Raw genomic sequence first — 1143290 nt, 5'->3', positions numbered from 1 at the left:
GGCCTACAGCCTAATTTATGATTTTTTTTTGTTAGAATGAGATATCTGCTTATTAAATGCGATGCAACATCACCTAAGCCACTACACTATTACAGTACAACTCGGAAGGTCGTAATACAAAGAAACATATTGCCTTCGTGTTGCAGAATAGAAGTACAGAGAAGAGCTGTACATGCTTATTATAATCACTCCATCAGCACAAGCCCATTCCTACTTTCACGCATGGCCCATTGTCTCTCAGTATATGTTAATATAACCACGACCGTTAGTCCATCACATCATACACGAGCAAAACACACCTTCACTCCAGAGCAGCCCAAACGGAACATCTGAAGAAGAACGCCTTGTTTTTCGTCCAAACCAGCAAGCTATGTTCGGCGACCACGTTATGCTTGGCACTGGCTGTTGCCACTCTAGCCTCAAAGAATTCAGGCAGGTGACACGCGTGTAGCTGAAGCAGTCGTGAATATGCAGAAGGCGATCACTATGCCACAGACATACACAATAGCAAAGGCTGCTTGCGAGAAAGTACGTAAAAAAAGAGTATATGGAAGATGACCGATTGCACTAGACATCTTCCAGTTTCTAATTTACATTTCTAATATTACTTCTTTTTTTGTTGTGTTTTCGTCCCGCAGCGGCACGTTCATTACCCGATTTGGCCTGGTTCTCCATCTGCGTATGTACTCCGCTAGCCTCCAAGTGGTGTGTGGTGGAGGGCACTATTAGCGCCAAAGCCTCCTCGGGAGATGGAGGCCACCTTCGCCAATTTAGCCAGGCGTCTAAAGGATCCAAGGATTTCATCGGAACCCCGACGACCGGCATCGTTGGTGCCGACATGTGCAACGATCTGCAGCTGGTTGCACTCCGCAAGCTCGATAGCCGCCGGAAGGGCCTCTTCTACAACCCGGACAAGGCCCCCTGGCAAGCATACCGGGTGAACGTTGGACTTCTTCCCCGCCATAGCCGCTATGATCCTGAGGGGCTCCATGACCCGCCTAACATTGGAGCTCCCAGTAACTAACAAACCCCTATCCCCACGTGCCTGTCTGGACGTTGCTGAAGGAGCGGCCACTATCCTGGCAGAACGTGCATTCTGATCCGGCTCTGCCTCCCCTCCCCCCCCCCCCCCCCCCAGCATCAAACAGCACACTGAACCTATTAGCAAAGTCCATGGTATTTGGCAGGAGCCTGCGTCCAACGTGCAGTTAGTTTAAGGGGTGGGCAGATGCCCTTCCTATCGTCAACCCCCACCCCCCAACCCCGCGGGATGGACTATGTATGCCCCAAATGTCTGCGTGTAATGTTATTCATGTGAAAGTGCGAGAAAGTTTCCTTAGTTAAAATCGTTTAGTCGCCACAAGTCACATGTATTCTGCTTTACTTTACAATATTCACTCGAACAACGCGAGCATCTTCAGAAATTACGTTCGAGGACCAAAAATTACAAACAGCCGGTTGTGTTTTCTTAATAGTTGCGAATCATGTAACAGAGGAGGGACTTGTATATCTACCCGACATTCATCTAGTGGGATGCGGTAAACCGCATAAAAATCACATCCAGGATGCCCGGCACACACCAGTTCTCGTTGTTAACCTGCCGAGCGTATTCGATCCGGGCCGAGAGCATCTCCCCATCCCAGAAGCAGTCCTTTGACATGCATGGTTAGTCGCGTGAGCTACAAACTGTAAAATCTGAGAACTGCTAGTGTATTGCTGCATATGGGCCACAAAATAATGTTCCTGTAATACCTCCATCTCACGATAATCCTGCAGTGGTTCGAAAAGTTGTTAATTGTGCAAGGAACTACTTCTAAGGAACAGTCGTTCTGTTCCCTTCAAGTCAGTCTCGTTCCCAGCTCGGCCTTTTTAGGTCGGTCTCGTTCTTTTTCAAGTGGCCTCTGGTTTCTGGTTTCAGCTAAGCGGTTCTTCGTTCATTGGCAGTTCATTTTGCGTTCACTACGTTCGCCCAATCCTGTTCAACTTCCAGCAGCTCTCGAACTCTCGATTTGGTGACACCTTCAGTATCAAAGACTGGTAAATAATAACTTCATAACAATTATATATTAAAATTGACGCAAGAAGCACAAATTTGCTGGAACTCGTTTTTTGATGTGCTAGTGGGTGTTTTGAAAAACAAAGCATCGGTAAGTTCCACTACAGCGTTTACAAATACAATCGCAATATTTAAGCCGTGGGGCATGTACTTTCTATGAGTTGTCAAAAAGTAAAATTTTAGAATGAAATACACTCTAAGACACACACTCAAAAATAAGATGCGCCACGAAGGAATTATCCAAATGGGACCGCAATCGGTACATGTGATGTACACACGCAGGCAAACAAATGATTACGATTTCAGAAGAAAATGATGATTTCTTGAAGAGAATGAGTTTTAGAAACTGAGCAAGTGAAGAAGGCAGTAACGCGTTGAACCACCTCTGGCTCTTACCCAAACAGTTATTCTGGTTGGAACTGATTAATAGACTTTTTGCACGTTCTCCTAGGAATGTCGTGTCAAATTCTGTCCAATTACCGTGTTAGATGGTCAAAGACTCTAGATGGTTGAAGGGCTCTGCCCATAATGCTCCAAACATTTTCAACTGGGGAGAGACCTAGTGACCTTGTTACCCAAGGTAGGTTCTCGGAAGCATGAAGACAAGCAGTCGAAACTCTGCGAACGAGCATTATCTTGCTGCTATGTATACCCAGAATGGCTTGCCATGAGGGGCGACAAAACGGGGCATAGAATATCGTCGAAGTACCGCTGTGCTGTAAGGGTTCCGCGGATGAGAATCAAAGGGAACATGCTATGAACTGGCATCCCAGACCTGACTCCTGGTTGTCTGGGCGTATGGTGAGCTACAGTCAGGCTTGTATCCTACCACTGTCTGGGACGCCTCCAGATAAGTCTTCGCTGGTCAACGGGGTTCATTTCGTGCCTAACGCGCCAATTGGGCAAAATTTGGCACGATACTTCTCAGGAGGACATTCAACAACTCTATCAATCAATGCCAAGCCGAATAACTGCTTGCAGAAGAACCAGAGGTGGACCAACGTGTTTTTGACTTGTTCAAATTGTGAAGCTCTTTCTATTGAATAAATCATCCAACTTTTCTGAAATTGTAATCATTTGTTCGTCTGTGCGTGCACATGACATTTACCGATTTCCGTCTCATGCGGATAATTCTTTCGTGTTTTTTACTTGTTCAAGTTGGGAAGCTCTTTCTATTGAATAAATCATCCAACTTTTCTGAAATTGTAATCATTTGTTCGTCTCTGCGTGCACATGACATTTACCGATTTCCGTCTCATTCGGATAATTCTTTCATAATGTGCCACTTTTTTGTCTTAGATGGTAAAATAAATTTATCGAAACAGTTCCCTGTTGCATTTCCACTTTTTAGCTTCTGGGGCACTACTGGTAATACTTTCAAGGGGTTAATGAGCAGATGGAGAACCTTGAGTCCATTCTAATCTGTTCTGTCCCTTCTTTCAAGTCACCAATTCAGTTTTAAAAATTTCAGCTTCCATTTGAGCCCCACGTACATACAGCGTTTTCTAACAAGAGGCCCTTACGGACTAACCATTTTCGACTTCTTCATACCTATAAGATATCGGTTTTTCTCAAAATACTCTATGAATCGCCGTTGAAGACACGAAGATTTCTAAGATGTACACTATGTGATAAAATTTATCCAGACACCTACAAAAACATACGTTTTTCGTATTAGCTCCATTGTCCTGCCACCTATTGCCAGGTACTCCATATAAGCGACCTCAGTAGTCATTCGACATAGTGAGAGAGCAGAACGGTGTGCTCCGCGGAACTCACGGACTTCAAACGTGGTCAGGTGATTGGGTGTCACTTGTGTCATACGTCTATACGCGGGATTTCCACACTCGTAAACATCCCTAGGTCCACTGTTTCCGATGTGAGGCTGAAGTGGAGACATGAAGGGACACGTACAGCTCAAAAGCGTATAGGCCGACCTCGTCTGTTGACTGACAGAGTCCGCCGACGGTTGAAGAGGGTCGTAAAGTGTAATAGGCAGCACCTATCCAGACCATCCCACAGGAATTCCAAACTGCATCAGGATTCACTGCAAGTAACATGACAGTTAGGCGGGACGTGAGAAAACTTGGATATGATGGACTAGCGACTGCTCATAAGCCACACATCACGCCGGTATCGCCAAACGCTTGGTGTAAGGAGCTTGGTGTAAGGAGCGTAAACATTGGACGATTGAACAGCGGGAAGGCGTTGTGTGGAGTGACGAATCACGGTACACAATGTGACGATCCGATGGCAGTGTGTGAGTATGGCGAATACCCGGTGAACGTCATCTGCCAGCGTGTGTAAAGCCAACAATAAAATTTGGAGGCGGTGGCACTATCATAGCACAGGCCTACATTGATGTTTTAAGCACGTTTTCACTGTTGAAGAGCAATTCCGGGATGACGATTGCATCTTTCAACACGATCGAGCACCTGTTCATAATGCACGGCCTGTGGCGGAGTGGCTACAAGACAATAACATCGCTGTAATGGGCTGGCCTGCGCAGCACTCCGTGAAGAATGGGCTGTCATTCCCCAAGGAACCTTCCGGCACCTGACAGAAAGTGTGCCTGCGAGAGTGGAAGCTGTCATCAAGGCTAAGGGTGGGCCAACACCACATTGAACTCCAGCATTACCGATGGAGGTCGCAACGAACTTGTAAGACATTTTCAGCCAGGTGTCCGGATACTTTTTATCACATAGTGTATCAAATGCAAAACATTTTGCTGAGTATCAGCGCAATAACCGGTAGATGATTGTGTCGCGTAGAAGTCTTGTGATTATACTTTCCTTTGTTCTAATCTCAGTAGTAGTGGCGTTTTCATTTTTATTAAGATTCCACATATATTTACAAATGCAAATGTTAATCAAAAAATACTGAATTAGTTTTTCAATAAAAATAAAGTTTTTTCTTTCTAGTTACTATTCATATGAAAACAAATTAATACGTAATATAGACACACAGAATTACATAATTTAGATACAAAAATGGAATGGTCAGTGAATAAAAATGAATGCGTCCCAAAAAGGCCTGGTGACCATTAAACTAGTTCCCAAACATAAACGAGTTTTCCCATCGCTAATCTGTATTGCATATCACATCTACTTAAATCAGTTCGAATCACACTTTCAGCTCATCCAGAATTGTTTAGATACATGGGTCACCGATTTCGCTCATCTTTCGCAAGATTGTAAAAATATTTAGCTGTAAGAAATGTTGTTCCCAATACGACGTGCTTCTCACGAGTTATCGAGAAAACGAGGTTCAAAATTTTACGAGCCTGTTGAATACCATACACAACGGTGCCAGCGCCACAGGCTGAAGTGGTGGTGATTACAATGAGTCGAGTGAGGTGACTGTAGCCACATGACTGTCACGAGGAGCTCCACTAGTGTAACGTAGTGCAACCCATTCCAGCGCCGCGTCTGTAGCCGCTCTATACTAGCGACACCCAGCAGACACCCGACTGTCACAGTCCAGTCGTACAAACTCGATCGGAAGAGTTACTATTGTACGTCGCCTCATTCCCTGCCTGTTTTCCTGCTCAAAATGGATGATGCACAACATATCCAATTAGCGCGAACGCATGCAAGATGGTACAATTATAAAAACCATCAGTAGAAAGATGCTAGTATCAGGAATGGGTGGATGTTTTAGGATCGCTGAAACTAACATTTTATTACAAAATTCTCTCTTTTATGATAATTCAGCTGCAGTTTAGCAACATTACATCAAGAATAAGCACAGTTTGCTTTCATTCCTGCCAGTCTGTTCTGGTTACTTGTTTCGTTTGCCATAAGAGGCTCCCATTTATTATCATCAGGAATTTCTCTGTTACAACTAATTAACTTTCTATAGCTGTACTGAATTCCTTAAGAGCTCTCGAATGAGATAAAAAGTGGGTCATATATGATTGCTTCAATTTTCTGTATTTTTTTTAAATGTCGTCTTGTATCAGTATTTTGTTGGGAAAAAAATGCTGCAAGTAATGTCTTGATAGCAACGTACTTCCTCTTTTATCGGCAATCACATGCCGAAAATCTCATGAACAACGGGTGTGTGTGTGTATGTGTGTGTGTGTGTGTGTGTGTGTGTGTGTGTGTGTGTGTATGTGTATGGCTTAGTTATAAGCACACTCGCCATATGGATAGCAGGCACGCAAGCTTCCCCACCAATGGTAAAGTCCGTGGTCCATGTCACTTCATGTGTTCATCACAGCCGTTGGGATCCATCTCGGCGTTCCGTATTACCCTCCTGAACCCACCGATTCCATATTCTGCTAACAAGTCATTGGATCTCGACCAACGCGAGTTGCAATGTCGCGATACGACAAACCGCAATCGCGATAGGCTACAATCCGACATTTATCAAAGTCGCAAACGTGATGGTACGCATTTCTCCTCATTACACGAGGCATCACAACAACGTTTCACCAGGCAACGCCGGTCAACTACTGTTTGTGTATGAGAAATCGGTTGGAAACTTTCCTCATGTCAGCACGTTGTAGGTGTCGTCACCGGCGCCAACCTTGTGTGAATGCTCTGAGAAGCTATTTATTTGCATATCACAGCATCTTCTTCCTGTCGGTTAAATTTCGCGTTTGTAGCACGTCATCTTCGTGGTGTAGCTTATTTAATGGTCAGTATTGTATTAAGGTAAGACAGAGATTTCGGAACCAGGTTTTAAATTGTAAGACATTGTCAAGGGCAGATGTGGACACAGACCACAATTTATTGGTTATGGATTGCAGATTAAAATTGAAGCAATTGCAAACATGTACGGATTTAAGGAGGCGGGACTTGGATAAACTGAAAGAACCAGATTTTCTAGAGAGTTTCAGAGGGAGCATTTGGGAACGACTGACAAGACACGATTAGGAGAAAGAAATACAGTAGAAGAAGAATGGGCAGCTTTGAGAGATCAAATAGTGAAGGCAACAAAGGAACAAGTGGGTAAAAAGACAAGGGCTAGTAGAAATCCTTCGCTGTCGGTCTGGGCTAGTTCTTGGATAGGTGACCATCCGGTCTACCGAGCGCTGTTGGCAAGCGGGGTGTACTCAGCCCTTGTCAGGCAAGCTGAGGAGCTACTTGATTGGGAAGTAGCTGCTCCAATCTCGGAAACTGACCTACGGCAAGGAGAGCGGTGTGCTGACCACGTGCCCCTCCGTATCCCCATCCAGTGACGTCTATAGGCTGAGGATGACACCGCGGCCTGTCGGTACCGTTAGGCCTTCAAGCCTGTTCGGGAGAAGTTTACTTTTTGGTTTATTAGAAATCCTCGGGTAATACAATAGACATTGAATTTAATCGATGAAAGGAGAATATTTAAAAATGCAATAAATAAAGCTGGCGAAAGGTAATACAAACGTCTAAAAAATTAGATCGACAGGAAATGCAGAATGGTGAAGCAGGAATATCTAGAGGACAAATGTAAGGATGAAGAACCTTATATCGCTAGGGGTAAGACAGATGCTGCCTGCAGGAAAATTAAAGATACCTTTGGACAAAAGAGAACTACCTTTATGAATATCAAGAGCTCATATGGAAAATCAGTCCTAAGCTAGGAAGGGAAAGCAGAACGATGGAAGGAGTATATAGAGCGTCTATACAAAGGAGATGTAGTTCGGGCAATATTGTGGAAATGAAAAAGGACGTAGATCAAGTTGAAAAGCGAGATGTAATACAGCTTGAATAATCTGACAAAGCACTGAAAGACTCAAGGCAAAACAATGCCCCGGTAATAGACAACACTCCGTTAGAGCTGCTGATAACCTTGGAAGAGCCAGCCACGACAAAACTCTTACATCTTGCGAGCAAGATGCACAAAACAGGCGAAATACCCTCAGAATTCAAGAAGAATACAATAATTCCAATTCCAAAGAAAGCAGGTGTTGACAGTTGTAAAAATTACCGAACTATCAGTTTAATGAGTCAAGGCTGAAAATACTAACACGAATCCCTTACAGAAGAATGAGAAAAGTGCTAGAAGCCGACCTCGGGGATTATCAGTTTCAACTCCACAGAAATGTAGGAACTCGGAGGCAATATTGCGCCAACGACTTTTCATAGAACACATGTTAAGAAAAGGCAAACCTACGTTTATAGCATTTGTAGACTTATGGATAGCCTTTGACAATATTGACTGGAATATTTTTTTTCAAATTTTAAAGGTGGCACGGGTAAAATACAGGGATCGAAAGACTATTTACAATAGGTAAAGAAACCAGATGGCAGTCATAAGAGTCGAGGGGCACGAAAGGGAAGCGGTGGTTGAGAAGGGAGTGAGGTAGGTTTGTAGCCTATCCCCAAAGAATTAAAGTCCAGGGAGAAGAAGTAAAAACTTTGCCTATGACAGGCAGAGACAGCAAAGACATGGAAGAGCAGGTGGATAGAATGGACAGTGTCTTGAAAGGTGAATATAAGGTAAATATCAATAAAAGCAAAAGAAGGAAAATAGAACGTAGTCTGATTAAATCAGGTGATGCGGAGGGAATTAGGAGAGGAAATGACACATTCGGAGTAGCAGATGAGTTTGGCTATTTGGGATGCGAAATAACTGATGTTTGTCGAAGTAGGGAGCATATAAAATGCAGACTGCAAATGGCAAGAAAAGCATTCCTGAAAAAGATAAATTTGTGAACATCGAGCACATATTTTAGTGTCAGGAAGTCCTTTCTGAAAATATTTCTATGGGATGTAGCCATGCACGAAAGTGAAATACGGACGATAAACAGGCCATACAAGAAGTGAACAGAAACATCTGAAATGTGGTGCTACAGAAGAATGATGAAAATTAGATGGGTAGATCACGCGACTAATGAGGTACTGAAAAGAATTGGGGAGAAGAGAAATTTGTGGTACAACCTGACTAGAAGAAGGGGTCGGTTGTTAGGACACATTGTGAGGCATCAAGGAATCAGGTATTTATACTGGTGGTAATATCGTAGAGGGGAGACCAAGAGATGAATACAGTAATCAGATTCAGAAGAATGTAGGTTGCAGTAGTTACTTGGAGGTGAAGAGGCTTGCCCAGGACAGAGTAGCATTAAGAGCTGCATCAAACCAGTCTTTGGACTGAAGACCATAACAACAACAGCTGAGCAGCAGCAGATGCTTGTAAATCAGTTTCCAGGTTATGAAATGTAGTCAGAGTGGAATACGGTTCCGATGAGAAGCATTAATATAAAGTATTTTACATTATAAATAATACTGTTTGATTTGAGCACAAACAGTAAGGCGAAAATCAAATCTTTCTGGTTTTCATACCCTTTTTCAAAGATTGTAGATATTTTTATGATATGTTCCTAACAAAATATTCGAGAAAAGAATCTGATACTGTTTTCGAATGTAATGAAGTATTTCTGTAGAACATCGTAGAAAATGATCACATAACAACTTTGTTACAAAGCTGTTCGTTTTCAACATTACATCCTTTCCTATCGACGGAACAGTAGACGCTAGAAAATCAGGAGCCACATAATAAAATCTTAACATTTCAGACATACTCTTCTCTTTGAGTTTACTAGAAGGGTAACATCAAAGGACGCAGCCAACAACATTTGCGCCATATGGTGGAATAATGCCACTGGAAAGAGCAGGGCAAGAAAATGGTTTTCCCATCTTAAGGACGATCGTTTTGACATTAGTGACTCTCCACGTTCAGGAAGACCTTCGGGCTTTGATAAAGATCGTTCGAAACGTCCCCTTAGAAAAATTAATGAATTACTGTGCTGATAAACCTCTTACATTATTTGCTTTACAAACAGCTGAGCAAAACTGAACATACTCAGACATTACTCTCTTTACGTATTCTGATCAATACTTAACTGACACACAATATTTTGGTGCAACGCAATCTGACTTTCAATAATCCCTACAAAAGAATGGCCCTGACTAGCATTAACCTATACCTTTCACAAATCACTTACCTCACAAACATCTTCGTTACTCGAACTACTGCAATACAGCGGGCGCCAATACTGCCAGCTAAATAAAAGATTCAAACTACTGAAGGCACTAACTACTGATAGGAGTAGTTAGCAAATGAAAGATTTTGATAAAGAACAATGTATTTACCTTAATAGTGTTCAGAAGTCATAATATATATATCAGTTCATGACATCCAGTTTTACAAATTTACTGTCTCTGATGGACACATGTCCAGATCATCCGCTCTCAAATCTCCGCCATCACTCTCCCCACAACCACCACTGCTGGCGGCTCACCTCCAACTGCGCAACGCTACGCGCTGCTACATCAAACTGCCCAACACTACAATAGCGAACAACAATGCAAACCAGCCACAGACTGCACACTAGAGTTGGGCAACACGATTCTTTTTCCCGATTCGATTCCTACGATTCAATCTCACATTGCGAATCGATTCCTACGATTCGTTCACGATTCATTCTAGTCTGCGATGGCACGATTCTTACGGAATGCAAAAAGTTCTACATCTTACTCACAGATGGCAGGACATGTCTGAAATTGTCAATGGGGTTAGAATCGAACTGTGTCATGATAATATATGCCATAAATAGTTTATGAGTAAACATGCAAATGACGCTACAAGTGTGATTCTCGATTTATACGTCACGTTAGATTTGATTGCATCTATTGTTTTATTTCAGTATGCCAGGAAAGAGGAGTCGATTTGTGCGAAAGGTGGTGCAAAATTACGTGGTATGCCAGTTTGGTTGTGTGGCTTGAACGTATCTAACTACGGACGTCTGTTTTATAGTAACAAAATCTAGCAGTGAGGCAGACGTGATTTGGCTCATATCATCCTATGTTTTTCTGTGCTAAGATGTCTTTCCAAGTCCACATCACTCTTGCAATTCATAACGCAGCTGACATCCCTTCCACAAGGCAAATTTAGCTTAACTTTCATTTCCTCTAAATACGAAGCATAGGTATTTTGCTTTTAATTTGTCTGAGAACTTGCCACTGGCACAACTATTTACATGAGAAGACGACACTGCCAAGTGTCAGCTTGGTTTTCACGCGTAATATTACCGCCCAGGAACTTCGTTTGTTGTTTCGAGCTACCTTTGTTGACACGCGTCCTCCACTTGACTGCCATCTGGCGGCCGTAATCATTCGGCACGACTCGGCATGATTCGGAAGTTGCCTTCGAAGCATAGCGTACTAAGAATCGATGAATCGTTGGAACTTGGAATCGTCACGACTCGGAAACACACAATCATTCTTACGATTCTTTTGAACGACGATTCGTCAGTACCACGATTCGATTCTTACGATTCTTTATTTAGAGTCGTTCAAATGAACGACTCATTCACGAATCGCCACAACTCTACTGCACACAGCACATCCAGTGATTTTCATACAGAGCGCTACGTGGCATTACCAATATAAAAACCTAAACAGACTACTTACACGTTTAAACGCAGTAACCCATGATATTCACGTCAGTGTACTCTAAAACTGACAAATGTGATAAACTATCATCAATCTACCATCATGCGATATTTTCATGCAATGGGGAAGGTTCAGGAATTTGGTGTAAGAGTACTAGATGCTCTAACCAGACATGGCTAGACGAGTTCTTTGCCTCAATTTCATGTTGTTTCTACAATCACGAAATCGAAAAGTTACTCCAGGGTCGGCAGACTTGTAGATAGTGAAGGAGAATATATTATTGACAACTAAAGTCTCAGTTATGTGTATCTGTTGTGTTTATTAAACTAATGGAAAAACGCTACGAACTTATGCACCAAGCCAATACTTTCTCTGAATACACGTCAAGCAGACTGTATGCCGTAGACACCTATGGCTACAACTGCTGGCGTTGTCAACTGCTTGGTGTACAACTGAGTACCACTGTTCGTTATTTTAGAACATACTGCCAGAATTTGCTCCACCCATACAGCCTTCACAGCTTGATACAGCCCATTACACGATTATTTCGCTGACAGTTTCAAATACTTAGCATTATTAAATTAACTGAAGCAAGAGGCTCCTATCTGAGTAATGATGCTGTCTGCACCACTATTCGGAATGATGATGCAACTGTGTGGTACAATACTGTAGTAGACAATATATCGTTAGCTCTATTATTCAAACATTGTGTCGTCGAAAAAATATGTCTTTTTTGTTAATGGCAAATCTTTTACATAGCCCATCTATTTTCACTGGCGAGTAGCAATAGGCAAGTAAAAAGCCACGTCCTTATATCCTCGTATTCCTATTTGCCATAACCAGATGGTGCAGAAAAAAGGCCCTAGAGATCCATTTTTACTCGGCGTTTATTTCATCATACGATTTCTTAAATAAATGTTATTCCCAAGAGCTACGTACAGTTCTCTGAAAACGGACATCGGATCGAACCACAACGTGCAATTTCTTACAATTTCTTGTGCTACAAGCTTCCAGAATTACGAAAGCGAAAATTTAAAACTACATATTTTTTGTAATAGTAATTTAGACGTAGAAACATCTATAAATAAATGTTTATATTTGGCGTGAGCATTTCCTCATCTCCAACTACAAAATAACTAAGTAGAATATCATAAACTTTTATTAAAAATTCAACAACAGTCGTCTCACTCACCCACTGGAATTACATTCGGAAATGAACAATAACAGTAACAGTAATCTTTGTAACAGTAATCACAATGATAAATTTGTGACAGGGTACAGTAAGCAATCGTGATGAAACGAACAATACTTATCGATATACGAGGGTTGGAACTTTAATAGTGGCAACTATTTATTTACAGCTCGTACAAAATAGATACGTGTTTCAAAGTTTTGCTGACCTTCAAAGTATTCACCAGCATTGTGTATAACTCGTTGCCAGCGATGTAGAGGTCGTAGGAAACTCTTAGCAGTGCCAGTTGTGTTGACAGTTTGAGCGGCGCGGTCTATTGCCCAACGAATTTGTAGCAGTTCTGAAGCGAATTTCGTGAAGTGTTTCCTTCAGTTTAGAAATCGAGTTGAACTTATGAGGGCTTCAGTCAGGGGAGTGCAGTAGGAGGTGGCCCCATCAGTCAAACAAATCACTAATAGCTTGCACTGTACGTGCTTGAGCACTGTCCTGCAAAATGATGGTCAGGTCCTGCAGACAGTGTCATCACTTCTGTCTCTAAGCTGCTCGTAGGTTGTGTTCCAAAAATGAACAGCACAGAGACAGAAGTGATGACACTTTCTGCAGGACCTGACCATCATTTTGCAGGACAATGCTGGGCCCGTAAAGTGCTAGCTGTTACTGATTTGTTTGACTGATAGGGCTGCTAAGTGCTATACCACCTACTGCTCTTCCTCGACTTAAGTCCTCGTGAGTTCAACTCGATTTCTAAACTGAAGGAAACACTTCACGGTATTCGCTTCAGAACTGCTACAAATTCGTCGGGCAATAGACCGCGTGGCCCGAACTGTCAACACAACTGGCACTGCTAAGAGTATCTTACGACTTCCAGATTGCTGGCAGCGGGTTATACATAATGCTGGTGACTACTTTGAAGGTCAGTAAAACTTTGAAACACGTATCTATTTTGTACGAGCTGTAAATAAATAGTTGCTACTATTAAAATTCCAACCCTCGTATAAATGTTCATATTAAGAAGTTATCACGTTGAAGGCATTTCAGTAATAAATATTCTTCGTTCGTCGTCATTAGTTGACCGACAGCATTTTAAGTAGAAGCGAGGGGGGGCGGGGGGGGTGGAGGGAGGGCAGATCCTGCAGCTTAGACCACGAGGAACTGTGCACATTTCAGGAGGGGACAATTTACGTATCAGTTAAATAACATGTGTTGCAGCAACAAATATTGTGCCGATTATTGCCGTTAGTACATTCAACAACATTGATTTTAATTACCATGGAGATCTAAGTAAGGGAAGCAAACCACAGGAAGCCGCAAAAGATTACTACATCTACTGTATACACTTGATGGAAGCTCTGAATGTCTTCCCCTGGGGCATTATGCCAATAGACTCAGTAGACAAATCGTGTTATGATGTCACCTGAACAACAACTTACCAAAATTTACCAAAAGGAACCTGCTAATATTCGCTATAAGACATCTTCTAAACCATAATGACAGTGTCTGGGAAATGAAAAGAAGGCTAACTAAAATCTAGGGTTCGTCGATGAACATTCTCATTAAATACGGGGCAATGGAATTGCTTTCGGCTATGTCAGAGCATAAAATCATCCGTGTCCTCAAAGGAGCGATCCAATTATTCAGATTAAGTTATTTCATTTACATCTACATCCATTTCTCTTCAGTTCACAATAGAGTGTGCGGGAAAGGATTCATCGAACCACCTTCAAGCTACTTCTCTACCGTCCACTCTCGGACAGCGGGAGGGGAAACGAACACTTAAATCTTTCCGTATAAGCTCTAATTTCCCTCCTTTTATTATAAAGATCATTCCTCGCTAAGCAGGTCGGCGCCAACAAAATATTTTCGCCTTCTGAGAAGAAAATTGGTGATTGAAAGATTCAGCCGCAGTGAGAAACGCCTTTGTTTTGCCTGCCACCCCAACTCGTGCTTCATATCCGTGACACACTCTCCCCTATCCCGCGATAATACAAAACGAGCTGTCCTTCCTTGAACTTTATCGATGTCCTCCGCGAATCCTATCTGATGCAGATCCCAAACCGCACAGCAACACTCCAGGAGAGGACGGACAAACGTAGTGTTGATCTATTACACTTAATAAAATTGTCTTTGGTTTTCTTTCCCCATAACATTATCTACGTGTTCGTTTCAATTTAATTTATTCTGAGTTGTAATCTCTGAGTATTTAGTTGAGTTTACAGCCTTCAAATTTCTGTGTGTGATTTGTCGTGTAACCGAAATTTAGCGGATTCCTTTTAGTATTCATATGGATGACTTCACACTTTTCATTAATTAGAGTCAATTCCCAGAGTTTGTGCACCATAAGGATATCTTGTCTAAAGCATTTTGCAACTCGTTTCAATCATCTAATGACCTTACACGATGGTGAATGACAGCGTCACCTGCAAACAATCTTAGAGAACAGCTCAGATTCTCCTACATCTTTTATGTAGATCAGGAACAGATTATGGCCTAGAACACTTCCTAGGAGAACGCCAGATGTTACTTCTGTTTCACTCGATGACTGTCCGTCAATTATAACGAACTGTGGCCTTTCTGAAAGGAAATCACGAATATAGATATAAAACTGAGACAACACTTCATTGGCAAGCAATCTGTAAGAAGTAGATTCAGAGGAATGGGATCAAGAACCTTATGGAAGTCCAAAAATACGGAATCAGCCTGTCAACCACGGAAAATCTAAAGGTGGGTGGTCGTCCAGGGACATGAACACCACTCCTCCCTGATCTGAGTCCACTTCAGTTGTCTGACCAGATGAGTTTTCTGTAAGATAGTTTTTTCACCCATGAGCGGCCTGGTGAGAGTACTACAGGAAGGCGAGTGAGCTCCGTCGCTGCTACACACGTGGCTGGAAATGGAACGTGAGGCGGCAAGCTGATGGCTACAGCAGCAGAATGTGGATTTCCTTGGCGACCGTCTGGCGGCCCATCTACTGACGCCTATCGCTGTTGTATCTACAAGGAGAGCGGCGGTTCTGCGCGTTCAACACGGGAAGCATTACTAAAAGACGCTGTTGGAAACAGTTTATTTCTGTTTCAGGTTTCCTAGCAATCAATGCAAAAATTCATGCTCACGTTTCTGCACATTTCGTAATCTACTATGTGCGGTGCTGAGCGCAGCTTTGAACCTATAACCCGTCACGGCATTGACTATATGAAGATGCTCACGCTTGTAGAGGTAAGTTAGTAATAAAGTAAATTAATACGCGACCTATAGTGGGTTGCTGTGTCCAGTGCAAGCGATGCCTGCGGTTGATAAATATTTCGTAAAGGGTTAATATTATTCTCTTCGAAGTGAATAAATACAAATGTACGCAGATGGGAAAAAAATCTGAACACCAAAAAATTATTAATGTAGGGAAATAAAATTTCGGGAATAAATTTGTCTGGGTAAGATATTTAAGTAATTAACATTGCAAGATCAGAGGTTAGTGTACGTGCGAGATAAGCCATGGCAAATGTGAAACGCTGGTACATTAATAAGCAGTGTACCGGCCAGAAAGTTGAATGCAATCGCTCAAACGTGCACGCGTTGTGCTCTATAAGTGTCTGATGTCAGTTCGTGGGATGGAGTTCCACCCCTGTTTTACTTCATTGGTCAATGCAGGGACGGTTCGCACAGTTTGTGGATAACGCTGGAGTTGTCATCCGATGATGTCCCATATTTGCTCGATTGGAGACAGATCTTGACCGAACAGGCCAAGACAACAAGCCGACATTCTGCAGATCATGTAGGGTTACAACAGCAATACATGGGCGGGCGTTATCCTGTTGAAAAACACCCTATGGAATGCTGTTCAGGAATGGCATCACAGATCGACGTACGTTTTGAAGTGTCATGGCGCCTGCAGTGTAACACGTGTTAAGTTCGGCTCGCGATATTTAGTTGAATTCGAAGGTGTTCTCGCAGGTGGTGTTGTCTAGTACCAGTGGAAATTGTGTAAACAACAGTGTTCTGTGCAGTAGTGCTATTTTTTTTCTGTGCTCCGCCAATATCTTCGAGAAAATGGTAAACAGAAGGGTCAACAGCAGCGCGTCCAGCAGCGGGGAAGCAGCAGGTGCAGCAGGCTCGCTCTTGGCGGAAGATGTGGCCGCGGCTCCCGGTATAGCGGAGCTGGTCCGCTCTGAGGTAAACGCTGCGCTTCGCGATAAAAACAATCTCGATCTGATAGCAGGCACTACATCAGATACTGTAACGGCAGCAGTATTGGCCAAAATGCGTGAAACTGTTGAGGCCAATACTGCCGAAATTACAACACTAAAAAAGTCTGTGTTCTGAATACGAGAAAAAGGCACGAGAGTTGGAAGTGAAACTATCTGCTGCAACAGACGAGCTAGAACAGTACCAAAGGCGAAATAGTCTACGACTGTTTGAAGTAGCAGAAAATAAGGAAGAAGACACAGACAACCTGCTTATACAGGTTGCGCGTGAAAAATTAGGCGTTGAAGTGACCAAGGCAGACATTGACAGGAGCCATCGGGTGGGACGAAAACTACCAGGCGCTACCAAACCTCGTCCAATAATAATTAAATTTGTCTCATACCGTAAAAGGGCAGAGATCTTTACCCAGAAGAAAAAGTTAGCAAGGACAGGGCTGACAATAAGGGAAGATCTGACACACGAACGGCTAAAGATTTTAAACAGTCCCATATCCCATTTCGGTCTTCAGAATGTGTGGACTCAGGATGGCAGAGTAATCATTAAGACAGCAGCTGGAAAGAAGACAGTCACAAACATGACAGAACTGAATAGTATTAAGTGAAGCTACTCGAGCCAAAAGTGCAAACTTAACACAATTTGCAAATTCTAACAGCCCTATATTCAGATATAGTCTTGTAATTCTATTAACTTTTTATTATACCCATATTTGTACCTTCAACTAATTGATTTTGTAACTGTATTAACTTTTTACTATTTTTTGTATCTGTAGCTCTAACCATTACTTAATTTTAGTTACTGCTAATACTTTTTCTCAGTTTATTCTTTTCCATTCTGTAATAGTTCTATTGCAATTATTAGTCTCTCCTTTAGTTCATTAATCACCCATCTCTTCGGTTTAAATTGTTCATAACAAAAATCACTATCAGTATCACTTTAGCAAATCTCAATGTAATTGTAGCTTCCTACGATAATCACTACCAGTATCACTTTAGTAAATTTCAATTTAATTCTAGCTTCCTACGATAATCTATTAATTATTAAGCTTACTTCTCTCTGCTGGCAGCATCGGCCTCTTAAATCACTCCCTTTCCCTTATTTCGACCCTAAGCTGTTTCAAATACGCTAATTACATTTCTCCTCTTCCGACATAGGATACAAAGTGAAACACAGCCGTCACTATTTTGGCCATATTCTCCTTGCACCGAATACCGCTAATCCATTTTCTATACTCCCGCAACCTCAGGAAATCTCTTGCAGTCGCCTTTCTTTCGGCACTCGCGGAGTCAAAACAGGGCGCACAAAATCTCGGACACCCCTGTGTGATGTCACTTGGCGGAAGCATCGGCCAGTGCCCCTCGCGGCAGGTAGTGCCTAACAAAGGGACTAGAGGTGGGCCAAACGGTTATTCTGGAGTAACCGTTATCACAGTTCCAGTTATTCTCTGATAACCGTTATTGTTAACGATAATTAATAACTGCCAAGTTATTTTTCGCTAGCGAATACCGAATATTCCGAGAGTTAAATAACGACATAGTTGGAATCCATCAGTTTAGTTATCAGTATAACCGCGAGTAGTGTGAAATGGCAGGAATGTCGTATGAATCGTGTCATAACGTTAGCTTATTAACTCCGGGTACATTTTAGTTGGTGTTAGAACGATTATTAGTGTTTCATATTATATGTTTGTAGGTTATCGGACGCTATTAGAAATATTATCTTCGCAGCTGCATCAGAAAGTACGCGGAACTTCGCCACAGCACTGTTTAAGTAAAATGTTAACAACGTGAGTTTTTAAGTATAAATATGTAAACTGAGTACTGTAGGTTAAATTCGAAGCTTAATTTCTTGTGCTGCTCACATAATAGAATAAAGTGTACAGCCTTGTAATACAACAAAAAAATCTACGTAATGTGACAGATTCGTTTACTCCTGTGATGTAAAAGATAGTCCTATTGGGGAAAGTGTGAGTACGCTAATCCAAGTTTTATGTGAGATTTGGAAACTGCTCGATTTCTCCAGCTACAGCACGTTTATAACATATGAAGACATGCAGATCGAAAAGGTTGACAGTGTTACATTTCTGGGACTACAACTCGATAATAAATTCAGTTGGAAAGGGCATACCACATTTTTTCACTCTATTATTTCATAATGCAGCATATTCTGTGGTAACTCATCAAACGTAGCAAAAGTTTTTTGCATGTAAAAGTGTGTAATAAAAATAGTTTGTGATATAAATTCAAGAACATCATGTAGGAACCTGTTCAAGGAACTTTGTATTCTAACCACTGCTTCCTAGTATATTTATTCCTTAATGAAATTTGTTGCAAGTATTTCCAACCAATAGCTCAATACATAATATCGGTACTAGAAATAGGAACAGCAATCTACATAAAGACCTAAAATCACTTACCTTGGTCCAAAAGGGGTCCAATATTCAGGAACATGCATTTTCAATAAACTGCCAGAGTCAGCAACCATTAAAAACTTGGTTTCAGATAAAGCACGGTTTACAGTGTGTTTGAAAGACTTTTTGATACAGAAGTGTCTGATTCCACCCGTCATCAATATGCCGGAAATGGCTATTTTAAGTGTGTCCATGACGTCACTACACACACACACACACATGGCAACAAACACGAAGATACATATAAATAATACAATAACATCAACCACCAAAAATACAATCAAACCAACGGGACAACTGCGGGAAGTTGGGGGTTTTAGGGTGAGGACAAGCTAGTAAAAAAAACACACCATGATCCCAAAACACAAAAATGAAGAACAAAAAAAAAAAACAGCATTCTGCTACACCAACAAAAATCTGCAGGAATCAGACACTTCCCTTGAACACTATAGGTCAACCATAGGTGACCATACCAAAACACCAATACCCACAACTAAAAGCACGACAATTGGAATCGGACATTTCCCTTGACCTACATAGGTAAACCCCAGATGACGATAGCAAAACATCAACACGTACAACTATGAAAATGAGAATTGGTCATTTCCGGTGACCTATATAGGTCCACCACAGCTACTGATGCCAAAAAACCAACACCTACAACTGCGAAAAATAAATCCACAATCCCAAAAGTCCACAAATCAATCATCCCTACATAAATTAAATCACATTCAATACTCCATAAATACACAAAACATCATAGCTAGAAAAAAAAATTAATTACCACCAGCAAATTGCGGCACTGCAAACTAGATCGGCCAGCCCCCCTTCCCCCCCCCCCCCCCCCACACACACACAAAAACCAACTCATAAACACCGTGCCGTAATGACATTCACACACCACAACACGTTTTTACGTCGTAGCAGACGGGTGGAATCGGACGCTTCCACTGACCCCTCCTTCTACTCTGTAGATGAATATCGTAACAGAGACTGATAGACCAGCTTAGGTAAAAATTCTGCTATATTTCAGTTTTGACAGCACTTGGTTGCAACAGTCAAGATCGGGTATTCTGTGTATGATAAATTTATTAAAAGTATGTAACTGTGTTTTATTCTGACAGTGTATCAATTCTGTAAATATTAGCAGTTACTGTAATATATTCACATATTTTGACAATCTCCTGACAAATGATGAGGATAATAATTATTATATACAACTGTATTATGTTATTCTTCCTGACATGTTATTTGTCATTCGCGATGGCCAGCGGCTATTTCCGAAGAAGTACGTAAATATTTGTTCGCTCCAGTAACTATCGTCTCTGAAATATCACCGGGGTCTACGACTCGAGTCACTGTGTCAGGAACACAACCACACAGTTATTCCGTTACCTACTTCCAGGTTACCTGTAATGGTAGCCCGATAACTGCCAGAGAGCGAGAACTGTAAGCCAATAACGATAACTGCCAGAGGAAAATACCGATCTCTGATAGTTATTTCCATAGTCGCTCGAATTCCTTATGGTACCTCTCTTTATACTACCCGTCCAAGCTAAATTGACATATGAGGCGGTGGCGTAAGGGAACGACCGTACTTGTTAATGCCCGTACTGCAGCTCCTATCAGCCACCGCTCGGACATTGACTTTATTTAATTGTTTGTGCTAAAAGTAACGAAGACGCACTATATAGTACACAGTTCTTATCAACAGATGGCGCGCAGTCTCACAGTTATTCCCATGGCCTATAGAACGCCTTCCAAATGGTCTACCCTCTCCCTAGTTCCTAGCCAGATCTCCGACGAGTTGACGGGAAAGCGTAGTACGATCTTCGGTCAACAGATGGCGCGAGGCACTGTTGACATTAGACAGTTATTGAAATAACTGCCTGTATCAGAGGAACGGTTATCGCAGTAACCGTTACTTCTCAGCAACCGGTTATTTCTATCAGTTACGTTACTTTTTGCCACCTCTAAAACGGACAAACCAGTCTGCCACCCTACTCCAGGCTGCTCAGAGGAACGCGTCAGAGCTTTTAGCAGCTCACTGCAATATCCAGTCTTTACCTGCACATTACGAAGAACTTAGCCTCCTCTTCAACCAACTCAACTACCACGTAATCCTCTTATCCGAAACGTGGTAGAAACCACACATATCCTCTGCATCTATTCATCTCCCAGGGTACACATTTCTTAGGGCAGACAGATCAAAAAAGCGAGGTGGCGGGGTCGGCGCGTATATACGAACAGATCTCAAAGCGAAAGTCTTATGTACGTCAAACCCTGCTGAAGGAAAAGAGGCTGAATTCATGTCATTGAAATAAATATACAAAGTCGGAAGTTCTTGACTGACGTCGTATACAAGCTGCCAAAAATAAGCTCAATGAGTTCCTTCCAGTCGGAATTACATTCACTTCAGTGTCAATACGAACACGTCATCGTAACGGGTGACTTGAACATAGACCTGCTAAGAGACACTCCTTCCGCAATAAACCTAAGAAGACTGTTTAGTTGCAATAGCATGAACATTCTTCCATTACAACCTACACACCATACGGCGCACAGTCATACTCTTGTAGACGTAATCGCAACGAAACAGACTGACAAAATAAGAGATGTTGGTCAAACATCGGCACCTGGCCTCTCAGCACATGATGTAATATTCCTGGCCTACTCTGTGCAGCCCCCAAGGATCAAATCGCGTTACATAACTTGTAGGAACATGGAACGTATTGACCTTGACGCTCTAACAGCCGATTGCTCGGAAATCTCGTGGCATCAGATAATCAGAGAACCTACAATCGACGGCAAAATTAATGAACTTGGTGATAAACTCACTGCCCTCTATGACAAACATGCATCTGTGCGCACAATCCGTGTAAGAAAATCTCCTGCTCCATGGCTGACGGCTGAATTACGTGAAATGATGACTAATAGGGATGCTGCCCACAGGCGTTTCAAGGCAGATCCGAAACCCGAGCGTTTCGAATAATATAGAAAGCTACGGAACAGAGTGAAACAATGCATTCGCAATGCTAAAATCAGGCACGCTCGCTCCCTTGTATGCAGCGATCTGACGCCCTCGACTCTATGGAAGAATCTCCGTAGCTTGGGGGTCGGAAAGCAAAAATCGGAAACTACTTTTCATGTGTCAGCTAACGAATTAAATGAATTCTTCTCTGCACCTCTGAATACCCGCACGGCTGATAATTACTGTCCACAAGAATCCCCAAACAGGATAACTAACAACGATACCTTCCATCTAAAACATGTAACAACAAATACGGTAAGAAAAGCAATAATGAGAATCTCTTCTGATGCAAAAGGCAACGACAGTATCGGTATATCCATGATTAAGAATGTTGCCGATATCTTAGTACCTGTCTTAACTGACATATTTAATTTTTCCCTCATGAACGGAATATACCCCACTGCATGGAAAAGAAGCATAATTCGACCCATCCCTAAGATCGAAAACCCGCAACTGCCTAGTGATTACCGACCAATTAGCATACTGCCTGCTGTTTCGAAAGCACTTGAATACATTGTTCATGACCAAATCACTGAACACTTGCATGAATTCAGCCTATATGACAAATTTCAATCCGGTTTCCATAAACATCACAGCACAAACACTGCTCTAATTAAAGTAACTGATGACCTGAAATATGCCATCGACAATCTAAAGGCAACAATATTGACGCTACTGGACTTCACCAAAGCTTTTGACACTGTTAACTTTGACATATTGCTCAGAAAAATGCAACAGCTTAATTTCTCAGATAGTGCAATGATATGGTTTGAAAGCTACTTAAAAGACAGGCAGCAATGTGTTGTCTGCGTAAATTAAAAATCTTCCTGGAAACATGTTTCCTCGGGAGTGCCACAAGGATTAGTCTTAGGACCACTTTTGTTTTCTTTATATGTCAACGATATTTCGTCGGTTCTGTCCTCCTGTAAATATCATTTCTGTGCCGACGACCTCCAGCTCTACCTAAGCGTCAGATCTGAAGATGTAAACACTGCAATCGCTCAGATGAATGATGATCTGTCTTCAGTAGTGACGTGGGCGAAAAACCTGTGGCTTAAACTAAATGCAAAAAAGACGCAAGTAATCTTAATAGCCCATCAGAAATTAATAAGTTCAGATTTCCGCGAACGGGTACCTCCTATTCTGCTCGACGGTACTCCAATACCATATCAGAAAACAGTTAAGAACTTGGGTGTAACTTTGGATGAGCATCTCGACTGGGCGGAGAATACAGTCGCAGTGTGCGGAAAGACGTCTGCTTGTGTCTATGCTCTCAAAACGTTTCGGAACATATTTCCACAGGACTTGCAACGCCAGCTCGTGCAAGCACTCGTTCTACCGAACCTCCACTATTGTGATGTGATTCAACAAGGCATGAGTAGTGAAAACAAAAGACGGCTAGAACTAACCATGAATGCCTGTGTGCGTTACACCTGCAACATTCGCCGATGTGATCATGTTAGTGCTTCATACTCCGAGCTAGGGTGGCTGCGGTCGGACAAATTGCGTGACTACCACACTCTATGTCTACTTCACCGACTCCTCGTCGCGCAAGTACCCCAGTACCTTGCTTCAGAGATTAAAAACTTGTCATGCCATTATAATCGAAACACGAGTTCACTCTTATTTGGTATCATAACTGTGCCCACTCACAAAACAAAAACTTTTGCAAACTCCTTCTCAGTTGCCGCTGTCCGCCTCTGGAACAAACTGCCCCTTACCTTGTGCAAAATTCAATCTCCTGCTGCTTTTAAGAAGAAGCTGAAGCATTTCCTACTATCATCCTCATAACGATCTCCACAAAATTAAAGTACAAGACCAATCCTCTCATCTGTCAAATAGCAAAGCTAGCGTCTCCTATCTTGCTCCTGAGATGCCTTCCTCATCATCTATCTCTATTAGCCACGCAATCTTCTCTTCCTTTATATTTTCTTAATTATGTTTCATCATGTCTCTCTATTCTTATCCTCCCTTCACCATGAGTCTCCCTCATACTCCCTGCTGCTAGCACTCCTATCTAAAATCTGTCTCTTCAATATCGTCTAATTATAACAGTACTTATGATCTACGAATATAAACTCTATATGTATGTATTTTTCCAGGTGTGCCTTTCTAATTGTTTATTTCACTTTTTGTACTAGATGTAGTTTAACATGCCTACTAAAACTTATGAATGTAAAATAAGTAGAATGCCTGGTTAGATGTAAGAGAAGGCCTGCTGGCCCTAATCTTGCCAGGTTAAATAAATAAATAAATAAATTTCCACTCAGGGTGTGAGGGATAACCCAGAGAGTGCTCCTGCTATCACACGAAATCGCATCCCAGACGATAACTCCAGGTGTGGGTCCAGTGTGTCTAGCACGCAAATAAGTTGGTTGGAGGCCCTCAGTTGGCTGCTTCTAACCAACATACGGACATTACTGGCACCGAGGCAGAACCGGCTTTCATCAGAAAACGCAACAGACCTCCAACCTGCTCTCCAGTGAGCTCTCGCTTGACACCAAGGAAGGACACATGGCGATGGTTTAGAGTCAGTGGAATGCACGCTATAAGGCGTGTGACTGGGAGCTGTCCTTGAAGTAACCGATTTGTCACAGTTCACAGTTCGATGTGTCACTGTGGTGCCAACCGCTCCTCATATTGCTGCAGCAGATGCAGTACGATGCGCCAGAACCACACACCGAACACGATGGTCTTTCCTCTCGGTAGTGCAACGTGGCCGTCCGATGTCCATATTCATGTGACTGTATATTCCCGTGACCACCGCTGCCAGCAGTCAATTACAGTGGTTACACTCAGAATAAGTGTTTCTGCACTATCACAGAAGCAACTCCCGTCTTCTCGTAGTCCTGTTACACCACGTCGTTCAGACTCAGTCAGGTGCCCTAAGGCATTAATGGCTAACATCAACTCACCACGTCAAGTCTCAAAGATTACTAATGCTCACGACCCTTACAGCGAGTATTTAAAGCTCATAGTTGCGCTACCAACGCCAGTCTTGTACTATTGGCGCGAGATCTGAATCGACATCGTCTTTCAGATGTAGACACACGCCACCAACTTTCGTTTATGTCGCACAGCTCCTCCTTGGTGTCGCGATTTTCTTTCCATCCGTATATGAGGTAACAAAATCGTCTTAGAGGCACATAAAACTCTGAAGAAAATTAATTTTTGACCGTAAAACAAATGTTTATTTTGTGTTTGTTTGCGATTACTTTTGTCTTATTCACATACACAGACCTTCCATTTCAGTGCAAAAGAGACTATGCAGTTCGTGCTTATGGCGAAACGTAGTTAGAAACTGTTCTGTCATCGCTCCAGTCAGAAACATCATTTCATGGAACCACAGTTTAGTACATTTATAACACTCCTCTTTCAATAATTTCAAATACTGCGCTTGTCTGTTATTGAAGCAGGTGATGACAGTAGTTAGATTATGCTGTCTGTAAATAGTATTATCACTAAATACGTACATTTTTTTTAATTCACGGAAGAAATAAATTTTCGTTAACACTTTATTCATTCTGGCACTACCTGTATTAGAATTAAAATGCATTTCTACATCGCCATGCACTTTCTACTTTGATCAGCAAGGAGATAGTAAGATTTATTTGTTCTCGTCAAGTTAATTTAAAATCTTTAATTGCTTATTCTTCTGATGGTCATATTACTCTGGAAATTACACCTAAAAGTTAAGGGTACCAAGAAAGATTGATAAACAAATTACGCGAGTGAAGTTCTTTTAATTACAGGGTCAGTTTGACCGTTCCTTACTTGCATAGGTATGTTGCATTTGCATGCTGTTAGTTCTCTATGTGGCAGACATATTTATCTGCAGCACTACACATCTTTTAGATGTTGTTGCAAACTTTAAAACGACACTGGGCGACTTTGGGAACTTCCTCATATCTATTAAAGTTGAATAGATCTTTACATTCTGGTTTTAGAATCTATAAATACAAAACTAGAATGAAACACAGTCATCTGGCAGGCTGTAAGAAATGTAGTTGACGATAGTTTAAGAACTGAGAGAATTAACAAATTCACCATCTTATACACGAAGACATCATTTAAAGTGGCAATTATTAATAAAAGTACCGTTCTTTCAAAAACAGCAAAGGATGTTACAGTTACAAAATACACAAAAGGAAAGATAACCCTGTATGGAAAAAGACAGCCATAGAAAACGAGAGTTTAAAAATCAAATGATAACAGGAACCAGATTGGTTATCGTTGTACGTAAAACTATTGGAAATGCCTTAGAGAAGAATGACAAGGAAAACTTGGCGTTGGAAACAACTGAAACGAAAAATGTAAAGAAAATAAAACAGGAACTTAAGCTGGATATACACCACATTTCAACAGGTAAGATGGAAAATCTCGTAGTTACTAAGATCAATGAAAAAATTGTATAACATACCTTTATTTGTATAAATGTTCGTATAGCACAGTAAAGGAGGCAGAACCGTACAGTTAATAATAATAATGGTGTTTCAGAAGTGGGATAACATGCTTAAAACGAAGTATGACGAATAGAAAGCTTCCTGAAGATGAAACTCTTTCCAAAGTAATTATTAAAGTAAAGGGCACAGTATTACAAAGTGACTTTGCGAAATTGTTTGCAGAATGTCTGCGGAGGACGTCAATATCCCAAACCTGGAACATTACTGTCATTATTCTAGAATGATTCGTCCATTCTACAGAACAGTGTGTACTGATACGAAACTTCCGTGGCAGCTAAATACTATACGCCGGGCTGGGATTCGAATCTGGAATCTTGGTTGCCTCGATCTTACCAATTGAGCTATCCAGGCACGATACACGAATCACCCTCATAGCTTTACTTGAGTCAGTAACTCTGTCCTACTTTCCAAACTGCACTCCTGCATACCTTGTGAGACTGAGACTCCTGGAAGAAAGAATTTTGCGGGAAAATGGCTTCACCACAACCTAGGGATTGTTTGCAGAACGGATGTTCCACTCTGCAGCGGAGTGTACGCTGTTATGACACTTCTTGGCAGATTAAAACTACAGATTTGCAGGAAGTCTCCGGTGAAATTTGGAAGGCAGGAGAGAGGTACTGAAGGAAGCTCAGTTGTGTGAGCGACGGGTGGGGTGGGAGTGGAGGGATTTACGAGGAGATGGAGGGGGGGGGGAGGAGAGAGGGAACCTAGTGAGTAGTGCCTGCAATAGCTCCGTCGGTATGAGCATGTCTGCGAAGGGCGTACCTGATTCCTGTCCCAGAGTGACACACGGTTTTAATCTGTTAGATAGTGTCATTATTATAGGAGACAAAGAAGAAATAAACACCGTAGACACACAAGCCGCCCCTTCGTTGTGCACAATATATTCACTAAAACTATCACTAACCACAAAGGATAACATTGGATTTTAACCAAACAAAGGAACGAGTTACCTTTAGAAGTTACAATAGCAGAGTGTACTTGAAAGTTGTAAATGAGGCAAGTGGCCATGACTATGAATTACCACTCAGTTTACTATTCCTAGGTTTTGAGAAACCTTTTGAAACAGGGTTTTAATTCAAATTGTGTGAATGTACTGGAGAATACGAGGTCTTTCCGGATGAATAGTAAACATTTTAGGCGGTACTAGTTAAACTAATTCGAATAAAAGTTCCATGCAACATGTCTCCAATCATTATTGGCCACATCGACGCAGCTGGTTATGTAGATAAGTTTTCATTTGGTATTTTGTTGCTCCAATTGCTATGGGTTTATTTACTGATAATCATTTTTTTCTGCAGTCCAATTTGTGACGTTTTGCTTCAATTTACTCAACTGAATTTTTCGGCTCCCATTGCGATTTGTTGGCCAAACCTGCTTTATCGTTTTAAATTGCCACATGTGTTTACAAATGCTGAGTATGTCGATATGGCATTTGTGTACGAGTTTTCTAATGAAAACGCAGAAGACGATTTTCTAAGACCAAAGCAACAAATTCATGGATGTTTACTAGTGTTTTTACTAAGCTGGGTGAGTCCGGTGCAGTGTCCAGGAGACATAAACGGGCGAGTCACATTAATTTGACCACCGGCTATCCGGCTATGTTCGACTCGACGTGATGGCAATAACCACTGACGGACGTCAGATGACAGCACTAGCAGTAGAAGGTATATAAAGGGTAAAGCGGGGGAGGGGGGGGAGGGGGAGCACGCGGAAAACAATCCAGTCGTCATCGTAATGCGGAAACGGAGCGATTTATCTGATGTCCAAAGAGGCATGATCATTGCCTTTCGGGACCAGGGCGGAAGCGTTACCGAAATGGTTAAGTTTATAACCTGTTCCCGTGTCTCTGTGGTTGAAGTATACCACTCGAGGTGAAATGGCGCTATCTAAAACTGGCGCCGAGACAACAGTAGTGGACCATGAGACAGAGATGGCAGGCTTGAACGACAGCTACGGAGGTATGTACGGGCGAACAGACGTGCAGTTGGTGAGCAACTGACTGCTCAGATGAACCAAGGGGCTACCAGTAGTGTCTCCTCAATAGAAATTCAGCGAACGTTGCTCCGTGAGGACCTCTGCAGCGGTCGCTTGATTCATGCACCCAAGCTGACTGCTACGAAGGCTGGAATTTGCACGGCAATACCGCAGCTGGGTATCCACCGAGAGGCGACAGGTGGAGTTTTCAGATAAATCACGTTTTAGGCTCCACGGAATGTTGGCCATGAGATTATACGGCGTTAAACGTCTAAAAGGCATCAGCCTGCAGCCACGACTGAGTGTTACTGTCTAGATAATGTTTTCGTGGCATTCACTTGGTGAGCTCGTTATTCTTGGCGGCACAATGGAACAGCACAAGTATGCATCTATACTTGGGGACCTTGTTCACCCCTACATGCGGTTTGTTTTTCCTCGGCTCGATGCCAAGCCGGACAATATAACTTGTCACTCAGCTCATAGTGTGCGTGCGTAGTTCGGAGACCATCAGGATGTGTTTGCCGCACTCCCCCAACCACTGAACTACCCGGATTTAAACCCAATCGAGAATCTGTGGGAACACCTCGGTCTGGCAGTTTGCACCATGGATCCTCGACCGTGAAACCTAGCGCAGCTGACCACTGCATAGAACATGGTTGTACATCCTTGTCGGTACCTTCCAAAATCTCATTGGCTCTCTCCCTGCAAGTCTAGCGCTGCAAATTGTGGTTATTCAGACTTTTTAATGGTGGTCGCATTAATGTCACTGGACAGTGTGCTTCATCTGAGTGTGGAAATGAATAGAGTGTGCATGAAGTAGAAGATATCATTCAGTTGGTAGAACATAGTTCATCACTAAGTACAAGCAGAATTTGTACACGTATTGGTGTTCCATACACAAGGATATCACGGACATTACGTACGCAAGGCATTCCCATCATCGTTTGTAGCAGAAAGGAGATGAATGTAGACGCTTGCAGTTTTGTCGTCGGCTTATTTCAAGTCGTCAAGTAATTCCGTTAATATAGTTAACTGCCAAAACTACTTTCAATTGTGTTGGCATCAATGACACTCTTAACTAACACAGGTTGTGTGAGGGAAAACCACAAGTCTTTGTGGAGACAAATTTTCAAGAACGTTTTGTGGTGTGATATGGTAGTCAGTTCACTGGGCCTGTTGTGTTGCCCCGTCGTCTTGCAGTGCTCCTTTCCAAGACCTTCTTGAAAACGAGCTAACAGTATTACTTGAAGAGGTCCCTTTGGCTACAAAGATTGGCCTTCCCACTTTAGATTTTTGCCTGTGTGGCGGGGGGAGTTGGGGGGGGGGGGTAATTGAAAGGCGCAAGTCTACAAAGAAAATGCTAATAAAAAAGACGAATTGATAATTTGCATGATGGATGTTGCTCTTCTCATGAAAGAGTGCCAAGATGACCTCAGAAGAGTCACACGCGGTGTTTCCAAGAGAATCCGAAAGTGCACTGAAGGCGGAGATGGAATTAATCAAAATCAAACATGAACTTAATCTTTTCCCTTTGCTTACGGGTAACACCTTCTCCGAGAGTTTGGGTTACACTCTAGCAGGTGCAGCTAATAATGCTACATGAAATGATGTAATAGATTTATTCTACACCACCACCCCTAAAATATTTACCATTTATAACACTAAAACTCTTCTCAGCATTCTCAAACGAAGTTTTCGCATCTTTAAATTGTTTGCGTTAGAGACAGTGCGACGTAACTGAAACTGACTGGCAAGACAATATCACTTGTAAAGTAGCGTTGTCATGACGCAGAAAGCAATTGGAAGAAGAACCGATCGGCAGAGGACAGCGTGGAACAAGCGCATTTCCTGTGACTGATGGTATCCGCCTCGCAGTCTGTTGACCGCCCGTAGCGTTTGCGTCATAGCTCTGTGCTACAAAAACAAAGTAGCCATGGTTCTTCGGTTGAGTGCGTTCCACTCTTCCATACTCCGGAGATACTACTACCGAAAACTCCAATTCTTTCAAGGCATCCAATTTCTGGTCTGTAAACTACCTCTGGCGCCCATCCTTTATTTCATACGGAGAAGCGGATTGTAGTTCATGAGTTACATAATGCGATTAATGGCTATATTTAACATGCTTAGGTTGTAGCAGTGTGAAAAGCTACTTCTGTGTTCTTGGCAATTGTTTGTATTATTCCACTAACATACAAAACAGGAGCAGAAACAACAAATAAAATAGTTTTTCCTAAAGCATGTGCAAAGTTGCCTAGCGAAAAGGAAGTCTATCACGTCACTTCTGACGTGCAACGGTGTGTGAAACCTGTTGAAAAAAATTTTAATTGATAGATGAAATTACTCTTAGTGCCACATATGTTCCCAGCAGGCTTGTGGCACACCCTTCTTGCGAAAAAACAACGAACTGTAATTTGTCTTCGCACTGCAGCTAGACGATATTTTGATTTTGGGATCTCATCTTACTGTAGAGTTGTGATTTGAGCAAAGGGTTTCCAATTGAGAATGTTTGTGAGGGAATATCCACTTAATGTACATGCTTTACAACCAGATACAACCGAATACCTTGAAAACAGTAACACTTCCTGATATTTTGCTAAGACAGTGCTGCCCTGGACGAAATTTGTAAACCTTGTCAGTTTTGGGTAGTTTCCATGTTTGTTAAAGTGTTAAGTCGATGATTTACTCGTGTATTGAAGTGTGTACACCTCCAACTGATATCTACTCTCTTCTCACAGAAAGATCTTGTTAGTCCTTGTGATGAACGTTCTAATCTGCATCTGCAACAGAATATCTAAGTAGACCGTTTTCATTGTCCATTAGGAGGATGCCTGAATCAACTGCATCCAGGAAAAGCCGCGCATCCAGCCGCAGTACCTCATTCTCTATCTCTATCTCTATCTCTATCTCCACAGAAGAATTATGGCCATCCAACATGATACGACATCAAAATGAATACCCCACACCACCACCACAGTACCGGCTATCACTTTCCCTTTATGACGATATTTATTCTGCAAAATGAAACATATATCTGTGAATACGTTCTCCATTCGTTCTCAATCCAATGCTGATGTTCTTCAATCCACATTAAACACGCCCATTTGTGACGTGGACACAGACTATCGGAGGTATGGCATACAGAACAACAACCCAGATCCCCCAAGACATAATTTGCCGAGGAACTACACACCTTGATCTGTCTGTAAGAGTTGGGGGAAATATTGTACTGCATTTATCGTAAGATTTAGTCATGCATCCTAAGCCAAGGAAGAAAGTTAGGAATGTCAATGCTGAACGTCCCGTCGACAACCAGATATGAGACCATAACACTGATTGGGAAAGGATGAGGAAGGAGAGGGGGGGGGGGGGATTACGAGGTGGCTACAGGAAGACCATCGGACCATCCCTTGAATTAACCACGCCAAATCCGTTAATAACCACACCGGCCCTGTACCCATGTGGGCAAAGGCACAAGAAAAAAAAATGATATTTGGATTCGACTGCGACGAAAATTTTATGTTCCTCGCTACAGTAACAAAACTTTCGGGATAGATACTTCGCGGCACATTTAACTTTGTTGAAACTTGGCGTTCGATTATTCCGCGAACATAGTCTGGATTCGTCTTAGTGGCATTGTGTTGTGAAATTTACGAAGTAACTGCCCCCTGTGCACAACTAAAATGTGGGCACGGCTGAGACATTGCGGATCTAATGCGCTGATTCACCCGTTTGAAGCAGCGACTGAGCCCTTTCTGTATCAGCATAAATATTTCAGTTTGTGAAAATCTAAGAATTCCGCCGAACAGCTTTTGGGAGCGGCTGATATGAAACATCTTGCAGTTTCTCTTTGCTGCGAGCTCGTTTCATCAGAGTACATGAGAGGGAAGGAAAGAACAACTGATTCAGCATTTAGGCAACTGTGCGGAACAAACAACGGCCGGCTTCAAGCTCTTTCTGAGAATGAGGCCATGCCAATTGCAATACTGATACCAACGGAAGACCAGCTCTGTTAAGTTTCAGGATGGTCTGGAGAATTCAACAAGTGTCTACAAACTGCCGCACTTGGGCGCTAAGCGCCTCTGTTGCCGCTACTTTGGCAGTACAAGTACCGCCTTACTAGCTGCATGCCCACTCGGGTTGACCTTCGCTTTGCTCCTGCCTACACACCATTTCGACAACAGACAACAGGGGAAATCAGATTTCTGGGCCGAGGCTAAGCACAGCTACACACGTCGGGAGCGTAGGAGCTCTGACGGACGTCCACAGTGACGGCAGGCGGCGCGGCCGCAGCACTGACCACAGGCAATGCCAGGACCTGCTCTCGGGGAGTTCCTCACCCGGCACTGATGTCTCACCTTGCGCATTCAAGCAGTGTGAACTTAAGCGCGCTCACTGCTAGACAGTGCCGGGAAGAAGGTCGAGTTATGGTAAAATTCTCGCCAGTAAATGACTGTTAGTTGAATGATGTTTCACTAGCGCCCCCAGCGCTGTATAGGATCACTCGCCTCCGCTCTTTGCTCGTGTTCCTGATTTTGACTTGATGCTTGGTGATTGGAGAATTTTCAGTCCTACAGGTTGGCCGCCCAAGATGCTCACGTCGGCTGTCGCTGCCGTTGACGAGCCACACCTGTGCATCTGTTATCGTGCGCTGCAGTGAGTGGCCAATTTTTATTTGCTTGTTGTCCGCCTCCGTAGCGTAGCGGTAGCATTACCGCCTACTATGTAGGGGGCCCGGGTTCGATTCCCGGCAGGGGATTGGGTGTTGTGTGTCCTTCACCATCATTTTCATTATCATTGACTCGCAAGTCGCCGATGTGGCGTCACCTAAAAAGGACTTGCAATACGGCGGCCGAACTCCACTGCATGGTGCCTCCCTGCCAACAGTGTCATACAATCATCATCATCATTGGCCTGTTTTCTTTTCCTTTTATTTGGGTCTCATGTTGAGTCTGAATGATCTGCATAGTAATTTGTAAGTGAAGTTTTATAGCCCACAGTAACTGCAAACCTGTCACAGTTCTGGGTAAGTGTGGGGTAAAATATTTACGCCTGGCAAGGTGCCAGTTTTGTAATTCATCAGGGCATGAGTTACCGTGTACTAAAGCTGCAACATATGAAACTCGTAGGCGGTTTGGCCGTGAAGCACGGCAGTGCAGTGAAGCTCGCTGGTCTATGATACGAAGAAAAAATTTGTGTTGTTATCTTCGCTTAATGACACTGTGTCAGCATAAAGAGATTCCACTTGTTCTGAAGTGTACTTAAAAATTGAGGTTATACAACGAATGGAAACCTGTTCAGTAACTTTTAGTGAAACTGTTAAAGTTTTGAAAAATGAGGTAGCCGCGTTGCTCCAGGTTAAAACTGAACAGAGCTAGTGAAGAAATGTAAAAATAACTACACTCATGCTCATAAATTAAGGATAATGCCGATACATTGTGAAACAACGCGCTGTTGGACGGTTTGCGGGTTTAAATCACCTCGGGGTATGACCATGCTGTGCATTTGACCTGCGGTCGTCGCACGGTGGCGCTGGCAGCAGTCCACATACGCAGAGGTGTTTTGGTGCATGCCAGAGTACGATGAAGCGAGTAAGTGTGCAGACGTTTTCAGACATGCTATTGGTGACTGTGTGTTGAAAATGGCTCAAAGAACACATATTGATGACGTTATGAGGGGTAGAATACTAGGGCGACTGGAGGCTGGTCGTAGCAAAGGCCCTCCTTGTGCCACGAAGTGTGATCTCAAGATTGTGGCAACGATTCCAGCAGACAGGAAACGTGTCCAGGGGCTACAGTACAGGACGCCCACAGCGTACAACACCACAAGAAGACCAATATCTCACCATCAGTGCCTGCTGATGGCCACGGAGTACTGCAGGTAGCCTTGCTCGGGTCCTTACCTCAGCTTATGGAACAATTGTCTCCAGACACACAGTCTACAGACGACTGAGCAGACATGATTTATTCACTCAGAGACCTGCAAGGTGCATTCCACTGATCCTTGGTCACAGGAGAGCCCTTAAATCCTGGTGTCAAGAACACAGTACACGGTCATTGGAACAGTGGTCCCAGGTTAAGTTCACGAGTCCAGGTATATTCTGAACAGTAATTCTTGCCAGGTTTTCGTCTGTCGTTAACCAGGAACCAGATACCAAGCCCTTAATGTCCTTGAAAGGGACCTGTATGGAGGTCGTGGTTTGATGGTGTGGGGTGGGATTATGATCGGTGCATGTACACCCCTGCATGTCTTTGACAGAGGAACTGTAACAAGTCAGCAGTATCGGGACATCATTTTGCACCAGTATGTTCGCCCTTTCAGGGATGCAGTGGGTCCCACCTTCTTCGTGATGGATGATAACGCACGGCCCCACCGAGGTGCCATCGTGGAGGAGCACCTTGAAAAGAAGATATCAGGCGAATGGAGTGGCCTGCCTGTTCTCCAGACCGAAACCCCATCGAGCACATCTGGGATGCTCTCGGTCCACGTATCGCTGCACGTCTTCAAATCCCTACGACACTTCAGGAGCTCCGACAGGCACTGGTGCAAGAATGGGAGGCTATACCCCAGCAGCTGATCGACGACCTGATCCATAGTATGCCAACCCATTGTGCGGCCTGTGTACGTGTGCATGGTGATCATATCCCACATTGATGTCGGGGTACATGCGCAGGAAACAGTGGCGTTTTGTAGCACATGTGTTTTGGGACGGTTTTCTCAACTTATCATCAGTATCGTGGACTTACAGATCTGTGTCGTATGTGTTCCCCATGTGCCTATGCTATTAGCACCAGTTTTGTGTAGTGCCACGTTGTGTGGCACCACATTCTGCAATTATCCTTAATTTATGAGCATGAATGTAGAAGCATTACGTGCAGCAACTGGGCCGACGCAAGCGCAAGACCGCTGCCATGGCAGTTTATCTTATTACAACTATTTTGGGAAAGCATCTGATGACATATCGGCTTTTCTGGTTGATATTAAGAACCTTGGTCAGGGAACTGGTCCGATGCAACAAGTCTTCCTATGGTTGATTTACGGTTAACAGCTGACACTAAAACGTATTTATCATACAATGAAACCATTGGTGAGGCACAAATATTTAAGTAACTGGCTAAAGGACTAGTCCAACGCTATCATAAGCAGATCAGTGTCATATTTTTCAGAAAAGCTCATGCCGTTAATGCAGAAACATACAAACAGATAAGATTCGTAAGCTGATCTCGCAGACTTATTAATTGACGCAGAATTCAGAGGCAGATAGAGTCCTCTTGCTTAGAGCAAAGAATAGAGCGATGAATATATTCATTAGCGGTATTTCAGCGGATATGTTGCGAAGGGTAAGAATGGAGAATCCCAGTGATTTGTCCTCTGCTAACAGAATTGCCACACAGTTAGAGGCTATGACTCGGAACGGAGGAACCGTACCTTCTTTCTCATCTGGTTTTGAATGCTACAGGTGTGGTCAAACGCACCATGTGAAGAGCGAAGTCGCCAGCCATTGTGCTTTGAATGTGATGAGTTTGGACATAAGGTAATTGAATGCAGGAATAGTAGGCACGAAAAAGGCAACAAGAAGAAGCATTCGTTAACAGCAAACGGGAGTGTCTTGACCGTCAGATGTCATTCCCAATAGAACAGTCCATTGCAGTGAGGAGTGCATAGGTGAAATATTGCTCGATTGGCGTAGCAGGGAATAAGGAACATCTTTCTTAGTAGACACACGTTCGCATGTGTAAGTTGTTAGTCTAGACCTCTTAGATAGGAAGAGACTTTAGTGTTCGCTATATAGGTTGTGTGGAGGGCGTAATAATGGGGTATAATCATTGGGGACATCACTACTCACATTTAGCATTGGGACTGAAAAGTTTAAGGAGCATATGGAGGTGTTGCCACACTATGGTGAGAAGTACCGTGAATTCACGGCCCGACTTTCTCTGTAAAGATCATGCAATAATTGATCTTTCGCGGCATACGACTGAACTTGGTGGGTCCCTGTTTCTGTTAGGGGAGAAAGCGCACCCCTCATGAAGGTAGCACCTAAACTGCACACAGATCCATTAAAGGTTAATTCACGGGATAATGCACCAGAAGGTACAGACAAATTTACCTTGGTTAGCGTAGGTACAGACTTACCAAGGGAACTGTTGCGTACGGCAGCATGCAACTAAGAATTAGATAAGCCATTGTGTATGGTGTGCATTAGAGTAATATAAGTTTAGGATATGGTTGGAGAATTTGTGATTCCTGTGAGTTCATAAGATTTTAGCATGCATGAGTTAAGTCTGCCAAAGGGACTAGTGGTTGCCAGTTTGACTGTCTTGGAAGAAGATGATGCCTGCAGCCACAAGCATGCTGTTAAAAACTCTACAATCTGTGATAAGGCTAAACACTTGCAAGAGATTAAATTAGATTAGATTAAATTAGATTAAATTCAATTTTATTTCCATTGATATAGAAGTCAGATGATTCTCGTGGGTGTGGAACAATTCAGAAAATATAACATAAGAAGCATAAAGCATTTGAATATAAAAGTTACTTCCCTGATCATTTGTAAAGAGATTGCCAAAATAGATGAATACATTACAGTAAACTGGACCTGTTAGTATTTACAGAATTAGTACACTGTTAGAATGAAACATAGTTACTCACTTAATAAATTTATCATACACTATATACCTAGTCTTGACTATTGTGACCAAGTGTTGTCAAAACTGAAATGTAACAGACATGTTTACTTAACATGGTCTAACAGTCCCTGTTAAGATGTTCATCTATAGAGTAGAAGGAATTGCCTATCAAGGAGTCATTCAAACACTGTTTAAACTGTGCTTTATCTGAAACCAACTTTTTAATAGTTTCTGTTCCTGAATATAGGATCTCATTTTAGACAGAGGTAAGTGACTTTAGGTCTTTATATAGATTTGTCTTATTTCTCTTATTGATACTACGTATTGAGATATTGGCTTTAAATACAGATACACTTTGTGATCAAAAGCATTAGGACACCTGGCTGAAAATGACAAGTTCATGACGCCCTCCATCGGTAATGCTAGAATTCAATATGGTGTTGGCCCACCCTTAGCCTTGATGACACCTTCCACTCTCGCAGGCATACGTTCAACCAGGTACTGGTAGGTTTCTTGGAGAATGGCAGCCTATTCTTCAAGGAGTGCTGCACTGAGAAGAGGTATCGGTTGGTGAGGCCTGAGACGAAGTCGGCGTTTCAAAACATCCCAAAGGTGTTACATAGGATTCAGGTCAGGACTATGTGCAGGCCAGTCCATTATAGTGATGTTATTGTCATGTAACCACTCCGCGACAGGCCGTGCATTATGAACAGGTGCTCGATTGTGTTGCAAGAAGCAATCGCCATCTCTGAACTGCTCTTCAACAGTGGGAAGCAATAAGGTACTCGAAACATCAATGTAGACCTGTGCTGTGATAGTGCCACGCAAAACAACAAGGGGTGAAAGTCCCTTCCATGAAAAACACGACCACACCATGACACCACAGCCTCCGATTTTACTGTTGGCACTACACACACTGGCAGATGACGTTCACCGGTCATTCGCCGTACCCACACCCTGACATCGGATCGTCACATTGTGTACCGTGATTCGTCACTCTACACAGCGTTATTCCACTGTTCAATCGTCCAATTTTTACGCTCCTTAAACCAAGCGAGGTGTCGTTTGGCGTTCACCGGCGTGATGTGTGGCTTATGAGCAGCCGCTCGACCATAAAATCCAAGTTTTCTCACCTTCCTCCTAACTGTCATAGTACTTGTAGTGGATCCTGATGCAGTTTGGAATTCCTGTGTGATGGTCTGGATAGATGTCTGCCTATTGCACATTACGACGCTCTTCAACTGTTGGCAGTCTCTATCAGTCAACAGACGAGGTCGGCCTGTACGCTTTTGAGCTGTACGTGTCCCTTCACGTTTCCACTTCACTATCACATCGGAAACAATGGACCTAGGAATGTTTATGAGTGTAGAAATCTCACGTACAGACATGTGACACAAGTGACACCCAATCACCTGACCACGTACAAAGTCCGTGAGTACCGCAAAGCGCTCCCTTCTGCTCTCTCACGATGTCTAATGACTTCTGAGGTCCCTGATATGGAGTACCTGGCAGTAGGTGGCAGCTCAGTGCGCCTAATATGAAAAACGCATGTTTTGGGGGTGTCCGGATACTTTTAATCTCATAGTGTACATTACTAGCAAGTTATGGAAGACATGGAAACGTTATTGCTTAGATTCAGTAACCATACAGTCCCACCGCAATTCCAGTCGTTAATGGAGGAATTCACTGACCAGCAGTTGGCTGATGAAATCACTGAGGTTACTGATAATCGCTGGAGTAAAAACGCTATCACTGTGCCAAAAAATCATTGGATAGAACTAAAAAAAAAGCAAAAATTTAGCGTCTAACGTCATTATCGCATCTTAAACTCAAAAACTCTCACCAACTTGTATCATAGCCTGAAAATCACAGAGAGACTCGACAACCTGGGTCAATGTAAACACTTTTCAACTAAGGATTTGAAGAGTGGCTACCAACAAGTTGAAGTAGTTCTAGGATACTGGCCAAAGACAGCTTTTCCAACACTATGGGGACTTTACAAATATCTTTGTATGCCATTTGGTCAAAAAAACGCAGCACCTAGATTTGAGAGACCGTTACATGGAGTGTTTCGTGGACTGAAACCTAAGAAATACATGGTGTCTCTTCATGATATAACCGTATTCGCCAAGGATATGGAAGAACACGTGAAACAATTGGAAGAAGACTTTAAACTACTATAGACAGCACACTTTACACTCGGTGCCGACAAGTGCCATTTCGTTCAAACGGAAGTAAACTAACTAGGATACATGTAATTTGCCAGGATGGAGTAAAGATTGATCAACATTTACTATCAGCAGTTTGCGATTTTGTACCGTCACAGATTACAAAAAAGTTACAATCGTTTGTACGTCTCTGAAATTAATGTAGGAAATTCGTAAGGGATTTTGCAAAAATTGCCAAGGCCTTGAATCGCCTATTAAGAAAATGTTAAGATTCGAGGGTCAGTAGAGTGTCAAGCCATTTTCAAGAAACTCAACATGCTTTAGTATTCAGTCCTCTGTTGGGATACCCTAACTTCAAACAAGAGTTCATCCTATTCTGTGATACAAGCAAGACAGCAACTGGTTGTGTTATGAGCAAAATTGTGGATAGTAAGGAGCATTCAGTAGCTAATGTAATGAGACAGTTGAATAAAATGGAAGACAATTATCAAACAATAGAAAAACAGATGTTAGAAGTTATTTATGGTGTTACCAACTTTTTCGGTTATCTATTCAGACAACATTTAAGGTAGTGACTGATCATACTTCCCTTAACTGATTACTGAGATTGAAAGACCCTTCCAGCATATAAACATGATGGGTACTTAAATTATGTGAGTTTGATTATGAGACAGTACACAAACCACGAAAACCGCACACTAACACAGACACGTTAATTGGAAAAATTGGAACTCCACAAGCACAAGGAAAATACTTGTCAGAATTGAAGAAACCACAAGCAAAGGGCATAGACTGTCAAGCTTTTAAGTCGGCAGCCGTATTTCGTGACACATGATGGTTTACGGTGCAGAGGTAAGAAGTGCAGATCACTCGTGGTGGTTCTGTACCACTTAGAAACACATGGCAGAAAAAGGTTGATGGAGAACCAGGAAGCAAGATGTTGACCAGTGCATGCAAGATGTGTGCCATGCGTGTAAAGCGCAGATTTGAGTCACCAATATGTGCCATTTCAGAGATTACCAGAAGTGGCAAAACATTTTGAAATGTTTCGTTTAGATGTTCTTGGACCTTTTATTGGACAGCAGCTGGTAACAATTATATTCTGACGATAATAGATTATTTTTTCCCAGTTCATGGCAATGACAACAGTTCCAGCCCGGCGATTCACCACATTTGTGAATGCGGTCGTTAGTATTTCGATACTAATATTTTGCATTTCTGATACTATAATTACAGGTCGAGGTACAAATTTTATGTCAGACCTTTTGAAGCAGTTGTGTCACCCACTTCGTATCCGAAAACTTTGCACTAGTCCTTTCCATCCACAAGCGAACAGTCGTACTGAACTGGCTCACCATACGGTTTCGAAGATGACAAGCCATTATGTGAATAGTCTGAATAGTCAAAATCATAATTAGCATCATATTTGTAACATGTCATCTCAGCGTATAGCTCAAAAATACATACTAGCACAGGTCTTTCACTACACAAGATTGTATACGATAAAAATATGCCAGCAAGAAATCAGTGAAGAGATTCGCAAAATGGAAAAGAGAAGTTTGGCAGAAGGTGAAAGGAGGAAATATAAAAGCTGTCATATGTCAAGAAAAGATCGGGCAACGTATGGCGAAACTGCTGCAATATCGAGTGGGTCAGTGGGTTTTAGTAACTAACCTACAGACATCAAATGGAAGAACAAAAAGGTTTAACTAAGTAGCAGGTCCCATATCAAGTGAGAGAAATGACATTGCCAGTGATTACGAAGGTACAGTTTCCAACTAGAAGATCGATTATTCGTGTAAGACGAGTCAAATCCTATAGTGGAGCTGTAGACGCTTTGTCAGAGATACCAACACCAGAGGTGGTATGGAATAAAAACTTTAGGGGGATAAAAGCCTGTAGTTAAAGCCATTCAGCTTGCCCGACCTTACCATAAACATTAAGACTACATGTTTAGTTTCCTTTTGTTAATTAGTGCATTTGTCATTGTTTCAACCATTGGGGTTAATTCTGTTTTGTTTTGGGGCTCTCGTTCTTGTTGCTAGGTAATTTAATGAGTTCATATTGTGTAGTATTCAGCTATATTTTGTTAAGCACCTAAACTTCTACAAGGCAACGGCCTTGCCGCAGTGTATACACCGGTTCCCGTGAGATCACCGAAGTTAAGCGCTGTCGGGCCTGGTCGGCACTTGGTTGGGTGACCATCCAGCCCCCATGCGCTGTTGACATTTTTCGGGGTGCACTCAGCCTAGTGATGCCAATTGAGGAGCTACTCGAGCGAATAGTAGCGGCTTCGGTCAAGAATACCATCATAACGACCGAGAGAGCAGTGTGCTGACCCCACGCCCCTCCTATCCGCAGCCTCCACTGAGGATGACACGGCGGTCGGATGGTCCCGGTAGGCCACTCGTGGCCTGAAGACGGTGTGCTACCTAAACTTCTAGACGGAGGCATGCCATCACGGACAGCCGCAAATAATGTAGTAATTTTGCTGCTGCTACGCCCTTTACAGGTCGACATGAGACGTGCCTTTATTTAAGTAATGACAGATGTGATGTGGCTTAAACTGTTTTAACCCTAATCTGTGAAGATGGTCTGTGATGGAAACCTGTCGGTATTTGGGTTTTAAATAAAAAAAAGCAGCTGATGATCAAACATGCATTTTATATTGTACAGAAAGGAACAGGGAGTGAGTTACATAACCTGTCTATTGAATCTAGAGTTAGTCCCGGCGGAGGTTCGAGTCCTCCCTCGGGCATGGGTGTGTGTGTTTGCCCTTAGGATAATTTAGGGTAAGTACTGTGTAAGCTTAGGGACTGATGACCTTAGCAGTTAAGTCCCATAAGATTTCACATAAATTTGAACATTTTTGATTCTGGAGTTGTGTTCTCAAGGCAGCCCGACGTTCTGTTAATCAGTCATCAGATGATGCCTAGTTTAACTCTGATTGTGCGTAAAATGAGAAATGAGGTGGACTTGATAGAATATTACCTTCGGGGAATTGCAGAAAGAACCAGCGAAAAAGAAAATTCTAGCGAAAATCGAGGAGTAGCGAAGCTTGCAACTCTTTTGTAAGAAACTTAGGGTACAGTTGAAGCATGTAATTGATCTGATGCCAAGGGCACTGATTCGAAAAATGAGAGGATGGATCAATGCAGGTGGAAAACTTTGTACCTGTAAATGACGAAGATATTCGAAATTTAAACGTTAGGCCAGGTGTAAGCAGTAGCACACGTCCCAACAGAGGAACATGGAACAAGCTGTACTAAGTAACACAAGAGAAGTACTGGAATTGGCAATGGATCTGACGCAGAACTCTAGAAGTACCAAGCAAACTATAAATGAAGATCTTGAAAGGTTACAGAACCAACTACAGGAAGTAGATGGCCAGATAATTGTAAGCAAACTGTTACGGATTTTGACAGATAGCATGAATGATGCAAGTTTGGAGACAGCAACATTGCAGGAAGCTGTTTTCCATGCCAAACGTGGGCAGCTAAGTACTTTGTATGACAAGAAGATGGGAAAAATCATTTTATAACTACGTTGCGACATAGAGCGGAACCAACTAAGAGCAACATGTCAGTAGCTGAAGTGAGAACCGATGATGTGCAACAACAGGTGTCAATACATTTTCTGGTGGTACGCTTAAACGACTTGTGTCATTGCTTAATTACATTAATTACACATCCTTACCCTGTGAAATGGAGCACCCTAAACATGGATATCCTTCACTCAGTAGACCTACTATTAGCATCAACAAAGTTGCGGATTTCTGTAGAACAGATGTTGCAACGCTTCCAACAGTATCGCGAGGAGCAATGTAGACAGGTTGTAAACTAAGGACTTTAGTTACGAGTACCATAGTCGTTCTGGTTGCCATTTGCGTAATTTACGTTTGCTACGAAAGAAAAACTACTGTGCATGAATTATCTATCGCTTGGTTTGCCAATGTGAGAGAAAATACTACGGAGTAGATAGAGTGAATCACAGGTCTAAGTAATAGGAAGTAGGAGTAAGGAATTGATCAGAAATTAGTGAAATATTTTAAGGAAATTAAGATTCGTGAGATTAATTCCGATTTTTATAACAGTAATATTCCATGAAGAATTAAGTCATGTAGACTAGTAAGAAGGTGTTAAAATTCAGGACGAATGTTATAAAGTATGGGGAATGTTGCACAGTAGAATGTTAAGTAAGAAAAGGAATAAAATTTTGATACGGGCCGATAGAGACAACGCTAAGTTGGACAGATCTGCCGGCTACACAACGGTGTTGTAACAGAATATCATCATTCGGTCACCAGGGTGGGTAGAGATTACGTCATCGCCAGCCTGCTATAAAACCTCCGCCCTCCTCAAGCTCAAAGTTAGGCCATTCCATCTACATTACGGGTACCGATGCAAGACCAGCTCTATTAAGTTGCAAGATACTCTGATGACAAATGTTCATAAGGTGCCACCAACTTGGAGTCCATTGCTGCAAATCGACAGTCTTCTAACCGATTACCATTGTGACTTACTGAGGATGCAGGCAAGGGTGATCTTCCGTGGATGAAGAACCAATCGTCCCATCTACAAGCTGTTCAACTTCGGTGCTGTTTGCCTGTGGCACCTTACTGGCTGATGTTTGGATCACCACTCGGGATGTCCTTCGAATTGCTGCTGCGTCTTCTACCCACACACCATCTAGACAACAGACAACACGACCATGCAGACTTCTGGGGCCGCAGCTTCACTCATCAAGAGCGCTGAGACTCTTGCGGACGCCCACAGCCAAGCCAGGCCGTGAGAACCCAAGACCGCCGCAGCCTCCGGTGATTGGGCTGGAGTACTGACCACAGGCAACATCAGGATCTGTGCCCAGCAAGACCTTAGCCATTGTTGACTGTAAGATCCGGAATGACAGGTTTACGACAGCATTCGGAGATAAATTCTTCACATGCGATGTGTGACTCCTCACGAAATAACAGGGCGTAATAAGGCAAATACGACGAACTGACAATTTTTTTCTGTCGAATTGGAGAAGGCATTCAAAGGCTTCCGCAGAGGAAGCGAAAGCTGTTGCTCTGTAGCAGTGATGGGGCTAGCGATCACTTTGATATGTGTAACGGCTCCACAATGAGGGTGAGGATTGCTGGCAACGAGAACGGTCACGCAGGTGACGGAAACGATAGATGCCCATGACCTGAGTGCCCTGTGTTTTAGGGTGGGTAAAGGGTGACATAGAGAAGACTGAGTGCTGTTCTTATATGTTGAATCCAGAAGTTATCCCAGGCACTTTAATTTAATAATCAACACAGTAATAATAGGAAGATAAGATTTCAAATAGAAAGACAGCTTGCTGGAGCAAGGTGAAGCCTCCTGTTTTGCCTGTTTATAGCACCTTTCTTAGGAGACAGAACAGTTTCTAACGGCAGGAATAACGACTTGACTAACTGATCTATTGAGCTTGTTTCAGTATGAGGAAGAAAGTGTAAAGTATAGGTTATAACTCAGTTATTTTGACAGCCAAATTAATGTATTTGCACATTGATAGCAGTTCTAACAAAGACGAAAATTAAATATATCTAACATTTAATTTAAGAGCGTGTTCTGCACCACAAATGAGAATTTCTTTATTTATGGTTATTGTATTCAAAATTTATTTAATGAGCGTCGAGGTAATAAATCAGCATTTCCCACATCACATCCCAAATCCCTGTTCGCTGTAATCGGTACCTTTCCGTTATTATGCATATTGTTTAATTATCTGAATTCAGTGTAGGTGATTGTGAGTAGGAGATGTGAAATACTATTAAAAAGAGTTTTTGGTTAAATATAGCATTGTGTGGAGGCTGTTTACGGTGATTAAACAGAACTGACTCGATGAAGTCTGATCTACATCTACATCTAAATGGATACTCTGCAAATCACATTTAAGTGCCTGACATAGGGTTCATCGAACCACCTTCACAATTCTCTATTATCCCAATCTCGTAAAGCGCGCGGAAAGAATGAACACCTTTATCTTTCCGTACGAGCTGTGATTTCCCTTATTTTATCTTGCTGATCGTTCTTCCGTATGTAAGTCGGTGTCAACAAAATATTTTCACATTCGGAGGAGAAAGTTGATGACTGGAATTTCGTGATAAGATTCCGTCGCAACGAAAAACGCCTTTCTTTTACTGATGTCCAGCCCAAATCCTGTAACATTTCTGTGACACACTCTACCATATTTGCGATAATACAAAACGTGCTGCCTTTCTTTGAACTTTTTCGAAAAAGAAGACGGACAAGCGCAGTGTAGGCAGTCTCCTTAGTAGGTCTGTTACATTTTCTAATTGTCCTGCCAAGAAAACTTTGTCTTTGGGTAGCCTTTCCTACAACATTTTCTATGTGTTCATTCCAATTTAAGTTGTTCGTAATTGTAATACCTAGCTATTTAGTTGAATTTACGGCTTTTAGCTTAGACTGATTTATCGTGTAACCGAAGTTTAACGAGTTTCTTTTAGCACTCATTTGGACGACCTCAGACTTTTCGTTATTTAAGGTCAACTGCCACTTTTCGTACCATTCCGATATTTCTTCTAAATCGTTTTGCTGTTTGTTTTGATCTTCTGATCACTTTATTAGTCGATAAACGACAGCGTCATCTGCAAACAACCGAAGACAGCTGCTCAGATTGTCTCCCAAATCGTTTACATAGATAAGGAACAGAGAAGGGTCTATAACACTACCTTGGGGAACGCTAGAAATCACTTCTGTTTTATTCGATGGATTTCCGTCAATTACTACGAACTGTGACCTCTCTGACAGGAAATCACAGATCCAGTCACATAACTGAAACGATAATCCATGAGAACGCAATTTCACTACGAGCCGCTTGTGTGGTACAGTGTCAAAAGCCTTCCGAAAATCCATAAATACGGAATCGATCTGAAATCCCTTGTCAGTAGCACTCAGCACTTCATGTGAATAAAGAGCTAGTTGTGTTTCACAAGAACGATGTTTTCTAAACCCATGTTAACTGTGCGTCAATAAACCGTTTTCTTCTTGGTAATTGATGCTATCTCAATGCGAATAAAGTCAGGCGAAGCTGGAAACACCCAGATCGAGCGCACCACACTGGCCGACATAACTAGCGAAACGGCACAGTGGCAAGACAGCAGCTGTCGAGAGGATGCCAGTCAAATCGCCATCCAGCACTCCACGTTTACGCACTTCGTTGTTCCGCTAACTCACTTAAGGTAAATAGAGGTACTGTTCCATTGAAAATAACGCGGCCGATTCCCTACAACCTTCCACAATCCAAGTTCTTTCTCCATCTCTAAAGACCTTGTAGTTAATTGGTTGGTTTGGTGTATAAAGGGACCAAACTACAGGGTCATCGGTCCCTTGGAGTTGATAGCAAATTAAATACTAATCTTCTTCCTAACTTGCAGCCGATAGAAAGTGGCTATGCGTTTTCAACCTATCATCATTCTTTACAGCCATGTTCGTTTACCTGTGTATAGAGATGAAACAGATTTTTTTCTTCTCTCACAATCTATTTCTGTAGTGTTTGGGACCTATACTTACAACCGTGGCCGCTGCGCTTTGTCTGTAAGCTGGGAAAGTGACGTCATCTTTCGTTGCCTGAAATACAGGTAAGCGTATTTTGAGAATGCTCACACGATTTGTCGCCGCCATGGAGGAGTGACGCGTCCAACTTGTTGGATGGGCCGCGCTGCACACCTCTGACCCGTTAACAAAGTCTCTAATTACTGTTACTCGTACCGCCTAAGGCCTTGAGCCTATTTATCGTTTAACAGGCGAGTGCAAATGCTGCCTCTTCTTGCGATACGGACTTGCAGCCAGTAAAGATTTATTCAAGCAGATCTGTGGTAAGCATCTGGGGCTGCATCGCGGAGGTAGGACACGTTTCGTGGGCCCAGTATCTTCTGTATTTGTTCTTACTCTTCGTGCTAATATCGACACAAACTAAGCTCACATTTCTTTTGCATCGTAGCTTGTTCAACGGCCGACTTCTGATACAACGCGTGTACAGGCACCACGAACATCTGTAAAGTCTTGCATTTAGTCCACCTCTTCAGCTGAGGAGTGAGCGTACACGGGTGCCATACGCGGGACCCGAGTTCGATTCCTGGTATTGCCAATCATTTTTTCCTCGGTGGGAAGACTGGCACGGATTGCACTCAGCCTCGTGATGTCAGTTGTGGACCTACCTTCATGAGAAGTAGCGGCTTCACGATCTGGAAAGTGAACAAAACTGCCGGAAGAGCAGTCTGCTGACCACATGCCCCTCCATACCGCATTTGAATGACTCCGAATAGGAAAGGATGACATGGCAGCTGGTCGACACACCTTGGGCCTTCAGATCCTGAAGAAAGAGCTCGGTTTTAAATGTCTTTTATTTTCTCTTCCTGTATTTTCTTCCTGCTTATGGTAATTACAATTTAAGTATGATTTTGGATTGATTGTACCTCAGTAACATGTAGCCACGCTTTGGGACCTTTCATTTGTGGACTAAGTCTGTAAGTAGTCTATTTTTCAGTTTACATGTTATGTAAACAACATTTGGCACTTTAATAATGGCCACTATTTATTTACAACTTAACCAAAACAGACACACGTTTCGAAGTTTTACTGTTCTTCAAAGTAGTTACAGGCATGGTGCATAACCCGTTGCCAGCAATGTGGAAGTCGTAGGATACCCTTAGCAGCTCAAGTTATGTTCATAGTTGAGTGGAGCGGCCTATTGTCCGACGAATCTCTGTAACAGTTCTGAAGCGAATGCCATGAAGTGCTTCTTCCAATTTAGGAATTAAGCTGGAGTCGCAAGGGAAGCTGGTCACATGCTTTGTTCCAAAAATGAACAGCTTAGAGAAAGAAGCGGCGATACGTTCTGCAGGATCCACGCATCATTTTGCAACACAGTGCTCGAAGGCATATGGCGCTACTTGTGACTGATTTTTTCGATCTAATTATGACAAAAAAAATGGCTCTGAGCACTATGGGACTTAACATCTGAGCTCATCAGTCCCCTAGAACTTAGAACTACTTAAACCTAACTAACCTAACGACATGATACACATCCATGCCCGAAGCAGGATTCGAACCTGCGACCGTAGCGGTCGCGCGGTTCCAGACTGAAGCGCCTAGAACCGCTCGGCCACTCCGGCCGGCCTAATTAAGACATAGTGACTTCAGTTTCATTCCTGAATTGAACGAAACACTTAATGAGATTCGCTTCAGAAATGTTACACAGATTCGTCGGGCAATAGATCGCTCTACTCGCACAATAAACACAACTTGCTCTGCTAATGGAATCATATGACTTCCACGTCGCTGGCAACGGCTTATGCAGCATGCCTGTGACTACGCTGAAGGAGAGTAAAACTTCGAAACATGTATCTGTTTCGTATAAGTTGTAAATAAACAGTTGCCACTATTAAGGTTGAGACCCACGTACACACTGAGATGACAAAAGTCATAGGCTACTTCCCAATATCGTGTCGGAGCCTCTTTTTCCCAGCATAGTGCCGGACAAGTCGTTGGAAGTCTGCTACAGAAATACTGAGTCATGCTGGCTCTATAGCCGTCCGTAATTGCAAAAGTGTTGCCGGTGCAGGATTTTCTGCACGAACTGATCTCCTGATTACGTTCCATATATGTTCGATGGGATTCGTGTCGTTCTATCTGCGTGACCAAACCATGCACCCGATCTCTCCAAACCAGTCGCGACCAATTGTGGCCCGGTGACATGGGGTATTGTCATCCATAAAAATCCCGCCGTTGTGTGGGAGCGTGAAGTCCGCGAATGGCTGCAGATGGTCTGACAGTAACCGAACATAACCATTTCCAGTCAATGATCGACTCAGCTGGACCAGAGAACCCCTTTCCACTCAATGTAAACAGAGCCCACACTACTATGGACTTGCACTGTGACTGGTTGACAACCATGGTCCATGGCTTTGTGCGCCACACTCGAACCCTACCTGAGCTGTTATCAACTGAAGTGAGGCTCATCTGACCAGGTCACTGTTTTCCAGTCGTCTAGGGTCCAACCTACATGGCCACGAGCCCAGGAGAGGCGCTACAGGCGATGTCGTGCTGTTAGCGAAGGCACACGCGTCGGTCGTCTGCTGCCACAACACATTAAAACCAAATTTTGCCTCACTATTCTAACAGACATGTTCGTCGTATGTCCCTAATCGATTTCTGCGGCTATTTCACGCAGCGTTGCTTGTGTGTTAATTGTGACAACTCTACGCAAGCGCCGCTGCACTCCTCCGTTAAGTGAGTGCCTTCGGCTACGACGTTGTCCGTGATGGGAAGTATTTGGTATTCTCCGCACACTGTGGATCTCGGAATACTGAATTCCCTACGATTTCCGAATAGTGAAATGTCCCATACGTCTAGTTCCAACTACCATTTCGCGTTCAGAGTCTGTTAACTCCAGTCGTGCGCCCATAATCACGCTGGGAACATTTTCACACGATTTACCCGAGTGTAAATGACAGCCCCGCATATGCCATGCCCTTTTATGCCTTGTGTACGCGATACTACCGCCACGTATGTACGTGCACATCGCTTTCCCATGATTTTTGTGACCCCAGTGTACGTCGCTGGTTATGTTTCTGCACACACCGAGCATAATCTTCCTTTCGCTCATATCCTCAGAGTCGCACCCTTCCACACGTGTTAAGCTGCTTACTTTGTGCATACACAAGTATATAAATATATTTCCAATTAACTGATATGGGAAGTTTGGAGCTGTGAGTATCCAAGAGATGTAGAGCGGGCGTACGGAGAAATTCCGTTGCACACAGGTCAGTCACGCAATTCGCCATAGTCTCAAGGCATAAGTCACAGCAATTGTTTCCAGTGATGTTTCGCAGAGGTAAAAGGCGGCCTGGGCGATGCACACGACATCCTCTACTTCCTATAGGCATGGCGAGGAATGGTTGCACTCTGCCCTTCCACACTATTTTACACAGCTTCCACCATTAGCGAAATCATTGCGCTCAGTTCAGTGTAAGAAGTAACTGTTGTTGTTGTTGTGGTCTTCAGTCCTGAGACTGGTTTGATGCGGCTCTCCATACTACCCTATCCTGTGCAAGCTTCTGCATCTCCCAGTACTTACTGCATCCTACATCCTTCTGAATGTGCTTAGTGTATTCATCTCTTGGTCTCCCTCTACGACTTTTACCCCCAACGCTGCCCTCCAATTCCTAATTTGTGATCCCTTGATGCGTCAGAACATGTCCTACCAACCGGTCCCTTTTTCTTGTCTAGTTGTGCCACAAACTCCTCTTCTCCCAAATTCTATTAAATACCTCCTCATTACTTATGTGATATACCCATCTAACCTTCAGCATTCTTCTGTAGCATCACATTTCGAAAGCTTCTATTCTCTTCTTGTCCAAACTATTTATCGTCCATGTTTCACTTCCATTCATGGCTACACTCCATATAAATACTTTCAGAAACGACTTCCTGACACTTAAATCAATACTCGATGTTAACCAATTTCTCTTCTTCAGAAACACTTTTCTTGCCATTGCCAGTCTACATTTTATTTCTTCTCTACTTCGACCATCATCAGTTATTTTGCTCCCCAAATAGCAAAACTCCTTTACTACTTTAAGTGTCCCATTTCCTAATCTAATTCGCTCAACATCGCGCGATTTAATTCTACTACATTCCATTATCCTCATTTTGCTTTTGTTGATGTTCATCTTATACCCTCCTATCAAGACACTGTCCATTGCGTTCAACTGCTCTTCCAAGTCCTTTGCTGTCTCTGACAGAATTACAATGTCATCGGCGAACCTCAATGTTTTCATTTCTTCTCCATGGATTTTGGTTCAAATGGCTCTGAGCACTATGGGACTTAACTTCTGAGGTCATCAGTCCCCTAGAACTTAGAACTAATTAAACCTAACTAACCTAAGGATATCACACACATCCATGCCCGTGGCAGGATTCGAACCTGCGACCACAGCTGTCGCGCGGTTCCAGACTGTAGCGCCTAGAACCGCTCGGCCATTCCGGCCGGCTCCATGGATTTTAATACCTAGTCCGAATTTTCCTTTTATTTCCTTTACTGCTTGCTCAATATACACATTGAATAACATAGGGGAGAGGCTACAACCCTGTCTCACTTCCTTCGCAACCACTGCCTCCCTTTCATGCCCCTCGACTCTTATAACTGCCATCTGGTTTCTGTACAAATTGTAAATAGCCTTTTGCTCCCTGTATTTTACCCTGCCACCTTTAGAATTCGAAAGAGAGTATTCCAGTCAACATTGTCAAAACTTTGTCTAAGTCTACAAATGCTAGGAAGGTAGGTTTGCCTTTTCTTAATCTAGCTTCTAAGATAAGTCGTAGTGTCAGTATTGCCTCACGTGTTCCAATATTTCTACGGAATCCAAAGCGATCTTCCCCGAGGTCGGCCTCTACCATTTCTTCCATTCGTCTATACAGAATTCGTGTTAGTATTTTGCAGCTGTGACTTATTAAACTGATAAGTAGCACTTTCCAAAAAGTCGGCTGACATGGGAGAGGAGACTACGCACAGCTCCTTCTTGTGGGAATGGTAGCATTCACCAAGCTGTCGGCGATACGGTTCTGTTCGCCCAAAAGCAGTGGCCGCGTTCACCAGTTGCGGGTAGACCGGCGGAGCGGGCTGCACACAGAAGCGGCGCAACAATGGCCGATTGACGTCAAGTGAGGCGCGACAGGTTTTCCCGGTCGCGAGAGGGCGCCGCCCCGCCCGAGTATATAGGGCCCGGCCGCCGGCGCCGCATCCGCACTGCTCGCCACAGCTCACCTCAGCCCAGCCCACCATGCAGCCCGGAGCCGCAGCGCTGATCGCAGTCGTCCTGGCCGTCGCTGCCGGAGCGGTGGCCGCCAGGCCAGCTGGTACGTAACACCCGTCTTGTTTGTTTACAGCCGGCCGGTGTGGCCGTGCGGTTCTAGGCGCTTCAGTTTGGAACCGCGAGACCGCTACGGTCGCAGGTTCGAATCCTGCCTCGGGCATGGATGTGTGTGATGTCCTTAGCTTAGTTAGGTTAAAGTAGTTCTAAGTTCTAGGGGACTGATGACCTTAGATGTTAAGTCCCATAGTGTTCAGAGCCATTTGAACCATTTTTTTTTGTTTGTTTACATAAAAACCGTTTGGGTTTGTGACAGCGCCATGTCGTAGAGCTGTGTGTCTGTAGCGTGTCATCATTCTCTACCAGTCATGCTAAGTCATCGACGTGTAGAGATTAAATGCATACGCAATCTGGTCAGATTTATTCTGCCTTGTATTCCTAGATATTAAAATGACGTGCGTCCATCCTTCGCCTCTACGACGGCTTGAATTCTGCTGGAGACATTTCCAATCAGGCGTCTGAAACGGCAGCCCACACTTCCTTCAAGTAGCCCAGAACATGGTTCCTAGTACTCGTTCCCAAACGAGACTAACAAATCACTGAATGGCGGTACGTCAATTAATCAGTATCAGGGATCCAAATCCAATTCGGTTTTACAGAGCGTACTCTTAAATTCTCAAGGTGGCAGGGGTAAAATACAGGGAGCGAAAGGCTATTTACAATTTGTACAGAAACCAGATGAGAGTCGACGGGCATGAAAGGGAAGCAGTGGTTGGGAAGGGAGTGAGACAGGGTTTTAGCCTATCCCCGATGTTATTCAATTTGTATATTGAGCAAGCAGCGAAAGAAACAAAAGAAAAATTCGGAGTAGGTATTAAAATCCATGGAGAAGAAATAAAAACTTTGAGGTTTGTCGATGACATTGTAAATCTGTCAGAAACAGCAAAGGACTTGGAAGAGCAGTTGAACGGAATGGACAGTGTCATGAAAGGAGGGCATAACATGAACATCAACAAAAGCAAAAAAGAGGATAATGGAATGTAGTCGAATTAAGTCGGGTGATGCCGAGGGAATTAGATTAGGAAATGAGACACTTAAAGTAGTAAAGGAGTTTTGCTATTTGGGGAGCAAAATAACTGATGATGGTCGAAGTAGATAGGATATAAAATGTAGACTGGCAATGGCAAGGAAAGCGTTTCTGAAGAAGAGAAATTTGTTAACATCGAGTATAGATTTAAGTGTCAGGAAGTCATATCTGAAAGTATTTGTATGGAGTGTAGCCATGTATGGAAGTGAAACATGGACGATAACTAGTTTGGACAAGAAGAGAATAGAAGCTTTCGAAATGTGGTGCTACACAAGAATGCTGAACATTAGATGGGTAGATCATACAACTAATGAGGAGGTAATGAATAGGATTGGCGGGAAGAGAAGTTTGTGGCACAACTTGACTAGAAGAAGGGATCGGTTGGTAGGACATGTTCTGAGACATCAAGGGATCACCAATTTAGTATTGGAGGGCAGCGTGGAGGGTAAAAATCGTAGAGGGAGACCAAGAGATGAATACACTAAACAGATTCAGAAGGATGTAGGTTGCAGTAAGTACTGGGAGATGAAGAAGCTTGCACAGGATAGAGTAGCATGGAGAGCTGCATCAAACCAGTCTCAGGACTGAAGACCACAACAACAACAACAACAACACTCTACTGCATTCGATCCTTACTTAGCTTGCATTTATCGCGAATCTCTTGCCCAACGTAAAGTTCCGAGCGACTGGAAAAAAGCGCAGGTGACGCCTGTATATAAGAAGGGTAGAGGGACGGATCCTCAACATTACAGACCAATATCCTTGACATCGGTTTGTTGCGGGATTCTCGAACATGTTCTCAGTTCGAATATAATGAATTTCCTTGAGACAGGGAAGTTGCTGTCCATGCATCAGCACGACTTTAGAAAGCATCGCTCCTGCGAAGCGCAACTCGCCCTTTTTTCACATGATACCTTGCGAACCATGGATGAATGGTATCAGACGGATGCCATATTCCTTGACTTCCTGAAAGTGTTTGACTTGGTGCCCCACTGCAGACTCTTAACTAAGGAACGAGCATACGTGATTTGTTCCCAAATATGTGAGTGGCTCGAAGACTTCTTAAGGAATAGAACCCAGTACGTTGTCCTCGATGGTGAGTGTTCATCGGAGGTGAGGGTATCATCTGGAGTGCCCCAGGGAAGTGTGTTAGGTTCGCTGTTGTTTTCTATCTACATAAATGATCTTTTGGATAGGGTGGATAGCAATGTGCGGCTGTTTGCTGATGATGCTGTGGTGTACGGGAAGGTGTCGTCGTTAAGTGACTGTAAGAGGATACAAGATGACTTGGACAGGATTTTTGATTGGTGTAAAGAATGGCAGCTAACTCTAAATATAGATAAATGTAAATTAAAGCAGATGAATAGGAAAAGGAATCTTGTAATGTTTGAATACTCCATTAGTAGTGTAGCGCTTGACACAGTCACGTCGATTAAATATTTGGGCGTAACACTGCATATGAAGTGGGACAAGCATGTAATGGCAGTTATGAGGAAGGCGGATAGTCGTCTTCGGTTCAGTGGTAGAATTTTGGGAAGATGTGGTTCATCAGTAAAGGAGACCGCTTATAAAACACTAATACGACCTATTCTAGAGTGCTGCTCGAGCGTTTGAGATCCCTATCAGGTCAAATTGAGGGAGGACATAGAAGCAATTCAGAGGCGGGCTGCTAGATTTGTTACTTCTGGGTTTCATCATCACGCGAGTGTTACGGATATGCTTCAGGAACTCGAGTGGGAGTCTCTAGAGAAAAGGAGGCGTTCTTTTCGTGAATCGCTACTGAGAAAATATAGAGAACCAGCATTTGAGGCTGACTGCAGCACAATTTTACTGCCGCCACTTACATTTCGCGGAAATACCACAAAGATTAGATAAGAGAGAATAGGGCTCGTACAGAGGCATATAGGCAGTCACTTTTCCCTCGTACTGTTTGGGAGTGGAACAGGGACAGAAGATGCTAGTTGTGGTACGAGGTACCCTCCGCCATGCACCGTATGGTGGATTGCGGAGTATATATGTAGATGTAGATGAAAAGAGCAGAAACTACAGAAGCCATTTATTTTGGACACCGGGGTTTGGAGCGAAGTAGCCCAGAACATGGTTCCTAGTACTCGTTCCCAAACGAGACTAACAAATCACTGAATGGCGGTACGTCAGTGAAGCAGAATCAGGGATCCAAATCCAAAATTGTTGGTCTTGGATGCTTACGTCCGAGTGATTTTGATTCATTGACGTACCACCATTTAAGGGTTTATTGGTTTGGTCTGACAACGAACACTGGCTTTCATGTTCCGGGCTAGTTAGCTCTTATCACTTAGTGGATGATCTTCATTGCCACCAACCGGCTCTGATCTTATAACAAAAAGATCAAACAGAGCTGAAGCGACTTCTTAATCCCCAAAATGACTAGACACAGCTCTCGTTGCCCTGTTGACAAGGTTTTCTCCATGGCCTTTCATCGAATTGCCTCAGGGTAAAGCGTGATTCATCACTCCAAAGCACCCGTTTCCAAGTATTCACTGTCCAATGCCGTCACTCTGAACAGCACCTCAATCATCGCTAGCGCTAATACAGGAACGTGTGGTCTATGCGAAGCAGCTCGACTATTGTGCTCCGTGTTTCGTGTGTATGCGATATTCTGTATAATGAGCGATGCACAACACCTTTTAACTTCAAAATGAGGCAAGAGAGCCGGCCTGGGTGGCCGAGTGGTTCTAGGCGCTACAGTCTGCGCGAGACCGCTACGGTCGCAGGTTCGAATGCTGCCTCGGGCATGGATGTGTGTGATGTCCTTAGGTTAATTAGGTTTAAGTAGTTCTGAGTTCTAGGGGACTGATGACCTCAGAAGTTAAATCCCTTAGTGCTCAGAGCCATTTGAACCATTTGACGCAAGAGAGGCAGAAAAACACATGCAAACATCGAACACATTCATGTAAACAAATTCACAAATGCACTTAGAAATGAGAATGAATTTTCTAAACGTGTTGTACTAAGTATAAAAAAAAAACAAGTAACTGACGCAGTTTTCATTATATAAATCATAACTCCCTACGAACAGTCACTGTGCTATTCGGACTACTGGTAATACTTTGGAACTTACGAACGAGCCCTTCCTCTGATTTCACGAGATTTTTCGGAACCAGTCCCTGCGATGGTTGACGGTTCCCATAGTCCGTATACGAGGTTTCCTTGGTCTTGGTTCAGCTGTGGTTGTTCCTTCGATTTTCCACTTCATAATAACGTCACCAACTGTCGACAAGGGCAGCTTTACAAGACTGAAATGATAGAAAGGTTGAATATTTTTCTGACTCCCATCTGCAAAGGGAGAAATGATCACTGTGATAAAGCAAGAGAAATCAGGGATCGAGTGAAAACGTTTTAGTGTTTATTTTCTCTCGTATTATTCAGAGTAGAACGTTGCTGTAATTGTCTGAAAGTGACTTATGCACCCTCTGCCAAACATTCGTCTGAAATACAGAATTATCATGTAGATGTAGAATCGGGTAGGAAGAACCACCTGATATTGGATTAGTAGTAAATATCGTCATCTTGATGAGGACCATCAGCACAAGCGGTCGAAATTACATCCCCCGAAGATTTTTATTGAAAATTCGTATTTCACACAGATGATGTTTTTCTTTTCCCCAGTCATCAGCCTTTCGACTGATCTAGTTTTCCATCTTCCCCTGTACCATACTAACATTTCCACCTCTCTATATTTACTAAACCTAGAGTGCTCATCAAGCTGTGTGATATGATATGTTCTCATCTTTCTGTCACTTTAACGTAGCTTCTAGCTACCCTTGTATGTCTCCGTTGAGGTCTTATTAACATATACCGTTTTCTGGCAGCGGTTTTCCACACCCTTTGTTTCATATGTCGAGCAATCCACTTAATTTTTATCAGCGTTTATAGTGCTAAATTTCAGTGTTTTGAAGTTTTCTACTTATCAGCCAATCTTCTTCGTCTCCCATCTTGTGTAACGTTTCTTCCCACCCTTCTCTTATTATCTCATTGGTTGTCGTCCCTATTGTTTAAAAGGTACTATAATTCCGTCTACTATTCATAATTAATTTCACTTTACCATTTCTTTATCTTTATATTTTGTGCCGTTGGAGCTCTCACATCGGTGTGGCAAGCAGAAGTCTTTTCTCTCCGCAATACCATTTGTGTTTCTCTTCGGACTCTGTCAAATTCTGCCTTACCGCACTGATCAGTTGCTGACTGTAACCACTTGCACGGGCTTCTTTTCTACTGTTGACCGCCTCTTCAGAGACTTTATTGAACCATTTCTTCTTCCTTGTCACTCTTTTTCCAGTGACTGCTCCTGCAGCCTTTGTAACCACATTCCTAACTTCTTCCCATTGCTGATTTACATCTGAGTCCTCTGTTTCCGGCAGTACTGCAAAACGATTCCTGATCTCAGCTTGAAGTTCATTTCTGGTTTCTATTCCTAAATGTGCCACTTTCTTTATTTACTTCTTTGGTTTGGTTGCATGGTGACTCTGAGCTGACTTTTAACCACGAAATGGGCAGAACCACACTCAGACCCACGGGAATTTCTTACATCCATAATCCAATTCCTTGCTTCTGCTTTAATTGCTATGTGGCCCATCTGGTTGACTGGTTTTCCGTCTGGGGATATCCACGTTCGTTTGTACACCTGTCTCTGCGGGAAGTTAGTGCTACTGATAAACATGCCCTTGGACGTAGCAAAGCTAATTACCCTTATTCTTCTGTCGTTACTATTTTCATGCAGACTATGAAGGGCTATTGTGGGAGTAAAGCTGATCTCCTTTCCAACCTTGGCATTAAAATCGCCGATGAGAATTCTGCAGATGTGTTCAGGGATGGAATCCATCTTCCAGCTCTGCATAGAATATATCCTTTACTTGATCTTCACTGTACTCTGTTGGTGCATGACAATTCACAAGGGTAATTTGGTGGTTTTTCACTGATAAAGTTAGAACTGAGATTCTTGGGTTCGCAGGCGTAAAATTCTTTACTATTGATACAATGTCTTTGTTAACACAGAAACCGGTTCCAAAACTGTGCTTGACTGCTCCCCCATAGAATATTGTGTAATTTTCTACGTCTGTGGTCCATGTACCTTCCCATCGAATTTCCTGCAGGGCAACCACCGACATTTTCTGATTTTCCAGTTCTTTAGCTAAAGTTATTGCCGCCCCAGGTTTGTACAGAGACTGTACATTCCATGTTCCAAATAGTGGTCCTTTTCTATGTTTAGTTCGTTGTACTGGGTGTCTGTTCTGTATCTGAGGCTTCTATCTAGCTTTCGTAACACGACTGGTTTTACGAGGTGGGATTGTTAGCCCCAAGCCCAACGCCCAACCTGGAGGACCAGAGTGTCCCCTTTAGCCTGGATCATCACCTTCGTTCGACCTGTCCGGCTTGGTAGGCCCTACGCCCAACATCTCCTATAAGCTGTTTATTATATTCCAGCCTTAGTTCGCCCCTAATATGTTTTCTTTCTTGTGCTCCTTCCAGCGCCAAGATAACCACTCCTGGATGCTGTAGCAGACATTCCACTAACCAGCCCCTTCTTTATCAAAGGGTCTTCCGTAAATTTCTTCCCTCAGCTGTTATTTTCAGTAGTACTACACTTCTCAAATGGTTCAAATGGCTCTGAGCACTGTGGGACAACATCTGAGGTCATCAGTCCTCTAGAACTTAGAACTACCTAAACCTAACTAACCTAAGGACATCACACACATCCATGCCCGACGCCGGAGTCTAACCTGCAACCGTAGCGGTCGGGCGGTTCCAGACTGAAGCGCCTAGAAGCGCTCGGCCACAGCTGCCGGCTACACTTATCAGTTCATCTCTGTATATAAAGAGCATTTCAAACCGTCCCAGTTTCTTTTTCTTCGGATTTCCGATGCTCCACGCCTCACTTCCATACGATGTTGTGCCCCACACGCACACTTTCACGGACTTCCTCAGTTCGATACTGTAGGAAAAAGCTTTCATTCACTGTGCCAATCTACTGACACCTTCCTTGATTTGATTATCCTATCTAATCTTACTTCCTCGTAAAGAGATAGCAACATGGGAAAATGCATTTCAGAGGCTTAGTGTAAGATTTAAATATTATATAGAGCTAAACAGAAGGACATTTGACGTTCATCTGAATAGAATATTTAAATTTTTCCATAAACATTTGCCGTTATTTATTCTCAAGTATTTTCAGTAAACTGTAATAGAATATACTCACATTGCCGGCCGGAGTGGCCGTGCGGTTCTAGGCGCTACAGTGTGGAACAGAGCGACCGCTACGGTCGCAGGTTCGAATCCTGCCTCGGGCATGGATGTGTGTGATGTCCTTAAGTTAGTTAGGTTTAATTAGTTCTAAGTTCTAGGCGACTGATGACCTCTGCAGTTAAGTCGCATAGTGCTCAGAGCCATTTGAACCATTTGAGCCATTAAACTCACATTTTTTTAAAACGTATTTCACACGAAAACTTAATAATATCTTATGAAACTACCAGGTCCCGATTTTGCGTAACTGTGTTAATTATCGAAGATGCTCCACCTGCACTGCATGTGTATTGCCTTCTGCACTTCAAACATGGCCTCACGTCATAGACCCACAGACATGTTCACTAAAGAAGTATACCAAATGTATACTACACGCATATTACAGTGACTAATGGATTAATTATGTAAATTTAGATATCAATACATTGGCTGAAAAAAATGCACCTTCAAGGAGAAGGTCATTTTAATGACAAATGAGGTGACAGTTCATCACTGTAGGGGTATATGATAATGAATTCACACCAAATGATACACATATGTCTCAATAAAGGGTATCATAACAGTCGCATGAATACACAGCGTACCCCTCTGGCAACAACACAGTTGCGTGTTCTCGTATACAGACAATCATAAAGGTGCCGAATGGCACCCTGCGATAGATTGTCCCAAGCGTCTTGTACCTCTAGTAGCAATTCGGCAATTTTTCTTGCAAGTCCTGCAGAACGAGTAAGTTCTCGCTTCATCATGTCCCATTCGTGTTCAGTTGGAGAGATCTGGTGACCTTACTGTCCAGTTAAGTTGTTGTACGCCACGAATAGCACGTTGCATCGCAGCAGCTGTACGGGGACATGCATTGTTCTGCTGAAAAGCCACATCACCTTCCTGTCGAAGAAATTATAATGGCACGGGTACAGCAACCTGCGTAGCGTAGCGCACACAGGTTACCTTACTCTGATGAATTACTATACTTGACCTGTTTGTCGTGGGCGAATGAGCTCTGGAATAGGCAGCGCATCAAGTCTACGCCACACGCGTCTGTGTCTATCACTGGCGTACAGACGGAATCTAATCTCATCACAGAAGACAACACAGCGTCTTTCCATTCTCCAGTCAACTCTTTCATGACACCAGAATAACCATGTCGTGGTGTCGGTGGTAGCCTCGCAACAGACAGACGTGATCTTAATCCTGAAGCAGCAATGGTCACTGATGACACAGCAGGTACCCGGATTTCGTCCCTGGATGACGTACAGTCTGCCACCACTGACTGCACAATTCGTCGATCTTCAGGTGCATCTGTACTACGTGGACATCCAGAACTTGGTCTAAAGGTGTGGGAATGTTCCATGGACCATTGCTGAAAACAGGAACACACCACCGATACATTGTGCCCAACATGTGCAAGATCCGTTGGTACGTCCATCCGGCTTCTCGAGGGTCCATAGTGGTGTCCCGTTCAATTGGCTAAAACTGTCGAACAGGAATACATTCTCATCGCTGTAGCGTGATTTTACCCTAGAATTAATGTTGCAGCACTGTTCAGCTCTAAACTCAGTTACTACCTGCAGAATGATCACAGGTGGGCACATCTGAGCGCCGTATGATCACCGATGATCGTGACGAATGAATCACTAACACTACAATTTTTCAGTATATACGTGTTATACCCTGGCACCACTTACGTCAATCCTTGAAGGAGTTACGTTTTTTTCCGGCATTTAATGTACTATACAAGACAAGTGATATCGAATCAGCCGCAGAAAATCATAAGAAAATGCTAAGTTATTATGTGGAGGTAAACTTCCACTTGACGCTGAGCCTGGTAAGAGACGAGGTACCCCAAAAACGCACACTCACACACAAAAATCACGAGGAGGAAAAAAATGCTTTTCCAACGAAGAAAGAGTGAAAAGAAAAGACATAGCGTCAAGTGTGAGAGCGGTTTTTTTTGTCGGGATGGTGGTGAAATTCCTCCAGCCGTATTTAAGATTTCATATTTATTTGGTTACTAATTTCGACGTTGCGCCAACGCCATCTTCAGGCCCGTACACTTTGATGATATCAATTGCGTGTGGCTGAGTACTAGAAGTCCACATAGGTGCACGTATGGGTCCCACCTCGGACTTCTAGTACTCAGCCACACACAATTGATATCATCAAAGTGTACGGGCCTGAAGATGGCGTTGACGCAACGTCGAAACTAGTAGGCAAATAAATATGAAATCTTAAGGACAGCTGGAGGAGTTTCATTTTTAATAAAAACAAGGATTTCTGGTCAGATGAATATAGGGTAATATCAACAGCAGCAGAAAATGGTATTAGTAGGATTTGTTACGAATACGAAGGTAGGGTAGAGAGTGAGTTACTGTTAACAGTTCATTGATGTTGTTCTCATCAGAATCTATAGCAAACGAACACCGACAACGATATTTCAGGTGTACATTCCGACATCGCAAGCGGAAAATAAAGAGACAGAGAAAGTGTAAGAAGATATCTAACGAAAAACTCAGTACTTAAAGTGAAATGAAAATCTAATAGTCATGGTGGTCTGGAATGCGGTTGTAGGGGAAGGAGGAGCAGAAAAGATTACGGGACAATATGGGCTTCGTATTAGCAACGAGAGAGGAGAAAGACTAATTGAGTTGTGCAATAAATATCAGTTAGTAATAGCTATTACTCTATTCAGGAATCACAAGACGAGGAGGTATACTTGGAAAAGGCCGGGAAATACGGGAAAATTTCACTTGTATCACATCATGGTCAGGCAGAGATTCCGAAATTAGATAATGCATTTTAAGGCGTATCCAGGAGCAGATATAGACGCAGATCACAATTTAGTAATAATGAAGAGTAAGCTGAAATTAAAGAGACTAGTCATGAAGAATAGGTAAACAAAAAAGTGGGATACGGAAGTACCAAGGAGTGAAGAGGTGCGCTTGAAGTTCTCCCAAGGCTATAGATACTGCAATACTGAATAGCTAGTAGATAGTTCAGCTGAAGAGGAATGGACATCTCCAAAAACGGCAATCACAGAAGTTGGAAAGAAAAACATACGTACAAAGAAGATAACTGTGAAGAAACTATGGGTAGCAGAAGAAATAGTTCAGGTGATCAATGAAAAAAGACAGTAAAAAAATGCTCATTTCCCTGAGCAGGAAAATCGATATACAAGTCACTAAGGAATGAAATAAGTAGGAAGTGCAGGGAAGCTAAGGCGAAATGGCTGCATCAGAAATGTGAAGAAACTGAAAAAGAAATGACTGTCGGTAGGACTGACTAAACATATAGAAAAGGCAAATAACCTTTGGTGATGCTGAAAGCAAGGCTGGTAACATTAAGACTGCAAAGGGCATCCACTGTTATAAATTCAAATGGCTCCAAGCACTATGGGACTTAACATGTGAGGTCATCAGTCCCCTAGAACTTAGAACTACTTAAACCTAACTAACCTAAGGACATCACACACATCCATGCCCAAGGCAGGATTCGAACCTGCGACCGTAGCAGCCGCGTGGTTCCGGACTGAAGTGCCTAGAACTGCTCGGCCACAGAGGCCGGCCCACTGTTATATGCAGAGGAGAGAGCATATAGGTGGAAAGAGTACATTGAAACAGGAGTCGATACAGCAAAGATAAGGTTCCCAGCAATAGAACAAGAATTTAAAAGAGGTTTGGAAGACTTAAGGTTAAATAAGACAGAAGGGACTATAACATTGCATCAGAATTTCTAAAATCATTGCGAAAAGTGGCAACAAAACGACTATTCACACTGATTTGCAGAATATAAGTCTGACGATATACTATCTGACTTTTGGAAAAACATCATCTACAAAATTTCGAAGACTACAAGAGCTGACTGGTGCGAGAATTATCGCACAATCAGCTTAACGGATCATGCATGCAAATTGCTGAAAAGAATAATACACAGAAGAATCGAAAAGAAAATTGAAGATGTGCTAGATAAGATCAGTTTGGCTTTAGGAAAGGTGAAGGCAGGTCTGACATTACTGTTGATAATGGAAGCAAGACTAAAAAGAAAATCAAGACACGTTCATAGGATTTGTAGGCTTAGAAATAGCGTTCGACAATGTCAAATCGTGCAAGTGTTCGAAATTCTGAAAAAAGTAGGGGTAAGCTATAGGGAAAGAAGGGTAATAGGCAGTATGTACAAGAGCCAACAGGGAACAACAAGAATGGAAGGCAAAGAACGAAGTGCTCGGATTAAAAAGAGTATAAGACAGACATCTAATCTTTCGCCCCTACTGTTTAATCCGTACATCTAAGAAGCAATGACGGAAATAAAAGAAACGTTCAGGAGTGGGATAAAACTTCAGTGTGAAAGGATATCAATGATAAAATTCGCTGATGAGATTGCTATCCACAGAGACTGTGTGAAGAATTACAGGAACCGTTGAATGGAGTGAGCAATCTACTGAGTACAGAATATGAATTGGAAGTAAACCGGAAAAAGACAATGAGAGGTAGCAGAAATGAGAACAGCGATAAACATAACACCAGGATTCGTAATCCAGGAGTAGATGAAGTTTAGGAATTCTGTAACCTAGGCAGCAAAATAACCCATGACGGACGGAGAAAGGAAGAAGTCCAAAGCGGACTAGCACTGGAAAAAAGGGCATACCTGTCCAAGAGAAGTCTATTAGTATCAAACATAGGCTTTAACCTGAGGAAAAAAATTTTTAGGGGTGTACGTTTCGAGCACTGCATTGTGCGATAGTGAAACATGACTATGGGAAAATCAGAACAAAAGAGAATCGAAGCAACTGATATGTGGTGCTACAGGAGAATGTCGAAAATTACGTGGACTGATAAGGAATGAGGAGTTTGTCCGGAGAATCAACGAGGAAAGGAATATATGGAAAAAACTGGCAAGAAGAAGGGAAAGGTTGGTAGGGGATATCAACAATAGCTGCATGGTACTAGAGGGAGATCTGGAGGGTAAATCTGTATACGAAGACAGAGACTGGAATACAGCCAGCAAATAACTGATGACGTATGTTGCAAAAGCTACTCTGAGATGAAGAGGTTCGTACAGGAGAGGAATTATTGGCAGGCCACATCAAACCGGTCAGAAGACTGGTCACTCAAAAAAAGTTTCATCGGAGAAATGTCTGCTGGGCGCAAGAGTACCTCAACGTCATTTAGACAATTGACGGTGATACGTGTCATGGGTAAACTACCATTCTCCTTTTGAAAAACGGCACCACTATACTGCCACATGAAAGGTAACGCATGAGGCAACAGGATGTCTGTGCCTTCAGAGGCCCCCAGTCACTATGAGTTAAGATCTGAAATCATATACGATGCCTACCCACACCATGACGATAGAAGTAACAGAGATTTGACTCTTAAAAACATTGGAAGGACGGGATTTCTCTTTCCAAGTGCCACTATTCTCCCGGTGCCGGGAGGTACGGCACCGCAATCCGTCACTGAACGCAGTGTGACGCCATTCATCAGCAATCCATGCTCTCTGGTCACTGTACCTCTCCAAATGCAGCCGTTCATGTTCTGGTGTTAATGGTGGCCTACATATGGAACATGAATTCCCCAACCCAGCTGCTGCTAGTCAATGGCAATTGGCATTGTTTTATAGGGAGCCCATTATTTGTTCTCAGACGGCAAACACAGGGGTTGGTGGGTTACGATGTTCTTGGCTACGGCGAACCTCCCTTGTGGTGGTCATACATGGTCTATTGGAACTTTGGCGAGTATTCTTGCCATCACATTCCCATGCAGTTCAACGCTGGGTCACTATTACGTGCAATTGCCTAGAATTTCTCGATGCGACCAGCTGGTACATTGGAAACCCACATTGAGCCTCATTTCAATCACTGTTGGGTGCTGATAAAGCGTCTCACGTGAGTTCGTGACATTTCCGTGTATTTCACATGTTTACGCCACTTACGAACCCTATCAGGCCTCATAGGAAAATTAAATGTGGCAACACTAATGCACCCTGGAGGCGTTCTACCTGTCACAGAGAACTACAACTCTTCTTATTCCTGTGCCCACCGATGGAGTGTACAGTTACAAAGTTACACCGACATTTGACCGTGTCTTCTGGGTGCTTCACTTTTTTTATCATTAAGTGTACAGTGCGACAGATTATCTTGTCAGAGCAGGAAGATTTTCAGCCTCTGGTGGTAAAATATGAACGAAGCATCCGACGCCTGTGTTTCAGAGACGGAGGAGAGGCCGGCGCGCAGCCTGTACCCCTTGGGACCGGGCGGCTTCCTGCAGCCCGGCGGCCCCTTCGGTGGCCTGGGAGTGGGTGGCGGCGGAGGCAACGGGTTCTCCAATTCGGGCAGCCACAGCGAGAGCCAGGCGTCCAGCCAGAGCGGCGCAGGCGGCCACGGCCTGGGCCCCGCCTCCGGCTCCTACAGCCAGTCCAGCGCCAGCTCGAACTCCTTCAGCGGCAGCGGGTGAGCGCCTCGCCTCTCCTCGCCTCGCAGATAGGCATCAAGCGGCGCTGCCCAGTACGTAGCGCTCGCTGCTCGCAACGTACAGCCTGCTGCGAGCACAAATAAAGCGCCGACTCTAATTTGTACAGTTTCCTCTTTATTTACGTGATAACTGGTTTCGAGTATCTACTTCCAACTATCCTGAGCACAACCTGAATGGTTCTAGCAGTTTACGTCACAGTTTCGGAAACTCGGTTTCTGCTTGAGTCAGCGATTGACCCGCAATCTAGCGACTTTTTTTGGTACTATGCTTACAAAATATCTTAGCGTTATTTATACGCCACCGATGTTAATAATAAAATAAGCTTGAAACAAACACCGTAGCACATTCTAATGTGCTGTCGAATGTGAAAGCAGCAACAACTAAATAAATAAAATATTATTTTGAAAGACAGAAAACACAATCAGTGAAAGTAACCCGCCGAGAATTTTAAAAACCAATCATAGCAGCGTGAAGAAAACAGACAGCTTTAAATTTCTGGGTGAAAATACAAACATAAAAAATGAAAAAAAAGCTATTACAATAGGATTGAAAAAATGAAAACAGCTTACACGAAAGTGAGAAATCTGTAATATAAAAAATATTTTTCTAAGGATATTAATGCATTATAATACAGTTGTAAAGCCAGAAGTCGTCTGTGTGTCAGGAACACTACTTTCATCCGGACGCAAAATGGCATTAGAAGATTTAGAAATGATAGAAAGATAATTCCTGCAATAAATATTAGATCAAATCAAGAACAAAGACGGCAATTTGGTTTTGAGTCGAAATAAGGAAATATACTCCTTCTGCCCTACAATAACAGATAATATCACGGAAAAACGTTCCCTATGGATACCCAAAACGGCGGAAAACATTAGAGGATCCATGACTTTTTTTTTCTCAAAACAGGAGACTGAACAGGGGATCTTACTCAACGGAGACCAATTCAAAGAATTTCAGGAAGCTACACTACTTGCCAATAAAATTGCTGCACCACGAACATGACGTGCTACAGACGCGAAATTTAACCCACACGAAGAAGATGCTGTGATATGCAAATGATTAGCTTTTCAGAGCATTCACTCAAGGTTGGAGCCGGTGGCGACACGTACAACGTGTTCGCATGAGGAAAGTTTCCAACCGATTTCTCATACACAAACAGCAGTTGACCGGCGTTGCCTGATGAAAAGTAGTTGTGATGCCTCGCGTAAGGAGGACAAATGCGTACCATCACGTTTCCGACTTTGGTAAAGGTCGGATTGTAGCCTATCCCGATTGCAGATTATCGTATCGCGAGATTGCAGCTCGCGTTGGTCAAGATCCAATGACTGTTAGCAGAATATGGAATCGGTGGGTTCAGGAGGGTAACACGGAACACCGTGCTGGATCCCAACGGCCTCGAATCACTAGCAATCGAGATGACAGGCATCTTATCCGCATGGCTGTAACGGATCGTGCAGCCACGTCTCGATCCCCGAGTCAAGATATGGGGACGTTTGCAAGACAAAAACCATGTGCACGAACAGTTCGACGACAATTGCAGCAGCATGGACTATCATCTCGGAGACCATGGCTGCAGTTACCCTTGACGCTGCATCACAGACAGGAGCGCCTGCGATGGTGTACTCAACGACGAACCTGGGTGCACGAATGGCAAAACGTCATTTTTTTGGATGAATCCAGGTTCTGCTTACAGCATCATGATGGTGGCATCCGTGTTTGGCGACATCGCTGTGAACGCAAGTTGGAAGCGTGTATTCATCATCGCTATACTGGCGTATCACCCGGCTTGATGATATGGGGCGCCATTGGTTACACGTCGCGGTCACCTCTTGTCCGCACTGACGGCACTTTGAACAGTGGACGCTACATTTCAGATGTGTGGCTCTTCCCTTCATTCGATCGCTGCAAAACCCTACATTTGAGCAGGATAATGCACGACCGCATATTGCAGGTCCTGTACGGGCCTTTCTGGATACAGAAAATGTTCGACTGCTGCCCTGGCCAGCACATTCTCCAGATCTCTCACCAATTGAAAACATCTGGTCAATGGTGGCCCAGCAACTGGCTCGTCACTATACGCCAGTCACTACTCCTGATGAACTGTGGTATCGTGTTGAAGCTGCATGGGCAGCTGTACCTGTACACGGCATCCAAGCTTTCTTTGACTCAAAGCCCAGGCGTATCAAGGCCGTTATTACGGCCAGAGGTGTTTGTTCTGGGTACTGATTTCTCAGGATCTATGCAACCAAATTGCGTGAAAATGTAATCACATGTCTGTTCTAGTATAATATATTTGCCCAATGAATGGCCGTTTATCATCTGCATTTCTTCTTGATGTTGCAATTGTGATGGCCAGTAGTGTAAAACAAACAGAAAAACAATTTGTGTTAAACGGCCAGATGAACGGAGAAGAGCTCATTTTCAGAAAATGAGAGTTTTCGGCAAAGATGAAAGAAAAGACAAATAAATCGTTATTTTCACGTGTTCCTTAGAAGGCTTCTAACGATATTTAAAAAATGTTGCAATAAAGGTTCAGACCAACTCTTGAGCCTTTGTTCCTAATGCAGTCTGGTGGCGCCTGTTCGTATTACGAGGGGCCATCAAAAGGTTTCCGTTTGGGGGTGTTGCCGCAGTGTATACGCAACCCAACGCGACTTCGATGCGGGGATATAAGCGCAAGGGTTTATTATGACCCTCGAACGGAATTTTTTTGATAGCCCCTTATATTTACATAGCAGGCCTTGCTGTTGCAATCTATTTTCACAGTTGTAATTATTACCATTTTATGATTATTTATTTCATGTGTTAGTCACTTAACTGTTAATTTCTTTCCTGTTTCATCTTAATGTTGTCATCTCATTTTGGAGCTCATTAAAACTCGTAACTCCTCTTTTTAATATGCGAACGGGGAGTAAATGATTATTTTGGATCTACTTGATAAATCATTACAGCCGCTTATAAACGAATAAAATGTTGTATTGCGTTAAGACTCCAGAAATATTTTTTTTTATTGACAAAATTTTCGCCTTTGACTATCAGCGTTACTTGAAAATCACCATAAATGTTTATGCATCCATAAATACTAAATGATAACATTTTTTTTTAATTTGTTAAAATACAACGTGAGCCGTTACAGTGGTATTTAATGCTGTTCGCTCCTATGTTTCCAGAAATCGTTAAATTTTAAGCAGAGCAACAGCTTTTTGTTGTGGTTAGTTCACATTCTGTAGCATATCGCTAGCATTCACTCTGGCCAAATCAAATGTCGTATGGTTAATCAAGCAGGCTCTGTACCGTATCGAGTTCTGCGTTGTATCGAGATTTCTAGAGCCTATTCGAACTGTAGTACCTTCTGCCCCACTGTGTGCCTGACAACAGGTTCCTGCATTTGTCTCTCCTGCGAGACGTTTGGTACCTCGTACGTCGAGCTAGGCTATGGTTTATTCTTATATCGAACAGCTGGAAACTGAAATTAATAGTTACATTGTTACATGTTTGTAACTGTGAATTATTGTTTATCCTAGGGCAACTCGCAGGAATCCAATGTATCATTTTAATGAAAATGCGTCTGATAATGAACTGTGAAAAATTCCAAACAGTAGCGGTACTTTTTAAAATAAAGTAAGGTAAAATCAAATTGTGGCTGGTTTCTATGCACCACCAACAATTTATTATATGCACAGATTTTTATATGCTTGCTAATAGCATCTGTTTTTGTGCAGGTTGAACCGTTTCACAGTAATCCGGAATCCAGCTAATATTTTCAGCTTCGCAAAAATGAAATGTGAAGACTGTGGTATGCAATCGCAGTCACCTAATTCTCCTAAAATGTGTTCTTTGTTAGTTAATTTCTTGAACATTCATTCCAACAACAATATCAACATTTCGTTAGAAATTATGGAAATACTTTAAGAATCTACATCTATATCCATACTCCGCAAGCCACCTGACTGTGTGTGGCGGAGGGTACCTTGAGTACCTCTATCGGTTCTCCCTTCTATTCCAGTCTCGTATTGTTCGTGGAAAGAAGGATTGTCGGTATGCCTCTGTGTGGGCTCTAATCTCTCTGATTTTATCCTCGTGGTCTGTTCGCGAGATATTCGTAGGAGGGAGCAATATACTGCTTGACTCTTTCGGTGAAGGTATGTTCTCGAAACTTCAACAAAAGCCCGTACCGAGCTACTGAGCGTCTCTCCTGCAGAGTCTTCCACTGGAGTTTATCTATCATCTCCGTAACGCTTTCGCGATTACTAAATGATCCTGTAACGAAGCGCGCTGCTCTCCGTTGGATCTTCTCTATCTCTTCTATCAACCCTATCTGATACGGATCGCACACCGGTGAGCAGTATTCAAGCAGTGGGCGAACAAGCTTACTGTAACCTACTTCCTTTGTTTCCGGTTTGAATTTCCTTAGGATTCTTCCAATGAATCTCAGTCTGGCATCTGCTTTACCGACGACCAACTTTATATGATCATTCCATTTTAAATCACTCCTAATGCGTACTCCCAGATAATTTATGGAATTAACTGATTCCAGTTGCTGACCTGCTATATTGTAGCTAAATGATAAGGGATCTTTCTTTCTATGTATTCGCAGCACATTACACTTGTCTACATTGAGATTCAATTGCCATTCCCTGCACCACGCGCCAATTCGCTGCAGATCCTCCTGCATTTCGGTACAATTTTCCATTGTTACAACCTCTCGATATACCACAGCATCATCCGCAAAAAGCCTCAGTGAACTTCCGATGTCATCCACAAGGTCATTTATGTACATTGTGAATAGCAACGGTCCTACGACACTCCCCTGCGGCACACCTGAAATCACTCTTACTTCGGAAGACTTCTCTCCATTGAGAATGACATGCTGCCTTCTTTTACCTAGGAACTCTTCAATCCAATCACACAATTGGTCTGATAGTCCATATGCTCTTACTTTGTTCATTGAACGACTGTGGGGAAATAACTCCAACGATTTCGTGAATTGTGGTTGAAACGGTGATTCTTGTGGTAATTAATGTCCAGAGCAAAACAAGAGTACCTTCCAAGACCAAAAAAAACTGTGTAGTAATAGTTTCCAATTAAAAAGGAAAGACTGTAAATTTTTGATTACATGAGGGAGGAGGAAAACGCTTAATTTACGCAGTGCGCAAAGCCGGCTTCGTTTCGTAAAATATGAATACGAAATGTATAAATGGAAAAAAAGATTTGTACGAAGCACGAAATAAGCGCCAAAATGGAACTCGCAAAAATGTGAAAGAAAAACTGTTCGAAAGATTTAGAACATTTCGTGAGATTAAATGCACCGTTATCGAGGGAGATCGTGAAGACAGGGCTCTCTGAATTGTGAGATGAACATTACTGATTTCCACGCTTCTTCAAACTGGTTAAACAGATTCAAGAAACTGCCCGAAAAAGTAAGTCGCAAAATTATGAAATTTACTTCAAGTAAAGTTGTAGAGGTTATGTCATTAATAGGTAAGCTTATGGAAAAATTCGTAATTGACGTGAAGACGAAGCTTCTTGTTATTTTCTAAAAGCTCCGTAAAAAGGCAGTCAGTTAGTAGTAATTTACATCAAGAAATGTGTAATGCCGCACGTTTAAGAGGAAGTGTACCAAATGAGGCAGTGGAAAGGTAGGAACACATAACAAATGTACGTACCGATGATAAATCCGGATGTAACCATAAATCAGACGAAAATGCGATGACTCACGATACCCTAATTCAATAAAACGAAGAGGGACATTTCATAAATAATGCACGCGTTGGTATTACTGTGGACTGTTTGAATCAACAGCACTGAAAATTACGTCAGATGTAGTTGGGAGACTGAGGAAGAATCACTTGTTTTCGTTTTTTTCGCTGTGTACTCTAATATAAAATTTGCGAGAGATAGGAATGGTGCCTGCAGAAGTCTCGGTTACTGTGACTGTTGAAGACTGGAGGATGTACATCAAGATTTAAACTTTAAACGACCAGAACCCGACAGAAATACACAGTGCGTTAAGTGAAGTTTGTGATGAGTTTACAGTGGACCTTAGTACAGTTTCACGTTGGGTTAATTATTTTCATGGTAGTCGTATCAGCATAGTCGATAATCAAAGACCCGAAAGGTCAAAACGGCAACAGATGAAGGAACTGTAAACTTGTGGCAAATGCTGTTGAAGAAGATCGTGGTACGACTTGTGAGGAACTCTCTGGAGCCACTGGAATCATCCCAACATCAGTATTTCGTATTCTGACAAATTATTTGAAGAAGAGAAAAATTTGTGTGAGATGGATCCCACACTGTTTGACTGCTGAAGAGAAGCAGAAACGCCTGGACATTGCAACCCTGCTCAGACAACGATTCGAGGGAAGGTCAAGGCTTCTTATGTCGAATTGTGGCTATTGATGAAACGTGGATTAGAGACTTTGAACTGGAGTTGATGTCACAGTCCAGTGAGTGGAGAGTTTCAGATTCTCCACGTCCAAAAAAATTTCGACGCGCTCTATCAGAGCACAAGCTAATGATGATTTTTGCTTATGATCACCAAGAAATCATGACAGATAGAGTCCCACGTGGAACAAGTGTCACAGCACTATGTTACAGTAACGTCATGCAAATCCTGCCCATAAAGATGCACAAAACCCGATCTCAGTTGCTCGAGGCTGGGCCACTCAATCTCCACGACAATGCTCGCTCACATTTCGGCAATTTTGTAGCCATGAAACTGCTCGAATACGGATGGGAAGTGTTGCCACATCCTCCCTGCAGCTAGGACATGAATCTATCAGGCACTGACTTGATTTAGAAACAAAAAAAAAACTTATGCCTGGACGTCGTTATCTTCCTCCGGGAAGTGCTTTCTACCACCGTTACCCGAGCCATTCGACAGATGAAAAGAAGTGGTGTCCTGAATGGTACGATACAGCTCCTGAGACGTTTCGATTCAGTCATAGAAAAGCAGGGAGACTATACTGAAGGACCGTAAAGAAATTGAAAAAAAAACATAAACGCGTCAGTAAAGAAGTTACTGTGCATAATTTATGAAATGTCACTCGTAAAATAAACGAAAAATTTCAGTAGTTACAGATAAAGTTAAAACGTTCTAAGTAATTACACAGCAACTAAAGACTTGGCCGCACAATGAAAAGTTTAATATCTGAAATATTTACTTTGATATCTATTCGTCTTCTCCGTTTTCTTAGACATCACTTTCTGCAACCGAATATAAGCGTATTGCTAACTCAAATGCTAATTGCAGTTTCAACCAGTAAAATATGAACACCATAGAATAGTACGTACTTGCAACGACATTCATGTAGCAATGAAAATCTGGCAAAAATTGTAGTACATTTCTATTCCTCACCTCAGTAAAGTTCTACAAGTATGTCGCCCATCGTATGCTACCCGTCCTACAATTGTAAGTTAGTTCCTATGGACCGCAACCATCAAAACAACAACGTGGCCTGTTCGAGAGGAGCGAGTATGAGATCTCAGTCAGTCCATTCGGACTTACGTTTTTTTTATGGTTCTCGAAATTTTTCTGGGCGAATTCTTGGAAACGCCACACCCGACTTCCAGGCTCATCCGTTTTCTATCTTATCTTGCGTTCCTTCTCTAGTGACTACCTCGTCGATGGGGCCTTAAACCCCATTCTTATTTCTTTCTGATTCACTCCTACTAAGTAGGTATTCTCATAACATTTGTGTTTGGGTTTAATCAAGTTTTTGACAGTGGGTTTCTACTTAAGGCACACTAGACTTAATTTGGGATACGGAGAATTAACATATTTCGTGTACAGCTCTAATTAACACCACGTAGTTCATTAGTTATGACCCCATTGTGCATGCCTGTATTGTTGCTTAGTCTCAGTACAATTAAAACCACTAACAAATTTAATAACCAAGAGTCACTTTAAACCAGTCTGGCATTGTTTATTTTTTACTTTCACTCCAGTAAGTCCATCAAGAAAATATAGAACGTCACATGTACAATATTACCTATACACATTCATTTGATTATTCGCTCTAACGCTGATTTGGCTCGTTATGAAATTTCTCCTCTAACAATATTCGATTAACGAACTTTTACTGGTTGAAGTTACTTACTTAGTAGCCCCTTAATCTCTCTTTAATTATCGTATATCTTACTGGTGACCAACGTTCTCGTTGTAACCTGTCTATTCAACGAACAGTTCGAAGGTGGTATTCTCTACACATACTGCAGAGTTCTGAAAGCACCAGCATGGTGCTTGTCTACTTCTACTCTCCTACTCTAACGCGCAACAACTCTATGAGCACGCGTTAATTTTCGTCGTCCAGAATTTAAAAAAAGAATACTACCCTTTTCCACACACTCTTACTCAAGAGTCTTAATACTTTATCAAGGCATAATATAGATTTAAATAATTTAAATCTTGTCAATGGGGGAAGGATGGTACTCATAAATTTCCTGTAAAGAACATTCAGAGAAATTACGCTGATTCATGTCAGCTGATGTTTAATAGCGTACTGTATCTAGAGTTTGAGCTTCAGTATATCTCGATCTTCACATTTCGAGGTGTCCTACACACAATATTACCATATCCTTGTACATAAAATCTGACACCACCAGAATACAAAATGGTTCAAATGGCTCTGAGCACTATGCGACTTAACTTCTGAGGTCATCAGTCGCCTAAAACTTAGAACTAATTAAACCTAACTAACCTAAGGACATCACACACATCCATGCCCGAGGCAAGATTCGAACCTGCGACCGCAGCGGTCGCTCGGCTCCAGACTGTAGCACCTAGAACCGCACGGCCATTCCGGCCGACCCACCAGAATACAACTGAGCAACAATTACTATATACACTACGTGATCAAAAGTAGTAATTATTCATATCAGGTGCTTTGTGTACCACCTATCGTCAGGTACTCCATATCAACGACCTCAGTAGTCATTAGACGTCGTGAAAGAGCAGAATGGGGCGCTCCGCGGAACTGACGGACTTCGAACTTGGTCATGTGATTGGGTGTCACTTGTGTCATACGTCTGTACGCGAAATTTCCACACTCCTAAACATCCCTAGGTCCATTGTTTCCGATATGATAGTGAAGTGGAAACGTGAAGGGACACGTACAGCACAAAAGCGTACAGGCCGACCCTGTCTATTGACTGACAGAAGACTGCCGACAGTTGAAGAGGGTCGTAATGTGTAATAGGCAGACATCTGTCCATACCATCAGACAGGAATTCCAAACTGCATCAGGATCCACTGCAAGTACTATGACAGTTAGGCGGGAGGTGAGAAAACTTGGATTTCATGGTCGAGCGGCTGCTCATAAGCCACACATCACGCCGGTAATCGTCAAACGACACCTCGTTTGGTGTAAGGAGCGTAAACATCGGATGATTGAAAAATGGAAAAACGTTGTGTCGAGTGACGAATCATGGTACACAATGTGGCGACCCGATGGCAGGGTGTGGGTATGGCGAAGACCCGATGAATGTCATTTGCTAGCGTGTGTAGTGCGAACAGTAAAATTCGGAGGCGGTGGTGTTATGGCGTGGTCGTGTTTTTTATGGATGGGGCTTGCACCCCTTGTTTTGCGTAGCACTATCACAGCAAAGGTCTACATTCATGTTTTAAGTACCTTATTGCTTCCCACTGTTGAAGAGCAATTCAGCGGTGGCGATTGCTTCTTTCCACACCTGTTCATAATGCACGGCCTGTCGCGGGATCGTTACACGACAATAACATCACTATAATGTACTGGCCTGCACAGAGCCCTAATGTGAATCCTATATAACACCTTTGGGATGTTTTGGAACGCCGACTTCGTGCCAGGCCTCACCGACCGACATCAATACCTCTCCTCAGTACAGTACTCCCCAAGAAACCTTCCAGCACCTCGTTGAACGTATGCCTGCGATAGTGGAAGCTGTCATCAAGGTTAAGGGTGGGCCAACACCACGTTGAACTTCAGCATTACCGACGGAGGGCGCCACGAACTTGTAAGTCATTTCCAGGCAGGTGGCCAGATACTTTTGATCACATAGTGTATGTGACGTTGGAGGTACGAAACTGACAAAGTAAAATTCTAAAATGTCTGCAACAGCAGTCAAAGGTAAAACTACTACGGATAATACGGTAATTCACTTTTTAGTAAAATATTATACCTGTCAACATCTCGAATTTGCGTCATACACACATTAGACAGTTGTCTTTGCCTCAGCTCTAAATTTCTTAACCTTTAGTTCTGTGAGGAAATATGGTGCTATAAAGATTTTTTGCGGAACCATTCGTATTACGAATGTAACATTCGAATACCATTCAGACTCATGTGTTGAGGTAACAACTAGCAAAGCAACACAACCTTAGCCATTTATGATCTAAAATTGTAGAAATGTATAATGTCTTTGGGAGGTTCTAACAAAGCTAGTGTTCTCTGTAGCCAGTTAATTCAGTCGCACAGTAACTCTAAGAAAGCAATGAATACATAAATATCTTATTTTGTCAAACTATCACTGACCTATTAGCCATTTGCTTATGCATCTTACAAATACAGCAGTTACAACAAAATGAAAGTTGAAAATGCACTATATTGTGAGAACTGAACTAAACATGAGTCCTAGGAGCTAATCCAACAAACAACTGATGACTCAGTGTACAGGTGCTACTCTGAAATGAAGAGCTTGGCGCAAGAGGTATTCGTGGTGAGCCACACCAAATCAGTCATATGACCGTTGACATTTGCGCCCGTTTAACTTTCATGACATTTTCAACATTGTGTGCTGGACACAGACTATTTATTTATTTATTGCTACGTTTACAACTATTGCCTTTTCATATGATGTGTGCTTATTTACAAGGTTCTTAAAATATGTTATATTATAAAATTAATCACAAAATTTAGTTTCAGAGTTTAGTTAACAGGAAAAATGTGAATTACTTTATAATAATTATGTTTTGTAGCCGCGCGGGATTAGCCGAGCGGTCTAGGGCGCTGCAGTCATGGACTGTGCGGCTGATCCCGGCGGAGGTTCGAGTCCTCCCTCGGGTATGGGTGTGTGTGTGTTTGTCCTTAGGATAAGTAGTGTGTAAGCTTAGGGGCTGATGACCTTGGCACTTAAGTCCCATAAGATTTCACACACATTTGAACATATTTTTTTATATTTTGTAATAACTCAGACCACCTTCCACGGATAGCCGTACACAAACTCATTTTATTCTAGTACTCAAGGTTTCGTCTAGCCAGTATCACTCGCTTACAGCCCGCATCTCGTGGTCGTGCGGTAGCGTTCTCGCTTCCCACGCCCGGGTTCGATTCCCGGCGGGGTCAGGGATTTTCTCTGCCTCGTGATGGCTGGGTGTTGTGTGCTGTCCTTAGGTTAGTTAGGTTTAAGTAGTTCTAAGTTCTAGGGGACTGATGACCATAGATGTTAAGTCCCATAGTGCTCAGAGCCATTTGAACCACTCGCTTACAGTCCGTGATGTGTGCTGGTTTGACTCAGTTGGTATCCTATAAAAGTTAGTCTGAATCGACTCCCGTTCGGCACAAAGCGTGAATTTGTCAAGTAGTAGAATTAACAATTAAAGCTGAAGGCTAAATGACAATCGTTCATTTAAAATGGTCAAAGTGTCACGAACAACGAAGTGATAGGTGGCTAACTAGGGGCAGCATAAAGGCAAGGAGACTACATATACAGCTTAGCTTCCGTACTTTCCATACATTTCAGATAAGTAGGCATTCCTGCAGTGGAACTACAGTGGTGGCTAAAATACTGACGTACGCTTCGTTCTAGCGCATCACAACAACAAAAGGGTGATACAGCCAAAAGTACGTTCCGATGAGAAATGTAGCACCAGTTTTGAGAATAAAGTTGGGGCACGCATGTTATCACGCTCACCTGTTATAGACTCTCCCACTTGCAGTGAACATTCACTCCTCGAAGGAGATCTCAGCCATGTTTTATTGGCATGCGGTAATACGATCTGTATTAAGAGAAGCTTTGGGAAATCATAGCGAAAATATTAATATATCTGACAGGAAGCATAAAATTCCTAATCAGTCGAAATTATTCCCGTAATAGCACGTTTCACACAAGAGGTCGATATTGACGTATCAGATATTGTAGTTTGCAGATTTATACACTTACATCCGTATGTACTTGTATACTCCGCAAGCCAACCTACAGTGCACGGTAGATCGCACTTCTGGAATCGCTATCATCCTTGCTCCATTCGATGATCTTACGTGAAAAGAATGGCTGTCGCAAAACTTCCGAGTAAGATTTAATTTCTCTGCTTTTCTCGTCGTTGTCACTGTGCGCTTATTAAACAATCCCGTGACGAAACGTGCCGCTGCTCATCTGGTCTTCTCCATCACTCTTATCAATCCAACCTATTAAGTGTACCAGACAGATGAACACTACTGAAGAATTGGACTCACAAGTGTTTCGTAAGCCACCTGTGTAATAATGAGCAACGTTATTGCATACTTTAGATTCTAGTGTTTTAACTCATACCTTGACAGCACTGTTGATGATCACGGTTCACCGCACGTAAATTTGACGCACATGTACCTGGAAGGCTCATATTGTTTCCTGCAACACCCAAATACAAGTGAAGTTTATTGCGGAACGCACTTACATTCTGAATCACTTATTTATTAACTTGTTACCAACTGATAATCATACGTATTTGTGTTCATCTGGTCACGTACATCTGTTGCCGGATTCACTGATTTCTCTACTTCTTTTTCTTTCCAGGTATTTCCCGTTTGGTTAAGAGGAATGCAAGGAGGTATAGCAGAGATGTCTCCGGGTGCCTTATGGGACTTTTCCTAATGTGTGGACGTCGACGAGATACAAAAGTGAGCAACAGAAAGCAGAATCAGCAAACATCTTCTGTAATAACTAATTTTTTTAAATAAAAGTTAAAATTTGTCGGTAAAAGGTGCTTCACATTTACTGTAACTTACCTTTCAAAGGCATTTCAATAAGCACCACTGCTAAAGTTAACGTGGAATGGCCATCACAATCCTTTTATATGACTATCTCCTAACGGTAGCACAGTTTTACCTGAAAAAAATGAAAGTTATTACTTGAAAGTTCCTAAAACTGACACCCGTGCAAGTAAATGAAAGCTGTATATCAACTGAAATGTAGGGACATTTTTTAATTCAACTTTTTCAGGAAAATTATGATTATCTGTCATGTACTCCAATGTCGAGGATGCAGCTCCTGCAGACACACCGTTTTGCCTATTTGTAACGTAAGGAATCAGTATTTAGTACCTCGCAAAATCATTCCATACTACCTCCTCAACAGTGGAATGTCATTTCTGGCTACAGGGACGTAAGGACAGCACAACACCCACTCCTCAAAAAAATGGTTCAAATGGCTCTGAGCACTATGGGACTTAACTTCTGAGGTCAGCAGTCCCCTAGAACTTAGAACTACTTAAACCTAACTAACCTAAGGACATCACACACATCCATGCCCGAGGCAGGATTCGAACCTGCGACCGTAGCGGTCGCCCGGTTCCAGACTGTAGCGTCTAGAGCCGCTCGGCCACTCCGGCCACTCGGCGACATTTTACAAAACCAAGATAGGATTCTCTCCCCTAATATCACATGCGGTGGTACTTTCAATTAGTTCACCTTCATAAACATCTATCATCATTCATGTAACTAGTGTATACTTCCAGAAAATGGAACAAAAATCTTTATTTAGTGAAGGCCTAAAACGACAGCCACACATCATTTACAGACAACATATCATGTTCTGTAATGCCATCCTCCCGTCATCTAGTTCGTTTCGTGAAAATATTTAAGCTGTTATAATTTCTTGAACATTCCATACAGGTTTCACAAGCCGACACCGTTGCACAATATTTTGTTTGTTTTGCTTACTCTAGAACAGTAATTTGACCGATGACTTTTTCCCTGGCACCTATAACGAAAGCAGTTTTATAGTGTTCTAGTAAGTGCTCTACCTTGCTAAAAGAAATATATATTTTTTCTTCATTCTTCTTAAAATTAGATACTTTTAACAGATCTTTCTCAGATGTTGTTTCATTATACCTTCGTTGATGTTCATTTATTTTGTGAATGATTAATCTTCATTTTTGACAGTTGTAGCACCATCAGCATCATAATCTCGACCTGTTATTGGTGATCTATAATTAAAATATCGTTCACGTTTTTATTTCATCCATTATCATTACAAAGTAAGTCGTCCCACGTAACATGTAATCAAACACTTTTGGCAAAGTTTGCACGAATCGCTCACAAAAGTCATAGTTGTTCATTGGAATTTTTATGAAAGGATGCCTGGTTTGTATTTCATCTAATTTCGCTAAATGACTTGCCACACTATCGAATTCTTGCCTCGCGATATAACTTTACCTATGTCGAAGTAACTCATAGCTGTCTGGCAGGTGAACTTCATAAATTTTATGCAGCTTCTTGCAAATATCTTTAGTAGTTACGCTTTTCCCGACCAAAACATCAGGTTTTGTGTCGAACAACAAGATCAGACACAGCGAATTTTCATTGATAATTTTGTGCATTTTCTTATGGTTTAAGTAATTTACCGTTAGCAACGTCAGAAACTCCTTCACACTTCAAAATAATCTTCATAATAATTCACCAGGTAACCAAATTTCCGTCGACAGATAGCTTTTCGACCTTGTCTGCCTTCGTGAACTGTTATTAAGTTAGATAACGCCGCGTTGGCATCGAAAGCGTTTACAGTTGTCGCACTTTACTATAACAGTATTCAAGGTGGAAATCATACTGTGCCACCATGTTAGAATGTTGGAATGCCAATTAAGTGGCATTATTATGAGTCTTTGACGCAGTTCTAATTCTTCTCTTGTTGTTGACATCTTATCAAACAAGAGTGTGATTTATTGTCGTGCTGCTTTTAATTAATAAAATTCCATTAGTATTTCGATGGGACTATAATATTCTAACAGCTATCAGTTACGTATAAAACCATAACATAGGATGATTCCATTACAGAAGAACTTAGCATCGCAAGAAGTTTATCTTCGCATGTCAGCCAAAGATGCTTGCAGTTCCTTGCGCACATTTTGAGAAGCGAATGAGATAATTTAGAGAAGACCTTATTCCAACGCAAAATCTAATGCGGAATACCACGAGGAAGAGCTGGAAGTAAATGACTGGATCAGACGAAAAAGATTTCCGGCTTACATCTTCACATTGTACTGAGAAGAGCTAAAGATCACTGTGGATGGAGATGTCTAGCCGAAGGTTTAATTACTTAAAAAACGAAAGAAGAAATGAGGTAGAGACACTCTGTAGTGAGTAAAACGATTTACGGTGTTGATGGGGGTGATTCATATATTTATGAGGAGCGTTCAATAAGCAATGCAACGCATTTTTTATCGGACAATTTTGATTAAAATACAGAATTTATTGTGGGACATCGTGGAATATTCCCGCTTCAGTCCCTATAGTTTCAAGAAATTCCGGTAGGTAGTGGCGTTATACGTAGCATTCAAAATGGAATCCGTAACGTAGGTGTGTTCCAAGCAGACAGCTGTCATTGAGTTTCTTTTGGCGGAAAACCAGACCTAGCAGTGAACAAAAGCACGGTGGCGCCTGAAGATGGAGCTCTAACCTTTGAAACCCGACGTGAAATAAATTAAGAAAATTACTAGCAACTGAAGCGGAGTTTTATTCTGTAAATATGTTCCTATGTTGCGGGTGTTCACCTGATCAAATATTTTGCATCGCAACAAGGTCGCTCAAATTAGATCTCCCGTGACAGCCAGCAGCACACAGTTGTGACTCCTGCAATGTTGGAACGTGGGGACACTCTCATTCGAGGTGATCGGCGAATCACAGTCAAACACCTCGCTACTCAGATGGATGTCTCTGTTGGTAGTGCTGACATATTCGTCCACGAGTTGGGGTACTCAAAGGTGTGTCCCCGCTGGGTCGCTCGCCGCCTACCAGAATTCTATAAAGAACAACGAAGGACCACCCGTTTGGCCGAACGAAGGATGCAATCCAGGGAAGCAGTACGTGGATGACGGGGAGGTTATCGATACAGGACGCTGGTTCCGACGTCGACCAACAGAGTGGTGCCATGCGGATATACAGGCCCTCCCAGTAGAGTGGCGTAAGACACTCGCACTGAACGGAGTCTATGTTGCAAAACAGCGTTTGGCAGCCGAAAGAGTGGGAAATAATATTGTGCATTGGAATCCTGAAAAAAAAAAACCTGCTTTCAGAAAAAAAAAATTGCGTTACTTACTGAACGCCCACCATACGAGGGTGAGTCAAATTAAACCTTAAATATTTTTTAAATATTATTTATTGTGCAGAAGTGATACAAAGCTGTATCACTTTTCAACATAATCTCCCCCACGCTCAATGCAAGTCGTCCAGCGCTTACAGAGTGCATAAATTCCTTTAGAAAAAAATTCTTTTGGTAATCCGTGCAACCACTCATGCACCGCGTGGCGTACCTCTTCATCAGAACGGAACTTATTTCCTCCCATTGCGTCTTTGAGTGGTACAAACACATGGAAATCACTTGGGGCGAGGTCTGGTGAGTATGGTGGATGAGGAAGACATTCACAATGCAGGTCTGTGACTGTTCCAACTGTTGTATGGACAGTGTGGGGCCTTGCATTGTCATGTTGCAGAAGGACACCTGCTGACAGCAATCCACTCGCTTTGATTTGATTGCAGGCTGCAGATGAATTTTTAGATCTGTGTATGATGCACTGGTGACAGTGGTCCCTCTAGGCATGTAATGCTCCAAAATAACGCCTTTTTCGTCCCAAAAGAGAGTCAGCATAACCTTCCCTGCTGATGGTTCTGTTGGAAACTTCTTTGGTTTTGGTGATGAGGAATGATGCCATTCCTTGCTCGCTCTCTTCGTTTCCGGTTGGTGGAAGTGAACCCAAGTTTCGTCCCCAGTAACGATTCTTGCAAGGAAGCCATCACCTTCTCGTTCAAAGAGCCGAAGAAGTTCTTCACAAGCATCGACACGTCGTTTTCTCATTTCAGGAGTCAGCTGCCGTGGCACCCATCTTGCAGACACTTTGTAAAACTGGAGCACATCATGCACTATGTCGTGTGCTGACCCATGACTAATCTGTAAACATACTGCAATGCGATTCAGTGTCACTCGCCGGTCATCCTTCACTATGGCTGCAACTGCTGCAATGTTATGTGAAGTCACAACTCGTTATGCCTGACTTGGACGAGGAGCATCTTCACTGCTGTCATACCATTTGCGAACTTACTACTCCATTCGTAGACTTGCTGCTGTGACAGACATGCATCGCCGTACTGAACCTTCATTCGTCGATGAATTTCAATAGGTTTCACACCTTCACTACGCAAAAGCCGAATAACAGAACGCTGTTCTTCCCTGGTGCAAGTCTCAAGTTGGGCGGCCATCTTTATACTGATATTGCGACGGTATGTGTGCATCAGCACTATGCTGCCACCTACAGGCCATTGTGCACGCTGTTTGTAGCACACTTACCAACTTACAGGATAACAGCAAGAAATTTCGATTTGATATTACAAATTTAAGGTTTTCATTTGACTCTTCCTCGTATATAGGCACGTGTGATGGATTAAATATCAAAAAACACCGCAAACTGTTTCACATTTGTGATTGTCTGACACATTTGTGCGTCGAATGCATTCAGAAAGGTTTTCAGAAATGAAGGGAAAGGATTGGCAGTTAACGAAAGCCTAAGGCAGTCGTTCCATAATTTTCAAAAAGCTGCAACAAACTCTGATGAACCGTTGCTCAATACAATGTCTTGAAGTCATGTGTATCAAACCTTCTTATATTAGTCAAGGGATTTTATTGGGGCAAGCGTAAAAGATAAGCTGCCGTAAGCAGTCATTTTTGTTATCTTTACACTTTATGTTCCGTGATGGACGCACTGCAGACGCCGTAACTCGCAGATGAGTCTGATATTGCAACAGGTAGACCGCCTCTGCCACTAAAGGCGGTCCTTACGGAGCGCCATAATGGTCCTTTAGCGCGGCAGCCCGCGCTTCCACACGACAGAGCACCATTCTCGCAAGATGGCGGCGCCTCGCCGCATAGGGCACGTCGGACTGCTCCTGCTGGTGTCGCTCGCTCTAGCTTCGGCACGGGTAGGTAAACACAGAACGTGGATAACTCTGCAAGTATACAGTAATGAAATTGCAGGGCGTACACAGATTGTCTCATTGTCAACGTCTGTTGCCAGTATGGAGATAATAGTTTCTAGAAATTCTATTTCACAAAAATAGTGCAGGATATTTTGAAATTCATTTGATGGTACGTCACTACCGTATACGAGCTACAGCAGTGTAATTAAAAATTACACCAATTAGAACTGAAATTTGCTCATTGCAGTAGATTGAGAACATAATGATACGTGAACGATTGGGTACAAGGTGTACAACGTTGCTTCCGCCGTTTGCCGATAGGTGGCGACAACGGTAAGTAGCGGTCGAAAGAAGCAGATCGCAGACGTCAGGCAGTTAGCTTGGACCTCGGTCAACATAACATCATTCAAACATTAGTCGATTTTTGTGCATAATAAAGTTGTACTTGATTGAAAATTCTCGTCATCTGCGGGAGGTGTTAATGTTTTGTTTCAATATGAAGAAGACAGTGGCTGGGTCTCATCGAATGCTCTCAGGAACGTATGGTAAGGACTCTGTTACTAAAAGTACGTGTCATGAGTTTCAGCGCTTCAAGAACGGTGATTTTAACGTCGTAGACCGGCATTGTGGTGGGAGAGAGAAGTTCTCGAAGATGCAGAACTGGAGACATTGCTGAGTGAAGACTAGCGTCAAACTCAAGAATAATTGACACGATTAGTGGGAATGACACAGCAAGCCATTTCAAAACGTCTCAAGGCTATTGGCATGATTCAGAAAGAAGGAACTTGGGTCCCGTGTGAGCTGAAACCAAAGACGTTGAACGGCGTGAGTGTGTTTGTGAACAGTTGCTTCAGAGGCAAAAACGGAAGGGATTCCTGCACCGCATTGTGACCGGGGAAGAAAAATGGGTTCATTACTATAACCCTAAACGCAAAAAATCATGGGGATATTCCGGCCATGCTTCCAAGTCGACGGCCAAACCGAATATTCACGGCTCCAAGTTCATGGTCTGCATTTGGTGGCACCAGCTCGACGTTGTGTACTATGAGGTGTTAAAACCAAGTGAAACCATCACAGGTGCTCGTTATCGAACGCAATTAATGCGTTTGAGTATAGTATTAAAAGACAAACGGCCGCAATACAGCGAGAGGCACGATAAACTGATTTTGCAACACGACAACGCTCGACCCCACGTTGCCAGAAGAGGTCAAAACATACTTGGAAACGTTAAAATGGGAAGTCCTACCCCACCCGCCGTATTCTCCAGACATTACTCCCTCTCACTATCACCTGTTTACATCAATGGCGCATGGCCTGGCTGACCAACACTTCCGATCTCGTGAAGAAGCCACGAAGTGGATCGATACGTGGATCGCTTCAAAAGATGAACAATTTTTTGACGCGGGATTCGTACACTGCCCGAAAGATGGGAGAAAGTAGTGGCCAGCGTGGAAAATACTTTGAATGATACATGTGTGACCAATTTGTTTCGTTAAAGCCTAAAATGTTTGGGAAAAAAAGTCGGATGCAAAGTTGTACACCTTGTATTTTTATGTGAATTGGAAGTGAAATGTGGACAATGAATGGTACAGATAAGCTATTGAAATGGGGTCTTAAAAAAGATTAGATGGTGAACTAAGGAAGAGGTGTTCAATCGAATTTGGGAGAAAAGAACTTCATGCACAATTTGATTGAAAGAATGGATTGAGTTATAGGACAACCCCTCAGGTGGCAAGGAATAGTTGATTTTCTAATGCAGGCAAGTGTGAAGGGTAAAATTTGAAAAGGGAGATCAATGCTTGTTTACAGTATGCAGGTTCAGAATGTGTGTATGTGTATTCCTATGGCACCAAACTGCTGAGGTCATCGGACCCTAGACTTACACACTACTTAAACTAAGACACACACACACACACACACACCCATGCCCGAGGGTGGACTCGTACCTCTGGCGGGAGGTACCGCACAATCCGTGACATGGCGCCTCAAACCACGCGGCCACCCCGCGCGGCTCAGAAGCAGGTTCAAACTGATGTTGGGTGTAGTAGTTATACAAAAGCTCGCTACTTTCGACTTATTTACTGTAAGCGATGTTTTTCCGCAGCACAAAATACGAATGACTTTATTTACATTTATTTATTTGATATATTCGCCATTAAATCAATAATAGGCACAATGCACAACATGGAAACATGAATAACAATAGCAGTCAGAACGTATTTTAAGAATAATTTTGTTGTCACTCTCTGGTCTTCAAATTCTTTGATTCAGTGTCACCATTGTTAGGAATCAGCAAGCGTCATTTCAGCCATCCTGAGTACATACAAATAACCTTGCTTGGATTCTACAGCAATGTGGGAGTAGATAAAAAGTTTCACAGACCGAAGTGACCGATCCGAATCCAAGTCCATACTTTCTTCTTTTGTGAAAAGATATCCTGATGAATCGGTAACCTACTGCTTTCCTCGGCAAAGAGCCTTTCACTGTGTTGTTATTTATTCACAATCATAACTTAAGGCAAAATGGATGTAAACGTTGTCACAGCGCGCTCATTCTGCTACATCTACGGGAGAGCGATTGCATTTCGAAAAACGTAATTTCCGTGACCTGGCTCGCTCAGAATCCCAATTAAAACCCGACAGCATATTTATGAATTTTTTAGCTAGTTTTGTTGTTCAATTGTTTTTTACTAGTATTTCTTCGAGAGGAACTAAACGTCTACTATTAGTGACACGTTCTCAATAGAACGCTTAGACTGCTATTTGCCGTGGACTTACGGCTGATCTTACATTGTAGATTCTAATGTTATGAATGAGAACGATAGGTTACTGCATGTGAATAAACCATCCCAGATAAAAGGCTCAAGCACTGACCACACTTCTCTGCAGCACTCTCCATGGCGCTCATCCCGAAGTAGCTGATTAGAGTCTTGGCGACATTTTTTGCATCAGAATTAGCCACCAAGGGGAGGACAAAGGGTGGCTAGTATTGCACTGAAGCCCTGGATGAAATCCCATAAGACATTTTTAAGATAATCCGTCCAATTGAATAAGATGTTCTCTCTAATGGTCTCATTGATGCTGAGAATGGTAGATTGTACACTTGCACTGTGTTTTACCTTCTCCTTCCGTCATCAACAGCACTAGTACGATAATGCTCTACGAGCAGTCATTAGTTACACTCCTGGAAATTGAAATAAGAACACTGTGAATTCATTGTCCCAGGAAGGGGAAACTTTATTGACACATTCCTGGGGTCAGATACATCACATGATCACACTGACAGAACCACAGGCACATAGACACAGGCAACAGAGCATGCACAATGTCGGCACTAGTACAGTGTATATCCACCTTTCGCAGAAATGCAGGCTGCTATTCGCCCATGGAGACGATCGTAGAGATGCTGGATGTAGTCCTGTGGAACGGCTTGCCATGCCATTTCCACCTGGCACCTCAGTTGGACCAGCGTTCGTGCTGGACGTGCAGACCGCGTGACGCGACGCTTCATCCAGTCCCAAACATGCTCAATGGGGGACAGATCCGGAGATCTTGCTGGCCATGGTAGTTGACTTACACCTTCTAGAGCACGTTGGGTGGCACGGGATACATGCGGACGTGCATTGTCCTGTTGGAACAGCAAGTTCCCTTGCCGGTCTAGGAATGGTAGAACGATGGGTTCGATGACGGTTTGGATGTACCGTGCACTATTCAGTGTCCCCTCGACGATCACCAGTAGTGTACGGCCAGTGTAGGAGATCGCTCCCCACACCATGATGCCGGGTGTTGGCCCTGTGTGCCTCGGTCGTATGCAGTCCTGATTGTGGCGCTCACCTGCACGGCGCCAAACACGCATACGAGCATCATTGGCACCAAGGCAGAAGCGACTCTCATCGCTGAAGACGACACGTCTCCATTCGTCCCTCCATTCACGCCTGTCGCGACACCACTGGAGGCGGGCTGCACGATGTTGGGGCGTGAGCGGAAGACGGCCTAACGGTGTGCGGGACCGTAGCCCAGCTTCATGGAGACGGTTGCGAATGGTACTCGCCGATACCCCAGGAGCAACAGTGTCCCTAATTTGCTGGGAAGTGGCGGTGCGGTCCCCTACGGCACTGCGTAGGATCCTACGGTCTTGGCGTGTATCCGTGCGTCGCTGCGGTCCGGTCCCAGGTCGACGGGCACGTGCACCTTCCGCCGACCACTGGCGACAACATCGATGTACTGTGGAGACCTCACGCCCCACGTGTTGAGCAATTCGGCGGTACGTCCACCCGGCCTCCCGCATGCCCACTATACGCCCTCGCTCAAAGTCCGTCAACTGCACATACGGTTCACGTCCACGCTGTCGCGGCATGCTACCAGTGTCAAAGACTGCGATGGAGCTCCGTATGCCACGGCAAACTGGCTGACACTGACGGCGGCGGTGCACAAATGCTGCGCAGCTAGCGCCATTCGACGGCCAACACCGCGGTTCCTGGTGTGTCCGCTGTGCCGTGCGTGTGATCATTGCTTGTACAGCCCTCTCGCAGTGTCCGGAGCAAGTATGGTGGGTCTGACACACCGGTGTCAATGTGTTCTTTTTTCCATTTCCAGGAGTGTATATTAATCCAGAAAAGGGACGATGAAAATAAAAGGACAATATCTGCATAAACAGCTATCCACTAATGTAAAAGGTAATGCCGTTAAAACTAAGTAACTGGCACACTCAGTATTTACATCATCACGTAACAGAGATCGTCATAAATATTTTCTTGTAAATTGGTACATATGATTAGTATGGCTGCTGATACATATTACAACGTTAAAGAAACGCAACATTCGGCATATACATAGTATACATATGTGTGAACGGTACTGTAGCGAAAGGAGATTGACGGCCACTGAGTTTCAGCACGTTGCTTTAAGCGAAGGCCTCTAGGTGGCGTTTACTGCTGGGTGTATAACTTACACAAAAAATACATGTCCTCATAACACTTTAAGGAACAAGATATAAATTATTTAATATTAAGTAGCTGATATCAGTACAGCTCGTCTTGTAGTCAGACAACGTCAACAAACTTGACACAAAGTTCATTATTGAGCTGATAGATGTCAGTAACAGTACTTATCCCAGAAAGGATTTAAATTTAGATAAGTAAATGAGTGCTGATCGATTTTATGCTCAGCAACGTGTGTTTGTCTCATGGATGTTGAAGGGACATACAGTTCTGGTTCACGAAGTAGCAGCAATAAGCTTGGTGTGAACACTCAAAAAAAAAGAAGGTAACGTGGTTGACTTTCACCGAGACGAAACACTGACCACACTTTAATGTTTTGCCGTTGGATTGGTCTGACAGAACCACATGTACATACAGTGTCCCTCTTCATTACCTTCTCCCTTTTTAATTTTCTCTAGATATTCTCATTAATCACGTGGTATCACAGATCTTGAAAAGGTCACTCATCACAGTTCTGCCAGTACTTTCTGATGTAAGTTTTTTTTCCTCTCTCTGTCTGTTTGTCTATCTCTCTCTCTCTCTCTCTCTCTTTCTGATCTTACAGCTGAACCTTACTGCAAGTTTTGCGAAAAGAGATTGAAGAGGTGAGGAATGTGATTATTTGTTTGCTATTTTCACATTAATCAGGTAAGCTGTCGTACTGATCTGTGATAAATAACTACCCGCAATCTGTAATATGGTTCGTAGTAATATATAAAATCATGAAGTCCGAAGATTAGAATCAAAATTCGAACACATCGCTAATTTCATTAAACGGATAAAGTATTCACAAATAATTTCTTGTACAAAAACCATGAATTTATGTAAACCTTGATTCTGTGTGGAAGATCAAGACCAAACCCAGAGACATACGAAACTAGAGTCGTAGACCTTATGATTCTTCCAAAACAGTTCATGATAACAGGAACATAGCACATTATGTGATTACTTTCATACAACACGTAACGTAGTACATCTTGAGATGGCATAAATCACTTGCTACAGACTGTCTGCAGCAGCTGCCGACACATTGGTAATCACATGACGTGACCCCATCTACAATAATTTTATCGAAATGAAATCCAGCGGTGATGGACTGCGCTAATCTATGTAGTTATTATCCTCTAGAAAGATGTTTAGGTAATGTGAACGGCTAGAAATAATTCGTACGTCGGTGACTTAGGTTTGTTGACATCAGCAAATTGTCAGCCACCTTATAGTGGATGACAGAGGGTACTTTGTGTGCCAGTGGCACCCCCCGCCCCTCCCCCATTCGCCTTCCAGTTGTTAATGGACCACGGGAAGAACGATTGCTGGCAAGCTTCCGTGTGAGCTTGAATCCCTCTAACTTTACCTTCATTGTCTTTTCTCGAGGTATACGGAGCTGGAGACAGTATACTGACCCTTCTAGGAAAGTAGGCTCATGGAATTTTGTCAGTAAGTCACACGCTGATGAGAAACGCTTCCTTAGTAATGTCGGTCATAAGAATTCGTTGAGCATCTACGTAACACTATCGCTCTTATTAAATGAACGTTTAACAAAAGCGAGTTCTTCTGATGACCATATTTCGGATGTACTAAAGTATGCACCCACGACTAATGAAACGGTATTGCAATAATCTCAGTCACCAACATAATTTTATTAGCATCACAACATTACACGTTTCGCTACATCCCCATAATCATATTCCACAACGCAGTAAAACTGAAAACCATACTTGTCAAAACCCATATACAGACCTACACAAGGTGATCAAAAGTATCCGGAAAAACATATGTTTTTCATATTAGGTGAACTGTGCTGACATCTACTGCCAGGTATCCATATCAGCGACCTCAATAATCATTCGATATCGTGAGAGAGCAGAATGGGACGCTCCGCGGAACTCACAGGCTTCGAACGTGGTCAGGTGTATTGGTGTCACTTGTGTTATACGTCTAAACACGAGACTTCCACATTCCTAAACACTCCTAGGTCCACCGTTTCCGATGTGATAGTGAAGTGGAAACGTGACGGTACACGTACAGTACAAAAGCGTGCAGGCCGACCTCATCTGTTGACTGACAGAGACCACCGACAGTCGAAGAGGGTCGTAATGTGTAATAGACAGACATCGATCCAGACCATCACACAGGATCCGCTGCAACTCCTATGACAGTTACGCGGGAGGGAGAATATTTGGATTTCATGGTCGAGCGACTGCTCATAAGCCACACATCACGCCGGTAAATGACAAGCGACACCCCGCTTGATGTTTGGACCGTAAACATTGCACGATTGGACAGTGGAAAACGTTGTGTGGAGTGACGAATCACGGTACACGATGTGGCTATCCGATATCAGGGTGTGGGTATGGCGAATGCCCGGTGAACGTCGTCTGCCAGCCTGTGAAGTACGAACAGTAAAATTCGGAGGTGCTGGTGTTACGGTGTGGTCGTGTTTTACACGGATAGTTGTTTTGTGTGGCGCTATCACAGCACAGGCCTACATTGATGTTTTAAGCACGTTCTTGCTTCTCACTGTTGAAGAGCAATTCCGGGATGACGATTGCATCTTTCAACACGATCGAGCACCTTTTCATAATGCACGGCCTGTGGCGGAGTGTTTACGCGACAATAACACCCTGTAATGGACTGGCCTGTGCAGAGTCCTGACGTGAATCCTGTAGAACACCTTTGGGATGTTGTGGAACAACGACTTCGTGCCAGGCCTCACCGACCGACATTGTTCCCTCTCCCCAGTGCAGCATTCCGTGAAGAATCGGCTACCGCTCCCCTAAGAAACCTTCCAGCACCTGACTGAATGTACACCAGCGAGAGTGGAAGCTATGATCAAGGGTAAAGGGTGGGCCAACACCATACTGAATTCGAGCATTACCGATGAAGGGCGCCACGAACTTGTAAGTCATTTTAAACCAGGTGTCCGGATACTTTTGATCACATAGTATATGTCGCGTTCTGTCACAGTTTGGTAGACCTTTAGCGCCTAAAATGGCAAAATCAGTACAACGTGGCCGATAGCTACTTAATAATGGTCTACCACGTGGAGCAAACTTGTGTACCAAATATGTACTGACGTGACAAATGTCGCGAGACAGCGATATGCATACTCAAGATGTAAAAGGACAGTGCATTGTCGGAGCTGTCATTTGTACTCAAGTGATTCACGTGAAAAGATTTTCGATGTGATTATGGCCGCACGATGGGAGCTAACAGACTTTGAACACGGAATGGTATTTCGAGCTAGACGTATGGGACATTGCTCATAGGAAATCGTTATGGAATTCAATATTCCGATATCAACAGTGTCAATAACGTTCCGAGAACATCAAATTTCAGGCATTACGTCGCACGACGGGTAACGCAGTGGCCGACGACCTTCACATAACAACCGAGAGATGCGACGTATGCATAGGCTTGTCAGTGCTAACAGACAGGCAACACTGCGTGAAATAACCCCAAAAATCAATGCGGGACGTACGACGAAAACATCCTTTAGCAGTCGAGTTCCGATAACAATTTCTAAGAGCTGACAGAATTCGAGAGTGGCGCGGGTCCCACGAAGCCAACTGTCAACAAGGCAGTGTGCAAGCTAGTGGTGGTTCCATAATGATGTGGGCTGTGTCTACATGGAGTGGACTGCGTCCTCTGGGTCAAAATGAACAGATAATTGACTGGAAATGCTTACGTTCGGCTACTTGGAGACGATCTTCAGCCGTTAATTGACGTCAAGTTCCCAAACAACGATGTCATGTCTCCGGGCCACAATTGTTCGAGATTGATTTCAAAACGTTCTGGACAATTCGAGTGAATGATGTGGCTACACAGATCGTCGGACATGAATCCCATTGAACATTTATGAGTCATAATCGAGAAATCAGTTCGTGTACAAAACCCTGCAGAGGCAGCAATTTCGCAATTGTGTACCGTTATAAAGACAGCGCCGTTATAAAGACAGCGTGGCTCAATACATCTGTAGGGGAATTCCAACGACTTGTTAAGTCCTTGGCAGGTCGAGTTGCTGCACTACACAGGGCAAAAGTAGGAGGAGGTCCGACACGATATTAGGAGGTATCAAAATGCTCAAATGTGTGTGAAATCTTATGGGACTTAACTGCTAAGGTCATCAGTCCCTAAGCTTACACACTACTTAACCTAAATTATCCTAAGGACAAACACAAATACCCATGCCCGAGTGAGGACTCGAACATCCGCCGGGACCAGCCATTAGGAGGTATCCCATGACTCATGTCACCTAACAAGGGAACATCCCCATCGCACCCCCCTCAGATTTAGTTATAAGTTGGCACAATGGATAGGCCTTGAAAAACTGAACACAGATCAATCGAGAAAACAGGAAGAAGTTGTGTGGAACTATGAAAAAATAAACAAAATATACAAACTGAGTAGTCCATGCGTAAGATAGGCAATATTAAGGGCAACGTGAGGCGAGGAGCGCTGTGGTCCCGTGGTTAGCGTGAACAGCTGCAGAACGAGAGGTCCTTGGTTCAAATCTGCCCTCCACTGAAAATTTTGCTTTCTTTATTTTCGCAAAGTTATGATCTGTCCGTTCGTTCATTGACGTCTCTGTTCACTGTAAGAAGTTAAGTGTCTGTGTTTTGCGACCGCACCGCAAAACCATATCATTAGTTGACGAAAGGACGTGCCTGTCCAATGGGAACCGAAAACATTTGATCGCAAGGTCATAGGTCAACCGATTCCTCCACAGGAAAACACGTCTGATATTTTGTATACGACACTGGTGACAGCATGTGCATCACATGACAGGAATATGTTGTCGACCCACCTAACTAGTACACTTGGCGAATGGGTGAAAAGCTTCTTCTACCTTGCCCAATTTAGGTTTTCTTGTGGCTGTAATAATCACTCCAAAAAAAGTGATGAAAACATAAGAGTTTTTCACATAAACTGAAAATAAAAAGTTAAAATTTTCGGTCGAGGGAAGATTTGAACCAAGGACCTGTCATTCCGCAGCTGTTCACGCTAACCACGGAACCACAGAGCTCCTCGCCTGACATTGCCCTTAATATTGCCTATCTTACGCATGGACGACCCAGTTTGTATATTTTGCTTATTTTTTCATAGTTCCACACAACTTCTTCCTGTTTTCTCGATCGATCTGTGTTCAGTTTTTCAAGGCCTATCCACTGTGCCAACTTATAACTAAATCTGAGGGGGGTGCGATGGGGATGTTCCCTTGTAAGTGTATACATCCAGCAGATGTCAAAGTACTTAAACACATTTCCTAAGTTGGTCTAGGTGACGATGGACGATGCTTTTCTAGCAAAAAAGGACTGTTGGGGGTGTACAACAAGTGGTTTGATGAGTAGTTTCGAAAGGTCGGGAATCACTGATTATAGTGGGAACCTCATATTAAAAATTAATTAAATTCCGATGATTTGGGTAAAAATTCTATTCTTTACAAATATCACACAAACTTAAATTCATCGAAAACCACCCCTTTGCTAACTAGCAGTAAGCTTATCAAATTTTATCGCATTTAGAGAGAAAAATTCCTAGCATAGTTTCTTGAATAGAGAAATTGGTAGAACAAAACAAATATTGATAAGTTTTAGTATGGAATTCGACAATCTTCTCTAATCACCTTCAAAAACTTTTAAGAAAAGTCGTCAGTTTCTTTTGTGATTTAGAGGCCCTAATACGAACTACTGACTTCAGAATTAATTCAATGACAATGATTGATGCGAAGATTGGATTGCGATGTAGCAAAAGCAATCCAACGAAGTCATTCTACGAATCCAACAACAACAAACAAGCTGGCGGGTACGTAGTGTGGACTTAAGAACAGTAACAATTAAGGTGCAATTACAGATCGTTAATCAGGGCTGTTGTTCTGCTACATTTCTGCTAAGGAACACAAAATTGATTCAAGTGTGAACAGACATATTTTCGACACGGAAATCTGAAGGTCACAGCTACGGTAGCAAGAACTAAAAATGATGCTATAAATAGATGTCTAGTATGCCTGAAGTATTTAACAGTGGAAAAGAACCAAGATGCTTTGTTTCTTTTACAGGACATGCACTATCCGAGACCGCCATGGACGTGGAATAATGGTTAAGTATACAATGTGTCTTCTTTTCTATGTATCGCTGACACCTGTAATTTGCATCCTAGCAACAATCACTGCTTAAACCTAAACTACTTTTCCTTTCTCTGTAATACTATACTTATGTCCACGTATAACATTTCTTCTTTGGAACTGAAATAAAATCTTCACACTACAAATAAAATTAGTGGCTAAAAATGACATGGATTGCGCGACTTGAATAAAGGATGGAGAGGTTCTGGACAAAAGTACGGAAACACGAAAAACACAACTCATTACCATGTCCACTACGGTGTCGGTAAAGCGTTGGCGTTCTAAACAGCTTCCAGTCCTCTAGGAACGGATAAATAGGATCCTGTATGGTTTTCAAGTGAACCCTTTATCAGTCCTCCTACAAAACAGCAGCAAATTCAAGTAACGATGACGGAGGAGCATAGCGATCACGCACCCTTCTCTTCAAAGTAGACCACAAAGTCTCAACAGTATTGAGAACAGCATTGAGATCTGGTGACTGTGGTGGCAAGCAGAGATGTGAAAATTCAACTTCGTTCTAAAAAAAAAAACAGTCCTGGACGATGTGAACTGTGTGCATGAAAGGGGGCCCTCTTGTCTTGAAATACACTATCATCATTGGGAACAAATATCAGCCAAAATGCTCACTTAATCCTTGGCAGTATACGACCTTGCAGAGTAACAATGGGACCCATGGAATACTACGATACGGCTGGCCAAATCTTCACCGAACCCAGGGGCCCTCTTGTCTTGGAACACACTTTCATCATTGGGAACAAATATCAGCCAAAATTCTCACTTAATCCTTGGCAGTAGTACGACCTTGCAGAGTAACAATGGGATCCATGGAATACTACGATATGGCTCGCCAAATCTTCACTGAACCTGGGGGTTCTCTTGTCTTGGAACACACTATCATCATTGGGAACAAATATCAGCCAAAATTCTCACTTAATCCTTGGCAGTAGTACGACCTTGCAGAGTAACAATGGGATCCATGGAATACTACGATATGGCTCGCCAAATCTTCACTGAACCTGGGGGTTCTCTTGTCTTGGAACACACTATCATCATTGGGAACAAATATCAGCCAAAATTCTCACTTAATCCTTGGCAGTAGTACGACCTTGCAGAGTAACAATGGGATCCATGGAATACCACGATACGGCTGGCCAAATCTTCACTGAACCCGGGGGCCCTGTTGTCTTGGAACACACTATCATTGGGAACAAATATCAGCCAAAATGCTCTCTTAATCCTTGGCAGTAGTATGACCTTGCAGAGTAACAATGGGATCCATGGAATACTATGATACGGCTGGCCAAATCTTCACTGAACCCTCCCTATGTTCCACTGCATCGTAGGCTTGGGATGGTGTGCACCAAATTTAAACTCGGCCGGAAGTCGGAAACCGTGTGAGACAAGACTGATTCGACCAGAGGACTCTATCCCATTACTCTATAGTCCAGGTTTTATGGCTTCGGCACCACGTTTCCCCGTTACAGGCATTTTCATCACTGACGTGTGGCATGGAAATCCAGCTCACCGTGCAATTCCCAGATATTGGAACTCCCACCTTGTTGTTTTGGTGCTGACAGGGTTCGCGAGTGTGACATTCAGTTCTGCAATGGCTTTTACAGCTGTCGTCCTCTTATTTTCCTCTTGAATGACCGACAGTCATGATCACTCAAAGCACACTACATTATTCTATCAGAAAAAGAGAAAATAAAAAAAGGAAACTATGTAATGATGGAATATGTTGCCTTTATCTTTTGACAATTTATTCTGAATCAGCAGTTAATCTAAAAAAAACTGTGACTGGAATTTGTGGTCAGAGTAAATTTCTTTTTGGGAAAAATCCCTCTTTTCTGTTGGAGACAGTGACCACCAAATATAATTGTCAAATAATAGTGTGTTTACGATATTCTAATATCTTAATTAAGAACAATCTTGCTGTTCAAGGTACTTTACTTGAGAATGATATAGTCATAACGCAGAGCTTGTTTAGCGGTTTAACTTCTCTATCCATCATTTTCTTCTTATATCATTGTTCAGTTTCTTGTAATTAGTACTACTATTTTCAATTCGCTTATTAATGTATCAGGACAGATGAAAAGGTATTACCCATAAATAAAAAAGATAGAATTCATTGTTCTTTTTTTATTTTCAGAATTTAAAGTTCGTAAATGAATAACACTTCACGTTCTTCAGAACTGTTATTCGCATAATACAGTTTCAGATTATAAGAAGGTTTGAAAACACCTTGCTATCACAGGCTTCCACTCTGGTGTTTGAAGATGGACAGTATACTGATCATGATACAATGACTTTATCACTTACAAAACGCTGGAGGCTTTAGCAGTGTATAAAAACTGAGGAAAAAATAATGGATATATACTTAGACTATTTACAAACCTGTTACCGTTACGAAATGAATTGTATGTGTGCTCGTGAAGAAAGCTGCTAACTGTGAAAAGAGTAATGAGCCGCATCACGGTGGTTATACTTGATATGTCCCGACAGTCAAAGAATACAGTACTATTACTATGTCAGGGGCGAATTATGTGGAATAATAGATCCAGTGCAGCACGATCTATTAGCTTCACTGATTCATTTTCACAACGGCATCCGCAAGTTCGATTATAAAGCAGGCATTGAAAATTATGTCTGTACGAGATACTAAGAACTAATTATAACTAATGTTCACCTACTCGCATTGTTCATTACGGGAATTAATTGCAGAAAACCTTAAAATATACGCTGACGGAAAAAATCGCAATACCAAAAAAAGGACTTAAGCTAGAGTAATGAAATTTCGGGAATACATTTGTCGTAGTAACATATTTAAGTGATTAACATAGCAAGATCAAAGGTTAATGTAGCCGCTAGATAAACCATTGTAAATGTGAAATGCTGGTACATTAATAACCGGTGTACCCATCAGAATGTCGACGGCAAGCACGAAAATGTGCATCCATTGTGTCGTACAGGCATCAGAAGCCAGTTTGTGGGATGGAGACCAAAGCTGTTGTACTTCGTTATTCAATGCAGGGACGGCTAATGTTACTTGTTGATGTCGCTGGAGTTGTCGTCGAATGACACCCCATATGCACTCGACTGCAGACAGATCCGGTTATCGAGTAGACCAAGGCAACACACCGACACTTTAGAGCGTTATCCAGTTGGAAAACACCCCCTGGGATGCTGTTCATGAATGGCAGCGCAACAGGTCGAATCAACAGATCGACATACGGTTTTGCAGTCATGGTACGTGGGATAACTACGAAAGTGCTCCTGCTATCGTACGAAATTGTTCTCCAGACACCACGTGTACGTCCAATGTATCTAGCTCGCAGACAGAGTCGGTGCAAGTCCTCAACTGGCCACGTTTTAACTCGTACATGGCCATCACTGGCGCCGAGATAGAATCAGCTTCCATCAGAAAACACAATAGACTTTCACCCCGCCCTCTAAGGAGCTCTCGCTTGACACCACTGAAGTCGCAAATGGATGTGGTTTGGAGTCAGTGGAACGCACGGTATATGGGGCCTGGCTCGCAGCTGTCCTTGAAGCAAACGATTTGTAACAGTTCGTTGTGTCACCGTGGTGCCAACTGCCGCTCAAATTGCTGCTGCACATGCAGTGCGATGCGTGAGAGCCATACGCCCAACACGCTGGTCCTCCCTCTCGTTAGAGCTAAGTAGCTGTCCGGAGATCCGTCTTCTTGCGACCGCACGTTCTCGTTACCACTGATGCTAGCAATCATGTACGGTCTCTCTGCAGTATCGAAGGAGGAACAGCCAGCTTCTCGTAGCTCTATTACACGACAACGTTGAAACAGTGAGGTGTTGATAATTTCGTCTTTGTCACCTCACAGGTATTCTTGACTAACATCAACTCACCACGTGCTATGTCAAACGTAACTGACGCTCACGACATTTGCAGGCGTGTATATAAAGCAGACCCTATTTGCATTCTTATAGTAGCGCTACTAGCGCTATTCTTGTACATATACATCTACATCCCCATCTACATCTACATCTACATCTACATCTACATCTACGTGATTACTCTGCTATTCACAATAAAGTGCCTGGCAGAGGGTTCAATGAACCACCTTCAAGCTATCTCTCTAACGTTCCACTCTCGAATGGCACGCGGGGAAAACGAGCACTTAAATTTTTCTTTGCGAGCCCTGATTTCTCTTATTTTATCGTGATGATCATTTCTCCCTATTTAGGTGGGTGCCAACAGGATGTTTTCGCAATCGGAGGTGAAAACTAGTGATTGAAATTTCATGAGAAGATCCCGTTGCCTTTGTTTTAATGATTGCCACTCCAATTCACGTATAATGTCTGTGATACTATGTCCCCTACTTCGCGATAATACAAAACGAGCTGCGCTTCTTTGTACTTTTTCGATGTCATCCGTCAGTCCTATCTCATGCGGACACCAGACCGCACAGTAATACACCAGAATCGGGCGGACAAGCGTGGTGCAAGCAGTCTCTTTAGTAGACCTGTTGCACCTTCTAAGTGTGCTGCCAATGAATCGCAGTCTTTGGTTCAAATGGCTCTGAGTACTTTGGGACTTAACATCTGACGTCATCAGTCCCTTAGAACTTAGAACTACTTAAACCTTACTAACCTAAGGACATCACACACATCCATACCCGAGGCAAGATTCGAACCTGCGACCGTGGCGGTCGCGCGGTTCCAGACTGAAGCGACCAGAACCGCTCGGCCACACCGGCCGGCCGCAGTCTTTAGTTTGCTCTACCCAAAACATTATCTATGTGATCGTTCCAATTTAGGGTATTTGTAATTGTAATCCCTAAGTATTTAGTTGAATTTACAGCCTTCAGATTTATGTGACTTATCGCGTAATCGAAATTTAGCGGATAACTTCAAACTTTTCCTTATTCAGGGTCAATTGCCACTTTTCGCACCATACAGATATCTTATCTAAATCATTTTGCAATTCTTTTTGGTCATCTGATTACTTTACAAGACGGTAAATGACAGCATCATCTGCAAACAATCTAAGACGGGTACTCAGATGGTCTCCTATGTCGTTAACATAGATCAGAAACAATAGAGGGCCTATAACACTTTCTTGGGGAACGCCGGATATTATCGCTGTTTTACTCGATGACTTTCCGTCTATTACTGCGAACTGTCACCTTTCTGACAGGAAATCACGAATCCAGTCGCACAACTGAGGCGATATTCCATAGGATGGCAGTTTGGTTATAAGACGCTTCTGAGGAAAGGTGTCGAAAGTTTTCTGCAAATCTAAAAATATGGAATCAATTTGACATCCCCTGTCGATTGCACTCATTACTTTACGAGTATAAAGAGCTAGTTGTGTTTCGCAAGAACGATATTTTCTGAATCGTGCTGACTGCGTGTTGATAAATTGTTTTCTTCGAGGTACATCATAATGTTCGAATACAGTACATATTCCAAAACCCTACGGCAAATCGACGTTAGCGATATGGGCCTGTTAAAATTCAAGAGATTACTCCTACTTCCCTTTCTGGGTATTGGTGTGACTTGAGCTGTTTTCCAGTCTTTAGGTACGGATCGTTCTGTGAGCGAGCGGCTGCATATACGTAATTGCTAAATATGGAGTTATTTAATCAGAATACTCTGAGAGGAACCTGACTGGTATACAATCTGGACCGGAAGCCTTGCTTTTATTAAGTGATTTAAGCTGCTTTGCGACACTGAAGATATCTATTTCTATGTTTCTCATCTTGGCAGTTGTTCTTAATTGGAATTCATGAATATTTACTTCCTCTTTTTTGGTGAAGGAGTTTGGGAAAATCGTGTTTAATAACTCTGCTTTAGGGCCACAGTCATCAGTGACTTCACCATTGTTGTCGCTCAGTGAACATATTGATTGCGTCTTGCCACTGGTGTACTTTATGTATAACCAGAATCTCTTTGGGATTTCTGCCAGATTTCGAGACAGAGTTTCGTTGTGAAAAGAATTGAAAGCATCTCACATTGAAGTGCGCACTATATTTCGAACTTCTTCAAAACTTTTCCAGTCTTGGAGATTTTGTGTTCTTTTAAATTTGGCATGCTTTTTTTGCTGCTTCTGCAACAGCGATCTGAGCTGTTTTGCGTATCATGGGGGATCAGAGTATTGGGACAAGAACTGTTCCATCCCAAAGGGTGCCCCAAAAGTTTTGTCACCATGACATAATCCAAGATAGCTGCTGTGATATCATTCAAGATGGCGGCTTTTGGTGGGAAGTTAGAATTTTGGCAGGAAGATAGGTCAGTTGGCGTACCTCCACTAACCTAACCACCCCTCCTCTCCCCTCCCATTGAAAATGGTGGGAAGTTCAAATTCCATCAGGATAATGCAACACACCTCTACGAACCTAAGAAAAATGGCAGAAAAATATGTCAGTTGGGCTACCTCCACTAACCTCAGTCATCTGATCACCACCTCTTTCTAGGTACTGGTGGGAAGTCTCAATTTTGGAGAGAAGATAGGTCAATTGAGCTATCTTGACTAATCTAAGAAAATGGTGGGAAAGAAAGGGCACGTTGGCTACCTCCACTAACCTAAGTCACCTGACCACCACCACATTCTAGGAAATGGTGGAAAGAGGACTTGACCTGTGCTAGACAAAAGTCTCTATTATTCTGCATGCACTATTCATTTAAACAATTATAGGCACTACCACCAACCAGTGCAGTCGCCTTGGAGACTGGACTCCAACTGACCTAGTACACAGCACCACTGCCAGAGGGCGCTCTCATCCTTGATGTAATCCAAAATGGTGGTCATGATGGCATCTGATGACACAAGTGCCATTATCCAAAATGGTGGGGAACAGTGTTTTCACCACGAGTTCTGGACCTAGTACACAGTACTGCCTCCAGAGTGTACTATTGTCCATTCCATGATGTATCCCAAGACGGTGGGGGAAAATGGTGGGAAACAGTGTGGTCGCCATGAGGTCTGGACCTAGTACACTGTACTGTCACCAGAGCGTGCTGTCCTCCATTCTGTGACATACCCCAAGATGACGGTCTGGAGGGAAAAATGACTCAGCCTGCCCTGGGCTGCTGGAGAGGGGAAGGAGTGTACTTTATTTATTTTGGAACAATTTATTTACCGATCTAGTATATTTATCACACTGATACAAAACAGGAGCTCTGACATGCTTGGGGGTCACGCCATACAGCCCGCAGACCTGTACACTACTCCTAAATAACACACTACAGAAACGCAAACAACTCCTAAATTACCGAAACAATTTCAGTACAAACATGCAAACTCCTCCTAAATAATGCAGTACACTGATGTGTAGACATAAAATACACTCATATATTGTCCAAATAACGCACAGCACAGCCTACATATCTGCTAGCAAAATAATGCAACAGACACACAAACAACATGCACCCAGGCACCGCCTACCACCCACTATCCACTGGGTCGCACAAGGGGCCTACCAAAAACGTGCCCAGAAGTCGGGAGGCACTGGCAATCCCCGCCAAGTGGTACACAGATTCCCATTTGGGTAACGCAAGCATATGGTGGCGACATCCGTTTCATACTTGGTACCTGAGAAATTCCTCTCGAAATACTTGTTCACTTAGGCACCATTGCTGATGTGACTGGACAGGAGTGAAGCCTATTTGCAGAGTGCATCGATACTGCGAGCCACTGCTAGATGGCTAGATGCAAGCCAGCACTAGCCAGCACTCTCACTCAGCTGCTAATGGCATGTGTAAGTGCACCCATTGTTATATGGATGTCACATGTCCATCTAAATAAGCGCCAACTCATCCTACAGACTGCAAGCACACGTGTTTACTGTTGCTGGCCTGATGAGGCATAGCTGTGGTGCAGGTCCAATGGGAGCACTGTTCGACATTGTTTTCTGAAGATGGGACATTCAGTGGTAAAATTATTTTGCACAGATTGCTAAATTGCACTGACAGTTAAACCCACAAATGTTGTCTATAGATCATCAAATATGTACAACACTCACAAGTATATTGGAAGCCAGGAACATATTTACCATTGTAACTACAATTAAATATTACTATTGCTGCTAGAGTCTAACACCGATTGATATACATCTCCTCTCGACAGCTGTGGTTTGGGAATGAATCTCAGTATCTATAGCGCACATAATTTTCCAGGTAAAAAACCTCTCTCATACCCTCTTGGTTATCGATTTGTTGAATCTATATGTCCCTCACGACAGGACATACACTTGTCTTCTCTGGTCAGGCCACAACATAAGCCACAGTAACTTTACACTGCAATATGTATGCACTTTACACAAATAGTGCTGTTATCTTTTATATCTGTACAGCACCCGAAAAAGTTATGGTATGCCTAAATTCTCCTCAGTCCTAGGAAATTATCCGACAAAGTGTTACAATCAGGGATTCTGGAAGGTACTGCATACTGCCAAGATTCTCTCAAACAAGTGTTATGAACGATAGGTGTCTGGCATTATGTGTGACAACGAATACCACACCTGCAGACATAATGCTTGGAAAGACATCACTGACACAGGTTGGTGTACTGTAATCATCATCACTATTGATAGAACAACAAGGAAAACCCTAATTCATTCTTCCTTGTGGTACTAACATGGCACCTCGTCCATCACGTGTTACCCTTCCTGATTTCAACATACATATCATTCTCAAAACTATGTGGAGATTCCTATATGCCAGCACAAAGGATGTCTTGGGAATGAATGGGGTATTATGATTGGCTCTTATCGAATTTACCCGCAGAATTATTAATAGTGTCGATGTAGAAGCACTGTCGGCCTTATTTTTTTTTTCTGCAGATGAGACTTTCAGTGCCAAAAAAACTAATTTACACTGATCACAATATTGCACTGACAACTACATCTTGCAAAGGGCCCTACATATCGTCAAATACGGAAAGACTCTTACTCAATTACATTGCTCTCCCACTCAGGACAAGATCTTGAATGATAGAGCGTGAAACCGATCTCCAACCGAGCAATGTATCACCGTATACCATGTTGATGTAGTAAACATACAATTTGTACCCCACTCCTTACAAAACCAGCCCCCTTACATCATTCATACATATACCGGGAAGACAGACAGCACTGTATATACCCCTCACAGCACTAGATATTTCCCTGCGAGGTTGGTGGTCATCCACTCCTGTCAGGTGACCAGAGAGCCCTCAGCAGACCGAAGTCACTCTGAGAACAGTTCTACAAATTCGGGCTCATTCCCTCTTGGCACAAACACGTTACTGTTTCTGGTCTGAACCTGCTTCCTTGCTGTCTTTTCTACACCCATCTCCAGACTCTTGGATTACAAGAAAAAATATATTTTCGCATGGTTTGCCACAATATTACACCATTTTCGCCGTACTTCTCGATATCAAGCACACAGCATTATCCTGCCGATCGCTCGTGCAACATTTTTCCAAAGGTATAGACAGGAAATTATTTCTCGACAAACACTTTAGCAAGGTGGAGCGTGCAGACACATGGCCATATTCAATCTTATTTCTAAAATTTCAGTCCTCTGTCAAATTCTTCTCGCAGTATCATATATCCCATCTCATTCTCATCTAGGTCCTCTTCTCTTTCTATTATGCTGCTTTCAATTTCATTTCCATTGCATATATCCTTCTTCCACCTTTCAGTTCTCCCGTCTTTTTTCAGGACTGGTTTTCCATCTGAGCTCTTAATATTCAAACAGCTGCTTCTCTTTTCTCCAAAGATCTCTTTCATTTTTCCATAGGCTGTATCTATTTTTCCTCTAGTGAAATATATTTGTCCTCTAGCCATTCCTGCTTAGCTGTTTTGCACTTCTTTTCAGCATTTTTAAACGTTTTTATTCCCTTTCCCCTGCGTCATTTGCTGCGTTTTTAAATTTTCTCCTTTCATCAGTTAAATTCAATATCTCCTGTGTTGTCCAAAAACTTATACTACATGTGACCTTTTTACCTATTTGATCCTCTGCTGCCTTCCCTATTTCATCTCTTAAATCTATTCGTTCGTCTTCTATCGTTTTCCCGGTTCTAGTCTTACGTGGTGTAATGCTCCCTCTGAGACTTTCAACAACCTCTGGTTCTTTTAACTTAACCAGTCCCATCTCCTAAATTTCCCACCTTTTTGCAATTTCTACAGTTTTAATCTACACTTCATAACCTACACCTTGTCGTCAGGGTTCACATTAGTCACAGGAAACGTCCTACAATTTAAAATCTTGTTCCTAAATCTCTGTGTTACTATTATATAATCAATCTGGAACCTCTAGTGCCTCCAGATCTCTTCCGCGTATATAACCATCTTTCATGATTCCAAAACCAAATTATTCTCCGTGCAATATTCTATCAGGCGGTTTCTTCCTTCCCCCAGTCCATATTCACCAACAATTTTTCCTTGTCTTCCTTTTCCTATTATCGAATTCCAGTACCCCATCATAATTAAATTTTTGTCTTCCTTAACTATCTGAATAATTTGTTTTAGCTCCGCATATATTTCTTCAATCTCTTCGACATCTTCGGAGCTAGTCGACACACAACTTGTGCTACTGTCGTGGGTGTTGGCTTTGTGTCTATTTTGGCTACAATAATGCGTTCATTATGCTGTTCATAGTAGCTTATCCGCATTCCTGTTTCGTTATTCATTACTAAACTTACTCCTGCATTACCTCTATACTCTTTCTATTCTACACTCTGAAATTCCTTGAGCATTCAACAACAGACAGTATCTTACAGGAGTATCTACTGACGTTAAGAGTGTATGTCACAACACCTAAATTCCGATTCTGTTTAAAAATTAAGCTATACGGTCAGTCCAAAATATTTTTCTGTTTAGTATTCAAATCTTCCTAGAGCACGCACTGCTGTGTGTGTGTGTGTGTGTGTGTGTGTGTGTGTGTGTGTGTGTGTGTATGTGTCTGCGTCCGTATTTGTGTACGTGTATAAGGTTCCACGACATATTACTCGATCCTCGTACAGCGCCCTTTATATTTTTGCACGTGTGAGTTAAGGACGTCAATAAAAATTAGGCGCTAAAACCCTAAAGAGTGCAGACGATCTATACCGATTTTTTACGTATAAAGATCTTCAATCTGTTTGCCTAGCTTTATGAAGGAAGATGTGGGGTGCAAGTGTTGGTGGAACATTTGCGCTCTAATCTGCTGGTTGGAAGTCAATTGTCTAACAGTTTCAATCGAGAAATCTTCTATAGTTCACTTCAGCCGCAGTAGGGTACGACTGACCAGCAGAAATATTTTGTTAGGATGTCTCTCTTTCTCACTATCGTTTAAAGCGAAATTTTAAGGTATTTTATTTTGCATGCGCTTAACACGGACTGTTAACGTATCTCTAGTAATCAAGATAACTGCGAACAGCATTAACGCAATGTGATCTGTCCGCGAACATGGTGGGATGCAGAACTTTGCATTCTCCAGATACTGTAGAAGGGTCTCGTCTCCTCAGTCATTAATCATGGATACTTCGTATATAAAAAGCTGCTGAACGCGCACTTCATAAACTTGATAAGGCACATTTCCTACAACAAAGCGACCAACTCCTTCGAATGCCTTACTAGTTGCTGAACCTTCGCTGTATGTTCGAGTGAGTACTTGACGATAAAATTTGTCACAATATTCAGCAGCCTAATAGTGGATTGAGCATCCTCCCACGAATAATGAGGGACAATCTTCTGCTCGCAAAGCCTCTACTGGAAACGCGGTATCTTTACTCTCTGCAAGTGGCACCATTACCCACATAACGTATCATCGGCTATTGGCTTCAGTCCGATAGCTACATAGTTCCATTTCAAATTCCATCAAGTATCAGTTGGAAAAGTCCCATTTCCACCATTACAGTTGTACAAAAATTCGCTTCGAGACAATCAATTTCAGTTTCATTTCTTACGTTAACCTTTACTGGCCAGAGTTTGTTGATATCAAGAAATATCGTTGGTAAGATGTTCCTTTATTGTCCCGAAACAAATATATTCCATTTAACTTAGTCTGCCCCCATACTTTTCAATTTTCACCGCAGGCGCAACAGTGAATCGAGAAGCTCTCATATATGGTCGTTACGCAAGGCTCCAGAACCTGCTGATAGTATTAGACTCAAACGGCTATTGAAGTCTATTGAAACCCCAAGTGTAACAGCAAAATGAATATACTAGTAAAACTCACTACAGGATAAGCGAAGAGGAGTGAGAATCTCCTTTGCATGACAAGTCTGTCAGTTGGCGAATTTTGACAGAAAACTGGCATCTTTCAGTCTTCCAAAAAAGTCAGTAATACTCTGGAATCTATTCGTTGTTACATAAAAATCCTAATCTCCATGTACATGCTCCCCAATCTCTGTTGAGTCTTTCGTATATTATATTTTGTCTGTAGCTGATGTAATGGCAAGATTAATTATCTATAAGTATTGTTCCTGTGTAGACACGGTAAAATAATCTTGAATATTCGATTTTGCGTTTGTACAAAGCTGTCGGCAGTGTTATATATATGGCCCAAATGAAATTTAAAGAATGACAATTCCTTGATGCTCAAGGATGTGTCCTGTTAACCAATCCCATATTTAAGACAAATTGTAACATATACCTCTTTTCTCTCCAATTCAATTTAATATCTCTCCATTAGTTATTCTTTCAACCCATCTAAACTTCATCATTGTTCTGTCTCAGTACATTTCAAAAGCTTCTATTGTCTTCCTGTATGAACTGATTATTTTCCACACTTCACTTTCGTACAAGGTTACACTCCACATAGATACCTTAAGAAAATACTTCCTAACACTTAAATAAGAATTAGATGTCAACAAATTTCTCTTCTTCAGAATCTTTTTTATATATATTGTGCGTCTCCATTTTGTATTCTCTCTGCTTCGGCGATTGTCAGTTGCTGTGCTGCGAAAACAGAGAAATTTATTTACCACATTTAGTGTTTCATTTCCTGATTTAATTCTTTCAGCAACGTATGATTTCATTCGATTGCGATCTATTATCCTTGTTTTACTTTTGTTCAACTTCATTTATAACCTATTTTCAAGACACTATCCATTTCGTTCAACTGCTCTTCCATTGCTTTTGTCGTGTCTGTCATAATAACAATTGAACAACAAATCTCAAAGTATTTTTATTTCTTCCCCCTGCAACTGTTAAAAACTACAGTCTGATTCCTGTACAAATAATTGCAAATAACCTTTCGCTCCCTATTCCTGTACAAAAAATTTTAAATAATCTTTCACTCCCTATATTTGAGGCTATTACCTTCATCATTTCAAGGAGTTTATTCGAGCCTTCTCCAAACTTACTAATGCTATGAACGTAGATTTGTCTTTCTTCACTGTATCTTCTAAGAAAAGCCAGAGGGTTAGTATTGCCGTGCTTGTTCCTACATTTCTCCGTAACACAAACCGATCTTCCCTCTAGGCTGACTTCTACCACTGTTTCCGTTCTTCAGTACACATGAATAAATTGTCAGTATATGACTTCTTGGTAACTGGGAGTATTACATTATTTTTTAGTTATGAGGGAATCCACATGTATCATATATCTTGCACACCACTTGGAATGGTTTGTTATGTCTTCCTCTCCCAACAAAGTCAATAATTCTGAGGGAATGTTGTCCACTCCAGGTGCCGTATTTCGACCTAGAGCTTTCTAAGCTGTCCGATTCGAGACCATACGGTTGTCAAGACTGTGCAGTGAGGAGGATCTGTTCTTGGTCAAGAGCATCAAGGCAACGTTATTGACAACGAAACATTTAATAATCAGAATCGCAGGATTGCCTTCCCCGGGCGCTGGCAGTACAGTCAGACCAGCGATGTGCGGAACCAATCAGCCGTAGCGGGCGCGTGTAGTTACGGCAGGTCGCTGAGGTGGACCTCGATGGACAGCAACAGAATGCAGTTTCTGCAGGCTGATCTCCGAAGAGCTTTAGTCGAAAACGTGCAACCAGGAGACCGCCCTCCGGCCTACCTTGTAGTATTCGCTGTCCTGTAGAATCTGACCGCCGGCCTCCAGTTGGGAGACAGAGACCAGCAGCATCAGTGTCAGCTGCAGGAATGGGGCGAGCAGTGATAGCAGCTCCCCTACACGACGGCCGATGGCGTACAGCTTCTTGGCACTGATGGTCAAGCCTAGTAGCTTGAAGTGGCAGAGTCTCTCCAGCGAGTCTTGCGACTCCATAGGTGACTGTAGACGATTATGCGCACCGAGGGTCGACAGACATAGCCTCATCTGTATCAGAGGACAGCTGCAACCGAGTTCGGAACTGAGAAAGGCATGGTATTTATGCTGGTGCTTTTTCATGCACTCCGCTGCCGGCTTGTGTACTGGTTTTCCCGTATGGTCAGCTTGTGCGGCTTCAGATTTCGTCTTTTAGACGCTTCTTTCTGTTGCATAAGTGGCTGAATAGTTACTGCTGCGTTATAACTAGGCTTACTTGTCGCACTCTACTCTGCCACCAGTTCGATGATATCTCTCTGTTACCGTGATGTCACTGTGCTTCGTTTACGGACTGGGGTGCTTGGCTGGTCACGAAGGTCACAATCGGTTCTCTGCTCATCTCAGCCTGCTCAGCATTTCCTCCCAGCTGCCAGTCTGTCAGTCATTGACTCAGGCGGCCGGACTCCTAGCGTCGGCAGTGAAGAATTTTTACAAATGTTTCGTATTAGCCTACGATACTAATCCAGGGTGCAACATCTAGTTGCTCTACCTGATTCTTCTTCTTATTTTTCTATGATGTTGTTTTCAACCTCGTTTCTCTTCTATAGCCCTTCTACATATTCCTTCCACCTTGCAGATTTCCCTTCTTTGCTTACTTCTGTCTTACTACCAAGTCTCTTGATATCCATATAACTGCTTCTCTTTTTTTCTAAGATCTCCTTAATTTTCCTATAGGCGGCATTTATATTTCTTCTAGACATGAACGCTTCTACTACCTTGCATCCTTGCATTTGTCGTCTAGCCATCCGGGCTCAGCGATTTTGCATCTTCTGTAAATCTCAATTCTGAGTCTTATGTATTCCCTATTGCTTTCCTGATTTGCTGAAGTTTTGTATTTCTTTCCTTTCGATAACTGATATTAATATGTCGTGCATTATTCAAGGATTTCTACGTGTCCTTGTCTTCTGACTGTTTGATACTCTGCTGACTTTGCTGTTTCATCTCTCAAAGATACCTATTCGTCTTCTGTTGTAGTCCTTCCCCTTGCTCCAGTCAATCGTGTATTAATGCTCCTTTGAAAACTCTCAACAGCCTTTGGTCGCTTCATTTTATGTAGGTCCTATCTCGTTAACTTCCTGTCTTGTACAATCTCTTTGGTTTTAATCTGCATTTCATAACCAAGAAAGCCGGCGGTGTGGCCGAGCGGTTCTAGGCGCTTCAGTCCGGAACCGCACTGCTGCTACGGTCGCAGGTTCGAATCCTGCCTCGGGCATGGATGTGTGTGATGTCCTTAGGTTAGTTAGGTTTAAGTAGTTCTAAGTTCTAGCGGACTGATGACCTCACATGTTATAAAGTCCCATAGTGCTCAGAGCCATTTGAACCATAACCACGAAATTATGATCAGAGTCCACATCTGCTCTTGGATATGTTCTGCGATTTAAAATATGCCAGCGAAATCTCTATCTTACCATTATGTAGTCCATCTGAAACCTTCTAGTGTCTCCAGGTCTCCTGTTTTTGAAATATCACAACACATATAATCACTTACAGTATTGTTTGACGGTAAAGATTACCAGCGACAGGAACAATCAAGAAAATGAATACTATACTGACAGAAAAAAATTAGAACACTTGGAAAGAGGAGGTCGATTTAAATATGATGACGGAAAACGCTACCTGGGTGGATAGTAGATGTACTGATAATGGTTTCAACGTCGTCCGCCAGCGGATAGCATAGTGGCATAGCTACCAGTGCACATTTATGTCTAACGTCTAATAGGGAATATTCACAGCCAGAAGGCTCTTCCTACAGCCAAATGAGTGAGTTTTAAAGAGGTCAAATTGTGACCTTCCGAGTGGTGGGATGGTCCTTTCGGAGAATCGCCACAAAAGTTGGACGTGCTGCGTCAGTTGTGCAACGATGCTGGTATCATTAGTCATGTGAACGTTCTCACACCCGTAAATGAGGTGCTGGACATCCACAAAGCACATGCACCAGCCAGGATCGTCCTGTAGTAAGGGCACCAGTGGCAGATCGTACGGCTACCACAGCACAGATAAGAGGGGTTTTGACACAGAGGGCTTTTGAGCAACCTGTTATTAGAAGTGGGACCATGGGTAGGCACGGTTAGCCGTGCGGTCTAACGCACGGCTTTCCGGATTGGGAGGGAATGCCTGGTCCCCAACACGAATCCGTCCGACGGACTTGTGTCAGGTCCGGTGAGCTGACCAGTTTGTGGATGGTTTTTAAGTGGTTTTCCATCTGCCTCGGCGAATGTGGGCTAGTACCCCTTATTCCGCCTCAGCTACACTATGTCGGCGATTGCTGCGCAAAGAATTTCTCCACGTACGCGCACACCATCATTACTCTGCCACACAAACATAGGGGTTACACTCGTTTCGTGTGAGACATTCCCGGAGGAGTCCACTGGGGGCCGAACCGCATAATAACGCTGAAAGAGTGGTTCGGTGTGGGGCGGCGGAGGGGTGAAGTGGACTGCGGTAGTAATCGTGGGGTTGTGGACCACTGCGACTGCGGCGGGGACGGAGCCTCTCCGTCGTTTCTAGGCCCCCGGTTAACATACAATGCAATACAATGGGTAGGCACGCTTCTGCCCTGTCTTCCACTCATGCCAAGGCATTGACATGCACGGCTTAACTGGTGTCATGAGAGGATCACACTTGGAAGATAGAATGGCACGCCGTGGTCTTCAGAACTAAAAGCAAATTCCGACTGCACGTAAGTGATGGTCGTTTTTGCATACGATGTAGACCTGGTGCTCGCTGTCTCGTAGACTTCACTCGTCCAAGACACACTGGCCGCAGCCCACGTCGTAAGGTCTGAGGTGCGATAAACTAGAAGTTTCATTCAGGTTTGGTATTTCTGGAGAGGACGCTAACCAGTGCTCGATGTTTGCAGAATGTTGTTAGATCCATTCTTTTGCCGTTCTTGCAACCGAAAGTGGTGTGCTGTTCCAACAGGATATTGCTCACCCACACACTGCCCATTCAACTCATCGTGCTTCGCAAGAGGTGCGGCAACTTCCCTGACCAGCATAACCTACTGACTTGTCTTCAACCGAGCACGTTTGGGATATGAGGGGACGAGAAGTGACTCGTGCGACTCGTCAACCAATAACTCTACATAACTACATGAGCAGAGGTAGAAAACATCGCTCCAGTTGTAAATTTCTTTGTTTTCACACAACCGGTTTCGCTCTGCTATAAGCCCTTCTTCAGGAGTCGTGGCTGTGCTCTTGTCCCCGAGCGCCGCGTGTACCAGGCGCGGTGTGCTGCCTATGACAGGCTATATCACATACAAAAAATGGTTCAAATGGCTCTGAGCACTATGGGACTTAACTTCTGAGGTCATCAGTCCCCCAGAACTTAGAACTACTTAAACCTAACCAACCTAAGGACATCACACACATCCATGCCCCAGGCAGGATTCGAACCTGCAACCATAGGGTCGCGCGACTCCAGACTGTAGCACCTAGGACCGCTCGGCCACTCTGGCCGGCTGTATCACATACATATAAGTGTGTTACAGCATGTGTTGATACCTGGGACCTCAGAAACCCTTGTACTGTTAATCCGTAAATTTAATCATTTCATGGACCCCATATCCACTGTTGCAACAATGAATCTTGATTGAGACGGGAATTTCTAAAAGGGTGTACTAATTTTTATCCGTCCGTGTATAATATATACCCCCTTTTTATGGTGTTATTTTTAAAGTGATGATGATGCACGGTGTGTATTTTAACAATAGCGCTGTTTTGTTCCTGGAATTGTTTATTTATAATTGCCTACCAAATGTGTGAAGGTGGACGTCAGTATGAACGAAACAAATCAATTTATGTACGTCAGTTCGCCAGTACTCTCCACATATACTTACAACTTCCTTTTCAGGTGGTGCACGGTTCCCCACTACGAGACAGCAAAGTTCAACGCAAGCGCATGGGGCTCCGTCATACCGTGGTTTCATGATGAGCGATGCAGTCAACCCAATGGTACCACAGCGTACCCTCGCCCCTGGTCGCATATCCAGTAATATGCAGTATACAACCGCAAACAGAAATACTCGCACGCGGACTGAGGGGGAAAAGGTCGCCGCGAAGCAGAGTCCCAGTCACGGCAAGACGCGTGAAGGAAACCTGTTGGTATCAGTCGCCAACTTCTCACTCTCGAACGCTGGAAGAAGTCTCACTTCAACGCCAAACAACGACAGTAGTTTGATGCCATCTCAGCGTTCTCTCGATGCAATGGGCGAAGATGCTACACATAGGAACAGTGAAGATCTGGTTGCAGACAAAGACGCTCCAGAAGTTGAGCACATCGTCGAAACAATTAAAGATATAAAGTCTCAAAGGGATGCATCCGCAGTAGCCACAAAATTGTCAGTCTCGACAGTCAGTGAAAATCACACGTCGAGGTCTGACAGCGCAAGCAGTTCGAACTTGACTCACCTTTACCTTGATGACCAGCATGCAAATAGCCCTCCTTCCACCAGACACATCGCCACAGAAGTAGACGAAAGTATCAAGAACGCTAAGTGGTCTTCCAGCGATGTTGTAAAGCCGCGAAACCAGGCGTCTGTATCGGCCACAGAGCAGGACACTGACCAGCATAGCATCCGGCTATCAGTTCAGGCAGCCTCATCGTATGGCAAACAATCACGCATTCCTCCGCGCTGGCGTAGAAACTCTTTGAGTAGGTCAGCAGGAAACAACTTCGATGACACTGCTTACGGATTTGGAAGTAACACTACCAGCCTCAAGGTACCAACTGGAGCGAAAGAATTCGTCGAAATTCTTACAAGACTTCGTCAAATTTCAAAAGAATTCGTGGACATATACCAAGAGATTGTTTCGCACCACGCACCAGGTTTGAAGACACGTTTGGACATACCGTCAATAGAGCAAGAAATAAGTATCAGTGAAGACTCTGATTACTCCACTAAAATTGCTTTGGCCTCAGGTATCCAATACGCCGTTGCCAAAGGAAAGCGCTTAACTGAATTATACCACCAAAATCTGAATGAACTGCGACTTCTTTCATTAAAAGCACTCTCCCCGGAAGACGATTCTTCTGAGGCTTTAGAAGATACGCCAAGCGTTCGTATTACCTTAGATGAACCACGTTCTCGAGAGCTAAAGCTAATTGACATAGTTCCTGAGGTTGGTTCCCATGCAGGTGGAGATGGTCACAATAATACAGCTATCGTCACTAGAATAGACGCTAAGTCGTCCTCTGAGTTTACAGAAAAAGCCGAAATTGAAGATACAGGAGGGCAGCGTAATGGACATGATTCGATTCCCCTCTTTCAGGAAAACGATGAAAACAAAGGTTCTCAAGGTACAGCTGAGACCTCTCCACGCATTGATGGTACTAAGTTGACTGATGAGAAGAGAGTAACGTCATTTAATGACGCTGAAGTAAGGGTTTCACAGGAGAGCAACGCCTCAAAGTTAACAGTTGGTACCGTTAAGAACAGATTACATGAACCTGCAGCGAATGACAATCAGTCTTTACAATCCAGATCGAATTACAATGAACAACAGACGAGGTACTTCAACGCTGAAAGTCAAATGTTCGAAAGTCATAACAGTAATGATAAAAACAAGACGAAAGATTCAGGAACAAAAGATTTAAGACAGCCTAGCACTTCAAAATCAACACCCGTCTCAGACAGTTTCAAAATAGTTGACAGCGGCTCAATTGCATCTCTCATTCGCGAGAGCATAGTCGACATGAATGAGCCACTAATGAGAAACCCAGGTTTCGGAGATACAGAGGTAGCAGGCGAATCAGAGAGGATTACGGGAAAATCGCTAGTCAGTAATCAGTTAACAGAATATACACCCCGGGAGAAAAACAACGATGCTGCGATTTCAAGGAGTTCGTTAAAGGATCCGGCTATAAAGTCAGGACGGTATAACGACGCCGATGCCTCCGCTCGCAGCAGCAAGAGCATGGAATCAAGCTCAGAAGGAAATATTTCCGGAAACAAAGTAACGAACGGAACTTATCAGCTTCTCTTTCACGGAAGAAAATCTGATTCCCAAGAATTCCAGGTTTCCAGTCCTCCTGGTCGCAGCAGTTACACAGACCATGGAACCAATGCAGCTAAATTAGTGGGCAGAGGAAACACTGGAAGAACTGCTCTCCAAAACAGAGGCAAAGAGGGCGAGAACTCGCATGCTTTCCCAGGAGTTAACAAGATCAGCGGGAAAACGCTTGTTGGAAACACTGAAACTCGAGCTGCCTTTCCAAGAGTGCCTGCGTTACCCGACAGGAAATTTGCTGCAAGCGATGCAAACAGACCAGTGGCATATCCAACGTTTGCTACGAGTCATCCTAACTGGATGGCGAGGGGAAGGCGGTCAGTTGCTCGAGGGACTCCAGAGCTGACGACCAGCACAAATGTCGACGGAGCTCCTTATCTACGGTCACAGGTCACAGACGAAACGCATAAGAAAGGGAGTTCCTCCGACGAACCTGAGGAAAATATTCGAAGGCTCAGTTCTATTAATGATGAAAGTACCATGATCAGTGATCCCGGGCGGAATTCGGTTAATGGACAAGACGGGTCCAAAAGAAAAAGTACTAAAAATGATGTCTCGCAAAGAGACAGTACTGAAAATCAAGAAAACAGCGATTCCCTAGTGCCCAGACTTTTGGATCAATCGGTAGTCGGAAGATACGATGCTACGAAGCTCACCACTAGCTACACAAAATTACTGGAGAACATTAGGGCTTCCACGGCACTTGCAAGCAATATAAAAGATTTGTTTAAGAAAGTGGCTACAACAATTCCAGATCAAGCACAGCTGCAAGTGCCGGATCTCCCTGGCAACAAAGGAACAGGCAACACGTCGTATTTTGAAAAAGAGGCGAAAGCGTCGGTGAAACAAGTCCTTTCAAAATATTCGACTGAACTGAGTGATATACTTGAGAGTACAGTCGCTGAAGATACCGACACCGTCGTTTCTAGAGCATTACCGGTATATTATTTAGCACAACATAGGCTATTAAATAATCTCCTTATCAATAATATAGCTCACATGGCAAAGCGCCTAAATAAAACAGAAGACAGACAGGATCCGTTTATGGAATCACGTATGGCTCCTACCACGACGGGTGTAAAACCTTACGGCGGAGCGTCATCAAGCCCTCCAGCAATTTCTAACGGACAAAGCAAAGGCCGCGAGGACGTTATCAACAGAAACGACATCAGTATAGTGGAGTATGACACAGGTGAAACAAATAGAGCAGTCTCAGAACGAAATCGTTTGTCCCCCGAAGAAGAGAAAACTTTAGATGCAGAAACTTACCTCTTGTTACCAACAGTACCTGAATATGGACCCTTTGATGGCCAAAATAAGACTACAGCTATCGAGGATAGTTCTGCAACACCGTTGAGTTCTGTGGCTTCCACGAACAATACGGATTTGAATGAGACAGGAAACACTCAAAATGCAAGAAAATCACAAAAACAGCTAGTACACCTTGCTCAAAATAATACAGAACGCTCAGTGTTGTCGCATTCTCCTTGGAGAGGAAAATCTCAGCAGATCATGCAAACACAAAACCAGGAACCATTCCCTCTCTACAACAGCCAACACCACTGGGATTCCAGGTATTTTACTGGACAAGGGACTCCTCAGCAGACCACCAAACCACAAACTCAGCAACCATTCCCCAAATATGTCACGCAAAAACACCGAACACCCATCGAACCACAAATCCAGCAACGATTCCTCCACTACGACAGTCCACAGCTCCAGGCAGCACAGAACATTCCTGGACGAGAAACTCCTCAGCAAGCCACCCGACCACAAATCCAGCAACCATTTTCCACCTACAACACCCCAAAACACCAAATACCCATTCAAACACAAATCCAGCAAGGATTCTTTAACTACGGTAACCCACAGAGGCCAGCATCAGGGTACTTTCCTGGACGAGAAACTCCTCAGCAGGCCAGCCAACCACAAATCCGTCAACCATCGCCTGCTTCCAACAGCCCGCAACACCAAACATCACCATACTCCACTCAACTGCAAATCCAGCAACCACTGCCTGCCTACAACACTCCACAACAACAAACACCGTTGTACTTCCCTCAGCCACAAATCCAACAAACAGTCGCTACTTACAACACTCCACAACACCGAACACCCGCGTACTTCTCTGAACCACAAATCCAGCAAATCGACACAAATTTCCGATACCTGCAGTCGCAGAACGTAGCAACAGCACATTCTTCGACACCGGCTTCAAGTCAGCAATACACTGACCTCCCTACTAGCAAACACTCGTGGGCAACGAATCAGGTACGAAAAAACTTTTATAAACACGGCAGATCAAACACTTCCCGACAGGCAGTTATAGGAAGGGAACAAAATGAAAAGCTTTCTCCTGCGATGTTCTCTCTTCATGGAGACGTGCAGACTGCCGAAGTTCTTACTTATAATGAAACCTCCAGCCATTTCCTCCAGAGTGAATGGTTGCTCCAAAAGTTGAGGAACAACTTTGTCAAACTTCTCTGCAGCACACTCACCAAGGATTCAGAAAATGACGTCACGGTTGACAGGAAGCTATACACTGATTCCTTCACTGCTGTAGTGACAGATTATATACTAAGACTGTTCGATAACAAAGCAGGACGATCCTCAGGTAATTTCGAAGAAAACACCTCGCGACGACGTAGATATCTCCCAGGTTCCCCTCTATTGAGCAAAAGAAATGAGAAGAGTGAAGCATCTGACGGTGTTGACATCAGGTTTCAATCAAATTTTTCCATCGCACCACGTGGCTCAGATCAAAACCAGTGGGATATACTCATGAAAAATACTTACAGCGTACAGCTGCAACGCCTTTTGCGCTCATCCGATGCTGACCCGTTCTTTTATAGAGCATTCTATAAGTACTGCCAAATCGATAACAACAGCATTTTGAGTTGTACACCATCGGAAGCTGAATATAAAGGACCATCCCCTACCGACCTATACCATATTTTGAAATACCAAGCGCTTGAAAGGACGATTCCGGACTTATGCCCAACCTTATTTGCGTAGCTTCTAACATTTAGAAATGCTCAAGAGCGTTCTCAGTGATGAGACGAAACGTTACTTGTGATGTTGTTTTTGTTCAGAAAGTCCTAGAAATTGAAGCGATGATAAAATCTTTAGTGTATATGCTGTTAGAATTGTCTCAGATAAGAACATTTTTACTTTCTGTAGCTAAATATAGTGTCATCAGTGGTTTCATTCAAAGGTACTTGACGTTTTGAAAGCGGTGATAAAAATTACATTGTTAACCTAAGGAATTTATGAAACATAAGAGCATAATGTTTGTATTAAAAATATTTTGCCAAACCAATGAAATGTGATATTGTTAAAATATTTGTCCACTAAAAAAGTATATTTGTGATAAAACTTCTCTCTACTTGAAAGATTTAAACTGAATAGAAAATGCAACAATAACACTTATCAAAGCAAATACATAAAAAGGTAATTTTGTTCTGCGTCTTGGTACTCTAATAACCTGCTTGTTTTAAAGGTAAGTACGTCACTTATCAAAAACATGCACACATCTATAGCACTGGTCTAAGGCATCGAAACATCTGTCGTTACATACAGCACACACAGTTATTGCTAACAATGAAAATATTATTTGATGTCATCTCTATGCTTCCTGAACTGATATATAACAAGTTAGCATCGAACATTGCAATAGGTCTATAGGCCAAGATCATGGCTTTGCACCTAAATTATGTTCCACTCCATCATTATCTTTACCTTGAATTCACTCACTAATCATAATAGTTTCTCAAGAATCAAACAGCTATATTTATGTTATTGTACATTATACTGACATTTCAGAACCATGTAAGGAAGGCTCTTACGAGTAGTTCATCGCTCAATATACAGGGTGTGTCATGTACGACATAACATCCCTTTTATTTATTTAATGGTCCAAAATATGGAAATAGGATTTCCCGCAATTGGTAGCACATTGAGGGGGATATAATGTTTTTTGTGGATAATGCTCTGAACTCTGCTACCAACCGAGATATTAAAACAAGTACGGTTTTCTTAAATGTGATGGTATATTTTCCACAACTACGCAACAACCACGTTTAATACTTCCCGGAAAAGGAATTACAGTGACATAGCGCTTGTTAATATTGACTTTGAAACCTTTCGCCAAAGAATCAGATAAATGTACTAAAATTGGAAAGCAAGGCCACCACAGCCAGCTATCGCAAAGTAAACACCGCCAAGCACAGCTCTCACGCCAGGCTCTGTCGTTATATGCAGGAAGACAGTCCTAATACAAAACTTCGTTTCCTATACGACATAGATACGGGGTCAGCTATGATTTTTGTAAATGGATTTATGAAATATGCTTGCTTCTGGTGTCTCAAATGGGACATAAGAAAACTACTTCAAATGTTTGTGTTTTTGCAGGTTTTTTTTAAAAACAACTACAATTTCCTCAGGCAGTTTACCAGTTAACCCTTCCCGTTGCTGCTTATTTGTCCTAGTCGAAACAGAATCGTTGGTCATTCATAATTCGTTATTTACGGAAAAAAGGAACTAAGGAACTACTGTATTAACTTTCTTAGTATCTGGCCTGTCATTGTCTGGAGACGCCTGAATACTCTGAAATTTAAAACACCTGCTGTCACGTATGTGTTTCTATAGATACTACTCGAAACAGTAATTAGGCACATGAACTTTAAATAAACCAAGCATATTATTCAGAATGACTGACAACATGTCGCCCACAAAATAAGTACTTTTCTTAACGAAACATAGTTTTACACTTTCCTTAAGGATGTGCTCAAATTGTTTACCATCTACTGCGAGGCACATTTGAAATCGCCGTTCGAGAGATTGGTGGACCGATGAAAGTACACTGGATAACACGCCTTGTATGGAGTGACTATTCAACGGCGCATATCGTCTGGCTAAGTTGGGTTTCATGACAGAGTCCATTTTTCAGTTCTCCGTGTACACAGAAATCGAGAGGAGTCAAATCAGGGGACCTGGCCGAACTTTGCACTGCAGCATTCCGTCCTGCCCAATGGTAAGGAAACTTTTAATTCAGTATTTGAGCTGCAAAACAGAAGAGTGCGACTGCCAGCCGTCCTATTGGAACCACATACACAATCGCTTATCCAGCCCTACCTGAATACGGAGCCTCTCGTAGCCAAATTGAGCCTGAATCTATCGGATCCTGTGGCTTCCCCAAACAATACGGACTTGATATTTGAGTGAGATATAAATAAGACGAGTGGAGAAAGGGACGTAACGATACGTAATTGGAGTTTCTAGAAGATTAGGTAGAATATTTGAAAGAAATTGTGCATGTGTTTTTCCATTTAGTACCCCTTGGATGAAGTGGGGTACCACATCGGAATTTCCCACAATGCCGCACCATGCGTTTACACTTCATGACCGTTGGTGTATCTGACGAAGCCAGCGTCGATTTTCAGTTGCCTAGTAGCGCACATTACGTAAATTCACAAGACAGTGGTTCATAAACGTTGCTTCGTCGGTAAAGTGCACACGTCGGCGCTGCAGAGCAAACTGACAGAATTCTATATGACGTCGGAAATCACGTCCTCAGAGGGCCTGCTGTAGTGGCAGAACAGAGAGGAATCTATGCTAGTGCAATTCGTGAATGACACTCCTCTGACTGAACCCACATCCCTCGGCAATACATCTCACGTCACCACGCAGGTTGATAGGCTCGTAGCCAGAACAGCTACGCCATGAGCTCTGCCCCTTGCCGTTTTCATCCTCGTCCTCTGACATTAAGGCTGCCTGTTTGCAGCAGTGATCTAATAATTCGTGCAAGTGCCTAGTGTGACAGACAGCGACGATCAGGACAGACATTCACCTATCGCAGTACCATTTCTACAGCGTTTCTTTGACATTCGCCATATAAAAGTAGCACGACTATTGTATTGTATTGTATGGAACTGGGGAGCTAGAAACGACGGAGAGGCTTCGTCCATGCCATAGCCCTCAGTGGTACACAGCCCCACAACAGGTTACAGCAGTCCACTCACCCCACTGCCGTTCCACACCGAACCTAGGGTTATTGTGCTGTTCGGCCCCCAGTGGATCCCCCCCTGGAACGTCTCACGTCAGACGAGTGTAACCCCAATGTTTGTGTGGTAGAGTAATTATGGTGTACGCGTTCGTGGAGAAGGTGCTTGCGCAGCAGTTTCAGACATAGTGTAACTGAGGCGGAATAAGGGGAAACAGCCTGCATTTGACGAGGCAGATCCGCCAGGCGGATTCGTGCCGGGGACCGGCACAGCTTCTCATCTGGAAAGCAGTACATTAGACTGCACGGCTAACCGAGAGGACTAGCACAGCTAACTTCTCCACATTTGTGTCTGCGTGAAATGAACATTGAACCAGGACTGACCTGCCGATAAACGTATAGTCCCTAGTTTTTCTGCAGTGTACACAAGTAAACAGTCTTAGGGGGAGTTAGAATGGAAAATTTTTTTTCACATTTTCGGATTTTTATCTCATCATAAAATTTGCAGTTTTCTGAATAATATGATTAATATCACTTATAAACTCACATGAGAAATATTTTATTTTATTTTTTAAATATAATGTACACCAGCTGAAAATGTTAAAATTTTTACGCGCATTACATCAAGATGTAATAAAATCGATAATTTTTTATATAGAAAGCTGTGGATTGCTGTGTTATAAGGGTTAAATTACTTGTTGTAGCACTGTGAAAAACAGTATCAAATGGCTCTGAGCACTATGGGACTTAACAGCTATGGTCATCAGTCCCCTAGAACTTAGAACTACTTAAACCTAACTAACCTAAGGACAGCACACAACACCCAGCCATCACGAGGCAGAGAAAATCCCTGACCCCGCCGGGAATCGAACCCGGGAACCCGGGCGTGGGAAGCGAGAACGCTACCGCACGACCACAAGATGCGGGCAAAACAGTATCGTATTGTTTCATATTCATAGTATAAACACGCGTTGTATGTCGAAGTGATAACATTTTTCCTAGGAAAAGTGACAAATAGTTTGGTAAACCTCTCGAAAAGTAAAGTATGAGGCCAAAACGAAGTGTTTTTAAGAAATGCGGGTTTCATTGTAATATGTTTTCGAAGAAATGGAAACATTGTGTTCAACATGTGGCGAGTGAAGCTACAGACAATGAAATACAGGCAAACTCGTCAGTATCTAGATAAACACCCATTAGTGCTTGCAAGATTAAAATAAAATGTTGTGATAGACAATTTTCTCAAAACAAAAAATATGTAAGTGGTAGGTTAGGTTATATTCTGATAGATTTACACATCCTAACAAGGATGTTAGGTGAATGTGTGTGTTGTAAAATATGTGGAGGGCCATTTAGTTTACAGGAAGACAGAAAAACAGACAGAAGAAACGTATCATTAATTGTGCCAGTTGTAAATATATTCATTCATTTTGGAACTCTGATAAGTGTAAAGGTAATTATTTTGAAGTAAATCTTAGGTGTCAACAGCTTTGCCGCAGTGGTAACACCGGTTCCCATCAGATCACGGAAGTTAAGCGCTGTTGGGCTGGGCTAGCACTTGGATGGGTGACCATCCAGTCTGGTACTGGTACGCTGAGCGCTGTTGGCAAGCGGGATGCATTCATACCTTGTGAGGCAAACTGAGGAGCTACTTGATTGGGAAGTAGTGACTCCAATCTCGTAAACTGACATACGGCTGGGAGAGCAGTGTGCTGGCCACATTCCCCTTCATATCAGCATTCAGTGATGCCTGTGGGCCTAGGATGACATGGAGGCTGGTCAGTACCATTGGGCCTTCATGGACTTTTCGGACAGAGTTTAGTTATTTTAGTAAATGTTTGGTGGTTTTATGGATTGAGAGCTATTGGCAAAGGACACAATGCAGTAGAAACAATGTGTGCCATGATAAAAATGCCATGCCCACCTTGTAAAATCGACAAGAATGCAGGATTTATCGGAGCAACTGTGGAATCTGTTGCATGTGAGTCAATGAAGCGTGATGCAAACGAAGCTGTTGAAGTAAATGATGGTATGAGTGACATACCAGTAGCTTTTAATGGCACTTGGCAGAAGCGCACCTACAGTTCTAAGAAATCTGTTGCTACGCTAACAAGTGTGGATATTGGAAATGTAATAGATTTTCAGATTTTAACCAAACATTGTTGTGAGTGTAAATCAGGGAATGAAGAAGGGCATACCTGTGAGAAAAATTATGAAGGAACAAGTGGTGGTATGGAGTTCTCTGCAGCTATTGGAATTCTTAGTTGATCTGTGAACGAAATGGGAGTGTGTTACACTAAGTTCTTAGGTGATGGAGACTCAAAAGCATATAACAGTGTAGTAGCCACTCAGCCTTATGGTGGGAAGATTATCACAAAACTGGAATATGTTGGTCATGTCCAGAAGAGGATGAGCACCAAGTTGAGGAAGTTGGAACAAAGTTTGAGAGACAAGAAACTTTCTGATGGTAAAACCATAAGAGGCAGGCTGAGAGACAAAATGATTCGTGAACGACAGCAGTATTATGGGATGGCTATTAGAAATAATACTGAGGATTTGTTGAAAATGAAGCAGGCAGTATGTGCTACCTTCTTCCACAGACTGTCAACTGATGAAAAACCAGGACACCACCTTTGCCCTCCTCGAACTGATTATGGTGCAATTACAGCAAAGCCCAGTACTCAAACAGTTCATACAACCATAAACATTCCATCCCAGCAGCAGTTATGGACATCATAAAACCTATTAACAGAAAAGTGGCAACCCTGAATTACTGAAGAAGTGTCTGTATGATCAGACTCAAAACCCCAATGTGTCATTCAATAATCTTATATGGACTTGCTTACCAAAAACTGTTTTTGTTGGAATGAAGATACTAAAGTGAGGGAGGGGGGAGGGGTCAGTGATGCTGTTATTGCTTTTAATGATGACAACACTGGTAGGGTGAAAGTGCTACCACTCATGGTAATCAATCCTGGAGCAAACTTTATCAGAGAACTTGAACAACTGGACAAGGTTTGCATTGATAAAGCAGAGTATGCTCCACAGTTGGCTACTAAGGAGTCCAGAAAGAAGAGAAAACTTGGAAAAAGATCAGTAGGATGATATACAGTATGGTGCAGAGTGCTTCTGAGTGACTGAAAATAAAAAATTAAACATATATTAGGTGAATTACAGTCTTTTGAAACTTTAGAAGCCATTCCTGAAAATTTACATTTTCTGTTGCATTTTTCTCTAAATCTCAGAAACCACTTCGAGTAGAGTATTCAAATTTTCAGGGATTAAAGGCATACATATCCTGAGTCTATGGAACTAAACGAAGAACATAATGTTATGTATAATTAAAATTATTTAGGATAAAATACAAGAAATACACAAAATTTTAACCATGTGATTAAAAAAATTGTATTTCCCAAAGCAGTGGCTGAAATGCGATTATTGTAGTTCAGTAGACTCAGAACATACAATTTAATGTGCTGTAAAAGATTCATGTCAATGGTTACAGTGGTTCCTGAAAATAGGGAAGCCAAGTCACTAAATTTAACATCGTCGGGATAGGGCATTCCAACTCCCCAAGGGGACACGCCCCTGAACGGGCTGCATTTTTAACATTATCTTCACCCTCATAGTGCAACTGATCTATAAATGAGAGACAGCTAAAAATTCTTACACACAATTAGGGTCATTAGTCAAAGCATTTCCCAAAAAATCTTTGAGATATTTATTATATTTTGGTACTGACAACAATATTTATAATAGTATAAAAAACAGAACAGTATCTCACTGTGGTACCATTATCTTTGGAACCACTGATTGCACAGCTTGGAAAAAGTGTCAAGAGTACAGACAACATTCGCATAAGTGTTCTATCCACCAATTTCCTTCCCTCATGCTGATCTGTGAAAAAGACAAGTAACTTATTTTACTACAACAAAAATATTTAAAAATGTAGCTCAACTATCACCAACATCATCATCATGTTATAAATTTTTCAGGAAATAGGAGACAAGGGAGGTAGAGGAGGTAATTCTCAATATCTGTACCAATTAGTCATTTAGGAGAAAAGTGTACCTGAATGACGAAAATTCATGTTTTCAGTAGATCGCAAAAGAAGATTTACAGATTTATTAACTTACCACTATGCTCATTCAGAACATTCCAGCTGCATACTCCAATGGTCCTCCTATTTCCTTATCCTCCATACTCTTTCTCTTCATTCTTTTCTTTATCTTTGACTCATTGGTAGCAGCTTCTGCAGCTGTCTCTGCTTTGGTTACCTGCTGCTTATCAATAGCAGTTAGAGCTGAAGCCATATTCCTTCCTGTATGGATGTTCAGTTTCTTCATAACATTGATCCTTGAAATTGCACCATCATTGAATGTTATTATTGCATCCATTACACCAGTCTTCAGCACTGTCAGCCCAACAAATACAGTTTTGGGTATTCTATCCCATACACATTTAATATTTGTTTTTTTTTTGTGGGATCAAAAATTTTAAAAAATCTCTCACACCAGCCTGATTTAGCTTCACTGATCAGGATAGTAAAAACATGCGTATGTTAAGGGAATTTTCATTCACAGAGCAGGCTTATCACATTCACACAGTTCAGTATTGTTCTATCCTGATTAAATTGAGCTTAACTTAAATTCCATAAGCCAGTGAAGCAATTTCGAAGTCTCGGTGCGATGAAAATTGTCAGTCGATCTCCTGGAAACATTTGTAATAATTATTAACTTTCAGTGATCACATCGGGAAGACTGGAGATCTGCTGGTAAGACTGTGTTAGCCTGTTTATTTGAAGTAACTGGATATCTTGAGCATACAAAATGGCAGGTTCATCCAGTGTAAATCAGTCGTTCCCCACTGATCCCGTGCAACACAGCGTAGTAAGCAGACACTGTCAATAATAATCAGTTAAATAATACGCAAACACACTTACTTTAGTTTAGTTCATGTATTAAATTCCTTCTCATACAGAATCTCATCAAGATGGCGACTAGCTCAACAATACATACATATACATCCTCTTTCTTTCACGACTAATCGGCAAGAATTCCTTCATTCTTTTCATAAGAGAAAACATAGATAGCAGAGCAGCTATTCCATGGAGTAAACGGATGCTCAAAGGAATAATTGGGCTTGAAACTACTTTGCATTGATAATCGGTAAGATAAGAAGAGATATTTCGAGATATGTACTGAGTTATAAAATTTCCGAAAATATTGTGAAGAGACCGCTGCAAGAGACATTACACACAGTTGTTGAAGCTTACATTTCCATTCTGAGAGAGACCATGCATACATTTCCTGAATTGATTTTTATTTGCCAGATCCCTATATATAGGCCTAATTGCCTCCATTACAGCAAGTGGTAAGGAATGCTTGCGGGAATATTGTATGCCCGTAGTATTGCTCATCCAGTACTTGCATCATAAATCTTCCCATTTTGGACACAAACCATACTGTGCGGTTTCATCTGTTAACATTGTGAAATCATGTTGCCCAAATAGTTCGTCTCATGCTCTCCAAATCTCCTACATTTCTCCTTATTGTTAGTCCACAATATTGAGTCAAAGAATCAATTTCACTTTTTGTAAGATGACCTGGACCACCTATGTGTTTTCCATCTGACAGGTTTTTTTCACTGAAGTCTTTACACAAACATGGGTGCCAATAAATTTACTTGAACAACCCTGTCAGTGCTTTGTTAGACAGTCATAATCTAGTATCTTACCAGTTTCAATAAATGTGGCAGTTACAACCCCATTCAGAGAAATATGACCTCTCTTCTGCCAAGATCCATCAAATGCTGCTACAATGTCTGTATTCTCAGACAAGACTACTGCTTTTTCTGCTGCTCTTTTCATTGAATGCTCACTTACACAACATAAAAGCATTATGTATTAATTTATTGTATCTGTCAAACCTCATTGGAGGTGGAGGCAAATCCATCACTGCACAAAAAGCCTGGGCAGCTCTCCTTCCCCTTCCAATACATCGCATTGCATAAGCAAGCTGAATATTTACACCGTAATGTTGACTATCAGTTACTGGCAATATCATAGTATCACTGTGCAACCTACACAAGCTACAGGCAATCACTAACTGACCTGAAAGACCCTTACTTGCTGAGATGTCCTCAGAAATGTCAATACTACCTTCACAATTGCAGTACTTATATTTCACAGCACTCTTCAAAAGTCTTGACAGCATATTTAGGTTCACAATATCATTTCTGTCATTATTACTGTTCACAATACTACTATGCTTGTTCTTATTACATTCAAAAAGCGAAATTTTATGTCTAGAAGCACTGCCTGTGGACACAGTTTCCACAGACGACATTTGAAGCAGGTGATGTGTATTATTTGGTTGTGTTTGGAACTGATTGCCACGAAACTTTCGTTTGGGAATAAATTTCTTTACTCTCGGCATTTGTAGCACAGGAAACACACACACACAGAAACAAAACAACACATAATAACTACAAAACCACACATGCATGAAATTCCAAAATCATATATTCTCAGATCTTTGTTTACATTCTAACTGTAACCTTCTAAACATGCCTGTGCTTTGCTTCCGGGAGTCAGTGCCTTCTAGAATACATATGTGTTAATGATCGATAACAAACAACAGACAAAACAGTGGAACAAAATAATGCATCATGTATTCTAACGCACTTCAAATTTACAGTTGGTTGTGGCCACTATGCGAAAATTCTTTCAACCTCAATTTTACAACAAACGGAAAATGATAATGCCCATAAACTTTAAATTTTTGGAATCAGCATGAAATGCTCTTTTCTGTTGTTCAATCATGCCTAGATGATCAATAACACTGTTTGGTTATGTCCACATTGTTACCTTGTGCCAGGAAGGGCTGTCAACAAAGGAAGTGTACAGGTGTGTCAGAGTGAATGAAAGCAATGTTGTTCAGATATGGAGGAGATATAGAGAGACAGGAACCTCACTCAGGCTGCCCAAGGGCTACTACTGCAGTGGATGACCACTACCTATAGATTATGGCTTGGAGGAACCCAGACAGCAATGCCACTATGTTGAATAATGCTTTTTGTGCAGCCGCAGGTCATCATGTTATGACTCAAACTGTGTACAATAGGTTGCATGATGCGCAACTTCACTCCTGACATCCATGGCGAGGTCCCTCTTTGCAACCACGACACCATGCAGTGTGGTACAGATGGGCCCAACAACATGCCAAATGGATCACTCAGGATTGGCATCAAGTTCTCTTCACCAATGAGTGTCACATATGCCTTCAACCAGACAATTGTAAGAGACATGTTTGGAGGCAACCCAGTCAGGGTGAACACCTTAGACACACTGTCCAGTGAGTGCTGGAGGTACCCTGCTGTTTTGGGGTGGCATTATGTGGGGCCAACATACACCGCTGGTGGTCACGGGAGGCGCCGTAACAGCTGTACGATATGTGAATGCCGTCCTCCAACCGATAGTGCAACCATATTGGCAGCATGATGAAATAAATCTCTGGTGAACAACCTAGTATGAGAGTGCATAGGACACAATATTTCGGCAGTTGACCACGTTGTCATCATCAGATGTGCTGATGTATTCAGCGCACCTGATGATGGTGACATGTACTCAGTACATTAGCGCACCTGATGATGGCAACATGGTCGATTGCTGAAATATTGTGTCCTATGCGCACTCATACCCGGCTGTTCACCCAAGATTTATTTTGTCATAAAATACGCCTGGAGGAATTGAAGATTCACATATTGGCAGCATACTGGCAAGGCACTCACCTTCATGGACGACAGTTTGCACCCCCATCATGCACATCTTGCGAATGATTTCCTTCAGGATAATGACATCTCTCGACTAGAGTGGCCAGCATGTTCTCCATACATGAACCCTATCGAAAATGCCTTAGATAGGTTTAAAAGGTCTGTTTATGGATGAAGTGACCCACCGACCACTCTGAGGGATCTACGCCGAATCGCCTTTGAGTAGTGGGACAATCTGGACCAACAGTGCCTTGATGAAATTGTGGATAGTATGCCATGTCAAATACAGGCATGCATCAATCCAAGAAGATGTGCTATTGGGTACTAGAGGTACCAGTGTGTACATCAATCTGGATCACCACCTCTGATGATCTCACTGTATGGTGGTGCAACATGCAATGTGTGGGATTCATGAGCAATAAAATGGAGGAAACAATATTTATATTGATCTCTATTTCAGTTTTCTGTACAGGTTATGGAACTCTCCAAACCAAGGTGATGCAAAACTTTGTTTAGTGTGTGTAGTAAAATAAGGGAAATCAGAGCTCGCACAGAGAGATATATGTGTTTGTTCTTCCCGCAGGCTGTTTGAGATTGGAATAACAGAGAATTATTGTGAAGGTGGTTCAATGAACTCTCTTCCAGGCATTTAAGTGTGATTTGCAGAGTATATATGTAGATGTAAAGTACATACAATGCAGTAGCTGACTGCAGTTGACTTGCCTTTCACTTTTGGAATATTTCTCCCTTGTTCTTATGAAGAGTTTCAGTCTCAAGATTAATAAACATTATATCACTGTGCTTGTCTTTTCAAGTGCTTTTGGATGCCATTAAAGCAGTATATCATTCTGTTTAAAATCTCATACTTGCTACAATAACTTCATCAATACAAGAGTTTGGGTATTGGGCCATGTCATTGTAAGTCACTAAAACAATTAAATTGCCAACCTTTTGACCAACTTGCTACTGTCCTCTTCAGGGTCATTTACTATCCTGAAGAGGACCACAGCAAGTCAGTCAAAAGATGAGCAGTTTAGTTATTTTGGTAGTTTACAATGTCTCAGCCCGATACCCAAAATTATTTTATATTTATGTTCAATCCTTACTTTCATTGGACAGTGGAAGCACAAAGAGGTACATGCTGCAACTCCAATAGCTGCTAAACAGAACAAGTGCTACCAAACAGATACATTGCCTTCTTTCAGTTTCACAATCTTACCGAGGTGTCATTTGGTTTACTTCTACTACTTCACAGATTTTTCGCTATATAGCTCCATTTATTTGAGCATCTCTTGTAATATCTGAAATTGAGAATTTGTCAAAGAATCAGGCAGTTTTCCTTACTTTAACATTACCAACTTATTAATCTGAATGTTGATTTTGTTTGTTTTTGTAGAATAATTTCTTTCATCTATAAAATCTTAAATGATAATTTCTAGTAAATATTTTCTTTTTATGTCCATAACTTTCTTTCTGTTCTATGGTTTTATGTTGAATGCTCACTACTTAAATAAAGAGCATCGTATCACACTGGCTGACATTAGTATCAAAATATAAAGTTAATCAAAATGCACATCAATACACACAACTTGTGACTTGTTGTTTTACCTGGATTCCTCATATACTTTTTGTTATAATTTTAATACACTTAATCAAAGTTGTTTTCTCTTTGGTCTCAGTAATTGGTAAAAAAAATTATGTAACAGTGAAATTCAAGTGCAGGTATCTCACATCAGGAATTACGAAGCCATTCTAATTTTGTTATGTAACAAAGTCTAATAAAAAATGGATGGTATTTCTAATTTAATGACAGTTCCCTGTAACAGTTGCCTGAATAGAGGTCATAAGTTAAATTTTTATGGTTTCCTTAGATTAATCTAAAATACTTATAGCATAGACCTCAGAAATTCTGCCTGCTGGAAACCATATAGTAAGGATGAAAGGCTAAAGAAGTGAGAAATCATGATCATATCTCAAGTTGTATGTGGACATGCTGAAAAGTAATGCCTCAGAATTTTTTATTCTATTTCCAATATTGGCTGATTGTATTACATATCTTATGTATTACTTGGTCAACTTTCTCACTTCGCTGAAGCAAGTTGCAACCCTCTGCTGCTAGAGGGCTCTGAATTGCAGTGCGTAACATGGCGGTGTGTAACATAACTATGTTAGTGCATGAGAAATGTTGAATGTTAATAAAGTTTGTTTTATTTTAAAATCTTTGACAGTTTTCACATAAAAAATTCAGAGGCATAGCATTCAGCACACCTTCATAATTATCTGTGAATACTTGCAAATACAATTGGCAAAACAGACAAAAATATAAGAATATAATGTTCCATACTACTCTTGGAGTGCAAACATGTAGGCAAATGTGGGTAAATTTGATGTAGTAACAATCAGTGATGGATTATCAGTAAAATATTTGTGGGAAGAAAACAATTATCATAATATCATTGACCAATATCTACAGGAATCAGCAGCAGTACAGAGAGGAGTAAAATATACAGATATACGTAAGTCCAACAATCTGGCATAATATATTAAATTTCTTATGGGTAATGTAGTGGAATTCCTATTAAATATCTTATGGCTAATATAGTGAAACTCAAAATCTGAATTTAAGAACTTTCTGTTTGTCAGTTTCTTCTACTCCATTCAAGAGATTTTATAGGACTTCATGAAGTAAACCTACCAGTGACTGCCTTTGGTGTAATTTGTAAGGATAATAATTTATATTTTATATATCTGTTTTTAGTTCAGTGCTGTAAATCATTATTTAGTGCCTTATTTGCTTGCATGGTATAGAACAAATCAGAATGTATTTAACCTTGAATTCATTTAGAATTGAAATATTTGAGTGATATGTAGAGAGGATCAATAGATAAAGGAACATAATGCAATATAACTGGAGTTAAAACAAAAAAAGTTACAAACATTGGCTGCAAGTGAGGATTGATTGAATTCAATGGGGAATGTCAAAAATTTGTGCCAGACCAGGATCTGAACCCATGTCTCTTGCTTACTAGACAAATGCACTGTCCATTTTTTTCTTCTTTTTAAACTTCCCTGGTGCCCAAAAGGAGGTATGGGACAAAGTGAGCAGTGGTCACAACCTGAGGGTAAAAAAAACACTACAAAGGAAATTGGTGAGAAATTGTCTGTATTTGGGACTGTGGTAAACTGCACAGTGCCATTCATTAAGGAAGTGCCAAAGTCAAGGACAGTTTTCTCGCTATCAGCAAACAAGTAGTGAACTCAATGTCCAAAAATCCACTTCACAAAGTTCATCTTTGTTTGTGGGAAGTATTTCAAGGCTGGAATAAGGAGCAGGTGAAATGTATCTGATGAGGCATTGTGGGGGTAACTAGGGCCAGCATCTGTTGCACTAAGACCAACCATTGTATCACTCTCCATGTGCAGTGCTACCGGCAAATCTCCAGCACCTCAACCTTGTGGACTCTTGGGAGCATGCTCATGCTGATCATCCAGGGTTTATGCATTTCACTAACCATTGTCCCAGTTGCCTGGAACATGTTTATATCTTCAGCAATATTTGTGGTGGGGTGCCAGATGCTGAAGTCTGGCCCATTGCACTGTCTGATCATAATGCATCTGTTTGTGTCATACACCTACCACTGATTCTCACACCAAGCAATGCTCATCCATGTGCAGAACATCACAGGCAGCACTTTATGGGCTGTGTGCAAGGTGAATCTCAAAAGGCATGACCAGAATACTTGCTTATCATTGACCACAAGATACCATGCATTCTGGATGTCAGTGGCAAAATAAGGAGGGCACACCAATCACCAGACAGGACACTGGACAACATGGGGATGCTTCCCCTCAATCACATTTGGTGACCTGTGCTGCTGACGAAAGGCATAGATTACCTTCATGGATGTCAAGTACATTGGCAGTATTGCTGTACAGACATAGGTCAGTCCAAGGAAGAGATGGTGAAAGTAAAATAAGGGTGGTGAACATCCAAAAGATGGATAGGAACTAAGAGAGAGCATGGTGTAAGGGCCTCTATCAACAGGCTGATAAGGCATGTAAGGCAATTGTGCCATAGGACTATTTGGGAGCTGATGAAAATATCTGTAACTCTGTCAGGGACATAATACGGACCTAAACCACTCCTGCACTGTGGGAGAGTGAGGGACACATGTCTTATCTCAAACAGCAAGCTGTGGAATACGTATGAACCCAGTGCTATGTGGAATGTGACAGACCATGGGCAGTGAAAGAGGAAGTGTCTCCACCATGCGGGAGATACGTGATGCCAAATACACATTAACATAATGTGTCCATTGCAGAAGATTGAGGGCTTGTAAATGGTGATCTAGGAGCCCAGCTCATAGTTGGGACAGTAGGTGCCAATAGTTGAGGGTAACTGTGCACTGTACATTACTTGCGAATTCTAGTCCTATGCATCAGATGGTAGCAGCTACACGCAATGGAGCAGCACTGTCTGCAGGAAGCTCTGCACCTATAGCCATGGCGCTTGATTTGCAGACATTAAGATAGCTACCAGAAGCTTTACCATAGATGGTAACCCTTTCCAATGGCTCTCTAACCTCAGTACCACTATGAAGAATGATGATGAGATCATTTACATAAGCAGTGCAGCTGAATACATGGTCACCGAGAGACATCCCAGACAGGATTTGATGGAATCCACAGGGCAATGTTGCCATTGTGAAACCATTCAACAGTTTAGACAGCAGATAACCTTGATGCACCAAATGATGGACCAAGATTGGAGAAGTGAGACGACCATTGTAGTGTACATGGGTTGTAGCTCCATGAAGGAGATGCATTACATCAGCAGTGGTATTAGGGTATTCCATATTGCAGAGTGCCATTTCCAGGTAGTTGTGATCAACCCAATGGAACATCTGGCTGAAACCAAGTGCTGCCAAAAGTCCACACACATTACTAGCTTGAGCCAGAGCAATTATGTCCTTATAGTGACAGAGGGCAGTATGGATATTAGTGGCATCTCCCAAAGAGTTTGATCAGGGGAAACCATGTACTGGGTCATGCATTTAAGCTGTGCAGCCAACAAGTGGGTAAATATTTTCATTCACTGTTGAGCAACGTCAAGGGGCAGTAATAGTATGTCCATTATATGCCATGAAGGCTTGTGGATGGGAATGAGAAGACCTTGAGTGACATAAGGTCGCTAGGTGACAAAATGTTTGATAAAACTCTAGTGGGAGGTCATCGGGGCCAGGGCCAGGGGAGTTGTCCAGAGAACATACTTGGATAACATGATGGACTTTATCCTCCATTATATTGGTAAGCAGAGCCATCATTGCATTCCCAGAGACTGAGTGTAAGGACAGTTGGGAGACCACCATAATGTTCACAGGATAGTGGTTTTGTACAGAGTACAGTATAACCTAATGTGCATGGAGGGCAGACCCAATATTGAACTGAGTACCTAGCACTGCCCATCATTTGTGAGAAAACTTGAGTCCTCCAACAGTGGCACCATTCTGCTATCACATGGTACACAGGTGGACACTCCTACACTAACCCGTCATGTGTGCATGCCCTGACCGTAACTCCTTCAATGTGATGTTGGTAGAGGGATGTGAGCTGTAACTTGGCATGATTAACACTCTCCTGATGATGGTCTGGTGAATACAGAATCATAGTACATTCCCAGAGAATGCTGAAGTAGAAATACTGAGTTTGTCGCCACCACACCACAACCTCCCTTCCATAATCAATTAATGCCTTGCAGAGGGCAGGCTTTGCAGGCTGATATGCAGCATGGCACTGATGACAAGCTGTCCACATGGTCTCAATGAGCTGCCAGCAGTCAGATTAAGTAAAATGGATTGTGTTCAGTTTAATTGGTCCCTTTCCACGCTACACCCTTTGGCAACAGACTGATGACACAAACAGATGCATCATGATCAGACAATGCAATGGGCCAGACTTCAGCATCTGGCACCCCACCAGAAATATTGCTGAAGATATAAACATGTTCCAGGCAACTGTGACAGTGGTTAGTGAAATGCAGAAACCATGGTTGATCAGCATGAGCATGCTCCCAAGAGTCCACAAGGTTGAGGTGCTGGAGAATTGCCGCTAGCACTGCACATGGAGAGTGATTCAATGGTTGGTCTTTGAGCACCTGAGTGGATCTGAAGTCACCTCCCATGATCAATGCATCCTGCCAACCCAGGAAGATAGGCATGACTGACTCAGAGAAGAAAGTAGAACATTCACAGCAGTGGGCAAAACCAGATAGCACATAGTCACTGATTATCTAATGCCACTAAATGTGAGAACCATACATATAGCATCAGGGAGACAAGCAACTGTATCACCAAGGATCCTATCATGTAGAAGGAATGCCACCCCACCACCAGTAGGAGAAACATGGGAAAGGTATGCTGTGCCATAAAGCCTTGGGGAGCACAAAAGATTGCAACACACACCTCCTGAAGGAGGGAATTGTCAACATCTGCAGTATACAGCATTTCATGGGGTAAAAGCAGTATGTGTGAATGGTATTGATATTGACCATGGCTATATGATAAGTTTGAAATGTTTCCATTGCCAGGAGAATGGAGATAGGGATACAGGAGGATCACAGGGATCTCCCTATTAGGGCTCTTAGAAAGGGCACATCACTCTTGACGGATGGGGAACAGATCCCATGAAGGGGTTCCATTGCTCTGTATACCTCCAGAACTTCCATCCTCAGAATCAATGTCATCTGCCCCAGAGACAGACATCTCATGGGACCAGTTCACTGAAACGCTACCAGATGTGTGCCCACTGGTAGCATCAGACACAGAAAGGGAAGCAGCCACATCAGATGCAAATGTCCATACGTGGATGCTAACTGAAGACAGTGTCGGGGCAGAGATGTCATGCTGTTGGGTGTCAGGGCTTCAGAGGCAGCACATCATCAGCAGGAAGATAATCATCCTATGAACACATCTGATGGAGACAGTGATCAGAAAGGGTATGCCACTGTCTCTTCTGTTTCCTCGGTGACCATTGCTTCCTAACACATTGTTCTGTGTCAGTTGGTTGGCAACTGTCATCAAACATGTGGCTAGAAGCCAGAAAAATGGAGGTCAGTACAGCTCCATGATCAACAACCATGGGGTCAGGATAGGCGGCTTGCATCTACTGATGGCCATGGGGTCAGGATAGGTGGCTTGCATCTACTGATGGCCATTGTCCTTTAGTACTTCCTCCAGTGACAGTGGACAGTGTAGAAGAGACTGACAAAACACCCATCACATTGTCAAGGGGAGTCAATGGTAATGCCAACTGAGTCACAGTGGGTGCAGCAGGCAAAGCCCCATAGCAGATGAATAAGACTGAGATAACACAGTGGGCACTGCAAGGAGAGCAACATTTCTGATAGGTGTCTGAATGAGTCTACACTCGAGTCATTCAGAAAAGACATGGTCTTCCTGCCCACAACCTGAACAAGTGTACCACTGGTTATCATACATTATTACAGCCCTACAGCTGGCAATATCCAACTAGAATGGTACATGTTTCCTCAGTTCAATTTTTATCTGATGGACACCATTGAGGGCACAGTACATCTTCCGTGTTTCATCAACATGACTGATGATGTTACTGTAAAGTTTAGAGGCAGCCACAACAATGTCCAATGGCACCTCAAATGGGAGTTCGAAAACCCTCAACATTCAGAGGCCAAAAGCAGTGTGATTAACAATGTCGGTCCCAATATGGCCTTCAGAGCACTGGAACTTTAGATAATTATTATGTTGCTGCACATCAGTGCACAACTTTTCATTCACCAGCTTTATGTACACAGTAGTACTGAGGATCAAAAAATGAATTCTGAGGACACCTTGTAGCGAGAGGCAGATTTTGTCTTGTATAAACTGTTCTACTTTATACACCTTTGGTCACTCATGATTCAGAGGGAAAGTTAATTTAATCATGGCTAGGTGGTAGGAAAACCCCACAATCATCGATGAAGTCAAACTCTAAGACAAGCAGACACACAGAAGTAAACAAAAGTATGTTTGCTCACAAGCAGCACAATGGATGAGACACAAACAGGTTGTGCTCAACTCACCAGTGCCAAAGGCAGACAGCCCATAGAGCCATTCAAACACAGTGCTCTTTGCAACTTCATGGACTACTGTAGCATGCCCCCTGTCAGACTCAAACTCTCAACTCAACCATGCACTCGTAATATAGTACCCCTTGCCCATTATCCTCATTAATTGTGATGTTTTGCCAACTCCCATAAGAGTTCAAGCCCGGTGTCCATCTACACTGAAGATATCATTGCTCACCTTCATCTTAGTTACATGTATGTGGTGTTTTTTCATTAAGACATGTCTTGAAGAACAGGCACATTTTGATTCAGCAGTCATTATAAATTAAGACACAAAAGAAGTACGGATATTGGTTGCAAGTGGGCAGTGTTTGAAATCAATGGGGAAAGTTGAAAATTTGTGCCAGACCGAGATTCAAACCCATGTCTCCTCCTTACTAGGCAAATGCTTTGACCACTGAGCTATCTGGACACAGAGGCGGATACAGAAAAACCTCAAGGAGGGGGTGCTAAAGATAATTTGAGCTACCTTTTCTTTTACTGTAATAAAAAATAATCAAGTCACATGCAAAGTTTTATTTAAACTGATTATACACATATTCAAGACAATGCCATCTCGTCAATGGATCACTCTCACTCTTGGCTAATCTTCACACTTGCACTTGCTACAACTAGGACTTTTCACTTATTCATCCTTCAGTCTTAATATTTCTGCTTCTGAATATAAACTAGCTTCCTATTCAATGAATAATCCATATTTATAATGCTATGTATCAAAGATTCTCTGTACAAGAAAACCACAGAATATTCATGACTTTTCTCGAACAAATGCCAGACAGAATAATGTATCGAGATCATGAGAATGGCTGCGACTTTTTTTGTAGCATGTGTCAGCTATCTATGTGCCAGACGGAAATTTATAAAATATGATGATGCATATGCTACATAGGAATGTACAACTACTTGATAACTCGATTCAGTTGAGTCAGCTGATGAAAGAAACGAACGAATAGCATGTGGGCTGACTGGCAGGGGAGTGCGAGTGGCAATGCAGGTGCCCTGCAAGGGGGAGGCATATGCCCCACGTGTCCCCCTTATATATCCACCACTGTCTGGACACAGTGGTCATTGCAGCAGTTCAGGCTACCCTAATATGTATCCCGTCTGACCCAAATTCTCAACTTACCCACACAATACTAATGTAATGCCCCTTGCCCATTATCCTCATTACTCATGGCATTTCATAAGTTTCCTTATGAGTTCAAGCCTGGTGTGCATCTGCACTTAAGATTTCATTTGCTGTCTTCATCTTAATTATATATATGTGGTATCTGAAACTTCCTGGCAGATTAAAACTGTATGCCCGACCGAGACTCGAACTCGGGACCTTTGCCTTTTGCGGGCAAGCTGTGAGTACCGGGCGTGAGTCGTGCTTCGGTAGCTCAGTTGGTAGAGCACTTGCCCGTGAAAGGCAAAGGTCCCGAGTTCGAGTCTCGGTCGGGCACACAGTTTTAATCTGCCAGGAAGTTTCATATCAGCGCACACTCCGCTGCAGAGTGAAAATCTCATTCTGGATATGTGGTATCTGTTCTTTAGGACATGTCCAAAAGAAAAGACACCATTTTGGTGCAGCAGCCATTATGAATTAAGAAACAAAGAAATTAAAGGCATTGGCTGCAATCCAATGGGGAAAGTTGAAAATTTGTGCTGAACCAAGATTTGAATCCATGTCTCCTACTTCGCTGACCCATCCAGACACAGTGGTTCATTACAACTGCAAGCACTACTGTAGCACATGTCCTGTCAGACCCGAAGTCTCAACTTATCCATACACACTTTCAGACATATCCTAAAGAACAGACACCAAAGAGATCTCTGTGGTGTCTGTTCTTTAGGACATGTCCAAAAGTGTGTGTGGATAAGTTGAGACTTTGGGTCTGACAGCAGGTGTGGTACAGTAGTTGTAATGACCACTGTGTCTGGATGGGTCAGCAGTCAGAGCATCTGCCTAGTAAGCAGGGGACATTGATTCAAATCTTGGTCCAGCACAAATTTTCAGCTATCCCCACTGATTTCAATCAGCGCCTACTTGCAGCCAGTGGCTGTAATAATATTGTCCTAAAGAACCAGCACCAAAGATATGTATGTATATAATTAAGATAAAGATAGCCAATAGTCTCTTCAGTATGGATGCACACCAGACTCAGGAGTAATGAGGATAATGGGCAAGGAGAACTAGGTTAGTAGTGTGTGGATAACTTGACAATTTGGGTCTAACAGGGAGCATGCTATGATAGTCTATGCATTTCCAATGGCCACTATGTCCAGATGGCTCAGTGTTCAGAGCATCTGCCTAGTAAGCAGGAGTTCTGGGTTTGAATCCCAGTCTGGCACAAATTCTCAACTTTCCCCATTGATTTCAGTCAATGTCCACTTGCAGCCAATGTCTGTAACTCTGTTGTGTGTTGATTCACAGTGGCTGCTGGATCAAAATGGTGTGTGTTCTTTCAGGAAAACACATTTTCAATAATTTGTCAGCATTAATGAAAGGCTAACTACTATTAAAGCACAGTTTAACAGGAGGCTATGGTGTTTTATTCATGGGGAGCTCCTTCTAGTCCAATTAAATTTTTCTTAGCAGAGCCTGTTGACATACGTATTATTACCTATATCATACAACATTAATGATGTCTGTCACCTGAATGGTACAACTTCAATAGTAATGTAACAACAGTATATATACCTTGCCAAATGTTTATCTGTTGCTGAAGCTTGATTACAGTAGCCTACAAATTAACTTATGCATATTAGTATGAATACATTAAAATGTTTTTGTAAGCATTTATTTAAAGCACACATAAAAAAATAGTTTTACTTTTTCCATAACCTTGTGGATTAATATAGAATCTGTGGAAGGAATATTAGCCTATCAGTTCTTTTGTAAATGTTTTTCAAAAAAATTCCACATCCTCCAGAATCTCTCAGCTATGGACCTGCCCAGTCTAATATAATCAAAACACTGTATATCTATATAACTAAATTAATGCCTGGTTAGTACGCAATAAGAATTTCCTATTTTTACATACTAGCACAGTGAAGTAGATAAATAAATTGGTCAGTGGTTGAGAAAAATAGTTTTAAGTTAATATCCTTAATGGGAGCCAGTAATCATCATAATACATTTTGAGTAGGATCTACTCGAGTGATGTTCTTTTTTTTTTTTTTTTTTTCCTTTCCTCCAGTTCCTCAGTTTACTCATCAGAGCTCAAAATATTCTGAGTTTTAAGAATATGACAACTTAGCTGGCATAATTTTGTACATGTTTACATAATTTGTATCTTCACTATCATATTTCATTAAAGTCATTTGTGGTAACTTGAATAGAAGTTACTTTCATAGTCTGTTTTCTTAAAATGTGCCATGAATAATTAAACATCTCCTAAATAGGTGGTTCCACTGAAATTTATTTCCTTTTGTAGCTTATCAGATATCTCTGTTGTATTATACAAAATAGTGGATCCAGTAACAATGAGATTTGATACTGAAACTAAGGGCCATAATTAAATGAAAAATTTTCTATGTATCTTGTAATCATGACAATCATGAGTGGAACATTGATGTCAGGAATTTAGTGTAATACACTGTAAATCTACTCATAAGCAAAAGTTAACAATGCAAGAAGAACATCAAATGATTTAATCAAAGAGTTTAAGAGACGCTAAGACGAAAATCAATGCAATATAATTTTTGTGGTGAAATTTCATTCCTTTTTAATTTATTTAATTTAAACATTACTTGTAGCCTCTTTCAGACACATGTTGGTATGCTCATGTATTTATTTAACATTGTGTGCTCCATTTTTTTTATTAAAAAAGTATTTGATTTATGGAATAAGTCCACATACACCTTAACAGAGTGTTGCTCTCATAAACTGCAGCATCGTGTTATTTTAACTAGTACCTATGGATAACATTATTTGCAATGCCATATATCTCTTTTCAATAAGATCATAAGTGACTGCTGCAGACAGTTACAAAGTACTTCTTAAAAAAGAATTTATTTTTATTTATACTATCTAGATGCTGTTCATCTGCTACTCCTTCTTCATTAGTTATGCAAACAAAAAAAACTAAACTTCTCCCGAACAGGCCATGTAGGCCCAATGGTATCAACTGGCCGCCATGTCATCCTCACCCCGTAGGCATCATTGGGTGCTGATATGGAGGGACATGTGGTCAGCACACCACTCTCCCAGCGGTAAGTCAGTTCCTGAGACAGGAGCTGCTACTTCTCAGTCAAGTAGTTCCTCAGTTTGTCTCACAAGGGCTGGGTGCACCCTGCTTGCCAACAGCACTTGGCAGACCAGATGGTTACTCATTCAAATGCTAGCTCAGCTCGACAGAGCTTAACTTCGGTGATCTAACGGGAACTGGTGTTACCACTGCAGCAAGGCAGTTTTCATCTGGATGCAGTCATCTATGTAATGCAAGAATGGGAACAGTACTTACTCTACACAGACAGATACTTCATCCAATACATAATAAGATGTACCATTGTTGCCATGTGGTACATCTATATCAATAGTAGACCTACTGACAGTGCCAAGATGGCTTTCAACAATGAGTAACTATGTGTGTATCACATTCAGTTACATTCATGCCATGACTGTGCTCTCTGTGAGGAGGGAGATGTTCATTATATTTGCCTTATTGTTAATAAAAGAAGAGAAAATACTACCTAAATCTGAAAGTGATCTGTGTATAGACTGTGTAGTGCGTTCCTGTTCTTGCAATCCACGCATGGTTAGGAATGTCAACAATAACAAGCTTGCTACTGTGAACCAGGACCACAAATCTAGTGCTTCAAACATGAACTCCAGGAAAAACGTGTGCCACCAGAAGCTCAAATGTTGAAGTGCAACCAGCTCTATTATCATCAAAATGTAATATTCAACCAAAAATGGTGCCAGCACTGCTCACAGACCCAAAGTTACGTATCAGTACTTCCCAAAATGAAGCAGAACTAAACACAAAATTTCATGAAAAACAAAAAGTGTTTGGCCTAAACCTCAAGGCTGTCATCTTGGGTGACAGCCAAGGCCACTATCTATCTAGATTTTTAAATGACACTCAGAGATTGAATGTTTAGTTTATGTTTACCTCCAAGCCAAAGCAAGTTTCATACTAAAAACATTAACCAAGAAACTCCCAAACAGGCACCTCCAACATTTTGATGATTGCAACAGGAAAAAATTATGTTGCCTTAAAAAAAGCTGACACCTAATAACAACTTAAAGAACCAAATTATTTTGCATTGTATTGAAGAAAGTGTTTCAGTGGACATACCTTTCAGGCATGACCTTCCAAAGTGATCATGTGTAAACACAGAAGCAACCAGTGGAATTTACAAAGTATTCAAAATTTGTAAATATTACAATAAGTAAAGCAAGCCAAATTAACAGAGTACATGAAATTGGTTTCAGTTAAAAAATCTAGGGAGAAGGGAAATTGCAAATTTCATATTGGAGACTGTAAAGAAAGAAAATGAGTGTAGCACACTTAATCTCAAAAAGAATTTGTGACCAATCCAATCAACACCAAAGGAACCATAGGCAATAATATGGTGTGCCACATCCACCAGAAGTGTAAGAGAAATAACTTTTATGTGTCCCACCACAATGTACAATCAATTTGCAGGTGTTAAACTCTTATTTAAAGAGACTTAAAATATGTCAATATTATATGCATTACAGAACACTGGATAAAGCCAGAGCAGATTTGCTCAATTAACATACCTGGCTACAAATTAGCATCTCCTTCTTGCAGAAAAAGTCAGAAAGGGGGAGGTTCTGTCATATTTATTAAAAAAGCTCTGTAAAATATAAAAGTTTTGACCAGTTTGGTTATTTAAATAAAGACAAGGGTATTGAACTGGCTGCTATTAAAATTCTGGAAACAAATAGGCCTACTGCTCCCCAAAAGGCAATGTATCTGTCTTCCTCAAAAATCTTGAAGTACTGTTAAACAAACTCTACCAAAACAAGAAAGTACTGATTTTCTATGGTGAGTTTAATGCTGATTTTCTTTCTCCAGGGCATGTGAGAGAATCCCTATTGAACATCACAAGTTCATTCAATTTTAAGACCATAGTAACTTTTCCCACAAGATGCAAAATTAACACCAAAACAACTCTAGACCAGATATTTATAAACTGTCACTACCAGGCTGTAGAACCTCTAGATACAGGCTATAGTGATCACAGTGCCAAAGTCCTCCACCTTACAGATGTCACTACCAGGCTGTAGAACCTCTAGATACAGGCTATAGTGATCACAGTGCCAAAGTCCTCCACCTTACAGATGTCCTCCCTCCAAGCTGCAACAAAAAATATGCAGCTAAAGTAAGTTGTTACAGCAGTGGAAATATGAAAATGTTCAATGATTCCCTAGCAGCAGAAAAATGGAATGAGGTATATGAAGCAGATGTTATAGGTAAAAAAAATGGAATCATTCGTAAATACATTCCTGTGTTACTTCAGTATTGCTTTCCCTCTCAAAATGAAACATATTAAGCCAAAAGAATCCAAAAATAAGCCATGGATAACAGCTGGCATAAGGATTTTCTGCAGAAGGAAGAGAAACTTGTTGTAGTACTAAAAATGACAACCACACCCCCTCCCAAGAGAATATATTAAGCAATATGTCAAAATCCTTTTAAAAAAAGTCATAGCACAAGCCAAACAAATAGCAAATGACAACTCAAACAACAGAAAATGTGGGATGGAATGTAACAATTTTAGGAAAAGGAAACTTGCTACTCACCATATAGTGGAGATGCTGAGTCGCAGACAGGCACAGCAAAACGACTGTCACAAATAAAGCTTTTGGCCAGCAAGGCCTTCATCAATGATATATTACACACACTCATGCAAACACAATTCACACACATGACTGCAGTCTCGGGCAACTGGCACCACACTGCGCGAGCAGCAGCACCATTGCATGATGAGAGTGGTGACTGGGTGGGGATAAGGAGGAGGCCATGGCAGGGAGAAGGAAGGATAGTATGGTAGGGGTGGAGGTCAGTGAAGTGCTGCAGGTTAGACAGAGAGCTGGGGAGAGGTGAGGAGGAAGGGGGAGGGGGGGAGCACAAGGACTAACGAAGGTTGAGGCCAGGAGGGTTACGGGAACATATTATGTATTGCAGGGTAAGTTCCCACCTGCGGAATTCAGGAACGCTGATGTTGGTGGGAAGGATTCATGTAGCACAGGCTGTGAAGCAGTCATTGAAATGAAGGATGCCATATTTGGCAGTGTGCTCAGCAACAGGGTGGTCCACTAGTTTCTTGGCCATTAATGCGGACAGACAGTTTGTTGGCTGTCATGCCCACATAGAATGCAGCACAGTGGTTGCAATTTCAAAGTTTCTAAACAACAAGAAATTGCAAACATTGTCAGCAGTAACTACTGCATTGTATTGGTTCAAATGGCTCTGAGCACTTAACTTCTGACGTCATCAGTCCACTGGAACTTAGAACTACTTAAACCTAACTAACCTAAAGACATCACACACATCCATGCCCGAGGCAGGATTCGAACCTGCGACCATAGCAGTCGCGCAGTTCCAGACTATAGCGCCTAGAACTGCTCGGCCACTCCGGGCGGCTGTATTGTACTGTAAAACAACCTCCACAAAGCATGAAGAGGCCCACATTAAAAATAGACAAAACAAAATAAAAACTTCTGTAGGCTCTATATTCTTCTGGGAAAATACTGAAAAAAAATTACACTGAAGAGCCAAACAAAGCGGTACACCTGCCTAATATTGTGTAAGGCCCCCATGAGCACAGAAATCTCACAACATGATGTGGCATGGACATAACTGGAAATTTGTGGTAAGTTCCTATGGGACCATACTGCGGAGGTCATTGGCCCCTAGGCTTACACACTACATAATCTAACTTAGACCAACTTCTGCTAAGGACAGCACACACACCCAAGGTTGAGGGAGGACTCGAACCTCCGGTGGGGGGGAGTGGTGTGAACTGTGGCAAGGATGTGGTATGGACTTGACTAATGTCTGAAGTAGTACTGGAGAGAATTGACACCTTGAAACCTACAGGGCTGTCCATAAATCCATAAGAGTATGAGGGAGTGGAGATCTCTTCTGAACAGCACATTGCAATGCGTCCCATATATGCTCAATAACGTTCATGTCTGGGAATTTGGTGTTTAAACTCAGAAGAATGTTCCTGGAGCCACTCTGAAGCAATTCTGGATTTGTGGGGTGTCAGACTGTCCTGCTCAGAATTGCCCAAGTCTGTTGGAATCCAAAATGGACATGAATGGTTGCAGGTGATCAGACAGAATGCTATGTACATAGCACCTGTCTCAGAGTCATATCTATATACATCAGGGGTCGCATATCATTTCAACTGCACATATCCCACACCATTACAGAGTCTCCACTAGCTTTAAAGTCCCAGGATCCACAAATTCATGAGGCTGTCTTCATACCCGAACACATGCATCTGCTTGATACTATTTGAAACAAGATTTGTCAGACCAGGCAACGTGTTTCTAGTCATCAACAGTCCAATATCTGTGTTGATGGGCCCAGGTGAGGCATAAAACTTTGTGTTGTGCAGTCAACAAGGTTACACAAGCAGGACTTTGGCTCCAAAAGCCCATATCAATGATGTGTCATTGGATGGTTCACACACTGACATTTGTTGATGGACCACCATTGAAATATGTAGCAATTTGTGGAAGAGTTGCACTTCTGTCATGTTGAATGGTTCTCTTCAGTCATTGTTGGTCCTGTTCTTGTAGAATCTTTTTCCAGCTACAGTGATGTCAGTGATTTGACCTTTTATTGGATTCCTGATATTCACATTACACTGATGAAATGCTCATATGGGAAAATCCCCACTTCATCGCTACCTCAGAGATGCTGTGTCCCATTGCTCATGCACTGACTATAACACAATGTTCGAACTCATTTAAATCTTGCCATTGTAGCAGCAGTAACCAATCTAACAACTGTGCCAGACACTTGTTGTCCTATATAAGCATTGCCGACCACAGCACCTATTCTGCTTGTTTTTATATCTCTGTATTTGAATATGCATGCCTATACCAAGATTCTTTGGGACTTCAGTGTATATTAAGCACAAAGTCCATTTAAAAACGAACTATCATATAGAACTGATCACATTCCAGAGTTCACCTTAAAGAACTGTGTAAAGAAAGTAGCTGTCCCCCTTTCTCATTGCTGATGACAGGTACATTTGCTGATTGTATGAAAGTACCAAAAATTACCCCAATCTTTAAGAAAGGTGAGAAAAATAATGTGGAAAACTACAGACCTATATCATTATTACCTGTGTTTGGTAAACTTCTGGAGACACTAATCTAACAGAGTTTAACAAACTTTCTGGAAAAGAACAAATCCTCTCAGATGCCCAACATGGCACCAGGAAAAATAAATCTACAATAAAAGATGTTTATGAACACATACATTTCAATCTAGGTGGTCTAGACAAAAAACAAACAACATTTGGGATCTTCCTGTACTTGCCAAAGGTGTTTGATGACATAGACCCAATATTCTATTTGACAAATTACAGTCATATGGCATCGTTCACACCCATCTGAACTGATGCAGATCATACATCTTCAACAGGAAACAAAAAGGGGCAGCAACATACAATGATCCTGGACATATAGACACTTACTACTCTGGCTATGGCAATACCACACAAGGTGTGTCCCAAGGTTCAATATTTGGACTACTTCTGTTCCATCTTTACATTAATGGCTTACTATAGAACATCTGTGCCATTACAAGTACACTCTTTGCAGATGATACTATTATCCTCCTTACCACATGTAAACCTTGCAAGACTCTTTGAGCTTTATTGGGGACTTTTATTGATATTTCAAGAGAAGAATATCAATCAAATACAATAACCATAAAAATTTGATGATGCATTAAAAATGCAAGGATTGAAGTGAAAGTGCAAAATCGAATGCATTTCATGCTGAAAAGGAAACCAGTACAGATACCAGGAACAGTTATGAAACTTCCTGGCAGATTAAAACTGTGTGCCCGACCAAGACTCGAACTCAGGACCTTTTCGAGTCTCGGTTGGGCACACAGTTTTAATCTGCCAGGAAGTTTCATATCAGCGCACACTCCACTGCAGAGTGAAAATTTCATTCAGGAGCAGTTATGTTGTAGATAAGGCCTACCATGATATTTCAAGGTGGATTGTTACCAGTCAGAAACAAGCAGATACTCATGGACACATGCCAGACATCACTTTGGGCAAAGAAAGCAGCATAATGGGGGTAATAATAATTAGTCACATGGTCAAAGTAAACAGTATGTTTCAACAGGTCATCAGTTTTGAGGATACTAAGAATATGAACATAATGGCAGAGGTATGAGCATATGGGTTTTATGTGGCGTTGAACTGCAATAACACACTTTTAGGATTAAAACGACATTTATTACGTCACTTAATAGAGTGAAAACAGGAAGATAGCTGTCGAACATAGCGCTATAATGCAGAGAAAAGGAGACAAAACCAAAGAGCACAGTCAAAGAACTATCACTTCGCATCAGAGATGTCACAGAGACCCCACCCCCCCCCCTACATCTACATCTACATTTATACTCTGCAAGCCACCCAACGGTGTGTGGCAGAGGGCACTTTACGTGCCACTGTAATTACCTCCCTTTCCTGTTCCAGTCGCATATGGTTCGCGGGAAGAACGACTGTCTGAAAGCCTCCATGCGCGCTCTAATCTCTCTAATTTTACATTCGTGATCTCCTCGGGAGGTATAAGTAGGGGGAAGCAATATATTCGATACCTCATCCAGATAGCCACAAAATGCAAGGGATCCCATGAAGTGAGAATACGAGTGTCCGTGCCAGGCCAGAGTGAAGTGGGTGGGGCGTCAGCAGCAGACGACGATGGAGGGTGCCCACGCGATGTGAGGGGTCCACATAGTGAGAACAGGAGAGTCCTACCAGTCCAACTGCATCATTGGCACAGAACCGGTAGCAGGGAAAGGGCAGCTCGACACAAGAGCAAAGCAGAGTGAAGACACAGTAGGAGAGGGAGGTGGCGTCGAAAGAAGTGGCTCTGCAGAGAGGCTGCGTAAGGTACTCCATGCATGAGCCAATTCAGTGGAGGTGGTAGCAGTGCAGGAGTGTGACTCTGTGTTATGTTTGTGGAACCCATCAATCTGTTTGTGAAGGAGGTGGAGAGCAGAGATGTGCTGAGTTCGTTCGAGCACGGAACAGTAGAACCAGATACATGGCAGAGTGTAGCAACCTGCAGGTCTAGCGAAAGTTCATAATGGTGCAGACAGTCTAAGCCAATTATAGGTTCATCTGTGTCAGCAATGTGGAAGGTCCAAGGAAACATCACGCTCGGTGATAGGTCAAGCAACACCTTGATGGAGCCAAGAACTGTGATAGGAGAGTGATTTGCAGCGATCAAAGCGAGGTTAGCAGGAGAAAATGTGTTTCCCAGGATAACACTGACATTGGCACTGGTGTCAACAAGAAAGTGAGTGCCCGATGACAAGTCAGTGATGTAGAGGCATCGCGCCGTCGCAGCAAGTGGTGCAGCATGGGACGGTAGGTGCCGTGAAGAATCATGGCAGGACATGGTGCCTAAACGTGCCCACCAGTGTTGGTTGGGAAATACGCAAGGTGTGCGACAGTTGTGGGCAGTGTCCCCATAAGTAGTGTGGAACCAGCACAACACAGCTGACTGTGCCGGGGCAGGAAGCCGATCGGGTTGCTGCTCGGGCAAAGTTGGCGGCTGTCAGGGGGCCATAGGCAGTACCTCCCATAGGCCGTTAGGTGGCAGCTCCTGACAGGCAGCTAAGGTGCTGAGGCGAGCGTGCTGATCTCTGTCAGCAGTAGTCAGAACCAAAGGTGCAGGCATGCCAACTGGTGGCAATGGGGATGTTGTCTGTGACAGTCAGTATCGGTGACACAAGATTGCGTATGCCCGATCGGCCACGCGTAGGAGGACCTCGAGAGGGTCAGTGATGTGAAATAGCAGGTGGAGTTTTAGGTCCAATAGTAGTTTGACCAACCACAAAGACCAAAGCATGGTGTATGATAGTGTTTGATCATCAATTAATGCACGAAAGCATCGCCAAAGCTGCGAAGGTTTGCAGTCATCGAGGTGCTCGTCATGGATGACGTGGTGGATAGCCTCTGCCGGAGGGTGGGAAAGGTATTTGATAAGTAAAGTTTTTGCCATCACATACTTGGGCGACACAGGTGGTGAGACTAGCAAATCACTGATAAGGTCAGGATGGGTGTGGAGGTGGTTCACCAGGCAGACGAATTGCGCGTTGTCGTCTGATGGATATCCAGTAGTGGTCCACCAGTGCAAACCAAGTGTTAAGGTTGTCCTTTTGCAATGCAGGAAGCTTAGGAAACCTGCCAGGTAACACATGTTGATGTAGCACAGGCAGGCAAAGATCATTGTCAGTGGTTGAGGGAGCCCCCAAGGCCGGAAGTGCAGTAGTGGTGGACGATGCGTTGCCCGAGGTCTGCATAAGGGTGCAGCTGCAAGCAGCACATGCTGTGGAGTGAGTCAGTCCAACTGATGGCACAATGTCCCAACTGCAGGCCTGGAGGCAGGCGCTGCGTGGGTGTAATGGACAGTGCCATTGCAACAGCAGACAAAAGACAGTTGCAATGCAGCCAAAGGGGGACTGATCCCGAAACCGGCATGGAGGAAACAGTCAGTGCCATTATGAGAGCAGGCGGTAGTGAACTTGATGTGACCACAGAGTGATGGTTGCAGAAACTGGTGCAGCTGAGGTGACCAAAGTTGTCAAGTCAGTGAGTGGGGGAGGGGTACAATGATATCATGGATGTAAGTATGTGCAACACCGTGCACATGAACATTCGAAGTATAGTTCTCAAACTTCATTAGCAGATTAATCCAACCTGAATGCAACTGTGTAGGCAATGGGTGAAACACAATATCCTTCACACGATTATAGTTTGAAATGTCACTAAGCGGTATGCACTGTCCAGTTGGCAGACACTGCTGCACAGTAGCATTTGACAGTGGCCATGTTGGGCCGGTTACGGTTAAGTGGCCACTGGCATGGCAGGGGCCAGGTTATTGTTCCCTTTTAACCAAATGTACATTAGGAACACTTGTATATACACAAGCACAGTTAAAATTGTGCATGGCTCTAGCACAAAACGACACTGATAGATCCATTGTTCTGAAGACAATGTGGACCGACACCAATTTCATTAACGATGAAAATAAGCAAAAAATAATTCCTGAATGCACAATGTTGAAGTCAGGGTCACCACTGTGGGTTTTACATGGCATTGAACCATATTAAGACACTTTTAGGATCAAAATAACATTTATTTTGTCACTTAATAAAGTGAATACAGGAATATGGCTGTCAAACATATCACTAGAACACAAAGACAAGGAGACAGAACCAAAGAGCATAGTCAAAGAACTGTCACTTCATGTCGGAGATGTACAAGCAGATTTGTAACAGGTCTACAAGCCACAATGGTATGCAATGATGTTGAGACAGGTAACACTGTACAGTTTCATAGGTTATTGGATAGTGGTGGTACAGATCATGTTGTTAATAATGGAAACTATTTTTTTGGCTGTGTCAATCCAAAGGAGCCTATGAATGTAAAAATTGTTGATGGTAAAGTTTTATGAACTACAAAAGTAAGAAATATAATAGGTTATTTTCCAGTTTACAATGACATGATTCTATTTGGAATGAAAAGTGCTTTTTATGCCAAAGACATGACCAGAAATCTGATTAGCTATGCTGAAGTGAGAGGAAAACATACAATTGTATCTGTAGGCAACATCTGAAAAGTTTTTGAGAAAGACAATAACTTTCTTGCAGCTCTTTTGAAACATGATAAGCTGTAGAAATTGTCAAGTAAAAAGTTATAAGAAATAGATTAACACAAATACCATAAGCAGTAAGGACAGTAAGCCAGTAAAGGCAAAATGGTATTGAGTACTTGGACATCTAAATTTTCACAATTTGAATACATTGCATAAACATCAGTTAGCATATGGATTATTAACAAATTTAGATCAGAATTTCTGAAGTGAAAAGTTTTTACTGAAAATAAAATGCATAGTTTGCCTCTTGTAAAAAACAGAAGCAAAGCAAAAGGAACATTAGAGGTTGTTCATACTAGTTTAAATGGGTCTTACACAGCTCACAGTTTGAGTGTGGAAAGTTGTTTTCTCATTTGTATTGATGATTACAGTAAAGCAGCTAGAGTTTACACTAGCAAATCTAAAAACTAAGTTTATAGTTGTTGTCAGAATGCTAGACTTAAATGATAATGCAACCAATAAGACCAAAAGTTTATTTATGCACCTGAAGCGAACAAATAACACAGAAAAAAGTGTAATAAGCAGTACAACACAGTCTGGAAATGAGCATCATCTGCATTGCCTTATATAGAGGAGGGCTGTGCTAGGCAGCACAGCAAATGTTATGCTGTGTGCAGTAGTCTTGGACTCATGACAGCTGGCCTCTGGTGGTTGGCCTGTGCAGCTGCCAATGGCCAAGTATTTGAAGTGTAGCACTAAGACAGCCTGATGCTGCAGAGCATATGCAGATGTTACATACAGGTTTACAGCATATTTTCTCTCTTGGGGAAACAGTACTCATCTGATGTGGGTTTTGGGGTGACCAATGATATATCAATTCCCTCAGGTGATGATGGCACCTGTAAAAGGAGGTTCTTGGCCAGAACTGGTGAGTAGCAGTGAATGGCACATCCACAGACATGTGTTACACCTGTCCAACCTCCTCTGAAGTATCATAAGGGAAGACCAGCAATAAGGGCTCTGACAACATCTTGTGTGTGTGTGTGTGTGTGTGTGTGTGTGTGTGTGTGTGTGTGTGTGTGTGTGTGTGTGTGTGTGTGTCTGTGTGTATGTATGTATGTATGTATTTTCTGTGTCTATTGATGTATGAGGGTAAATGAATCATTAATGTTTCTATGAACCTCACCTCACCTATGCAAACATTTCCACGAGGTGCTGCAGAGCCAGCACTGCATTATATAGACACACACACACATAGGCAATTTCTATAACCTACATAGAAAAGATAAGAAAATAATGTTTACTGAGATAGCATTTACACTAACTTCTATCAAGTAAATGACTCCCTGACATGTAAGCTGATGGACTAGTACATATAAATTCTTGAGATTACTTGTGATAACATTTTCACTATAACTACTATTTACATATTTTTGCATTTGCACTGGACACATTATTCTCTTCACAGAGACACCGAAGTGGTTTTCTACGGCAAAGATTTCTTAATGTCTCTGTTACAAGACAGTCCCTTTAGGTTCCCTGTACTGACATCTTCTAGTACATAACATGCATCGTGTGGGATTGAGATTATTGTAAATGGTCCTTCGAACAATAACTGCCATTTTCTATGTCCAGTGGATCGAGTATGAAGCTCTACAATAGCTCATATGGAGGTAGACTTTCATATCATAAACATAACATTTTATGATACCTGTTTGATCTATAAATACCTCATGGTATCTGAAGAGCAACTTTATTAATTGCCCATCCTGTGTTAGGCCCATCTTATTGATCTAGCGGCTGTACCCAATGAAGCTGCCAAAAGTACTTCTCACTTGATGCACCAGATGCGATGGACAATAACATGCACTCACATCATGGTTTGCCACACAGCCTTCTGCCATTTCAGCATTCTTTCCAAACAGCTGCTGCATGGAATGCCAGGTTGCTTGCATGGCCAAGTGCTTTGCTGCACCACACAGCTAGCTGTGCCACTGCTGCTTCTAGGCAGTCCGGTGCTACGCTACACCATGAGTAGCTGTCCCCCTTGCCACTCTGATGTAGTGCGGTCACATGTTCCGGCCATGCACCACCATCCAGGAAAGGTGCATGTTCCAGCTGACTAGCTGAGGCACCTCGCACAGCCACCAACACCACCAACATCATCTTTGCCGCCATTTCCTGCTGCCGTCGTCCAATGAGATGCAGCTGTCAACGACCTACCACTGCTGCAACTAAGGCTCCTGTAAGTTCATTGCACAGTTTTTCTTTGCCGCTGCCTCCTTGCTGTCCAGTGTAGGTCTTATTTCTTTGTGCTCTCATTGTTAAGTTTTCAGCGAGCACTAGGTGTCCTAAAATTGTAACCATGCCTCAAACCCATAGTACCACCACTAGCGAAGGAAATTCCCCACCTACGGGAAAACCAGACCAAGTAGCTACCCTCCAAACAGAAATTGATAGATTAATGTTAATAAAGGTATAATTAACAGAAGAATGCTAGAAATTGGCTCAGACCAAGTCTGCCAATCTAAGTACGTCAGAAATACACCCTGCTGCATCACAAATGATGGCTGCAAGTACCTCCAGTAGCACAGTACCCCAGCCATACATTGCAACTTTGGCTAACAGTTTCCCTGCAGTCAACTTTATCCTGACATCTTCCAGAAAACCTAATGAGAAAATAAATTCTTTTCTACAAACTATCCGAGATGTAGGCCACGCTTGCACTTGGCCAAACAATTTCCTATTAATTGTACTCCGCCTTAAATTGTCAGGTGATGTCTGTACCTATATCGAATCAGTCCCCACCCTTAGAGACACCACCTCTTTTGCCATGTTAGAAGCTGGATTGAAAGAGAGATATTCAGGCTGACATGACGCCCGCTATTACAGGGAGAAATTGTCCACCCTCCGCCAGAAGCAAGGGGAGGATGTAGAGGCATTTGCTGACCGAATCTGCTCTGTGGCTTGCCACACTTGCAGGCTGGGTTTGGACCCCATCTGTAGCGAGGTGTTAACTGAGCATGCAGAAGCCCACTCGATTTATGTATTTATATGTGGAATTGACCCGTATGTTGGAAGAGAGGTAAAGATAGCATCACCCACCTTGTTTCATGATGCCACATGACTCGCAATGTTGCAAGAGGAGGTAGAGCATTTTATAGCCAGTTCGGTGCACCAGGACGAACAGCCACATCCAATTTTCAAATACGAGCAGGCATACCAACACTGCCGAAAGGCTGGTGATGTGGCTGCGCAGTGCCGTGCGCTTTATTGTTCTCGGTGCGGAATCATTGGGCGTATGAATAAAAACTGCCTGCAGAACCCAGGAAACGGGAGTCCTCGTACAACCAGCACAGGGAACAAGTCACCACCGATTCACCACAAACCCAACCCCAAAACCAGCCGGAAAACAGTCACAGAGGAGAGGGGTGCTTGCAGGGAGGAGGGGGGGACAAGTTATGCGCCCCCTGTGAAATTCATGCACCCAGTCTACAACGGTGTTGTAAATGAGGCAGCGAACATCCTCCTCAATGGAAAAGCTCGAGGAAAAAATGTGAGTGTACTTGTTGACATGGGAGCACAAACCAGCATATTATTCATAGGACATGGGGACAGATGAATGTTAAAACCAATGTGTAACCACATTAATGGTCTGAGTGATGAGATAATCATACCTTCTGGGTATTTCCAAGTTCAATTGAAAATTGAAGCTAGCCACTATCATTTTAAAATGGATGTAATTCGAAAACAAAGGTGAGATTTTGACGTCACCTTGGGGAATGATTTCCTCCACCACTATCAGAGTGTAGTCAATTACAGAACACAAACTGTCTGTCCTGGTGAGGAAATCAACTGTTTCAGCAGCCCCCATGCCGTTCTGTCGCAAGGTACTTGTGAAATGTGGCCGCTTCCTCAGGTTCCTCCCACTCAAATGTGGGCATTATGTACAACTACCTCTGTTAGAATCTGTGGTGGCATGGGATGCATTCTCTGACTTGGGGTCAAATCCCATGAACTGCTGAGAACAGCTGAATTGGTGGATCCTCTCTGTCATAACGATGTCCTTGACAGATAACAGATCCATGTTAAACGTGGTTTAACAACACCAGAAGCGCAAGGAAAAAAATTTTGTGTTCCCGTCTGTTTGGACAATTTTGGAATGAAAGAGATAGAAATTCCTAGGGGCACTATCATAGCTAGCAGCCACAAGATTGAAGGAAACCACTGTGTACAAGAGAAACCAAAACCTAACTAAAAACAATGGGTTCCAGAATGCAGCATATTTCATATTACTCCCATGCTCAAATACAAATTTAACGATAAGGAAAATCATTATTTGCTGGCTACTGACCTTGTTTACCATGAAATTCCCACCAGAGATGCGAGGCCCATTTTGCAGAAATCATATAGAATACCATATCACCTCCAGCCTGTTGTGGAGGAAACTATCCAACAGCAGCTAGAGGCATAAGTTAATAAGAGACGGGACTGATCGACCATGGTACACAAAACATGTCAGAACAGTGTTGCAGAAGCAACGAAAAAAGCATGCCAAATTCCGAAGAACGCAAAATCCCGAAGATTGGCTAAGTTTCACAGAAGCTCGAAATTTAGTGTATGTAAATGCAAGATGCTTTTAATAGCTTCCACAATGAAATATTGTTTCAAATTATGGTAGAAAACCCAAAGTGATTCTGGTTGTATGTAAAGTACACCAGTGGCAAGAAACAGTCAATACCGTCACTGTGCGATAGCGATGGAAATGTTACCGATGATGGTACCATTAAAGCAGAGTTACTAAATACAGTTTTCTGTAATTCCTCCATGAAAGAAGATGGAGTAAATATTCCAGAAGTCTAAACCAGAAGTGCTGTAAGCATGAGTGACATAAAAGTGGATGTCTTAGGTGTTGCGAAACAACTCAAATCACTTAAGAAAGGCAAGTCTTCTGGTCCAGATAGTATAGCAATCAGTTTCCTCTCAGAGTATGCAGACACAAAAGCACCTTTCTTGGCAATCATATACAACCACTCACTTGATGAAAGTCTGTCTCTAAATACTGGAAAGTAGCACAGATTACACCAATATTCAAGAAGAGAAATATACTGTACTCAAACATTACGAATCACCTTGAAGAAAATGACTTATTGATACATAACCAACACGGATTCAGAAAATATCATTCTGATGCAACACAGCTAGCACTTTATACCCATGATGTAATGAGTGCTGTTGACAAGGGATCTCAGATCGATTCCATATTCCTAGATTTCTCTTTTGATACCATTCCTCACAAGTGCATATGGAGTATCATCTCAGTTGTGTGACTGGATTCATGATTTCCTCTCAGAGAGGTCACAGTTCATAGTGTTGGATGGTAAATCATCGAGTAGAACAGAAGTGATATCTGGCGTTCCTCAAGGTAGTATCGTAGGCCCTCTGCTGTCCCTGATTTATGTAAATGATCTAGGTGATAATCTGAGCAGCCCCCTTAGATTGTTTGCAGATGATGCTGTAATTTACCATCTAGTAAAATCATCAGACCATCAATTCCAATTACAAAATGATCTAGAGAGAATTTCTGTATGGTGCGAAAAGTGGTAATTGGCACTAAACAAAGGAAAGTGTGAGGTCATCCACATGGGTATTAAAAGAAATCTGATAAATTTTGGGTATACGATAAATTGCACAAATCTAAGGGCTGTCAATTCAACTAAATACCAAGGAATTACAATTATGAGCAACTTAAATTGGAAAGACCACATAGATAATATTGTGGGGAAGGCAAAACAAAGACTGCATTTTTTTGGCAGAACACTTAGAAGATGCAACAAACCCACTAAAAAGACAGCCTACATTACACTTGTCCATCCTCTGCTGGAATACTGCTGCATGGTATGGGAACCTTACCAGGTAGGATAGATGGAGGACATTGAAAAAGTGCAAAGAAGTGCAGTTCGTTTTGTGTTATCACACAACAGGGGTGAGAGTCTCACTGATATGATACGCAAGTTGGGGTGGCAGTCACTGAAACAAAGGCGGTTTTCTTTGCAGCAAGGTCTATTTACGAAATATCAGTCACCAACTTTCTCTTCTGAATGTGTAAATATTTTGTTGACACCCACCTACATAGGGAGAAATGATCATCATAATAAAATAAGAGCAATCAGAGTTTGAACAGAAAGATTTAGGTGTTCCTTTTTTCCACATGCCGTTCGAGAGTGGAATGGTAGAGAAGTAGTATGAAAATGGTTCGATGAAACCTCTGCCAGGCAATTAAGTGTAAATTGTAGAGTAAGCATGTAGATGTAGGGATAATACAACCCTCTGCCAGTCCCTGGTCGTCCCCAGTCATTGTGGTCCCCAAGAAATCAATCAATGGAGAGAAGACCTACCATCTTTGCATTGATATGAGAGCAGTAAATAAGGCAACCACTCCTGATACTTACCCTCTCCCCCATATCAACGAAACACTGGACAGGTTAGGAAATTGCAAATACTTCACTATCCTTGATATGAAGAGTGGGTACCACCAAATACCGACTGCACCACTGGACAGGCCAAAAACAGTATTTGTAGTTCCCTCCAGTCTAAATGAATTTCTGAGAATGCCATTTGGGCTGTGCAGTGCCACTTTCCAATGATTTGCTAACTTACTGCTAAGACGACTGAAACCTACAATGTGCCTAGTTTATCTAGATGATATCATTGTTTTTTCCAGGACCATAGGTGAGCATGTTACCAAGTCTAGACATGTTTTGTCTAGACTAAGTTTAAAGATAGAGAAATGCTCCTTTGCTGAGAGTCACGTGCAGTACCTAGGGCATATTATTAGTGCTAATGGAGTAAAGCCAGATCCCTGTCTAATTGAAGCAGTTAGGACATTTTCTTCCCATAAGAATGTAAAAGAATTGCAAAGCTTTCCGAGACTCAAAACAATTATTACAGGCGTTTTATAAAGGACTATGCCACAATGTCTAAAATGCCTTACCCACCTGCTGAAAAAAGATATACCCTATCAATGGACCCTCGAGTGTGAAGCTACTGTGCAGCATATCAGAGATGCTCTGACTAGTTCCTCCTTGTTGATCTATCCTGATTTCGAAAAACCATTCATTCTCTCATGTGACATGTCCGACTTTGCAGTAGGAGCTATTCTGATTCAAAGTATTGATGGTGAGGAAAGACCAATTGGTTGAGCATCCCATCAGCTGAACCAGGTGGAAATTAATTACAGCACTATGGAGAAAGAATTATTGGTGTTAATGTTTGGAGTTAACTACTTTAGATGCTATCTTTATGGGAGAAAATTTACAATAGTAACAGATCATGCAGCACTTCAGTGGCTATTAAGTTTAAAAGACCCTAGCAGCTGTCTCACCCACTGGGCCCTGAAACTGAGTGAGTATTACTACCAAGTGCAACACAAAGCTGGAAGATTGCACCACAATGCTGATGCCCTTAGTGGAAAAGTGAGAGTAGCTCAAACAGACAATGTGCTAATTGATGAATTAAAAGACTCCCAGGAAAATGATGCAAAATACCGCCAGTATCACTCCCATCAAGATTTTCTCACAGAGGATGGAATTCTATACCGCAAGACCTCCCTGGGTAAATGTATAGTAATACCTAAAGACTTGCAATCAAGAATTATTGCCCAGTGCCACAACAGCATCCAAGCTTGCCATAGTGGACGAAGAGCCACAAATGCCCACATTGCCAAGAAGTATTGGTGGGACAGAATTTGGTGAGATGTTGCCAAGTGTATAAAAAATTGCCTACCATGCGTCCAAAGAGCACCACCCCTCTGAATCAAAATTCCCTTACAATCTCTTCCCAAGGCATCAAAACCCTTTCAGTTTGTAGCTTTGGATGTAGTTGGGCTACTTCCCATACACAAGGAAGTACATATATTCTATCTATTATTGCTCACTTTTCCCGATACCTTATTTTGGTACTCATCGCTGACATGTCAGCTGAAACTGTAGCATGAGCTTTTGTAGATCATTTTGTCCTTCCTTTTGGAAGCCCTGAAGCCATTACCAATCAAGGAACCAATTTTATGTCCACCTTATTTGTCCAAGTGTGCAAATTGTTGAGAATTAAAAAATGGAGAACCACCTCTTTTCACCCCCAGGCAAATGGCCACATTGAAAGTGTCCATCGCACTGTGAAACAAATGCTTTCCTATTACATCAACTCAGCCCACAGTGACTGGCAAAGATACATTCTGTACATAGCAAGTGCATACAATAGCCGTTTCCATGAAGCCACTGAACATACCCCTTATGAGATAGTGTTTGGCTGCCCTATGGAATCCCCCTTTGAGATCAATAAATTACCTCTGGGAATCGATCTCACAGCCATTAAGGGGCTAGCCCACCACCTTAAGGCCATTTGGAAGAAGGTAGAAGGTACAAGGGAAGAACCGCAAGGCAACCAGGAAGCAGATAGAAAGAAGCAATAAAAATGCCATCCTCCCCCCCCCTCCCCACCCCTATAAACCTGGTGATTTGGTTTTACTAAAAAAATCTAGTGTAAAGAAAGGAAGAGTGAAGAAATTTACCCCACCTGTATGACGGACCATATTCAACTATTCAGCTCACTTCTCCTGTTAATGCAGAATTACAACTGCCCGAAGGCAAAGTGATCATCCATTTTGATAGGCTAAAAGCCTATTCAGGAACTATGCCTCTCCTCCCACCTTCTGAGACAAGCGCCAGACCTTCAGCAGGATCTGTTCCCCCTGTGAAGTGGAGAAAATGGAAAGTTCCATCACCCCCAGCTCACCCTAGATACACTCTGAGATCTAAACACCCATATGCCCTTAGATCCACTAAACACTACAGTACTGTTTTGTAGTTAAGAGATTCCCAGTTTTATCAACCAAAATAAAAAGTAACAAGGCTCAAGTAACCACCTCATTATTTTCCTTTGCAGATGAACATCCTACTCATACAATGTGTATTTTACGATATGATAACCAAGATTTCAGCCTAGCCTCCCTCTCTGGTAGAGATTATCAGATATTTACCCACCCAGCCTGTTTGGCAATGCTGGCCTAGCCTAATTAATTCCTAGCTCTAACCAGTATTTTACTTATATTATTTCCATTTATGTTATTTATGTGTTATGACCCGCCTAGTGGTTGGACAGCAGCTCTATGTTCAGTAGCAATACAATTAATTCGAGATAAGAATGTGGTATGAAGAAGTGACTGCATTAAGTAATTTTCCCGTTTGAACACTGATACTGCAAAGTTGTAAACATGTGTGCTCTGCCTGATCACACACAAACTTGCGCCTTCCCACTAGCCATGCCAGCTGTCACCACCTGAGTCCCCTCCCCCCTTCCTTCCCCTCTCTCCACGTGATGTACTTGCTGCTGCCTGCAGCTGTTAAAGGGATCATACACAAAGTAGAATTATCTTTGCTATCAATCCATGCATAGCAACTTAACACAGGAATGCCCCATATTTTTTATGCAATACCTATTTTAACTGTGATTTCTTTCATCCTTCCATCTCAATAACCAGGTAACTTCTACAACTTGAGATCCCACCTGTAAATTTATTTGCACACTGAAGCCCTTAACATGTCTGCTGACCAGACTATAACTCCAAGGGAAGTCTGAAAGCAAGTAAGATCCAGCTGATGGAACGCGAAGTGGAAACACATCACAACAATGAAGCCGGCCATTGTGGGGTATCTTCCCCTGCACCGCCACTTAGTTTGGTGGCGCTTTGTATTTCTGAGCCTCCCCCAAAGTAGAGTACCACCCTACCACCTCCCATCTAGTCTGACACACCTTAATAACTGACTACCTGCTCCTTTCCAAAATTCATAAATGACTTCACCATTATGTGCCCCTCATGGCCCATTCAACTCATATTTATCGATTCATTCATGAAAAGAGTTGGAATACTCTTCACAACAATAACTAAATTCACTCTAATATTACTAATTTATATGGACTGTGTTTTGTAAATGCTTTATTCCAATGCCTCAAGGCATCGCTCACTCAGGACATGTGCCACTGCCCAGCTATCTCAGCGTAACACACGCCACACAGCTCTTCCGCTATCTCAACACTCCACACACCACACTGATGCTCTGCAATCTCAGCACTAACTTGAAACCTGCCTCTGTTCATTTCTGCTTCTCGCCAGTGTCATAACACTACCAGCCTCACCAAGTACCGAGTCTGTTAAATTGTTTCACTACTCAGTATTATGTGCATCTTGTATGATCAGAAGTGTTGAGCGATGTCCGACTCACTATACGTTACCAGTTGATAGCTGATTAATAATTGGTACCAAATAACTTGTATTTTTCTCCCCTTATGGTTTTATGTTAGGTTTAAGCATTTTATAATCATTTTGCTCTGCAGCAACATCTTTGCTCTATCATATGTGTTATTACATGCATGTATTTTTATATTTTATGCCATTGGTGTTGTACAATATGCACTTGTATTTTATATTCATAACTCCAGTATGTAAAGGCCCACCAGAGCCCTGGATTTTAGGTATGTTGCACTACAGCAACACTCCCATTACGTAAGATTTCCCTTCAGTCGTGATACACAACTTTATGAGTTTGCGATTCCGGAATTCTATTATGCACCATGTTCATGCCCAGAGCCAGACTGGTATGTTTAGAAGAGATTGAAGCACCTGAATTATATAAAATACCCAATAGAGAAGAGTTGAATGCCCCCCTGAAGTTGAGAAGAAGTGTGCTATCCTCTCGCTGTAGAGCAGTAAGCGAGATAGATTTTGTGGTAGGATAGAAGTAATTATGTTTCACCCAAGTAAATGAAGAATGGTAGTTAGCACCCCTTTCGCGTATTTCACATTTAAGAGTTCACCCAGATGAATACAGGTTTTGTTGTCGTTCACCCTACTTCTTACAAAGTAATTTATTGACCAGCTGAAGATGTTACGAGCGAGCACGGAAATTGACACTGCTACCATTTGGGTACAGAGCCCTGCCGTGTGTTTAGGGAGTAAGAGACACCCATTTGTTTATTCAAAGGAACACACCCATGATGTAACAAGATTGAAGCACCCACTGAAATAAGCACTAGATTGTTGATGATTAGCACCCGTGAAGTGACGTCATCTCCCAAGTGCATTAATGCATTATCTTATTAGAAATATAGTTAGCAAGAGATTTCCACCCTAATGAATAAAAGTTTTTATTGTACAATGTTGCAGTAGTTTGTGCCCCTTTTTTTTGTAGCTCACCCTGTTACTTCAGCAATTTTGAGAATTTTGTAGTAGTTAACCCTGACAAGATGTAATCGCCCTGTCGAGACAGAGCACAGTGCCTTCCTCACCCATGCATTGCACCGGGTTACTACCATTGCTTTGAGTCACTCATTTATTCATTCCAGCCTCAATCATTACTTTGTTCCTCACTCCCCCAGGGCCATGTACCTTACACAACGTGGTTAGCGCCCGCAGAGTGCCCAGCTGATTTGTTTATTCTTTCTGTTTTCGCTTTCATAAACTGATTGCCTACCTATCTCTTTCATCTATACTTCATTGACATTTCACGAGGCTCGGTAGCCAATGCTACTCAGACATATTGCTTCCCCCCAGAGGAAGGGGAAAGAAAAACCCTGCAAATAGCGGATATATCACTGCTGAATCATTCTTATTCTGAAACCCATTATGTGAACCTGTTCCTGGTTATAACCAATTTCTTATTCTTCAACATAAACACCCTTCTGGTTCACAGCAGATGGGCCACTTGGCATAAATGGCTAATATGTCGGGATCATGGACAGCTTCCATGAATATACCCAGCAAAAACCCTGCATTAAACACAACATGATATTTTCCTATTGGTCAAATACCTTTTCTTCGTAGGCTCCAACACCCATTACTAAAGCTCCCGATTCAGCAAATCACTTATGAAACCACTAAATACCATGAATCCTGCCTACGCATTGATTAATGCAACCCCGCATTTTTGCACTCATGCTGATCAAGATGATGTGTAAGCCTCTTTTCAGCATGACCATATCCCCCTCATTCCCTCAGTACCCCGTTGATACTAACTGATACCCCTGCAGTTCTTTGGAATCTTTCCCAACCATGTATTCTGATGTGTTGGCAGAAGAGCCAACACCATGTTACGAATGGAGGCCGAAATGCACGTGTTTTAGCTCACACCAGCTGGCATGAGGAGAGAAGGACTATACTGACGTGAGGTCTGGAACATGACAAGGAATTGGAATCCAGAAAGCGGACATAATTAGTTGGATACTTAACTTTAATCCATTAATGACGAACGTCGCTCTTGTTGGTACATGCTTCACAATATTATCTGTTCAGAAGACATATAGTAACTGAATATGGCACCTTGCTAGGTCGTAGCAATTGACGTAGCTGAAGGCTATGCTAAACTGTCGTCTCTGCAAATGAGAGCGTATGTAGTCAGTGAACCATTGCCAGCAAAGTCCACTGTACAACTCGGGCGAGTGCTAGGGAGTCTCTCTAGACTAGACCTGCTGTGTGGCGGTGCTCGGTCTGCAATCACTAATAGTGGCGACACGCGGGTCCGACATATACTAACGGACAGCATCCTGTTTAAAGGCTACCACCTAGCAAGTGTGGTGTCTGGTAGTGACACCACATATTCTTCTGGCTGTTGTCTCCCAGAGAGCAGCAAAGTGTTTTTGATATGAGGATATGTAATACGCTGCTTTATTGAGGTTATTTGTGAACAGGCAAGAGTTCCTGTGTGTGTTGTGGTAAGTGATGTTAAATAGTCTGTTTTATGCTGCCACCCCAGAGGTCAGAGCAGAACCATTAGCCATGATTCATTTTACCATGCAGCAAGTTTCCATTTGATACAAAGTTTTGGAGTTGTTTAAATTGCATGTTATGTTACCAGTGAACGCTTTCTATAAGCAGAGCATGGTGCAAACATATGGACTGACACAGCTGTCACTTTGCGATAAGCCGGTCATGCCCCCAAATGCTGCCACTTCTTTTCCTATTCTTCTCCTTGTCAGTCATAATTAAATCTAATTTTCATATGATTTATAAGTCATAGTTGAGTGATATAGTGCACACAACTCTGTTAACCATCAGCTTTTCATGTGCCACTACAACTTCAGGTAATTACTTACTACTTTTTCATCCACTGCAATACTTCCCTTTCGTAACATAATTACCAGCTGGAGCTAACATGATTAGTTTATTGCTATAGGCGATAGTATTTTATACACCATACCCCACCCAGTAACAGCCACTATCATATCTGACAAATACTTTCGAGCAACCCAGCCCTCCCGTATGCTACTCAACAGTAGCGGATTACTATTTAATAGCTCTCAATGCAATATCACCACCCCCTCTGAGAAAGTGTTTGCCCACTTATCTTATGCCCAAAATGTGCGACTCCCTCCTCTCATGTGGTATTTACCAGAGGAACCGATGGTACTACCGCCACCTGACAAGTGGCCATCTCTCTCCAATCACTCACATTCCCAGTTGGCCCACTCTTTAACTGACCTGGTAAACAAAGCGTCAGGACAGATTACACTAGACCGCGCCACCACGCATATCACGGATTGGCAGCATCACCAGTATCTAGTCAAATAGTTATTCCTCGTTCTGTATGTACCCCTTTAATAATCATCCTAATTGGTTTATTCCTATGGATAGCCTTTAAAAAAGAACTATTTGTGAGACTTCGGTTGCCCCCTCCTGTTTTCCCTGAACAGCAACATCCTGGATAATACCAGGCTTAAGTTGTGACATGGGAGGAAGAGTGTTCCTTGCAGCCCCCATACGGTAGTAATCCGGCAGGAAATAGTAGTGAGTAGAAAGGAAAAGTAAATAAGTAAAATACACCCAAAAGAAAAGGCATGGCCCTCCTTTAGGTGTAAGCAACAAAGTAAGCCTGTGAATTGATTCAAAAGGGTCAACCCTCCCCCCCCCCCCCACCCCCTTGTGATCTGTGCATTACCCCTTCCAGAACCCTCTGCTTATATGCTCTGACACCCCCGCCGCACCATCCGCCGTTGACCAAATTCTCTCATGCAAGTCTTCATCACCCAATCCAAATATTGTCACACTCTCGTAAACAAATGCAAATTTTAAATAAGAAATCAAAGTGTATTGTCAAAATTATGTAAGGCCGTCCTTTGCAGGAGTCCCATAGTAACTGTCAATTTACCACTCCCCTCTGCCCCCCCCCCCCCTCCTCCCCATGCTTCACTCTTACAAAGGGTGTACAGTTGGGGCTGTTACTGAATGGATTAGATAGTATAAAAATTGGATTTTTATATTTTACTTGATGTTCGTCAGTGCCTTCTGCCTGGCGGCTAGTTGCAGCATCTCACTCACGTTGCCCAGAACTGGAAATAACCACTTTGAAACTCACATGTTGAACCATCAACAGTTGATGAGGTAATGCTACCAAAGGGAGCATCTTCAATTTGGCTGACCAATAGGGAGCTTGGAGGTGGTCAAGTGGGGGTGGGACAGCGGCCAGCCACTGGGATTGGACACACCATCCAGTCTCTTCTGGTGTCAGCTTCCAGCCCGACCACATGCTCTCCTCTCCTGCTTGGGTAGCAGCCCATTCAGTCTCGGCGGCTTCTCTAGGCCTGCCTTTCCTCTTTACAGCATTAAATATCCATGCATTTAAAATATATTTGATATTTCACCTCAACAGGTGCCTACTGCTTTCCCCTCCTGGCCAATCCTGACATGTTAACACCTCCCACACATCACTATTAAATTTTTCTTAGTGTCTTCATTAGTTTCCAAAGCTTCAAGAGGCATAAGATATACAAAAGAAAAAAATTTTACTCATCTTCAGTTTCTCTGGTTGTTGGCTCCAGTCTTTGTGTCTAGGCACACATCCTTGATGCTGAAATTTTGACTTATGGTGTTGTGGGTTCCTGATGAATAAATAACTGATGAAGATTTGTCTGTGTATTTCTTGAATTTTATTCTTTGTCAGATTTTTTCAATATCACACCTTATTTACAATTTCCAAGTAATATTCCAAATTACTTTGTTAGTGTTGATCATATTAATATGTCTGTCTCCATCAGAGGCATGCCCACCACTCCTTACATTCTGCGGTCTCAAAATATTCCAAAGAGTGTACAAAGAAACAGAGCTTACATACCTTCTTGACAAAAGAAGAATCATCACCAAGATATAACATTATTTTATAAATGAATCAAGAAATAAATTAAATAATTAGCATTAGATTGTGCAATTAATGAAATGAATTTTAAGTATACCAGAAATTTTGTAATTTCAAATATTTTTAAGAGAAGAATAATTTTAACTTTTATTACAGATCGATTGTAACAAATTAATTTCTTTTTATACGTTTTAGTCTGAAATATAATACATCATAAGCAAAATCACATGAAATTCTTTTAGTTAAACAAGTTGTAAAACACGAATTAGGTATCAAAGCCTCTAGACATGGAATTAGTACAATTAAGCTTGAAGATGAGATCATTGTAAATCTGGCTCAAATTTCAGAATGCTTCAATGAGTTCTTCATTAATGTAGTGAAACCAGAGGTTAATGTTGCAGATTATGGGAACAATGTATGTCCTTTGGACTAAATCATAATTCTGAATGCCTCACAAAATTCAAAACAGTTTCAACAGTAGATGTAGAAAAAATATGAAAACTAAAAAACAAAAATTCTGCAGGTTGGGATGGAATACCAGCAAAAGTCCATAAATTTGTGTGTAAAATAATAGGATACCCACTATCTAAAATAATAAACCAATCCTTTGAACAAGGAAGCTTCCCAGAGGTGCTGAAGTATGCGGAAGTAAAACCGTTGCTCAAAAAAGGGTCAAGAGAGGATATGGGGAATTATCGTCCCATCTCCCTCCTTCCAGTCCTTTCAAAAATCTTTGAAAATGCTGCTGCTATGCAGATTCGAAATTTTATCAAGAAATATGATATTATTATGGAAAACCAATTTGGTTTCCAGCGTGGCAAAAGTACTACTGATGCAATTAACAAGTTTATCAACAAGATCAGCACATCATTAGACAACCATAATAAAGTTGCAGGAATCTTTTGTGATCTCACAAAAGCCTTTGACTCTGTAAATCATGCACTGCTTATCTATAAGCTTGACAAGTATAGGATCAAGGGTAATGTTCTAAATTGGCTTACTTCATACTTATCAAATAGGAAACAAAGAGTGATTGTCTCATCAAATTCAGCAAATTACTATTCAAAATGGAAAACAGTAGCCCAAGGTGTCCCTCAAGGCTCGATTCTAGGACATATTTTGTTCTTTTTCTATGTTAATGATTTACCGAACAATATAAATGCTCCATCGATTTTATTTGCAGATGACACATCTGTATTAATTGAAAACCAGGAGCCAGAAAACATCCCTCTCTACATAATAAACACAATGAACAAACTAGAAACATGGTTCCAACTGAATGGATTAAGATTGAACATCCCCAAAACCCACATGGTCCAGTTCAGAACAAAACAGTGAAATCCCCAAGAAATTAAAATAACTCATAAAAATTAGGATATAGAGGAAGTAGATTCCATCAAGTTTTTAGGGTTAAACCTAGATAAAAATTTAAATTGGAATAAACATGTTGACTACCTGTTAAACAAATTATGTAGCTTTGCATTTGCTATGCAAATATTAGCTGGTGCAACAGACATGAATACAAGGAAAATTGCATACCACAGCTACTTTCAATCATTTGTAAGGTATGGTATTATTTTTTGGGGAAATTCAAGCAATATATTGTGCATACTAAAGCTACAGAAAAGAGTAATAAGGAACATGTGTACCGCCCATCCAAGGACATCATGTCGCCCACTATTTGAAAAACAACAGTTATTAACAGTTCCCTCATTATACATCTATGATATTATCATCTTTCTACATAGCAATTTAGAGTTATTCGAGAAAAACTGTTTCAATCACTCATATAACACAAGAAACAAAGACAATGTTATGTTCCCACTCATCGGTTAAACCTATATGCGCAGTCTCCTCAGTATATGGCAATGAAAATTCATAACAAGCTAAAAGGAAAGAATGTTCTGAGTATGAACCTAGAGACACTGAAAACAAAGCTATATGATATACTTGTCAAACGCTGCTACTACACTGTTGAGGAGTTCATGAAGGATGAACTGAACATTTGAGCAGGATAAATTTACATATAGTCTTGTGTGTAAATGTAGCTGTCCTTCACAAAAGGGAGGAAAGTAAAATAAAAGTTTATATTAATGTTAAAATTCTTTGTACCAATTAGGCCTAAGTTGTGTTATCCATTTTTTGACATGTCTCCTGTACACTAATCATATGATTAGAAATTGTATGTTATGAGACGAATAAAACACTATTCACTATTCACTAAGATAATATTCACCTATACCAGATTTGGGATTAATCCTGGTACTGGATACTTCTATAAAAAAAGGAAAGGTTATGTCAGAAAAGGGTGTCCCATTGCAATACCCCCTCACAAAATTAAGAAACGAGGTGTTTACAATATTTTGTGGCAGACTACATTTTTGTCCAAATACTGTACATAACAATGCCCAGGATAGAAAGCAGATGTATAGAAGTATGTATATCCGAATCCCGCTCCAGCTACTGCCGGGTCTGGGTGCTGACGAGTCCTCTCCATTTGGCTCGGTCCTCCCACCACTTTTCTTCCTCCACTTGCTGCCAGGTCACACCTCTCCTTTCAACAGATATTCTCACTCCCATTTTCCACCGTGTTCTTGGGCGCCCTCTAGGTCGTTTCCCATCCATCTTTAGTTCTTCCATAATTTTGGGGAGTCTCTGCCCATGCATCCTCTTAACATGCCCATACCATCTTAATCTCTTTCTTTCAATTTCTTCTCTCATACTTTCTTGTTTGAGGTCCTTTCTAATCTCTACATTCCTTACTCTGTCCATTCTTGTTTTTCCCTTTACTGCTCTGAGAAATTTCATTTCCCCTGCTTGCAGTCTGCTCCAGTCCCTTTCTTTCATTGTCCATGTTTCTCCACCATAGGTGACAATAGGGAAGTTATCTGATAAATAAGATATTACAGAAAACATAAGAAAAATATCTACTACACAAGTCATAACCTATACATACAGGAGAATATGGTATTCAGATTTTCAGATCTGTGAAACACACTGTCACGAGACAAATAATACAAGGTCAAAACTACAACATTACATTACTAAACTACAGAAATATACACAGAGACAATGTATGATGATGATGATGTTTGGTTTGTGGGGCGCTCAACTGCGTGGTTATCAGCGCCCGTACAATTACCCAATCTTTGCTCAGTCCAATTTCGCCACTTTCCTGGATGATGATGAAATGATGAGGACAACAGAAACACCCAGTCATCTCGAGGCAGGTGAAAATCCCTGACCCCGCCGGGAATCGAACCCGGGACCCCGTGCTCGGGAAGCGAGAACGCTACCGCGAGACCACGAGCGGCGGACGAGACAATGTAAATTACTAGAATTACAAATTTTAAGTTTAATCTTCAAAAGAGAAGTGAAAAAAAATTTTAGAGCCTAAGTGTACAAGTGAGCTGACTCGAAAATCTCACAATGATGGGTATAGACCAGAAGAATATACTCAGTAATGAGGAGGAATCAATCAGCCCCATAAACCAGAGTATTTAAGGATATGTTGAGCAGCAAAAAATGTTTCGACACAAAAAAATGAATGAAGGTCATAATCATATGAATAAACACACACACACACACACACACACACACACACACACACACACACACACACACACACAGAGTTGCAATGACCATGGGTACCCAAAACAGAATTAAGCATGAGTCTGTCAACAACTCAAGTTCGAATCAGATACAATATTGCAATACTCAGGACAAATACAGGTATACAGGTAAACAGAGTCAAAAAATTAGCTTCAAATGGTGACACAATCCAGCAGCTTGAGAACAAATTCAGAGTGTGAAAGCAGATATGTATAAACCTTGTTATATTGCTTATACTAGTAGATGTCTTCCACACTATTTGATAATTGTCCATATAAACTAACCTGTGTACACAAAGACCTAGAAGATCCATTTACAATTGATAAAAAAAATCATAGTGTCCAGGTTTCAAAATCATAGTGGTTTAAAGTTACGTAATGCATTGGAAAGTCAATCCCCTTCCTTGAAAAAACATGCATTTATGCTGAATAACACTGTCTTCAGTAGTATTGGCTAACAATTCACAAATATCAGTCACAATACAGATCCAGTCGACAGATACTCGAGTATGGTACCCAGCACCCACAATCTCTTGCAAGTTGACTGGTCCAGCAGGATACAGCCGTATAGCAGTGTGGGGAGTGGATGCACCCACATCTTTCAATTTCCTCCTTAGGGTTCTCATCTCATGCTCCAATGGATGGGTAACTTCCTGTCTAGCATTTACATTAAATCGTGAAACACTGTTTTGTGTACTAAATATGCTGTTAAATACCTCCTTCACATAACACGAGATATGTACTCCTTATTAACTTTTCAAAGTCAATTATATGGGATTTGCATCAGGTGAAATTAAAAAGTGTTACATATTAAAATTAATAAATAGAGTTAAATTCACCAAAAAGATGGACAAATAAGGTAATACACACATATGTTCGGATACTATTCCTAATTTTGACAGTACAAATTATGAATACTGTCTCATTTCAAAATTGTACCAGTATCTACTCATTTAGTCTCATGGCATATATGTATCAAATTCTAAAGCACGTATATATTACGGAACACAACTATATAGTGTATCATAGATTTTAACTCTGTCAACATATAAGACAGTACTTTAGGAATCACATCATCTTATTTACTAAATTAATGACAAAAAACACAGTTATCTAGTCTTATGCATATGCATATAGATTTAAACTCAGTCAATGGTTAAGACAGAACTCTAGAAACTACATGATCTTGCATACTAAATTCATGGAAAACAAAGCATAATTATATAGTCTTATAAATCTACAGACATAGTGAATATTTTCTTCTAGACTAAGGATCATTATGCATTCATGTTCAAAGGTTTTTGCCTTCTATACTAAATGTTAACAGTACTTGACATTTCACATACTTGCTTTGTTTATGAGTAGCTCCTCTTATCTTTACAAGTGCAATGGACATTTCCACAAAATTCTTACTGTGCTGGTTCTCGTCTCTAAATTTCTCAGATATGTCACAAATTGGGCTACCTGTATCAATCAAACAGTTCCCTTCCCACCGATCAATCTTAATCTTAATGTAAAGACATCATCTCTGCTATTAGACACTTCATGCAAAAGATCACTTTCAATTTCATCAAATGCTACATCTACACTCTTTATGCATGGTTTTATCAACTTGGCTGGTATCATAGTATTACTTTCGTTACACATGTTATCAAGTAAAGGTTGAACAAAGTGAATGGGTTCCATAGCATAATTAACATCACTTATTACAGAAGGAACACAAAATATATTTCTGACAAAATTAAATTTCCTACTTAGATCTTCTTTCACTTCATTCCACCAGTTTGGATACAAATTTTAACTAACCACAGCTAACTTATCCCAGAGTGCGCATTATCTATGTTAGCATCAATTTGGTCACAAACAAATTTGAAAAAACTTTATTCCCCAGGTTTACAGGTAAATCACCTGTACTCTTTAGATCATTACTCTGCATGACGTTAAAGAAAAAACTGCTTTGACTGGACTGGTATTCCATGACTCTCACTTACATCATCACATACATCACTTACCTTGCCTGTATTCACAAATAGCTCTGAAACTTCATTATTCTTAAACTCCACAAATACCTGATACTCATCATCATCATCATCATATTCTTCCAAAATTACTTCAACAACAACATCATTAATAACACAAGTCTCATCACCATCAAAGTCAAAAATCTCACCTATGGGTTCACAATAAGTTACCAGTCTCAGACTAACCAGCCTCAGTAATTTCACAGCTCTCATTCACATCTACATCAAAAATACTACCTAATTCAGATTCAATACAGTCATCATCTGTTTTGTGTATATTAATAACACTGTTTTCTGACCTAGAGAAGAAGTCATTAGTACACACTACATCAAAATTCTCATTACTGTCACATTCTGGTTTGTGATTAGCATGTACATCATTATAATTAAACAAAACTTTTGATCAAAACATAAATGAGAAATCTGATGTGCCTTCTGTTCAACTTCAGATACCTGTGCCACATTTTAACACTGTTGTTATTGCCTAATTGTATGTGTAAATTGGGTGTTTGCACCTATTGTGTTTCCTCGCCCCAAAACTGTGGACTTTCATTGAGGTAGACTACCATTTCCCAAAGGACTACCTCTATGATTGTTTCTCCTATTAAATTGCCTGCAGTTATCCCCATTGTTCTGTTCTGCTGATGTTCAAAATTTCTGTCTCTAATACCATTTTGACCCTGGTAAAAATTACCACTATCTCTGTTTCTGTAGTTATTATGATTGTGATCTCTATCATATTTATAATTGTGGTACATGATTCTTCCTACAGCCCTATCCAGCCTCTCAACATATTGTAAAAATTGTTCAAGAAATCATTTGGTTTGTGTATGAAATCCAACTGCAATCTCTCTGGTAATCTCCTTTTCAGTGCATCAATCGAAGTCATTTCATCAGATGGTCTGTCAGGCTGTTTTTGTTTCTTGAGCTGATTCTTACAGAACTCTTTCAGGGTACTGTCTCTATTCCTATAATTTGAACTGCTCAGAAATTATCTTTTAATTCTCCCTTGTTCAGCTTCCAACCAAACTGTATTTAAAATTTTTTTTCAAATCTTTGGAACGTTTTCCACTGCCTTTAAGTTTAGATTTACCCAAGAAAGAACTTTGCCTTCAAGACATCTTTTAACAAATTTAATCTTTTGTTCATCACTCATGCCTGATACAAAACTCTACAGTGGTGTAGAAAATCCGCTGGATGTAAATTGTCTGATGTAAAACTTTTGATTGGAATTTCGGACTACACAATACCATTATTTGAATACAGATTGTTATGAATGCAATTTTCCTGAACTACAGAAATTTTTTGATCTACGACATTTACATTAGTTAGCATGCTGTTTTCAACATTTAAAATCTTTTGATCTAAACTACAGTTTTTCCTCTGCGGCCTTCTGTTGAACTCTGATATCATTAACATTCTTCTCCTGATTTGCAGATTGTGCAACTAACTCATTTTCAAAAACAAATTTATTTTCTAATACATTGACTTTTACATTCATACGTTTTAATCCATATGACAAGCCACTTTTTAGCTCTGAAAGCTGATTACTAAGTTGGTCTATTTGGTACTGTACCCTGTCTATTTTACTATTGTTTTCAGATTGTATTTCCATTAACTGATTATTGACTGCACTAAATTTGCTATTGTAATCACAAATAGTTTGTACTTATCTTTTCTGATGTGCTTCATCACAGCTGTAAAGTCCTCTTTCAATCCATTCTGCCTGTCATTGTTGATATTATCTCATCACTGTTGACACAACTTTGTTGGGCAGAGGTTGGGTCTTCTTTTTGTCAAGTGATTGTAGTTTCATTTATGTATAAACTGTAAATTACACAAATCCAAAATCCATTCTTCTTCTGCAGCTGATGTAACTTCATTATCAGTCAACAGAACACAGCTGATAGATACCCACACTTGTAATCTTACCCTCCAACACATCACCATTAAATATTTCTCAGTGTCTTCATTAGTTTCCAAAGCTTTGAGAGGCATAAGATATACAAAAGAAAAACTTTTTACTTATCTTCATTTTCTCTTGTTGTTGGCTCCAGTTCTTGTGTCTAAGAGTACATTCTTGATGCTGAAATTTTGACTTATGACGTTATGGGTTCCTGATGACTAAATAACTGATATTCCTTAAATTTTATTACTTGTAACATTTCTCAGTATCACACCATTTTTACAATTTCCACTAAATATTCCAAATTACATTGTTAGTGTCAATCATATAAATAAGCCTGTCTCCATCAGAAGCATGCCCACTCAGAGTTTACATACTTTCTTGACAAAAGAAGAATCATCACCAAGATATAACATTATTTTATGAAGGAATCCACAAATAAATTTAATGATTAGCATTGGATAGTGCAATTACTAATAAGAATTTTAAGTATACCAAAAATTTTGTAATTTCAAATATTTTTAAAAGAAGAATAAATTTAAGTATTAGTACACATCAATTGTAAGAAATTAATTGTTTTTTTTAATACATTTTAGTCTGAAATATAATAAATCATAAACAAAATAATGTGAAATCCTTTCAGTTGAACAACTCAGATAATATTCACCTATACCAGATTTGGGATTAATCCTGGTATCGGCTGCTACAATATATTAAAAAAAAAGGTTATGTTAGAAAAGGGTGTCCTATTATGGGGCACATACTCCAAACCATCATTGCAAGCAAGGCAAGGCTTCTGTCCTTCAGCTAGCATACTGCAGCATCAACTGTTGCTATACTGCACACAGGTGGTTCCACTCTGCAACACCAGTTGGCTGTGTTTTGTTTTGCAACACATAACCCTATAGCCTGCCTGTGGCTAGTTCTGTTGCAACTCACGACTGATATGATGTATTTTTTGACTGGATATGGTCAATACGTTATATTGCCCTCCTTTTTATGAAGGCTCTGTCTTGCAGGTCATCCAAACTAGATCATCCTTTGCGCTAGAGTTCCTGGTGAACGGCCCTTCTGGCCCTGTTTTCCTTCTTAAGAATTATTCCAACAATTGGTCCCCTTAACCTTATCACTTAATCTTACATATTTTCACAGTGTCCCTTGTCCTGCTCCTTAACTCGAACACCATAGGACTTATTTTGTTGCTGGGCTTCTTGCACAATAGTTTCTGGTTCTCTATTCCAAATTTACAAGCTAAAATGAGTCAGTTATCCTTAACATGACCCCCTTGTGTGTTCATCTTCCTTTTGTGCTTTTATGCTTAGGGTTTCCAATCCACTGGAATCTAAATGACTGGGCCTGGTCTCGATCTTGTGCTTCATCTTCTACGTACCAAAACAAGGACTATGTTCAGCAGAACATGTGCCGCTGCAGTGGATGGTATGACAGTAGTCAGTACCATCTCATTCCAGTATTGATTTTCCTGATATAACTTTACATGCTGCAATATGGTATCCAGAGAACTCATCGCTCCAGCTTGTTCAGAAGGGTGTTTATAGAGTGCATTAATGCTGGGCCTAGAGTCTTTTTTAAGTTGATTAGATCTGCAGTAGACAGCACTTCCATGGCACCTCTAGCCAATACAAATGAGACTGTGAAATATTCATGTGTGGTATCTGTTATGACGTCAAGTTTAACATATATATTTCAGAACGACACAACGCATATAAGTCGAATGAGCACTGAGTCCCAGTCTAGCGGCCGCTGCTCGGCTGGCTGCTCAGGTGGCACAGCTGCTGCGTGGCTGGCAGACAGCGCCGCACGTAGAAGCTGCACGTAATTGCATGGCGGCGCTTTGAATGAATGGTGAGTCACAACACTTTTCCCCCCTTTGAAATTGTTGCACTGGTCTTGATGGAGGTGTCCTGGAGATGGCTAACGTCCATAGGCGTTGTTTGACTTGCCGTAAAGTCTCGAGGAGGACGCTTCCCATACGGATGGAAGTGTCCCCGATGATAACAGGTCGAGATGACAGGAGACGTAGGGGTTGAATCTGCTGCGGACCCATGCACCAATCTGCCCATTGCGGCAAGTCCACTTGATATGACAGGAGACATGGGTGATGTGTCGGCGTCCGTTGGAGGAGGAGGCGAGTAGATTTGCTCTGACAGAGGATGGTCATCCGGTTCCTGCATGGGCACATCTCCTGGTGGCATCCGTTCTTGTGCTGGCATCGCGATGACGGTGAGAGGGCTGCGTTGTGAGTATTGAGAGATGTCATGATCCCAAGCATCAGGTAGAGCCATAGGTGGTGTAGCGGCATTCAGAACAGGCATTGCTGGCACATAAGGCTGAAGCTGGTCCAAATGACGCACTGCAACACCCATGTCCATCTGGATTTCATACAGGTGTCTGCCACAGTGTCTTAAGATGCGGCCCGGACTCCATTTTGGCTGCCTGCCATAGCCCCGTACCCAGACGAGGTCATTGGCGGTGAACCGGCCAAGTGAAGGCACCCACGGCCGTGAGGTGGAAGGCCGCAGAAGATGAAGTAGCGTGCCATGTAAGAGCTCAGCCGGGCTGTCGTCGCCCATGGGGGTGAAATGGTAAGACACCAGAAACTGGAGAAGCGCATCATCAGCAGCAGAAGAATTCAAAAGTTTCTGCATCTGAGCCTTAAATGTGCGGACCAATCGTTCAGCCTCACCATTAGATTGTGGATGGAACAGCGGGGCCGTGACATGCATAATGCTGTGGCGAGCACAAAAATACGCAAATTCGGAAGAGGCAAATTGCGGACCATTATCAGTAACAAGAGTAGAGGAGAGGCCTTCCAAAGAAAAAATGCGGGCGAGAGCACTGGTGGTTGCCGCGGTGGTAGGCGATGTTCAACGGACAATGAAAGGAAAATTAGAGTAGGCGTCAATTACGAGGAGCCAATAAGTACCTAAAAAGGGTCCCGCAAAGTCAGCATGAATGCACTCAAAGGGCCTCTCAGGCGAAGGCCACGGTGACAAAGATGACTTCGGGGCAGCGGCCAGTGACGCACAAGGGCTGCAGGCAGCGACCATGTGTGCTATTTCAGAGTCAATGCAAGGCCAGTACACATGATGGCATGCCAGAGATTTTGTGCGAGATACACCCCAGTGCCCTTGGTGAAGGAGGCACAAGACCAAATCATGCAAAGATGTAGGTACCATGCAATGCGGTGAAGCATTGTCAGTGGAGAGGAGGATAACACCATCCCTAGTCGTGAGGCGGTAGCGCAAAGCGTAGTAGTTCCGCAATGGATCAGAAGTCTTAGCAGATGGGTGATCTGGCCAACCCTTCTGAATACAGTGTAAAACCCAGGAGAGGGTAGGGTCAGAACCCGTAGCAGTCGCCAGCCTGTCCCCAGTGATGGGCAACCCGTCCACAACCCGCTGCTCGGCAACATCCAGGTGGAAACACAAAAGTTCGTCCCTATTGAATGCCTGATCAGGACCCATGGGAAGGCGAGACAGAGCATCAGCATTTGCATGTTGAGCCGTTGGCCAGAAATGAATCTCATAATTGAAACAAGACAAGTAAAGAGCCTTGTCGGAAGGTGACGTTGATGGATCAAACAAGGAAACAAGTGGTTTGTGATCTGTAACAAGATGAAATTTTGAGCCATAGAGAAAAACACCAAACTTATGAAGAGCATAAATAATGGCCAAAGCTTCTTTCTCAATTTGAGAATAGTTTTGTTGGGCATCCGTGAGCGTTTTGGAGGCATAAGCAATGGGTTGTTCCAAACCTTCAGAAAATCAATGCGCAAGGACTGCGCTGACCCCATATTGAGAGGCGTCAGTGGCAAGAACAAGATGTTGGCCAGGTCGATAAGTAGCCAGGCACAGGGCCTGTTTCAGAATAGTCTTCAGTTTCTGGAAAGCCGCTTCGCATGACACGGACCAGTGAAAAGGCACGTTTTTATGCAACAGGTGATGCAACGGCTGAGCCACCGAAGCTGCAGACAATAAAAACTTGTGATAGTATGCTATTTTCCCCAAGAAGGCCTGCAGTTCCTTAACAGATGTAGGGCGAGGAAGGGCATTGATCACAGCGACAGTTTGCTGAAGCAGATAAATACCATCCCGAGAGAGTTGAAACCCCAAGTACATGATAGATGCCTGAAAAAATTGTGATTTCTGAAGATTACACTTAAGACCGGCAGTCTGTAAGACATGAAAACGTGGGTAGAGATTTTGAAGATGTTCTTCAGTGGTGGAGCCAGTGACAACAATGTCATCCACGTAATTGATACACCCAGGGACAGGGAGCAATAATTGTTCCAAGAATCACTGAAAGAGAGCAGGGGTGCTAGCAATCCCGAATGGCAAGCTTTGGTATTGATCTGAAAGACGTGTTAAGGACCAGAAACTGCCGGGAAGCAGCGTCGAGAGGAAGTTGATGATAAGCTTCTGACAGGTCAATTTTAGAAAAATACTGGCCTCCAGCAAGTTTAGTGAACAGTTCTTCAAGACGGGGCATAGGGTAAGTGTTGATGAGGCATTGAGCATTTACAGTGGCTTTGAAATCGCCACAGAGACAAATATCACCATTTGGCTTAGCAACGACAATGACAGGAGAGGACCACTCACTGGAAGTGACAGGAAGCAAGACCTCTGAAGTAGTGAGATGATCCAACTCCCGTTTTACCCAATCACAAAGGGCCACAGGAATGGGCCGAGCCCAAAAAAACTTAGGCCGAGCAGTAGGTTTGAGCATGATATGAGCTTCAAAGTCGTTTGCACAGCCTAACCCAGGAGAAAAAAGGGACGAAAATGTCGTCGACAAGGTATCCAGTTGAGCATAAGGAATAGCATCAGAGACAATATTGACAGAGTCATCTATGGAGAACCCAAAAATGCGAAAGGCATCGAAACCAAAAAGATTTTCTGCATTACTCTGGTTGACCACAAATATGGGAACAGTGCGAATGATGGATTTGTAAGATACCTCAGCATTAAACTGTCCCAAGAGAGAAATCTTCTGTTTATTGTACATCCGTAATTGCCGAGTGACAGGTGACAGGAGTGGAGAACCCAACTGAAGATACATCTGAGAATTAATTATAGTGGCAGCAGAACCATTACCCCCTTGCATGTGAAAATCTCGACCAAGGATTTGGACAGTGAGGAATAACTTCCCTAAAAGGGAAGAAGTGCAATTGACAGACAACACAGAACCAGAATCAGCATCATGTTCATGAACATCATGTATGCGGTCGGATTTGCAAACGGAAGACACATGACCTTCCTTTTTGCAATTGTGACACACAGCCCAACGTTGGGGACAATCCTCGCGTGAATGTTTCGTAAAACACCGCGGACATGAAGGAAGTTGCCGGGGGCTTTGCTGCAGTTTATTAGCGGGTTGTTTACGGCTAGGCCGAGGCTGCACGAGGGAGCGCACTGTTGTTTACGGCTAGGCCGAGGCTGCACGTGGGAGCGCACTGTGGCCACGTCGGCCAGTGGGGATGCGCCGCACGTGTCACCAACAGTGCACAGAGGTTGTATTTCCCCGCCATCACCCATTTTTTTCTTTTTCCCATCAAATTGCTTAATATTTTAGCCCGAAGGGCGATGTACATACAATTCTTGCTTACTCTTTCCACACACATTACTCCAGGCAACTATGACTAAAGTTAACATAAAATAAGCCCAAAATTAGATCTGGTGTTATATTCTTTCAAACTGATGGCCAGCCTTTCTCTTTTATGAAAATGCAGATTATATTCTTGGTTATTAATGGTAATTAATTAAAAAATGAAAAAATGGCAAAACAAGAGGGAAAGTAAAAAATCTCAGCTTGCTTCGTCACAGTTCCATGTATGTGAGTAAGTGTGGTTCTGTTTTCCTAGCATTTAATTCAAATATTAAATACCATAAGAAGTATTATTATTTTCAATTGTACAACAAATACTTGAATATTAATTATATTTAATTTTTCTTTCTCCTTAATTAAGTGGATAATTAATATACTCAAAACACTCATATCATTCTTGGTCTTTGTCTTTTGAAAGCTACAATGTTATATCAGGTTTAGTGCCACTTCAATTTTATGGGCAAATCTTTGAGAATATGTAATGGGGAGTACTGCAGCAGCTGCTGGTAGCTGGCAAGTGCAGAGTGTTGTTATTTCAGTTAAAGAAACAGAGCTGTTGAAATATTGTAAGGCAGACCAAAACACTTGGTGAAATCTGCTAGTGCAGTAATAAAGCATAATACAAGAAAGGGGATTTCTCCACCAAAGGGTTCCAGTGGTGTTGAGAATGTGACTAGGAGTGGCACATTGGAATAGGAGGAACACTGCCATCTTGGATAAATAGCTATCATTTAGGTAGCTGTATCATCCACAGCCTAGTTAACAGGGTGTTGGGCTATTTCAGTCAAAGAGACCACACAGAGCCAGCAGTAACTGTCACCAATTCAGGTCTCCATTGTGACACCATCTTCCTGCACTATGTCTACCTTGTGGACTTAGTACCACAGTGAAGAACATCTTCAAAATCTCTGCCCAGTTTTTCATGTCTTACAGACTGCCGGTCTTAAGTGTAATCTTCAGAAATCACAATCTCTCGGGGTGGTATTTGTCCACTTCAGCAAACTGTCGCTGCGATCGATGCCCTTCCTCGCCTTACATGTGTTAAGGAACTGCAGGCCTTCTTGGGGAAAATAGCATAATACCACAAGTTTTTACCGTCTGCGGCTTCGGTGGCTCAGCCGTTGCATCGCCTGTTGCATAAAAACATGCCTTTTCACTGGTCCGCGTCATGCAAAGGGGCTTTCCAGAATTGAAGACTATGCTGAAACAGGCCCCATGCCTGGCTACTTATCGACCTGGCCAACATCTTGTTCTTGCCACTGACGCCTCTCAATACGGGGTCGGTGCAGTCCTTGCGCACTGTTTTTCTGATGGTTCGGAACAACCCATTGCTTATGCCTCCAAAACGCTCACGGATGCCCAACAAAACTATTCTCAAATTGAGAAAGAAGCTTTGGCCATTATTTATGCTCTTCATAAGTTTGGTGTTTTTCTCTATGGCTCAAAATTTCATCTTGTTACAGATCACAAACCACTTGTTTCCTTGTTTTATCCATCAACGTCACTTTGTAATGGTTGCCTAGTCGTAGATATAGCTAACTGCTATAATCGCACTATTTCGCTCCCATTTACGGAGCTTGTTAGCACTTGATGTTAGGTTGGTGCCATTAAAATGCATTGTGTTGTGGTAATCGCTGCTACTTGCTGGATCGCTGCTGTGTCTCGATGCTGATGCTGGCTCTAAATCTGGTTGTCTTGGGTTAAAAACATGAGGTCCCGTGTTTTTTATGTGCTTTTGATGATAAAGGACAAGCGAAACCAACAAATATGTAAACTTCAAATATTTATTACTCTGGTGGCCATCTTAATTCCACTGTCCACCAAAGACCATGACTCAACACAAAGTAGTACTTCCGTTACATGTTCTTTGCATTGTTTATCCACCTCAAACAATAACACACAAACACACTTTACCAAAGTGACATTCCGACTGCCTTCCGACCGTTCTGGCTGCTTGTATTTATAACATTGTCAAAGAACTACTAAAAAGAGATATAGTTTACAAGTCACATGTACATCTGTTATCATAATTTGTGCAGAAAAGTTATTAATTTGCATCGAGTGACATAATTTAACATGTTATTAAAATGACAGACAAATTTGTTGACTTGACAGAATAATTCTTTGTTACAAAAAGGCCATTTTTTAGAAGTTTGTCAATTGACTTCTCTAATTTGCATAAATAAGTAAATAACATGAATTATTAAGAGTTACATTGGTTTTCGTCTAAAATAGGAATGATTACGTGAATACTGAGTGAAAACGCTCCTAGTGAACAAACAGGTTTCACTGGGTGATTTTTATTTAAGGAGATCCAAAATACCTAAGTTGGCCACTATTTTTCGTACTTCATATTAATTATTTAAGATGAACTTAGTGTTTTTACATGATGACATTTGCTGTATCAGTGATCAAGTGATATAAACTTTTGTGTGGGTCAGTTACTCAGTATAATTTAATGGGTTGACAGTTTATGGAGACATGTTATGCAATCATTGTTAACATACACAATAACTTTTCTATAATCATAAATACTCGTTAAACTGGTTGAATTTGGAGGGTATCACATACTTCGGTAAAGTAAAGCCTTTAATATGTTCCGTTACAATACCCCCCTCGGGTAATATCATTTACAGAACGTTAATGATATTAGCCGACTAGGACAAATGTGTCAAATTGTTAAAATTTGGAAAAGTACTACTTTAATAATTTTTTTTGTTTTACTATGCATAATGTGTATGTATGCAATGACCGTTACACCGTTTCAAAATGACTTTTTCTGCAAATATTTTAGTTGTGTTGTTTCAAATGCACTTTGTGTTATGGCTCTCAGTATGACAGCATAATAAAAATATTTAGTAATATATGAAAGTAAAAAAAACTGTTAATCTTTGCTCCCAGTGAGCCACATGGAAAATGATCAAAAACAGATGCAAATATATCACATGCGATTTTAAGATATATAAAAAATATATGTAAATTATTTCAAAGTCAGTTCTCATTGAGTCACAGATTAATCAAGATAATAGAAGGAACATAAATATATTACATAGATGGACAGGCCATATGTCCATAGGAAAATATTGCAACTGTCTGCTCTTTTTGAGCCACATAAAAGAAATGAAAACAAAGAACATAATTATAAGTATGGACATGATATATAAACACAAACACTAGAGAAGTCACATGTATGAAAATAATATGCATTTGAAAAAAAAGGAAATATTTAAAAAACTTGTCTCCCATTGAGACACATAGTCAAGACAGTACAAGAACATATTAATACTAAAATTGGACACTTAAATTGGTCACAACATAACACAAACATCAAACTTGGTGAACATCTGATTAGCTGTAGAAAATTGCACACAAATCTAAGAAAAGAATAGTAACAAAATGATGGGTCTTGCACAACAATTTTTACATTGTCTTTTATTTGGTGCAAGTATGTCCCATATTCAACAATACAAAAAGAAAGTAATAAATGTGTCACCTTCTTGCCCGTTGCAAGTAAAGATGTTTCAATAGTGACAATAAAAATATAAAAACATTCTCTCAGAGATCTGGAACTTTTCCAGGGTCTGTAGGATGAGTGGTAGTTGCTATTTGACACACCCAGTAAAAATCTTTGCTGATAACATGTTTTATGGAAAATGGGTAAGTAACTGTATTCAAACAGGGAAATGTGCTTAATCATGTTTATATGGTTTCAATTCAGTGATGTTTCTTAATCCAAATAATCTTCTTGATCTGGGAAAGATAAGTCTATACGCATTAGGATGTGGGCTTTCTTTTATTTCAATGGACAAATGTCAATATTTACTTTAACATATGGACAACCTAGCTCAACATCTTTGTCTATTTCAGTATTTTCAAACAATAGATCATTTTAAATTTCTTTAGTTCCTAAGTCTAATGTCTCTTTCTTACACTTAGACACATCCCTCTCTGTTTGCAAAGCATTGTCATTTAAACATAAACCTTTGTTTTCATCTATTCCTTTTAACACTGTGTTGTCACTTAACAAACTACTGTTTTCACCCCCTTTTTTTATAAAGTCCACTACAGATTCTTGTCCACCATGTAGGATACAAGGTTGCACTTACCTTTGCTAATTCTTTCCAAAAGGCATCTTTGTTTATACAGTTTCCATAGTTGTTCCACAAAACTTCTAAAAACTTTTCCCCTTTTTCTTGAAAATACACATTTACATTCCATCCCTTTATATTTTCTTTAATATTATTATTATTACCATTCTCATAGATTATTGTTTCATAGTTCCGTATAGGCAATAGCTTGTCCTCAGATACACATTCCCTAGTCTGCATTTCACTTAAATTAACCTCATTATTACCCATGTTTGTCACATCACTTACCTTTACCACATAATCACTTTTCAATTCTACAAATACTTTTATTTCTTCCTCCACACTCTCATCAATAACATCACTTGATTTAGGATCATTATTTAAATGTCCCTCTATTCCTTCTTCCTCCTCCTCCACAACAACCCCATCTTCAGTTTCCCCCCTATGTATCTGAATCTCAGCAATTGAGTCTTTGGCTCCATTAAACACTTCGTCATCCCCCTTCTTATCAAATAAACCCCCCAAAATAGATTCTATTTGTGGTGTGTCTGACTTGTTATTCACACCAGTATCTTTTTCAGCCCAACTATGGAACTCTGCAATACCTTCAACTTCTGCACTTTCACTAACCACCTGTGCTTGAACACTGTTTTCATTAACTGTATCACTTTTACTCATAGTATCCCAAAACCTTTTATTAAATTCTAATTTATTCATTCTAACAACATCAGTATTTTCATGGTACTTACTCTTTACATTGTATCCTCTCCTTTTCCAGTTTCGGTTATGTGTTGTCCTGTCATAATATTGTCTAGCCCCAAAACTACGGACATCTAGTGGGACTGTCCACCGTTTCCCGGCTGGTTCCCTCGGTCTGTCCATTTGTAGTTGTCGTTTTGTTCACTAGTTTCAACAAACCCCCTTCTATCTTGTTCTCTTCCCCAATACCTATTTCTATCATTCCTGTTATCTCTCCTCCATCCTCCCTCCTGTGTATTGTTTCTGAAATCATTTTCATATCTCCTATCTCCCCTATTTGGAGCATTATTTCCAGAATTTTCGAAGTCTCTCCTCCCATAATAATCTCTATTTACATTCCTGTTCCACCCCCCATACTGGTTGTTGCCAGGGCCAAAACTTTGGTTAGTTTCTCTTTCCAAGACCCTATCTAATCTATCTACAAATTTCAGGAACTCTTCCATTGAATCGTCTGGTCCATGGACCAATTCCCACTGCAGTCTCTCTGGTAACCTTCTTTTTAAAACATCAATTTGTGTCATAATATCAAAAGAGTTATTCAAGTGAGCAAGTTTTTTCAATTGATCTCTGCAAAATTTTTGCATTCGCCCTACTTTCCCTCTATACACTGGTCCATTTAGAAATTCTGACTTTAATCTGGCTTGTATGGATTGTGACCAAAATTTGCAAATAAATTTAGCTTCAAACTCTTCAAAAGTATTCCAAGAATCATTATTCTCATTTGCCCAGAATAGGGCCTCACCTTCTAGAAACCGTTTTACTAACTTAATTTTTAGGTTATCTGACATTCCTACAACAAACACATCCTTACATTGGTGAATAAAGTCAATAGGGTGCAGATTTTCACCAGGAAAGCATTTCACTTGGATGTGCCCATACATTGTATTTTGATTGTAAAACGTTTGTTTGGCCATCAATGCATCCTCCAATTGTGTATATTTAGTGTGTATATTTTCTACTTTTGTATCTACATTAGTGGTATACAGGTTGTATTCATGTTTAAGGTTTTCTGATGCTTTGTCTATTCTCTGATCTAATCTTTCAACTTCAGTATCTACTCTGTTGTAGATGACAGAAATTCTGTCTGTGTTAGCTTGTATGTTTTCATTTAAACTTTCAACTTTAACTTTAAATTCTTTTCTGAAATGTACCAACTGTTCTCTAGTGTCCTTACTGAGGGTAGTTTTAATTTCCTCACACTTCTCATTGAGATGAGTACTTAATAGATCAAAATTTGAACTTACTTGTTCACTCGATTGTTTAAGTTGCGAGCTTATTTGAGTTGCAAAGGCTGCTAGCCACTCTGTTAAGTTTAATTGTTCACCATCCCCTGGTTCAATTTTTACATTTCCTATGACCTCATCCCTCTCAGGTAGAGACATGTTAACTATTAATTATTTTAAATGACAACAACAACAAAATACCGTGTTATATGTAGCTATTCTATGATGTCGTGATCGGTGTTCCTGTTGGCTTTCTTCACTTCTATTCGGTTTTATCGAAACTGAAGTCTTGATTGATGAATTCCATTGACATAATCCAGACGTTAATCTTCCGAGCGGCGTAGTCGCACAAACACACTTTATTTATTTGCTTAATTTTGACATATTTTCACTGTTGCCACACTGCACAAATAAACTTTTTTGGAATGATAAGCACTTACGAAATTTATCGCTGCACTATTATCATCGATGCACTTAAAGATCCCGGCTGAGCCCCCACTTTTGTAATGACGGCCTAGTCGTAGATATAGCTAATTGCTATAATCACACTATTTCGCTCCCATTTACGGAGCTTGTTAGCACTTGATGTTAGGTTGGCGCCATTAAAATGCATTGTGTTGTGGTAATCGCTGCTACTTGCTGGATCGCTGCTGTGTCTCGATGCTGATGCTGGCTCTAAATCTGGTTGTCTAGGGTTAAAAACATGAGGTCCCGTGTTTTTTATGTGCTTTTGATGATAAAGAACGAGCGAAACCAACAAATATGTAAACTTCAAATATTTATTACTCTGGTGGCCATCTTAATTCCACTGTCCACCAAAGACCATGACTCAACACAAAGTAGTACTTCCGTTATATGTTCTTTGCATTGTTTATCCACCTCAAACAATAACACACAAACACACTTTACCAAAGTGACATTCCGACTGCCTTCCGACCGTTCTGGCTGCTTGTATTTATAACATTGTCAAAGAACTACTAAAAAGAGATATAGTTTACAAGTCACATGTACATCTGTTATCATAATTTGTGCAGAAAAGTTAATAATTTGCATCGAGTGACATAATTAAACATGTTATTAAAATGACAGACAGATTTGTTGACTTGACAGAATAATTCTTTGTTGCAAAAAGGCCGTTTTTTAGAAGTTTGTCAATTGACTTCTCTAATTTGCATAAATAAGTAAATAACATGAATTATTAAGAGTTACATTGGTTTTCGTCTAAAATAGGAATGATTACGTGAATACTGAGTGAAAACGCTCCTAGTGAACAAACAGGTTTCACTGGGTGATTTTTATTTAAGGAGATCCAAAATACCTAAGTTGGCCACTATTTTTCGTACTTCATATTAATTATTTAAGATGAACTTAGTGTTTTTACATGATGACATTTGCTGTATCAGTGATCAAGTGATATAAACTTTTGTGTGGGTCAGTTACTCAGTATAATTTAATGGGTTGACAGTTTATGGAGACATGTTATGCAATCATTGTTAACATACACAATAACTTTTCTATAATCATAAATACTCGTTAAACTGGTTGAATTTGGAGGGTATCACATACTTCGGTAAAGTAAAGCCTTTAATATGTTCCGTTACAACTTCCCGACAAGGCTGCAGACCGCCTCCAGCGCTGGGCACTTTACTTGTCTCATTTCAATTATGAGATTCATTTCTGGCCAACAACTTAACATGCAAATGCTGATGCTCGGTCTCGCCTTCCCATGGGGCCTGATCAGGCATTCGATAGGGACGAACTTTTGTGTTTCCACCTGGATGTTGCCAAGCAGCGGGTTGTGGACGGGTTGCCCATCACTGGGGACAGGCTGGCGGCTGCTACGGGTTCTGACCCTACCCTCTTCTGGGTTTTACACTGTATCCAGAAGGGTTGGGCAGATCGCCTGTCCACTAAGACTTCTGATCCATTGCGGAACTACTACGCTTTGCGCTACCGCCTCACGGCTAGGGATGGTGTTATCCTCCTCTCCACTGACAATGCTTCACCGCGTGTTGTGGTACCTGTGCCTTTCTGTGCTTCGGTCTTGCGCCTCCTTCACCAAGGGCACTGGGATGTGTCTCGCACAAAATCTCTGATGTGCCATCATGTGTACTTGTCTGGCATCGACTCTGAAATAGCACACATGGTCGCCGCCTGCGGCCCTTGTGCGTCACAGGTCGCTGCCCCGAAGTCATCTTTGTCACCGTGGCCTTTGCCTGAGAAGCCCTGGGAGCGCATTCATGCTGACTTTGCGGGACCCTTTTTAGGTACTTATTGGCTCCTCGTAATTGACACCTACTCTAACTTTCCTTTCATTGTCCGTCGCACATCGCCTACCACCGTGGCAACCAACAGTGCTCTCGCCCGCATTTTTTCTTTGGAAGGCCTCCCCTCTACCCTTGTTACTGATAATGGTCTGCAATTTGACTCTTCCAAATTTGTGGATTTTTGTGCTCGTCACGGCATTTTGCATGTCACGGCCCCGCCGTTCCATCCACAATACAACGGTGAGGCTGAACGACTGGTCCGCACATTTAAGGCTCAGATGCGGAAACTTTTGACTTCTTCTGCTGCTGATGATGCGCTTCTCCAGTTTCTGGCGTCTTACCGTTTCACCCCCGTGGGCGACCACATCCTGGCTGAGCTCTTACATGGCCGACAGCCCCGCACGCTTCTTCATCTTCTGCGGCCTTCCACCTCATGGCCGCGGGTGCCTTCACTTGGCCGGTTCACCGCCGATGACCTTGTCTGGGTGTGGGGATATGGCAGGCGGCCAAAATGGAGCCTGGGCCACATCTTTAGACACCGTGGCAGACGCCTGTATGAAATGCAGACAGACACGAGTGTTGCAGTGTGTCATTCGGACCAGCTACTGCCTCGTGTGCCAGCAACGCCTGTTCCGAATGCCGCTACACCACCTTTGGCTCTACCTGACGCTTGGGATCTTGGCATCTCTCAATACTCACAACGCAGCCCTCTCACCGTCATCGCGATGCCAGCACAAGAACGGACGCCACCAGGAGACGTGCCCATGCAGGAACCGGATGACCATCCTCTGTCAGAGCAAATCTACTCGTCTCCTCCTCCAACGGACGCTGACACCTCACCCATGTCTCCTGTCATATCAAGTGGACTTGCCGCAATGGGCAGATTGGTGCATGGGTCCGCAGCAGATTCAACCCCTACGTCTCCTGTCATCTCGACTCGTTATCATCGGGGACACTTCCGTCCGTACAGGAAGCGTCCTCTTCAAGACTTTACGGCGAGTCAAACAATGCCTATGGACATTAGCCATCTCCAGGACACCTCCATCAAGACCAGTGCAACAATTTCAAAGGGGGGAAAAGTGTTGTGACTCGCCGATCATTCAAAGCGCCACCACGCAATTATGCGCATCCTCTACGTGCGGCGCTGTCTGCCAGCCATGCAGCAGCTGCACCACCTAAGCGGCCAGCCAAGCAGTGGCCACTAGACTGGGACTCAGTGCTCATTTGAATGCTAACATGTACACATGTCTTGCTTGTCAACTTACTCTGTGACTTATATGTGTTGTGTCGTTCTGAAATATATGTGTTAAACTTGACGTTATAACAGTTAGGATCTTAATGGTTAGGGAGCCTGTCTCTGCAGTAGGGGTATTTTTTGAGAATGCACTTCACTAGTTAATGAGGTAAGAGATGTAAGTAAAATAATGGAGCTGATAGACATGATTGAGTAATGAAAAAGATAACTGTATACAAACAAATGTGGTGTAATTGTATTGGTGATATAATTTTGAACTAGGCAACATTGGGTGCTGTGTATATTGTGCAGTTCATGACACTGCAGCTGGGAATGAGAGCTTTAACGGAAAGAGGTACAAGTCATATAATGCTACATCATTGAGTCTATACATTATCTGAATACTTCTATTTGTGTTCTGAATAATTATGAGCTTAAAGCGGTAATACTAAATGAAGAAAAATAAGTTTGCTGATTAACTGATAACTGTGGTGCTAGACTGATATGAATATTCTGACAGGTCAACCATTTGGTAACATTTAGTGATTTCATGAGGATTTAATTTTCTGGTTGAATGAGCGTAGTGCTCAGAGTTGAGTAGAGAAGTGGGACAATGATTTGGTACAACTTCCATCCCCTTAATTTTGATATTTTAATATTAATTAAGTTATGAAATCATGACTCTATTCTTTTTTCATAACATAGTCATTAGTAAATTTATGCTACTGCACAAGTTGAGTTTTTGCTGTTTTGCAAATGTGAAAGAGACCCAAATCTTTCCAGCTGGGAGTTATCCCAGCTTCAGACCATTATGACTTAGAGTAATGTTTTGTAGTGTAATGTGCACTTGATTAAAAATTTTTTCTAGTCCACATCTTTCATACTATAGTCAATTTTAGTGCTAATTATTGTAATGCTATGAGAACTATGTAATGTATTTATTTATGATGTAATGACTATTAATTGCCATCACTGTTAAACATATTTCCTTAGACCTAAGTTAAAAGTAAAAGTAAGTGTAGTAAAGTAGGATATTTTGTCTGATTTTTTTCATGTATTGTGGTGGAGGTGAACCACCTGCAAGGGAACTGATAGCAGTGCATTTCCTTACTAACTGCCACTTGGACCTGTTGAAGGTGTGGACAACTTGGTGAGAAAGTGTGTAAAAGCTCATTAAAAGTGTGAAAGTGCTTGTGAAAAATGCTAAACATTGAGCAAGTGCAATTTTCTACCTGAAAGTGATCAATATACAGTACAATTTAGTTTTTTGAAGCCCATGAGGATTTATTTTGTTTAGCCGGACAGGACTTGTATAAAGTTAGATTTATTTTAAAATGTAATCTTTGCTTACCAAAAAAGGACATCACTTATGATGAAGATGCCTGATTTTTATTGAAAGTATAACTTGTGAATATTTTGTGCAAATGTACAATACAATGTACATAAATATTTTGTATGGGGATTTTCATATGTCTAGTTCATATACGTATAAATTTGAAAAACATTTGTAGTGTTGTTTTGATAAGATTTCTTATGTAATATTTTGTGTGTGTGTAGATTTTAAACCACATTTCTGGCATCACTTGTGGTCATTGAACTGCCCACTTAGCTATTTGAAATATCTGTCTGGTCAATCCAATCAAGGGGTGATGCAATGAAGCAAGCAGGGATACTTTTACTTTCCATCTTGTTTTGCCATCTGCTTCCTTAAAATTATTTTTTTTCATTTTTGAATTAATTACCATTGATATATGTGAGTATAATCTGCATTTCATAAAAGAGAAAGGTTGGCTCCCAGTTTGAAAAAATATAACACCAGATCTAATTTCGTGGTTAGGTTTATGTATATAATTGAGTTTCTAATTTATTTTGACTATTGCTAGTTAGTATTTAACTTAAATTCTATTGTTCACTTATAAACAAATATAAATTGTGTACTAAGTATAAATATTTGGAGGAACAACTACTAGTGATCTTAAAGTATCTATTTGGCTCTCTTCAAAAAAAAAATTTGTAATAAAGCCAGCCATTAATTAATTCCAAAGTAATTAACAGTTTTGCCAAAAGTATTGTTCGTGTAATAATATTTGTTAGTTTCATGGTTTAAACAAATAATTCAGCTCAACCCTAGTAGTAGAAGAAACTGTTAAAAGAACGAATTTTTCAATGTATTCAATTAATTTAATGAGTTAAGTTTTAATTGTAATTTCTGTAAATTTAACTTCAAACAATTTGTAGTTTCAGTAGGCCTAGCTATTATGATGAGGATATATAAGGGCCCAAGTTTTGATCACGAGACAGTCAGTCCGCAGCCGAGTTTCAGATAAGAAACCTGTGTCAGTTAGAACAACAACAATGCATCAACTTAACTGTGAAATATGTTTAACACAATTAGGCTGTGTGTCAAAACAATGTCCCAATGTCAGTATCTGTTCCATGCATACCTGATTATTCCAAAAGAACTGTGGACTATGTGGTTATGATTTTTCTGCTCGTAGATGTACAACAGTAAACTATTGTAGCAGTATGTGGATGTTAGTCTGAAAACTATTAATGAGGCTTATCAAAAGTTAAACAATAGTAAACAGCTGTGAAATGCAAATGTGTACCTGTTGGCTACATCATTTACAGTAGACAATACTGCACTTCCACTCCCTAATTTTTTCAGCTAGTACATTGACACGGAGAAGAACAAACGAAAACACAAAGAAGGTGAACCGCCACAGAGCAGCATGTGTGATGGGACAGAAATTTAAATGTGAACATTTTAGGTTAGGCTTTACTGTGACTGTTATTGATATCAAATAAAATCACAAGTTTACTGTTACCAGTCACTGTCTATTTACATCCATACTGCATTTTGAAGGTTTAAACTTGCATCACCAGGTGATGATAGGAATGAATTGAACCAGCTATTCAACAGCTCTCATAAAAATATAAAGTTCACAGTTGTACACAAAGAATGTGACAGTATAACACAACATGTACTACCATCCACATCTCCTGCTATCACTCCACAGTCCACAAAATGGCAACATTCCTGTGAATGATCAACAGAGCTATCCAACTACTGCTCTCAGAAGATAAATGTAAACAAGAATTTGAAATAATAAAACAAACAGCTATTGAAAATGGCTATAATAGCTCTATAGTAAACAATAGTAAACAGCTGTGAATAGTGTAAAAGCAATCACGTCACAAAAGAAGAAGAAAAACAAGAAACAAGAAGAAAATTACATGCTCCATACAATCCCATTTCTGGATAATGTTTCATATAAGATTGCTAATGCCTTCAGACAAAAAGGCATAAACAAATCCTTTACCACTGACAATAAGATTAGCAGAAGTTATTTCACAACAGCAACACATGGAATCCACTTCACCATATGGGTGTGTATAAAATTGAATGTTTAGACTGTGGCTGTTTCTGCGTAGGCCAGATAGATAGATATATCTCTTGAGATTAGATTCAAAGAACATATGGCAGAACTAAAAAAACAAAAACAAAAAACACATCAGCCATAACCACCCACCTGCTGGCAAAAAATTAGACATCCTTGAAACACTCAAAATATAAAAGCACCAAATATAACAATCTGAGTCTATTTTAAAGAATAAAAATAGCAAAATTTACATTAATATCATCTCTGCTTTAAACAATAGCCTACCTTATTAAATTTGGAAAACACACACACACACACACAAAACCAATTATTACTCCAATCTTTACTTAGTTAAAACATGTAACAGATACAACTTTAAGAACTTCCTGCTCCAGAAAACTTTGCTCTCCTTCAATGACTCCTCTTACCCTTTGTACCTGAAAATCTCTCTCTCTTCTCCCCCTCCCCCTCCCTCCCCCCCCCCCCCCCTCTCTCTCTCTCTCTCACTCATTCACTCACTCTCCATTTCTCTCATTCTCTCAGCCTCCATGTGCCCTTCATATTACCCATAAATTAATTAAGGTATTTAGTCTCTGTCCTCCCCTTCATATTTTCCATGAATTAATTAGTTATTTGGATGTTTCCTTTCATATTTTCAAAATGAACAATAACTTACAAAGCTCAATAGATCCACCAAATTAAAATCAAAACCTTGTACCCCATTTCTGGCTGATATTAAATATGTCTGTTTATATTATTAAGAGTCTACATATCTGCATATCTTTTACTCAGTATCAGTGTGTTACTTCAGCATTTACTTAGTTATAATACATAAGAGAGTAAGTTTACAAAACCCACAGCTCTAGCATATCCAAAACATAGCTCCCTTTCTCACATTCCTTTCAACCTCTATCTCTGAATCCCAGCCATAATTGTTGTTTGTGTATAATGTTACCATTGTTGGGAAGATGTTGTTGTTGTTGTTGTGGTCTTCAGTCCTGAAACTGGTTTGATGCAGCTCTCCATGCTACTCTATCCTGTGAAAGCTTCTTCATCTCCCAGTACTTACTGCAACCTACGTCCTTCTGAATCTGCTTAGTGTATTCATCTCTTGGTCTCCCTCTATGATTTTTACCCTCCACACTGCCCTCCAATGCTAAATTTGTGATCCCTTGATGCCTCAGAACATGTCCTACCAACAGGTCCCTTCTTCTTGTCAAGTTGTGCCACAAACTCCTCTTCTCCCCAATTATATTCAATACCTCCTCATTAGTTATGTGATCCACCCATCTAATCTTCAGCATTCTTCTGTAGCACCACATTTCGAAAGTTTCTATTCTCTTCTTGTCCAAACTATTTATCGTCCATGTTTCACTTCCATACATGGTTACACTCCATACAAATACTTTCAGAAACGACTTCCTGACACTTAAATCTATACTCAATGTTAACAAATTTCTCTTCTTCAGAAACTCTTTTCTTGCCATTGCCAGTCTTCAATTTATATCCTCTCTACTTCGACCATCATCAGTTATTTTGCTCCCCAAATAGAAAACCCCTTTACTACTTTAAGTGTCTCATTTCCTAATCTAATACCTTCAGCATCACCCAATTTAATTCGACTACATTCCATTATCCTTGGTTTGCTTTTGTTGATGTTCATCTTATATCCTCCTTTCAAGACACTGTCCATTCCATTCAACTGCTCTTCCAAGTCCTTTGCTGTTTCTGACAGAATTACAATGTCATCGGCGAACCTCAAAGTTTTTATTTCTTCTCCATGGATTTTAATACCTACTCTGAATTTTTCTTTTGTTTCCTTTACTGCTTGCTCAATATACAGATTAAATAACATTTGGGATAGGTTACAACCCTGTCTTACTCCCTTCCCAACCACTGCTTCCCTTTCATGCCCCTCAACTCTTATAACTGCCATCTGGTTTCTGTACAAATTGTAAATAGCCTTTCGTTCCCTGTATTTTACCCCTACCACCTTTAGAATTTGAAAGAGAGTATTCCAGTCAACATTGTCAAAGCTTTCTCTAAGTCTACAAATGCTAGAAACGTATGTTTGCCTTTCCTTAATCTTTCTTCTAAGATAAGTCGTAGGGTCAGTATTGCCTCACGTGTTCCAACATTTCTACGGAATCCAAACTGATCTTCCCCAAGGTTGGCTTCTACTAGTTTTTCCATTTGTCTGTAAAGAATTCGCATTAGTATTTTGCAGCTGTGGCTTATTAAACTTATAGTTCTGTAATTTTCAAATCTGTCAACACCTTCTTTCTTCGGGATTGGAATTATTATATTCTTCTTGAAGTCTGAGGGTATTTTGCCTGTCTCATACATCTTGCTCACCAGATGGTAGAGTTTTGTCAGGACTGGCTCTCCTGAGGCCGTCAGTAGTTCTAATGGAATGTTGTCTACTCCGGGGGCCTTGTTTCGACTCAGGTCTTTCAGTGCTCTGTCAAACTCTTCACGCAGTATCGTATCTCCCATTTCATCTTCATCTACATCCTCTTCCATTTCCATAATATTGTCCTCAAGTACATTGCCCTTGTATAGACCCTCTATATACTCCTTCCACCTTTCCGCTTTCCCTTCTTTGCTTAGAACTGGGTTTCCATCTGAGCTCTTGATATTCATGCAAGTGGTTCTCTTATCTCCAAAGGTCTCTTTAATTATCCTGTAGGCAGTATCTATCTTACCCCTAGTGAGATAAGCCTCTACATCCTTACATTTGTCCTCTAGCCATCCCTCCTTAGCCATTTTGCACTTCCTGTCGATCTCATTTTTGAGACGTTTGTATTCCTTTTTGCCTTCATTTATTGCATTTTTATATTTTCTCCTTTCATCAATTAAATTCAATATTTCTTCTGTTACCCAAGGATTTCTACTAGCCCTCGTCTTTTTACCTACTTCATCCTCTGCTGCCTTCACTACTTCATCCCTCAGAGCTACCCATTCTTCTTCTTCTGTATTTCCTTCCCCCATTTGTGACAATTGTTCCCTTATGCTCTCCCTGAAACTCTGTACAACCTCTGGTTTAATCAGTTTGTCCAGATCCCATCTCCTTAATCATTTGCAATTAAGGTTTGCAATATGTTGCCTGATTATGCAGAATGTTCAAAAATTCCCATTACAGACATCTTGAATTTGTAGGAGGGTTTGAGTACATAATATTTTGAATGGGAACCCATGACCAGAATTGCATCTTTTCCATTCTACAATTGTTGCATTTCAGATGTGTAATATGTTTATGTCTGCTGAAGTAGAGAGAAAAGTTTCAAGGTTTGCTTGTCCTGGTATGCAATAAGAGAGACAGGATGTTGTGGACTACTTCTAGTGGGGTTGCATGCAAAGCTTAGTTTACAAGACTCCTGTATAGATAGAGTGAGATCTGCTAGCATGAGTTCTGGCAACTATGCTAGAAACTTAAGAGATAACAAGTAGGATGAAGAGTGTTACCAGAAGATGCTTTGCCACACACACACACATTGTTTTGTGCTGTTGCAATGCGTCAGTATTGTTCTATATGTACAGTGTGCTGAGTTCTTTTTGTTTTGGAATAATGCAAACATGTAATGTTTAAGTGTTAATACAAACAAATGGGGCTCATTATGTTTCCTTTCAAATTGTTACCTAATAATTATACAGTATCACACTTAATTCAGAAGTAGGTGAGTTATACATCTAAACTGAAACCATTGTAGAATGTGAATGGTACATTTTCAGGCATGGCTTCCTATTTAAAAAAATTATGTACTCACTCCCCCCTTCAAGTTGTAGAAGTTTGTAATGGGAATTTCTGAACACCCTGTATAAATGAGTATGAAATTTGAGCTGTATAAACATGACACAAAAGGATTTGTATACCACTGAAATACTTATTCGAATGTGTATATTCACCAACTCAGTAGAAGATCTACATCACCTGTTCTGAAATAATAGTGTTGTTGTGCTAAGTATTCTTTGTACTTCAAGATAACATTTCTGTTTAGCTATATGTTCTCTGCAGCTAGTAGTTTCTTGACAACATCTCTCTGTACAAAGTATAACAACTTACATGTGATGTATTAAAAGAGAGAAAGGAGCCTATGACCACTGGAGGAAGTCTATTTTGTCGTTTTATCTTCACATTTAGATATACACTTAGTTTTTAGTCAAAACCTCTATAAAACCATGTTCTGAAATAGTGTTCTTGATTCTTCACTAGAGTGTGCCACAGGTTACTTCAAAGCCATAACACAACACTCACATATCATACTAACAAACTGATAGAGTGACCTTGTGTCTGGGGCTGTCTGAGCAAATTACTGCCTGCATACTATTAGCCACTGATATATTGAAAGAAACTCTTCATGTCAGAATAAGTAACCCTTTATTGGTTATTGGTAATGACATATGTTAGATTGAGGCATTTTACATGGAAATAGAATCAATCTGACAACTAGAATAGACAGTAGTCAAAAAGCATCTCCACAACTAATAAACAATGGAATAAAAGACTATTCTAAGACTAAGCACACAAGCATAATAGAATACAATGGCTCTAGTGCCAGGTGTGGCAGCACTTCAAAAGCATAAAAAATTATGCATGTGGTTAGCACAACTTGCACTGCTGCCCCTGAAGGGAAAGTGAAGTGTTGTCCAAAAATGTTGTATGGTAATGGATGCTACAACCCAACTGTGTTGTTTCTCCAGTGGGCTTCTTCATGTCAACAGTTGTTGGAACCCTTGGTGACAAAGCAGTTGTAACTGAGTTGCAATTGTGCTGTGTTGACCTCATTTTGCATTAACAATAATGTAAAGCATGCAGCCCCGTCATTGCACTGCTCTATACAGTCCTGAGTAACAGGTGTTTGAGACCATCAGAGCATAGTGTTATGTGTGAGCATTTGAGAAGGTTTTTGTGTACATATGTAGGACTGGTGACATGCCTATACAGTTGCCAAGGCTGGGTGTGGTAGATGTGTTCTGTCAATGGACAAAGTCAAGTTATGTAGCTGCAAGAACCATGTACCCACAAACTCCCCTGGCAGCCATAATATTTCACCATACATCAGTTTGGCAGCGAAGCATCAGAATACGGGTTGTAAGTGTTTCTCGGACCAAGCAAAAGCATTAGCAGGGCTGTTTTTCTTAACTTGTATCATGGTAAATCAAGGTTGCTTTCAATGATTGGTGCCAGCATTCTGTCATCCCACTGCTTGTGGGGTGATAGCTCATCTTCCTATGAAACACAGTGTCACAGAATTTAGTCAACCGTATAAATAGCCTGTACTCAAACTGGTGTCTGCAATCTGTCATGACATGTGAAAGATAGCCACAATATGACACATCCAACAATAAACAAAGGCATAAGCTAAAGTCTCTGCTGAGATGTTGTCTACTCATGCAGTTTCTGGCCAGTAGGCAAAGCAGTCTATCATTATTAATAAATAACATTTGCCTTTCAATGCAGGTAAGGAGCTGACAATAACAATGCAAACATGTGCAAATCAAGCTGTTTTACCTGGAAAGTTATCCACTGGCACATGCACACGTCTGTTGGCTATGTTGAGATGCAATTTAATACGTGGCCGTGCCCAGTTTCAGCAATGTTTCTTGACTCCTGGCTATGTAAAACCAATTGTAGGAGAAGGGGGAAAATGTATGGCTGAAGAAAAATAAAGAGTTACAAAATGCAGCAATAGATGGTACTGTAAGCACCATAATTTAACAGTGGTCGACTAAAAATGTCAAATGACTCATACAACAATGCCTAAGGTGTACACATTTGATGTTAAACAAATTGTACTTATCAGTGTGCATGGCTGTACAGGTGTGATACTGTTAGTTACATAAGCCCATCCACCATATCAAGATCATATCACATCGGATGGGAAAAATTTGTTTTTAATTGCTCTGAGGTCAAAAACTGCATAAAAAGCATCACTCACATCGGTTTTTAATTGTCCTGAGGCCAAAAACCACATAAAAAGCATCAACCAAAATCAAATTGGATTATTAATTTCCATGTGAGTGGTGCAAATCATGTTCAGTATGCTGTCCACCATATTCCGCAACAAGTTTAAATCAAGAAACAGTATGTTCCACAACTGATTGGAGTGTATTCAGGGTCACGTCCAGAATGTGTTGTGCAATGCATGCCTTCAATGCAACTAAGTTTGCAATTGGAACACTGAACACACCATCTTTCAGATAGTCCAACAGATCAGGTGATTGGGATGACCAGGCTGTAGGGAAATGGAGGCTGATTATCCTAGCACTTCTGAAATTGCACTTCAGCAGCTGCTTAACTGGATTTGCAATGTGCGGAGATGTGCCATCTTGCATAAAAATGATCCTATCCACAGATCCATGCTATTGGAGAGCTGGAATGCTGTGGTTGCACAAAAGACACTCATAGCACTCAACAGTGATGGTACAGGTAACAGGACCAGAAGCACTTGCCTCTTCGAAAAAATATGGCCCTGTGATAAATGATGCCATAAACCTGCACCACTCAGTGAACTTTAGAGGATGAAGTGCTACTGGTTGATTTGTGTGTGAATTTTCCATTGCACATGTTCAACAATTCTGTGTATTGACATACCCTGCCAGATGGAAGTGGGATTCGCCCGACCACAAAATCTTCCACAGCCCATCATTGTCCAGTTCCGTACGAGCAAGAAATTCTAAAATGAAGGTCTCTCTTGCTGACAGGTCAACAGGAAACAACTCATGCACAAGGTTAATTTTGAATGGCTAGCAAAGAAGGATGTTTCATAGGATTTTATACACAGTGCATGGGTATGTCCAATATACAGGCAATTCTCCATGCACTACACATTTGCACACCTCCACTTGTTACCTCCTGCATTGCTATTGCCGCTGCTTCCACTGATTTCAAATCAATTCGTTTCCTCCCTCAACCAGGTTGCACACCAAAAGAACCCGTCTTTTCGAATTTCTGAATCATTTTATTCAGACCCACAGCAGTCATTGGACCAACACCTTTTTCCAAACCCTTCAGTGACTGGAACTTACGCAGAGTGATGTGAGCACAGTCATCGGTCTTGTAATACAGCTTTACAAGCAGAGCATGATCCTGCATGGAGACAGTCATGGCGAATGTCACAGACATGAAAGGAGGATAAGCCGTGTACCTGGCATGTTTATACCAACTTCAATGGATCGTGTGCATGGCAGGTGTTTTTCTGACACATGCAGCACCATCTATTGATCAATTTTCACACTATTTTCTTCTTCTGCTATAAGTTTTCCCCCTCCTCTGATAATATTCCATTGCAATTTGACATCATTCTGACCAGTGGTGTTATTTCTACAGCATTTTGAAAGTTTAACTTTAATTACAGTTACCCAGTATATTATCAAAAGCAAATCTCCTGAATTACATGGGCAGGAAAGAACAAGGTTTGCCGCTGGACACATTGCAGTACAACTTTGCATCAGTGCCAGGAATTTCTACTATCAAAAGTTTGATTGATGATTTGGAGTCTTTAACCAGCCACTACATTGTTTCAGAAATGTGTTTTATATCTGTGCTGAACTGAGATAGATAGACCAACTGGTCATGCTGATGGACTGTTGGAAGGCACATAGGAATGGCTTATGTTTGGGAATTGTGTGTCCTGCAGCTGAGATTGGAAATATTTAATGGTTTCATAGATTTCTAAAAGCTCTCTGTTGTAGGCACTACATTTCTGTTGAGGCAGAGACAGCTTGTGTGAGAAGAATACTAGCAGCTGCTATGCTCAATCACGAAGTTGTTTCAACACTGTTCTGATTGCCACTTGACTCGCATCAACTACCAATGCCAGTGGTGCACTCAGTTCTGTGTGCATGAGTAGTGCCAGATCCACTATACTCCACTTGGCTGCTTTGAAATCTGAGATCATTCCATCAATCCACAAAACTGGTGAGTTTCCCTTGCTCTTCGGGGCAGTGAGTGCTGCTGTTAATGGTGCTTGGAACTCATTCATTAGAGGTATATGTCAGCAATAAAAAGTGAAGACACCAACAAAAGATGCAGTTCTTTGCTGGTCTGTAGCCATGTCTTCTGCAGGATGGCTTCAACTATCTATGGCAAGGATAGCGAGCTCGATAACATGATCCTGTGGCCAAAAGTTCAACTTGTGCTTGGCTGAAGACACACTTGGCAGTACTTAGGATGACACCATACCCTTCCAATGTTCTGAACACTTCAGTAAGATGTTGAAGATGTTGCTCCAGAGAGGTGGAGAGCACAAAAATGTCATTGAGATAAGCAAAGCAGAAATTTAGGTCTTGTTGCACATAATAAATGAACCTTTTCCTTATTTGCACTGCATTTTGTGGGCCAAACATCATGAACCGTCTCTTCATCTCTTAAAAAGTTCAAAAAGAGTTATAGTGGCTGTCTTCTGTATGTTTGCTCACACCATCAGAATGTGCATTTATACCTTTGGACAGTCTAAAACACTGAATAAAATCATGCCACATAATGCATAACTACAGTCTCAAAGCAAAGGTATGGGGTATTGATTGGGGTCACTTCTAGCTTTTATGGTCCAATAATCGTACAAAAGCACCATGTGCCATTCTTTTTTGGCACCAAGTGTAGTGGAGATGATTAGGGGCTACTCAGCGGCCACTTCATCCCTTCACAAATCATTATATCAAATTAAACTTTCGCTATGGCAAGTCAATCTAGTGCCAAGTGACAATGTTTGCAGGAGGTTAATGGTCCTCCTGATTTACCGTGTCATAGGGTATCTCCTTTGTTGCTCCTGGAGGTCTTGTCAGTCTGTAAATCTCTTCAATAAGTCAGCATACTTGCCATATATATCTTGCACAAGTTTAACCCTGAGAACTGTCACATTTCAATGAAAACCTGCAGTTGTCAACACAATGACACCATCAAAAAGCTGTGTATTCACCAAGTCAGGAAGCACTTGATAATGTGTCAAAAAATCTGCACCTATTGTAGGTTTTGACATGTCTGCAGCCACAAAATCCCATGTGAAGTCATGCCCTGTTCAAAGATTCTAACTGATTTGCTCTGTATGTCAATATAGTTGAATTGTTGGCAGTAGTCAAACAGAACAGGGAGTGCAGCTGCTTGCTGTGCAGTTTTGTGTGTGGGAACACATGTAAGTCAGAACCAGTATCTATGAGATATTTCTGCCCAGACTTACACCCACTGATGAAGGTGCTGAGATGACAGCCAGCAACTGGTCAGTGCACTTGCATCTGATTACTACCAACATTTGGGAGTGAGCAGGGCACTGTATTCTTGCTGTGCCATGTCTCCAGATCTCCTGTGATACCTGCAAATTGCAGGCTTGTCAGTACCTGACATCAAGGAACTGGTAGACAGAAGGGTAAAGACATGTCAGGCCTATATAGAATTCTGCTCTGTGAAAGTTGTTTCTTTATCTCATCAAATGCTTTTTGACAATGAGATGATCAATCCCAGACAGTATTTTTCTTTAATAGATCACATAAACAAGAAGCATTCATAGCTTGAGTACTGACATACTTTCTGTAAAATCCAGCAAGACCAAAAAAAAGATTTCAATTTTTTTTTTATTTTTAGGAACAGGAACATTCTTTATAGCTTCAATTTTCTCTCTCTCAGTTTCAATCCCCTTTTTCGAAATAATGTGTCTCAAAAATTTCAATCCACTTACCCGAAATTTACATTTTTCTAAGTTTAAGGTCATACCCCCTTCCCTTAATTTTGTACACACCTGTGTTAGCAATTCAAAATGTTCTTCCCATGTTTTTCCAGAAATCAAAATATCATCTACATATACAGTAAGTTTAGACAGTGGTTCATCCCCCAAAACAAGATCTAATGCTCTAATAAACTCAGCAACAGAAACAGTTAGTCCAAATGGTACAACACAGTAATGATAACTTTTCCCCCCATACAAAAATGCAGTGTATTTTCTAGAATTTATTTCTAAAGAAATTTTGTGAAAGCCTGAAGTTAAGTCTAAGCTGCTCATGAATTTCACACATTCAAATTTATGTAACAGTTCATCTATGTTTTCTGGATGACCATTTTCTCTTTTCAAAAATTTGTTAAGGTGTCTAGAATCAAGTACAAGTCTAACACCCCCTCCACATTTGGAAACCACCACCAAAGGATTATTATAATCACTGTTACTTCTTTCGATTATACCCCATGCTTCCATTTTTTGTATCTCACTCTCTACTTATTTTCTTTTTGCAAAAGGAATACTATAAGGCTTGAGAAAAAAAGGTTCATGATTTTTAAGGTGTAAAGTGCATTGATAATTCTTGACTCTTCCAGGTTTTTCATTGAAAACATCTTGAAATTCCCACAATAAATTTTCCAACTGTCTCTTTTGATCACTGTCCAAATTAATTGCTTCCTCTACTTTGCTTTTAACTAGGTTTTCATAATTTTGACCAGAAAAATTTAGCTCAGACTTGTCTTCATAACAGTACAAATTCTCTTCATAGTCTATGATTTTCCTGACATGATTGCAAACTTCTCCACAGTGTATAATAAACAGATGTGTACACACAGTAATATTGCTTTTGGGTTCACACACAATTAACTTTATCTCACTCCAGCTAAATGCAGCACTTACCTTTAACACCCAGTCCATGCCAAACAATATGTTCTCTTCTAAAGGTGGAATAACAAGACAACACTGCTCAAATTTTACATCTTCTATTTCAAATGATAAAAATACTTGACTTTTGATGACTTTACTGTGTTTGCCTGTAGCTCCTCTTATCTTTACTCCCATCACAGGGGCCTCAACAAAATCAACACTCTTTAATTTTATTTCTGACTTTTTCTGAAATGGCTGAAATAGGACTCCCTGTATCAATGAGACATTTACCCTCCCAATTGTTTACTTTAGCTTTAATGTATGAACGCCCTAATTCACATTTTTCTACTTTTTCTTTTAATGGTTCATGTAACAGGTCATTTTCAATCTCTCTAAAATTACCCTCATTATTTTCCTGATCAGTTTTTAATAGCTTCATACACATACATTGACACTTTCATTAACATCATCTATGGATACAACTGGTTCAGCATACAACAGATATTTATTACATTTTACACTTTGCCACCAGTGAGGATATAACCTTCTACAAATTTTAGCTAAATAGTTCCAAAACTCTTCCATATCTGTTTTGTAATTGCAACTGTTCCATAATATTTTTAAAAAAATTTCACCTTTTCCTTCAGAACTTGTATGTGGGTTTAAATACTTCATACTATTAGCTGGCACAACATTACAGTCCTCTGCTACACTAGATTGGTTACACTGACTTAACTTTACATGTTCTTCAGATGCATGAGTGTCCACTTCCTCATTATTAACCACACTTACCTCATCATAATGCTCACAGTTATCAACTTCATTAATACATAGATTCACTATTTCACTTGAAATAATCTCAATGAATACCTGATACTCACCCACAGTATTAATCTCACCATTACTTACCTCCATACAACTCTCAACAACATCATTAGTTTCCATATTTTCATCAAAATCAAAACTTTCCTCATCTTGCATCCTATCCACAGTCACATTAAGTTCCATCTCTCTATCTTCACATAACTTTTCATTTTCATTAAATAACTTTTTCAAATCAGAGCTGTAATTAATGTTTGTCATAAACTTCAGAATTACATAGATTTTCATTCTCTACCAATTATAAAATTCTGGCACAATTGCAATATCCTCATCTGGCTTGTTCTCAGAAGTAGTTACCTTATTGCTTTCAACAAGATTATTTTCTCTTATTGTATCCCAAAATTTCTGACGAAAATTAAAAGTATGAATTTGGTGCTGAACATGAGTGTCTGTTATTCATGGTGTGTATTTGTTTTGTCTTTCCCTGGTTTTATTATAATAATAAGTTACATTTCTCCTTTTTCCTCTGTCTGTAAATTACCAGTTGTTATTGTAGGTCCTATAGTGATTAAATTTTCTTGCTGCAAAACTACGGACCTTCATTGAGGTGGTCCGGAGTTTTCCTGCCTGTTTTCTGTGTTGTTGGATCTCCAATTTTGTTCCCCCCTGTTTCTGTCATCCCACCTGTTTCTATTTCCAAAATTTCTATCCCTATCTCTGTCATTACCATTATGATCCCTATTGTTTATTGTCTCTGTATTCTCTCCTCTCTCCATACCTGTTTGAATACCACCCCCCCCCCCCCCCTCCCCGTTGGTGTTTACCATTGTTAAAATTTTGCATATTCCCTCTTTCTAATGCCATATCCAATTTATCCACGTATTTTAAAAAATTTTCCAAAGAATCTTCAGACCCATGAACTAAGTCCCATTGCAATTTTTCAGGTAGTCTTCTTTTCAGTGCATCTATTTGTGTCATTTCATCAAAAGGTTTATCTAAATGTATTAATTTTCTCAATTGATCTTTACAAAATGTTTTCACAGTGCCCACTCTCCTCCTGAATATAGGTCCATTAAAAATTCAGATTAAATCCTCCCCTGTTCATATTCTGACCAAAATTTGTTTAAGAAGCTTTTCTCAAAATTTGCAAAGGTTTCCCATTGATCGAAATTTTGGTAAGCCCAGGATAGGGCCTCCCCTTCAAGAAATTTTTTGACAAATTTAATTTTTGAATTATCAGACATTCCTGGCACAAAACTGTCATTGCAACGGTGCAAAAAATCAACTGGGTGCAAATTATCACAAGGAAAACTTTTCACTAACAGGTTCGACCATACTGGTCCATGACTGTACAAATTTTTGTTAACAACATATTCTTCAACTTGATTTATTTTAGTTTTTAATGTGTCTACTTTATTGGTAAGATTTGATTCTAAACTGTCAACTTTTTCTCAACACTACTGATTGCATTAACATTGTTTGCTTTCAAGTCATCTAATTTTGCATCTAGTGATTCATTTTCATTTTGGAGTTCCTGAATTTCCCTGACTCTGTTACTATTTTCAGCAATGAATTCATTTTCAAAAACAATTACTTTTTTCTCCACGTTGTCTACCCTCGATTCTATCACCTTTAAGTTACCTTCCAGTGTATTTTTGACCTCAGTTAACTCAGTTTTTATTACATTTAATTGCTTATTCAAATTCTCCCCTAACCTTTCATCAATTTCAGCCCTCATTTCAGATTTTAAATTATTTATATTTTCATTTTGCTTATTCAGAAGTTGCGGTATTAATTCTATTTCATCAAGTTTTTGACTCCCCCCCCCCCCCCCACACACACACACTATTTCTTCCCCTTCATTAATTTTGTCCATTATTAACTGTTAACAAAAAATGAACCAGTAAAAATGACAATACCAAATTACAAAATTCGTTAAAATTTTTACTTAACTTATAGCTGAAGTCTTCTCCATCAGAATCCAGTCATAGTGTTTATTTTAAATCCTTTGTCGTCCCATTGTTTATTGCGTCCATTTTTCGTCCTGTGATATTTGATTGTCAGTTTTGTATCAATATTTTTCATAACAGATTCACTATGTACTTTTCCTGAAACACATCTACAGTTAATTTTTGAATATTTGGTGCTGCCTATCCCAGCAAGATCACCCACGTTCTAACAACCCTACCACAACAAAGGTCAAAAATTAATTATGATTGTAGTGTTGCTCACGTTGCTAAATATTGCATTTTCAGCCAACAACAAAGTTGTATTATGTGGCAGGTGTCATTATAGCACAGTTAATAAAGTCATTTCTTGAAATAATGGATAAACTTTTCGTGTTTTCCATGCTGGTCTCACTGTGAACTCATGGCTCAAGCGTCGAAAATCTAAGTAGTGGTGATTCCAAGCTTGGATGCAAAGAGGCCTAGGTATTATTCTGTGATATTCAATAGTTTTACAGATGTGTTTCATAAACCATTCTTGAAGATTAAACTTTTGCAAGTTAAGTCAATGGTGATGTAAAAAAGTAATCAGCACTCTGAATTTAAGTTACACTTCTTTTTTATTACTTTTGTTGCAACATCACTTCACAATATAAAACATACTTGAAAATATCTTCCTCTCTGTTAAAGTTCACATTTCATAAAGTGACTACAATTTGCGTCTTTTCAACATGACGACCAAGAACCCACATCTGCAATTAAAGTTGTAATAAAGGGTATTCCAGTGACAGTAGTTTTGGATATGGGCACATCAGTAAATTTACCATCTATGAACCTACTTAATACATTAGTGAAGAAGACCCAGTTACCAACTTTAACTGCACAACTTTGAAAGATACTAGGAGAATTTGGCATGCGATCCCAACCTCTGAGGGTACAGATGATGCTAAAACTGAATCTAGGAAATGTGGCGATAACAGGTGCGTTCCTAGATAGTTGATAAATTAATAGTCAACAGTGTTCTTGGATTAGAGACTATCCTAGAGAAGGATGCAAAATCAGACTTTTCTACTGGGAAGATAAATGTTTGGATCAAATGTTCAAATGAGTGTGAGTTCCTAAGGGACCAAACAGCTGAAGTCATCGGTCTCTAGACTTACACACTACTTAAACTAACTTGAACTAACAACAACAACAACAACAACACACACACACACACACACACACACACACACACACACTCTCTCTCTCTCTCTCTCTCTCTCTCTCTGTCTCTCTCTCTCTCCCAAGGGAGGACTCGAAACTCCAGCGGGAGTGGCCATGCAATCAGTGACTGGGTGCCTCAAACCATGTGGCCACTCTGCGCGGCAAAATTTTTGTATCAACAGACCTCTAGCCCAGATATACCTACTAAGAAAAGAGGGAAAACATGGAAGATACTGCCAAGGGGCAAAGATACAATTAATAATAAAAGAACACCACCAATTCAAGACAAGTTTGATTAGAGTAGTGCAAGTAGAAGTATCTGAGCAGATACAACAGAAGTTAAGTGAACCAGAACACTTTAAGGAAGAGCAAAGGACACAATAGTCTGCTCAATTATGGAAGTATATGAGAGTATTTGAAGAGCAACCAGGTATCATGAAGGGTTATACATGTCATGTGAATGTCAAGCCACACAGAACATACTGTCATAGTTTCTATCCCGGGCCTTGGAAACTACGCAGTGCAGTGGACCAAGAAATATAGATGGAGGCATGCATTATCCTGAGCAAATACAACACAAATCTTGACTTCCAAATATAATCCTGGCATGAACCCAATTGCAAGGGTTTTTCATGAATTAAACAGATTTGTGTGAACCTATTGCCATGCGAAACAAACAAGATGGATAAAATATCTTGATACCTTTGAGGAAATCATGAAAAATTTGCCTCATAAGATCACAAACCTTACACCAGCTGAACTAATGTTTGAGAGAACAGAAAGAAATGAATGGACAGATAAGATTCCAAAGGTACTACAAGAAGAAACCCACTGGCAAGATAAGATTAGAACAGCATTAATAAATCTCACTGAAAAGGCAAGAAAAAGCAAGACAGATTTTGTCAAGAGGGTATTACAAAGACTATCCTTTGGCATTGGGGAAAAGGTATCATTATTTACACATCTACATGCATCAATGCTGAAGTCATCGGTCTATAGACTTACACGCTACTTAATCTAACTTACTCTAAGGACAACCAATACACACACACACCCATGTCCGAGGGAGGACTTGAACCTCAAATGGAAGGAGCCATGTGAACTGTGACAAGGCACCTTAGACAAAGCATCTAACCCACATGGCTGGCCATTCATGTATGAAGAACCATTTGAGGTAATTAGGATACCAAATACAGGAGAATATCTTTTAGGGCATCCTGAAACAAGAAATATAAAGGGATTATATCCCTATCATGGTTTAAGAAAGTTTCATTCCTGAAGGAACAAAGAAATAGCAGAGAAAGAAATTAATTTAACTAAGAATAATATAAGTATAGGCAATTTTCTTTATAATTTCAGATAAGCATATGATGGTACAATAGAAATGCATAAGAGATGATTCACAGTGATTATCTAATTATATATGTTTTGTTTCAGCAACATGGTTTTAGTTTTATTAAGGAAAATTTAATTATGATGTTTCTTAATTTCATTTAAGACTATAGTCATTAGTGGATATCTGTTTCAGTTTTTTATGAAAATGTTAGTATTAGGTATTACTCGTGCAAACAAAGTTTTCGTTCAGCTCAGTGGCTGATGGGAGTGACTGTAAATGGGAAATGCCTTTACAGTTACTCCCATCAGCCACTGCGCTGAGTGTCAACTTTGTTTGCACGTGTAATACATGAGAATATTCACATCAAGAGCAAATGACTATATATATTCAAGGCAACAGCATATGACAAAAGATGATTAAATAGCTTAAAGACAAAAGTCAGTACACTTGGTGGGGCTTTTATGAAATTTGGTTGAGATGGATTACAAACGAGGATATTAGGAAGGACAATGCTGAACGGGTTCAGTGAGAAATGTATGATCATTGTGGGGTGTTTGAAATTAAATTGTAAAGAGTAAGAGCTATGACAACATATTAAGAGAACCAACTGAGATGAATTTATGTAGATTTGGGAGTAGTAAATAAATTTGTAATTGAATTTGATAAAAGCTAGAGTCAGTTTTGAAGACTGGCAGAAGTGCAGTTTAGTGATGTATACTGTGAACAACAATGAACTTTCAATGAAGTGTTGCATATTGCCAGTTGCAAAATAAGTTATGAACACATGCTGTGCAGTGTTATAAAAAGGAACTAGCGATGAGGTGCAAGAGTGATTATCTGTGTGCTAAAGAGCAAAGATATACTCAGCGGCATCTACAATAACAATTATTGGGCTTCATTAAAATAGTATGTGATGACACTAACAGGAATTATCACCATAGTTTACCATGGACAATGTGATTGTATTGATATGGTGTTCTGATATTCATAAATAACTGTGTAAAGGCAAAACTGGTAAATGTGATGAAAGATTGCTCGAATTCTGAGTAATAAAGTTGTGTACTATTTCTTCCAAATCTCTGAATTCAGATCAGTAGAGTGGGAATGAAAATTATATGTACTAACCCATTCTCTCACAGCACTTTTCCATCAGTAATGATTAGCACTGATACATGTTCTGGGGTATGTTACAAGTTCACACATCATCACCCTGTGAATGGCGATATGAGGGTCTTGTAGTGACGTCAGGTGTCAGCCAAAACAGATGTCAGTTAATCAGCTGATTAGCCAGCGCATGTCAACAGAGTTCATGTGCTGACCACCAGGAGTACTATTAGATGCTTTCTCCTTGTTGCAGTGCATGCTCCATGAATTTAATAACTTGCTTTAACTTTTTTTTAGTATTACTGTTACTGTTACTGATTTCCTCACTTAGTTACCAAAAACACTGGTAATATTCGTTGCACTGGAAATGTTTCATAATATTTTTCCTGCTGTTATGTTAGCTTAAAATAAACTTCTCGTCTAAATAACATGTTGAAGAGAATATACTTCGAGCGCATCTTATTCTCACTGTGGACAAGACCATGACACCGAGATCACAAGTACAACACACATAACTTGTCACAGTAGTGACCCCAACGTGATCGCAGTTAGAGAGAAAATAAATTGGCAGCACAAATGGGTAGCATCAAACTTCAAGAATCAGAAATTGGTTCGGAGACAGACCTGCCAACCATATCAAGACTGGCCGTGCGGCTACTGCTGTTTTGACCCTGCAACCCAGCATTATGGTTTGCTCAGGTGGTAACAAGTTTCCTCTGCACCAGAGTTACTGCCAACTCCACTACGTTTGCACTGGTGGTCAGTCAGCTGGACCACCACTATGCAGCTGAAGTTCAAGGTATTATAACTTCGCCTCCGAACATGGAATCAGGTGCAAAATCAAAGACTGAATTAATATGAAGGGTGTCCACTTCACAGGAAGAATGAGTGCAGCAGGTTGTCACGCAAGAGGATGTCAGTGACAGAAAACTATTGCAGTATATCTGCCAGTTAAGAAGCTAGGTCAATGCACACACAGTGCCCAATACTTTACTAAGCACATTGTGGAGCAGCCATCTGCCCGCACATGTGAAGGCCATTATAGCAATCCAGATGGACATATCGCTAGATGCCATTGCGGACCTGATGGATCAAATTCAAGATGCCATCATACCGTCCTCCTGCCCTGAAATTAAGACGGCATGTAATAGTGCCTCAGTGGTAACGTGGGTGGATTGCAACAGTCTCGTGTGCAAGGTTGATGGGCTGAGTAAGCAGATGGGTGAACTACTCACTGACAGGTACACTGGAGGACAATGCCACAGAAGATATAGAAGTCATAAGATCTAGAAGTCATTCCTCAGTGAACTCCACCACAGCCAAAGATTCAAGCTGGGCAGGCATGTGTTGGTACCACAGGAAAATTGGAGATCATGCTTGTAAGTGTACTTCGCCATGTATATTTCTCAGTTGTGAGTGACAGACAGAAGTAATTGCTCTGGACTGTCGGTTGCTGTCCTTGCGCCTCTTTATGACAGATCACAAGACAGGGTGCTAGTTTTTGGTGGACACAGGTTCTGATTTAAGTATTTTGCCATGGACCCAGTTACACAAGTGGAGTTTCACCATGACAGATGTAACCAAGCCTATAATCAGAGGTGATTTCTTAGCGCATTATTGACTGCTGTCAGACATCGTTAATGCCCGCCTGATAGACAATGTCACAGGACTATCTGCTCATGGATTCCGATGTAGTGCAGAGCACACAACACCAAAATTGATCCAGTTGAAGAGCAATGAATATACCGTACTTCTATAACAATTCCTGGTTATCACAAGGCCTGGTGGGGCCCCACAAAAGGTATGTCATAACGCCGTACATTATATCAATACTACCACAGGCCCTTCCATTTCATGCAGACCCAGGCTTCTTGCTCCTGAATGATACTCTGTTGCCAAAGAGGAATTTAATACAGTGTTGAAGGAAGGCCTTTTTCATGCATCTAGTGGGCATTGGTCGTCACCCCTCCATTTAGTGCCAAAAAAGAATGGTGCACCTTTGTGGTGATTACTGAGCTTTGAATTCTAGAACAATACCAGATTGTTCCTCTCTTGAATGATTATAATTATGCATTATGTGGAAAAAAGGTGTTTAGCATATTAAATTGTGCCAAGGTATATACACAGATTCCTGTTGCCAAAAGAGACATTCCAAAAATGGCCATTATAACGCCATTTGGTCTGTTTGAAAGTCTCTTTATGATGTTCAGATTGAGAAACGCTGACCAGGCATGGAAAAGATTTATAGATTCCATTTTGCAGGGCTTGCAGTGTTGTATTGCATATCTTGATGATATACACATCTTTTCAGCAATCCCAGAAGAACAGATACAGCACCTGATTGAGGTATTTAATTGCCTTAACAAATATGAGGAAGTGTTGAACACCTCAAAATGTGTTTTTGGCAAGACAGAGGTTACCTTTTTAGGCCATCGGATTTAATCAAAGAGATCACTGTCATAACCAGAGAAAGTAGAGGCTATATTGAGTATTCCACAGCCAGAAACTGCTAAGGAACTTAATTTCTACCAACGTCACCTACCTCATGAGGCAGAACTCCAAGATCCTCTTACCACAGCTTTAGCTGGTCCTAAGGTTAAAGGCAAAATGTTGGTATTGTTGACAGAGTTGAAAAAAATGTGTTCAAAGTGGTCAAGAAAAGTATGGCATACGCAGCCCTTCATGCACATCCGGCTTTGGAAGCACCTATTGGACTGGTATACATGCTAGCCAGAAGGCAATCAGTGCTGCCTCGCAACAATATGTAGACGGAGCCTGGCAGCCTCTCGCATTCTTTTCACAAAAGCACAAAAGCTATCTCCTGCCCAACAACAATGGAGCACATATGACCATGAATTGTTGGCAATTTATGAGTCCATTAAATATTTCCGTACACAGTTGGAAGCTAGAATTTTGGTCATTTTTACAGACCATAAACCCCTCTCCTATGCCTTTCAGCAAAATAATGACAAATGTTCTTTGGGACAATATAATCAATTGGAGTTCACTGCACAATTCACAACTGATGTACAGCATATATCAGGAATCAACAATGTCGTTGCAGACTGTCTATCCCAGGTGAGCAGTATCACGAAGACTGTAGGTTTTGCACAGCTAGCCCAAGCTCAGGAATCTGACCTGGAGCTTCGAAATTGTTTACAAGATGTAATGTCTGGTGTTCAACTTCAGCTAACCAATGTTCCAGCTGCAAATGCAAAGCTATATTGTGAGGTTTCAACTGGGAAAACTCATCAGCTAACCAATGTTCCAGCTGCAAACGCAAAGCTATATTGTGAGGTTTCAACTGGGAAAACTCATCTGTTCATTCCTACGGTGCTACACAAGCAAGTCTTGAAAAGTGTACATAATTTATGTCACCCCAGTGTGAAGGCAACAATTAGACTAGCTAGCCATTTTGTGTGGCCAGGAATAAAAACAGACTGTCGCACATGGGCTCGCACATGCGCAGGGTGCCAGCGCAGAAAGATTTCTGACTGTATCTCTGAGCCGGTGGGCAAATTTCCAGACACAACAGCACAGTTTGCCCATATTCATATTGTGTAGTAGGTTCACTGCCCCTTCAGAAGGAAAATGTTACCTACTGGCAGTAATAGACCAATTCACCCACTGGGCAGAAGCCATTCCAGTAGATAACATTTCTACTGAGACCATAGCCACTACATTTGTGTCACACTAGATCACCCAGTTTGGTTGTCCATTTCATATAACCACAGACAAAGGACAACAGTTCAAATCTGATCTATTTGCCCAACCAAGTAAATTTGGCAGTGAATTGCACCACACAACAACAAGTTACCATCCTGCCAGTAATGCTTAAAGGTGCCTTAATGTGCCATGAATCACGATGGACCTCCGCCTTACCACTGGTTTTGCTTGGCCTACACAACATGTACAAACAGGATCTAGACACCTCACAGGTAGAACTGGTATATGGAGCAGTCCTATGGTTACCTGGTGAGTTCATGGACCCACACACAATTTTGTTAGATGACATTAATGCGCCAGTATTTGTTGCCCACCTCAGAGAAAGGCTGACATAGATCCAACTGTGACAAGCATCATGCCATGGTACATTGCAAACATTCATACCGCGAGACTTACGATTCTCTACACATGTAATGTTGTGAGTAGAGGGCGTCGAACTGCCACTCACACTGCCATATCCTGGTCCACATCATGTCATCTTTAGAGGTAACAAAACATTTTATATCGTTGTCAATAGCAAGATGAATATTGTTTCCATTGATAGAGTGAAACCAGCATTTGGCCTACTAGATTCTTCACATTCACATCTACAATGCAATCAGGCAAAACCTCCATCCACCACCCAGCAACTTCCACCGACATCACCACTGGCTCCAAAGTGTTTCATACAATGGGTACACTTCCCAGCACACTTCAGGGACATCACTTACAGCATCGTCCAATGACAGTGCTCCGCTTTTCCAAAGGGAGCTGGTGTATGACGTCGGGTGTCAGCTGAAACAGATATCAGTTAATCAGCTGATCAGCATGTGGGTCAACAGGGTTCGCGCGCTGACCACCAGGAGCACTGTGAGGCACTTTCTCCTTGCTGCAGGGTGCGCTTTCTGAATTTAATAATGTGCTTTGACGTTTTTAGTATTTCTGTTACTGTTACTGTTTTCCTCACTTAGTTACCGAAAAAACTGGTAATATTCGTTAAACTGGAAACGTTCCATAACGTTTTTCCTGCTGTTATTTGAGCTTAAAATAAACTTCTTGTCTAAATAAAATGTTAAACAGAATTATACTTTTCACATATCTTATTCTCACTATGGACAAGAACACGATAACGAGATCGCAAGTACAACACACACAACTTGCGACAGTCTGATCAAGCCTTTCTTCTGCCTGAGGATCAACCCTGTTCCTGACCATCCCTACCATCCCACACACAATAGCAAGAGGGTCATCTTCTGTCTCTACGCATACCTGCCCTGCACCTTCCATGAGACTTTGTGCTGACATCGCTACCAACATACCTTCACATTTCCAGAATGAGATTTTCACTCTGCAGCAGAGTGTGAGCTGATATGGAACTTCCTGGCAGATTAAAATTGTGTGCTGGACCGAGACTCAAACTCAGGACCTTTGCCTTTTGCGGGCAAGAGCTCTACCAGCTCTATCTAGAGTACTTGCCCACAAAAGGCAAAGGTCCCAAGTTCGAGTCTCGGTTTGGAACACAGTTTTAATCTGCCAGGAAGTTTCATATCTTCACATTTATTTTTACCTGACTCCACCAGTGCAAGAACACATTATATAGAGACACATTCAGATCCGTCAGTTAAAATTTTAAATAATTTTTGTAAATTACTGGGTGGAACGTAAGGTTAAATTAGTCTTGTTCTAGGTTTTCCATGGTTTCCCCTAGGAACCTCCTTCGAATGGGAAGGCTATTCTGATCAGAAGTCCATGGCCACATTAGCTATTTACAGAGTTACTTAGACTGTTAATGTCAAAATATTTAACCTTATTACCAGTAGCGAGTGATTATGAATGCTACTCAGATTACATAAGGGACAGAAGTTGTCAACCACCACAAGCACATTCCTCTAAGTAATATTGTAGTAAAGCTAAAACAGTAGAGTCATTTTTTATTGTAATTTTGGCCACAAAGGAAAGATAATTCACGCCCAAGAGAGACAATATGGTGTACCAATGTATGCTAAACTCTAATTTGTGTATGGAAAATTGATATTTTGGTGAACGGCATATACTGATTGCAAGAATCGGGCATTCCATGCTACAAACGTGTCTCTGTGTCTTACCAAACCAAAGATTTTAGTTTATATAATCTTTGTGAAGGAAATGGAGAGATTGGATGTGAGAGAGGAGCCGAGAGATTGTATTGTTGTCAGACACCATTACAGTATACAGTAAAACGTTCACATAGCTTTTTCCACAAAATAAAATCCAATAACTAACATAAAGTATTCAAGGTGTGTATATCTCCATACCAAAATTAGTTAATTATCACAGTATAGTATAGATATTAAAAGACATTGATCACTCAGAGGTGAAGTTTGGAACGATAGTGCGAACCTGCATATTCCACGGTCATAATTCGCTGAGAGATTATCTCCGAATTAATAAACTTTAATTTGCTAAATTGTTGGACCTATCATCCAGACTCATCAAACAACACAGCACACAGCTGGGTCAAATGATCTGCATAGTGAGTAAATGTTTTAGAGATTTCAGGTGGAGTAGATGACGATGAGGAATTTCCACAAGATTGCTACTGCGTAATGCATCTCTTGTTCTCCTGTGGTATTTAAAATGAAACATTTATGTTTTTCAGGTTTTCAGGAGAGTAAAGATAAAATGAAATGAGGAACTAAGCTAAACCATCTGAAATCAATAACTAAACTAATAATTAATATAAAAGCACACATAAAAAATATCAATTTATAATAATAAATAAATAAAGAATAGTTTTAATTAACTAACCAATAGTAATACATTAAAATGGGACCACAGTGGTTTGTATATAGCTCCAGAAAGGAGGTCACATGTTGCCACACTCACTATAACTTAATGGGCTCCAAGAATTGGATACTCCATTCTCAGGATGTGAGAAAGTGAGGCGAGTGCTGAATAACGTTGCGCTCAAGTATGGTATCAATCTTGCCTACTAGTTCATAGGCATCACAGGAGCCTGCAATGCTGCTTTATAGACACACAAATCTGACTCATCATCAATATCTTCATGGGTCATATACCTAGCTGGAGCACTACAAAAGCCATTAAGTTCTGATAATGAAGTAGCTTGAACATAAACGTTAACACCAAAAGAACATTAAATTGCTGCACCAATCTTGTGGACAGCTTGGCATCAATGTGGGAAGTGCCAGGAGTTATTGATGTTTCCTGTTGCATGCTTTAGAGCAAAACTCATGTGCAGCAGCAAAGAGGTGCATTTGCAGAGAAAACTTTTGTCCTTGAGTGCATAAATTTCATGATGTGGCTTTTTTCCAGGTGACACATCAGCTGCTACAGTGTGAGATCATCTGCTAGAGCACATGAGCTGTAGGCACAAATGACTAGTACTGCATTACCACAAAACATTATGCTATGTCCGCGGACCTAACCGAATGGTGCTCGCCCTGTCATCACTAAGCCTGGCGGCACATGCGTGGTGGTCAGCCTTAGCTTCACATTGCAGCCTCCGGAAGTTCATGGCATTATCTCTGGCTGAAGACGTCACACTATTCAATTGTTCTTTCCTGCAGCTCCCTCTATGACCACAAGATGTAATGGGAGCACAGACCTGATGCCACGGCCACTCGCTCTTGCTCACTAGCTGTGTTAATATCGGAGTATTATTGTATAGATCTTATATGACAACCTTGGGCTTAGAACTTAGTTACAATTTGGATTGCACTGTGGATTTGTGAATTGTATTGTGAACTTAATTACGTAGCTACTTGCTATGAGAGCAATAGACGGGCCTGCTTCAGTGTGGAGAATAAAGATAAGTAATCTTCCTGATCGCTGGCATCTTACTTTGAGACCAATCTATTTCTCAGCCGTCAGATCTCGTGTCACATCCCAGCCACGTCCTGCTACCAATTCCAACTTATGTTTGCTTGTGCCTAACCGGGTCTAACTTTATTTGTTGTGGACTTTTCTGCTTACAGTGTGGAGAACTTTTTATCCTTGTTTCATTTGCTATTAACTTGTGAGGCACAATTGACTTTAACTAACATGGCAGATCCATTGCCTCCACACTTTGGTCCTACCACTATGGCGCAAGCGTCTGCTGCTCCGGTGGTTATGCGTGAACAAATATTGCTTTTTGTGGACGCAGCAGATGACACAGCTCTTGACTGGCATATAGAAGCTGGTAGCACCGCAGAGGCAACTGACCTCCCCAGCTGCAGTCAGCCCAACCGATTGGCCGACCTGCACGCCACCGTTCTGCGAATTCAAGGAGGAAATTGAAACTCGGAATGAATACCTATCTCTCTTCAAGGCACATGTCCCAGCTCACCAACATCCAGGTCACCTTAAACTTGCATTCTTGTTGGCTTCTGTGGGTGTTAATGTGTATCGTTTGTTGGAGAAACCCTTCCCCATCACCCATCCAGAATCATTAGCCTACGACCAGTGTGTTCAGGCCCTGTCTACATACTTTGACTCACAAATTTTAGTCGCCATGGCTAGATTCCATTTTTTTGCTTCCATCGACAGCAAGGTCAAACTTATAAACAATGGGTGACGGAATTGAAGGGCTTAACCTGTGATTGTAAATTTGCAAGCGACTGTGGAACATCGTTTGCTGATGCCATGATTCATGATGCAATCACTCAAAATGTACAAGACGTTCATGTTCAGGAACAACTCCTAAGGATCCCAGATCCCTCCCTTGATCAGGTACTGGTTATACTAGAGAGCAGAGATGCGTGTGAGAATGCACAAAATAGTTTTGAAGTGCCTACAATTTGTCATATGTCTGACAGCCCTAGTTTGCAACAGACTGACTGCGGTAAGGACAAATTGCCGCATACTCTGCATGTTCCAAAACAGCAGGGCGGAAGTGACTTGCATTTCTATCAACTGCCTTCGCATTGGAAGGTTGCTTCCTCCTGGATACCACTGAAATCTTGTCCTAAGTACAATGTTCGTCACCTCCGTGAAAACTGTCCCTCACGAAATCACTCTTGTTACAAATGTGGAAAGACCTGACATGTGCAGTCCATATGCCAGCAGCTGAAACAGAATACTTTGGCATCTAGAAATTCTGACCATGCTCTGTCTGTTAATGCTATTGCCTCTACTGTAGACAGTGTTTCCCACAGTGTTATTGCAAGTGATTTGTGCAGTGGTGTGTATGTCATTCATGGTGGTAGTGTTTTGCCACCCTCTGTGCACCACCGGGCTACCAAACTGTACATAGAATTGTTTATTGCTCTCCATCGCATGACGTTTCAACTTGATACCAGTGCTTCCATGACACTTATTAACAGTAATGTGTATGCACGTATTGGAAAGCCTAAACTTACCATGCCCTCTTCTACACTCACAGCATATAGTGGCGAGGTATCTCTGTAGTTGGCATGTGCAGCCTGCCAGCAACATATCACGACGTGACCAGGACAGTTCAGTTCCATGCAGTGGCTGCACCCTCATGTGAAAACATTTTCAGACTTGATAGTTTTGATTTGTTCAGCCTAAGCATACAGAACAATGTCTTAGCAATCAGTGCCCTCCCTACTCCAGATGCTGTGGTCCCCCTCTGTGAGGTGTTCCCTGAACTGTTTAGCAGTGGCTTGGGCTGCGTACATGATTATGCTGCGCACATCATGCTCAAGGAAAACGCCCAGCCACGTTTTTGCAAAGGCAAATCAGTGCCTCACACATTACGTGACCAAGTAGCAGTCAAACTCAATTCTTTGCAAACTGCAGGAGTCCTTGTACCGGTTATTGCTAGTCAGTGGACCTCCCGATTAGTTGCGCTTAAAAAGCCGAATGATTCTTTATGTCTTTGTGTGGATTTCAAGAGTACTGTGAATCCACAAATGATTGTTGATAGCTATCCTCTCCCACGCCCTGATAAATTAATGGACAAATTAGGTATGGCAAGATATTATTCCAAGATAGACTTGCAGGATGCGTACTTGCAGATTCCATTAGATGAAGCATCCCAAACATTTTTGTGATTAATACTCACTTGGGTCTCTTGAAATATTTGTGTCTCCCCTTTGGCAGTTCATCTGCTCCTGCTATTTTTCAGTGTTACTTATCACAACTGGCTGCCAAGGTTCTGTTTTGTTCAAATTACTTGGACAACATCATCATTGCCGGTCGTACTCTGGACGAACATTTGCAGAATTTGCGTCACCTCTTTACAGTGTTGTCGGAGGCAGGACTAAAAGTGAACAGAGATAAATGTGTGTTTTTCTGTACAAAAATTGAATATCTGGGACATGTAATCAATGCACAAGATGTCCATCCCTTACGATCGCATCTTTGTGCCATTGCTGACCTTCCTTCTCCTAAAAATTTGTCGGAATTGTAAGCTGTGTTGGGCAAAATTACATATTATCATAGGTTCATTCCTAATGTGGTACAAATTGCTGCACCATTGCACCGATTACGTCGGCACGACGTTCCATTTGTATGGTCAGCCGAATGCCAAGCGGCATTCCAGAAACTGAGAAATGCGCTATTGAGTGATCATTGCTTAGTCCACTTTGATCCCTCCAAACCAGTTGTGCTTGCCATTGATGCTTTGTACTATGGCTTAGGTGCTGTGTTGTCCCACCGTGTCGGATCCACTGATCGACTGATAGCTTTTGCATCAAAATTGCTTACCACCACACGGCAAAATTATTCACAGATAGAGAAGGAGGCATGAGCCATCATATATGGTGTTACTAAGTTTCATGGATATTTATACGGCAGAAAATGTTTTTTAGTTGCGATCCACAAGCCATTACAGTCATTATTCCACCCTGCAAAGCCGGTCCCCCCCGTAAGGTGCAGGAGCTGCAACAATGGGTTTTGTTGTTGTCAAACTATCAATATGACATATTGTATCAACCCACATCCTGACATTGTAATGTGAATGTGCTGTCCCGATGGCCAATAGCCCATGACAGTGCTTTGATGAATTGGACATTGCGTGTTTTCACATTATTCCCAAGACAGTGAAGTGGTGCAGTTTCCCCCTGGACTTAAGGAAAATTGCACAGGCCATGGGTTCAGACATTGACTTGAAGGAACTACTACATGTTGTTCGCACTGCATGGCCACGTTCACCGAAGGACAGTGCAAATCCCGTCATGCGGCATTGTTTTGCCCATCGCCATGACCTGACAGTGCAACGTAATGTGTTGTTGCTTTACTCCTAAACTGGACAGACACGGGTGCTCATTCCCACATCTCTACTGGGGAATGGTGCACACTAAACAACATGCTTGCCAACATTGCACGTGGCTGGGCGTAGACAGAGACATTGAACAGTTAACCACCCAGTGCAGTGCATGCGTCAAACACCAGTCGGCCCCGCCCCAGAAATTTTCTGTGGCCCGCGCCCACTGCACCTTGGCAGCAGGTGCACCTCGATTTTGTGGGCCCATTCTGGGGTACTAAATGACTTATTCTTGTGGATGCTTTTAGTAAATTCCCTTTTGTGGTTACTATGCCCAATATCATTACCCATTGTATCATACATGCCCTTTCGTCGATATTCAGCATCGAGGGGTTGCCTGAACTGCTTATCACAGACAATGGACCCTCCTTTGTGTCTCAGGACTTCAAACAATTTTGTGTAGTGACTGGCATTGCTGATCTGACGGGTGCACCTTTCCACCCTCAGTCCAATGGCGAGGCTGAGCAATTTGCCCGCACTTTCAAGCACCAGATGGGCAAGCTTCACGCCAACCACATGAGAGAGCAGGCTTTGGTCACATTCCTTTCTTCCTACCATTTGCAACCTCATGATGGTCTGTCACCGGCAGAGTTAGTCCTAGGTCGTCGGCACCAAACTCTGCTAACCCTGCTGAAACCGCCCCCACATGGGGCAGCACCACTGCGGCCACCTGATCGCTTTGCTCCAAACACCCCAGTGTTTCTTCGGTTGTTCGCAAGCCACTGCTGCTGGGAGTGGGGCACCATCATTCAGCATTTGGGCACCCACATGTACCTGATCTCCTCCCATGTCAGCATGCAGCGCTGACACCGCAACCAGCTGCGGCCATGTGACCCTCGAGGTTCTGCCGCTGGTTTCCCTGTAGCAGACACACCTGCAGCCTCGCCTGGGTCCCTCAACAGCAGGCACATTTTGCCATCCCCACCCCAGCTGCCTTCACCGCTGCCAGCACCTACACCATGGAGGTCGATGCGGTTGTTCGGGCTGGTCTGGCCCACACTCCGGTACTGCAGTGCCAGGCCTCTATCTGTGCGGCCGCTCCAGGGTCACCTTCTGCATCACCCTTGGGGTCATCGTTGTCATCGTCATTGAGTGTCGGGGCACGCTAATGTGTTGGGTCTGCCGTGCCTGCTGTGCATGGCATCTTTGGGGCTGTTTTGGCTGGTTCTGGCCCCAGTGCAGGGTGAATGCCAGGATGCGGGGGTCGACTCTACCCAGCCTCGCTAGGTTGGCCCCCCCTCACTGCACAGTAGCCACACTTTCCCCTCTGCCGTCAGAACCTCGCAGTCTCTGACGTCATGGTGGGTCTTCAAGGGGGGAGGAATGCTATGTCCTTGGACCTAACCCTATCATGCATGCCCTGCCATTGCTCAGCCCGGCTACATACGTGGGGTGGTTGGCCTTAGCTTCACGTCATGGCCGCTGGAGGTTCATGGCGTTATCTCCAGCTGAAGATGCCACACCATTCAATAGTTTTTGCCTGCAGCTCCCTCTGTGGCCACAAGATATAACGGGAGCACAGACCTGACACCACAGCCACTCGCTCTTGCTTGCTAGCTGTGTTAATAATATTGAAGTATTATTGTATAGAAATTATATGACAATCTTGGGCTTAGAACTTAATTACACTTTGGATTGCACTGTGGATTTGTGTATTGTATTGTGAACTTAATTATGTAGCTACTTGCTATGAGAGCAATAGATGGTGCCTGCTTCAGTGTGGACAATAAAGATAAGTAATCTTCCTGATCGCCGGCACCTTACTTTGAGACTAATATTTTCTCGGCCATCAGATCTTGTGTCACACCCCAGTCACATCCTGCTACCAATTCCAGCTTATGTTTGCCACTCCAGGCAGACATAAAACATTAGGTTAATTTTGCCTTGTCAAAAAATATTTTACTGGTGTTGCACTTTGTTCTATCTATTGAAACAATAATGCTAAGCTCTGTAACTTTGTCATGAGTAATCTGATTTGCAAATGATACTTTTGGTTCTTATAAAAGAAACATTCCAAGGTTCTGGAAAGTAATGTATGTAACTGCTAATTAAAAATAATTAAATGAGAACAAATGAGCGAACCCTCTGTTTTTGTAATATTCTGAGACTAGAAAGAAAAGGTCATGTTCATTTTTAATAAAGTAAATCTGTGTGCTGTTTTTCAGTTAGTATGTATGTGGTGATGTATAAATGTAGCAACAGATTTCAGTAGCATAATGCAACCCTAACCATATCAGCATGTATAATAAGTATGTTTCAGAGAAATATAATTAAAACATTTCACTTAATACACTACATTAAAACTTCCCCAGAATTTCATGAATGACCTTTTAATACTACAACTTTGGTGGCTCCAGGACCAATAAATGTATGCTGTTCAGGGACAGAGAATTCTGATATTAATTTATTCTACATTTAATACCGAACAGTAAAAATAATACATAACTTTGTTACTGTATTTGCAGCATCAGTTGCTAACAGTAGATCTGAAAGTGGAAATAGGTGCAGATACAGAAATTTTATGGATCTGTCACTCTGCAAAACAATACAATGTCTACCCAGACTATGTCAAGCCCTGGATGCTACGAAAGTCTGTAAATTTTATTCAACTGGCAAACGCACCAGAAGGTGTCACTACGTGAAACTTCAAACTTAAGTACACCCACTACTATGGCTCCAGATGCTTGTATTTCAGTGGCAGTGGTGTAATAGTTAAATCGGCGGAGCTCATACAACATTAGGTATAGAAACAGACTAAAGCCATAAATTAACAGTAGTTAATTTTTTCAGGTAAATCTGAGTATAGGCCTATATGAAAAGAATAGGCTATTGGGATATGGAAGTAGATAAGGAACTTAAATCACGCTAGACAGAAATTGAAGCTGCATGTAGGACTGTATGGGTAAGTGCCCTAAGATGACAGAAGTCAAAAAATACCTCCTAATATCATGTCAGACATTCTTTTGCCCAGTGTAGTGCAGCAGCTCAATGTGGCATGGACTAAACAACTCATGGGAAGTCCTCTGCAGAAATATTGGGCCATACTGCCTCTGTAGCCACACCTAATTGTGAAAGTGTTGCCAGTGCAGGATTTTGTGCATGATCTAACCTCTGAGTTAGGTCCCATAAATGTTTGATGGAATTCATATTGGGTGATCTCGGTGGCCAGAACATTTCTTGAATTGTCCAGAATGTTCCTCAACCAGTTGCCAACAGTTGTGGCCTGGTGACATCACACATTGTCATCAGTAAAAATTCAATTATTGAATGGCAGCAAATCATCTTAAGGTTGCCAGACATAACCATTTTCAGTCAATGATTGATTCATTTGCAGCAGAGGATGCAATGTATTACATGTAAACACAGTCCATACCATTATGGGGCCATCACCAGCTTGCACAGTGCCTTGTTGACAACCTAGGTCCATGGCTCTGTGGAGTCTGTACCACAATCAAACCATACCATTAGTTCTTATGAAGTGAAACTGGGACTCATCTGACCAGGCTGTGGTTTTCCAGTTGTCTAGGGTCCAATCAATATCATCAAGAGCCCAGAAGAGTTACTGTAGGTGATGTCATGCTGTTAGCAAATGCACTCGCATCAGTTATCTGCTGTCATAGCCCATTAATGCCAAATTTCTCCACACCATCCAATGAATATGTTTGGTACATGTCCCACATTGATTCTTGGGATTATTTCATGCCGTGTTGCTTGCCTATTAGCACTGACAACCCTATACAAATGCAGCTGCTCTTGGTCATTAACTGAAGGCCGTCAGACAATGTGTTGTCCATGGTGATAGGTCATGCTTGAAATTTAGTATTCTCAATGTGCTCTTGAAACTGTCGATCTCAGAACACTGAATTTCCTAAAAATATCCAAAATGGGATGTCCCATGTGTCTAGCTTCAATTACCATTCTGTGTTCAGAGTCTGTTAATTCGCATTACATGACCAAAATCATGTCATAAAACTTTTCCCATGAATCATCTGAGTACAAACAACAGCCCCACCAATGCTTTGTCCATTTATACCTTGTATATGCAATACTAACCCATCTGTATATGTGCACATCACTAGCCCTTGACTTTTGACATCTCACTGCATGGATGACTGGTATAAACATCTTGTTGTAACCTTCTAATGTAACCAGAAATTTTAGTGAAACCCTCAGCTTGCTAATAGGTATGTTAACCAATCAGTGTGTCATTATTGGAGAGTACTTTAATCAACCAACAATCAACTGAAATGATTGCAGTTCTGTATGTGTTACACATGGCATGTCATCCTATGAAATAATACTAAATACTTCCTCTGAAAAGTATTTGGAACAAATAGTTTAGAAGCCTTCTCATAATGCATACCTGCCCTGTCTAATGGCAATATATATATATATATATATATATATATATATATATATATATATATATATATAACTACCATCTAGCCTCATAGACAGCTGTCTGTTGCAGAATTTTAGGACATATTCTGAGGTCCAACATTATACAGTACCCCAAACAAAATGGTAGATGCTTTTATGTTCCATGGATCTATTATATATTTTGTCATAATTATGTAAATTCTACATCTACATCTACATTTATACTCCGCAAGCCACCCAACGGTGTGAGGCGGAGGGCACTTTACGTGCCACTCTCATTACCTCCCTTTCCTGTTCCAGTCGCGTATGGTTCGCGGGAAGAACGACTGTCTGAAAGCCTCCGTGCGCGCTCTAATCTCTCTAATTTTACATTCGTGATCTGCTCGGGAGGTATAAGTAGGGGGAAGCAATATATTCGATACCTCATCCAGAAATGCACCCTCTCGAAACCTGGCGAGCAAGCTACACCGCGATGCAGAGTGCCTCTCTTGCAGAGTCTGCCACTTGAGTTTGTTAAACATCTCCGTAACGCTATCATGGTTACCAAATAACCCTGTGACAAAATGCGCTGCTCTTCTTTGAATCTTCTCTATCTCCTCCGTCAACCCGATCTGGTACGGATCCCACACTGATGAGCAATACTCAAGTATAGGTCGAACGAGTGTTTCGTAAGCCACCTCCTTTGTTGATGGACTACATTTTCTAAGGACTCTCCCAATGAATCTCAACCTGGTACCCGCCTTACCAACAATTAATTTTATATGATCATTCCACTTCAAATCGTTCCGCACGCATACTCCCAGATATTTTACAGAAGTAACTGCTACCAGTGTTTGTTCCGCTATCATATAATCATACAACAAAGGATCCTTCTTTCTATGTATTCACAATACATTACATTTGTCTACGTTAAGGGTCAGTTGCCACTCCCTGCACCACGTGCCTATCTGCTGCAGATCTTCCTGCATTTTGCTACAATTTTCTAATGCTGCAACTTCTCTGTATACTACAGCATCATCCGCGAAAAGCCGCATGGAACTTCCGACACTATCAACTAGGTCATTTGTATATATTGTGAAAAGCAATGGTCCCGTAACACTCCCCTGTGGCACGCCAGAGGTTACTTTAATGTCTGTAGACGTCTCACCATTGATAACAACATGCTGTGTTCTGTTTGCTAAAAACTCTTCAATCCAGTCACACAGCTGGTCTGATATTCCGTAGGCTCTTACTTTGTTTATCAGGCGACAGTGCGGAACTGTATCGAATGCCTTCCGGAAGTCAAGAAAAATAGCATCTACCTGGGAGCCTGTATCTAATATTTTCTGGGTCTCATGAACAAATAAAGCGAGTTGGGTCTCACACGATCGCTGTTTCCGGAAACCATGTTGATTCCTACATAGTAGATTCTGGGTTTCAAAAAATGACATGATACTCGAGCAAAAAACATGTTCTAAAATCCTACAACAGATCGACGTCAGAGATATAGGTCTATAGTTTTGCGCATCTGCTTTACGACCCTTCTTGAAGACTGGGACTACCTGTGCTCTTTTCCAATCATTTGGAACCTTCCGTTCCACTAGAGACTTGCGGTACACGGCTGTTAGAAGGGGGGCAAGTTCTTTCGCGTACTCTGTGTAGAATCGAATTGGTATCCCGTCAGGTCCAGTGGACTTTCCTCTGTTGAGTGATTCCAGTTGCTATTCTATTCCTTGGACACTTATTTCGATGTCAGCCATTTTTTCGTTTGTGCGAGGATCTAGAGAAGGAACTGCAGTGCGGTCTTCCTCTGTGAAACAGCTTTGGAAAAAGGTGTTTAGTATTTCAGCTTTATGCGTGTCATCTTCTGTTTCAATGTCTTCATCATCCCGGAGTGTCTGGATGTGCTGTTTTGAGCCACTTACTGATTTAACGTAAGACCAGAACTTCTTAAGATTTTCTGTCAAGTCGGTACATAGAATTTTACTTTCGAATTCACTGAACACTTCTCGCATAGCCCTCCTTACGCTAATTTTGACATCGTTTAGCTTCTGTTTGTCTGAGAGGTTTTGGCTGCGTTTAAACTTGGAGTGAAGCTCTCTTTGCTTTTGCAGTAGTTTCCTAACTTTGTTGTTGTACTACAGTGGGTTTTTCCCATCCCTCACAGTTTTACTCGGCACATACCTGTCTAAAACGTATTTTACGATTGCCTTGAACTTTTTCCATAAACACTCAACATTGTCAGTGTCGGAACAGAAATTTTCGTTTTGATCTGTTAGGTAGTCTGAAATCTGCCTTCTATTACTCTTGCTAAACAGATAAACCTTCCTCCCTTTTTTTATATTCCTATTAACTTCCATATTCAGGGATGCTGCAATGGCCTTATGATCACTGATTCCCTGTTCTGCACATACAGAGTCGAAAAGTTCGGGTCTGTTTGTTATCAGTAGGTCCAAGATGTTATCTCCACGAGTCGGTTCTCTGTTTAATTGCTCGAGGTAATTTTCGGATAGTGCACTCAGTATTATGTCACTTGATGCTCTGTCCCTACCACCCGTCCTAAACATCTGAGTGTCCCAGTCTATATCTGGTAAATTGAAATCTCCACCTAAGACTATAACATGCTGAGAAAATTTGTGTGAGATGTATTCCGAATTTTCTTTCAGTTGTTCTGCCACTAATGCTGCTGAATCGGGAGGTCAGTAAAAGGAGCCAATTATTAACCTAGCTCAGTTGTTGAGTGTAACCTCCACCCATAATAATTCACAGGAACTATCCACTTCTACTTCACTACAGGATAAACTACTACTAACAGCGACGAACACTCCACCACCGGTTGCATGCAATCTATCCTTTCTAAACACCGTCTGTACCTTTGTAAAAATTTCGGCAGAATTTATCTCTGGCTTCAGCCAGCTTTCTGTACCTATAACGATTTCAGCTTCAGTGCTTTCTGTCAGTGCTTGAAGTTCCGGTACTTTACCAATGCAGCTTCGACAGTTTACAATTACAATACTGATTGCTGCTTGGTCCCCGCATGTCCTGACTTTGCCCCACACCCATTGAGGCTGTTGCCCTTTCTGTACTTGCCCAAGGCCATCTAACCTAAAAATTGAGTCATTTTATGTTATATTGTGCATTTTGTAGCATTAGTGAAGGCTAAATTTCAAATATGAAGAGCATGATGCCAAGTAAAAATACTAAAATATGTACAGTTTTGAATTAGTAGTTTGTGTTACATATTTATAAATGAATTACGCAATAATTTTGGGCCAATGATGAAATAACTTCACCTTCACTTGTCAACAGTTAATGTGAGCAATCCTTTTGGTTATGATTTTCTGCAGCATGTGAAAATCATTGAATTCAAGCAATCCTACCATTACTTTTTGAATAAAGAAATGGATTGAAAGAGAAAAATTGTATATGATGGTGCAATAAGTTTTGGATTTTCTTTTATACATTCTTCTAAACACAAAATTAAAAACATGTCATACTTTGAAATAGTTAAAATGTTATTTGAAAAAAAAAGAATATTTTATTGTTTAGCTCTTAATTATCTATCTCCTGATTCTGAGAGTGAAATTTGTGTTGGTGAACAAATTTTATTTAAGGAATTATACTTGAAAATAATAAGGTAAATAAACACAACATTTCTAAAACCTTTGATTATAAATGAGAATTTAATTTTGAAAATATGAAACTGTACCTCTGTTCCATATAAATGCTAGTTTTGAAAGACAGGTTGTTAAAGAAAAATATTCTATATACCAAGAGATGGTAGTATAGACCAAAACAAGACAAAAATGTCCATTAAGTAAGAGCCCTTTAATGCATGCCTTAAGAGCTATGACAAAGTGTTAATCTTCATTACTGTGAGACAAATGTCGTTGTTCTTAAGGTATCCATGTAAGATTTTTTTTTTCTGATTTGGTCCCTACTACCACCTGCCAAATATGGGAAGAAAAAACCATCCTGTATGTTCATATTCATTGTAATTCACTTTTGTTTAGAAATGTATTAAAAGTAGGAGCTTTAGTAACTCTATTGTTATTGTGACTGTTGAGCACACAGATGTCTTGTTAGGTTATTTAGATATCAGATTTTGTGCAGATGCAGTGCACTCACATATAAACACTGTAATGGTTTGTAAACAACGTGAAATCTGAAACTGGAAAACAATTAAGAAAAATAAATAACAATTACTAGAAAACCAGCAATTCAATTTGATGACTTAAAAACCCACTTCTTGTGAGGACAATGAAGTTTCACAATCAAGATTCAATTTAAAAGTTAAATTAATTGTCATAATTCTTGCCAAAGAATTATATGAAGAAGTGCTAAATTAGTTTTATTATTACTACAGAGTCACTGAAATTATTTCAGTTTGGAAAGGCACTGAAATCATTTCAGTTATGAAAAATTTGATATGAATATCACATAAGGAAAAGTGCTACAGGAGGCTAATGAAGCAGTGGGGTTGACTATCACACACAGATGAGACAGTGGTTAATTTTGAAAAAGAAATAATTTCAAACTTAGAAGTGACATTGAGAGCTTTCTCTGTTCTATTAAGTGAAAAAGCAAATAGTGTGTTCACTTTTTACATTTGACTGAGTCTCTTTACAGTGCTGCCCTGTCTGCAAGAATTTGTTCATGAGGGGTGGTGGTCAATGCCCTCCAAGGGCACCAAAAGGTACACTCGCCATGGTGACGGAGAGATTTGGCACTGGGGAATTGGTTGTCAGTTAGTTTCCTTGGCCACACCACACATCCCACATTTGGGGTTTTCTTCTATTATCCCCATTGTATGTAAGTGTTTTTTGAAACTGCCATGGCCTGTCAATAGTCCAACCATGAGTTTCACTTCTCTCCTGTTCAAGCCCAGGATTGAGAGACTGCTCTTAGAATATGGCTTCAGCATCAGTACCTAGCCATGTTTTTGCTTTTGCACCTTAGCCCAATATTGTGCATTCTGTCTCCTTGTCCAGTCTTGTAGTTTTATTTTTATCATTGCCTTGGTGATTGTCAGCACAGGTTCTGGTCCAATAAATGGTGTCATACCCCTATCCTGGCCAACCTATTAGCCTTCTCATACCTCTAATCTGTGAGTGACCAGGGACCCACAATAGGTTTACCCTGTTGCTTTACCCTAGCTCCACAAGGACTTTGTGGCATTCTGCCATGATCTTTGATCTTGTCGCAGAGGATGCCAGTGCTTTCAGGGCTGCTTGGCTGTGTGAATAAATGAAAATGCTATGACCTCTGTAGCACCTCCACAAATTCTCCTCCACACAATATCTGACAGCAGATATTTCTGCTTGAAACACAATGGCCATCTTCCCTAGAGAGATTGCACTCTCCAGTCTTGACTACACTCTGTATACCCCAGCCTCAACGCCTTGGTCTTTTCTTGAACCATCAATGAACCAGATTATTTCTCCAGTGCGGTGTCAAAATTTTTTCTCCCAGAGCTCTCTACTTCCAAATACTTCAATGAAAGGCTTGTTGAATTGGTTGGGAGTTATTATATAGTCAATCAGCATTTCCCCAGCTGTACCTATGTCTACCTCACTCGTTGTCAGTTCCCTGCTGCCGTTGGATAAGCAGCTGCCAGCAGCAAGTCGCATACTCCTAGCTTACTTATTTGTTACATAGTTTAATTCTTAATTTCTTTGAGTGTTTTTGGGTACTTGCATTGTTTAATTCATAAATTTTGGTCATATTATAGTATTTGAGAATTGTAGCATCGTGCTTTAGTACCTGAACAGTGTAAATTTGCGTAGTCGTCTGTCTTCTGTTTTTGTTTTTAATGGCCAGTGTCGGTTGGTCACAGCCATTGTGCTCCCTGCTGCCTGAGCTCCCAGTTGGTGCACATCGACAGTGCAGAAAGATACGTATATAGCATCTTTTCTGTGTTTACTTCGTAGATTCTTACTTACATTGCATGTGAGTTTCATATAGGAGGTGTAATTTCGAGTTTTAGTTACTGTAATTGTAAATTCAGGCAGGTTGTAGCACAGTCGTTAGGCATTTGTACAGGTTAGTTCACACATTCTTTGCGTGTTTCCCTTGCGTTATCTAGGCACTCATGTTTCAGTAACTGTTGTTCAATATTGATTAGAATGGACATGCACTGTGATTGCTGAGTTCGGATGAGGGCTGAGTTGGCATCCCTTTGCTCACAGCTGCAGGCGGCGCTGACTTCGGTCACGCAGCTTGAGGCTGTTGCCAATGGGCACCACTGTGGGGAGCCGGACTTGGGTATCACGGGGATGTCAACCTCGTCCCATCTGTCCCCAGATCAGTCTGCCGCTGTGGTTGCCCTGGTTGCTGCCCGCAGTGGGGCTGAGCCTGTGGTTGATTGGGAGGTCGTTCCAAGGTGTGGCAGGCAGCGAAAGACATCCCCGGAGGCTGATCAGAAAGCCTCCCCGGTGCGTCTGACAAACAGGTTTCAGGTACTGTCTCTGGCTGAGCCAGATGCAGCTGCCTGCCCTGTTTCAGAGGATGATTCTCAGCCTTCAAGGTCCAGGCAATTGCAGAGGGTGGGCTTATTGGTAGTTGGGAGCTCCAATGTTAGGTGTGTAATGGGGCCCTTTGGGGATATGGCGGCTAAGGAGGGGAAGAAATCCAGTGTGCACTCCGTGTGAATTCTGGGTGGAGTCATTCCTGATGTGGAAAGGGTCCTTCTGGATGCCATGAAGAGCACAGGGTGCAGACAGTTGCAGGTGGTGGCACATGTCGGCACTAATGACATGTGTCACTTTGGATCTGAGGAAATTCTCCCTGGATTCCAGTGGATATCTGATTTGGTGAAGGCTGCCAGTCTTGCTTATGAGATGAAGGCAGAGCTCACCATCTGCAGCATCGTTGACAGAACCGACTGTGGACCTTTGGTGAAGAGCTGGGTGGAGGGTCTGAATCAGAGGCTCAGACGGTATTGCGACCATGTTGGCTGCAGATTCCTTGACTTGCGCCATAGGGTGGTGGGGTTTCGGGTTCTGCTGAATAGGTCAGGAGTTCACTACACTCATCTGGCAGCTAGATGGGTAGCGGAGGCTGTGTGGCATGGACCAGGCAGTTTTTTAGGTTACAAGGCCTCGGGAAAGTACGGGGTGGGCTGAAATCTCAAAGGGTGCATGGCAAATACAGGACGTGCTTGGATCAAGGAACAGTCGGAATTGTAGTTGTAAATTGTTGTAGTTGTGCTGGGAAAGTCCCTGAGCTTCAAGCGCTAATAGAAAGCACAGAAGCTGAAATCGTTATAGGTACAGAAAGCTGGCTAAAGCCTGAAATAAGTTCTGCAGAAATTTTTACGAAGTCTCAGATGATGTTCAGGAAAGATAGATTAGGCAGAATTGGTGGTGGAGTGTTTGTGTCTGTCAGTAGTGGTTTATCCTGTAGTGAAGTCGAAGTAGATACTCCATGCGAATTGCTATGAGTGGAGGTTATACTTAACAGCCGAACTAAGTTAATAATTGTCTCCTTCTACTGATCCCCAAGACTCCGATGATATAGTTGCTGAACAGTTCAGAGAAAATTTAAGTCTTGTAACAAATAAATACCCCACTCATACGATTATAGTTGGTGGCGACTTCAACCTTCCCTCGATATGTTGGCAAAAATACTTGTTCAAAACTGGTGGTAGGCAGAAAACATCTTCCGAGATTGTCCTAAATGCTTTCTCCGAAAATTATTTCGAGCAGTTAGTCCACGAACCCATGCGAATTGTAAATGGTTGCGAAAACACACTTGACCTCTTAGCCACAAACAATCCAGAGCTAATAGAGAGCATCATGATTGATACAGGGATTAGTGATCACAAGGTCGTTGTAGCTAGGCTCAATACCATTTCTTGCAAATCCACCAGAAACAAATGCAAAATAATTTTATTTAAAAAAGCGGATAAAGTGTCACTAGAAGTCTTCCTAAGAGACAATCTCCGTTCCTTCCAAACTGACAATGCAAATGTAGACGAGATGTGGCTCAAATTCAAAGATATAGTAACAACAGCAATTGAGAGATTCGTACCTTATAAACTGGTAAGAGATGGAACTGATGCCCCATGGTACACAAAACAGGTCCGAACGCTGTTGCAGAGGCAATGGAAAAAGCATGCAAAGTTCAGAAGAATGCAAAATCCCGAAGATTGGCTAAAATTTACAGACGCGCAAAATTTGGCACGGACTTCAATGCGAGATGCCTTTAATAGGTTCCACAACAAAACATTGTCTCGAAATTTGGCAGAAAATCTGAAGAAATTCTGGTCGTATGTAAAGTACACAAGTGGCAAGATGCAATCAATACCTTCGCTGCGTAGTGCCGATGGTACTGTTACCAACGACTGTGCCACTAAAGCAGAGTTATTGAACGCAGTTTTACAAAATTCCTTCACCAGGGAAGATGAATGGAATATTCCAGAATTTGAAATATGAACAGCTGCTAACATGAGTTTCTTAGACGTAGATACCTTAGGGGTTGCGAAGCAACTCAAATCGCTTGATACGGGCAAGTCTCCAGGTCTAGATTGTATACCGATTCGGTTCCTTTCAGATTACACTGATACAATAGCTCCCTACTTAGCAATCATATACAACTGCTCACTCACCGATAGATCTGTACCTACAGATTGGAAAATTGTGCAGGTCGCACCAGTGTTTAAGAAGGGTAGTAGGAGTAATCCATCGAACTACAGACCTATATCATTGACGTTGGTTTCAGGAGGGTTTTGGAGCATATACTGTATTCAAACATTATGAATCACCTCAAAGGGAATGATCTATTGATACATAATCAGCATGGTTCCAGAAAACATCGTTCTTGTGCAATGCAGCTAGCTCTTTATTCGCATGAAGTAATGGCCGCTATCAACAGGGGATCTCAAGTTGATTCAGTATTTCTAGATTTCCAGAAAGCTTTTGACACCGTTCCTCACAAGCGACTTATAATCAAGCTGCAGGCCTATGGGGTATCATCTCAGTTGTGCGACTGGATTCGTGATTTCCTGTCAGGAAGGTCACAGTTTGTAGTAATAGACGGCAAATCATCGAGGAAAACTGAAGTGATATCAGGTGTTCCCCAGGGAAGTGTCCTGGGACCTCTGCTGTTCCTGATCTATATAAATGACCTGGGTGACAATCTGAGCAGTTCTCTTAGGTTGTCCGCAGATGATGCTGTAATTTACCATCTAGTAAGGTCATCCAAAGACCAGTATCAGTTGCAAAGTGGTTTAGAAAAGATTGCTGTACGGTGTGGCAGGTGGCAGTTGACACTAAATAACAAAAAGTGTGAAGTGATCCACATGATTTCCAAAAGAAATCCGTTGGAATTCGATTACTCGATAAATAGTCCAATTCTCAAGGCTGTCAATTCAACTAAGTACCTGGGTGTTAAAATCACGAAAAACTTCAGTTGGAAAGACCACATAGATAATATTGTGGGGAAGGTGAGCCAAAGGTTGCGTTTCATTGGCAGGACACTTAGAAGATGCAACAAGTCCACTAAAGAGACAGCTTACACTACACTCGTTCGTCCTCTGTTAGAATATTGCTGAGCGGTGTGGGATCCTTACCAGGTGGGATTGACGGAGGACATCGAAAGGGTGCAAAAAAGAGCAGCTCGTTTTGTATTATCACATAATAGGGGAGAGAGTGTGGCAGATATGATACGCGAGTTGGGATGGAAGTCATTAAAGCAAAGACGTTTTTCGTGGAGGCGAGATCTATTTACGAAATTTCAGTCACCAACTTTCTCTTCCGAATGCAAAAATATTTTGTTGAGCCCAACCTACATAGGTAGGAATGATCATCAAAATAAAATAAGAGAAATCAGAGCTCGAACAGAAAGGTTTAGGTGTTTGTTTTTCCCGCGCACTGTTCGGGAGTGGAATGGTAGAGAGAAATGTGAATTGCAGAGTAATCATGTAGATGTAGATGTAGATGTAGATCCTGGATACCCCAGTGAGTTCCAGTTTTTGCCAGTCCTTAACCTGTGTGCTCCAGCTGCTGGCTCCATCTTTACCCACAGGTGTAATGGGGGCATGTCCAGCATGGCATGCAGAGTGGCCATGCAGTTTCAGGTCTCGTGTCATGGATTGCACAGCCCCTCCTGCCGGAGGTTCTAGTCCTCCATTGGGCATGGGTGTGTGTGTGTGTGTGTGTGTGTGTGTGTGTGTGTGTGTGTGTGTGTGTTGTTCTTAGGATAAGTTAGTTTAAGTAGTGAGTAAGTTTAGGGACTGATGACTTCAGCAGGTTGGTCCCTTCACACACATTTGAACATTTGTCCAGCATGGTTCCCATCCCAGCAGTGAGTGTGCTGCTAATTCCATCTGTAATGGTTAAGCAGGCCAATGTTTGCACCTTAGTAATCTCCTTAGCAGCTACCTGCTGTTATACCTTTTTCTACCACATTGTAGCCCCATAAGTGATCATAGGTCTTACTACCATGTACTACTATCCAGTACATGATTTTGGGGCTTAAGCCCCAGTTTTTACCCCAAGCTCTCCTGATACTCATTAGAGTACCTTTCACCTTGGAACAGGTGCTTCTTATGTGATGGGTCCACAATAGTTTTTCATCCAGGGTTACCCATAGATATTTCACTATCCCCTTCACTGGTAGTTTCATCAAGAAGCTTGAGATTCCAATAAGTGTGTTGGATCTCCTTCCTAGTAAATGGTACTACAACAGTCTTCTTAGGACTGACCCTTAGATCCTATTTCCTGCAACAATTTTGTACAATGTTCAATGCTCCTTGTGCCTTAGCTCTGACTGTACTCAAAAATTTGCCTAGTATTGCTGTGACAAGATCGTCTGCATGTCATTGGCAAAAGTGCTGTCTAGAGTTTAATTCTACAATGAGTTCATTCATCACAAGGTACCACAGTAGAGAGGACAGGACTCCTCCTTGTAGACAGCCTCTGCTGGTGTTGATTACAATTTTTTCTTGCATCATAGTGGCTTCTACCTTTCTACCACTAAGCAAGGCTCTAATCCACCTGAAAATGGTGGTCTTCAAGCCATACACCTCTGCTGCCTTAACCATGGATTTGAAGGTCACGTTGCTAACAGCCCCTTCAATGTCCAAGTAGATGCAGAGGGCTAGTTCCTGAAAGTGTAGTGGTTTTTCTACCTTCTCAACAAGATGGTGGAGAGTAGTTTCACATGACTTTCCTGGTTGGTATGTATGTTGGTTTCTGTGTAACTTGACCCTAGTTAATCTACTCTCCCTAACATGCACAGTGACTAGTTTTTCTAATGTTTTAGGAAGAAATGAGGACAGACTGATTTGACTCATATCCTTGGCCTTGGCATGATCAATTTGCCCTGGCTTTGGAATGAAGACAACCTTCACTGCCCTCCAGACTTTAGGAATGATTCCTGCTGCTGTGCTAACTCTAAATAACTTGCATAGGAATCATTAAGCTCACTCCTGCTTGTTGCAAGAGCGCTGGAAAAATTTCATCTGGGCCAGCCTATTGGATTTTTACTATGGTCGACACATTCTCTGGCAGATTCCCAGTTCTCCCTTCAAATGCCTGAAAACCAATATCTCTCAGGAATCTTGCCCTGGTCTATGTTTTCTGTTAGAGTATATTGAGGAAAATATGTCTTGAGGAATACTTCCAGCATTTCGTGTGGTGTCCTTGTATACTCCCCATCCTCTTTCCTTATAGTTCCTTCTTGGTAAGTTGGTATCCTAGTGAGGATTTTGTGAATTCTGGCCTGAACAGCCATACCCTCTACCACCTCCAGAATACCTTCCAGGATGCCTGCTTTGCTTGCTTAATTGCAGGATTGTATTTGACAAGGGCCTTCCAATATGCTGCCCATTCTTCTTTCCTTCTCACAAGGTTAAACAGTCTTCGTACCTGTTTCCTCTGTGATTCCAGGTTGTTGTTCCACTAAGATACATTCCTATTCATGCACTTCTTGGTGATTGAGCTGTTGTCATGGTATGAAGTCATGATGGCCTCTGCTACCTACTTACCTCCTGAAACTCTACTGGATTCGTTATCAGAGTACTGACTTCTGATAGGTTTGAATGAAGGTCCCTCCTATACACCTCCCAGTCCATTTTCCTGGGATTCCTATAGGACATGGTCTGTCTAATGCCCATTTCAACATGGAACTTAATATACATTTGGTCTGATGAGGATAGATCTAAAGCCACATGCCATTGTTTGACATAACAGCCCATCAAAGTGGAACTGAAGGTTATGTCAATTACCTCTTCCCTTATTATATTCATAAATGTAGGTTCCTTGCCCCTATTGAGGATCTCTAAGTTATTAGCTAGAAGAAATTCTAGAAGGTTCTAACCTCTACTGTTGGTGTCGGTGCTGCTCCACACTAAATTGTGGGCATTAGCATCTCATCCAACGAATAGTTGGTCGCCCTGTTGTGCACAGGCTTCTGCCAGTCTCCTCATCTCCTGAGAAGGAGGAGCACTGTCCTTGTGAGGAAGGTATACCGAGGCCATTACAAATTCCCTCATGATACCTTCCTCACATTGCCGCATCCTGATGGTCAATAAGTCCCTAGAACAAAAGTCCTCCATTGGCATGAAGAGGATTCCATTCTTCATGAATGCAAATTCTGGAGTTTCCTATATTTCTAGCATAAACCGGTTTATGTCCAGTGCTGCTGAGGCTTTATACACTACCCTTCTATACAAATAGGGTTCCTGTATCAGGGCTATGTCCACTTCTTGTCTTCCCAGAAGATGACTCAGGGCAGCAGTGGCCCCTTTACTGTGTTCCAGATTTATCTGCAGCACATTCAGTCTCCATCTTGCCACCAGTGTCACTTCTGATGTCTTCGATCACCCTGACAACAACCTGTGAGAACATCAAGAATAGTCTCAGGTCCTGTTCCTGCATTGTCTTCAGGGACTTCTCTCTGACTTACACCACAAGAGTTTGGCCGTTTCGTGCAACCTCCCAGTTGGTTACCTTCCAATCCTCCGTTTGGACTTTCAGGTTTTGAGATAATATTTGCTCAAAAAGAGTCTCTGGAGAGGCACTCTTAAGGAGTTTTGGCACCCAGATTGATATCTTTGCAATCTTGAAGAGCTCACCCACTGTCTTTACCAGCAGCTTTGCATCCTGCCACAGTGATATTAGGGGCACCGTTTCCTTAAGCCAGTCCACTGTACCCACTCCCTCACAGACAAAGATAAGAGCACCATGATCCAGGTAGACTCTCCTGAATTTCAGTCCTGGACCATCATCCTCTCCCAATCTTCTCAAAGAGAGCCATCTGCATGAGCTACACCTACTGCAAGGTGATCTTGACTAGTAGATAGCCTTGCTGGATAACTGCCATCTTAAAAAAAGAGACTGCAATACTATAGGTCTGTTTCCCTATTTCTTTCCTCGGCTTTTACTGGATATGCTTATCCTGAGAAGTGGGAGTCTTAGATTCCTCCCTTGTTCTCTTACTGCCTGCCCTCAATGTAGAAGGGGTTTGTGCACCTCCTTCACACTGGGACAGTCTTTTCTTGGAGGTCTTGGACTCAAGCCCTTTTAGTTCTCTGCCTTTTCGTTTAGAAAAGCACTCTTTTCCTTCCTTTACCTTTTGTTCTCTAAGAAGTTTCCTCCTCTGAGCTCCAGACAAGTCTTTGATCTTAATCTGGTCCAACTTCTTAGTAACCATTCCCACTTCTTGAACAAGTCTGTCCCCCTGTTCAGCTCAGCTGAGGGGACTTTTTCCATTGGTTCCATTCCCAGTGTTTGAATGTCTGAGGCCTCAAATTTCCTCTCAGTATTGTTATTTTATTTCATGTCCATTTTGGTCCCATGAGAGTTGGGGATCTAATTGCTCCACACCATGGAAACCACATGCGATGCAAGGATAATTACTCAGGGAGGTCGCCCGGTATCTCTGAGGCTCCATTCATGACACATCTTCCCAAGTGTCATGCACCCCATGGCATGGATCACATCACACCTTGGGTTGGATATTGAGGAGTTGGGATAGGACAAGGAGTGGGTGTGGGATGACAGGTCATTGTGGGACACACATAGTCTGATCCATCAGCCAAAACCTTACTGACCATAGGTACCCATAGCCGGCATAGTGCTCAGCTTCACATGAACACACAAGCCTCCCCACATGCACGGACAGTGCTACTTCAAGGTGGTGTCCCACGGAGAGGATGTTCAAGTGAACTTCATGCACTACTGAATGGGGCTTAAGCAATCTGCATGCACTGATGGCATTACAGCTAGATGTCTCTATACAAACACATGATTATATCACAGCTCCTTATCAAAAGGGTTGAACATTCTATAAGAACCAAGTTTAAAGCCAGTCTGCATTCAGGTAGCTTTCCAACATTTAAAGAAATTTGTGTCTTTCTTGATATTAAAAGTAAATCTTTAGAAATAGCCAAGACTACAGCACCACAATGTCACAGTACAACTGTTAATAAACATCAGAATGTGCCCAAGACCAAGCAGTTTGGGTATTCATAACAGATATACGTTGCTGCAAGTACTGTATGTGTCATGTGCTACCAGCCTCACAAGCTGCACAAATATAGAAAATTCAGGAAAGCCACATGTAGTGAATCTAGGCTGTTATGATGCACAACAACTTGTGCTACAACTTTCTGAAGAATGATCACAGGGCTTCTAAATGCAACTTCTCCATTACCTGTCATGCCTGTGGTAAACACCACCACACATTATTACATGCAGAATCACAATGGACACAAGATGCACCAAGGAAGGAGTGTACAGATGACATGCAACACAAACACAATGGCAAAAATCAGTCAGCTACATTGAGCTTCTGTTCACTGAAGACCAGTCCAGGCAAACGAGTTCTTCTTGTGACACCGAGAATAAGGCTGCAAGATATCAATGGAAAATGGCAGACCTGTCATGCTCTATTAGGTTCTGAGTTGCAGTCATGCTTCATATCAGAAACATGTGCACAATACCTCAGACTTCAAAGGTGGCACAGCATAGTACTAATTCAAGGAATTCATGCAACCCACTCAGAAGCAAAGCACCATGTCTTGTTACTAGTGGGCTGCTGTGTAAGCAACTTTATGTCATCTGTCAAATGCTTAGTTTTGTCAAAGATAACTGACACCTTGCCTGGACAAATAATTGATCACAGTTCATGGAACTTGAAAAATGCACAACTCACTGATCCAGAGTTTTGATCACCTGGGAAGATCGACGTGTTGCTAGGAGTAGAATTTTGTCCATACATTCACAAATCAAGGGCTATCTCCATAGCAACTGATCATCCTGTGCTTCAAGAAACATAAATAGGTTGAGTCACATCTAGTCAGTATAAAATGATAGAGCACAACAGTTCATCATGGTGGCTGGTCATGTCATGCTCCATAAAAACAAACACTGATGTTCAAACACTCTTGAAGAAATTATGGGAGGAATAAAAATTAAATCATGATGTAATGATGAAAGAAGAGGAACAATGTGAAGCACACTTCATGCAAAACACAAGGAAAGATTCTACAGGCAGTTTCATTGTCCATTTTCCATATCGAGAAGAGCCAAGTAAATTAGGTGAATCTTTTAACACTGCAGCAGAATGCTTCTCTCAGATTGAACAGAAACTGGCAAGATACCTGAAGCTTAAAGAAAGCTACACACCATTTATGAAATAATATGAAGACATAGGACAGGAACCAGTAGCTACACCTGCTGCCATTACATACTACATGCCACATTTTGCAGTTATTAAGGAAGCCTGCTTGACTACCAAAAAAAAAAAAAAAAAAAAAAAAAAAAAAAAAAAAAAAAAAAAAAAAAAAAAAACCGGTAGTTTTTGATTGTTCAACCAAAATTAGCTCTAATTTATCACTAAACAGTTTGTTGATGGATGGACCAATGATTCAACAGCATTTGTGCTCCATAATACTGTGCTTCTGCATTCATTGCCTTCACAGCTGACATAGAGAAGACGTACCGAGAAGTTCTGATAGTGGATGAACATCGTGCCTACCAATGAATACTGTGGAGGAGCGACAGATCTGCACCCCTGCAGGAATATCAGTTAATGACAGTCACACATGGCTTGGCCTTCATCCCTTTTCTTGCTGTATGATGTCTGCTACAATTAGCTCATGTAGAAGGATGATGTAACAAGGCAGCAAACATTCTTGCTAATGACTTTTATGTGGACGACTGTATCTCAGGTTGCAATACAGTAGAGACTGCAATCATAGTCCAGCAAGATCTCATGAAACTTCTGAAGAAAGGTGGTTTCTCATTACAGAAGAGGTCCAGTAACAGTGTGGAATTCCTCGAAAATACCCCTCAGAATTAAGAGAGACACAAGTACCCTTACTGTTTGATAACAATGACGATATTAAAACTTTAGGTTTACTCTGGCATCTAGCTACTGATCAGTTCCAAATTGTGAATAATCTCAAGCCAGCCCATAAGGTCTACAGCTTCACAAAATGCAGTGTACTAGCTGTCACGTCATCCATTTTTTGATCCTCTGGGATTAATCAGTCCCATTATTATCACATTCAAAATCTTTTTGCAATGTCTGTGGCAGCTTCAGTTAACATGGGATGAGCCCTTGCCTCAAGAGTTGAATTGCATGAGGCAGACACTATACAGAGAGGTTCAGATGATAGATAAATTTCATGTTGATTGTAGAGTCTCTATAAAAAGGAAAATTTGTCAGCATTTAACTGCACAGATTCTGCAAAGCTTCAGAGAAGGCCTATGGCTGTTGAATATATGTACGATCAGCTAATCATCATGGAATCACAAGTGTCAAATTATTAAGTTCCAAAAAATGAGTATCTCCATTGAGAAGGTTGTCCTTACCTCTCCTGGAACTCTGTGGTGCTCTCTTGCTGTCATGACTACTACAGCATGTTGTTCACTCACTGGGTACAGACATAGAATGAACTTACTTGTGGACTGACTCATCCATCATACTGGCATGGCTTGCAACTCCACCCATGCAGTGGAAGATATTCATGGAGAACCATGTCACTGAGATACAGGAATATATGCATCTGCATTATAGAACCGTGTATCTACAATGGAAAACCCAGCTGATTTTAATTCACGAGGAGTGTCTCCTGCAGACCTGCAAGAAAACAGCCTCTGGTGGGAAGGACCAGCCTGGGCTAAGGAATACATCACCTCATGGCCTGTGATAGACACCTCTAGTGATTCTGCAGCCCAGGAGCCTCCAGAAGAAAGGGCTAAAGTCCCCTGTCACATCAACAGAACAATTCAAGACGGTATCATCTGTCAATTCTCAAAGCTGTCACGATTACAGTGGATAATGACATACTGTCATAGATTTATTAATAACTGCAAGCCTGCAAAGGAAATGACAGTAACTGTTGGATTTTCTCACAATGAACTGCAGGAAATTTTACTACAGTACGTCAGGATAGCACAAGAAGATACATTCACAATGCAAATCTACCAGTTGAGGACCATAAAGCTAGTGGATAAAAACAGCAAGTTCAAATCACTACATCCTATCCTCAATGACATGAGACTTCGATGGGTTGGAGGCAGGCTACAAAATACTGATCTGTTGTATGAGGACAAGCATTAACTCATACTGTCACCTAACCATCATCTCACACGACTAATTTCAAAGTTGCCCCCATCACCCACACATGAGGTGGGGTGGTAGATTGAGTGTGGTATCATTGGATGTCCACCCTCTGAGACAAACAAATTTGAATTATAACGTTTTTTTATCTGATGTGTAGTTATTGAGATACTTCAGTGTCTTCACTTAAAATGAACACCCTGCATATGTCCAGCAAACTAAATAAATAAAAGCAATGGTGTCATATGTCAATGAGTAAATAGAAACTTTTAGCACAGTACATGGATTGTAGAAGAGCCATGACTCAAGTTTTAAAAAAATAGATGACCATGCACTGGATAGACATGTACCTGTAGAACAGTTCATAATGTGAGGGACTCCCATGTCACTGTAAGAAAACATCTAAAGAAAGAGAGATGAGTGCATAATAGGTGTAAAGTGAATCATGGGGCAATTGACAAAGAGATATTGAATGAAATGTATTTGGCTCTCAAGAGAGAATTGTGCAATGTGTGAAGTCTACAGTGACTATTGTAGTAGAATTTTGTCAAGTGACCTTTCACAAAATATGAAAACATTCTGGTTGGATATAAAGGCTGTTGGTGGTAGCAAAGTTAGTGTCCAGTCCCTCATGGATGTGACAGGAACTGAAATTGAGGGTAGAAAAGCAATAGCAGACATACCTAACCTCATTTTCAAATGTTTGTTTACATAAAAAAAACCAGGAGAAATCCCCCAATTTAATCCTGAAACAAAGATGAGCCAAATAAGTGTTAGTGGTGTCAAAAAACAGCTGAAATCCCTACAACTGAACAAAGCTCCAGTGTTTGAAGGAATCTGTATCAAATTCTATACTAAACTGCAGCTGAATTAGCCCCTCTCTGTACTATAATCTACTATACATCCCTCAAACAAAAACCATGCTCAGTAGTTGGAAGACAGTACAGGTCACACCTGTTTACAGTAAGGATAGTAGAAGTGATTTATTTATTATTTATTCTCCATAATAAACGAATGTGTTGGGGGCATATTTTCCACATCCTCTCATAACTTTGTGCAAACAGTTATAGTCAACAAATGTAAAAATTATATAGCTTGATTACTGGTACATATGAAAGTATAAATGAAAGTATTCTGCTCCTCTGAAAGGAAGACATTAGCAGTATAGGTTTGCTGCTATTAAAGACGAACAACAGGCTACAGAAGGGAAGCTGACAAGCTCACACACAAATGCACAGACAAACTGCAAACACTACTCTTCACTGTGAATCTGATATACGGCCTATCGAACACAAAACAATGATGAAATCAACTGTTACAGGCATGCTGATGCTGACCAAGAAGCCAACACTGGTACCCAGCTGCAGCCACTGAGTAACACCGCTCCACAACATCAAAGGTGCCTGCATGAACCCACTACTAACAAAACCATTAAATTGCATGACCTGTCACAGGCAGCAAGAAAAGTGCTACTGCTCTTACAACCTGATCCATCTGTTGTAGTGGTTTTTTCCCCTTGGCTCTTACCTTGGCACCTTTTTTCCTCTGCCCATCAAACCACTACCCTTCATTCCACTTTTGACCCAACCCATCTCCAGGTGAGTGCATATTAATGGTTAATTACAACCAGAAGTATGAAAAACACCACAGTACCCACATCCTATGTGAGACCTCTCTTAGTGAAAACTAACTAATATGCAGTGATGGCAGTAGACCTTTTGTGTCGATCATCAAGCCGGCGTGGGTGTGGAGGGGCTCCACCCGTATTTTGATCTGAAAGGAATTCCTTAATACTATAAAAACATTTATTGATAAGAAACTCTTACAAAGCAACTTCCAATTGAGCTTTTAAAATTTTTTAGCAATTTGTTATAAAATCTGAACCTCATGTAAAAGGGGATGTTGTCTGCACCTTTTGTGTTGTATCATTCCAGATGATAATGGTAGCTTCTCTTAGTATGGTAATTCTGCAATCTCTATTTAGACTATTACACTTCTTGTATTTTAAAATTAGTTGAATAGTTTTATAAACCTATATTTACAATAATGTTAAAGGATTCTTACTTTTGAAAAACACTTTGCAAGATTCACATTTATTTTTGTTTTTATGTCCATACAAACTTCTTTTTCAGTACATATATCATACACGAGGATATTGGACAGAAAACCTTTTTATCTATTCATTTTATAAACATCGAACGCACACCGCTTAAATTTTTATAACAAATTGGATCTATACAGTTAAAAATTACAAATTTTATTAAATACTATACATTGTAAAGACACCCTCCTCTAATATTACCTTTATTCAGCAGAAGTAATCGATACCAAAACTATTTTTCAATCTTGCATAGTTTAGTATTATCTCAGCTGTTTTCTAAAGGAATTTCTTATGATTTTGTACATGATGTATTATATTTCATGCTAAAATGTATAAAAAGAAATTACTTTGTTAGAATAAATGTGTACTAACTCTATATGTACAGTTAAAATTACTCTTCTTTTAGAAACACTTTAAATTAAGAAATATCTGCACACTTAAAATTCATATTATTAACTGCACATTCTGATGATAATTATTAAATTTATTTCTGGAGTCATTTATAAAATAATGATATAACTTGGTGAAGATTCTTCTTTTGTCAAGGAAGTTTGTAAACTCATTGGAATATTGTTAGTACTGCAGAATGAGTTAGTAGTGAGCATACCTGTGTTGTGATTGGACATGTTTTTAATTGTGGCAATACAAATGTAATTTCTGATTTAAAGGTGCAGATTGTAAAGACAGTGTAATATTGAAAAAACATCTTACTCCTCTTGATGATTATTAAAAGAGTTAGTTGACAACCTTGACTTGTCAGATTGAGGCTTGCTTGAACTCAGTTTGGCCACTTGATTCATGATTTCCTGTCAGAAAGGTAACAGTGCGTAGCAATAGATGGAAAGTCATTAAGTAAAACAGAAGTAATATCCAGTGTTCCCCAAGGAAGTGTCATAGGCCCTCTATTATTCCTGATCTATATTAACAACATTGGAGACAATCCGAGTAGCCCTCTTAGATTATTTGCAGATGATGCTGGCATTTACTATCTTGTAAAGTCATCAGATGACCAAAACAAATTACAAAATGTTTTACATAAGATATCTGTGTGGTGCAAAAAGTGGCAATTGACCCTGAATAAAGAAAAGTGTGAAGTTACTCACATGAGTACTGAAAGAAATCTGCTAAATTTCGATTACACAATAAGTCACACAAATCTGAAGGCTGTAAATTCAACTAAATACTTAGGGATTACAATTACAAGTAACATAAATTGGAACAATCACTTAGATAATGTTGTGCATAGAGAAATCAAAGACTGTGATTCATCAGCAGAACACTTAGAAGGTGCAACAGATCTACTAAAGAGACTGCTTACACCACACTTGTCTACCCTAGTCTAGAGTATTGCTCTGTGGTGTGGGATCCACATCAGGTGGGACTGACGGATGACATTGAAAAAGTTCTAGAAGGCAGTTTGTTTTGTGTTATCACAAAATAGGGGAGATGGTGCCACAGACATGATACATGAATTGGAATGGCCATCATTAAAACAAAGGCATTTTTTGTTGTGATGGGATCTTCTCATCCGATTGCAAAAACATTCCGTTGGCACCTACCTAAATAGGGAGAAATGATCATCATGATAAAATAACAGAAATCAGGGCTCACACCAAAAAATTTATGTGCTTCTTTTTCCCGCACATTGTCCGACAATGGAATGGTTGAGGCAGCTTGAAGGTGTTTCATTGAACCCTCTGCCAGACACTTAATTGTGAATAGCAGAGTAATCACATAGATGTAGAACTCTCCTCCTCTCATTCCACTGTTTTGCAATCCTACTGATCCCCAAGACCACACTCCAGGTCATTTCCTGATTGGAACCCTAATCACAACAATCCCTCAGCCAGATCTCAGTACAGCCAACCTCATCTTGCTCACAAGGTGGGAACTACTGCAGCAAGGCTTCCAGTTCTTTTGGTGGTGCTGGTCATCTGACTACCTGCATCGTCTGCAGCAGTGGGCCAAGTTGTCTGTCTCAAGTCAGAATGTGCAACGTGGTGCATTGGTCATAGTAAGAGAAGATAACCTGCCAGCCCTATGTTGGAAGCCGGCCATGATTGAAGAAGTCCACCCTGGGTGTGAGAGAATGGTGCAAGTGGCCACTATTCGCACACTGCAAGGGTTTTCAAGAGACCAATCTGCAAGCTTTAGGCCAACAGCCTTACCGCAGTGGTAACACCGGTTCCTGTCAGATCCCCGAAGTTAAGCGCTGTCGGGCTGGGCTAGCACTTGGATGGGTGACCATCCAATCTGCTGAGTGCTGTTGGCAAGTGGGGTGCACTTAGTCCTTGTGAGGCAAACTGAGGAGCTACTTGATTGAGGAGTAGTGGCTCTGGTCTTGGAAACTGACATACAGCTAGGAGAGCAGTGTGCTGCCCACATGCCCCTCCATATCCGTATCCAGTGACGCCATGGGCTGAGGATGACACGATGGCCAGTTGGCACCTTTGGGCCTTCATGGCCTGTGCAGGAGGAGTAATCTGCAAGCTTTGTCCTGCATCAAGTGATACAAAAGTGATCAATGTATTCATGGTTTTCATTTGTGTGTTTTTCTCCTTTTGTCTTGTATGTACCTTGCAGCAGGCTCAGTGTACTTCATCATTTTTTATGTTTAAATGTATTTTTATTTATGCGATCATGATTTCCAGGTACCAGTTACAAACTCTATGGAGAGAATACCTGGTTGAAGGGTGTAACGTTGTGTGTATTTACTTGTGTTATATACTGTGGTTTAGCAGGACTTGTGTTACTTGTATTATTCTGGAAAGAAATTAATATTTCTTTGGCAGCTGGTATGTTTGGTTGATACATTGGCCTGAGTCTCTGGACAGTGCTGCCCTCTCTGGAGATATCTGTACATGAGGGATAGTGGTCTGTGGGCCACCCTTCCAAAGGCACCTAATGGTACACTCGCCACAATGAGGGAGGGATTTGGCAGTGGTGAATAGGCTGTTGGTTGGACAACTGTCCTTAGCTCATGGCCGCACATGCCATGTAAATGGCAAAGATGTATATTTTTATTGTTAACTTACCTATGAATAATAAGGGATTATCTCAACTCTCATGTTTCATTACAATCTGAGTGGATTCAAACCATTATACAGTCCTCTTCAATTCATCGTCTTCCGGTAAATTTACATTTTCGTCTGCAGACACTAGCATAGTGATTAGTCAAAAAAAATTACAGCTACAAGTACAGCCAAATTTGTAAATAAAAGCAAATAGTGGGCCCCTTGGGGAGCTGCTGTGAAACTGTGTCTTGGGAGAGCTTCCCAGGTACCAAACATACCTCAAGTACTTTCCTCATCTGTGGATCCTGGATCCATCATTACTAATCCATTAGACTACTAGTGGCATGTCAGTGAAAGGTATAGGTGCCCTGTACAGGCTAAGCAGGGATCAGGGAGAACTCGGGGTGTTACGCTGACCCCTAATCAACAGGTTTGAAGCACTGTCTCTCCCTGAAATTGAAACTCTGTCATTGGTACTCATTTCACCTGCTGGGGAACTTGATTTGTCCTGTCTCAACAGGAGACAAACTCAAGAGGATTGGACATATTAACCATCAGCCGTTCAAATGTATAGTGAATAGCTGTACTCTTTAGGGAAATGGCAGCAAGAGACAGGAACGAACACCATGTGGACTCAGAGTATGTGCCCAGCAGCCTCACTCAACAGCTTTGCACCAGCTGTACAGTACAGGGTGGATCCAACTTCAGATTGTGGCCCATTTTAGAGCAAACAATGCCTGTCATCTGTATTCTGAAGTCATACTTGAATCATTACAGTGATTGCAAGAGAAAATTGAGAAGATTGGCCATGTGCATGGAGTTTCAACAAAGCTAACAATTTGCAGCATTGTCTGTAGAAGTGACCATGGTTCCCCCTTTCTCAGTCAAGTGGAAGGATTGAACCATAGACTTTGAAGGTTATGTGGCAATCTAGGCAGCACATTTCTAGCTTTGTATCATAGGGTTGAGAATTGTAGGATCCTCCTATAGGTCAGCCATTCACTACACATCAGAGGCTGCTACCAGGCAGCTGACTGTGCATGGTGCACACAAGGGTTTTTCAAATTAGATGGCTCTCCATCCAGTCTAGATAATTACAGTTGTAGGGGACACAGAGCTATTAGTGTAAGATTCAAAAGGTGTTCCCCATAGGCAAGAGTACAAATATACTAGTAGTTAAGTGCTGAAGCATTCGCAACAAAGTACCAGTGTTTGAAGCACTCCTGAAAAGCAGTGAAGCTCACATGATCCTAGCTACAGAAAGCTGGTTAAAACTTTAAGTTGATGTCATTGAGATTTTTGTGAAAAAGGGTAGACTAATGAGACATGGAGATGGTGTATTTATTGCAGTAGACAGGACACAGATCAATAGAGATAAAAATTGAAGCTGTTTGCAAGATTGTTTGGGCAAGACTCAGTATCAAGGGTGGGCATAATATGTAACTGGATCCTTCTATCACCAACCAGACTCACCACCTGATGTTATTGAAAACTTTAGAGAAAACCTCAGTTAACTTGTACTGAAGTTCCCCAGTCATACTATAATCTTCTGTAGAGACTTTAATCAACCAACAATCAATTGATAAAATAAGACATCCTGTGAAATATTATCAAATGCTTCCCTGAAAACTGCCTAGAACACATGGCCCAGAACCCCACTCATGACGGAAATATATTAGATCTAATGTCCAGTAAATAGACCTGAAGAATTTTATGATGCCTACATTGAAACTAGCATTAGTGATCATGGTGTGGTTATGGCAAAATGATCACTGTGCTTATAAAATGTTACATACGTTCCTGAAGTGAGTAAGTTCTTTTCTTAGAGCCTTTGAACTGGGAGTTGTGGAGTTGAAAGATTCAACTCTCTGACCAGATTGCTTAGCTCAAATTGTACAAAATGTTGGGATGTGTCTAGCACACCTGCCCTATCAGGATATTTACAAGAAACATCTGATGTACTACTTGATTAAGAATGCATTATCTGAAGTTTCTTTGGAGAGAAAGGTACAGTAACACCAGAACCATGTAGTAGAGCTTTTCTAGCAGACTCCATATCAGTATAAATCATTCCACTCATTTTTGGTGCCTTGAAGCCTTTTACTTTGCAAATGCAGAAGTAACAGTCATTTAGGTGGTTCTTTAATCAAACCCACACCATTGGAACTCAAAGAGTAATGGACTTTAATTTTCCCTTTGACCAGTTTCTTAAATCCACAACACAGATGTTACACACTTTATGCTATGAAGGGCCCAAGATTTATCTTAATCTGCTAGTTTCACTACAAAATAAGCAAAAGAGACACTTTTAACAAATGAGGTTATGTTCTGTCTCAGAGAGGCTATCATAAAACATCCACAAATATAAGAAAATATATCTGGACTGTTCAAATACTTTCTCCTCTACATGGTTACAGCTGAACAAATAAACCAAGCCAAACAGTCTGCTGAAACTTTCTCCTAAATACTCTTGTTCAACTCATTGAGTAACTCGGATTTGATTCCCACCATTACAACAGTGGAAAGTCCACCCCCAGTAGCTGAGTGGTCAGCGCGACAGAATGTCAATCCTAAGGGCCTGGGTTCAATTCCCGGCTGGGTCAGAGATTTTCTCCACTCAGGGACTCAGTGTTGTGTTGTCCTAATCATCACCATTTCATCCCCATCGATGTGCAAGTTGCGAAAGTGGCATCAACTCGATAGACTTGCACCAGGTGAACGGTCTACCCAATGGGAGGCCCTAGTCACACAGCATTATTTATTTATAGTGGTGGAAAGTCCTGCATTCTGATGATATGTCCTATATAATGAAACCCACACAATGCATGTTGTACCACCATACAGTGAGACCTTCAGAGGTGGTGGTTCAGATTGCTGTTCACACTGGTAACTCTAATAGCTAGTAGCATGTTCTCTTGCACTGATGCATGCCTGGATTCGACATGGCATACTATCCACAAGTTCATCAAGGCACTGTTGGTTCACATTGTCCCACTTCTCAATGGTGGTGTTTAGCATAGATCCCTCAGAGTGGTTGGTGGGTCACATCATCCATAAACAGGCCTTTTGAATCCACCCTAGGCATGTTTGATAGGGTTCATGTATGGAGAAAATGCTGGCCACTCTAGTTGAGCGATGTCGTTATCCTGAAGGAAGTCTTTCACAAGATGTGCACGATGGGGGTGTGATTTGTCGTCCATGAAGATGAATGCCTCACCAATATGCTGCCAATATTGTTGAACTATTGGTCAGAGGATGGCATTCATGTATCACACAGCCATTATTGCACCTTCCATGACCACCAGCGGCGTACGTTGACCCCACATAATGCCACCACAAAACAGCAAGGAACCTCCACCTTGCTGCACTCACTAGACAGTGTGTCTAAGGTGTTCAGCCTGACCAGGTTGCCTTCAAACACTTCTCTGATGATTGTCTGGTTGAAGGCATATGTGACACTCATCAGTGAAGAGAACGTGATGCCAATCCTGAGCAGTCCATTCAGCATGTTGTTGAGTCCATCTGTACCATGTTGCATGGTGTTGTGGTTGCAAAGATGGATCACACCATGGTCATCAGGAGTGAAGTTGCACATCATGTAGCCTATTGTGCACAGTTTGAGTTATAACATGATGTCCTGTGGTTGCACGAAAAGCATTATTCAACATGGTGGTCTTGCTGCCAGGGTTTCTCCAAGCCATAACCCATAGGTAGCAGACATCCACTGCAGTAGTAGCCCTTGGGCAGCTTGACCAAAGCATGTCATTGACAGTTTCTGTTTCTCTGTACCTCCTCCATGTCTGAACATCACTTTGGTTCGCTCCAAGATGCCTGGAAACTCCCCTTGTTGAGAGCTCTTCCTGGCGCAAAGTAACAATGTGGACATGATCAAACCATGGTATTGACCATCTAGGCATGGTTGAATGACAGACAACATGAGTCCTGTACCTCCTTCCTGGTGGAATGACTGGAACTGATCGGCTGTTGGATCCCCTCCATCTAACAGGCACTGCCCATGCATGGTTGCTTACATCTCTGAACAGTCAAAGGGACTGTGTCTGTGATACAATGCCCACAGTCAACATCTATCCTCAGGATTTCTGGGAACTGGAGTGATGCAAAACTTTTTTTGATGTGTGTATATGAATGAATTTCTGATCTTGTGAACAAACAAGATCAAGAGCCAACCAACAAAATCGTATCAACAGTGATGAGATACAACCAACGATGATGGACCAGATCGAATGAAAGAGTACTTTACAACTACTATAGGGACATCAAAAAGGAAAGATAAGTGCAAATTATTTGTGAAATTAATTTGTTTGTGGACTCATGTGATTGTTAACAAAATGAAAAGAGATGAAGGTAGCAGTGATGTGGAAGTGAAAGCTGTAGGACCTAGCCAGGAGATGTTTCAACTGAGTGTAAGTGTAGTCAGAAAAGATATAGTACAAACTGATGTTCTTCAGTTAATTTTGACTAAACTAGAGGAAATGAAGACAGATAATAATAGCAAATTTAGCGCAGTTAATGATCAGTTGAAAAATTTACTTCACTACAAGGACAATGAAATGACCTAAAAACTGAAAACAATATTAAAATGGATAGGGTACAATACCAAATAGACCAACTTTGTAATCAGGTTTCAGAACTAAAAAATGGGTTGTCATTGGGATAAAAAGTGTGAATGAAAAAGGTAATATCTTAGAAAATTAGTTCATTGTCAAATCTGCAAAGCAGACAAAGTGTTAATGATGGCAGAGTTGAACAGAAGGCTGTAGTGGAGAAAATGGAACAGAACTTCAAAAAATTTTAAAGGTGAAAACAATATGCAGACTAATCTAAGTGTTTTAGATCCAAAAAATTTAGTGTTTCAGGAAAATTTTATTCACAAAAACCTGTATGCAAACAATGTTATTGCATCATACAGCATTCCTACCAAAAGTTTTCCATCAGATAATTTACATCCAGTGGATTTTCTGCACCACTGTATAGATAATTTTGTGTCAGACATGAGTGAAACTCAAAAAATTAAATTTGTTAAAAGATGTCTTGAAGGCAAAGCTCTGTTTTGGGTAAATTCAAATTTAAGTCAGTGGGAAACATTTCAAAGTTTTGGAAAAAGTTGATCAGAAGCTGAACAGGGGAGAATTAAAAATTAATTTTTGAATGGTCCTCATTATAGGAAAGGGATGGTACTCTGAAAGAGTTTCATAAGAACTAACATAAGAAATTAACACACCTTGACAAACCATTTGACGAAATGACACTGACTGATGCTCTTAACAGGAGATTACCAGAAAGGTTGCAGTAAGATTTAATACATGGAAATTATGATTGTCTTGAACAATTTTTATGATATGTTGACAGGCTGAATGGTACAGTCGAAAGACGTATGTACAATAATAATCAAAATGACAGAAATCACAATGGGAATAGCTGCAGAAACAGAGATATTGGTAACTTCTATCAGGGTCAAAATGTTAACAGAGACAGAAATTTTAACATCAGCAGAATAGAAATAATTGGGAAAACATTGAGCAGTTTAATAGAAGAAACAATCATAGAGGTAACTACTCAGGAAATGGCTGTCCGCCTCAATGGAGGTCCACAGTTTTGGGGTGAGGAAACACAACAAGCACAGGACCTCTAATTTACACTTACTATTAGACAGTAACAACAGTGCTAATAATATGGCACAGGTATCTGAAGTTGAACAGAAGGAATATCAGATTTCTCATTTATGTTTTGATAAAAAGTTTTGAGGTATTATGTTTAATTATAGTAATGTAGGTACTAATCACAAACCAGAAACTGAGATTAGTGAGAATTTTGGTGTAGTATGTACTAAAGATTTTTTTCTCTTGGTCAGTAAACAGGGTTATTGAAGTATGTAAATCAGGTGATGACTGTATTGGATTGGAACTAGATGGCATTTTTGATGTAGATGTGAATGAAAGCTGTGAAATAATTGAAGTTGGTAAGTCTGAGACCGGTAGTTTATTGCAAATGAATGTAGGTGAGGTGAATGACTTTGATGGAGATGAGACTTGTGTTGTTAATGATGTTGTTGAGAAAGCAATTTAGGAAGAATATGATGATGATGATAATAATGATGATGGTGATGATGAGTATCAGGTATTTGTGGAATTTAAGAATAATGAAGTTTCAGAGTTATTTGTGAATGATGTTGACAATACAGGTAAGGTAAGTGAGGTATGTGATGATGTAAGTGACAGTCATGAAATACCAGTCCAGGTGAAGCAGTTTTTCATTAATGTCATACAGAGTAATGATCCAAAGAGTAAAGGTGAGTTATCTGTAAGCCTAGAGAATAAAGGTGAAAACTTTTTGAAGTTTTTTTGGGACCAGATTGATGATAACATACATAAATGTGCATTCTGGAATAAGTTAGCTATGGTTAGTCAAAACTTGTATCCAGATTTGTGGAATAAAGTGAAAGAAGGTATAAGTAGGAAGTGTAATTTTGACAGTGATATATTTTGTGTTCCTTCTGTAATAAGTGATGTTAGTTGTGCTATGGGATCCATTCATTGTAACCAAAATAAAACTACAATACCAGTAAAATTGATAAAACCCTGCAGTGCGGATGTAGAATTTGATGAAATGAAAAGTGGTCTTTTACGTGAAGTGTCTAATAAAATAGATGATGAGTCAGATTTTGGATGTCCTTACATTATGACTAAGATTGTTCAGTGGGAAGGGAACAGTTCGACTGAAATACAGGTAGCCCAATTTGTGGCATATCAGAACAATTTAGAGACAAGATCAAGTATAGGAAGAATTCTGTGGAGACATCCATTGTACATGCAAAAGTAAAATGAGCTACTGGTAAGCAAAGCAAGTATGTGAAATGTCAAAGAGAACAAGACCTATGAACATGGATGCATAATGACTCCTAGTCTAGAAGAAAATATACAGTATCTTTGTAGATTTATAAAGACTATATAATTTTGTTTTGTTTATTATGTAAAATGAAGTGATTTCTAAAGGTATGTCTTATCTATTGACTGAATTTAAATCTATGATACACTATATAATTATGTTTTGTAATAGATTTGTGTTTTCAAGTTTGATACATATATACCCGAGACTAAATGAGTAGATCCTTTTACAATTTTGAAGTGGGACAATGTTCATAATTTGTAGTGCAAACATTAGGAATCATATCTTAGTATATCTGTGTATTGCCTTGCTAGTTCATTTTCTCATTGCATTTAACTATGATTATTAATGTTTCATGTGTGAGCAATTTTTAGTCTTATCTGATGTAAATCTTTCATAATTGCTTTTGGAATGTAAATAGGGAGAGCATATGTCATGTGATGTGAAGAAGGTATTGACCACATATTTAGTACACAAAACAATGTTTCATGATTTGACGCGTATGCCAGACAGGAAATTACCTATCTGTTTGAGCATGGGATGAGAACTGTAGGGAGGAATCTTAGAGGTGTTGGCAGATCTACTCCCCAAACTGCTGTATGGCTGTACCCTGCTGGACCAGTAAACTTACAAGAGATCATGGGTGCTGGGTACTGTAGTCAAGTACCTGTTGATTGGATCTGTGTTGTGACTGATGTTTGTGAGCTGTTAGCCAAGTCTGCTAAAGACAGTGTTATTCAGCATAAATGCATGTTTTCTTCAAGTCGGGGGATTGACTATCCAACGCATTATGCAGCTTTAAATCAGTAGGTATTTTTTTTTATCAATTGTAAATGAATCTTCTAGGTCTCTATGTATGTAGGTTAGTCTGTAGGGTCAATTAGCAAATAGTGTGAAAGACATTTACTAGTATAGACAATATAACAAGATTTATACATGTCTGCTTTCATACACTGTTTTTGGTTCTCAAGCTACTGAATTATGTCATCATTCAAAGCTAATTATGACTCTGTTTACCTGTATTTATGATTATGAACTTTACTCATTTTGTTGTGTCGAAACATTTTTTGCTGGTTTGTAACAGGTGTGGTTTCGAGTCATGGGACAATCCCCAACTGTAAGCTTAGACCCTAATATTTTTTCATTATTTTGTCCTTTCATGAGTCAACATATCCTTAAATAATCTGGTTTATGTGGCTGATTGATTTTGTACAATATTCCTACTCATGGTTGAATATATTCTTCTGGTCTGTGCACGGCACTGTGAGTTTTTCGAGTTGACTCACTCATTGTATATTTAGGCTCTGAATTTTTTTCTCTTCTCCTTTGAAGATTTTTAAGTTGTGATTTTATGGATCTAAAGTTGCAATTTATAATTTTAGTAATTTACATTGTCTCTGTATTTATTTATATAGTTTAGTATTGCAATGTTGTAGTTTTGACTTTGTATCAATTGTCTTGTGACAGAATGTTCCACAGATCTGAAAATCTGAATGCCATGTCCTCATATATGTATAGATTATGACTTGTATAGGAAATATTTTTCTTAAGTTTTCTGTAATATGTTATGTATCAGATACTTCTATACATGTGTATTCTATCTTTTGACATCATTTTGTTCACTTTTTGGTAAACCTTATAATCTCTCACAAAATTTCATAAACACATTGTTTCCACATTTTGTGAGGGGGTATTGTAAAGGGACACCCTCTTTTAAAATTAACTTCATTCAACATACGTAATCGATACCAAAAATATTTTCAAATCTTGTACAAGTTAATACTACCCCAGCTGTTTTCTAAAGGAATTTCTTATGCTTTTATGCATGATGTATTATATTTTGGGCTAAAATGTAGAAAAAAAATAAATTTGTTACAATCAACATGTACCAACACTGTATGTACAGTTAAAATTACTCTTCTTTTAGAAACATCTGAAATCACAAAATATCTGCACACTGAAAATTCATATTATTAATTGCATGATCTGATGCTAATTATTAAATTTATTTCTGGACTCATTTATAAAATAATGATATAACTTGGTGAAGATTCTTCTTTTGTCAAGGAAGTTTGTAAACTCTTTGGAATATTGTTAGTACCATAGAATGAGTTAGTAGTGGGCATGCATCTGATATGGTTGGACATGTTTTTAATTTTGGTAATAAGAATGTAATTTCTGATTTAAAAGTGGAGATTGTAAAGATGGTGTGATATTGAAAAATGTGAAAAAATAAAAATCAAGATAAAAACAGACAGCTCTTCAGTAGTTATCATGTCATTTGGAACCTACAATGTCAAAAATTTTAGCCTTGAGAATTAACCCCTATAAGTGACATACTGGAGCCAACTATGAGAAAAGAAGATAAGTAAAAAAGTTATTTGTACATCTTACTACTCGCAAACCTTATTAAAAGAATTAGTTATTTTGAAAAGAGTGACAATCAACAAATTTTGTGAGGGAGGGTAAGATTACAATATTTATAATTTATTTTTACAGTTAAATATACAAATTCCCTTTTTTCTTTCATAAGATACCTTCAGATTGAATAGCAGCAGTTTCTCAGAAGGCAGTCTGTTACAGACTTTTTAAAGATCTGTAGGTCAGGAAGAGATTTTGTATGTCTTGATTATCTGTTGTATAGATTTGTTCCTACATGATATACACCTTTTTGGCATAATGTGGTGCTACAATGACTAATATGTATATCACCATCTGACCTTGTACTGTGATCATGGACACTTTTTGTTTTGAGGAAAACAGTTTTCTTTTCTCAGTGTACTTGTGTTTACGTGCATCACTACTTCCAGTATATAAATGCAGGAAAGGGTTAAGATCTTTAGATTTTTAAAGACAGGCTTGCATGATTTCTGCTACTTGCTTGTTTCATTATTCTTATGATTGCCATTTGTTTCCTGAAAACTGCTATGGCCTGGTGTACATTTCCCCGGAAAATGATACCATACTTAAGTATTGAATATACACTAGCAAAGAACACAGCCCTAACTGTTTCTTCACTATAGCTCAGTTTTGCCAGTTTTGAATTTAGGGATGTGATATGAGAGCTCCATTTAAGATTTTCCTGGGTATGAATCCCGAGAAACTTAGTTTCAGTGACAGCACTAATGTTTTGTTTATCTATACATATTATGGCTGTGCTGCATTTTTATTTTGATCTGTGTGGAAATTCATGAGTACTGTTTTTGGGGGATTAACTACCAGCCTGTTTCTGGTAAACCATTCAGACACTTCTTTCATAATATGTTTCACAGATGCATAAGATTTTCTTCTTTATTTTCTTCAGTTAATAGGCTGGTGTCATCTGCAAACAAATTGCAAATCTGCAGACACATTATAACTGCCTTTTTTTAAATGATGAATACCCTATTTACAAGCTTGGCAGCAGCACATCTCCACACTTTAATTTCATAAGTGAAATGTGGACAAACTAAAGCATAGTAGATAACACTAATTTGCTTATAATTAAGAACTTGTGCCACTGTCCTGATTGCATAAATTGATTTGCTTAATTTTTACCACAAGAAATCAGTATGATGCTCCCAAGAGAGATGATGGTCTAACATCATGCCAAGGAAAGCCCTTTTATCATACAGTTTTATTTGTGTACCATCAGACACAGTACAGAATTTCCATTCAGCAGGTTTGTGGTGTGCTGAAAAGTCAATTAAACTAGTCTGACTGATGTTTAGGGTTAAATGATTTTTTCAGAAGTAATTGTTCAATTCAAGTAAGACATCACTACAATTTTGGGCCAGATTGTTGATGCTGGGGCCCCATTAACAACTATTCTGTCATTTGTGTAATTCAGTAACTGGCTGTTGTGTTTTATGGACAGGTCATTTACATGTGATGTTTGAAATTTTCCCGGCGTACTGTTTGTTTCTCCCGTGTTTTTATGGAGGTCATTTATATATAATATGAACAATAAAAGCCCCAGAACAGACCACACTTTACTATTGGTGGACTGGAACTATACTTCTTAATAATGTTGCTCACTTTAAATGAGAATTGTGTGCCTGATATCTGTCTTACAGGTACGACTTTAAAAGATTTTTGGCTATTCTTTTGCTACCACAAGTTTCCAGTTCAACAAGTAGCAGCTGATTAGATACTGTGTTAAATGCATGTGACTGACCTAGTAACAAACATGCCATACTTTCTTTTCTCATTTAACTTCATAAATACCTTATGTTCTATGTCACATATGGCAGAAGCAGTTAAACAGCCTTTCCTATTACCATGTTGGATTCCTTGCAACACTTTTTTTTGACTGGGAAGTGTTCTAATGTTAGTGCAGTGATCTTTGCCAATACATTGCTCAGGACCAGAATTAGTTGACTAGTTAGTAGTTTTTGACTTTGACGGTACTACCTATTTTGAGCAACAACTTGACTACTGTATATTTTAATTCAGACACACCTTTATTCAAATTTTCATTGAACAGGTGGATCATAACAGGAATGAGCAAATGTTTGCGCCTTTTTAGGATCAATATAATGTCCAGTATCCTTGACTTCAGTTTGTTGTAGAATCTTAGAAACTATTCTGAGCTCAAACATAATTAACAGAATGACCTCCTACATGCCAACCAGCATTGATTCTCAAAACACTGATCACATGAAACCCAACTTGCACTTTTGATACATGGCGTATTGAAAGCTTTGGATTGGGGCAATTATGTAGATGCAGTTTTTCTAGATTACCAAAAAGCATTTGGTTCAGTACCACATATACAGTTATTACCAAAAATATGGTTGTATGGGGTATCAAATAAAATTTATGATTGGGTTGAGTTTTCTTTGGTAGGGCGGATGTAGCATATTATCTAGGATGGAGACAGATGTATAAGTAACTTTGAGTGTGTCCCAGGGAACTGTGCTGGACCCTTGCTGTTCACATTGTATATCAATGTTCCTCAGTATAGAATTAAAAGTAACCTGAAAATTTTTGCAGGTGATTCACTTAGTTTTAATAAAATACTGACTGAAGAAAGATATAAAAATGTTCATTTTCATCTCAATAAGATCTGACAGTGAAGAAAAGATTGGCAACTTGCTTTAAACGTTCAGGAATGTAAAATTGTGTACTTCACAAATGAAAAATGTAGTATCCAAAGACTGTATTGTCACTGAATTCACAACTGTAATCCATCATCTCGTACCTGGGAGTACCATTTTTTAGGGTTATGAAATGGAATGATCACATAGGCACAGTTGTGAGTAAAGCAGGTGGTAGACTGATTTACTGGTAGAATAATGGGGAAATGCAATTAGTCTACATAGGAGATTGCTTATGGATCACTTATGTAACCCATCATAGAATATCACTCAAGAGTTTAGGACCCACAACAAACAAGATTAATAGGGGTATTGAATATATACAGAGAAGGGCAGCTCAAATGGTCACGGGTTTGTTTGACCCATGGGAGAGTGTCACAGTGAAGAAGCTGAACTGGCAGACTCCTGAAGGTAGATGTAAGCTATCCCAAGGTGACCTGCTTACAAAATTTCAAGACTCGGCATTAAATGATGACTCTAAAAATATATTACAACCATCTATTTATCTCTCCAATAGGGTCATGAGGACAAGATTAGATTAATTACAGCATGCACGGAGGCATTTAAATGATTTCTTGTGACACCTCATATGTGTTTCAAACAGGAAATAACTGGTACTATGTGATGTACCCTCTGTCATGTGCTTCACCATGGTTTGTAGAGAATAGATGTAGATCTACTATTAAAATTTGATGGAAACGTAATTACTGGAATCATTTATTCTGTAAAATATTTTAGGGTATGCATATGGAACAATCTGATGTGAAATGGAGGTATAAAATTATTCAAAGTTAATCCAGAGACCAGACTGAGATCCATTGGAAGAATTCTCAGGAAATACAGTCCATTAACAAAGGAAATAGCTTAAAAAACACTTGTTTAGCTAATACTAGAATATTGCTTGTCAGTATGGGTTCCATACCAGATAGCATTGACAAAGGAAATAGATAAGATCCAAAGAACAACACATTTCATTATAAGGTTAATTCAGTAAATGCAAAAGCATCATGGAGATGCTCAGCCAACTCCAGTGGCAGTCACTGCAAGAGATGCTTTCTGCATCACAGTATGGTCTACTGTTAAAAGTTCCAGAAGTGAACATTCCTAGAAGAGTCATCCAATTATTGCTTCCTCCTATGGATATCTTATAAAATAACATGAAGATATAATTAGAGAGATTGGAGCTCACAAGGGGGCTTATTTGCAATTGCTCTTCTTGTGAAACGTAAGTGACTGGAACACCAATAGGGGGATGTGACAGTGGTAGGCAAAGTACTTCCACCATACAGCAAAACATTGCTTGTGGAGTATAGATGTTGAATCAAATGGCTGAAAACAGTGGCAGATTCTCCAAAATATAAAATATATTCAAATAAACATTTAAAAGTGTGAGCGAATAAGAACTCGTATTGTGACTTGGTTTAGTGAGGTAGAAAATAAACTGGATGGACTAATGTTTACTCTGGACTGATGTAGAAATGCTTTTATGAAAAGCAACAATAATACTGAAATAGTACATAATGTCGTACAACACAAATATTCAAATGATGAGTGTGACCATTTTCTTATTGTGAAAGGATTTTGATCATATGTATGGACACAAATATAAATTGATTGTAAAAATGAATTCTGTGAAAGAAATAAACAATAAACACTAATGTAAAATGTGTGAAAAAACTTGTGTTTATATGATGCTCAACTATGCAAATATCTAGGATTAAAGTAGATGATAGCTTTATTACAAATCTGGCTCAAATATCAGGGTGTTTAAATGAGTTCTTCATAAATGTGGCAAATTTAGATGTTGATGTAGCAGTGTATCGGAGTAAAGTGAATGCCTATGGAATCCACCAAGAAGCTAGGTATTTATGGATTTTAAAAAAGTCATGATAAATTATGTGAAAATGTTATATTATCATTAAAAAATAAAAATGCTGCTGGATGGGAGGAGATACCCATTAAAGTCATTAAAACAGTGTGTGGCATAATAGTACCTCCCCTAACAAAAATATTCAACCAGTCCTTTGAACAGGGATGCTTTCCCAGTGTTTTGAAGTACAACAAATTCAGATCTCTCTTCAAGAAAGGGTCAAAGGAAGACATGAGAAACTATCAGCCTATTTCTATTCTTTCAGTCCTGTCAAAAGTATTAGAGAAAGTATCTGTAGATCAGATAAAAACTTTATTGTAAAAAATTATATTATTATAAGTTACTAATTTGGATTTTAACCAGGAATAAACACTCTGGATGCAGTGAATAACTTTACTGAAAAGATAGGCAATTCATTGGATCAGAGGAATAAAGTTGCAGGTATCTTCTGTGATCTCACAAAAGGATTTGACTCCTTGAACCATGTCTTGCTTATTTACAAATTAGACAGATACAGGATTAACAATAATCCTCTAAATTGGCTAACATTATACTTATACTACAGAAAACGAAGGGTAACTATCACCTCACATGCAATGAATTATTATTCTGAATGGAGTACAGTATTACAAGGTGTGTCTCAAGGCTCCATTTTGGGGCCAGTCCTGTTCCTATTCTAATTAAATGACTTATCCATAAATATAAATTCCCCATCAGTTCTGTTTGCAGACAATAGCTCTGTATTAATTGAACATGATGATGCAGAAAAAATTCTGAGCTCCATTGTAAGCACACTGGATACTTTAGAAAACCAGTTCCAGTTAAATGGTTTGAAACTGAACATTGCAAAAACCCATATGGTACATTTCAAAACCAGACATTCAAAATGTGTGGAACTCAAAACAGAACATAACAATCAGCTTGTGAAAGAAGTTGACATTGTCAAATTCCTGGGACTAAATGTGGACAAGAATTTGTGCTGGAATACACTATTGACTTCCTATCAAATAAGCTATGCAGTTTTGCATTTGTATTGAAAATACTAGCAAATTCCACTGACTTGCATACATGAAAAATTGCTTACCATAGTTATTTCAAATTTGTCATTAGATATGGGATAATTTTCTCAGGAAGTTCAAGTAGTGTATCTTGAATACTGAAACTGTCTTGTCAACCATTATACTGAAAATTGCAAATCCTAACTGTTCCCTCCATACACATTTATGAAATTATAACCTTCCTACACAGCAGACAAAAATTATTTGAGGAGAATCATTTTAACCCTACATATAACACAATAAACAAAAATAATTTTATGCTACCCCCACACCACTAGAAATTATATGCATGGGCTCCACAGTATGGGGGATGACAATATGCAACAAGTTAAGGGCAAAACCACATTTAATATAAGGCAGAAATTTTAAAATGAGGCAACAGCAGATTCTGTGAGAGCAATTCTACTAGTCAATAGAAAAATTCATAGAGGATGAAATGATCGTTTGAGCAAGGGGTAATTAAGTGTTAGATTTTATTGTATGTATGTATAACAAAAGTGTATTAGTATTACTATGATGCTGTGTGTTAACATCAGCTGTTTCTTGGTTTATGCTGAAAATTTTACCACAATTTGACTTGTCTCCTGTATGTTTAATCAAATGATTTAGATTACATATGTTATGAGACAAATAAAACACAGTTCACATGTGCTCTACTTTAAGTGTGCATATAATATTGTTGTAATAAGCCATAATCCATGAATATGCCAACTGTGTACTTATTGTGTATATGTGTTACAGTGATATGAAATTAAAATAAAATTGTAATAAAGCTTAAGTATGTGAAATCAGGTTATGTACATTTTCATCATGTTGTTTCATGTCATCAAAGCATCATACCTTACTATGACTTCTCCAACACAAAATGAAAGTTTTGTGCATTACCATTGCATGTCTTGTACAAGATTGATTCAGAGGACAAATAAATAAAGAAATAAATGGATTTGAACAATGTGCACAGACTAGAAATAAATATACTAACCTTGCAATTGAACCAAATGTGGACTTTATTGTAGATCAAAATGACAAAGTGTTACAAAAATTTAGGAATACTGTATCAAAGAAGGTATAGTCAAACTAATGTCAGGAATTAGCAGGTTGTTATACAGAAAATATTTATAAGGAAATCGAGGGCAGTTTCATGTTGTTGATAAAGTCATGTAAAGGCAAGTTTCTATATAGCTGAAAAGTTGCTGAAAAATCATTACTCCAACAGATGTTCAAGAGTGTTGAAAGTTCTACTGTAGGAAAACATATACAAACTCAGATTTGTAGGTGATATGTTTATCTGGAAATTCATAAGGAAATCTGTTAAGAGGAAAATGTTTTTTCCATCATTGGTGTGTTTTGATAAGAATTTGAGCATCAAGAGCCATAACAAACATTTGGAAACAGAAACATGTAATAACAGGTTGTAGAACAAAATGATGTTGCAATTCAGGAACACATTAGCTCTTTTCATCATAAGATCTTTGCAAACACAAGGCCCCAGCTGTGTAGCACTCTTTCCAGATTTGCATTCTCCTGTGCTGCATTAGTTATTCAACTTTTCTGTTCATTTTTACAAGTTATGTCTTGCTATCATTCTATCCTCCCTTCATTAGGTTAAAATCATGTCAGTAAGTAATAAATGCTGCTAACTCTGCAGGAACGTACCTACAACTTTTGCATCGGGGGGGGGGGGGGGGGGGGGGGGGGGGGGGAGGAGCAACACTATAATTTAGGAAGGTAAAAATGTCTTCACTCACCACATAAAAAGGTTTTGCTGTTAACAATAGAGTCAATCAAGCAGAAATTAAAAAACCCACAAATATGTTAGCATCCATATTACATGCGGGTAAAACTGCAGAGAAAAACTAATTGATCCAAGTGTTTTTAAATAAAACATGTGTATTGTAGCTGTTGAGGTATTTATTTATGAAAAAGCAACTAATTGTAAGCTAACATTGGAGGTAAATATATATTTTTGAATATCATTATTAATCATTTATATTAAGCAATAATATTATTATATTAGTTTTTGTATTTAAATTGTGACACTTTGGCATTTTGCTGTAACTTCAGGTCATAAGTTAATTTAAAAATAACCATTAATTACTTTAATTTAAAGTATTATATTTAGTGTTTTACATCTTACTGCTAACTTACTAATAATTTCTTCACAATCTAGTTGCACCACCAGATCATGATGAACACTCATTAGAGCAAGACCAGTAAGTCTTTCATCTCCCATTTTACTCCTTATGTAAGCTTTTAGCCTTTTCATAGTCGAGAAACATCTTTCAGGGGTCGCTGTTGACACTGGGAATGTGGTTAATATGATAAGAAGCGTTTTTATCGAAGGTAAAAACAGTTCTATTGCAGTGAAAGGTTTCTCCTCTATAGATTTCCAGTGATTGTGCCATATCTCGTATTCATTCAGAATTTCAGTATTTTAAACATAGCTGCGCAACAGCAACGGTTCCACGTAATAAGATTAAAAACAGCCGACCAGTTGCAATGGATAAAGTAAAGATTACTTTATCCATTGCAACTGGTCGGCTGTTTTTAATCTTATCATTCAGAATTGTTGTGCCTACATTCTCACCAAGAAATATTTGCACCATCTTCTTAAGATTTTCTTTTGTCCTGGAGTCATTATTGGTTTTCTCAGGCAGAAGCATCTAAATTCCTTCGATTGTTTCCTCATGTGGTTTAAAATGAGCATCAAGTTCTGTGATCACATGTTTAATAAAAGGGTAAAATACTTTTTGGCGATAATATATTTCAGCAGTTTCTCCTGGTACATTGCTGCACTGGATTTGCCTTCCAGTGGTTCTTGGAACAGTTATGTCAGTTGAGCTCATCTGCTTTGCCTGCTCGAAAAGGACTGAGAACTCACTTTCATTCTGAATATTTTGTAGAGTAGTTTTAAGTGTTGTCGCATAACTGCAAGTGTTCATTAGGTCAACTTTGACCTTCTGAATTGCTTTATTCAGTTTTGTTGTATATCAAAAAACGTATGGAAATGTTCATCCATAATTGTGTACGAAATATAATAATGATCAATAATGGTTCTTGTTTTGGATGTCTAGTCATACTTTCAACAAGTCACTTAACATTTCTGTGAGTAGCTTAATAAGTCTTTTAGTTTCAATGTCTGTCATCATGGAGAAAGACTGTACGGTATCTGCATTCCCATGCATATATTACATGTTTTGCACTTGGCAGTGAAAATTATGAGGGTTTTACATTTTGCCAAAGAAAGTTGAATTCCACTACATTTTTAACAATTTCAGAATTTTGCCACTACACCACGAAGGCCAAAAAACTCCAATATGCATAACGGAATTCCGCTACAGTTGGCAAGATTGCACTCACTTCCATTGCACATATAGTGAGGGTGGGGGGTAGACAAACTGCCGCAGGGCACAACTATTTTTTGCAGCCTCATTCCTCCATGGCTTGTCACTACATCAACCAAGTGCAGTGCACAACTATTTTGTGGCACAGGGTTTCAAAAGCAGGTATTCTTTAAATATTGCCATTTTTTGTGTAAACTACGGAAGGGGAGAGGGTGTTCCAGACCCCCTGGACCTCCACTTATATACGTCCATGTAACTCTGAATCATAATCTCAGTGCAATGTGGAAAGTTATTCAAAGATGTATGTACTTGAAAAGAGAAAAAAATTGTTTAGGTTTTTGAAATAAAATGTTGTCTTATTGATCCTACTTGAAAATTTGTCAGAATGAGATAATACTGAATGTGTTTCATGCTGCTGTAATAGAAAGGTTCTTTACAGTCATAATTGAGTAGCCTGAATTATTTTTTATTTTATTTTATTTACTTGTTGCTTTTTTTATTCACTAATGTAACTAGCACTATGAATAGCACATACTTTAATATATGTTGTTGTTGTTGTTGTTGTTGTTGTGGTCTTCAGTCCCGAGACTGGTTTGATGCAGCTCTCCATGCTACTCTATCCTGTGCAAGCTTCTTCATCTCCCAGTATGTACTGCAGCCTACATCCTTCTGAATCTGCTTAGTGTATTCATCTCTTGGTCACCCTCTATGATTTTTACCCTCCACACTGCCCTCCAATACTAAATTGGTGATCCCTTGATGCCTCAGAACATGTCCTACCAACAGATCCCTTCCTCTAGTCAAGTTGTGCCACATACTCCTCTTCTCCCCAATCCTATTCAATACTTCCTCATTATCTGTGTGACCTACCCATCTAATCTTCAGCATTCTTTTGTATCACCACATTTAGAAAGCTTCTATTCTCTTCTTGTCCAAACTTTTTATTGTCCATGTTTCATTTCCATACATGACTACACTCCATACAAATACTTTCAGTAACAACTTCCTGACACTTAAATCTATATTCAATGTTAACAAATTTCTCTTCTTCAGAAACGCTTTTCTTGCCATTGCCAGTCTACATTTTATATCCTCTCTACTTTGACCATCATCAGTTATTTTGCTTCCCAAATAGCAAAACTCCTTTACTACTTTAAGTGTCTCATTTCCTAATCTAATTCCCTTAGCATCACTCAACTTAATTTGACTACATTCCATTATACTCATTTTGCTTTTGTTGGTGTTCATCTCATATCCTCCCTTCAAGGTACTGTCCATTCCATTCAACTGCTCTTCCAAGTCTTTTGCTTTCTCTGGCAGAATTACAATGTCATCGGCAAACCTCAAAGTTTTTATTTCTTCTCCATGGATTTTAATACCTACTCCAAATTTTTCTTTTGTTTCCTTTAATGCTTGCTCAATATACAGATTGAATAATATCGGGGAGAGGCTACAATACTGTGTCACCTCTTCCCAACCGCTGCTTCCCTTTCGTGTCCCTTGACTCTTATAACTGCCATCTGGTTTCTGTACAAATTGTAAATAGCCTTTTGCTCCCTGTATTTTACCCCTGCCACCTTCAGAATTTGAAAGAGAGTATTCCAGTCAACTTTGTCAAAAGCTTTCTCTAGGTCTACAAATGCCAGAAACATAGGTTTACCTTTCCTTAATCTTTCTTCTAAGGTAAGTCGCAAGGTCAGTATTGCCTCACGTGTTCCAGTATTTCTATGGAATCCAAACTGATCTACCCTGAGGTTGGCCTCTACCAGTTCTTCCATTTGCCTGTAAAGAATTCGTGTTAGTATTTTGCAGCTGTGACTTATTAAACTGATAGTTTGGTAATTTTCACATCTGTCAACACCTGCTTTCTTTGGGATTGGAATTATTATATTCTTCTTGAAGTCTGAGGGTATTTCACCTGGCTCATACATTTTGCTCACCAGATGGTAGAGTTTTGTCAGGACTGGCTCTCCCAAGGCTGTCAGTAGTTCTAATGGAATGTTGTCTACTCCGGGGGGCCTTGTTTCAACTAAGGTCTTTCAGTGCTCTGTCGAACTCTTCACACAGTATCATATCTACCATTTCATCTTCATCTACATCCTCTTCCATTTCCATAATATTGTCCTCAAGAGCATTGCCCCTGTATAGAACCTCTATATACTCCTTCCACCTTTCTGCTTTCCCTTCTTTGCTTAGAACTGGGTTTCCATCTGAACTCTTGATATTCATACAAGTGGTTCTCTTTTTTTTTCCAAAGGTCTCTTTAATTTTCCTGTAGGCAGTATCTATCTTACCCCTAGTGAGATAAGCCTCTACATCCTTACATTTGTCCTCTAGCTATCCCTGCTTAGCCATTTTGCACTTCCTGTCGATCTCATTTTTGAGACGTTTGTATACCTTTTTGGCTGCTTCACTTACTGCATTTTTGTATTTTCTCCTTTCATCAATTAAATTCAGTATCTCTCCTGTTACCCAAGGATTTCTACTAGCCCTCGTCTTTTTACCTACTTGATCCTCTGCTGCCTTCACTATTTCATTCCTCAAAGCTACCCATTCTTCTTCTACTGTATTTCTTTCCCCCATTCGTGTCAATTGTCCCCTTATGCTCTCCCTGAAACACTGTACAACCTCTGGTTTAGTCAGTTTGTCCAGGTCCCATCTCCTTAAATTCCCAACTTTTTGCAGTTTCTTCAGTTTTAATCTACAGTTCATAACCAATAGATTGTGGTCAGAGTCCACATCTGCCCCTGGAAATGTCTTACAATTTAAAACCTGGTTCCTAAATCTCTGTCTTACCATTATATAATCTGTCTGAATCCTATCAATATCTCCAGGCTTCTTCCATGTATACAACCTTCTTTTATGATTCTTGAAACAAGTGTTACCTATGATTAAGTTGTGCTCTGTGCAAAATTCTACCAGGCAGCTTCCTCGTTCATTTCTTACCCCCAATCCATATTCACCTACTACGTTTCCTTCTCCTCCTTTTCCTACTGTCGAATTCCAGTCACCCATGACTATTAAATTTTTGTCTCCCTTCACTATCTGAATAATTTATTTTATCTCATCACACATTTCCTCAATTTCTTCGTCATCTGCAGACCCCCATGAACCATAGACCTCGCCATTGGTGGGGAGGCTTGCGTGCCTCAGCGATACAGATAGCTGTACCATAGGTGCAACCACGACAGAGGGGTATCTGTTGAGAGGCCAGACAAATGTATGGCTCCTGAAGAGGGGCAACAGCCTTTTCAGTAGTTGCAGGGGCAACAGTCTTTATGACTGAGTGATCTGGCCTTGTAACACTAACTAAAGCGGCCTTGCTGTGCTGATACTGTGAACGGCTGAAAGCAAGGGGAAACTACGGCCGTAATTTTTCCCGAGGGCATGCAGCTTTACTGTATGGATAAATGATGATGGCATCCTCTTGGATAAAATATTCCGGAGGTAAAGTAGTCCCCCGTTTGGATCTCCGGGCGGGGACTACTCAAGAGGATGTCGTTATCAGGAGAAAGAAAACTGGCATTCTACAGATCGGAGCGTGTAATGTCAGATCCCTTAATCAGGCAGGTAGATTAGAAAATTTAAAAGGGGAAATGGATAGGTTAAAATTAGATATAGTGGGAATTAGTGAAGTTCAGTGGCCGGAGGAACAAGACTTTTGGTCAGGTGAATACAGGGTTATAAATACAAAATCAAGTAGGGGGAATGCAGGAGTAGGTTTAATAATGAATAAAAAAATAGGAGCTTGGGTAAGCTACTACATACAACATAGTGAATGCATTATTGTGGCCACAATAGACACGAAGCCTATACCTACGACAGTAGTAGTACAATTAGTATATACGTGGAATAAATCCATATCTGAGCAGACTATTGTGCATTTAGTGATCCTGATATCATGTGAATATGTCAATACTACTGTGCTGAATTCAACATTTTGAATTGCATCAGAACATATGTGCTTGTTACTTCTGCACCAACTGCATTGAGTTTATTTTCACACACAAATGAATACTTCAACAGCTATTACCGAATCAGTCCAGAGTAGTAGACTGACTGGAAGAGTCAATAAAACCACTGCCCTTCTAGCAGTACAGTCCAGTACTATGGTTTGCACAGCTAGAGAGCCATTTCATTTTAGTGATATTTCATCAGATAAAACAAAGTATAGTTGTGTGGTTGCAGTACTAATGGAAGACTTCATGATTGAGTGCAAGATTATCCTCACAACAACTGCCAGAAGTGGAACAGTATGCTGCTATCATGAAAGCTCTGATTACATGCCTGTCTCAATCAGAAGCAAAGTACCTTGAGAAACTTCTATGGACAGAAGACCTTGGAGACTGCATTCTGTTAAAGCTCTTATGGCACCTTTGCACACTAGTCAGCAACACAGTCAGTGATGATGTGTTACATAACATCTGATTGTTGAGGTTACCTGCTGTTACACAGAGAATCCTAATGGAGTGACTTGGAGTTTGAATGCATTAGCACTAACAGCAGATAAAATGACAGTGATTTACACCTCAATGATCATGCAACAGGATAACATAGCTGCAGTGACTTTAGTATTGTTGCAGGCTCAGTTAGCAGAACTAATTTCAAGGTTTCTGTGTTGCAAACAGCGCATTTGTCATGTACATAGTTCCGCATAGTCAGCGCATACACAACTTTCCCAATAGAGCGTGCCCCGCTAAGCACAACAGCGCAGGCGCAGCGCTCATCCGTCTCCGCACTACGAGATGGCACTGTCTTAGAGACGGACCAAATTCTGCTTCCACCGATCCGCGTATTAATATTTAACGCAGCCAATGAGATTGTTGCTAATGTAGAACCTTTTCTCCTCGCGGATCACACTCGCGCAGTGATACCTGAACGCTCGAAGTATTATAATGAGTGAACAGACCTCCGATTACTCAGTCTGAATTAGTCTATAGTCAAGTTTCAGTCTGCACCTAATAAGATTATCATATTCCTGTACATAGCCATGAAGAGAAATGTATAGACACTTTGTCAAGTATCAGAGATATGTGAGAATAAGATTAATGTACCAAGACCAAAGGAACTTCAGATTGTCAATTGTAAATAGCCTCCAGAATCAAGTTAAGTAAGGTTTATGATTATTATTATTTTAATAAATGTGTGTGAAAATTAAGTTGGTCACCATCAATCTGCTACTCTAAGCATGCAAGTGGCATTTCTATCGTCTGACCTAACGGCAGAAGATAAACACACCACGATAAGACCACGAGACATATTGCTGACACTCGCCTACTTCGCTAGAGTGACAAGTCAAATAATCTGATGGTGTGTGTACCGAAGGTCTTACAGTACGCACACCACAGCATTCCAAAGAATGGCCCCATTGACATTCATTGAGAAGTTATAACCATTTGCCTGTGGCATCAAACACGTGGTGGTATCATAAGAAATTTGGTAAGGACACAAGAAAATGCCCATTGCCATGTAAATGGAGCACAACATGGAATCCCATGGCAGCTACAGCTATCTCCAATAGTGACTTGTGTTGATTATTCATCACAGATCACAGCACAAATGTACACTAGTTTGTGGACACAGGGGCTGAAGTGTCTGTGTATAAAGCAATCAAATTACCAAGTCAACTCTGATGATTGTAACTTATATGCCACCAATGACTTGAAGATTAAGACCTATGGATGAGTTACATTAACACTCAACCTCAGCCTCCATTGAAACTTTGAGTGGCGGTTCACAGTGGCCAACACCTTTCAACTGATCTTGGAAGTTGATTTCCTGTCTTTGCATGATTTGATTCCTGACCTGCAATGGCAGCATTTGAACAATGCAACAACAAATCTATACACTCAAGGAAAGGTTAACAACACTGCCCCCATCACAGCATGAGTAATCGCCAAGGACACGCAATGTACGAGGCTGCTGAAGGATTTTCATGAAGTTGCTAGGCAGTCACCTACATTACTGGCAGTCATACAACAGTGCACCATATTCTCACCATGCTGGGACCACCTACCTAAGCCTGCTCTAGGCACATGGAACCTGAAAAGCAACAAAAATCAATCAGGAATTTTGTAGTATGTTAGCACAAGGCATATGTCAAACTTCAAGTAGCAGCTGAGCAGCCCCATTGCATGTCATTCCATTGAAGAACAATGGTTGGTGTCTATGCGGCAACTACCACTATTTAAATGCAACTGACGATGTACATGGTGAGACAATCTTTTCCACAGCTGACTTAGTGCATGCACATTATCAGATACATGTATCAGCTTTTCATGGATGAGGTTGCATGAGACTTCAATCTCTGCTACATCCACATAGATGATGATCTCATAATGTCAGTGTCTGAGGAGGAACATTTACAGAATTTATCTCTGTTGTTTGATCACTTATGCATGAATGGTCTAGTAATAAACCTTTCAAAATGCATTTTTGAGGCAACAGAAGTTCATTTCCAGGGATACACTGTAGATGCAAATGGCTTATGCCCTTCTCAAGATAAAGTACAAGCCATAGTCCCATACCCTCAAGTAATCACAATCAGAGAGCTTTTTCAGCTTCTGGGCATCATAAATTTTTACCAGAGTTTCATTTCCAATCATGCTCTGATCACAGCTCCGTTAAATGAACTACTTAAGGGAGCACCTAAACCCAGTGACAGAGTACAGTGGATGAGCAAAACGGACTCTGCTTTCCAGGTCATAAAGGTGGCAATATCAGCAGCCACAATTGGCACATCCTAAAGTGCAAGCACCACTTCCATTAATGCTACCACTCTTGGAGCAGAACTGCAAAAGTCAGTAGACCATTGTTGGCTACCTCTCATGTTTGACAACCACAAACTGTCACCATCCCAGCAACAGAGGGAGGCATATGACCATGAATTATATGCTGCATATCAAGATACTCAAACATTACTTGGAAGGTCAACAGTTCAAAATTTGTACAGACCACAGGCCTTTGACATATGGTTTTAAGGTGAAACAGAGTAAAGCATCTCCAAGGCTGATGAGGCAATTAGACTACATTGGTCAATTTTCAACTCATTTAGTTTATGTGCAAGGCAACCTCTATGTGTGCACAGATGGACTGTCTGGTGCTGAAACCTTGAATGTACTACAGCATACACTAGCACAGACCAAAACTATAGCTACATCCACTGATTTTGGTACTCTTGTGCAGGCACAACAGCATGATGAGGAATACCACACACAGCTCACACAATAAATGGAACTGAAACTGTGGCAGCTAATGACACCTGAAACGAGTGCCAGACTTCATTGCAACCTTTCCAGAACAAGGTCACAACTGTTTGTACCACAACAGTTTTGCAATCAGGTGTTCACAGCTGCATACAGTCTAAAAGCATTTATCAAGAGCTGCATGGTATGTGAAAGGAATTAAATATTATTACATGTTGAAGTGAAACAAGTGCTATAGCATGTGTGAGATATAGGGGCAACTGAGTGTGCCAGGGCTTACCGCAGTTCACTGCTAATAGTGCCATGTCACCTTAACACGTCCGTGTGTAGCGCACAAGTATTGAACCACAATTAAGAATAAAATTAAAAGTCAACATTTCTGTTTTAACTTTGTCAACATATATTTTACTGTAATAACATTTTAAATATCAAGTCTTAATGTAACTAAACCAATAGTTTTTATAAAAATGCAGTATTTTCAAAAAAATAAGTGGCACTAAATAATAAAACTAGAAAGCCATAATTTGGTCAGTATGTGCCTATGGAGCTCATAAATAACTCGTGCAAGTTTCAAATTAAAAGAATGAAAATTACAACCAGAATCCTCATTTTTATGAAAAATTAAGGGCACTAAATATTGGACTTAGGAACGTAAAAATTTGTTTTGTGCTTCACCCTAAAAAGAATAACTAAGAGACCACATCAAGCTACCTCTTATAGTTTTTGAGTAATTTAAGGAAAAACAGATTTGCAACTAAAATATACCCATTTTTAGTAGATTAAGTACCTGTCATTTTGATGACAGAAAATTTTGGTTTCAGTACCTGGTAAAACCTATTCAATAATAGAGTTATACCTAATTTTAGAACCATAATACTAATAACATCCAATATAAGTTCTAGTAAAGGTATGGTTCAGAGGTAATGATATATCATTAGTTCCACTATAAAAATTCTACAAGCGAAAGTTTTTATTCAAGTGAGCTGAAACTTTTTCTGTGCTTTCAAACAACTTACCTAAATACATGTAAAAATTAAGAAGATTCTAAATTAATACATAACTTTGATATTAAAGATTATGTGTCCGAGAAAGCAGTCGTTCAGAGGCTGTTGCTGCGTGCATAGGCAGTAGACAACAGATATTCCCTTGGCCATCCACTGTGGCACATATATAAATACAGCCTGAGAGGCAGGAAAAGGTTCACTTCACACTCAGCCACTTTAAGATCCACATCTGTTAAATGTTGGATTGTGCTCTGCCTCGAATGACGTCAGAGATGAAGTGTGACAAAATGCATATTTTATGTAATAACAGATAGTGAACTTGCAAGAACTGAATACCATCTTGCATTGCTTAGATTTTGTTAAAGTAACTGTTAGTGTGCCGTCCGTTATAATTACAAATCCGTGTGGCAAGTGGTGAATGTTATTTCCACTCCTGGTAGCTGTTGACATTCTTTTCCATGAATCTCTCTGAGCTGCAGCAGAGTTGGGCCGTGAATGACCATGAGGCCCTCGCTGTATATGAGGCAGTGAAATACTTCTGTCCCTTGTGGAAGGATGCCGCTTTGAGTTCTTCACTGACAACCACTCCCTTACAACAGTGTTTTGTTGAAAGAAAGGCACAAAGAATTCTCCTAGGCAGCTCCATCAGCAGGAATACATACCAACATATGGCATGTGGTAGACATCAACATCACCAACTGTCTCAGCCACTCCTGCACCCTCACCACCCCACTGACTACATCACTCTGGTTGCCACCCAGACCTCCAATCCTGGCCTCAGCCTCCAACCACACATAGTTTCCGGTATGGATTTATCATGTGGTGCAACTTTTCTGCAAGTTCCAACCACTCAGGCAACTACATGGAGTGCCTTCAACCCCCCTCCCCCTTCTCCCTCAGCATTCAAACACCTCCATGGCCTGTCACATCCTAGTGTCCACGCATCCACATCCCTCATGCAGGAGAATTTGGTCTTGTCCTGGTGTCCAATAGGACTGCACCAACTGAGTCTGAATCTGATTTCCGTGCCAGGAATCCAATGTAGGCTCTCATGTGCATGTCCCTTTTACTTCTTTTCTCCCAAAGGACCATCATTTTCCCCATGTCTACATTGACACTGTAAGCCTCTTCCATTGTCAAATGGCCAAAAGTTCATCTTGCCATCACTGACAGGTTCATCAGTGGCTGTAAACTGCGCTGCTGTCCAACATGATGACTGATTCAGTAGCAAAGGCTTTCATGGACAACTGGGTCTCACATTTTGGATGTCCCTACCACATCATGATGAACTGTGGATGACACTTCACATCTTGTCTTATTAAAACACTCACCAGAACTTGATATGCTCATCCATTTTATGACTAGTTACCACCCTGCCACTAACAGCATGGTGAAGAGATTCCACATGAACCTAAAAGCTGCCCTTACCTGTCAATCTGTAACTTGGTCTGCCATCCAGTGAGTGCAAGTCCTTGGCCCATTGGTTCCTAGTTCTCCTACACTTGCAAGTGCCCCACACAACTGAATTGGATACAGCCATCACCAAACTCATGTACTGGCAGCTGCTTGCCATCACAGATGACGTCATCTGCCACAGCACATGCTGGCCACAACCTACAAACTAGCTTTCATACAACAACCAGACAAACGCAAGTTGTACCTGTGTCTGGTGAGCATATGTCCATTATGCATCATTACCTCTGTATGTGCACAGATATCATGTTTTTGGCAGGTTCCAGGTAACCACACTTCACCCACAGTACTCAGGCCCACAACATGTGCTAAAACAAGTGTAGAAGACCTTCTGTACATCTCCAAGGCACTGTCGCCACAGTATCCATTGATCACTTTAAGCCAGTGTACATGGTCAACCTCCCCAGCCCTTGCGTGCCAGCAGTTGTCAAAATTGAGGCTGCACTGAGCAACGAATTGAGGCTGCACTGAGCAATGAAAATGGTACCCCTGCTCACACTGCCAATCTGGCAGACAAATGTGTCAAAAGGCTATTGGGGGCTGATTTCCTTCATTATTATGGTTTACTCCTCATCTCAAAGGTAAAAGGAAATTGATAGGCAACATCTAAAAATCAAAAATTTCAGCAGAGGTAACCACTGTGAATGCTAAAGACTCAGTAAACTCACCCTCTGCAACATGCCAGTTTTCCAGACTTCTGAAGGAATTTCCTGTACAGACAAAGCCATCTTTGGTACTAAAGTTATTGAAGCATGACATGCTGTGTCTAGTGGTCCATCTGTATACAGTAATGCTCATAGGTTGGACCCACAGAAATTCTAAAGAGTTGAGAAAAGATATTCAATTTCTATTAAATAATGGTGCTATACATCCCAGAATGGAGCAGTTCACTACACCCTGTCATGAAGTCAAAGGGTCAGTAGTGGTGTTTTGTAGATCGTCATCATCTGAATCATGTAAATCTTATGGTTCAAAATAAAAAGATGTTGTCAGAGATTGACCTACTCAAAGTCCTTTACCATATTTCATTAGCTCAAGAAGGTAAACCACAATCAGCTATTACTACACCTTTTGGTCTTGATGAATTTAGCTGTATGCCCTTTGGCCTTCATAATGCGCCTAGCACATTCCAGAGGTTTATACATGAAGTAATGAGGGAACTAGATTTCTGTTCCCCAAATATGGATGATACTTTAACAGAACCAGAATCTCTGGAGCAACATTTTGAGCATCTAAATTCACTTTTTAAACAACAGAATGAGTATGTCTCACAATAAATGTTGGAAAATCAGTATTTGGTACCCAGTACAGTAGTTAACATTCTATGGGCATTTAATTACACCTGCAAGAACAAAACTGGATCCAGAAATGGTTGTGACAGTACAAATGACCCAAAACAGTCTATGAATTTAGAGCATTCTTAAAGACCATCAATTTTTATTGTCATAATTTGGAATGTACTGCTGAAACATAAGCTTCACTGACTGTTTACCTGAGAGGTACAACTAAAAATGACCAAAGACATACTGATGGACATAAGAAACAGTTGCTCAGGTCCAAAAATGCAAAGATAATCTCACAAACACTATGCTTTTGACATTTCCTGGTTTGTACAGTCAAATTGCATTATTTGTGGACGCATCAGATTTTGCTACAGGTTCTGCATTGCAACAGTGGTAAGATAAACAGTGGAAACTAACAGGAGTTTTTTCCAAAAAATGTTCACAGTGGCACAGAAGAAGTATTCCACATGTGACAGAGAGCTGCTTTGTGTATGCGTAGCTGTCGAATATCTGTTAGAAGAAAGAGACTTCATTATTTAATACTGACTATGTTCCTCTAACATATGCTTTTAAGCAAAAGAATGAAGAAACAATGTCAATCCAATTATGTAACCTACAGTACATTTTGCAGTTTATTACATATCTGTGACCTGTATTTGGTAAAGAAAATATTGTTACTGATAGCTTAACACAGCTTGAAGAATTAGCTCCAAATAACTATGAAGATATAGTTCAAGCACAAGAACATGTTTAAGAATTTAATCAACTATAGTCTAGCCATCATACACCACTTAAATTAAAATACTAGTTGACACATGGACCAAAATATTTGTGCTATGATGCGTCAACACAAATTATTCACCCTTATATTCCTGAACCATTTAGATACACTATTTACCAACACTATCATAATTGGGCTCATCCAGGCATTAAGACAGCTGTAAATATGATCTCATCAAGATCAATCTCTCATCTAGATCAATAATAAAAAATGGATGTCCAAAACTGAGCTAAAACATGTCCTGGTTGTCAAAAAAACAAAGTACCAGACAAGTTCAAGTGCCATTAGGATCTTTCCTAGCATTGATGAATGTTTCAAAATAATTCACCTTGACTTGACAGGACCAATGCCCCCTTCTGATGAAAATGCTTATTATTTACACACATCAATATAGTTGAAAACTGGACAGAGAGACAGTACCTCTTTTAGACATACAAGTGGAAGCAGTAGCATAAGCATTTTTTAGTTGTCAGATCACTAGATTTGGAATGCTGTATAAATAGTGACAGATTATGAAATACAATTTAGAACTGAGCTGTTCCAAGCACTATCCAAAATATGTGCTGCAACTAATACAAGCTAGAGCACATCATTAATTGGGCATGTAAAGCAACAACCCAAGCCCATGATACTGTTAAATTAGACTCAAATAATATATGTAATCATTCTTGGTCTTAAATGTCCCATTAAAGAACACAGTAATGCTACAATTGCAGAAATGGTTTATGGCTTGCCCATCAGGATGCCAGGTGATTTTTTTCAAGAGCACGGCACAAAAGGGGATGCAGGTTTATCTCAATGTGGGTCACTACTGAAACACTATACTAATCGTCTGAAACCTGCACAATATCCCCACAAATCAAAAGAAACATCATTCATACACAAAGACCTTCGACTCTTAACACATGTGTTTATAAGGGTCACTCAACTGATGAAGGTATTAGAGCTTCCATACGAAGTCCCATATGAAATGCTGAAAGGACCTCAAAATTTTTTGGACTCAAAGTGAATCTTCATCAATCGATGAAAACTGGCATATGAGAATGATAAACATCCTGAAGAGACTCCAGATGATTTGTCAGCCCAGGGCAACTACCAAACTCTACAGATGGTGAAAAACCAAGAAGAAGATCAAAATCTGGCCAGGAAATTCAATTTCCTGCAAGATTAGTTGACATCTTAAAATGACTGTGCTGCTGAGAAGGGGGTGATGTGGGAACTCGACAAATTACTATGTTTATTTGTCTTTGTAAAATGGTTGGATTGATAAGTTGGCATAATAGCATTTCCAGAATGTCTCCACAACATCCTTTGTTCCAAGTGTGCTAGTCCCGTACATTTCACAGGATACCTCATGTGAAGTTTGGAAGGTAGGAGATGAAGTACTGGCAGATGTAAGGCTATGGGGATGGGGCATGAGTCATGATTGGGTAGCTCAGTTGGTAGAGCACTTGTCTGCAAAAGGCAAAGGTCCCAAGTTTGAGTCTCAGTGCAGCACACAGTTTTATTTTGCCAGGAAGTTTCAAGTTTCAGCATTATTATTCTTTGGAATTTCACAAAAGAAGTTGTTACTCCATGATTTTTTTAATCATTGTGTGTGTGTGTGTGTGTGTGTGTGTGTGTGTGTGTGTGTGTGTGTGTGTTTGTGAGAGAGAGAGAGAGAGAGAGAGAGAGAGAGAGAGAGAGAGAGAGAGAGAGATAAGAAAATAAAATAAATGGTGAAGTCCAAGTTAAATTTAGTCTGTAATGAACTGTGTGCAACACATATGTCCTACTTAAATAATAGAATAGAAAAGTCAGGATAGTAACAGTAATAAGTAAATGCAATATCAGATTAATATGTACAAAGGTAGTAGCTGACAGTACAACTCTGGTGATTGGGCTGTACAATCAAGAACATTCATACAAAAAAATTAAGTCTTCACAAGTAAGGCTTAATAGTGATGTGATTAATTTTGCTATCATTTTTGGATAGACCATAATTAACTCCTGTCATATCATTGTACCTTATCTTCCCTTTGCTTTGAAACTTGTCAACAATGAACCCTTCACCCCACTCATTGTTATGGTTCATATTGTGTAATTCTTCTTTCATGTGATTTTATTTGTATTTAAAAATAACCTCATTTTTCCTCCCTCCATTTCTCATTTGTTACTTACTCTACATCCTTCATATTTTGCTATTATTTCATTTATAACTTTGATTCCAGTGCCTTCTTAAGTGTTTCCTATGATGCAGGATTCTGGATATCTTTGTTATCTAACTTCTGTTGTGTGTAATTTCTTTGAACACTTGCTATGTTGTGAAGGAACTGCAAGTGCAAAATTCTAGTTATTCTCGAACACTGATATTTTATTGTTGATTTATGGTCTTTGAATAATTAAGTACTAGTAATTAAATCAGACCTAAGTAACTAGTGGTTTCATTTAAAGACATGTATTTTTGCACAATAAATGGATATTCTACCCGCAAACTGAAAGAGCTTCAGATTTTGTTTGTTTTTAATAATTTCCTGTAATATTTCATAGGTATGAGGCATATGAGGCAGTATTCAACATTGTGATTAGATTGCCACAATCCTTTGTGCATATTAAATAACTTCAGTATCATGTGAAATAAATACAATAGTAAAGGATATGCATACAAAAGGAAAACATAACTTAATATCTTTTATTTACAAAGTTCAGTTTCAAAATATCAGATGAAACTTCATTTTGTTAACAAAACTGTCATATAAATAATATTTCCATACATAAAATGAAACAAAATACAAAAACAGAAAACTGAAGTAACTACATTTTCTGCACACAGCCATATCTTCACTATGCCAGAGCACTGTAATAGAAACCCTCTTCAATATTATCATAAACTTTTCTTACCAACTTATTTCTTTGGTATTTCAGTAGATCTTTTCATATAGATACAAACTATAAAGATTCACATAAGTAATCGCTTTGGTTCTTTTCTGAAGACACAGTTTTAAAGTGGTACACAGATTGTTATTTGAAGTGAACCAATCTGTAAACATTTCAGGAAAAAAGTGTGACAAAGGTTGATGATAGTACCTGTAGTTTGTTCACAGCAGGACGTTACATAAATGAGATACTCTATTGGAAAACAGCTGCTAATTCCATATTGACACAATTGTCTAACAAACATATTGTTTCTACCACAATCTATATGACAAAGCTATCTGGGAGATGCTATTTTAAGTTTTATTATTCTAATAATTTCTACATGACATTTTTCTGTCATTCTAGCATTGTAGATATTGTGGTTTGGTTAACAGGTTTCTCCTAGTTAAGATTTGACAGCTACTGTTTTCCTTGCCAATGCATATATCATTTTTCTTTCCATCCTAGAGGAATATTATACATTCTAGGGACTACAAACATTCATGGAATACTTCTACAGCTTAATATAAGAAAAATAATATACATCATTTGCCCAATTCAGTATATCAGTATTAAGATGCTGTTAAAAATAAGACAATAGCTGCAAATTTTATGTCTGAATAACAAAAGTTTTACAATTTTCTCAAGCAGGTTTTAGGTTACCTAACATTTTTGTCCAAATGTAGATATAAACTTTTTGTCAACACATCTTGAATGGGCAAGTTATTTCTATTTCTACCTCATTATTCATTATTGTGCAAGACATCACTTGGAACCAATGCAATTAGTTAATTTACTTGTTGTGAAATTCTACAGGAGGTTCACTGTGTTCTATAAAACTTCTATGCTTTTAGTGGAAACCACTTTATACTGGATAACAATTATAGAGTATACAGCCTCAGGAATATTGCATATTTACTGTGCTTGAGCACTGCCAACAGTCTCTCATATTTATTTACCAACTGCTTCTTGAGTGATATATATATACATAAATACATTCTTTTACACAACTGAACATCAATTATAGTCATTTGCATTGTCCACATATATCAATTATTTAAAAAAAGGAATATGCATAACTTGCAGAAGCTCATGACTTCATATTATTGTGACGCTTAGATATCAAAATAGAATTGCGCAAGACACTTTCTGTTGCTCCCATTGAATAAACATATTTTATTAAATTCGACACTCAAATGGGGAGGTTTTGATAGCTTCTAACACATAAACCAGTTTATCAGTCTCATAAGAAGCCCTTCATAGGGCACTATAATGATACTTTAGGTGCTATATTTGCACTTTCCTTCTGTACTCATTAGCTTTGCTACTGATCATTTTCAATGCAGTCTGCCTCCTGCTGCAGGCCAATACTGCTGCTTGAGTGCCTCCTGTTACTCACAGGTACTTCAATATCTGGCTGGTAAGTTTCCTGAAGTTTAGCTGATTGGTCCTCAAGACTTTTCTTCAGGCCTTCAATTGTATGTACAAGCATCTGGCGCCTTAACAGAGAGAACTGCCTTTTGTCATCAAATCTTCTCCTTTCATCTTCTTGTGCCTCTCGAACTTTTGCTTCAACTTCAAGACGTTCTTTCCGCAACTGTTCTAACTTCTCTTTTAAGCTTTCACGCCCACTCTTCTCTCCTGCTAAGATTAGAAACAAAATTCTTGACAATTATAAGTACAAACAATGTTACTGAGCACATGTACTTCTAAATAATACACAATGGTGAGAGCTTTATTCATGAAAAGTAAATGGCAATGAAACTACAGTAAGTAAAAGAGATCAAAAACTATACTAGCAGTGAAATATTAAACTCATAATGGAATATTTACCTAAATGATACATTGGATGCCAGCAGTGGCGGCATGTTGTATATTGAGACAACTTTGTGGAAAGAAAGTGATTGGACAGTGTCACATCTGGTGACAAAGTTAATGATTACCATTTTATCCAGCTTTAAAGCTTTGTTTAAATGTGATACAACACTCTTACCTTGATGTCAGTTAAATGAACGATCTGATATTTGTTGTTTTACCAGTAAGGGGTAAATCAAGTGTTTCAGAATAAAACATGGGGAAACATGTTAGATTTTCAATTCCCTAACAATGGCATGTAGATTTGGGAATAACTGAAGCTGAAATTTGGTGCACCAAAAGATGAAAGGAGGCAATATTATGCCCAGCAAAAGTAACAAAGATTGCAAACAAGTGGTTCCCCATCTATGGTAATTACTTACAATGCATAGTATAATATATGAGATAATACAAGTTTACAGTGGAAGGACACTGCTATCACTTAGATTATGATGCCTTTCAAGGTAAATATAGTGAAATAATCCGTTGTAGCTTCTGTGGTATTTATAATTCTATGTTATGCGGCAGTTACAGTGAAGTAGTAAGTACTTCATGAAAATGTTGTTCTGAATTGTTCAAGGCACAAATTCAGAAGTCTTTTCAGAGCTTCTCCTAACACAAGAGAATACTGAGAAAAACTTATTGTCTGACAATTCAGAGGTGTTACAAAAATAATAGAAGTTTCCCAGGGACTATGAATAATGAACGAAAATAGCAATAGGAGACCTAAATAACATAAAATTTGTAATTGTAAGCCTCTGTTCATACATCCATTCCTAATACACTTTTTCAATTCTTGCAAGTGCTAAATGGTGGTCATTAATAATAAAAAGAATAGTAACAAGTCATTTTAACTCGACACTGGGTTTCCAAGTCAGTCCATGATTTTACTTTAGATATATAAGCACTTGTCTCCGGCTTCGAATACGTTACAAACTTAAATCTATTCCTTCTACTATATTTACGACATGGAACACCAGCAGAATGCTCCGCATTAAGGTCAAAAGCACCAATTTTATTACTACATGCTATACGAACTTTCTCCAAAGCACCTTGATCCTCAAATATTTTTTTGTTAGCTCTTTCATCCATTCTGGGTTTCCAAGTCAGTCCATAATTTTACTTTAGATATATCAGCACTTGTCTCTGGCTTCGAATACGTTACAAACTTAAATCTATTCCTTCTACTATATTTACGCCATGGAACACCATCAGAACGCTCCGCATTAAGGTCAAAAGCACCAATTTTATTACTACATGCTTTATGAACTTTCTCCAAAGCACCTTGATCCTCAAATATTTTTTGTGAGCTCTTTCATCCAACGTCAAACGTTCAATCCTAACATTAACTCTATAAACATAGGTAACTACTTTATTAATTATTACTGAAGCATACTTATTAGAAAAAAACTCCCTCTCTGTCACTATCCATCTCCTCTCCCCTGCCCCCACTCTGCCCATCTGCACCTGAAGTCCCTGGAAGTCATGCCAATACTACCTGTGCAAAACACCTGTAGTGTGGGCAGCCTACATGCCAGGGGTAGTAAACACTTTCTGGTCCACATCCCTAGGATGCTAGGATGTTATATCCCCTACAGGGCTGATTTTCATATATCAAGAAGTATGTGTTGCAAAGTTGGTTGAAATCAGTATTTGCAAAGAATTGCCATAACTCATTTTAGACTTCTGAGATAAAATTAAACATATGACTCATCCATCCTGTTATCTGTTGTTGTTTTATCTCAGCTGGATGTTTCTGTTTTCTGTTGTTGTTTTACCTCAGCAAGATGTTAGATGAATTGTCCCTACTGTAAACTTAACTTTGGCTTGTGTAGTGACCTCTAGTAGCTATGGGAGGGAGGATGAGGTAACTGGCAAGTTCTTTGTTTCTTGTCTTAACTTAAAAGCTTTTATGCTTGTGTTCTGCTACACTATTTCTGTCAATCAAAGTGCCATTAATTATTCCCACCTAATCCACAGCAATAATCACGATAGCTACTTCATAAATATTTTAATCCACTAGCCTTATCCCTATAGCTTCATTCACATACACATTTGGCACAGTTATTGTATACATCTCCTCCAGCCCCATTTCTGTGTCTGCCTCTTCCTGTCCCCAGTCTCCACCCATCTCATTCTACCACCTCTATCTGTCCATCTCCTTCTCCCCATCCCCCCCCCCCCTCATGTTGTCCATCACCTCAGCCACTTTCTCTCTGGTCATATCTTCCTACCCCTACCCCTCTCTCTGTCAATCTCCTACTTCCTCATCTTCCTTTCCAATATGCATACCTTCCACCTGCCTCCTGCAAATTCCCCTCTTCCCCTGTCCCTGTCCATTTCTTCTCCTCACTCGTCTCTGTCCATCTAGATTCATCTCATCCTCCTCCATACTTTCTATGTCCATCACCGCCTCCTATCCCTTCTCTGGATGTCCATATCACCCTCCCCTCTCTGTCTCACTATTGTTCTCTCCTACTCCCCCTCTGCTCAGCCCTGTCCAGTCCCATCCCCTGCTAGACAAGCTGATACACCCTCAAAACACACCTCCTTCCTTCTTTCTCTACCTATCTCCTCTTCCTCCCTTCTCTCTGTCCACCACATCCACCCTCTCTGTCACTATCCATCTCCTCTCCCCTGCCCCCACTCTGCCCATCTGCACCTGAAGTCCCTGGAAGTCATGCCAATACTACCTGTGCAAAACACCTGTAGTGTAGGGCAGCCTACATGCCAGGGGTAGAAAACACTTCCTGTTCCACATCCCTAGGATGCTAGGATGTTATATCCCCTACAGGGCTGATTTTCATATATCAAGAAGTATGTCTTGCAAAGTTGGTTGAAATCAGTCCAATGGCTTAGGAGGAGTGTCTGGACATATGCACATATGTAGAAACAGACTTTCTTTTATTCTATATGGATTACACTCTATGAATTGATACATTTAACAGCACCTGAAAAATGTCCAAAATGTGAATATTGTAAACATTCTGGTACATGAGTCACGTAAACAATAAGATAGTAGAACATATTTCCCATTAATCACTTACAACTAGAATTAAAAGTTGTAAACGTTGCCCTGTGATTAAGGACACAATCGCTACACATTACGACCATTTATGCAGTTTTATGACAATGTCAGTACAAAATCAAAGTAGAATTCATTGAGTTGGAGTACAGAATGAGTCCAATGTATGACATAAAAGACTAGAAAACTCATTCTTATGAACAAGAGCAAAAATACACTCCTGGAAATGGAAAAAAGAACACATTGACACCGGTGTGTCAGACCCACCATACTTGCTCCAGACACTGCGAGAGGGCTGTACAAGCAATGATCACATGCACGGCACAGCGGACACACCAGGAACCGCGGTGTTGGCCGTCGAATGGCGCTAGCTGCGCAGCATTTGTGCACCGCCGCCGTCAGTGTCAGCCAGTTTGCCGTGGCATACGGAGCTCCGTCGCAGTCTTTAACACTGGTAGCATGCCGCGACAGCATGGACGTGAACCGTATGTGCAGTTGACGGAGTTTGAGCGAGGGCGTATAGTGGGCATGCGGGAGGCCGGGTGGACGTACTGCCGAATTGCTCAACACGTGGGGCGTGAGGTCTCCACAGTACATCGATGTTGACGCCAGTGGTCGACGGAAGGTGCACGTGCCCGTCGACCTGGGACCGGACCGGACCGCAGTGACACACGGATGCACGCCAAGACCGTAGGATCCTACGCAGTGCCGTAGGGGACCGCACCGCCACTTCCCAGCAAATTAGGGACACTGTTGCTCCTGGGGTATCGGCGAGGACCATTCGCAACCGTCTCCATGAAGCTGGGCTACGGTCCCACACACCGTTAGGCCGTCTTCCGCTCACGCCCCAACATCGTGCAGCCCGCCTCCAGTGGTGTCGCGACAGGCGTGAATGGAGGGACGAATGGAGACGTGTCATCTTCAGCGATGAGAGTCGCTTCTGCCTTGGTGCCAATGATGGTCGTATGCGTGTTTGGCGCCGTGCAGGTGAGCGCCACAATCAGGACTGCATACGACCGAGGCACACAGGGCCAACACCCGGCATCATGGTGTGGGGAGCGATCTCCTACACTGGCCGTACACCACTGGTGATCGTCGAGGGGACACTGAATAGTGCACGGTACATCCAAACTGTCATCGAACCCATCGTTCTACCATTCCTAGACCGGCAAGGGAACTTGCTGTTCCAACAGGGCAATGCACGTCCGCATGTATCCCGTGCCACCCAACGTGCTCTAGAAGGTGTAAGTCAACTACCCTGGCCAGCAAGATCTCCGGATCTGTCCCCCATTGAGCATGTTTGGGACTGGATGAAGCGTCGTCTCACGCGGTCTGCACGTCCAGCACGAACGCTGGTCCAACTGAGGCGCCAGGTGGAAATGGCATGGCAAGCCATTCCACAGGACTACATCCAGCATCTCTACGATCGTCTCCATGGGAGAATAGCAGCCTGCATTGCTGCGAAAGGTGGATATACACTGTACTAGTGCCGACATTGTGCATGCTCTGTTGCCTGTGTCTATGTGCCTGTGGTTCTGTCAGTGTGATCATGTGATGTATCTGACACCAGGAATGTGTCAATAAAGTTTCCCCTTCCTGGGACAATGAATTCACGGTGTTCTTATTTCAGTTTCCAGGAGTGTACGTTTGGTGTGCACACAAAAACCAAACTCTTACAGTAAAAGTGTTTAAAATGGCACTAGGTGAGACATTTTCTTCCTGAATCATTACGCCTATTTTGACACTCTTCTGCTTAATAAAAGTACAAAATGTGAAAATACTGTAACATGGAAACACAGGGATGTGAAAATGTTTAGCAAGAGGCAACTTTGAGAATCTCTCAGCACAAATGCAAATGCTCGCTGATTATCTACCAAATTGAAAAAAAATAGCTTATCTTGATTCTCTCATGAAGCTATGACTGGCATATAAAATTTTGAAGTAAAGAAAAACATACATTCCAATTAATTCTGCATTCTATAGATATATTAAACACTTATTCTCTCAGACATGGATGGAAAGCACGTGTCAGTCAAATGCTGCACTTCTTTCTTTTACACAGCCGAAATAACAAAAAACAGAATCATTCAACAGCCAAAATCTACAGTTTTCGATTACATGTATTCTTCAAAATCACTGTGTCTGTGTGCCACTTTCTTGTTCTTTTTCTTTCTGTTGAAAAACTCTCCATCTTTACTGTTCCGTAGGATCTACCTCAATCGGTAAAACGGAATCGAAGATCATTTTCTTGCCTGTCCATCTGTTCGTAACCTGGGAAGTCATAGAAGTTGAAATTTATGTTGCTTACTGAGGTCTATAGTTCTCTGATGGTGTGATAATTTTAAGCTTTTAAGTCAATCCAATCAAAAATACGGTCCTTTATGTCATGTTTTGATACTGACACTCTCAAATTCGCTCATTAAAATCTATTTCGTACTTCCCCTTGACGTGGAATCATGAAATTTAGCAAGGAGGAAGGTTTCACAGTACGAATAAAGGAAAAAATCCGAAAATTGTGAATTCATATTGATATGACATGAAAAAGTTCTTTTGTCATTTGTTATCTGACTTCAAACCTGAAAGTAAAATATTCTCAAAAATCTTGAAATCCCTGGGATTGATATCTTACCAGCATCTGTGTCAATAACAGGCAAAAATCATCAAGATCCTTGATTCCCAGAATGGATGATCTGTCTATAGGGCCTACACAAAACTAAAGTTTGTAGGGAAGCCTCAGTGTGAGAGTCCTACTCGCACCTGGCCAGTTTTTTTTATAGCTGTTTTTGACACACTCATAAAAAATTTTTTTTCCAGGTAACCTCTCAGATCCAGTCCAAAATCAGTGGACAGCTTATCCCCAGTTTATACTCCAGTTAGGTGTTGTCTCACACTGGTGCAATATGGTGCCTGTGCTATTCCAAGAACATTCCAAATTCATACAGCTGTCCCTTAGTGACAGAGATAACTGGATATAAACATATTGACACCTATTTTAGCCACTCTGATGAACTGTTTCTAGCAGCTTTGATGAACAATGTGCACTGGACAGAAATATGGAAACACCATGGGAAATGTGTGCTTGAAGATAAATGCAGATTCTAGCCAAGTCTGCACATTTTGCTGTTTATTATACCATGTATGACACCTGTGCAACATCCTCAATACATTAAGAGTGTCAGTCGTGTTCTGTGTAGTAGTAGTAGTAGTAGTAAGTGAATTATGTAGGAGCTAATTGAACCTGAACATAGGCATGTTGTTGATGCTCATGTGAGTAAAAGTGTTTGGTGTTTCTAGTGGCACAATATTGAAGATTTATATGATATATAGGGAAAGCAGAAAAACAACATTTGCTGAGTCTTAACAGGGCCAAAAATGTATATTGAGTGATCATGACAGATGATCATTGAAGAGAATTGTGACGAAAAATAAGGGGACGACAGCTGTTAAAGTAACTGTAGAACTTAATACTCTCTCTCTCTCTCTCTCTCTCTCTCTCTCTCTCTCTCTCACACACACACACACACACACACACACACACACACACTCCGACATTTTTCACTTCTGTTGAACTCCATAGCAGTATTGCATCATGCTGGATCTTGTCAATAAACACGTTTTAAACAAAAATAAAAAGACGTAACAGAAAAGAGGACTTGCAAATAACAACAGTGTCATTCTCTTATAAGTTTACTGTTGATATGATTAATCATTTTCTGTCAAATGTCACAGTGCTGACAGAGAACATGGGTGGTCAATCAAACTCCAATGTAGCATGAGATTGTGAGTGAAGTGTTCCCTACTCTTTTTCTGAGGAGTTGACAAATTCTGGATCACATCCATTTATGAATGAGATCGTTGAGGTAGTCACTAACTGAGTTCAGTGTTGTGTTTGCCAGATGCCATAGTCATAAAATATTTATTTACAGATCCTGTCATCTCAGTTTAGAGACTTCACACGGAAACTATACATTGAGGAACAAGTCAAGTTTACTGCAGTAGAAACCAGAAAGAACACGGGAGGTGCACATCAGCACGGTGCCGCAAATAGAGTCCCATCCACCAGAGGGCACGCGAGAATTCGGTCGCGACCTCTGCCGGCAGAACAACAACTCGGGCAGCATGGGCCGTGCCCAGCCAGTTAACAACGGACGTGCCTAGAAGACAGTTTCCAGTCTACGCTATGTGAAGTGCGACGGAAAACATGAACCGTGTTACTACATTTATATTCACATAAAACTACACATACACACACAAACATACACACAAAAAACATCTATAAGAGAGATCAGAATACATGGATCGTCTATGTTGTTATTTTCATTCCCTAAGGTTTTTATGAGATATATTTATTACAAACAAGCAATCCAAAAGCTGGATTAAGTTATCACATATTCTAATTTTTCCCAACATTATTATTTTTAAATATGATAAAATACTTACCTTCATTGGTAGTATTTTTGGCAGAACCGCTTTTTTGTCTGAAAGATGTATGCTGGCTTTTTTCTAAAGACTTTTGCAGTCTGTCAAATGTTGCACTGCATGTGTATACCTTCCTTTTGACAGGTTCACTTTGTGGGCAGTATCTAGACCCATCAGCTGCATTTCCAATATCAATAGAGCGGAATGTTGTCAGAGCAGGTCTCTGAAAATTATTAGTGCTGGCAGAAACTGGAATCTTTGGTGAGAAAGTTACATCTTCCTGATGTGGGGTTGAGGAGCCATCGGATTCAGATGAACTGGATCCTTGCACTGGCATGCTTCTGATATTTCTGTTCTGTCTCTTTCTTGGGCTGGCTAGGATTTTGTCTGGCTCTTTATGTCGCTTGAAGGAGTCCTCTCCTGTCATCGAAAACGTGTTACCATTTTGCAAATCTTGATCTTCATTGTGATTCTCTACAATTCGTTTTGGTGATGTTGTACGTGATCTTAAAATTTCTGGTGGTGATCTCAATTCATTTCTGGAGCCAGAATTTAATACTGTCGTGTCTTCATTAGCAGAATTTTTAAGCATTGCTGGTGGTTTGGTTCTGGGACAATTGTCATTGAGATAATTTGAGTTCAAGAAATATGGTTTAGGTTTTGGAAGCATGAAATTTGTAGTTTTATCCATTATACCTCCTTTCATGCTGACCAGAATATTTTCTGCCTCAAGGATTAACTCCCGATATTTACGGTCCGCTTCTTTGTCTGCTTCCACAAGTGCCATCTCAGATGAAAATGTCGCCAAATAATTGGCATTGCCCCGTGCACCATTGCGCATCAGGCCGTTTCCTCCACCGTAGATACCTCCGCAGCCAGTGTCGCTTCGTCTGGCTGTAGAGCTCACGGAATTTGAACGCTGTTTCTGAGGAGAGCAGTATACATCTGTAATCATCTTAGGTGAGACATCTTGGTTCCAGTTCCCATTGGCACCAGTGTTACAATTCATGGGATGCAGGGGTCTAATGTTTTTGTTTATCAGCCTGGATGGCGAAAGTGGTACTCCTTCACCTTCAAGAATTCGCCTGCGCAGGCTTATGGGAGTATTTCCAGCGCTCCTTGTTCCAGTCACGCCAGTACGCTCCAGCATCTTCTGCATGAGGACCTTATTGAGATTCATGACACTGGGACCCAGCTGTACGTCGGCTGATCTGTCGGTGTATTGCTGTGGTTGCGCCTGTTGTTGGTGATGCAACCCATTATGTTTGGGTAATGGCGACCCAGCAGCACCTGTTCTCGATCCAGCACTGGGCCACTCTCTTTCACGGTCTCTGTCGTGATCAGATTCGTGCTGTCTCTCCCTGATGCTGCTATTCGCAGAGCGACGCACAGAGCACCGAGATGGCCTCTTCTTTTCGCTCGAATTCCGTGAGCCTGTCTGACCGTGTGCCTGCTGCATATGATGGTGATGGTGGTGTCGACTGGAGCTTCTACGTCCCACTGGAAAACCATCGTCCGCCGAACTGCAAACAAACGAGACAAATTTTTAGACCTATAAAAGGCATTTTCAATTGAAATTAAAAATTCCTGTTTAAATATTCAACAAGAGCAATAAGATTCGTTCGGCTATGGGCGCAAGAGATAAAGACTTTTCTTTCTGATACAAGAAGTTGTCTAGAGGTAAAGCGTATCTCGACCACCTGGCCTCTTATACTTTCTTGCAAGACATAGCCCAAATTCGATTTATCTACTCACGGTCAGCATATTAGCATCGAATGAACCCAATTGTGGCATTCAACACACACGAAAACATACACTGTGGGAGTGCCCAGTGTCTGAACAATGCGTAATGACAGGTGGGAACGCATTTCAGACAAAAGTTTTCAAGCCCAAGTGATTTTTTGGTGTGATCAGGAAATAAAGGAAACATCCTGCTAAATACACTACCATATCTGTGCCCACAGGCAAAAAATTTAGTCACCTCCATCCTAATAGCATGCAACATTCCACGCCATTTGTTATCAATTGACACTGAATGAGGACTGGGCGATATTATGCTGATCACTCTCTCCTGTCGCACCAACTCACCTAGGTCGGTCATATTTTAGGTCTATTTTTCTATCAACATAAATGGCGAAAGTGAAACTCCTGCATCTTCAAGAATTTGCCAGTGCGGCGTTATGGGAGTATTCCTGGTGCTCCTTGTTCCATTCACGCCAGTACGCTCCAGCGTCTTCTGCATGAGACTAGGACCCAGCTATACAATGACTGATCTGTCGGCATACTGTTGTAGTCGTTCCTGTTACTGGTGCTGGAGACCATTGTGTTTGGGTAGCAGTGACCCAGCAGCAGCCATTTCCGGGCCAAAACCATGACGCCTGTTGCGTAGTTACAACGTTCTTTCGGGTATATTCAACTAAAGTTCGAGAACGACGAGGCGTTTCCATTGGTCTTATGGTTCCAGAAAGTTCCTCGAAGTCTACAGTTTTAGCCAAGTACACATAAAGTCTCTCGTATTTAGAATCCTCGTTAAGCTGACAGGGAAATAACGATATATGGGTTCCCCTCAGTTGGATGTAGTCACCGTGACTACAGAACATTGTTATCTCAGACAGAGGCCCAGTTTTAACATAATTAAAATCACCTCATGAAGACCACAGAGCCTCTTTCAGTTTGTATCACCCTTTAATAGCCACGGGCAACATCAATTGATGACTGTTATCTAGTGACTCGTAGTATGGGAATAGAGACTGCAACAGAACTGTGCACTGCCTCTTTAGAAATAACTGGGAGGGCTGTGTCGATACAACCAGCACGCAGCCGTCTCTTAAGGTCAATTTGGCTTCTAGGACTTCGTTAGAAATAACAATACGATTCTCCCAGCGCTATGGTGAGCAAAGATGTTGAACAACGGAATACCTTCTATTGACCTTGGTTCAGTGGCATTGGGCTCTCATCACAGATGAATTCAGGGTTTGTATGATGCCTGACGATTGTCGTAGAAGACTGTGAAGTCATTTACCGATGCTTGTCTTGTCTCAGACATGCAGTCTAACGGCTTGAGCAGGGAGGCGCACGTCTCTTGCTTTGGGCCACTATCAAGTAATGACGGACGCCACTTATTACTATCAGGGAGCGTTTAAGGGCTGTGCGGGATCTGGACAGTAGCCACAAACTTGTCTTCCAGCACTAAGTTGACATTTCTATGATGGGCTCGTCCTTCAAGACGAAAATGGGCGAGCACGCGCCCACTTGGAGACCGCCGTGCTTCATTAGAGAGGAATAGAATGGCTGGTGGTATCTGTTGGCATGAATCCCAGTTGAGAATACTTGGGAACTGTTGAAAGTTGCAGAATGTGGTCACAGGAATATTTCTAGAACAACGAACATTCTCAAAAAGACCTGCCTTCGAAGAGTGGCAACAGGTTTAAGCAGAAAATTGTGGACCAGCACGTGGACAGTAGAATTGAAACAGATTTCTATGCACAGGGTGGAGCAACAGACATGTTATCCAACAGCAGGATTTGTGCGAAGATGCGCTGTCGAGTAGACTATGTTTATTTTGGCTACCACTGCGTTTTATTTAACCGTGAAGTCTTTTTTTTAGTTTCATAAGGGTTATTCTATTATCCCCTGTTCCCATTGAATCTAAGTCCACACATCTACGCAGACATTCGAAGCAGCTTATTTTGGGAACAGCTTTCCAACCAGTGTTAGTATTTCCTATACGATACTACCACTCACCTAAATTACTCTTAAACAGGTTCTAATCCTGTTAACAGTAGGTGCAAATATGTTGTACCACTCATCAACCTAAGGACAGTCAACTTGTTTAGAGAGTCTAGTGACAATGTTCCAGCAGTATCGCTAAGCTCTGTGCCCTGTGACATTATATTAGCTGATGTACTAGGGTGAGGCAATGGATTCTACATTAAACAGAAAAGAAATATTTCTGAGCAACAGTCAAGACCGGTATACGGCCCAAGCGACAATCCCAAAAAGCATTTGATTCATTATTGTCAAAAATACGATTATATGAGGTGTCAAGCGAAACCTGTGACTGGATTGAGGATTTCTTGGTATGGAGAATGCAGCAAGTTATTTTAGATTGAGACTCATCGGCAAGATCTACAGGTAATATCGTGTGTACCCCAGTGAAGCGTGTTGGGTCTCCTGCTATTTTTGTTATACGAGGGTCGTCTCACAAGTCATGGCGACTATGGTATTTCTTGCGAAGTGCGACAACATGAGAATTCCACGCTGTGCATTGAACCGGTAAGGCAGTGTGTATCAGAAGGCCAACATAAAATACCGTTCCAGTAAAGGAGGTCACGGTCAACTGTAACATAGGCGTAGGAACTCTGAGTAAATTCATTGTGCGCGAGTGAAAATGGAATAAAAATGAATCAAAATCAACTACTGAGCCTCAAAATAATCCTCCAGTGCATATACACAGCTTTGACACTGATAGGGGAGGCAATGAACGCCATTTCTATTGCCACCAATCTGTTCCGTCTATCATTGACATGCCGTGAGGATATCTGCCCTGTTTGTAAAGCGCCTCCCATGCAACGGTTTCCTCAGTTGTGAGATGAGGTCGAAGTCGCGTGGACTGAGGTCTGGTGAGTAGAGAAGGATCCAAATTGTAGTACAGCCAATCTCACACTGGATGTTTCAGGTGCTGGTACCGAGCCAACCCCGCATGCGGTCACAATGTGTCTGTTGACTTCGGTAATGTTTTCCCCGGGGCTTTCGAATGTATTTCCTGCAATTATGGTGATGCCAGACACTGGCACAACATACAGTAGTTACCATGACTTATAGAATGTCCCTTGTATCTTAATGAGCCTGCGGACAATATGAATAGTAACTTCAGAATTTTCACAGATGTTACAGATACCTAAAATGAAGTACTGTCTGAAAGCAACTGTACAAATATCAGCCAGATCTTGACAAGATTTCAAAGTGGTGCAAAGATTGGTAACTTTCTTTAAACGTTCAGAATTGTAAAATTGTGCACTTCAAAAGACGAAAAAAGATCAGATCTTATGACTACAACGTCAGTGAGTCACTGTTGGAATCGATGAACTCGTACAAATGCCCAGGGACTCCATAGGGACATGAAATAGAATGATCACATGTGCTCAGTTGTAAGTAAAGAAGGTAGCAGCCTTTGGTTTATTGGTAGAACACTAGGTAAATGCAATCATTCTACAAAGGAGATTGCCTACAAAGGAGATTGCCTACGAATCATTCATGCGATCTATCCTAGAATATTACTCAAGTATCTGACAGGACTAACAAGAGCGACTGAACGTATACAGAGAATGGCAGCACGAATGGTCATAAGTTTGTTTGACATGTAGGAGAGTGTCATTGAAACAACTGAACTAACAGAATCTTGAAGAAGGACGTAAACTATCCCGAAAAAACCTGCTTACAAAATTTCATGAAACAGCTTTCAATGATGCCTAGACCGAGCGAGGTGGCGCAGTGGTTAGACGACACTGGTACTTGCAGTGGATCCTGATGCAGTTTGGAATTCCTGTGGGATGGTCTGAATAGATTTCTCATATTACACATTACGACCTCTTCAATCGTTGGCGGTCTCTGTCAGTCAACAGACGAAGTCGCCTTGCACACTTTTGTGCTGTATGTGTCCCTTCGCGTTTCCATATCGGAAACAGTGAACCTAGGGATGTTTAGGAGTGCGGCAATCTCCCGTTCAGATGTATGACACAAGTGGCACCCAATCACCTGACCACGTTCGAAGTCCATGAGTTCTGCGGAGCGCCCCATTCAGTTCCCTCACGATGTCTAATGACTACTGAAGTCGCTGATATGGAGTACCTGGCAGTAGGTGACAGTAAAATGCACCTAATACGAAAAACCTATGCTTTTGGGGTGTCCGGATACTTTGGTGACGTAGATGTAGATGTATACGAGTAGAAGTGACACAAGTGATCACTTGGGGCTCAAAGCTGAAAGTGGTGCCAGGGGCGGGCAGGAGCAAAACTTGTGTGCTGGGTTTAACGCAATTCACAGGCAGAAACTGATACACGTGAAAGTATAGAAACGAAGAACGTTGCAGTAAACACGGGTGCACCAGCAAACTGTTTGTAAGATAATTACAGCTGTGAAATTAGGAGCCGCCAATACTGTCCTAATTAACACAAATGTTTATAAGTGTAAAGTTTTCGATTAAGTCCTTGTTTAATTGGGCTTAAATTTCACCCAAGACTACCGTATCTTGCGCACAGGTACGAGTTATACGTGACTTTATTAACAGAAAATTATATTTCAGATCACACACACACATTTCAGCTTTCCTTTTCAGCTGGATAGTCTACACAATAATGTTTACCATGTTCATAAATTTGTAACTATTTTCATGCCAAATTTCAGGGTTTTCTTCAGGTGTAACATCACAGGATGACCTTGAGTTGAAATTAGTTATTTCTTCTCTTAATTCACCAACGGGAAAAAATCTCAGCACTATGAAGGAACTGTGCAACATAAACGAAAGTTGGTAAGCGTGTTTCTACATCTTAAAGATGAAGTCTATATATGAGGTGCGACAATAAACTAATGAGACTGATTTTCTTTGCAAGATGCGTCAACCCTATAGGCTTTCGTAGGCACAGTATTTTTTTGTTCAGTCGTGAGTTGTGCTGTAATAAGTTAACATGTGTTTGTGTCTCTCGTCATGGAAATGGAACCGCATAATATTGTGCAACGGTATGCCATTTCTTTTTGCGCTAAATTGGGTGAAAACGCGACGACAACTTACGGTAAGCTTCAGAAGGCTTTTGGAGAGGAGGTTATGTCAAGAGCTCAAGTTTTTCGTTGGCATAAAATGTTTAGTGAAGGCAGAACGAATGTTGAAGATGAAGAGCGCAATGTACGACCATCAACCTCATGGACGGATGTCAACTTGGCCAGGGTGCGTGAACTCGTACGATCTGATCGAAAATTATCAGTGAAAATGCTTGCAGAAGAACTGAACAACAATCGAGAAACGGTTCGTTTAATAATAACTGAAGATTTTGGTATGAGAAAGATTTGTGCAAAAATGGTCCCCGAAAATCTCACATCACAACAGCGAGAAACACAGAAACACGTGGCAGCCGATCTGTTAGAGCAAACGGAAATCAATCCAGAATTGTTGAGCCGTGTTATCACTGGTGATGAAAGTTGGTTTTTTCAGTACGATCCAGACACAAAACGCCAAAGCTCGCAATGGTGCTCAAAGGGATCACCCAGATAAAAAAAAGCTCGCATGTCGAAGCCAAAAGTGAAATGCATGCTTGTGTGCTGCTTTAATTCCAAGGGAATTGCTCATAAAGAGTGGGTGCCTCCTGGACAAACAGTTAACCAATATTACTACAAAGAAATTTTAGAAAGACTTCGTAAAAGAGTTCTTCGTGTCCGTGCCAACACTGCTGATAATTATATTAACAGAATCTTCCGTCGGTTCTTGGTAGAACAACATTATAATAATAAATGAAAAGCACCAGTTTGCTTTTGTTCTACAATATTATTTTTGTTGCTAACCGGTTTTCGGCTTACAAGGCCATCTTCAGGCATTTAATGTAAATGCCTGAAGATGGCCTTGTAAGCCGAAAACCGGTTAGCAATAAAAATAATATTGTAGAACAAAAGCAAACTGGTGCTTTTCATTTATTATTAATGTAAATGCCTGAAGATGGCCTTGTAAGCCGAAAACCGGTTAGCAATAAAAATAATATTGTAGAACAAAAGCAAACTGGTGCTTTTCATTTATTATTACTGCTGATAATTGGATTCTGCATCACGACAATGCATCATCCCACACTGCTCTGTCAGTACAGCAATTTTTAACTTCAAAACAAATTTCAGTACTACCACAGCCATCTTATTCACCAGATATCGCTCCGTGCGACTTTTTTTCTATTTCCAAGAGTCAAAAAAGCGGTCAAGGGACACCATTTACAAACAACGCAAGATGTCCAAAAAGCTGTGACGAGAGTCTTGGAGGATATCACACAAGATGAGTTCCAGAAATGTTACCATCAACGGCAGAAGCGCTGGAAAAAGTGTGTGCAATCAGAAGGGAACTACTTTCAAGGAGACAACACTAAACTTAACTAAAGCGGTAAGCAACATTTTTTTCCACATCAGTCTCACTACTTTATTGTCGCACCTCATAGACTTCACACCAGTCGCATAAGAGTGGTGGTGCTAGTAGCACCACTATTAGAATGCAAATCAGGTTTGCTTTAAATGCACGCTGTAACGGTCTTGAGCGTTAGTTACTACTGAGATTGGATGAGGTAAGTTGATTTTAGTCAAAAATACCTCAAGGACAGCAAAGATACCATTATCAACACCTCACTGGATATGCGCAAGGTAGTGTAATAGGGCTACGAGACGCTGGGTGTTCCTTTTGCGATATTGCAAAATGACTGGGCCTGAATTCAAGTCACTGCACACGATTACTGGCAGCGGTGGTCACAAAAATATACAGCCGCAAGAAGACCAGGCTCCAGACGGCCACATGGCACTACCGATAGGCAGTTACAAATCGGTTGCTTCAGTTATAGCTACGAGCCAGACGCCCTGTAGCGTGCATTCCATTGACTCAAAATCACTGTCATTTGCGACTTCAGTGGCATCAAGCGAATGTTCATTGGAGGCCAGGATGGAAGTCTGTTGTGTTTTTTGATGAAAGCTGATTCTGTCTCAGCGCCAGTTGTGGCCGTGTGTTGATTAGAAGAAGCCACCTGAGGGCCTGCAACCCATCTGTCTGCGTGCTAGACGCACTGGACCTACACATGGAGTTTTGGTCTGGGGTGTGATTTCGCATGACAGCAGGTGTACTCTCATGGTTATCCCATGCACCACTTCAAAATTGTGTGTCAGTCTGGTGATTCGACCTGTTGTGCTGACATTCATGTGCAGCACTTCAGTGGGTGATTTCCAACAGGATAACGCTCGTCCACAAATCGCTTTTGTAACCTAACATACTCACCAGAGTGTTGACATGTTGCCTTGGCCTGCTCGGTCACCAGACCTGTGTCCAGTCGAGCACGTATGGGACATTATGGGACAACAACTCCAGTGTCATCCACAAACAGCATTAACAATCCCTTTACTGACTGAACAAGTGAACAGGCATGGAACACCACGACACAAAGTGACATCCGGCACATGTACGATACAATGCATGCACGTTTTCATGCTTACATTCAACGTTCTGGCAGTTACATTGGTTATTAACGTAACAGCATTTCACATTTGCAATGGCTTATCTGGCGCTTACATTAACCGGTGATCTTGCAATGTTAGTCACTTAAGGGGGGTAGGACGTCAAACGGGAGAACTTGGAGCTGGAGAGACACCACAGGAATTTTCAATTTCCACTGTCTATACTTTAAAAAATAAATTCATAAAACTTTGTCAGAAGCACCAGAAAGGATTCAGGATTTACCCTTATAGTGGTGGAAGTTCAAAAATATAAGAAAATAGCTTTTTTTTACATTTGTATTTCACCTTTTGTTCACTTACCACTGGATGCATTTGTTGCTATAGGTACACTTTTCTTCATAAGTGAGGGAGATTCTTCGATGAATTTTGCACAGTATAGAAACCATACTTACAGGTGTATGAAACTCTAGAATTTTCCAAATCTAACTGTGGTAAAAATTGCGATAATTAACTATAAAATTTGAGTTTTCTCTAAGCATGAAGTTTAATTTCTAGAGTTTCATAAATTAAATAATTTCTAGAGTTTCATACACCTGTAAATATGGTTTGTATGCTGTGCAAAATTCATCGAAGAATATCTCTTACTTATGAAGAAACGTGTACCTATAGCAACAAACGCAGCCAATAGAAGTGAAAAAATGATGAACTTTCACATGTAAAAAAATATTTATTTTGTAACTTTTTTGAATTTCCACTGCTATGATTGTGAATCTTGAATCCCTCCTGGTCAAGCTGACAAAGTTTTATGAACTTATTCGTAAAAGTATAGTCAGTGGAAATTAAAATATCCTGTGGCGTCTCTCCTGCTCCAAGACGGCCCGTTCGACGTCCTACCCCCTTAAATACGTTATCTAGAGAAATGAATTCCCGAAATGTCATTGCAATACATTATTTTTTGGTGTTGCTATTTTTTCCGTTAGTGTATTTACCACTCTGGAATAACATTCAGAAATTCAAGAATGCCTATGTACTGCTTATTTTGAAAATAAAGAAAGCCACGATAACTACATTTAGACTTATTTTTAAAGGTTTTACCTAGAGCACAAAAAAAGCCAATTAATATTTGACGGAAGGGGAAAGGGGACAAATAAATCGTCACTTGTGTGGAAATAGATATCGAGGCGGCCCTGGTAATAGGCATCAATTTCGTTACATTTCTTTGTTCAGCAGTGAATACGTGAGGGATCTGCTGTAGTATGGTCCATTCATGATCTGTTATAATCGGAGATAGCCCACAGTAGCACTCATCACCCACAAGTCGTTGTAACATAAGCTCGACGGGCACAATATTAGTCACCCTTTGAAAGATCACACTGGTCGCTTTGGAGCAGTGTGGACGGTGCAGAACTGGTAACAGGTACAAATGTGGACCTCAACCGCTGTTGTAAGTCCTGGCAGTGAAGTATTCTACTTGTCAGTCAGCTGTATGGAATTCAGTGCAGGAAGGCCACTCAACGTGCAGGCGTGACAGAAATGCAGAAAGGGACAACCGTGTTCGGACGTAACCATCACCACACCGTAAATGGAGCTGCCCGATCTGCTGTTATATCAAGACTGACCAGCTTACCTACAAGGAATGGTGTACCGTTCGCAGCTATGTAGCTCGGAGGAAAAATAGTGTTCGTAAAAAGACTCTAAATGACATGGACCGGAGGAGAGTGTCCCGTATTGTGAGTGACAATCAGTTGCAAACACGAAAGGGACTGCTACTGTCAACGAATGTAGGTACATCGCAATCAATTTCCGAGCGAACACTTCGAATTGAACTCCACATAATGGACATTTGTAGCCGGTTACCTAGCAAAAGGCCGTTGCTCAGTGGGGTGCACACAGATGCCTGTCTTCAACGGGCCAAACAATACAAACTGAGCAGCTGCTGATCGGAGGTGGTGTAGTTGGGGCCCGAGGTGTTTCGAAGGTGTTTGTCCTACCACGACTTGGGCGCGCTCATTCATTCGTGGTACCGTGAATACGAAACAGGATATTTATCTGAACATTCTCCCTGACCATTCCCTTTACAAAATCTTATTATGACTATACTGCGCACACTACTGTCTTCCAAGATGAGAACAAACATGTTCACAGGGTTGGACAGATAGATTCCTAGCTTGACGAACAGTCAGGCATCCTAGTGAATGTCAACTGGATTGATAAATCACTTACCTTAATCCCCCAGAAAATGTTGGGAACAGTCAAAAACAGCGGCTGAGACATAACAATCAAAATCCCCGAATTTGGCAGATCTACGGGCTTTGATTATCAATGAGTGCCTGCAACCATATATGACATACCTCTAGAAACTTCCTCGTCAAATTGAAGCCATTATGAAAGCTAGAGGCGAGGATAGATGACATCAGCGTGATGTCCACTGAAGATTACTAACTTTTTGTTCAGTGTGCTTATCAATATTGTCAATGAACCTTCAGACGTAATATCAACTGTCGATCGTTGAATGAATCGATAACTTCATAAAAAGCTTTTCCACCAGAAGGGAAGCTTAGAATTATATTGCGATGATGGTCGGTACTTTTCAAATGGTTCAAATGGCTCTGAGCAAATGGTTCAAATGACTCTGAGCACTATGGGACTCAACATCTTAGGTTATAAGTCCCCTAGAACTTAGAACTACTTAAACCTAACTAACCTAAGGACATCACACACATCCAAGCCCGAGGCAGGATTCGAATCTGCGGCCGTAGCGGTCGCGCGGTTCCAGACTGTAGCGCCTAGAACTGCTCGGCCACTCCGGCCGGCGGTACTTTTCAGTCATCAGTCTTCTGACTGGTTTGATACGGCCCACCACGGATTCCTCTCCTGTGCCAACGTCTTCATCTCGTAGTAGCACTTGCAATATACTTCCTCAATTATTTGCTGGATTTATTCCAATCTCTGTCTTTGTCTACAGTTTTTACCCTCTACAGCTCCCTTTAGTTCCATGGAAGTCATTCCCTGATGTCTTAATAGACGTCCTATCATCCCGTCCCTTTTCCTTTTTAGTGTTTTCCACATATTCCTTTTCCTCTGCAGAACCTCCTCATTCCTTACCTTATAAGTCCACCTGATTTTCAACATTCGACTTAGCGCCCTATCTCAAATGCTTAGATTCTCTTCTGTTCCGATTTTTCCACAGTGCATGTTTCACCATCATACAATGTTGTCGTTCAAACGTACTTTCTCAGAAATAACTCTTCAAATTAAGACCAATATTTGATTCTAGTAGACTTTTCTCTTGGTAAGGAATTCCCTTACTGCCAGTGCTGGCCTGCTTTTGATGTCCTCCTTGCTCCATCCGTTATTGCTTATTTGCTGCCTAGATAGTAAAATTTCTTAATTTTTTCATCTACTTCGTGACCATCGATCCTGATGTTAAGTTTTTCGCTTTTCTCAATTTTTCTACAACTCATTTACTTTCTTCTGTTTTTCATTTTCTCTCCAACCATATTCTGTACTCATTAGACTGTTAATTGTGTTCAGCAGATCATGTAATTTTTGCCACTTTCACTTAGGATAGCAATGTCATCAGCGAATCGTATCATTGATATCCTTTCATCTCGAATTTTAATTCCACTCCTGAACCTTTCTTTTATTTCCACCATTACTTCCTTGACGTACAGATTGAACAGTAGGGGCGAATAACTACATCCCTGTCTTACACCCTTTTTAATTCGAGCGCTTCGTTCTTGGTCGTCCACTCTTACTATTCCCTCTTGGCTCATGTACATACTGTACATTACCCTTCTCTCCCTATAGCTTACCCCTATTTTTCCCAGAATTTCGACATCTTGCACCATTTTACATTGTCATACGCTTTTTCCAGTTCGGCAAATCCTACGAACGTGTCTTGATTTTTCTTTAGTCTTGCTTCCATTATCAACCGCAACGTCAGAATTACCTCTCTGGTGCCTTTACCTCTCCTAACGCCAAACTAACGTCATCTAATACATCCTCAGTTTTCTTATCCATTCTTGTGAACCTTATTCTTGTCAGCAACTTGGTTGCATGAGCTGTTACGCTGATTGTGCTATAACTGTTGCACTTGTCAGCTCTTGCAGTCTTCGGAATTGTGTGGATAATATTTTTCCGAAAGTCAGATGGTATGTCGCTAGACTCATACATTCCACATACTAACGTGAAAAGTCGTTTAGTGGCACTTCACCCAATGATTTTAGAAATTCTCATGGAATGTTATCTATCCCTTCTGCCTTCTTTGATCTCTAAAGTCCTCCAAATCTCTCTTAAATTCTGATTCTAATACTGGATCCTACATCTCTTCTAAAGCGAGTCCTCTCTCTTCTGCCATATCAGACAAATCTTGTCCCTCAGAGAGGCCTTCAATGTACTCTTTCCACCAATCCGCTCTCTGCTCTGCATTTAACAGTGGAATTCTCTACGCTTAATGTTATCACCCTTACTTTTAATTTCACCGAAGATTGTTTTGGCTTTATTATGCTGAGTCGGTCCTTCCGACAGTCATATCTTTTTTCGATTTCTCTCACTCCTTTGCGTAGTCATTATTCCTGACTAATCTCTTAAACTTCAGTATACTCTTCATCGCTACCAGATAGTGATCTGCCTTACAATCCAGTATCTGATTTCGGAATCTCTGTCTGACAAAGACGTAATCTAACTGAAATCTTCCCATATCACCCGACCTCTCCCAAGTTTATCTTGTCCTCTTATGATTCTTGAACAGAGTATTCGCTATTACTAGTTGGAATCTATTACAGAACTCGATTAGTCTTTCTCCTCTCTCGTTCCTTGTCCCAAGCCGATATTCTCCTGTAACCTTTTCTTCTGCTCCTTCCCCTACAGCTGAATTCCAGTCTTCATATTTTCATCTCCATTTACGCACTATATTACCCTTTCAATATCCTCATATACTTTCTCTATCTCTTCATCTTCAGCTTCCGACGTCGGCATGTATACCTGAAATATTGCTGTCGGTGTTGGTTTGCTGTCGACTCTGGTAAGATCAACCCTATCATTGAACTGTCACGGTAACATACTTTTTGCCCTACCTTCCCGAATCCTACTCCCCTTTATACCATTTTCTGCTGTTGCTGATGTTACCCTACACTCATCTCACCAGAAATCCTTGTCTTCTTTCCATTTCACCTCACTGACCCCTACTACATCTAGATTGAGCCTTTGAATTTTCGTTTATAGATTTTATACCTTCCTACCACGTTCAAGCTGCTGACATTCCATGCCCTGACTCGTAGAACGTTATGTTTTCGTTGGTTAGTCAATCTTTTTCTCATGGTCATCTCCTCGTTGGGAGTCCCTCCCAGAGATCCGAACGGGGACTATTCCGGTATCTTTTGCCAATGGAGAGATCGTCATGACCTTTTCTTTCTTCAATTAGAGGCCACATGTCCTGTGGATACACGTCATCTGTCTTTAATGCATTGGTTTCTATTGCCTTCTGCATCCTCATGTCGTTGATCCCACCCCAAGAACAAGAGAATGCACTGAAACTCTGTCCGCTCCCCTGCCCTCTTGGACAAGACCGTTCGCAGAATGCGGTTGACTTCTTATGCCGGAAGTCTTCAGCCGCCAATGCTGATTATTAATCAAAATCTGAACGGTGGTGGGTTTCGAACCCGGGCCCGATGACGTTTTGATTGCTGAGCAAAGGCGCTACCCTATACCATGGGTGCCATGTTACTCCAATCTAAAAATAGGACACACGCTACAGCAAAAACACGTGCAGTAACACGGTTTGAAACCAACATCTAAGTCACGCGACGGAGGACACAAACCAAATACCTGTCGTGCACATTTTGCGAAGTGTGCATTTATAGCCGAAATCGACATCGGAACATCTTGTGTTAGTATTGCATATGTAATTGTACAGTTAACACAATTTCGCCAAAATTTCCAATATTAATGCGACGGTCATAGTTTTTCCATATGAACGGGTGATACTGTAACCAACAGTCTGAAACAATTAAAGTCATTTCTTTTTACAAGCAACGGAATTAAAATTCTAAGGGAAATTTCAGTATTTTTTGGAATGTGAGTAAATTAGTTAACTGCTTCAACAGGATTGTAAGACAAAATATAAGTCTGGCAGGAAGCATTTGTTTCCTCCAAGTTCCTTAACAATTCGTGTGAAATATTCAGTATGCCTTTATAAGAAGTTACATCTGTTTATATGCACAATGTACGGTTTTTATACAAGAACTAACTTTATGTTTTATGACTTTTGCTTAATTCAATATAGATAACAAAACAATGTCAAGATAACAAGTGTAATGTATTATAAAGCATTAATTACAGAGAAAACTCTTGTACCGAGTTACATATCAAGATTCTGACGTCTCAAAGTCTTCGATATTTGTCGAGTTTTAGATCTGAAGACCAAGGTATTTCTGCCAGATACACTATTTGATTAATAGTAGCCGATCACCCCTATGCAATGCAGAATTGGCCGACAGATGTCACGGCAGGTGGACCCACGACTATAAAAGGAGGCAACTGTGTTGTCAGTGGAGAAAAAGTAACAGCAGAATGTGTCTGTCAGGCCTGATCAGTAACTTATAACGCGATTTGTCACCGGATATCACCTGAGTAACATATCCAACAGGGAGATTTCAATCATTCTAGAACTGTCCAAGTCGACTGTTGGTGATGTGATTATGAAGAGGAAACGCGAAAGAACAACCGCAACTAAAACAATACCGGGCACATCTCATGTACTGAAGGATAGCGAACGTCGAGCATTGCGGAAGGAATCATTTGCGAGATCCACCAGCAGTCCAGCTAGTACAACGACTTTTCGCCTGGTGTTACAAAGAATGGTCGGCGCAGGATTAATCGAACTACTCACGTCACTTGGTACATGCGTTGAGTGTTCTCTGCCAACCTGCAACGTCCACCCAAAAAGTTCACAGACTGATTTTTTTTCTGGCGTACAAGCACCGTTAGCGCAATAACTACGGTAGCAGCTTGAACTAACAACTGTAAACAACATATGGGCTTTCAGCCAGTCAGTTGTGAGCGCGCAGTGTTAAGGACTGGACGTGCGACCGTGGTGTGACAACGTTCTTGAGTCACAAACTACAGTGGAGCAATATCTCTAAACCAGTATAGCCGACATATTCGTCTTGCGAGAATCAGCAACTGTGTTGACATTTTTCATTTAATGTTGCGGTTCAGTTGCATAGTTTAACTAGAAAAAATCTACTTATAATGTGCAGCTGAGATGGAACAATAAATGAGAATTATCTTAAATCTCCAAATCAAGAGTTCAAGATATATTCCAGAATGTTTTGAAGAAGAGGAAAGTATGTGCGAAGTTTGTCCCTTGCCTCCATGATCAAAAATAAAGATGTCAGGACGTCTGCCGCGACTTGATTGAAATGGATAACGCCGACAATTCTTTTGTGGAAAAATTCATCACGGATTACGAGACCTGATGTTATCAAAAAGACCGCACAATAAAACAACGTAGTGCATAAATTTACAAGACACGTCAACGCTTTGACCACATACCCAACATTCAAGCCAACGTGACGCGCGAGTTGAACAACAGTTTCACAGTGGCTGTATGAACGTTCTGTGCATTCTATTCATGAGTGCTCAAGAGAAGGAGAGGCGACATGGGGGAGGGGGGGGGGGGGGGAGGCGCGGGATTAGCCGAGCGGTCTAGGGCGCTGCAGTCATGGAATGTGCGGCTGGTCCCGGCGGAGGTTCGAGTCCTCCCTGGAGCATGGGTGTGTGTGTTTGTCCTTAGGATAATTTAGGTTACGTAGTGTGTAAGCTTAGGGACTGATGACCTTAGCAGTTAAGTCCCATAAGATTTCACACACATTTGAACATCTTTTGAAAAAGAATGGGGTGCAATGGTCGATCGGCTCCTCATAAGCCACACATTTCTGTATTCAGAGCTTGGCAATACTTGAGGTGGTATAAATGGATGACTGGAAACGAGTGATTTGCAGCGATGAATCACATTATACCAAGTGGCAGTCCGATGGAAGGGTTTGGCGAATGCCTGGAGAACATTACCTGTCGTCATGTGGTAGTGCCAACAGTGAAATATGAAGGATGCGATGTTGCAGTATGGGAGTATTTTTGATTGATACATTGTAGTTCTCTTATTGCGCTTAATAAAATAGTAAATGTGGAAGGATACGAAAGTACTGTACAGCATTGTATACTGCGTACATTATAGAAACAGTTCAGAAACGGCTGTTTGTAACAGCATGACGATGCACCCTGTCAAAAAACAGCATCTGTGAGGCAATGGTTTGTGGACAGAGACATTCCTGAAATGAACTGGCCTGCCCAGAGTCCCGACCTGAACGGAGTGGAAGATCTGTGAGATGAGTCAGAACCGTGTCTTCGCTCTAGACGCTCGTGCCCAACATCGCCACCTTGTGTGGCTTACCAAACTAGGCATCGCAGTTAACCACTGCACAATGGGCTCCCTTTAGGAGGGGCACGATTTAAATCCCCATCTGGCCATCCAGATTTAGATTTCCCGTGATTCCCCTAGACTGCTCCATGCAAATGCCGCGATGGCTCGTTTGAGAAGGGCACTGCCGATTTCCTTCCACACCATTCCCCAAACCTAGCTTGTAGTCCATCTCTAATGACTGCACCCTTGACGGGACGTTAAACACGGGGGTTGCCCAGAAAGTAATGCACCGCATTTTTTTCTGCAACAATTCTTTAATGAACATAATGACAATTACACACGCGAAAGAATGGTGTTTTATCTACACACTATATTTTTTCACGTTATCTCCATCCCGTTCTATGGCCTTCCTCCAGCGAGAAACAAGGGCGCTTATGCCCTGTTGGTACCAATCCTTATCCTGGCGGCGGAGCCAGTGCTTCACTGTGTGAATCACCTTCTCTTAGTCATCAAAATATCTTCCGCGAGTGGTATCCTTTAATGACCCAACCGAGGGGGCTAGGTCAGGGCTGTAGGGTGCGAGGGGTAACACTGTCCAATCCTGTTTTGCGATGTGTGCAGTAGTCCTCAGATTTGTGTGGTGCCGAGCTTTATCGTGTTGCAGCAAAATATCTGCTGCAGTGCTGTGGAGCTGAAGTCGCTGGAAGCGGTCTTGAGTTTTGTTGATGTGTTGACATATGCTCCTGAATTAATGGCACAGCCTCTTGGCATCAAAACAATGAGACTCACAACTTTCCAGTCCCAGAACAAGATGATCATGACCTTACCGGCAGAAGCAGTTGCTTTTCTTCTGTGGAGAGTGGGAATGGTGCCATTCCATCGACTGTCGTTTTGTTTCGGGCTCAAAATGGAGAGCCCAGCATTTTGAGCCCAGGTTTCATCACCTATCACAATCCGGAACAAGAAAGCCTCCCCCCTCAGCTTCAGAACGTTGCACCGAATCAGGACAAATGTTTTTTTCTGTGCGATTTGTGATCCACCGTTAGACACCGCGGAAAGCATCTTGCACACGCTTTTGAATATCCAAGAGTGCGTATAGCTGCATCCACATTTCCTTTGCTGATTCACAGATGCAGCGCCAAATACCGAGTAGTAATGCGTCTGTCCTCGCGAATGACAACGTCAGCTCCCTGCTACATGTCAGGACTCCCCGACCGCTGCAAATCGTGGAGCTTCACCGAAACGCCTTCTGATGACCTCACCCTCCGTGCCCACCGACTAACTGTACTTCTGTCGACGAAGATGCTCCATAGACTTTGCACAAGCGTTTGTGAATATTCCCCACAGTTTCTTTCTCTGAAGCGATAAATTCAATAACGGCACTGTGCTTCTAACGTACACCAGCTACAGACACCATTTTGAAACATTCCTGCAACAGTTACACTATCTGTCGGAAGTGACGGAAACTTGGCGCCCTCACTCAGGAGACTTCAAATAATACATGCGTCACGTTTCGCATTCGTAGCATTATTTTCGGCTGAGAAAAAAAAAATGCGGTGCATTACTTTCTGGGCAACCCTCGTATAATATCCCTTCGTCGATTTCTCTGGTTTGGGCTCTTGAGGAAGAATAGGATGGAATTGCTCAAAAGACATTCAGATACCTCAACGAAAGTGTCCCCTGCAGAGGTTCAAGTTTTCATAGAGGCGAAGGTTGGACACAGTACATATTAACATCCATTCGTACGCGTCTGGATACTTTTGGTCAGACTGTAACCAACATGTGCGGTCTCTATCATCTATGGTGTAACAAGAACACCATCTGTCAATGTGATTTATGTACTTTTTGTATTTGTGGTACGTGACGTTCAGAACTGAAATATCACTCAACCAAAGCACTTAGGCGCAGTTCTCAAAAATTCTCGATAAAACCGACGTTAAAAGTTTTACGAGCCACTTTAACTCACTAAAATTAAGTCAATTTTCACCATGTATTTGCACTGTATTATGATGTAATGAATTTGCACACTGTTCAATAAAAGCTGAAAAGGAAAAGAAATTTGGTACCGTTGAAGAGTAGTAATCGAAAAATCAACTGACCACTTGTTCGAATATCATTAAGGTCTTCTTTTTTCATTTTATTTATTTCGTTCAATTCTAATTCATACATCATTCAATTATAGAATTCATCCGGTATGTGCTAATCACCATTTAACATGAAAATGCACGTCTTCTGGTTTCTAATTACATACAGCCCACAATACAATAATTATTTCTTAATTATGGATATTTTAAAAAAGGTTGTTAATGATGATCATCTAGATAAGAAATAAAGTTATAAGTCTGTTAACACTTTTTTTATATAGAAGATCGACAATTAAGAGTTTATATTTGCAATAAAAACTGTAATTTAATTTTGGATGTCCGATACATAATTAGGAACAAATAAACGTGCATTTGTTACAGTAAACGATGATTAGGTATGTGTTAATTACAATATATTCAATGGATTTTATATTTAAATGATACTGGAACTGAACGGAAAAATAAAACGAAAAGAAAGGCCATAGCGAGATTCGAACCAGCGATCGAAAGATTACCCGATTACCATTCTCTAATACCGAGTGAACCACGCTGCCCGATATTAATGAATTAAAGTTCCTCAGAAAAATACAAAGCTGATTATCTCGAGAATGAAACGAAACGAAACGGTCGTATGGTATTGATGGCTGGGAATCCCTATCCAGCGAATTTCGGCTGCCGAGTTGCAAGTCTTTTCCGTTCACGCCAGATTACGTGTCAGTGATGACGAAATGGTGAGAGCAACACAATACCCAGTCCTCGAGAGGAGAAAATCTCCGACACACCCGGGAATCGAATCCGGGCACGCTGTTGGCAGTCAGAATGCGCCGATCTCTGAGCTAAGGAGGTGGACGTTTATCTCGAGAATTTTTGAGAATTGCACCGGTTTGTTTCGGGAGACTGATACTTCACGTACTACAAATATAAAAATTACCATTATCCGACTGCCGGGTTGTCCCCCTTTTAAGACAAATAGACAGAAGGACGGATCCTCAAAATTACAGGCCAATATCCTTAACATCGGTTTGTTGCAGGATTCTCGAACATATTCTCATTTCGAATATAATGAATTTCCGTGAGACAGAGAAGTTGCTGTCCATGCATCAGCACGGCTTTAGAAAGCATCACTCCTGCGAAACGCAACTCGCCCCTTTTTTTTTCACATGATATCTTGGGAACCATGGATGAAGGGTATCAGCCGGCCAGTGTGGCAGAGCGGTTCTAGGCGCTACAGTTTGGAACCGCGCGACCGCTACAGTCGCAGGTTCGAATGCTGACTCGGGTATGGATGTGTATGATGTCCTTACGTTAGTTAGGTTTAAGTAGTTCTAAGTTCTAGGGGACTGATGACCTCAGAAGTTAAGTCCCATAGTGCTCAGAGCCATTTGAACCATTTGATGAAGGGTATCAGACGGATGCCATATTCCTTGACTTCCGGAAAGCGTTTGACTCGGTGCCCCACTGCAGACTCCTAACCAAGGTACGAGCATATGGGATTGGTTCCCAAGTATGTGAGTGGCTCGAAGACTTCTTAAGTAATAGAACCCACTAAGTTGTTCTCGGTGGTGAGTGTTCATCGGAGGTGAGGGTATCATCTGGAGTGCCCCAGGGAAGTGTGGTAGGTCCGCTGTTGTTTTCTATCTACATAAATGATCTTTTGGATAGGGTGGGTAGCAATGTGCAGCTGTTTGCTCATGATGCTGTGATGTACGGGAAGGTGTCGTCGTTGAGTGACTGTAGGAGGATACAAGATGACTTGGACAGGATTTGTGATTGCTGTAAAGAATGGCAGCTAACTCTACATATAGATAAATGTAAATTAATGCAGATGAATAGGAGAAAGAATCCCGTAATGTTTGATTACTCCAGTAGTAGTGCAGCGCTTGACACAGTCACGTCGATTAAATATTTGGGCGTAACATTGCAGAGCGATATGAAGTGGTACAATCATGTAATGGCAGTTGTGGGGAAGGCGGATAGTCGTTTTCGGTTCATTGGTAGAATTTTGGGAAGATGTGGTTCATCTGTAAAGGAGACCGCTTACAAAACACTAATACGACCTATTCTCGAGTACTGCTCGAGCGTTTGGGATCCCTATCATGTCGGATTGAGGGAGGACATAGAAGCAATTCAGAGGCGGGCTGCTAGATTTGTTACTGGTAGGTTTGATCATCACGCGAGTGTTACGGAAATGCTTCAGGAACTCGGGTGGGAGTCTCTAGAGGAAAGGAGGCGTTCTTTTCGTGAATCGCTACTGAGGAAATTTAGAGAACCAGCCATTTGAGGCTGACTGCAGTACAATTTTACTGTCGCCAACTTACGTTTCGCAGAAAGACCACAAAGATAAGATAAGAGAGATATGGGCTCGTACAGAGGCATATAGGCAGTCATTTTTCCCTCGTTCTGTTTGGGAGTGGAACAGGGAGAGAAGATGCTAGTTGTGGTACGAGGTACCCTCCGTCACGCACCGTATGGTGGATTGCGGAGTATGTATGTAGATGTAGATGTAGATGTAGACATCACTGGAAGCGAGCTTACCGTCTGGCACTGTGCTGCCGAGCCACGGGCAGTGGACTGCCGGTGGCCTCCCTGGCGGCTGAGGAGGCGTCGGCAGTCGCAGCAGCAGCCGCCGCCTGCGACTGCTCGGAGGTGACGTGCAGCGCTGAGCGGGCGGCCGAGTGGCGGCGCGCACTGGAGCGTCGCAGGAACGACTCTCGGTAGCGGCCAGAGGGCTTGCGTGCCGGCGCCGGCTGCGTCTGCGCCTGCGGCACAGCCTGCTGCTGCTGCTGCTGCTGGTTGAACGACGGCTGCGGCAGTAGGTCCGCCGGGATGTGGTAAGTGCAGTGCCCGCGGTTGCGCGCCGGCCGCCGCCGCTCCTCCGCTGCCTCCACGTCGACGCACGACCCGTTGTCGATGAAGTCCAGCTCCTCCTCGTCCGCCAGATCGCCGCTGCCGCTGCCGCCCCCGCCGCCCCCGTCCGCCTCGCCGCTGCCAGCCTCGCCCTCGTCTTCGTCGTCGCCGTCCACGTCGCCGTCGTCGTCGCCGCACTCTTGGCCCGTGTCGAAGTCCGTGTCTTCGTCACAGTCCGTGGGATCGCTGTCGCTAAGGATATCCGTTTCCTGTGTCCGACAAAGAACATTTTTTATTCGCATCGTACATTACCCTAGGGCTCTATTATCTATGACATGGATTACTGTGCTCTGCCTTCACGACAGCAAAATTATTTTTTTGTATAGTTCGGTTTGGAATATGAAACACTTCGTAATGTGACATTTTAATGAAAAAATGGTTCAAATGGCTCTGAACACTATGGGACTTAACTTCTAAGGTCATCAGTCCCCTAGAACTTAGAACTACTTAAACCTAACTAACCTAAGGACATCACACACATCCATGCCCGAGGCTGGATTCGAACCTACAACCGTGACGGTCGCGCAGTTCCAGACTGTAGCGCCTAGAACCGCTCGGCCACACTGGCCGGCGACACTTTAATGAACCGTCAGGCTATCTGTCAATGCTGCTATCTCGTAAAATAGGCCTATTTCAGCAGTACTGCCACTGTCAAGTAGGCCTGCGAATATTACACTTTGTAAATTTCATATTTGTATTTGCAGTTAATTCTACATATATACTTACGTCTCGCTGGACGAGAAGTACATATTTCATCACTGATGGGTTCTTTTGTCAACTGTCGCGTTTTTATCACTGTAAAATAAAGTCACGTAATAATTTCACAGCTAATTAACAGTTCTCAATGACGCTGTATGTTTACAAACTGGTAATAGCTAGTAAGCGGTATTGTTAGAATTACTGATAATATAGTTGTCTGTGTAATCTTTGGTTGGTGGTTCTGAGCACTATGGGACTCAACTGCTGTGGTCATAAGTCCCCTAGAACTTAGAACTACTTAAACCTAACTAACCTAAGGACAGCACACAACACCCAGCCATCACGAGGCAGAGAAAATCCCTGACCCCGCCGGGAATCGAACCCGGGAACCCGGGCGTGGGAAGCGAGAACGCTACCGCACGACCACGAGATGCGGGCGAATCTTTGGTTGTTTGTTTTTTATCCATTATCTTCCACAACGCCAGTAAAATTTTCCAGGTAATAATTATGTTTGAAGTCGTTCTGTTCATTTAATATGTCGTTCTGGTAATGCTGGAAGAATTAGAAATTTATGTAAACATGAAAAATTATCCGCTCAAATTATCCGCTCGGTATGTTAAACGAACAGACCGATTTCAGACATAAATATTGCCTAGAAAATTTTGTTTTAGTTCGGGAACATGACAAAAGAAAATAAAATAAACAACCAAAATTTGCACAAACAACTAAATTATCTGTAACTCAAACGATACCGCCGAAGAGTTGTTAACACTTTGTAAACGTACAGCATCATTGAGAACTGTCAACTAGCTGTCAATTTATTGCGAGACTTTATTTTATCATCATAAGAAAAGCGACAATGGACAAAAGAATTCATAAATGATGCTATATGTACAAATATCGAGGAAATTTAGTCTACAAACTGTAATATTCGCATGTACTTGACAATGACAGTACAGCCGAAATGGGCCTATTGTACGAAATATAACGAAAATATTAGGAGCTAACTTCGAATATTCAATTTAAAATCTCACAATACAACTAATTTTATACATTTATTAATTAGCAATGTGTGCTCAGAGTGGGCATTAATTTCCAAGTTTATGTAAGTTTTTAGCCTTTGCCATAGTCAGTCACAGATTTCGTTCTGTTGTGCACACTATCATGTGGTATTTTTTACATCCTTGACATTGACGGCACAGCACACATTTTTGCTCTTGAGTCGGTTCGTGAAATTTATTGCTGGCAAATATTTTATGATGAAACCTGTCTTGCGAGTCTTATTGTTACATGTCACTGGTTCCTACAGTCTCTGGTCCAGATGCCATCTAATATAGCTGGCGTTTGTATAACTTCTTCCTCTTCAACTGTTTAACATCCAAGCACCGGATGTCACGAACACAATAGAGGAAGACTCAAAAGCAGAAATGATTCTGTATTCACACGACAGGTGATAGGATCAATAGTAATAGAGTATCCTTGGAAAGTACTACAAAGACTAACTTTCACATAGGAAAATAAGAGTAAAGCAAGACAAGACCGCTCAAATGACATTCAGGAACGGAGGAAAAACATCATTCAAAGACAGTTTAACTCTATACAATGAACCGCTGCAAAAAGTAGGAAATTACAAATACCTAGGAATTACATTACAAATAACTGTACATCTTTCAGCGTGCGTTTGCATGAAACGGCAGCAGCAGCCATTAAAGCCTCATACATTATCCCCAACACAGCTAGTCTATGAACAAGCACAGGGATGATGCTATTCCAAGCAGCATTGGCGGTAATCATAAAGTGTGGAACAGAGATCATATAAGAATCAGCGACATGAAAATAACGCAAAAAGTCAACATGATGTTCATACTAGAACAGTGTTATCCTGACTTACAAGAGGAAGTCCGTTGAAAAACAGATAGATGGGGAGTAAACGATTTATTATTTCAAAAGCAGTCTTGAAATTGTGAATACATTTATTACACTCTGATACAAGGATATCACTACCTTCGTGGAAAAATGCTTGAGGTTGCATATGTAACCATGGTTGTGTCCAGGTGTGCACCTCTTCATCAGAAGCAAATCGACGGCTGCCAATGTCTTTCTTCAGGACTCCAAGAATTTAGAAATCGCATGGGAAGAAATCAGAGCTATATGGAAAATGTGTAAGGGCTTAGTAGCGCAGTCCAAACAACTTGGCAACACTTCGGCCCTCCCAGAAGTTTCTCTGGGAAGCTCTTACACATCCTCCATACAGTCCCGATCTCTTCCCACGCAATTCCCATAGGTTTGGAGCGTTGAAGAAAGATATTCGTGGCTGTCGATCAGCATCGGATGAAACTGTACACGCCTGTGTACAATCACGATTCCATAGGCACAGGCAAACATTTTCTCGTGAAGGCATTGACCGTCTTGTCTCACAATGGGATAAATGTATTAACAGTCAGACGATTACTTTTGAAATAATAAGTAGTTTACTTACTTTTTCCATCGGCCTCGTTTTCGTTTGAGAGTCCCTTATTCATATGAACTCAAGAAAGAGACTAATTTTACAGTGGACATCAGAGTGCATTTCATTTTGTTCAGGTGTTACGAGCTTCTTCCCTCAATTTCCGAAACTATTCCCCTAAAAGTAAGAAAATTTACCTTGCATCTCAATTCCACCGTCATCTATGTAGTCCTCTCGTGTTTGTAGGCGACGCTTTCAGCGATTTTCCTGTTGTTGGAAAACATTGCCAGAGGTCTGCCGGCTGAATCAAGTTCAAAATTAGTTGCGTTTCCGCTTGAATCTCTTCTACTGAATCAAAACGCTGCCCTTTCAGCTTCATTTTCGGGAAGAGTAAGAAATCGCAACGGGCTGGACCAGGGGAGTAGGGCAGCAGGGGAAGAGATTTTTTTTCTTTTTGTCAGGAGTACTCTCACAATAATCGAGGTGTGTGCAGGTGCGTTGTCATGGTGCAGCAACCAGTCTTCGTTCTCTCATCTCTCAAGTCGTTTGCGTCCCACATCCTACTTCAGTCGCCCCAAAATATTGCAGAATAATCTCTCTATTGACATCCAACCACATGAAAGCAACTTTTTATGGACAGTTCCATAAAGGAAAATAGCACTGATTTGAGGTTGCTGAGTTCCTGGCTTGCTTTTTTGGACTTCAGGGAATACGGTGGTTTTCGCTGCGAAGGTTGCGGTTTTGTTTCAGGGTCGTAACCGTTATTACCCTGCACAAGAAATTTGGATCACCTAGACCTGTTGTTTGCAGTTCACAGCACATCTGAATTCGACAGCCTCGTTGGTCGGAGTTCAAAAGACAACAAACTTCGCTGCAGTTCGTCTCATGTTCAGTCTATCAACTAAAATGCGTTGACATTCCCGTACGAAATTGTAACGATTTCACAAACGACGTGGATTATCCGCCTTCCGTTCTTGGTGATCGCTCCACGTACTTTCGCGATCGTTTCCGTTTTTGTGTATTATGACGGTTGGTCCGAGTGTCTGACGTCCTCCACCGACTCCTTGCCATCTTTAAATAAGTTAACCCACTCAAATGTTCTTTCTTGGTTCAAAGTTTGCTCACCAGAAGTTTTCCTTGGCGCGCGGTGGACTTCAACTGCAATTTCACAAAGCTTCAATCAAAACTTAATGCAGATCCTTTATTCTTTCAGTCAGCCATTTCGAAATTGGCGGAAACATTAGAATACCGCGCGAAGAAATCTGCTACGAAATACACACCGATGCACTCACAACGAGGCCAGGTGGCTTACTGACAGTGGAAAGACACGACTAGGGGCTCTTAGTGGTGAGAGTTTGTACTGCTGTTGTTTGGGCACAATATTAAAATTCTCGAGAATTTTCGGAAGCACCTCGTACTTCGATAAGTCTATTTACGTCACTGGTAAAAACAGTCAGGCACCTAGAAGGAAAGTTCCGGTAGATATATAACACCAAATCGCTATATACCATCAGCAATCATCTCTTAAGGCTAGAACGCGACCGAAGCGCAATAGTGTTACCACCATGTTACCGTATAATCAAATCAGATGTAACCGATCCTCATCAGGTACTGGTACCATAATAATCATCTGCATCAGTCTGTATGGTAACATTCATTTTTTGGCGTCAAAAATAAGATAAAAAAAGAGTCTGAGCAATTCAGACTTCCATCACTCTGCCAGACTATTTAACTTTTTAAAAATTTTATTTAAATAAATAAACAGAACTCTGTACAATTATCTGTTATAAATAAATCCTTTACTCATACGTTTATATTCCTAGAAAATGGGATAGATAAGAGATTTGGAAACATCAGTTGGCTACTGCAGACATATCATCTGCTGCTATGAGAGCCAGTTGTCGTTTGAGGATGGCGTAATAAGCCTAAACTGCATTATCATCAAAACAGTTATTGCAGAACAACGCGGAAAACTATTATTTGTGATTTATCGTGTTTCTCTACGCTTCCAAGTAGTTCATTTGAACTACCTCGAAAACGCACTTTAAAATTGTGACTTTTCAGGCTTTCCCGATGTATCGGTTGCCACGTAGGCTTTCCGGCTGCTGGATAACTTAATTTAAGTCCCACAATATTTGATCGAAACAACTGAAGTAGGGTGTAATTCCTGCTGCTGGACCCGATGAACTTCGATGTCTCCGGGCGAGTATCATCAGTCGCGTCTTGCGGCAATGACAAAGGCAACCAGCGGGTGGTCATAAACAAACTGACAGTATTCCGAGTGTTACACTGCGAGCTGTATACGTCGCAGGACGCTAAAACATGGTAGGTACGCTCATTAATCAGCGCGCTTGTGGAACATGCTGAAAAATAATGGTTCCACTTTCTGCCCCCAAGTGAAAATATGGTGGTGTAAGCAGTCAGAATATGGTGTGGGTGCAGGAGGAGGGGGAGCTTGTGAAACCACACCCATCCGGTCATGTAAGCTGAGTGCTACAGATGTTCCCACACAACATGCGGTAGTTCAGTGCATTCATGGCTCCGTGCAGAGTAAAATGTTCTGGGCTGTTCAAACAATAATCCCTGGTCATATGTCATCCATTTCCACGTGTACCAAGAAACGAAGGACAAAGTCACGGCGTTGTAGCCTACCTTGAGGCTTCATTTGGTGCACATTCTGAATATTGCAGGTATCTTAGTGTTAAATGCGTCGCACAAAATCTTTCGTACTGTTGACTGGGGAGGGACAATTGGTTGGTTCAAATGGCTCTGAGCACTTAACATCTGAGTTCATCAGTCCCCTAGGATTAGAGCTACTTAAACCTAACTAACCTAAGGACATCACACACATCCATGCCCGAGGCAGGATTCGAACCTGCGACCGCAGCAGCAGCGCGGTTCCGGACTGAAGCGCCTACAACCGCTCGGCCACAGAGGCCGGTGAGGGACAATTCCCGCGACACATTTCGAGCACTGGTTGCATAATTTGAGGAATGTGCTGAATGGTCAGCTATAGCTACAGAAATATCGTCAACAACTGCCATGGGAATGGGCCGCCCCCCTCTCCATGCTTCGCCACTCAATTCACCTGTTTATTCAAATTTATTCATCATATTATTTAGCCCATTGGCTGATATGGGGTCTCTTGACAGCTGTTTCTATCAGCGATATTCCCGCAGTGCAGAGCTGCTATTGCTGTCGTTTAGATTAAGCAATTTTATCAGCAGCGCACGGTCTTTCTTCTCAATAGTCATTGCGTTTCGCACGGAAAACTTCAACCTTCATTATCCCTTACACCAACAGTCACGTTGCAAAAGAAATCAACACGCTTCGCCACGTGACAAAGAGCATATCGACTTCAAAACAGGAAACATTTCACATTCTGATTGCTTAAAGCGCTAGTTTTCCACGTGTGGCCGATTAGTGAACATACATACGATGTTTCAGCGCACTGCGATGTAGACAGCCCTAACTGCAGAACTCTGAAAACCGTGATTTGAACTGTAACCACTCAGTACTATCACTTGAAGGTGTCGAACACCTGTTTCGATTAAATATTGTGGGACTTCCACAATGTTAACCGGCATTGAAGCCAAGAAGTTTAGTCGCTCTAGTATGCAATTAAAATAAAAGGTAATGTATCATCCGTTTTCGATATTGCAAGACTCGTCTCGTATAAGGAGGCAGGGTAGGACACTACCGAAAAAATGTAACATCCTCAAGGATTGAGTTCAGTGGCGCCAGGGTACAATATGTCCATAACGAAAAGTTGTAGTATTAGCAATTCATCTGTCACGGTCATCGACGATTCGGTGGCGCTCAGATGCTATGTCTGTGCACCCTTTGTTTTGACTCTGCAGCCGTTAACTGTGCTGAGTTTAAAGGTGAACAGGGTTTGGAACATCCATTTTATGGTACAAACGTGTCCCAACAAAGAGTACATACTCTAGTTGAACAACTTCAGCCGTTTGTATGGGGTCGCATAGGTGGAAGGACGTACGGGCGGACTGCTGCTAATACTGGGCATGTATCAGTGGTGGATCGCTGCTTTCAGCAGTGGTTTGTGGAACATTTTCACACCTGTAAAACAGGTCTGGATGTCGGTGTAGCATAAACGCACGTCAAAATTTGCTAATCGTGCAAGCAGCGACGGTGAACCGAACATCGTACAGGGACGAAATCCTGGCACATGTTTCACCTGCTGCGACATAAGGGACCATTGGGAACCGTGTGCTTGCAGCACGGTTGAGATCATGTGTGCACCTGGCCACTCTACCACTTACACCACGAACAACAAAACTTGACTACTGTGGTGTCTTGAAACTGTTTACTGGTTAGTGGAATGACGCTCTGATGTTTTCAGTGATGAAAGTAGGCTCTGTCTGTATGCCAGTGATGGGCGTATACGTGTATGACGTAGACCTGTTGAGCTGCCTATTCTAGAGTGCGTTCGCCCATGACATATAGGTCTCACCACAGGCTGCGACGTGCTATTAGTTACAACTTGCGGTCACATTTGGTGTTTGGCGTAAGATAACCAGTGCCCGTTACACTGCTGTTATTCCCGTGCTACTATCATTTCTTCGACAGCAAAGTGACGTGCTTATTTAGCAAGACAGTGCGTTTCAACATATGGCTGGTGCGACGCAACGTGCTCTTCTTAGTGTACAACAACTGCCCTGGTCAGCAAGATCAACACATCTCTCGTCAGTTGAACGCGTATGGAACATGACGAAGTGGGAACTTAATTGTTCTACAGCACCTGCAAGAACCACTGCCGAATTGCAATAAAAGGCGCAAGATGCTTTGTAAAATCTATCGCACAGTCCCATTGGGTACCTTCATGATCGTTATCATGCAGGTGTACCTGCCTGCGTTGCCGCCAGAGGGGGTGCAGTATTACTGCGATTGTGTGGGAACCCTTTACTGTGACGTGTCTGTTTCCTTTGGTCTGAATTTGTTATCATATATGCCTGCAGTGATGAACTATTTGTCACCGCACTTGACAACAAAATTGAGGGTGCTGTAATTTTTTTCGGGCAGTGTGTAGATCTGAAAGAGGGCCTAGTGTAAACGAACAGTATGTCAGTACCTTCTCATAGACGTAGCTCTCGTCGAACTTGCCGAGCATCTCGTTGAGCGTGAGGTCGTCCTCGTCGTCGAGCTCCAGTTCATCGTGCTCGTCGGCGGACAGGGAGAGATGTGCGGACAGCGTGGCGCGGCCCACGGGCGCCGACACGCAGGCCCGGCCGCCGCAGCCGCTGCTGGCCGCCGACGAGCCGCCGCCCACGCCGGGGCACGCACCGCCCACGCCGCACGACGAGGCGGACGACACCGTCGACGAGGACGTCGACGAGCAGAGGCTGGCGCGCCGCGGTGACGTCACGGCAGAGCCGGGACCGTGCGGGCCGGCCGCCGCGCCGGCGCCTGCGGGGGCGGGCGAGGCGCTGCCGCGGCTGCCACTGCCGGGGGGCGGCGTCGGCGTCGCGGCCTGCCGGCCCCACATGCGGCCCGCCCTGCGACACCGGCGCACATTCAGCTCACACATCTCAGGCACAAAAGCCAAGTCACTGACATATAACGTATGTGACAGATGAGTTTTGTGGTAAGGGTCTTCACGACTCCTATTGAAATAAGACACTCGATTGACTCTCAGTAGGAGTTTTACCAATCAACCCCCAGCACAGATATTTTTAAGTAATCAAACTTCCATTTCAAAATTGCCATATCCACACAAACATGAGTCGTTGGTTCAAATGGCTCTGAGCACTATGGGACTTAACTTCTAAGGTCATCAGTTCCCTAGAACTTAAAACTACTTAAACCTAACTAACCTAAGGACATCACACACATTCATGCCCGAGGCAGGATTCGAACCTGCGACTGTAGCGGTCGCGCGATTCCAGACTGTAGCGCCTAGAACCGCTCGGCCACCTCGGCCGGCCAAACATGGGTCGTACAATGACATAATTGTGGAGGTGCGTATCCGCGGTAAATGTGGATACTGCCTGCAAAATGTGTTGCCAATAAGGTTAGTAGTTAAAAAGTAGTCAGTTAAAACATGATGCATGACGCTGGAGTTTTACTGCATCAACAGCGATATTGAAGGAAGCGACAAACGGTTTTCCTTTCGTCATTTTGTGCGGGGAGTCAAGGAGAAAAAGTTTCGTAAAGGTTTGAAATTTTGTTTAAAGTTAGTTGGAAATCAACAGTTTTCTCATTCTGAAACACTGGAAAGTGCATACCACGAGTTATGGTGGCCCCAGACATACATAACATAGTACCTGACTTACTGTGTCACAACTTCAATATAAGGTCATAGTTCTTAATGAATAGATAATTAAAATTTTTAAATTTGGATAATAACTCTATTAAAAACGGAAAATCAATTTTTTGCTATCCCGGGAATCCGTTAGACAGACAACCTCCAACAAAAGATGTCCTCCGTGTTAGCTGTTCAGCGACATGCACTGTGCTACACTACTAAAGTTTCACTTTCTCGAGCACCTTTAATTGTCTCCCGTTGCAATGCAGAAGTTTTAAATGTTGCTCAAAAGTGCCTTCAACCTTCCTCTGCAGCGGTGCAAAGGCGTAGAGCCCTGTGACGTCATCCTAGGGCTCGGCGAACCTTCAAACAGCAAAGTGTCGAAACATGCGGAAAAGAGGCCATAGCTCAGACGTTTATGAGAGGTGTAAGGTTGGTTAATGATGTCGGTTTGGCACCTTCCATGTAGGTTTTTTCGACCCTTAAACAGCCTAATACTTAATTTGATTAAATATTTGAGATTTTGTTACAATGTTGTGTGCTATTTTACGCCAATTTATGTGCAACGCTCGGTCTGTTCTTTTATATAGGCAATAAACTAAAAGAAAATGGTAAATAAATGAATAAATGTCACATTGGCACCATATGTCACCAAAATTCTGCCCAGCGCCACCATAGATATTTCACACGATACGAAAGTCGTCACACCCCCTGTTACCCACATTTCACCTCCTCTTTTGACGCCTCTGTGATAGAGGTCAGAGCCATGATGTCCCAAGCTGAAAGCACGCGGTTTTATTATGGATGGCCGAGGAAGACATTTCAGGTGCACCGCAGCTTACTATCAACGCGAAAAGACCCCATGAAGTGGCATAAAGGGCATCAATGAAACCAGCCCTTCCCTTGTGGCGTTGACACCCCTCAGCTGATGGTATTACGCTGCTGCTCTAGTGCCTGCTAGTGGACATGTGGCGTTGGAGGTGTGTAGAAGGGTTTGCCTGGCTGCAGGCGCCTAGGAAGCCGTCACGGTGTGCGTCTATATAGGTATACTTTTATAGTGCAGAACAAAGGTGCGTGGGAGGCACCTACTGTTCCCGCAGTGCGGGGCGTTACAGCGACACTTCACTGCTTTATTCACACGTGCCTCAATATTGCACCCTCTCCCCCTCATGTGATCAGGTCATACGACGTCGCGAAACAGGAAGGCTGAGAAAGCATAAACACTCTTTACTGCTTTGGATAAAATTCAAACTTCGTCAAATTGTTTTGAAGGGCCCCTAGTGGTTCCACACTGTACACCAGAGAAGAAACTGCAGTCAAGTTACACTCCAAAGGGGTGTGATCTCGTTCAATGGGGTTGCAGGACCAAGATGTCCTTAGAGAAGCGTCGAACCGTCTGTGTGGTAGCATGCTGTCAGCAGTGTCGAAAGCTTCAAGAACGTCGTCCGTTGCTTCTTGCACAGCCAACTGTCGTTTTCGGCTGCGAAATATGTGGGAACCAATACCTCAAGGGAAGTGGTGGTTCCATTGAGACCCGTTATGCCACCCTTGAGGCTTTTTGGTGTAAATTTTGAGAGGCGGTGGGTCTGTAATATTTTCTTCAGCCACCTATAAGAAAATCGCGTGATTTAAACGTTGGGCGTCGCAGTTCCTAACTCCAACGCAGAGGTGTGAAAAGAAGGAGTGAAATGTGGACAAGAGGTGGTGTGACATCATTAACCCACCTTACACCTCACATGAACTTCTGAACTGTCGCCTTATTTTCGCATGTGTAGACACATTGCTGTCTGGAGCTTCACCGAGCCGAAGGTGACGTCGCAGGGCGCCACGTGTTTTCATTATTACATAGGAAGGCACCTTTGAGCCAAATTTAAAACTTATGCGTCGCAATGGGAGACAATTAAGGGGTTTCAATAAGTGTCTCGTTAATTGTGTTGCGCAGTGTAGGTAGCATGACGAAAATATAGTACAAGCAGTCATCAATCTGACAATTGTTTTGAAAACCACAGTGCTTTGCTAGGCATGTTCTTGTTGGAGGTGATATGTCGTTGACGGCCTCCGACCTCTGAACTGACTTACTCAGATATACACTTCCTCGTTATTCCTTTCCTCCTGTCACAAAACTGCGCCCCACGGAAATGGTGACAAGAGCATGAGCGCCGGCTGCCGTACACCAGTTATGCCACACGTCAGCTATGTGGCAGAGAACACGGAGAACTACAGAAGAAAAGGACACTAACTTTAAAGAAGTGAGATCATAAGGTGGCCATGGAAGGTTGGGAAACGGGTTCGGCATTCATTTTCAGCTTGCTAGGCTGGCGATATAACTCACGGTGTCTGCCGCCCCCAACCATGGCAACAGATGTCTTATGGAGACAACTGCCGTGTTACTTCCAAAAGGTGGTAACCATTTGTTGCCATATCTTACTCACGATGGTTTCCTGTAAGCGGACATCTCATCTTAATTGGCACTAGAGAGAACACTCAGGAAGAGAATCGTCTAGCGAGCAGGGATGCAAGGCTATCTTCATTTCAGGCGTCTATCAGAAATTTGCATAAACAAGATTTAACAATGCATCAATTCGGGAGACGAGAGTAGTACAACAGTATGCAGCATGCTGTACAGATGCTATGATATTTGTGGGGAGGCACACTGTTCTCATGGTTCTTCCTCAACACAGGTGTTGAAAGTAAAACTGAGAGCACTCACGTTTTTATCTATCTTTATCTTCAATGATCTGCTGAGTTTTAAGCACTTGAGACAGCAGGTTGCTTGAGGATGTCACACTACTCTGTATTTTTACACAGACACAGACACAGACACACACACACACACACACACACACACACACACACACACACACACACAGAGAGAGAGAGAGAGAGAGAGAGAGAGAGAGAGAGAGAGAGCGAGAGCGATTTACTTGCTCGAATCAGTTTCTCAAAAACTACTTCCATGGTGTTGTCGTGGACTATGTGTTTGAATGCACAGAGGCATAGTGAGGTCGCCTGCAGAATTCCCAACCATCGGAATTGTCTTCAGCCTGAGACTGTTACGGTGTTTTGAAGCTCGATCAACAGAAGAGGTGAAGAAGATTGGAAGAAGAGCTGAGGAAAACGTATCAGGTTTATTTAGTCAGCGTGGGACAAAAGTGTTCAAGTAACAAGCATATTATTGCACGTCACGAAAAAGACTTATCATAAAAATTATTCACTGTAAAGCGGTGCTGCACGGTATTAATGTATTTAAAGAACGGCCGTTGCAAGGTGTGTTTATTCATAGATAACCAGTTTAGGTTAAGCGACCATCTTCAGCTGAAGGTTTGACACTACATCAAGTCAAATATAAAACTATTTTCAGTTCCAGCATCCGTCATACAAACAAAAATTACTAGTGCAGATTTTCCAGAAAGTTTCAAGAAATATCACTCAAACGGAAGGATATCTACATTTACATCTACATGTCCACTCAGCTTTTCACACTTAAGTTCTTGGCAGGAGGTTCATCGAAGCACTTTCAGACTCCTTGTCTATCGTTTCACATTCGAGCAGCACATGGGAAAATGAATACCTAAGTTCTTCCGTGCGAGCTCTGATTTCCGCAGAGAAAGGCGGTTACTGAAACTTCGTGAAAAGACCTCACCGCAGTAAAAAACGCCTTTACTCGTCTTTGTTTAATGATTGCCGCTCCAGCTTGCTTATTATATCCCTGACACTCACTCTATAAAACGTGAAGCACTCCTGTAAACTATTTCAATGCCCGCCGTCAGTCCCATCTGGTAAGGATTCCAAACAATGCCGCATTACTCCAGAAGAGGAGGGACAAGCGCAGTATAGGGAGTCTCTTATTAGATTGGTCACATCTCCTAAAGATTCTTCCAATAAAACACGGTCTTCAGTTCGTCTTCTAGGCGATATTTCTCAGTGATGGTTCCAGTTTAAGTCGTTCTCACTACAGATCATGGTACACTAGTTGGTAAGGGGAGAAGGGAGGCGGTATAGAGGAGTGGGGTCATGAGAAGGAGGGGAGATAGACAATACGGTACATATACCATAGTTTGCTGAGTACATACGGAGATGTAAAAAGAAGATGGTTTTGAAGGCGTAGTAGGTATTCAGGGCCTGAAAGTCTAAGTGTGTAAGTATGGCGCTAAAATCTGTTGTTCTACAGTGCTCTGTAAAACGTAAGGACGAGATAGTTAATGTAACATATAAGTGACGCAACATATTAAAAAGTCGGTGGAAATGAACTAAAGTGCGGGAGCATGTTTCCAAAGGTCTCTCAGTCGTGCACAATGCCGTGTGGTCGGCGTGCCTGTACCCCAATGGGGCTGGCCCCTCAATACTAGGCAACTGAAAGAACGTGAGGAGACTGTGTGTCAATCAGCTTGTAATTACGGTGCACTGTGGTGGTGTTCTTCATTACAACTTAGCCCGGGCACATCATCTGGATTACTTCACAGGAGGTAGAGCCACCGGGAAATTGGCAGGAAGACCAATTCTGAGTAGTGTAGCACAGGACTCTGGTATTTCTCACTGCATTGTTTCACACGCGAGGAGAGCGTTTCTAACCACAGGGACTCCAGCCGGAAGGAGAGGAGGCGGTCGACCACGGTCAGCTACAGCAGCTAATGACCGCTACGTCGTGCAATAGGCAAGAAGGGACCCACTACAAACAGCGGGTGTAGTTGCAACTACACTCCTGGAAATTGAAATAAGAACACCGTGAATTCATTGTCCCAGGAAGGGGAAACTTTATTGACACATTCCTGGGGTCAGATACATCACATGATCACACTGACAGAACCACAGGCACATAGACACAGGCAACAGAGCATGCACAATGTCGGCACTAGTACAGTGTATATACACCTTTCGCAGCAATGCAGGCTGCTATTCTCCCATGGAGACGATCGTAGAGATGCTGGATGTAGTCCTGTGGAACGGCTTGCCATGCCATTTCCACCTGGCGCCTCAGTTGGACCAGCGTTCGTGCTGGACGTGCAGACCGCGTGAGACGACGCTTCATCCAGTCCCAAACATGCTCAATGGGGGACAGATCCGGAGATCTTGCTGGCCAGGGTAGTTGACTTACACCTTCTAGAGCACGTTGGGTGGCACGGGATACATGCGGACGTGCATTGTCCTGTTGGAACAGCAAGTTCCCTTGCCGGTCTAGGAATGGTAGAACGATGGGTTCGATGACGGTTTGGATGTACCGTGCACTATTCAGTGTCCCCTCGACGATCACCAGTGGTGTACGGCCAGTGTAGGAGATCGCTCCCCACACCATGATGCCGGGTGTTGGCCCTGTGTGCCTCGGTCGTATGCAGTCCTGATTGTGGCGCTCACCTGCACGGCGCCAAACACGCATACGACCATCATTGGCACCAAGGCAGAAGCGACTCTCATCACTGAAGACGACACGTCTCCATTCGTCCCTCCATTCACGCCTGTCGCGACACCACTGGAGGCGGGCTGCACGATGTTGGGGCGTGAGCGGAAGACGGCCTAACGGTGTGCGGGACCGTAGCCCAGCTTCATGGAGACGGTTGCGAATGGTCCTCGTCGATACCCCAGGAGCAACAGTGTCCCTAATTTGCTGGGAAGTGGCGGTGCGGTCCCCTACGGCACTGCGTAGGGTCCTACGGTCTTGGCGTGCATCCGTGCGTCGCTGCGGTCTGGTCCCAGGTCGACGGGCACGTGCACCTTCCGCCGACCACTGGCGACAACATCGATGTACTGTGGAGACCTCACGCCCCACGTGTTGAGCAATTCGGCGGTACGTCCACCCGGCCTCCCGCATGCCCACTATACGCCCTCGCTCAAAGTCCGTCAACTGCACATACGGTTCACGTCCACGCTGTCGCGGCATGCTACCAGTGTTAAAGACTGCGATGGAGCTCCGTATGCCACGGCAAACTGGCTGACACTGACGGCGGCGGTGCACAAATGCTGCGCAGCTAGCCATTCGACGGCCAACACCGCGGTTCCTGGTGTGTCCGCTGTGCCGTGCGTGTGATCATTGCTTGTACAGCCCTCTCGCAGTGTTCGGAGCAAGTATGGTGGGTCTGACACACCGGTGTCAATGTGTTCTTTTTTCCATTTCCAGGAGTGTACATTTAACAGGAACGCAGGACGCGCAGTCCCACGCTCCACAGATGCACAGCGACTGCAAGGTGTGGTGGTCTCTTTGACCGACGACCATTACGTTGTGTCCCGTTGACACGCGTACATTGGCGGCACCGTTTGCGATGGTGCCGAGGGCACTGGCACAAGACCACAAGAAGTACGGTCCCGTGTACTTCTCGGATGAAAGCAGATTCAGTCTGAGTATTGATAAAGGACGTACCCTCATATGGGGAGAGGTAGAAACACGTAATGGACGCAAGGACATTGTCGAAAATAATCGTTTTGGTGATCCAGATGTTGTGGCGTGGGGATGTATAATGTTGCACAGGTGCAGTGACTTCCAAGTCATTAAACATGGTAGCTTCACCAGTCAAGGCTATTGTGAAGCTGTACTCATTACCTATTTGCGTTTTTCAGAAACGGTTCGTCCCACCACAAGAAATCCTTATCCTTGAGGACAGCACTAGAACGCTTTGCAGAGCATGCATTGCCATCCCTGTTGACCATCCACTTTATTAGCCGTATCCTGCGGTTTATAATGTGCCGAGAATTGTAGTGACTTTAGCATAATTATTGTATTTGAATAAAAGTAGCATGCTGTTCATCTTATTGCATATTTTTTCAGTTTCCTTCTGCACTGTACTGCCGGCCGCTACGGTCGCAGGTTCGAATCCTGCCTCGGGCATGGGTGTGTGTGCTGTCCTTAGATTAGTTACATTTAAGTAGTTCTAAGTTCTTGGGGACTGTTGACCTCAGAAGTTAAGTCCTATAGTGCTCAGAGCCATTTGAACCATATTTTGTACTGTACTGTTGCTCTTCTTCCTACTCATATGTATCATCCAAGTTTTTTCGAGCTGTGTTACCTGGCACTGACATCAAGAGTAATTTCCTTTAATAGTTAAGTTTTTCCACATTTATACGAAGCACAGATGTCTGATGCCACGCTGCTGCCGTACTCTGCGTTCAGTGAAGTGTGAAAGCTTGCTTACTGCCATGCACGGCGGGCGTGTGTATAAGCATCTATAACAGAAACGACATCGAGTCCAATCCAGTAACCTGAAGTGCGAGAGATGATTCGGAGTTTCTAGGTGGTCGTCCTTATATCCCAGGCTTTTGGTCTATGGTAGATATGATATGCATCCAATCAGTGTCCGAAAGTAAAACTTAATACTTCAAGATTGTACCAATAAATGTTTACCATATAGAGAATTTGGGGAGGTTGCGCTGAGAAAGACGCAGTTCTCTGTAATAACTAATGCTCTGAGAGAAAAGGTAGGGTGCGCAGTTATATTTAAAGTGATGCTTCATGGTTTCCTGAGTGTTGGTAAAGATTTAGTTGATAACGATGCTCAGAAGGAACGAAGAAGAAATATTAAAGTTAAGTGTCAAGTGGACGACGTGGTCAGTGGATACAAAAAAAAAAAAAAGAAATGTTATGGTTTAGCGTCTTGTTGACGACAAAGTTATTTTAGACGTGACATAGGCTCAATAGGACAAGGAGGGGAGGGGGAGGGAGGGAAGTTAGCTGTGGCCATTTCAGAAGAACCAACTCGAATTGAATCTTAACTGCTCCTCTCGAAAGTGTGTGCAGTCTCTTGTTATTGCATTATCTCGTTCGCTATGCCAATCAGGATACTGTTTTGAAACTGATAAATTATGAGGCAGCTGCCTAAGAAATGGTTCAAATGGCTCTGAGCACTATAGGACTTAACATCTGAGGTCATCAGTCCCCTAGACTTAGAATTACTTAAACCTAACCAACCTAAGGGCATCACACACATCCATGCCCGAGGCAGGATTCGAACCTGCGACCGTAGCAGCAGCGCGGATCCGGACTGAAGCGCCTAGCACCTCTCGGCCACAACGGCCGGCGGCAGCTGTCTGATACGACGAAAAACTTGCCAAATTGAAGTTGCGTTATTACAAATAAGACGTACGTGAAGCTCTATGACGACATATACTTTTTTTTTCCTTTTGTTTCTTTTTCTTTTCCCTATTGATATTTAAGTGTATATAAAGAAACTTTCTTGCATTTCAGAATTATCTATGTAATTTTTTTTGTAGAAATCGTCACTAAGAGCACAGCTATCTTTTAATCGGTATTCTGCGCATGAGTACAGGTTTGAGGATATACTCTTGAGTAATGTCAATAGTGTAGACACGCTTATTATAAAGCTACGTCACTCTTCCGAGAAGAGATGGACTAGCGCACACTCGAACGGGGAATGCAGAAGGAGAAAGTGCAAGCGCGTGTTTGTGTGGATTGGCACGGCGCTGCAAAGTAGCCCCTCGAGGTTTCTCTAATTATGGCCGACCGCCCCTCGTTATCGGCGACAAGCATCTCCTCGATCAGCCCTCGACAGACGCCGGGGGTGGCGGGAAGGGCGGCGGCAGGCATAGGCGGGCGTCGCGCTCTGCGCTGGGAGGCAGCAGCGGCAGCAGCCGTGGTGTTTATGCCGCGGCACGGCTCCACGCTCTCCACCGGCCCTCGCGCCGCTACGCCACGAGGCGAGGCTCCGTGCAGCTGGAGGGCCGCCTCTCTGTCCCCACCTGCAGGCTGCAAGCTGTCACCAGGCCGCGCCGCGAAACATGCACAAAATCTCTTCGTGTTCGCTGTCACACGGAAAGTGTATACTTCTCCTTCACCAGCGTATAAAAGTTAAGCGTAATCGGGGAAAAGGAAGATTTCAATAAAATATTCCCCACTGGCCGAGTACCCGGCGTTGAGCCTGGTAAGGATTTTTTCCACTTCTGTTAGTCCATCTCTCCCTTATCCCTCTCTCTGTCCATCTCCTCCACGCACACCCTCTGTCCACCTCCTCCTGCCCCTATCTCTGTTCATCTCCTACTCCCCCTCCCCCAAATTTCTCTCTCTCTCTCTCTTTCCCCGCCTATTTCCTCCTTCCCCACTCTCTCTGTCCGTTGTAGTGCCACCAGAATTTTACGAAAGTCTAGAGACACTTGTGTTCCAGCCGTTTCGAACTCGCGTTATTTTAAAGCAGGGCGTAAGGATGAGCATGGGATGCTGCACACATTTATTGTTTGTGCAGGCAAAACTGGAAGGGAGGTAATTCGTCGGCGCTGATAAGTGTTCAGCGCGACCTGCCAAGAATAAGCAAATACGTCCCGGAAGCTCCGTGGCCGACTGCAAAGAGTAATGTAGCATTGTATTGTTAAAAAACAAATAGAGAGACTCGAAATAGTGACTGTTTATTAGACGTTGAACTGCTGTTGAGAGTACGTGGACTGGGCGTGGATAGTCAGCCACGATAAAAACTTATGTACTAATTGTGTTCAAAAAGGTGTAATTAACTGATTCTGGGTGTCCTGTAATGTGTGGCCTTACATCATAAAGTTTAGTTGTTTTTTTTTTGTTTTTTTACAAAGTGGAAATAAATATGTTCTGGTGTATTGAATGATATTCCAAGAGTGGCATATTTTTTAAATAAGAAGAGAGAGAGCGAGAGAGTGAAAATTTCCCATTCCTAGCAGTGAAATCTTCGGAGAGGCGTCCGGTGCTGGCAGAAGACATCGGCGCTGCAAGAAAGCAGAACCACCATTCTTCAACAAGTAAGTCCACGAAAACGCTTAAGCTGGATAGAGAGAGCTTAACATTACACCGGGCCACCGCACCATCACCTACATTTCTCTTTCTCTGTCCGTCTCTTCATCCTTCCCTCATATCTCCTGAACTATATATAGTACAATGATATAATTTTGTAGGTACATTCAGCACCATTTGTGGAAACTTTCTGCTTAGTATGTTGGGAATAAAGTTAGTACCAAACAAGCAATGAATGTAAACGTCATGATGGCATGTCTGATGTGACAGCTTTACTATATGAAAAGCGAAAATGCAGTAAGGGAAAAATAGTTTCCTTTCATCTTTCTGTGTGAGCTGTCAGCGACAAAAAGTTTCGTAAGTTTGAAATTAAGTGTAGAGTTTGTTGCAAGTAACTATGTGCTCTAGTTCTCTGATAATGATTAGTGCGCCCAGTAGCTATATACTGATGCAAAGTGTACATAATGCAACAAATATTGTGGAAGTATATAAGAAATACATTGAAGATTGTATAAGCATTGTATTCATTACTTTGATTCGTTTTTCGTAGCACATATCAACTAAGAAAAGCATTTTCACAAATACCATAAAGTTCAAAAGCCAAAGAGTGAATAACTTTTTCAGTGAGTAAATATTCTTCCCTAATCTTGAACTCAATCAATATCTCGTACTACACACTTCCTACGGGAACCTACGTTCTTCCTCAGGGTTTAATCTATCTCCTTATCAAAAAGCATCGAAATCGGTTCAGCGGGGTAGTAATAACAATTTTAAATTTCAGGCAGGCTACGAAAGTGTTTCATGCATCTCAGTCTTAATGACGTCATGTATCCTTAACTGTCGTCCATACGTATAATTTTACAAGTACATTCAGTAGTCTATGTGAACAGTGTCCGCAAAATGTATCGCGAATACACCCCTTTGACAGGTAGGTCGTCCTTACACCCATAACTATTTTTCAAACAGCAAGTGGTATGTGTACCCAGTCTGGTTGGAACCGGTCCAGTGGTTTCGGAGGAAATATGGAACAAAGATATATACATACAATTTCATAATACGGATGAATGTCTTTTTTTGTTATCCGTTTTTGATGAACTAAAGCCTACACGGTGTCCCAAACTATGCCCAAGTTACCTGTGAAAACCTCATCAAAATGTGTCTGGTAGTTTTGGGGATTATCGTGTTCAAAGACAGACAGACACGACGGTTTTATAGATTTATTATTAATACATACGTGAGCGTGCAGAGTATTTCTAAATAACTAACTTTTTATACTTATTTTCTTAGGTACTACAAGTGCCTTACACACCTCGATAATTTGCCTCCTCGCAGTTGTGCTTTCCATTTTTTACCTTCATCTTCAGATTTTCATTTTGCTAACTTCAGCCCGCAGGTAATCCATCCGTCTTTCTCTTGGTCGGGCTAACCTTCTGGCCGTATACAGTCTTCTTTTCAGTATTCTTTTCAGCAAGCTGCCATTTGCTATCCTCCCCATGTATCCTAAACAGCCCATTCTCTGAAAATTAACAAATAACTTAATACCTTCATAGAGACAGATTCATCTAAGAGCGGTGCAGTTCGTCACGGGGTCGTATAGTCGGTGCGAGAGAATTGGGGAAATGCTAAACAAACTCCAGTGGCATATGCTGCAAAAGAGGCGCGCATCACTGTTTACTACTGAAATTGCGAGCGAGAGCGTTACGGTAAGAGTCGGGCTACATGTTACTTCGTTCCATATACGTCTCACGCAATGACCACTACTACAAAACCTGAGAAACTTTAAAGCTATTACTTACGTTTACCGACAATCATTCTAGCCACGCATCATTAGCTTCTGGAACAGGCAAAGTTAGGGAAGGTCAAGTTCCGCTGTCCGGCCATAGATGGGCCAATTGGGGCCAACCGACCACCGTGTCATCCTCTGCCAATGGGATCATCGGGAGGTGTATGGGGTCACTACACCGCTCTCCCGGTCGTTGCCGGGGTTTTTGATCTTGCATCCGCTACTAATCAATCGAGTAGCTCCTCAGTTAGCGTCACGAAGAAGCTGACTGAATCCCGTACCAGTCCTATTACAAAAAAAAAAAGAACAAATCCCTAGCAGTGTAGGTAATCGGACCCGCTTCCCTCGCATGGCCGTCAGCCGCACTGACCGCTCAACCATGGAGGCGGACTCGCGAATGGAACAGGGAAGTACACTTCGCCACACACCATATGTTTGCTTACGGATTATACATGTAGATGTAGATATCGTTCTCTTGAATAAGTTATTGTACTTCACGATTATATCTCACTCTCCAGTCCTTTGCCTCTCTCGCAGGCCCATAGCTTTTCACAGGATTTTTGTTGAGTCCTCTAAAATTGTTTACGTCCGCTTCTGTCATCGTTCGCATTACTGATCCATAAGTAGCAACTGGTAGTACAAGGTAATAAGTATACCTTTAGCTTCTGGTTCTTGTAATAACAGACATCCGTAAGATCGCAAAATAGACTCAGTTTCCCGCTCGCAACCTATCTCCTCTATCTTGTCTCGTACTGTTATCGCTGGTTAAAACGACATACAGATACAGTAGTTGAAGCAGCATACACAATCAAAACTTTTGATAGAGATGAGGTGTTCTGCTGGCATTAAGAGTTGGATATCACAACAAACATATAGCATATGAGTCACTATCTAGAAAAAATTTACTGCTGGGGTGAAATACCGCTAGCACCTTCCTGGGGTAGACTGAGTACATAAAGGATGATACGTGAAAGTACACTGGAAACCTGAGAGCAGTTTCTGTTCAACATGCTACAAACCCGATCAACTGCACGTTAACTGAAGAAAACACGACGAGCCAAGTTCACTAAGAAAAACATTTTATTGGATGACTGGTTTCGACATAGTTGTTCTGCCATCATAGGATCTTAATGCTTTTGAATTTTTACAACGTAAGATCGGATGATGAGAGCATAGCTCTGTCGAAACCAGTCATCCAATAAAATGCTTTTTAACGGTCTTCGCTTGTGAAGCTTTATTCAGTTACCATACATTGCAGATCGCTCTCAAATTGAACATGTCAGGAATATATGATGACCTAGTGTCTTAAATAAGAAAAATATTTGAGGGAGCAGGTTTGGCATCACTAGCTCCGTAAGGAGTAAGAGAGCTGTGGGGAGGAAGTGATATATTAAAAATAACCAAAAACGACCAAGTTTAGTGGAGAATACCGTCGTAGTTAGACCTCCTAGTACCAATTCCGAAGACTTTAAAACTCTAGAGCTTTGATGGGGATGGTGTTTGTGATGGGCGTGGCATAATAATAAAAAACAGTCGAAAACACAGATTATTAGTTGCGAGTCCATAGCATTCGGGATTGCAAGAGTGAATGGTGGAAGTCTAGATGACAACTAACCCACAGAGGTTGTTGGTTGGTTGGGTTTGAGAGAAAGGGACCAAACTACAGGGTCATCAGTCCCTTTTTCCACAGTGAAAAAAGTCGCGCGATCAAACCATTCCCAAAAACGTGTCGAAAGTAAACAAGGGGAAAAACTAATTGGGAAACACACGGATAGAGAAAACGAAAGAGGCAAGACGAAAGGAGAGAACGTGCACAAAAAGGGAAAAGGCAGTAGAAGGTATCAAAAGAATAGAGCAGATGGGAGAGGCTGGCTGATTGCAAAAAAAAGCATGACTTAGCCACTCTGCAACACACTAAAATTTCTAGCCTAAAAGGACATGAAAAGACGAACACCAAGGCGAAGAAACAGTAAACAAAGAATTAGGAAGAGAGAAAATGGAGGGAGCGTGGAGGTCTGGGAGTGGGAGTGAAGGCCACATTCCCACCCTTAGATTGTGTGATTAAAAAAACTCTCACGAATAAAACGTAAAACTATATCAACAGCTGAGGCGTTGTCTTCCAACACCATTGGCAGTGTAGCGGGAAGGTTAAAAGTCTGCCGCAGAGAGACTAAAATTGGTCATTCGAACAACATGTGGATGACAGTCATGTGAGAACAACAGCGACACTTAAGTGAGTCCTCGCGATGGAAGAGGTGACCATGAATCAGCCAAGTATGGTCGATGTGGAGACGGTAAAGGACAATGGAGTCCCAGTGAGTGATTCTCATGGATGACCGCCACACATTCGTTGTCTCCTTAATAGCACATAGTTTATTTGGTGTGCTGAGGGGGGTCATTGAGTATCCCAAATCATGAAAAGTTTATGGCGTAATACAGGTAAGTGATCAGTCTCCGGCGGGCCGATTGCTAGTGTTGATTCACTGGCAGCCTGTTTGGCTAGCCTGTGAGCAAGTTCATTGGCTGGGATCCCGACATGTCCTGGAGTCCAAGAGGACACTGAACGTTCCCCGTTTCTGAGGCATAAAGAAACTTTTGGACAGTCATTATCAAAGCACTGATTGAGAGACTGAAGCTGTTTAAGGGAGTCACTACAGATAACGAAAGACTCACCCGCATAGGAGCAGAAATGCTCAATAGCGCGAGTGAAAACATTGCAGCCATCCAGCAAGGAGTGCTCCTCATTATGTCCAGCGTGAGCATAAGCGAAGCCAACGTGACCATCAACCATTGAGCCGTAGGTATAGAATATTTCTCGCCGAGAATAGAGAAAAATTGTCGTCGGAGGGCCTCAGGTAGGACTGAAACTTTTGGGCCTTGTGGTATGTCCACATGAAGCTGTGGCCAAAGCATAGATTATGGAGACATATGCGAGTGGACCCGCAGGAAAGTTGGTAGAGGGGAAGTGTCGAGTGCAATAAGAAGCGACCGGAAACAGACTGCAATTGGAATTCCTAATCTGGGCCGCCACTGCGGGAGATGTTAGGAAAAAGGAAACGCTAATTTGGATGGTTAGGCGAACTATGAATGTGGGCGGTATAATTCGCAAGCAGCTTTTGCTGCCTGCCGGCCGATGTGGCCGAGCGGTTCTACGTGCTTCAGTCTGGAACCGCGCGACCGCTACAGTTGCAGGTTCGAATCCTGCCTCGGGCATGGATGTGTGTGATGTCCTTAGGTTAGTTAGGTTTAAGTAGTTCTAAGTTCTAGGGGACTAATGAACTCAGATGTTAAGTTCCATAGTGCTCAGAGCCATTTGAACCGTTTATTTTTTATTTATTTAGTTATTTAGTTATTTATTTTTTGTCGCCTGAACTGCAATGGAGGAACGCCAGCTTCCACGAGAAGGCTGTTCACTGGGCTTGTTCAGAAAGCTCCCATTGGAAACTGAACTCCACATTGGTGTACAGGGTCCAGCAGCCGCAATGCTGAACCTTACACCAGGCCCCATAGTCAAGATGGGCCTGCGCAAGGGCTTTGTACAGCTGAAGCGTGTAGGGGAATCAGCACCCCAGTTGGTGTGGCTCAGGCGCAAAAATAATATTAAGATGCCGCCAGCACTTTTCGTTAAGCTGACGAAGATGGGGAAGCCAAGTTAAGTGGGCGTCGAAGACTAGTCGCAGAATGTGGTAAGTCTCCACTACATTAAGTAGTTCGTCATCGAAGTAAAGTTCCAGATTTGGGTACACAGTACAACGACGCTGAGCGGTTCTAGGCGCTTCAGTCCGGAACCGCGCTGCTGCTAAGGTCGCAGGTTCGAATCCTGTATCGGGCATGAATGTGTGTGATGTCCTTTGGTTAGTTAGGTTTAAGTACTTCTAAGTCTAGGGGACTGATGTCCTCAGATGTTAAGTCCCATAGTGCTTAGAGCCACTTGAACCATTTTTCAGTGAAACGACAATAGAAGTGCATGACGCACGTTTTGATGGCTGAAAACTGAAAGCCATGAGTGAATTGCCATGACTGCGGCTTTCATATGGCTCCCTGCGGTCGACGTTAAGCCACACCAATAGCAGAGGAGCCGAAGGAAATACAAAAATCATCAACATATAAGAAGTGGAATATTGAGGACCCCATTGCTGCTGCGAGACTATTAATGGCAAGTAAAAAGAGTGGGACGCTCAGTGCAGAGCCTTGTGGGACCCTATTCTCTTGAATGTGAGGCAAACTCTGTGAAGCACTGACTCGAACTGTGAAAGTGTGGAGCTACAGAAAATTCCATACAAAAATAGGGAGAGGGCCCTGGAGATCCCACTCGTGCAGAAAAGCGAAGATGCAGTGTCGCCAAGTGATATCATAGGTTTTCGTCAGGTCAAAAAAAAAAAAAAAGACGGCAATAATGTGTTGACCCAGACAAAACGCAGTTCGGATGGCAGACTCAAGGTATACCAAGCTGTCAGTGGAGGAACGACCTCGGCGAAAACCGCCCTGGGATGGAGCGAAAAGGCCCCGAGACTCAAGGAGCCAACACAACCGCTGGCTCACAATACGTTTGAGAAACTTGCACAGAACGTTAGTGAGGCTGACAGTATGATAGCTATCCACATCTAGCGGGTTCTTACCTGGCTTTTAGCTCTGGAACGGTGATACCTTCTCGCCACTGCGAGGAGAGTTCGCTGTCGCTCCAGATGCAGTTGAAGACAGCAAGGAAGTGGCGCTGGTAAACCACTGGCAGATGTTTAAGCATTTTGGACTGGATGCGGTCTGGTCCAAAGAATGTGTTAGGACAATCAGAAAAAGCACTGAGACATTCCCACTCACTGAAGGGGGCATTATATGGCTCAGGGTGCAAAGATAGGTGTTGTCATTCCACCCACTGTTTTGGGAGAGGATTGCAAGTATTCTTTGCGTATTTTCACTGAATATTGTCCTATGGTACAATCCCTTAGTGCAAAGGAGCTAAAATAAAGTGTTTTTTTCTACTGAAGTGTACAACGAGGATACTGCGTACAGTTGACAGGCGACCGTCTTACAGTAGTTTCTACAGGGACACGAGATTCTCATACTTATCATTAATACATTTGCTCGCTAAATGGTATTTGTACTTAATAATATAAGTGGATTTAGGATAAGCTGTGAAATTTATAACAACAATATCAGAAGAAAAATGAAGTTCATATAGACTACATATTCGTGCCAAGGGTTCAGAAAGTAATTTCAGATGTTGGTGGATAAGTGATTTGACAGGTTGCTAGTGGAGATCAGACAGGATATTGCAAAACTTAGACAGGATACTGCAAAACTTCAAATATTCAAAACACAAGTAAAAGTATATTTTTCTAGGCATTGCTTTCATTTATCTGTCGACTAGAGGATGTAATTTCTTGTCAACACCAATGTTCACCTTAAACGTTCTTTCATTTTACCATCAAATAACTTTGCTGAGTGAATTTACATACTTTTTAGGAATAACTAGCTCCTAGGTAGTAAAAGAGGAGAGCAGTGGATTTTTTCACTTTTTTCTTAAATAAGTTCCTTTTCTACCACCAAATACGCACGAGAAAACGATGCTGACAGATGTTGAGCGTTTTAGGTAGTGCCTTAAAAGATAAAGTGGGGATAGGAATGCATATTCCATTCAAAGACGCTAAAGAGCTTGAGAGTTACAGAACCAATCCCAATCCCTGCCGACAGGCCACCCCTTTGGAAGCGCACGTGAATTTGGTATATTGACGCCACTGTTATCAGTCTCTGCAGTGTCACGAGGCCCACGAGAAAGACAGGCCGTGGCACGTACGTCATGTCACGTGACACTGTAAGTCTTACGACTGCCAGTAGCCGTCTCCGGTGGGAGGCGAGTGACTGTTTCCGACGAGTTTCATAATTCTTGACTGCTTGTTTGTATACATGCAATAGCACAGGACAACTTTAAGACCTTTAATGGATACCTTTACAATTATGTATTTATCTCCCGTGGGCCTTGCACGGAGTTGAACGTTCGCGAAGTCTGGCAGAGAAGCTGACTAGTGTGACGTCACAAGTTCGTTGCAGCGCCCGTGTTTCTCGTTGGCTCCGACAATGTTGTGGCACACGTGGACCCGGTCGGCACCGTCAGGCCCATGGCGTGTAGTTTTGCTTGCGGACCGCCACCAGCGTTCGAAGTCGAGTTTACTGCCGAGGACAGGCGTTGAACCCTGTAATTTCGACTCTTCGTAACATCATTGAATGGCCTTTCCTTCAATGTTTTCCTCAAGACATTCTTCAAAAACCATCGAAGTCTGCGGTATCTTTTGTTACATAGTACCGGGTGATCAAAAAGTCAGTATAAATTTGAAAACTTAACTAACCACGGAATAATGTAGATAGAGAGGTAAAAATTGACACACTTGCTTCGAATGACATGGGGTTTATTAGAACAAAAAAAAAACAAAGTTCACAAAACGTCCAAGAGATGGCGCTGCACAGCAAAACGTCATGACAGTCGTGTATAAAATGAGCTGTAATGAGAGAGAGAATCAGATGCGCCAGCAGTCTCAGCATGTTGACGTTACCTGAAAAGGTGCTTTTAGTGAAGCTGTATTATCAGAATGGGGAATGTGCTAGATCAGCGTTACGATCCTATCGCCATAGGAAGGGGATTCGAACGGGTAAAGGTCCGTTGACAAATGCAGCTGTGGCGAGAATAATTTCGAAGTTCGAAGCCACGGGTTGTTTAGACGTTAGACCCCGTAGTGGCCGACCGAGCGCAAGGCGTAATGCTGCTGAGGCAGTTCAGGAAGAAATGGAGACTGTAGCGGGTTCGTCTATGCACGGGGAAGTCAGCGCTCGTGTAGTCGCACGTCGCACCGGCATTCCACACACTACTGTTTGGTTGGCACTTAGGCGTACCCTCCGATGCTATCCGTACAAAATCCATCGGCATCATGAACTGTTACCTGGCGATTTAGTGAAGCGGAGGGCATTTTCGGTGTGGGCGTTTCAAAAGATGGCGGAAGATGACGATTGATTGAGTAACGTGTTGTGGACCGACGAAGCTCATTTCACGCTCCGAGGGTCTGTCAACGCCCACAACTGCAGAATGTGGGCTACCGAAAATCCTAGAACTGTCGTGAAAAACTCCATTGCACGATGAGAAAGTCACGGTATGGGTTGGATTTACCACATGTACCGTTATCGGGCCTTTTTTCTTCGAGGATATGCGTGATTCTGGTTTTGTAACTGCTGCCGTGACGGGTAAGAGGTACGCCGATATGTTACAGAATGGCAGCATCCCCAGCTTGGCTGATAAACACCTGCTGGAACGTACGATGTTTATGCAGGATGGCGCTCCACTCCATATTGCTAGACGCGTGAAAGATCTCTTGCGCGCGTCGTTTGGTGATGATCGTGTGCTCACTTCGTCATGCTTGGCCTCCCAGGTCCCCAGAACTCAGTCCGTGCGATTATTGGCTTTGGGGTTACCTGAAGTGGCAAGTGTATCGTGATCGACCGACATCTCTAGGGATGCTGAAAGACAACATCCGACGCCAATGCCTCACCATAACTCCGGACATGCTTTACAGTGCCGTTCACCACATTATTCCTCGACTACAGCTATTGTTGAGGAGTGATGGTGGACATATTGAGCATTTCCTGTAAAGAACATCATCTTTTCTTTGTCTTACTTTGTTATGCTAATTATTGCTATTCTAATCAGATGAAGCGCCATCTGTCGAACATTTTTTGAACTTTTGTATTTGTTTGGTTCTAATAAAACACCATGTCATTCCAAGCATGTGTGTCAATTTGTACCTCTCTATCTACATTATTCCGTGGTTTATTCAGTTTTCAAATTTATACTGACTTTTTGATCACCCGGTATATACCGGGATACTATGCTAAGGTTTTTTTATGTAACTAGGTTACTGCCAATCTCTGCCTATGAGTCGCTGGGCAGAGGTAGCGTATGCTCCCTCTGGCGAAACTGATATATCGCTGCTCGAGGAAGGTGTGCTGTGAGCCGGAGCCGAGTCCAGAGATGTTGACGGTCGAGTGGGTGAGGTGATGGCCATCAGGAGCCGAGGCAGCCCCTTGTGTTATCTGCCAGTGTACACTCTAGTCGTTTTCAATGTGTGCCTCGCCGATGTCGAATATGCAGATGTGACTGAGAATTCTGACAGTTTAATAAATCCTGCAGAAGCTCGTCACAGGCTGTGTTCCAAAAATGAACAGCCTAGAGAATGAAGTGGTGACACGTTGTGCAGGACCTGCCCATTATTTTGAAGGACAATGTTCGAGGGCATATGACGGAAGTTGATTGATTTGTTCGATCGATGGAGGTGTGAAGTACTGTATCACCCGTTCGGCTCTTCGGAGTGAATTCAACTGGATTCCTAAATTGAAAGAAACATTTCATGGCATTTGCCTCAGAACTGTTACAGAGATTCGTGGGCCAACATACCGCTCCACTCGTACTATCATCTGGCTTTACCATGGGTGTCCTGCGACTTCCACAACGCTGGCAACGGGTTATAATCAGTGGTCGTCACTACTCTGAAGGAGAGTAGAACTTCGAAACACGCATTCATTTTGTACAACTTGTAAATAAGTAGTTGCCACTACTAAAGTTCCAAAACTTGTATTTTAAAAATGCCCTGGTTTTTAAGTACGTAGTTTTAATAGTTATTTCGATACTTTTAAATTCTTAAGACGTTCAGTGAAATTGTTTGTGACCTTTTTTCTACAGTTGCTGGTGCGTTTGGTGTTGTTTCTGTTTACTAGAGTTTTGTGGCATAACTGTAAGAGTTTAAACTGTTAGCTACTTGAGTTCAAGTTAAATTTCCAGACAGAAAAGTGCTTTGCTGAACTGCTACAAGAATGGCTGTTCAAGCTATTTTTATACATTGCGGGATTCAAAATTTGTTATTTAAATAAACGTACATTTTTTTTCAATTTGCAACTCAAATCAGTCAACGGGTCCCAGCCTTTCCCCGAAGTGCTCAGTATCGCCACAGTATGTGTGTGAAAATTAAATAGTGAAGTACTTCCCTCAAATATTTATGTGACTAGATCAGCTCTAGTTGTAATTTGTCACTATCATACTTTTTGTAACCTGCCTCCATAGCTGAGGTTGCTAATGCACGCCTCTGCAGTGGCGCTCGACTCGGAGGTAAGCCATTTAGAATCCTGTTGGTAGAACATTTTCACTTCCAGTATTTGGTAAGCAAGGGGAATAGAGGCGATAGCGTGAAGTTCATGTTTATTGGTCTTTGCGCCAATGAGCTGGATTGAAATCAACACCTCTCCACAGCGTCTCATAAAGTGAAGGCATCTAACCCTGTTGATGGTGATCCGTCCGTTGGATGGGGTGCTATTCGAGAGGAGTAGGCTGTATCCCGACACCATGTTACACCCTCTCCCTTTCCTTCACGTATGACAGACTCCAAATTGCGTTGTACACGCACTAATCACAGTCATCCACCCGACACAGATACACTTGACAACATGTCGGAGGAAGGCATCGGCGAACCAACTCCACTGGGACCTTGCCAAGAGCGGTGATTCCGGAGTCCTTCCTCCATCCCGCGTTAATTTCTGGAGTACTCTGACGTTTTGATACTTTTCATAAGCAGAACTTGACTCTTTCCATGCCCCTGAAGTGTTTCTATCACAGAAAATATGGAACGTGATGTTAGAAATTAACGTAATATTGATTCAGCCATATTTCGAGAAGCAGCATCTCATGATCTGGTCAAACATAACGAATCTTCACATGTTGAAAGCTGACAAACGCTAGACACTGAAATGTAGTATTAAACACACTCAGTTTTACAGCCCTTAATTTATGAAATGTGGTCTCTTAGACTATGTGAAAATTTTCTAACTCGCTCTCCAAGGTGAGTTGCGTCGGAGTGCCTGTTATACTCGCCGTATGGCACACGGAACTTTCGTGAAGGTTGACGGGATGGATTCCATCGACGATACACACACAGCAGGGAGGGAATAGGCTCAGTTGTCATGTTTCCCATGGGAGAACGTCCCGAATGGGGCCAATTTTGAATGACATCCCTACCATCCCGAAACACTTTCATCCTGCTCGGCAGTGTACGACATAACAATGCTCCGTCGCCACACACCCCATGTAGTTTACATCTATATCTACATGGTTACTCTGCAGTTCACACTTAAGTGCCTGGCGGAGAGTTCATCGAACCATTTTCATACTACTTCTCTACCATTCGACTCTCGAATGGCGCGTGAGAAAAAGGAACACCTAAATCTTTCCGTTCGAGCTCTGATTTCTCTTATTTTATTATGGTGATCATTTCTCCCTACATAGGAGGGTGTCAACAAAATATTTTCACATTCGGAAGAGAAAGTTGGTGATTGAAATTTCGTAAATAGATCTCGTCGCAAAGAAAACCGCCTTTGTTTCAGTGACAGCCATCCCAGCTCTCGTATCATATCAGTGTCACTCTCACCCCTATTGGGCCATAACACGAAACGAGCTGTCCTTCTTTGCACTTTTTCGATGTCCTCCGTCAATCCTACCTGGTAAGGATCCCGTACCGCGCAGCAATATTCCAGCAGAGGACGGACATCTGTAATGTAGGCTGTCTCTATAGTGGGTTTGTCGCATCTTCTAAGTGTTCTGCCAACAAAGCGCAGTCCTGGAAAACATTGTTGTGCCCTCCGACAACGTGCCACTTCAGTCTTGATCCATGCATGCATGTACACACTACGACTCACTCAAACATGGCCGCCGCCTCTCGCTGCACTACTTCAATTGACCTTCTGTTATAAGATACAGACAGTGCGTATCGCATGACATTGGATACATATCCTTCATGTTACGTCGTGTTGCCACTACTTTTTATCCAACCCTACTACTTTAAAGTGTTAGTTCAAATGAAATGTATTCTGGGTGCTGATGACGACAAATGAAGATATCCACATTTAGTATCAATTTTGCTGTCTCTTTGTACTTATCACGAGTAATTTTTATGTGCAAGTTTAAACCGTGGTATTTAGGTTTACGTGTAAATTCATTTGCTATACAGATAATACAGTTTTTGGAATGTAAAATTCGCTTCCCTAACACTCATTTTACGTGACTATTTAAAAATGCCACACAGACGTATGTGATTTCCTATGATAAAAAGTAAAATGCTGCAGGATTTATTAGTGCTATAAAAGAACAAGGAGCAATTAAAAAAACTCTTAAATAATTATAAAAATAAATTTTCCCTGACTAATTAAAAATTCTTATGATTTGTACATTAAATCTCGGTTTAAATATAGGGATATGATAGATTCCACCTGTACTTACGTTACAGAAAAGCCACTTTGTGAGTTAAGAGCTAAATTAGACCTTCACTGACAAATCCGATCTGTTAATGTCCAACGTTTGTCAGCTTTCAGTATGTGAAGATTCTCGTATATTTAATCCAAGGGTGAAAATTTGCTTGTTGAAGAGCGTCGTCTGGCATGTGATTCATCACTAAGTGAGTATGATTCAGAAAACATTTAATATTACGCTAACTACGTGTGTGGATCAGTATCGATCATCTTCGGATCGAAGCAGTTGCGTCGGCAACCCGTCATGTCTACTCAGAGGCACGTATCGTAGTACCGTCCTCTGATATATGGTTCTGAATTGACAAAACAGATTGCTACATCTACATCTACACCTACATTTATACTCCGCAAACCACCCAACGGTGTGTGGCGGAGGGCACTTAACGTGCCACTGTCGTTACCTCCCTTTCCTGTTCCAGTCGCGTATGGTTCGCGGGAAGAACGACTGCCGGAAACCCTCCGTTCGCGCTCAAATCTCTCTAATTTTACATACGTAATCTCCTCGGGAGGTATAAGTAGGGGGAAGCAATATATTCGATACCTCATCCAGAAACGCACCCTCTCGAAAAAATGGTTCAAATGGCTCTGAGCACTATGGGACTCAACATCTGTGGTCATAAGTCCCCTAGAACTTAGAACTACTTAAACCTAACTAACCTAAGGACATCACACACATCCATGCCAGAGGCAGGATTCGAACCTGCGACCGTAGCGGTCGCGCGGTTCCGGACTGAGCGCCTAGAACCGCGAGACCACCGCGGCCGGCACCCTCTCGAAACCTGGACAGCAAGCTACACCGCGATGCAGAGCGCCTCTCTTGCAGAGTCTGCCATCTGAGTTTGCTAAGCATTTCCGTACCGTTATCACGCTTACCAAATAACCCTGTGACGAAACGCGCCGCTCTTCTTTGGATCTTCTCTATCTCGTCTGTCAACCAGATCTGGTACGGATCGCACACTAATGAGCAATACTCGAGTATAGGTCGAACGAGTGTTTTGTAAGCCACCTCCTTTGTTGATGGACTACATTTTTTAAGGACTCTCCCAACGCGACTTCCTAGATCTGAAGATGATCCAGAGTGATCGAAACATGTAACTGATGATGGCTCTGAGCACTATGGGACTTAACATCTATGGTCATCAGTCCCCTAGAACTTAGAACTACTTAAACCTAACTAACCTAAGGACAGCACACAACGCCCAGCCATTTTGGGCGCTAATGACCATAGAAGTTTTGCGCCCTAAAACCACAAAAAAAAAAAAAAAAAAAACAAAACACCCAGCCATCACGAGGCAGAGAAAATCCCTGACCCCGCCGGGAATCGAACCCGGGAACCCGGGCGTGGGAAGCGAGAACGCTACCGCACGACCACGAGATGCGGGCTCGAAACATGTAACCTAATTTAAAATGTGCAGCAGAGACGGAACAATAAATGAGAATAATCTGGAGTATCTACACAGTTGGTGAATCTCTCGAGACGATTATGTCGCCTATAGTACGGCGCAACTCACGTGGCGGCCGCGGCGTCGTTGGCGCGCCGGGGCAGCGTGGCGTCGCTGCCGCTGGAGGACTCTAGCGGGCGCTGGGCGCGGGCCTGCGCCGGCGGCTGCTGCTGGGGCCCGGAGACGCCGGCCAGGCTGCCGCGGCCCGCCGACGACGAGGAGGCGCTCGAGCTGAGCGAGCTGCCCGCCAGCCAGGGGTTGGTGCGGATGCGGTTGCGCTGCCGCGGGGACGGCGCCGCGCTCGTCGCGGGCGGCGACGAGTACTCGTCGGGCAGCGCGTAGCTGGCGCGCGCCGGCGGCTGCGGCTGCGCGTCAGATGGCGGCTGCCCGGGCGGCACGGGCACCGGCACAGGCAGCGGCACGCGCCGGCACTCGTCGTAAGACTCGGTGCGCCGGTGGCTGGGCACCACGGCCGCGCCCTCAGACACCTGCACACCGGACGCTGTGCGGAGCCGCTGCTAGGGGGGAGAGCACAGTGTGAAGCGATACTCTGCTACACAACCACCCCTGCCCTCGCCACCCTTGTTCACCTATACTCACCCGTCTTATAGTAGGCCGAACTGTTTATAATTTCATGTCGTCCATGTTGTACAGTGATTTGTAAGCTGTAACTCTTTATAATATAAATTAAAGCTGTTAATTTTCAGGCGAATCAAGGCATTTTCTTAGTATTCCTTATTTTGGATTAGGTCAGTTGTCGTCTTAACCATCACTTCGAAGATGCTCCAGGAAAAAGAACACTAAAAAGGGCATTCCTGGCCAAGAGACATCTACTAGTATTGAGCTCAGTTCTTAATTTGAAGTACAAATTTCTGAGAATATGAGTATGGAGCACAGCATTGTATGGTAGTGAAACATGGAATGTGGGAAGACCGGAACAGAAGATAATCGAGGCATTTGAGATGTGGTGCTACAGAGGAATGTTCGAAAATAGGTGGACTGATAAGGTAAGGAATGATGATGTTCTCCGCAGAATCAGCGAGGAAAGGAATGTATGGAAAATGCTCACAAGAAGAAGGGACAGGATGACTAGACGTCTATTAAGACATTATGAAATAACTTCTACGGTACTAGAAGCACCCTGTCGAAGGTAAAAACTGTAGAGGAAGAAGGAATAAATCAAGCAAATAATTGGGGTTAGGTTGCAATGGCTACTCTGAGATTGAAAGGTTTTCACAGGAGAGAAATTCTTAGCAGGGTGCGTCACGCCAATCATGACTCAAAAAACCGGATTGTACCGTTATAAGTTCACATATGTTTCAGCGATTAGCACACAAAAACGAAACACAATAAAAAATCTTTTCGAAGTGGACATTCCACAACTTCATTTCGTTTTTATTTTATTTTGTTATTTTTGACTAGAAACTGGTAGGGGGAGGGGTGGGTCTGCACACTAATTCCCATGTAGTCATTCCTACTATAGCACACTTGGAGTAGGACGCTATGGTGGGTGGTGTTTCACGCCCAAGGTCAGGAGGCTGACAGGGCACCACCCGAAGGCATTAGTGAAATAGCGTTACAATATTAAACAGTTCAAGGCAGCCAGTATGGGCAGGGCTGATGTTAGCGAACCGCTGTAGAATGCCCCAGTCAGCGTTCGGCACGCAGGGAGCTGCGTGTCAGCTCAGAGGCCATAACGTCTTGAGAGCAATAACCTTGCCTGCATTACTACTCAGCCATGTCCAGTGCTGCCACACCCATCTTACACGAGACGATGCTCAGGATATCTGTGACTCCCCTGCAGACTGCACACAGGGAAGGCATCTAACAACTCTGCTCAGAGTCTGTGAAGTCGTGTAGAGAACTTCTGTGACGTCCCATCATCAAATTATGCGATAGAAACGGAGGTGGGTAGCAGCAGCGGCTCGCCCACAAGCTGACAGATCACAGTATGCTCCCAGGTCACGCTGGATAGGCTTCCAGACAGTCTGCCAGATGGTGACAGCCGTGACTTCCTCTCAATATTGCCTTGCTAGTTGCTACTGCCACTAACAGCTACCAAGTCCTACCATACAGCACTTGCATCTCCGTAGAAGACTGAAGGAGATGGATGAGCAGAGAGTCGACCAGCTGCAAACTGAACAGAACTCCGCCAGAACAGAAGTAATATTTATAAATGATGAACTCACGTGCTCTGCTACTGTGAGGTGGCAATCACATGATTCGTCCTAGTTTTCTGGTTTGATCAGCTTTCTTGTTAGATTCAGAATTTCACAACTTCCCCTTTCTGATGCTTTTTTCGTCATGTCATTAAACTGAATAGTTACTCTTGTGTCCTACTAAAGCATTCTTGCATAGTCACTATTGTGTCAATATATCTGTATCACCATTATGTCATCGTGCTACATGCTTACGCTGATGTTCAGCCCATTCATGGTGTTGCAACAGCTTCCATGTTTGCTACAATCCTATCAGCGAATCTTCCTCGTTGGAATTCTGCCCGGCTATTCATCTGTTTGCTCTGCCTCTGGCATTGCTCGGGAAGAATTTTGAAACTCTTATGGCTGTATCATGTATACTAATCTGTTGTGTAACGGCCGCTCGGGAATAGCCGAGCGGTCTAAGGCGATGCAGTCATGGACTGTGCGCCTGGTCCCGGCGGAGGTTCGAGTCCTCCCCCGGGCATGGGTGTGTCTGTTTGTCCTTAGGATAAGTAGTGTGTAAGCTTAGGGACTAATGACCTTAGCAGTTAACTCCCATAAGATTTCACACACATTTGAACATTTTTTGTTGTGTAGCGCTGCCATCAACCAAGACAACAAGCTGGTAACTGACTCGCTGAAGGGAAGATTGATGACTTGAGAACAGGACTGCGTCCCCAAAACAAGTCACAGTGAACGAAAGGCAAATAAGGAAAATAAAAACAAAGTGTAGATGTGGAACGTGTGCTTCCAAAACCAATGCTTTACCAGCTGTGGACCTGCCGGCAAGATTCTCCTTCGATAGTAATGGGCAAGATCACGAAAAACAGAAACACAGATAAAATCAAAAGTGTTGTTTTAAGCTGGAACATCTTCGAAATGGCCGCGCGGAGTGGCTGCGCGGTCTCGGGCGCCGTGAAGCGGATTGCGCGGCCCCTCCCGCCGGAAGTTCGGGTCCTCCCTCGGGCATGGGTGTGTGTGTGTTGCATAAGTTAGTTTAAGTAATGTGTAAGTCTAGCGACCGATGACCTAAGCGGTTTGGTCCATTAGGAATTCACACACATTTGAACATTTTTTCTTCGAAATGAAGGTGAAGACAGACAACTCAACGCAACATCCAGAATAAGAAATTCTAATGTAATCCACTGATGCCTCATGATGAAGTTTTAAGACCTCGAAAGGCATCATGGAAAAAAATAACAGATAATCATTTTGAGATATAACCTATCGCATCACTTCAGACAAACACTTTGTTCAAACAAAGTTAGCTATAACTTTTCGTTCAACATTTCGAGAGCCCAATCGTATTGTACACTAAACTGTCGAAGGAGGAAGAGATAACTAAAACTAACATAGAAAGGGATGCAGTTTCTTTCTTGTATTTGATAATGTTTCAACATTCCTCACCCAGTCCGATCGTTACAGACGTGCGGTCGATACTCGGGTTATATGTCCCTCGAGCTGACGCACGATCCTGTGGAGGGCGCAGCCAGAACGTAAGTACCATATGGGTGTGGCTGCTGATGCGAGACCACTGGCAAATACTGTGTCGTCCCTTAGTCACTCTCTCGTTTAGTCTACGAAGCCTTTGTCTACGCTCTATATTTTAATACATCGCCCGGATAACGATACAGATCCCGCCACGGAAGATAACGACGTTATCCAGTCAAAGAGGTTATTGGGCACGATAACTCTGGATATGTAGCGCTCCTGGAAAATCACCTTGTCCTACCACCTAGTGACCAGAACGCCTTTATAAAAAGCACTCGGGAACTCCACAGTCATATGGTTTCCCGAGAAGATACTGTACATGTTATACGCATGAGATACTATTGTCTGCTACTAGACTGGACGACAGATTGCTGAACGACTTTGCGAGGACGTGCGGACTTTCTGATATCATTCCTCTGCCATCAAGTTTCCTTTTTACCTTCACGAGTAATTTTCTTCTTTTTTTCTTCCTCCCTGGCTTCTCAACGCTACATAGACAGGTTAAATTTTTTCCTGCTTCCTTGTTTAACTGAACTTCCTTAGTCAAAATATCACAGAAAACATGTTTAAAGCGAAACCCAATGTCCGTTATGGTCATTGCGAACCACAATCACATTATCTTTTCCTTCCCAAATAAACGAGTACAATTCCTTCTCCAAAGTGCCAGCGTCAACAGTGCTCATTACATACCTTTATTTTAACGGAAGAGTAGTAACATAATTTGCAAAAATTGATTATTTTCATGGAGATAAAATACGAAAACAGATTAATTAACCGTCTTGAGTGAGTTAATTTTTTAAAATTACCGCTTTCGGTTCAACATGAATAATTCTCAGATCTGAGTGTATCGATTAGAAGACTAACACGTCCAGATATCAGCAAAATGTGTATGTTACGTCTCACAGCTAAAAACAAAGTTATGTGAATTAGCTAGACGCGTTACACTTGTCGCCTATACAGTCACGGCTGAGGACTGTTCATGTTATAGCAAAACGCAAAACCGGTCATTTAAAAAAATTAATCGCATAATAAATATATTTTGAGTAACCTAATGTTTATTATCGAGGGATGCATACGGAGATTCAAGTACGCACATGGTGTCCGCCACGTATCCATACCCCTAATATGTTTGTTCGCTGAAACAGCTCAGAAATGCTGCGTCATGTGACTACGTAGTAAACCTGCTTTCCGTACTCAACGTTGACTTTCGCCGATGATGATGCCCTCTAATCCCATACAATGTTCTGGTGACAGCAGTAGTTACATACTAGTAGGATCTACAGTGAAATGACAAAAGTATTGGGATAGTGATATGCACATATACGGATGGCGGTAGTATTGCGCACACATTGTATAAAAGGACAGTGCATTGGCGGAATTGTCATTTGTTCTCAGGTGATTCATGTGAAAAAGTTTCCAACGTGATTACGGGCGCACGACGGAAATTAACAGACACTGCACGCAGAATGGTAATTGGAACTAGACGCATGGACCGTTCCATTTCATAAATCGTTAGAGTATTCAATATTCCGAGATTCACGGTCTCAAGAGAGTGCCGACAATACCAAATTTTAGCATTGCCTCTCACTACGGACTATGCGGTGGCCGACGACCTTCACTTAACGACCGAGAGCAGCGGCTTTTGAGTAGAGTTGTCACTGGTTAGCGCTAACAAGCAAGCAAGCAACATTGCGTGAAATAACCGAACAAATCAATGTGGGTCGTACGACGAACATATCCATTATGATAATGTGACGAGACTTGGCGTTAATGGTCTATGGCTGCAGACGACCGGTGCGTGTGCCTTTGTTAACAGCATGACATCTCCCGCAACGCCTTTCCTGGGCTAGTGACCATATCTGCTGGGCCCTAGACGACTGGAAAACTTTGGACTGGTCAGATGAGTTCCGATTTCACTTGGTAAAGCTGGTGGTTGAGTTCGAGTGTGACACAGATCCCACGAAGCCATGGATCCAAGTTGTCAAAAAGGCGCTGTGCAATCTGGTGATGGCTCCGTAATGGTTTGAACTGTGTTTATATGAAATGTATTCGGTCCTCTGGTACAACTGAACCGATCGTTGACTGGAAACGATTCTGTTCGACTGCATCGGGGCCATTTGCAGCCATTCATGTGCTTCAGGTTCCCAAACAACGATGGAATTTTTTATCGATGACAATGCGCCGTGTCAGTGGTCCATAATTGTTCGCGATTGGTTTGAAAAACATTCTGGTCAATTCGTGCGAATGATTTGGCCACCCAGATCGCTTAACATGAATCCTATTGAACGTTTATGAGACATAATTGATAGGTCAGTTCGTGCACAAAATCCTGCACTGACAACACTTTCGTAATTATGGACTATAGAGCCAACAGGAGTCAATATTTTTGCAGGGAACTTTCAAAGACTTGTTGAGTCCATGCTACGTCGTTTTGAAATAAACATTCTGGAAAATGTTCACGGCTACCTGAATGATGGGACGAAGTCAAACTACGAAAATAACCCCAAAACGTCACAAAACCACTCCTAGCCTGAACTACGCCCACCTTACCCAGCGAGCTAAACGCTTCATTGAGCCATCGGTGCACTGCGTCGTTTGGAAAATGAGGACAGATCGCAACTCTTCGAATCGAGCTTCACGCGACCGGACAGCTGTTACTCGATTCCGGTATTGTGCTGTCCACTGGATACGTGAAGGTGCCAGAGTTCATTTGTCCACTGGACAGAGGTACAGGGGTTAGACAAAAATATGGAAACACCAAAAACACATTACCATGTAGGACAACCGCTGGCATTCAAAATAGCTCCAATCGTCTCAGAATGGATGATACAGGTCTTACACGGTTTTCAAGGGGATTCATCCTCGTGCTCACGAAACCAGTCCTGGACGATACGAGCCGTGTCAACAGGGGTCCGTGTCGTCTTGGAACTCAGTAAAACCATTGGGGAACAATCATATTCCACGGGGTAGACCTGATCAACCAAAATGATCATATAATCCTTGGCAGTAAAGCGACCCTGCCAAGCAACCATAGAATACGACGATATGAAAGCCCAATCATCATCGAAACCCTGCCATGTGCTATTCAACTGCAGTAAACTCATCCACAAGCTGGAAACAGTGTGAAACAATACTCATGTGACCAAATGTCATTTTTTCATTGCTACGTAGTCCCAGGTTTTATGCTGCGGCCAAACTTTTTCTGTAAAATGGAAATGAGCGTTTGGCGTCACTGGCCGAGAGGCCCCTGGCGGGGTAGGTCCGGCCGCTTTGGTACAGGTCTTATTACATTCTATGCCACATTGGGCGGCCTGCGCGGCGGATGGGGATGAAATGATGATCAAGACAGCACAAAACCCAATCCCTGAGCGGAGGAAATCCCCGACCCAGCGGACCCTTTTTCCTGTTACGGGCATTTGCTTCACTGATGAACGATCCTGAAATTACAGCTCTTCCTGCAATTCTCAGTTTATAGACCTCCATCCATGTTGTTTTGGTGCTGATATGGTTCACGAGTGTGACACTTAGTTCTGGAGTGGTCCTCTTATTTTACGTCAAAATCCTCTTCAATGATCGCCTGTCACTAACACTCAACATACACTTTCATCCGTGTTGTGACTTAGCCGTTAATGTTTTTACACTTTCTCTGAATGCGGTATGAATCTGTAATACGATGTCTCTTGAAACACCAAATACTTCTGCTCCGTTGCTTACGGGAGTACCCGCCATACGAGTACCAACAATGTACCCACGTTCGAACCCACTTGGCTCTGACATAATTCACTCACAGCTACACAGAACATTGTTTTGAGTACGACCGACACTTGCAACGTATAGAGAGCAACGCACAGATATCTTTTATGGTCAAATGCAATAGCGTGATCTGAAGGTCTCTATAGCATATGTGTTTATGTTGAAGCATGCATTTCTCGCGGAGTTCCCATTCTTTCGGCCAACTCCTCGATCTTCATAATGTTCCATGGGAAACTGGTTGAGATGAGAATTCACTAACAGCAATAATTGCAGTCGGGTTTGAAATCGATTCTCAGTGACATAGTATGCAATTCGTATATGATATCTTTAAGTTTTACGGTCCGTTTCCTTGCAGCGTGCAGTAATTACGCCTGCGTGTGGTACTCTAGTCTTTGTAGCAATACATGACAGTCCGTGATGATGCACTGGCAAATGGAGGAACCTCATTCACGGCGTAGTCATGGGGACGTCCAGATACGGTAGTTGCTTTCTGCCATTCATTCACGTCTCCAAGTCAACCCACGTTACCGCGCTTATTTAGCGGTAGAGGGTCATAAGACGGCCTGCTAGCAGTTATAGACAAACTACAGCGCTCCAAAGCGACCTGTGCACTGTCATGAGATATATCTTAATATCCTGTCAGACCTCCTCTTGCCCAGCGTAGTGCAGCAGTGCGACGTAGCATGGACTCAACAAGTCGTTGGAAGTCTCCTGCAGAAATATTGAGCAAGGCTGCCTCCGTAGCCGTGCATAATTGCGAAAGTGTTGCCTCTGCAGGATTTTGTGCACGAACTGACCTACTGAATATGTCCATAAACGTTCGACGGGATTCATGTCGGGCGATTGAGTGGCCAAATCATTCGCTAGAATTATCGAGATTGTTCGTCAAACCAATCGCGAACACCTATGGCCCAGTGACATGAGGCACTGCCATCTATAAAAATTCTATCACTGTTTGGGAACTTGAAATCCGTGAATGGCTGAACATAACCATTTCCAGACAACGATAAGTTCAGCTGGACCAGAGGACCCAGTTCATTTCATGTAAACATAGTCCACACCATTATAGAGCCACCACCAGCTTGCACAATGCTTTGTTAAAGACTTGGGTTATGGCTTCATGGGATCTGCGCCACATTCGGACTCAACCATCAAATCTAACCAACTGAAATCCGGACTCATCAGACAAGACCGCGGTTTCCCAGTAGTCTAGGGCCCAACCAATATGGTCACTAGTCCACGAGAGGTGCTGCAGGCGATGTGCGCTGTTAGCAAAGGCACTCGCGTCGGACGGCTGCTGCCGTAGCACCGGCCGGGGTGGCCGAGTGGTTCTAGGCGCTACAGTCTGGAACCGCGCGACCGCTCCGGTCGCAGGTTCGAATCCTGCCTCGGGCATGGATGTGTGTGCTGTCATTAGGTTACTTAGGTTTAAGTAGTTCTAAGTTCTAAGGGACTGATGACCTCAGAAGTTAAGTCCCATAGTGCTCAGAGCCCTTTGAACCATTTTTTTTTTTTTTTTTGCTGCCGTAGCCCGTTAACGCCAAATTTCGCCGCAGTGCCCTAACGGATCCCACATCGAACGTCCTACATTGAATTCTACGGTTATATCACGCAGCGTTCCTTGTCTGTTAGTACAGACAACTCTACGCAGTCACTGTTGCTCTCGGTCGCTAAGTGAAGGCAGTTGGTCACTGCGTTTTTCGTGGTGAGAGGCAATGCCTGAAATTCTCGGCACCCTTTTGACACTGGGTATTTCGGAGTACTGAATTCCCTAACGATTTCCAAAATGGAACGTCCCATGCGTCTACCCCCAACTATCTTACCACCGTGAAAGTCTAGTCTATTAATTCCTGTCGTCAGGCCATAATCACGTCGGAGACCTTTTCACATAAATCACATGAGAACTAATGACAGCACCACCAATGCACCACCCTTTTATTCCTTGCGTACCTGATACTACCGCATTCTGTATACATGTATATCGTTATCCCATTACTTCCAGCTCAGTGAAGGCCTATTTTCTCTTAAGAGTCGTATTTTATGTAGTGACCTTGTTTGTTACGTTGTTGTTGTTGTTGTTGTGGTCTTCAGTCCTGAGACTGGTTTGGTGCAGCTCTCCATGCTACTCTAACCTGTGCAAGCTTCTTCATCTCCCAGTACATTCTGCAGCCTACATCCTTCTGAATCTGCTTAGTGTATTCATCTCTTGGTCTCCCTCTTCGATTTTTACCCTCAACGCTGCCCTCCAATACTAAATTGGTGAGCCCTCGATGTCTCAGAACATGTCCTACCAACCGATCCCTTCTTCTAGCCAAGATGTGCCACAAGCTCCTCTTCTCCCCAATTCTATTCAATACCTCCTCATTAGTTATGTGATCTACCCATCTAAACTTCAGCATTCTTCTGTAGCACCACATTTCGAAAGCTTCTATTCTCTTCTTGTCTAAACTATTAATCGTCCATGTTTCACTTCCATACATGGCTACACTCCATACAAATACTTTCAGAAACGACTTCCTCGCTCTTAAATCTATACTCGATGTTAACAATTTTTTCTTCTTCAGAAATGCTTTCCTTGCAATTGCCAGTCTACACTTTATATCCTCTCTACTTCGACCATCATCTGTTATTTTGCTCCCCAATTAGCAAAACTCCTTTACTACTTTAAGTGTCTCATTTCCTAATCTAATTCGCTCAGCATCACCCGACTTAATTCGACTACATTCCATTATCCTCGTTTTGCTTTTGTTGATGTTCATCTTATACCCTCCTCTCAAGAGACTGTCCATTCCGTTCAACTGCTCTTCCAAGTCCTTTGCTGTCTCTGACACAATTACAATGTCATCGGCGAACCTCAAAGTTTTTATTTCTTCTCCATGGATTTTAATACCTAACCAAACTTTTCTTTTGTTTCCTTTACTGCTTGCTCAATTTACAGATTGAATAACATCGGGGATAGGCTACAAACCTGTCTCACTCCCTTCCCAACCACGGCTTCCCTTTCATGCCCCTGGACTCTTATAACTGCCGTCTGCTTTCTGTACAAATTATGAATAGCCTTTCGCTCCCTGTATTTTACTCCTGCCACCTTCAGAATTTGAGAGAGAGTATTCCAATCAACATTGTCAAAAGATTTCTCTAGGTCTACAAATGCCAGAAACGTAGGTTTGCCTTTCCTTAATCTTTCTTCTAAGATCAGTCGTAGGGTCAGTATTGCCTCACGTGTTCCAACATTTCTACGGAATCCAAACTGCTCCTCCCCGAGGTCGGTTTCTACCAGTTTTTCCATTCGTCTGTGAAGAATTCGCGTTAGTATTTTGCAGCTGTGACTTATTAAACTGATAGTTCGGTAATTTTCACATTTGTCAACACCTGCTTTCTTTGGGATTGGAATTATTATATTCTTCTTGAAATTTGAGGGTATTTCGCCTGTCTCATACATCTTGCTCACCAGATGGTAGAGTTTTGTCAGGAGTCGTTCTCCCAAGGCTGTCAGTAGTTCTAATGGAATGTTGTCTACTCCGGGGGCCTTGTTTCGACTTGGGCCTTTCAGTGCTCTGCCAAACTCTTCACGCAGTATCCTATCTCCCATTTCATCTTCATCTAGATCCTCTTCCAGTTCCATAATAGTGTCTTAAAGTAAATCGCCCTTGTATAGACCTTGTATATACTCCTTCCACCTTTCTGCTTTCCCATCTTTGCTTAGGACTGGGTTACCATCAAAGCTCTTGATATTCATGCATGTGGTTCTCCTTTCTCCAAACGTCTCTTTAATTTTCCTGTAGGCAATATCTATCTCACCCCTACTGAGATAAGCCTCTACATCCTTACATTTGTCCTGTAGCCATTCCTGCTTAGCCATTTTGCACTGCCTGTCGATCTCATTTTTGAGACGTTTGTATTCCTTTTTGCCTGCTTCGTTTACTGCATTTTTATATTTTCTCCTTACATCAATTAAATACAATATTTCTTCTGTTACCAAGGGTTTCTAATAGCCCTCGTCTTTTTACCTATTTGATCCTCTGCTGCCTTCACTATTCCATCCCTCAAAGCTACCCATTCTTCTTCTACTGTATTTCTTTCCCCCATCCCTGTCGATTGTTCCCTTATGCTCTCCCTGAAACTCTGTACATCCTCTGGTTCTTTCAGTTTATCCAGGTCCCATCTCCTTAAATTCCCACCTTTTTGCAATTTCTTCAGTTTTAATCTACAGTTCATAACCAATAGATTGTGGTCAGAGTCCACATCTAACCCTGGAATAGTCTTACAATTTAAAACCTGGTTCCTAAATCTCTGTCTTACCATTATATAATCTATCTGAAACCTATCAGTATCTCCAGGCTTCTTCCATTTATACAACATTCTGATATCTTCTTTGTTACGTTAGTCTGTAAAATAATTCGCCTGAGTAACTGGACAGCAGGGATTAGAGCCATTGCTTAGAAGACTTTGCTGGTCAAACTGCCGTCTTCATTCCCTCGCCGCTCGTTCCGGAGCGTCGCGGTGGCTGCTGCGTCGCGTGTTCGGCTCGCAGGACTTCGCGTGCCACCACCAGCGGGCGCCCTGCCCCGCACACCGCCCGTGCTTTACGTAACTCGATTAGAAAACAGATTGCTCGTAATTGCTGCAATATATTTCTGCTGTCCGGGAATGACGGCTATCGGTCTGCCGTCGTTCGTTGTAGCCGTCCGACACTGAAGGATGCCCACACCGCAAAACCCGTTGTTTGCCTTTCGAACACACGGCAGCCAGAAATAGCGCAAAGTAGTTGCGAAACGGAGCCTTCATTCTAACGGTTCCGTCACGTGACTGGGACGTCATCGTGCAGCTGCCAACTTGACTAGGACCACTCCAGTGCATTGAATGGATCGTTTAGTGATAACCCGTGAAAATTTCAGCTTGGAGTCGTGGTTATTTGAATAGATGCACCCTACCAATGTGTGATTTAGTGGAAGACGTGGACAATGGGTAATTGTACCATTCGTTATGTAACTATGGTAACAAATAACGTCTACTGTTGAACGAGAACATTAGAAACTAAGTGATGTGATGTTATAAAAGAAGATGTCGTCCTCAAATACGTTAGTGTTAACTGTAATACTTTTCTTGGATTATCGTACGTTCTAATTCCGGTGAGGTTCCAACTCTGTAAACAATGGAAACACCCAGAATGAAGTCTACCATAACGACACGGTAAGGTTCGTACTTCGGACACCCAAAGTCGTTTTTAACTCATAGCCTCACTACTGTATATATGATGTTCTTTTAGCTGTACGTATTTATTGACTTCCGACCGTGCGTTTAGGCTCCTGCCAACGGCTTCCATCAAACTTCCCTTCTCACATTCGCTAGCTCCTATTGAGCGTCCTTTAATTCCCTCTGTATCTGAGTGAGCAGAACAACAATGATTGTATCCGGCGAAAATCTCGCATCGCGGTATCAACCTAGAAAATTCGTGGGAAAAAGTCCGTCAATCACGGCTGAACCTGTGTCTTAAAAACTACACATTCAACCTATGCAGACGAAGTAGCACTTCCTGACATACATCCGGATTACGTTTACGGAGCAGAAGCGTCGCATTTGTCGGAGTACTGACTCGTTTTCGGCAGGAGAGTAGTTTAAACTCTCGTCCGAACGTTCGGGTTTAGAATGTCTACGGCTCCGCAAAATCGAATGACATGAATTCCTTTGATAACAACATGGCATATTTTCTTCCAATGTCTTATCGCATTACCAGTTTGTCTTCTGTTTATAATGACCACATCGTCGACGGGATGTTAAACCATAAAAGTATTTCCTAGCTTTTCTTTCCGATTATATTTGTGCGGCGACTAACACAGGATGTGACAGACTGCAAAATTTCGCGAATTACTTTACTTTTAAAGCGGCAGGATGCAAGAACGCTTCCCTCACGAATATTTCAGACATTAGTTTAGAAATACTGATTTCACATTAATCATATCGAGATTACACTGCAGTGAGGAAAGTACCGTTATGTATAATGTTTGTGATAAAAGCGGATACTGAGCTGAGCTAGGGAGACATGTGGAAGACCAGTCGTCAAGGAACACGCCACTTTAAGACGAATAAGGAACGACACAAGTGAAGCCCAACATCGAAACCAGCGGACTTTGTAACCAAACAGCCGACGATTTGCTACAAAACGATTGAAATGAGAGGAGAAAATGGAGGACAAACTGTTTTACAATGACGGTGCGTACAGTTATTTACGACAGAACGCCAAAGTTGACAGTAAAATATCACAATTTCAATAAAATATAATCCGATAGTTGTATTGAGCAGGAAAGCAAAACTAGAAGCAGAAATAGGGCTCACATAACGGAGGACATAACTGCATATTGGAATACTGAATATTTCGAAAAAAGAATCAAAATAGCGGTAAGGATTTGAACTGTAGTCGTTGCCACATTGAAACCAACCAGACTGATCATGTTACATATCACTATTATTTCGAATTTATTCATCAACCGACAGACTGAAGCATTATGAAAACCATATACTGGAAAGAAAAAATAACACTGTAAAATAAAGACTCAGGCCTTTAAAAACTTATTTGAAGAATGGAACACAGGGTCAAGGTTTTCAAAGGGATTCCGTTCGAACAAAATCCATCTAAATAGAGGTAGATATATAAGAAACAGCGAAGTCTATACAAAAAAGATACGACGAAAATTCGGAGTTGAATCTCTGCCGCAGTCCGAAATATTTTGCGCATAACTGCACTTTAATGTCCAAAAGTTTACCCGACGCTGCTCTGGAAATGTGTGAGATGCATACGTAATCGACCTCAGTGGGTCAGCTTTCGCGTTATCCCCTTCTACAGTGGAATACACAGGCACTGTTACAGAGGAACACATCTAAACCAGTGAAATATAACATACAGGATTTCCGCGAGCATAAAAACAGAAAAGAGTGAACGCTTAGCAGAGATACTACAACAAATGAAATCAAACATGATATTTCCACCTTGTCTTGGATTTTCACCTGCCGAACGTCGTTAGAAAATGATTGTGTTGCGGTAAAAAAATAATTTCTGCTGTACTCCGTACAAAACTAATGGAAAGACCCAACTAAAGTTTCTGTGACCAACATCCATGACTGCTTACACTTATGAGTCAGGCACATTCCTACTAAAGAATTCGTATATGGTGTAGGAGGAGTCATCATGATCCTTATAAAAACGTAATGATTCCACGCCAGAGACAGATTTTCATGGACACATAACTCAACGGATGAATCTAATTACTTTGCTATTGCGCTGAGAAGGCATATGCTTAAGTGAGGAGATAATAAACACAGCTGTTGCGCAGAACATTAGTGGTTGAAATAGATAATATCACTGATTTTTAAGTAACCGAGTATCTGTTACTCTCATAATGCCCCAATTGTTTTAATAGAGCCACTATATGGTAATTGCACTTCCCGTTTTTCGAGTTTCTGAATTACACTTTTATGGCAACGGCAGGGCCAGTCACAAAACTTGCGGTTTTTTTATCAGTGTGCATTGCGATACTTTATTTAACTTGTGGCGAGGCGTTTGAACCCTTAGTTAATCGCTATCCGACCAATCAGTATCTACACCTACGCATATAATCTGCGCGCCACCTTACGATTTGTGGCAGAGAGAAATTCGTCTAAAATTGCCATTTCCCCCACTTTCCTGTTACTGTCGTGAATCATTCACGGAAACTAATCCTCCGTATGAGCTCGAATCCGTCTAATTTTATCTTCATTTTCCTTTCCGAGGTATACGTAGAAAGAAGTAGTATACTGGTAGATTCGTCAAGGGACGGACGCTCTGGAACATTAACAGTAAATCACACGGTGTTCAGATCGCCTCTCTTTCTGCGTCTGCCCCTGGAGTTGGTTGAACATGACTATTTCTCGCTTACTAAATGAACCTGCGGCGAAACTCAGTGCTCTTCCTCAGATTATCTCTGTTTCTGAAAATAAGTGAAAGTAAGCACATGACTATATTATGCTTCTCATCTAAATTTCTGAACACCATTATCTGTTACTTTCCGCAGTCTGTTTTGTCGAAACATAGGTTACAAACGTAGCAGAGCTACAACCTAAACTATATGGGTCTCGAAACACATAGCGATATATTAAAAATAGTACTAACATGTGCACTTTATGTATGTTTTACGACTGTCGCAACAACTAGATTGCAAGATTTACGTTGCTTGTTGTACTAAACTCTTTCGTTAAATGAAAATGTAATATGTGCACAAGTATTTAAATAATGTCCAGCAGATTACTACATCGTTTGTGGATAATAGATGATCTACAGCCGTTCGTAGCTGCTACCCAAATAATAATATAAGATTTGACAGTTATTTTGCTGCCTACCATGTCATTAGAAGAGAGAGAGGGAGATACGTAAAACACCGAACTCGTGTTCGAGGAGACTGAGGTTCGATTCCCTTTTCGACTATCTTGATTTAGATTTTCTGGGGTTTCCTCAAATAGCTTTAGAAAAAACTGAGTTGGCTCCTTTGAAACATTCTTTTCCAGTCCGGCGTTGAGCTCCGTCTCTAATGAAGCCCCTGTAGTAGGAACGTAAGGCCGTCCTCTATCCTCTTTCCACTGACAGCCTCAATAATGTTGATTCGTCACATGCGGATAAGATTCGAAAGTGGTAGAAGTGAGCATTGTTTAGCTGGCTGGTTGGTTGATTAAATCATTGATTCATTGATCTGACTCATCTGAACCAAGAAATCCAAGGTTTTCGGTTAATAGCTACCTGGAGTTTTGCGCAATTTTCGTATCTTGTACTGTTTAATTTGTTTCCCTGCACACAGTTCGGAATAGTTGACACATTTATAAAACGTCACAGTCCTCCGCCAAGAGCTGATAATAAATACCGCTTTATTACAATCGGTTTCAGTCTTCGGTCTGTCATCAGGTAAGACTTTTCAAACAGCTTATATGCTGATATAAAACCAGTGGCATCAAACATCATAAAATCCATCACAACAGTTACACATGTTTGTGCGATGGGAGCGATCTGTAGATTTATAGGAAAGAAATTTCTTCTGAAGCCAAGATCGGTAATTTTTTTTTCACTGTGACAAGTTTCGACAGAAGCTTACTCTCATCATCAGGTCTTCGGAAATTTAATGCGTGTCATCGTGAAGTAGATAATATTTACCGATATTGGCTTCTTTCCATCACAACTGCATTTGGAGCTTTTTATTATTGACAGTATAATATGCCTAGTACTTGAAACAGTTATCTACTATACATGTTGTGCTATTTGAGCCATAAATTTTATATCGCCATGTAATCTGTTGTAAATGGAGTAAGATATCTGAGATGGTCTGAGGACTGAAAACAGTTGTAAATAATGAAGTATGTATTAGCAGCTCTTGTCGGGTGAACCATGATGTTCTGTAAACATTTCCGATCTGTGTGGCACCACATTCAAAGAATAAAAATAAAAAAAGTTAAGAACACAGATCTTTTTTAGGGAACATGGGGGAGGGAAACGGAGGAGGTGAGAAGATGGTATTTCGGTAGAAAATTGTCCAACCTACGTTCCTGTCACTTCATTTGGCTCTGTCAGTATAAATTTTGCAAACGTCTCAGCAAATTACTATATTACACGTTAATACGACCATGAACTGACAGCGTTGTTTTCAACTGCGCAACAAAATAACATAACATACGAGTCAGTGGTCGTGGCATCCGCAGCTATGGTAACACGTTTTATATATGCAACTCAGCAAACAGCTTTATCTTGAACCTATTATTTATTTGGCACTACAGATTTAGTAGGTTACAGCCACAGCATAAAAACTATATTAAAGTAAAAGACACGCTTGTGCTTATGCTCTGATTACCTGTACGAGCCTCGGGTGTTGAGGCGGAAACGGCTGCTGGTGGTGGTGGTGCTGGTGGTGATGGTGGTGGTGGTACGCGAGCTGCGGCTGGTGCCCGAGCGCGCCGGCCGCCGCCCCCGCGCCAGCCGGTCCTCCGCCTCCGCCTCCGGCTGCGCCCGCGCCGCCCCCGCTGCTATGGAAGTAGTGCGTGCCGGTGCGCAGGTTGATGTAGTACTCCGGCGGGAAGGAGGTGCCCGGAGACGTGCCGTCGGTCGAGTAGCCGGTCGAGTACGCCGACTCGGGCGACGACAGGCTGTGCGCCGTGCCGCGCTGCTGCGCATGCGCCAGCAGCGAGATGCCGCCCCCCGCCGACGCCGACGCCGACGCCGACGCCGCCGCCGCAGCCTGCCGCAAAAGGCGCCGCGCGGCGCGGTCAGGGCTCTCTCCGCTTCAACCACAACTTCCTACATTCTACGTCCAGCTAATTATGTACCACGTCCCGTCATACATAAAAGACGTAAAACCATCAATTTTACATATGAACAGAACTGAGGAGGAGAACACAGCGAGTTCCACAACCCGATTTTCCAAAATCTGCGCTTAGAGAAAGAGGGATCAAAATAAGCGAACATTTATCTCCGCTTATCCGTCGATATTCGACGGTTTCACACAATAATAAGAGACGAAGAACAATGGCCACAACTAAATGCGTTAACAAATAGTATTTCAAAAACAACATACGAAAAGTATTTGCGTACACGACATGACAGACTTGCCTATATGCAAAGTAACAATACTCTCCAGAGGTTGAGCAGCTACACCCACAGTGACAGCGAAAACAGTGACACTGAAGAAGAACAGGAGGAGGAGGAGGGGGAGGAGGAGGGGGAGGAGGAGGAGGAGGAGGAGGAGGAGGAGAACGAGATGTAGCAGTAAATAAGACACCTAGAACTATGAATGAGACATAACATGCAAAAATGCTCCGACAAATTATACATATCAGTGAAATAATATTTAAGGATAGCGAATTCTACAGTACATGAGGTGTAACGTACTGGCGACCTAGGCAAGAAAGCACTCAATATTGTACACCGATGAGAACCTAATATTAACACATTGTATTAGTAATACTATTTCTCTACTACTAACTGAACATTTTTGTTGTGACTAGCAGTCAACAGCTCGAACAAACCATTCCAAGGTATTCACCACCAGTCACAATCGGCGATGAAACTAATAAATCTCCCCTCTGTCCTATTTTCGTAAAACAAAAAGATTTTATTTAAATTTCAACTTCAAATTATTGATATCTTTCAAAAAAATATTATTCTTTGTCAAATGTTGCAAATAAAAACGAAACACTACAAAGGACATGACAAACGAAAATTGTAAGATACGATCTGTTTTAAAACAACAGGTGACAGGTCTTTAAATTTGCAATAAATAAATGAAAATAAAATAAATAATACTCGACCGTTTCTAAGAACCGACGATCAAAGTTTTCGAGGTACTTTATGTACCTTTCGAGCGAGTAAATAGTTCAACCGAAGCTGTGGCACCAGAGCGGCTTCACACTTTTGTGCCCCGTGGTGGAAATCCGGTTACTACTTCTATTCTTATTTTTGTTTTTCGCTTGTCTACCCACGTCCGTAGGAGATTACCACATGAATGTTTTCTATTGTACGAGTATACTGAAGTAACGTTGTGCTTATTCGTCTACTAATAGTATTTCTGGCGAATGAATTAAAAAATACAATAACTGGACGAAAAAATTATATGAAATTGTTTTCGGCGAAATTCCTGTAGCGTATCATGACTCATACTCAGTTACAAGCCCACTTTTCGGAAAAGTGATTCGTTATGCGCGGTCTTCCGCAAAATTATTGCCAGCGTGTGAAATCTTCAGCAATGTTAACGACGTTTCTTTCCCGAATGAAATTTATATGAAGAAATGGCCATGTGGCAAAACTGCCTTCGCGCGATACTCGTCGTGTTTTGAATTTCTACCTTTCGAATGTTTCTACAATCGGTATAAAGGACGAGGAATTGGTGTTTAGCGTGCCGTCGACAACGGCGTCATTAGAGACGGGGCAAGAGCTCGGATTCTGAAAGGATGGAGAAGGAAAGCGGCCGTGCCCTTTCGAAGGAACCATTCCTCCATTTGCCTTTAGCGATTTAGGGAAATCACGGAAAATCTAAATCACGATGGTCGGACGCAGTTTGAACCGACGTCATCCCAAGTGCGAGTCCAATGTGCTAACTACTGCGCTACCCCTCTCGATACGATTGGTATAATCTAAGGGAACGCGAAAAAGCTTCTTGAAGAATAAACATAAGAATAGAATCTGAGAGTTAAGAATTGATATAAGAATGAAATACAAGAATATAATAATTTAAAGAGATTGTAACCCCTGAAAATAGCATGCACACATTTATTATATAATAATTGTATGACACTTATCGTGAAACACAGCTGTAATTTTACAATTAATATAACGCCGTTGTAACCTCTACACATTCGTGTAGTAATCTTCTACGGACATGAGCAGATAAATGAAAAAAATAGTATAAACAAAATCAGTAATCAGGTTTCGAACACGGGACGAGGGAGTGAGAGGTTGCGACACTAGCCACTGTGCCACCATTCGGATGAGCTCATCAACTACAAAAAAAGACACCTAAATTGCGTAGAAAGCTTTGACGGTCGTTCTCTCAGAAATCCTCGTGTGTCTAGGATAAGCCAAAATACGTGATCATTTATTTTGACTGGTGTTCCACTGAGCGAAGTTTCTAGAAAATCAGACTATGGCACTTGCCGTGTTCTCCTCGTGAGATGTATATGCTAGTCATGGAAGCTAAAGTACTTCTGTAAAATGTAAACATTCACGGCCGGAAACACTTATTAAAATATTCCGGAACGCAATGCCGTGATCGTATGAATTTCCTTTTCACATTTTGTCCCTTTCTGAGGAGAACACCTTCAAATGGTGTGGGGATGAGGGTGGGGGGTTATAGCTTTTTCAAAGGCCCCTGAAACAAAAAAACGTGGTAGGTTGAACGACACGTTATACTGAAAATCCACACACGTGGACATTTACCTACACAGACATTCAAATCACCACCCAAAGAAGAGCGAGTTTTTTATAAAGATGTTAGCGGATGGAGGAGGAGCATCTGTGAACCGAAGCTGCTCGGGGCACACCTGAAATCTGACCTACACGCTGTAGAAGATTGGGTATTCATCCGCTGAGATAAAAAGAGCGTTAAGTCAGCCACGGAAAGATCGTAGCGATTACAGAGATCTGCAAATTCCGAGGTTTTCCTGCCGTTCATTGAAGACGTAATTGACTGTATAGGAAAGATCTACAAGAAAACTGGATGTCGCTGTAATCCACAAACCCACTGGGAAGGCACAGGAACAGCTATGGTTGGCTACGAATGCTATCGAACCGCTGCACAAAGCAGGAATTTACAGGCTACCGTGTGGTTGTGGAGACGTGTATGAGTACGTGAGTACTACAAAAAACTTGATAAGGCTCAGGTATTGGCAGCCACAAGAGGATACTGTGAAAGGTTATGCAGAGAGGCTATAGAGATGACTAAATACACCAAAAATTTTAATCGGGAGGAGGAGGGTGTGAAGCTAAACAGTGTTTGGCTTCCGCTGCGCCGGCCGGTTGGCCGAGCGGTTCTAGGCGCCACAGTCTGGATCCGCGCGACCGCTACGGTCGCAGGTTCGAATCCTGCGTCGGGTATGGATGTGTGTGATGTCCTTAGTTTAGTTAGGTTTAAGTAGTTCTAAGTTCTAGGGGACTGATGACCTCAGAAGTTAAGTCCCATAGTGCTCAGAGCCATTTTAACCATTTGATTCCGCTGCTGCAGGAGGTGTGTTCACCAGTCTTCCACGACAAGGTGACTGACAGCGATAGCGGACAATAGCAAGTGACAACGGGCAGTTGCGTTCGAATCTTCAAAACATGTGGCGTCATGCCTCTGCGCGGGAGCGCGCGGAAACGGAATTTCACTTTAGTCGTACCGAGCCAGGCTATCGATCGGGCCTTTGAAAAATCCACAAGCCCCATAGAGATGTTCGCCGCAGTTGGGGACTAAATGTGTGGTTTCAACATGACATTCATCCACACACGGAACAATACCCATAATACCCCGGAATATTTTAATAAGTACTCCTGTTCCTCCAATAGATGTTCTGAGTAAAGACCAGAGCGACAAGTATAGAATCTCCACGTATAGAACACTGTTTACGAATGGAAAGAGAGAAAGACACAGAATCAACGTTTCAGCGGACTTGCATGGATCCTAGACTAGGCACTGAATAGACGGAAAACGGGGATGTCGTTTGTATTGGAACACAATTTGGGACGAACAAGTTTGGGAAAATCGGTCGTGTCTTTTTGAAGGGAACTATCCACTTTAAGAGACTTAGGGAACCACATAAAAACGAAATGCGTATATGGCAGAACGTGGATTTGAGTCCAGTTCTCCTAGAAAGCCAATCAGTGCCTTAAGCACTGTACCTTCTGTCTCGGTATCAGCCTACGAGAAGCGTATACACTGGTGTACAAAATTAAAGCAACCAGCCACTATTCCCCGTCCATTGTCTAACTCACGACATAATCATACAAACTGTCAACAGATGTCCGAACGATTCTGTTCTGCACGGAAAATGTCATTCCGGCCAACGGTCAATTATGCCCACGACGTCGTCTTGTATGATTGGGTGTTGTGTGACGTCCTTAGGTTAGTTAGGTTTAAGTAGTTCTAAGTTCTAGGTGACTGATGACCATAGATGTTAAGTCCCATAGTGCTCAGAGCCATTTGATGCCGTCTTGACACCTATCACATGGGATAGTGTTTGCCAGGTAGACCCACAATTACAACCGCTGTGCACACAATCATTAGACGGTGCAGTATGGCACGGAGAAGGTGCCTACGAAAATGTATCCCGAAGACCAGGTCAGGGCCGACCACGTGACATCAGAAACAAAGAACCGTAGTTTACCTGTAAGGACGCCATGGTACCACCTTAGCACTGCATCTGGCCTCGCAGTATCCACTGGATTTATTGTACCGAGACAAACGGCGTACTGAAGGCTTCGGCGGAATGGCCTTTATTGGTGGAGACCTCCTGTGTGTGTAGGTCTGACGCATCTTCACAGAAGCAAACGTCTAGAGTGTAGTCACCAACATGCCACCTGGACGATGGAACAGTGGGTTAATGTTCTTCTCAAAGATGAGTCCAGATTTGGTTTGAGGAGTAATTCTCGGCGGATTCGCAGCTGGAGGGAACTTGGAGCACGATTTCGGAACCCAAACATTGTGGAAAGAGACCGATATCGAGGAGGGTCACTAAAGGTGTGATCAATCGAACACCTCTTCATGATGTTGTATGGGTGAATCTGCAAGGTTTAAGTGCTGTCAGGTATCGTGACGAGATCTTGGGACCTGTGATGCTGTGGGCCGAGACTTCGTACTAATAGACGATGATGCTCGAACTCACGGAGCACGGGTGGTTGATGTTTTGTTGGAAACGGGCGATATTGCACGCATGGCGTAGCTTGCTCACTCTCCCAGTTTTAATCCCATAGAGCACGTCTTGGATAGCCTAGGGAGAACGGTACATCACGTCAGCATCCGTCAAAGACTCTCCTAGACTTGTGAGCAACTCTGCAGGAAGAATGGGCGTTGTTGCCGCAACACGAGACTGATGACGTCATTTACAACATGCCCCGCCGTTGTCACGCCTGTACTGCTGTCAGAGGTGTTTACACCCCACAGTGATCTCATTAAGTTGTCAGACTGTGTGTGCAATTCCTTTAAGGTGGAAAAAACGGAGAACATTTTTGTCTACCGCTATGCATGTTGCAGTTGTTTACTTTCTGTAATATTTAATTTTTCTTCTTTACTATCATCTGTTTGGAGGCAAAATAAACGCAACTTTACAAAATTTAAATTTGTTGCTTTAATTTTGGACACGAGTGTATGTTTTGATAACAATATGCTGATCAGAGTTATACATAATATTAGACCGATTATGTAAGAGCTGACATTGGCGGATGAGGGAGACACTCGGAACTGTATCATTTATTATAAATTTTAACTTTCTTGACCGCTATACAATGCAAGAACGACTAGAAGATAACCGTTTCCGGCTCACTAACGACCTTCCTAAGATAATGCTTACATTACATAAGCACTCCGTCTTCAGGCTACAAGTGGCCCATCGGGACCATCCGACTACCGTGTCATCCTCAGTTGAGGATGCGAATAGGAGGGGCGTATGGTCAGCACAACGCTCTCCCGGTCGTTATGAGGGTTTTCTTAGACCGAGGCCGCTACTATTCTACATCTACATCTACATGAATACTCTGCAAATCACACGTAAGTGCCTGGCAGAGGGTTCATCGAACTACTTTCACAATAAATCTCTATTACTCCACTCTCGAACAGCGCGCGGAAATTCGAACAACTCTATCTTTCTGTCCGAGCTCAGATTTCCCTTAGTCTATTATGATGATAGTTTCTCCCTTCGTATGTCGGTGTCAACAAAATATTTTCGCATTCGGAGGAGAAAGTTTGTCATTGAAGTTTCGTGAGAAGATTCCGCCGCAACGGAAAACGCATTTGTTGTAACGGTGTCCATCCCAATTACTGTATCACGTCCGTGACGCTCTGTCCCATATTTCGCGATAATACATAACGTGCTGTGCTTAGTTGAACTTTCTCGACGTACTCCGTTAATGCTGTCTGGTAAGGATCCCAGATCGCGCAGCAGTACTCCAAAAGAGGACGGACAAGCGTGGCATAGTCAGTATCTTTAGTAGAACTGTTACATTTTCTAAGTGTTGTACCAATAAAACGCAGTCTTCGGTTTACCTTCCCCACAACATTGCCGGCCGGAGTGGCCAAGCGGTTCTAGACGCTACAGTCTGGAACCGCGCGACCGCTACGGTCGCAGGGTCGAATGCTGCCTCGGGCATGGATGTCTGTGATGTCCTTAGGTTAGTTAGGTTTAAGTAGTTCTAAGTTCTAGGGGACTGATGACCTCAGAAGTTAAGTCCCATAGTTCTCAGAGCCACTTGAACCAGCCACAACATTTTCTATGTGTTCATTTAAATTTAAATTGTTCATAATTATAATTTCTAGGTATTGAGTTGAATTTACGGCGTTTGGATTAGATTTATTTATCAGGTAACCGAAATTTAAAGGATTCCTTTTAGCATTCATGCGGATGACCTCACACTTATCATTATTTAGAGTCGATTGCCGATTTTCGCACAGTGCAGATATCTTTCCTAAATTATTTAGCAATATGTTTTCCATCTGCTTATGAGTTTTAACGTCAGCATCATCTGCAAACAACCAAAGACGGCTGCTTAGATTGTCTCCTAAATCGTTTATGTAGATAAGGAACAGTACAGGACCTATAACACTACCTTTGGGAAAGCCAGAAATCACGTCTGTTTTACTCGGTGACTTTCCGTCAATTACTACGAACTGTGACCGCTCTGACAGGAAATCATGGATTCAGACACATTACTGAGACGATATTGCATAAGAACGCAATTCACTGCAAGCCGCTTGTGTGGTACAGTGTCAAAAGCCATTTGGAAATTATAGTTCCGCAACATTCCTGTGAGCTTCAGTGTCCTCTGGATGAAAGCACCCCGGATGTAGGCGGCGGGAAACGTTCGAATCTGCAAGCCACAATACGGTATCGCTCTTCTGGGATGTCAGACTCTGTAGGTTATTTACACCAAATTTTGTCTGCACACGTGATCTCTGTGAATAACCTCATCGTTGAACATTACACGATGGTATTCCGCAAATGAATATATTGATTTCATATAGCCGGAAATGTTGAAATCGTAATGGGAGGCAATATTAGTAAGACGAGGAAGAGAGACTATATTCTGCAATTTGCATCAATTATTACTCGCCGATAATACAGACTTCACACGAACGGTGATCAGATATTCAGTATAAAGAAAATCATTGTCACAACCATATTTTACGTGCCTTTACCCTGTTCATAGAACAGTTCATTGACTATCCAGATCCCCAAGTTCGTTCAAACGTAATTTGAGTAAATACAATGGTGAAGGACAGTATTCAGGGATGTGGAAGGAGTCACGTTATGCATGAATCCTTTCAGCCACCAATTATTTTATTGTTTAAAACTGAGTGGAAATTATATTTATCGTATAGAATTACACTGGGTAAACTGGAATATAACGTTTGTTTTTAATTTTAATGTGTTATTATGACATAAACTGGTCTTTCCGGCGCCCCACCCTAGTGTAGTGATACCAGCTTCAGTAGACCTGTAGGCCTACATAAAAACTGCCGTTTTTTTATTTATAGTCAATGAACACTTTTAATGACATCAGCCATATGTTAAATAGAAGTACTGTTTCAAGATAAACAGAACTGAGAATACAACCACAAAAGCAAAATGCAAAACATACAATTTTATGATGATCTGCCCATTTAAAACATATAAAAACGCCTTCCAGTTTTTCGCATTTAGTTCTCACAACCGAAAGCACTACTTATTACATAGCTGAAAGCACTCTCTTCCCTTCATCATACATAATCCAAAGTTGCACACGAAACACATACATCTCGTATTCGGTCGAGTAGCTCCTCAATTGACATCATGAGGCTGAGTGCACCCCGAAAAATGGAAACAGCGCATGGCGGCCCGGATGGTCACCCATTCAAGTACCGGCCACGCCCGAAAGAAAGCACTTAGCTTCGATGACCTGACGGGAACCGGTGTATACACTACGGCAAAGCCGTTGTCTTACACTACATACTCCAGTTATAATTCATTGTGATCGACGTTTCAGCGAGTCGAGTGGTAGGAGCCAGCCGCCACTGAATCGTAATTCTTTCTGAAGCGCCACGTGCTCTCGTCGTTACCTGCTGTGTAAAAGCCCCTTCGCACATAGGTACATGCAGCGCCTTGTGAAGCGTGGCTAGCTGCACGCCAGCAACACTGCCCTCCGCTACTGCAGTAATTTAAATGGCAGTATACTTGAAACATAAATATAATGTTAACCACCACAACTTGATTACTGTGCGTAGCTGGTCAGAGCATTACTGTTGGCCTATAAAACCAGTATGTGTCTCCTACTGGTTTTATACGCCAACAGTCATTCTCTAACCAGCCTTTGGATATCGAAAAATTACGCTTAGTAACTAGGGTTTCATACGGTAACAGTCATGCTATGACCAGTCTCTGACTTTTTACGTTATAATCCTGATTTTAAGGCCAACAATGTTCATCGAACACACATAAATATTGTACCAGCAGATAAAAATTGTCTATTAGTCCACAAAGGCAAAAGCTAATAGTTCTTGATGTTCCTGCTCGAAATTGTTATGCGTCCAAGCACTACTATTTCGCTATGCTGGCTATGATATTAAACGAAGTTCATTAAGCACGGTAGTGGTGAAAACTACACGCTCATCAGTCAAAGCGCTGTACTAGCGCAATAGGTTCAGCGGCAGTCGTTCTTCAATTGTAGTTGTGAAATCTGTTAATAGCAATTGTTATTACATTACATTCTGATCATCGCCACTAACATTTATAATAAACTAATATGGATTAACAACAAGCAGTTGTATTACTCCCCTACCCTATTTCATCAAAACAATTTACTTATTCGTGGTTACGAAAACTGACAACGGCAGGGCGATCGGGGTGTTGATCAAATGCCCCCCCCCCCCCCGATATCCGCGTCCATTAACGCCTTCCGGCTGAGTATCATTCGGCGGTCGGTCGGTGCCGTTGGGCTTTCCGCAGCTTGTTCGGACGGAATTTAATTTAGTTTATTTACTTTGACGATATAATTGTTATTATGAAGACTTACTATTTTCTCTGAGAGTACACAGAAATATTTTGTGTCAAATCTCATAGATCACGAACAATGCAAAAGCTGAAAGGTAACAAAACAGCTCCATCAACGATCAATTACAGTTATTTTCTCTGCGTCATATGGCCCAGGAGGAAAGATCAATATTTCAGGACAGAAACTCTCATTCGAGGCAGAAAGTTCCGTTCAGAAATATTATCTGCCGCCTAAAGTTTCTGAGATAAAATATATTTCAGGAACTTCTCTTTTGGAGTTAGCGACACGTACTTTATACCTTGTATTCTAATCCTCTATGCTCCAATCGATAAGTGTTTCGTAATTTTTGGGGAACTAATGGCACAATACTACAGCTCGGTATTTATTCTACTTGAACTAATAATTGCCACACCGATCAGAAAAACGCATCAGAAAAACGCTTTCCATACTACACTATCCACTTTTCTCTTCTGTAGTATATACAGTATAATGGGCAAAATCAAAGTGGCCCGGAAAACATACACACTTCCGGAAATGAAATTAGTACACCTGGAAAGACGACGTCTATTCTGTTCGAAATTGTTATGCGTCCAAGCACTACTATTTCGCTTGGCTGGCTATGATATTAAACGAAGTTCATTAAGCATGGTAGTGGTGAAAACTACACTCCCCTCCAGGGAGATAGTAAATGTACTTATGATGGTTTCAACTCGTCAGCCAAAAGATAACGTAGCGGCATAGCTACCAGAGCGCCACCTGCGTCCACCCTTTAATGGGGAATCCTCACAGCCAGAACGCTCAGTACGGTGCATACGAGTGAAGCAAGCAGGCAGACAAGTCATGGAGATGCACTCGTGCTTCCTAAAGCCAGCTGAAATGAGCGAGTTTGAAAGTGATCAGATTATGGTCTGGGATGGTAGTTGTGCTATGACGCTGGTATCAGTGGTCACGTGAACATTCACACACCTGTAGACAAGGTTCTGGACGTCCAGAGAGCCAGGATCGTCGTGTTGTAAGGACAGCAATGGCAGATCCTATAGCTACCACAGCACAGATAAAAGGGCTTTTGAGCCCAGACGTGTCAACACGAACCTTTTGCAGTAGGACTACGGAAACGCACGCCTCTAGCCCGTCTTCAACTCATGCCATATCATCGACGTGCACGGCTCGACTAGTGCCGTCAGAGGAACAATAGGAAAATGGAATGGCGCGCCATGGTCTTTACGGATGAAAGCAGAATCTTCTTGCACACAAGTGATGGTCGTTTTCGAGTACGATGTAGACGTGGTGAGCGCTTTCTTGTAGAGTCCATTTGTCCAAGCCACACTGGCTCCACCCCAGGCCTTATGGTCTGGAGTGCATAAGCTACAACTCTAGTTATCCTTTCGTGTTTCTTGAGGGGACGCTAACCAACGTTCGGTACGTGTAAAATGTTATTAGACCAGTTGTTTTGCTGTTCTTGTAACAGCAAGGTGATATGTTGTTCCAACAGGATAATGGTCGCCCACACACTGCCCATGAAACTCAGTGTCCTCTGCGAGACTCGCGGCAGCTTCCCTGTCCAGCACAATCATCGGACTTGTCTCCAGTCGAACACGAGTGGGATATGATGGAAGTGAGCCGTGTGGCTCGTCAGCCAACAACTCTTACAGAACTACGTGGACAGGTCCAGCAGACGTGGGATAATGTATCCCAGGACAGTACTCGCAATCTGCACAATCGATTGGATTGCAGAGTCAGCGCCTGCATTGCCGCCCGTGAATGCTGCACCACATAAGTATGAATGTTTCAGCATGGGTCGATACCAGTTACCTCACAATCGTCGGTGCTATTGCTCTGTAATTGTAACCATTTCATCTACGCCATACGCGCTATTGTAAAAAGTGAACTGGATGCCTTTAAAAGTGTGTACTAATTATCTACCCATCACAGAAAATGCTGGAAACCGTAATTTCCATACACGAATCGGTTTCAATCAAGTTTCATCGCATGTGCATCTTCCGCACGCTCTGTCGCGAGTACTTCGGTGTGTCATTCCTTTCGAGTGAGAGAAAGGAGCAGAAGTGACAAGTGGAATGCAACACGATGACGTGTTTACCGTTGAATATTATGAGGAACACAGTTCATGTTGCGCAATGTCAGGCGTCCGCAGAATAATTCGATTCTTCTGCCAAACTGTTATGCTAACCGGTAAGTTCGGACACTGTTTAATCCACATGTGGTCCAACTCACAGAAGACTTTATGGATATTTTCATCAAGACGGAGCAACATCAAATACCGCCTTGACGACTTTGCCACGAGTGCTTGAGGTATTCGTGCGGAGATGACAATCAGCGAGAAAGCGTAATTTCCTGGACACCTCGATCGCCTGGTAACTCTACCTGTGATGGAAACTTAAGGTTTACGTGTACTCAAAGCATTCTCGTATACAGAAAGTGCTAGAGCAGAACACTGGAAACGCTAACGCTGCTATCCATCAAATCGTCCTGTAGCTTGGTAGATCGAGCAGAGAGCTGCATCGACGTCAACGGTGGCCATTTCCAGTATCTTCTATAATGTTCATTAACAATGTTCAATCGCGTGTCAGTTTTATTGTAAATATGCACAAGAAAACGCACCATTAAGGAATTATCCGAATGAGACAAAAGTCGATAGATGTGATGTACATGGACAGACAAACAAATAATTACAATTTTGCCGGCCGGTGTGGCCGTGCGGTTCTAAGCGCGTCAGTTTGGAACTGCGTGACCGCTACGGTCGCAGGTTCGAATCCTGCCTCGGGCATGGATGTGTGTGATGTCCTTAGGTTAGTTAGGTTCAAGTAGTTCTAAGTTCTAGGGGACTGATGACCTCAGTAGTTAAGTCCCATAGTGCTCAGAGCCATTTGAACCAATTACAATTTTATATAAAATGGATGTAATATTCAACAGAAACAGATTAATAAACTGATGAAGTCAATTACCCTTCTTGATCTTATGCAGGCAGTTATTCGGCTTGGCATTGAGTTTTTGGATGTCCTCCTGAGGGATATTGTGGGAAATTTTGCCCAATTAGCTCATTAGATCGTCAAAATCCTGAGATGGTTGGAGAGAACTTGTGTGAACTGCTCTGGATTTCTCTGGCAGGTGAGATGTGGGATGTTTCCACTGCTGGCTTTACCGTTTGGCCTCGGGTTGTCGGAGTGCTGCTCGACAGAATCATCCCGTTGCACAATAACGCCCGGCCCCATACTGCCAATAGGACGAAGGTAGGCTTCAGCGATTTGATTGGGAAAAATTGCTACATCCTCCGTACAGCTCGGGTATTTGACTGTGTTTTTAAAATGCTCGGCGACCTGAAGAGAGACATATGTGGACGTTGGTTTCAGCCGGACAAAGAAGTGCAAGAGTGGGTACGGTCTAGGATCAGCCAGCGGCCGAGCGCTTGGCGTGCGTGGTGAATCATTTTTAATTGTTCCACTGTGGCGGGTGTTCGGTTTTCATTTCACTGTCCCTCATAAATAGAATTTATGCACATACACTGAAATACCAGTTGGCAGTAACAGTAGAATCCGTTTGGGACTGGCGTAGCAGTTCCAAAATTATTTAATAATAGCTGTTGCAGACCCTAATCCGTATTAGTTACAGCTGTATTAAAGATGATGAGTGAGTTTGATATCTAGACTCGTATTTGTCTTGTTCGTCGTTGATCGTGGAAATGACAGGAAGGGATAAGGCGAAAGCCAGTGCTCGTACACAGCATACTCCTTTCAAATAGCCCTAAGGGAACCGCCGAGTTTAATGACCCTATGTGCTACACGGATCACCATTAAAATTGTTAGGTACCCTTTAGCTATGGAACACCGGAGGATTTCATAATTTAACCAAATATATTGGCGCACAGCCTAATGGTAAAGACGCTACAATCTCATCGTTACATGGCGAACAGACATATGTATAAATGATGGGCTTTCGCAACAACAATATTGGAACCACCAACCACCGGGTCGAGCGCTGCCTCAGCTCTGCTTATTAATGACTGCAGGTACTGCCAGATGCTTTGGATTACCTGGATGCTGTCTCTTACTCGTTATTCAAGACGCAGAACTACACTATGTAGCCATCGCTTTGATCATATACTCCACGCATTTACTGTGACGTCAAGATCTATTTGCCACTACATTCGCTTACCAATGCAGAGCGCCGCTCTCTTTGGTAGTTATGCGTACCGAAAGAATAAGGATCAGCTGACAGTCCTGACCAAGAGTGATTAATGACACACTCGCGCTTTCACGAGAGAACGGAAGTGAACATTGCCACGGTCGGTTGCTGTGTCGTAAACTCAAGTTCTGCGCATCACCCGCGGATAAGTACAAATAACTGCTTTCTGCGTGAAAAAGTGAGAAAGTGTTTGGTAATGTGAATGTTTAGCTGTTAGTGAAAATTAAGTGCTTCATCAATAACATTCGTTATTCGTAAAAATCCAGCTGAATCTAAAACGATAATAAGTCCATGTAAATTCCTGGTCCTCCAGCAAAATTCAGAAATAAACCAAATCGTTTACGAACGAGACTAGTATTAAAAAGAATATAAGATCAGATGCAAAGTGTCAGTGCCATACAGATATTATTTTTTAATGAAGACGATAGAATTGAACGCGATGTGAATACCGAAACCCTCCGAAGTTCGGGCCGGGTGTACGATTCCATGACGTAATTTTGACGTGGAAAAGCCAGGCAAGTAAGAAACCTAACGACGTTATGGTAGGTTTAAAAAATTAACAGCAAAGACTATAGCTGTGTAAAAATAAACCAATTGTCAGTAACATTTGTTAACTATTGCAGAGAATTTCAGTCGCAGCTTAAGTGTAGATGTCCGTGACATGACTATCCACCGAAAGGCAAAAAGGCTCGGTTTTCGTAGTCATGTTGGTGCCCAACACAAGTAGCGCTATTAGCGCCACTATTAATACGCAAATCAGATTTGTTTTAGATACACACTGTAGCGATGTGAGCGTTGGTTACCTTTGAGATTGGACATGATGAGCTGATGTTAGTCAAGAATGCCTTTAACGTGACAAAGACACCATTATGAACACCTCACTAAATTTGACGGACATCGTGTAATTTTGCTACGAGAAGTTGGATGTTCTGCGATTTTGCCAGAAGCTCTTGGCAGAAATGAGCTACTATACATGATTGCTGGCAGCGGTGGTCACTACAATGTATGGCCTCAAGAAGACTGGGCTCTGGACGGTCACTTGCCAATGCCGAGAGGGAAGACATCATCTTCGACGTACGGATCTGGCACATCGTACAGCATCTGCAGCAGAAATTAGAGCAGCAGTTGGACCACAACTTCGACAGCTCCGAGCCAGACGCACTGCAGCGTGCATTCCACCGACACCAAACCAGCGCCATTAGCGACTTCAATGGTGACAACTGGGAGCTCATTGGAGTGCATGGTGGGCATCTGTTGTGTTTTCTGACGAACGCTGGATCTCCCTCGGTGCCATTGATGGCCCTGTGCTCGTTAGAAGCAGACCAGTTGAGGGCCTGCAAACAATCTGCCTGCATGCTAGGCACACTGGACCTACACCTTGAGTTACGCTGTGGGATGCGATTTCGTATGACAGCACCAGCACTCTCTCGGTTAACCTACGCGCACTGACTCCGAAATTGTACGTCAGTCTGGTGATTTGACCCGTTTTCCTGCCATTCATGAATAGTATTCCAGGGCGTGTTTTACAATAGCATAGCGCTTGCTCACATACCACTATTGTAAAATGCTGTACAAAATGTCGACGTATTACCTTGGCGTGATCTATCACCAGATCTGTCTCCAATCGAGCTCATAGGTTCATCATCGGACGACAACTCCATTCTCAACCAGAAACAGCATTAAACTCCCCTTTGTTGACTGACCAAGAGTAACAGTCAAGGAACTACATCACAAAAACTGACGACTGGCACCTGTACAACATAATGCACGCACGTTTGCAGGATTTCATTCGACATTCTGGTTGTTACACTGGCTATCAATGTACCAGCGTTTCACATTTACAGTGACTTATCTCTCGCTTTGGTTAATCTGTGATCTTGCAATGTTTGTCACTTAAATATGTTACCTAGGCAGATGTATTTCCGAAATTTCGTTACTCTACATTAATTATTTTTTAGTGTTGCGATATTTTTCCGTCAGTGTAGTTACGAGGCTGGCGTCTTTCTAAAGAAGAGCAGTGGGTGTTCAGAAATTGACTGCCACATAGAAATACGTACCTATTCAGATGTCTACTTATCACTCTGTTCTTTTCTTCAGTTTCTTCCTCTGTATTTCGGTTCTATGTCAGTAACATGTTCAGAGCGCACGAACGAAGAAACTGTCGCCTTGCCCCGGACCCCTGATAAGTTGCTAGCACTAGCGTATAATCCGTCGCCGCACTTTGTTTCTAGAAGAAAAAGAAAAGAGTGCGAAGCAAGCGGCCGGAGCAGAGCGCCGGTTCTGCAGAAGTTGGCAGCAGCGGAGTAAAAGTTGCGGCCGCTGTGGAACGCACCCTCCGCCAGCCCCTCTGGCGATGCAGACCGCAGTGATTCCGCCGGCGATGGACCCCGTCCGCGGGTGGCTCAACTTTCCCTCAAAGAGCATTCGCTCAGCAAATGCAGTTAGTCGCATAAAAGAGACGTCGTCTGAAAACGGCTTTAGTTTTTTTTATTCCCTCCGACGAATGGAAACTTCCAGTTCATTTACTTTTGTTGTGAACGTTATTTCGTTGCAAATGATGTCCTGACTTGGTGGAGCAATCGATTTTTCTTGCAATTACAGTGGACGATTCATGAGGCCAGGGTATGGATGGGAGAGGCCGATACAGCCAAACACCATACATATGCCATGAGAAGTGTGTGCTGATAGGATAGCGCTTACTCCACACTTGTGTACACGAGCTCTGCAATTACGGCAAAATGTTTGCTCAGCATGCTCGCCGATGGAAAGCTTGGGTGACAAGCAAGCTACTCCTGATCCAGAACAGAGGGCCAAATGAATCGCCAGTAACGACGGAGTGGTACTCCAAACTGAAACATTTTTACACATCAACGCATTTATAAACTGCCGTCAAGATTCACAAACAAATAAAGTTATAGCGATTTGGATAGTCTTTAGTTAACGTTTTTTATGAACAGTCACCGTTGTTCCTAAACGTATTACTTATTGCATATCTTCCCTTTTATCCTCATTAAACGTTGCAGCTGTATTTGGCGTATTGCAAAGTGAGCCATTCGACCAAGACATGTATACATTGTCTAATATTACAAAATTTTACATGTTCGAATCACGAAATTTTCGGTGCCCCTCATGAAATGGCCGAAGGCATAAATTGCAAGCGTTGACTTCATAAACAAATAATCTTAACTGTTAAGGAGAACGCACCCGTGGTCAAGGGTTAGCTCCTTTGATCAGTAGTCAAAACGACGTCGGTTCCGCGTTCGAAACCCGCCACAGCTTAACTTTTGGTTACTTATCAGCATTGGCGGCCGAAGACTTTCGGCATAAGAAGTCACCCTCATTGCGCCAACGGCCTTGTCAAAGATGGCGGAGGAGCGGACAGATGTTTTGGGCACTCTCTTATCCTTGAGCTGTGAAACTGCCCCTAAAGGTGGAACTATCAGGAATGATCAACGGCATGAGGATGCAGAAGGCAATGGAAACAACTGCACTAAAGACACGTAATGTGTATCAACAGGACATGCGGCCTGTAACTGAAAAAGTGTCATGATAACCTCTCCATTCTCAAAAGATTTCGGAATAACCCCCCATTAGGATCTCCCGGAAGCGACTGTCAAGAGGGAGCTGATAATGAGAAAAAGACTGAATAACCAGCGGAAGCATAACGTTCTACGAGTCGGGGCGTGGAATGTCAGAAACTTGAATGTGATAGGGAAGCTATTAAATCTGAAAAGGTAAATTCAAACGCTCAGTCTAGATGTAGTAGGCATCAGTGTTACTGTGAACAGTCCAGTGATAAACCAGCACCGACAACGGTAGTCTATGTATACATGCCGACGTCGCAAGCTAAAGATGAAGAGATAGACAAAGTATATGAAGATATTGAAAGCGTAATAGAGCACGTAAAGGTTACAGAAGAATTGGGCTGGGAACAAGGAATGTGAGAGGAGAAAGACTAATTGAGTTCTGCAATAAATTTCAGCTAGTAATAGCGAATACTCTGTGCAAGAATCACAAGAGTAGGAGGTACACTTGGAAAAGACCCAGTGATACGGGAAAATTTCAATTAAATTACATCATGGATGGACAGGGATTCCGAAATTAGATACTGGAGCAGATCCAGGAGCAGATATAGACTCAGATCAAAACGTAGTAGTGATGAGAAGTAGGTTGAAGGTTAAGAGATTAGTCAGGTAGAATCAACACGCAATGAAATGGAATAAGAAGTACTATGGAATGACAATACGCTCTTGAAGTTCTCTAAGGCTACAGATATAACAATAAGAAGTATCTCAGTAGGCAGTACAGTACATGGGGGTCTCTATAAAGGGCAATCACAGAAGTTGGAAAGAAAAACATAGGTACAATGAAGGCAACTACGAAGAAATCATGGGTAACAGAAGAAAGACTTCAGTTGATCGATGAAAGAAGGAATTACAAAAATGTTCAGGAAAATTCAGGAGTACAGAAATACAATTCGCTGAGGAATGAAATAAACAGGAAGTCCAGGGCAGCTAAGACGAAATGGTTGCATGGAAAATGTGAAAAAATCGATAAAGAAATGACTGTCGGAAGAACTGACTCAGCATACAGGAAAGTCAAAACAATCTTCGGTGAAATTAATAGCAAGGATGGTAACGTTAACAGTGCAACGGGAATTCCATTATTACATGTGAAGGATAGAGTGGATAGTTGCAAAGAGTACATTGAAGACTTTTATGAGGGGGAAGATATGTCTGATGTGATAGAAGAAGGAACAGGTGACGATTTAGAAGAGACAGGAACTCTAGTTTTAGAATCAGAATTTAAGAGAGCTTTGGAGTACCTACGTTCAAATAAGGCAGAAGGGATAGATAACATTCCATCAGAATTTCTAAAATCGTTTGAGAAAGTGGCTACAAAATGACTATTGACGTTGGTATGTTGAAGGTGTGAGTCTGACAATAAACCACCTGACTTTCGGAAAAATGTCATCCACACAATTTCGAAGACTGCAAGAACTGGTAAGTGCTACAATTATCGCACGATCAGCTAAACGGCTGATGCATCCAAGTTACTGGCAAGATTCTTATACAGAAGAATGGAAAAGAAAATTGAGAGCGTGTTAGCTGGCGATCGCTTTAGAAAGGGTAAAGTCACCAGAGAGACAATATTGACGTTACGGTTGTTAATGGAAGCAAAAGTAAAGAAAAATCAAAACACGTTCATAGGATTTGTTGACCTGGAAAAAGCGTCCGACAATGTAAAATGGTGCAAGATGTTCGAAAATCGGAGAAAAATAGGGGTAAGCTATAGGGACAGATGGGTAATATACAATATGTACAAGATCCAAGAGGGGATAATAAGAGTGGACGAGCAAGAACGGAGCACTCTGATTAGAAAGACGTAAGACAGGGATGTAATATTTCGCCTCTACAGTTCAATCTATACAGCGAGGAAGCAATGATGGAAATACACTACCGGCCATTAAAATTGCTACACACAGAAGAAATGCAGATGATAAATGCGTATTCGTTGGACAAATATATTACACTACATTTTCACGCAATTTGGGTGCATAGACCCTGAGAAATCAGAACCCAGAACAACCACCTCTGGCCGTAATAACGGTCTTCATACGCCTGCCTGGGAATTGAGTCAAATAGAGCTTGGATGGTGTGTACAGGTACAGCTGCCCATGCAACTTCATCACAATACCACAGTTCATCAAGAGTAGTGACTGGCGTATTGTGACGAGCCACCTTAAATCACACGTTTTCAATTGGTGAGAGATCTGGAGAATGTGCTGGCCAGGGCAGCAGTTGAACATTTTGTGTATCCAGAAAGGCCCGTACAGGACCTGCAACATGCGGGAATGCATTATCCTGCTGAAATGTAGGGTTTCGCAGGGATCGAATGAGGGGTAGAGCAACGGGTCGTAACACATCTGGAATGTAACGTCCACCGTTCAAAGTGCCATCAATGCGAACAAGTGGTGACCGAGACGTGTAACCAATGGCACCCCACACCATCACGCAGGGTGACACGCCAGTATGGCAATGACGGATACACGCTTCCAATGTGCGTTGACCGCGATGTCGCCAAACACGGATATGACCATCATGATGCTGTAAACAGAACCGGGATTCATCCGAAAAAATGATGTTTTGCCATCTGTGCACCCAGGTTCGTCGTTGAGTACACCATCGCAGGCGCTCCTGTCTGTGATGCAGCGTCAAGGGTAACCGCAGCCATGGTCTCCGAGCTGATAGTCCATGCTGCTGCAAACGTCGTCGAACTGTTCGAGCAGATGGTTGATGTCTTGCAAATGTCCCCATCTGTTGACTCAGGGATCGAGACGTGGATGCACGATCCGTTACAGCCATGCGGATAAGATACCTGTCATCTCGACTGCTAGTGATACGAGGCCTTTGGATCCAGCACGGAGTTCCGTATTACCCTCTTGAACCCACCGAGTCCATATTCTGCGAACAGTCATTGGATCTCGACCAACGCGAGCAGCAATATCGGGATACGATAAACCGCAATCGCGTAGGCTACAATCCGACCTCTATCAAAGTCGGAAACGTGATGGTACTCATGTCTCCTCCTTACACGAGGCATCAAATTAACGTTTCACCAGGCAACGCAGGTCAACTGCTGTTTGTGTATGAGAAAGCGGTTGGAAACTTCCCTCATGTCAGCACGTTGTAGGTGTCGCCACCAGCGCCAACCTTGTGTGAATGCTCTGGAAAGCTAATCATTCACACATCACAGCATCTTCTTCCTGTCGGTTAAATTTCGCGTCTGTAGCACGTCATCTTCGTGGTGTAGCAATTTTAATGGCCAGTAGTGTAAAATAAAGGTCCAGGAGTGGAATTAAAATTCAAGGTGAAAGGATGTCAATGATACGATTTACTGATGACATTACTATCCTCTGTGAAAGTGAAGGAGAATTACAAGATCTGTTGAACGGAATGATCAGTCTAATGCATACAGAATATGTACTGGGAGTACATCGGAGGAAGACGCAAGTAATGAGAAGTGGTAGAAACGAGAACAGCGAGAAACGTAACATCACTACCTAGACAGCTGAATAAACAATGACGGACGGAGCAAGGAGGTCATCAGTGGCAGACTAGCACTGGTAAAAAGGGCATTCCTGACCAAGAGATGTCTGCTAGTATCAAACATAGGCCTTAATTTGAGGAAGAAATTTGGTGCACAGCATTGATAGTGAAACAAGATAGTGAAACATGGACTGTGGGAAAACCAGAACCAAAGAGAATCGAAGCATTTGAGATGTGGTGCTACACACGAATGTTAAAAATTAGATGGACTGATAAGGTAAGGAATGAGGAGGTTCTGCGTAGAATTGGAGAGGAAAGGAACGTGTGGAAAACACTGACATGGAGAAGAGACAGGATGATAGGACATCTGTTAAGACATGAGGGAATGACTTCCATGGTACTAGAGGGAGCTGTAGAGGGCAAAAACTGCAGAAGAAGACAGAGACTGGAATACATCCAGCAAATAATTGAGGACATAGGCTGCAAGTGCTACTCTGAGATGAAGAGGTTCGCACAGGAGAGGAAGTCGTGGCAGGCCGCGTCAAACCAGTCAGTAGACTGATGAGTCAATAAAATAAAAACTCTTAAAGGTGATAATGGTGTCTTTTAAAAAGTTATATGATTATGAACGCCATTCAAGACAAAAACAATTTTTTTTTTATTCTAAGGCGATGTGTTGCGTTCAGTATGTACGAAAAGACCGGGACTGGAAACCAGACGCCTACATCGCTACTGATGTTGCACCACAGCGACGATATGGTGGACGGTTTGATCTGATAGGTAGTTGATCTAGAATATACGCTTCGTTGAACACTTCTGACAACCTGTGACTTCTACAAATTAATGTGGCTTTAGAGCAAAATAAATGAGTTAAGCATATGTAATTCATTGTCAAATCTAAAAATAAGCGAACTACTTATGCAGCATGTTCGAGTCACTGTTTCATTTACTTTTGTCAGAACTCCACGGCAGAAATTTGGCCAGTAAGGTCAGGGCGCGTAATGTACATTTGGTGAACACTTCGTCAGTCGTAAGTATCATTGTCGAATTTACAACCACTCCGCTTTGACAGAAAATTCACACAAGAATTCTTGTGCAATTAACTGCTGCCAACGAAAACAAAACACTGCGTGAGAGCTGACCGTTCAGCATTATAAAAAATGGTGCGCTACACGAAAAAAAATACGTTTTAATTGTTGAGGTATATTTTAAAAATGATGAAGATTTGGCAACTACAATTGTCAATTTTCGTACAAAATATGGTCGGAGTAGTAATTTACTTCAACTGTGAAGAGATTAATTTAAAAAATTAGGGAGACTGGATCAACAAGTGATGTTAAGCACTCTGACCATCCTTCAACAAGTCGTTCGACTCAAAATATCGAAGTAGTTAGTTAGAATGTTCTTGACAGTCAAGGACATCAAATCGGCACTGTTATCAAGAACTGAACATTTAGATAAACTTTCTAAAGCGTATTCTGACGAAAGATTTGCATCTTCATGCTTATAAAGTTCAATTCACTGACAAACGTAAGTCTACCGGCCATGCATAGCGAATAGAGTTCATTATGGACGGCAACAAATGAACTCTGATTTTCGAATGAAAGATGACGAAAATGGTGGATTCGTGTGTGTGCGAGGGGGGGGGGGGGGAGAGAAGAGAGAGAGAGAGAGAGAGAGAGAGAGAGAGAGAGAGAGAGAGAGAGAACACTTCATAAAGACAAGGCGAGTCGTTTAGTTTCATGCTAAAACATGAGGGAGACGGCAATAGCTCTTTGAAGTAGACATTCTATAGGAGTGAAAGAAATATTCGACTTTCCTGTACCGTCGACGTTGAGATCATTACTCACAAAGTATTAATTCAGCTGTAGTAGTATCGGATATAACATGCGACAGTCTGATACACGCTCTTTGCTATTTACATGTGCGTATTGTGTATTCATAAATATTCATTTCATAAGGGTTAATATTTTAAAATATTTTTGTAAATGCCAAAATAATCGCGTTTGACAGTAAAATCATTTATTTGTACAAAGTACTGTTCCAATCTTGGCCGTGTGGCCATTATCAAATACTGTAACTGTGCTTTGACAGATGCAAAAAAAAAAAAAAAAAAAAGTGACGTGATTATATGAATAACTGTAACACTAACGACCTAGCATACGGAAGTGAGGGCGATATGTAATAATTGGATTTCGCCATGTGCTAAAACACAGATAAATCATATATAACGGCCTCAAGATTGCGATTGTGGATGGTACTAATAAATATTTTTACAGTCCCAGATAGACCTCCCCCGCCCCCGCCTTTAATTGGCTGGCAAGAACCGGAACTGGGGCTCAAACAGCCTCTCTACTCCTTGAGGGGAGAACAGAAGGAAAATTAATTGTACATAGCTTCTTTTATCAGCATTAAACACACCACACCTTTCTGTGTAAGACGATTGCTTTCTGTGTATCGCTGTCACACATCGTAAAGCAGTTTGGTGTATATAACGAAAACGTAGTTACGTCATCAGACCTGTGTTTATCCTTTCCGACTGGAAGATCTTTTGAATCCCAAATAGCTTCGTATTAGGCATGACAATGAGTTGGGTTTTTGATATTCCCATAGTTTTGTCCACCCGCTATAACTGCCAAATAATGAAAAAGCGACAAAACAATGGAAGTAGATAAATATTGCAATTGGTGAGCATGATAGAATACGATACTTACATGCGAGGTCCTTACCTCATGGATAGGTGGCCTTCACTTAAAGCCTAATAGTTTGCATGGCTATTTGAGAATTAGCGGGATGGTCCATTGGTACAAAGTTGGATCAAACCTAGAACCAGAAAAACATATCTTCTTAGGCTGAGTGGCACAGCCGCCTCTAAGCATCTTTAGGTAACCAACGTATCACAGACGACTGCACTGTAGATTACTTTCGTCAAGTAGACCTGTTGGGATGCTTCCCTGTATGTCTCACATATAAGGATCTCACGTTCTCCTCACTACAAGCCCTGTACCTCAGCCATCAAGTGCACTCACAGGAATCAGTTGAGGCTCAGTCTTTGATAATACGTTAAATACACTGTAACATATTTTAATGAACACTTTTTCGAAATGGGTTAATTGTCTCCCATTGCGACGCATGAGTTTGAGAGTTGGTTCAAAGCTGCCTAAAACAATCGTCTGTAACTCTGCAAAAGCGTGGCGCCGTGTGACGTCACCCTCGGGCTCGATGACGCTTCAAACAGCAACATTGCGGGTGGTGGGGGGAAGGAAGAAAGGCCACAGCTCAGAAGTTAATAAAAATGGTGTCACATTGGCACCAAATTTCACCACAATTCTGCCCAACGCCACTGTGGACGTGTCACACGATGGAAACGTCGTCACAACCATCTTACCCACATTTCACCCCTCCATTTGAGGCCTCTGCTATCGATGTCGGAATCGTGACGCCTAGCGTTGAAATTAGGTACTTTTCTTATGAGTGGCCGTGGAAAAAATTCCAAACACACTGCCACTCAGAAACAATAAGAAAACGCATGAGGCGGTTGAAACGTAGTGTGTCACTAGTCTTCAAATGTTAACAAGAACGTCTTCCTGCTGCTCATCGCCCTGCGGACTGTCGTTCTCGACCGCAAAATGTGTGGAAATCAACTCCCCAGGGACAGACCACATTACGCCATCCACAGAGACTAAAACCTCAATTCGGCAAAAGCCTCGTAGACACCCGCTCACCTTTATTGAGAATTTTATAAATGGGGGTGTAGAGAGACAATCTGTAAAGTAGTCCGAGGCGCCTGTAGGTAGGCATCCCCTTGACACCTCAACGATTACAGTTGCCTACCTGCTGGCGCCTAGGACTACTTCAAAGTTGTCTCTGTACACTGCCATTTTTAAAATTCCTAATAAAAGCTGTTGGATGTCACCGAGTGCTTTGCCGAATTAGCGGGTCTTGGAGGGCCCCTTACCTTTTCATTAATGCATGTATCAATGTCACACCTCTCCGTTATCACGCCATAGGAGGACGTGAAACAAGAGGGTTGGGAAAGCGTGAGCAGCGTTTGGTTCTTTGTATCACGTTCAAATTTCGTCGAATGCTTTTAAACTGTCGCTAGTGGTTCCAACCCGTACGAGAGCAAAACCTGCGGTTAAACTACGCTCCAAAGGGCTGCGATCAGGTTCAATGAGGGTGCAGCCCCACAATGTCTTTGGAGAAGGGCTGAAACGTCAGAGGGTGTCAGCAGTGTCAAGGGTTGTTCATCTCACAGCGAATCTCGTTTCCGGCATTGAAATGTATGGTAACAACGCCCTAGGGAACGGAGTGGTTTCACTGACGCTCCTCAAATTACCCTCTGAGGTCTTTTCCGAATCTGAACGATAGTGTGTCTGGAATGTTTCCCTGGGCCAATCATAAGAAAAGCGCGTGATTTCAACGTTGAGCGACGCGGTTCTGACCTCCATCGCACCTTGCTGTTCGAAGCATCGTTGAGCCAGAGCAGTGACGTCGCCTGGCTCCACGCTATTGCACAATTACAGAGGAAGATTGTCGACACCTTTGAGCCAGATTTTAAACTTCCGCGTCGCAATAGGACACAATTACAGGGATTTGAAAAAGTGACCCTTTAATTCTGTTGCGCAGTGTATACTCGTATAAATCCCCACATTAGTAGAGCCTGAAACATCACGAATTTCAGTCCCTCTGGTAATAAACAGTGTGATAACGTTGCGACGCCTCGCTCGTCTCTGTCAGTTCGAATCATTTCAGCACACAAGCAAATGCATTCAGTCTATTCAGATGTCATTTCAAATTCGAGGCAAGTAAACACCATGAGTTGACGTGAATGCAGATGCTGAGTGGCGCATTGCGTTCGCTGTGCGCCAGGTGTTCGCTTTTCAGCTTGCAGAGACGCAGCATCACCCCTTTCAAACCCGCCAAATATCGATTTGTCTGCCAACCTGAACAAGCTTCGAAAGCCATTTCTGCATTACCTAGGCTGGCTGTAAATCTGATTCCAGTTTCCAAGTGAACCACCCTATTCACCCACAAACTATCACCACTCATGTCATATTACACTTTTCGCGCTTTACCAATAGTTATTTAGTCTGAAAAATAACCAGGAGCATAGAAGCATTTAGGCAATTTTTAGTAGACAGTGTGGTATCATGATATATTTTTGGAACTGTATGAGTGTCAAACCTTTAGCAATGGGTCGCCGTATATTTTTTGTATCTTGCGAAGTGTTACATTTAACTGAGCAGACACGCGAAAATAAATCAAGAATACTGGCTTTTAATTTTAATTTTAATTTTAAGGGTTCGTGTTCTGATTTCATTAGTAAATCCATTGTTACCTGCATCCAACGTAGGCAAGATGTATTTAAATTTATTTCACTAAAATGAAATTACTGACGAGATTGACGTAGTTAATTTCCAACGCAGTTTTAGATACTGGGAACCATCATACTGTATTTCAGCACTTATAATGGGCACAAGTAAAATCTGGCAACTTTATGTGTCTACATTTTATTACAGATCTAAAGACAACAACAGAGCAGTCAAGTATTATCGTGCTACGTTTGTAATAAGGAATTCGTTGTTACATTTCTTCAAACAACATCAAATAAATATACCACTGGAATTTTTCAGTCTGGATCGCAATCGTTTCTACAGTTAACTAGGCAAAGATAGCCATATTTCGTAACCGTATTTAATCATAAAACTACAATCAACGAGCGTGAAGACCACAAGTGAGGAAAAATTAAGTGATCGTTCTCTACCTTGTTAAGAAGAGCAGAAAAGGCACACACGAAAAGAGTTGTGGCTGTGTTAAATGAAACGTTACAAACTTAAGTTCCCCTGGACTCCAGCATTGCTTTTCACAATATATATAAATGACCTAGTAGATACTGTCGGAAGTTCCATGCGGCTTTTCGCGGATGATGCTGTAGTATACAGAGAAGTTGCAACATTAGAAAATTGTAGCGAAATGCAGGAACATCTGCAGCGGATAGGCACTTGGTGCAGGGAGTGGCAACTGACCCTTAACATAGACAAATGTAATGTATTGCGAATACATAGAATGAAGGATCCTTTATTGTATGATTATATGATAGCGGAACAAACACTGGTAGCAGTTACTTCTGTAAAATATCTGGGAGTATGCGTGCGGAACGATTTGAAGTGGAATGATCACATAAAATTAATTGTTGGTAAGGCGGGTACAAGGTTGAGATTCATTGGGAGAGTCCTTAGAAAATGTAGTCCATCAACAAAGGAGGTGGCTTACAGAACACTCGTTCGACCTATACTTGAGTATTGCTCATCAGTGTGGGACCCGTATCAGCTCGGGTTGACGGAGGAGATAGAGAAGATCCAAAGAAGAGCGGCGCGTTTCGTCACAGGGTTATTTGGTAAGCGTGATAGCGCTACGGAGATGTCTAGCAAACTGAAGTGGCAGACTCTGCAAGAGAGGCGCTCTGCATCGCGGTGTAGCTTGCTGTCTAGGTTTCGAGAGGGTGCGTGTCTGGACGAGGTATCGAATATATTGCTTCCCCCTACTTATACCTCCCGAGGAGATCACGAATGTGTAACTAGAGAGATTCGAGCGCGCACGGAGGCTTTCCGGCAGTCGTTCTTCCCGCGAACCATACGCGACTGGAACAGAAAAGGGAGGTAATGACAGTGGCACGTAAAGTGCCCTCCGCCACACACCGTTGGGTGGCTTGCGGAGTATAAATGTAGATGTAGATGTAGAAAGAGCACCTACTCACAGAGGTCCAGGGCGGACTGACGCTGAAAAAAATTAGTTCCAATTTTGGCCACCAGGTGCAAATCTGGCGCTGTGGAAAGCCGTATAGAAATGTTTTCTTATGTAATGGATTAGGAACGGCACGTGGGCAGAAAAGGTCAAACAAGCGAGGAAGGCATAATGTTGATTTTATTATCAACCACCGTTAACACAATTTGTTCAATACGAGGACTGGAGACATCGACGAGATACTGTGCCACACGGTATTAAGCACTGCCTTAAGAGAGCGCACTTGACGCATTGCAACGGTATAGATGGCGTAGAACTGGTACCGGGCAGTCATGTGACCCTTCCACTATTACTGTAAGTCACGGTTATGGAAGGATTGTACTCTGAGGTGGCAAAAGTCACGTATAATAATATGCATGTATATAGACAGTGGTAGTATCTCTTAAGCGAGATATAAAAGGGCAGTGCATTGGTGGAACTGTCATTTGTACTCAGATGATTCACATGAGAGGCCTTCCGACATGATTATGGTCGCACGACGGGAATTAACGGACTTTGAACTTGGAATGGTAGTTGAAGCTAGAAGCATAGACCGTTTCATTTCGGAAATCGTTAGGGAATTCACATTCCGAGATCGACAGTGTCAAGAGTGGGTCAAGAACACCAAATTTCACAACACAGTGGCCGACGGCCTTCACCTAACAACAAAGAGCAGCGGTGTTTGCGTACAGTTGCCAGACAATGAACACTGCGTGAAATAACCGCAGAAATCAATGCAGGGCGTCCGACGGCGAAATTTGGCGTTAGTGAGCTGTGGCAGCAGACAATCGACGCGAATGTCTTTTCTAACAGCACGACATCGACGGCAGCGCCTCTCCTGGGCTCGTGATCATATCGGTTGGATCCTAGACGACTGGAAAACCGTGGCCTGGGCAGATGGGTCCCGATTTCAGTGGTTAAGAGGTGATGGTAGGTCTGAGTATGGCGCAGACCCCACGAAGTCGTGGATTCAGGTTGTCAACGAGCCACTGTGAAAGCTGATGGTGGCTCCAAAGTGGTGTGGGCTATTTTTAAGGGAATCTTACACCATTTTCCTCCGAAATACTGATAAGTTCAGGCAACGATGATAGAGGTGGACACCTATCACACACTTTTCTCTCCAAAATGGACAATACAGTCTCAATAATATTGAGATTGGTGACTGCGGTGGCTAGGGGAAGTGCGAGATTTCTTCCTCATGCTCATAAAACCAGCCACATACAACGCGAGCTGTGTGAACAAGGCCTCTGTTTCTTGGAACTCTGTAACAGGGGGAAGTGAACTGAAGGAGGAGGCACTGGCTGAAACCTATCAGTTTGAAATAATAAAAACAATCATCGACAGACGGTAAATAAATCTATTTCCGATAGGAATTACAGCTGTTAGTGAGTGCAGTTCCATTTGAAAAAGTTTCCGAGCGAGCAAAGTGAAAGAATTACATGCAATGGTCATCTGCAATAGTCTATCTCTCAAAGGCCCATTGCTTCCAGAAATACGTAAATCTGAACGTCTTCAGTGGCCCAAATAACACAGAAAGTGGTCAGTGGCTAACTGGCGACCTTTTAGTATGGTTGCACGAGTCGCTAGTTTTCCTCTTTTCGAGTGACGCAGTACATAGAGTGGATCGCGGCCAATGAGGATGTAGTTCATGCCGGAGGTGGTCCTATGACGTTTCGGGTTTTTTTTTTGTTCCATGACTCGTGTCACCTATTCAGCTTTTCGGAACTTGAATCATAATGCTTATGTCAATATTCTTGCTAACCAAGTATAGCCTTTTCTCATTTGCTGTGGACAAGAGCATGGTCACAGATACGCAAGCACACGTTCCTGATTTGCCGAACACTCGTGCACCCCAACGCATCTCGGTTTGCATGCTAAATGGTCTGGTTTGAATCTCATAGAGAAGTCTGGGACTATTTGGATCAGTGGGCGGAAAGTAGCTATCAACATCCCAAAAATTCGGTAGCTCTTATCATTAACGTGTGGCTTCAGTTGCCTGTAACACACTTGAAGAAACTTGTGGAGTGAGAAACACGTCGGCCTGCAGTCAGCCTCGTGTTTCATTCTCCTTTTTACTCAGCACACGTAAGCCATCGATGAGATAGGTCCATCTAATCAATAAATTCCTATGTGTTTGCAAAAGATCGATATTATCGGTAGGACTGGGTGACGATTGTAGAGGATTTCCTTTAACATCTCTTAGTTCTAAAACGCATGCCGAATTCATTTTGGTAGTTTGCGGAGGGTGGAAATATTGTCCTTACAGTTTCTGCTTGTAAATTCTTCCAATCCATAAATGGCATACAGCAAACCAGTGCTTAACAGTATTGCTTTTTCAAATAAAAGACTAAAATTGCAGCCAAGACTGTTTTTAACCACTACTATAGTTTCTGCTTGCCTTTGCCTGCATTCAGTGGACGAGGCACGAGCCGGCTGACTGGCCACACACTAGGGGTTAACACCGTCCATCTGAGTTCGGTGCGCGACCGCCCGCTGTCGCATACAACGCGGCAGTGTGTAGCACGCGTCTTTGACAAAATTAGCCACGTTCAGGAAAGAATGCACTTTCGTGCTGAGGTCAGCAAACTCGCCCTGCCCTCACCAGTTGGCGAATTTGAATAGGGAGACCACACACAAATGGCGTTTCCCGTGCGATAAAATCGCAGTATTGTGCAGTAGCCGCAAGGCGGCTTCACAGGCCAGTCCTTTGTCTGGTGCCGACGCAACACTGATACCTTGAACTTAAACACTGAGAACACGAAGTTACGGAAAGTTTTTGGTGAGACGCAGTTTGATATGAAGTAATTCGGAACCTTTGGGAACGGCTGTGAGACATAGGGCAGCAACAGCAATTTGCTAGAAAGAGGAGTTCAAATACGCCGGCGTTCGGAATCTTCCAAAATAATCGACGCCGAACATTCCAGAACAAAATTTCTGGGACCTTTGTGATTGGTGAAATAAAGTTTCCGGTCTCAGATTGGCCGAAATAGCAGTTTTGGCGGGCTCACACCGACAACGAGCGTGAGAGGAAAGTATCAGACACTTCCTCGCTGGGAGCCATGGTAGACGTTACTTCGCTGGGTGCCACAGAAGACACTTCTTCATTGTGAGCTATAATAGACGGATTTGATCGTCGAGAAAAGCAGAGAACCATCTTTTTCACCACGAGAGGAGAAGACAATGCACGAACAGAGGACTGCGCTATGCTAGAGTCCGATCTCCACCTGCAACCTCACCGCACCCAGTCTCCTGCAAATGACTAAGTGTCGCAGCAACGGCATAAAAAAATCGTATGGGATGGTAGGTGCGTCGGTTCAGATTGGTTAATCAGTTACTGTGTGGTGACCTTTCGTCCATGATTTTGCTCGTTGGGATTCTATTTCTCTTTACTAACTAACCTTCCGACGCAATCATCACCAACTCCTCAGTTCCATGATTGGCAATCAGTTAACATGACTTCATGTTCATATGGTCTCTTTTATGAAAACTTTTCCAGCCCTTTCCCTTTGAAGATCCACAATTATCACTCTCCCATGATCCTTGTTTCTTCCGAGCAATCACTGAACTCATGACAATAAATGTACATAATTTGTAACCCTTGTTTCATTACAGCAGCTGATAGTACCAATCACTACTTAGTAATTATTAATGTTTAATCAGGGCACGCAACTACAGTCCACTTGGTAGGACCAGCTCTTTCCTTCCATTTCCATGCTATCGCGGACTTCGCACACTACGGGAGGTAATACGGCAGTACATTCAATCTGTAGCTACGAGCTGTCCAGGGTAGACGGCGGAGGCGTTGGCGCAATCGCTTATTCAAATAGCGACAGCCCATATGGAGACGGTCTACGGTAATCGAGCGCGTGACCCAGGCCCCGTATAGCTGTGCTTCACACTGACAAGTACACCTCGAGTTACCCCAGATGTGGTAATGTACACTCCCTTGCCGGCAATGGGCGACAGAGGGAATGTTCCAGCAACTTGGTGAGCCCTATAAAGATGGGACTCGCACCGAACCAAAGGACAGCACAGTAGGTAGTCGTCTAGGACGCTAGGACGCTGTGCCGGCCGTCGCCAGTCTGAGGACTTACAATATTTAGAGCCGTGTCGGGAATGAGACAGTACACAGAAGATAGTCTCAGGACCACGAGATGGGAAGCAGCTGATTTTTAGAGCTGAGAAGGGCCGCACACCGTAATACAGTGCATTGAACAGATGAGTTTAAGTCAGTACTGTCAGAAGTCGTAAACTACGGTGAGCATTTTACAGTGGCAAAAAGAAGTACTGCACAGACATCTTTTCGTATCTAATACAAAATATATAAATACTAGGAACATAATATGTTCATCACTAGCTCTGACTCACTAAAGGAAATAATTAGTATATTAAAATATTTTCCCATCACAACAGAAACACAGGTAATCAATTAAATTTTTCCTGCTCAAAAAAGTATTGGCACACTGTAAGACGTTTGTTACGAGGGGTATTCGGGAAGTAATGTCCGATTTGGCGTGAAATGGAAACCACTCTGAAAATCTGATGAAGTTCTGCACAGATGTGTTGGGTAGTGTCTCTAGTATGCCCATCGATCGCGAGACGTCGCTCTTTTCAGTTCTGAGCGCATAGCGAGCACATAGAGATGCCTACAACAACAGTGTCTCCCGCCAAGTATGTGGATCTGGTGAGAGGTTTCACCCTAAACTAAGCAGCCCACGTACCATAAATGTCAAGCGTTTCCTTCTTCAATACAATTGTCAGCCGCATTCTGTAGGGGGCAATGAAGATGCTTCTGCAGCGTTCTCGATGGGAAGTGTTTGATGACCCACAATACAGTCCTTAATTGGATTTCTCTGAGTTTCATCTTTGCTCACATGAATCGCTGGCTACGAAGATAACATTTTGGGACAGATAAAGAGTTGTAGGCTAGAGTAGATAACTGCCGGAAAGCAAAGGCAACTGCTTTCTGTGACGAGGGTACTGAAAAGTTTGTACCACGCTACGACAAGTATCTACGTCGGAGCGGCGACTATTTACAGAGGTAGCTGGAAGGTGTGGCTGAGCATTGAGAATAAAAGATTTTTGATTGTCACTGTGGTTTCCATTTCGTAATTGATCGAACCGCATTTGCCGAAGAGCTCTCGTACTGTACTTGACAGAAAGCGCCGCGCGAACTGGGTATGAGCAATAGCAGTAGACAAACAGCTCAATCGCTTGCGTGACGGCCAGTGTAATAAGGGAATTCACTTGTCACGATGAGTCCGAATGGAAAGGAGCATTCTACATCGTTACGCAACATGGTGGTTTTATTGCATACGCAGCGTAAAAATTACCGAGAGACTGGCAGAGATATTTCTGTCAATTATGCAACACTGCGGGCAATCATCAAGTTTCAAGAGGCTGGTACAATAGACAGTAAAATCAGATCCGGACGTCCACGAGTACGGAGCGTCGACGGATAGTTCGTCTTGCAGAAAAAGTGCTCTTGAAATGTTCAGGGTCGCTTGTATCGGACATCCAGTCAACGTCCAACAAACAGGTTAGTGCTCAGACTGTTAGCAGTGTTATGAACGGAGCTTATATTCATAGCAGTTCTTCGAGAAAGAAGCCATTTATTTCGGAAATCAAGCGAAGAAGACGCTTGCAGTTAGCCAAAGTTTACGTCAATAAAGCGACTGTATTTTGTGTCGAATCCAAGTTTGAGTCGTTTTGATCTGACGGAAAGGCAGGAGTGCGGTACAAACCAGAGACAGAACTACAATCAGAATATGTACTACCTACAGTAAAATATGTTGGAGGAATCATAATGGTCTGAGGATGCACGGGTGGGGGGGGGGGGGCGGAGAGTGGGGGGAGGGGGGAGTTGGTGCTTAGCAATTTTGAAGGTGTCACGATGATCGTAAATACACTCCTGGAAATTGAAATAAGAACACCGTGAATTCATTGTCCCAGGAAGGGGAAACTTTATTGACACATTCCTGGGGTCAGATACATCACACGATCACACTGACAGAACCACAGGCACATAGACACAGGCAACAGAGCATGCACAATGTCGGCACTAGTACAGTGTATATCCACCATTCGCAGCAATGCAGGCTGCTATTCTCCCATGGAGACGATCGTAGAGATGCTAGATGTAGTCCTGTGGAACGGCTTGCCATGCCATTTCCACCTGGCGCCTCAGTTGGACCAGCGTTCGTGCTGGACGTGCAGACCGCGTGAGACGACGCTTCATCCAGTCCCAAACATGCTCAATGGGGGACAGATCCGGAGATCTTGCTGGCCAGGGTAGTTGACTTACACCTTCTACAGCACGTTGGGTGGCACGGGATACATGCGGACGTGCATTGTCCTGTTGGAACAGCAAGTTCCCTTGCCGGTCTAGGAATGGTAGAACGATGGGTTCGATGACGGTTTGGATGTACCGTGCACTATTCAGTGTCCCCTCGACGATCACCAGTGGTGTACGGCCAGTGTAGGAGATCGCTCCCCACACCATGATGCCGGGTGTTGGCCCTGTGTGCCTCGGTCGTATGCAGTCCTGATTGTGGCGCTCACCTGCACGGCTCCAAATACGCATACGACCATCATTGGCACCAAGGCAGAAGCGACTCTCATCGCTGAAGACGACACGTCTCCATTCGTCCCTCCATTCACGCCTGTCGCGACACCACTGGAGGCGGGCTGCACGATGTTGGGGCGTGAGCGGAAGACGGCCTAACGGTGTGCGGGACCGTAGCCCAGCTTCATGGAGACGGTTGCGAATGGTCCTCGCCGATACCCCAGGAGCAACAGTGTCCCTAATTTGCTGGGAAGTGGCGGTGCGGTCCCCTACGGCACTGCGTAGGATCCTACGGTCTTGGCGTGCATCCGTGCGTCGCTGCGGTCCGGTCCCAGGTCGACGGGCACGTGCACCTTCCGCCGACCACTGGCGACAACATCGATGTACTGTGGAGACCTCACGCCCCACGTGTTGAGCAATTCGGCGGTACGTCCACCCGGCCTCCCGCATGCCCACTATACGCCCTCGCTCAAAGTCCGTCAACTGAACATATGGTTCACGTCCACGCTGTCGCGGCATGCTACCAGTGTTAAAGACTGCGATGGAGCTCCATATGCCACGGCAAACTGGCTGACACTGACGGCGGCGGTGCACAAATGCTGCGCAGCTAGCGCCATTCGACGGCCAACACCGCGGTTCCTGGTGTGTCCGCTGTGCCGTGCGTGTGATCATTGCTTGTACAGCCCTCTCGCAGTGTCCGGAGCAAGTATGGTGGGTCTGACACACCGGTGTCAATGTGTTCTTTTTTCCATTTCCAGGAGTGTATCTCGATGTTTTGGAGGCCATATTCGCAGCAGGGCATAGACGCTGAGTCTTGATGACGACTTTTACTTTCAACAAGACAACGACCCTAACGACAAAAGTTCAAAAATCTCGTTCTACATGTCAGCGGGAGTTACGACGAGGTTGTCAGACCAGATATTACTAGCAGCTTGGTTCACTCCATGCCGAGACGTCTACATTCTGTCATCAGTGCCAACGATATCCACACAGGCTACTAGAATTGTTATGTTAATTAGAGAGACTTCGTTTTCGTGTAGGAGTGCCAATACTTTTTGATATGTAGAGGAACTGATTTCTTTCTGTCAACAAATGTTTTGTTGTGAGAAACTAATTATACTAGAAGAATCTTTTGTTAACTAGTGTATCTTTAAATAAACATACAGCGTCTTGACATCATCTTTAATTGTTTGTAATGTATGTATAATGGTAGGTGTGCCCAATACTTGGTAGTGATACTGTAAATACGGAGTGGTAGACTGTGTTGAGTATGTTTCGTTTGTGACAGCTGAAGACTGCCAGTCGGCGAGATGAATCACCGCGGTTGGCCTGCGACCTCCGCTAGCACTTGCTGCTCGCCTCGCCGAGGCCCCTCGTTAGCTAAGAAGACGGAAACCAGCCCAGAGAGGTTGTCGCTCGATTGAATCACGGGATCTCCTCTCCGTCGCGAGAAAGTGGGGGAGTTAGCCCGACAGCGCCACGCGTAGCACGCACTGCGGGGACGCCGCGCAGTGAGGGGTGGAAGGCAGAGAGCGGCGCCGCACTGGCGGGAGGGGGCGGAGTTGGCGGGACGCAGCGCGCCGGCTTATCTGCGCAGTGATGTATGCCCGGTCGCCGGCCGGGCCATCAGCTGTGCGCTAATAAATAAAACATGGCGACGCGCGCCGCGCCGCCGGCGTCCAAATTACGGCGCGTGGGCTTCGCGGGAGACAGATAACAGTGCAGGCGCAGACGTGTCCTCGGACGCCTTCCGGTAACAGCCGTCTATCTCTCCGCGCGTTCCATTGGCTCCTCTCTCCGAGCGACTGACAGTGCCGGTGTACCTTTCGTGTGGAAACACGGAGCTGTCAAAATAAAACCCCTTCCTCGCCTGTGCTGGAACTCTCGCAGAAAAGCCCGAAAAAAAGATTAGATTCGACTTTGATGACTAGGACTATACATGGTGGTCCACTGATAGTGACTGGGCCAAATATCTCACGAAATAAGCATCAAACAAAAAACTACAATGAACGAAACTCGTCAACTTGAAGGGGGAAACCAGATGGCGCTATGGTTGGCCCGCTAGATGGCGCTGCCATAGGTCAAACGGATATCAACTGCGTTTTTTAAATTGGAACCCCCATTTTTTATTACATATTCGTGTAGTGCGTAAGGAAATATGAATGTTTTAGCTGGACCACTTTTTTCGCTTTGTCATAGATGGCGCTGTAATAGTCACAAACGAATAAGTATGTGGTATCACGTAACATTCCGCCAGTAAGTACGGTATTTGCTTCGTGATACATTACCCGTGTTAAAATGGACCGTTTACCAATTGCGGAAAAGGTCGATATCGTGTTGATGTATGGGTATTGTGATCAAAATGCACAACGGGAGTGTGCTATGTATGCTGCTCGGTATCCTGGACGACATCATCCAAGTGTCCGGATCGTTCAACGGATAGTTACTTTATTTAGGGAAACAGGAAGTGTTCAGCCACATGTGAAACGTCAACCACGACCTGCACCAAATGATAATGCCCAAGTAGGTGTTTTAGCTGCTGTCGCGGCTAATCCGCACATCAGCAGCAGACAAATTGCGCGAGAATCGGAAATCTCAAAAACGTCGCTGTTGAGAATGCTACATCAACATCGATTGCACCCATACCATATTTCTATGCACCAGGAATTGCATGGCGACGACTCTGAACGTCGTGTACAGTTCTGCCACTGGGCACAAGAGAAATTGCGAGACGATGACAGATTTTTTTGCACGCGGTCTATTCAGCGACGAAGCGTCATTTACCAACAGCGGTAACGTAAACCGGCATAATATGCACTATTGAGCAACGGAAAATCCACGATGGCTGCGACAAGTGGAACATCAGCGACCTTGGAGGATAACGTATGTTGCGGCATTATGGGAGTAAGGTATTGGGCTCCCATTTTATCGATGGCAATCTAAATGGTGCAATGTATGCTGATTTTCTACGTAATGTTCTACGGATGTTACTACAAGACGTTTCACTGCATGACAGAATGGCGATGTACTTCCAACATGATGGATAACCGACACATAGCTCGTGTGCGGTTGAAGCGGTATTGAATAGCATATTTCATGACAGGTGGATTTCGAAGCACCATACCATGACCCACACGTTAACCGGATCTGACGTCCCCGGTTTTCTTTCTGTGGGGAAAGCTGAAGGATATTTGCTATCGTGATCCACCGACAACGCCTGACAACATGCGTCAGCGCATTGTCAATGCATGTGCGAACATTACGGAAGGCGAACTACTCGCTGTTGAGAGGAATGTCGTTACACGTATTGCCAAATGCGTTGAGGTTAACGGATATCATTTTGAACATTTATTGCATTAATGTGGTATTTACAGGTAATCACGCTTTAACAACATGCGTTCTCAGAAATGATAAGTTCACAAAGGTACATGTATCACATTGGAACAACCTAAATAAAATGTTCAAACGTACTACGTTCTGTATTTTAATTTTAAAATAAACCTACCTGTTACCAACTGTTCGTCTAAAATTGTGAGCCACCTATTACAGCGCCATCTATCACAAAGTGAAAAAAAGTGGTCTAACTAAAACATTCATATTTCTTTACGTACATGAATATGTAATAAAAAATGGGGGTTGGAATTTAAAAAAACGCAGTTGATATCCGTTTGACCTATAGCCCCGCCATCTGGCGGGCCAACCATAGCGCCATCTGGTTTCCCCCTTCAAGCTAGACAAGTTTCGTTCTTTGTAGTTTTTTCGTTTGACGCTTATTTCGTGAGATATTTTGTCCGGTCACCATCAATGGACCACCCTATATGCTCTGCGTGTTTTAACTGCGTTAGTTCGTTTTTGAGCACTGTTTTAGGAACAATTCTGTTGTCATAGCGACAGGTCAACCTGTGCTGGATAGAGGCACATCAGTGTATGAAGAGAAGCGTGGTGGTGGATGCTATGGCTAAGAAGGTTATTGTTTAGCAACATTCAATATCGGAAAGTGTTGGAGTACACGATTTGCAAACAACCAGATACCGTCTGGGCTTTTTCGTAATTGCGTTGATTTATTAACAAAGAGTTGTTCATTTTAATTACATGTATTCTGTATGTTTTTTTATTTATTTTACACTCCTACAAAATTTTCGTTTCCTTAAAACACAGCTCTGGACGAAGCTTAAGCACGAGATAGATAAAGTACCATAAAATATTAACTACTCAGTGAAAATAAAAGTGCAAGGGCATGTTGCCAGGAGTCACCCATTCGTGCACAGGGAGCTGGACAACACATGGACTGAGGTTAGCGCAACGATAGTGCCGAATGGAGACGGCTCCGCAACACGACGCGGTTGAAGGAAGAGAAAGAGTGAGTGAGTGAGTGAGTGAGAGAGAGAGAGAGAGTGTGTGTGTTAATCAGCGAGCAGTTGTGGTGTACTGTGGTGGTATTCTTCATTACATCACGGCCTGGAAGAAAAGAAAGGAAGAAATGTTCCATCGACATGGAGATCAACAGAGACGGAGAACAAATACACGTTTTTTCAACGACGGGGAAGGAAACAGGTCGTGCCCTTCCAAGGGAATCACCCCGGCATTTGCCTGGAGTGATTTAAGGAAATAACATCATTGCTCTGAGACATTTACTGCTCACAGCATTGTTTCATAAGCATGGAAAACATTCCGAAATCCGAACCACACGCACTGCTGTCCGAAGGAGAGGAGGTGGTAAGCTATGGGCAACTACAGCAGCAGATAACCGCTACATGGTGCAACAGGCAAGAGGGACCTACAGCAGGCGCAATATTGCAACCACATTTAATAGGACAGCAAGGCACGCGATCTCACGCTCCACAGTGGCACGGCGACTACGTAGGGGTGGTCTCTCTGCACGGCGACCAGTCCGTTATGTTCCGTTGATACTCGCACACCGTCGGCTCCGTCTGCGATGGTACCAAGAGCGCAGGGACTGGAGCAACGAGGTATGGGGTCGCTAGATCTTCTCGGTCGAGGGCATATCCAGCTGGAGTACTGATTCTGGGTGTATCGTCATATGGTAGTGTACCAAGGAACGTTGACGAACATGGCTGCTTTGGTGATCCAGATGTTATGTTGTGATGAGGTATAATGTTGCATGTGCGTACTGACCTACAAATCTTTGAACACCGTACGTTCACCGGTCTGTATTATTGTGAAGTTGCACTCCTCCAACATGTGCGTCTTTTCCGGGATGTATTCAGCCCCGACTTCACTTTTATGATAAAAGTACACGACCGTGTCGAACAGCGCAGGTGGAGCAGCTCTTGGAACAAAAGGATATTCGGCAAGCGGTGTTGGATGTCTTTTGGAGATTAAAAATCTTTCTTAATATAGTTCATGCTCTAGTAACTGTTGGGCAGTATTTGAGTGGCAGTATTTTGATCCGGTCAGTATTGTGTCAGCATGGCCTTGTACAGTTCAGATTGTTGTTGGTGAAGATTGGGCTTGTACGAAAACTTGAATCTATCACCGTAGAAAATTGTGAATTTTGTTGCATTTCTTACGATTAAGGACCTTGGATCTGTTTATTCAGAACGGCAGACAAGTATCTGTGTCGTTCTAGCTACATCCGTTTCATCGTTGGAATGTGGCGATACGTTTTGGGTTGTCTTCATCCATCGGTTGTCAAAGGATTTGCAATTTTCCATTTCCCGTCGGTAACTGTATGAATATCAGTTTGTGACCAATTTGCAGAACACCTTCCTGATGCGTCGTTTTTTATCTTAGAGTAAAGCCCTGGCGGCCTCGTACGCAGCAATGTTTGTTGAACTGTTGTGAAAGTGATCGCTGTCTCAATGGAAAACGAGTTGCTCCATTACAGCACGTCAGCTGTCTACATAGGACAAGCAATACGCTCTGAACAAGAACGTTGCATTGAACGCCAGCGACAAACCCACCTTACGTAGATCAATAAATATGCAGAGGCTGAACATTGTATTTTCACTTGTCATTCCATGACTTACGGGAAAGTTTCGATATTGGCTATAACCCTATCCTACTGGGATTCAGTGGTCAAGGAAACTGTGGAAATACAATTAGCAGACAACCTGCTCGACCGAGAAGAGGGTTTCAAGTACGTCAGATAATTTCACTCCTGCACTCTCAAAGGAAATGAGGTTCTTAATCTCTATACTGCCGGCCATTCCAGCATACACCATCCATATTAATCAATCACATACTTCACAACCACTGCAGATTTGCTGACTCTGCGGTTGCTTTCTCTTATTCTTAAACGTATACAGTTTTATCTATGACTGACGCTCTTGCTACCAGCAGTGTCATCTCTGGCGCATGCGCGTTCATTTCACAGTATTGTGTAAAGTTGTTTAAAAATCTTACAATTGACTGACCTTGACAATGGTTGTAAGGCTGTCTGTCGGAATATCGGAACAAGAGCCGGCCGGAGTGACCGTGCGGTTCTAGGGGCTACAGTCTGGAGCCGAGCGACCGCTCCGGTCGCAGGTTCGAATCCTGCCTCGGGCATGGATGTGTGTGATGTCCTCAGATTAGTTAGGTTTAATTAGTTCTAAGTTCTAGGCGACTGATCACCTCAGAAGTTAAGTCGCGTAGTGCTCAGAGCCACTTGAACCATCGGAACAAGAATTAATATCTTGGATGCACGTCCGAAGAATGATAGACTAATAGACTTTCCAGTCACATTAATATGACAACCGCCTATTTTCGAGGTCAATGTCCAATAACCACTCAGAAATGGCAGCATTAGGAGTGGAGGGCACATAAAACGTGTCGGCGACACGGAAAACGGTGTAGTCATTTTCGTAACGTGGAAACGTCGAAAAGGGTTTGATCATTAGCCTTCGGGCCAAGAGTGTATGCATTGCCGAAACAGCTAGGTCTGCAAACTGTTCTCATGTCGCCGAGGTTAAAGAATACGTGTATGGCAAAATGGCGCTGTCCAAAATAGGCGCCAGGGCACTGTGGTGCACCGTGGACCAAATGAAGGGCTTATTTCAATGGTGGTACAAGTCCAGTTTTTTTCGTATTGAGATACAGAGTCCTAAAGTTAAATGAGTGCTGAAAAATCTGCAGTTGAGGTACTAGAACTATTCAAGTATATGGCTTCTTGCTAGAGATGAATCTTTCTTTCTGTTTGTTTGGCTCATTAATTTCAGAAGCATTATAGACAGAAAAGTGGAGGTAATGGACTTGTTCCACTATTGAAATAAGCACTTCATATATGACAGGAGTGAACGACAGTCGTGAAGACGTGTACGGGTGAACAGAGGTGCAGCTGTTGTGAAACTGACCGCCCAGATGAACCAAGGGACTACCAACATTGTCTACTCAACGACCGTTCACCGAAGCTTGTTGCGTATGGGCCTCAGCAGCAGGCGCCTGGTTAATGCAACGATGCTGACCTCTGTTCAGCGGCAACGAAGGCTGGTATTTGCAAGCCAGTATCGCAACTGTATGTCCACTGGGTGACTACAGGTGGCATTTTCAGATGAATCGTGCTCCATCGGCGTGAAACGTCTGAACGCTAACAACCTAACAATCGTCAGAAGGGTACAGGCCGGTGGAGAGAGCGTTATGGTCGGGGGAATGTTTTCGTAGCATTCCGTCATTCTGGAAGGTAAAATGAATGAATAAGTAGCGTAGACTGGAGTTTCTTTGGAACTACGGGGGTAACTTTGAGATTCATCACACTTAACAGGCCAATCGTCGTATTTTTCGTGGCCGAATGGATCGTCAGCGAGGAGATAAAAAAGGAAGGGTGTTGTCATTACGTCACAACTTGAAGCTGACGTCCGCCATCTTATGTAGCTCAAAAACATAAGGTTCACCGCACTTATACCTTCATGGTTTACCGTGGTGATACGTCCCTGTGACGTTACTCTGACGATCCCACGCCCAGTTCCGACCGTTGGGACTACCTACCGACTTGCGTGGCCAAATCCAAAATATGGTGCTTTGACTGCATGGATAAGAAGCTGTTTCATAAAAAATTGACATTTCTATAATCGTTCACTTTGTTGACATGTACACGACACGATAGCGTGCCTTGCTTCATTCCTCATTTCAAACAATTGTGGGCTAACAAAAAACTCGTAGGTACGTTTTTTGCAAACGTGAACGTAAAAAACGTTGCACATGAAAGTTGAAAGGTGAAAGTGTAACGAACAAGAAGCAGTACCAATAAGCAAACAAGCAGTGGTTTCGGAGTTCCAGCGTCGTTTGCTATCGATACAAATACAGTAAAAGTAGAATTACATGGGTTACGAAAGTCTCCTTTTCACATCTTAATTTATCTTCTTGGTTATTTGTAAGATGTCAAGAAAAAACAAGTTACATTAACGAGATCAAATGTGTCGTATTACTAGAGCATTCAAGAACAGAAAAACGCTCGAAATTGCCTTCCTGACACTATGTTATTCATTAAGCACTGTATTTTTTGATACGTACAAGAGGTGTCGCGTTCACACGACAGAAACAGTGAACAAGAAGCAATTGTAAACAGTAGTCTGCAAATATTTTGGGCTATTTAAGATGGCAACAGACCCTGCCCACTCTGTCTTCATAGCATCACTCCGCATGTCTATGGTCCTTTCTCTCTTCTTTTTTTACCTCCATGATCATTAGCTGGCCATATTAGACAGGTTTCTCCTCATCACCTATCGTACAATGTGCTGTTATTTTCTCGGTGTCTTTTTCTACGATTTGTTGTGTCGTATTTATTTTATCCCCTGGGACAAAAATTGCCGTTTTAAGAGTGTCGTCAGGTAAGTACGTTGCTTATGTCATGACTCAGTTATAGACCATTCAAATCACAATTGTCATTTAATGCTTCGCTAGGACCACAAATATGTGAAAAATCAGAAATTATTGGGGGAACTTTGGGACTGTCCCAAAGTTACTTCTCGTTATTTTAGTGTTATTGTTAATACTAAGTTAACAGCAGGGCTTAAATACCTAGTTTACTCAACAGCTCCAGGGTTCTGAACGTACATTACATATGCACTTCCTCTAGATATGCCTTACGAGTAGAAAGGAAAATAAATTGTAGTGTTGAATAACGTTAAAGGTTATGCAATGCTGGATAATAAACATTATTATCTTCAAACGCAATGTTAGCTGCATTTAAAGTGACTCAGTACACGAAATTAATTACTTTAACATTTTAATTAGAACTGCAAAACCAATCTCGTTGACATTTAAATAAAAACAAACAAAATAGTAGCCCTCACTGCTCAAAGTTACCCCTAAGCATCAATAGAATGCAGGCGTCCCGATGTTACCCTGGTGATAAATTCGCATTTAGATTTCAAGAATGGGAAGAACATACAAACATTCCTTGGTGCAAGAGCATCCAGGAATAATTCGGAAGGAAGTTTGAAGAAATCCCTCCACGCCATCAAGTCTAGAACGCTGTCAATTCGGAAGGTGTGTCACAAATACGGCATTCCGAAGAATATCATTCACCTAAAAAGTCAGGATAAGCAGAGTGGATATGTTGGTCGTAGAAGCCGTTTTCTCAGAAGAAGAGTATTGAAGTTTTCACCACCACACCGGTTGTGGAACGAACTTCTTAGCTCTGGGTCCCACGACAACTTAGAGAGTGGTTTTTGGAAGTCTGGTTTGTTTTCTACCAACAGGGAACAAGTCTCAAGAGACTGCAATCACGGGCGAAGTCCGCTGATGAAACTTCAGGCCTAGGAGCCGTTTCCTGGAGACAATTCAGAAGCACAGAGAAGAGCGCGCCAAACCATGTCAAGCAAAAAGCCTCTTCTGCGGAAGAAGGCAACTGAGCCGAGACCGAGAGAACGACGTGGGCAAGATGAGGTAAAAGGTAGCTCCGACTCCGACTTCTGATGGAGAAGATGTGATGTTCCTTGAAGATACAGTCGACAACCTAGGATCGGAAGATTTCAGTGAGGTATTCAGTGATACCAAAGCTATCCAGGAAGCAGAACACCTGAGGCTTCTCGCCCACAACTCAAAGATTTAAATGAAGAACTATTTGTGACTCTCAATTTCAAGGTCGGGGAGAGGGGGGAGGGGCGACAGGAAGTGGGCTAAAGAGCCTGATGAGATTGCCTACAACACAGAAGCTCTCCAAGCCATTAATACTCTTTGAACAGTTCGGCTGTCGAGAGATTTTTACCGTTCATGAGCTAGGCATTTATTGACGCGACGTTTAGGGTTCTATACACATGATAGCACGCCTTTAAAATGTTTTATGTTGACAAAACAATCCTTTAAAAGAGTAATTCGCTAAGATTTCTCAGTGTTTTTACAAATTCTTACAGATATGTCATTGTATCTGTACTTTTCATCCTTAATTTTACCAGCAAGATTTTCATCTACATCTACGTGATTACTCTGCTATTCACAACAAAGTGCCTGTCAGGACGTTCAATGAAACACCTTCAAGCTGTCACTCTACTGTTGCACTCTCGAACGGCGAGCGGGAAAAAGAGCACTTAAATTTTTTTGTGCGAGCCCTGATTTCTCTTATTTTATCGTGATGATCATTTCCCTCTATGTAGGTGGGTGCCAACAGAATGTTTTCGCAATCGATGGAGAAAACTGGTGATTGAAATTTCATGAGACGATCCCATCGCGCCTGTGTTTTAATGATTTCCACTCCAATTCACGTATCATATCTGTGGCACTACCTCCCCTATTTCGCGATAATACAAAGCGACCTGCCCTTCTTTGTATGTTTTCGATGTCATCCATCAGTTCCATCTGATGCGGATCCCACACCACACAGCAATACTCCAGAATAGGGCGGACAAACGTGGTTAAGCAGTCTCTTTAGTGGACTTGTTGCACCTTCTAAGTGTTCTTCCAGTGAATCACAGTCTTTTATTTGCTCCACCCACAACAGTATCTATGTGATCGTTCGAATTTAGGTTACTTGTAATTGTAGTCTCCAAGTATTTAGTTGAATTTGCAGCCTTCAGATTTGTGTGACTTACCGCGTAATAGAAATTTAGCGGATTTCTTTTAGCACTCATATGAATAACTTAACACTTTTCTTTATTATTATTTTTGGTATTTAAAGCTCTCTTTCAAATTCTGAAGGTGGCAGGGGTAAAATACAGGGAGCGAAAGGCTATTTACAATTTGTACAGAAACCAGATGGCAGTTATAAGAGTCGAGGGGCATGAAAGGGAAGCAGTGGTTGGGAAAGGAGTGAGACAGGGTTGTAGCCTCTCCCCGATGTTATTCAATCTGTATATTGAGCAAGCAGTAAAGGAAACAAAAGAAAAATTCGGAGTAGGTATTAAAATTCATGGAGAAGAAGTAAAAACTTTGAGGTTCGCCGATGACATTGTAATTCTGTCAGAGACAGCAAAGGACTTGGAAGAGCAGTTGAACGGAATGGACAGTGTCTTGAAAGGAGGATATAAGATGAACATCAACAAAAGCAAAACGAGGATAATGGAATGTAGTCAAATTAAGTCGGGTGATGCTGAGGGAATTAGATTAGGAAATGAGACGCTTAAAGTAGTAAAGGAGTTTTGCTATTTAGGGAGTAAAGTAACCGATGATGGTCGAAGTAGAGAGGATATAAAATGTAGACTGGCAATGGCAAGGAAAGCGTTTCTCAAGAAGAGAAATTTGTTAACATCGAATATAGATTTAGGTGTCAGGAAGTTGTTTCTGAAAGTATTCGTATGGAGTGTAGCCATGTATGGAAGTGAGACATGGACGATAACTAGTTTGGACAAGAAGAGAATAGAAGCTTTCGAAATGTGGTGCTACAGAAGAATGCTGAAGATAAGGTGGGTAGATCACGTAACTAATGAGGAGGTATTGAATAGGATTGGGGAGAAGAGAAGTTTGTGGCACAACTTGACTAGAAGAAGGGATCGGTTGGTAGGACATGTTCTGAGGCATCGAGGGATCACAAATTTAGCATTGGAGGGCAGCGTGGAGGGTAAAAATCGTAGAGGGAGACCAAGAGATCAATACACTAAGCAGATTCAGAAGGATGTAGGTTGCAGTAGGTACTGGGAGATGAAGAAGCTTGCACAGGATAGAGTAGCATGGAGAGCTGCATCAAACCAGTCTCAGGACTGAAGACCGCAACAACAACAACAAAGCTCATATACAGCATCAGTTTGGGTGAAGTAGGACAAACCACAGTTTCCCTGTCTGTCCCAAAGTTACACACCTTGACAGGCTAAAGTTAGGACAACTTGCAGGGCTTCCTTGAAAGGTATAGTCACTTTTCGGCATTCTGACGGTTGTTTTCGGATACAGGAAGATGAAACAGATTACTTGGGACTGGAAACATAGCAATATCTTCGCTCGCTTTGAAAGGGCATGTGAAAAGCTGTAAAACCTGTACAATAGTAACTGCGGTCTACGATATGCATCTATCCTTCGGGACCATGTCCACCCCTGTATGCAGCTTGGTTTCCTCAGTACTACGATATCTACTAGCACACAGTTGGCAGTGTACGTTGTGGTTAGAAGAGCAACTAAGATGAGTTTGCAATACTCCGCTGGGCACCAAACTCCCCAGATTTAAACGCAATTGAGAATCTCTACCGGACTGTTCGTGCCATGGATCCGCCCTCATCCTACAATACAAAACTAGCGCAGCAGGCCACAGCTCTGGAGTCAGCATGTCTCCACAGCTCTGTCGATACCTTCCACAACCTCACTGACTCTGTTCCTCCACGTTGTAACCTCCCCACAAAAAAATTCCTAAACCTCCAAACAGTAAAAAATATAATTATATAATTCACATTTAGTGTAACTGCCCAACAGATAAATTCCGTATCCTACCAATAATACAATGTGACTAACCTCGCTCACTTATGACCTTTCAATAATGGCTGTGAATTTAAACTGGTAAATTTTGGACGTCAGCAGTGCTGCGTCATGGCCCTGAAAGATCATTCTGAATAAAAACGAAAATTCTTACCTCAATAAGGTCGCCGGATAACGCGTATATATCTGATCCTATAAGAAATTTTTCTGGCACAGCTCAGTGCAATGCTGGCCAATAGATTTGTCATGTATAAAAAGAAACAACTGATTTGTCTTTACAATAATCAGGATGACCATGGATTGGAGAAATTAGTAAATTCTTTAAATTGAGATGAATGATTGTGAAAAGTTAAATTTTATAAGAACGATTATTATTAAGAGATTTCTTTTTAAAAGCATTTACATGGGACTTGATATAACAATACTACATATGCGCGAGGCTGCTTTTACCTTATACTACAACGCTCAGGTACCGCCATCGCTCCACACGACCGGCCCAACCAACACGATACATCAGACTGCTAGCACCTACTTACTCCTACTGCTACAGACACTGCTCTTACTGCATACAATACTGCTCTCTGGTCTGAGATTCTCTTAGCTTACATATCGCAGGCAGCGCGTGAGCAATCAATCGAAATTACACTGCTCGAGTGCGCTAGCAATAAATTCTTTTATCATGGACCTCTTACAACGTCACACAGCGGTCCGCGGTGCAGAACGTGGTTATTCCGGTTTTCGACAGGCGGTCACATTAATGTGGTTAGACAATGTAGAAGAAATCTAAATTACGATATCACTCTGTAACGAACAACTGATGGCCACAGGTCTCTTTTAGCCAAATAACCAGAAAATATCCGTGAACAACTTTCGAAATTTTGTCGGTAAGGTTCAGGTTAGCTTTGTAAATGATCCTTACATCATCAGGAACAATGTGTAGCCTATACGCGAAGTGTACAAAAACTTGTATGGAGCATAAGAAACCGATCAGTGCTTGCGGTATTTCTCCCGCAGCTGAGTACCGGCTGAGAAACAAGAAGCACCCCTGCTGTCATCGCTGAGTGGCAGGAGGCCTGCGAGCAGAGTGGAGGAGGCGGAGGCGGAGTGCCGGGTGTTGGGGAGGCCTCGTGCCCCGCGGGGGCTGCAGATTGCCACTAAAAGCGTTTAGCGGCGGCGGCGACTAGCGGGGGCGGAGCCGGAGGCACCGCGGGTGGGAGGCGGCTGCGGAAACGCAGCTGTTTTATGCCACCCTGTGTCCTGCTGAAGATCGCATTTCCTGCCGCTTGGGAAATGAACACAGTTCCTCATTGTTTCGGAGGATAATCAACGTCACCGTGAAAATTAATTGTAACGGAGATGAGGATTCAAGCTAAAGAAAAGAATTTTCACCAGCAAGGTTACTCCTGATCTTGAACCAGTTTCATTTGAATGCCTCCTGCTCAAAGTACATGGCGTGTCGCACACACAATAAACACACACACACACACACACACACACACACACACACACAAGACCAGAGCACTGCACTGGCCGGAGTGGCCAAGCGGTTCTAGGCACTTCAGTCCGGAACCGCGCAGCCGCTACGGTCGCAGGTTCGAGTCCTGTCTCGGGCATGGCTGTGTGTGATGTCCTTAGGTTAGTTAGGTTTAAGTAGTTCTAAGTTCTAAGGGATTGATGACCTCAGAAGTTAAGTCCCATAGTGCTCAGAGTCATTTGAACCAGAGCACTGCGTCTTTGAGACTTGTGCTTTTTAGCTTAGCATGCGCTAGACGGTAAACTTAACCTTCTAGCATTCTTTCTTCCCTGATGCGCGTCTTTTCTGACGGTTGGGGCACTGTCATGCCGCGTCGACAATCCTAGCAGTTGCGAGCGCGAAGAGTTGGTTCAAATGGCTCTGAGCACTATGGGACTTAACATCTGAGGTCATCACTCCCCTAGAACTTAGAACTACTTAAACCTAACTAACCCAAGGACATCACACACATCCATGCCCGAGGCAGGATACGAACCTGCGACCGTAGCAACAGTGCGGTTCTCGACTGAAGCACCTAGAACCGCTCGGTCACAGCGACCGGCTGCGCGAAGAGTCTGTAGTTGTTTAAGGATTAGATGTTGAGATCGGGAGAGATGTCTTCTCACGATAAATGAACGGGAAATGTAGACGTGAAACATAAACAGCACGCACAATAATTTACAAGCGACTGTATTATACTGTATTTATGATTAGATTCGTACTGAACCAACTTAAACAAACTTCGGGTTCTCGGGAATAAAGTGTTTTTAATTTGTGAATTACACCGGGTGTGTCTCCTAAGATTCGCCAGGCGCATTTTCTCTGGTGTTTCGGCAAATATTTGCAATTTCGTTTTTGAATTGTGTAGGTGGATGGTTCAAATGGCTCTGAGCACTATGGAACTTAACATCTGAGGTCATTAGTCCCCTAGAACTTAGAACTACTTAAACCTAACTAACCTAAGGACATCACACACACCCATGCCCGAGGCAGGATTCGAACCTGAGACCGTAGCGGTCGCGCGGTTCCAGAAAGTAGTGCCTAGAACCGCTCGGCCACACCGGCCGGCTGTGTAGGTGGAGTCAACCCAAACAATTAGTGCTCATCTCGTCTCTCATGCGATGCCCTGTGTCGCCGGAAAGCGTCGGTTTGCTTTCCTTTACAAACAAAATTATTTTTAAAGTGGAATTTTACGTGTTCATTCAATGAAGCGGTCCAAGATTACCAGAGTCCAATATCTGCTTTATCGATGTGTATTAACAGGCACAGTTCGAGGCGCAAGTCGCCGAATTGGAGTCAAATCGGTTTACCCGACGGGAGGCCCTAGTCATACGACATTTACATTTACAGCAGGCACACTAAAACATGAGGAATAAACAGTCTCAGTAGCATGGCATGCTTAGAGGTTGCAGTCAGCATAGGCCAGTGGGCAGAGCTGTCGCTGCTGGTGTATTGGTTATTCTTCGATTTTTCCTGTCCCTCTTAAAACATATAGATAAAAGAAATACCGCACTAGACTAATCTGAGAGCCGTCTATCGAATGGGCACGTAACTCCGCTTTAAAAATAATTTTGTTTATAATGGGAAACAAACCGACGTTTGGGCTGGCTCCACCTACACAATTCAAAAACGAAATTGCAAATATTTGCCGAAACACGAGAGAAAATGCGCGTGACGAACCTTCGGAGTGCTACTGATACTCTGTGTAAATATGAATGGGAAGGAGATAGTATGGCGCATTCAGTTGTTTGAAGACTAATAAACAAACTCAATGGACATGGTCTTTTATCGCAAAGGATTCTTCTCAACACCAGTTATTTATTTTGTGTGGCAAAGAACCGCGCTGCTGCTACGGTCGCATGTTCGAATCCTGCCTCGGGCATGGATGTGTGTGCTGTCCTTAGTTAGGTTTAAGTAGTCTAGGGAACTAATGACCTCAGATGTTAAGTCCCATAGTACTTAGAGCCATTTGAACCTTGCTTATACTTTTACAAGCCCTGATGCTATTCGGAATCCACATTACTCAGCTGCATAAAATCGTTGTGAACCAGAGTAACATTTAAATTGATGTTAAGAGTTTTCTATCTCTTATTCTTCAGAGAAGTGGTTACGGCTGGCCTCTGTAGAATTCTCGATTCTGGTCAGCCTAATTCCTTAGAGCTAAGGGAGTATCAAGGAGAGACTCAACTCGGATTATTTGGGAGGCAGTTAACAGCGCCAGCATTTTCCTGGCAACAAGGGGGAACCTACCTAAATTCTTCATTGACTCCGGGGCGGTTCGACTCATTTTAAGCTTGTTACTGTCACAATATTGTTAAGGGAAATACAAACACACCCAGGAGAGTAATTATTGAATTTATAATTGGAACATCAACGATCTTGCAACGTAATTTAACAAAAAGCAAACACATATGTGGTGTTTGTTCTTTCGGACGTGTCCGAAATAACAGGGACCATTTTGATCCTGCAGCCATCATGAATCAAGACACAAAAGAACTGCAGACATTAGCTGTCTGTGAGCATTGATTTAAATGAATGGGATATCGACTCCCTGCATCATCAATGGAGACACTAGACTGAGGATGGCATATGTACCATTGAAACCGATTACCATATCATAAAAATAAACATTTGCTTTTTGGTACATCCAGGAGACACCACGCTAACACCGTATTAAGCCTGCTCTAACGTTAATAACGGCCCCAATCAGGCGAAGAACGATGTCTACAAGAATAATGGCCCCAATCAGGCGATGAAGGATGTCCACAAGTTTCTTCAGGTTTATGATTCGAATGATTTCTACGTTTCACTTACTGTTCCACCTAGGCATTTTTATGAGATTAAGATGGGTAACTTAGTAACCATTTTAGGTGCGATATAGTATCTGAGTGTTTGTCAAACCAGGAACATTCCTGCGTAAAGGCCATTGAACAGGTGTTTTCTCATCCTGAAAACTGAAGTACCCACAGGATATTCATCATGAATATGAAGAAGAAAGAGATCACTTGCTCAGCGAGAAAGTTTAAATAATCGTCTTGATACTCGTTATTGGTAACCTGTATGAGTAGGGCGGAGTCAAGGCATGAGAAAGACCCGTAAAACAGCACAGAACCACCTTTGGCCCTGAAGTAGACCCATTACTCACTGCAGATTAAAAGCCTCATTGGCTCGCCGGTGCGTTAGACGCCTAGTGTCATTAGAAAGGAGGTAAAACAGCGATCGTTGGACCAATACGCTACTCAAATGTCGGGCTGTCCCGTTTCCGCCTTATTAAAGGGCATGCAGCTTTTTTGTGCCACTGTGAATAATTGCCATTTGCAAGGTAACCAACTGCAACTATCCATTGCGTGGGGCTCCCTTCGCAATATTCGCTCGATAACTAGTTTTGAGATGGATCTATATTCACTGTCAGCAACAATTCCTTCCGGAATGAATCCACTGTCAGCGACAAGAAAGGACACTCCCTGTTTTTACGATCGTTATTCTTACGGCGTATTACGTGCCTGTGATTGGTGGAACATTTCTTGTAGACACTTTGGACAGACCGCGTTGATACATCAGTTATTCGATCAGCTTCATTCAAGGTATGATGATGGGGTTTGTCTAAACAAGATGGTTCGTGTCTACCGTTCTGCCTCGTCTCCACGTCGACCGTGGTTCATTCATCCGACTGTCACTAATGACCACTTCATTGCAATGACTTACGTCACGGGTGTAGACTAACATTATCGCCTGGCACCATTTATAAGCCATTTGTAGCGCTCCAAAGTGACCAGTGCACTTTTTTTAACTAGGAGCCTATTATTTTATCCACTGAGCTGAAAATCTCTCTCTCTCCGTGTGCGTGTGTGTGGGTGGCGGGGGGGGGGGGGGGGGGCGGGGCGGGGGCGGGGGTAAAACACTAAAGTCGATGATCTATTAGTCACGTACTGCAGTGTACCTGCTTAGTTGCAGAAGATATACACTCATTTCACACTAAAACTTATAAAATGAAGTGGCTTGGCTTATATAAGCTGCATTCTATAACGCTCCGGTCGTCATAGTAAAACTTATGGGTGAACTGGAATTTTGCCACCATTCAAATAAACCTCTCTGCCCTGTCTTGTCATCACAATCATCACCACCATTACCATCATGATCCCGTCATCATCGGTCCTAGGCCAAGTCTTCTCATGTAGCTCTCCATGCGGTCCTGCCATTTGCTACCCTCTTTATTTTCTCGTAATTCTTTTCTATCCTTATACCATCCACCATTTGGTATTTCCTGCGTCTTCTTCTTCTTTTTCTTCTTCTTCTTCTTCTTCTTCTTCCACTCACCGTTCCTTCCATAGCATCCATTACTAAACAATCTTTTCTCATTCAATGTTCAACCCAGTTGTGTTTTCTCTTCCTGATTTCTTTTAAAATTTCTCTCCCTTCTCCCACTCTTTTCAACAAAATCTCATTTGTCTACTCATTTTATATTTTCCATCGTCCTCCAAATCCACGTCCCAGATGCTTCTATTCTTCTTTCTTTCTCTTTCCTTAGTGTCCATGTCTCAGCTCCTTATAATACAACGCTAAGTATAGAGCACTTCGGCAGTCTCTTCCTCAAGTGCCTGCCTATGCACTCACATGGAACTCTCCTCCCCTTATTAAACGCCTGCTTGGCAATTAATATACGCGTTTTCACCTCCTTATGGCATCTGATGTCTTCCTAAACTATGCTTCCCAGATATGTGAAATCACTTACTTGTTCTGTATCTTCCTATCCTTACATTATAGTTGTTCTTACTTTTTTCCCACTGATCATCATACGTTTTCTTTTTTTCTTATCAGTTCTCATTCTAAATTCCTCACGTATCTTATTTAATTCTTTTAACATTCCAGTCATAGTTCTATCGCTCTGTCCCAATAACACCATGTCATCTGCAAATCGAATGCGTTCTATCCTCGTACAATCAACCTACACTCCGATTTTTCATTTCAAACATTTCTGAATTATATGTTGCAAAGATATGTTAAAGAATATTAGGGAGATACAACAGCTTTGTTTCACTCCCCTTCCGATTGTGCTTTCCTCTGTCATCTCATTCCCAATCTGTCATTGTATTTTATGTTGTAGGTATAGATTCTTAATCAGCCTTCTATCCCTTCAGCCGACAGCATTCTTCTTTAGAATGTCTATTAATTTATTCTATTGTAATTTGTCAAAGGCTTTCTCTGAGTCTATAAAAACAGTATAAACTTCTCTCTCTCTTTCCACGTATCTCTCGCCTGTAATGATCAACAGTCCAATTGCATCTCTTGCACGTTTCTTCTTCCAAATCCAGGTGTTCCTCTGCAATACTTTTTTTCCAGTCTTCCGTGAAATCTTAGATTTAACAGTCTCAGTGGAATTTTTCCGCATGAGAAATCAAACTTATGATTCTAAAATCCTCACATTTCTTGCCATTACTTTTCTTCTCAATCGCTATCATCCGACCAATCACCTTTGTCATATATCTTATTACGGAGATACAATTACGTGGAACGGTTTGCAAATTTATTAAAACGCAACACAATTTTCCACCTTGACTCTATTGTAATTATTGGTTGACGTCCTAATTACTCTACAAATCTAGCTGGCGCAGCAGATATTAAATTTCACACACATGAAGCATATCGGTCTTAGTTGGAAATGTACTATAGGTTCCTCGTACATTTGACAGTCTTCTGAATATGGCAAAGTGATCCGCACAGTATACTGCTAACAATGGATATATTTCTTAGTAGCACTGACTGATGGTCAGTTATGTTGGAAAAAAAGAAAGAAAAAGAAAAGAAAACTGCTCGCCGCTGTTCCTTTTGCTACGATTAACGTTCACAGCAAAAGTAATAAGAAGAGGGGTCAGACACAATCATACACAGAAGCAAACTAGGACTTGACTGTTAGAGGCATGTTACAGCAAACTTCTCAAGCACTAGTTTCACACTATCTTGTACTAGCCACAGCTGCAGTTTTTGAGGTCGTCTCTGTTAAAAGATAAAAACGACAGTTTCTTGAAAGTGCAGGCTGTATACAATAACGGAATTTTTTGCGCTATTTCAAAATGAAGGGGCTCTGAAGTATCTGACAGACGAAGACACCTTTTAGTCGCCCTCTTGACCGACATGCGCTCAAGGGGCTCAGAATAGAAAGATCAAAGGGCCCGCCGCCAACCCAGTGATAACACCATACCCTGAGAGGTCGCTGGCAAACAGCTGCGAAGCTTCATACGTCGCCGGTGGGCTCTGCCAGAGGCCACAACAAAACAGCACCAATTCAATTAATGCTAAATCGAGTACCACATAGAAATACTAACAACTCTCTTTTTGTCAAAATCGTCATCGTTTCGACTGGTATTTTCAGACCGTTTCTTCCTACCCTGAGCTAAGATTTTCATCTTTGCAAGCATACTGTACCTAACATCTCCCATAATCTGTCCTACATATTTAATATTTACATGTTTGAAAATATTTCTCCTCTGTTGCTCCTTCCATGAACAGCTTTATCATTCCTGGAAGACATAGCAGGAGTTTTACTAATGTCCTGCACCTTGTTACCCTATTCTTCAGAGTACGTGGTGATTTTTTAAAACAATCAGCTCATTAAGTTTTTAAGAAGTATCCGGACACCCCTAAAAACATACGTTTTTCATTTTAGGTCCATTGTGCTGCCACCTACTGCCAGGTACTCCATATCAGCGACCTCAGTAGTCATAAGACATCGTGAGAGAGCAGAAAGGGGCGCTCCGCGGAACTCACGGACTTCGAATGTGGTCAGGTGATTGGGTGTCACTTGTGTCATACGTCTGTACGCGAGATTTTTCACATTCCTAAACATCCCTAGGTCCGCTGTTTCCGATATGATAGTGAAGTGGAAACGTGAAGGGACACGTACAACACAAAAGCGTACAGGCCAACCTCGTCTGTTGACATACTGAGACCGCCGACAGTTGAAGACGGTCGTAATGTGTGATAGGCAGACTACTATCCAGATAGCCGGCCTCTGGTGGCAGAGCGGTTCTAGGAGCTTCAGTCTGGAACCGCGCGACCGCTACGGTCGCAGATTCGAATCCTGCCTCGGGCATGGATGTGTGTGATGTTCTTACGTTACTTAGGTTTAAGTATCTCTAAGTTCTAGTGGACTGATGACCTGAGATGTTAAGTCCCATAGTGCTCAGAGCCATTTGAACCATTTGAACTACTATCCAGATCATCACACAGGAATTACAAACTACGCAGGATCCACTGCAAGTACGATGACAGTTAGGCGGGAGGTGAGAAAAGTTGGATTTCATGATCGAGCGGCTGCTCATAAGCCACACATCACACCGGTAAATGCTAAACAACGCCTTGCTTGGTGCAAGGAGCGTAAACACTGACGACTGAACAGTGGAAAAACGTCGTGTCGAGTGACGAATCACGGTACACAATGTGGCGAACCGAAGACAGCGTGTGGATATGGCGAATGTCCGATGAACAACATCTGCCAGTCCTGACCTGAATCCTATAGAACACCTTAGGGATGTTTTGGAAAGCCGACTTCGTGCCAGGCCACACCGACCGACATCGATACCTCCTCAGTGTAGCACTCCGTGAAGAATGGGCTGCCATTCCCCCAGAAACCTCCAAGCACCTGATTGAACGTATGCCTGCAAGAGTGGAAGCTGTCATCAAGGGTAAGAGTGGGCCAACACAATATTGAATTCCAGCGTTACCGATGGAGGGCGCCACGAACTTGTAAGTCATTTTCAGCCAGATGTCCGGATACTTTTGATCACGTAATGTGTCGTATAGGGCCCTGCGAGCACGCAGAAGGACCGCAACACGACGTGGCATGGACTCGACTAACGTCTGAAGTAGTGCTGTAGGGAACTGACACCATGAATCCTGCAGGGCTATCAATAAATCCGTAATTTCGCCTTGGAAGCGTTGCAATTCCTATTTGCTTGATTCCTAAGTGATTTATACTGCTGTGTTCTTGTATTTCCGAGACCATTTTTGTATTTCCTCCTTCGTCGATCAATTGAAGTATTTCTTCTGTTACCCATGGTTTCTTCGCAGTTACCTCCGTTTTACCTATGTTTATCTGCCCAACATCTGTTATCGCCTTTCCTTGGTATGTCCACTCCTCTTCAACTGTCCACACTGATTCTTGCGGACGATTCTTTTCAACTTCAGTCTACTCTTTATAATTACTAAATTGTGTTCTGAGTCTGCACCTGATTTCGGAATCTCTGTCTGACCATGATGTAATTCAGCTGGAACCTTCATGTGTGTCTCTCGGTGTCTTCTAAGTACACCTTCTCCTCTTGTTATTCTTGAATAGATTAATCGCTATTACCATCTGAAATTAGTCGTTCTCTTCTGTCATTCCTACGGCCAAACACATAGTCTTCCGCAACCCTTCTTCTATTTCTTCGTCTACAACGGCGTTCTAATAACCCATGATTATTAGATTTTCCCCTCTGAAAATACTTAAGTAGCCGTCCATTCTCTCTTCATCTTCTGCTTGCGACGTCGGCATGTATACCTATACCATCGATGTCGTCATTGGTTTGCTGTCGAATCTGATGAGAGCGTGCCAATCATTTAATTATTCACAGTAGCGCAATCTCTGCCCTACTTTCCTACTCATATCGAATCCCACTCCCGGTTATAATATTTTCTGCTGCTTTTGATATTATCCTATATTCGTCTGCCCAGAAATCCCTATCTTCTTTCCATTTTGCTTCACTGACACGCACTATATCTAAACTGAGCCTTTACGTTTCCCCTTTTCGTATTTTCTAGCTTTTCTAGTACGCTCAAACTTTTGACATTTCATGCTACGACTTTTAGAATGTTATTCCTTCTTTGGTTATTCCGTATTTTTCTCGTGGTCACATCACCTTTGCAGTCTCCTCCCGGAGATGTCGTGGTTTCCATTGCCTTCTGCATCCTCATGCCGTTGATCAATGATGATATTTCGTCTTTTAGAAGTAGTTTCCCATCCCAAGGCAGGAGTGTTCCCTAAACCTTTGTCAGCTCTGCCGCCCTCTTTGATAAGGCCGTTGGCAGAACGGGAGTGACTTCTTATGCAGGAAGTTTCCTGTCGGCATTGCTCATAATTTTTATTCAAAATGTAAGCAGTGGTTGGGTTCCATCCCGGGACTCAAGACTTTTGATTACTTTTCAAATACGCTGATACTAGACCACGACAACACAAAACACACAGAATCATCAATATTTACCGGGTCGTCTCAATACGGATGCTATGTGACGGAATTGTGAAGACAGCGGAATTCAGAGAATCCCTGTCGCTGCTGTAAATGCTGCAAATTACTCTTCGTGTCTTTCTGTCGCAGTCAATAAATGTCCTTGAAATGAATATTACCTCAGACTAATTGAAGGTGTTCTAGCGATTGGACACATTAACAACTGTAACATGACCGTCACAGATCTGTTCTGTATCAGTTCAGCTGCATTCTTTTAATAACTGAAAACGGGCAGGACAGAACGTTGGGAGGAGGCTGAAAGGTTCACATCAAAGAGGACGGATTGCCGATTACAAGTGTTCACTGTCGAGTTGTGGTAGACAAAGTCTGCTTGAGACACAGGTAACAGTCTTGGGAGATTCCAAGAGCCCGCTCGCCGCATTCTGAAACAGAGATTTTCTGACACCAGTCCGTACGTGTGGCCACAGATTGTTTACGAGCTCCTCTTTCCATCATGCTGTCCTGTGTATTGCCCCCACACCCCACCCCTACCCCCGCCACCAACAAGAGAATTTGTGTGCTACATCTACATACAGTGAAAGAAACAAATTGACAATACGTATTTGTGCACGATGTCAGATAAATTTTTGCAGTGTCCCCCTCAATTAAGTTTCAAAGAACATTCACGATCATCGCATTGGCTACTAGCAAGCTATTGCCCCTTCAACTGAGTTTGGGTCGAGAGGGCAAAACTTTGAATTCTTTTCATTCGGTTCCTTGCTTTAGCTCCGCGCTCACCGTGTAGATGGTAGATTTAAGTGTAGCTTTTGTTAAAAGATGGCATGCAGTTTAATCTCTCAGGAAATTTCAGATCAGTGCTCACTCGACTGTAGAGTGAAAATTTATTCTGAAGTGTGGGCTGTTATTTGTCTCGCCGTTTGCTGGACCGACAGCTGCCGTAGACTTCGTAGTTTTAAGCTGCAGGGCTGGTAGCAACAACTGAATCATGCTGTGGAGGACTACGAGATGGCTTCCAGAAGAGGGGCCCTAGTTCGTGACTCACCTCAGTAGTAAGTTCCGACACGCCCGCCTTACAAAGGATGCTGTGGCGTATGTAACGCATCCCCACCGGAAGTAGCGTACTGGGTGTCACATGTGGGTGCGGCACGAGAGGTGCTTTCTTCCCGTCAGACGCACATCCCCGTGCCTCAGTACCGTAAGGTCTGATGTGACCTTTGCTAAAATAGCGGGTACATTTTTCCCGACTAATCGGGCTCAGCAATTGTGAAGGCGCTGTACAGTTATGCATTGTAATATTCAGAAGCTGTGCACATTCTCTCTAGTGTTTGAACTACATTAAGTTTTATAGATCTGTTACTCAAGAGACAATGGCTGTCTTTCAATTTCCGTTTCATCTTACGATTAATTCTCCACTGGTTGAAGTTATTGGAGGGTTTCAAGCGCAGCACACAGTTCTCCCGCTCGTGAATTTTTGTTTCGAAACCGAAACCGCTATTTCTTCTTCTCAGTTTTCTCCACGAGAAAGTTTGGGGACAATTTTGCAGATCGTCGTGTCGTTCACATGACAATAAGATAGACTAAACGCTTCTATAAGTAGCATAAATCTTTTGTTAAACTCCTATCAGAACTCCTATCAAACATTATATACTGCAGAACCGTAAAAACGCTCCTGCTTTTAGTAGATTCACTACAGAAAGCAGACTGTACTAAATGAAAATTTATGTTTATATTCACTAGCACATGGCGTGTAGCTACACGAATTAAGGACTAAAGGCAGTGATAGTTTTAAAAAAGCAATAAACAATATCACTGACTAGGTTAGCAGGTGACATACACATTCTGGCAGAAAGTAGCGAAGATCGCGTCGTAGGAGAGTGGATGAAAGAAATAGAAAGGAAAACAATGGGCTGCTAAACATAACAGATCAATGGTACAGAGTAGGAATGAAAGTATTCCACTATCCAGGGAATGAAGCAAGGAAATAGATTAGAATAGTCAGAGAGGGCTTTCTTTAACCTAACAGGTCAGCTACCATCAGGAATACTGATGTCGATTTGCGCAATATGTTTTTCGAACATGACAACTACATCCAATAACGATCTGTGAGAAAACTAAAGACGGAGAAATTGCCATTAACTGAAATGCTATGCTACAGAAAGATGTTCCAAAATAGCCTTCGCAACTTTGATCAAGCCTATTTCAGAAATGAGGTAGTAAAAAGTTGCGGTTTGTGACAGGAGATGGCATAGACCGAATCTTTCACAGGGGCGCAGTGGAACTTCCAGATACGTTACAGAAGCACACCATCACCATCGCGACCGACCTTCACACAGTGGTACCCGACGTTCAAAGAATCCGGAAGTGTCATGAAGAGGACGGCAAGTTCTGGACGTCCAGGCACAAGTGATGCAGATGTGCAAAGGGTGGGACAGGAATTTAGCCAGAGTCCAACCAAATCAGTTCGTCAATCGTCTCGACAGCTGCAGTTACCACCAACCACGGTGCACAGGGTGCCAAACATGAGAACAGAGCTTTATGCAGAGTGCAGCAGCTGCATGCCAAAACGCAAAGCACTTGCAAATGAGATACTGAGTCGCATCGACGATTGGCTAGTCTATCTAAAAAAAGGTGATGGTCACGGACTACGTTTGTATTCTTGAGTCCAGACCTACACCCTGTGAACAGATGTGACTCCCTGAACCCTCTGTTTAGCATGGAAATTGTGTGGTGTAGTCTGCTTCATGACTGCGTGGTGGGACCGTTCTTCTTAGCTCATGTGGCACTAACCTCGCCTTTTTATATAATGAAACAGTTTTCATTTCCACATGGAGGCGAACCGCAGCCTGACATCATGCTGCAGCAGGATGGCGCACCTCCTCACTGCGCCTCGATCCGATCGTTAGAGGGGCTTTAGACGACGCATTCCCAGTTTCGATTAACAGAGGACTCTTTTCCAGGCTCCCAAGATTTCCACGCAAAACTTCATTAGATTTTTTTTTCTTTCGGACTTTGTGAAGTATTCTATCTACCACACGCCGGTGCACGACCTGCAAGAACTGCGAACTCGCATTACAACAGCAATTACTATCGTTAATGAGAACATGCTAGGCCGGACATAGGAGGAATTAGAATATCGCTTAGATATCCTGCGCCACATTTAACTCTGTGCCGCTCGAACTTTAGGAGTGTGGGAACATTATGCTGTAACCTGCACCCTTCTGCTGTCCCCATTTCTGAAATATACGTGATAATAAGAAGGGACCGTATTGGTAGGACATGTTCTGAGGCATCAAGGGATCACAAATTTAGCATTGGAGGGCAGCGTGGAGAGTAAAAATCGTAGAGGGAGACTAAGAGATGAATACACTAAGCAGATTCAGTAGGATGTAGGTTGCAGTAAGTACTGGGAGATGAAGCTTGCACAGGATAGAGCAGCATGGAGAGCTGCATCAAACCAGTCTTAGGACTGAAGACCACAACAATAACAGCGTGATAAAATTTTGGAACAGTCATTTTGGAGAACCCTGTATAAAATATGAAATTAAACAGTACTATTGAAAGACGAGAAATGAGAAGTCTATGGAAACGCGAGAAAAAGAGAGGACAGAGAGGAGGTAATTTGCTGGGAGGAAATGTAGAGGGGGTAGGCGTAGATACCTATAAAATGAGAATACAGTATCTGATCAAAAGTATGCGGACACTGCTATGTAATGCGGAGTGACTACCAGATGTTACAAAAGACAGGGAGTATTGGGTTGTCAGTAGGGAATCAGTAAAGGAAGAAGGGATCGGGCCGGTACTTCGAACACTGGCAAATCATTGGATATCACCTGAATAATAAATCCATCTGGGACACATGAAAGCTAGCCAAGCCGGCTGCCGGTGGTGTGACTGAAGTAGAAATCAGAAGGAAAATTACACTTAAAGCAAGACCTGACAGACCTAATGTGCTGACAGACAGGGAATACAGAGCACTGCGGAGGGTGGTTAAAAAAGGTGGCACGAAATGAGCAGAAGGAATCATTCGTGGTACCAGCCGTCCGGCTAGCATAATGACTGTAATTAGTGAGTTGAAAAGAATGACTTACAATTGTCGATCAGCTCCTCATAAACCACGCAAATTTGTAGTCAATCGTAAGTGACGCTGGAGGTTATGTAAAGAACGGCTCCCCTGGACAGCTGATGACTCGAAACGATTGATTTGCAGTGATGAATCACGCTAAACCCTGTGACAACCCGATGGAGTTATTTGCGTTTGACGAATGTTTGAAGAACGTTACCTGCCATCGTGTGTAGTGCTAACAGTTAATTAGGAAGCAGATGGTGTTTTTCGTGGTTACGGGATGTTACCTTACTGCGTTTAAGAGAAAGCATGATACGGAAGGATATTAACACATTTCACAATTTTGTGTACTGCATACAGCAGAGGATCAGCTCGGAGACGATGACTGATTTTATCAGCACCATGAACCCAATGGAACACATCTGGAAGAAACTTCCTGGCAGATTAAAACTGTGTGCCGGACCGAGACTCGAACTCGGGACCTTTGCCTTTCGCGGGCAAGTGCTCTACCAACTGAGCTACCCATGCACGACTCACGCCCCGTCCTCACAGCTTTACTTCTGCCAGTACCTCGCCTCCTTCCTTCCAAACTTTACACAAGCTCTCGTGCGAACCCTGCAGAACTAGCAGTCCTGAAAGAAAGGATATTACGGAGACATGGCTTAGCCACAGCTTCGGGGATGTTTCCAGAATGGTAGAGCACTTGCCCGCGAAAGGCAAAGATCCCGAGTTCGAGTCTCGGTCCGGCACACAGTTTTAATCTGCCAGGAAGTTTCATATCAGCGCACACTCCGCTGCAGAGTGAAATTCTCATTCTGGAAACATCTGGAAGAGTTAGAACATAAAATTCGTTCCACACCCCAGCGTCCAGCATCAGTGCATTCTCTGGTTTGTGCTCTTGTGAAACAGTTGCCATTTCTTCACATACATGCAGACACCTCATTAAAAGTATCCGCAGCAGAGATCAAGTCGTCATAAATGCGATGAGTGCATACACGGTGGAGGATCACACAACAACCTGAACCTACATCACCCCAAAGCGAGTAGTATGCTCTTCGCAGAGAGTCAGTAGTATTTTTCCGGGCGCAGACTGCGGCAGTACAGACCTGAGCGGCGGCTTCGCGGTCCCTGCGCGCCCGGCCCGGGCTGCTGGGGGAGTTGCCCGCGCAGCCTAGAGGTCGGCCGCCCCTGCCGCCCCCGGGTCCCGCCCCCGACGCCTTTCCGCCGCCGAAAGCCTTAGCGCCGCGGCCCGCAGCCGCCGCCGACCCCGCCTGTTGTTGTTGATGTTGCTGCTGCTGTTGTTGTTGTTGTTGCTGCTGCTGCTGTTGTTGTTTCTTCCGCGGTCGCACGATGTGCGACTCCATCCACGACCGGAACTTGAGCCCGAACATTGGTGCGGGCTGTCTGCGACCTGGCGGACTGCCTCGCTCACTGGTCGTCGTCTACCTGGGCTCGGCGAAAGACGGCCGCGCCGTCTGCAGTGGCCAGTGGGAGGAACCGCCTGCAAACCACAATTATCACGTCTTTAGTGTTAGTGGAACAAAAATGGTTCAAATGGCTCTGAGCACTATGGGACTTAACTTCTGAGGTCATCAGTCCCCTAGAACTTAGAACCACTTAAACCTAACTAACCTAAGGACATCACACACATCTATGCCCGAAGGAGGATTCGAACATGCGACCGTAGCGCCTAGAACCGCTCGGCCACAACGGCCGACCACAGTGTATCATGACAGCGAAAACTGTCTCCAGCGAAGAAATGCGTTAGTAGAAGCGTTAAAGATTCCAGTAAACACGGGTCTACAAACGAACCGCCTGCGAGGTACTCGTAAATGCGTCGTTACGAGTCACCGCTGATTTCAGTATGAAATATTGTCCTGACTAGTACAAATTTATTTGAAACGTAAACTTTTAAAATATGTCTCCGTCTAACTGGTATCAAATTTTATCTATGGCCTACCTTAAGAAGGCATACAATACTCCTACACAACGTTAAATGTGAAAATTTTTTGTACATTTCTATCTGTGCAAGGAAGTGTACCACGTACTGTCCTGGAATTTGGATGCAATATTGGTCTCGTCTCAGCAATGAGCTACCAATTCTTTCAATTCATCTCGTAAATCTTAACAACAAACAGATCCCTGATCCTGTTATTCAATTGTATCAAGGAAAGCAGTGTACACTTCACTTCTGAGATGACTAGAGAAAAATCCAGAGGAATGGGGTGAGATGATCTTTGAGGCCAAGGAACAAGTGCTGCTTTACATCAAGGGTTATACTGTCTCCCTAAATGTCTTTAATTAGTAGCGAAATACGCCTTTGGCCTATATGCGTGTTCGGTCAGAGGGATAGCTGCCTTCTGTAGTAATAATAACAATAATAATAATAATAATAATAATAATAATAATAATAATAATATAATAAAAAACTGAGCGAATGCATCAACAATGAACTTGAACAAGCGTCATGGGACGTCCACACCGACCAATAATGAACAAAACGAGATTTATATATAAAAGAAGAAGGAGGAGAAGCAGAAGAAGAATAATCCGAGAACGTTAATACACTGCATCAGGGATTCTGGGAGGCGCGCCGGCTGCGGATCGAATCCGACCGGCAGATTAACGATGAGGGCCGGTGTGCCGGACAGCTTGGATGTGGCTTTTAGGTGGTTTCCCACATTCGACTTGATGAATATCGGGCTGGTATGCACGTCCTGCCTCAGTTATACGATTCGTAAATTTCTCGAAAATTTTCTCATACTTCCACATGTAAGAACACTAGACGCAGGCAGATGGGATACAATTCCGTGCTGGGGCGGATTGAGGGGAGGGGGTGATAACGAGAAGGGCATCTGGCTATTCTCTACCATTAACAGTGCTAAATCCATCCTAAACATGTCGAACCCGTGAAGATACGGGCTAAAGCTAGAAAAAAACAGAAAGGCGATTAGATAGACCTTTAACACAAAAATTAGCACTTTGAATTCATTTGCTCTAACTAGAAAAATATTTCATACTGAATTCGGTGACAGCCATAATTTAGAATTATGTTCAAACGGCTCGTTTGCTGATCCATGTTTACTGGAAAGTTGACTCAGTAACACAGTCTAGATCACAATACATTTATTTTTAGGCCACATAGGGATTATAGACATTGGCTGCGAGCCAGCGTTGGTTTAAATCAATGGGCAAAGTTGAAAATTTGTTCCCGACCAGGATTCGTACTTGAGTCTCCCGTTTGGTAGGAATGTGCGGTAATCAATGCGGAATCCAGATACAGTACACCTGCATCTACATGGATACTTTGCAAATCACATTTAAGTGCCTGGTAGAGGGTTCATCGAACCACATTCACAATTCTCTATTACCCCAATATCGTATAGCGCGAAAAGACGTAATACCTATATCTTTCCGTACAAGCTCTAATTTCCATTATTTTATCGTGGTGATCGTTCCTCCCTATGTAGGTCGGTGTCAATAAAATATTTTCGGATTCGGAGGAGAAAGTTGGTAATTGGAATTTAGCAACGAAAAACGCCTTTCTTTTGAAAATGTCCAGCCCAAATCCTGTATCATTTCTATCACACTCTCTCCCATATTTCGCGATAATACAAAACATGCTGCCCCTCTTTGAAATTTTTCGATGTATTCGGTCAATCCTATCTGGTAAGGATCCCACACCGCGTAGCAGTATTCTCAAACAGGACGGACAAGCGTAGTACAGGCAGTCTCCTTAGTAGTCTGTTACATTTTCTAAGTGTTCTGCCAATAAAACGCAGTCTTTGGTTAGCCTTCCCCACAACATTTTCTGTGTGTTCCTTCCAATTTAAGTTGTTCGTAATTGTAATTCCTAGCTATTTAGTTGAATTTACGGCCTTTATATTTGACTGTTTTATCGTGTAACCGAAGTTTATCTAATTTCTTTTAGCACTCCTGGTGGATGACCTCATACTTTTCGTTATTTAGGGTCAAACTGCCAATTTTCGCAGCATTCAGATAACTTTTCTAAATCGTTTTGCAATTTGTTTTGATTTTCTGATGACTTTATTAGTCGATAAACGACAGCGAAATCTGCTAACCACCTAAGACCGCTGCTCAGATTGTCTCCCAAATCGTTTATATAGATAAGGAACAGCAAAGGGCCTGTAACACTCGCTTGCGGTAGGATTAAACTCTCCCCGTCAGACCCAAATACCAAACTTATCCACATACTACTAAGGTAGTGCCAATTGCCCGTTATTCTCATTATTCGCGGCATTTCGTCGGTTCCCGTAAGAGTTCGAGCCTGACGTGCACCTGCACTGAAGAGATCATTTGCAGTCCTCGCCATGTTCGAAAGAACATACACGATATATGTATAACTAATGCGAGGGCGGCCAATGATATTTTCAGTGCAGATGCACACCCAGTTCGAACTTTTACGGGAATAGACGAAATGCCGAGAGTAACAAGAATAATGGGCGAGGGGCACTTTTTAGCAGCGTGTGGATAGGTTCGGAATTTGCATTTGATGGGAGGTGTGGTAGAGTGGCCCGTGGAGTTGCAACGAGTAATGTGTCCGGATAAGACATTGGTCAGCACATCTGCCAAGCAATCAGGGGACCCACGTTCGAATATCAGCCCAGCACCTATTTTCAGCGATCTCCATTGATTTAAATGAATACCCTTTCGCAGACTATGTCTGTAATTGGTTCCAATGGCTCTGAGCACTATGGGACTTAACTTCTGAGGTCATCAGTCCCCAAGAACTTAGAACTACTTAAACCTAACTAACCGAAGGACATCACGCACATCCATGCCCGAGGCAGGACTCGAACCTGCGACCGTAGCTGTGGTATGTCTGTAATTCCTTTGTGTCTTAATTCATAGTGGCTGCTGGATCAAAGCTGTGGTTGTCCTTTCCGACATACCAGAAAGAACTGACATCACATATATATATTTTTTTATGATTAGTTTCAGTTATTGCAGCCAATTTTCAGAAGTAGTTACCTAAAAGCGGTAAGGTTTGTAACTAAAAAAATTTTACTGATACGTGGTATACACAATTAGCATGAAACGCAAAAAAAAAATAAAAAAAATACTCGCTGCGTTCCCAAGCAACCCCTGTGCTATAGAGTGATCTCCACTTGGAAAACATAAATGTGTGTTCCCCTATTTTTGAATAGATCATCAACAGCATTTGTAATTATATCACACGAAAAAAAATTTTTTTGTTATTTGTTATCAGCCTGTCCATCCGTCTGTTAAAACATCTTCTTTTCAGGAACGGGTAGAAGTATCAAGTTGAAATTTGTGCATACTAAGGTATATGGTCCCTTGGAGCTATAACAATCGTTAGCTTTTAAAACCAACGCAGTCAAAGGATACGGCGATTTAGATCTATGTTACACATTTTGAAAGTAGCGAACTCAAACCTATAGGGTACTTCCTCTTGACGTAGTCAAGAAATTTGGTAAGAAGAAAGGTTTTACAATACAAGTAAAGAAAAAACATGAGAAAATTACTAACTTATAATTACATCACACGAAAAAATATTTCTTTTGTCATTAGTTATTCGTCTTCAGACTTGAAATTAAAGCCGTTCTACGAAGTTTTTGTATCCCTGCGAACCATATATTGACAGCATCAACGTCGATAACAGTCAAAAATCGTCGAGCTTCTCGATTCCCAGAATGGATGAAGTGCTTGCATACACAATTAACTGTGTACGGTACCTTCAGTGCGAGTCTTACTCTCAGCTGGCCAATTTTATTTCTTTCTGGCCCTGTTTACCTCGAATCTTTACGGTTGACCGACATTTTTTATGTCTCATCCGCACAGACACTCTCATACTACTGGATATACTTGTCAGTTTTTCTTCATGACTTGTGCGGTTTTGTCGTACGGAATTAAGGTACGAGTATGTTCTAGTGATGGTTTATAGCCCTAACGGCCCTTCGACAGTTGAAGGAACTTTGATATTACAACCGCACCGGGTTTTATTCAACATGAACAATCCAAGTAGTAGTTGTGGACCACCGACTTGCACACGCGAAATCTACACACGTTTCTCAGTCAAAGATAATGTTCTCTAACTAAATATTTGATTTTAATTTTTATGTCACGCGAACTAATGCCTTTACGAATGCTACCCGTGTTCGAAAGCCTGACGACTGTACGATTCGTGGCGTCGAGAGACGCTGGCGCAGTGACATCTGACCAGCGTTTTTTTTTGCCCACTCTGCAGAATACAAAATGTCCTGCGGTCCCGTTTACCACGAGCTCTGCCGTAATCGTCTCGGGCGCAGTGCGACAGACGCGTACGTCTGCACCGAGCGGTGAATAAGCCAGCACGCGCCTGGCAGTCACCAAGAGCACGTGCGCGAATGCGGGCTTCATTACGCGAGCGACAGGTGAAAAGAGGAGGGGGCGGCGCAGCCCACTGCCGTCAGCTGGGCGGCGGACAAGCGGCCGGCCAGATTACAAAGAGGCGAGCGGACAATGCGCCGGCGGGCTCGAAAACGCCGATAATGGGAAACATCCATCCCCGGCTGGGAGCAGAGTCCGGAGTACCGTGGGGCCGGCCGCTAATAACGCCAGTGTGGCGGGCTGCTGCAGACGCCGTTTCCCGATAATATTAATACCGCCCGGCCAGGACTCGGCAAGGCTCACCTGTCCGCCGCACCCAATGAGACGCACAGTGGCTACAAGCCTGACTGCTCTCGGATATTATACACAGCTTTGAATTACGAATTCCGTGAAAGTGAATCGAGATGTATTTCCATGCAAATGTGTCTTCCTCAATGTAAACGGCACGGGAATTAGGAAAGCAAAATTATGGCACCAATACCAGAGTGATAAACAGAATGGCTTACCTTTCTCCAATTTTTGTCGGACTTTTTTCACGGGGCCTTTGTTGTTCGTTCATTTCCTTCAAGTATTACTCGACAAACGTGTGTAGCCATGTCCCGAACTACAAGCATGGAAAGTTATCGCGGGAAATGGCTTTACGAACAGGTGCGATTGCTGTAAGAAGACAAGAGAGCTGACGGAGAAGGCGACGGAGTGTACAAGCAAAACGTTAAAGAGCTGAGTAGCTCGATGATGTGATGATGTGCAGCTGACCAACCGAGGGACACAATGCCCAGTGAAATAGAATTCAAGTATCTACACTAAACAAGAATCAAGCGCACTCAATGAATATTCCATTGCCGATAGAGTGAATGTGTTGCTAAGCAGCAATACAAGGAAGTAGCTACCTTACCGAAACTTCACAGTTTTCGTCACCAGTAATGGACTTCAGTTTTCACAAAGGAACACTGAGAAAAATCGTTCTGTCTATGTGATTTGGTATTAAAAAGTACCGGAATAAACGACCAACGCACAACAACATTATATTTTTACGAAAAAATGATGCATCACAATTAAAGCAATCAGTGGCTTCTTTACAAGAAAACATAGTTTCGTACACTTTACACTGTGAATAAATGTTGTCAGTGAGCGATTGGAACACTGCCAGACGATAGTGATGGTCAATGTTCACTTGAGTTGCTGCATATGGCATTACCTTGTACAGGGTGAACCAGAACTTCACCGACAAACTTTCAGAGGTTGTTCAGGGATAACTTTCGAGTATTTTGGTATAAGGGACGCACGCTCTCCGGCAGCTTGTTGCTGCGTGATAATGTAATTAAGATTTCCCGAATCACGCTCGAGCCGCGCGGGATTAGCCGAGCGGTCTCAGGCGCTGCAGTCATGTACTGTGCGGCTGGTCCCGGCGGAGGTTCGAGTCCTCCCTCGGGCACGGATGTGTGTGTTTGTCCTTAGGATGATTTAGGTTAAGTAGTGTGTAAGCTTAGGGACTGATGACATTAGCAGTTAAGTCCCATAAGATTTCACACACATTTGAACATTTTCAATCACGCTCGAGTCTGAGGAAACCCTTCACAATAGTGAAGCCTTTAATACAAAATGATCAAAAAGTATGTCACAAAACACACTAATTAAACCTTCCAGTACCTTGTATTCGAGATGAAGAAAATACTGGACAGACTAAAAGTGAGCTGGACGACGGCCCTCGAGTAGGAGCAACACTGTGCACTGCAAAAGTGTATCCACAAGATATAAAACACATAACACGCCCACACCTCTAATGGCAGTGGTACTTAAGACTGGTTACCAAAAAATTAACACGAAATTGAGAAGCAACATTTGCATAGCTGTTGGAGTCAAAGAACCTTCAAAACTGCCAGGCACTTAAGTGTGAACTGCACAGTAGTCATGCAGATCTATATACACTATTTGATCAAAAGTATCCGGACATCTGGTTCAAAATGACGTAAGTTCGTGGTGTCGGCCCACCCTAGACAGCTTCCACTCTCGCAGGCATAAGTTCAATCAGGTGTTGGAAGGTTTCTGGGGGAATGGCAGTCCATTCTTCACGGATTGCTGCACTGAGGAGAGGTATCGATGGCGGTCGGTGAGGCCTGGCACGAAGTCGGCATTCCAAAACATCCCACAAAAAATGGTTCAAATGGTTCTGAGCACTATGGGACTTTACATCTGAAGTCATCAGTTCCCTAGAACTTAGAACTACTTAAACCTCACTAACCTAAGGACATCACACACATCCATGCCCGAGGCAGGATTCAAACCTGCGACCGTAGCGGTCGCGCAGTTCCAGACTGTAGCGCCTAGAACCGCACGGCCACTCCGGCCGGCGACGAAACATCCCACAGTTGTTCAATAGGGCGTGCATTCAACAGGGCGTGCATTAAGAACAGGTGCTCGATCGGGTTGAAAGACGCAATCGCCATCCCCGAATTGCTCTTCAACAGTGGCAAGCAAGACGGTGCTTAAAATATCAATGTAGGCCTGTGTTGTGATAGTGCCACGCAAAATAACAAGGGGTGCATGGCCGCTCCATGAAAAACACGACCACACCATAACACAACCGCCTCCGAATTTTACTCTTTGAACTACACACGCTGGCAGATGACGTTCACCGAGCATTCGCCATACCCACACCCTACCATCTGATCGCCACATTGTGTACCATTGATCCGTCACCCCACCCAACGTTTTTCCACTGTTCAATCGTCCAATGTTTACGCTCCTTACAACAAGTGAGGCGTCGTTTGCAATTTATCGGTGTGATATATGGCTTATGAGCAGACGCTCGACCATGATATCCAACTTTTCTCACCTCCCGCTTAGCTGTCATAATACTTGCAGTGTATCGTGATGCAGTTTGGAATTCCTGTGTGATGGTCTGGATAGAAGTATGCCTATTACACATTACGACCGTCTTCAGCTGTCGGCGGTCTCTGTGAGTCAACAGAGGAGGTCGACGTGTAGGCTTTGGTGCTGTTCGTCGCCCTTCACGTTTCTACTTCATTATCACATCGGAAACAGTGGACCTAGGTATGTTTAGAAGTGTGGAAATCTCGCATACGGACGTATGACACAAGTGACACTCAATCATCTGACCACGTTTGTAGTCTGTGAGTTCAGCAGAGCGCTCCGTTCTGGTCTCTCTCGATGTCGAATGATGACTACTGAGGTCGCCAACATGGAGTATCTGGCAGTAAGTGGCACCACAAGGCACCTAGTATGAAAAACGTATGTTTTTGAGGATGTCCGGATACTTTTGATTATATAGTGTATATCTGTTCATCTCTTGCAAACGTGAATGCTGTGGTGAAAAACAAGAATCATCCTTTCAGAGAATCGGCAAAAGCATCTGACTGCAGAACGATTCTAATGCAAGCAGAGTACATCTTGCACAAGGATCGCGAAGACCAGATAAGAGAAATTTGGACTCGTACAGAGGCATATAGACAATCGTCTTCCCCTCGCTCCATTTGCATCTGGAACAGGTAAGGAAATGACTAATAGCGGTAAAAGATACCGTCTGATCGTAGTCTGCTGCACACGATTGTCGTGCTTAGACGACAGGCAAGTGTGACAGCACCAAGCCTTGAACGACATTGTTCGTACTTTATACTAGAGTAAATTTTTTTGACAATGTATTCATATGAATGAGGAAGCAAATAGGCCGTGTACTTTACAAAGGAACCATCTGGGCATTTCCTTTAATATTGATGGCCGGACGGCGATTTGAAGCTCGGTGACTCCGAATACGAGCCCACTATCGCAACAACTGTACCGCTACCTCATTCTATATAAGCGAGTGCAGGCCCGTAATGGATGGAGTGTGCAGAGGGGCGCCCGATCCAACCCGATAATTGCCCAGACCAGCCCCTTTTCGCTTTGTGCGCCGCAGCCCGCAAAGAGCTGCGCCACATGGTTTGCATATACTGCGGCAGGAGGAAATTTGGCGTGATGCAAATCCACGCACAGCACGCCCGGCTTTCCCCCACAGCGAGCGCGACGCCCAGGGAGCCCTTAAATGGCCTTTCCTCTGTTTCGCGTCTCTTTTTGATACGTAATCGGATTCATTTTTCCCCTAACCGCCCGCCCGTCGGCGTCACCCGCCATCCCTTTTTCTGCATTATTCAGGTACGGAGACGTGTGGGCACCTACGGGCGAGCAGTGCGACGGTAATAGGGAGGGGAGAATGTGTGGCTTTTCCCCAGCGGTGGCTTTGAAACGGCGGCAGAGCCGCGACGCGAGTGCCCCGGGAACTCTTTTCCGATGCCGCCGCGTCGCTGGCTGCCCAGGAGACCAGCCCGGCTGATTTGCCTAATTGTGCGCGCCGCCTCCAGCGGGGGCAGACGTGGAGGCCGTCCCGTCCTCTTCCGCGCGGCCAGCTGTCTGATCAATACGACTGTCCGCTGCCAGCAGCTGCTGCTCGAGCGCCACTTGCTGCCGACAGCAACATTGCTTCTGAGGGAGCCAGTCTGGAGCAACAGAATCTTCAGAAATACAGGGCGAGGCAAAAATATAACAGCAATTTTTTTCGCAGATTAAACCGTGGCGTCCCGATATTCCATTGAGGAACGACGGAAGATAGAGATCTTTCAGTTCTCAAGTATCGTACAAGAAAAATTCAAGGCCTGAGACAAACTTGATGCACCATCGCTCCTGACAATTGGTAGGATCTACGAGAAGTTTGTAATGACAGTGTCCGTTCAGATTGATTTCAACGGAAACAGCGGTAGAAAGAGGTCTGTCCAAACTCAAGAGAATATCATCCCTGTCCAGGGAGCGATGGTAGTCAGACTAACCAAGTCCTCGCGCCCACTTGCTCTAGAGACTAACGTATCTCAAACCCCAGTGGTTAGAATTCTGCACCATTATTTAGGTTCAAAAGTGGTTCAAATGGCTCTAAGCACTATGGGACTTAACATATGAGGTCATCAGTCCCCTAAACTTAGAAACTACTTTAACCTAACTAACCTAAGCCCGAGGCAGGATTGTAACCTGCAACCGTAGCAGGAGCGCGGTTCCGGAATGAAGCGCCTAGAACCGCTCGGCCACAGCAGCCGGCACTATGATTTAGGAATGAAGCGAGATCACTTGCAGATTGTGCAGCAGCTCACAAACGTGAAAATAAAGTACGTGTGAGTGCTGTACAAATTATCTTGGAAATGGTGCCCCTGGAGTCTGGTATACTGCTCATGTTTTCTGACGAAGTAACATTCCACATCAGCGGCCGTGTGAAAAGTACAAATGTGTCACCTGGGCGACCGAACACCTCCTGGAAGTTCGACAACACGTGCGGGATTCCGCCAAGCTGAATGCATGGCATGCAGTGAGCAAATACGGAGTGACTGGACTGAAGAACAGACCGTCAGGGGAGGTAATTACCTTGCCCTGTTCAACACTTTCATGGAGGATAACACACTACTTCCCATTCCCCAGAGAGGATACTTTCAGCAAGACGGGGACCGTGCCCATTACAGTGACATGATTCGGGATTACCTGAACGATGTGTTCGGTAAACGATGTATGGGTAGACGTGGTTCCCTACCATCGCCAACCCGTTCACCTGACCTGACGAGATGCGATTTTTGGCTGTGGGACTTTTCAAGGATCGTGTCCATACCAGCAAATATAGCAACTTGGACGACCTGAAGTACCGCAACACATAGTTTCTTAGCTTCTACCCTTACCCAAACGCACCAGTGCGCCATACAATGAACAATGGACAGACTCCACAAGTGCACTGAGCGGGATGGGTGCCAAACTGAAACCATGTAATAGAATCCCTGCCTTGCAATTTCACTTGATGACGCACTTACTTAATGGCATCATATTTTTTCCTCGCCCTGTACAATTATGTTTTGTTGTGATGATTGAACTCCTAAATACCAATTTAGGTGGAGGAGTGGTAGAAACACTACCACATCAAAGTCTGCTGCTAAAATATGAGGCCTATTTTTTTCAGTGTCCGATTGGTCGCGAAATTAAAACCATAGTGAAAAACCGGTGACGTTTTGCACAGATATGTTGCAGAGTGCTTCCCGGCCATCGCGTCTCATCGCACTTTCCAGTACTGAGCAAACAGTGATAACGTAAAGATGCCTAGTACAGTTGTCTCCCGCCAATTGTGAAATGATTGTTGTCATACATTTTCTTCATGCTCAGCGATTCCGCCTGATTTCATGACCCCACATAACGCGCAAGCGCAAAGTGCGGCAATCGTACAGGAACTTTGAAGCAGGACGTACAGACGTTCACAATGCACGAAATTTATTTCCAGTTGCGAATATGAGCTACCATCAGGTGCATAATAGAATGACGACAATGAAAATTTGTGCCGGACTGGGCCTCAAGCCCAGATTTTCCGCTTATCGGGAGCGGTCGTCTTACCATTATGCTATCCCAGCATGACTCAAGGCCAGACACAAACTTCCATATGTCGTCATCCAAGTGTCTACAACATGTACTTGTACGTCCCTTACAAATACTTCTGCAGAGGGGAGACATGTTAATTAAAAGCCGCTTGCCCAGTGTCGGCGGATAAATACGATTGTGCACAGTACTTCAACACAGGCATTGAAATATCGTGTTCACAGCACAGGCTGTCAGCGATTTCAGAAAATCGTCTACGAAGATCAATTCAGAACAAGGAAAGAGGAACGTTGTCATCAGGGATTCTCCTTCAGGACAAGGCTCGGTCGCACACTACACCTTCAACAAAGCTTTTTCTGCCGCGTTTTCTGTGGGAAGTGTTTGACTACCTGCTGCACATTCCCAGACTTGGCTTTCTCGGATTTTCATATCTTTGTTCCCATGAAACGCGGACTATAAGGAGAGCATTCAGGAACAGACAACAAGCTATAGATAAGAGAAGAGAATTGGTGGAAACCACAGGTGGATGCTTTCTATGATGAGGATACTGGAAAATTGTTAGCACACGACTATGTGGGGAAGTAGGTGGGAGGTGTAGCTTAATTTTGCTGATAAAAGATTTTCAATTTTCCATTTCGTGACCGATTGGATCTTGACAAAAAAATAGCCTTAATATTTTATGACACTATGAATAGTTTTGACATAGAACAGGTCTGCTCTTATTCTCTACATACTGGTCGGGTGAACAGCAATCTGCCACTGTTTGTTGACGTGGGCAGAGTTTATATTTGGTGTGATGAATGGCGAGGAAAAATGTGAACTACTGGAGATGAAAGGGAAAAAAAAATAACGTTAGATTATAAAAATCGATGTTTTGTTTGATGTTGTGACCCGAGAGTAAGGATACACAACAAATACCACAAGAGCCCACCACCACACAGGCACAACATCTCGCCTGGCACCTCTTAATTCTGAGCAGCAGTCTCAAGATGGCATTCAAAAATTCGGACCACTTTCTGCTTCTGCACGACGCCCATCAGCGCGTTGTGCTTGCTGTACTGAGGCTTAACGCCTGCAGTGTCAGCAACTAACATCACATCTACATCTACATTTAAACTCCGCAAGCCACCCAACGGTGTGTGGCGGAGGGCACTTTACGTGCCACTGTCATTACCTCCCTTTCCTGTTCCAGTCGCGTATGGTTCGCGGGAAGAACGACTGTCTGAAAGCCTCCGTGCGTGCTCTAATCTCTCTAATTTTACATTCGTGATCTCCTCGGGAGGTATAAGTAGGGGGAAGCAATATATTCGATACCTCATCCAGAAACGCACCCTCTCGAAACCTGGCGAGCAAGCTACACCGCGATGCAGAGCGCCTCTCTTGCAGAGTCTGCCACTTGAGTTTGTTAAACATCTCCGTAACGCTATCACCGTTACCAAATAACGCTGTGACGAAACGCGCCGCTCTTCTTTGGATCTTGTCTATCTCCTCCGTCAACCCGACCTGGTACGGATCCCACACTGATGCGCAATACTCAAGTACAGGTCGAACGAGTGTTTTGTAAGCCACCTCCTTTGTTGATGGACTACATTTTCTAAGGACTCTCCCAGTGTATCTCAACCTGGTACCCGCCTTACCAACAATTAATTTTATATGATCATTCCACTTCAAATCGTTCCGCACGCATACTCCCAGATATTTTACAGAAGTAACTGCTACCAGTGTTTGTTCCGCTATCATATAATCATACAATAAAGGATCCTTCTTTCTATGTATTCGCAATACATTACATTTGTCTATGTTAAGGGTCAGTTGCCACTCCCTGCACCAAGTGCCTATCCGCTGCAGATCATCCTGCATTTCGCTACAATTTTCTAATGCTGCAACTTCTCTGTATATTACAGTATCATCCGCGAAAAGCCGCATGGAACTTCCGACAATATCTACTAGGTCATTTATATATATTGTGAAAATCAGTGGTCCCATAACACTCCCCTGCGGCACGCCAGAGGTTACTTTAACGTCTGTAGACGTCTCTCCATTGATAACAACATGCTGTGTTCTGTTTGCTAAAAACTCTTCAATCCAGCCACACAGCTGGTCTGATATTCCGTAGGTTCTTACTTTGTTTATCAGGCGACAGTGCGGAACTGTATCGAACGCCTTCCGGAAGTCAAGGAAAATAGCATCTACCTGGGAGCCTGTATCTAATATTTTCTGGGTCTCATGAACAAATAAAGCGAGTTGGGTCTCACACGATCGCTGTTTCCGGAATCCATGTTGATTCCTACATAGTAGATTCTGGGTTTCCAAAAACGACATGATACTCGAGCAAAAAACATGTTGTAAAATTCTACAACAGATCGACGTCAGAGATATAGGTCTATAGTTTTGCGCATCTGCTCGACGACCCTTCTTGAAGACTGGGACTACCTGTGCTCTTTTCCAATCATTTGGAACCTTCCGTTCCTCTAGAGACTTGCGGTACACGGCTGTTAGAAGGAGGGCAAGTTCTTTCGCGTACTCTGTGTAGAATCGAATTGGTATCCCGTCAGGTCCAGTGGACTTTCCTCTGTTGAGTGATTCCAGTTGCTTTTCTATTCCTTGGACACTTATTTCGATGTCAGCCATCAGTGCTTCGAAGAAGCGTAACAGACAGGGGACAATTTCCGGAAGACAGACGGCCATGCTCTGGCTGTCCATCAGGAGACGACACTAGCACCGCTACAGGCCGCCGGCTGTACGAACCTATTCTCTCCCAAAAGACACGTGATCAAAAATAAGCGCAGATTGTTATTTAGGACAGCACTCGGGCCAGACCAGACCAGAACAGTTCGCTCCCAGTGAGCTTCCTGTGCCAGGCACCTATTCCGCCAGGATGTCGTCAATGAGAATTCTTCCTCCAGCACCTCCTCCACATCAGCGTTGCTGTTCACGTCTGACTTCGCGACCCTGGTAGCTGCCAGCTGTGTTCGTGGCCTCCTCGTCGAAGAAGACAGAAATTCTGCAGTCGTGGCAGACTTATGGACCTTTGTAAATTTACTCCTGTTTAAGTTTCAAACAGTCAGGCCAGACAAACAATTTTGCTCCTTACAGTATTTGGACTTATTATAAAGTGCTGTGTAATGAACGTAGACTCTGTGACAATCTAACTGGCTTCAGCTGCCAGAGGTATTGTTTTAATTCAAGAAGTGTCTTGTTTGGTTCAAATGGATCTGAGCACTATGAGACTTAACATCTATGGTCATCAGTCCCCTAGAACTTAGAACAAATTAAACCTACATTACACAACACCCAGTCATCACGAGGCAGAGAAAATCCCTTACCCCGAAGTGTCTTGTTTCAATCCATGTCAGACCAGATGTGCTACTGATCTTTGATAGATAAACTTGTTTAATCATTGGTAATTGGATATTTTTTGTGCCACCCAGTACTCGCCCGTGATAGTAGTGCCACCACCTAAGGGAGTGCTGTCAGCCGTGTATTACATTGCTTCCACCTTTCCTGGCAGAGATGGAAATTATTCCGGAAACATGCTTAAAAGCTGACGTGGTGTGGACACTCGGACAGTTTCTCTACAACAGTCAGACATTCAGTGCCAGCAGCCAGTTCGGTACAGTTATCTGAAGACTACATTCCGACTCAGCAGTCGCTGTTTATGGATTAATAAGACAATCATGAGTGTCTGCAACATTATTTACAACTATGGTGAAAATATCATAGACTGCCGATAGACAGCAGAGTTATTAAGATTTCACTGTAGTCGGTTTATGACATGCAATGCCATACATCAAACTGTACGAAAGTTAAGTACCCTTTTCTAACATACTCTTTAATAAATGTTATCGGTTATTTTTTATCGTCGCCGTATTTCTGTTCTAGCGCTGCCCTGACAAGCAAGTGTTTACGATGATAACCAGTAAGTGAGCAATTTGCCGCCCTTAAAGAACTGTAGCAGTTGCCAATTTTTTACGTATAATAATATGATATTATCATTACTGTTTCCGTATACTTTGAAAACTGGTAAGACCAATTACTGTCGTCAAAACAAGATAATTAAAATTTGATTAATTTTATTATTTTCCTGTAAAATCTTGGCATGTGTTGAACCTAAATTGGAATAACAAAATTAATTCGAAATTACATCAATATTTAAGTTAACTGAGTATTAATGTGTAAACCTGTGAATATATATATATATTGTTTTAGAAAAATAGTTCTTACAGTGAAAAGTTGAAAGATAAAATTAACGAAATATTAAACATTCAGGTTGTTCAAGAGTGTCACCATTTAAGCTCATATCTTGCACAATTCTAAAACAGTAGTTGATTTATACACACAGTTTGAGAAAGATGTGCATGTACTATACTTAAGTGTGTTATCAATTTTGTGACACTGCCAGCGTTAGTAGCAGTATATAATTTTGTGTTAAAATGGAAGAATGTTTGCTAAAAATTAAAATTAATCACCTGAAATTGTGCTGACAGTTTATTTACCAACAGCGTTGAAATTTGCATACAAAGCCATATAGAGAACAAATCCATCACCAGAGCACGAAGTACGCAGAGAATTAGAGACAAGTATGAATTTGCAATTTCTTTGTATCAATTTGTGTGATTCTTTAGGATTCTTTTAGCAACAGGCAGACCAATGCTTGAGTCACAACCGTATTCTCTAAAGGAGCTTTAAGTCACTGCTGATATGTAAAATTAGTCTTCCATTTAAACATCTGTTTGAAAATAAAGTTGTGGCATGGGTCTGACAACGGGTATTTGGTCATCTGAAAATCAAAAGCAACGGCACGTTACACAAATGTTATATAATGTTTTTAGTTTTGATCCAGTTTGAATTACCCTGTTACAAACGTACTCCCCCGGTAGCAGTCTCTCCATTGGGTGAGGAGTAACAGGTAACGAGCTGTGATTGGTCGCAGCCGCCCGCGGGCACACCATGTAGAAAGCCTGGACTATACACTTGAGCCCCGTTGCCGCATTGTGGCGAGCAGGCCATTCCGGTGCGTATATCAGAGTACGCCCTTCGCTTACATTGTCCCTTACATCAGCCACTCTTTTTGCTAGCAGACTGTAGATGGAGAGACACGACAAAGGCCACTCAGCGTAGACGCTGACAAAGCAGAGCCTCATCTGTTATTCGAGCATGGGCCGTAACCCCATTATGAAAAATGTTACGGCGAACGTTTCCAGTCACATTTCACGACAATAATGATGAATGCCGGAATAAGAAAATTTAAGTAGGGTTCCCTTGTATTTTCTGCGATTGAATTTACGCTGTAATGTTGTTCTTTAGATAATAATGTTATGCTAGCCGGAGATATGGAACATTATTTTCGTTCCGTAAAACTCTTTATGCAACAGAGGATTTGTTTCCCTATAAAAAAAGAGCTGTGTGCGACCACAATGATTCATTGAAATACAACCTAACAGCGTTATTCAAACTAAAATCCTACCCTCGGAAATTACCTCATAATGAAATAATAAAAACGAAAGAAACTAATGAAAATAGGAATGAACATGCTGAAGGCATCTGCACCTTGTGAGTTATAAGTAAAAGAGGCTGGTCTCGGTAATCTTATACGGAATAAAAAGAATTCAATTGAGTGGTACTGATTGAATGCAAAGCTAACATTCTGAATCCAGTAATCTGCCAATCGTGTTCCCGACAAGGAGACACATGTGAATGATGTGTATCACGGTTTAATTTCTGTATGCTAGCACCTGCTTACTTAAATATCTGAAAAAAGTGCGTAAAGTATCACCTAATGTACTATATTTCACAGGGCAAAATTATATGTAAACGAAATAATTTCCTTCTAAGATTTCTTTTCAAGTTGTTTGAGGTCTGAAGAAATGATACTACAGTATATGTAGGAAAATACGAGTAGTTTTCAATATCAAATCTATCTGATTCGAGGTTATTTAAATTTTCTGCGTACTCATTTACACAGTTTAACTATACCTAGTGTAGACGTAAGTGCACTTTTTCATTCTATACGAATCACTGGAGATTTTAATCGGGAAGGAGAGAAATCTCTTATACCCGACAATGATGTTGCCTACAAGGATAGCGAATCATTGTCTTGAAACAGACAGAAAACATGTACTGTGGTAGTATGTCTGGCTAATCGAATTCGTTGAAAATTGAGGTCTTTTTGTGCGAACCCCACAGAAATACTAACAACTTACCTCCGGTTTCAGCGCCAAAATTAATACTTAGGCAGCGGAAACCTGGAATTCACGGAAGTGAATTTCCTACTCGGGCGACGAATTCTACAACCAGACGATTAATCTCATCCCGTTACAGAAACCCCTCAGCAGATGATGGAAGTGGTTTCGGAGAAATACGAAACGACTAATTAACGACTGAAGCAGCTCAGGGTTCTCGGAAATACACGTCTGATACGTTGGTACCACGCAGCACTAAAGGCCATTATATCAGGAGAGGCCTGTGCCTGAGCCGTTCAGCGAAGGCTGGACTCCGCAAATTAGCAGTCATTCCCAAGCTCCAGTTAGCTATTATGAAATTTTCGCATACTCTTGCGTAGTAACGTAAGCGAAAACAAAATGTTGTGCTCGTTTGTTCTACCGCTGCTGATGATAATATAAAACGAGTAAATAACCACGTCAGCTGCCATGGTGCAGTGTTTTTTATTGGTAGCACGAGGGCGTGCTGAAAAGTAATGCCTCCGGAATTTTTACGTGAAAGCTCTCGAAGTTTTTCTTTAAATAAACAAACGTCACTGAAATTTTACATCTTTCTTCTTCATGTCTATATACACTACTGGCCATTAAAATTGCTACACCACGAAGATGACGGGCTACAGACGCGAAATTTAACCGACAGGAAGAAGATGCTGTGATATGCAAATGATTAGCTTTTCAGAACATTCACACAAGGCTGGCACCGGTGGCGACACCTACAACGTGCTGACATGAGGAAAGTTTCCAACCGATTTGTCATACACAAACAGCAGTTGACCGGCGTTGCCTGGTGAAACGTTGTGATGCCTCGTGTAAGGAGAAGAAATGCGTACAATCACATTTCCGACTTTGATAAAGGTCGGATTGTAGCCTATCGTGATTGCGGTTTATCGTATCTCGACATTGCTGCTCGCGTTGGTCGAGATCCAATGACTGTTAGCAGAATATGGAATCGCTGGGTTCAGGAGGATAATACGGAACGCCGTGCTGGATCCCAACGGCCTCGTGTCACTAGCAGTCGGGATGACGGGCATCTTATCCGCATGGATGTAACGGATCGTGCAGCCACGTCTCGATCCCTGAGTCAACATATGGGGACGTTTGCAAGACAACAACCATCAGAACGAACAGTTCCACGATGTTTGCAGCAGCATGGACTATCAGCTCTGAGACCACGGCTGCGGTTACCCTTGACGCTGCATCACAGACAGGAGCGCCTGCGATGGTGTACTCAACGACGAACCTGGGTGCACGAATGGCAAAACGTCAATTTTTGGAATGAATCAAGGTTCTGTTTACAGCATCATGATGGTCGCATCCATGTTTGGCGACATCGCGGTGAACGCACGTAGGAAGCGTGTATTCGTCATCGCCATACTGGCGTATCATCCGGCGTGATGGTATGAGGTGCCGTTGGTTACACGTCTCGGTCACCTCTTGTACGCATTGATGGGACTTTGAACAGTGGACGCTACATTTCAGATGTGTTACGACCCGTGGCTCTACCCTTCATTCGATCCCTGGGAAACCCTACATTTCAGCAGGATAATGCACGACCGCATGTTGCAGGTCCTGCTCGGGCCTTTCTGGATACAGAAAATGTTCGACTGCTGCCCTGACCAGCACATTCTCCAGATCTCTCACCAACTGAAAACGTCTGGTGAATGGTGGCCGAGCAACTGGCTTGTCTCAATACGCCAGTCACTACTCTTGATGAACGGTGGTATCGTGTTGAAGCTGCATGGGCAGCTGCCGGCCGATGTGGCTGAGCAGTTCCAGGCTCTACAGTCTGGAATCACGCGACCGCTACAGTTGCTGGTTCGAATCGTGCCTCGGGCATGGATGTGTGTGATGTCCTTAGGTTAGTTAGGCTTAAGTAGTTCTAAGTTCTAGGGAACTGATGACCTCAGATGTTAAGTCTCATAGTACTTAGAGCCATTTGAACCATTTGCACGGGCAGCTGTACCTGTACACGCAATCCACGCTCCGTTTGGCTCAATGCCTAGGCGTATAAAGGCCGTTATTACGGCCAGAAGTGGTTGTTCTGGGTACTGATTTCTCAGGATCTATGCACCCAAATTGCGTGAAAATGTAATCACATGTCAGTTCTAGCATAATATATTTGTCAATGAATACACGTTTATCATCTGCATTTCTTCTTGGTGAAGTAATTTTGATGGCCAGTAGTGCATTAGCACCCCCCGGCGGCTAGAGGGCACTGAACTGTAGCGTATAAGATGGCGGTGTGTAACTTCACTATGTAGGTGCGTGAGGAACAGCGTGCTGTGCTGTATTCGAGCGTCGAATTCGTGGAGTTCCTCCACACATGGAGCACCGTCTTCTTCAGCATGACAATGCTAGACCACACACATGAGCGTTGAGACACCTTTGGATCACTGACATCGATCATCCTCCACACAGTCTGGACTAGGTCCACTGGATTTTCATCTGTTTCCAAAACTTAAAGAACACCTCCGAGGACTTCACTCTGATAATGAAGAAGTGGTGCAGGCAAGTGTGAGGTTGCGGATCAGTCAGAAAAGTATAACATTCTACAATGACGGCATCTGTCCCCCGTTGGGAGAAATGTGTTCGTCACCAGGGTGCCTATGAGAAGTAAATATGTAGACATGTAGAATGAAGATATAAAATACAGCGTTCGTTTTACTTAAAACGCTTTAAGAGTTTTCACATAAATATTTGAAGGCGTTACGTTTCAGCACGCCCTCGTACCGACAGCATTGTTTGAGTGTCGTCAGGTGACATGTGTCAAAAAATGCTTCAAATGGCTCTGAGCACTATGGGACTTGATTTCTGAGGTGATCAGTCCCCTAGACTTAGAACTACTTAAACCTAACTAACCTAAGGACATCACACACATCCCAGCCCGAGGCAGGATTCGAACCTGCGACCGTAGCAGCCGCGTGGTTCCGGACTGAAGCGCCTAGAACCGCTCGACCACAGCGGCCGGCGTGACGTGTGCCAACGTGCAATTGTACAGTGCTTTAAAAAACAGGTGGTTTGAAAAGATGTGTGACACTGACACGGTGACCTGTGGCGTGTGGCGTGTGGCTTGTGTGTGTGTGTCACAATAATGTGTCATATGTTTCAAAGCACTCTGTAATGATACGCTGGGCACATGTCGTCTAGCCGTATTCTGCGAACGTAATCGGTACTGGCAAGAAACGGACTCCACAGCATAGAAGCTTAGGCTGTTATTTTTAGCGTTTATTTTATACCGTAAAAGAGTTTTGCTCTTATCTTTGCTTGTATTTACGAACATATTAACCTAAATGTCAGGAAGTATATATTTCTTGAACGGTAGATGTTGTTTATCTTTTCCCCTAAGTAATAATTATTACGATAAGCAGGGTGTCTTACTGTGCGATGTTGCTGAACAGACATGCCAGAACTCTAACGTTATACGTGTTACGACACACATTCCAGTTACTTTTCTTCCATTCGCTATTTAAATTTAAAGTGCCGCCGACAATGTGGTTATCAGAGTTGAAGAACTAGCTTATCTTCGACTTGACTGACTTAGGAAGTGTTCGCAGTCTTGTTGACAGAACCATTCCCTTCTTCACCTGCAGAACTTTTTTCATCCCGTTACTTTTATTTCGGAACCATTCTCCGTCCGGTTACAATCCAGGGGCGACTTGAGATGTATTTCTTGCGTAAAGCTTAGTTTATCATTAAATAAAAGAGTTTACGCTGCATGCTCAAAAAATGGCTCTAAGCACTATGAGACTTAACATCTGAGGTCATCAGTCCCCTAGACTTAGAACTACTTAAACCTAACTAATCTAAGGACGTCACATACATCCATGCCCGAGGCAGGATTCGAACCTGCGACCGCAGCATCAGCGCGGCTCCGGACTGAAGCGCCTAGAACCGCTCGGTCACAACGGCCGGTGCTGCAAGCTCCATAAATGACAAACAACAATGGCAAGTGAGATACATTAGTATTATTCTTAATGAATCGACATAGAGGTTCTACAGAAAGAGTACTGAATATGAAATTAATATTTAATGTACCATCGGCATTGGCATTATTCTAAAAGGGGCACAGGAAATTAGCGATGGCAGTTTCAATAGAGCTATTTCAGAATTCGCCACAAGTGATTTAGAGAAAGTACGAAAATGTTATTCAGTATGCCCGCACACGTAGTGAAGCACGAGACTACTCAATGTGAGTCCAGGTTCTTAAACATTGTACCATTTCGTATCATACTCTTCACAACACGATGGGGAAGAACATAGAACTTGCTTAGAGACCAGCCTTTCTTTTATCTGTCACAGTAGCCAACGTTGTTAATTCAACGCTATTTCTATGTAACTGAATTTGACAGAGGGAGAAACTTTTTATTCTAGTATCTGGTCATCGAGGGCGTAGGGTGCTTACGGGGGAGGGGAAATGGAAATGGAAATGAGCGTTTGGCGTCATTGACCGGGAGGCCCCTCGCGGGGCAGGTCCGGCCGCCTTGGCGCAGGTCTTATTACATGCGGCGCCACATTGGGCGACCTGCACGCCGGATGGGGATGAAATGATGATGAACACAACACAACACCCAGTCCCTGAGCGGAGAAAATCTCCGACCCAGCCGGGAATCGAACCCGGGCCCGGAGGACGGCAATCCGTCACGCTGACCACTCAGCTACTGGGGCGGACGGGGGGGAGGGGAGAGAGAAGATGATTGAAGACGGTGTATTAACATCCTGTTTTAGATCACCGAACCTCTTCTCATTTTCTCGTAGATTGATGACTGGCGACACACCATCCATCATACGGAAACGGCTCCTCTCAGCCTGTAAGCAACGCGCCATTTTACAGTGCTTTAAAACACAGGTGGTTTGAAAAGACGTGTGACACTGACACGGCGATCTGTGGCGTGTGTGTGTCACAATAATGCGTCATATGTTTCATAGCACTGTGTAATGATACGTTGGGCATACGTCGTCTTTCCGTATTCTGCGAACGTAATCGGTACCTTATCATACTTTAGAAGTGTTACGCCTAAAGGAATGAATGCAAGGGAACAAATGAAATTTTAACTGAGAAAAAATATTTGTTGTGTGATTCAGTCGATAAAAAAGTTATTACTTTATGTACGAAAACTTCATATTCGAAGACAGTTTATCCATGGAGAATTATTGACGATATCTTTGTCTCTGATACAGACTAATCGGTAACAACCTGCAGTTATGCGCCATGTTGGTTGAAATTCTATTCCAAGTACTTAAACACACAGATCTTACCGTGAACCGTCTTTGCGAGTCGTCGTTAAGGATTTCACGAATTACTTGAACCGCAGAAATCACTTCCAGAAGAATATAACCCACGGAACAAGATCTGCTAGTCAGATAATTTACCGCCTGTTCTCCTACCGCAGCAAATAATTAATGTATTTTATCTCTCTCAGTTCTTTCTCCTATATCTTTCTGAAATATTGACGTACCTTGTTAAGAATACTTAACTGTGTCAGCCCCACCTGGATTAATGATGTGGCTGTTATGGGCTCTGTTTGACACAAATACGAATTTATGCCTGTTTATTGTGTTTAACTAAGCTACCAGTTTTCTACGCTGTTTCACTGTTTTTTGTTTTTTTTTCTTGGTTGAAGTACGTAGGGAAATCAGAAAGTGGCGCATTGCCAGATGTGAGTATATGGTCCTAGTTTTCAGCAGGCACAGCTTTTCTGCGGGGAAGACAACATCTCAGTGTGGGAGTGAACTTACATGGAAATAGAAAACATATTTCAAAGTTAAAGTTCGCTGGACAGTACGAATTTTTTGGACAAAAAGTGAAAAATGCGCAGAGATTCATCTCACTTTGAAGAACAGTGTAACATTCAGTGGAAATAACTTGACCTGTAAAAATAACGTGCATCTTGCTTTCTGATGCCCCTCGTACATGTCTTATTTCAACTGTAACTATTTGGTGTGGGTAGTACAGTTCTACACTGAGTCGAAACTGGGCTCTAGAGTTACATTGTTTGTGATCGCCACACCTTCCCGTTGACAACCATCACGTTCATAAATCTCGACGCTACAGTGCTGAAAATTTCTCACCTGTCAGATTTCAGTCCGACTGATCTGACTTATGTTTATTTTGCCCCTTCGTTAGATCACTTCAGGCGCTCACCGGAGGGAGGTGAGGGGGGGGGGGGGTCGTGCACCATTATTCTCCAACAGATGTGTGACCTCCGTCTCAAATAACAGCTGTAGGGTTGCCATCGATACGCTCCGAAATTTGGAATTTGAGCGCAAATAGCTATGATGGTTAATGAATCAGATGTGTGGCGGTGCAGCCGGCCGCTGTGGCCGAGCGGCTCTAGGCGCTTCAGTCAGGAACCGCGCTGCTGCTACGGTCGCAGGTTCGAATCCTGCGTCGGGCATGGATATGTGTGGCGTCCTTAGGTTAGGTAGATTTAAGTAGTTCTAAGTCTAGGGGCCGGCCGCGGTGGTCTAGCGGTTCTGGCGCTGCAGTCCTGAACCACGGGACTGCTACGGTCGCAGGTTCGAATCCTGCCTCGGGCATGGGTGTGTGTGATGTCTTAGGTTAGTTAGGTTTAAGTAGTTCTAAGTTCTAGGGGACTTATGACCTAAGATGTTGAGTCCCATAGTGCTCAGAGCCATTTGAACCATTTTTTCTAAGTCTAGGGGACTGATGACCTCAGATGTCAAGTCCCATAGTGCTTAGAGCCATTTGAACCATTTGGTGGCGGTGCAGTTTTGCAAGGAGGGTTGATACGAGTTTTTATGGGTTTATCTAACTTGGAGGCTCTCCTATGTATCTACAATATGCACCCCTGAAACACATGATACGCGTAAGTTGTGTTGCCTTCAGAAGGTTTCTTCATTACGCATCTGGGCATGTGCTGTGATGAATACATTAAGACTCTCCGCTATTATTAATCTCAAACATCAGGTCAAGACTGGAAATTGAAAAAGTTCTATGGGCGATTTTTCACAAAACGCGTTTTCATTGGTATATGTTCTCAGTACTCTGTTACATCTCCATAGACTTGATCCAGGCGCCAGACCGTGGGGAAAGTCTTGATACACACGTCAGGGGATGGCGCATGGTCCTTGGGCCGTGCACTGCTTCCCTCTAGAGATACAAAATTTAAAAGATACGGTTAATAGTTTTTGTTGAGTATAGTTGTTTTAACTAAAAACCTTAATGCTTTATTTATATATTATTACATATAAAACGTACTGACTCAGTATTAATGGCGCTTGGAACTAAAACTTTCTTACTGGCACTTAGACCCATCCGGTTTCCTGGTACGACATTTACAACGTTCTTAATAAAGTATTTATTTTCTAATTCATGTCACTATGTTTTGTGGTTATACAGATGACAAGTGTGAGATATGGCACTTCGAATGTTTTCCATTTCCTCTCTTCGGTTAGATTATATTCGATTCATAATCTTTTTATAGAAAGGTAGTGTTCTTTCAACGGAGACGTATCTCGAAACGCTCTCTCCTGCACGATGAATGATGAGACGTGACCCAATTACCTGATCTCCAAGCTCGGCAAACGCGCACTATTGGAAGATTTTCTTGATATTATTTAATGATCGAGTTTATTACAAAAAAAAAAATGGCTCTGAGCACTATGGGACTTAACTTCTGAGGTCATAAGTCCCCTAGAACTTAGAACTACTTAAAACCTAACTAACCTAAGGACATCACACACATCCATGCCCGAGGCAGGGTTCGAATCTGCGACCGTAGCGGTCTCGCGGTTCCAGACTGTAGCGCCTAGAACCGCTCGGCCACCAGAGTTTATTACAATTGTTTCAATAACATCCATTACCTGACGGTCACAACCGACAATAAAAGGTGCACGTAGACGAAGACATATAGTACCAGACGTGGCATACAAATTGAATATTGCACATATCAAGTTCTCATATAGAAGTTGGCTTAAGAGGAAAAATAACGTCTTTTTGAGTTAGTGCATCATATCAACCTCATTTAATTCCTTCAGACCTGTAAAGCTCATATTACTGTAGGTAGATCTCGTGTGACAAGGAAGAGGTTGCCTCCGAGGTCAGTCGCGTGCGTTGTCGTGCTGATCTTGTCCTTCTGGGAACCGGTAGGTGCAAGGAAATCGCCTCCAGAAAACTTAATGCTAATCTCCGAAATTCATTCTAATGCCTTCTCGATATTCAGTATCAGAAACGCCTTCCAAATCGAAGCCGAGACGCGAAAAGGAGACGAATAGGGAACGGAGGATGGGGAAGCGAGACACGGCGGTGGCGGAGAATCGCCCGGGCACTCGGCGCGAGGCGCATTCACGAGCCTGGGCGCAGCCAGCTGTGACACGGCTTATCCCGGGGCTCCGCCGGCTCCACGCACGCCGCACGGCACTCGGCGGGGGCGGCGGGACGAAATAAAAAGCGCAAAAGGGGAAAGAGAGCAGCCGAAGACAGAGGCTACCAGCCAGAGCGACGACAAGATTGGAGAGCCGAATAAACACGCAGCTTCACAGAGAAATATACATGGGGCAAAAGACCGGAGGAGGAGGGGAAGGGGGGAAATAATCCCGCTTCCCAGTCCACCCCACCCTGTTTCACCCGTCCGAGGATAGAAAGCTGACGGGCAGAAGGGCCGTCCAGATGTTCTAGCTTCTTGGGAGCTGACGAGTTGTGTTTCCGAAGGTTGAAGTGTCTCGAGGGTATTGGTTGCTCGTGGTACTCTACAGTACGATTGAAAGTAGTGTTGCCGCTCATGCTTCGCAACCACCGTCCCTGCCAGTTCCCGGTGAGCCGTTACTGTACGGAGTTGGTGCAAGATTTAGTTCCAACGTGCTTTACGATGTGTGATAAAACAGTCCACAGCGGTACATACGGGATACACTACATAGATATGCAATAATTTCAATTCCAGAAAAAAACAAGTACTGAATATTAACGCATTGCATCTTTTCCCTATCGTCTCCTATTCCTTCTTCTATCACATCATGTAAGTCTTCCCCTCAGAGAGACCTTAAATGTACTCTTTCCACCTATCCGCTCTCTCCTCTGCATTTAACGGTGGAATTCCCATTGCACTTGTAATGCCACCACCATTGCTCTTAATTTACCTGAAGGTTGTTTTGATTTCTCTATATGCTGAGTCAGTCCTTCCGACAAACATTTCTTTTTCGATTTCTTCACATTTTTCATGCAGCCAATTCGCCTTAGCTTTCCTCTACTTCCTGTTTGTTTCATTCCTAAGTGACTTGTATTTTTGTATTCTTGAGTCTTCATGACCATTTTTGTGCTTCCTTTTTTCGTCGATCAGCTGAAGTATTTGTTCCTTTACCCATGGTTTCTTCGCAGTTACCTTCTACCTATGTTTTTCTTTCCAACTTCTGTGATCGCCCTTTTCAGAGTAGTCCATTTCTCTTCAAACTAGCTGATTACCTATAGCCTCAGACAGCTTCAAACATGTCTCTTCATTACTTTCTTCTCCAGTATCCCATTTTCTTTTTTTTTTTTTTTTGCATAGTGTTCTTCCTGACTAGGCTCATAAATTTTATCTTATCCTTCATCACCACTAAATTGTGATTTTTTCAGGATGAAATTCAATCATCAATTGTAAAAAAATTTTAACATGCTTACGACCATGAATAAAATTCTGTGTCTATATCTGCTCCTGGGTATACATTACTATCCAGTATCTGATTTTGGAATCTCTGCCTGATCATGATGTAACCTAGCTAAAATCGTCCTGTATGTCCGGCCTTTTCAAAGTACAAACTCTCTTCTTGTGACTGTTTAGCAGAGTATTCTATTCACTATTACTATCTGAATTTATTGCACAGATCAATTAGTCTTTCTCCTCTGTCATTCCTATTACCAAGCCCATATTTTCCAGTAATCCTTTCTTCTACTCCTTCCCTGCAACAACGTTCCAGTCGCCCATGACAATTAAATTTTCGTCTTTCTTTACGTACTGAATTACCCGTTCAATATCCTCATGTGCCATGACCATGGCTCTGAGCACTATGGGACTTAACTTCTGAGGTCATCAGTTCGCTAGAACTTAGATCTACTTAAACCTAACTAACCTAAGGACATCACACACATCCATGCCCGAGGCAGGATTCGAACCTGCGACCGTAGCGGTCGCGCGGTTCCAGACTGTAGCGCCTAGAACCGCTTGGGCACTCTGGCCGGCGTCATAACCGTCTCTCCAGCTTGTGACTTCGGCGTGTATACCTCAACTATCGTTGTCGTTCCGATGAGAACAACCCTGCACTGAACTGTTCACAGCAACACACTCTCTGCCCTGTCTTCGTATTCATAACAGATCCCACCCTCGTTATTCCATTTTCTGCAGCTGTTGAAATTAGCCTATACTCATCTGATCATAAATCCTTGACTTCATTGTATTTCACTTCTCTGACTCCCTCTATATTTGGATTCAGCTTTTGCATTTCCCTTTTCAGATTGTCTATCTTCCCTACCACGTTCAAACTTCTGACATTCCACGCCCCGACAAGTAGAACGTCATCCTTTCGTTGGTTATTCAGTCTTTTTCTCATGGTCACCTTCCGCTTGGCAATCCACTTTCGGAAGTCCGAATAGGAAACTATTCCGTAATCTTTTGGCAATGGGGAGATCGTCGTAACACTTTTTCAATTACAGGCCACATGTCCTGTGGATACACACTATGTGCTCTGAATGCAGTGGTTTCTATTTCCTTCTGCATCCTCATGCCGTCGATCATTACTGATTTTTCCGCCTTTAGGGGCAATTTCCCACCCCAGGGGCAAAAGAATGCCCTGAACCTCTGTCCACTCTTCCCTCCTCTCTGACAAGGAAGTTGTCAGAATGGGGGTCACTTATTATGCGGGAAGTCTTCGGCGATGACGATTTTTATTACAAATTTGAGCAGTGGCGGAGTTCGAACCGGCGACCAAGGAAGTTTCGATTTCTAATCAAAGACACCATCTGTAGACCACGGGTGCACCTTTAAAAACAATAACAAACATTAATTTTAGACTTTTTACTTTATTTTTGGAGGTTACAGCCTTCGAACGTCATACTTGTGACTAATTAAAAATCGATAAAACTGAACCGAAGATTATACGTCCATATAGTTTGCAACGATCGTTGTCGTTTAAGGGGTGTGTTATCAGTTATCTGAACGGTTTGATGCATTCCATCATGAATTTCTTCCCTGCCTCAGGCACTTCATATCTATCGGTAGCAGCTCGAACCAAAATACGTGATCTCGGTTTTTCTGGTCGTATGTGAAAGAACTGTAAGAGAATGAAGTGTGGTTGGTGTGGTGGATACGTGGCGCTATCCAACTGGTACGTGCAAAATCTGGACTTGCACGTCCTTATTAATACACGGTAAGTGATATATGTGTGTGTTCTAGTTAGCGGCCTTTATGGAAATGGCACGTAAGACTACCTATCCGAATCTGAAAAGAAATCTGCGCTGCTGGCTCGTACAAGGGAGTGTCTTTGCATTCAGGTACTCCATTAGAAACTGAATCATTCTAACTGATCTATATTTGAACCGCATTCCTCAGAAATAAAAACTCTGTCATCTATGTAGAAGAAGAGAAGTATTGAGATTAAGTTTCCATGACGTCCGGTACGAACATATTCCTACAAGCAGTATTATTTTAGCGCAAGTTTCGACTGTAAAGAAGAAATAAAGGTATAATGAATTCGGTGCTTGGTTTGTTTTCTGCAGACACTTATGTTTCCTTGCCTGCCTACGATCTGAGAACTAGCTCACTAATACCACCTGCATAGGGATGTAAAGTTTAAGAGGACATTGGAAGTACAGTTCAGCTTGATGAATTCACATACACCGAGTAATGTCGAAGTAGAGTCAAGTTGACATACAGGACAAAAAATGATGGCACCACATGGGAATATTATCCTACACATTTTTTAGTGTAAGTTGTTACTAATCCACGCAGCCAGCAGAGTGGACTCACGAAAAAGTCATTACTGTACCAAAAAGGAGAAAAAACGAAGTAGGACTCTTTTTATGAAGGTCAGCGATATTGTAGTAACCGAAATCAAATGGCTTGAATTTAAAGAGCATAGAAACATGATAGCGAATGGGTAAGAACGTCAAAACAGACAGGCCAGAGAATTGTCGAAAATTTACGTCTGAGTCATCGAACCGGCTGTCTACAAGCAGCAGCTGCGTGTTGTCTTCAAACACCAGGGCTCTGCGCAGAGAGAAGCTTTTCCGTGTGTTACATATGGTTTCGTAAGGTTCGGATCTAGCGCTACTACGGCTGTGCGACCTTCGTGAAACTAACGGGAACTAGAAGTCCCTGAAACGAAAACACAAAAACTGCCTCTTTCAGCTTTATCTCAGAGCCTAGGCATTAGACAACACAAACCCACACGGGCACAACAGACAGAACAGTCTCCAAATACAGTGGAGGCTTAAACTAAACGTCAAAACTCATTATGGTGGTGCAGTTGTATCGAGAGAGCAATAATCCGATTTGGGAGTACGGAACATGATGTAGGTGAGTCAACTATTTATTTAGCCACCGGCGCATCAATCACACAGGGGATGCATCCTCTTTCTCTAACCTTTATATTATTGCTTCCACTATATAGTAAATAGTGTTTACAACACATTATTCAATAAATTTCTTTGTTTCAGATAGGCTCTAAACGGTGTAGGATCTTTTTATGAATATCTTAAGAGACATTTTTCATATTTTCATTCCCATGTAATTTCCTATCTATTCTGTCAAGCTGTTTCAAACAGTCGCTCAAATAAAGACGCGCATGTAATAATATCTACAATTGTGGGCACAGATTCAAAGTCCTTGTAAGATTTATTCTCACGATATAGCTACGTAAATTTTTCTCATAAATGAAACAGATCAATCAGTTTTTCAAGCAGTTGAAAGGGATTCAAGGAAGCAGAAAAAGAATCAGAGTACTTACATTGCGGTTACATTAGCAGACACGTCAAACACGTCCAAAATATACGGAGTGATAGCTCTACGTGTGTATTTTAAATATTTAAGAGTTTTTTTTCTTTGAGTTCGGAGGTGCTAATTGGGAGTAACCACTGCACAGCAAGAATTATGTTATTTATAGAATAATCTCTTTGCCAGGTTTTCGGTACACAACTTTCCCCGGGTTCCCGGGTTCGATTCCCGGCGGGGTCAGGGATTTTCTCTGCTTCTTGATGACTGGGTGTTGTGTGACGTCCTTAGGTTAGTTAGGTTTAAGTAGTTCTAAGTTCTAGGGGACTGATGACCATAGCTGTTAAGTCCCATGTGCTCAGAGCCGAAACTTTCAGTACCAAGTCAACACGTCATTCTATAGAAATATAAAATCAAATATTTTTACTGTAACTTCACACTCAATGAAACGGAGTAGGGTATAAATGAAGAAAATACTGGCACAGGTAGAAACCACACAAGGTTTGCGATGTTGTATCACAGAAATGACAACAGCAGAGAAAGGCCAAAGAATTTGTGCGATGTGAAGAAGTTCGTGCCATTCCCACAAGCGAGACTTTGGGCTATAAATAAAGGGAAAAGAGATAGGTCTTTTTCAAACACGAGGAAATGAAAAAAAAATCACAAAAACTGGAGAGAAGGCAAAGACAGAGCAGTTACTTTTGTATACAGAAGAAAAATGGGGTTGTATAAGCAAAAGTCTGCAGAGGGGTGGATAAACACGCCTGTAAATGTTAAGCACCAAGTGGCGTCCACAGCTGAAATTAATAACGACGCTAGTGCGAAGGTAGTCGATCGAGAGAACTTAACTTGATTCGAACATTTGTGGCAGTAATATGGTTTTCTAATATTATGTTTTCCTGCTATGGGGTACAGAAATGGCGTCGTATGGTTTCTGATCCCCAGACAGTCTTCTGGTGCGTTAGTTAAATATCAAGACACCGAAACAGTAGCGTGTGGGAATGTGACACTGTGTTATAACAAAACAATATTACGTTACAGGCATTCATAAGAGCCACCCAAGCAAAGTTTGTTTCTGGCGATGTAGGGGCAACTAGTCTGTTGTGCTTTGGAGCGAAACAGATGGTCTGTTTATGAAATCAGGGCAAATGAAAAATGGAACATCAACTTTATCAAGTTGCAATCCATGTCATGCTTCTCTCAGGGCTATAGTTTGAGAAACACAGTTCTCTTGGTCAGTCTGTACATTATCCATGCGACATGGATACACACTCGTTGTATTAGGCTGAAAAAGCAAAGAGCATCTTCCTTCGGTATTTCAAAATGTCTCACAACCACTCGTGAAAATGGATCATATTTTTTGGGTTCGAGCGAATGATTCGAGGATTGGAGAGGAATATTTAATTTTTTCCTCTTAGGTAGCAGATAAAACTTATGAATATGCTACTGACACTGGGGCCCGCGGTGTCAAACTGAAGACAAAAGATACGGATACTGGACAAAAGTATTTACAAAATTGCTCGCATTTTACGTAAAGTGTTGTGAAAATCTAAAGACTCGCAGAATAAGCTGTCTGATCATTCAATCTATGAAACTCTTCTTTCAGCGTGGCTTCTCGTTAAGTCAGATCCAGGATTTCCAGGGAGCGAGGTGGCGTTGCGCTTGACACTCTGGACTGATCTTGATAGGACGAAAGAAATCGTGGTATGTCAGATCAATGTCACTGTTTCGCGAAATGGAGAATACGCACCAAAGTGTGTCACCCACATGTAAGATAAAGAGCATTCTTGCGTGTTTCAGCCAGCTCTCCTCACTTTCTAAAAGGTAATTCGCTGTGTAATTTGAATATTTGGCGTATAAGCATCAACTGCTACATTCCTTGGTACGGAACGTCATCCATAACGTTAAAGAGCGCACTCTTTTTCACGTTTGAACTCAGAAAACCACTCGCATCTGTTCCATTATTCATTTCATGACTGGATGGTAGTTCGGAGAAATAAACTGTGCAATAATTGTAATGTACCAATTATTTCATTCACTTTCCGTTATGGACTCATCATAAACAATAATCCGTCTTTCACAGCTAAAAGTTTATTTTCTGTTTTACTTTAGGGCGCAAAAAACAACTGGGGTCACACGCGCCCAAGTCAAAAATATAGAACACGAACACAGAGAGGAGTTAAACGACTATACGTCAGTCCAAATTGACAAAATAGATGACAGCAAAAAAACAGGCACGTGGAAAAGGGCTAAAAGAAGACGCTATACAGAAACGGAGGTCCAAAACTAAAAATTACATGGCCTTTGCCATTTTGCTTCGGCGCATAAAAAGTAAAACGTGGTCGACAGCCCGCGCGTCATTCGCTAAAACGGCTGATAAATCAGACGGCAAACCCAAGCTGGAACGTGAATGGTTAAAAAAAAAAGGGCTCTCCATCAGGAAATGACGGACAGTTGAAATTTGGGCGCAATGTGGGGGGGGGGGGGGGGGAGCGCCACTTAGCAAGTGACGATGGCTAAAAAGGGAGTGCCCAATACGCAGCTGAGTTAAAATAATCTCCTCCCGGCGGGAGGGCCGAGAGGAGGTCGTCCAAGGCGCTGGGAGAGGCTTAATGGTTCAAATGGCTCTGAGCACTATGGGACTTAACATCTGTGGTCATCAGTCACCTAGAACTTAGAACTACTTAAACCTAACTAACCTAAGGACATCACACACATCCATGCCCGAGGCAGGATTCGAAACTGCGACCGAAGCGGTCGCGCGATTCTAGACTGAAACGCCTAGAACCGCTCGGCCACACAGGCCGGCGAGGTTTAATAATCCGAAGATTATTGCCGTGAAGGAAGGGCCATTGGCGATGCCAAAGGGACACCACCTCCTGACAGACGGCAACGCAGAGATCATCGGAGGGAATATACACTCCTGGAAATGGAAAAAAGCACACATTGACACCGGTGTGTCAGACCCACCATACTTGCTCCGGACACTGCGAGAGGGCTGTACAAGCAATGATCACACGCACGGCACAGCGGACACACCAGGAACCGCGGTGTTGGCCGTCGAATGGCGCTAGCTGCGCAGCATTTGTGCACCGCCGCCGTCAGTGTCAGCCAGTTTGCCGTGGCATACGGAGCTCCATCGCAGTCTTTAACACTGGTAGCCTGCCGCGACAGCGTGGACGTGAACCGTATGTGCAGTTGACGGACTTTGAGCGAGGGCGTATAGTGGGCATGCGGGAGGCCGGGTGGACGTACCGCCGAATTGCTCAACACGTGGGGCGTGAGGTCTCCACAGTACATCGATGTTGTCGCCAGTGGTCGGCGGAAGGTGCACGTGCCCGTCGACCTGGGACCGGACCGCAGCGACGCACGGATACACGCCAAGACCGTAGGATCCTACGCAGTGCCGTAGGGGACCGCACCGCCACTTCCCAGCAAATTAGGGACACTGTTGCTCCTGGGGTATCGGCGAGGACCATTCGCAACCGTCTCCATGAAGCTGGGCTACGGTCCCGCACACCGTTAGGCCGTCTTCCGCTCACGCCCCGTCATCGTGCAGCCCGCCTCCAGTGGTGTCGCGACAGGCGTGAATGGAGGTACGAATGGAGACGTGTCGTCTTCAGCGATGAGAGTCGCTTCTGCCTTGGTGCCAATGATGGTCGTATGCGTGTTTGGCGCCGTGCAGGTGAGCGCCACAATCAGGACTGCATACGACCGAGGCACACAGGGCCAACACCCGGCATCATGGTGTGGGGAGCGATCTCCTACACTGGCCGTACACCACTGGTGATCGTCGAGGGGAAGCTGAATAGTGCACGGTACATCCAAACCGTCATCGAACCCATCGTTCTACCATTCCTAGACCAGCAAGGGAATTTGCTGTTCCAACAGGACAATGCACGTCCGCATGTATCCCGTGCCACCCAACGTGCTCTAGAAGGTGTAAGTCAACTACCCTGGCCAGCAAGATCTCCGGATCTGTCCCCCATTGAGCATGTTTGGGACTGGATGAAGCGTCGTCTCACGCGGTCTGCACGTCCAGCACGAACGCTGGTCCAACTGAGGCGCCAGGTGCAAATGGCATGGCAAGCCGCTCCACAGGACTACATCCAGCATCTCTACGATCGTCTCCATGGGAGAATAGCAGCCTGCATTGCTGCGAAAGGTGGATACACACTGTACTAGTGCCGACATTGTGCATGCTCTGTTGCCTGTGTCTATGTGCCTGTGGCTCTGTCAGTGTGATCATGTGATGTATCTGACCCCAGGAATGTGTCAATAAAGTTTCCCCTCCCTGGGACAATGAATTCACGGTGTTCTTATTTCAATTTCCAGGAGTGTAGGTATTCGCGGGCTGAGGTACGAGGGCTGCAGTCTTGGCAGCAGCGTCAGCAGCCTCGTTTCCTGGCAGACCGACATGACCAGGAACCCATAGAAACGTAACACTGGCTCCACCAAGAGTGAGCAAGTGACAGTTTTCTCGGACCGGCTGCACTAAGGGATGGGCAGAGTACGGTGCACATAGACTTTGAAGGTCACTGAGTGAGTCTGAGCAGAGGACACAATTGAAAAGGCTGTGTCGCCGGACGTGCTGGAGGCCGACATCGCAGTTGAAAGTGGGCGACCCATTACTTATCCTCTTAACAGTCTGGCTCAATTGATCCCAGTGTTGTGTATCTCGGAGTAGGTGGTACAATGTTTGGCATGTCTTTTCCTTTATCTTGTCCATCCGTCGTTTCGGTGGTCTTCCCTGCAATCTTGTTCCTTCGACTTTGGCTTGGATGATCGCCTTCTCCAATTCAGACGCCTCTTGTCGAAGTATGTGACCAAAGAACTGCAGGATTCGCTGGAAACAAATACGGGACAACCTCTTCTCACCCTGGAATCTTAAAAGATTGCTTTGTTGGTTCGTTTGTCAACCGTGGGAACCAATGCCATCCGTTTCACTTTATTCTTCTCGTTAAGCCCAGTAGTGACTCCAATATTATCAATGGCCTTGTAAACAGTAGCGCGCGAGCGCCGAACACGCCCAGAACGACGCATCTAGTGAGTCGTTCAAAGCATTTGCCAGTGCAGCAGCCGAGTCCACACTTTCAACGTCTTCTCTAAATACTTCACCAACATTAAAAGTACGATAAGCAATGACGTAACGGTTAGTAAACTTTCAAGGCCACCAACACTCGCAAAACCTCCGCAGCGAGCAATAATCACGGTAAGCCACACTTCACAGTGACAAAATGTATCTTTGTTAAAAGGAGCAAAATTCAGTATACTACCTCAAATCACCATGTTTTACACTCTCACATTCACCCGATCCTTTACACCATACATAAATATCTTCGTCTCGATCCACTTTACAACGTCCACGAGTCCCCAATACAAAAGGCATCGTAGAGTAGTAATACGAAGGACGAACGTCCTTACTAAATATTTCACCAACATTAAAACTGCAATAAGGATTGACGTCCGGTTATTAAAACTTTCAAGGCCATCAGTACTCTCATTACTTCCACAACGAGCAATAACCGCGGTAAGCAATCCACTACCATGACTACATTTATCACTGTTAAAAAGCGCAAAAAAGTCGCAGAGACTCAGTACAACGTGGGAAATAATGCCGATTTTTCCATCGTCGACGGCGATTCAAAGCTGAAACAGGAAGTTGCGGTTTTGATAACGAGCGGGGCTGTATAAGCGCGACCATTTCCGTTCGCGCTGCCAGTCTTGATCGGGCTGCTGCCGCCGAAGTCTGACACCACAGGACACATACAGCCCTCAGGTGTGTGACGCAATCGAGTTGCGATTCACAGAGACGCCCATGATGCCCCAAACAGAGAGCATCCCGGAGTGCCCCAGAGAGCTACAACACCAAGAATCGCTTCTCGGCTTTTGGCAAGATCAATGTGTAGTTTTTTTGGGGGGGGGGGGGTGGAGGGGGGGAATTAGGGTTCTTTATTTATCATAATATACAGTCAAATCACCAACAAGTTTTATCTCGGTCTGTTCTTATTCACTGACAACTCAAGCTTCTCACTTTCTCTCTTAAGTATGTCCAGCAATTATTTCATTTCCACTAGTGATACTGTGCACAGCATAATGCCACCAGTGAATCTTAAAATAACTAATTTTCGTCCTCGAATTCTGATATCACCTGTCCAGCCTTGATGACTTTTTGTCATAACATGTTTTGAAAAAAGTATTCCAGACAGTGATCTACATATTTCTAACACTTCGACCATAGTGCGTAATATACTATTACGTTTGTCCATCTTTCCGTATGCGGATGGGAGTCAGAGAGCATTCTCGCATTCTATGCTCTGTTGAATATAACTGGTGATAAAATGTATCGCTGTCTTTTACGTGGTTCAAAATGGTTTGAAATTCTCTTTTCTGGTCTGATTACTGTCTTGCTATTAGAATAGAGATTTCTTATATGGGTAATAAGGTCATCAGGAATACCCATGTATTCTAGCACAATCCACAGTTCTTTCCATGGAACACAGATGAAAGGCATGCTGTAACCCTAGAGACAAAGTAATTAAGAGTTATTGAATTCTCTATTTCTCTATTAGCTGTCTGACAACGAGACTCAGCTCCCGTTACCCTTTATTATGCGAAAATATAGCATGCTCTGGCGCTATGTCATAATCACAGTAGGTTCTCAGGTATTCACGGACGACATTTAGAAGTATCTTACTGACATGTGAAATTAAAGAAATAATTCTGTAGCTCTCACAACTTTCGACTCCATTCTTACAAAAAGAAGTTTTTACCGGCTTGGTCCAGTCTTCTATCCATGCAGGATTTCCAAACCTGGATCTTCTGACGCTTTGATTATTTTGACAATAATGACGTCAGATACAGGTACTTTCTTATTTTTCAGATTACCTATAGCTCTTCGAACTACTACTTTCAAGAACTTAGGTTTCTTCTCCATTGAGATGTTTGAACGAGCAAGTTGTGCTTTGTTATCCATGTCCAACTAGCTGCATTCACAGTTCAACGGCTAGTTCTAAACCGGACAGAGGTGTTCTATCTTAGTCTTTCTGTATTTAACTAAACAGACACCTGGTCTAGTTGTAGTCACAAAAATTCTTAGCCCTCTCGCATATTTCGCTGATGTAATTATTCTTTTCTCTCTAGCAACTGCCGAATATTAACACAGGTAACTTCCATCTTCATTAATTTTCCGTTCTCAATTATTTGTATAGTTATTTCTATCTTCACTTTTCGCTATCCTTGACTACTTTCTCAATAGTTTCAACTAATGTCTGCTTCATAAAGTTTCATTTCTCTGAAGATGTCATATTATCTGACTGATCTGTCGACAATTTGTCTTCGATTCGACTCCCAAAAGTTTCAGTTTCAGCCTTTTTCTCCAGTATTCCTGTTTTTCGTGGCGTCCCTTTATGTTTAGATAGTTTCATTCTCACTTAAAACATATAAACTGATGGTCAAATCCACAGTCATGCCGAAGATTCTCCATATTTTAAAGAACGACCTATATCTCAAGCCAGTCAAATAAAAGTCAGTATAATTACGGTAAGTTTCACCTGGTGAGGACCGGCTGTAAAGTCTTCGTCGTTGGTGTTGGAAGCAGAACTGGGTGAGTCGATCTCCATCACCATTTCTTTTGCCTAAACATGAGAACCAAGTACTTCATTTGGTGAGTCACATTTACGAACCTTAACATCAAAATTTCCTTCAACTGCTCACTTCCTTTTTACGTATCGATTCAATGCAGATGGAGAGACACTCAATTTCTAGTTATTCATCATCAGCTGTAGCAGTTGGTGCATATGACTGTACAACATTTAATTTGCAAGGCCTAGTATTGAATTTCAATAATCTCATTCAGTCACTGACAGACTTGTATTCGATCGCTGCTGCATTCCATCCCTTGTATACTAACAAGGCCACTCCATTAATGGAGTTATATGCCCTGTCAGATGAAATAAACTGTATTGCCATTACCTGTTCTGACTTTCCTACTGCCATTTCAGTGAGTCTCTGTTAGTCCTAATGTTCAGATTTTCGTTCGCGGGCATTCCCTTTCCATAAAGTGTAATTTTTGATTTTGCACAGGCTTCATACATTCCAAGACGCAATCTTGGGTAAATTCTTTTCGATGTTCATAGCTTTGCATACGGCTGCCCCTCTGGAGGTCCGACTGGGGCACTGTTTGGGAACAAAACAGTAGGGTGATTTCCCGTTGCTTGCCCATGTCATTATGTATGTAAGGAAAAATGTTACGGGTTAAGTGGATGTCGTTAGGATCACTGGTAAGGATATGGTACACAGTCCGCTGCCAGGGCCTTGTAAGTAGAACGTATAACTTCAGCGTCTAATCAGTTGTTGTTGTTTTCTTCCAGAAATCCGACATACTACCAATGTGGACCCTCTTCCTATCCTTGGAGCGCTTTATGTTAGTCTTCTTCCACTTCTACTCTGGAATTCTTCCATTTTTAATACTTACTTCCTATAAATTTTTGTTCTCATACGTCCTTCTTTTAAAATATTTATTTTTCTCTTTAATCCAGATTATTGGTTTAGCTGTCGTCGTCGTCATCATTTTCAATATATATCAAGACGTCTGAAAATATGTTTGGTAAATATGTTGTCAGTCAACGTTTGCATTATTTTGCTGTATCTATGTCCTGGGCAATGTTAAAATAACTTTATGGTTACTAGACTTCTTTTCTTTTTACAAATGCGGAACTTACTACTCAATGGTAACGTATGCCTTCATATAGGCACTATGTTTCCAATATTGTTCTACAGTGTTTCGATGTATGGTCTTTAAATGGACATATGTGCTTATTCCTTGAATCGTTTCATGCATCCGTTCCTGTGGAACAAGAGTTGGAAAAGTCCTCATTTATTTCTTCGGAGTGGTTACATTTCTTTCACACATATGAGAAAATTCATTCTTCCCACTGCCGCGCGGGGTAGCCGCGCGGTCTCGGGCGCCTTGCCACGGTTCGCACGGCTCCTCCTGTCGGGGGTTCGAGTCCTCCATCGAGCGTGTGTGTGTGTGTGTGTGTGTGTGTGTGTGTGTGTTGTCCTTAGCGTAAGTTAGTTTAAGTTAGATTAAGTACTGTGTAAGCCTAGGGACCGATGACCCTAGCAGTTTGGTCCTATAGGAACTTACAACAATCTTCCAATTAATTCCTCCCACTAAAATATTCGGAACATATTTTATATTTGCGGTGTTTTTTTCTGCAAAGCACTTTGTATCCTGTGTAATTAGTGCTATTGTTGTTTAGTCCTAAAGAATCTTGTCACACATCTTGTAAATTGGTACTAGCGAGCCTCTATACGGTATTATTAGTACTGTATAATTAACACGGTGAAACTCTGTATGATTATGGTACTCTGCAAGGGTCAGGTTATATGCTTTATCACGCTAAATATTATATACAGCAGTTCGAAAAACTGTGGAACTAATCAGAAAAACAGTCTTCAATTAATAAATAACACTAAATGTCTGGATACTGCGTTAAATAGTTATGTGGCACTTCTTCTTAACATCGTATAATGCCGGCAGCACCGCACGTGTTTTTCCAAGGGCAGCAGGTAGTCTAGCTGTTTTGCCGGAGCTCTCCAAGCGTAAAGCTTCCACTTTTACAACATCCTCAACAACCGGAGCATAAATTATAGCGGGGACAGGATTTTAATGAGGGTATTTTTAAAAAATAAGGTAGCTGCCGCCGTATATATTTGGAGGAGCTACAAATAAACTCCCAGTCGCAGATAGGGTATCTACAATTCATGAATCACGCAGTCGAGAGGAAGGACGGCGAGCAGTGGAGGGAAAGAAAGGTCCTTCCGATCGACAAAGCAGTACGCGAAATTTCACTTTTAAGGCGGCGGAAAGGGAAAAGAGGCGGGTCCGCGTTAATGAACGAATTTAGAAGCAATTTTACACAAAGTCGACTGCAGTCGGCAGTGTTTCATCGCCAGCTATAGAGATGCTCTCGGTTGAAGAGCTTTCTAATGAACATTGGGCGCCGCGGGGGAGTGGAGAGGTCGCGAGCGTCGAGTGGTTGACGTTGGACGGGGGAGGGGCGGAGCGGGGTTGGTGCCTCGTTAGCAGCGGTCACTGGCCGACGCCATAACGAGCCGTCAGCCGGCACCGCGCCTCGGACACTGCCGCCCACATGCGGCGCGGCGCGGTTCGCTTCTCCAACAGCGGCGGACGCGCACCAAGAGGCAGTTTAGCTCTTTCACCCCCTCCCCCGTCCCCCTCCGCCACCATCCCTCACCCCTCTCCCTTTTGGTAAACAAAGGCCTCTCAAGCCGAGGTTTCTTCTTAATAAACCTTTTGGTATGCGAGTAAGGTTAGATATAGAACGTCAACTGTAGAAAGGCACAACTGATAATATGCAGAGTTTATACGATAAAAATTCGCTTCAGTTGCCAGTAACTTATTCCAAGATGAGTTTCGAAAATTAAAGCTTCGTCTTCAGGTGCCACCAGATAATCATGGAAACATAAAGAAGTGGCAGTCGGGTCAGACAGTCATGGGAGACCACACTCACATCAAACAAACGTATGGAGGCGTAGGATCAGCAAATTACACCGCCCCCATAGACAGCACAATGTCTCTCATCTGGTTTGAGGACTATATGATCACCAGTAAGTGAAACCATACTTCGTAATTATTTGTGATATGCAATAACTTTCACAATATTTCAGTTCGGTAAACTATCAACACTGTTAGTCATTTTAAAAACAAATGAAAATTGTAACATTTGTGTGAATGCACAAGACTACGATCACTAAACATTCCAAGGTTATTTGCACTCGAGCTTAGTAATCAATCGCTGGGCAGTAGAAACTGTGCTGTTAACCACCATTGCCGGCCACTGTGGCCGAGCAGTTCTAGGCGCTTATGTCTGCAACCGCGCGACCGCTACGGTCGCAGGTTTGAATCCTGCCTCGGGCATGGATGTGTGTGAAGTCCTTAGGTTAGTTAGATTTAAGTGGTTCTACGTTCTAGGGGACTGATGACCTCAGATGTTAAGTCCCATAGTGCTTAGAGCCATTTGAACTATTTGATAACCACCATTAATAACAGACATGATTGATTTGGAGTCATCGGCTACAAAATGTACAAACGTCCAGCCTTGCCTTGTTGTGATTGGTAGTTGATTGTATTTCAGCTTGTCCATGCTGCACGCAGGCTGGTGAAAACATGGCGGCCGCCGCAAGATAAGCCACTCTGTCTATGTTAGCTCTTTATGACATTCATCAGTGGTAAATCTATATTGTTTAATTAACGGATAGAAAAGTGATTGCTCATTGAAATCAAGGTCATATACTGGGGGCATTCAATAGAATACTAACACTGAAACGTGTCAAATGGGGAGGGGGACAATCCATCGCCGTCTGAGAGTACTGCATACTACTGAACTGTGCACAAAGCATTTGGAGATGGCTGAGGAAATTTGTGAATTGCAAGCAGCAGAAGATGCGACTATTATGCTTTTGACAGGGAGAACAATCAATACGCTGGTCGTAATTTCTCGAAATGATCCACTTCTCACTATCAGACAACTTGCACGCTTTCTGGAGTTATCAACTGGGATTGTTCGTAGTCATATAAAGGAACATTTGCACATGCTTAGAAAATGTGTACACTTGATAAGGCGAATGGTTATCCTGTCAAAAACACAATCATGGTCGCATGTACCGCGTTTGGAAACATTGAAATAAAGATGACGGTGTTTGTAAAGACAAAATATCATCATTGCAGATGAAATGCGGGTCTATAGGTCGCACAAACGTTGCACAGAGTGGGTGCCCCATGGCCAACAACCCGACGTATGCAAACAGAACAATGGCATGGTCGTCACTTTTTCGACTACAAAGGCATAGGGTAGACAGGTACTGTCCCAACAAGCATTACAGTTACTGCAGAGTATAGTAGGCAGGTCCTGAGTTAAGAGGTAAAGGGACACATTCCAAAGATGAAAGAACTTGTTGAGGGTTGGCAGCTTTTTTAGGTTAACACCAGGCCTCACATTATCCAAATTGTAAAGGCGTTTTGGCCAGAAAAGGCATTCCTATGATACCCCTTACACTTCATTCTCCTGGTCGTTGTGGCCGAGCGGTTCTAGGCGCTTCAGTCCGGAACCGCGTGACCGCTACGGTCGCACGTTCGAATCCTGCCTCGGGCATGGAGTTGTGTGATGTCCTTAGGTTGGTTAGGTTTAAGTAGTTCTAAGTCTAGGGGACTGATGACCTCAGATGCTAAGTCCCATAGTGCTCAGAGCCATTTGAACCATTTTTTAACTTCATTCTCCAATTCTGATACCACGTCAGGTTCTTCTCAATCCCAGCGCTAATGACCTTAAGGGACGTCATAGTTTGCTGGTGATGGCTTTAGTGACGACTTAGAAGTGTATGACAAAGAATGAGCATCACCATATCTTCCAGGACTGGGAACAGAGACAGGAAAAGTGGACCGAATTGGGTGCTTACTATACTGAAGGTAATTAAAGTTTGAATTTGTAACCTTTTGAAATAAACCTTTTGGGAAATGACTGGCAGTCTTTTACTGAATATACCTCGAAACGAGTGTACGGCTGCCGGCTATGTTTACAAAGAATTTATTCTACGGTAGCTACAAATACCAAACAGTTTTCGAAGCAACAATTTCGTTCTATCCAACACTCTTGTTTTCGTAATCCTGTAACCTTTTAGCGTCTAAAGCAGCGCGCCCGAAACTATCTCGGAACTCGGTTGCTTACAGTGCAGGGGGAAAACGCAGCTGCAAAACGCGTTACGGCCGCATCGGAATTGCTAGGGAGCCCGAGAGCTTGTCTCGCGCTGCATAATCCATTGCGGCTTGCACGGGCGGCAAGATTTACGGCGCGCCTAAGGTGGCGCCAGACACCGAGGGGACGAATCAGTGGGGCGCCGGGACGCGACGCGAGGAGTGGAGAGGAAGACGCACGCGCCGAGCTATGGAGATGCGATAGTCGCTCCATTCCATCAGAGCCACCCCCCATCAGCCCCCACCGCCCCCGCCCACCCTGCCAGCCGGAGGACGTGGCGCCTTTTTCTGGCGCGGAAGGCGGCGGCCCAAACTTGCCATTAGCGCGGCCTCTGGCGGGGGAACGTCGCCATTTTCTGGCTGACAGACGCGCATTAATTGTCACAATTACAACATCGACAAATCTAACGGAGCCGCTCCCAGCAGCATGAGGCACGGCCTCCCGTGTGGGGGAGAGCCCGAGAGCTGGCGTGAAATGACGTCAGAGAATTTCGCAATTAATTTCGTCCCCCATCTTCTCGCCAGGCACGAGAGCTGCCCCCGGGGCACATAATGGGCGGCAGTGTCGATACAGCGTAACGGGGAACGCAGTCGACATCTCTGACGTTGCAGCAGAAGCCAGTATGACGTATTTTAGAAGTGTTAATGTGACCAGTTTTCTGTCGGGATTTATTGTTTTTTCTTCCTTCTTTCATTTATGCCATCTTATTTATAAAATACTGTACGTATTTTCTATTGTATAAGTATTATTAAAATTAATGTAAAATCAAAGGAACAGGGGCTGGAGATAGAAGACAGATGAAGTGAGCATCGAATGCATGAAATTGAGGATTTCGACGATTCAAGGATTAATAGTGAAAAGGGTTTAGAAAGGTGGAATAAAGAACATGAGATTCCACGTGATTAAGGTTGTTGAGATTCTGCAAGCGATTTGTGCCCATACAGGAGTTGACGTGTTAACTATAAACGACAGAAAAATCTGATCTTTTGCAAAATTAAGGAAAGCTATTTGATTCAACCCAATATGTTACACTAGAGCGTCTACCACTATTTTGGTATACAGACTATTTACAATAAATCAAGAAAGGAGCCACGTCGTCTTTGAAAGATCAGCGAAGGCAGAGACTGCAGCATCACTTGCCATCTTCATAAGTCATCTTCATCGACATCTTCATCTCTGGTCATCGGAAAACTTTGACAGTAGAAAAATAACGAAATAAATAGTCGTGTGTACGTAACAATTTTTATTTTGAAGCGATACATAGTCTGAAGACTTCCCTCTCGCATTTACTGAAACAAATAATATTGCAATGCTTTCCCAGGCGAAGTTGTAAGATTTCTAGTTTATTTTTGGTATTCAAGGAAAGTGATGTGAGCTGATGTGAGCTTTATATTTTCATTGAATGTGTCGTTTCAAACAGCAGTTTTCGATAGTCGATCTGTTACACCACAGAGGTTTTGAGTATAAGCGCTGTGAAGTTTGGCGTCAGTAGCACTGCCGTTGTTGTAAGCGTCCTAAGAGAAGCCAGTGACATAGTCGGGTGTCGCCTACACTGCTGAACGATCTGAAATAGCTCGCAGAGCACACAGGAAAAGGTCCAGAAAAGGATTAACTTTGAAATATTATTTGGTAAAGACTAATTTCAGAAGCGAAGATTAACAGGTACAGTTGTTGCTGTACTGCCTACTTGCGAGCATTTGTGGTGTGTTTGAATAATGGGAAGTTTTAGTATGATATTTCGTAATTGGTTTGGATTAGTTAATTTCATCTTTCAGAAGTGATTAAGTAAAGTTAACTATTCACATGACACGCAGTCAATGGCAAAGATTTTCCCACTGCTTTGTCATTTTCAGTAATTATCACTTTGCAGATTAAAATTTGTTATAAAAGATAAAATTTGTAAAGATGATTGTAATAGACAGACTATGAGTTTCAATGTTTGCTGGTTGGTTGGTTGATTTGGGGGAGGGGACCAAAAGCCGAAGTCATAGGTCCCTTCGGGCTGTGGAGGATGGCGAAGGAAGTCGACTGTGCCCTTTCAAAGGAACGATCCCGGCATTTGTCAGAAGCGATTTAGGGAAATCACGAAAAACCTAAATCAGGGTGCCCGGAAGCGGCTCTGAACCGTCGTACTCCCGAAGGCGAGTCCAATGTGTTAATAGCTGCGCAACCTCGCTCGGTCAGTGTTTGAAATCCAGTTTATAAACGACAAGTTTCTTTCAGTCATTTAGCAAGTTCGAGTTCCACCACCGTCTCCTCACGAAATAATGTCACTTTTCTCATAATTGAGTGAATTCAAGTCACTTGGTTCCAGTAAGATGGACGTAGAGGGATTATGGGCAAAGTTCTAGCAGAATGTAAATCGTTGTCTCGAGAGTAATGTGCCTAGTAATTGGATAAAGGATGGAAAAGAGCAATCATGGTATAATAACGAAATTCGGAGATTCTGAGGAATCAAAGGCAGTTGCACTCTCGTTTCAAAAGAGAAAACACAAATGACGATAAGCGAAGTTTAGTACAGATTCATACGTCTGTGAAAAGATCTATGCGCGAAGCATACAACAAGTACCACCCGCACACCTTAGCAAAATATCTGGTAGAGAATCCGAGAAAATTCTGGTCTTATGTAAAATCGCTGAGTGGGTCTCAGGCTTTCATTCTGTCCCTTATTGGCCAGTTTGGTGTGGAAGTTAAAGATAGCAAAACGAAAGCCGAACTTTTAAATTTCACATTCAAGAAATTGTTCACATACTAGAATCTTATAAACATACCGTCATTTGACCATCGGACAGGCTCCCGCACGGACGACAAAGGAATAAGCAACAACTGGACTATATGAAAGTAAATAAATCGCCAGGTTCAGATGGACTCCCAATTCGGTTTTACAGAGAGCACTCTATGGCATTGGTCCCTTACCTAGACTACTTTGGCGTATATCTATCGCCCAGCACCAAGTCCGAAGCGACTGGAAAGGAGGGCACGTGGTTCCAGTGTATAAAAAGGATAAAATCCAGGCGAAATAGCTTCAGACTTCAAGGAGAATACAATAAATCCAATTCCAAAGACAGTAGGTGCTGACAGGGGTAAAAATTACCCAGCTATCGCTTTAATTTGTCATGGCTGCAAAATACTAACGCGAATCATTTACAGAAGAATGGAAAAACTTGTAGAAGCCGACCTCGGGGAAGATCAGTTTGGATTCCGGAGAAATGTAGGAACACGCGAGGCAATACTGACCCTACGACTTTTCATAGAAGATAGGTAAAAGAGAGATAAACCTACGTTTATAGCACTTGTAGACTCAGAGAAAGCTCTTGTCAATGTTGACTGGAATCCTCTCTTTCAAATTCTAAAGGTGGTAGGGCTAAAATACAGGGAGCGAATGGCTATTTACAATTTGTACAGAAACCAGATTGCAGTTATGAGTCGAGGGGCACGCAAGGGAAGCAGTGGTTGAGAAGGGCGTGAGACAGGGTTGTAGCCTATCCCCGTTGTTACGCAATCTGTATACTGAACATGCAGTAAAGGAAACAAAAGAAAAATTTGGAGTGGAAGTTAAAGTTCAGGGAGAAGAAATAAAAGTTTGAGGTTTGCCGATGACAATTTCGGCAGAGACAGCAAAGGACTTGGAAAAGCAGTTGAACGGAATAAACAGTACCTTGAAAGTAGGATATAAGATGAACATCAACAAAAGCGAAACGAGGATAGCGGAATGTAGACGAATTAAATCAGGTCATGCTAAGGGAATTAGATGAGGAAATGAGACGCTTACAGTAGTAAATGAGTTTTTCAATTTGGAAAGCAAAGCAACTGATGATGGTCGAAGTAGGGAGGATATAAAATGTAGACTGGCAATGGCAAGAAAATCGTTTCTGAAGAACAGAAATTTGTTAGTATCCAGTATAGATTTAAATGTCGGGAAAGTATTTGTATGGAGAGTAGCCATGTATGGATGTGAAACATGAGCGATAAACTGTTCAGACAAGAAGAGAATAAAAGCTTTCGAAATGTGCTGCTACAGAAGAATGCTGAAGATTAGATGGGTAGATCACGGAACTAATGAGGAGATACTGGATAAAATTGGGGAGAAGAGAAATTTGTGGTACAGTCTGATCAAAAGAAGGGATCGGTTTCTAGGACACATTCTGAGGCATCAAGGTATCACCAATTTAGTACTGGAGGGAAGCGAGTGGGATAAAAACCGTAGAGGCAGACCAAGAGTTGAATACAGTAAGCAGATTCAGACGGATATAGGGTGAAATAGTTATTCGGGGATGAAGAGGCTTACACAGGATAGACTAGCATGGAGAGCTGCATCAGACGAGTCTTTGGACTCAAGACCACACTAACAACAGATTCGAAGAACATGTGCTATGGAGACGCTTCGGGAACTCAAATGGGAATCCCTGGAGGGAAGGCGACGTTCTTTTCGCGAAACATATTGAGAAAATTTGTAGAAGCGGCATTTGAAGCTGACTGCCGAACGATTCTATTGCTGCCAACATGTATTGCGTGTGAGGACCACGAAGATATGATACGAGAAATTGGGGCTCACGCGGAAGCATATTGTCAGTCGTTTTTCCGTCGCTCCATTTGCGAGTGGAACAGGAAAGGAAACGACTAGTAGATGTACAAGGTACCCTCCACCATACACCGTACGGTGGCTTGCAGAGTATCTTTGTAGATGTAGCTGTGAGTAGCCGCACTGCACAGAGCGGAACACAGTTGTATATAAGGTGAAGTATGATCTACGTACAATAAATAGTTGCACGTCTTTGCATTGCACTGTGCAAGGCTTCTCATTTCCTATTTAACTTGCTTGGTGCTGCGCTGCATGTTTTACCGTATTTTATGTTCTTCACTTCGAGCAATACCAAGTTTCTTTTATCACAGGTAAACCATATGTAAAAAAGAATTAGGGCCGGTTACATTACAATCAGAATATAGCTACATCATTTATACACAGCTTTGCATTTCAAAATTATTATATGATTCTAATTAGGTAAAGTGTATTCAGATCTCATTCCATATGCAGATAGTTTTATTCTTCCAGTGCAGTGTCACATTTGCGTGTGTATCAATCATTAACGATTTTGTGTAGAAAATTTTGGGTACGTAAATTCACAGGGCATTGTAATAAAAACATATTGCTTATTTATTTTTTCAAAATTCTGTTTGCTGTTTGTTGGAAGTCACGCATTGTAACGTCACAGATTGTAGCACTGCACACTGCACCGCACAATGCAGAATTTAGCAGGACAGCTCATTTGGTATACAGTTTTGGTTTTCTAATTAATTTGTCTGTAATTAGATTACAGTTTTATAGTTTCAGCCTAGGCGGCTCTTTTATCAGACAGCGTTTTGGAATTACACCAGTTTACTTTGTTCAGCACTACAACAGAGATACACGAAGTTTAAGACAGGAATCCAGTTCAGTTTCAGTTTACAAGAATAAACATGGAAATGTTACGGGATACTTGAACAGTTGTTATGTTTCGTTAGAATTTCCTCAGTGAGCGCTTTGAAAAAGTTACAATCCACTGTTTACAAAAACTGCTGATATCCCTGTAGATTTGAGTATTATAATGATAAATATTTTGTAGCTGTAATAAAACTACTTATTACAAATAGCAGTTTTATTAACAGCAAGTAATTGAAAATTATGAAAATCCTACAGATGTCCAATGTTGCGTGTACGCATGAAATGTAGTGTGTGCGTCGTGCTTATTTTAGTTTCCGACCAACTACAGTGATAGTAACGCTAACGCATTTGTACTTACTATAAAGTAGTCATAACACAATGCACTCAACGTTAACCATTCGATGCAGGCTCTACATAAAACATATGACGGCAAACTTGGGGACTTATTGCAAGAAGTGGAGACTAGTGAGACTTAGTTTTAAATGAACAGAATTAATTACGAACATAGAAATTACTGCAGAATCTGTACCAGTTCTACGAAGAAGCTCTGCGGCTCCCTAGAGCTCACCAGCTTTCTCACAGTGACAGAAGACAAACGGAGACACAACGCAGATAATTATTAAGACATCTCGATCCTAAGAGGATGTGGCTTTAATGCAACGGTCAAAATAAATGTTGCATATTGCTTTACTGACCATACTGGACATAACAGGAAACAAAATTGGTTTTTCACTATCAGATACAGTCACAAGAAACGAAAATAAAGAAGATAAACAAATTTCCACTTGATAAACAAAAAAAATTTCACTTCAGACACTACAGTTTATTCTCATTGTCGTCTTGTATAACATACAACCAAGTGATCCTCGTAGCTGAGACACTAATGCTATCAGGCATATCCCCTCACCAGATTGTCCAGATAAGGCTATGCGATATTGCTCTATTCTTCCACGGCGGCCTCTTTCCCGTGTGTGGTGGGAAAGGGCGTTTGCCAGCCGCTCATTTTGGCATGGCCCACGCATTTTTAATGCAACTGCTATCTGCAGAATATAGGGTCTTTGCATCTGACTGTTCGTATGGTCCACTAGGAAGATGTTCACAAGAGTGTAACATTGGGGGTTGCACCATCGTCCATCAGAGTGAATCCCGCTCAAATATGTTCACAGAACAGAGCCACAACGCATGCAAGTCATCTTCCAGTTTATTGGCACAGTGGATGTACTCGATAAGGGTGGCGCTCTATACTACAGCTGGGGTGTAAACGTTATCATAGTTGCCTCCACACACCAATATCAATATTGTCCGGATGAAGACTGATTTAGGTCTCATCAGAAGAGAGCGTTGTGTCCCAGTGCTACCTCGCTCATAAAGAGTGGTTTTGTGTCCAAGTGACACGAGCACCCCTCCAAACCCAATTTAGACGGGAGCCTTGATAGGTCTTCTGTCACGTAATCTCTTCTCATGGAGCCTATTTGTTATCATTTATGCCGTCACCTGCATTCCTGTAGCTGTTTAGAACTGTCGTCGTAGACGCGTCGCATTGTGTTGCTGATGTTTACTTGCAAATATCAGACCTGCACTCCTGCTCTTTTATCTTCAGTGGCCACTGCTGTAACGGTCCGCAACTGATCTGTCGCTAGAAACTTGTACCACATTCTAGAGACATAACTTCGACTCACAGCGACAACTACTGCGACGTCGGCCTGTCTCATTCGCTGCCCTATTGGAGTGACTATACAGAGCCTCTGATCCTACGTTATTGTTGTCCAAATCATCGGGAAGCACTACAGCTCTCGTGATGACACACAGCACAGGTATTACAATGTTTACAGGTGAAACAGTTGCCATAGACCGCACATACAGTCCGCTCGGTAGAAACATGGACGTTTCCGCTGGAATTACATTACAAACAAACCAAAGTATTTATATCACCACGTATTTCTGAATCACAACGTTCAATTTTAAAGTTTCGGTAACACGCAATATTTATTGTGACCACTTTATAAAGACGTAAGATTTTTCCACACATTTTGTTATCTTATTGTACATTACATTCTACTACATTTTCAACGCCTTTAAACTAACCCCTATTCTCTTAGCCCTGTACATAAGCTGCTAAGTAAGTTGAAATACGTTTGACACATAATTACAACATGTCTGTACATCTGAAGAGTACAGTTGATACGACGTGTTTGTAACAGCACCTTTCGCTGAACCTGTTCACACAAACTGTTGTTCAATCTAGCCAATACCTCGACTATGACTATGTGTTTACCATTATATGTGATTTTAAACTAGTGACGCACTACAGTGCCGACGGAGCTAGTTGTAACGTTTCAATCATACACTCGAAAGGACAACGCTAAGTTGTGTGCTTCATATGGGTCACGTACAAAAGACCAGTAAGGCAGTAGTTGCCACCAGAGAATTTTGATGGTCAGATAGATAAGTACTGTTTGAATTAATTTATTGCATATACGAGTAACGCATCTGTTTCATGATCGCTTTTAGCTTTAACTATAAGAAATGTAATAAAAATGTAACAGAGTTTTTGTAAAATATCGTTAATAGGGTACTTGAAAATGAGTAAGGCTGAGATTGTTCCACAGTGGATAAATGAACTAAAATAGTTAAAAACGGCAAGGAGTCATTTTAGATGTGGCACCTTGAAATATCTCATTTACTGAAATGATACCGAATAAGTACGAATATGGTAACACTGCTGGTTATAGGAAAGCTTTTCCGTAGAATTCCTTCACAATGCCTGTGTCACACTCTCGTATACTTCATGATCAGCTCACTCATAAGAGCTCAGATGTTGTAGAGTCGTGTGCCTGATTTTCGTACGCACAGTATTTCAGCGGATGTTGATCATATAAGAGGAAGAGAGTCAGCGAATGGAACGCTGTACCTTTTCGTCACACTTCACTGGGAACTTGAGAACTTCATGTTCGTTTACTCCAAGTTGAACATTATCACGTAGCACGCTTTTGTCTTTGTCAGTAGAGCAGAAATAACATATTTACGCAAGATAGTTATTTACGTAATACAGTTACCTAATCACTTTGCAGACTGAATCAACAGGAATCTCAGGCTTTCTGTACAAGTGTGAAACTATTATTGGAAGAGACTTGTACTAATATCCATTCAGATTTATAGAGCACTTCAACCAAGGATAAAGATCGGGAGCCAGAGGAGCAGAAATGTAAAGCTGTGAACTTAACGATACGTATGTGATTAATGAATACAATATGTAGATGTAACACTACCCTCAAAACTAAATGGGGGCGATGGTATGTATTCTGACATGTTTCAAAACGACGCAGAACATAACAGAATAAAGTGTTACGTATAATAGAATGTTGCTATAATATATATGATTCGTATTAGGACTGACGTGGGATATAAAACGAACAGGTTTCTATGCCCCGAGGGGGAGTGTGACACAGACCCTGAAAAACTTGAACCAGTAGGTAATTGCAAAGTGAAACAGGTATCTTTTAAGGAAAAAGCATAATTTGAAAAATTTCGGTAACTGGCCACGCAACTATTTATACTGATTTTGCAAGAACCGCGAAGATCATCAAACACCTATCACAGCACACACAAACATATATGCGCAGCCATTAATGGCTGAGAAGTGAATATGAATATTTAGTAACTGTAATGTAACGAAATAAAGTTAAAAACAGTAAAAGGAGTAAAAGGTATGCTTTGACCAGCGTTTTTCAATGGTCTAGAACATATGAATGTATGTAAGATTGCTTCACTGGTTTCAACAGTGAGCCACTTTCTGTCGGTCATACTCAGGTATATAGAAAAAAGCCCGTCGTATTGATATTTCATTGGGCATAGATGATGGTCGGTACCTGTTGACTGCGTGTGATCCATTAATGCTCGATCTGAATGCTGCCTCCTTCCAGACGCTAGTAACACTGCGTCTGACGCTTCTCGTCTCACGGAACACTGTGGCTCCCCTGGCGCTCTAAAAGTCTGTGCATCGTGCGCATAAAAACAAAAATATGTTTAGTCTTCCTTAAAACCCGGAAGGCAGTACTCAATAATTGTGCGTTAATCTTAAATAACTTCCATATCCACACTACTTACAGCCTTAACGTGTAAATCTGTGGCTGCTAACTGGCACTCTCATTTGGATACTGGATAAGAGCATGGTAACCCTTGTTAGAAGATGTGAATATTAAAACTGTAAATGAAACAAGTGCGGAAATAGATCCAGGGAGAGCTAACTAGCATCCGAAATCCAACGTATAGTTATTTTTACTCATTAGGTTGTCAGTAAATTTGGTGCGCGATTCCGTAAAGATTTTGCTCTTTTACTCTATTAGACATGAGATGTAGTCTCCATCGAATCTAATGACTTTGTCTTAAACGGTTTCGACGCTATTCTTCCATTGATTTTCCTTTGACCTACACACTGCTGAGCCAAAACATTACGATCAGCACCTTAATAGCGAGTTGATCCACATATTATTCCTTGGAAGGTTGTCCGAAGGCATGTGACACTAGATTCCTACGCACAGGTCACGCAATTACCGTATATTACGCGCTGGTGGTTTGGGGAAGCAGAGTTGGTAGAAAGCAGCGTCCCAGATATGATAGCATCGGGTTCAAAGCAGGCAAATTTACTGACCAAGAAATCAACCTAAGTTCACTATCATGCTCCTCAAACAACGGCAGCACAATTCTGATGTTGTGGAACGGACTGTTATCGTCTGAAAAGTGCCATCGGCGTCGGGGAAGCAGGTATGTTGGTTATCGCCGAAACAACCGCTTTTCGGTTACATCGGTTTTTTTTCCAGGCCAGTTTAGCCCGATTTCTAAAAACGCTCAAAATAGCTGGTTTCTGAAACAAGCGATTGTCGGTTTTTTAGTCCTGTTATTTCCTGTAATAACGGTAAATCTAAAAAAAGATTGAAAAATTTTTACCCTATCAGTTTCAAGAAACGTATAATAAAGATACTAAATTAAATAGGCAAATAAAAGTAAAACCTTGTCCGTGCAGCGTTCGCCGCTATTCTCGGAAAGTGCTAAGAGATTAAATACTTCAAAAAATTTCAGTATTCTCATACTGATTTTAATGTTTTGGAAACTCTGATAAAAAAAAAGCTGTAATCGAGGATCAACCATATTTGGGCATTATAAATAGCCGTGCTAAATGGTGACAACTGAGGTTGAATAAATTTGTTTTTCTTGTTAATTCTTCCGTTTCCAAACACTACAAGCAGATAAAAGCAAATTATATAGAATAGAGTGGGTGGTGCGTGGTTAGCACACTGGACTCGCATACGGGAGGACGACGGTTCAAATCCGCGCCCGGCCATTCTGATTCAGCTTTTCTGTGATTTCACTAAATCGCTTAAGGAAAACGGCGGGATGGTGCCTTAGAAAGGGCACGGTCGCATCCTTCTCCATCCTTCCCTAATACAAGTTCGTGCTCCGTCTCTAATGACCTCGTCGTCGACGAAACGTTGGACACTAATCTCTTCCTCCTCCTATTATACAGACACAGGCAGGAGATCAGCTATTTGTATTTTTATTGTATATTATGAATGAATTGTCGTTAAGTGTTTAATTTATTACTATTAGGAAATTTCCTTCCTCTTCTATTATCTCACAGAAATGTCAGACAGATCTATAATCTTGAAAAGGAAATGAAGCACTGTACTACATTGCTACGTCACTTCGTAAAGTTATTTCCAGACTAGGATTGGTGGAGTTCTGCAGTACAATGGATGTGCGGCGACGACAGCGAGAAATTACCCTGAAGGCCAGGTGGAGTCAAGTGATGCACACTGCACGTACACAGGTACCTTAAGCCACGACACACGGCAACAGGGACATCATTATCCCAGCAGTGCTGTACCAGTTCTTATGCCATGTGTTTGTTGCTTGATTTGCCGGCCGCGGTGGCCGAGCGGTTCTAGGAGCTTTAGTCCGGAACCTCGCGACTGCTACGGTCGCAGGTTCGAATCCTGCCTGGGGCATGGATGTGTGTGATGTCCTTCGATTAGTTAGGTTTAAGTAGTTCTAAGTTCTAGGGGACTGATGACCTCAGATGTTAAGTGCCATAGTGCTCAGAGGCATTTGAACCTTTTATTTTTTTGTTGCTCGTTTCTGTCGGCATTGTCAATAAAATAGTACTGAACGCTTTTCCCATTTTCTATAATAACACAATATTTCAAAACAATGAAAGTTTTACGAATAAAAATTATTTCTTTTTTGAAAAGAGTTTATTTGAAAACGAAAGATTTTGGCACTGCTGGTATGGTTAATCGATATTTCAGTTTTTTAATCGGTTTTTAGCAAAAAATAAAAAAAAACTTCTGTTAAAACAGAGAACAAAGAAATACCGAAAAATACCGGTCATTCTGAACTAAAACACCGCTATAAATTTTAACTAGTCGTTCTTTCCCATTCTTACGGGAAAGACGTCAGTCACGAAGGGATGCAGGCGGTCCGTAACAATGTGCACGTAGTCCATAGCTGTCATGGTGCCTTCGATTACTAACACACGCTACATGGAAACCCAAGTGAGTGTATCCCATAGCATAAAACGGGCCCCCATCAGCCTGCGTTCGGGGCGCAGTTTCAACCAGCCATTCGCCTGGGTGACAGCGTTTGTGTACATGACCATCAGCCTGGTTCATCAAGAAACGTGATTTACCCGACCAGGTGATATGTTTCCACTGACTGACGGTTCAGTCTCGAATACCCCACGCCCACTGCTATCGTAATGGACGATATCGATGGGAACACGTAAGGGTCGTCTGGTGCAGAGGCCCGTGTTCAACAATGTACGCTGAACGAAGTACTCCGAAACGTACTTGCACCAGCGTTGTGCTCTGTTGTTATATCTGCCACAGATCGCCACCTATCCTACATCACAGGGTGATAAGCACTTCACCGCCTACTCGTGGCTTCATCGTCTTACAACTTCTTTCCACAGATGCTAATGACAGTAGCATACCAACAGTCAACTTCGCTATTTCCGATATGCTCGTTCTCATGCACCAGGCCTTAACTACCATGTGCCCGCTATTTGCCTACAGGATCGGGAAACCCTCAGACACTGAAGCATTGCGTGCTTGCATATGTACAAGGCGTCGCCTCCTCGGACTACGTCGATCGCGACAGACGGCGGAACACGCGCCACCAGATGTCCTCCGGGTCTGGGTCCTATTTCCTCCGCAATGCCACGTGTGCGGAACTGGATCGCTACGAATTTGTTCGCGTCTCCGCTATACAGGGCGGAGTAAGCCAACACGTCGGCAGTTCGCTCCACTGGAGTTCTGAACTGATTCATGGGCCGGCTCTTAGCAACCCATAATCAGAGCACGGTCGCAAGCCACCACAGCGAGACCTCGACTTTTCAGCGATATACAGAGAAGTAATTGTTGGCCAACTACGCCGAACCCTCAACTCCCGTCGTTAGGGATTATCAGTGGTATAGTCTTTACGCCCAACTACGTTTATCCACTGTGTATTCCAGGAGTATGCCTGTTAGTGTGGTTGTAATAAACCCTTGGTCTTGTTTACTTGTGTCTTAGTACTTCTTATCAAGCATCTCCCCGTGGGAGATACAGTATAGTAACAACAATCTGTTCTTTGTCAGTTTCGCTCGTCTTAGTGGCTTTCCCAATGTGCGATCCGTTAGAATGTTTCCCCGCTCATATCTGTTTCGCTTCTATACTTTCCTTACGGCGTCACATTCCTGTAACGTCACCAGCAGACATTCAGTCATGAAATGATCAGTGGTCATAATGTTTTCGCCCATTAGTGTATGTTAGGCAGTAATGACAAATAGCCTCGCCAGCAATCTGCATCTTCTCGATTTTGCTAGACGTTGTGGTGAACCTTGGCAGTAACCTGGGAGGAAGAGGAGGACGCACCTTCGTCGTCTGCTCTGCAGGGCTTCCCCTCGGCATTCCTACAGGGTGTGGGCGGTTCGTCTGCGTCTGTGTTTGCATATTGGGGAGGCTTGTTAGGCGAGTTGGCAGTGTCGCATTGTCTGCCAGCGGCTGCTCAAAGGCAGCCGCCAGTAATTACGCCACACATACCCCCGGTGACTGTCCGATCCTCTGAACGCACCGCCTAAGTTGCGGCCAGGCTAATGAGGGATGCTTCGCTCGCCTTGTCTGCCGTGGTCGGCGGCGGCAGATCTGCACCAGTCAACCCAGAGCGACAAAATACCACTGCGTCGTACTGGTGGGGCGGCTCACAGAGGTGACGGTTATTGAGGAGTAGATAATGAACTCTGCTGTTTCGCAGAAAGCGTCTGCATCGAGATGGAGAGTTTTCGGTTTTATTCTTGGACACTAGCTTGAAGTCCCGTTTACGTTGGAGTCTCGAGAAGAAAAATCTTATCTGATGTTACTGGAAAGGGGGGGGAGGATATACCTCCGAGGTCTCTTCACTTCAATCTCTTATGGACCTCCATATACATCTATACCTACAGGGGGTAAACGGTAACTGTTTGCAATGTATTACAGTGGCATAGAGGATACCGAAACAAGCAATTTGATACCGGACACTTGTGGTCCATCAAGACGGGAAACTGTCCTAAACCACCATGCCAACAATTTTTTTTGGATATTCTCCTACTCTATTTGCGCATACTATTAGCCCTAGAAAAATAATGACTGGGACCTAACTTGTAAAAATTTAATTTAGTTTCATTCCGTAGTACGAAACGTTTTCTATAGATACCACTGTTAATGTATTATTCAAGAGGAACTTACAAAAGTGACCTTCAAAGACACCGTCACAGCCGCTCCCACCAATCAGGACTTGTAGCATGTTGATGGTACCACTGTACATAAATTTGTGACTACACGAATTATTTGCCATATTCGACATTTGTTTATCTTCATTGACTGGACTATTACGCAACCGGTTCAAAATGGTTTAAATGGCTCTAAGCACTATAGGACTTAACATCTGAGGTCATCAGTCCCCTAGACTTAGAACTACTTCAAAAAATGGTTCAAATGGCTCTGAGCACTATGGGACTTAACATCTGTGGTCATCAGTCCCCTAGAACTTAGAACTACTTAAACCTAACTAACCTAAGGACATCACACACATCCATGTCCGAGACAGGATTCTAACCTGCGACCGCAGCAGCAGCGCGGTTCCGGACTGAAGCGCCTAGAGCCGCTCGCCCATAGCAGCCGGCTACGCTACCGGTTTAGTCGTCCATTTCTTTAACTTTGTCAGTATAAAATTTATGGTGAGAGCAGCGAAAGAAAGTCTTTTATAAACGTTATGTGAAAAACTAATTACGTTTACAATTCTACCTAAACTTAACCTTTACAAGCACACCAGTTTCTTAGCAAGAAGGCCAGACGATCGAAACGATTTAAGAGTTAATTTAATGCTGTTAAATTCATGAAGATGAACAAAAATTTACACAAACGTCAATTTTACAATTTGTAAGTGCGCAACTGTGCCTGTGACGTAATATCTCTGTCACTGATGACCTAGAAATTTATAATATGGCAAATAATTCGTCCAGAAGCAAACTTTTGTACTGTGCTAGGTGAGAGCGCCGTGAACAACATGCTAAAAATCCCGACCTGAGGCGGATGAATATGCGTTTGAAGGTCACTTTTGTAAGTTTTCCTTCAATAACTCGAAAACTATGACCTCTATCGAAAACGTATCCCACCACAAAATTTAATTATATTTAACTTCCTACGAAAAAAGGTCTTATACATTTTTTTCTCTAGCACTAATAGTTGGCGCAAAGATAGCGAGAAAATAGTAGAAATATCGCGCGACGCGCATGCGCTGTGGCTTAGATGGTTTTGTAGGCCAGTTTGAGCTGGTTTTCCGAGATGGTGGACCGCAAATGTTCTATATCAAATTGTTTGTCGTGACTTCCTCTACACCAATGTGATATGTTGAAACAATAATCGCTTACACCCTATGTATCTACGTACAAGATCATTCCCCTGCTGATGTTTCAAACATTCAAGGATAGTAGGGAAGGATAAATAAGCTGATTAGCCAGAAAATTATGACAACCGATCTATTATAGATATAAACCCGTCCAGGCGATAGCACCGTCACTTGGCGAGGAATGACTGCCAGTCGGACACACGCACGGTGCATGTAGTTTCAGTGGGCGTGCTATCCGAGAGTAGAATGGGGAAGGGGCGCGATCTATCTTAGTTTGAACGAGGGAATATTGTGATGGTGTGATGGCCCGGAGGCTAGGCACGAGCATTTCGGGAACGGCTCGACTTGGGTATTCGAGGAGTGCTGTGATGAGGGTCTTCAACAAGAGGCGAAACTAAGATGAAACCAATTCCAGACAACGTAGGATTTGGGATTGGGCGAGTACCCCTCATTACAGACGTCGGGCGTCATAGGCTGGGCAGACTGGTAAAACAGAACAGGCGGCGAACTGTGGCGGAAATAACATCAGACTTTAACATTGGGCAGAATACAAGTGTATCTGAACACACAGTGCCCCGAATACTTCTAACGATGGGCCTCCACAGCCGACGACTCATGCTTGTGTCAATGTTAACATCATGATTAACATCATGACATCGGTAACTACCAATGAAATGGGCACGTGACCATCGACACTGGACGTTGGGGCAATGGTAGAGCGTTGCATGGTCTAATGGATCCCGATACCTTCTTCAATATTCCGATGGTACAACGCGAATACGTCGTCTTACAAGAGAACAGCTCCTTGACACCTGTGCTGCGGTACGGAGGCAAGATGGCGGCGGATCCATTCTGCTCTGAGGAACATTCACGTGAGCATCCATGGGTCCAGTAGAGCTCGCGCAAGGCACCATGACGGCGGTTGCAGACCACGTACACCCCATCATAACGATCAAGTTTCCCGATGGCAATGGCATTTTTCAACAAGACAACGCTACATGTCAAATGGCTTGGCTCTGAGCACTGTGGGACTTCACTGCTGTGGTCAGCAGTCCCCTAGAACTTAGAACTACTTAAACCTAACTAACCTAAGGACATCACACACATCCATGCCCGAGGCAGGATTCGAACCTGCGACTGTAGCGGTCGCGCGGTTCCAGACTGTAGCGCCTAGAACCGCTCGGCCACTGCGGCCGGCGCTCCATGTCACAAGGCCAGGAATGTGATGGAGTGGTTCGAAGAACCCAGTGGCGAGTACTAGTTAATGTGCTGGGCTCCCCCAACTCGCCATTTCTGAAACTGATCAAAAACATCTGGGATGTGACTGAACGTTACGTCAGAGCTCATCGGCCCCTCCCCGGGATATACGGGAATTAGGTGACATCTACGTGGAAAAGTTGGTGCCAACTTCCTCCAGCAATCAACGAAAGCCTCATTGCTTCCATGCCACGATGGGTCGCCGCTATTATCCATACTAAAGGTGAACATACCAGGTAGGTGGTCATAATGTTCTGGTTTACATCGATTTGAAGTAAGGGACTCTTGTCCGGAACAACACAGTCGAAAGCTATAAGCGAAAATCGTTCTGATACCTCTGACAGTGTACCTGTTCTACTTCTTTGCTTTCCGTATTTTGGGGAGACGTATTATGAACCAACACAAGAAAAAACTTGCAGTAAACATGCGCCATGAAGTGCGTCCCTTGAAACCTATGAGCATTTGTTCACCTTTGCTACTGGGACGCACATCTCTTCTACTGAAGGAAAGCTCATCACTCTTAAAATACGCATTTTAAAACGCTTGTTTACTTGACTTTTTTTTTGTTCCATACTGCCTCTTAAAAATTACGGAAAGCTTACTACCTCTTACAAAATATGGAAAGCAAAGAGGTTTCAGTAGAAGTAGTCCACTGTCAGAGGTACCAGAACGATTTTCGCTCGAAGTTCTCTTATCTAATTCTCGTGGTCCATACGCAAGACACAGTGGTGGCAGTCTGTCAAACTGTCTTGATCGAGTAAAAGTTCCGTACATCTATCCAGGGGGTTTAGAGAGCACTGGATTGTCTTTCTTCCCACCATTTAAGTTCTTCGAATATTTCTATTAGACTTTTGAATGTCCAAACCGACCAGTTACCATCCCTGTAACACATCTCGATGTCTGTTGTCCGGCCCACTTGATACTTCAAACACTAGAACAGTACAACTGGTCACCCTGGCGTCTAGTGAGTGATTTCATTTACAGATGGCTGCATTTTTCCTTACAAATTTGAGTGCCCCCTAAATTCTTATAAGTGTGAGGTGCTCAAGATATTCGGCACAAATCTTGTAATCACACAGTGCACGGTTCTCTCTCTTTGTTATGTGCGTTATCTCGAAATTGGTTTGGATTGGATTGTTTGGGGGAAGAGACCAAACAGCGAGGTCATCGGTCTCATCGGATTAGGGAAGGACGCGGAAGGAAGTCGGCCGTGCCCTTTCAAAGGAACCATCCCGGCATTTGCCTATAGCGATTTAATGAAATCACGGAAAACCTAAATCAGGATGACCGGACGCGGGATTGAACCGTCGTCCTCCCGAATGCGAGTCCAGTGTGCTAACCACTGCGCCACCTCGCTCGGTATATCTCGCAATTATCCACATTTTAAAAGAGCTGCAATTCATTTCATTATGTGAAAATCTTGTTAAAGTCTTTCTGCAATTCTTTCGATCGTCCAGCGATCTCCTATAGACCGAACAAGAAGGTGCAATGGTTAAAGCAGCGGGAACATATCCAGGAGAAGCTGGTTCATGTATTCATTCGGTTACACTGAATCACGTTTTTCTCGTGGCTTCTTTAATTCAATTCAAGCGAATACTTTGGTGGTTTATTAAACCAGTGCTCAAACTCTTGTCGTTCTTTGTCCAACTGAAGAAGCACTCCTCCTCTCATATCCTCGACGTCGACATAACGTTAAACTCTACACTAACCTCCTTGAACTCTTTTCTTCATCTGCTCCCATAGGATGTTATGCCCCCTTGGAAGTATAATGTTCTTTGCCAAGTTAATAACTTCTTTCTACGCAAATTGCTCGACTCACATGTCCTCCATAACAAATAAATTTGAATTCGAAACAATGGTATGCACTTGACAAACCTAATAAATACGGAACAACCAGTATAAGAGATAATTTCGATTACTGAAGTGGTTCTAGATGATTCTAATTCAAAATGACGGGACAAAGAAAAGAGAGGAAAATTAGGTTTTGCCATTTCCTTCGCAGAGACGGACCATTAGTTCTGTTGGTAAAGATAGGGAAAGGAATGAACTACGTCCTTGTTGAAAGAACTAACCCAGCATTTAGGCAACCACTACTCTCAAATATCAGTCCATATTTTAACGACTTTGACACCTCGTTCAGCTTTCTAAACCTCCGAAATTTTTTATGTGAAAACTCTTAAAACTTTTTAAATAATACAAACGTTTTTACATTCTACATATTTATTCTTCATTTGTACATATTTGCAGCTCTCTGCCGCTAGAGTGCTCCGATTTGTAGCGTGTAACGTAGCGGTATGTACTGTAACAAAGTCGGTGCGTGAGAAACAGCGTGCTGTAACCACGTTTCTAATTCAAAGAGTTCGTCCACGCATCGAACACCGTCCTTCAGCATGCCACTGCCAGACCACGTACGAGAGCTGTGAAATCTGTAACAATAGGACGGCTTGAGTTCTCTGCCGTCGATCATCCTCCACAGAGTCCCGAGTTGGTCCCATCTGATTTTCATCTGCTTCCGGAACTCAAAAAACACCTACAAGAACTTCACTTTTATAGTGATGATGCGGTGCAGGTTGGATCGAGATTGTGGTTCCAACAACAAACATTCTATAATGATGGTATCAATAAACTGGTCTCTCATTGGGAGAAATGTGTTCCTCGCCATGTGATTATGTTGAGAAATAAGTATGGAGAAAGGAAGACTAAATGTATAGAATGTTAATAACGTTTATTTTATCCAAAAAGCTTTAACGGAATCGTCATATCAAAAGACAGATCCTGAACATACTTTAAGGCAATGTGAACGTTATAATCTGTTATCAATGCACGAAATTTGCAGTACTCGTGATTAGTTACCAATTGATTAGTTCGACAGATATGTTTCAGTCATGCGAGGGCTCTTCTGTTAGATCTGAGTTTACACAACAACCTTGAATGTCGTTACTGCCTCCTTGTTAATTGAAAGCGGAGTTATGAAAACAATTATTCATTGAAACCGGCTATTGATCTACCTTCTAGCGCCCTGCATCGAGAGAATGTTGCTAATTCATGAATCTATTATGTTGGACTTCTAGCGCTTGCTGAACGTCAAGTTTCTGTAAATTTCTTGCATCTGGTGCTGGAAGAATATGCTTTCGTTAACCAGATGTCTGATATAACTGCCTTGTAGCAGAAATATCTATCAGATGCAATCTCGGAGCACTGGGCACCCTTGCAAAAACCTTCGGGCAAAAAGACCTCGCTATTCAGTACTGTAGAAACTTCAACCTGTGACAACAGAACAACAGTACAGAAAAATCACAGGAAAACTGTATAAGACGCCCTTTTATTTGTTTTGGTTTTACAAAAACATGCCGCAGCATTTTATATGCTATCTTCAATGGATTTTTTGTTTATTTTCTTTTACATATGACGCTACTAGTTGTGTATGCTGGTAGTTTTTCTTCTACCATGCATTCTACAGCTTGTCATTGTTTTTTCGTCATGCAACACCACGTGGGCAGCGGCCTTGCCACAGTGGATACACCGGTTCCCGTCAGATCACCGAAGTTGAACGCTGTCGGGCGTGGCCGGTACGTGGATGGGTGACCATCCGGGCCGCCATGAGCTGTTGCCATGTTTCGGGGTGCACTCAGCTTCGTGATGCCAACTGAGAAGCTACTCGACTGAATAGTAGCGGCTCCGGTCAAAGAAAACCATCCTAACGACCTGGAGAACGGTGTGCTGACTACACGGCCCCCCTATCCGCATCCTCACTGAGGATGACACGGCGGTCGGATGAGCTACTTGTGGCCTAAAGTCGGAGTGCTACTGCTAACATCACGTGAAATGGCGGTAAAGACTTTATGCTGATAAATTATATCAAACGCGGGTGTGACAGCAAAAACCAAAAATAGGGTATGAAATATTTTGACACGTTATGAACAAGGCAAGCAAGGCCACAGCATAGAAAAAAGACGTGGTGTGGAGCGCATAGTTGGTGTCACGTCAGAAAGAAAATAAACAAAAATCCCACTGAAGGTATCACATAAAGTGTAGACACATGTTTGGGTAACAACAAAGCTAATAACAGGTGTCTTGCATAAGCCGGAAGTTCTCTCCAGTTTTTCTTAGAAAGTACGAAAATAAGAGCAGCTAAAAATCCAAACGATGACTGGAACACAATTGCTTTATTTTTCCGGGATGTCGGCCGTTATCACTCTTTCCTATTCAGAGCCCGTAGGCAGTTAGGCTAAATTTACACTGCCCGCGATGCGATGCGATGCGATGCCGAGCCGAGCGGAGCGATGAAGCGCTGAAATCGCGTGACAATGGGCAGGCTTGGTTTAACAGTGGCAGCAGAGCGGTGCGTGTTTAGACTGCAGGCTGGGCCGAGCGATGTGATGCGGTGCGACGCGATGACTCCGCTGTAGTCGCAACCGAGTTTGCGTTTCGCGCGAGTGTTTGGAGCGATTGCTTGTTTGCGCTTGCGTCTGAAGTAATTGCTTGCTTGCAATGGACATCGAAAGACTAATTAACAGTGTGCGTGAACGCTCCGTGTTGTGGGAGCAGAAAAATAAATATTACCACAATAGGGATTTTGTTCGTCAAACATGGAATGAAATAGCTGAAGATTGTGGAACAGACAGTAAGTACAAAAAAGTAAAATAAATAGCTACAAGACTCCAAGAAATAAGTAATACAAACAACTTCGTTTATTTTCTAATTTTAATTGTGTATAGATACTATTACAGTATTTTTATAATGAAATGACGTTCACAATAGTTACAGTATTTGATAATTTCGACATGAAATATATTTGAGTTAATGACTGTTGACATAGTTTTTGAAGGCCTCTCTGACACTCCTCGCTCTTCTTGAAGCACTACTGTTTGCTCTGTCATTTTGGAATTTCACGTCTATATTTTCAGGTGAGGTACTGAAGAATAAATGGAAGAACCTACGTGACACTTTCCGCTCTGAACTCAAAAAAACTCGTGCTCAACGTTCAGGAGACGAAGGTGGCATGCCGCATTTCCAATCCAATTGGCCGTGGTACGAGCTAATGACCTTCCTGACTGATATAATGACGCCACGGAAGACCAAGACTAATGTTCATCACAGTAAAAGAACAGCATCGCAACACGACGACGCACACGACGACGTTCCATTCTCACCAGCTCTTACAGAGAAACAGAGTGTTTCACCTGATGAAACCAACCAAGCCAGGTCTTCAAGACTGTAAGTTTAGAGGGTAGCGTTTCGATGCCTCCTCCCTCACCCACCCTACACACAAAAAAAAACAAGAGATCCAAGAAATCGACAAACTCTGAGTTGCTAAATATAGAGAAGCAAAAGTTGAAGCTAATTGAGCAACAAATGTCGAAATCAGAAACGCAAGATGACAGCTATCATTTTGTAGTGAGTTTGCTGCCAGCAATGCGAAAACTATCACCAGCAGCTCAGTTGAGAGCCAGGATAAAAATTGAGCAGGTTCTTTTGGAAGAATTGAAACAATCAACCACTTCCACTGCACATTCGTTGATGTCACCCTATGCACCTGAAAATCCAGTTGAAATCGTAATTGCTGGAAATCCGCAGAATGAAATAGTCATTTCTGAAAATGAACCTGATGACATTGTTATTTCAAGCCACCAAAATTCTGAAAACTTTGATACTTAAGTGAGTGAACTGTGATGTATTTTACTTCTCATTGTCAACTATGTCAAAATATATTAAAAGAAAGTTTGAATCTATCACAATTTGTAAATTTTTCATAATAAAATGATTGCTGTAAACTTAATATTGTACTTACCTAATGGTGATCATAACTTTTTCAGGGGTAATAGCCATTCTGAAATTTGTGTTTTGCTTCTGTAATCTATTTGAAACAGACGGCAATATATAATCAAATGTCTCTGTACTCATTCTGGATAACTCCAAAATTTATCCTCATCTTTTCTCAAGTCACTGTACAAATGATGAAATTCTCCTAAAGCCCTCCTCTCCTTGTTGGTTTCATGCACCCATTCACGACTGCGTTGAATTCTCAGAGCACTGTTTTCTAATAAAAGAGAATTTACTGGGTCGAGGAAACACGACATCGTGCCGAGACTGCTCAACTGCTGTATCGTGTGCAATGTGAACGCTCCACCGTATTGAATCGCTTTGGCCATTATGCTTCGCATCGCGTCGCGTCGCGTCGCATCGCAGGCAGTGTAAACGTACACTTAGGCGACTCGTGTAGCCTGCGTTTTGGAAAAAGCTAATGGTATTAAAACAGTTGTCATTGAGTATATGAACACTAACACTGATTTATATTGGTTGTCGTGTTCTTACATGCGTGTTAAACTCACTGGTAACATGGATAAGAATATCAATCTTTGAACAACAGAAACTCTCTTAGAACTATGGAATTCACTGATTGTATTTTGTAGTTCTCTCTCTCTCTCTCTCTCTCTCTCTCTCTCTGTCTCTCTCTCTCTCTCTCTCTCTCTGTCTGTGTGTGTGTGTGTGTGTGTGTGTGTGTGTGTGTGTGTGTAGACGGTCGCAGTATGTAAGTATGTTTTCTAGGTTCCCTCTGTACGCACAATCAGCCTGCTGACCAAGGTTTACGTGCAGCCAATCCATGGAGTGTTCTTTCTACACTGTGCTCTGTCAAAATAAATAAAATTAAATAAATGGGGGCGATGATAATGACAAGCTGCCTTGACAGTGTATTTTCGAAATCAGACGTGCAGTCTTTTATTTCCATTTCAGTAAGAGCTGTTACGCAGACGTACTGCTGGCGGCTCACCGTGGAGACGTAGTTACCTGTCACGGGAGCCGGGGGACAGTGGGAGGACAGGGCAGGGCGCGCTGCCGCTGACCGATCCAATTAGCGGGCCGCCGCGGGTGTCAGCCGCACGCGGCGCCGCCTCCCGCCTCTCAATCACTTATTAAAGCCACCGCCGCTGCCGCCGCCCACCTCTTACAACTAATTTGCGCGGCCCGTCCGGTCCCGGCGCCGCCCCTGGTGGCCGGCGGCCGCGCAGCGCGTGCCGTGTTAATAGGCGACGACGAGCGCCGCCTAATTCCATTACTCGTCCAGATTTAGCGGCCGGCCGGGCCTCAATTACTGGCAAGACCGCTCGCCAACGGCGTGCGTGCGTGCCTCGCTCCTATCTCCCTGTCCGCTCCCCAACCCACCCCTCCCTATCGTACTGAGGCACGTGGGTCGACAGAGCGGTCTTGTGGAAACGATAACTCGTTTTAAGACTTCCATCTCCAGAAAAATATACGATGACTACCTGATTGATAAGTCAGCACTCTTTCAATTTGTTCGATGCGGATCTCCTTTTCTCCCTGCCGTGTGTTACAGGGTGTTACAAAAGCGATATCTTGGAAGCAAAAAGTAAGACGCACGTAATAAGCTTTAATTTCTTCCGTCAGTATGGTCTCATATAATTACTACATCTTGTATTTAGAATTATATACTTCCAAGAGCAAAAGCTCCAACCAGTATTATAATTACATACAAGTTCGAAAGAAAAAAAAATGTTCAAATGTGTGTGAAATCTTATAGGACTTAACTGCTAAAGTCACAGTACTTAAACTAGTACAGTACTTAAACTAAATTATCCTAAGAACAAACACACACACCCATGCCCGAGGGAGGACTCGAACCTCCGCCGGGACCAGGAGCACAGTCCACGACTGCAGCGCCTGAGACCGCTCGGCTAATCCCGCGCTCCATTAAATTTCACAGCTTCTTGCTACTGCCTTACAATTCAACACGCAGTGGTTCATGCAAGATGGAGCAAGGCCACATACAGCAAACACTGTGTTGGAGTTTTTACACGTGCATTTCGACATGCGGATCATTTCACTCAGGTTTACAGGTCGCTTCAATGACGGACAAAATTGGACCCCAATAGTCCAGACCTCAATCCATGTGACTTTTTTCTTTGGGGGCATCCAAAGAAAAAAATTTTTCCCGAAACGTCCACGTGATTTAATGGAGCTCAAAAGACTTATTCTTCAAGCTTGCAGCGAAATTGCGGAAGACATGTGCCGTAGGGTAATCACTAACTTCAGCAATGCCTACGATACATATCTCTTTCATAGAGAGCGACAGACTGAACAGTAAAATTTTAACGGAAACCAGTCCCGATCACAAGATATTAAAAGGTTATAATCCCGTCGTCGTTGGCCCGTAACAGAGATGCTCACGAAAGACTAAGTTCCGAGTTCGCTTCGCGGTCCGACACGAAGTTTTGATACGTCAGGAAATTTCACAGCTCTGCGCACTAGCACTCTGCTTACGAATGGAAGATACATTTAAGCTACAGCCAGAAACGTAATACATTCTCAGTCAATGTTAAATCTGAGAAAAATTGTACAACATGTAGAAAGTGTATCGTTATTATGTTGCACTGTTTGCATATAAATTCTTTGATCAAAAGAATCCGGACACCTGCTACTGGACATTATGTGGTGGGGAAGGGGCAGTGAGAGGGGGTGGGGGGGTGGGGGCAAAGCGCCCTTCGCCTTTGTGACTGCTTGAACTCTGCTGGGGACACTTTCGCCTAATGAGGTATCCTGAAACCAGAGAAGCTAGTAATGTTAGACGGCGGGGCTTGGAGTGAGGTCAATTTCCTGTCTTATCGCAAAGGTATTCCACAGACCAGTCCATTTCACGAATGGTCTTGCCTCACAGATGATTCTTTGTGATTGTGCATGGTCACGATGATACAAACAATCATCATCTGCAAACTGGTCCTCTAATGTACTCATTACGATATGTAGTAAAACATATTCATATCCTTCCAGACTTAAACGTTTCTTAAGCTCAATAAGGAAGCCACATCCTGCCCATAGCGTAACATCACATCCTCTCTACTTCACTTTTGGCACTACACATGATGGCAGGTAACGTTCTCAAGGCATGCGCCAAACCCAAACCCTTCCATCGGACTGCCACAACGTATAGTGAGATTCATCACTCCAAGTCACACTTTTACATTCATCCGTTCTCCAGTGGCGTCATCCTTCCGCCATCTCGACTGCCACTGAGCATTGACTACAGAAACTTGCAGTTTATGAGGAGCTGCTCGACCAATGTACCCAATTGTTTTCACTCCCTACGCACAGCTATTGCGCTAGGTGGATTGCTGGTAGCACTTTGGAACTCACGGGTGATTTCATTCAGCGATTTCAAGCGTTTTTCTACAATCACCGGCAGTGGTCAGTACACGAGTATGAGGCTCATGATTTAGCTGTGGTTTTTCGGTAGCGTTTCCACTTGAGATCACGTGACCAACAGTCTACTTGGGCAGCATGAGAGGGGTTGAAAAGTTTCTGATGGATTTCCAACTCACGTGACACCCAGACTAACCACGTTCGAAGTCCCTGAGCTCTCCTGGCTGTTACCGCCTCTCTACCATTACTCAATACTCCCAGTCTCCTTTTCACTAGCTGGTTTGCCTCTCGTGACATCTAGTGGTCAATTTCGCATTACTTTTAATTACACTGGTGTAGGACTGTCTGACTTCGTCAGTCACCTTCTCTGTTCAAAATTAATTCAACTTAAAATTTAGGAAATTGTTTGATTCTTATCTTCTTCTAACTGCACTACATTTCTGATGTTTTCTGTTTCTTCTCTCACGTTTTATTGCTTGATACATCTGTGATGTTACCGTTACACTGTATCATTTTGTCTACTGACAATCGAGACATGATCGTACGCAGTATCGTCACAAGTTAAGCAATGGATTTGAAGAATTTCTGTCTGATGAAATACAATATTTTATACCTGACAGAAGTTTCACCACAGTGAAAGTAATATCTGGTGTGCCACAGGAAAACGTTGTAAGAGCCATAATTCCATTAATATACTTAAACTATATATCAGACTGTCAGTAACACATATCACTCGCTGGGGATGCTGTTGGCTCTAGGAAATCATCGCCTCATGTAGATCGCGAGGAATACCAAGATGGAGTGTCTTAGATGCAATGAATGGCAGTTTTCTTTAAATGTAGATACATGTAGCGTAATGATAGTGCCTATAAAAGAAACAGTTAGTGGTAAATTTCTAAAGATTTCTACATCGGTTAATAGTACAAAGCGACGTGAAATTAGAAGAGCACGTGAAATTAGTAATAGGGAAAGCGAATAGAAACCGGATTTGTTGGATGGATTCTGCGAAAGAACTATATTTCTATAAAGGAAGTCTCGTGCTCTGTTCACAAGCAGATCGAAATAAATTCAGAGTACTGTATTGAGAAATGTGTACTTCCATATGGACATGACTGGTTACTTACGCAACTACACAGATCTGAAGGTGATCGGAACTAGCTGTACCATAAAAATAAATGTGCAACTGAGGCGGCAAAATAAACGAATTTTAAATAATATAAACACATAGTGTCTAATAACAGGATAGTGAGTTCCTCTTCAAAAAATTCTGATGAAATTACGTACTGTCGAGAAAAAGTGGATACTTAATTTTAATTACAATATTAAATGTTTAACGTTACATAAGTAGAGCCAAATACGGTATGTATGGAAACAGTGCCACACACTAACGGGAGAGCTACACAGAACATAGAATAACACAGTCTGTGTGAAAATAATATTTGCAAAAAATGCACAAGTCTCCGTAAGTGTAGGTTATTTTCCACACTCGGTGCAGGCAAACTACGAAGACACACCGAAGTACCAGTAAACCGAAGGGAGGCAAGATAAAACTTCATTAAAGGCAAGTACATTCATTTTAATTTTTTGTTTCCGTACTAATTTTAATTTCGTACTTATTTTCTCTGTTTGGTTACAATATTTGAATGTACTTATTGTTATATAACATGGCATAAATTAATATCTTTATTATTGCATTATTATAATTAAAAGTTTAAAAAACTATAACGTAAAGAATTTTTACTGCTAGGAATGTACTATACGACCTCATTCAGACTCACAGGAGGGTAGGTTTTCAGAGAGATAACCATATTAAGTAAGTAACTTTATCTCATTCAATTATTCATGGCCTTACTTAGCTAAAGAAAGCTTTCTTGCTTCCCGTTATTCCTCTTTTTGTTTCTTTCTTGTTTTATTTTCTTATTCTCAAGCTTATGCTTTCAACACTGTTCAAAAAGCAATGAGGACAAACTACATCGCTGGTTTACATTTTGGTTTATTCCTTTCATACGATTCACATACTGTTAGTAGGCTTATATATTTCCTCCACCTAGTTGCCTTACTTCGAATCTCTTAAATCTTCCGGGTACCTTATACCACTGAAGTTGTCCAAATGATACTACAGTTACTAGCTGAAATTCCAGAATGACGAAATTATTGAAATATCGGCTTTTATGCCTGGTATCGTCTCTATCTCATCATGTAAAGGTAATAACAATACAAGGGGCTGCGTGATTGTCATTTTGTAAAGATTACTAAAACAAAATACCCACATAAGGAGCATAAATTAATTAGTATACAGTAAACTGTATTTTGGCTAGTGCTTAAAATAAGAGAGAGTTAAAAATTACTCATAAGGGCACGGAGTCGGACTCACGATAAAGTTCCTATCACATTCGATCGACCCCATTTCTTTACGTCTGCACCACCCATTTAACATTTCTTACTGCATGACTGCCGCTTGTTCTGTCTGACTTTAATCCACTGATCTTCCCACACAAAATGTTTCATGAGTTCCCACACTCGGGGTGAGGTTTCGGTATTTTGTTTCATCTATTATTATGTTAACCACCAGAGAGTGGTAGAATCCACACCCCTCTATGGGACTGGGAGTTTGGTATCGGGTTACCGTAAAGAAATTATCATGTCCTGCAGCGGGCGCAGAACCAATATAAAACAGTAGTATTTTGTGTACCCTAGCTGGAAGCGGAGCAGAACTGCAATAAGCTCGAGGATCTTCACATTTATGCTATTTGTATTTATCATGTTGGATATGTGCGAATAGCAGTTTAAAACTCTCGTATGTGTCCTTCACGTTAACTGCAGAAGCAATCGGTACAGAAGGAAATTTGTTCCCACTGTGGAGAAGTAGGCCTACTGCTTTCGTGTGGACCACCTGTTAGTGTCGAATTTTCCTTGTCATTATCCTAGCGCTACATGTAGTTGGCTGCAAAATGGCATCTGCGTGATCTACATTCTGCTCATTTGCACGTTAGGAAAGTGTTTGAGAACATTATCAGTCTTCGAAATCTGTCCACATACTTTTGAAGCAGTACGCGTCAAGAAAATTTCCAGTAGAAAACCCGCCACCAAATGCCATGCCGGCACTTCAAGATATTTGAGGATGTGCGTTGCTGTTTTAAATATTTGCATTGCAGCTTACACTGGAAACAGTGGCCTCTTTCGATTATGGCATCAGAACCTCGAGTGCTAGTCGACTCTTTGAGACATGTGCGCATCTGACGTGTGCGCGTCTTGTAGCTTCGCACCCACTGGGATTTAAATGCATACCCATATGAACTTTTGACTCTAAATTGTTGAATTCAGTATTTCCTGAAAGGTCTAGCATTCCCTTTGCAATAACCAGTATATCAGGACTGTATTTTCTGAAGGGGCGACGTACACGGTTACCGCGAAATGCAAAACTGATTAACCTGATTAAATTTAGCACGGTAATCTCCTACCACTGTCATGTTTCCTAACAATATGTTTACGGTCTATGTTACAGAACAACGTATAGAATTTGAAGAGAATACTCTGCATGAAAAATTATGGTTGTGATGTCAAGCAAATATTTTACTGCGACACGGTGTGGCCGCATGGTTAGAGGCGCCATGTCACGGATGACGCCGCCCCTCCCACCTTAGGTTCGATTCCTCCCTCGGGCATGGGTGTGTGTGTTGTTCTTAGCATAAGTTAGTTTAAATAATATGTAAGTCCTGGGACCGATGACCTCAACAGTTTGGTCCCTTAGCAATTCACACACACTTGAATGTTTGAAATATTTTCCTGTCATCATTATTTAATTTTGGAAACTAAAAGTAGCCACAAGGATTGCCGTAGGAAGTTGGTGCTGTGTTCTGATACTACACAGTTCCACGTCTGCATCTTGTTTTGCATGTCACGTGAGATATGTCTCCTGAAGTTCTTGAAAAACCAAAGCATGTATGCCGCAGGGCACATACATTTTCCAACTATCGACCATCCTAGGCAGAATTTGTTTTTCTTGTCGATCTAATCCAGTGTGAGCGTTCCCTCCGACGTACTGCTCGGCGGTTGTTTCGTGGTCACCTTCAAAAGCCCTAAACCATCGTACATCACGTACTTCCTCCAACTGTAAATTAGATGTACATTTCATCCATATGCTACACGAAATTTTAAGCAGGTAACGAAGATGTCTCCCGTCGCTCTGTAGAAGAACAATTTCATATCCAGGGGTTGAATGCACACAAATTCTGCTTAAACTACAGGTACTTAGTTTGCTGCAATCGTATTTTCAACTCGTTAGGTCGTTCCTAAGTAAGAAAATAATTAACTACTAATTCGTGAAAGAAAATTTATCGTGATGTGGTTGATTGCATAATACCAGTCAATTTGCCAGTAAAGAGCTCTCGATATGATTTTTCGTGCCCACTGTTATGGTCAGACATTGTGCACTTTTGAAATATTTTTAGTCAGTTGTTACTGATGATGGCCTAATAAATCGACAACTGGTTTGCAGTGAAAGAAATAAAAGTAGGACAATTGTAGCTAGTTTGCTTTTCACCTTAAAAAATAAGAATTTCATTATTAATTCCACGTCAATATTTTTTAGGTCCTTAGACACGCATAGCTTATTTAAAGCAGTAATTTTTTAACATTGTCTAAAAACTGTCACATTTGGAGAACTTTCAAGGAAATTATGCATGTGTCATTTATCAGAGATACAGTTGACAAGGGCCCTCTATCAAATTGCTACGGAAACAAGAAAAAAAGACCTACGAAGTAAACAAAATACCTTCACTGCGGTATTTTTTAAAATTCCCTTAACCTTTTTGTTTAATTCTGTCACCAAAACAATTTTGGTCATGACAGCTGTAAACATTTCGTGATTTATCTACAGTATACCGAAGAATTATACCTGAAGATGTCTACTTCGTGAATGGGACAGACTAGGAAAGCGTACTCCGGGGAAATGCGCTTTGCAGTTCGTTTGGTAGTCCTGCGGAAGGCGGGACACAAATTGAATACGGGGCGTTGGCGGCCACAGCGATGGGAAGCACGCGATAACTAGCGCGCCCGCTAACTCAGTTAGCAAAGTCTCCGCCAGGGGCGCCTCGGGGACTATTTCCGGAGGAGTTCTAACATCGACCGCCAGAGGGCTGGAGCGGCAGTGGCTCATCCCGAGGGAGGGTGAGCACACTCGGGGAGCAGCGGTAGGGGAAATTTTGCGGTCAGATTGGCTGAAGAACGGAAAGACACGCAATGACGAAAGAAAAATACAAAATGGATAATGTAGGAAGTCTGAGTCAACAAAGTGGAGTCCTGGGAGCGTCGACCTAAAGAGGGGTGCCGAGACGCAGAGAGCTAGAGAGACGTCCATATTTTATAGACTATAAGATATTACGAAATTGTTCGTTCGTCTATTAGCAGTCAGTCCGAGTTTGCAATAATCCCAGCTTTCGCTTGTCAGTTAAAGAAACCTCCTTATTCTCCAAATAATAATAATTACTCTACACATCTAATTAATAAATAAATGCTGTGGCTATTAAATGTTAATGTAGCTTTGAAATTGAAATAATCTGTTAATCTGGCACTCAGCCATTATTGATACCTATGTAATTGTTATTGTTTTTGTCGACTACTGGTCATGATGATTCTGCAGTGTTAAATAGACTTAATTTATGAAATTCCTTCTCACAAGTTTTTTTTTAGTAGTTAACAGGACGCAAGAAAAGTCCTTTTTTTATTAAATTAATTCTTAGTAACAATAAGCTTTAGCCGTTGCTGCTGCATGCTGCAGCGAATTGATGTAAATCAAATGGAAAAGGCAGCAATCTAAAGAGGTGAGTGCAAAACGTAGGACCAAAACAGAGACACTGATGATGATGATGTTTGGTTTGTGGGGCGCTCAACTGCGTGGTTATCAGCGCCCGTACAATTTCCCAACCTTTGCTCAGTCCAATTTCGCCACTTTCCTGGATGATGATGAAATGATGAGGACAACACAAACACCCAGTAATCTCGAGGCAGGGAATCGAACCCGGGACCCCGTGCTCGGGAAGCGAGAACGCTACCGCGAGACCACGAGCGGCGGACCTAAACAGAGACACTGACACACCACAACATGTAATGTACTCTAATCCAGTAAATTCCGTTGCACAAGCCAGATTCAGAATCACTTGAAAATTCTTATTCAAGACGGAGTCAGATAGCTTAGATATTCATTGTTACAGGTTCATTTGTTCCTGTTGTTTTTCATATTCAAATACGCAGTCAGATAGCTGTTCTAAGTTTTTCATGTAGCGATCTGTTGAGGGCTTACATGACAGTGAAACTGATACTCATAAAACAAGCACATTGTGTTATGCAGGTTAGATTTCGTTTACTAATAGCTCAGGATGCTTATCGAGTCCATTTTCACAGATTAACATAGCAATATTTGTTATAGCTACGTTACACCAGCGCACCTAATTTTCATTAGTCTGTAGCACCACATCTTAAATGCTTCGATTCTCTTCTGTTCCGGTTATTCTACAGTCGATGTTTCATTACCGTAACATGCTGTGCTCCATACGTACATTCTCAGAAATTTCTCCCTCAAATTAAGGCCGACGTTTGATACCAGTAGGTTTCTCTCGGCCAGGAATGCCATTTTTCCGGTGCTAGTCTCCTTTTGACTTACTTCTTGCTCCGTTTGTCATTGGTTTTTTGATGCCTAGGTAGTAAAATTCCTTGAATTCATCTTCTTCATGACCATCATCCCTGATGTTAAGTTTCTCACTGCTCTCATTTCTGCTACTTCTCATTACTTTTGTCTTTCTTCAGTTTACTCTCAGTCCATATTCTGTACTCATTAGACTGTTCATTCCAATCAGCAGAACATGTACTTCTTCTTCGTATTCACTCAGGGTAGAAATGTCATCACTGAATTGTATCACTATATCCTTTCACCTTGAATGTTAATTCCACTCCTGAAAACTTCTTTTATTTTCATCATTGCATCTTCGATGTTCAGATTGAACACTAGGGGCGAAAGACTGCATCTTGGCTTACAACCTTTTTAATCCGAGCACTTCGTTCTTTGGTCGTCCACTCTTATTAATCCTTCGTGGCTCTTGTACATATTGTATATTACCAGTTTCCCCTATAACTTACCCCTATTTTTCTCAGAATTTCGAACATCTTGCAGCATTGCACATTCTCGAACTTTTTTCCAGGTAGACAAATCCTATAGACGTGTCTTGATTTTTCTTCAGTCTTTCTTCCATTATCAACCGCAACGTCAGAATTGCCTCTTTGGTGCCTTTACCTTTCCAAAAGCCAAACTGATCATCCTCTAACACACCCTCAATTTTCTTTTCCATTTCTCTGTATATTCTTCTCAGCAACTTGGATGCATCAGCTGTTAAGCTGACTGTGCGATCATTCTCGCACTTATCAGCTCTTGCAGTCTTCGGAACTGTGTGGATGATATTTTTCCGAAAGTCTGATGGTATACCGCCAGACTCATACATTCTACACACCAACGTGAAGAGTTGTTTTGTTGACACTTCCCCCAATGGTTTTAAAAATTCTTATGCTATGTTATCTGTCCCTTCTGCCTTATTTGACCTTAAGTTCTCCAAAGCTCTCTCAAATTCTAATTCTAAAACTAGATCCCCTGTCTCTTCTAAATCGTCACCTGTTTTTTCTTGTATCACATCAGACATATCTCCCCCCCCCCCCCCCCATAGAGGCCTTCAATGTACTCTTTGCAACTATCCACTCCATCCTTTACATGTAATAGTGTAATTCCCGTCGCACTGGTAACGTTACCACCCTCGCTATTAATTTCACCGAAGGTTGTTTTGACTTTTCTATATGCTGAGTCAGTTCCCCCGACAATCATTTATTTTCCGATTTCTTTAGATTTTTCATGCAGCTATTTCGTCTTAGCTTCCCTGCACTTCCTATTTATTTCATTCCTCAGCGACTTGTATTTCTGTATTCCTGAATTTCCCTGAACATTTTTGTACTTCCTTCTTTCATCGATCAACTCAAGTACCCAGGCTTCCTTCACAGTTACCTTCTTTATACCTATGTTTTTCTTTCAAACTTGCGTGATTGCCCTTTTTAGAGGTGTCCATCCCTCTTCCTTGTACTGCCTACTGAGCTATTGCTTATTGCCATATCTATAGCCTTCGAGAACTCCAGGCGTATCTCGTCATTCCTTAGTACTGCCGTATCCCGTTTCTTTGGGTATTGATTCTTCCTGACTAATTTTCTAAACTGTAGCCTACTCTTCTTCACTACCATATTGTTATCTGGTTTTATATGATTGCCGCATCGCCCTGCCTTTTCCAAGATACCTCCTCCTCTTGTGATTCTTGAACAGAGTATTCGTTGTTACTACATGAAATTTATTACAGATCTCAATTAGTCTTTCTTGTCTCTCTCATTTCTCGTCCTAAGCCCACAGTCTCCTGTAACTTTTTCTACTACTCCTTCCCCTAGAACTGCATTGCAGCCCGCTATGACTCTTAGATTTTCATCTTCCTTTACGTACTTTATTACGCTTTCAGTGTCCTCAGATACTTTCTTCATCTCTTCATCTTCAGTTTGCGACGTCGGTCTGTATACCTGAACTATCGTTGTCGGTGTTGGTTTGCTGTCGATTCTGATAAGAACAATCCTATCACTCTACTTTACACAGTAACATGCTCTCTGTCCTACTTTCCTATTCATAACGAATCGTACTACTGTTACACCATTTTGCTGCTGTTGATATTACCCTATACTCACGTGAGCAAAAATCCTTATCTTCTTTCCATTTCACTTCACTGACCCCTACTATATCTAGATTGAGCCTTTGCATTTCCCTTTTCAGATTTTCTAGCTTCCCTACCACGTTCAAGCATCTGACATTCCACGCTCCGATTCGTAGAACTTCATCGTTTCGTTGGTTATTCGAACTTTTTCTCGTAGTCACCTCCCGCTTGGCAGTCCCCTTCCAGAGATCCGAATGAGGGACTATTCCGGAATCTTCTGCCACTGGAGAGATCATCATCATTCTTTTTCAGTTACAGGCCACATGTCCTGTGGATGCACGTTACGTGTCTTTAACACAGTGGTTTCCATTGTCATCTGTAACTTCATGCTGTTGATCATTGCTGATACTTCCGCCATTAGAGGCAGTTTCCCATTCCAAGGACAACAGAGTGCCGCGAATTTCAGTCCGCTCCTCCGCTTTCTTTGACACCGCCGTTGACGGACTGAAGGGTACTGCTTATTCCTTCGGCTGCCAATGCTGATTATGAATCAAAGTGTAAGCGGGACCGAGGACGTCTGGGTGACCATTCGAAGTGCTACCCCCAGACAACATGTAACCTGTTGGTATAATTCTGTAACGGGAAGGTACATTTCAACCAAACTAAGTGCGCATATGCATTTCTGCATCGGGAAAACTATTTATGTTTAAAGTAGCCATAGCACCTTTATGTAGGGGAGGTGTAGTTGGAGAGCAAGTGATATATAACAATAGTCAAACAATAATGTTAGAGCCCGCAGCTCGTGGTCGTGCGGTAGCGTTCTCGCTTCCCGGGTTCCCGGGTTCGATTCCCGGCGGGGTCAGGGATTTTCTCTGCCTCGTGACGGCTGGGCGTTGTGTTATGTCCTTAGGTTAGTTAGGTTTAAGCAGTTCTAAGTTCTAGGGGACTGATGACCATAGATGTTAAGTCCCATAGTGCTCAGAGCCATTTGAACCATTTTTTGAACAATGTTAGAGCCAAACCCATAGCTTTCGCTACAGACAAAACAGTTGGTAACAAAACATTGTATACACGCAAGATTTGTATTACATTAATAGCACAATGAATGCATAAAAGACATTATTTTTACTAAAAGACGTAAATAACTATTGCCGACATAGTCATAGCAAAAGTTCCGCATCTACGTTAAAATTTAAATTTCGTCTTTATTTCACCATCTCAGGCGACCAATTTTTATTTATAAAAATAAATGTGCAACTGAGACGGTAAAATAAGGAGTGAACTTGGATTTCAACATCGTTACGAATATTATTTCACTGTCTCAGTTGCACACTTTTTAACTACAAAAATAAATTTGCGACTGAGATGGTGAAATAAAAGGCAAATTTAAATTACATGTAAATTAAGCAAGGTAGTTTCTACACTGTAGACAGATTTCATAAGACGTGAAAATAAATAATAAAGCAACGTAAGGTAATCAGCTAATTTTACACTTACAGGATAGTAAGGAACATCACGGTCACAAACGTTCTGAACATCTTGGGAGGGTGTTGCAGTGCAGGTTGTCTTGAGAAATAATTGTTAAGAAAGCAATTCTACACGTTGTGCCGTTTCAGAGTTAATTTGCGATGGAGCAGGCTGGCACGCGCGCAGCTTCAAGCAGCTGACCAGAGACGGTGTCGCCAAATGTGATCATGGTCTGGTTAATCAAAACCGAACAAGAGAGCGATACAAAAATTGGACGTGGGTGGATAGTAATGATCGAAAGAAAGCCAAAGGCTGAGCAGTCTCGTACGCTGTCATCTAAAGAGAATAACTGACGGTAATTGTATCTGGCAGACCGCTTGAATTTTGCGTGCGAAACGGCCTGATAGGCTACGTTCAGTGTCGATTAACTCGGAAACGCAGAGCGTATAGAATTTTCTTCTCAACAACTGTTTGTCAGTACAACCTACCCTGCAACATCCTTATACTAGTAAGCTTTTAAGACTGTTTCTGAGCATCCTGTATAGCTGAATGTTAACTACAAACGTATGTTCAATTTTGGTTAATCTGATGGTTTCAAAAATAAAACTTCAAATGTGTGTATGTGTTATTGTATAATGATGCATATGAGATGTGTTGTACCATGAACGTCTTGACCGAACATACCATACTGAAACTCCAGTTTTTCCTCAGATTGGGACATATTCTTAATATTTGATCCTTATACGAATTTATTTTGAATATTTTCCTCGCAAAAAAATGTCTTTCCGACGGGTCAAGAATACTGTGAGTACATAATGGCTATTTTTTGTATGTGTAACATTCTGGAACTTTTCAGGTGGAGACTGCAACACAGCATACCCTCAGGACGTGCACGTCCAGTTTACTGACACGATGGACACGAGAGTGTTACAGCGACAGATCGCAGACAGTTGGCTGTAGTGCAATGACTGAGGTGGTGACGAGTGTCGACGGGACGTGCTCGAGTCCAAAGTGTGACAGGAAGACTAAGTAAGGGGCCTTCGAGAAGGAGGACACTACGAGAAAGTCGTAGGATTGGCTCCTCCGAATAGACGGAATCTGGGCAGTGGTTACAGGGAGACTGTCATCACGAACAATCGGGAACAAATTACTGGAACCTGCGTTGAGATCTCGATTTAAGATGAGTCTTTCACCGCTGACACCGTACTGCGGACAACAGTGAAGTCTGTTGTGTAGGTTCACGGTCAACTGAGACACTGAGTGCCTTCTGTAGCGTTCAGCGATGAATCCTGTTTCTGTAAAGCGATCAAATCGACGACATGTTCAAAAATGGTTCAGATGGCTCTAAGCACTATGGGACTTAACATTAGGTCATCAGTCCCTAGACTTAGAAATATTTAAACCTAACTAACCTAAGGACATCACACACATCCATTCCCGAGGCAAGATTCGAACCTGCGACCGTAGCAGCCGCATGGTTCCGGACTGAAGCGCCTAGAACTGTTCGATCACAGCGGCCGGCGATGACATGGCCCTTCTCGACACCATACCTCATCAACTCTTGGAATCATGGTGTTGGAAACTAATGGATACGACAGTAGGAGTGGTTACGTAATTGTTGAATAGAGGCTACTGCTCATCAAAATGTGACAAGAGGAATGAACCGTGTTATCATACCCTTCACCATACCCTTCATGACCAGGGTAACGAATGACATACTCCGTCAGCATAACGCACCACCCCATTCTGTAGCTCACACCAGAAACGCCTTGAGGAATGTTGCTCGCTCCTCTGGTTAGTCAACCATAAAGCATAACTAGAATGCTATGGGAAGACGTACACATTCATACAAGTCTCCAGTAAGTATTATTAGGAAATGACAAAGCATGCCTTTCAGGCATGACGAGAAATTCCACTAGGTTACATTCGGAGACTGTGTTTTTCCATGCCTGTGGAAGATTACACCTCAGACTTATGTTGATGGAGAACAGTTTGGAATGGAATGAACTTTTAATCATTTAATGCTCGTTATATGCCTGTCACCTCCATAAAGTTTGATAAATATAACTGGGGCTACATTCTGTAACAGGTTCCTCTTCCGTAGTTTAATGCGGTGAAAAGTTAATTTAAAAAGCCGTGTATTTTAGTCACATTTTTCTCCAACTCACTTATTGATCTAACGACTGTTGTTGCACCGCGATTTTTATTCTGGAGGAGCAGGATTTAAATCCCCATAGAGCTGTTGATATTTATGTTCTAAGTGAACTCTCAAATCTATTGAGAATGAGGCTGCGATGGGTCTTTTACGAAGGACAAGGGGGATTTCTTACCAAAACCTCGTCCTACTGGAGTTACGCCTGGGATTTCAATGACCTCGTCACAGATGAAGCGAAGCCCTTGAACCTCAATCCTCCTTTTGCTAATATACACTGGAGGAGAAACGTCGCATGCCCACTCTTAATACAAACCCTTATTGTCACTTAACACTGTTGCTTCAAAAAGAAGGTCTCTTTAATATAAAGACATATAAACGTTTTAAATCATCATCTTAATCCCTTTTCATGCAATCGTTGCCGATCGTATGTATTCGAAACTAAAGGTAGGTACAGGGCATACACTGTACCTTCGCAGTCTGTTTTAAGACCGAAAATTTTGTTTATAAATTGGCTTTTGATTAGTTTGACATATACCGATGCATCTTTTAGACTTTCTCTCTGTTAATTACTTAGTCTTCTGTATTTTCCGTCTGCATGAAGTTTTAAGTGCATGTGAAAATATGTATGTACTTAAAATGCATAATAACAGCAGATTTAAAACCCACACTTTCATGAGACGGAACCTGAACCAACGGTTTCTGGTTTACGAAGCAACGACGGTACACCGAGATCGCGGAGCCGGCAGAAGAAAGCTTTGTTTTTTTCAACAGTAAGCACATTGTATTGATGAGCCATTTGAACAACATGCATAAAACATAATTAAGAGGTACAACTAGAATATAAGCTGCGTTTGTGTATCTTATTGCGGCAGCGCTACAGCAGCACTTCACTACATACGCTGCAGATGCTTTGAATCAAAAAGAAGACGACGCATTTTAAGTTCTCCGTGTGTTGCTTAAGCTACATAGTGCTTGCGTAAAATAGCGAGATGACTGACAATCCCGCCACTTTTGACATTAGATCTGCTGTTAGTCATCAGAATGCGAAAACAACTAAACTGTTCGACGTACATCGAGAGATTTGCACTGTTTACGGGGAAAGAAATGCGATGAGTGATTCAGTGGTGATAAAATTGGTCCGACAGCTCAGAGAACGACCTGATGAAGTGCAAGACGATGATCAAACTGGGTGGCCACGTTTGGTTTATGCGGAACTGGGTCGTGCAGTTGCCGTGTACTTGTAACACAAAAAAGTAAGTTTACAGTATCCGATGTTTCTGGTAACTTTCCGCAAGTTTCACGATAATTTCTTCATGACATGCGAAAACTGAATTTTCGAAATCTTTGCGCTCGTTAGGTGCCCGAGTCTCTCACAGAGCAACACGAAAAACAGCATCTGGGCAGTGCACTTGACTTTCTGACACGTTACAGCAATAATGGTGCTGATTTTCTGATTAAAACAGAAACTGGGGATGAGACTTTGTTCTCTTGCAGTACCCTCTCATTCAAAATGACACTCACTGGGCTGGAGCTACCTTGCGTCAGCGGTAAATACCAACACATAACTAATCTTGACGTCTAGAAAAGTTGTGTCCATAGTCACGCGCGGGATTAGCCGAGCGGTCTCAGGCGCTGCAGTCATGGACTGTGCGGCTGGTCCCAGCGGAAATTCGAGTCCTCCCTCGAGCATGGGTGTGTGTGTGTTTGTCTTTGGGATAATTTAGGTTAAGTAGTGTGTAAGCTTAGGGACTGATGACCTTAGCAGTTAAGTCCCATAAGATTTCACACACTTTTTTTTTGTGTCCACAGTCTTTTGTGACGGACACAGCATTTTCCTGGTGTATTTCTTACTAAGACGCGAAACATAAATGCACATGTTTACTGTGAGACACTTCCGCAATTACATTGCACAATGGAGAGTAAAAGCCGCAAAAAGATCACGAAAGGTGTTGGTAATGGCCGACCTCACACTGCGAACAAACACGGCAATTCTTAGACCACTTTGGCCGGACTCCCTACAGCCCTAGCCTAGCCTCTACTGACTTTCGCCTCTTTTTGCAGTCGAAAACTTTCCTTGGTGGCCGGCCGAGGTGGCCGAGCGGTTCTAGGCACTACATCTGGAACCGCGCGACCGCTACGGTCGCAGGTTCGAATCCTGCCTCGGGCATGGATGCGTGTGATGTCCTTAGGTTAGTTAGGTTTACGTAGTTCTAAGTTCTAGGGGACTGATGACCTCAGATGTTAAGTCCCATAGTGCTCAGACCCAATGGAACCATTTTTCCTCGGTGGCCAAAAATTCAATAATTATGACGAGCTCAAAGAACATGTTACCACATAGTTGACAACACAGGCGGCAACTTCTATGACGACAGTATACAAAAACTTGTGGCATTCTATGAAAAATGGTTAGAAAATGATGGGAGCTTTGTAGAAAGATAATTGAAGATTTGTGCATTACTTCTCCAGTAAACAGTTCTTCGGTACCTGTACTTGTTTTGTTTTTATTACGAAACGGAAACTACCTTCTGACGCACCTCGTAGTGTGTACTATCTCGAGCTGGAATGTGAAAAGCTAGGCACCGATAAAAAAAAATAGGCTGTCGTGCTTGCACTGGCTCATTCTTTTAGCGGAGTATGTAGGCCTGAGCAGCACTTCTTCGAAACCGCAACATAGTGAACAAGACGGATAACAATCAGTGCAGCCCAGCGCAGAGACTGCCGTGGAGCCTGGAGGCAGAGGTCGCAGAAAGAGAACGCGCCGCTGGTGCCGTAAGGAGCGCAGCGGCGATGGACGACCTCTGCTCATGCATAACGCAGGCCCTGCTGAGACACCGGCGACAGCCGCAAGGCCGCCGCCTGGGGCCGGCCCCCTGACCTCTGCCCGCACATGCTTGTGGACAGAATGGAAGCACGGCGCCGGCGTCAGCCGGTGGCGCCTGTCACATCCGAACTGGGACTATTCACTGTGGCCGTTGGAAACTAAAGGGTGGCGCAGTTAAAAGTACCCCGCCTCCCCTTTGAATGCGAATGCAAAATTTCAACTTCTGAAATAAACAGCTACAATAATGGACAGTTTTATGCAATAATCGACTGTTAGCATTCTTCTGTCAGCATTTACTTTATTTCATCAGTGAAGTGTCCTTCCCTTGTAGCTGAGTGGTCAGCGCGACGGAATGTCATACCTAACGGACCGGGTTCGATTCCCGGCTGGGTCGGAGTCTTTCTCCGCTCAGGGACTGGGTGTTGTGTTGTCCTTATAACCATCATTTCATCCCCATCGACACGCAAATCGCCCAAGTAGCGTCACCTCGAAAGACTTGCACCAGGCGAAGGTCTACCAGGCCCTAGCCTCACGGCATTTCTATCAGTGAAGTTGCAATCTGCGAAATGACATCCTCAATTCAAGAAAGAACCGAAATTGTGGAGGCATATTTGAAAACAGTTTCGATTAAGGAAATTCTCGACGTTTACGGGGTCAAGTACGCGGACAGAGGACTACCAGCAAAGAGCGCGATACACAACCTGCATAAACATTTGCGCTCCTACAAAACGTGCAAAATGTAAAACGACAAAGAACTCAAAAGATGGCTCAAATGGCTCTGAGCACTATCGGACTTAACATCTACCGAGGGAGGTGGCGCAGTGGATAGCACCCTGGACTCGCATTCGGGAGGACGACGGTTCAATCCCGCGTCCGGCCATCCTGATTTAGGTTTTCCGTGATTTCTCTAAACCGCTCCAGGCAAATGCCGGGATGGTTCCTTTGAAAGGGCACGGCCGACTTCCTTCCCCTTCCTTCCCTAATCCTATGAGATTGATGACCTCGCTGTCTCGTCTCCTCCCCCAAACAACCCAACCCCAACTTAACATCTGAGGTCATCAGTCCCCTAGAACTTAGAACTACGTAAACCTAACTAACCTAAGGACAGCACACACAGCCATGCCCGAGGCAGGATTTGAACCTGCGACCGTAGCTGTCTTGCGGTTCCAGACTGAAGCGCCTAGAACCGCTCGGCCACACCGGCCGGCGACAAAGAACTCTTTCAGTTTGCACACCGGAATTTATTGTAGACATCGTCGAAGAATTATTCAGACCTCAGAGATGTCTACAAGTAAATTGGCCGAATAGGAGCATTTAAGTAGGAGGAGTTGCCAATGGATATTGAAAAGTCTTAATGTGAAGCCATGTCGTGTAACGGTTGTGTAGCAGTTACAAGCTGATTACAATCACGTGGCTTTTGAAAGACATCAGCGGATGTTTGTTAGACCCCTTCCATTACATTATGAGTGATGAAGCAAGTGAATTCACAGAACACGAGGTACTGAGCAATGGAGAACCCCAACATTGTGTGTGAGCAAACACTCCATGATCAAAAAATCAGCTACTGGTGCGGTGTATGAGGTAAGCGCATCATTGGCCCGATATGTTTTGACCATACCCTCAACACGGTTGCGTATAATGGAAATTTTTGATATATTTTGTACTCAACTGACAGAATATGAACGACTGCTTTTCCAGCATGGGGACAATATGTCAAACGTCCGGCATCACTGGAACTAGCCCTTGATGTTTTTCCTGAGGAGCGAACTGTCAGCAAACATTTATGGCTACCGAGTTCGCTAGATCTAACGATATGGGATTTTTTTCAGTGGGGGCACTTGAACAGCAAGGTCTATTAAACAAATCCACACACAATACAGAAACTGAAAGACACCAGTCGTGTAGTTGCCGCCATCGATATTCGATCTTTATGCCGGGTGTATCTGAATATGCTTAAACGTGCACAGCTGTGTTTTGGTGTTGCACGGGGTCACTTTCAGCATCTTCTATAATTGAAATTTTTCGCTTTAAATAAATGGTAAGTCCATTTCAGCTCTTCGTTTCTGTAATTTCACTGCATTTCCTTTATCTTGCGTGGGCTACTTTTATTTGTTTCACGCTTTGTAATTCGATAAAATCCTAGCGGGCAGCCCTGGAATGGAGGATTACATCAGTGTTTGACTCACCTTGAACATTAAAAAAATATTGGTCAGATGATAACAGGACCCGCGCACTGCGTATTCCGTACAAACTTAGTTATGCATAGAGATAGTTCACCCATTCTGGGAATCGAGGATCTCGAGCATTTTTGCTTGTTATCGACTCTGATACTGACAAGATAATAGTCATAGCGAATCCAAGAGTTTTGAGAATAACTGTAAATGCAACATAAAATCATGCAAGTGACAGGTGACTATTATAATAATAATCAGTAGTTCTCCGTTCGGGCTGACGGGGTCGCAATGGTAAAAGTCAAGAATGACGCAAGGAATGACTTGTCTGCGAATGTTCGTCTCACGTACAACTTGAAACGCCTTATCTACATGCAGTAATCGCTCCTGGATATCTGACGATGGGTAAACTTCGAAACACGTCATATGGACATTAAAATCATCCCTTGCCTCATGTTTGACTTCTACCATTGCGGTCCAGTCAACCTGAATGCAGAACTACTGATTGTTATCGTTTCAAGTTTGACGTCAGATGACAAATAACTAAAGAACTTTTTTCGTGTGTGAGAATTATAAATTAACAGTTTTTCGCATTTTTTCTCCGTTAGGTCTACTATCAAACGTTGCTTTTTGGCAAATTTCATGATTCTAGGCCAACGAGAAGTGTCTATTGGTTTTGATGACTGAGTTTGCGAGTGTAAAAAATGTGACATTAAACGACCGCATCTTTCGACTGCAATGACTTAGTAGCTTCCCCTTTTTACACCGTCAAGGAACCGTGGGACTTAGTATCCGACATAAATTTTAACTTGAAACGTCTACCCATTCCTGAAAAAAAGTGTTTTTGACAGTCGTGCAGACAGACGGACAACACAACGATCGTATAAAGATTCCGTTTTTACCGATTGAGGCACGGAACCGTAAAGACTGTATAGTTCGAAACGTCATCTATTTCTAGGATATTTGAAACTAAAGAACAAAATATACTGAAGATGTATGTATTCTGATGACTTTGTGACATGACAGTCACTAATAGCTGTGTGATGCTTGATTATTTTTCTGCTTACTTCTTGGATATTCTTGAGAAAAGTGCATGACTTACTAAGGAAAAAGGCTTCACGTTTTCTTGTTAGAATCGAGCAGGCCCATGTGTTCATCCCGTGATCTGAACTGGCCTCTGGAGGTCAGTCACAGGGGCTGCACAGAAGGGACGTGGGTCCCCAGTGCACTGTCGTTGGCGGAAGTCGGTTGCGGTAAGCCCCTGCTTCGGTTTTTATCAGAAAATGTTTACTCCTTTGAAGGTAGTCTACCGTTGATCCACTGCATGTCTCTGGCGTATCAATGACCGTGACGGCTTCGGAGCCCTGCACGCAGATCTAACAACGGCCTACCATAGCTCTGCGCGCACAATGAGAAAATTCTTAGTCTTCCATTCCAGATTTCTTTATCCAGTATAATGCCTCTTACAGCCCCCGTACCTCCCCGCCACGGGATTGAACAATGAGTGGAACACGAATAGCAACCGATACCAACCTCCTGCATGTTATGGTACATTCTGTAAGCCAAGAATGGGAAACTGCTGCATGGTTCCCCTATGTTCACGTAAAGGAACGTCTCAGTAATCATGTAGAGAGCAGCGCTGAGTTAGTGGCTTCTACACACGCGCCAATTAATCGGCCGACCGACAGATCAATTTCGTGGCGGCCTACACACGTGTCGCCCGACTGCACTCAGCGATTATAGTACCACTCTATTGTGATTTTATTATCTTATATCCACTGGATTTATATTCTACGAGATCCCGCTTGGTTTTACACAAAAACAGAAACAAAAACGGCGCTTTGCAATGGTTATTTTAAAGACAACAAGGCCAAAAGAAAGCCCTGAGAAAATTGTGGGCAAAAAAGTGGCTAATGCAAGGAAAAAAATTACTCTCACTTTGTTACTGAAGCAGCCGGGAGTAGGCGATTTTCGTAGCTACGACTGGATCAATCATACTTTTCGGAACTGAACATCATCAAACTAACGAAAAAGAATACACTCAGGAGAGATGCTGTAAGCTGCGAGCACAGCTTTACGATTTCTAGGCACTGGCAGAAGTAAAGTCAACCTCAAATTAACTGGTGTTGTATTCTCATAATTGTTAACTACAATGGTTCCTGAAACCTGCAATGTGATTTATAGTTGACTGATTTAATACATCATAGTAAAGCAAAAGAAATAAAAAAAAGAGTGCGCGTAAATGTTATTAATTTATATACGTAATACAATAGATGACGTGTAAGTTTACGAAACTCATTTCAAATTCGAACCTTCTAATGAATGCAATAACACATACATAAGAAATGAAACACCACTGAAGGTTGACATTTCTGTTCTTCGATTTCATTTGAGGAGCGCCGGAACAAAAACCAATAAATCTGCATTTGCTGTTAATAGAGAAAGTAACAAATAGTGATCTCTAAGTAGCTCCACAAGCTATAAAAGGAAGAAACACACCATAAAACACTTGATGTCGCGTTGTGCTAAAAATTATTTTGTGGCAGCATGTATTATTACTCCCGTATCTCCCCCCTACATCTCAAACACGCGAATACAGCAAAAGTGGATGTATCGGGTTTTGTTCCGGCGCTCCTCATTTCCAGTAATTATCGGAAATCAAACCTAAAACAGAAATACAGGAGGTCGACCGACTTTTATTCTCTCTATAAGCCACACGAAACCATTATGGATTCTTTGAAAAACAGTGCTTAGTTCTTACGTCTGTATTGCTAAACTCATCGCACTACGCGTCCCACAAACATCTGCGGTCATTAATATTCTCCAGAAACTCTGAAGTTTCGTCCGCCTTGCATCCAGTCATTTACATTATAACAGCATTTAATGCAGGAGATTAGTGTTTAACGTCCCGTGTACAACGAGTTCATTAGAGACTGAGCACAAGCTCGAATTAGGGCAGGATGGCCGGCCGGGGTGGCCGAGCGGTTCTAGGCGCTACAGTCTGGAACCGCGCGACCGCTACGGTCGCAGGTTTGAATCCTGCCTCGGGCATGGATGTGTGTGATGTCCTTAAGTTAGTTAGGTTTAAGCAGTTCTAAGTTCTAGGGGACTGATGACCTCAGCAGCTAACTCCCATAGTGTTCAGAGTCATTTGAACCATTTTTAGGGTAGGATGGGGAAGGAAATCGGCCATGCTCTTTCAAAGGAACTCTCCTGGCATTGGCCTGAAGAGATTTAGGCAAATCAGGGAAAACCTAACTCAAGATGACCGGACGCGGGTTTGAACAATGTCCTCCCGCATGCGAGTCCAGCGCGCTAACCACTGCGCCTGCTCACTCGGCCAGCATTAAACTCCCCGCGCGCAGTGGCGAAAGACGATCTTTTGTTGGGCCGTCGGCACGACAGCGCTAGACACAGCACATTATGTTGTGTGGGGTCGTGGGGTATGTCGGGTGCACCTACCCGCATGACATAACGACAAAGAAAGTTCTTGGTCGGTCGGTCGGTCGAAACGCCTACACAGGTACAATTTGTTGGCCAGCCAGTCGGTCGTTGCGTATGTTAGGGCCTTTGTCGATTCCATGTGAAGTTTTCTAAAAAGTTGGGATTTTCGTTTATAGGAGGGTAATTTCGGACTCTTGTGAACCTGGTTCGAAGGAAGAAAGACTTTTCGGGCCCTGGTGCTGAGTAGGGCGCACACTTGCTGACACGATTTGGGCGATCATTTATCCACCTGTATAGACAGTTCATCACAGCGCTGCAGTTTGGTGCCGGAATATCGGGAGAGACTGCCTTAGCGGACGTTCTCACGTACGTTGTAGCGAAGCGGGCTTGGTTTCTTACCATCTCTGTGACACGTGCTAAGCGATAGTCCAGATTCCTACAATAGACGGCGAAGAATCTTTGTCGCCGATATCAACAATCGTGTCTTTTTGTCCATTATCCATAAATGTTATAAAATCATTGTACGAACCAGCGATCATTATCACTAATAAATAAAACTGTCCGTCTTGCTGGCTATTTATGTTTCTATTTTGAAAAATGTACAGCTCAACGCGTATCGGCCACAGCTATCATCAGAATGTATCAGATGAACAGAACGAATGAGAAGTAATTTCTACAAAAATTACAATAATACAAGCATAGAACAAAAAGACGACATTCCACATTTCAATGTAATTAATACACAAGTGCACTTGTACCATAACTAGCACTGTTTAGTGAGGCAGTCTACTTGAAATTACAACCTGTGACCGTTCGGTGGCGATCATGCGGATGGACTTGTCATGTTAAAATTCGAATTTTTTAATTAATTTACCTCGTTGCACTTAGCTGAACACAGCTGCTCAAAATATGAAGGGCGATGTGCATAGCATAGTTGCTTTTCCTTACACTGCACTTGGCAAGGTTTTTCTTTAGCTTGTTCGATTATGCGCTGTATTTTAATATTCACCACTTTCGACCAGTGCCGAGTTTCTGTTGCCATAACGCTAAGTCACAAAGTTTGTTTATTAAAAATAAAGATTAACGTATCATCCAACATTTATTATGCACTAGTAATATAGTTTTTAAATGGTTGACTGAACATTAAAATAACAAACCTAGAATACAATTTTTTTTCTTACTATGAATTTGCAGTTATTCTTAACTTACATCGAAAGTCACTGTCCTTTATAACCAGTAGATTTCAGTATCCTTCCGTATAACGCTTATAGCTTTGCATTGGTCTGTGGAAGTTTCCTTCTATCTTTCCTTTTTTTTCTACACTCTGTTCGCGATTCTTATAAAAGACGACACCGCTGTTTCATTCCATCGTTTAAAGTGTACGCTTTATTCGTCCGGTTAAGCATCTCACAAAGCATCTGACATCGAAATAAGTGTCCAAGGAATAGAAAAGCAACTGGAATCACTCAACAGAGGAAAGTCCACTGGACCTGACGGGATACCAATTCGATTCTAAACAGAGTACGCGAAAGAACTTGCCCCCCTTCTAACAGCCGTGTATCGCAAGTCTCTAGAGGAACGGAAGGTTCCAAATGGTTGGTAAAGAGCACAGGTAGTCCCAGTCTTCAAGAAGGGTCATCGAGCAGATGCACAAAACTACAAACCTATATCTCTGACGTCGATCTGTTGTAGAATTTTGGAACATGTTTTTTGCTCGCGTATCGTGTCGTTTTTGGAAACCCAGAATCTACTCTGTAGGAATCAACATGGATTCCGGAAACAGCGATCGTGTGAGACCCAACTCGCTTTATTTGTTCATGAGACCCAGAAAATATTAGATACAGGCTCCCAGGTAGATGCTATTTTCCTTGACTTCCGGAAGGCGTCCGATAGAGTTCCGCACTGTCGCCTGATAAACAAAGTAAGAGCCTACGGAATATCAGACCAGCTGTGTGGCTGGATTGAAGAGGTTTTAGCAAACAGAACACAGCATGTTGTTATCAATGGATAGACGTCTACAGACGTTAAAGTAACCTCTAGCGTGCCACAGGGGAGTGTTATGGGACAATTACTTTTCAAAAAATGGCTCTGAGCACTATGGGACTCAACATCTGAGGTCATCACTCCCCTAGAACTTAGAACTACTTAAACCTAACTAACCTAAGGACATCACACACATCCATGCCCGAGGCAGGATTCGAACATACGACCGTAGCGGTCACGTGGTTCCAGACTGTAGCGCCTTTAACCGCTTGGCCACCCCGGCCGGCGGTGGCTTACAAAACACTCGTTCGACCTCTACTTGAGTATTTCTCATCAGTGTGGGATCCGTACCAGATCAGGTTGACGGAGGAGATAGAGAAGATCCAAAGAAGAGCGGCGCGTTTCGTCACAGGGTTATTTGGTAACCGTGATAGCGTTACGGAGATGTTTAGCAAACTCAAGTGGCAGACTCTGGAAGAGAGGCGCTCTGCATCGCGGTGTAGCTTGCTCGCCAGGTTTCGAGAGGGTGCGTTTCTGGATGAGGTATCGAATATATTGCTTCCCCCTACTTATACCTCCCGAGGAAATCACGAATGTAAAATTAGAGAGATTCGAGCGCGCACGGAGGCTTTCCGACAGTCGTTCTTCCCGCGAACCATACGCGACTGGAACAGAAAAGGGAGGTAATGACAGTGGCACGTAAGGTGCCCTCCGCCACACACCGTTGGGTGGCTTGCGGAGTATAAATGTAGATGTAGATGTAGAATAGTTCATTGTCACGCCGTTTCAAACTTTAAAGATTCTTTAGAATTTTATTTAGAGTATCATCACAGTCATTCCCCATTGCGTTACTAATGATCTGGAAAAGAGGAAAAGCCAAAGAAAAAAAATCACGGAACAGCTGCGTATGTCATTTTGCCGGAAAATCAAATGTCGCCCATGTAACTGGTATACAGGAATCGAGCAAAGATAACAGACATATGAACTAATATTCCATTGTACGTGTATGCATACCCATTTACACAAAGTGTCACATCTCATCGGAATTTCAGACTATTTTAACTGCTGTATTTTACGATATCAAGAATGATGACATCAGGCATAATACAGTTATTTACTTGATAACTGATTATTTACTGACTTGTCATAAATATTTGATACGAGCAACAATCCTCCTCTGTCCTCCTGCAATATCAGTAATCGCTCCTTGACTAACTGTGCGGCCAACAAAAGGCGGCGAGTTGGCCGTCGTCCCGGTGTTTGTATGTTTTTGTTGCTCGATCCCAGGAGCGGAGAGCCGGCCGCGCTATTTCTTTCAGTGTCTCGCGTTTTCCTGTTTTCACAGAGTTTCGTATTTTTATTTTTCGGGTCCTGTAAATAGTGTCGGCTATTTCTTGCTATGCATTTACATAGCCACTCACACTACTTCCTCCCGTTCGGCCGAAGCGTGTATCACCAGCCTTCGAAGCAGTAATTTAGCGCTCCCAGCTGTTTATTTCGTCATATTGTAAACAAATGATTTACTTGATCACGTCATAACAACTTGGAGAAGTGCCAAGAACATGGCGTGTCCCACTCTTAAGGAGCCTCGGGAAAAGTGTTACGAAAATCTTAACAAAAGTGGATATGAAACCAACTTTGTACATGACATACCTTTATGGCTGAGAAATGAATGTGCATCAGAAGAGAAGCCCCACTTGTGTACACATGTTGGCACGGCGCTGCGTGTTCGTGGTTATTGGTGCCAGAGTATTGGCGTGATTGCCTGGGTTTCACGGCGGATGTTCTCACGTTCTTTGTAGAGATACAGGCCTGATTTCTTAACAAATCAGTCACATGACGTGCTATGCGATAGTCCAGATTACTGCAAACACGGCGGAGAACTCTTGTGGGCTTTGTCTGTAAATTACATGAAACCATTATAAGAGCACAGAATATTATCACTAGGCAGTAAGATTGTCCGTCTTGAAGGCTATTTACGCTCCACCGGAGAAAAAATAGTATACCTGGAAAGACGACGTCGATTTTGATCCAGTGACGGCTAATGTCACTTGGAGATAATAGATTTACTGATGGTAATGGTTTTAACGTCGTCCGCCGAAAGATAGCGTAGTAGCTTACGTGTCAGAGCGCCATCTGTATCTACTAATAGGGAATGCTCTCAGCCGGAAGCTCAGTGTGGTGTAGACGTGTGAAGCAAGCAGGCAACCATGCCACGGAGATGCACTCAACCTTGCTACAGTCAAATGAACTGAGCGAGTTTGAAAGGGGTCAAATTGTGGTCTTCTGAGTGGCGGAATGGTCCTTTCCCAGAATTGCCACCCAAGCTCGATGTGTTGCGTCAGTCGTGCAACGACGCTGGTATCAGTGGACACGTGAACATTCTCACAACCGTAGAGGACGTTCTGGATGTCCGCGCAGCAGAGGCGCTCGCCGGGATTGGTGTAGGACGCAAGAAGCAGATCATACAGTTATCACAGCACAGATATGAAGTATTGTGAGCTCAGGCGACACGAAAAGTAGCGAACCTGTTATGCAACAGCTCTTACAGAACTACGTGAATAGGTCGAGCAGGCGTGGCAAAACGTATCCCAGGACAGCATTCGAAATCTGTACCATCGACTGAAAACCTCCCGTAGAGGCTACACCTCGTATTAATATGCATGTTTCAGCATGGGTCGGTAACCGGTATCTCAGATCCTCTTATGCTATTTATCTGTAAATGTAATCATTTCCTGTACTCCATATGCACTGTTGCAACAATAAATCTTGAATGAACTGTAATCCTCTAGCCGGCCGTGGTGGCCAAGCGGTTCTAGGCGCTTCAGTCCGGAACCGCGGTACTGCTACGGTCGCAGGTTCGAATCTTGCCTTGGGCATTGATGTGTGTGATGTCCTTAGGTTAGTCAGGTTTAAGTAGTTCTAAGTTCTAGGGGACTGATGACCTCAGATGTTAAGTCCCATAGTGCTCAGAGCCATTTGAACCATTTGTAACCGTGTAAGAGGACGAACTAATTTATTTTTCCGGCAGTTTATTTTAATTTTTAAAATGTTTCAGCCACAGCCAACATCAGAATCAATCAGATAAACAGAAGGAATGAGAACTAATTTCCACAAAACTACAATAATACATGTATGAAACAAAATGGCGACGTACCACTTTTCAATCTCGATACGTTGTACTCGTCAGTTCGCATGTACACTTGTACCGTGATTAACGCGACTCGGTGAGACAGGCTACTTTAAACAACAATCTGTGGCCGTTAAGAGGCTTTAAATGAAACTGGACCTGCTACGTTAAAACTCAAATTGACGTCTAAAAACGAGGACACAGTCATTTCATAAAATAATCTATAAAAATAATAAACTGGAAATGCCACGCTAAAATCCAAATTTGTATTAATACGTTAAATCCCTTGCCACAGATACGTTTTGTTAATAAAACCATGAATTGAAGCTTTTACAAAAAGAAAATAGGACTGCAATACAGCTTTGCACATCACACAGCAGAGATAATGTTACGTTAACTTCCGCCTTATATAATTTCAAAGCTACATGTTTTTTTCACTAACAAAATCGTAAATTTTACTGTCTTTCATATTATTTTTTACAAAATGACGGCACTGCAGAAAGAAACACGTGTAAATAATGGTATTCCACTCTACTATGGTCCAGCGTAAAAGTGCAAAAGAAGTGCATGCGTATATGATGTACTGCGAATTAAGTTCGTGTCGTTATGCATAGAAGCTAGGAATGTAGATGTCATTTAGAATTTTTAGCATGTCAAGTCCATTCATTATAGATTATCTTTCATGTATCGATTATATGCTCAATTTGTAGACGTTAATTTGAATTTTAAAGTGACAGGCCCAAATCCATTAACGCCACAGATTGTTGTTTAAGGTACGCTACCGCACTAAACTTCGCTAGTCATGGTGCAAATGTACACGTGAACTAATGAAATTTAAATGTGGTCTGTAATATTTCTGTTCTATAAGTGTATTATTGTAATTTTTGTAGAAATTACTCCTCATTCAATCTATTCATCTGATACATGGCCGACACGCGTTAAGTTATATGTTTTTAAAAATAAGTATATAAGTAGCCATCAAAATGGTCAATTTTATCGACTAATCATAATGATCGCGGACTCGTGCTATGATTTTGTCATTTTTGGACAAAAAGACAAGATTGCTGGCTTCACCCACAAAGTCTCTTCATCTTTTATTGCAGGAATCGGTTAGCACGTGTCACAGAGCTGCTAGGAAACCAGGCCTGCTTCCCTAAAACGCACGTGAGAACATCCGCCGAGAAATCCAGGCAGTCACGCCCGATACTCCGTCATCAACATGCAGCGCCGTGTTGAACTATGGATACAGATGGCGGTAGTCCATTTCCAGAACTTCTCGTAATTTGTCTTCATTTCTCATTCACAAAGGTACGTCATGTACAAATTACATTTCATATCCACTATTGTTATGATTTTTATAACACTTTTCCCCGTGCCTCTTACGAGAGAGATCCCGTTTTTTCGACCATGCGCACAGTGGTGACTATTTTGGGACCAAACAACATACCACAGCTGTTCAAATTAAACCATATTAGTGTTGCGGAATTTATATCCTCTATTGTTTCTAACGACTTCTACGTCTATGAGACGTTAAACATTAACCGTCTCTCCTCTTTTAAACAGGATACTTCTAAATTATAGTTACACACTTCGGCGGCATGTACTGGTAACTAGGCGTGTATCATTTTGAAAGGGAACTGATCTTCAGAAAGGAAAAGAAGCCATGTTGCAGGTAGTGACATGTATAAAACATAGTATTTCACTCATTCTCTATGTAGCTGCATGAAAGTGCAATAGGTATTTAACGTATATATGGTGTACTGTATCCTGAACAGGAGCGAATGTCGAGAAAGGTAGAGATTCTGTATTATAAGAAGGAATATGTAAAACAAGGTATTCGACCCTACTACGTTTGCTGGATGAAAGAGTAATAGAAATTTAATACATGAATGACAACTGTTTCAATTTCAAGCAATTTACTAATGTGTGCAAGATGTACAATGAAATGTGACGAAGTAAGCGTACGGTACAAGAGGATCACCTAGCACGCTCGACGGCGAGCCATCTGCTGATAGTGTGCGTCGTGTTCCACTACTATGTATAAACACCGTTAGAACTCGGCACTGCTACCATACTTAGCAGTAATGAATTTAGCAATTAACAGTGACAATAAATCATTATCCCTGTTTCACTGGATGTATGCGGGTGATACATTATTTCAAAGATTTAATTATGCAGGACGGAAATGATACATTATCAGATATGAGCAGTTATTCATAATAGTATCCACATTGTCTCAACGACAAGCACTTAATGTGTGTAAACGGAATTTGAATCATCTACACCTCGTAATTCAAACATCCGCCTATGTCAAATGGTTCAAATGACTCTGAGAGCTATGGGACTTAACTACTGTGGTCATCAGTCCCCTAGAACTTAGAACTACTTAAACCTAACTAACCTAAGGACATCACACACATCCATGCTCGAGGCAGGATTCGAACCTGCGACCGCAGCAGTAGCGCGGTTCCGGACTGCGCGCCCGCCTATGTCACAAATCAAAGCATAAAAAACGTATGTACAGTCAATTACCGAGAATTCTGAATTCTACATATGCTCTTGTCCGAAATTAATTTATAGAGATTAAAATTTTGGAAACCGAAAATACTTGTGATGACAAAATATCCTTGACCGATCTTTAATTGAGAATTCACTGCATCCCGAAGCATAGCACTTTCAGGATTTGCGCCACCTGTAGACCTATTTCAAAAGTTTAAATTTCAGTGGACAACATCCCTTTCAGCTTCTGTAAGAATACTTATTATTGTAACTGTTGATCTCATTCGGTGATTTGTTACGTTGAGTCTACTTAACTTCCGCCACTGAAATTTATCGTCCTAACTGGGTTCTCTTTAGTGTGGTTTATAGCCATAATTTTGTGTTTATCTATAGAGAGATATGCTTGTCTGTTTACGTAAAAATAAGATGTCAATGTTTCAACAGTAGTCTGTCATAATTACGGGCATAAAAATACTAAATAAAACTCCGCGAATTACATTGAAAACAAGACGATGAACGCAATGAAGTCTATCATATAATTTCGCCTTAGTTCAGCCTTTGAAAACTTCTGATACATGTTCCATAACAATCCTAAAAATGAAGATGAATAAACTGCCGACTGCAGGTACCTCGACACCATGCTCTTAAAACAATATGCTTTAGCCTACGTCATCAATCGAGTGCTTAGATGAATGAAGGAACTTATTTATTTTACCGTTTATACTCCAAGCTGTTTCAAATAAGACATACTTCCTAAATATTTTGGCCGACTCTAGCGTACATTTTCCAAGTACCTTGCTGTTCTCACCGTAGTGTTGCTAACAAGTGCTTCTCACACGCCCACTAAGCGAAATCCATACAAGTCTTGGGCAATGAATTACTCCTTAACTGCGACCGTCGTAAAACCGTGCGCTTAAGGTGATCGTGACCATATTAATAGCGAAATAAGAAGCCTCTTGAGATATCCCAGCAGTTGGCTCACTGCGTAATGACTGTTGGACGACGTGTCGTACCAGCAGTCTTTATAGACACTTCACGTTAACGATTTTATGTGGTTCTGAAGCGTATCCTGCTATCTACAGGACTTTTTATATCCCTCGGTGCGTGATAAATTTTATAAGGCAATAGGCCGCTATCGATCGAAAGTGGAGATAGGCTCAATATACTGTGATAACTGTCACTCTAGAAAGCTTCTGTAAGCGACTTATTGTAAATTTTTTGGTCTTTTTCCCAGAACGTAGCCTGCAAGAGTTCATGCTTCGTTTAGGATATTTGAGGGCGAACAGCAGACACTATCCTCCTTACTCACATAAGTTACCAAATAACAACATGCATACGGATAAAAATAAGTTATGTAAATCACATATTCGACAAAGATGTACCATTGAGTGTACTAAGCAAGTTGCTAAAATGATAGTTATTAAGTGTAGGCATCTCCTTCATTCTACTGTTTTCACGCTTCGGCAGTATATGCTTCTTCGGATTAGTACATCTTTCGTGATCTCGAGTCCCCTAGGAACAGGCTGTCGATCTTCATATTGTTGTTATTAACGTCCTACTATCCCTTCTTTGTTTGCCCACAGGGTCATTAGTTTCTATGTCGTATGGGTTTTCATGTTGGGATCTGCAGGAAATGCTGCACTGATGATGTGTCTACCAGAAGCAAATCGTTTTTCGTTGTATCTGTAGTGGAAGATGCGCTAATCTAAACCGGGTAGTGTCGCTGGAGAAACGATCAAGTAATAAAATGTAAATTAACTAGAATAGTGCATGTATTTCCATAATATGGAAGTGCCTTTCAGAAGCCGCCACTATTGCCAAACAGTCGGTGATACGCTGACGAATTATGGGCGGATATCTTAGCTTGCAGATGTAATAACATTTATTCGCCACACAACGGAGAGCAGGCACCATCACAGAAAATCATTGCCTTTTACAATATACTTCTGTTACTAATAATGAAGGAATCCCAACTAGGGTTAGAGCCCTGGTAGCAACGAAGTCATTACAAATACGCCGTACAATCTCGGATGGTGAAGAAAACCAACAGTTTCCTTTTATAAGGAAACGTCCCGTTATTAAGCGGTTCAGAGAATATACGGAAAATCGAAATCAGGATAGTCTGACGGGGATTTGAACCATTGTCATCTCGAATGGAGGACACACTCTTAACCTCAATCAGTGTTTTATTAGTAGTCAGTTATTTACGGCTATAAAGATTTCGTTTTAAAGCGAAAATGCTTAGTGCCCTCTGTAGAATATAAGACCGTATGGGCAAGGCACTTAGACATATGCTGAACCGATACGTTCTTGACTGCGACAGTAAAAAGAAAAGGAGACCAGATTAGTTCATGTATCTTCCTATAGCGATTCTCCAATAAGAGACCAATTTTTTACTGGGTTATAAAAGTTCAGCAGTCTTCTGACTGGTTTGGTGTGTAATACGAGGACTTTCTCTCCTGTCCGAATCTATTCACCTTATTGTAGCGCTTGCATCCAATGTCCTCAATTATTTGATGGATATATTCCAATCCCAAAGAAAGCAGGTGTTGACAGATGTGAAAATTACCGAACTATCAGTTTAATAAGTCTCAGCTGCAGAATACTGACACGAAATCTTTACAGACGAATGGAAAAACTGGTAGAAGCCGACCTCGGGGAAGATCGGTTTGGATTCCGTAGAAATATTGGAACACGTGAGGCAATACTGACCTTACGACTTATCTTAGAAGAAAGATTAGGGAAAAGCAAACCTACGTTTCTAGCATTTGCGGACTTAGAGAAAGCTTTTGACGATGTTGACTGGAATACTCTCTTTCAAATTCTAAAGGTGGCAGGGGTAAAATACAGGGAGCGAAAGGCTATTTACAATTTGTACAGAAAGCAGATGGCAGTTATAAGAGTCTAGGGGCATGAAAGGGAAGCAGTGGTTGGGAAGGGAGTGAGACAGGGTTGCACCCTATCTCCGATGTCATTCTATCTATATATTGAGCAAGCAGTAAAGGAAACAAAAATTTGGAGTAGGTCTTATAATCCATGGAGAAGAAATAAAAACTTTGAGGTTCACCGATGACATTGTAATTCTATCAGAGTCAGCAAAGGACTTGGAAGAGCAGTTGAACGGAATGGACAGTGTCTTGAAAGGAGGATATAAGATGAACATCAACAAAAGCAAAACGAGGATAATGGAATGTAGTCGAATTAAGTCGGGTGATGCTGAGGGAATTAGGTTAGGAAATGAGACACTTATAGTAGTATAGGAGTTTTGCTATTTGGGGAGCAAAATAACTGATGATGGTCGAAGTAGAGAAGATATAAAATGTAGACTGGCAATGGCAAGGAAAGCGTTTCTGAAGAAGAGAAATTTGTTAACATCGAGTATAGATTTAAGTGTCAGGAAGTCGTTTCTGAAAGTATTTGTATGGAGTGTAGCCATGTATGGAAGTGAAACATGGACGATAAATAGTTTGGACAAGAAGAGAATGGAAGCTTTCGAAATGTGGTGCTACAGAAGAATGCTGAAGATTAGATGGGTAGATCACATAACTGATGATGAAGTATTGAACAGAATTGGGAAGGAGTTTGTGGCACAACTTGACAAAAAGAAGGGACCGGTTAGTAGTACACGTTCTGAGGCATCAAGGGCCGGCCGGTGTGGCCCTGCGGTTCTAGGCGCTTCAGTCTGGAACCGCATGACCGCTACGGTCGTAGGTTCGAATCCTGCCTCGGGCCTGGATGTGTGTGATGTCCTTAGGTTAGTTAGGTTTAAGTAGTTCTAGGGGACTGATGACCACAGATGTTAAGTCCCATAGTGCTCAGAGCCATTTGAACCATTTTTTTTTTTAGGCATCAAGGGATCACAAATTTAGCATTGGAGGACAGAGTGGAGGGTAAAAACCGTAGAGGGAGAACAAGAGATGAATACAATAAGCAGATTCAGAAGGATGTAGGTTGCAGTAAGTACTGGAAGAGGCTTGCACAGGATAGTGTAGCATGGAGAGCTGCATCAAACCAGTCTCAGGACTGAAGACCACAACAACATTTTCTGAGAGCAGTCGCTGCACTTATCAGGCGCAGTATGTCCATTAAAACGCTCTGTAAATTAAAAACTCGTACCTGATAAATTGTTACCACGCAGGCACTGCCCTACAGCATCGGAAATGATGTGTCACATTAATCTGTCCCACTTAGTTCCCCGAAGACGTAAGGTGTCGAGGATGCAACCGTTAAACAAGGGGGTGCGGGAGGGGTGCGGACGTAGCGGCCGGATGAACGCCGTGCGCGGCAGCACGACCCCGGGGATCAGCGGCACGCCTCGCTGTTTCCGGCGCGGCGCCGTAATCCCAGGCGGATCCAGGTCAGCGGCCACTGCCGGCAAATAGAGACGGCGCCGGCGCGTCGCGGCCGCCACAAGACGTGTGTGTCCGCAGCAGGCAGCACACACACCAGACTGTCCTGTCCTGTCCTGCCCGGCCCTGTACAGCCGCGTCCTCTCCCGGGCGCTCTGCTGGAGCGCTCACTGACTCACCGCGGCACAAATAGCCCGCAGTGGCAGCAACTGTAGTAGTTCACCGCGTCCACAGCATCGCACTTCGGTAGTCACTCACGACACTGTCTCAGTTCGCTTCGTAATACGTGCCGTGACGCACTTGGAGAATGCGCCGTTAGAGAGCAGGCGTGTCAAAACATCTAAACCACTCGTACACTCCGTATTGTCACATAGAATCAGTTCGTGGCCGCAGATAGGCAACCAAATGAACAGATTTCCAAAGCAGGCCGCTGCCATTGCGCCTTCTCAGACAGCAGCGGCAGCGACTTCTATCCGTTGCTGATGTCACGTTTGCTGTGTCACAAACGGTACCCACATTGACCACTTGTAATGTGAGTTAAAAACTTGGAGAGACGCTCTATCCATCGATGCATATCTCTTTCCTTTACGTACTGTAGTTTCACGCAGTCGTCCTCTGAAACCCCAGAGCGTGCCAGGTGTGGTGTGCGTACTGTAAGACCTTCAGTACACACACCATCAGATTATTTGACTTGTCGCTCTAACGAAGTAGGCGAGTGTCAGCAATATGTCTCGTGGTCTTACTGTGGCGTGGTTATCTTCTGCCGTCAGGTCAGACGATAGAAATGCCACTTGCACGCTTAGAGTAGCAGATTGACGGTGACCAACTTGATTAATTTTCACACACATTTATTAAAATAATAACAAGCATAAAATTTAGTTGTTTCTCGATGATATTTACAATTGACAATCTGAAGTTCCTTTGGTATTGGTACGTTAATCTTATTCTCACGTATATCTCTGATACTTGACAAAAGTGTCTATACATTTATCTTCATGGCTATGTACAGGAATATGGTAATCTTATTAGGCGCAGACTGAAACTTGACTATAGATTGGTATAGACAAATGTAGAATGGTGCAGACAAATGCAGACTGACTAATCGGAGTTCTGTACACTTGTTATAATACCTCACGCATTCATGTATCACTGCGCGAGTGTGATTCGCGAGGAGAAAAGGTTCTACGTTAGCAGCAATCTCGTTGGCTGCGTTACATATTAATACGCGGATCGGCGGAAGGAGAATTTGGTCCGTCTCTATGGCAGCGCCATCTCGTAGTGCAGAGACGGACGAGCGTTGCGCCTGCGCTGTTGTGCTTAGCGGGGAGCGCTCTAGTGGGAAATTTGTGTACGCGCTGACTACGCGGAACTATGTACACAACACCAGGGTATTTAAGAATCCTTACACACTGCCTAGAATAATGAATTAAAATAATAGCTTCTGGTTCAAAGGTCGTGCATCAAATTGTGTAAAGCAATTGAAATGTCTCTATTGACAGTCATTACTGTCGTAACCAAGTTACTAAAATGTCAACGTATTGTGAAGCAATTAATGCAAACAAAACATCTAACGTGCATAGCACATTTCTACACATTTCATAACGTCTTGTAGAACTTAGTAGATCGTAATGGTGTGAGAGCGTGACGGAAAAAAGTCTCTGTTGCTCTTTTATTTTGAGGCGACGTTCCCCATCTCAATTTCGTTTGTAGAATTACCTATAAAGAGCGATCCTGTACCTTGGCTGGCGCGTTCCCCGGACTTCACGCCCATAGACTTCCTTCTGTGAGGGAAGATGAAGGAAACGGTCTACAAGGACATACCAAATACACCCGATGCAACGACGATTACTGCAGCCTGCTCGGATACCTCCGCTGAAACGTTAGCACATATGCAGCAGTCGTTCCATACGAGACTGGAAGCCTTTATTGCCGCTGGCAGTTGTCATTTTGAACACAGCCCGTGTTGGTCAGTTGTCTCGTTACTGGTCAGAATCCACATAAACAATGTATTCACGAGTGTTGTTCTTTAGTGTGTGCTATCACAGGTATTGTACAAGTGCCATTAGACTCCTGGAACAGACACCGCAGACTTTCTAATGTACCTAGTTTTAGTTCATTAATTTTAATAGGCATTGTCGCATTTAAGAAAGTGTACGTTCGCACAAAAATACAGTTTCTAAGTATAATTAAAATCTATTTATTGGCTAACAATATGAATCCCAGACTACCAATCAATTCTGTGAAAACAGCACTTTCATAACACTTTCCAATTCTGCAATATTTACAGCACACGTTTTAGGTGGTTTATCCTTTATATACTGATGAAAAACATCGCAACACCAATGCACAGTGATGAATTCCGGAAATACATTTGTCTAAGTAACACACTTAAGTAAATAACACTCTAAGGTCATAGGGTAAAGTAAGTGCTAGGTAAGCCATTGCAAATGCTGGTACGTTGATTACCGGAGTAACCGCAAGAATGTTGAATGCAAATATGCAATCATACATGCGTTGTGTTGTACAGGTGTCGGATGTCAGTTTGTGTGATGTAGTTCCATGCCTGTTGCACTTCGTTGGTCAATACAAGCACTGTTAACGATGGTTGTGATGACACTGGAGCTGTAGTCCGACGATGTCCAATATGTGCCCGATTGGAGACAGATCTGATGATCAAGCAGGCCAAGGTAACATGTCGACACTCTGTACAGCATATTGGGTTACATACAATGTGGCGAGTGATATCCTGTTGGAAAACACCCCGTAAAATGTTCATGAATAGCAGCAAAACCGGTCGAATCAGCAGACTGGCGTACAGTCCTTGTGTCAGGGTGCGTAGGATACTCAAGAGAGTGCTGTTGCTGTTACACGAAATCGCATCCCAGACCACAACTCCAGGTGTAGGTCCAATGGGTTAAATACGCAGTCGGGTTGGTTACAGACCCTCAACTGGCTTCATTCTAACCAACACGCGGCCATCACTGGCACCGAGGCGGAACCAGCTTTCATCAGAAAACGCAACAGACATGCACTCTACCCTCCAATGAGCTCTCGCTTGACACCTCTGAAGTCGCAAATGCTGGTGGTTTGGGGTAAGAGGAATGCACGCTACGGGCGCGTGGCTCGGAACTGTCCTTGAAGTGAACGTTTTGTAAGAGTTCGTGGTGTCACTGTGGTGGCAACTGCTGCTCATTTTGCTACTGAAGGTGCAGTACGATGTGCCAGAGCCACACGCCGAACACGATAGTCTTCTCTCTTGGTAATGCCAAATGAGCGTCCGGAGCCCCGTCATCTTTCGACCGCACATTCTCGTGACTGCTGCTGCCAGCAATTATGCGTAGTGGCTACATTCCTGTCAAATCTTCCTTCTATATCGCAAAAGGAACGTTCAGTTTCTCGTTGCTCTACTACACCATCTCGTTTAAACTCGGTGAGGTGCTGGCGTCTTTGTCGCGGTAAGGAATTCTTGACTAACATCAGCTCACCACGTCCAATCTCAAAGATAACTAACGCTCACGACCGTTATAGCGTGTATTTAAAGAAAACCTGTTGCACTCCTATAGTGGTGCTACTAGCGCCACTCTTATGCGACTGGCACGAAATCTGAATAATCATCTTTCAGGTATAGAAACACGCTTGCTAACTTTAGTTTACGTCGCATAACTCCTTCTTGGCGTTGAGATATTTTTTTCCTTCGCTATACATATATGTAAGGGTGTATGTGTTGAGTGACAACTTGCAACAACTCGCTTTGATTTATCTATTCTGCGGAAATATTCCGCAAAAAAAAATTACAAAAACAGTTTCTATAATTTCAGCAAGAGACTACAATTTATGGAATGTATTACGACTAGCTACATTGTATTAAAACGTAGTCATGATTGCTCTTAGTCAACGACATGTCCAACTTCAGCAGACGAAAATTCATGCCAAATTGGAGCCTGTCGTCTGAGCTTTGGCGTGTCGAATAGATTAAAGAGATTTACAAGATTTTAATATCCGTGGATGGGAATAAAACACATGAGAACGCGTAAAGGCGACAAATGGTTCAAATGGCTCTGAGCACTATGCGACTTAACTTCTGAGGTCATCAGTCTCCTAGAAATTAGAACTACTTAAACTTAACTAACATCTCACACATCCATGCCCGAGGCAGGATTCGAACCTGCGACCGTAGCGGTCCCGCGGTTCCGGACTGTAGTGCCTAGAGCCGCTCGTCCATCCCGGCCGGCCGTAAAGGCGACATATGGATATCATTTCCCTTATCTGCACAGGCCTTACTTGTGTTGCTTATGCCACGACGGAGAACCACTGACTGCAGGAGAAAAAACGCTTCTGCGCAATACTGGCTGGTGTCTGACATTTTATTATAATGGTTCTCTTATGGCCTGCAAGTGTTAGTAATGTTCAGCTGGTCTCAACGGTGAGATCTTGATAAAATAAAATACTAGTTTCCTAGAAAAGTTTATCCTGACTAAAGGCGCCTGTTCCTCAATGTTATCGGAAATAGTAATATGGCTTCTCTTCATTCATGATAAGAAACATCATTGGCCGCAATACTGTACATGGTGAACCATATCTCCACCAACAAAATTTCAGAGGTTGTTCAAGAACATTCCCTGAGTATTTTGGTAGAATGAACCCGCAGTCTGTGATGGCTTGTTACGAGTAATATAATAGTGCATTTCGTTTGATTCTTTTCTCCTCATTTATTTTTTATCTATTCCTGCACTAAAATTAGTACGGAGGATGAGCCCGAACGCTACCGACAAAATTTCGAAGGTTGTTCAGGGATATTTTCTGTGAGTTTTGATACAGACCTAAGAAACGCCTCGTCTCCGGAGGCTCCTTACGGAGTAATAATGCAATTATGATTTATTAAGTTTCTTACTCTCTATGATCTCTTTTTCCTGCGAAAATACCTTCAGAACAGTGAAAAACCCTGCGGTATTCAAACACCAACACTAAAACTGTCAATAAATAAAAAAAAATGTTAATACAGAAGATAACGAGAAGTACTGAATGCAAGGTCGAGGACAAAGAGTAATGCGGTCATTACTGTTTTTAACAACATGTACCGTGGGTAAATGGAACATGTTTGTTTCCAAACAAGGCATGTGGTGAATACCGTCGACATTTGCAGCGTTTGCATATATTTTGAGTGCAGTTCAGATACAATGCTAAATGAGGTAATAAAATCAAACGAAATGCAATTAGCATGTAACGACAGGAGAACACGTGTCCCTTGCACCAAAATATTTTGTCCCTGAACAATTTCAGAGTTACCTCTGTACAACTTATCAACAAATGGGTCACTAATATTTAGTTGCATCCCCTGTTTGTTATAGCTTACTAGATCAAAGAAAAAATGTTTCCCCTGTCAGTTTACATTGTCTTTTCTATTTTGCAACTTATTACAGGCAGTATCTCGAGAATCAGTGATTCTGTATGACACTGATCGAATTTCCAATCTGCATTTCATCATCTGCTGCATCTCCTTCCATACCGTTTCTGCACTCGCTTCTCCCTTCCTTCCCCGGGTGCTCTTTCTAATTTGGGTCGCACTTGACATTAACTACGCTGGTTTAGGAGCCCTTTGGGTCGCCGTTTGAAAGATGGACCATCTTGTGCGCGTTCGCTCCACTCGTCTGGAATACGAATGCGAGGCGAGCCCTCATCTCCTGCATTTTTAAAAACAGGGCTGCCAATCCGGCTGTCCATTAGCTGACGCGCGCCAGGTCACTTAGCGCGTGAACTTTCCAGCCGCGTAGCGTTCATAATGTGATCTGCCAATCGATTTCTGCTTGTCACCAGTCAGCAGATCACGCCAACTTCCTTCCCTCTAGTGACGGCGGCTGAAACCCTGTACATTCAAATTATAATGCTATTCTCTTTTTATTTGACGCGGCAGATGTGGATTTTATCTCTGAATCAATGCGTTACCACTGGTTATAAACGCTCACGTTTATGTACGCTCACGTTTGTGTACGAATATACGTTTCTATGGGACTATCATTTCATAGATGTTATATTACATTGGTGGAAAAGTTCGTAGCATTTTTTCGTAAGTTTACAGGTATACATGACATACTTTAGTCATCAATATTTACAATGGTCTCCCAACGCTGGGGTAACTTTTCGATTCCTCGAAATTACTTAGTTTTGAGGTGAACAACTCGTCGGTCAATGTTCGGAGCTCATTTTATTTCCGAAACGAAGTTGCTTGAAGGTTTTTCGATAGAGAGCGGAAAAGGTGAAAATGTGAGGCTGCAAGATCAGGTGAATCAGGTGGGTGTGGAATGACTCTTCAACTCAGTTCCTGTGTAGTGTTTTTTCAGTCTGGCCGAATGCTGGCTGGCATTATCGTGGAGTAGCATTACATCATACGATCTTCCTAACCGTAATCTTGGACTGCGTCTGCAAGACGTCTCAGTTGCTGACAATAAACTAAATGTCGGCGGTGATGGTAACACCTCGGAGGAGCTGTTAGTAGTACATCATACTGTCGCTTTTCTGCCAGATGCATAACATTATCTTCTGTGTATGCGCACAGTTCTTTGTACCGGGAGTTGCTGCTTTGTTCAGGCTCAACCAAGCCTTTCTTTTCCTTATGAAAGGTTAAATACACCATTCCTCGTCACTAGTACCGGTACAGAATAGGAATGGTCGGTGATCTTCACGAGGCATTTGATGAAGAGCAAGCAGATATGCACATATGGCCACTTGCCGATTTTTGTGATTTTCGCTTAAAGCACGCAAATGTCTCACGATGGTGGAATGATTACAGTTCTTCTTCTTAGCAGTTCTCGAGAAGACTGATTTCGACCATTGTGGATTAATGCGTTTAAACGATCTTCGTCAAACCCCGTAGGTCTTCCTGAACGTGGAGAGTCACTAGTGTCAAAATGATCCTCCTTAGAACGGGAAAACCATTTTCATGTCGAGCTCTGTTCAGTAGCATTATGCCGATACACAGCCGAAATGTTTCTTCTGCCTTCACTGCTGTCACCCCTGTATTGAACTTAAACATAAGAATGTAGCGGAAACGTTCCGATCTCTCCACTTGCCACTGATTTTCTAGCGTCCGCTGTTCCACTCAGTATCTCTCAATGACAGAGTGACAATACTTAAACTCAAATAGCAGCAGTGAACTACAAATAAAAAAACGGCAATCGATAAAAAAAACCATAGCAACCGGAATACCGATATGCGCAACAAACTTATGCACTAAATTAATATGTTCCATGTTTGTATTCTTACGGTATCGCTTTATCGTTCTTCACATTAGTATCCCATCGAAATGTTGAGGGACATGTACAACTCCTTCTTTGTTCAGCTGACGAATTCTCGGGTGACGGGTGGCAGGAAGCTCTTCCAGAGATGAGTAACGGTGCCCTGGTATAGGTGTTTTTTAACTTCACGGGTAAGTCAAAGTCTAATGAACTATACGGTGCACGAGGTAACACTTCCCCTACCGTATTCGCACAACTTCTTAGTTACAACAGTGGCGTTGCTTGGGCGAGCGTGTTTGTGGAGATTGAGTGGCCCGTCCTCAAGCATCTGAGGTCAGCTTTTGTGAATTTTTTCTGTTGTATTCTTGAATGAATTCGCTGTAATACGCTCCTGTGACACTTTGTTCTCATGGAACTCTCTGTAATGATGATTTCATAACTATAAGGAAAGGTCTTTGTTTCGCCTTTGATTGAGTTCGACGACACTTTTTTGTGTGTTGGAAAGGTTGACCTCTCCACTCCACTGACTGTCATTTAAGCTCCGGCTCAAAGTCTCTATCCCATGTTTCATTAACAGCGGGGATTTTTAGCTAGAAAGTTTGACTTTCAACGTCAAATCTTTGCTTCAGTAAGGGTTTCAATGTCTGGCCATTTGTACTTTCGCTCATCACTCAAACGCTGACTGAATTCACCGCACGGAAATAGCTCCTTTTGTTCAACACAGTTCTCAGAATACGGACAACTGGTATTAATGGAATCCCTCTTACCTTAGAAATTTCTTCAAAAATTGCACGAAGATCTCTAAAAACATTTGCCACATGTTTCAGACTTCATTCATCTGCAGATGTTTTAGGTGTTCATGGTTTTGGGCCGTCCTTTGCGCACAAACAACCTTCAGGAAGACAACTACCCCAACGGCAAACTGTACTACACTTCAGTGTTTACTCACTACAAACTTCACGTCGAGCAATGTATATTGCGGTCGAATTTTTGTCATACAAAATTTAGTGCTTAGTGCACGATCATCTATGCTCAACAGACACAGTACCCGAGATTAGAGCGGATGCCATCTCTAACTTCCGTTATTATCAAACAAAAGAATGGTAATCGATGAAAACAAAAAGCAGGCTGCTTCTGAAAGTCTTTCTCTACAGCTGCCATAACTAGCAATATCGATACGTCTTTCACCCCGCAACTGGCGCGTGATTTCTGAAATGACGCTCGTATACAGGGTGAACCAAACTCCAACGAAAAAAAAATATTTGGTGGTTTCTCAGCGATGTTTTCTTATAAAAGACCCGCGGTCTCCAGTAGCTCGTTACAGGGTAATGATGTTATTATGATTTATTCAGTTTGTAGCTGCAGTTACCTTTATTTACGGGAAAATATCTTCACATTAGTGGAAATGACTGTAATAAGACAACAGAAAAAGAGGAACATGACGCAATCGAGCAGTACTGAATGAATGCAATGCAATGTTGTGGTCGAAGGGCACAGTGGTCTACACTTATCATAATAAGTACCATGACTGAACCTACATCTGCATCTACATCACAATCCACAAGCCACCTAATGGTGTGTGGCGGAGGGTACTTTCGGTACAATTGTCTGATCCCTCCAACCCTTTTACACTCCCGAATAGTGCGTGGGAAGAATGATTATCGATAAGCCTCTGTAGTGGCTCTAATTACTCGAATTTTCTCCTCGTGGTCAATATGCGAGATGTATGTGAGGGAAAGTAATATGTTGTCCGACCTCTCCTGAAAAGTGGTGTCCAGAAATTTCAATAGTAAATCTCTCCATGACGCACAACGCCTCTGTTGTAACGTCTGCCAGTGGAGTTCGTTTAGCATCTCCGTAACACTCTCTCGCCAGCTTAAAGATCCCGTGACGAAACGCGCAGCTCTTTGTTGGATCTTCTCTATCTCCTCTATCAGTCCTGCTTGATAGGGATCCCAGATAGATGTACGATACTCAAGAATCGGGCGAACAAGCGCTTTATAAGCCACTTCTTTTGTGGATGAGTTACATTTCCCTAAGATTCTTCCGATGAATCTCAGTCTTGTGTCTGCTTTTCCCACTATCTGTTTTGTATGATCATTTCACTTAAGATCGCTCTGGGTAGTTACGCCTAAATATTTTACGGCAGACGCTCTCTCCAGCTGTTTGTCATCAATAGTATAGTTGTACAGTAGTGGATTTCTTCTCCTATGTATGCACAATATGCTACATTTATTTATGTTCAGGGTCAACTGCCAGAGCCTGCATCAATCATCAATTCCCTGCAGGTCGTTCTGCAAATTCTTACTATCTTCTGGCGTTGCTACTTTGGTATAGACAACTGTATCATCTGCGAATAGCCTTAAAGAGCATCCGACGCTTTCTACTAGATCATTTATGTATGTTTTAAACAGCAACGGTCCTATCCCACTTCCCTGTGGTACTCTGGATATTACCTTTACAACTGTCGAATTTGTTCTGTTAAAATCGACGTGTTGAGTTCTATCTGCAAGAAAGTCTTGAATTCAATCGCAAGTCTGCTCCGATACTCCGTAAGCTCGTATTTTTTTCATTAATCGGCCATGCGGAACGGTGTCAAATGCCTTACTGCAATCAAGGAACACGGAATCAACCTGAGCGCCGTTGGCCACTGCGCTGTGGATCTCATAGAAGAACAGAGCGAACTGTGTTTCGCAGGATCTCTGTTTGCGGTATCCATGTTGATTTTTACAGAGGAGATGATCATTTTTCAAAATCGTCATAATTCTTGAACATAAAACATGTTCCATAACTCTGCAACAGATTGACGTCAACGATGTAGGTATATCCAGAATGAGATTTTCACTCTGCAGCGGAGTGTGCGCTGATATGAAACTTCCTGGCAGATTAAAACTGTGTGCCCGACCGAGACTCGAACTCGGGACCTTTGCCTTTCGCGGGCAGGTGCTCTACCAACTGAGCTACCGAAGCACGACTCACGCCCAGTACCCACAGCTTTACTTCTGCCAGTACCTCGTCTCCTACCTTCCCAACTTTACAGAAGCTCTCCTGCGAACCTTGCAGAACTAGCACTCCTGAAAGAAAGGATATAGCGGAGACATGGCTTAGCCACAGCCTGGGGGATGTTTCCAGAATGAGATTTTCACTCTGCAGCGGAGTGTGCGCTGATATGAAACTTCCTGGCAGATTAAAACTGTGTGCCCGACCGAGACTCGAACTCGGGACCTTTGCCTTTCGCGGGCAGGTGCTCTACCAACTGAGCTACCGAAGCACGACTCACGCCCAGTACCCACAGCTTTACTTCTGCCAGTACCTCGTCTCCTACCTTCCCAACTTTACAGAAGCTCTCCTGCGATCTCATTCTGGAAACATCCCCCAGGCTGTGGCTAAGCCATGTCTCCGCTATATCCTTTCTTTCAGGAGTGCTAGTTCTGCAAGGTTCGCAGGAGAGCTTCTGTAAAGTTGGGAAGGTAGGAGACGAGGTACTGGCAGAAGTAAAGCTGTGGGTACTGGGCGTGAGTCGTGCTTCGGTAGCTCAGTTGGTAGAGCACCTGCCCGCGAAAGGCAAAGGTCCCGAGTTCGAGTCTCGGTCGGGCACACAGTTTTAATCTGCCAGGAAGTTTCATATCAGCGCACACTCCGCTGCAGAGTGAAAATCTCATTCTGGAAACATCCCCCAGGCTGTGGCTAAGCCATGTCTCCGCTATATCCTTTCTTTCAGGAGTGCTAGTTCTGCAAGGTTCGCAGGAGAGCTTCTGTAAAGTTGGGAAGGTAGGAGACGAGGTACTGGCAGAAGTAAAGCTGTGGGTACTGGGCGTGAGTCGTGCTTCGGTAGCTCAGTTGGTAGAGCACCTGCCCGCGAAAGGCAAAGGTCCCGAGTTCGAGTCTCGGTCGGGCACACAGTTTTAATCTGCCAGGAAGTTTCATATCAGCGCACACTCCGCTGCAGAGTGAAAATCTCATTCTGGAAACATCCCCCAGGCTGTGGCTAAGCCATGTCTCCGCTATATCCTTTCTTTCAGGAGTGCTAGTTCTGCAAGGTTCGCAGGAGAGCTTCTGTAAAGTTGGGAAGGTAGGAGACGAGGTACTGGCAGAAGTAAAGCTGTGGGTACTGGGCGTGAGTCGTGCTTCGGTAGCTCAGTTGGTAGAGCACCTGCCCGCGAAAGGCAAAGGTCCCGAGTTCGAGTCTCGGTCGGGCACACAGTTTTAATCTGCCAGGAAGTTTCATGTAGGTATATAATTGCGTGGATCTGTCTTACGGCCTTCCTTAAAAACGGGAATGACTGCGCTATTTTCCAGTCGTTAGGTACCTTTAGTTGCTCAAGCCATCTACGATGAATTACTGCTAGAAGGGGAACAATTTCTTTCGGATAATTTTTATAGAATCTTATAGCTCATGACGCCTTTACACTACCAAACGATTGCAGCTGGTTTTCAGTTCCACGATCGGTTATCTCAATATCTGCATTTTCGACGTTCGTACGACGATTGAAAGGAGGGACAGTGTTACGATCTTCCGCGGTGAAAGAACTTCGGAAGACCGAATTCAGTATTTCGGTCTCCTCTCTGTTATCTTCCGTTTCGGTGCTGGTGTAGTCGCTGAGAGAATGAATAGATGATTTGACCCACTTACTGATTTTACATACGACCAAAATCTCGTAGGTTCTTTACTCAGGTCGGTTGACAACGTCTTACTTTCAAAATCACTGGAAGTTTCTCTCATTGCTCTCCTGACGCTCATTTTCGCTTCGTTCAGCTTTTGTTTGTCAGCTAGATGGTTCAAATGGCTTTGAGCACTATGCGACTTAACTTCTGAGGTCATCAGTCGCCTAGAACTTAGAACTAATTAAACCTAACTAACCTAAGGACATTACACACATCCATGTCCGAGGCAGGATTCGAACCTGCGACCGTAGCGGTCGCTCGGCTCCAGAATGTAGCGCCTAGAACCACACGGCCACTCCGGCCGGCTGTCAGCTAGATTTCACTTCTCTTGAATGTAACGTGAAGTACTCTTTGTTTACGTAACGCTTTCTAACATGGCTATTAAACCATGGTGGATCTTCCCCATCCCTTAAAACCTTACTCGGAACATATTTATCTAGGGCATATTGAACGATGGCTTTTAATTTTTTCCATGGAACAAGTGTTTCTAAACAAGACGCGTAGTGCATGCATTTGCAGTGTTATGCAGATATTCTATTATTCTTTATCTTTGCCGCTCTTGTGCGGTGCCTGTAAATCTCTATGTACATGTATCGATTAATGATATAAAAAAAGATTTTGTTGTTTCAAGATAAATGAGGCATTTGGCGCCTCACCTTTTACCATTTGAATTCCATGAAAGGCGGACGCGGACTTGCTGCGTTCCGCAACGGTATTTTATACTTCATGTGAAAATATTGGGTGAATATGCTAATTGTTATTTTTCCAATCAGAAAACATGTAGTTTCTTGTAACTGATTACGAACAGACAGCATCAAGAGGACATTTTGACTGTTATGTATAAAGTATTTAATCACAATGGTCATCTATTGTAATTTAATATGAAAAGGAACGTAGCATTAAAAAAAAGTGTGTTAACGATAAGTGTGCTTATTTTAGTAAATTAACCTTAATGAATTCCTTCTCCTCATTTACTTAATTGATAATTAATTTGTGTTTACGATCACGCTGATGGGCCGAACGCAGCATGAGGCAGAAGGAACATTATCGTTTTCCTATTATTTCTGAACCAATTTTTTTTAATTGTGTAGTGTTGCATTTCTTTTAAACTCTATAAATCTTCTGGTCCCTTAGTGTTGTTCCGGGTAGGACTACATCGCGAATATAAAAATGCACAGAAATGATAATGTTTCTCTCATTCAGGTATTTAATGCTCAACGTATGTTATTATAATAGTGTAATCAATCCCTAATTCTGCTGCCAAGTGGCCCACCAAAATACTCACTTTTTCGACATTTTAAAAAGAAAAACAATTCTTTTTCTTTTTGCCCCCCCCCCCAAGAGCAACCTACAGAGGGGCGTTCAATAAGTAATGCAACACTTTTTTCTCGGCCAATTTCAGTTGGAAAAATGCGGAATTTGCTGTGTGAGATAGTGGAAAATTCCCGCTGCAACGGTGATGCGTTCCAAGCAGAGAACTGTAACTGAGTTTCTTTTGGCGGAAAACCAGAGCATCACAGATATTTATAGAGAGTGAGTCGTTGGGCGAGGCGTCTGTCATCATCGCAACAAGGTCGTGCAGACCTGTCCAGTCTCCCGAATGCCGGCCGGCAGCACACAGTTGTGACTCCTGCAACGTTCGAATGTGCGAATACTCTGATTCGAGGCGACCGACTGATCACAAACACCTCGCTGCGCAACTGGACGTCTCTGGTGGTTCTGCTGATACTCTTCCACCAGTTGGGGTACTCAAAAGGTGTCTGCCCATTGGGTTGCTTGTCGTCGAACAGAAGGACTCAAAGACCAACGAAGGACCATCTGTACAGAATTGCTTGCGCATTACGATGCTGATGGTGACTATTGCTTTCGACGATCGCCATAGGCCATGAAACCTGGGTTCATCGTTTCGAACGGGAAACAAATGGGCAATCCATGGAGTTGTGCCACATCACCTCTCTTCCAAAGAACAAGTTCAAAGCCGCAGCCTCAGCCGGTAAAGTCGTGGCGACCGTCTTCAGGCACTCTGAAAGGGTTATTCTGTTTGTTGGCCTCCCTCATAGTGCAACGATAAACTCTGAGGTGTATTGTGTTAGCCGGCCGGAGTGGCCGTGCGGTTCTGGGCGCTATAGTCTGGAACCGAGCGACCGCTACGGTCGCAGGTTCGAATCCTGCCTCGGGCATGGATGTGTGTGACGTCCTTAGGTTAGTTAGGTTTAATTAGTTCTAAGTTCTAGGCGACTGATGACCTCAGAAGTTGAGTCGCATAGTGCTCAGAGCCATTTGAACCATTTTGTATTGTGTTATCCCCAGAAAACTGAAGAAACGCCACAAACAAACTTCTTCTCCATTGCAAGTCCGAACATCCGAAAGCAGCTCAAGAAACTTCACTTGACTGTTCTTCCTCATCCACCCTTCAGCCCTGATCTCGCACCTTCCGACTTCCACCTGTTGGGCTCAACGAAGGATGTAGTCCGCGGGAAGGGTACGTGGGTGGTGGGGAGGTTATTAATGCAGCAAGACGTTAGCTCCGACGTTGACCAGTAGAGTGGTACCGTAGGGGCGTACAGGCCTTCCCAGTGAGGTGAAGTAAGACAGTCACTCTGAATGGAAATTAAGTTGAAAAATAAACTCTGTAGCCAAAGAGTGGGGAATAATGTGGTGTCTCGTAATCCTAAATAAAATAACGCTGCTTTCAGAAAAGAACCATAGCATTACTTATTGAATGCCCCTCTAGCTTTTGCATCGAGTGTTTGACCTCCAACGAAATTTCGATTGCATGGTGGAAGAATGTTTCATACGCGACGAAAGAGTTATTAATCTGGAGCAAAATAATACAAGTCATTTGTGGAAGTGATGCATTTTTTGCCGGTTCCGTAACAATTTTCTTTTTTGTACTGAACATAGTGCTGCCACTCGATGTTTTACGAGGTGTAGTCAGAAAGTCTTAATTAACACGGGCTTAAAGCGAAGTTAATTTTTTTTCCGAGAGACACTCGTTCGAAAGCTAGAGGAGCCAAAACAAAACGGCTGCGTCAACCTCCACTTTTTCATTGCGCTGTGTCAGTTTGTTTAGGTTCCTATATTGACGTGCTACAGCACTGTGGCTCAGCGGTTTCTATGTCTAGTAGGACTGCAGACGTCTATCTGTAAACAAAAAATTAATGACGTAACTTTGTATTTCATTGTATTAAAACTTTGTTACTACGCCTCGTACTACTGATTTGTGATTTTTATAGTGAGTAAAAAAGATTACGATCTTTAAAGTTTTGTAAGAACTGAACGTTGGTAGATTATAAGAAAACTCAAAGCAATTGGCTTCACAAGCAGTACAAAGGAACCTTACTCCCTCACAGTACAAAAACAGAGAGACGTCAGTACAGTCCGTACTACGATAGGACAGTTTATACCTATAGTGGCATTGACGCACGTGCTACGTGGGACAATGACTGTCAGTTAGGTTTGCTTTCAGTTCGCCTAGCCAGGGCCCGTGCATCTCCTCCCCCCCCCCCCCTCCCCCCTCCCCCCCACGCCGTGCTGCGCATGCGGCAAATGTTCCCTTGTAATGCAGAAAAGAGAAATAGGCTGAAATCTCAAGCACGGTGATTTATGTAGTATGATTACGTGTATACCTTGAAACCGAAAGGGAGAATCATTGACCTTTGAGATCAGTGATTAAAGTGAGTTGCCGAAGCACTGCACATCCCTATAGGTACAGTGCAGAGAGTCACAAATGATAAAGAGGCTGCCAATTCAGCTGGAAGCCCTGTTATTGAGACAGACGACTTTGACGAATGTGCTATCAGGCAACATGTATACGCACACTACGGCAATACGAAATACCCGACACTTAAAAAGTTTACGGCGTCGCTGTCGGACAGTGGTTTCTTCACAGGCAGAACGAGAAGTCCATCTATTGTTATAAAACAGTTGGCTTGTGATGGAAAAAGCTCTCTGAAACAAAGGTACTAATTGAACATGGAGACATTGTGGTACGGAGATGTCGTTCCATGCGTGAGTTGCTAGCAGTGAATCCTGAGAACGTAATTTGGGTTAACGAAAAATGGGTCAGTGTGGGGCATCCTTGATCCGTCGCGTGGATAGGCAACACGCGCCATAGAACTAAGTGTCCTATTGGTAAGGGAAGAGACTAATTAATGTTCACGCTGCCCCTACCAACCATTTTGTGTCCGGTGCTATGATGATGTTCCAGTAAAAAAAAAAAGTAAACTGTCAGTTAACAGGAGGAAATGAAAGTAGATACATTCAAAGACTTCAAATTCAAATGGCTCCAAGCACTATGGGACTTAACATCTGAGGTCATCAGACCCTAGAACTTAGAACTACGTAAACCTAACTAACCTAAGGACATCACACACATCCCTGCCCGAGGCAGGATTCGAACCTGCGACCGTAGCAGCAGCGCGGTTCCGGACTGAAGCGACTGGAACCGCTCGGCCACAGCGGCCGGCATTTAAAGACTAGTTCGTTGTTCTTTTGGTACTAAATGTCAGTTCTGGTAGTGTTTTTGCAACGGACAATGTGCTGTATCATACCGTACAGTTAAATAAAGCAGCAATAGCTGCTGCAAGGAGACACGAAACAGTCAGTTGGTTGAAAAACAATAAAATAAGCTTTGAACAGAATACGCGAAAAGCAGAACTTCTGCAATTAGTGAAACGATACATGCCACAGAATGTGAGTAGCTGATACATTAGCAGAGAGCCACGAACACAAAGTTATACGTCCACCGTATCACTGTCGTTACAACACCATGGAATTGTCTGGGCTCAAATAAAAGCACATGCCACGGAGCGAAATAAAGCTTCTACGTTGTAAGACAAAGAGCCGCTGATAAATGAAGCTGTCACATGAATAATGACAGAAAGTTGCAGAAACGTCGTGAACCATGCGATGAAGGAGTTTACGAGGTCGATCATAGAAGAAGGCGTAGGAGCAGAATCCGTAAAAATATTATTTCTTTATCAGACAATGAGGACAGCCGCAGCGAAGATATCGAAGCCTCTGTGGTCTTGACAAGAGGTGATCAATCAGATTACGATGATCTTGGAGTTTCCATTCTCCCACACGAAAAGTAAGGTAACCTCTTCACTGATATTTACACAAAACATTTGTGTATTTTTCTGTACTTGTTAATGTCGAAACTCTATTTGTGTGTGTTTGTGTAAGGAGGCAAACACTGCTATTGCATGAGAGAAAACGTTTGATCAAGGAACACATCGCTCAGTAGAAAGCTGTCAACAAGAACGCTGAAGTGAATCGTACGGTATTGCTAGGCTCTGTAGCCACGGCTGCCACGGGAGCGAAGGGCAGAAGGGGAAGCTCTGTCATCCTGCTTCCCGTTCGGCGCTGCGTGTAACTCTTTACACTATCAGACACTTCGGAGGCTGGCTGATCAGCAGTCACGTATAGCATGGGCAAGGTACAAGATCTTGCGAATATCGTCAGGTTTAGACTGAGATGGTGAGGAGCTCTTGTGCGCATAGCTCATTGTGGTGTATCGTGCCGAAGCTTATTGATGACAAATCAGTGTAGACACGACTCCTGTTGTCCCGCGGATTGCTGTGGTGCGCCGTCGGAAAGACTTGTTTACAGCAGCGTAACTGACAAGACAGAAGATCGTTCGTCAAAAAAAAAAAAGCGGACGGCAGCAACGCGTGAACAACTCTGGGAATTAAACTGTCTCATAATCGCGTGGCAGAGTCGGTCAACCTGCATGAACAACTTCAGGTACAAATTAAACCATAGGTGTCTGTCGTGATAGGACTATGGTACACTACGGACCAATTCGGATATATTGGTTTGCCAAATGTTTATGTTTGATGAAATGGACTCCCTGCTATGTCTCTTATCATAGACCATAGGAAAATTATACTAACACCTGTTTGCAGACCATTAGTCCTGTTGATTCGCGCGCAACCATGTCGTATCGACCAAAGGTGGCGCAGCTCGCGAAATGCTCCAAGCGCGTCGGGTCTTTCAAGGTTAGCTTAACTCTGCTGAAGACTTCTGGGATGTCGTCGAGAAAGATGTGCGCGACGACGTAGTTCCGTGCGTTGTTATATGTTGAGTAGATCTGTATCATCTTGTTTCACAACGCTACTAGTTTTACTCTTTAAAGCCATTTGAACATACCACGTCAGGTTTCTACTTACTGAACTTCCTGTCGGAGGAGGGCCAACAGTCAAACATTCGGAATACGTAATGAAGTCATTCTGTTTCGAACACTTAGTTATCCCCCACATCTTTTGAGATACAAGTTCGTAGCCTGTGACTTCGTAATTTCTTCCGGTGAAACTACTTGTGATATTCTTCAGCCTTTTCAGTCGGATCTTCAATTCGACACAATATTTCGACGGCCCAGCTATCTGTCGTCTTCAGGTGAGACACCATTATTACTGAGGACAAGTTCAACTTTGCAGCTACTCACGGCTCTTGGTACATGCGTTGAGTGCTCTCTGCCGACCTGCAACGTCCATCCAAAAAGTTCACAGACTGATTTTTTTTCTGGCGTACAAGCAGCGTTAGCGCAGTAACCACGGGGGCAGCTTCAACTAACATGTGTGAACAACAGATGTGCTTTCAGCCAGTCAGTTGTGAGCAGGCAGTGTTAAGGAGTGTGTAACACCATAGCTCTAATGCTCTACTGATTTATTTTGCTTTTGTATCATTTAATGTTACATTGCTGTGCTTCTGTGAATGTGTTTGTTTGAATAGATAACACAAAACTGTATACTCCTTTCTTTGTAAAATCTTTGAGTCATGGTCTGATTCTATGCAATGTAGTATATCTGTCGGTTAAATGCTTTGTCCCATTTGGAGGGAACAAAACTTACTGTATATAATTGTAATTTTGTGTGAATATTTTTTTGTAGAAATGTCAGTATGTGCAAATGTTCTGTTTTATTTAATGTATTTGGTTGCTGTTATGTAAACTGCTGATCCTCACTTAGGGTTCTTAGTTAGTTTGTATGTAAAAGGTGTAGTAGTTCCACTCGGGAACGGAACTGAGTAGCGCGCGCAAACTGTGGTTGGCCTATGTAGAAAAGGTGCAACTGATAGTCAGTCGGAGACGACCTACGAGTCGGGGACGAGCTACGAGTCTGTGCACTGCCATGTAAAAGATGCATATTGTGCTGGTTCCGAGAGAGGCTTTTCCTGCCGCTTTCCAATGCCTCGGAAGAATGGATAAATAGCTGGAAATATTCTGGGATTGGTATCAATCATCGCCACCAAGAAATGACAGAGTCCAGCAATTCCACCTAACAACATGCAGTTGCCACCACATTGCGCAATCATTACATCGGAATACTACAATTATGTACAGTGAAGGATCAGCTTAATGGATGTGTAAGTGTGCTCAAATATAAGGTAATTTATATCTGAATTTATGTACCTACCCTGATTTTTCTCCTCATCATAACACCTCTCAGGTTCCTCTCCGTTTGAGCTAAAGTGATATCCGAGTGTCCTTACTAAAAGAACATTGAAACCCAATATTTTTCTCATTAATGCCTCTTCAACATAGTAAAAAGAAAGTTAAAGTTAAGGTGGCAAGAGAGTGAGTTAAAGTAAATGTTGTTTGCTGAAAATATTCCTATTAAAACTGCTTATTAAAGTGCTGTTGCTAACTTCAAAATTAAAAGTTCTTAAGACTGAGGTTTATAAAGCAAATGATCACATTGTTGTCTGTAGTAAATTCTAAAAGATGAGTCAGTTTCTTGCAATTTTGTCAACATTGTGTTTCGCTGTAGTAAAAGTGAGAAAGCTGCAGTTGTGAAACGTTATATACTCATGTTTGATAAGTGTTTGTCTCTCTTGTGTATTAGAAGTGCATATTAATAGTAATGTTATAAAGACCATTCACTTTGTGTAAGCCCTGAAAGTAATAGTGTGTTTCGGTATCTGTTATAATTTTGCAATTAGTTTGTGCTGCTCTGTTAGTTTCAATCTTACCGTAAACATATGTATGTGTCAGAGTTCACTGCACTCGCGTGTGACAAAGTATAGGTTGTGTTTATCCATTAAAGTTACTAATAACTATTTTCTTGAACGAGAATGTTAATCATTCTCTTGCCTAGTTAGGCTGGCGACCGTTTTCTTTATCCGTTAAACAGTGCAGATAGGCAAAATTTTGTTCGTACTGTTCAAATATTTACGTAATTCTGACTTTCATTTCCGATAAGCCACCTCCGTTAGGTACAACACGGTCAACACAACAAAATTCCTCTCAGAGGGTAACACTGCTCTGTTGCTTTATACCATTATCACTCTAACAAAATAATTCTGTTTTGCAAATTGCCTCCAGTTTCGAGGTTATGGTATAGCAGTAGCAGACAGGAGTGTTATAAGTGGACGTGCGACCGTGGTGTGACAGCGATCTTGCGTCACAAACTACAGTGGAGCAATATCTCTAAACTAGTATAGCCGACATATTGGTCTTGCGAGAATCAGCAACTGTGCTGACATTTTTCATTTACTGTTGCGGTTCAGTTGCATAGGTTAACTAGAAAACATCTACTTAAAATGTGCAGCTAAGATGGAACAATAAATGAGAATTATCTTAAATCTCTAAATCAAGAGTTCAATATATATTCCAGAATGTTTTGAAGAAGAAGAAAGTATGTGCAAAGTTTGTCCCTTGCCTCCATGATCAAAAACAAAGATTCCTGGACGTCTGCCGCGACTTGATTGAAATGGATAACGCCGACAATTCTTTTGTGGAAAACTTCATCACGGATTACGAGACCTGATGTTATCAGAAAGACCGCACAATAAAACAACGTAGTGTATAAATTTAGAAGATAGATCAACGCTTTGACCACATAGCCAACATTCAAGCCAACGTGACGCGGGAGTTGAACAACAACCCAAAAGAGGATTTTTCTGACAGTTTAACGTGGCTGTATGAACGTTCTGTGCATTCTATTCATGAGTGCTCAAGAGACGGCAAGGTGAAAGGGGTGGGGGGGGGGGGGGGCATGAGAGGCAGAGAGGCGGAGACTGAGTAGAACACCTCAGCATCCAAGCCACAATGTTGACTTTTCTTTAGCTTTTGTTAATCCAGTCTCGAAATTATCTGGACTGAAGGAGGTGTATAGGAGCACCGCCTCGAGACTAGCACGTATTCGACTGAGAGTCTTCAACAGCCGAGTCTCACCAGAAGAAGACGGTCAGATAAACTGTCGAAATATTGCGGAAATTTGAGAATGAGGCTGCAAACCCGAGTAGAAGATCACACACACTCCGAGGTGACAAAAGTAATGGACTAGCGATATGCAAATATACAGATGGCGGTACTATCTCGTAGACAAGGTCTAGAAGGGCAGTGCATTGGCGGAGCTATAATTTGGATGATTCACGTAAAGGAATTTCAGACGTCATTATGGCCGCTTGATGGGAATTAACAGATTCTGAACGCGGAACGATAGTTTGAGCTAAAATCATGGGACATTCCATTTCGGAAATCGTTAGGGAATTCAACATTCCTAAATCCACAGTGTCGAGAGGTAATTCCTGAAATTTTGTATTCTAGGCACACTCTTATCACGGACAACGCAGTGACCGACGGCCTTCGCTTATCGACCTACAGTAGCGGCGTTTGCGTAAAGCTGTCAATGATAATAGACGATCAAACCCGTTGTGAAATAACTGCAAAAATGAATGGTGAGACGTACGACGAACGTATTCCTTAGGACAGTGTCCTGAAAGTTGGTGTTAATGGGCTGTGACAGTAGACGACCGACGCGAGAGCCTTTGCTAACAGCACAACATCGCCTGCAGCGCCTGTTCTGTGCTCGTAACCATATCGGTTTGACTCTAGACGAGTGGAAAACCGGCCTGGTGAGGTAAATCCCGATTTCAGTTCGTAAGAGATTATAGTGTTCGAGTGTGGTGCAGGCCCCATGGAGCCATGAACCCATGTTGTCAACAAGGCACTGTACAAGCTGGTGGTGGCTCGATAATGTTTTGGGCTGTTTACATGGAATGGACTGGGACCTCGGGGTGTTCGGCTACTTGGAGACTATTTGCAGCCATTGATGGACTTCACGTTCTCAAACAACGTTGTAATTTTTATGGGCGACTATGTGCCATGTCGCGGGCCACAGTTGTTCGCGATTTGTTTGAAGAACATTCTGGATAGTTCGAGCAAATGATTTGACCACCCAGATCGTCCCGCACGAACCCCATCGAACATTTATGGGACATAATAGAGCAGTCAGTTTGTGCACAAAATCCATCGCCGGCAACACATTCCCAATCCTGGGCGGCTGTAGAGGCAGACTGGCTCAATACAAGTATTTGTGCAGAAGACTTCCACCGACTTCAGTCCATGCCGTGTCGAGTTACTGCACTACGCTGGGCAAAATGAGGTCCGACAAGATATTAGAAAGTACTATCCTATGACTTTTGCCACCTCAGTGTACATACCCTCCTGATATGAAACTGATGAAGCTGCTAAACAGAAATGTAGAGCTGGGGAGTCTGAGATGCACGGTCAGCGCTACCTGGCGACCCCAGCAGAGTGGCTAGGCGTGGCCGTTAGCTGCCCACGCAGGTGGAGCGCGGCCGGTCGGCGCCCAGCTATTTCCGTGTCCCGCGTGGGCGGGACGTAGGTCAACCTGTGGCAGGAGGCAGGTGCTTCGTGGGGCGTTGACGGCTATTTAAGCGGCTGACCCCACAGCCCTGGGGCAGCCCAGGCAGTCCCGCCCACGTGCCAAATTGCTAGACGAGTTCGCTTCTCGCATATATATATATATAATGAAATGTCTTCCTCCCAGAGGCTGTTTATTATCACTTAAAGGCATCCCTCTTAGAACCATTTTTTTAAAAGCTCGCATATTTTTCAAAGTAAATGAAAAATAAGACACTACTGTTTGTTTTTTGTAATCGTCACGTTTAAGAACGTTTGAGGAACGAAAAAAAAGAATCAACTTGCTGTGATAGTTTCGACTGGAAATTCTGGGTAAACTCCATTCCCATGACTGGTAACTCCAGCAACGCATGTTGGAGCTCCTATTGAGATCGAAAGACCGACAGCGGGTTACCTTTGAGTCAGGACATGACGTGTGTCTGAATAGCTTGTCATTGTTGTTGTCTTCAATCCGAAGGTTGATCTGATGCAACTCTCCAACCTGTACAAGTATCTTCATCTCAGAATAACTACTGCAACCCACATTCATTTGAGCCTGCATGCTGTACTTGTCTCTTGTTCTCCCTCTGCATTTTTCACCCCCCACTCCTACCCCCAATATTAAATTGACCACGCCTTGATGTTTCAGAGTATGTCCTATGAACAGATCTCTTTTTCTAGTCAGGTTGTGCCACAAATTTATTTTCTCTCCAATTTTATTGTACCTCCTAATACGTTCCGCCATCTACCCATGTCACTTACAGCATTCTTCTGTAGCACCACATTTCAAAATCTTCTATTCCCTTCTTGTCTGAACAGATTATCGTACACTTTTTGTTTCCATATAAGGCTAATACCACGTAAATGCCATCAGAAAATACCTCCTAATCTTTGAATTATATCTGAGCTTAAAAATTTTCTCTTGCCAAGAAACGCTTTCTTGCATTGCCAGTCTATATTTTGTATCGTTTTTTCTTAGGTCATCATCAGTTATTTTAAAGCCCAAACAGCAAAACCGTATCTACAGTTTCTAGTGGCACTGCCTTCTCTAAATCCCTCAGCAACACCTGCTTGAATTCGACTTCGTTCCATTACCCTTGTTTCGCTTCTGTTACCATTCAATTTCATTCATTCTTCCAAGACACTGACCATTGGATTCAGCTGCTCTCCTAAGTCCTTTGCTGTCTCGGGTAGGATTATACCGTCATTAGCAAACCTCAAAGTTTTTATCATTTTTCCCTGAACTTTAATTTCTTCGTAGGAAGTTCCGCAATTATTTCTACAGCTAAAATCAGACTACTAAGCCTGTATTACCTTTAGTAGAGCAGGAAGCATTTTAAAGAAATTGGTTGGTTGGATGGTTAAAGGGACCAAACTACTAGGTCACTTTTTCCTCGAACAGACAGGTCTATAAGACTGTAGATCAGAGATGGCCTACCGCGCAAAACGTAGGGGAAGAAAATCCCAACGTCTACCAATGTCAGCGAAGCTTAGGTAAGGGACAAAAAGAAGAAAGGGAGACAGAGGAAGAATGGCATGCGAGGCGCTCCTTCTAGGGAGCAGCCGGAAGCCCCTGAATTCAGAGCGAAATGAGGGGGTCATACATCGCCAAGCCCCTCCACTTACCAAAGGTACTATACTTCGAGACTGCCTCGGAAAGACTAGCACCACGGACAGGGCAAGACAAGCACAGAGAGACAAAAGATGAGAAAGTCTAACAGACCAAGCGAGAAGAGGAAGAAGAGTAAAAGAGCAAATAGGTTGAGGACCGGGCTGGACCACCTATCCCAGACAGCTGGAGATCATTCTGGCAGAGGAGGCAACGACGTTTCCTGCCAACCCCTCAATGGGCCGATAAAGTTAAAGCCCACTTCACGAATAAACCGGTGGGGCACCATCTCTCCTAACACCAGGGGTAGACAGTTAGGGAGGTTGAGAGTCCGCCCAGGGCGATTAGTTTGGGACAGTCCCAAAATGTGGACCACAACCAAACGGGAGCCACAGCGACAGCGACAGCCGGGTAGGTCGTCGCTACGGAGGAGATAACCATGAGTGAGCCAAGTATGGCCGATGCGGAGCCGGCAAAGGACAGTAGAGTCCTTGCGACAGGCATGCATGGTGGACCTCCACAGTTTCGCAGTCTCCTTTGTCACTCCTAGTTTGTTCAGTGAAGTCAGAGTGAGCCATTCGAGCCATTCCGCATTCCAGGTACGTAAAACTTGACGTCGTAATACCGATTGGAGATCTGTTTCCTGAATGACGATCTCAAAAGTCAGTTTACTGGCTGCCTGTTTGGCCAAGCTGTCAGTGATATCATTCCCTGGGATCCCGAAGGGGCCTGGGATCCGGACGAAGGCCACTGAGGATCCACATTGTTCAAGGGAATATAGAGAATCCTGGATAGCAATGTCAAAGAATGGCGAGGGTAACACTCGTCGAGAGCTTGCAAACTGCTCAAAAAGTCACTGAAGATGAAAAAGGACCCCAATAATGCGGGAACTGATATGCTCAAGAGTGATGGTTACCAACTCCGCATTGAAAACAGTACAGACACCTGGCAAGGAGAGCAGTTCAGTGTGTCCCGCATGAGTATAGGCAAAGCCTATGTGACCAGAATTTATCAGGTCATCCGTGTAGACTACTTCTGAACCCTGGGAATGAAACTGGTGCTCAAATTTTAAGACTCTGAAAAATCGATGGCAAATGGAATATAAGAAACGCAAGTGAAACATGTAAGAGGTATAACATATGATTCCATGTTAAGCGATTCGCGCAAAGAGAACAAATAATTGGGTGACGTTGAAAGCTACAGAGTGTAATATGAGTTGCCTAAGACGTTAACTTCAAATAATTCTGAAATCGTTTAACATGTACTAACTAAGTTTCAAACGATTGGTAATACGAAAGAGAGAATGTTGCATTCTATTTTCTTAATGTTTGTAGCCAATTTATCAGGTACGAGTTTTTAATTTACAGAGCGTTTTAATGGACATACTGCGCCTGATAAGTGCAGCGACTGCTCTCAGAAAATGTTGTTGTTGTGGTCTTCAGTCTAGAGAGTGGTTTGATGCAGCTCTCCATGCTACGCTATCCCGTGCAAGCGTCTTCATCTCCAAGTACCTACTGCAACCTATATCCTTCTGAATTTTGTCTCTACCTGCGATTTTTACCCTTCACGCTGCCCTCCAATACTAAATTGGTGATCCCTTGATGCCTCAGGACATGTCCTACCATCCGATCCCTTCTTGTAGTCAAGCTGTGCCACAAATTTCTCTTCTCCCCAGCTGTACCCAGTACCTCCTCATTATTTAGGTGATCTACCCTTCTAATCTTCAGCATTCTTCTGTAGCAACACATTTTGAAAGTTTCTATTCTCTTCTTGTCTAAATTGTTTATCGTCCATATTTCACTTCCATACATGGCTACACTCAGTTCAAATACTTTAAGAAAAGACTTCCTGACGCTTAAATCTATACTCGGTGTTCAAGAATTTCACCTATTCAGAATCGCTTTCGTCATTGCCCGTCTACATTTTATATGCTCTCTACTTCTACCATCATCAGTTATTTTGCTCCCAAATAGCAAAACTCGTCTACAACTTTAAGTATCTCATTTCCTAATCTAATTCCCTTAGCATCATCTGAATTAGTTCGACTACATTTCATTATCCACCGTTTGCTTTTGTTGATGTTCATCTTATATCCTCCTTTCAGGATACTGTGTATTCCGTTCAGCTGCTCTTCCAAGTTCTTTGCTGTCTCTGCTGAAATTGCAATGTCATCTGCAAACATCAAAGTTTTTATTTATTCTTCATGGATTTTAATTCCTACTCCAAATTTTTGTTTCCTTTACTGCTTGCTCAATATATAGATTGAATAACATCGGAGATAGGCTGCAACCCTGACTTATTCCCTTGCCAACCACTGCTTCCCTTTCATGCCCCTCGACTCTTATAAATGTCATCTAGTTTCTGTACAAAATGTAAATAGCGTTTGCTCTCTGTATTTGACCCCTGACACCATCATAATTTGAAACAGTATTCCAGTCAACATCGTCAAAAGCTTTCTCTATGTCTACAAATGCTAGAAACGTAGGTTTGCCTTTACTTACTTTATCTTTTAAGATAACATTTCTAAGGAATCCAAACTGACGACGTATTGTAGCAATTACGAATTCTTAATGGAAATATGAAACTGATGTAGAGCTCTCTTCAACTTTGATTTTTGTTACCTTTGGCTGCTCTAGTCACACAGTACGCATATCAGTTGTTGAAGTCTCTGTCCCTTGTTAGGTACTGTTATAACACGCGGTTTTTAACGCCAACAAAATTATTGCTTTCGAAGTATCAGAATGCTGTCAGATTGATGACACTCCAAATAAACTTCCTGCTTAGTCCTTCTGGGAAGTCGTCATCGGAAATAAAAAGCAGCATTTGTGGCATTTCGAGGAAGTGTGATGTTACACGTGCTGACCGTTGTTCTGCAGCAGCTGTTAACAATTTGCAGTATATGTCAATCACCACCTAGCTGATTTAAGAAAATACTTTGAATTCACTCCCAGCTATGTTTTTCGAAAATCAGGTGACAAGTAGCTGAAAAGGGAGTGTACGTACTTGCCCACATCGATTTGATTCATGTTGACAGGGTGCGTAGAGCATGGCTACGATTCCATCTTATGTAAAGAGAAAGGCGCAACCCTCGGCCGTTTTCGAGAAAATCGAGTTTGAAAGTTTTAAGAATGCTTGTATATACTACTGTATGGTAGCTAATAGGCCAGGAGTCCATAGCCAAGTGATTAAGTGGTTAGTTTCATAAGCGTGAGGTCTCTGGGTCGAATCTTGCTGCTGGTGCTTTTTCTTTAAATTCTCACGTAACTCTAAGAACAGAATTATTATGACTGCCCAGATAATCAGTATTTAATGATTCATTTATTATAATATTCATCCTGAAAAATAGGGAAACAAAATACGGGTATTTTTGTAAGGACAATGGAAATAAAAAGGAATACACGATCAGTATAGTCTTTTTATTGACATTATTGTACCTACATATCTGACACGTGTGGAGCATTGCACGAATCAGGATGATACTAGTCGTAGAAGCACGTTCAACAAAAATTGTTGTGGCATACAGCGTACACACAATGAACTCAGAGTTTTTGCATGAGTATGGTTTTTTTAAATGTTTCTACTGCAAAACAATCTTGGTCTACGTTCAGAGACAGTTCTCGGCCATTACACAGCTTAGCGGCGTACCACGTACAGGTACACTATGTGATCAAAAGTACCCGGACACCTGGCTGAAAATGACTTAAAAGTTCGTGGCGCCCTCCATCGGTATTCAGGAATTCAATATAGTGTTGGCCCACCCTTAACCACAGCTTTCACACACACAGGCATACGTTCAATCAGGTGCTGGATGGGTTCTTGGGGAATGGTAGCTCATTCTTCACGGAGTGCTGCACTGAGGAGGTGTATCGATGTCAGTCGGTGAGGCCTGGCACGAAGTAGGCATTCCAAAACATCCCCAAGGAATTCTATAGGATTCAGATCACGACTCTGTGCGGGTCAGTCGATTATAGGTTGGTTTGTGGGATTAAAGGGACCAGACTGCTACGGTCATCGGTCAGTCGATTATAGGGATGTTATTGTCGGGTAACCGCTTTGCCACAGGCCGTGCATTATGAACAGTTGCTCGATAATGGGCTGAGAGATGCAATCGGCGTCCCCGAATTGCTCTTCAACAGTGGGAAGCATGAAGGTGCTTAAAACAGCAATGGAGGCATGTGCTGTGTAGTGCCACGCAAAACAACAAGGGGTGCATGCCCCCTCCATGAAAAACACGACCACACCATAACACCACCGCCTTTTTACTGTTGGCACTACACACGCTGGCAGATTATGTTCAACGGGCATTCGCCATACCCACAACCTGCCATCGGATCGTCACATTGTGTACCGTGATTCGTCACTCCCCACAACGTTTTTCCACTGTTTAATTGTCCAATGTTTACGCTCCTTACCCCAAGCGAGACGTCGTTCGGTATTTACCGGCGTGATGTGTGGATTCTGAGCAGCCGCTCGACCATGAAATCCAAGTTTTCTCACCTCCTGCCGAACTGTCGTAGTTCTTGCAGTGTATCCTGATGCAGTTTGGAATTCCTGTGTGATGATCTGGATAGATGTCTGCCTATTACACATTACGACGTCCTTCAACTGTCGGCGGTCTCTGTCAGTCAACAGACGAGGTCAGCCTGTATGTTTTTGTGCTGTACGTGTCCCTTCACGTTTCCACTTCACTACCACGTCGGAAACATTGGACCAAGGGATATTTAGGAGTGTGGAAATCTCACGTACTGACGCATGACACAAGTGACACCAAATTACCTGACCACGTTCGAAGTCCGTGAGTTCCGCGGAGTGTCCCATTCTGCTCTCTCACGATGCCTCAAGACTACTGAGGGCGATGATGTGGAGTACCTGGCAGTAGGTGGCAGCACAATGCATCTAATATGACAAACGTACGTTTTTGGGCGTATCCGGATACTTTAGAACACATAGTGTATATCTTATCACTTATTGGTGCAGACAACTGAAGGATTACGATTGACGGAACTTTTGTGCAGTCATCTCTTGAAGCTATTTATCTATTGTGTTCGATTACGTATGAGCAATTTTGTAATCGCTTTACAAGGTTTATCACCTACCTGCAAACGCGGACGTCGCAGGGCTGTACCAATGGAGTACATTTTGGAGGAATTACTTTAATACTGAGCGTTGTCAGCCCCTCTGCATCTTGAAAAGTTTCGTCGTACAAAACCGGGTTCATTTGCTCTCCCAGTGAATGGAGGATAAAAAAAAATTGTTCTCTCACGAATGGTTCCAGGATGTCAATTAGAAATTTCCTGTATAGTACTGTTGTGAGTTTGCCGGACTCTGAAGATGTTGTGATAACGTTTATGTATTTGTATGAATACTTATCAGCTTCTTTTTCACCCTTGGTCCCAATGAGCCAATGATCCCTTGCAAGCAAACGAAAACAGTTGGTAGTAATTTTCTAGATAAGGTGACAGCATATTGTGCATTTACGAATTGTCACCTTGTGCATATCCTTTCGCTGCAGAACCACCACCTCTGTTCCGCGTTCGGCGAGAGTTCTGTCGTAATTGATTGATATTTGCACCCTAGTACAAACATTACAGATCAGTGTCGTATGGTCTATCAAAATAGTACTGCAATTGATGTAAATGAATCAGGTATTATTATGTGTAATACCAGTTAAATCAGTGTTAATAACAAAATCCTTGTCGTGTTTTGGTATGAGGGCTCGAGTCTGCATTCGGAAATTTGCTTGTGCATCAAGGACTTGCTGTAGTGAAGCGCTTTCCCTCTCTGATTCATATCTGATGACTTTTCCTTGACGAATCAGATGTCTTCGAATGAAGAGCACGACCCATGAGCCAGAAGCTTGAAAATTAAAATCAGGAAATTTGTTAGCATAAGTAAGAGCCAACTGCTGCAGGCTTCTCGTCGTCATCTGCTGATTATATTCTCGAGCTTCTATGAAACGATCATAGGTCCACGAATCAATGGTTTTAAGTTGTTCGTGCCTTGTTCCACCTCGTTTTGTATGTTCTTCCTATCTTTCCGAACCTTTCATGCTTTTGAGGCGTGAAGCTCTTCTTTCACGTAGAGTGGCGAAACTCCATCCTGGATGCTCCCTCGCTAGATTGACGACTCTAATTTCGTAATACTGCAGAACGTAACCACTGTCCATTTTCGATTGCTTCTGTCAGGCCCCGTAATCGTCTGATGACGATGAAGCGCGCCGGCCTGGGTGGCCGAGCGGTTCTAGGCGCTACAGTCTGGAACCGCGCGACCGCTACGGTCGCAGCTTCGAATCCTGCCTCGGGCATGGATGTGTGTGATGTCCTTAGGTTAGTTAGGTTTAAGTAGTTCTAAGTTCTAGGGGACTGATGACCTCAGAAGTTAAGTCGCATAGTGCTCAGAGCCATTTGAACCATTTGAGCCAAGATGAAGCGACATCTTCAGTTTCTTCAAACATATCCTCTTCATCGATGTCTTGTGGGCAATTTGTTCGTCTTGTACCACGACTTATTTCTCCGCTAGCATTTCGAAAACACTGCGACATATTTCTTTTCCAATTTCCATGTGTTCTTGTGTTATTACTGTAGAAGGATTCGAAGCGATGAGATCATCTGGAGAACGATCGGTCCATTGTACGCAAGTGCCGTTTTTAATCTTACTTTTGAAAGTTCATCGTTAAGCGATTCGGCTTCACAATCTGTTTCACGTTCTTTTGCTGTCGAAGTGCCAGGCACATCAATACATTTACTCGTAACATAAAACATCTCGGACTGTTCGTTCGGGGGCTAACATCCGAATGAAGTACTCTTTGTGGTTCAAAACGCTGTTCCTTTTTTCCTTCCAACAACGGAAAGTTGTTTGTGCGCATGCAGCTGTTTCGGGTGGGTCAAAACTAACTGCAGGATTGCCAGGAAATGGGTTCATATGGTGAGTCGTACCTCTACCGGAAAAATGGGATCGTGATGGGTTGAAAAGTATCTGTAGGAATACGGCTATATTAGTAAACTACTTCCAAAATGTTAGAGAAAATTCTGAGTTTTCAAGTTTAAGATTACGTTAACAATAAATGATTCCTTAGATACTGATAATTTGCAGAATCATAATAAACCTGTTACAAGAATTACGTGGGAATAAAGAAAAAAAACCGAAAACGCTAGTAGCAGCGAGATTCGATCCAGAGCCCTTCATCTTATGAAACCAAGCGCTTTCTCGGTCGGCTACGGACTCCTTGTTACTAGTGCCCACACTAAGTATATCCGTATGTCTAAAACTTTTAGACTCGATTTTCTCGAAAACGATTGAGAAAAGCGATTTCCTTTTTACATCTGTTGATGTCCTACCTATCATTTACCCACCCTATCGATACGAATCAAACCGGTGAGGGCACGTACTCCTTGTCAGACATTGCGGAGAGCTTTGGCGTATATCAGACCAGTTCAGCACCGAATAGCTCCATGTCTGACGTGATACTATGTCATCAAGCACAAACAACATTGCAACATAATAAAGAAGAGCCATACAGAAGTGAGCCGAGTGTACACATCAACTGAACCTAGCATTCTTCCATATATCGCGTCAACACGGAGCGGAAAATTATTTTTCTGTTGTGCATTGACAGCGTTCATGCTACTCATGCTATTAAACTATTTTTTATATGTTTCGCTTGATGATGTTTGATGAACGCAACCAGAAGGTAAAAATAAAAGCTTTATCCTAACTGCAGTTGAGATGGATGTTTACATAAAGTCCAAGGTTTTCACTACTTCGTCGTTGTTCACAGACAGCACAGTTGCATACAGGAGAACCCCGCCATTTGGAAAACTGTTGAGATATTCAGGAAGACTTGGAGATGATCCGAGAAATTTGGCACGAAGGCTTAAAGCTGACCATCATAAATAAACGTAATGTCATGCACTCACATAGAGGAAGAGACCTGATATGATTTGACTATGCGGTCGGCGATTAGTCACTTTATTCGTCCTAGCTGTCAAGTATTTAGTATCACGAAACAATTTAAGGTGGAACAGCTGCACAGATATAGACATGGGGAGGACAGATGTCACACTGAAACTTATCCGAGGAATTCTAAACTTTTGTAATAAACGCACGGACAAGTTCTTTAGTAAAAGTGTCAGTCGAGCAATTATTATTCTTCAGTCTGCGATATTTATTAACTTTAGCAGAAGAAATAAGACGCTCGCGGTTTTCCGCAGGCATATTTAACACTCCTAGTGTCACTGGCGTCAATATGACCACACAAGCACACTGAAAATTTCTTTTTTTCAAAATATATGACTTCTCCTTTCTCAGGCAATTGCACCCAAAGATGTTTTGTTCAATTTTTTATTTACTAAACACTAAAATTTATTTTTGATTTTTGGAACTGAGTATCACTGGCGTAAGTATGAACCGAATCTAAATTTCTTTTTGTTTCTTGAACGCAATATTTATGTAAACAGAATAATTACTATTACATTGAACAACTGTAAAGTATGTTTTTATGTTACTTCATTAAAACACTGTCAATATATCAGGCCTACACTGAGGTGACCAACGTCATAGGATACCTCCTAATATCGTGTGGGATTTCCTTTTGCTCAGAGCAGTGCAGTAAATCGTTTAGCATGGACTTAACAAGTCGTTGGAAGTCCCCTGAACAAATACTAAGCCACCCTGCCGCTATAGTCGTCCATAATTACTAAAGCGTTGCCGGTGGAGGAGTTTGTGCATGAACTGACCTCTCGATTACGTCCCATAAATGTTCGATGGGATTCATGTCGAGCGATCTAGGTGGAGACATCATTCGCTCGAATTGCCCAAAATGTTCTTCATACCAATCGCCAACAATTGTGGCCAGTGACACGGCGCACTGTCATCCAAAACACTAAGTCCATGAATGGCTGCAAATGGTCTCCAGGTAGCCAAACATAACCATGTTCAGTCTACAATCAGTTCAATTGTAGCAGAGGACCAGTCTATTCCCTGTAAACACAGTCCACACCATTCTGGCACCAGATGAAGCGTGCACACTGCCTTCATCTATATCTACGTGGATACTCTGCATATCACATTTAAGTACCTGGCAGACGGTTCATCGAACCACCTTCGCAATTCTCTTGTCGACAACCTGGGTTCATGGCTTCGTGGAATCTGTGCACACTCGAACCCTACCATCAGCTCATACCAACTGAAATTGGGACTCATTTGACCAGGCTACAGGCTTCCAGTAGTCTAGGCCCCAGCCGATGCTGTCACGAGCCCATGAGAAGCGCTGCAGGCGATGATGTGCTTTTGCCAAAGGCACTCGTGTCGGTCGTCTGCTGCCATAACCCATTATCGTCAAATTTCGCCGCGCTGTCCTAACAGGTACGTTCGTCTTATGCCCCACACTGCGTCCCGTGGCTATTTCACTCAGTGCTGCTTGTCTGTTACCACTCACAATTCTACGCAAACGTCTCTGTTCAGGGTCATTAAGGAAAGGTCATCGGCCATTGAATAGGCTGTGGTGAGAGGTAATGGCTGAAATTTGGTATTCTCGACACGTTCTCGACACTGTGGATCTCGGAATATTGAATTCACTAACTATTTTCGAAATGGACTGTATGAATCATATGAATACAAATGAAATTTCCGCCAATGGTGTCCTTTTATTCCTTGCGTATTTAGTACACACGCTACACAGCTTGTCCCAGGAGGAATTGTCAGTATTCAGGGATCTGACAGGAACGTCCAGTCGAAGCAAAAATAGTCTAGTAATATGGAACCTAAAATGCGTACCTTAAGAGATCCAAGCAATTGCAGTGGAAGAGATGTATTACAAAGCATGACAGATGAGCAAGTGCTCACAGCTCTTAAGGCATACATTTCAGAGCTCATGTTTACTGCACTTCTTTGCTTCGAATGATATTTCATGTCCTGTCTCTGTATATTGACCATTCCTAACCTCTGAACGGTTTGCGTTACGACTTTCAAACTGCATAGTTGGCGGCGGGGCATGATGGGAATTGTATGGTTTGGTATAACGACGAAGCCCACTTTCATTTGGATAGGTCAACAAGCGAAATTGATGCATTTGGGGAACTGAGAATCCACATTTCGCGATCCAGAAGTCTCTTCACCCTCAACGGATGACTGTGTGGTGTGCAATTTTCAGTCACGCAATAATCGGTGCGATATTCCTTGATGGCACAATGACTACCGAACGGTACGTGAAGCTCTTGGAAGATGATTTCATCCCCATTTCATGCAAGATGGACCTCGACCCCATCGAGGCAGAAGAGTGTTTGAAGTCTTGGATGAGTAGGCTACTTTGGGGGCCGCATTTTGGCTCTGAGCTAACCAGAGGCCATTGGCGTGGGCACCGATTGGCCGCCATATTCCCCGGGTCTGAACACATGCGATTCCTTTTTGTCGGGCTATACACACACGACTCCTTTTTGTGAGTCTATATTAAAGACTTAAGTGTCACATTTAAGTGTCAGGAAGTCGTTTCTGAAAGTATTTGTATGGAGTGTAGCACTGTAAGGAAGTGAAACATGGACGATAAATAGTTTGGACAAGATGAGAATAGAAGCTTTCGAAATGTGGTGCTACAGAAGCATGCTGAACATTAGATGGGTAGACCACATAACTAATGAGGAGGTATTGCATAGGATTGGGGAGGAGTTTGTGGCACAATTTGACTAGAAGAAGGGATCGGTTGGTAGGACATGTTCTGAGGCATCAAGGGATCACCAGTTTGGTAAAGCAGATTCAGAAGGATGTAGGTTGCAGTAGGTACTGGGAGGCGAAGAAGCTTGCACAGGATAGAGTAGCATGGAGAGCTGCATCAAACCAGTCTCAGGACTGAAGACCACAACAACAACAACAACAACATATTAAAGACAAGGTGTACAGCGATAATCTCAAAACTATTTCTGAACTGAAAACAGCCATTCACGAGGACATCGTCAGCATCGATGTTCCGACACTCCGGTGGGTCATGCAGAATGTCGCTATTCGTCTTCGTCACGTCATCACCAATGATGGCAGGGATATCGAACATGTCATAACCTAAATCCGAACATCTGTAGTGATGTTTACATTTTGAATAAAGTGTGTCCTCGCCGTAGTTTGTAACTAATTTACATTTCTCCTTTCATATAGTTGAATAATTGTCACCCTGTATTTAGCGCATTCTAAGCCTCTCTTCTCAAACAATTTAAATGCAGACCACAAGAAGTTCGCAGATACGTCCTCTTCCTTCGAGGCGATACATACTGCCGTTGTAAAACGTTAACAGCTGCACCTAGAATGCCCTACTTATCTTGCTAGGTAAAAAAGGAGCTAGCACTGATAAGACAATTAAATGGTCGCTCCTGTTTAGTCGTATCCAATACAGAATACTCTTTTTAGTGGTGTCTGAAATATTTTAGATTTATGACGTAGTTATAAGCCGCTAAACACTTGATGACGAGTACCCGTCTCCAAGGTGGAGACCGAAAGGGGAGAATGAAAGAAAAATAAAGGTTAATGCAAGAGAAACGGCGTCTTCTGCCGCCAGCAAGTTTTATGTGTTTTACTTGGCAGGGCTGCGAGGAAACCAGACGGTGAGAGGGGTGAGGGGGCGGGGGGAGGGGATACGACTCTTGTACTGCCGCTTCTTATGAAATGGGTTTCAGTTTAACTCGGGACGGAACAGTAACTCGGACTCGGAGGTGCCAAATAAAACAAGCGTTTTATGCTCCGTAGACGACATCCATCCTGTGCACATCAGATCAGAGGTTTATGATGGATGCTATTCACAGCGACGGCGTTCAAGTTACGCGCTCGGCGTAATGAACACTGCGCTATGATGATGAAAAACCAGATGAAATTTATTTTTGTTTGGCAGCAAAAGCCGTGCAGTCCAAGACACTAATGCCAACAGCAGTAGTGTGTGTGTGTGTGTGTGTGTGTGTGTGTGTGTGTGTGTGTGTACACACACGCTGTAAAATTTCAGACCTGACGCAATCGGCGAGTGTTTGCTTTCCAACATTCCACAGCCGTAGGGACACACACTTGTTCAGTGCCAAGAATATGCCTGACATCAATAAGAAATGTGGATTAAATTAATTTAAAATTGTTTTCAGAATATAACGTAGACATCATTATGGTCTCAGGTATAGTTTTTGCACTTGAGAGGATTTACATCGGGAAATACTGTAAAAATCCAGTAAATAATACTGCAGTTCACCTACATATGCTACTGAGCTCTTCAGTCTACGTTCCGTTGACGGAGAGGCGAATTCGATGTAAGCTAAGGATCTATATTACTGGATGTAACACTTTGTGGTCTCCGGGTAGCGCCGTTGAGTCTTCCAGACGTCACGGATTTTCAACATCCGATCGGGCGCGAAACGGAAACCAGAGTGTAAATGACAAAAATTTTGTTTGCAACATTTAGCTACACCTTCCAACTACTTCTCTATATAGCTGCCACTCCAACTTAGACATTTGTTGTGGCGTGATACCAATTTTCCAACACTCTCATCATAGAAGGCAGCCGCCTGTGTTCTCATCCAATTTCTTACGCTGGTCTGCAGCCCGCTGGCTCTGCCAAGATGTTGTCCTGATAGCGAGCGTTTCATGTGAATGAACAAATGAAAATCAGAGGGAGCCAAGTCCGAGCTGTATGAAATCAAGGGAAATCTCTCACCAGACACTTCAAAGTTGGTGGGAGACTTTACTTGCTCACTATGCGCTCAGAGCTAGGAAGTGCGACGTGGCACGATCGGTGGGCATGCTAGACATTAAGCAACACATTTGTACGAAACTTCATCGGATTTTCACTGCCGTTTTAATTTTGCGACCGATCGGAGGTCGGAAAAAAATAGCTCTTGCATATTAAAATATTCCCAGAATTTAGCTGGAGCCCAAAAGCCACAGTTTTATCAATATTTACGTATGATCTGGGCTTTAACAGCTTTATTTACATCCTTGTTGATTTTGGCTTTGTGGGCATCATCCTGTGGCGTAAGGGATTTTTCTGTGCCCAAAGTTTCCTTTCCTCGGAAGATCACCTGAGAGGCTATAAAGACGCAATTAGTTGATTTTGAAACTTAAACAAGAAGAGTTCAGCAGTGTGGTTTGCTGAACTTGTTTAAGTTTGTAAATTGGCTAATTACGCCTTTACAGATTCCGAGGATGTTTCCCGCTACATGGTATGAAACGTCAGGCACAGAAACAAGCCTTACACCACTGCCTAATGCCCAAAAAGCCGAAATGACCAAGAATGTCTGTGTTTACACGTAATTTCATAGCAGATGTAACATTTTTAATTTCCCTCCCATTAATCAGTATATCCATTGATTAACACCAATATCCAGGCAACAGCACACTGCTATGGATGTGCCACGGAATAAATTAACTCGTTTAAGGAAAGGATGAAGAAATTTTGGTGTCTTTAAGATTCAAAATAGGGACACTATCAGATAAAAATAAACGAAGATCATTTATGAAAACTGAAATACATACGAAAAGCTCCATATACGCATATCAAAAAAGGTTTTCCATCACCTCAGTTCCGTGAGTTCCGGAACCTGTACAGAAAATTGGAATAGAGATCAACATGAACATCATTTCCTCCCTTTTTATTGGTCTTGGAAACCACACATTGTATGTTGTACCACCACACAGCGAGACCCTCAGATGTGGTGGTCCAGATTTCTGTACACACCGGTACCTCCAATACTCAGTAGTACGTCTTCTTGCATTGATGTATGCCTGGCCGGCCGTTGTGACCGAGCGGTTTTGGGCGCTTCAGTCCGGAACAGCGCTGCTGCTTCTACAGTCGCAGGTTCGAGTCCTGCCTCGGGCATGGATGTGTGTGATGTCCTTAGGTTGGTTAGGTTTAAGTAGTTCTAAGTCTAGGGGACTGCTGACTTCAAATGTTAAGTCCCATAGTTCTCAGAACCATTTGCACCTTGTATGCCAGGATTCGTCGTGGGATACTATCAAAATGGTTCAAATGCCACTGAGCACTATGGGAATTAACATCTGAGGTCATCAGTCCCCTGGAACTTATTTTAACTTCTCTGGAGTGAAAGTCTGTCGCAATCGATCTGAAGGATTCCAAAGTGGGTACTTCCGATGTTCACGTGTACAGAAAACAAATCCTAGTGCGTGTTGACTGGTCTAGGAGAAGTAACCAGCATGATTTACATTTTTCATCATTGCTGCTGGTGGCAATAACAAGAAATGTAGTATAAGCATAGTTTTGTCACTGGAATACAAATAACGCAATAATAAGATAGTTTATGTCAATTTCCTTATTTTGGACTGAATCCAGTCAGCGTCGGAAGCTGAAACGAGGAGATAGTGTTGAAGACGACCAGTAAGTGATTTATCAGGGGAGGATATTCTCTGCCGTCACGGCATTCCAGTCCCCACTCAAGCGGCAAAAAGTTAAGCATATCAAAGAAAATGCGTTAAAAAGTACTAACAACATCAGAAAACTCTTCCCCAAAAGCAGCTAAGGTAACAGGGTATATGCCTAACCCTAGCCGCCACGTGCATTTGCAAATTACGTGGTATATTCTCCACGAAGTAATGGAAGAGTTCCATAACGTATAAATTCCATTAAACCCTCATCCACGAAGCAAGATTTAGATTTTTCCAGCCATCTTTTTTTGTACACTGTTTTACAGAAACGTTTGCGACGTGCCCCCCCCCGCCCCCGCCCCCACCCCCACCCTCCCGCAGTTTCATAAATAGGTACGCGGTCATGTTTATAGTCTCGTGAGTCGAAGGAACAAATAAATAGATCAAAGCTTTGCACTCTCTATATTGTGTGTTATCCCATGTATTCTTTACCTGTAGCATGTGTCTTCTCCGGACTTCGCCAGTATCTGCATATTTTGTACGTCATAGATGAGTTTATATTTTCGAGGGCGTGCTGAAAAGTAATGTCTGATTTTTTTTACGTAAAAACACTCAAAGTCTTTCAGATGGAACAAACGTTATTGACGTTCCACATTTTCATTCTTCGTGCCTACATATCTACTTCTCATCATCGACACGCTGGTGACGAACATATTTCTCCCAACGAGAGACCAGTTTGTTGACACAGTCACAGTAAAATGTTTCACTTTGTTGACGGAGCCACAACCTCACCTCTGCTCGTCTCGCTTCATCACTATCAAAGGAAAGTCGTCGAAGGAGTTCCTCACCTTTCGAAAACAGATGAAAATCGGTTGGCGCCAAGTCGAGACTGTATTCAGTATAATCGATGACAGTGAACCCAATGCGTCGGGTTGTAATAGATGTAGCGTTCTTAAGTGGAATGGTACTGTCATGCTGAAGGAGGGGGTGCTCCATGTGTGGACCAACTCTTCTGCGGTTAGTAACTCCATTAAAGCTCGTTGTTTCTCACGCTTCGACGTATGGTACACACCGTCATGTGACATGCTAAAGTTGGAGCCCTCTAACGGCACAGGGCTGGAGATACACTACTGGTCATTAAAATTGCTACACCACGAAGATGACGTGGTACAGACGCGAAATTTAACCGACAGGAAGAAGGTGCTGTGATACGCAAATGATTAGCTTTTCACAGCATTCACACAAGGTTGACGCCGGTGGCGACACCTACAACATACTGACATGAGGAAAGTTTCCAACCGATTTCTCATACACAAACAGCAGTTGACCGGCGTTGCCTGGTGAAACGTTGTTGATGCCTCGTGTAAGGAGGAGAAATGCGTACCATCACGTTTCCGACTTTGATAAAGGTCGGATTGTAGCCTATCGCGATTGCGGTTTATCGTATCGCGACATTGCTGCTCGCGTTGGTCGAGATCCAATGACTGTTAGCAGAATATGGACTCGGTGGGTTCAAGAGGGTAATACGGAACTCCGTGCTGGATCCAAAGGCCTCGTATCACTAGCAGCCGAGATGACAGGTATCTTATCCGCATGGCTGTAACGGATCGTGCAGCCACGTCTCGATCCCTGAGTCAACAGATGGGGACATTTGCAAGACAACAACCATCTGCACGAAAAGTTCGACGACATTTGCAGCAGCATGGACTATCAGCTAGGAGACCATGGCTGCGGTTACCAATGACGCTACATCACAGTCAGGAGCACCTGCGATGGTGTACTCAAGGACGAAACTGGGTGCACGAATGGAAAAATGTCATTTTTTCGGATGAATCCAGGTTTTGTTTACAGCATCATGATGATCGCATCCGTGTTTGGTGATATCGCGGTGAACGCACATTGGAAGCGTGTATTCGTCATCGCCATACTGGGATATCACTCGGCGTGATGGTATGGGGTGCCATTGGTTACATGTCTCGGTCACCTCTTCTTCGCACTGACGCCCCTTTGAACAGTGGACGTTACATTTCAGATGTGTTACGACCCGTGGCTCTACCCTTCATTCGATCCCTGCGAAACCCTACATTTCAGCAGGATAATGCATAACCGCATGTTGCAGGTCCTGTACGGGCCTTTCTGGATACAGAAAATGTTAGACTGCTGCCCTGGCCAGCACATTCTCCAGATCTCTCACCAACTTAAAAGTCTGGTCACGATGGCCGAGCAACTGGCTCGTCACAATACGCCAGTCACTACTCTTGATGAACTGTGGTATCGTGTTGAAGCTGCATGGGAAGCTGTACCTGTACACGCCATCCAAGCTCTGTTTGACTCAATGCCTAGGCGTATCAAGGCCGTTATTACGGCCAGAGGTGGTTGTTCTGGGTACTGATTTCTCAGGATCTCTGCACCCAAATTGCGTGAAAATGTAATCACATGTCACGTCTAGTATAATATATTTGTCCAATGAATACCCGTTTATCATCTGCATTTCTTCTTGGTGTAGCAATTTTAATGGCCAGTAGTGTATGTAGACATGAAGACTAAAGATGTAGAATGGTAATAATATTTGTTTTATTTAAAAAGTTTCAAGAGTTTTCATGTAAGAAATCTGGAGGCATTACTTTTTTAGCACACTCTCGTAGATTTCACCGTATTTGTGAATTCGTCTTACGTGTTGTAGTTTTCTGTAGAGCATAATAATCGGCAGGTACGAAATTGATAGGACATGAAGTGCTGAATATACAACATACTATCCACTTGCCCCCCCCCCCTCCCCCCGCCCCCGTAAACCCAATATAGCTGCTGATTGGTTGTATACTTTACTTCATGTCTGAATGGATGCGAATGTTAAATGTCCTTGAAAATTTCCTATACTTAAAGATGAGAGGACAACACCACAAATGCCGCATTGTGTAAATAATTAATCGTCCTAGCGCCACTGGGACCAATATGAACCCATAAGCACATTGAAAAACTATGTCTCCCTAATTTTCAAAGCTTTTATTACAAAATGTATGACTTTCTTCCTGTCAGTCAATTGTATTTCGTTCAGTTGTATATTTACAACACATTAAAATTTATTTACGGGTTTTTGTACTGAGTACCACTCGATCAATATGACACAAACGTAAATTTATTTTCGTTTCGTGAATGTTATGTTTATAAAAATAGAATCACCACTGTTGCGTTGAATAACTTATGTACGTTTCTGTGTTAGATCATTAAAATACTGCCAACATATACGGTGTCCATTACTCGGTGTCTACATGACCTCACTGGAAATGAATGACACAAAAAAGTGCTGAAAGTTGAACGGTTAAAGCTGTGTGTCGGAAGGCAGATTCGTTCTTATGTATGTTAAACTAAAGATTAAAAAACGGACAACGTAGTACTGCTGCTCAAATGTTTGAGATCCAATTCGACTGAAGTTACAGGATTGGTGCATTCGAAAGATTTCAACATGAATTGTTACAGTATTCTTTGACTTGTGGAAGAGACTGACAAAAATGCTGAAAGATCCGAACTGGCTCAGGCCGGTGTTCAAAGAAAGACGCTGAATAGCTTACAAGCGTATTTTAACCAGTTATCAGGACCAAATTCATAAACATTTCGGAGCTCCGTAGACAGCTACTGACGGCGGACTACGGAGGTAAAATGTTACAGATCGAACGACATCAACATGTTGGAGTCATTCATCCCACGCTCTGTGGATCGACTCAAACGAAGCTACAATAAACAGTACACTAAGAATCCACAATCTGCCGCTCACTTTACGGCATTCACAGAATAAAGTTGTAGACGTGGAGTGAGATGAGCAACGCGGGACCTGTAAGTGCCTCCCAGAGGCAGCGGAGAGCAAGCCTTGAGTCCGCCCCCTTTTGAAACTCGCGTTAGTAATGATTTGCTGTTCCGCACTCGGCAAAAACAAGAGCGGAATAAAAGAAACTAATGCTCGGCTGCGGCGCCCTGTTAGGGTTTAAATATTTACGGCGTCGGCTCTCGTAAATAAGGCCGCGAACGGCGGTCTGCGGCGGGCTCCCCAGCGAGGGCCGCGCAATTTCCCCTGCACAGTGATGCGCGCAAGCGCCAAATGGATTACTTGTTGGGGGCGCCGAAAACCGGTCTCGCCGGCTATTAAACGCTGCCGGATAACGGAAACGCCATCGACCCCTAAATGTGCTCTGCTTTCCGGATTTTCTCGCACCCTACGTACAACACCTAATCGGAAAACGCTTTCGAAAACGATGTTCATTACCTTGCTGGATATGGGAATCTCAGCCAAAACCATGTTGTACAATAGGCAGTTCCACTTCGAGAGAAACTGCTGTAAACGATACGTCTGAATCACTGAAGGAACGCGTGGAAGAAATTTGAATAGTACATGTACATGCACGGCCTACTACTTTTATTAAAAGACTATCTTTCTACTCGCGTACAAATGTCACACATATTTTGTATGGTTAATAGCTTATTTTTTTGGTATTAAATGTAAGTGATGTGAGCTCTATTTTTATTCGATGCGTCATATTTAAAATTTGTACACTCGACATTTTTGCAACAAATAGTCGATATTCCACGCCACAGAGGTTCTCAGTAAAAGCAACGTGATCTTTGGATGTCAGTAGCATTGTCGTTTCCAGTAGCATTCAGTGAGAAGTGAGGGAGGCTGATATTGATTATGCTGCTGAGCGATCTGGAAGTAACTACCACAACACAGGGATGCAAATGCAATGGATGTTGCTTTCCGGAAACGTGATTTGGTAAAGAACGATTTGAGAACGGTGAAGATTTTCAAAAAAATGGTTCAAATGGCTCTGAGCACTATGGGACTTAACATCTGAGGTCATCGGTGTCCTAGAACTTAGAACTACTTAAACCTAACTAACCTGAGGACATCACACACATCCATGCCCGAGGCAGGATTATAACCCACGACCGTAGCGGTTTCGCGGTTCTAAACTGAAGCGCCTAGAACCGCTCGGCCACACCGTCCGGGCGAAGATTTTGAAGTAATGTTGTCGCTGCAGTGATGACTCGGGTATAATTCATAATGATTTTGAGAAAGACAAACACCTAGCAGTTCCGGGTCAGTTAGTTTGACTGTCGAAACGAGATAAGGTAAAATTATCTGTTCACGTGGCTTGTGCTTGGAGATATAGCTTCATCACTGGTTTCCCATTTCTATAATGCATTACATGGCAGAGTATATTTTTATTAGAAATATTTTTGTAAATATACTTGTAATTACCAAGGAAAGACAATCATTACTCACGGTACAGATTTTGAATGCTTGTGTCTTTTGTATCATTTAGTAAGTCGAGTCCGCAGCTCGTGGTCGTGCGGTAGCGTTCTCGCTTCCCACGCCCGGGTTCCCGGGTTCGATTCCCGGCGGGGTCAGGGATTTTCTCTGCCTCGTGATGACTGGGTGTTGTGTGCTGTCCTTAGGTTAGTTAGGTTTAAGTAGTTCTAAGTTCTAGGGGACTGATGACCATAGACGTTAACTCCCATAGTGCTCAAATCCATTTGAACCTTTTTTTTTTTTTTTTTTTTTCTAGTAAGTCGAGTTTCTACCACAGTCTGCTCCACACGCAAATTTTGTTTTGTAATTGTGTGTCGCCACACTGCACTAAGCAGAGACAGTCATCCAAAGTAAAGCATTGTGTGCGTAGCATAGCTGTTTTCCTTGAATTACACTTGGGCGAGGCTTTTTCCTGTCTTTAGCCGGTTTGTTGCTGTGCTGTACATTAATTTTCAACACTTTACAACAGCACCTGGTTTCCGTTGCCACAAGGTATGTCATGAAAATTCGTTTGCTACAATTTAAAATTATAATCAGGATACTGATCATTCACAACCAAGCAATTATTATCAGGGTCAGTTTGAGTAAAGATTAGTTCAGGTTTCGTTTCTTTTTCACACAGTCCTATTCTTACAGTGTATTGTTACATTTGCGTATGCCTTGTTTAATGTTTGGAACTTTATGTAGTCACTTTGCGTACATTGGTTTGCAGTGCATTTTAATAGAAGCATTTTTGACAGTTATGCTTCCAAATTAGTTTTGTAGTTTTATGTAGAATGTTTATCCTGTTGGTTCTGTGTGTTGGAACTGCCGGTCACGTATTGCGACATTACGCACTGTAGCACTGTTCACTGACTGCGCAATGCAGAATTTTACCAGACAGCTTATTTAGTGTACTGTCTTATGTTTCCTAATTATTTTTGGTAAAAGTTAATTGCAACACACCTACACGGTTTCAATTGAATTTGGTGACACACTTTATTAGATAGTGCTTACGTAATAACACCACCTGTATTGGTCAGGTTAACATTACAACACAGACATTTACGACACTTTAACAATAGGAAAACAGATCATAACAACAACAACAACAACAACCACAACATAAACGAACTATAAAAACTTAACTGTTTCGCTGTAGCACATACAATAAATGTATATTGTCTGAGTGAGGACGAAATTTGAATATTTAGCAATATATATACGACGTATTTTACAGATTTTTGTACACATAATCATCTGCAGCGAATATCGTCCTGCAATCTTCAGTCTAATTTGCCGCTGTTTCAGACCATGGAAGATGTTAAATTAATCTGTGTGAGTCATCCATGTATCATGATCTCTGGCGCCAAAACAAGCTGACTATATCATTCGCAGCCTAGAATTCTGATTTTCGGGTCCTGGTTAACGCAATGAACAACACAATAGAGAGACAGACTGCACTTCATACTTGTAAAGTATCCCAGGCCAACTAACTGCAGAAAATAAATACTGAAAGGTCATTTTCGAACATTTTGACCTGTTACATCTTGTCATCCCCATTACCTATGCTAGTGGTATTTTACTCACGCAGCATTTTTTTATACAAATAATCACTCATCTATAAACAAAAATTTCTGAAAATTTCTCGAAGCGTTCCTGCGTTTCCTAGGACCGCTGTCGGTGATAGGGGTGTCTTACTGTCACAGTAACAATTTTGTTTTGCAGATAGCAGATAATACGAATGTCAAGTACGGTCGAAATACGTAGCTGCAGCCGTTACAGGCAGATCTCTTGGCTTATCACCATCAACACCACCCTTACGGGTCGTGGTGACGTATTTAGTACACCATGTACTAAATAAACAAACAATTATACAAATACTACAGCCGCGCGGGATTAGCCGAGCGGTCTTGGGCGCTGCAGTCATGGACTGTGCTGCTAGTCCCAGCAGAGGTTCGAATCCTCCCTCGGGCATGGGTGTGTGTGTTTGTCCTTAGGATAATTTAGGTTAAGTAGTGTGTAAGCTTAGCGACTGATGACCTTAGCAGTTAAGTCCCATAAGATTTCACACACATTTGAACAAATACTACAAATAATACAAACAATGAAGTATTTGTATAGAAAATTTGATCAAGACTGCTCCAATAGTACCCGAGTTATGCTTTTATCTCACCCCGTTTCCATTCCAACCTATCTGAGAGGTGTGTGTTCGTTACTTCCGTAGTACGTGGACCAAGTTTAGGTGTAAGAGTAGACATATGTACAATGATTTTTACTGACAGGTATAAGTAGATGGAGAATGAATTCTTTCTGCACTTGGTAAATACACTGCCTTTGAAACATCGCAAGAAGTACAACTGAATAATATAAAAAATGGAATTCTAAGACTCATTGAATGCAAAAAAAAAAGCTTTCCCTTAATACTGAAGACAAATTTCAGTCAAAAAATGTATTTCTGGTTTTAAATCTACTCGACGGAACACAGACACGGACTGTACAAAGATGCTGCTGAGAATCGGAAGTAGCCGTTTCGAACTAACCATCCCGGAATTCGCTTTCAACGATTTATAAAAACTACACTAATCCTATATCTGGACCGAGCGAGGTGGCGCAGTGGTTAGCACACTGGACTCGCATTCGGGAGGACGACGGTTCAATCCCGCGTCCGGCCATCCTGAGTTAGGTTTCCCGTGATTTCCCTAAATCACTCCAGGCAAATGCCGGGATGGTTCCTTTGAAAGGGCACGGCCGACTTCCTTCCCCGTCCTTCCCTAATCCGATGAGACCGATGACTTCGCTGTTTGGTCTCTTCTCCCAAACAATCCAACCCAAATCCTATATCTGACTGATAGGACAAGATTTTGAACACCACTTCTCCCGAAAGTGAGTCCAGTTCCTTAATGATTACGCCCCCTCTCTCGGTATAGTTTATTCATCAAGTACACTAGTATATTTGGTTCATAACGTCGCTTACTCCATGGATCTGTTTTCGGACGATGTAGTTTCAAATATGGGGGTCGTAAAATTAGTTTTTCTGTATTATTATTATTATTATTATTATTATTATTATTATGTGTTAGTGGATACTACTGGATGAAGCAAAGCTTTATGATTTAGTTTTCTGAGTTACCATACAGCTCTCGTTTTTACTCCGTGAATTCTCTTTCTTTCTCCAGCGCACTTTATTCCTTCAACTGACTTCCCATCTGTCAATTTTCACCTGTACCAGTTTCTGCTAAAACCTCCGAGGAATTTATCTACTCTCTTTCTAGATCTTTTATTGATTTGTTCAATCCAGCGTATTGTTCGCAATCCTTCGGTTTATATTAAATACTTGTAGGTATTTGCACTGTATGTTGGAACGATTATAGTATTAATCCACTTCTTAGGAACACGTGCACGCAACAGATACTATGAAATTGTCCTAAAGAAGTGTAATTAACTTATAAGAGGACATTTTAGAAAAATTGTTATTCAGGTGTGCGATATCCTAACCAAATCGGAACGAAAGTCATAGAGAAGATAAATATAAGATCTGCGTGATTCGTAAAGGGGCGAATTCAGAAATAATGACTGTCACAGACATGTTCAGCGAACTGCAAGGTAGATGCTACAAGTTGTGCATCAGGGCGAGGCTTACTACCTCTGTTGACGAAACAACGGCGCTCTAAGACAGAAACGTATTAACCGATGATAGAAGTTCCATAAGAAGCGTGGGTTTTTTCATTATGATTTACAACCTTGCTCTTATTTGTAGGAATATTCTTAAGTTTTAATGAAAGATTATAACAGGGAACCGGTTGCACAAATTTGTGTTGGCTGTTTTCATCCTTCATTAAAACTTAAATACGTCTGCTGAACGTCTGCCATGTTCATGATTGTACAACCCTTAAGCTCTTGGCAGCATCCTGCTTCCCCAATATTGTATCTACAGTGTAGAACTACTTTAAGTGATGTGATGCCAACGCCGTTCTCATCTCCATGTCCGTCTATTTGACGGTGCCCTGGCTAACACAATGTTTACACAAAGAAGCAGACGTTGCATAATAAATGACCGGCAGCTTCCAGCTTGATAAGTTTTAATTGGCCTGTTGTTTGGAGAGCCAGAACTGTGTCTCGACAGAGCCTGAGCTTAAAGGGAAGAATGTTTCATTTTCTTTAAGATTATATCTCAAATTCAAAGAGTTACAGCACAGGGGAGACTGCTAAACGTCGTGCTGGTCGTGGTTAGAATTTCAAAGGCTTCCAACCTGCTTCTTTTTGGACGAAAATGAAACACTATAAAACTGGCAAACGAGAAAGGGAAAAATAACTATTTCTTTACATTGATACCAAACATTCTACGAACGTGCTGTTTACAAATATTTTTAATGCTGCTGATTTGTAGCTTATGGATGGTGAATAGAAACCGATAATTGTGCAGTAATACTGGCCATTACCACGATTTCTTATCAACATTTATCACCTACTTTGCAGCTTTGGAAATATGATACGCTAATAAAAATCTGAAACTAATAAGGATATGTCAATCGAATAATATAGGCTGTCATTGCCGGTTTTAATTTCATATAAAACATTTCAGTAGTCGCGGTCGATACTCAGTATATACAAGGTAATTGCTTACAATGTACTACAGTGATATAGAGGAGATCGAGACGAACAATTTGATATAGGACACTTGTGGTTCATCAAGCCGGGAGACAACCTCAAATTCACCTTCAATATCCATCTAAGCTACAGCGTTTGTGCACCGTGCTAAATTTTCAACATTTTCCACCTCTGTTTCTGCAAATCTGGACGAATCAATGTGGAAATGAGATACTGAAGTACTGATGAACAATGAGACGAGCTTGAAGTTATCTAAAGCTATAGACACTGCAATAGGCATTTCAGTTTTAGAGAAATGAACATGACTAAAAAGGGCAATAACAAAATCTGGAAGGTCAAAAATAGGTGCAAGGTTGGTAAATGTGAAGGAAACTTCGTTAACAGACAAAGTACTTCAATTGATGGAGGAAAGAAGAAAGTAAGACAAAAAAAGTGGTGAGGAAAAGACAGGAACAATTGTGACGATTCATTTCCGTCACCAGTACGCGCAGATTTTAATTCCCGTTGAGCGAGTCCAGCTCGCCGGCCATAGTGGCCGAGCGGTTCTAGGCGCTTCAGTCTGGAACCGCGTGACCACTACGGTCGCAGGTTCGAATCCTGCCTCGGGCATGTATGTGTGTGTTGTCCTTAGGTTAGTTAGGTTTAAGTAGTTCTAAGTTCTTGGGGACTGGTGACCTCAGCTGTTAAGTCCCATAGTGCTCAGAGTCATTTGAGTCCAGTGCGCCTCGGGAGTAATGCACAAGGCGGCCGCAAGTGCTGTGAGAGCGCTTCGCAGACTGGAGGAGCAGCACTGCACTCCGGGCGGCAGAAGAATTTTCCTTGTGGGCCAATCAACTTCGCCGTAACGATCGAACGAGGACGACGGTGCGGCCACAACTGGCTACAAGTTGGGTTCCGATGGCGAGTCGGACCGTGTATTGACTGCACAGACCACTTGTTATTGAGAAGCTTCTATATAGTGTATCGAGAGAAAGTTGTTTCGTGTGGCTTGCAAGTAGTTTTACTGTAACATTTTGACTTATGGACATAGTGTTGAATCGGGAGGTGAATGTATTACTTTCCATATTTTGTGATTTATGAACAAGCAAAGTTAGAACATTTTGTAATACAACTGGTAAGGCCAGTGTTAGTGGCCGATATTGAATGTCTAGCCTAAGAACGCTTTATTAGTTCTTTAAAGCATCTCTTGTTTCTTCGAAAATCATTACTTGCCACGGCACGTCGTTCCTTGAGTTCATTTCTTGTTCGGCTGTGTTCAATTAATATTCTCGAGGCTCAGTCCCGCTAAAGGTTATTTACTTTTATTAAGATTTATTGGCGTAAAATTATTTTGTTTATTATCAAAAAGTTCTTGAAATGTCTATGACACGATGGCCAGATTTTAAGAGAGTTCATTGATACCATTGTACCATTGTAATGATTTTAGAGTGTTGGTTTTTTAATTACTAATAAAGTACAAAGTTAATCTTAAGGCCGCTCCTCCTGACAGAAAACTTGTGTTACGGATTGTTTTAACGAAATAAAAAAAATGTTAAAATATGATCGAACTGCTAAGCACACATCTTAATACCAGACAACCGCTCCTAAAATCGTTAGAGCAGTGATATATCGAACTTAGGAACGGAAAAAATAGGAAATGCAGGTACGCCAAGGCGAAATGACTGGAGGGAAAATAGGAAGAATGCTGATAAGAAATGGTAGTCGGAAAGACTGATTCAGTGTGTAGAAAAGGAAAAAAACAACCTTCACTGAAATGAAAAGAAACACGTGAAAATAAAGAGCGCAAAAGTAATTCCACTATTAAATGTAGAGGAGAGAGCAGACATGTGGAAAGAGTACATTGAAGATCTCGACGTGGGGAGGATCTTTTGTGTCGTCGATGCCGCTTTAGAGTTTCGTACCCTGGGAAGCAAGGAGAGGATGTTGTCTGGTTGCTGGTATCCTGCACCCATGTTTTAACGGGGTTCTTTATTCACAAGAACAAGAAGCTACTTATTTTTAAGCAAGCAGTTGCGGTACAAGCTCTTCCGTAATAGTCCACGTTAGTCTCACTGCTGGTGAAGTAGAAGTCCCACTATGTACACTACTCTGGTCACTAGGTACTAACTGAATCTGAGCAAGAGACTGTGACTCTGACTGCGACTTACTGTCTTGGGTGTGACTTGGTGACTGGAACTGCGACTGACTGGGCCACTCTGACTGGGCCCTACAGCCCGCAGTGGCGATCTACGAGGGCAGTTCAATAAGTAATGCAACACATTTTTTTCTGAAACAGGGGTTGTTTTATTCAGCATTGAAATACACCAGGTTATTCCCCACTCTTTTAGCTACACAACACTATTTTTCAACGTAATCTCCATTCAATGCTACGGCCTTACGTCACCTTGAAATGAGGGCCTGTATGCCTGCACGGTACCATTCCACTGGTCGATGTCGGAGCCAACGTCGTACTGCATCAATAACTTCTTCATCATCCGCGTAGTGCCTCCCACGGATTGCGTCCTTCATTGGGCCAAACATATGGAAATCCGACGGTGCGAGATCGGGGCTGTAGGGTGCATGAGGAAGAACAGTCCACTGAAGTTTTGTGTGCTCCTCTCGGATGCGAAGACTTGTGTGAGGTCTTGCGTTGTCATGAAGAAGGAGAAGTTCGTTCAGATTTTTGTGCCTACGAACACGCTGAAGTCGTTTCTTCAATTTCTGAAGAGTAGCACAATACACTTCAGAACACATCTCGAACGAGTGTGTTCGCACGCTCCGCCATTGCAGGAGTCACAGCTGTGCACGGCCGGCCCGCACGCGAGAGATCAGACAGTCTTGCTTGAATTTGCGGCGATGATGACACACGCTTTGCCCAACGACTCACCGTGCTTTTGTCCACTGCCAGATCACCGTAGACATTCTGCAAGCGCCTATGAATATCTGAGATGCCCTGGTTTTCCGCCAAAAGAAACTCGATCACTGCCCGTTGTTTGCAACGCACATCCGTTACAGACGCCATTTTAACAGCTCCGTACAGCGCTGCCACCTGTCGGAAGTCAATGAAACTATACGAGACGAAGCGGGAATGTTTGAAAATATTCCACAAGAAATTTCCGGTTTTTTCAACCAAAATTGGCCGAGAAAAAAAAATGTGTGGCATTACTTATTGAACTGCCCTCGTATATGCTAGCAGTTGATAGGTCGTTGGTAGCGCGTTGCTTGCGAGTCTGGCTTTGGCCTCTCTCCTGATAGGAGCGCTTGATTCACCACCTATTATCGATCATCTTGCAACCTCTTTGTCGACAGGTGTACTGGCGACAGCTTACGTCAGCGTAGGATCGGTCTGAGGTTGTGATATCAACGGTGTCTTTGGCGATGGCTCACGGCTCACTGCGCGTCGCTCACGTCTCCGCAGAACCCAGCATCGCCACTCAGACGACTGGCGAAGCTCATTACACCATTCACGGCATTCATTGATGGCATCGAAAGAGACTTCATTTTCGTAATTATTGTGTCTTTTGCCGTAGATTTCCGTTTCTCTGAAAGTTTTCTTGCAACCCAGACAGCTGCCCACTAACATTCTTTGCCGGTGCCTGACTGCCGGGTGCGTGTATCAATAATGATTCTGCCACGGATGTGAGTGCTACCCACTTGACGCAGCCACAGCATTCGTCGCCATTCACAGCGATGTCAGTCAGGGGCATCGAGACTCCATCAGCCTCATGGACTTCAACGTTCTCAGTAGCGGCACTATTGCCTCCGCCTGTGTCGTTGGATGGATTTCCTACTTTCTGTTTTTTGGCAGACGTTGCCGGTGGTTTGCAGGGCGAAATTCTAAAAGCGTGTTGGTTGGAGCATCTGCCATCGCGTCGCGTCGAACTGCATCAGCTGCAGCGTGGCACAGGCGTTCTCCACGTCGCCGCCCGCACCCACACTTTGCGACGGAGGTGCGAGAGGAGGGGGAACTGAGGATGAAGATAGATATAAACAGGCCACCAACGTGCCCCTGCGATTCACGCTGTCTTGAAGGCGCGCCGTCTTCCGCGGGCTTCACTATGGACGCCACCAAAAGGCGGCCTCTTCGCTCCTACCCACTGCCCCTTTTAAGATTCCGAACTCCGAACTACGTCCAGATCTCGGAATACTTGCAGTGAGATAACTACGTACTATCCCGACGCTATTGACATTCAATAACTGAAGCTGTTAGCATGCGATCAACATTTTTGCACAAACAATTCACTTGTGACAAAGAAAGAAATTGGACTCAATATAAAAGTGATAGAGGAAATAGTATTAGCATTGTATGAAAATGAATCACACACTGGAGGAAAAGCGGAGAAAGAGAGACTTGAGGCATTTTAGATGTGGTGCTACAGAAGAATGTTGAAAATTAGGTGGACTGATCAAATAAGGAATGTGGTGGTTCTCCGCAGAATCGGTCAGGAAAGATACCTACGGAAAACGCTGACAAGAAGAACGAACAGGATGAAAGGACATCTGTTAAGGCATTAGGAAATAGCTTCTACGGTATTAGAGCAGTACTACTCATCCTGTGTAATTACCCGTTGAGGGGGAAAAATTAAATTCTGTGAAAAGGTCAAAACAAAACATCTATTTTCATATACTAGTATCACGACGTGACACAATGTGGTAGTTACATCTTGTGAAAAGGATACTTGAACATATCCACATTACAAACATACTTTTTACCTTGTACCATGCATCCATGACACTAAAATCGAGACATATGTTCATTACATAAGCTTTAATATCACATGAAAGTGCTTTCTCCGAGTTGTCTGTAGCGGTCAAAATTTATCGGAAATTGCTTACATATTCCCTTCACAACAGATAAACGAACTAATTGATGGAATAACATAATAGTAAGTACATACACACTAATATTCCGCTTTAGGGCTTACACATTTATTTATTATTATTATTATTATTATTATTATTACTGGGAGTAGTGGTAGTAGTCAGACACAAAGCATTTGCAGAATGAAGCCTTGCATTTTCTACCAGTTCAGAAATAAGGAGTCCAGCAATCAACTGATTTACACGTTATATGTTAATTTGGTTGATTTTAACTGGGAGAAGGGGGGGGGGTGCAGGGTGTGCGGAAGCACGTGTCGCTAGAGAGTGGATGGTGGCAAAGAAAGCACATTTTGCAACAGGTATCTCCCCTCAATGTGGATAGTTAGCTTCCCTCTCTGAGCAACTCTAGGTACCACTTGCGATGCAGAGAGAACTGTTTCATCATTCTGTAAAAACCATTGTTAGAAATAAGCAGTATCGACTGCCTCATTGACTCATTAGCTTGTGGGTTAATAAAATACTGTAAAAACTAAATATCATTTATATTTCGTCATCTCTCTTTTCCATTTTAAAGTTTAGATATATGCTAATGCTCATCAATGTTGGGAAGAGGGAAAGAGAGGGGGCGCAAGGGGAGGTCACTGGCTAATAGATGATGCACGCAGGGTTAATGGTCACAGAAAGGCAGGGAACCAAGGTGTTAGGGGGAGCTGCAGAGAGTAAAAACTATAGAGGAAAACAGAGATACATCCAACAAATAAATGGTTCAAATGGCTCTAAGCACTATGGGACTTAATATATGAGGTCATCAGTCCCCTAGACTTAGAACTACGTAAACCTAACTAACCTAAGGACATCACACACATACAGGCCCGAGGCAGGATTCGAACCTGTGACCGTAGCAGCAGCGCGGTTCCGGACTGAAGTGCCTAGAACCGCTCGCCACAGCGGCCCCGTGTCCAACCAATAAGTGATACTCTGAGATGAACGTGTTGTCCCAAGAGAGAAATTCGTGGTGGGCCACACTGAAGCAGCCAGGAAAAAAAGAAAGAAAGAACATACGCTGGATTACAGCAGTTACCGGGCGCATACAGGTTCACACGCGTGCTCCGGAGTTGGGCGTGTGGGAAAGTCTCTTGGATGGAGCTGTACCGAGGAAAGTACAAGCAGAGAAATTAACAGCGGGAAGGCGACTGCGGGATCTGGTTGTCGTGACTGGGGGCGGTGCCTCTCGCCGCATTTCACCGACCGGCGGGCGGGCGGCATTCACTTTCTCCGGAAGGCGAGGAGGCCGGCGTCTGGGCGGAGGCCGCGTCGCTGCGCAGTGAGGGTAGGTCAAGCCGCGCACTGCACTCTGGGTAACGGCCCGCGTGGCCACGGGGCACACGCAGGTCACGGCCGCCGGCTGCCGACGCGAGCCACCCGTCCCCAAACAACAGTCTGCGCTTAACTTGCGACGCAAGGACGCGGAGGACGGAGCCCCCTGAGTCTATCATACGAATAACTCAGCTCGCACTTAGCACTTCTTCCGGCCGCTAAATAACGATACTCCTCTTGATATAACGCGTCTACGGCGTAGAAAATCATCAGGATATCAAGATGAAACTTGATCCAAAGTATCGTGTCAACTGTTTACGAACAGTTGAGTACAAGACATTTGAGTAAAGCTTTCATCCTGTCTTGTCCCTAGAATATATCTCGTCTAGCAAAGGCTCCATTTTTTCAAGATCTCGAAAATTTTTATTTCATTTCTAGCTTTTCCCAGCCAGTCTGGTGAAATGAAAGAGAAAGAGAAGCGAAAGCACACGTTTTTAATATGTATAGTTACTCGATAAACGTCCTAATCTGTCCTACTTCTCTCTCCCCTCTCTCTGCCCGTCTCTTCTTCACACTCTCTTTGTGAATTTCTTCCTCCCTCCCCCTCTCTCTGTCCATCTTCTCCTGCCCACCTCTCTCTGTCCTCTACCACTTCATGGTCACCCTCTATCCATCTCCTCTTGCCCTCTCCCTCTGGCCGTGAGCCTTGTTTATTGTTATTGCAAATTCATGTTTTTAATAGTATTCTAATCATAAACCGATAAGCGATAAGTACAACTTTCCTGTTTGCTAACTACAATTTCCTATTTTATGTTTCATATTTATATATATTTCACATATCACTTATATTAAAATATATAGTTTATATGTGGCCAAACATTTATTACAGTAACGTTTAAAAATTAGTATTATATCGATCGAATACTCTTTGAGCTTTTTGGTAACCACGTTTCCCCTTCACATACTACACACATATTTATATATTATATATAAAATATATAGCCTATGTCCGTTCGACTGTTTATTAGAGTAATTTGTAAAAATTTGAACCAAATCTTTCAAGTAGATTTTTGGTAATAAAGTTTCCCCTTTATACATTATATAAACTTTCGGCGACACATGTTTGAACAAACGAACATTGCATTTTCATTTTATATAGATTTGACCCTCTGCCCACGAGATAGGGTGCAAAACCACCCGCTGCCATATTTGCCACAGCTCATGTCTTATTCTCGGCTAGTGTACTCCTTATAATACGTCACGCTCACAGTATTGGAGGGGTCGCCTGTTCCGTGTTACGTACTAACCACTCTACATACTGTCTTCGGGTGGGATTTCATCCCACGTTTTTGTTAACATATTTCCAATCCATCTTTTGGGCAGAGGGTTACCTGTGTGGCCGGATGTCCTAATGGAGGGAATTCGTATGCGCCATAGGTCTGTGAATCGTGTATGTGTTGTCGTATTTCAGCTATTTGTCCACTGGAATTCCTGAGGTGGTATTTGGGTACCAACACAGCATTTGTCTAAAAAGGCGTGGGGACCGCCTAAATACCACATTCAGGGTGGCCGTTGTACCACCCCACTCCGCCGATTCGATGCGTGTCTGGCTAACGTCTCTGACTCGTAAGCTTAGGCTAACAGGCTGGCCTTTACGCTATATGATTAGTTGAATAATGCATTCATCCTGTATCTGGGAAATTACAATCACAACCGTAGATGAATGCACAAAAGACCAACGATACTCTTTAGCAGAATATGAATACGTCAAACTGGATCAAAACGCTTAACTCTAGAACGGTGAACCTCCGTACTGTAGCAAGCCTGACTGGCTCTGCTTGCTATAAGCCAAACAATCGGCTACCACAAGGAAACTGACAACTCAAGAATCGCGAACAAATGCCACGCAATAATTATATTCATCATCTCGTTTTATAATCAAACTGACCACTCTGGTGACAACCTTGGTATTTTACAGGATCAAGGTCGCTGTGTTGGGCCAAGGAGACATTGTCGGTGTCCAGCAACGACGGTAACTTCCCCTACCAAGAACTTCAGCACGCTTTCATGAGCAGTCAGCAGAATATACCCGCCAACAGTTCTGTCACCAGGCCAGATTGTCATAGAGGCTCTTTTCCTTCGTAATTTGACGTGGCACTTTCTGTTCTTCTGCCTCAAACTCCTACCCTTCAAAACTTCCCTCGTACTACATATTGTATACGGTCATGTAAATGGATGATCCTTTGAGATCCTGGTAGAATTATTAGCTTTTTTTCAGAGATGACAGAAGAACTTTTTTCACTTTTCAACACACTCATGTACAAATGGATTAGAGCAGCTTAGAGGTAATCCACATGGAAGATATCTGCATTTTGGGCGACCTTGACATGGTACAGCATAAAAAAGACACCTTTGGAGGTTTGCTTACAAGCAGACACTATTTGTGAGTAATTAGCTCATTGATAACCTTTGTCCGAAACTGGCTTAATCAATCAGAGAAAGAAAAATAACCTCAGGTTCTAGATTTCTCTTCGCTATCAACGCCAATAACACAATGACAACAGTACGAATTATACAAGACTATACAAACATATACTCCGGAAGTCTTCTTCATCATCATCATCATCATCATCATCATCATCTTCTTCTTCTTCTTCTTCTTCTTCTTCTTCTTCTTCTTCTTCGCTTCTCTGTTACGCAATGTGCTGCCAGTTGCTGTCCTCATCTTTTTACTTTCATCATTTGATTTTCACTATCTTCTAACTTTTATTCTAGACTGCCTCTCTATAAAGAGCTTTCCGAATGTCCTGATGATTCCACCTGTGCTTTTACTTCCCTTACAGTTCTTACAAATTTTATTTCCGCAGTTTCAATATGCCTTTCTTGATTACTACGTAAAATTTAGAAATCAAAAACTCCGTTCTATTTAGCAACATGGTAGAGTAACTGTCCTAAAATATTACAAAATTTTATAAACATAGAAAGTATTATTGGTATAGAAAGTATTATTGGTATTGATGACATGTGTTTCTTTTCTTATTTTTCTGTTTTTTTTATATAGACAGGTATGAGGATATCATGTTAAACTTTTCACTTCAGCTTATTCACTTCATTTTGTATAACGCTAACACAGTAATAAGGCAATTGGCACCCAAAGAAATTAAACAACAACAATAATTAAATGTCAGTATCTCTCTCTTGTATAATATACTCCTTAGAGTACTCACCTCTATGTTGCAAACTAATTATAATGTTTGACTGAATTAAGTGATTTACTATCGCACGAGTCCCTTGGTACCATTAGATCCCAGATCAAGGTTCTCTAATTGATCAGGCCGGTTTCGGACGGAAAATCCGTAGCGTACTTACCTCTATGTTAGCTTGTAAGCTAACTTTAATATTTGGACGAGTTACGTGTGTTCCCACCCTATGAGGACCTCGGTACCGTTAGATCCAAAATTAGGAAACAATGGAATGACAAGCTACGCCTCTCATTCGGAAATAAAGGAAGAGATTACGTAGCAACGGCCACAACGTTCTTGGTAAAAAAAAAAAAAAATAAAAAAACAGTAATTGCAACAGAAAGTTTCTAGTAACAATATTACTCTTTCGATTTAATCACTGGAGGTCACGCCCATTGTCTCCATACGATCCCATTTCTCTACCTGCGACTACAACCTTAATGAAGACATCAACAAAATTATCTTCGGTTCTCCTCTAAGATAACTGTCATTGGGAACGATCGTTAAAATCTTATTAGTGACATGTCAAACGATATAACCCTATACAGACACGTATTCAGTTTCTTACTGGGGAGTCAAATTGTAGACAAAGGTTCAGCTATGTAATTCAGCAAGTGATGGAAATGGGTCAAAATAATCATACTAAACTATGTCACTTCATTTAATAACTGTTTTAAGTGTGTTCTCGCGTTGCTAAGTTGTTGTGCACAGTGATATTTCCTGTCTTCAAAATGGTTCAAATGGCTCTGAGCACTATGCGACTTAACTTCTGAGGTCATCAGTCGCCTAGAACTTAGAACTAATTAAACCTAACTAACCTATGGACTGAGCGCCTAGAGCGCCTAGAACCGCTAGACCACCGCGGCCGGCTTTCCTGTCTTCCATAGGCACACTACCTATATACTTGGAAGAGACACTTGCTGTTGTAGTGATGTCCAGAGACCAGTAAATTAAAGGGATAAAAAGTTAAGTGACTCACGGTTACAAGATGCAACCAATATAAACGTTATCTGTCCTATAGATTTTTTTGTTAGTCGTCTAGAGACGTTTTGTAGTTGTTAGTTGGATTTACTGCACGCCGCAACCGTAAGAACTACTGAAGCATCTCAGTTAAAAGCTGTGGCCCTTTGCCTCGGGAGTAGAAGCAGGAATAGCCGAAATAGTTCCACGTCGACCGTATTTTTCAGGCATGATCTCATGTCGTTTTTTCCCTTTCCCCTACATCAAGCCGGCCGCTGTGGCCGAGCGGTTCTAGACCCTTCAGTCCGGAACCGCGCTGCTGTTACGATCGCAGGCTCAAATTCTGCCTCGGGCATGGATGTGTGGATGTCCTTAGGTTAGTTAGGTTTAAGTAGTTCTAAGTCCAGGGGCGGATGACCTCAGATGTTTAGTCCCATAGTGCTTACAGCCATCAGAACCCAACATCAATAAATAGAAAGGAGCGGTCACCTGTGTTGTACGCGGCTAATATGCAGAATCTGAAATAAGTTTATTTCCTAAGAAAATAATACTTACGCTTAGAAAAACAGGTGCTTAGTTTGTTAAAACTTTAGATTTGATAGAAGTCTCGTGTCAAGCCATGCGTTACCAATATATTGTACGTATTTTGCAATGACTGAGAAACTGCAAAGGAACCACCTACGCAAATTAAATGATAAAATCTTCTTGAAAACTGTAAGGTTCGACTGACAAACAGTTTCTACTTTCATGCACCGCGGTACTTGTCACGTAGTCTATTAACATTAAAAGAAAGGTAATGAAAATTCATTTTTATTTCACGTTTCAATATTTTCTTCGTGGATCACTTAAGATTCAGTAAACAAATTAATTAGCGAAGCATTCCTGAGCGAAATTATCAAGAAGTTTCTCGAACCAATAACTAGGATGAAATCACAAACTAGAAAAATCCGAATTGATGAATTTTCATCGATGTATCCCACATTACGCGGCTAGTGTTACTTATAAAATGAACTGGCTGTGGAGGCTTTCGCATGTAATCCAGGCACAAATTTTACTTCAGATTTGTTGATATATTGGAACAACTTTCAGTGCCGCAAACTAGTAGCTGAGACATACATTGAACAACCTGCAATTAGAAGACAATCTTACAACCTCCTCCACCGATTTTTATGCAACATATTCCAGAAACACCGTCGAGAATGAAGTTCTAGATTATTTGGCGTGTACTGAAATGCACGAAGTTGCTCCTTCTGTTATTCGATAGGACATCCTTCCCGCGATTAAGATTCCGCACTCACAGTGTTGCGAAAGGTCCTGACGCTTAAGAACAGTGGCCATGTGCAAACGTGTAGCCATTCAGCACAGGTGTGCGTAGCGTGTGTATGATTCTCTCGACAGTGAGCGCGGGGGAGTACTATGGGCTCTAACAGAGATGTTTCGGCACTTAAATGGACTTGTTAGACGATCAAGGACGATGACGACTGTCTATGGACACATGGATCTAAAGTTGCGTTCACTGAGTACACTTGCTGTTGCCAGTTCACTGTGTAGATCAAAATATTAAGCTTTTTGAACACATGACATTTCCGAAGACAAACCACCATGTTCCAAAGTCATCACGTTGCTCAAAGAGTGAGCCCCCGTCGCCGTATTCAGATCAAAACTTTTGCTTCGATATGTACCGTGACTTGTGTATTCCGTTTCCATTACATCTGTGATGTGACTTCTCAGCATCACTAGTAAATTACTCTGTAGGTGATATTGCTTATTTTAGAGTAGTAGTCCTCTTCCAGCTGCGTTCTAGGACTATTGCCTTCCACGTGTGTCGAAGAAACACTTCCCTGAAATTTTAATTACTTGTTAGTAGATGTGAAAACGTATGTATGTCGTAAGAAGTAGCAGAAACATATCGCAAGAAGACTAACACACTTGGAGTCAATGTCACGTTGTACCACTACATATCGTCACGCATATCGTCAGGCATTTGTAACTGGCTGTGCGTATGTCTTTCTTTCGTCATAAAGATCCTTTTGAAGTAAGAAATCGGCAAACATTATGCATACCTGTGAAGAACGAAGAATCTTAGAAAGAAAAACACAGCAGGGAGTAAATTTTAAATTCTATATCGAGTTTTTACGGTACTTTCGAAAGTTTGCCGCAAGATCCAATGCGAATTATAATAACAGAAATATAAAGAGGCGCAAACTATTTTTGGTTGGCCAAACGTTTATTGGTAAATAATGGATTACAGAGTACACCACACTCCATCCGAATACGACGTTTCGTCTTCTGCAGAAACTCGAGCCCTAATTCCCTAAACTGATATGGTCCACTTGTGTGGTAGAGGCGTCATCAATGACGCATTGTGTTCTGTCTCACAACCAAATTATTTCAATCTAATTCCTACTACATGTTAAATGACCTTGTTAGTGCTGGACACCTTCATACGATAGCAGTGATTTGGTTTGTGCGGCGCTTGGCAGCGTGGTTATCAGCACCCATACAAACTCGCAATTTTTGCACAGTCCAATCTCGCCATTTTACCGAATGACGATGAAGTGATGACAACACAAACACCCAGTCCCCGGATGGAGAAAATCCCCGAATCGGTCAGAAATCGAACCTGGGACCTCGTGATTCAGAGGCAACAGCACTAACCACTAGGCCACAAACACTACGGACACCATCAGAAAAAATGGATAGCGTTCCATACAGGTCAGTTTGATTTTACGCCGTCCGTCCAAAAAGTTCTGAGACTGATTTTATACCTGGCGTATAAACGACTTCAGCGCAATAACTGCGGTGGCAGCTTGAACTAACAACTGTAAACGACAGATTTCCTTTCGACCAGTCAGTTGCCAGCGCGCTGTGTTAACGGACGTACGACCTTATTGTGTCAACGTTGCTGAGTCAAAAATCGCAATGGAGCAACATTTCTGAATAAAATGATCAAGACATTCCCGAGAATTTTTTGGAAAAGGGAGAAGTGTGTGCAGTGTTTGTCCCACACATCATGACTCCCGAATAAAACGACTCGTGGACGCCTGCCACGACATGAGAGGAGTGAAAAACGTGGACAGTTCTTTTCTGGAGAAATCATCATGGGTGACGAGACTTGGCGTTGCCAATACGACCCTACCACAAAACTGCAAAGTGCAGAAAGGCACACGAAGGTTCAACGCTTCGACGACATAACCGGAGTTCATGCCAGTAAGACGCGTGAATTGAACATGCCGAGGCAGGATTTTTTTAACAGTTTAACATGGTTGTGTGAACATTCTGTGGGTTGTATTCCAAGTGAGGACAGACTGTGTGGGCCACATGCTGGGGAAAAAAATCTTAATTTTTCTCTATGTTTTTATTAATTCAGTTTCGCCATATTTTTGGACTGACGGGTATGTAACTAGAGGCTTTTCAGATATAGGTATAGATATCTAATCCTAGTCCTACGCTGATCTTTTTCCTTAACCAGAGCTTATTCTAGTCAGTAACTACGGCTCTAATGATCGCGCTGTCGACGGGATGTTAAACTCTAATCTTTCCTATTAGTCAGTAAATACCACTAGTAGAAATCTAGAATGAATAGGTCTCCTGAATGTGTGTCTGTCCACGGAAGAGAAGTGTTCATGTCGATGAGACAGTAGAAAAACATTGTGTGTAAAATGGCCATGGAACCAATGAGCTTGTGGCCTGGTGGCTGATGCCGCAGAGCTCTAGGCGGTGTGTGAGCGAGTCGCCCACGGCCACCTGGAGCTATTTTGAAGAGGGCGGCCGATGAGTAAGGTCGGCCGTGTTTACGCCGTGTCCTGCGTGAGTCACAGCCGGCCCACAGGCAGGATACCTGCTGGTGGGCGGACGCCGCGCGCTGCCGGCCAACTGACTGACTGACTACGATCCAACAAACTCAGTTCTCTGCTGGTAACGCGCAGTACGCTACATTCTTACGAACTTTACTACGTTAAGAGAAAACGTAACAAAGCCACATTTACCTTTCTGTACGAGTAGTATAGTATAACCTGTTATCCAATAAAATACTGGGTACGCTTTCAGTATGAGAGGATAGTGAAGGACCTGCCACAGGTCAGGAAAAATTGCCTGCTTGAATGTACATCGCTATTCACGTCCCAATTCATCATGTGATAGCATATCAGGTAGCTCTAAGTGTATACTGGTGAGCCAAAACCTGCTTAATAGCGCTTTGGTCCGTGTTTGGGATGCAATACAGCAGCGAATTTGGCGTGACATGTATTCCACAAATACTTGGTAGGTCTCTGAAGGTATGTGACACCAGGTGTCAACGTGCATGGCAAATATTCCCTAATCAAGCGATGTTTATGAGAAAGTTTTTTGCTGGGAGTTAACCTATCTTCTAGAATGTAATTTAGTTTGATGCGATGTTTTCGCGACTATATTCGTTTTTACTTACGTTTTCGTGTGGCAAGCACTTCCATTCTCCGCGTCATGCTGAGATGTTCAAAAATGGCTCCGAGCACTATGGGACTTAACTTCTGAGGTCATCAGTCCACTAGAATTTAGAACTACTTAAACCTAACTAACCTAAGGACATCACACACATCCGTGCCCGAGGCAGGATTCGAACCTGCGACCGTAGCGGTCGCGCGGTTCCAGACTGTAGCGCCTAGAACCGCTCCGCCACTCCGGCCGGCATGAGATGTGATGCACACGTAACTATAACAAGAATTTTCCACAAATAACGTAGTAAAACACTTTTCACTTCACCAAAACACACTGTGATTGTGATTTGTTGTGTGTCCCAGCTCAGTCAGTGTTCATTTGTTCACCAGAGAGTTCGGCGCCAAATTTGAATTTTGTTTGCATTTTATTTGTGTGTGTGTGTGTGGGGGGGGGGGGGGTTCTGTGTAAATGGTGCGTCTTTGCAGAATACAAAACGAAATGGGACATACTCACCAACAATAACAAGATTGTTCACAAAATAGGCAACATATTAAAGAAATAGGGGCGCGAAATAGGATACAGGATGGAGAATACAACACAGAAAAAGATTAGAACACAAGAAACATCCATGGATAAATTTAACAGACCAGGAATATATGAACTCACATGCAACACCTGCCAGTCAGTGTACATAGGACAAACAGGCAGAAACTTCAAAACCAGATTTTCAGAACATCTCAGAGCTTTAAAAAGCAACAGCTCCCATAGCACGTTTGCTGACCACCCAGCCGCAGCCTATCAGCAAACTGAACATTGAGGAAAACAGCCATATACAGAAGGCAATAGCAGAAGGAAAACAGGTCTTAAACGAATACACTACACTCTGCAAGGGCACAGTATTTAACACATTAAAGGTACTCCACAAATAAAAACAGCACAAACAGATAAAGTCTACACACACACACACACACACACACACACACACACACACACACAGAGAGAGAGAGAGAGAGAGAGAGAGAGAGAGAGAGAGAGAGAATATGCAAACAAAATTCAAAATTGGCGCCAAACTATCTGGTGAACAAATGAACACTGACTGCGCTGGGACACACAACAAACCACAATCACACTGTGTTTTGGTGAAGTGAAAAGGGTTTTACTACGTTATTTGTGGAAAATACTTGTTACAGTTACAAGTGCATCATAACACCTCAGCATGATGAGGAGAATTGAAGTGCTTGCCACACGAAAACGAGTAAAAACGAATATAGTCGCGAAAACATCGCGACAAACTAAATTACATTCTAGAAGATAGGTTAACTCCAAGCAAAAAACTTTCTCATCAACATCGCTTGGTTGCAGATGACAAGCTACCTGTAGTAATTAACACAGAAAATTCATGCACACCAAATGTAAATGTATTTACAAAAGAAACGATCTATTTTTTAACTAAAGATGCACATAATTTTATAATCATTTAACAAAAATGTACAAATTACAGAATAAATAAAAACGAAAAGCCGTTGATGATGGCACAGTGGTGCCAAAACATGTTTGGGTACTGAGAAAAAACGATGTTTTGCATAACTGGCGGACCTCACATCCAACACTTGTTCAAATGTGTGTGAAATCTTACGGGACTTAACTGCTAAGGTCATCAGTCCCTAAGCTTACACACTACTTAACCTAAATTATCCTAAGGACAAACACACATACCCATGCCCGAGGGAGGACTCGAACCTCCGCCGGGACCAGCCGCATAGTCCATGACTGCAGCGCCCTAGACCGCTCGGTTAATCCAGCGCGGCCATCCAACACTTCTTATTACTATCTTTTCAAGTTACCTTCCAGTCCCTATCCTATTTTGCAAGAAGGAATAGTTACGTCAAGACTCCATCACAGAGGCCAACCTGTTAATTCCCTCATAGCGAGCCTCTGTCACACAATCCCCGACAACACTCAGATTTGGGATGCGACAACAGACAGTTACCCTGTTGTAAGATGCGATCGCTGTCGGGAATGCAGGTGGTACACAATTTTCACGTAGTTCACAGCTGCAATGGTGCGTTCGAATATTACCACAGATACCACGGAAGTACCTAAAGCTTAATTCGACCTCCAAAGACCTGTGACTGTTTGGTGCATGTTTCGAATACCAGTTCGGCTATATGACAGGGTGTCCGGACATGACCACAGTCGTGATCGAACTAAAAACGGTTTTCATCTGTGCGGACGACACGTTTCTCTTGGTTCCGAACAAATCTTGATGACATCGTGACCATTGCAATGGCAATTGACGATATCAGTGGGCCAACATGGAAACACACCGGAGTTGTCTGCTGTGGAGCTCCATGTTTAACTATGTGCATTGAATGGTCTTCTCCGAAAGATTGGACCTGACCAGCATCATACTCTGGCACCAGATCTGCTGCAGATCGCCTCCTAACCCTGGTTTAAAGCGCGGAAAAGTCACCAACCTGTGGAAAAATGGAAATTTGTGGTAAGGTCTTATGGAACTGCTGAGGTTCGGTCCCTAAACTTACGTACTACTTTATCTAACTTAAACTAACTTACGCTAAGGACAAAATACACACCCATGTCCAAGGGAGGACTCTAACCTCCGAAGGGGGGAGCCGCGCGGACCGTGACAAGACGCCCTTTAGACCATGCGGCTACCTCGCGCGGTCTACCAACCTGTGATGATGAGGTCTGTCCACCCACCTTCTTTTCGAGCTATTCTCGGTGACTGAACATAGGAAAGAAATCAGTCTCTCTCTTTACTGATGCTTATCCCGTCGTATGGTGTCTCCTGTGTAAAAAATACGGAAAATTTATTTATTTTCACATTGTGGTCTGATAACCTACACAGTCGTCAGATAACCTAAGGGAGAGAAGTCCTGTATGCCATTTGTCTGTACAAGACTTAAACATTGTTCTATGTGTTATCGCACTTGAACTGTGTATGCACTGTATTTTTAGAAAAATAGGTTGCCCATCATTTGCGCCAATAAACACTGAAAACCTCCTAAAACCAACAATTAGGCTGACCGGTAAATCAGACTCTACTTCGTTAATCAGTTGCGTGAATTCGATACAGGTCCAGGTCCGTCTCATCGCCCTGTTTCACAAGTTAGCGTGCTATACGTTTGGAACAATAAGCGCCCAAATAAGTGTTACACGGAAGTACTGGAGAATGTGCTAATGAACAGATCAATAGTCAGCTCAGCTGAAGGGGAGTGGTCATATCTAAAAGAGGCAATCACAGAACTGGTAAGAAAAACATTGCTACAAGGAAGAAGACTGCGAAGAAACCATTGGTAACAGAAGATATACTTCAATTGATCGGGTTTGATTCCCGGTCAGGTTGGGGATTTTCTCTGCCTGGGGACTGGGTGTTTGTGTTGTCTTCATCATTCCATCATCATTCGTAAAAGTGGCTAGATAGGACTGTGCACAGACTGGGGATTTGTACGGGCGATGATAAACGCGCAGTTGAGCGCCCCACAAACCAAATATCACTTCAATTGATCGACTGAAGATGGAAGTACAAAAATTTTCCGGGAAATTCAGGAATGCAGAAATACAAGTCACATGGTAAACAGGAAGTGCAAGGAAGTTAAGGCGGAATGGCTAAAGAAAAATTTGTAGAAATCCAGAAAAGGAGAACTGACTCAGCATACAAAAAGTCAAAATAACCTTTGGGTAATTTGAAGCACGGGTGGTAACATTAGGAGTGCAATGGGAACTCCACTGTCAAATGCAGAGGAGAGTGCTGATAGGTAGAAAGAGCACAGTGATGGCCCTATGAGGATAAGGATGTGTCTGAAGACGTGATAGCCGAAGAAACAGCAAGCGTCAGGGAAGAGATGGGGGAGCCACTATTAGGGTCAGAAATTAAAACAGATTTTGACGGGTTGAGATCAAATAAGGCAGAACGGATAGATAAAATTCCGTCGGAATTTCTAAAATTATTTTGCGGAACTGGAAACATAACGACTATTCAAGTTGGTGCGTAGAATGTATGAGACTAGCGATGTATCAGCAGACTTTCGGGAGAAACTTCATCCACACAGTTCCGAAGATTGCAAGGGACGACAAGTGTAAGAATTATCGCACAACCAACTTAAAAGTTCGTGCATCAAGTTTGGCGACAAGAATAATATACAGAAGTGTGTAGAAGAAAATCGAGGATATGTTACATGAAGATCAATTTGGCCGTAGAAAAGATAAACTAACCAGAGTAAGACATAGAAAAACCGTTCGACAATGTAAAATGGTGCAAAATGTTCGAAATTATGAGAAAAATGGAAGTAAGCTACAAATAGTTCAAGTGGCTCTGAGCACTATAGGACTTAACAAAATGGTTCAAATGGCTCTGAGCACTATGGGACTTAACATCTATGGTCATCAGTCCCCTAGAACTTAGAACTACTTAAACCTAACTAACCTAAGGACAGCACACAACACCCAGCCATCTAGGACTTAACATCTGAGGTCATCAGTCCCCTAGAACTTAGAACTACTTAAAACTAACTAATCTAAGGACATCACACACTTCCATGCCGGAGGCTGGATTCGAACCTGCGACCGTAGCAGTCACACGGTTCCGGACTGAAGCGCGTAGAACTGCTCGGCCACAACGGCCGGCTAGTAAGCTACAGGAAAAGACGGATAATATACTATACGTACATTAACCAAGAGGAAAAAACAAAACTGGAAGACCAAGGGTGTAAAACAGGAGTGTAGCCTTTTGCTGCTACTGTTCAGTCCATTCACTGAAGAAGCAATGATGGAAATAAAAGAAATGTTTAAGAGTTGTATTAAAATTGAAGGTGAAAGGGTATCAAAGATAAGATTCGCTGCCGTCAATTCTCAGTAAAAGTTAAAATACTTACAGGATATGTTGAACGGAATGAACCGTCTAACGAGCACAGAATATGGATTGAGAGTAAATCTAAGAAAGACGAAAGTACCGAGAAGCAGCAGAAATGAGAACAGCGAGAAACTTACCACAAGTATTAGGGAACACGAAGCAGACGAAGTTAACGAATCCTGCTACCTAGAGTCCGCAGCTCGTGGTCGTGCGGTAGCGTTCTCGCTTCCCGCGTCCGGGTTCCCGGGTTCGATTCCCGGCGGGGTCAGGGATGTTCTCTGCCTCGTGATGACTGGGTGTTGTGTGATGTCCCTAGGTTAGTTAGATTTAAGTAGTTCTAAGTTCTAGGGGACTGATGACCATAGATGTTAAGTCCCATAGAGCTCAGAGCCATTTGAACCATTTTTTTGCTACCTAGACAGCAAAATAATCCACGATGGAAGGAGAAAAGAGGACATAAAAAGCAAACTGCCACCGGTAAGTCTGGAACCGCGCGACCGCTACGGAAGCAGGTTCGAATCCTGCCTCGGGCCTGGATGTGTGTGATGTCCTTAGGTTAGTTAGGTTTAAGTAGTTCTAAGTTCTAGGGGACTGATGACCTCAGATGTTTAGTCCCATAGTGCTCAGAGCCATTTCAACCATTACTTGAGGAAAAAGTTTCTGAAAATGTACGTTTGAAGCACAGCATAGTATGGTAGTGAAACACAGACTGAGGGAAAATCGGAACAAAAGAGAATCCAAACATTTGAGGTGTAGTGCGATGGAAGAATGTTGTTAATTAGGTGGACTGCTAAGATAAGAAATAGAGAATCGTCGAGGAAAAGAATATGTGGAAAACAGTACAAAGAAAAAGGGACAGGATGATAGAACATGTGTTAAGACAACAGCGAATAACTTCCACGATATTAGAGATTGCTGCAGTGGGTAAAAACTGTATAGGCAGACCGAGAATGGAATAAATCCAACAGAGGACGTAGGATGCAAGTGTTGCTCTGAAATGAAAAGAGAAAGAAAGAAAATGTTAAGCTACCCAAACAGATCAGATGGAGAGAAACGAGTATTCTCGTAAAAAGGTTATATACAATGTTGTGAAGGCTAATTCCTCCGTAGTTATTAAAATTGGCCCTGGCTCCTGTCTTGAATGTGGAAACTGCAACAGCTTGCTTACACTGGTTAGGGATTTCCCCTTGTCAGCTGCAAGGACTTTTTCCTTTTCCGACTACTACCTCAGCTGTTAAATTGAGTGGTGAATACTCATGTTGACCGCGCAGGACACTGTACAGCGAATCGCCGCGTGTCAGCACACCTGTGGTTAACAGCGAGTGGTGTGGAGGTGCGAGCCCGTGCTTGGCATTCCGGACGACGCGGCGTGGCTCGGGCCTGCCGCAGTGCTGCCCGTGCTCACCTCCAGCTGGGAAGCGGCCACACGTGGGCGCCAGCTCCCGGCACGTGCGCCTCGGGCGCAGCCGCAGACTCAGCTGCTTCCGGCCCGCGTCACCGCCAACACTGTCCCCCCTGCCCCTGGCCCCGCGGTCTGCCGCACACGCTGCTCCGCGCCTCCTGCCAGCAAAGCCGTAACTGGTGTCGGTGCGTGTTGCGAATAGCGTGTTTGCAAACAGTCGACAATCACTTTAAGCACATTATTTACTGCCCCCCCCCTCTCTCCTTCTCTCTCACTCTCTTTGTGTGTGTGTGTGTGTGTGTGTGTGTGTGTGTCTGTGTGTGTGTGTGTGTGTAGTTAAGTGAGTGAATGAATGAGAGTGTGTGTGTGTGTGTGTATGTGTGTGTGTGTATGTGTGTGTAGTTGAGTGAGTGAGTGTGTGAATGAGAGTGAGAGAGAGAGAGTGCGTGTGTGTGTGTGTGTGTGTGTGTGTGTGTGTGTGTGTGTGTGTGTCAGAGAGAGAAAGAGAGAGATAAGGCGAGCATTCTCGTTGCTTCCAGAGAACTGAAAACTATGTATTTTACTATTGAGGAAGAAGACTACTGTGGAACCTCGTTTATTTAATCCAGCTGAGATCATAGGTCATCCAAATAATCGAAAATCCGGGAAATCACAAAAAATAAAACGACGTGGGTGAGATGATACACATAGACATTTTAAATTAATTTTCATATAAAGATACAAACTGACCAGATAATGAAAAAAAAGGCCTGCTGCGAGCAGGACTCGTGCTCTAAGCGTTAATTATATATGTAGACACTTCATCCACCCCACGAATTAAGATTCTCGACAATTCTTGCCATTATCGTCATTGACACTGGCAAGATATCGGTCACAGGATACCAACACTTTAACATTATTAGTGAGCGATCATAAAGTTTCCGTTTTACAGCGCTGCTGCAGCGCGCATACAACACTGTGCGACTCCGATGCGGGTTTACAAGCACCGACATATAGACGAGGGATTAGTTGCGTCATTGGTTCCTATCCGACATGCGTATGGTACATGGGGAAACTTGAACTATGGAGACGTTATTACCAGATGAGTCCATGCAGGATCAACGTAATGTTATTCTTTACTTGGCTGCTCAAGGAGAAACACTAGTAGACGTCCATCGAAAAACGATAAATGAGAAATTTTTGGCGAAACGTCCGGGAAAACTCCGACAAGCGGTGCTAGTGGTTCGTGATAATGCACGTCCCCATATCACAAATGTCGCAACGCTCAAGTTCAGATATACGAGCATCTGCCCTATAGTCCTGATCTCTTCCCATCCGATTATCACGCCTTCGGTCCCTTGACGGCCATGCGGTTCTAGGCGCTTCAGTCTGGAACCGCATGACCGCTACGGTCGCAGGTTCGAATCCTGCCTCGGGCATGGATGTGTGTGATGTCCTTAGGTTAGTTAGGTTTAAGTAGTTCTAAGTTCTAGGGGACTGATGACCTCAGATGTTAAGTCCCATAGTGCTCAGAGCCATTTGAACCATTTGAACCTTTGGTCCCTTAAAAGAGGCCTTGAAGGGTTGACGATTCCTGTCAGATAAGAATATGCAGCAAGCACTTGCGAACTTCTTCACGCATAGGGGTTTGATGTTTTGCTAAAAGGCGTCTTCAACCTGGTACACCGATGTGACGATTGCCTCAACGCTCACGGCGATATTGCCTAATTGGCATAACGGTTGTGGACTGTATGTTCTTTGAATGTGAACTTTTCTGTCACCCCCAATCATTTTGAAGTCGGATAGCAAATGGCAAAATAAAAAAAAATTGTTTGATATAACTACAATTTTCAGATTGTTTCCTTTACTTGTACTGTGAAAGCCTGCTTCTTGCCGTAAACTGTGATTATACACTCCTGGAAATGGAAAAAAGAACACATTGACACCGGTGTGTCAGACCCACCATACTTGCTCCGGACACTGCGAGAGGGCTGTACAAGCAATGATCACACGCACGGCACAGCGGACACACCAGGAACCGCGGTGTTGGCCGTCGAATGGCGCTAGCTGCACAGCATTTGTGCACCGCCGCCGTCAGTGTCAGCCAGTTTGCCGTGGCATACGGAGCTCCATCGCAGTCTTTAACACTGGTAGCATGCCGCGACAGCGTGGACGTGAACCGTATGTGCAGTTGACGGACTTTGAGCGAGGGCGTATAGTGGGCATGCGGGAGGCCGGGTGGACGTACCGCCGAATTGCTCAACACGTGGGGCGTGAGGTCTCCACAGTACATCGATGTTGTCGCCAGTGGTCGGCGGAAGGTGCACGTGCCCGTCGACCTGGGACCGGACCGCAGCGACGCACGGATGCACGCCAAGACCGTAGGATCCTACGCAGTGCCGTAGGGGACCGCACCGCCACTTCCCAGCAAATTATGGACACTGTTGCTCCTGGGGTATCGGCGAGGACCATTCGCAACCGTCTCCATGAAGCTGGGCTACGGTCCCGCACACCGTTAGGCCGTCTTCCGCTCACGCCCCAACATCGTGCAGCCCGCCTCCAGTGGTGTCGCGACAGGCGTGAATGGAGGGACGAATGGAGACGTGTCGTCTTCAGCGATGAGAGTCGCTTCTGCCTTGGTGCGAATGATGGTCGTATGCGTGTTTGGCGCCGTGCAGGTGAGCGCCACAATCAGGACTGCATACGACCGAGGCACACAGGGCCAACACCCGGCATCATGGTGTGGGGAGCGATCTCCTACACTGGCCGTACACCACTGGTGATCGTCGAGGGGACACTGAATAGTGCACGGTACATCCAAACCGTCATCGAACCCATCGTTCTACCATTCCTAGACCGGCAAGGGAACTTGCTGTTCCAACAGGACAATGCACGTCCGCATGTATCCCGTGCCACCCAACGTGCTCTAGAAGGTGTAAGTCAACTACCCTGGCCAGCAAGTTCTCCGGATCTGTCCCCCATTGAGCATGTTTGGGACTGGATGAAGCGTCGTCTCACGCGGTCTGCACGTCCAGCACGAACGCTGGTCCAACTGAGGCGCCAGGTGGAAATGGCATGCAAGCCGTTCCACAGGACTACATCCAGCATCTCTACGATCGTCTCCATGGGAGAATAGCAGCCTGCATTGCTGCGAAAGGTGGATATACACTGTACTAGTGCCGACATTGTGCATGCTCTGTTGCCTGTGTCTATGTGCCTGTGGTTCTGTCAGTGTGATCATGTGATGTATCTGACCCCAGGAATGTGTCAATAAAGTTTCCCCTTCCTGGGACAATGAATTCACGGTGTTCTTATTTCAATTTCCAGGAGTGTATATCAACGGTATATACCCTGTAGGTTTTAATGCGTGAGTTTGTGAAGATCTAAATGTGTGGCATAAATGGCCGTATCTTTTGACTGCATTGACTTAGAAGCTTAAATTGTATGCACCGACAAGGAACTGTAAATCTTAGTAGGTGTCATAAATTTCAACTAGATATGTCAATCCGTTCCTAAGAAATATGATTTTCAACAATCGGACAAACAGACAAACGAACAACAAAGTGATCCTAGAATGTTCTGTTTTTGTCGATTGAAGTACAGAACCCTAAAAATGAGTTATGTACATGGAAATCATCAACAGATTTCTTTCAAGCCCGATTATTATGCCATTTATGTGCAGCATGATCACCTATGCGATTCACCAGCAATTGTTTGGCTGTAGTTGATTTCTCCTAGCGTTCCAAATAAATCGTTACTTTGTGCGGTTGCGTTGCTGCCTTTGTGGGTGTGTCATAATGTCTTGACTTTGACGGCTAATTTCGTCAGATAATCAATCATCACTACCGTCATTGTCTGCAAATGACGATAATTTCGTCATCAGTAGTAACACAGCAGCGTCATGTAATTGCGCGTCCACTTCCAGGCCCAAAGATGAAGTCATCAGAGAGATGAGTCCAAGCCACTTTGGCAAGAAAAGAAAACAATATTGAACAAGTATCCATCTTGAAGTACTTGGGCACTATGATGGATGAGCAATTTGGCTGCAAGAAAGAGATCAGATGTAGAATAAAACAGGCCAGAAGACACTTAATTAGCAGGAAAAAATCTTCTTATAACATTGGATCTAAGTCTGCAACTGAGAATGCGAATCGTTCCTTGCTACGTTGTCTCCATTTTTCTGTGTGGACGCGAAAGCTGGACAACAGTGTCTAGATAAAAGAACTGATACTTCCGAAATGTATCAGTATCGCCGTGTCTTACTCATACCTTGGGCCCAGAAAATTTCAACCGCGGAGGTCCTTCACCGGAAGAACACACAAAATGAACTATAGCTCACTATAAAACAAAGGAAAACTGAATTCCTAGGACACATTGTAAGAGGCGAAATATACCAGTTGTTACAAATCATCATTAAAAGGAAAATACAGAGAAAAAGCTCTGCTGTAACACGCAGGAACTCGTAGCTGAATGACATTTGGAGAGGGTACAATTGCACGCCAGAGGATGCCTTCCATGTGCAAAGTCACGTCCGGAGTTGGCTACGTGGACCGTCAACCTCATTTAAGGTAGGGTGCCTTAAGACGAATAATTCACGTCTATAATTTCTAATTCTGAGTTTCTTGGAATCTTCGGAAACGCTTCAACACCAAGTTCAGCAGCTATGTTTTTGAACAATCCTCCTTTATCCGTCATATGCAGTGCATCCAACATGCTCCCCATGAACACTGCCATCTTTCTGTCTGATGTCATTTACACTCACAACAAAGGGGGACAAGTCAGTACTACACAGTTCAGTATCAACTTGTGAACTGACACGTGCAGAATCTGTGTATAGCGGTTGGCTGAATTTAAATTTAATAATTGTCGTTGTAAATTGTAGCCGCTGCCAAGTACTGTATCGTTACTGTAAAAACAGATCCGGATGATCTAGAAATCCGGATTAATAGGAATGTGATAAACAACGCACCACTGTATTTTCATACTATTCAGTCTACACTTAACTACGTCATTTACTTTTTATTTATTTGCTATCGGTTTCGAATCAACTACGGCTTCGTCCTCAAGTACTGAACTCTTTTTTTTCCGATCTCGAAGCATCTGCAGATAGAGCGGCAGGCACTATAGTTCAGCAATCTATATAACAATCCACCCTGGATTTTCCATTGTCTCAATAATTTATGTGATTTATCACTGCAAGCATATGTTGATAATTTACTGCGTTACTATATGCTGTGTTAATTATAAAATATTACTAGAAGAAGCAGAGCAGCCAGCCACTGTTTTATATACACTCCTGGAAATGGAAAAAAGAACACATTGACACCGGTGTGTCAGACCCACCATACTTGCTCCGGACACTGCGAGAGGGCTGTACAAGCAATGATCACACGCACGGCACAGCGGACACACCAGGAACCGCGGTGTTGGCCGTCGAATGGCGCTAGCTGCGCAGCATTTGTGCACCGCCGCCGTCAGTGTCAGCCAGTTTGCCGTGGCATACGGAGCTCCATCGCAGTCTTTAACACTGGTAGCATGCCGCGACAGCGTGGACGTGAACCGTATGTGCAGTTGACGGACTTTGAGCGAGGGCGTATAGTGGGCATGCGGGAGGCCGGGTGGACGTACCGCCGAATTGCTCAACACGTGGGGCGTGAGGTCTCCACAGTACATCGATGTTGTCGCCAGTGGTCGGCGGAAGGTGCACGTGCCCGTCGACCTGGGACCGGACCGCAGCGACGCACGGATGCACGCCAAGACCGTAGGATCCTACGCAGTGCCGTAGGGGACCGCACCGCCACTTCCCAGCAAATTATGGACACTGTTGCTCCTGGGGTATCGGCGAGGACCATTCGCAACCGTCTCCATGAAGCTGGGCTACGGTCCCGCACACCGTTAGGCCGTCTTCCGCTCACGCCCCAACATCGTGCAGCCCGCCTCCAGTGGTGTCGCGACAGGCGTGAATGGAGGGACGAATGGAGACGTGTCGTCTTCAGCGATGAGAGTCGCTTCTGCCTTGGTGCGAATGATGGTCGTATGCGTGTTTGGCGCCGTGCAGGTGAGCGCCACAATCAGGACTGCATACGACCGAGGCACACAGGGCCAACACCCGGCATCATGGTGTGGGGAGCGATCTCCTACACTGGCCGTACACCACTGGTGATCGTCGACCCCTCGACACTGAATAGTGCACGGTACATCCAAACCGTCATCGAACCCATCGTTCTACCATTCCTAGACCGGAAAGGGAACTTGCTGTTCCAACAGGACAATGCACGTCCGCATGTATCCCGTGCCACCCAACGTGCTCTAGAAGGTGTAAGTCAACTACCCTGGCCAGCAAGTTCTCCGGATCTGTCCCCCATTGAGCATGTTTGGGACTGGATGAAGCGTCGTCTCACGCGGTCTGCACGTCCAGCACGAACGCTCGTCCAACTGAGGCGCCAGGTGGAAATGGCATGGCAAGCCGTTCCACAGGACTACATCCAGCATCTCTAGGATCGTCTCCATGGGAGAACAGCAGCCTGCATTGCTGCGAAAGGTGGATATACACTGTACTAGTGCCGACATTGTGCATGCTCTGTTGCCTGTGTCTATGTGCCTGTGGTTCTGTCAGTGTGATCATGTGATGTATCTGACCCCAGGAATGTGTCAATAAAGTTTCCCCTTCCTGGGACAATGAATTCACGGTGTTCTTATTTCAATTTCCAGGAGTGTAGATTTATTTATGGCAAGACGCTTTTCTGGATTAGATCCTTCTTCAATTGGCGTAACAAATTTGTATCTACGTCGGTACAACGTTTTTATTGGCAAAATTTTGAACGCTCCAGGCAATTTTTACGGCAATTGAAGAAGGATTAACTCCCCAAGAGCAATTTGACATGAATAAAGACACATAAAAAAGTGGCTGTTTGTTGTATTTCTTCACGTAAATCAGTCTACAGCCACGGAGCCCAACCACCATTGGAGTGGATAAATTACTGTTAGCTAGAAGACAGCCAGGTTGACTTGGCTCTTCAGATGACCCTGTCAGTTTCATACAGAGAGAACCAAAATTCCACCGACATTTGGTTTGTTGCAGAGTTAATGCATTTCGTTTAATTTCTCATACCAGTTCATCTGCCTGTACTGCACTGATAATATCTGCACAAAAGTGCAAATGTCTCTAGTTAGTTTGTCCGCAGCGTTACTTGTACATCAACAGTGGTACACAGCAGTGTCGGGGGAAGTGTTGGCAATACGCTCCTCGTGTGTGGGTGTACCGAGTGCAATGGAACATCAGCACAAAGTCGTTATATTAAGCTGTTCTCGCAGCGACGGCGACTACTGCTTCCCTTTCATGCCCTTCGACTCTGAAACTGCTGTCTGCCCTCTGTACAAGTTGTAAATAGCCTTTTGATTCTTGTATTTTACCCCTGCTTCTTCAGAATTTCAAAGAGACTATTCCAGTCAATACTGTCAAAAGATTTCTCTAAATCTACAAATACTTTATCTACATAGCTCTCTACAATTTCATTCTTCATTTGCCAATACTTCTATAACAGCCATACAATAAATAAATAAACCCTCCTGACGTGCAAACGAGTCATAACGTTCATTAAACTGAAATTTTCAGCCATTACTGCAGACAAGCAATGTATATCGTCGATATACACTCACTGTGGTGTGTAATAACTGCAGAAAAGTCGGATTTTGGTTCATTGATGATGTTTTTTCTCTCTTGTGCCATAAGTTATTAAAATCTTTCTAAATCAAAGTGTTTTACTTCTACTTAAAAGGTATTTTGGTACAGTGTAATACTTTTGTTTTAGACAACTGTTGAGTGGGCTAGCCAGGCGACGAAGTGGTTGCAAGCAGTGTAGCTTATTCGGGAGGAGCAGTCTACAACTGCCCGTTCCCTGTCCTGATTGTGGAGAAAATGGACGGTTAGTTCAAAATACGGACTACTGACTTCCAGTACGAAGTAATGCACTCACTGTTCAAGACATATTCGTGAGGATCAGCTATGATGCCACGCAAATACATTAACTATAACCAAATTGGGTCCCAAGGCTGATGTCTCGCAAGACACTCGGGCTTCGCTGAAATCTTAATTAAAACTGCAAGTGCAGCGTACAAGTCACTTTCATGCTGTTCACCTGAAGCGTTACAAATTCGCTCACCTTCTCCAACCGTATCAGAATGGAAACGTTCGTTGTGAATAAGCTTATTTCGCTTGCAGGTTAATTTCCACTCTCGCTGCTTACCGTGAAGCCCACAGTTCTTCCTAACTTGATTAAAGTGTGTAATCTGCTACGAATGAAACGGCTGGCTTTCCTTCGCTTGCCACAATTCTCCTCAGGGTGGCTGAAGCACTTAAGCGGGGACATAGAACCCGACAAATTTTAGCATAGAGAGTAAGGGATACGTTAACAAACGGTTTCCAATCATTAATACGACGAGTTTGCGGAAAAGATTCTGCAAGTGTTTGCGTGGTAAACATTAGAAACACCCTCTTCCTTTCATCAAAAGAAATCTGACTCTTAAAGCGCAAGAATTACATTCATGTTTTGCTGTTTTCACATCCTCGTTGGCTATCCGAATTCAGGTTTGTCACACCAATAAAATACCAGGAAGACTCCTTGAGAAGGACATGTACGATTTCGTACTTCTCTCTTCAGCTTAGCTAGCAATTCGTTTCTAATAACCTCGTTGATTATGAGACTGTAGCTCCAGTCGTCTTTTCTTCATAGCGCTCCTCTGATAATCTAATTATCTTTATCAACTTCTCTTCTGGTTTCCACTGCTGTCCTCATATTCGACGCTAGAGATTCCGTAACTGTATTCACATTTAGAAGTCTGATGTGTCGTTTCATATGCATACGACGATCTGCTTATTCATCTACATAGAACAAAAGATCAGCTTCGAGCGAAACTAGCCATATAACAAAAAAGAAATGTGCAAATGAAGTGGGAAAATAAACAATACGTTTTGAATTGTCTCCTTGTATTTTTATCAACTTTTCTACACCTTTTACAAGAATGAAATAATTTACTCTATTAACATAATTATTCGTTATCACTTTACTGTGTTACCTCCCTTCCATTATCAGCCTCCATACTCACCCACACCTCGTTCTTTTGTTCTTCTAATTTTATTTTGGTGGAAAATTAAACAAATTATTTTTCACCTCCGTTTTCCAGCTAAGCTCTGGTCCTGTTGTGAGTTTCTTACCAAATACTCTCTCGCCCAACGGACACGTGTCTTATGACGCGGTACTATCCGCTTATGCGAGATGTGACATCCGTTGTTTGGCTATTGTGTTTCACGCTTTTATTACCAAAAAAGAAACTTTCGTCATTTGGGATACACATCAAGAGTAGGATGATAAGATAAAATTTACAGTTACGTCTATGAAATGATAGATTAACACGTAGAAAAGCCAAGAAAAGGAGGTCGTGAATAACGTTACTACAAAAATACTCACGATATGGGAACCAAATTTTGCCGAGTCACTCTGGAGCAACGATTGAGAAAGACTGTCAATTGTGATAAGCAGCGATGTAAAAAATATTCAGGGAAATGCGAACAATACAATTTGAAGTGCTGATGATTTAGGATGTGGCCGTAGCATTGACTGAAGGATGCAGAAACGATGGTTCAAATGGCTCTGAGCACTATGGGACTCAACTGCTGTGGTCATAAGTCCCCTAGAACTTAGAACTACTTAAACCTAACTAACCTAAGGACGTCACACACACCCATGCCCGAGGCAGGATTCGAACCTGCGACCGCAGCAGTCGTGCGGTTCCAGACTGTAGCGCCTTTAACCGCTCGGCCACTCCGGCCGGCATGCAGAAACGGCCTAAGAATAAAAAGGAAAAGATTACATTAGAAGAGTAAACATTTTATTCACTTGCTGGTACCTATACATGGTGCCTTTGTAACTGATTATGTTTTACATTTTTCTGTGACTGAAAGAAAAGGAAACAACAGAAGTCTGGGAAAACACTAATATTAAGCACGTTATGACCTTCCTCTCTCTTATCAATATCTGCTGCAATTACAGTTTCCTTACAACTCTTAGACAATAATCTTTTAGTTATCTCGGGACATAGCTTCTTCAGTATAAGCAGAACTGGTGACTTCAACCCCTGGAATGCGCTTAGAGTGAAAAATTGATTTCACACTAGATAACGTGGCGGTACCTTTAAAGTTAAATAGTGTTTTTAAATGTAGAAACAAAAGCCTCCAAACAGAAATTTCGCAAACACAGCCAACAAGACTTCTAAACTGTTAATGTTAACTGCACAGCAGATATAAAGGCGACTCGGTCAAGCTTTTACGATTACCAGAGAGAAAGTGAATAAGACATATAGATCCAGATACACGACGAAATTGCTAGCAAAATGATACTCTGTCTAGATTGTCAAACCACAACTGGGACTGGACAGCAAGTGTTTCAGTTACATACACAGCTCCTGAAGCCGAGGAGAAACGGTGAGATACGAATTACAAAACTATTTTCCTTATCAATCTGCTAACATATGACGGTGCATGCGAAGTAATCTCGACTCCACGACTTACCTACATCTACACATACTCCGCAAGCCATCTTTAAGTGTGTGAGGGACGATACCTTGCCTGTCAATGTCACTTCTGCCTTCTCCTTTTCCTGTCGCAAATGGTTCGCTGGAGGAGGGATTGTTTGTAAGCCTCCGTGTAAGCTCAAATCTCTCTAATTTTATCTTCATGGTGTTTTCGAGAGGTATACATGGAAGGAAGTATTATACTGGCTGATTCTTCTACTAGTGTGCGCTCTCGGAGCTCTAATAGTAAACATCATCATGCAGCATAACGCCTCTAACTTAGCGTTTTAAACGGAGTTAGATGAGCATCCCTGTGATGTTTTCGCACTTGCTAAATAATCCTGCGATATCTCAGAATATAAGTTGAAGGGAGGCAAAATTACGTTGGTAGCACTTGTAGATTTAGTTAAAGCTTTTGACGAGCTCTTTGAAATTTTTGAATGTAACATGCACAAAACAGAGCGATCTATACGTCATCCACAACTTGTACCGTAACCAGACTGCAGAGTGGAAGGACATGAGGGAAGCGGTAGTTCCGAAGGAAATGAGGCAGGTTGTAGCCTCTCTCCGATACTATGGACTCAAAACACTGAGCAAGTAGTACAGGAAACCAAAGACAAACGTGGGCAACGAAATAAAAGAAAAAGAGTTCTGCCGATGTCATTGCAATTCTGTCACAGGTGGCAAAAGGCTTCGAAGATCAGCTGTACAGAACTGGTAGTATCTAGAAAAGAAGTTACAAGATGAGCATCGACAAAAATAAAGCAAGAAATGTATTCGAATTACATTGGGCTTTGATGAGGAAATTATATCATAAAATAAAACATTAAAAAAACATTAAAAGTGATATGTGAATTGTGCTGTTTGGGGAGCAAAATAACTGATGATGCCTAAAGTAGAGAGGATATAAAATGCGTTCTGGCAATAGGAAGAAAACAGCTTTTGGTAAACAGCAATTTGTTAACACCGAATATAAATTTAAATATTAGTAAATATTTTATGAAGGTATTTTTCTGGAGTCTAAGCGTGTACGAAAGTGAAACGTGATTAGTAGAAAGTTCAAACAAGAAGAGAATGGATGATTTTGGAAGGTGATGCAGAAGCTTTCTGAATATTATATGGGCACATCGAAAAGCTAATGAGGTAAGAATAGAAATTCCGAAAAAAATATGACACAGCCTGACTCAAACAAGGGATCGGTTAATAGAACACATCCCGAGACATCAAGGAATCCTTAGTTGGGTAACGGTGGAAAGAGTGAGGGGTCAAAACTGTAGGGGAGAGCAAAGCATGAATACGGTAAACAGGTTAAAAGGGATGTAGGTTACAACAGTTATGCAGAGGTGAAGAGGCTTGCTCGGGATATGCTAACATGGACAGCTGTATCAAACCAGTCTTAGGACTGAAGACCTCAGCAGCAACAACAGTACAACCCAGCAACAGTGTCACTCCCTTGAGACAAGTTGCGAGATGACACAGTCAGGGATCGATAGCTGACGGCACTGATAGCGCGGTGTATTTGTGCAATAACCTAGCCTTAATCTCACTGGAGGTGCAGGCAAATTTCAAGTAATTTTTGGCTAATAATATAACAAGCGGGGCTTCCGACTGGTCAGCAAAAAATGTCGTTGTTCTAGTATCTGCAGAGAGGTAGTCCTCTATCAGACAGATGGGACAGCCAAGCTGTTCCGGATGTGCCGCAGAAAGCGAGGAACACCTCGCTGGCGTGGCCTACCTTCTCCAGAAAGAGCGAGCGACCTGAACGACTTCCAAAGCGGTTACCCAGCCAGCTAAGGCGATGAGCTGGACGCTGTCCAGAGCGCAACCTTTTTAGTTGCGTCACGGTACTGCTCTTCCGGGCTAGCTGACCGAGCTACCTAAGGAAGAGATACGCTGCAGTCTACATACGAGTACAACACATAGATTTCTACAGCTACAGCTCTGCAGTAGTAAACTCAAGAAGGTCCTCCTGATTTAACTTCATTTGTGTTTTTATGTTGCTTACCATTTTGTAAACCTGGCTTCTTGATAATGGCAATTACTGCTCACAGGTGTCCCAGAGATGTATTTCGACTGGTTCATATGGCTGTTAGGCTAATTATTATTAGAATGCTCTAGTTGTTCTTCCGGAATTTACACCCGATCGAGTTGTATTAAGTGTCCCTCTTGAATTATATACGAAACACATAAAATATGGCCACGATAATAATAAAGTGGGACTCTACATAAATATTCGGTCAGATCTTGATACGATTTCAAAGTGAATCAAATATTGTCACCTCGCTTAAATTTTCAGTAATGTAAAATTCTGCTCTTCACAAAACGAAGAAACATTGTATCCTACGACTATAATACCAATGAGTCACATTTTCAGTCAACCAACTCATACTAGCACTTGAGGGCAACACTTTTTAGGGATATGAAATGTAACCATCACATACGCTCAGTCGCGGTTGAAGCAGCTTTGTTGAAAGAATACTGGGGAACTGCAATCAGCCTACAAAAGAGATTGCTTACGTATCACTCGTGCGACCAATTCTAGAATACTGCTGAAGTGTGCGTGGCACCTGTACCAAATAGGACTAATATGGAATACTAAAGGTATACAGAGAAGGGCAGCATAAATGGACACAGGTTTATTTGAGGCGTTGAAGAGTGTCATAGAGATGCTGAAGAAACTGAACCGAAAAGCTCTTGAAGATCTTACGAAATTTCAAGAACTGGTTTATATGATGACTCAAGGAATATATTACTATCCCCTGCGCGACGCTCCCCTAGGGTTCGTGAGGATATTTACACAATCATTGTTCCCAATTTCCAAATGTGAATGGAACGGGGAGAAGAAAATGTTCAAATGTGTTGAAATCTTATGGGACTTAACTGCTAAGGTCATCAGTTCCTAAGCTTACACACTACTTAACCTAAATTATTGCCGGCCGCAGTGGTCTAGCGGTTCTGGCGCTGCAGTCCGGAACCGCGGGACTGCTACGGTCGCAGGTTCGAATCCTGCCTCGGGCATGGGTGTGTGTGATGTCCTTAGGTTAGTTAGGTTTAAGTAGTTCTAAGTTCTAGGGGACTTATGACGTAAGATGTTGAGCCCCATAGTGCTCAGAGCCATTTGAACCTAAATTATCCTAAAGACAAACACACACACCCATACCCGAGGGGGGACTCGAACCTCCGCCGGGACCAGCCGCGGAACGGGAAGAAAACCTAATAAATTTACAACGGGACGTGCCCTGTGCCATGCACTTCACAGAGATTTGCAGAGTACACATGAAGATGTAGGAATATTCCGTAAACTATAGATCGTTCTATCACACTGAGTCGCGGCATACTAAGGGATCAACATCTCGAAGATATGAAGGCCATGGATGGGTCCGTCATCGAAGGAAAGTAATATGCGGTAACCCATAGATGAATCCATGCCTGTTTTATCAAAACTGATCTAGTAAAACTAAGGAAGGAACATAACTGGCCATACTGATTTTGAACTCCGTACTTTTCTCAAACGAATGTAGTACCTTAAGCACAGTGTCGGAAGTAGGACAATCTGAAGGCCTAACTGTACTGTCTTGCAACACTACGTCCAATTTTCATTTTACGTTTTGTGCCCTCTTTTGTTGTCTTCTAGTTACTTCCAGTCAGGATATTACGCAGAGGGCTGCAAGTCAGTACTGATGAAGACGTATCGATTTTGGAGTTTAGTCCAGCGACATTAATTAAATTTTAAATGACCAATAGTATTTGACTAGTTTCCTTGTTTAAGGATGCTTTACATTGTGGTTGTCGTGTAATATTAACATGACGCTAACACAGTCTACACAGTGACATAAAAAACAGCAAATAGAAGAGAACTTGTGGCGAATGCATCAATGTGATTGCATTTAGTAGCGTCGAGACCATTCCTCAGAAGAGTCGATTGTCTACCTATTAAGGCATCAGGAGTTATGAAATGACTATAGATTAGTAGTTTGGAAAACGATCGGTGTAAGGCGACGGAACAAGCAAAGGCGTGCTCTAGCTATTACTGCTAATTGGTTCTCGTGTCAAAGTTGGTACGCTTACTAAAGACCCAGTCTGTCTGAAGCAACGGTCTTGATTCTTCTGGCGTTGACAGAAAAAAATAACGGGAAAATAGAGGAGACTGTCCCAATAAATGCTGCAATCCAATCCAGGATGATACATTATGTACCGCAGAGCTCATTTGACTGAACAGAAATCACGAAAAGAAATTCACCGAATCAATGATTTGGACAATGTAATCAGCTAAAGGAAACAAGCTGTAAGGCCGTAAATCCACGCACACGACTTCGTCATTTTCTAAGTAAATGGTTATTGAATTAGGACATCCTCCCACAGTGTTCTGGCTTAACAGGATAGGAATACAAAGTCACATCAGTTACCACATTATCGCTGCGACATCTGCAAGAATCTGACGCCTTGTGCTCAATTTCTTCGATGATTCTCCTTGCTGTTCCGACTTGCTTCCATTCGATTTTAATTTGTTCTCAAAATTTAAAGAACATATTTGAGGAGGACTGCACTTTGACAGTGATTAAGCAGAGCGACTGGTCGCAGGTTCGAATCCTGCCTCGGGCATGGATGTTTATAATGTCCTTAGGTTAGTTTGGTTTAAGTAGCTCTAAGTTCTAGGGGACTGGTGACCTCAGATGTTAAGTCCCATAGTGCTCAGAGCCATTTGAACCAAGAGCGAGCGGAGGTGCGATTGTGGCTCCGTTAACAAAGTCAAACATTCTATTGTGACAGTATCAACAAACTGGCCTCTCATTGGGAGAAATATGTTCGTCGACAGAGTGATTGTGTTGCGAAATAAATATGTAGATATAACGAATAAAGACGCAGAACGTTAATAATTTTTTTTATTTAAAAATCTTGAAGAGTTTTCGCATAATAATTCGGAGGCGTTACTTTTGTACACACCCTCGTATGTTAAAGGTCAGCTGTCAATTCCTGCATGAAGTTTCGAATCTCTACAGGCATTCCTGATTTTGCTACAATTTTCTGGCGTTGCGAATCATTTGCGCGTAACAGCACCATCTGCGAACAGCCTCATCAGCTTTCGAAGTTGTACCTCCAGTCGACAAGGGACCGATGCTTTCCTCGCCGATTTTATTCTCATTGACAGGATGTGTAGGGCATGACTACGATTTCCTCATATGTAAAGAGGAAGATGCAACTCTCAGCCGTTTTCGAGAAAACCAGTTTGAAAATTTTACTGTCTTTGATATATTCTGTATGGTTGTTAGTACTCGAGAAGTCCGCAGCCGAGTGTGTTAAGCGGTTAGATTCAGGAGCGCGAGGTCCACGGATGGAACATATGTGCCTGTACTCCATTTTTTCCTCCTACGTAATTATGATGACTGTGCAAACCGTCTTTATTGAAGAATTCTTTTATTATATTTATAATTCTTAGCCTGGAAAAAGGCGAAAAATCATCATAATGAGGGTGAAAAATAAATGGACACACGAGAACTTTCGATCAGATCAATAGTGCAACTTTATTTATATTATTTTCTCTACATTTGTAGCAAGAATAATGTATAACCTATAGAGCACTGTACGAATCAGGATAATAATGATCACATAAAAATTGGAAACAATAATTATTGCGAGATAATGTAGTTGTAATAAACTCCGAATCTTCTCATGTGCGTGATTTGTTCAACATGTCTACTGCAATGAAAACTTTGCTTACATTCGTAAGCTGTTCTCGGTCATCACACAATTTTGCGGCGTAACATGCATATCTGTTGTTAAAATTACATGGGAATGAAATAAAAAGAGTATCGGAAGCGGTATTCGATTCGCGGACGTCGTACTTATGAAACTAACCGTTTATTTCCTTGCGTGCGGAGTCATAGTTTACTAGTGACCATAAAAAGTATGTGAGCACCCATAAAATATTCGAACTCTATTTTCTCGTAGAACGTTGGGAGCTGCATCTTGGTATTTACATATGTCGAAGTCCTAGTCGTGCCCTACACAGCCTGTCAACATGAATCAAATCGGTGAGGGAAACTTCGTAGGGTCACCTTGTGAGCGCAGAAGCGTGCGTTAGTTATCTCTTTCACGGCGACGTAATCGACATGTGTTGTTCGGAATAGTTGCTGCGCACTTGCTGCCTTGGAAGACGTTACTGAAATAATTGCTTAAGGGCCTGCGAATAAATGGCTGCTGTAAGTGCGTCTGCCATTCCACAGCGAATATCGGCGAAGTTGTATCACAACCGTAAAGCGCCTGATACGGACGAGATGTAATTTGGCAGCTGCACCAACAATAAATCGATGTTGTTTTTCGAGAAAAAAGCGAAACTGTCCTTCTCCTTCTCCCCCCCCCCTCACTAACCCCCGATCTCCACCCCGTCCTCCCCCCCCCCTAGTCTGTCTCTCTCTCTCTCTCTCTCTCTCTCTGCTGAAGCCGAAAACTACAGCTTTGGGGCGTTCCACCAGACCCAGACATATAAAAACGGCAGCAGAGGGTAACACGACGGTCCCTTTATGGACCTGATATTGGGAGTCGCAATTCTGTCGGTATGGCGCCGCTTCCATAACAGGAAAGCGAGTATCACAAAGGAGTGGAACGCGCATTAAGTACAAAGAAATAAAGCTGGCGCGCAATGTTTTTGCGGGCGGCTTCCGCCGGAGTAGCGGAGGGAGGCGGGGTGACAGCTCGCCGGCGCCCATCTCGTTACGCTGGCGCCGCGCCAGGCGGAGGCGAAGCTTGCAATCCGCACAAGAGCCGCAGCTGCGCCCGCCCGCTCACGCACTTCACTGGCGACCCGGCGATGCGTCGCGGCGTTGCGTGCTCACGTCGCTCCGCCTCTAATGCAACAGCACGGAAAACCGGCCATTAGCGGCAACAGAACGGGGGCTCGTCTCCGGCAGAGTTTTCATTTCTCCCTGTGTTCGCGGTATCGGGCACGAGCAAGCGAACTGTATCTGTTGAAGCGCGCTTTACACGAACGACCTTTTGGTGAAAATCGACTACTCGATGTGAGTGCGTGCGCCAATCAAGTCGTCTGTGGGTATGTGACGCAAATGATCAACTGGCTACGTCGAGTGCGAAGTTCTGAAATTTTCAGTATGCTGCGCGTGCCCAGAAACAGCGGTTTTTGGCTCCGTCTGCTGACACTCGAAGTTAATCTTTTCTCGCAGAGCTCAATGCTGTTATAGTAATGAATCTGTGCTTTTGTGTCTTCTTAATCTCTGCCTTGCTGTTTGCTTCGTTTTCGTTGTACACTGCAATGCTTATGCGAGCCTCGGTATTTTTCCTCCTAGTATTCTCCCACAAGACAAAGGGTTCAAATGGCTCTGAGCACTATGGGACTTAACATCTGAGGTCATCAGTCCCCTACAACTTAGAACTACTTAAACCTAACCAACCTAAGGACGTCACACACATCCATGCCCGAGGCAGGATTCGAACCTGCGACCGTAGCAGTCGTTCGGTTCCGGATTGAAGCGCTTAGAACCCACAAGACCACCGAAATATCTGAACCCGAAATGGTATTACACTACTTAGACAAAAAAGTCTACATCGTACATAAATAAGATCATAAACATTTTTAATGAAAATGGTCCAAACAGGGGAAAACGCAGACCTATGTAAAGAGAGAAATAATTTTCTGTACTATCTGACACTAAGAAAGAAGACAAGACACAAAGAATAATGTAAAAAGAGCTATTTACTGCTTTATGAATATTGTTTTATGTTTGCTTTATCATAATTCCAGTCTTGGATCAAAATGTTTACTTGTAATCAGGTTATTAATGTCGGTCGGTAATGATAATCTTCAGTCATGTGTAGAAAGAAACGTGCAGCATTACTTATATATCGCCCCATTACATGTGACGGTGTAGTCAAAACCGTCAGCCACTCCGGTTTCGTCAAAAAAATAAAATTGTGGTATGTAAACAGCACCACTGAAGAGTACATACTGCATATGAATAGAAACCCAGTTTTGTTTGTTTTATGTACTGCAGGGAGTACAGCCGGTCGTGGCGTTTGATACGTTGGTCAGACCATCAGGATCTTGGAGGACAGGTGTACTGAACAGAAACGTCACAAACGCATACAACAGCCGAGAAAATCTGCTGTTGCATAACATTGCCTTGGTACAGGTCATCATAAGGAACACAACAGCACAGAGATTCTGGCATGCACTTCCAGCCATGTGGATAGTGTTAAACAGCTTTTAGCCGTAAATTAGAGAAATTAAACAGTAGAATTGCAACAACTGCCACAGAATATACACTCCTGGAAATTGAAATAAGAACACCGTGAATTCATTGTCCCAGGAAGGGGAAACTTTATTGACACATTCCTGGGGTCAGATACAATACATGATCACACTGACAGAACCACAGGCACATAGACACAGGCAACAGAGCATGCACAATGTCGGCACTAGTACAGTGTATATCCACCTTTCGCAGCAATGCAGGCTGCTATTCTCCCATGGAGACGATCGTAGAGATGCTGGGTGTAGTCCTGTGGAACGGCTTGCCATGCCATTTCCACCTGGCACCTCAGTTGGACCAGCGTTCGTGCTGGACGTGCAGACAGCGTGAGACGACGCTTCATCCAGTCCCAAACATGCTCAATGGGGGACAGATCCGGAGATCTTGCTGGCCAGGGTAGCTGACTTACACCTTCTAGAGCACGTTGGGTGGCACGGGATACATGCGGACGTGCATTGTCCTGTTGGAACAGCAAGTTCCCTTGCCGGTCTAGGAATGGTAGAACGATGGGTTCGATGACGGTTTGGATGTACCGTGCACTATTCAGTGTCCCCTCGACGATCACCAGTGGTGTACGGCCAGTGTAGGAGATCGCTCCCCACACCATGATGCCGGGTGTTGGCCCTGTGTGCCTCGGTCGTATGCAGTCCTGATTGTGGCGCTCACCTGCACGGCGCCAAACACGCATACGACCATCATTCGCACCAAGGCAGAAGCGACTCTCATCGCTGAAGACGACACGTCTCCATTCGTCCCTCCATTCACGCCTGTCGCGACACCACTGGAGGCGGGCTGCACGATGTTGGGGCGTGAGCGGAAGACGGCCTAACGGTGTGCGGGACCGTAGCCCAGCTTCATGGAGACGGTTGCGAATGGTCCTCGCCGATACCCCAGGAGCAACAGTGTTAAAGACTGCGATGGAGCTCCATATGCCACGGCAAACTGGCTGACACTGACGGCGGCGGTGCACAAATGCTGCGCAGCTAGCGCCATTCGACGGCCAACACCGCGGTTCCTGGTGTGTCCGCTGTGCCGTGCGTGTGATCATTGCTTGTACAGCCCTCTCGCAGTGTCCGGAGCAAGTATGGTGGGTCTGACACACCGGTGTCAATGTGTTCTTTTTTCCATTTCCAGGAGTGTATGTTCTTCTCTAAACTAAGAGTTTCACATATATTACAAGAAGTGAACGTGTAATACTTGCGTTAATTATATTAATGATTTGTTAAAATATTTTGCAAGTAAACGTCATTTGCGAATTTTTTTATTAATTAAATTACGAATAAATTACAATGAGACGCGGTATGGCACTTTACCACTGAGTTACCGATGACAATACACAGTTTAATAGGATACACAGCTAGAAAAGAGCCCGAATGAAAATTAAGCATTGTGTGGAGCTTCAACGTACGGTGATCGAGCCTCTTTACGTCGAAGTGTGGACTCAGGAGAGCCTACACATGTTCCACAGCAGTCTCCTTCCCTGCAACTTGCACGCGAGTCTGAAAAGCGTAAACAGTGGCTGCTGAAGCATCGTAACCAGCAAGGTACCAGTTAACCACATCCCAGAAATGTTTAATGGATGATTCTTCGAGCGATCGTGCAAGGTGTGGAAGCTTTGTCTCAGTCGCTCTTTGGAGATGGCTTCCACGTATTTTTCACTACACTGCGATGCAAATAGTGAATACGCAGTTACATGAAGAACAATCAGTGCCTAAGGCTCTAAAACCGCCTCGGTACAGTGGTTGCTGTCCAGATTTCCATTAATGCACAGACATGATGTTTAATTCAACAGCGACTCAAGTCATCAGCCGTAGCACTGATTCACTGTGTAGATCACCAATTCAGGCTGCCAGACAGCAGTCTCCATAGCAGTCATGCGGCCATCTCCGTTTAACTGTTTGAGTTAGGACTCTTCGGAAGCGTAACATTTAGCCAATGAGCATATAAACGGCGGCGTTACTTGAACATTATTGTATGAGCAGTCTATGGGCGTGTTGTCTCCACTAGTCTTTGTCATCTATATCAATGATATTCCGCTACTGCCTTGGTTGGCGCTCGCCGAATTCGCAGACGATACCGCCTTGCTAATCAGTAGCTGGAGGGCCAACGCGGTCATCGATCGCCTTCAACGTCAATTCACGATGGTAGGAGATTGGACCAAGGAAGATCCCATTATTATCAACGCAAACAAGACGAGAGCAGTTGTATTTACCTGTCACCGCCCGGGTTTGAGAGAGAGGTCGATCTTTCACCATCAGGAAATCCCATGGAGCAGTCAGGTCAAACACCCTAGGGTCACATTCACCAATAGGTTACTTTTTTAAACTGCATGTACGGGATAAGAGGTGTACATGGTGGAAGCCAGTCAAGGAATATTTTAGGGAATTGGTTTAAAAAATTTATTTCAAAGGCCCAGTCAAATCTTTCCAAGTTTACTCCTAGAGCAACTTACGCTGTGCCTACGTGACACAAGTTGCCTGTCCAGTAAAAGCTGCTGACAAGGGACGCCCTGAGACCTCTGCTGAAACTGTGTGGACACTGGAGTGTTTTGCGGTGCGGAACACAGTTGCCTCTCTCTCTCTCTTGTAATCCAGACCTCGAGCAGAACAGGCGTCTTTTCGAAAGGCAGAGCCTCTGGCTCTGCTTTTCACGACCGGCCACCAACGTAAATTAAGTTGGACCGCTCCGTTGTCCATTTCAATTTATTCTTCGACCTTCTAGACTGGCTTAAACCTGGTAACTTCCGACCCTAGGTGCGCCCCTTGTGCACCGTATATTGAAATATATTGAAATATATCCTGTCTATTGTGTCTTATTTCGTGTTTTGTAATTTAACGGCAGCACTGGATGCCCACTCTCAAATCCTGACCGCTCGACCTCCTGCACACTTCCGTCACGAGGCATGTGTAACAACCTTCTCCCCCCTTCCCTGACCATATACATTAACACAGGTGACCAGAAGTGGGGTCATATACGTGAACAGAGGATCAAGAGTTTACAACCCATCCGGAAACTACAGTATATCCTCTACTGGCCAGCTCGCAGGTAAACGTCAGTACGAAACTTGGCCTTTATAGATCAGCTTTTTATATGATTGTTCCACGTGGAGGACAACAAGCCCCCCTAATTTGATAACCATCCGGACTTTGCAAAATCAATGCCGTCGTCTCATTCTTGGGTTCTACATTTTACGGTCTCTGTGTCCCATAATATCTTATTATCATCGGGGATGTGTGCTCCAAGACCGGAGTGAATCCTGAACAATGAGACGTCCTGCTACAATCTTAGCAGGCTGACGCGTAATACGGAACAGCAGAGAATAATCTGCTCTGCAAAGGGACTACACTAGAGTTGTAAAACAACCGTAAGCTACCGTAGAGCACCCTAAATGTAAACGACGGAAATTTTCCTAGTAGCTTCGGTCAGTTAAGGTCACACACCTGTTACATGTACATTGGTTACGTTGCAAAGCTAACGGTCGTTACCTGATAACTATCACTTACCCCTAAAAACAGGGAGCAGTGAACCATCTAGAAACTAAGTGAAGAAATGTACAGGGCCAGGTAACCTACGGAAAATGTTTCTTCCACACAGGTTTTCCCCTGTCTGTTGTTTAAGAATAAAGAGTATTTATAAAAAAAACTTAAATTTTCATTGATTATTTCAAGTTTTATTCGAAAAGTGTCGATTTGAAACGTGAGGCATTGAGATGTGGTAAAAATAAAGGAAACAATACAGATTTGTCATATAGCGCTATAAAACGCCGTTTTCTCAACAAAAAGATAAAACAAATAAAAAACAAAGCGAAATATATTTAACATCGCTTCAATACTTCGTCGAACTTGTATAAAATATGTTATATCAATAACTACAGGAAATTCTTGGCTTTGATCATGATGATGAACTTTCTACTGAGTACAAAATACACTACTGCCCATTAAAATTGCTTCACCAAGAGGAAATGCAGATGATAAACGGGTATTCAGACTGTAACGCCTAGAACTGCTCGGTCACCCCTGCCGGAGATGCAATTTTTATTCTTTGGCGATTTACCTGGTGATAAATATTCAGCCAGTCGGTTATTTTAGGTTCTTTGATACGATTTATTCAACCATAGGCATGTTTTCGAGACACTGTAGGCTCATCATCGGATGAGGTTGTTAGAAGAACATTATGCTGTGGACCAAGTGTGGCTAGATGTAGTGCTGATTAATGCACTGCCTTGTGGTATCCATATCAAATTTCTACCAATAAAGTTTATTTTCTGTGAATCAGTGTAAAACCAAGCGCAGCTAAAAACTGTGCATATTTGTGTACATAGCTTAATAATGTACATTATAGGAAGAGATTCGGTATGGCTACCACAAGGCAGTGCACTCATCAGCACTGCATCTAGCCACACTTGGTCCATAGCATAATGTTCTTGTAACACCTCCATCTGATGATGAGACTGCAGTGGTTCGAAAACAGGTTTATGGTTGAATAAATCGTATCGAAAACCTAAAAGAAGTGACTGGTTGCATATTTGTTACCAAATAAATCGCCAGTTTAAATCACAGTCGCAGTTCGTCAACCAAAACGTATTGAAATTTTTATTATGTAAGGATATAAAACGACAATCGACTAACACTGAATGATGTGCGGAGAAAATTATGTCAAAAGAAACAATCAGTCAAACAAAAGAAACAAAGAGAAGTCGTTGGCTCCCATTTTCTCTCTTACACATTTGTGTTTCTTTCTCTGACTATTCTACCAATAATATCGATAATCCTACCATTTAATGCGTCATTTATGTAGTGGATCAAAACAATCGAACCGTAGTTCTGGTACAGCGTAACTCTAAACCACAAGCAAATGTTTAGGGAGGTTTAACTGAGGGTGCGTTTAGTTGGAAATGCGATGACAAATATATGCCTACAGCTGCAAGAGATCGAATAACATTCTGTAAGCTCAACTGTGATCGGAGGCTGTAATACTTCCTCCATAGAAACCACAGAAGAACTAACATCTGCTTCAGAGAAAAACGTTTACATTGTTGATGAAAATTTTGGAAGTGCTGCTATTCGGTTTCTATCGTTTCTGCATTCCTCAAATGGTTTCCCTAAGAATGTACATATGCTGCAGTCTAATACGTTTTAGTATTTAAAATGGACTCATCATTCCAGGCATCAACGTTTCTGCATTCTGTAATGTGGTTTAATTTCATGTTTATTCTCTCTCCATTACGCAAATAGTTATCGCAGTACCAAGAAACAAGGGAAGGTGTATTCACAAACTGAATTTTCTTATTTTTATTGCAGAAGGCCTGGTTGTTAACACACAAATTCGTTTACTCCTTCTCAGACTGCTGCAGCAGCAGGTTATTAGCAGCAGTGCTCCCGTTTTCACTTCTGCGCCCTCCGACTGTCACCCCTCGCCCCGGATGCTGTTGCTATCCAAGGGAGAAACAGTAAGTATGCGCCTGGGGTGCTCTCTAGGGTACGGACCTTATTTACAGCTGACTCATTCGAGCTCAGAAGCCCTGGTCGTGAACCCTTCAACGGTTCCTAATTTTTTCTCTCTATGGCGTAAGGAAAGTCTAAGGCAAAATAGATGAAAATTGTTTCTGAACCACGGTGGTATATCCAAGAAAAAGATGGTCTAATAATCATATATTGACAAATTACAGGACTCTGCGACTGCGTCAGTCGGTTATCTTGACGAAACAAATAATCAACATCAATTATTCCGCAGAAACTGTTTTTTATTTCACCCATTACCGTTCTATATTTAATCGATTCTTAGTCGTCGGTAGTAGCGTGAATTTAAAATTTCCGTGTTTATCGCAACAGTAGACATGTTGGTGATGCCACTCATGTAAGAAACGTAACTGTTGCTGTCTGAAAAGTACACTGAGGTTTCAATCGTCTTGGGATAGCGATATGCTCGTATACAGATAGCGGTAACATCGCTTAAGAAAGATAAAAAATGGCACTGCGTTGCAGAAGCTATGATTTTGTACACAGATGATTCACGTGAAAAAGTTTCCGACATGATTATGGCGCACGTCGGGAATTAACAGACTTTGAACACGAAATGATAGGTGGAGCGTGGCGCATGGGAAATTTCATTTCGGGAATCATTAGGGAATTCAATGTTTCGAGATTCGCTGTGTCAAGAATGTGTCCAGAATGCCACATTTCACGCACTACTTATTACCACGAACAACGCAGTGGCCGACGGCCGTCACTTAACGTCCGAAAGCAGCGGCGTTTGTGTAGCGTTTCCATTGCTAACAAACCAGCATCGCTGCGTGAAGTAAGCGTAGAAATCTGTATGGGACGTACGACGAACTTATCCATTAGGACAGTGCGGCGAAATTTAGCTTTAATGGGCTATGGCAGCAAACGACCGACGCAACTGCCTTTGTTAACAGTACAACGTCGCCTGAAGCGCCTGTGCTCGTGACCATATCGGTTGGACCCTAAACGACTGGAAAACTGTGTCCTTGTCGCATGAGTCCTGATTTTGTAGGTAAGAGGAGATGGTAGGGTTTGCGTGTAGTCAAATGCCATGAAGCCATAGAGGCAAGTTGTCAACAAGGCTTTGTGCAAGCTTGCGTGGCTCCACAATGGTGTGGGCTGTGTTTATATCGTATGGACTAGGTCATTTGGTCCAACTGAATCGATCTTTGACTGAAAATAGATTGGCTACTTGGAGACCATTTGCAGTCATTCATGGACTTCAAATAGGCGATGCTGTGACATGTCACCAGACCACATTTGTTCGCGATTGGTTTGATGAACATTTTGGACAATCCTAGTGAATGGTTTGGCCACCCAGATTGCCCGATATGAATCCCGTCGAAAATTTATGTGGCATTATCGAGAGTCCAGTTCGTGCACATACTCCTGCACCAGCAACACTTTTGCAATTATGGAAGGCCATAGAGGCAGCATGGCTCAATAATTCTGCAGCGGAATTCCAACGACCTGTTGAGTCCATGCCATATCGAGTTGTTGCACTACGTCGAGAAGAAGGACGTCCGACATTGTATTAGGAGATATTCCATGATTTTTGTCATCTCAATGTATAACTGCCTGCAACTAGATGTGGCCTAAAATTTATACTTTAATTTAAATACTTTTGTGAAACAGTGACTGATGGCGTTTTTTTTCCATCATTAAGTAAACAACTTGCGAATCTCGAAACACTGAACCGTGGGCTAAAACAGCTTCCCTAAGAGCCAGTTCCAACCTGGGTTACATCACGTGCCTGTATCAATGAATGGAACTCAACCTTGAATCGTTATGGAATAAAATACTTTGAGATTCACAGTGTCAAGAATGTGCCCAGAATACCACATTTCAGGTCCTACGGATACGTTCGACAAAGTACTGAAGCGATGTTTCATATATTTTTGATTTTGTTTTTTTTTCCTTTTTGATGACGAAATTGAGTTTTATGGCGCTGTATGGTAAATCTGTACTCTTTATTTTTACCATAACATCCCTCTGTTTCACGTTATCGATCAACAAAGTGTAGTATTTCACCGCTGTAGTTCATTTAATTTTAACTGCTATTCTCTTTCATTCAAGTCTCTTGTTCTCACATTTCCTTCAGCTGCTAATATCTTTGTACACGTCGCTTCACTAAAATCTAGGGATTTCAACGGATTCAAGAACATAAGAGTCGTCATGGAACTTCTGAAACACCTTAGAATCAGTCTTAGGCAAGGCTGAATTCATAATTAATGCCAGTGCTGACTCCTTGTGGATGTAGTCGTTGCTTCGGATTTGTTTCATCCATACTTACATGGAATGCTTCATAGATCACATTATTTCCTATTACGAGTTTCGCATCATTTACGCACAACTACCCTGGCACTTATAAATTGAGTTGTTTATCGTTCTTCTGTTGGCAGATCAAGGAACCAAGCAGTTTATTAATTTATCTAAACTGAAAAAATGCGACAAACTGTTCAAGAATCAAGAAACACATTCACAGCAATTAAAATCTCTACTCACTGTCAGTGCATTAAATTCATTACCACACATTTTTAAAAGCTTATTTTTTTTACCGACATCACGCCACGTGTATTATTGCATTAGATCCATTATTCCTGCACATTCGCTTTTCTACTGTAGCTCTGCTAGCTACGTTTATGAAGAAATACCTGCTAGCACAGCTTAGTATAGCCAGACCAAAAATTCCGATTTTATTGAAACCAAAGGGTATTTCAAGCATATATTTCGAGATCTTGATAATGTTAATAATGACGGTGATAGTGATTCCAGTTTAAGGGCAGTATGACTGGAAATAACAGCGCCTTTTTAATTAAACCAAGCTATCTTGAGAAACGCAATCCTACTGGGATACTGCCATCACAGCAATATCAAAATCTAAATACTGTACTCCATAACAAGTTCTCCCAAAAAAAATTATATTGGTTCCAATGCAAATGACTGACGAGTTCACGTACACATATTCGCAACTGACAGGCCATTCGCCCCAGTTCCAGTATGTTAGTATCTGGCTAAAAAAAATCTATAACAGCTAACCCTACACACCTCTGACAGAAAGTGGAACTTAATTAGAAAATCAATATTAGTTTCGTTTTGTTATCATGCAACACGTTACTGCGAGTCAGGAACTTTACTGTGGCATCAATATTCTCGGTTACGATTAAATAATAACGAAATGATCTAAATAATTCCTTGCAATAATTGCCTGACAGAAACGTATGAAAGAAACACAAATTGACTGGATCATCAGATCGTGAAATATATTTAAGTAAAAATTACATTCACTTTTGTCAGCCGCACTACGTCTCCTTTCTGTGCTTCGTTACTTGAAACAATTTACGATATACTGTATCTGAATCAAACTTTCCAAATATATGTTACTAAAAACAGCGCGATATTGACATATGCAGTAAACGTGCTGCTCGAAAGTTCCATCTGCGCATAATCCTTTCAGGTTGCATAGGTCAGGAAGAAGCACATCAAAAAAGTAATTTCTTGATCTTGAAAGAATGTTTCATCTTGCTCTGTGTGCTGTCGCATTTTTTTTTACGGGGACTCAGTACTTACATTCTTGTCACACAATACCGTCTTAGTTAACGTCAGTTTTAATTTGTAACAGCAAAACATAATGTACTACCTGTCTCATGTCTGTAGCCTGCATTGTCTGTGTGAGAGATAAGAAAGGAAAATTAAAAGTTAATGTCCTGTCGATAGCAAAGTCATTAGAGACAGAACATAGGCTCTGAATGGCCAACGATAGGACAGGAAATTGTAGCCTTTTCAAAGGAACCAACCTCGCCTGTAGTAACTAACGAATCGAAGGAAACCTAAATTTACATGGCCTGACAGGATTTGGAGGCCCCTCCCGCGAGCAACAGTGATGTTATCATATGGAACGTTTGACTGGGAGACACAGAAAAGTAAGTGCAAGCGCCTATTTGTAAAAGTTTGCCATTATTTCGTGCACAGTACCCATGTCCTTCGCGAAGTGTGACAATTTTCTGTTGAGTGTAAAAAAATGGCTCTGAGCACTATGGGACTTAACATCTGAGGTCATCAGTCCCATAGAACTTAGAACTACTTAAACCTAACTAACCTAAGGACATCATACGCATCCTTGTCCGAGGCAGGATTCGAACCTGCGACCGTAGCGGTCGCGCAGTTCCAGACTGTAGTGCCTAGAACCGCTCGGCCACTCCGGCCGGCTGTTGAGTGTAGGTGACTGTATTGAGTGAGCGTACAGCTCTGTCATGTTTATGTTGTATGATGAGAGAAGGCAGCGGGAGAAAAACGGGTGCCGGCACATCGCGTACTTCTCTTGAATGTCAACAGGGAGCGCCGTTGGGCTTAACGTCCCCATCTGACGGACAGATCGTTATCAACAATGTTGCATGCCCTCATTTCCTGGGATACTTCAGAGAGTATTTGGAATGTAATAATCCAGGATATTGGTGGGATGATCAGGCGCTTAAAGCCACACTTGCCGGTAGTGCAAATTTCTTACACTACCAGGATTCCACCTATCTTACCTCCGAGTCGAGAGCCACCGCACAGACTGCGCCACCTCAGATGCGGTGCCAGGTTGACTCGGCACTGTTCAACTAAGAGTTTGTGGAGATACGACATATAATGAAGACCGTACCTTTTTGATATGTGGACACACATCCCTTCAACCAGAAAGCACATTTTTGGTATGTAGCACCATCCTAACAGCCGAATACAAGGAGATTTGTATTTGGAACGCTGTACCTTCAAATACGCTCCATGTTTTACTCGTGTCATTTATTTCAGCCTCTGTAACAAGGCTGCCACTCGCGGTTCCAATCGGGACAGTTAGCGTATTGGAAGTGTCTGGGAACTGTTAGTTATAACGAGCCCACGAAGTACTGATATAAACTACTGCTTGCCACCAACAAACAAGTGTATCTAAATCTTGTAGTAGTACGAAACCTTTAACTTCTTGCATGGTTTCTGTACTAAACCCGTACCTTGTTACATGACTAATGCTTTAAGAAGCAATACAACCGTGTCTCCATTTTCTTACGCACACAGGAAATACATCTTAGGGGCCCAGTTACAGCGAGCAGCAAAGAAGGCAGGCGGAGGCGGTGAGCAACGTACATCCAGCGGCGCTATCTGCCATCACCATTAAATATAGATCCCCTGTTTACGACAGGCGCTCCCTGAAATATTAAACACGAACCGGTCGACAGTGCAGATCGTAAAGTAGCTGCCTCGCAGAGAAAGCGACTTCACTACGGTGCCTCTTACAACAGCTGCGCGGAAAGCTCGTGTTTGGTTGCACGATACACTCTCGTAGTCAAGCGCGAAGACACTGCCGGCGGGATTTCGTACTTGCTTAGGCCAAAAGACTGAAGAGCACTGCTGGGTCAACGACTCAAATGCAGCATATGAAGATAAGCAACGTATGCTCAGCAACAAATTTCTTCTTCTTCTTCTTCTTCTTCTTCGGTTAATGTATAAGACAAAATGGTTCAAATGGCTCTGAGCACTATAGGACTTAACATCTGAGGTCATCAGTCCCCTAGAACTTAGAACTACTTAAACCTAACCAACCTAAGCACATCACACACATCCATGCCCGAGGCAGGATTCGAACCTGCGACCGTAGCAGTCACACGGTTCCGGACTGAAGCGCCTAGAACCGCACGGCCACCACGGCCGGCTGTATAAGGCAAATTGCCTGTTACCATACTCCATCTCTTGTATGGTCTTACAACATTTCTTTTTCCAGTGCATTTGTAACTGAGAGCCTTTACTGGGAGTCTTTCACCAGCCGTATGCTCTACATTTTCCTTTCATTTTCCTGTCTTTTTTCGTTTAGGTTACATATTCCTAAATCTTTCCTTACACCCTAATTTATCCTACGATCTTACCTTGTACATCAACTCTTCTTAGAAACCACATTTCTTGAGCCTGCACACTTTTTTAGTGTGTTGTCCCCATTCTTCACCTCTGTAAGTAAGGTTTGGCAGACCTACTGCTATGATTTTATAAAACTCCAGCTGGGATTCTTTCCTGGCTTTATTCTTCAAATTTTTTTACCATTATTCCACATATGGAAGTACATTTATTTAATTTTTGGTCCAGGTCATGGTTACTTATGTAACTATTGTGCATCCTTGACATTTAACTTGATGAAATATTTTATTATTGTGGACTGTTTTAGATTTTACTGGTTGTATGTCCTGAAATACCATTATCGTTGTATCTACAATGCTTATTTGTAATCAGAGGCTATCTGCTGCTAACTTATACACTCTGACCTGAAGGTCATTCTCATTCTCTGCAATTAGATTTAGGCCATATGCATATAAAATTTTATTTAGTCTAATAGATGGATAACCTCGTTCAGCCACTGTACTCCACCAACGGAAGAACGCTCCTATCGGAGCAAAATAAAAATAATAATAATAATAATAATAAAATCACGAATACGCTCGTGTTTAAAAGACTCTGACTGGAAAGGGGGGTAGAATATATCGTTAAAATTTGAGCAATTTGCTACGATTTTTTATTGTTTCGATTTTGTCTCAACCGGATTTTAAGTTCACGTTTTGAGTGTACAAGTAGGGTAAATTTGAATGTACGTACCTCACAAACGGATGAAGATATTAAGAAAATTTTCAAGATTGGTCGAGATCGGGATCATAGGAATTTCAACCATATGCTGTGAATTGCTGCCTTGGAATCCCTGACTCTGTTTTGTTTCTCGATAACGGATAAATATTTTTGAAAACGGAAAGATGGCACTTCTGGATAAATACGGATAGAGCATGCCGTTCAAATTTGAGCACTTTTCTGGTGTTAGTTATTAGGTATCCCTATGACGGCGAGAAAATGGTGAATAGCGCTTTTTTTTCCTCAGGAACTGACCATGAACTGAACGGTACCTCCATAAGCCCCTTAAAGCACACCGTAGACCACATAAGGAAAAAGGACCAACCGATTTGTTCCATTTTCCTAAGCTCTAGGAAGTGTGTAATATTCAAACTTTGTCTGTATTGTAGCATATTTAGAGTAAGACCATCGCACACAGTCCCGCATGGACGACATAGTAGTAAGCATCCATGGCGTACAGAAACATTTGGAAGAGTTGAAACCTTGTAAGTCACCATGTCCGGATGGAATTCCAATCCGGTAATATAAGAACAGTCTACGGCGTTGGCCCTTTGCTTAGCTTGCATTTATCGTGGGTCTCTTCCCCACCGGAAAGTCCCAAGCGACTGGAAAATGCGCAGGTGACTCATGTATGTCAGAAAGGTAAAATAAAAACGGACCCGCAAAATTACAGACCAATATCCCTAACATCTGTTTGCTGCAGAATCCTTGAACATATTCCCAGTTCTGATATGATAAATTTTCTTGAGACCAAGAAACTTGTTTCCTCAAATCAGCGGGGTTTTAGAAAGTATCAATAGTGCGAAACTCAGCTTGGCCTTATGTGACATTATACACTGGGAACTATCGATGAAGGGCAAAAGACAAATTCCATATTTCTAGACTTCCGGAGAGCATTTCCTCGGTGCCCCGCTGCAGACTGTTAAAGAAGATACGAACATATGGAACAGGTTCCCAGATAAGTGAGTGGCTGGAAGACTTCTTAAATAACAGAACCGAGTATGTTGTCATTAACGGTGAATGTTCATCAGAGACAAGGGTATCGTCAGGAGTGCAACAGGGCAGTGTGATAGGACAGCTGTTCTGTTCTGTGTACATAATGACCTGGCGCATAGGGTGGGCAGCAGTTTGCAGATGTTTGCCGATGATGCTGTGGTGTACGGGAAGGTGTCGTCGTCGTCGACTTAGACAAAATTTCTTAGTTGGTGTGATGAATGGCAGTTAGCTCTAAATGTAGAGAAATGCAAGTTATTGCATATGAGTAGGCAAAACAAACCTGTAATGCTCGAATACAGTATTAGTAGTGTGCTGCTTGATACAGATACGCCGTTTAAATATCTGGGCCTAACGTTGCAAAGCGATATGAAATGGAACGAGCATATCAGAACTGTCGTAGGGAAGGCGAATGTTCTACTTCTGTTTCTTGGGAAAATTTTGGGAAAGTATTGTACATCTGTACAGGAGACCACATAGGGGACGCTAATGCGACTTATTCTTGAGTACTGCTCAAGTTTTTGGGACCCGTACCAGGTCGGAATAAAGGACGACTTCGAAGCAGTTCAGAGGCGGGCTCATAGGTTTGTTACCGGTAGATAGGAACAACACGCATGGGTTACGATAACGCTTCGGGAACACAAATGGAAAGCTGTGGAGGGACGGCGACATTCTTTTCGAGGAATGCTACAGATAAAATTTAGAGAACCGACATTTGAAGCTGACTGCGGAACGATTCTATAGCCGCCAGAATAAATTTTGCCTAATGGTCACGAAGGTAAGATAAGAAAAATCACGTCTTGTACGGAGGTATATAGATAGTCGTATTCCATCGCTCCATTTCCGAGTGGAACGAGAAAGGAATTGACTAGTAATAGTATAGGATACCCTCCGCCAAGTACAGTGTAACGCCGGAAATGCATATCCTCCTATTTCCATCTATTGTACTATGATTTTTTTCCTCCTTTTGTTACCTCAAGATATGACATTCCTGTCTTTTTATATATTGTAATTGTTTTACTGTTTGTATATATATATATTTATGCATTTATGTCTATGTATAATTGGTTTGTTTCGTAAATATTATTTGTATTTTTACGCTGGGTCTTGCCTAGGGAAAACTGCTATCGAACGATTACATCGATAGGTCGTGTGAAGAATCAAAGTGTGTAGGCTCTTTGGTAGTGTTAACTCTGCCGCATGAAGCGCGGGCAGAGCAGAGAGAGTCTGGCTGGAGTAGCGAGTGGAGCAGGTGTGTTGTGTGACGCTCCCGCGAGTTGCCGCGCTTTCGGGGTTTGGCAGCATGTAATTGCGCTCGACCTTCGATGATAGTTTCTGACATGGTGTCGCGGACAGGAAGCATTAGCTGGCGCACATCAAGAGCCCGTTTCGTCTGGTGACCGTGTCGAGAAGAAGGCGCGCCAACATCCAGCTTCTGCCACAGCGACGGCCGACAATGAGTGACTGTCGCCACCTCCTCGCTCGACAGCTTCAAACCTTCAATCAACCAACAAGGAAGACTGGAAGCACGTAAAGTTTTAGAACTGTATGGCAGACCTCATCTTTTAAAATTGTTCCATTTGCCTCGCAAAATTACAGCAACTTAGCATGAACCTTTGTTGCTCATTGTTCCAGTTGCATTACCAAGCAGGGTCCCTTCCTTTTCCGGAATGAACCCGAGTGTCGTTGAGATTCAAACGCCAGCATCATTTTATTTCACTGCTTTAATTTCAAAGTTCAATTAAGGTATTCATGGCTGGCTACAGTATTTAGATTGTACAAGCACAAATTAAGAGTGCGAGTTTTGTTACCGTGTTTTAGCTTACCTGTGACTGCAGCTCAGCTTGGTACGTACTAAATTTTACTATTGTTAATTGTTCAGAATCATTTAATTCAAGTTCCAAGTTAAATCTCTTCTTTCTAAATTGCGTAGATTCAAGTAGCTTTTGAAATGATTGTTGAGGTAGTCCAAGACTAAGTGTATTTTACTGAATTTCGATGTGCTTCAGAAAGAAAGCTCACTATTAACTTCAGTCACTAAATTAACTTTAGATTTTCCGGTTTTATTAATTCTTTTGCTAAATTAAGTCAGAGTGTAGCGAAATTTATTACTTCTGACAAACTTCCAGTTTTCACACTACACGTGTCAACCTTCAGTTGCCACGCTTCTAGTGCTAATTATATGTGTAATAACCTTTCTTTTTCAGTTACTATAGTAATTGTCTTTAGGACTGGCGACCGTAATTTCCCCCAAATCTCTAATATCTAATTACCGCTAGTTAATTGTTAACGTAACGGCCGCACATTTACTTTCTTTATTAACTTTACCCCTTTTCATTAGCATTTTTCCTTTCATTTAGATGTAACCCTTTCCTCCCTCTTTACCGACAGATTAACTTCGGTGACGATTGCTTTTCCAAAATTCCCATTAGGTACACGCGGTTTCATTTTTCACTGTCATTAAGGTCGATAAGTGAGGAGGAGGTTACAACAGTACGGTGACTTTCGCAGTATGTTTGTAGATGTAGATGTTTGATAGAAGTGCAGAACGGGCAGATGCAGTATGGTGGATTAGCTGATGACAATGATACCGCTTCTCGACGGCTAGCGCTATCGTATGGTCTACAATTGGTTCGAAAAGTTTCAACCTCGATTTCTCGAAAACCTACTTACTACATTTAAGTGTGAACTACACCCGCGGATTTGGTGTGTGCTTCCCATGCAGCATTGCTAGACGATGTGTTTTCTTTAATTCTTTTATTTTTTTGTTTATTCAGTTCGGCCATTCTAGGGCCTAAGTCTTACAGCGGACCAGGAAATTGGATGTTGGCTGTTGGATATCGGATGTTGAATGGTCGTAGTACATCACTCACTGTGGAAATATATTTTAAAATAATCTGGTTCTTCAAATGTTCTAATTTATCCGTTTCAAATTTATACCTAGCGGCTAGTAAAAGTGGTATAGCAGGGATAACAGTCTAATGAGAATGGTAATGGTGGGAGCTAGCGAAATATTTGCATGTCAGAATTGAAATAGAATTGAAAATATTAAAAAATGCCTGTAGCTTGAGGAACAAAGTTTCATTAGGCGTGCCACCTGCACAAGTTTGGGCGGACGGCGCCTAATGTAAACAAGGGGAGCACGCGGTTGCTGATGTTTACCCCGCCGGGCAGCAGCTGCCAACACGTGGCTGCGTAGACCCGAAGAGAACCTTATGCGTTAACCTGCTACTGCCGAGCAGCGTACAATTACAAGGATTTACTCTGTATCAAACAATTGTACGAGGGTTGTTTTTTTAAGTAAGGGCCGTTCACGCATACAGTCCCGTAGTTCGCGCGGACGCCGCAACAAGCCACCGCGCCACTTGCCGGCATCCTTCCCGTTCACACTGATGCAAGTTGCAGCTCTGTAGCTGACGTGTACGCATCGCTGTGCTGCTTTATAATGTTTACGATTATTGAATCGCCCGCCGAGTGTGAGATACGGTCAGTGATACGTTTTTTGACCGCGAGAAGCCTATCAGCTGCAGAAATTCATCGTCAGTTAACAGAAGTTTATGACTTGAATGCAATGAGTGAAGCTAAAGTGCGTCAATGGGTTAGAGAGTTTAAAAATGGCCGTCAAAACGTCCATGACGAAGAACGCTCAGGCCGGCCCTCTGTGATCACTGACGATTTAGTGGCTGCAGTCGAAACAAAGATTCGTGAGGACAGAAGATTCACAATTTCCACTCTTTCTTTGGAATTTCCACAATTTTCAAGATCGGTTTTGTACAAAATTGTGTCTGAAAACCTAAACTTTAAGAAACTGTGTTCTCGGTGGGTACCCAGATTCCTCACAGAGGACCACAAAGGGAAGAGATTTGCCACTTCATTGGACTTTTTGATTCGTTACGAGGAAGAAGTGGATGACATGTTGAGTCAAATTGTCACTGGAGATGAAACATGGGTATCCCATATCACTCCCGAAAGCAAGCGACAATCGATGGAATGGCGACACACAACCTCACCCGTCAAGGTCAAACCCAAACAGACGCTGTCAAAGCGCAAGATTATGGCAACTGTGTTCTGGGACCGGCGCGGTGTTTTGCTAGTGGACTTTATGCCACGAGGAACGACAATCAACTCAGATGCCTACTGTGCAACTCTAAAGAAGCTCCGCAGAGCAATTCAAAACAAAAGGCGCGGCATGCTGACAAAAGGAGTTTTGCTCCTGAACGATAACGCTAGGCCTCACACCTCTCAAAAGACTCGGGATTTGATTGATTCTTTTGGCTGGGAAGTTTTGGACCATGCACCATACAGCCCCGACCTTGCTCCTGGCGATTTTCACCTTTTCCGGTATCTGAAACACCATCTGGGCGGGCAGCGCTTCAATGACGACGATGAAGTGAAAGCGGCCGTGAACTCTTGGTTGTCGGAGCAGGCGGCCGAATTCTTTGAAGAGGGAATTAAAAACTTAGTTGTACGGTATGACAAGTGCTTAAATAAAGAAGGCAACTATGTAGAAAAATAGGTAAAAGTGTGTAGAGTCAGAAAATAAAAGTTTTTTTTACAAAAGTATTTGTATCGTTTTTAAAAATAAAAACGGCCCTTACTTAAAAAAACAACCGTCGTATTTGCTGCCATTTGTGGAATGTCGAATAAAAGTTCGTCGTAATCGCAACGTAGAAGCACAGACTCGCACTGCTATTTTTTTTATACATGAATTCTTGTTAGGCTTGTCCTTAGTACCATATCTTTGGTGTGTAGTATTCCCTCTCAGGAGTTTCTATTGCACAGTTGCTTAGTTCTCCGTCCTCCCTTGAGTATGGCACCAGGAAGACTGCTGTAATAAACAGCCTACCCTTCTAAGATGTTTTATAGGCAATTTCACTGTTTTCTCGACGTTTCCACCACCTTCTCATTCGTTACGCATCTATTCAATGGTTTTTGAGAGTTAGTTTCAAACAACAAACTTCAGATGAAATGTTTATATGTTGTCCTAGTTACTACTCCATAATTTTTGGTACTGTGGTAAGGCTGTAGAAAATTCACGTTTTTGGTGGTAGACTAGGCCTCTGCTGTTGTTAAAATACGGTCCGTGCACTATATAGCGAAACAGTCCTGTACATCAATAGAATGAGCACCGACAACGCTTGGTATAATGCGCGGATCAGGATACACCATTTCCAAGTATGAGTTCTTGTCAAGAAATGTATTGTTTTCCTTCTATGACTTGTGTGAGTTTCATAGTTTCAAGAATATGATTATTAGCACTTGTCTCGCAACTCGTCAAGAAACCCAACAGGATCGGTAAATTACTAACGGGTTGAGTTTCTGACCGTCTTACTCGATGACTGTACAAATTTCAGTATTGAGATCCACGCAGTCGGTCAATTAAGAACAACTGTATGCTCCACGTTACAAGTATCGCGTGGATTGTGACGGTGCCAGAGTAACGTACACCAGACTTTCCATGTACCTTTCATAAAATAACAAAAACCTGTGGCCATGGAAAACGTGTGTGTCAAGCAATTCATCGCCATTGGTTCTGTAACATCAGACGTTCACTTGCGTCAAAGCTAACTGGCGCTTTGAATAAAACGGTATATACAACTGTTGCAACGTTAATAGGAGGACGCTATTGCAGACATTCTCGCAGCGGCTGATATGCTAAGTTTGCAGCCACACTTAATTAACCATGTGCGCTCATCTGTACAAAGCTTGTAAGAGTTTTGCACTCACGTAAGCTCCAAAAATTTTGAAATAGTTTCGTAATTTACTGCACCAAGTATTACGTTTGTTGGGACTCTTGACAAAACGCAGAATGCGTCGGGACTTTTGACAAAATACAGAATGCATAACGATCAACAGCTACAAACAGTTCTCAACTTCTCATTTCCAGAAAAGAGCTCCCTCATGATAAGTGATCTTTTAATCATGTTTCAGCATCTTTGTGCAGTTATCATTGGGTACTTTTATTACAGTCTTATTCTCTGTGAACCAAATTTTGTGTCTGTGTTTGTAAGTTTCAACAAAAACATGTCCCGTATTTCTGCGTGTGTGAGCATGTACATGAGAACGAGCGTCACAGAGATAACTATGGCAAGTTATAGAATAATGAAAAATGATCTTCCAATACCTAACAAACTAGAAAATTAAGACCGTAACAAAAGTAGCTATTGATGACTCAAAGATGCTGAAACACGTCTGGCTGCAAAAAAGATGTTTGCATAACAGAATGACCTAAATTCCCTTTAATTACTCTGCAAACACGGCTGCTGTTAGACCTTTACAACTAAATTACGGTGGTAATTTAAACATTCTACACAACGTACTAAGCAGTGTACGTATCTTTATGACACATTTTGTATGTAGTTAGTTGAAATAATCATCCATGTGAAGCAGCAAAAGAGAGTGGGTAGGAAGAGTAAATGATGACAGTCATTACACAAATTTTTCAGAATAATGGATACACTAGCACGAATATTATTCACTCCGAATTAGACAACCTCAAGACTATTTTACAGATTTTATGCGTACCGGAATAGTTGCATACAAGTGGTAATTTTTTGGGTCTAGTGAAGCAGGGGATACAACCCGTCGGCTTTGACCAATGACGTCATACATTAGTCATAGATAGTAATGTCTTCACTTCGAGGCATAGATAATAAAGCAGTTCTGTGTTCCGTATAAGCGCTATCATCGTACATTAAAATAATTATTCGTAATGATATTGAGGTAATTTGGAGTATTAGTTTGTTATTGTAGAACAATTTTTAGTGTCTTATTTTTGTTTATAGGAATGGATTTGTCTGTTTGTGAGTATGTAATTTTCGTTACTGTCTGTCTAGGCGAGCTTCGGTTATTCCTCGATATTTCCGTGTGATAAGTTCATTTTCCCATTACCTTCTTTCACTGTATTTCACTATTTTGTCATATTTCACTGTTTTATTCCACCAATATGTGTATTTTCGTGTTGTGAACTGCGTAATAGAAATTTCTCGGCTGTTGATCTTCTTTCGTTTCCCAGCACTAGTATCAGTAGGACATTTTCGAATGTGTACTTGCTATATTACGGGTGAAACCCTTGAGACAACTACAACTTGTATCCCGTCCTTCACTTCGCCTTTACAGTGACGACACTACTAAAATTTTTATCCCGTCCTTCACTTCGCCATTACACTGACACTATATATCTCAATTGGAGAGAAAGATACAAATGTTGCATATAGCTATATAGCTCAAGTAACGAATTGGATGCTATTAGCGTCCAAGGCAACAAGAAAACTGTACCCCATAGTGAAGTACGGGATACAAATTGTACGTGTGTCGTCTTCTTGTCTTCGTGTAGTTCCATTGAGGTACAGGTTGCAAATGTAACTTACGTCTATTTCCACCTTTTCGTTACCAGTGTACATATATAGAGGTCAACGGAAGTCTGGTATTCATATATTACATACGTAGGTCCTTCTGTCATCAGTGGTACTGATATGTAAGTAAGAAAAGACTGTTAGTAATAGCGGAGACGAAATAAACAACGCATCTACAATTTGTATCCCGTGTTCCACTTAGGGTTTATTGAAGCGGAGGATACATCTTTCAAGTCAAGAACAGGACAGTAATGCTAGTGAAAACGAAGAAATCGACTTATGACAAACTCCTATTCCGTACTGTACTTAAGCAACACACTTCGAATGAGCTTTTAATTTGTATCCGGTGTTTCATTTACGGTTTAGTGAAGCAGGGGATACGTAGTTCAAGTGAACACCAGGACAGCAATGCTAGTTGAAACTAAGAAATCGACGTACGCTGAACTTTTATCCCCCACTGCACTTAAGCAATACTGTTCGAAAGAGTTTCGAGATACAACTGACATACATGTAACGCGATGTATTCTTTGCTAGTAATATATTTCATTCATTTCTTTCCATTGTATTTTGCGGAGAAATACTAAGATACAAACACGCGATATCGTTAACATCAAAATACTACTGGCCCTTATATATTTGAAGAACAGTTTTTCTCTCTTGCATTCCTTTGTTTATGAACATTCTTCTCGGCTCTTTCATCTTTGTAATACATGCTCTCTGGCCAATTCTGACTTAATTGGTCAAAGCTGACGGGTTGTATCCCCTGCTAAACTAGACCCAATTTTTTTCCAGAATAAATCCATAAATTCATCATGAGCAGAGTATAGTTCAGTGATGATGAGAGAAGAAATCTTCCTATATACCCCTGTAATGCTCAAATAGGGTGCTGGGCGTAGCTGGAAACGTACTGCAGTTCTCCCGTGTGCTCTTATAACTACATCTGTGCATAAAGGCAATGCCAATTTTGTAGACTGTATCTTGTAATGGAACAACAAGCGTGTGATATGGTGGATAATGCTTGGTCACGAAACAGCGCACAATTTAGGTCCAATGCTATCTTTATAATTAAATTCAGGAATTCATAAATATCTCATTTTGCTTTAAAATGACCATATCTCGCCATTGTTCTCGTTGGAAGTCAAAGAGGTCCACAAGTTTGCATCACGAATGACTGGCCAACTGCACTGTCGAATAAGCTCTGCACTGCCATAGTGCTGACTTCCCTCCGGTAACATACGACAGTGCCACTACGGTAACGATCCGAGGGATCTCACTGGGACAATATTCTCTGGTAAATTTGTATTCTGATTATTCTGAAAGCAAGCGGTGTACTTTCTTCCAACGATGCATTATCTATCAAATGAAGGTACATATTAAAATATTTATGAATGAGCTGTCTGTCATCATTTAATCAAAACGCTTCTGAAAAGTGTTTGAAACGTAGCAAGCTGTAGTTATTAGCAAGCTAGCAACATTTTTATTTAATATAAACCTTACTAGCCTGTATAAATAATGTTTTCTTCTCATAAGCAACAAATCCTAAGTTTCGAAGCCTTGCATTGTCAATATTTGTTAAACTGATCGCTACCCTTTCGAACTATTTCTGGACGCCGAAATGTTATATGTTAAAGCATTTGTGACATGAAGCTGCATGTTTAGCCAGGATGACAGAGGTAGGAGCTTTAAGCTGGATCGCCGATTGAAAATCCACTCGTTCACCGGGACTCCACAGAAACAAGTACCGCCAGCTTCTTTTACAAATTTTGTAAAGTATTTTCATATGAGTATCTGAATAATACCAACAACATGTTTGCCGTTATTTATTGTGTTATCCTTGTATATCTTTTTGTCAGTAATCGAATATTATGTTTTCTGTTGCATATGCTTGCACTTCATAGTAAACTTGCTAGCATACAAGTGCTGTCGCATCGGAGGGAGTGGTATCAGTGAAACTAAATAACTAGAGGCAGAACCTAAGTTAAACTGTAAACAATGAATGTCGAGCTGCACCTTAGAGCGTTAGGACCTGTATTCTCATGGTAAGAGTACTGGAGTTAACATAGTAATCACACGACATATGTGAAAACAACCACATTCTATAATTCTTTAAATGTAAGGCTGCGTATAAGGAACCTGGTTGGACTGAAGGATTGCGTTAACGAGTGCTACGGCTGATGTAGGTGAGCTACTTTCTGGGTCTCGAATTCAACTGCTTTTTATGTAACTACGGAACACAATCCAGCCAAAGAGACCTTAGAAAAACGCGTGGTAGCAACAATATACAATATTATGACATTAAGTTGGGGCGAATAATATGAATTTGACATAATTCTGTTTTCACTAAGGGGTATAATTAAACTATAAAACTTTAAATGTCATTGTATTAATTAAACAGGTACAGTCAACCTTACTCATGAATCGTGCTATACTGACATCTCTTGGTAAAATATCCCTTAATGAAGTGAACTTTAATTTTTAATATTTGAGTATATAAATCCAATACTCAAAGTCTGAGATTTTTCAGAGTAACACTGGAATCAAATTTCTGACTTTCATGAACCTCGTCAGGTCCTAACACCCGTAAGTCGTAATGTCTTTCTTTTCTCCCTCAAGTTTTAATGTGTTCACATTCACGTTAGCACTGTTGATTGTGACAGTTGATACAACATACCTTCAACATCGGCCATGGTAGTTCCGAGACTAGCGTAGGAAGACCAGAAAGTCAGTGTTGGCTTGACGGTTTCCCACTGGTTTTGAAGGCTGCCTGCTTGGCTACTGCAAGCTGCAATAGAAAAAAAAAATGCATGAGATGGTTATTGTTGAAGTGAACGATCTTAAAATTTAGAGTTATTCATTCACTTCACTGATATCATCATGAAACTCAAACGGATGAAAATGAAATTACTGTCAAATGAATAATTAGCTTCTGAATCAATTCCTGGATTCAACGTGGAAGCATTAAATCACCGAAGACGAAGTCATATTACTATTCCTTAATCTTTTGCATTAGCCTGATCTATCACAAACAAAAATAAAAAGGAAGTAGCAAAATAACACCATGGTTCTACCTGGAAACGATTAAAGTCTCCATTTCTTTACAGAGTCTGTCTTTTACTGTTTGAATACGATATTAGATTTACGCTGGTTGCTATGGCGACTTTTCAACAGCGACCGTTGCATGGGTGCGATTACAACATTCGCAATGTTCGTGACGTCGTTTTCCAGCGATGAAATGTGTATGAAGTTTGTCCTCTCGACGATTAGCGTCACTGCTGTCGTGGCTATTTGAGCAACAATCGCAACTGCGCTAGAAAAGAAACTGATAATCTTTGTAAGTACTCCCGTTCACAGTTATACTGTATCCGTAAAGAAAAGCTACTGGTTAATCTCATATAGATTACTGCTCAGAGCGATGTTACTCGCTAGCGCTAATTACTCATCTTCAAGTTTTTCCAAGTTTTCAATAAACTTGTGTTGCTTCAGTTAATATTTCAGTTAGTGATGTTAATGATCCGATTATATTCGTGAGGATATGATACAGAAGTAACTGTAGAGCTATGAAAATCTTGATTATTTTATCACTCTCTTTGATTCAAGTGGTATTTCTCTGCATGTTAGCATCGTGCAGGTTTCACTTAGGCCATAACAATCACGCAAGAAGCAGCTACAACCCGATGGAAATTGATAAGTTTAAATAAAATGTTAAAAAAACAATTATAATCCCTTTATTGCTCTTGATATAAACTTTTTTAAGTTAAATATCTTCTTCGCGTAGAATTCAGAATTTCATTAAAGTTCTACGTGTGTGAAGATGATACACGGTTAATATTGAGGAAGTTTACAGAGAGGTTAATAGGAAAATACTGTTCTTCAAATTTGGAGAATACCTAGTTCGTGAGGTATCAAGCAATACATTACTTCGCCATGTGCATATCGCGTAATGACTGCGATGACAGAGCAGGAGAAATTCTGGCACGTACATCTGGTATACGGTGTTTGCTGTGCAACTTCCGATAAGGGAGTGCGAAAGGAAGCTGCGACTGATTCAGGTACGTTTTAAGTAGCATGTCAGATACATTACGGCCAATGATGAGAATAATAGGGCTATCGCTTTTACGACTGAACTGTTATGTAGGCCTACACAGGAGCGCGGTACTCTGCTGACAGCTGTAAATTACAGCGAGTAAACGTGCATCCTTGGAAGTTAGCTTACCATGGAGAATGGCCATTCTCTCATCGATGTAGACCCACCGCAAGATCATGCTGTTGCAGCTTGTGGACAGGAAGTAAAAAGTTTTGAACGAAGTATGGAGTAAATGTCATTGATAATTGTAGTGAAGTAAAATGCAGTTATAGTGAAGAACGATGGCACGAGAAGAGAATGCAGCACTAAACTTTAACAGAACAAAAACTGAAAGTAAAGAAACTAAATTTCACAGTTAAAGCTGGCATTTCAAAACAAACGAATAAGATAGGTGTAACGACTGTTGATTGTGGCGTTCCCGTTGTAATCCATACATATCAGGGAGAGTGTCCTTCCATGAGGGAATCTGTACTCAGCTCGTAGCCAAGAGAAACTCTTTTCGGTAGACAAGTTAATCAGTCGCTCATCCACGTAACTTGTCGTTAGAACGTTCTGTAATCCTGCTATCTACGTAGGAAGTTTTAGGTATAAACATGTTTTTCATGGACAGTTGAAGGAAAATAATCAGTAGAGTAACGACACGGAGATTACAACAGATTTATGAATTTCTCAATTTTATGACGAGCGCAAAGACTGACAGATAATGAATACACACAGTAACATTGAATAACAGACCAAGAAACGACGTCATGAACCTTTATAAATCAAAACTGTCTGCCGCAGTGATATAGGAACAAGAATTTTTGCTTTGGCCATATTGTGTTCTAGCAACAGGGCCAAACAGATGCAAATCTTTATTGGAGCGGAATATTTCTCTTACTCTGCTAGACTCCACAGATGTTCTTCTATGCTCAAATTATGATCCTACCCAAAAATTACAAGTGTAGAGGACAATGTGAAATTTAAAATTTTAGAGCTGATCACTGTTCCCCAAACCGTGGGAACGGTCTATCTGCTTCTGTTCTGAAATTGCTCCATAAATGTTTTCCCACATACGATAATTTGTTTTCATACTATTTGGACACTATCACAGTGTCCCAGTAGAGTGACTACTACAGCATCGTAATCAGTTCACGATACTGAAACGACCATTCTGAAAAGTCGGGGTACACAAAGAGCAGAGTGCTTTTTAGCATCGTGTGTTTATTTATCTGTCGAGGCAGTGGCTTTCGTTAATAAAATAAGATACTTTTTAACATCTGATAATTCTTGAAAAAAAAAGAACAAAACTGTTATGTAATACCAGATAAACAGTGCAATTACGTCCTGATAACGTAATTTATATGGAAGTGGGCAAGAAACAGTGCAGCTACACTAGCTCTCACAGCAATGCACTCATTAGGATGAGACGTGAGGCAAATGCCACGGAAAAGCATCTTGAAACGTTCGCGGATAAATCTCATGCAACTACCACCATAAATCGTCGTGAACACTGCTTGTCATCAACCAGTGACGCAATGGAAGCAACGAGTATCTTCCTATGTACGGATTGTCCTCGCTCGTAAGTCAACACCTGGCTTCATTAACATAGTTCCAGCACCGCTGTACAATGTGTACTCGGTCACTGAGGTGAAACATTAGTATGGCCGTTGACTACCAGTTATACCATATTGCCTGGTTACCTTAGCGAAAAATTTCACTCTAAGCTCTGTCTAGCGTTAAGTCACTGACAATGAATACCTTTGAAGGATGCACATCGTACCCTTTCAAAGTTCTCCAGTTGCATTTATAACTCACTAGGTTAAAACGTAGAAGTTATATCTAGATTCCTGAAACCCTGTCTTTGCCTCTTAACTACACTAGTAAAAAGTCTTGTTGATCATTTCATGATCAAGCACATCGGAGCCTTAATTAGAAAATATAGCTTCGTCTCCGACGGCTTGTCCACTGGTAGAAGCGATGTCCTTGTGTCAGGGATTTTGGATGAGTTCCGCTTCGGCACAAAGTAAGTTTTAATCTGTCACGGCGGAGGTTCATTTCAGCACTCAGTCTCCTTGCGAGTGAGAGGTTTCATTTTAGTTGGAGAAGATGATTTCCTTCAAAGAGAAGATGAAGATGTTTCTCTCTTTCTTTTGAGAGTTCTTTCCCAGCAAATTGAGAAGAGTTCACGTATTCCACACTAGTGCTAACTAGTTTGAGATCTCTACCGTGTAACACGTACCCGGTAGCATCACTATAGTGTTACTTCCACGGGTACCACTATTAAATAATAAAACTAATCACTGCAGCCACTATGTCCCGCCACGGTATATTTTTCGTAAGAAACTGGTCATATGATAGGTCACTTATGCTGTGCACAGTTCCATAGTACTACTCTATTTCTAAACCTCCGAGAAATGATTCGTTTTAACAGAGCACAATGAGATTTTTCGGATTACTGAGTCAAATGAGTGCAGTATTTTTAGTTAATTTGTTTCTCTGAAACTCGTAAAAAAGTAGATACTGTAACTTTGGAACTGAATTACACTACCTTCCTAAAAGTAGACTACTTTTACCAGTATATGAAGCCTATTACTAATGTGCTTTAGAGATCAATGTTACTGAAAAACCCTTAAAGGAATTAATAGTGTGTATCACCAATAATTTGGGCAGTGGAATCTTTCTATAGACCTCCTCTGCAACTCGTAGGCTTGATGTACTACAAAAGGGAAGTAATTTCAGATTTCAGAAGATATGACAAAATTATCAGTATGAGAAAAAAATGAACTGACAAAAAAAAAAATAGCAAAACTCGTAGACAGAGAAATTCAATATAGAAAATTCTTCAAAAGAGCTGCACACAATGAATACAATACTCTTAAAAATATAAATAATAACTTAAGGACACAAAATGCACTAAAAGTGAAATCAGATAAGGGTAATACTGTGGTTGTTATGAAACACGAAAATTATGTAGAAAAAGTGCTGACTTCTTGAAAAACAACAATGTCATAACTATATAGCACAACCCAACTAGCAGATTCAATGCAAAGTTAAAAAAAAAAAGGTTGAAAAATTGTCAAGTTATCTTCTCAGCTCAAGATAAGAAACAAACAAGTCAATCAACTTTCTGAGCCTAACAGTAAGTAATAACGACAACGCCATACTTTTGAGGTGTGCAGAAAACGACGACGACAGATGTCATTATTAACAATCACAACTGTAACCCAAATTCACAAACTTATTTTCTTCAAATCAATGATCAAATTTATTACGGACATACTACTCGGCACGGACGGATAAAGCAGAACAAATAGAAAATGCGATGAAAATTCTACACTGTGTATCTAAGGGAACCACAATGAATATTTTGGAAGAACTCTAATTTCCAGACAAAATTGTTAATGAACATACAGAAGTAAAGAACATGCAATATTTAGAAAACTTTATTGACTTCGTAAAAAAGGATGATCTTCAGCGCCTCACAATAAAAAGAAATAAAAAAAAACAGTAGAGCTCTCAACAGAAATTATGTATCTACTCAGTACATGAAAGCATAGAGTAGTACGATCTTTGTACGTAGCTGTTACCACTGAGACTTCGCGAACATGAATTTTAAATTTACTGTAAACGTGTGCGTGTCAGTAGAGTGGACTGTGCTGTCAAACGAACTTAAGTGCAAAAAAAGTGCACACAGTACATAACGTTCGGACAAGCTTCATCATCATGGAAACTGATAAATCTCAACAGATGCTCCAAGACACTATAATGTGTGACTTTAGAACATAAATACGTACCAAAATAGATGTAAGCCATCTAACTGCTATCTTTATAATTTTATACGAAAAAACTGTATATCATATATTCCACGATTGCTTGAAAGCGCCAAACTGCCGAAATGAGAACCGTCGTATGTAAATAACGAACTAATAAAGTCAATGTGCAGCAGAAAATGGGAAAATAATTAATATGCCAAATGGGAAGTAATTGCGACTTTAAGGAGTGGCGGAGGGGATATCCGGAATATTGTACTCGTGTCGTGCAGATCAGTCACTAACAGTCTTGGCTAAAGTACTATGCTGTGAAATGTCAAGGGTAATGGGCTCCAATGAACACGAATATTCTTAACACATATGGTCAATGGTTGAAGGCACATAATCAAATACGTGGCCACATCTCACCAAAGACGAAATCTGAACATCGCATCAGACTGATAAATTGTTTGAGAACTGCAAGTGCATAAAACATCAGCTATGAGACAAAGAACAAAGAGCATGGAAAAGGAGAAAGATGGAATTTTCGTGTGGGCCCGGATACGACTTACTGCCAATCAACTGTCAGATAAGTTGCATAAAAAAAAAACCTGGAATGCGGTTACTATCTGACCACAAAGCCCACGTCGTTAACTTTGCCAGATTATAAATTTAATTTCTCACATACTTACAGAAAAGGTTTTGTTGAAGCAAATTAATAAAGAAAACTCATGAACAGATCCTCAACATTCGACAAATAACTGAGAAGTCGCGAGAGTTCTTTGCTCCTGCTTTAATCTGCTTCCTTGACTACAGGAAAGTCTTTTGACTGTGTTGTCTCGGAAAAGTTGTGACAGGTGCTGACAAGAGTTTTGTGGCGCATCACACTTCATAGCACTGATCAGAAGACTATACAACAAACACCTGCAGCTGTGAAGACAAGTGCTTCTATGTCTCATTCCTTCAGTGTAGCAGAAGGTGACAGACAGCGTTGTGTCCTACGACCCCGCCAACTGTATAACATTTATACAGAACATTTCATTAAGAATGCTCTTGATTGTTAGCATCTCAGTTGGTGGTAGAACTATTATCAACCACTGATTTGCTGACGTCACCGAGCTTTTATCCTACAGCGAAGATGAACTTGTTAATCTGCTATCAATAGTAAGTAACATTAGTGTATCATGTGGATTAGACAGCAATTCCAACGAGTTCAAACTCATGATAACTGATCGAGGAGCACAGGTCCAACTCTCAAGCCGATTAAAGGAACTGGAAGTCTGTTCTTTCACCTATCTTAGATCAACAGATGAGACAGCAAGACGGATAACGCTAGGCCGAATGGCTATGAAGGATCTCACCAAGATATGGTAGAACAGAGCCATAATGAACTGCACAAAGATTGTTCCGACAATCATGTTTTCCGTCTTCATTTATGGTTACGCATTACGAACTCTCAAGGCCAGAGACTAGCAGCACGTTGACGCATTTGAGCTTTGGTACTGGCGTGCGGAATGTTAACCAGTGGAGTCGCCATCCTTCACGGTAATGCACGTCCGCATGCAGCGGAAGTGACACAGGACTCGCTTCAGTGGTTTCAGAGAGAAATGTTTCAACATCCGCCATACAGTCTGGACATAGCTCCACGTGATAATCACTTATTCCCCAAATTGAAAGATTTTTTAGTGGACAACACTATGGGAGTGTTGAGGAACTTAATCCAGATGACACTATGATTTTCCAGAAGGATTGTATGCACATAAATGCAATAATTAAAATAACTAACCTTGTTGGAGTTGTAAAACTTTTCCTAACAATGAAAAGTAAGATAAAAGTCCACTGTTGACAAAGTTTAGCTAAACAGACTCATACTGGTGCCACAGCCGTCTGTATTGCGCTTTGAAAATCACTCTTCCGCATCAGTGGATGAACTGTCATAGATTTGCATGGGTGAGTTAACTTAAATGTACATCTTTATTAATTATATTATTGTCGTTAGTATCACCTTAAACATTTACTATTACATACAGTTGTAAAAATGTTACCCAAAAAACTTCACAGACAGTATTAAGGAACTTATTTCTAAACATACTTCCAGAATTAGAATTATATGACATCTCTCCTACTTATTTGAGGGGAAAGCAATTCACTAAATCAACTATATGAAATGCTGTACAGCACTGATGATTTACCAAATGATGGTGTAGATGTGGCCCTAACTCCTCCTCTGAATGCCAAAGGTGGCATTACTGATTAAGCTTCAGGTGCTGAGGATAATCCTTCTATAAATAACTGACCAGCAAGTCAGCTAAAAGCAAACATTTTGATTACCAACTCACATATTCGGGCTTTCACTGAACATTCAACAATGGAAACAAATTATTTTCAGACAGAACAAGAACCCGGAACTTCTTCAGTATGCAGTAAGAACAAAACTGTTACTGATAGTAATCATCAGTGATCTCAGTCGTCCGGAACCGCGCTGCTGCTACGGTCGCAGGTTAGTTAGGTTTAAGTAGTTCTAAGTCTAGGGGACTGATGACATCAGATGTTAAGCCCCATTGTGCTTAGAGCCATTTGAATCATTTGATCTCAGTCAGCTACCCCTCCCGTCCTCAAAAAAATATGAAAGTGACTATGTTTCACAAAGTAATTACAGGAGAGAAGAATGTTATAACAGGACAAAAAACATCAGTATTGAGTCAACTTTAAAAAAGAAATGTAATCTTGTGATAAAATCTTATGGGGCCAAACTGCTGAGGTCATGGGTCCCTAATCTAACTGAAACTAACTTATTCTAAGGACAAAACACACACACACACACACACACACACACACACACACACACACACACACACACACACACACACACCCATGCCCGAGGGAGGACACGAACCTCCGACGGAGGGAGCCTGAATAAACTGTAGAATGGCCTCTAATGAATACTATATCTAAAAAACGGATACGAGTCTTTTACGTTCCGGCGTAAAAGTCAAGCGCTGGCATGACAGTCAGAAACAGTAGAGAGGGCTGTGAAGAACACGTCAACCAATAGAACCTTGACCGTCCCCTGTCTAGGACGATAACGAGACAGCAGCGGACTCTAGGCGAAGACAACATAAGCGCCGCGCTGCCTGGCTGCGGTCCAGTTGAAGACTAGCCATTCTACGAGCACTGTAGCATCGACTTAGAACTGTATTGTTTCGCTTGTATTAGGATTTGTGTTTACTGAATAGATTTTCTTATTTTGTATGTCGCCCATTGCTTGCCACACACCACTGTAAATTCTCAAAGTTAAGTAGTGTCATTTATTTTACTGTAATAAAAATTCATTAATCCGATTTGCTTGCATTGTTATCTAGCGGCCCGAAAAAGCAGGTTTACTAGGCACCCCATATTCGACGAGTAGACAGTACACAACATTGGCGACAATTCTTATAAAAACACGCCTTTCGCGGCCACGGTAATTTCTTTTGTGTTTTGCTGGTGCCGTAACTCCACTTTGTCTCTTCCTTGCAGCGGCGAAGTATTTAACAGTATTTCTTACAGTATTTGTGCTAATCGGTGTTTTCCGGTGCGGAAATTTTCTTCGCTTGTGTACTTATTGCTTACCTTGTTTGTTTATTGTATTTATCTCTTCCAATATGAGCAACCCACGTATCCCACCCCCTGCTCAGGGGTCTCAGCTGCAAGTACCAGATGCAAGGCAGCTAATGCAGAAGTTTCAGTTTCAGACACAGCAAATATCAACACTGCTAAACACAGTACAGCAGCTCCTGGCGAACCAAACTACTAATGCAGCACAAGCAACATCTAGAGCAGCTCCAAGTGCCATATCGCCTTTTAGACAGTTTCATGGAAAAGAAGAGGAATGGCTCGAGTGGTTGCAACAGTCTGGAGCCCACAGAATTGCTCACAATGAACCAGATACAGAGGTACTGTCCACGGTAGGAAGTGCAGTGTTCAGACTTGCTCAGAAGTTATTTTCTAACGCCACTTCGAGTGAACTTTCGTATGACCAGGTTGTAGATTCGCTAACTGTTATGACCAACAAGTGAATGTGGTAGCAGCTAGGTACCAATTCTTTAATTGCAAGAAACGGTCAGAACAAACTTACCATGAGTGAGTAACAGATTTGCAGGGTCTGAGGAGGAAATGCAAATTAAAATAGGCTTGTGGTACTCTATATTCAGATATTATGTTGCGTGATATGATCGTGTAAAGTGTAATAGATATCAAACATAGAGAACAGATTTTCAAACAGTCTGATCCAGATTTCAGCACATGGTGCAAATACTCAATTAGTACGATTCAGGCGCCGTGTCGGCCGATAAATCTGAGCAGTCAGCAATTTGTCGGGTCGAGTCGCCCCTTGCTTGTGACTGACCATTAGGCAGTTGCAGCTTGCGCGTGCCATGCCGTGTAAACAGGTCTCTAAACAGGCAAACAGAATTAAGGCGTGCCCTCGGTGTTATTCATGGCACAAACACCAAGACCGCCCATCCTGACAAGCACGGTGTTACGCTTGTGGCAAGAACGGACATGTACAATCCATATGTTTGCATCGGAACAAACTTAAGAATCCTCCCCACTCACAAAAATCTAGTCGCAAGGCCTATGTAATTAATTCAGTGCATTCAAAGACTGCTGCAGGAATTAGCAACCCTAACAAGTGAACAGTTTCTTTAGTGCTATGCCAGTCCAATAAATATTTCGTTTCATTTGCTTCTTAGTGGAAAACGTGTGAAATTTTAGTTGGACACAGGTGCCTCTGTTACACTGCTGAATCGTAACACATATGAATTGTTAGGCTCCCCATGCCTGTCTAAAAGAAGCACGCACCTGACGGCTTATAATGGACAAGACATTCCCGCTCTCGGAAAATGTACTTTGCCTGCCGCGTATCGCTCGCATTCAAGAACTGTAACTTCCAGTGTGCTACACTCACGCAAGTGTGAGAACACATTTGGCCTTTATTCCTTTGATTTGTTTGGCATTAAAATTCAGGACAACGTATTGTCAGTGTCTGCATTTAATACTTAAGACGGTGTAGCTTCCTGAAAGAATTCCCGGAACTCTAAGGAAAGGCTAACAATTTTGCTGTCCATATTACTATGAAACACAATGCTCAGCCGAAATTTTGCCGGGGCATAACTGTTCCCATTGCATTATGGGACAAAGTCTCTCCTGAGCTTAAAGAATTGTAAGACAACGGAGCTAGTCAATGGGCAAGTCCCCTGGGTTTGCTCCTCAGCATTCGCCTCTGTGTCGACTTTAAGTCTACGGTCAACCCACAAACTGTGATTGATACTCACCCGTTGCCACGCCCAGAGGATCTCATGGATTAATTAGGCGCTGGTCGCTACTTTTCAGAAATTGATTTGCGCATTGCGTATCTTCAAATATCACTAGATGAAGAATCTCAAAAAGTGTGTGTTGTGAACACTTATTTGGGGTTGTTTCAATATTTGAGTTTACATTTTGGGAGTGGTTCCACACCCGCCATTTTCCAATGATATTTGGAACAGCTGATTGCTAAAGTACCAAACTGTTCAAACTAATTGGACGATATTGTTGTAGCAGCTCGTGCACCAGAAGAACACATTGCGAATTTGCATGCTTTGTTCCATGTGCTATCTGATGCAGGACTGAAGTTTAGACTGGACAAGCGTGATTTTTTTAAACCTGAGTTGCAGTATCTTGGTCATGACATAAACAGTCAAGTTCTAGATAATCGTCAGTCACATTTGTTAGCCATTCGAGGCCTGGCAGTTTCTTGTAATGTCACGGAATTGCAGTCAGTTTTTGGGAAAATGAACTATTATATTCGGTTCATACCGAATGCTGCACAAATCGCAGCTCCATTGCATCGCTTGCGTCGCAAGAATGTCCCCTTTGTTTAGACAGATGAGTGCCAAGAAACTTTTCAAAAACTCAAAGACGCATTACTCGGTGATCGATGCTTGGTTCACCTTGATCCTGACAAATTGCTTGTGTTGCAAGTTGACGCTTCCTCTTATGGAATCCGTGCAGTTCTTTCCCACAGAATCGGTGATAAAGACAGGCCTATTGTTTTCGAATCAAAAGTGTTGTCCAATGCTCAGTGCAACTATTCACAAACAAAGAAAGAGGCATTGGCTATTGCGCATGGTGTCACCAAATTCGACCACTATTTTTATGGCAGAAAATTCTACTTAGTAACCGATCACAAGTCACTGCAGTCCTTGTTTCATCCGACGAAGCCACTTCCTGTACGAACTGCCCAAAAATTGCAACGATGGGCTCTGTTGTTGTCTCAATACTAGTAAGAGATTCTGTATCGTCCGACAGCTAAACATGGTAACGCGGACGCACTTTCACGTCTTCCGATTGGCCCTGACACATACTGTGATGCTTCTGCTGCATCTTGTTGTCGCATCAATGCTGAGGATTCTGAATTGCTTCAATCCTTTACTCTGAACTATAGGAAAATTGTACAGTCCACGGAAGCTGAACATGATGTGAACATTTTGCTACAGTACATTCGCACATCTTGGCCTCGCTCGTTGCATAGTATGAAAAACTCTGTAGTTCGCCAATACTTTGCATGTCGGCGTAGCCTCGCTATACATCAAGGTGTGATTCTTGTTCAAAATGACAGGGCACAGACACCTGTGTTGATTCCCAAAGCTTTGCGTAAAGAAATGTAGCAGTTACTTCACCAAGAACACTGGGGGATTGTTTGTATGAAACGGTTAGCGCGTCGACACTGTACTTGGGCAGGGTACCAACACCCAAATAGAGCAAATGACGTCACAGTGTCACGCAAGTTCGGAAAATTAGTCCGCTCCGCTACAAAAATTTTCTGCTTGGCCTAAGTCGCAGTCACCATGGCAACGTCTGAACAGAGACTTTGTGGGACCTTTTTGTAACATTGGTTGGTTGATTGTGGTTGACTCTTATAGCAAGTTTCCATTTGCTGTGCCAATGATCTCGGCAACGTCATGTAGCATAATTCAGTTGTTGTCCTCTATTTTTGCCTCGAAGGTTTACCTGAAGTCATAGTGTCGGACAACGGCCCACAGTTCACGTCAAATGAATTTGAAACATTCAGTGAACGCCATGGCATACAACATCTAACTAGTGCACCGTTCCATCCACAGTCAAACGGCGAAGCGGAACGTTTTTTCAGAACCTTCAAGCAGCAGATGGCCAATCTTCGCACCGCACACACCAGGGATCAAGCATTGCAACTGTTTCTCGCCTCCTTTCGTTCGCATCTACGAGATGGACCGTCGCTGGCGGAACTGCTTCACGGCCGCCGCCATCGGACACTGCTGAACTTGCTCCACCCTCCTCAGCATCCGACGCCGAAGGAAGGCCGCAAGTATTGCTTCGCGCCCCATGATATTGTGTTTTTCAGGGTTTTTAGTTGCAGCAGACGGTGGGCGCGAGGCGAGATCCTTCGTCGACTACATGTATCTCATTTCAAACCCAGGCGGATTGCAGCACCGAAATCACAATAAAACTCGCCACTGCCATGTGCACGGTGATCCTTCTGTGTCTCTCCACTCAGATTAATGGATCCTGAGGACAGCGCGGCCACAGCAGCCGCCAGAGGGTGTCATCATGACACCGCCGAATGACCCCATGGAGACGGAGCCTTCGGCGCCTCCGTCTCCAGTCATCCTAATGATGGAGCTGGACCCGCTCACACCTCCGCAGCCGACGCCTTCTGCATCTGGTTATGGGCCTCAGGAGATGGACGCGTAACCTTCTGATCGTTTCCGGGGGACGTTCCCGCCAGATCGAAGTCCGGTTGGTGGGGTACGACCGGAAGCCTGACGTTCCCTGCAGACACACTTCCAGTCCAGTGCAGCATTCACACGTCAGCCTATGGTACGCAGACCGACCCTTCTCTAGGACACACCGAGACAGCAGCGGCCCCTAGTCGAAGAGAAGACTAGCATTCTATGAGCTCTACAGCAGCGACTTAGGAACTGTATTGTTTCACTTGTATTAGGAGTTGTGTGTACTGAAGAGATTTTCTTAGTTTTTCTGTCGCCCGCTGCTTGCGACACACCATTGTAAGTTCTCAAAGTTAAGTTCAAATGGTTCAAAGGGCTCTGAGCACTACGGGACTTAACATCTGAGGTCATCAGTCCCCTAGAACTGAGAACTACTTAAACCTAACTAACCTAAGGACATCACACACATCCATGCCCGAGGCAGGATTCGAACCTGCGACCGGAGCGGTCGCGCAGTTCCAGACTGAAGCGCCTAGAACCGCTCGGCGACACCGGCCGACTCAAAGTTAAGTTTCGTCATTTATCTTACTGTAATAAAAATTCATTAATACGATTTGCTTGAATCGTTGTTGAGCGATCCAAGAAACCAGGTTTCCTAGGCACACCAAATTCGACGAGTAGGCAGGACACAACACTTTAGACGGCTTTGAACAATTTTTGATGAAGTTATTATCCTGCGGTTATCTATACCTATCAGTATGCAGTAAAATGAAACAGATTGGGAGACTGCACTGAAAATGAAACTGGGATTTTTATAGCTGTCCTCTTTAGTGGGTACATGTTGTCCCGAGGGCCGGCCGCGGTGACCGTGCGTTTCTGGCGCTGCAGTCCGGAACCGCGGGACTGCTACGGTCGCAGGTTCGAATCCTGCCTCGGGCATGGGTGTGGGTGATGTCCTTAGGTTAGTTAGGTTTACATAGTTCTAAGTTCTAGGGGACTTATGACCTAAGATGTTGAGTCCCATAGTGCTCAGAGCCATTTGAACCATTTGTTGTCCCGAGGAGGAAAATGCAGTATCAAGAAGAAACAGACAGCCATAATGAATTTGTTTCGAAGATAATTTCAAAGGATCGATTGGATTTCATCATGGACAATCTTCATTTTTGTAGCAATGATGAACTAGTCCAGATGACAGATTTGCAAAGATCAGAAGATTATTACCTATGTTGAATGAGACGTTCATAACACTGCCACGGCATAAGAGCCATCATTCAATTTATGAGACAATGGTGATATATTTTGGGCGACATGGATGCAATCAGTTCATGAAAGGTAAATATCTCATGAAACTTCGTGGTTGATTACAACTGTGTGCTGGACCGAGACTCGAACTGGGGATCTTTGCTTTCCGCAGGTAACTGCTCTTCTCTGGCGGAAGTAAAGCGGTGAGGACAAGTCGTGAGTTGTGCTTGAGTAGCTCAGTTTGTGGAGCACTTGCCTGCGAAAGGCAAAGGTTCGAGTCTCTGTCTGGCAAACAGTTTTAATCTGGCAGGAAGTTTCGTATGTGCTCACACTCAGCTGCAGAGTGAAACTTTCATTATGTAAACAATTCATGTTAAATTTCGAGTGTATTTATAATGGTACATATGTCAAGAAAACCAGTTCGATCTGGAAATAAGTTCTGGTGTGGAGGTACCAGCGATGGATAGCTAATGCTGTTGGAACGTTATCAGTGAGCTCGAACTTGCAGCGAAAAGTATGATGCCAGTGGTCTGCAGTATGGGATTATATGTACATACGCCGATCAGCTGCTGCAAAATGTTCCATTCAGAATTTTCGTTGAAAACCCGTTTACCAGCGCTCAGCTTCTTCTATATGATCTCAAGAAATGAGGCATTGAAGCTTCTGGCATAATCCGCCGGAACAGAATACCTAAAAGTTGCGTTTTGTCTCCAACAGAAAACTTCAAGAGCGAGAAAAGAGGAACACACGATTCCAGCTCATATAAAAATTGTGGTAAATGTCTAAACGTATGTGTTACAATGTTATGCCCTGAAATAAATCCACATGTCACTTTGTTAATTGTTTCAGCAATATTAATCGTCATGTGGAATGACAATGGGGTCGATTATTTCGCTATCAACTATGACCAGGCTACAACACAGAGAAAAGTAGGCCGATTCTCCAGTGAGAAGAAACAAAGGTTCAGTACTTCAGCCTACACTGTATCAAGCATAAAATAATCAACTAGGTGAAGTAGATGGCACAGATCAAAATACATGCTTATATAGAACGTCCATAAGGGGGAAAAAGTGGTATTTTTCTCTAATAGCACATCTAGTCGATGTTGCTGAACAGAATGCTTCGAGTCTTTACAGGCATATTGCGGTTCAGTGAGTCTTCATTCGGTTAGGTGCCGCATTGTTATTTCCGTAATTGAAGGAAATAAGAGGAGTGTCCAAAGCAGGGGAAGACCTTCCAAATTAAATAAAATTGCGTCACGTTCTGATAGGAAAGAACATTATGTCAGTGACTTACCAGTAGACGGTAAAACAAACAATAAAATAAAACTGCAATTCGGATTGTGCTGGAGGAAGACCTCCACTAAATGTCTCAAGTGTGATTTAGCTCCCCATATATCATGGTTTCTGTCTATCCAAACAAAATTCTAGCGTGTTGTAATATTGTTTGTAAATTCAGTCCCCGCCATCCTTCTAGAAGGCAAGCCTATTGTGACTAGACCGTAAGTGTAATTGTTGTGAAATCTGTTCTCTTTGTTTGAAATAACTAATGATGATAATATATTAGGATGTAAACAAAAAATTATATTTCAGGATTATCTGGGCTAAAGAAGCCGTCAACAACAACTTGGCGGCAACTGAGTACGCGGAAGGCATAGAAAAGTTGGTAACACGGTGCGACAAGTGCCTAAATTTCAAATATGACTACGTAGAAAAGTAGCGTGGACATCAGATCGTATGTAAAATAAAGTATCGTTCAATTATTTCAAATAAAAATTACCGAAGAAAGAAACATTCTTTAATTTCCGAATGACGCTCAAACGAAAACAACTGAGACATCATGGGTGTGATGCAATACTTCAAACCATATCTGAATCAGGTGCCCATTTGGAAAGAATCTCCATATGACAAAAAAGGGCACAATACGTCTTGTCTGATACCGTGAGGAATAAAAAAATTATTTTAATGTTTGTATTACTCATAGCAGATGTATTACATTTACTGAATATCGTTCTTTACATGAAGTGGTTTCTGTTCTTACATGCAGCAGAAGCAGTTTAACACTTGATTATATCGTCATTTGATAGACGAAATGATCGCCAAATCTAAGAATGGAAATTAATGTCCCAGTGTGCATTGTGCCAATAAGCAAAAAATACAGTGTGTCCCGCCCGCATCTCGTGGTCGTGCGGTAGCGTTCTCGCTTCCCACGCCCGGGTTCCCGGGTTCGATTCCCGGCGGGGTCAGGGATTTTCTCTGCCTCGTGATGGCTGGGTGTTGTGTGCTGTCCTTAGGTTAGTTAGGTTTAAGTAGTTCTAAGTTCTAGGGGACTTATGACCACAGCAGTTGAGTCCCATAGTGCTCAGAGCCATTTTTTGAACAGTGTGTCCCAGTTCCCTCAGGACTGTAGTTACGGAAGATAGAAATCATGGAAAGTGGTTACAGAATCACTGTATTTTTTCAAAATAGTCTCCTCCTGAAACAACACGCAGCTGAGACCGTTTTAAAAGTGTTTTGAAAAGTGACTGTAGCCCTTTTTTGGAGTTGCATCTAGCACTGCAGTAAATTATCTTGGCTGTCCGTAATTCCGTCGTAGCGGTGCCCTTCCATTGCCCACTTCGATTTGGGGAACAACCAGAAGTCGGCTGGGGCCAAGTGCAGCTAATACAGCGCGTGATCCACGGCTGTGGTCCGCTTGCTGGCCAAAAACTAGTGCACGATCTTCGTTTTGTGAGCTGGGCCATTGTCGTGGAACAGCGACCAGGAACGAGCTTCTCGCTATTCGAGTCTAATTCGACGAAATGTCGAGCACAAACGCAAAACTTAACACACAACTTTATGTTGCCTCGCCTCTCACTGTCATTTTCCGACGAGTATCAGACTTGTCGTTACATTCACGGTCAGGAGCCTGCTACTGTGGTGAGTCTCGTTTCGAACTAAGCCCCAATGATCAGCGAAGATGTGCATTCCGGTGTATAGGGAGTTTTCTTTTGTTCTGGGACTTTTACACCTCGTAATCCGTCGTAGGACAAGTATAAATTCATTGTTTGTCATTGATCACTGATCTGCTTATTAACAATCCGGAATTTCACTGAAACATCTTTTATTTATTTTCCTCCCCCATTCATTTGTGAAATTAGCACAATATTTGCGTAGCAAACGTTTCCTCTGTTCATTGTTATGACTGTACTTGATCTGAAGACGAACTTGACAGCGAATTATGCCTGCAGCGGAAGGGTTGGTTAAAGTGAAAACAACGGCTGTCAGCAGGGATGTTTCAAATTTTCTGCATTCCTTTACAGCTGCCGGCCCGAGTGGCCGAGCGGTTCTAGGCGCTAGAGTCTGAAACCGCGCGGCCGCTACGATCGCAGGTTCGAATCCTGCCTCGGGCATAGATGTGTGTGATGTCCTTAGGTTAGTTAGGTTTAAGTAGTTCTATAGTTCTAGGGGACTGATGACCTCAGCAGTTAAGTCCCATAGTGCTCAGAGCCATCTGAAACCTTTACAGCTTGTGTGGTGAGTCAGCACTGTCAAGACTAAGAGACTTCATAGTGTTCAAGACAATATTCGACGTAATTGTTATTTAATTTCCATTTTCTCCGATAGACATCAGATTTACAGTGTGGTGTTGTACATCCTCACTGCACGTGATCTGCCTGCAAGAGAGTTCACATCTACACTTTTTAGTCAGTATCATTTATAGTTGAGATCTTTGAGTCATGCTCCATTTTCTTTTCCCGTTGCGCAGTGAAGTCATAGCCTACTCTTTTAATTTTTTTTTTTTTTACTAAGCTCTGGTCAGACAGCATTAGTAACTATTTTTGCGTCAACGTTTTATTTAAATAGGGCACATTTTCAGGGATTTTACTGAATTCACATATTCCCTGTACTGATTTCAGTCAATGATAGAGAGGACGCTTTCAACTTCTACTTTCAAGACCGGAATAATGGTTAGGAGGGAGGAACATTGCGTCGAAGAAAACAAAGATGCTCGAATCAAGCGTATGTTCGGCAGACCTTAGTGTATTTTTGGGAAGGATTCAAGAAAAAGCCGGAAAAAAGGGAGACTACACTCAGAAACAGAATGGATTTTAGAGAAAAATTTTCACTGTTTCATTTAAAAGTCACTGACTTTTGAGCCTGCAGGCGTACATGTTGTGTTCCCTGACTACGTCAACGTTCCGGAGCCGTGACGGCGCTTCGGTACAGTTGCGGGATAAAAGCTTCTCCCCATTATGCTATTAGGGCGCGCCCGACTCGTTATCCTCTTTATTTGTTACGGTAATGCCATTACGGAGGCGTTTCTTGTTTCTGACTCCTCCGGCGTATTCAGTTTTTGTTTACCGGAGGGGCCATTAGGCGCCTGTGGAGGTAATGGATCCCGAAACTTTATTACCGGATGAGTGACAGCACAAGTGACACGAAGCGCCCTCTGAGACACCACGCGTCTCCCCCTATTGTCGGAATGCTAGCAGCAGGAAGCCTTGTATCAACTATTGAATAGCCGTTCTGCAGCCAGTAAGGTAATATTACTGTTTGTAGCTTATTTTTAAAAACAGATAAATTAGTTATTGTGTAGGTACTAGCATTAGGAAGGTGTATGGGAAGGATTCATGCAGTGTAAACTGCGCACTAAAATATCGCCACTCACCAAGACGCTATCGAGGAGAAAGTCAACGACTCGCTCCTTTCTTTCAAGGCAACCTCCCCATCGCACCCCCCTCAGATTTAGTTATATGTTGGCACAGTGGATAGGCCTTGAAAAACTGAACACAGATCAATCGAGAAAACAGGAAGAAGTTGTGTGGAACGATGAAAAAAATATGCAAAATATACAAACTGAGTAGTCCATGCGCAAGACAGGCAACATCAAGGATAATACAAGCTCAGAAGCGCCGTGGTCCCGTGGTCAGAGTGAGCAGCCGCGGAGCGAGAAGTCCTTGGTTCAAGTCATCCCTCGAGTGTAAAGTTTAATTTTTTATTTTCAGACAATTATTATCTGTCCGTCCGTCCGTCCGATGGACATATGCAGGATTTGACGGTCTACACACGGAAAAATTTGAAAACGTTAAAAACATAATGTTTTGACAAAGGACAGGGAAAACTGTGCGACCCTGAAACTGTGGTACTCATTTGTTGCAGTTTATGTGACAAACTCTTATGTTTTCATCACTTTTTGGGAGTGATTATCACATCCACAAGAAGACCTAAATCGGGCAAGGTAGAAGAATCTTTTTACCCATTCTCCAAGTGTACAAATTAGGTGGGTCGACAACATATTCCTGTCATGTGACGCACATGCCGTCACCAGTGGCGTATATAATATATCAGACGTGTTTTCCTGTGGAGGAATCGGTTGACCTATGACCTTGCGATCAAATGTTTTCGGTTCCCATTGGAGAGGCACGTCCTTTCGTCTACTAATCGCACGGTTTTGCGGTGCGGTCGCAAAACACAGACACTAAACTTATTACAGTGAAGAGAGACGTCAATGAACGAACGGACAGATAATAACTTTGCGAAAATAAATAAAGTAAAATTTTTATACGAGGGAAAACTTGAACCAAGGACTTCTCGTTCCGCAGCTGCTTACGCTAACCACAGGACCACAGCGCTCCTAAATTCACCTGCTTCTTGATGTTGCCTGTCTTGCGCATGGACTAGTAGACCAAGTTCAGCTTGAATCGAAATGGTTTCAAGGAATGAGATACTCTGCGAAAATACTCCCTTAACACACTGCTCTAGTTTGCGTAAGGAGTAATCGGACAAGGTAACAAAAGCTAGATGTCATGTAAGTCTCGTTCCGTAATTGAAGGGGATCAGTAAAGGTTCATCTTAGCATATCCACACTGTTTCATTTTGGCTTCATGGGCTGTTTCGGAATGATATGTTCTCGGTGAAATATCTTCTAGGTGGAACATGACGATTCAAAAGTACGCTTGTCCGCAACTACAATTGTGGGCGAAGACTAGGCTGAGGTTCGCCACGTAACCTATCATTAAAAATTTGCAAGTTGGTAGGCTTTCGCGGCTTCAATGAATCTCCATAAAATTCTTCTGTGAATTAGACGGCGTAATGTTACAAAATGTTGCTATCGTAGGTTGTTCCTTCGTGGCGTGGATTTTACGAAATTATCGACGTCTTTAGCCATTGATCCGTCGACTGAGGAGGCTGCCATAAAGATAAAAGCACATGAACTCACTAGCCACCTTCAAAGAATTTAATATTAATCTCGTAGTTTTTATCCCAACTTTGCGGAACTTGCGGATGTTAGCAAATACTCGATGCTCGTAATGGAGTAAAGTTCAAATGGCTCTGAGCACTATGGGACTTAACATCTGAGGTCATCAGACCCTTAGAACTTAGAACTACTTAAACCTAACTAACCTAAGGACATCACACACATCCATGCCCGCGGCAGGATTCGAACCTGCGACCGTAGCAGTCGCGCGGTTCCGGACTGAAGCGCCTAGAACCGTTCGGCCACCACGGCCGGCAATGAAGTAAGGAAACTGCGTTAATAGTTTTATGCTCGAGACCTCTTCAGATCGAAAATCAGCTTTGCGTAGACTGATGGCAACATAGCTGCTGTTAGCTGTATCTGAGCAGCCATCTCCGCATGGTAATTCGGTCCGCTGTCTGTCGATGGCTTTTTCTCTGTTTTTCTGCAAGTTATTGTTCGACTATAGCTGAGGTCGTATCTGTTGAGGGGCTGTCTTCTTTTCTTTAACAAACAGGGATTCTGTTATCCTTCCACAGTCAGTTTTACCAACTTTCATTGCTGTGATTAATACTGTTATGAAGAGAATGATTGCTATCGCTTCTCCCTTGTCTACTTGAATCTTCGTGTTGAAGTCACTGGAAGAGACAGTGTAGCAGCGTAGGATGGATGTTCCTGCCTAGCAATTCCGAACACTGCCTGTCGGTACCAGGTGGTTCCAACCAATGATTTTGTCTATCTTCCTCAAAACTACAGTCTAATTTTAATGCATAGTCCTTAACTCGTATCACATACTGGTATACCACTTTTAAGTGTATACTCTGTAAGGAACTTTACGATGTGTATGATAGAGGTTAACTCTTGTACCAAGGTCGTTTCCCCAACTTAGTTTAATTTTCGAATCGTAAGCGAGAAGATCAACTTCCTATAAATATCCGATTGTTATTTATCTAATGCGAGGTCTAATACAATGATGCAGTTCTAGTTCAAAACCAAATTTTAAATTGCAAAACGTTACCAAGGGCAGATGCGACCTCTGATCATGATTTATTGGTTGTGAACTGCTGATTGAAACTGTAAAACTTTAGAAAGGTAGGAAATTAAGGAGATGGGATCTGTATAAACTGAAAGAACTAGCAGTTATTCAGAATTTCAGAGGGAGCATTAGGCAACGACTGACTGAAATAGAGGAAAGGAATACAATACAAGCCGATTGGATAGCTTTGAGTGATGAAATAGTAAAAGCAGCAATCAAATAGGCAAAGAGACAGGGCCCAATAGGAATACTTTGATACCGAATTTAACTGGCTAAATTGATACATGTTTGAAAATGTGCAAGTATGTTTCCACATCTTCTCCTAAACCACAAGACCGATTTCCGCTAAACATGGTACACATATCCCGAGCTGCCAGGCAACAATTGCTGTGGTGGTAACAGCCACATACCCATCACAGTTCAGCAGATGTCATCATGTACACTAAAATGTGTGAAAAATTGCCAATCCTGCATCAAGTTTTAATACATTTATTCTTTACCAATAAGACAATCCTATAGTCGAGTCAGCCTAAGGAAATCCCTGATATCTGGCAGCTCTTTTAACGGCTTTCAACTGTGAAACGCAAACGGATGTAGACGAAAACCATAGCCGTCTATAGAGCTGTGAGGAGGCGTTACCATAGAGACGTTTACACAATCGCGTTGTAGCCGTGGAGGCTGAGCTGCGCCCGTATTACAGAAACTGTCCAGGATCATGTTTTTTTTTTTTTTTTGGCTACTGTACTTACGCATTTCTATGTTGTGCATATTTCATTGTATGATTGTTTCACTATCTCAAAAGTGTTTTCGCGAACGCACGAAAATGAAATTTTTTCTTATGTTCATTACTGGTAGAAAATTGGCAAAATGAATCCCGTGGCAATGCCGGGTTCGTAGCTACTGAAAAAATAAAAAAGAGAAGCAAAGGAACTAGGCAAAAGGGAGTGCAGACATCTAAATATGAGACTGGAAGAAAATGTAAAATTCCTAAGTGTTTGTGGCTAGATGACAAACGCACGGCTATAGAGGCATGCTTGACTAGGGTAAAGCAAGATGCAGCCAACAGAAAAAATAAAAAGGGGTACTAGTGTGAGTGTGAGGAATTCAAATGGCAGGGCAGTACTCAACAGAGAATGGAAAGCTGAAAGGTGCAAGTTGAAGGAATACACAGGTGGACAATCCGAAGGATATCAAGACGGCATCATAAAATCGGCAGAGGACGTAAATGAAGGCGAGGATACTGCAGGGAGAATTTGACACAGCACTGAAAGACGTAAGTCGCCACATGGCCACTTAGGTAGGTGACATTTCCTCAGAATTATTTAAGATCCTTGTGGAGACCAGGTTTAACAGAATTATTCAACCTGGTGTGTAAGGTATAAGAAAGAGGCGAAATATCTTCAGACTTCAAGAAGTATGTTGTTGTTGTTGTTGTGGTCTTCAGTCCTGAGACTGGTTTGATGCAGCTCTCCATGCTACTCTATCCTGTGCAAGCTTCTTCATCTCCCAGTACCTACTGCAACCTACATCCTTCTGAATCTGCTTAGTGTATTATCTCTTGGTCTTCCCCTACGGTTTTACCCTCCACGCTGCCCTCCAATACTAAATTGGTGATCCCTTGATGCCTCAGAACATGTCCTACCTACCGATCCCTTCTTCTGGTCAAGTTGTGCCACAAACTTCTCTTCTCCCCAATCCTATTCAATACTTCCTCATTAGTTATGTGATCTACCCATCTAATCTTCAGCATTCTTCTGTAGCACCACATTTCGAAAGCTTCTATTCTCTTCTTGTCCAAACTATTTACCGTCCATGTTTCACTTCCATACATGGCTACACTCCATACTTCCTGACACTTAAATCTATACGCGATGTTAAGAAGTATGTATGTAATACAAATTCCAGCAAGTCGGTACTGATAAATGTGAATATTATAGAACTGTTAGTTTGGTAAGTCACCGTTGCAAAAAATAGAAAAAAATTATTTACAGAAGAATGGCAGAAGTGGAAAAGAGCCGATTTCGGGGGAAATCGGTTTGGGTTTCGCAGAAATGTACGAACACACCAGGCAGTACTGCTCCTAGGACTTATCTCAGAAGATAGGTTTTCGGCGTTTTTAAATACATAAAGTGAAAGTTATCGACAGTTTGCACAGACACCAGACTTAAGTTATAAGAATGTAAGGTCGAGGAAGGGAGGCATCAGTTGCGAAAGAGTGAGACAAGCTTTAAGCCTACCCAAGATGTTATTCAATCTATACGTTGAGTAAACTGTGAAGGAAAGCAAGGAGGAATTACAGGTCAGGGAGAAGAAATAAAATTCTTTGTGGCTTGCCGATGACATTTTGATTCTCTCAGACACACCTTTTAAGTAGAAGGAGCCGCTCAAATTTCCAGCGTTTCTAACAGTTGTCGCCATTTTAGAGAAATTACTTTCTCTCATGATCGTGTCAAGGATCAGATTACAGAATACTAAAACCATTTCTTCATGTGGGGTACCAAATCCACATTTGTTGAAAGAAATCGTTAATGTTTCTCCTCTGCTGTTTGTTTACACGTGTTCACATTATTTAACTTCACATGATTTTCCAATTTCGGCCTTACGCGCCATTCTCAAGTGCTGTGGGTTCCAACATGTCGCAATACAACATATCTGATTAATTATTTAGGAGAATTGCCATGGCTGCTGCTGGTCTGGAAGGCTGAAATTGTCCAGTCGTGTGAAATTAAGTGAATACATGGAAACAACAACAGAGGTAGAACATTCACAATTTTCTTCCGAGATACGGTTCTGCAACATGTACCCAACCTGACTATGATAGTCTACTCACCGATTACTGTTTGAGGGAGAAATCTGCTTGTAAAGGTATACAGACATCGAAATAAATTGAATTTCAAGAAACGAAATACGTGAGAGCGTTAATCGCAATGAGGAGGTCAGTTCGATTGAATTTTCTCATGTTGGGAGAGCTGAAGCAGCGTGATCTGTTTTACTTAGTACACTACTGGCCATTAAAATTGCTACACCAAGAAGAAATGCAGATGATAAACTGGTATTCATTGGACAAATATATTATACTAGAACTGACATGTGATAACATTTTCACGCAATTTGGGTGCATAGATCCTGAGAAATCAGTACCCAGAAGAACCACCTCTGGCCGTAATAACGGCTTTGATACGCCTGGGCATTGAGTCAAACAGAGCTTGGATGACGTGTACAGCTTCAACACGATACCACAGTTCAAGAATAGTGACTGGCGTATTGTGACGAGGCAGTTGCTCGGCCACCACTGACCAGACGTTTTCAATTGGTGAGAGATATAGAGAATGTGCTGGCCAGGGCAGCAGTCGAACATTTTCTGTATCCAGAGAGGCCCGTACAGGACCTGCAACATGCGGTCGTGCATTATCCTGCTGAAATGTAGGGTTCCGCAGGGATCGAATGAAGGGTAGAGCCACGGGTCGTAACATATCTGAAATGTTAACGTCCACTTTTCAAAGTGCCCATAGGCATCACTGGATGCGGATTTGGAGGGGCATGTGGTCAGCACCCGCTCTCCCGGCCTTACGTCTGTTTCCAAGAACGGGGCCGCTACTTCTCAGTCGAGTAGCTCCTCAGTTAGCCTCACAAGGGCTGAGTACACTCCGCTTGCCAACAGCGCTCGGCAGACCAGATGGTCACCCATCCAAGTGCTAGCCCAACCCGACAGCGCTTAACTTCGGTGATCTGACGGGAACCGGTATTACCACTGCGGCAAGGCCATTGGCACACTGTCGACTTCAAGTCTTCAAAAAATTTTTTTTTATAAAACAAGTTCATTCAGAGTTGGAACATCACGCCAAATTTGCTACATGTTAGCCACTAACGCGACGTTCCAACTCAAAATGAATACGTTTTACAGCAAAATTTTTTGAAAACCTGAAGATGGTAGCAAAGTGTATCGAAACCGGTTTTTGTAAAGAAAGTCAGTATTCGTAGGAATATATATATATATATATATTTAATTACTTGGGACCCCCTTCTTTGTTGTTTGACCTTGCTTAAGCACTCAAGTACGGGTCTCGGTCCATGGCTTGGCGTGCTTCAGTTGTGACTGCTGATAAATGTCTTCTGCGTAGAATACAAACAGAGGCGTCTCTGATAGTTCAGTAACTTGGCATAACGCCAGACATAATCGTTTTCAAAAGAAGGCAACGTTATCCCACGTACAATAATGGATCCAGCTGACGGTACCAGTCTTTTCAGAAAAGTCTACAGATTTTTTTGATAAGGGATTAAGAAAAGTATTTAAACGAATTCGTGCGCAAGTGGCTTCAAGAAAAGTGAAAATATTTCAATCGCACAGCAGAAAGTAATTGCCGAGGGCTCGAGATTTGAGGCAGTTAAAGTTTCACAACCGTTTTATCCACGAAACGAACAGTAGCGTAGGTACATTTTTCTGTTCGGCATCGTCTTTTGTGCAGGCACGCGCGGCTCGCGCCGGCTTACTTCGTAACGCAGACAGGCACGTGTTCCGTCGGAGAGGACTCTACGAGAGACGCGAGCACACCCCAGGCCGTCGCCGGAGATTCGCAGAAAATAGCCCGAAAACGCTTTCGGGTCCGCGAGCAAATACTCTGACAATGAAGGGAGGAGTGGGAGAGAGAGGGAGAGGGAGAGGGAGAGAGAGAGGGAGAGAGAGAGGGTGGAGGGCTCCCGGCGACTGTCGCAGTGGAGAGCAGCGCCCCGATAGGATCTGGACAGGCGGCCGCTACCGGCGGATGGCAACTGTGTGTGTGTGTGTGTGTGTGTGTGTGTGTGTCAGCCAGGACGGGACACGCAGTGCTAGAGGAGCAGGAGCGTGGCTCGGCGGTGCGCGGCCACGCAGATCAATACGGCGCGCGCCGGCACGCACGGGCCGGACAGCGGCAGGCTGGTGGTTCGCAGAGCACAGTGGTGAGGCTGCGCTGGAGCCCCATCTGCATACACCGCGTGCACTGTTACTGCGCGAGGCACACTGCAACTGCACGATGAGCCGTGGGTAGCATCGATCGCACGGTACATCGTGGGCAGCAGCAATGCTGTCTCGTAGTCCCTGACACCAGAAATGGAAAGATTTGTAAACACTTTTAATATTATTTTGTGTGAACGACCGGATAGCAGCTGCAAATTTGTTGAAGGATGTTTTTCAGCGTATACCTTTGTTCGACAGCCCGTACTAACTGCGACAAAATGTGGAGGAAATATCCGCCATAGTGAAATGGGTAATGGAAAAAGGTGTCTCACAAATGAACGTTTACCTGTGTACTTTCTGTGGGTGATGCCAATAGCTCGTAAGTACAGGGTGTTTATAAATGAATATCGGGGTTTTAACGGTTTATAATGTTTATTATATTAAACTTACAGTTATAAATGTTATGTCAAATCAAAGAGCAACTCAAAGTTTTACCAATAATCTTATAAATGTTCAATGTGAGCACCATTTGTCGCACGGCACGCATCAGTTCAGTAGCCGAGTTCTTCCCAAACGTTGATAAGTGTGTCTTCAGTGATTGTAGCAATAGCTGCTTCAGTCCGGTTTCTTAATTCATGGAGGCAGCGGAGGGACGTACACACGATCATTGATGAAGCCCCAACGGAAAAAAATCACATGGCGTTAGGTCGGGTGAACGTGGAGGCCATGCAAGACAAGCCCTGTCATTGGGCCCCTTGTGGCCTATCCAGCGCTTGGGTACAGTGAAGTTCCGCTGTCTAGCGGATTGCGGCGGAAACATTGGACGCTGCGCATGTGCACTGGTGGCTCTGAGAACTATGGGACTCAACATCTTAGGTCATAAGTCCCCTAGAGCTTAGAACTACTTAAACCTAACTAACCTAAGTACATCACACACACCCATGCCCGAGGCAGGATTCGAACCTGCGACCGTAGCAGCCTCGCGGTTCCGGACTGCAGCGCCAGAACCGCACGACCACCGCGGCCGGCACTATTGTAAGTTGAATGTAATAAATATTATAAAGCGTAAATCCCCGATATTCAGTTATAAACACCCTTTTTTTAAGATATCATATTTAACAACATACAAATAAATTTCAGCTAGTAATAGCGAATGCTAGCTTCGGAACAGCCAGGAGAAACGGTAAGATACCAGCTGGATCTCATATTGATGAGACAGAGGTTCCGAAATCAGATAGTGAATTGTTATACCCCTACCCAGGACCAGAAAGATTCAGATCACAATTTAATAATTATGTAAAGAGGGTTGAAGCTTAAGAGAATAGTCCGGAAGAAACACTGCGGAAAGAAATGAGGAATGTTGATGAGTCTTTGATGTTCTCTAAATTTTTAACTATTGCACAATGAATATCACAGTAGATAGTTCAATTGAAGAGGAATGGACATCTCTAAAAGAAGCAGCCACAGAAGTTGGACAGACAAATATAGGTACAAAGAAGGTAGCTACAAAGAAATCTTTGTAACAGAAGAAATACTTCATCTGATCGACGAAAGAGGGAAGTTCTAAAATGTCTGCGGAAAGACAGGAATATAGCAACATGTCCCTTAAGCATCACATAAATAGGAAATGTTGGGAAGCTAAATCGAAAAGGATACGGGAAAAATGTGAAGAAATTTAAAAAGAAATTATAGTCGGAAGTACTGATTCAGTATATAGGAAAGTGAAAACCAGCTTTGGTGAAATTTAAAGCAGAGGCGTCTGTATTAAGAGTACAAAAGGAATTCCACTGTTAAACGCAGTGGCCAGAGCGCCTTTGACGAAAGAGTCATCGAACGAATCTGTGAGGAGGAGGAGGAGGAGGAGGAGCTGTCTGATGACTTGATGGTAGAAGAAATGGGGGCAGATAAGCCAGAGTTTTGGAAGGCTTGAGGAATAGCAACCGAGATTCTTAGTCATGTGCTTTATAGAACGTATGGGACTAGAGATACATCATCAAACTTCCGGAGTAAGTCATGTATACAATCCCGAAATTAGCAGGGAAATTAAGTTCGAGACTGATCATACAATTACCTTAACAGCTCATGCAAGATACTTTCTGATATCAACAATATATTGCAGAATGGAAGTAAATGAACATGCGTTATATTATGATCAGCTTGTCCTTGGGAAAGGTAAACGCACCAGATAGGTAGTTTTCACGTTGCGCTTGATAATGAAAGACAAACTGAAGAAAAATTAATACATGTTCATAAGATTTGTCGCCTAGAAAGACAGGTATTATACAAAGTGTCCACAGGAGGTGTCTCTGATTTCAAAATTAAGTAAGTCGAAAACTAAGATCAATGGTCGAGTGCAATAAAACACATGTTTATTATGAGAGCTATAATAATTTCATACAGAACTTTCGAAATAGTTCAGAAAGCTGCTAAGAGATGGTGCTGTACGCTGTGTAGCTGATACAGTATCAGCGTACATAATTAAACTCGTCCTCTGCAAGCAGTCTTTGCAATCACATCATAATTTTTCGAAATGTTCAATACTCCCAGTACGGAGGTAGCGCAAGCAACCAATGAAATTTGCCATCACATCCCGAAGTGTCTCAACGGAAATGGATTCAGATGCCACACAGATCGCCAATTCAAGCTCGTCCAGCGTGGTGGAATGGTTCCTACAGACAGCGTCTTTCAATGCGCTCCAAAAAACAGTACAGTCACAAGGAGACAGATCGAGCGAATATGTTGGCCAGTCCACCCATGAACCAATAAATGTGAATAATCCAACGCAGTGAATCTTTTCCCGAAGTATTCATCAAGAATGAGAAACACCTGCTTCGTGCGATGTGGTCTGGCCCCATCTTGCTTGAACCACTCGGTGCTTGGTCGAACCTCCAACGCTAGCTGTGTGATGACAAACTGCAACTTATCGTTCACTAGTGATCGTTTCTCATGTGGAAAAGGGAGCAATAGTACCACTGCTGCATACCACAGCCCAAACAGTAACTTTGGGATAATACAGTGTTTTTGTTTCACATAAAAAGAGGATTTTGGGAACCGTATAATCGTCACTTGGGTTTATTCACTACGCCATTCAGGTGCAAGTGTACTTCATCTGTGAACCAGATGCAGCCAACATCAAATCCTTCATTATCAGTTGGTGTGGGATCTGGTTCGCAAAGTCAGCTCTCTGTCGCACAGCTCGTACAGATATGGCTGTGGACCATGAAGGGAGAAATGCCTAGGCTGTCAGTATTTTGTGTGTGCTGGAACGCTTCAAACCAGTCTCTGCTGCATTTCTTCGAAAGGATTCTATGGTTTATGTTGAATAATTCCACAACTCATGACGTCATTTTCACGAATAGTTACAGTTTGTTTAAAGCCAACGTTCCCCGCAAGATCATCAGCCACGCTGTCTGTCCGTTGGAATTTGATGAAGAGCTTGCGAATGGTTTTCGCATCGGGTTCTTTTGGAATATTAAATCGCGTTTGAAAACTGCGCCTTGTTGACGTAGGACAGTGTTCTAACCTATGGTATTCCAGTTCCAGAAAACAAGTTGTTTCAGTGGAGTACATGATTTCAACCCATTCCTTCGTTATCTAGTTTCGCGTTTCAGCGGTGGAACTGATTACTATGAACTACGGCTTACTGTCTATAGGCGCTACGTGTTGCAATTACAGCGCCATCTGTTAGCAGGTTTTAGAACTCGAAACTTCAGTATAACTTCTACACAAAATGCTTACGGCTTTCGCGATAAACATATCGTTTGCTGCACTCCTCTATCGATCCCAGTTTTCGAGATACTTTTGAAATCAGGGACTCCTTCATTGGACACCTGTACAATATGTGAAAATACAGAGGCAGCAATGAGAATGGAAGATCAAGAACTGCAGAATCAGAGAGGAATGGAGTGCATGGAGAACAGTGAAAAGGAGGAGGACAGGGTAATGGAACAAATGTTAAGATAACATTGGTACAAGAGAAAGCTGTAAAGCGCAATATCTCTGAGAGAAGGCAGAGACTGTAATATATCAAACTTCTGCTCTGAGGCGAAGAGCTTGATGCAGAAACGAAACCGTGGCGGGCCTTGTCTAATAAACCAGTCAGACGATTAATGGGAAAAAAGGGGGAGGGCGCGGCTACCTATGCCATAAACTTTTATTCCGGTTTCAACCAACCGATCGTCAATCTGTATAGCAAGGATAGATCATGAGATACATTCGATCATCTGTTGGTGCAGCGGTATGTGTTGAACGTGGTCACCAAACAGTCGTAAATCAATGCGTCACACTTGCATAAAATTATTTACATCAGCCTAACGGTTACAGTTCTTACTGTGGCGTCGAGAATTAAAATTAAAAATAATACGGAAAAGGAAACACTAGAATACGATACGTATGCACAGCGTTATCTGCCGTCAACAGTTGAACGCATTAATATAGTTAAATAACCCTAGTGTGTGGGAAATACAGTGAAATAATCTCGGTATTTAAGAGCACAAGTGTAGTTTACGTCTGACAATACTATCGCATTTTACTGTTGTAGGCTTATTGTTTCAATGTTTCGTGGTGAAATATTTAGTTTAGATTAATTCTTAAATACGACGTTCTTGAAATATATACGAGCTATGGGACACCAACCCTCATTTTACTGAGACTACGGGGCACCGAGCCTCATTTCACTAAAATAACATTTCCTCCAGCATTTCAAAAAATGGCTCTGAGCACTATGGGACTCAACATCTTAGGTCATAAGTCCCCTCGAACTTAGAACTACTTAAACCTAACTAACCTAAGGACATCACACACACCCATGCCCGAGGCAGGATTCGAACCTGCGACCGTAGCAGTTCCGCGGTTCCGGACTGCAGCGCCAGACCGCTAGACCACCGCGGCCGGCCCTCCAGCACTTGTCAAATTATTATTTATATAATCTTCGATAATATTTTAAGAGAAAACTATGTACTATAACGAAGTACAGATGATATCCCTTCGAAATTAATTCGCTGCCTGCGAATTCCTTGACGTCAGCCGTGTTATGGATAGATCTACAACACAACACCGACAAATGAAAATTTGTGCCGGACCAGGACTCGAACACAGCTGATGTCAAGGAATCCATAGTCAGCGAACTAATTTCGAAGTATTTCGTGTAACTGTCGTTCGTCCACACCGTCAGTTCTTTCAGACATGCTTGTAAGTAGCGAGGATACCTGTTAACATCCAATACCTGATATTCAGAGCATGTGTAAAACCCCATAATTTATGGCAGATCTAGAGGAACAACTGACAGATACAGTTTCTACAAATGAATAAGGTAGGGATGTTATACAAGGTGGTCAGAAAGAGTCTGAAAAGCTTGTAAGGATGTTGCAGGGGATTTGTGCTGAGGAATAGCTGTCCAGTAAAAAAAAAAAAAAAAAAAAAAAAAAAAAAAAAAAAAAAAAAATAGATACGTTGCGCCGTTTCCAAATTATTTAGTTTAGAAATTAGCCAGTCAGGTAGTTGGGTGCGCAAATTCAAGCACTAGCACGTGCTACAATGCCGTAATGCAAAGACATATGTGGGTCTGTGAGTTGCCGTTTCTTTAACTGCTCATTTCCAGTTAAAACATGCATTTTCCCGAAGTGATAAATATAAGCTAAGTGAACAAAAGCCACGTTTGTTATGTTTGAGGAAACCGAATGAAGAATAAGTTTGGCGACCGTGTCTCTGCAGGCTGTTTTGGATTTGCTCGCGTAGCGATCTGATTGGCTTCAATGCTAACTAGCTCGGAAAAGACGCAACGTATCGAATTTCTTCCTGACTATTATCTCTCAGCACAGCCTCCCGTGCAACACCCTTGCAAGCTTGCCACACTGTTTCTGACTACCATGTGTATCTTCTACCGTAATTAATATCTATACCTACGATGCTATTAGTAGATGGAGCTTTAACGTAAACACTGTCCAGCAGCTGATTATCGCCAGTATTAAAAACATTTATGCTGAGGACCTTACACTATATTTTTTTAACAATGACTTGCAGATTGCTTTTTATGAACATAATAAAATTTGTTATTACTAATACAACCTGAAAATTTCATTAACTATTAGGTACAGGAAGAAGTCAAATACTTCAAGCAGCCTGTCTAAGATATAACGTATGATTTTGATAAAGATATATAATATAAGAAACTGCATCAAACCAGTCTCAGGACTGAAGACCACAATAACAACAACATATAATATAAAGTGAGTAACGTCAGTAGTATTTGCTGCAAATTAGCAGATATACGTAAAATGGAACTCTGAAACAAATGTGATTACATTCTTGTAAGTTGTTGCTCTACTAACACGATTACAAGGAAGTAAATCATGGGTGGTAAACAAGAAGCAGGCAATGTATATAAAGAGTATGGAGATGAGGGTTTTTAGAAATGTCAAGGGATCTAAAAGAATAGAGAGAATCAGAAATGTTGATTCGAGAGTCGAATTAACGCAAGGGACGTTCAAGAAAAGTTAGAAGAAAGTACAATAAAGTGGAATGAACTACTGAAAGAATTGAATCGTGAAATAAAGAAATAAACACGAAAAGGTCAGCGAAACCCTGGCAGACTGAGAAAAATATGAGAAACGGACCAGGTAATTAACAGCCTGAAAAGAGAAATGAAGAAGAAGAAGAGCCACTCGCTATAAGGCAGAAACTCTACCGTGAGACTACAGAGAGCGATGACCAAAAGCTGATAATCCTACAGCAACGACTTAATATCTATTACTAGATGGATACCATGAAATTAAAGAAACTAATGTACTAACTGCTTCAAATGGGGAAACACTAATGAATATAGCCAATCGTTGGAGTCACTGTCACAGTTACAAATTTTAAGGTGGTTCAAAACATAAAACATTGGCAAACAATCTAAACAAGAACCCTAAAAAGTTTTGGTCATATGTAAAATCGGTAAGCGGATCTAAATCCCCTATTCAGTCACTCGTTGACCACGATGGCACCGAAACAGAGGACGACCGAAGAAAGGCAGAAATACTGAATTCAGTGTTCCGAAACTGTTTCACTGCGGAAAATCGTAACACGGTCCCTGACTTCAGCCGTCGCACGGACGCCAAAATGGAAAATATTGAAATAAACGATATCGGAATTGAAAAACAACTGCTATCACTTAGTAGCGGAAAAGCATCTAGACCAGACGAGATACCCTTAAGATTCTACAGTGATTATGCTAAAGAACTTGCCCCCTTTCTATCAGCAATTTATCGTAGATCGCTGGAAGAACGTAAAGTACCTAGCGACTGGAAGAAAGCGCAGGTCGTTCCCATTTTCAAGAAGGGTCATAAATCAGATGCGAATAATTATAGGCCTATTTCGCTTACGTCAATCTGTTGTAGAATAATGGAACATGTTTTGTGTTCTCGTATTATGACGTTCTTAGATAATACAAATCTCCTTCATCATAACCAACATGGATTCCGCAAACAGAGATCATGTGAAACTCAGCTCGCCCTATTTGCCCAAGAAATTCACAGTGCCGTAGACACTGGCGAGCAGATTGATGCCGTATTCCTGGACTTCAGGAAGGCATTTGATACGGTTCCGCACTTACGTTTAGTGAAAAAAATACGAGCTTACTGAATATCGGACCAGGTTTGTGATTGGATCCAGGATTTCCTAGAAGAAAGAACACAACATGTCATTCTTAACGGTTCAAAATCTGCAGATGTAGAGGTAATTTCGGGAGTACTGCAAGGAAGCGTGATAGGACCTTTATTGTTTACAATATACATAAATGACTTAGTTGACAACATCGGTAGCTCCGTGAGGCTATTTGCAGATGACACGGTTGTCTACAAGAAAGTAGCAACATCAGAAGACTCGTACGTACTCCAGGAAGACCTGCAGAGGATTAATGCATGGTGCGACAGCTGGCAGCTTTCCCTAAACGTAGATAAATGTAATATAATGCGCATACATAGGGGCAGAAATCCATTCCAGTACGATTATGCCATAGGTGGTAAATCATTGGAAGCGGTAACGACCGTAAAATACTTAGGAGTTACTATCCGGAGCGATCTGAAGTGGAATGATCACATAAAACAAATAGTGGGAAAAGCAGGCGCCAGGTTGAGATTCATAGGAAGAATTCTAAGAAAATGTGACTCATCGACGAAAGAAGTAGCTTACAAAACGCTTGTTCGTCCGATTCTTTAGTATTGCTCATCAGTATGGGACACTTACCAGGTTGGATTAATAGAAGAGATAGACATGATCCAGCGAAAAGCAGCGCGATTCGTCATGGGGACATTTAGTCAGCGCGAGAGCGTTACGGAGATGCTGAACAAGCTCCAGTGGCGGACACTTCAAGAAAGGCGTTACGCAATACGGAGAGGTTTATTATCGAAATTACGAGAGAGCACATTCCGGGAGGAGATGGGCAACATATTACTACCGCCCACATATATCTCGCGTAATGATCACAACGAAAAGATCCGAGAAATTAGAGCAAATACGGAGACTTACAAGCAGTCGTTCTTCCCACGCACAATTCGTGAATGGAACAGGGAAGGGGGGATCAGATAGTGGTACAATAAGTACCCTCCGCCACACACCGTAAGGTGGCTCGCGGAGTATAGATGTAGATGTAGATGTAGAAATGGCTCTGAGCACTATGGGACTTAACTTCTGAGGTCATCAGTCCCCTAGAACTTAGAACTACTTAAACCTAACTAACCTAAGAACATCACATACATCTATGCGCGAGGCAGGATTCGAACCTGCGGCCGTAGCGGTCGCGCGGTTCCAGACTGTAACGCCTAGAACCGCTCGGCCACAAATTTTAAGAGGAGTGTGGCTCGATGGTGGAGGGGAAAGGAGTCGTACTACAAATCGAGAGGTCCGGAATTCAATTCTCACTGACTCCTCACATTTTCTCCTATCACTAACCGCTTCTGCCGCCTTTTCTCCTATCACTAACCGCTTCTGTCGCCTTTGGTAATGATTTGTTTATACGAAATATACCAAGTTGTACCATGCGTCAGAGTGAACGATTAACTATAGTTTCTCTTATCCTGTCTGGATTTCAGTTCGAATGACGGCGGAACACCAGGACATGCCAGCTCGAACAGAACAGTGCCTACAAAATCACACAGTGTTCAAAGTATTCTTCAGTTTAACGACAGCTTTAGCCTTAAATAAACATGATGAATTTATTTTTACCTCGGCCTTTAGATAGAGTTCTGCTCTTGATGCCATCCAGACATTGCTGTTATTTCTAGCACAGAATAATAAAAATTATTAATCTTATTTATACATTCTTTCGTTACTTTTTGCTACAATATTTTCAAATTTAAGGTTGTTTTTGTTCTACTGATTTGTGTAGAATAGAAACAGTGTACTTGTTATTCATCCTTAAATATTATTCTCGCATTCAGGAGGACGACAGTTCAATCCCGTCTCCGGCCATCCTGATTTAGGTTTTCCGAGATTTCCCTAAATCGCTTCAGGCAAATGCCGGGATGGTTCCTTTGAAAGGGCACGGCCGATTTCCTTCCCCATCCTTCCCTCACCCGAGCTTGCGCTCCGTCTCTAATGACCTCGTTGTCGACGGGACGTTAAACACTAATCTAAAAAAAAAAACCTTAAATATTATTAATGGCGAGTCTATAACATCTTCTGTTGCACTGTACATACATGATGCCGTTTTCATATCTAGTGACAGCGAATGCTTTGAACATTAACCACATGAATGTTAGATACACGTATGTCTGTGTTAAAATATTGCAATGCTCATTGTGGAGTTTTTCCCCACAAATGTTTACAATCTTAAGAAGCATACACTGCCTCGATAATTTTTTGAAATGTTGTAGCGGTAACATCTTTCATCAGACTGCTGTGTAGTAGATCAGCTGCAAAGTGTTTCTTATTTGGCAAGAGTTTTACTTTTCAGCAGCGAACCGTAACTGCAGAGATTTCCCCATATCAGCTTGAGGAGATGAGGACAGGCACTATTTATACAAGCACAAAGTAGGAACAGAGAATAAGCGTGTTGCTTACGTTTGCTTTGGATTCGATACCTAAATGCCTTTTGTATTTTGTGTAAAGAACCGTTGCATTTCCATTATTATCGTTCTTTTATATCTGTTTCTAGCTATAAACTTTATACATAGTTTTGAGCCACGATTTGACACTCAAAAAACTTTCAAAACTATCTGTCGACTGATTTAATTTTTCTTAAGTTGTAGATTTCCCTCTCATTTAATGTATTATATGTTTCACATTCTACATCTACATCTACATCTACATCCATACTCCGCAAGCCACCTGACGGTGTGTGGCGGAGGGTACCTTGAGTAACTCATCGGTTCTCCCTTCTATTCCAGTCTCGTATTGTTCGTGGAAAGAAAGATTGTCGGTATGCCTCTGTGTGGGCTCTAATCTCTCTGATTTTATCCACATGGTCTCTTCGCGAGATATACGTAGGAGGGAACAATATACTGCTTGACTCCTTCGTGAAGGTATGTTCTCGAAACATCAACAAAAGCCCGTACAGAACTACTGAGCGTCTCTCCTGCAGAGTCTTCCACTGGAGTTTATGTATCATCTCCGTAACGCTTTCGCGATTACTAAATGATCCTCTAACGAAGCGCGCTGCTCTCCGTTGGATCTTCTCTATCTCTTCTATCAACCCTATCTGGCACGGATCCCACACTGGCGATCAATATTCAAGCAGTGGGCGAACAAGTGTACTGTAACCTACTTCCTTTGTTTTCGGATTACATTTCCTTAGGATTCTTCCAATGAATCTCAGTCTGGCATCTGCTTTACCGACGATGAACTTTATATGATCATTCCATTTTAAATCACTGCTAATGCTTACTCCCAGATAATTTATGGAATTAACTGCTTCCAATTGCTGACCTGCTGTATTGTAGCTAAATGATAAAGGATCTTTCTTTTCTGTATTCGCAGCACATTACACTTGTCTGCACTGAGATTCAATTGCCATTCCCTGCACCATGTGTCAATTCGTTGCAGATCCTCCTGCATTTCAGTACAATTTTCCATCGTTACAACCTCTCGATATACCACAGCATCATGCGAAAAAAGCCTCAGTGAACTTCCGATGTCATCCACAAGGACATTTATGTATATTGTGAACAACAACGGTCCCACGACACTCCCCTGCGGCACACCTGAAATCACTCTTACTTCGGAAGACTTCTCTCCATTGAGAATGACATGTTGCGTTCTGTTATGTAGGAACTCCTCAATCCAATCACATTGACGTGATAAATAACGGCATTGCTTTCGCTTCGTGTCAGTCTCTGGTGGAGATTTTTGTATTCATTTCTTTTTCTCTCCTGCAATGCATTCGCTGACAGTTAAGGATCGGAAAGTGCATTCTACATCTGCCGGGTGTGGACAAAAATACGGGAACAACACAAACGCAACATTTTACCACTCCTAATACGGCGTAGGAAAACCGTCAGCATTCGAAACAGCTCCTCGTCGTATTGGAACGGATAGATACACGTACTGTGTGGTTTTCAAATGAATCTTATACCATTCTTCCTGCTAAATAGGGGCCAGTTCAAGAAACGTTGATGGAAGTAGATAGCCATAACGCACCATTCTCAGCAAAGTAGACCACAAAGGCGCCATGAAGTTCAGATCTGGTAACTTTAGTGGTTAGAGCGAAAATTCAGTCTCGTGCTCACGAGACCAGTCCTGGATGGTGCGAGCTGTGTGAGCAGCGGCCGTGTCGCCTTGGAACACACCACCACTGAAGAACCTACATCGTACCGAGTATGAACCTGATCAGTTAAACCAGTCACATAATCCAAAGCTGTAATGCGACCTTGCAAAACAACCGTGAAGCCCACGGAATACCGCGATACGGCTGCCCAAATCGTCACCGAGACCCCCGCTGTGCTTCACTCTTGGGACGTAACCTCGGGCAGTAGTTGGAAATAGTGTGAAACAAGACTCATCCAACCAAATGATATTCTTGCATTTTTACATAGCCCATCATTTATGGCTTCGGCACCTTGTTTTCCTGTTACGGGTATTTGCATCACTGCTGTATAACTTTGGAATCCCAGCTCGCCCTGTAGCTTCCTGCTTCTGGAGAGCCTTCGTCTTTTTTTAGTGTTGACGGTTCACGAATGCGACATTCAGATCTGCAGCGACTTTTGCAGCTGTCGTTCTCTTATTTTTTTGACACAGTCCTCTTCAATGAATGTTCATCACGATCACTGAACACCGTCATTCGTCCACGTTATGACTTAGCGGATGATGTTTTTCCGCTTTCCCTGTATGTGGTATAAATCTTCGACACGGTTCCTCTTGAAACATTAAACACTTCGCCTACCTTGGCTACGGAAGCACCGATCATACGAGCACCAACAGTTTGCCGACGATCGAATTCAAAATAACGCACTCTAGACTACACAGAACATTATTCTGAACATGAATCGCACATGCAACGTATTGAGGACTTTTTTTTTAAAATAATTCTTTATTCTTCAATATTTATAATACATGAACAACCCACCAGCTTAAACTATTAGTGGGTCCTAATTGATAGAATGCAATTATTATTACTGCAGCTTATTTCTAAGAATGTTAGTTCTTTTACTCATGCACTATGGGCACTACTGCTATGTCTTAGGTTACTAATGTTTGACTATTACTATTTATGCTAGTCTACTTTTTTTCAAATCTGTATTGGCCACTGCCCAAAACAATTTGTAAAATTTTTTTGTGGGGAGTATGGGGGCTATGTAAGTAGGCTGTTTAGGTTTTTATATTGGTAACGCCACGTTGCGCTCTGTATGAAAATCACTGGCTGTGCTGTGTGCAGTCTGTGGCTGGGTGGCATTGTTGTAATATTCCCTATTGTAGTGTTGGGTAGTTGGATGTTAACAGCGCGTAGCGCTGCGCAGTTGGAGGTGAGCCGTCAGCAGTGGTGGATGTGGGGAGAGACGTGGTGGAGTTTTGAGAGCGGATGATCTGGACGTGTGTCCATCAGAGACAGTAAATTTGTAAGACTGGATGCCATGAACTGCTATATATATTATGACTTTTGAACACTATTAAGGTAAATACATTGTTTGTTCTCTATCGAAATCTTTCATTTGGTAACTATGCCTATCAGTAGTTAGTGCCTTCAGTAGTTAGAATCCTTTATTTAGCTGGCAGTAGTGGCGCTCGCTGTATTGCAATAATTCGAGTAACGAAGATTTTTGTGAGGTAAGTGATTCGTGAAAGGTATAGGTTAATGTTAGTCAGGGCCATTCTTTTGTAGAGATTATTGAAAGTCAGATTGCGTTGCGCTTAAAAATATTGTTTGTCAGTTTAGTGTTGATCAGAATAAGTAAAGAGACTAATGTCTGAGTACGTTCAGTTTTGGTCAGCTGTTTGAAAAGCAAATAATGTAAGACGTTTACAAGCACAGTAACTCATTAATTTTTCTAAGGGGACGTTTCAACTTTACCTGCAGCCTTACAGGTGTGCCAGCATTTGTATATACCTACGTTGTTGGCCGTGTTCACCGAGCTAATCCCGGCGAACATGCCCCTGGCACTGGACTGGCCCAGAGTGGTTGATCGCTGCAGTACTACACTAGTGTTGCTATCCTAGCTTATCCTATACCTAACCTAATGTTAGAATCGGTAAGAAAGGCGCACCCTCCCCCTAATCCCAGACGTGGCGGATTCTTCACGGCTGGCCAAGTCCACGCCTCGGCCGAACGGGACAAGTGCACGAAGTCAGGTCGGAATTGAGGACATTGCATAGATGCTGACTGTGGTCTAATAAAACAGCGCAGCCTGCAGGCTTGCCTAGCATCTGCATTTATGTTTCAAGCATGCACTACTCGTGGTGTTCCAATATTTTTGTCCAACTCTTGTACAAATGCATCCACATCCCGCAAGCCATCTTACAGTGCGGATAGTGGGATACTTTGGGTACCATTGTCGTTAACGCTATTACCTGTCCGCCTCCGTAGCACAGTGGTAGCGTCACTGCTTACTACGCAAGGGGGCCCGGGTTCGATTCCCGGCAGGGGACTGGGTGTTGTGGTCCATCATCATTGACATGCCAGTAGCAGAAGTGGCGTCAATACGGCGGCTGAACCCCAAAGGGGATAGATATCCTGGCCAATAAATGGCATACGATCATTTCATATCCTACTAGCTGTTCCACTTGTCGGTAGACCGTTTTTGATGTTTTTGCACCATTTAAACCAGCCTAATTGAGAAACGGCTTTATTTGTAGTAAGATTTTCAGAAACTTTCGCGAATCTTACCTAGTGGAGTCTGTAACGAAACATTCAACTAAGTCAAGTTACATTTTTTTTTTCGGCGCGTCCGCAGCGCTAAAAGTTAAAAGTACGCTGTTTAGGTTTTTATGTTGATAACGTCACCTAGCGCTCTGTATGAAAATCACTGACTGTGGCTAATGGCTCTGAGCACTAAGCGACTTAACTTCTGAGGTCATCAGTCGCCTAGAACTTGTTGTTGTTGTTGTGGTCTTCAGTCCTGAGACTGGTTTGATGCAGCTCTCCATGCTACTCTATCCTGTGCAAGCTTCTTCATCTCCCAGTATCTACTGCAACCTACATCCTTCTGAATCTGCTTAGTGTATTCATCTCTTGGTCTCCCTCTACGATTTTTACCCTCCACACTGCCCTCCAATGCTAAATTTGTGATCCCTTGATGCCTCAAAACATGTCCTACCAACCGATCCCTTCTTCTGGTCAAGTTGTGCCACAAACTTCTCTTCTCCCCAATCCTATTCAATACCTCCTCATTAGTTACGTGATCTACCCACCTTATCTTCAGCATTCTTCTGTAGCACCACATTTCGGGAGCTTCTATTCTCTTCTTGTCCAAACTAGTTATCGTCCATGTTTCACTTCCATACATGGCTACACTCCATACAAATACTTTCAGAAACGACTTCCTGACACTTAAATCTATACTCGATGTTAACAAATTCCTCTTCTTGAGAAACGCTTTCCTTGCCGTTGCCAGTCTACATTTTATATCCTCTCTACTTCGACCATCATCGGTTATTTTACTCCCTAAATAGCAAAACTCCTTTACTACTTTAAGTGTCTCATTTCCTAATCTAATTCCCTCAGCACCACCCGACTTAATTTGACTACATTCCATTATCCTCGTTTTGCTTTTGTTGATGTTCATCTTATATCCTCCTTTCCAGACACTGTCCATTCCGTTCAACTGCTCTTCCAAGTCCTTTGCTGTCTCTGACAGAATTACAATGTCATCGGCGAACCTCAAAGTTTTTACTTCTTCTCCATGAATTTTAATGCCTACTCCGAATTTTTCATTTGTTTCCTTTACTGCTTGCTCAATATACAGATTGAATAACATCGGGGAGAGGCTACAACCCTGTCTTACTCCTTTCCCAACCACTGCTTCCCTTTCATGCCCCTCGACTCTTATAACTGCCATCTGGTTTCTGTACAAACTGTAAATAGCCTTTCACTCCCTGTATTTTACCCCTGCCACCTTCAGAATTTGAAAGAGAGTATTCCAGTTAACACTGTCAATAGCTTTCTCTAAGTCTACAAATGCTAGAAACGTAGGTTTGCCTTTTCTTAATCTTTCTTCTAAGATAAGTCGTAAAGTCAGTATTGCCTCACGTGTTCCAACATTTCTACGGAATCCAAACTGATCTTCCCGGAGGTCGGCTTCTACCAGTTTTTCCATTCGTCTGTAAAGAATTCGCGTTAGTATTTTGCAGCTGCGACTTATTAAACTGATAGTTCGGTAATTTTCACATCTGTCAACACCTGCTTTCTTTGGAATTGGAATTATTATATTCTTCTTGAAGTCTGAGGGTATTTCGCCTGTCTCATACATCGTGCTCACCAGATGGTAGAGTTTTGTCATGACTGGCTCTCCCGAGGCCATCAGTAGTTCAAATGGAATGTTGTCTACTCCCGGGGCCTCAGGTCTTTCAGTGCTCTGTCAAACTCTTCACGCAGTATCTTATCTCCCATTTCGTCTTCATCTACATCCTCTTCCATTTCCATAATATTGTCCTCAAGTACATCGCCCTTGTATAAACCCTCTATAGAACTTAGAACTACTTAAACCTAACTGACCTAAGGACATCACACACATCCATGCCCAAGGCAAGATTCGAACCTGCGACCGTAGCGGTCGCGCGGTTCCAGACTGTAACGCCTAGAACCGCTCGACCACCCCGGCCGGCCACAAAACTGTCAGCATGTCCGTACAATCATATTCTGCACGGAATGTGGCATTTCGGTTAACGGAAAACAACGCCAACGATGATGTCAGGGCACCTATCAAACTGGGTAGTGATTTGTGGGTAGTCCCACATCCACAACTGCTGTGTACGCCGTCACAGACTGTGCAGTATGGCACAGACAAGATGCCTACTAGACACTCTGCGATGGAGAGCCGTAAGAATAATGGAAGGAGGACAGTCACAAACTCACGTGGCCCGATGGCTTAAAGTGATTCGTTCTGTTGTTTCTCGAATGTGGCGACAGTTTATAGAGACCAAAACTGTATCACGAAGACCAGAGCAGGGCCCATCACGTGTGACATCAGAAAGAGAGGACCGTTATGTTGCTGTAAGGGCACGACAGTACCGCCTAGCATGCGCAGCAACTGACATCTGTCCTCGAAGCATCCACTGGACGTGTTGTATCGAGGCAAAAGGGGTAGAAAAGGCTTCGACAGAGTAGCCTTTACTGTCGGAGACCTGCTGTACGTGTGCCTCTGGCGCGTTTCTACGAAAGGAAACGTCTAGAGTGGAGTCGTCAATATGCTACCTGGACAGTTGAACAGTATGCCAATGTTTTTTTCACAGATGCGTTCCGATTTGGTCTGGAGAGTGGTTCTCAACGGATTCGCATTTGAAGGGAACGTGGAACATGATTTGGAGACCGATATATAGGAGGATCGCTAATGGTGTGGGGAGGTATTATGTTGATCCATCGAACATCTCTTCATGATATTGCACGTGTAAACTGGAAAGGTTTAACAGCTGACGAGGTCTTCGGGCCTCATGTACGGTTGCTGAGAGGTGCTGTGCGCCAAGAATTCGTACTGATGAACGACCTTATAGAGCACGAATGGCTGATGTTTGCTTGGGAACGGAAGGTACTGCATGTATGGCGTGGCCTGCTCGCTCTTCCGATTTAAATCGCGTAGAGCATATCTGTGATGCACTAGGGAGACGGGTTGCATCAGGTCAGCATCCACCAATCTCTCCAAGACTTGCGAGCAGTTCCGCAGGAAGAATGGGCGTTATTACCTCATCATGACATTGATGACGTTATTCGAAGCATGCTCCGTCGTTGTCAACCCTGTACTGGTGCCAGAGGTGATAACACACCGTAGTGAGCACATTAACCAGTTGTCTCAATGTGTGTGCTAATCTGTTAAATTGGAAAAAATGACGAACATTTTGGCCTACTGTTACGCATGTTGCAGCTGTTTACGTTCTGTATCCTTTATATTGTTCCTACTTTGCTATCACCTTTTTATACTGTTTTGTGGCAAAATAAACGCAACCATGCAAAATTTCCGTTTGTTACTTTAATTTTGAACACCAGTGTAGATGTGTTCCATCAGTTACAGATCAAACCAGCTTTGCGGCCAAGACGCCAACGTGAGTACACTATCATGCTCCTCAAACCATTGAGCGCGATTCTGGCACCGGCGAGGAAAACATCAAGCATGAAGGGACGCAAATGGTCCACTATAATATTGGTTGGTTGATTTGGGGAAACAGACCGAACAGCGAAGTCATCGGTCTCATCGGATTAGGGAAGGATGAGGACGGAAGTCGGCAGTGCCCTGTCAATGGAAACATCCCAGCGTTTACCTAAAGCGATTTGGGGAAATCCCGTAAAGCCTAAATCAGGATGGCCGGACGCAGGATTGAACCGTCGTCCTCCATAATGCGAGTCCAGTGTGCGAACCACTGCGCTACCTCGCTCGCTGCAATAATATTCATCTAGTTCATAGCTGCCATGGTCTTCCCGGTTACAACCACAGTTTTCATGGAAACCCAAGTGAATATCCTCCATAACAATATATTGCTCCCATCGCCTCGCGTACGTAACACGGTGCATGAATCGAGCAGCCGGCGACGGCATATAGGAGCGCGAACTCGGCCTGGTGTAACAAGAATCGTGATTCGTCCGACCAGACGGCGCGCTTCCACTGACCCACGGTTCAATTTCAACGATCCCGTGCCCAATGCAGTCGAAGTTGACGATGTCGTTAAATCATCATGAGAGCACGTAGAGGCCGTCTGCTGCGGAGCCCCTTGTTCATCAATGCGCGCTGAAACACTTGCGCCTACATCAGCATTGTACTCTGACGTCAGGTCTGCTGGAGATCACCTCCTATTCTGCTTTATAGAGCGGTGAAGCTTCCGACCGCCACGTTCTGTGATGACGCGCAGACGTTCAGTACCTCGTCGAATATCCGTAGTTTCACCGTCCTTCAGCCACTATCCATAAATGCTCACCATAGCAACACACGAACAGCCGATCAGCTTTGTCCCTTCCGATATGTTGGTTCCAGACGCTGGGCCATAACGATCTGCCCTTTATCAGAGCCGCTTATGTCAATGTGTTCCCCTATTTGTGGTTCATATTTTTGCTAGAATGATTGCCTATTCGTCTACGCTCTGCTTATATACATTCCCTACCGCGCCATACGTCCGCATTGCCACCAGACGGAATTTATTCTCGCGCTGGGCAGTGCTCGTAATGTTTTGGACGATCAGTTCCCTTAGTGAGTCAGCAACCGTTGTGACGCTTCAGCTACTACCATCATCTTATAAATACTTAGAACTTCTGAGATAAAGTTCTGTGGGAGGTGCAATAAAACCAGTGCTAAAGCGGGGCTAAACCACTGTGTCACCGCAAGTGCTCTCTTACTTCTTGAGTCTCCGAGGACATGTTCGGAATTAATAGTGGCTTAATTGCGAACATCACACGTTCACTTTTAGGGCAAATTCTGGTGATGGAAGTTCATTCCATGAGCAGGATCGAACTGGCCAAGCAAGCTTTGTAACTTCGGATATCGCGACGCGTGTGGAAGGTCTTGGCGACCATCGGCTGAAGAAGCAGTAAAAGGAGGAGAGTAGTGATTAACGTCATGTCGATAGCGAGGTCATTACAGACGAAGCACAAGCTCGGATTACGGAAGGATGGGGAAGGAACCATCCCGTGATTTGCCCGAAGCGATTTCGGAAAATCACAGGAAATCTAAATCTGGATGGCAGGACGTGGGTTTGAACTGTCGTTGTCCCGAATCCGCGTCCAGTAATCGACTGTATAGACTCAGGAATCGGTATGACACCTTGTTGTGCAACGCACTGTCCAGAGTTTACATAAAGATTCACATAAAGAAGAATTCCATCTGATCGGCGGTGTGGCGTAGTTGGAAGATATTCGGGGATGTCACAAATACAGCTAGTTCGAGCGACTCATTGTTGAGGAGGGAGATAGTCTATTCTCAATGAGCCATGTAACGTATACGAACGTATGTTTAATATAGGGACAGAAACCGGTGCATCAGAAACTAAACCACATTTAGAATAGTTTTGGATCTACAGAATCAGCCTATCGACTTTATTTTAGTAGTCAGTTACTTCACTGTACGAAGATCCGGTTCGTACTGTGTGAATCGTCATATATCACACAATAAGCAAGCAGTCTTGAGAATTAAGCTCGACAGCCTTTGCTCTGTACGGGATTTACATCTACATCTACATGATGACTCTGCAATTCACAATTAAATGCCTGGCAAAGGGTTCATCGAACCACATTCAAGCTATTTCTCTGCTGTCCCACTCGCGAACAGACCACGCGAAAGACGAACACTTACATCTTTTCGTGTCAGCTCTCATTTCTCTTATTTTACGCTCAAGATCATTTCTCCCTATGTACGTGGCTGCCAACAAAATATTTTTACACTCTGAAGAGAAAGTTAGTGATTGAAATTTCATGAGAGGATCCTGCCGCAACGTAAAACGTCTTTGTTTTAATGACTGCTACCCCACTTCGCGTCTCACACTCGTGGCCCTATCTCCCCCTTTACATGACAGTATTCTACATGTTATGCTCATAAATCGCAGTCTTTGGCATGGTTTCCTCACATGCTTTCCTTATCTATATGATCGTTCCAGTTTAAGTTATTCGTTGTAATCCCTAACTATTTTGTTTAATTGACAGCCTTTAGATTTGTATGATTTACTGCTGCTGCTGCTGACAAGTTGGAACTCTCTGATAAGTAACATAGCTCTGTAATCTCGCATGTTAGTGATTCTGAACTTCGCAGATTTATTCATCTCTGACCGCTAGTAAATCTCCATAATTCTGTAAGAAAATGCCGAATAATTGCTGTTCGCATAAAGTCCCCTTAATATATTTCGAAAGACATGATGTTCTACGCTCACGAAGGCTGTCAGTGAGAAACGTTTTACGTAATTGTGAAATTAGCGTCATCTTTTGTATTGTGCCATCCAAAGCGCAGCCTCTGTTGTTATAGTTACAGGTTTACAGCTCCGCGTGTTATATACGATGCTTAGATTATAGTCTTAGAAAGTAACTACCCCTATTTTCTTCTATGGAAGAGGTAATTTTAAGCCTCTTCTTTTAAATAACGGCGCAGCTGGCCATTGTCTTTGAAACAGGCGTACATATGGAGAGCTGCAATAGCTTGTTGCAGGCGGTAAAATTACATTTGGTCTCTAGCAGTGTAATCGCTGCTCTCTGCTATTAATGCGTATGTACGAGGGCTGTTCGATGAAGAATGATCATAACTTTTTATGGTCATAATATCTCGTGCTACAATTTAATCTTATGATTTCTGTTAGCTTCATGTGCAACAAACACGCCGTAGTAGTTTCATTATTGTGTCTCCTGGTTCCCGCTTGTGAGAGGCAGGCAATCTCAGACATGTTCAGTATCGCCTACCACTGCAATGGAGGTAAGCCCGAGGAACAAGATGCGGCCCTGAAATTCTGCTTTCATCTCAACAAGTCTTCAGCTGAGGTCTGTACAATGTTACAGGAGGCCTATGGAGAGCTGTTCTTCCCTACAGCACTGCTCGAAGGTGGTTTAAAATGTTTAAAGAGGTGAGACAATCAGTTTCAAAGGAAGGCGGATCCGGTGCTCCAGTTACTGCTCTTACGGAAGGAAACATCAGCACTGCTGCTCATTGTGAGAGAGGATCGACGAAATACCTTAAGATCACTTTCTGAAATACTGAACATTTCATTGGGTGCTACCCACACATTGGTGACAGAATAATTACAGATGTCACGTGTTTGTGCGCGATAGGTTCCAAGACTGTTGATTCCCGAACAAAAGGACATTGGCATGCAGGTCTGCATCCAGTTAAAGTTGATGTCAGAGGAAGATCCGGAGTTTCTTTGAAATGTGATTACTGTTGATGAAACTTGGCTACATCATTTTGATCCTGAGAGCAAACAGCAAAGCTCAGTGTGGACATCTCCTTCATTACCAACCCCCAAAAAGCAAAAGTGGTTGCTTCTGCTGGGGAAGTTACGGTCATCTCATTCTTTGATATTCATGGAATGGTTTATCAGCATGTTGTACCTGTACACACACCAGTGACGGGACAATACTACGCCGGCCGAAGTGGCCGTGCGGTTCTAGGAGCTGCAGTCCGGAACCGCGAGACCGCTACGGTCGCAGGTTCGAATTCTGCCTCGGGCATGGATGTGTGTGGTGTCCTTAGGTTAGTTAGGTTTAATTAGTTCTAAGTTCTAGGGGACTAATGACCTCAGCAGTTGAGTCCCATAGTGCTCAGAGCCATTTGAACCATTTGATAATACTACAGGGATGTCCTGAAAACATTGCAAGTCCATATCAGGAGCAAAAGGCCACATTTCCATGAAGCAGGCTGGTTGCTGCACCACGATAATGCGCGGCCGCATATTGCCAATGTCGTTGCTGAATATCTTGCAAAAATCAACGTGAAGTTGACCCCTCACCCTCCCTATCGTCCGGATTTAGCCCCATGTAACTTTTTTCTATTCCCTAACTTGAAGAAACGCCTTCGTGAGAGGCATTATGAATTCTCAGCCTTCGTGAGAGGCATTATGAATTCTCAGAAGCAATGGTGAAGGCTGCGGAGGTGATTTTGAAGGACCTCTCAAAAAAATGGTTTCCAGCCTGTATTTGAAGACTAGCAGAAACGCTGGGACAAGTGCTTCGCATTCATGGGAGACTACTTTGAGAAGGACAATCAAAATGTTGAGGATGAGTAAAGGTATGTTGTCAAAAAAAAATTATGATCATTCTTTACTTAACAGCCCTCGTATTGTATACACTCGTAAGAATAGTTGATTTACACAATGATAGTTTACGAGTATCACTAAGGCTAAGTATTCTGTCAGCAACATTTGATTATCTGTCGTAGTTCTAGAGGAGAGGACGGTTCAATGGGGTAGTCCTGGTAGGTTCGGAGAATAACTCACATTTTTCGTAGCCATTTAGATTGCTGCATAAATTACTACAATAATATACCTTCTTTCGCAAGCTGCAATATACAAATGATATAATATAATCCATTCTTTCGTTCACGTCATTCGGAATTAACGACCTGTCGCCTTTGACTGGAGGTAAATTAGCTCAGCGTTTTGATAATATGGAGTGTTATTAACGAGGAAACAATAGGACGGGCAGTACACAGATTAAGATCGAGGTGTACTGAAATGGAGGGCAATGAAGAAGTCTATTGAATAAAGTAATTAAGAAAAGTATTGTCACCAGTTTAAGCTTGAAAAAGTGAGAGCAGCTTTTGGGATAATAGTGTTAATGAAAAAGAAAAAATCCAAAGGCTTTAAGACGAAAGCCGCTGAAGGTATCATTGTAAAACTGGCTACCGAAGACGAAGTGGCCCCTATAAAAGAGCCGGGACCCCAAGCTTGCCGTTAGAGAGACATGGATACACACACCCACATGAAATAGAGCGAGCAAGTACACGCGTCGACCGTCCACAGCAATTACTCATGGATAAAATGGAGGTTGCAAAGGAACAGCGAAGGGTTTTAGTGCCGTTCCTGATAGCGGAATGTGTGCGGGTAATGGAAATTCCTGAAAGAATGGCACAAACACTACATGTGTCTGCTGTAATATTCAGCGCGTGGCACTAGCGATTCGAGGTAGGGCGGATGTCACTGGCTGACGACACTCGACCTGGAACGCCACACTGTATTACCGATGCCATTGTCCAGCACGTGAGTGCCCTCCTTATTGATGACTCGCGAGTCAGCCACAGAGCCAGAGGTCGGATTGAACGCCGAGTTCCAACGGACATGCAGTGCTCTCGGTACATTTGCGCCATTCTTCTTTGAATTTCCGTTCCCACACTTGTTCCACTGCGAGGAAACGCTCTACACCTCTGTGCTCTTCTCCTGACGCCTCCATCTCTCTGTTTCCAGCGCGATCGAGTACAGTTGACGGACGAAGCGTTCACGTCCTAGTTCTGTCGTCACGTGGGTGAGCGCACAAGGCTTTCTCGAGGCGAGTTTTGGGTCTCAGCGCTGTTATAGGGACCAAGCATGCTTCCGTAAGCAGTGGCATCATACGATTCCTTCAGAGGTTTTCATTTTACAGCCTTCGGCTCGTTTGTTTTTCAATGGCACTGACGTACCAAAACTGGAAATGGTAATTTTCCAAATTTTGGAACTTTGGGGTAAGGTCTTATGGGACCAAACTGCTAAGCTCATCGGTCCCCAAGCTTACACACTACTTAATCTAACTTAAACTAACTTACGCTAAGGACGATACACACAACCATGCTCGGGGGAGGACTCCAACCTCTGACGGGGGAAGCCGCGCAGACCGTAACAAGACCGCTCACACCGCTCGGCTTCCAAATTTAGAACTGAGGTATAAAGACGAGAGGCAAATGGATTAAAAGGGAATTCTAACGATGAATAATTATGCTGTACCTAGTAATTATGTTGTCTGGACAGCTCCATGTGTTACTTTATCTCCCGTACACCGTTAGAGTGCTATCCAGCAGCCTGTTTCAAAGTTATGCAACGCTGCTCAGACAACTGTTACCAGATAAGAAGTTGAATAAGTAATAATAGCGATTGCCATCTACGCAGTTTCTTGCTAGTCAGCTGTCACTGTCGTTACTGAAGTGCGCTACGGTTCTCAAGTAAGCTGCTTGTTTAATGACTGCTCAAAAGTCAATCTGATCGACAACGCTTAACCCCTCCTCTACGTACAACATAGAACCGACATGCAACTACATACAACCAACAACTAATAGCTGACCAGCCCACCTCTAAGATATTGCTTCAACTTTTAAATACACATTCATACCAAAAGTGCATCAGACAAATCTGTTACGAAAATTAACTGTTGGCAAACAGATATCGTTAAGTTCTGGACGTATATAGGAGCCAAAATTCAGATCTGTGTTTAAAGTCAATTGCAAGCGCTACTTGTATTGTTACAATCTTACTGTGTTTCAATGGAAATAATCTAATTATAACATTGAAGTTCACACCTTAGGTTAACATCTTAAAACAGCTAACATATAACTGTATATAGACTGCCTATTGGCTTCTGTCTCGGGTTTTTCGGCTGACGTTCATCTAATGATGAACCACCGGCAATGGAGGGTGAAACTTTGACAACGCCAGCTACTCATGCTGGCGAAACGTCACAAAAATCATTGGATGAACGTCGGCCGAAGAACTCGATACAAAAGCCAATTGGCAATAAGACAACCAAGTGGCCACGAAAGCCTTAACAATTTTGTATGTAATAGGTCTGCCTGCGAGAAAGTTTTCGGTTTTCACTGTAGGGGAATAACCACGTACCAGTAAAAGCTTAAAAATTAAACGAGGACTTCAATGCTAGTGCTTTTAATAGTTTCCGCAATGAAATTCTGTCTCGAAATATGTCAGAAACTCAAGAGAGATTCTGGTCGGCAAGACACGATCAGTACCTTCGTGGTTTTCCGAAATGCCTTCACGAAAGAAATTGCAGTAGACATTTCACAATGCGAATAAAGAACTGTCTTTATGAGCAATTTACAAGTAGATCCCTTCGTTATAGTGAAGCAAATTAAGTCACTCAATAGAGGGAAATCTTCCTGCCCACATTGTGTGCGAATGACATTCCTTTCGGAGTATGCTGATGAAATGGCTCTACTTTTATCAGTCGTACACAATCGCTCATCTATGAAAGATGCGTATCTCAGGACTGGAAAGCTGCACAGTTCAGATCAATACACAAGAAAGGAAATAGAAGGAATCCGCTAAATTATAAGCCTGCTTCAGTGTCATCGATTTGCAGTAGTATTTTTGAACATGTATCGTGTTCGTGCATTATGAAAACCCCAAGGAAAACACATAGCACTGATTCAGAAAATATCGTTCTTATGAAATCTAATTGGCTCTTTAATGATTAATTTCAAGTTTCTGCTCCCTGACACTTTTCTTTTATGCTTAATCTAACATAATGCAACGCGTTTCGGACATGTTCTGTTCACCTTCAGGCGTTTATACATACATACATACATACATACGTACATACATATAGAGATAAAATAAGAAAAATCAGAGCTGGAACGGTAAGTTCCGGATGCTCATTTTTCCCTTATGCTATTCGAGAACTGAATGGTCAAGAAATAGTGTGGAAGGGGTTCATGAACCGTCTACCGAACACTTAACTTTTGAATTGCATAGCAGCCATGGAGATTTAGGTCTAGTAACTTACTACATCACTACGATTTCATTTACAAAAGTGTCTCGTTAAGAAATGAGTTTATTTTGTTAAAATACTTTCTGTTGCATTTTTTTAAATAATTTACTGTGACATTCTGTAGGGTAACTAACTGCAACGATTGTGACGGAAATGGAAGTTTGCGCAGCGCACACTGCGGTTTGTTATTGTCGTCTTTCCGTGGCTAGCGAGTTGGATATCATAGCTTCCTACCTTCTGTTATCACCGGCCACAGCTGAATGCAGTTTTATCTCTGGTCCTCTCCCGATGTAGCGGATCGTCCCTATCTGCTACAAATGGCTGCCTCGGTGTCCGATACGAACAAATTTCGTTGCAAATTTGTACAACCAAAATCTTGCTCCGAAACATAGTCCATTCATAAAACATGATCCAAATAAATGTCTGGAGCAAGTCACTGGAAAGCTACCGAATAGGATTTGATGTGTAATTCTAGCAAAATCAAAATCTTGCATTAGTTAAGTTCATCACCATTTGCATTTACTTGTTCAAAGGCGCGCACACTGATTTAGAATTTCATTCCACAGAAAACTCGTGCTATGCCGTCCCAGTCATTAAACAAAAAATACTGAATTAAAATTTTGTTTTTAAACTCCAGTGTTCCCGTATCATTTTTAGCTTTCCTCGTCACAGCTCGTTCTTATGTCCCGGTTCTTACATACGTTTGCTCTTTCCGTAACAAGACAATTAACTCTTGAGAGTAATTATTTCTTTAGACCGGTTCGACACGTACATCTTAGTTCAGTATCCGTCAATTACAAAATTCTCGTACTCAGCGCAGACTACACTGATCAGCCAGAACATTACGATCACCGACCTACTAACGATATAAAGCCGTCCAGGTGACAGCAGCGTCATCTGGCGAGGAATGACTGCTGGTCAGACACACGCACGGTACATGTAGTATCAGTGAGCGTGCTGTCCATCTGTAGAATGGGGAAGGCGCGCGATCTCTCTGAGCTTGACCGAGGGCAGATATTGATGACCGGAGGCTCGGCACGACCATTTCGAAAACTGCACTTGTCGATTGTTCGAGGAATGCTGTAGTGTCTTCAACGCGGGGCGAAACCAAGATGAAACCACGTCCAGACGTCGTGGTACTGCGCGGCCACCCCTCATTACGGATGTCGGACGTCGTTGCCTGGGCAGACCGGTAAACCAGGACAGGCAGCGAACTGTGGCTAACATCAAACTTTAATGCTGGGCAGAGTACACAGTGCTCCGAACACTCGTTAACGATGAGCCTTCGCAGCCGACGAAACATGCATGTGCCAACGTTAACACCACGACATCGGCAACTGCGATTGAAATGGGCATGTAACCATCTGCCGCAGTGGCAGAGCACTGCATGGTCTGATGTATCCCGATACCTTCATTATTATGCCGATGGGAGGACGCGAATCCATCTTCTTCCAGGAGAACATCTCCTTGACACTTCTACATCTACATCCATACTCCGCAAGCCACCTGACGGTGTGTGGCGGAGGGCACCTTGAGTACCTCTATCGGTTCTCCCTTCTATTCCACTCTCGTATTGTTCGTGGAAAGAAGGATTGTCGGTATGCCACTGTGAGGGCTCTAATCTCTCTGATTTTATCCTCATGGTCTCTTCGCGAGATATACGTAGGTGGGAGCAATATAATGCTTGACTCTTCGGTGAAGGTATGTTCTCGAAACTTTGACAAAAGCCCGTACCGAGCTACTGAGCGTCTCTCCTGCAGAGTCTTCCACTGGAGTTTATCTATCATCTCCGTAACGCTTTCGCGATTACTAAATGATCCTGTAACGAAGCGCGCTGCTCTCCGTTGGATCTTCTCTATATCTTCTATCAACCCTATCTGGTACGGATCCCACACTGCTGAGCAGTATTCAAGCAGTGGGCGAACAAGCGTACTGTAACCTACTTCCTTTGTTTTCGGATTGCATTTCCTTAGGTTTCTTCCAATGAATCTCAGTCTGGCATTTGCTTTACCGACGATCAACATTATATGATCATTCCATTTTAAATCACTCCTAATGCGTACTCCCAGATAATTTATGGTATTAACTGCTTCCAGTTGCTGACCTGCTATTTTGTAGCTAAATGATGAAGGATGTATCTTTCTGTGTATTCGCAGCACATTACACTTGTCTACATTGAGATTCAATTGCCATTCCATGCACCATGCGTCAATTCGCTGCAGATCCTCCTGCATTTCAGTACAATTTTCCATTGTTACAACCTCTCGATACACCACAGCATCATCTGCAAAAAGCCTCAGTGAACTTCCGATGTCATCCACCAGGTCATTTATGTATATTGTGAATAGCAACGGTCCTATGACACTCCCCTGCGGCACACCTGAAATCACTCTTACTTCGGAAGACTTCTCTCCATTGAGAATGACATGCTGCGTCCTGTTATCTAGGAACTCCTCAATCCAATCACACAATTGGTCTGATAGTCCATATGCTCTTACTTTGTTCATTAAACGACTATGGGGAACTGTATCGAACGCCTTGCGGAAGTCAAGAAACACGGCATCTACCTGTGAACCCGTGTCTATGGCCCTCTGAGTCTCGTGGACGAATAGCGCGAGCTGGGTTTCACATGACCGTCTTGTTCGAAACCCATGCTGATTCCTACAGAGTAGATTTCTAGTCTCCAGAAAAGTCATTATACTCGAACACAACACGTGTTCCAAAATTCTACAACTGATCGACGTTAGAGATATAGGTCTATAGTTCTGCACATCTGTTCGACGTCCCTTCTTGAAAACGGGGATGACCTGTGCCCTTTTCCAATCCTTTGGAACGCTACGCTCTTCAAGAGACCTACGGTACACCGCTGCAAGAAGGGGGGAAAGTTCCTTCGCATACTCTGTCTAAAATCGAACTGGTATCTCATCAGGTCCAGCAGCCTTTCCTCTTTTGAGCGATTTTAATTGTTTCTCTATCCCTCTGTCGTCTATTTCGATATCTACCATTTTGTCATCTGTGCGACAATCTAGAGAAGGAACTACAGTGCAATCTTCCTCTGTGAAACAACTTTGGAAAAAGACATTTAGTATTTCGGCCTTTAGTCTGTCATCCTCTGTTTCAGTACCATTTTGGTCAGAGAGTGTCTGGACATTTTGTTTTGATCCACCTACCGCTTTGACATAAGACCAAAATTTCTTAGGATTTTCTGCCAAGTCAGTACATAGAACGTTACTTTCGAATTCATTGAACGCCTCTCGCTTAGCCCTCCTCACACTACATTTCACTTTGCGTACTTTTTGTTTGTCTGCAAGGCTTTGGCTATGTTTATGTTTGCTGTGAAGTTCCCTTTGCTTCCGCAGCAGTTTTCTAACTCGGTTGTTGTACCACGGTGGCTCTTTTCCATCTTTTACGATCTTGCTTGGCACATACTCATCTAACGCATTATGTAAGACGGTTTTGAACTTTGTCCACTGATCCTCAACACTATCTTTGTACTTGAGACAAAACTTTTGTGTTGAGCCAACAGGTACTCTGAAATCTGCTTTTGTAATGGAGGGCGGAGACAAACTGGCGGCAGCTCCATTATGCTCAGGCGAACATTCAAATGGGAATCCATGGGTCCAGTTGAGCTCGTGCTAGGCACCATGGCAGCCATGGCGTATCGTGCATTGGTTGCAGAACACGTACACAGCTTCACGACGATCATGTTTCTGGACGGTAGTGGCATTTTTCAACAAGATAATGCTCCATGTCACAAGGCCAGGAGTATGATGGAATAGTTCGAGGAACACAGTGGCGAATTCTAATTGATGTGCTGGCCCCCAATTCGTCATATCTGAACCCTATTGAACACATGGGCCGTGGGGCGGCGGTGAGGGGCGAGGGGGTGATTGAACGTGGCGTCAGAGCTCATCGCCCTCTCCCCGGAATTAGAGGGAATTAGGTAACGTGTGTGCGCAGATGTAGAGATAAAACCCTTCCGCGACCTACCAGGGCCTCATTGCTTCCATGCCAGGACGCGTCGCCGCTGTTATCCGTGCCAAAGATGGACATACCGGCTATTAGGTAGAAGGTTTTAATGTTCTGGTTGATCAGTGTATATCCGCCATTATTCATTCCTCGTGTAACTTCGACTCTTCTTGCTCGTGGATTTGCACTATTAAATACCTTTCTCCATTCTTCAACTCTTCAGTCCTCTTCTCTGGCTTCCTTCTTTACCTCTATAGTCTGTGTATACTCTGAACAAGCAATAGCTCCATACAGAATTCACCAAAAGCTCTAACGCGTCGCCTTTACGCAATGATCCAACGTCAATCCTTCTCACTGCTCTCTCCGATACAACTACACTGTATCCTATACACCTAAAGTACTCCTTTTAACACTCTTATCCGTAAGCCCAAATATCACTCCACAATATTTTCTCCTTATATAATTTCGTAAACAGTGCACCTCAGCGTTCTTCAATTCTAGTTATCAATTGCAAACATCCTTCGTCACAGATTACATTTATTCCCAGTTCGGCATAGCATGAGAGTGAATGTATTATAACTTTTCTTCATAAAATTTTACATAGCAGAAAATATATTCATAAACAATTCATGCTTGTGGGGAAAGAGCGTACACTAAAAGAGAAACAAATACAGAACAGAGAACATCAAATAAAATGAACGGTAAGTACCAATCAAAACACATTACAAGATGAGCAATGGCATCATCGTCCGCGCAGGCTTGACATCGAAGAAACTGTCATGAGCTGGTACATCTACTTTCTTGAATGCCTTCTTCGATGATATAATTACTTAGTGGCTATTGATTCGAATGTATAAATTTCAATAGAAAGTAAATACTTAAAATATTTCATTGTTCTGACATTACAAATATCAAAGTGAAGTACTTCAGTTATATTTCTTTAGATGAGATAGCCCCATTTCGGCGATAACTGCCTTTGTCAGGCTATCTGCTAATAATACAGCGAATTTTATAATTATTTGCTTAATTTTTTGTATTTACATGTTATGTCTGTATGGTGTGTGTGTGTGTGTGTGTGTGTGTGTGTGTGTGTGTGTGTGTATGTATGTGTGTATGTGTGTATATACAATGGTACTTACGTCTAGTTAGTCTTGACTTACAATACATTTCACATCGGTGGCTTCTGTAGTTTATTAAACTGCTATCTGCGATTCTGTGATCTATGTTTGGATTTTATCGAATTTGTGACAACTTGTTGCCCCTTTCTCACATTAGTGCATGCTGTCCAACGTACTTTAGTTTGTATTTACATGGTAAGGAATTGCTGACAGCACATTTGACAGTTGCACAAACGATGCTAAATGGTTACAAAGTTCTTTATATAGTCTATGAAGTTAGTTGATTAACCGCTTGATCTTAGCTGTATACAGACAGCAATTTAATAAGCGTCAATACGCTTCGATGTGGAGTCAAGATTAACTAGACGGAAGTACTCACACTACATAGCCATAACATGTAAATACCGAACAATTAAGCAGGCAGTGATAAAAATCTATGAATTATTCGCAGACACCTCGACAAAGTCATTTACAGTCGAAAGATGCCTATCGCAATAAAGAAATTCAGTTGACGCAGCGGGCTTGGATTCATATTTATAAGGTCATTACAAGATTTCTATCAGGCTGCTGACTCGCAAGAAAGTAAATTACATTTCAATTTATGATACTCTGGCTGCACTACATTTTAGAGCGCGGAAAAGATGATACACATCACATCAGCAGAAGTTCCATGGAGGCTAAATGAAGTAATGCACAATTTAGGTCAGGATGCTTACAAAAAGTATGGAAGGTGCAGCAAATTGTCCTTTTGAGGTCACTGTCTTGATAGAAAGCATGATTAAAGGAACGATTTGGTAGATTTTACTAATCTGCAACAGAAATCTGTCGTCATTTGAACTATCAGGAACTCCTTTCCTCCAGAAGTTCAACATTTGACTGAAATCGGCAAATGAGAAACAAAATCTGTTTCAGAAGCTGGATAACTGAATCAGGGATTTTCCGAATGTAAATCGGATAGCAACAGAGTTGAAATAAATAACAAAGAGGTGGAGACTCATTAAGCTTGTCTGGTGTGTCACAACTAAAGTGTTGAACGTATTAAATCAATTTAATGGACATATTAATGAAGGGGGATGTTCCGCATCCGACCACACAGTACGCTCCTTGTCATCTTTGTGGTATCTACGTAGTTTAGTGAAACAGTGCTCGGCGAACCTCATCAGGATCACGCAGAAGTGGGAAATGTATCAACTTTGAACCTGATGGCTGTCAGAAGGTAACAACGTTCACGAAGACTGAAATTTGACCCTGAAACTAAATAAATGTTATCTACATCTGCACGAATACCCTGCGAGCCGCTTTGAAACGCAAGGCAGAAGATACTTTCTTTCTATCAAGTATTAAGATTTTTTCCCATTCCATTCGCGCACGGAACACGAGAAGAATGATTGCGTAAACGCTTTTATGGCGTCGTAATTAGTATAATACTCTCTTGACGGTCTATATATATATATATATATATACGTTACAATATATTACTAGAGTCCTTAGTTAATATTATTTCTCGAAAGTTCGTAGGTACGCTTTCGCGGGATAGATTGCGCCTACTTTCAAGCATCTGCCTGTACAGTTTTTTCAGAATTTCCGTGACGCTACAACATATGCCAAACAAACCTGTGATCGTCCGTGCTATCCTTCTTGACAGACGTTCAATGCCCCCTTTTAGCACTGTTTAGTTTGAATGCCCACACACTTCAGCAATGTTCTAGCATTGATGGTACGAGTGTTTTGTAAGCAATCTTCTGTGTGGGCTCATTATATTTTACCAGAATTCTACTAGTGAACCGAAATCTACACTTGCTTTACCTATGACGGAGTCTGTGTGATCATTCAACTTCGTATCCGTATCAATTAGATATTTGCATGAGTTGGCAGGTTCCAATTGTGACTTACTATATTTTCTGCATTTTGTAAATTCCTAAATATCAAATTTCTGAAAGCAAGCAGCAAATCTTTGAACCACTTTGATGTGTTGTCATGATCCGACTGAAAACATGGTAGCAGAAGTATCGTCCACAACACTCTTGTGGAGTATAGATTTCAATGTAGAATCTTCGTGTTAACCATCGTCAGCTATAATTATTTAATGCGGCTCTACCACGAATATCAGCGCCACGAACAATTCTACAAAAAATGTATACGTTAAGCAACTCTTATATACAGAGGCAACTGCTATGATCGACTAACACTTATCAAAATTAGGGAGTGTGGACTATCGTAGATATCGTGAGGTTAAGGTACCGTTTGTGTGTGTGTCCTACAGGGCGTGATGATACAGGGTGACGGGACACCTGCGGGAAGCAGGGGCAGCTGCAACCCTCTGGTGGCCGGGGCCGGGACAACGACGATCCGGTTGCCATGGAGACCGCTTGCCCGGCCGCTCTATTGAATTGTACGCTGCGTGAAAGACCCGCAGACTTGCACAAAGGGTTAGGGCGGGCGCGCTGAATATCCGCCAATTGGAGCATCGGTGAATGGCGCGGGACCCCGCCTGGCCGACACGACGCATTCGGCGTGGGGCTTTGCTGGCATTTGAAACGCTTGCGCAACAGCTAGTTCCGCGACAGCACCTTCTCCCGTACTCAGAGAAAAGGGCAATTGTAAAGTGACGTACACGCGCTCTAATGCTGTGAGGAGAAATATTGCAGAATGGGACATAGGATTCTCGGGTGATGACATTCTACTATTTAATAAGGGCTGTTTTCAAAATGTATTATTGGAAGACAGTCTGAAGAAAGGCGAAACTAGATTTATGGAATTTAAAGGTTTAGAAAAATATTTTGACAGCGTTGACTGGAACAAAATCTTTGAAATTATGGATGCAGCGCGGACAAAATACAGAATCGAAGAATTATGTAGACTTCCTCCAGAAGCCGGACCACATGAGACTCGACGAAAATGAAAGGAAATCAGTAGTCGAGAATGGAGTATACATAGTTGTGGCCAATCTCCGAAACTATTCGATATGTACTCTGAGAAAGCTGTGAAAGAAACCAAGAAGATATTTGAGAAGGGGGTTAAAGCTCAGAGTGAAATAGAAATTCGAGGTTTTATCGTAACACTGACAAAGACAGGAAAGGACTTGGAACGGCAGTTGAACGGATTTGGATAGTGTCTTGAAAACAGGTTATAAGATGAGCATCAACAAAAGCGAAACAAGGGTAATGAAACGTACAGTTAGACCATGCGACTCTGGAGGAATTAGATTAGGAAACGTGGAAATAAAAGTAGTACGCGAGTTTTGTTATTTTTTGCAGCAAAATATGTACGGTGGACGAACTAGAGACGATATAAAACGTAGACTGGGAATAACAAGAAAATAAATGCTGAAAGAGAGAAATTTTTCAATATCGAATATAAAGTTAGATGTAAGGAAGTGAAACGTGGTCGACGAACATATCAGATAAGAAGGTAATAGAAACTTTTGAAATAACGTTATTTAGATGAAGATTACAAAAAAATGGTTCAAATGGCTCTGAGCACTATGGGACTTAACATCTGAGGTCATCAGTCCCCTAGAGCTTAGAACTACTTAAACCTAACTAACCTAAGGACATCACACACATCCATGCCCGAGGCAGGATTCGAACCTGCGACCGTAGCGGTTACGCGGTTCCAGACTGAAGAGCCTAGAACCGCACTGCCACACCGGGCGTCTGAAGATTACATGCGCAGTCAGGATAACAAATGAGGAGGTACTGAACTGAACAGAAATTTATTGCAACACTTTACTAAAAGAAGGGAACGGTGGATAATACAGATGCTAAGGCATTAAAGAAGCATCGATTTCGTAACGGAGGGGGAATTCTGGGAGTAAAAATTGTAGAAGACCACAGTAAGCCAATTGAAATGGCTGTAGTTGCAATAGTTATGCACAAATGAAGAGGCCAGGTCATGATAAACTAGCGAGGAGTGCTGCATCAAACCAGTCTTCTGACTCAAGACCAGACCAGTGTGTGGTTTACCTAAATCCGACTTAAGTGATTCATGACCCTTATTAGACAAAGGAAAAACATAACCGAGTTTTAAAAATCTGTTTTACTGGTAGTTGCATACAAAAGTGATACTTCTCACTGCAGATCAAAACCAGTACTCAACAGACAGACACTAACATGGATGTCTTTTGAGAAATTTATTTTCTTGAATCATTTTTTATAAAGAAAAACTCTTCTCAAAAACGTGTAATTTAAAGAAAGTAGGTACCGAATAAAGGAAAAAAGTCCCATTTCCCACGTAAAATCAAGTACAGGAACTTCGCAAGACTTGACATTAATCAGTTGTTTATCAGAATCCTGATGATAGGGTGCTTTGATCGGGATTTACAACGCTTAAATCATCGTGAACTTCAGGCCCAGTCTTTATGGTGAACACTGAATATAGCAGAACAGAGTCATTAGGTTACGTATACTCGCCAGGATTGCAATTTACTCATCTTTTGACTCTGCTCGAGTGGGGGTAAATCATTGAAGATATAATATTTCGACGCAGTCACAGGATCGGAACATCCTAACGATTTATTAAAACAATTGATCAGTGTTGAGTTTAGAGATCAAGACTGGGCATGGTATTATTGATGTTCTGAAGTCATTTTAATGATAAAACTATTATTTTAAAAATATGTACTTATTTACTCGATTACTTCTCTCCTTCCTAACCCCACCCTCCACCACCACCACCACCACCACCACCACCAGCAGCACCACCACCATTACATACATATATACTGATCACAGTTTCCTACTTAAACACAGTCATGTCCAACAGTGTTTGAATGGGGCATGTGAAGAATAACTTCTTGTACAGCTCTGTACGAACTCAATAGCGTACTTTTATCTTCGTTATCTACTAAACTTGATAGATATGTGGAGGGCTAAGGAAAATACTAGGGCTATTCGGAAAGTAAGTTCCGATTGATTGCGAAATGGAAACCACTATGATAATCAGAAATATTTTATCTGCAACAGTTAGCTACAGCTTACAGCCACTGCTCTACATAGTCACCAGACATTTGTCGTAGCGCTGTACCAACTCGTACCCTCGTCATAGAAGGCAGCCGCCTATGCTTCCCGCCAATTCTCTCCGGCCGGCCGGAGTGGCGTGCGGTTCTAGGCGCTACAGTCTGGAGCCGAGCGACAGCTCCGGTCGCAGGTTCGAATCCTGCTTCGGGCATGGATGTGTGTGCTGTCCTTAGGTTAGTTAGGTTTAATTAGTTCTAAGTACTAGGCGACTGATGACCTCAGAAGTTAAGTCGCATAGTGCTCAGAACCACTTGAACCATTTTTTGAATTCTCTATGCTCATCTATAGCTCGTTGTCTGTCCGAAAATGTTGTCTTGATTGCCAGTAGTTAATGTGAGCAGAGATGAAACATTGAGGGAGCCAATTACCGACTATAGTGCGGGTGATCAAACACTTCCCATCGGAAACGCTGCAGGAGCATTTTCATTGCCCCTGTAGATTGCGACCCACAATTGTCATGAAGTAGGAACCGTAACACAGTTCTGGAATGTGGGCTGCATAACATCAGGCGAAATCTCTCACCAGGACCTATTTTCTACATCTACATCTACGTGATTACTCTGCTATTCACAATAAAGTGCCTGGCAGAGGGCACAACCTTCAAGCTGTCCCTCTACCGTTCCACTCTCGAACGGCAAGCGGGAAAAACGAGAACTTTAATTTTTCTGTGCGAGACCCGATTTCTCTTATTTTATCGTGATGATCATTTCTCCCTATGTAGGTGGGTGTCAACAGAATGTTTTCGCAATCGGAGGAGAAAACTAGTGATTGAAATTTTACGAGAAGATCCCGTCGCAACGAAAAACGCCTTTGTTTTTATGGTTGCCACGCCAATTCACGTATCATGTCTTTGACACTATCTCCCCTATTTCGCGATAATACAAAACAAGTTGCCCTTCTTTGTACTTTTTCGATGTCCGTCAGTCCCACCTGATGCGGGTCCCACACCGCACAGCAATACACCAGAATAGGGCGGACAAGCGTGGTGTAAGCAGTCTCTTTAGTAGACCTGTTGCACCTTCTAAGTGTTCTGCCAATGAATCGCAGTCTTTTGTTTGCTTTACCCACAATGTTATCTATGTGATCGTTCCAATTTAGGTTATTTGTAATTGTACTCCCTAAGTATTTAGTTGAATTTACAGCCTTCAGATTTGTGTGACTTATCGCGTAATCGAAATTTAGCTGATTTCTTTTAGTACTCATGCAAATAACTTCACACTTTTCCTTATTCGGGGTCAACTGCCACTTTTCGCACCATACAGATATCTTATGTGCTCACCATGTGCTCAGAACTGAAAGGAGCGAACTGATTCAAACGTCAGGCATGCTAGAGACCCTGTCGCACACATATGTGCAAAGCTTTATTAGATTTTCACAGTGGTTTCCATTTCTTGACCGATCGGAACTTACTTTCCGAATGTGCCTGGTATGTAGTTTCTGTTCTGGAAGCCATTACCTGAACATCCTAAGTAAAGTCTCACGAAACAGACTGCATCTCTCCTCAAGTGGCAGTAACTTACGATTTTTTTCTGTTATTCACTGTCGCCAACCAAACCGGCCATTCTTTGTATGCACTCGCCATTCTGTTAGCCCGGGGTGACACGGGTGCAGTAGAGCATCAGACAGTCGTGAAGTATGAACCTTACAAGTTACTTCTAAGAATCCTGTACTGTAGACAAACTGCAACTTTTCTACTAATGAATCTGAGCCCGACTTTCGTCTTATTTACATCTGTGTGTTACACTTCAGATACATACATATTGTGAAGTGCACAACTTTAAATGTATCTACATCGAGCGCTACCCGCCAGACTTTGCACGAAGATAGTATTTTGTGTAGATGCAGCAGGGTATTACTACGGTTTTTTCGCGGAAGAATATTCTCATAGATAACTGCATCATCTGCCAAAAGACTGAAATCAAACTAATAATATCTGCGGTTTCATTAATGTAACAGAGGATATGACCAGCAACGGTCCTATCCTACACCCCTACGCACCCCTGATGTCACTTCAGCACATGTAGATGACTCTTCAACCAGGATAACACGATGTAATCAGTCTGTCAAGAAATTTTCGAGTCATTCGCAAACCTTTGTTGATACCTCATCTGAATTTATTTTCATTAAATGGCGTCAGTGTGTTACTGAATCAAACGTTTATCGAAAATTTAGAAACACCGGATAAAATAAGCTACCTAAGGAAGAACAGGAAAGATTTGGACTTAACGTCCCGCTGATGGGATGGACAAAGCACAACTTCAGACTGAAGCAGGATGGGGAAGGAAATCGGACACGTCCCAGAGTTTGCCGTAAGTGATTTGCAGATAGTATGGAAAACCTGTATCTTGACGACCGGACGATGATTTGAACCACAACACTCTCGAGTATGATTCCAGTAAGTTATCTTCCTCGGTTACCTTGTTACCAGTATCCAAGAATCTGTGGTTAATGCGAAGGACGAGGATTTACTTTCCGCATGATCGATTTGTCTTGAATGCATGCTGATTTCCACGAAGCAGCTCATTTTGTTCTAGTTAGGTCATAATGTTTTAACTCTGGATGTGTTCGCTTTTTCCGCTGCAAATAGATGTGAGTGATGTAAGTTGGTTGGTTGGTTGGTTTGTGGGGGTTGAAGGGACTAGACTACAAAGGCCATCGGCCCCTGTAGGTTGGTAGCTCCGTTGATCAGTTGTAAGTTACCTATGGATGGTTGTGCCCTACCCTTTTTCATCAAAATGAATATTTTCTCTGCTCCGAATTATGATCGAGAATTGAGTTCTTTAATATCGAAAACAAATCTTTTTTCAAATCTGAATATATGCAAATGCCTAACAAATGTAGAAATTACGCAATGGCAGCTAATTCTCATGAGAAAGATGCACGCTTCCGACACACACACACACACACACACACACACACACACACACACAGAGAGAGAGAGAGAGAGAGAGAGAGAGAGAGAGAGAGAGAGAGAGAGAGTCGAGCTACCGAATGGCATTCCTCTCACGTCGATAAAAACGTTTTCACCGGTGGTGCGTAGTTCTCCGAAATCGCCCCGGATGCTCGCGTGCTGCGGTGTTATCACTTCCCTGGGCGCCCACGCAAGCGAAAGCCCCACGTGCTTCTGAGAAGTAAGAGCAGCGTTTGGGCGTTTTCCAGTTCGTGCAAAAAAGCGACGGACGATACACTAGCGGCAACTGCTTCTCCAATTCTTTCACTGAAAACGACCGCGCGACGGATTTCAGTTAAAACACTAAGTGGAAGTGAACAGGATGTCCGTGGAAGTATGCTCCTGTGGAACGAAAACAAGTTAAAATTCTTAGAATAATGTAATGCAGCAGGCCAGACACGTTTCCCACTAAATTGTGTGCTGGGAGCATATGAGAGCTGCCTGTGTAGATAGCTGCTGTTCAACACAGGTTGCTTGAAGATCTGCTCCCCTCAAGAAATCGTAAGAGTCAAAGTCATTGTCTTTCTTGAGTACATTATGTAAGTTGATAGCTACAGACGTAAATTAATTTGTTTGTTGTTAACATTTTAATTGGTGTAGTGACCTAAATTTCTCTTACATGAGGTGCGCATAGTACTTCTCGTAGTATTTTTCTTTAATGAATAGTATATCGATCTGTAAATAAAGAGTAAATTGCGGAAGGTAAACTGGTGATATTTTTCTTATAAATGTTAATACGAAAACACTGTATGAATGCGCAACAAAAGTAGTAGGTAGTTTGAATCTCTTCTAAAATGCAGTGGAACTAACATTAGGTACAAAAAGCTACTTCAAATCTGAAAAATATAGGAATGTACATTTGGAACGGGGAGGCTAATGGGAAATGGGGGTGGAGTACGTGTTGCAGTTGATGAAAACTCAAATCCACCGAGACATAAATTGAAGCGTCATGCGAGATTGTTTAGGAAAGACTCAATGTCAGTGGTGGGCATAAACTTGTAACTGGATGTTTCCGTCGATCGCCAGACTCAACCCCAAATGTAGCCGAAAAGTTCAAGAAAAAAATCAGTTCGATGGGTATATTTCACAAAAATACAGCACTGTCACCATCACAGAAGGCTTCAGTTATTCAGCAATCAATTACAGTCTTGTAACTGGTCGGTTCTAAGAACAACAAATAGACTTGATCTCTTTGAGAAAGTGTCTGAAACTGGTCCGCCCCGATTAACTGAGCGGTCAGCGCGGCGGAATCCCACGCCAAGGAGCCCGGGTTCGATTCCCGGCTGGGGCAGGAGGTTTTCTCCGTTCAGAGACTGGGTGTTGTGTCGTCATCATCATCATTTCATCACCATCTCTGACGCGCAAGTCGCCCAATGTGGTGTGGAATGCAATAAGTGCTTGCCCTCGGTGGCCGAACTTCCCCGAATGGGGGACTCCTGGACCACAATGACGTACGCTCATTTCATTTCATGGTATCGGCGACTACGAGGAAGTTACAGGAACAATGATTACCAAAGTACAAAGGACAAGTGAAACAGTGAAAGATTCGTATGTTAGGCAAACTAGATGAAGGGGCAGTACTGTCATATCTCGATGAAGAACTTTAAGCATTTAGCCCGTGACATGAACATTAAGAGGAACTGTAACTCGAATATAAAAGAATAGTTGACCATGCAATGGACAGATATGCAGATGATGATGGGAGGTAACCTCCAATGTTACTGGCTGTATAGTCAGTTTAAGAAAACTAAAGGAACAAGGACTACTACACAATAGATGTACGATGAACCATAGAGTCACAGATAGAGAGATGGTGAATGAAACGCGTTTGGCTAACAAGAGGGCAATGCGCGAACCTTTTAACGACTATAGTATCAGAATATTACAGAAATCTCTGTCACAAAAGCCAAATAAATTCTGGTCATAAGTAAAAGGTGGTAGTACGATGAAACGTACTTTCCATATAGGTACGGATGAGACAAACTGAAATTGAGAGTAGCAAGGTAGAACTCGAAAGGCTGAAGTCAAAGGTTTCTTTACAAAGAAAACTCCAGGAGTATTGCACCAATTTAATTCCCGCACCAATGCAAAAAAATGGTTCAAATGGCTCTGAGCACTATGGGACTTAACTTCCGAGGTCATCAGTCCCTTAGGTCTTTAAACTACTTAAACCTAACTAACCTAAGGACATCACACACATCCATGCCCGAGGCAGGATTCGAACCCGCGACCGTAGGAATAGTGCGGTTCCAGACTAGCGCCTAGAACCGCTCGGCTACCCCGGCCGGCACCAATGCTAAGATGAATGAAATAGATATTTGTGTCACCGGCGTTGAGAAACAGCTGAAATCGCTAAAACTGAACAAAGCCCCATTCCCAGTGGAATCCCTATCAGATTCTATACAGAATCTGCAGTTGATTTATGTCCTATTTTAACCAGAGTATATCGTAGATACTTTGAAAAAAAATCTGCGTACTATCGTATGGGGTAGCGAGCGAAATTTGTGACTGGGATAAGGAGTTCTCGTTGGTGAGGACGCAGCACATTATTTTGGATGGAGCGTCATGTACAGATATAGATGTAACTTCAGGTGTGCTCCAGGGAAGGGTGTTGTTACCCTTGCTGTCCATGTTATATTTGAATTACTTGCAGATAATACTAATAGTAACATCACAGATTTTACTGAAGATGCGGTATGTACAATGAAGAATGTCTGGAAAAAAAAACTTAACAAATATTCTGTAGAATATTGATAAGGTTTCAAAGTGGTGCAAAATGTTCGGAAATGTAAAATTATGAACTTTTGAAAAGGTAACAATGTCGAGTCCTGTGACTACATTATCAGTGAGTCACAAATGTAAACCGTCAAGTCAAACTAGGTGCAACGAATACTACTGAACTGGGAGACGCTAGAAGATAGATTCGACTATCCCGTGAAAGAATACTTAAAATGTTTTTAGAACTGGCTGTAAGTGGTGAACGTAGAGAAATACTCCAGTCTATTACTATCGTTCCAGCTTGGATCGCGAAGGAAAGATGAGGCTAATTACTGAGCGTACAGAGGCGTTTTAACTACTAATAACTTGCACATTGGGATGTACCTAATGCCATACACTTCACAGTGGTTTTCGGCGCGTGGGTGGACATATAATGGTGGTTCAGTATTGTCGTTTAGGAAAACCACTATAAATGCGATAGCGCAAACTAGAAAATCGGGCACGAGAAATTGAAATGAACAGTACGGTCGTAGTGAAAGAGGCGACACGGTCGCGGCCGCTGTTGCTCGGCAAGCGAAGAAGCTGCGATGGCCCATGTGATTCGTTTGAGGAGACAGGCCCAACCAGTTGGTGACGAAGATGCAAGAGAGCGGCGGTGAGCACACAATTGCGCCGCTGCCAGCGTGGACTTCACCTTGTCAGCGTTCCCGGTCATGCGCCGCCTCCGTACTGTTTCTAGGAAAGTAATGTGCTTTTGACTGTAAACTTTGTCACACGCTCCAGCTATAAAAAAACTAAAGCAAAGTTAAAACTTGCGTTCGAGTATAGTGATCCACCCGATAGAAGAGAGAGTTGCTGTGTCCGATGAATAAGTTTAACTTTAAGAACCGCTAGAACAGCGTAAACGACACATCAGTAAACAGTATAAAATCGCTAAAGACAATCTGCGCTGCACTGCACCGAGCATCAGTTTAGATAGGAACCCTACTGCATTGGCGCTATTCGTTACTGAAGTACTTGATCGCCTAGATTTATTACGTTACCTAGTATTGCTTAAAGTTTTTGATACGAATGAGTGAGTGAATGAGTCCTGTTGTGATGTTCTTGTCAATTCTGTTCCTTGCAACCTGTGTTGAAATCGAAGTGAATTTGAAAGTGTCGCTTGGACATGCGACTAGCATTGCCATTTTAATTCACTTTGCAGTACGTCATTAATCCTGGAAGTCTGAAGTGTGGTATTACAGGTAATCTGGTTTTACTTTTGTGAGGTCTAAATTTACACATACACTGGTTTTTACTTAATATTATCTATAACTTGTTTAGTTAATTCTTCCCGCCTAGTCCGATTGCCTGTTATTAGAAATTATAATTGTTTTGAGCGATAGGGTTGATGTTAATGTACGTAACTGCCTTCCAGAAATATATCACTGTGACCGTTAAGTTTTGACGACGGTTCCCCATAAACATCACCGGCACCATTTCTCGTAATAACTCTAAAATTACTCTGTTACGTGGATTGTGCTTGTGCCATAGATGACAAACTATGTTTAGTACTGCGAATTCGATTACATACGACGGAACTTAAGAAAGTAAGTTACACGTTATTATGGCAAGCAAGTAAGTTTTATCGGATACTGCACTGCAACTCGAAGTCACGCATCTTTTAATTCTTAGACGACAGAAATTTGCTGCTTGGTCACGGGGCCATTCGAGAAGCTGTGCATTAACGTCTTCGTCCCTGGAAAATTCTCTCTCGCCGCTCCACCCCCCCCCCCCCTTACCCACCAAGACAGCCACCCACTAGGTTGGTCTTTCAGCTTGCAGATAAGATTGCCTGGACATTGTCGTCCGAGGCCGATGTCAATGGCCTTCATTCTCGATCAGCATCACATCACCCACTTCCGAGCGACGTTTATCAAATTGTCGGCACCATTTCACTACGGTTGGACGTTGAAATATTGCTAGAATATCACGGTGAATCTGTGAGCAATTTAGACATTGTATGTAAATTGAAGGTGGAGAGAGGATGCAAGGAAAAAAATGGAGACGGATCACTGCTGTCAGCTGCCCCGCGGCATTACGTGGAAGCAGCAGCGATGATGTGAAAATGTGTGCCGGACCGAGATTAGAACACGGGATCTCCCGGACAGTAGACAGGTGCGTTAACCACTGGGCCATCTGGCACACAGCGTTATTGCAACTGCGCCGACTATCTCGGCACGCCTGACGGCCGATTCACACTTCGATCGAGCGCTACCTATCGGCAGTCCCTGTCCATTTCCTCCACGCTCGCTACTCTGAGATTCACATAGGAAGTCGGATGTAGTTGTGCGTCCGCACTGAAGAAGGTGGGTCCATTTCCCAGATAGAACTAATTATATAATTGCGTGGTGTCTGTTCTTTCGGACATCATACATTTTAGACGTCTTTTCCGTAACAGTCGTACCGTTAGGCATACTTCAGCTTCGGAGTACGTTTCCAGCTGTCGTACAATTTCAGTAGGACTTCGCAATGCACCTGTTAACAGTACTAAAGCAAAACTGTGTACGTAGGAAACCCGCATGCACTCTCTTCCGACAATGTGTCCGTCTTGCGCAGTGCTCATATCGTGACGGAAGGCTATATTCGGAGTATACGTAGGGCGTTTAAGAAGTAAGTTATACATGTCGTCCCACAAATCGTAAAACTGATACACGAAAGTGTACGGTTGCTTTAACGACGGAAAATTCTGCAGATATCTGGACGCCTTGTGCTACATTATTGTTACTTTTCGTCAAGATATCTATAGCATGGATAGTAGCCAACTGTAGGATATCAAATGCGACGACCGCAGTCAGCTGCCCATTTCCTGTTCACGATGGAGAATCATTACTTAGAACGAATACAAATTCAGAGAACATAACATCACCACCTAATGTGTGAATATGTATGAGTGTACCAAGGAAGGACGGCAATCATCATGTGTCATAAATGTTTCAGGTATCGACGTGATGTATCCAACCAGCAGTATATACCACATCTAACTAAAGTCCGACAGTTGATACAATTATTCTGATCCACTCCAATTGGCGTGCACAGCAAGGTCTCATGTTAAACATGATACCCATGCTGGTCTCCTTCCCGCGATCTCCACTAAATTAGTCAATTAGTCGCTAACACTACCCCCCCCCCCCCCCCGTCCATCCTTTTGATTCGGGTCCTGACCTATTGATCACTTAGTTGACAAACTTACCGAGAGCCACGTTTAAAACTTGATAACAGCTTAAAAAACTCGGGTGATTTACTCCTGTAATACAGCATCACTAGTAAACTTCCTGACAGATTAAAACTGTGTGCTGGACCGAGACTCTTGCCTTTCGCTTGGCATTGCCCCACCAACTGAGCTACCCAAACACGACTCACGAGCCATCCTCACAGCTTTAATTCCGGCAGTACCTCGTCTCCTACCTTCCAAACTTCACAGAAACTCTCCTGTGAAACTTTCAGAACTAGGACTCCGGAAAGAAACTCCTTTCTTTCAGGATCCGATGGTGAAACGATGGTATGTTTGTACGGTTCTCCTACGTGAACGACTTCTTGAATGCGGAATTTACAACTTTGGCTTTGCTTTTGCTATCTTCTACTGCCACCTTAGACTGGTCAACGACTGGCGGGACAGAAGCCTTATACCCAGTTAGCGATTTTACGTAGGACCATAATTTTCTCGGATTCTCGGCAGTCTACTGCTAAAGTATGACGGTGGTAGTTGTGAGCTTCGCGCATCGATATTTTTTCAGCCTCTCGTTTTTCTATTAACTTTCGCCAATCGTCCTTGCGCGTTTCTTTTGAACTGACAGTGCAACAGCCTTTGCTTTTTCGGAATTCTCTGAATTTCATTGTTAAACCATGATGACTTTACCGTCTTTAATAAACTTACACGGCACGTATTTCTCCAGAGCATGATTTACTGTCCGTTTAAACGTCGCCCGTAATTTATCTCTGTCTATCGTACTGGAACTAAATTATGTCAATTAAGTGGGGTGCTAAGAACTGTCTACCAGCTCTTTCTAGGAAAAATGCTCTCGTAACCTTCTTCACTTATTTATTAACTTCAGTAAACAAAGCTGCTAAGATGACATGATGGTCACTGACTCTTGTCTCAATACTGACGACGTCGATTAAGTCGGGCCTGTTTGTAGCTATGAGATCTGAAGTATTTCCATTGCATGTGGCCTGTCAAACTAGCTGCTCAAAACAGTTTTCATAAAACGTGTTCAATAGTACTTCGCACGACGGTCTGTCTGTTCACCCGCAATGTATCCATAGACATCCTAGACTATACTGGGTAGATTAAAGTCGCTCCTAACTAGTAATGCATGATTTGGGTATTTACGCACTAGTGGCCGTAAAGATTCTTTAAACGACTAGAACTGTCACAGCGGAACTGAGCAGCTGGTAAAAACATCCAACAATTAACCTGGTTTCACCTACACCTGTTGAACGCGACACGGTAACTTCGCTGTCACACTCAATTTCTACCTCAGAAGAGACAATATTTTTGTCAACTGTAATGAACACTCCCACTGCTATGGCCTGTAATTTGTCTTTCCGATATACGTTCGCCGGGTGCGGTGGCCGAGCGATTCTAGGCGCTTCAGCCCTGAACGTCGCAGGTTCGAATCCTGCCTCGGGCATGGATGTGTGTGATGTCCTTAGGTTTAGTTAGGTAGTTCTAAGTTCTAGTGGATTGATGACCTCAGATGTTAAGTCCCATAGTGCTCAGAGCCATTTGATATACGTTCCCCGAATCGCTAAATATCTCAGAGCTATCCAATTCGGATTGCAGCTAGCTCTTGGTCGTAAGAATAATTTGAGCACCATAACTTTCCTGGAGGGCAGTAAATTTGGGAAATTTGTTACGAATACTTAGACAATTTACTAATCAAATGTTGACAGCTGAAGTATCTTTATTCTGAACGCTGTCTGATTTAGCTATGTTCGAGGCACCTGGCAATTGTTCATCAGAGAACCTCAACCTATCCCTTAGCCTAAAAGAACCCTAAGAGCACTCCACAAGTACTCTCTTACCTATGTTGCTGCTTCCTTCGTGTAGTGCACACGTGACCCATGAAGAGAAGTTCTACAATTTCCGACCCTATAACGGAAGTCTAGAAATCTGCAGCCCAGACCATCACAGAGTCGACGAAGCATTTGGTTGAGACCCTAAGGGACTCCATAGCGAGCCTAACGTTGGAGCTCCCGATAACCAGCAAACACAGCTCAAGTGTGCCTGTTCGGATCCTGGTGAGGGAGATGCCACCTATCAACACGTAGGGTAAATGGATGAGGTCAGGCGAGTGAACGTGAACGTGTTACCAGCGCCACTCTTTCTCCTGTGAGAGCGGATCCATCACACGGGGTACACTGGGAGGTGTCTCGGCCGCAGAGCCCGTGGGGGAAACAAGCGTTAATTGAGGGGCCTCATGCAACGAGCCAGATTCTCCGCCAACGCTACACCCCGAGGCAGGAGCTGGAAGACGACTGACCGTAGCAGAAAGCACTTCCAGATGTTTTCAAACTGCGGCCAGATACTCAAGCGTCCGCACGCAGCTTCCACACATCCTAACCTTTCCAGCATAACTAACTAAAGAATTGCCTATAGAAGCAGAGACAGAAAGCTAGATATGCAACTTGCTAACCTACTGACGCGACATCAATGGAAGCTGACGCCTTATGAGTTGTGCAGCTGGCTGGCTGTTCAGCAGAAATGAAAACTGCGCTATAGATTGCCTGATAATACTTTAGTTACCAAAACGTGAGAACAAACCTCTTAAACAGAGATAAATCACACACGAAATTTAAGAAATGTACTGCAAAGAAAACACAGAATCAGCTAAATACGCATCTTGGCTGTCTAGGCGTGTGCTACACGGCGGCTGGAAACTGTATTGTGTGTTTTAATACATACACTCCTGGAAATGGAAAAAAGAACACATTGACACCGGTGTGTCAGACCCACCATACTTGCTCCGGACACTGCGAGAGGGCTGTACAAGCAATGATCACACGCACGGCACAGCGGACACACCAGGAACCGCGGTGTTGGCCGTCGAATGGCGCTAGCTGCGCAGCATTTGTGCACCGCCGCCGTCAGTGTCAGCCAGTTTGCCGTGGCATACGGAGCTCCATCGCAGTCTTTAACACTGGTAGCATGCCGCGACAGCGTGGACGTGAACCGTATGTGCAGTTAACGGACTTTGAGCGAGGGCGTATAGTGGGCATGCGGGAGGCCTGGTGGACGTACCGCCGAATTGCTCAACACGTGGGGCGTGAGGTCTCCACAGTACATCGATGTTGTCGCCAGTGGTCGGCGGAAGGTGCACGTGCCCGTCGACCTGGGACCGGACCGCAGCGACGCACGGATGCACGCCAAGACCGTAGGATCCTACGCAGTGCCGTAGGGGACCGCACCGCCACTTCCCAGCAAATTAGGGACACTGTTGCTCCTGGGGTATCGGCGAGGACCATTCGCAACCGTCTCCATGAAGCTGGGCTACGGTCCCGCACACCGTTAGGCCGTCTTCCGCTCACGCCCCAACATCGTGCAGCCCGCCTCCAGTGGTGTCGCGACAGGCGTGAATGGAGGGACGAATGGAGACGTGTCGTCTTCAGCGATGAGAGTCGCTTCTGCCTTGGTGCCAATGATGGTCGTATGCGTGTTTGGCGCCGTGCAGGTGAGCGCCACAATCAGGACTGCATACGACCGAGGCACACAGGGCCAACACCCGGCATCATGGTGTGGGGAGCGATCTCCTACACTGGCCGTACACCACTGGTGATCGTCGAGGGGACACTGAATAGTGCACGGTACATCCAAACCGTCATCGAACCCATCGTTCTACCATTCCTAGACCGGCAAGGGAACTTGCTGTTCCAACAGGACAATGCACGTCCGCATGTATCCCGTGCCACCCAACGTGCTCTAGAAGGTGTAAGTCAACTACCCTGGCCAGCAAGATCTCCGGATCTGTCCCCCATTGAGCATGTTTGGGACTGGATGAAGCGTCGTCTCACGCGGTCTGCACGTCCAGCACGAACGCTGGTCCAACTGAGGGGCCAGGTGGAAATGGCATGGCAAGCCGTTCCACAGGACTACATCCAGCATCTCTACGATCGTCTCCATGGGAGAATAGCAGCCTGCATTGCTTCGAAAGGTGGATATACACTGTACTAGTGCCGACATTGTGCATGCTCTGTTGCCTGTGTCTATGTGCCTGTGGTTCTGTCAGTGTGATCATGTGATGTATCTGACCCCAGGAATGTGTCAATAAAGTTTCCCCTTCCTGGGACAATGAATTCACGGTGTTCTTATTTCAATTTCCAGGAGTGTATTTTAGCCTTCTAATTTTTTAATATATAAACTGATCAGTGAAGTTGCCCGGATTCCTGCAGTAAAATGGAGCAGGCACAAAGAGAAAACAAATACAAATTTGAAAACCGAACGAAAACTTTGATCTTGTTTTTACAAATGGAAACGAATACAAGCCGAGATCTGAAAAGTGGGAGGCAGGAAGCGAGAACTAGCAAATGAGAACTAAGAAACGAGAAGTCATAAACGAGATCCAAATACCGAGAATTTGAAAGCAAGAACTGAGAAGCGAGAACCAGAAACCGAAAACCGAGGTCGTTTCACGAGAACAACGAGACGTTTACTGAGGACCGAGGTCGATTCGCGAGAAGAACGAGAAACTGTTGGAATAGGAAACATTACAGTTATCGGTTCTCGATTTGCCCATCACTAGACCATGTTCCTCAGCGCTATATTATAGCTGTGGAGGTTAAACAACATATATTACATTGCGTTGTACGTGCTTGAGCGATTTTCACGTAATTTGAAAGGAATTTTTGCACATTTGGAAATATAGAGCACTGCGAATAAGTTAACAAATTAAACATATTAAAGTGACGGCTCGTAAAAAAATGAGTAAATACATTCAACAGTATACATTCCAAAACAAAAATCGAAGGAAGTAAGTCTGTACGTTAACGTCACTTTGACTATTAGGTCATTACAGAAGAGACTGAAATACCGTTAGGGAAGGATGCGGGAATAAATGGAACACTCGCGGCATTAACTTTAAGCAGTTTGTGGAAGACACGGTAGGTCTAAGTCTAGATGGGAATTTTAGCCGCCATTCTCACGTATATGAATATCATTAATACATTACAGTGCCCAATTCATGACGAGACATGTCATAAGGTTTCGTTTCATTGGCTCTCAGGAGGCGGCCAAACATTGCTCCATTAACTACTTGGACTAGGGCCGTAGCTCTTTACCCCCAGTGTCCGCACAATTCAACATACTACTCCTACATTTCTGCTTCTACGAATCCCATTTTACAGCACTTGACGACAGAGTAATATAATAGCTCGTCTTCATGTAAGCAAGTAGTCGAGAACCTTTACAGCTTTAATTGCTGTTTCTAAACGTACTAAACGTTTGAAGAAAAAACCAATTTAAAAGACAATTAATAGCAAATCAATATCAATAGGTCCAGAATGAGATTTTCACTCTGCAGCGGAGTGTGCGCTGATATGAAACTTCCTGGCAGATTAAAACTGTGTGCCCGACCGAGACTCGAACTCGGGACCTTTGCCTTTCGCGGGCAAGTGCTCTACCATCTGAGCTACCGAAGCACGACTCACGCCCGGTCCTCACAGCTTTAATATCAATAGGTGTTATAAACATAGTATGTCACTCATTTCTGCGTTCAGTTACGTTTCATTTAACGATTTCACCGTTGTGTAATATTTTCGAGATAATGTATTCATCAGATTGCAGGCTCGGGCTGTAAATTTAAGCCGGCTGGGGTGGTTCAGATGTTCAAATGTGTGTGAAATCTTATGGGACATAACTGCTAAGGTCATCAGTCCCTAAGCTTACACACTGCTTTACCTAAATTATCCTAAGGACAAACATACACACCCATGCCCGAGGGAGGACTCGAACCTCCGCCGGGATCAGCCGCACAGTCCATGACTGCAGCGCTCCCGACCGCTCGGTCACCCCGGACGGGCGGGATTAGCCGAGGCGCTACAGTCTGGAACCTCGTGGCCGCTAAGGTTGCAGGTTCGAATCGTGCCTCGGGCATGGATGTGTGTGATGTCCTTAGGTTAGTTAGGTTTAAGTAGTTTTAAGTTCTAGGGGACTGATGACCTCAGAAGTGAAGTCCCACAGTGCTCAGAGCCATTTGAACCATTTTTTGTAAATTTAATTAACCCAGGAGCCAGATTTGTGACTCTCTTATCAAGCGACGGCGTAAAATGTGAGAGGAAAGAACAGTTATACGGTTCTTAGATCTAATGTCAGCAAATACCGTGGGACTAAATAAATAATCGTGAATTACTCGAGTTGCACGAAAACGTCAATTCCACGACAGTGCTAATTAACCGCGAGTTAAGTAAAGGTCCATGACTCACCTAAAAGGTGACAAGGAATGTTAAGAACACGCAAAATGAAAATACCTTACTCTGTCATCTCCAAGCGTTTCTCCTCCCTCCGTTCACCCCTCTATTTTATCGACTATTACCAAATAGCCGCAGCCTTTGGCATGAATATGTTTTGTCTTATTTATTTAATCGATCTGATGAACCTTCAGGACTTCTCTTGTAACGAACGATGTAAGGAGTGTGTCAGAACTTTCCATTACATTGAGAACAATGTAGTCAACTTAACGCTATTCTTTGCATTGTGTAAGCACTCAGATATCGATAACAATAATCTGAGGGCGAAACACGGGAGCGCGATTCTAAGCATTGTTGTGAGAAGAGGTCTGTCTGTGAGAGTAGAAGTAGTGGTGTCGGTCGAGAGCTCGGAGACAGGAGACCTGTGACGCTGCCCTAAAGTCTGTGATGGCAGATCTTACCACACTCAAGCCCTGATTTCATTTATATAGCCAGAAGAGATTTAGATGGCTTAACTAAGTTTGAAGATGGAATTCAAGGACAAATTCACAAGCACAGCGCAAAAGCAATTGCTTGTGATTGTTAGTCCGAGTTTGTAATAATCCCATGTTTTCCTTGTCAGTTACAGAAGCCTCCTTATCCTCCAAATAATAATAATTATTTTCCACGTCTGAATACCATGTTGTGGTTACTAAATGTTAATGTAACTTTGAAATTGAAATAATTTGTTAATCTGGCACACAACCAAACTCCTTTTTATTAAATTCATTCGTGGAAACAATAAGCTTTAATCGCTGCTGCTGCATGCTGCTGCGCATTGCTGTAAACCACATGGAAAAGGCGGTTATCTAAAGAGACGAGTGTAAGACTTAGGGCCAAAACAGAGACACTGACGCACCACAACATGTCATGTACTGTAATCCATTAAACTCCATTGCACAAGCCATATTCTGTATCATTTGTAAATTCTTATTCAAATACGTTGTCAGACAGCTTATCCAAACATTAGTTTTAAGTTTTTCATGTAACGATCTGTTGAGGGTTTAAATGGCAGTGAAACTGACACTCATACAACACGCACGTAGTGTTATGCAGGTTAGATTTCGTTTACTGACAGCTCAGGTTGCTTATCGAGTCCATTTTCACTGACGAACATAGCCAATATTTGTTGCAGCTACGTCACATATTGGTTGCATATACGTTGCAACAAGTGATTTATAGATACAAATATTTCGGCGTAACAGATTAATTAAGAGGTGACAAGTGAAACTAATCTACGTTAGTAATGGTTTGAGCTCGAAAATAAAAACTTGTGAGCTCTACCCACTCGTCTCCACAATAAACAGCTTTGCATTGTATGTATCATTCAATTCATAATTTCGCCACTGCCCGGAAAGAAAACACCATCGCATTAAATCACCACCTTGCTGTATTTCTGATTATATTTGTTGAATAAGTATCGCCGAATCATGGGAGAAGCAGTAGAAAGTGGGGTTCGTAAATGGAGGTAATAGTGAAGTATTTATTCAAATTCAGACAAACCATGTGATCTTATATCAAAGTGACTTACGGAAAACAAAACGGCACACAAAATTAACATGAAGTAGTGAAGCTAATTATGTATACTCTGAAACACACCGATAGGAACAGAAAGGCGAATAAAATCAAAGTTTTTCACCTGCAAAACTCGCAGTTTCAAATAAACAAGAGAAATAACCTAACGAACTGCGCATCCAAGATGCACAAGCATGGAGATAAATACGATCTGCTCACAGTACGGACTATATGAAACTAACGTCTCATGCCATTAGTAAAAGCAACGCTTACATCTTCAGACTGCACTGTCGGCTCGGAACGCCAGCCAGGAAACGAACCATTAGAACGCCAGGAAGTGAATGATAAGAACACAAACTTGTCTGTTCTCACCCCAAACTATGTTGAGGGAGTAGCAGTAAGCCTACAGTCAAAGGGACGAACGTAAGAGTGCCTCGAAGCGTGAAATTAGAGGTGAATGCTCGAACAATTTCCCTGATATGGTGAAAAAATATGAGTAAATTACTTACTGGGTTGCTAACGAGTTTTAACCGTCTTTCACTGTTGCAGCATGTGGCACACACAATGTCTAGAAGGGGAGAGAACACACAGGATTGGCCGAACAGAAATATTGTTGAGAAGGTGCTAAATTTCTCAGGCTTCATGGGAACGGAAAGGCAAGATCTTGTTGACATCAGTGCTCAATAGATACTTGCCACCTCTCAGGTGTACACTTGGGGCAAAGGCCCCTTGCACCTGTGTATCAGGGATTAACTCCCAGAAACCGCAGCTTCAGAATAAACCGGGCAGGCGCTGCAACCACCCCAGGATCCCAACCAAGTCGTGAGCACAGTTTCTCTGTCGTACGTGACAGCGACCGTGGGTACTCACGGTATCCGCGTCCTCGAGTCAGAAGCTTTGAGCCACCAGCCAGGAGTCCGCACTGCCCACTTCGATTTGAGAAATAAATGTAACTGAACCGATACAGACTCATGGAGCAGTTTGTACCAGTCATGTTACGTAATAATTATTATGTTATACAGTAATAAAAATAAATAATAGACCTAATAATAACCAAAATACTAACAACGATAGTGCTCTTGTTTCAATAAAGATTTGTAGTAGACGGAGAAACAATAAATGAAACCATTAGAATATTTGATGTTTAAGCACACTTAACAAACATAATTCGTGAAATTGTAACAAATACGGTTCCTAAAGTGAAATGAATGGGAGATATCTTGAGCCATTTGAAACAAAAACTGGTGAAAGTCAAGGTGAAAAAGCTTTAGGAGAACTATAAAGATCTGGAATTTTGATCTAAAAAAAAAAGAATTTCAAAATTGATCCAATAATTCTAAAATGATGAAAAAAATTAAATTAGATAGTTTGCTTAGCCTTTGCAGATAATTTTGCAATACTTGGACAAAGTCAGATAGAAGCAGTTACTCAAATAAATTTTCTACAACGAACAGCCAATCATCTCAAAATTTCAACGGAAAAAAGTAGGAATTCATGGTTCTCCTTTGGACATCTCTGTATTATGAATGAAAACAGAATGGCATAACTATTATTCTTATATCTCCGAAAAATGTCGCCAACAATACCTTAGGATTTAAAAGTAAGGAGTATCGTTCACAAGACTAGTAGTCTAAATAATTACGTCGGTGTATTTCTGGGTTTATGTCTTTTAGGATTTAGAAGTAAGGAGTATCGTTCACAAGACTAGTAGTCCAAATAATTACGTCGGTGTATTTCTGGGTTTATGTCTTTCTTCGTATTTACTAGTTGACTGAGAGAGATATATTATGTGATCCTCAGCAGCAAACGCTCTCCCTTCCGGTGCTCATTCAATCATCATGAACTTTTGTATTAAAGAAGTAGAAAGAATCAGTACTAACAAATCAAAAACGAACGAAAGAAAATATTTAAATAATAAAACACTAAAATTAGACTTTCAAGACAGGAAAAATAAGAAATTAGGAACAATATGACCGGAAGAAACAAATACGCAACATGGGGAGGTAAATAAAATGCGTTACACGGAGACTTTTTCAAGGCATACAAAATGTGTGGCGCGGCCACAATGACTGTCCAAGTCAGAAAGAGAGCCCAATAAAACTGAATTCTTAATTTCGATCCCTGATTTGCGTTGCCAGCAAAATTCCGGATCCACTGATAGTAACCCCAGATCGGGTGGATCACTAATTAAAAAGTCGTAAAGCTAAATCAATCGATTTATGTAATTACATTACTTTTCTCGAGCCAATGGATACCACCAATGTTTTGCTTGTAAGGAGGGCCATCGATTGTAGGGAGCAAAGTAATTCATACAATTAGCATTTAATTAATTTGGAAAGTACACGCGATGGAAAAATTAATTCTGTATTGATACGGGCCGTTACGTATGAATTTAAGTTGAAGTCAGACCGTTAGTCGTGGAGGCACAGTAATTCCCCCTCGCTCGGAGGACGTGGCACCCAAACCGGTGTCACTACTTGAGCACCAAGAGACCGTACGCCCCTCCAGGCTGAGGTTTCAGTAATGGCTCCACCTCAGCCCGTATTGTGTTGGCTACGGAAACTATTTTGTTAACTGCAGATGCACTTCATGATTATGGTGCATTACGACCTCACACTGGCTGAGAGCTGTTTTCCGGCCCTTCATGTTGCTGATCCAGGAAGCCTTCGCTACGTAGACGGTAGTTGTGCGGTGGTTACAGCCGCTTTGTGTGTGAAATCTTATGGGACTTAACTGCTAAGGTCATCAGTCCCTAAGCTTACACACTACTTAATCTAAAGCCGGCCGGGGTGGCCGAGCGGCTCTAGGCGCTACAGTCTGGAACCGCGCGACCGCTTCGGTCGCAGGTTCGAATCCTGCCTCGGGCATGGATGTGTGTGATGTCCTTAGGTTAGTTAGGTTTAAGTAGTTCTAAGTTGTAGGGGACTAATGACCTCAGATGTTAAGTCCCATAGTGCTCAGAGCCATTTTACTTAACCTAAATTATCCTAAGGACAAACACACACACCCATGCCCGAGGGAGGACTCGAACCTCCGCCGGGACCAGCCGCACAGTCCATGACTGCAGCGCCCAGACCACTCGGCTAATCCCGCGCGGCTACGGCCGCTTTGATATAGAATTATTTTCTTCCATTACCTTGAGAATAGCCTCGCGTTAAGACCGTCCGCTTAGTTCAGGATGACTCATGAAAGGAAGCTTGCAACAGCCACGTTGTTTGCTACCTCGCAGTCAGTCTGACTGCATCTCGAGCATCCAGCATCGCGACTCCATTGATTGTATAAGCCTTCTCGTACGGCCCCTGTCTCTGTATTCATATTTCGCAACTCATGGCTAGCATCTATCGATTTCTGGATTCATCTCGCATGTCCGCCCGCTTAGCTGAGTGGTAACGCGCCTGCTGTGGGCCCGGGTTCAGTTCTCAGTTGGGTTGGAAATTTTTCTCCGCCCGTGGACTGGGTGTTGTACTGTTGTTGACGTCATCATCATTATCATCATCTCATCATCACTGACTCGCAAGTCACCCAATGTGGCGGCACCTGTAATAAGACTTGCTCATGGGGGCTGAACTTCCCCGGACGGGTTCTCACGGCCAACTCTGCCAGAAGATCATTTCATTTCATCTCGAATAAACTTTACTCGCTGTCTCTAGAGACTGGCCATAATCACATTGAGTTTTCATTGCGTCCTACAGCAAGGGGGCAGCTCACCAAGTCACTCAGAATAATGAGTGCACGCTGTAAAACATGGTGACGCGGTTACATCACATTATGTCTTTTTACGCAATATATGCAAAATTAATTGTGTTTACTGGCTATCGTTAATATGTAGCTTAACCACTGTCCTCAATTACAGACGAAACACCTGTAAAGAGAAGCAGCGCGACCCCTTCACGATCCAGGGACAGAAGACTGGAAGGTGATTTTAACTTCCTACCTGAGAGGGAAATAGTGATAGGCAGTACTTACCCCCTTCTAGCACTCGTGTACTGGAAAAATAGGACACAACAAAGAAAGAAGAGCAACTGATACTGTTGCGTGATCACACACGGTCAATTCGAAGGTAAAAATAATAATAATAACAAGCGTAACAACGTTAAGGATGACATTTTAAACAGTAGTAGTAGATAGGAAGTAATAATTAGAGCAGTAATATTACTAATAATACTAAGACGTACAATAAGAACGGCATATTCTTCTCCATTTCGAAATGGACTAAGTGGAAAAAAACACATTCTGTGCCATTATTATACATCCAGTGTAAGATACAATTTCCGGGCCTCGCTAGTTTGCGCTTGTTTTGGCTATTGTCTTTGACACGGTCGGTTTCTGGGGGAAGAAGACTTACTTCAGTCTGGTGTTTATGGAATGTTATTGCCCTGAATTCGTCTAAATGGGTGATGGCCACAGCCGAATAGGCTGATTTTTCCATGACGGCCAGTGTTTTCTAACATATGTGGCAGAAAAACCTGTAAGAGCCTTACAGAAGTGCTACATGCAGGAGCAGGAAATGGTCAGTGGAAGTGCCTTCATTCTACTCCAGATTCGGACTGGCTGGAAGGGCTAAGGGTTAAATAATTTGCTTGGGCGATCGGAGTTCGCGAAAGCGAAGAATCGGGAAGGCGCCCTCGTCGGATGTAGAAGTGGTGTGTTCTCTGGGTCGGAAATGGTTTTTTCGCAGTTTCTGGGGAAGGTAAGCCTTTCGTGATCAACAAAGTTATATCTTGCAGTACGGAAATTTGTGAAAATAAGAAATTGCGTTTCAGTAAGCGGTCGTAGGTTAGGGGTTGAGTCATTTCGGTTTCCTAGGAGAATGTTGCCGTTAGGGGAAAGTGCACACGCTGAACACTCAGACTTCGCCTTAGGTTATGGAGCCAAGTAAACTGACTGTAAGGTGGTGTTTAGTGAATGAGACGGGCTTGGCGAGGTGTTCATTGAAGCCAATAAATTATATTCACTTCTGCAGATTTTTGAGTTTGGTGTTTTCGTGTGACTTCATCCTGGTTTCTCCGTATTAATGTTGTGAAGATTGTAGTCGGAAGTTATTACGAGCAAGCTGCAGACGATGTAGTGGTGAACATATTCCAACCCAGTGGTCGGATTTCGGAATCTCTCTGATAGTAGCGCAGATTGCTACAACTCTTTCATTATTGACAATGGAGTAGTGAGAACTTTAACCTTTTCTCGCGTATCGAAGCAAGTCTGGCGTCCCTTATTTGCACTAATTTGATAGTGTGACAGTAATGAATATTAATCTGAATCCGCCATATAGGTTTTCAATTAAATTCCCTGAGGAGATCGCCACGTAAAACCTCAAGCGCGCCGCACACCGCCAACGAGTGCCTGGATTCAGGCAATGGCGGTGGATATGACTTCCAACAATCCCACTAGTTCCAAGGGGCGGAGGAGAAGGAAGGTTTCAGCAGTTCCAGGGCTGATTAGCATTTTGGACCCAATGAGCTACAGGTGGAAGAAATCCACAACAAAATATGGGGGATTTTTACGCAGTACACCATCCAGTGTCCTTAATAAGCTGCTGGAATATTACGAGACGCTGACAATTTTTACTTTCGGGCCATCTAACGACAACTGAATCAAACACAGTTTTCATGCCACATGTGTTTCGCTTTTATTCTTTGCAAGGCATCTTTAGTTGCCTGTAATATGTACATATTTTTACTATTTAATTTACATTTTGAGGCCATGTATATGTAGGTTATATACAGTTCTGCTGGTTGGCTTTTCTACGGTGTAGTACTATTTTAAATCCTACTTGCAGATTCCGTGGATGTTGTTCTACATGATGTGTTTTTGTTCCATTTTTAGCGCTATTCTTCTTCTTATAATCGCTATTTGGGCTTTTGTTTTCCAAACTTCACCACACTTGTTTTGATGCTGTGTTTTAGTTTGCGTTGACGAGTGTCGGATGTTCTTGTCAACTTTCGAGTGTAATTTTTGGGGTATTTGTGACCTGTTTGTGTGTGTATGTGAAGTGGTATTTGTTTCAGCATGCTTATATATATACACAGGTTGTCCCATTTATCTTGACCACCCTAAACAACTGTTTGTCCAGATGCAAATTACAAAATGTTTCAAGCAAAAGTTCTTTAGCCGGCAGGTGGACATCAATCAGCATGATTGCTTTGTAGCTTTTTTTTTACAAAAATATGAACAGCGGTCTGACTTTTAAATGGCACCCTGTATTTTTTATTCGGTAGTTCATTTTTCTCTCCTAAAGACCTATTCAAAAATGTATCACAGTGTACTATTCACTGAAACACAACGTTATTAATTAAATTACACAACACTGATGTTGACTCTCCCAGCGCTAAGTGTATGTACTCGGGGTAATGGAACACATCCACGTGCTGTCGTTGACAGAAGGCAAATGTAAACAAAAGTAGAATGCACACTCGTCATTCCGTCAACCATAGTCAGTTGAAGAGTTATGTGAGAAGAATGTACACCAAGGAAGAGAAAGTAGAAATGCTACTCATGTATGGAGAATGTAAGTTAGCAGAACAGTAACTGCAACACTGTTTTCTTATGTATGGGTACATTTAGTACAGTAGTTTAGTCCTTTTAAATACTGTTGTGTAGGGTAGGCATACAGTAAAGGCTGTCCTTCCTACAAACTGCATAGACGTAACATTTCTTTTATTGTTGTTTAAGATAGGCGGAATGCTACGCAGGCAGCGGAACAGTAGAGAGAGCGATATCCTGACAAGAACCCATCTCGCCAACGGATGTTTTCTCCTCTTGTTGCGACGCTTCAGAAATCGGGAAGTTTCAACCCACGACAACGCAATCGTCGTAGCACTCGCACAGATGAAGCTGCCGAAGTTACTGTTCTCGCTTCCGTTGCTATGAATCCACATGTGAGCACACGACAGCTTGAACACGCGATTCGCATTCCTAAAACCAGTGTACATCGTACTCTTACACGTCACCGGTTCCATCTTTACCATGTACACTTACATCAAGAATTGCATGGGAATGATTTCTGGAATCGTGTACAGTTCTGTCAGTGGGCACAGCAGCAAATCCTCGCCAACCCGAACTACTTCCCCCAAAGGGCAGGTAAATACAAGGAACATGCATTATTGGTCCAGCGACACAGGTGGAACATCAGTGTCAATGGAGAGTTAATGTCTGGTGTGGGACGCTTGGTAGTACAATTATTGGCCCTTATTTCATCAATCGTAGTTCCTAATGCCGTGAAGTTTGGAAAACAAAAGAAAATGTTTAGCTGTTGGAATGCCGGCTACCCAAAACGGGTAGGGGCTAATAGATAATGATGACGATGTTTGGTTTGTGGGGCCCTGAAATGCGCTGTCATCAGCGCTCGGACAAAGTCACAATTGTTACGCAGCTGCAGGTAAAGATTTATTAACAACCCTTGACCATGGTGTCAACAATTGTAAAATTGTCTTCTTGAGAAGTCCATGGACCTACTGAGGAAATTTTTTGCATCTTAGTTAAAAAGAATTATCAAAGTGTAAAGGATGTACAGAACCACTGGATAAAAATGTGATAAACAAACATTACTTACACGTAAAATCTCATATCAGCGACGACAAATTTCAGAGCATAGAAGCTCATGTCAAGTAACACGGTATATTTGGCCATCAGTAAAACCAAATAAAATCCACTGAAAATTATTCTCTTTGGAGATGGGCTAAGCGTAAAAGTCTTCACATTAAAATGTGCACGATATTAAAATGCGGTCTGAGGTCTCTTGCCACGGTTCACACGGCTCCCCCTGTCGGAGGTTCGAGCCCTCCCTCGGGCATGGTTGTATGTGTTATCCTTAGCGTAAGTTAGTTTAAGTTAGATTAAGTTGTGTGTAAGTCTAGGGACCGATGATCTCAGCAGTTTGGTCCCATAGGAAATTACCATAAATATGCAAAAATAATAAAAGGCAGTGCTGTGGCCCGTATATGGCTGGTGTCGTGCAGCGACTGACAAAGTTGTCACAGTGCACGAAATAGGAATTGTAATATGATGAGCTATCAGTGGCAGCTTCTGAGTCGACAGTTTTTGGAAGTTTTTAAGCCGGTACTTCAGATAGTTTAATGCAGTTACATTTCGTTGGTGACCTCCACTTGTCATTCTTTCCCATCAAATTTCTATTTTTCTAGTAAAATTTTTTCTCTCTTTGTGTTTATCCTCCTTTTTCTTTTCTAACTCATTTTTAAAGTTTCCCCTCCTCTTCTCAACCTCCCATCTTTTCCATTTTTCTACGTAAAATTTTCTCAGTCCCTTTTCAATATAACATTGTGATTGATGGTTTACACTTATGTCGTGCACTGCGAAAACTTTTTTCAGTCTCTGCACCAGTCACATGAGGGCCGTTGCACTGACTTTTAATTCTTTGAACATTTTACCGTGAAAACTTTTACGCTTTGCCCAGCTCCAGTGGCAGTGTTTTTTAATGTACTTCATTTGTTTTTGCTGACGGTCACACGCACCATGGCATTTGAAATGAGCTCCTTTGCTCTGAAATTTGTCGTCGCCAATATGTGATTCTATGTGAAAGCAATTTTTATTTATCATATTTTTATCCATTGGTTCTGTACATCCTTTACACCTTGATAATTCTTTTTAACTATGATGAAAAAAATTTCTTCAATAAGTCCATGTACTTCTGAAAAAAATTTATAACTATTGACTACATGGTCAAGGGTTGCTGATAAACCTTTATACCTGCAACTAGTTGGCTGATTTTCTCGAATCAGATAGTGACAGAATTTATATGCAGCTTATCCTCATACTCAAGAACAATAGACAGGTTTCGAGTAAATCTTTCATATCTTCTTTTTTGTTGTTAACCTCCTCTTCCTTATATGACGAATGAATGTACAGCTTCAAGAACAAAATTTTAGTCCCCATAAAGGTCTTACGACTGTACGACACTCCAATTTTTCGGCCACTATTTCACGTGCCCATCATTAAAGTGAGGGATTGCTGCAATATTGAGCAAAATGTAGGAATATAAGCACAATGAGACGGACACGTATCTACAAGACTTTAATCGAAACTGAAAATCACCCGAGATATCTACAACCATATATAGGTATTGATTTTCATTTTCACTTGATTGCGATACCATAATAAATTTCAGTTTTTCCCCTGCCCTTGGGAGAGCCAATAGGATAATAATGGCGATCCTGACACCAAACTGCAGCAGTTAAAAAAAAAGTGCTTCAAGATAATATCTTTTATCATTTTTTGCATTCGTTATTCATCTTTCAAATCTCTTTTGGAAAATGATTAAGACCTGGGCACAAGCTGTGCGCCGAGTGAGTTATTGCGGCAATCTTTCACCAAGCGCTGTCCCAAATCTGACTTAGTTAACGAATAGCGTCTCATGGAACGGTTAGCGCCCAGTTTTCATGGCGCAGCTGTGAAAAATCATTCAAGCAAAGTGTACTCTCAGGCTTCTGCGACCTAGTAAACACAATTTTAACTACACCATTTTGGAAACTTGTAACTTGCAGTCGTTAACTGTGTCACGCGACGGGCTACTGTCCTCATAAACCGCACACGACGCCATAAAAAGATTCCTCATAAAACTTGCCCCTAGAATGTTGTGTATGGCAGATATTTCACACCTCATTCGCCAGTGGTTCATATGATCAAACACACTTTTTTTGCTATCAATAAACGAAATGCAAGCTGTTAACGCAGTATTAAAATCATTGATACTAACAAGCTGCGAGCAGCAAGCCAAAATCGCCAAGCGACATGCAGCATGATTACCTTAGCGGGTAATTCCACAACGTCCAATAGCCAAGAGACCCGAAGAACTTTTGCACGGCGCATACGTGTTCGTGGTATAAATTGCGTGCAGTACTGTCTTATCTGCATGAAGTTTTCATTTACCTAGAAAAGAGGAGACATAGAAACTGTTAATCAAATTTATATATGAACTCTCTCTCTCTCTCTCTCTCTCTCTCTCTCTCTCTCTCTCTCTCTCACACACACACACACACACACACACACACACACACTTGTCAACTGTTTTTGTTGCTTGCTTAAGAAACCATTTACGAAGACAAGTGTTATGGCTAATGAAAACTGTTGAAATAAAAGTAAACATTTAGTTACAGCTTACTGTTGAAAAATCTATGTATAACATGCTAGTCAAAATCCAAAATTTTCCGTCTGGCTGGTAAATCGTGCGAGGTGTTACGCTCTTAGCATATCATCTTCCTTATTTACATAAATGATATGCCCTCTAGTATTACGGGTAACTCTAAAATATTTCTGTTTGCTGATGATATTAGCTTGGTAGTAACGGATGTCGTGTGCAACACTGGCCCGGTTTCAAATAATGCAGTTCTTGACGTAAGTGCATGGCTTGTAGAAAATAAACTAACGCTACATCACAGTAAGACTCAGTTTTTACAGTTTCTAAAACACAAGTCAACAAAACCTGACGTTTTAATTTCATAGAATGGTCATACGATTAGTGAAACTGAACTGTTCAAATTTCTAGGTATTCAGATAGATAGTAAACTGCCGTGGAAAGCCGACGTTCAGGATCTTGTTCAAAGACTTCGTGCTGCCACTTTTACTATTCGAACGGTATCTGAAGTGAGTGATCGTTCGACACGAAAATTAATCTACTTTGCTTATTTTCATTCGCTTATGTCGTATGGTATTATATTTTGCGGTAACTCTTCCCTATCTAAAAGGATATTTTTGGCACAGAAACGGGAGGTTTGGGCAATAAGTGGTGTAAGTTCACGAACCTCTTGTCGACCCCTGTTCACGGGTGCCCGGGTTCCCGGGGTTCGATTCCCGGCGGAGTCAGCGATTTTCCCTGCCTCGTGATGACTGGGTGTTGTGTGGTGTCCTTAAGTTAGTTAGGTTTAAGTAGTTCTAAGTTCTAGGGGACTGATGACCATAGATGTTAAGTCCCATAGTGCTCAGAGCCATTTGAAGCATTTTTTGAACCCCTGTTCACGAGTGTGGGTATTTTGTCATTGGCCTCTCAATATATATACATTCCTTACTGTCATTTCTTGTTAACAATATTAGCTTATTCCCAGCAATAAGCAACTTTCACTCAGTTAATACTCGGCAGAAATCAAACCTGCATTTGGATCGGACTTCCTTAGCTCTTGTGCAGAAAGATGTGCAGTACACTGCTGCATCCATTTTCAGTAAGCTACCACTCGAATTCAAAAATCTTAGCAGTAATCCACGCGCTTTCAAACCGAAACTGAAGAGTTTCCTCATGGGCCACTCCTTCCATTCTGTCGAGGAGTTCCGTGAAAAATTAAGGTTGTTCTTGTTGTATTGTTGATTGCGTTTACTTAACTTATGGAATGTCTTTTTTCGGGTTCATAAACATTTCATTTTTATCGGTTGTTTCGTTTATGTTGCAATTTTATGTACTGACACCTTCCATGACCTAAGAGATTTGCTCCTCAGTATGGTCCTAAGGAACTTGATGTGTAAATAAATAAATAAACAGGTAGTCCGTATAACAGAGGTTATTTAAAGATACACGTTAACACATTGTGTCTATAGAGGTGTTTCACTCTCCTTTCTGCCATTTATGGGAGACAACTAATTTCTCCCTTCGCCCTTAGGTATTTTGTTGTTGGGGAAGCGAAATATTATGTAAAGGTGTCTTTCTGAGAGGTCTACGATATAATCTTGTGCACTAGCTTTATTTTTCTGGAATGGTTGCTAGAATCCATTTCAGAACTGCCTTTCTTTTCCTTCTTGTTTAGCTGATATGTTTGCCAGGTCGTGATTATGTGATACATTCCAAGCACTGACTTTGTATGAATCGTTATCCTGGACATATGCTTGCTGTAATTTATGTTATTGTGCTGTAGTAAATAAATTGTCGGAGGAAGCATATGTGTCCCTGTATGTTTAATTCTTAAAATGTCTGTTAGCCTACATCTTGTTTCGAGTGGTTGTAGCCATGAGTGATGGATTTATGGAGCTTGTTAACCACTTAAGGTGCTCTAGTGATCACACTGAGGGTATGGTGAACAAATCACTTAATATTTTAGCATATGCTAACAGCTGAGACGAATATCTCACATCTCTAAGAGTCACTGAGACGTACATTTTGTATGTTGTTCCAATGTTATGTGGAGAAAGGTGACGTTCCTAGAGTACTGCTCGTTGAGATGAACCTACTTTGCACATTAATGTGCGAGACACCTCATCTGATTCTGAACAACTTTCGTTGATTTTATGTCTGTCTAATTAAGAAACAATGCACACCAAAATGTTATTCACGTTTAAAAATTATTGGTATTTGTGTGAAGAAGTAAATAATTAAAAGAGATGGATACTTTTGATGCATTTTGTTCAACCACAAAAGAGTAGATAAGGATTCTCTGGAAGAAGGGCAACGATTTTCTCTGAATTTATCCTACAAGGCTACACGAGAAAATTTTATTTGAGGGAGCCGGTGCGACAACAGTGAGCTGTGCTGTCACCAACCTATGATTCGCGTAGGCACCGTGCGAACAGGATGCGTTTACAATATATGCAGCAGTGACATACAGTCGACCACTTGTACCTCGGAGAGAAAACCATTATATACGTAATTAATATAAGTAGTGTGAATAGCAGCTATTAATGAACAGATAGTAGCAGCGAGAAAAAGAACATTTACAAAGTGCAGAATTACCAACCCCACCGCCACCAGTATTTTCATTTTAGGCCTTAAAGCTTCGTTCCATGTAAGGCACAGCTATTAATAGAAGTCCTTGTTGGTTACAGATTACAAATTGTATTACGAAATCAGCTACACGGATATTTGTGCAACACGTAAGGAGGAAAGTAACGTTTGCATGATGTGTCACTGTATCTCGATGAAATGTGGTCCATATATATAGAACTTCTATAGTATAATACAAAACGTAAATAAAAGTAACACGCTATGAGATGCGCAGAGTTGACACTTTTATTCAAAGAGAGCAATCACACTGAAGTCACCGCTATGCATGATGATCCCCTGGACACTACAAAAAGCGCTCTTAATTGGCTGTGCGATCACAACGGATAATAATTCGTGTTCTTCAACATGCTCTCATGCTGACCACAAGGTTGATAGGGACTTCTTGTCATAGGGCGTTCCATTTATCCACCAACTGATGGATTGAATGGTGGTTGGTGTATGAAACGTGCTGCGACAATTCGTCCCAACGCATCCTACACGTCCTAATGGGTTTTAAATCGATGCACATAAAAATGAATTCAGGACCGAATGCAGCCCTGAAAAGACTCACATGGCAAATGAGTACAATAACGATGACTTGTGTGTACCACGTTCAAGGATTTGCTTGACATTATGCTGTCATTATGCCTAACCACACAATAACACATGGACACCCAAAATGATCAGACTCGACAATGTTCCTGGTTCAAATGGCTCTGAGCACTATGGGACTTAACATGTGTGGTCATCAGTCCCCTAGACTTAGAACTACTTAAACCTAACTAACCTAAGGACATCACACACATCCATGCCCGGGACAGGATTCGAACCTGCGACTGTAGCAGTCGCGCGGCTCCGGACTGAGCGCCTAGAACCTCTCGGCCACCACGGCCGGCTTACCCATCAGTGACACATCATGCGAAAGTCATACCAGTGTATTTGTGTTAAAACTTTTCGAATGTAGTCATCACAATTCCAGAACTACGTGTATTCTCATATAACATTTACTTGTTGTTCGAGATATAAAAAATGGAGGTGTGTATATAATGACGAAATATCGCCGAATCATGTAGGGGTGACGAATAATAGGTATTGTGTTCCACTTAAAGCAGGATATTTCAATAGATATTTATTGCTGAAGCAAACACGGACACAAAATCTATGTCTTCACAAAGAAAAATTACCTCAAAGGCGAAACAGACTACATCATTCATTGTGCTGCGACTGCGAGAGTATACATGCAGACAGACATGAGAATGTAGATTTACACCGCGTGTGGGAAGTTAGAGGCAACTACTGGTCCGAAACTGCTAGACTTTGCATCTTGTGTAACTATCGAGGAAGATTTCTCAAATGACGACACGAGTGAAAGCAAGAGAACGGCAGGGGGATTTCCTGTGTCGGCGCAGTAGATGGGCTGCAGGCAGGTTCGTGGAACTATTCAGTACTTAGGGGGAGTTTATCGGGAGCACTACGCAATGTCGGAGGGGCTGCCAAGTTCCGGTAATGGGGGCTCAAAGTAGCGAGCTGAGCCGTCTGTGGACGGCGGACGGGCGTAACCACTGGGGGAAGGGGAGGGGGTGGGGAAGGAGACTTGTGGAGGGGGTAGGAGTTGTTGGGAGACCGCAACGCTGCCCGACTGCCGTCCAAGTCCCAAGTCCGCCGACTGCTGTGACTCGCGACAGCGCGGCTCCCACTGTTGTGGCTGGAGAGGGAGTGCAGTCACTGGCCGGAGAATCGCTGGCGAGGGCGAGTCAAGCAGCAGACGCCCTGGTGCTAAGCTGTACGGTTCCCCCAAGTCTACAGCGCAAAGTGAACCTACTTACAATGGCGCTGTTAGATGTCCGCATTATTACAGACCTGGTGCTACTATTACGATCCAGGGACAAAGTGACAGTTCATGGTGTTCATCGTCCCCCCTCCCCTCCCCCCCCACCCCCCATCCCAAGAGAGACATCTGACAGAATACAAGGTGAAGATAATGCTGATAGTCTTTTTCGACACCGTGTAAGGGTACTTTGCGGGCAGGCGTGTCAATTAGCATCATATTAATTAAAATCGGGGAAAAATTACAAAGGGGAAAGTAATACAAAACTTTAATAACTGCACAGTATTACTAAGAAGCAATATAATGAAAAGTAATAAAAAGCAAAGTAGCAAAGACCAAGGGGGACAGAAAGATATAGGGGCACGTTTGTTTTTTAATACATATAAAAGAACATGTAACACATTATTGAGCTCTCTACCTTCAGTTATCGCGATCGGGCTAGTCGATGAAAAAGTGGTACGCGACTGTGAAATTCGTTAAGGAGATTATTTAAAGACTCTTCAAGCACGTTTAAAATACATTACGTGTGACGAAGTGATCAGAGACGTTTATTGTCGGGTGAAGTGAAAATGAATCCGACAACATAATTCGAACTTTGTGTTAGCTGGGAAAAATACTCTTGGGAAACTATTATGGTCGTGGAACCCACGAAAGTTGTGCGCAACGGAAAGCTATAGTTTACGTAATTCTGCATTTTATAAAATGGTGAAACGCGTGTGCGCGGAACATTAATAGAATCTTATCCTTGGACGGTTGCGAGGGTAACTGATGCAAACAACGCGCCAGCATAAAATGGTTCAAATGGCTCTGAGCACTATGGAACTTAACTTCTGAGGTCATCAGTCCCCTAGAACTTAGAACTACTTAAACCTAACTAACCTAAGGACATCACACACATCCATGCCCGAGGCAGGATTCGAACCTGCGACCGTAGCGGTCTCGCGGTTCCAGACTGTAGCGCCTAGAACCGCTCGGCCACATCGGCCGGCTCCAGCATAAAAAATAGTTCGCTTATTAACTACCAGATATTAACTAACGGGGACCTAAAATACTAAAAAAGAAGGACAGGATCATCACCTCCAATCCCGATTCATATTTTATATTTAATTAGTGAAAAGAAAAGTGTTAATAAACAAACTACATTTCAATTTTATCCACGCTTTTGGCTTCATTACGTAGTCTTGACTACATGATAAACAATATCTGTGGAAGTTGTATGCAACGAATCGTCATAATAATTAGCCAAACAATATTGTGCGACACCAAAAATGTAAATGCACGAAATTGTTCTTACAGCGGGTGTATAATGTGTGAGTGCGACGAACTATGTTGAGAAACTGAACATCCATTACGTACTTGCATGCTTATCCGCGAAAATGGTTCTTGTCGGTACATCAGCATAGAGTTCGAATAGAATCGCTGGAAAATTGCAAACCATTCAGATTAATCAAACATCTAAATACGCATAATGCTGGTACCACCAGGATGTGTTCTTTCTCCTCACCCCCGTGGCAGTAATTGAATTAAGAGTCAGCCGGGAAATACATTTAAATCAATTGACGACCATTGAGCTAGTGTCACGAATTTTCAAACGTCCACTGCCATGTATGAAGGCGACTGACACCACGAGTGTTAACGTCGATCGAGGGGTGTCGTCGTGATCGTATTGAATGACATTGAGCGGTTACAAGCGAGAGTTCGATCCATCTTGCTACCCGACGGAGGTGGGAAAGACGATGAATGCCATGGCATTCACTGTCACTGGGTCTCTGGATCATATTGGTAGCACCCTCTGTCATATCCTGTAATTATACGGACATCCACCAAAGCGTGACCACTAGGCTTCAAATGATTCCACAAGAAGCGTTTGCCGGCCAGGGTGGCCGAGCGGTTCTAGGCGCTACAGTCTGGAACCGCGCGACCGCTCCGGTGTGTGATGTCCTTAGGTTAGTTAGGTTTAAGTAGTTCTAAGTTCTAGGGGACTGATGACCTCAGATGTTAAGTCCCATAGTGCTCAGAGCCATTTTTGGTTTCAATGGACACGCAGATGCATGAACAGCGAACCTCGTTCTAATATGTTACGTCTAAATAAATCATTAATAACAGACTTTCAGTAACTTTTATTTCTATAAGTGTTGTGATTAATTTTGTCTTTTTTGTCAACGATAAAATTAACAATTAACGATAAAATTAACAATTCTAGTACATTACGTATTAAGGAAATACGTAATTTCATGTAGAAAGAGCTAGCAGTACTAGAGTGCTTAAAGCGAGACGCCCCTTATGAATCTCGCCTTAACTTGATGTTCTGAGATAATATGGAACCTATTTTTGGATAAATGTCTTCGGTAAACAAACAGATTATCAGCATAAGAAGACACATAGTCAAATCTATATAACGTATTCGCTTCAGAAAAAAGTAACTGCATTCGTATAAAAATGTACGGAGACATAGACCACAAAGAGCTTTAATACCTATATTACCATCTCAAAAGAAAGATGCAACTGAATCGTCACCTCCTTGCAACAGCGCATACCCGAGAACGGGGTATAAGCGTCTTCAGGCGAACTAGTTCATTCGAGGGCTTTTTTTCCCAGCGTCCTACGGTCACGAAGTGGAATCCGCAGTGTTGCATCATTTACCTACACCTTTCAGCTACTTCTTTACATTGTCCCCAGTCCGACTCAGACATTTGCCGTAGCGTGGTACAAACTTTCTAATATCCTCGTCATTGAAGACACCCGCCTATGACTTCCGCCAATTCTCTACTTAGGCTCCCAGCTCGTTTTCTGTGCCAAAATGCTGTCCTCACAGCCAGCGGTTCATGTGAGCAAGGAAATGAAAATCAGAAGGAGCCAAGTTCGGGCTGTATGGTGGGCGACGAAATTCTTTCCATCGAAAACGCTGTAGGAGTGTCTTTGTTGGAGCTGCAGTGTGCGGCCAAGCATTGTCAGGAAGGGCAATGCCTGACGATAACATTCCTCTTCGGTTATTCTATCCTTATACACGATAGTGTAATGTGTTCTAGCTTCCCCCGGGGAGAGTCTGTGGAGGCGGACAGCGGCGAGACACACACAACTAATCGGAAAGTGAACACGTGCTTTTGTGTTGATTTGAATGATTCTGTACACACCCTAATACTCTTTAATCTAAATTTAGTCAAATAAAACAAAAAGACTCCGTATAACGTTGCTACAGGCAACGTACAAAGCACTGAGCAAATACTTTTAAACCACCATTATTCTGCGCAGAAAGTTTTACGTTGCTAACTCAACACTTCGTGCATTGAATTTATACACTCCTGGAAATTGAAATAAGAACACCGTGAATTCATTGTCCCAGGAAGGGGAAACTTTATTGACACATTCCTGGGGTCAGATACATCACATGATCACACTGACAGAACCACAGGCACATAGACACAGGCAACAGAGCATGCACAATGTCGGCACTAGTACAGTGTATATCCACCTTTCGCAGCAATGCAGGCTGCTATTCTCCCATGGAGACGATCGTAGAGATGCTGGATGTAGTCCTGTGGAACGGCTTGCCATGCCATTTCCACCTGGCGCCTCAGTTGGACCAGCGTTCGTGCTGGACGTGCAGACCGCGTGAGACGACGCTTCATCCAGTCCCAAACATGCTCAATGGGGGACAGATCCGGAGATCTTGCTGGCCAGGGTAGTTGACTTACACCTTCTAGAGCACGTTGGGTGGCACGGGATACATGCGGACGTGCATTGTCCTGTTGGAACAGCAAGTTCCCTTGTCGGTCTAGGAATGGTAGAACGATGGGTTCGATGACGGTTTGGATGTACCGTGCACTATTCAGTGTCCCCTCGACGATCACCAGTGGTGTACGGCCAGTGTAGGAGATCGCTCCCCACACCATGATGCCGGGTGTTGGCCCTGTGTGCCTCGGTCGTATGCAGTCCTGATTGTGGCGCTCACCTGCACGGCGCCAAACACGCATACGACCATCATTGGCACCAAGGCAGAAGCGACTCTCATCGCTGAAGACGACACGTCTCCATTCGTCCCTCCATTCACGCCTGTCGCGACACCACTGGAGGCGGGCTGCACGATGTTGGGGCGTGAGCGGAAGACGGCCTAACGGTGTGCGGGACCGTAGCCCAGCTTCATGGAGACGGTTGCGAATTGTCCTCGCCGATACCCCAGGAGCAACAGTGTCCCTAATTTGCTGGGAAGTGGCGGTGCGGTCCCCTACGGCACTGCGTAGGATCCTACGGTCTTGGCGTGCATCCGTGCGTCGCTGCGGTCCGGTCCCAGGTCGACGGGCACGTGCACCTTCCGCCGACCACTGGCGACAACATCGATGTACTGTGGAGACCTCACGCCCCACGTGTTGAGCAATTCGGCGATACGTCCACCCGGCCTCCCGCATGCCCACTATACGCCCTCGCTCAAAGTCCGTCAACTGCACATACGGTTCACGTCCACGCTGTCGCGGCATGCTACCAGTGTTAAAGACTGCGATGGAGCTCCGTATGCCACGGCAAACTGGCTGACACTGACGGCGGCGGTGCACAAATGCTGCGCAGCTAGCGCCATTCGACGGCCAACACCGCGGTTCCTGGTGTGTCCGCTGTGCCGTGCGTGTGATCGTTGCTTGTACAGCCCTCTCGCAGTGTCCGGAGCAAGTATGGTGGGTCTGACACACCGGTGTCAATGTGTTCTTTTTTCCATTTCCAGGAGTGTATATTCTCGGTCCTAGAGGTATGGTAAACGTGTTAATTATAAACAAGTAACGAACATTACACTGAATTTGAAAAAAAATTTACTGTACAATTTGTTATTTTGTTAATACTGTCTGACATATGTACGTAAATTACGTTGACTTCACGCTATGTTTATTAGATCCACCCTGGGAAGCATATGTATGTGGTGAGTATTTATTCTATTACCTAATTCAAGAAACTAATTTATATACCGAAATAATCAGCAATTAGTTACATAAAAGAAATTTCATTTCCTTAACCGGTTTCAGGCACTTAGTTCCCTTCTTCAAGCTTCTGAATTCATTATGAACCACATGACCATAGCAACGTGCTGCATGCATCTTACTGTTGACATTCGTATATACTACGATAATTACAACGTTCTGAAGAAGGGTACTAAGTGTCTGAAACCGGTTGAGGAAACAATACTTCTTTGATGCAACTGGTTGCTTATTAGTTGCTGAAGACGGATAAAATACTAAACTAATTTATATTAAATACACATACAAACAGTGGAAACTACTACTGATCACAGGTTCGAATCCTGCCTCGGGCATGGATGTGTGTGATGTCCTTAGGTTAGTTAGGTTTAAGTAGTTCTAAGTTTTGGGGACTGATGACCTGAGATGTTAAGTCCCATAGTGCTCAGAGGCATTTGAACCATTTGAACTACTACTGAATGTAGCAATTTCAGTTAGTATCAATAATAAACGGCTTGCTTGCTCCAAATGCAGGAATGTAATTCAAGTACACAATAATCACTATTATTTCCTCAAAATATATTTCTTTTGGACCGAGGCTAAATTAACTGTGGTTTCATAGAAAACGTATCCTGAAACAGTTAACATCTTTTCATCACAAACTAAAAATTAAAAAAGAGATGACAATAATATATCAGTTGCGTCAACGAAAATGATGGGGCTACTTTCCTGGATGTTACATATTACTTTACGATGAACGCAACAGCAATCAGGCTTTGATGGGAGTATTTTAGTACTCTGCCATTACCTCTCTCTCTGTTGACAGGGTTAACTGTTGCCTGTTGACCGTAGTGCACCTGAGAGAGTACAGTCTGCATGCATTGGTCAGCTCTATCAACAATGTCTCTGACCTGTAGTCGTGGCTTATCTCATCAGCAAAGTCCTGACTGACCTTCAAGGAGGAGATGAGGAGGCGCACATCAGGCAGAGCAACAAAGCTTTCCTTAGTAGCACTACTCGCGTTTCTCTATCTTCTCTCTCCAGGTTTGAAGCAAAATTCATCTTGTTTGTTCCCTTAAATTTGATTGGTCAGCTTGCGTTCTATGACCAGCACAAGTAACTACTTATTAACAACTGTCACTGCTGTTGTGCAATGTCCTCTTTCCTCACGCTTAAGGAAATACTCACTTGTCGAGACAGTTTATTTACAAAAGTAATCGATTTCTAAACGCTCCATTGGTGTATATCTGCAGACTTAAGGTCTGGTAAGGTCGCATATCGTCCAGACCGAATTATCGCCACTGCGCTGCCGGTCAGACACTAACGAGTGCTTGGGCTGCTACCTACAGCACTACAATAGTGTTCCTGTATATTGACGTGAAGTCTTTTGTCCGCTGAAACGCTTGCTGTTATTGTATTTCTGGAGACTGACATAACGTCCGATGTCTGGTGAAACACTTCCTCTCCTTTTGCGTTTCTTGAGGCTGACATGATCTACATCTACATACATACTCCGCAGTCCACCATACAATGTGTGGCAGAGGGTACCTCGTACCACAACTAGCATCTTCTCTACCTGTTCCACTTCCAAACAGAACGATGGAAAAATGACTGCCTATATGCCTCTGTACGAGCCCTAATCTCTCTTATCTTATCTTTGTCGTGTTTCCGCGAAACGTAAGTTGGCGGCAGTAAAATTGTACTGCAGTAAGCCTCAAATGCTGGCTCTCTAAATTTCCTCAGTAGCAATTAACGAAAAGAACGCCTCCTTTCCTCCAGAGACTCCCACCCGAGTTCCTGAAGCATTTCCGTAACACTCGCGTGATGATCAAACCTACCAGTAACAAATCCAGCAACCCACCTCTGAATTGCTTCTATGTCCTCCCTCAATCCGACCTGATAGGGATCCCAAACGCTCGAGCGGTACTCAAGATTAGGTCGTATTAGTGTTTTATAAGCGGTCTCCTTTACAGATGAACCACATCTTCCCAAAATTCTACCAATGAACCGAAGACGACTATTCGCCTTCCCCGCAACTGCCATTACATGCTTGTCCCACTTCATATCGCTCTGCAATGTTACGCCCAAATATTTAATCGACGTGACTGTGTCAAGCGCTACACTACTAATGGAGTATTCAAATATTACGGGATTCTTTTTCCTATTCATCTGCATTAATTTACATTTATCTATATTTAGAGTTAGCTTCCATTCTTTACACCAATCACAAATCCTGTCCAAGTCATCTTGTATCCTCCTACAGTCACTCAACGACGACACCTTCCCGTACACCACAGCGTCATCAGCAAACAGCCGGACATTGCTACCCACCCTATCCAAAAGACCATTTATGTAGATAGAAAACAACAGCGGACCTACCACACTTCAGTGGGGCACTCCAGATGATACCCTCACCTCCGATGAACACTCACCATCGAGGACAACGTACTGGGTTCTATTACTTAAGAAGTCTTCAAGCCACTCACATATTTGGAAACCAATCCCATAAGCTCGTACCTTAGCTAGGAGTCTGCAGTGGGGCACCGAGTCAAGCGCTTTCCGAAAGTCAAGGAATATCCGTCTGATACCCTTCATCCATGGTTCGCAAGATATTATGTGAGAAAAGGGCGAGTTGCGTTTCGCAGGAGCGATGCTTTCTAAAGCCGTGCTGATGCATGGACAGCAACTTCTCTGTCTCAAGGAAATTCGTTATATTCAAACTGAGAATATATTCGAGAATCCTACAACAAACCGATGTTAAGGATATTGGTCTATAATTTTGAGGATCCGTCCTTCTACCCTTCTTATATACAGGTGTCACTTACCCTTTGACTGTACAATACTTGTTCCTTCTACGTTTCTGGGGACTGACATGGAGCCCGGTTTATTGTGAACCACTTGCTCTTACTGGTAATGAAAATGGAACACCACAGCCGTATTATCAAAGTCTTTATTAGTCAGACGACTAGTTTAGACGCAAAATTTGCGTCATCTTCAAGTCCTGTTTATCTAAAATCAATCGTTCCTTAGAAGGCAGTATATGCGTCTAGTTACTTAATTGATGCAAAAACTGAGATACAGCTACTTTAGCATCATAAAATGAACAAACAGAGCCAAAGTACTCTGTGAGTGTACAAATGAGAACATGGAAAGGTTTTATGTACTGATCAGCCAGAACATTATGACCACCTACCCAATAGCCACATGGAAGCAATAAGACCTTGGTTAGGTCGCTGGAGGGATTTAGCACCACATCTGCACACGCAAGTCACCCAATTCCCGTAAATTCCAAGGAGGGGAAGGGGGGGAGGGGAGGCGATGAGCTCTGCAGCCACTTTCAGTCACATCTCATAATAGTTCGATCGAATCAGATCTGGGGGGAGGGATGGCGGGGGGGGGGGGAAGGGGGGCACTGTGTTCCTCGAACCGCTCCATCACACTACTGGGCATGTGAAATGGACGTTATCTTGTCGAAAAATGTCACTGCCGTCGGGAAACATGATCCTCATGAAGGTGTATATACGGTCTGCAAACAGTGTACGATACTCCTTGGCCGTATGGTGCCTTGCACGAGCTCCACTGGACTCATGGATGCCAGCATGAATGGAGCTACCACCAGCCTCTCTCCGTCCCGCTGTACAGGTGTCAAGGAGCTGTTCCCCTGAAAGACAACGGATTCGCGCACCCTGCTATCGGCATGGATGAAGAAGGTATCGGGATTCATCAGACCATGCGATGCTCTACTACTGCGCCAACGACCAGTGCCGATGGTCACGTGTCCATTACAGTCGTAGTCGCAGATATCTCGGTGTTCACATTGGCACATTCGTCGGTCGTCGGCTACTGAGGCCACTCGTTAGGGAGTGCTCGGTGTACTTTGTGTTCAGACACAGCTTTCCTAGCTTTTAAATATGATGTTAGTTCTGCCAGAGTTCACCGTCTGTCCTGTTTTACCATTCTGCCCAGCCTACGACGTCCGACATCTGTAACGAGGGCTGTCCGCTCAACCCCACGACGTCTGAATCAAGCACTCCTCGAACACCAGACAAGTTGTCCAGTTTTCGAAACGCTCGTCCAGAGCTTCAGGGCCAACACAATCTGCCCTCAGTCTGACTCAGGTAGATCGTGCGCTTTCCTTGTTCTACACACGAACAACACGCTCACTGATACTGCATGCACCGTGCGCTTGTGTCACTAGCAGACATTCCTCACCAGGTGACACTGCTATCGCCTGGATGGACCTATATCGATAGTAGGTCAGTGGTCATAATGTTCTGGCTGATCCGCGTATATAAAGGGTATAACAAGAATGTACGGCAAAAATTGCAGGACATGTTCCTCACACGTGGGTTAAGAAATTGTGTTATGTGAATGGGTCTGGAAAGGCCTTGTTTCCATGTTACAACTCATTTTTGCGAACTCATTAATTACAGGAAACACACATGAACAGAACGCACCAGCATAGAGGTGGTGTTCCATACGGCCTCCGTGGGTATGATACATGCATAAAACCGCTGTTGCCGTGAAACTCGGATGTGCTGATGTATCCCTCGAGTATTGCGTACGGTTTCGCAGCCTTCCATAATACGCGCACGAAGACTCTGAACATCTTGTACTGGCGTTCCACACACGAGAGCTTTAAAATGCCCGTGGGCTTAGATCCGGAGAGCGTGGAGGTTAGGCAATTGGTCCATCTCTGCCTACCCATCAGCATTAAGAACTGCGGCTTCCGTTTCGGTGTCATCTCCTTCTAGGCCTCCCCCGGTAGCGAGTATCAGGCTTGAATGTCCCGGATTTTCGAAGTCGACGATCAATGGCTTCAAACGTTTTCCCGTCGGGGCATCTTCGTCCTGGAAATCCATCCCGGTACAAAAGTTGAGCGCGAGCGCCATTGCCCTCAGCTAAACCATGCATCAAATGGGAATGTACCATCTCTGCATTTGCGTACACTGCCATTACACGAGGCAATTCTGTGATTAACTCTACGTCACAACTCTTGTGTTTGTAACGGTCGTACTGATAGCTGGAACAGTTGATGTTAGCTGTCAACAAGCAATGACGTACGTCGCATAGCAACAGGGACATGCGAAACAAAACACTAGCGGTACACAACGTGACGAGACGTCACCAAGAGTAATATTACCCCTGATTCTAATGTTCTGTTCTTATGTGTTTACCATGATTAACGAGTTGAAAAAAAAAATGAGTTGTAACATGGAAACGAAGCGTTTCCAGACTCAAGTTCATGTAAAATAATTTCTTCGTCTACGTGTGATGAATGTGTCCTACAATTTGTGAAGTACATTTTTGTTACACCCTATATATATATATTATTTTTGTAGAGCCTTGAATCATAAAGCTGACAAAAGTACATGAACATAAAAACACACAGTAAAAGAATGTATCATAAAAATCGTAAGTGCGTTTATTAGCATATGTGAAGAATGTGGAACCTTGCAAGATAATTATAACTATGACAGTAAGCAACATAGTCTTCAACAAATTTTTAAAGGGAGAAATATCAAACCTGATCCAATTGAAAAATATATAGTGACACACAGCGAACACGAGATGTAATTGGTTGTGTATGTGGCGTAAGATACGATAAACAGCAGCAAGGAACCATCCCAGTGTAGGTCAGCCGTAAGCAAATTATAAATGCGTAACAACATACGTAAATACAATGTTAGGGATAAAAGGCCTCTGAGGAAAGGAAAGTAACAATCCGATCTAAAGCCCCTGATTAATTAAAAATACCCGTAAATACTCTACTGGCCATTAAAATTGCTACACCAAGAGGAAATGCACATGATAAACGGGTATTCATTGGACAAATATATTATACTAGAACTGACGTGTGATTACATTTTCACGCAATTTGGGTGCATAGATCCTGAGAAATCATAACCCAGAACAACCACCTCTGGCCGTAATAACGGCCTTGATACACCTGGGCATTGTGTTAAACAGAGCTTGGATGGCGTGTACAGGTACAGATGCCCATGCAGCTTCAACACGATACCACAGATCATCAAGAGTAGTGACTGGTGTATTGTGACGAGCCAGTTGCTCGGCCACCATCGACCAGACGTTTTCAGTTGGTGAGAGGTCTGGAGAATGTGCTGGCCAGGGCAGCAGCCGAACATTTTCTGTATCCAGAAAGTCCCGTACAGGACCTGCAACATGCGGTCGTGCATTATCCTGCTGAAATGTAGGGTTTCGCAGGGATCGAATGAAGGGTAGAGCCACGGGTCGTAACACATCTGAAATGTAGCGTCCACTGTTCAAAGTGCCGTCAATGCGAACAACAGGTGACCGAGACGTGTAACCAATGGCACCCCATACCATCACTCCGTGTGATACGCCAGTATGGCGATGACGAATACACGCTTTCAATGTGCGTTCACCACGATGTCGCCAAATATGGATGCGACCATTATGATGCTGTAAACAGAACTTGGATTCATCTGAAAAAATGACATTTTTCCATTCGTGCACCCAGGTTCGTCGTTGAATACACCATCGCAGGCGCTCCTATCTGTGATGCAGCGCCAAGGGTAACAACAGCCATGGTCTCCGAGCTGATAGTCCATGCTGCTGCAAACGTCGTCGAACTGTTCGTGCAGATGGTTGTTGTCTTGCAAACGTCCCCATCTGTTGACTCAGGGATCGAGACGTGGCTGCAAGATTCGTTACAGCCATGAGGATAAGATGCCTGTCATCTCGACTGCGAGTGATACGAGGCCGTTGGGATCCAACACGGCGTTCCGTATTACTCTCCTGAACCCACCGATTCCATATTCTGCTAACAGTCATTGTATCTCGACCAACGCGAGCAGCAATGTCGCGACACGATAAACCGCAATCTCGATAGGCTACAATCCGATCTTTATCAAAGGCGGAAACGTGATGGTACGCATTTTTCCTCCTTACACGAGGCATCACAACAACGTCTCACCAGGCAACGCCTGGCAACTGCTGTTTGTGTTTGAGAAATCGGTTGGAAACTTTCCTCATGACAGCACTGGCGCTAACATTGTGTGAATGCTCTGAAAAGCTAATCATTTGCATATCATAGCACTTCTCAGTTATAGCATAATATATTTGTCCAATCCCGTTTATTATCTCCATTTCTTCTTGGTGTAGCAATTTTAATGGCCAATAGTGTATAAGGATATAAAGCCCATCAGAGTGTGTATTAAAAGTAAATCAAATGAGTACTTAGTCCATTTTCAATAAATGAGCTACAGCTTTTAATGCAAATTGTCTTTGTACATTACATGCTTGTTGAGCTTTCGATTTCGGACAGCCGTAGGCACCCGCCGCCGACGTACAGCACGCAGTAGAGATCTCTTTGACACGGAGCTCATTAGAGACAAAAGGGCTTTCTCGCTTCCGACGGAACTGGCAGGAGGTTCATCCTCCGAATTTTGTAAAGGAATCGTCCCGGAGTTCTCCATGAACGCTCCCGCGGACGTATCCGTCGATATCCTGAGGCGCCGGCCAACTTGAGGAGAGGCGGTTGAGCCTTCAATCATGCATGAGGCACGTCTCGAAGCTGCAGCTATTACCAGGGGCCCGTCACGCGTCGCGGGCGCGCTCATCAGGGCACGGAAGGGAAGCGAAGGGCCGGGGCGGGGCAGGGCAGGGCAGGGCAGGGCAGGGCGCCTTTGACGCGGTGCAGGGCGCAGGGCGTCCGCCTCTCGAGACTCTCTCTCCCTGAGGGCGGGCTCGCTCTGTTTGTTCGCTCCCCCGCCGCGATTCAGAGTTAGGCAGGTCTTATTTACGAAGCGGATCCTATTTAACGATCTCATTGCGGGAGTAATGGAGCGAGAGCGCGGCAGCGCTGGAAGCGCGGTAGCAAGTGTGGCACTTGGCGGGGCCGAGTCGGCGTGGGCACCCACTGCGCTCCACATCGGCGGCGGGCGGACCACGCTGGCGGCATCGCACAGCCTTTGAGATGCAGAACACCTTGTTCTCACCTGGAACCCTTGCCTGTTAGCATATCTCTCGAATATGCCTGCTGGTGTAAGAACAGTCAAATATTAGCCATTTACCTAGCAAGGGCGTGTGGGCTGCTTTATAATAATAAGGTGTGTGTGTGTGTGTGTGTGTGTGTGTGTGTGTGTGTGTGTGAAAGAGAGAGAGAGAGAGAGAGAGAGAGAGAGAGAAATTGACAAGGCACATACTTTCCTTCAAGTATCTGACAGCTTGTTATTCCAAAATACCGGGTGATCAAAAAGTCACTATAAATTTGAAAACTTAATAAACCACGGAATAATGTAGATAGAGAGGTAGAAATTGACACACACACTTGGAATGACGTGGGGTTTTATTAGAAACAAAAAACATTGCTAGACGCGTGGAAGATCTCTTTCGCGCGTCGTTTGGTGATGATAGTGTGCTCAGCCGCCACTTTCGTCATGTTTGGCCTCCCAGGTCCCCAGACCTCAGTCCGTGCGATTATTGGCTTTGGGGTTACCTGAAGTCGCAAGTGTATCGTTATCGACCAACATCTCTAGGGATGCTGAAAGACAACATCCGACGCCAGTGCCTCACCATAGCTCCGGACATGCTTTACAGTGCTGTTCACAACATTATTCCTCGACTACCGCTATTGTTGAGGAATGATGGTGGACGTATTGAGCATGTCCTGTAAAGAACATCATATTTGCTTTGTCTTGCTCTGTTATGCAAATTATTGCTATTCTGATCAGATGAAGCGCCATCTGTCGGACATTTTTTTAACTTTTGTATTTTTTTGGTTCTAATAAAACCCCATGTCATTCCAAGCACGTGTGTCAATTTGTACCTCTCTATCTACATTATTCCGTGATTTACTCAGTTTTCAAATTTATACTGACTTTTTGATGACCCGGTAGGTATTATCGACTACTTGGATTGTAACCTAATTACTCTGCCAACATGCACACAGCTTACAAAGCTTTTTACTTTTTTTTTATAAAATGTCTTTTCATTTTCCTAATTCAGCTTACTGTATTTGGCGTGTTCCGTTCTATGAAGACATCCTCAAAAGAAGGGAAGTACTCATAATCTCACAAATGCATTGATAAACGCCGTTTAAACATTAAACTCCCTGGGAGATTAAAACTGTGTTCTGGACCCATATTTGAACTCTGAGCATTTTCCTTTTGCGGTCAAGCGCTCTACGAGACGAGTTACTGGCGGAAGTATAGCTGTGAGGACGGGTCGTGAGTCATGCTTGGGTAGCTCAGTCGGTAGAACACTTGCATGCGAAAGGCAAAGATCCTGAATACAAATCTCGGCCTGGCACATAGTATTAATCTGCCAAGAAGTTGCGTATCAGCGCACACTCTGTAGCAGAGTGAAATTTCATTGTAGTTCCAACACTTCTTTAGTTCCTGTGCGTCTGAATAGGCTAAAAAGTTTGCAAAGACAAAATAAATAGTAAGTTTTTCACCACTCAAATTAGATAAAACTTCCAAGTGCCCAAAATAAATAATTAAGTTGCACTAATTAAGTTCCATAATGCTTCAAATAGTCAATCACTTTAACTATCCATGTAAAACAATATTCAGAGCTTTAATATAAACAGCCGGCCGCAATGGCCGAGCGGTTATAGGCGCTTCAGTCTGGAACCGCGCTACCGCTACGCTTGCAGGTTCGAATCCTGCCTCGGGCATGGAAGTGTTTGATGTCCTTAGGTTAGTTAGGTTTAACTAGTTCTAAGTTCTAGGTGACTGATGACCCACGATGTTAAGTCCCATAGTGCTCAGAGCCATCTGAACCACTTTAACACAGATATGGAAAAGCCTTCTTGGCTCAGTTCTAGTAAACAAGTCTGCAGCCACCTTCAATTTATAGAATGAACAATCGTTTGAGGAAATCTTGTATAGGCACTTCACTTGCTGAAGCATGAAGACTGTATTGGAAATATAATTTGCTAGTCCGACACAAACTTTTCAGTCAGTAGAACAGTAGTACAAATATAAGTCTCAGTTGGCATGTCACCTAAAACGTAAAGAAGCCCAGGGCCGTGGAGGCGGCTTGCTGTCCAGGATGGCGACTGAGTTGTTGAGGAGGCGGCGTGAGTGAAAGTCCTCTGATTGCTGGCTGCACCAGAACTGCCATTTGTAGCTTGTGCGTCAGCCTAAATCGCCACATCGCAGATGGATACTTGCGTGACTATTTTCGGCATACGGCACTGTGGCGGCATGAAGAGGTGCGGTTTGTCAACGAGGTGTATCGTTGCCGTCCGCAGCTCGTGGTCGTGCGGTAGCGTTCTCGCTTCCCGCGCCCGGGTTCGATTCCCGGCGGGGTCAGGGATTTTCTCTGCCTCGTGATGACTGGGTGTTGTGTGATGTCCTTAGGTTAGTTAAGTTTAAGTAGTTCTAAGTTCTAGGGGACTGATGACCATAGATGTTAAGTAAAAAAAAAAAAAAAAAAAAAAAAAAGGAGCGCTGTTGATACCTTCTGTGCTGGCCTGGCGGCTGAGTTCCGGGGTTGCTAGGTCCCACGCCATTTTAACTGTAGGAGCTGGGCCTGCTGCTACCTGCACGATGTATATACTGCGCATGGTGTCGTCAGCACCTTCTGTCTAGATCGCCACGATAGTATTAAACGATGTTACATGATTTACGTAAATTTAGTACTTTATTGTTCTTCTAATTAAAATTGTATGAGTAGAAAAGCGCTGCAATTATCTGAAACAATTTGTAATTGCCAAAATGAATGCATAAACTCACCAAGGTTAGGCAAACAATTTGCAAATCTTTGGATTGGGGAACTGCGTATGATGTGAAGGCATGGTGCAGGTACCCACGAGGACAAAGAGTTCACATCGGCATAGTTTGTAGAGGAGTGTAATAATCCTTTCCTGTAGCTGTTCTGTAATGTATGTGACACAAAACAAAATCTCAGGGCAGGCAAAATGTGGATGCTTTTTGCTCAAGATTATCATTGGTAGCCTTGGATGAATGTCCTACGCCCATTCTGTGAAATTAAAACGTCAGGTTTTGTTGAATTGTGTGTTAGAAAACTGAGTCTTACTGTGATTTAGCGTTAGTTTATTCTCTACAAGCCATGAACTTAGGTCATGAAGTGCACTATATGAAACCGAGCCAATGTTACACACAACATCCTTTACTACCAAGGTAGTGTCATCAGCAAACAGCATTATTTTAGAGTTACCAGTAATACTAGAGGGCATATCATTTACATAAGACGGGGTTAAAGCCGAAGTGATGGTGGTGGTGGTTAGTGTTTAACGTCCCGTCGACAACGAGGTCATTAGAAACGGAGCGCAAGCTCGGGTTAGGGAAGGATTGGGAAGGAAATCGGCCGTGCCCTTTCAAAGGAACCATCCCGGCATTTGCCTGAAACGATTTAGGGAAATCACGGAAAATCTAAATCAGGATGGCCGGAGACAGGATTGAACCGTCGTCCTCCCGAATGCGAGTCCAGTGTGCTAACCACTGCGCCACCTCGCTCGGTCCGAAGTGGTGCAAGTCACGTTTTTAAAATTATTGACTTAAGTGCCGCAATACAATTTTGAAATATATATCTGTTAAATGGAAGAATGGTGTAACTCAGTTTTGTTCTTACCCCCATAGATGGCGTTAGCAGTTTCACTTGTGAATGAAACGGCCGCTTTGTTTACAGGCATTGCGGTGCAAGTCTGACTTACGCCATTATTCCTCTAAGTGCTTCTAAGGTGTGCTTTCGTACTGTGTAGTTTACGTGTTTTGGTGAAGACACAAGTAGTGAACCCAGTATATTGCAAAATGCAGGATCTACTGATGATTATGATCCTTCAGAGAATGAAATGTTTGGTTCTTCAGGTAAGTTTAATTCACGTAGTCTATCATTTGGCCAATTACGTTAGTAACACATTATCATGTCTTTGAAGTTTAACAATGGCTGCCCTATAAACGTAATTTCACTGAAAATAATAGCAAACGTGGTGCGATAGCTAAACGATGTGGCATAATTTCTGCAAAACAATTCGTAAAAATAATAACAGTCTTGATGCACAACCTCAAAACGTCGTAGCATAACATTCGGAAAATCCTATTCAAGAGGTAAAACAGTTTATGTTCCTGCTGACTGGTGCTCCATAATCGCAAAATCAAGAAGAAAGAAAGCTTTTATTGTTACGCAAATGTCACGTGAAGACTTCAAGTCTACGAAGAATCTTGAACAAGCTATTACTAGGAGAAAACAAAATGTCGCTAAAAAACCAGTGTCAGGGCTTAATATGCAGTGGATTCGTTTACTGAAGAACTAACCTTTTATGCTCTATTACAAGGAGACTCTTAATGAGGATTTTCCATTCTCCGCTCTATGTCTAAAGCCATCCAAACCAGGAAGGCCAGTTTCACTTGGACGTATTGCTATGGAAAACCTATACCATGGACCAAGACCTGTAACCAAGGAAAAGAAAACGGACATGCTAGATCTTCTACCATACATTCCACCCATCAACCATGCTTACTTCCAGGGACTTACAACAGCTGATGCAACAGTAAATGATGCAGGCCCGCTGGATGTTGTTGATACTGAACGTGACTGAAATTGTCATAGCTTTGAAAGGATATTTCGTTGTACTGGTCTTAGTTATTTCTGAAATATATCATTTGTCATTAAAAATACCTTTTGGTTTTATTTAAATTTACTGCAAATACAAGATTGGTTAAAGGCAAAATGGTGTAAGTCATTTGGGCCCTTCAAAAGACACATAATTTTGTATTAAACCGTTTTCAATTATGAGCACATTGAAACAATGACACCTTCCTGTGATGTAAACACAAAAAAGTGGTATTGATTTCTTGTGGAATTTATTATAATGCTTCTCACAAAACCTTCTGTTTCTCAAAATGCATGAAACATGACTTACACCACTTTCGCTTTAACCCCCTCATAAATAAGGAACAGCAGTGGCCCCAACACTGATCTCTGGGGCATCCCCCCTCCAAACTTAACTGTAACCCAATCAGACCCTACATCACAACCATTCTCAACAATGTGAATAATGATCTTTTGCTGTCTTTTTATAAAGTAAGATGTTCACCAATTGTGAGCTACTCCCCATATTCCATAATGGTCCAGCTTCTGGCGCAATATTTTGTGATCAACACAATCAAATGCCTTAGTTAAATAAAAAATATGCCTAGCGTTCGAAACCATTTGTTTAACCCATCCAGTACCTCACAGAGAAAAGAGAATATAGCATTTTCAGTTGTTAAACGACTTCTAAAGCCTAACTGTACATTTCATAGCAAATGGTGTGATATAAAATGATCAATTATCGTTACATACACAGCCTTTTCAATAACTTTAGTAAACACTGATGGCATAGAAATAGGTCTAAAATTATCTACATTATCACTTTCTCCCTTTCTAAAAAGCGGCTTTGCTACTGAGTACTTTAATCGTTCAGGAAACTGATCATTCCTAAAGAAAAAATTACAAATATAGCTAAATTCAGAACTTACATGTGCAGCACAGTACTTTAATAGTATGCTAGGCACTCCATCATAACCATGAGAGGTTTTAGTCTTCAGTGATTTAATTATTGATTCGACCTCCCTCTTGTCTGTATCACAGTGGAGTATTTCAGACATCAATCTCGGAAAGGCATTTGCCAAGAAAATTATATGATTCCCCGTAGAAACTGAATTTTTATTTAATGCTTAAAAAATGATTGTAAAGTATTATACATATATCTGATTTATAAGTAACAGAAATATTTTTCCTGTGAACTGACTTATATCGTCGACCTTGTGCCACTGACCAGACACTTCCTTCACAACTGACCATATGGTTTTAATTTTATCCTGTGTATTGGCTATTCTATTTGCATATCACATACGCTTTGCCCTCCTAATAACATTTTTAAACACCTTACAATACTGTTTGTAATGGGCTACTGTAGCTTGATTGTGACTACTTTCTAACATTTTGATATAATTCCCGCTTTGTTCTACATGATATCCTTATCCCACTAGTCAACCACCCGGGCTGCCCATCACTGCTAGCATCCCGTTTAGAACGTTCTAAAGGAAAGCAACTCTCAAAGAGCATGAGGAATTTGTTACGGAAAGCGTTATATTTATCATCTAAGTTATCGGCACTATAAACATCCTGCCACTCTTATTCCTTGACATGGTTTAAAAAACTCTCTACTGCTGTTGGATTAACTTTCCTAAACAATTTGTAATTAAATGTGACATTTGTTTGAGTACTGAAGCCTTTTAGTGTTAAAATTTGTGCATCATGGTTCAAATGGCTCTGAGCACTATGGGACTTAACTTCTGAGGTCATCAGTCCCCTAGAACTTAGAACTACTTAAATCTAACTAACCTAAGGACAGCACACACATCCATGCCCGAGGCAGGATTCGAACCTGCGACCGTAGCGGTCGCGCGGTTCCACACTGTGGTGCCTAGAACCGCTCGGCCACTCCGGCCAGCTGTTCATCATGGTCTGAAAGGCCATTCACCCTTTTACTAACAGAATGCCCATCTAGTAACGAATAATGAACAAAAATATTGTCTATGGCTGTGCTATTGTTCCCCTGCACCTTAGTTGGGAAAAACACAGTCTGCAGCCGATCATATGAACTTATGAGATCTACCAACGTCCTTTTTCTTGCACCATCATATACAAATTTTATATTGAAGTCACCACATATAACTAATTTCTGGTACTTCCTACAAAGTGAATCAAGAACCCTCTCTAGCTTGAGCAGATATGCTCTGAAGTCAGAGTTAGGGGACCCATAAACAAGAAAAGTTAGAAGTTTAGTTTCACTAAATTCAACTGCCCCTGCACAACATTCAAATATCTGTTCAGTGCAGCGTCGTGATACGTCTATTGACTCAAATTGAATACTGTTTTTTACGTACATAGCCACTCACCCACCCTGCGAGGAACTCCTTGAAAAACAACCAACTAACCTGTAGCCTAGTAAAGGAATCCTCTGAATTGTCAGACTATGTAAGTGGTGCTCTGATATACCAATAATTTCAGAGTCAACATCTATAAGCATTTCACTAACTTCATTTCTACTACCTCTTATATTTTGATGAAATATGCTAACTCCTTCTCTTCTTGGAAACATTACATCCTCTGAAGGTGAGTCCTTAGTTAGAGAGATTTCATTTAAGCAGATATACGTATCAGTTGACCTCATTCTAAAATTGGTGCAGCTCTAATACCAACTGCTACAGGAATTTTTCCATGAGTATTGCAAGACATACTGAAGGAAATGAGCAGTCCACTGAGCACAGAATATGGACCGAGAGTAAAGAAGTATTGCGACAGTAATGAGGAATATCACAAATTAGGTGGTTGATAAAATCAACATCTGAATTGCGGATTACAAAGTAGACAATGGGAAAGAGCTCTGCTACATTCGTAGCAAAATAACATGTGACAAAAGATGTAAAGATGACATAAATAATTGACTAGCACTGACAAAAGCACCATTCCTGGCCAAAAGAAGCCTAGCAGCAGCAAATGTTAGCCTTAATTTGAGGAAGAAACTACTGAGAATGTACGTCAGGAGCACGGTGTTGTAAACAAGTGTAGCATGGACAGTGACGGAAGCTGAGATGAACGTGTGAGATGCGGTGCTGTAGAAAGTCGTTCAGTATTACGTGGACTGACAATCGACCCATATTATAAAGTGTTATTAATGTATATTCCACGTATTCTCCTTAATCACTGGATCTATTTGAAGCAAACTTGGGACACATGTCACTTATTGTCGGGAAAGAACCGTTGTGGTCTAAGAACCACTTCTCTTTCAAAGGGGTGGGGTGAAATGTAACGTAGGTCACGATACGCAAACAGCCGGGCTGTATTCATCTAGTATTTAAGAATGAGAGTCCTTAGTGACTTGCAAAAAACTTTACAAGCAATTTCAAACCTATACGAGACTTTCTGTTGCTGACACCCTCCAAAAAATGATGAAAATAAATAGTTTATCGCTTACTAGATTTTCGCTGTTAATGCAGTAGAGCTTCCACCTCACATATGACGTTTTAATTTATTACTTCTTTACTTCTAACTCTATTGGAAACACGTTTCGCAGGCAGTTTCCACAGAATCACAGTTCGGGAGGTAACACTTCATAAATATCGCGCCTGGTGCAAGTGAAAGTGCAGGACGAAATTAGCTAGAGATACACGGGAAGACGGCCGCTGCGACCGAGCGGTTCTACGCGCTTCAGTCCGGAACCGCGCTGCTGCTAGGTCGCAGGTTCAAATCCTGCCTCGGGCATGGATGTGTGTGATGTCCTTAGGTTAGTTAGGTTTACGTAGTTCTAAGTCTAGGGCACTGATGACCTCAGATATTAAGTGCCATAGTGCTTAGAGCTATTTGAGCCATACATGGTAAATAAACATGTTTCACATGTGTATGTACATTTATTTCCTGCTAAATCCTCAGATCGATTTCAACTAAACTTAGTAAACGTATTACTTGTTATCTAGAAAGAAACACCGAGGAGATCAGAACCAGAAACTTCCTATTGGGGTGGGGGTTGTTGATAAGGAGAGCGAAGGTGAAGGAGAAGGAGGACAGAAAGAGGGTGAGGAGCAGATGGACAGAGAGAGAAGGAGACGAGGAGAGGGGCAGAAAGACGGGCGGGAGGATATGGTCAGGGAGATGGAGGAGGAGAAGACAGAGGTGAAGATGAGATGGAAATTGGAAATTTGTGGTTAGGTCTTGTGGGACCAAACTGCGAGGCCATCGGTATCTAAGCTTACACACTACTTAATCTAGCTTAAACTAACTTACGCTACCAACCTCCGACGGGGGGAGCCGCACGGACCGTGACAAGACGCGACTACCCCGCGCGGCTGAAGATGAGATGGACAATAGGGGAGGAACAGGTGGACAGAGAGAAGGGGAAGTGAAAATGGACAGAGAGGGGGACCGGAGGAAATGTATAGAGCTGGGGTGGAGGAGGTGGACAGGAGGAAATTGACTAATAGAAGATTCGAATCAATACACACCCAGACAGAGCCGGGTACTGTGCAAGTAAGGTAATGAATGAGCAGATTCTCCACAGAATCGGCGACGATAAAATGTGGAACACATTGACAAGAAGAAGGGACAGGATGATAGAATATGTGTTAAGACATCAGGGAATAATTTCGACAGTTCTAGAACGAGCTGTAGAGAGTAAAACCGTTAGGGGAAAACCGACATTGGAAAGTATTCAATAAACGGCTGAGTATGTTGGATGTAAGAGCTACTCTGAGGAACAGGACTCATGGTTGCCACGTGAAACCAAACAGATGTCTGGTGACAACCATAAAAAACAATAAATAAATAAATAAAACAATACAATAAAATCGACTGAATTTCATTCATCGCCTGTAGCGACATGTGATCCGGAAGAAGGGGTGAAAATCGCTGTTCCGCGGGCGCTGTCTGCTCCTTGCTAATGGACTGATTAAAAAACCCGATGGCCAATTAAAAGGCAGAGGCCTGCGACGAGCGGATCGCCGCCTGCCGGCCGGACCCGACGCGCCCGCAATTAAAAAATCCCTGCGGGCCGGCGTTGCCATGGAGACAGTGGCCAGGCCCCTCCAGTGTGCCCCGCGCTTCGACCCGCCGGCAAAGCTGTTGCCATTCATCGCGAGGGACGAACGGCGACGCGATGCCGCCCGCTTTTGTCGCGCGTTTGCTCATCGTCAAATCTAAACAACTCGTTGCTCTGCTCCCCCAGATGTCATCACGTATGATATCAGCCCTTAAATGTCAATATACCTGTGTTATATCTCTTTCGCTACCGCAGCGGCCTCGGTGCACATGCAGGATGGACCGTTAAACAACACACCACTTCTTTCATATGGCTTTGTTTCATTTGTGAGATACGCCGAACGCAATTTCATGGACCATGAAACTTCTGCGTAAAATACAATCGCGACAGTTTCATTTTAATGTACAGAAGTCAGAAAGCGCTGTCAACAAAAACTCTTGCCTGAAGCGTTAATTTTTTGTGAAGCCTCTATGATACCAATGGGAGTACCACCAGTCTTGCAGTGTAGCCTTATTTGTTCTTCAGAACAGCTTCCACTACATCCTATGCACGTCTTCGTGCTTCGAAACCAATGAGTCAACCATTTCTCCTATATATATTCTACAGCTGCGCCCATTCATCGTCCCAGGTTGTTTCCAACTTGGGGATCGATGCTTGGTGTAGAGATTGGCTGCTGACTCTCAAGATAAACAGATGATTCCACCGATGCAGAACAGAAAGCAGTCACACTCATAAAATATCTAGGAATAATAGTGAGCGTACGAAGCAGCTGAAAATGGAATGACACATAAAACTAAGGTAAGACAGGTGCCAGACTTAAGGTTGACATAAGATCTGTCTCACAAATCGGTACATTTCTCTTAAACTGACAAAAAATGGACGTAATTGGGGAGGCATATTCAGGGACACTTCTCTTAAGCTTAAGAAAAGTGAATTAATTAATAGAAATACTTACTCGGCTTTGCGATTCCTTCTGTCTGTAGCTGTACCAAAATAATAGACCTTTGAAACTTTGAAACATCATCGCATATTTGTTTGACAGTGTAGCAGACTAACACAGATTTCAAGATTACTGTTGATTTTGTTCTGCCCAACGTCACATTTAATTTGAAACCAATTAACTGTACATTTTAAGTACTTGCACGGTACACGTTTAAGTCGTACTTTACGCTAGTTAAATGATCCCTGACATCTCCTCTTCCCTCATGTGCAACGGGAACATAATATTTAGAAATTACACATTCTTCTTCATAGTCACTTCTCCCTCGTTTTATGAAGAATCATTCCTCCGAGTATTTTTCTTGGAATGAGCACTTCCTCTTTGGCGTTCTGAGGTCACTTGAAAGAATTAAACACGATAAAGAAATTAACCGCGATATGGCTCAGCAGAGAAAGAGAGAAAAGCTTGAACTGAACTGAGATAAGGGACAATAACGGAAACTCAACAGCATTACCGCGCAATAATACACCATAACCGACTCTGTCAGCTGCGTTAATGAAAGCTTGCATTATGTAGCAGATTTAACAGAAATCATCCATACAACCAGTGCGCAAGTTTCTTTGAAAAAATGTCGAAGTTTGGCTGTGGTTGCCGGCCCTACAATACAACATGTTTCATTATTTAGCTTAACAGCTGGCTCTAAAATACATATGTACGAAGGAATTTGGAGAAGAAATAGATAGTATGAGAATATTTCTCTGAAATCCGAAATCGAGGACAAACTGCCATCCCGGAAGTACTTTTCTGGACACTGATTTCTTTAATCTGAAACCAAGACTGTCCCGGAAAACCGCAACATCTGGTGACCCTAGTCAGACCGATATTCATCCACAGGCAGTAGCGTGGCCATATCTAGCTGGGACCTCGTCGGGACACTCTGAGACGGGGGTGTAGGAGTGAAGTAAAAAGTTAATTTAACATAATTATTACTTGTTTAGAACACAATAACATGGAATTGTTGCGGCAGATGGCACACCATAGTTTTCGGAAGATTTCATGTTTTTCAGGAAGACTGTTTTCCTTTTACGTATTTATAAAACTCCATGCAAGTCAGCTTGTGTTTAAAATGCCACTATAAGACTGACTCCATAGTCCCTGGCAGCAGTCGATTTCTTTCATCAGTCCATTGGCCGACATCAGGGAAAATACTCTTTCCGCAGTGGCGTATTGTGCGGGAGTAGAAAACAAATACTCGCATAATTTTAACAGTTGACACTTGCGTACAGAATTTTCGGTTTCCTTAAGAAAGTAAATCCACCTTTCTTTAACATACTGGGAGGCTGTTACTGTGATACTAACTCACATGATATATTTGTTTCATTTGCTCATTATTAGTAATAAAAAAGATTGAAATTCAGTACTGGTTTTATCCGTAAGACGGCGACCTTGTATCGGGAGATTGAGGCAACATGATGAAAGGAACTGTGTTCTCTCTGCACTGACAAAGTGTTCCATTAGCATTTTTTTCTACTTTTAGATCTGACTTAGCGTATCGGTTACTAGTCTTGTTATTGGAAAGGGAATCGAGGAATGCTGAAAGAACGAGCGCACATTCTCCTCTCTGTACTCTGGGTTCAGTAAAACACTAATGGATCACGGAGTTCGTGATTAGACCCGTCACGGTGATGAACGGTTGAGCACTCGCCTGACTTGAGGAGCTGTTAGTTTGGTAGATGTTATCAGCGCCTCGGTGACAGCAGAGCCATCTGTAGCACTGCACGCGCGTTGTCCCGCAGCAGACATTAGCCTGGCGCCTGAAGACGCGGCCGAGGCGCCTTGTTGCTCGTAATTTATAGCCGACAGAACGCGCGGCCCCTTGCTCGACGGCTGCGAGGAAACTTCTCTTCAAGCAGCAGCTTTCCTACGGAAAACACGTCTCTCTCTCTCTCTCTCTCTGTGTGTGTGTGTGTGTGTGTGTGTGTGTGTGTGTGTGTGTTCAGTCTTGTTCGTTAGTTATGTGAATCTTATTATTTCCTTTTGTGACCTCATTCCTTTTTGTTAGTTCATTCCCGGACCTATTGTCATTTATTACAGGGTTACTGCGTGGCACCAAAACTACATAATATTTCGTAAGTGAAACTGTTCGCCAGGTCACAATCAGTACAAGGTAAGTCCGATAGTGTGTATTCATTAGCATACAAATTCCGAAACAACATGGACGAATTCCTCTCCTGTGCCAACCTCTTCAACTCAGAGTAGCACTTTCATTCAATGTCCTCAATTATTTGTTGGATATATTCCAATCTTTGTCTTCCCTCAAAATTTTTACCCTCTACAGATCCCGAAGTACGATGGACGTTGCTCCTTTATGTCTTGACACATGTCATATCATTTTGCACCTTCATCTCACCAACGTCACCCACACGATCCTCTCCTTGTCGATCTTTGAAGAACCTCCATTTTTTTTTTTTTTTTTCGCCGGAGCTTCGACTCTCTTCTTTTCCGGTTTTCCCACAGTGCGTGATTCATTTCCATACAATGCTAATAGTGGAACCCCTATGTCTTCCATACAGACTCTCATTTCTTTCGCTATCACATTAGACTATTCCTCCCCTCGTAGAGGCTTTCAGTGTATTCTCTTCTGTGTGGAATTTCTTTTGCATTCTTAATGTTGACACCTTTGGTTTTTATTTTAGCGCTGAAAGTTTCTACTTCTCTGTATGTTTAATCAGTCCTTCCAGTGACCATTTATTTTTAAATTGCGGACGTTTGCCTAAGATTTCCTGTACTTTCTATTTTTTTCATTCCTGTCTCACTTATATCACTGTATTCCAACCCCTTCGTGAACCTTTTTGTTCTTTCTTTTTTCGTCAGTCAACTAATGTATTTCTTCCGTTGCCCAAGTTTTCTTCGCAATTACCTTCCTTGTATCTACATTTGACAGTCCAGTTCTTGTGATTGCCTTTTCTAGAGATGACCTTTTACTTTCAGCTGAACTGCCTATTTCGTTTTTCATTTTCGCAGTATCTACAGCTTTAGACAATTTCAGCCGCACATTATCATTCATCAGTATTTCATTGTACCATTTATTTCTACGCTGATTCTCCTGGACGATCTCCTAATAATTCTGTCTACTCTTCATGATTACTAAGTCTTGTTGTGAGTCTACATCTATAATTGGATACGTCTCACAATCCTATATCTGATTTCAGAATCTTTGCCTAAAAATGATGTAATCCAGGCCTTTTCAAAGTATATCTTCTCCTCTTGCGATTCTAGATCAATGTATGCTCTGTTACTAACTGAAAGCAATTACTTACTGAGCAGAGAGTGTCTACATCACAAGACTGTTGAAGGTAAGTTTAGCTGTTCATTAAAGAGAATAATGTTGATGTTGGGCGACTGAAAAGCAGAATGACGACTGAAGAAGCATATGGGAAGTAGAAGTGAACAATTAAAGAAAAACTCCCAACCACCTACTGGAAAACGTTCAATGATGCAGTATAATTATTACAAACGTAACATTTTGAAAGTGTAATCAAATCTGTGTCTATATTTCTGAATGTGATTGCTGCAATACAACGAAAAGAGCGCGAGATTTAGAACGATACACTAGATCCAGAAACGAAAAACTGGATCTTAAATTCCATTACGATTAATATCAACAGAAAGCACAAACTCAGAAGTCGCTTTAACGACTGGCGAACGGAAGCTCCTGGTGGACTAGGTGGAGTTTCAGGAGCTAGATGATGCAAAGGCTACGTACGACACTGGATTTGCGGTAGGGAGAAGAGGGTTCATATCTCCATCCAACCGTCCATAATTAGATTTTCCGTAGTTTTCCTAAATCGTTTAAGGAGATGGCTGCGATTGTCCCCTTAAGAAATGTCAGTGGCCAAATCCTTCCCCATCCTGTTCCAGTCAGAACTTGTGTCCCGACTAGTAACAGCGGCGCCGATTGAAACTTGGAGTCTAATTTTATCGTTCCTAACACATTCGATTTTAAGCCTAAAATCATAGTTCTGTAGTAAAAGAAATTGAAAAACGATTTTGTAGAAATGGAGATACGAATAGAAAAGCCCCTGACCATGTCTCCGTCAGAAGAGTCCTCGTAACTTTTAGTATATTCCAAAATGAAAAACACCAAAATGGTGAGAGAGAAACAAGGTATTAGACACAGTGAGTTTGCTAAAAGGAAACGGAGAACGAACAAGACGGTCCAATCACAATGCACATTATTCTAGTCTATATTTTGCCGGCCTACAAAAAATAAAAAAAGGCTCTGAGTACTATGGGACTTAACTTCTGAGGTCATCAGTCCCCTAGAACTTAGAACTACTTAAACCTAACTAACCTAAGGGCATCACACACATCCATGCCCGAGGCAGGATTCGAACCTGCGACTGTAGCGGTCGCGCGGTTCCAGACTGTAGCGCCTAGAACCGCTCGGCCACTCCAGTCGGCATACAAAAAAAAAAGAGAGAAAAAAAATTCTAATAATACAAAAGACAAAAATTATATTCAAATTTAGGAGAGCAGTTTATTACCTCAGATAAATTTCTACGAAAGAGCTAATCATTTTTAACTGTGTGCAACGACTGTAATGATTTTGTTGGAAGTTTTAGAAGGATGAGATGTGCAGCTGTTTTTCGGCATCCGTCGGAACTCGTTCATGAAACTGAAAAAAGTGCCTTTATTAAACGGTTTTATGTGCAACTTCCGAGAGCTGCAGAAATTAAAACTAAGCTAATGACGCTCACTGCATTGACACTGGAAATTATTTATTTCCGCATTCATGAGTCTGAATGTGGACGATGGTGCATAGAAAACACGGAAAATGATGTGCTTTCTTAGCTGCCCATTGATGCCACAAAACACGCTACTATTAAAAAATAAATAAAAAATAAAAGACCGCTGTATGGTATGGGCAGCTACCGGAAAAAACTTGAACGTTGAACGAGATTATCAATATTGCTGACTTTCGACTAAAAGAGGTAAAGTCAAAAATTTAAACACACTACCTGCCAACGATTATAAACAGTCCACTGAACATTCTGTATGGACACGTAGCCACGCTTGAATCTTGACCATCTCATTTCAGAATCCATGCAGCATTCAAAACAATGGAGAAAAAACTGGAGCCTGATTACCAAAGAGGTGAAGACAGTCGTATTCACTGAAAAACCGATAGTCAAAACGTCTGCACATGCTGAGATACGAACTGTCTCCTCATTCATCTTATTCTGCTGATTGTTACGGTTCTGTAAGTAATTAATTTCACTGAATGAGGAGCAATGTTCGAAAAATGATAAGAAAGAAATTTGCGAAAAACGACAGATTGATCGCAATTGTAGGAGAGTATTTTGTAAAAATTAAATTTTTTCTTTGTGATCTGCCTTTCGGCAGGTCTCTTCATGGGGGAAGCCTCGTCAGAGAGGTCCACCACATGAGCGTGTAGGGAAGTGATTCCAGTGGTGGTTTCCCGTTGGCTTCCACTGATGATGATGATGAAATGATAATGAGGACAACACAACACCCAGCCCCTGAGCGGAGAAAATCTCCGACCGAGCCCGGAATCAAACCCGGGCCTCTTGGCGTGATAGACCACCGCGGTGACCACTCAGCTATCGGGGCGGACAAAATTAAATTAATACCAGCTATTTTTCCTCTGACTGGACTGTGTGTGCAGCGATGAATTCACCTATATGGACCAACAACTAGACGTATCAGTATACACGTGTATGGTCAACACGAGTGTCTAAAAGAAAGTACTGTCAGAACTATTTTATTTTAATTGGCGATGTTTCCCGGCAGGAAGCAGTATGAAACTCGCGTGTATCTAATGAGCTTTCCAAACCTCTCAATCATGTAAATGAGGAGATGTTTCATTTTCCTTGTTCGTATTTTCTCTTCAGTATACTATCTCAAAGATTTCTCAGTTTTATCCGAGGGGATCCCTCAATGCATAGGAGTCTACTAGAAACTTTGGAGCATATACACCGTGTAATTAGGAAGTTCCTAGAGTATAATTCAGAATATAGATTATGAGTCACATATTAATAAAAAATAAGGAATAGAAACTTGTCTGTGATGATTTGGCCGATTTTATACATTTTCAGTGTAGTAGTGTCCATGAATGTTTCATGCTGGTGAAAGGCGTCTTCTTGGAACACCATAACACTGAAAGGAATCACGAGGAATTCTGGGAGCGCTCGAGGCACTTAATCCCATATTTTCTGCTATAATTGCTCCGCCCGCGGTACCTGAATGGTCAGCGTGACGAATTGTCAATCCTCTGGGCCCGGGTAGGATTCCCGGCTGGGTCGGGGAATTTACTCCGCCCAGGGACTGGGTGTTGTGCTGTCATCGTAATCATCCTATCATCCTCATCGACTGCAGGTCGCCGAAGTGGCGTCAAATTGAAAGACCGGCACCCGGCGAACGGCCTGCCCGACGTGGTGCCCTAGCCATACGATTGAACTAAAAAAAAAAAAAAAACATAATTTACATTTCACACTTTCTGTGGTCCTCTCATTTTCATTTCTCTCTACAGTGTGAAAGAGTATATTGATTGTGATAAGCATGTTTTAATCAACAGTCTGTTACATTACTATGACTGTTTCTCTAACTCCGTGCAGTATTCTGGAAAGACAGAAGGCTAATTATAACCATTAAAAGGTCGAAGAAAGGTGAGCTTACCGCATTGAAGTCTCGAACGAGTAACTATACACAGTTTAGCATAAGATGCAATTTTGTCCAGTCAACTGCCCAAAATCGATGCCCAAAACGATTTATAGCCAAATGTTCAAAAGGATTTGCGCGTATTATGTGTGCTACGCTGTGTAGGAAGTTATTAAGCAACTGCTGACGTCGTTTGTACACTACAGAAGACTTTAGGTCAATAAGTCCAATATCATTCAGTAAAACGCTTTTGTTACAAGTGTTAAGCTACTATTCTGGAAACCCGTTAGCTAAAGAATCCTCAGATATGAATCTTTTGTTACCACATGAAGACTGTAATGTACTGCCAATAAATAAAATTACCCATTATTTTAACTCATTTGAAATGTTTAAATCGTTGGCTATATCCTAAAATATAGCACATAGCAATGATATTCGTAAGAAACTAACCGTTATTCGTGCCGTGGCTCCCAGGATGTCAGCTACAGTTGAAGCACTTTCGGGTCGGCACGTGGACCGTGGCATGCCTGCGTCGCAGAGCTGGACCTTAATGCGTAGCACGTTCGTAAGTCCCCCCATTCATCAAGTATTTATCTCAATCCCGTTGGAAGAGACTGTCTCCCAGCAGCTTAAATATTCATGTGGGCCGTATGATAATAAGGACACGCGGAACACATCTACATGACAACGAGTGGTCGTTAGCTGAAACGGATCTCTCACGAGTGGATAAATCCGTGAGGTGGGAGGGCTTCACACCACTGCTGAGAAAAGACTGCAAAAGGCATAAAAGAAATACCTGTACGCCGTTCGTGACATTTATAATTTGCCACATGCGAGCGTAATGGAGTCTTACACACAACTTCAGTTTCTCAGTCAGCCGCTTTTTGCCAACTCACGGCAAACATACTTCTTCCTTAAATCGGATCAACTATGTGCGCTCACCTACTGATAGGAGATGGATTCGAATACCACAATGGTTGGAACTTACTGACATATTAAAACTGTGAGCCGGCCAGGAACTCGAACCAAGTACCTTGCCTGTCGCTTGGAATGCTGTTACCGACTGGTCTATCCAGCCACGACTCACGAACCGTCCTCACAGCTTTACCTGCACCTCAGTTTCACTATCCAAACAACGCAGATGCAGAACTGACCAGTAGATGTAACCGCACACGGGCCCGCCAATTGTTAAGGAGAGGGAGAGTGTTGTATTGTTAGTAGAGAAGCACGGACAGCATAATGGGTCGGTTAGGAGATCTCAGTGACTTCGAAATTCGAGTGGTCATTGTATGTCACTTGCGTAACAAATTCGTCAGGGACATTTAAACCCCTCTAAAGCTATCCAAGTCGACTGTTGGTGACGTGATTGTGAAGGAATACCAAAGCTAAACGAAGACCAGACGGACCTTACTAACTGCCGATTAAGGATAGTTAGCATTGTGGAGGGGGGTTGTAAAATATCTTACAAAATCAGTGGAAGGAGTCACTCGTGAGTACCGAAACGCTGCCAGCAATCTTAGCAACTGTGCACAGGATGTTAAAAAGAATGGAGTGAAATTGTGGTGCTCCTCACAACCCACCCATTGCTGTAGCTGATTCTAAGGGATGCCTCAGGCGCTGTAATGAGAGATGCCACTGGGCAATAGTTCAATGGAAACGAGTGATTTCGAGTGATGTATCACTCTATAATCCGTGAAAATTCTTTCGAAAAATTTGCGTTTGGTGAATATCTAGAGAACAGTGCTTTCCCCATTACGTGTAGTGCCACCCGTGAAGTAAGGAAGAGGTCGTGTTACGGTATGGGGTTGTTTTCAGTAGTTAGAGTGTGGTCCTCTTATTGCAATTAACAAAATGCTAAACACGGATGGATGTGAACATACACTACTGCCCATTAAAATTGCTACACCAAGAAGAAATGCAGATGAAAACGGGTATTCATTGGACAAATATATTATACTAGAAATGACACGTGATTACATTTTCACGTAATTTGGATGCATATATCCTGAGAAATCAGTACCCAGACCAACCACCTCTGGCCGTAATAATGGCCTTGATGCTCCTGGGCATTGAGTCAAACAGAGCTTGGATGGACTGTACAGGTACAGCTGCCCATGCAGCTTCAACACGATACCACAGTTCATCAAGAGTAGTGACTGGCGTATTGTGACGAGCCAGTTGATCGGCCACCATCGACCAGACGTTTTCAGTTGGTGGGAGATCTGGAGAATGTGCTGGCCAGGGCATCAGTCGAACATTTTACGTATCCAGAAAGGCCCGTGCAGGACCTGCAACATGCGGTCGTGCACTGTCCTACTGAAATGTAGGGATTCTCAGGGATCGAATGAAGGGTAGAGCCACGGGTCGTAACACATCTGAAATGTAACGTCCACTGTTCAAAGTGCCGTCAATGCGAACAAGAGGTGACCGAGACGTGTAACCAATGGCACCCCACACCATCACGCCGGGTGATACGCCAGTATGGCGATCACGAATACACGCTTCCAATGTGCGTTCACCACGATGTCGCCAAACACGGATGCGACCATCATGATGCTGTAAACAGAACCTGGATTCATTCGAAAAAATGACGTTTTTCCATTCGTGCACCCAGGTTCGTTGTTGAGTACACCACCGCAGGCGCCCATGTTTGTAATGCAGCGTCAAGGGTAACGGCAACCATGATCTCCGAGCTGATAGTCCATGCTGCTGCAAACGTCGTCGAACTGTTCGTGCAGATGATTGTTGTCTTGCAAACGTCCCCATCTCTTGACTCAGGGATCGAGACGTGGCTGCACGATCAGTTACAGCTATGCGGATAAGATGCCTGTCATCTCGACTGCTAGTGATACGAGGCCGTTGGAATCCAACACGGCGTTCCGTATTACCCTCTTGAACCCACGGATTCCATATTCTGCTAACAGTCATTGGATCTCGAACAACGCGAGCAGCAATGTCGCGATACGATAAACCGCAATCGCGATAGGCTTCAATCCGACCTTTATTAAAGTCGGAAACGTGACGGTACGCATTTCTCCTGCTTACACGAGGCATCACAAGAACGTTTCACCATGCAACGCCGGTCAACTGCTGTTTGTGTATGAGAAATCAGTTGGAAACTTTCCTCATGTCAGCACGTTGTAGGTGTCGCCACCGGCGCCAACCTTGTGTGAATGCTCTGAAAAGCTGATCGTTTGCATATCACAGCATCTTCTTCCTGTCGGTTAAATTTCGCGTCTGTAGCACGTCACCTTCGTGGTGCAGCGATTTTAATGGCCAGTAGTGTATTTTATAGCATTGTCTACTACGTGCAGTACAGAACAATTCGGAGACGACTAGTATCAACTACATCAACGCACTCTGCCTCGAAGCTGCACTTGGCAGGCAATGGTTTGTGTACAGTGACATTGCCTAAAAGGGTTGGTCTGTTCAGAATTTCGATCTGAACTCAGTGGGACACCTTTGGGATGGCTCAGAGTCGACTACTCTGCCTACTCCAGCCTCCAACTTCACCGAATGAAGTACTGTCGCCCAAGAATCTACATTGCGTTGGTGCAAGTGATCACGGAAGTGTTCTCATCAAGGCGCAACAGGGGTGCGTGGAATTACCTGCCACAGTCGAGACGCTGCTGACATGCTGCGAGACGGCCGAGGAATCCAGCAAACACTGTCTGTTGACCGCGGTAGTATGAGGACGAATCCAGTAGCGGAAACAATCCTGTAGTGCTTGTAGAAGATTAGTTGTTGGATAATTGGTTAAGGTTCCATTGCAGTTTTTCACAAGTAGTTTCAGTTTTTTTCTTTCTTTCTTTTCTAAAATTGAGTTTCAGAAATAAACAGTTGATACATAATTTATTACTATGGCCTATTTTAGCTTTTCAGATAACAGGCTATAATTATGAAGAGTAAATATGCAAACAAATAAAAATCACTACCTCCTCTGGTTTCGGCTCTTTCGAAAGAATGGGCTGTCATTCCTCCACAGACCTTCAGACACCTCACTGAAACTGTCCCCAGCACTAGTATATGTCCGGATGGTTTTGATCAGATAGAGTAATTTTAATGCAACCTTTTTCATAGCTAAATGTTAATGAAATAATGCACTTACTGCAGTCTTTCGCTATACCTACGACCGCGTCTTTCTCACAGGAAGTCCGTCGCGAGCGAAATCGCTGCAAATCGGTCTCTCGCTAGGACCCCGCGACACACGATCGCTTTGCCAAGCAGTATCAACGAGTATTACAAACGTCACTCTGGCAAGTTCTGCTATGGAAAATAAATTACTATGTTTAGTGGCAGTGGCAGATGATTTCCGTATCTCCTCGAGTGATTGCAAAATATAAACTTAAAAAATTTCTTTTTGAAATGCTTTTCGTGAGAACTGTAGTTTATTTTATAGAATGTATTATGGTTTTCACCAGTACCAAGTGGCTGTGCACATCTTTCCAATGTGCAGATACAATTCGTTTTTCGTTTCTTGGACCTCAATTCCTTTCCCATTCATTAATCTTATAGTCTAAGCACAAGTATTTGAGTGACTGGTTTTGCAATCTCGATGTGCCTAAGAATATTTTGTGTAACAGCACTCCTGATTCCCTTAACTCTTGTAAACTGTATGAGTGAAATTTAGAACATATGAAATGACAAAGGACTTATGTGTGGTCGTATAACACATGTGCCCTAAGATTTTAAATTAAAATATTCGCTTAATATTGCGATGCGTCATTCTGATTAGAAATTAAGAACTTTAACAATGTGTGTAATCAATTTTGTTTCATAAATAACTCAATATCGTCAGGAGCCCAGTGTATCCTGACTATTACTGTGGACTTCCCGTTAATTCTACTTCTATAGCACAATCTTCAAAATTCTAACCATTGCAAAAACGTAGAGTGCCATAATTTTTTTCATGTTTATGTTATTTCTTAGTGTAAATGACAACTCGGATCTCGGTGTCACTTATGGGAGAGTTTCGTGATCCCTGAATAACCATAAATTGTAACGTAAGTTCTTACTCGGTGTGGGAAAAGTAAAACGAAACAAAACTACACAATCATGAGTAATACCTTAGCAAACAAATCGCAGCCAGCCAGCCATATAGCCACACATCACATGAGATCCATTCAGATTATATCAGAATTCCCCGACCAGTCACAGCGATCTGCGATTTGCCCACACATTGGCGGCCTGCGGACAGATCACACAACCTGCAGACGGATCGTTGCGATCTGTCGCTTGTGTGTGTGGTGCGCTTTATGAAATACGTAAGTGATCTCCGATCGAAACCTTCAAGTGAAATTTCCATTTTTCACAAAACCGTTTCTTTCAATGTTCAGTGTAAACAAACTATTACCATTGTCTTAACAATGATACTCTTTAAAATAATACAACAGTCTCAACTACTGTCTCAGATGAGTAGCGCCGTTTCCAAAAATTTACAAGGTGGCCATTCTATCGAATCTTTTTAGTTTTTAACTTGAGTGTCACAATGATTCCTTCATCTACATCTTCATCTACACGACTGCTCTGTAGTTCACACTAAAGAGTTCGCTAGAGGGTTCATAGAACCGGTTTCACATAATTTCTCGAGTATTTCCCTCTCGAATAGCACGTGGAAAACTCCTAAATCTTTGCATGCGACCTCTGATTTCTCTTGTTTTGTGACGGCGGTCATTTCTCACTATGTAGGTGGGAGTAAACAAAATAAGTTGGCATTCGGCGGAGAATGTTGGTGACTGAAATTTCGTGAAAAGATCCCGACGCAACGAAATATGCCTTTGTTTTAATGACTGGCACCCCAAATCGCTTATTATTTCCGTTACAGTCTGACCTTTATTTCGCGAACATGTCTGAATTTTGCCGATATCCTGCGTCAGTCCCGTCTGGCAAGGAAGGATGCCACGGGGGCAGCAAGAGGATGGACAAGCATAGTGTACTCAGTCTCCTTAGTAGATCTTTGCAGCTGTGTTCCACCAATATTTTTAGCAAATAAAACACAGCCTTTAGTTCGTCATTCCCTCAAGACTTTTTACATGACGGTTCCAAAATAAGTCGTTCGTAATTGTGTTCCCTGGCTGTTTTTATTACTCATGTGGAGGACTCACACTTTCTATTGTTTAAGATCATTTGCCACTTTTGGCATCATAAAGAGAGCTAAGTAATTTTGCAATTCGTTTTGATACTCAAATGACACCAACAGATACTAAAAGAAAGCGTCGTCTGCAAACAGTGCAAGGGGGCTGCTCAGATTGTCTCCTAAAACACTTATAAAAAAAGCAGAAGGTCTTTGAGAATCTCAGGTATCACTTGGCTTTCATTAGATGACTTTCCGTCGGTTACTACGAACTGTGACCTTTGACAGAAAATCACGAGTCCAGTCACAGAAATGAGACGATACTCCATATGCACGCAATTTGATTAGGAGCCATTTATGAGGAATGGTATCAAAAGTCTTGTCGTGATCTGGAAATACGTGATCAACTCGATATCTCCTGTCGATAACACTCATTACTTCGGCTGAATAAAGATCCAATTGCATTTGCCAAAGAAAACGTGCTGCCTGAGTGTCAATAGGTCGTTTTCTTCGGGGTATTTCATAATTTCAGAAGAGAGTATATGTTCCAAAATCCTGCTATAAATCGAATGAATATATGAGATCATAACTCAGCGAAGGGGGGGGGGGGGAGGGGGGCGCTTCAGTCCAGAACCGCGCTGCTGCTACGGTCGCAGGTTCCAATCCTGCCTCGGCCATGGCTATGTTTGATGTCCTTCGGTTAGTTAGGTTTATGTAGTTGTATAGGGGACTGATGACCTCTTTTTTTTTTTTTTTTGTGGTTTTAGGGCGCAAAACTTCTATGGTCATTAGCGCCCAATTGTGTTTGTGAGGTTGTGAGTGTGCTGTCATCGCCAGACACCACACTTGCTAGGCGGTAGCCCTTAAATCGGCCGCGGTTCGTTAGTATACGTCGGACCCGCGTGTCGCCACTATCAGTGATTGCAGACCGAGCGCCGCCACACGGCAGGTCTAGTCTAGAGAGACTCCCTAGCACTCGCCCCAGTTGTACAGCCGACTTTGATAGCGATGGTTCACTGTCTACAAGCGCCCTCATTTGGAGAGATGACAGTTTAGCATAGCCTTCAGCTACGTCATTTGCTACGACCTAGCAAGGTGCCATATTCAGTTACTGTAATTACTATCTTCAAGAATGTATTCTGAACAGATAATATCGTGAATCATGTACCGTCAAGAGCGACGTTCATCATTAATGGATTAAAGTTAAGCATCAAACTAATTACGTCCGCTTTCTGAATTCTCATTCCTTGTCATGTTCCAGACCTCACGTCAGTATAGTTCTTCCTTCCTCACACCAGCCTGCGTGAGCTAAAACGCGTGCATTTCGGCCTCCACTCGTAACACGGTGTTGGCTCTTCTGCTAACACAAAGGTGAGGCTAACTGAGCAGCTACTTGACTGAAAAGTAGCGGGTCCGGTCACGAAAACTGCTAATTCCAGTAATTACAGCGATAGCGGTATGTTGATCCTCGATGTCCGCAACCAGTAACGCCTGTCAGCTGAAGATGACACGGCGGTCGGTCGGTACCTTTGGACCTTCCGACATCTATTAAGACGGAGTTCAGTTTAGATGTTAAAGACGAATAGAAACATATTCCTGGTCGTTAATTTCTTATTCCAAAATGCGAAGTATACGGCGTTCTATCGTCTGCATAATTTTAACAGTAAATGTTCCTGCCATATCGTAAAAGTATTCAGTGTTCTGTGATACATCAAACACGCTGAAGAGAAATTCCCCTGCGGTCTCGTCCAGTATCCCAAGCAGCGCTGTACATGCAACGTACGTTACTGAGCCTTGCTGTCTGGTTTGTGGTTGCAGTGGCCAGCCAAAAGTGATGGTAGGCGGGGCCACGTGCCGTGCTTTCCCCGGAGGCTGGCGAGCGCGGCTGCGGCCGACCCGTCTCTGATTGCGACGACCCGCGGTCTGCCGCTTGCCGCTAATTACAGCCGTGACGTCACTCGCCACTGATTGCTGATGAGAGCCGGGGGACCGATAAGCGCTAAGGTCATTCCATTTGTCTCGCTAACGAATCGGGCAAAGGCGGATTCGGAATCAGCACGCCTGTACGGGCGTTTAATCTAGCGGCCCCGTTAGCTGATTTCGTTGTGGAAGCACACAATCGTGTCTGTTTAATAACGCAACATTTACAATATAAATTAATTCTACCTTAGTGGCGTAAGCTGCTAGGATTTTGTCACTGTCAGCTTTTGTTTTCCCATCTATGCACAGAGAATTACTACAAACGACCGAGCGAGGTGGCACACTGGACTCGCATTCGGGAGGACCACGGTTCAATCCCACGTCCGGCCATCCTGATTTAGGTTTTCCGTGATTTCCCTAAATCGCTGCAGGCAAATGCCGCGATGGTTCTTTTCAAAGGGAACGGCCGACTTCCTTCCCTAATCCTATGAGACCGATGACCTCGCTGTCTGGTCTCCTCCCCCAAAAAAACCCAACTACAAACGATACGGCACACGTTACTTTCTTATTTTGTTAGCTAGCACAAAAAATGGCTCTGAGCACTATGGGACCTAACAGCTGAGGTCATCAGTCCCCTAGAACTTAGAACTACTTAAACCTAACTAACCGAAGGACATTACACACATCCATGCCCGAGGCAGGATTCGAATCTGCGACCGTAGCGGTCACATCGGCCAGCTATTAGCTAGTATACTTTCTTGTTATTTCATTCAGTGACATAGCTTGTAAAGAATAGTTGGTAATAGGCCTCTGCGCGAGTTGCCATTAGACTAATATATCTTCACGTACTTCCCGTAGCGATACTTTGGGAACTGAAGAATATTAATAGTTTTCGTCCTGGAGACCTGTCCTTGAACCGTCCGAAGCAGTTCAAGTTTTTCAAAAGTTTTGCTTGCTGTCAAACAGCACCATCCGTCTTGGCTCGACGTCCCACGTACTGATATAGAACTTACACATTTGCGCTGTACTTCCTAGGCCCGTTATTCGTTGTGCTGTTCGTCTTCGTCGATTATACTAGTAGGCTACCTAGTTCCAATATGCAGGCATTTCTTTGATTCTATTATTTTTATTCCTTTTAGGGTAGGTTCACTGCTATCAAAATAACTTTTCAGTAGTTTCCACGAACAGCAAACTGCTAGAAAATTATTAAATGACACTGTTTTCAGAAAACTGATAAAAAACAATAAAGGGAGTGGTATTCAAAAAGTCATCGAAACTGGAGTAATATAATTTGATTAACAAATCAGTCTAATCTATAAATACAGCTAGCTTGTATTTCTGATGGTAACAGTAGGAGAGGTATTTCAAATCGTGCTTCAGAAAGTAATTTACATCTGTCGCCCCTTTGTAAGACCATTACGCACCGAGAATGGTGCATTGTCAGAAGTGAGTATATGTTTCAGGATTCTTGCAGAGACAGTTCTGATGAAGCACAGCTAACAGGTGTACGAAACAGGTGTATTATAGTGTGCGAGTGAAATACCTGCAGCCGGGAACGTACTCCAATGTTGAAGTATTTGGGACAGCACGATTTTTGTGGGCGAAGCTATGGCGGTACATGGACTAGCCATTGTGCCATTAATTTGTCCAATGCTGCACAGACGTCGGTGACTCTGATCTGCCATACAGATCTTGCACCATGCGAGTTCCATCCTTTCGTTGAACTGAAAGTACATCTGGAGGAGGAAAGACTTTTCCAGCCATGAGCACGTTCACACAGTCGTGCCCGAATGGTTCCGTGACTAAAGAGCTGATATCTATCGTCCAGCAATTGAACGATCGGCAGAATGTTCCGACCGTTCTTTAAAGAGACTTGACGATTTCTTTGGAAAATAGTGTCATATTCCCGTACCTGTATCATACTGAAGTGTAATTCAGCATTCAATAAAGTTGCTTGGCCTGCTACGATAATGTCTAACTTAGTTTTTGACGTCTCCGTGTAGTACTGATTAGCAGACGGTAACAATCCGGAGGTACACGAATGCTCGAAGGCAAACAGTAGGTGAACTATGGAATCACCGTCTCATATGGAGGCTGCTGTGAACGTCTTTACAAAAACGACTGCGTATGGAGTGGTGCAGTGACCGGGAAGCATGGATTGCTCAAGAATGGCATGGCATCATGTTCAGCGATGAACCGCGTTTCTGGACCACCTGCGATGAACATCGTCGGTGAGTATTGTGGCGACCTGGGAGATGTTCCATTCTTCCTATGTTTAGAGGATCACAGCGTTGTTACTTCTAGCGTCATGGTGTGGGGAGCCATCGAGTATAGTTTGAGGTCACTACTGGCAGTGACTGGGGAACGTCTGACGCCACTACGGTGAGGAGATCTTGCGCCCTCTTGCGTTACATCTCATGCAAAAGTACTGCAGTGCGACTTTCTGACATTACGATGCTCGTCCACACGTGACACGTGTCTCTGTGAACCGTCTACTGATGTTGAGGTACTCCATCAACTCCGTCCCAGTGCCAGTATTCAGGATATCAAGGAGGAGTTACATCATTTGTGACCAAGCTTGCTTCAGAAGAACAATCAACAAAAGAATGGCACCCTTCCCAATCGTATCAATGCAAGCAGCAGGGCCAGATGGAGTCCAGCGTCATAGCGATAAGCGCACTCATTCTGCGAAGTACCCTGTATATCTGACTAGGTATTGTAGTCACTGAAATAAGCAGCGCTGGGTAGCCGCGCGGTCGCGGGCGCATGGCCACGGTTCGCGCGGCTTCCCCCGTCGGAGGTTCGAGTCCTCCCTCGGACATGGGTGTGTGTGTTGTCCTTAGCGTAAGTTAAAGTTAGGTTAAGAAGTGTGTAAACCTAGGGACCGATGACTTCAGCAGTATGGTCTCATATGAACTTATCACAAATTTACTACTACTGAGATAACATTACATACCCAATAAACCCGTGTGGAGTTTCATACTGTTCCTCTTCCCCTTCTTCCTGTCAGGCACAGTCTATTTGTTCGTTGGCTGGTTTGGGAGAGCGGATCAAACAGCGAGGACATCGGTACCATCGGAGTAGGAAAGGGCGGGGAAGGAAGTCGGCCGTGCCCTTTCAAAGGAACCATCCCGGAATTTGCTGAACCGATTAAGGGAAATCACAGAAAACCTAAATGAGGATCGCCAGAGGCGGGTTTGAACCGTCGTCCTCTCGAATGCGAGTCCAGTGTCCTAAACATTGCGCCATCTCAGTCGGTGTGTATTTGTCTGTTCAAATTCCGTAATTGGTTTCTTTAGAGATTTTACCCTTGTTCATCTGAACTGCATCTGTGGTACTAATTATGGCAATAACTACGTGCATAGGGAGCTTCAAATGCACAACATCATGCCTTAATAGTTCAGTATCCCCTTCTTTCCATAATGGTTTTACTACATAATTTTCTTAAGCTTCAGACTACCCTGCATCATTACAAAACTGTGATTCATCTGTATCTATGACTTGTACGCTTTATGATCCAGTATCTGATTTCGGAATCTGTTTCTCGTTGTGATATAATCCAGCTGGATTTTCCTGTCTCTCCAGGAAGTTTATCTCCTCTGCTTGTGCTTTTTGAAGAGTGTATTCGCTATTATAACCTGAAACTTATTTCAGAATTCTTTCTCCTGTCATTCCTACAATCGAGCCCGCATTCAAAATGGTTCAAATGGCTCTGAGCACTATGGGACTTAACATCTATGGTCATCAGTCCCATAGAACTTAGAACTACTTAAACCTAACTAACCTAAGGACGTCACACAACACCCAGTCATCACGAGGCAGGGAAAATCCCTGACCCCGCCGGGAATCGAACCCGGGAACCCGGGCTCGGGAAGCGAGAACGCTACCGCACGACCACGAGCTGCTGACAGCCCGCATTCTCCCGTAAAAACGTCTATTCCTTCCCCTACCACCGTTCTGATCCGCCATGATTATTAGGTTACTGTTTCCCTTTACACACTGAGTTACCCTTTCAGTATCCTCATACACTTTCTCTCTCTCTTCATCTTCTGCTTCCGACGTCGGCAAGCATACCTCAACTACAGCCGCTATCGCTTGTTGATTCTGATGAGAACTGATTCTCACTGAACTGTTCGCAGTAACTTTCCATCTGGCCTATTTTCTGTTCATAAAGAATCCTACTTCTGTTACACCGTTTTCTGCTGCAGTTGATCTTATCCTATATGTCTCAGAATAGAAAAATCTTCTCTCAATTACACTTCACTAGCCCCCACTATATCTAAAATAAGCTTTGAATTCCCTTTTCCGAATTATCTAGCTTGGCTACCACATTCAGAGTTTTCACATTACACTCAGAGATTTGTTGTATGTTAGCCTTTCGATGATCATTCAATCTTTTTCTCACGGTTATCTTCCGCTAGAGAGGCTCTTTCCAAGACTCTTTTGCAGTGGATACATCATGACTATTTTCCAATTCCAGCTCAAGTGTCCTGAGAATACGTTTTCTGCTTCTTTAATGCAGTGGTTTCCATTGCATTCTGCATTCTTTGATTATTGCTGGTTCTTCTGCCTTTCAGGGGAGTCTCCCAGTCCAGGAGCAAGAGGGTGTCCTGAACTCTGTCCGTTCCTCTGCTCTGCTCTCTTTAACAAGGCCATTGGCAGAACGGGGGTGATTTGCAGTCTTCACCCGTCGTTGCTGATTATCTTTATTCAAAATTTAAGCAGTGGCTGACTTCTAACCGGAAGCTACAATGTTTTGATTATTACGCAAATACGCTACCGCTAGACCACCAGGCCACAGATTACGATGAATGAACGGTGATTAGTCTTTATGGTCTTACCGATGTCAATATAATTATAAATGAAACACACATACAGTTGCATAATTTTAAGGAATGACATCGACTGTAGCTCATATTTAAAAATACCAATCCAGCATTCACCTTAAATACGTAAGAAAGCGACGAAAAACCGTTATCACTATGTCTTCGCAATACCACTTCTTCTGCAGTATTTTAGAAACACATCTTGTTCGAACAATAACCTTACCAAACTGATATTGAGCATGTCCAGAGAAGAATGGTATTTGAACAACTAAATATCTCAAAACACACGCACCACGCGAAACAAATGTTCCAGATGGAAAGTTAGTATTTTCAAGGGGAATACCTTCCTGTGCGCAGAGTGGTCACTTCCTAACCCTTCCGCCATGAAGGGGTCAAAATTCCATTTTTAATAGGAAACCCCCTCCCTCTCATTGTTACAGCAGACTCTGATTCTACGCCAAAAAATATTTGAGGTTAACCCAAAATTTTATCCATTTGTGGTAGATTGCGCTGTAATGGCGAAATTCAATGTTCCCGGTTTTTGGAATTAAGAACAGACTCATTTGACTCTGTATTTAATTTTCATGAGAATGTAGGTAGAATCAAAATTGTGTTAGTAACATCGTACCTTCTAACGTAGGTAATGGTTTGAGAATGAATTAAAATGTCCGAAACTCATAACATGCAAGCTTTCACGGCCGGAGTCTTCATTAATTAAAACTTCCGGGTTGAATTACCGTGCTCCATATATAAAGTTTCTTCTCGTTCCTGAGGTTTTGTTGCCTACTGCGGCCAACATCTTCTGAGGTGAGTCGATTGGACCACGGTAATTCAGCCCGGAAGTTTTAATTAATGATGTCCGAAACTATTCACCAATAAAACTATAATATTGTCGCTTGAAGAAAACTTGCATCCACTTAAACCTGCATTCTTCAGTTGAGCCTCAGTCTCCCTCTACAGGATTTAGAGCCCATCCCTCCATTATAAAACTGACCATTCCCTAGCCGGCCGAGGGTGGCCGAGCGGTTCTAGGCGCTACAGTGTGGAACCGTGCGACCGCTACGGTCGCAGGTTCGATGTGTGTGATGTCAAAAAATGGTTCAAATGGCTCTGAGCACTATGGGACTTAACATCTATGGTCATCAGTCCCCTAGAACTTAGAACTACTTAAACCTAACTAACCCAAGGACATCACACAACACCCAGTCATCACGAGGCAGAGAAAATCCCTGGCCCCGCCGGGAATCGAACCCGGGAAGCCGGGCGCGGGAAGCGAGAACGCTACCACACGACCACGAGCTGCGGGCTGTGTGATGTCCTTAGGTTAGTTAGGTTTAAGTAGTTCTAAGTTCTAGGGGACTGATGACCTCAGAAGTTAAGTCCCATAGTGCTCAGAGGAATTTGACCATTCCCTGTTGCCTCACAATATTCCTATAAATGAAACCTCCTTTAAATGAAGTTAGGCTGTACATTTCTTCTCTCTCTAATTTACTTTAGTATTTCTAATTAGTTACCCAGTCTAAATTGTTTTTATGGCCAGTACTACCGAGATGTTATCAATATAAATGACTGACAAGGACTCGAAAGTACATCGTGTCTTTCGCTTCAGCGCTGCACTGCACGGTTCCTTTTTTGACGTCCTAAATAAACGCCACAACGCAACGCGAGCGAAGATTAGTCCGGGATACGCTGAAACCGCTGCTCGGAACAGCTCCGGATTCTGCAGGAGGCAGGATGCGGGCCCACCGCCGCGTCGCAGTGACGTAACTGTTGATGGCGCAGCCAGAGGTTAACTCGCGCCACATCGACCGGAATACGGCGGCGGTTGCACTGCTCTGCGGACGGCTCTTCTGTCCGGTCGCGTGGTGCCTGCCACTGCTCGACTCCTTCCCGCTCAATAGGAGGGAGCCACAGTCTACTTCCAAGTGTTGGCACCTTTATACTGTAGCAATCAGGCCTGTCCACAGAAGATTAAGCCGTCATTCAAACAGAACTCACCTACTGTAATTCGATGCTGTCGAAAGAGACAAATGACAAGTAGCGACTATGTTAGCTTTTATTTTGTGACGTTACTGCCAAGATGTCACATATCGTTGTGTGGTATTACCTGATCTTCTGCCACTATCTGGTGGTTATTTTAGTGAGGATACTGGAGCAGTGTGTTTGGAAAGGCTGCCTTGCACTGAAGAAAGTTTTGTGACACCGGAAACGTCTATGTGGCCTCTTTTGTCGGTAGAAGGCAGTTTGTGAATCTCATTAAGTCAAGAGGGCCTCCTGTGTGGACACGGTCAGTTTTACGGAAGTTGTGAAGTGGTCACTCCGTGGCTACTGAATGCCATGGAGGCGTCTGCACTCCCTGTGGTCTGTGACCGCCACGGCCGCCCCATGGCACCCAAAGAATAATTGAGCAGGACATTCTTGCCTTTCTGCGTATACTTCAAGGAGACAGACGCCGCCCCACTGTTCGACAGTTTTGAAAAATGGAAAAAAACAGCCTTTATTGGGTACACTACCAGTTTCGGAACACAAAGTTCAATTATCTGGTGTAAAAAAATAAAGTCACTTAACGATCTGAGGTCATCCTCACCCCAATGTTGTCGTGCAGCCAAAGTTTCTGTGTCAAAAGAGTAAAAGGGACACAAATTCCATAACAACCGCTCCCCCATTCTGCGCAACCTTGATGATTAAGTGATTTTACTTTTTTACACCAGATGAGAGAACTTTAAGTGTTCCTAGACTGGTCGTGTAAACAATAAAAGATTGTGGATTAAGCGACTGTTCTGCGGTTTCAAAAAAGACGTGTACATTTGCGCCTCCCCAACAAGGACCACTCTTTGTCCGACCATTGCTCGAGGGTCAGTTGCTCTAAAATTTACTTCTGTCAATAGTAGTACATCAATTTGCACAGTGTTCTTGCTGCATAAGGTTGACCAACCACGAATACACTGCTTCACTGCTTCAGCCCAGTACCAACTTCGTGTTTAAACATTAGTCAAATGTGTGTTGGACACACTGATGGTTCCGCACAAACTTAGTTATGTACAGGGTGACAATTGTTGAACTATATGAAAAAAAAAATTAAATTAGTTACAAACTACAGCGTGCAAGCAGTATTCAACATGTAAACGTCACTACAAATATTCGAATTTAGGCTATGACATGTTCGATATGCCTGCCATTGAGAGGCACCCACATGCCTTGCTCATACTGTGGCATCAAGCAGTCAGGCCTGCAAGATGAGTGGTCTGCCAAGCGAGTGGATTCATTCTTAGTTATCGAGTAATATGAGCTCTAGTACTCACACTTAAGTTACAAGTTATCCTCCTATATGATTACTACGCAACGGAAACGCATATCTGACTATCAGTGATTTACAGAACTCTGACTGTACACTACGCACTGGCAGTACCACATTTTCTTTTTGTCTTTTATTTGACGGCTTTTAGTAACACGTGGCCATCCCACTGAATATGAATGGCGCACACATTATAAATTCGGGACATTATGACAACATACAGTTTGAAGGAATAGTCTACCAATCTCTTTCTTTTCACTATCTGATTTATTCCGATAAATTCTCTAACCTAAACACACAAATTCTATAACCTACAACAATAACATATGAGAAATTCCGCCCAGTGGGCATGGCTTTACATTAGTGAATCTCTATATTATGATCTCGTAATTTATTTAACGCTACAGTGCACTTTCTGGATAGGATGGTGGATCTTTTATTATCTCTCACACTTCGACTCTCACAATCATCATCACGAAACTTTCCTCCAGACCGAGCGGTACAGAAGGAACAAGCATAACCCACTAATCTTTTGAAACTACTTCGCTACACACCCATGGAAACCACACATGCCCAAATTACATGACATACACCACACAACAATATGAAATACTACACAGAGAATGGTTACAACATTATCACTTTCAGCTTTCCCACTTCAATTAATATTGATCCCAGTTTCACACGACACTGCCCCACTTTGTAATTCTACTTTCCTACTGTGAACTCTGGAGGTAAATGCACGTCTTCCTGTGCAATGCAAGCCATGTGGCGTTGCTGGATAGACGGCCGACTCACCTTGCTCCTCTCTCAGAGTTTGAATCTAGCGTCACACGCAAAGTAATATTAATGTATTCATCACACACGCGAGTCCTCAACTGATACCATGGACGAGTACTTCTCTTTATTCTTTGTCTCATACACAGATTGAGACTCACACAGTACTCACCACGTGGAAGTACTCGTCTCTAATTTCAAGTCCTGCACACGCCATTTCTTAAATATTTCAACTTATGGTACACACGCTATTTCTTAAATATTTCAACTTATTGTACACACGCTAGTAATTCAGCTTAGCTTAAGCACACGGAAGTATTTCAACTTATTGCTACACGTGGTTTCTTTGTGACCGTTGGTCACTTCCGAAGATTACTACAATCCCATTAATATTACCTGCCTGACATTTAATTCTCCCCACAAAAGTTCCTGAAATAGAGAAATTATTATTTCAAACTACTCTTAAATATTCCACACGCATACCATGACTCCACTCTTTCGTAATTACGGAGCACAACAAAAACAGGTGTTAACAGCACAGGATCCAGCGGCAGAGTGCCTAAAACATGGCCGTTTTCGAGGTCCTCTCCACCTCTGCTGAAGTGGGGGAGCACCTTACTACCCTATTGGCCAGCTACATTTCAGGCGCTCAAAGCTCTGGTAAATTTCATCTCTTTGGTTCCACCAAAGGTGGCCAAAGGATCGACTCAAAGATGATCATTTATTCACATTCACTATCTGCGGTTAGCAGACGACCATACATTCATTCATTTCAAAAGATCTCACCAAACTGGATGTAGGGATTTATTTTGTGGGAGTGCACATATGATAAGTTAAATAAATAAATTGTCATTCTTTCCCACACTGGTATCCGGCTTCGCTGTATTAATTGAAATTGAGTTATTTTACAAAAAAAAGTGTTGTTCTGACAAAAATACTGAAGTATGTTGTACCTATATTCAATGTCGGGCGGTACTGTACCCTTTCACCATCATTGGCGGTGATGTGGCAAGGACGAATAGCGAAATTCTGCATGACCCGCTGAAGTATCGGAACGTCGATGCTGTCGACGACATCCTGAATGGCAGTTTTCAGCTCAACAATGGTTTTGGAGCTTCTTGCTGCGCACTCTCTCTTTAATATAGCACCACTAAAAGGAGTCGCATGTGTCCAGATCCGGAGAAAATGGCAGCCATTCCAGGACCATGCCAGTGGCCTCTGGGTACCCCAGAGCCAGAATGCTGTCCAGAAATGTTCCTACAGGACATCACTCTGCTCCTTCGATGGACTCGAGCTCCGTCTTGCATGAAGCACATCTTGTCGAAATCAGTGTCACTTTGGATAAAGGGGATGAAATCGTCTTGTAAAACCCTTCACTTGCCGTTTAGTAGTCAACAAGCCATCAAGGAATATCGCACCGATTATTGGACTGGACATTGCGCACCAAACAGTCGTCCGTTGAGGGTGAAGAGACTTCTGGATCGCGAAATGCGGTTTCTCAGTCCCCCAAATGCACTAATTTTGCTTATTGATGAACCCATCCAAATGAAAGAGGGCTAAACCTAACCCCGCGCATACTAATTGGTAGCTCCAATAAAAAAGTGACATATAGATACCACGGTAAACTGTGCAGTTTGAATGTCCTAACGCAAACAGTTCAAAAGTTATGAAGATTTTATTTCGCACAGTTGAATAATTGTCACTCTGTATATAGACACTTTATCCATTCCAAGAATCGAGGATATTGACGATTCTCGCCTATTAGTGACATTAATAGCGGCAAGATATCGGTTCCAGGAATTCCAAGACTTACGAGAATGTTTCAAATTAAAGTCTAAAGTCTGATAACCAAAGACAAAAAGAAATTTTTTTCATATGTTATAATTACAAAAAAAAAATTTCGTAATTTTCCTTTATTTGTACTGCGAAACGTTGATTCTTGCTAAATTTTATGATTCACGTTAACAGGAAGTACCCTAGTGGTTTTGGTGAGTGAGTTTTCGAGTATCAAAATTTGTGACGTAAGTGCCGTATCTTTTGAATGAATTGATTACTAGCTTAAAATTTCACAGCGTCAAAGGGCGGTAGACCTTAATATGTAACAAAAATTTGAACTTGATACGTACGCTTGTTACAGAGGAAAAAAGGGTTGCCATTCTACAAGGATACCGGTCTTGCAGAGTGAGTCACGGAGTTCTACAGGACATAACGAGTGATTTTTCGTGAATTTAGCAACGACTGTCGCACATTACATTGCCCCCTCCATGCAGGGCTTTTATGAAAGCAGCTAGGGGGTTCATCATCGGCCGTCCTCTGATGCCGGTCGGCGCACACCAGACGTTTACGGCAACTTAAGCGTTGCAGTTGTGGTAGCGAGCCCGCATCTCGTGGTCGTGCGGTAGCGTTCTCGCTTCCCGCGCCCGGGTTCCCGGGTTCGATTCCCGGCGGGGTCAGGGATTTTCTCTGCCTCGTGATGGCTGGGTGTTGTGTGCTGTCCTTAGGTTAGTTAGGTTTAAGTAGTTCTAAGTTCTAGGGGACTTATGACCACAGCAGTTGAGTCCCATAATGCTCCGAGCCATTTGAACCATTTTTTTGTGGTAGCGAGTTCCAAATTCTGTGCAGACCGTTGCTGACTTACTTTGCCATCCAATTTGTGTTGCTTAGTTTGGTTACAATTTGTGGCTTCTTCTTGGAACGTTAAATCTGATTTAGCGAGATGCCCAGATGAGCACATGTTGTTGCGCTTAATCCATACATTCTTCCACACTTTAAGTATCTTCCTAATGTGTTAGCGTCATTTTGTAATTTTATTTATTGCAAACCTCGCTCGCTGTCAATTAAAAAAAAATAACCTTTTGTATGTCCATTTGGTTCACGTCACTGTGTCGAGGTTGTCATTCTGCACAGTGACAAACTATAAGGACAATTTACTTATTGTTTTGTGAAAGCAACGAGCATTGCTCTCGCTTGTCTTGTATTATCACAAAATGGTTTCCTAACAACGGAGTTATTTAATTAGATCTGAACGGGTGTGGATCGAAGAGGTTGGAGGTGTAGTCATGAGAACCTCTTCTCGCCCCCACCCCCTCCAACGCCGTGTTTTTTATTCCTTTATTTTTAAAAAGGCTCAGATCAGTTGAAACGTTTTGTTTCTACACATATCAATTTGCAAACGTCACAGTTAGCTTTCGTAGAATAAGCCAGCATGACAATCGCTAATGTTGAAAATGGCAATGAATCCTATAACTTGCAAGCTATATTTAACAAGGGATACTTTCAGTTGCTTGTGTGAGGGTGGGTCATTTGGACAACTTCACGACGTGACTGGTAACACGCTAAGCACGTAAATGCACAATGTATCTCCAAGGCTGACCATGCCGGATTTTCAGTAATAAATCCGACACGGTTCTTAAGTGCATACGCAGAACCGAAGAACGACAGAAAGCTGAATAAGGTAAGACAGGAAGGGAAAAACCTTCCACTAAGGAAAAGAAAACAGACAGAGCGACTTCCGCAACCGGTATTTAAATGAACCCAAAGAAACACCAGTACCCCTGTGTACACACGCAAGTAACCATAGTCTTCAGACTAAGCAACATTCTGATAATGATGAGCGCATATTTCGATCTTATTTTGCATAAATTATAACACAGTCAAAGTGGTAAGAGATTATTACCATTACAGTTCTTATATCAATTTCGTGAGATAGGTTCTCAAATTTTTGGTCAAATGCTTTTCAAATGCTGTATTTATGTTAAAATCAGTTTTTTGGATATTAAGTTAGGAGGGTGTACTACATACTGACAATGTAAACAAATTACTGTCATTTCAATAAAATATTTTAGATATTTTTTGCTAATATTAAAAGTGTAGGCTAAGGAGTAAGTTAGTGCAGGTAACATTTGCAGAGTGGGAAAGAGGGAAGAGGAGGGTAGTGGGTGTATTAGCATGGAAACTACTATCACCTGAAGTTATGATGAAACTAAATTAACATTTCATTGCCAAAGAGTTAGAACATTCTACTTTCTTCCTACAAACGTTCTCTTAGAAACACTAGCTGAGTTATGACAGTTGTTTGTGATCATTCTTCCTACTCAAAATTATGATACTTTTTATTGCTTATAGATGGCTCAAGTTGGTGTACAATTTGACAGAAACTGGTAGTTTCAATAAAGAAGATACCGTGCCACATAATGATATTTTCAAAAATATTAAAAACCTGTAACTCACCGCCTCCTCAAAATAACGTTAGTAACACAGGCACTAGTAATAGTGGTGTGTAAATATTCTTAATACAGTCCAGCCATGAAGGTAATGGTGAATCATGAGCGTCTGGAGGCCACACAACCATTATGAACCTTTCAGTGTTTCTCAACAGAGTTTGAAGTCTCGCATCTATTGCCTGAGATAAGCAGAAACGCCATTAACTATCACATCATATATCTTTCGTATATTATAATTTTTCACAGAAAAAAGACATTTGAAGGCTTTAAACTGGTTTGGACTGACGACTGAACGCTGACAAGCGGCACAGTAATTGATCACCAAGCCGTTCTGCGCACACTGTGCACGGCGCGTCATTAGAAGCAGCTGAGTGGGTGACTGGCGACAGGAAATTGGGATCAGGAGGGACGGGTCGCCAGGGCGGGCTGGCGCCACCTCCGGAAGCCGGCGCTGGCGCCAGCGGCAGCCAGCTGGCCGCACAATGCCGGCCAACGCTTTGTCTCGTGCTGCAGGTCTCATGCGGGCGTCAACCCACCAGCCACTACTGTGCCAGGCAAACCACACAGACAGAGGTAGACCGCGCACGTTCCTGCCTCTGCAAAGTTAGAAACCATGTCACCTGAGAGAAGGTTAAAGGTCAAGTTTCCGTCATTAAGCCTGATAATTTTTTTTTTCCGTCATCAGTCTTCTGACTAGTTTGATGCGACCCGCCACGAATTCCTCTCCTGTGCTAATCCCTTCATCTGAGAGTAGCACTTGCACTTGCAACCTACGTCCGGATTACATACGCAACAAAAATGTCGCTACCTGGCCGCCATTCGAGTGGCGTCACCGAATTGCGTGTGCAAAAACACACAAATTTCTGTGGCGTCACTCGAGTGACCTCACTTTTAGCCATGCCACAATAGTTAAAAGGGCTGTAGTTTTCCTTCTCCCAGCACCGATCAGCGTCACAAGGAGCCGCCATCTTTTAAACTAAAATGCCGTATTTTCTGATTTTCATATTCCTACTTGTACATTACAAAAATATGTAGGTTCCATTACACAACGCATTAAGGATCTCTGTAAAATGCGTTGTTTTGAGTGAGGTTATTATTCTGCAGTGGTAATACGTGTGACTTTGGTGACGTGTGACTTTCATGACAGGTGAAGCAAGGACGATTTGAGAACTAGACTAGCTAAAATAAGTTTACCAATATAAGAATTTGAGGAGGAAACTATTTGAGACTGTTCGTCTGTGGCCAAATGTTGTATGGTAGTGAATCATGGTCTGTAATAAAATCGAGAAATAACATTAGCAAAGCATTTTGAAGCGTGGTGCTACAGAAGGATGCAGAAAAGTGAAGCGGCAAGATAATAATTGAGGAGGGAGTTCTGTGGAATAGATTAATTATGGGATACGTAGAAAAGACCGCATAAAAAGAGACATGATAGTAAGGCATATGTTAAGATATCACGAAGTAAGTTACTAAGGGGAGTTGTAGAGGACAAATACTGTAGGAGTAGACAGAGATTGGAATATAGTTCACAACAAATCATGACTGCTGTATGTATGTCATACTCAGAGGTAAAGAGGTGGGCACAGGAGAGGAAGCTGTGTCAAGCTAATCAGAAGATCATCAAACCAGAAACGCGTTGAAGATGGGATTTGAACTGATGCCAGTTCTATAAAATTGTGGCTTTATATTCGTCTTGAATAAAAATATTATTTTTCCAATTTACTGAGTAAGGAAGTGCAGTGCTTAGGATACTGGCTGACCGTTACCTCCTGTCTCTACAAACAGCCATAGTAGATGGCGAGTGCAAGCTGGATCTTAAGACATTTAAGAATAGCGGGAAGCTGTCAGCCACCTTTGTCTGTCATGTACGATAATCTCGAGGTCGAAAACCATCGACACAGCGTTCTATTTCGAGGATTTCTATCTTTATCCCTGAGCAAGGAGTCGTGAACAATTACGATGATTTACCATAAACTCGTCGCCGAATGCAATCATTTTCAGACTGTGTGGTACGCATCCAAGGTTGCCAGGATATCCTTCGTAATTTACAGCAGAAGTACAAGAAAACGTGGCCACCTCTAAGGCTGAAAAATTTATATAAGACTATTAATTATGAAGTTTCACGAAATGAAGAAAGCAAGAACAGTAGTTGGAACAACAATATTTTATTGTTTTCGGCCGGTTCCATCTTCCGGGATACACTGTAACTTATGGAAACAACATATTACAATCATGGATAAGCAGTCATTCAAAAATGAAAAGAACAGCAAACAGAGCATTATTCACATGAAGCGTAAAGGAAATAAGATTTCTGTGCGGGATTAGCCGAGCGGTCTGAGGCGCTGCAGTCATGGACTGTGCGGCTGGTCCCGGCGGAGGTTCGAGTCCTCCCTCGGGCATGGGTGTGTGTGTGTGTGTCGTTAGGATAATTAGGTTAAGTGGTGTGTAAGCTTAGGGACTGATGACCTTAGCAGTTAGTCCCATAACATTTCACACACATTTAAACATTTGGAACTAAGATTGGCCGCATTTATTTTGAATCTCTCGCCCAGCACAAAGTCCCAAGTGCCTGGGAAAAGGCGCAGGTGACTCCAGCATATAAGAAGGATAGAAGAACAGATCAGCAAAATTACAGACCAGTACCCCTAACTTAGGTTTGCTGCAGATTCCTTGAACATATTTTGAGATCAAATATATGAAACTTTCTTGAGACTGAGAGGCTTTGTCCACGAATCAGCATGGTTTTAGAAAGCGTCGCTCATGCGGAACTCAGATTGTCCTTTTCTCACATGATACACTGCGATGGGTGTAGGGTAACAAGCAGATTACATATTTCTAGATTTCCGAAAAGCATTTGACACGGTGCCCCATTGCAGGCTTTTAACGAAGGTAAGGAAATACTGAATAAATTCACAGATATGTAAGTGGCTAGAAGGCTTCTCAATTAATGAAACCCAGTATGTTGTCCCGGACGGGGAGTGTTCATCAGAGCCAAGGGTATCGTCAGGATTACCCCAGGGAAGTGTGGTAGGGCCGCTGTTGTTATATATATGTATATAAATGATTTGGTGGACAGGATAGGCAGCGATCTGTGGTTATTTGCTGATGATACTGTGATGTACGGTAAGGCGTCGAAGTTGAGTAGCTGTAGGAAGATACAAGGCGACTTAGACAAAGTTTCTAGCTGGTGTGATCAATGACAGTTAGCTCTAAAAGCGGAAAAATGTAAATTACAGTGGGTGAGCAGGAAGAAAACACCTGTAATGTTTCGCATACTAGTGCCCTGCTTGACATAGTCAAGTCGTTTAAATATCTGGGAGTAACGCTGAAAGCGACATAAAATGGAACGAGCATGTGAGAACTGTACTTTGATTTATTGGGAGAATTTTGGGAAAGAGTGGTTCACCTGTAAAAGAGACCGCATATAGGATGCTGGTGTGATCTATTCTTCCCTTTTGCTAGAGTGTTTCGGATCCGTACCAGGTGGGATGGAAGAGAGACTTCGAAGCAGTTCAGAGGCGGGCTGCCGCATGTTATCGGTAGGCACGAAATCACGAAAGTGTTACGGAGACGCTTCGGGAACTCCAATGGGAATCCCTGGAGAGAATGCTATGTTCTTTTCGAGAAACACTTTTGAGAAAATTTACAGAATCGGCATTTGAAGCTGACTGCCAAATGACTCTACTGCCGCAGACATACATTGCGCGTAAGGACCACGAATGCAAGATACGAAAAATTATGAATCATACGGAAGAGTAGTCATTTTTAGCGCGCTCTGTTTGCGAGTGAAACTACACTCCTGGAAATGGAAAAAATAACACACAGACACCGGTGTGTCAGACCCACCATACTTGCTCCGGACACTGCGAGAGGGCTGTACAAGCAATGATCACACGCACGGCACAGCGGACACACCAGGAACCACGGTGTTGGCCGTCGAATGGCGCTAGCTGCGCAGCATTTGTGCACCGCCGCCGACAGTGTCAGCCAGTTTGCCGTGGCATACGGAGCTCCATCGCAGTCTTTAACACTGGTAGCATGCCGCGACAGCGTGGACGTGAACCGTATGTGCAGTTGACGGACTTTGGGCGAGGGCGTATAGTGGGCATGCGGGAGGCCGGGTGGACGTACCGCCGAATTGCTCAACACGTGGGGCGTGAGGTCTCCACAGTACATCGATGTCGCCAGTGGTCGGCGGAAGGTGCACGTGCCCGTCGACCTGGGACCGGACCGCAGCGACGCACGGATGCACGCCAAGACCGTAGGATCCTACGCAGTGCCGTAGGGGACCGCACCGCCACTTCCCAGCAAATTAGGGACACTGTTGCTCCTGGGGTATCGGCGAGGACCATTCGCAACCGTCTCCATGAAGCTGGGCTACGGTCCCGCACACCGTTAGGCCGTCTTCCGCTCACGCCCCAACATCGTGCAGCCCGCCTCCAGTGGTGTCGCGACAGGCGTGAATGGAGGGACGAATGGAGACGTGTCGTCTTCAGCGATGAGAGTCGCTTCTGCCTTGGTGCCAATGTTGGTCGTATGCGTGTTTGGCGCCGTGCAGGTGAGCGCCACAATCAGGACTGCATACGACCGAGGCACACAGGACCAACACCCGGCATCACGGTGTGGGGAGCGATCTCCTACACTGGCCGTACACCACTGGTGATCGTCGAGGGGACACTGAATAGTGCACGGTACATCCAATCCGTCATCGAACCCATCGTTCTACCATTACTAGACCGGCAAGGGAACTTGCTGTTCCAACAGGACAATGCACGTCCGCATGTATCCCGTGCCACCCAACGTGCTCTAGAAGGTGTAAGTCAACTACCCTGGCCAGCAAGATCTCCGGATCTGTCCCCCATTGAGCATGTTTGGGACTGGATGAAGCGTCGTCTCACGCGGTCTGCACGTCCAGCACGAACGCTGGTCCAACTGAGGCGCCAGGTGGAAATGGCATGGCAAGCCGTTCCACAGGACTACATCCAGCATCTCTACGATCGTCTCCCTGGGAGAATAGCAGCCTGCATTGCTGCGAAAGGTGGATATTCACTGTACTAGTGCCGACATTGTGCATGCTCTGTTGCCTGTGTCTATGTGCCTGTGGTTCTGTCAGTGTGATCATGTGATGTATCTGACCCCAGGAATGTGTCAATAAAGTTTCCCCTTCCTGGGACAATGAATTCACGGTGTTCTTATTTCAATTTCCAGGAGTGTAGAAAGGAAATGACTAGTAGTGGTAAAGGATACCCACCGTCACGCACCGTACGGTGGCTTCAGGAGTATCGCTGTAGATGAATGTTGTCCTCCGTTCACATAGAGTAGGAGTGGTGTAGCTCCGTTTTTTGCCACTTTCATTCGTATTCTCTTATACAATTTATCAACCATACTTGCAGAGCAACCATTGCGTGCGGCTTTATGTCCATCTATACCCAATTCCTAATCATACGTCTTGGACTTAGGCTGAACACTACTTAATTCGCCGAGGAGGAACCTAAAGGCAGAACTTTTTTCATTTTGTAAGTAGGCTGTTTAGGTTTTTATACTGGCAACGTTGCGTAGCGCTCTGTATGAAAATCACTGGCTGTGCTATGTGCAGTCTGTGGCTAGTTTGCATTGTTGTCTGCCATTGTAGTGTTGGGCAGCTGGATGTGAACAGCACGTAGCGTTGTGGTTCAAAATGGTTCAAATGGCTCTGAGCACTATGGGACTCAACATCTTAGGTCATAAGTCCCCTAGAACTTAGAACTGCTGAAACCTAACTAACCTAAGGACATCACACACACCCATGCCCGAGGCAGGATTCGAACCTGCGACCGTAGCAGTCCCGCGGTTCCGGACTGCAGCGCCAGAACCGCTAGACCACCGCGGCCGGCCGTAACGTTGTGCAGTTGGAGGTGAGCCGCCAGCAGTGGTGGATGTGAGGAGAGAGATGGCGGAGTTTTGAAATTTGTAATACTGGATATCATGGACTGCTATATACATTATGACTTTTGAACACTATTGAGGTAAATACATTGTTTGTTCTCTATTAAAGTCTTTCATTTGCTAACTATGCCTATCAGTAGTCCGTGCCATCCGTAGTCTGAATCTTTTATTTAGCTGGCAGTAGTGGCGCTCGCTGTATTGCAGTAGTTCGAGTAACGAAGATTTTTGGTGAGGTAAGTGATTTGTGAAACGTATAGGTTAATGTTAGTCAGGGCCATTCTTTTGTAGGGATTTTTGAAAGTCAGATTGCGTTGCGCTAAAAATATTGTGTGTCACTTTAGTGAATGTTTGAGTACGTTCAGTTTTGCTCAGCTGTTTGAAAAGCAAATAATGTAAGAGGTTTATCAGCACAGTAATTCTAAAATTGTTCTAAGGGGAAGTTTCAATTTTCAGATGACTGCTTATCCATAACTGTAACATATTGTTTCTATCGTTACAGTGTATGCCAGAATGGAATTATATTACTTCCAAACCAATCATAAACAACGAAATATTATTGGTTCATCATCTGTTGTGCTTTTCTTCATTTTGTGAAAATCAGCATTGTGCTGTCTACGGAAAGAAATCTCTGTCATTAAGAGTTTTTTTAATAGCTTCATTCGCGCTAATTCGCAGTCAGTAAAGAAATGTCAGTGATGCAATTATTTTTCATCTACTTTTGTCTCTGACAAAGTCCACTGTCTCTCATCGTATTACCGTTCTCTCTCCCTCTAGAAACCAGCGCACAATTCTCTGTCAGCACTGAAGTAGGAATTCTCTACTCCATAGCGCATTCTTGCAACCACGTCTTCCCGATTGATTCTGTTTCCAATAGCTTACTACCAACGCTTTTGTCCAGCAGTCACCTGTGGAAAAGCTCACAAAACATTTCTTATTTCGCTTACAGTTGGAAAAAGCTGGTGTCTCCTCCGAATCACCATTCTAGCCAATTTCTGATCGTCTTGGCTCTCTTTCGTAAGAATACCAAGACGAAAGTGATATTTTAATGCCCATCAGATTTAAATTAGGTTTAGGTGCCTGTACCAATTGCTAGGTTCAAAGCTCAATTTATGTTCTCCATAGTTGTTGGTTCGTTGGTTTTACAAAAGCCTATAGGGCACTGAACGTCGAGACGATGAGCGCCATTACTAAATAATTTAAGACGAATGAGGTTGAAATGTTTAAACTAAATTTTAAAAGGGAAAATATAAAAGAGAAATCCCATCCAGTGCCCTGCATTCTCTCTCACTTGTAGTCATACTTTCAGACAGAACCACGAAAACTTCTGTCTACTGTCACTTCGTTGATATTCATTGATAAAATGCATGTACTCTAACTATGCAATAGCAACAATAGTATGGCAGGGAACTGTGACTAGCTGATCACTGGTGGGAAAGATAGGGTGAGACAATTTATATCGCTTAAGAGGAATGCAACGCTGGACGCTTAAATGAGATCACAGTTGGTCTTCATGAACACAACTGGCCGTCTCAGATAGTGCCAATGTTTCAATAAAATCTTAGAACTTATGTTCACAGCGTGAACAAAATTTTCCTTTAATTAGCCTGTATTTATTAAACAAACTTTTGACACGGACAGCTAGTTTCGGGAAATACGGCCATTATCAACTGATGACATAATTGACATAAAATATCATAGTTTTTAAGACCGTACAATATGTGCAGATAACTTATGAAAATGCGTTTAAAAAGACCTTCCGAAAACTTAGGAATGCGTGCAAGGCGTAAATTTTGCCGTTTGTTACCACATCCGCACCGTCGCGTACACACACGTGGCGGCGAGTGCTGGACCGTAACACCGGAGCCACAGCACACGGTTTTAAGTTTCACACCAATTTCTCGCTTCCTATGTCGCAACCCACATTTCATACTTTCTCACGCTTCATGTAACAGTCTACAGGGATCCACAAACAGCTCCGCCAACCAAAGAAAACGTAATAAACAATGTCTGGTCTGCCCTTTTGTAGTTGAGTGTGTTAACATCATAAAAGTTGCCGTAGTCATAGGGGATGGAAGCGCAAATTTTGCTGACCTCCGGATCTGAGAGTAACGTATCAGTAACACATTACATAAACGACAACCCAGAAAGGAACATTTGAAATGTAGTTAACAAAAGTTTGGTTTGTTACATATTTTTTTCTGGACTCACGGCAAATTAATTTCTTCCGAAAAGTTTCGTGTACTGTTACATAAAAAAAGTTACAGACTTTGAAGGTATTTAAATTTTAAGACCATAGCCGCTTCGTAAAAATGTATACTTAGCTTTACGGTAGCGATAGTGAGAGCAGATGGACAACGACCGGCGCATCGTAACGTCATCCGAACCATAAGGAAAACCATCAAAGTCGGTCCGAAATAGTTTATGGTAATGGTCTGGTACAAAATGTAGAACCGTGTGTGTTATTTCACAATTCGTTGTCCGCCCCTGCTAGCTGAGTGGTCAGCGCGACAGAAGGCTCGGGTTCGATTCCCAGCTGGGTCGGAGATTTTTTCTGCTCAGGGACTGGGTGTTGTGTTGTCCGAATCATCATCATTTCATCCCCATCGACACTCAAGTCGCCGAAGTGGCGTCAAATCGAAAGACTTGCACCCGGCGAACTGCCTACTCGACGGGAGGCCCTAGCCACACGACATTTACATTTTTTTCACAATTCGTCGCACGTCTTCTCTAATTTGAGTACTTGTTCCTTTTTTCTGAAACTATAGGGGCTCTGTAAAGTCTGCATCAGTGGTTCCTCAACTGGGGGTAATTACCCGTTGAGGGGTAAAACGAAATTTTCTGAGGTGTAAAAGCTAAAGGATTGGATTCTGTTTCAATTACGAAGCTAAGTTCTTTTAAGAACATCATTACTATTATCACAATTTTGTAAGTCTTTAAAACGGATTATACAATTTATCAATAATTACTTTTTCTCAGTTAGTAGCATTAATGCGGAGTATGTTACAGGTTCCTCACGTAGCTCGCCTATTACACATATACATTGTGCTTTGTCCCGTAAATTGCTGATGATAAAAGTGAGACATATATGTAACAAATGCTATGTATATCAGGAAAATGTTTTGTCCAAGTTGTAGATAGTACCTGCAGTTGTCCAGAAATTGCTTCATTACTCGCTTCGAAACAGATACACGAATTAATTGACAGAACGAAACAGCAAGGACTACTATAGCGCTGTACACAGTTTTGTTATTAGCGTGATTAGACACAACGCATTAACTGCCAGAAGTGGTCCAATTTCTGCCAGTTGAGAAGTAAGGAGTGCAGCAATGAAGTGCTTTACGAACAGTAAGTATAGTACCAACTGAGCTACCCAAGCACGTCACACGCCACGTTCTCACAGCTTCAATTCCGCCAGTACCTCGTCTCCTACCTTCCAAACTTCACAGAAGCTCTACTGCGAACCTTGCATAACTAGCACTCCTGGAAGAAAGGATATTGCGGAAACATTGCTTAGTCACAGCCTGGGGGATGTTTCCAGAATGAAATTTTCACTCTGCAGCTGAGTGTGCGCTGATATGAAACTTCCTGGAAGATTAAGTCTCGGTCCGGCCCACAGTTTTAATCTTACAGGAAGTTTCATATCAGCGCACACTCCGGTGCAGAGTGAAAATTTCATTCTGGAGTAAGTATAATGCACACATCTGAACTTGTTTCACTTTAAATGGGTCTGCAGTGTGCAGGTCAAGCAAGTGTCGCAGTGGAGAGGAGCAATGCAGGGAAAGCATGGGGTATAACAAGTGTGTACCCTCACTGTGGAGAAGTTGTGGATAACACTTGCGATGCATCACGAATTCCTTCGTCATTCATTCTACACACACAGGGGCGCGCGCGCGCACGCTCACGCACGCACACAAACTAAATATCACTCATCTTTCATCACTTTAAAAATAGAAGTGTTCCATGAAAGGTCACTCATCCTACAGTTTTGTTAGGTGCTTAAGTTGGTGATACCGTGGGGGAGGTGGCCAGCAACAAATACAATGGAGGGAGCGCGGGAGTACTAGCTAATGTCTGATTGCACTCAGGGATAATGGTCTAAGAAATGTTGGGAACCATTGCTCTACATGCTGGTGACAAAATCTGGACAAAAGCATTTTTCGGAGAAATCTGATAGCATATGGACCCCAGAGTATGGTATACTACCGAATATTTATCAGGATTATTTAACTTTATTTTTCCAATGCTCTATGTGGGAATGTGCTCTCACGTATGAGTAAATTTTCTATCAACTATTCCTCTGAGAACTAATGCTTTTGTGAAATACGGGAATTCAAGAATATTTTTAACTAAATTGAGTACTTCCTCAAAATTGTCTTTTCTTAAAATTCTGCTCGTGAGATAAATAACATTTTTGTGAATAGTTTAAAACACTTACCATTCATTGGATGTTTTTCATCAAATTATTGTTCGTGTAACAATCATTTGTTATAAAGGAAGGAGGGTACAACGTACCGTCTACAACGAGGTCATTAGAGAAGGAGAAAAAACTCGGCGGTGTCCTACTTAAGCCAAGATTTCCTCAATTTGCCATAAACGATTTAGGGATACCACGGAAAGCCTATATATAGACAGCTATAAGGAATTTGATCGGCCGTCTCTTTGATGGTAACTTTAAAATTATACAGTTTTTCTCACGAGGGTGATGGCTTACAGGTATTTTTTTCCCCATGTAAGTCAGTGTCTACGCCCGGTAAACAATGGGTCACGAAGACAGTGAACTGTGAAAGCTTGAATTGTGTGATAAGAAAAGGCTGTTTGTTTCGCGGGAAAATAAAGCACAGCAGCTCTGAGACGGATTATTCTATTTCCTCAGCATTCGCCATAACGCCAAACGCAAAAATTTGGTTGTTGAAGACGAAATATGATGACAACACGACATGAAATGCCTATGTATGCCAGAGAGTAGCTACATTTTGACGTTTGGTTAAGCACGACGCTTTCCACTTGAAAATAATTCTGCACGTGAGTTTCCAGTGGCGCTGACTGGAAATAAAGCTAATAGTCACAGGCGCGAATGTTATTCTCGAAATAATATTACATTACTGTCAAGCCAGGACAGGAAAAGATGATCATACAATCGGGAAGATTTTTTTCCAGTGACTGTAATAAGAACATTTGGAGGCTTGAAATGGAGAACAGTCCTACCCCGTCAGTTCAAAAAGTTTCGAGACTAGATTAACAAATAATAGTGATATAGGGTGATTTTAATACCTTAGGCGTTCTTTGTAGTCTTTTTAACCCTCCAAACCCCATGTTAAGTACAGTGGAAACAGCAATTTTTCGAGAAAAGAATTGTCCAGCAACGTTCACACACTAAGCTGCAGGTCGACTACTTAGTACTGACTGCTCACAACTAACTGGTCGATTGCACATCAGTTGATTACAGTTGTTAGTTCAAGCTGTTCACATAATTACTGTGCTTGCATCGCCGGCCGGAGTGGCCGAGGGGTTCTAGGCGCTCCATTCTGGAACCGCGCGACCGCTACGGTCGGAGGTTCGAATTCTGCCTTGGGCATGGATATGTGATGTCCTTAGGTTAGTTAGGTTTAAGTAGTTCTAAGTTCTACGGGACTGACGACCACAGAAGTTAAGTACCATAGTGCTCAGGGCCTTTTTTTTTGGTGTGTGCTTGCATCACTTGTATGCCAGAAAGGTAATCAGACTTGAAACATTTTGGACTTACGATGTATTCCCTAATAGCAATAAATATTGCTTAGCAAACGCAGGCATCGACTGCATGGGACCAGCGAGTGTTTTAATTAATGACCAGATAAACCGTCATAGGTCACGAATCATTTGATTTACTGGAATAGTTTCGGTCATCAAACGAACTCATCCTCAGATATTCATTGAGTTGTATCCAGCTCACACTACTTCGTGTTGACAGTAACGATTAGCAGTGCTTTAAACCTCGAACGTCTTGCCAGCTGTGTAATTGACAATAACGCTGAATAATGCTTTAAATTTTTCAATTGTTGCCAGTAGGGCAGTGAATATGTGAGGATGCTCGCGTCTTATGAGTGAAATAAATCGAATAAATCAAATAATGTGCTACTTGTGGCGGTTTATCTGTATTAATAAATATCGTGATAGGCACGAGTCGTAGCGCTTGACGGCACTTGGATGAATCTTCTGGATAAAGAATTTGTGATGACAAACTGTTGTCACAGGAAAATGGCCATTTAACGACCAAAGCACCTGTAACTTTTGTCTCTCTTCTATTGGCCAATGGCCTTTATCGCAGTGCGATTTGTAAACGACAGCTCGACGATGTGAGAACAACATGTTGTCCAATCTGAACTATGCGGTCGTCCGCGGGTACAGATGAAGGACACGGAACACAGCGTTGCTGGTTTATATGTGGTATAGAAGTAAAGCTGAACAGCGCTTAGCACATAGTAGCAATGTGCAAAAATGCATTAGCATCTCTCCATGCCGTAAAAAAAGCAAAAAAGGAGTAATAAATAAATAAATAAAACCTTTCCTGTTAACCTGAGAAACAAAGTTATACAAACGCTTCTACTTCCAGTTGTTTATTACAGCAAAGTTATCCTGCAAGGCGTTTCTCAAGAAAGCTTGCGGTGTTTGGAACAGATGACAAATCCCTGATTACAATGTATCTATGCAATTCGACTTTGTGATAATATTTTAGCATTCTATGAACATCAATCCTGTGTAAGTGCAGACAAGCGCAAAGATTTCCATATACTCTATTTTCTTTACTGCTCATCAACGAATACAGTCCTTCGTATCTCTACTCAACATTAACACTCTTGTCTGTAGAACACATCAGAAGCTCTCGGCCTCATCAGGGCAAAACCTTTTCGTTTCCAGACTATCAGTCAACCACTTTCTCAAAATCCTTTACAGTAGCGGGATCTCGACTCTGGAATGATCTCTCTCGTTATATCAGAGAATTTACCAACACTTCCAGCTTCAAAAAACAGTTAATGACGTATCTACAAAATCAACAGTAATGTCTACCATTGTTCTTATAAGCACTCATTACAGAGCTGCAACTTCGCACCCTTCTTTCCAGCCGGCCGGTGTGGCCGAGCGGTTCTAGGCACTTCAGTCTGGAACCGCGCGACCGCTACGGCCGCAGGTTCGAATCCTGCCTCGGGCATGGATGTGTGTCACGTCCTTAGGTTAGTTAGGTTTAAGTAGTTCTACCTTCTACGGGACTTATGACCTCAGGAGTTAAGTCCCATAGTGCTCAGAGCCATTTGAACCTTGTTTCCAATCATATTTTCCTTATTCCTCAAAGCTCTTAGCTAGAGTAGACTGCCTAAATGTGTCTCGCTGAGAAACCGCTACCTCAGAAATTATGACTTTTGTACCCCTATAAATACATTATGTATCTAATATTATCACTATAAATATTATTATCATCATTATTATTATTATTTATCAAGTTACCTTCCATTAGGAAAGTGGGTGCATTCAGCGATTGTTGCATAATTTATAAATGACATAGCGCAGCAATCATTCGTCCTTTTTTTTGCAGGTTTTATTACGCAAATCCAGATTTTGGCTAGTGTATAGCCATTATCAATGCACTATTTTTTAAACTCGATGCATGATAGTTCCCTTTCGTTCGGGCGTCAGTCACAGTTCTTTGAATACTACTGTAGTAGCAGGTACCCGACTATGGAATGACCTTACAAGCCGTTCGTGAATAACAGTTTGCCGTTATTCGATGTGTTATAGAATGCGTTGCTGTATGCAGTATGTGACGTGCGTGCGTGTGCGTGTGCGTGTGTGTGTGTGTGTGTGTGAGAGAGAGAGAGAGAGAGAGAGAGAGAGAGAGAGAGAGAGAACATACGGCAAACACTTCACAGACGCAATCACATTTGAAACTGATTAGTATTGTAATGTAACAATTGATGCAATAAATTTCATCCGTATCAAAAATCTGATGGTCTGCGCTGGACATATTTTAAATGGTTTTAAGATTCAGACAGGTTAGTGTGAGATTTGCTAAGGTATCAGGGAATAGTTAGCTTGACGCTGAAAGAAGTGCTATGAGACAAAAGTAATAGGCGCAGACAATGACGAGGAGATTGGAAACAGATACCATAAAAGATTTCAATTGGAGCATTACGTTGGAAAGAAAGGGTAAGCAGTAGGTAGTGAATGGAGGACATCAGACTAGTTGAAAGACTTATGTCACTTTAAAAAATTACTAGATAAAAGCCGCAGAATAATAATAATGTAATGACGTCTCTTTCTCCTCCCCCCTCTCTCTCTCTCTCTCTCTCTCTCTCTCTCTGCCCCGTCGACTTTAATGCGAACGACAGGTTGGCGAACAGCCCGGTGCGGGTATTGTCTGCGCCTCCCGCAGAGGGGTGTACGGGCGGAACTGCGGCGGGGCACCGGCGCCGCATTATCAATGTAGGAGGCGGCAGGACCCAGCTGGACGGCAGATCTCGGTCCTGCCTGTCACGCAGGTCGCTCGTTCCCCAATCTCTTCCCTGAGGGTTCCGCAGTGTGCTGCGGGCGAAACATTTACGACAGTCTGACGCGCCCGCCGCCACCCTCAACGTCACAAGGCACTCCCTATCCCATCACTCCGCCTGCCCCTCCACTCGTCACCGTCACCACCACCGCCGCCGCCGCCGCCGCTGCCGCCGCCACTGCCCCCGCCACCGCCTCCTCCACCTCCGCCGCCGCCGCCGCCATTGCCCCAGGGATGCAAATTCCAGCAATAAAGTGCAGACACGTGCGAGAGTAGGAAAATTGGCTTGGAAAGCTGCCTAAACACACACACACACACCCGCGCGCGCGTTCCCACACACACACACACACACACACACACACACACATATATATATATATATATATATATATATATATATATATATCTCTGCGTGCGTGAAAGACGTTTTTCTTACAGAAGCAAGCATTTTAACGTAGGGGTTCTCAATTATTAACAGTGTCGTGAAAAACGATACTTGGGCGGAACGACTGGCAGAAATTTTCGGGGAAGGTGAATTCTTCTTTCTTCCAGAAAATTGCTGGGTTTCGTTCGTTCCTATCCCTTTGTCCTTCCAGTCCCTTTTTTATTGTGTTGAAAATAATTTCCCGCGAAGAACGCAACACGTTCTCCATTTGTTGGCATGTACTTCTCTTTCTACAATACTCTTCTGTCTATACGTCGAAGAAGCAATGACGGAAACGAAAGAAAGGCGCATGCGTGGGGTTAAAATTCTGGCTGAACGACGTCAGCGATAAGATTCGCTGATGGCATTGCTATCCTCAATGGAAATGTCCAATAATTGATGGAGCGAATAGATTGAAAGTAAACCGATGAAAGACGAAAGTAATAAGAAGTAGTAGAAATGAGATGAACTTAACATCAAAACTGCGGACTTCGAAGTACGCGAAGTGAAAGAATTCTGCTATCTTGGAAGCAAAAGAATATATGACGGACACTAAACTCAGAGAACATTATGTATCATTCAGGAGAACCACATCGAAGACTAAACGATGTGTGATTCCTAGTAAATAATAACGTAAGTTACTGATATCTTGTATCAGAAGGGCATCACGTAGAATAGCACAGATTTATGTAAAAATATCAGAGGTACAAGTTACAAGGACGTGCTCCTAGCCACTCTGACGATGAATCGGAAGCGTTTTACGAGAAGATAAAATGGTACACGATAAACTACGGGGCTGTTACTGCAGACTGATAATCAGGGATTTAAATGCCAAAGATTGTATCAAAAAATAATGAAATGTTTCTGTAGGTTGTCATGGAATCGATGAAAGAAATAAAAGAGGCGCAGGGCCTGCTCCATTTCCTAAAAAGAATAGTTTATTTATCATGGATCTCTGGAAATAACATCCAAATCTCGAGACTCCGAATGAAGTAGATTTCATTACTGCAAAATAAAGCAAGGTAATCAAAGATGTTTCACTTGCAAACCAATTTAATACTGGTAACAATCACAGACGCGTAAGAGCGACAGAAGACAGAAGCATCTAATTAGAAAGAAGGAAACTGAAATTAGTGAAAGAAGGAAATGATCAACATGGATAAATAAAAAGAAAAAAAAACGAAAATTTGAATGGATTAGGTCAATAATAAAACAACAATGAAAACTGCACAAGACACTGGAGGTCAGAGAAAGTTACTAACCGAACAGGGAAGTAAAGAGCTGAAACCAGTGTCACACTTAAAACAACTGTTTATAACATAAAATGCGCAGTACTGGGTAACTGTCTAACGAAGAAAATAAAAGCAAATGGAAAAAGATACAACGAAAATGCTGTAAAATTGACACTCGAGAATAAAAGGAACTTTAAGAAAGTTAAACAAAAATTTTTGAATTGTGCAACAGAAATAACAGCAAGTGACAGTGAGTAGCGAAGCATAAGAGATGAGGAAGAAATTCTAGATTACAGAAAGAATTTCTAAAGCACTCTGGGTGAATAATCTCATGAAACACTAAGTACATCTCATGCAACATAAAATGACGAAGTCCCAAAAATACTCTCGAAGAGGTAAGGAAAGCTATAAATGAAATGCAGAATGGTCCAGCAGGGGATCATGACGGTCTGACGCTTGAAATACCAACAATTACTAGTGAAACTGTAGAAAGACAGCTGGCTAATCTCTTTACTGTCTGTATACAAAAAGGCAGCATCCCCGCCCCTACATCAAAGCAAAGAAAAATCCTTCTTCACTAAAAAGGAAGTATTCACTGATTCAAGAATTACCTTCCCCGTTTTCTGCAAAATTTTTTCCTTGAAATCATTACAAATTCAGTCAAAGTTATTATGGAAAACGTAGAGCCCATTAAACAAGCTGGATTCCGGATGGGTTACAGCACGATTTATTTGACGTTAAGTAATTAGTCGAGCCAATGAATATGAAATTCCACTATCCATAGCTTTTATAGGTGCTGTGAAGACTATTGATTCTGTCAGCCACACTGCAGTTGTACAGCCCATGACCAAACAAGCTATGGAAACAAAATACATAAACATATAATGAAAAATCTATCGTACCTTGGTTGCTTCTGTCAGCATAGGAAAACACGTGAGGGAATATTCCATTGGAAGAGGGGCAAATCAGGGTGACCATACATCCCCGAAACTACTTATAGTTGTCCTTGAGATGGCAATGTCCAAATTTTTTGGAAAGAAAGGGGAATTACAATAAATGGGAACACACACACTAACTTAATATTTGCAGACGGTAGAGTAGGCCTAGCCAAGGATACGACAGAAATGCAATCTTATCTAAATAATTTATCAGTCAGATGGGAAAAAGTGAGCCCTAAAACAAATCTGTCCAAAACATCTGCTACAACAAGTGCCTGACTATAAGACAAATAATACTGACCAACAAATGGTTCAAATGGCTCTGAGCACTATGGGACTTAACTTCTGAGGTCATCAGTCAGGCTGTAGCGCCTAGAACCGCTCGGCCACTCCGGCCGGCTACTGACCAACAACTGTCTACTAAATGTTAACGAATGTGTTTATTTGCGACAGTTAATTGATGTTCAAGGAGACTTAAAAACCTCAAGTTTTGCGCCGAATCAAGACATATTGGAAAGTTTATAGAAGGAGAGCAACTGTATTGAGGGTTACCATCAAAATTGGTATAAACGGAACGCTTTATTGTCTGTCTGTCTGTTATAAACTTTTTTTTTCAAAACGGTTGGACGTATCTGGTTGAAACCTATGTTACGTATTAAGGTTTACGGACGCTTGGCGGTGGAAAAAAAATGTTAAGTTTATAAGTCAACGCAATCAAAAGAGGCGGCCACTTTATGTCTCATACTCGTATTTCGTTACTCGCAAACTCATTCATCAAAATCTATAGAGTACTTCCCTTTGGCCTAGAATCATGACATTTGGCAAGGGGCAAGGTTTCACAGATTAACTAAAGGAGAAAAAATAAGTAAAGGAAAAAAAACATAAAATTGTTTATCTGTAATTATATCTGACGAAAAACATACTTGTTTTGTCATTTGTTATCCTTCTACTAACTTAAAACATTATCAAAAGTCGTGGATTTACCGGAACCATTATCTTGCTAATATCAGTGTCGATAACAGACAAAAACCGTGGAGACACACTATTTCCGGATGGATGAACTGTTTATCTACATAATTAAGTTTGAACGGAACCCTCATAGTGCGGGTCCTACTCGCATCTGGCCAATTTTTTGTTAAATCCAATAAGCCAACAAACTCAAAAAAGGTTGTTTTCAAACAGTGTGTCCTTCCGGTATTGTGAAACTTGGATTTTAAATTTGGATTTTAAACATCTCCTAAAGCTATGAGAAGGTCAGTCCTAGATCTCACTAAAAAAGGTGGGAAAAGAAGTGAAGGTATAAGAACAAACCAGTAGTTCTGGATATTGTGGAAACGATAAAGGCTCTAAAATGGGAATGTACAGGACGTATCGCACGAAGAAGTGACGGAAAGTGACGAACTCGATCGCTAGGATAAACAACTGAAGAAAGACGCAGATTTCAACTGGCAGAGGACAGAAGGAGAAACAGAGGCACGCAAACAACGAATTAAATACCATATGTTACCTTAAGATTAATGGGACTACATCTTGTTATGCTGAATTAGCTGAACGATAAATTTGGCTGCAATTTTAACTGAAGCTAATATTAGCCATGGAAATCTATGTTCTTAAAAGTCCACCAAACTCGATCACGACCGTTGTGAACGGAAGAGAACTATTTCTAACTTGAATTAGTGGCGGGAAAGAAAGGAATAATGAACTAGGTTGGATACTTTCCTCGAACATCGATGCTCGGTGTGACTTGCGCGTTCCTTGGACGGGAGTAGCTGAACCGAGAGGTTTACCAGCCGCCCGACTCTGTTCTCACGCACTCGCTGACTTTTGTTCTCCAGTGCGTGTCGCACGCCGCACGTGAGAACTGCGTTAGCGTCCACCCGTCTCAATGCTCTCTGGCAGCGCTCTTCCTGGTAAAGCCTCGCTTACCCGCTAGCTGCGATGCCTTTCGGTGAAGCTGTTTTGCTCGAAAAATTCTCTTCTAACTTAAGTAATGGCTTCTGGCATGAGTGATCAGACTATCATCTTGTCTGTTTTTTTTTTTTTACTGATGACTAGCATGTCTTTATAATTTAAAGGATACGCTAAGTTTTCTGTTGCAGCGATTATGCGCATTTCAAAAGATCATCTAATATACTGTGACAATACAAATCGAAGTCCATAATCAATAGTTCATAGAGGGCACGATCTACTGTATGGGATAGTAACTAATGTGTTTCAAACAATGTGTTCACTTATCACGACAGATACTCAAGTATTTAAAAATATTTTCAAGTTATCATTTTCAAACTGTACAGGATAATCAAAATACGAATCCGATAACTGAACGAAAAGTGGATATACAAATAATTATATATAACTGGAACATTTTGCTTGCAGAAAAACTTCCCATCGCACCCCTCTCACGTATAGTGTTAAGATGGCCCAGCTGATATACCGTCAAAAACAGAACACAGATCAAACATGAAAACAGGAAGAAGGTGTACTCAACCGTGAAAAAAAAAGCAAAATAGAAACAATGAACGGTCCAAGCTTAACAAGTACAATATAGATCGAAAGTGGACAGCCGTGGCGTTGTAGTTAAGTGGTCACGGTGTTGGTCTGTAAAGCGAACGATCCGTGTTCAAAACTCACTCATGCCAATTATCTTTGTTTATATTTTTTTACAACATTGTGAACTGTCTGTCCGGTCACTGAAACATTTGTTCTCTTTCTGAAGCATTGGCAGTTGTCATATTATATATTGGTTATAGAATATGAGTCGTGGGTTGAGAATACGTTACCGTCGCAAGTAAACGTGATGAATAGTGAGAGCAGGCGAAATATCACATAGCTGTGTATCTTCTTCATATGTTTCGATAAAATTTCTGGCGTGCAGCCGCACAAATTCCACTTCTTCTAATATTAAGGCTCTATACCGCACAGCCATCTTCAGAGTGAGCCGAGGTGATCTCGGCTCACTTTGAAGATGGCTTGACGGTATGCAGCCGAAATATTAGAAGAAAAAGTGAAATTTATGCTGCTGCACGCCCTAAATATTGTGGGCCTACCACATAGACGTCTCACAGAAATGGAAACAACAAATAAACGGATGCGAAGTATGTTACAAAAAAGAAATCCCAGAGTCAAAACTTCCAAAACGGAACGCATCTGAAAAAAACGTTAAAAACATGTTTTGAAAGAGCACAGAGAAACTGCGTGACTGTGAAACTGTTGCGTTCATTTGTTGTAGTTTATGTGACAAACTATTATGTTTTCATCATTTCCTCAGGAGATATTGCATTCACATTCATACCGACAGGAGGCATATATCTCACTCACTTACCAGGCGTACAAATTACGAGCGTCGGTAAGAGATTTATATCATATGACAAACGTACTGTCACTAAAACGTGCTTTCCGGTGGAGGATTATATTGACTTCTCGCCTTGTCATTAAACGTTTCGGTTTCCATGCGTTTCCGCTGCCAATAGAGTAGTTGTGCAGAATAAACTGTCATTATAGGTCCCTTCCTTACACCTCACTGTTCCAAACGGACGTTACACCACGACACAGACACAAATTTCAATGCAGCGAACAGCGAAAAAAAAAAAAGACTGGCACGAGGCAGGTTTGAACACGGCTCACTTTTGCTTGGCAGTCCAACATCGTGACAACTTTTTTTTTTTGCATTTTGTTCGTTGTTAATCGATGTGTTTGGTAGTTGCGGACGTTACATGACATCCGCTCATGTTCGTTTTGTTGACCCTTCCACTCAGTTTTTTATTACAGAGTTCAAGCAGCTCTCTGACCGAACACGCTGAGCTACCGTGCTGGCTTTAACCACAACGCCTTTGCTGTTTGGCACTGCTCTATATTCCACTACTTCCAGTTCGAACACTCACTGAATCTATTTTACTTTTTTTGTCATAGTTTAGTACACCTCCTTCCTTTTTTCATGTTTGAGCTGTGTTCAATTTTTGACAGGGTGTCGACTGGGCCCTCTGGCCACTAAATCTGAAGGGGTGCGATTGGGGGTTTGCCTTGTTAGTGTATGGATTCAAACAGATAGCTGTGAGCATTAAATCAGCACTTCCGGGACGGTCGATGTACCAGTTAGCCTGGGCGTGGTCTTTAGGCTATTTCCCACACACAACTTCGTAAGTTCTCACACTGGCACGCAGAATTCACTCTAGATGGAGACAAACAGGGTATTCTGATTCCGTTCTGGGGAGTGATTTTTCTTTTTTTGGGAGGGTAGTGGGAAGCATAGGAGACGATATTAGAAGTTTAGTCTCCTTAAGCCCATAATCAAGCAGCCGCAGTTTAGTGTTTGGTGAAACAAATCACATCACTGAGACTGTAACATCCAGCCGCAGCAGTGGACATTACTGATCTTTTTTCCTTCAGCCTTGCCTCTAACCCGTTCCTCTACGAGATGGGCAATGTTTTATGGGTTTTGGAAATGTCAGTGGTAGTTCGTGACCCAATGCCCTTTCTCGCCAAATTTGTGCATCCCATCCGTCTGCGTCTAGTGTAGCTCCCATGTTCAAGTGTGAGAACGTTTTCTTAATGTTTGCGTGGCGTGTATCAGGTCGGTATTTACATAGCTGGATGTGAGAAAGCGGCTAAAAACGGCATCCAATCCAGCCTTACCAGAGGATGTTAGTGCGGAATCATACGGAATAGGAGCAACTTCATACACCATAACTTCATACACCATCTTCATACATATCGATACAGATTTTTACTGTGAAGGCCTTTCCACAAGTAATGGCAACTATGGGATTCTTTGAGATGGTGCGACAACATAAGAATTCCACGAAGGGCACTGAGCCGGTACGGCCGTGTATCTCTGAATGCCAACATAAAATAGCGTTCCAGTTCAGAAGGTCACGGCAAAGGTTTAAATGAAACACTTGCATTTCAACTATGTGTAAATTTATTGTGCACGAGTACAAATGGAACGAAAACGAATCAAAATCAACTACTGTGCTTCAAAATGGTCCCCCAGTGCATAAACACAGGTCTGCTACCGATGTGCGAGACGATGAACACCTTTTTTTTTGCATCAATGTGTGTCATCTGTCGACGAAATGTCGTGAGGACATTCGCCCTGTTTGCATAGCGCCTCCCAAGCGATAGTTTGCTCAGTCGCGTGGACTGATGTCTGGCGAGTAGGGTGTGTGAGGGAGGATCCATCTTACAACACGGCTAACCTCACACTGAATGTTTCAAACGCTGGTACCGAATTATTTCCGGTTTATTTCCGTAACGTTGCCAGCGGACTTTCGAATGTATCTACTGCTATCGCAGTGATGCCACTCTTTCACACGATATACCACAGTTGTCATGACTTATGGAATGAAACTAGTATTCTTTATCAAAAAGACAAGGATGACTTCCTCGATAACGCCCAAAATTCCGTATTCTACTTTTAAATCTCTCTTATAGAACCTCTCTATGCACACAACATTAAACCCTAAAAAACAGAAGCAGCAAAAGAAATTTCGTGAAGAGAGCACTGACATGAAAATTAACATGTTTTACATAGGCTACTAACTATTTGAAACATGTATACGAGCTACTTTTATACCCTGTTTTATATGAGTGCTTCTCACAATGGCTTATGAGAATTGTTTCAGGTTATATTTTGAAAATCTTACTTTTCGGTGTCGTTCTGCGGTGAAAAATTTAAAAATAATTTCATAGAATTATATCATGGAAAACATATGCCTTACAAAAAGAAATCAGGAACCACTATGGAGGTGTTGTGTGGAATTTCTATCTTGAAACTCATGTTTCCAAATGCCGAAGGATAGCCAGACACTGTTACTAGATGTCAAATGAGGGTTCATAGTTGTCGTTAAGTCATATTTACTTTAGTGCTATTTTCGCTGGTGTTTTTGGGGTGCTAATCGAAAATCTCCAACATGAGTTAAGGTATAATGTAATTTACCTTTTAATACCTGAGACGTTCTGTGTTGCTGCCTTCTACACTAATGTGTCATATTTGGATTTATTCTCGTCCACTAGTGGACTTGGTGGACCTATATCGTCAGAAAGCTACAAAAGTTCCTGCAGTCGGTTTCACAGGAGAGTGCCAGAGAGAGAACCCTCCGCGAAAACAATTCCCACGAAGATGGATCGACCCCTGCGGACCTACCGCTTCAGGCCGTCGATCACTCGACAGCAGTTGCTCCCTCACTGCTATCGACTCGTAAAAAGTATAAAGTTCCTCACAGGAGGAGAGGAAATGCGCAACCCTCCCTGCCTCTCTGCGCCGATAGTCGCAGTTGACAAATAACACTAAGAGTCAAAGTTCGCGAGTATTTCCACCGGCAGAGTGGGTTTTCTCGGAAATGCATTTTACGTGGAGGCGTTGCTAAAGTAGACAGCCAACATGTCTTAGGACTTGAAAAACGCTGACTTGCAGCAGAAAACATAAGAAATTCTGACACGAAACAACTATATATTAATGAAGATTTTGTTTTCTAATGACTAGGAAATGGTCTAGCGTTTTAGGAAAAAAATCAACCTACCGAACAATAAGTTTCGTACTGAGGATTTAAAAATTTCTGTTATAGTCGTACAACAACATACTTGTCATACCGTTTATGGACGACCGACCGTATTTATTTTGTGAGAACATTATATCATGAACATTCTGCCTAGACCGAAATTTTCCAGAGACACAGGTTATCTGTTTTGAGTAGGCTCTGCTTCGAGTAAACTTAATTTTTTTCTTCTTTTCACCCAGGCACGTTTCACTGACGTTACAGCATAACCAATGGCTTCTTTTATTTTCTTTCTGTAAAATAACTGAGAAATCTGCTCTTTGCTATCTGCAAATATAGAAATTTCCGTTTTTAAGAAAAATAAATAATTTTTATACGTACAATGCCACAACATCCTGTGGTTTTAGCGCCCTTCTGTATTTTGCGTTATAGCCGTTTTTCTTTCACTTTTCTTTCACTGTCCTTAAGACTAGAAATGCTATGCAGTGCATTCTCTCTCTCTCTCTCTCTCTCTCTCTCTCTCTCTCTCTCTCTCTCCTCTGTCTGTCTGCCTGTCTGTGTGTCTGTGTGTGTGTGTGTGTGTGTGTGTGTGTGTGTGTGTGTGTGTGTTTCCACTTTTTTTTTCTGGTTTCCTGATTATCACCACTCTGAAAACTGCGCTTTTAAATTAGCGATGTGTCTCTGTTTGTAAGATATGAAAGTAATATGACGGACAGCTTCACCTGTTACGAATTGTCCTACAAGCAGTTGCACCACATTAACGTGCGTGAGCTATATTTCCGATTCAGATTATGAGCTTACAAGCTTTATCCCTTTCAAAATACGTTCTGTTGTGTTCGCAGTACAACCACCTCAGAGAATGATCCTGAAAGCTAATTAATCGTTTTACCTATCAGTTCCTCTACCGATTACATAGTAGTACTAGATTCTTCTTGAGTTGTAATCCAAGCGTTTTCATGCTGTGTGGGACGGTTTCAGGGATACATCTAACTTGCGAATTGCAATATTGGAGATGTACTTTCGTTACCACATTGCAAGCATAGATTTTTCCCCCAAACTTTCGGTACCTTGACGACATTCTGACCAAATATGGTGTCAGGCCCACGACGAAGCGATTGATAATCCACCTGCTGTCAAAGATTTGAAGGAGCTCCTCAAGTTCCCGGGTAAGTTAAATCAATGTGATAAATCGCTTTTGAATACATCATGGGAGCAGACAGTGATCAATGTTGTTACTAATAGTTACTATTAAAATCAGCCTTGATCACAAATTTATTTATTCTGGTAACCGGTTTCGACCAAGCCTGTAGTCATCTTCAGACCTACAAGTCAAATACAAAGTCTGATCAGAGGGCTACATACATTAAAGAAAATTGTACAAAGTACAGAGTTATAAAACGATGAATTACGAAAATGCTGTATAAGCAGGAGCCTCCTTTTGGTGGTACATCACTGCTAGATAGAGCAGTGCACGTCTTACTTACATATTGGAGGCTTCGCCCACTTTTGACCGAATGATGTCATTGCTAACCAATGGGTTACAAGTCAAATAACAACGTAAAATTTCGTAATTAAAAGAACAATGGCAATATGATAAAGGTATACAGAACGTTACCATCTCAATCAGTTTAAAAAAATAGTCAAATTTCAGTGTTCCCCCGCTAGTCAGGCAGCGTTCTTGAAAGCTAAATTCTGCAACTCATCTAGCTAAATTTAGATCAGGAATAAAACGTCTCGGTGACAAATACTTTGCAGTTCAGGTACGCCAAAGTTCTACTCCACGTGCGTCTGAGACACGAACATAAAGGGTGAATTAAGACCAAAGAAGAAAGGGAACAGTTGCTACTAGTCGTGGTGTCAAAAAAATCTGGGTTTACTTTCACGGAAGAACATTCTGTCTGGTCACGTACCACAAGCCACTAATTTCACTTTTTGGTCCCCGAGCGATCTGCCAGAGATAACAGCAGTGGGTGCTGTTTTTGGAGCAATCAACAGTAAGTAATTGGCTACCAACCCACTGCTCAAAATGCCAATGCGATCTACTCATGTGTCATGATCAGTAGTTCGATAACTAAGAGGCTTTTTGTTCAAAAAATGGCTCTAAGCACTATGGGACTTAACATATAAGGTCATTAGTCCCCTAGAACTTAGAACTACTTAAACCTAACTAATCTAAGGATATCACACACATCCATGCCCGAGGCAGGATTGGAACCTGCGACCGTAGCCGTCGCGCGGTTCCGGACTGAAGCGCCTAGAACCGCAAGACCACCACGGCAGGCAGGCTTTTTGTTTCCAGTTTTATGAAGACATTAGGAACAAGATGGACGAATTGCTCGTGACGGCTAAGGAAACAGCTCACTTACAGATCAGCATCCGATGCCCCGCAACGTACCGCGATATAAGCATTTCGGTTGACCGTAGCACCTACCGTAAGATATGGAACCTACACTAGGGGCTCGGTTTCCGAAGTGCAACAGAACTGTTAATTTGAGGGTACTTCTGCTGGCCACAGAAGAGTAGAGTGCTGGATTGTGATCACAATTATGTTCCAGCACCGCCTAGTCAAGCTACTGAGCGACGCACCGTGGGTGATTTCGGGGATACATACATTGGTAAGACGACATATATATTGGCCAGAGATGCGAAGAGTTACGGACCAGCACGATATGCGCACAAAACAAAACGGAACCGGTGTGACGTTTCCCCTTAGAGACTACTTTCAGTCATCGACAGGAAGGCGAGCGTGTCGACTTTGCAGACTCATTCGAGGGCAATCCGCTGTTACTTGATATGGGTGCTCTCTCTAACTTCCCATATGTTACCCAGGTGACGTCAACTGCATCAACAGCTACCATCTAGGCACTAGCAAACAGTCTTCGAAATAAAGAGGGCACCCTATCCACGGTTCACATCAGTCTCGTTCTTTTCCTTTTTCCGAGAGAACTACGTAACATGTCTGACCATCGAACGTTATCGTCCTGTGTCTAGCGTTGGTCAGAACGTTTGAACGTTTAAAGTGTAAATGAGCAAGGTAATAACGATGGTCCTCTGAGGAAGCCGCGACACGCTTCGCCGCTACCCACCCACATAGAGGGCCGAAGTAAGGTCGAGATCATGCACGGTTGCACCCTACCCAGCGATCCCAGTTCTCACAGTCAAGCCCATTCTACCCTTTGGTTATTGCGCCTTTAGCTTGGGCTCGGACATACCGTCATACACCAGCGTGGCCTCAACTGTTTGAGACATCGGCCGGACAAGAGCGGCCTCCTGCTACGTTACTACTGCTGCGGCTGCGACAGCTAAATGACGTGACGCCTCCGACTCCCTGAGGAGTCACCTGGAACCGCCATCACTGCCAGTTATGCCTCCCAGCTAGTCCAGGTAAAGAGCGCCGAGTTTCACACACGAACCAGCTTAACACAATGGTCTATACCACCGGCGAGCTGTGTAGCTAACGTTGGCTTCCTTGAAAGGTCACTTTGTCGAGAACACCATTGGCAATGGACTATGGAGAGCATATGGAAGTCACTTCCTGCAATTCTTCCTCACTTTTACTGAGGTTTGCAATGCCATCAGCGAATATTATCATTGATATCCTGAATTTAAATCCCACTCTACAACCTTTCTTTCATTTTCGTTATTGCTCCTTCGATATATAATTGAACAGTAAAGGCGAAAGACTGCATGACACACTATTTAATCCGAGAACCTCGTACATAGTCTTCCATGCTTATTGTTGCTTCTTGGTTTTTGATCCCCTCTTTCTCTATAGCGTACGGCTACTTTATGAGAACTTCGAACATCTTGCACCGTTTTACCTTGTCGAACGTTCTTTAAGGGTCGACATGTTCTAAGAATGTGTCTTGATTTTTCTTAATTTTTCCTTTCATTATCAATCTCAACGTCAAAATTTATACTCTAGTTCTTTTACCTTTCCGACAGGCAAACTGATCGACATCTACGAGATCTAATTTCCCATTCCTCAGTAGATCATTCAAATGGTTTAAATGGCTCTGAGCATTATGGGACTTAACATCTGAGGTCATCAGTCCCCTAGAACTTAGAACTACTTAAACCTAACTAGCCTAAGGACATCACACACATCCATGCCCGAGGCAGGAATCGAACCTGCGACCGTAGCGGTCGCTCGGTTCCAGACTGAAGCGCCTAGAACCGCTCTGCTACATCGGCTGGCCCTGTAGATTAATCTTGCACGATTGAGTGTTAAGCTGATTGTATGACAACTGTCGCACTTTTCTGCCCTTACCATCTTTCCAAAGCTAGCTCTAGTGCTAAATAACGGGGACAGGCACTAAATTTTCCGTCAGTCCAGTGATTTAAAAAACGATGCAGAGTGTGGTTGATAGTTCCGCATCCGGCAACCGCGACTCCAGACTTCGCGGTAAACACGACACACTGGATTGGCCGCTGAACTGCTACCGAAAATAAATACCCGTTCTAGCGTCTGGATAGGAAGCTGGAATTTATTTGCTGAAGCGTCGGTGGGTGATCCATAAATCTTGGTGATATTTCGCTTTCTGAGTTCATAGTTCGATGATTTGGTGTTGTTTAAGGCAATTCTGAATGTGCATGCTGGTGCTCTTTATTATGTGCTAAGCCACTGAATTAGCGTTGATCTCAGTATCTAAAAAGCTCTTTGATTCGGAGTAGTGACCAGTCATGTTCATGTCAGGCAAACGCTCATGTATTGCAAATGATGCTACCGTAAAGTGAACTCCTTTCTCTATTGCTTTGGAATGATTGTTCACTAGGCCATACACAAACGTCGTTCTTCACTCGAAAGAATAACTTTAGAAAGAAAAGTTATCTCCTTTACCCCTGCACCCATCTGCTCCTTGTTTCTCTCTCTCTCTCTCTCTCTCTCTCTCTCTCTCTCTCTGTGTGTGTGTGTGTGTGTGTGTGTGTGTGTGTGTGTGTGTGTGTGTGTGTGTGTGTGTGTGTGTGTGTGTGTGTGTGTTAAAATGTATGGCTTTCAGGAAAAATTCCTCACACACACAGAGGAATAAGAGGAATAAAGTGCTCCTCACACACACAGGAGTAAAGTGTCTTACGTAGACATGGATCCGGAAACAGGTCTGAAGAATTTATTGTGGCCTCGAAAGAATCACAGGGATAGTTTTCTAAGCGCTTTAAGGACGCTGCCAATCTTAAATCTGTTTTCGAGACCGTCTGCAGTTTCAGTTGAAAGCGCACCTCTGCATGTGTAGATGGAACTAACTCATCTGCAACGTTATTCCAATTTAAAAGACAAAATTCTTTTACGTTAAAACTGTCTAGATAGTCTACATAATTTCCTCGTAAAGAGTTTCCACGTCTCGAGGTTTCAAACGCGAGAAAATATTTCGCTCCAGTAATGTTTATGAAATGTTTTTTCGGCTGTGAAAGTAAGTCAGTCACAATTACATGGCAACCTGAGGGCGAAAATCTGTGAAGTGTACGACTTTCCGCATGCCGGCAGTTTATACCAGGTGAAAATTATATTATGTCTTTAGCATGCCGACAACAATTAAATAATACTGAAAATTATTCTTTGTGACCTATGTTGTTGAGAAATATGAAATCAAGTTAGCACGGCAGATTTATGAGCGAAGAGGCCCAGGTTCGATTCTCCGCCGTGTTGGCGCTTTCGCAGTTTCCTCCTCTTCCCAGTCATAACGGTCAGAGAGCGTGCTGTGGAGTGGCGAGAGACCTGGCACACGAGCACAAGCACAACTCTAGCGCGAAATTTGGTTCACCAACTTGCAGTTGTCAACTGTTTTAAAGAATGGCTCCAGTGATTCTAAACTAGGAATGGGTGCAAATGGCGTGACACTAATAAGTAAACAAAAGTGCTGAGAGACGGCGTACTGAAGCACACAGTGCAACATAGCCGTCAAAGAGTCATTATTTTTTCAGTTCTTTCTACATTGTATTATGAACTATTTTTCCGATTTTTAAACATTTAATTCTGACGTTTCTACGTCGGTAGTGGTTATACACCACAGAAAACAAATTCTGCGGGAACTCTCGGTCCCACGTCCATACCGCACAAAAAATAGTACTTCACACCCACGGGGCTTCTGTGGTTTAGGGGCCGTTAACGGAAACTTCAGCAGCGCTGTCAAACTTCTGCGGAAACATTGTGCAACATAAATTATTTTTGTTTTTAAATTTACCTTCTTTTGGAGGATTGTAGTGGAACGCTTTGTAGTTGAAAGAGTTTGTGCAATTTTCGTTATGTATCAGCTTACATTCATTAAAAATAACCATGTGGCTTCACCTTTTGTCAAATAGTCATGGGGAATGAGTCACGCGTAAACACAAAGTATGAGGTAGCTAAATTCACGATAGCACTTGGTACCAATTCGCTGGTATTGTCAGCATAATGTGCAAAACAGGACATTTTGTAGTTTTTTGTATGTGGCATATCAATGGAGACCTCAGAACTGTAATTAATCAGTGCATAAATTACAAATTATGATTTCCTTTCAATAAAATGTGGAGTAGTAAACTTAACGACGAATTCTTAGGAATGAGACATTTGCCCCCTTTTGGTGTTCTAAGGTTAATTCTGGGGTGGTTTCATGACGTCCCTGATCACATGTTTTACGTTATCTTTGTGAGAGCTACTGAGGACATATTTCAATTGATTTCATTAATTCTGGTAAGAGTTTAGGAAAATAAATGTATCATTCTACTAGACTTGACCAGCTTGTGCTAGGATGGCCTACAGGCTAACGTTCTCAGTACTAAGGTGTGTACTGAATGACAACTCCACCAATAAGAAAGTGAAGTAAGTAATTTGTGGCTTGGGTAGCCCTGTTACATATGGTAAGAAAACTATAATTTAAGGATAACTTAGCAACAATTACTTGTTTGGGTGCACTTAAAATATGGATACAATGCATCGTTTCAACGAAGATTTGGACCACACGTTTCCAAAAGGATTCGTTCCAATTGAATGGGTTCTTAGGAAGGTTGAAAAGGTGAAACGAGTGTGCTTTTCGTCTCTTTTCATTAACAGACTAATGGCGCTAGTATTTCAACTCCAAAGAGCTGATCTGAGGCGACAGAAATATATTGTACATCCCTTTCGACCAGCAGGTAGCGGGATGAGAGATATTTCACGCCGAAGCCGCCGCCCTCCCCCGCCCTCCCCCCCCCCCCTCCCCCTCCTTCCTCACCTACAAACCTTGGATCTTATCATTTTACTCCTTCAACGTCAGACTTTTCAATATATTTCTTTGATCGTCGTTGCTGTGATTTATTGCTGAATAATTATATAGCCAAGCTAAAAAGTTGAACATGTCTGTGTTTCATCACATCTTTTGTTACCAGATCACTTTTCACAGTAGAGGTTAATACTGCCCACACTTCATTACAGTCTGTAGCAAATAAGTGATTTGCTCAGGTCTTAGCGGGCAGACAGTGATTGTACGAAGTAATTCAGTTGCTTTATGCTCCCCACAGTGCTGTAGCTGGCCTTCGTAAACCACCCGCGAAATTTTCATATTCTCTCGCTCACTACCTTAGAACTATTAGTCTTACAGAAAAGGATGAGCACAACTTTTGCAAGATATTTAATGCAGTTAAATTTTGTACTGGGATACGTTTTCGCTGGAGACCACGGTTTTCGGGTATTCAGGAAAAACGTACAAAGGTGTCATTCAAACGATCCTCAACCGCCACCCCATATTCACCCTCAGCAGCTAGGATCTCTGGAATGTTGTCTGTGGCATTTCCTCACCCACCCACCCCTCCCCGTTCCTCTACTACTGTTCAAAAATTTACAAATATATAAATTTTTCCCGATATTCCACCTTAGATCTGTATTGATGGAGCTATCACGCCACCAGCATAGTCGGCTCCTTGCGTATAAACAAATGAAGAGTTTTGTAAACGTTATACTAAAACTAATTATGTTGACAGTTCGATTCAAACGTAGCCCTTAGAAGCACTGGAGCTTCGTAGTCAGACGACCTGACGAATACAACGATGTATATGTTTATTTTAAGATGTTAAAATACACAAAATTTTTGGATAAAATTTACACAAACGTCAATTTTGCAAGTTGTAAGTGCTCGACTAAGCTGGTGGTTTAGTAAGGCCAATCGATGAATACCACAAATGGTTGAATTTGGGAAATAATTTGTTCAGTCGCCAATATTTATACTGTGGTAGGCGAGAGTGCCATGAGCAACATACAAGAAATCCTGAATGCAGGTGACAGTGTAGGAGTGGGGGGTGTGCTGGTAGATCACTTATGTACGTTTTTCTTGACTGTCTCGAAAACTACGGTCTCTAGAGAAATTGTATTCAGGTACAAAAGTCAACTACAAGAAAGTTCTGCTCATTTTTTCTGTAGGACTAACAGTTTCCGCGTAGAAAGCGAGAGAATATGAGTATCTTGCGTGCGGTTTATGAAAGCCAAATACAACATTGCGGGTTGGATAAAACGACAGCGGTAGGGGCAGCTGAATGGCTATGTGTAGTTGGTGACCTGTTCTGTACCGCACTCGCACAGGGATGATTCAGTCCGCCGTAATCGATCTTACACGACTGAAATGGAGACAGAATATCGCCAACAGAAATATCCTGTAATACATGCCGGGGTCATGTGGCGGTCGCGATAGAATGTTCTGTACTGTTTCCGCGTACTGTCTTCCTTTATTGACATGGACCAATAGGTTTCGGAGTCACCCATTAATTACGTGAAGGGTTGTCTTGAAAATTTGTATCCGCTCAGGTCCCTCAGTAATATTTGGTGAGATGTTGTGGGATTCCTCCCCCTGCCCCTCTCCTCGCCTTCAACTCACGTGAGACTACATCTATCGTGAAGTTTGCCGCGTGTAAAAACATGTAACAATAATATCTTTGAATCTGTTTTAACCATTGATTAAAACTAACAAAACTGTTTTATCTATTTTTACCAAATAATAAAAACACTATTTTAAAAATGCGAACTATGAGTAGTATTCCGATCGATACAGAGAGACAGATGGACAAAAAGGCTCCACCGAAACAGAATTAACCGTTTTCATGCATCCCTAAAAAACTGACCTCTTATTGGCACATTATAGAAATTAAATGTCATTGAACCTTTACTTACTTTGCACATGAAAGACAACATTCTTTGTGCTTTCCCTTGAACGTTAAGATTACGTAACTTACCTTTTCAGTCTCTTTATTTATATGATCACTAAGACAATTCTTGTTGCTGAATGTCTTTGCTTCCCTCCACACATTATTAACTTCTGGCACGCACCTGTGTTCCGACTTACCGGCATACCGCTTAACTAACCCATAATAAAAATTTTGATACAAATTTGTGTTGAACACAATAACTTCCGTTTTATACGCGTTGCGGAACACCACGATAGATTCAGACTGACACGCAGTGATTTCGACCAGCGCGGCAGAGAACTCTCGGAACAGAATACATCAAATTCAGTTTTACTGCCCATGTCCAAATACTTCTGTCATTTGCTTTTAAATTCCGTCGCGTGTAACTTTACAGTATCGTAAATGAGGTGTGGTTCTGTGTCGTAGAAGTATTGGGATACAGAAGTTCGTTAAAGATACCCATATACCCGCCCACCAAACAGAACATGTAAGACAAAGTGTGTGGGGGGGGGGGGGTGTCTCTGACCAGTTGTGGTTTGCTCGCTGCCTGTGGCGATTATGTGTCGCCGCCAGTTGTGGAAGTGAATAAGTGAATAAAGAATTTCGTTATCTGAGTCGCTGGCTGCAGCGCAAACCACGCTGGGAACCGCTGTTGTGATGTTTGCGTGTTGAGGAACACGTTCCGCGCGGGGTCGGCATTAGGCGGCCGTCTCCCTTCAATGAGCTGCTGAGGTTGAGGCCGGGCAGGCCGCGACTTTCTGACCCCCACCTCCTCCACCCTCTTGTCACGGGCCCACGCCCCGCATTGACTTGCAAACCGAGGAGAGGACTGCGCGGCACGGGTGAAAGCCAAGCCGCCCTGGCTGCGGGCGCTGGCGCCTCAGCCGCGGCCGGTCCAGCAGGCAGCGCGCGGTTGCGGGCCGCCTGTTGTGTCGGTTATCGGCAGCGCCGGCTCCGCTCCGGACAATGAGCAGCGGCGCCCGTCGCGAATACCAATTATCGGGCCCTCCCTGGTCCGTACGCCCCACCCCACCCCGTGTCCCTGTACCAGCTACTGCTGCTGCCGGTAATCTGAAGCGGGGCGGCTTCCACCACCTTCCTCTCCACAGTCTACGAGCCTGCAGCCGGGTTGGACAAAATAGTACGGTACTCAAAACACACGGAAGCAACGAATGAATTTTTCTTTTCGAGAATGAGATTTTTCACTCTGCAGCGGAGTGTGCGATGATATGAAACTTCCTGGCAGATAAAAACTGTGTGCCGGACCGAGACTCGGGACCTTTGCCTTTCGCGAGCAAGTGCTCTACCACTGAGCTACCCAAGCACGACTCACGCCCCGTCCTCACAGCTTTACTTCTGCCAATTCCTCGTCTCCTACCTTCCAAACTTTACAGAAGCTCTCCTGTGAACCTTGCAGACCTAGCACTCCTGAAAGAAAGGATATTGCGGAGCCTGGGGGATGTTTCCAGAATGAGATTTTCACTCTGCAGCGTAGTGTGCGCTGTAAAGTTTGGAAGGTAGGAGACGAGGTACTGCCAGAAGTAAAGCTGTGAGGACGGGGCGTGAGTCGTGCTTGGGTAGCTCAGTACACATTTCGTCTACTTTTTCTTTTAGTTATTAAAACTAAAAAAGCCGGCACGGTAGCTCAGCGTGCTCGGTCAGAGGGTTAGCTACCTTCTGTAATTAAAAAAAAAAAAACTGAGTGAACGGATCAACAAAGAACCTGAACGGCTGTCATCGGACGTCCGCCACGAACGAGTTCATCGACCAATATACAGCAAAATGAGATTTAAAAAGTGGTACAGCATTTGCCCGCGAAAGGCAAAGGTCCCGAGTTCGAGTCTCGGTCCGGCACACAGTTTTAATCTGGCAGGAAGTTTCAATTTTTCTTTTATCTTTTTGGAGTTGGAAGTTCCAGTTGAATTTTTTCCCGTGTCTGCTAATAAAGTTTGGATTTTTAAAACTCCGCCGTCTGCAAAACACAACGTGTTTCGTTTTTATTTTGTACCCAAATAAACCGACGGAAAACAGCCGCAACACCAAAAAATAATTAATGAAGAGTAATGAAATCTCTGGAGTACATTCGTCTAGGTGACATATTTAAGTGACCAACACTGCAAGACCACAGGTTAATGCAAGAGCGAGATTAGCCACTGCAAACGTGTTATGCAGCTACATTAATACGCGGTGTAACCGCCAGAATATTGAATGCAAGCATGCGTTATGTTGTACAGGTGCCGGTTGTCAGTTTGCGGGAAAAGGTTCCATGCCTGTTGCACTTGGTCGGTCAGTACAGAGAGGTTAATACTGTTCGTGGATGACGCTGGATTTGTCTTCTGATGATGTCCCGTACGTGTTCGATTGGCGACAGATCTGGTGATCGAGCAGGCTAAGGCAACGTGCCGACACTCTGCAGTGTATGTTGGCTTACAATGGCGTTATCATATTGGAAAACACCCCCTGGAATGCTGTTCATGAATGGCAGCAGAACAGGTGGAATCACCAAACTGACGAACAAATTTGCTGTCTGGGTGCGTGGGATAACCTCGAAAATGCTCCTCCTGCCGTACGCAATCATACCCCAAATCGTAACTTCAGGAGTGGGTCTAATGAATCTAGCACGCACACGGGTTGGCTGCAGGTCCACCTCGACTCTCCTTCTCCTGTCCGCCGCTTGTGGTCTCGCGGTAGCGTTCTCGCTTCCCGAGCACGGGGTCCCGGGTTCGATTCCCGACGGGGTCAGGGATTTTCACCTGCCTCGAGATGACTGGGTGTTTGTGTTGTCCTCATCATTTCATCATCATCCAGGAAAGTGGCGAAATTGGACTGCGCAAAGGTTGGGAAATTGTACGGGCGCTGATAACCGCGCTGTTGAGCGCCCCACAAACCAAACATCATCATCATCATCATCATCATCATCTCCTTCTCCTAAAGCAACACATGGCCATCACTCGTTCGAGGCAGAACAAACTTTCATCAGAAAACATAACAGACTTCCACCATTTCCTCAAATGAGCTCTCGCTTGACACTACTGAAGTCGCCAACGATGGTGGTTTTCGATTAGTGGAATGCACGCTATAGGACGTCTGCTCGGAGCTATCCTTGGAACAGTTCGTTGGCGCTGTGGTGCCAACGACTGCTCAAACTGCTGCTGCAGATGCATTATATTGCGGCAGATCAGTAAGCTGAACACCCTCGTCTTCCCGATGGGTAGTGCCATGTGACTGTTCAGAGCGCCGTCTTTTTGCGAATATACATTCTCCTGACTACTGCTGGCAGCAATCCTATACAGTGGCTACATTCATACCAATTATTTCTGCAATAATGCACAAGTAACATCTAGTTTCTGCAGTCCTAGTACACGACCGCATTCGAGCTCACTAACGTGTTGATAACCTATAGTTTGGTCCCTTTGTCTCCAACCCCACCAACCAACTTATTGATAATGGCATCTTTGAAGCCTTAAATCCATTCCTGATGATCATCAACCCGACACGTCAAATGTCAGAAGGTAAATAACGCTCACACCGGTAACAATATGCTTTTCATGCTCACCGCATTTGCATCCTCATAATGGCACTACTAGTGCCACTCTTATACGGCTGGCGCGGAATTCGAATAATCATGTTTTAGATGTAGAAACTCGTCTACCAACTTCCCTTTATGTCGCACGACTCCTCCTTGGTGTCGCGAGCTTTCTTCCATGAGTGTATGTTTTGAAATATATCATTTGCTGAAGGTTTCGTTTTTCTTTCTTTTTCCCTTCTTTTTCCTTTCTTTTCCCTTCCTTTCCGTGTATACATAAACTGAAGCTCCTTTTGTCTGCATGATTACGCTAATCCCAGGAACACTGTAGGGATTTGGATGAAGTTTTTACTGATAGATACAGTGAATCACGAGAAATTATAAATATTAGGTGCCAATTACCTGAACTGCGATGAAATACATTTCCCCGCTCAGTTTTTTGTCTTATGCGAAGGTTACTCTTAGCCACTAATGTACAGATTCTTGTACTCGCGGCGCACTGGCGCAACCTCCCCATAGGCAAATGAGTGGGTGTGGAGCCTTTGATGCAAGGCTTGCACTGTTTACAGGTAGTGGCCGATCAATCCACCTAAGATATAAGCCACTGCAGTACACAAACAAGTGACGTTTATATGAAAGTAAAGATACTGAGTTGCATAACGATGTTCTCTGCCCGTTAAAAAAATTACCTCTATGCCAGACAAGTCCGGCTGTAGATACTTAGTGCTACCTGTGCGACACTGGGGCGGATAACTAGTATTTCTATAAAAATAAAAAACCATCCCACTGAAGATTGCTGTGATAGAGAAGTTACGTAGTATTACTGACCACTTCGCAGTTTATACCATGTGTAGTAATGTATACGCTGTGTTCTCCAAACATTCTTGGCATCCAACATAAATGTAGCAGGAACATATCACTTACCACTGAAAGTAGTTGCTGCTACCGAGGTGGCTTGCTTGCACGCACCGACTATAGAGCCTCATTACAGGGTCAAATAGGTTTAGGCAAACCACGACTTAAATTATGACAACACAGATTAGCAGCAATGTTACGTGCAAGCAAGTTTTCTGGCAAGGCGACCGAGTGCCATTTCCTGATTTTGGCCTGGTATTTGCCGAGTCTAGAAATGCAGAGGAGAGAGCAGATAGGTGGAAAGAATACATTGAAAGCCCCTATGAGGGTGAAGATTTGTCTGATGTGATAGAAGAAGAAACAGGAGTCGATTTAGAAGAGATAGGGGATCCAGTATTAGAATCGGAATTTAAAAGAGCTTTGGAGGACTTACGGTCAAATAAGGCAGAAGGGATAGATAACATTCCATCAGAATTTCTAAAATCATTGGGGGAAGTGGCCACAAAACGACTATTCACGTTGGTGTGTAGAATATGAGTCTGGCGATATACCATCTGACTTTCGGAAAAGCATCATCCACACAATTCCGAAGACGGCAAGAGCTGACAAGTGCGTGCGAGAATTATTGCACAATCAGCTTAACAGCTCATGCATCGAAGCTGCTTACAAGAATAATATACAGAAGAACGGAAAAGAAAATTGAGAATGCGCTAGGTGACGACCAGTTTGGCTTTAGGAAAAGTAAAGGGACGAGAGAGGCAATTCTGACGTTACGGCTAATAATGGAAGCAAGGCTAAAGAAACATCAAGACACTTTCATAGGATTTGTCGACTTGGAAAAAGCGTTCGACAATATAAAGTGGTGCAAGCTGTTCGAGATTCTGAAAAAAGTAGGGGTAAGCTATAGGGAGAGACGGGTCATATACAATATGTACAACAACCAAGAGGGAATAATAAGAGTGGACGATCAAGAACGAAGTGCTCGTATTAAGAAGGGTGTAAGACAAGGCTGTAGCCTTTCGCCCCTACTCTTCAATCTGTACATCGAGGAAGCAATGATGGAAATAAAAGAAAGGTTCAGGAGTGGAATTAAAATACAAGGTGAAAGGATATCAATGATACGATTCGCTGAAGACATTGCTATCCTGAGTGAAAGTGAAGAAGAATTAAATGATCTGCTGAACGGAATGAACAGTCTAATGAGAGTATGGTTTGAGAGTAAATCGAAGAAAGACGAAGGTAATGAGAAGTAGCAGAAATGAGAACAGCGAGAAACTTAATGTCAGGATTGATGGTCACGAAGTCAATGAAGTTAAGGAATTCTGCTACCTAGGCAGTAAAATAACCAATGACGGACAGAGCAAGGAGGACATCAAAAGCAGACTCGCTATGGCAAAAAAGGCATTTCTGGCCAAGAGAAGTCTACTAATATCAAATACCGGCCTTAATTTGAGGAAGAAATTTCTGAGGATGTACGTCTGGAGTACAGCATTGTATAGTAGTGAAACATCGACTGTGGGAAAACCGGAACAGAAGAGAATCGAAGCATTTGAGATGTGGTGCTATAGACGAATTTTGAAAATTAGGTGGACTGATAAGGTAAGAAATGTGGAGTTTCTACGCAGAATCGGAGAGGAAAGGAATATGTGGAAAACACTGATAAGGAGAAGAGACAGGATGATAGGACATCTGCTAAGACATGAGAGAATGACTTCCATGGTACTAGAGGGAGCTGTAGAGGGCAAAAACTGTAGAGGAAGACAGAGATTGGAATACGTCAAGCAAATAATTGAGGACTTAGGTTGCAAGTGCTACTCCTCTGAGATGAAGAGGTTAGCACAGGAAAGGAATTCGTGGCAAGCCGCATCAAACCAGTCAGTAGACTGATGACAAAAAAAAAAAAAAAAAAAGGCCATGAGCTGGCGAAAACGCGGTACACAGGATCGCGCAGCATAAGCGAGGTTGTGTTACGTCGGGAGGCAGTGTGGAGGCCCGTTGTAGTGTCTTGGACGGGACGAGACGCTGCTGATATCGGCCGGCGGATACTGGAATAGGCGGTTGTCTGCCGTGGCAGTCACGTTGGACAGACATTGGTTTCACATTGCACAGACAGCGTCTGAGCATTCATTTGCCGATCGTATTAAAAACTGGACCAAATGGTGAGCATCCCGGCGTCTGGTTATTAAGCAGCTTTTGATATTTCTGTCGCCGAGGCACCTATATTGACTTGTGTTCGTTTGGCAGTGAATTAGGATAAGTGCATTTAAGCCATCGGCTATATCTCTTAAATTACTAGCCTAATGAACTTATATACAGTGTGGTCGAAATTAACGTGTCGGCAGGTAGCACGTGTTGTAATGGTATCTAATGAGCTTTCGGATTTGTATTTTGTAATCACTATGATACATTAATTTTCTATTAACTGGAGAGAATAGCTAACTCTTAAAATTGTCTTGTCGTGTTGTGACGATGTTATCTTGAAACGCGGTGGGCTGATTCATGTCAGTGCCAGTTGACACACAACTATTTTCACTGTGTGCATTCGGTTTTGCGTAGTCTACTACTGAAATTTACACCACTGGCCATTAAAATTGCTACACTACGAAGGCGACGTGCTACAGACGCGAAATTTAACCGACTGAAAGAAGATGCTGTGATATGCAAATGATGAGTTTTTCAGAGCATTCACACAAGGTTGGCGCCGGTGGTGGCACCTATAACGTGCTGACATGAAGAAACTTTCCAACTGATTTCTCATACACAAACAGCACTTGACCGGCGTTGCCTGGTGAAACGTTATTGTGATGCCTCGTGTAAGGAGGAGAAATGCGTACCATCACGGATCCGACTTTAATAAAGGTCGAATTGTAGCCTATAGCGATTGCAGTTTATCGTATCTTGACACTGCTGCTCGCGTTGGTCGAGTTCCAATGACTGTTAGCAGGATATGGAATCGGTGGATTCAAGAGGGTAATACGGAACGCCGTTCTGGATCCCAACAGCCTCGTATCATTAGCAGTCGAGATGACAGGCATCTTATCCGTATGGATAAAACGGAATGTGCAGCCCCGTCTCGATCCCTGAGTCAACAGATGGGGACGTTTGCAGGACAACAACCATCTGCACGAACAGTTCGACGAAGTTTGCAGCAGCATGGACTATCAGCTCGGAGACCATGGCTGCGGTTACCCTTGACGCTGCATCACAGACAGGAGCGCCTGCGATGGTGTACTCAACGACGAACCTGGGTGCACGAATGGCAAAACGTCATTTTTTCGTATGAATTCAGGTTCTGTTTACAGCATCATGATGGGCGCATCCGTGTTTCGCGACATCGCGGTGAACGCACTTTGGAAGCGTGTATTCGTCATCGCCATACTGGCGTATCACCAGGCGTGATGGTATGGGATGCCATTGGTTGCACGTCTCGGTCACCTCTTGTTCACATTGACGGCACTTTGAACAGTGGACGTTACATTTCAGATGTGTTACGACCCGTGGCTCTACCCTTCATTCGAACCCTGCGAAACCCTACATTTCAGCAGGATATTGCACGATCGCATGTTGCAGGTCCTGTACGGGTCTTTCTGGAGACAGAAAATGTTTGACAGCTGCCGTGGTCAGCACATTCTCCAGATCTCTCACCAATTGAAAACGTCTGGTCGATGGTGGCCGATCAACTGCCTCGTCACAATACGCCAGTCACTACTCTTGATGATCTGTGGTATCGTGTTGAAGCTGCATGGGCATCTGTACCTGTACACGCCATCCAAGCTCTGTTTGACTCAATGCCCAGGCGTATCAAGGCCGTTATTACGGCCAGAGATGGTTGTTCTGGGTACTGATTTCTCAGGATCTATGCACCCAAACTGCGTGAAAATGTAATCACATGTCAGTTCTACTATAATATAGTTGTCCAATGAATACCCGTTTATCATCTGCATTTCTTCTTGGTGTAGCAATTTTAATGGCCAGTAGTGTAATTTTCTGTTGTAGACAGACTGCCTGACGGTTCATGCTTTCTACGTTAAAATGTCTAACGACGCATGGGCCGCGCCGTTGCATTTTACTATCTGTATTATGTCTGTTATTCAAAGATTTTGGTACGTATAATGATAAAACAAGATAGCAGGTTAGAGAGTTGTTAAGTTCCTGTACTTGAAACAAAGTCTTAGGTCTCAGACAATTTGGTGTTAAATTGTTCCTTTTTATTTTACGAATGTGTGCTGTTGTATTGTTGATGGATCAATAACTGCTGCGTTTTATATTTCAGATATGGCCAAATTGTTTTAAATGCACTAAGGTGGACCAGTGCCTTGAGGGTGATATCGATTATCTAAGTAGTGTGCACCCAAGAAAGAGTAAAACTCAGTTCCACGGCGTGCCGGATTTTGTGACAAAAAGTGTCTTTGTTGGTCCACTATTTAAATCTCTGTATCAGCAAACTGTTTCGTTGTGTTCGTGTTCTGGGCGCAAGATTAATTACTGTTGAGACTTGGCGCCTTTTGCTGTGCCCATTTGGTATGTTTCGGTGGAACTTTCCACCGGTTAAGCACGTGTCTGTGTTAAACAATAAATTAAGCCTTTAACATGCCAGGTAGAACTGAGTGGCTTGTCGTGATTTTGGGTAGTGAATTATAATTTGAAATGGCGATGCAACGAGCACTGTAAAATTTAAGCGATTTCAGATTCATTAAATAACTCTTTTGGCCGAGTTACCTGAAAAACCTAATGTGAATAAGCTCTTGCTGCCGAAACTCACATGTACCGAGTGTCTTCATATTGTTCATAAAGACATTTTGATTTTGTTGTTTATTGAAAAAACAGTCCAAATGTGTGTGAAATCTTATGGGACTTAAATGCTAAAGTCATCAGTCCCTAAGCTTACACACTACTTAACCTAAATTATCATAAGGACAAACACACACACCCATGCCCGAGGGAGGACTCGAACCTCCGCCGCGACCAGCCGTACAGACCATGACTGCAGCGCGATAGACCGCTCGGTTTGTTTATTGAGCTAGTAATTCATTTGCTATTGGTTACTGTTATGAATATGACTACAAGCCTGATGTAAATTTTGGAGCAGCTGTCAAGTGTGTATTTCTGAATCCTTCCAAGTGTTTTGTGTTTGGTTTAATTCCACTTATCGATTCTTTCATTTATTTGACAAATTATTTCATCGTATTTGAATTTAACTAGGTGTAAAGTTTAAAGCAGCAGCCACTGTTAACATCACAACTATGAGTAATCTTTGCTTGAAGACCTTAGAATACAAAGTACGGTTAAATTTCTTTAAACTTTGGTTGGCTGCGTGTCACGTGTCACGCAAAATAGTTTAATTGCGGACCTTTGTAATTTGTCAATATGTCGAGTTTCTTCGGTAAATTCTTGATTTGTACTGCATTGTTTCATTTGGGCACCAGCACCTTACCGCAGCCGTAAGGTGCGGTGTGGATACAGTCGAACCAACTGTTGAGGTACGCTCTCAGTGGTCTTGCGTCAGCTTATATCGGCGTCTGGCGGATGGATGGTAGCTGTGGATCTATTTTAGCGCGTTAATCAGATGTTTATCCGGCCGGTGCGGCCGAGCGGTTCTAGACGCTTCAGTCTGGAACAGAGCGACCTCTACGGACGCAGGTTCGAATTCTGCCTCGGGCATGGATGTGTGTGATGTCCTTAGGTTAGTTAGGCTTAAGTAGTTCTAAGTTCTAGGGGACTGATGACCTCAGATGTTAAGTCCCACATTGCTCAGAGCCATATGAAACGGTTTGAGCGGATGCTTAACATACTCCACGTTGTGTGCGCCGTCTATATCAACGGCGTCTGAACAGAGTCTAATCAACGATTTTGACCGGGAGGGAGGGAGGGCGGGGGGAGGGGACTTGAGCTCATGCTACCAAGTGTCAACCAAATTAGGAAGCTGATTACGCATAAAGTCACTGCGGTATGCCGTAATGTAAGTTAGTAAGCTACTGGTGAAACTGGAATACAATAGGTGGAGAAAAAACGAATCAGTTGATTTTCTTACTAACTTAGGATTCACCATGTAGATACTGATACGTTATCTAGCAGGATACTTTACACAGACGTAGCTTGAAAGATATGCGAATACACTCACAATCTCTACGTAAACCTTCCCAACGCCAGTTTTATAATTTTTATAAACAGATAACATTTACTGCATTGATTAAAGAAAGTCAAACATTGACATGAAAAAACCAGTATTACATCGTAATTGTTGTATAGGCAACACTGGACATAAACACCTACTCCCGGCTTTTGATATAGAATATCTGCTCTTCGTCTTATTTCCGATTATAATTTCGGAATCTACTAATTTCACATGGTTACATAAATTTGTCACTATTGCTTCATATGGCTCTGAGCACTTTGGGACTTAACATTTGAGGTCATCCGTCCCTTAGAACTTAGAACTGCTTAAAGCTAACTAACCTAAGGACATCACACATATCCATGTCCGAGGCAGGATTCAAACCTGCGACCGTAGCGGTCGCGCAGTTCTAGACTGAAGCGCCTAGAACCGCTCAGCCATTTGTCATTATTGTCACTGTTAATAATAGCTATGTTTTGATAATATTATTATACATCATTGGTGCTCGAGCTCTTTTGTATTAATAAGAGTACGGACACACTGAAAAAAACAGAGATCTATGGAAAGCCTGCCGGTCTGTCCATTGTGAGGCTTAAGTTTCTGATCTACCAAAAACTTTTCCTCTATACCAAATGACAAAGCAAATACAGTTCTCGGCACGTTAAGAACTAGTCTAAGTCCACAGGTAGGCACTTCAAAGCGTTTAAAATGCGTGAAGCACAGTTGTGGGAATGTAGGGCGGTAGAGAGGCAGGACACAGGTGGCAGTTGACGAATGTGTCAATGCAGCGGCTGACATTTACTTCTTGTGAACTGTCTCGCCGTCGGCCTTTGCTGACGCCTCACGTTTTAGCTGTTCCTTACAAGGCACACTTCCCACTACCACAATGAAAAACTAATTTCAGAGCTCACATTTAAAACAAACAACGACATTAACATTGCCGTATTTTTGTTCCGATAGATACGAAACGTATGTGAGTCAGTTTGAAGTGTACAGAAATGTCTAATATTACTTTAGAACCTGTTAGTAATGTCTATCGAGATGCAAGTCATTACAGATTAAGTTCTTTCAACATTAATGGATGAACAGGAAATTAATCCGTTTGTGAACCATATAAATTCCGCCGAAATGCAAACTGCGACATAGTTAAGAAACATGCATAGTTGAAAGAGCAGCGTTTTCCGGAAAATAGGATTAGCTTCTGAGATGCAAACATTTTGTACGTACTGAAAGTCAAACCACTTTAGCCCTTTTTAGAAAATAACGGTGAACAGACCTTTCCACAAAAATCATTTTTGCAAGAGAGTTACAAGACGACCTGCCAATGAACAGATCCTCTTTCGCCAAACATCAATATATAGTACAAGTGTGCATCTTTCTGACAGCAAAGAAATTTTTTCCATTACCAAAGGTCAAATCGTCTGTTATGGTATCGAAAGATGCCAGTTCCTGCGTATTTACGTCCTCAGACATAAAGGAAACGGAAAAATGTGAAGTGCTATATAACATCATTGCTAAGTTCAAGTTAACGTATGTAAATAAGGACATAGAAGCATTTGCCAATTTCTTGAATTATGATGTATTTATTATTTCCACGTGCTTCACAATGTTACCTTCTGTGTGCAGTATGTACTCCAGTTTTATTGTTGGATTTATCATGTTGATTTATGGCATGATTCTTGTTAATATTTATAATCGGTTATGCATACGATTAATAGTGTCACATTACATTTGAGTAGGGCCTCTTTGTCTTCGTGACTGACTGTTTAATGAACTCACAATACAGCTGTGTGCAAGATAAATTTTCAAAAAATTGCTAGAAACTGTAAATCACGTATGCACATTACACGAATTACGATTAATATTGCTTGTTAATTTTACGGTAAATTACATAAAAAAGACAAATTTTATTTGACCATACTATAATTTACAACGTCAATGACGTCTGCTTACAAGAAATATTTGAAGACAATGTTGACATCTTCAGATGTGATAATTAATCGACAAACAGTTTCGTCAGGAAAACGATATGGCATATGTCAATAAAATACGCATCATAGAGACGTATGGTAAGAGAGACTTTTGTTGAAACATAATATTGTTTCAGGAATTATGAGATTTGTAAGGTGAATATGTTAAGCATTTCTATGCTGCCTGGTAGTGTTACTTAACATATTTCATTTTTATGTTACATTAACACGTTTACTCACACTCGAATCTACCAATTATCCTACCAGCAATACAATTACGTTTGATGTACGAGTGTTACCTATCAGCCAGGCGCAACGAACTGCTCTGAAAACGATTGTGTGTCACTCATCCGTAATACATGATTAAATAAACTATCTGTTGGCTTCTTTCACTGAGTGGCACTTTGGCAAACAAAGAAACAACATCAAAGCTAACGAGGATGTCGTTTGGTCCTGATGACCAGTGTAAAATTTTTTATATGATTCCTCGTTGTTTTAAAATAGAAATTCAGCATATTAAAATATTAGCCTAGAGCGTTTGAATGCGACAGCCGTCCCACGCCGAGAAATAGGAAAATCAGTATGGCCAGTTGAAGGAAAGCAAGAATACGCGCGTCGCCCCACAGCGACGGCGTGAACGTATTACTCTTTATTTCGGTCGGCCGCTGTGGCCGAGCGGTTCTAGGCTCTTCAGTCCGGAACCACACTGCTGCTACGGTCGCAGGTTCGAATCCTGTCTCGGGCATGGATGTGTTGATGTCCTTAGGTTAGTTAGGTTTAAGTAGTTCTAAGTTCTAGGGGACTGATGACCACAGCAGTTAAGTCTCATAGTGCTCAGAGCCATTTTGAACCATCCACCTCCTCCATGCTACCTCCAGCCACTGGTTTGCTTTCACCCCCCCCCCTCCCTTTCCTACTTCCAAATCTAACATTTTTTTCCCATTTAGTTTATGTACACAGTTGCTTTACAACATACCGTTACAAAATTGTTAATGCTTTCGTGACCACTTGTTCCTAAACTATCTGTTGGCTTCTGTCATCGAGTCGCACTTTGGCAAACAAAGAAACAACATCAAAACTAACCAGGATATCGTTTGGTCCAAGTTTGTTTCTTCAGCTCTCTGGGGCACATCTGTTGCATTTTCCCGCAAGTTATTTCATGCTTGCCTCACCACGAGCTATTTCACGTGGAATGGCAACTTCCACGACTAGCTGGAAAGCGTCGCCATGTTCCAGTGGTAGCCAACTTTTTCAGGGAACATTTCGAAGCACAGGCACTGAACTTGGCACCTTGTAAACGCAATGTGTGGGGCAGACACGTCGCTGATGCCACGTTGTGTGGAGCCATGATGAGCAATAGCTCGGTGATTTTCTGAGACAACTGAACAGTGTCCATGCCAACACACAATTTACCATGAAAGCAGAAAAGGACAAACAGCTAGCCTTTCTACATGTGCTGGTCACAAAGGATGGTGAAAACCTGGGACACAGCGTCTATCGAAAACAGACACACCCAAACCGATACCTGCACGAGCTGTCAAATCGCCAGAAAAGAGGCATGATTAATACGCTCGTAAAGTCGCAGCACCTCAGACGCAAGATGCAACACTTGGAAAGCGTTTCGAGGAGCAATGGGTACTCCACTAGTTAAAGAAAGAGTGCAGCAAGCACAGGGTGAAGTGACACATCGGAAAAAGAAATATCGGGTACCGCCTCCTGCCATGCGTTCCCAGAGTGACGGACAGAATCGACCGTACATTGCGACAACACGGCGAGAAGAATGTTTATACACTGACAAAGAAGATCAAAGAGCGTCTCAAATCGGCAAAGGAGAAATGGGACCCACTTAAAATGTCAGGAGTATACCACATACCGTGCACATCCGATAAGCGGCATTACAGGTTGGGACAGGTGGAGAAATAGACCGTGGCAGAGCACGCACTTTGAGAGGCCGACCATACAGTAAAATTCGCCGACGCGGAAGTTCTGCCTCTAGAGAAGAGCTATCACACAAGATTATACAGGGACGCTGCGAAATACACGAAAGTGAGAATAGCTTCAAGAAGAAAGCCTCTGGATTCCCGTGTTGCAGCGAACGGCCGTTGCAGGTAGAAAGCGGAGAACAGCACCGGGAACGACCACGGGAAAGCCCTTGGACGCTGACGCGCCAGGTACATCTAATTTGCGGCCGCGAGTTCAACTTCAGTCCACCACCAACAGTGGAGAATGAAGCTTACACAGTGCCAACCACTCGTGATAGCGAAGCCTCAGTCAGCCGATGAACCCGAGACAAGCCAACAGGCAGTTTGTCATTATACTACTACATTACATTATACAATGTTTTTGTGGCAAATATTTGAAGGCTGTTTCATAGTACGGTACTTTGTGGTCCATGTGTCCGCTTCATAACACACTTCGACAGATTTTGCTTTTACAACTGATCTATGTTCCATTTACTCATGATTATATTGCATATTCAGCATAGAATATGATGTCTAACAGTATTAGCGCATTTGTTTACGTTACATAATTACAATTTAGAATATCCTTCCGAAGATTTATTTAACTTATTAAATTTATCTAACACTGGTCTGTCGCCTACAACATTTCTTAGGATTCAGCCATTGAGTGCGCCAGACAAACTGACAGTCTCCGATGTTCATTTTTGGCTCCCATTAAACCGGTAAATTCCACAGTGTGGCTATAGAAAATGGCGCCTGCAAAGGTAATGAATGTTTCTACTGATCATTTCGTGATGTTGTTGTTCAATGTACGTCAGACATGTTCGTTCTGTTTCTGCCAAACCCTTTGTGAATATGTTCTCGTTTATATACTGCGACACCTGCATTACATAAACAAGTTTAATACATTTCGACGACGATTTCGTTTACGTAGGTCTAACCATGCAATGTGAACAATTTTTTATATTCTAATAATTTCAAAAAATATGTTGATCCTAATTTTATCGACATAATGTTACCTAAATTCTGGTCCATTGTTCTTTTCGTGCAGTCTGTACATATATATTCATTACTGTAATCGAAAACGGCGAAAATCCTAATCATGGTTGTACAGCTCATGATTGTACAATAGAATAAACAGTATATGCAGTCAAATGGCGGAACCTTTATTTAATCTCTATTCTTGATCTTTATCATAAGTGTTCAGGAACTTAATTTCCGATCAAAAGAGTTGTATAATGTATGTATCGCTCTCTGCAGCTTGCCTATATACGGAAGTCGACAGTTTTACTGAGGATCTATTGAAGCTGACGAAAAGGCTTTCTCTCGGCAATATTACCCAACCAGAATTTTCTCTTTATTACCCATTCCCGCCTAGTGATGTATGTTGCTTTATGCTACGTTACTTTAATCTTATTCACAGTTCCGGCGATGACAGTAGCCGATACGCCGTAATGAATAAATATTTATGAAGCGATGTAGGTGGCGTATACTCAAAAATGCAAAATGATCGTAAATTCATGTAAGAAATTTACGTCGTTTATTAATAAATTTCATTTTATCTCCTCTTACGGACGCACAGCTTCCCTTGGATTACGACTTTTATCACGTTGGTCGACTCTTGAGGCTATCGTTAGACGTTGGAGTTCCGTGGAAAGGCGCAAGAGGAAAGACATGTTCCAACGAGGCTGAGAGAAGAGCAGGAGTTAGTGGTGGTGGTGGTGGTGGTGAGAAGACGCGATGTGAGCTTGAAAGACAGGCCCGCTTAACGAGCCTCGTTGACAGGAACCCCCGTCTGTGCGGGCGCCTTGCGTAACTCGAGGGTAAAGGTCTGGGGCGGCGCGTTTGCCCGCCTTTCACCGAGACTACCGGCCCGCGGAGAAGAGTGGGCCGCCTCTTAATGGCGCAGGAGGCCTCTGCTTCTGCTTTTGCTGCTCCTGGTGTGCCAAAGCCAGCCTTTGCCATGTTGCCGCCGAAGGCACTAATGAACTGCGTCCAGACAGCCACGCCCCTATAGGTGATTAGTCAAATTAGTCGCCCGCCGGCTGAGTCGCCACGGAGTGGTTTACTTGTACGTAATACACGGGCCTCACGCGCGCGCTGCCCTCTTAACGAAGGAGCGCCCGACACCACAGTAGTGCCCGGTGACCGCTGTCAGCGTCACGTTCGGCGGCCTCGAGAGGCGGTAATGGGCCGACGCCGCGTGCCAGAGTGGCCCGCCGTGTTATTAAGCCGCGCCGGCGGCCAATCTCTGGCCAGGACCGAGCTGCACTCCTGGCCGCCAGCCTTCGCCATCTTATTAGCTTAATTGGGCCATTCATTGGCCGTGCGACACTCGCTTTGAACCGCATCTGTATGCAGAGTGCGATCCCCTTCGTGGCATTAATCGATTGCGGCCAGTGCACCAGAGGAGCGGACATCTTATTTGTCGAGGTAGATCCGCTTTCAGCACTGCTCGTTATTTCCGTTTCGCTGTGGAAAGGAACCGAGTGCTTTACAGATAAGGATAATATTTTTAATGAGGTTATGTTCGACATCGACTACACTATCGATGCAGTACTATAAGCTCCTCCGCCGCATTTTTCTGCTTCCATGTGAAGGCTAACCTCAGGAGCTACTACAGAGATTTTGATACAGTTTTCGCGACTAGATATACTGATCCATGTGGAAGATTTGTGTACACGCGGTGAAGAAACAAAATTCGCATTTGGGGGTCGGCATGCGATTTCACATCCAGATTCAGGAGAAAAATTTGTGTAGCAAAATCAGATCGGATGAATTTTGAAAACGCATGTATGAAAACGTGGAGCTGGCAACACCGTCACATCTTGCAGAGCATCGGAATGTACAGAGGAACGCGTATCTCTCCGCATTACTACACCAACTGTCGTAGCTCACGTAGGCTACTGGGCCATCAAACCCACATCTACCATAGAGCTACGGTTCGAGTACCCTATCCGGCCGGAGTGGCCGTGCGGTTCTAGGCGCTACAGTCTGGAGCCGAGCGACCGCTACGGTGGCAGGTTCGAATCCTGCCTCGGGCATGGATATGTGTGATGACCTTAGGTTAGTTAGGTTTAATAAGTTCTAAGTTCTAGGTGACTGATGACCTCAGAAGTTAAGTCGCATAGTGCTCAGAGCCATTTGAACCATTTTTCGAATACCCGTCAGGTTTCTTTTTTCTTTGACAGACGTCAGTTACTTAGTTCTCGTCGTTTATAAACAGGACAATAGCGTATCACATGACAGTGGGATCCATTAAACTGCATTCATGTGTCTACTGACGGTGTAGTGCATAACCATAACTAGTCCTGTCAAGTTCCTGTAGGGCGGCTTTCCGATGGAGTACGCAAACGATGACTGCGTGGATATGCTTTTGGTGCTGGGTGCAGCCTATAAACAAGCTGCTGCTGCTGCCCATTGGTACGCTGCATGGTATTCCCTAAGGCGCCATTACGATCAGAATGTTTTTCGTCGCCTAAAGCAATGCTATCAGGAAACCGGTTATCTTCGTCCACTAGTAACGGACAGAGGTCGTACAAGGACTCGAGATACTCCACAAACAGAGGACGTGATTCTTGAAACGAGTCACGTCGGCAAGTACCCGCGATATTGTAAGACGGTTCCAGAAGTATCAAAGACTGGTTGTTCAAGTGCTGCACTATCGCGAAAAGCATCCAATCTTCACACGTGAATCTAACACCAGCAGTCAGAAGGTGCATTCGGCGAATATATATTTGTAAATGGCTTTTGCTCCACGAGGAAGATAACGAACACATTTAAACGACGTTTTATGAACTGGCGAATGTAGTTTCAGTCATGAAGATATTTTAAACTTCCACAACAGCCATTATTGATCGGAACACAACCCACGTGTCATCCATGAACGTGGCTTTCAGGCACGCTTTGGCGTAAACCTGTGGTCTGGAATCGTGGGAGGAGTGCATTTGGGACCTTACTTATTGCCGCACAAGTTTAATGCGGCCCTGTATCGTACATTTCTTTGCAATACTATGCGTGACGCATTAACAAACGTTCAACTTGCTGTTGGGCATCAGCTGTTGGTTCAGCATGATGGCCTACCGATGTACTTTGGAATGATTCTGCTAAACTATTTAAATGAAGCGTTTCCAGCGAAACGGAGAGGCATTGAAGTCCAATCTTCTGGCCTTCACATTCCCTTATCTTAATCCACTAGACTTTTATTTGCGGGTACACTTAGTACCCCAACCATTACCTAGCAGTTCGCGTGCATGCAGCTTCGGCAATAGTGGATGCAGGTATGTTGCGTAGGGTCCAGCACAGTATTATCTAACGAGTTGCGACGTGTGTGTAAATGGGAGGTGATCGCTTTGAACTTCTACTCTGAAGTGAACGTCTCTCGCACGTGGTCGTACCGGCTCTGTGAAGATAAGCCTGGACGTCAATCATACAGAATCGACTTATTGTGCTTAGTGTAATGTGCAGTCTAGCGTAGCCTTGTTATTGTGTCTTTTATGCTTCACTGGATACAGACGACGTTACTGTACCCACTGTTATTTTCTATTGGCTTTATTTGTGTCAGCCAACGGTCTTGCCGCAGTGATAACACTGGTTCCCGTCAGATCACAGAAGTTAAGAGCAGTCGGGCTGGGTGGCACTCGGGCGTGTGACCATCAAAATGTTCAGATGTGTGTGAAATCTTATGGGACTTAACTGCTAAGATCATCAGTCCCTAAGGTTACACAATACTTAACCTAAATTATCCTAAGGACAAACACACACACCCATGCCCGAGGGAGGACTCGAACCTCCGCCGGGACCAGCCGCACAGGTGTGACCATCCGGTCACCCGAGTGCTGTTGGCAAGCGGGGTGCACTCAGCCCTTGTGAGGCAAACTGAGGAGCTACTTGTTTGAGAAGTAGCGGCTCCGGTCTCTTAAAACTGACACACGGTCGGGAGAGCGGTGTGCCCCTCCACATCCGCATAGTGACGCCTGTGGGCTGAGGGTGACTCGGCGGCCGGTCGATACCGTTGGGCCTTCATGGCGTGTTCGGATGCAGCTTTTTTTAGTTTTTATTTGTGTCATGGGCGAAACAAATTTGTCGTTTATGTCTGCAAGTAGTTCATGTTATGTCTTAACGTTTAAATAAAGCTTACAGTAACAGAAAGAAATACACAAGTTACTGCGTTGTGGACGTGCAAATCGGATACAATTTGAGGCTTTAACTGAGAGAGAAAAAGTTGTTTGGCTCTAGCTCGACTTGAACATTGGCGAGTCCCGTGACATTTCTTCGTCTCACTGAGATACTGCGACAGCTTCGGCACCGCGCAGATTTCATGCTACCTGTTCTTGGTGACAAGGCACGCACCGTTGTCAGGGCTTCTTTTCTTTCTTTTTAAATCGATTTTGTTTTACTCCTTTTGGCGAGACTATGTTTTGCTAGATACACATGTATCTTCAATTGGGATGAAGTACTGCATGCCGATCGCCAAGTGAGGGATTTTTCCTTCACCCTGTTTAATTGATTATCGCTAAGCCATAGGCTTTGTCTGGCGACAGACACTTAGTGCTACCCTTGCGAAGCTGAGGCAAGTTGCTAGTTTATTATAAGTTTCGCAAACGCAGTTAAAGGGAGTGACGGAAGAAAGTGCTAACCCACAACCACGAATTTTGAGAGACTGCTTGTTAAAAGATTGGCTAAAGACCAAATCATGAATATAATAACACAAAACAATTTAGCCTATATACCAGACAGAAATGTTTCGTTGTTAGTATGGAAATATCGGGATGTGGTACATTTGAAAACCCATTAGATTCAAAACCATATTCAAATGATCAAGCATCACTCAATAACAAACGCAGAAGTTAGACATTATAGTCAAAAAATGTAACTGCTTCACAGTACTTCGATGAGAAATGTGGGTTTATAATTAACAAAAGTTACCCACATACGGAATACATTGCAGTTGAACAAAGAAGTAAAATAAGTAAAAAATATGTGAGCCTATGTGAGTCATCAGATTCGTCTCATACAACATTTCGTTATGAAAAAAATATCGTAAAACAAGGAAATGAATAAAGTGCTCTTCAAACATTACCAGTACGTAACATTTGGAATATTACATGACTGTTCTTTTTTCCGAAACTGTCCTGTAATTGATAGAGAACCAGAATTAGAAAGACTACTCAAATCAGAATAACTGATTCCAACCAATAAACGAAATGTGCATCACTACCAATGATTGTCAGTACATAAACATCATGGATTAAAGTTTCATATAAAATTGCCAAACAGCGATGTCGTCGGTCCAATGAATGAGTCTAAATGTGCAAACACCAATCTCAACGTCTTTTACTGGAAGGAGGGAAAAATACAATAACACCGTACTACATACATGTAAAAGATATTTAGAGGAAACATGTATATAATCGAAAGACTCACAAAACCTAGAAGTCTTCAGAACAACTGTACTAATGTTTGAGACTTTCCAAGACAAGCAACGAACTACCGCTGCCAAATGGTCAGATAGGCGCCGCGCTATACTCGGTACATTAATGACAAAAAACATCTGCCTTAAACGAAAACGAAAAACTGAGAATAGCTGTCGAAATGGGTGAATGCTTACCGTGGGCCTTGGAAGAGAATCGAACCCAGGTCATCCGTTTGGCATGTATGTATTCTGTTTCTGAAGAAAAGTTCTTGATTTAAGTTATTAAAGACGCTCAGTAAACACAAAGTCAATTTCCCTCGAGAATTTTCTTAGAAATGCATCGAACTGCTTTTGGAGAATGACACTTAGTTACAAACTTTTAACATAAATATAAAAAAATCAAAAATCCAAATGCCGTATGGTCTCTTTTTTAGTTTTTCGACTGAAATATCGTTGATATAAGAAAATACTTTCCTTACTATATTCCAAGACATCATTAGTGTTCAGGATTCCCACGATGGGACTAACGTAGTAATTCAAACACAGGGTTCATTTTTTTCGTCATACACACAGCTCTGCAGTGCAAAGAGCGGGTCCTGAACAAGTGACTATCATTTTTGTGTAACAAGGTGTTAATTACATGCAGTGAAATCCGCTCGAACATACAAAAGTATGGAAAGAAATGAAATATATTTTGCTCTTGCGGAATCCGTGCTTAGGTAATATTTGTTCAAACAAATTCTGCAGCACAGATGTTGCAGAAGAAGACATTTGCCAAAAATATTTATTAGGACTTGTATATGTACATCAATCTTTAAACAACAGTGATACGGACATTATCAGTTTTCTTAATTACAACCGCTACAAAAATCAATCTACATCTTTCTTTGATCACACGAAGACCCCAGGAAATACATATATTGTTTGGCATTGAAAGTTAGTACTTGAAGTCTTTTGCTACCTAGATTAGAAACTAGAAGTAATTTGTCCTTCAAGCGTAACATTAATCTGGATAAGATCCATGAAAAGAACAATTCAACTTCTTTATTTGTAGAAAGAGGAGGAAGTAATTCTTCAGGACACTGAATTATATACATTCCAACTAATATGCTGCGGCACAAAGCATGATTTTCCTTACTATTATACATATATTTACGTTTCACTTCCTGTGAGATGGAAAACTTCATGACTACTAACATCCTATGTATGTGGAACGTTTGATCGCATCATAGTACGGTGACGACCGTCTTGTTGTTGTTGTTGTTGTTGTTGTTGTCTTCAGTCCTGAGACTGGTTTGATGCAGCTCTCCATGCTACTCTATCCTGTGCAAGCTTCTTCATCTCCCAGTACCTACTGCAACCTACATCCTTCTGAATCTGCTTAGTGTATTCATCTCTTGGTCTCCCTCAACGATTTTTATCCTCCACGCTGCCCTCCAATACTAAATTGGTGATCCCTTGATGCCTCAACACATGTCCTTCCAACCGATCCCTTCTTCTAGTCAAGTTGTGCCACAAACTTCTCTTCTCCCCAATCCTATTCAATACTTCCTCATTGGTTATGTGCTCTACCCATCTAATCTTCAGCATTCTTCTGTAGCACCACATTTCAAAACCTTCTATTCTATTCTTGTCCAAACTATTTATCATCCATGTTTCACTTCCATACATGGCTACACTCCATACAAATACTTTCAGAAATGAGTTCCTGACACTTAAATCTATACTCGATGTTAATAAATTTCTCTTCTTCAGAAACGCTTTCCTGGCCATTGCCAGTCTACATTTTATACCCTCTCTACTTCGACCATCACCAGTTATTTTGCTCCCCAAATAGCAAAATTCCTTTACTACTTTAAGCGTCTCACTTCCTAATCTAACTCCCTCAGCATCACCCGACTTAATTCGACTACATTCCGTTATCCTCGTTTTGCTTTTGTTGATGTTCATCTTATACCCTCCTTTCAAGACACTATCCATTCCATTCAACTGCTCTTCCAAGTCCTTTGCTGTCTCTGACAGAATTACAATGTCATCGGCGAACCTCAAAGTTTTTATTTATTCTCCATGGATTTTAATTCCTACTCCTAATTTTTCTTTTGTTTCCTTCACTGCTTTCTCAATATACAGATTGAATAGCATCGGGGAGAGGCTACAACCCTGTCTCTCTCCCTTCCCAGCCACTGCTTCCCTTTCATGCCCCTCGACTCTTATAACTGCCATCTGGTTTCTGTACAAATTGTAAATAGCCTTTCGCTCCCTATATTTTACCCCTGCCACCTTTAGAATTCGAAAGAGAGTATTCCAATCATCATTGTCAAAAGCTTTCTCTAAGTCTACAAATGCTAGAAACGTAGGTTTTCCTTTCCTTAATCTTTCTTTTAAGATAAGTCGTAAGGTCAGTATTGCCTCACGTGTTCCAACATTTCTACGGAATCCAAACTGATCTTCCCCGAGGTCGGCTTCTACCAGTTTTTCCATTCGTCTGTAAATAATTCGCGTTAGTATTTTGCAGCTGTGACTTATTAAACTGATAGTTCGGTAATTTTCACATCTGTCAACACCTGCTTTCTTTGGGATTGGAATTATTATATTCTTCTTGAAGTCTGAGGGTATTTCGCCTGTCTCATACATCTTTCTCACCAGATGGTAGAGTTTTGTCAGGACTGGCTCTCCCAAGGCCATCAGTAGTTATAATGGAATGTTGTCTACTGAAGGGGCCTTGTTTCGACTCAGGTCTTTCAGTGCTCTATCAAACTCTTCACGCAGTATCGTATCTCCCACTTCATCTTCATCTACATCCTCTTCTATTTCCATAATATTGTCCTCAAGTACATTGCCCTTGTATAGACCGTCTATATACTCCTTCCACCTTTCTGCTTTCCCTTCTTTGCTTAGAACTGGGTTTCCCTCTGAGCTCTTGATATTCATACAAGTGGCTCTCTTTTCTCCAAAGGTCTCTTTAATTTTCCTGTAGGCTGTATCTATCTTACCCCTAGTGAGATAAGCCGCTACATCGTTACATTTGTCCCCTAGCCATGCCTGCTTAGCCATTTTGCTCTTGCTGTCGATCTCATTTTTGAGACGTTTGTATTCCTTTTTGCCTGCTTCATATACTGCATTTTTATATTTTCTCCTTTCATCAATTAAATTCAATATTTCTTCTGTTACCCAAGGATTTCTGTTAGCCCTCGTCTTTTTACCTACTTGACCTTCTGCTGCCTTCACTACTTCATCCCTCAGAGCTACCCATTCTTCTTCTACTGTATTTCTTTTCCCCATTTCTGTCAATTGTCCCCTTATGCTCTCCCTGAAACTCTCTACAACCTCTGGTTCTTTCAGTTTATCCAGGTCCCATCTCCTTAAATTCCGACCTTTTTGCAATTTCTTCAGTTTTAATCTACAGTTCATAACCAATAGATTGTGGTCAGAGTCCACATCTGCCCCTGGAAATGTCCTACAATTTAAAACCTGGTTCCTAAATCTCTGTCTTACCATTATATAATCTATCTGATACTTTTTAGTATCTCCAGGATTCTTCCATGCATACAACCTTCTTCTATGATTCTTGAACCAAGTGTTAGCTATGATTAAGTTATGCTCTGTGCAAAATTCTACCAGACGGCTTCCTCTTTCCATATTCACCTACTATGTTTCCTTCTCTCCCTTTTGCTACTGTCGAATTCCAGATACCCATGACTATTAAATTTTCGTCTCCCTACACTTCCTGATTAATTTCTTTTATCTCATCATACATTTCTTCAATTTCTTCGTCATCTGCAGAGCTAGTTGGCATACAAACTTGTACTACTGTAGTAGGCATGGGCTTCGTGTCTATCTTGGCCACTATAATACGTTTACTATGCTGTTTGTAGTAGCTTACCCGCACTCCTATTTTTTTCATTATTAAACCTACTCCTGCATTACCCCTATTTTATTTTGTATTTGTAACCCTGTATTCACCTGACCAGAAGTCTTGTTCCTCCTGCCACCGAACTTCACTAATTCCCACTATATCTAACTTTAACCTATCCATTTCCCTTTTTAAATTTTCTAACCTACCTGCCCGATTAAGGGATCTGAAATCCCACGCTCCGATCCGTAGATTGCCAGTTTTCTTTCTCCTGATAACGACGTCCTCTTGAGTAGTCCCCGTCCGGAGATCCGAATATGGGACTATTTTACCTCCGAAATATTTTACCCAAGAGGACGCCATCATCATTTAACCATACTGTAAAGCTGCATGCCCTCGGGAAAAATTACGGGTGTAGTTTCCCCTTGCTTTGAGCCGTTCGCAGTACCACAACAGCAAGGCCGTTTTGGTTAGTGTTACAAGACCAGATCAGTCAATCATCCAGACTGTTGCCCCTGCAACTACTGAAAAGGCTGCTGCCTCTCTTCAGGAACCACACGTTTGTCTGGCCTCTCAACAGATACCCCTCCTTTGTGGTTGCATCTGCGGTACGGCTATCTGTATCGTTGAGGCACGCAAGCCTCCCCACCAACGGCAAGGTCCATGGTTCATGGGACCGTCTTATATAGAGTGAATTGTAAATTTATCCTTCAGCATTATACGGTATAGATTTCATGACAATAACAGCACCAGCGGAGAACTGAGAAATGGTTTTCTCTGATGAATTCGACTTCATCTTCGATGCGGATGCTCATTGCACCATGAAGGATAGTTCAGTAACGAAGCATTAACTTATTAACAGTCGACATTCCATTGTTATTGCTTAAGACCAAGCAGTTATCCATGATATAAGAGAAGTATAGCGGCGATACGCCACTAAAGTTTCGCCTGATTGACACAGCTATTCGGCCTTCACATGAAAACTTTTTGATTGACTCTTACAAAACTGACCTAGAAAGTGTTTCACTTATCTTTAAACAGGCCCTGCCCTGAGTGCAGTTAAGTCCCATAGTGCTCACAGCCATTTGAACCATTTGAACCCTGAGTGCAGATGTTGTAAGATGGGTTGCCTATCACAAAGCGCAATAAATATTTTGCGGGGCATTTTAATTTTGGCTACCCTGTGTATATTCGCTAATGAAATTAGTCATAAATATGCATCACACTTTTAGAATACTAGCGATGGTTTAGAACACTAGCGATGACCAGGCTTACAAAGCCAGAAGAAAACGTGACCACCATTACTCATTATTAAAGCTTTCAGTGACACAGAAAGGAGTTCAATATAAATAAAAAAAAATTGTTATTATTTGCAACGAAGTTTTTTATCATTGGCCCAATAACTTAATAATTTGACAGGTAGTAAATTGAGTTTTAAATCTTAACCTAAAATCATTTGTTCTGGACTACTTCTATTCCATACGAGAATTTTTATTTAAAAGCTGACAATCAGTATAAAAAAATTAAAAATCCTAGTTTTAAGATTAGTTGCACGAGTATGACTGGAAAAATAATATGTCCATTAATGTTAAGACTAATCATGTACAAATATGCTGTGAGCTGACTCGTTCCACATCGTTTCGGAAACAAAAATCGTTCAAATGATCTGTGGAACATGTAGTTAGCTAACTTTCTCGTTTTATTCCCCGTCATTGCGGTGTCTAAACCTAATGAGTTTTGTTTTATGATGAAGTGGCAGATCTCACACCTCAGTATAGCGCTGATGTAGGGGAGAAATATCTTATGCCTACTCTTGTCTGCAAGTCGTATTTTAACTAGTTGCGTGTATCGAGACGATGTCAGGATTCGCCAAAATGTCAGAGCATCGTCTGAACGCCACACCCAAGTGTACGAGACTTTCGAACGTTAAAACAGCTTCGGCTCCTCCCCCTGTCTCGCGAAATGGCGCTCTGCGCTATACGAGCAGGTCAAGCGTCATCGAAACTCTGTACTCTTTTATTAAGCTTGCGGTTCGCGTACATAATTAAAAGTTTTTATTGCGCTGAAACGGTCGAGCAGCATGATGCGATGCTTAGGCAGGTAGAAGATATAGCGCTGGGCTCGGAGCGAGGAATGCAGCCGGTGGTCCACACCTGCGCGCCAGCCGTCGCCGCTGCATTAGGCGAGTCCCATAACGCGCTGCGCCCGAGCAGTTAGGCTGATTTACGGCCGCCAGACAAGAGATTCCCCGTCATAAGCGCCCTCAATCACCACCGCGTAATGAAAACATTGTAGAACTGCAGTCCCGGGAGGGGCGCATCAGCTGAGGGCGACGCGACTTTAATGGGTCTAGGGAGGGAAGAGTCAGCAGGGGGCGCGCCGATGCACGGCTGCGCTGGCCACTCGGCAACATCCTCTCTGCGGAGGCAGCGAGCCAACGTACTGCGAAACAGCTGCTCAGGACAACCTGCTGGGAAGGCAAGAGTAGAGTTGTGAAACTACTGTAGGCTACCATGGGTGATCGTAAGCTACGTTTCCTAGAAGCTATGGTGAGTTAACGTCGTACTCGCGTTACCTGTAAGCTAGGTGTGTTGCATACCTACCAGGCGTTAGCTCATAACGATCCCTTTCTTGATGTTCGCGACCATTTACCCGATTACCCCAAACTAAACTGTCTAGCAACTGAATGAGGATATATAAACGGTCGAATAACATACAAAACATTTTTGTTCTACATAGTTATCCAGTTACTGTCTTACACGCGTTACCAGAAATTTAGAAGTATGGCATACCCACCAGGTGTAAGCTAATAACGATCGCTTTCTTGATGTATGCCATCAGTTACTAGATTACCCTAAAAACAGGAAGCAGTAAGCCACTAGGACCTGATTGAGAATATATATAAACGGTTGCATAATCTACAGAACATTTTTGTTCTACATAATTATCCACCTGTCTGTAACTTAAAAATAAACAGCATTTGTAGCAAAATTGAACTTGTGAATCTTTAATTTAGCTTTTATCTGAAAACGTGGAGCAGAGGGATGTCATAGCATAAAAAAGAAAACAATATAATGAAAGGTGGCTACACTGAGCCACAGCGCCAGAGATCGCGCCAGAGAGTTTTGTTCCGCCGCCTCCACTGGCAGTGATTATTGAGAAGTTGCAGAGTGCAGTGCTTGCTGAGATGTCGTGGTGAAGAGTTCTTGTCGAGAGGTCGTGGTGGAGAGTGCTTGTGGAGATGTTGTAATAATGAGTGCTTGTTCCATGTTTTATGCAGTTGTTTGATGTGCTACACAGCAGATGTTGTTCCAATGGAGATATTGTAATGATTAGAGTGCTTTTCATCAATATATATGAAGGTAACAAACTCGCTTTTTTTTCATTATTTCAATGTCTTGAATAATGCGTCATTACAGGTTCAGTCAACAAAGCATCTGGCTTGTGTTCTTGTATTAGAGTGTAATTCTGGTTTTCTTGCGCAATTATAGTATTTCTATTTTTTAATTACTTCAGTATAAATGATATTTAAGATTTCTTGTCTTGTTGAAGAAGAACCGTGCCAGATGTGTACATTGAATCACACTCCCACACACAGAACAATTACACTTGTGTTTTGGTTTCGTAGGTTTTATAGTTGCTGGGGACTTAATTAATTAATTGTGTTAACGAAAATTTTCTTTCATTCTTTGTTGTTGTTCTAAGCAGTCAGATTGCGTACAAATACTAGTCAGGGCCAACCGGTTACGAGACTTCGTAACCGGACAGACAGTAAAAATTTTTTCATAAAAATTTAATTAAGCCCCCATGCAATAAATTTATCATACAGCGCTAGAAAACGAAATTTCCTCAACCAAAAGGAAAAATAATTAAACGCAAAACCAACAAGAAACTCTTGCCTTTGATCATGATGATGAACGATCTGTTGAGTACAAAATAACAATAATAGTTACACAGATTTTTTAATGGTTGTGCTTGTAAACTATCTTTGCATCAAAAGTAATTGTTTCGGTTACAAAAACGGGCAGTAATTACGCGCTCAACTAATTTTTATTACTTATGAAGTGCAATTTATATTCTGTAAGGGTATAAAATACACAATTGACGAAAAGTGAATGATGTGCTACTCTAATTATGTACAAAGCAACCAAAAATGAAAGCTTACATATTCACTTATGTTTATTTCCACCTCGTCCAATGCTACCAATAATAATGGTAATTCTACCATTTACTGCGTCATTTACGTAGTGTACAAAAGTACCGAAACGTAGTTTTGGTAGAGCAAAAACTATAGTCAAGAGTAGACTAGCAACGAACACGTAACTATGCAGTTTAACTTCCTCTGTTGCTCGTGAAATGAAGGCTTTCTCGACCGGTTGTCTTAGCTGCTGGTGAACTGTGGTGAACTGGCAAGACTGTGTCGTTGTGGTCTAAGCATTTTTTTTTTTATCCTGACTTTCGTCCAGAGCTGTGACGGACATATCCATAGTCTGCTGAGTCTTTCTGACTGCCGGAGAGCGACATAAATACTTTGAGAAAGGAGACACGACAGATGACAGTTCGATAGTTAAGTTTTATCTCCGACAATGATTATCTCAGCCGATCACATGTTAACCTATAACACGACCCCTTTTTTGCGGAATTTATGTCACTATCCGACATCTGATTTGTCACTCGCAAAGACGAAGTGGAACCAGCAGCACCTCCGAAGACATCTAACGCAGTTCTGGACGAATCGTGACGAATAAAAATTTCTCGTTGTTGTTGTTCTTGTTGTGCTCTTCAGTCCGAAAGCTGGTTTGATTGATCTCTTCACCTTAGACTCTCTTTCTACTGCTAGGTACACCCATCTACATCTGCTTATGTACACAAGACGTGGTACTCCCCTCTAATTTTTACCCCTGACATTTACTTCTATTACCAAATTGACAATTCCTTGATGCATGTAAATTGATCTCTTTTTTTAATCGTCTTTTACAAAAATTTAATTTTTCCCCAGTTCGATTCAGTACCTAAGGTGAAGACTGTGAGGTCAGCCAATCACACGCTGACCGACCTTCCTCCAGGATGACAACGCGATAGCTGTGGCCCGTTAGGTGAGAAGACGTAAGCGCCGCGCCCGACTGGTGTCACCCACTTCGATAGTAGCTTCACCGTTAGCCATTTCGTTATCTGACGCATCGTAGCCTCTTCATTAGCAATCTCTACGTAGCTCAGAGATCAACAGTCACTGCAGTTCAGTTGACAGACTGTTGTTAGTAGCGGTCGCTAGGACCAGAAGTATTACTTGTGTTCGTCTATTCTGAAGAAGATTGATTATTTCTTGTGTCACTCTCTGCTTGCCACACAGCAGGAGAGTTTCTGTGAAGTTTGGAAGGTGGGAGACGAGGTACTGGCGGAATTAAAAGCTCTGAGGACGGGGCATGAGTCGTGCTTGGGTAGCTCAGTTGGTAGAGCACTTGCCCGCGAAAGGCAAAAATCCAGAATTCGAGTCTCGGTCCGGTGAACAGGTGCCCTGTTGTCGTCTTGGCACACAGCATCAACGCAGGGAACAAATATTGTACATGGGATGGACTAGATCATCGAAGGTGGTCACAGAATACTTGTCAGTAATGGAATATGGCTGCTCAAATCATCAACCAAATCCTTCCTTGTTTCACTCTTGTGACGTAACCTCGGCCAGAAGTTGGAAACAGTGTGAAACGTGACTCATCCGACCAAACGACTTTATTCCATTGCTCCATAGTCCTGATTTTATGGCTCTGGCATCACGTTTTCCTATTGCGGCCATTTGTATCACTGATTTGGAATCCCAGCTCCCCTCGGTAATTCCCTACTCATGAGACTCCCTTCGTGTTGTTTTGACAGGGTTCGCGAGTGCAGCATTCAGTTCCGCAGTAATTTTTGAAAATGTCAACCTCGTATTCTCCTTTACATTATTCTTCAGTGACTGGCCCGCCACAATCACTCGAAACACACTTTCGTTCGCGTTGTGACTCAGCGGATGATGTTCCTCCGCTTTCCCTGTAAGAGGTATAAGTTTTTGATTCGGTGTCTCTTGAAACACCATACACATGGCTACCTAGGTTACGGAAGCACACGCCATACTATCACTAACAATTTGCCCACGTTCGAATTCACTTGGTTCCGACATAATGCACTCCCACCTATACAGAACACTTTTCTGACCACGACTGAGGCTTGAAACGTATTGAGGACACTGCAGAGGTGCCATTCGTGGTCAAATATAAGAGCGACATGAAGGCGTGGCTAGCTTCTGAATTTATGTCCAAGCATGCGTATTTCGCGGTTTTTCCATATTTATGTCCAATCCCTGTACATCACATCACTCCTGGCTGCGACATAACATTCTCCGTCTAGTTTTGTGAATCGTTTTGGTTGCATTTTTCTCGTCAAGAATTCTGTATCATCATTTAGTCGCTCATCCCCAATTTTAAATCTGCTAACGTCTCATTTTCTTTTCTCTTGAAAGAATGGTGAGGATAAGAAGCAGATACTATTAGCTTCCCCTTGGCTGTTAAGAAGCTGCGCGGATGCAAACAGTTTTTGTAAAATATTTGCGGAAATAAATGGCGAGTCTCAGAAACTGTTGGTCTAAAACTTCCCCTATTTAATCATTTTCCTTATCTGTTGAAGAAGGAAAAAGCAAACAGACGTAAAGAAGCGAAAAGATTTCTTCCAGCTGTCTCAATCGTAGTATACTGAAGAGCCAAAGAAACTGGTGGTGGTGGTGGTTCGTGTTTAACGTCCCGTCGACAACGGGGTCATTAGAGACGGAGCGCAAGTTCGGGTTAGGGAAGGATTGGGAAGGAAATCGGCCGTGCCCTTTCAAAGGAACCATCCCGGCATTTGCCTGAAACGATTTAGGGAAATCACGGAAAACCTAAATCAGGATGGCCGGAGACGGGATTGAACCGTCGTCCTCCCGAATGCGAGTCCAGTGCGCTAACCACTGCGCCACCTCGCTCGGCAAAGAAACTGTACATCTGCGTAATATCCGCGCAAAAGTGCCGCAACAGACGTGGCATGGATTCTGTTAATGTCTGGAGAAGGGCTGGAGGGAACTGGCACCTGAATCCTGCAGGACTGGCCATGAATCCGTAAAAGTACGATGGGATGTTATCTCTTCTTAACAGCATGCTGCAGGGCATCACAGAAATGCTCAATAATGTTCATGACTGGGGAGTTTGGTGGCCTTCGGAAGTGTTCCTGGAGTCACTTTGTAGCAATTCTGGACGTGTGGGATGTCACACAGTCCTGCTGGAATTTCCCAACCCGTCGGAATACGCAATGGACATGAACGGGTGTAGGCGATCAAACAGGATGCTTACGTATGTGTCACCTGTCAGAGTCGTATCTAGACGTATCAGGGGTCCCATATCACACGCCAGCTGCTCACGCCCCACACAATTACAGAGCCTGTATCAGCTTGAACAGTCCCCTGCTGACGTGCAGCGTCCATGTGTTCATGAAGTTGTCTCCATACCCGTGCAAGACCATCCGCTCGATACAATTTGAAACGAGACTCGTCCAACCAGGCAACATGTTTCCAGTCATCAACAGTCCATCGTCGGAGTTGAAAGGCCCGGGCGAGGCGTAAACCGGGCGAGGCGTAAAGCTTTGTGTCCTGCAGTCATCATAGGTACACGAGTGGGCCTTGGGATACGAAAGCCGATACGGAATATGTTTCGTTGAATGGTTCGCACGCTGACACTTGTTGATGGCGCAGCTTTGAAATCTGCAGCAATTTGCGGAAGGGTAGCACTTCTCGTCTCTCTTCAGTTGTCTTTGATCCAGTTCTTGCAAGATCTTGTTCCGTCCGCAGCAATGTCAGAGATTTAATGTTTTACAGGATTCCTGATATTGACGGTGCACTCGTGAAATGGTCGTACGGGATAATCTCCACTTCGTCGCTACCTAGGAGATGCTGCGTCCCATCGCTCGTGCGCCGACTGTAACACCACGTTCAAATTCATTTAAATCTTGATAATCTACCCTTGTAGCAGGAGTAACCGATATAACAACTGCGCCAGAGACTTATTGTCTTATATAGGCGTTGTCGACCGTAGCGCTGTATTCTGCCTGATTGCGTATCTGTGTATTTGAATACTCTTGCCTATACCAGTCTTTTTGACGCTTCAGTGTAGTAGAGTTTTATGACAAATGTCGACCGTAGCGCTGTATTCTGCCTGATTGCGTATCTGTGTATTTGAATACTCTTGCCTATACCAGTCTTTTTGACGCTTCAGTGTAGTAGAGTTTTATGACAAATGTGTTTTGTTACTTCAATAGTAGAACACCTACGCCTCTCTGACGGTTTAATTCTGTAATTCACGATAAATTTCCTACACTCGTAAGGTACGTACATCTGTTAGTATGCTACGTAACTTGAAATTCATCGTGTATAGCCACATGCTGTTACTGTTGGAGTACCTAGCGCCTAAAAGATTACACTGTATGACAATCTGGCCGTAAGGCAAGGGTAGCATTGCAGATGAGGCTAGGCGCTTATCCGGCGAGCTTCCGACGGTCACGCAGGCGGCGGCATCTGATCTCCTCGCTAAACACTGAGGGCGGCCATTAGCTGCTCAAGTGCACGTGTCGGGCCGCTGTCATTATTGCTGATTTGCGTGACAGGACGCGGAGGCTCTCGCTAACGGCCCACCTTAACGCTGCTGTACTACCAGCATCTGATCTTTTAATGTGCTACTCAGTGCAGATACAGCGGTCAGACGTAGCTTACTGACGCTTTAGCTCACCGGAAGAGCGAGATCGTGACTGTCACTTAGCTGCAAGTGCTGTTCAAAATGCTTGATGTTGCTTAATATACTAGTTATCATTCGATTAAAAACTGAAATACAGAGAAGTAATGTTTCACAACAACATTTAGTTTATATTTCGTTTTCAACCGGCTTTCGGATTTCTAGGCCATCATAAATCAGATTATGATCGAAGAAAATGGTTCAAATGGCTCTGAGCACTATGGGACTTAGCATCTATGGTCATCAGTCCCCTAGCACTTAGAACTACTTAAACCTAACTAACCTAAGGACATCACACACATCCATGCCCGAGGCAGGATTCGAACCTGCGACCGTAGCGGTCCCGCGGTTCCAGACTGAAGCGCCTAGAACCGCTCGGCCACAATGGCCGGCTACTATCGAACAGATAGTCCACAAAACATGAGTGACAACTTAATAGCTGTGCAAAGATTATTATTTCCAATGATAAATGACCATTTCGCGACTATATACGCAGACGAAAAACACAAATGGTAACGTTACTATGTGATGCATTAGAAGTTATAGTAACGGAGCAGGGAGAGTCGCTTTGGCTATGGAAATGATGGTTTGGGTGAAAGGCGTCGCTAATATAGCTCCCTGCGATGGCTTAATGAGCGAACGATTTCATCTTCTAAGATCTGTTCAATACTCTGTCGTAAAGATACACAAGAAGTGAAGAAGTAGCTAATACTTTTAAGGCTGGCCGGCGTGGCCGAGCGGTTCTAGGCGCTACAGTATTGGGACGCGCGACCGCTACTGTCGCAGGTTCGAATCCTGCCTCGGGCATGGATGTGTGTGATGTCCTTAGGTTAGTTAGGTTTAAGTAGTTCTAAGTTCTTGGGGACTGATGACCTCAGATTTTAAGTCCCATAGCGCTCAGAGCCATTTGAACTGTTCAGAGATGTCACTAAAACCGCCCCAAGATGTAAATAACCATGCATTAGCAGCGCCTATTAGACGGAGGGGGTCCTACAGCCGATCAGTTCCAGCCATTCAACCAGGAAGGAGGTACACGGATCGTGTTTTCTGTAGTTCAACCATGCCTAGCCGGTCAGTACCGCGGTTAGATCGCGTCCGCATTGTTACTTTGTGCCAGGAAGGGCTCTGAACAAGGGAAACGTCCAGGCATCTCGGAAAGAACCAAAGCGACGTTGTTCGGACATGGAGATACCGACAGACAGGAACTGTCGATGACATGCCTCGCTCAGGCCGCCCAAGGGCTACTACTGCAGTGGATGACCGCTACCTACGGATTATGGCTCGAAGGAACCCTGACAGCAACGCCACCATGTTCAATAACGCTGTTCGTGCAGCCACAGGACGTCGTGTTACGACTGAAACTGTGCGCAATAGGCTGCATGACTTCATTCTCGACGTCCATGACGAGGTCCATCTTCGCAATCACGACACCATGCAGCGCGGTACAGATGGCCCTAACAACATGCCGAATGGGCCGCTCAGGATTGGCATCACGTTCTCTTCACCGATGAGTGTCGCAAATGTCTTCAACCAGACAATCATCGGAGACGTGTTTGGAGGCAAGCCGGTCAGGCTGTACGCCTTAGACACACTGTCCAGCGAGGGCAGCAAGTTGAAGGTTCCCTGCTGTTTAGGGGTGACGTACGCTGCTGGTGGTCATGGAAGGCGCCGTAACGACTGTACGATACGTGAATGCCATCCTCCGACCGATAACGCAACCACATCGACAGCATATTGGCGAGGCATTCGTCTTCATGGACGACAATTCGCGCCCCCATAGTGCACATCTTCCTTCAGAATAATGACAGAGTGGTCAGCATGTTCTCCAGACATGAACCCTACTGGGTATTAGAGGCGCTTGTGTGTACAGCAATCTTTACCCCAAGTCTGAAGTTGTCGCTGTATGGTGCTACAAAGCCCGCCCGGTTGGCCGTGTGGTCTAACGCACGGCTTTCCGGGCGGGAAGGAGGGCCTGGTCCCTGGCACGAATCCGCCCGGCGGATTTGTGTCGAGATCCGGGGAACCGGCCAGTCTGTGGATGGTTTTTAGGCGGTTTTCCATCTGCCTCGGCGAATGCGGCCTGGTTCCCCTTATTCCGCCTCAGTTACACTGTGTCGGCGATTGCTGCGCAAACAAGTTCTCCACGTACGCGTACACCACCATTACTCTACCACGCAAACATAGGAGTTACACTCGTCTGGTGTGAGACGTTCCCTGGGGGATCCACCGCCAAGTCCAGTGATCATAAACTTTACTCCACCAACTCTTCTGCACTTGCCGACCAAATACTTCCAATGAAAACTTTTTCCACCACCAGTATTCGAACCGGCTTACCCTCCCCTCCCCCTCCCCATCCCCTTCCACCGTCGAGCGTCACTGTACAAGCGTGCGTTAGCAACCTCGAGAGTTAAGTTTTTTTTAAATGTATTCATGGTAACGTTCTTCCCTCAACAATTTTATTTCCCCATCCCACAAACTTCCCTCCAGTATCAAACTGACTATTCCCTGATAGCTCGAAAAGTGACGTATCAACCAATATCTTCTTTTTGTCAAGTTATCTGCAGTCGTAGAGCGCATGCAGAAGCAGACAGTAATGTTATGCTTTGAGAAGTCTACAGGAGAGGTTTATCTGGTGGTTTTCGGTCGACTGATTATGGGGATGCTGATGCTGGTGATGATTCTGATGATGACAATCAGACAGAAATATTTTTCCTAAAGGACCGAAGTAGAACGTGGCTCCTAGTTTGGAGTGCATTAATGGCTGGAAAGCAGGGATCAAAGGACAAGGCCGCCGGCAGAGGGCAGATCATTTCGATCATAGGACCCAGTTTATCCTTGAGTTAATTGCAAGTATCTGTAGTCAACTAAAACGAACATGATTGGAGGAAATAACAACCACTTCCCAATCCCCACGTAAGTGTGAATTGCAGAGTAGTCACGTAGACACATTTTCCTGGTGTCAGCTAGTACTGCGCTGTCGTGTGATAGCAAGTGTCTGAAGCAATGAAGGAAACACACTGGCAGATTAGGGTGTGATTCTAGGTGTGAATCAGCTGATAAGGCATGGTAGGTAAAATGAAAAGATCTGGATTGTAGCGACAACCTGTATCACATATTTCGACTCTCTCAGGTAATTCATTAGCATCAAAGCTCACACCAAATGTGATTTATCTACTACTTGTCGTCTTAGTGTAGCACTCTGTTCATTACTGACAGCATCAATATTTAAAAAAATAAGGAAAATTATTTTGGCCCTATTCAGTAACCGGCATGCTTTCTGGGTTCTTAGTCACTACTGCGCTGCTATCATTATAAAGTGGGCCCCCAGAAATGGATTCCATAGTGCGGAGTAAGTAGATTACAATTTTCCTAAATCATTAATAATGCAAATATTCTTATATATAGTGAATGTGAAATAGCAGAGGCTCGAGTAACTGTTTTCAATGTCTAAAGGTACAGAAAAGATCTGCACATACAAGCACGCGTGTTCTTGTGGCAACAAGAGCACCAAAACAATGCTTTGACGTCAATGCTCATTGTGAAACATTTGCGCTCTCGTAAATTCCTACAAACAACGTGAATAGAAAACTACTACAAGAGCGTTTCGCGTGCCTTGCCAAGAATAGAAACACCTACGGCGAACCAACAGCAGTGAAACAACGTAGAGTGACAGCGCGGCCGCCAGCAGGTATGTGTTCCGTTCAGACCGGTTCCGGCAGCGTTCTTTAGCGAGTTCAGAGGATAGTGGAGGCGAGTCTTCCCATTTGTGGGAAGAAGGCGCAGTATAAAATTAGTTACTGGTCGCTAGGCCTCAAAAGTACACAAGATGCTTATTTTTCATTACGTATCTTAGGGCGGGCTATATTTTATAAGAAATAGGAGTGAAAATAAGGGACCCCCATTCCACAGCAAGTATCCTGTAACCTTGAAAATCTCAGGAAAAAGCTTCTACGTATGGGTAGCCACCTTCCAACATAAACCATTTGATTTTTGGCGAGGTTTTGTTTAAAAACAAGGCAGAAAGCAAGATTGTGAACTAAATTCGTCATTTTGGGGAACGGTGCGGTTGGGTCGGGTAGGGAGGAAAGGGAGACGGTCTGAAACAGAGACATAACTGGTAGAGAGTCTATCTATGAAATTTTTATAGATTCAAATACTCATTGCGTGAAAAAATTCTGTGTGTCAAAAAAAATAAAATAAAATAAAAATGGTTCAAATGGCTCTGAGCATTATGGGACTTAACTTCTAAGGCCATCAGTCCCCTAGAACTTAGAACTACTTAAACCTAACTAACCTAAGGACATCACACACATCCATGCCCGAAGCAGGATTCGAACCTGCGGCCATAGCGGTCGCGCGGTTCCAGACTGTAGCGCCTAGAACCGCTCGTCCACACAGGCCGGCGCTGTGTGTGCAGTTCCGGTCATTATAATCTAGAAGTTAGTGGCAGTTCAGGATAACTGTGTTCTGCAGGAGTATTTTGTAGTCATTCGGTTGATCTACGTGCCGTTCATTTTGCTTGTAAACGTCGAAATAAAACCATAACAAATATTTCTTATTAATATATAATTTACTCTCACGTTGCCATTTATTTCTATATAATCAGTGTTTTCTGTACTGCCTTCCGCAGCTTTTGGAGTGTCCCTGGCCGTTTTATGCCCGATTGGCCAGCCACTTAATCGCTTTATGACGATTTTTCCATTTCCTTCTAGACGTTTCCGTAGCTATCGCATTCGCTTTCCACTGGACGACTTTTTAGGGCTCTTGGATTTCTTTCATTGCCAGCTTTCCTCTGAGTTAAGGTTTCTGTAATTTTGATCATACTTACGAGTAATATGAGACGATGACTTTCATTATTTTGTAGGTTTCTGCATCTACATCTACAAGACTACTCTACAATTCGCAATTAAGTACCTGGCGGATGTTCACCGGACCACCTTCAAACTATTTCTCTCCCGTTCCACTATCGAATAGAGCGCGGGAAAAACGAACACTTAAATCTTTCCGTGCGACTTATGATTTCCCTTATTTTATTACAATGTCGTATCCCCGTACGGATGGTTACAGCAAAAATGTATTTTCGTATTCAGAGGAAAAAGTTCATGATGTAAATTTCTTGAAAAAAAATTTTTTTCAAATGGCTGTGAGCACTATGGGACTTAACATCTGTGGTCATCAGTCACCTAGAACTTCGAACTACTTAAACCTAACTAACCTAAGGACATCACACACATCCATGCCCGAGGTAGGATTCGAACCTGCGACGGTAGCAGTCGCGCGGTTCCAGACTGTAGCGCCTAGAACCGCTCGGCCACTCCGGCCGGCTTTCTTGAAAAGATCCTTTCTGAACGAAAAACGCAACTGTTTTAAGCAGAAAGCTAAATGTTTATCTTTTCCTGTCTTTTCCTCGTAGTACATTTATTAAATTTATTGCGTTTTTCCGTTTTAAGACGTGTAAGCTCGGATTTTGTAAGTGTAAATTCTGGAAATTTGTAGCACAGTTTGCATTTCTTTTGAACAGCCAGCTACATAGCTCATTGAGGCGTCAGGGTCCGTTGGTGACACATCAGGGGGCAGCAATCTGCGTATCTATGATTATATCTACTGTTACAGTTTACTTCTACGGTTAGTCATTCTAGGATGGTTATGATGTGCGCATGCTGTTTGCGGACGTAGGTGGAGCTTGCCGGAGATTGCGAACATCTGAATACGCTTTTGGCTATTGGCGGACATGTTCAGGCTGCTGCATCGGCATGTAGCGGTGGCGGAGAATTTGGCGTGCCACATGTGACACTTCTGGTGTCGCTTGCTATAGAAGGACCTCCTCCTACACCTGACGTGGTGGATCCGCCCTCACAGCAGGACGAGTGGTGAGTGGTAACGCGTTCTTGTAGCTCGAAATAGAGTGCCAATGTGGAGACATTGTTTGGCATCGCTCATTTGCCTTTGAGGGGACAGGTGGCCGCTCCTTCAGCAGGATCAGACAGGCACAGGGGGAAGGAGTTTACCAGTTACCGGGAGCTCCAAGGTAAGGTGTATTGTGGAGTCCCTTAGGCAGATAGCGTTCAGGGATGGAAAGAGAGCCTATATATACTCTGTATGCAGTCGGTGGCCTTCATCTGAGATGTGGAGGCGGCCTTGCCTGCAGCCTTCCGTAAGTTATGGCTCATGTCACCACCATCGACGCCTGTTGCATGGGTTCTGAGGCTAGCAAATGGTTCAAATGGCCTTAAGCACTATGGAACTTAACATATGAGGTAAGCAGTCCCTTAGATCTCAGAACTACTTAAACCTAACTAACCTATGGACATCAAACATCCATGCCCGAGGCAGGATTCGAACCTGCGACCGTAACAGCCACGTGGTTCCGGACTGAAGCGTCTAGAACCGCTCACCCACAGCGGCCGACTCTGATGCTATCCTCAGTTCTTACAGGCGTATGGCGGAAGTGGTGAAGACTGTTAGCCTCACGCATGGCGTGCAATATCGTTCCCAGAGTTGGATGGCGTTCTTTGGTTTGGAGCGAAGGAAAAGGTCTCAAACAAAGGATTCGTCGACTCTGTAAGTCTTGGCTGCAGGTTTATAAACCTCAGTTATTGGTTGGTGATTTGTAGGACTCTCCTTGGTAGGTCAGGGGTGCTCTACACAAAGGAAGCAGCTACTCGTGTAGCAGAGCACTTGTGATGTGCTCATGAAGGTTTTTTAGTCTAGGTGGTAGTTTGAGATACTCTGATGAATATTCTTCAGTTGATACGCACCAAGGAAAGTCAGTAAATTGTGAAAGTATTTGTTTCCACACGAAGTGGAAAGCGCTAAGGTATTTAGCGAGTCATGGAACGAATATCGTAAAGACAGGATACAGGACATACGAGGGGGAATGTTCATTGCAGCTTACAAAAATATCGTCTCTGTTGACGTCGAAGTTGAGTGTGACAATGAAGATATCTGGTCGCGTATAATAGGTCTATACGAAACCAAGTTAATTGTTAGATGTTATTACTGTTCCCCATGATTCCGCTGAGACACTTCTGCACTCATTGATGGAATATCTACATACTCAGATCATGCCTTACTAGATGGAGGCGACATTGATCTACCGAGTATAGACTGGGATATCTATGGATTCATTGCAGGGGGTACAGGCAGACAGTCATGCGAAGTAGTTTTGAACATGTTTTCTGGAAATTATTGTGAGCAGATTGTTCGGCAGCCTACAAGCAACGGAAATATTTTAGACCATCTAACTACAAACAGGCCGGTCCTTATCGACAACATTAATTTAGAAACAGGGATCAGCGATAATGATGTCTTTATAACAACTAAATCAGTCAAGAAAGCTAGGCGTGTGTTTTTGTTAGGAAGAACAGAGAAACAGTTGTTAGCCTCTCAATTAGACAGCGAACAGACATCACTTAGTTCCAGTAAGATGCACGCAGAGGAATTATGGGCGAAGTTTAAGCAGATTGTAAATCGTGGTCTGGAGAATTATATGGCTAGTAATTGGATTAAGGACGGAAAAGACACATTATGGTTTAATAACGACATTTGAAAAACGCTGAGGTAGCAGAGGCTGTTGCACTCGCGGCTCAAAAGAGAACTCTTAAGTGATGACAAGCAAAGATTAGTAGAGATTCGCGCGTCTGTAAAGAATCTATACTTAAGTGGGTTTAAGCCTTCTATCCAGTCACTTGTTAACCGGTCTGATGTCGCAGCTATTAATAACAAAACAAAAGCCAAAGTTTTAGATTTCACGTTCAAGAAATCGTTCACGTAGGAGAATCGTACAAAACATACCGTCGTTTAACCATCGAACAGACTCCCGTATCGATGACATAGTAATAAGCATACCTGGGTTAGAGAAACTGAAGGAGTTGAAAGCAAATAAATAACCAGGTCCCAATACGGTTTTTTAAAGAGTAATCTTTACGGCATTGGTTCCTTACTTAGTTGCATTTATCACGTATCTCTTGACCAGAGCACAGTCCCAAGCGAATGGATAAAAGCGCAGGTCACTCCAGTATATAAGAAGGGCATAAGCACGGACCAGCAGATTCCTTGCACGTATACTCAGTTCGAATATAAGAAATTTTCTTGAGACCGAAAAGCTTATGTCCACCAATCAGCATGGTTTTAGAAAGCATCGTTCATACGAAACTCAACTTGTCCTATTCTCACATGACATACTGTGAACTAGGGATGAAGGGCAACAGGCAGATTCCATATTTCTAGGTCTCCGGGAAGCGGTTGACAGTGCCGCATTGAAGGATTAAAGGAAGTACGAACATATGGAATAGGTTCAGAGACATCTCAGTGGCTATGAGACATTTTAACTTTCAGAACCCAGTATGTTCATCACAGACAACGGTATCGCCAGGAGTGCCGAGAGAAGTGTGACAGGACCGCTGTTTTTCTCTATGTATCTGGCGGACAGGAGACACAGCGATCTGTAGTTATTTGCTAATGATGCTGTCGTGTACTGTAAGGTGTCGAAGTTGAGTGACTGTAGGAAGATACAAGACGACTTAGATAAAATTTCTAGTTGGGCTGAAGAGCGACAGCTAGCTCTAAATGTAGAAAAACACAAGTTAATGCCGATAAGTAGGGAGAACAAACCTGCGATGTTCGGCTACGGTATTATTAGTTCAAATCGCTCTGAGCACTATGGGACTTAACTTCTAAGGTCATCAGTCCCCTAGAACTTAGAACTACTTAAACCTAACTAACCTAAGGACATCACACACATCCATGCCCAAGGCAGGATTCGAACCTACCAGCGACAAATCTAGCAGCCCGACACTGAACTGCTTCAATATCTTCCTTAATCCGTCCTGATACTCAAGAATATGTCGCACTACAATCCTAAATGCGGTCTCCTTTAAAAGTGAAGCACTCTTTCCTAGCCGGCCGGAGTGGCCGAGTGGTTAAAGGCGCTACAGTCTGGAATCGCACGACCGCTACGGTCGCAGGTTCGAATCCTGCCTCGGGCATGGATGTGTGTGATGTCCTTAGATTAGTTAGGTTTAAGTAGTTCTAAGTTCTAGGGGACTTATGACCACAGCAGTTGAGTCCCATAGTGCTCAGAGCCATTTGAACCATTTTGAACTCTTTCCTAAAATTCTTCCAATAAACAGAAACAGACCGTTTGCCTTCCCTGCCACAGTTCTCACATGCTCGTTCCATTTCATATCGCTTTGCAGTGTTACGCCTAGATATTTAAACGAGTTGACTGTGTCAACCAGGACACTAATAATACCGCCGGCCGGGGTGGCCGAGCGGTTCTAGGCGCTAAAGTCTGGAACCGTGCGACCGCTACGGTCGCAGGTCCGAACAACACGAAAGTGTTACGAAGATGCTTCGGCAACTCAAATGGGAAAGCCGACATTCTCTACGAGGAAAGCTGCTGAGAAAATTTAGAGAAGTAGCATTTCAAGCTGGTGCCTCCGACATATACTGCGCTTAAGGACCTCCAAGATAAGGTACTAGAAATTAGGGCTCATACGCAGGCCTACAGGAAGTCGTTTTTCCCTCGTTCCGTTTGCGAGTGGAACAGGAAAGGAAATGGCAACTAGTGGTACAGGGTATCCTCCGCCACGCGCCATAATATGGGCTGCTCAGTTTCGATGCAGGTGTAGACACTCACGTATCCGTGACACTCTCTCCAGCATTTCGAGATAATTCAAAACGAGGTGTCCTCCTTTGAACTTTTCCCATACCATCCGTCAGTTCTGTCGATAGCACTCATTGCCTCATGAGAGTAAAGAGAAACGAAATTTTCTGAATCTGTGCTATTTTTCAATTTAATACTGGTTTCTGCTTATATTCCGGGCAATGTCTCCCCTTGCGTCCTCATAGTACTCCGCAAGCTCTTCATAATGACACGTTCATGAAAGTCCTTGCTAAATGTGCTTCAACCCTACACCAATTTATATCTTCGCACAACGTGAATTCGTAGCAATGACGCACATGCGCCTACACTCAACACCTCCTGAAAAAATTACTGCTACGCTCTTACGATGACGTCATGGGCAAAAACAAATGAGCGAAAAACACGTACAGACATGACCTATCCATGCTAACTGACGAGCGAATAGACGTTTCCCTGAAGAAAAGAAAAAAAAGCGAATACCGAAAATATTGGTAGAGATACAGATCTTGTAACACGTTCGTGTAAAAAGTGATCTCACCCCACAAGAAACTAGTAAATGTGGAGCTAGCTTCTGTGCCTCGGCAAAAATACGGTAACGGACTGAGCAACGTTTACACGTTTCACACGCAGATGGCGCAGACGCAACCTTAAGTTAACTGATGAGTGTCGCTAATGGAAGAGCGTACGGTCGCAAAGTAAACAAAATAAATTTGACAAGTCATGAAAGTGGCAGAAGGAACACACACACACACACACACACACACACACACACACACACACACACACACACGAGAGAGAGAGAGAGAGAGAGAGAGAGAGAGAGATTACACTCTCTTCATTGTGGCTAGTCATTCTGCGCCGTTGGAATTCACTCACATGCTGATATTGAAGGCTTTGCCGTCGTAACTTACTGGTAATAGCTGTCAATTCATCTTGTGGTCCTCCGCAGACTGAATCTGATGCAGGTCCGACCGCCCTGCCACACAAGGGAGGACGCTACTGGCTTAAAGGTATCCTCCGAGATGTTAATGGTACTCTATTCTGCACATTCTCCGAGTATGTTTTCATTTCTGTACACGCCAATTTCCAAAAAGTATTAGCCTAATTGTGGACTACAGCTAGACACCTTTACTCTCTAGGTAACAGCAACCACCGCATGGTGGCTCCCTCTGTAGTTTCAGATGTACGCTACTGGCCATTAAAATTGCTACACCAAGAAGAAATGTAGATGATAAACGGGTATTCATTCAATAAATATATTATACTAGAACTGACATGATTACATTTTCACGCAGTTTGGGTGCATAGATCCTGAGAAATCAGTACCCAGAACAACCACCTCTGACCGTAGTAACGGCATTGATACGCCTGGGCATTGACTGAAACAGAGCTTGGATGGCGTTTACAGCTGTACATGCAGCTTCAACACGATACCACAGTTCATCAAGAGTAGTGACTGGCGTATTGTGACGAGCCAGTTGCTGGACCAGCATTGACCAGACGTTTTTAGTTGGTGAGATATCTGGAGAATGTGTTGGCCAGGACATCAGTCGAACATTTTCTGTATCCAGAAAGGCCCGTACAGGACCTGCAACATGGGATCGTGCATTATCCTGCTGAAATGTAGGGTTTCGCAGGGATCGAATGAAGGGTAGAGCCACGGGTCGTAACACATCTGAAATGTAACGTCCACTGTTCAAAGTGCCGTCAATGTGAACAAGAGGTGACCGAGACGTGTAACCAATGGCACCCCATACCATCACGCCGGGTGATACGCCAGTATGGCGATGACGAATACACGCTTTCAATGTGCGTTCACCGAGATGTCGCCAAAACACGGATGCGAACCTGGATTCATCCGAAAAAATGACGTTTTGCCATTCGTGCACCCAGGTTCGTCGTTGAGTACACCATCGCAGGCGCTCCTGTCTGTGATGCAGCGTCAACGGTAATCGCATCCCCGGTCTCCGAAGTGATAGTCCACGATGCTGCAAACGTCGTCGAACTGTTCGTGCAGATGGTTGTTGTCTTGCAAACGTCCCCATCTGTTGACTCAGGGATCGAGGCGTGGCTGGACGGTCCGTTACAGCCATGCGGATAAGATGCCTGTCATCTCGACTGCTAGTGATACGAGGCCGTTTGGATCCAGCACGGCGTTCCGTATTACCCTCCTGAACCCACCGATTCCATATTCTGCTAACAGTCATTGGATCTCGACCAACGCGAGCAGCAATGTCGCGATTCTCCTCCTTACACGAGGCATCGCAACAATGTTTCACCAGGCAACGCCGGTCAACTGTTGTTTGTGTATGAGAAATTGGCTGGAAACTTTCCACATGTCAGCACGTTGTAGGTGTCGCCACCGGCGCCAACCTTGTGTGAATGCTCTGAAAAGCTCATCATTTGCATATCACAGCATCTTCCTCCTGTCGGTTAAATTTAGCGCCTGTAGCACGTCATCTTTGTGGTGTAGCAATTTTAATGGCCAGTAGTGTATATCGGCATAGGAATATTAAAGAGTGTCGCCGACTGAGGCACTCTACTCAAATCCGAGCGGAGGTGACAAATTGTCAACGGGCGACCCACATTTGAGGTTTAAATAGTTTCCATAACTCGGGGTAGACAAATGTGAGATGGCTCCTTACAGATGGACCTGGCTAAGTTACTTCTCATTCTCATTTCATTCCGAGCATGTATTTTATCTAAAATGACAGCCCTGTCGATAGGATGTTGAACTCTCGTCTTCCTCTGTGATAAACACTAGTTCCTAAGGAGGTATCCGATCTCAGTAAGATTGAGTCCTTTCGTTTGTAGAAAGCTTTATTCTTTCCTTATAATTGCTAGGGGTACGGAAAATTTGTTGATCAACAGCGTACCTTCATCGTGAAGACGGGGCTGGGGATGTTGCAAGTAGCGAGGTGGTCCCCTACAAGGACACAGTCGTACAAGACGGGGATTTTGGTAGGAAGACTCAGTGAGCCGCGCGACGACAGCGTGGCTCGTAAATCGGCGCAGTATTACGCACCGGTGCGATTAACGGCTTGATTTATGCCCTGGCCGGAGGGCGGCGGAAGGAGCCGCACAGCCCGTCCAGAATGCGAACTGGGAGCCATAGCGGCCGCCGCATGCATGATTAACCAGCCCACCGCACTGCGGGCACTTAGAGCTTAAACGATTTTCGACAGATGTCAGACTTTCTGGGTGCAAACACGTTACACGACTCTCACATTACCTACAAAATAAGGTTTGTCCAAGAGAAACTGATGAATGGGCATTCTGCATTGCTGACTGAAGATTAGAAAATAACTATATTTGACTTACTCAGTGTAGTAAGAAGAAAAAATATTTAATTTGTAGAAGATATCCAAGGTGCGAAGTTTGGTGCACAGGGCTTGAAAGGAGGCAATGCGTTTGGCTCTCCACTTTTCATTTACTTGCCTTACTTATGCAATTGGAGGGGAGGTGAATTACTTTAACAGGTATCATGGTATTACAATGACCATATGAGCTGATTTCACTTCCTCTTCTTAACTTTCTGTAATATAAAATGGTACTGGGTACATCAGTTTGCTTTGGAAGTAAGTAATGCTGTGAATATTGTAGGTAAGGACAGTGAAACTAGCCTTGGAGAGCTGTGAGCACACTGGCCTTCGTGGAAACATGAGGATGAAAGTCGCTTTGCCAAGCAGTGAGCAGACGGAGAGGCCATTGTTCAGTTTGTAACACAGTCTGTGGGATGGCCGAGATAAAAGTCCCTCGTTCCAGAAGATGTAACTTTCAGCAGATAGGCGTTAGTAAGTTCCTAAAAGAAATACTTCAGTAGACAAGCATCTCCTGGCCTTTCTGGAAACATGACAAAACAGTTCTCACCTACTTCACGTTCACAAATTACAACAAATATGGCGACTAGCCGTTTGAACAATTTTTATTTCCACAGGTCCTGCAATGCGAGGCTAGCTGGAGGCTGTATGAGCACCGATTGGTGTTAAAAGTGTGAAAGTGACGTCAGGAGGATTTAACTATTAATGCGAAGGTTTTTAGAAAAGAGGAGACGAAATTAAATTCATTGGCTTGTTGATTTTTCAAAAAATGGTTCAAATGGCTCTAAGCACTATGGGACTTAACAGCTGAGGTCATCAGTGCCCAAAACTTAGAACTACTTAAACCTAACAACATCACACACATCCATGCCCAAGGCAGGATTCGAACCTGCGACCGTAGCAGCAGCGCGGTTCCGGACTGAAGCGCCTAGAACCGCTCGGCCACCGCGGCCGGTTGTTGATGTTTCGCCGTTTCTTGGCACGATATCTTCTCAAGGAAACAGTTATGCCATTGATGGGCTATAGTAACATTTGAGAGGATTGGTGTACGCATTTTGGTGATGGGAAGGAAGGAGCAAGCTGTTTGATGGAAACTTAGAAAATATGAGGTGCGGGCACGTCGCAGACAGCGGTAAAAGTTGCTGCTGTGCTCTCAAGTGGGAGAGTCTTCTGAGATCCAATGTCCGAGTCCTCAGGTGCCCGATCGTAGCACTGGACTGCAGACCAGGGGATCACAGTGTCTCCATCGTGTTCACATTACATTGAAGATTTTCTTAAGTGGCGCTTGGAGCTCCGGCATATTAGGACAAGTAAAAGTAATGTAGTTCACATTCAAGATAGGTTCCACTGTCTCATATTCGTCAGTAATTCTTCACTTCTTAGTTTCTTTTTGCAGACGAACAGTCACTGTTATCCTCATAGACTGCGAATGAATTCATTGATGCAGATATGAGGTTATTAAGCATCTCTATCTCATTAAATAAATTTGCTAACTCAGTTTTAATTTGCAATTCTCATCGGTAAGCGCATCGTTGAAAAGTTATAATTCACATAATTGTTTTAATGCCTTCTAACTCCAACTCTCTTTTGTAATAAACCATAGAGTATACTTGTGTGCGCCTGATCCATAATTTATTCAAATTCAGTTAAATTTCACTTTCACACAAACGGGGTTTTGCAAGCAGACACTACTGGCCACATCATCGCCTCTAACCCGGCTGGGCGCTGAGTCGGAACTGAGCTTCAGTGACAAACAGGAGACACCATTCTATGTTGCTTCACCTCTGTGGTAGAGTTTATCAATCATACTGGCTGCTGAGTGGTAGCATGCCTTTTCCTCAGAAACTTATCGTTAGACGTTTTCAGTGAGTGAGAGATTTGGACAACGCACTAGTCAGGGCAACAGTCGAACGCCCTTTGCACCTAGTTACGTCAAGACAGCAAGGGCAACAAGAGGACCTGCGTTAACGTTTTGAAAGATATCGGTGGGAGTACCCCAGTGATAGGTCATAGTCTCAAAACATCAGAAATGTAGCTCCTGCTGTCCAAATTACTGGCTGTATGAACCAGAGATGATCCTATTGTATATCCAACTTCACGCAGGTCGTGGGACCAGATAATGGTGACGAATACAGTATGGCAACGTTCGTTCTTCTCGGAGCCTCCACACACGGATACAACCATTGTGGGGCTGTGCAGAAAACCGGGATCTCTCCTCTATTCAGTGTTGTCGTTCGGCGCAACACTGCCGGCGCGCCTGTCTCTGCTGCTGCGTGAAGGACAGCCGCAACAAGGGTCGTAATGCTGGCCGTCGGTAGTCAGTTCTCTGATTAAAGGCACATGCAGCGGCTGTACAATACTGCACGGCAGAACGAACAGTAACTCCCCTCTCTGGCGCCAGTCGCGTGGGGCAGCTGAGATCCTGAATGGTGTTGAATATGGCTCTCATAAACCCAGAATCCACATTCGAATGATGGTCGTTTGACCTCGATCAAAGCGTGCAACAGTATCGCGAGACGCTTAACCAAATTCTTGATAAGCTACTATTCTTTCAATACTGCTGACAAATATTCCTCGTTCTTAAACGGAGTAAAACACGATCTTCTCACAATTAAACAACTTTCATATGTGGTTTCTGGATGAGAAGCCCATTGCTTAGTCTTTTTTTTTTTTACATGCAGAACGTAGATTGCGTTACTCCTACCTACTTTGAGCGATTGCGCTGAATTAGTATATCAAGGCATGTTGTATACTACACGTTAATTTGGCGTTTTATATACTGACGTGACAGAAGTCGTGCGATAGTGATAGGGTTTATTGACTGCCTCACAAACTCGAGCCACGTCAATACATTTTTGCAGTTATTACGAGTCTATATGATTCTACAAAGGTTCGAATCCTGCCTCGGGCATTGATGTGTGTTATGTCCTTAGGTTAGTTAGGTTTAAGTAGTTCTAAGTTCTAGGGGGCTGATGACCTCCGATGTTAAGTCCCATGGTGCTCAGAGCCATTTGATTCATACATACTTAATGACATTCCACATATGGTTCTTGCTTGTTGTGTAAACTTCCCGTATACGTCTACCTTCCTTGTCCCAGATCATTTCCGTGGGATTACAAGAAAGGCTTTGAGACGGCCACACCATATCTCTCAGCAGTTTCTGTTTTTCGTTTGATGCAATACACGTCTTAAGAACGTCGGCCAACGTTGTCATTATCCTGTTGTAATGTGAACCTTAAGCGCAGTCCACATGATATCGTATGATATTGAAGTATGCCTCTGATCCATACACCCTTCTATTTTCACAATGTCGTTAACTCAGTCTCCTGAAAGACACTTCCAAACCTTAACAGAACTCCTACTGTGTTTACCTATACGTAGAACTCACTTCTGGTACAAACTTTCTCCTACTGATCGACTAATAAATGTCCTCCTATTAACTAAAATTTAAAATTTTGATTCACATATGAATAAAACTTTCTTCCACTCTTCATGTGTCGATTTGCAATGTTTTCTACCAACTCGAGTCTATTCATGTTATTTACGGGCTTGAGAAAGGTTTTCCCAGCTGTCACACGTCCGTTCAAGCAGACATCATGTTCGCGCTATTTTTACTGTCGCAACAGATGTTTTCCTTGTTCAAATGTGTGTGAATTCTTAAGGGACCACACTGCTGAGGTCATCGATTCCTAGACTTACACACTACTTAGACTAACTTAGCTAAGGACGACGACAGCACTAACACACACACACACACAAACACACACACACACACACACACACACACACACACACACACATGCCTGAGGGAGGACACGAACCTCCGGCGGGAGGGGCCGCGCAATTCGTGACATGGCGTCTCTAACCGTGCGGCCACTCCGTGCGGCTTTTCTTGTTCATTTCTACCAATTACGCGCGAATTTGTGCTGCTGTTTTGAACCTGTTTCTCTTACTAGCAATTCTGATGAATCTGTCATCACGTTTAGTTGTTTTGTGAGGACGTCCTTGTCGTGGTAAGTCATTATTGCTAGCTGTTTTCTCCTGAGTATGAAGAGTGTATTGCACTCCCCCTATAGATCGCCACATTGTTTCGCAGTCTCGTAAAATACGTTCTATTACTGTTTGCAAGTACACTGCGGACATCACAATACTACAGGGAGAGCAGGGAAATATGGCATGGGTATTGACTCGTCTCACAAGTAGATAAACTTACCAGTTCAGTTAACTACTCGTATTTGTATGTACACAACACTCTACTGGACGATATTGAATGTAGATGAAAACAAACACAGAAACCTTAGAGGTTTAGACATGTTGTACTATTCCGTTGCTTTTCATGGAATTATATGGTATCTTCAAGCAATTAGATGTCAATTATTAGGTTTATTTAAATTAATGATCGGTAGAATACGTCTACTAGATATGGGGCAGTTAGCACTCTAGTGTATCAGAGTTATAGATTAGATTTCAATTCATTATGTAAGCCAAATCGCTTTATGTAAACTTAAAGAATTTGGCGCGGTGTGTTGAATACCCGTCCAGAATTCATGCTTGCACTGGCTAATCCATACATGGCATACGCATTGTTTAGTGCAGCGACACATCTTCGAAATATTTGTTTTATTACCGAAAAATACGCCAGATGACGCCACATAGGTTAATGCCTTCAAATGGAATCATACGCCTTGTTTCCAGATCTAAAATATTTTATCATATGGACCACAAACCTAATTAATGTTTAGAAAATACACTGTTACCGCATAATTCATGCTGTAGTTTTCTTGGGGCAGACATGAAACTTCGGCTACTGTATGTTTGTCTTCAATGTAAGTTCAGAGAAGAACAATTACTACTATATTTTATGGTGACAGTAGCGCTACTGTTTCGGTTGGTTTGGACTCCCACGAGAAAGTCTGAAGATGAAACTGTAAAATTTCAAAGTACATCATGTGAATTAAATATAACCGATAAAAAAGCTGAATGGATTATTCAGTAACGGTATTTTACTGAAGTACAACTGAATGCCGCTAAGCTTCCATCCATGAAGACGAATCTCACCAGGTACTGATTAGATGCAGCAACCAGTACTTCGGAAAATTAAAATTGATAGCACATGATGCAAGGAAGTTGGAAGGGACATAGGCGAACTCTAAATTATTCCACAAGATACTGCGGAACGACTGCCACTCAGAAAGAAATTAGGATAGAAGGAAGGAGAGAGGAACAAAGATAAATGATGAGAGAAATGTGGAAGAAATGAAAGGAGAAACATACGTAAAAGAAGAAAAAGGAGGAGAATAAATTGTTTTTATTTTCCGTAATAAGAAGTTTAGTAGGTGACGTAACTTCTAGCGCTTTAGAAGCAACAGGAACTGTTCGACTGGCTGACTGTTCGTTTCTTGCATACATCTAGGCCACCACTGGCTAAGCTCTTGCTAGCAGACATATGTTTGGCGCCATACATTTGCGTACGTGTTAGAGAAAAGTGTAGCAAAATGCCTACGAAATTAAAAATGTTCGTTTGCGAATTGTTTCGTGAATAAGCAGATCATCTTCCGTCCGCACAATTACGCCAAATAGCAACATTTGGATGGCTATCACATAATATTAGATTTCAACGCACCGCCACCTTTTTTAAATTAATTTACCGTCATTTGTTGTACATACCATGAAGTCAGCACCATATTACGGAAACGGTACAGTTGAGGAGCCAAAAAGCGTAAAAACGTTCAGACAACATGATACAGAATCTCACCGTGGAAAAAACACTTAACTGTATCAGCGGATGACAATCTCTTAAAGAAGATGCACTGACATCTTATAACTGGCATACTGTAGCCTAGTGCATATTGACTCACAAGATAGCAAGACTCGTATAACAAGAGACGCTCCATCACTGACAGGTGTCGGGAAACAGAAAGAAATCAAGTGAGATTAAGACGAATGTGAATAGAAGCCAAGGAAGATGTCCGCTCCTATCCGTTCACTGATCAGCATTATGTGCAACACGGCGTGCTCGAGTAACCGTAAATTGCAGGACCATCACCGTGCACGAAGAGAACTTCTGGAAATGCTGCTAGTATTAGGTCAGCAAGATGACCGGCCGAACACATTAGTCACAACAGATCATGAACACTAGGTAAGTAACTGAATTATATGAGATAGCATCCGTTACTGACTACCACACGACTCCGAATTTACGCTGACGTGTTACTTTTTTACGGGGAGTTTAAGACTGAAATAGTTGGAATTAGGTTGCAACATATGTGTATTAAGTGAAAGGAAATTTGAGAATACAAATAAAAGTGACAATGCTGTTTTTGTACACTTTTATCTGGCTGTAGTATACCAACGTTCGCAGTTTTTATTAATTCACAATTAAAGGCAACCACAGAACAACTTACAGTTCACAGAACCTGAACGAATGGAACCAGCGTGGCCGAGCAAACTTGATGGTGGAACAATAGTATCATAAAGTCTGCAAGTCCTTACAAAGTCGTTATCAGCACAGCAGTTAATAGTCCGTACAGTAGTCTATAGTCCAGAACAGTAGGGGGCAGCCAGGTTGCGGTAGCACATCACGAGGATGGTATCAACAGTATTCACTCGGCAAACGACCCGTCAGTAGCTGCTGCTTTATTGTTTGAAGAACCTGTTGATTTTGCCTGAATACCTTCTGTTTAACCTGAAGGGTAAAATGGCTCTGAGCTCTATGGGACTCAACATCTTAGGTCATAAGTCCCCTAGAACTTAGAACTACTTAAACCTAACTAACCTAAGGACATCACACACACCCATGCCCGAGGCAGGATTCGAACCTGCGACCGTAGCAGTCCCGCGGTTCCGGACTGCAGCGCCAGAACCGCTAGACCACCGCGGCCGGATGAAGGGTAAGAAATGTGGGGTTATTTACATGCGTTTTTTTAGTTTAGTTTCAGTATGTTATCTAGCGTCAATTGTTATACATAAAATGGCGAATTATAACGTTCGTTGGATGTTTGTAGTTCACTCGAGAGGAGTCAGATCTTAGTGATTAAATGAGATGGTGTAGTGAGATATCAGATTTGTTATGGAAGGAAAGAGTTCTTTTTTTGCTTGAAGGTGAAGGTGGATGGAATGTTTGCATCTCGGTTTGTGAGTATTCTCGGAACGAACCAGGGCGTGTCTGTTATTATCCAAAGTGCTTTATTCTGAAGCCCTTCAATCTCGTACTATAGAGTCCCTGCGCCATTGCTGCACATCTCACAGCAGCAAAAAAAAAACCATCTTCCAGTTTCACAGTTCGGCATTGTTTGTCAAGCCTAAAGTCCTCGAGCAGTGGATATAATTGATACAATCTGACGCAACCCCAATTACATGCATCGGTTACATAACAATTCAATTTCAAGCCTGTCAATGACCTCTCGACCGCTGCTTACAAAGGCATTCTGGCCAATGCGTGACGGTAAACTTGAGTCGTCGGCAATGCCTCAACCTCTTTGACGCGGTATTGTCGGTATGTTCCGCGGCAGTATCAATGAGATAAGATAGTTATAGTTTGCAAACGATGTAGACTTCGGTATTTCAAGTCTGTTTAACTCTTTAACAATCCGGCGTTGGGTGCGCAACGTGAATATTCGCACTTAAATAGTGGCTTCAGAATCCGTTTCCACCACTGAAAATGTGTTGCAAGGAGGCCGTGGGGCCGAGGCCATGCGTTGTGGACTGACGAAGACTGAAGGGGGTATGTAAGACGTCGTTATTCTTCACTTTGTAAAGACAGGCCGAGTTTACTTATCCATCGCTGCCAAGTAAGATCACACGTTGGACTGACCGCTTCCTGCATTTTAACATGGCGGTAGCTCTGTAATATGGTGGGCAGCTGCTGTATAGTGTTCCGTCTGCTCTCTGATGAATTTACGTCTGTTTAGAGGTACTGCTGCCCGGCAAATGAACCAACCTCATTGGCCACTTACAGTCTCATCCTCACTGTGAGCCATCGCCGGTCTGTGGTTTGGCGATGTGGGATGGGCGGGGTGGAGGTGGCGGGTATGTATAATCCAATACTGGCTGTCACTCAGGAAGGTCGACTCTGTATACGCGATTAAGTAAACTTCACTATTTGTGGTTTTATGCTCCGCATCATTGCTCAAGCTTCACGCCGGAGAACGTAAAGTGGTTTTCGATTCTCCATGGAAAGTACTATGTCAGGAATCTGAGAATAAACCTTTCAGTGGTGTTCGATGGCTTTCCTGTAGTGTCTTCTACCGCAGATTCAAGACAGTTTCCATTAATGCTCTCTCGCTGACTCTCGTATTAATCTCGTAGTTTCTCTCTGAATTTTATATCGTGTACTGCGTTAACGCAACTTCGCAAAGGCCCCACACTGACGAGCAATACTCAGGAATCTGTCGGAATGAAGTTATGAAACGAACCGTGAAAGAATTTTATTAGTATTCTTTCGACGTATCTTATTGTATCACCTATCCCCAAGACAACATTTATGGGACTAACATAATTCTCAATTATTGTTTCGTCTCAGTTGCTCATTTTTTACTTAGATAATATGTTTTGATCACTATGGATCATCTTTAGAGCTTAGTAGATGTGTCAACAACCCGTCTTGTCTCCTCAGAATCACATATCAAAGCACTATGATATGTGATTCTGAGTAGACAAGACGGGTTGCTGACGCAGCTTCTTAGATTTGAAGATGATCCAGAATGATCGAAACATGTTATCTAATTAAAAATGTATAACAGAGACGGAATAAGGGATGAGATATTCTTAATTATAAATGTATTATTCTTAATTACTACACAGTTTCTGAATCTCTCGGGCCGATATCGTCGACTATTGTGATTTATATGACTGATCACGTAATGTTGTCATGTATGGAAACCGCTAGGTGTTTCATTTTTGACTGATGGTAGTGACTATTTGGTAATAGTGTAATAAGTGGATCTTTTGATGCTTACTCGCGAAACACTTCTTTTTTATATAGGGATTAGCTTTCATCTTTGCACGAAGCGTTGAGTATCTCAATGCGTTCCTACAATTTCCTGCCATTTTTAGTGATATTCTAACATGGTTTACCAAAAATAGAGAAGAACTTCAGCAATTCTTCTCGCTCATATAGTCAGAAATTAGAGCCTTGTCAAAACTTCATTGTCGAACAGAGTCGTCAGAATTTCTGTTATAACATCGCTGACACATATCAGAGTTTCCTGTCCCAAGAAAAACACAGACTTCTTAATTGTTTTGTTAGCTAGGGTATTAAATGTAACAGTCTATGGAGTATTATATTACAGCAGGTACGAGTCAGATTCGGCTCAAGTCATAAGCTGAGCAATGTGTCAAATGGGACGTCGGTCACGTACTCGCGAATGTCCACAGCGAGAAAAAATCAGAGAAATTAAAGTTCACGCGGAGGTTCATCGACAGTCACTCTTCCGAAACACCAGTCACGAATGGATGAGAGGCCGGTTGAGAAATAAAATGGTTCAAATGGCTCTGAGCACTATGGGACCTAACATCTATGCTCATCAGTCCCCTAGAACTTAGACTACTTAAACCTAACTAACCTAAGGACATCACACAACACCCAGTCATCACGAGGCAGAGAAAATCCCTGACCTCGCCGGGAATCGAACCTGAGAAATATCATAGGTACCACTAGTACCCTTTGTAACACGCCGTAAGGTGCTTACGTAGTATAGATTGTGATTCTAGGCATGAAACGGGTGAATCTTGAATACTGCAACAATGTTAAATCAGACCCTGAACGCGTCTAAAGCGCATTAGATGTTTCTACGCCAGTCCAAGTATGAGACACGTGATTTAACTTCGGACTTGTGTAACGTTTGAATACTTACAGAAATATGAAACGTGTGGAAATTATCAACAATTACATAAGCAATAACACAATTTAGGGCTGAAAATTGTGATGAATTTCAAAATCATACATATGTCATGAAATATAGTTAACGATAATAATTACGCTGTCGTAAGATTCCTGCAAAACTGAATATGGAGCTGAAAGTACTTTACAGAAAAGAAACTGAAGTTTTCCGAAGATACACTATTTTCGCGATTTTAGCGATAAATAAAAATTTGCGGTGCGGGTGTCGTTGCGAGTGTTACGACTTCTCCTCACTTTGCAGCTCGTGTGTCGATATCGATGCTGTTTTAATGAAGAATCGTATTACTTGTCATCACTAGAGTGCGTGGACGCAAAAAAAATTCTACATGGTCGCTGGGAACCGAAACTGGAATCTTCAAGCCGACAGTCAGCGGCTTAGATGGAGCTCAACGAATAAAATGACTTGCGATGTGACCGCTGTTATTATGTAGCACTTAACTTAGACGGTAAAATGAATTCATACCAACATACAGATCAATCTAGCAGATTTTTCGAAATGAGACATTAGTATACTATCTGGGAAAGCTAGTGTCTTGAGGATTGCAGCTAATTTAAAAAATAAAATAAAATACGCAGAACCTAATATTTATAAAACATATTCAGCAAAACGAGAGACGAAAGAGGAACTGAACAGAGAATATTCTAATTCTAGAACAAGAATTTTTAAATCTTGTGCACTAGACCGTGTGTAGATAAAAAGAACAACTGCACGCGGGACTTTTACGCGGCCTTTGTTCGCGGTGAATGACTCTTGGGGAGCGGCGGGGCTCGATCCCAGTGCCTTGCAGCTGGCAGGCCCGTTTGTGTTAGAGGAACAAAAGTCCTGTCCGCCACACGAGCTTTAGCTTGCCCTAGGGCCAGACTCGCTTTTACTTTACGGCTTTTGTTCTTTGATTCTTTTGTAAGAGCGCTGTAAACGAAACCGGGGTTGCACACACTTGTCGTAGATCTCAGAGTACCAGTATAATCCAAAAACGAAAATGTTGTATTCTGTCAGAGAAAACATCAGAAATATGCCTAAATTATTCATGTATTTCTTCTGCCTGACCGTGCAAATATAATGATACCAATTACAAGCTGCAATAGCTATACTAATGTACTTCGTCTGTCATTTGAACAAATTGAATAAATTGGATATTGTGATGTTGTTGATACTTGGAACTGTTCCCAGAGAATTTACCGACGTTATGTGTAAAAGAGTGCATATTTTAAAACACACTAAAGCTTTCTGTATAAGAACAGCAACTGCGGGGAAACATCGAGAGATCACCTAAGCTCTCAATTGGTCACATATCGTCTGCAGAAACTTTTTAAAATTTTTGATTGAGATCGAGATACTGCCAAGGACGCGTTCGAAAAAGAACAAAGTATGTTCATTTTTCTTTTGCATATCGCTACGTTACAAAAAATGATATTACAATTATCACAAACCACCAATATAGTCTGTGGATTCCTATGCCATCACCAGGAAATCTGTTGGATCACCAAGAAAAGGTCTCAGAGGTCGTTCTTGAACTACATCATGAACAGTTTGCGTTTCAGCGCCACGTCACAGCTCGGAGATGTTATTTTCTTCCATTTGTACAAAGAATGGGCACACCTTCCAGCGTTGGTTCTTATTCGATTAAGAACCGTTCATATATTGCGTGGCAAATCAAAGCGAGGTGGCTTGGTCGATATGTATGGAATCTTCATTTCTTCTGTCGTAGTATTACTCTGGCATGTGTGTCTCCAGCAGCCATCGGTATTAAAGCCGTTTCCAGCTAACATTCTTACGGTTTCCAGGGGTGAGTGACAAGAAAGAAGCCTATCTTTGCTGGCCTATGTGAACATGGAGGTTAGGATTTTTCTGTAGTTTTTGTACTGCGGTACTTTCCCGCCGCAGAGATGAAGATTGTGGGTCGCTAAGTATGGGTGGCCAGATTGTAGGTGTGAGTCATATGCTACCAGTTATAAGACGCTTGGTACATTTGAGTTGTGTATCGGCAAGTTTTATATGAACACTGTTCATCCACGCTGGTGAGCAATGTTCTGCGGCAGGGTAAACCAATCCTAGAACCGAAGTATGAAGTGTTGATGCAGCTGATCCCTATGATGTGCCACAGAGTTTCTGAAGGATGTTATTTAGAGTTTTGATTTTGGCAGCTGTTCTTAATAGATTTTGTTTGTAATGGTTCAGTCTATCAAGCATGATCTCTAGTTATTCCGTGTTTCTGTTACGTCTGAATAGCCCTCCTTTAAGGTGGAACGTGAGCTCTTTATTGACCATCTACTTGTTTAGGTGGAAGTTGAAGTTTCTCTCTTAGCGGTACGTGGGTGCAACCTCGATTTGCAACAGTATTCACCAATAGTTGATAGATCATTGGTTAACACAGACCCGGCAAATTTAATTAGCGTGTATGTGTCGTCTGGTTGGTACTAATTGAGCTACAAAATACTGGCAACCAGACAGTCCTCGAGATCTTAAATTCGGCGACTGTCTTTGCATTCCTCGTCTACGGGTTACTTACATGTGTAATCAATAAAGGAAGCAGATATTTCCACAATGACTGCGTTGTTTTGGAATTTCATGACGGATTAAGACTGCGTAGTGGACGTCTCCAGGCAGAAGTCTCATTGTCAGGAGTAGAACTCTTACGAATTCCGCTCTACTTCCAAGTGACGCCCTGAACAGCGCTGGCATACCAATCTGATTGTCACACGCCATATGACCTGACAACCAAGAGCGATGGTGTGGTGTGCTATTTCTTTTCATAGCAGGACGCCTTTGGTTGCCATTCGCGGCATCCTTACAGCACAGCGATACGTCGACGATATTCTACGACCAGATTTGTTGCCCTTCATGGCAAGCCATTCTGGTCTTACATTTCAGCAAGATCATGCCAGCCCCCACTGCTTGTCTTCGTGTTTGCCACACCCTACCTCGGCCAGCAAGGTCACCGGATCTCTCTCTCCAATTGTGAACGCTTGTAGCATTATGGGCAGGGCCCTCCAACCATCTCCGGATTTTGGCAATCTAATGCGCCATTTCGACAGAATTTGGCACGATATCCCTCAGGAAGATATCAAATAACTCTAACAATCTATGGCAAGCCGAATAATTGCTTCCGTAACGGCCATAGTTGGATCAACGCGGCTACGAAGCTCTGTCTCTTGAATAAATCATTCACTTTTTTCTGAAACTGTAATATTTGTTTGTTTCGACATGAACATCACATCTGCCGACTTCCGCCCTCATCGGATAATTCTTACTTTGAACGATTTTTCTTTTTTTTTAGAGTGTATGTGGAGCGGTCTCTGTTACCTAATTGGCCCTGTATTTAGGGTGTAAGAAAACGAAACCGTCACGCATTGAAAAGTTTTAGAGAATGTCTTGAGGAACTATAATTAGCTAGTTACAGGTTTCGTGTATCATTTGAACGATTCCTTTGCCGAACTGATGTGGAACAATTGAGTTTAGGGGATAAATACACATGATCAGTGTTAACATTAATTAGCATATAATTATTTAGTCACAATAATGCAACTGCACTTAACAACCAGGTCTCTTTCTTATAGTATACAAGTTTGTAACCAAAAATTCGTCCTTGAAACAGAACAAGTTTTCCAGGAGAACTGGTTTCAGACTCAAAACTTCCTTAGATATTGTAGCGATACACTCCATTCATTGAATGAGAGGTATCACGTCCTTAAACACATATCTCAGAGAAAAGATTTTCGCACCAGAGTAGTCAATAAGTGGGAGCACCCCACTGTTGGGAGGTGCTGATACCAGAGCTAACGTGCCAGTGACTGTACGGAAGTGGGTAGTAGTCAGACGACCCCACTTGCGGAGGTAGAGATAGGAGTTCCACGGAGCGGGTGGTGCGGAAGAAAGAGCTCCATGAAATCTAAGAACGCGAAATGTCAAAAATAATAAATTTATTGTAATTTTTAATTAACAATTTGAATATCAGTTCTGTTACGGAAGTAGTACGGTGAGGCAGTATACGAGTGGGTAGCTGTCCTCATTTATCGAGTCGCAATTTTGAAGACGATATAAAAAGGCGAATAGTATCTGACTTCTTATTTATGTGATGGAGTGAACGAGAACGAGAAGTTAATTTTCAGTAACTTTATCTGCAGCTTGTAAGGAAGCGAAGTGTCTGAGCCAAGTTGGAGGAAGGAAGCACACAGATTCAGGGCACAGACTACGTGGACCCTGATAATGGTACTTAACGGCGACCGAATAATTAGTACGCAACGCCAGCCGTTGTGGCAGAGCGGTTCTAGGCGCTTCAGTCCGGAAATCGCGCTGCTGCTACGGTCGCAGGTTCGAATCCTGCCTCAGGCATGGATGTATGTGACGTCCTTAGGTTAGTTAGGTTTAAGTAGTTCTAAGTCTAGGGGACTGATGACCTCAGTTGTTAAGTCCCATAGTGCTCAGAGGCATTTGAGCCATTTAGTAAGCAACATTCATTGTATAAAAGGAGTGTTCAGGTGGCAACATTTTTAAGTGTTTGGCACATGAGGTGAAGTATAATAGACCGCTACTCAGCCCAAGCCAACTTGAAACAATTCAATCTTGTCAGACATTTTATGGTATTGTACAAAACATCAAAAATTTTTATTGCTGCATACTGAACAGTTTTCTGAGCCACCGCCAGCTTTCATAATGAGTAGTAATTATCTATTTTCCTCTAGTATAGTTTGTGTCGATGTTACTATTTTTCTCAATTTGTTGTCGATAATTTAGGACGAATTTAATTAGGGTTCAATGGTTCAAATGGCACTGAGCACTATGGGACTTAACATCTATGGTCATCAGTCCCCTAGAACTTACAACTACTTAAACCTAACTAACCTAAGGACATCACACAACACCCAGTCATCACGAGGCAGAGAAAATCCCTGACCCCGCCGGGAATCGAACCCGGGAACCCGGGCGTGGGAAGCGAGAACACTACCGCACGACCACGAGCTGCGGACAGTTTAATTAGGGAGTATAAGTATTGTGATAGTACATTGAAAATGTGTAGCTCCTTGGAGAAGTTCCTGCCTACGTGTCGACAGCGAGTGGAAACACATTTGAGTCTTACTGGTCGCTTTTGCGTAATCAGTACTTCCTTTCCAAGTGATGAGTTCTTCCATAAGACATTATCGAGTGAAAGTCGGCAGGATATGTCAGGAGGGTGATTTGTTTGTTTCCTGGACGTCCTAAAGAAGGTGAACTTAACTTGGTTGGTTGGTTGTTTTGGGGAAGGAGACTAGACACCGTGGTCATCGGTCTCATCGGATTAGGGAAGGATGGGGAAGGAAGTCGGCCGTGCCCTTTCAGAGGAACCATCCCGGCATTTGCCAGGAGTGATTCAGGGAAATCACGGAAAACCTAAATCAGTATGGCCGGACGCGGGATTGAACCGTCGTCCTCCCGAATGCGAGTCCAGTGTCTAACCACTGCGCCACCTCGCTCGGTGGTGAACTTAACTGTTTGGGCAGTTCAGCGACATTCTTCTTACTCTTCAAATTTTCATCAATATGTACGCCCAAAAATTTGGAGCTTTCTACCCTACTTATTGATTCCTGTTCATGAGCTACATCATCTGTTGGGTGATCAGTTTATTGTATTGAAAGAAAAAGTATGCCTTTTCTCAAAATTAAGACAGAGCCCTTTTTCGGAAAACGACTTAATATTTCTTATATTTATCCATAATCGGGAATAAATCGGGAAGGAGGCGGGATAGAGCCCTACGTTTTAGATAAAAGCTGTAAGTGGCAAAGAGGGTGACGCATTTCTACTAATGGCCATGACCTTGAACGTGAGTTTCAAGGTTATTTGGAGGTTAAAATGATTTTATTAAATGGAAACCCTAATACTTAAAATTTGAGAAGAGCGGCAAATTTTGCGCCTCAGGAGTGGATGCAACGGCTTTATGTACATTTTTCCCAACTAATTCACTGCACGCAGTGAGGCTGCAGTGGGCTGATGATGCCAAGTTATTTGTTAATTTGCCTCGAATTTGAAATAAGGCCATATAGCCTCTCAACAAGCGAAGTTGCATTTCATTTTGTCCTTCATTTCTAAGTGTGTCACTTTTCTTGGCAAGAGCTGAATGGCTCTGAGCACTATGGGACTTACGTGCTGAGGTCATCAGTCCCCTAGAACTTAGAACTACTTAAACCTAACTAACATAAGGACGTCACACACATCCATGCCTGAGGCAGGATTCGAACCTGCAACCGTATGGGCGGGCGGTTCCAGACTGTAGCGCCTAGAACCGCGCGACCACTCCGGCCGGCAGAGTTGAATGAATTGACTTGGAAGCTTAAAATTCATACTCCACCAGGGATCATAGAATTAACATGTGACAAAAATGTGAAATTAATAGATCCACCCATTCCTGACGGACAGACAGACAACGAAGCAATCCTCTAAGGGTTCTGTCTTTCTTTTTCACTTAAACAGGTTTTCCTCCCTCCCTCGTTTTCTATAACACACACACACACACACACACACACACACACACACACACAAAGAGAGAGAGAGAGAGAGAGAGAGAGAGAGAAGAGACGGGCGTGAGAGAGGAGAGAGAGAGAGAGAGAGAGAGAGAGAGAGAGAGAGAGAGAAAGGGTGATGGAGGTTGGGGGAGCGGAGAAGGAGTAAGTGTTTTTATAACAATCCTGTTAAGCAAATTACTGAAATTTTGGTCTATCAGTCTAAGTATGGTGGGATTGGTCAAAATGTCTCATATCTTAGTGTACATATAGCTGATTTGCTTGTTTAATCCGCTGTCGTCTCGTGTCTTGAATCGCACCAGTACTGACAAAGCTAAATTTCTCTGGAGACTGTTATTCTGAGGTACTGCCTATAAAAGCGGAAATGCAGGAATACCGTAGGCACGCAAGAGGAAATGACGCAGCCTGCGCATCGTAGAAGAGGAAGCTGACGCAAATACACTCCTGGAAATTGAAATAAGAACACCATGAATTCATTGTCCCAGGAAGGGGAAACTCTATTGACACATTCCTGGGGTCAGATACATCACATGATCACACTGACAGAACCACAGGCACATAGACACAGGCAACAGAGCATGCACAATGTCGGCACTAGTACAGTGTACATCCACCTTTCGCAGCAATGCAGGCTGCTATTCTCCCATGGAGACGATCGTAGAGATGCTGGATGTAGTCCTGTGGAACGGCTTGCCATGCCATTTCCACCTGGCGCCCCAGTTGGACCAGCGTTCGTGCTGGACGTGCAGACCGCGTGAGACGACGCTTCATCCAGTCCCAAACATGCTCAATGGGGGACAGATCCGGAGATCTTGCTGGCCAGGGTAGTTGACTTACACCTTCTAGAGCACGTTGGGTGGCACGGGATACATGCGGATGTGCATTGTCCTGTTGGAACAGCAAGTTCCCTTGCCGGTCTAGGAATGGTAGAACGATGGGTTCGATGACGGTTTGGATGTACCGTGCACTATTCAGTGTCCCCTCGACGATCACCAGTGGTGTACGGCCAGTGTAGGAGATCGCTCCCCACACCATGATGCCGGGTGTCGGCCCTGTGTGCCTCGGTCGTATGCAGTCCTGATTGTGGCGCTCACCTGCACGGCGCCAAAAACGCATACGACCATCATTGGCACCGAGGCAGAAGCGACTCTCATCGCTGAAGACGACACGTCTCCATTCGTCCCTCCATTCACGCCTGTCGCGACACCACTGGAGGCGGGCTGCACGATGTTGGGGCGTGAGCGGAAGACGGCCTAACGGTGTGCGGGACCGTAGCCCAGCTTCATGGAGACGGTTGCGAATGGTCCTCGCCGATACCCCAGGAGCAACAGTGTCCCTAATTTGCTGGGAAGTGGCGGTGCGGTCCCCTACGGCACTGCGTAGGATCCTACGGTCTTGGCGTGCATCCGTGCGTCGCTGCGGTCCGGTCCCAGGTCGACGGGCACGTGCACCTTCCGCCGACCCCTGGCGACAACATCGATGTACTGTGGAGACCTCACGCCCCACGTGTTGAGCAATTCGGCGGTACGTCCACCCGGCCTCCCGCATGCCCACTATACGCCCTCGCTCAAAGTCCGTCAACTGCACATACGGTTCACGTCCACGCTGTCGCGGCATGCTACCAGTGTTAAAGACTGCGATGGAGCTCCGTATGCCACGGCAAACTGGCTGACACTGACGGCGGCGGTGCACAAATGCTGCGCAGCTAGCGCCATTCGACGGCCAACATCGTGGTTCCTGGTGTGTCCGCTGTGCCGTGTGTGTGATCATTGCTTGTACAGCCCTCTCGCAGTGTCCGGAGCAAGTATGGTGGGCCTGACACACCGATGTCAATGTGTTCTTTTTTCCATTTCCAGGAGTGTATATGTGCGTGTTCTCCGCGCGGTAGTGGATGAGCGCTGCGCAGCAATCCGCTACACGCTGGCTGACAAATAATCGATGTCATACGGCAGAGTAACGGCAGTGGAGCGGCAGCTGCGGAGTGGCAGCCACTGAGAGCGGAATCGGAAAACCAGAGTGGCGCGGCGGGTCGCTGGTGGCGACTGCCGAGGCGCCGAGCAGAGGCGACTCGCGCGCAGCGCCGCCTTTTTTGCGGCGTCCGCAGCTGGCGGCCGGCGACGTGTTCCCGCGTTATTACGGCGCGGGGCGGCTGCCGGCCGATGCGAGCGGGATGGAATGGCCCGCAACGAGCCAAGGCGCGAGCGGGCTTAAAGCGGAGAGACTCTCCCACTGGGCGACACGGCGACCGCCAAGGCCTGCGGTCCACCCTGGCCGCCACACCTTCCGCTTTTGTATTGGCCCCAAATTACCGCTCAGCTACTCGTTTTACACCACCTATTATGAAAGTGACTCACCAGTGAGGGTTGCTTTGAATTATCACCTCGAAACGATAAAAGCCCAGTATTTTGCCAAGATCACTTGTACACAGTCTTTAAAAAAGATTATTACACGTCTCCTATATCAGCTGTACATCATCATCATCATCATCATTTGAGACTGATTTTGCCTTTCAGCGTTCAGTCTGGAGCATAGTCCCCCTCATAAAATTCCTCCATGATCCCCTATTCGGTGCTAACATTGGTGCCTCTTCTGATGTTAAGCCTATTACTTCAAAATCATTCTTAACCGAATCCAGGTACCTTCTCCTTGGTCTACCCCGACTCCTCCTACCCTCTACTGCTGAAGTCTCTTGGGTAACCTTGCTTCTCCCATGCGTGTAATATGACCCCGCCATCTAAGCCTGTTCGCCCTGACTGCTACATCTATAGCGTTCATTCCCAGTTTTTCTTTGATTTCCTCATTGTGGACACCCTCCTGCCATTGTTCCCATCTACTAGTACCTGCAATCATCCTAGCTACTTTCATATCCGTAACCTCAACCTTATTGATAAGGTAACCTGAATCCACCCAACTTTCGCTCCCAAAGTTGGTCGAAGGATTGAACGGTGCACAGATAACTCAGTCTTGGTACTGACTACCTTCTTGCAGAAGAGAGTAGATTGTAGCTGAGCGCTCACCGCATTAGCTTTCCTACACCTCGCTTCCAGTTCATTCACTACGTTGCCATCCTATGAGAATATTCATCCTAAGTACTTGAAACCGTCAACCTGTTCTAACTTTGTTCCTCCTATTTGGCACTCAATCCGTTTATATCTCTTTCCCACTGACATTACTTTCGTTTTGGAGATGCTAATCTTCATACCATAGTCCTTACATTTCTGATCTAGCTCTGAAATATTACTTTGCAAACTTTCAATCGAATCTGCCATCACAACTAAGTCATCCGCATATGCGAGACTGCTTATTTTGTGTTCACATATCTTAATCTCACCCAGCCAGTCTATTGTTTTCAACATATGATCCATAAATAATATGAACAACAGTGGAGACAGGTTGCAGCCTTATCTTACCCCTGAAACTACTCTGAACCATGAAATCAATTCACCATCAACTCTAACTGCTGCCTGACTATTCATGTAAAGACCTTTAATTTCTTGCAAAAGTTTGCCTCCTATTCCATAATCTAGTAGAATAGACAATAACTTCCTCCTAGGAACCCGGTCATATGCCTTTTCTAGATCTATAAAGCATAGATACAATTCTCTGTTCCACTCGTAACACTTCTCCATTATTTGCCGTAAGCTAAGATATGGTCCTGACAACCTCTAAGAGGCCTAAACCCACACTGATTTTCATCCAATTTGCCCTCAACTAATACTCGCACTTTCCTTTCAACAATACCTGAGAAGATTTCACCCACAACGCTGATTAAAGAGATACCTCTGTAGTTGTTACAATCTTTTCTGTGTCCATGTTTAAAGATTGGTGTGATTACTGCTTTCGTCCAGTCTGATGGAACCTGTACATATAACATGTTATCCACATATGAAGATGATAAACATGCTTACCGAAACCGGTAAACGACAATAAAGGTTGTTTACAAGCGATCTTGGCTACGAAGTTCATATTCTCTCAAGAAAATATTACACATCGCCACTTACCACTCAAGATGAGTAAACTAATTTAATGTTTCGTTTATTTTGCAGGTACATGTCTGCAGTCCTGATAGAGATTGAAAACCCCCCCATAGTTTCGTAAAACGATGGTAGAGAAGTCAAAACGTTCTGCAGTCGGTCTCAAGTACCACTTCTCTACATTTTCTCAATAATGCCTCGCGAAAAGAACGTCGTCTTTCCTCCAGGGATTCCCAGTTCCCAAAGACGTAATACGCACATGTTTATCGAACCTACCGGTAACAAATCCGGCAACACGCCACTGAAATGCTTCGATGACTTCCTTTAACCTGGTCTGGTAGGGATCCCGAAGCCTAGAACAGTACTCAAGAAAGGGTCTCGCTATTAATCTATAAGCAGTCTCCTTTCTAGATGAGAAAACGAAGTCAACCATTTACCTTCCGTACTACCAACCTAACGTGCTCGTTCCCTTTCATATCGCTTTGCAAAGTTACGCGTAGTTATTAAATCGCTCTGACTGTGCAAACGCCGTCCGCTGTGGCCAAGCGGTTCTAGACGCTTCAGTCCCGAACGGCGATGCTGCTACGGTTGCAGGTTCGAATCCTGCCTCGGGCATGGATGTGTGTGGTGTCCTTAGGTTAGTTAAGTTTAAGTAATTCGCAGTCTAGGGGACTGATGACCTCAGATGTTAAGTCCCATAGTATTTAGAGCGATTTGAACCATTTGAACTGTGCAGACAGCACATAGTAATGTCGTATTCGAACGTCACAGGATTGTTTTTCCTACTCATCCGCATGAACTTAAATTTCAGGGTGCAGTGGATAAAACGTAGAGGAAAAACAAAAAGTAGTTCAATCATTTCGTGTTAGAACAGGTTTCTCGAAGCTGAAAGCTTGGATTCCATACTACCATCAATGTATGACACACTAAAAGTTGAGAAAACCCGCACCTTTTTGTAAGGTGCCTCCTCCCTTTACGAATACCTGTCGACTGGCAGTCAGTGTGTTCCTACAAATCTATTGTTACGATGAAAAATACAACGTGGGCCTGAGGGAGTCGCTGACACCAGTGTTTCTCTTATCTAGTAGGGGCAGTAATCATGTTCGAGCTCAGATGCGCGTTTTCTCTTTGGTTTTCCTCTTCTGGCCGCTATTTAAGCGCGGCACTTCCGACTATGGTTCTCTCGGTTTTCCGCTACTTTTTTTGTAACCATATATATTTATTTAAATATATTAACAGCGATACATTTAAAAACATTTTATTCTATTATCCTATTATATTCCTAGTGTTGGTTAACATTACTGTCAATTTAAAGGTTTTCGTTTTTCTATTCTATCCTTTTTCGTTTTTTTTTCTTTTTGTTGTTCCTCGAACCCTTTTACATGGTCATTTGTCATCTTTTTTTGGGTAAAACATGCAGGACAGGCATAATAATTTATATGTAGCATCGACACATTGATTTTGAGTTCATGTTTCTGTATGTCATGCACTTGTGACGCCACAGGCACATTGTGCATTCTGGTTTGATCTCTTTCTCCAGTTTGCACTGTTAGGTGGGACAGTATGAGTGAGACATCACCATGATAGATGGAGCAGAAGTGGAAGAAACTTTTTTACATATACTACAGATTCTACATAAATTGAAGAAGAGAGAAAATTTTATCGTATTATATAAGAGAAGCAGAAAGGAAAGTGTGAGTAAACAATATAAATTTTATAGGGCACAAAGTAAAGGAAATCATTTAAAAAATGAGTAGTTGGCACTTTCCACTAAGTAATGCATGTATAGACAATATAGTACAAATAATGAAAAAAAAATAAAAATAAAAATACTGGTAGTACTACTGGACACTGATTTGACTGCGAGCATGACAGGTGTTTGGTGAGAAGCACTTTGTATCACTGATTTCACTAGAGGCAACACTTTATACTACTATACTTCACTGTTTGAGGCGAGAGGAGAAAACACTTTATCTTTTCTGTTGCACTTAATCACTATCACTGCACACGTTCTTCTTGTGGTGAGTGTGGTGAGGTGGCTGGTGGCGGTGCTGAGGGTCACAGGCTGGGGAGGACTCTGGCGATTGCTGTCTGCAGTGGAATCTGCAGGAAGTTTTTGAAGTTCTCGCGGTAGCGTCTATGCTGCTGGACCGTCTTGTTCTCCTCTCAGAGGTCCATCAGGAAGGCCAACTGGTCTGTCTGCTTTCGCGCTACGATGGCGTGTGCCGTCATGGAGAGGATCCAGAGGGTCGCCAGTCGCTTGGGTCGTGGAAATGGGTTGCAGTCTGGGGCGGTGATTGCTTCCACTGTGATACTTCCTGGCGCCGTTCTGTTGATGTGGGCCACCATCTGCTGGCACGCTTCCCATATGTTGGTGGCATTCCAGCAGGTGAATCAGTGCTCGAGGTTGTCGGTCATGGCACATACGTCGCACTTGTCACTTGCGACGAGTCTTATCTCTGCCAGTCTTTGGTTGGTTGCTACCGTTCTGTTAACTATTTTGTACCATGTCTTCTTCGCGTGTTTAGGCAACACGTTTTCCGAGACGTTTCCCCATATTTGTTTCCAATTGTATTGCGGGAGTTTGTGTTAAATTTTGTTTTTTGCTGGCTTCCCCCTGAGGGCCCAGTATATTCTCTTGGCTGTTATGTGGCTGGGGTTCGCCACGGTGTCCAGAACGTAACTTTTGTTGGCGTGGGGCAGCCTGATGTGTCGCATTCTGAACGGAATGTGCCTCGTGTCGACCGGCGCTTCTTCTGATGCGGGCTTGTATCCTCCAATTATCTAGGCTGTGACGCTGTCAGGATTTTTGTCCTGGATGTCGAGCGTTCGTTTTAGTAGAAGAGCTGCACATTTGGTCTTTATATCAACTGGACCTAGTCCCCCTTCTTACGTTGGCAGCGGGCACGTTGCTTGCGCCACTTGAATATATTTCGACGCCACATCAAGTAGTACACTGCGCTCGTAAGTGCTCGCGCAGTTTCGGTCGGGATGATTAAGATTTGCGCCAGGTACCATGCTTTCGACAGGATCGTCGTATTTATCAGGTCTATTTTCTGGGCCCTAGTGGACGTGTTTGCCCGTTGCTTGGGCGTAAGTTGTGTTTACAATGAAATGAATACCCTTAGCTGCATACACGCGTTGATGTAGGTCAACGAGGACAGTTAAAATGTGTGCTCCGACCGGAACTCGAACTCGGGATCTCCTGCTTACATGGCAGACGCCCTATCCACCTGAGGCACCGAGTACACAGAGGCTAGAGCGACTGCAGGGACTTATCTCTGGCGCGCCTCCTGCGAGACTCGCATTCGCAACTTACTGTCCTGCACTATATTCATAGTGCCCCTGCCCATTATACTCATTACTCGCGGCTTTGCTGCCGATTTCCGTAAGAGTTCGGGCATTGTTTGTGCATCTGCACAGAAGAAGAAGGTCAAATGGCCGGTGAGCTTCATATATATATATATATATATATATATATATATATATATATATATATATATATATATATATATGGTATCTGTTCTTTCAGACATGTCCGAAAGAACATATATCATCTTCATATGTATATAGTAAGTTGTGTTGGCGAGTCTTGGAGTGACCGTTATGGAGGAGCGTTGGTTGCTCGCGGCGCTGTGTTATGATTTGAGGAGTGTTTCGGCAGCGGGCTTGTGGTGATGGCCTCCAATTAAATGGTTTAAATGTCTTTGAGTACTATGAGACTTAACATCTGAGGTCATCAGTCCCTAGAACTTAAAACTACTTAAACCTAACTAACTTAAGGACATCACAAACATCCATGCCCGAGGCAGGATTCGAACCTGCGACCATATGGCCTCCAATGCTCTAGCAAGTGTATATATTGTACTACCTGATGCTGGATGCCCATTTATGCTATGTGGATTTTCGTCGTTAGCCGCTATTTTCGGTGGACATCAGCTATTTCTTTGAAGTTGTGTTTGTGACCAATTTGATCGTAAATTGTGTTCACAGTCGGAAACCGCGATTTGTATGCGTTCACCCCAGCAGTGGCGAGAATAAGGAATTCACTCTTGGTTCCAGTATATGTTGAGTAGTGCAGTTAAGACTGTAAAACATTGCTCAGTGACGGGAGCATTAAGCGTACGTAGCGCGAAGGCTGCCTGCGTCATTCTAGGGTAGTGCGCAGGCCATATTTAGTGGTAAGACAGTGTGCTTGTAATGTTACTTGAGTATCTTATGATTTATTCTGTGGTCTCCGTTTGAAGGGGCCGTGAATTTTGTGTCTTGTATTATGGTTTTTTATGCTCCTGGTTCGGCATGCCGTTAACTTCTCCAGACTTATGCTTGTTATTGAGGTCTGCCTGTAAGCGTAAAGAATTGAGCAGTAAGAACTGAATAGTTTTCTATGCTCTTTGTTTGACCTTGCATGTGTTAAGGGTATTAAATTTAAATGGGGGAGGGGCATAACTCTGAAATAAGAGGGTTGTGTTGTGACCTTCGGTTTGGTAGTCTTTAATTTATTAATTTTACAGTGATCTACGGATTGACCAAAACAGGGATCGGCGCCTTGACTGAAATATGTTCGGACGGCGTTAGGTCGCCATCCTACGTCTTTGTGACGCTCGGCGCTACTTGGCTGTATCCTGTAAGAGCCATAGTTGACAGAAGTTGAGTATACTGTCTCGTAGTTATTTGAAGATTCTTCTCGTTAATGTGTTCGGGCTCCGCCAAGGTGTGCCTGTTCCTAGTAGTCTGGTCACACTTGTTGTAGGGTGGGTGAGCCGTTGGGATGTGCCCGCTGTTGCGTGGAACTTAAACTGACTATTAAGATAACTGTTTTTTTCTGCCTAAATATTGTTGTTATGCTTGAAAGGGATTTCACGAATGAGTTCGGTGGAATAAGTCGCTATATAATTGGTAGAATTTGTTTATTCTGTGATATATTTACTGATTTAAGATTCCCATTGGGAATTTGCTCTTTTACTTTTTGTTTGATATTGTGTACTGTTGCTTGTTTTACCAATAGGGATTTAGTTCTGGCAAATTCTTGTTAAATTTGTGGGCAATTATACTTTTCGTCTATATTTATATGGGATTGTTTGTTATTTTGTTAAAAAGAAGGATATTCGCTCACGTTGTTTCAGTCCGTATAATCTTAAAAACACGGTATAAGGTTTTTAATTATATTTGTTATTGGTGGCTATTGGAAGGCCGATCTGTAAAACATTTTGTAGAAATGTTTTTGGGGTTACGTATAATCTTTGTGAACTACAAACCTGTGTTTTCGTTTTGTGACGTGAGTAACCAGAAAACGCTGACTTCTGTGCAAAGAAATGACACTCCGTAATATTCACCTTTTTTTAACGTCCATACAGCGAATACATACTGACATATTGCTTACACAACTAGTTGCAGATCAAAAGGCATGATTTCGTATCCGAGCCCTTGTCTAACATAAAATTTTAATCTGCCCAATATTTTCAAAACAGCGCACTCTTCGCTGCAGATGGCATCACTTCTCACAATTTGCTGGTTCCTTCTTTCTGTGGTACAGTACTGAGAATATTAATCACTAGCTGTCGAAAATGTGATTTATACACCACTACATGTTTCGGGACTACATTATTCCATTATATCCCATGATAGAGTATAGACGAAGATCGAAATAAATCACACATATTTGACAACTGATACATAGTATTCTTAGTACTGAATCGACATCTAGTTTCACGATGGCTTCAGCCTTAGAAAAATCAATTGAATAGTACGAACGGAACTTTCAGCATTTTGATGTTATACGTCAAGTGAGCTTTCAAAAAATATTCTTTTAACTTTCATTTTACTGTAAATGGCAAAACACCGTTTTGACATAGCTTACACTTTGGAAATCAGATTACGAACAGCTGTCATACCCCATATTATTATTTTAGCTGACCGCAGAATCTGGGCTCCGCGATATGTAGCAATCCGAAGGTCTTTCTCAAAGACTAAAATGAAAGTTAAGGCGCTCGTTAATGAGTGTTTAATGGAGTAATAAACTTATAAATACAAGTTTCTGTTACCAGACGGTCCTACTAAGAAGAGGCATGACGTAGCTCCGTGTCAGCAGTATTCAGATGTCACCTCTCAAATGCGGTTCTCAGTCCGCTTGCCTATAATGTGCGTGACAGTGTAATCTTCGTATTGCATTTCAACAGAACGAGGGAGAATAAGAACAGCCTATAACTACTTGGCTCTCATCTATATATCCTTTTTGTTGTAAAGAAATAAAAACTGGAAAGAATAAAGCGAAATAAATTCACGAAAGACTAAAACAAGAATTAAAAATGCCTTAGCCTGTTAGGACTGCGCATGAAACACTACGCTCTCTACCGACAGCAGTCGACAGTTAGAGATCGGCATTTTCAGAATTAGGAGAGTGGAACCCATCCCTCCACATGTCACAAAACCAACGACTACGTAATTGCAGAGAACACACAGGCTTAAACAGAGTGGTGTATTGTTCTGATCTGCTTACACCTTATAACAGTACTGTTGAATTTTTGACCAACCGATACTCACTAGAATGACAAAATTGACGACTCCAGATGGGCATCATAAAATTAGGAAAAAAAGCAGCCAGCCGTTAGTAAACATTTATACAGAAAATACATTTATCCATTGTTTATCATGTAAGCTACTAATTTCTCTTATTTCCAGAACCTTTAAAAGCACTGTGATGATTAAAACTACGAAGAGTGAGTGTGCTGTACATCGTGTTTACTGTGTAGCAAATGACAGTTGTTAGTGTAGTGAGATATTGAAGCAATTTTGTCTTAAAAATACATCTCCTTATATATTCAACTGCACTAGTGAGCTTTTGAAAACAGTCTAGCTGTACAGTACTTGTTCAAGTTTCCAGTGGAATATATCCTAGGAGACGAGATATGTGATAAGAATTAAGGACAAAATTGCTAACACAGCCCACTTGCTTTGTGTCGTAAACATCAGGTAACGAGGTGGAATCTGCCCTGCGTCCCTAGTCTTGGCATTCCTAATTACTACATCCTCCGTCTCTTTCTGTGAAAAGTTTCGTTGCCAATTCCATATCGCAATACTCTACTTTAGAAGGCAGCTTGATTCACAGTTGCTTCGTTTTTTAATAAAATCCTTCAACGTCAACGCAGACAAAAAGCCACGTGCGCTGAAAAAACTGTAAAGTTGTCAACTTTTTCATATCATTAGTTTTTGAAAATCTTACTTGCATACCTTCACAGAATCGGGAAATAAACTATGTTAACAAAGTAGGAGAGTCTCTGACCTTTTTTTTTGTAGACTCCTACCTTCTTGCACTGATCTGGGCAAAATCAGGTACACATATGTTTTTAGACAATAAGCTAAACTATGTTGAATTGAAAAACACGCATTCACTTACAGAGACAAGGGCTACGTCATAAAAGGTATTTATCGTATGCGACATTTTGACGAATTTTCGAAACAGAAGGCCACTGTTTTAGTAACATTGCCCTTAAAATAAAAAAAACTGCGTCTTCATTGTTTTGCAGTACAATTAATTGAAATTTTAAAATAAAGGATATTAAATATGGCAGTAATAGATATATATGGATTTCAATTCAGAACGCACATGTATTGTAAATTATTGACCACACGATTTCCGAAACAAAACAGTAAAAGAAGTCCATCTTAACCAACTGCACTTCATTTTTGGAGACGATAACCGACATTTTGTCATTCGCTTGTAAATGCTTGAGGTATAAATGTAAACAAGCAACAGGATCTGTTCTTTTCCTGGTACCAAACTGCTGCTGTAGGATAAGATCCTGATAATGCAATGTTTCTGCTAATGAGTATCCTTGCTGGCGGCGGGGAGTCACTTTAGTACAACGGCACGAATGACATTTACGCCAGTGTCTTGCATTATTCACGTGAGATTTTGTGTTTCAGAAGTTTTTGTTGCGTTTCTGAGGCGAAGGTGTGAAATTGTACAGGAGTCCACACGTAACTTGTGTCGGGAACCACACGCACTCCTTTCTGAGTACTGAGCCAATGGTTGTTAGTCCTGTTTATTGATTCGTACTCTCTCGCCTACCTGCCTTGACAGTTAGAGCTTTGCAAGTTATGCTATACAAATGATGTATCGATTAAGTGGAGTCATCGCCGGCCGCGGTGGTCGTGCGGTTCTAGGCGCTCCAGTCCGGAGCCGCGCTGCTGCTACGGTCGCAGGTTCGAATCCTGCCTCGGGCATGGTTGTGTGTGATGTCCTTAGGTTAGTTAGGTTTAATTAGTTCTAAGTTCTAGGGGACTGATGACCACAGCAGTTGAGTCCCATAATGCTCAGAGCTATTTGAACCATTTTGAACCAAGTGGAGTCATCACTTTCCCCATATACACTGGTAAGCCAAAACATTATGACCAATGTCCACCGCAACGTTGGATGTTGCCTGGTGACCAAGTGGGCACGTGACGCGGTACAAATGTATCTAAGCGTAGAAACCATGGACGGGGTATCACCCTCGTGAAGATATGGATTGCAAATGGGAAAAACTAATCAGGTAAGTGATGTTTACAAAGGGCAGATTATTATGTATAACGCAGACCCTGTCAACGAGTATCTCGAAAATTGGAAATTTGTGGTAAGATCTAATGGGTCCAAACTGCTGTGGTCATAGGTCCCTAGCTTAACTACTAGTTAACTTACGCTAACGACCCCCCCCCCCCACATCCATACCCCCCCACCCAGACCCCCACACGCTCACAGGAGGACTCTAACCGTGACAAGACGCTTAAGACCAGCGGCCAGTACCTCGAAAATAGTGAGGCTGGTCGAATGTTCACGTGCTGTGTCGTGAGCATCTACGGAAAGAGGTAGGACAGTGAAACTATCACTAATGGTTGGACGTCCAGGAATCTTCACAGAACGTGGAGTTCAGAGGCTTGCTGTTCTTTTTATAGTAGTATAGCTGGTGATCTGTGTCATCTCTGTCGGAAGAGCAATATGCTGGTGCATGCACTAGTGTATCAGAGCACACCGTTCATAGTACAGTGTTGAACATGGATCTCCGTGGCTGACCACGCCTCTGTGTTCACATGTTAAGCCAACGAAATCGTCAGTTATGATTTCAGTGAGCACAGGGCCATCGGGATTCGACAGTCGATCAATGGAAACGTGTCAACTCCTCAGCCGAATCACATTTTTCTCCACTAGGTCGCTAGTAGTCTCCACAAAGGCCGTCAACGAGATGAACGGCGGCTCGAAGCGTGCAACGCACCACGGACGCACGCTGGTGGGAGCATTATTATGATGTGGGAGGTATTCTCCTGCGCTTGCATGGCACCTGCGATAGTAATCGAAGACACGCTGCCGGCCGGTGTGGCCGAGCGGTTCTAGGCGCTTCAGCCTGCTTTTGATAACAGTCTTTGAGAGGCTGACGATGTAGCTATACAGCTCAAAGATACAAGCGCAGTTTTTACTGTCTTGGATACGGAAAACTCAATGCTTGTAGTACTTCTTGTCAAAGATTAGATCTTTCAGATAAGACGAGGGTAATCCCAAAAGTAAGGTCTCCTATTTTTTTATAAGTACATAGACCTGTTTATTTCTACAATGGTTTACATCTGTTTACAGCTTGAACATGTAGCTACTTTTCGACATAATCACCATTTCTGTCAATGCAGTTTTGTAGACCCTGTGGCAGTTTTTGTATGCCCATGCCATACCAGCTCGCCGCCATGCTGCGAAGAAGGATGTCGCCGCTGGCGTGATTGTTGCTTGGTCTCAGGTGTAAAGTGGTATGCCCAGGTTTCGTCACCCGTGACAATTTGAGTCCAGAAAGTTGTCCTGTTCGGCTTCAAGGCGGTGAAGAAATGCGTGGGAAGGATCAACTCGTTGCCGCATGTGGTCCTCAGTCAGCATGCGTGGCACCAATCTTGCCCACACCTTCCGGTAGTTTAATGTTTCCGTTAAAATTCTGTGAGCGGTGCTTCGGGAAAACTCAGGAACCAAAGTGCAGGGATCATCCAGCGTTATCCGCCGATCTTCACGTATGCTTTGCTCAACCTTCAACACTGTCTCCTCAGAAATGGACGACCCCCGCTCATTTGTTTTTCGTGAATTTCGGTCCGCCAGCTCCAAACTCTCTACACCACTTACGGACACTTTTGACATGCATGCACGACTCACCATACACTTCCGTCAATTGGCGATGGATTTGAATCGAAGTAGTGCCCTTTGCGTTCAAAAACCGAATAACTGCACGCAATTCGCACTTGGCGGTAACATCCAACGGGAGCTCCATTCTCAGCGGCTGCCAAGCCAAGACTGAGCGCCTGAGCGCGGCGTGCGGATGTTTACACACAGCGCGTGAAGCACTCTTCATATCAGTTCAAAATGGTTCTGAGCACTATGGGACTCAACTTCTGAGGTCATTAGTCCCCTAGAACTTAGAACTAGTTAAACCTAACTAACCTAAGTACATCACAAACATCCACGCCCGAGGCAGGATTCGAACCTGCGACCGTAGCGGTCTTGCGGTTCCAGACTGCAGCGCCTTTAACCGCACGGCCACTTCGGCCGGCTCTTCATATCAGTGTGAGTAGCTGCCACACAGAGTTCTGTACTTACAAAAAAAAAGAAAAAGTAGGAGACCTTACCTTTGGGATTACCCTCGTAACTGAGCTGCGACGGTAGGTCCGTTCTGTACCAGTTTGCGAATTATTCCTTTCTTGTGCTTTCTATAATGTTCACCGCACAAATTAAATTCTGTTTGTCTGTTTTCCCATACGTCAATGTGTTGCCCACAGTATCTGAAATAACGAAAGCATGAAATGAAAAAACAAAGGTTCAAATGGCAATAAGCGCTATTGGACTTAACATCTGAGGTCATCAGTCCCCTAGACTTAGAACTACGTAAACCTAACTAACCTATGGACATCACACACATCCATGCCCGAGGCAGGATTCGAACCTGCGACCGTAGCAGCAGCTCGGTCCTGGACTGAAGCGCCTAGAACCACTCGGCCAAGGCGGCGGGCCATGAAATGAATGAACAATGCTTGTCTGCAGCAATAGCCAATGTTTTTTAAGAATTGATATATTGTGAAATGGAAGTATGCCCTACGCAAACGTTTGCATAATAATTGACAACGTCACTACCACTGAAGCGGATCACGTCGCGGGGAACGGCTGCTGTCGGAGACATAGTATTCGCCGAAACTTCCTGCCGTATAAGGCTGAGAGGCACGATAGCACAGGCGCTCTGCGGCGTTAATATGTAATGCGTGTTTCCAATATAATCCAGACATCTGCTCTGCGTGAATGGCTGTCGAGCAAAAAAAATTCCTCATTCGCTTCTTAAACATCTTCCTCCGCTTAGACACACATGTTCGTGTAGTTTTCTCGTCGAAAATCACTGTTTCCTGAGCTATGTGATAGGCTGCTCACCTAGTTGGTGCCCGCGCTAGTTCGTTGAAATCTCGTCATTCCAGGGCCTGCCTGTAACAAAAGTTGTCGCCCATGACATGACCTGTCCCACTAGACGTTTTTCGGAAAGACTTCGTAACCCTACATCGTATTTAGTTGAACGTGACGTCATAAATTATTACACAATAATATCCAATATTCCTGCTTTATTTTGTTCAAAAATATGATATTACTTCCCGTCCATTCTCCGTCCCATTTGACAAGTCACAAATACGTTGCAGTGGAATCATTGCGAGACATCTTCAGAAAATGATTCGCTTTAAATGTGAAAATATTCACAATGGAAACACGAAGCTTTTTTTTTTGTCACTGTCGAAGTGTGTTGAAATCGTATCTACTGTGTCCTTTAAGTATTCTTGAGTTTTTGCAAGTTGCGTAACCGAATCGGTAGATGCAACTGAGTCAATTTTAGCTTGCAAGGTGTCGTGATTTTCATGAACAATAGTTTGGAGTTCTTTTATGGCTGCTTCGTGATCTGTAATGCATTTTCATGCCGCGAAAAAATGGGTTGAAAATGCTCACAAATTTGTGTTTTTACATCATTACAGACTTTTTGATATTCCGATTCAATGTTATGTAACTCAGTAGTTAAATCTTCACGTGTTTGTTCAAGCTTATGTTCCACTGAGTCTAACTTTTGAAGATTTTGTTCCATTGTGTCTAACTGTTGCTGTGTTTGTCTCAGATTTTGTTCCATTTGTTGCATTAGCTGTAATAACAATGCATTAGTGTCAGGAATATGTTCCTCAGTTCTTCAAGACTGCATGGAAATCCACTACTTTCGTGTGCATTGTCTTTTACTGCTCAGACTTTGAAAAAAAAAAAAAAAAACACTGAAATTTTACTGTGATGAACAATCTGGACTGTCTTTATGGACTGTGAGAAAATTTTAGCTTTTGACCAACATTGTATAAATAAGTGTGTGCATTTGATATCTTTGTTATTGTAATTATGAAAAATTTTTATCAAATCATTATTGGCCACTGCCCAAAACAATTTGTAAAATTTTTTGTGGGGAGCATGGGGGCTGTGTAAGTAGGCTGTTTATGTTTTCTTATCGGCAACGTTACGTAGCGCTCGGTATGAAAATCACTGGCTGTGCTGTGTGCAGTCTGTGGCTAGTTTGCGTTGTTGTCTGCCATTGTAGTGTTGGGCAGCGGCAGCTGGATGTGAACAGCGCGTAGCGTTGCGCAGTTGGAGGTGAGCCGCCAGCAGTGGTGGATGTGGGGAGAGAAATGGCGGAGTTTTGAAATTTGTAAAAATGGATGTCATGAGCTGCCGTATATATTATGACTTTTGATGACTATTAAGGTAAATACATTGTTTGTTCTCTATTAAAATTTTTCATTTGCTAACTATGCCTATCAGTAGTTAGTGCCTTCAGTAGTTTGAATCTTTTATTTAGCTGGCAGTAGTGGCGCTCGCTGTATTGCAGTAGTTCGAGTAACGAAGATTTTTGGTGAGGTAAGTGATTTGTGAAAGGTACAAGTTAATGTTAGTCAGGGCCATTCCTTTGTAGGGATTTCTGAAAGTCAGATTGCGTTGCGCTAAAAAAATATTGTGTCAGTTTAAGCACAGTCCTGTATAAATTGTTCGAAGGGGATGTTTCGGAAGGTCGACATTTTGTCTTTAACATTGATATTACGAAGTGCCCGAGACTACAGTACCGATGTTTAAATATGGATGTTTAAACTCTTAAAATCGATATTTTTCAAACATGTATGATCATACAGCAATCCTTGTTCCTTGGGAACGACTGTAATGTTCTTGGGGAATGGTAACATACAAAAAAAACCAATATTAAAAAGTATTTCATTCGATGTTCGGCTTCAACAAAAATGGTTCAAATGGCTCTGAGCACTATGGGACTTAACTTCTGAGGTCATCAGTCCCCTAGAACTTACAACTACTTAAACCTAACTAACCTAAGGACATCACATACATCCATGCGCGACGCAGGATTCGAACCTGCGACCGTAGCAGTCGCGCGGTTCACGACTGTAGCGCCTAGAACCGCTCGGTCACTCGGCCAGCTGGTTTCAACAATACTATGTTATTTTCATCGGATGCTTTAAATTTGTTAGCCGGCCGAAGTGGCCGTGCGGTTAAAGGCGCTGCAGTCTCGAACTGCTACGGTCGCAGGTTCGAATCCTGCCTCGGGCATGGATGTTTGTGATGTCCTTAGGTTAGTTAGGTTTAACTAGTTCTAAGTTCTAGGGGACTAATGACCTCAGCAGTTGAGTCCCATAGTGCTCAGAGCCATTTGCACCATTTTTTAAATTTGTTTTACAACATTTTGTGCGTCAATGTTCACAGCTAGTACTGAACACGAATACATGTAATTGCTGCAATATGATTATGCTTACGTTTTTACATGATAATTTTATATTTTACATGCCGATGTATAGGCCTATCTATATTCATGGTAGTGGGAAGTGAATGAACTTGCAACACTGATGGAACATCTAGTAAAAAATTTTAAAGCATAAAATCCGATAACAGCATAGTTCTGGCGAAAGCGGTCATCCAATAGAATGCTTTTTTTTACTTCTTTTTTGCGATCTTGGCTTGCAAAGTTTCTTTCAGTATCATACATTGTAGATCGCCCTCAGACTGAGGGTATATAGAACGAACAGTGCTGACTTGTACAACATTTGCATGGGACAACTGGACGACGTAATTTATAGTAGCAGTGGCGAGCGTACGTTGACAGAGAGCGACTTGAAAGCGACCGGTGCTGCGACTGTACCCAGAGCGAGTGGGGCTGTAGTGCGAGACGCAGATGCTATCTGGAGAAGCATCCACAGCAGCAGAGCGCGGAGAAGAGGATAGCGAGGCCGGCTTAATTACTGCTCTTGTGCTAAGCGCCGGAGCCGGTGTCGGAGCACTGGCCTGCAGACAGTTTTACGGCGTGGAGCGGCGCGGCGACCCGACCACGCCAGCGTCTGTGTCCGTGTCTGCGTGTGCAGTCTGCGGGCAGCTGTTCGCCCTCGGCCTTGGCGCGGCAGATAGCGATCGATGGGAACTCATCGGGGCGCGGCACGCTCTTCTTCAGCTCGACTGCACAGTAGCCGCCGGCTGCCAGCCTGGGCTGCGCAGACAGCGATAGACCGGCAACACGCAGGCCGGATCGCGAGTCCGTGGCGCGAGCAGCAGTGGGACTCTGTTGCAAGTGTTGTGACCTCTTTAATAGAACAGTACTGAAGATATAAATTCTGTGTGAACAAATAATTTGGAGTATTAGGCTGTTTCATTATAAAACACTGAAACAGCTAAACCACCGACGTTGCGACCGTTTTCGCAGCGGAAATTTTCAGGACGACTAACTGTTAGTCGCCTACAAAATGATTACTGCAAGGACGGTCGAAACGTCTGTGGTTTAGCTGTTTTCTTGTCCTATGATGACACGGCTTATTCCTACAATTATTTTGTTCAGTACTGAAGATGCCTGGCGGGAAAAGAGTCTAACTGGTACAAATGAAACAGACACGTAGCTACAGGTGTGGCGAAGCTCTGTAAACTTGCTGCAGAGTGATCAGCCGCCCACGCTTCATCAGCAGGTATGAGCGGCTGTCTGTTTTCTACCGCCAACTCCTTCGTCGGTGCGGTTGTAAAATCCACAAATCATAAAATCTTTGTGGTCCACAGAGTTTATGAAGAGTTTGATGTACAGAACGTAGCTCTGTACAGAAGTGTAAATGAATGATAAATAGTTGAGAGAAGAAGAAAACTGCGTTTGAAATGTGCTGTTATAGAAACGCGCGAGAGAGTAAGTTTCCAGAACATACCTTCACCGAAGAGTCAAGCAGTATATTGCTCCCTCCTACGTATATCTCGCGAAGAGACCATGAGGATAAAATCAGAGAGATTAGAGCCCACACAGAAGCATACCGACAATATATATAAGTATATAAGTACAACATAACTTCTGCACCATTTCAGTGCAGTAATGTGTTCATTGTAAATAAGTATTACAGTAGTTGTATTACATGTTTATTACCTTATAAATAAATAAAAAACTTTTTTATTTTAAATTCAGTGCATTAGGATTTCTAAAATGACTTAGTGTTCATTAAAAAATGACGATCATTCCACTTGGGACCTGTGGAATGGTACATTAGCTTATTTGTTTTAGTTGTAAATATTTGTGATGTATTGTTGTTTTTCTGACATGTTCCACATCCTGGAGGACCTCCTCACTACGGATCAATTGGAATGAAAGTAAATCTAATGTAATCTAATCCTTCTTTCCACGAACAATACGAGACTGGAATAGAAGGGAGAACCGATAGAGGTACTCAAGGTACCCTCCGCCACACACCGTCAGGTGGCTTGCGGAGTATGGATGTAGATGTAGAGTTACCAAGCATCTGTAAACTCGGGTTCTTCCACCACCGGTTCAGATCCTTGAAGATAGAAATCCGCTCCTTGGTCACGGAGGCTTTCGAGAATGGTTGTTTAACGCCCTCATCACTGGATGGCCTCTTTCCGCCCGGATTTTACTTCAGCTGGTCGACAAGATGGAGATCGCATGGTGAATTAACTGAACTTCCCGATCACCCTGGTAAAATTGTTGCCATCATTTCACTACGGCTGCATGCGACATTGTATTTGGTATAGATGGTGCTAGAATTTCTCTATGAATCTGTGTGAGATTTAGACGTTTTGCGCACAAGGATCGTACTGTGCTACGTACTTCAACTTGGGAATAAGTTTCCAGTTGCCGTGCCATTTCACTAGCACACAGTGAAGTGCGTGTTATCCGTACTGCAGTAAAACTCTCTCTACACGGAATCCGAAACGTACTCTCTCTCATGTACTCTCTTGTTGGACAACAGATTTTGCTTTCGGAAGTCCATACGCAAAATATTAGTGATAATGTTTCTCTCTTCGTCAACAATGATTAAATGTTTGCCTTGTGAATTAAATTATTCATGACACTACGTATCAGAATGAGATGCGGTAAAGGTGAATAATTAAAATACTTCCGGATCACAGCAACGTGCACAATTCTCTTTCATTTAATGTGAAACCTCGAACAGTATTTTTTGCGTTGTTGACAGGAATCCTTTAGCAAGACGGGAATCTATCACCACGTGCCGTCGTTGGCACTAGAAATGGATTCTTTCTGACTCCTTCCTTTAATGTAAAAGAGCGACGCGACACAACGCTTTAAAACACTCGACTCGCATGTGAGCGGTAGATGAATCAAATCCACATCCGGCTACCCAGATTTAGACGTACCTTGGTTTCTGTAAACTGATCAATGCCAATGTCGGGATGGTTCCTTTGAACAGGACACGGCCCAGTTACTAACCCATCGCCGGCCGGAGTGGCCTTGCGGTCCTAGGCGCTACAGTTAGGAGCCGAGCGACCGTTACGGTCGCAGGTTTGAATCCTGCCTCGGGCATGGATGTGTATGATGTCCTTAGGGTAGTTCAGTTTAATTAGTTCTAAGTTCTCGGCGACTGATGACCTCAGAAGTTAAGTCGCATAGTGCTCAGAGCCATCTGAACCATTTTACTAACCCATCGTTCGATGATCTTCATTCTTGTCATGCCCATGGTCATCCTTAACAACACGACAGGTCACGGCCCCTCGTAACAGTTATCAATACTTGAGATAATACGAGAAATCTGAGTAATGAAGTGAGATTCTCATGACCTGTTTCCGGGTTTTTTGCTGATTTTTCGTATCCATTTTATGTCTCACAAGCACCTACCAAGATGAGTTAAAACGCTTGGTTTTGAAACAGGTGAACAGGTAGGCTTATAAATACTGTGGGACCTTGTTTATCATGACTGAGCGCGACCATACGTCACCCGGATTAACTAAAATTCGAATTATGGGGAATACCACAAAATTTGATTTGGGGCAACTTCTCAAAAGAAACAAGATTTTCGATTTTGTTTTATATTTTCTGGAGCTACTGTATGAAAGTATTTCTCCAGTCACTAGAAGCTGAGTCGATTTTCATCTTCGTAACAAAAGAAGTGTTTTTAAATGCAGTTGTGTAAGCAGGAATAAAATGATACTGTGTTCATTAATGTTAACAGTAATGATTTATACGCTTTCTGTAAACTGATTCGTTCCATATCATTTCGATACGAGAATAGTTTAAATTATCAATGAAACATGTAACCAACTAAGTAACTAACTCATCATTAGATGGATTCTTGTCTAAATTTAACGCTTTTTTCCTGCAATATCGAGCCTGGAGTCGGAAATTCGTTCTCTCTCTTTACACTAAACCAAGAAGTACGTCATCTAGCGGTTCATTCTTTGCTTTCTTTGCTGTCCCACGACTCTCTAAAGCGTCCTTTGTAATCATTTTGAAGCAAAAGTTTGCCACTTCTCTCTGGTTATTCTTCCAGTCTGACTCTGTTGAAATTCCAAAACCAATGTCAGCAGCTATGCTTTTCAACAATTATACATTTTATACACCGTATGAAGTGCACTGACTTGTTTCCATTGATGCACTATCATCTTTTTTTCTACGACATCATTTTTTATATCTGCAACAATGAGAGGCAATACAGAATTATACAACTCATCGTTAACTCATTAACTGACACCGTGCCACGATCCATGACAACAGTTGACTGCATTTAAATGATTGTGAAATACTGTGTAGTTACTGGATTTAAAACAAACCGTCCTGGTAAACCACAGATCCAAATTAATGAGGACCACATAAAGTTTATTCCTATGTACCTCCGAGAATATAGAAGGCGATTGGTGATAACTAAAAGATGTATCGACAACAGACGCATATAGATCGCTAGCGAATCTCTCCATGTTTTAACTGACGATACAGGCGTTTAATACGAGCAGTTCGTTGAAGTCCGTGGTACTAATTGTCCCGTGGCAACGACTCACTTTCGAAAGCTGTTAAGCGGGTTGCCTATCTGCATGTGCAAACTAATTTTGTGTGACAGTACTGGGCGGATGATTTCTTCACATGTTCCAAAATGCGCCATATTTTTGTATGTCTTGCAGTTTTCTTCTTACAGTCCTAAAACCCAAGAGGTACTTACGAGTAACCCTATATATGAACTGTGCGTGTGAACTACAGCAGCAGGGCAACTGGTAGAAGTCCTCGAAGTGAGTTCGAATAGTGTTATAACTCTAGTGTTATAACACTCTTTGAGTGACTACTCGAATGTTACTTTTGTGATTGACGGCTATTTCCTAAAATCCCACATACATCTTCTCATATGTTTTTCAACGTTTCCCAAAATCGCTCTAACCGCAGCGGTATAACAATGAGTGAACATGCAGCTGCTTGCTTACCTGTATCTGGGCCGGCACTACTCCACGAACAGCATCCGTCCTTTGGAGGTTCAGCACCTGCAACAAGAGCGCCGCTGAGCGATTAACTCTGCTGAAGCCGCCGCCGCCGCACCCTTCTATCCGCGTGTAAACAATGGATAATAGCGCGGCTGCGATTGCATATTAATGAAACCGGCCCCAGATAACGGCCCGCCACCATCGGCGTGCACAAAGCCGACTTATCGAGAGTCGAGATAAAGCCTCGCGGATAACTGGGAACTGCAATGGCTTTTCTGATATGTATGTTTCGAAACGATGTTGTGTTTTTCCTACTAATAAAAATTGCATGGGACTATGTGAGCATCGTTCAACAAGTGTACGATGGAGACGAAAATATTTTTTTGATAGATATGACACTCTTAGATGGGTGACACAGACAATTAAAATTCTTGTGAGTGTTGTGCCGAGTCTCTGTATAAAATACTTTCAAGTATATGAAGTATTTGGCCGTATTAAACGTTGATTACCGATTTCGGTCATTACAACCATCTTCAATACTCCAGATGATCATAGGACACAGTGCCCAGGGGTGCAATATGATACCAACTGATGTCTGTCATGATCTTCACAGGGCACTGGTTCCTCTGGTCGTCCGTAACCTTGGTCTGAAGATGGTTTTAATGATCGAAAACGATTCCCAACATAAAACATAAAATATTTCGATCTGTAATGCTACTTTTTATTTCTGTAAACACAAGGATCTCTTTAAGATTGCTTTGTTAAAATCTTTCGCATACCTCAGTAATGTCAATCCAGTACTGTATTAATGTAGACAAGAATTACTATCATTCGTCTGTTGGAACTGCATTTCACAGTCATCAGAAACTGAACAACTGATCGAGCTTTACGTCTCAAAGAAGAAGGAAATTGGGCGTTTCAAGTGACTGGTGTAGTGTGTCAACAGACCATGTACTGGCCATCAGTGGGAACGATAAGAGTAAGATGGCTCACAGCCCGAGCAACAGCGCATTTGATCACGTCTTTATGAAGGCCGACACATATAAACACTCTGAATTTAACGAGGTGCTTATTTCGGGTAACCCATGAGTCTTTATTCACAAAGTTTGAATTATTACCACACAAAAATATTACAAAATTAATTTTTTATTTGGTTGGAGGCGCATCCCTGAAAACCAGGTACACACTGAAATCTTGCGTCACTCTTTCGCATTCCTCCACTGGAGGACCCGAAACAACACAGTGCAGCCCATCATACAAAGCTCCTCTAGCTGCTTCCTACAGTACTGTGCGGCGGGGAATTCCGTGTTACGTGATTTTAAGATATGCACCTCCAACCTAATAAAAAATGAATTTCGGTTTACTTTTTTGTGAGGTAATAATTCAAACCTTATGACTACCACTCTTAGCATACTCCTTGGGCGCTTCGATTTGGAACAATTGATGCAGACACAGTGGACCGATGTTGAAATAACACTTCGTCGACGAGGCTCCCCCACGACTGGTGTGGACAACCGGACCACAGAGCAGTTGACCGCTCGCTAATTCAATCCTGGAGAACCGAACCGGTGAGCGGCCCGACCTTCAAGAACTATCTCCTGGTTGCATGATGCAAGAGCCGCTGCTCAACACATGCGCTTCAGCTGGCCGGACATATAATCAGGGATGAGGATCATAGCTAATAAGAGCCAATAAATGCTTGGAGAGTACCAAATGGCGAGTAAACGAGTCGCGGTACACATTGGTATTCGCCGATGACGGCGGTCTATTATGAGGTGATACAACCCGCTTGCCGACAGGATACTGCCGACCGGAGTGGCCGTGCGGTTCTAGGCGCTTCAGTTTGGAACCGCGTGACCGCTACGGTCGCAGGTTCGAATCCTGCCTCGGGCATGGATGTGTGTGATGTCCTTAGGTTAGTTAGGTTTAAGTAGTTCTAAGTTCTAGGAGACTGATGACCTCAGATGTTAAGTCCCATAGTGCTCAGAGCCATTTGACAGGATACTGTTCAAGCTTGGTAATTGTTTACGTGAACATGAGAATGTTTCTGTAGTTCCCCCAGTTCTTTTGGCCCAGACAAAATTCGGAAGCAACGGAGCAACATGTACGAGCCCTGGACCCAGCTCCCACCAATCTCTGTGGGATGTGTGAAAGCGGTTTAGTGGTCATGGATCATACTGGTTATCCAAAGCATCATCGGTATTTATTGACTGATGCTACTAGACAATCAGATACATTACCACAGTATTTTGGACCTTAATATAGGTATTAACAGAAGGAGACCCTTACTCAGCGTTTACAGAGAAACAATAGCTACAGGCACAGTAATCTCTGCAAGCTCGGCATTCACGTGTGAACCACAGAAATGCAGCTTTCCATTCGATGGTGCATCACCTCATCTCCGTTCTAGTACCTGAATCTTCCTTTCAAACAGAACTACCGACAACCAGATACATCGCGTCCGATATTGGCTACAACTCTACCGTGATTGGTAATTTACTATGGCTTCCACAATGTGTCCAACACGAACCAGTCAGTTATCACGAAAACTGGTGCGTCGACCGATATACTGTCAAAATTTCAGATAACTCCGCAAAAAGTCCAAGTGTCGCAGTAGAAGTCTTTCATTTTATAATATCAAGAACGTATGGAAATTTTTATTCAATAGTGAAGGCAAATTGCATCCCTTGGCTGGAGTGGTGCGTATAATATCATATGCAAGCACTGTGGTGAAGTATATATTGGCAAGACAGCAAAGGTGTGGCACTTAGGTTTTCTGAACACGAGAGAAACTAAAGAAAAAGAAAGTAAGAACGAAAGAAATAGAGAAAGGAAGGTTCAATCTTTGTCAATCATCTTATCACATAAATGCACTTATAAGGCGTAGAATGTTAAATTTTACATTCTATTAAGAAAAGTAGAAAGATCACCATACTGGCAAACGCTGTATTCCGCTGTGTTAAATTAATGTTTAGTTTAAAATACTAGACTGAAATCGTTAATTTGAATAGTTTTTCATCGGTTTGAAAATTAGCTCCCCATAAATAGTTTGTTTCCTGTTTTTGGTAATGTAACTATTTCGCTTGACAAAAAAGTGATACTTTCGTATGTCAACACACTACATGTCATAATTTTGGTTTGTTCTGAATAAACAATAGTTACGTAGTCGAAGGTTATTTTGTGTGTTAGCAAAATTCAGTTGTCACCTGAAGATGGCCTAAGATGGAGGAAATTTATTTTTGACGAAATAAATGTAGTTTTGCAGAATATTAGGAAGTGCTTCCTATTTAATATTGTTATAATGTTCTGCCAAGCATAGACGGAAAATTCAGTTAATGTTCAATTTCTATAATATTATTGTGTAGTGCAGGTGTATTTATCATGTAATTTTTATCATCTTGACGTAAGCCATGTATTCAGTCTCAGATGAAAAGAAATTCTACCCAGCTACCTACCGCTATCTCCTTTTAACAACAGGATGCAGGAATCCGTTATGTTTAATTTTGTACCGCTGTGATGAATAACTGCTTGTTGTGTAGGTGTTCCACTTTTCATCTCATATTAAACAAGGGAAAAAAAAGGAACGCGTCATTTCCTTCATTACATACACACACTCGGTGCGTAACGGTCTTAAAAGAAAATGTAAACAAATGAGATAACAGAACGGAATGTTTCACACTGTGTAGTGAATTTAATATCAGCGAATGCAGAACCAAGATAATAAAAAATTAGCATTGTCTCATAAATGCCAAGCTGTTGCCTCCTTGGGATGGGTTCGCATGAGAAGTAATTGTAATAGAGGAGTTGTGGAGGGGAACCTGCAGACACCAGCCAAATTAGCTGCTTTCGTAATTGAATCAAACGCCCTACGATCTGTTCACATTATTGTGTATGAGAAAAAAAAAACACGGCACATGCATATTCATTAGCACAGGGACTCGTAAGCCGCAATATTAGAGGAGGGCCGAGTTCGTGCGAAACCCGAGCCGCCTCAGACGGTGCGGGGATTCTCCGTATCAATTTGCTACTCCAGGCAACGCGGCGAAGGGGAAGTACGCGGTGGCATTAAGCAGACACGACAGCTAAATGGGCGTGCGTCTTTCATCAGAGCGCCGAGCGTAAATTCATCCCACGAGAACGCGTAATTAACTCTCAGCTAGTCTTTCTGAATGGGATTAACGGGAAACATGACACCCTGAATTCGGGCACTAGTTGGATTTTAAGACATGGCGCTTCCTGCTAGAACTAAAATGCTACCATCTTAGTAGTCTGCGAGGGGTAGTCAAAATTTCGTCACTTGGACAAAAAAGTTATATAAATTATTGTTTTTTGTTTGCAGAAACAAGTCTACAGTCCTTCTATTTCTAGTCTTTCCCAATAGCTCACAAAATTCATGTACCTTCCCTTTTCCTACCTGCATACATGAACACAGAACTATCTCCCACACTTTATCGTCACTAGGAAAGCAGGAGTTTCTAAAGATTAAGTAACCTATCACATTGCTTTTATGTGACTTGTTACAGTTCACAAACAATGATGTAATTCGCTTCAGCCGGCCGCTGTGGCCGAGCGGTTCTAGGCTCTTCAGTCTGGAACCGCTCGACCGCTACGGTCGCAGGGTAGTTCTAAGTTCTAGGGGACTGATGAAATGGCTCTGAGCACTATGCGACTTAACTTCTGAGGTCATCAGTCGCCTAGAACTTAGAACTAATTAAACCTAACTAACCTAAGGACATCACACACATCCATGCCCGAGGCAGGATTCGAACCTGCGACCGTAGCGGTCGCTCGGCTCCAGACTGTAGCGCCTAGAACCGCATGGCCACTTTGGGCGGCGGGACTGATGACCTCAGATGTAAAGTCCCATAGTGTATACTAGAGATTATCCATCGGTCATGATAAAAACAAAAAGCAGAATACATCTACACGGCAGCGAAGCAAGTTGTGACAACCCTTCGCCATGTTCTGTATAGTCAAAACTAAGGACGTTTAAAGTAGACGACGTAAAAATAATAACGATATTTCACTCGACTACGAATTTTTAAGTCAGTCAGAAACGAGATTACCCCTGATTACAGGAGGATACTTCATCTCTCAACCAATGTATGCATACTGTACTTCCAGATGATCAGATGTGTCTGAAAAATTCTGTTCAGGAAAAGTGTGTTAGGAAACAGTGTGCTATACAAAAGACACATCCAACAAATTACCGAGAAATGAAACGCAGGTCATAGAGAACTCTCCCTAACTGACGCTGGATTGAAGCAAGAAGAGTATTGCAAAGAGTGAAACGCGAAAGTGATGACCTATCTACTACGCCAGGAAGTGATTGGTTGTATCAAAATTTTATGAAAGTAATATTTAAGACGGACCATGCTCACGTAGCTAAAACATATTTTTTCGTTAAGAATAGCCAAGTTTTAACAAAAGACTTACCAAGTATATTTCATTCTAAAATTCAGTATCGTAGCCTACTTTTCATTTTGCAGGTTGGACTTAACGTACACTTAATTCCTCTTAAAATTTTAGAGTGTCGTTTAAAATTAGTTACTACGTACACACAAGCAGTTTCAATAAATTATATGTCTTTGTATCTGTAATCCACATATTCATACTTTGTTTGAGACTGTAACAGAAATACGCAAAATTTCTCAACAACTGAAATGAATCAGTATTTGCACGAATGGTAGAAAATCCAATTTGTGAATCAGGTATGATTTTGAGAACAAGTTATGTGATACTCAAAAATTACGTTCCTTACGAACTCAGAGATGAAGTACTCTGCTTTCGATACGGCCACAAAATGACTACATACAACACGGAGTAACGTTGTGTAGCCCTAATATGCAATCTGTCGCTTTCGTGAATACCATCTATCTGTTCACATTATAGTGGAACTGATCTGGCTTTTTTTACAATGCATGAATTGCATTAGATCTCAGCCGCCATATTAGGATTCACGTAATGTTTATGTGCACTCACCACCCACATACGTCGTTCGCCTAACTGTTTTCCCACCAATGATAGGTTACTTGGCTCAGTCTATGGCATTGTAACAACTATCAAACTGAGAGTAATGATGACATTTTCTCAAACAATCTGAACTTCTTTTCTTGTTAACAGCACACATGCTTTTTGACATGATTTTTCGCGTTTTATATCCAAAAAGCAATTATCTCGAAACAGTGGCTTTTGAACCTTTTGTTATTGATTTATTCATTTACTTTTGATCCCATAAAAATCAATTTTGTCCCCCTCAAAGTATGTTTTAATGTTTACCTGACAACAAGTGACACAGTTTTATTTAACAAAATGTTCGACCCACGTTTGGACGTCATTATGTATAAGAGCAATACAAATTTCTTTCTCCAGTCAATGTGTGTGTAACTATTGAGCCACTTAATTCGAACTGACATGATTTGATTGAGGGAGTGTTAGAACAGGAAAGAATTATTTTACGTTTTTTATTTTTGATATACACTGCGACATTGATACCAGTGGCGCTAATCTCTAACTTGGAAATCTCAATTAACTACCATATGAACATACGACTTTGTTAAATAAACGATTCGGGTACCAGATTTAACCTTCTTCAGCGATGTTATTGGTAACAGATAGTTTTCTCGTTCAGAATCAAAGGGAATATAGTAAAAGTACGAGTAATTATCGAAAAAATCTTAAGAAATCTAAATGCTGCATAAGTAAGATCGTTGCATTTACAGCGACGTAAAGACAAAAATTTGTTTATTTAAAATCATGTACTGAAGCTTTAGCGAAAATACGTACTCAAAGGAAAAATGTTTAAAGCACTTTATGTAACAACTTGAATTGACAGTGAATGCTATTACATGCACAAAGTCGGAAACGAACACATGAAAGAACCAACGTGCCCAGCACGTTTATTTAGCAGAGGCACCAATGAAAGATTGCGTTCTATTGCACGCACAGTAACGAGAGTAAATAAAAACATATCACATTGTCAGTTAAACTCTAATAACAGTTCTTTAACGTAAGAGAAGGGTAGTGAATTCGTTATCACAAATAAATTAGAGCACAGTGAATTTCAAATTGTTGTGATTGAGAACTCACTGTCGTTAAATAATTGTCATAAATTATTAATTTTCCACTATTGAACTGGTTAATTAGTAGCAGAGTTCACATACATCGGTTGTTAATGTCATTATTACGAGTATTTATTATCAATTATTCGTAAAGTACCGAATAACAACAGTTCAAGTTTCCAGACACTCTGGAATTTATAATTAAAAGTCAGTTTCTATGATTTCTAGCTCTTACACACATGCTGGTCGAAATCACAGTTCTACCTCTCATACACAGAAGTCCATTCTTAGGGAAAATTCTTCAAGTTATACGTATAAAATAACCAACGTAAGACACGTTCTGCTTACATCTCTCGCCATATCGTTACGTGCCTCCCTGTTAAGTGACGTGTACTGGGAGATGAAGGAGCTTGCACAGGATAGATTAGCATGGAGAGATGCATCAAACCAGTCTCAGGACTTAAATCCACAACAACAACAACAACTTACATTTTAACATCTTTAACCTAACCATGAACGTAATTTCCATACTCCGGCTCCTAATTCTACACTTTTACCTGAAACAATGTCTGTCGCCCGCACTAAGCGTGCTGCAGTTCAAACAGAACCAACGACGAAAGAAAAGGTATACTTTCCCTGTCTAAGTTAAGAAGTATGCTTACAATATCTATTAACGCAAAGTTATATCAATGGAAGTGACCTCAAAATGATGTCACTCGATGCGGCAGACCCATTATTCCTTTTTTCTTATTTAGATGTTTTGTATTAAACATTGAGATGATAAAAATCATGGGTTACCTCCCAATATCGTGTCTGATCTCCTCCTGCCCGGCTTAGTGCAGCAGCTTAACGTGGCATGGACTCAACAAGTCGTTGGAAATCTCCTGCAAAAATACTGCGCTATGCTGCTTTTATAGGCGTCCATAGCTTCGAAAGTGTTGCCAGCGCAGAATCTTGTGCACGAACTGACCTCTCCATTATGTCTCACAAATGTTCGATGGGATTCGTGTCGGGCGATCTGGGTGGCCAAACAATTCTGTCGAATTCTCCAGAATGCTCTTGAAACCATTCACGAATAATTGTGGCCCGGGGACATGGTACATTGTCATCGATAAAAATTCCATCGTTGCACTTACCAACTGAAATCGGGACCCAATTAATCAAACCATTTTTTTCCAGTCGTCTACGGTCCATCCGATATGATCACAAGACGAGGAGAGGCTCTGCAGACGATGTAGTGTTCTTATCAAAAGCACTCGCGCCGGTCGTCTGCCGCCATAGCCCATTAACGCCCAATTTCGCCGCACTTTCCTACTAGAAACGTTCGTCGTACGTCACACATTGAGTTCTGCGGTTATTTCATGCAGCGCTGCTTGTCTGTTAGAACTGACAACTCTACAGCAACGCCACTGCACTAGGAGGTTAAGTGAAGGCCGTCGGCCACTGCGTTGTCCGTGGCGAGAGGTAGTCTGAAACTGAAATTTGGTATTCTCCGCACCCTGAAATGCAATGTTCCACTACCATTCCGCGTTCAAAGCCTGTTGATTCCCGTCGTGCGGCCATAATCGCGTCGGAAACCTCTTCACATCAATGATCCGAGAAAAAAATGGCAGCTCCGCCAATTCGCTGCCCTTTTATACCTTGTGTTCGTGATACCACCGCAATATATAAATTTGCATATCGCTATCCGATGACTTGGATATTACTTCAGTGTAACTTGAAACATGCCGTTTATGAACTGTCAGTCATTCTCCACAAGCCTTCAAGAGATGTCATGATAATCGAAACAACAGACGAAAATGGCATTTCCTCAGCGTAACGCGACGCGAGCTGCGGAACTGAAGTAAGTAGGTATGCATCCCACTATATACTGATCTCGGCGATTTTAACATATTCTGGGACTATTTTACGAATGTAATATAAGTAAGTTGTGCAATGTTCGATGTTATTTACGTTTCCGTCTGATCAGAAAACAAAGGACGAAATATATATATTCGATTGTTCACTTCCGAATATGTAGCGATTTCAGAGTGTGTGGGTAGGAGTGAAACTAAGACGACAGCGTAAACTGCTGCGAGTAAAACGAACAGCAATAAAATTACTATCCTTTCTTGTCACAAATATTTCGCTTTTGATTTTCTAGCGTACCGTGACATCATCAACAGACAGATACTTTCCATATTACGCCCCTCGGTACTTCCGTCTGGTATAATTCTGTCAGTAACGACATACACTGACGTCACAAGTCATGGAATACCGATATGCTTATATACAGATGGCGGTGATATCGAATACAATAGGTATAAAAGGGCAGTGCAGTGGCGGAGCTGTCATATGTTCTCGGTTGATTCATGTGAAGACGTTTACGACATGATAATGGCCACACGACGTGAATAATCAGACTTTGGACGCGGAATGATAGTTGGGGCTACACGGATGGGACAATGCATTTCAGGGTGCGGAAACACCAAATTTTAGTTTCAGACATTATCTATCGCCGCGGACAACGCAGTGGCCTTCAATTAACGTCCCAGAGCAGCGGCGTTTGTATAGAGTTGTCAGTCCTAAAAGACAAGCAGCGAAACACGCATCCCATTCTGTCCTCACACAGAAAAGGAAAGATCTCCATGCCGTCGCCCACACCCCACCCTCTGTCTCCACAGACGCAGCACTGAGTGGCTGTCCGACGTAAAGCACCTCGGGGTGATGACTGTGGACCAACGTCTCACATGAAGGAGGTACATAGAAGCCATGACGATTAAAGCAATTCAAAGACTCCATGCACTCCACCCCATACTAGACAGAGAGAGCAGCCCAACAGCCAGCGTAGAGTAAGGGTGTACTGCAATCTAGTACGCCCCATCCTGGAATATGCCTGTCCTGTGTTGGGCTACGCTGCAGATACATCAAAAGACTGCAAGCTGTCCAAACCAGAGCTCTGAAAAGAGCCATACAGGTAGACAGCCGTTTACCCACTGCGAACTTGCACGCTGCCGTCAATATAGACCACTAAAAATAAGGCTTAAAAATCTCGCCGAAGCGTTCTGCGGAAGATCCAGGCAATCACATAACGTACTAACAACCAAAGAGATTTCAAGACCAAACCCCCAAGTCGCTAGCTGACGACACCCGTAACCTTGCTCTCTAACTCAGAATACCGAACAAACTTCTCTCATTAACGACAGGGCTGGAAAAAAAAAAAGTGCACACACACACACACACACACACACACACACACACACAGAGAGAGAGAGAGAGAGAGAGAGAGAGAGAGAAAGGCGCTGTCATTTATACTCAGGTGATTCATGTGAAGAGGTGTACGGCGTGATTACGGCCACACGACGGTAATGACAGACTCTGACGGCGGAATGATAGTTGGAGCTAGGCGAATGGGACATTCTATTTCGGAAATCGTTAGGAAATTCCGAGATGCACAGTGTCAAGAGTGTGCCGAGAATACCAAATTTCAGACATCTCATCACGGACAACGCAGGAGCCGTCGACCTTCACTTAACGACCGACAGCGGCGACGTTTGCGTAGCATTGTCACGGCCAAAACACAAGCAACACTGCACGCTGTAACCGCAGAAATCAATGGGGGACGTACGACGGACGTATCCATTAGGACAGTGCGGCGAAATTTGTCGTTAATGGGCTATGGCAAGCAGAGGACCGACGCGAGTGCCTTTACTAACAGCGCTTCGTCACCTGCAGTGCCTCTCCTGAACTCGTAAGCGTATTTGTTAGACCATTGACTGGAAAACCGTGGCCTGGTCAGATGAGTCCCGATTTCAGTTGATAAAGAGATAGTGGTAGTTTTACAATGGTATGGGCTCTGTTTACATGGAATGAACTGCGTCCGTTGGTCGAACTGAATCGTTCGTTGACTGGGGCACAATTGTTTGGATATGGTTTTAAGAACATTGTGGACAATCCGAGCGAATGATTTGGCCACCCATATCGCCCGGCAATAATCCTATCGAACATTTATGGGACGTAGCCGAGAGGTCAGTTCGTGCACAAAATCCTGCAGACAACATTTTCGCCATTATGGACGCCGACAGGGGCAGCACACCCCAATATTTCTTCAGGGGACTTCCAACGATTTTTGCACTGCGTCGGGCAAAAGGCGAGACATTAGATGACTTTTGTCTCCTCAGTGTACATACGCATACACGATGCGCACCGGCCTTATTCTAGGGCAAACGGTAAAGAACTCTCAATATCAACAGCTGTGATAACCAAACACCAAAGATTTTGAAATCATGCGCCAAACGAATAAAACAGCAGAATCAAAGTCTAACGTAAGTCGCGACACTCACTACTGAAAAAGTTGTTAGAGTGTGACAGCTGAAGCAACACTACCTCTCCATGCGGCGAGAAAGGAGAACGTCAGTTGCATCGTAAGCATAGTGTTTGTTTCACACCCCTTTCTTACGTGATTTACAAAATATTTGATTTTTTTGCCTTCAAGAGTTTGTGTAACTACAGAAGACACATTTGCTTCTAAAAATGCTCATAAAATAAGCACACGTAGGGACAAAAATCATGACTCTAGTGGTAAGCTACAACACATTCGTGAAGAAAGACTTGTGATGCAGCATAGAACTGCAGCTTACCACGTTGATACCAAAATAATATAAGCACACAGATTCACACGTAAGAAGCACAGACATGTGTACGTCCAAAAGGGATAGACGCCCCATTCATCGTTCCGTAGGCCTACTGTGTTTTCGTCGTTGTCGCCTGTTTCCACCCTATATTATTTTATTTGGTACAAGTAAATGCCAAATAGTGGGCGGAATATGCTGTGCGCGTAAACCCCAAGTCCTCAAACCCAATAACGCTGTCATAATTTCTGTCACATGTTACATTTGCCATTACAGACATTTAATCTAAAGACATATTCACTAGTGTATCAGTATCGGAGAAATGCGGTACCTTCTGCTTTGAATGGTGGAATGCCACATTTTATTTGCATGCCTTCCTCATCTCTCTGTAATGTACGCACTAATGGAAGCATAAAACAATCTGACAAAATCTGCATGCCTGAGTGCTGTAATATAATTAATTTAAATCAAACAGCTTATTTTCGTCTTTCCTTCTTGCAGCACGTTTCTCCTTCTAATCTTACTAAATAACAAATCAAGAGCACCTTTTTTTTAAATACCGGGATCCTAGAGGCTTCAAAATTTGTTTGTACTTCTTCATTTGACCAAATGGTTCAAATGGCTCTAAGCACTATGGGACTTAACATCTGAGGTCATCAATCCCCTAGACTTAGAACTACTTAAACCTAACCAACCTAAGGACATAACACACATCCATCCCCGAGGCAGGATTCAAAGTTGCGGCTGTAGCAGCAGCGCGATTCTGGACCGAAACGCCTAGAACCTCTCGGGCACAGCGGCCGGCTTCATTTGATCCTTCTGAAACGGTTTCTATTGCTGTCTGTGACTAAAATGATAGGCATTTTCCTTGTCCCGTAATAATTTTGCACGATGTCTAGCCATCTGCACATTTGACACTTCACATGCTTTTGCAAGACACGAATAAGGTACTTAATCTAACCACTTCATCTTCAAAGCAGGTCTGTCTTGACGGTTCAGATGAATCTGGCACGGATATACGGAGAGTTGAAAGGGCTGCTTCTGTGCCATAAGACTGTTTTACAGCTTTAGAAGGATAATCGAAATTTTTGGCTGTTTCCTCTTCATCGTCGGTTGAGATAGCTTTTCCGGGATGTCAAACAGTGTGGGCACAACATTCCATACCAGTTTATTATTGTCTGCATTCATGAACTGGTTTGGTTCGAACTGTGGTGAACAAATCTTAACATTATTATAAAGGTAAACAGGGTCATTTTCATAAGATCTTGTCGTCTGCTGCTCACTAGCCATTTTTTGCTACTAAAACGAAGCAATCATTATTTCACTTGTAGTCTGCAAGCAAATCATGGCGATGCAGTTTAGTATCATGATGGTATATGCCTCTCGGGGTCATTAGGAAACCTAAAAAAAAAAAGACGTGTGGTTTCTTCTTCCTGTTGTTGCAATTTATTGCGCTACAGACGCTCCCGTTTGTAAAAACCATTTCATAAACCAAAATAAACAACTGCCATTTGCTTTCGCTTTTACGATCTACAGTTTTACTTACTAGCCGCTTGGCGCGCTGCTGGCGTAGTACGCAACAAAATCGAGGCCAAGTGTCGCGACTGTTATGTTAGACTGTGGTAGAATGTTATTAAAGTAACGGATGCTGCCATGCTTTCGTATTTCTTGGAGCGTTACGAAACCTGCTCTCACTGTGTATTTAGAATAGCGCGAAATGGAAGATATTTGCAGCCAAGCAGCCGCATATTACAAATCTGTTGAGCCGAGTACGTGAGCAGTGCTCCTGGTCTTCCATAAGCTAAACACCAGCGTGCACAGCTCTTAGCGGTAAAGACTCGTCAGACGGCTAATAGCAGATGGTGCTATCGGCTCGGTGCGCAGCTTGCGCGGTGTGTGACGGAGCGTGTCGACGGAGCACGACGGCGCGGCCGCTGGAAGCCGTCCAGGGGCTGGGCTGGCCACGGCCGGTGCGCATGCTGATGGCGTCGCGCTTACACCTGCTGCCGCTGCAGAGCTGCGGGCGGGCGGCGCTAGCCGGCCAAGTGCAGTCAAGGGCGCGCGGACCTGGCCCGTGTTCACCAGCTGCCGACGGCCACACCTGCTGCAGGCGACACTGCCGCTGCCACCTGCCTGGCACCCGCATACGTCGCACTGGTCGACCCTGACTTTCGGGCACAATCTGCTGGCCAGCCGCTGCCGAACGAATAGGGAACGAGTACCGTGCTCCGAGAAACTCAGATATCTGATTCTTCTCTAATGCCGGACCATGTTGATGTTAAGGGCGTCTAAGGTGCAGATCAACTGTCAAAAATGGTGCACAACGCTCCCTACCCATATATCCCTACCATACAGTGGTTTACATAGTACACTCGCCAAAATAGCAAAACCAGGACGCCTAACGTTTGTGGACGTGGACGGTAACATTAAAGGCCCATGTTACTGGGCGATACAGAAACAGTTTCCATGCCACTCTTAGTTTCTCAGCTTGGTGCTCACGAGGACAGAAATCGTTACTGTTTACAGACTAAGAGCTGGTCACATGACAAAGAGCAGGTCACATAAATGCTAATAAAAGAGACATTTATTGAAGTACTACCCTCTCCAAGGCTCGTGCTCCTCTGTAGAGGAGATTCTAAGGTGAACTCAAATGAGAACGAGACAAATGGGAAAAATATGTAAACTGTTTACTAAATCAAAAATAATCTCCATAACTGTTAATTACATTTATACCACAGTGAGAAAAGATGTCTTAATGGGAAAATGTTTGCAGTTGCCTAAGGAACAAAGATCGTTCTCAGGCGTCCAACTTTTCGTCCAAAGCAAATCGATGGCCACGAATGTCTTTTTTTTTCAGGGCACCAAAAATATGGAAATCACATGGGGAGAGATTAGCACTGCGTGGAGGATTTATGAGTGTTTCCCAGGGAACAACCTTGACAACACGTGCCTTCCCTCCCCTCCCCCACCCCGCTGCTCCTACACTACAATTCTCCACACAGCGCACATCGACGATCTCTCTCAGTGCGATTTTCTATTTTTGGAGCCCTGAAGCCAGACATTCGTGCCCATCGATCTGCTTCGGGCCAAGAATGCACGCGTCGGTACAATCGTGTTTCCGTAAGCAATGCCGAACATTTTTCCACGAAGTCATTGACCTTCTTGTCTCCCTGTGGACTAAATGTATTAGCAGTTTATGGAGGTAAACTTTTAAATTATAAACAGTCTACTTTTCTTTCCATCTATCTCGTTTACGTTTGACTACCCCTCACACTAATAGTAAGTCAAAATACAATCATTCGAGAACACACTTCACGGTATTTTAAAGATTATGCACATATTTTTCTCTCACACAAGCCTTAGTTCCATGAACGAGTCCACGCCTAATTGTGTTTTTGAGAACCTTTCCTTGTGTTTCCTTATGCATACTTGCCTTTTATTGTAATATTGTAGACATAATAACGTGGGGACTCTGAAGTACATACCATAAGAGTTACGAGCACTTGTTCAGCAATGAGACGTGTTTCACAATTGCCAACAGGAACAATTTTTAATAGCTTTTAAAGTATGCTTTTACTAACCCATGTTTACGGAGTTTCTTTGTTTTGATACATACTAGCACCTCTGAATCTTTTCCGATGGAGTTCTGATTCCCCCCGTTTTATAACGAAGTCAGAGCAAAGTTCTGTTTGTATCATTACGTGACAATTGTATCTGGTCAACTGTCCGAGCGAGGCGGCGCAGTGCTTAGCACACTGAACTCGCATTCGGGAGGTCGACGGTTCAAATACGCGTCTGGATATCCTCCTTTTGGGTGAATTGGGCTTTGGCTGAATCTAACATATAAAAAAGAACTGAAATGTCTTGTGAGACATCCTAATACAAAGATACCTCAGATGGCACTAGAAGATTTCGTGTACTGTAAACAGATTGGGTCATTGTACCAGGAACAAAAGATATGCTTTAATGACCTAGAATCCTAAAAAATTATCCTATAGTGTTGAAGATAATTGTATTACTTGATTTGGTACCAAAAATGGTTCAAATGGCTCTGAGTACTATGGAACTTATCATCTGAGGTCATCAGTCCACTAGAACTTAGAACTACTTAAACCTAACTACCCTAAGGACATCACACACATCCATGCCCGAGGCAGGTTTCGAACCTGCGACCGTAGCGGTCGCGCGGTTCCAGACTGAAGCGCCTAGAACTGCTCGGCCACACGGCCGGCGATTTGGTACCCTCACAGAGATAATGTAGTGGAGAGAGCACACCAAAGACTGAGATTTATTGGTAGAACTCTTAGAAAATGTAAGAGTAATAGAGCTATTAAAGAGACTCCTTACGCTACGCTCGTCCACTATCTTCTGGAGTCCTGCTGTGCTGTGTGGGATCCACATCAGATAAGACTGCCGGAGGACCTCGATAAAGTTCAGAGAAGGACAGCTCGTTTTATATTATCGCCAGATAAAGGAGGATGTTCCACGGATATGGTATATGAAACAGGGTGGCAGTCATTAAAACACACACGTTTTTCGCTATAGCAGGACTGACTTATGAAATTTCCATCACCAACTTTCTTTTCAGGGCGTGAAAATATTTTCTTGGCGCGCACCTACATTGCGAGAAATGATCATCATATTAATTGTGAATTGCATAGCAATCATGTAGATCTAGAGCCATTTCTGCCTTTCAAAATCACCAATGATTTGATCATCCCATTTTTCTTCCTAACTGTCCTGTCTGCTTCCGTAATCTTAATTTTGGTTCAAATGGCTCTGAGCATTATGCGACTTAACTTCTGAGGTCATCAGTCGCCTAGGACTTAGAACTAATTAAACCTAACTAACCTAAGGACATCACACACATCCATGCCCGAGGCAGGATTCGAACCTGCGACCGTAGCGGTCGCTCGGCTCCAGACTGTAGCGCCCAGAACCGCACGGCCACTCCGACCGGCCTCTTAATTTTCATAAAGGTGTCTATCTACGTATAGTTCTTTCACCATTACCCGGAAGATAGAATTATCCTCCACTCTGCAGCGGGATTTTTAATTCCAATTGCTTTCCAGTCCTCACTGACTTTCATCCTGTTTTTAACTGTTTAACATCTTCGTGGACAAAATTTTATCGTTCGCCTTTAAAATGAACTCTGCGCCTGTAGTAATTTATGTATTTGAACTTGATATGGTTTTTTTTGTGCCTCAAAATTGTCTCAAAATGTTCTTTCCTCCTTCGTCAAACCGGATATATTCATTTGCCCAAGGTGATAATCTCCTTTGCTCATAAAGCGGCATTTCTGATTGTCTACGTATCATGTCACATTTTGGTGTTCCATATTCTTCTTACTGTAGAACCTCTTTGTAGCACACAGTGTCTGCAGCACATGGGAAATGTCTATTACTCTCGTGATCGTATGTAGCTTACCTCTTTTGTTCTCCACGAGATATATCCAGCACCACCTTCAGAATTTCAGATCGTGGTCTGTTTCAGTACCGTATTCTCGTTGTACACTTAAGACAATCTTTCACTGAAATTTCAGCAAGTTACTCCAGTGACATTTTTACACTTTCTTCGTTCTCATTTAATAATATCACCTGCATAGTTATTTCGATGTTACATACTATCTGATATCCTACTTGTGCCCCTTCAATAGCCATATTCATTTATCGTCTTGTAAAGTCATCAGATGACCAAAACGAATTGCAAAATGATTTAGATAAGATATGTGTATGGCGCGAAAAGTGGAAAGAAAAGCGTGCATTTATTCACATAAGTACTAAAAGAAATCCGCTAAGTCACACAAATTCGAAGGCTGTAAATTCAACTAAATACTTATGGATTACAATTACAAATAACCTAAACTGGAACGATCACATAGGTAGTGTTGTGGGTAGAGGAAACCAAAGACTGCGATTCATTGGCAGAGCACTTAGGAGGTGCAACATGTCTACTAAAGAGACTGCTTACGCCACGCTTGTCCGCTCTATCCTGGAGTACTGCTGTGTGGTATGGAATCCACATCAGGTGGGACTAACGGATGACATCGAAAAAGTTCAAGGAAGGGCAGCTCGCTTTGTATTATGGCGAACAGGGGAGATAGTGCCACAGACATGATACTTGAATTGGAGTGGCAATCATTAAAACAAAGTTTGAATTGTTAAGACTTTCTCTTAACTGATACTTGTGTTACTGTCCTTGTTTAATACCTCTTTTAGTTGCCTCATCAAATATTGTTTATATTTTACTTGGTTCATTCATTTAACGCAAACTGTTATATAGCCACAGTTTTGAATATAATGTTAATGTTGTCCTGTTTTCTCCTTTTGTATTTGTGTATTGTTCAACCTTTTTACCTTTTAAATGTGCAGTACCACCACACTCTCAAAGATTGTATTTACTGTATGTTCCCTCAAACTCCTCCATTTTCCTGCACTTAATTCTGTTCATCTTGCTAATATTGCTTAAGTTCCTTATGTATTCTGTAGATACAATGATAACTGTTTCTTGTTATAATGGTTTGTGTATCACTCTCCATGTCTCATACCTCCTGGAGTAGCCTTGGCAAGTACTAGTTTTATTCTATTTTATTATTTTTGTTTATTAATAGAAATTGTTATGTAGGCATGCTGTTCCTCTTTTGTGTTTCAGTTTTTTCCCGTCTACTCCATTTTTATTTATTTGATGTTCATTTTTTTTTACTTTTACAGTGCACTACCACCACACTGTCAAAGATGTTACTTACTCTATGTCTCTGTTTCAATCTAGACGTGTAACTTCTCTTCCAAAGTTGTTTACAAAATTGTAACTTCTTTTGTGACAATACTCAGTAAATGTCTGAAGATGGCCTTGTAAGCCGAGAATCGCTTAACACAATAAAAGTAGCACTGTAGAACAAAGGCGTTTTTCGTTGCGACGAGAACTTCTCATGAAATTTCAGCCACGTTTTCTCCTCCGATAGCGAAAACATTTTGTTGACACCCACCTACATAGGGAGAAATGTTCATCACGATAAAATGAGAGAAATCAGGGCTCTCACAGAAAAAAATTAAATGCTCGTTTTTCCCGCGCTCACTTCGAAAGTACAACGGTAGAGAGACAGCTTGAAGGTGGTTCATTGAACCCTCTGCCAGGCAATTTACAGTGAATAGCAGAGTAATCACGTAGATGTAGACTCAATGGTTTGCCCTCTTAATCCGTAACCAAGTTGAACAAAATCCATGTCAACTCATCTCCTTGCAGGAGCTAATATTGGTCAAAACAAGATAAGAAAATCCTGTAATCTTACACCTGGAAACCAAAACTTGTTGTTGTGTGGACTATTCCGTTTTGGTACAGCCACCGCAAGTCACTGGAATAACCTGCTGAACGTTTGTTTTCTGGTGAAATTTCGCTCTGTTCTCGTCTTGGACGTTCACGACACAGACCCGTTGATTAACACATTTGGCTAAACAATAGCACAATACCGTGTATCGTGTCTTTCGCTTCCGGCGTGCAATAGGAAAGCAACATTTCAATATTTACGTTGTTTACAAGGCTATGAATAAAACTATTTCAAATTTTAAAGTAAGACATTTATTTTATGTCATTGCCTAGGACAAGTGAAGGAAGGAGTAACATTGACGTAATGTATACGATTATGATCTCCTATACTGAAACATGTTATTGTATGTTACGTAGAAAATATAAAGCGCAATTTACGAGGCCATGCTGAAAAGTAATGCCTCCGAATTTTGTATGTGAAAACTCTTAAACCTAGAATACTGTTGGGGGGGGGGGGGGAATTGTTACATTGTTACTAAACCGTCTGAAATCTTACTGCTTCATATTTTATTCAAAGTTAAGTTGTAATTTATAGTTTTCCACTATTAAAATATAATTTTACGGTCTCCAGTAGTAAGTCACATACAACATTACTAGAAATTCTTTTACCATTTTACACGCTATACTGACAATACCAGACTGGCGGGAACCGCGAATTGGAACCATGTGTAATCGTAAATGTTATGAGGGTTTAATAATCTAAAGCTAAAGCTTTTTAAATAAACCAAACGTTATTAACATTCTACATCTTCCTTCTTCATGTCTATACATTTTTTTTTCCAGCATAGTCATCCTGGTGACGAACATACGTTTCCCAACGAGTGACCAGTTTGTTGATGACGTCACTATAGAATGTGTGACTTTGTTGACGCAGCCTCAGCCTCACGTCTGCTTGCACCGCTTCGTCACTACCAACGTGAAGTCCTCGAAACTTTAAGTTTCGGAAACAAATGAAAAGCGGATATAGCAAGGCGGCGACTGTGTGGAGGACGACCAGTGGCTGACAGAATCCAAGGCGTCTAACTGTTGCATATGTCGCAGCGCTCGTGTGTGGTCCAGCACTGCGTGCTTGAGGAGAGGGTGATCCATGTGTGGACGAACTCTTGGAATTCGAAACTCTATCAAAGCACGCTGTTTCTCACTTCGACATACGTTACACGCCGCCATGTTACAAACGAGAATTCGGCTCCGTCTAGTGTGCAGCATTTTATGGTGCTTTAAATTTTGAAACGTATTAATGAGAAGCCTATAGCGCCCCGTACGCCGCGTCTTGCTCGGATGGACTGCGAAACCGCAAAAAATGTGAAAAAAGCACTGAAAAAAAGAGCCGCATTCCTTAGCAAGGAAACCCTTGCAGAGGTCATTTTCATATCAGCTGCTATACTTTTCTCTAACTGTCATTAGTATTTCCTTACTGGTATTGTTCTAAATCTTATCGTTTTCCATGTTGCAATACTCTATGACTATCTATCGCTTGAGCCTTGTTCCACAGTTACGCAGGGTCGGCCATCGTTAAACGGATTTGGCATGTTAATGCTTAAGGGGTGGCCGAATGCCCTTCCTGCCACCACCCCGTATCCCCTGGGACGGAATTGGTGTACCCCAACTGTCTGCGTCGAGTGTAATCCATGCAATAGTGCGAATATGTTCAGATGTCTGCTAGCCGTGTAACTGAGGAGGAACATGGGGCCAGCCCGGTATTCACCTAGCGGGATGTGGAAAACCGCCTTAAAACCACATCCAGGCTGGCCAGCACATCGACCCTCGTCGTTAATCCGCTGGGCGGAATCGACCGAGTCCAAGAAGCAACGCGTTAGCGCTCTCGGCTACCCTGGCGGGTCGGAATACTCCATGACTGTGTGAATGTAAGTAAACATGCAGTCAATACTCTGCTAGTAATCAAAGCTGGTAGTCAAAACAAATAATTTGCACCGAGGTACTGAAGAGAACAATAAAGAATATCTGCTATATAAAGCCATAAGACAAAAAAATTCAGGTTCGGTTCCATAGCTTACCTAGAAAATTAAGAATCTTGAGTTTTATCTCGAGAAAACTGCATAATAGAAAATAAAGGTGACAAGTTTGATGATGGACGTGTATACTCACGTTGCGCAGCAGTGCGCGAGATCTTGGGAGGACTACCTGCTCGTGAAACAGGCAGTAATAGAATGAAACGACCACCAGCTAAGGGCGTGTTACTGTAAATAGCAGGTGCGTAGTGCGCAGTACTTTTGAGCGCTACAGCTTTTGCTGGTGTGGCCGCTCCCTATAAACAGGATAGGGCGCCACGGCCGCTATCAGCGGAGATCTCGTTCCGGAAGTGCGTTACGCGCCGGCAGGAACCATTTCCTGCGTGGGCGGCGGGGCTGTGCGAGGCCAGGCCGCAGTGCGTATCTCTTCAGCCCCGCTCTGGACGGCCCATCTGCACTATGTTATACAGTAGTGGAAATCAGTATAAAGGCATGGGTTTTTGTAGGAAAATTAACATTGTAGCTAGGAATACTTGTGCATGGTGTATTTGCAATAGTATGAGATTCAGTATACAGACGCTGTCAAATATATCGCATTTGATATCATTAGTACAGTATATAACAAGAGATCAACGGTCTACTTGGAAGAGGGTAGAACACGGTATAAAGGCAGTCGGGTTTGTGATTTGTTAGTGTGTGCGTACTGCGGTCATGAGACGGTCACCGCTAGTGACCAGGCATGTAGTGTACAAAAACGACGACTGTGACAATGCCACGCAGAGAACTGTTGTCATGTGATGAAAAAGCAAAAATCGGCGCATAAAATCAAATAGAGCGCTCTAGTTATCAAATGGCCAAGAAGTTGAACCATTCAAGTACAGTGGTTTACAATTTCGTTCTGTTGGGCGCACGATATGGACAGAACGGAATAAACGGCCAAAGTAGAAAATTATCTGACACATGGAAACGGTTACTTTTGGGTAAAGTACGGGCCACAAACCGTTATTCTTCTCATCTTGTTGCTGATTTACAGTTGCCAGTCAGTGCCAGACATGTACCACATATTTTGTGACATGAAAAATATCTAGCAGACAATAAACGAGCGCAGAAACCTGCTCTTACATCCAAACATGAAGAGGCTACATTCTAGTTCGCTGTAAAACGTATGTTACGGATTTCAGAATGGGGTAATGTAACCTTCAGAGTTGGAAAGAAGTTTAATTTAGATGGGATGGATGGTTTTCAATATTATTAGCATGATCTGAGAACATAGTTGCAGGTAGAATGAGCAGCCGGACGCTGTGACCGAGCGGTTCTAGGCGCTTCAGTCTGGAACCGCGCGACCGCTACGGTCGCAGGTTCGAATCCAGCCTCGGACATGGATGTGTGTGATGTCCTTAGGTTAGTTAGGTTTAAGTAGGTCTAAATTCTAGGGGACTGGTGACCTCAGGTGTTAAGTCCCATAGTGCTCAGAGCCATTTGAACCATTTTAAAATGAGCAGAATGTTGGTGGTGGAAGACTTGCTATTTGGCAGTCTTCTGTGCTTAAGGTGGAAACTAGAAAGAACTAACATACACACTAAGGGGCTGGACACAGAACTAATTAGAATGTGTGAGAACCCGGTGACGGAAGCCTGATATTTCAACAAGAACACATCTGTGAATGTTTCTCCTACAACCAAAAATTCCTATGAAGATAAAGGTAGCGACGTTTTGCCCTTGCCTGTACGTCGCTCGGATTTGAAACCTATGGAATATCTTTGCGGAATACTTCCAGGCCGCGTTTATTACAATGGAAGGTAAATTTGGGGCTGTATCTGAGATGAAAAGTTCGACACGAGAAGAAAGGGCGACAATTTCACTCCACGAAACTACAGTCTCTAACAAAATCAACGCCGAAAAGAAGTTTTGAGGTACTTAGGAAGTACGAAAGATTGGAAAAGTACTAACAATGCGATAATGCAACAAGTCAGTGAGTGCCTTTAAACTAATTTGCATCTAGGAAATACGAACGCCTTGTATTGTTACTCGTACTTGTGTTACGAAAGAAGCCAACGGCCTTGCCACAGTGGTCGCACCGGTTTCCGTCAGGTCGCGGAAGTTAAGCGCTGTCGGGCTTGGATAACACTTGGATGGGTGACTATCAGGCCTGCCGAGCGGTGTTGGCAAGCGAAGTGGATTCAGCCTTCGTCAGGTCAATGGAGGAGTTACTTCCTAAATTTAGACAACATTGTCTGTGGGACGCAGCGATCTGGTGCTACATTTAGGTTAAATCAACAGTCTACATCGCAATAAGGTTTGATTACTATGACCGGTTCCATCTTATGTTAAAGCCATACTCACATATTTTCGGCCCTGCAAGGTAGGAACACCGAAGGTACAAATAGTAATATTACATACTGCGTTAAAAGAAAATAGAGAAATCCTATAGCATTAAACCCAATGATTTGTGCTGGCGGTTCTCGGTTTTCCACGCGATACCACGATCGTACACTATGTCTGACGGCTGTGGCGCACCGGGTAAATAGTGTGCAATTTCCGCGCCGACCATGGATATCTTCAGAACCAGCCAATGGCAAACGTTTCACAAGAATTGAAATGTCGTTGCTGTACGAAATTTGCAACGTAAGTTAAAAAACATTATAAACCATCAGACAAGTAGTCATTTATGTTAAAATGAAATAAAAAAACTTACAGATAGAGAGAAGAAGCCGTGCCATCTATGACACTGGTGTGAATGACAAACACATCGTGCTTATTAATATTTTGTCGGTAAACGAATAAACTAGATAGTAGTAATTATATGCAGATACAACCAGTGAGCCGGCCGGAGTGGCCGAGCGGTTAAAGGCGCTACAGTCTGGAACCGCACGACCGCTACGGTCGCAGGTTCGAATCCTGCCTCGGGCATGGATGTGTGTGATGTCCTTAGATTGGTTAGGTTTAAGTAGTTCTAAGTTCTAGGGGACTCATGACCTCAGATGTTAAGTCCCATAGTGCTCAGAGCCATTTGAACCATTTTTTGACCTTTACGTTGCCTAGACAACGGCGTCTTTTTAAATTCTTTCCAGAGGACCCTGCCTAGTAAATATACAACTACTTGTATATGTTTTAATGGCTGTACCTCTTAATGTAATTTTGCCTGTTATTATGTCTTTATCTATCTATATCCGAATCCCGCTCCAGCTACTGCCGGGTCTGGGTGCTGACGAGTCCTCTCCATTTGGCTCGGTCCTGCCACCACTTTTCTTCCTCCACTTGCTGCCAGGTCACACCTCTCCTTTCAACAGATATTCTCACTCCCATTTTCCACCGTGTTCTTGGGCGCCCTCTAGGTCTTTTCCCATCCATCTTTAGTTCTTCCATAATTTTGGGGAGTCTCTGCCCATGCATCCTCTTAACATGCCCATACCATCTTAATCTCTTTCTTTCAATTTGTTCTCTCATACTTTCTTGTTTGAGGTCCTTTCTAATCTCTACATTCCTTACTCTGTCCATTCTTGTTTTTACATTAACTGCTCTGAGAAATTTCATTTCCCCTGCTTGCAGTCTGCTCCAGTCCCTTTCTTTCATTGTCCATGTTTCTCCACCATAGGTGACAATAGGGAAGTAATAATTCTTATACATCAGGAGTTTTGCTCTTTCTGAAACTTCATTATTCCAAATCAGATGTTTTATTGTTCGGTAGAAATTGCCTCCCTTCTGTAACCTCCTATTAATTTCGTTAGTTATTCTTCCATCCCTAGATATTTCACTCCCTAAATAAGTGAAACTTTCTACCACTTGGAGGGGTTCTCCATTCAAGGTAATATTTCCATTGATTCCTTTCTCTCTTCCAAATACCATTACTTCACTCTTACCTTTATTTATTTTTAATCCATACCTTTTCATTATTTCCTTCCACGCATCAAGCTGTAACTGTACATCTACCTCTTTATCACCCCATATTACCATATCATCTGCAAAAATCATCTTTTTGTCTTTTTCTTTTACTATATCTTTAACTGCCCTATTCATTCCCTCCATCACAACATTAAAAAGCGCAGGAGATAGAATACTTCCTTGCTTAAGTCCTTGTCTTATTTCGAAGTATTCAGAGTTCCCCAATGGTGTTCTAATTCTACAATTGTGGCCTCTGTACATTGTCTTTATAACATTAATGTATCCATCTTCTATATCTATCTTCTTCAGTTCTTCCCAGAGTCTTTCCCTGTCAACTGAGTCATATGCCTTTTCTATGTCTATAAAAACCATTATCACCCTTTTGTTATACTCCCAACTTTTTTCCATCAGTTGACGGATAGAAAGTATCAGGTCGATTGTGCTCCTTCCTTTCCTAAACCCATGCTGTTCTTCACTCAGCTCCTTTTCTATCTTTTCACTTATTCGATTTAGTAAAATTCATTCAAAAATCTTGGCTGTATGACTCATGAGGGTTATTGCTCTGTAGTTTTTACAAAGTCTTTTATTGCCTTTCTTGAAGATGGGAACAATGTCTCCTGTTCTCCAGTCGCCAGGTATTTTACTATTTCTCCACACGCTTGATAGTACTCTATACTGCCACTGCATTCCCACTGGACCTGCTGCTCTTATCATGTCCACTGATACTTCATCAGGTCCTGGGGCTTTCCCCCCATTCATCTTCTTCACAGCTTTATCCATTTCTTCCTGTGTAATTTGTCCTAATTCTGCTTCCCAACTTCTCTCAATTTCTCCATTATTTGTTGTTTCCTCATGTACCTGCTCCTCAGCGTTTAACAGCTTCTTAAAATGTTCTTTCCAGAGATCTTTTATATTCCCTGGATCTTCAATAATGGTACCGTCCTCTGTTTCCATCTTTTCTGGTACTTCAGAAGCCTTCCTTTTATTTTTCATCATTTTATAGAACATTTTCTTATTGCTCTTCACATCTTCTTCAAGTTTTTTTGTAAACTCTTCCCATGCCTTTTTCTTTGCTGTTTCCACTATTTCTTTGCACTTCTTCTTTTCCTCTATATATCTTTTATGGTCTTCGTCATTTTTAGTTTTCCACCATTTTCTCCATGCTCCATTTTTTCTTCTAACTGCTTGGATTGTGGTATCATCCCATCAACGTGTCTGTTTTCCTTTCCAGATGTTCTGCCTTATACTTTTTGTACTGCTTCGACTAAAGTGTCTTTGAATAAACTCCATTCTTTTTCTACATCGCAGAAAACTTCTTTTGGAGATTTTTGTGTTATTAATTCTCTGCCCTTCTCAACACGTTCACTCTCCTTCAATTTCCAATCCCGTATCCTCATCACTTTCTTCTGTTTTCTATTTTTCACACACTGATTCATTTTCCATTGTCCCACCAGTAATCTACGGTCTCCATCTGCACTCACACTTGGAATTACCTTCACATTTGTTACTTTCTCTCCCCATTCCCTATCTACTAGAATATAATCAATTACACTCTTCGTTCTTCCATCCCAACTGTATCTGGTGATAACATGACTTTCTCTCTTCATAAACCAGCTGTTTGCTATTTTCATTCCATTCCTCTGGCACAAATCCAGGAGTCTTTCCCCTTCTTCATTTCTACCTCCATATCCAATAAATCCCAATACTTGCTCAAATGCCTTTCTGTCTTTGCCTACCTGTGCATTAAAATCTCCCATCACTATATTAGCACTCTCTATATGGTTTTCTAACACATTTTCAAAGTCCATCTTCTCTTCTTCGCTACATCCCATTTGAGGTGCATAAATCTGGATTACTTTTAGTGTTTCTTTTTGGAATCTCAGGTTTAAGATTATGATCCTGTCTGATATATATCTCACATTTTCAATACAGCTTTGTACATTCTTATTCACCATCACTGCCACACCATTTCTTCCAGTCCTGTTATTCCCACTCCAGTACAGTTTTCCTCCTCCTCTCAAATTCTTCTCACCTTTTCCCTTCCACTTTGTTTCGCTTTATACCAATATATCTAACTTCCTCTCTGTCAGTACATCTGTCATTTCTTCCATTTTTCCATTGAGGGTTAATATATTAAGGGTCCCAATATTTAGGTTATTTTTTAGTCCAGTTGGTTTCATCTTCTTGTACTGATGAATATCATCAGGTCTCCCATCATTTGCACCAGTACTTGAAGAAGCAGTGGGGTCAAATCCTGAGTGGTTCGTCCCGAGGCTCGTCTGTGTTTTGAAAGCAATATATGAAGACTTTCCTACTGGCTTGCTAGGCCTAACGCACGGAAGGATTTTCTGTTGGGGTTGTCTCCCTTAGCCTTTGGAGTTTCTCCTCCACCACAAGGCAGTGGTTCCCTTCTCATTTAATCCCCAGAAAGGAGGGTTGCCTCATCTGCCAGCTACGCCGTTCCGAAGTCTTCCTTCTCCGCCGTCTTTATGTAATGTCTATATGTACATATAATTACTACTTGGTACTATACTCGTTTATCGACAAAACATTAATAAGAACGACGTGTTTGTCATTCACACTGCTTCTTCTCTCGATCTGTAAGTTTCTTTTAAATTTCTTTGTAACATAAATGACTATTTGCATGGTCTTTTATATTGTTTTTTAACTTCTTATGTACTCGTACTCTGTCTACGAGAATTCACACTTCATACAGCGACGACATTTCAATTGTTGTAAACCGTTGGCCATGGGCTGGTGCTGACGAAATCCATAGTCGGGTACGAAATTGCTCACTATTTAACCCGTCACACTGTACAATCCTGGTGTCACGTGAAAAACCGTAGCGGTAAACGCTACAATATTTCTCTATTTTCTTTTAACGCCATGTGTAATAGTACTTTTGTAACTTCGATGTTTCTGCCTTTGCGGGGATCCAAAAAATCCGAGGATGTCTTTCATATAAGCCGCAATCGGTCATAGTAAACAAATGTTACTGCTATTTCGACTGCTGATTTCACCTGAGGAGCTACTCGAAGGGTAGTAACTGCTCCGGTAAGGAAAAATGACAGGGGTGTGTTGACCACATGCTCCTCCATACTCGCATCCAGCGGCGCCTATCGCCTGAGGATGATTCGGCTGTTTCTTTGTACCGTTGGGACTTCTGAGGCTTGTTCGGACAGAGTTGTCTTTTTAGTTATGAAAGAAACTCTGGTACTGCGCGCCGCAGAATTTGAATCCGCGCCAGACGTCATGGACGTCCAAGACCCATAGAGGTCGCTGCACCGTAAGCTGTGACGGCGTGCGCCTCCTGGCTTTCTTTTAGTGTGGGGGCGCCACAGTGGAACACGTGGTCCCAGCGGCCAATAGCGGCACCCCCGAGAGCGTACTTAAGCGCCGGCCACTCGCTCATCCAGTTTTTCGCCATGTTACTCTTTAAGTCTCCGTTTTTATCGCCTGTTTTTATTATTTATTCTCTTCATCTTTTTAACAAAGTCTGTAGGCTGAAGAGCGGCATACTGAGCTGCTGCCAGCCCGCCCCCTTCGGGGGGAATCGAAATTCAATAAAGGAAAAAAAAAGCTTATGCAGTCAGTCTAATCTCGCTTACGTCGCTTTACACCTCGCTTGCGCTAGACTGCTTTCTTCCTGGTTCGTGTACGAGTTTGTTTCCTTGTGACTCTGTTGTTCGGTCTTGTATTCGTTCTGTCCTGCGTTGGTCGTGTCCGCCCTTTTCCGTTGTGTTGTTGTTCGCGGGCCTCTCCGCGGGTCCCGCCGCGCCTTCCGTCAGTGCTACCCCGCGACCGTCCTGGTCGCAGTTACAACAGAAACTATGTAATTCCGTCATCACTGTTTGTCTTAATTGTGTCTAGAACTTTCACAATAAATTCGATACAGGTTGCTTCGGGCATTGCCAGTTACTTTCTTACGAACACTATGTAATTCCGTCATCACTGCTTGTCTTAATTGTGTCTAGAACTTTCACAATAAATTCGATACAGGTTGCTTCGGGCATTGCCAGTTACTTTCTTACGAACACTACTTTTACACTGATTTCCACTGCTGTACGTGTATGTTTGTTCTCCTGTTACGGTGCTTATATTTTAGGAAATACTATTTTGACTATCTGGATAATATGAAAATAGTTCCCGACCCGAAATTTCTTATCAAGTAAATGAAAGTGAAATTTGCAACACTGGCTGTTTACCTCTTGTATTCATTAACACAAGTCGCAGCCCTGCAGTTAATGCTGGAAGTTCGTACTTTCGAATTGGTGAGTGGAGGGAATTAGATGTTGTGATTGGTTTATTTGTACAGAACAGTGAAGCCGGAGAGAAAGCGACGTGACAGCCGAGTGAGGGCACGCGCGCCTTCCTGCTGTGCCGTGACGGCCCGACATGCGTGCGTGACGCCGCCTCCTAGCGTGCGACACGTGAGGTGGGCGCGCCGCGATCTCGTCGCCCCTCAGTGGCGGCACGAGCGATTACACCTTGCGGTCTACCTGCTTCCCAGCCAAGCTCTTCAGCCTGTGATCCCTGTTAATGTTAAGCGCTGTGCGTGCCGAGTCGGGCGTCGCTTAACTTTCTCTGGCTGCACGAGCAGCCGCTGATGCTGAACGTCGTGACCTAGAGAGCTGTTGGGCAGCTCGCCTGTTTTACGGTCTAATATAAACCGGCAGCTTAACAGACAAAGTAGTGACAGTTCCAAGATCATACGACAAAATATTAGCCACCCCTTCAAATGAACACAATGCCCTCTTTGCAGAGTTATAGAGGTCGATCTTCGTCCGCAATACTTGATCTTTATCCGCTTTGCGTGATCAGTGGACAGGTATCGCCTACTGCGGGAGCGTACTGCTGTGCCGTGTGCAGAGAGGCGTTGGGCTGAGTCGACGGCGAGCTCTTGTGTGTGCAGTTGCTTGGGAGGTGTCTACATCTACATGATTACCCTGCAATTCACATTTAAGTGCTTGGCAGAGCGTTCATCGAACCACAATCATACTATCTCTCTACCATTCCACTCCGAACAGCGCGCGGGAAAAACGAACACCTAAACCTTTCTGTTCGAGCTCTGATTTCTCTTATTTTATTCCTACCTATGTAGGTTGGGCTCAACATAATATTTTCGCATTCGGAAGAGAAAGTTGTTGACTGAAATTTCGTAAATAGATCTCACCGCGACGAAAAACGTCTTTGCTCTAATGACTTCCATCCCAGCTCGCGTTTCATATCTGCCACACTCTCCCCCCCTATTACGTGATAATACAAAACGAGCTGCCCTTTTTTTGCACCCTTTCGATGTCCTCCGTCAATCCCACCTGGTAAGGATCCCACACCGCGCAGCAATATTCTAACAGAGTACGAATGAGTGTAGTGTAAGCTGTCTCTTTAGTGGACTTGTTGCATCTTCTAAGTGTCCTGCCAATGTGGTCTTTCCAAATGAAGTTGTTCGTAATTTTGACACCCAGGTACTTAGTTGAATTGACAGCCTTGGGAATTGTACTATTTATCGAGTAATCGAATTCCAACGGATTTCTTTTGGAACTCATGTGGATCACCTCACACTTTTCGTTATTTAGCGTCAACTGCCACCTGCCACACCATATAGCAATCTTTTCTAAACCGCTTTGCAATTGATACTGGTCTTCGGATGACATTACTAGAGGGTAAATTACTGCATCATCTGCGAACAACCTAAGAGAACTGCTCAGATTGTCACCCAGGCCATTTATATAGATCAAGGAACAGCAGAGGTCCCAGGACGCTTCCCTGGGGAACACCTGATATCACTTCAGTTTTATTCGATGATTTGCCGTCTATTACTACGAACTGCGACCTTCCTGACAGGAAATCACGAATCCAGTCGCACAACTGAGATAATACCCCATAGGCCCGCAGCTTGATTAGAAGTCGCTTGTGAGGAACGGTGTCAAAAGCTTTCCGGAAATAGAGAAATACAGAATCAACTTGAGATCCCCTGTCGATAGCGGCTATGACTTCGTGCGCATAAAAAGCTAGCTGCGTTGCACAAGAACGATGTTTTCTGAAACCATGCTGATTACGTATCAATAGGTCGTTCCCTTCGAGGTGATTCATAATGTTTGAATACAGTATATGCTCCAAAACCCTACTGCAAACTGACGTCAATGATATAGGTCTGTAGTTCGATGGATTACTCCTACTACCCTTCTTAAACACTGGTGCGACCTGCACAATTTTCCAATCTGTAGGTACAGATCTATCGGTGAGCGAGCGGTTGTATATGATTGCTAAGTAGGGAGCTATTGCATTAGCGTAATCTGAAAGGAACGTTCAAATGGCTCTGAGCAGTATGCGACTTAACTTCTGAGGTCATCAGTCGCCTAGAGCTTAGAACTAATTAAACCTAACTAACCTAAGGACATCACACACATCCATGCCCGAGGCAGGATTCCAACCTGCGACCGTAGCGGTCACTCGGTTCCAGACTGCAGCCCCTAGAACCGCACGGCCACTCAGGCCGGCTGAAAGGAACGTAATCGGTATACAATCTGGACCTGAAGACTTGCCCGTAACAAGCGATTTGAGTTGCTTCGCAACCCCTAAGGTATCTACTTCTAAGAAACTCATGCTAGCAGCTGTTCGTGTTTCAAATTCTGGAATATTCGATTCGTCTTCCCTGGTGAAGGAATTTCGGAAAAGGTGTGACAGCCGTTGTTGTTGTTTTTGTTGTCGTCGTTGTCTCCCTGGAACATGGCCGTTGTTAAGAACCTGTGATGCGGGACCTCCCTGATGACGGAAAATTCATCTTCTCGTTGCCTTTGCAGTGCAGATGAGGCTTAAAGGTGTAGCTTTTCTTTCGTATCCTTTAATGGCGATGAAAGTCTTCTGTTTGTAGAACTGCAATGACCTCCTCTGAACAGTCTGTAGGTATAAAAGATAACAGAATTCTCGTTAGAGTTGCCACCTAGTGTGTTCATGCAACCGTGAGCAAGACTTTATAATTTTTGGATTTCCAAAAGAGATTTTAAATTTTGTATCTTATATTAGTCAAACCCCGAATTTAATTAAGAAAAATTTAGGAATTGTGATGAAAAACGTTATGTAATGTGTTTTAACCGTTTTAGTTAGTGTCAAGCCATGGACACGCGAAAATATATTGCGATTTCATTTGTGGTTTATAGTGGGCACGTATAATGGGCGTGATATACCCTGTCTGGGAGTGGCCGTCTTGCCATGCACGACAAATTAAGTAGAGTTTAAAATTTTTGGTTATCTTCCTCTAAGGCCTTAGCGGATCCTTATCTTTCTTCATTCTCATTCTATTGTACTTGAGAGTAATTTTCTAAAGCATCTGGGTCATCTTAGTTTTCATTATCAGTTGTGTCCTTGCGAGTGTATTGACCGAATTTAAGATACTGTTGTAATTACTAGAATTTTGGGTGTCTTATACAACTGTGAAAAACTGTACTTAAGGGTTGCTGTACCACGCTGTACGAAGGGGCACACCACCGCTCCTTATCTGCGTTTGCCCTCTGATAAATACGTTCGGAGTCGGCAGAAAGCCGGGACCGCTCCACGGCCCGTATTTCGGCTGTACGGTTTCCTCTTGGTAGTGCCACCGTGTGGACGCGGTGTGCGGAGCGATTAGCTTTCGCTCGCTACAGTTATATGTTCACTGAGAAATTGAAAACGGCGAAAGGTGTTGCAAATAAAGGCGAAACTGTGGTCCAATCCTTCCACACTGATTTCCTTAAATTTATTAAAGGGGACACTGAGCCTCGATAGAGGTTTTAAATACTGCTACCACATGGATAAGTCTCCCTCCCTCCACATCTACATCTGCAAGCCAACAAACGCTACGGCGAAGGCTGCTTCTGGTACCACTAATTGACTCCCCCCCCCCCTTTTCTCTGTTCCAATCGTGAATGGCGCGTGGGAAGTACGATTGTGAGAAAGGCTTATCTTTTAGCTAAAATTTCTTGAATTTTTCACAGAGTGGTCATTTCGCGAGATGTATGTGGGACTCTTCCCGGAAAGTACTCTCCAGAAATTTCAATAGTAAACCTCTCCTTGATGCACAACGCATCTCCTGGAGCGTCTGCTACTGGAGTCTGTCGAGCTTCTGTCTCTCGCGCAGAGCCGGCTGCTGTGGCCGAGATGTTCTAGGCGCTTCAGTCCGCAATTGCGCTGCTGCTACGGTCGCAGGTTCGAATCCTGCCTTGGGCATGGATGTGTGTGATGTCCTTAGGTCAGTTAGGTTTAATTAGTTCTAAGTTCTAGGGGATTGATGCCATCAGATGTTAAGTCCCATGGTGCTTCGAACCATTTGAACTCTCGCGCAGACTGAACGATCTCGTGACGAAGCGCGCTGCTCTTCGTTGGATCTTCTCTGTCTCTTCTATCAGTCACACCTGGTATAGGTCCCAGACTGATGAACAATACTCAAGAATCGGTCGAACAAGCGCCTTTTACACTACTTTTTCACGGATGAGTTACATTTACTTAAGAATCTTCCTACGAATGTCAGTATGGCTTCTACTTTTCATACTATTTGTTACATGTGGTCATTTCACTTAAAGTCACTCTGTATAGCTGCTCCTAGATATTTTACGGTAGATATTGTTTCCATAAATTTGTCATTAATACTGTATTTGTAAAATAGTGGATTTCTTTTGGTATGTGTGCCCAATATGTTACATTCATTTACGTTCAGAGTCAACTGTCAGAGCCTGTGCCATTCATCAGACCTCTGCCAGACATTCTGAAAATTTATACTGTGATCTGACGTTCCTATTTTCTTATAGACAACCGCATCATCTGCGAGCTGTCTTAAAGAGCTTCTGACGCTTTCTACTAGATCATTTACATTATTACACTTCCTTGGGGTGCTCCAGAAATTACCTTTACAGCTGTCGATTTTGTTCCGTCAAGAGCTGCATGTTCAGTTCTATCTGTAAAGAAGTCTTGAATCCAGTCGCAAATGTCACCAGATATTCGGCAAACTCATTTTTTTCACCAAACGGCAGTGCGGGACAGTGTCAGACGCCTTCCTGAAATCAAAGAAAACGGCGTCAACCCGACTGCCTTTTTCTACAACGCTGTGGATCTCTTGGAGCAACAGAGAGGGCTGAGTTTCGCACGATCTGTCTTTGCGAAACCCAAGTTGATTTTTATAGAGAAGACTTTCGTTCTCCATAACACTGAAGTGATGTGTATGTTAAGATGGTTCTTTCCGAACACAGTCGCAATTTCCTTTGCAGATGATTAGTTTCGACCGTTTTAAATGGCCTTGTTAAGATGCAGCTGCTGCACAGAAAGACCATGCCTTGTACCCCTGTACACTAACTGGATTGTAAGATGTCTATTTAAGATGTTTTAGATCAGTCATCTGTAAAGATGATCACATCGTGAAAGATGCTGCCCGGTTTGTTGGTGTTTCAGTGTGGGCTTTCGAACGTATCTACAAGGATTGGCCAATGAGTCGCAACTATGCAGTACAGTGCGAGAACGGCGGTCCTATATAGATCCGACAGGGTAGGAGGAGTCACGCCTCGTCACTAACAATCCATTTGTAACCAGACTCCAGTTGCAGCTGTAAGTGAAGGCAAGTCCATGTCAGTCAGTTTCCGAGAGAACGCTGCCAAGCCAAGTCCAGGCAATGAACATTTGGAGACAGGTAATGTAACATTAAAATAACATCGATGGTCAGCGGCAGACGACATTAATAGAGGCTCTCTGAAATAATGCAAAGACACAATTTTTACATGTTGGTTATTTTCGCAGGAAATCAGTATGCTTACATAGGGTGCCCATGCGTCGTATGTCGTACAAGAATTTTCCGTGAAATTAAAATACAATAGTTATATATGCTCAAGAACAGCGACATTTAGCCATAGAAAACAGTTTTAGAAATTCAGAATGTGGGAAAGTTGTAGAAATCTTTGTTATTTTGGACGGACTATTTTGCGTGTCGTAATCTGGCGGAAGCAGCACAAGTGGTGAGAGGCCCAGACACAGGTTGCTTGGGGTCTGTACAGTTGTGACCACTTAACTGGAATAAAGTAATATGTTTTAAAACGTTGATTTTTTTTGATTAACTCAGCCAGCTGCATTAAGTGTACAAATATCACCTAACGCTAGTACTGGCAAGATGCCAAGCGAAATCGTCCCTAGAGAGAGCCCATAAGTTAACGGAAGACAATGACGAGATTTTTCGTAGTGGGCAGGGCCGATTAGCTTCACAGTACCTTGCAAGCGGTGATTGCTCACAGCAGCACAAAAAGTTGTTCGTCTCCAACGGGTCAAACAACATAGAAACAGTGCAGTAGCTGACTGAAGGCTTCACTCAATGATTCCAAATGACAAAATGACAACTTCTAAACTCAAATAGCCGCATTGAACTACAAATAGAAAATGGAAATCCATAAATAAATCCATAGCAACCGGAATACCAATATGCAAAACAGAAACACTACGAACTTACGCACCAGCCTAATACAAGACAGTACACCACCACCAGCCACAAGCAAGAGGGTTGCCATGCGCCACCGCCTCCGGCAGACATCTATGGTCTGAAGATCTTATGATAAGATCGAAACCGTTCACCACATTAAAAAATTCATGCGATCAAGACTGCTTCTACTTTATTTATAATACAAGTAGTTTCAGTCGCTTATTACACAGATTGTACAATGCATGAAATCAGACTTGCAGGGCCATACATCTCAATACTACTAATTTTCTCCTTCCATAGTTACAATGATATCCAGCAATCATGCATGGATGCGATCGTAGACGTGTCGAATGTCACCTTTGTGTCTCGTCTTACTTCTGCCTGTTGTAGCAAACGATCTGGGTATGTAGGCAGGATGACTGGGAAATTTATGATAAGATGAGAAAAATACTTAGAGGAGTGGCGCAATGGAGAATGACGTCTCTCCATTGTTGTTAGAAAGGCATGAAAGTGGGATGGATGATGTTCCATATATATCCTGTGTTGTGTGTCCCCTCGAAAACCATGAGAGATGTACGGTCAGTGTAAGGCGTGATGAATGGAGTTTCTCTGATTTGTCGCAGTCTGGTATGCTGCTGTAGATGACGCCCTCTAAGTTGACAACGTATTCGCAATGACAGACACAGACGCCAAGGATTTATCTGCTCTCTCTATATATTAAAAGTAACACCACTCCTATCTCCTATTAAGACTCCTACTGCATATCAGAGAAGGACCTCAGGGCTGTGAAGTACGAGAGGAGACCCATAATGCGGCATATACAGAGTGTTACCGTAAGAGCGTGCAAAAATGAACAGTTTGTGGTAGGGAACCTGGAGTCGGAGAAGCCAGCTTAAGGAAATATGGAAGTAAACTTGCCTACCGCTTTGTCTAGCATTACTGTTTTCGAGCTTATTTACAACAACATGGGTACAAGTTTACACGTACTGTGCTGTTTATTTACACGTACGTTTTCTATTTCCTGTTAGGAAACCAGGACGACGAGCCTGATTACTAAGAAGTCATAATGCGGTTTTGTTTACTTGTCCATAAGGTGGCTCTGTTGTATCGTATTTGCATTTTCCCACGACAGAACGTACCCTTGGGTAGTCCTGAGAGGATGTGCATACACCTCACTTCAGTTCAGATGTCCGGAACTATCTCAATGCTGTACTTTCTGGTCGCTGGATTGGAAGAGGAGGTCGTATTCCATGGCCTGCGAGGTCACCTGACCTGAATCCGCTTGATTGTTTCCTTTGGGGATATTTAAAGCCACTTGTGTATGAGAACCCAGTTGATACTGAGATGAACTTAGTTGCTAGAATTGTACCTGCCAAGGGTATCTGTCAGGCTGCGTCAGAATATTGTTCGCCGCAGTCATGCTTGCATCGAGGTTGATGGCCGTCAGTTTCAGCGCATTTTCTAAGATACACTACAAGTGGTACGTTCATTGTATCAACGATGCTATTTGCAGTTAACTGAAATTAATGTATATAAAAAAACTACACAGTAACGTGACTTTATTCCTATTTTCTCGGACCCCCGGTTGCCTACTTCATGTTGTTCAGAGGAGCATACGCCATGTCCCGTTAAGTTTTTGCACGCTCATACGGAAACACCCTGTATGTTCGAAGCTCATCTTCCAGTAAGTGATTCCTTACGATCCTAGCTGGCACTGTGAGTGTAACACTTTTCCTGATTGCTGTAGCAAAAAAATGGCTCTGAGCACTATGGGACTCAACTGCTGTGGTCATAAGTCCCCTAGAACTTAGAACTACTTAAACCTAACTAACCTAAGGACAGCACACAACACCCAGCCATCACGAGGCAGAGAAAATCCCTGACCCCGCCGGGAATCGAACCCGGGAACCCGGGCGTGGGAAGCGAGAACGCTACCGCACGACCACGAGATGCGGGCGATTGCTGTAGCAGTCAGCTTGCTATCAGCAGCTGGTATATATCTGTTGTACAGCGCATGTAGGATGATGGCGGGTTTATGGTGACAATAAGTGTTTACATTTATAGGAAACGTGATTAATCTGTGTCTTATAGGCAATTAAAATGAAAACTGACAGGTGGGCACTAAATACAACGCCGCCCATGCTGCGGCAAGCTTGCAGCCGCAATTGAGCTACGGAAATAAATATGTAACTCCTGTGTGCCCCATCTGAAGGTGAAACCGAAAAGGTTTGAGAAGTAGTTTATGGGGATCAATAAGTATTCCAAAGAGTGACTGGTGACAGTTTTCTGTATTTACGGTATATTCAATACACAGTCACGGATTCTGGAATACCCATAATGTGTAAGAAAGGTTCTTCTCATATAAGATGTCGTCCATGGCATTTTTGAAGAGAACTGAGGGGATATTCTACACACAACTAGAAGCATATCAAGCAGGATTTAGGAAGGAAAAGGCTTGTGCAGAGGAAATACTATATCTCATGAACGTAACAGAAATGAGGTTTTGAAAGGCATATAATTCAACTTATAAAAATGTACTAATCAACATTATGAAGGAATGACTATCACAAAAAATAAGATAAATAACTAACGGCACTTTAACAAACACAACAACAAAAGGAACTGTCAAAACTTTTCAAATAAAGTCAGGAGTAAGAGAGGATGGTTTATGACCACTACTTCTTAACTGTGCATTAGAGAAGGTCGTAAGAGAATGGAGAAAAACCATCAATGTGAAGGGTGTTCCACTAGGAAGAAACTCAAACAAAATCACTATTGATTGTGTAGCTTTTGCAGAAGACATGGCATTAATAAGAAACTCACTAGATAATGCCAAAGTACAGATCACAGAACTACAGAAACAAGCTGACAAAATAGGAATAAAATATCATTTGAAAAAAAACACATTTCACGACAAATATCAATGGAGACCCTCCATATATTAAAATTCATAACGAGATGATATTTAAAACAAACTGTTTTAAATACGTACGAGAATGGATAAAAAGCAACACAAAATTAAAGATATCCGCAGAAAACTGAGTGCATCAAATGGACAAGACATTCTAAATAACAAAAAGCATACACAACAAAAAAACTTCGTCCTGGAACAAAAAATTGAGGCACTATCAAACAGTGGTAGGACCTGAAACACTATATGCAGCAGAAACATTCAAACTAACAAGACTTGGGGATCTCCAAAAATTGGAAAAAGCTGAAAAAAGAATTCCATGTAAAATACTTGGAACTAGAAATAATAGTAATGTTGAATGCAAATTAAGATGAGACAGAAGGTTCTGTTTGAAAGTGGAAAGGCAAACTGACGTAATGAGGAAAAGAAGATACAGTTTTGTGGACACACATATCGAATGGATAGTAACTGACTAACCGAGGAAATCTTTAACTTAGTAAACATCTACAAATCCAAGCCCACATGGTTCACCGAAATCGACAAAGATGTCAGAAACACAGGAATTAGAATATATACAACTGATAACGGAATACTTTTTAAGAGAATCAAAACAAAAGGCAGGATTTCAGGAAAGCAAGATATTTAAAAAGGATACAGGATGAAAGGAAACGACACTCTCGAAGGATGAAGGAAGTTTGGGAGCAACGAAAATTGAACCGAAAGAAGGAAAACCAAAGTCGTCTTATCGTTCCCTCCCAAAGGGTTATTCTAATAAATAGTAAAGGATCTTTTGTAAGAGAACTTGGTTCATTTTCGCTGTGCGGTAAGCTGCAGTAATAGCTAGCTATTACTGGCGCACGAATGAAATTCTGCTGGGAGCACAGCAACGCCTGCTATAGATCAGAGTTCCCCTGGGCCGACAGCGGAGCCGCCAGAAGGCGCGGCAGCTGAGACCCGTCACGAGGAGTGAAAGACTGACAGCTGCCGGCGTATTTCACGGCTGCGCCGCCTCGGTGGTCGCCACCAACGCTGCAGGCGAGGCGCGAACTTGATGGCGCACGTCTCCGCTCCCAGCCGGCGACACCGGATGACGGTGTGTAAACCCGCCGTCGTTGCGGCGAGGCTTCTGTTTAACGGACGCCGCGGGCGCTCCCGCACACACACTTACGTGTCACGTATCACTGCCGAGATGAAGTCTCGTCTTGCCAAAGAAGGAGTGACGCCCACCTTACGATCTCCATGCCTTACAGCTCAGCATTTTGTCTCCGACGTCGTATGCGCGGTGCATCACGATCCTCTTCATAATCAATAGGCTAATTCTGTGGCCAGCTAACTTCGTGCAGTAATAAATGCACTTCGTACTGTAGAAGGGCATTGCTGTAACATTCAAGTTAATAACTTCGTTTGATGCTAATGTAGAGATTAGGCCGAGCTTGTACGAGGGGCGTTCAATACATAATGCAATACTTTTTTCTCTTTCAATTTCGATTGAAAAAATGCGAAACTGATGTGAAATCGCGGAATTTCCCTCTCCAGCCCCTACAGTTTCTTGAAGTTCCGATAGGTTGCCGCGTTATAAGTAGCCTTCAAAGGGCGTCCTTAACGGAGGTGCATTCCAGGCAGACAGCTGTCATTGAGTTTCTTTTGGCGGAAGACCAGAGTAACGCAAGTATTCAAAGGTGCGAGCCGTCGGGCTAGGCGTCCGCCATCATCATAACAAAGTCGCGCCAAGTATCCGGACTCCCGCGTGCCGGCTGGCAGTCAGAGGAGTGGCGCCACACCACCTCTGCTCAGAAGAAAAAGTTCAAAGAATCGCCCTCAGACGGCAAGGTTATGGGGACAGTCTTGCGGGACACTGAAGGGGTTATTTTGTTTCATGGAGCAACGATCAAATCCGAAGTGAATTCTGCTTTCCTCAGAAAATTGAAGAAGAGACTTCAGCGTGTTTTTGACACAAAATTGCAATTCTCCTTCTCCGCGACAACGCAAGGCCTCATACCAGTCTGCGCACCCGAGAGGAGCTCATAAAAGTTCACTGGACTGTTTTTCAGCCGGCCGTTGTGACCGAGCGGTTTTTGGCGCTTCAGTTCGGAGCTTTGCCGATGCTACGGTCGCAGGCTCGAATCCTGCCTCTAGCATGGATATGTATGATGAACTTAGTTAGGTTTAAGTACACTACTGGCCATTAAAATTGCTACACCAAGAAGAAATGCAGATGATAAACGGGTATTCATTTGACGAATATATTATACTAGAACTGACATGTGATTACATTTTAACGCAATTTGAGTACATAGATCCAGAGAAATCAATACCCAGAACAACCACCTCTGGCCGTAATAACCGCCTTGATACGCCTGGGCATTGAGTCAAACAGAACTTGGATGGCGTGTACAGGTACAGCTCCCCACGCAGCTTCAACACGATACCACAGTTCATCAAGAATAGTGACTGGCGTATTGTGACAAGCCCGTTGCTCGGCCACCATTGACCGGACGTTTTCAATTGGCGAGAGATCTGGAGAATTTGCTGGCCAGGGCAGCATTCGAATATTTTCTGTATCCAGAAAGGCCCGTACACGACCTGCAACATACGGTCGTGCATTATCCTGCTGAAATGTAGGGTTTCGCAAGATCGAATGAAGCATAGAGCCACGGGTCGTAACACATCTGAAATGTAACGTCCACTGTTCAGAGTGCCGTCAATGTGAACAAGAGGTGATCGAGACGTGTAACCACTGGCACCCCATACCATCACGCCGGGTCATACGCCAGGTTGGTTCAAATGGCTCTGAGCACTATGGGACTCAACTTCTGAGGTCATTAGTCCCCTAGAACTTAGAACTAGTTAAACCTAACTAACGTAAGTACATCACACACATCCATGCCCGAGGCAGGATTCGAACCTGCGACCGCAGCGGCCTCGCGGTTCCAGACTGCAGCGCCTAGAACCGCACGGCCACTTCGGCCGGCTTTACGCCAGTATGGCGATGGCGAATACACGCTTCCAATGTGCGTTCACCACGATGTCGCCAAACATGGATGCGACCATGATGATGCTGTAAACAGAACTTGCATTCATCCGAAAAAATGACGTTTTGCCATTCGTGCACCCAGGTTCGTCATTGAGTACACCATCCCAGGCGCTCCTGTCTGTGATGCAGTGTCAAGGGTAACCGCAGCCATGGTCTCCGAGCTGATAGTCCATGCCGCTGCAAACGTCGTCGAACTGTTCGTGCAAATGGTTGTTGTCTAGCAAACGTCCCCATCTTTTGACTCAGGGATCGGACGTGGCTGCACGATCCGTTACAGCCATGCGGATAAGTTGCCTGTCATCTCGACTGCTAGTGATACGAGGCCGTTGGGATCCAGCACGGCGTTCCGTATTACCCTCCTGAATCCACCAATTCCATATCCTGCTAACAGTCATTGGATCTCGACCAACGCGAGCAACAATGTCGCGATACGATAAACCGCAATCGCAATAGGCTACAATCCGATCTTTATCGAAGTCGGAAACGACTTATTCGAGGCATCACAACAACGTTTCACTAGGCAACGCCGGTCAACTGCTTTTTGTGTATGAGAAATCGGTTGGAAACTTTCCTCATGTCAGAACGTTGTAGGTTAAATTTCACGTCTGTAGCACATCATCATCTTCGTAGTGTAGCACTTCTAATGGCCAGTGGTGTAGTTGTAAGTCCAGGAGACATGACATCAGATGTCAAGTCCCGTAGTTCAAAATGGCTCTGAGCGCTATGGGACTTAACATCTGTGGTCATCAATCCCCTAGAACTTAGAACTACTTAAACCTAAGTAACCTAAGGACATCATACACATCCATGCTGAGGCAGGATTTGAACCTGCGACCGTAGCGATCACGCGGTTCCCGACTGAAGCGCCTAGAAGCGCACGGCCACACCGGCCGGCAAGTCCAATAGTGCTTAGAGCCATTTGAACCGTCATCCGCCCTACAGCTCGGATCTCGCACCTGCCGAGTTCAATATCTTTCGCGCGATGAAGGGTGCACTCCGTGGGAAGCAGTACGTGGATGACGGGGAGGTTGCTGATGCAGCAAGACGTTGGCCCCGACGTCGACCCATGCGAGCATATAGGCCCTCCCAGTGAGGGGGCATAAAATCGAAGGAGTGGGTAATAATATGGTGCATTGTAATCCTGAATAATACCACCCTGTCTATGTGGGGAAAAAATGTGTTGCATTACTTATTGAACGCCCCTCGTATTTTTATCCTCACTGCTCGTGGTAATTTTACATGTTCCTAAAACACTCTCCTTGTATACATATTTTCATTCATTTTACAATATGAGGGTTGGAGGATCACTGAAGATCATCTCTTATATCCTCGGGAGGATGTACTGTGCTGGATAACAACTCGATATTAGTAGACAAGGCTTGTAAAATTAGTCGCGTGAACAGGTGACGCGTGCTGAAACCAAGCGAGGCGACAAACCCGTAGTTGTCAGAAACGGAGTCGAAACCACCGTTTTGACATCCAAATATAGATGTTCCTGTGGTGTCCGGTTCAATGCTCAGTTGACTAACTTGACAACACCGCAAGCGGTTCTTAGACCCACTCTTGTCTCTAAAGACTAAATTGGCAAGACATTACACTCTAACCTTAATTTAACCGATCGTATATTTCACACCTGTTGAACATGTAGGCGTAATCAAAATATCGAGATTTGTGTTTTCAAATGTTTTGAAAAATCATTTTAGACAACACTTTATTTTTCTACTTAAAATTACAGTCTCTCAAATTAATTAAAATCTTATGCTGTCAATTTATTATTATTATAATTACTGTTCTTTAGCGAAAAAGGTATTTGTGTTGCACTGCGACGAGTCCCATTTATATTTATTTTCTGTTTAACTTAACATAACGCTACATGTCTCGAGCATGTTTTGCCCATCTACGCTCGTGTGTATTTGGAATCAAACAACATATTTAATGGTAATCTAACAGGGAAATATATTCAGAAGACAATAGGTGAAGTTAGAGGGAAAATATGAGCTATAGGAGGAATTGAAATTCGGGGTAGGAAAATAGTTGAGATTCCCTGTTGATATCGTAGCGTTAAGTGAAGATCAGGAAGAATCAGAAACGTTGCTGGTCCATGCCGGCCGCTGTGGCCGAGCGGTTCTAGGCGCTTCAGTCTGGAACCACGCTGCTGCTCCGGTCGCAGGTTCAAATCCTGCCTCTGGCATCGATGTGTGTGATATCCTTAGGTTAGTTTGGTTTAAGTAGTTCCTAAGTCTAGGGGACTGATGACCTCCGATGTTAAGTCCCATAGTGCTTAGAGCCATTTGAACCATTTGCTGGTCCAGACTGAAAGCACCCTCAGCTCTTCTTATAATAGGAGAATTAATAAAGGTAAAACAAAATTTTAGTGACGAGAAAGCACTGTCGCCCAATGGTCTTTTAACAACGAGAGACTGGCCATCACGTTTGCCTTTCTAGGGAGTGAAGTACATCAGACGAAAGATCATGGAACCATACTGCAAGTCAAATCCATCAGCCCAGCAAAAGCTGCTTTTAACCATTGAAGGAACCTTTTCACATCCAGCTGTATAGAGAAACAGGAACGACCTAGTAAAAGTTAATAAAGGTTTGTTTGGAGTGCGCTGAATTGCGCGGCCCTTCCAGCCGGAGGTTCGAGTCCTCCCTCGGGCATGGGTATGTAAGTTAGTTTAAGTAGTGTGTAAGTCTAGGGATCGATGACCTCAGCAGTTTGGTCCCTTAGGAGTTCACTCACAATTTTGGAGTGTGCTGTTGAGCGGAGGTGAAACATGGACACTCGGAGAAGCAGAAAAGCATAAAATAATAGACTTCGAGATGTGATACAGCCGCAGAATACTCAAGATTTCCTGGGTAGACAGGATACTAAACTAAGAAGTGCTCCATGGAGTGGAGGAACTGAAGGCACGTCTCTTGAACCTTATTCGACACAGAAGGGACACATGGGTCGGCCATCTGCTGAGACATGACGGTATCATTAAAAGTACCATTGAAAGGACAGTAAAAGTGCGTATTAATGAGGCAGACCGATGCTAGAACACATCAACAAGATCATGGAGCACTACCTATACGTCTCAAGAGGAAGGCCGAAGACAGAAATTCATATGAAGATAGGATCCATTGATGGCCGTGCACCTACTCTAGAATAAATGATAATTAATTGAAACCCTCAGCTGTCGACAGGTGTTGTTGATAGCTGGACGGTCATCAATGGTATCTGTGGTTTCGGGAACAGTTACTGTCTTCATATATAGTTAAAGGCTACCCGGTCATTGACCTTCGTCTGTGTGAATGCGCACAGGTTGCCCGAACTTTTACGGGAATCGTCACCTTAGTTGGCTCGAGTAATGAGTGGATGGGCAAATATCTATTAGGTACATTACGTATGTAGATTGTGGACAGTTGAGAATGTGGGTCTCACGGGAAGCGTGCAAGGGATAAGTCGCGCTATTCATCTGTGTCCTCGGTGGCTCAGGTGGGTAGAGCGTCTACCATGTAAGAAGGAGATCCCGGGTTCGAGTCCCGGTCGGGGCACACATTTTCAGCTGTCCCCATCGAGGTACATCAACAACACCTGTCGGCAGCTGAGGGTTTCAATTAATCATCATTTACAGAAATTCATGGGGGGCTGTTACTAACCAGCCTCATGATTCACGACCTAAAGAACAGAGTTTGCAATTTTGTGCACTGTTGTGCTGATAGAATACCAAAAAATTGTAGCACAGTAATCCTCTGTTAATTTTGACTAATTAATACTTTTATCATTAAATGACAGATATGTCTGCATGAATACACCCCTGACGCTGTGCAAAGATGCTCAAAACATGCAGCGTTATGGTACGTTGAACAGGAGATAAATGTAAATGTAACTGGTAGCAGTATAAACAATTATTCCATGTAGTCTCGGTCTCTACTCATAGTCACAATTAATTATACGTTCTCTGAAACACCAAGTTTTAAACGAGAACCATTTCCAAGACTGAGGGGTGCTCAGCGATCGATGTAGAGGTATAGGCTTAGATAAATTGGAGTGATGGGAAATGTTATTATGACCGTACGGAAAATTAAATACTGGCAATGAGAGGGCAGCCAAACGTATAGACGGAAGAATGATCTAGGCTTCAAGAGGTAAGAAATTACCGAGGTGGCCATGGAGCACTATTCCTGCTGAGGGTACCTATTATGATGACGACGATCGTAACAACCATGTCTAATATGATTACTGCCTTAAGTTTTTTGGGTCTCTAATTTCGTACTTAAATGTTCTATTGTACTAATTGAAAATATGTTATGGTAATGATACAATGTATTCTATAACGTAGTGTCATCGATGAACAGGTCCAATTGAATTAAACATAAATAAATTAAAAATATAAATGGCTGTGTACTCGTGTATCTATTTGCTTCGAAACCAGGAGCCAGATTTAGATTTGTTAATTACAGAAAACATAATCCAAATAGACCATTTGTGAGACGTTCATTAGACTGTTTCATGCATATTGTTTGTAATGTAAGACCGTATTACGTAAAGATCGCATATTAACTAGAATGTTCAGGTTACCGGTTGCGGAAGTTTATTGCCATTTTCAGATATGAGTAACTTACAAAGAGCTTCGTCATGATATAATTCAAGTCACTGCTCTCTTGAACATCAAAATGAGTGCCTAAATTGAAATGTTCTATGTCATGACGAACATGGTAGGGAATTAATCACATTTGAAAACGTCAATACATTGCCGATACTGGTAATCTAAACGTCCTAATTACAAGGCGATCTCGGAGTAACAAATTCTTACATAAATAACTATAAAGTCGTGCACATGAATTGCAAAATATTTCACAAATCTTAAAAAAATTAAAATAATTCTGTATTATAAAACTCCAGAAGACGATTTCTTGTTATATTTATCTTGCACCCTACAATCACACTGGGATCAGAGTAATTAGGACTTACACAATTGTTCTCCATTCTCTGCATCAGGGAATGGAGGAGGATGGAGACTGCAATAGAGGAGTCACAGCAGTGAGGCGTTGTCTACCTCTCCCCTTCCTCCTGTTTCCCCTCCTTGACACACAGGTACAGTGGCTTCTGAGAAACGCAAGTACACACCTCATTCATAAACAGGGACTTACTCGAGCACTGGACCGGTGCTCACTGAGAGTATTAGATAAAATTAAACGTTGTGACAGAAACGCGATTCACTAGAGCCCGTGGAATGCAAGCCTTTGCTAGGAACAAGCTGGCGGGTCACAGTATCAGGCGGCAGATGTCAGTGAAGTGATCCAGATGTCAGTGAAGTGATCCACGATGTGATTTCACGATTATGGTAATGACGACGAACGACGGGCGTTTAATGAGATCAATACAATTACAGAAAAAGGACGGTCGTTAATACTCACTTGGCAGAGTACTACTTAAATGACGTGAGGGCGGCTGGCAGCAACAGCGGAATGTCACAGCACGCAGTCCGCAAGCTTTCCTGGCTTCTGTGCACGCTGGACCACAGTATGTGTCACATTAATAATGTCACAGTAGATATGAAACTGTCTGCCGAAGGAACATCGTGACAGCGCACAGATACTGGGACAGTAGTTTCTTCTGTCACGAGACGCCATTTGTTGTTGAGTATATGGAAAACGACGTCGTTACGTCTGCAGAGAGCGTGAGATGCCAAGTAACCCTAAGTCTGTGCTTGAAATATCGCAATGTCACGGTGCCAGACTGATTGTGTAGGTTTCCCCTTTGATAGACGACGCTATTAGTGTCTACAGCTCCCGGCTTATAGTCGAAATCCTGCAAGTAAATAGGAAAAGTAGGGTTTAACGTATGTAGACAATGAGGTCACTAAAGAAGGAGTACAGTTCCTGATTGGGAAGGAATGAGGAAGGAAATCTACCGTCTCCGTTTCAAAGGGGCCATCCAATCATTCGCCTATAGCAGTTAAAAGAAACTACACAAGTACGTAAATCTGGATTGCTGGACACGGATCTGAAGAACGAGTTCAGTTTCCTGCCACTGTGCCAGTTCGATTGGATCTGCAAGGCGAAGATGTAACTTGAGACCCACAGGTAGCGTTTTTCCAGTAGTTGAATCCTATTCAACACACGAGGGATTCGCTTCAGAGACGAATTAAAATAAGCTACCATTTTCACAAAGGTAGCTTACGGAGTTGCAGGTCGCTCTACTTAAGCGATGACAATCATACTGAGAGCGTGCCACACAGGCACTAAGTGGGGCTGGCTGTTTGCGATTAGCACGGAGCGCAGTGATTACGGTTGGATTATGCTGCCGATTTAATGATACACACTATGTGATCAAAAGTATCCGGGTATCCCGAAAAACATATATTTCGTATTAGGCGCATTGTGCTGCCACATACTGCCAGGTACTCCATATCAGCGACCACAGTAGTCATTAGACATCGTGAAAGAGCAGAATGGAGCGCTCCGTGGAACTCAAGGACATCAAACGTGGTCAGGTGACTGGGGTCACTTGTGTTATACGTCTGTACGCGAGATTTCCACACTCCTAAATATACCTAGGTCCACTGTTTCCGATGTGATAGTGAAGTGGAAACATGAAGGGACACGTACAGCACAAATGCGCATCGGCCGACCTCGTCTGTTGACTGACAGAGACAGCCGACAGTCGCAGAGGGTCGTAATGTGTAATAGTCAGACATCTATCCAGGTCATCACACAGAAATTCCTCACTGCATCAGGATCCACTGCAAGTACTATGACAGTTAGACGGGAGGTGAGAAAATTTGGATTTAATGGTGGAGCGGCTGCTCATAAGCCACACATCACGTCGGTAAATGACAAACGACGCTTCACTTGCTGTAAGGAGCGTAAACATTGGACGGTTGAACAGTGGAAAAACGTTGTGTGGAGTGACGAGTCACGGTACACAATGTGGCGATCCGATGGCAGGGCGTGGGTATGGCGAATGCCCGGTGAACGTCATCTGCCAGCGGGTGTAGTACCAACAGTAAAATTCGGAGGCGGTGGTATTATGGTGTGGTCGTGTTTTTCATGGAGGGGGCTTGCATACCTCGTTGTTTTGCGTGACACTACTTTGATGTTTTAAGCACCTTATTGCTTCCCACTTTTATCGAGCAATCCGGGGATGGCGACTGCATCTTTCAACATGATCGATCACCTGTTCATAATGCACGGCCTGTGGCGGAGTGGTTGCACGACAGTAACACTCCTGTAATGGACTGAGATGTGGTGCTACAGACGAATGTTAAAAATCAGGTGCACTGATAAGGAAAAGAATGAGGTGGTTTTGCGCAGAAATAGAGAGGAAAGGAACATGTGGAAAACACTGATCAGGAGAAGGGACAGGATGATAGGACATCTGTTAAGAGATGAGGGAATGAGTCATTGATACTAGAGGGAGCTGTAGTGGGCAAAAACTGTTGAGGGAGACGGAGATTGGAATACATCCAGCAAATAATTGAGGACGTAGGCTGCTAGTGCTACTCTGAAACAATGGTTCAATTCGCTCTAAGCACTATGGGACTTAACATCTGAAGTCATCAGTCCCCTGGACTTAGAACTACTTCAACCTAACTAACCTAAGAACATCACACACATTCATGCCCGAGGCAGGATTCGAATCTGCGACCGTAGCAGCAGCGCGGTTCCGGACTGAAGCGCCGCTAGGCCACAGCGGCCGGCTTGCTACTCTGAGATGAAGAGGTTAGCACAGGAGAGGAATTCATGGCGGGCAGCATCAAACCAGTCAGAAGACAAACGACCAAAAAGATGGACCAGCCTGCACAAAGCCCTGACCTGAATCCTATAGAACACCTTTGGGATGTTGTGGAACGCCGACTTCGTGCCAGACCTCACCGACCGGCATCGATACCTCTCCTCAGTGCAGCACTCCGTGAAGAATGGGCTGCCATCCCCCAAGAAACCTTCCAGCACCTGATCGAACGTATGCCTGTGGAAGCTGTCGTCAAGGATAAGGGTGGACCAACACCATATTGAATTCCAGCATTACCTATAGAGGGCGCCACGAACTTTTAAGTCATTTTCAGCCAGGTGTTCGGATACTTTTGATGACATAGTGTAGCTTACACCTCTGGAATATCATCAAAGGGTTCTCTGATCCGAACACCCCATCAGAGGAATGCAGTAACATCGTGTCACGTGTTTTATCCCCCATAAGAAATGGCTAAAAAGCAGGAGGGGAAACTCAGGACGTGTGTGCACAATACAGTGATCAGAAAGTGTGTGGAAAATGTATTACACCATCAGGATCCATCAAGCTCCTTCCTGGTCGAGAGTCGTCGTGCCAGCATGAGTTAGCAATCTCAGCTATTAACTTAAGAAAGTGATGTTCTGTGTAGCAGAACTTGGTAGTCTAAGACACCGAGTTGTTCTTGTTTCGTGCCCCTACAACTCACTGAAAGGTAAGTGAAAATCGGAAATTGACGATGCGCCACCAGTCTCTGAATGTCTTCGTACCTCCATCGTCCGACAGACAATTAGACGACAGCTGTTATTATTGATGAAATCTTCTCGGGTTATCAGCCGAGCCGTGGTATCGTTTTGTCGCACCGTTCCGATGAGCTTCCTATGCATCGTCTTCAGGCGAAGTGTTTTCTCCGGTTCTTTCCTTTATAGGTGCTGTACAGTGGACTCCTGTGCCGAGGGCTCAGCGGGTGGGAGAATCCCGGGCATCCGAAAAAGGACAGGACATCAACCTGACACTTCTGTGAAGATGAGTAGGAAACTCGTCGAAAAGTTGCGACAACAGGACGCCACGACTCGGGTGAAAACCCCAGAAGAATTCATCAGCAACATTTGCCAAGAAAACCTGCAGTCCATATAGCTATTATTATGTCTGCGTAGTAGGGATGACACCATCAGCTGTATAAAGTTTTATTTATGTTTTACGCACTGAATGTAGAATGATTGTGGGTGTGGCTAGGGCTGCCCGTCGGATGGACCAGTCGTTTGTTTCAAGTCTTCTTAGTTGACGCCTCTTCGGCAACTTACATGTTGATGTGGATGGTGACAAGACAACACCCAGTCCCCGGGTGGAGAAAACCTCCGACCCGGCAGGGAATCGAACTCGGCCTCCTCACAAGGCATTCTGGCACGCTGACCACTGAGCTAAGGAGGCGCTTTGATACAGTCACTCTATGACACAATCGTAAACGGTTTTGGTCCACGATATCCATCTTCAGATGCTACTGTGGACCGAAACTGGTTATGATAGTGTCAAACAAAGTGGCGGTGTCAAAACTAAACAAAACTTTCAACGGAATGTCGTTTTCTCCGACAACTTTCAGCTGTATTTGAAAGTCTTATTTTATTTGTGATAAATTTCCATTACATCATTTTCAGGCCCCTCTACGATAACAGGTGATCATGTGCAAACCGGGTGATTCATCATCATACACCTAACAGAGGCTAAAATAAATCGAAATACGAACGGCGGCGCGTTAATTAGACTGAAAGTTCAAAAAAATGGTTGAAATGGCTCTGAGCACTATGGGACTTAACTGCAGTAGCCATCAGTCCCCAAGAATTTAGAACTACTTAAAGCGAACTAACCTAAGGACATCACACACATCCATGCCGGAGGCCTGAGCGCCTCTCCCCTTCCCCCTCCCCTTCCCCCTCCCCTTCCCCCATCTACAGTATATGACCATGAAATTTCCAAGCAACTTTCTCCAAGATTTCCCGCAAATGTTCCACCATTACTGTTCCTGAGATGGGGCGTGTATAAAAGCATCCGATTACCATCTCTGATCCAACTTTACCACTTAACTTCACCACCTATTTTGCAATCGGAATCTATCCTAACTGAATATTTTTATATTATTCACGGCTGCAAAGACGGCTCTGTAATCGTTGTTCACCTAACACCAAGTTCCATCCATCTTTCTGTTCCTAGTACTATGCGGGCTCTGTTATTGTTTATAAGCGAAACTAATTCTGGAATCTTCTCTTGGACGTTCTGCAGTTAACTAGTACTATAATAACTTTTGCTTCTGCTACCTACCTTGACGAAGGCTACTCTCTTTAATTAATGGTGCTGATATTCTTCCCTGTCTGAAATCAGAACGTATGTTGTCTGACCTGTGGAGATACCTATTAAGATGAGTTACACAACTCGCCAGCCATCAAATATAGTCACAGAATCATGTTGACCTTTGGTTTGAGGCGCCTTATACTCGGATCCAAGCCAGAGGACCACGATCTGTTTTGGGAACGATGCTGCTCCCACGCTACGCGCGAGCCTAGCTGTCGTCACCAAAGAAGCCAGTCTCTTGTAGGTATCTACGGTTTTTTTCGCACTGGATATTTCCGTTTTCAGTATTATTTGTGTGCCATGGTATATGCTTCCTATGATTTCCACAAGATGGAGTGGACATATCGTTTAATGATAATGTTCCATAGTAGAGACAGGCTCTCTTGTGGACAACAAAGGTGAGGTATGTCTCATGCTTAAATTATCTTCTTTCTATATATGTTTCAAAATAAACTATGTCGTTTGCTCATGGTCGTCCCTTCCTAAACCCACTTTTAGATTGGTCACCTTCTAGAAACTAAGGCGTGAGTGGAACTATAATCTCCGACGGCAATACAACGTAGCGCCAGACTGTGGAGGAATGATCAGTCGCGATTAGACGCGCGGGTCGGAGGCCAGAAGGTGGTAATTGCCCTGCCAGGTCCCCCTCAACCCTCCCCCCTTCCTCAAGGCCAACCCGCGCCACCGACGACGTGGAGAGACGGTCGTTAGCGCTTCACGCCTCCAGGCGCCACACACTCAACCAGCTATAACAAGCTGCTGAATGCTGCCGCTGCTCCTGCCGCTCGGACGGGGGCTCGGAAGAAATAAACACGACTCACGCCTCACCGGCCTGCGGTATACGGTCGCAGTTCCACTTAACGAGCGGTCGCATGTTCACCAAAAGCTCCCGCGTAGCCCCGCCGTCTCTCGGGAAGAACGGCTGCAGCGCTACTTAGGCCAAGCACCATGCTGCACTGAAGTGCCGGATGTCATGATGAAGCTGCCTCGTTTATGCTGCACCGGAACTTCACTGACTGGCGGGAAAGAGTTACCTGTAGATGGCCAGAATCCCTCGTATAGAGCTTAGAGTAGGGAACAAAAATATCTGCAATATTTCGAGTCATTTTCTATTCGAGAACAATAGTGAAGGTCGAAACATAGCGACATTTCCTTCATCTTCACTTCCACATTATTATCAACTTGTGAGAAATGTTCAAGGCTTCCTATCCGAAGGAAGACTCTCATTCATTCCCGTTCCTTTAACGCCTACTTTATTCATTACTATAATGTTCTGAAGTACTTGTGACAGGAAGCAGCAGTATATCGATTTTACGTGTCTCCATATTTAACCGGTTCTCCGAATGCGTATATGCTGTAAGCGAAATTGATTAAGTTTTGGTTAATATTCACAGTGTTTGACTTTTTCACACAGAGCAGTGGTACGTAAATGTTACATCGTTCGAGTCTTTCAGCCTTCGATATACTCAATTACTTTCTACTCAGTGCTTCAAGGGTATATTTTAGACATTACCTTTACTAAACGGAGTGAGGTGACGCAGTGATTAGCACACTGGACTGGCATTCGTGAAGAGGACGGTTCAACTCGCGTCCGGCCATCTTGATTTAGGTTTTCGGTGATTTCCCTAAATCGCTTCAGGCAAATTCCGCGATGATTCCTTTGAAAGGGCACGGCTACTTCCTTCCTCACTCTTCTCTAATCCGGTGGACCGATGACCTCGCTGTTCATTTCCCTCCCTCCCTCCCGCCCGAATCTTTAATAATTACAATATCCATAAAGTTCAGACACTGTACTCTTACCACATACGTTGCAACTGATAATGCAGCTTTAGGCCGCGAAAACGGTTGTACATCAATAAAACAACGATTTTATCATCATTAAGAGAAACTCTTCTTAACATCTTATTTACGAGTACTGTCCACAGTCCCACTGTGTTAGAGAAATGACAACTCACTCTGGCTGAACTTTTATTAAATGGATTGATCCAAAATCACGCATTCGACCTATTACCTATGCCATTATCCAATGACAGCTGTAATTACACTATTTTCATAAGACTAGTTCAGTTTTAAAAATATATGAAGTTCTATTTTTTTCTAAAAATCAAACTATTGTTGTTAAAAATTATACTTATTCCTACCTAATTATAAATTGTGTCAGTGCTTAATTGTTTCTTTTAAGAGAACATTGCCATAGTATCATCCCTGCTTAGATATTTCAGATGTATAATAAGACTGGAGGCTTCGTTGCCTACAAAAAAGAATGCAGCACTGCATTAGAACGAGACGATTATGTCATTCTAGGTACCGAAGCATGAGTTCAATCAACGTATTAGAAACACTAACGTTATGTAGTAATTCCTAACGAATGCATAAAATACTCCCCTCTTAATCTCCACTGTACGTGTACCAGATGTGACATCCGTCAACTTAAATACTATGAACGACGAGCGTGATGCTACCAAAGATCTTATGTGTAATGGAAGACAATTTTCGAATTTTCTATCTTATTAGAGTGCTCTGAATAAATCAACCTCCTATTGCTTATTAAAAGTAAACAAATGCCTCTTCGTGACGCTTGCGTGCCTGGAAAAGGAGACTTTGAACGTTGCCGGCCGAACGGTTCTAGGCGCTACAGTCTGGAATCAAGCGACCGCTACGGACGCAGGTTCGAATCCTGCCTCAGGCATGGATGAGTGTGATGTCCTTAGGTTAGTTAGGTTTAAGTAGTTCTAAGTTCTAGGGGACTGATGACTCAGCAGTTAAGTCCCATAGTGCTTTGAACCATTTGAACTTTGAACGTTGCGCCAGTCCCTTTTCTGTTGCGTTCGTCAGCGCGTAAGCAGCAAGCGATTAATATGGACAGTGTTATTGCGTCTCCCGCTTGTTGCGAAGTATGTTCCGTCACTCGATTACTGCAAGCAAGAGTAGTCAGTGTCCCCGAGATTGATCGTCGATTGTCTCGTCTGTATGAGAATGGTTCTGTGAGGGAGTGGTGCAGTAACATTCAAGACTAGTGTGCATGACAGAAGTGGTCGAGGTAGACATTCAGATGTCACTGATGAAAATGTGCAATATGTTGATGAAATTGTGCCTACGATAAGTCGGTTCTAGATGAGCCTCACATTTCAGCGACAACCTTCTTCTAAACTGTCACACTAGGGGTTTGATTAACATAAATTTTGCGGACAACTGGTGACAAAAATATGTAACCGATGTTCGCAAAACTGAAACAATGTGTTCGGCCTTGATATTCCTCCAGCGCTATCATGAAGAGGTGGTGAAATACTTGAACTGGGCACGAGACACGTGAGCAGTATGTGAAATTTGAAACTAAGGAACAATCCAAAGCTCGCCAGGCTAGCCGCGCGCTCTAGCGCGCTGCTTCCCGAAAGGGAAGACGTGCCGATCCCCGATACGAATCCGCCCGGCGGATTAGTCTCGAGGTCTGGTGTGCCGGCCAATCGGTGGATGGTTCTTAAGGCGGTTTTCCATCTGCCTCGGCGAATGCGAGCTGGATCCCCTTATTCCGTCTCAGTTACAGTAAGTCGGCGATTGCTGCGCAAACACTTTCTCCACATACGTGTACACCATAATCATCTACCATGCAACCTTTTGGAATTAGACTCGTCTGGTGTGAGACTTCCCAAGGGGGCCGAACCGCACAATAACCCTGGGTCGGTGTGGGGCGGGGGTGGGGTGGGTGGACTGCTGTGACCTGTTGTGGGGACGAAGTCTCTCCGTCGTTTCTAGGTCCCCAGCTTAATACACAATACACAAGGAACAATCCGAAAAATGGATACAAACTCATTCTTCCAATCAGCCCAATAAATTCAAGTCGATGCTGCCAAACCGCAAAAGAAAGGAGCAGACTTAATGAGAGTAGCGACATTTATTGTGGGTGTGTCTTACGAAACTCCGGAGGGTAATCCAAAACAGACAGCGCAGGATGATTACCGAAGGAATCGTCGTCCCTCGCGACAATGTGCGACCCGAACGAAGGAGAAACTAAGACATTTGGCTTGGAGTTTTTTCAACATCTTCCCTATTCCCCCGATTTTGCACCATGCGACTTTCGTCTCTGACTCTGGATAAAAGCGTGCCTATCGCCTCAGCACTTCACAGTCGTTGATGAGGTCAAGGATGCTGTCAACAACTGTCTCAAGTACCAGGCGACACCGTAATTTCATGGCGGGAAGAAGAAGTTGGTGTCACGGTACGACAGACGCTTGAATTTGGATGGAGACCATGTGGAGAAGTATTGTAAACATGTAAATACGGATTTATATAAAAATTACTTATTAGTTTCTTTTTTCGGTAGCCAATCTTAATTTATGAATAGTCACCTTATGTTACTTTATTTAATCTTAAACTTAAATGTTCAGATAAGTGTCCTATTCCGAATGGAGAGGAGGTAGAAGGATTTTTATTTATCACAGGACATAGATTCTGGTGAAACTATCACTAATGGCACATGCTAATGAAGTCGTTTGTTCTCGTATGCAGCGCTATTTTGTACCTTGTTTATCTTGTTTACTGTATCTCGGTACGGTGTAAAGTGCTGAAATGCTTCTGTGCCTAAACCTTTCCTGTATGCGCCAAAGAAAGACAATTTTCCTACATAAACCTTAACAAAATTGTATATTATGCCCTCCTACTTGCAGCGCATGGGAAATAGTCCAAAGGCTTCTGTGGCCGAGTGGTTCTAGGCGCTTCAGTCTGGAACCGCGCGACCACTACGGTCGCAGGTTCGAATCCTGCCTCGGGCATGGTGTTGGTGGTTGGTTTGGGGGAAGAGACCAAACAGCGAGGTCATCGGTCTCATCGGATTAGGGAAGGACGGAGAAGGAAGTCGGCCGTGCCCTTTCAAAGGAACCATCCCGGCATTTGCCTGGAGTGATTTAGGGAAATCACGGAAAACCTAAATCAGGATGGCCGGACGCGGGATTGAACCGTCGTCCTCCCGAATGCGAGTCCAGTGTGCTAGCCACTGCGCCACCTCGCTCGGTGCCTCGGGCATGGATGTGTGTGATGTCCTTAGGTTAGTTAGGTTTAAGCAGTTCTAAGTTCCAGGAGACTTATGACCTCAGATGTTAAGTCCCATAGTGCTCAGAGCCATTTGAACCATTTTTTTGATTATCACTTACACCTTTCTTTATTTATTGTAGGTCACATTTTTAACGTACTACTATTTCCGAAATGATGTGGCTACTTCATTCTTAGCATACTCATTTTTTCTGGTGAAGGTCCAGTGGCGAAATAGTGTGTGTTCGAGGTTTCATTCCCTTTCTTTTGTCACTTGCAAAGAAATTTGTATACGTCATTTTTTAATGTTCTACTGCGTTCTTACGTGGAACAAAAGCGTCTCTTAAAACTTCCGCTGTAGCAGACTTCGCATCGACGGATGAATTTCCCGTTGACAACGAAAGCTGTTGCTGGATACTGTAACGGTCTTTTTCACATTCTGAGGTCAGTTCGTTGTGCAGCTTCTTCAACCTCCGAAGACAGTTGCTGCGTTCATAGAAGCATCGTTTCCGGCGCGATAACGCTCTATCGCCAGACAATGACTTACTTTATGCAAAAATAGTACACGGCGAATGTTTTGCGTTCGACAAATGGACAGTCTGGAATCAGCACTGTTCAGATTGTAAAGCTGTTTTCCGACAGCGCAAAGTGACTGTAGCGGTACATGGGCCGTCACTGCAGCAGTGACTTCTTCACACGCAGTTGGGGTAAGAGACTGAATCACTCGTGGTTTCTCTCCATTGTGCTAATTGAAAAAAGAGTGCTCGACATATAACTGTTAAAGTAAGGTGTCCGAAAATGGCTGCAAAATATAGAAATTCATTCACAGAAGATCTGCAAATGACTACGATTCCATTGGTATCACATATTGGCAAACGTTCAATGACCACACAATAATAGGTCGTGTGTATGTAAATGTACCCCAGTGAAGCAGGGGGAAAAACGGAGAGTTTTCACATGCCTGCTTTGCTTTTGACCGTCATAAATAACCGGGAGAATCCCTATCCTTCTAGGCGGATGTCGTGGAAGAAAACGAACACCAGTGCTTCCGATTCAGAAGAATATGACCCCAGCAACGTAGCACCTCATTTTTTCTGGTGCGTTTATATATTACTCACGCCCTTTGTTAAACATGGAATAATTTCTTTGACTCATATATATTAGGAACATTACCAAAAAAAAAATAAACCAGAAACTCAATCTGGAGAGAACAGGGAAACCGAAAACGCGATCTTTATCCATTTTACAAGCCGACATCACATGAAAGGAAACTGTGCACGCAAGAAGATTAAAACAGGAAGCAACAATGAATAACAGATTATCCGAAAAAGAGATCATTGGACTTGTAAAAGAAGTTGCATAGAGAGATGAGAGTCAAACATGGCAACTATATCACACGCGAAAAATCTTACTCGTTACATTTAAAAGTAAGATTCTACGTATATCATTAGAAGAGTCATTAACATTAGCTATAATTATGCAGAGATTCGTTACAACTGTCATTTGGGCCTTGTGTTTCCATAATTCTTGCTATTACTGCTGCTATTGCTCTCAATGTAATTATGCTGTGGGAATTATTGCTATCACAATAATTGCATGCATCTGACTGGATCTCACAGACTCATCAGTTTGAGAAACCGTAAAAAATGTATAGATATTTAACATGTACAGCTCCTGGCACGACGTAAAAGGTGACCTACGGTAACCGGTTTGAAAAATTATATACACAGTGTCTGACTGTCACAGTCACAAACGGGGCGGTTAGAGGACGATGAAACAAGCTGACAATCCTAATTAACACAGATCCGGAAGCCAACGCTTTCCCGATACAACGTGTACACACGTACAGTCATGGCAATGTTGGAAGACCTTCAGTGTCTAAGACTACGTTTATTTCGAAATACCGCAAGTTAGGCGTAATTTACAGAGTGGTAAACTTTCTTCCAATCCATGTGGCATACAGGAAACCAGAGCCTAACAGTATTGTTTAAAAACAGTCTTGGTTGCAATTTTAGTTTTTTATTTTTCAACGACGCGTTTCGCCTTATTTAGGCATCTTCAGGTTATCTTTTCGCCTTATTTAGGCATCTTCAGGTTATCTTTTCTAGAAAAGATAGCCTGAAGATGCCTAAATAAGGCGAGACGCGTCGTTGAAAAATAAAAAACTAAAATTGCAAGCAAGACTGTTTTTAACCAATACTGATAAACTATCCTCGTTTTATTTTATCATCGTTCCGAATACATGAGTACTGGTAAAAAGCGTTTTTAGAAATTTATCGAACATGGCTCCCCAGTACCACAGCCTCCCAGATCCCCACCTTGAGTCCGTTAAGTTTGGGATATTCCACCCCTTTTGCCCGCATCTCGTGGTCGTGCGGTAGCGTTCTCGCTTCCCACGCCCGGGTTCCCGGGTTCGATTCCCGGCGGGGTCAGGGATTTTCTCTGCCTCGTGATGGCTGGGTGTTGTGTGCTGTCCTTAGGTTAGTTAGGTTTAAGTAGTTCTAAGTTCTAGGGGACTTATGACCACAGCAGTTGAGTCCCATAGTGCTCAGAGCCATTTGAACCATTTGAACCACCCCTTTTGAGTGTGTCGACGAATTCCAGAACAGTATTTTGGATGGTTGCCAAGGGATGCTATGGATATTTGTACGTGTATGGGCTTCGTTTAGGAGCCGTGCTGAAGCCTGCCTTCACATGAACCATGGAGATGTGGAACAGTCATTGCAATGTGTTTGTCCTCAGGTGCCTATCTGCAGTTTCGATCCTCGGGGACTCTGTTATAAGGTAGCCGTGAACTTAGTCGCAATACGTCGCATCAGGGAACCATTGTTTCCGGCCCTATTTTTATTGCGATTATTTCCTTGCCTCGTTGTCCTTTACTTGTCCCTTTCATTTGTACCTGCAACAGTCACAAAGAACTGAGAAACTATCACGTCACAGAATAAATGATATAGTGATTTTTTAAAAGAAAAGTAGTTATTATTTTTATTGTAGTAAGCTTTGGAAATGATTTTGCAACGAACGTAAAAGTTTCTTCTGACGATAAGACTTTTGTGCTGCACACACGGAAGCTCTCTCTTTCTCTAAAGTAATTACATTAATTTTTTTGTCTAATTTCAATAGAAGGCAAGCACGACAATTATTTAGTAGGCAAGGTCCTTCTGGACTTGGTATGCGCATACCTTCCTCTGTTCTTTGGCTGAGCTACCGAAGCTATTATAGGGCGATATGTAATTCATATTAGCTCCGTACTATGCTGCGGCTCAGCATTTTCCAAGTTAACAAACAAAAAAACTATTTGTGACAGACGTGGACACTAGAAATGTCCAGCGATCGAAGGCTGTGTGTCACGTGTTCACTGGGCCACCCGTTCACGCATAAAAAACTAAGTAGCACTCAGATATCAGAATACGGTTTACTCCCATAAGCTTTGTTTGAAGAAATACAGATTAACATCTATGAATCACCTCTGGATATCTCAGCGAAAATTATGTGTACAGCAGTTTTCTGTTTAAAGCCACCTGCCTGTACACGGACGGCATATGTTAGTTTCAGCAGTGGATGCTGTCACTTCCGCAGGATCCCAAGAGCAGCACCGAATCGATGTCAACCGCTGACCACGGGTGCGCCGAGTTGAATGCCGAGGATTCCAGTAGCTGAGACACGCCTGAGGGCGCGGCAGACAATCCCGTGACCAGGGTGGAGTCCGTCTCTGAGGAGGGAAGCATCTAAAAGGAGCAGAGCAGCACACAAAGGGCGAAACGGGAAGCGCGGCGACAGGCGCGCAAGTGTCCTGCCTGGGAGAACCTTTTGTTTCCGAGCGCAAGGAAGAAGGCGCCACGCCCCGGGCTGCCATACGGCGCGACGTAAAAAGGCGCTAACCGGTACAAGTAGCGAGACGGCGGCGAGGCGCGGGTATACCTACAGCCGAGGACGGCGCAGCAGCCGCTGAGCGTGACGTCGGTGATAAGAGTGCTCGACAAGAACCGGACGCCAATCAGTACTAGTCTGCACTGACGGAAAAAATGTACCACCCTCAAAGAAATATCATTTTATTGACAAGAGATGTGACAGGTAGTTTGTCATTATAGGAATGTATGACAACAAATTCAAACAAAGTGAAACATACACTTATCAAAGTAAAGGGTGCCTAAACAGTGCCATCAATATCAACATACCGTGTACCCGTCCTCTGGCGGCAACGAAGGCGTGTATTCTCGCATTCAAAGGATCATAAAGGTGCCGAATGCCATCTTACGACAGACTGGTCCAAGTAACGGTAATTCAGTAACGTTTTTTATAGGCCCTGGGGGAGAGTAAATTTCCGCTTCATCATGTCCCAAACGTCTTTAATTGGCGAGAGATCTTGTGATCTCGCTGGCCAGGGCAGTTGTATACCACGAAGAGAACGTTGCGTCTTGTTTATTACACTACTGCCCATTAAAATTGCTACACCAAGAAGAAATGCAGATGATAAACGGGTATTGATTGGAAAAATATATTATACTGGAACTGACATGTGATTACATTTTCACGCAGTTTGGGTGCATACATACTGAGAAAGCAGTACCCAGAACAACCACCTCTGGCCGTAATAACGGCCTTGAGACGCCTGGGCATTGAGTCAAACAGAGCTTGGATGGCGTTTACAGGTACAGCTGCCCATGCGGCTTCAACACGATACCACAGTTCATCAAGAGTAGTGACTGGCGTATTGTGACGAGCCAGTTGCTCGCCCACCATTGACCACTCGTTTTCAGTTGGTGAGAGATCTGGAGAATGTGCTGGCCAGGGCAGCTGTCGAACATTTTCTGTATCCAGAAATGCCCGTACAGGACCTGCAACATGCGGTGGTGCATTATCCTGCTAAAATGTAGGGTTTCGCAGGGATCGAATGAATGGTAGAGCCACGCGTCCTAACACATCTGAAATGTAACGTCCACTGTTCAAAGTGCCGTCAATGCGAACGAGAGGTGACCGAGACGTGTAACCAATGGCACCCCATACCATCACGCCGGGTGACACGCCAGTATGGCGATGACGAATACACGCTTCCAATGTGCGTTCACCGCGATGTCGCCAAACACGGATGCGACCATCATGATGCTGTAAACAGAACCTGGATTCATCCGAAAAAATTACGTTTTGCCATTCGCGCGCCCAGGTTCGTCGTTGAGTACATCATCGCAGGCGCTTCTGTCTGTGATGTAGCGTCAAGGGTAACCGCAGCAATGGTCTCCGACCTGATAGTCCATGCTGCTGCAAACGTCGTCGAACTGTTCGTGCAGATGGTTTTTGCCTTGCAAACGTCCCCATCTGTTGACTCAGGGATCGAGAGGTGGCTGCACGATCCGTTAAAGCCATGCGGATAAGATGCCTGTCATCTCGACTGCTAGTGATACGAGGCCGTTGCGATCCAGCACGGAGTTCCGTATTACCCTCCTGAACCCACCGATTCCATATTCCGCTAACAGTCATTGGATCTCGTTCAACGCGAGCAGCAATGTCACGATACGATAAACCGCAATTGCGATAGTCTGCAATCCGACCTTTGTCAAAGTCGGAAATGAGATGGTACGCATTTCTCCTCTTCACACGAGGCATCACAACAACGTTTCACCAGGCAACGCCGGTCAAGTGCTTTTTGTGTATGAGAAATCGGTTGGAAACTTTCCTCATGTCAGCACGTTGTAGGTGTCGCCACCGGCGTCAACCTTGTATGAAGGCTCTGAAAAGTTAATCAATTGCATATCACTGCATCTTCTTCCTGTCGGTTAAATTTCGCGTCTGTAGTACGTCAGTCTCGTGGTGTAGCAATTTTAATGGTCAGTAGTGTATATCCCGGTACGGTGTGAAGTGGACGTGCGCTGTGTTACTGAAAGAGCACTTCACATTCCTGTCGTGGTTACTCTAACCTGTAGAGACAGCAAATGCGACCGCGAGTTTTCGCTGACTCCCCCCCCCCCCCCCCGCACTATGATGACTGGGATTATGGCATTGTGTCTCGTGGGCGAATACACACTGGAATAGACAGCTCACCAGGTCTACGTCGTACACCTTTACGTGTATCACTCGCATACAGAGAACCTGCTCTCATCGCTGAAGACAAAAGAGGGCTATTCCACTTTCCATACAAGCCTATTATGAGGCCAAGGTAGCCATGCTTGGCGGTGTTGTGGTGACAGCTGTAGTCGGCCCAGAGGATAATGTTCAGTTGGCTGTCGCTGTTCGCACAATGTGTGCCTCTTGATGTGCTTCTGTACTACGCGAATGTCCAGAGCTTAGCCTACAGGTGTGGGAATGTTCCACAGTCGACTGCTGAAAGCAGCGACACATTACGCGTACACGTGTCGAACATGTGCAAAAGTTCATCGATGCGTCCATCCACCTTTCCACGGGCCCATGACTTGACCCCGTTCAAATGCCTGAAACTGTTCAACAGGAGTACATAACCGTCGGTGGGACAAGTTGCAAACACTGTTCAATTCTAAACTCAGCACTGTTGCTGCATACGGAGTCAAAACGAGGCGTTCATAGATAGGCCCTCTGAGCGCCATCTGATCGCCGATGTCAGTGGCAAATGAATCACTAACACTACGACCCCTCTACTACGCACAGAATATACCCTGGTCCTCCTAAACATAGTCCGTGAGAGTGTTGCATTTCTTTTTTCCGGCAGTATATAGGTCCTATTACCAAATGTTTAACTCAGAGTACAGTCCCAGCAGCAAGCTGCCTTCTTTATGGCTCCCAGGGGGAACAAACTTGATTTCAATATCACTTAGACTCATAAATGTATATGCTGTCATAATCTAATTATTAAGAGCTATAATTTTAAGTTGAAACTTTAATAAAGTAAGTCAATTAATAGAGTTAAGAATTATGCTTGTCTCCTGAGGTCCGAAAGTACCCATGCCATGCACTTCATATGGTTAGCATAATTGTGGGCTTCCACACTGTAAATTGGGAAAGTATCACAGAGGAATAGAAGGAAAACACTAATTAGAATTCATAGGCGCAGTATCAGGACCGAAGCGTGACGAGTGTAAAATAGTTTACGGAATTTTTTCTTCCCTTCGTAAGTGTATAGAATAATTCAAAATCTGTCAATGTGTGTGGAACATATAAAACAAATTACAAAGCACTTATGAGGGGCAACCACATTTGTGGTAATACTTTTCAAATGATGAGAATAGCAGCATCTGTGTCAAAATTATTAACGTTTCTAGTCACTAAAATGCCTGAGTAACCACCTTTCACAGCACGAGACGTGCAGGAAGAGAGGCATTTAGGTTCTGGAATGCACCGACAGGGATATAGATCCATGCCGACTCCACTGCTGCATTAAGATTCTCTAATGAGGATTCAAGGCGTGAACAACCCGACCAGATTATCGACCAGGTTTCACTCAGGGGAGTTTGCTGGCTAGGGGAGTACTGTAAACTCATCCTCGTCGTCTTCAAACGACGCACGTAGAATGCGAGCTGATGGATGCTACAGTGCCTCAGAAAAAAGAACTGCATGTTTGGGTAGACGTGGTCCCCAGCGATAGCTGCACACTTGTGTTGACCCGCTGTGCTTACTGGCATGGACCCTTCCGACACTTCTTACAAGGCGTCTGCTTTCTGACGTTTTACGTCGTCAACACCATCGGCCATTTGTTCAATGTAGCATAAAACTTATTTCACCAGCAGAATCCACCTGTTGCCACTCAATGGACGTCGAGTTTAGGTATTTGAGTAAAAATTTCGGTCTTCGTCGCCGATGAACAGCAGTTAGCATTGGTGCAGAGACCCACACGCAAAAACGTTCGCTGAACAGTCGTTGAGGAGAAACTGTTAGCAGCTCCATGGTTCATCTGTGCGGTCAGTTGCTCAACAGCTGCACGTCTATTTGCCCGAACACATCTCTGCGACCATCGTCTATTTCTGTAATGTATGGCCCATAGTGCACCACAACTGCCTCGATGCCGGTTTTGGAAAGCGCTATTTTGCTATGCGCGCTATACTTCAACTACGGTAGCATGCGAATAGTTTAAAAACTTTGCCGTTCCGGAAATGCTTCCCCCTTGGCCCGAAAGAGCACTTTTGGACGTCAGATAATTCGCCTCGTTTCCGCATTAAGACAACGACTGCAGCGTTTTACACGTATCCCCGACACGCATTATATACCCTCCAGCGCTATAGTTGGAGTCACCAACGATGGCGGTCGAGTTTAGGCTTTTGCTGCGCACTACGTCACGTATTCGACGACAGCCAACAACGTTCAGTAGTTTGCTGTGAATGCCGTAGCTAATCCGTGCATTGAACGTTGTCGTACCGAGTTGTTTAGTGAATTTCAATTCCATTTTTGGCGAGTTGTCATCGCTGATTATGGTAGTAAGTCATAAATTATGCATAAGCAAGCGAGAGATGATTTGCAGGATATACACTCTGCCGGCCAAGGTGACCGAGCGGTTCTAGGCGCTTCAGTCCGGGACCGCACGACTGCTACGGTCGCAGGTTCGACTCCTGCCTCGGGCATGGATGTGTGTGATGCCCTTAGGTTAGTTAGGTTTAACTAGTTTTAAGTTCTAGGGGACTGATGACCACAGACGTTAAGTCCCATAGTTCTCAGAGCCATTTGAACCATTTTTTTATATACACTCTCTTCACCAGAAAGCACGCGCATGCGCGTACCGCTGCTGTCATTTGGACTCGACAAGAATGCGATCCCCGGACTTGACATGCGGGAACCGCCATCGTTCGTGGATAGGACTATAGTGTTAACACCTGCTGTCTGTGAGTTGTTATTGCACGTTGAAGTTGAACATAGGCGATGGTCACATTAATTTGAGTGGGCTTTGAATTAATCATGACCAGTTTCATGACAGTATAGCCACATCTTCAGGTAATAAACTGTTGGCCTTTCGAAACATAAGTCCGTACGGATATTTTAAGGACCTTTTGTATTGAAAGGACAACGGTTTGTTATCTGAATATATGACTATAATGTCATGGCACTAGTCGTTATTAATTTTGACACAGCTGTTGCGTTTTTCATCACTTAAAATAAAACAGATTATTGAGGTTACTGAGTTGTTGCAGGCGTGTAGAGATGAGGAATGTTCCCAGTATTCACGAGGGTCGGGACTGGGAGACTAACAGAAATGCACTGTTCGGAGTAGGTGAACTTCACGTAATATGTAAACTCAGCTGTGAAACTATGTATACTTCACTATTCCTCAGTGATAAACAAATGAACTTTAACTGAGTCTGCGCTGAAGTCGCAAACTGTGTCATGTCACTTGTCAGGAAATTTAAATAAACACCACGCCTGCGAGTGATGAGACGGAGACTGACAACTGAAACAATGAACAATCGGTGAAAACTCTTGTCAACATTAACGAGATGTGTTACTACTAAGCATTTACCGTTATAGCTAAGGCTCAAGTTACTGTGTTAGTTATCCACCAGCAAAACCCCAACACCGATTGTTTAAAGAATCGAATTCCCGTGTATAACATATCTCGTCCTTTGAAGTGTCGTACAGTGGCAATTTTTGATGCTACATTCAGTGGTATATGAGCAGGCTGTCTGCAAACTGTGTTGCTAATAGCGTTACTAGTAAAGAAGTAGCAAATTAGAATTTTATATCCGGTGCTGCATTTCCGCTTTCATATTTTTTTTGGAGGGTGTCAGCGAAAAAAATTGCGAAAGGTTTGAAATTATTTGTAAAGTTTATTGGAAGTCGATAAGTGCTCTCGTTCTCAAATACTGCCTGTGAGTTGCGTTGCGGCATGACATATACACGGTTTCTAACTGCAGTATGCGTACTTGACATCTTGACATACAGTGTTAAATATTCAACACTAGATTATAGTTCTTATTGAGTAGATTATGACAGTGTTTTAAATTTCTGGATTCAGTCGATAACTTTATGAAATATTGAAAATCAAATATCTGTTGTGCCTGGAAGCTGTTAATTAGGCAATCTATCATTTAATAATATTGGTAATTAAGTTCCACTGATGTCTGTTCTCTTGTGTCAATGGAAGTGGCCTCAAGTTTGAGCTACATTCTTCAGTCTGTTTGTAACTCATGCACCGGCATGTGCGGGGTACTCAAGCTTACCAAAGGTTCTCACTGCGCTCTGGGGACATTACTGTGCTTCGAGAAAAGATTGAAAACGGGCAAACAAAGGAAAACACGAATCAAGGGCAGAATGTCCTGTTGTTATCACTGAGTTAGTCCCGAATTCTCCATAGGAGAGGTACATTCCGGAACAGACGAGCATCATCTTACTTCCTCTCGTACACAGTTCGCGAAATGGTCACAGTGAGAAAGAGGAATTAGAGCTCATACGGAGAACTACCGACAATCATTCTTGCCATGGACCATTCTTGAAGGAAACAGAAAAGGTACGAAAAGATTTTTTTTGAGTCTTCAGTCTTCTGACTGGTTTGATGTTGCCCGCCACGAATTCCTCTCCTGCGACAACCTCTTCAAAGTAGCACTTGCAACCTACGTCCTCAATTGTTTGCTGGTTTCCAATCCCTGTCGTCCTCTATAGGGTTTTAACCCTCTATAGCCCTCTCTACCGTTAAACGTTTTCCCTTACGTTTTATCAGATGTCCTATCATATATTCCTTTCGATTCTGCGCAGGACCTCCTCATTCTAATCTAATCTACATGACTACTCTTCATTTCACATTTAAGTGCTTGGCAGAGGGTTCATCTAACCACAATCATACTATCTCTCTACCATTCCACTCCCGAACAGCGCGCGGGAAAAACGAACACCTAAACCTTTCTGTTCGAGCTCTGATTTCTCTTATTTTATTTTGATGATCATTCCTACCTATGTAGGTTGGGCTCAACAAAATATTTTTGCATTCGGAAGAGAAAGTTGGTGACTGAAATTTCGTAAATAGATCTCGCCGCGACGAAAAACGTCTCTGCTTTAATGACTTCCATCCCAATTCGCGTATCATATCTGCCACACTCTCTCCCCTATTACGTGATAATACAAAACGAGCTGCCCTTTTTAGCACCCTTTCGATGTCCTCCGTCAATCCCACCTGGTAAGGATCCCACACCGCGCAGCAATATTCTAACAGTCCACCTAATTTTTAACGTTCTTTTGTAGCACCACATCTCAAATGCTTCGATTCTCTTCTGTCCTGATTTCCTCACAATCCAAGTTTCACTGCCATACAATGTTATGCTCCATGCGTACATTCTAAGAAATTTCTTCCTGGAACTAAGGCCCATGTTTGCTACTACTAGACTTCTCTTGGTCAGGAATGCCCTTTTTGCCAGTGTTCTCTGCTTTTGATGTCCTGCGCGCTTCGTCCGTCATTACTTATTTTGCTGCCTAAGTAGAAGAATCATGATAATGACAAGTTTCTCGTGTTTTCATATTTGCTACTTCTCATTACTTTCATTGTTCTTTTATTTACTCTCAAAAGCATCTCGTTCTCGGTCTTCCACATATTGTATATTACACGTCTCTCCCTGTAGCTTAACCCTATTTTTCTCAGAATTTCGAACACCATTTGACTCTGTCGAAGGCCTTTTCCAGGTTGACAAATCCTATGAACGTGTCTTAATTTTCCTTTAGTCTTGCTTCCATTATCCACCGCAGCAGCAGAACTGCCTCCTTGGTGGCTTTACCTTTCCTAAATCAAACTGATCGTCATCTAACACATTCTCAAATTTCTTTTCCATTCTTCTGTGTATTACTTTTGCCAGCAACACGGATGCATCAACTGTTAAGCTGATTCTGCGACACTGCTCGCTTTTGCAGTCTTCAGGATTGTGTTGATAACATTTTTCCGAAAATCAGATGGTACATCGCCAGACTCATATTCTACACACCAACGTGAATAGTCATTTTGTTCTCACTTCCCTGGATGATTTTAGAAATTGTGATTGAATGTTACCCATCCCTTCTGCCTTTTTTGACCTTAGATCTTCCAAACCTCTCTTAAATTCTGATTCTAGTAGTGGATCCCCTACCTCTTCCACGTATATCGACTCAAGTCCTCAAACATATCTTCCCCTATTTTCCCCCCTCAGGTCCTCAAAGTACTCTTTCCACCTATCCGCTCTCTCCTCTGCACCGAACAGGGCGATTCGCAGTGCACTCTTAATGTTACCAACCTTGGTTTCAGTTTCACGGAAGTTGTTTTGAGTTCCCTAAATGCTGAGACAGTTCTTCCGACAGTCATTTCTTTTTCGATTTCTTCACATTTTTCATGAAGCCACTTCGTCTCAGCTTCCTTGCACTTCCTATTTATTTCATTCCTCAGTGATTTGTATTTTTATACTCCTATATTTCCCTGAATATTTTTGTATTTCCTTCTTTCATCGATAAGCTGAAGTATTTCTTCTGTTACCGATGGTTTCCTCGCAGTTACCTTCTTTGTACCTCAGAGAACTTCAAGCGTATCTCTTCATTCCTTAATACCTCCATATTCATTTTCTTTTTTCATACTGATTCTTCCTGCCTAATCTCAAACTTCGGCCTTCATTACTAAATGGTGTCTGCCTCTGTATCTGACTCTAGAACGTCTTACAATCCAGTATCTGATTTCGGTGTCTCTGCCTGACCATGATGTAATCTAACTGTAATCTCGAATCTCCTGCCCTTTTCCAAGTACATCTCCTTCTCTTGTGATTCTTGAAGAGAGTTTTCGCTATTACTAGCTCAGTCTTTCTTCTCTCTCATTCCTAGTCCCATAGCCATGTTCTCCCGTAACCGTTTCTTCTGCTCCTTCCCCTTAACTGCATTCCAGCCGTGATGACTATTAGATTTTCATCTCCCTTGCGTACTGAATTACCTATTTAATATCCTTGTATACTTTATCTTTTCACCTTCAGTTTGGGACGTTGGCATGTATACCTGAACTATCGTCGTCGGTGTTCGTTTGCTGTCGATTCTGATGAGAACAACCGTATCACTGAACTGCTCACAGTAACACCGTCTCTGTCCTACCTTCCTATTCATAGCGAATCCTACTCCCGTCATCTCATTTTCTGCTGATTCTGATATTACCCTATACCCATATGTCCTAAAAACCTAGTTTTTTTCATTTCACTTCACTGCATCCCACTATATGAAGATTAAGCTTTGCATTTCCCTCTTCGGAAATTTCTAGCTGCCCTTCCACGTTCAAACTTTTGACATTACACGCCCCGACTCGCAGAACATGACATGGAAACTTTCAATTGACTGAGCGTAGTGGGAACTGGACAGTGTACTTAGCAGATTTATTCTCATCTATTAGGAAACACTAAAACAGACAGAAATCTACGTAAGGAAGATTGTAGCTACGTGCTGCTCGTAGATTTTCATAATCTTACATGATGCGTCAATGACTAACATTTTCTGACCTGTATTTGGAAACACGACCCAGCGTGTCTGTTTGTCGGTTGTTCCTGAGTTTTCTTTTTAAGAGAACGTGAGAAACACCGCTCAAAGCATTTACAACGCTAGTGCCAGATATTACATGTTATATTCCCGAGCTATTTCTCCAATAGTGGATCCAAAGCACTGCTATCCTTCCTCCTCTCTCTATATAGACGATGACGAGATTAGTCACTGTAGAAATAGAGAAGCACATTTTATGTAACGAAAATAACAGAACGGAGAGACAGGAAGAAGTGACGGAAAGGAATTTAAAATGACGAAACTTTATAACGGAACCCCGCCTCGTGACGGCACTGGTAGTTAGAGTAACAGGAAAGAGCTGTAAAAATGATGACTGTTTTTATTACAATGTATAATGCATTTCCAGTCACATGTTTTAGAATATGTGTCAAACCACTCAAACCAACAGTAACATAATTTTAAACTCCTGTTGAAGAATCATAAGAGAGTAATAGATGCGACGTTAGCTTTCACTTGTCCCATTGCATCTGTCCTACAGTATCTCATAGTTATCATAGAGGTGACAGGTTTTTTTGGCAACCGCAGTTGAATTCATTCTTGAAAAGCTCATTCTTTCTTTCTGGACCGTTATTATGTCTTCTTAGAAATAGTGAGTTCAAAACTTGCTGTAGAAAAAATGTTTGATTAGAGAGAGCATCGGCATTTCGTAAGTTAATGGACACTGGTATGATGTGTCAGATGCTCATCTGAAGGATCCATAGAGAAAATTGCACATCATATGAGATACCACATATGGTCAAGCGAAATTATGCTCATATAAGCGCAGCGTGTCTCTTGCAATAGCAAAATGATATTTAAAGGTTTCAGAAATTACTGCAACGAATCGCCGTTTTTTCTTCAATTTTTATTTATTCATGACCGGTTTCGAATCGCCTGGCGATTCGTCATCAGGTGATACAATTTAGTTTGGAGTATTGTGGGGGTCGTGAATCTGTGGCAAATACAGAGACGAAAAAGTGAGCACTGTACGTGGAAAGAATATTACGATTGTAATATTAATTTGATGATATTACCCAATGTTTTTATTCTTGTGGATCTGGAAAACAGAATGTGTGCTTACCAGTATCGTTAAATATCAAGTGAAACAGGCACTTTTCCACCAATCGCGACTCCCACATGCTTTACAAAATATAAACAAACCAAAGAGTGTGGCTGTTGTTGTCTCCAAAGAGTTTTGTGGCGGTAGAGATTTTCTTTGCTCATTTTTCGTTTTGTGTGGCATTCGTAATAAGATATATATTTATTACATTACTTTTTATAAAAATTATTATGTTTTTACATTGCAAAATTTTCTTATGCTATTTACAAAATCTACAACAAAGTGTTTGGGGCAATGTTTCTGGTAGTGAAGTTGTGTTTTGCATGTTTCTAATTGCTCAATAAACAGGATAGAATCCATATGGTGAGGGGGGGGAGGGGGAAGTGAAGGAGGGAGGGGAGGGGGGAAGGAAGAGAGAGGGGGAAGGGGGAAACGAAGAGAGAGGGGGAAGGGGGAAAGGAAGAGAGAGGGGGAAGGGGGAAAGGAAGAGAGAGGGGGAAGGGGGAAAGGAAGAGAGAGGGGGAAGGGGGAAAGGAAGAGAGAGGGGGAAGGGGGAAAGGAAGAGAGAGGGGGAAGGGGGAAAGGAAGAGAGAGGGGGAAGGGGGAAAGGAAGAGAGAGGGGGAAGGGGGAAAGGAAGAGAGAGGGGGAAGGGGGAAAGGAAGAGAGAGGGGGAAGGGGGAAAGGAAGAGAGAGGGGGAAGGGGGAAAGGAAGAGAGAGGGGGTAGGGGGAAAGGAAGAGAGAGGGGGAAGGGGGAAAGGAAGAGAGAGGGGGAAGGGGGAAAGGAAGAGAGAGGGGGAAGGGGGGAAGGAAGAGGGAGGGAGAGAGAGTGTGTGTGTGTGTGTGTGTGTGTGTGTGTGTGTGTGTGTGTGTGTAAAAAAAAGAGGTAGAGAGGATGGTGCTTAGGTGTGGAATGAGCTAGGTGGGGAATGGGTATGGGAGTGGATGAGTACAGTATCTATTAGTTTTTCAGATTTAAGGACTCTCTAAAATTTTGCTAAATCTATTTGTTCATTTAAGATGGTGTGGGGTGTTTTATTGTTATGTATGAAATTTTCTAATTGTTCCAGACATCCATTTTTATTCCTCTGTCTACAGTGTGTAGAATATGGAGGTTGGTTTTTATATCTGTGATTGGATGACTATTTAGGGCTAGATGTGCTGCAAAAGTGGATTTATTTAAATTTTTTAAACTGAGCGTGTCAGAGCGCTCTTTGTATCGGATTTCAAAATTTCTTCCTGTCTGTACTATGTAGTAGCAAGAACAGCTGTCACAAGTTAATCTGTATATACCTGATTTGTGATATAGTGGGCTGGTTGTTTTAATGTTGTGAATTATTTTGTATTGTATTTTGTTGTTTGTGTGGAAACTGATTTTGACTTTGTGTGGTTTAAATAATTTTGCAAGCTGATATGATACATTACCAAGGAAAGGCATACAGACATATTTAGTTTCTTCTGGTGCTGAGGAAAGGTTTGTTGATGGTTTTTACTTAGTTTTCATTTCTGCATCTAGTCTGTCAACTATGGCTGGGTCATAAGAATTATTGTGGGCTATTGTTTTTAAAATGTTTAGTTCTTTGGTTTTTACAGCAGGTTCAGGATGAATTTTGTTTAGACGGTTTAGTGGTGATCTGAAAAATGCTAGTTTATGCTGATTTGGGTGGCATGATGTATTATTTATAACAACATCTGTTGTGGTGGGTTTCCTGTAAATTCTGAATTTATGTTTGGTTTTGTGACATGTTATGTTTAAATCAAGAAAATTAATTCCCTGTTGTGTTTGGTGTTCAACAGTAAACTGTATTTTGGGATATATATTATTTAGTTTAGTGGCTAAGTTTCGAATTTCAGTTGTTCCATTGTATAGCATCATTGCGTCAACAACATAGCGTTTGTAATAAATGACTCTTTTCCTCTGGATTATCTTCAGAGAGTTTGTTTTCCAGATCATTAATATAGATGTCAGCCAATAGGCCAGCTAAACTACAGCCCATTGCTAAACCGTATTTCTGTATATAGATTTTGTTATTAAAGGAAAAGTAATTGTGAGACAATACTAATTCAAGCAAATCCATCAGTTCATAGATTTCTATGTTACTTAGATTTTTATGATGCAATAAGTTGTCTTTGATTATTTGGAGTGTTTCTGTTATAGGTATGCTGGTGTACAGGTTTACTATGTCACTCATTTAAAAATTACCAATAGTGGTAAATTTGTACCAGATCCATTCACGCGTGCAGCAACAGTCACATTTCGTCCTCTTTCCACGTTTGTTATGGGAACAAATTCTCGCTTACCTTACCGGTAACTAATTTTCGGGGTCTGCCGTTAAGACGAAAGATGGAGTCATCCATACTATTAATACGCTCTGGTTCATCAAACAAATCATATATCTTTAAGATTACTTCAGAATTCTGGAAATATTTACTTACTTCTGCTTTATTTAAGCCTTCAGCTCTGGCTCGTGAAAGACCTCAGGTTTTCGCAGCTGAAAGTTAGCGTGTCTCTTAATAAATGCTCTAAACCAACCGATTCCAGTTTCCTTGCTTTCTAAGTTCCACGCGTGTTTCAAACTATCTTTCTTAGACAACCGAAATGCAGCTCTTCTTGACTAAAGAGGCGTCAGACTCAGTCCTCACTATTCTAGAAATAAAGCTCTGTGCACCAAAGCATCTTCCATTCCAGAATTGGACGACAAATTCTGTTTTCTATAGTTGGAAATAATCCAGCTTGCATTTTATTTTTAATTTGTACTTTACCACGCAGAGTTCTGAAACGAGTGTCGTATAATTTTGATGCAGATCGGAGGCTCAAATGTGCTCTATGTAATGCAGTTCGATTCCATTTATTGCAGATTTTCTTTTCTGATCGTTTTCGGGGCATCTAAAAGAAAAAAAGGGTTTGTTTTAAAAATACACGAGAGAAAGTTTTTATATATACACAACTTATTTGTAGTAATTGTATATAACATGTCTACAGTAACTAGTCCTGATGGACTGAAGTAAGGAACTGCACTGTTCGAAATTGCACTTGGGTATCGTAACTGTACCTTTTTTCTGATGGAAAAAGTGCTGTTGGTGAGAATCAAACTACGGATATATTCTGCCTAGAGATGGCAGCACATGCCACACAGTCTTTCTTCATAGATGCCTCAGAATCCGCGGGCTCGGAAAACAAGTCTCTGTCCTCACTGTCAGAGAATCTATGATCACATGAAAACTAGTCAATTTATAAGAGCGCATAAAACTAAGTAACTTCACCTACCTCTCCAAAAGAAAAAATGTGTACCTCTGTAGCACAAATCGGTGTATTCAGGGAAAAGACAGGAGTTGCAGAAACCATCCACTGCAACACCATACAAATGAAAGTGCTACCAAAAGTACGAAACTGAAAAATGGCGCGAAACCTTATGTTGGTCGGAATTGTACTTGTATCGAAAACACACAACCTTATCCTATATACAGAGACAAAACGTACAGTACTTCATGCACGAGTACTGTCTCCAGTAGTTCCCGGTAAAGGTTGGTTACCACTGTAGCAGATTTCGAGAACCGCATACGCATTGGCCGTTGTTCGGAATGTGACATGTCTCGCACAGGTCTAAGGCGAGAATTGCACTAGACGAATTAGGTGTGGCCTTGGATATAAATCAGAGAAAATAGTTGCGCGGTTTAGCACTCAGTGTACGAATGGCATCTGCCCGCAGAACTGTGAACAAACTAGAACTTCACAAGGAAATGGTACAACATCTACTGACCATTTTAGATACCGTTGACTGACTTCAGTACAGCAGATGGCGACTGCTACATTTGAGGGTTTGTTCCTCTAGTGTCCTTTCCTTACGGTGAAGCACGTTTGCAGTTATCGTGGTTTCGAAACTCGCAAAACATTAGACTTGGAGCTATGAAAGGCTTCATCAGTTAAGTGTCCTTGCACAATGTGGAACCAGGAGTGTAGTGCGAAATTAGTGTAACAGGAATTATTGGACCTACAACTTTTTTTTATTTTTCGAAAAATCATAGTTCTTGGCAAGAACACGCCAACTGGCATACTGCTCGAGCAACAGGCCGAAGCGTCATGCAGTGGTCCCAGGTTGCATACGGAGGTACTGAACCCGCGCAACGTTGCCCATAGCACTGGAGTCGTACTTGAAAGCCCACGAATTTTCATCAATTCCGAGTTTCTGAAGGAATCTTTTATTTTGTAAGCTGGGAAACATGTAATTCCGAACATTTTAGACGCTTTTCTCGCTGACATCCCAGACATGATGTGTTGTTGTGGTCTTCAGTCCTGAGACTGGTTTGATGCAGCTCCCCACGCTACTCTATCCTGTGCAAGCTTCTTCATCTCCCAGTACCTACTGCAACCTACATCCTTCTGAATCCGTTTAGTGTATTCATCTCTTAGTCTCTCTCTATGATTTTACCCTCCATGCTACCCTCCGACACTAAATTGGTGATCCCTTGATGCCTCAGAACATGTCCTAACAATCGATCCCTTCTTCTAGTGAAGTTCTGCCACAAACTTCTCTTCTCCCTATTCCTATTCCATACCTCCTCATTAGTTATATGATCTACCCAACTTATCTTCAGCATTTTTCTGTAGCACCACATTTCGAAAGCTTCTATTCTCTTTATCGTCCATATTTCACTTCCATAGATGGCTACGCCCCATACAAATACTTTCAGAAACGACTTCCTGACACTTAAATCTATACTCGATGTTAACAAATTTCTCTTCTTCAGAAACGCTTTCCTTCCCATTGCAAGTCTACATTTTATATCCTCTCTACTTCGACCATCATCAGTTATTTTTTTCCCCAAATAGCAAAACTCCTTTACTACTTTGTGTCTCATTTCCTAATCTAATTCCCTCAGCATCACCCGACTTATTCGACTACATTCCATTATCCTCGTTTTGCTTTTGTTGATGTTCATCTTATACCCTCCTTTCATGACACTGTCCATTCCGTTCAACTGCTCTTCCAAGTCCTTTGCTGTCTCTGACAGAATTACAATGTCATCGGCGAACCTCAAAGTTTTTATTTCTTCTCCAAGGATTTTAATACCTATTCCGAATTTTTCTGTTTCCTTTACTGCTTGTTCAATATACAGATTGAATAACATCGGGGATAGGCTACAACCCTGTCTCACTCCCTTCCCAACCACTGTTTCCTTTTCATGGCCCTCGACTCTTATAACTGCCATCTGGTTTCCGTACAAATTGTAAATAGCCTATCGTTCCCTGTATTTTATCCCTGCCACCTTCAGAATTTGAAAGAGAGTATTCCAGTCAACATTGTCAAAAGCTTTCTCTAAGTCTACAAATGCTAGAAACGTAGGTTTGCCTTTCCTTAATCTAGCTTCTAAGATAAGTCGTAGGGTCAGTATTGCCTCACGTGTTCCAACATTTCTACGGAATCCAAACTGATCTTCCCCGAGGTCGGCTTCTACTAGTTTCTCCATTCGTCTGTAAACAATTCGCGTTAGTATTTTGCATCCGTGGCTTATTAAACTGATTGTTCGGTAATTTTCACATCTGTCAGCACCTGCTTTCTTTGGGATTAGAATTATTATATTCTTGTTGAAGTCTGAGGGTATTTCGCCTGCTCATACATCTTGCTCACCAGATGGTAGAGTTTTGTCAGGACTGGCTCTCCCAAGGCCGTCAGTAGTTCTAATGGAATGTTGTCTACTCCAGGGGCCTTGTTTCGACTCAGGTCTTTCAGTGCTCTGTCAAACTCTTCACGCAGTATCATATCTCCCATTTCATCTTCATCTATATCCTCCTCCATTTCCATAATATTGTCCTCAAGTACATTGCCCTTGTATAGACCCTTCATATACTCCCTCCACTTTCTGCTTTCTCTTCTTTGCTCTTAACTGGGTTTCCATCTGAGCTCTTGATATTCATACAACTGGTTCTCTTTTCGCCAAAGGTCTCTAATTTTCCTGTAGACAATGTCTAACTTACTCCTAGTGAGATAAGCCTCTACATCCTTACATTTGTCTTCTAGCCACGTCTGCTTAGCCACTTTGCACTTCCTGTCGATCTCATTTTTGAGATGTTTGTATTCCTTTTTGCGTGCTTCATTTACTGCATTTTTTATATTTTCTCCTTTCGTCAGTTAAATTCAATATTTCTTCTGTCACCCAAGGATTTCTACTAGCCCTCGTCTTTTTACTTACTTGATCCTCTGCTGCCTTTACTACTTTATCCCTCAGAGCTACCCATTCTTCTTCACTGTAATTCTTTCCCCCATTCCTGCCATTTGTTCACTTATGCTCTCCCTGAAACTCTGTACAACCTCTGATTTAGTCAGTTTATCCCATCTACTTAAATTCCCACCTTTTTGCAGTTTCTTCAGTTTTAATCTGAAGTTCATAACCAAATAGATTGTGGTCAGAGTCCACATCTGCCCCTGGAAATGTCTTACAATTTAAAACCGGGTTTCTAAATCTCTGTCTTACCATTATATAATCTATCTGAAACCTGTCAGTATCTCCAGGCTTCTTCCATGTATACAACCTTCTATCATGATTCTTCAACCAAGTGTTAGCTATGATTAAGTTGTGCTCTGTGCAAAATTCTACCAGGCGGCTCCCTCTTTCATTTCTTAGCCCCAATCCATATTCACCTACTACGTTTCCTTCTCTCCCTTTTCCTACACTCGAATTCCAGTCACCCATGACTATTAAATTTTCGTCTCCCTTCACTATCTGAATATTTTCTTTTATTTCATCATAAATTTCTTCAATTTCTTCGTCATCTGCAGAGCTAGTTGGCATATAACCTTGTATTACTGTAGTAGGCATGGGCTTCGTGTCTACCTTGGCCACAATAATGCGTTCACTATGCTGTTTGTAGTAGCTTACCCGTACTCCTATTTTTTTTATTCATTATTAAACCTACTCCTGCATTACCCCTATTTGATTTTGTATTTATAACCCTGTATTCACCTGACCAGAAGTCTTGTTCCTCCTGCCACCGAACTTCAGTAATTCCCACAATATCTAACTTTAACCTATCCATTTCCCTTTCTAAATTTTCTAACCTACCTGCTCGATTAAGGGATCTGACATTCCACGCTCCGATCCGTAGAACGCCAGTTTTCTTTCTCCTGATAACGACATCCTCTTGAGTAGTCCCCGCCCGGAGATCCGAATGGCGGACTATTTTACCTCCGGAATATTTTACCCAAGAGGACGCCATCATCATTTAACCATACAGTAAAGCTGCATGCCCTCGGGAAAAATTACGGCTGTAGTTTCCCCTTGCTTTCAGCCGTTGGCAGTACCAGCACAGCAAGGCCGTTTTGGTTATTGTTACAAGGCCAGATTAGTCAATCATCCAGACTGTTGCCCCTGCAACTACTGAAAAGACTGCTGCCCCTCTTCAGGAACCACACGTTTGTCTGGCCTCTCAAGATACCCCTCCATTGTGGTTGCACCTACCGTACGGCTGTCTGCATCGCTGAGGCACGCAAGCCACCCTACCAACGGCAAGGTCCATGGTTCTTTGGAGGGGGGGGGGGCAGACAAGATAATGAATTGAAAAAAGTCTGTCTATTACTACTCTTCCGCTGTTCATTTGGTAAAAGTGCAGAATCATGCATGACGTTCCAGTTTATGATTTCTTTATTTTTAACTCTATTCGCGACACATTTCGTAAACAAATGGTTCGAATGGCTCTGAGCACTATGGGTCTTAACTTCTGTGGTCATCAGTCCCCTAGAACTTAGAACTACTTAAACCTAACTAACCTAAGGACATCACACACATCCATGCCCGAGGCAGGATTCGAACCTGCGACCGTAGCAGCCCCGTGGTTCCGGACTGCGCGCCTAGATTTTGTAAACAATTTCCACGTATATCGCTGTATGTACCTACAAATTAGTATCATCGTACGACATGTAACTCAGCAGATATGACGTCATAAACATAGAGATGCGTCAATAACTAGCTCTTCTTGAAACGAAGCGGAAATTATCCAGATTACACTCACTCAGTGTCTGATAATGAGAGCACCTAGCGACTCCCAACAAACTTTAATCATAATTTCAAACCTTTGTAACGTAATCAGACGTTTGAAATTGTTTTATACACTGGAGTTCGGTTCCTTATAAAATCGCATATTTGGAGATTAGGTTACTAGTAACGTCGTAAGAGGGCATATACACTCAACGAATTCGTTTCATGACTATCGTTCGTTATTGTTAGTGCTGAAGGAATGATTCCGCCATTTGCCTGCAATTATTTTCAAATCTAACGAAACCTGTGATATTATGATTATTATTACTGATCTACCCATTTTACACGATTTGCATATAATGGTAACAGTTTAAACAACGCTATCTCCTCAGAGACCCGAAGAAACTATTCTGCATTTCGTAGCAGAACGAAGAATGCAGTTTCAAGGCATGTAGGCTCCTCACGGTCCGTTTTGGTATAACTTGACGTCTAATACTATCGTACGGACAATTTGCAAATCATCTGTTTCCACATGACTTATTTGCCATGTTCCAGTATTTGCCACCTTCTCGTTGCAGGTAGTTTGCAAATCAACAGCGTTGTCTGGGAGGAGGACGAACTGCTCAGCTTTATTTGACCAATTTTACTATCGTTTCTGTTATCTAGCGGCTTATAGCTGATGTGATGGTGTGGTCTTAAGTGTAATATCTCGAGCTTACCTTTTCTATGTGCGTCTCTACTGCTTGCATGGCATTTAGAAAAGTATTATTAACTCCCCTTCATAGAACACTTGAATCCTCTGTCTGATTTTAAGATAAATAGTTTTTGTAGCACATTGTATCAAATTCTACAAGTTTTTTCTCATTTTTTTTTCAAAATGAACGCTTTTCTTTTGTGTAGCACTGCCCTTACGTGTCCCACATAATATTTCAGGAATAACATCGTCAATTCCATGTAAGTAGCTAAAAACAGCAAAGCTTTGTCTTTTGTTGAAGCAACTTTATTCGTCTGCATCACTGTACGTCTAATGTTTTCCTTGCTTAATCTGTGTGCTAAACTGTTTCTTCCTGGATTACCTAATTTACGTTTCTACTCAACTGATTTTATAGAAAGCAGCGGGTCTGTCATATTCAAATGAATCTCTTATTTATTTTATACAAGGAGGACTATACTACCTGTTGGTCTCGGTATTTGTGATTTGATCCCCTTCCCAAATCCAGAATTTTCTTTCCCATTTGTTACTGCCGAAACACCCGAGTGACAGTAGTTCGCCGGCCGTGATGGCCGAGCGTTTCTAGGCGCTTCAGTCTGGAACCGCGCGGGCACTACGGTCGCAGGTTCGAATCCTGCCTTGGGCATGGATGTGTATGATGTCCTTAGGTTAGTTATGTTTCAGTAGTTCTAAGTTCTGGGGGACTGATGACCTCAGATGTTAAGTCCCATGGTGCTCAGAGCCATTTGAACCATTCGACAGTAGTTCCCTACAGCTACATCGCTGGTGTACACCCTTTCGAATACGAACTTCCTTTATCTGATTTTCAGTTTCCTGTTTCTATTCACACTGGTGGCCACAGCCCTAAAACAACTATTGCCTCTCAGACAAAGTACGTTATTTCTAAAATACACTTGCACTTATCGACAAATACTCCTCACGGCTAAATTCCGAAGTGAGCTGTATCTCTAAAGGTGCTCATCATGCAAGAGAAATCTAATATTTTTAACGGTAAGTTATTACATACTTGATTATGTATACGCATGTAATCAGATGTTTATAATAAAATCTTTATGAGAACGGCGCTAACTAACTGAGAAACTTTTCGTGAATGCAGAGGTGTGAATAGAATATCAACCATCGGTTTAAGGAAACTGAGAATTCATAAACAATGTCCAGGCTCTAACCTCGAGCATCAACATGAGTTGCTACAGCTTCTGTTAACGCAGTTTGTTTCGGATCAGTCGAGCTGACGAAGCTAAACAAGTTTTTGATATGGTGTTTCATATTTAAATGTCAATCACAATAGGTTTTGTTGGGATGATATGTGGTTCACGCAAAGCTGCTTTTATGTGAGATTCTTAACTGGTGTAACCACCACAAATAATAACTGAATACGCTGTAACTTTCTGAATCACAAATCATGCAAAAATTTCACAAAATGGGAAATTTACGACTGATGTGAATGCCTGGCGTTACCTTTAAGATTTTTGGCGCTGAAGTCCTTTTAGAATGATTCATTGGTAACAGTGGTCACGAAGCGAGTGCCTGGCAACTGGTAGCAAAGAAAGAAACCGATGCGCGAGAGAGTGGCTTGACCAGCCTTGGCTTTCTCCCGAAGAAAACCTTGCTGTGGCGCTCCAGCACATTGCAGCTGGCGCCGCATGCGGCCGCGCCCTGAACTAAACACGTAAACATCCGTCGCATCAACGCTTTTGCTCTTCGCTCTCTAGGAAATGGCAGCCTAATATGTTTCTGCACCTGAATCAGCGATATGTAACAAATTTTCTTCGAATGAAACATTGAAAGCCATTTCGCTACCTGGCAAATCCATTTTGCTCCTAGGTAATGATTTTGAAAATAACAAAATCCAAACAATTAAAACACACAGAAAAAATTATTACATAATCATATAAATATTTGATGGCGTCCCCAGCAAATTAAGGATCTTCATAGGCATTAAAAAAATTGGAAATCAATATGAAACAATTTTATTTACACTTCCTCGTGCTAAGATATCACCATTATAACTAGGTATAACAATTTCAGATAGTAACATGCCGCCAAAACATCTTTAATCACATCTGAGTGGTTTAATGCTCTGAGCAAGAAGTCGAAAAGAAAAGTTTGAGCTGGTTTCATCAAAATCAAACACTCGGTTTTCGCATTGATTGTCCCAGGGCATTTGAACGGAAAGTGGTTGCACTATTCTCAATGAACTGTCTTTCATGCACGGTTTTTTCATAGGGATCTTGTCTGCGAAAAGTGCATTATCGACAAGTAAGATGTAGTAAGTGCCGCAGATCGTTAAATACTACATAGTGCAGTTCATGTCTCATGAACTGCAGTGAGATGAAAATTTTGTATGGTTCGTACTCCACAGATTGGAAGAAATTGTTAAAAGACATCTTGCTGTATACTGGGAGTTAAATGTATTAGTATCCAAGTGTATTAGAAGATCAAAAAGTGTGGCCGTTTAGCGTTTGAACAGCTAACACGAGCACACAACGACCTGAGTAGCACAGATACCCACATGACTTAACATAACGCTTTCATTCTCGACACACGTCATTTGATATAAACGTATACAATATATGCCGCTGGTGGTGGACAACATGCTCGAATACAGGTTTGGAAATTGGTATTTGTATGTGCAGTTTACAGTGAGATGTTTCACACTATCGTTTCCTCATAGCTTAAAAGCTACTGGTGCATGTGTATTCGACTTGCATTAGCTCCATACAATGAAGACCTGAGTTTTTCCTTCTACTGCGAATAAGAAAGGTTTGTTGAACTGCTTATTAATAGGTCTACATTTCAGTAAACATGTACATTTCTGTAACGGCAACCTTGCGTTTTGTGTGTATTGTGTATTAAACCGGGAACCTAGAAACGACGGAGAGGCTTCGTCGTGCCGTAGCTCTCAGTGGTTCACAACCCCACAACAGGTCACAGCAGGTCACAGCAGTCCACCCACCCAACCGCTGCCGCGGTTATTGCGATTGTGCGGTTGGGCCCTCAGTGGACACTCCTCCCCCGGGAACGTCTCATACCAGACGAGTGTAACCCCAAATGTTTGCGTGTTAGAGTAATTATGGTGTACGCGTACATGGCGGCTGCGTTTGCGCAGCAGTCGCAGACATATTGTAACTGAGGCGGAATAAGGAGAACCAGCCCGCCTTCGGCGAGGTAGATGGAAAACCGCCTTAAGGGGAGTTGGAACGCCCTATCCCGACAATGTTAAGTTTAGTGACTTGGCTTGCCTGTATTTCAGGAACCACTGTCGCCATTGACATGAAACTTTTAAAGGACATTAAAATGTATGTTCAGAGTCTGCTGAACTACAATAATTGCATTTCAGCCCCTGGTTTCGGAAATAAAATTTTTTAATTACGTGATTCAAATGTTGTGTACTTTTTTGTACGTTATCCTAAATAATTTTATTTATACGTAACATTATTTTCTTCTTTTAGTTCGGTAGACTCAAGATATGTATGTTATCACCCCCAGAAAATTTGTATAATCTACTCGAAGTGGTTTCTGAGAATTAGGAAAAAAGGCAACAGAAAATGTAAATTTTCAAGAACGGCTTCTAAAGTTTCAAAAGACTGTAACTCAATATATGCTTATTTTTTTTATTTTTAGTCACTCAGAAGCACCCTGCACCATACTGTATATCATCCTCTTGATCTTTTTCTGTTTTTTCCTCTTTTCTTCTTTCTAGGCTCCTTAGTGGCCAACTGTGCTGCATACTCTGCTTTATCAGTGCGAACCTTGTCCATCCGTTCACGTCCTCTGATGCTGTTTGCTACAGGTTTAGTTCCCATATGCTGCAGCACTTTCACCCTACCAATGTTGCCATAATTAAAAACGATAACAGCATCTTGGTTCCCACCTCCCCCCTTTAGTGTCTTTATTCCAGCAAAAAAATTTCTTGGTAAGCGAGTCCATAAACGATTATTGAACGACTCATTGGGATTTGGAGTCTGACCATACAGACACTTCTTCAGTAATTCAGGATTTGCCAGGTCACTGTAAGAAGGTTTTATGATGTCCATGACTGCTGCTGGGATGGAACGTTTATGGCTGTATGAATTGTTTGAGTATTGGGGATTGCGGTACTTGCACCATGAATCAGGTTCAGGAGGACAAAGGTGGTGTACTGGTTTTCCATCAGCTGACAGTCTGTGGAAGAAGGTAACTCATAGTGCTGCTTTATTTTCAGCAAATCCTCAGTATTATTTATAATGGCCATCCCATAATACTGCTGCAGTTCATCAATTATTTTGTCTGTCAGCCTGCCTCTTATGGTTTCAGCATCAGAAAGTTTCTTGTCTCTCAAACTTTGTTTCAACTTCCTCAACCTGGTGCCTATCCTTTTCTGGACATGACCAACACTGGTAACCTTTATAACACAACAATCCACAGCCTTCTATGTACAAAATTACCGATTTTATTAGATCTTGAAGTAATGCAAGTAAAAATTTTATCATTTTCAACCGGTGTAGATTACATTAAAAACAATTCCCATGTGAGTTTATATATAATCATTTTATTGGGAAAATTTCAAATTTTATAGTGAGATAAAAATCCGAAAAGATGAAATTTTTTTTCTGTTCTAACTGCCCTTAAAAACGATCCACAGGCAGGTCGGCACACCGAACCTCGACACTAATCCGCCAGGTGGATTCGTGCCGGAAACCGCCACGCCTTCCCGCTCGGGAATCTTGAAATTTGTGGTAAGGTTCCATGGGACCAAACTGCTGAGGTCATCGGTGCCTAGGCTTGCACACTAATTAAAGTAACTTAAACTAACTTACGCTAAGGACAACACACACACCCATGCCCCAGAGAGGCCTCGAGCCTCCGACGGTGGGAGCCGTGCGAACCGTGACAAGGCGCAATAGACCGCCGGCTGAACCGCGCGGCCCCGCTCGGGAAGCAGCGCGTTAGAACGCGCGGCTAGCCGGGCGGGCTAACGTCAACCTTATAAATTCAATAGACACGCTATAAGTCCGAATTTTGTCTTTTAATGTCTATAACTTGGTATGTTCTCGGCCTGGCAATGGAAGCTCACTTATTTTTGTCGAAGTTCTGTCTCAGGTCGAAGGACTTTGTTGGCTTTTTCCGGACGCAGATGCCAAGCCTGAAGTGGAACTGTGGGTCAGCAGAAAAGCTGTTTACGGCAGCCATAGCCATTCCATTGAACTCAAAACGTTTTTCCAGGCATAACTGTTTTCAGAAGTGGGAACAGATGGAAGTCAGATGGTACTAAATGTAGCGATTAGCATGTTTGTTCGAACAATTCATACTTTAAATCCTGCAGTGGGTGAACACATTCTGCTGATGCGAGATGGCCTTTTCTTCGATTTCTGGCTGTACCTCTTCACGTCTAATTGGATTTTTTTAAAGTCAAACTGGTCCAAACAGATTTCTATAGCAGTGTTGTATTACTTTACTTTTTGCATCCAACAGATGAAATCGACTTCTTTGCTTCAAGGCCACCTGCTTTCATTGACTATTTTGGTGGTTGTTCCGTTTTTGGCGTCACACATGGTCCGAAACAGGCGCACAAAATAAGATGGATTCTTATTAAGATGGACTGATTACATACTGGTCAGAAACGTTTCTTCATTACTATTCAATTCATGCGCCATCCCTGTTGGAACTGTCTCTCTCATAGTTAATTCTTCTGCAAACTGTGCTCTTTCTAATGAGCCTATGGCGTCAACTATTACTCAGCGATCGTCCAACACCATAATGTTCTTTGTTGTCTTAAAATCTGAAAGCATTTTTACATGGCTGACCACAGAAAAGGGTACGACTACGTTGTAATTTGACACCCTGTTCAATAACTGTCGAAATATATGGAAAATACTAATTGTAAGCCACCACCAAATTTGAATGAATTTTCGCTTTCAGGCGGATGAAATCGTTAGAAACGAAGCATATTATTGAAACGACCAAGGGAATCGGTCGTGTCCTTGTTAAGGGAATATACCGGCATTTACCTTAGCAGACCTATAGAAACTGCGTAAAACGAAAAGCTGGATAACTTGATGGGACAGTGAATCCTGTTCTTTCCAAACGGTTGGCGCATGGAGTTAAGCGTTCCCTCTGTGACAATGTTGTAAATTTAGAAATATTTGATTTTCTTATATTCGCTGTAGCATGTGTTATGATGTGAGAGCGCTATGAACAAACTGGACCACACTGTTACAGAAGCCCAAAAAGTGTCAGAATGTAGTGAAATATAAGGAAATTGAAAGCCATCACACAATGTGGTACAAAGCAAAAGTAATTAAGACAGAACTATTTCACAGCTTCACATCGACATACTCCGTACTTATTTTCTTGCCTTCCCAAGATAAACTGATATTTGGTCATCTTTCTGATGTTGTGTTGATTTAAAAATAGTTATAATTACGGCACTGCAGTATGATCTCATTATTTTTATGCAGAGGCTATCATTTCTGCAAATTATGATAAGAGAAAAAATTATAATAGTGTCACGAATAATAGCCGTCTAAATAAAAAATCTTCCTTTAATAACAATAAAACATCGCTCCCTTTAAATATTTGCTCATATGAGGCTCTTAATTGATGTACTGCTTCAAATTAATTAGTCCGTGAACGTCACACAATTTATGAGCAGAGAAGATTAGGGAAGGGGGAAGATTCAAGTCGTCTCGGGTTAGCTTACATAACGGAGAAGGGAGCAGTGAAAAGAAACCAAAGTCTGGAGCCGGCCTGAGTGGCCGAGCTGTTCTAGACGCTACAGTCTGGAACCGCGCGACCGCTACGGTCGCAGGTTCGAATCCTGCCTCGGGCATGGATGTGTGTGTTGTCCTTAGGTTAGTTAGGTTTAAGTAGTTCTAAGTTCTAGGGGACTGATGACCTCAGCAATTAAGTCCCATAGTGCTCAGAGCCATTTGAACCAAAGTCTGGAGGATTCTCGTATTTTGCATTTGCGCGAGCGATGTATTCTGCTTGATTTTTAGCGTAGTCACTTAGTAGTTACGTAATGTTCATATTCAGTGTAAATTTATTGTTAAGTGACACATTGCAAATCAGTGACAATCGAATGGGTGAAGAAGGAAGATTGGTTGGTTGTTTCGGGGAAGGAGACCAGACAGAGAGGTCATCGGTCTCATCGGATTTGGGAAGGACGGAGAAGGAAGTCGGCCGTGCCCTTTGAAAGGAACCATCCCGGCATTTGCCTGGAGCGATTTAGGGAAATCACGGAAAACCTAAATCAGGATGGCCGGACGCGGGATTGAACCGTCGTCCTCCCGAATGCGAGTCCAGTGTCTAACCACTGCGCCACCTCGCTCGGTAAGAAGGAAGATTGTGTGGGTATTTTTACTTTGGTTTATCTGATAATAGAGATTTTTTAATGTATTAAAGATGCTTTGATTGTACCAGATCGTCTAGCTGAGCCTTTTCGTTTCGTAGATAAGCACATAGGTGATCACATTCAGCACAAAGACATCAACTTATTCTGTCAGAAATTTGGCACGTCGCTGGTACCTTTAAGTGTTTTTCTACGATGACAGGCTCGAATGACAGTCTTCCTTAGATTGCGTTCCAAATTTCAGGCAGAATATTGTTTCAAATAATACGCGATTACAAGTAGTATAATTATTCGTGTGCTTATTGGTTCTTAGGCGATATTCAGTGTATTGGTCCAATTCCATACATTGCAAGTCACTCTCATCCAAACGTTCGTAATTTATATGGATTATGTGTGTGCTCTGGTGAAGGTTACACACTCATACAGGAATCCTGCAGGAAGTAATTTACCCTGCATTACTCCGCCGAGAAGTACTGCTTCTCACGGGAAATTCAGGCTGTCACTGAACGCCATAAAATGGGCAAAAGCTAAGCAGTGGAATAATACGAAACTTTCTAGGGTTACCACACATGATCGTATGCGCAAATTGCGTCTCCTCATAAGTGCATCAATTTAAAACGACATCCTGCCTAACCCATCAAGTTGTGAAATGGCAGAATTGTTCGCCTCGGTGGAATCTTATTACAGGAAGAGTATAATCAAGCAAATCGCGTTACGCCGACTGTTAGGTATTACCTGGCTCCTGTATATGTTTTGTAGCTGGATAGCGCTATGTCACAAATCCCCGACTGGGCAGCTAACGTGTCCTATCTACCTACATCCTTACTTAGTCAAATGATTCCATAATTTTTATTTTTTTTCCCTTTTCGGTTCAGTCTTCGTTAGTTATCCGATCTATCCAGCAAATCAGCAGCGGCTACAATGCAGGTAAAAAACCCATTTCCGAATCTAATTTCCCCATAATCTCCTGGAATAACTGCACTATATTGAATCCTCTAATACTATAAATACGAGGGAGTCGGAGCACTGGACTTGCATTTCGGATGACTGCGGATTCAAATACCAATCAAACCATCAAGATTTAAGTTTTCTGTGGGTTCCCTAAATAATTTCAGATGATTGCGGACGGTCACATTGAAGAAGAAGAAGAAGAAGAAGAAGAAGAGGAGGAGGAGGAGGAGGAGGAGGAGGAAGAGGAAAAAGAAGAAGGAAAAAGGTTCGATTTTCTGTCATAATCTCGTCTAATCATCGTTTGTGCGCTAATGACCTCCTTGTCAACGGGACGTTAAACCCTAATTTCATTAAATTTCAAGTCACAGTTAAAGGTGCTACTAAAATAACTGGAGGCCAGGACACTGTTTTTAGAGTAACCATACTACGCTACAAGTACAAAAGCTACTCTGTTTTTCTTCTTTTCGGTAATACATGAATTACACTTCTTCAGAAATGTCCTTGCGAATTAAAATTGAGTGTCACATAGGCCCTCAAAACAGAATCTATTTCCATGCGATGTTCAAAAAATGGTTCAAATGGATCTGAGCACTATGGGACTTAGCTTCTGAGGTCATCAATCCCCTAGAACTTAGAACTACTTAAACCTAGCTAACCTAAGGAGATCACACACATCCATGCTCCAGGCAGGATTCGAACCTGCGACCGTAGCGGTCGCGCGGTTCCATCCTGTAGCGCCTAGAACCGCTCGGCCACTCCGGCTGGCACATGCGATGTTGTTCTTCACTAACCCCTCCAGATACGATTCACAGACTAAACCTTAGCTTGATTTTCCAGCTTACAAATTCCTCAGAAGCTGTCCTGCGTACTTTACTGGATCATAGTCTTGGAAAATTTTTAGTTATGCGCTCTAAATAAACATTTGTGTATTTTTAATATCTGTACTCTTATGAGCATATGAATTTTCGTATCAATATGCGTGATTCAATACGTTAATACTCATTACTAAGATAACATACTAAAGAACAAAGGTCCCTGTCGAGATCACTGCGCAGGCAAATTTCGGAATCGGATTAAAAGAAACAGTACTTTTAGCCATAGCTTAGAATTTGTTTACGGAATGAATCTTTCACTCTTGTGAGGAATATGATTTTTTCATTCTTTTTTCACTTTGTATTTTTGTTTGTTGAAAGAACCATGAAAGGAAATAAACACATGATAAATAATGCGAAGCTAACATTCACTGCTTTAGATATACGTACTATAATTTTTTAAGTTTCGCTAAAATTGAACGTGCAGGAAGATTTTCACATTCCCGCTGATAATGCTTGTGAAATAAAACACACACACTTCTGACCAAATAAAGTTACTGTAGTATGCAAAAAGACAGATGGTTTACTAAAAAGAATGAATAAATATAAACAATATCTTCGTATTTGTATAACGTCTCTAGTACGGCCATCATTTACCTTATATCCTTTTTCTGGGAAGTAATAAGAAATAAAATGCATGTGAGAACGAGAGTTTGAAGTGACGGCAGCACCCGAAATTCCACTCTCGTAGGTAACATTTGCCGTATCTATAACGTTTGAGAAGGAGAAATAGAATGCAAATTCACATGAGTTTGCCTCAGGTAGTAATAGTCGATATGCTTTCAAGCGTTTTACGAGACAGCGAACAAGATGGAATTTGCCTTCGTAGTCACGTAGTGCGATGTTTGTTATGCTTTAGGAAGACACACTTTGCTGGAAGACACAAGGAAAAATCGTTTGTCGCGGCGAGACTTCGTGGGCAAGACGAGAACAGAGGACTAAAATAAGAGATAAATTCCCTGTAACCCGTTGTGATGCCTCTGCTTGCAGTGGAAAGGGACCTCGTCTGTAGTTGTTTATTGGTGGGGAAACGCAGATGAAAGACAAGATACAGGTGCTAAAGAATGGCTCCCCGTCGTTCCTGTGTGTCAGAGAACAACAAGTGCCTGGGTGATTTTTATCAGAGGCGGTTGGCTGAACACGGCGCACGTGCTGTCGAGTAAATCGCTCATTTGCCTCGCGCTGTAAGTGTTCTACATAAAACAGCATTACCTCACAGGCTTTATTCCGTGAGTTATCGAGCGACGGCATCACACTGTACGTAACACGGACAACAGAGAACCGCTATACAAATCTTGCAAGAGGGCACATGATAAATTCTCGATTACTTAATTTGGAGTAATTTTAAATCTGCCTTACCTACACCACTCTATATACAAACATCTTTGTAGTCCCTGACATATTACTTCCTGCTAAAAACAAGAATGTGTACCCCCACTATAGGACAAACAATTATTTGCCACCGGGAAAATTAGTAATGTACATAACCATCCTAATTTCTCAATGTGAATGAATCCTCCAAAGAAACCAGAAGTCTTTTTATTTATTTATTTGCATTTGTTATTCATGTGCGGGGTTTGGCTGGTCTCAGTTGAATTTACTTCCGTTTATTGCAACTGACGTTAAAAACTCTGTTACTTGAATGAAACACATTTATCAGAATAAAATCCTGAACTTTAACTAGTACAGACCGTTGTTTTCGTCAGAAAAGAAACTGATTCAAAAGACGTTAGGTAATATTACAGACGTAAAATATTGAAGAGGCGTTGATAAACAGAATATTGAAAACGAAGCTATTATATTTCTCAAACGGGCGGTCTGCTGTCAGCATGTATTACCAATTTTGACTTATGCAAACAAGTCATCTGTTTTTAATTCGAAAAATATTAAAACGAAGAGTTTCTCAGCAAAAAAACTGGGTAATGTATATTAGCAGCTTCTAGAAGTGACAGGAAAGAGAAGAAATCGATCAGGATTAAACTGAACTCGGTAACGTAATTATGTGAGTGATGAAACTAATCATGTAGCCAGCCGAATGTCTGGGAGATGGTCCACGAAGTTCTTCGCTGAACATCAAGAGATAAAAATAACACCTAGGTGACAATAAAATGACACGTATGTTGTATATACGCAGGCTGAAGCGACCAATAAAAATTTGTACCAAATCCGGGATTCGAACCCAATCCAAATTAATATTCACACCTCCATCCACTTGAATTCCCTCTAAACTCGAACAGCGTTGCAGAGGCTCTCCAGCTATACTGGAATAGCACCTCAACATCGAACGAAACCGAGTTCCTGCCTGAATCCCAGGGATAGGTGCTTATAATCAACTGATCCCCGGTTTCATCTGAATAATGTCAGGATAATGGAATGTACTCGAATTAAGTCGGGTGATGCAGAGGGAATTAGATTAGGAAATGAGACATTTATAGTAGTAAAGGAGTTTTGCTATTTGGGGAGCAAAATAACTGACGATGGTCGAAGTAGAGAGGATATAAAATGTAGACTGGCAATGGCAAGGAAAGCGTTTCTGAAGAAGAGAAATCTGTTAACATAGGGTATAGATTTAAGTGTTAGGGTTTCTGAAAGTATTTGTATGGAGTGTAGCCATGTATGGAAGTGAAACATGGACGTTAAATAGTTTGGACAAAAAGAGAATAGAAGCTTTCGAGATGTGGTGCTACAGAAGAATGCTGAAGATTGGGTGGGTAGATCACATAACTAATGAGGAGGTATTGAATAGAATCGGGGAGAAGTTTGTGGCACAACTTGACTAGACGAAGGGATCTGTTGGTGGGACATGTTTTGAGGCATCAAGGGATCACCAATTTAGTATTGGAAGGCAGCTTGGAGGGTAAAAATCGTAGAGGGAGACCAAGAGATGAATACATTAAGCAGATTCAGGAGGATGTAGGCAGGAGTAGGTATTGGAAGATGATGAAGCTTGCACAGGATAGAGCAGCATGGGGATCTGCATCAAACCAGTGTCAGGACTGACGACGACAACCACAACAACAACAACAACAACAACGTCAGATTTTTGGGTGACAGTAGGAAACATGCTGCGTGTATACTGTAGAGTGTAGACGGTACTGAAGAGAAAATTCTGTTCAAATCTTTCCCCAGCAGAGGAAGTCAGATGGAGAGTGATGATAGTAATGAAGATGATGGAGGAAAATGATGTAGTGGTGTTCCACTGTGACCGGAGATTATAGCGGTGTCAACGATGATATAGGGCATAATCCTCTGCCCTCTCCTCACATCAAGCACGCATGAAAGTCAACAAGATGTGCTCTGTGAACGATAGTCAGGATTCGAGTCAAGAACAGCTGCCAACATGATTAACTTTGAAGTAAATATCCTCGGAGAAATGAAGCAACTTAAGTCACTTAATAAAAGCAAGTCTTCTGGTCCAGACTGTACACCAGTTAGGTTGCTTTCAGAGTAGGCTGATGAAATAGCTCCGTATTAACAATCACATACAACCGCTCGCTCGACGAAAGATCCGTACCCAAGGACTGGAAAATTGCACTGGTCATACCAATATTTAAGAAAAGCGATAGGAGTAATCCACTAATTTTCAGAACGAGGTTGGAACATATATTGTGTTCGAATATTATGAATTACTTCGAAGAGAACGGTCTATTGACACACAGTCAACACGGATTTAGAAAATATAATTTTTGTGAAACACCACTAGTTCTTTACGCACACGAAGTGTCGAGTGATATCGACAAAGGTTTCAAATTGATTCTATATTTCTAACCCTCTGGCACGCTTTTGACACCGTACCTCACAAGCTGCTTCTGATCAAATAGCGTGCTTATGGAATATCGTTTTAGTTATGCGACTGGTTTCGTGATTTCGTGTCAGGGAGGTCATAGTTCGTAGTAATTGACGGAAAGTCATCAAGTAAAACAGAAGTGATTTCTAACGTTCCCCAAGGTAGTGTTATAGGCCCTCTGCTGTTCCTTGTCTATGTAAACTCCTTAGGAGACAACCTGAGCAACCGTCTTAAGCTGTTGGCGGATGATGCTTTCGTTTATCCTCTAGTAAAATCATCATAAAATGAAAACCAACTGTGAAACGATTTAGAAGAGGTATCTATGTGGTGCGAAAATTGGTAATTGACCCAAAATAATGAGAAGTGTGGGACCATCCACGTGAGTACTAAAAGGAATCCGTTAAACTTTGGTTACACGATAAAGCAATCAAATTTAAAGGCCGTAAATTCAATGTAAGTAGGCTGTTTAGGTTCTTATATTGGTAACACCACCGCCACGTAGCGCTCTGTATGAAAATTACTGGCTGTGCTGTGTGCAGTCTGTGGCTGGGTGGCACTGTTGTAATTTACTATTGTAGTGTTGGGCAATTGGCTGTTAACAGCGCGTAGCGTTGCGCAGTTGGAGGTGAGCCGCCAGCAGTGGTGGATGTGGGGAGAGAGATGGAAGAATTTTAAGAGCGGACGATCTGGACGTGTGTCCGCCAGAAAGAATAAATTTAGAATACTGGATATCATAAACTGATATATATATATATATATATATATATACATATATATACTACGACTTTTGAACACTGTTAAGGTAAATACATTGTTTGTTCTCTATCAAAATCTTTCATTTGCTTAGTATGCCTATCAGTAGCTAGTGCCTTCAGTAGTTTGAATCTTTTATTTAGCTGGCAATATTGGCGCTCGCTGTATTGCAGTAGTTCGAGTAACGAAGATTTTTGTGAGGTAAGAATTCATGAAAGGTATAGGTTATTGTTAGTCAGGGCCATTCTTTAGTAGAGATTATTGAAAGTCAGATTGCGTTGCGCTAAAAATATTGTGTGTCAGTTTAAGCACAGTCATACATAATTTTTCTAAGGGGACGTTACATCAACTAAATATCTAGGAATTACAATTACGAAGAACTTAAATTGGAAAGAACACACAGAACATGCCACAGGCGTACTAAAGACACGGCTTACACTACGGTTGTCCGTTCTCTTTTGGAGTGATGCTACGTGGTGTGGGATACTTCCTAGATAGGATTAAGGGAATACATGGAGGAAGTTCAAAGAAGAGCAGAACGTGTTGTATTATCGGGATGTAGGAGAGAGAGTATCACAGACATGATACACGATTTGGGATCGACATAATTAAAACAAAGGCGTTTCCCAATACAGCAGAAGCATCTCACGAAATTTCGATCATAAAGTATTGCGAAAATATTTTGTCGACGCCGATCTACTGAGGGAGAATCGATTATCATAATAAAAAGAGGGAAATCAGAGCTCGCACGGAAGTATATACGTTTTATTCCGTGCGCTCTTCTGGAGGGGAGTAGAGAATTGTTGTGAAGATGGTTCGACAAATCCTCTATCAGGCATGTAGATGTAGATTTCAGAGTCTCACAAGGGAACCTCCCCATCGCAGCCCCCTCAGATTTAGTTATAAGTTGGCACAGTGGATAGGCCTTGAAAAACTGAACACAGATCAATCGAGAAAACAGGAAGAAGTTGTCGGGAACTATGAAAAAAATAAGCAAAATATACAAACTGAGTAGTCCATCTGCAAGATATGTAACATCACAGAAAAGCGTGAGCTCAAAAGCGCCGTGGTCCCGTGGATAGCGTGAGCAACTGCGGTATGAGAGGTTCTTCGTTCAAGTCTTCCCTTCAGCGAAAAATTTTTCTTTCTCTATTTTCGCAAAGTTGTGATCTGTCCGTTCGTTCATTGACGTCTGTGTTCACTGTGTTTTGCGACCGCACCGCAAAACCGTGCGATTAGTAGACGAAAGGACGTGCCTCTCCAATGGGAAACGAAAACATTTGATGGCAGGGTCATAGGTCAACCGATTCCTCCACAGGAAAACACGTCTGATATATTCTATACGACACGGTTGACGGCATGTGCGTCACATGACAGGAATATGTTGTCGACCCACCTAACTTGTACACTTGGCGAATGGGTAAAAAGATTCTTCTACCTTTCCCGATTTAAGTTTTCTTGTGGATGTGAAATCACTCCCAAAAATGTGGTGAAAACATAAGAGTTTGTCACAAACTGCAACAAATGAATAAAACAGTTTCACAGTCGAACAGTTTTCCCTGTGTTCTGTCAAAACATATGTTTTTAACGTTTTCAAATTTTTCTGTGCGTAGACGGTCCAATTCTGCATATGTCCAAGCAAATCTGAAGATGTCCTGCAGTTTTGGAGAGCTAAGTTGATTATGTGTGAATGCCTGAACTTTGATAATTGTCTGAAAATTAAAAATTAAACTTTTCACTCGAGGGTTGAACTGAATCAAGGACCTCTCTTTCTGCAGCCGCTCACGCTAACCACGGGCCCACGGCGCTCCTGGGTTCACAAGTACCTGTGATGTTGCTTATGTTGCGCATCGACTATTCAGTTTGTATATTTTGCTTATTTTTTTCATAGTTCCACACAACTTCTTCCTGTCTTCCTGTTTTCTCGATTGATCTGTGTTCAGTTTTTCAAGGCCTATCCATTGTGCCAACTTATAACTAAATCTGAGGGGGGTGCTATGGGGAGGTTCCCTTGTCAGATATAAGCAGGGTACCCCATTTATCGTGATCACCACAAATAACATTTTGTTCGGTAAACCACTTTCTCTTCTCAAAACCTGCTCAGAAACGATCACACATCACCATGACTCACTACGAATTTAAAATTCACTTTGACTTTCCTGTACTAGCACATCCTGTAGGTAGGTACTGTGACTTGTCCACCTGCTGGAGTCAAATGCTATCATTTCTTACGTATAACTTTGTGTTACGACCACACGAAACTACAATCGTTCGGCCATAACTGTGGGTGCTCAGTGAGGTGCCACATAGAAAGTAAAAGTCATGAAATTAATTCACTTTATTACGCTAATGAAAAAGGATTTACTTAACTTTGACACACGTATTTGCCACAGGAGCCCCGAATAATTTACAACTGTCAACGACATGATGCACTAATAACGAACTGTTCTCTTGAGCTACACTGATCGACATTTACTAAAGTGTACGTTCATCAGAAGCTCAGATGAGGCCACGAACTGGGTCAGAGCTCTTGCCTGATCGACACTAGCTGATCTCAGCGCGAGGGCGCTGCTCTTGCTGAGAGGGAGGCGTGGTCTTCTCGAGTGCCTCCCATTGGTTGTTAGGATTGCAGCGAGTCCTTGCTCTTGTCTGGGGTATCGATTCGCGTTGCTGAATTTGATGTGGCATTGCGATTTCACTGAATGTCAGTTTTTTTGCATTTTCTTTTATTATGTGAGCAGAACCGTATTATGGTAAGCGGAATTACCAGTCAATGTAGCTTGATTTGTTTCAACTGGCAGCCCGAACAGTACAAAACTTTACTGTACAAGGCTTAATTCGTATCACACAAGCTGCACAGTGTTAGCTCCCTTAGTTCAAATGGATAAGGATGGAGTAGGAAATAAGCTACGATCTGCGAAAGACACAGTCCAATAATTCGTTTGGAACGACTTACAGAAAACAAAGAAATTCTAAATCTGGATCTGGTCTTCTCAACTGCGAATACTGAGCCATTTGCGTTTAAGATTCCTTGCCGTTCTTGCCTCTAGCGTAATCTCTGCATAGAATGAGTTCTTTTATCACACGAGGTGCTCCTGTAGAGCTCTCTCGCAGACAGCACTTTCCACGTACGTGCAGACAGAGCGTCTAATACTATCTGGAGATCCTCGGTGCAGCGTTATACACGTTAAACACCTTGCGTTTCCGCAAACTAATACTACAGCTGGCTTACATGCAAATGATTCAGCTGATCACTGTCACAGAACGCGAGCATGGGGTGTACAGTGGTGGCTACGGTTGTTGCAAAACACCCGGTTAATGGCACTAGTTACCATCACCACTCATTGAGAATTTGTAGCAGACAGCAGATCTACAGCCAGTTAGTGTGTTGGGAAGTCGTGTTCCGGGGTAGAGGAAGGAAGGAAAATCATGATTTCCTTTCGAAGCATCCATCCTGACGATTACACATAGTGATTTTGGGAAATCTCGCAAAAACCTAAATTTGAATGGCCGAACGGTGGATTGAACTGCTCATTTCCGGTATAAAATTCCACCTTTTCACCATGCCTTGTCTCACTCGGTATGTCATCAGGAAATACTTGAACTTCATAGTAGGTAAGAGACCAACATCAAAGAGATCTTGAGGAAAGTACCGTGCAGCTGAGGTGTTTAATCCAACATCTATGGTGGCCGAACACAGTACGATCCCTTTCAAGACCCTGATACGGCCGGTGTTGGAATACGCAGAGGACGTATGGTGAAACACAGCACACACAAATCTGCATCGCTTTCAGGCGGTGCAGAATAGTAGAGCACTCAAACTCATACTTCATCTCTCGCAGAACCTTCCCAACCATATCCCGCAAGCCACCTTACAATACGTGGCAGATATTACTTTTGGTACTTCTACCTTTTCTCCCTTGTCCTGTTCCACTCAAGATAGGCGCGTGGAAAGAATTTATGGCGATATAGCTCCGTAAGACATCTAATTTCTCTGCCGCACGGAGTGGCCGCGCGGTTATAGGCGCCGTGTCATGTATTGCGCAGCCCCTCCCGCCAGAGGTTAGAGTCCTCCTTCGGGCATGGATGTGTATGTTGTTCTTAGTTTAAGTTAGTTTAAGTAGTGTGTGAGTCTAGGGGCCGATGACCTCAGTAATTTGATCCCTTAGGAATTCACGCACACATTTTTAATTTCTCTCAGTTTCTCATGATGGTGGTGGTAAGTTCCTATGGGACCAAACTGCTGAGGTCATCGGTCCGTAGGCTTACAAAATACTTAATCTAACTTAAACTAACTTTCGCTAAGGACAACACACACCCTTGTCCGAGGGAGGACTCGAACCTCCGGCGCGGAGAGCCGCGCGAACCGTGCAAGGCGCCCTATATCACGCGGCTACCCCGCGCGGCTTCTCGTGATCATTTCGTAGGACATATGTGTGAGGAAGTTATGTGTTGTTCCGCTCATCTTAGAACACATGATCTCTAAATTTTTTCAGAAAATCTTTCCGTGATGCTCAGCGCCTGTCATACAGCCTCTGCAATGGAGCTTGTTGGGCATCTACGTAATGCTCTCGCTCCGAGTAAACGTCCCTGTGACGAAATGTATCGCTTTCAGTTGGACCTTTTTCCAGCTCCTCTATTAATGCTGCTTGATAAAGGTCCCAGACTGACGAACAATACTGAAGAATCGGTCGAACGAGGCTTTGTAATTTACTTCTTTTGTGGATGAGTTACATTTTCTTCATGTTCTCCCAGTGATTCTCAGCTGGCAAATGCTTTTCTCACAATTTGTTTTATGTGGTCGCTTCACTGTACGTCAGTCCTTGTTATTTTACGGTAGTTACTGTTTCAAGTGATTTGTCGCCAATGTTTCAGTGTAACAGTAGTGGATCTCTTCGCCTGTGTGTGCAATACGTGACATTTATTTTGACGCCCTCCACCAGTCCTTGATCCGATGCAGGCCTTTCTGCATTTCGCTACAGTCTTCTGAGGTTGGAACATCCCTACAGGGAACAGTCCGTCCGCGAATAGTCTCAAGAAACCTCCAGTACTTTCCGCTAGATCAGTAGTATAAATTGTAAATGGTACCCTTAGGGTATTCCTGAAATTACCCTCTACATTTGCCGATATCGTTACGGCACGAAAGACACTTAAATTCTTTCTGCAACAGAGTCCTGCATTCAATCCAAAGTCTGGTCCGAAACTCGGTAAGCTCGTATGTTGTTACTAGACGACAGTGCACAACTGCATCGGCTGCCTTCCGGAAGCTAAGGAACGCAGCATTAACCTGAGAGTCGATGTATACAGTGCTGTGGAGCTCATGGACTAAATTTCTCAAGATCTCTCTTCGCGGAATCCATACTGATTTTTGTGCGGGAAATCTTCGTTCTCCATAAACATATTGCGGGAGCATAAGACATGTTGCATAATCCTACAACAGAACTGGCGTCGTCGATTTAGGCCTATAATTATGCATCCCTGTCCAACGACCCTTCTTGGGAATGAACTGCGCCTTAATTTTTTTCCCTTTTTTTCCAATTGGAAGGTAGTTGTTTACCGTTAGTTGCTTCACTGACCTACGACAGACCCCTGCAACCACAATAACGATGCGACATTCTCAACTACGCATGTTCACTGTCTTGACTATTCGACACGTTGACGAATGCCCCTGCACTGGTTCTACCAGCTTCAGTAATAACTTGAAATTTCCTCTCCATCACACCGTCAGAGCAAAAACTACTGCGCACACTTGCCGCACAGTAGGAGCGACGGGCTGTCTGTGAGCAGGCCTATCGCCGCCTGCTACTTGTTTGGAACTATGAGCGGCGTTTATGCTGGCGGGCAGCTATCGCGGGCGCTGCTGTGCGACGCGGCGCCCCGTGTTGTTTTATCCTGACCTCCGCCCTGCGTCTCTGGCACTACCCCTCCTCCTCCCCGTTCCCCCCTCCACCAACGCACACACACGCACGCACAGTTCCTGTAAACTTTGAAGCCGGGTGCGCGGAACGATTCCCAGTCTGTCGGTGATCGACGATACACTGAAACTATTTCCGACGCCATCAAACGAAGGCTATTTTCAGGGATGACATGTCTGGCCAGAGTTCTAGCGTAGTGTCAGATCGCAAAGGAACTATAGGATAAAGAAAATATGCGTTCAACACATTCGTATAACTTCATTTAATCTGCATGAATGTAGCATTTCCCATCACTAACGCTATGCGCAAACTTTTTGAATATGTGGATCGTAAGTGTTCTTGGGAAGGGATTATAAGAAGATCATCAACAAAAGCGAGGCACGGAAAATGGCAGACGTCAAAATGGTTCAAATGGCTCTTAGCACTATGGGACTTAACTTCTAAGGTCATCAGTCCCCTAGAACTTAGAACTACTTAAACATAACTAACCTAAGGACATCACACACATCCATGCCCGAGCAGGATTCGAACCTGCGACCGTAGCGGTCGCTCGGTTCCAGACTGTCGCGCCTAGAACCGCTCGGCCACCCCGGCCGGCGGCAGATGTCATTTGTTACTCCTATTTTCGCAGCAAAATAACTCAAAACAGTCGAAGAAGAAATGGATATAAAATGCAGATTAGCATAGCAAGGAATGTGTTTCTCAAAAAGAGGAATTGTTATCTAATACAAATTTAACCGCCTCCGTGAGCGGTCAGCGTCGCTGACTGACTTGTAGGGTCCCCGGGTTCGATTCTCGGTACTGCAAGGGATTTTTCCTTGGTGTGAGGATTGTAAAAAGTGCAGTCGGCCTCACGATGCCAAATGAGAAGCTACTTGATTGGATAGTAGTTACTCCAATTCGCGAAATCTGACAACGACCGAGAGAACGGGGGCTGACTCCACGTCCCTCCGTTCCACATCCAGTGGCGCTATTGGCAGAGGGTGGCAAGGCGATCGGTCGATACCAATGCGCCATATAGATCCTGTAAACAAATATAAATTTAAGTGGTGGCAAATGTTGACTGAAGGTATTTGTCTGGACTGTAGCGTTGCATGGAACTGAAACATGGACGATTAGCCTTTGCGACAAGCAGAAAAGAAATCTTTTAAAAAGTTTACTACAGAAGAATGCTGATTATAGATGGGTAGATGAAATAACTAATGAGTGAATTCTGAATCGAACTGGGAAAAAGGAAATTAATGGCAATTAATGGCACAACTTGACTAAAAGAAGGAATATTGTGGTTGGATACATCTTGAGACATCAAGCAATAGAAAAAAAATGTAGAGGGAAGCCCTCGCATGAATTCACAAAGTAGGTACAACTGGATATAGGTTGCAGTGCTTATTCAGAGGTGAAGAGACTTGCAACGAATAGACTAGCGTGGGTAGATGCAGCAAACCAGACTCAAACCTACGACAACAACAAGTGATACACCATATTTGCTAAGTCGGTATCCGTGAAATTACTGTAAACTTTTAGAATGGAAATTGCTCTACATAACCATTCAGTGAAACATACTTATTAATCATGATCTATTTGGAGATTTAGCTCCTTCTTCAAATGACTTTCTTGTACTTTGGTCTGTGAGGACAGCTCAGATAACATCACCTTTGGGGCAAAAATTTACGGGCGATAGAGGAACTTATTCTGAGAGAACAGACCAAAATTTGCAAATGAATATTACAGGAAGCATAACGTTTTCAATGAGCAGTGGATGGATGGATGGATGGTACGTGTTAAGAAATTGTAAGATTTTCATAACAAACAACTATCTGCAGTAACGAGGCTTTCTTGAAAGAAACAGTACGCTACAGTCTGTAATGTGTCCGCATTGGAGTTTACTTCTGTTGACAGTTACGACTGTCCGTCGAAGAGAAAACATTAGTCGTCACAGGAACTCGGGAACAACCATTTAATGTACGGTGTAGCTCGATGTAATGCCCAAGGACTACAGCTAATGAACAAAGAAAAATTTCACCACAAGCGTCCTGCTAATTGAAAGGAATGTTCAAGCGAGGAGAGAAATATATGAAAAACTGGGTCGCACAATCGAGAATAAGGGAGAATAAAGCAGCGTGAAAACCAGCACCTCAGAAATGGTACACGATCCTAGAAATTGCAAACTATGTTTTACGCAGGATACTCTACACCTGCTTGAGTAAGAACGAGTTCATTTGCTTGGACTTACAAAAAAAAAAAAAAAAAAAAAAATGGCTCTGAGCACTATGGGACTCAACTTCTCAGGTTATCAGTCCCCTAGAACTTAGAACTACTTAAACCTAACTAACCTAAGGACTTCACACACATCCATGCCCGAGGCAGGATTCGAACCTGCGACCGTAGCGGTCGCGCGGTTCCAGTCTGTAGCGCCTAGAACCGCTCGGCCACCCCGGCCGGCTTGGATTTACAGTCTAGCTTCCTGCTAAGAGGAGACATCCACAAGCTGACCGTACCTACTGCAAACAACAAACCCGACAATGCACGTGAGTCTGCATGTACGAAGGGTGCTCAATAAGTAAGTAACACTTTTTCTCGGCCAATTTCAGTTGAATTTACTGCGGGGCATCGTGGAATATTCCTTCTTTAGCCCCTATAGTTTCATGACGTTTCGATAGACGGCAGAGGTCTCGTACCATTCAAAATGGCGTCTGTAACGGAGATGCGTTCCAAGCAGAGAGTTGTCAGTGAGTTTCTTTTGTCGAAAACTAGAACATCGTCAGTATCCATAGGCGCTTGCAGAATGTCTATGGAAACATGTAAACGAACAAAAGCCCGGTGAGTCGTTGGGCGAAGCACCTATCATCATTGCAACGAAGTCGCGCAAAACAAAGTGCACAGCTCTACTCTCTGGAACTGGAGAAACGACTTCAGCGTGTTCGTTGCCACAAAAATTCAAACTGTCTCCTTCTTCTGCGTGACAACGGAAGGCCTCCGACAAGTCTGCGCACCCGAGAGGAGCTCACAAAACTTTATTGCACTGTTCATGCTCATCCATCCCATAGCACGGATCTCACACCATCCGCCTACCATCTGTTTAGCCCAATGAAGGATGCACTCCGCGGGAAGCAATGCGTGGAAGATAGGGAGGTTACTGATGCAGCAAGATGTTGGCTTCGACGTCGACCAGTAGATTGGTACCATGCGCGTACAGGCCTTCCCAGTAAGGTTGTGTCTGGCCATCGCATTGAACGGAGATTATTTGGGGTATAATGTGGTGTATTGGAATCCTGAATAAAACTAGTCTGCTTTCAGAAAAAAAAACTGTGTTGCATTAATTATTGAAAGCCCCTCGTGGAAGACAGAAACGGGAAGACTGACATCCCGAACATAGTCGAAAATGACTCCCCTAATTTAGACGGCCATATAGCTATAATTTTCAGACCAGTGTTAACAGTCGTAGTGCTTAGTGAAATACCGATAATTTTGAGTGCACACTTATTTTTTTTCTATGTAAATTATGACGTTATAGAAGTCGAAACACAACTAAGTATTTATTCTCACGTACTAATGAGTGCTATCGACAGAGGATCTCACATTGATTCCATACTTCTAGATTTCTGCTATTAAAGTTCCTAAGTAGATCTGAACAACAAATCCGACAATACATACTTTTCAAAGGCTGTATTTTTCTGAATCGCAGTTCTCTGGGAGGTATGATAAAGCAACACAGGGTTTCTCTCTATTATATCTATGTCGTTGTAACCTAGCAACTAGTGCTGTAACGTCTAGCAAGAGTGTGCAGTTGACACCGCCTGCCCGATTTTAGAGCTGTGAATCCGCAGTCGTGGCTTAGGTATGTGTAGCTCGTGTAGTGTCTTAGAGTCTTCGTGCCGTCAGTGGCTACTAGCGACTACACGGCCGCATGCCGGGGAGCTGCGGTGCGCCACGCTGCTCAAATTAGCACCGGTGCGGGACACATTGGTAACGACATCTCTGGAGATCTAGTTCCGAGCATGCTATAGTCTGGAATGACGGGCTAGGGGCAGACCGAGGACAGCTGTGCGTAAGAAACTACAAGTTGCCTACTTCGTTGGCTGTACCGCCAGAGCACCGATGAAGAAAATTCATCAGACGGGGAGTGTTTTAAAAATAAACGCTTGCAACTTTTCTATTTTTCACAGCCGAGTGAATTGTGTGTTTCCATCCATGGTCGTCGCAAGACGAAAATTAGCTAAACTTTATTTAAGCTTCATTTGCTCCTCCAGTATCGTAGCAGTGCAATCCGGCTCTGGTTGTGGTTGTGCTTCTCTTCTGTTATGCTTTCTTGCAAGAGAATTAAAGAACTTGTAAAGGACTGCCATTGGGTTTGAGATGTATTTTATATACCTTCATGCGATTCTGATTTAATATCGGGATTAATTATTGTCTGTTCGATGGTTCTTAAATGTTAATCTTGTTTATTTGAAATTATGAAAGCTTTTCTTTTTACATGTTCTATACTAATTTGGAGTCATATATTTTTATGTTTTGTGTTCTGTGAGTCTTTAAAATGTTCTAGTCTGTATGGGTGACAAGTTTAATGCTCTGAAGATCTAGTAAGATTACATCGAATTCTCAGATTTGATTGTGATGGCCAGCCACTTATTGTAAATAATGTGTATTTATCTACTTTTTCATAAAGTCTTTAGTGCCATTGGGGGAATTGTTTACGTCTTATGTAACTGGAAACTGGACGTATTAACGTATGTTTTCATAAATGGTTTAGTGCCAATTGGGAACGTGTTTAATTATTCTGTAACTGTGTTAAGCTTCACGGAAATTGAATTTTGTTGATTTAATTGTTTTTGTGCATTGATCCCAGCTTCACGCTCTCTATCTTCTCATCAAAATAATAATTTATTATTATTATATGAAAAAATCGTAAGTTTTGTCCTCATTATTTTTAAAATAGTACATATTTGTGGCACGTTAAAACTGGGGACGTTGGCAGATTATATTTCATGGAGTGAGAGGAGACAGAGATAGTAACAAACTATGACCCATTCCCCCTCCTCCTCCCTCTTTTCCTAGAGTCGAACCCTCTATGAACTCCTGACAGAGTGGCTGGCAGGGGAGAACAAACCACTGAGTTTTTCTCATCGACATGTCCAGTTACTGCTGAGGTTCACTGGTTTCTACGTGGTTCTTCAGCACTGCTGCAGAGGAGCTCTTTAATGACGTGTGTTTAATCGTACATATTTGAAATTAACAAGCAGGTGATCTATGTACAACAGTTCACTGGGTGTTTCGACGTCTGTAGTTGATAGTCATGTCGTGGGGAGCAATTGTTGTTACGGACGAAATGGTCGCTGAGCTTCCAGTGATGATAGGAGTCTGTAATTATTGGTTATGCTCCAAAGATGTGTCAGGGCATAGGCATTCTTTGGCGGTCGTATGAAATATTTGTTGCCTATAGTCCAGTCATCTTCTCCTCCTGAATGTGGACAGGCGGAGAAAAACTCAAGATCCTGATTCGCTTCTAAAATATCATTCCCCTCTTAGGCACACCCATTCTTGAAGTATCTTTTTTTATAAATCTTTATCAGTTTAGTACAGAGCACACCTGGTTAGTAGACAGTGATAGTCCGGAGAAATCTTCTTGTCCCAGGCCAGGAGAATTCAATAAAAACACGCCTAGCGTCACCAGGAAGCATCAGCGAACATTTTGTCTCTAAGAGAAGTTGTTCCCCATGACATGACCTGTCACGCCTAGACTTTGATGCGAAGACTTTGAAACACGCTGTATACGCCTTATACCAGCCACGAGGAAAGAATGGAAGCTTGTACAATAGGCTATGAGTGAAATCTCACCCAGTTGCCGAGAAAGTTAGCAATTATTGGCAAACTGAAAACCGCGTATGGTCATAAAACAGGTTAAAGAAAACGTAAAAATTACTTCATTGCGATACAACACAAATCAGTTAAATTCACAGATAAGCGTCTGTGGCATTTAGCTACCGCCTTGAAGTTCCTCAAGCCCTAAAGGTGAATGTGTCCTTCGAAATGGAGTTTGCGACAGTTGCCCAGAGACGGGACATGTTGACATTTCCGCGGAGCCCAAGGCATTTTATTTGTTTTCTTTCCCAATCGTGGGCTTCGTCAACTAACAGACGGGCTACCTGTGAGCCCCAGCACAAATGTTAGTTCGCACACTAGTCCAGTCCCTTCGGAATATATAACGGCGAAGTAAGACGCTTCTGAAAAGACAGCAAATGGAGTTTATTATCAAATTTCTCGAGGATTACTGTAACTTTCGTAATCAGGAGTAAAGCTTACTACGTTTTTTGACAAGAGAAGTACTTACCATTCGCAGTGTTATCTCTTTTCGGATGTAGGACTACAGCATGCAGACAGCGAAGGGTAAGGTAGCGCAATGAAGGGTAAGGTAGCGCAATGCGCTCAAGTTACAGAGATCTGCAGCAAGCAATTTCCTGAGGTGCCTGTGCTGAAACAAGTGCCTTTGGGGAACTCTGCCGGGATTCCGAAACACGATGCGCCACCCCTTCCCTGCTCCCCTCCACCCTTGCACTCACCCCTGGACGAGATTAAGCCAGCGTACGGGTAACACGTGCCGAACACGCCCGCCGCTGAGCGCCGAGCTAACGACCCGGCCGTCCCCTGACAGCAGCGGGTTGAGTTAATGGCTGCTGGCTGCAGGCGGCGGCTGTCGCGTCCAAAGCAAACAGTGGCCTACCCGCCCGCTGTGCTCTGCTATGCGCTCCCGTGCTGTGGGATCGGTGTCGCGAGCGGCAGAGGCGCCAGGGAGAGGCGCGTTACGCAAGTCCCAGGAAGTGGGTGGCTGCGCCAAGGCCTCGGCGGTGACAGCGCCGCCGCGCTCACCACGCCTGGATGGACGCTGCCGAGCTAACACACAAGTGGCAAGTCAGCGGCGAGCAGTGAAACGGTGCTGTCTCCTCCGTGCCTCCGCGACAACGAGCGAAATCAAACACGCGACGACCATAATCCATGCACTCTTGTGCGGCGCGCGGGACGAATATTACGTCACATACTGCTCCAGTTAACCCCAGAGACCAGCATGCTGGCAAAATCACAAGCTTTCCTACTCTCTGTTGGAATTATTTCGTTCAAGATAGACAGACTTCTCCGGAAATTTGAGGTGAAAGACGTTTTAAGAATGGCAGGTCATGTTCTGAACAAACATGTCAATTATTTGCACAGATTACTAAATTTAAAAGGTCGTATTTTTCTTTGAAATTGTGGGTTGGGTTCTTTTGGGGAAGGAGACCAGACAGCGAGGTCATCGGTCTCATCCGATTAGGGAAGGAAGTCGGCCGTGCCCTTTCAAAGGAACCATCCCGGAATTTGCCTGGAGCGATTTAGGGAACTCACGGGAAACCTAAATCAGGATGGCCGGACGCGGGATTGAACCGTCGTCCTCCCGAATGCGAGTCCAGTGTCTTACCACTGCGCCACCTCGCTCGTTGGTTGAAATTGTGGGTAGCATATTGTACAGGCGTAGAGTGTAAGAGAACTTCAAAGCGTCCATGTCATGCCTCCACTGTGCGTCACTAGTATGAAGCATTGACTAATAATTTGCGGACCTGGGTTCGATTACCACAGACACCAACATTTTCTCCATTTTATTTTATTCATTGCGGTATTAGAGTATTTAAAATAAAATTTAAATTCGTTCAGTTTAGGTACGTAAAATTAATCTATTCAAAGCTACTATTTCTATTACTGTACACCGAGGTGACAGAAGCCGTGGGACATGTGTTCATATCGTGCCTGCCTTTTGACCGGCGTAGTGTAGCAGCTCGACGTGGCATGGACTCAACAAGTCGTTGGAAGTTCCCTGCAGAAACATTGAGCCATGCTGCTGCCTCTATATCCGTCCGTAACTGCGAAAATGTTGTCGGTGGAGAAGTTTGTGAACAAACTCATGTCTCGATTACGTCCTATAAATGTTCGATTGGACTCATGTCGGTCGACCTGGGTGGCCAAATAATTCGCTAGAATTGTCCAAAATGTTCTTCAAATCAATCGCGAACAAGTATGGCTGGGAGACATTGCGCATTTGGGAACATGAAGTCCATAAATGGATGTAAATATCTTAAAGTAACCGAACATAACCATTTTCAGTGAATGATCGGTTCAGTTGGACCAGAGGACCCAGTCCATTCCATGTAAACACAGCCTACGCCCTTATGGAGCCACCACCAGCTCGCACAGTGCCTTCTTGAAAAGTTGGGTCAATGTTGTGGTGTCACCGCCAGACACCACACTTGCTAGGTGGTAGCCTTTAAATCGGCAGCGGTCCGTTAGTATACGTCAGACCCGCGTGTCGCCACTGTCAGTGATGGCAGACCGAGCGCCGCCGCACGGCAGGTCTAGAGACAGATCCTAGCACTCGCCCCAGTTGTACAGCAGACATTGCTAGCAATGCTACATTGACAAATACGCTCTCATTTGCCGAGACGATAGTTAGCATAGCCTTCAGCTACGTCAGTTGCTACGACCTAGCAAGGCGCCATTACCAATTGATATTGAGATTGCACTTATGTGATATCAAGAGCGATGTTCACCAATTATGCAATAAAGTTAAGTATTACTTCAACTACGTACTTTATTTGCTACTATAATTTCCCTTAACTGTTCCAGACCTCACGCCAGTCTGCGTGAGCTTTAACGCGTGCCTTTCGGCCTCCTCTAGGTACAAGGTGTTGGCTCTTCTGCCAACACTTCAAATGTCTTCTTGGGGTCTGCGCACATTCGAACCTTACAGTGAGCTATTACCAACTGAAACCTGGACTCATCTGACCTCCAGGCCACGGTACAACAGTCGTCTAGGGTCCATCCTAATATGATTTCTGCGGTTATTTCACGCAGTTGTGCTTGTCTATCAGCACTGAATACGCAAACGCCACTGCTCTCTGTCTTTAAATGAAGGCCGCCGGCTACTGCGTGTCGGGGGGTGAGAGGTAATGCCTGAAATTTGGTATTCCCGTCGCACTGTCGACAGTGTGGATCTCACAATACCGAATTCGTTAACTGTTTCCGAAATGGAATGCTCCACGCGTCTAGCTCCAACTTCAATTCCGCGTTCAAGTTTTGTTAATTCGCGTCGTGCGGCCACAATCATGTCGAACATCTTTTCACGTGAATCAGTTGAGCATAAATTACTGCTCGCCAATGCACTGGCCTTCTATACCTTGTGTACGTGATACTACCGCCATGTGCATGTCGCTATCCCATGACTTTCGTCACCTCAGTATAAGTCGAAAGGCTATAGCCCATCACATTGTAGCACACTGGCATAATTTTACACGACGCATCACTGTACAGAAGTCTGATTGGGTACTATCCTATGTTTCTCGAAGACTGATGCACTTTTAGTAAGAGTGTAAATGTTCCACAGGAAGAGAAACTTTGTATCAGAATGTGGAGAGGTTTAACTGAAACATACAAAATTCATTTGTTTTCGTTTTTGTACGACTTTTTTCCGTTTTTTAATACTGAAGTGCATTAATGTTTCGTTGTGTGGAGATTATCAGCGGGAGTTGTTAAATAGCAGTTGCAAGCGGTGCATGGACAGTTAGTTGTGAAGATGTACCTGTCCTGTGGGCGGATCTCGGGATCTTCCTTGAAGTGGTTGGATACCTAAAGAACTTTTAATTATTTACAATGGGGCGGTGAAAGTTTAACCGTGTCTCGAGGGTTAAAGCAACGTTGGCGACCCTTCTTCGACTGGCTAACATTGGTGTAGCAGTGCAGGCTATTAATACGGGTCCGCCTGTAAAACATTCCCTGGAATTTTTCCGGTGTATTGAATATTCAAAGAAGTTGATTGGCGACTCCATGTTTTGTAACAATAAGTCTATGTGATTGCCGCTAGCTTAGTGACAACAGTGCATCCTAATTTAAGTTATACAATACAGCACTGAAGATGGTCACTCAGTGACAGAAAATCGATTTTGCGATAGTAAAAAATATACGACCAATGCTGTCTCTTTTTTCAAGTATTCAAAGAAGTTTCCGGCTCGCAGAACGTCTTCGTTAACTGTACTCCAAGATCTCTCGAATGCGCACCTGCCACTCATCTTCAGGTCAGCCACTGAAGACTGGCGATGGCTCCTCCCGCCCGAAAACTTATTAGAGCTCTTTAGATGCATACTGTGCGCATGCGTTCGTGATGATACACTGACCACGATATGGATTGCCAGCATCATCGCCGATGGACTACGGAACTTATCTATCCTAAGACTCACCATGGCCATCGGCGTACTCTTCTAGTATCTTTGTTTGCAGCAAATTGCGGAAATTATGGGGCGCCACGAACCTGATATCCGCTCTCACGGTTCTGAAGAATGTCCGCAGTACATATTTACAACAATTATTTACTAATCGAGTCCCATAAAGTTGTATCTGTGACCACAATTATTGTTTTATCGTACGCCATTGAGTGTCCTGTAGAGATACAATGCTCAACAACACCAGAACTGGCTGTCTGCACACGGCGAGTGCGTCATTTATGTTCTGTGCAGTGTTCATCCACGGTGCGCGTTGTCTGGGCTATACCACACCACACTGACAATGCATTTTGTAGAATCCAGCCTTCTGCAATAAAAAAAAATCATCCTTCACTGATTTCTGAATGTCTGCAGTCTTATGTGCTTGGAGGCTGCAACAGGTTAAAAGATTGATGGGTGGTTCGGGGCGGTAATGACACACAAAATAATTTAAAAGTGTTTATATTTTAACAAGTATCAAATTTCTCGGCAAACTTTCGGAAAATAAAGTAGCTTAAAAACTTAGACCCGATAAAATGGCAAGGACTCTAGAAAATTAGAAGCTATGTTGTACACAAACTTGAGAGCCTTCCTATGTGAATGGGCCAGCTGCCTAGCCGTCTGCAGAAGACATGCCAGACAGGAAAACGCGTCCATTCGCGGCTGGCCACAGCTGTGGACAGCAGCAAATCAGACACAGTTCGCCAATACACAGGAATAACTAGTGGAACATGGGACGTTGGCCGAGTTCAGATGCGAAGGGAAAGACCCTCCACTAAATAAATAATCCTTATTTTCAGGAACGGCACTAGAACGAACTGAAAGCAGCAGCATTCCCCTCACTTACACACTTACAAATTCGTGTTACTATCATCTGCAGACCTTCTATCACAATGTTATTGCTAAGTGAAGTACTGATAACGGCGACTTCACACTAAGATTTCACATCGTCTGAATTACGAAACTGCAAAAATGTTTTGGGAGATTTATGTTATTGTTGTTCTCGTCTTCAGTCTGATGATTTGACACAGCTATCCATGCTTGGCTATCCTGCGAAATCCTATCCGTCTCTAATTAATGCAAACTAAGTCCATATGAATCTGCCCGCTATACTCAAGCCTCGTCTCCATTTACAGTTTTCACACTTCACACTTTCCACCATTATCACGTTTATGATTCCTTGGTCACTCAGGATACGGCACCAAAGAAACTAATTCTTTTTCCTTACGATAGAGTGACCATCAGTACCGTGTTGGTTGTATGTAAGGATCTTAACTAATCCTTAGATTTGTTTTGGTAACGAAACATGTAAACGTTTAGATAACTTTCTCAAAGTTAGAACTTCGAAAGGATATTAACCGTACTACATAACTTTCGATTTCTACTCGTAGTTCACCATATACTGTATAAATTCCAAGAAAGGCATGAGCACAGATATACTTGCGGTGAAAACATCTGAGTAGACTGTGAATAAGTGTCTTAATTGTGATTAACTGTTATGATTGGAGGATGGTGGCCATGCAGTGGTAAACTTGCATAGCATGTCTCTTCTTATTTTGACCTATAATAGGAATGAGTCTACATAATACTTGTGCTTGGCAAGGACGTAAGGTTCAAATTGGCGAGTAATGATGAATACAGTATTTGAACAGAACAGATTGTGTGGAAAGTAACTATGCCTTTCTCTGAAGCTCTTTGCACCATCACCAAGTGAAACAACGCACTAGTTAAGGCATCGGACTCGCATGGGAGAGGGTTATTGCTTAGATGTCCGCCTCTTCAGTTTATCCTAATTCAGGTTATCTGAAATGGTTCATTTGCAAATGACATGGCTATATCCCGAATCCAGACCTCTGCTGCGTCTCGACTATCGTTGATGGGATATTAAACTCCAATTCTCCGCTCCTTTCTGTTACTCCACCGACGTCGACAGTAAAAAAATCAGATACGGCCACTGCATAGTTTATATAACAGGGATTTCTTTTATATAATAATCTATAGTCAAAAACCGGCTGGAAAAATCTTTACAAATTCTCGATTAGATCTTGATAAGACCGTACCGGTCGCGCGGTTCCAGACTGTAGCGCCTAGAACCGCTCGGCCACTCCGGCCGGCTATGAAATGGTCACCAAACAGACTGAATCATATGTGACATGCTTTGATTCATGGGTTTGACATTGGGAAAATGCAATCACAAGAGAAGGCATTGGAAGGAAAGTCTCGTCTGACACTGTGCAACAAAATTGCTCATGTGAGTGAACCTCTACCAAGCAGAACTAACAGAGGATGCTGAACTTATACAAAGAAGGCACCGTGGGAGAGCGTCACGGAAACGCTGAAAAACTGAACTCGGAGACGCTCGAAGATAGACGCCAACTGTCAGCCGAAAGCTTACTTTCGAAGCTTTAAGCACTAGTATTAACTGAGGAACCTGCAAAAATACGAGTGACTCATATTTCCTCACTTAGAGAGACACTGCGGAGAGGACTGGAATTTAATCCAGGACACTAGCGCAAAGACTGGTGATCAAGCAGTTCCTGTCGCCATCTCTCCTCCCCTGGCCGACCAAATACTGGCAGGCTTCGAAGCCGTGTACCTCAGAATCGAGGCCCCCCCACAGGCGTGCTTCAGGAGTCTCCACTATGGAGAATGGTGTAACACTTTATTAAACTGGGTATCGAAGATTTGTAATGTCGTCGCAAGACCTACATTTCGGCCAGAAGGAGATGCGGAGGTTCCAGTGTGGCATTTTGTTGACGTGCACGGCGTCACCCACCTGGAAACAACATCCTTGCTTGCTATTGGCTAAGAAGAGGGCCATACGAATTTCCCCTCACCGATTTGTTTCAAATCGGCGGGTTACTTAAGGCACGACGAGGACTTCAACATCTGTAAACATAAAGCCGCACCACTTAACCGTTTTCGAGAAAATTGAGACGTGTTTATATACTTAGTAGGATCACTAGGTTTCAAGGAACTAATAGCCGATCGAGTAAGCACTTAGTTTCATGAACCCTCTGCCAGGCACTTAAATGTGATTTGCAGAGTATTCATGAAGATGTAGAAGCTTGAGGTCGCTGGACCGAATCTCGCTGTCGATACAGCTTTTTTTTGAGCTATCTGCACTATTACGCAGCGATTTGCTTCGATGTGCGCGGTACGCCGCAAAATGGTGTGGCGCCCGAGAACCGATTATGAATGTAAACCACGTTTGTTTTGTAACAGTCGTACTGAAAAAACCGTGCACACGGAAACCTATGGCGTTTACTAAATCTCCCGTTTATCGCAGTCATTAATGTCGTTATGTTTATGCGATCAGTATCATTTTTATTCGTGCACTGCTTTTATGGTTAAATATTCTACTTGTTACAAATGCAGATACAATAAGATGAATAAAATGACTACGCTGATATCAAAGTTCTCGTGTATCCTTTTCCTCTGTTTCCAATCTCCTTAAGAAAAAAAAATTGTCCTTTCTTTATGATGAAGATTACGAAAAAAATGAATCATTAAATATTGGTAAACTGCACAATCATAAAGGTGCTGTTTGAATTAAGTGCACGCCGGCCGGTGTGGAAGAGCGGTTGCAGGCGCTTTAGCCTAGAACCGCGCGACCGCTACGTTCGCGGGTTCGAATCCTGCCTCGGGCATGGGAGTGTGTGATGTCCTTAGGTTAGTTAGGTTTATGTAGTTCTAAGTTCTAGGGGACTGATGACCTCAGATGTAAAGTCCCATAGTGCTCAGAGCCATCAGAGCCATTTTGAACCAATTAAGTGCAAATAAAAAAACATACCGGCGGCGGCGGTGCGATTCGACCCACCAACCTCGCTCTTACCAGACATCGTCCGAACAGGCTTTGAAGGCCCAACGGTAGCTACCGACCGGCCGGCCGCCATATATCCTGAGGCGTCACCGGATGCGGATACGGTGAAGGGTTGGGGTTGTTTGGGGGAAGAGACCAAACTGCGAGGTCATCGGTCTCATGGGGTTAGGGAAGGACGGGGAAGGAAGTCGGCCATGCCCTTTCAAAGGAACCATCCCGGCATTTGCCTGGAGCGATTTAGGGAAATCATGGAAAGCCTAAATCGGTATGGCCGGACGCGGGATACGGTGGAGTATGTGGTCAGCGCACCGCTCTCGCGGCCGTTGTCAGTTTCCGTGATCGGTGTCGCTACTTGACAGTCAAGTGGCTCCTCAATTGGCCGCACCTCGCTTGAGTGCACCTCGCTTGGCGACACTCGGCAGACCCGGACAGTGGAAGCCAAACCCGACAGCACTTAACATCGTTGATCTGACGGGAACCGGTGTTAACACTGCGGTAATGCCGTTGGCCCACAAAATATACAAGCTTCTATCAATTTTTCAAATGCAGCTTTCTCGGAAACGGTTGGACCACAAAATATATAAGCGCCTCTAAAATTTGCAAATGCAGTTTTCTCGAAAACGGTTGAAAGTTGTTTCTTCCAGTTTACATAGGTTGAAGTCGTAATCGCGCCCTACACATCCTGCCAATACGAATGAAATCGGTGAGGCGAAGTTCGTACGGTCTCTTTGTGAGCAAGGCTCCACTACAAACTTTCCTTTGTAGCGACTCGAGCCAGAAGCAGCTTTCTATCAGGAGGCAGTCTGTTTTCTATGCTGGTAGCTAAGTCTGTTAGCGGGAGCCATAGTGAACGGTCGTATCGGTGATGGGTATATTCAGGTGTAAAACATTATTACTTTTTTCATAAAGAAAATATCGAGAATAATCGGTCGTGGTGGTGATGGCTACAGCCAGTTGTTATGGAAAATATCATTATTAAGACTGTCGTAATCAGATGCAAATGTGAAGGCCAAAACTGCAGCCACGCAGATTTTGACTGAAGTGTCATCAAGAACGATCGTATTACTACGAAGTAGGCATTATAGGATTAAAGTACCAGCAAGTGAGACGAGTGCCTGTAGTTAATAGCTACAGATATAGTTTAGTTTGAACACCTTGGTAAGATTTTCAGACCTTAATAAGAGGTAGCACCTCTTAAAACACATGATGTGCTCTTTACTGCAGATTACCTCATCACTTTCCTACAATATTAAATTAACAACGCTACAACATCTCACCGACGCCACGATCTGGTGCTAGCAGCTGCGGCGATAAGCAAGTCTTTGGAAGAATACAGGTAGGACTGTTTTCGAGAATTTTTGCAAGGGGTCTACAATCGCCTTTGCAGTTTGTCTGTTACACTGGTGTCTAAAATTGAAAAAAGAAACCGCTATTTCTCTTTCCTGTCTCTGATTCACGATATAAACATACAAACTGTCAACAGATGTCTGTTCGATCGTGTTCTGCACGGAAGATGGCACTCCGGTCAACAGACAACCACGCCAACGATGACGTAAGGCCACCTATCAAACAGGGCAGCATTCGCCGTATAGTTCCAAATCCACAATCGCTCTCTGCGGTGGAGGGCCATAAGAAGAATGGAAGCTATAGAGTGACAAACTGACGTGGCTCGATGGCTTAATGTGAATCGTTCTGTTGTTCCTCGAATGTGGTGACAGTTTACAGAGACCGAAACTGTTTCCCGAACACATAGGGTCAACCACGTGTGACATCAGAAAGAGCCCTAGTACTGCACGGAAACTGGCGTCTGACCTCGTAGCGTCCATTCGACGTTTGTATCGACGCAAAGGCTTCAGTGGAGTTGCCTTTATTGTTAGAGACCTTCTGTATGTGTACCTCTGACGCGTCTCAACAGAAGGGAACGTCGAGAGTGGTCAACATGCCTCACGGATGATCGAACAGTAAGCCAATGATCTTTCCACAGATGAGTCCCTATTTGGTCTGGAGAGTGATTCTCGAAGGTTTCGCATCTGGAGAGAACGTGGAACACGATTTCGGGTCAAAACATTGTGGAAAGAGACCGATGTCGTGGAGGGCAGCGATTATATTGACCACATGAACACCTTCTCATGAAATTATACGAGTGAATGGGCAATGTTTAACTGCTGTAAGGTATCGTGACGAGTTATTGTTGGGACCTAATGTGTCGTTGTGGTGAGGTGCTGTGGACGCATAATTCGTACTGATACTCGACCTCTTGCAGGAGGGTGGATGAGTGGGGGAGTTGATGTTTTCTTGTAAGATACTGCATACACTGCCCGAGCTCCTGGTTCTCCCAGTTTGAATCCCACAGAGAATATTTGGGATGTACTAGGGAGACGAATTGCATCACGTCAGCATCCTCCAATCACTCTCCAAGACTTGAGAGCAGCTGTGCAGGAAGAACGGGCTTTATTGCCTCATCATTAGGTTGATGACATCGTTCAAAGCATGCCCCGTCGATGTCTGGCCTGCACTGCTGCCAAAGGTGATTACACCCCACACTGGCCAAATTAACCAGTTGTCGGAATGCGTGTGCACCTCCGTTAAGTTGGATAAAACGACGAACATTTTCGTCTATTGTTATGCATGTTGCAGTTATTTACCTTCTGTATTCTTTTCATTGTTTCCACTTTAATAGATATATTCATACCGTATTGTTGCAAAATATACGTAACCTTGCAAAATTTCCGTTTGTTGCCTTAATTTTGGACTCCAATGTACAACCAAACACCGGGATACGTACTTATTAGAGCAAGGGGGAGGGTTTCAAGTGCACAGAGATAGCGAAGTATTCATTTTTTCCACGCTCCATAAGCGAACGCAACGGGAAGAAACCCCACATACGCAGTGCAATTTGAAGTACCCTCTGCCACGTACTTCAGTGTAGTTTGCGGAGCGCAGATGTAGACATAGGCGACAGGGAGCAGCACCACGGAGGGATCAGGGGACAGACTGTCCTGGTGGCTGGCGCCTGTGGCTGGCGCCTTGCCCGATAACATCCGGCCTAGGTAGGCGGCATCCACTAATTAAACGTGTTCCGTTGTGGTCGCGTCTCCCACCCGTCCACCCGGTCCTGCCAGTCGACGTCGGGCAGCGGACAGAACTCCGCACGTAGAGATCTCGGCTGCTTATCCACCCAGTGTTCCGTAGGCAACAAAAGCTATCTGAATTTTGGCGACGGCATCGTATGACTGACAACAGTATGTAGGCTCTGGATGTGTTACGTTTACCAGCTCGAAGATACTATATTTGGATGATATCGTGCCAAACCATCCAAATTTGGTAATCACATTTGGAAGGAGCGAGTTTATGTCCTCACGCACTCACACCTACCAAGGTAGTCCCTAAATTATTAATGGCGAATGCAGGCATCGCTTCTCTGGAAACGTCACATCCGGGCTACATGTTTTAACTTCTATTTAACACTGAATCTGTACTACCTCGCCATCCAGTTTCAAACAAGGGTTTCATTGACATACATGCAATGTAAACATAATGTAAACACCACTGACGGATTAGGCCGTAGGCTTGTCCCGACTAGCTGACTACTGGATGCAGTGACCTATGATCGTGGGTCATAAGATCAGCAAGCCGCTAATTCCTTCCAGGCCGTTTTTGTTAGTAGGTGAGTCCCTGTTATGCTGCTGCTTCTTTATTCAAGCAGCTCCTTATGTGGCCTTCAGGTGGACTCCATTCCAGACCGCTCTGCCTAACAAAACTCTGAGGAGACACCAACCCAGGTCCTTCCTCTACGAAGGCAACGACGCTATTCATTCGGCTTTGCAGGCGCTCATGTATGAAATTTACCCGCGTTACTGCAGCTCCAGGCACCTCTCTGGTTTAAAAACGAAGATGTGCGACTGCTCCACGGTAGTAAATTTAGGAAGAAACTGATGAAATACTGACATTCACAATTCGTCAGTCACTACCGGCGCCATGTGTAAACATACTGACTTCCACTGCAGTTCTTTATTTTAGTGGAAGACATGCTTATCTCAAGCGCTGGAAATAATTAACTGTCTGGAATTTTGCAGACGAGAGGAAGTGTGTCATCAACCCGAAGAATGGTCTGAACAATACGTGCTTCTCTCTATTAGAAGTGGAATGTGCTCGCTTTCTCGGCCCCCGTAAATGGACAGAAACAGTTTGTTATTGGGGAACCTACAGTTTAGTATGAAATCCGCGCCACGAGCAAATTGGCGTTTCTTGTATACCAAACTACTGTCAGGCGTGACAGTCATGTTAAGTGCAAAAATAAAGTTTCACAGTTTGTTTACAATCGAACTAAAAATCCTTGTATTTGTAATCTCTTTACGAAGCTGTGTAAGTGTCCGTTTACATGTTCTTTTTAGGCCGCGTTCACGGTGGCACCGACATCGGGGCGTTGCGCAGACGACCGACATCGGCCGAAGACAGCCAATCTTTTGAAATCAGTAGAGCACTACATGAGTGATCTCGGTACAACCGATCTCAACGTTCGAACGTACAGTCTTCGACAATGCTTTTGTTTCCTTCGGTAAAATGGGGGAGACCTTCCCACAGGCTAATAGGGATTCTAATAAATTTATTACTTTAGTACAATAGGGTTGTGGCATCCTGGAGACGAGAAAAATAGTAGTAAAATGGATATCTCGGACCTTGGATCTGAAATCGCCACTTTATTGAAATACACAAGTTTCAAACAACCTAAAAGTTGAATGACAGTTAGTTGAACGTTACCTTATGTTACATTATGTATGTTCTGCGCCTTTCTAGCAATTGTAGCCTCATTTCTGCACTTTAAGTGGAATGTCAGCTGTAGCACAGGCAAGTATCTGAAATTTTAGGCCTATATCATAATCTCAGAAAAAAATTCCGTGTTCAAGTGAGGAAGGTGGCACTAGCAGGGCGGTGAGTCTGTTATATGAGGTTCTTCGCAAAACGTGATGTATTTGTATCCACTTTTAAGTGCTTTAAATGTTCAGCGTATCTTATTCTAAAATTTAGGTTTGTCTTTTACACATAGCCTGAATGGCAGTCACTGAAGGTTGACTGAGAATTGTCTGTTTTGCTGGATCTATTTAAAGTTTGTAATCTTGTTTTTCAGTGTTACCACGAATCATTTAGTGGATGTAACAAAGTGTCTCTCTTCACCTGACGTAGCAAAAGTTGTCTGCTTTTTCCCAGCAACTGAGAAAAGAGTGCGCAGTACTCGGCAAGTTCTTTTCTGGGTAGACAGTTCCTCTTCGCATAATAGCGAGGAGACCATCTGCGATGAACCTTCTTGCGAACTGTACGCCTTCAAAGTCGAAAAACCCGATTGTACCTCCTCAGCTTCGAGCTCAGCCACTCCTGCATACGATACAGCCGCTTCCTAAAAATCCTCATTTTCCTTCTAAGAAGGAAGCTGCAAATTCATAAGATGTTCTTCTGCATAAACATATTGCAAAGGCTTCCGCAATGCACCATCTGTTGTAACACTATTGCTTTTGTTAGGATGGATTCGGCGCTAAGGACCTCCACCTCGTGATCCACTCTGTTACCAGACTCTTATGTAGACTCAGGCAGAAGTAACGACACGTAGAGAGACGTCGGGTAGTTCTTTTCTTATTCTTATGTGTAAATTGTGTAAACATGATACTGTATCGATTCTTATAAGATACCAGTGGCAGTGATATAAAGTTCCGTGTAGTAGGTGATTGTTTTGTATAATTCTATTTAATAAGAAAATATGCTCTGCGTCGGCGATTCCTAAAAACATTCACAAAGATCTTGCAAAAAGACGAGAAGTGATCCTTCCTAATGTACTCGTAGTAGCCATTTTGAGCACTCCACACAATATCCTGGTCGCTGGGGTCCCGTATAGAGAGATTTTTTCTTTTTAATTTCCTCCATTGTTGACTGCTGCCTACACGCTTTTATGCGTAACTAACAGCATTCTTCGTTTAATGCGGCGCAAAGTTTGATTCTGTTACGGTTATCTTTAATTTTATTGTTTAAAAAATCATAGTTTCAGCTCATATTGTTCATTTAAAACATTTACGTGTTCTTGACTCGAAGTTGCCGTACTTTGACTCCGGTTTCATCGAAATCCCTTCGCCAGCACGCCGTAGAAGCTGTGAACTGTGAAGCTACAGACGCCTTCCTCGCTTGCAAGCACAGTTGTGAGTGAACGCTTCGGCTTTTATCGGCAGAATTCGTGTGGCATCGTATGCGCTTTCGTGGACAGACGTGACTTGCCTTCTGCTCCGTGCAACGTGCAGCAGAGGGTGCGGGTTGCGAGTTTAGGCAAACACCGCGTCCACATGCTCCAGGGCTGCGCCGAGGTCTCAGTGGCACCGACAGCGGTCGCCAAACGCTGTCGTCAGACAGTTTCAGACGACAGCTTGGTCATAATGCCTCCGATATCTTTGTCAGTTTTTGGCGAGATCGAGAAGTTTAGAATCTAATCTATCAAGGAGATTAGAATCTATCCTAACCTCCTCGGGCGGTATGGATACCACGACACGTCTGTGGTTGGAGACCAGTGCTGCCCTGCGGTTTTTGCTACTAAAGTGACGCCGATTGCTCGTGAATTTGCAGAATTTGAACGTGGACGAAAACCAATGGATTATACGTCTGTTGTTACCGATGTACCTTTTAATGTAGAAGAGGAGATGGCAAACAGGAGTTTACGTGCCAAAAGTTCAGCTTTTTTGACGGACTTCGGGTCACGAGTGGCATGGAATCTCAGATTAGCTTCTCGGAATAAGTACTTGCTTTCCTCATAACATCGGCCTACTTCGTTAATTTCTGTTACACAAGGTGCAGTAGAAATCGACAATTATCCTCAAGTAGTTCCAAAAGATTATCTGTCCTGTAAAAGAAGCTATTTACAAAGAAATGTCACGCTCCATCTGTCTTCAAGCCTGCTCATCCATTATTCCTCCATAATGGCCGTTTACTTCTTTTCATATTGTCCACTGCCACGTCATACATTGCAGCTGTCGCGCAAGGCAAATCACAAACTGCTGATTTACTTTTAGCAGTCGGCACGACGATAGTTTGCTCTCTTCACGAACAGTACTGAGGTGCACTCGTGGCGCGTCTAACCACACGTGACTTTTCCCATTCGCTTTAGTAGGCGCTTCTACTCTTTATGGGACAAAATAATTCATCTAGCATAACAATGAAATACATATCACTATGTGCTATTTGGTAATGGAATCAATAAAACTGCTAAATTCATTATGCATTTCTAAATCCTTTGTATGTTACGGGATCGTAAATATTGATGCCAATGAATCAGAAACACTAAACTGTACATAGTAGCTTCTCTGGTAAGTTTGAAAAAATCTGCAGGATGCGGGAAATTATCAATGTCAGCTTCTGCTTGTAATATACGTTCTCAGGAGGAATACATTTCGCAAAGGACTGGGATTTACAGCAAAGTTTCGTCCACGCACGTAAATGCATATATGTAGCTACTTCAGTATCAGAGTCAGCTTCACGACTTTTCTGAAATGTTTTTTTTTAAGCACAGGCAAACAGTCTAACCTACCTGCGTTATCTGTACTGTACGTTTCACCCTCTGGTCTGCCCGGCACTGTGTTACCCAGACTACAATCAGTTACAGTAGTAGTGTTTGAAACAGTAGAAACAGTAGCTGCATCGTATGCATCAGAGTCCCCTCCAAATTCTGAATCGTTTGCGCTCTCTTCTGTAACCTCTTCCCAACAGTTCATTACCCCATCAGCCAGAACTTCATTTGTCAAGGATATTCATTCGTATATATCTTAGATAAATATTCTCTAATGTCAGAACGATCGCTACCAAAAGCAATCACAAATGGGTATATGCCTATTACATTCAAGTGTGAGCATAAACTGCTTTCATCAGGTTGCATAATTCCATTAATCGACGCACGTGTGCACTGCCAACGGAAATAATTCATGTTATCTCAGCGGCTAACTTTGCGAAAAAATTCGTGAAACAATATTATCTGCAATGTGTATTCTTAGTTGGAAAATGCATTTCACGGTGTACAATCAGTAAAATTTGATGTAACTAGAAACAGTATTCACGAAGTCTATTTGCTTACATGTACGCCGCGGAAGAAAACTGATTGTACGTATGGTTAGAAACGACTCCCGCATTGATTTTATAGTGTATAGTGTAGGAAATGATACTGTGAATAAAAATTTACTATCTTTTATATTACAAGATATCAGGAGAGTTATGCCAAAGATGACAAATGCTAGCTGAGCACAAAACCAACTCTGAAGATTAGTGTCGCGAAGACCAGTGGTAAACCTCATACCATTACTTATTTGTTCGCTGATATCTCGGATCTGCCAACTTAGAAACAAGAAAATGGTATTCATACTTATCAGACAAAGTATTGTGAATATATTACCACGAGTGAAATCGGTTGTTTGTAATAAATCAAGTAATAAACGGAATTTAAGACCACTCGTATATATATTTACCAGTGACAGAGTTAAGGAACATACAAATAACCACTAAAGTAACATGTTACTTCGTTTACACACCTGCTGCTGCTGCTGCTGCTGCTCAGTAGGGGGCACTAGTGCCTAGCTTGCTGTTTGCACTCCTATCGTGATAATAATCTGATCTGGACAAGGTAGAGTTGAAACCAGTTACTAGAACATGAAAGGTAGAATAAAGACAAGATTGGAGACTTAAGATTTTAATAGTAGGTGCAGTGTCACACCTACACAACGTCGAAGTATGCAAACAATAATTTAGAAAGTACAGGTGTCAGGTATGTGTCCGGTACCGGTTTACACGGGCGAGCACTCCCGAGAAAGGTCAACAAAACGTCACGAGTGGGGCACAGGTTGTGTCTGACCTGCCAACATCCCGGAGGAAGCAAATTAACGTCTAAGATGATGGCATAAAACGTCGGAGCCGCTGAGGTCGACGGAATCAGGTTGGCTGCCCTCAGTAAGGAAACGAGGGGGGGAGGGGGAGGACGTGACGGGAGATCGGTATCTGGTCGCGCGCACACTCCTGCCCACAGCGTGAGGTGCCGGCAAACTCGCGGATAATTGTGCCAGTCATTTACATGCGTGCCAGTTTCGGAAAACCGGTACTGCCGATAGCCGGAATGATGGCGGGACAGTCAGGCAGCTAGGCGCAACTGGGAGACAGATAAGAGTATTGTATTGTATTATGCCTATTGTGCCACCGCGCTGCTCCATGGCATTATCGCGGTCCGCCGCCTTCCACTCTCCCCCCCCCCCCCCCCCCCCCCCCCCACCTGCTATCTCCAGCCGGCCGGCTGTTTAATAACCACGGGCTGCGGCTGCCGTCGGCTGATAACCGAGTCCTCGCCGGCAGTCTCCAAATCTACAGACAAACACACGTATCACACGATGACAACCGCTGCGCTGAACTGCATTCATTATCAACAGGAGGAGATGTAAACTAAAAAAGACCCCGTTTTGTATAGTAGTTGTGAGAATGGAACTGTCTGAACGGCTAAAACAGAATTAAAATTATTTTAAAATACGCAATTTTGTCTGTTCTACTAACCATCGTGATCATTTATGAAACTTCCTGGCAGATTAAAACTGTGTGCCGGACCGAGACTCGAACTCGGGACTTTTACTTTCCGCGGAAAAGTGCTCTACTGCCAGAATTGAAGTTGTGTGTGTGTGTGTGGGGGGGGGGGGGGTCCCGAGTCGTGCTTAGGTAGCTCAACCAGTAGAGCACTTGCTCGCGAGAGGCAAAGGTCCCGAGTTCGAGTCGTAGTCCGGCACACAGTTTTAATCTGCAGGAAGTTTCATACCAACGCACAATCCCCTGCAGTGTGCCAATTTCATTCCGGAAGGTCATCTATCTTTAAAACTCAGCAGTTGTTACAATCGACGTACGACAAGTGAAAAAGAGAGACAGGGGGATTTATGAGTACATGATAAATCCATTCCCTTCTTTCTATCACACATTCTCCGCGTTACCGCATATGCCGTCTCACTGATCTGATTTGAACTAAGATTGCAGCACGTGAGAGGTGCCTAGTTGCTTCCACAGCCCTGACTGGAATGCCTAAGTTCTGAATAATGTTCACCAACCTGCAGTCTTCTATAATTGCAGTCCGCTGCGCAGAAAACAGCACGTAGGACGTGAATCCGTTATCTTGAGGCTGTAATAAACTGTCAGCAAAGAACTTGTATAAGTAACTAAATTTTCAATTGGTTTGTTTGAACGGGACGCCCGTCGCTTTTTATTAATAAAATACGAGAGACTGTACAACTATAGTCCACTTTATGAATAATGAATAATTTCGTTACTTTACACTTTCACAGAGGTTAAAAAAATGAACTGCGCGTCTGCGTAATTACTAACAAACTACTTCTCAATTACATGTTCAGGAACCATAGATGGCTAATTAAGTTCTTAACTGATACCGACCGCGGCAGACAACATGTCTGTCGTCGGAGACTGTCGATCGAACGCTGATCTGACAGCCCAACCACCTCGTCCCCCCACCAAGTTAGGCGCAACCCGAAGTAGTCCAAAGCGCTTTGTCTGCCTTATCGTTTAGGAATTGTTTATTTTTCTGCTGGTAATCAACGCTTTTGAAATAATGGAATGACGATGCTTTTGTAAGATATGCAAGTTAGTTCAGTGTTTAATTTTGCTAATATTAATAACAGTTGTGTTTTGGCGCGCAATCAGTCGCGGAGGACGACCACAATTTAGGCGGTATTTCTCACGATACGCGAACCAAATAAAACTCCTGTCACCGCTACCTCAAACCACATTACGTCATCTTCCCTCTAACAGAGCTTCTAGTAGCTGAATATGAAGACTGAAATCCAGGAATATTACAAAGGCCTGAATGTTAACGAATGTGCTATTATTAACAGAAAACTTGCAGTAGCTTCGGGTGTACACCAGGGGGGTGTTTAGCACCAGTATTATAACGGTTAAAGTTGTCCACCAACAGGAGCGACCACCAGATTCTCATTGTATTTTATTAATAATTAAGAAACCAAAAAGCCAGAATCATTGCAATGGTATCAAAGAACTCTATTAAAAGTTGGCCAACCGAGTCATTGATATTTCAAGAACTTTTTAACGATGAACAGTATAATTTTACACCAATAAATCTTATTATAAATAAATAACCTTGCGCAAGGACTGGGCCACGAGAACATTAATTGAACACAACCGATCAAGAAATGAATTCGGGGAGCAACGTGCCGTAGCAAGTAATGATATTCGAAAACGAGAGGTGCTTTAAAGAACTAATAAAGCTTTCTTAGCCTAGACATTAAATATAGGCTTCTAACACCGGCCTCACCGGTTGGATTACAAAATGTTCTAACTTGGCTTGCTCATAAATCACAAAATATGGAAAGTAATACGTTCACTTCCTGATTCAACAGAATGACCACAAGTCAGAAGTTACAGTGGTACTGCTTTTAAGCCATGTAGAACAAGTTTCTTTCGATATACAATACAGAAGCTTCTCAATAACAAGCGCTCTGTACAGCCAACACATGGGCCGATTCGCCATCTGAACCCGACATATAGCCAGGTGAGGCCGCATCGATGTCCTCGTTCGAGCAAACAAAATTTCCACAGGAAAATTCTTCTATGTAAATGGAAGGTGGGGGGGGGGGGGGGGAAGGGTTGAGAGAAAGGAAAGGAAGAAATTATTTATGTCACTTGCATCGTGACGTTACGCGGAATCGGCAGTGACGAATGAAAATGTGTATCGGACCGGAATGTGAACGTAGGATCTCCTGCTTACCAGGCAGGTGCGTCAGCCACTGCGCCATCTGGGACACAGTTTTATCGCAACTGCTCGGACTACCTGGCACGCCTCACGGCCGACCCCCACCTATCAGCAGTCCCTGTCCATTTCTTTCACGCTCGCTACTCTGAAATTCCCGCAGGATGCCGGACGTACTTTTGCATCCTCACGGAAGAAGGTGGATCCACTGCCCATCTAGGCGACTCAGTTATATGAATGAGTGTTGTCTGTTCTTTCAAACATGTGCGAAAGAACAGACACCAAGCATTCATATAACAAAATTCTCCTTCTAGCCACCGAGAATGCATTGCTGCTTGTCCAGCCCGCGAAGGGTTCTCCTAGCACTTGCGGCCGCTCTGTGCCTTACTCCAGCGATGCGTGCGGGCCGCGAAGGACTCGCTGAACGGAAATAAAAATCCACGAATACCGGTGACGGAAAAAATCGTCACAAGTACATTTCACAATATACAGAGTGCCCCCCAGGAGGAATTTGAAGCAAAAAGTTGCTTATGGGCATATACCCTATTCCGAAGGGTTTCCGAGCTATAATACATTTGACGTCACTTTGGCACGTTTTTCTTGACTAAGTAGAAACCATTGGTCTCTAACGGAAACGTGCCACAGTACAAAATACGTTGCATTAAATTTACTACATTTTCTTCTCTGAAACCAATATTTTGTGCGAGAAAAGAGCGAGAAATATTGAAAGCTCGCGCGAAGCGCATATAGTGTCGCTTAGGTAGTATTTGTACGTCAGTCTGAGGCAGTTTCTGGACTGGATAGACGACCAGTGTCCTGTATCAAACTGTTCGCCTCGACAACCTACTGTGGCACGCTCTAAACAATGACAATGCACTGAATAATACAGTAAAAACGATAACAAATGTGTTGTATCTCGGAAACCATTTGGTAGGGCAGTATATCACCATGAATTTTTTTCCTTTTTCTTTTTCTTTTTTCATCATAGCTGTCTTGGACACCCGAGTACAAATACAGAGGGTAACGTCGGCAGTTCCACGGGGCTTTTCGCGAATAATGCTATTGTACGCAGAAGTTTCATTTCCTTTCCTCTTTCCCATCTAGGTCAAAAACTTTTTTTGTCACTCAACGTATGAACACACCTCTACTAACACGACCATTTCCTATGGTATTTCTAATTTTCTTTCTGTTTCTAGACTGTCGATTGATGGTGAAATGAAAAAATAAAACTATAAGTACAAAATGTCATACAATAGCTTGATGATATATACATATTATACACTAACCCGCCAAGGTAGCCGGGCACGCTAACCCGCTGCTTCCTGGACTCGGGTAGGCGCGCCGGCCCCGGATCGAATCCGCCCGGCGGCTTAACGACGCTGGCTGGTGTGCCGGCCAGCCTGGATGTGGTTTTTAGGCGGTTTTCCACATCCCGCTAGGTGAATACTGGGCTGGTCCCCACGTTCCGCCTCAGTTACACGCTTCGCAGACATTTGAAACACGTCCGCACTGTTTCACGATTTACACTAGACGCAGACAGTTGTGGTACACTGATTCCGTCCTGGGGGGAGGGGGGAGGGGGGAGGGGGGGTACGGATTGGCGGCAGGAAGGGCATCCAGCCATCTCTAACACTAACACTGCCAAATCCGTTGTAACCACGCCGACCCTGCGATCGCTGCGGGACTATGATGTAAGCGAAAGAGAGTGCAAGAATATACATATTATACACTACCTGTCAAAAGAGTGAAACACCCAGAACGTGGGGAGGAAACGAAGTAAGACTTCGCAGGTTGAGAAGGTAAGTGATGATACGTCAACGATTACTCAGTTACAAAGAACTTGGCAGTACGAGCCAACGTATCAGCATAACGCTGTACCCCCTCTCGCCTGAGTCGATGCACCGGTTCAGTTGGAAACGGCGTTCTAACGCCATTGTATTCTCTCCGGAGGCAAGCTGGCCCTCAGCTGTTGATACCCGTGATACTGACAATGAGACGGTGTTGATATTCCAGCTGGTCACACACATGTTCTATTGAGGACAGATTTGGGGAAGTAGTTGGTTACAGAGAACCTCGGCATCACACACAATTCAAAGCAAGTGCCGTGCGCAGACGAGTATTATTATTACGTTGGAAAATGTTATAAAAATACCGTCGCATAAGAGATAAGATACGAGGAACGCAGAATGTCCATAACGTACCAATGTGCCGTCACAGTTCCCTCAGTAACGACCAGCCATGACCTGAAGTCATATCCGACGGCTTCACACATAATGGCGCCAGAAGTAATACTGCCGCGCTTCTTCGAAACATTGGAAGAATGGGACCTTTATTCAGATCGCCAACATACTCGCTGGCGACAGTCATCCGGGATAGAGCATAACCACGATTCATTGCTGAAAAAATGCGAAGCCATTCATCAGTAGTCCATGCTTGTCGGTCACCGCTCCATTCGAGACAGAGACGTGTTGTGGTGTTAACGGCAGCGTGTGCGCAGGACAGCAGTACTGTCTCCAATCAATGGTGAGGCAAGGCACGGAATGTTGCAGGGAATTCATTACTTGTTCTCGAATGACAGACGCAGATGTTAGCGGTTATGATGCTCTTGCTGTGTAATACTACTCGTTTGTGGTGGTGAGGCGTGGCCGTTAGGAACTTTGACGTCGGGTAAGTCTACTCAGACATTCCCAAACAATCCAGCGTCGAGCCATGTTCACGTCCACGCGATTCGACCAGCCCACCAAGTGTAGACTCTCAATGAGGCCCATTTCAATCTCTCATAACGCCGTTCACCCGACTACGCGTCATCAAAAATGTTTCAAATGGCTCTGAGCACTATGCGACTTAACTTCTGAGGTCATCAGTCGCCTAGAACTTAGAACTAATTAAACCTAACTAACCTAAGGACATCACACACATCGATGCCCGAGGCAGCATTCGAACCTGTGACCGTAGCGGTCACGCGGTTCCAGACTGAAGCGCCTTTAACCGCACGGCCACACCGGCCGGCAACTACGCGTCATCGGCGTGTCCTTCAGCGTGTCCTTCACAGGGATCACTTAACTACTAACGCTGTTCACGCCCCTTATATGTCCTACAAGATCTGGTAAGAATAGTTAATACGAACAACATTAACGCGCTTTGGTAGCAGTTCTGCCTGTCACAGAGCATTCTAACATGTCTGCCGATTATGTGTGCTTGTACGAAATTAGGTTGACATCCGACCGTGTATTACGTATGCCTCACTTTTTTGGTGAGAAAGCGTAAAAGTGAATACCAATAATAACGCAGAAGAAATAGAAAATATTTGTTGTTGATCATACCTCGATGTTCCGTTTCAAAACAGCGATGTAGTAATATGTACTGAACTTTGTAATGTACATTTAGTTCTACGTCTAAAATGACAGATAACGACATACAATAATTTGTACGGTAAAACCTATACCAACGGAAATACATACTTCCAATTTACTTAGCGGCGATCCAAAGTCTGGAACAAAAAGAAGGATGTATAAGCATGGAATTGAATCGTTGACTATTGATAGTCGCCGCTCTGCCGAACGCAGAGCAACAATAGGTAGTCGTGGCGTAGCTTTCGTGGAGCGTGGGCGGAGTGTTGTGCTGATGCCGTGGCTGCAGCACGTATCCTACAAGTTATGATGAAGTAATTGAAAATGTTTGCCACACAAGTTTTGCGTTTAATTTCAGTGTTCACGATGTAGTAACAATGTTTATCCAAATGCTGATGTTTAGCGGTTTCGTGTATCTTGCCGCCGACCGGTGTGACCGTGCGGTTCTAGGCGCTACAGTCTGGAACCGCGTGACTGCTATGGTCGCAGGTTCGAATCCTGCCTCGGGCATGGATGTGTGTGATGTCCTTAGGTTAGTTAGGTTTAAGTAGTTCTATGTTCTAGGGGACTGATGACCACAGATGTTAAGTCCCATGGTGCTCAGAGCCATTTGAACCACTTTTTGTATCTTGCCGGGAGAACAACGATCAACCACACCGCGACGGATATGGAAAAATAGTGTGGACTGGTATCATCCTAATTATACGTGAAAGAAACACATGTCGTTTTAGGTGACAGAATATCACGAGCGCACGTACTTTCCCGTTCGTATATCGTACCCACCATTTTATGGAGCATTCGTGTCGCGATTCGGTCACGTGCACGCTCGTGTTGTAAGCTACTGAATTGTTTAGTACTGTTGGAAGAAATGTGCCAATCGTCGACTGATAAAACATCCGTTGAACAGTGATTATTTTGTGTCCTCTGCTCCGTGTTTTTGCACTGGACGCCATCATTTAGACAGCAACGTTAAACGTCACAACGGATACGTACTTGGAGAACAAATACTGAATACGGCCATTGTGGAATAATGTTAATTGTGGACAGTGCAGTCCCCCACCCTGTGCGAGTGTTTAACAGAATGCAGTGAATTCTACCAGATCAACTAGGTATGAGTGGCTACTCTCCCTGCTAGACAATTGTTATTACAGGACACACCATGGCAGGCAGTTCAGAGAGCAGAAGATCAACCGCCGCGTGAAGGACCAGGTTACGTCTGTTTAGGCAAACGGCCTTAAATATCCAGCCCGGATCCTGTATCTAGGGAGTGCTGTACGTTTCGAGTGCTAAAGGCGAGCTTTTATTAGTGCTGCATATCTGCCACCTTTCCTCCCGGGCGTGTTACACGTACCGCATTTCATCGCTTCATCGCTTGGTGAGTATGATGTCAGGTTTGTTATGTGGTGTTGTTTTATCTGTTATAATGGTTCTGTTCCAGTATAATTTGTATTAATCATTCTCCAGTATATTTTGTGGTGCATACTTGTGTGTGGGAACGTGTTGTTTTATTAGTTTATGTTGTATGGCAAGTTGTTGATGTATTATTTTTGCTACATTGTCATGTCTTCTGGGGTATTATGTATTTGCTAGTATTGTACATCCACTTAATTATTATTATTATTATTATTATTATTATTATTATTTGATTACTTGATACTAATGATAATAAAAAGGCTAACTAAAGCAGTTACCACTTCGTATCCACAGTAACACAAACTGTTTTTACTTCTTCTTGCTGAGCATTTCGTTTATGCCATGTTGTAGATTGCTTGAACTGCTATTAGATGCAAATTAGAGATATTAAACAGCACAATTAAATTTGTTCCTAAAATAAGAATTTAAGACGTAGTACAAGAAAAGGAAAAAATGAAATTTACGTTAATGACATGAAGGATTTGTTCAAATTTTTTATAGATGACATTGATCTGTCCTATTTCTGTTAATTTAACTGCATGCACACGGAACTAGGCGTGAGTTGTAAAATATGATTTCTTCTCTTATACTTAAAAAAATAGTAATAATAATAATAGATATAATAATAGTAGTAGTAGCGGTAGTCAAAAAACACATGCGTAAAGTTACTCCGAACAATGATTTCTCTCTATTACATTTTCATTCATGGTTTCAAAACAATCTGCATTTTCAGTATTTTTTTTTTTTTTTTTGCGACTTAACTTGATTTTCGAGACTGACTTGTTCCAGTAGGTGATCATGTTACTGACTAAGACGTACTCTTCATGGCCAGCTACCCATGCACGACTCAGGGGCCACCGTCACAGCTTCACATCAGTCCATATGGGTGCTTAAATAGTTCAGTCGGCAGAGCACTTCTCCGCTAAAGGTGAAGGTCCCACGTTCGAGTCCCGACCGACAACACACTTTTAAACTATCATTATGTTCAATGACACACACACGCAAGAGCGCGCGCGGAACAGAGAAAGAGAGAGAGAGAGAGAGAGAGAGAGAGAGAGAGAGAGAGCGCACGTGTGAGAATATCAAGTACGATAAGCGTTCAGGCGTTTGCTGTTGGCAAGAGCTATTGTGCCTGCTAAGTGGGTGCTTTGGAGCCGTGCGCGCAGCCTATTTGCACGGCGTGATAGGGGCCCTGCGAGCGCGCTGCCGTAAACGCACGAGGGGCAACGCCCCGCTCAACCTCGTGACCTGCGAGGCCGGGAACCAGCATAGCTTACTCAGACCGCAGGCCATCTCCTCTTGGTGCGCTAGCAGCCGACGCCGAATTGTGCTCTTGCCTAAGACTAAACCAATGGTTCCCCACGTCTTGAGAACTGTGAAAATAAATGCGCCGATGTGCAAAGTAATATGATAGTGCCCACCAGGAGACTGAATGCTGCCTGTTGTGGTCCGGGACACGCGACGCAATAAGGGTAGCAAATCAGCGAAGCAACCGACCTGCATATGAGAAGTCGGCTGACATAAGCAATTCTGACAAAGGGCAGGGTGTTGTGGTGAAGCACCTGGACCTCGCCACAATGTTTGTCTTATCACTCCATCACACTTCTGGCGTAGTGACATGGCGCATTGTCTTGTTGAAAAACGCCACTGCCATCGGGAAACGTGATCTCCATGAAGGGGTGTGCGTGGTCTGCAACCAGTGTACGATACACCTTGGCCGTCATGGTGCCTTGCACGAACTCCACTGGACCCATGGATGCCCACGTGAATGTTCCCCAGAGAATAATGAAGCTACCGTCAGGTTGACTCCGTGTCGCAGTACAGACGTCAAGGAGCTGTTCCCCTGGAAGACGATGGACTCGCGCCTTCCTACTGGCAAGACAAAAAAGGTATAGGGATTCATCAGACCATGCAACGCTCTGATACTGTGCCAACGTCCAGTGGCGATGGTCACGTGCCCCTTTCAGTCGTAGTTGCTAATGTCATGGTGTTAATGTTGGCACATGCTTGGGTCTTCGGCTGTGGAGACCCATCGTTAGGAGTGTTCAGTGCACTGTGTGTTCAGACACACTTGTACTCTGCCCAGTATTTAAGTCTGCTGTTAGTTCCGCCACAGTTCTGCGCCTGTCCTGTTTTGCCATTCTGTCCAGCCTACGACGTATTACACCCGTAATGAGGGGTGGCCTTCCAACGCCAAGACGTCTTGGCTGGCCTTCACCTTGGTTTCGCCACGTGCTGAAGACACTCGTCACAGACAGCATTCCTCGAACACCCGAAAAGTTGCAGTTTCACAAATGCTCGTGCCGAGCCTCCTGGCCATCACAATCTGCTCTCAGTCAAACTCAGATAGACTACGTGCCTTCCCCCATACAGCACTCATACTACAGGCATATGTCTGGCTAGCAGTCATTCCCCGCCAGGCGAGGGTGCTATCACCTGGACGGGTTTATATCGAGAGTACGTAGGGGGTTATAATGTTCTGGCTGATCAGTGTATGGGTAGCGCTCTGTCCTTACGGACATGTTCGAAAGATGAGACAATACACATATTTTTGTAAGCATAAACCTCGACAGGCAGTATGGTTCAAATGGCTCTGAGCACTATGGGACCTAACACCTGAGGTCATCAGTCCCCTAGAACTTAGAACTACTTAAACCTAAATAACCTAAAGACATCACACACATCCATGCGTGAGGCAGGATTCGAACCTGCGACCGTAGCGGTCGCGCGGTTCAGACTGAAGCGCCTAGAACCGTTCAACCACACCGGCCGGCGACAGGCAGTATGACTGGTTTAATATGTATGTGTACTATCGTCCGTCCCTTTGCGGGAATACACTGAGGCTGCAAGCAAACGGTAAAACGAGCCTAGGCACAACATCAGTGGTGTTGGAAATTTGAGTTGGACACACGTGTCCGGATGGCCGAAGCCGTCAGGGCGACCGTTGGCGAGAAGCAGAGAATACGGGTCGAGTTCCGGTCCGATCACAGCATTTTCAAGTGCAGCTGTTGAATTATTTCAACGACCAAAGCAGCTCAGTCATATTACTTTTCCATTAGTTGTTGTTGGGTTCAATCTCAGTGGGAGAACCAGGAATGAATTCGCACCTCGTTCACAGGAAAAGTGTCACCTTCCTAGATAGTTGTCACACTTGAAAGGAGTATATATTGTGCAGTGACATTAGGAAGCTGAAAGGCTGACGTAACTGCGCGCTCAGGATCTTTGGGATCGCCGATTGCAGCACAGTGGAACATTTCACAGTAATGTTTGCTTCGAAGTCTAGGCGATATCGGGAGAAGTTACTGAACCGTACCGAGGCGTAATTAACTCCGATGCTGTTTGCGAAGCCAGACGAATGTGGGCTTTTATGGCAGGAAAGCGTTGTTTCTTTTTTGTGAAATGATGTCTATGGTTTCCGGACGACAGTTATACCGGAAATTCACCTGGCAGTGCCCAGCACAGCAGTGGGTGTCGGCCCTGGAGCCGAGTGACCAGTGGGAGCTCGGTTTTATCGATTTTGCCAAGATAATCAATTAAGAGAGGAAGCAAGCGAAAAGTTCGCCCGACTGTTAGAGCGAGGGGGCGCGCGGGCAGTCGGTGTGAGACTGGGGTGGCGGCCGCAAGCATGAGAACCCGCTGGAAGGAAGAGGTTGTCAGTTCAGTCTGGAGCAGTGAAAAGCATAGAGGCGCAGTAATTACAGCGAAAGTTAAAGTGTCGAACGGAATTTTCTACAGCTTATTTCCGGGTGGGGGTAGTGATTAACTTTGGCAGAAGACAGGAAAGGTTTCTAAGTCTGCAGGTTTTCGTGGCCGTAGTCACTAAAAGCTAAAATCTTCTGGGGTGTTAGGTCGCATCACATTTCCTCTAAAATAATCGACGTTTCGACCTCTCTGCTGGGACCTTCTACAGGATCTTCCGGTGTCCAGTAGCAATAGTGGTCACCGGAAGATCCTGAAGAAGATTCTAGCAGAGGGGACGAAACGTCGATTATTTTAGAGGAAATATGACGCTGCCTAAGACCCTAGAAGATTTTACCCTCACAGGAAATGTAGTTTATCTGTTCCGTTAGCTTTCAGGTGGGACTTGGAGTGTGTAAAGATATTTCTAAAACTAAATAGAAACTTAAATTTGAAAGCGTGTAAAATATACGAACATTAATTAACGGAAATTAATAAAACACCTTCACTTTTCATTTGTAACGGCGTGCCGTTATTAATAGTCTTCTCACCTGTAAGTGATTTTAGTTTCTTTGTGTTGTCGTTTGTTTAGCAATGTCCACCGTAAACTTTGAATGTGGTTGTCTATTTTTATATAGAGTTGTCAGATGAACCTGTGATTGCAGTTGTCTTACGAGGTGAACTTTTTATATTGATACTGGCGATCCGATTGATTTCGGTGAAAAGCGTTGGTGAGGCAGAAAGAGGCAACAAAATGGAGGGGTTAAAGCCACATTTCGTTCCGAGGCAACAAAATAAGGGAGTTAACGTTTCATTTCGTTCCGGTACCGCCAATCGAACACGGGCCTCCTGGGTGAAATCTAGGCATCCCGTTTTTGTACCTGAGCCTTAGGTAAGTCTGCTTTCCGGCTTCACCATGTCGCAGCACAATAAACATGTCTTTCACCAGAAACCAGCCCGGTAAATGTTTGGAACTACGGTCGAGCTGCAACGGAAATGTGTAGCACGTTTCCCCGTTGACGTTTAAACCAAGAACATACCGATAAGGTACCCCTAAATGGACCGTCACAAGCGCTCTGCGCACACTGATGAGCATGGCGTTCTGTAGCAGACGAACCACGCGTGTTCAGATGCCGACGACACCGTCAATTACGATTGCCGTGGCTGAGAGATCATCGAGATCGGACCGTAGATCAAAGGAAACGTGTCACCTTGTCGGATAAATTATGTTCCTCCTCACACCAGGTTGACGCACGTGAGCGGATACGTCATACAGGCGAACGGCTGCTCGAAACATGCACCGCGCCAACGACGCAGGCCGGTGGGGCACTATTATGGTACGGGACGATGTTCACCTTGCCTTCCACGGGACCTTTGATGGTAACAGAAGGGGACCATAACAGCCGTGGACTAAGTCAAAATTATTATTGACTACTTTCATCCCTTCTTGTTTGATGTGGCACCTCCCAGCGAAGTAGTTCGCTGTGTCACATGGCCACAACGTGCTACAGTGGTCTGAGGCGCATGCTAGTGAACTCACGTTGATGTCTTGGCCACTAAATTCGCATCATATGAAGCCAATAGAACACACATGGCACGCTGTAGGGCGCCAGCTCCGCACTGTACAAAATTATTTCTGTAGTAGTCTTTCTATTATAAAACAGCTGCAGACATTATCAATCTAGCTATGATGTTTTAACCTTCCGTCCACATAGAGATAAATGCTTACGAGAGTATCTGAAACAGCACACAATTTTACTGAAACATTGTAGCTAGCAGAAACAAATACGTCGTGAAACAGAGAAAGCGATCTTAAGTATTTTAAGAATCCTTCTTTAAAAACATTATACAACCCTTTTATTGTGTGGAAACAATTAAAAGTTTGCGATCTAGACGATTAAAACATTTTCTATCTTTTTTTAAAAATTCTGAAAGGTACTTCGTTTCTAATTGAGGGACTTAGTCGAAACCGAAAGTGACATTCATTCTAAATGCAGGAGGTGTCACTGCATCGTTATTGCAAACATTATAGCAGGTGAATCAGATAGTTCCGAAAAGTAAATGAAGTATTAAAGTTCGCAGAATGAATCGAAAATTTTGCGCCGTTTTATACAAAAATCAATATTGCCGGAACTGTCGTTACTTTTCCTCGCGCGTGAGCATCACTCAAGACTTCTGACATCCGCACTCGGATGTCTGTTTTGAGTACAGGTGGCTTCCAAAATTCGTATAAACAAACAGTGAAATAGAACAGCAATTTACATCTGCCAATTATTTGCACTTACTGCAGTCGACGTTTCTGCGCATCCCTTATCGCCTTCTATATGAAGGGTTCTGTACGATACATATTTCTCTCTCTGGTGCTATCGGTAGGCAACACAGTGACCGAGGCGTAGTCATCAAGTTTTATTTGCCCTTTAGAAATGTTTTGTGAAAGCCTGTGGCTGTGAAAACAACGAGTTTTTTTAAGTTTTCTGCTACCAGTTACGATTTTCTTTTGCTTGTTTTTGCACGACTCGTTTCGGGAAATGGTTCACATATTCAAGCGCCTTTTCCTCTGTGTACTGTGCCATTTCTTCGTGTGTTTTTGATGTGTGAGGTCCTGCATTGTTCGGTTGTCTTTAGGTTTAATTGTATTTGTTAATGCGCGTCAGTTATTCTCGATATACACTGTGTATAGGATATTGTATTTGATATTTAATAGGCTTGTGTGTAATATTCTGCACGAATTGACCACAACAAAACCTTAAATACAACAGAACAATACAGAACCTCACATATCAAAAACACCACGAACAAATGGCATAGTACACAGAGAAAAACACGCTTGATATAATTTCCTGAAACACGTCAAGCAAAATATAAATAAAAGAAAATCGTGATTCGTAGCAGGAAAGTTATTTTTGAGCAAACTTAAAACTTTAATTATCATTTAGGCAAAAAGCTACTTGCGATCAGGGAGTTGTTAGTCTACAAATTCACCCCTCAGTACGACACAGTTTTCCTAACGACTGGTTACTTGACGGAGACCTCTGTTACAGAAATCTGTTACACATCAAAAATCTTCTTGTCGTGATTCTGGAAATTCAAGCCACACACTGGTTTCTTCATCCGAGGAAATACAGAGTCAGTGGGTACCAAGTTATGACGATAGGGAGGGTGAGGCGAAATTTGACAGTCGAAAGATGCATCTTGTGAGACTGTCCTGTAAAAAATGAACTGAGGAGTTGTTGTGGAGCAGAAAAACGCCCTTGGACAGCTCCAGCAACCTCATCACGAAACTGCAAGAGTATGCTACTTTAACTGTTTGCCCTTTGTGTGCATAATCTGTTAGTGCACATCATGGCAGTACTGGAAAACACTCAGCTTGTTTGACGCTCATTTGGTCTTCGTCGTTTCGGCAGCGGTGAATTACCATGTTTCCATAGCTTGCCTTGGTGCACTCAGCCTCGCGATGTCAATTGAGGAGCTACTCGACCGAATAGTAGCGGCTCCGATCAAAGAAAACCATCATAACTACTGGGAGAGCGGTGTGCTGACCACACGCCCCTCCTATCCGCATCCTCACCTGATGATGACACGGCGGGCGGATGGTTCCGATGGGCCGCTTGTGGTCTAAAGGGCGGAGTGCTGTGCATAGCTTGCTTTGCCCCTAGTTTCGGCGTCATAGTGACACACCCAGCACTCGTGCCCGTGGTGGCTAGGTCGCTAAGAAGCCGTCTAGATTGGCGTGATACAGCTGCACGTCTCCTCTCCTGTCTCTTTTTGGCGTGCTTTCTAAACGTGTGTGAGAAGTTGCGGACGATGACCTTCGTTCACGATGTCGAAAGCAACTTGATGGGTGAGCTTCACTTTTTCCACTATCTCCCCGATTCTGATACGCCGGTCTTCGAGCAAGAGGATCTCTACGTCTCTGGCGATACCCGGTTCTTCACAGAGAGATGGTCTGCCTCTTCATTCTTCGACATTCAGACATATTCGGCCTCAATGGAAGCATCTTCATCATTTAACCACCACTGCCACGTTATGGCTGGGCCATTCGCCAGCTGCTTATATTCTCAAATAATGAAATTCGAGCCAAAGTACAACTTCATGGGCCGTGAAAAGACAACAAAATATAAACTCACTTTCAAACAACAGAACCGCTATTGTTTCAGCGAGCGGTCTGTCGTTGGTAGCTCTTATTAAAAGAGAACTCTTAAGAATATTGACGCCATTCGTCACAACTTACAGGTGTGAAAACAGAATTTTGGCCACGGTAGCAGTGACAACAAAAGTGAAGAACTGAATGACACTGTCGCGTGGCGGAGAACAAACCAAATGTACAAAAGGATTGTTAGAAGTAAGCAGAACCAAACACCTCATTGATCATTTTCTGGTTTATTAAAAAAGGCAGAAAACGGACGCATTTCAGTTGTTTGAACATTAACGAAGTGTTAAAAATAGTTTGTCTAAAAATAGAAGTGTTAATTTTTTTACAGTCTTATTAGGTCTCAAACTTTGTTTAGGGTATTAGTAACATCAAAATACCTTTGGGAGTGGCGATTCCGTCATATCCTTATATAAGGATTTGTTCAGTTATCTATGATTTTGGAGAAGCACCATACCAAGAAAAATTCACCGGAAAGGAATCAACGGATGCCACCAACAGAGCGTGGACTATCTCAGTACTGATCCCATTCACACGCAGAAAACAAATTACCATACCTCAGTCCACTACATCACCTTTCTACGATGGCTGCCCTTGTAGCATCCTACAATTCTGTAGCCTGGGGATTTCAGTGTATACTAGAACTGCAAGCATGTACCTTCTAACAAACAAAACGTAATTATTTTTCGAGATGACACAGTAAAATTTACCCTTTGTATACGGGGAGACAACGTCGTCAAAAAAATTGTGCTGAAGTTCAAGCAGTCCTCAAGATGACAAGTGATTGGTGTAAAGATCGGCAGCTGACCTCAATCTAATACACATAATGAGAAGTCCCGCTATCATTGACTATATGATCGCCCATCTATCACTGAATCTGGACCCGGGCTACATTGCATAGCATGTGCTTTCGTAGCGACTGTTACTGAAACATGCTAATGCGGCTACAATGTATTTGTAAGGCACTCGGTTCCAGCACTGGCGGTGGTGGAGATTTTGTGTTCCCAGTATTTGACTGACCTACAGAGGAGAGGTAATCGCATACTGTTTAGCATACTGTTCACTGCCACCAGATTGCGGGCCATCGTCCTTGGCTGACTACCAGAACTCGCGCTTCTGTCTCGTCAAGGAAGATTACGTGACACTGGTCATGGTAACCCGTCCTCATGGAAGAGGACTAACGTTAGAAATAAGGAGAACCGAACACCACATTGACAGAACGGTCTTCTGTCGGCTTTTTGTAGCAATAATAATTATTGGAGACTGGCCCACTGTCTTCTGTTTCCTCCTCCTCCTCCTCATCATCAGAACAAACATCATAAATATATTCATCCTAGTTACTCAACACTTAGTTAGGGAAAGGTTTTCGCGCCAGTGACTGGAGACAATGTTCCCAACAAGGTGGCTGAACGTTCTAGACACGACCATCTAGTGAACAAGGACACACCATCCTTATGGATCTGTAAAAGATTTTTTTTCTTTTGAGTCATCGGTCTTGCAACTGGTTTGATGCGACCCGTTACGATTTCCTGTCCTGTGCCAACCTCTTCATCTCAGTGTAGCACTTTGCCGACTGTATTCCAGTCTCTATCTTCCTCTACAGTCTTTGCACTGTACAGTACCCCTCTAGTACCATGGAAGTCATTCCCTCATGTCCTAACAGATGTCCTATCATCCTGCCCTGCTCCTTAACAGTGTTTCTTTCCTCCCCGAATCTGCGCAGAACCGCCTCATTCCTTACCTTATCAGTCCACCTAATTTTCAACATTCGTCTGTAGCAACACAGCTCAAATGCTTCGATTCTCTTCTGTTCTGGTTTTCCCACAGTCCATGTTTCACTGACGCACAATGCTGTGCTCCAAACGAACATTCTCAGAAATTTTTTCCTCAAATTAGGGCCAACGTTTCATGCTAGTAGACCTCTCTCGGCCAGGAATATCCTTTATACCGCTTTTAGTCTACTTTTGATGCCCTTCTTCCTCCGTCCGTCATTTGTTATTTTGCTGCCTCGGTAGTAGAATTCCTTAACGTCATCTACTTTGTGACCATCAGTCCCGATGTTAAGTTTCTCGCTGTTCTCATTTCTGCTACTTCTCATTACTTTCGTCTTTCTTCAATTTACTCTCAGTCTATATTCTGAACTCATTAGATTGTTCATTCCATTTAGCAGATCATGTAATTCTTCTTCACTTTCACTCAGGATATCAATGTCACCAGCGAATCGTATCAATGACATGCATTCACCGTGAATTTTAATCCGACTCCTGAACCTTTCTTTTATTTCCATCATTGCTTCTTAGATGTACAGATTGAACAGTAAGGATGAAAGACTGTATCCATGTCTTACACGACTGCATCCCACACTTACGCCCTTTTTAATCTGAGCGCTTAGACCTTTATCATCTACTCTTATTTTTCTCTCTTGGCTCTTGTACATACACTCCTGGAAATGGAAAAAAGAACACATTGACACCGGTGTGTCAGACCCACCATACTTGCTCCGGACACTGCGAGAGGGCTGTACAAGCAATGATCACACGCACGGCACAGCGGACACACCAGGAACCGCGGTGTTGGCCGTCGAATGGCGCTAGCTGGGCAGCATTTGTGCACCGCCGCCGTCAGTGTCAGCCAGTTTGCCGTGGCATACGGAGCTCCATCGCAGTCTTTAACACTGGTAGCATGCCGCGACAGCGTGGACGTGAACCGTATGTGCAGTTGACGGACTTTGAGCGAGGGCGTATAGTGGGCATGCGGGAGGCCGGGTGGACGTACCGCCGAATTGCTCAACACGTGGGGCGTGAGGTCTCCACAGTACATCGATGTTGTCGCCAGTGGTCGGCGGAAGGTGCACGTGCCCGTCGACCTGGGACCGGACCGCAGCGACGCACGGATGCACACCAAGACCGTAGGATCCTACGCAGTGTCGTAGGGGACCGCACCGCCACTTCCCAGCAAATTAGGGACACTGTTGCTCTTGGGGTATCGGCGAGGACCATTCGCAACCGTCTCCATGAAGCTGGGCTACGGTCCCGCACACCGTTAGGCCGTCTTCCGCTCACGCCCCAACATCGTGCAGCCCGCCTCCAGTGGTGTCGCGACAGGCGTGAATGGAGGGACGAATGGAGACGTGTCGTCTTCAGCGATGAGAGTCGCTTCTGCCTTGGTGCCAATGATGGTCGTATGCGTGTTTGGCGCCGTGCAGGTGAGCGCCACAATCAGGACTGCATACGACCGAGGCACACAGGGCCAACACCCGGCATCATGGTGTGGGGAGCGATTTCCTACACTGGCCGTACACCACTGGTGATCGTCGAGGGGACACTGAATAGTGCACGGTACATCCAAACCGTCATCGAACCCATCGTTCTACCATTCCTAGACCGGCAAGGGAACTTGCTGTTCCAACAGGAAAATGCACGTCCGCATGTATCCCGTGCCACCCAACGTGCTCTAGAAGGTGTAAGTCAACTACCCTGGCCAGCAAGATCTCCGGATCTGTCCCCCATTGAGCATGTTTGGGACTGGATGAAGCGTCGTCTCACGCGGTCTGCACGTCCAGCACGAACGCTGGTTCAACTGAGGCGCCAGGTGGAAATGGCATGGCAAGCCGTTCCACAGGACTACATCCAGCATCTCTACGATCGTCTCCATGGGAGAATAGCAGCCTCCATTGCTGCGAAAGATGGATATACACTGTACTAGTGCCGACATTGTGCATGCTCTGTTGCCTGTGTCTATGTGCCTGTGGTTCTGTCAGTGTGATCATGTGATGTATCTGACCCCAGGAATGTGTCAATAAAGTTTCCCCTTCCTGGGACAATGAATTCACGGTGTTCTTATTTCAATTTCCAGGAGTGTATTATATCTTACCCGTCTCTCCCTATGGTTTACCCCTATTTTTCTCAAAATTTCGAACATCTTGCACCGGTTTACATTGTCGAACGTGTTTTCCAAGGCGACAAATCCTATGAAGGTGTCTTGATTTTTCTTTAGTCTTGCTTTATTACCAACCACAACATCAGATTTGCCTCTCTGCTGCCTTTACCTTTTCTAAAGCCAAACTGATCGTCATGTAGCATATCCTCAATTTTCTTTTCCATTCTTCTCTATATCATTATTATCAGCAACTTGGGTGCATTAACTGTTAAACTGATTGTTCCATAATTATCGTACTTGTCAACTCTTGCAGTATACGGAATTGTGTGGAAGATGTTGTTGATAATTCTTCCGGTTTATGTGGCCGTGGTCCATGGAATACTTCTATTCCTTAACGTTTCGTCCAATACTACGTTGGACGAAACGTTAGGAATAGAAGTATTCCATGGACCACGGCCATATAACCCGGAAGAATTATCAACAAAGTACCATCCGGTCGTGAAAGCCTTCATTGTATGTGTGGAAGATATTTTTCCGAAAGTCAGATCGTATGTCGCCAGCCACATACATTCTACACACGAACGTAAATAATCGTTTTGTTGCCTCTGCCCCAATGATTTTAGAAATTCTGATGGAATGGTGTCTATCCTTCCTGCCTTTGATCTTAAGTCGTCCAAAGCTCCTAAATTCTGATTCTAATACTGGATCCCATACCACTTCTAAATCGGCTCCTGTTTCTTCTTCTATCACGTAAGACAGATCTTCCCCATCATAAGGGCTTTAATGTGCTCTTTCCATCCATCCGCTCTCTCGTCTGCATTTAACAGTGTAATTCCCGTTGCTTTTAACTTCACCGAAGGTTGATTTGACTTTGCTATACGCTGAGTAAGTCTTTCCGACAGTCATTTCTTTCTCGATTTCTTCACATTTTTCGTGCAGCCATTTCGTCTTGACATCCCTACACTTACTACTTGATTCATTCCTCAGCGACCTGTATTTCCGTATTTCTGAATTTCCCAGAACATTTTTGTACTTCCTTCTTTCATCGATCAACTGAAGTGTTTCTTCTGTTACCCATGGTTTCTTCGCACTTTGCCGTCTTAGTACTTATGTTTTTCTTTCCAACTTCTGTGACTGCTCTTTTTAGAAGCGTCCATTCCTCTTCAACTGTGCTGCGAACTGAGCTACTCCTTGTTGCTGTATCTACAGCCTTTGAGAACTTCAAGTGTATCTCGTCATTCCTTAGTACTTCTGCATCCAATCTCTTTGCATACTGACTCTTACTGACTAATTGAACTTCGGCCTACTCTTCATCACTACTACATTCTGATCTGAGTCTATATCTGCTCCTGGCTACGCCTTACAATCCAGTATCTGATTTCGGAATCTCTGTCTGACCATGATGTAATCTAACTGAAATCTTTCCGTATCACCTGGCCCTTTCTAAGTGTATCTCCTCCTCTTGTGTTTCTTGAACGGGGTATTCGCTATTACTAGCTTAAATTTATTACACAACTCAATCTTTCTCCTCTTTCATTCCTTGTTCCCATCCCATATTCTCCTGTAAACTTTTCCTCTACTCCATCCCCTACAAACGCACTCCAGTCCCTCATGACTATTCGATTTTGATCTCCCTTTACATACTGTATTACTCTTTCAGTATTGTCATATTATCTCTTGATCTTCAGCTTGCGACGCCGGCATGTATATCTGAACCATCGTTGTCGGCCGGCCGGAGTGGCCCTGCGGTTCTAGGCGCTACAGTCTGGACCCGAGCGACCGCTACGGTCGCAGGTTCGAATCCTGCCTCGGGCATGGATGTGTGTGATGTCCTTAGGTTAGTTAGGTTTAATTAGTTCTAAGTTCTATGCAACTGATGACCTCAGAAGTTAAGTCGCATAGTGCGCAGAGCCATTTGAACCGTCGTTGTCGGTGTTGGTTTGCTATCGATTCTGATAAGAACAATCCTATCAGTGGACTGTTCGCAATAACACAATTTCTGCCCCACCTTCCTACTCATAACGAATCCTACGTCTGTTATACCATATTCCGCTGCAGTTGATATTACTTTATACTCGTCTGTCTCCCTTTCATTTTACTTCACTGACCCCCAGTACATCCAGATTGAGTCTTTGTAGTTTCCTTTTGAGATTTTATAGCTTCCCTACTACATTCAAGCTTCTGACATTCCACGCCCCGGCTCGTAGAAAGTTTTCCTTTCGTTGGTTATTCCATCTTTTTCTCATGTTCAGCTCCCCCTTGGCAGTCCTTCCCCAGAGATCCGAATGAGGGACTATTCCGGAATCTTTTGCCAATGGAGAGGTCATCGTGACACTTTTTCAATTACAGGCCACATATCCTGTGGATACACGTTATGTGCCTTTAATGTAGTTGTTTCTATTGCCTTCTGCATCCTCATGCCGTCGATCATTGCTGAATCTTCCGCTGTTAGGGGCAGGTTCCCCTCCCAAGGACAAGAGAGTGCCCTCAACCTCTGTCCGCTCCTACGCCCTGTTTGACAAGGCCATTGGCAAAAAGAGCGTTACTTTTTATACCGGAAGTCTTCGGCCGCCATTACTGATTATTAATCAAGATTTCAGCGGTGGCGGGTTTCGAACCCCTAGGCCACGGATGTAAGAGAATGATGTCAAACATAAACTCTGCGTGCTAACGCAGGTTTAAACTGTGTATATCTAGAACATCTTGGGCGGTTAACGAGAAACAAAAAAAGTGTAAAATAAAGTCCCATTGTTCTGGTAATGGAACGGAACAAACACCTCGTTACTGTGTAAGCAATCACTAACGCCAAGTTAACGGGCCACACAAAACCTCACAAACAACAGCGTACTGTTGTAACAAACATTCTGTTGCGTTCAAACACTCTTTGACAGTTTAGCACGTTCAGTGCTCAAATTAGTTATTTTTGTTCCTGGCAATGATTTAGGTATACTTCCACTGGTTAGGTCAGTAAGCAAGGACGGTGAGCTTGGGAATAATGCGGTACACGTTATCGATACTACTCACGTGAATTAGCCGCCTGTCAATTTTACAGTGACACCACAGTGCTATAGTCAATAAATACAGTATATCTACGCTATATACTCACCTGCTAATTACCCGTCCAATAATTATTAACAGAGAAGCGAGATAACTTACAGAAATAATAGAGCCTTCGTGATAGGCTCGTTTCTTGGATGCCGCAATGCCTATGATATTTGATAGATGTGTTGTAAATTTGAAAAGAATAATTAATTAGATCTATTAAGGCGTCCACTGTTAAAAATTTTGCAACTGGTGTTTGGTGTTCAGTTCATGTTTTATCGCTTTAGTTACTGGTCTTTCTGCATTTGTAACAACACTGCTGACCGAAGAAAATGTTACCTTGGAGGCAAATGCACACGTTTTCCACTATAATTAAAAGTGTAATGGGGCGGCCGTTTTAACTAAATGTGAAATCACAGAAATATGTTACTCGTATATGACACGTTGATAAAAAATGAAATGATCGTATGGCATTGTTGGCCGGGATGTCCCAGTCGGGTTCGGCGGCCAAGTGCAAGTCTTATTTCAGTCGGCGCCACATTGGGCAACTTGCGGCCGGTGATGTGGATGAAATGATGATGAGAACAACACAACACCCAATCCCCGAGTGAAGAAAATCTCCGGCCAGGAATCGAACCCGTGCTCATTGCATGGGAGGCAAGCACGTTACCACCTAGCTAAACAGGCGGACATATGACACGTTATAAATGTTACTTTCAGTATTAACGTATTTGGTCAAGAACAGTAATGAATTTTTTTTCAATAATTACGATAAGGGTTAATAAAGAATTCAATATTAACTTTCTGTTCTTTTAAACAGTATATGGTTCAAAAGTACATAACGTTAATATTGATTACGAATTGGTAAGACTGTATAAAAGTGCAGCTATTTGCTTCACGCATCCTGAACGTTGCTGTAGCGACATACATCAGTCTTGCTGGCTCTCGGACACATCAACAGCCGTGACGCTTTTCAGCGGTAAAGAATGTTTGAACCTAATGGAATGTTTGTTGGGATAGTACTTTGCTCTGTTTGCGAAGCTTTTGAGTGGCTTGTTGTCTTGGCATGCGTGGTTGATTAAACAGAAGCAGCTGTGTATTACGCACCACAGAGAGAGAGAGAGAGAGAGAGAGAGAGAGAGAGAGAGAGAGAGGTTGAGATTTTATACTGCAAACATTTTCAACACTTACTGATAGTTATAACTAAAAAAAACATTAACTTCTTGGTAGTTTCTGTTAGAAACATTAATTATCAACAAAAAAATTTGTTTATAGAGCGATGTTTTCACTGAAGTGCGCTTTGTTTTTGTGCTGTAGCGTATTGCCGTTTGTTTCTTCACTCGCATTTCTTTCTGATTGAGTTGTTTGATGATTGGATGACATTTCGTTTTACATTTGTATCTGTGCCCTATCGGAGATTGCGGCGAATAATTGTATCGTATGTGTAGCATTTGTATTGTCAATTAGATACCGTCTACTTGTTAGAAAGACATGAAAGTATTCGTCAGGTTTACCGTCTAGATTTGACTTACGGATCGCAGTTAACAGGGTCACAAGCCCACCCTCCAGTTTGAAGATACAGAGCTCAACCTCGGATACTGGCGCAAAACCTGGCGATTAGGAATTTTACGTCTCTACATCACTATACCTACCACACACTCATCAGCCAGACCATTATGACCATCGATCTACTATCACTATAAACCCCTCCAGGCGATAGCAGCGTCACCTGGAGAGGAATGACTGCTAATCAGACACACGCAACATGCATGTAGTGTCAGTGAGCATGCTGTCTGTGTATAGAATTGGGGAGGCACGAGATCTGAGTCTGACCAAGGCCCGGAGGCTCGGCAGAAGCGGTACGGAGACGACAATTCTTGTCGCGTGTTCGGGAAGTGCGGTGGTGAGTGACTTCAACAGGTGGCGAAACCAGGTCCAGACGTTGGGCGGTCACCCCTCATTATCGATGTCGGACGCCGAAGGCTTGGCAGACAGGTAAAACAGGACAGGCGGCGAACTGTGGCGGAACTAATATCAGACTTTAATACTGGGCAGAGTACAAATGTGTCTGAACACACAGTGTATCGAACAATCCTAACGACCGCCCCCTCGCAGCCGAAGACCCAGCAGGTGCCAATGCTAACACAACGACATTTGCAACTGCGATTGAAATGGGCACGTGACCATCGGCACTGGACGTTGGTACAGCAGTAGAGCGTTGGCTGGTCTGATGAACCCCGATATATTCTTCATAATGGGCATGGGAGGGCGCGAATCGTCTTCCAGGAGAACAGCTTCTTGACAACTGTACTGCGGGATGGGGATAAGGTGACGGCAGCTCCATTACGCTCTGCGAACATTCACATGGGCATCCATGGGTTCAGCAGAGCTCGTGCAAGGCACCATGACGGCCAAGGAATATCGTACACAGGTTACAGATGACGTACATCCCTTCATGAAGATCGTGTTCCCCAATGGCAGTGGTATTTTTCAGCAAGATAATGCGGCGTGTCACAAGGCCAGGAATGTGTTGGAGTGGTTCGAGGAACACAGTTCCAATCGATGAGCTGGCCTCCAACCCGCCATATCTGAATTCGATCGAACACACCTGGACTGTGACTGAACGTTGCGTAAGAGTTCATCACCCCTCCCCGGAATTTACAGGAATTAGGTGACTCGCTTGTGCAGATGAGGTGCCAGTTCTCTCTAGCGACCTACCATGGCCTCATTGCTACCATGTCACGACGCCTCGCCGCTGTTATCTGTGCCAAAGGTGGGAATACTGGCTGTTAAGTAGGTGGTCATAATGTTCTGCTTGATTAGTATGTACTGGGTGGCCAAATTCGGCCGACGAAAATTTTATCTACTACTAGTATTGAAATTCGCTCTTGGTCAAGCGCGAAGGTTCAGGCGTCCGTTAGCGATGGAGACGGATATTCATTTCACTTTTAAGTTTGTCAACCATGATTTTTTTACATGTGCAGAAGACCGTAGCCGAAAGTATTTCTGATAATATAACAGCGGCTTTCCTCCTGGTAGTCAGTGTCACCCACTCGTTTAGTACAATTCGTTTTCACACAGGAATAGTCATACAGCTGTAACGATACTTCAGGAGTAATTGAATGAAAGAACGTATCATCGAAAACGACCTTAAAGCAGCAGGTAGCGTCAACTAGAAATCGAAGTATCGACTGTATTCAAGTTTAATTCACGTATTCTCCTGTGTTAGATGTTAGACTGTGTAATACTTCTCTTTTAGTCCTATTGATTTTGTTGTTCACTTCGTAAGAAGAAAAGTAGTAGCACTTATCTTCAATACTTTGACAGCCGAAACAGAGTATAGTTTTAATGTTGCATTAACAAACACTTCAGCGTATGTTGTGTTGCTAATTTCGCTCTGAAATGCAAGGTGTCGTTTACAGCCGTCGTACGGAAATGTCTTGACCGGCTGCGTTACGGGATCTGTGTGAAAGATACTATCATTCGTCATATAATGAGTGGGAGAATGATAGGGAGCGAAACAATTTCTGTAACGGGAGCAAACAGTAATACCATGCCTGTATCTTAATAGTTAGTACCTCAGTGAGAACACAGCCTTGCTGATGGGAAGTCTAATGTCTCGTTTGTTCAGATACAGCAGTCATCCATACTGAATGGTGAAACTGAAAATCTTAACAGATTTTGACTGTTCGAAAAAACTCGCAGCCGTTAAAGTTTGCCCTCAACTGTGCTACGGAAACTCCCGTACGTGCGGAAGATGGCACCTGGTTCACCGCCTCTCCCTTCCCCCCCCCCCCCCTCTCTCTGATTCTATTTAATGTGCGGATGATGTGCGGGAATAACAATGATCGACATTATCTGCTGACATCGATTTTTTTTTAATTTCAGCGTCCTAATAAAAATGCAAAATCAATTTTGCAGAAAGGAAAATATTTCTTACGCACAACTCTAGGAAGTGTCGTAATAACAACGCAAAATGCATTTTGAAAAAGTAAAATATTTCCTATGTAAAACTCTCGGATATTCAGCGCGGATTTTCATTTGAGTGGTTTCGTCGGAATGTTCGCCGGAAGGTGATGGGTGTGACACTCATCGAAATGTCGTACTAAATCGACAAATTGACTTGGCTGAAAAGAACGGAAGCTTTATATTATGCCGAGTATAACGCATCACGGCAGCTGTGTGGTTACTTCATTTAAAGAGCACAGCCGGTTTTAGAATGTTATTTACCTCATGTGGTGAAGTCAATTACAACGTGATACTGGAGTACAGTTGATATTGGCTCCCTTCTACGTTAGTCTGTCGTGAGCTGCGACATGATATTTAGAATGGAGTGAAATTCCAGCAGCTGGGGGAACATAAATGTCAATTGTACTCCATTATCAGGTTGTAACTGACTTCACCAGATAAGGAAACTAACATTACGAAACCGGTTGCGCTCTTTGAGTAAAGTAACCATACCGCTTTCTCGAAGTAAAGTTCTTTAGCTGTGGATGTTCGTTAATAAACATTTGTGTTCAAGCATTATATTAGTTCAGCTCTTCAATAAAAGTAGGGCAATACATTTCTTTATGCACTGTGGAAAGGAGGTGTTCGGAATTTCCTGAGTAATTCTGTCTGCAATGTTCAACGCTTTTCCTGTAACGTCTTCCGATAGGGTTTGTTAGACATTTTCGTTAAATCTCTACTGGTGCCTGGACAAACCTGACACGTGAATCCAGGGGCGGGGTGCGCATCCACAGGTCTACAATATGTGTTATCGAAAACAAATCCGATGATGTTTGGGAGTCCATAGGCAGAACTGGGAAACCCTCGGAAGTTCAGCAAAGGAATACCGCGGGAAAAAAAAAACACTCCACACCGGGAAAAAGGCCCATTCTTCCCAAACGTATGCGATAAAGACAGAAAGAAACAGCATACCTTCCATTGACAGCTTCCGTGGGCGTAATCCACAGACCTGTGATTATTGTCCTAGAGCTGAATGAAAACTGATAATGGTGAATACACAATTCGATTTTATATCGTATAAATTATAGCACTGTCAAAGTTGAGAGAGTTTGTTTCCACTGAGGTTCTTAAACAAATAACATATTTTCCGAAGAATGTCTTTCAAGTGCTATATTGTTTTCATTTGACATCTTGGACCTTATGCTACAAACATTTACTAATCACTGATCTCAACAAATTATTATTGTTATTATTATTATATTAAAATATTTAATATATTTTATTATTATTATTATTATTATTATTATTAATCGTATGCATCTGTTGCATGCTAAAACTGAACGTGTTAGTAATCTATAATTGAGCGTGCGTGAAGGACGGATGGGGGCAGAAATGGAGAGGGGTATGGGTAGAGAAAAAGACAAAAGAAAGAGAGAGAGAGAGAGAGAGAGAGAGAGAGAGAAACAGTCATCCGCCCAGAACTGAGCTCTTGATATGCGTTTAGTGACGAGTGGTGTAGCTCATCTTTGAATTCTTTTCTATCACTTTCGGCACTCCAATTTGGTAAGGACCACTGACTGTCCAAAAATACTCAAGCGTTGGTGGAATGCGTGTTCTGTAAGCGACTTCTTCCACTAAATCTGGCTAACATTTGTCTTCGTTACGTTGAGATTTGTGTGGTCGTTGCCCCTTGAATTCCTCGGGATGATACCCCTGCGTACCGCACGGTAGTGGCTGTTTGCAGAGACTGATCACCGTCAATGAACGATGGTTGATGGTTTCGTTCACGCGCATTAGACTGCATTTACTTGTAGTGGGTCTCAGCTGCCAGTCTTTGTCCCAGGCGTTTGTCATATTCAAGTAGCCTAACGATGTGAGCTTAATGTATGCAACTGCGTCGTCCGCTTCAGACGTTATCTGCCAGGTCATTTGTGCACATGGTGAGCTGTTGAGGTCTTTGTGGTACGCTGCTTCTTCTTCTATCGATGGTCCCCGTTAACAACGAAATACCGAGGATTTCTAGGAAGTCTTCAGTCCCATTACATATCCGTTCAAATATTCAGTATTTACGCAGTTTGTTTACTAGTGACGGTGCGAAATGCATTGAAGATTTTCCGGAAGTCACGAAAAAGGACATGGGCCTGAACAGCTCCGCTATGTAATACCTTCGGGATCTCACTGAGAAACAAAACCAGCTGCGTCGGACACGATCGGTGACTGCGGGAACCATGTTGAGTTTGCGCTGTCTGTTGACACATTGAGGTGTGTGGAGGAATAAATTAGTTGTAATACTGTAAAAGTACGAGTACAAATATACATGGTGTTAAAATAGTATTCCACATTTTGAGATAAAATGTCCAGTAAATATGGCTAGAGCAAGCCTTCATATCTTCAGAGCTGTAAGTACCCGTTCACGTTCTATACTGTAAAACGCATATCTTGTTTTGCAAGCTCTTTACCATTACGAACGACTTACAGAATGCAGTAAACAAACGAGAACACATTCCTGCACTATTGTTCACTGATACATCATGCAGTGGATATCTGCTAGTGTTGTTAATGTGAACCATAATCACAGTTCTGGATAGGTGCAGGGTGTACTTAGTGCTAATGGAACAAGTTTGTGTTTGGAAAAATTTGTGACATGCTTTTACATTGTACTTTTATATGCATTTAGCAGCATAACAGAAAGCTATTAGTCCACACAGGAAATGTCAGACATTGTCTTCCGTTATGATATGGCAAATGGAAGCAACCGTCGAGCCTGTATCATATGATGATGATGATGATGATGATGATGATGATGATGATGTTTGGTTTGTGGGGCGCTCAACTGCGCGGTCATCAGTTCCCGCACAAAGTCCCAATATTTACATAGTCCAATCTAGCCACTGTCGCAAATGATGATGATGATGAAATGATGAGGACAACACAAACTCCCAGCACTGGACAGAGAAAATCCCCAACCCAGATGGGACTCGAACCCGTGACCCCGTGATCCAGAGGCAGCAATGCTAGCCACTAGATCACGAGCTTCGGACAAGTCGTATGATGAAAGATATCTAGTGAATCGGTGACCAACTTGGATTCCCTAAGATGTTGGATAGATAGATGCATGTAAATGGACACCTTATGGAGCACCTACATTAGCAATGGCTCGAAAGAGCACGTCGTATATAAAAGCAAACAGACTGCATTAGATGCTCTGCTGTAGAACAAAAACAGAATGTGTTGTCGTTTGTTTGGTGATTCTTTTCTTCGTGTTTGTGACAGGAGATATGTCAAACAGAAAAACTGAATTTGAAGTTTCCATGGAATATTTCAGTGTTTAAATAGAGGACCTGTATTACACCAAGCAAGATGGCTCCTTCCACATGTAACCTAAAGACAGGTTTACAAAAGCAGCTTAAAATTCTATTTCCCGTGTATCACTGTGAAATACCGTTTACAGCTCTACAGCACCTCCCATTACTCTTGGAACTGGAAGGGGCCGGACAGAGGGGATATGGAATATTATTTAACGCCTCATATATGGAGCAAGAAGTTACCGATCACCTCATTTTATATTCTTTCTGTTTTATTTTGCTTCTAATCTTAGCCTTTTCTCTAAAAATTCCTTACTGTCAAGGCATCAGGGAGCAGTCAAATGAAAACCTAACTCTCACCACAACGGGAGCATAGGGTGCTTCCATTCAAAAGCAATCACCTCAAACACTAAGACGTTTATGCCAGTGGGAGATGAGACATCAATTTCTGTTTCGTAGAACGCGACCAGTGACAGGAGGATGCACAACCGTACACACTCTTGCAGTTCTTCGTCTGCCTGAAACTTATTTCCATTCACGTCTTTCTTCGGGTCTCCAAAGCTGTGAAATTCACACGGTGAAGGCTCTGGGCTGTACAGAGCACGTTACAGTGTTTCCCAACCAACATCGGCCCGGCCAAAGAAATACAAAACTGTTCGCACAAGTTCCGGCAAGGTCATGATGACCTCCTCCTTCAATGGCTCGTCGAGTTCCTCGAGCGTGGAATCAATAATCAATGCGCAGCGCTATGAAGACACTTTGCAGAAACGATGACGTGCCATGAAGTCAAAACGCACAGAAACGCTGTCTGACAGAATCATCATCTTGCTCCACATTGCCAATCGGGCGAAGGCTACGCTTCAGTGATTTGATTGGGATACAATGCAACATTGAAACTTCCTGGCAGATTAAAACTGTATGCCGGGCCGAGACTCGAACTCGGGTCCTTTGCCTTTCGCGGGCAAGTGCTCTAGCATCTAAGCTACCCAAGCACGACTAACGCCCCGTCCTCACAGCCTTACTTCTGCCAGTATCTCGTCTCGTACCTTACAAACTTTAGAGAAGCTCTCCTGAGTTGTGGTAGAGCACTTGCCCGCGAAAGGTAAAGTTCCTGAGTTCGAGTCTCGGTCCGGCACACAGTTTTAATCTGCCGGGAAGTTTCATATCAGCGCACACTCCGCTGCAGAGTGAAAAATCTCATAATGCAATATTCTCCACATTGGTCGGATCTTTCACCGTGTGATTTCGAAAACTTTGCCGATCTGATGAAAGGCATGCGTCGACGTCGGTTTTGGTAGGATGAGGAAGTGCAAAAATGGATGCGGTTGAGGATCGGACAGCGGCCGACTGCGTTTTACGAAACAGGAATTGATGGTCTCGTCTCCCTCTGGGATAACTGTCTAAATGCATGTGGTGATTACTTTTCAATGGGACCATTTCATGGTCTCGTTGTGGCAGGTGTTTGGTTTTCGTTTGACTGCCTCTTATACTGACCCGCACACGGTGAACTGCTGCAAATGCTGTCCACTATTCATCAGCGAGTACGGTCGTGGAAACTTCCACCGCGGCGACCGTTCGGGTGTATCAGATCAATTAAGCGAAAGCAGCGGCGGTTGCCGGGCGAGAGTAGGGTAGGGTATTCAGAGGATCTGGGACAAGGCTGCTGCCGGGGCGCATGAAAACAGACAGCGGCGTGCCGTGTTGCGTCACTGCTGAGCGCGCCGCGGCGGTGCACTCACAGCGCGCAGCCGTGTCATCTGGGCTTATGTCACTTGCCAGCCAATTACCGGCGCAGAGTGCAGCAGCCTGCAGCGAGGGACCTTGACTCGCGACTACCTGCAGCCAGCGGCCACCGCCGCCAGCTGCCCACCACAGGCGTCACCACTACACTCCAGCTCGTCAGCTGAGGAATACCATGGTCCGTGACTGAACCATTATAAACTCCCGATAAACTATCGTTACATGGAAGTCAATGATCCTCGACCATTGAACTGCTCTGTCTGTCTGTCTGTCTGTCCCTCTCTCTGATTCCATATTCCTGTGATAAACCTTTTGCATTTCTTTTATGTTTTCGTCTTCTTTAAAGGCAAAGGGACAAGATGAAGCGGTAGCCCAGCGTAGAGCCTATGCCTACCGCCATACATTTTTTATTTAAGTTGTTAAAAAACAGAGGAGTTTTTCTTGTACCAAGGGTAGGAAGGAAGGCTTCGCGCTCAGCTAGTGAACGAGTGAGAAGTACGCCATTTTTTAGCGAGTAATTGTAGGCTGCCATTTTGGGGTCGCTATGAATAAGTGAGGAGTGTGTATTTCATATTTGCTCCGTCTATAAAAATACAGTATTGTTTTATTAACAGAAAGGTCGTGTGAGTTGTTATTTCAAATAGTACGATAATTACAAAAACTGAAGCCTACCTGTGTACTTTGGAAAATTACGTACATCCGATAAGCTCAACGGGAATGCGGTCAAGGCTTCGAAGGTGAACACGGTGACCAAACGTGGCATTACAAAGAAGGGTAAGCACAAATCTACAGCGGAGAAAGAAACTACTTACCCCCTGCAAAATAATATGAACTAAGACAAACTTATTTCCAGGCATAGCTCAGCTTTTGTGCTTGTCATTCATGCCGAAAAAGTAATCTCCTTATTTCAATACATTTTAAAAAGCCACGCATTTCAACATTTTAGACGCGAACGGTAAGCTGGGAAGAACTATTCGTAGCAAGCCTCTGTGAAAGTTCTACCCTCTCTTACATTATCTTCACGATATTTTTGCGATGTATACGTAGAAAGAAGCAGTTTGACTGACTCTTTTAGGAACGTAAGCTCTTGGAATTTTAACAGTAAACCATACCATGACACATAACGCCTCTCTTGTAGCGTCTGCTTCTGGATGTAATGATAATTTCTGTTAATTATCGAGTTTATTAAAACTGTGATGAAGCGCTCTGCTCTCCTTCCGATGTTCTCTGTTTCCACTATCAGATATATCTGGTAAAGATAACAGACTGACGAGCAATATTGTGCCGAACGCGGGCTTTGTTAGCCGCCTCCTTGGTCGGTGAACTGCAATTTATCTCTCTCTCTCTCTCTCTCTCTCTCCCTCCCACACACACACAAACACACACACACACACACACACACACACACACACACACACTTGTGTGAAGAATATCAGTTTCAAAAAGTACCGAAATAAAATAACGGTATACAAGGCTGCGGTTGGATCTACACCTTCCGCCAGGTGGTACATGCGAAGTTATCCGACGACGTCGTAAGGAATTCTATGCAGATTGTTAATGTAACCCTACTTAGTTGATGCAAACTGACAATATGATGTCGTAAAGCTTGGCACATTCCTATTCAAGTAAGAGTGATTTCAAGTAGGCCTATTAATGTTCCAAAAAATTCTAGAGAGTTTGATGCACTGCACCAAAGTTCTAGCGCATTGGGAAAGGGACGGAAGGATTACCAGTTGGGACTATTTTGGAGGAAATTTTTAATTTTGACACTTGCCTGATAATTAAGGTGCACCTGTCAAAGACGTTTTTGGACCCGGTTCACTAGAATTATTCTTTTTTCTGAGACTCTTGCATCTGTTGAAAATTAAAGCAGAGTGTGTTGAAAGGAGAGGGATGGGGGAGGCGAGATCATGAAAATATATTGACTTTAATATGCTTCACTCTCGGTAGCGGATGAGAAATTTAACAACAAAAATCTCCCTGTAGTTTTTACAGGAGCGATCAGTTACGTAGCGTACTGAAGTGAAACTTTACTTGTTACTGACAATTGTATTCTTGGCAATAACAATACGTGAATATTTGGTTCCGAGGAACTTCTATAGATGTTTCGTTCTGATGTAGAGCAGGTGGCGGAATAAGAACTCTCTTGTAACAGCTATTTCCAATGAGGAATTCACTTGTCCCAAGCAGTCTACCTAATAAGATAGCAATGTTTAGCAATGCTTTATGGTCCTTTCAATTTAGCGGTGAAATTTGTATACAAAAGTAAATAAGAAGAAAAAGAAATACATTTGCAGTTACAGTCCTTGCGATACAACCTTGGAAAATTAGGTCTCATACAACTGTTGAAATCGTGGAGTCCGCGATTGACGATTCTGTTCCTTTCAGTTTGGACATACAATGACTTACATACTAAATAAATAATAGTATGATCATGTAAAATTCAGATTATGTCGGGCAATCATCGAAACTACATTATACACTTAACAATTACGTATTTTAGGACGCGATAGTACTTACGCATGCAATAATATTGAAACAGGTTAAAATTCACCGGTCCTGGCGAACATTCAGTTAAGGTGGCTTTTTTGTGTATGTGTAAGGCAAATGTTGGAAGCGCAAATCCGCTCTCATATGCCAATGATAGACTTTCCCCCAATTCCAGACAACACACTGACGAATGGAAGGGAAAGAAGACACTTTTCAATAATCCGGTCCATCAGCTCAGACCGCGAAGAAAACTCAAGCTGGATGTAGCATGAATGTGATAGCCAAAATTACGTCTGCGACTTGGCTAGTGCTTCTGAAGTTGTCTGATGCTTGGTAAAATTCGATAGCCTATGGAAGGTAGTCCTCGCTTAAAATGTGTCCACGTATGTCTGTAGATGTCAGTTGCTGATGATGGCAGTATTACCGTTGTCGTCGACCTATGTTATGAAAAGGGCACACAACATTTTCGTAATTGTTTAGATAGCAGGTCATCGCTGAACGCCTGCTGGTAGTTACAACATTTGTGGCAAAAATTAAGAGGTAACGTCCTTCCATACGTAAGAAACGTTTTCAGAAAGTTAATCCAGCAAAATTAAAATACAAAACTATCGAAGGTAGCGGTCGAAACAGAATTTTTGCACGAAAAATATTTGACGGAAGCAGTATGTGTAGCGAACACGAACAGGCATCAGGCCTTCCACAGAAAGACTGTGGATTGAGTAACGCACATTGCCTGTGACATAACTTCGTTCATAGGGAAAAAAAAATTAGATCGAAGCTGAACAAACTGTACATAACTGCAGACCCGTGTCCTTTCAGAATATTCTGCAGCAATGACAAAAACATTTGTCTGTTTTTTGCTAGCTGAAACACCAGTGTGGGTGTGGCACATAAAAATAAAACGAATGAAATGTCACAGGGTGTAATCGGCGAAAACACATGAAGTACTAAAGGCGAGAAAAAGTGTTTCATAACTTGCAGGGTGCTGTTCATTAACTCGTATCAGCCGCTTCGGCTGTAAGTGTAGAAGGCGGAGGAGGAAAGCTACATCGGGATCCAAATTTAGGAGACAACTGTACAGCTACTACGCTAGTGACAGACTTTTAACCACGGAAAACTTAACAGCTCTTAATAACAATACCTTAATACTATATAGTTGTAACTCAAGTCTGCAGCATTGAGCCTATTTCGAAACACAAAAGTGCATTACTTGAACGGTATAACAAAGGCAGTTATTTAATATTTAATTTACATACACTCATATGAAAAAATTACGAGGAAGTAAAGCCCAAGGTAGAAATCAAGTTCATCTGCATTTTAGAGCTTATACCAGAAGCTCCCTTTCTTTCCGTCTTTTTCTCTCTCTTTCTCTCTCTCTCTCTCTCTCTCTCTCTCTCTCTCTTACACACACACACACAAACACACACACAAACTGCGCGCCCCAAAGGCATCTAATTTCCGACGAATTGTGTACACTTCTTCTGGATACAGACAATTGACAATCAGTATCGTAAAAAGAAGAAAATAAAATAATAAGAAAAATACTGCGGGATTCCTACTTGTAGAAAGGTACTTCCTGAGCGATTTACAAAATTTGAGAGGTTTATTTTATAGGTGTGTGGTGTTAATGGGCAGCAGGTTCGGTATCCTAGTAACAAATTAAACTACCTATTCGTGCCAGAGGAGAAGGCTGCACGCGAGGAGGCGCAAACATCACGGTTAGGCCTTTTAAACGCCAAAATTTGCGGTTCTTATTATTTCGCGCTTTTAATAGAATCTGGACAAACAAACTTTACGAAGTGTTTATTTCCTACAAGTGAATCCAGTGGTAACACATGTTGACGTGAAATAAAACAGTGCGTCAAGTTCGCTGGCTGTTCGAGGGTGGAGTGTTTCCGTCCGTGCAGCACATTGTTACCTCGGAAAAATTCTCGGGGAGCGCAGGCAACTAGCTGGTGCTGACGCGTGGTCTGTCCAGTATTTGGTCAGCGGCGGTGAACGACGCCGCTGCCACTGTCGCCGGCGCACAAAAGCGGCTCGCACACACGGGCGCCGAGCCGCGACAGCAACACGACACACACAAACGCACCGCGCCCGCTCCTGAGGCACACTGGCGTGTCGGACCCGTCTCGCCGCTAGCCAGACCGCAGCGCCACGCGCGGCACCCGCCGGCACTATCTGAGCAGAGCCGATCTGCTACCTGTCAGGGCGCACGTGTCCGCGAGGCGGAGATGAGCAGAGCGGTAGGGGTGGGGGATGGGAGGGGGGAAGGGAGGGTTGCGAATCCCGGCCTGCAGGGGCAGATTACAGCTGTCATCCCGCACAGCAGCCGAGCCGAGAGGGATTTCTGGCTTTTGCAGCCAGGTAGACGGCGTTCGCGCTCGATTCGCAACTGGTAGGACGATGAGTCACAGGGGCTCTCGGAGCAGGGACTGCAGTGTCGATGGGATAGCGAATGGAAACACTCGCTGTAAATTTAGCTCAGTCCAGATTGTCACACACAAATAGACGGACGTAAGCGAACTACAGGGAGTTAGGCTGTTAAAAGTAACATAACTGAGTTTTCTTTTCATTTCTCCGTAACGTAACACGTACAAAATTGTATGACTGTATCAATATTTGGTATTAAATAAGTAAACATAGTACTTAAACACGTAGTTAGTAAGTAAGTAAGTAAGTAAAATTAGCGACTTCAAGTCTGTTAGCGCAAGGTAAATCAAATACTTTTTGGAGATTTTACATTATGTTTGTGACTTATTGTGATGAATCCTCATGTTGAGGTGAATTTAATAATGTTCTAGAAGCGTTATCGTGCAAACGTTCTTGTTGGCTGAATTTCTGTCTACTACCCTGCATCCCCTCATCATGATTATTATTAATATCTTAACTTCTCACAACAGAGGTTACATACACTCCTGGAAATGGAAAAAAGAACACATTGACACCGGTGTGTCAGACCCACCATACTTGCTCCGGACACTGCGAGAGGGCTGTACAAGCAATGATCACACGCACGGCACAGCGGACACACCAGGAACCGCGGTGTTGGCCGTCGAATGGCGCTAGCTGCGCAGCATTTGTGCACCGCCGCCGTCAGTGTCAGCCAGTTTGCCGTGGCATACGGAGCTCCATCGCAGTCTTTAACACTGGTAGCATGCCGTGACACTCTGGGGCACTCTGGGATGCTCTCAGTGTGAGGCACCTCTGGGCGCTCCGCAGTGAAGTTCCGCTTGTGCAGTTGACGGACTTTGAGCGAGGGCGTATAGTGGGCATGCGGGAGGCCGGGTGGACGTACCGCCGAATTGCTCAACACGTGGGGCGTGAGGTCTCCACAGTACATCGATGTTGTCGCCAGTGGTCGGCGGAAGGTGCACGTGCCCGTCGACGTGGGACCGGACCGCAGTGACGCACGGATGCACGCCAAGACCGCAGGATCCTACGCAGTGCCGTAGGGGACCGCACCGCCACTTCCCAGCAAATTAGGGACACTGTTGCTCCTGGGGTATCGGCGAGGACCATTCGCAACCGTCTCCATGAAGCTGGGCTACGGTCCCGCACACCGTTAGGCCGTCTTCCGCTCACGCCCCAACATCGTGCAGCCCGCCTCCAGTGGTGTCGCGACAGGCGTGAATGGAGGGACGAATGGAGACGTGTCGTCTTCAGCGATGAGAGTCGCTTCTGCCTTGGTGCCAATGATGGTCGTATGCGTGTTTGGCGCCGTGCAGGTGAGCGCCACAATCAGGACTGCATACGACCGAGGCACACAGGGCCAACACCCGGCATCATGGTGTGGGGAGCGATCTCCTACACTGGCCGTACACCACTGGTGATCGTCGAGGGGACACTGAATAGTGCACGGTACATCCAAACCGTCATCGAACCCATCGTTCTACCATTCCTAGACCGGCAAGGGAACTTGCTGTTCCAACAGGACAATGCACGTCCGCATGTATCCCGTGCCACCCAACGTGCTCTAGAAGGTGTAAGTCAACTACCCTGGCCAGCAAGATCTCCGGATCTGTCCCCCATTGAGCATGTTTGGGACTGGATGAAGCGTCGTCTCACGCGGTCTGCACGTCCAGCACGAACGCTGGTCCAACTGAGGCGCCAGGTGGAAATGGCATGGCAAGCCGTTCCACAGGACTACATCCAGCATCTCTACGATCGTCTCCATGGGAGAATAGCAGCCTGCATTGCTGCGAAAGGTGGATATACACTGTACTAGTGCCGACATTGTGCATGCTCTGTTGCCTGTGTCTATGTGCCTGTGGTTCTGTCAGTGTGATCATGTGATGTATCTGACCCCAGGAATGTGTCAATAAAGTTTCCCCTTCCTGGGACAATGAATTCACGGTGTTCTTATTTCAATTTCCAGGAGTGTATTTGGATATGACCACGTCTACTCCAGATTACTTATTATTTTCTGTTTTGCCACGGGTAGGTCTGGTAACTTGAATGATTTTTATAATACTTCACGCTAGATTGGGCGATTACGAAAGATTTTAGGCTCTGTCCTGTATTTCACTGTCTTGAATACGTGCTGGGATAGAAGGGATAGCGTATTGCAGGTTATCCAACATTGATGGCAGGAGGCCAATGATGGAGGGTATGGTATCAGTTGTAACATTTACATTCAACTGGCCTCGATTTTCAGATCCTTACACTTCAGTTTTGTCTGAGTCGCCTTTCATTATCGCCGTACTGTACTAAGGATAGGTTATCTGGCTGTATTGCAACTGCCGGCCGCTGTGGCCGAGCGGTTCTAGGCGCTCCAGTTCAGAACCGCGTTGCTGCTGCGGTCGCAGGTACGTATCCTGCCTCGGGCATGGATATGTGTGATGTCCTTAGGTTAGTTAGGTTTAAGTAGTTCTAAGTCTCGGGGACTGATGACCTCAGATGTTAAGTTCCATAGTGCGTAGATCCACTTGAACCATTTGTCGTGCTACGTCGGGATTCGTTCATTATAAATAACTTTTCTGGTAACAGTCACTGTTTTATTTATATTTCGCACGACGGGTTTAGAAAATGGGAATCATTTGCCGAAATGCGTCGTGTAAAATATAAATAAAAGGAAATAGTCACTGGTAAATAAAAGGTAATTATAAAGAAACCCATTGTCTCCACAGTCGCGGGATTTCAAGACCATTTCTACGAGCAATGGATCACATCAGGTTACGACAGGCTTGTTAACTGCAACACTTTGGTCAGTATGTATCTATGCATTGTTATTGTTATTAGAAAAGAGCCGAGATTCAAACACGTCTAAAAATATCATGGCTCTTGAAAATGTGTTCTCAGTCGCAGGTACGATAGGGTCTCAAGACCTAACATAGTTTGGCTAAAGAAACAAACAAATAAAGTGAAATAAATATTGTAGTTACCCAACACGAATATGCGTATCTCTCCGCTTCTCTGTAAAGATAATCTGCTGCCAACCATTGATGGAGTCACTTTCCGAATGGTGCTATGGACAAAGGTTTTACAGTGCGCGCGACTGGTGGTTGGTGATGACAGCCAGTTACCACCCAGGGAAAAACATGCCTCATATCGACTACGTGTATATATGCCAGTTGCATCTGAGGATGGGACTTGTAGCCCCGATATCGATCATGAAGCAATGAAAAGATATTTAAAATCATTTCTGCGGTCAGCGGCAGGTTTATTCCTCATCACAACTTACCGTACAACTAAGCTTCCGCGTCTCATTAACGATGGAAAATTTTAAAATAGATATATACATCGACTGTTTCAGTTAAGTAACCTTAAGCAGTCTCGATGCGACCACATCATCGGCTATTACTCTATTCTCTTACACTGGAAACAAGCGTTCTTCCAACGTATCGACGTTGAAAAGCGCGCGTGCACCACAGAATGCATCACAGTACATATGACCGCTGCACAGACTACTGTATAGAAAAGACAGGAATAAACATTTCTGGCGCAGAGAAACAAGTAAAAGAGTTGAAAGCAAGTAAGTCACCAGGTGCTGATGGAATCCCAATTTCGTTTTACCAAGAGTACTCTACAGCGTTGGCGCCTCACATTTATCGTGAATCTCTCGCCCACCACATAGCCCTATGGGACTCGTAAGCGGCATGGGTGATTCCGGTATATAAGAAGACTAAAAGAACAGACATGAGAAATTATAGACCAAAATCCTTAGCCGGCCGGTATGGCCGTGCGGTTCTAGGCGCTTCAGTTTGGAACCGCGAGACCGCTGCGGTCGCAGGTTCGAATCCTGCCTCGGGCTTGGATGTGTGTGATGTCCTTAGGTTAGTTAGGTTTAAGTACTTCTAAGTTCTAGGGGACTGATGACCTTAGATGTTAAGTCTCATAGTGCTCAGAGCCATTTTGAACCAAAATCCTTAACATTCGTTTGCTGCACAATCCTTGAACATATTCTCAGTTCGAATATAATAAATTTCCTCGAGAGGAAAAACCTTCTGTCAACGAAACAGCACGGTCTTCAAAAAATCTCTCGTGAGAAACTCAGCTTGCCTTTCTCTCACATGATATTTTGCGAACTGCGGATGAAGGGCAACAGGCAGATTCCATAGTTCTAGATTTCCGGAAAGCATATGACACCATGCTCCACGGCAGACTGCTAATGAAGGTACGGACGTATGGAATAAATTCTCAGATATGACAGTAGTTCAAAGATTTCTTACACTACAGAACCCAGTAAGTTGTCTTCGACGGCGAGTGTTCACAAGAGACAAAGGTATCGTCAGGAATGCCCCAGAAAGTGTGAGGCACTGATATTACTTTCTATACATAAATGATCTGGCGGACAGTGTGAGCAGCAGTCTGCGGTTGTTTGCTGATGATGCTGTGGTGTAGTGGAAGTTATCAAAGTTGAGTGAGTGTAGGAGGATGGGAGATGACTCAAAGTTTCTAGTTGGAATGATGAATGGCAGCTAGTTCTAAATGTAGGAAATTGCAAGTTAATGCAGTAGGAAATACAAACCCATAATGTTGGAATACAGCATTAGTAGTGTGTTGTTTTGATGCAGTCATGTCGTTTGAATATCAGGGCGTAACATGGCAAAGCGATATCGAATGGAACGAGCATGTAATGATTGTAGTGGGGAGGGCGAATGGTCGACTTCAGTTTATTGGGGAACTTCAGGAAAGTGTGGTTCATCTGTAAAGGAGACCGCATATAGTGCGGCCCATTGTTGAATACTGTTCGAGTGTTTGGGATCCACATCAGGTCGGGTTAAATGAAGACATCGAAGCAATTCAGAGGCGGACTGCTAGATTTCTTACCGTTAGATTCGAATAACTCGTAAGCATTACGAAGATGCTTCGGGAACTCAAATAGGAATTCATGGAGGGAAGGCAAGGTTCATTTCGAGAACTATTGAGAAAATTTAGAGAAGCGGCATTTTAGGTTGACTGCGGAACGAGTCTACTGCCGCCAACGTACATTTCGCGTAGCAACCATGTAGATAAGATTAGAGAGATTAGGAGTCATACGGAGGCATGCAGCAGTCATTTATCCCTCGCTCTGTTTGCGAGTAGAACGGCAAAGGAAACTAGTAGTAAAGGCATCCTCCGCCATGCACCATACAGTGGCTTGCAGAGTACGTATGTAGATGTCGAAGTAGATCAGAGCCGTCTCCACCTGTAATGGCTCGCTGTGTGGTCGATAGGCCGTTCACCTTTTCCAGGAGGCACAACTGAAGTGCCGTACCTTGTATTTTGCTTTCGAGCTCCCGGGCCGTTATGGAACTGAAGTTACGTGTGCATATACGCACTGGGTTTAGCGGTGCCTTGTCAAAGCAAACGTGTCGAATATTAAGAGCTGCTTAGGTCGGCAGAATCGGACAGACAGCCAGAGATACTATACAGAACTTCACTAACCTTACAAAATTTTCAGCAACGATTTCCTCGCAAAAACCACCGGCCTGCCGCCGCGTCTAACGCTGTCCGCTGTAGGACTGTACCTGCAAAAGAAAAGAAAAATGTACAAACATATATTTTTGTCATCGCCATAAGACAGTTTCAGTATCTAATTGCGCTCATAATAATAAGGCCGTAGGAGGTGGAGCTGTTGGATGGTACGAGAGAATTTAAATTTCCACTCAACCACCGAGAGTTATATTTAACGCGCTTTTCTTGATTCGCTTCACAAATAGGGCCTTTGAATTTAATTTTTGGTAGTTAATGAATATTTTAAAAGCATGTGTGGACTGCGAAAACAAGAAATGAAGAAATTCCACGGAGAAGGAAGGCTCAAAAACTATTCGATTAACAAACACATCTTGTATATCCTCGGAAACAATAGTTCAACAGAGACAAACGTAATTTCATGGTACGTAGTGACGTTTAGTGGGGCCACTCCAGTTGTTTTATATTGTACTAATGAACCAAAACATTATGAACGCTGCTCATCGGGAGATTGAACGATGCAGGATGGCACTGCGAGCACGTGTTACGTTAAGGAAACTAGATAAGCGAACCTGAGACGATACGTGCCGCAAATGGGGAAGTCCACTGACACACCACTATGACAAAGGGAAGATTGTTACAGACCAGCACCTGGGAAGAAGCTTCGCGGAAACTGCGAAACTGGTCAGCTGTTCGTGTGCTGCTGTAGTGAGCATCTATGGAAAGTGGGAAAGCGCGAGCAGATGACAATGTGCAGGACTTTGATGCTTCGTCGTAGACTTGGAAGCAAGAGGCCTGCCTGCTCTATAAAGCAGGACAGGTGGTGATTTGTGGCAGATCTGACGACAGAGTTCAATGCTGAAGCCGGCGAAAGTGTTCAGAGCAGGTTGTTAAACGACGACATCTACGTGTCCCCATGTCGATCCAACCACAGGATCACCGAGACAGGAACGTGGATCAACCGAAACGTGTAGCCTGGTCTGATGACTTACGTTTCATGTTACACCAGGTTGATGGTTGGGACAGGACACGCAGTTTCAGCATCAAGGGGAACAGCTGTTCGAAATATGAACCGCGCTATGGACGCAGTCACTATTATACTGTGGAGCACCATCATCGCTGTAGACTACATTGATATTATTGAGGACCCTCATGCTTGATGTGGTCTTTGACACTGATGACATTTTCTTGCAGGATAACTGTCGGTGTCACAAGGAGAGAATCGTGCTATAGTGGTTTGAAGAGTTTGATAATGAACTCACACTGCTGCCTTGGCCATCGCATTCAGTTGATCAGAACCCTACGGAACACCAGTGTCACGTTATCACGCTCCATCTCTGTAGCCATAAACGGGGGGGGGGGGCGAGGGGCGGGGGCGTAATTTACAGGAACTGCCTAACTTGTATGTAGATGTCTGGTGGTATGTACTTCATAAAGCTACCAAGGACTTGTCCAAGCCATGCCGCCCAGAATCAAATGTTCAAATGTGTGTGAAATCTTATGGGACTTAACTGCTAAGGTCATCAGTCCCTAAGCTTACACACTACTTAACCTAAATTATCCTAAGGACAAACACACACACCCATTCCCGATGGAGGACTCGAACCTCCGCCAGGACCAGCCGCACAGTCCATGGCTGCAGCGCCTCAGACTGCTCGGCTAATCCCGCGCGGCGCCCAGATTCGCTGCTGTATTGACGTACAAAGGTGCACCAACACTCAGTTCAGCAGATGGTCATAATGTTGTGGCTTACCACAGTAATTTGCTGATATTGCTTTTGTGTAAGGGGTAAGGGAAAAAGTCCTCGCTGAACGACTGTAGAGATGTTCATTATTAGTTGTAAGGAATTTCCATTTAGTGCGCTGAATAGCAGCTTGCTTTAAACATGGATAAATATAAAGTAATTGGGATGTTGGAAAAGACGTTCCTGTCATTAACAAATACAATTTCGATTAATTATCTGGTTCTAACGGTGCGAATCGACATGAAATAGAACCAGCAGGTAATACCACTTGTAGGAAAGGCGAATGGGTGACTTTGCTTTGTTGGAGGAACTCTGTACAGTCAAGAGCGCTTGTACGACCCTGTCTTCAGTAGTGGTCGTCCACCAGGTTGACGCATTCAGACTTGTCACCACTCGATGTTGCGCGTAGTAGAGTGTTGCTTAAACGTGGAGTGAACTTAAGCGAGGATCCTTGGACGGAAGAAGTCTTTTTTTGCAAAACACTTGCGAGAAAGTTTAGAGGATTAGTATTTACGACTTACGGCAGAAATATTATGCCACTTCTGAAGCACTTCTCCCGTATTAAGATAAGAGTGATTAAGGTCCGTAAAGACGCGCGCGCGGACGGACACACATACGCAGAATGGCACTGTGTTTAGCACAATGGATTCGCATTCGAGAGCACGAAAGTTCAATTCCACGTTCGGAAATCCAAATTTAGGTTTCCCGTGATTTCCCTAAATAGCTTTCCTCTGAAAGAGCGAGGCCGATTTCCTTCTCCATCCTTAAACAGTTCCGTGCTTGTGCTTCATCTCTAATGACGTCGATGTCGACTGGACGTTAAACAGTGACTCACCCTTCTATCCTAGGACGCACAAAGGCCATCATTTTTCCATCATTTCATCTGTCAGTCGAAGGTGAGAAAGAATGTCCAACAAAGGTACCCTCCAGCATGTACTGTGCAGTAGCTTGCGGAGCGTGTATGTAGTTCTAGGAGGTGGACTGAAGTTTAATGTTCTGTCATACGAGACCGCCTTTTTATTGCATTACAGACAGAGATCGAAGGCAAATTGGGCAAGGCCAGGAAAGGAAATCAAACGTAGCCTATTCAAATGGAACGTCGTGGTGTTTGACTAAAGTGACACAGAAAAATTGATAACATAAATCTGCTTCGTGAGAAGGGATTTTGAAAACCGGTTCTGCCGAATATGACTCCACCTCTTAACCACATAGTTAGCCCCTCTTCTACGGCTAGTTGATGAGACACTATGGCTGCAGAATATCCTCAAACACGGCATAAAATCCATGTGGGATACCCACAGAAAAGCATGAATATTTGTTCCACAACATACTAAAATGTGTTCTAGAAGGGAAAATGGGAGTCATTGATCAAAGGAAGGACACCATCAAACCATTCATGTTGTAGGATGACGATACTTCATGGAACTGAAGAGACTGGAGAATATATGCACATTTTTGAATATTTAAACCAGATCTCGAATTTCTAAACCGCTCTGAAATCTTGTCAATATGTGAGAGCATCTTTGTGGATATTAGTGTAACGAATAGTTTGAAAGACTGAAATTGTAGCTGAACTTTTGCATTTTCTTCCGCAACTGTTGATTACATGTTTATTGAAACGAAACACTCCAGTTGTCAATTATGTTGTTTACTCACGCAGTCACTTTAGACTCAGTTACGACTCATTCTAAAGTGTGTTAAATTTTTCAACTAGAAAAATGCAGTCACATAAAAAAACGTGTTATGAAACGACATGTGTCGTTTTCATCTGTAGTAAAATTTGAGGCGAAAACTATTGTAAAGGTAAGACTAGTATGTAAATGTAACTGGAGGTATTGTGATCCGCACTTCTTTGGAGCGTTCAATTTAACGTTGCTCAGTATTCCAAAACACTGAACAGTTATCCGAGAGGAACAGGTTAGAATCCTCGCACAGACATGTTTATTTGGGTTTTCTCGGATTGTCTTAAAACAATGTGAAAAATGCCTAATCGTGTCCTTTCCTTCTCTAATAGCACCTAGGGCCACGTCTGTACTGATGTCGACGTCGACAAGACGTTGAGCGCTAATCGCTAGTCTTTCTTATACGATCTTATCTATGAAATCGAGGTTTAGAGGATGATGGTATGTTTTCTTCCTTATAAACACTGTATTTTTAGCAAATGTGACGAATGTGTAACCGAAAGTTGATTGAGACTACATTTCGCAGACTGTTCAAGGAGCAGGTGAAATGTTTCGTATCTGTAAACAACTCCAGTCTAATGTGCATGAGAACCGGCAGAAAAACATGGCGTGGACTCTATAAACAGCCGCACCACGGCTCCACGCATTAACGAAAATCTATTTCCGAGCTGACTGGAATGCTTGCTATTTCCTGGAGGCGGCGCGGCGTGTGGTTTATTTATGAAGACACCTCGACACAATCCACTTTTATTGTCTCTGTAAATAGAGGAGAGCGGGCGTATATCTGTGCTGAGAGATTCTACGCAACGTGCTCCCAGCAGCCTTGTTTACGACAGCTTAATTAAACCTTCCACGCGCGTTCTCGTACGTCACTCATACCCAAGAACTAGACAGGGAATATCGCCAGCGTAGCATACCACTAATGGCTGTGCCAAAGAGAAAAAGAGCCTTATATTCCAAGCCACTCAACCAGGAGGCATATCTGCGGAGACATCCTCGCTCTCAGCAAAATTCTGCTGATAGTGCCAATCTATATACAATTTTTTACATGTGTTATACTGCTAGTCGTAAACGTACGTTAGCGGGTTGATTCCTTCATCGTAGGTTTTCTAGCGTTTCCTGGCGTTCAACATCGCCGCTTGTCAGCTTCTCCTTGAATAGTCTGCGAAGATTTGATCTCAATAAACTATAAACTAAAACATGATATATTTATCATATTTCTTTAAAAAAATCATCGCATTGTGCATTGAGTGGGGCACTCCGTATCACTACTCGCTTTCCCTGTTCTGACACATTTGCTTGTGAATAGAGGGAAAATAATTGTCTGTGTGCCTCGATATAGAGCCTTATCTTCCTTATCTTATTTCTATGAACTCTTAGCGCGATATGCGAAAAAGAGAGTAGTGCTCTTACAGTCTCTACGTGGAATGCGTGTTCTCCAAATTTACCCAACAGGGTTTCCCAAGAATTACGTCGTTTGTCTTCCTACTGGCCTCATTTAAGTGATCCAAACATCTGTATCGAACTATCGTAAGAGCCGTTACGAACTGTTACAGTACTAGTTGAGCCTCTTAAATTTTTTCGATGTCTTAGTGAGATTATCTTGATAGAGATCCTAAACGCTGAAACAGTACTGAAGAATAAATTTAGGTTACGTTATTCACTGTAATTAAGGCTGCAGTTGATAACTGTTTTCATAAACTCTAGATTCTTCTTAACAACCATCTTCAGCGAGACGATTTTTTGTACTCGTAGTGGAGCTTAGAAGGGGTGTAGAGGATTAAGAGCTAAAACATTCAGTCACTGGTAGTGTACTTCGTCACAAAAAAGGCAAGTATCCGGATTAGAAAGCAGGACAGCAAAAAACCTTTTTGCCAGAACGTTCAGTTCTCTTGATTATACGGCGAACTAGTTTCCTCCTATCTGTTTCAGTTCACTGTTTGATAATAACATACGAAATTCATGTTAATAATTTCAAAATACAATTTATTCAATATCTCTTTCAGTTGAATTTTGAGTGGCGGCTCTTCAATCTGCACAGAAATGTTAGGCGGTAGGTAGGAATAATTTGAATCATCTTTGTCGGTTATTAATACAGGCGACGAATGGGTATTCTACGCATTTACTTTGTCATTACCTCTGTCGTCCACATTTGATGTTGAAAAGAACTGTAGTGTGACTATCAGCGTTTCGAAACGGTGACAGTAGGCTCTTTAAGACTACGTTTCCTCGTGTGTTTTTTCGTCTTTCTAAGAAGTTTCTACTGTGCCTGTTATTTCTGATATGGTTACGAAATTTATCTTGTTATTTCTGTTACTTGAGATTGTCCCCATTACTTTTTATCTTCGAGCGTCTAAAGACTGTGTTACAGACTTGTTGGAATGACTTCGTCATCGTTATAATCTCTTTGAAATACTAGTGACTACCAGGGTACTGACTCACCACTGAGCTGGTGAAGCTGAGTTCTACATTCCTGCTTGTGACTCACTTTTCCAGAGCGTCAGGCAGGAGTATTACTTCGGTGACGAGTTATCTACGTAACCGTGTTGCACTACAGTTAACTGCAACGTAATTTTTTTATACTTCGAAGCTTCTGTCGCTTTGGAATACACCTTTCATTTCAACATATTGCCCAGCATTACTGGCAACTGGATAGACTTATCGGGTCAAACCTGAATTTTTTTGTCCAAGGACTCTGTCGTCAAAGACTTTGTAGCCATAATCAGCAGTTCTCGAAACATGCAGCTCCCGTATGACTGCGCATTTGACACCAGGTTTACTGACGCAACGAAGGTGAAAACACAGCTCTTTAATAGCTAAGTTCGTGTAGCGTACGGTGTGCATGGTTGGTAGTTCTCTTTTTAATAGTCTCAGTAACTTCGTAATGTAATTCAGAACCAGATGTCCAACAGTGGGCACACAGTATTTCAGCTTATTTTATGAGGGGGCTAATAGCGCCGTTTGGATAATGCCGAACTTCTTGTTATTTCGGTAAATTATATGGGACTCTGACATCACACGTGTTCCTAACCTACCGCTAACGCCCAGTTGTATCAAATATGTCATTGTTGGGGCGTTGTTACCGTCGTAATGCTTCATTTTCAAAATGGGCAACATTCAACTATGTTGCGCCTTTGCGACATTTTACAAACATTTGAAGAGAGAAAAAGAAAAGATCCTGAGGCACACATCCGTTGCCCTCTAGCTGCGAGTCAACGAACACAACGTTCCAGAAACTTCTAAAGTACAACCTGCTTGCCACAGCATAGTTTCTAAACTTTGGTTGCCATTTACTGGAAGTCTAAGGTTTACAATTTAAAACAGCAAGCAGCCACTGGTATGATTAAAAATGTTATTTATATCAAACCACTACCGATTGCGAATTTTCTACAAATCCATCTCCATGTAGCCCTGTCGTGCTTTCCTGCTGTGAACCTGGGCCACGTTTTGTAAATGCTGAGCGTGTGTGTGGTTATAAAACATAAAATGGTATGTAAAATTAAAATCTTCTGGGTTGTTAGGCCACGTCATATTTCCTTCTAAAGAAGGCCTAATAACCCAGAAGATTTTAATTTTGGTGACAACGGGCACGAAAACCTGCAGCCTTACATAGAATGGTATGTGTTTAAGCAGTTTCCAGAGCATTTAACAGCACTCACATAGTGCACATGCCAAATGTGTTAACTTTAAAAAATACAACAGGAATAGGCGACGAAATTGTCGCACACAAATAGACACGTAAGTTTTCGCTCCATTTAATAACTTTGAAATTATTTCACGTATATTTCTGTGACAGTAAAAAAAAGGAAATAAGTCTCTCGCAAGTTAGCCGAATTCGAACGAAACGTTGTTTATCTTAGTGCGAGAATGCGGCAGGGAGGTCAGAATATACGTGACATACGTCTGAAGATGGATCTATAACATGTTGGAAACCGATAATGAACTGATCTGAGTCGACTCCACAAGTCTCCTGCAGAAATATTGAGCCATTCTGGATTTATAGCCGTCCGTAATTACAAAAGTGTTGCCGGAATGGGATTTCACTAGCCACGACCTTCATCACAATACGAAAGTGAAAGGTAAATTGTGTGGGTTGACATCAAAATCGTTAAAGGGTAGGATCACCGAAACTCGTGGGAGTACCTCTTTTTTTAGGCTAAGATCAGTGTGCAGTAATACAACACTGAAAGCAATGAAGTATATTGAGAAGCTGAGACAGGCAAGTACTACAGATGTTAAAATATCACAAGATTATTATAAAAGTACAGTGTAAAACAATGTTAGTATATTCCATCAGAATATCAGAGGATTAAGAAACAAAGTACATGAACTTCTTGTTTGTTTGGGAGGTACAGGAACTGAGAATGGAATAGACGTACTGTGCTTGGTTCAAATGGCTCTGAGCGCTATGAGACTTACCTTCTGAGGTCATCAGTCCCCTAGAATTTATAACTACTTAAACCTAACTAACCTAAGGACATCACACACATCCATTCCCGAGGCAGGATTCGAACCTGCGACCGTAGCGGTCGCGCGGTTCCAGACTGTAGCGCCTAGAACCGCTCGGCCACCCCGGCCGGCTACTGTGGTTGTCTGAACATCATACAGTCCATCTATGGAAAAGATAAATGTAAGTGGAGGCAAGCTTTAGTGTATGTGAGTAGTGACGATACGGAAAAAGGAAGAGATGCCATACATGTTAAAAGTTATCATAGTGTTAAAAAATTAGAAATTAAAGAAATTTGTGTAGTGGAACATATAGAAGCATGTGTAAGTAATGTTAATTTTATAATTGTAGCTATGTATAGGTCTCTACTGGAAAATTTTCAAGTTTTATTGAAAAACTAGAATTCCTGCTTATCTGTGGGGATTTCAACGTAGATTTTCTGAAAGAGCCTGATACGAAGAATCCTCTTGAAGTATTACTCACTTCCTTCAATTTAACATCAGTTATTTATTTTCCTACTCGAGTAGTGCAGGAAAGCAGCACACTGATAGAAAATATTTTCATAGACCACGGAAATTTTAATCAAACAAGCGTTTATCCTCTTAAGAGTACTCTTTCTGACCACGATGCAAAGCTAGTTACAGTATATGACATAGCTCCATGCAAAACATTCCCCCGAAATGGTGCGTTCCATTAATGATTTAACGACAGCGTATTTAAGGGAAAGCCTGCAGCAGTTAGACTGGGATGGGGGTGTGCTGGGAACCTGATACTAATTTAAAATACAACCTATTTCATGATACAGTTGTGATTATTTTTGAAAACTGTCTCCCTAAGACAACACTGCAATATAATTGTAGGAAACCATGGAAAATACCATGGCTTACTAAAAGGATAAAAATATCTTGGAAATGGAAAAGGGAAATGTATCTAATAGCAACGAAGGATAATGACCCACATACAGTCAAATATTATAAAAACTACTTAATGTATTAAGCAAAGTTATTAAAAAGTCCAGAAGTAAGTGTACTATGTCTTAGATCAGCAACTGTGATATTAAATTAAGACAATTTGTAATATTCTTGAAAGCTTTAACAGGGCAATCAAGAGCACATGTATTACCATCAAACTGAATGAAAAGATTATTAACAAGAAGTCGGAGGTTGAAAATATTTTTAATAGACATTTTCTAAAGGTTGTGGAGAAAATAGGAGCCATATGTGAATTAGAAAAGGCAAAGCTATATATGGAAGAATGCAATACCTATGCAATTTGATAAATTTAAGGTCCTACCCGCTTCTCCTTCTGAAGTTAGGAATATAACAAAGGCACTCAAAAGTAGAAGCTCACATGGGATTGGTGGCATCTTCAAATGGTTCAAATGGCTCTGAGCACTATGGGACTTAACTTCTGACGTCATCAGTCCCCTAGAACTTAGAACTACTTAAACCTACGTAACCTAAGGACATCACACACATTCATGCCAGAGGCAGGATTCGAACCTGCGACCGTAGCGGTCGCGCGGCTCCAGACTAGCTCCTAGAACCGCTCGGCCACTCTGGCCGGCTGGTGACATCTCCAAAGAGTACTAAAAGGTAGTTCCCAATAGATAAATAGAATTCTCAGCCACATATGTAATAGCTCACTGAAACAGGGCGTTTTTCCTGACAGATTGAAACATGCTGTTGTTAAACCATTATATAAAAAGGGGGATACGTCTGATGTCGACAACTACTGCCCAATGTCATTTCTGACAGCTGAACGTTCGGGGAGTTCATAATGCCTGCTCCGTTCACCACCAGTAGCTGACCGAAACCGTAACCACAATTAATAAAGGGTTCTTCCGGTCGAGACTGTTTACGTTCTGATCTTCTCTACTTTGGGCTAAATCTATCTTTGGCATATAAAGGGATGAATTTTGCTGCCACAAAAGTCTTCGTTCACTTAGCAAATAGTATCAAAGGTCTGACAGATATCCAACCAACATTTAAAAAAGGAATTAAAAGAATTTCTGAATGATGACTCCCTCCACTCAAGAGATGAATTTTTATATGTAAATCTGACGCTTACAGCTAAAAAAAGAAAAGAAAGGAAAAAACTTGAATTATGCGAAGTTAAGAAAGCCTTTGTTAAACTGACACTTTCCACATCATGACGAGGTGCAGCATTCATGATCCACGGAACAAGTATTAATCTAATCTACTCTATGTCATGTCTTTTACCCCCTTAGTGTAAAGGCTTCTTTCGACAATGTAGAATACAAATTTGAATTTTCTTCAATCTTTTCGCCTCACATGCATCTTGCAAGCAAATCATACATTAATTCCCCGACTTCGTTTAGTTGCCTGTTGTGGTCTTAACTCCAGAGACTGGTTTGATGCTGCTCTCCATGCAACTCTATCCTGTGCAAGCTTCTTAATCTCCAAGTAACTACTGCGACCTATATCCTTCTGACATTGCTTTGTGTATTCATCTCTTGACTCCCTCTACGATTTTTACCCTCCACGCTGCCGTTCAGTTCTAAATTCCCTTGATGCCTCAGAAAATGTCCTATCAACCGCTTCCTTCTTCAAGTCAAGTTGTGCCACAAATTTCTCTCCTTCTCAGTTCTATTCTGTACCTCCTCATTAGTTATGTGATCCACCCAGCTAATCTTCAGCATTCATCTGTAGCACCGCATTACGAAAGCTTCTATTCTCTTCTTGTGCAAACTATTTATCGTCCATGTTTGACTTCCATACAGGGCTACACTCCATACAATTACTTTCAGAAAAGCCTTCTTGACAGTTAAATCTACACTCGATGTAAGCAAATTTCTCTCTTCTTCGACCATCATCAGCTATTTTTCTCCCCAAATAGAAAAACTTATCTAATACTTAAAGTGTCTCATTTCCTAATCTAATTCCCACAGCATCAACTGATATAATTCGACTACATTCCATTATCCTCGTGTTGTTGTTGTTGTTGTTCCATTCTGTTTAACTGCTCTTAAAGGTCTTTTGCTGTCTCTGACAGAATTACAATGTCATCGGCAAATCTCAAAGTTTTTATTTCTTCTCCATGGATTTTAATTCCTACTCCAAGTTTTTCTTTTGTTTCTTTTAATGCTTGCTCAATATACAGATTGAATAGCATCGGGGATAGGCTATAAACCTGTCTCACCCACTCCCCAACCACTGCTTCTCTTACATGCCCCTCTACTCGTATAAATGCCATCTGGTTACTGTACAAATTGTAAATAGCCTTTCGCTCCCTGTATTTCACCCCTGCCACCATCAGAATTTGAAAGAGAGTATTCCAGTCAACATTGTCAAAAGCTTTCTCTAAGTCTACAAATACAACAAACGTAGCTTTGCCATTTCTTAATCTAGCTTCTAAGATGAGTCGTAGGGTCAGTATTGCCTCACGTGTTCAAACACCTCTACGGAATCCAAATTGATCTTCCCCGAGGTCGACTTCTACCAGTTTTTCCATTCGTCTGTAAAGAATTCGTGTTAGTAATTTGCAGCCGTGACTTATTAAACTGATAGTTCGGTAATTTTCACATCTTTCAACACCTGCGTTCTTTGGGATTGGAATTATTATATTCTTCTTGAAGTCTGAGGGTATTTGGCCTGTCTTGTACATCTTGCTACCCAGATGGTAGAGTTTTGTCAGGGCTGGCTCTCCCAATGCTATGAGTAGCTCTAACGTAATGTTGTCTACTTCTGAGTCCTTGTTTCGACTTAGGTCTTTCAGTGCTCTGTCTAACTCTTCACGCAGTATCTTAACTCCCATTTCATCTTCATCTACGTCCTCTTCCATTTCCATGATATTGCCCTCAAGTACATCGCACTTGTATAAACCCTCTATATACTCCTTCCACCTTTCTGCTTTCCGTCTTTGCTTGGAACTGGTTTTCCGTCTGAGCTCTTTATATTCATACAAGTGGATCTCTTTTCTCCAAAGTTTTCTTTAATTTTGCTGTAGGCAGTATCTATCTTACTCCTAGTGATATATGCCTCTACATCCTTACATTTGTCCTCTAGCCATCCCTGCTTAGCCGTTTTGCACTTCCTGTCGATCTCATTTTTGAGACGTTTGTACTCATTTTTGCCTATTTCATTTACTGCAATTTTATGTTTTCTTCTTTCATCAACTAAATTCAGTATTTTTTCTGTTACACAAGGATGTCTACCAGCCCTCGTCTTTTTACCTACTTGATCCTCTGCTGCCTTCACTATTTCATCTCTCAAAGCTACCAATACTTCTTCTACTGTATTTCTTTCCCCCCGTATTTGTCAATTGTTCCCTAATGCCCTCTCTGAAACACTCTACAACCTCCGGTTCTTTCAGTTTATCCAGATTCCATCTCCTTAAATTCCAAACTTTTTGCAGTTTCTTCAGCTTTAATTTACAGCTCATAGCCAACAAATTGTGGTCAGAGTCCACATCTGCCCCTGGAAATGTCTTACAGTTCAAAACCTGGTTCATAAATCTCTGTCTTACCATTATGTAATCTATCTGAAACCTTCCAGTGTCCCCTGGCCTCTTCCACGCATATAACCTTCTTTTATGATTCTGAAACTAAGCTTCGTTTAGTATCATGCGTTTAATTGCCTGTTGGTATTGTTCTTTGACTCATATCACAAGCAAGTGGTTATTTCGAGATTTATTGAATATAATTATGCAATAAAACTTGCCAACAAAATTATCAATCAGTTAGCAGGGAGTAGTAGAACGGAGAATCAAGACTGGCACGAAGTACAGCGTGTCTAAAAGTTAAAGGATGAAAATTATACAGACGGGAGAGTATCCTAAACTGATTATTTCGAGATTAAAAATCTGTGTAAAATTAATATTGCACGTAGTAAGTTACGTTTCACACTAGTGGTTGTCAAAGAATGAGAATTACTCTTTACACCTACTTGCGGACACGCATTTAATGTACGGTGAAACAGGATATACCGGGCGGGAAACAGAACAACTTTACAGAAAATTTTCGCAACAGGCGTCAACCTAATTAGAAGAGATTGGTCTCTGTGGGAACACATACTATTAATAGTTCAAACAATAGAGGGCTTACAAATAATGGCTTGCAGTGTAGACGTTGAGGAGATGGTGATGAATAGTGTGGGAGAGGGGTCATCAATAAGCATCCGTCAATTTGTTCCTGGTATGCACACTTTGAAGAATGCAGAGTGGAGAGGATGACTGTACGAGGTTGTGAAAAAGTAATGAGAGTGATTTTTTATTTGTCAAAAGTTTTTTTGAAACAACTGTATTATCCCCTTGAAAGTAGTTTCACCAGTTTTGGTAGGAGCGCTGAAAGGATTAAACTGGAAGGCCCTTTAACACATCGCTCACATTCGCTCGCATTCCGAAAATGACGTCCTTTTAACAAATTCTTCAGTTTCATGGAATGAAAAAGGCAGAAAAACGCAGATCAGACGATCAGGGGTGCTTTGAAACAACAGAAATGCCTTTTTAGTTAAAAAAATCCGTGGTGGAAGTTGCCGTGTGACATGGGGCGTTGTCATGATGAAGCATCCACTTGTCTGCAACGTCCAGCCTCAGTCGATTTACCTGTTTCCTAAGCCCATTGAGGAAATGTTTGTGAAACACCTGGTGACCGTTTGTCCTGGAGGAACAAATTCCTTATGCACGATACTCCTAGTTGAAAAAAAAATCAGTATTGATTTTGAAATAGAAGGTCTCCCTTAGAGAGGTTCAACTTCCTTCAACGTGTTCTCAGCCTTATTTGCGCCAGCGAAAAATTTGTGTTTCGATAAGGATTGTTCTCGAAAGGAGTATTTCAACTTTTCAGAGGTCACACTCGCGGAATCCCCGAGTTTAACACAAAACTTCATGGCATAATGTTGCTCTAAATTCCGCTGTTCCATTTTTCTGACACACAACAGACACACAATTTCGTTGATGGTGGTCTCAAAATCTTGGACTGAACACCTGGAGGAGCTGTACACGCCGGTCTACCAAGTACAACACAGTTTTGACAGATCGCTCACAGTGTTGTCAGTCCTATTACTTTTCCCGCACACCTTGTACTCCACTAGTTAGTTGACCAGACTTGTTATTAACTAGTAATGCCTTGTCTTATTTTGATTCGTGCAATTAAGGCGATATTGGTGAAATCATTATTGTGAACGACCGTTATTATTTCTGTGTTGTTAGTTGTCCAATGGTGACCATGCGGCAGTGGCTGTTTTGACATATGTTTTGTGTAGTGTTGCACTTCGGTGCACATTGCAGGAGACAAAGAGAATAAATGGGATGGGCAATTACAAATCTCTCATAAAATAAAGCGCTGAAGCAATGAGGGCAAATCGGTTTGAACCAAAGTTCAATCCTGTGATTGGATTATGTTGTAATGCACGCGCTGCGACTGGAAGTCGTCGCTTTGTACAGCTGCTGTGACCTACAGCTGTTGCAAAAAGTGTAAGTTGTTTATGTGAATAAAACACTAATATTCACACCCGACCTTTTGTTAACTGTCTCAAAGTACTCAATAGTGATAGAAGTCGACCTTGGGGAAAATTAGTTTCAGTTCTGGAGAAACATAGGAACTTGCGAGGCAATACTGGCTCTAAGACTTATCTTGCAATACAGCTTGAAGAAAGGTAAACCTACTTTTACAGTTTCAGTAAAAGGTTTTGTCACTGTTCAACTTAACACACTTTTTGAAGCTGCGAACGTAGAGAGAGCAAAAATTTGTCTACAGCGTGTACAGACACCAGCCTGCAGTTGTATCGAAGGACATGGAAGAGAAGCAGTGGTCTGGAAAGGGTTGAGAGAGGGTTCTAGCCTTTCCCTGATGTTATTCAATGTTTACAGAGCAAGCAGTAAAGGATTCCAGGAAGATATCTGGAAAGGAGATTTGTGGTAAGGTACTATGGGACCAAAATGCTTAGATCGGTCACTCGGCTTACACACTATTTAAGCTAACTTTCGCGAAGAACAACACACACACCCATGCCCCAGTGAGTACTCGAACCTCCGACGGGGGAAGCCGCGTGAACCGTGAAAGGCGCCCCAGCCCGCGCGGCTACTCCTCGCGGAGAATCTGGAAAGGGAATCGAAGTTCAGGAAGAAGACATAAAAGGTTTAGGTTTGACGATGGCGTCGTAATTGTGTCATGGACTACAAAGGACGTGGAAGAATGGTTGAATAGCATGAATGATGTGTTGAAAAAGAGATTGTAAGCTGACAGTCAACAAAAGTAAAACGAGAGGAATGGAATGCAGTCGTAATTAATCAGTTGATGCTGAGAGAATTAGATTAGGATACGAGAGACAAAGGAACAGATGAGTTTAGCTATTTAGGTAGCAAATATAAAATGTAGACTGGTAACAGCAAATAAAAGCATTCCTGATAAAAAGAAATTTTTTAATATAATCATGGAGAGAAATTTGTTAACATAATAGTAGAATATAAATTTAAGCATCAGAAAGTGTTTTCTGAAGAAATTTAAGCATCAGAAAGTGTTTTCTGAAGTTATTTGTCTGGAGTGTAGCCTAGAAAGGATGTGAAACCTGGACAGTATGTGCTTCACAAACGAAGAGAAAAGAATTAGACCCAGAAGAAGGCCGGTTCAACCGTCGCCGAAACGTTGGTTTTTCTCCAGCAGCAGTAGTATTTTATACATTATGACGCGGTATCACACCCGGATTACATGCTTAGAGGTGTGTGAATTCCTAAGGGACCAAACTGCTGAGGTTATCGGTCTCTAGTCTTACACACTACTTAAACTAACTTACGCTAAGAACAACACTCACACATCCATGCCCGAGGGACGACTCGAGCCTCCGGCGGCAGATGTCCCGCAGTCCGTGACAAGGCACCTCAAAGTGTGCGGTTGGATTGTCAAATCGAATAACTAATGAGGAGGTACTGAATCGAATAAGGGAAGAACGGAATTTGTCACATAGGTTGACTAAAAGAAGGGATCGATTGACAGGTCACGTCTCGAGGCATCAAGAAATCATCTGTCGGTCTTTAAGAGCGTAAAGGTTGTAGAGGGAGACCAACGCTTGAGTAAAGTGAAGTCGAATGGCATGAATGGCTGCGAGACCGCGGAGGGCAGGTTCAGCGGGCTCACTGGAGAGGTTTTTCCTATCCTCCACGCCCATAGGTATTGGACTTAACTGCTAAGGTCATCAAAAAATGGTTCAAATGGCTCTGAGTACTATGGGACTTAACATCTGTGGTCATCAGTACCCTAGAACTTAGAACTACTTAAACCTAACTAACCTAAGGACATCACACACATACATGCCCGAGGGAGGAGTCGAACCTCCACGAGGACCAGCTGCACTGTCCATGACTGCAGCGCCCTAGACCGCTTGGTTAATCCCGCGCGGCAGATCCTTTCATCCACGAAGTGTGAGAGTTGAGTGTGTAGGTGTATCCGTTAACTTTAGCTGAATGTAATAGTGTGTGTGTGTATGTGTGTGTGTGTGTGTGTGCGTGTGTGTGTGTGTGTGTGTGTGTGTGTGTGTAGTACAGTGTCGTGTTCGCGTCGGGGATGATGAGAGAAGAGAGAGGATGAAACGTGGTGCCGGCACATGGCCAACTCCTCTGGGAGGCCACTAAGAGGGCTGCCCAGCTTAACGTCACCATCCCGCAGACGGATCACCATCAACAGTGTTGTACGTCCTCGATTCATTAAACGCTGTCGAGAAGACTGCACACGTACACTTTCGATCTTGTGAATCGAACGAGTGAGCAGCGTTAAATACGCCCCGTATAATGGGGGTTCATTTCTACCAAGGATCGAGACATAAACTCGGGTCGGCCTTAGTGGCCGTGCGGTTCTAGGAGCTACAGTCTGCAACCGCGTGACCGCTACGGTCGCAGGTTCGAATCCTGCCTCGGGCATGGATGTGTGCGATGTCCTTAGGTTAGTTAGGTTTCAGTAGTTCTCAGTTCTAGGGGAACTGATGACCTCAGAAGTTAAGTCCCATAGTGCTCAGAGCCATTTGAACCATAAACTCGGCTTTAGGGGCGCTCAACGACCGGTAACGCCAACTTCCATGCGTTGAAAGCGCTCGTGTTTGACACTGCAGTGTACTATGTCACTGCTGTAGTCGTCGTAAGTAAACACAGCGCTGAAAACGGAGCGATATGGGCTCTCGCATAACAGGGGCCTTAAACTCGTTAGGCCCCATAAATGTAAGCACGTATCGCGGAAGGTAAACGTTTTACGCGACTACGCGTGTCGTCGGCCACTTTCCGCATATTCTTTTATCAGAAAGATACGCGCGAGAGGCGTCTACGCACAGCCCGCGTTGCCGAGCGGCGATAGGACTTCGCGGCCACTGAAATCCGAGCGGCGCAGCGGCCCGGCGGCGCGGCTCGGCGCGCCAGTCCCACGCTATCGAGTTGCAGCAGGTCGATCGGTCGTAGCGCCGCGCGACGCCTCGCCGTCGATCGGCTGCGCCGCCCGCCCTCCGCCGAGCACCTCGCGCTCGGCGCTGCTCGCTGCCGCCCCCGTACTGTTTGCACAACTAATTCTATGTGTTTCGCTCCGCCTGCGCGCCGAGCAGCAGGCACGTCTGCTGAGGTGGCCGGAAAAGTTTCCACTCCTGATCTTATCGCCAGAAGAGAGTTCGCCGCGACTCTGCGATGCTGGTACTTTGCGCTCGGAAACGAAATTCATATTCGCGTGTAATACGGAAGTAGGAGGATTTCGTAAACCCCGAACATCGTAGAACGAACAACAGTTTTCGAATTCTCGGATGCACAGTCACGCCTTTCAGAATTCGTAAACGACTCCCCGTTCTAAAAGCTTGCAAATGTGGTAGGACAAGCAATGATCATATTGCAGATTCGGCCAGAGGATTATCAGTAGTAACTCAGTCGCTGAACAGGAAAGCTTTTCTCTAACACGCTCACACTGCCGCCTTTTCTACGTGAACTTGAGCTCAATGCTACAAGCCTTTACGTCTGAAGGGTATCACCTTCTTGCCGTTGACTGTAATGTTTTATTGTACATCCACTGAAGACATACTATCCGTCAACAAGTCCGCGGTCACATATGTTATACAACGCACATTACCAGGTTTGATGATCTGATAATGGCTGTAAGCCGAAACCGACAATGTGAATTGCATAACAAGTCTGATCAAGATGGATATTTATAAATAAAGTTTCATTGCTCAATAGACGATTGCAGCTCCGTCAGAGAAGCTATCTCTAAGTACATAAAACAGTGCTTTTGCGTGAGTCAAAAGTGTTCGGCCATTATACAGAAATCGAGGTATTGTCGTAGACGATACAGCACTCTCAAATTTTTTAGAAATTAATATTGACTGTCACCTGCTATTTGGCGAGTAAAATAACTGATGATGGTCGAAGTAGAGAGGATATAAAATGTAGACTGGCAATGGTAAAAAAAGCGTTTCTGAAGAAGAGAAATTTGTTAACATCAAGTTTAGATTTAAGTGTCAGGAAGTCGTTTCTGAAAGTACTTGTATAGAATATGGCCATGTATGGAAGTGAAACGTGGACGATAAACAGTTTGGAGAAGAAGAGAATAGAAGCTTTCGAAATGTTGTCTTACAGAAGAATGCTGAAGATTAGATGGGTAGATCACATAACTAATGAGGAGGTATTGAATGGAATTAGGGACTAGAGAAATTTGTGGCACACCTTGACTAGAAGAAGGGATCGGTTGGTAGGACATGTTCTGAGGCATCAAGGGATCACCAATTTAGTACTGGAGTGCAGCGTGGAGGTTAAAAATCGTAGAGGGAAACCAAGAGATGAATACACTAAGCAGATTCAGAAGGATGTAGGTTGCAGTAGGTACTGAGAGATGAAGTCTGCACAGGATAGAGTAGCATGGTGAGCTGCATCAAACCAGTCTCTGGACTGAAGACCACAACAACAACAACAACAACAACAACAACAGCGTCACCTGAAGTTGACAGAGCACACAAGTAACCTAGCAAAGAACAATGTCATGATCATGCCATGCTATTAGAATCCTGTCACCTGTTGTGATGCGTGTTCAATAATTAATGCATGAAATTCTTTATCTCCGTCAATTTCTGGTTCAAAACATGCGGAATTTGTTGCGGGAGATCGTGAAATATTCCTGCTTCAACCCCTAAAGTTTCATGAAGTTTAGATAGGTGGCGGCCCTATACGTAGCCTTCAAAATGGCATCTGTAACGTGGGTGCGTTCCAAGCCGAGAGCTGTCAGTGACTTTCTTTTGGTGGAAAACGAGAGTATCGCAGATATTCATAGGCACTCGCAGAATGTCTACGGAGACGCAAACCTGCTCGATCTTCGGCATGCCTGCCGGCCGCACACAGCTCTACTTCTGCAGAGTTGGAACTTGTGGACACTCTCATTTGAGGTAATCGACGGATCACAATGAAACATGCCACTGTTCAACTAGACGTCCCTGTTGGTAGAGCAAGAGTGTTCTCGTTCACGAGTTGGGGTACTCACAAGGGAACCTCCCCATCGCACCCCCCTCAGATTTAGTTATAAGTTGGCACAGTGGATAGGCCTTGAAAAACTGAACACAGATCAATCGAGAAAACAGGAAGAAGTTGTGTGGAACTATGAAAAAAATAAGCAAAATATACAAACTGAGTAGTCCATGCGCATCATAGGCAACATAGGTATGAGCTCAGGAGCGCCGTGGTCCCGTGGTTAGCGTGAACAGCTGCAGAGTGTGAGGTCCTTGATTCTAGTCTTCCTTGGAGGGAAAATTTTAATTTTTTATTTTCAGACAATTATTATCTGTCCGTCCGTCCGTACGATGCATGGTAAACTGCGCCGTAGTATCGGGCAAGGTAGAGGAATCTTTTTACCCATTCGCCAAGTGTACAAGTCAGGTGGGTCGACAACGTATTACTGTCATGTGATACACATGGCGTCGTCAGTGTCGTATAGAATGTATCAGACGTGTTTTCTTGTTGAGGAATCGGGTGACCTATGACCTTGCGATCAAATGTTCTCGGTTCCCATTGGAGAGGCACGTCCTTTCGTCTACTAATCGCACGGTTTTGCGGTGCGGTCGCAAAACACAGACACTAAACTTATTACAGTAAACAGAGACGTCAATGAACAAACGGACAGATAATAACTTTGCGAAAATAAAGAACAAAACTTTTTTACTCGAGGGAAGACTTGAACCTAGGACCTCAAGTTACGCAGCTGCTCGCGCTAACCATGGGACCACGGCGCTCCCGAACCCTTTCTCTCCTTGATGTTGCCTATATTGTGCATGGACTACTCAGTTTCTATGTTTTGCTTATTTTTTTCATAGTTCCACACAACTTCTTCCTGTTTTCTCGATTGATCTGTGTTCAGTTTTTCAAGGCCTATCCACTATGCCAACTTATAACTAAATCTGATGGAGGCGCGATGGGGAGGTTCCCTTGTCAGAGATGTGTGGCCGCTGTCTTCCTCACCGCCTGACAGGAGACCATCAACAGCAACGAAGGACCATCTGTCCGGAATTGTTCGCGAGGTAAAGCGCTAAAATTTTTTGTCGAACATCGTCACAGACGATCAAGCATGGGTTTATCACTTCGAACCAGAAACAAAACGGCATTCCGTAGAGTGGTGCACACTACCTCTCCTCCGAAGGGAACATTCAAAGCCGCATCCACAGCTAGTAAACTCACGATGACGGTCTTCTGGGAATGTGAAGGGTTTATTCTGTTTGATGTCCTCCTCCCATGATACAACAAGCGACTCGGAAGTTTACTGTGCTATCGTCCACTGCTTAGCTGAGTGGTAACGTGCTTGCCTCCCATGCAGCGGGCCGGGTTGGATTCCCGGCCGGGCTGGAGATTTTCTCCGCTCGTGGACTGGGTGTTGTCCTCATCATCATTTCATCCTCATCCTCGGAACGAGAGTCGCCCAATGTGGCGTCGACTGAAATAAGACTCGAACTTGGCGGCCGAACTTCCCCTGTTGGGGCCTCCCGGCCAGCAATGCCATACTATCATTTCATTTCATTTCACTGTGCTGTCGTCAGGAAACTGAAGAAATGACAGCGCGTTCGTTGCCACAAAAATGTACACGACCTTCTTTTTCTCCATAACAACGCAAGGCCTCACACAAGTCTGCGTGCCTGGGAGGAACTCACAATTCTTCATTGGACTCTTCTTCCTTATCCACACTACTGCTCAGACCTCCCACCTTCCGACTTCCATCTGTTTGGCCCAATGAAGCGTGCATTCCGCGGGAAATAATACCTGGTTGATGGGGAGCTTATTGATGCAGCAAGACGATGGCTATGACGTCAGTCAGTAGAGTAGTAGTACGCGGGCATACAGGCGCAGACTAGTATAGTGGCATAAGGCCTTCCATTGATCGGTGATTATATTGAAAAATATTGTTTTGTAGCCAAAAGAGTGGGTAACATTTTCCACGTTCTTCAGCCCTACATCTCATTCACTGTAGCGAGTTGCTGATTCAGCTGTTTCAGTCAGGCCGAGGTGACAACTCGAAGAATTCAACAGAATGGTGAAAGTACCATCAAGGTACTGATTCCAGCTGACTTTTTCACATAAGATAACGTGTCTGATATCATTTTGTAAAATATCTATGGATGAATAAACAACTTACATAATCATGCAATAACTATGATAATGAGCAAAAATTAATCTAAATGCGTAGAAATGTATGAAATTAAAAATACATAAATATTGTGACACATAGCAGAAAAGAGGCATATTTCTTCATTGTCAGTCACGGTAACAACTCTTATCCTCTGCAGTCACATTGCAGAATATTTTTTTGAGTCATTGTATCATGCCCTGTGCGTGCATCCGGAACACTGTCAGGGCGAGTCGGTGACTGACTACTAATTGTGAAAGCGTGCCTGCTTAATCTTCGAACTACGAAACGATGTTACTGAGAGTTAGTCCGGAAACTGCAGTGCTAATGCGCCATAGATGACATAGACTGCACAGCTCCGCTAGTCACAGATTAAGCTCACATGTCAAAGAGAAAATGTAGCAAGCGCCGATTACAAACATAGAGCTGTTCGAGACGCCGAAAATCAGCAAAGTTCATGAGTCAAGCTGTTCACCATTTGAGTACATGGCAGGTGGCAGTACTCCAGAAAATGAAAAATCGGAACGAAAAATACCAGTCAGAGCATTCATTTGTCACCACTGGTACCAGTTTTAATCGCGTGATAAGTCACCTGATAAGCAAAAATATTCCAACTTTTGTCTGAAACGCGCTGAACCACGTTTTCCAGGCAGGCTATCAAAAAAATCATTCGATTGCAAAGTTTGACGTAGTGCGATTGATGTTTACTATATCATTTTTTAATCATGCGTGCCTGGGAGGAACTTCATTGGAGTCTTCCTCTGAGTGGTTTCATGGGGTCCGCCACGAATTCCTCTCCTGTGCCAACCTCTTCACCTCAGAGCAAAACTTGCTACCTACGTCCTCAATTATTTGCTGGATGTATACCAATCTCCGTTTTCCTCTACAGTTCTTAGCCTCTACATCTCCCTCTTGTACCATGGAAGCTATTCCACGATAACTTAACATATGTCCTATGATACTGTCTCTTTTTCTTGTCAGTTCCTTCCATACATTCCTTTCCTCGCCGATAATGTGGACAACCTCCTCATTCTTTACCTTAACAGTCCACTGAATTGTCAACTTTCGTTCGTAGCCTCACATCTCAAATGCTTCTATTCTCTTCCGTGTCGGTTTTCCCTCATACTGTTCTGTGCCCCAAATCTACGTTGTCAGAAGTTTCTTTCTCAAATTGAAGCCTGTGTTTGGTACTAGTAGCTTCTCTTGTCCAGGAATGCCTTCTCACCAGCGATAGTGTGCTTTATATGTCCTCCTTGGTCCGTCCATCACGTGTTATTTTGCTGCCTAGATAGAGATCGACAGGAAGTGCAAAATGGCTAAGCAGACATGGCTAGAGGACAAATGTAAGGATGTAGAGGCTGATCTCACTAGGGGTAAGATAGATACTGCCTGTTGTTGTTGTTGTTGTTGTTGTGGTCTTCAGTCCTGAGACTGGTTTGATGCAGCTCTCCATGTTACTCTATTCTGTGCAAGCTTCTTCATCTCCCAGTACCTACTGCAACCTACATCTTTCTGAATCTGCTTAGTGTATTCATCTCTTGGTCTCCCCCTACGATTTTTACCCTCCACGCTGCCCTCCAATACTAAATTGGTGATCCCTTGATGCCTCAGAACATGTCCTACCAACCGATACCTTCTTCTGGTCAAGTTGTGCCACAAACTTCTCTTCTCCCCAATCCTATTCAATACTTCCTCATTAGTTATGTGATCTACCCATCTAATCTTCAGCATTCTTCTGTAGCACCACATCTCGAAAGCTTCTATTCTCTTCTTGTCCAAACTATTTACCGTCCATGTTTCGCTTCCATACATGGCTACACTCCATACAAATACTTTCAGAAATGACTTCCTGACACTTAAATCTATACTCGATGTTAACAAATTTCTCTTTTTCAGAAACGCTTTCCTTGCCATTGCCAGTCTACATCTTATATCCTCTCTACTTCGACCATCATCAGTTATTTTGCTCCCCAAATAGCAAAACTCCTTTACTACATTAAGTGTCTCATTTCCTAATCTAATACCCTCAACATCACCCGACTTAATTCGACTACATTCCATTATCCTCGTTTTGCTTTTGTTGATGTTAGATACTGCCTACAGCAATATTAAAGAGACCTTTGGAGAAAACAGCACCACTTGTATGAATATCAAGAGCTCAGATGGAAACCCAGTTCTAAGCAAAGAAGGGAAAGCAGAAAGGTGGAAGGAGTATATAGAGGGTCTATACAAGGGCGATGTATTTGAGGACAATATTATGGAAATGGAAGTGGATGTAGATGAAGATGAAATGGGAGATATGATTCTGCGTGAAGAGTTTGACAGAGCACTGAAAGAACGGAGTCGAAACAAGGCCCCGGGAGCAGACAACATTCCCTTAGAACTACTGACAGCCTTGGGAGAGCCAGTCCTGACAAAACTCTACCATCTGGTGAGAAAGATGTATGAGACAGGTGAAATACCCTCAGACTTCAAGAAGAATGGAATAATTCCAATCCCAAAGAAAGCAGGTGTTGACAGATGTGAAAATCACCGAACTATCAGTTTAATAAGTCACTGCTGCAAAATACTAAAGCGAATGCTTTACAGACGAATGGAAAAACTAGTAGAAGCCGACCTCGGGGAAGATCAGTTTGGATTCCGTAAAAATATTGGAACACGTGATGCAATACTGACCCTACGACGTATCTTAGAAGCTAGATTAAGGAAAGTCAAACCTACGTTTCTAGCATTTGTAGACTTAGAGAAAGCTTTTGACAATGTTGACTGGAATACTCTCTTCCAAATATTGAATGTGGCAGGGGTAAAATACAGGGAGCGAAAGGCTATTTACAATTTGTACAGAAACAAGATGGCAGTTATAAGAGTCGAGGGACATGAAAGTGAAAAAGTTGTTGGGAAGGGAGTGAGACAGGGTTGTAGCCTGTCCCCGATGTTATTCAATCTGTATATTGAGCAAGCAGTGAAGGAAACAAAAGAAATATTCGGAGTAGGAATTAAAATCCATGGAGAAGAAATAAAAACTTTGAGGTTTGCTGATGACATTGTACTTCTGTCAGAGACAGCAAAGGACTTGGAAGAGCAGTTGAACGGAATGGATAGTGTCTTGAAGGGAGGATATAAGATGAACATCAACAAAAACAAAACGAGGATAATGGAATGTAGTCGAATTAATTCGGGTGATGTTGAGAGAATTAGATTAGGAAATGAGACACTTAAAGTAGTAAAGGAGTTTTGCTATTTGGGGAGCAAAATAACTGATGACGGTCGAAGTAGAGAGGATGTAAAATGTAGACTGGCAATGGCAATGAAAGCGTTTCTGAAGAAGAGAAATTTGTTAACATCGAGTATAGATTTGTCAGGAAGTCGTTTCTGAAAGTATTTGTATGGAGTGTAGCCATGTATGGAAGTGAAACATGGACGATAGATAGTTTGGACAAGAAGAGAATAGAAGCTTTGGAAATGTGGTGCTACAGAAGAATGCTGAAGATTAGATGGGTAGATCACATAACTAATGAGGAGGTATTGAATAGAATTGGGGAGAGTTTGTGGCACAACTTGACTAGAAGAAGGGATCGGTTGGTAGGACATGTTTTGAGGCGTCAAGGGATCACCAATTTAGTATTGGAGGGCAGCGTGGTGGGTAAAAATCGTAGAGGAAGACCAAGAGATGAATACACCAAGGAGGTTCAGAAGGATGTAGGTTTCAGTAGGTACTGGGAGATGAAGAAGCTTGCACAGGATAGACTAGCATGGAGATCTGCATCGAACCAGTCTCAGTACTGAAGACCACAACAACAACAGGTAGTAGAATTCCTTAACTTCATTCACTAATCCTGATGCTAAGTTACTCGCTAATCTCATTTGTGTTATATTAACAGAATATTCCGTCGGTTCTTGGTAGAACAACATTATAATAATAAATGAAAAGCACCAGTTTGCTTTTGTTCTACAATATTATTTTTATTGCTAACCGGTTTTCGGCTTACAAGGCCTGAAGATGGCCTTGTAAGCCGAAAACGGGTTAGCAATAAAAATAATATTGTAGAACAAAAGCAAACTGGTGCTTTTCATTTATTATCATTTGTGTTACTTTCGTCTTTCTTAAATTTACTCTCAGTCCATATTATGTACTCATTAGACAGTTCATTTTATTCCGCAGATCCTGTAATTCTTTTCGCTTTCACTGAGAATAGTAAAATCATCAGCGAATCTTATCACTGATACCTTTCGCCTTGAAATGTAATTCCATTCTTGAACCTTTATTTTATTTCCGTCAGTGGTTCTTCGGCGTATAGATTGATCACTACAGGTGAAAGCTGTATCACTGTCTTACATTCATTTTGATGCGAGTACATCATTCTTAGTCTTAAGCTCTTATTGTTTCCTCTTGGCTAATGTACATATCGTTAATTACCCGACTTTCCCTATAGCTTACCCCTATATTTATCAGAATGTGGAACACCTTGCGCCGTTTGACATTGTAGAACGCTTTTTTCCAGGTTAACAGATCCTATGACATGTCTTGATTTTTCTTAATTTTTGCTTCCATTATCAGCTTCATCGTCAGAACTGCCTCTCTGGTGCCTTTACCGTTCATAAAGGCAGACTCATGGTCATCTAATCGCATCCTCGATTTTGTTTTCCATTCCTCTTTGCATTATTCTTTTCAGCAACGTGGAAGCATGAGTTTTTAAGCAGATTGTGTGATAATTATCAGAATTGACAAGTTTTCCACGTGTTTACCTGAAAGTCTGATGGTGTATCGCCAGACTCATACCTTCTACACATCAATATGATTAGTCATTTTGTTCCTTTGCCTCATTCGTTCTTAAGTCTTCTAAAGTTCTTTTAAATTCTGATTATAATACTGGATTCCCTATCGTTTCTATATGGAGTCCTGTTTCTTCTTCTGTCACATCGTGAGACAAGTCTCCCTCTCATAGATGCCTTCAATGTACTCTTTCCACCTACCCGATCTCTTCTATACATTTAACACTGGAATACCCATTGCACTCTTGATGTTACCACCCTTGCTTTTAACTTCACCGAAGTTTATTTTGATTTTTCCTTCCGACAGTCATTTCTTGCCCAATCTTCACATTTTTCATGCAGTCATTTCGCCTTAGCACTTCCATGCACCTTCCGTTTATTTCATTCCTAAGTGACTTGTATTTCTGTATTCCTGAAGTTTCTTGAACATTTTTGTGCTTCCTTCTTTCATCGATCATCTGAAGCATGTCTTCTGTTGCCCATCGTTTCTTCGCATTTATCTTCTTTGTACCTATATTTTCCTTTCCCATATCAAATATTTATCAGCTACTTTACGATTGCATATTGACTCTGTTAAAATGAAGTTATAGGTCAAGTTCATGTAATGAAAATGCCACAATCGACCACAGTGTTCTGATAGATTGGCGACAATATTATGTCCTTATATCCATTATCACACTAGTCGTCTGCGTTACCCGTGGGTGTCTCAAGGCGGCACTTAAACGGTGAAAGCTTTGGCGAGCACGGTTGCTTGGTGAGGGACGCCAGGCCGGGGTTGCTGGAGCTGGCAGGAGTCCCACCGCTCCACCTCCAGACGCATATGCTGGTCAATAAGCCGCTACAGCGCGACTGAGCAAAAAAGCTGAAGTGCGCAATAAAACGTTGGCGCGAATCCAGCGCAGACTGCCAGTGCGCTCTGCTGAATAATTCAGCGCGGAATTCAATTCGCGAAGTTTTCAAATTCCTGCCAAATTATTGCCCTGCTTTCTACATTTAAAACCGTATCGAAGTTATAAAACCGAAAGCCGTCTCTTCTGCACACATTCTGTCTCATCAGGGAGAACTTGTCCTCGCCTTTAGCGAGAAAATGTCAGAGATAATCTTCCTCGGAAGTATTACTGAAAAAGAAAGATCTTATATGTAACTAGTACACCAGCTAACTTGACACTCGGTTTTTCAACAGCGCACTTTGACCTATGGAATACATAAAAGCACCTTCGTATTCCAAATTTATTGACATGAAATACAACCAGTTTAATTGATATTTCTCTCTATTCCCAGCAATACTCCAGTCCAAGAGGACTGATTGAGTGACATTCAGAACAAGAAGACTTGTTATGGAAAATATCGTTTAGGATCAGGCTTCCTTTGGTTTAACACACCTTATACGATACATAAGATACATCCAGTACAGCATTCGAAAATAAACTGAAGATATGAGTAACCCACTAATTTCCGAGAAGAAAATCGGTCTAGAAATTTTGTCTTTATAAAAGGTTTACGTAGCATATAGTAGCAATTTGTGTTGAATTTGAAAAAAGTCAAAAGACATGTGTATTATGTGGATCAACTACGGAAATTCCGACTCGCGGATCAGGTACATTACGACGCAGCCCACTCCGCCAGTCGAATATACATCTAATTTGTTGGGTGATCTAAGGTTATTAAACTAGCATTTAAGGCACTGCCTAGCTAAGCTAGCATTCTCTTGAATTAGTTCATCTTGCCGGCCGGTGTGGCCAAGCGGTTAAAGGCGCTACAGTCTGGAACCGCGTGACCGCTACGGTCGCAGGTTCGAATCCTGCCTCGGGCATGGATGTGTGTGATGTCCTTAGGTTAGTTAGGTTTAAGTAGTTCTAAGTTCTAGGGGACTGATGACCTTAGAAGTTAAGTCCCATAGTGCTCAGAGCCAATTAGTTCATCTTCTGCTTATTATATAGATCCAGACTTCTCAAAACGAATACTCATGTACTTATGAAATGGATACGAAGGGCGTTTCACAGACCAATACGCGGTTTTTACTTTGTGTGCAAAGGTCTTTTATTATATTTTGAAGTAGTTATCGCAAACAAGTAACTATTTGCTCACATAAAATCTGTCTATTATTTACATTTTCTGATATGAAAGTATACATCAGTCAAAATTTCCAAAGAGCAAAAAACAATTATTTAGGGTAATGCCTGTTGCGACTGTCAGAAACCGAATCACATACATTAAAAGACGCATAGAAAATTCACCATATCTTCCATCCAGCAACTAATTTCTTAGTCATAACTAAAATTTACGATTTTATGCTCCTGGCGTCTGAAGCATGGCACGAAGTGTGATACAAGCCCTTTCTAAGGATTCTCAATAGTCAAATAATTCTCAGATACCATATGGCTTGAGATGCATGGCAAGTAGAAGTTACCTGAAACATGCTTTATTACAGGAGCCAACAAATACATCAATGTACACAAAATGCACCACAGTTACAGAACACGAAAAAATATGCACGCTAATCGTCAGTCTTTTTCGAGATACGTGCGGCACGATTCCGGAAAGAAACTCAGCAGCTGTTTACCTTACAAGACAACATATCAACTCTCTTGTTTTCAGAACAACTGAAGAACGACGGCATGAAATATGGCAGCTAAAGCTCCCTTCACGCCGAAATGAACACAAGCGAACGCGCAACAGCGAATGAGACTTCTCTCTGGTGTAAACGCTTGGATATATTGGTATTCGGTCGTACGCGGATCGTATTCTCAAGGATTCGCTTGTGACCCGTTTGGTGTCTGTTTTAGATCAAACCATCAAAGGAAGTTCACGCCCCTTCCACTTCGGCGCTAGCTCCGATGACCGACAGAGTGCACTCGCTTTTCCGCGTGTGCTGTTTTTCGATCGCGAACTGTTGTTGGTGTTGTTTATTGTTAATTGTTTTTTGTGGTGATGGAGTGGTTTGATTTAATAGTAATTCCGCTGACAGTAGAGCGCAGATCCTACAGGTGCTGGTGGAATCCTAAATGAACTCAGTTCTGTATTCTTTTAAGCACGAAAGGACTAAAGAACGTCAAGCTCGGGAAGGGGTGCTGCCGATAAATATATTTCCAAGTGGTTTGATATTCTCTCCTTCCCCCTCCAAATCTACAGATACTGCACAAGTGACAGATAATGAGGGGCACAAATTTTCTGGTATCATCTATGTCCTGTTTTCTTCGTTTACTTCTTCATTTGTTTCATGAAATTGCTGCAGGAGAAATAAATGTCATCAAAATAAAGAGATGATGTAGATTAAAGTAAAACAAAAATTTGCGAAAGACAAAAAATGGCTCTGAGCACTATGGGACTTAACATCTTAGGTCATCAGTCCCCTAGAACTTAGAACTACTTAAACCTAACTAACCTAAGGACATCACACAACACCCAGCCATCACGAGGCAGAGAAAACTCCTGACCCCGCCGGGAATCGAACCCGGGAACCCGGGCGTGAGAAGCGAGAACGCTACCGCACGACCACGAGATGCGGGCTTTGCGAAAGACCTGATCATTCTCTTGGCTTACGGTTATGGTATATCTGAACGTCGCAGTTAGCTACTGTTTTACGAAATTTAAATGCAGGAAAAGAATAAGTGAAACTTGTTTTCTCTCTGATTTTTACATTACATTACATTACACATTTTTAGTGGATGTATATCTCACGTACTTACCTTTAAAAGATAATTGAATGTTTCACATATGTCACTACAAACGTATTTCATGGATTGTTTGGAAAACAGATGCTGCAGATACACGAAATATATATGTCAGTTTAGCGTAACTGTCATTTGTTGCTAAGAATGGCAATGTTAATGCTGGTCTCTCTCTTGCTGATATCAACCGTCGATAATTTGTATCTTGCTTCGAAATTTTCGGTCTAGCTGCAGTTATTAGAAGGCGACGAAAATAGACCAGGAACAAGCATGTGAAGGAGCGAATGTTGCAGCTGAAAATCACTGCTTCTTTCGCGCCGGTGCTAGAATTTTTCTGTGTGTACTGCTGCACTGAATATAGCTTAAGAAACTTTATCGTGACAACATTTTAGCACCAAAAACCAAAACACATCTTACGCTTTCTCTTTCGTTCTCTCTACTGTAATGCTTATTCATAGGTACAAGTAATGATGACGCGCTTAAGCGAACCCCCTGCGCATTGTTTGCGAACGCACGTTCGCTTTGTTCGCTCCGGTGTAAAGGGGCTTAACAGTACGGCCTGGCACCGCAGGGAGTGCTGAATGATATGCCACAGCCATTAGCATACATATCGCACCCATTAATATGTTCTGAGACCAAAACTCGATGATATTTTTTTGTTCCCTTACGCTATTTTATAATTCCACACTTTCGCTAAATGCATCACATTTTCAAGATAACGCTTATAGTCATTTCTTAATAACAAAGTTTACGATGGTTAAAACTCATCAGTATATAATTCTGTGAATGAACCCTTTTCGACTGGATTGTCACGTAGTCATATTCAGCCGCTCATCGAATGAGTTTTCGCCTAACGCTGCGTCATAAGACGTCGAAGGCCATTAATCATTAAACAAGCATGTCAAACTTCAGTAGACTATTGACGTAAGCCTCACGTGAACTGTGACGCATCTGAGGCCAATGCTCGTTCCACAGGCTCTTTAAAATAAGTACCCTACCGAAACGGCAACAGTGACAGAAATATTTGCGTGAGTTTTGCAAGTAACAAACTTGACCGAAAAAATAATGGCAAAAATTAATAATTTTTTGTTATTATTATGTTTGAGACTCTTGGATGATTTGTAGACTCAGTGATCCCAAGTCATACATCATAAAATGATAACTGATTTTCCTACGCTACTTTACAGAGTATGCTGTAAAAACTACATCCCTCAACAACTGTTATTTATTATTATCTCAGTCGCACCCCGATTTTATGTAGTTAGATCGCAGTAACGTGTAAGAGTAGGTAGTGTTCATCCACCACTAATGGCGTCCATTTTAGCTGATTGCCATTATCACCTAAATTTATGAAAAGATATTAAATTTGACAGAAACTAATAAAAAATGTGGGACTAGCATCCGACAGTATAAAAGCATACGCACTTAGATAATACTGAGTAAAAGACAACACTGAAGACCGGATGACTGGGAAGACCAGTTGACAGATGGATCGCAGGGACCACCTTGTGCAGGGCTGGTAACCCCCGACTGAAGTGGACATGAGTGAATAAGTGTCACTTTAAAGGTTTAGTCATCACTATGTGAGAACAATTTTAGTAATTTTATCCACATTTGTTTCTTTTAATATGTATAACGAAGCTGATAATGTACCTATTGATAGCTCGTACGCTCCAAACACACACCAGCATAGCCAGCTAAGAACACACACACACACACACACACACACACACACACACACAAAACACACACACACACTGGAAACAACTGCTAATTCGTCAGGAAGCAGACCGAGGATCTGTGTGGCGTCATTAGAGGCAAAAAAAGAAAAAGATGTGCCAGTCATTACTGAAAATACCAATCGTTGCTGCTTCTTCTGCGCTGACTGGCGGCTACGTACTGCGGAGAAGAATCCGCTGGGTCCAGTAACGGACTCGTTGCTACCGACGGCGCTGCATCAGCTTGGGAGTGTTAGTCGATCACCCCTTGATATGGCGACCCAGCGAGGTGGCGCAGTGGTTCTTACACTGGACTAACATTAGAGAGGACGACGGCTCAAATTCGCGTCGGGCCATCAAAATGGTTCAAATGGCTCTGAGCACTATGCGACTTAACTTCTGAGGTCATCAGAACTACTTAAACCTAACTAACCTAAGGACATCACACACATCCATGCCTGAGGCAGGATTCGAACTTGCGACCGTACCGGTGGCGTGGTTCCAGACTGTAGCGCCTAGAACCGCTCGGCCAGCCCGGCCGGCGTGACATCCAGATTTAGGTTTTCCGTGGTTTCTCTAAATCACTCCAGGCAGATGCTGCGATGGTTCCCTTGAAAGATCTTAGCCGATTTCCTTCTACACCCTTGAAACAATCCAAGCCTTCACTCCCTCTCTAATCACATCGATGTCGACGGAACGTTGAATCCGAATTTGGCTTATATCGCTTCCCTGATATGGCGGATTTATCGCCCGCTGGCGAGAGAGGCACGCTCCACTTTAGTTCTGTTCCTGGAGATGTCGGTGAGCGCAACGTGTCTGTTTTGATACACACCTCGTTTCGGGGTGTTCTCAATCCCTCCCAGGTCAGTGCGCACGTTGTCCCCTTAGGTGAACCGCGATGTCGGACGCTTTGTAGTCGTGCTGAATTCTGAACCTCGCTCGCCGGTACAGTAGGCATTGAGAAGCTTGCGACGCTGGAGTTTAGGTCAGCTTCCGTTCTGGACCGGAGTTGTGTTAGTATATCTTCGGTCTACCTATCTGTGCTGGCTGTTGTGCTGACGTCAGTAGCGCATGGTGGACTCCGTGAGTCATAGCTTTGGATCCTTGATCGTCTCGCAGAGCAGCAAGCGCAAGACCAACACTAGAACAATCTACCATAACCACAGTGCGAACGACATGAACGCCACAACTCTATTGATCGAGTGTCAAAAGTAAGTGGGGGGGGGGGGGGGGCAGATGATTGTGCTCTTCCTGAGTCGTCAGCAGTCTTCAGTTCCGCTGCATTTGCTTAATGGCTTCAAATGGCTCTGAGCACTATGGGACTTAATATCTGTGGTCATCAGTCCCCTAGAACTTAGAACTACTTAAACCGAACTAACCTAAGGACATCACACACATCCATGCCCGAGGCAGGATTCGAACCTGCGAGCGTAGCAGTCACGCGGTTCCGGACTGAGCGCCTAGAACCGCTAGACCACCGCGGCTGGCCATTTGCTTAATGAATTTATTACAGGTTCTTTACTGCCTATTCAAGTTTTCGCTAGTCGTTATTGCGTCCTAATAGCTTCTCCTGTATAACGTGACAGGAGTAACAAGGGCAGTTTGATCTGCACTGTTTAACCATTTTCTGCTGAATTGCTCGTAGCACAGTCTCTCGTAAGAATGGCGATGTTTTGCCTGACCCAGTAACGGTGCCGAAATGTCTACTCTGCCCAAATGGCGGCTGGCGGCACTTCCGCATGGTTGAGTAACATCAGCTGACAAAATTAGTAAAGTTTTTTACTCTCACGTTCCCTTACAAGTTTTGTCGCATAACAGGATTGTCAGTGGAACTTAAGGACATCAGTTCAGGAGCATCTCCAGAAAACAGCTTACATTTCTCAAGTAGATGTGCATTAGAAACTTTTATAAATTATCTCCAGCCACCATTATATCATTTATAAAATTTAAGGCTGAATAACAGGTACACGACTTTTGTTTATTTCGAACTAGTTTTCGCCTTATTAGGCTATCTTCAGGAAATAACTGACTAGCATCTAGAAGAGACCCTGGTTCTTAGGTAACCAAACATTATAGGCGAAGATATAATCACTTGCACAGAGTGTCGAGCATCATACTTGCTTTTTAATGTTGAAATTACACTTTACGCAATGGCCAATGTTAAACGCCACAAATTATTAAACTATAACTAAACTACTAATTTATTTTCTGCTAAACTGGGTATTCTTCATTATGTTGTACAACAAATAAGTTTTTTATTATTATTTTTAACTTGTAATCTAAACTTTAGGCAATGGATAGTATTATATACAATAATTAGAAAGCATAGTCTTACATTATTACAGGCTATGTGCTTAGGATGCCATAGTTTGTGAGGTTGTGACATTGGATGAGAACTATCTAACTGGGCACTAGTAACTTATATTGAGAAACAAACATGTTTTACATTGTAAATAACATTTTAAGCCTGGTAAGCTGAAAGCTAGTTCGAAATAAACAAAAATCAGCAAGAAGAAACGGACGAATCCATAAATAAGATCATTTATATGACATAACTAGTTTCAAGAGTTCATTTCTCTTTCCCAAGGGTCACGAAAGTCGCTTGATGTTGACCGATAAGCCATTTCAGAATGAGAGGTGAACTCTCAAAGTTAGTTATGTCCTACACGAATGGTGTAATGGCGGTTGATTAAAGTTGAAAATTTAGTACAAATGTTCCTCAGTCACCTTGGTCTATAATATCGTCAATGAATATTTTAAGCAGAAATAGACACTGAAAACACGCTCTTCGGGCTGGAAATTCCTGATCGTAAGTGTAAGTTTATTGGTAGAAAAGCACAGGGATCTGAAAACAGTAAGTCGTTATTCCGATGACTATAGGACCTGCTGAATGGAATGAACAATCTAATGGGTGTAGAATACGGACTGAGAGTAAATCGAAGGGAGACAATAGTAATGAGAAGTAGCAGAAAGCAGGACAGTGAGAAACTTAACGTCAGGTTTGGTGATCACGAAGTAGAAGAAGTTAAGGAATGCTGTTATCTAGGCAGCAAAATAACCATCAGGGACGGAGCAAGGAGGACACAAACAGCAGACTAGCACTGGCAAAAAGGGCATTCCTGACCGAGAGAAGACTACTAGTATCAAACATAGGTCTTAATTTGTGGAATAATTTTCTGTGAATGTATGTTTGGAGCACAGAATTGTATGATAATGAAACAAGGAGTGTGGGAAAACCGGAGCAGAAAAGAATCGAAACATTTGAGGTGTGGTGCCTCAGAATGAATGAATGAAAAACACTGATAAGAGAAAGGGACAGGTTGGTAGGAAATCTGTAAAGACATCAGGAGTAACCTTCATGATACTAGAGGGATCTATACAGGATAAAAGCTATGTAGGAAGATAGAGATTTGGATACTTCTAACAAATAATTGAGGACGTGTGTTGTAAACGCTACTCAGTTGAAGAAGTTACCATCAGGAGAGGTTGCCATCAGTCAGGGAAAAAAACCTAGCAGGAAAACCCTAACAGAAACTGATCTATTGAAGAATAAGTGGGACTAGCCAATAACTAGTTGCGCCCATTCATTGCTGACGTTGTCCGCACCAGATATGATTGCTAGAGAACCAAAGAAGAGCAGCACCTTTCATTAATGCTGTATTTAATAAGAGCGAAAGCGTCACAGAAATGCTCAGCCAACTCCAATGGCAGGCGGCTACGAGAGATACGATCTGTATCACGGTGTGGTTTACTGACAAAATTCCTAGAAGAGTCAACCAATGAAGCGCATCCTCCTACGTAGATTTCACTTAATAACCGTGGACGTAAAGTAAACGAGATTCGAACTCTCACTGTGTCTTACCGACACTACCCCCCCCCCCCCCCCCCTGCGAAATATTCGCGACTGGAGCAGAAACGGGCAAAAGTGACAGGGGTAGACAAAGTTCCCTCAGCCACACACTGCAGGATGGCTCGCGGAATATACACTCCTGGAAATGGAAAAAGAACACATTGACACCGGTGTGTCAGACCCACCATACTTGCTCCGGACACTGCGAGAGGGCTGTACAAGCAATGATCACACGCATGGCACAGCGGACACACCAGGAACCGTGGTGTTGGCCGTCGAATGGCGCTAGCTGCGCAGCATTTGTGCACCGCCGCCGTCAGTGTCAGCCAGTTTGCCGTGGCATACGGAGCTCCATCGCAGTCTTTAACACTGGTAGCATGCCGCGACAGCGTGGACGTGAACCGTATGTGCAGTTAACGGACTTTGAGCGAGGGCGTATAGTGGGCATGCGGGAGGCCGGGTGGACGTACCGCCGAATTGCTCAACACGTGGGGCGTGAGGTCTCCACAGTACATCGATGTTGTCGCCGGTGGTCGGCGGAAGGTGCACGTGCCCGTCGACCTGGGACCGGACCGCAGCGACGCACGGATGCACGCCAAGACCATAGGATCCTACGCAGTGCCGTAGGGGACCGCACCGCCACTTCCCAGCAAATTAGGGACACTGTTGCTCCTGGGGTATTGGCGAGGACCATTCGCAACCGTCTCCATGAAGCTGGGCTACGGTCCCGCACACCGTTAGGCAGTCTTCCGCTCACGCCCCAACATCGTGCAGCCCGCGTCCAGTGGTGTCGCGACAGGCGTGAATGGAGGGACGAATGGAGACGTGTCGTCTTCAGCGATGAGAGTCGCTTCTGCCTTGGTGCCAATGATGGTCGTATGCGTGTTTGGCGCCGTGCAGGTGAGCGCCACAATCAGGACTGCATACGACCGAGGCACACAGGGCCAACACCCGGCATCATGGTGTGGGGAGCGATCTCCTACACTGGCCGTACACCACTGGTGATCGTCGAGGGGACACTGAATAGTGCACGGTACATCCAAACCGTCATCGAACCCATCGTTCTACCATTCCTAGACCGGCAAGGGAACTTGCTGTTCCAACAGGACAATGGACGTCCGCATGTATCCCGTGCCACCCAACGTGCTCTAGAAGGTGTAAGTCAACTACCCTGGCCAGCAAGATCTCCGGATCTGTCCCCCATTGAGCATGTTTGGGACTGGATGAAGCGTCGTCTCACGCGGTCTGCACGTCCAGCACGAACGCTTGTCCAACTGAGGCGCCAGGTGGAAATGGCATGGCAAGCCGTTCCACAGGACTACATCCAGCATCTCTACGATCGTCTCCATGGGAGAATAGCAGCCTGCATTGCTGCGAAAGGTGGATATACACTGTACTAGTGCCGACATTGTGCTTGCTCTGTTGCCTGTGTCTATGTGCCTGTGGTTCTGTCAGTGTGATCATGTGATGTATCTGACCCCAGGAATGTATCAATAAAGTTTCCCCTTCCTGGGACAATGAATTCACGGTGTTCTTATTTCAATTTCCAGGAGTGTAGGTGTAGATGCACTACGTTGTACTTCATTCTAAGGAAATAAGTTGTGGCCGTCATTTCCTTCAATCTGACATTCAGTTTTTAGCGGGTCCTTGGCGAGCAATGGACCGCTGGGAATATCTTCGATGGGTGACCACTGTGTCGGATTGCTCGCCTTGTCATCGATCGGCCGCTTTCATTGGCTGGCAGTCGGCGCCCACCGCACCGTAATGAAATGCGCGCCGGCGGAACTCACAAGGGCGTGGCCCCCACAGCCGAGCCGCAGCCGCCGACGCGCCGTTGTTTGTAAACAAGAGAAAGCGGCGGCGTGAGTGCGAGGGGCGACGCGGGCAGGCAGCCATCCGACGCTCCAGCGTCGGCGGTTAGCTGCCGTTGTGAGTTCTCGTATGCTCGTGTTTCCGGGGTCTCCGCCAGTGTTTCTCTTCCACCAAATATAGTGAACTCCTTAACAGAGCCCACTGATCGGTTTTCAGTGCTGTAGTCCACATCTACATCTATACGTACACAAAACGAGCTGCTCGTCTTTCAACGTTTACGATGTACTCCATCATTTTCTATTGTAAGGATCACTTTCAGCGCAGTAGTACTCCAGAACAGGACGGGAAAGCATAGTGTTCGCAGCCCTCGTAGATTTGTAGCATCTTCTAAGGGTTGCGCAGGAAAATGGAGTCTTTGGTTCGCCTTCTCGACAATACTTTCCATGTGAGGTTTCCAATTCAAGATATTCATAATTGCAGTCCCTAGGCACTTCGTTGTGTGGACAATATTTAATTAAGCATGATTTTTGATGACACCGAAGTTTAACGGAATTTTGTTACTACCCATGCGGAGGACCTCTTGCTTTTTATAGTTCAGGATAAACTGCCACTTTTTGCACTATCAGTATTGATTTTCTGAAACGTTTACCAGCAATATTTGCAAACAATCTAAGAGTTCTGCACAGATCGTCTCCTGAATCTTTTATGTACGAGTAGATAGCGAATGTACATTGATGTTCAGAAAAAACAGAGCACCATGAACGACTCGAGATAGGACGTTCACATTCACAGAATATATGATTAGTATGTTCTGCAGGAATGATTAGTATTTCAGTCACCGCGATTAAGCATGTGTTCTTTTGCCTGCGTCGCTTCAGTCCGGAACCTCGAGACCGCTACGGTCGCAGGTTCGAATCCTGCCTCGGGCATGGGTGTGTGTGATGTCCTTAGGTTAGTTATGTTTAAGTAGTTCTACGTCCTAGGGGACTGATGACCTCAGATGTTAAGTCCCATAGTGCTCAGAGCCATTTGAACCATTTGTTGCCTGTGTCCGCCTTGGGCCCTGATAAATTGTTCAATGCGTGATAGCATCGACACGAATAAGACGCGAATGGCGTCCTGTGGAATAGCCATCCATGCTGTATTCATCTGGTACCAAAGTCATCTGTGGTGGTTGGCATTGGATCACAGTGCTGCACCCGTCGTTTCACCACATCCCCTAAAAGTCTGGTGATCTGCCGGGCCAGGACAAAAGGCTGACATCCTCTGACACCAAGAAGGCACGTGTTTGTGCAACAGCATGCGGTCATGAATTGTCTTGCCGAAAAATGGTGTGTGGGGTGGAGTGCAGAAAGGGTGTATATACGGGTCGCAGGATGTCATTTACATGGGTCAGACTGGTCACAGTGCCCTGGACACACACCAACTGTAATCTGTGGTTGTACCCAACAGCGTCCCACGCCATAACGCCTGGAGTTGGCGTTTCTTGTGCGAATGCAGTCACTGTGATGCCGGTCCCCCTGTCTGCGGAAAACCAAATTGCGGCCATCATTTTCAAAGAAGCAGAACCTGGATTTGTCCGAAAATACTATCTGATGCCAAACATTAGACCAGTGGCGTCGTTCCACACACCATGCCGTAATAAACGACGACTGACTGTCACACCTCATAGTGTACGATGTGTTACACTGTTCCACTCTAGCGCCAGAGCCGAGGAGGACGCAGATCTGTCCCGCGGTGCTATTTGGATGAGGTGTCGATCTTCTCGGGGGGTGGTCTGGCAGTGCGACCTGACCCATCTCGTCATGTACTGTGGCCTTCCGTGAGCTATTCTGCACACACCCGTTGCACTACTGAAACACTTCGTCCCACATCAGCAGATATCTCTCGGATGGAGGCATCACATTCCCTGGTGCCAAAATGTGCCCTCTTTCAGACTCAATGATTTGACAGTACGATTCGCGCATACGTCTACGAGGCATCCTGCGCGTCTCCTCAAATGACACTGATTCGTTACCTTCTGTTTACAACGAGAGCCTCAGGCACATTTTACCTGTAGGTGGTTTTGCGCCGCGATGTCCATAGTGGCCTTGAATCCGTGAGCCGACAAGCCTCAAATGCTAATCATTTCTGTAGAATATACTAACGTACATGTCCGGTGAATATGAACGGCCCATCTCTAGTCATTAAAGGTGTTCTGGTTGTTTCTGAACACGAGTGTAATAGTTGTGTCCAGCCGAAGGTATACTTAACGTACGACCAGAATCTCTTCGTTTTTTTTTTTTTTTTGCCAGATGTCGAGATAAAGTTTTGCTGTGCAAACTACATTCTAAGACAAAAAAGCGACCCACCAAGAAGGAGTTATGCAAATTGATATTCATACAGATTTCGATGTAAGATGCAAAATTATGAACTTTTACTGCCGTTGGATGAATGTGTGACGCTGCAGTGCAATGTCACCGCGCAGCTAGCGAGGATAGTAAACAGGAGACACGTCGATACCAGTTCCCTGTAGTCGTTAGACAATAACTATGCCTCGCAGACAGGAGTGTGAACAATATACAGATGTCAGAATTTGAGTGAGGACGTAAAATCCGGCTCAAAGAAGCTGGTTGGGATAATTTCAGAATTACTCGACATTTGAATAGGAGAGATGCCACTATCGATGACGTTGGCATGGCCGAGCACAGTGTCAAGGAGGAAGCGGTCGACCTAGAGAGACGACAGAACGTGAGGACCGACCAATAGTCAGAGAGGCACTCAGAGCCCCGGATTTAGTATTATCATCAATCCGACGAGCAACTAATGCTCACAGAAATGGGACTGTACTCACGGCGCCCACTACCAGTACACCAATAAGCCCGTTTGCAGTAGTGCCTGGAATATCAGTGAGTGGATAAGAACTGTCTACAGTGACGAGTACCGCTTCAAATTGAATCCCGATTACCAGCAAAGATGTACCAACCTGACCGTCGCCTGTCATACGGTCCGACAACCAGGTGTGGTATGTCTGGGGTGGTTGGTTGGTTGGTTTGGGGAAGGAGACCAGACAGCGTGGTCATCGGTCTCATCGGATTAGGGAAGGATTGGCAAGGAAGTCGGCCGTGCCCTTTCAGAGGAACCATCCCGGCATTTGCCTGGAGTGATTTAGGGAAATCACGGAAAACCTAAATCAGGATGCCGGACGCGGGATTGAACCGTCGTCCTCCAGAATGCGAGTCCAGTGTCTAACCACTGCGCCACACCGCTCGGTGTGTCTGGGGTGCCCCCCACCACATAGCAGGGCCCCTTTGGTTGTCATCTGCGGCATCCTTGCAACACAGTGGTAAGTCGGCGATATTCTACGCCCCTTTCGTTGCCCTTCATGGCAAGCCATCCTGGGCTTACATTTCAGCAAGATAATGCCAGCCCTCAAATAGCGACAGTTTGTACTGCTTGTTTCCGTGCTTGCCAAACCCTACCTTAGCCAACAAGGTCGCCGGATCTCTGCAACTGAGAACGTTCGGAACATAATGCAGAAGCCATCCAAACAGCTCGGGAATTTCGCGATCTAACGCGCCAATTGGACGGAATTTGGCACGATGTCGGCCAGGAGGACATCTAACAAACTATCAAACAATGCCAAACCGGATAGCTCGTGGTCGTGCGGTAGCGTTCTCGCTTCCCACACCCGGGTTCCCGGGTTCGATTCCCGGCGGGGTCAGGGATTTTCTCTGCCTCGTGATGACTGGGTGTTGTGTGATGTCCTTGGGTTAGTTAGGTTTAAGTAGTTCTAAGTTACAGGGGACTGATGACCATAGATGTTAAGTCCCATAGTGCTCAGAGCCATTTGAACCATTTGAACTGCTTGCATAGGGCCCGAGATGGACCAACGTGTTACTTACATGCTCTATTTTTGAAGCTCTTTCTTTCGGATAAATCATCCAATTTCTCTGAAATTGTAATCGTTAGTTTGCCTGCACATGTACATCACGTCTACCTATTTACGTCCCTTTCGGATAATACGTGCATGCAAATTTCTTTTATTATTATTAATATGTACTACAAACATCTGGTACTGAAATACGAGCTTAATTCCGTGCTTCTGTAAATCGTCGGCATTCTTGGAGATGCTCTGGAACTGGTACCAGGTGCTTATGTGACTCTCTGGCACTGACGTAAACCATGTCAGTAAAGTGGTGTGTATGTGGTCAACCGATTGAAATGAGTCTGTATTGTAAGTAGGGTTGACGAGGGGACGTGAAAGAATGGTCGGAAAGAGCCCTCATGCTTGCACATGCCCATGACCACACCTTGAATGAAGTTGTCCGATTTTCAGAATCGTCGCGGACTGTTAACGTGTCTACATAGGATGGGCAGTTATAGTCGGATACATAGCAAAAAAGTCAATGCTCACAGCGGACGTCTTCATAGAGCCAAACAGCACATAAACAGAGAGTAGCTGACTGAGTCAAGTTATGTGATATGGGGGTTCGGAATTGTTCCTCTTTTCAAATGACACAAGGCGTGGAACGCACCTTCGCCTCAGTGTAGCGCTTACACACTGTGTTTGGACGGTGATGTTCAGTGAATGTAATTTTCGGGGTGTGTTCCATATCATGAATTTGGCCTTCTCATTCATGTTATCGTCAACATGAATTAGGGTGCTTATTTCAAACTTCTCGGTGACCAAGTCTTAGCTTTTCTTTTACACCTCCTAGATGAGTTTCCTGTCTCCGAATATGAATGAATGTGTGTGAAATCATTTGGGACTTAACTGTTAAGGTCATCAGCCCCTAAGCGTACACACTACTTAACCTAAATTATCCTAAGGACAGACACACACACCCATGCCCGAGGGAGGACTCGAACCTCCGCCGGGACCAGCCGTACAGTCCGTGACTGCAGCGCCATAGACCGCTCGGCTAATCCCGCATGGCTCTGAATATGAAAACTGACGTATTCACAGGGCTGTAAGCGTAAGTTTCTGGTTCGGCAAACACTCATGCACAGTTCTGCATCTCGAAAAGACCGTTAAATCATCCTGTGTAAACTGTAAACCCCATAGGAAAATGCCTGGGGCTCTTGGGAACAGCAGGTCAAGCGTAGAAGTGAACATCTCAAAAAATGGAAAGCTCCATTCTAGCAACTCAGGGAGTTGTTCAGCTGGACGTAGTATATCTGAAGAAACTTCTGGACCCTCTTGCTCGACCGAGCGAGGTGCCGCACTGGTTAGCACACTGGAATCGCATTCGGGAGGACGACGGTTCAATCCCGCGACCGGCCATCCTGATTTAGGTTTTCCGTGATTTCCCTAAATCACTTCAGGCAAATGCCGAGATTGTTCCTTTGAAAGGTCACGGCCGACGTCCTTCTCCTTCCTTCTCTAATCCAATGAGACCGATGACCTCAGTGTTTGGTTTCTTCCACCAAATCAACCCAACCCCCCCCCTCCCACTTGCTCGCCGAAATGAGGCCATTATCAAAGATAGGGACAGTGTTGCAAGGAATTAGTGCCTTTAGGAAACGTACTCGAGTATCCAGCCAGGTGACGTCGTAAGAGGGCCCGAAAAAATACCAAAAAGGTTTCGAAATCATCATACTCCGGGAGAGCCTAAAACCCAAAGCGTCTTACCCTGGACGTGACAACTCTTTTGTACGGTCCTCATAAGAACAAGCTGGAAATATTTACTGTGTATCAAAAAAATTATGTTACATTAAGTTCAGGACCAAATGGAACAGAAGACCTATTTACACTAACGCAACCAAACGTTTAGCTGAGTGCAGCGGTCCCTGATAGATTCAAAAATACTGCTTCCACCCTTAAATAATGTTCATCGTTTCAAAGCAGCCTTTCGAAATACTTTACACCTGTTTCAGTATAAGGTTCAGAAGAATATTTTAATATAAGTATGACAAGAGCAGTGAGCCGACACTTTACATTCTGTATCGTTCTGGACGCATCACAAATCCTGACGATCGCATTAGTACTGTCTGCTGCTGCGAAGAATACACTTGGCGAGAATGCTGCAGTGAGACAGTCGCGAGTTTTGATTTGCTCTAGAACATTTCTAAAAACATTTTCTTGAGTCCAGTTGAATCAACATCTTGCCTATGACTGACTTGACGAGATTCGAATGCCATAAAGATATTAAACCATCTCATCCCTTCAGCATCGGGGTACATCTAGAGTAACACCATCAATGTCTTCATTTCTGTGTACCTGGTGTTAGTAGATGCTTTATTAATACCACAGTGTATGCAACTACTGAAATGCTTTTATCCTCGCAATACACGTTTTGCTTTGTTCTGTTGTAACATCATCCATGGTATGGTTTATCCGTCCATTTCTCGTTTATAATGGGTACGCGATGCTGCATCAGCGTTTAACTATACTTTCTCCCTTTGGCGCCGGTGTTATACATAAAATTTAATCTCTAGCACGTCATCCACAATGTCCACCGGTGTGCTGCTGGCTCCACAAAGAATATATTCATATATTCACAACCGTAACTGAACTGTTGGGACTTCCCTTTTTTTGCGATTATCATTAATCATCGCATTAGAAAGTATCGCTCGTGCGAAATTCAGCTTGCCCTTTTCTCATGTGAAATTTTGAGAACCATGGAGGAAGGGCAACAGGCGTATTCCACATTCCTAGATTTCCGTAAATAATTTGACACATTGCTACACTGTCGAGTATCAACAAAGGTACAAGAATGAGGATTAGGTTCCCAGGGATGTGAGTGACTCGATGACTTCCTAAGTAACAAAACCCAGAATGTTGTCCTCGATGGCGAGTGTTCATCAGAGAGAGGGGTATCGTCAGGAATGCCCCAGGGAGCTGCGATAGGATAGCTGTTATTCCGTGTACATAAATCGTCTGGCCGACATTGCAATCTTCAGCTTGCGGCTTTTCGCTGATGATGCTGTTGTGTATGGGAAGTCATCGTCTTTGAGTAACTGTAGGAGGATACAAGGCGACCTAGACCAAATTTCTAGTTGATGTGATGATTGGCATCTTGTTCTAGATGTAAAAAATGTGTGTTAATGCACACGAGTAGCAAAAAGAAACCCATAATGTTCGAGTACAGCAATAATAATGTGCTGCTTGATACAGTCACGTCGATTAAATATCTTGGCATAACGTTGCAAAGCAATGTGAAATGGAATGAGCATGTAACGATTGTGTTAGGGAAGGGAAATGGCCGACTTCGGTTTATTGAGAGAATTGTAGGAAAGTGTGGTTTATCTGTAAATTTAGAGAAGCGGCATTTGAAGCTGACCACAGAAAGACTCTACTGCAGCTAATGCACATTTCGCATAACGACAATGAAAGTAAGATTAGAGAGATTAGGGCTCATATGGAAGCATGCAGACAGTCGTTTTCATCTCGCTGTACTTGTGCGTGAAACAGGAAAGAAAATGACTAGTAGCTGCACAGGGCACCCTCTTCTACGCACCACACGGTGGCTTGCGGAGTACGTACGTTTTTACGAAAATTTTCATAATCTTTTTTTTTTACACTTGCTGACTACGCACCACGTGAAACAGTTACCTCTCGCTTCTTTTTTCTGTTGATTTTTTCTTTCTTTCAGATATTTCTTTCAATTTTTTCACTCTGTTGTTTCCTCTGCTCCTCAGCGAAGGTTTTTTAGCACTTTATTCTTTCTCTTTCAGATGAAAACCCTCATAGCTCTGAACTTTGGTTATGTAGTTTTCTCTCTTTGTGATATCTCATTCAGGCTATTTCATTTATACTAGATTCCTTTCTCGTTTATTGAATGATTTTTGTTGTTTTTATGTTAAATTATTGGAATATTTGTTTAATGAGTCTGCTCTGCACCATTCTTTTTTGTAAAGTCCAAATGAAGTGGCTCGTTTTCCCGAATAGTTTCTTAAAGTTTATAGATATTCTTATAGAATTTTTTGTTGCTCCGTAGCGCACTGCTAAACATTAAGTTGCGGCAACAGGAAGAATAGCAAATAACTTACTTGTTGTGCATATACACTGTAACAGGAAGAAAACGTGATGAAATCACTAAGAAGTTATTTGGTGGCATACAAGTCCATCTGGGTACCGGGCGCAGGAAGAATAAATACCTCTGTGTGCGTCGTAATGCGGCCAAGCTTCGCGGTCAACTGCGAACTGATGACCTTAGCATTTAAGTCGCATAAGATTTCACACACACATTTGAACATTTTCTGTCGACTCTAATCTTGCTTCAATTTTCATTCTTTCTGTCACCGTGACAGGATACTAGGATAAATAAAAGGAAACAAATCAGATAAAAACAAAGAAAAATGTAGTTACTGATTTACAGGCTGTCCTGAAAGTAACTACATATCGATTGTTAGAATTATAGAATTCCTGTGTCACTAACATGAAGTTGGTAATCTGTCGGACTAAAAACATGTATATGTCTGGGTCGCTAGTTTTTCCTTGTTATATAATGTTTCACAGTGTTACTTTTGGTGATGAATCATTCAGCCTACGCAAATCAAAAACAAGCTTATTAAATTTCAAACATCAATAGTAAGTAGTTACTGCGCGGAAATTTATAAAGAAAAAGTGTGCAGCAACATGTAGTTAATATTACACACATATGCAAAATGAGAAGAAATGCGCATTAGTACACTACTGGGCATTAAAACTGCTACACCACGAAGATGATGTGCTACAGTTTCCCTTTGTTTTCAGCGGTTCGCAGTACCAGCACAGCAAGACCGTTTTGGTCACTGTTACAAGGCCAGATCAGTCAATCTTCCAGACTGTTGCCTCTGCAACCACTGAAAAGGCTGCTGCCCCTCTTCAGGAACCACACATTTGTCTGGCTTCTCAACAGGTACCTCTCCGTTGTCGTTGTACCTATGGTACGGCCATCTGTATCACTGAGGCATGCAAGTCTCCCCACCAACGGCATAGTCCATGGTTGATTGGGGGGGGGGGGGCGAATGTCATAAAGATATTAAATCATCTCACCCCTTCAGCATGATTAATACCATAGTGTATGCAACTAATGAAATACGTTTATCCTCTCAATAAACGTTTCGCTTTGTTCTGTTATAACATCATCAATGGTAGGGTTTTTCGTCCATTCCCCGTTTATAATGGGTACGCGATGCTATACTTTTTCCCTTTGCGGCCGGTGTTTACATAAAATTTAATCTCTCCACGTCATCCACAATGTCAACTGGTGTGCCGCTGTCTCCACAAAGAATATATTCATCTATTCACAACCGTAACTGAACTGTTGCGTTTTCACTTTTTTGCGATTATCATTAATCAGATAACTGAATATGTTATGTCTTTTTAAAACTGAGGGTGAGACCATTCGTAAGAAACCAGGAAATGATACTTTTTAAGTATACTGCTTACTATTTCTTCTGCTTTTGTATGCATGCTTGGATTGATTACAATACTAGTATCATCTGGAAAATGAACCAATTCTGTTTGTTGTGTATTAGACGGAAGATGATTTACATATATGAGGAACAACCGTAGACCTAAGATTGTGCCTTGGTGAACCCCATATGTGATTTCTGACTACAATGGTTGCATTATTCAGTACAGCGTTTTGCTTTTCATTGTTTAGATATGACATTTTCTACTGTTTGGCTGTACCATAAACCCCATAAAACTTCAATTTACTTGGATGAATGTTGTGATTAACGCAGTCTTATGCCCTAGATGCGTGGCAGAACATACCAACCGGTCCTATTTTATGATTTAATGAATGCAAAATTTGGTGAGTGAACATCTAAATAACATTCTTAGTAGAACAATCCTTCTGAAATCCAAACTGTTATTTGTTGCGAATATTATTGTTACTCAAGTGAGACAATATTGTTGCCTTTCTTTTGAAGGGGTTTGACAATGGCATATTTCAGACTCTCTGGGAAAATTCCTTGAGTTAGTGATCAATTACATATTTTAGGTAAGACAGGGATTATCATGATGAAACACCATCAAAACCAGATGAGCTTTTATTTACGCATAACGATTTGTTTGCGTACGTAGATTACGAAATACTACAGATATTTAACATTATCATCTTTTCGTGTGTGTAGCTCGAAAGTAGCTTCGTTTACAGCGTAACTCACACAACTAAACTGATTTTTGGTAATTTAGACCACCGAGTATACATATTACATTTCTTTAAATTACAGGATACTGAATAAACAAGAATGAATGTCCCACAAACCAAACAAATAATAATTTGAAACAGTTGTTTTTATCTTTTTCCATTTTTCTCCAAAACTGACTGTGGTAACGTGTTACCCTCAGAGCCAGGACCACACTTTGCGAGACCAGAATTTTCACTCGCTCGAGATTTCTCGAGAATTTTTTAGAAATTGTCGACAGTGCTCAGTCTGATCATAGGCCTAAGTGTGAAACAACAACTAGACAAAGTATTCCGAAGGGTGACAAATTACTGCCACACAAAAAAGCGATTTTCTCTGAATGCTGGAAGTGTTACAAGAGCTTTTAAAGACGTCATCCACACAATTAAGTCGATAATAAACATAATGAACAATGTTTTGAAGACAGTATACTTTGCAGTCTGAGCGAAAGTGCGAGATATATCGCTGTTGCACTTTTCCCCAGAAATGAATACATACCTGAAACTATTCATGACTCTAGCTTCTGAATTTTTAAATCATAGATAAGAATTTATTTAACAATTCGATTAAGGCCATGAGCACTCCAATCAGCCTGCATATTGTTTGCTTTTTTGTAAAGAGAGGTGACTTAAAATTTAAATCCAAATTCGGCACAGAAGATATGCTTTGTTCTAAAAATACTTAAATGGATATTCGTCGTGTATTCCATTGGTAGATGCCCCTGCGCCGGTGTCTGCGGCTGCCTGCATATTTTTATTCAAATTTAAGAGGTGAATGATGTCTGTTGTGAGTGGTAACTTTCCGGAGCATATTAATGTAGATATTGCAACAAATATCTTCTGCATTCTCTGACTCCTGTTTTCGTATTCTCATGGCACAGTTATAGTTACTGAATTTAGGTGATGCCAAAATTACGTTTGTTACTTTGAAACGACAAATGGAAAACTCGGAACGGAGGTAGACGAAGCCACCGAATTCTACGGTCTAAACGAATTCTGTATGGGAGAGAAAACTAATCGGATAACAACTGCTGATCACAAAGCTCATACTGCTCAGTCTGCAGGACGGCGACTTCCTATCACCTGATTCGGATAAGCCAAATAGCTTCTCTTTGTTATAGTTGTCGCACAGCTGCTAATGAACTACATCAAAAATATGCTGGATATGTCACGCCTCATCTCCCTGGCACCGACTTTAGTGTTGTTGTGTTCTTCAGCCCGAAAATTAGTTTGATGCAGCTTTCCACGTTACTCTATCCAGTGCAAGCATCATCATCTCCGATACCGTACTCATCTGTGCCTGGATCCGTACCTGGGTAAAGTCCTCTTATTCATTTCGTAATTCTTTGAATTTATAGAAATCACTATCTACGACTTCATTAAATTGCTGATTTAACACTGCCAATCGCGACCATATATACCGCAGTTTCAAAAATCACTATAAAGGTAATCTTGGGATTGTTTAGTTGCAGTTTCCAGGGTACGGTTGCTGTTTCTGGGCTGATCTGCATCCAAGGTGGATACACATCTTTACAGAACAGTACCAAAGAAATGCCCTGGACTTTTCTTTTTGGCGCTGCTTCGTTTAACCTTTACTGAGTCGCAGATAAGATACGGTCTAACAAACCCCTGGCGCACGGATTACGTCACCGATTCCAGACACACAAACATGGCACTGATTCGTCTCTTAATCCCTTAAGAACGCCCCCTACTCTTCATCCGCAACGGAATCACAATTCTTCACCGTTTATCTGTGGAATCAGAAAACTCAAGATGACTTACTGGGACTGCAAACAGCTTTACGTGACAGAGTTATTGTTGCGTATTCGTAAGAATATAGCCATGCTATATTGTATATGTGTACGTCTATAATAAACTCCAAACACTTTAGTCAGGAAAATGAAATACCATTTTACGCACTGGAAGAGAAGGAATCAAGTGTGAAATTTCAAGGTCGAAAAATGTGCTCTCCTGGACTGTGGAGTTCTCAAAGCCCATGGCTGCAACACGTCGTCACATGCAGTCACAGAGCTACCGGTCCTTCATTGCAGTTGACACGCTTCTACACAGTAACGTGACAAACTAGGGAGGCGAGGATTACCACGGTGCAGTCCTGGGATGGTAAATGTTGATTTTTACGGCCAATTCGAGGATGGTTTTCGGAGGTTTCCCATATAGGCCCGACATACAATCGCACATTGGCGCTGTGCTACACTTTACGTAACCAACCCAAAAAGCTCAACTTGTCGACTCTAGTGCGGCTGGCCCCGGAGGAGGTTCGAGTCCTCCCTCTGGCATAGGTGTGTGTGTGTTTGTCCTTAGGATAATTGAGGTTAAGTAGTGTGTAAGCTTAGGGACTGATGACCTTAGCAGTTAAGTCCCATAAGATTTCACACGAATTTGAACATTTTTTGTCGACTTTAATCTTGCTTCGATTTTCATTCTTTATGTGACTGTGACAGGATAATAGGATAAATAAAAGGAAACAAACCAGATAAAAACAAAGAAAAATTTAATTACTGTTTTACAGACTGCCCTGAAAGTAACTACATATCGATTGTTAGAATTATAGAATTCCTGTGTCACTAACATGAAGTTGGTAATCTGTCGAAACTAAAAACATGTATATTTCTGGGTCGCTAGTTTTTCCTTGTTATATAATGTTTCACAGTGCCACTTTTGTTGATGAATCATTAAGCCTACGGAAATTAAAAACAAGTTTATCTAACATCAAACATTAATAGTAAGTTGTCACTGCGCGGAAATTTATAAAGAAAAAGTGTGTAGCACTCAGTACATGTAGTTAATATTACACACAGATGCAAAACGAGAAGAAAGACGCATTAGTAGATTTGATATTACGAAATTTAAGCCCATCTTTTTTATCAACCCCTGGGCAGTAAACATGGATTGACTATATATGGAAAAGAAATAGTCGCCACTAGTTTCCAGTACAGTACTTTTAAGTTAACTGTAGAAAACATAAAATCGGCATATATATTGACATCATCTGAATATAGTCTAATAACAGTTACTCAACGCGGAAGTACCAGGGCACCAGACGTTGAAAGAACGGTGTCAGTTCTCTTAATCACCCAAGTCAGTACGGTTGGCGTGTCCTCATTTATGTGTTATCGATCACGGTAGCCTTATGGGTCCGTCCGCGTAAAAATGAACAACTGTCGAAAGATAGTAACTGGGTCTGAATAACGAAAAGGACCGGAATACGAAAAAAATTACAAGTGAAATTAATATGAAAAGAAGATGGCAGAATGATTTTTATGGAAGTGTAATGGGTGGGGTATGGGCATTTGGTCAGATGAACAGATGGACTAAGGAATTTTTTGCTGGATAACAGTCGCTCAAATGACAATCTGATGAAAGACGAAATCGATAAACTAGTCACGACGAGCTTAAAACTATGGATATCTGTGCTTTTCATCTACAATTGTGAAGTTGTTGTACCGAGAACTGGAGGAAGAGTCACCCAACAACGACAATAAACATGGACCACTTACTTCAAGCTATAAACCGGAAGACCCTGATGCGTACAGAAGTCTGGTAGAGATCTTTATTCGGTAATGGATGAAAGATAGTTGGCACTGATGATTTAATTATTTCATTTTTCCACAAGACGTCGTAAAATTTAATGCTATCGCATCCAGTCTAAATATGTAAAATAAAAAGTAAATGCATACAAAGAAACAACAATAACAACAATAATAATGCACAATTATTAAAACAAATATTCCAATAGTTTTACAATAGCTTGAATCAAGGAAAATAAAATAATTGGAAACCCAGAATAGTCAAGAATCATAAATAACACACATAAAGTCCCACAGTAGTACTTTCTGTATGTATATGAGTGGAAAGTATGAAATCAGCAGTATGAATGGAAGAAAAGAAACGAAATATGAGGAGAAAATGACATATGTAGTAAACATAGAAAACAGCAGAAAAAGTGGAGGGATGGGACTCAGAACGTGACTCCTGCTTCAAAAGCTCAATAAATGTGTGTAATACGTTAATTTCAAATTGAAAATAACGGGAAGGGAACGGGAAAGTTAAAAATATTGGTATACCATTAAGAGCCATTTACTTCTACTATTCTTATTAAAGCACGGAAAAACCGAAGTTAATGACAACTATGACCTTTATTTTGTGAACCTAAAATTTGTAACGTAATTGTTTCATTAAGTTATAGATGTGCGTTTCAGCGTGATGCATATCACGCCTGCAAGGAAAACATGTAATATTTCGACTGCTCTCACTAATAATTTATTTAACAGTCCAGCTCGCAGAACGTCTTAGCATAATGGCTCTTTTCAGCCTTTTATTACAAAGGGCGTCATCAGTGTAAAAACATACAACAATATCGTTTATGACATATTGAGATGGGCATAAATGTTCGAAAGAAATTATTAACATTTTCTGCCGTCAAGACTGATAACGTATTGCAAAAATTAATTTCGAACACTGGAAGTATCTTGACAAGGCACTCTAAGCCAAATTTACGAGGAGCTTTCAGTAAGTAATACAACACTTCCTTTCTTTTTTTAAAACATAGGAGTCATACAGCCAACCGGTTGCAAATAACTATGCTTAGGCTGAGTCTGGCAGTGCCGGCCGAGATGATCTCCCCCGGCGCGGGTCGTTCTCTCCCCATACGGCAGCGGGGGCGGGCACTGACCTAAGTTTCGACACCTCAAGTCAAAAAATAAAATAAAACAGGTTCCAGCCTTTGGCACGTATGCTTAGCTAGGAACAACATCAGACAAATGTCGTTCCTAGCTAGGCATACGTACCAAAGGCTGGAATTGGTTTTATTTTATTTTTTGACTTGAGGATATCTGCTCTTAACTCTTACCATTGCTTTTTCGTAATATCATTTTACGGTTGTCAAATTTCACTTTGATGAAGATATTCTCAAAGATTTCGAAACCTAGGACAATGTACCGAACAGTTATTTGCAACCGGTTGGCTGTATTATTCCTATGTTAAAATTGTAATGCAACACTTTTTTCTGAAATTAGGTTGATTTTACCGAGGACTCTAACGTACCATATTATTCCCCACTCTTTTGGCTAGCAAATCCTATTTTTCGACACATGCTCCGTTTAATGCGAGGGTCTTACATCACATTACTGGGAGGGCCCCGTATGCCCGCATGGTCTCACTCTACTTGTCAACGTTGGAGACAACGTCTTTAGGCATCAATAACCTCCTCACCATCCACGCGCTGCTTCCCGCTAAGTGCCTTCTCCATTGGCTGGAAGTCGGATGGTGCGAGATCCAGGCTTTAGAGTGGGTGAGGAAGAACAGTGCTTTGTGAGCTCCTTTCCGATGCACAGACTTGGGTGAGGTCTTGCTTTGAGAAGGAGCAGTTCCTCTGCGTTTTTGTCGATCACCTCGAATGAGAGTGTCCGCACGTTCCATCATTACAGGACTCACAGCTGTTTTGCAGCCGTCCGGCAGGCGGGAGATCGAAAAGATTTTCACGACCTTGTTGCGATGATGACAGACGCAACGCCCAACGACTTACTGTGCTTTTGCTCACTGCAATGTCTCCTTAAACATTCTGCAAACACCTAGGAATACCTGGGATGCTCTGGTTTTCAGCCAAAAGAAATTCAATGACAGATCTCTGCTTGGAACGCACCTCCGTTGAAGACGTCATTGTGAAGGCTACCCATAGCACCGCCAGCTATCGGAACTTCACGAAACTACAGGGGCTGAAGAGGGAATACTCAAAATTGGTTCAAATGGCTCTGAGCACTATGGGACGTAACACCTGAGGTCATCAGTTACCTAGAACTTAGAACTACTTAAACCTAACTAACCTAGGGACATCACACACACCCAAGCTCGAGGCAGGATTCGAACATGCGACCTTAGCGGTCACGTGGTTCCAGACTGAAGCGCCTAGAACCGCTCAGCCACAGCGGCCGGCCGGGAATATTCCACAAGATCCTACAACAAATTCCTCATTTTTTTTCAACCGAGAAAAGAAATATGCTGCGTTACCTATCACCCTGAAGCGATCATTCGATTTCATGTCACGCAAACAGCCGCAGATAATATTTGTAGTTCGGAAATGGTCGGCTTGGCAGTATAACGGTGTATTTCAAAGGAGTGGTAATCGAGGCGGGTTGCCATGTTTTCGTGTGGGGCTGCGATGGACAAAACAGGCTGCGGAGGGAATCGTGATGAAGCGCGTCGGGTTTTTGCCTCTGCGTGTTGGGCGTGGCGTGCTCTCAGTAAACAAACCGCGTGCCGTGCCCGCCCCCGCTGCCGTGTGGGGAGAGAACGACCCGCGCCGGGGGAGATCATCTCGGCCGGCACTGCCAGACTCAGCCTAAGCATCCCGCTGCCGCACGCCAACTAGCCGCTGTCCGCCGTTCCTCCGCCATATGTTCGTATTTTGTACGTGTCCAGTATTTGTACAGGTTACTGATATAATATTTCTCAACCATTTTGCGCTTCACCCCCTTTTCCATTCCTTTCGCTCTCTCTCTCACATACGTACATACAGATAAGGGAGCCAGCTAACAGCAGGAACCCTGTTCTTCAGCCTAGTGGCACTAAAAATAATCATATAGTTCATGCGTGGCTTAAATAGGAACTGCAGCCAGGGTGCATGATGTGGGCTCCGTTTCCATTGGTGCGCTGTTTTCAGATGGGCGAGAAAACTGATGGACAGTATTAAAGGACAAGATGCAAGGTGAAGAAGCAAACGCAAGGCGAAGTATTAAGAAGGAGGCGCAGCAGAAGAAGAAGAAGAAAGAGGAGATGGAGGATGACAAGGAGACGGAGGAGAGGGTTGAACAGTTCAGTAATACCTAGCGCAACCTATTAAAGCGACACTAGTCCTTCTTTTCGGTTTCGATGTAGAGTGTAACGAAAGAGTTCTTCTCAGGATAATTTGATTGTATGTACAATATCTGTACTTTTTTTGCATTACTCACCAAGCGATTTCTATCCATCTATCTCTGGACCATCTTCAGTCTGTCTCACTGATCCTAATATATATAGTGTGAAAACAGCTGAGTCTACACTATCTTATCAAAAGTTTTCGGACGATTACTGGTAAAGATTAATGTGCAGTATGTCCATCCTTCCCATTTACGAGGGCTTGAGCTCCGCTGCTGACGTTTCCAGTGAGGTACCTGAATATCTGGCAGCCCGTTCTTCCCAAAGAACTGCCAGAGAAGGTAGTGTCGTTGTACGCTGGGGTCCGCAGCGAGGTCGACGTACTAATTCATTCCGAAGGTGTTCCATTGGGTTCAGGTCGGGGTTTGGGGCAGGCTAGTCCATATCAGGAATCTTATTGTACATGACCTTATTGTGTCTTGCGTTGTATGTATTTGGATGTAGATTGCCATGCTGGCACAACAATCATTGCCTCCCATTACTGTACACGGCACACAATGCTGCAAAATGTGTTCTTATCCTTCTGCATGTAGCGTTTTCTTATACGCAGCAAAGAGGCCACACCCTAGCCACGAAAAACCAGTCCAAACTGTAAAATCAACTTCTCCATACTCCAGTATTGGCACTAAACACGATGGCAGGTAACGTTCTCCACGTATTGGTCAAATTCAAATCCTTCCATTGGATTACTACATGTTATAGTGTTAGTCATCACTCCATATCACTCACTAACAGTCATGAAATCGAGGAGCTCTACAGTGATCAGAATAATCGATTGTAGTTGAATATAACATTTGGATTGCTTTCAAAAGGTAGTGATGTAATCAACTGACCATTAGTGGAACTCTTTACACAAATTCAAGCATCGCTTAGCACTGACCATGGAAATGTGTGGCTTATGAGGAGCTGCTTGACCGCCATAGTCAGTTCTTTTTAGCTCCGTATGCACAGCCATTGTGCTAGCTGAACTGCTTGCGACTGACTCCTTCTTCTGATCTGAGGCAGAGTTTTACAACCTCATTCCACAATGCTCGGCGATCCGTGTCCGTCAATACACAAGGTTTATTCGGTCTTGGCTTAGCTGTAGTTGACCCTTCGCCTTTCCACTTCACAGTCGGATCGTCAACAGTCGGAATGGGCAGCTTTGAACGGTTCAATAATCCTTGATAGATTTGTTACTCCTGTGACATCCAGTGACTGGTCCAAGTTCGAAATCACTGAGCTCTCCTGATGGACTCATTCTTCTGTTACTGCTTGGCTTCTGATAATACAATATTCCCGGCGTCCTTCTATACTGGCAGGTCCGGTTCTCGAGACATACAATGGGTCAATTCCACATTATGTAGGGATGTCAGGGTACTTTTGACCAGACACTGGAGACCAAAATCGTTTAAGGAATAATAAAAAGAAAAACAAGTGCAGCTCTTGTACATAAATCGAAATTCGTCGGATACCTCACAGGTGTCAACGACCGCATACGCAAAATATTAGTAAATATATTTCTAGTTTCTTGTTTTGTTTGTCACTGTTGTGATTGCCAGTGGAACAATTAAGGAGCATTGTCTTTAATGTTGCAAGTTATGCTACTTTGTACTACGTTTCTCCTTCTCATTAACTATATCGTACAGAAAAGAACACTGAAATGAGATAATATTAATCGCAACAAACGAAACACGTTAAGCAGCAAGAAGGGTTGGGAAAAAATTGGAAAAATTCGACGCGGTACGGGAGTGTCAGTACCCTAATTACGCCACTCAGTTCAGGTACAAAAAATGTTCAAATGTGTGTGAAATCTTATGGGACTTAACTGCTAAGGTCATCAGTCCCCAAGCTTACACACTACTTAACCTAAATTATCCTAAGGACAAACACACACACCCATGCCCGAGGGAGGACTCGACAGTTCAGGTACAGATAAAACGAATAAAATAGTGTAGAGAGAATACAACATATGATTATTCCTTTTGATGAGAGCATTAGAAGGAACAACGATGTCGATTGTGTGGCTGGCGGAATGATGTAGATGACGATGATGCTTCTGGAAAGTCAATAGAGGTTAACTAAATGCCAGTAAGTGCAGTGAGGGTGTGAAAAGCGGATGGAGCGTTGAAGGGCAGTAAGGATACATCGCTATATTTAGGAGAGAGAGGGGGTGGGGGGTGGAGACTGACATTTGGCAGGGAAATTTGATTGATAAGTGGGGCCTGGAAAGGGAAGCAGGGAAAATCAAACGACAATTGGACATTTGTTCTAATGAGAGTTTGGGAAGACTAGGACTGTAGCTCATTACTGAACAACAAGCGTTGCTAACTGGTTTCGTTGATAGATGGAGCTCTGGCTGCTGAGGTCCGAGTGTCACAACCTCAATCAGTTTAGGTTCTAAGGATGAGAGACATCCAGCCACGGCGTTATGGGACCACACCAACCAAGGTTTGTCGCTGAGATGGTGAAACAAAATGGGATGTCCGCACAAACTCTCTGTGCTGGCGTGGTGCTTTGATACCTTCAGGTTTAAATGATCTAAGGAACTACTGAGTATGACAGCAAAGATTCCTAGTTAGTTGTAGCTGTAATATGTAATTTTCTACCTAAATAAAAACTAATATTTCGGTAGTAGTTGCAGGTGCATACAAGGTGACCGAAAAAAATGGTTCAAATGGCTCTGAGCACTATGGGACTTAACATCTGAAGTCATAAGTCCCCTAGAACTTAGAACTACTTAAACCTAACTAACCTAAGGACATCACACACATCCATGCCCGAGGCAGGATTCGAACCTGCGACCGTAGCGGTAGCGCGGTTCCAGACTGAAGCGCCTAGAAACGCTCGGCCACACAGGCCGGCGGTGACCGAAAAGTCTGTTAACATTTGAAAATACACAAATTCACGGAATCATGTATAAAGACGTGTAAATCTTGATGCGCAATCCTGAAATGACACGAGGTATTATTGAAACCAAAAACGAGTGGAAAACCTGAAACAGAAGGCGCTAGATATAAATATGCCGATTGAGAATACCCGCAACTGTAGAATCTGGCTATCCAGAGTCGTAGAATTGTTGTGGAAAACCCATTGCACTACTAGATAACCACGGTGTGTTATGGGTCTACCATATAACCGTGATCGGACGCTTTTCCATCGAAAAAAATGCGGGGTGGTGCTTGTCAAACTGTCAGCGATACGGGTGCGACGTATTGCCGATAAGTTGCAGAATCGCATCATCCTTAACGTGGCTTGCAATACCTGCTGGAAGGTATGACTTTTATGCAGGATGCTCTCTACGTTATATTACTACACGAATGAAACATCTCTTGCGTACAACGTCTGGTGAGGATTGCGTGCCGCTGAGCCGTCATTTCCTTCATACTCCCAGGTCCCCAGGCCTCAATCCGTGTGGTTACACGAAGTCGCAAGTCAGCCACTGTCGTCCGACGTCATTAGCGATGCCAAAAGACAGCACCTGAAGGCAACTTCTCACCATATCTGTTGATGTGCAGTTCACAACATTGTCCCACGACTACATATATTGTTGATGAATGGAGGCCGACATGTGAGGTCGTTTGTTACAAAGAACATCGCCTTTGCTAAAAATCAGTTGTTATGCTACATATTGCTTTTGTATCATATGATGTGTCATCTGTTGCTCAGTTTGTGTACTCTTTTAGTTTCATAAAACCTAAGGCATTTCAAAAATGAGTCAGTGATTCCCTCTCTACCTACATTACTGAGTGGAGTACTGAATTTTCAAATGGTAACGGATTTTTGGGTCACCATATATTATGGTACACACGGAGTGATACGCAGGACAAATACTTGTTTCTGTAAATACATGGGAATGCTGGAGCTTGGCACTTAAATTCTCTGCTGACTCAGTAAGACAAAACTTGGGGTAATGGATATTCCAATAAAAAGCACTGTAGCTAGTTTTATTTATTTTATAAAAAATGCAGTCTGTGTTAATGATGACATTTTTTCTTACCATATGTACAAACTAGTTTTTTCCAATACAATTATATATGTTAAAAATAAATATTTTGTATAGATAGATATGGCAACCTATGGTTGGACAGTATAGATGGTAATGTAAATAAAAGATGGCTCATGTAGCTACAGGATATATAGTGGATGTGTGTCGCATTGGCTAACTTATGACAGCGCTTTCATCTTCAGTACGCTCTAGAGATGGGGGATCCGCTCTTGAACTAATTCATAGAGTTCAATCTTTCAAAGGAGTGAACAATCAGTGATTCAGAAAAAAAGAACGGTAGCTCCAAACGTTTCCCACGGCAGAGAGAGAGAGAGAGAGAGAGAGAGAGAGAGAGAGACGGAGCATATCAGCAGCGCCTCTGCTGGTCACAGCACAGTGCACGCCACACAACACAGCCAGCGCCGGCCTCTGCCCTGCTTCTACCTTGGCTGCCTGCATTGTGCAGTGCCCCATTGGATTTTGTGCGTCTCTGTGCGTCGTCTGCCGCGCAGTGTCTGGCGCAGCGTAACTTCGCATCGCACTCTGTCGGCGATCGTTTCAGTCGCACGTCCTGCCCTCTGGGCAGTTGATGCGAGCAACAGGACAGAGAGCCACCTAGCGGATAACATAGGAACTACTTGCAAAAACCCGCTCGCAAGGGAACGAACTATTTGTCTCGGAGCGGGTGAGTTCACCGCTACCCCCTCCCTCGGAACTCGCCCGCTCAACGCTCGCCCCACCGTCTCGACTCTAGCCAGAGCGTCGAACAAAGCGACTCAGGTGTCACTGTGGTCTCTGCGGTCTCAGCTCACGCAGTAATACAGCTCGCGGCTCGACCTGCTCGACTCAGCGCCTCTGCATCGGAGTTCGTCCCCACTGGATATTGTTCTTCGTAGTAATGCCGCTATGTATATTACATTATTATGTTATGTATACATAAATTGTTTTTATTTTATTTTTATTTGTTTAAACTGATTAGATTAGGTTCCTGATGACTCCTCTTACTATAGGATTTTTATTATAGACACTCGAATTTACGCTTTAATTACGAGCGAACCGATAAACGTATCGCAAAATGTGATACACCAATATTTTCCTTGTTTTATTCTGCGTAAGGCTATATGCAGCACTTTCGTTTTACAGTCAAATTTATATTTTTTTTTCTTGTTCTGGCACGGATTTTGCGATTTTAGGCGTCTTCGAAAGGAAACGTTCACTTTAAAAAAATATGGCTTGCGATGTATTTGTATGAGGTTAATGAAATTTTAATACGTTAATATATTGTTAATGTAAATCTCAAGTTACAACATTTTCCGATCACCCAAAAACACCACGATAGTGCAAAATAAATCAATAATCAAGAACTTTGTCATATCGTGGAAATTTCAATAAACAATACAAAATTCTTACTCATTATCTGTGTTACTTCAAAATAGGATCAAATAAGGTCAAAATACAGGTATAGTACTGGAATAAACCAAGTTTAAAGGGCAATGTGCCTTCCATTTATTTTATATTGTAAATGAGTGGTGAGTCATGAAAAAGAGCTAATTCATTTCAGGGAGTGAACAGTTGTGATCCAATCTCTGAAAAGAACAGTTTTGCCCATCTCTAGTACGCTCTACTACAATGGGTTGGTGTGGCATAGTCTTGCACTCTGAAAGACGCGCATCATCTGTCACGTAAGTTTGTTTCGTGAGAAACTCTCCTTTGATGACGTCGCGATCCCGCAGGAAGAAACTGACGATTTGGAGTGGTGAGGCGATATCCCAGCCTTGCCAAACATTGAAGAGTCAGGTCCTGCTGCGTAGCAAGGATAGTCCACTTCGCATCTGTTCCAGTAGCAAACGACCATTGCAGATACAAATACAAGAGTGAGTGCCATATTTCAGGCTGTTGTGCGTGCCGCAAACCAGAATGAAGAGATTTACGAGTGCACGACCGGGAGCAGCCCATCTGTGGCGAGCTTTACGATCACTTCCCCTCCTTCCCCTTTCCTCCCCCTCTCAATCCCGCCCCCCACCCCACCCCTCTTGCCATTCCTACCCTTCACCCAACAACAACAAAAACAGCGTCGAGCCGACTGAGGGTGTCATTAATTTACGGGACTTTAATTGCTGTGTTACTGCCGCGGACATGGCTTTAATTAAGTTAGGCAGTTCTTGATTAATTTTTCGCAGGGACATGATTTTTACGGGGAAAATTATTCTTACATCTCAGATTGCTCTTCCAAGAGGCAAGAATAAGGAAAGCAAACTTCGATGAGCGATGTAGACCTCAGGAGGCGCTTTACACAGAACTATTTTGTTGTTACCTATGACGGTTTCAGGAACATTTTTGTGCAATTTATATTGTGCAATTACGTAACGTCAGACCCAAGATCGAAACAGAATGCGATTACAATCTATATGTATTATCGTTTGTAGCTATTAGTTCCTTTTCAGAATGATACCTCTCCACTCGCACACTTAGCCATCAAAGTGCGTACTACAAATTTCGCACCAAGAAGCCTACGGGAAGAAACCTGCTGACAAAATGTGTCTGTTATATCTAAGAAGCCCACAATGACGTGAAATATTGCCATGATCAGAATCGTCGACAGCTGATGATGGCTTTCATTCATAACGATACACGTCATTCGTACCGAGAATTAGCAAATGTGGTGGCGTGAATCACTGTACGGCAACTAACATTCCATCATTAAACTTAAATAATTACAGCATATTGGTACTGCATGTTTTACGTGCAAACCACGTAACGTGAGAGCGGAAATCTACATCTACATCTAAGTGATTACTCTGCCGTTCACCATTAAGTGCCTGGCAGAGGGTTTAATGAAACACTTTCAAGCTGTCTCTCAACCGTTCCACTCTCGAACGGCGTGCGGGAAAAACGAGCACTCTATTTTTTCTATGCGAGCCCTGTTTTCTCTTATTTTATCGTGATGATCATTTCTCCCTATGTAGGTGGGTGCCAACAGAATATTTTCGCAATCGGAGGAGAAAATTGGTGATTGAAATTTCATGACAAGATCCCGTCTCAACGAAAAACGCGTTTGTTTTAATGATTGCCACTCCAATTCACTTAATATGTCTGTGGCACTATCTCCCCTATTTCACGATAATACAAAACGAACCGCCCTTCTTGGAACTTTTTCAATATCATCCGTCAGTCCCAACTGATACGGATCCTACACCGCACAGCAATACTCCAGAATAGGGCGAACAAGTGTAGTGTAAGCAGTCTCTTTAGTAGATCTGTTGAACCTTCAAAGTGTTCTGCAAATGAATCGCAGTCCTTTGTTTGCTCTGCCCGCAACATTATCTGTGTGGTCGTACCAATTTAGGTTATTTGTAATTGTAATCTCTAAGTATTTAGTTGAATTTACAGCCTTCAAATTTGTGTGACTTATCGCGTAATCGAAATTTAGCGGATTTCTTTTAGTACTCATGTGAATACCTTCATACTTTTCTTTATTCAGGGTCAATCGGCACTTTTCGCACAATACAGATATCTTATCTAAATCATTTTGCAATTCATTTTGGTTGTCTGATGACTTTTCAAGACGATAAATGACAGAATCATCTGCAAACAACCTAAGAGGGCTACTCAGATTGTCTCCTGTGTCGTTAATATAGCTCAGGAACAATAGAGAGCCTACAGCACTTCCTTGGGGAACGCCGGATATTACTCCTCTTTTACTCGATGACTTTCCGTCTATTAGTACGAACTGTGACCTTTCTGACAGGAAATCACGAATCCAGTCGCACAACTGAGGCGATATTCCATAGGCACACAGTTTGGTTAGAAGACGCTTGTGAGGAACAGTTTTGAAAGCCTTCTGAAAATCTAAAAATTTGGAGTAAATTTGACATTCCCTGTCGATAGCACTCATTACTTCACGAGTATAAAGAGCTAGTTGTTTTCATCAGAATGATATTTTCTGAATCCATGCTGACTACAAGTCAATAAATCGTTTTCTTCGAGGTACTTCATAATGTTCGAATACAGAATATGTTCCAAAACGCTACTGCAAATCCACGTTAGTGACGTAGGACTGTAATTCAGCGGATTACTCCTACTTCCCTTTTTGGGTATTGGTGTGACTACAGCAATTTTCTAGTACGGAACATTATATGATCGAGCGGTTGTATGTAACTGCTAAATATGGAGCTATTGCATCTGCATACTCTGAGAGGAACCTGACTGGTATATCATCTGGACCGGAAGCCTTGCTTTTATTAAGTTATTTAAGCTGCTTTGCTACACCGAGGATATCTACTCCTACGTTTCTCATCCTGGGAGTTGTTCTTGATTGGATTTCGGGAATATTTACTTCGTCTTCTTTGGTGAAGGAGTTTCGGAAAACCATGTTTAATAACTCTGCTTTGGTGGCACTGGCGTCAGTGACTTCACCGTTGTTATCCCGCAGTGAAGGTATTGATTGCGTCTGGCCACTGGTGTGCTTTATGTATGACCAGAATCTCTTTGGGTTTTCTGCCAGATATCGAGACAGAATTTCGTTGTGGAAATTACTAAAAGCATCTCGTATTGAAGCAAGCGCTATGTTTCGATCTTCTGCAAAACTGTGCCAATCTTGGGGATTTTGTGTCATTTAAATTTGGCATGCTTTTTTTCGTTGCTTCTGCAACAGCAATCTGATCCGTTTTGTGTACCATGGGGATCAGTACCATCACTTATTAATTTATGTGGAATACAGGGTGTTACAAAAAGGTACTGTTAAACTTTCAGGAATTCCTCACACACAAAGAAAGAAAATATGTTATGTGGACATGTGTCCGGAAACGCTTATTTTCCATGTTAGAGCTCATTTTATTATTTCTCTTCAAATCACATTAATCATGGAATGGAAACACACAGCAACAGAACGTACCAGCGTGACTTCAAACACTTTGTTACACGAAATGTTCAAAATGTCCTCCGTTAGCGAGGATACATGCATCCACCCTCCGTCGCATGGAATCCCTGATGCGCTGATGCAGCCCTGGAGAATGGCGTATTGTATAACAGCCGTCCACAATACGAGCACGAAGAGTCTCTACATTTGGTACCGGGGTTGCGTAGACAAGAGCTTTCAAATGTCCCCATAAATGAAAGTCAAGAGGGTTGAGGTCTGGAGAGCGTGGAGGCCATGGAATTGATCCGCCTCTACCGATCCATCGGTCACCGAATCTGTTGTTGAGAAGCGTACGAACACTTCGACTGAAATGTGCAGGAGCTCCATCGTGCATGAACCATATGTTATGTCGTACTTGTAAAGGCACATGTTCTAGCAGCACAGGTAGAGTATCCCGTATGAAATCATGACAACGTGCTCCATTGAGCGTAGGTGGAAGAACATGGGGCCCAATCAAGACATCACCAACAATGCCTGCCCAAACGTTCATAGAAAATCTGTGTTGATGACGTGATTGCACAATTGCGTGCGGATTCTCGACAGCCCACACATGTTGATTGTGAAAATTTACAATTTGATCACGTTGGAATGAAGTCTCATCCGTAAAGAAAACATTTGCAATGAAATGAGGATTGACACATTGTTGGATGAACCATTCGCAGAAGTGTACCCGTGGAGGCCAATCACCTGCTGATAATGCCTGCACACGCTGTACATGGTACGGAAACAACTGGTCCTCCCGGAGCACTCTCCATACAGTGACGTGGTCAACGTTACCTTGTACAGCAGCAGCTTCTCTGACGCTGACATAAGGGTTATCGTCAACTGCACGAAGAATTGCCTCGTCCATTGCAGGTGTCCTCGTCGTTCTAGGTCTTCCCCAGTCGCGAGTCATAGACTGGAATGTTCCGTGTTTCCTAAGACGCCGATCTTCGAACGTCTTCCTGTCGGGACACCTTCGTTCTGGAAATCTGTCTCGATACAAACGTACCGCGCCACGGCTATTGCCTCTTGCTAATCCATACATCAAATGGGCATCTGCCAACTCCGCATTTGTAAACATTGCACTGACTGCAAAACCACGTTCGTGATGAACACTAACCTGTTGATGCTACGTACTGATGTGCTTGATGCTAGTACTGTAGAGCAATGATCCGCATGTCAACACAAGCACCGAAGTCAACATTACCTGCCTTCAATTGGGCCAACTGGCGGTGAATCGAGGAAGTACAGTACATACTGACGAAACTAAAATGAGCTCTAACATGGAAATTACGCATTTCCGGACAAATGTCCACATAACATCTTTCCTTTATTTGTGTGTGAGGAATGTTTCCTGAAAGTTTGGCCGTACCTTTTTGTAACACTCGAACATTTCTCAACTGCCGTCGATACTATCTCTTTGAAATCGTTCCACATCTTTTCTACGCTTATGTGATCAGATGGGAAGGTGTGGAGGATGTCTCTTACAAATGCGTTAAGAGCATTTTTATCAGCTTTTTTAAATAGATGTATTTTGCGTTTCTTTTTGATGGTTGTGGGTGTTACGGTATTCAGCCTAGCAGCAACTGCCTTGTGATAACTAATACCTGAATTCGTCATGATACTTCGTACTTGTCCAGGATTACTTGTTGCTAAGTGGTCAGGTATGCTTTCGCAAACATTGACTCTTCACGTAGGCTCGTGAACTAATTGTTCAAAATAATTTTCTGAGAAATCTTTCAGTAGAGTTTCGGATTACGTTTTATGCCTGCCGCCGGCTTTAAACGTATAATTTTTCCAGCATATCGAGGGTGGGTTGAAGTCGCCACTGACTATAATTGTATGAGTGGGGTACCTATTTGAAATTTTGAAATGAGACTCAAGTGTTTTCTTTGAACTGTTCAGCAACTGTATCTTCTGAGTCGGGGAGGGGGGGGGGGGCGGGGGGCGGAGGGGAGGGGGTGTCGGTAAAACGATCCAATTAAGAGTTTAGTCCGATTGTCAAGTATAACTTCTAGCCGCACTATTTCGCAGGAACTATCTACTTCACTACAAAGCCAACTACTTCTGACAATAATAAATACACCACGAATTGTATTTAATCTATCCTTTCTGAACACTGTTAGATCGTTTGAAAAAATTTTTGGCTGAACTTATTTCCGTCTTTAGCCAGCTTTCTGTACCTATAACTATTTGAGTTTCAGTGCTTTCTATTAGCGCTTGGAGCTCTGGTTCTTTCCCAACACAGCTACACAATTTACAATACCGATCGTTTCCACAATACCTTACTGTGTTTTACTTGCCCTCTTTTAGATGGACGCCCTTTCTGTGGCTTCCTGAAACTCTCTAAACTAAAAAACCGCCCAGTCCCTACCACAGAGGCCCCTCTACCCGTGTAGCCGCTTCCTGTGTGTAGTAGACTCCTGACCTATTAAGCGGAACACGGAAACCCACCACCCAATGACGCAAGTCAAGGAATCTGCAGCCTACACAGTCAGAACCGCCTGAGCCTCTGATTCAGACCCTCCATTCTGCTCTGCACCAAAGGACCTTATTCGGTTTCTTTCGACGGTGCTGCAGATGGTGAGCCCCGCCTTAATCTCGGAAGCATGCATAGCAGTCCTTACCATCTCCACTAGCCGCCCAAAACCAGAGAGAATCTCCTCCGATCCAAAGCGACACACGTCATTGGTACTGACATGGGTTACCACCTGCAGTTGGCTGCACCCTGTACTCTTCATGGTATTCAGAAGCACCCTTTCCACATCCAGTATGCACACAGAGTGCACACTGGCTTCCTTCCCCTCCATGGAAGCCATGTTCCTAAGGGGCCCCATTATATGCCTAATGTTGGAGCTCCCAACTACCAGGAAATACAACCTCTGTGAATACCCAGACGTTGCAGGCTGAGAAGCTTCCTCTGGAACATGGTGGACGACGGCATCTGGCACAGAGTCTTCGTCAGCCACAGATAATGCCAGAAACCTGTTCATCAAACGAACGATGGAGGCCCTATAATCGGCCCCATCGAAAGTCTTTCACTGCCAGCCAGACTTTGCTATGATCTCCCACTCGACTACAGGTGAGGGATCAACCTCAGTGCAGGCAGTATCTGAGGCATTCACATCTGTGGATCGAGCAGGGGACACGTGGGAAGTGCTCGATGTCCCTCTCAACCCCGCATCTGACCCCTCGCAGTTATGCCTCTTGGCAGCAGCCTCAAGCTGTGTGACAGAAGCCAACACTGCCTGGAGCTGTAAGTGGAGGGTCACCAACTCAGCTCGCATCTGTACACAGCAATCACAGTGCCTATCCATTTCTGAAATCGCTCCTGTTTGAAACTCATAAAGATATGTAATAAACAAATGGTGTACTCGTCTTAATAGCAGCAGGAACTCGCTGTGCTCTCTCACTGTTAGTCTAACCAATAAATATCTTTCCATGTTATCTGCCCTAAATAATATTTATTATCGCATGTTCACTTGTAAACCTCTTTTTATGCAAAGAAAAAGAGGAAATAACTGAATGAGCTTTACAAAGAGAGCAAATTCCATTTCGAAAGCTTCCATTTATCCACACAGAATGGTGATTTGCGTGTGTTGCGAGGAAAAGGCGAAGAATACTACTATTTGCTTGCTATTGACGTAACTATAATTACTGGCACTGATTGGGGCATAAATTGAATAAATATTTCGAAAAGTCTTCATAATGTTTTGATGTCCACGTACTGCTAACATGACGATAATGTCTATTAAGTAGATTGGTAGCGACCTATCCAATCCACATGGTGTTCTGCTGACACGCCTTTAAGAGATCCGTTTTACCATCTGCCTGCCAACAAAGCCACAACAGATAAACCCATATATATTTTCCTAGCAGGAAAAGCAGAGCTGTTTTCATCGTCTATGTGCTTAAGGTTTCTGTTATGTATTGTTATCTTAGAATGTGGCTTACACTCCTAGAAATAACAAACTATGACTGAAAGATACTCAGCTGGTGTAACAGTTTAGCCATGTATGACTTTTTGCAAGCAGTCTCATTGATTTGTCAGTATTACAGGGAAATTCGAAATTTAATAACAGTGTTGTTGATGCAGTTTTTTAAATATCAGCCCACAGTTGAGAATATAAAGAGAAAACAGTTGTTAATATTATTTTGTGAAAGAAAATATCAGAAAAAGAGAGATCATCTGTTAAGGTGGAACTTTCAGAAGTAAAAACAATAATCAATGATAGAAAAAGCTACAGAGTACATCTATATAGTTAAAAATGAGATAAATATTAGGTAAAATGCGATAAAAATAACAAGAAAGTTAAATGTGTAAGTACAAAACGAAGTGCTGAACAACAGTTTTATCATGCTCACTGAAGAACCTAAAAATTTAACAGAATAATAAAAATTGGATTTAACTTGATTATGACAATGAAGAAGCAGCGAAGGGACGAAGGAAGGAAAATGAGTGCTTAATGTCCTGGTGAAGGAATGTAGATTAGAGATTCGATTAGATTAGATTAGCACTTGCTCCATAGATCATGAATATGACACTTTGTAATGATGTGGAACGTGTCAGGATAATAAAAGGTGTCTATAGAAGATATTACATTACACAAAATATTACATGGTACTTAATTGTTTTGTGGGGTTGGGGAAATTACCCTCTTACTATGTCCAAAAACTTATCTAATGAGTAGAAGGAGTTGCCATTAAGCAATTATTTTAATGTCCTTTTAAATGCTATATGGCTATCTGGCAGACTTTTGATGCTATTAGGTAAGTGACCAAAGACTTTTGTGGCAGCATAATTTACCCCCTTCTGAGCCAAAGTTAGATTTAACCTTGTGTACTGAAGATCGTCCTTTCTCCTAGTGTTGTAGCCATGTACACTGCTGTTACTTTTGAATTAGTTTGGATTGTTAATAACAAATTTCATAAGTGAATACATACATATATTATGAGGCTGCATTGAAGATCTCTAGCTCTTCAAATAAGTGTCTGCAGGATGATCTTGGATGAGCTCCAGCAATTATTCTGATTACACTCTTTTGTGCAATGAACACTCTTTTACTCAATGAAGAGTTATCCCAGAATATAATGTCATACGAAAGCAGAGAATGAAAATAGGTGTGGTAAGATAATTTACTGAGATGTGTATCGCCAAAATTTGCAGTGACCCTAATAGCACAAGTAGCTGAACTCAGATGTTTCAGCAGATCCTCAGTGTGTTTTTTCCAGTTCAACCCATCATTGATGCATACACCTAGAAATTTGGAGTATTCTACCTTAGCTACCGATTTCTGATTGAAGTCTATATTTATTAATGGTGTCATTCCATTTACTGTGTGGAACTGTATGTACTGTGTTTTGTCGAAGTTTAATGAGAGCCCATTTGCAGAGAACCGCTTAATGAATTTCTGAAAAAAATCGTTTACAATTTCACCAGTTAATTCTTGTCTGTTGGGTGTGATAGCTATACTTGTATCATCGGTAAGAAGTACCAGCTTTGCATCTTTGTGAATATAGAATGGCAAGTCATTACTATGTATTAAGAACAGCAGAGGACCCAAGACCGAACCTTGCGGCACCCCATTCCTGATTGTTCCCCAGTTTGAGAAATCACCAGTTTATTATAGTTTATATTATGTGAACTGCGTATTTCAACTTCCTGTACTCTTTCAGTTAGGTATGATTTAAACCATATGAGCGCTGTCCCATTCATACCACTGTACCTGAGCTTATCTAGAAGTATTTCATGATTTACACAACCAAAGCCTTTGAGAGATCACAAAAAATCCCAACAGGTTACTTCTGGTTGCTCAGATCATTTCATCAGTGAAAGTATATATAGCATTTTCCATTGAAAAAACTGACATTTTGTTAGAACTTTATTTTTACAGAGGTGTGAAGCTACTCTACAATACATTAATTTTTCAAGAATTTTGGATAAGGCAGTCAGAAGAGAGATTGGGCAGTAGCTGTTGACATCAGACATATCCCATTTTTTATGCAGTGATTTAACAATGGCATACTTTAGTCTATCTGGGAAAATACCCTGCTTAAGAGAGCTATTGCATATGTGACTAAGAATCCTACTTATCTCTTGGGATCAAGCTTTTATTATCCTGCTGAAAATGCCATCAATTCCATGTGACCTTTTATTCTTGAGAGAGTTTATTAGCTTCCTAATTTCAGCAGGAGAGGTGGGTGCAATTTCAATTGTATCAAAATGTGTGGGTAAGGCATCTTCCATTAACTGCCTTGCTTCTTCTAATGAACATTTAGATTCTATTTTCTCTACAACATTTAAAAAATGATTATTCTTAATTTTTTTCCGTCTTCTGGCTTGTTGTTTGTCAAGTTTCCATTCATGTTGATGGTAATGTCGTCATCCCATACTCTTGGTTGCCCTGTCTACCTTGTAATAACATTCCAAATTGTTTTGATTTTGTTATCAGAGGTATTAATCTCAGACATGATGCACATTCTTCTGGACATTTTAATAAGCTTTCTTAATGTAGGACAGTAGTTTTTATAATATTTGGCTGTTTCTGGGTTATTACTCTTTCTTGTTGTTAGATACAGTTCCCTTTTGTGGTTACAAGATAGTTTTGTTCCTTTAGTAAGCCAAGATTTTTTGCATGGCTTCTTATAATTAGATTTAATTACTTTCTTGGGGAAACAGCTTTCAAATTCTCCTACAAGTGTATCATTAAATAAGTTATATTTTAAATTAGCATCAGGTTCCTTGTACACCTCATCCCAGTCTAACTGCTGAAGATTTCCTCTGAAATTTCTAATCATTGAGTCATTAATTGGATGCACAACTTTGGAGGGTAGTTTTGAATTACTGAATGGAGCTATGTCATATACTGTAACTAGCTGAGCACCATGACCAGAAAGACCATTCTCAACAGGACCAGAATTTATGTTTTTAAGCTTATCTTAGTCTATAAATATGTTATCTATCAATGTGCTGCTGTCCTTTACTACCTGAGTAGGAAAATTAATGACAGATGTCAAATTGAAAGAACCGAGCAAGACTTCCAGGTCATTCTTCCTATTACACTCTTTCAGTGTATCAACATTGGAATCCCCACAAATAATAATTTGCTTTCCCCTATCTGATAGATAGCGCAACAAGGCACCCAAGTTTTCCAGGAATAAATGAAAGTTTCCTGAAGGAGACCTATATACTGTTACAATTATAAAGGAGCCCTCCTTCAGTTGAAGTTGATAGGCACATGCTTCTATATGTTGCTCTAGACAAAACTTTTTTGTATCTACGCTTTTTACACAGTGATAACTTTTGACATATATGGCAACTCCTCTCACCTTATTCTCTCTACTCATATGTGCAACTAGTTTACAGCCACTGATATTTACCTTTTCCAATAACCACTGATAATTACCTTTTCCAATATGAACTACGCATGAATATGAACTACGCATCTAACATTATTATGCAACAAATTCCTTCATATAACTGTGCTACCCTTTGTGCCCATTGCCGAATCGCCAGTTACTCTCTTTAAAGGCAAGTGAGAGGCATGCATATTAGGTTTAGTGTATAAAATATATATATGTTGCTTTAGACATGTTACCTACGATGACTGCGGCTCTGACAGATTTACTCATAATTCCTTTGTTTTTTTGTATGTGTTAAAAATTAGAACTTTTGTTTTGATTTTTTATACATATGAAGAGATTGTTAAAGAGTCATACAGAATTTACAAAGTAGAACCCTATGTAGAAACGAAGAACCCAAAATAAAGAAAAATATATCATCAGGGAAACAGGTTATGCAATGAGGCATGTGACTATCACCATATCAAAACCAAGTAACTACTTTTACAAAGAGAAAATTAATACACTACTTTGAAGAACAATAAAATCATACACTGTATAGTTGAACTGACTTCCTGACACAGAATAAACAATGGAAACTTCTCCCACATGTGTGTCAGCTAGCGTGATTATTAGATGATGTACTGACTACCAAACTATAGTACTGTGTGTTCAGAAATATATCATTAGTGAACTGACAAGAAAGGAATACACTAATGTAATCATAGTGCCTCTGGTTTTTCCAATATACAAACAGCCTATAAATTCACCAGTGTACCTAATTTCCATGAACATGAACACTAACTGTTCAGTTTCGTGCAAAAAAAAAATGTAAATGTCAGCAAATTTTCTCAATCGATCATGATGTTATGATTTCTAAAAATGAATAAAAATCTTAAAAATAAAGCACCATATTAAATAGAAGTCAATAGGTGATACAAATTTATTCCTAACAAAACCTCTCAATTTTTTTAAATTAATTATATTTCGATTAAATGCATTTTCCACATTATTTCCAGTATAAATTAAGCATGAAAAACGTATAATACTGTCTGTTACCATGTACTGCCTTCCTTTTCATTTTTCTGTTCAATTCTCTGATCTTCAGTTCAGTTCATCAACTTTATTTCCCCTCTTACATTCCAAATTATATGTTGTACTAAGCAGAAGTGATTGTGTTTTATACATCTGTTGAAGTGCCATTCCATCAAACCAGTTGATGAATCTGGATGATAATGATGAATGCAGTCTGGAATCTTTCCCTCTCCTCAAAGCTTCCACACTTGAATAAGTACATCATGATGCTACATGCAAAACTGGAACTCAGTTGAAAAGACTTCCATGCCTCTCCTCTGTCTAGTATTACCTGTATGTGTGTACCATTGTTAGTGCACCTTTGTCTGCTGCCACATCAAGAGAAATCACAACAGCGTTCTCTGTGATGGCAGATCACTGTGCTCCAGAAATGAGCAGACTATGCATTTGAATGTTTGCCATGCAAACAACCGATTTCCTGACCTCAAGGTACTTGATATGGCTGAAGATTTGCTGCTGGTGAGTGAATAATATGTCAAACACTTAGGGACTAATGTAAATAAGTTATACACAACTGCAACCAGTCACTTTTTTTCAATAATAATGCTTTATTACATGAACCGGTTTTCGAACCCTTTCAGGTTCATCTTCAGATGATTTCGGGAGGATCCGGGAAGTTACATCATTACTCTTAGTAGCATAATGCTGGGTGCTGGTTTGCGATAGTATAGGCGGCTTTTTTCGTATTTGTATGCCTCCAAGTCGCCTATACTGTCGCAAACCAGCACCCAGCATTATGCTACTACCAGTAACGATGTAACTTCCCAGATCCTCCCGAAATCATCTGAAGATGAACCTGAAAGGGTTCGAAAACCGGTTCATGTAATAAAGCATTATTATTGAAAAAAGTGACTGGTTGCAGTTGTGTATAACTTATTTACATTTAATGTATAGTCACAGTTCTAAAATATCCGTAACGGATAAGCATAAACTTAGGGACTAGTTGTGTGGGGTATTGAGAACATGCACAGTTTTGAGTATGGCCCTTTTCAACCCATCAGTTCCACATTCACATGACAATGATGGAAGCCTGCAAAAATCTGCAGTATAGATAGGCCATGACCCTGCTGAATTTCAGTTTTGACATCTGTTTGTAGATGTTTGTCCTTCAAATACAAAGCATAACAAGAGTTACATAAGAAAAAACCTAAATGCAGTTTCTGAATCAGAAACCTGCTCTTTAATTTTATGTAGAGACTGTAGATGACATTACTCCCACATACTTTGGCCAGGTGAGGTGAAACACTCATGTTAGCGTTTAATCTTGTAGTGCAGTACACTTCATACTAGTTTGTCATTTGTTGCATGCTATAGTTGCATTATTACAAAATTGGTAGACAGACAAAGAAAGTTACTGAGTACATTTTATTACAGACGAAATTTTATTTAGTTTCAGTTATTTATTTTATTGACATGACAGTTTCTTCATTATACTTAATCTGTTGGTAGAGACATATTTTTAATTTTAGAAAATATATTTTAAAAGCCCTTATTTATTAGACAGCAAGTGAATATAATTCCATCATTTACGAAATTTATAACAAAATGTAAAATTTTAAGTGAATGTATAAACAAGCAATTGCAGTTCTATATAAAACTGTAACAAATGTAACAGTGAATGAATTATAAACTAGCAGACCTAATAATAAAACTTTTAAACTTAACGATAATAGTTACTGTGTATGAATATAAGTGAGGATTTTAGATGAATTAAGAAACTAAAGCAAAATAATAAAATTATTATTTTGATGGAGCACCAGTTAAACAAGTAAAAGAACTTAAGATAAATACTGTGTAGAAGTGTTATTATTGCACAGTTTTTTGTAGCATGTGTTAGAATTTATATAATTAAGAATTAAAATAAATGATTTTAAATATTAATGACAGTACCAGAAACATGAGAAAGAGAAGCAAAATATTTTTCATCTGACTTCAGGTTTAATCCATCAGGAAACAACTACTTCTGAACTGAAGAATGTATAAATGTTACAGCTATCAATCATAAATACTACATTAGTGTTGGAGAAACAAACCACATCAAATTATATTCACTGTTTTCTGCTGATTCTAACAACATACAAATTGAATGTCTTAGACTGATACCGAGTACAAATGTTACAGCACTAATTTTAAAAGAGAAGCAGTAATCTACTTCGTGATTAAGTAAATATATAACATTCAGTAATACTATAAACTATAAAGAGGCAGTAAAATTTTTGAAAACGTAAACAAAAGAGGAAGAAATCGAATTTTTATAAGAATGAGATTGTACCAGAAAATTTTGCAAATGTAATGGAAAAGGATAGCAAAATATTAAGAAATATATGGAATTTAGGAGTATAATACGATATAATTTAGCAACCTTTGGGTAAATATCAACATTTATGAATCCTAAAAAATAAGTGCAGCTGGTGTAAATTATGAACATGTGTTTATATAAATTTGTGGTTTGAAAGAAAAGATGGAGTAACATGAGTTTATTTTGTTAAATAATGGCACAAAAAATATTTAGAGAAATTAACTGTAGTAACACTATTATAAAAAGATTCATATTTATTTCTTACATTACTATGCAAACAAAGTACTACAATGTAAAAGAGAGTATGGTGGGAAAATACAGCTACTTATACTAGAGTTTATAATGAAAAATGCATTCATAAGCAGTCAATAGGGTTCTCTAATCAGTATTATGATACTAAAGAAAAGGATGTAGAAGAAGTCAACAATGAAAAAATGTTAAAAAATGGAAAATTTTAAAACTAAAGATTAAATGTGAATAGAAGCCCCATAACAAGGATTTTTACTTAAAACATTCCAAATTGGAAAAAAATTATTGAGACATGTGTTATAGTATGCAGATTTAGAAAGTTTTGTTTCTAGTTAGATATCCAATGAACCGGTCAGGAATAGTACAAAGATTTTAAGTTGAAAACAGATAAAAGACAAACAGCTTATGATGAAGATATGCAAAAATTTTGTTTGGCGTTCTTTGGGAATAAATTTTTCGATTTGCTTCAACTAAACTAGTAGTAGTTGTATATATACATTTTCACTATATTTTCTTTGAATTTTGTAATTATATATTGTGAAACACATACTTTGTTAAAGTAAAATCACAGTAATGCTGATTCTGAAATTAGTAAATATTTTATTCTTGAATGTGGTAGAACAGAAACAACCAACGTCTTTCTATTTTCAGTGTAATGAAATATACTTCTAAGTTATTTAAAAGAAGTGTAATGTCTCTAAGAATACTTAACTTATTTTTATCATAGACATAAATCCAAATAAATAATTTTCAGAAACTGTGGAATTAGCTTTCAGCAGTGTGATGCATTAGCATTACGAGTTTCTAGACATATATCATTCCATGTTAGATGTTGGAATTTATTGCTACAAATGTATCTGTATTCTATAAGCCATCTTACAGAATGGGCTAAATCATATTGTTACACATAAAAATAATTGAAAAATAATATGGTGGACAAAATGACAGAAATGGAAGATCTTAATAAATATAAAACTATACATTATATAATCAGAATTATTAAAAGAATTGGCAAATACCTCTTAGGCAGACAAGAAAACGAAGAAGAAGAGGAAATGAGTACCATAAGACAGAAGTTATTAAGAAAGGAAATATAAATAAGGTTTAAATGATTAAAGATTAAATTTCATTAATTTAGGTGGTGTACATTTTTCAGTTTCACTAATTTAGATGATGTACATTTCTGAAGCATTATCTCTGGTAAATTCAGAAATATCTTTAAAATTGTGATTCAAAATAGGTGTGTAATATCATCATTATACAGAAGAGTATTTTAAACAAAGCAAGAACTAGTGGCAATTGATATAAGTATTCTTCAGAAACAGCATTTGATAGCAAAGAAGCAGGTTGTATAATTTTATTATAGGTAGGATCTGTTTCAGATCACAGCTCTAACACACAATGTTTCAGTTCTCATACAATAATGCAGCTCTATGAAATTATATTGAATTACAAGAAAAGTAAGGAGTAATACACTCAATTTCTACAAATCTTCACTTAATTTCTACAAACAACCTCTTAGCAAATAATACATCACAGATAAGACATTTGCTAAGACTATATGTATCTGAGGTTATACAACAGATATAATTTAGTCGTACATGGAGGGACATTCTACATGAAACGTTATTTTCATAAAAACGATTTATACAATTTATAACAGTACTACAAAACAGGTAAAGTAGTACATAAACAAATATACAACATTTATTGAGAAATTTAGGAAATTGTTACTAGATAATTTATAGCAACTATAATGAGCTATCTTGGAAAACTGATATCATTACATGGAAAAATGAGCTCTATTGTTCATGGAACAGAGGATTTGATTTGTTTCTGTACCTGAAAAACGGTAGTTGCAAGAATTTTCTTTCCCATCTACTGCAATAAGTACTTAAAGTCTCTGATAATATGATGTATGCAGCACTATGTCACCAAGAAAGTTAAAGATATGTGCTATACTTTGGATGTATTGTGTCACTGTACACACCTTGAACATATGTTTGAATATGAGCATATAAGCCATATCTCAGAATTAATGCTGTCATATGCGTCTGCAGTTCACTACTGTAAGGCTGAACCTTTACCTCATCTCCCTCTCAGGCTGTCGACGATACAGATCTGCCAAGAAGGAGGAAGGAATCCGCAGACGAGCTAGCAAATCGCGAGCGATGCCCTGCCCAGGCAATTGTCACCGGCAAGTGTTTGGCTGCCGTGCTGTCCCCAGGCCACGGGGCGGTCCACCACGGGCAATCTGTCAGCGTTTGGCTCTCCTCGCCAACCACCGCACGTTCCACCCGCAGCCCCCTGCCGCGCATACGCTGTCTGCATCCAACACTGCTGGCTCCTTCCCCCCTACTACCCGACAAAAATCCGCTCCACATCCTTCTGGCGAATCCTATAAGACACTGTCTGACTTCTGTGCGCTTGCTTTAACTAAAATACGTGGGTGTCCTCTATTCTGATTGTAAATATTAGGGTAGTTA

General features: G+C 42.7%; 2 protein-coding genes, 3 non-coding genes and 3 pseudogenes across 6 annotated transcripts; 5 read left to right on the top strand and 3 right to left on the bottom strand.

Moving 5' to 3' along the window:
• The first annotated feature begins 52286 nt into the window (after positions 1-52286).
• On the top strand, positions 52287-79120 carry LOC126161629 (uncharacterized). 2 transcript variants are annotated; one of them, XR_007534938.1, is made up of 3 exons: positions 52287-52406; positions 65928-66222; positions 78941-79120. XR_007534938.1 is itself a non-coding variant. In XM_049917592.1 (3 exons), exons 1-3 carry the CDS (start codon positions 52331-52333, stop codon positions 78957-78959), a joined length of 336 nt encoding a protein of 111 aa, XP_049773549.1. In that variant the 5' UTR covers positions 52287-52330; the 3' UTR covers positions 78960-79120. The 2 variants fall into 2 exon arrangements, 1 of the variants encoding a protein (XP_049773549.1); XM_049917592.1 differs by having other exon boundaries at positions 65928-66168.
• Positions 79121-138945: 59825 nt separating this feature from the next.
• Positions 138946-139020, top strand: Trnas-uga (transfer RNA serine (anticodon UGA)). Its single transcript has one exon. It is a non-coding gene; the product is annotated as a tRNA-Ser (tRNA).
• Positions 139021-139837: 817 nt separating this feature from the next.
• Positions 139838-139910, top strand: Trnat-agu (transfer RNA threonine (anticodon AGU)). The gene has a single exon. It is a non-coding gene; the product is annotated as a tRNA-Thr (tRNA).
• Positions 139911-246793: 106883 nt separating this feature from the next.
• LOC126098542 (5S ribosomal RNA) lies at positions 246794-246911 on the top strand (annotated as a pseudogene).
• Positions 246912-280169: 33258 nt separating this feature from the next.
• Positions 280170-1060842, bottom strand: LOC126182661 (midnolin homolog). Its single transcript, XM_049924873.1, has 11 exons — positions 1060664-1060842; positions 902792-902848; positions 639991-640101; positions 426559-426953; positions 363425-363784; positions 346183-346601; positions 330308-330556; positions 320688-321111; positions 312079-312659; positions 289870-291371; positions 280170-282194 (listed from the first exon to the last, which is right to left on the bottom strand). The coding sequence occupies exons 4-11, from the start codon at positions 426841-426843 to the stop codon at positions 281875-281877; spliced, it is 4140 nt and encodes a 1379-aa protein (XP_049780830.1). The 5' UTR covers positions 426844-426953; positions 639991-640101; positions 902792-902848; positions 1060664-1060842; the 3' UTR covers positions 280170-281874.
• LOC126100325 (5S ribosomal RNA) lies at positions 490212-490329 on the top strand (annotated as a pseudogene).
• On the bottom strand, positions 665011-665128 carry LOC126103725 (5S ribosomal RNA; annotated as a pseudogene).
• Positions 848834-848906, bottom strand: Trnaa-cgc (transfer RNA alanine (anticodon CGC)). Its single transcript has one exon. It is a non-coding gene; the product is annotated as a tRNA-Ala (tRNA).
• Positions 1060843-1143290: the final 82448 nt, after the last annotated feature.

This window comes from Schistocerca cancellata, chromosome 1, assembly GCF_023864275.1.
Source record: "Schistocerca cancellata isolate TAMUIC-IGC-003103 chromosome 1, iqSchCanc2.1, whole genome shotgun sequence".
Taxonomy (NCBI): Eukaryota; Metazoa; Arthropoda; class Insecta; order Orthoptera; family Acrididae; genus Schistocerca; species Schistocerca cancellata.
This window is presented reverse-complemented; position numbering and strand designations above follow the sequence as displayed.

Excerpts from the sequence above, each read along its gene's own strand:
- LOC126161629 (XM_049917592.1), top strand. The coding sequence starts at position 52,331 with ATGCAGCCCGGAGCCGCAGCGCTGATCGCAGTCGTCCTGGCCGTCGCT. Across the intron at positions 52,407-65,927 it reads GGTGGCCGCCAGGCCAGCTG|AGACGGAGGAGAGGCCGGCG; the intron begins GTACGTAACACC and ends CCTGTGTTTCAG.
- LOC126182661 (XM_049924873.1), bottom strand. The coding sequence starts at position 426,843 with ATGTTCGGGCTCAAGTTCCGGTCGTGGATGGAGTCGCACATCGTGCGA. Across the intron at positions 330,557-346,182 it reads AACGACGCCGCGGCCGCCAC|CTTGCAGCCTGCAGGTGGGG; the intron begins GTGAGTTGCGCC and ends GCCTGGTGACAG. Across the intron at positions 291,372-312,078 it reads CGGCAGCACAGTGCCAGACG|TTCGGCGGACGATGGTTTTC; the intron begins GTAAGCTCGCTT and ends GTTTGTTTGCAG.